Below are 1153433 nucleotides of genomic sequence, written 5' to 3'. Positions count from 1 at the left end.
CTTCCTCAAATGTCTAATATTATCACCTTGGTAAGTTTAAATTTTTGCCCATTTTCCTGACATAATAGTAATGCTATAATATTTTCAAATCTGTTTTTGATATATTTCCCTTGAGAGTGCCCATAAGCAAAGACAATCACTTATTAGAATCATTAATGAAAGGGAAAATTAGGTTCAGGTGTGTACATCAGGTAAGACACAAAAAGGAAGAAAAACTAAAATGCATGAAATAAAGGAATTTTATTTCTCACAGATTCCATAGAGGTGAGGGGTGCTGACAGGAGGTCTACTGAAATTCTGGAGGTATTAAAAAGCTCAACCAGCAGTAGAGACAGATGAAAGGACCTATGGGACTCTTCTTTTATTAGGCGTGTTGTCCCTTACACTTTCTCATGGGGATTGTGGATTGGCTAATTTAATAAAGATACATGCAAAGTGGGGAACATCTTTACATGAATCTTGTGGTAATTGTTAAATTTTATTGTAGTCAATAGTTATAGAATATGTTGGTTTGGGGATCAGTATGATGAAGAAGAAGTTGGTTATGTTGCAAACAAATACATAAAGAGGGGAAGTTGTAAAGTACAAGATACAAGGTTTTAAACAACTGAGATCCAAAAAAAGGGATGCTAATGTACTTAGTATATTGAGCAAGTTTATTACAAGTATTGTTATGTTATTGCCCTTTTTATTTCATAAGATGCCAAGTTTAAACAATAAATTCATTGCTTTCTGTAGTATGACTCAGGAAATGTTAGAAGTAGCAGAAAGGGCCTTAGACCAGAATTTTCTTGTTGGCCCATGAAAAATATTATGACATCTTGGTGTAAAGTTGATAGGTATAACATACTTACTCAAAAATTCTTAAAATGTGTAACAAGGGGAGAAAGTCGGTCCAAATGAAGGAAGTTAAACATCATAACTGATAGCAAGGATGGTGGAATGTGATAGACATCATTATCCAAAGCACATGTATGAAGACATGAATTGGTGTCAATACTTTATATACAACCAGAGATATGAAAAATTTTGCTGTATATGTGTAATAAGAATTTTAATGCATTCCGCTGCATTTATTTTATAAAAATTTTTTAAAAATCACTGTTGAGAGCCACAGCCGAAGGGGCCCCAGCAAACTTTCAGACTGCCAGCTGATGAGCTGAAGGGGCCCCAGCAAACTTTCAGACTGCCAGCTGATGATTGGCTCACAGCGGCCCCAGCAACATCTAGCTGATTGGCTCCTCTGCGGTGATGCTCATTGGGCTGTTTCCCTGCCCTTTCAGACCACGGAGCTGCTCATTGGGGGACTTTTTTGGCTCCGCCCATGCGACCCAGCCAATCGGCCTCAAGAACAGGAGGATTGTGGGAGGAAGAGGTTGTTGGGGTGTGTGGCTTGTGGGAAGCTGGTGGTGGCAGTTGGGCTCTGAGGGTTTTTTCCTGAGGAGCTGTTTTGTTTATCTTGTGTGGTTCTAAAAATAAAGTTAGTTTCTTTTGACAAGTGGCTCCTGAATTGTGCCCAGCCAGACTGCGGCAAATCACAATTGAATTTAAAGTTGCTTATAAACCAGATACTTGAATTTTGGGCTTGAACCCAGGGCCTCATATGCATCCGATAAACTACCACTAAGCTACATCCCAAAACTTAAACAAGATAGTTAGAACAGTTTCAATTTTGGAAAAAAATAAACAATTTTGGAAAAAAATAAACAAAATTAATAAAAACAAATTTGACTCCTTTAACAGATTTTAAGACTTACTACCAAATGATAGTAATTAAGAGCATGCTATTATAAATAGGACAGACATTCCAATTGTGGGACTAATAAAGAATTAAGATTTTGACCCACTCATGCAGGCCTAATTGATATTTTTTTAAAAAATGCAATTTTTAGAAAGATAATTTTCTTTGCTTGTCTATAGACACATCCAATTAGGTTACAGAATTAATGAAAAATATAAAAATATTAACAATTTATAAAAGCAAAAGAAACACAAGAAAATATTGACATCCTAAGGTTATGAAATAATTTAATAGATGTCATTCTAAAAGCACAAATTATCAGTAGAAAATACTAAATTGTCATTAAAATCAAACAATATCCTGCTCCTTAAAACAAATTTTTATGAATATGAAAAACATGAAGATAAAATATTAATAAAATATGCATTTGATAAATATCTTAGTTCTTAATGTACAAATAATTCGTATCAATAAAAGAGCAATCTAATAAAAAAGGATAAAAAATTTGAAGAAACATTTTACCAAACACAAAAGAAAAACAAGATACACAACATATGAAAATATAAAATATGCTCAATATCCATAGTCTTTTTGGAAATTCAAATATAAACTTTGTTGACATATATCTTCTGGCTTCCTAAAATAAATAAAATTCAAGATTGATAAAATCAATTACATATTGGATGCACCAACTGGAAATGTCATTATGTAGGAATGCCAGGCAGTACAATACATTGGAAACAATTTGCAGTTTTATATAAAATTTATTCTCTGTTTCAATAAAATCCAGCAATCTCCATACTAAAGTGTTTTAGTTAGTTTTAGTTTTCATCTCTGTGACTAAAATATTGGATAGCATAAATTAGAGGAGGTAAATTTTATTTATTAGAGGAGGTAAATTTTTATTTTATTAGACTCATGGTTCAGAGGTCTCAGTCCACAGATGGCTGACTCCAGTGCTCTAGGCCCAAGGAGAGGCAGCACATTATGGCAGAAGGGCTCAGAAAAGGAAATCAGCTTAGTTTATGGCAGGGTCAAGAAGCAGGAAGCAAAGCAAGAAAGAAGAAGAATCTCAGGAAGAACAACTCATATATGGCATACCCCAAGTGACCCACCTCCTTTAGCTACTCCCTACCTAAATATAGTTACTACATCATCAGTTCTTCCTGATATGAATGTACTGTCTAGGTTACATCTCTCATAATCTAATCATTTACCTCTGAATTTTCCTGCATTAGCATAAATATTTAGAGGGGCACTTTATATACAAACCATAATTTTCTGACACATGTTCCCCAAAAGCTATATTCATCTCACAAGGCAAAATCATTTTACTCTTCTCCAGAATTTCCATAATTTTAACAGTTTTAACATTGCCCCAGTCCGAAGTATCCACTGAGACCCAAAGTAAATTCTTGGTTGTGAACCCCTGTAAAAATTCATTACCATTCCAAAAGGGAAAAACAGATATATAAAAGAAGGAATTGAAACAAAGCAAGACATCTAGGCAAACAGGTCTGGTAACTCTGCATACACTATCTAGATCACATTGCTGTGAGATATGCCCCCCAAAAGGCTTGGACAGCCCTACTCCTTTCGCCTAGCTGGTTATAACATACAAGGGCTGTATTTCAGCTGGCCTCTCTCTATAGCCAGCAGTTTCTCTCAGCAGACAGTCCACATTAGTGAATGTCTCAACTCCTGTGGTTTCCCTTCCAGCTTCAGTTTCAGAGCCTCATGCACCAGCCTCTCCACACAGGAACTCCAACCCTGCTATACCTTACCTGGCTTCCCAGGCCTTTTTTGAAATCTCTGTGGAAGCGTCATGCCACCTTAACTCAATCATCTTGCATTCTGCAGAACCAGCACCATGTGGGTGATACTGAGGTCAGTAATCAGCTCATACAATATCTGGGCCCTCTGTAAACATGAATGGAGCAGTCTCTGAAGAGAGTATGTTAGTGGCTGGCTTGTTCAACATTTTTATTGACTTAAAACTTGTACATATCTATGGGATACCATGTGATATTTCAATACACGTATATGTTGTAAAACATACAAATGAGGGTAAGCATTTATTTGTGGTGAAAACACTCAAAATTATTTCTTCCAGATTTTAAAAACTATATAGTAGTACACTATCACCATCTATAATGACCTTAATATGCAATAGCGGACAGAACTTATTTCTCCAATTTAACTGTAACTTAGTATCCTTGTTAGCTTTTTGTTATCTCTTTATGGGCCTTTAAAATCCTAATAACTTTTTTATAGTAGTATGGCATTTCAGAAACACACTACTCATCACAGACTATTTTTAAAACATGTTTTAATTTAATGCAAAATGTAGTTCTTTATAACCCAGAAAGAACAAATGACTCGTGTATCTTTTGGAATTGTACTTCCATGTTTTCTGTTTACAATGAAAATAGGTTTCAAATTTTAATAAAAAAAATACTTGCAATGAAATCAAAAAAGAAAATAAGTTGGGAATACCAACCAATCACAAAGTTGTTGATAACAATACATTAAGAGCCTCTAATGGTTAAAGATAAATCTATATCCATTTGAAAGACTGACTATGGTCATTACATCCCCTGCTACCAGCAAATTTTCTATTTAGTATCTCAGTTCTGAAACTACAGTGCATATGAATAGGTAGTTCTATTTTGTGAAATTCATTTTTTAAAGAAAATAAAATTATGACTTAATAATTTAAATTCTGCCAGGTTTTTTTTTTGAGTGAATATTTCAGAAAAATTTGAGGTATTTGCTCTCACCACCCCAAATGTAAAATTGTGGAGTGAGCCAGAACAAACAATTGATGAGAGGAAGCATTAAGTCCTCCCAGCAGTTCCTGATTCATATCTAAAACAATCAAACAAATAAAAAACAAATTTAAAAAATCCAGGTGGGTAGGATTTCCAAGTGTTTTTTTTTTTTTTTTTAACCTGGCAGGTGAGTCCTTAGTGTACTAGTGTACTATTTCTGTTGTAATTTGTTTCACAATCTTAGTAATTTTAAAACAAGATACACATATTCTCTTGTAGTTTTTGATATCAGAAGTCCTTTCAACCTAAAATAAAAGTAATTGCAGGGCTGCTTTCTTCAGCTGAGATTCTGTTTCCTTTACTTCTCCATCTTCTAGAAACTGTCTTCATTCTTTGGCTCCTGGCTGGCTCCACATACTCTTTTTCATTTTAACCTCTCTCATGATATATCTGACTAATATCTTTGATCTGTCTGCCTGCTTCTTGTAAGAACACTTTTATAAGGACATTGAACACACCCACATAAAGATCCTTAATCACAATTATAAAGTCGTGTTTACCATGTAGATAACACACTCACATGTTCTGGAGTTTTTAGGGTGTGAATATCTTTAGGGAGTCCATATTTAGCCTACTAACCTTAAAAAATCCCTACTCCTGTTTTCTGAGGAAAATCCCTTGACTCATTGACATTAATGGCCTCTTAAAAGTTATTCCTTAGCATTTTCTTCCATGGTCCCTGGTGGAGGTTTAAAAGCTCTCCTTTAGTACATGCTCTTCATAGTCTGCTTCTTCTGATTCATACTTGGAAGATTGGAAACTTATTTTCTGCCCAAGCTTTTAGTCAACTTTCTCTCAAAAGTTGATAGGTTTATGTCAGCAAAATCTGGTTACACAGCATGTTATTCTTTTTTGGACAGAGTTCTTTAATTCTTCCTTATTAACTTAAGCCTGCCATTTCTCTCATATTTTGGTAGTGGTTACAAGACAACTGTTTACAAAATAACCCTAGCTAGGTTATACCCTTATTTAATATGATCTTTGCTGCAGGCCCAGGACTTTAATTTTAAATGAAATCCACCATAGTGAGGCCTTTGAGAACAATATGAAGAACAGTTCCCCTCACTAATAATAATTTAATAGTGTTTGATATATATTTCCTCAAAACTATGATAGAATAAAATTTATTGTGCTAATCCTCTAAGTCTGTGGGAACTTGTTACAGCAGTAATAGAAAATTAGTCCAGTAAGGGGTCTCACTCCATTTCCCAGTCAAGAAAACTGTCAAATTGTGTAAGATTGATTTTATCTTTGTTATAAACCTAAACAGCAGGAGTAATTTTAATGATTTCTTCTGCCAATTCTTTGTTTGCTTATATTTATTTCCTATTCTTGTTACATGATTTTATATTTGATGCAGTAGAATCATGTATTTTGTCTTTTAGTTTATAGTCTTCATGTCTTCATTACCAGCTTGCAAACTGACCAAATCTTTTTTTGAGATCATTCTTTTAAAAAAATTCCTGTTAGAAAAAAAATAAATAATTGATACATATTCATAATTCAGTATCATTCTAAATGAATCCCAGAAAGCTATAGCTACAGTCTCCTAAATATGTGGATGTTCTATCAAGTCATCATAGATGACAATCTACTAAATATTTTGCTACAGCATAACAAAGAGTATGAAAATTCCTGGCTTCAAGTTCTTTGTTTTATTGCTCATTGTCTGGCCACTTTACCTCCATCACATATTTTAGATTTTTATTATAAAAATACTACACATGTAACTGATTTCTGATTTCAGTTTTAGCGTAAATGCTAAAGCAAAAACCAAATCAAAGCAAAACAAATAAACACAAAAAAACACCAAGTGTTTAGAGATTAAAAATATACTTGCTTAAATTAAAATAATAACAATAATGGAAACATTAGCGAAATAAGTGTATTATATTGTTTAGAAATTTTTATGAGAAATAGAAAGTCTAATGTTCGTTTTCAGAATATAACTGTAACTGAATTCAATTGTAGCCATTTTTTACTATAGCCCTTCCGCTTGCACCCCCCACCACATATTTTAAAATTAGCCAATCATATAAATTGTACCTGAAAGCTCCTCCAATCAGGGTGAAGGGCAGCACTACATTGGGGATATAAGCCGGCCAACTGCCCACCCAGGTGTGCTTTGTGGGAAGCCATTCTCTCACGTGATTGGGCACTTCCCTGACTGGGTGTGAGGCGCCAGCTAAACTGTGTCAGAACTAATCTCCACCCTCTCTAGATGCGAGAGCCCATCCGTGTAGGGGTGTGACTGACCATTGACCCTGAGACCAACCACTGACCCTGACCTTGGAATGCTGTCCCCCTCGACCTTCATTGGATTGAATTTTCCCCTGAATTTCTTGTTCCCCAATAAAAGGCCACTCCCTGGCGTGCTCTCTCTCTCTCCTGCTAGTCCTGAGTAAGCCTCGCTGCCCCACTGGGTGGCTCCAGGCAGGAGCCAGAGGGAGGTTCCTCTCAGATCTGGTCAAAGAAAAAGGTAAATTGAGTTTGTGTGTTTATTTTGATCTCACTAGTTAACTTCTATGCTTCAAACCTCTAGTATGAAGCCAACGTGCTGGTCGCGCAGTGGAGAGCTTGCTAGCCAGTTTTTGAGAGTACCTCCTTCTGTGTGTAAAAGTTTGCCTTGATCACCTATTTTTGAGCACTGTGTTTGATTTCTTGCAGCACCTTAGTATTTCTAACAGGTTTACAGAGCATAACGTCAACAGAAAAATGGAAATAAAAGTATCAAAAAAGGGATAATAGGCATAGAAGACAGACTGACAAGGTAAAATGTCTATTTAAAAGCTCTAGACTTCTAGACCATAGGAAAGAGATGTCAGAAATTATCCAAAATTATGAAATGATGATGAGAATAATAATGATAGAAAAGACTACCAGTCTTAGATTTAAAACCACCAGATTGCTGGACTATTTAAAGAGAGAGAAACACAATACCTTCAGAATTTCTACAGTGAAAATATCCAACAAATTTTTCAAAATTAAATATAGCAGTAATAATAATAACAAAGGCAATACAAACAAATGGTTTTATACCTTCTCCTTTTGCTCAGGAAAGCCTTCAGTTGTCCATATCCTTTTTAACTGGAAAGGTAGGCTCAATTTAAGAAAAATAAAAGGAATAAATAGACTATGTACAATAACAGTTTTGACAAAATAGATATTTTGGGGGTTTTTTTTGGCTATCTTCTACATTTACTTATCAACTTAGGAAGTAGAAGGAAAATTAATTGGTATTTTTCTACCCTGAGAGTAAATGCTGGCCCCCTCATTTGCAAAAGATAAATAATAATGGTACTGTTATGGCCTGGATAGGAAGTGTCCTCCTAAAGCACTTGTGTTAATTTCGTAATGTTTAAAGGAACAGGGAACAGAGCTGTCAAAATGCAGAAGCATATCCTAGGCCAAGGTCTGAAGACATAGCAGATTGTCATGCTTGGAGTGGGCTGTGGGTGGCCTTTACAGGCTGGAGAAACTACACTCTAATAAAGCCCAAAGACAAAGTTTCAGAGATACATATTTGTGGTGATTTTCCTGGACAAAACTCATGAGGAATGACCAAGTGACAGCGTTATGTGCTGCCATGTCCAATCTCAGGGTTCTCTTCCTTTTGTTGGGCTCAAGTGAAGGTGTTGATTTGAAATATTCAATAAGCTGATGAACCTGCTCTATCTGATATTGGTTTGATACATTCACACATCCCTGTGTTTTATAGTCAGTTTCTTCGCTGCTGTGACTAAAAGACTAGCCAGCTCCATTCCTCTAGGCTCAAGGTGAGGCTGAACATCATGGAGAAGGCAGCTCAAGACATAACACCAAAAAGCAAAGATAGAAAATTCACATCAAGAACAAAATATACCTCCTCCAGCCACATCTACCTGCCTACAGTCTCTACTCATCTAATCTCTATTAGGGGATCAATGTATTGATTATGTTAATATTATGAGTATTATTATGAGTATTATTATGTCAATACTCATAACCCAATCATTTTACCTCTAAACTTCCTTTCATTGTCTCACACAAGAGCTTTTGGGGGATTCTTAATCTAAACCATAACACTATGCTTCTGATTAATTTGATAAGTTCATAGGTGGTCATTTTTATTGTACTCTTCATTTATTTACCAGTTTGCATCTTATGGTTGTGCTAGCAGATGGTGGCTGTTTACTTGTGCAAACAAGTTGTAGATCATTCCACCCCAATGTTTTTTACTCAAAATGGAATAGCTCATGGCAAACTACTTCTTAACAAAATGGAGTAACATAGATTTAGGTACAACCTGAAAACTCTTGTACTATAAATTATAGAATAACTCAGATCAGCCACTATCTGCATTTTATTTGTTCTATTTTATTAAAAAGAGAAGTAATTTCTTTCCTAATGTTGAGTAAACAAACCAAACCGAGGGATGAGTTGAAATGTAAGAAACATTAAAAATTCTTTCTAAATGGAACTGGGAAAATGGGGGAAAGAACAATTGTCTTACATAGTGGTAAGAAATTACTTTCCATCTATTAAAGACTATTTTTACTGCTTTTCCAGATTATTATTCACAGCAGTTGTCATGGGTATTTTCTTTTTGTCGTTGTTGCTGTTGGAATAAAACCAAATATAGGCATCATATCTGGTATCACTCTTATTGCTTCTACATTGAATGACATACTGCCAGCATTATCATTCATCATCACTTATTAAGAATGAAGTAATTATCTTTTCTCATCCACTTCATGCTAAAAATTCAGATGCCCAAAGGTATTCTGTGTTCTTGAATGATTTCATGGTCAAAAATTGTAGCCTATTTTGATAGTTCTTTGCTCAACTACTTCTCTACTGTCTCTGTTCTTTTTAACAAAATGAGAAATAAGTATTGTATCTTTTTACAGGTCAGAGGCAATTTTTTTTCTACTTGCAGCATCAGCTTAAAAATTACTAAAGGAATATTGCCTCAATAGTTACTAGAATGTTTAAATTAATTTTCATCATCAAAATCTTGAGTAGGAAATTGGATTGTTCAAATTACCATATGTGCATGTACAAATGTGACAGAATGAATCCCAATATTATATATAATCATAATGCACCAATAATTCACAAAAATTAGTATAGTCCCAAAGTTCATTTGGATTGTCATGAATACTCTAGATTTTATAACTGGCAAAGTCTAGGAAATCAGCCAACATAGAAAAATGTGTAAGTATTAGTTTCTTCTTTTAACAGCAGTTTTCAGTTATCAGAATCAGAGGATAGCATAATGTTCCAAATCCAGCTTGTGAAATTTAGTAGAGAAAGAAGAATGGGGAAGAAGATAGAGGACAGGAGGGAACAGCGGGGATCCTGAATCAAAATTAAATTCCATACATGTATGAGTTTGTCAGGATGAACCCAACTATTATGTATAACTATAAAACTCTAATTAAAAGGAAAAGATTTTTTAAATGGGTAAAAAATATGGAGAGAAAGAAGAGATGACAAGAATTGAGTTTTTGTTTTGTATAAAAGCTGCTTGATATCAAATTTTTGAGCTCTATAAATTCCAACAAATTAGACAGTTATTTTTTGTTTGGTTTGGTTTTAACTAATATATGTGGCACACGTGAAGGGATTTTCTTCATGATAGTGAAATAGACTCAGAGCAGCCCTGTCTTGGTCTAATAGTATGTGGAAGACACTGGCAGAGGACACTAGCTCTGCACTGGCACTCGCTAAAATAACAACTGAATCATCACCTGTACAACCTGCTGCCTTAACGGGCCTGGAAAGATGACATCTAAAAATATAGAGTCAAAGCAGAAGTAAGGGTCAAAGGTGAGGCCTCTGCTTGCTGAGAGCTCTCTCATGATCGCAAAACAACAATCCCTGAAGATCTAAAGGATTAAATAAGATGCATTGAAATTGAAAGGGTTCTCTGGATAGAGACATATAATTTCTCTCAGCAACAAAAATTATGACAGTATATTTACACTCAGGCTGCTGTGTCATAAAGACCTGAGTTTCTTGTACAATGTGTATTGATTATGTTAAAATTTGTGAAGAGATATAAAAGTCTGATCCTGCATTGATTCAAAAAGTAAAACTTTTTATCAACACAAAAGATTTATTTATACTTGTCCATATAGGTGTTATGTAAGAGTTAAAGAACTGCACCTTGGTTAATTCATTTATCAGTGCTGAAGTTAGTTGATAGGGCACATTTTTAAAAATGCCCATCTGTGGTGCCTAGTTCCTATCATGAGGTAGAAACATGTGAGGAGAAATTATACAATTCCAGATTTTATGAGTCTCTAAGTTGCAAAAGTGTTTTAAAAAACCAAGCTGTCCTTATGTTTGATGTATTTTCCTTTGGGGCTTGAGTAATAAACATAGATATATGGAGGGAAGAATTTTATATCAAGTTTTAATGAAAGGTTAATCACTTCAGCATCAATAAGTCACTTACTAGGAAAGACATTCTAATTCATAAGTGTAAGGTTTGATATGTGTTTCCATTTATTAAAATGTAAGGAGAGAAACACTGAAAATAACCACAGAAAATATAGCTATTAACTGCTTGATGGTTCCTGATGTTAATAGATTCTTGTCAAAGTAGAAGCAGACTTCAGATGACCTTGGCTGAAGTTGACTAGTACTGAAATTCAATTAACTGCTGCATTAGGGTAGTAATGAATACACTTTACTGCAGGTTAGTAACATCCAGAGGAAATAAAAGCCCAAGGGTGCAAGGAGTTAAGTATGCCACAGAGAGAGTAGAAGGAGAATAAAATGATATGTGAGCAGCTTGAAATTTCATGTAATAAATTGCTTCTAACATTGTAATGATATACACAAAAAGCCCTTCATTCCTTAAGGAAAAATAAAAGCAATTAGTTGCTAGGTAAGTTGCGAATAGTTTCTCTATCAACATGTAAGAAAGTAAGACCATTTATGACAGATTGGAAGAGTGGCCCAAATTATGCTTTTTCATTTCTGTTTTGTCAGTTGATTTTGTAAGTCTTCTCTTTTTATATGTTTTTAAAGAGGTGGACACCCTTTTTCTTTCTTATTGAGTCTAAACTGGTTTGTTGACTCACATTGGCCAAAGTGAATCCTCTGAGTGATGTATTACTTACTACCTTTAGACTATAAGAGGCTTTGTCTATGGTGGATATCCCTTTGAACTGTTGTAATCTCCATAAGAATTACAAAAATCCAGGCTGGAGACAAGAAATCAAATGGAGCAGTCAGTCCACTGATTTAACTGAGCCACTGCCCATACATATAAAAGAATTACACAAGCTCAGCAAAAGCAACCCATGTCAGACAGACCCTCCTTTTGCTGACTGCAGTGGGCACATACACAAGGCCTGCCAATCCCATACTGACTCAGTGACTCCTGAGCTAATTAAATGCCTATTGTTTTAAACTACTAAGTTTTGGAGTGATATGTTACATAGCAATAGATAATTAATGTTGTTTTTGATTATATTATCTTGCAAAAATATAACTAAGACTTCTTTGTTAATACATTGTGATTTTTTGACTTGATAACACTTGGAAATACACTTTCCAGCACTAATTGTGTATTTATTTTCATTGGATTTAAAGAAAGAATGTATTTCTTTTTACTTGATTTCTAAATTTGTACATTAACTTTCGGTAGAGAGCATGATTAATCCAGGTAAGTTAACTGGGGTAAATACTGTCAGGAAACCAAACCTCCAAATTAAATTTTAGCACATGATAGGAAAGAAAAATCAATTAATCCTCCTGTTACCTAAGATGGGAACATGGAATCTCCTTTTGTACCTCACTTTTCTTCACGGACTAGATTTAAATGCAGCTGAAATCTGAGATTGTAGCAATCTCTGAGCTTTCAAAACATGTCTTTTCTATTTCCAGTGGGCCTTTGTATGGCAGACTCTTATGATCTCTATTGTGAAGTATAGCAAAAACATGTCACAATGAGTTTTCTGAACTAAACCTCTCTTTTTTAAAGCCAAGTTACACCAAGCAATGACTTTTAGCCTGAAATAGATTTAAAAGTTTTGTTCTTCATGTATGAGCTTTCAGAGGGTGTTTCACAGTATCTTGTGGATACTCTTCCATGACCCCACATTTCAGAAATGCTTCCCTGAGTCTGTCACTTCCCATTTACCACCCATGGCTGCACCTTAGATAAAATGCACTGCCCAAATGGGCTTTGCAACTTTTTATTTATTTTTTAAAAAAAAAATTTTAAGAACCATAAACTGTGTAAATGCTTATACTTTCTCTTATTTCAAGATGCTAAAGGCTTCATATTCAAATATTTATATGTGAATGTTTCCAATATTTATACATAAAAGTTCACTTTTTCCTGAAATATGTGGAAGCTAAAAAAAAAGCAAATAAATGAATTGTCAAAATAAAACACATAAAGTGATTTTTAAAATGCTGCACATGGTTAGAAATAAATATTTCAGTTGAGAAAGGTAATGCTAGTTTTGTGGAAGAGTGACCAGGCCCTTGGAGGTACTGAGAAAGGTGCAAAGAAATTGTATCAGCTGAGATGATTGTGGAGTATATTTCAAGTGCAGTATATGAAAGTAACAAACTTAGTCCTGGGGGCACCGAGAAAACAAGGGTCTGACAAGAGCAGTTAGTAAGTGGTAAAAGGAAAAACTGAACATGGTTGAAGCATTTCATCACAGTGTAACTAATATCAGTGAGTCCAGAGTCAGACTGCCTGGCTTTGAATCCAAAAGGAATTTACAAAACATGTGTCACTGGGTGAGTTACTAAGGTGCTTCTCTTTTCTCATTGTAAATAGGTATTTTGTGGTTGATTAGAGTTCACATTTTATTTTATACAATAATTATTTTCTAAAATACTTCATTTTCTAAAATTCTTGCCTTCCTCACTTATTACAGCCATATTCACTTTCTTGTATCAGGGTATTCAGATCCTAAGTCCTGGGACATTATTTCCACAGATATCCTACTCTATTTCTTCATTTCATTTATGTTTGTTCAAACATCAAATCTGCACAGCATCTCAGCAACACCTCTACATCTAAAATACAATCTTTGCTCATCATCACTGTTTTCTTATCTCCATTAATGTTTCTTTATAGTATTTATCAAACCCTGATATTATATTCAATACTTTTTCCTTCTTCTACTTGAACGTAATAAGATAGTATAAGTAGATATTTTGCTTTATTATTTTTGTTCACTACTTGAAATCCCTCTAGATAGCAAGTATGTGACTTGTAGTTGTTTTTCAATGTTTTTTCAATACACATTGAATAAATAAAATGATTTTTCAATACATATTTCTTCATTTTCATGAGATAGCAGTTTTAAAAGACCAATGACAAGATTTCTTTTGGATGTACAACCTGTACTTCTACATGTGAGTCTAGTATTTTGCAGAAAAAAACCCAAATATCTTATTTAACAACTCTTTCAGTAAAGGAGACAACTATAGCTTGGTTATCACGGTTTTAATTTTTATCATGTAATTAAATTATTAAAACAGATATGTTAGGTAGCAATTCATAGTCATTAATTCCTCATACAATTTTACTCCATAGAATATTCTGGTTATATAGATTTTTTTTCAGTTAAGTAATGTTAGATATTAAGTAATATTGTGGTGATATCAGCCTACTCTTTATTTGATTATTATCTTTTATGAATGGCTAATCAGTATCTTCATTGAAATTTTAATAGAGAATCTAATTTGGAACACAAAGCTTTGAAAAGTGTTCCTTGTGATTTTAGACCTGAGAGAAAGAAATAGAAGATTCTAAGGGAGAGGCAAACGCAGAGCCTTCTTCCCTATCTATCCTATGTGACTATGCCTTCATTTTCTCAGGGGAGAGTAAACAAACACTAGTCTCCAGGGTGCTAGGGAGAATGTGCAGCTGGAATAAGGGAACTAAAATATGGAACACGCTGCTCCTGGGAAAGAGACAGGAACACACTGTATCCAGAACATAGACTGGGATAGCCAGGGATATTTAGAGAACTGGTGTCCCCAAGACCAGTGCCTACCTAAAACTGTGATTGCATTAGGAAAACAAAGAATGGCTTTTCCATTGCCTCCCTCTTCAGATTGAAAAGCATCAGGTAGCAAGCAAGAGTAGGATAGTGGTAAGAGAAGAACAGCAAGGGACAAAATTCTCAGAAAGAGACTTTTCTGAGTTACCACAAGAATGGAAGACCTAAAGCCAAGAGTGCCACAACCAAAAATATAAGGAGAAATGTGCAAGGGAGTAGGGGAAGATTATAAAAGAGAAATAACTTCAAAGGAACTCATACAAAGCATGGAAGGAACTGAAGATCTCCATGTTATGTGAAGTTAACCAGACACAGAAAGACAAGTACTACATGCTGCCACTCATGTGTGGAATCTGAAAATATTGATTTAAGAAATTGAGAGTAGTAGCATGATGATTACTGAAGGCAGAGTAGAGGGAAGGATGGGAAAACGTTGATCAACAGGAACTAAGTTTTAGAGCAACAGGAGTAAAAATCCTGGTGTGATATTGTACATAGGGTGTCTACAGAACACAAAAATGTATTGTACATCTCAAAAACCTAGAAAATAGTGTTTTAAAACACTTCTATCATAAAGAAAGGATAAGCCTTTGAGTAGACAGATACATTTTTACCTAATTTAATTAAACATTATAGAATATATTCAGGTATTGAGGTATTTCATTTGATCCTATTATTAGGTACAATTTTCATGTTTTATTTATGAATTTAAAATAAATTGAATGAAAAAAGCAATAGTGTCTCTAACAAAATAAATGCCGAATGTAAACACACACATTAGTGATAGATACAAGTTGAAAAATAAACAAAGCCTTTTTAAAAAAAAAAAGTTTATTTATATGCGGTGCTGAGAAACGAACCCAGAGCCTCACACATGGTAGGCAAGCGCTCTACCACCAGCCTTTTGATTTTTACATGAAGAAAATATGTTTTGGGAATTGGAATTTGTCACGACTCAGGGTAAATCTTTATACCCCTGCCTCATCCATCAAAGCAGCTTTGGTGATTTTTGATTAGTATGTGTCTGCGGCATGTAAAAAAAATTCTTTCTTCTACTTCCAAGGATTGACTTTTGAGCTCTGGTAAGGAAGAGGAAGCATGGATATACACAGCATGTAATGTTGACTTAAGGTGAAGCAATTCTCATTGACTTCAGTGTGATTTTAATTCAAGGGAAGATTTGGCCAATTAAGTTCATCTTTCATTTGGCCATTGCACAAACTTTCTGTCACTTGGTACACAGTCACTTCATAGTTCCATGCCTTCAAGTCTCCCAAGTTTCTCAGATTTGAGTAGTGGATGTATGTACTTAAAAAAAAAAGAAAAAGAAAAAGAAAAAAAAACCTTACAATGGACACAGAAAAATATAACACAACAAAAGACCTACAGATATTAAACCAGTATCTTCTAAGCATCTAAATTACATGTTACATTTTATTTTACTGAATGTCAAGGATGCAGTTTTCACTTATATTCTGATGTAGCATAATTGTAACATTCTTAAGAGTTAACATTACATATTTTATTAAATATCTATAAGAGCCAACCAATTCTTGGAATTATAGTTTATAGTTTATATTATGTTTTTTGTTTAAATATTTTATACAAATAAAATTAATTATTGTATTAGCTTTCCCTCTCTGTGACTTAAAAGAGGAAAATTTTTATTTTGGTTCATTATGTCATATGTTTTAGTTCATGGTTTCTTGGTCTCAACCCTTTGGGTCTGTGTTGAGGTAGAATATCATGACAAAGCACAAGGTAAAGCAAAGCTGTTCATTTCATGGTTCAAGGAAGCAATATAATAAGAGGGATCAGAGACCCCTTCAAGAGCACACCCCAGGAATCAAACATCCTTCTACTATGCCCCACTTCTTAAAAGTCCCACCAACTCCCAGTGGTGCCACAGGCTGGCAACCAAGCCCTAAACATATGGGCTTTTGGGAGACATTTCAGCTGCAAATCATAATACTTATTGATTTTTATTTGTCACTACAATATATCTAATTTTGTAAGTGATGATATTATATAAATTTGAAATACAATAAAAATAAATATTTGTACATTCAATAAGAATCTTCAGTAATTTTAGAAACTAATGGTCTCTTTCCATCAAAATACAAATATTTCAAAACTAACATTTATGCATATTTTACAAAAATGTAAACGAATTCATTTTCTTTTTCAGAACCCCTGATAATAGAAAAGTGCAAAATAACTAAATAGAAATTAAGAATATATCCTTTTACAGTTCACAGGGCTTTTTCTGCCTTTAAAGGAAACATATAAAGCACAAGAAAAAAGCTTTCTTCCTGTCTCATTTTTCTTTCAACTGAAACAGGAAATTGTTGAAGGTTAAAGAGATTTAATTGAAATCCATTATTCACAGTTTATATGAGAATGATTGTCCATATTATGATTTAATAAGCTAATTAACTTATATTACACTCAGAAATTCCCATGGACCATGTGCCACCTAATCCCTATGTAAAAGTAGAAATGGCAGGTTATGGGTGGGGAGGCTGTACAGTCCAGTGCCCAAGCCGCAGCACTTCTTGGCCTACAAGGTTGTGACAGAAGGAATTACCAGATGGGAAGCTAGAACAACATGCATAAAGTGGTGTTTTCTCCAGCAACTTTGGACTTATGGTCCCTGTAGTTATTCATCTTCTCTCTTATCTCAGGTTTATGACTATGAAGTCTGTTTGCTCTGCCTTAGTCACAGACTTTCGGTACCTCACTTGGTAGTTTAGAATCAAGATAATGAATTCAGTTCTAGAGGCTGAAGGAAAATGGTAGTGGGTTTTGAATAAAAGTTGTAAAGAACTAACAATAGGAGTAAGAGACTCTGAATAAGGCTCTCTTTATAGACTTGAATACCCTGGCATCTGAGATGAAAAATCTGAGCGAGGGTATGAGGCACTAGCAATTTACCTTACTGTACTGTAGATTTTGAAGATTGATGGCATTTTGTCCCTCTTGTATAGCACGTTGGATACATGAAAAGAGTATATGGTCTGCCTTAGTGCTTGAAGTTTGAATCTGATTTATAAGCTGCATAGGGCTTTCCATCAAAATAACAGAAAAGGTTTTAGTGTTGCTTCGAATGGCATTCTGACTTTTGTCTAAGAATGAAATGTGATTTAAAGTGTATCACCTTCTTGATGGGGAACTCAAACCCCTCCCTGCTGCCTATTTTACAACTTATTTCAAGTAAATCCCTCAATTTGGTTTGTGGCAAGTATGATTTCTTCAATTTTGACAGATTTATTTTGATCCTGACAATAGCATCAGGAAATAATGGCTCTGTTCTAAAAGGGAAGGTACTTATTTTTGCTTTTGCCAGTGTAACGGCTTATCAAGGGGGTAATGTTGAAAATACTAAAATGCCCACTGTTGTATACCAGAGGTAGCTTGCACCTAAGACTTCAGGTAGCTCTTAAATAACTGAGTGAATTAAAAAAAATATGTAAGAAGAGTATCCTGATCAATTGTAAGTTAAATTAAAAAGGCAACCTATAATTAAATAGAAATGTCTAAGAGTTTTAATGAATTTTCTATAAAGCAGCATCTCATATAATTTTGAATAAGTTCTTCTTCTGATTATTTCTCCTGAATAAAGAAAGAGAAACACAACAAACTTAAAGTCAACTTAAAAATTTTATAGTAAGTTTATTCTCTTAGCTCTTATAAAAACAATTTTAATTGAAATATATTTTAAGGGAGATTCTAAATATATTTTGAGCAAACTATATGTAGGTTAGGAAGTCAAAATATTGGGGATGATTGAATCTAACTTGGATATATAACCCTAATATTCACTCAGATTTTATAGGCCAAAAAGAAAATTTGCAGAATATATAAAGTTTTGGATTTGCTTTACATTGGTATTAAATTGTCCATTTATTTACTATATAACTCAGTATCTGGTAGAAAAAAATGTTTATTTAAAAGTGCAAAAAGGTGAATAGATTAAAGACAGAATTTCATGAACTTATATATTATTCTAAATATCTGAAAAGTAAATTAAAATTTTAGAAAATTGATCTAAATATATAGCATCCAAAAAATAAAATACTTAAGCCCATATGTATTCAAATATGCACATTATCACTAACCTGAAAATGAAAAAAATACTGATGATTTAAGCAAAATAATCCATTAATAAATATAGAGATATATCTTAGTGTTTTGGATGACTAAGTATTTTAAAGATGTTAATTTCCTAAACTGATGTATATATTCAATGGAATCCTAGTAAAAATTTCAGATTGTTTTGCACACACAAAGTTTAAAACTATATGGAAAAAAAAGAATCTGGGGTGTTCACCACAAACTTGAAGTTGAAAACACTGTTGTTTCTTGTATAATAGTAGTTCAGTATTTACCAGGAATCACAATAATGAACTAGCCATACAAAAACAAATTAATAGAGTGCTGTAATAGAATATTGGGTACAGTGATAAACCCAACATATATTTCAAAAGGAAAATAATAGCTTGTTCAATACTTGTATTGAGTTATACTACAAAGAAGACAGTTATATCTTGTCCTAAAATTCACATTAATACAATTATAAAATAAATGTGAATTAAAACGCACAATTGTTTTCAGGAGAAGAAAATATCATAACATTGAAGTAATCTTGTGTTTTTAAATAAGACATAAAGTACTAACATTAAAGGACAAAGTTTACAAGTAAAACTATTAATATTAAAATATTTTTCTCTAGTAAAGGTAATGGAGAAAATGTAAGAAAAATAATACACGGAAGAGTTTTTTGCTTTACATATATTAAAGAAATGACTTACATACAAATATTCTATAGAACTATGCATTAATAGGAAAAAAAGATTATCTTAAAAATTAGATAAAGAATTGAACTTGCACTTTTCAAAGGAGGATATACACAAAGATAATAAGCATTTAATTTTTTAACAAAGGAAAAGACATATTAAAAATAGGAGTGTTAATATTAATTATACACAAAAATATCTACAATTCTAGGCAATGATAGCTTTAAACTGATAATAAAACTTCATTGCAGAGTGAAATGTAAATTGGTAAAACAGCTCTGGAAACCTGTTTCTGTTATATTCACTTATTGTAACTGTATATTCAATCCAGAACAGAGAAAGTCCCATTCTTATATAACTAAACAAGAAAAACCAGTGCCTTGTATCCACTAAAAATTTTTCATGCAAAAACATTTATAGCTTTACATTTATTAATCAAATATTTATTAAGGAGGAAATAGGATAATAGATTACCACATGATCCTATAATAAAGTGTTAAAAGCAACAAACTGTAATATAAATACTATGTGTGAATATCACAGATATTATACTGTAATAAAGTAAAAAAAATATTTATTTGAAGTTCCACTGTACACACACACACACACACACACACACACACACAAAAGATTAGAAACAGATGATTGATGTAAAGGAAATAAAAAGACACATAGAGACAAGATTCAAAGGCAGGAAAGAAAGATGACAGAATGGCTGAGAGGCCAAACTGCCAAGCTTTATTTATATTGGTAGGTTACTTTAGGTCATTAGTGCCATAACTACATTATTGTTTGGTGTTCCTTCATTCCCAGGAGCTGTGTCTCAAATCAAGGTACAGGCTGATAAGACTCACGCGCACAGAGCCTCTTCATGGAAGAATTTTACCATAACAACTAGATACTGCACCTGTATTATTTTACTAGCTTCTAGAAATAATTGCTGAGCATTCCAAGCATGAGAAACAGAGAGCCAGTTATGTCCCGGGAATTGTTCACCAGAGGAATGCTTTCTTGTATATTTCCATGGTCAGAATCCCTACAGATATACTACCTCAAAAGGGTCCCATTGCTTAGAAAGTAGTACAAAGGAAGTTTTGGAAGTTCTGGTAACCGCCACATATCTTGACTGGAGTTATGATTGTATACTTTAAAAAAATAATTATTTTTTTTAAATATTAGTGAACTTTAAACCCTTTATAGCATAAAAATTGTATTTCAACATTTAACTGAAAATTGTGAAATTCAGAAAAAGAAATAACTAAAAGAAATTTCAAGTCCTCAATTGCATGTGTTAGAAAGAAATACTAAAAGTCATTGACCTAACTGTAATTTTTTAAAATTATTTATTTTGTTTATTTATTTTTATGTGGTGCTGAGGATCAAACCCAGGGTTTCTCATGTTCGAGGCAAGCACTCTACCACTAAGCCACAACTCCAGCCCCTATAATTTTAATAAGATAAAAAACGATACTTATCAAGAGAAAGAAGAAAAACCCTATTAGAAAGTGTCAAGTAATTTAATAACTTATATGCTGTTGAAATATACAAAAGTAATATATAAAGAAACCTAAAGTAATCTTATTTAAAACAAAATAAAATTTTGTGAAGAATTGAGTATATTGATCAGGAATAAAAAGATAAATAATAAATATTTAATGATAGATAATATTTCCTAAAAGCATTTAAATATAGGTGAATATATTATGAAGAAAATTACAGGAATAAATTGAAATATATGAATAAATCAATTATTACTAGTAAATACAACTACTGAAAACAATCTATGAAAAATAGAAATTTATGGATAGTTCTACAACTTTTTTTTAAATTTTTTTATTAATTGCTCATGAAAATACAATGATCTTGACATAGCATACATTTGAATCAAATGGGGTATAATTTCTCATTTTTCCAAGTATACAGGTTGCAGGATCACATTGGTTATACTGCCACGTATATACATACAGCAATACTAGTGTTTATTTTATTCTGCTGCCCTTCCCATTCCCCCTTTCCCTCCCTTTCCCTCCCATCATCTCTCTCTACCCAGTCTAATGTGACACATTTCTCTCTCTTTTTTCCCCCTCACATCATCATACATGTATTTTGTATAAAAATGAAGGTCTCCTTCCAATTTCCAAGCAATTCCCCTTCTCCCTCCCATTCCCTCCCACCTCTCTTCCCTATTTAGTGGTAATCTTCTTCTCACGCTCTTCCTCCCTACCTCATTTTGAGTCACCCCCCATACAACTTTTAAATGAAAGAAAACTTTATTAGAAATCTTTCCATAGAGAAAGTTTCAGACTCAATTGTTTCACTGCTTAATTCAACAAAATACTCAAGGAAAAACTCAAGCCAATTTCCTGTATAATAAATCAGTTCATAATAATCTTGCTGCCAAACTCTGATAATTACCACAAATTAGAGGCCAATTTCTTCATTAATGTGACAAATTATCTCTAAAGAGAATATAAAGAAAGTAATTCCTTTAAACAGTAAGTACTATTTCTGGGTTCATCCATGGACCACTAAGTTCTTTTAATAAAATGCATTTAGACATTATACCATATTTAAGAAACAAAAAAAAATCATAAATATTTCAACACATAGTAAAGCAATTTAACAAATAAATAAAAATTTTCTTAATCTGATAATTGAATAAATCTTAAAGCAAATATTTATGGTTAATTGTTGAAAGTTTTTCAAGAATTGTATGTGAGAAAAAATTGATCAATAATATCACAGACATAAAATATTTTATTAAGCATATTACATATTACAACAGAAAAATAAATCACATAAAGTTGAAAAAGAAAAATTGAATTATTCAATATTAGAACAGTAAAAGTATTTACCAGTGAATTAAGGAAACCAGTAATTAAACTTGTTAGGTTTCTGCATCTTTTTATATACAACCACTTACAAAACATTATTTTAATAGAAAAACTTAAAAATAAATTTAACCAAATATGTTTAAGATCTATTTCTATATTAAAAATTACAAACATCATAGGGATTTTTAAAAATTTTTCTTAAGGAAACATACCATGAATACATATATATATTAGGAACACAATTTTATAACATGAAATATTTCTGTAACTGACCTATGGACAGAATGCAATTTGGTTGTGTTTGACAAGCTGATTCTAAAACATAAATGGACAAAGGGCAAAATGTATACAATGTAGTTTTACAGAGATAACTTATGTGTGAGGCTTGCTATCCTTTTTATCAAGACCTAACATAAAGCTATATTTATTAAACAGTGACTTCACTGTAAAACAAGACAAACCAACAGAAGAGAATGTAGACCACAGACACTGTTCTATACCAAATGGAAAAGTGATTTGTGATAAAAATGACACTGGATAGCACTGAGAAAAAAACTGATTAAAAATCGGCAATAAATCTAAACAGACAATTCTCAAAAGAAGTAATTGGCTTTTTAAATAAATCTTATTTCATTAATTGATCTCTCCCTATATATTTACACACACACACACACACACACACACACACATATATATATATATATATATATATATATATACACACATATATATATATCACACACACAGAGAGTTGTTATTATTACAGGAATCTCACCCAGGGTGCTTAATCACTAAGTCACATCATCAGCCCTTTTTATTTTTGAGACAAGGTCTCACTAGGTTTATTTTGAAACAAGATCTCACTAAGTTTCTTAGGGCCTCTCTAAGTTACTGAGGACTGCTTTGAATTTGTGATTCTCCTTTCTCAGTCTTCTAAATCACTGGAATTATAGGCATGTACCATTGTGCCCCATGATGTCAATATTTTTTAAAATGAAATTTGACCCCCCCATCTCACTACTCTGGAGTAATATACCTATATGTGAAAGGCAAAATTATAAATTTTTGGAATTTATTTTGTTTTGTATGTCTGAAATATAATAAACCTAGTAGTATACCTCTAACACCCAAAAGTAACAGTGACAGACTTCTCAATATCAGCTAATTTTAGACATTGATTAATTAAGGTAGCAGGACAGATTTAAGATTTCTAGTGATTAATAACCTCAATAAAGTTCAAAAGTATTATCAAACTAAGGTATAAAGTTGTACAACTTGTTACAGTTTAATAATCTTTTATTCATAGTTACCCCATATATCTCTATATTAATTTAGTAATAAGTCAAATTTTCTTATCACTTTAAAAAATTTATTATGTATATGCTAAATATGATATATACCATATATTATAAAATTTCATAAAGATTTCAAAAGATGAGATTAAGAATAATCACAAAAAATTAAAGAAAATATGCAAATAACTTATCATTTAATCAAGAAAGTTGGCAAAAAGGAAAATTTTTATTTACTCTTAAATGATAAATTATCTTAAGTTTTATTAGTGATAAAAACAAAAGCTAGTGTGAAAGTCATTGAGCTTATGTATGGGTACACATGTGCGAATTAGACTGTAATTTTATTTTATGAGAATATTTCAATCTGTTTCTATGCAAAAGAAATAATCCAAAATATACTAATTCATTTCTTACTCCCTAAATTTGCAAACATCAAAGTAAACACAACTCTGCCCTTTATTTTCCAACACATATAATTTCACCTTTTCAAAATTTATGATTCATACTCTGGAGATTAATTGCATGGGGTCATGTAAGTCTTTAGGCTACATATTGTTCATGTTTGAAGATTCAATTTACTATTTTATATTGGGATAATTATATATTGGATACTTATTTTCTACTGTGAATTCCCTGTCAGCTTCAATGTTAATATAAATTAAAATTTAATGTCTGTTTAACATATCATGCTTAATATGTCAGTGAAAATATAATAATGTGAAGATGTATTTTAAACTGACAAAACATATAAGAATAAAATTTAGACAGACTCAATTTTTGACCTGTCCACTCAAATAATTTTTCTTGTTTCTTTTAAAGTTTAATATTTATTTGGCTGAATTCAAGAAATGTATCTGTTGTAGTTTTAACTCAAAGACATTCCTCTGAGGATGAATCTAGTAGTACACAGCAACAATTTAAAGACTTGAATTCTGGCTGGTAAAGTTAACATATGTTTTTCATCTCAAAATAAATATTTTTTTACCCTAACCGATTTTGTGAGACTTCAGTTATCAAATGAAATCTTTCATAGAAAATGTTTTAATATTTTATATGTCAGATATTAGAAGAACCCTATTTTTAAAGAGTCAATTATTGGATAATATAATGCTAAGTGAAGTTAGCCAATACCAAAAAACAAACAAACAAACAAAAAATGCTGAATTTTTTTTTTTTTTCTGATATAAGGAGGCTGATTCAGAATGGGGTTGTTGGGGCAGCATGGGAGGATTAGACGAACTCTAGTTAGGGCAGAGGGGTGGGAGGGGAAAAGATGGTGAGATGAGATGGATATCATTACCCTAAGTACATGTATGAAGACACAAATGGTGTGACTATACTTTGTATACAACCAGAGATATGAAATACTGTGTTCTGTATGTGTAATATGAATTATAATGCATTCTGCTGTCATATATCACAAATTAGAATTAGAAAAAAGATTTAAGCACCAAGACCACAAAGGGTCATTTTGGAACATATAAAATCCATTATCCACTTATTGTTAGTTGTCATTCATTATAATGATTGAATGTCTTCAAGACCATACTAAAATGAGTTACTTAAATAATCTTTGCTTACATATTGATACAGGCAGCGGTTTCCAACAAGACTTCTGAGGTGAACTACAATGCTATGGAGAAAATAGCTGCTTTATCATATGATTTGAAGTATTTCTTGGTTGGATGAACAGTGTCTTAACTAATAAAGTATGTACTACTTTTCAGGACAATATAGAATTTTGCAGATACTTGTCAAAGTGTCATTAATGAATAAGTTCTAGTGGGGGCCTTAGCTCAATGATCAGTGAAAAAGTATTATTTGAGGCACAGCTTGAAACTATCATAAAATCTACACTTGTACAGACACAGGCTAGAAATTTATCTTTGATTTTTGTTAGCTATATTAATAGTAAATAGCTAATCTCTGCCTCATTTTTTTCATTAAGATGAGAAATATCCTACTCTAATGTGATAGTTGTGATTATTAAAACTGAATTAATAAAAACGAGCATATAAATGAGAAAGTATGAAGGAAGTTCTAGACAAGATTGAAAAATAATAGAAAAAAAGGTAAAATATTTTTTTATTTATACATTTGTTTATATATTCAATTTTCATAAAGTAAATTTAAATAAATAGAACACAGAAAACTTATTCATTCAACTGTAAATATCATGAAATTTATCTGATTTGCACCATGAATACTATTTGGAATTTTATTTCATCTTCAGTGTAAACTATTTTGTTTTATTCAGCCAGCCTGAACTCATACTACTGTTTGTTTCTATAAAAAGTATTTCTCTTCCCTGTTCTCTATTCAAAACTTGTCTTTCCTTTGTGTTTAATCAAAATCAGTAATGTTACACATCTAGTAACCTCTCTGCAAGAACTGCCTTGTTGATAATATAATACTTTTCTCTTTCCTCTCAGTTCCATCATTATTATGGATAAACTCTCTAAAAATTTATACTGCACAGTATCTAGATGTATTTAAGATTCTTTCCCTGTTTCCTTTGCTAGGCATAATTCTAACATTTAAGATTCTTTACTAAAAAATAAAAAATATATATATTCCTTCTCTCTAATAAAACTGACCAGCTATAAAATATACTAAAATTTTCATATTAAATTCATTTATCTGTATATATATATATATATACACACACACACAAATAAACATACAAATATATTTATATCAATCTAAAAATAGATACCTTGATATCTATCAATAGAGAAAAAACATCTGAAGATGCTATACAGTCCCTTACAAAAAATGAGGTACTATTTGCATATAACCTCCACACAATCTCCTATATATATATTAATTGACCTTTAATTTATAACACAAACTACAACATAAATGGAAGAATAGTTATTATATTTGTTTAGGGAATCAGGATAAAGTCTGCCCATGTTCATTACTGATGCAAATTGTTTTCCTGATTTTTTTTTTTATAAAGAGAGAGAGAGACAGAGAGATAGAGAATCCCTCTTTTTTTAATATTTATTTTTTAGTTCTCGGCGGACACAACATCTCCGTTTGTACGTGGTGCTGAGGGTCGAACCCCGGCCGCACGCATGTCAGGCGAGAGCGCTACTGCTTGAGCCACATCCCCAGCCCCTTTTCCTGATTATTTTTCATTCACGATTATGTGAACCCATGGATGAGGAACCTGCAGATAAAAAGGGCTGATTCTACCTCTACATACATATGTGTGTATACATACACATACACTTCTAAATGTAAATCTATTCTTGTATCATCTCTCTGCCATTTATTTATGTTATCATCCCTGTGAAAGTTAGCATAGGCTAGGCTATGAAGTGAAAAAAAATGCTAAACCTCAATCTGTGGTTTAACACAATAGAGACATATTTTTGTACACAAGGCTTATAGTTAGAAGTAAATGTTCATTGAATTCATTTAAAGTGTTGAAGAAACACCTGATGTTTTCTAATTGGTGTGCCAGGGCAACAGAGACTTCTAAAGGATATCAAACTAGCAATTATGTGTTGTGTCCCAGAAATGATGCTCATATCATAGTACACATAACATTTCTTGAGTACCATTCAAAGTTAAGGCAGCTAGCAAATTTACCCATGTATACATAAAGCCAGGTGAAACATATTTGATGAAAACATAAATTTCAATAACAATTCAATATTTTATCATCAAAGACAGAATATACCCACCTTGCCCCCAAATGAAATAACCCAAAGATGCAGTCCAATAACAGCATCATGTCATAAAATTTAAAATTCAGGAGCTTTGAAGTGTGTGCAGTTATCTTTTTATTAAGTCCCTGGACTTGAAACCTATGGGAAAAAAAGCATTATTTTGCTTTGTCTTCCTATATTCAGTCATGATTCAATTTGTATTTCGTGGAATACTGATAACATAATTACAATAAATACTTTCATTTGGATAAGTAAAAAAAAAAGAAGAAAGAAATTCTGACTTATAGCAATTCTAGAATTCGGAAATGTCTCTGAGCCCTGAGTGAGGACACAAGCAGGGCACTTTCCTTTCTAAGACCTTCTCCTTGGGAGTAGCACCTTGTTTCTGTCTTCCTGAGGTTCTTCATTTCTCATTATCCTTTTTTGCTTTAAACAAAAGGGACTTTACAAAACTTCTACTTTGTTAGTTTTGAGCAACAATTTTTAGCTTCTTTGGTGCATATAGACATCTGAGGACACAAGTTTTATTTTAAGTCTTTAATCATTATATGTTCTTTCAGATACTTTGGAAAACATAGTCCTCTCAAAAATATAATGAGATTTTTGTCTATTAAATTTAGGTTGCCTTCAAGAATTAAAAGATGAACCTGCAGGCTCAGGGTGTAGCTCAGTGGTAGAACACTTGCCTAGCATGTGTGAGTCTCTAGGTTTGATTGCAGCACTGCCAGGAAAAAAAAAAAAGCATAAAAAACCTAACTTACCCCTGGTAAAGTGGTTATCAATAAGAAGAGCCAGATGATTCAAACCTGAACTTTAGTGCCAGTCGGTCTAGTGAGGCTAATCACAACACTGAGTCTTGGGATTTTACCTTTTAACTTTACCAAATATAATTTTAGAGTGATTATCCCTGCATGATTGTATTTATATATCTTAAAATATTTAGTATACAGTAAATCACTATTACTTTAGCAATGAAAATATGTAGTTTATTTTAAAAAGTTTCTTCAACTCAAGTTTATCTCAAACATACAGCATTATAAACTCATTTTATCAATTGTCACAATGACAAAGTGCCTGTCATTAATATATTTTACAATTGCAATGATCACTTTTATATAAGTCAGCATCCGTGACACAAGTTTTATTACTAACTTAAAATATCTAGCCAGTAACATAACATTGGCTTTGTGTTTTAGCAGCACTTCATATTGTGGTTATCTTTAAATCTTATTATGGTCAAGTTCTTTTTAGTTGTTCAAACTTAGATCTTATGACTTTGTCAATCCCACTCTCATTCCTTCAAAATAGAACCTATTATTTTGTAAGATAATTATATTGTAATATTGTTCATATTGTTCTATGACAATTTATAGTCAAAACTTCTGGTTTAATTAGTACACCCCTCAGAGGTGGGAATCATCTGTGGACTTGACAAAGATTTGCCATGTCCTCACTGAGGAAACTGCTGAAAACAAATTGGAATGAAATTATGCCATAGCATGATCGAAAATGAAGAATTATCCACTTTCTGATTCTCATTATTTAAGCAACAACAGAATTATCTACAATAAGCTATAATCATGTGGATGTAAAATGCACAGCTTATCTTAAATACTTGCTTTTAAGCATATGAAATGAAACTATGGTAAAGGAAAGCAGCCCTGATTAAAACAATAAAAAGCAATATTTTCTTCTTCCTTTCAGTACTCATATTACATTATTTGTATATTGTAAGAATACTTGTGTATGATTATATTGTATAACTTAAAATTATACAATTTATCATTACATATATTATAGGCTTATATAATTTTGTCAACTATAATAACTGAAAAAAGAATTCTTGTGAATTAGCATTAGAATGTTATCATCATCAATAGCAGTACCACAAAAGCATTTACTGAGCGCTTTCTATGTGAGAGAAAGGCATGTGTTTTGTTTTACTTTGTTTTAAAATTTGGTCTTGATCCTATGGGTTATGCCCCCCCACACACTTTTTTTTCTGAATGAGAAAACTGAGGCCTACCAAAATTACACAACTTGTTCTAGGAAAGTACAGTTACTAACAAATTTATTTTGAAAAGGAGATCTATTTGTAATGATTCTGCTTATTATGGTATTCTTTAAATATGATGGATTTTAAATCCTTTGTAAGATGTAAAATTGGCAAAATATAGATCATTATGAGTCTGAATAGTATGTTATTAAATAAACTGCAATTTGACGCCAATTTATATTAGATTACTTTGTCTTATTTTCTTGGTGAGAATTATTTTTAATCCTGTTAATGTGAAAATCTTAACTAAATGAAAGCTGAGAAAATTAAAGCTACACTAATAAAATGAAAACTTTGGAACTATAAGAGTTACAGTGATTTTCATTAGTGCAACAATAGTAGCCCAGGACATTGCTAAAGATTTAAAAGGTGAAATGACTTAGTATTAATATAAATAAAAATGTCTGCCAAACGTAGTCATTACCAAATTTAAAACAAGTAAATATTTTAAAATACACAAGTAGACTTTAGAAATTCTATCATCATAGTCAAATAGAATATTGCATTTATATCTAATATCCATTCCTTATGACCTATAATAATGCTGGAATATGTTTACATTAAGCCTAAAAGAAGGAAGAAAAATATAATTCTGGTGTAATCAAGAGAAGCAACAACCAAATATGTAAACAACAGACAAATTCCACTTTTGGAACATTCTGCAAAATACCTAACCAGTACTCTCGAAATTGCTGGAGTCATTAGAAGAAAGGAAAGTCTGAGAATATGACTCAGCAAAGAGGAGCATAAGGAGATATAACAACTAAATGTAACATAGAAGACTGAATTGGTCCTGGAAGGGAAAAAGAGCATTAAACAAAACTAACAATAGTTCAATACTCTGTGGGTTTTAGTAAGTAATAACATACAAATACTGTCTCACTAATTGTAACAAATGTACCATAGTAATGCAAAAAGATCATTGTGTGAATAGTTATCTATATAAACATCTAAAGAACAAAAAAAGTCCATAATAGGAGAAACTGGGTGTGATGTATATGAGAACTCTTTGTATTCTATGAGGGAGATTTAGCACTGTGTAAACGTCAGAGGAAGATGGCAAAGGGGCCAGTTAAAGACAGGTCCAGACAGTAAGATTACTGTGTCCCCTGTTAAGGTAAAGTTCCTAGGTGACATAAGTGCTAGTCCATGGGGGACCCAATCAGGTACACTTCCGTACTGGTGGACATAAGCGGGGTTCCAATAGAAGGACTAAAATAGACACGTGGACAGGGCTGTGGGGCTGGAGGGCCATGAGCGATAATGTGGAGAGAGGAGCAGATAGAAAAAGAAGGAAGGCCCAAACTCAAGTAAAGAACAAGCCAGTACTTTCCTATCACATTCTGGCCAGGGGCCCTTCTCTTAGGAGAAGTCTGTTATTTTTGCTGTTGTGAAAAACCTGCTGTTTGCTTTCTCTCTTCGTGTCCTATTCTTCAGTTCTCTGCTGAGCAAACATAATAAACGTGAGACCCCTAGATGGTAACAAAATCTTCATAGTTTTTCCAAAAACTTGTTTTAGTTAGGTTTTTCACTGCTGTAAAAGACATGACAGAAACAATGTTCCAGGAAGAACACTGTATTTGGTACTCATGGTGTCAGAAGCCTCAGTCTATAGATGGCTGACTCCTTTACTCTCTGGCAGAGGTTAGGAAGAACACCATAGGGAAGGAGTGGAGGGGGAAAGCAGCTCAGGACATAGCAATCAGGAAGCAGAGAGAAGTTTCACTCACCAGGGACATTACAGAAACCTCAATGCACCTGCTCACTGACTTACCTTCTCCAGCCACATCCTACCTTCCTATAGTTACTGCTCAGTTAATTCATTTAAGTGGATTAATACATTGATTAAGTTAAGGTTCTCATAACAAAATGATTTTCTTGCACTGTCCCACCTGAGTTTTAGGGGGACACCTTATATCTAAACCATCAAAAAATCTAAAACTGTTCTAAAATTCAAAGTTTATTTTTTAAAATTTCTTGCACTTCACCTGTTCTGTAAATTGTACATTTCTTTTAATACTTATGTTTTTTGTGTGTGTTCTTTTTATTTTTAATATTTTTATTTATATATCACAGTAGAATGTATTGTGATTTTTATTACACATATAGAGCACAATTCTTCATATCTCTGGTTGTATATCTTTATGGTTTTGTCTTTTCCAAATGTCATTTAAATGGAATCATACAGAATGTAGTTTTTGTTAGAGTAGTGATATGTATTTAAAATTCATGCATAACTTTTCCTGACTAGATAGAACATTGCTTTTGATCACTGAACAGTGTTCCATTGCAAATATTTATTTATACATTCACTTATTTCCTTCTAGTTTTTGGTGATATGTGCAAAGCTGCTATAAACACTGCAAGCAGATTTTTATGAGGACAAATAATATCAAAGCAGTTTGGTAAATACCTAGAATAGCATTGCTTCAGCATGATAAAACTAGGTACAGTCACATCATTGTTTATAGCAGCACAATTCACAATAGCTAAACTGTGGAGCCAACCACAATGTAGAGTTCCTGTGACTCTACATTCCGTTAATACAAATATATTGCCATTTGTTTTGGTTTCAGCCATTCTAAGAGGTTTTATTGCATAGTTGTATCAGATTACATTTTCCAAGAGAAAGACAATTGTTGATGATATCCTTCAGTGTCCTGAAAATTGTGGCAGTTATACAAAATGGAATATTACTCAGCATTAAAAAAGAACAAAATCATGGTATTTGCAGGTAAATGGATGGCACTGGAGAAGATAATGCTAAGTGAAGTCAGTCAATCCAAAAAAAGCAAATGCTGAATGTTTTCTCTGATATAATGGGGGTAACTCATAGTCGGGTAGGGAGGGAGAGCATGGAAGGATTAGATTAATTCTAGATATGGAAGAGGGGTGGGAGGGAAAGTGAGGGGAAGGGATTAGCAAGGATGGTGGAATGTGATGGTCATCATTATACAAAGTACTTGTATGAAAAATGGAATTGGGTATCAACATACCTTATATACAAATAGAGATATGAAAAATTGTGGTATACATGTGTATTAAGAATTATAATGCAAAAAAAAAGTACATGTATAATGGCATAAATTGACATGAACATACTTTTATATAGAGATATGAAAAATTGTGCTCTATATGTGTAATAAGAATTATAATATATTCCACTGTTGTCATATATTTAAAAATAATAAAATCAATAATAAAATAAAATAAAATTATGATTAAAAAAAGACGTTTTTTAAAAAATCACTGTCTTCCAAAGTGTACTATTTTGCACTCCCACCAGCAAAGAATCAAGTTCCTGTGACTCTAAATTCCCTTAATACAAATACATTGTCATTTAATACAAATACATTGCCATTTGTTTTGGTTTCAGCCATTCTAAGATGTTGTATCAGATTGCATTTTCCAACAGGAAGATAATTGTTGAACATTATTTTTCATAACTTTTTGTCATCTTTACATTTTATTTGGTAAGTGTTTAGACCATTTGCACATTCTGTAGTGGATTGATTATTTTTTTATAATTGCATGTTAAGAATTTTTGCATATTTGACTTCAAGCATTACTTGATATATATATATATTTTTTTTTTTTTTTTCCGGTGGTGCTAGGGATTGAATCCAGGGCCTTGTATATGCATGGCAAGCACTCCACAAACTGAGCTATATCCCCAGCCCCCTATCTGGTTTTGAAAATACATCTTGTCTTTTTGTTTTGTTAGGGAACCTTTTACAGAATAGAATTGTAATTTTAATGAAGTCCAACTTTTTTCTTTCATAGATTGTGCTGTTTGTGTTTTATCTGAAAGTTCATCATCAAAATCAAGGTTATGTAGATTTTTACCCTATGCTTTATTATGAATGTTTTAATTTTGAATTTGCATTTTAGGCTTTGATCTATTTTTAAGTAATTTTTGTATAAGTTGTATGGTTTGTCTATTTCAATTTTTTGAATATGTACTTTCAATTTGTCAAGTGCCAATTTTTGAAAGACTTGTTTTTTGTTGAATTATATTATATATTTTTACATTTTAAAAATAAGTTAATTATAGCTAAACTGTCTATTTTTGATGCTGTATTCTGTTCCTTAGATTTATGTATTTTGTTAATGTCAGGCTGTTGTGATCATTACAGTTTCATATTCATTCTTAAAATTGGATATTGTCAGTACACCAAGGGTTTTTTTGTTTTGTTTTGTTTTGTTTTGTTTGTTTAATCCTTTCAGTATTGGGGATTGAACTAGGGGGCACTCTACCACTGAGTTTTTTAGACAGGGTTTCTCTAAGTTTCCAAGGCTGGCGTTGAATTTGTGATCTTCCTGACTCAGCCTTCCAAGTGGCTAATATTACAGGCATGCACCACTGCATGCAACATCAACTTTGTTCTTCTGCCTTGAGTATTGTATTAGCCATTCTAGGTCCTTTTTCTTTTAATATAATCTTTTAAATTATTTTCTTACTATCTGAAAAGCAGTTTACTGGAATAGTGATTGGAATTATGTTTAATCTGTAAATCTAGCTAGAGAGAATCATTGTCTTAACAATATTGGGTATTCTGATCACAACTATGGATTATTTCTCTATTTCTTCAGTTTTTATTATCATACTGCTGTGGCTTTCAATATAACAATTACACACAAGTTTGTTATATTTACTTCTAAATACATCATTTTTTTGGTGTTGGAGTAAATGTTGTCATCTTTGTAATTTAAAATTCCCATTGTCCACTGAGGTTGTATAGGAAGGCAATTGACTTATGAATATTGACCTTATATATTGAAAACTTATTACTCCTACTTATTTGTTACAGGACTTTTCTTGTAGAGTCTTTGGATTTTTCTACATAGCATAGCATGCTAAAAAAGGACTCTACATTTTTCCCTCTACAAACTGTACACATTTTATTTTACTTTTATATTATTACAATAACATTTTACACAGTGACGAGAAAGAATATTCTTTTTCTTTCCAACATTAGTGGAAGTAATCATTTTCCATTACTCATGATATTAATCATACTTTTTTATGTAGATATTCTTTTGTAAGTCAAGGAAGATCCTAGTGTGCTGGGATTATTTTTAAAAATTGGTATTGTATATTTTTTACAAACACATTTTGTCAATTAATATGATTATATGATTTTTATTGATTAACTTCTTAATGGTGAATTTATTGCTGCATGTTTTACTAGCCTTACATTCCTAGCTAGGAATTAGAAATAAATCATATTTTTATGGGACAAATTTAATTTTGTGCATTGTTTAATTTAGATGTTAGTAGTTCATTGGGAGTTTTCTTGCTTATGTTTGGGAGGCCTTAATCTGTCTGTAGTTTTACTATCTGCAAGGACTTTATATGGCTTTCATTCTATAGTAAATAGGATTCATAAAATTAATTAGGAAGTATTTCCTCTGAATCTGGAAAAGTTGTTGGAGAAATGGTACTATTTCTTGCATAAATATTTGGCAGAATTTACCAGTAATTCTATCTGGGCTTCCCATTTTATATTTTAAAGGTTATTAATTATTAATTTAATTTATATTAGAGATCTAAAGCTTTTAACTCAGCTAAGTGGGAGAGGAATGGAGCAACCAAAGGTTTGTCAGTTAAAGCAAAATATTGCAAAATGAATGTAACAGTGAAGGGTTCAATTGCTACAGTAGTATAAGTAGAGGCTAGACCCAGAGAAAATGCCTACTCTTTTATATTCCATTTCCTCTGACTGGCCAGTGCTTTTGTGGAGGGCCATGTATATTGGTACAGAGAAGGGAGGGAGCTCTTGATCATGGGAGACAAGGACAAAATTATTCTGTCACTTTCTGAGTTTGGGAATAAGGAGATCAGACAGAGGGTTAGGAATAGAAAAGTGATGAGTACTGAGCCAGAGGGTAGAAAAATGTCATCAAGTCCATCCACTTCAGGAGTTCTCAGCAAAAGTATCTAAACCAAAAGCCTAGATAAAGAGGCTTACAAATGAAAACATCTGATCTACAAATACAAATATGCCTAAGAGCACATCCAGCCAGGGAAACCAGTGTCCTTGCCTGTGACTCCCTTCAGAGCTAATGGGTATCAATTGAGCCCTGAGTCTGTTTGGGAAGACCAGTTTTCCTACTGTTAGCCTTGCCAGGTACCTTTGTAATTGCCTATAATCAGAAGCGTACTTCTCAGGAGTTAGTTGTTTGGGATATCTACTTCTCTTTGTGCAAATTTTAGTTCATTGCATCTTTCAGGACATTAGTTCCAAGTAAACATTTGTGGGGATGCCATTGTTCAGAGTGTTCCTTTATTATCACTTTAATTACAAGACCAATTGCGTGGACCTCCCCTTATCATTTTTATTATTGTTAATGTTTACCTTCTCTTTTTTCTTCATTGTTATACTGGCTAAAAGGTTATTAATTGTTTTGATTTTTTAAATAAAAGGACACTGTATAATGGTTGATTGTGCTTTTCTACATTCTATGTATTTTTCTGCTTATTTTATTAACCATTTATGATAGGGAAGTCTGAAGTTCTTTAACTATCACTGATTTTATCTTCTCCTATTATTTTTGCCTCATTATTTCCGAGTTGTACTATACAGATGTTTAACATAGTAGTGTCTTTTTGAAGAAAAAGACAATTTATTTTGTTTTGTGTTAACATGATTTATTTTTCCTCATCATTTTGTCTTTAAGCTAATTTGTTATATATAAAGTGTGCTTCTTCTAGAAAATATATAAATAGATTTTATTTTTTATTAGCTAAACACCTCTGTATTTATTGTATTTAAACCATTGAATTTAAAGCAATCACTCATCTAATTAAGTTAATATCTGATATATTTGTGTTTTTATGAGTTCATTTCTTCTGTCTCTTCATCCTTCAAATTTCTCTGATTTGAATTGCATATTTTATATAATTTCATTTACATTCTCACATCATATCTACTTTACTTCCTTTGAATTTTTTATGGTGACTTCATAAATTTTGCAATCAACATTTATAACTAATTTAAATTTACCTTCAAATTATACTCTATTGCAGGTACTGCAGGTGCTTATTGCGAGAGTGTGAGAACACCCCAATCTCTTTCTTCCATCACTGCAACATTTCTGCATTTCTTACATGGTCTATGTGCTATAACCATGTAATTCTCTGGTCCTTTGATTGCTTTAAACACAGTTTTATTTTTAAGAAAAATAAACAAAAGCAAAATACTTTGTCTTTCATTTTGCTTTCTCTAATGTTCCTTTTTAAATATAGTTTTTGACCTATGCCTTTTCCATTCTCCTTGAAGAATTTCCATTAATATTTCTTATGAAGCACATTTCCTAGAAATGAATTCCCTCATTTTTTGTTTATTTGAGAAAGATTTATTTCTCAATTTTATTTTACCTGATGGAAAATTCTAAGTTGATGGTTTTTTCAATACTGTAAATGCTTCAGTTTGTTTTTTTTTTTTTTTAAAGATAGTTTTGATGAGGATGTTGTAATTCTCATTCCTTTCCTCTCTATGAGAGGTGCTATATTTAAAAAGTCTGGCTTCTTTCCACATTTGTTTTTCTGATGTTTGAAGATAACATCTCTCTCTCTCTCTCTCTCTCTCTCTCTCTCTCTCTCTCTCTCTCTCTCTCTCTCTCTCGTTTGTTTTGGTATTTATTCTGCTCAGTATTTTTTGGGCTTCCTAAATCTGCAGTTTGATGTCTGTTGTTACTTCAAATATGTCTCCTCTTTTTTCTACCTTTACCATTCCAGTTGTAGATATGCTACATATTTCAGTTTGCCTCATGTTTTTTAGATGTTCTATTTTGATTTATTAGTTTTTTCCTCTGAATTTTTGTTTTGGAAGTTTCTTGGGCCTATTGTCAATCTACTAATACTTTGTTCAGCCAAGTGAAATATGTTGCTTGGCCCTTGATGGCTGTTCTTCATTTCACAGTGTTTTTGATTTTTGTCATTTCCTCTTCTTTATTAGAGTTTCCATCTTTCTGCTTAACATTGCTTGTTTGTTCTTGCATATTTTCTATTTTTATTAGAAATTTGGTATGATAATCTTAGTTATTTTAAATTATTTCTAGTGTTTTTGATACTTCCTTTGTCTTTTCAAACTGTACATTTATTTACTTTAGAATATCCTCTGTGTGTGTGTGTGTGTGTGTGTGTGTGTGTGTGTGTTTGTTTTATATTCAGCTGGGCAGGATGAGTCTGGATTGACAACTGAATTGAAAAAGCCTCCAGTGTGATGGTCTAAGCTAACCTCAGGAGGAATTGTGTTGTGCCCTGTTAATATTTGCTACAGTTGCTGGTGTCTGAATCATCAGCTTCCCCTAGCATCCTAGTTCTTGTCTCCCTTTTTTTTTTTTTTTTTTTTTTGTTCTTCCACAAATACCCTTCTTCTGAAAGAATCTATGTTTCATAGCTCTTTAAGCTTCATCAGCTGTAGTTGTACTGGCATGTACAACAACATGGTTAGTGTGTCAAAAGGTGTATGGCCAAAATTCACTGAGCAATCTTCCAACTAAATCACAGTGTGTAAGTAAGTGCTCCTGTGTCCCAGGACTGAGAGCTTCCTGAATCTTTCTCCAGTCATACAGTTTTACTTGGTTTCATTTTAACTTACTTTTTCTCACTTCACTGTTTCTGAATAATTTCCTTGAAGCTTGACCACTATTGATGACTTTTCTATTTAGTTACAGAAAGGCTAGAAAGGGCTGGGACCAATGCCTCATCCCATTGCAATAAGGCCTTAGCAAAATGTATTTCCCTGGAGTTTTCTCCTTTGTTAACAAGAAAGCACTTGGGCTCACCCACAGGATTACTTTTCTCTTCTACCTGTGGTACCCAAGATAGGGACCGAGATAAGAATCTGGTAGGATTTGTAGATAGATAACAGATGAAAGCATGTATATATCACACACAAAAAATGATTGCCAACTGCCTTGTGCTAGAAAATCACTGCCTTAGTACTGTACAGATAGATATTCAGTGACTATTTCTTACTCCTTCAAGACTAAGGTTCCCAGGAGTTTCTCATTCTCATATGTATCCACACCCAACCACTAAAATAGCTATAATTTCTATTTTAATGTTCCTACCTGTTTAGGACTCCAGCTGCTTCGCTTCTAGGCAAGCAGATCTAGAGTATGTCGCACAGGATGTGCTGGTGTCTCCATATATCCAGCTGTCACTTTTTCCTGCAAAATCAGTTCTTTTATAGTTCTAAGAAAAATCACTGACATTCACTTTATCTGGCTTGCTTGTATAATGATGAAATGTTGACCTCCGATTTACTTATTTCTCACTTACCTCTAATTTCTGTCTACACTGTTTCTGAATAATTTCCTTGAAGCTTGAACACTCTTGGTGACTTTTTCTATTTATTTACAGTAAGGATAGAAAGTGCTGGGAGAAATACCTCATCCCATGGCAATAAGGCTTTAACAAAATCCATTTCCCTGGGCTTTTCTCCTTTGTTAACAAGAAAACATTTGGTCTCTTCCACATGGTTACCTTCTCTTCTATCTGTGGTATCCAAGATGAGGTCTGAGATGAAAATCTTTATTTATTTATTTATTTATTTATTTATTTATTTTGGCACCAGGGATTGAACCCAGGGGTGCTTAACCACTAAACCAAATCCCCAGCTCTTTTTATTTATTTATTTATTTATTTTTGGTTTGAGACGGGTTCTTGCTATGTTGTTTAGAGCCTTACTAAGTTGCCTCCAACTGGCAATCCTCCTTCCTCAGCCTCCTACAAGCGTGTGCCACCACGCCCAGCAAAGCTCTTTAAATATCAGCGCATAGTTTTCTTTCTTCCTACAGGTTTTCCCTTGCTGATTTTACTCTCTAATTATTAATTTATTTTAAACATATTTGTTATTCTATCTTCCAAAGTATTGTTTTTGATACCATCTAACCCTTTCCTAGGTTTTCTAAATACCCAGTGAATTATAGTCTCAAATTAACTTAATATTCATGAAACTATAAAATCTTATAATGGCATATTGCTTTAATACAATTCCTGATTTTTACTTTCCCAATGAAAGAGTTATACTTCATGTAACTAAAGTTAAAATCCTTATCTACATAAAATGATTTCATTGGCCTCTGGGAAGTTACTTTAATTCATAAATAACTTTTCTCAAACTGATATTTGAAATCCCTTTCAAAAGAGATCAATCTTCTAAACCACAATGAGAAATAAGACTTCAAATATCTCTTTGGAGAAGTAATATGTTGAGTTCAATTTTTCTAGGGCAAAATTAAATAACAAGTCCTTTGAAGGCAATAAGGGCTTGAAAAACAAAAGTAATGGATCAGATAAACTGTTAAAAAAATGAACAAAAATATAAAACTGCTGTGAAGAAACACTAAATGTGTCCCAGCTCTCATTTAAAGCAACAGATCTATATCTTTATAAAGGAATGTATCTTATAGTTGGAGATTAGAAAGTCAAGTGTATCTCACTGTAAAATGATTGCCATTCAGTGTTTGCCAGGAAACCATTGACTTCATACTGCATAGATTTTTAGTGACTATTTCATTCCCATGAGTGGAAACATAGATCTAATGTACTTAAATGAACCACCCATTATTACAAAGATAATTAGTAGCAGATATGGAATCAAAGTGAAAAATATTCTGACATATTATTTGCTAACATCTGATTTTACAACATGTAGATAAAGTAATCTGCAGTGTGTTTTTTTAATCAAGTAACAACACTAAGTCATAATTAAACACAAAAGTGGAATGTTGTAAAACATATTTCTTTTGTTTTCTCCCCTTGAGTTCTAAAATCTAAAAAGGCTATGTATGAATTCTCACCATGAAATACTCATTCAGCATAAAAAATCTATTATTTCATGGTGATGAGCTGAGAACAAAACTCAGCTCCTTTTTCACATTGAAGTTATTGATAGAAAATATTTTAAATATTTATATCTTCTCTGAGAGGCTAGAAAATGAATGCTTAGTAGATAAGAGATATTAAAGAATCCTAGCTGTGTGGAAAACAAATGGCATATTACTGAAGAATAAAAGTTATAAAATGCTTAAGAGAAAGTATATAGGATGAATCAACATAAAGAGTTAGAGACCGAGTTCATCCCCCAATTAAAACAAGAACAAGACTGGTAGACTATCTGAAGCAAATATTTACAAGACAATGTACTTCAGATTACAAAGGGTAGTATTCAATGAGAGAGGAACAGCAAATTGTGTACTAGGATTGTCCCATCTTATTTTCTTAGAGCAATTTTCATATTCATGGAGCAGCTAAAGGAAATCTAGCCTTTTGCCCTCTGTGAATTGAGGAGATTAGAGAGTTCAAAGTCAAAATCCACTAAGAAAACCAGAATTTATAGTGAACAGACGTATAGGATTCATACGATCCTATTAAAATCTTAGCAGATGGGAGAGTATGGAGTAGAAAAACAGACTCACCCATACACAGTGAAGTGCTGTATGAAAATGAATCAAAGAAATCTCAATGGAGAAGGAATAGTTTTTTTTTTCAATAAATAGTTCAAGGAAAAATAGATTTGCATATATTGAAAAATTAGCATTAATCTCTACTTCATGTAAAACAGAAAAGTTAAGTTGAAATGAGTTTCAGACCCAAATATAAAGACCAAATTAGAAAACTTCTAGAAACAAATGGGAGAAAATGTTTGTTCTATTGATTTAGATAAATGATTTTTAATATGGCTCTAAATGCATGACTTTATTTAAATAAAAATTAGTTGTTTTTGAAAAGATACTGCCAATGAAATGAGAAAAGTTACAGGAAATATTAGTAAATTTCACATCTAATAAATCATATTTATCCAGAATATGTAAAGAACTATCACTCAGGAAAAAAAAGCCAGTTTTAAACACAGACAAAACCCTTTAACTGACACTTCACCAAAAATGTAAAAGATTTTAAGGGCAAGAAAGATGCTCTATATCATTATTTATTGAAGTTAGAGCCACAGTGATATACAGATATGCTTCTATTATAATGTCTAAAGTTGAAAATATTCGTTAAAAATATTCAGCATTTTATATATACTGTTTGTGACAATGTAATAATGTACAATTAATTTGGAAAGCATTTTACACCAAAATAGAGTAAAATATAGCGACATAAAGAAGATCAATGGTTACAGGAAAAGGATTATGGAGAGGAAGAAAGGGAGGAAAAAGGAGGTAAGGTACTACGGAACTAAATTGACTATATTGTTCTTTTTTGTGCATGTACAAATATGTAGTAAAACTCCTGCTACTATGGATAACTATAATACACCAATAAATTTTTTAAATATAAATTAAAGAAAAATCAGTGGTCATCTTGGTGTGCTAATCAAAAAGAGGAAGGTAGGAATAAAACAGTAAGGTAATATTTGGGAATGTTGAATGCATTCATTATCTCAAAAGTAGGAATGGTCCCATATATAGCCAACATCAAATTGTACATTATAAGCATGTGCAACTTAACTTGTACCAAAATTTAATGAAGACTTTTAAAAATAAAACAAATATGATATGTAAAGACATAGTATTCTCATTAGCTGTGGTTCATAGAAAAACATGAAGGAATAATAACTTTATGAATATTTTATATTTCTTCCAAGAAAAGACTTTCAGAGATAAGGTTGCTACAGTAGCCCCAGGATTTTGTGGTATCACTAATGTGATATGCTTCTCAAATATTTCTGTTTCACTGTCATTTGTGTTGAGTCTTTGCCTTATGGGCTTATAACTCTACCTCGAGGAATCAAAAGCATGTCATAAGGAGCAGTTTGTAAAAGAAAGTGAAAATGAAAAAAGGGAGAAGCCTGTGCCAGCTGACCCATTTTAAGTGGCATTCCATTTTCATACAGCTCTTGAGCCAAAATTTTGTCCTGTGGCAATATCTCTCAGAAGAAAGTCTTTTGAAATATAGCTTTCATTTTCTTTGTTTAGCTTTACACATTGCCTCTCCAAACTAAATTGAAGTTTTTATGGTTTCTGTTACTAATGAAGAACGCTGTAATGGATATTGGATTGATAACCAGCAGTTTATGCCAGAGGCATCAATAGTTATTTTCATAAGTAGGTGTGGATACAAGAAGGAGAAAAGGTCTCCAGAACAGGAGTGCTAAAGCATATGCAGATCACAAACTACATGTTCTTCATCCTCACTCTCCTCCTCCCTAACTGCAGCAGAGAAAAGAATTTGGGAGGTAGAATGGAAGATGAGAGCACAGTGTCAATTATTTAGTCATACATGGAGAATAAATGGAGCATCTGCACCCAGGGGCAGATAGCCAAGTGTCTCACACCAAAATGAGACCCTCGATCTTATTTTCTTTGGAAAAAAAAAATTACACCAAAGTAGCACATATAATACCCTTCTACCCATCACTTGTAAAAGACATGTCCAAGATCTGAAGGAAAACCATTGTTTTCCCACATTCTAAATGGTGCTAAATATTTCAAGTCCTAAAAAACACCTTAAGATACATAAGGTGTTTGATGTTAGAAGTTATTATATTGAAATTTATGAAAAAACAGATGAAATTTCAATGCAAGAAAAAAGACACTATAAATAACTGATCAATGAAAAATAACATAAAATTATAGCCATCTTGAAATTATAAAATTAATAATACAGTTGGCTCTCAGTATCAGTGGGGAATTTATTCCAGAACCCCCATGGACACCAAAATCCATGAGTGCCCAAGTCTTTTATATAAAAATGTTATATCTGCATACAATCTAGCCACATATGCTCATATACTTTAGATCATCTCTAAATTATTAATAATAGCTAGTATAGTGTAAACGCTAAGCAAATAGGTGTTCTACTGTATTGCTTAGAGAATAATGATATTTAAAATACTTTACATATTCCATAGAGGTTTAATTTCTTTAGTTTCAATCCACAGTTAGTTAACTCCTAAGTCAGAAGTCTTACTTACATAATTTATTTCATTTATGCCAAAGCATTATAAATGAAGTGAGAAATTATCTAAGAAATTATGAATAATGAGAATTGAACCAAGAAGTGGAAAACTCAATTGAAGTAATGATCACAGAAACAGAAGGTAATTATGCATCTTATATCTGAGATCTAGATAATTTTATAGATGATTCCATGTTATATAAAATGATTCCCAATACTAGAGAATAAGAGAAAAAAAGATTCTTCATTCTAGTGGAAAGATTAGCATAAATATGAACAGATAGGGTGAGAATATGATAGTATAAGAAATTAAAGAATTATCAAACACAGTTACATTTCTCACTTACAGAAACAGTCTCAATAAATTTTTGGCACAGTTGAAATCTTACCTTTGTTTAAATAAGAATGAATATTATTATTTATTTTTATATCAGAATAAAAATAGAGACAAGTTTCAGGCTAGTTTTACAGAATAATATGAACTACAAACTTATTTTCTCAAAAAATGAGCTAAAAATAAGTGTAAAAGGAAAATATATTAGTTTCCAAAGTAAGTTAGGTAGGAAATTATTTGTTCTACTATTCACAGGTTGTTAAAGATTGAAATCTCTCTAACTGACGTCTCTTTGTAGCAAGGGACAATAATAACTGTGAATAACTTATTTATATCAAGCAGAGCCTTGCAACACTGACTTTGAATAAATGAACCATTTCAGGATTTCTCAGTAAAGCTGTGCTAATGCATTTTGAAATCTGTAGTTGTCTTTGTAAAACCCAGTGGGGAGGAGGTAGTACGTGTCATCTATGATTATAATTTCAGAAAAAATGCAATACAGATCCAGATTGAATTTTGAATGTAGAGACTGTTGGTATTTAGTGATATATATAAATATTTGTTTTATTTTGCTATATTATATTACATATAAATGTAGTTTTACAAGATTAATATAGTATTTCAAGATAAAATAGTCTTCTCACCAGTGACTTATCAATGTTGGAAATGAAATAATGATTTTATAGTCATGGTACACAAGAAACCATGAAAAAAACTGAGCAGTTGGAGTTGCCAACAGCAAATATGGCCAAATCTCAAAAAAGAAATCAATAAAAGTAATAATTAGCAGACAGAAGATATAATGCCAGAATTTCTATATATTTTAAACTCCTGGTGCTAATGTACATTGCCTTTCCTATGAAAAGAAATAATGGCTGGTAAAATAAATTTGTGTTTCAATTTGATAAACATTTAAAAAGTATTTTCCAAGTTGGTTTAATTAACTAAGTCTACCACCATCTATGCACGGATAATTCCATTCTCCTATACTCCCAAACATTTTGTGATATAGTTATACCTTTTTTTTGCTTTCATAATGATGTGAAATTTGAATTAGCATTGCTTTTACTTTTATATCCTAGATTACCAAGATGGATGAATAATTTTATGCAATATTTAATATCCAAACATGGGATTGTTTTGGTATATTCTTTTTCATTTTTCTATTGATTTGTGGACCTTGCCACCATTCAAAAACTATTTCTTCTTGTTTATTCTGAAAACTATTCTTTGTTTCTGTCTCTGTTGATAGAACAGAGTTTTTAATATGTAAAGGTGTTTTGCAAATCAATAATAAAAGAATGATGACTCACAGGAGAAAACATAAAAAGACTCAAAAGAGAAAATTTACAAAATACAGAAATGATCTTCTGAGAAAAGTGTAGGGGTATGTTTTTGTGTGTGTGTGTGTGTGTGTGTGTGTGTGTGTAAGAATGTGTAATATTACGGTTGTTGGCAAAATACAGTTTAATAACCTTGAACATTTTTTCCAAGTGCCTAAATATTCCACTTCACTGGCATCTCCAAATGGCTTACTCATTAACATCTTTGCTCTGTCGCCCAGAAACAAGTCAACTATATACTATAGTTAACTACAGACTTTGGACAGCAACTCTCCAAGCCACCACTCCATAGGCTTTTGAAATAGCAATTTTATTCTGTTTTTCTGGGTTTCATCATTTTAGATAACTCCTAGAATTTTGGACTAATGTAGTAATTAATTGTCCTTCTGTGACTAGCTTATTCATGATGTTTGCCAAGTCTTTTTGTTGCAAATAACGAAATTTAGTTCTTTTTAAAAGGTTGAATAATATTCCATGCATATACCATATTTTTTTTGTTGAGACATTCTATGTAATATAGTTTTAAGGTATAGTATGGTAATTTGCTATATTTCTGTGTTTTGCAATGATAAAATAGGGATAATAGACACTTCCATCTCCTCAAATATTAATCATTTTTATGTATTAGGAAAATGTAAACTCTTTTTTTAGTTATTTTAAAATTTTTCATAGATTATTGCAATCTATGGTTAGCCAACTATACTATAGAAAAATAGAACTAATTCCTCTCATTTAATTGTGCTTTGGTGTCTCTTACCTAATATCTTTTAATTCCTTCCCCATCCATCCCCTTCCCAGGCTCTAGTTTCCTATATTCTACTCTTGTCTTTTGTAAGATCAATATTTTAGCTTCTATAAATTAAATCTGTGCCTGGTTTATTTCACTTAATGATTTTGACTTTCATTTGCTTAGGTGCAAATAACAAATTTTTGTGTGTGTGATTTTAATGGCTTCTGTATTATGCATATAACATTTAGTTTACCCACTCATCTTTTGATAGACATTTTTGGCTGACCCAATATATGGACTATCCTAAATAGTGCTACCACAAACATGAGAGTACAAGTATCTCTTTGGTATAATAATTTTATATACTTGAATAAATACCCAGTAGAGATTGCTGGATCTTAAGGTAGTTCTAGTTTTTGGTTTGTACAGAGATTTCCATATTGCTTTCTATAGTGATTTTATTGATTTACTTTATCATTGACATTGTATAGCAGTTTCACTTTCTCTGAACCCTCACCAATCTTTGTTATTTTGGGTCATTTTCACAGTAGTAATTCAAATCAGTGAGGTTATATATCAATGTGATTTACATTCCCAGAATATTAGTAATGCTGATCATTTTTTCATACACTTGGTAGCCATTTATATGTCTTCTTTTGAGAAATGTCTCTTTAGGTCATTTGTCTATTTTTTAATAGTTTTATTTCTGTTGAGTTTCATATACATTCTGGATATTAATCCCTTGCCAAATGGATAATTTGGAAACATTTTCACTCCTTCTACCAGTTGTCTTTTTACTCTGTTTCTCTGTTTATTATTTCCTTTGCTGTCTAGAAGCTCTTTAGTTTGATATAACCCCATTTGTTTATTTTGCATTTTGTTGCCTGTGCTTTCCGGAGACATGTGAAAAACTTTACTTGCACAAATATAAAGTTTTTTCTCTGTGCTGTCTTCTAGTAATTTCATGCACTCAGTTCTTAAATTAAGCAGTTTGATCCAATTGTATTAATTATTATGTATGATGAAAGTTAGAGATCTAGTTTCATTTTTCTGTACACATATATCTAATTTTGCCAGAACAATTTGTTGAAGATATGGTTCTTTCTCTAACATATGTTCTTGGTGTATTTATTTAAATATCGATTGGCTATATGTATATGATTCATTTCTGTGTTCTCTGAACTGTTACACTGATTTATGCATCTGATTTAAGCCACTATCATGTTGTTTTGGTAAACATGGATTTGCAGTATATTTTGTAGTCAGATATTATAATGTTGCTAGCTTTATTATTTTATTTCTTAGTATTGTTTTGGCTATTCTGAATCATTTATGTTTTAATATGTATTTTAGGATTACTTTTTCTATTTCTGCAACTAATGTCATCAATAGTTTGATCATGAATGCACTGAATTTGTAGATTGCTTTGGATAGTAAGTTAATATTCTAACAATATTAACTCTTCTAATCCAGGAAAATAGGATATCTTTTCATTTTTTTGAGTGTATCCCTGTATAATTTCTTTCATTAGTGTTTATAATTTTCACTGTAGAGGAGTTTTAAAAATATTTGTGTAGGTATTGTGAAAGGAATTGTTTTTATAGTCTCTTTTTCAGCAAGTTAATTATTGATGCACAAGAAAATTTTACCATTTTTTGTATATCGAGTTTGTATACTGAATTTTTACTTCATTGTGGGATCTTTAGATTTTTCTGTGTAAATTCATGTCATCAGTAAATGTTGACAATTTGACTTCTTGTTTTTCAATCTCACAGTTTGTTATTCCATTCATCCATTGAAAGGCATTTAGGTTGATTCTTTATCTTAAATATTGTGAACAGTGCCAAAATCAACATGGGACTGTAGACACTTCACCAAGACTCTGAATTCAACTCTCCTCAACACTGAGAAGTAGAATTGTTGAATTTAATGGTAGTTCTAGCAGTAATTTTCTTTAAGAACCTCTATGCAGTTTATCATAGTAGATAAATTATTTTATATTCCCATCAAATGGACCAGGTTTCTGCCACAGTCTGGCTGGGCACAAATCATGAGCCACTCACAGCTTTGTAGATTCAAACAGCAATTCTTTATTCCCGATCTCACATCGGCCTTCTGCAAACACGTTCTGGGGAAATCCACGTTCTCGTTCTCTGCCCAAATCCACATCTCCACTGGGCTTCTGTCTCCCAAAAATTACTGTCTGAATCCCTAAGAACTCAAGAGGAACTCAGGCAGCAGGATACGCCCTATTCCCCCCCCCCCCCCCCCCCGCCCCCGCCAGCAGAAATAATCTTCCTAAAACGGGAATGCCCTAAACTCGGATTATCCTAAACCGGGAACACCCTAAACACGGATCTGCCCTGGTCCTTGAGCAAGGTCACCTTCCAGGAGTCCTTCCATCCACTAAGCAACATGGGGGTACGCTGGCAAGGAAATTGCCATACCTACTTGGCTAATGGCTCCCAGCAGATTTCCAATTTCTCCACTTACTTGACAACACTTTTTACTACTCTTTATTCTAACAAGTATGAGATGATATCTCCTGAGGTTTTGATTTACATTTCTCTGACAAGTAACAATGTTGTACATATTTTCATATGCTTCTTGGCCACTTGTATATCTTCTATCACTTATTTATTTATTTATTTGCATTTCTCAATGTTCTTTAAAGAAATTTTCAAGTTTTCAAGATGGTGGAATAGAGGAGGTCACGTTCCTGGCTGCTCCATGGAGTGAAACCTAGAAAACTGACAGGCAGCTTCTCAGCAAGGAGAGGGGAAAAAAAAAAAAAGCAGGGAGACTTCACTGGAATTTAAAACTGGACATTCAAAGCAGACTGGGGACTCAGGATATAACAAAATAAGGAAGAAATCTCTAGCTGCACAGCTGCTGCCACAGCTGAGCTGGAAGTTCCAGGCAGAGAGGTCCCTCCATGAGACAGTAGAGGGATAAGAAAATTAAAGGAACCCCTGTTTTGGGGAGGCCCGAGGCATGTCTAGATACAGATCATTTAGAGATCAAGGATGTTGCCTAGAAAGCCTGAAGGACTTGCTACACAATACCTATGTGTGGGGAAAGAAGCCACCATCTCTCCAGGTGGAGAGTGGAGGACAAAGGAAGGAACAATTTTTCAGCCACTGCCCATGGGGGCAGCAGCTGAGGGCGCCAATTCCTGGAAAACCCAAGTTTGGCCCAAAATACACCTCTGATAAACACACAATGCAAAACATAGAGTGTGCCCACATGACCAGGAGATAATCAAATGTGGGGAGAGTTCACATGGGGGATAACTGGCCACAGAAACCCACCTGGCCAATTGAAACCTCCCCCTCCCCCTTCAATTCAACTGCTTGCTGAATTGACTGGGAGAGATGCATCTTGCTGGGAACTTGGAAGAACAGGGGCAGGAGATATTTTTTGGAGAAAACCAAGACCAGGAAATATGGGGTTGGGAGGTGATGTAGGGAACTAAGAACTGGCTCCCTGACTACACAGATGGAGCCCCCGGAGATCCCTGGGGTAATCTTCTAGCATGGACTGACAAGTACTGGGTGCTGGAGATTCACTGATTTAAAATCTCCCGACCAATTAGCATTAACTGAAGAGCCTAGAGCACACAGAAGCCTAAACCCTGCCTCCAAGAACTTCACCCATGGGATTACCTCTCTCACACTCCAGAAGACCCCACCTAAAACTGCTCAGAAGAGAAGCTGAGAATATTTTGAAATCAATCAGAAAGAGTCTTAAACTTTTTATCAAGATTTTTTTTTCTTTTTTTATTGATTTTTTTAATAAATGACAGCAGAATGTATTACAATTCATATTACACATATAGAACACAATTTTTCATATCTCTGGTTGCATATAAAGTATATTCAAAGTAATTTGTGCCTTCATACATGTACTTTGGATGATGGTGTCCATCACATTCCACCATCATTGCTAACTCCTGCCCCCTCCCTTTCTCCTCCCACCCCTCTGCCCTATCTAAGGTTCATCTATTCCTCCTATGCTCCCCCTCCCTGCCCCACTATGAATCAGCCTCCTTATATCAAAGTAAATATTCAACATTTTGGGGGAGTGAAGGGGATTGACTAACTTCACTTAGCATTATCTTCTCCAACTCCATTCATTTACCTATACATGCCATGATTTTATTCTCTTTTATTGCTGAGTAATATTCCATTGTGTATATATACCACAGCTTTCTTACCCATTCATCTTCTGAAGGGCATCTAGGTTGATTCCACTTTAGCTATTTTGAATTGTGCTGCTATACACATTGATATAGCTGTGTCCTTGTAGTATGCTGATTTTAAGTTCTTTGGGTATAGACCAAGGAGAGGAATAGCTGGGTCAAAAGGTGGTTCCATTCCTAGTTTCCCAAGAAATCTCAATACTGCTTTCCATATTGGCTGCACCAACTTGCAGTCCCACCAGCAATGTATGAGTTGCCCTCTTTCACCACTTCTTTTTAACATAGTTCTTGAAACACTAGCCAGAGCAATTAGACAGAAGAAAGAAGTTAAGGCGATACATATAGGAAAAGAAGAACTTTAATTAGCACTATTTACTGATGATATGATTCTATACCTAGAAGACCCAAAAAGTTTCACTAGAAAACTTCTAGAACTAGTAAAAGAATTCAGCTAAGTAGCAGGATATAAAATCAACACCCATTAAATCAAAGGCATTTCTTTTTCTTTTAAAATTCTTTTTCACTGTTTAATTGTGACCTTGATTGTATTAATTACATGTATGTCAAAACTCATCTTTTCATGTCTAGAATTTTTGAGAGAAGTTATTTTACATAGATTCATTTTTCTATTTGTTTTTTTTTCTTTTTGTTTTTTTGTTTGTGAAGTAGGATGTTTGGTTAGTACATTTTAGTGTTCTGTTGTATTTCTTTATTTTTATTTTCCATTTATTTTTTTATTTTTATATATTTTCCCCTATCTGTTTTCCTCATTCTCTTTTATTCCATTAAAAGCCCATCTGTATTATTCCTCCTTTCACTCTGCCTTTAATCTTTTTCTTCTGTCTTTTCTCCTCCCCTCACATAATTTTCACATCCTCTATCAACTCTGTTTTTTCCCTGTCCACCATTTGAAAATGTAAAAGCTTTTGCAAACTTGCTGTTATTATTATAGGCAATAACTTAGCACAATATTTCTGTTTATTGTTCTAATTAACATTGTAGACATCCAATAAGAACTATTTGGTTTAATGCTGTAAATTTTATTGGTTGTTGTTATTATTTGTCTCCCCCTAAAGATCGAGGTACTAGAAACCTTCAAGGACACTATGAATCCACAAGGTAGAAACTCTACTGCCTCAGATCCATATTGTTAGTTGGGTAGCCACATAACCAACGTGAAAAATCAAAGAAACAAATCATCCCAAGCAAGCCAATATACCACAATAACAGAATCCATCAAAACTACAGTGGAAGAAATGTCAGAGAAAGAGCATAGAATGTACATACTTAAACTGATCTGTGAAGTAAAAGATGATTTAAGAGAGCAAAAACATGTAGTAAAAGATCACTTCAAAAACAAGAGATTCTGAAAAACAAAACAAAACAAAACAAACAAACAAGATTTATTGGGATAGATGAAGGCATGGAGATATATACCAATGGAATGCACAATCTTTTCAATGAAATAATATCAAAAAATTTCCCAAATCTAAAAAATAAAGTGGAAAATCAAATACAAGAGGATTATAGAACCCCAAGTGTGCAATATGACAACAGACAAACATCAAAACAAATTATACTGAAAAGGCCTAGCATACAGAATAAGGATAGGTTTAAAGGCTGAAAGAGAAAAACATCAGATTACATATAGGGGGAAACCAATATAAATCTCAGCTTATTTCTCAATCCTGACCCTCAAAACTTGGAAGTTTTGGAATAACATATACCAAGATCTGATACAAAATGAATATCAGCCAAGAATCCTATGTTCAGCAAATTTAAGCTTCAGATTTGAAAATGAAATAAAAACCTTCAATGAAGAACAAAAATTAACAGAATTTTCAACCAGAAAACCTGCAGTTCAAAATATTCCCAACAATATATTCCATGAAGATGAAATTTTAAAAAAAGAAACAGTAGATCAAAGGAGAAACTAATTCAGGGCTGTGGATACAGTTCAGTTGGTAGGGTGTTTGCCTTAAATGCACAAGGCCCTGGGTTCAATTCCCAGCACTGAGAGACAGAGAGAGAGAGAGAGAGAGAGAGAGAGAGAGAGAGAGAGAAACTACTTCAAATGGAAAACTAGAAAGAAACCAAAATGACTGGGAACACAAATCATATATCAATAATAATCTTGAGCATTAATGGCCTAAATTCATCAATCAAAAGACAAAAATTAGAAGATTGGAATAAAAACCAAGATCCAACAATATGCTGTCTCCAGGAGTCTCACCTTATAGACAAAGACATCCATGGACTGAAAATGAAAGGATGGGGAAAAACATCACTCACATGGATCTCATAAATAAGTAGGGATTTATATCCTCAGATGAGATGAAGTGTTCTTCAAGCCAAAATTAATCTGAAGAGACAAAGAAGGCCATTTAATACTGGTTAAAGGAATTATATGTTAACAATACATAACAATCATAAATTCTTATGCCCCAAATAATGAAGCATCAAACAAACTCTTCTCAACTTCAAAAATCAAATAGATCACAACACAATAATATTGGTTGACATTAGCACATCTCTCTCACTAATGGATATATCTTCCAAACAAAAATGAACAAAGAAACTATGGAACTAAATAATACAATCAATAATTTAGAATTAACAGACATATATAAAATATTAATTCATCAATAACTGAATATATTTTCTTCTCAGCAGCACATTGATCCTTCTCTTATATCCACCATGTTAAGTAAGTTATCACATATGTTGGCATATGATTGTAATATTAACTTAATATATTTAACATTTGTAGGGTTATTTTGACAGCTCTCTTCCATTGATATTAATTTTTGTGTTCCTGTTTTTGCTCTATTAGACTTGTTTAATTTACATAAATTTTAGCTGTATTTTTTCTTCTCTATTTTATATATTTCTTCTCCTACTCTTATTTTTTCCTTCCTATTAGTTAATTTGGAAATAATCTGTTATTTTAACTTCTTTTGACACATGTGCTTTAAATTACAAATGTTCATCTGAATACTGTTTTATCCCAGAGACTTTGATATTTAAAGCTTTTATTATCACTTAGTTCAAAGTAAGTTTTATTTACTATTCTTGTTCTTTCTTCCTTGACCTCAGATATTAATAAGTGCACCATTTGATTTTTAAATAGTGGATGTGGTGGTGAGGTTCTATATATCTTAAGGTGATTGATCTTTAATGTAATAAATCATGCAGGTAACACAGTCTGCATGATTTCAAATAAAAAAACTAAGGGAATTTTTTTATATTGATTGTATTAATTACATATATGTCAAACTCATCAAATTGCATACTTCAAATCTGTGCATTTTATTACACTTCAATTTTACCTCAATAAACTATGGAACAAAAAAGAAATTTTTGTAGTCAGTATGGAGATTCTTCAACGACCATGAATGGAACACAGCTATACCATTCCTCATAATGTACTTCAAAGAATTAAAGTCAACACTGTATAGTGACACATTCATATTCATGTTTATAGCAGTGCAATTCACAAAAGTCAAATTATGCAAAGATACCAGAGTCCATTAATAGATGAACTGATAAAGAAAATGTGATATATCTGTTTGTGTATACACACACACACACACACACACACACACACATGTGTTTTGCTCAGTCATAAATAAGAACAAAGTTATGCAATTTTAAGAAAATTAATGGAACTTGAGAACTTTATGGTAAGTGAAATAAACCAGACTCGGATAGTCAATTATTTTTCTCTGATACATAGAAGCTAGAAAAAAGGCAATAAGAAAAAAAGGCAGTTAAGTCTCATGAAATTTGAGGAGACACTGGTCCAGTAGGTGAAGGGGTAAAGCGGATAGTGAAGGTGAAGGAGAGAGGGGAGGTTCTAGGGAATGAAATCCAACAAGATATGTGCATGTGTGAATAATCAACAAAATAGCCCAGTATTATTTATAATGCACCAACAAAAAAGATAAATAAAAAGAAATTTTTCTTACATGAGTTAATACAGCCCATATAATTTTTCTTTAAGTATTGTTCTTAATATTTAAACCATTAATACACATAAAACCTGTGTTGTATTTAATAAAGTGTTCACACAGAAAAACCATAACAATATGTTGTTAATATCATATTATGAAATTAATCCCATATAACTAAGCATAAGAAAAAATGTGAGGCAATGAAAAACAAAGATGAGGAGAAAGATTAAGTACTTCTTTACATATAACTGATGACATAGAATGGGGATAATAGTGCAAATATCATTTTATTGATTCTAGAACATAATTTTTCTTTTGTACTTATTTTTATTTATTTATATATTCATTTTTACATATTCATACACTTCTGAAATTGGGATTTTACAATCACTGACATGTGGTAATTTATTTCCCAATGTTTTCATTTCATAATAGTACACAAAATATGGCATGACTTAGAGTCAACAATAACTTAGATTTGATGAAGCACTTTAATAAGATATTTTCTGCAAGCTGGTGAGGGTATAGCTATTTAGATTTATGGAATTCACTTTCTGCTAAAGAGAACCAATGATTAAAGACTCATAGTAAAATAGATCATGGTAAAATATCAGAGACCTGTAAACGAAGATAGAATCTTATTAGATACGCAGACAAAATCAACTCACCCAAATAATGAAGATAAGTTGACCAGTATCATCATTCTTATGAATAATGGGTCAGAGAAAAAATAAATCAATACCTTCCATGTTATAATAAAACAATAATATTGAACTCATAATTTCATAAATTTGAAAATTATCATAACATGATTAATTTCAGTAGTCCAAGAATAAAACAGTGACAATGCAAATCTATGTGAAGAAAAATAATTAGTCAAAAAGTAAATTATAGGCTAGGTGCAGTGGCATGTGCCTCCTGTGGCCCAGGAAGATAAGACAGTAGAATCACAAATTCAAAACCAGCCTCAGCAACTTAGAGAGGCCTTAAGATACTCAGAGAGACCCTGTCTTTATATAAAATAAGAAAAAGGACTGGGGATGTTGCTCAGTTTTTAAGCATCCCTAGGTTCAATTCCTGGTAGCCCCCAAGAAAGAAACTTTTGTAGTATTGTTACTCCAATATAAATAGTTCTCTTAGAAGATAAATTTGGAAATAATCAATTGAAAATGAAAAAGATCTTTAAAAAAGAAAACAATAACAAATTAAAAGCAAATTCATTGGGTATGATGAATAGAAAAATCTCAGTTGAGCAACAGATATTTGAGGCATAAATAATTTGCATTTTTTTTATTATCCACAATACTTGTACAACATTGACTACAATATTACTTAAGTGGTTTAATTGGCTGTTGAGAGTTACCTTTTCTGTGCTATATTGAACAAAAAGTACAGAAGACTTACTTATGAGAAAGAAGGTGAATTTTAAAACTTGAATGGAAAAATTATAATAAAATTAGCACAAATAAGAAGTACAAAGTAAAAAAAAAAATTACAGAATTTTTCATGTTTTTAGTTATGACAATATTATTTCTAAAGAATTTACAATTAAAAACTAAAAATAAAAATGTATATGAATGAAAATTATGCCATTTATAGTTAAATATCTAAAACTGAAAACTTTAAAAGTGGTTTTCTTTGAAAGTGTGAAGAAAATGGGAGGAAATGGTATAATTTATTTTCATTTAAATATCCTATTTTAAAATACTTCTTATAATGCATGGAAAAAATAAGAATAAAATTTAGAAATAAGGAAGTAAAAAATTATTTCTCATGTCTTAGAGAGTTAATTTAATTTCATGTTATTTTTTCATGTGTATACAGATATTATTTCAATTTTCCAACCATTTTCTAAAATTACTTAAGGAAAATACAAATTTTTGTCTCTGTAGCAAATCAACAAATATTTAAATCATGAACTATAACCTAAACAATATTCTCTCAAATGAATTTATTTATTTACCTTAAAATTAGATGTGGTATTAAATAAGTATCCTCAATCTCTTGAATTCTGAAATTGTTAAATTATTTAAACATTGTATTTATTTTCCACAAAAATGTGTTATATGTTTGAATATATCTCTCAAATTTTGTATGTTGAAAAATTACTTTAAAATCATATTAATTGGGGTCTTTGATTTTTCTACTTTTGCTTTTTAAAAATAGCTTCACTTATAATTGTTAGTTGGATTGGCAAACACAAAGATAACATGACTATATATCAGAAAAATAAAGATAATTTTTTTGTCCAAAATGTGTATTTGTATATATATTTACATGGTATATATTCCAAGGCATATCAGTATTTATCAGTGGTATATGTAAATGATTGAAATAAAATGGAAAATCTTAGTTAACATTCAAGGAACTAATTTATAGAATTCCCAGTAAAAATAATGATGAAAATAATGTAATATATATTGCATAGATAAGCTAACCCATAGTACAAAGGACAATAATAATGGACTATTATTTTGATATTTTGTTATAAATATTTTGTAATCTTTTATTTACTCATTTTTTGGAACTCCCACTGGAAAAACATGCAGTTATGTACCAATGTAAATAGCATAACTATGATGTGGAATAATAATCATTGAATATATAAATCACTTGTATATAATAGAATATTAGTTAGTGAAAATTCTTCAGGGTGAAGGTAAAATAGAAAAAAATAAGAATATGCTTTAGCAATGACATAAAATCTCCCAGATGTTTTTGTAATACTTGCTGTAGGGAAAATTATGAAAGTAGAATTTTATGTCATTGAAAAATGTACCACTATGTTTACATGGGTGAAAAAATACTGTTTTAAATTTTATTGTTAGTACAAATTACTTTTTTTTTTTTTACTCACATAATAACACAAGCATGAAAAATAATACATCTTTCATTAGGTTTCAAGAAATTTCATTTCCATCTTCAAGAGATGGTTCTAGTGTATTAAATTTAAGATTGGGGTTTCTAGCCTGGCACTGCAGTCCTGGCCTATAATCCCAATAGCTCAAGAGGCTGAGGTAGGAGGAGGATTGTGCTTTTAAAGCATTTAAAGTCAGTGTCAGCAAACATGAGGTGCTAAGCAACTCAGTGAGAACCTGTTTTAAAATAAAATACAAAATAGGGCTAGGGATGTGGCTCAGTGTTCAAGTGCCCCTGAGTTCAATCCCTGGTATCTCCTAAAAAAAAAGATTGGGGTTTCCTTAAAAACACGAATAACTGCCCGTTAGTAGATGGAACACAAAATAGGAAATTATTATAAATACAAAAGGAAATTAAGACTTTTTTATTTTTTGAGATAATTTTTCAATTCTTTAATCTGTTAATATATTACTATTAATTGATAACTTTTCTAGTGCATATTTGACTTCAGGATGTTTCACACCTATGATCATAGTAGGATTGCCTTTAAGGCAATGTTTTGTTGTTTCACTTGTCTCTCACTTGGCTTATTTTCTGAGGTTTTACAATTTGCATATGAACTGTTGATTGGCTGAGTTGGTGGTTCCTGTGAGGCTGAATTGAGGGTTTTTCACTTCATGGATATTGATTTTTGCTTCTGCTAAGCACCCTAAATAGTTCCCACTGGAACTATTTAAATTAATGTTCCTGTTTTGATTTTGATGGGTTTTACCAAGAGATAATCACAAAATCTGCATCACTATGAGTATGGGCCTGTATTCATTCAGACCTAAGACAAAGCATATACATTTGAGCTTCCATTCTTATATATACAGATTATTTTCACCCTGACTATCCATTCACTGAGAAAAATTTTTAAAAAGTCTTCAACTAAGTGAGAGTATAGGGTAGGAGTGCTATTGGTATTGGCAAAATTGTCTTTCCCAACTCATCTTCAAATCCTCACCTTACATGATCCTAATAATTGCATTGTGCAACCTATGTGATTTTTAAATTTCAAGGCTCCAGATAGGCAGACATTTTAAGTGTGGATTCATTTTTTGATTATTCGTATGTTCTATGTATTTTTCACATTTGGGAATTTTAATTATTTCTTACAGTTTATATGGTTTATCTGTATTTTTTTTCCTAAGAGCATAGTTATTTGAGAAAATTGCCACAGATTCTATTTTGGAAAGATTCAAAGATTATTTTCTTTGAGTATTTATGGTGGTATTACAGAATATTTTTTCTCAATGTATTTTTTAAAACAATGGTCTCTGGTTTTGTGACCCAGATTATTTATGGAACCTGGATTAAAAACCTTTTCCTTGTGATGATGACATCTTGGCCTCAGTAACACAGATCAAACAATCTTCCTGTTGTCTATGTACACATTATACATCTTTGAATATAATCAACAATTAAAAGTCAAACATATTTTTTTGAGAGTCAAAAAACACTGCTAACACTCCATCCTTCCTGGATGAAAGGAAGTGAAGCCATCTTATTTCTGGCATTTTAGGAATCTTGTTAAGAAAATTAATTACTGAGCCAACATGTTGGAGTGTTAGGCTACATTTTCTTGTAGCAGGTGCAGGAGTTCTAGTCTAGTTTCTAGGTCTTTAATCTACTTTGAGTTGAGTTTTGTGCAAGGTGAGAGGAATTAAATTTCTTTCTTCTACATATGGATTTTCAGTTTTCCCAGCACCATTTTAGAAGAAGCTATTGTTTCTCCAATGTATGTTTATGGAAGCTTTGTCTAGTATGAGATATCTATATGTAGGTGGTTTTGTCTCTGTCTTCTATTCCATTCCATTGGTCTTCATGTCAGTTTTTGTGCAAGTACCATGCAGTTTTTCTCACTATAAGTCTGCAATATAATTTGACATTCAGTATTGTGATGCCTCCTGTTTTGTTTTTCTCACTAAGGATTACTTTGGTATTCTGGTTCTCTTATTTTTCCAAATGAATTTCATTACTGCTTTTACTATTTCTGTGAAAAACATCATTGGAATTTTGATGGGCATTGCATTAAATCTATAGAGTGATTTTCATAGTATAGCCATTTTGACAATATTAATTCTGCCTACCTAAGAACATGGGAGGTCTTTCCATTTTCTAAGTTCTTCTTCATTTTTTTTTTTTACTTAAGTGTCCTATAGCTTTCATTGTAGAAATACAATTAAAAATTAATAAACGGGATAGGATCTAAAAATCTTCCTCACAAAAAAGAAAACAAAAGTGTGAAGGTAGAACCTGCAGAATGGGAGAAAATCTTTGCCCCTGTGCCAAAGATAGGGAATTAGTATCCAGGATATATAAAGAGCTCAAAAAAAAAAAAAAATTAAGAGCAAAACAACAAATAACCCAATCCATACATGGGCAAACCACTATACAAACACTTCAAAAAAAAAAAAAAGAAAGAAATACAAACAGTTAACAAATATATGAAAAAAATGTTTAATAGCTCTAGCAATTAGAGAAATGCAAATTAAAATTATACTGTGAGTTCATCTCCCTCCAATGTCAATTTTCAAGAATGAAAGTAACAATAAATGTTGGCAAAGATGTGGGACAAAAAGGTACACTCATACATTGTTGGTGGGAGTACAAATTAGTACACCACTCTGGAAAGCAGTATGAAGAGTCCTCAAAAAATAGGAATAGAACCACCATATGACTCATTTATCCCACTTCTTGGTATATATCAAAGGATTTAAAATCAGCATACTATAGCAACGTAACCATATCAATGTTTATGGTGGCACAATTCACAATAGCTAAGCTATGGAACCAACCTAGGTACCCCTGAACAGAAGAATGAATAAAGAAAATGTGGTATGTACACACAATAGAATATTGCACAGCTATAAAGAAGAATGACCTTATGGCATCTGATAGTAAATGAAACTGGAGGTTATCATGCTGAGCGAAATAAGCCAGTCCCAAAAAGCCAAAGGTAGAATTTTTTCTCTGATATATGGAAGATAGATAATTCAAAATAAGGAGAGAGATAAATATAAAAGAGTAGAAGTAAGATTAGAGGAATAAACATAAGGGAATGAAAAGAAAGGAGGAGGGATGGGGTAGGGAAAGTCAATGGAATGAATCTGACCTAACTCTCTTATGTATATACATGAATATACCACAGTTTATCTTATCATCATGTACATCCACAAGAGCCTAATTAAAAAAACTGTAAGTAAAGAGTAGATAGCTCAAAATAGTAGAGGGAATACAATGGATTGGGAAGAAGGGAAAGGAAGGGGAAATCCTGGGAAGTGAATTAAAACTAATTACATTCCATGATTTTATAATTATGCCGTAGTATATTTTATGATCATGTATAATTACAAATAGCCAATTAAAAATATTTACAAAAATATTTTAAATATGAAGGTAAAAATGTGTTATCAACAAATTCCTTCCAATTCTACAAGTATGTTGAAATTAGGGATCTCTGCAAGATCTGTGGTGTTCTCCTGTTTCATTTTGCTGTATGAAAGAGAGATCTCTCACTTTCTAAAGGAATATAATACAGTAGAAATTTTTCAGTTTCCATTTTTTTATGTGTATTACTTTATTGAGATATAATTAACAAAGAAAATTTATATGTATTTAAGGTGTACAATGTAATATTTTCACATCATGTAATTGTGGAATGCCACTAGCACATTCATCACCTCACCTAGTCATGTTTCCTTTTTTCGTAGTGAGATTGTTCAAAATATATTTGCTCAGCACATTTAAAGTATATAATGTTTTTTTATTAACTATAGTCATCATGCTGTATGTGAGGCCTTCAAAATTTATCTTTCATATAGCTACAAATGTTTACCCTGTTGATCAATGCTTCTATTTCTCACTCCCCAGCACCAAATAACCACCTTTCTTCTCTATGTTTCTATGAGTTCAACTATTTTAAATTTAACATATAAGTGACCATGCACTATTTGTATTTTGTGTCTGGCTTATTTTACTTAATATAAAGTCCCTTGGGTTCATCCATGTTTTCACAAAAGTTATCAAAGGAAACAGAAAAAGCTCTACAACAGTCGTCTAAGCAATGACCATTTTGATCTAAAACAAGAAGTGTAGGCAACAAAAGGAAAAATTTAAAAAGTAGGGCTACATTAAACTAAAATAGTCATGCACAAGAACATACCTCTCAAAGAGGTAGTAGCCATGATCTCACGTCCATTATGATAATACATACATGAAACAAACTGAGTGTCTATTAGTGAATAAATTGATGTATACAAGTACAATGTTATTCAGCATTAAAAAAGAAGGAAATTTCTCAGCTTCTTCCAGAGTAAATTCACTCGCATGTTCCCTATTCTCTGTTACTTCAGAGGCCTTATAGTAAAATATGATGCCATCCCAAGTCATCCTTATGTTCTACAAGGCATCTTTTGCTCAGGGTTTAATGTGTCATTGATATATCTCCCTAAAACTACATTTCCATACAACACACACACACACACATTTATATTATTTTTGCCTTTAATGGTCGGAGGTCAGAGATCCTGTCTTCTAGAACAGGGCCTATATTTCCCATCTTGAGTGTTGCTGACTTCTGACCTTATTATTTGCACAAAAACAGTAAGTGCTAGTTTGATAGATCTTGAGAAGAACAAGCTTTATTTACAAGGTGCCCACTTCAGGAGAGGTCATTGTGAAATCTACAGACATGGGTATCTAGAAAAAAAAGAGAATGATAGTTTTAGCTATGAAGATTCACTGGGGATTTAAATATTCATTTTTCAGTACTTTGAATCTGTTATAATAGGATTAAAGGGTTTTTTATTCTTCCTAGATCAGGAAACCAACTTTGACATATCATAATTTTCCTAACTTTAGATTTTATCTCATCCTCTATAATTAGATCTGAAAGCAAGGGTGCAGCAGGGTCTGTCCATTCTCTGTAAAAGATAAGAATTTTCATTTAATCATCATCATATAGACACTCTTACACTCAGTGTCATAGCATGGCTTAAAGTGCTAATTAACACTTTCTAACCTCACAGTTTCTATTGCAAGGCCCCAATGTCATCAAATGCAGCTTTTCTACAGAACAATTCTTATCAAAGCAATTCTATCATCTAAGTACAACAGCTACATTCCACCTGCCCAAAGTAGCAATAACATTCAGCGGGTCTAATTTGAAATTGACCACATGAGAATGTTGTGTGGTTTCACTAAAAACCAAGTTATATCCCACACATATTATAACCAAAGTGAGAATTCCCATTTCTTAGTGAGAGGGGGGTAAACTAGATCTAGAATGAGATTTTGGCCCCCTATTTAATTTTATTTTACTTCATTTTTAGCAATTCTGGGAGTCTAATCCAGGCCTAGAAGGAAGCAAAAATAACTAGAAATTAAAAGAGAGAAAGAGAGAGAGAGAGAGAGAGAGAGATTACTATTATCCAGATCAATTATTACTTAGCATAATAATAGCACACTTTCTTTTATGTATTTTGCATATTCTTAGAAGGATTTTGTATTGACCAAGATTTTAATGCAGAGAATAGATTATATTCTAGACTATTTGAATAGAAATGTGTTTGTTACAGCAGGCCCAGTCACTTACAGAATTGTTGAGATGGCTGAAGTAAAGAGTCTAGGATATGTTTTAGAATCCACTCTCAAGTCTATACTGCAAAATCAGCCTGCTAGAGGAGTGTTTAGTTCTACTATAATAGGAAGCTGCTGGCTAAATCAAGAGACATCCATTATTAAATACATAAGTATTAGAACAATCTCATTTCTGAGCTACTAATTTAGCTACAGTTGCTGTTTCCAAACAGCATCACTGTTCTGGAATCAGGAAATAATCATGTGCAAAATTAGAAAGCTGACATTAAGCTGCAGGGTCCCACAATATGACACTCTTTCTACTATGAAGAAGACATTTCTGCTAAATTAACTAGCCTTAGACACAGATTTTGGTTCCAGACCATGCCATTTTGCTGCAATCTACATTGATAAAATATATGGTCCATATCCTATTTATCTGAGTTCAAATTTCAAGTTCCATGTAAATTCATCCGATGCGGAACTTAAATCACATTTGAATTCACCAGCTGAAAATGAATTGAGAAAATTTCTGCTATAGCTCTCTACCTTCTTCAGGAAAAGGAATTCACACTAGAATAAAATTTGAAAGGATGCTTCAAATTTCACTCATACTTTACTCCTTACCATCATTTTTTAAATATCTCATTTTTATTATATATATAATTTTATATTTGTCCCATCTTTGATTTGAGTCAAGAATATAGAACATTCCAACTATAAACTAAGTACTTAAATATATGATTACTAAGTTAATGTGAGGTAATTTTTGAGAATTAAAAATTATTATTCATAAGAAAAAAACGTAAAAATGGACATTCTATTTACTTTATTTTTAGAATAATTCTTTTGCATACAGAGGTAGCAGCTTTCTCTGAAATTCCTACCCATCTAGGATAATTCATTAAAGATTTGGTTAGATTGAACATATTTTACAAAATTAAACAACTCTGTTTACAAAAGAAATTGAAAAATATGAAAGAGGAAATTTTTCCTACAGTATAAGATAGCCTAAAAATTGCAGCTAATCAAAAAATATTTTACAGTTTTCAAAATGTGGTAGAGATTGTGAACATAGCCTGGACTATAGTTCTCACCATGTTTATACAACCCTCATAAGCACAAAAACTCATTCTCAAGAGGAAAGTAATCTGAGATTAATTGTTTTAAACAACTGTTTCGCTATAACAACAACCAATAATCAAGTAAGATCGATTATATTTTGTAACCCAAGCAGAAATTATTTGGGTGCCAGTAACATGATGTTACATAAATATGAAGAAGTACCCTCTCCCATACTTAATCACAGACCTCTAAGAAATGGGGATCTTTATAGAAGGGAAAGGTTGTACATGAGCTTGTTAATACAGTTTTGCATTGGCAACATTATGAAAACACAAATAATTGGGAGGGAAGCAGAACTCCAAAAGATCAGCAAGTTTTCCTTTATTTTTTTATTTTTTTTAATTAATTTTTATTGTAGGTTGTTCAAAACATGACATAGTTCTTGATATATCATATTTCACACTTTGATTCAAGTGGGATATGAGCTCCCATTTTTACCCCATATACAGATTGCAGAATCACTTCAGTTGTACAACCATTGATTTACATATTGCCATTCTGGAGTCTGTTGTATTCTGTGCCTTTCCTATCCTCTACTATCCCCCCTCCCCCCTCCCCTCCCCTCTTCTCTTTCTACCCCCTCTACTGTAATTCATTTCTCCCCCTTATATTTTCCCTCCTTTCCCCTCACTTCCTCTTGTATGTAATTTTGTATACCCCTGAGGGTCTCCTTCCATTTACATGCAATTTCCCTTCTCTCTCCCTTTCCCTCCCACCCCTCATCCCTGTTTAATGTTAATCTTCTTCTCATGCTCTTCGTCCCTACTCTGTTCTTAGTTACTCTCCTTATATCAAAGAAGACATTTGGCATTTGTTTTTAAGGGATTGGCTAGCTTCACTTAGCATAATCTGCTCTAATGCCATCCATTTCCCTCCAAATTCTATGATTTTGTCATTTCTTAATGCAGAGTAATACTCCATTGTGGACAGATCTTCCAAACAAAAGTTGAATAAGGAAACTATAGAGCTCAATAACACAATTAATAACCTAGACTTAATTGACATATATAGAATATACCACCCAACATCAAGCAGTTACACTTTTTTCTCAGCAGCACATGGATCCTTCTCAAAAATAGATCATATATTATGTCACAGGGCAACTCTTAGACAATATAAAGGAGTAGAGATAATACCATGCATCTTATCTGATCATAATGGAATGAAATTGAAAATTAACGATAAAAGAAGTAAGGAAAAATCATGCATCACTTGGAGAATGAACAATAGGTTACTGAATGATCAATGGGTTATAGAAGACATCAAGGAGGAAATTAAAAAATTCTTAGAGATAAATGAAAACACAGACACAACATATCGGAATCTATGGGACACATTGAAAGCAGTTCTAAGAGGAAAATTTATTGCTTGGAGTTCATTCCTTAGAAAAAGAAAAAAACCAACAAATAAATGATCTAATACTTCAACTCAAAATCCTAGAAAAAGAAGAGCAAAACAACAGCAAAAGAAGTAGAAGACAAGAAATAATTAAAATCAGAGCTGAAATTAATGAAATCGAAACGAAAGAAACAATTGAAAAAATTGACAAAACTAAAAGTTGGTTCTTTGAAAAAATAATAAAATCGACAGACCCTTAGCCACGCTAACAAAGAGAAGAAGAGAGAGAACTCAAATTACCAGCATATGGGATGAAATAGGCAATATCACAACAGACACTTCAGAAATACAGAAGATTATCAGAAATTATTTTGAATCCTTATACTCCAATAAAATAGAAGATAGTGAAGGCATCGATAAATTTCTTAAGTCATATGATTGGCCCAGATTGAGTCAGGAAGATATTGACAACCTAAACAGACCAATATCAATTGAGGAAATAGAAGATACCATCAAAAGACTACCAACTAAGAAAAGCCCAGGACCGGATGGGTATACAGCAGAGTTTTTCAAAACCTTTAAAGAGGAACTAATACCAATACTTTTCAAGCTATTTCAGGAAATAGAAAAAGAGGGAGAACTTCCAAATTCATTCTATGAGGCCAACATCACCCTGATTCCTAAACCAGACAAAGACACTTCAAAGAAAGCAAGTTTTCCTTTATTCCGCAGTGGGGTAAACCAGTCAGGCACTGGAAGAGTTCATTTTCTGTGTCAAAAATGGCCCCTGAGTTACAAAAGGACTCTGAGTTTATAGTTTACAATAAGGGTGAATTAATCATTGGAAACTGGGGACATGCTGGTTTGGACAGTCAGGGAACAAGTTATGCAGGTTAAAATTTTAACTCAGGAAGATAGTTGTAAAAAGTTTAAAGCTCATTATTACTAGGAAAGATACGAGCTCAGATCCTGAGGATTGAATATTCAAATCCCACCCATTGCCTTTCTTCTTCCTCTGGGATTTATTGTTTCCCAGAGCTTCCTCTGGGATTTATTGTTTCCTATTTGCTTTTCTCCTTCCAGGACTTATCATCGGCCTTGAGAAATGGTAAGACCAGGGCCCAGTGTTTCAGTATCTGCCTCTTTTCTACAAAGCCAATTGTTCCTGGGAAAGGATTTCCTGGGTGAGTTTTAATGTTTGGTTATTTCTTTCCCCTCCTCCCAATCCACACCTTCTTTCTGTTTTTCCTGGGGTCTGTCTTGTAGGAATATTATTTTCCATAACCCTTCAATATTGAAATATCAGAGATACCCAAATTACAAAAAGAAAAGACTTATTTTGAATCACAGTTTTGGAGTTTGCAATCCATAATCAATTTTTTTCCCAGGCTTTGGACTTGTGGTGACACGGCACATTATGCTGGAAGCACATGGCAAAGTAAAACTGCTTAACTAAGGAGCGTGGAAGCGAAGACTGAAAGGATGGCCTGGGGTCCCACAATCTTTTTCTTGTATACACTCACAAGGATCTGAGGACCGCCCACAAGGACCCATTCTCAAAAGTTTCCCACCTTGAAGTAATGCCACCCTGGGTAACAAGCCTTTGAGGGACACATATTAAACCTTAGCAATGAGCGCAAAAGAAAAATTTCAAATTATTATCAATTCTTGTTGACCAGAAATACAGTTACTTCTCTGGCCCAGTTTACTCCTGTTTTCTAAATGGTGGTGACTAAAAGCTAATAGTTGCTATTTGAAAGCCAGGTATTTTGCAGGGTTATTAATGAAAGTAGCACTGTTAAGCAGAAGAATCTATTTTAAAATCAGGTTTAAATGCATAAACAGCAATATTGCCACCTTATCCACTTCAAGAGTCCATTGGAAAAGCTCTTGATGTCAGGTAGATATATGTGAGTGTTTTGCTGTGTTGATTTTATCTGGTGGTAAAGGGTCTCCTCCATATTGGACATCATTAATAAGGCTTTACATAGACAAATATACTTTTAATATTTCAGCACAAACATTTACTCCTTGCTACAAATTGACATAGATCTAGTTTTCTAGTTATTCTGTCTTTCAGACAGAGGAGAAAAAGTAATCTAAAGGCTCAGTTTTGCTTTCTTTGAAATTTTTCTTCTCCATAGTCATCCAGGAACACATAAAGACAGAATAAACGGCATGATAACACATATAAGCCATGCTTTGGATTCTTTTTGTCTATAAGGGTCTTTCTCTCTCTCTCTCTCTCTCTCTCTCTCTCTCACACACACACACACACACACACACATGCACAATCACACAAGGTCATATATATGACCTTGTGAGAGAGAGTGTGTGTGTCACACACACATATATATATGGAGATAGCAAAATAACAGGATTGGAAAGATATGTTTGTAGGTGAGAAAATTGTTCTTGAAATTCAGTTGAACTTTCCAAGTCTGTTAGGCCTTTTGTATAACTCTTCTACTTGATAATAGAATGCTACTAAGCACACATTTTGATATTGGCAGTCCTATCACATAATGCTAAATGTATGATAGGAAGGTCAAGTCTCCTAATTTCCTGACAACTTTTTTTAATCTTCCTCAGACAGTAACCATAAAACTTTTTAAAGAAGGAAATGCTTTTGCTACAAAAACTCAAATGCTCTAACTTTGGTTATCCTATTGTGTATTTCTACAGTCTATAAAAACTTCAACAGGTAGTTTAATACATTAGATAAAAACAAAGACTTACCAGTAGAACTACCTTCTCTATGGTCCTGTTGGATGGCACCTTCTTTTGATCTGAGTCTGTGTAAATCTGACAGGTTTGGGAAAATGTAGAAAACAAGTAAAACAGAACAGGCAAATATAATAGTTTGCCTTCATAATTCCAAGAGATCCATTAAATTATGTCATCTTCATAGTATCAGTGATCATAAGTTTCACCAGTGTGTTCTTTGTTTTTCTTTTAAAAAGTTTATTTGGTGTTTTCTTTTTTTAAAGTTTTTATTTGTTTAAATTAGTTATACATGACAATAGAATGCATTTATACACTTTGATATATCATACATTGATGGGATATAATTCCATTTTTTTGTGTGTACATGTTGTAGAATCATATTGGTCATGTAGTCACATATATACATACAGTATAATGTCTATTTCATTCTACTATCTTTCCTATCCCCACATCCCCTGCCCTCCCCTCTCATCACTTTCCTCTACCTAATCTAAGTAATGCTATTCTTCCCTAGTGCCCATCTTCTTATTGTGAACTAGCATCCACATATTAGAGAAAACATTCAGCCTTTAGTTTTGTGGGAATGGCTTATTTTGCTTAACATGATATTTTCCAATTCCAACCATTTACTGGAAACTGCCATAATTTTACTCTTCTTTAAAGCTGAGTAATATTTCATTAAGTATATATACCACATTTTCTTTATCTATTCATCTATTGAGGGACACCTAGGTTGGTTCCATAGTCTAGCTATTGTGAATTAAGCTGCTATAAATATTGCTGTGGCTGTGTCACAATAGTATGCTGATTTTAAGTCTTTTGGATATGAACCAAGGAGTGCGATAGCTGGGTCAAATAGTGGTTTTATTCCCAGTTTTCTGAGGAAACTCCATACTGCTTTCCATAATAGTTTCACCAATTTGCAGTTCCACAATATATGAATATATATTTTTCACCACATCCTCACCAAATATATTTCATCATATTAATAAACTTAAAAAGAAGAAACATATGATCATCTCAATAGATGCAGAAATAGCATTTGACAAAATATAGCAAACCTTCATGTTCAAAACACTAGAAAAACTAGGAATAGTAGGAACATACCTCAACATTGTAAAAGCTATTTATGCTAAACCCAAAGCCAGCATCATTGTAAATGAAGAAAAATTGAAAGCATTCCCTGCTAAAAACTGGAACAAGACAACGATGTCCTCTTTCACCACCACTCAATTCACAATAGCATCAAAAAAAAAAAAAAAAAGTCGGAATCAATCTAACAAAAAAGGTAAAAGACCTCTACAATGAAATCTACAGAAGACTAAAGAAAGAAATTGAAGGAAACCTCAGAAGATGCAAAGATCTCCCATGCTCTTGGATAGGCAGAATTAATATTGTCAAAATGGCCATACTACCAAAAGTGTTATACAGATTTAATGCAATTCCTATTAAAATCCTAATGACATTCTTCATAAAACTAGAAAAAGCAATCATAAAATTTATTTGGAAAAATAAGAGAACCAGAATAGCCAAAGCAATCCTTAGCAAGAAAAGTAAAGCAGGAGGCATCACAATACCAGAACTTAAACTATACAAAAGAACTATAGTAACAAAAACGGCATGGTATTGACACACAAAATAAAAAACCCACACAAATATAGTTATCTCATTCTAGACAAGGGTGCCAAAAACATTTACTGGAGAAAAGATCAAATGGTGCTGACAATACTGGAAATCCATATGTAGCAAAATTAAATTAAACCTCAATCTCTCACCCTGCACAAAAGTCAACTCGAAGTAGATCAAAGATTTAGGCATGAGAATACAGACCCTGCACCTAAAAGAAGAGAAAATAGGCCATATCTTCACCACATCAGCATAAGATATGACTTTCTTAACAAGACTCCTAAAGTGCAAGAAGTAAAATCAAGAATCAATAAATGGGATGGATTCAAATTAAAAAGCTTCTTCTCAGCTAAGACAACAATAATGTGAAGAGAGAGCCTACAGATTGGGAGAAAATCTTTACCACATGAACCTCTGATAAAGCATTAATCTCTAGGATATATAAAGAACTCAAAAAACTTAACACCAAAAAAACAAATAACCCAATCAATAAATGGGCTAAGAAACTGAACAGACACTTCACAGAGGAAGAAATATCATCGATCAACAAATATATGAAAAAGTGTTCAACATCTCTAGCAATTAGAGAAATGCAAATCAAAAGTACTATGAGATTTCATCTCACTCTTGTCAGAATGACAATCATCAAGAATACAGGCAGTGTGTTCTTTACTAAAACAGTAACTCCAAATTATTTGCCACAAAGTCTCAAGATCTTACACAATTTGGCAGTATCTTGCATTACATTCCCAAGGCCCTACACAGTAGGCCTAAGTCAATAAAAACAGCTAAGTTCTTCCAAAGTGAAAAAAATATATGTACTTTACTGAGAGGCAGTGAGCTGAACTTTTCTGTGGGACTTCTTCTCTTTTAAAGTTTAATTACAAATTGAAAGACTCAGATATCAAGTATGGTACTGTGAGCAAGTGTGGTTTTCAAGCAAATCATATTCATGTTCTCTGAACAGGATTTAGCAAAGAGTAATTGATGATTCATTTAAAGATGTTTATAGGAAGAAAACATGAAGAAAGACAAGGACAACTTGAAGGAGGGGTAGATGACCCATGAACTCTGACCACGAGTATACCCAGCTGGAATTCCTGTGAAGAACTGACCTCTTTTGGTGTCACAGTTCTTGTATGCTATAATCCTCTTAATTAAGTAAAAGTTGGCAAGTGTCCACATATTATGTACATATTACACACACTGTGCTAATGATATGTGGGAGTAATGATACGAGAGAGTAGTGTTATTCCCTTGACCATGTCTCTTCCATTATGATACCTACTGAGAATAATCTGTACTCTAGGTTAATATATCAAGAAGATTCAGATAGTGACCATAACAATCCAAGTAAGACATATGGTAAAGCTAGGAAAAAAATAGTCTTTTTGGAGGTAGAGCTGTTGAAATCAAGTGAATTTTCTGTATTGAATTTCTATTTTCCTTATCTTAAGAAAAAGAGGAAGAAGCAAAATTAATGACACTCTTTCCATGTTTTGATTTGTTTTGCATTATAATTTTGACTATATGTTTATTGTAATTATTTTAAATTTAGTTCCTAATTATTGTCATACAATTACTTGAGAACAAGTTGGGTGAAAGGGGCTTCTATTGTTTGCTGCTATACAAGAAAAACAACAAAGAGAAAATACAGAAACCCTAGACACACAAAGTGTTGTAAGTATTGTATACTTGTGCTAGGAGAGCAAAACTATAAAAGTGATTCATAAAATCTAAAGCCCAGCTGAAACTTTGGACTCCTTCATATTATTGAACACAGATTCCTTGTTATTTTTAACATTACATTATTTTTTAAAAAGTAGTTCCAAGAATCTATGAATATTAAAAAAGAAAAAAAAATGATCTCAACCATTATTCTACTAAATCAAAAGGAAAGTAAGAAGAAATTACGTAGAACCTACTCTTTTGAATGATTTATATTATTGCCCATCATCCAATAGAATAATGACTGAGGACACTTTGAGTGATTTTTAATCTTGGGCCAGAGTAAGAGAGAAAATAAATGTCAATAAATACTTTTATAGTTATTTTAAGTAATTTTCAAAGATTTTTTAGAATTGAGACAGAAATCTACATTCATAAGAAATTCAAAATTGATCACTGTTATACAAATTAGTGGTCACTATATGAGTTGCTATATTTAAAAATCTCAGTGCTTAACAATATCATTGATTAAGCTAGGAATTGCACAAATTTCTAATGAGAAGTTTACTTGGATTAAATTTACAATTTGCGAGGAACAAGATGATAAACAAAGTATTCTTTTTATCTTCAGTAAAGTAATCTGTTATAGAAAAAAAGCATTATATAAAATGCTTTTTTTCCCAAAACTATGAAACTAAAATGCAATTTTACACTCTATATGTAAGCCAAAAACTGAGACTTAAATAAAAACCATTGTGTCCACAGAAATATTTTACATGATTTTTCAATTTCTTTCCATAATCCACATTTTTTTGAGTTTGTACAGGATGTTCAACATTTCTATTTACCAACTATTTTAATATCTACATTCTTTCTACTTACTCATGACCTAAGATTGGTGAACAATGATGAGAACTGTGGGATCACAGATACTAAGTCACCTCATGTTACAAAAGTGTTTGTAATTAGATGACATCCAAACTCTATATTCCCACTTTTTCTATCTTCTTTTTTGAGATGTGAAGCTTATCTTTTCAAGTGTAAATATGTGAAAATATTATCATAGATAACAGGGAAATCATACTGTGGAGTATATATCTACCAAAAAATAATAATATAAAAATATGTTCTACCCTATAGGTTAAAAAATAGAGCTCATATTCTTTACTTATTTTCTTCCTTCAATTTGTTTATTTATAAATATAGATATAACAAATATTAATTGAGCTGATATTACATGCCAGGCATTGTTCAATTTGTGTGTGTTCAAATCCTGGACTGCTTTAGTCAGGTTTTTGCCACTGTTTCCAAAATAATTGAAAAGAACAATTTTAAAGGAGAAAAAGCTTATTGGGGGATCACAGTTTCAGAGATCTGTTGATAGATGGCAAACTCCATGTTTTGGGTCTGAAGTGAGGTGGAAAATCATGCAGAAGGATGTGGAGAAGAATGCAGCTCAGTACCTGGTAATTAGGAAGCAACAAAAGTGCTCTACTCACCAGGGACAAAATATATATCCCAAAGGCATTCCCTCTTCCAGCCACATACTACCTGCGTACAGTTACCACCCACTTAATCCATTACAGTTGATTAATTAACAAGTAGATTAATGTTCTTATAACCCAATCATTTCAACTCCAACGTTTCTTGCATTGTTTTACACATGACTTTTTGGATAACATAATACATCCAAACCATAACATGGTCTTTATTATCCCATTTTGTAAGGGAATCTTGGATCCTAGTGATTGGCATTCATGAGAACTGCACAGAACTGAAATCATAACTCAGGGATTTGTGGATATGTTTAGGGAAATACAAATTTTGATACATTTTGAGTGATAAAATGCTTTGCCATCAGTTAATTTGAGTGAATGAATCAAAGTAAACTTGAATGTACAAAGATGGTTTTGTCTATATGTGAAAAAATTTTTCATCATACATACAATTTTTGAGACTTCATCTGTCTTTGGAAATGTGTGTTACTGAAAAAATACATATTTGCAATTATTATATTCAAGTGTCCATTTATGTGGGTTTAGTTGCAAAGATAGCATTGACCTATACCAGCTTTAATAAATCTCAAAATTTCTCCTCCTCATCATCTCCTTCTTCTATTTATTCTTTTGCTAATTCTGTTCTCATTTGTTTCATCAGTTTATGCTTCTCTCCCTTTTTGTCAATTTCTTCTTCTCTTCCTTTCTTCTTTTACATATTTCTTTTTCTTTCTCTCTCCCTCTATTATATTTTTCTCCTTTTTTGTTTTTTGATTATCCATTTATTTTAAAAATATTCATAATTGAATTTTAAAAAGTATTTACTTCATTAGTGAATTTACTATGGTCTTATGACAAATATTGAGGACAGATATTCAGTCAAAACTCTAAAGGCTATTAGTTGATACCCAAAGTTCAGAGCTTCATTTTATCAACTCTGTTCTAAGGCAACAATAAATTATTTTGCAAATGGTAAGCTGAATAAACAATAAGTACAAATATCCCTGGGATCAATATCCAGGGTTTTTACAAATTGTGCTATAATTACTATTATAATTTAACTTTAATTTCATTTGAAATTAAGTTTACTTAACCTGAAAAGAACAAAAGAATGAAATATAGCATGTAAGCTAAAATTTCTAAAAGTTATTGACAAATATAGACTTTCAGCACAAATTATTAACTAGGTGACACTTTTAGATCACTGAAGCTTAAAATTGTAAACAAGAGCTCATCAACTAGTAAATATCATTGAAATGATGTTCCATTTAATTCAAAATCCCCTATTATTGTCTGGCTGCTACATGATTATTTTTACTTCTAAAATTTTATCTTGCCTTTATTTAGTATAATGTAATATTTATTGGGTTTTTTGTACTAAAGAAAATCTCTTATTATACCACCAAAATTTAACCTCTGATACATTTGTTTTTGGCCTAATATGAGCATAACTAAAACTGATTATTTTCATTGCCTGAAATTTCCCAAAATCAGTTAATATGCTTTATTTATTTCTAACATTTTAAAATATATGTCAAGTGTTACCAAAGAAGCATATTTCTAAGCAATTGTATTGTACCATTTCTAAAAAAATAGGTTATATAGTGCTGTGTGAATTTTGGTCACTAAGAATATCTATATGATTATGGCTACACACACATAAACACACCTAGTCATTTTACTGTAAAACAGTCACGTACAAAAGATCATGACACTTGATGTTTCCAGGGTGGCAATTACAAATTTAGTACCCATAAAACTTGACAGTAAAAGTAAGAGTATTAATTGCATGGTAGAATTGTCACAAGTATCCCTCCCTATTATTATGGACCACTTATTATCCTCAGATGAAACTACTCACTTCCCATTTATTACTTTACAATAAAAATCAGGGCTTAATTTCTTCATTGAGAATACATAAGTCTTTTGGTTGAGGGTGTAACAAAATGGAAGAATTCCTTGCCTAGCATGTGAGAAGCTCTGGGTTCAGTGAACAAACTGAAAATAAAATATCAATTTCTAGTTATAGATTACTCCTTTTGAAGATCTCCACTATAACGAATTGGCTACCATTTATTAAGCTTATAGCATATGTAAACCTAGTCTCAGTCATTTACATACATAATTGTATTTCATTTTTATATTATCTCTAAGGTAGATCCTAATTAATGTCCCTATTCACGAGTGACAAAATTGAGACTAAGTGAAATGATTCCTTAAGTTCACCCAGAAAGGAACTGCTATATTTATTGTCATAGCCAATACTAGAGTGAATATGACTTGAACAACCATGAAGAAATCTTCATTTTAATCAAAGAATCATTTTTGATGGCTGAAGACTAGAGTCACAGGAGGCTTTTAAGTTAAATATCAAACGAAATACTAAACTAAAAGGATGCAGTGTTTCATCAGTTACATTCATAAATTAGTTCAAATTAATGAACTGAATATGATTTTTTATCTACTTAAAGTGGTGCAAAATACTATTAATAATTAAATAAATGAAGCATATAAAATATGGAGCAAAGAAAAGAAGTAAAGATGAATCCACATAATGAAAGGGATACTGTAATATGCCAGGAAAACTTCCTGGTTTTAAAGGACATGAATGATGGCTACTCTCCTCTTGACCTGGACCACCATTTAGAGATGGAACAAGGTCTATCATAAGCCATGTATTTTATTTATGAAAAAAATTTCAGTTTGAGTGAATTTCTGTCCTTTACATCTACATAGCCAAAGATGGAAGACACAGTGATGAGAGTTTACTTACATAGGTTTTCCGTATAAATCCTTGCTAAATGCATATTTCGCTTTTCCCAACAGGTGTTAAACATGAGTCTGAAGTGTGTATGAGTGTGTAGAATTGTTTGTGACATTCTACTTTTGATATCAGAGTCCAATTCATCTGAATTAAGAATGAAGTATTATATTCAAAGTATTTAGAGTCTGTTGAAGACATGTGAAAATCTTTAGCAGAGTACAGATGTTTTAAACCAAACAGAGGGAAAAAACATAAAAATTAAATATATATTAGGATCTCTGAGGGTATACTTTTCTCATAAAGCATTTAATGATTTCATATATTGTTATGACTTGGTTTGTGGAAAAAAATTATAAAGCAAGGCATATTCTAAGTGTGCATGAGAATCAATCATGAGAATAAACTAAAGACTGCTAATGACAAAGTAAGTTTAGTCAACTTCACAAAGTCTGCAGATATCAGAGTTTTCTCACCTTCAACATACACCAATACCTAGAGATAATAAGTTTTATAGTAAATAAATAATGCTATAACACCATATAACAAAATCATGAGTTGACTCTGGTTACCACTGAATGGTGAGATATTTTTATCATTTCCAAGACCAAGTTCAGTGATGTCACATCCGTCCCTTAGCATTGGCCATACTGGAGTGTTTATAGCATAAAAAATTGTGAGACTGGAAAGTTATTTTCCCCTAGACAATCTGTTTGCTAGAACTTCTTTTTGATATAACATACCTTAGATATTGGCTCATTATAAATGTAAGAAATGTTTTCTCTAATGAAAAACCTAAAGTGTAGATTCATTTACATAGTTGTAATGAAGTGTTGCATATCATATAACATGTAATGTAGTCTAACATCAGAAAACTTTTGGAAGGGAGGTTACATAATTAGTGTTTAAAATGAAATAAGGTGTAAAATGTAGGTTAAAAAAAAGTTGAAAAGGAGGAGAAGATGGAGTAAGACTAGCCATAGAGATACTGAACCAATGAATACATGACTGATTTGGAAGATCAGATGCTCTCAATTTAAGTAGGACTTCCCCAAGTGAAAAATGTTGGAAAGGGCATTTTGACCAAAAGGGAGACAAAATGCCTGAGATGTGATTCATTGGTATGGCACTTTCCTGGCATAAGCAAGGCCCTAGGTTTAAGCTTCAGAACCAAAAGAAAAATGTTAAAAAAATTTAAAGAGAAACAAGGTGGAGATGATAATTATCATCTAAATTAATTATAATCTAAATAAATTAATTACATTTCTCATGAAAACTCTATCCATACATATATGCATATATACACATATGTGTATATATATATGCACATAGATGTGCACACATACTCATACATCTAAAATATATTTCACATAAGCTCATATATATAGAAATAACACTATATAAATGCATATATCTATATGTGTGTGAGAGTTTGCACATATACACACATATGTATATAATTACCATCTCAACCAAATTGTAGGTTGGTATATCATTGATTTATATTCTGAGGCAAGCTCCCTATAATACCTTAGATGGAGAGGTAGTAAACTGATTCAGACCACTTCTGAGTATTACCATTCTATGCAAAAGGCTGAAAATATCTCAGAATTGAAAGAGAAAGGGAAGCATCTTTGAGTAATTTGAAAGGATTTAGTGAAACTGCAACACTGGACACAGAACAAAGGGAAATAAAAGGGATGAGGCTAAAAACATAGATAATGGTTGAGATTTTAAAGACTTGAAATGACTTTTTTGAAGGTTTTTAGGAGCTGCTGAAAAAATGGTTAATCCAGTAGGCAATATTAGCCCATTTATTCCTTTGAATTTTTAAAGGATCACTCTGTCATGGTGCAAAGATAGACTGAAAGGGAAGAAGACTGGAGCTTGGAGAGAACAATATAGATCCAAATAAGAGAAAACAAGGACAAAAATTCAGGAATCACCATGAGAATCAAATAGGTGGGATATCAAAATGATTGGACATTGCAGTGAGAAGTTGAGAGAGATTTAACATTCATGGATAATCCTCAAGGTTCTGGTTTGAGATGTTTTATATATGGGGATCTTTATTAAGATAAAGAAAGGAAAATAAAATGCTGCATAGATGATAAGAAAACTTGTTCAACTTTGCAGTATTTAAAGTGTCTAAGTTTTACAAGCAGGAAATTATTATGTTTCATTCAGATATTTTATTATTATGAAAATTAACATCAATATGATAGTTTTTGATTTAAATAATGGCAAGTGTATTTTCCTCTACTCCCATGATATTGAATTACAATGTTAGATTAAATTAGAAGGAATAAAACTCTGTTTTTTTGGAATTCATATAATGAAGATGAAATATTTTAAATGTGCAGACGTAGTTACCACAACCAAAATTCCCTAGCTTCTACTCTTATTTTAAAAGACAGTAAAGTTAAATTTGGAAAACAATTAAATTTATCCTTGGCAGTTAAGAAGGAGATCTTTGTTTGATAACACATTTTTTGAAATATATTTTATTTATATTTATTTATTTTTGAGAGAGAGAGAGAGAGAGAGAGAGAGAGAGAGAGAGAGAGAGAATTTTTCTTAATATTTATTTTTTAGTTCTTGGCGGACACAACATCTTTGTTTGTATGTGGTGCTGAGGATGGAACCCGGGCCCCATGCTTGCCAGGCAAGCGCGCTACCGCTTGAGCCACATCCCCAGCCCCCCTGAAATATATTTTAATAAAATATTTTGTTGTGTTCACATGAAAATCCCTGTCACAAAAGTGGTTTCTTGGCCCAGCATGATGGTGCACACACCTTCTGGCGTAATCCAGAAGCACAGGAGGTCAAGGCAGGAGAATTGTGAGTTTAAAGCCAGGCTAGGCAATTTACTGAGGCTCTAAGCAACTCAGCGAGACCCTGTCTGTAAATAAAATACAAAAAAGAGCTAGGGATGTTTCTCAGTGATTAAGTGACCCTGGGTTCATTCCCTGGGACGGAAGGAAGGAAGAAAGGAAGGAAGGAAGGAAGGGAGGGAGGGAGGGAGGGAGGGAGGGAGGAAGGAAGAAAGGAAGGAGCAAGGGAGGGAGGGAGGAAGGGAAGGGAAGGGAAGGGAAAAGAAGGAAAGGAAGGAAGGAAGGAAAGAATGTGGTCTCTTACTAACAAAGTTGTATTAGTATTAGTATTTTCTTTGTGTCATTTGCCTGTTGTGTACATTTATTTATGTATATTTGCTGAAACTTCTAAATGAAGAGCATGTTGGATAATATTTTATTTAGTTTTTTATTCCGTAACATTGTAATTTAAGTTTATTTACAATTGGTGTTTGTAGCATAGTTTTTCTGGTTATTATAAGAAGTTTCATAAAAGTTTATTTTATAGAGCTATTGGAAATATTGTTTGACACATACATGAGTCAGTAGCAGCAAATTTAGCATCTAAATGAGTTATCCCACAGGATGTCACATCATGGTCATTGAGAAGAGTAAGGTGGCCCTCAAAGAAAAATTGGATCCCATTCTTGTGGTTGTACATGATGTATAGTTACACTGTTCATGTATTCATCTAATTAGAATAAGTTATACTCTATGTATGTATAATATGTCAAAATACACTCTGTCATGTATATCTAAAAAGAACAAATTTTAAAAATTTAAAAAGAGATATTTGCAGACCAAAGCAGTAAAAAGTTTGTTCCATATGTATAATTTAAAATTTTAAAGAATTCTTAAAGGAAATAAGTGAGAAAGTCCATGACATACTGATTTTTCCACTGATGACTACTTTGATTTAAAAAATAATAATATATATATTTTCAAAAAATAAAACAAAAAGCTTGGAGAAATACACACAATCTAAGGAACAGAAATGCATACATCATTTCCCCTAAATCCTTACTGTTTAAAATCTTACCTGTCTTAAGTCTGATTTAAACATTTGACTCAGTGTTAAATTAGAATTTAGTTGATTTAATCACCTTATTTTTTTTTTTACTGTTTGTTTAACTGTAAGTATAAACTGCAGCCAATACAATAAGTATGTGTTGTTTTCTGAGTGTCCACATTTCAGATACTTAGGATCTTCAGTCTGCTTAAAGTAATAATTGTTAGAGGTACTTGAATCTTGAGTTATTGTCACCACATCATTGGAATAAAGATATTAGATATTCTTTCTCCAGTCACTTACAATGTAGCTGGTTTGGCAGATAGGAGCAGTGTCCTTAGGAAAAGACAGCACTAGTCCATGTTTCTATTGATGTTTAACTTCTTTCTGAAACAAGATTCCTTTGGTTAAGTAACAAATTTCCTCTTCTTTAGGAGGTGTTTGATTAAGATTTGTACTTTTATCATTAAATCCAAGGGGGAACAAGAGCAAATCTATATAGTAAGAAGAAAAAAAAATGTTATAGTTCTAAGGTTTGGACCTAAATCCTTAGTCAATGTTAAGAAAAGAAACACTTAAAACATCCCTTCTATTATAAGAGAAATGAAGCAAGGTTTCTGGATTGTTAGCTTTTCTTTTTATGTTGATAATTTGACAACTAGAGTCAAGAGTCTCTGCCTGTAGTTTTAAGATGATGACAGCAATACATAAATACATATTCCAAAACAAAAGAATGAAATACAAGAATGAAACTGCATTGAAATAAGACTATATATATATATATATATATATATATATATATGTGTGTATATATATATATATATATATATATATAGAGAGAGAGAGAGAGAGAGAGAGAGAGAATTTTTTGATATTTTATTTTTCGCTGGACACAACATCTTTATTTTATTTTTATGTGGTGCCGAGGATCGAACCCAATGCCCCGCGCATGCCAGGTGAGCACGCTACCACTTGAGCCACATCCCCAGCCCCAAAACTATAATTTAAAGGAAGAGTGATATGATGGTGTTGGTTCCCCGTATCAATAGCTTCAACAGCAGAAATAGCAGCAAATGTCAGAAACTGGCACTAAGAATTTAGAAAATATTTACAAGAAGTGTTCATGGTCTTTTGTATGTGATCTTGAGCACACACACAAAAATACATAAAATGATAAAGTAGCTTAACAAAATTTAATCTCACTGGATTCTGTAGCATCGGATAGCATAAGGAAAAGTGAGTTTAAAAGAGAACCCAGATAGAGTCATAGGACAAATACAAACTTAACTCAAACATATGCATGTACACCTGAATTCTTATAAGTATTTGGGAAGTCACTTTCCAATATGAATGAAACTTTAACCAATTTCAACAAAAAACATAATGTATATATTTATTGTTAAAGTGAGATTTGCATTCGTATTATTTTCATCATGTATTCTGAATACCAGTCTTTTGCCAGTGTATTTTCTCCCAATGTACAGCTTTCTTTCTAGTCTTTCTATTTTCCAATAATCTCTTACTATTGATTTAGGATTACTCTAAGAGGACTTCATTATTAATTAGTGGGAGTATTTATTCATTGTTCATTATTGGGCATATAGTTGAGATTCATTATTGCATTATTATATATTTTATTTTATATAAAACTAACATTACACTATATATATTGAATGTATTAATATATTATGTATATATTGCTATGTAATCTATTGATATATCATAACATAAGATGTATAATTTTATATATAATTATATATAAATGGGATTCATTATTAATAGGATAATTATATTTTTATCTTTAAAATGGATTATTTGAAGAATCTCAATCATATATGTCATCGGATAATCTTAACAGGTCAAATAATACCATGCATTAACACATAGATTGCTGTAATTGTGAAAATTTAGAACTGTGAAAAAGTCCATAAGCCTGAGATGCAGAAAATAAGTGATCCATTGAATGTCAAAATGGATAAAAATGTTTTCAAATATATGTAATACACAAGGTTACTATGCAGGGTTGAATAAAAATCTCATTTCAACTTAATAAATATATACTTTTGTTTGCCTTAATAAATCTGCTTTAGTTTTAACTTCATCCTTAATCAAGTCTATAATGACATGAGATATATATATATATATATATATATATATATATATATATATATATATATATGAAATACCACAGAAGCCAAATGACAGGAAAGAATTAAAAACCTAAAGAAAATATTAAAGATATTCTGGCATTTTAATTACATGGCCTCACAGATTCTGTGCTTATCTATGAAGAAAAATCTTGAGGTGAGAATGGATGTAGAAGCAATTTAGACAACATGTGAAAAGGAAATGATTCACCATGTTTACTTTGTCCGAGATACGCATTTTCCAAGTAAACACAGAGGACCTGATATTTTTCAGGTGAATTTAAAGTCCCAAAGAAGACATTTCAACCAATGAAATATGCCATATGACATTTTGAAGTATCTAATCATTCATACAATAATGATGATCATGTTTATCATTAATGACTATCATTACAAATAAAATAATAATGTTAAATTGTATATTCAAGGAACAATAAGTTCAGACAAGTTAAATTTTAATGTAATGTATAGATCATACATTTGGATGTCATGCATTCTAATATGCCACTTCTGCTTGAACAAGTAAACAATATTTATAAGTGTCAATCTTAATATATCACTGAATCTCACCATATATCTATCTATCTCTCTCTCTCTTTCTCTCTCTCTCTCTCTCTCTCTCTCTCATATATATATATATGAGAGAGAGATAGATATAGAGAAATTTATTTCTATAAAGAATTTTTTTAACATTTTCCATCTGGTTCATGCATATACCAAAAAGCTCATTCTGAGTCTACTTTGATGACTTTTGAGAAAACTACAGTACATCCATGTAACTATTATATAATCAAGGTGTAGAACATGCTCATCACCTGAGAAACTTTTTTGTGTGCTTCTCAAATCACTTTGTTTTTCAAATTAAACAAACATTTCATTTTCAATTATCATAGATTTATTCTCAAATCCCATCATTTCTTCTAACAGTACAATACATTTATGTATGTATTTTTGTGTATTTACCAGCTTTAACCATTTCATTGATCTTTTCAAAACCACCTTGTAATCTTATTTTTTTCTATTTTGCCCATTTATTATTGCATTAACTTATCATAAGTATTAACTGTTTTTCAAAATATAATGAGTCAGATTTTTACTTCATTTACTAGCTTCTTAAACTCTAAGTGTAGATTATGGTCTTAAGACTTTTATTCTTTTCTCATATTAGAATTTCACTTTTTATATTTTATAAATGTGTTTGCCAATACTTAATATTTATTATAAAAAATGTGCTACTTTTCAATATTGATGGATTCTCTAAACACCCATTTTTATAAACTTCTGACAATAATTTTGTAATCAGAGAATAAAATCTATTTATTTTCAACAATTAAATTCAATTAGACTTATTTTATGACCAACTACTCAGTTTATAATTATGATTGTTTCATGAGCACTGTAAAAATACATACTTTGGTTATGCATAAAATTCTAGTTCTATATGTGTTATGCAAGTTATGAAACATTTAAACTTTGGTCAATTTTTGCATTCCAAAAGTTAAAATAAAAACAAGAGTGGATTTTATACATACTTACCATTATGCCACTCTTGATTAATATTTGCAAATTTCCATCTAGCAATATTTCCTTTTAATGTGACATTTTTTTTGTATATCCTAGAAATGGGTTCCCTTTAATTTTTTAAGTGTTTTACTTTTATATTTGAAAGGCATTTTTTCCTAATTTTATAGCTCTAGTATGATATACTTCTGTCTCTCAGATATTTAATGTACTATTCTATTTACAGTCTGGCTTTTTTTATTTCTCTGAAGTCCAATATCAGTTTTCACTTTGTTGTACTGTTTTATTTGTCTGTTTTCTGAATGATAGAAAATTTTCTTACTTTCATTTGATTCAGTTTGATTGATATAATTTTCACTGCATTAATCTTAAACTTTGAAGATCAATAAGTTTAATAATTTTTGTAAAATTTGGACATTTTTTCCTTCAGATATTTTTCTTTCCTTTTTTCCTATTTTTTCTTCTCAGATTCCATGTCTACAGGTTGGAACACATAGTATTTTTACTGGTGTTCCAATAATTCCAACAAATTTGTTTTCTATCTTCCCATTTCCTGTGTTTTGGGTTGGATCAATTCTATAGCTGCTTAAAGTTCAATAATATTTTCTTGTTTAGTGTCATTTTCTAGTAAGTTCCTCCATTATTACACACACACACAGACACACACACACATACATATAAACTCACACACATATTTTTATAATTTTTCAGTATTGTATTTTTATTTCTGGAATTTTCATTTGGGTTTTTGAAATTTTTTTATACATTTTTCTTAGTGTATTAATGTTTTGATTTGAAGTCTTAAGCATGTTTATTATGATAGGTGCTTAGATCTTTGATAAACTGCCTCAATTTATATCACTTATGAATCTATTTACAGTCTTTTTTACTCCAGATAATAAGACATATTTTCCTACTTTTTGAATTGACTACTGACTTCTCCTGGATATCAGTCTTAAGGGATATTAAGTTTCTGAAATCTTGGATTAAACTCTGTTTTTGATTACCATATTAATTATGCATACTAATGGAGCTCTGTGCTATTTTAATACATGCATATGTTATTTGAATCAAATTCAAGCTTCCTTTATTCTCTCTCTCCAACCTCTTCCTTGCATTCAAGTTGACATTTTTGTTTTTAGCTTCCATATAGAAGAGAGTTCATGAAATATTTCTCTTAATTTAAGGAACATCTGTGTTAGTCAACTTTTTGTTGTGGTAACCAAAAATACCTGACATTTACAAATAACTTCAAGGAGGAAAAGCTCAGTTTCAGAGGTTTCAATCCATGGTCAGCCAGGTCCATTGATTTGGGTCTGAGGAGAGGCAGAACATCATAACAGAAGGGTATGCTGGTGGAAAATGCTCAGGTCATAGCTTTCAGGATAAAGGGTTGAATCTGGGAAGACACAAGATGTAGTTACAAAAGGCCCACCTCAGTTGCTTACTTCCTTCACATGTCCCAACTGCTTACAGTTTCCACTACCTTCCAATGTTCATTGAGCTATCAGTAGATTAATTTACTGAAAGCTCAGAGCCTTCATGTTCCAACATTTCGTAAGAGCCCCACTTCTGAATATTGTTGAAATGGGGACCAAACTTTCAATACAGGAGATTTTGGGGGACATTCCAGATGTTGAAGTACATTTTGGCAGTCATTTAAATCATTTAAATAACAGATTAGCTTGATGTTGTTCTTGCTGTTTTTGAGTGCAGATTTAGATTATCCTTTATTCTTGTGCTAATTCAGTTCTATTTAAAAATGCCCTAGCAACAATGTCTCTCCACTTTTGTTGGTACAAATTTGAACATCTTCCCACCTTGGCTGAATTCTGAATTATTACCACATACCTTATCGGTTCTTTTTCACCAGTCTCACAGTTTCACACCTTTTGAAGTAAGAAAAAAAAATAGACAAGTAGAAAGCCAGAGAGGTCAGGTAGAAAGTCCTATTCAACTTTGTCCTCTAATATCTCATACCTATTTCATGATTTGTTTAAGATTTTCCATTTATTTAGCATGGGCAAGCCTCATTCTAATTGCTGCTTTACAGGCAGAGTAACCTTCCTCAGGCCTGTTGTTTTATTTGACTCTCTCATAAAAGTTATAATTTGTTATAAGGCATGTTAAATCTAATCACATGGCTTAATGAAGCGTACCCTTCCTATAATAGCCTTTCTTCATTGATATTGAGGGACACTTATGTCTAAAATTAAAAAATATATACATACAGAAAAGGATCTTTCTTTTTTAATACTGCTTTGTTTTAGGGATACTTTACTCTAAAACTTTACCTATTCCGCCTCAGATAAACATGTTTAGCAGTATTCGCCATATTTTAACTTGCTTTTTAATATAATTGGTAATTATTTAAAGTAATTTAATGATGAAGAGAAATGCTTGATAATGACAATGTGACCATAAAACAAGCAAATATGTAATTTTATGGATTAAGTGTAGCCTAAAAATTTATTCCTTATACAGAAAGTTTGCATCTATTCTCTATCTTCCAATTACTAGGACACATGATTCTTTAATTTGACAAGCTATTTTCTCTTTTCTCTTTGTTTTTATGGTTTGGATCTCCATATTCCTCCAAAGAGCATATGTTGAAGAATTGGTCGCCAGTGTGGCATGTGATTGGATCATGAGAGTTCAGACCTCATGAATCCTCTTATGAATCCATGGCTTAATGAGTTTTGGGGAAGGGAGTTTGTTATAAAAGGGAGCTCTCACTCTCTATCTCCCCCTCTCTTCTTTATGACCACCATGAAGTGAGCATCTTTGCTCCACCAATGATTCCTGCCATAATGTCCGGTCTTGCCAAAGAACCAAAGTGATTGATAAGGACATGTTATCATAGGCTGAATACTCTAAAACTATGAACCAAATATAAACTGCTCCTTATTTTAAGTTGTTCTTTCAGATATTTTGTTACAATGATGAAAGAAGGCTAGCACATTTGTCTTGTTCTTACTTTATTGAACTTTTCTCTCTGTGTCATCTTTTATATTGTAAAGAATTTTTTAAGATAGTGGAACTTAAGGCTGAGGTTGTGGTTCAGCAGTAGAGCACTTGCTTCCTACATGTGAGACCCTGGGTTTGATCTGCAGCACCACATAAAAATAAATAATTGAAATAAAGTTATAAAAAAAGATAGTGGGCCTTAGTGATAATAACATCTTTTATAATTAGACAGTCTATTTCTTTTCTACATACCATACTAGAATATGCAGATCTGGCTCAGTCTCTGTTGGAGATTGGGTATGTGGCTGAAACACTATCTTTTCACCATCACCCTGGATTCAATTTGCCTAGACTTGATTTTTTTTTTAAATCTGTTTTTAACATTTGATAATTATCAGTATTCCTATGTATGTAAAGTATTATTAGTTTGGTAAACCCAGCTTGGTCAATTTTCTGGTTTATAAAATCATTTAGAAGAGCAATTTTATAAAGATAGCAATAGAAATAAATGCATCAGTCAGTGAAAAGACAGCACACATAAAAATATGAAATATGGACATTATGGCAATGAAAGCAGGTAGTACTGTATTGGGGCTTTGTATGGTCTGGTTATTTTAAGTAGATTTGACTATTTGAGGATGAGTAGTTCACTTTAAAATGTCTTCCCAGTAAAAAGAAAAGGGAAAATGAAAACCCTGCAAAAAGATACATTAATTTTCCTGTCAATTTAATTAAGACAGAGGTGAAACACTAATTTGAAAGCAAAACAAAAACAACAGCCTGATATAAGCCCACAATTTTTCTATTAGATCCTGGTTTCATTTATCCTTTTTTTTTTTTTTTTTTGTAGTTGTTGTTGTAGGATATTGATCATGTGTTATTTTCATTCAGAGTCTATCATTATGTCACAATGAAAATTATAATAATTTTTTTTTCACTTATGGATGTCCTTTCCTTACTAAGCTCATTGGTTTTATGCTCCTCACTACATTTTTTTGTGCATGTTTCCCTCTGTCTTATGAGTCGTTCAAGTCATCTTGCTATTTCTTATACTATGAGGTGACTGCTCCAAGCTGACAACTATCACTCAAACTCAAACACACTATGTTAGCTAACTCTTCAGAGAAGTTACTGTAAATCACTTTCTTAATCTAGGGACACTGTTTTCCTACCTGATTATTTCTATTTCTGGGATCAACATGAAAAACTGTATACTATCTTGCTGGGTAGCTTCAGGACTCTATTCATAATAAATAGCTTCATATCTGAAATGTCTGGACAAACCACTAAGAGAAGGTACTTCTAGTTTCATCCCTCCTACACTGACAAGCAGAGAAGTTGAGAGACATTTCAACCAGCTACACTTCTGAGCCACTCCAGCAGTCAGAAAAGTAAATATCACAAGAGGAGAATGTATTTAATAACACCTAGATTTTGCTTTCTTGAGGTGCATTACTGAAGAAATGAGGATGGAACAGTCTGGAATAGGATATAAATATTCACAATTTCACCTTCCTCAGTGGGAAAATTCTAGCATTTTTATTTAATAAAATTTCTTTTTACGCACACATATACACACACGTTTTTGGTTATTTTTCACTATTTTGTAATTACTTCCCTTTAATTATCTTATCCTTTAATTTTCCTGTTTTTCTTTTTCTCAGGAGAAATGATTGTTTATTTTGTTGTTGTTGTTTTTAAATTTTCTGTTTGGGTTGGAGTAGGTTGGTTTTGTTTTGTTGTACTTGTTTGCTTGGCTTATTGATTTTACTCTCCTCATTTCTTCCTCTAATAGCAAAATATGGTGTTCTCTCTGTTCTACTTCCTAACTTTCTCACTCTTTCAGGACTTCATGTACTACCTGTCTTCTAATTTCTCTACTCTCAACTTTTGTATATTCCAACCTTCCTTTTGCCTTTATATCCCAACTTCTTTATACTTAATGAATTGTATCTTTTAACATCCTCATAATCTATAGATTATCCCTTTTGTGGATGGAATATTTATGCCCTAAATGTTGTTGTACATACACACATATGTGTATATGCATATATGAGTCAGTAATTAATGAGGGGAGTGCCATCAAATTAAAAAGCTTCACAGGGGCTGGGGTTGTGGCTCAGAGTTAAAGCACTGGCCTAGCATGCGTGAGGTACTGGGTTTGATCCTCAGCACCACATAAAAATAAAATAAAGATATTGTGTCCATCTACAACTAAAAAAAATAAATATGAAAAAAAAAACCTTTCAGCACTGCAACAAAAATGACAAAGAGCATGAATAGAGAGCCTACAATTAGAAGAAAATCTTTGCCTGCTGCTCCTCTGACAGGAATTAATAACCAGAATTTGTCAGGCATGGTGCCACATGCCTGTGATCCCAGCAGCTCGGGAGGCTGAGGCAGGAGGATGGCGAGTTCAAAGATAGATATTTTGAAATATTGGTTATAGTGGAAGTGGTTTAAATTGTTTACTGGTATACTTTCATATTTTGGGCTTTCTGTCTTTGTGCAGTGTGCTTTTTTAATAAGCATGCAATTTTGTCTGTGTTTGACTAAACTGAATTGAAAATAGCTGAAGCCATGTGGAAGGTTGATATCTATTGAATTAGTTAAAATAAGTTCAATGTTGTAACAGATAAACCCTGACATTTTAGTGTATTAAATGAGTTAGTTTATTGACCCTGAGAAGTGTGGCTTACCACTGTCACATAAAGTTTATTGTGGCTGGAGTTCTACTCAAGAGAGTTATTTAGGCACCCCTACTGATGGAGACTCTACTTTCTTTGACATTTGACTTCTCATATCACTTTAGATTAAAAAAAAGAAGAAGAAAAACAAATATCTGTCAATTGTAAAGAAAGTGAAACTTCTTTTTGGCTTGTCCTGAAGTAGATTTCAAAATTCAGAAACCACAACTACAACTAATGTCAAGAACTCTCTGAAATGTGTACTCAAAACAATATGTCAAGTGTGGGAGAACAGCTAGTCTGTTGCTAGAATCAATGACAATAGTTCTTTCAAATGCAACTGTAATATTTTCTGGAACCAACAGTCTTTTTTAAGATACACTGAATATAATGCAAAATGCAATTTGTACATAGCCAATTCCATGTACCAATTTTATTTATAAGAATTTAATTTTTACAGATTTGGTGCATATTATGAAATGATATTTAAAGTCACTGTTAGCATATTATATTATAAAATATATGTTGAAAATACAGTTAATCTACATCTTAATTTTGTTATTTCAATTTTTTAAATATTCTCTGTATTAGTGAAAACCCATGTCTAAACTTAAAAATTTGTATGGGTATACTTATTATTAGATAGGCTATGCTGCAATAATTTAAGTTTAACTTTAAGTTCTATATTGTTTATCACAACAAAAATCGCTTCTAAGTCATGCTACGTATCTGTTGAGGGTCATTGAAAGAGGTCTGTTCCACATAAAAGTCACATACAGAGTTTAGATTAAATAGATGTATTTGCTCAAAGTGGGGAAAAGTAAGTCATACATATATAGATTATATATCACTTCCACTTATAAATCATTTTCCAGAGCAAGAAACTTGTCTTTTTCGAACCTCAAGTTGGCTTGGAAATATGTTTTAAAGAGCAATTGGTTACATATTTTTAAAATCCTATTGGGATCAAATATTAGCAAGAGTTTGAGGACAATATTTTTCAGAAAAGTTAAAGGAAAATCTGGGAGTTCAATTTGCATCTATAAGTAAAAAAATGAATCATACTTAGGTCTCACCCTCATTGCCTAATAAATATAAACCTAATTTTCTCCTAAAGGTCCCATCTCCAAGTACCATTGCACTAGATGTTACAATATCAACGTCAGAATTTTGGGTCACTTCTGTCTCTATAAAATTCATGTCCTCTCAATAGCAAAATACATTTATTCTATCCCAATACCTTCAAAGTCTCATTCCAGTATTTAAATATAAAGTCCAAAGTCTCATGTTAATATCATTTGAATCAGATTTGGTTGAGATTCCAGGCAGGTTATCATCCTGAGGCAAAATTTCTCTCAAGCTGTTAACTTGTGAATAAAGATGCTTAAAAAATACAATGGTGGAGTATGCATGAGAGAGACATCCCATTTTCAAGTAGAGCAATCAGAAGGAATAAAAGCTTAGAGGGTTATAAGCAAGTCCAAAACATAACAAGGCAAATTCTATGAGGTCCTAACTCTCAAGAGAAATGCCTTCTGGACCCAGTAGGGCAGGGGTCATACTTTCCTGTGTTCTGAGAGAACACTTCCCTCCTCTCCCTCTACAAGTTCTCCAAAGGTAGAGTTTGTGCTTCTCAAAGGTCTCATAGGTGGCTCTGTGTCCCCAGACTCCATACAACTAATGCCTGTCCTATTGATTCTGAACTGATTCCCCCAAGTCTTTGAAATTAAGGAAGAATCCCTGATAATTTCTAAATTGCAGTTGATCAGGGTCATTCTTTCTATTTTCAAGAACAGTGCACATTTACAGATGAATAGATCTATGCTCTGGTCCTCTAAGATCTAAGAATTCTACCTGCCTTCCTTCATTTGGTCTTCCATTCTGTCTCCTGTAATTCAAACCTGCAGCAACCTCTCTGATTTAATTCTGTCTATTTTTGGACTTCTTTGGGATGACAAACTAGGTACACAGTTCTCAGAGTGACTTACTTATGGAATGATCAGTCAGCCACACCCTTGTTATGGTAAATATACTTTCTCAAGTTCTGCAGTATGAACAGGCTGATAATTTTTCATCTTTAATAGTTCCTTTTTAAATAACAATTCCTTCTTCAATCAATTTCTCTCTTATTATGGTTTACTGTAAGAAGTTAAAAGGAGCCAAGCCACTCTTCTTTTCTTAGAAATCTCCTTAGTTAAATATTTGATTTTACCACTCTCAAACTCTACCTTCCACAAAGTACTAGAACATGGGTACAATTCAGCCCCATTATGATTAAAAAAAAAAAAAAAAAAAAAAAAAAAAAAAACTTCCCACTGGTTTCTGATGACATGCTCATTTCTCTGTGAAATCTCATCAAATTGCAATATTTGTGCCAATATTCCATTTATGATTATTTGTTTCCTGATATTTTTTTGAACCCTCACCACAATCACCTTTAGAAGATTTTTTTGTATAATACATTTAAAATTCTAGAAGCCTCTATATCCAACATAGTTCTGAGTCACCTCCACATTTTTAGATACTTATTATAGTAACACCCCACTTCTCTGTATTAATTACTACCTTAATTGGCTCAGGCTGCCATGAAAAATACCATAGATTGGGTAGCTCAAAGCAGAGACACATGTTTCTCAGTTATGAATGTTGGAAGGTCCAAAATCAAGGTGTTGACGAATTTGGTGTCTAATCAAGGCCCAATTCCCAACTTGCACAGTTGCCTTATCTCTGTGCTTAAATGGTACAAAAGAGGCAAACAGAAAAGGAGATAGAGAAAGAGTGTGAGCTACTCATGTCTCATTTCCTCTTCTTAGAAGTGCACAGATCCCATCATCAGAGCACTACATTATTACATTATCTAAAACTAAAAATTAATTCCCAAAGGTCTCACTTCAAGATAATTTGAGGAGTTACAGTTTCAACATATGAATTGTCTGGAGACACAAATATTTAGCCCACAGTGTCCAGGAAGTAAGGCAGATAAAACAACATGACTTTTTTTTTTTTTTAAAGAGAGAGTGAGAGAGAGAGAGAGAGAATTTTTAATATTTATTTTTTAGTTATTGGCGGACACAAAAACATCTTTGTACGTGGTGCTGAAGATCGAACCCGGGCCGCACGCATGCCAGGCGAGCGCGCTACTGCTTGAGCCACATCCCCAGCCCCAACTACATGACATTTTTAAAGGTTGTAATAAACTTTTGCAATTTAGAAGTCTTTATCCACGGAAAATATTCCAAAGGAATATGGGCTATTTTAGGGGAAAAATAGCTGGGAGAACTCATTTCTAATAAGCTTGTACTAAAATGAAAGATAAAAAAGTATTTTCACATGGAAAGAAAATGTTAGTTTAGAAACATTGTTATTCACACCAAAAAAGGAGATTTATGAAGAAGGAAAATGTGTGGCAAGTATAAATAAATACTTCTTTAAAACTTATAATTAACTGTCTAAAGCAAAAATAATAATTTATTCTGAAGTTTGGAACTAATATAAAAGGAAAATATATGATAAAAATCATGAGATTTTTAAAGAGTCCAATTTACTCAATAGATTTTCCTAATGTCATCCCAAATTTATTGCTAGCAAATCATAAAAATTGCAACAAAAAGACTAGTTTTTAAGTTATTTGGTTATTAAACATTTTCTTTCTTTTTCTCTTTCTTTTTTTTCCTTGTTTGTTTTCAGAAAGAGTCTTACTATGCTTACCCTGAACTCCTGGTCTCAAGTGATCTTCCTGCCTCAGTCTCCCAAATAGATACAACTATAGGCTCAAACCACTGCACTCAGATTTTCTACAATTTCTGACATAAATATTTCAAACATAAGTTTTGCTTATGTGAAAATTAAATTATCCATTACTACAGTTAAAATGGCAAAATATATCTTCCTGTAGTAGTTTTGTATGTGCATGAAACATATAAGAATAAATTTAAGGTGTGAATCTTCACTGGAACCACTTTTCTCCAAAACTTGTTTGAGAAATTATTGAATAAAAAACATGTTTAAAAGAGATTGTAGATCTGTGGAATCCTTCTCTTTTGCAAGAAATAGATGGGGAAAGAAGTGGTTTATAGACAGAGAACCATGGGTTATTCATAGAGGCATACTGTGTCCTCATATTGTATGACAATGAAATTTGCAATCTATATAACTTTTTTATGTGATGTCGAGTTCACTTTGTATATAAGTTGTGAGTAGCAATGCTGTGTTCTCACTATGTGGATTCACTTGTATTATGGATAGGAGAAGATGCATAGCAACAGAGTTGAAAACAACAGTAATTCAGCATATCTAATTTTCTTTTAATTGCTTATTTTGTCTCATTGAAACAGAATTTATTGCTTAAACTCATTTATAGGCTATGAATTTTATATTTGAGAAAATGTAACCCTACGTACCATTTTTGATGCTTCCAAGTTGAGAGGAAGAAACAAATAGTCTTATATGGGTCATGTCCTTAGCACTTACACAGGTCTTTCATGATGTCACCAATAGTCTAGACCTGGTTTCCAGTGATATGAGACAGTCTTAAAAGACATATTTAGTTGTATTTATTTATAGAAGCCAAGTGTGTAATTACCATGTCCAGAGGAGGCAAAGTGTCAGTTTGAGCCCATTAAGTGTCATCTAATCAAATTTCAGGAATTAATATTCTCAGTGAATAGTGTTTTCTAGATATGTATTGGCTAAGGTGAGACATGGAGATACTGATTAATTGAAAATTAAGTTTTAGAGTAGATAATGGGTTTTTAGGTAGTATCCTATTGGCAAATAAGCTGAAATGCTTTGGAAAATAAAAGGAAAAGAATGATTAATGCATAGCATTCTTGACCCTAATTCATTATGCAGCAGTCCATAATTTCACAATTATTACTAGCCCTGTAATTATATGTGTATATGTTGGCAATTACATATTTGGTTTGGAAAACTGTGTTACTAACTAGTAGGTTTCTGAAGATTTATTTTGTAGTATTTCTCTGATTGCTACTATTTATCATTTGTAGTTGTTACCCTGTAAATTCAGGACTTCTATAAGCTTCTAGGAGTATTCTTCTTCCTTTAATGAGACAATTATAGTGAAGGGATATTAAGATGAAACATTTCATTGAAAAGGTCATTAAATATCTAAATTCATAAGGAAGCCTTTCTAAGTGTTGCTATAATGCCATGCTCTTAAGTACTAGAAAAATCCTTAAAGATATATTATGGTTGAAAATAAAATCAAATATACATTAGTTTAAACAATTATTCAGTGAGTAAGAATATTTCAACCTTAAGAAAGGATGAAGTACATTTAGATTTGTAGCTTTGATTTTTGTTTGCACATTCAAATACTTTGGTCTCCAGAAGATTGATTATTTATTTATTTATTTATTTATTTATTTATTTATTTCTAGATAGACACAATACCTTTATTTATATTTATGTGGTGCTGAGGATTGACCTAGGGCTTCATACATGCTAAGCAAGCACTCTACTACTGAGCTACAACTATAGCCCCAGAAGTTGTTATTGAGTAAGACCTGTATGAAGACCAGAAATCTGGATTACAAAGTGATAAACAGACACATTCTTCAGATGACTCTAACATAGCAAATCTGTGTATTTGCACTTGAGAATAACTTTTCAAGAATAATTATTTCATTGTATATGCAAGAAAAGAAAAACAATTTTAATCCAAAAAGAAAAACTTTAGGTTTAAATAAAACTATTTTAACTGATTTCAAATTTTATCCAGTGCTTAGTTTTTAGGCAAATGGGAAAAGTTGAGTACCAATTACTCCAACATGGATGACAGTTGCTACTCAATACTGTTTCATCTATGATTTCTTTTTGTGTGTATTTGCTAAGCATATATTTTTTAATATTTTCAGTGACTTAATTAATAATGCATATATTATTAGTTAATGAATCAAAGTTAGTATTCTACTACCTAAATTTTGTTTTTTGTATCTTACATCTTGTACGTCATTCTTCATACTTACCATTTGTAGTTCCAACATTCAGATTTTGCCTCCTAAAAATAACTGATATTCCAGGAGTAGAATAATGCCTTATATCTACTTTCATATCTACATGGAAGTATAATTCTCTGTGTTATTGTGACATTTTACATTGCTATGTGCATTATAAATTCCATATTATATTTTCATGATTTTATTTTTATCAGTTATATCCAAAGGATGTCATAAGATATATAATCCTTTATATACATTTATGAATTTACTTTACTGGCATGCTTCTTCTTGTATATTCATGCCTCTGTTTGGTTTTTAATCCTTCAACTTGATAATATTCATTAACATTTCAGTGCAGGTCTTCAATCAATCAAATCTGTGTTTTTATTTTCCTGAAACACTTTTACCTTTTTTTATTTGTCCTTTTTTTAAAAAAATATTTTTAGCTATATATGGACAGAATATGTTTATCACAATATCTTTATTTTGTTTATTTTTATGTAGTGCTGAGAATCGAATTAAGTGCCTCACGTTGGCAAGGCCAGCGCTCTGCCACAGAGCCACAACTCCAGCCCTGTCCTTTTTAAATATACATGACAGTAGAGTGTATTATACATATATGGATTGTAACTTATTCTAAAGAGGATCCGATTCTTGTGATTATACATGATGTGAAGTTTCACTGGTGGTGTGTTCATACATGAATATAGAAAAATTTTGTCTGATTCATTCTACTGTTTTTCTTATCCATATTCCTCCTCTCTTATTTTACCTTTCTGCAAGAGTATTTTACCTTTCTGCAAGAGTATTTTACATGGATATAGAACCCTGGGTAGACAAAACCTATTTTGTTTATTTTCCTGTCTTTCTTACAGCATTTTAAAATATCATTCTATTTTCTTTGTGTTGCATGGTTTCTGATGAGTATATGAAATTTTCCTGGTATGCTTTATTGTCTCCTAGTATGTTTGCTTTAATTTTTCTCTGAATGTTTTCAGTTTATCTTTGATTTCCTGCTAAATTTATTCTAATATGTGATTTTATTCACTTCTGACCTACTTGTGAAATTATTTCAATTTTTTCCTCAAAACTTTTCTACCACCTTCACATTTTCTTTCTTTCTTTCTTTCTTTCTTTCTTTCTTTCTTTCTTTCTTTCTTTCTTTCTTTCTTTTTCTTTCTTTCTTCCTTCCTTCCTTCCTTCCTTCCTTCCTTCCTCCCTCCCTCCCTCCCTCCCGCCATCCATCCCTCCCTCTCTTTCTCTCTTTCTTTCTTTCTTTCTGGTGCTGGGGATTGAATCCAGGGCCTTGTACATGCAAGGTTAGCACTGTACCAACTAAGCTATGTCCCCAGCTCAACCTTCACACATTCTTACCTTTTTGGAGCTCTTGTTACAGGTATTTTAAACTCTTCTATTTTGTCCCTCAATTGCTGTCTTTTTCTTTTAATCATATTTCTCTCTGTCCTTTAGATAGTGTAATTTCTAGTGAAAACTCATCACATTCACTGCCTCTTCCTTCATATATTTTCGGAGGGGGGAGGAGGGTACCGGGCATTGAACTCAGGGACACTCAGTCATTGAGCCACTGCCAGCCCTATTTTTTATTTTATTTAGAGACAGGGTCTCACAGAGTTGCTTAGTGAGTCACTTTTGCTGAGGCTGGCTTTGAACTTACCATCCTCCTGTTTCAGCCTCCCAAACCCCTGGGATTGCAGGCATAGCCCACCACACCCGGCTCTTCCTTTATTCATGATGTACTGAGAATCACAGGAATTTTTTTCACCTCAATTATCATAATTGTCAATTCTAGAATTTTTATTTTTTTGTGGATTCCATTTCTCTCATACGATTTCATGTATATGTGCACTTACTATTAACTAGATATTGAGTGTTCTGTAAAGGTCCACATATTAAAGTTTTAGCCTTTATCCTGTGGTGTTATTTGGGAGGTGGGTGAATCTTTAGGAGAAACTTCCTAGTGTGAGGAAGTTAGACCATGAAGGACATGACCTCAAAGGGGATATTGGGACCCTAGGACCTTCTTTTCTCTCTCTGCCATATGTTCCTTCTGTGATATACTGTGCTGCCTTATGCCCAAAACATGTTGGGCCAAGTCATCATGGACTGAAATCTAGCACTGCTTTATTTTATTTTATTTTAAATAATTTCAAAAACCTGTTTTAGCCAGGTATGGTGGTGCACACTTATAATCCCAGCAGCTGGGAGCTGAGGCAAGAGGATCCAGAGTTCAAAAGTCCTACTGGGCAACTCAGGGAGAAACTGTCTCTAAATAAGTATGAAGAGGGGTTGGGGCTACTGGTCAGTGGTTAAGCCCCACTGGATACAATCTCCAGTACCAAAAAAATGAAAACAAAACAAACACATGTTTTATTTCTTTGAACTGAAAAATATCAACTTTTAATTAGTTTCTGCTATATCTAAGATGCATGATATTTTTTTATTTGGTTTCTATTCCTTTTTTTAAACTTGTTTATTGACATTGGCTTATTTTGTCACATTGTCAGGTTTCTCCACATACTCTTTTACAATTATTTTGTGCTGAATATTTTGATAAGATATAAGAAACTCTAGATTCCATTAACTTATTTATTTATTTCTTTTTCTGGTGAGGTTTTTCAGTCACCTACTGATTACCTTGTCCCTCTGTAGGCTTTTGTGAACACTTCATGGGAACTCCAAGGTATTTTTGAAACTTCTCTGACTTGGTAGGGTTTAACCTTCAATCTCAGTCCTACTTTATATTTGCTATCCTGAATCTGTACTCATCTAGTAACTGGGAATTCTAGTGTCTTGCCGGGGCATCCAAGTAATCAGAAGTTGGTATGGTTTTAATTCCTATCTTCTCCATTGTCATGACTGATTTGACACATGAAATATGATGTGGCATTTCAGTATTCTCCAAAAAGTACTAAATATATGATAAACCATTCTGCTTTAGTCAGATTCTCTGCATTTGAAAAAGGAATCAAAAAGAGCACTGTCTGAGAGGATGATCTGGAAGATGGCATGCTGAATCCTGTTTCACTGTGAATTGGCAGTGACTGATTATGTGACTATACTTGTTCTACAATGGGGAAATGTTATCTTTACATAATCCATCACTGACTTCTACCATAGGTTGTAAACATACTACAAAATAAAATGAAAAAGTATATTTAACATTCTGCTCTTTTCTGTGTATTGTGCCTTCTACATATTTTCTGTATATTATTTCTTTGCAAACTTGCTGACATTGCACATCATTCATAAGATTGTAGCTCCAAATTTTTACTAGAAAGTTTCATTTTCATAATATGACTACCCTGCTTAGTTTTATTTCACACCACTCCAAATTTTATGACCCAAAATAAAATATGTTAAGATAGCAGAGTTATGAATCATTTAGTGTCCTAGAATATATGAACATAATTGTCATCTAAGACAATAGAAAATACATAAAAGAATCTCTCAGAACTCAACAGGCGTATTTCAAAGCCTACAAATAATTCTGTATTATAGAATACTATATCATAGTATAATGAGCAAGGGAATATACACTGTGTAATTCAGTAATCATCTGTATTAAAAAAAAAAAGGACTATGCTCAGACCAGTATGGTTATTTGTAGCAGAGTAACTCAGATTATTAATATGTAGAAGGCTTAATACAGTATTCAAGTCATCCAATGTATTCTTCTGTGATAGGATACATTTTACTTTGATATTTTTCTGAGTTCATCTACAAGAGAAAGGTAATTAAAAATGAGGATGCAAAGCTTATTTTCATCACAAGTCATGCTTTATTGTAATGCAATCTTTTAGATACACATTTAGAGGGTACCCATCATAAATTTTTATGTTGTACATGGAGAAAAGTGGATAATATTCCAAATAGGTAATAACTTTACAAATTGTATGGAAATGAATGGCACAAGTGTGCTGGTACCATTTTATTTTAGAAATACAGAGCAGTTAAATCACCATTTAGTAGCATTTTTCTTCAAATGCTTATGAGCTCAAAAATCTTTCTTCATTCGGAACCTTTTTTCACCTGGTCCCTGTGTTCACTCTTTAAAAATTAATATGGGAGGGGTTTATAACTAAACCCACATTCAAAGAGTATTCCTATTTCCCAGTATAGTTCTTAAAATCTGGGGATAATTATTTGGAGTATCTGTGCTCTGTGACAAGCACAGATCTTCTCACTTCTTTTCTTTTCTTGGCTCTCACTGCATGAATGACATGATTTTGCGAGCAGAGAATTCACCAAGTTATAAATGAGTAGCTTGGAAATTTAGTCTGGAGTAGGAAGCATTGTGTAGGGAGTAAAGTGTCCTAGTAAAATTGTGTACTCAATTTAAACTATCCATCTTTTTCTTCAAATGAATTTTCACTTGAAAGTTCCAAATATTTATCAACTTTTCTGGGTGAAGGAATTTTTTTTCTTTTTTCTTTTTTTACCATTTTCACTTCCCCTTTTGTACTTTTGTACTTTTTCACTCTTTATAGAAAATGTTGTTTCAGAATTGATGACGAGAAAACATGGGATGCTTTTTATTTTTATGCTCAGTCTCAGTTCTATCATTTGTAATAAGGGGATAACAGTGGCTCTTTCTTAAGGTTATAGTGAAAATTAAAATGAATAATAGATCTTTTAAAAAATAACAAGCTGAAAATAAATTTTAGTTCTCTTTGCCTTTCACTGATATATGATTCACTATATAGTCACATTGTATTCTAAAGTAAAATATTCTTATTCCCACAAAAGTAAGATAGATTTTAACAATTGTGAATTTAAATAATCATAGCTCCATCAGTGCACTGTAGTGAATTTTGTCTTACTTGAGCAGGCTAGAAACATGGAAGAAGTAAAAGGCACTCATTTGTTTAATTGTTTATCCAGCACGTATTGGAAATATGATATTTGGTAGGTACTGTGTAATGTTCTGGGAAATAAATTAGTGAACAAAATGGACATGATCCCTGATTTTGTGAAGTTTAAAGCTTAGTTGAGAATAAAATAATGAATACATAGAAAAATGATAATTGTTTAAGAAGAAGGAGGAAGGAGGTTGAATAGAAAAGGATTGTTATAGAAGGGAGTTCATGAGACAATATTGCATGCACGCACACATGCACGCACACACACACAAACTCACATGCATGCACAAATACCCAAATGATGGGTAGTTAGAGATATATATTGTAGAAACATATCTTGCCATGCTAAAATGCATAAAACTGAGTAACAAGTTAAAAAGTGGATTGTTTACTCATAGCATGATAGGGAGTTAATGTCTAAGAAGAGTGATACCAAATGGTTTTGGAGAGGTAAGGAAAAGTGATATAAACAATGACCATCATGTTACGTTAAATTTGTAAGGCGGAGGATATCTAATTGTGGATGTCAAAAATAAAAAATTGAATGAATTAAAGATTTCTTTGGGGAGCTCTGCAAAGAAAGATGTAAATAGAAAAGAATATCTGAGAATTTGGATCTTAAGGGCACCCAGAGAAATTGAAACAAACACAGACAAACAAACACAACAAAGTTCTTAGAAACTTAGACATTGGGGAAGAAATTATATTAGAGGAAATTTCTGATGTTCACCCAAAACAAACTTAGTAGAAATTTAGTGAGAGATGCAAGAAATATTTTGACATATTCATTGGCCTCACATACCCAGTCATGCAGACCTGTTATTTCTCATAGAATGTACTTTTCTATTCTCCCTGATGTTATGGACATATATTGGTCTTTAATATCTAAGAAACATTGGCAAGTAAACTATGTAAAATATTTAATAAATGTTCTAGATTAATCTTAACAGGTTTAACAAAATGGTACCTAAGTAATTGAATTCCATCACAATGAATAATAATGGCACTGAATGTATTGCTTCTGAATGAAGGACAATTTTATTCAGGAAAAAAATGCAAGTAACCAGTTTATAGCTCAGACTGAATCCTTATCTCTGTGGATGAGGTAAAATAACAATGAAATATCTACAAGACTAAATGCCCACTTGAGTAGCCTTAATCCTCAATTTTGGTTCAGGTGCTAAGTATCTCTTCATAGAATAATTGCATATCACTTGGAATAACATCCCCCTTATGTGACAGTAAATTCTGGATAGCAAACACCACCCCAATATTATGTGTGGCATGCTTGATTCACAAAATGAATATTTCTTAATAACCCCCCTTTATTTATATGGAAAATGATTTTAAATAATAACATGAAATAAATACATTTTATATATGGTCTAGCATTTCCTCTTATTAACCCAAATCATTGCAATTTATAATCCACAATTTAATTCATGATTTTGAATTCAAAACAATATCCTAAGTGCCTTATAGAATAAAAGAATTGAAGTATTCTCTTTCATTGTGCTGTCATTGTTCATTTCAAATTCACTGTTTAATTGAGAGAAAATGTAGCACAATACAGGTTAGAGGTAAAAATGAACTTAGGGTGGACCTAAGTAGATTCGCATTTTGATGAGTTTACTTTTAAAAATGTGGACACATTTAAAAACTAACTGTAAAACTGGGAGTTTTCCAGTTTTTATATATATATATATATATATATATATATATATATATATATATATATATATAGAGAGAGAGAGAGAGAGAGAGAGAGAGAGAGAGAGAGCAATGTTCTAAATTAAGAAAATTGTTTGGAACTCAGACTAATGTTTTTTCCTTTGGAGTATTTTATAACTGACTTTATTTAAAATTGCCAGAATCATTTATATTATAAAGCCAACCAATTTTCAGTTGGTTTCATTTTAATTTAGGCTATGCCAAACTAGAACCAATGAATCATACACAACACTAGGATTACCACCCCCCACCAGCTCTGAGCTATTTCCATTAAATTGCAGCTCAGCAAAATGATTTCCTTCTTTAAGCTTATCTGTTACTAAGTTTATAATCTGATGACCTCCCATTGTGTCAGTGGTAGGGAAGCAACACCCAGCTATTTTCCTTGCCTTCTGCTTACATTCAATACAAGAGAAGAAAGTGCAATCCTTTCAACAGAGTCATTTCTAGTCTTTTAAAAATTGCATGTGGCACCACAAGGACAAGTATTTTTTTTTCCCCACGCTATGAGTGAGATGTAGGCTAAATGAGTCAAACCAGTCCAAATATCAAAAGAACTCACTTTAACAGTGGATTTACTTCTTAAAATCCTGGTGCTTTAGTTTCATTGTATTTAATCTGTAGAGTATAATACTGTGTACCTCATAGTGAGGAAAATAAGTTAACATAAAAAACATTTGAAATCATATCTAGTACTACATAAATGATTAATATAAAATCTAAACTCCATAATATTATGGTTAATTAGAATTGGTGATATTTGTATCCTCATCTTTGTATACTAGACATATTTTGAAATCCATAAATGCCTCAGAAGGTCATCCAATTTAAGTCGTGTTTCTGAAAATCAGTCATACTAAATAAACTTTAAGGCAGAATCTGTTATTTCTTTGAAGTTTATTTTTTAAAATATAAAAGTAAGTTGCGATGCCTCCTAAATTTGCATGTTTGGGAAGATTTAAGTTTGGTAGAGACAATGCTACAGTGCAGTATAAATCTCTGAAACTATAGATATAAAATTGATAATTGCTTGGGGTTGTCATAGAAGAAAGTTGATTTCAGTTAAAAATACAGTGTCCAAATGCGAAGTCTTATAAATTTTAAAAGTTATATTTTAGCTAAAATTTGACAAATGTGACTCATTATCAGCATTTTAAAATACCATGATCTCAGTGGAGTCTTTATCATTGCACTGTGGAATATCATTATATATCGAGAATATTTTGGAAATCTAGAGACCTTAGAAAAATCTATTCTTTTGGTCTCTTTATAGAGTTGCATATAAATAGTTGGTCACTGTGATATTTTGTTTTATGTTTTAAAAGCAATGGTGAAAACATGTGTATCCTCACTGACTTCTTGGATTACATCTTGATAAAAAGAATGCTTTACTACCACACTTCATGCCACAGGTAATTTCCTTTGGATCCTTAGAGAGTCCAGCAATTTTACACTCTTCACTTGAGGGAATCACTTGTGATGTTTAAAGCCAAACAAAAATAAAAAAATAAAAAGTTAACACTTCTTTTTTCAAAGTAACATCCATCCAAAGATTTGTTCTGGTCAAACACAGAGCAGCTATAAAATCCAAATGAAGGTCTGGAGTCAAATAGCTCCTAATTGCCTATTTTTCAATGCCGTCTGTTCATTTACTACACTTGGTAATGTGCCTCTAAATATGTAAAAACTAGTTAGTTTTGCTATATTAATATAGTCTAAACAATGCTGTCTGTGTGTTAGTAAAAAGCATGGAAATTTTTTTTATGTTGGCTTCTAGAAATATATTAAAGAAATAAAAATGAATTTCTTTGTGAATGAGTTTTTAATGCATCTCATTCTTATTCATATTCTGCTTTACTTTTGGTTTTCTAATATGTGAGGTATTGAGAATAAGGAGGTTGACTGTGAAGCACTGCCTATTATATGACATTTTATTTGTGACAGAAAAATTATTATTGCCACATTGTTGAGCTATTATACTTTCTTGCCCCACCCCCCAGAGACTCTTATAAATGTCTACTCCTGACTATTACTGTGGAAAAGTCCCTTTATATTCACACAGTGACTGTGTAAAGACCGTTTAAGGTGGAAAATAAAATTAAACAAGTATTTGTCTTCATGCAAAAAAGTAGATGTTTAAAGTCACTCATTTAATTTATATATTTTCATTTGTATACAAAGCTAGTGATGAAGAGAATGTTTATCCAGCCACAGAAAAATAGTCTGTTGTGTTGTTCTTTTCTCAAAATAATGAGAGATCAATTCTGCTCCAATGAGTGCAAGAGTCATTTCCTTTCCTGGACATGAACTTAATTAGAAAAAGTGGAAAGCTAATAAAAATTATTGAGTGCTTACCAAATGCAGTTGCTTATCAAGTATCAAGTACTGTGCCTGAAATGTTAGTGGAGGGTGTACATAGACACACTGTGGAGTCTGACAGAATTCAAATTTGAGCTAAAATCCATGATGACCTCAGGCAAGTTCCTTACTTCTTTACAAGCACCATCCTTTTATTCACTTAAGTGTAATAACATTGTCATTGACTTTTAGTGATTTTGGAAAAAAAAACTAACATGGAAACCTAAAATGTACTCAACAACACAACACATCTGCTGTCATTATATTAGTATCTTGACTAAATTTCACAATAAACTTGAGCCATAGGTGCCACAGGATATTTCTATTGGGAATAGACTGCATACATTCTGGTGGTCCCATAAAATTGCCTCACTTGGTGACATTGTATCCTTCTTTCTTTATATAAGAACACTGTGATATTCACACCATAGCACATTTTTTACAATATATTCCTGTTTTTAAGTGAAGCATGATTATATACTGCTCTCTTCATTATGCAAATGGGAAGAATAAAATCCTGAGAAATAAAATGGCTTGGCCAGAGTTATGCATTGAATTAATTTCAACCCAAATCTTTAAAGCCTGTAAGTTTTCATTGGTCAATACTCTAGGCCACTTCACATACTCGGGTGTTTGTTTGGCAACAATTGTTCTGTCCATATTATTGTACAGTTAATATCTACAAAATGAGTAAATTTTCCATATAGAGAACATAAAATTTACAATTTTTAATACATATAACAAAATTCTCATTTAATGGTCGCTTCCACTACCTGCTGAGCACAGAATAGGAATAAAAAAAGTTCATTTCATTTAATTTTCATGGAATCCTGAAAAAAACGTACTATTATATTTTTCATTATGCAGTAAGGAAACTGAAAGTCACAGAGGTTAAATGATTTGTTCAGATCAGACTGCCAAAGAGAAGATTCGTCCTTGTAACCATGAAACCATGTCTTTCATGTTCTAAAATTTGTGATGTAATCACATAGCAATACTGGGGCCACCAAAAAGGTCAGATTTATAATTTCAAGACTTGCTTCTACCAGCAAGGTATCTCTACTCTGAGAAACATTTTGTTGGATTTTACAAAAACAATCTCGTAACTTCTATCTTTTTACAGTTCCTGTAGAAACACTAAATAGTTGGTTAAATTAAAAACCAATTTCTTTCTGTTTGATTTTTTTTTGGAAGAATTCAGAGTACTGTTGCAGTTTTTGATAGCTTTGAAGTAAACTAGTCCTGAGCTTTTAAAGGGAAACAGCATGACATGCTGAGTCTTATACATCTTCAAATAAGTATTATTCATATAAAGCAAGAACCAGGGTACTTACAGAGAACACTATAACATATAAAGAATAGAACCTACATTCCTATCCAAAACTCTGATTCTCTAAATTCAGGACTTACACAGTCATATCCCACAATTATATATCCCAATTCTCTGCAATGAATCTATTGAAAATTGAATAACTCATCATGAAAATAATACATATTCAAATAATTTTGCTTCTAAAATGATGAGGTTGAATCCATCTCAGTACACCAATCTTATTTTAGCCAATTGAGATCCACTGGTTAGAGTAAGAAAATTATAAAGAAGTTTGATGCTGCTATAGTGGGGGGAGACTGGGTGGAACTTCCTTTTGATGATTTAGGATATACTCCCATGAGACTAATTGCAGATGATATCTTCTTTTCCATTAGTTAATCAGATCATTCTTTTTAATGACAATAGTATCAATTTGACCCTTTTGTTCTAAATGACCACAAAAATAGCATGATGAAGAATGGGTTGGCACATTCAATGGCAAAAAGTAACAAAGAGGTAAGAAGTTTATTGCAATATAATTATCTGGTATCAGTGTTATTTTATTTATGCCTGTTATATAAAACATTATTTGGCGTTGTTTACAAAAAATAACACAAAATGAAATTTAAATGAAAGATATAAAGAGTGTTTTAACGTTTCAAGTATTCTAAAGCATTAATAGAATAACAAAGATTTTTATATTTATAAAATATATTTTATATGCATAAAAATGTTTTGTGCCCATATTTCTCTAAGTTTAACATTAATTAAACTACAAAAGACAAAAATGCAAACAGTCATACATATCCACTGAAATGAATGAGGATTCTGTTACCCACAATTTTATTTTTGATTTTAAGATAAGCATAATCTCTTCAATGTTTAGATTATGCAGAGAATGAACTGCACTTCAATTTAATTTTATGTGTGATTAATTATGTGTGGCTAAAACAAAAATGCTTCCATTATTTTAAGTCAAACTCTCCAGAAAATCTAACAACTGGATTATTCTTTCTTATGATATTTTTCAAAAATGACAAAAAGTTTCTTAGGTTATTTGAATTCTATCAAATCTCTAGTATTTTCTAAGGCATGGGACAATATCTGGCTGATTGCATTCTTGCTTAAAATTATTTTTTTAAATATTCATATCTTAGTTTTTCATAAGAAAAACATTTTCAGTATTCAGCATAAGAATTAGTTATGCATATTACTACTTCATTTTCATGGATTATTTTTCTCTCTGGATGTGCTAACACTTGTATCCTTACATTAGTCTACTTTAAATAAAAATTTTGAAATAGTTAATATTTTTATTCGTTAATAGCTAATGGTTAGTGCAGAAGGAGACATGTGGAATCAGCATTAGCACTGTGATATTCACATTATAACAATTGTTAAATATTTGAATGTCATCTTGATTTTTATATCAGTACAGTTTGCCAGTCTGCAAACAGAGATATTCCATATTTAAATGCATCCTCCAAAGACTATTTCATTAACACTCCAAATTCTTCCTTTTCTTCTCTACTTGGGGTTTGTATGATTTCTCTGGAACCACTTTAATAACACAGCTAGGAGGAATCTAACTGGTCTCTTAAAACCACTCAGTAAAAAAATTTAATTATGGTGAATAGAAAAAGATTTCAGATCAAAAGCATGGAAAATGTTTTCTGAAAACATTGGACATATGAACATAGGGCATATCTGATATATATTACCAATTAATAGAACATCACAATAAAATTGTTCAAGGTTCTAATCACAATTTGCCTATACTAGAAAATTCATCTTAATTTCCTAGTATCAGTACAAAATGCTGGAAATCCTAATCTTGAGTGTCAGGCAGAAATACTATAGTTACCTTAAATTGATATTTGTCCTTATCCAAAATGAAGCATGGGTCTAATTTTTTAAATTTTTATTATTAATTGCAATATTTCAATTAATTTATTGAGTACAACATTATAACTCAACACATGTATATAATGTGTAATGGACAAATGAGAGTAGTTACAATTTACATCCCCTCAGTGTATCAACATTTTTGTCTTAGGACCCTTCAAACTCTTCTCCTGCAGAATTTTTAAGTGTATAATTAATTATTTAAGACTATGGCTTCCTTATTGTGCTGTACAACACTAGAATTACTTCCACTTACAACTGTGGTTTCGTACCTATTAGCTATACTATCACTGTCCCATCTCCTCACTCTATTTCTTATACTCTAGTAGTCTCCACTAATTACATTCTTAACTTACATGTAATTGACTTTTTTAACTTTCACAAATGGAAGAATATATGCAGAATTTGTCCTTAAGTATATGTGCTTGTCCTATTTTACTTAATGTAATATCTTTTGGTTGTGTGTGTGTGTATATACATACACACACACATTTTATATATATATAGATAATAGATATATATATCCATTTATAATGTATGGGTGTGTGTGTGTGTGTGTGTGTGTATATATATATATATATATATATATAAATAAATACATATATATTTCCTTTCTATATATGTATATATATGTGTAATGTACATGATATATGTAATACATATATATATATAATATAACATATATTACATTTTGTCTTGGTTAATTACATATCTTTGTAATTGTGATTAATGCAGCAATAAAATGGATGCATATTTTTAAGTTGAATTTTTTATTTATTCTAGGTATTAATCACGTGACAGAGAAGTAATTACTAAATATTTCCTCCCATTCTGTAGGCTGTCATTTCACACAATTAATTGTTTCTTTGGATGTAAAGAATATTTTTAATTTGATTGCCATGACATTTATCAATTTTTGGTATTATTTCCTGACCTATAGGAGTTCTATTCAGAAGCTTGTTGACTCTGCATAGATGTTGAAGAGTTTCTCTTCTTCAACATTTGCAAAGTTTCTGGTCTTATGCCTAGATGTTTGATCTATTCTGAACTGACTTATGTTCTGGATGAGTAATAGGAATCTAGTTTCTTTATTGTACATGTTGGGATCAAAATTTTCCCAACACTATTTGTTAAAAAGCCTATCTATTGTTCAACATATCATTCTGGCATCTGGGTCAAGAGTCAGACTCTTTAGCTATATGGGTTTGTCTCTGTGCTCTATTCTTTTTCAGTAGTCTTTATATCTGTTTTTATGCTAGTACTATGCTATGTTTTTACTAAGGCTCTGTAATGTAATATGTAATGTAATGTAATAACCAATATCTACAGTCTATATGAGAAAATGTTGAACATCTTTGTATTATGCTCTATACTAGATGACAAGAAATTATTCCTTTTATCTAGCTGAAAGTTTTTACCCCTTTTAATGGTTAGTTTGAGTTGTGAACTTGATTGAATTAAGGGATGATGATGAGGGGCTGGGGTTGTGGCTCAGTGGTAAACTGCTTGCCTAGCATGCGTGAGGTCCTGGCTTCCATCCTCAGCACCACATAAAAATAAATTAATTAAAAAAATAGGTATTGTGTCCAACTACAACAAAACAATAAAATGTTAAAAAAATGATGATGGTTAAGAGGCTTATTTATGGGCATTTCTATGAGGGTGTGTCTAGGAATGATTGGCATGTGGGATAACCAATTGAAATGGAGACCCTCTCAAATCATAGGCAGCACTGACCAATAGGATGATGGCTTGGATGGAATAAAATTTGGAAGGAGAGTGAACAGCAGCAGAGGCAAATTCAATCCTTCTTGAACAGGTTCTTGATTACTGTTGAAATCCTCTGTGGATAGCAGACTCTCACTTCACAAGCCTTCTGTCTCAGACTAGGGTAGCACCTTGGTACCTCTTGTTCTGGGGCTTCAGGCTCTTGGACTGCTCAGCTTCAGGTTCCTCCAGCTCTCAGGCTGCAAATGGCCATTGTGGACTATCCAGCTTCTGGTAGTGTAAGTCAACCTTTATAATTATAATTATACTTCTAATTATAAATATACTTCCTATTAATCCTCGTCTAGAGAACCCTAATACACCCTTTGACTAACATCTTCTAACTCCCCAATCCCTTCACTTTACCCACTCTCTGGTAATCACCATGCTAATCTCTACTATGATTTCAACTTCTTTAGATTCTACATGTAAATGAGATCATGAGTATTTTTCTTTCTTTCCCTGACTTATTTCTCTTATATTAATTTTCTCCAGATTTCTTCATGTTGTCACAATTGAAAGAATGGCCTTCTTTTTTACATATCATATTTATTTATACATTTATCTATTAATGGAAATTTAGGTTGTTTCCATATCTCAACCATTGTTAACACTTCTTTACAATGAACATATAAGTGCAGATATCTCTTCAGGATACTGACTTAATTTTCTTTGGATACATATCCAGAAATGAGATAGCTGGACACTGGTTCATAGTCTGAATTAGGGCAATTAGAGGACATTTTTTTGACTAATGGCTTAGAATCACCTGCTTGAGGCACCATTTGCCCCTCTTAGGAAAGGAATTGGAGACACTGAATATTCCATGCCATTCTCTCTCCTGTCCAATTCAATGAGTTGATGTTAAACTAAATATTCTCTCAATAAAAGCATTTGAGAATAAAACAGAATTGTGCTTACCAGAAAATACAAGTTTTTGGACCTCCAGAAATTATATCCTAGCTCTACAAAAGTACTCCCCACACACACTTTTTCTAAAGGCTGGTTCTGGTAAATCAGATATTTGTCCATCAGCTTCTTTGTGACTACAGACTACTCATGCCCATGTCTGAAACATCTATAATTTTAAATGTCCTTAGGTACAATGATATCATGATGAGTTAAATATTTATAAATCAAAAAAACATAATTTTAATGAAATAAGACAATTTTGAACTTGTGAAATTGAAGTTAAATTTATAGCAAGTTACTTTTAGTTAGAACATGAGAAATTTTTCTTTAAATTGGCTGTCATTTATCTGATGCCCTATGCATCCCACCCTTTCTTGAACAGTCTTATTTTCAAAATCTTAGTTATTTGTTTCACTGTGAAATTTCTGCCACAACATTCATGTAACAGTGAACAACTCATGTTCAGTCATTTCAGTATTTTCTGGTCTTCTTATAACTTCTTTAAATAACATCAAACCATTGTAACTAGTTTTACATAACACATAGATTTGTGTTTGTCTATAATGTGTTTCCTCATTACCATCCTCAATGTATGCTCAAATTATATGAGGACATCCTATTTTCCTACACTTTGAGAATAGGACTTATTTGCACAGCAACATTTAAAAATTTTCTTCTTAGCTGTTTATAGTAATGAGCATTTGTTATATGATATGTCTAAGGAAGTTATCATTTTCCACTTCTGTGAGTTGTAGTGCCATTAAGTGTGTCTACATGTTTTAAGAAAACTGAAAATTAAGCAAAACTTTATTAAGAAAGTTTCATCTCCCAAGTCAGAAAATAATAATACAATGTAGTATTATGTATAAAAAGTGTAGGGCATTTAGCATGTAGTATGCTTTCATTTTATTTAGTAAGGTAGGTTAAATAAATTTTGATAAAATTTACATTAGTATTCTCATGAATCATTCAGATAAATGAGCAAAAAAGAGTGTAGTTTGAACTTGAATAGCATGTCAAGGATCTTTTGTTTCATGTTTTCTGCAGTTTTACTATAATATTCATAGAAGTCAAGAAAATGATTGGCATTCTACTTTTTAAACCAAAGTACCTGAATGCTAGCAGGGGAATTTAGTTTTTGCTGTTTAATTTTTTTACCACGATCTAACACACTTGAACTGTAAAGACCTTGGTTATAAACAAGATCTTCACAATTAGCACTATGCTGTAGTTAATTAAAGCATCTGTTATTAAAATGTCCCCTTATGTTTGCCCACAGGACATTTCATGGTAAATTCTGAGTCAGGAAATATAACCTAAATCAGTTTCTTAAAACAATCAAGGAAAAAAAATAGAAATAAATGTGTATTTGCACCTGTGCTATACTCAAGCTAATCCAGCTGCCAGTTTTTTCAATGTAACATCATTATTTTGGGGGGAAATGAAAAATATTTTGATTGATTTAGAAGTTCTCATGTGCCTGATCCTGGATTTGTGAGTTCCCATCTCCATATGTGGTTTCACAGACTCTGTTCCACCAAGTCCTGTCATAAATTCTTTTCTGCTGATTGTCCAGTATGCGCGGTTGTATCTGTTTACCTTCCTAATCCAGTTGTAAGAGTCCTTCCATCTGCCCTGAAAATAACACAGATGTTCAGTCCTCTTTTTCAATGATGTTGGCTCATCATGGTCTTAGTGTTACAAAGGCTGATTCTTATTCTCAGTAGGCTAACTTTTATAAAATTTAATCAAAATTTATAATGTTAAAGATAAAGCCATTTTAATCATAATATAAAGCATTACAATTAATCCATGAGTAAAACAAACTGGTATATTAATGTTCATCAATAAAACACACTTAAATTTTATATTACGTCCAAAGAATTGAAGGCATGTAACAATGTCTGATCCACTATTAGGAAACACATGTCAGTGTTAATGACATTAGAGGCCAGAGACAAGAGCAGGGACAGAGACTAGAGTAAGTTGGTAATTGATGCCACATTCACATAACATAAAAGACAGTATCACTTTTATCCCTTATTTTAGGTGCTATCATATGGGTTCTATACTTCCCAACTTACAAACTCATCATCAAAAATGGAACTTTTGAAATCCTGAAGGACTTTTCCTCAAAGATATAGCATTGTTAATGCTAACACAGGGCCAATAACAGCAAAAGTGTTCTAGATAAATTTTTACTCTATCATCTTAACCTGTAGCAATTATTTTTTGTTATGTGACAGTACTTGGACAAAGTACATTGAATAAAAAGCAAAGTGGAGATAACAGAAAGAAGAGATAAAAGTAGTATAATTATTTTGAAGTACCATTAGCATCAGACACCTTTGTTGAGAAAAGAACAAATATATATGATCATTAAAAAGGATTATATCCTGATAGGCATGGTGGCACATGCCTGTCATCCCAGTGGCTCAGGAGGGTAAATCAGAAGGATTGTGAGTTCAAAGCCAGCCACAACAATGGCAAGGCACTAAGCAATTCAGTGAGACCCTGTCTCTAAATAAAATACAAAATAGAGCTGGGGATGTGGCTGAGTGATTGAGTGTCCCTGAGTTCAATGCCCAGTATTAAAAAAAAAAAAAGGATTATATTATGACATTATTATAACACATATTATTATATCATTTTCATTAAAGCACATATGTATTTATACAATATATGTGTACAAAACATGTATATTATATGTATGATATATAAATGATACATAAGACAATCTATGAGGGTCTATGAGTAAAATAAAGAGACGCACCAGAATATAAACTCTGTGTGTGGGGTGTGTTTGTGTGTGTGTGTGTGTGTGTGTGTGTAAAAGTGATTTCCTCACTACTACAGTGTACCTGCTATTTAAACCACAGAATTTCACATTGACAAAAACAAATAAACAAACATTGAATTCCATTTTTATCATTTGTACTTCTAGAAGGCATTGAGATCAAAATAAAGAGTAAAGCAAAGAGGAAAAAAAAAGACAAGAGAACAGGAGACAACTATTCTGAATATCAATTGTGATGAAGGGAAAATGAAAATAGAAAACAATGAAAATATGTGAATTTGAATTGAGCAAGTTAAAATAATAGAAACCATTAATCTCTGCTAAAGTAGGTTAGGATTACTCTGATAACTTAGTGGATTTTCTTATTTATTTTTTTGGGTTTTGATAGGCTTGTATTTTTATTAAATGTGACTTCTTATGGCAGTTATCTTAGATATTCTTAATAATGACTAAAGTTTTGCAAATTAAGAAATACATAAAGTTGTATTTATGTATTTATATTCAAATATTTCACACATAGTTATAAGACAAAAATATGCCTCGACTCTTAGAAGCGTAGTAACACTGTTTGCCTTACCATTAGTAACATTTTTATTTGAAGAAAAGAGTGTGAGACTTTACTATTTAGCACCCCACTCATATAGTTTTGTCTTTTCATTAAAAAAATACTACATTTTCTCAGTTGTATTCATTAAATGAGAATTGCAAATATCATTTACACAATTTTTTTCAAAAATATAATAGCAACCATTTCTTTTGGTATTTATAATAGACAAATGGAATGGATGGAGGTGAATTTCAGTTGCTTTCTAAAATATTACTACCACACAAGTATTCACAACTACAGGTTAGATATTTGTATTGTTTTAAATGATTTTTACTTGGTAACTAAGTCCATAGTTGAAAGTTAAAGCATATATTTTATAATGAATTATTTTATTTTGCAGGTGTATTTTAAGAATTTTATGTAAAGAGAAGAAACCTAGTAGAGAATTATAAAGGTGCTAAATTTATTTTTAATGATATTTATGGAAGAGTGTATAATGTGTTTTGCAAACATATCATCTTACATTTTTCATAATGTAAATTACATGCTTTAAGACAAACCTTGAATGTTTCATCAGTAAGTCATATAAACAAAACTCATTTTTTTGAGACTTATATCTGAATGTCATTGATTTGTTGTTGAAAATCAGAAGAAATAGCATGTTTCATAAATTAGGAGTAAAGTACCAAATGAAAGTGAAACCTGTGCTCTTTTGTTATTTGTGAAAAAGATATACAGCATAACAGGTTAGGAACTAGAGCAAATAATGGATTTTTTGAGCTATAATTATAGATGGAAAATCTCAAGCATTCATGAGTCATGCATTCTAATCATACTCATCTGCATATTGAACACACTGACATAATTTGTTCTAAATCATCACCCATTTTGTTTCCTTAAATAGATCACAGGATTTTTTTTTCTGCTCAGTGTTTAAAGCAAAGTCCATATCACTTCTTTTATCTTTATGTACTATCATATTGTCTACATTTTTAATAATCTCTAATATTATATGTGAGAAAAATATTCACTGTTAAAGACATTATTCTGGTTGTAATTTAAAATCATAAATTTAATCATATATAGTTTTCAGTTTTAAATGTTTTATATATATATATAGTTTTATATATGTGTGGGCTCACTCATTCCAGCCGAAGCCATCAAGCAGCTGAGGAGGGTGTGGTAATAAAGTCCAAGAAAGACCTTCAGAGACAAATTTCAGAGAACTCAATCCACTTTATTATTGTATAGGCAAGCCTTTTATGCATAGTCTGTAACTGGGCGAATTTAGCAGAGGGTTGTAATAATCCAATGAGCTACCAACACTCTTGAGCAGCAACCAATGGGCCAAAAAAACAGAAGGAACAGAACATGCTGTGCACCTGAGGGTGGCCAGGTAAGTTACCAAGGTGATTGGGCTTGGTTGTGGTGAGTTTTCCAAACCACAAATATCCAGACCCGGTGTGCTGGGCCCTAAGACTTCCTCTCATAGTCAACACAGGCTGCCTTCCAACTCGTGGGCCCAACATATACGGTGTCAGATTTAATCTGACATGAAATTACAGGGAAAATGTACACTAATTATTAATGACATACCACACAACAACATTTTACTATATAAAATATTTAATTCTGTTCATTACAAATATATGTAGTCATTGTGCCTTTGAAAAATTGATGCTATTAACAGAGAAGAATTCAAGGACATAGCAAAAATATTAACCCAAGAGTTAATTACTATTATTCAATTCTCCAGAATCCATGATATGTGAACACAAAACTAAGAAAACTCAAGAGAAAACAAACTAATATGATATGCATGCATTCACCACCTTAGACATAAATGTTAGTAATGCATTCCCTCTTAAGTTAGGGGGCTTGATGTAGCATTATATTTGTATACTGTCACATTCTACTGTCAGTAAAGTGAGTACTAATATTTAATAAGAATGAATACAATTTTTATGTGAAGTTTAATTTCTTGGATTCAACACAGAGGTAAAACACTTAAGAAAAACACTTAAAAAAAAAGAACGTAATTCATTGAAGAAGTGGGTCATTGGGGGTGTGGCCTTCAAGGAAATATTTGCCAAGGAATACAGTTGTGCATTATATCTTCTTTTTTTTTCCTTTTTTTTAATTGGTTGTTCAAAACATTACAAAGCTCTTGACGTATCATATTTCATACATTTGATTCAAGTGGGTTAAAAATGCAATTATATATTCCAATGAATTAGTAAATACAAGCATGGTGTTTGTAGATGGCTTTACTAGATTCAATCATTTCAACTATATCAATTATCCCTATGATACTGAAATACTAAGTTTTTCAATACAGAAACATTGAGAAATTAAATTGATCAGAACAGTTGCTATTATGGTTTAGAACTTTAGTGTCGCCATGCAGTTCCTATGTTGTAAGCTTGATCCACCATGCAGCAATATTCAGAGGTGAAGCCTTTGGGAGGTAATTGATTTTGGCAGCTTTTATCTTATGAATAAATTCATGCATTTTTTAATTTGTGGTTTAATTGGTGATGGTAGAAACTTCAGGAAGACAGGCCTAGTTAGAAGAAGTGGGTCATTGGGGGTGTGGCCTTAAAGGAAATATTTTTCAAGGAATATAGTTGTGCATTATATATTCTGATGAATTAGTAAATATAAGTATGGTGTTTGTAGATGGCTTTACTAGATTCAATTATTTCCTTGGTTTATTTAGGTAACTTTAAGTTGCTGCCATTTGCAAAAGAAGTTTTTTGTTTGTTTGTTTGTTTGTAGGGAGAAGTACCAAGAATTAAACTCAGGGGCACTTAACCACTGAGCCACATCCCCTTTTGTAATTTTTTTAAAACTTTATTGTAGATGGACATAATATCTTTATTTTATTTATTTTTATGTAATACTGAGGATCAAACCTAGTGCCTCACACATGCTAGTCAAGCATTCTACCACTGAGCTACCACTAGAGTCCCTGTGTTTTTTACTTAGAGAGAGGATCTCACTGAGTTGCTTAGCACCTGAGTTGCTGAGGCTGACTTTGAACTCTTGATCCTCCTGCCTCAGCTTCTTGAGCCACTGGGATTACAAGTGTGTGCCACTGCACCTGGCACAAAAGAGGCTTTAAAATTTTTCTAGGAAATTACCTAAATATATATGTATATATATATATTCATTCCTTTTCTTATATTTCTTATATTTCCCTAATTGTGCTGCAAGTAGATGTCATGAACAGAAATCTTAGTTTTGATGGAAAGGGAAATGAACCTCTTGGGTATGATCCAAAGCTTAAGAAAGTAAAAATTTCAGGGTTAACATTAGTTATTAGCAAATAGAATTTCCCCACCTCCTGATAATTAAGTGACAGGCAACTGAAATTTCAGTGGAGTATCTCGACCTGTCCACTAGGAGTTTGTGTTTAATGCATTTTAGGGGTCAGAAAAAGAGAACCAGTTCAATGGTGGCCACTAGTAAATAGAAGGAAACAAATATAGGTTTAATGTTGTCCTTCCTAGTAAGAGATTGAGCAAGTTTTGGGTGTGACTAATTGAATAAATTTAGAATCAAATACAGAAAAATAAATCTTATAAACTGTTTTATGAAATTTCACTGCTAAAGAAATCACAAGCTGTGATTCAAAAGCCAGTTGTAGCAGAGTGCCAAAGCCCACCCAACTTCTAAATCGTGCAAGCCTGCAGGTACATAAACCAATTACCATTAAAATTTCTCTCTCTATCCATTCACGTATCTCTGCATAGTGGGGGATTACTCTAGAGTGCAAGAAAACTCCAGGGAAGGGGTGTTTGAGTGGGATTAAATATCTAAAAATCCTGGATATGTGAAACTCAAGATACAAGTGACTAAGATGAGTGACCAATGTTGCAGATGGAACAAGTCCTTTGGTGAAGCATCTATACCAGGTGGTTTCTCAAGGATTCACTGTGGAATGAGTCCCAATTGCTCACAGTGACACGTGCTTAATGATTCAGCTTTTTTACTTTCTTCACTCATTCCCTGCAGTTTATTAATTTGAGCTCGGTACCGGTACCTCTTTTTAAATACCCTCATCCCAAGTGTTTATCTTGAGGTCTTCTTTTAGGGACTCCAAACCAACCCTAGCAGGAAATAGGTCATGAAACAGTGTACCATGAAAGGATGATGAAAAAGGATTATTCCCTGATGAAATAAGATTATTAGCCAGTGTCAGCCAGATGACTTGTGAAGGTATTTACTCTATTCCCAGACCTGGGATTTACATTTTTTTTTTTTTTCTGATCAGCAGTGTTTTCAGACTGCTATAGAGAATGGACTGACACGTTTTTCTACTTAGACAGATGCAATAAAATACTATAGGCCATATTTTAATTTATCTAGGGTAGTTAAGTATATAGGTATCCAGTTCAGCCATGTTTGCCAGTCTTTTTCCGTTGGAGTTGCCCTGGTTTAAGCCCTCTCTTATAAAAATATGAGCAGAAGTGATGGTAAAACATCTAAGCCAGACTCCTGAAAACTCCCACAGACTCCTTTAGGCTCTTTGTCCCTTTTGTCTTGCTGATGTGGCTTCTCTCAGGTCACATTTAGATGGCAGAGCACCTGAGTTTGTAATAACCCAGACTTTTTGCCATGCTGCAACATGTGGAAATGGTAAGTATAAATCTGGGCAGTGTTTACCCTTTGTATTTTAGGCCCTTTTATTAGGTTAACTATTATAAAATTCTTTCTTTTTCCAAGTGGAAAATTTATTAGGTTTATTCTGTGTTTGCTCTGTCACTGTATACTGGTTGTGGAATGATAGATTGCTTGTTTGATTTTTGAAGTTATCAGTGCATAAGTAACCACACTATGAACTGATAGACAGTTGTCATAATGTCCAAGAGATCCTTTACAATGAACTAGATACAGCAAAAAGAGGATGTGGGTTTTTCTTCCTTATAGTAGTTAGTGAGATTGCTCTACTTGGGAAAAAGTGGCATGCATAAATACTTTGATAATCATTTAGCTGATTTGTATCTATTTCCTACAATCTGTTTTTTTTTTATAAATTTTCTTTGTTTCTTTTATAAAATTCATAAGTATTTGGTGATGTGGATTCCATCTAGCAAGCTATAATCCCTACTATCAGATATGACACAATGACTAACATGAGGCTGGATTTGTGAAACTCTGAAGTCATTCCTGTGCTTCCTTTTCCTCACTTCCACCATCAGAGAACCAAAGCAAAGAGCTAGGTTGTATATTCAGGATGGCAAAATGTTAAGGTACGTAAACAAGTCAGGATGGCACCTGGTATTTTGCCAGAGAAATGTTAGAGTCTGTAAACAAGTCTGGATGGCGCCTGGCCAAATGCCAGAGGGAGTGGTTTGTGAAGTAACAAAAGCGACCATTAAGTGTGGAGATTCCTTATTGGTTGACTGCTGTATCTATTTTATGCTAATTAGATAAGCTGTGTAAAATGTATAAATATCGCTCAGATCCTCCAATAAACGGCTCCTATTCCTGCTGCATCAATGTACACAAGTTATTAGTCACCCCCCGGCAGCAAAATGAAGTCACCCACTTGGAATTTTGGGATAAATACATCTACTCACCTTAGGCTGTCCATCAAAATTCAGAAGTTTGGTGATAGATAATGGGATTTCTACCTTATTTAAATGCAGAAATTGGAATGTCTCTCTCCATGAATTCATGTATCTCTGTAGAGTGAGAGCTGACTCTAGACTGTAGGCAGTGGGATAAATGTCTAAAAATCCTGGGTGTGAAACTCAAGATATAAGTGACCAACATGAGTGACCAATGCTGCAGATTGTATAAGTCCTCTAGTGAAGCATTTATATCAGTTGGTTTCTGAAGGATTCACTGTGGAATGAGTCCCAATTACTCAATAGTGATACTCTGCTCAATTATGCAAGCACACAAAATTCTATTCAAGTTCTGCTGGATAAAATTAATTAATATGGCTTTCTCTAACTGTAAGAAAAAAATGGAAGAGTCAAGAATGTTCTGGTGCCATTTTTATTTGCTTAGATTGCCTCCTACCCACAATTCTCTCACTCAGTATTCTACATGAAATGAAGTTCAGTTCTAATATTTTTAACACATTTCCCTTCCTCTTTTCCAGATATAATCTCTTGAGAAAGCTTATTTTGTACACTCACCAAGCAGTCAAGATTTTAATCACTCAGAGTTGATAAACATAATACTAAGCTAGTACTTTTCTAAAATATGTTCAAACAGATTCAGACTTAGCTTTGAAATTGGTATACAGAAAAATTTTGTTGGCTAAACCCCTTTAAATTATGTTTTATAGTTACTATTTTATATATGATTAATATTTCTCTATAAAATTATTTCCTGTTTCTAAATCCATCCAATGATAAAAATATATCTACTTTATTCCATAAAATATTCTAAAATACCTCAGAAAATGGTTTATCTGTTTTCTTATCTGTTGATCAAAACAATACTGATGGTATATTTTAAAAATTAATGAAATTAGAGAATATTTACTACTCACACATAACAGTGTTAAATCTTTACTGAAAGAAAAATTGCACTAAATGAATATATTTAAGCCAGCATCAACACATAGTAAATCAGACAGAGTATGGTTTTAAAACATTTCTAAATGAGTAAAGATGCAATATTCATAGGACTGACAGGAATAAAAATATTATTTAAAATAAAAACTGTATCATCTCACATGATTGCTAAAAGTGTGTATTAAAAGAGGGTTTGTAAGGCCAGTATTTTTGACAGAAAAAAGACAACTAAAAATTATGACAATAGGACTTTGTTTTCTGATTTTAATTGCAGAAATCAATAAATAAAAGACAAATATATTTTTGTTTTACAGAACATTTGTGTTTATAAAGGAGACAAACCATTCCAGCAAAGAGCTTATAGAACTGTTTTTAATATAATGACTGAAAAGAAAGGTTTAATAATCATTATTATTTATTACATTTTACAAAAGTAACTGACTTCTCCCAACATCATATTTCTATACAAGCAGCATATACCGAGAATATCAATGTCAGCGATATCATCATGTATCCAAGAAAACATGCATAAAGAGTCCTAATTTTTCTTGCAACACTAAGTCCAATAAGATAAACAAGTCAAAAGCAAAATAATTTAAAGGATATCTGAATTTTACTATTTTTGTATTAAATGACTATCAATGAATGAACCCTGAATCATGCCACATACAGATGAATGTCAATTTTCTCAGTATAAAAATAACAATAGCTAAATATTATGACTTTTAATAGTTAAATCTATATGTGCATGGAGAATTGTTCATTTAATTGGACATATCATTTAATATTTCATAAAAATATATAGGTAAGAATTTTATGGAATAATCACAGATAAAATTTGGTTGAAAGCAGGCTCTTTGATTCATTTTCAGTATGTCTTTGGTCAACTTATTACCTTCTCTGAGATTCAGTTTTTTTTGTTGTTGTTGTTTGTTTATTTATTTATTTATTTTTGTTGTTCATTTGTTTTTCTCTCTTTCGTTTTAACTGTAAGAGTAGAACAAACAATCTATAATCTGTAGCCAATATTTTAAAATCCTTATTGTCTGTAAGGCACTATGTTACCCTAGATAGATACAGAGAGTTAAAGAAAGATTCTGATGTGAAGAATATTATATCCCAATGAGAAAGATAGATAAATGTGTCAATGACTGTAGGGCAGTATGATGTGAACAGAATGATGAAAGTTAAGACTGTTTTGTGTGTTAAGAAAAGAAAAAAGAAGATCTACCATCAGACTGGGTCAAGGTGAGTCGTTATAAATGGGTATTGTTTACATTGTGCTTAGAAAGATGGCACAAGTCAGTTCAATGAAGGAAAAAAAGTGTCCTGTAGGTAAAGGAAAGACCATTTGTAATGTTAGGCAGGCATAAGATAGAATAGCACATTCTGCTATAATGAATAGAAAGAAAAAAGGTAGAGGTAAAGATAAATGATAAGAAGTGAGGCATATGAAGTAGACACTGGTCACATGATAAAAGGATTTACATTTTAAGTAAGCATTTTAAAAGCACAATGATGAACTTCTATTGGAATATTATAGAACATTTACTTTTGAGAATATTATACTGGAGGATGATTGAACATTCATTTTAAAAAAGCAAGAAATACAAATTGGAAGCTAAATCTGGATATTTAGGCAGACATAGTGATGAGAATTAAAAAGCCAGGGGAAAGGGAAAAGGCTAGAAGGTGAAAAATGCTAAATTTAATAATGGGGAAAATTAACAACAATGGGTAGATAATTGGGTGGGTGACTGACAAGGAGGAAACAGGATTCCTAAGTTTATAAGGTGCTGAATGGGCATAGGCAGGGTAATTAATGCACATGCAAGCACAAGGGGAGTGGGCATTGGAGAAGCAGATGATATTCAGATTAAATATGTTTAATCTTAGCTTAGAGTGAGACATTTTAGTGGTGATGCCACACGCACTTTGGCAGGAAGGACAATTAGACTTTAAAGTTATTGGTACTTTTGATTTGTATATCCATATTATTCAGCTTTTAGTCACTATTACAAATACCTGAGATAATTATCTTCTAGAGAGAAACAGTTGGCTCAGGTTTTAAAAGTTTCAGTCCATACTCAGATGGCATCATTGATTTAGGCCTTTAGGGACATGTTATAGAAGGAGTACGCAGTGGAGAAGCCACTTACCTCATGCCCAAGAAGTGAAAAAGAAGCAGCCAAATGGTCTTGGACTCCACCATCCCTCAGTGACTTAAAGACCTCACACTAGGTCCTACATCCTAAAGGTTCCACCACCTGCCAGTAGTGCCCACCTGAGGAATAAGACTTTAACAAAGGGGCTTTAGGAGGACATTCCGAATCCAAACTATCATCATCAAATCTCTGAAAAAATACAGAGATAGCAGAGTTTTAGGAGAAATGATGGAGGTGAGAAAAATAATATTCTACAGAATTTTTGTCATGATTAATAAGATAAGTACATGGTTTACATGATATTAAATGCTACAAATGTTAGAATTTGTTATATGTACAGTTTAACATATAATTATATATAATACAAATTTTAAATATACAATATGGATGAGTGAATATACAGGTGTATATATATGTGTGTGTATATATATTTGTATGTTTATAAGAATAGATACAACTAATAATTATATAAATATAATTATAGGTTGTGAGTGATTTTATAGATGTAATCATTGGATTGCTACAAATATACAGAATACCTCTAGAAGAGCTATCTGGAATGGTTATCAATTAATATACATGTATTATACATATATATCTTTATATATAATATATATTATATCTATATAAAACTTTTCAAATATTTTGCTTTTCACAATGACATGTATGAAAATAATTTAAAAGTGAGATTAAAATATATTTGAATAAATTATTTAGATCTTCCTTTTCGTTTTTTCAACTAGCTTTAACATTTTTCTATCTTTATTAACCCAGTCTCCAAATTTTTTTGACCAATTCTCTTCATTAAATGTAATGCTCATTTTCTCCACTCCATTCTGTCTTCTCCAGGGATCTTTGAAACATATTGCATAAAAGTCCAATTGATCAACACAAGTATCAATTCTGATCTGATTTAATTTTATGGAAGATAAAAGAAAGATTTGGCATAAATAAAAGTTGGTATTATATTCTTAGTCTGCATTTGAGTTATTTTTTTAAAAAAAATTGAAATGTGTTTCCCAGATATTATAAGATAGTGATGAATTTCATTACATTTGTTGAATGAATAGAATAGGAAAAATCCATATTATTGTAAAAGTGCCTTTTATATGTACTGAATGAAGATTTATTGCATGATAAACAACAGATGATTGTTTTATGATCTAATAGCCACAGACATCTGAGCACAGAGCTTCAATAACTGTAGATGAAACCAGGCTTCTTGAAGTCTTCAATTAAGAAAAAAAAGAGAGCCTTCAGGTCATTTTTGGAGAAAAGGAAACTGCATTGCAATTAAGGTTTCCACTGGGAAAAACAGCTCAATCTAATTCCATTTATAAATAACAAAAGGAACAATGATAGCAATTTATCATCAGTCAGTGCCAAGGAAATACACTGAAGGAGGTGATCAGAAAGATTAAAGACAGACTAGTCTTGTATGCTGGGATGCCTAAATCAAAACTAACCGTGGCAAACTTTGGAGATTCAAATCTGCTTATTCTTAATTTCTTTCCCATTGAAAGAGTCAAAACTTTAAAACAAAAATTGCCAGTTTAGATATGATTGGTGAATTAAAATTATATGTATTTTAGGTGCGTAAGTTGATGTTTTTTAAATATATAATTTTTAGTTGTTGAAGGACCTTTATTTTATTTGCTTATTTATATGTGGTGCTGGGAATTGAACTCAGTTCCTCACACATACTAGGCAGTGCTGTACTGCTGAGCAACAACTCCAGCCCCATAAGTTGATATTTTGATATATGTATGTATTGTGAAATGATTAAATCACCAAACTAATATATCTACTACTTTACCAGCTACACTGTAAGTACACAATATATTGTTAATAATTATATTTAACATTCTGTAATTAAGTCTCTAGAACTTATTAATCTTACAATGGAAAGTTTTTATCCTTTGACCAAAAACTTCTCTCCCCATCCTCTAGCAACTTGTAAATACCATTGTCTTCCTTGCTTTAATATGTTCAACTTCTTTTCAATTTCTCATATAAGTAAGAACATGAATAATTTGGTTTTCAATCTCTGGCATATTTTGCTTATCATAATGTCTTTTAGGTTTATCCATGTTGTCTCAAATAGTCGACTATCCCTCTTAGTTAAGTATATAATATGTATATACAAATTGTGTTTATATACACAGATGGATGATAGAGTATTTATACACATATAAAAATATATACAAATATAAATTCACTAAAATTTCTTTATCCGCTCAGCCATTGCCAGATATATTTTTTACACATCTTGACTATGGTGAAGAATGTTGCATTGAACAATGGAGGGCAGAAGGTTCTTTGGGATACTGATTTAGTTTTCTTTGGATGAACACACCAAAGTGGATTAATGTATCAAATGGTATTTATTTTTACTCTTATGATGGACTTCCATACTTTGCCAGCTGTTATCAATTTATGTTTCCACTAGCAGTGTGCCAGGTTCCCTTTCATCCACATCTGTGCCAACATTTATTATCCTTTAACTTTTTGATAATAGCAATACTAACAAGTATGAATTGATATCTTTTTTTAGGGAGGTACCAGGGATTGAACACAGGGCATTCAACCACTGAGGCACATCTCCAGCCCTATGTTGTATTTTATTTAGAGACAGAGTCTCACTGAGTTGCTTAGTGTCTTGCTCTTGCTGAGGCTGACTTTGAACTTGAGATCCTCCTGCCTCAGCCTCCTAAACTGCTGGGATTATAGGAATGAGCCGCTGCACATGGCTAAATTGATATCTTAATGTGGTTTTGATTTATATTTCCATGATGATTAATAATATTGACTATCTTCTGTTCTGTTTTTCATTTGTATGTCTTCCTCAGAAAAGGTTTGTTCAGGTCCTTTGTTTATTTTTTAATCAGTTTATTTGGGGGTTTTTGGTTTGTTTATTTGTTTTTTGTAATTAATTCTTATGTGTAATTTAAATATTTTGATATTAATCTCTTATATATATATTATGATTTGCAAACATTTTCTTTTGTTCCATAAGTTACCTTCTCATTTTGTTGATTTTTTCTGGTGCCCTGTTAATGCTTTTTAGTTTAGTGTAATTCTACTTGTTTATTTTTGCTTTTGCTGGTGATTTTGGTGTCACATAAAATTTTTAAAAAATCATTGTCAAAATCAACATTAAAAAACTTTTCCTGTACCTTTTCTTTTAAGAGTTCTATCTCTGTTTTTACCAGTTTTAAAAGTTTTTTGATGGAGTCTTTAGGGTTTTTTTTTCCTACATTTAAAACCCTGTGCTCATCAAAGAGAAATTTTACTTCCACCTTTCCTATTAGTATGACTTTTATTTTTTACTTGCCTAAGTGCTCTGACTAGGACTTCCTGTACTAAGCTGAATAGAAATGGCAAGAATAGGTATCTTTGTCTTGGTTTTGATCTTAGAGAAAGAAACATTTTACCACTGAGAATATGAGTGCTTGTTCTGTCTGATCTTTATTGTGTTGAGATACATTCTCTTTATACATAATCTGTTCAGACTTTTATCACAAAATGATGTCAAATATTGTCAAATGCCCTTTTACGTACCTGCTAAGATGGTCATATTTTTTACCCTTAATTTTGTAAATGTAGTGTCTCACAGTTATTGATTTATATATGCTGAACCATTTTTGCATCTGAGAATAAATATCATTTGATCATAATGAACAATTTTTTGTGTGTGTTGTTGAATTCAATTTGCTGGTATTTTTTTGAGGATTGTTTAACTTGTATTCATCAGGGATATTGGCCTAAAATTTTCTTTTCTTGTAGCATTCTTATCTGGCTTTGGTATCAAGATAATGCTGGCCTTGTAAAATAAGTTTGGATGTATTACCTTAACTTCCATCTTTTCAGAGTTTGAAAATTAATATTGATTCTTTAAATAATTTCAAAATATATTTAAAAAAATAGTAAAAAAAAGAGCAATGAAACTAGCATTAAATAAATACACTGACTAAAAGAACAGGATAGAAAGCCTTGAAAAAAACCTGCATTTCATAATAAATTTTGACAAATGTGCCAATGTAGTGGGCAATGAGGGTCAGGACACCAAAATCTAGAAGGAATCTTTTTTTTTTTTTTTAGCGATAGCACAACTCAGAGGTATAATTCCCAAAGTCTGATCCCCAAGCACAGCAAAGCTTTTAGTTGTATACATAAACAAATTTTGGATATTTCAAGGCAAGGGATTTGGTGCAATCTATTAGAGGGTGCAGTCTACCTTCTTTATATGGATACAAGCTTGTCAACAACCTAGGGACTCTCAGCTTATACAACTTAGGCACTTTTACTGCACTAAGCCTAAAGAGGGCTTGTTCTGTTCCTGTGGCTTTGTTTCCTGCTTCTGCTACTGTAATTATCTGTTATAGGTACCTGTAGGCACTGTAGGCCTCTCTTAAATGTCAGTAAGCAGAGCTGTTGTGTGTCAGTGTGCAAAACCACAGCCTTTCGGCTCTTAAACTGCTATAGTTCCCATTTTGCCCTATCACACCTAAAACACGATATGGAAAATATCTTCAGTAAGTTATGCTGAGAAGACTTAATATCCAAATGGAGAAAAATAAAATTGGGCCCTTGAATCATTCCACAGAAAAGGGAAATAGATGAACACTTTAAAAACTAATAATTGAGAGTAAACAGTAAAGAAAGAAAATAATTGGATAAGTTATGTCTTTTTAGGGGTTGTTATTCCAAATATATAAAGAACCCAAACAAGTCCACAGCAAGTGAAAAAATAATGCAACTTCAAAAATAGTCAAATGGCCTGAATCAAGATGACCCAAAAAAGAGTTGCAGAAATGAATGACAGGTATATGATAAAATGTTCAATTTCTCTATTTATTAGGGAAATACAAACTAAAACCACAAGATGAAAGATAAGTGTTGTTGAGAATTCAAAGAAAAGGGAACCCTTACACAACATTGTTGATCATGAAATTAGTACAGTCATTATGGAAAACTCTATATAGATTCCTTGAAAAATTCAAACTAGATCTCCCATACAATTCATCAATTCTACTTCACAGTACATATACAAAGAAATTCAATAATAAGTCAAAGGGATATCTGCATTTCTATGTGTATTTTATCATTATTTATTTATAACTGAAAAGATATAGACTCAAACTAAATGTCTAACAATGGATGAATGGCTAAGAAAATGTTATATATATATATATAAATACTGGAATAATATTTATCTATAAATATCCCACTGTGAAAACATAGTTGAACCTAGAAGACAATACTATGTGAAAATAAGCCAAACACATAGACAAATATATCATGATCTCACTTATATGTGGAACATAAAAAAAAGAACTCAGAAGTAGAGGGTTGAATGATGGTTACAGGGGTTAAGTTGTGAAGGCTGAGAAATTAGTCAAGAAGTACAAATTTTCATATACATAGAATATGTTTTGCATCTACTGCCTATTGAGATGACTAAAGTTAATAATAATGCATTCTATATTTCAGGAAATTTCAAATGTCACATCATAAAAATGATATATAAGTATAGTGATCAACATGTTAATATATCAAAACCTCACACTATACTCCATAAATTCATACAATTATGATTTGTCAATCAAAAGTAAAGTTAATAATAAAGTTTAAAAGTTAATAGAAATCTTCTTACAAACAAATGGTTATCCTATCTTCTCCTTCATCTGATCATATAAGCCATAGCTCTGATTTTATTCTACCTCTCCCTTTTAGATTAGTTGGTTACCTTGTTAATTTAGCTCTCTGACAGGCTCAAGAGAAACTATAATTTTGTAGCATATACAATATTTTCTTGGTAGTGATGGTGATGTGAGAAACATATGAACATTCTTTATAGCTTTCTATTCACTAAATAGAGGTCAAAAGATATTTCTTTAAATCTAGTATTTTTGTTCTAGTAACTACTAAAATAATAAATATTACAAATTTAATTTAAAATTATTGAATTTAATTTAGAGTACTGATGAAACCTCATTGAAAAGATAGGGTCTTGAAGCTGATGTAAAATTTCAAAACCATCTGTAATTACATAGCCTTATACAGATATTTTTATGACTAAAAAGTAATTGACAAGCACAGACACTATCCAGTACAAAGATTTTTATTACTTTATTTCTGGAATTAATATTTTCTTTTTTGTATAGCAGAAGGTACTTTAGTTTAAAACTGAAACACTATCAATAAGCTGTAAGGGTAAAATTTCTAAGCTGCTTCTAAATGCAAAGCCTGAGTTAAAGTGTAAAAGACCGGGCATTGTAAAGTTTCTAAGCTGCAGGGCTTGAGTTAAAAAGTAAAAGACCAGGTATTGTTAAATTCCTCTGCTACCCCCAAAACCTGTAATTCCTGTAGCTGTTAAGACAATACCCGAACTGCCCAGTAAATATTTCCACTGACTCCCTGGTTGTCTAATAACCTGGGACTCTGTGAAGCCTGGCATATAGGCATTGCAGGACCTAAACCAATCAGTTTGAATGTGTACCCAACTTAGGAGTGACCAATCACCCCCGCCCAATCTGTTCCCGCCAATGAATGTACTAATCATGTCTCAAAGTTGTTGTTCAATTTTCCCGCGCCTCATGATGATTTGTTCTAATGTATGCAAAGCCGCTGCCCTCACCAAAAAGTGTACTTAAGTACCGCTTGACCTCTGCTCTGGGCTCTGGGCTGTGCTCCTTTCTCGAGTGGGCATGGAGCCCCAGCATGCTGGAATCTCAATAAACCCCCTCCTGCTTATTGCATAAAGTCAGTCTCTTGGTGGTCTCTTCCTCCGACGCTTCACCGGACCCTTACAAAGCTACCTCATTGATTGTGAGTAAACTTCAGGAGTATTTGTGAATTATAATTTATACTAAAGAAGGATAATATATTTTCTTCCATAACATAATAAACTTTCTAGGAATTTCAGCATTGATATCTTTGTATACACAAGGACTATGTCCCACTTCTCCTGTGGTGTCACTTGATAATAGCAATATGGCATCAACTGGGCATCCGTTAGAAATGTCAAATTTCAGGTCTCACACTCACATGTGTGTCTCTACTAGTACATATCTCAGATTCAGCCTGTTTAAAAAAAAATGGATGCATTTCTTTTCCTTTCAATGTTGCTTCTCATATGTGGCATGTTTTATTTTTAAAACTACCATTCATTTAATAAATCAAGCTAGAAGTTTGTATAGCTTATTTTTTTCTACTAGTGCCCTTGCTATATATTATCAATAGTTGCTTTAGCTACTTATATTATGGATATCAAACTTTTTTTCTATCACATTCCCATTTAAATTTCTTTAGCTACAGTTTTTGTCTATTTCAACAATCTATAAATATTTTTCATAATTTAATTTTCTTTTCAAGCACCTTTGTTATGCTTTCAGGGTGAGTTTTCTGATTGAATATTTTGATTATTTACCTCACAATTATAAGATATCCCATGACTTTCTATGGTCTACAAAATAAAATCAAAATCTAATCTATTTGGTAATTGATTGCTTTTTTTGATGTTATACAAAGGTTTGGTTTCTCTCATTTTGGAATTTGTTCAGTATTCTTCAGTGTATTGTTTCTTCTTGCAGTTTTTATTGGGGAACACTCAATTTTTGATTGTTAAATTTATGATGAATTTTAAAACATTATAAATGAAGTTAAGAAAGTAGAAAGACACATGTCTTAAATTAATGACAATAAATATTTTACTTTCCCAAATTATGCAGAAATAACTGAATATGTGAACACATTTGTACAGCCACCATTGAAGAGGGGCCTAACTATTCAAGATAGCTAAGATATTAAATCAGCCTGGGTGCTCATCAACAGATGAATGTGGCATATACTCACAATAGAATATTATTTAGCCATAATGAAGAATCAAATCTTGCCATTAGTTGAAAAATATATGAAAAAAATTATTTTAAGTAAAATAAGGCAGACACAGAAAGAACCATGTTTTTTCTTTCAAAAAAACTGTTCAGCTAGAGATAGAACACTGATTACTCTGTAGTAATTAGGAACAGTGGCTGTATGTAGGGTTAGAAAATGGGAGGTGCACACATCAGTGCACACCAAACAAATGTGTAGAAATATCACACTGAACCCTATTAAAATGTACAATTAATATGTGTGGAAAAAAATAAAAATAAGAAAAGAAGGGCCTGTTGAAATAAAGTGCTCTTTTTCTTTTATCTATATTGGTCTGGGGAGGGTGAGCAGAAGATGGATACTACGACACCTAAAAGTAGAGAGAATAGAGCATGGTGTTTAGGAGATGTGTTTCTACAATCACAATGCCAGTATCTACAACATTAATTTTCCGCATGACCTTCATTCACTTACTGAAACTTTCTGTTTGTAAGAAAGATTATGATTGTGATAATAACTGTATAAGATTGAATAGGGAGAATATCAGGGAGAAATGGATGAGGAATGGCCTGCAGTTTTCAATTAAGTCATCACAATTTTACAGGATGAGGCAGCCATGAAAATGTTAGGCTCTTCAAATTTACTGAAATCTGGTTAAATAAAAGACACTTCCACTATTCATGAAATCATGGAGAGAAAAATTGCATGAGCAATTTGCATGTTTCTAATAACTGGCATGTAAGTTTCCATATTTAGTTTAAAATTGATAGAAATTTTCTCAATCTTCAGCATAATAGAAATAAATCAATACCTTTATTTTATTTTCTATGTCATTTAAATTCTAAACATGTCAAATGTGTGTGTTTGATATATTCTATTAAGATATTATCATTTATATGAAAGTGTATTTATATGAAAGTTTTGAGATAAGAAAATTAGAGAGGTAGATTCAGGAAAGCAAAACAAGAATATACCGAAGAACTTATTTAAAAAGTTTTACATAGAAAGACTATAATTGTGAGCTGTGATTTAAAATCAAGGCGATTAATATGCCTTGTGCTAATTAGTTCTAGTTGTAGTGATATATTTCATTTTACTAAAATGTTCATATAAAATTATAGAATCAGAATGCTAAAATAAATATCACAGAGGTACTTTATATATGTATAATATTGAATTTCATCACAGTGCACATATATTTAAAAAATTATAATGTCAGAACTTTACATTTATCATAAGACTTGTTTTATTATCTGTGAATTCTTTTTATTTATTTATTTTTATTTTAGTTATTCTTTTTCCAAAATAGTTAATAAAAAGCAAGAAAAAAGTCAGGGCCAGATATATTTTAGTAGCTTAGGAAAAGCTACTAAAATGTACAGTTGGTACATTAAAATGATTATAGATTCATTAGATCATGAAATATATATGTCTCTGTGTGTGTGTATGTACTCATATATTTTCATGTTTTCCTTCATTTTAATATGAGAACACTTTTATTTATTTGTCAAGGTCATCATGTTACAATAGCTTAATTGATGTGAAGGTTCTTGAAATATTATAAACAAGACATTTAGGCATCCTTAAGAAGAAAAGGGAAAAAACTGTTGTTGAAGCCAAGGAGAAATTAAAGCTACCCATATGGCTACATGAAACCACTGCCAATAAAATATGTTCTCAGAAAATATAATTGTCTTTATTATAAGGTTTGGCTGTTATTCCAAGCACTCTGAAAATGACTCCTTTTTCTAGAAATAGTTTAAGAAAACACTAGTCTCTATCTAAACGCTATTAAGTCCAAATCCACAAACCTTGTGTATTTTATGCAGTGCTAAGATCTGAAAAGGAGAAAGAAGAATGTTTAACTGAAATGACCACAAAAATGAATAAATATTTATTTAAAAGGAAAAAATGAAGCAGTAATTATAATTTAACATTTTGGGCATATGTTTACATGTATGCTAAATGGAAAGCATTCTGTTAAATCAGTAACTAAATCAAGGTCACAAATTATCCCAGTATTACTAAAGGATATTGTTTTTAATAAAACCTGAATTAGTGGCATTTGCAAAAAAATACCTTAGAATCTTTTTTGACTAACTTGTAAAATAGATTACCTGGGAAATTATTTATTTCTGGTTTTCCACTAAATAAGAATTAAAATCATAAAAATAAGTATGTAACTTAAAAAAATGTTGTTAGTTATAACTAGACTATGTATGTTTGCCTGATTCAAATCACCTAAATCAGAAATATTATATATTTTCTTAATTATTTGTTTCAATACCCTGTTGTTTTCATTTTCTTCTTTAGAGCATAAAAAACAGACCTGCTACAGTCCTTATGAACTTATATATTTTAATATTGACTTCTAGAGGTCTCATAGTCCTTAAAAAATGAAATTGTTTTCTTCTTATTCAAATATATTTAGATTAGTTATTGAAATTCTAGAAACAAAAAAATCATGTGATAACAATGGTACTTAAAGATTCTAAGTATAAAAATTTTTCCAAGTGAGGAAATAATATCAGATAATTCAGACTTTAACAGATTTTGTGTTGAAATATAGATAGCTCCTTATATAGGATATTTGAAAAATTGATGCTTCATTTTTAGTGGAAATACTAATTTTTTTTTAAAATTAAGTCATATAAAAAAGTATTTCACCAAAATGATACAAATGATTTTAAATGTTAGGGGTAATTATTTTCAAAGATGTTTTTAATTATCATTTTCAAGAATATTTTTAAATGTTTAAATGTTTTCAAAAGTATTTTTAAATATTAGGGGTAATTTCTTTTTCCAAAATGAAAATAAAACACATTTATGGAAGTGTGACAAAGGGCACAAGAGCCAAGCAAAAAGATTCTGATGGCCAAAGCTATTGTAATTTGATTAAAGAACAAGTAGTGTAGAATTGTAACCCAAATTATAAAAGAAATGTACATGAGTCCATGGTGATATAAATAAATAGTTTAAAAACAAATAAATGAGAGAGAAAAGACAAATGTCTCATATCCAAAGAATTTATAAAATATCCTCAAGATGAAGCATTTACCTAACTATCTACTCTTCATGTACAAGTTGTTCATAATGACTCTCTTCCAATGAGTACAGTATGGCAAAGGTGAGGAGGCAGGAAAATTAACTTTACATTAGAAAAAAAGTTAATAAATTCTATTATAATTATGGATTAAGCTCAACTCCAATAATTACAAATGATAGTGCTAAAATGAACCCCTGATAAAAACTTTCCCTCTATGGTCTTCTTCACAAAACCCCATAACCACAGTATAGTATGAGAAAAACATCAAATGTCAAATAGGGGACTCCTAAATAAAATAGATAATTAGTGCTCTTCAAACATGTCAAATCAGAAAAGATGAGGAAAGTCTGAGAAACTGTCACAGCCAAAAGGATCCCAAGTAGACAGGACAAATAAACATGATGTGTCCTGGATGTAGTTCATTCAGCAAGAACTGAAGATATATAAATTAAACTATGGATTCTAGATAGTGGTAATATGCCAATATTGGTTAAATAATTATAGCAAATATACCATAACAATAAAAATATGTCAATTATAGTGGAAAAACCCTATATGGGGTATTTGAGAACTTCTTGTTTCCCTTCTCAATATTTTTTTTCTGCAATCTAAAACTGTTCTAAAAATTCCAGTATTATAATAGCTTTCCATTATTAAATATTGTTCCAAGGAAATGAAATTAGCATATTCAAGAGATACTTGAATGCCCACTGCAATGCTATTCAAAAGCGCTAAGATATTATTTAGCTACAAAAAATGAACAAATCCCTGTCACTTTCTGCACAATGGATTGAATTGAAAGCAATTATGTAGGTGAAATAAGCCAGACACAAAAATACAAGTACTCCATCTTCTCTTTTGTAGAAGTTAAAAAAGTCAACTGAATATAGAATAAAGGAAATTTCATTTGATTAATGAAAAATGTATGCATATAATGAAATATCATACTGAATCCCATAGAATTAATGCATGTTAATCAAAAATAAAATAAAAATTTTGTTCTTTATTCTATACATTATGTAACTACTGCTTCAGATTTAAGCACTCAAGATACAACTAGTCTCATGGTCTAAAGCTCCATTCCCTGAGTAAGATTAGCATAAGTCATCTTTCTGGCTAAATTGTGCAATAATACATTGAACAGTGAAACACTCAGGTGTTCCAAATGTCTATTCTCATTTTGTCAAGAGTACTTACACAGTACTTGCCTATGAGCCATTTGATTTTCAGAGAGCAAATACTGAAAGTCTTCCACTGGGTAACTTATTCAAACAGTATTTTAAAAGTCCACTTATTTGAGACATCCACTTATGAGTAGGATACAGTAGGCTGTGACAGGCCAATACTCCTGCTGAAAATAGAGAACATATCTTTTTTTTTTTTTTTGCATTTACCATTTTTTTAATTGAAACACTTTTTTTCTTAGAGTCATTTTAAATTTATGGGAAAACTGGATAACAATAATTTCCATGCACTCTTCATCCATCAGCCAAATGTTCACTATTATTAACATCTTACATTAGTACTATGCATTTGTTAGAATTTCTAAACAAACATTGATATATTATTTAATATCTGCAATTTGCATTAGGATTCATTCTTGGTTTTATACAAGTCTATGGATTTTACTAAATACATAGTGTCTGAATCTGTAATGATTACAACATTACAGAAACATGTGGAATAATTGCAGTGCTCAAACTTCCCCTGTGCTGTATTAATTTATGCCTTACCTGTCTTTCCTGCAAGTACTGAAATTTGTATTATTGGCATAATTTTCTCTTTGTTTTTGCCCTTTACATTGTATTATATAGTTGGAATCATATAGTATGTACACTTTGAAGACTGCCTTCTTTCACTTAGCAATATATGCTTTTTAAAAGTTATTCCAAGCTTTCATTGGCTTGGTAGCTCATGTCTTTATATTGCTGAAAATATTCCCTTGAATGGAAGTACCACAGCTTATCATTTACATATTGACAGACATTTTGATGACTTCTAAGTTTTAGGAATAAAGTCTCTATAAATATCCACATGCAGATCTTTGTGAGATATGAATTTTTCTTCTCTTATGGATAAATACAAATGAGACCAATTGCTACATTGCATGGTAAATATCTGTTTGGTTTTCCAAGAAACTCCCAAACTGTCTTCCAAAGTGGCTATACTATATCACACTCCAAGCAACAGGAATTGAATAAAGATATTTTTAGTTGTGTTACTTGTAGGGAAGTGTGGGTATGTGTGTGTGTACACATACATACTTTAGTTGAGGAAGTCCTTTCCTAGTTTTCTGAGAGATATTTTTGTAACTGATATTGTCAGAAATCAGTTTTTAAATAACAAGAGGACTGTAGAAATCATGGGTACTCAGCAATAAAAAAGAATAACTATGACATTCACATGTGCATGGATGGATCTGGAGATTCTCATGCTGAGTGAAATAAGCCAATTCCCCAAAACCAAAGGTTGAATGCTCTTAATATGTGGAGGGTAACCCGGTGTGGGTGGTGAATAGAAGTTCTGTGAATTAGACAAAAGGGAATGAAGGGTATGTAGGGGGGATAATAATAGAAAAGTCAGTGGAATGAATCTGACATAACTTTCCTATGTACATATGTGAATATTCCACGTGAATCTCAACATAGTGTACAGTATCCCACAAGACTGGGACCCTAATTAGAATAAGATACAGTCCATGCTTGTATAAATGTATCAAAGTGGATTCTACTGTCATGTGTAACTTAAAAAAAAAAACATACAATTTTTTTAAAAAGAAATAATAAGTATTAAAATAAGATTATATGAACTATATATTTTCATAGAAGGGAAACTTTTCATAAATAGCTATATAATCAGCAGTAATTTTCTTCTATGTAGAAATTTAGCAATGTTGTGTTTGTGAGCGATAATCAGGAATGGTGCAGTATGACCAGTGCATAAAGTCTGATAAACTGATAAACTGATCAGTGCAAAGTCTTCAAGATTATTGGAGGCTAGTCATAAATGTAGACATCGGTCAATGCATAGAACACGGGCTTTATACATACTTGGAATATTTTAGGGAATTCTGAATTCATTCATGGTACAAGAAGCTAGATGCCTGGAAGAGAAGAATAAGGAGACACCACTTACATTGTGTCATAATGCTTAAAATACAAGATCCAGGTGGTCCAGGAAGTGGGTGATGCCAGAAGTGTGGGCCACCAAAGCACAATAATTCTCTCCCTCAAGGTTATCAGTCAGACTATGAAAATATGTAGGATGAACTAAACTAAAATCCTCTAGAGAATAGAATGGAATCTTCTAAAATCTGTAGGAACTCTTTTGCAGATAAAAAAGAAACTCTAAATACTAAAACAATCACCTGTAGACACTGGAGGATGAATAAAATGGGCAGACTCTGGTTATCAGCTAGAGGAGGAGAATATTCCCTGGTGGGTTTTATAGTTCTTTGTGACTTTGGCCTGAGGCAGGCTGCTGGCAATGACACCTAGATGGTAATGTTTTTAAAAGAAAATAGGAAGTCTTTCTGGCATGAAGAAGACTAAAAAGTTCAAGATAACTATAAGGTTTTAGAGTGAAAGAAGAATCCAGAAAGGAGAGAGCCCCAAATCTGTTGCCAAACACTGCCTAAATATTTAGATTTTCTTCGAAACACACATATGCAGGAAGGACACTAAGCAGCTAAAGCTACAAATTAAAGAACGGAATTTAGATTTGGACTTCTACACAAGAGAGTTTGCTGTTTGAGTCCAAGCAAGTTAATTGCCTGCTAAACATAAATAAATCAAACAAATGTTTGATATTTTGATGCTCTTGGCACTCTTACTTTTAACATTTTTGGCTTCAGTTAGGAAACTTCCTCTCAGTTATTTTAATTTTCATAGAATGAATGACTGTGAAAAAATATTTAAAATTATTCTGAAATCAAGACATACACAGGAGTAGTTCAAACACATAATTTGCCACCATGTATTAGGCAACAAAAAATATGCATTTAAATGATTAAAATGCTACCTCTATTTACTTATTTATCTATGTGTGAAGGAAGTTTGTCTCTACAATATTTGTTTCTTCAAGCCACTTTGCTATGCTGGAGGCAATTTTGCATACCATTTCTTTGGGGACTGCCAAATTTTTTAGAAAAATACATGAAGCACACTAAAATAGAATCTGATGCATGGAGATACATTTAATATGCAACTTCTCACATAGACACATTCGCTCTTTGAAGTATGGAAACCAGTTTGTGTCACATAAACCCATGAACAAAGATGATCATATTTTGCATAATTCCTAAAAATTCTCCTGTGTTATCTATACAGTTTTCTGTGTCTCAGATGTATTCATTTGATAATAACAAAATTGAATTATGGAAATATTCACACTGTTCATTATGTCTGGTCAGTAAAATGAATACTATTTATAATAAATATATCTTTCTTTTAGATAAATTTTTCCTAAAATAATTTCTGGATCCATATATTTAGCATTCCCCTTCTATACCACACACACATAATCCCAGCATATGGTACGATAGGTTATATTTGTATGGTGTTTTTTGTTTGTTTGTTTGTTTGTTTTCTATCTCTTTATCACCCTGTTCAGTCAATCAGAACAAAGAAAAATAGGATTCCTAAAATTTGAGTGGCCAGCCATATTGTGTAATCCTGAGGTCATATCACGTTAACCCAAAAGAAAAAAAATCCCCAATTCAACATGTTCTTTGTTGGAAACAAAAGTAGCCATGATTTATCCAGCATGAGACAAAAAGTGTTAAATGCTAAGATGAACCAGAAAGAGTTACTACTTTTTCCCAATTCCATTTAAAATCTTAGGTTGATGAATCTTACAAAAATGTGGACTGTTTGAAAAAGTATGTAGAAGCCCTTTCTGAGATTTGGAAAAGGTCCATGAAAGTGAAAACCCCAAAGTTTGAGTTTTGTTAGTTTCATTGAAAATTCAGTATCACATACCTTTTGTGTAGCATGGTCAGCATTTTGATAAGTATAGGCTGAAATTCCCAGTGAGAACAAAAATTTAAAGCGTTCTCATACATTCAGTAATTGACAACAATTTAGCAAGAAGGTCAAACTTTATAATATTTTTCTCTTTAATTGATGGAAAGCTGACCAAGTTAGATTTCCTGAAAAAAACTCGTGTAGAAATTATTATTCTGTGAGTGATAAAACTGTACATTTAAGATATTTTTCATGTGTGTTTTGTTTCAAAAAATTTTGAAAGATACCTGAGTGACTGGGAAATTTAAAATCATTCAAACAAAACACCCCCTCAATTTGCCTCATTAATAAAAACTATTTTGTATTTTATAGCATTTTTTAACACTGCCTAAGGAAAAATAATAAAATCACGTTAACTGGTACCTAAGAGTTTCTATGAGAATTCTAAAGCTTTTATTCAGCTAATAACCTTTTACATTTTCTATGTTTGGCCAAATTTGTTTACTTTCTTATTGTGCAGGCACAGTATATTTTCTCATCTCCATACTCTTTCTTCTTCTGAAATATTTTACTCTTTCTCTTTCTAAATAGGATATATCCTCAAGGAACAGTTCTTTAATAAAACATTCTCTCCATCTTCAAGATTCATAATAATTTTACCTGTTCTCTTTTTTATGACAAGGAAATGATGCCTCAAAAAATAGCTTACATTCCCTATTAACTACAATGTCATAAAGATAGAAGACCTTATATTTCCACTTTTATATCCTCTATTTTATTTTGCCTGTGCCATGCAAATCTAAACAATAATTATTTGTTCAACAAACAAATTGTTCAAAAACAAAATTGTACTCTATACCTTAATAAAAATAATAGATTAAAACTCAACATGGAGTTATGGTGAATTGAGTGTGAGCAACAGGGCAAATCTTCTCCCTCCTTTCCTATTTCTCTAATTAGATTTCCCTAGTTTATATATAGGAAGATAATTTGCTGTAACAAAAAAAAAATGCATAGTGACTAATATTTTTCGACTCTATGCATGCATATTTCTTTCTCCATTATTTTCAGGTTTGGTCTTAATTTATTAATCTGTTTATTTTGACTCAGTACAAAATGACAACATAAAAAATCTTTATTTATTGTACTTACATTCTAGAGTATAAGTGGCAAGGCCCACTTCTCTCATAAACTGACAAAAAGCAAAAGGAATGTGAGAAACTGATACATAATACCCTTCTTTAACAAAACAAGATGAAATAGAACTCTAAGCAGGCTAAAGACAACCCTGACAGCTTCAGATTGCAGAGGCATCTGATAAAATATTGTTATCTCAAAGATATAGCACACTCAGGGAAGAAAAATAATCACTAGTTATGGTTTGAATGTAAGGTGTCTCCCAAAAGCTTATGTGAGAGACAAGGTAAGAAGTTTAGAGGAGAAATGATTGCGTTATGAGACCCTTACCCCAGTCAGCGAATTCATCCCCTGATGGAATCACCAGAGTGGTAACTGAAGGTGGGTAGGGTATGGCTGGAGGAGGTGGGTCCCTGGAGGCATCACTTTATGACATATATTTTGTATCAGGTGAATGGAATCTCCGTCTTCTGATCATCATGAGAACTGCTTCCCTCCACCATATTCCTCCATCATAATGTTCTGCCTCATTTCACAGCATAAGGAATGGAACCAGCTGTCTATGGACTGAGACTTCTGAAATTATGAGTCCCCAAATAAACTTTTCCTATTCTAAAATTGTTCTTGTCACGTCTTTTAGTCACAGCAGTGAAAGATCTTACTAAAATACCATTCTTTTTGAAGATCTGGGAATAAGGTCCAAGGGTTGACATTAGTTTTGTGGAACGAGAAAACCAGAATGAGTAAGAAATCCCTGCCATATTTGTAGTAAGCTGTCTTTTTGTGACTAAGTTGGTTAAAGAGCAAATCTTTAAGTATAGACACAAATACAATACAATAGTGGCTGTGGACCCCCAACAACAGGGGATAAGAAATGCTAACAAAATCACAAATACACTCTCTTTCAAAAATTAACTTCATCAAGATTAAGAAACTATTTCATTATTCTTGTAAAGTTTACATTTAATAAGCATTTCTGTCATTTGAATTTTTATTCTATGTATGTGATGTAAAAGGTGAAATTATTTATTTAAAAAAATCACAAATGCTCTGTAAAGGGTAGTTTACATTTTTCAGCAGTGAGTGACTTGTTTTTTTTCATAGTTGCAATATAATATACATAATAGTGGAATGCTTTATGCCATATTCATACATGCATGTAATTTGATCAGTCTCATTCCTCAGCACCTTCCCTTTTCATCATTGTTAGACTACCATTGAGTATTGAGTTGAAAATTAAAGGAATTATTGAGAACACAGTACTGTTCTTTCTAATGTTTATTATTAGCATATTAATTTAAATCTAGTTAATTCTATAAGCACTAAATAGCTAAAATCTATAGATATAGTCACCTAAACAAGAAAGCCATGTGCATTTAAAATAGGCTCAGAAAGACAAGGACCATATGATCTCATTCATATGTGAATCTAAAAATTTTGATGTCATAGAAGACAAGAATAGGATGGTGGTTACGAAAAGGTGGGAAAATTGTCGAGGGGCAGGCAAGGGAGGGGAAAGTTTGATCAATGAGCTCTCTGTGACAGAAGCTCTGGTGTGCTGTTGAACAGTAAGGCAACTGTATATAACAATAATGTGCCATACATTTCACAAAAGCTGGAAGAAAGTATTCAGGAAAAATATATGTGTGAATAAAAGAATCTAACTGAATTATAAGAAAATAATCATCAGGTGAAGTGAAAATTTCTATAAGCTCTTTATTTGTGTAACCAAAATAAAAATGCTTAACTAATATGCTTGTTCTCAAAGGCAGTTTAGATTGCTATTATGATTCTATGAACCACATTTCAAAACAAAAACAACATAATTTATTGATTATTCATTCTTATATACAGTTTTTCTTTTGTATTTCCAATATTAGAGGCCATTAAAAGTTGACTAGAATTAAAAAAATAAGTAGGCACTCCTTAGATATTGTTGTCTCAATCATTTCATTCTAACAGTGTTCAGACATTGCAAAGATATATTTTTATCTGGAAACTGTCCATGTTGAAATGCTAAATAGCAGCAGATGAATGTAAAACCTACTATATCAGTAATGACAGCATTTGTGAGTTGGTAACTAGCACCTTCAGGACACAAAGCCCAAGAAAATGCTTCATTCAGATCCTACTAAAAGCAAATTTTATTTTGATCCTTTGTTTGTAATAGTGGAATTGAAAACATTATCTTTATATTCACAATAGCATCTTGTTTGCCCAAGAAACAATACAGCTGCAGAGCCTATTGTAAATGTAAAGTGGAAAGCATTATTAAGAAAAGCAAAATTCAGCTATTTTTGAAATGTTTGAAATGAAGTCACTACAACAAGAATAGATATTACCAGATGTGCGACTGATGACTGACAGATTGAATTAACAGATTCTCACACAAATCTACAGGAAAACCAGTAAAGCACAGTAAGGAGACATTTGTCCAGTCAAAACATAAGGATAAAATCTGTGATGTGTCAGCTTTGTAATTTTCTGTAGCGTGTGTGTGTGTGTGTGTGTGTGTGTGTGTGTGTGTTTATGCATGCTTGCAAGCTCCTGTGTGTGCAGGTGTATGCATTCTCATGGTTTCTCACTCAAAAGCTGTGGGGTTTTTTAATCAGTATGCAAGAGATGATATAAAGGAATCTGCAAACTGGAATAAAAGTTGCCTTCTAATAATACATTTTAGAAAAACAGAGGAAATGAGATTAACTACATAACAACAGTAACTAGAAATAAATAATAATCTGTAATCATTGATTAAAATGGGCTTTGAATAGCCTTATTCTAATCAAGATGCCTAATGTTTTACATGAACATTTTACTTGGATAAAACTTAGACAAATATATTTCATCTACATGGGTCATTATTTCCTCTCTGTCTCATCAATTGCACACTCTACTTCTTCCTTCCATGCTCTGGGCCTAGAGAGACTGATTATTACCAAAAGTATCAAAGGAGCTCCTTGTCTTTGGCACATAATTGAACAAGGAGTACTAACAAAAACCAGCAGGTGGGAATAGTTATGGAATATTGCCTCTGAATCTATTTCTGCAAAGGAATTGTACATTGTCTGAATTCTTTTAATGAAAACTGCAACTAATTTGTCCAAGTTCTGGTAACTTCAGGCATGAGGTAGATTCTCTTAGTGTAAACTTAGTTTCCTTTGCCATTTGCTGTTATTTGCTATTATACCTACCCATATCATTTTTCAAAAGACGTCTTTACTAATGCATTCTCAAATTTGAGGCTAATATCATTTATTTCCTGATTTTCTTTTTAAAAGAAAAGTTTTGTTGGTAACAATGAGAGGGTATTTACAAGGTCTAAACAATTGAATTTCTATAAAAAAAAAGAAAGAAAGAACTTTGTCAATCAATATCTAGCACCTTTTGGGTGATAGAGGTCCATGGTGAATTGCTCAGTACCCCAGGTACAGTCTTCTTTAGGAATAGCCTTATTATGTTACCACTTCTTGCATTGCACAGCTACTATTGTATTGTATTTGTGTCTATGCTCATCAAGTGTAATTCATAAAAATATAAATTTCAATGAGGGTTTATTCTTACAAGGAGATAATCTGCAAAGCAATAAAGGTTTCCAGATTCTTTACAACCATATTTTATGTATTATTCTTGAATTATTTGCCTAAAATGACTCAAATATAATCACTTATTTATCCACAATCTCAGTTTAGGAAGTTAATCATCAAACTTTAAAATATAACTCAAAGTTTATCACCTTGCAAAAGACCAGGTAAAGAGATGAATTTTTCTTTAGAGATTAAAATTTAATCTTTTGAACTTCAATCTCTCACTTAAAATAATTTTCTAGACCATTCATTATTTTCTATAAACTTAATAATCTGCATAACAATAGGTACTTTATTGGCTTGTTCAAACAATTCTGTTCAAATAATTTTGCTAATTTAAAATAAATAAATTATTTTTCCAATAAAATTATAATATCTAATCCTTAACAAATATAAATTTTATTAAATACAATTAAGCATTACATAGGTAAAAATACACTAGTATAAAGATGGGTCAGGTTTATTTCATGATTAATATCTTTTTCCTGAATAACAATAAATCAGAACTTATGGATGGAAATATGGCTCACCCTACCCTGAACTATGGGTATTTATTTCCATGGACTAGATAAGAAAAATGGCTGACATAAGTATTTTTATTCCCTGATTTTTAAAATACTGATTGACTACTTCCTGTGTTCAATGCATATATATATTTAAAATATCCTGAAAGCACATGATTTCTTTTCACTAACATCTCTATAAAAGAAGATAGGTTTTTGGCATTATCACTTTCTTAAATTCTTATGAATTTCTCGATGTCTTTTAAAATATGATAAACCATGATGATATAACAACTATTCCCTCTTGATATGAACTTTCTTTTGGGAATTCCCTCTCTATATATGAATATGATTGACACTTCAAAGAAAGAAGTGTAAATAAAGGTCAATAACATCGTGCAAATTATATTCCTTAGGGAGAAACAGACTTTGAACAGACAATTAAGCATTTAATTATTTAATGTTAATAAGCCCCCATAAGTAAATAAGAGGTGCTAAAAAGCATATAAATGGAAATTAGAGTTAGTGTGAGGGTTTTGGAAAAGAGCATAAGGAAGAGATTGGAAAGATGAATAGAGAAAAAAATTGTAAAGATAGAGATAATAATGAAACATATTACCTACCATAAAAATAAGATGTTTGGCATTAGGAGAGATGAAGTATAAATTGTCAAGAAGCTTAGAATTCTATTAAGCACTCAAAATTATGACCTCATAGAATAAATCTCTATGTAGTTTTTAATTTCTTCTTTCATCTTCATTTTATCTGACCTACAGCTTTTATTGAGATATAAGATTTTTTAAGGTATTAATTATCTTCACAGCATTGTGACTTCCCAAAAACATACAGAGGAAAAATTTTTTCTATAGTAATACAAAAGTACAAATATCAAACATTTTCCTGCACTTTAAAAGTTCTCTGAGGCACTTGAGCTTATTTGCAAATGAATCTTTTATAGTGGTCTCAGAGGACTCTCACTTACTGCAGCATTTTGTCTTTCACAGGTGAGAAACTTCAAGTGCCTACCATAATTTTACTCGAGCCTTTACTATCTTTTCAAAGCAGGTGCAGAAACCTAAAGAACCATAATAGTCATCACTCAGCAAGATTTTTATGTATGTAATATTGAAAGAAAGCTGCAGATTTGACTTGAGATTACCTTAAAAATATCCTAGGAGATTTGAGTTACAACTCAGCAAATTGCCTAACATAGTCTATTTTATACAGAATTACATTGATTATCTTTTGTCAGACTTCAAGAAATTTTACTTAAATTTACACTTACATGCATACTCTTACTCTTACTGATAAATAAGGGAAGTGATGCTTAAAACAAAATACAATATTTTTATATAGGGCAGAAAATATAGATCTTAATCCATTTTGACTGCTGCAACAAAACATCATGGACTGGGTGGCTTATAAATAATAGAAATTCATTTCCCAGAGTTCTGGAAACTGGTGAGTACTAGAGGAAGGTGCAGGCAGATTCAGTATGTGGGGAGTGTCTTCCTCCTGGCATATAGCTTAGAGTGCTTTAGCTGAGTACTCACATAGAGGAAAAGAGGTAAGATCTCACTGAAGCCTCCTTAATAAGAGTTCTAGTTTCAATTGAAATGGTTCCACCCTTGCGACCTTATCAGATCCCAAAGATTCCATCTCCTAATAGTTTTGACAGTCACAGCTGAGTCAGAATGATGCCTGGCATATTGCCAGTGGGAATGGTTGAAAGGTGACGCCAGCGAACCATTGAGATGATGATTTGAGTTAAGCTGTATATAATTGCTGTGATGCTGGATTGATTGAGTTGTATATGGACCTTGCTCTGAGAATAGGGCGGCTCCAGGATTCTGCCTGGGCCACCCCCCCTTTGGAGTTCCAGTGCAGTTCTCTGGGGGTTCCAGGAGGAGTGTGTTCCCGAGTAGTGTGTGTGCAGTGCAGGTGAGAGTTGGGGAATAAAGAGTTGTTGTTTGAACCTCCAAGGCTTTGTGGCGGCTCGGTGATTTGTGCCCAGCCAGACTGTGGCATAATAGCACTGACCTGGGAATTAAAATTTCAACATGAATTTGGGGAGAACAAAAACATAGTAGTGTGGCATCTTAAATATGACTCCAAAATATGTTTTCTGCTAATGTCATAAACTGTATTTACCAATTGTTAATGCAAATGTACCAGAAGAGTTTTTGTCATAAAAGTGACTGTAAGACGCCGCACCGCACTACGAATGGAGGACGCCACATGACACAAATCACCGGAGAGGTTCCGCTTTATTACAAAAGGCTGTGGGTTTATATAGATCTAAGGAGCGGTGGCAGGGCTGAGGTAGATAACAGGTCACCCGTTTATTGGCAAGCTCTTGCATATGTCAGTTCCGGAGCCCAAGAAGTTAGTTCTTATTGGGGCTAATGTTACCCACCCTCAAGATTTGAGCATTGGCACCAGTGGGAATGTTTTGCGCCAGTGAAAGAAAAAAGAGGGGAAAGAGGGTCATTAGGCGCCATGTTGGGGTTTTTCTCTGGGGTGCTGCTGCCATTTTATATCTTTCCCAGTAGTGACGACACTCATGCATTACCATAGTGGTTGTATATTTCTGACATATATTACACTCAAAAAGACAGATTATTTCACCATGAAATTCTGGAAAGGTGATTGAGATCTCAAAAATATTAGCAAATGGATATGTACGGCTTTACCATTAAGCTATACTCCTAGCCCTTTTTATTTTTTGATTTTGAGACAGAGCCTTGCTAAATTGCTTAGGGTCTTGCCAAGTTATAGAGGCTGACCTCACACTTGTTATTCACCTTCCTCAATCTCTCAAATTGCTCAGATTACAGGCTTGCATCACTGCCCCTGGCTGGTAGTATTTTTTGAGAAGGCTTCATACTGGTTTCTAATGACTTTACATTAGTACATTCCCACAAGCAGTGTATAAGGATTCCAACTATGACATCCACAAAATTAGGGGCCACAATAGTAGGAATAGTGTGAGCAGTTTAAATAGCTTTAAAAGATGGTAAAACACAAGCCAGGTGTGATGGCTTATGCTTGTAATGCCAGCAACTCAGGAGCCTGAGGCAGGAAGATCACAAGTTCAAGGCCAGCCTCAGCAAGTTATCAAGGACTTAAGCAACATATCAAGAACCTAGCTCAAAAATTAAATAAAAAGTCTAGAGATGTATCTCAGTGGTTAGGTATTCCTGGGTTCAATCCCCAGTACCAAAAAAATAAAATAAAAAGATGGTAAAATACAATTAATGAGGAGAAAAGCAAATGGGAAGAGTAAGGCAAAAGAAAAGTTAGAATAATAATAATAAAAAAAGAGGGAAATAGTAATCAAAAAGAAACAAAACAAAAAGGATAACAAAATGAAAATAAATAGAAAGAAAGTGAATACCTAAAGACACACACACACATACAGGAACCAAAAGTAAATACAAAAAAGCATCTTAATGAAAAATGAAAGATTAGTCTCCACTGAGGTGGTTGAAACTCAACAGGAGTGGATATTCACTACCTGAGTGAATCTGCACTTATTTCCATGCCTTCTTTGGCTATGTGCCATTTAGAGAGAGCAATAGCTGGATACAAACTTCTTCCTCCTTTTGTGTTGCTTGCTGGGCTGCCAGCTATAGTGACCTGGGGATCAGAGTTAGCTGAAATCACTGTTTCCCTGATCACCAGAACAATGTAGCATGGAATGGAAAGTACCTTCTACTGGAGTTCACTCCAGACAGATTAGTGTGATATACTCCCAGGGTAAGCTTGATGCAGAGTTCAACACAAGAAGCTCTGGTAACTGATGTCAAGCTCTAATTGGAACATTGTATCAGCTAAAATCTACTCTGGACATATTAGATTGACACACTCTCACAGACAGGAGAATGTTGATTTTGGATGCATGTCAGGATCTCAGGTAATACCTGAGAATTCTTGTGATGCAGAGCAACCAACCACCCTGGGTGGACAGGGCATGGCAAGTTCCATGCACTCAACTTCATACAATCACAGCCTTCTGAGGCCCCGTCCCTACATGTAATCATGCATACCTGTTCAGTTTCCCTGCCCTTCTCAACTGTTTACTTGAGCCATCAGAGTCAAAGGGAAAGTTGGCTGTACTCCCTATCTCCAACCTAAATCCCATTGCATTCAATCTTCTCTGTGCCTGTTTCAATCGTGTTTCACCAGGGCCACTCTAAGCCATATGATAGGCTCCAAGTGAGTCGACATGGCAATATTTGCTGAGATCTACAGGGTTCCCACAGCATCTAGCTCAGGCACAGTCTCCACAAGTTATCTCTCTGCCACAGCTCTCTACTCACAGGTAGAGAAACACAGAGTATTTATACAAGCTCACTATGGAACTTCTGAATCAGCTAAGTTCAGACTACCTTCTTGGTTTTGACCAACTCTTCATGCCAAATTCTCCCACTTTTTCACTCTCTTCTCCCTTGGGTTACCACTCCCCTTTACCAGGCCGAGCATCACTGCTGCTGCCAGTTTGGATCTAATATGAGGCCTTGATCTGCTGCTCACCTTCTGTTCAAAAGAGCTGACTTTCTGGGGCTCTGCATATCTTAGACTATCCAATATTGAACATAAATTCTTTCCCTCAGCCACTCACCTCACTGAATACCTGCTCACAGCTGCTTCATTTCCAAGCCATGGAGAAGCTGGCAGTATATTTACACTTAGATTTTGGCTCCTGCTCTGTAGACACTCTCTTGCCGGTATTTATCTACAATAGTTTATGATGCCAAACTGTATATTCCACTAAATCTATACAAGGACAATGATTAATTAGGTAAATAGATCATGCGTGTGGGGAAAAATCAATTTTTATTGACTTAACAACATTCTTGACATATTTTTCTTTCAATCTGAGATAAAAAACTTAAGTCTCCCTCCCTGTTTTTCAAGCCTTCTTTCCTGTAATCTTGCTTACACGTCATATTCAGTTCTTAAAAGATAATTTTCCATGAATATTTTGGTGTTTCTGAATGGTCCAAGATTTCTGATTAAAGAAAACCAACACGTAGTGTTGAAATCTGATTCAATAGCAAAAAGAAAAAAAAATACCTTTGTGAGCTAGTGATAATGTTTCCCCTTAAAGAATTGATAGTTTCTAACCTCCCTCCCATTTGTTTACAATCTAGGGTAAGGAATCCAGAAAGCCACTTTTCCCATCCACAGAGATTTGTTTTCATACCAGGGTTTTTAGCTATATAAGAGAAGATGGATTTATGTGCCATCCACCCTAGCTAAATCTCAAAGTCTCATCATTCCCTCATGCTGCCTTTGTGGTCCAAATCCACTGCACTCAAGGATTATTTGCTGTTGATACCAGTCTTGGAAATCTGGGTCAGATCCTAGTTCCCCTGGTGTAGAAGATTAAACACCCTAGAAATGCGAACACAGAAAGCAAGTTTTATTTAAGAAGACAGAGAATAGAAATAGACTTCTCCTGAGAGAATTGGGGCCCAGAGCTGGATGCTCAGGAGGCAATGTGTCTTGCCTTTTTATAGATCTCAGATTTCCTCTCCCTCTTCACTTCGCTGAATATGTGCTTAAGGGTAGGAAGGAGCAGCTCAGGGGGTAATCCTTAGCAATTCCTTGTTCTGGGAAGATTCCTGGGAGGTGTTAGCAACCTATCAAGTTGGAGAAGTGAGTAACCCATTTACTTTACTTTGATAATCAGTCCTCATCTTTCAGAATGTCTTCTGATCTTAAGATTTCATGTTTCATATTAGAATCTCTAACTTAACACATAAAAGCAAGATTCAAAGACAAAAGGATGAGAAAAAGAAAATTCTCTTGCTAAAGGTTTCCTTTCAAAGGGAGTCACGTTTTAGATGTGATCAAATAAAATAGAATACATCGACACAGTATTTAAGGACAAATAAGTTGAAAAATTATCAGGGGTATTGAGTAAACTGTTAAATTAATAGAAAGACATTAGTTTGATTCTCTCTTCCAACTTTCCCTTATAAGTTTCTATACAAGGAACTGCAACCAATCTGAAAAGGAACTTGGAAGTATAACAAAAAGTTGAATTCCAGATGACTATAAGCCATCAGTTTTAGCCAATCACAAGTAGCCAATTCATCATGCCATGTACAAATAAGGCTGATCTCTCACTATAGCCAATCAGGTGATTTCTTCACTTTGTCTTTGTGTCAGTTTATAAAGCCTGTGTTCAAACTGCTGAGGAGGATTAAAACTACTTAACTACACAGAACAAAATTATTTACCTGTGGTTTTTGCCTTTTTTTTTTTTTTTTAATCTCAGGGTATAAAGTGGCCCATTCTTCCCCAACATTGGTAAACGATTTTTATGTTTATTCCAGACAAGAAAAATGTCCTTTTTGTTTCCTAGCCCTGCCCATGCCAAATTTCTGCTTTAAAGACACAATTTGAACATAATAGATAATATTGCAATGTTTTGAATTCAATACCATTTTTTATATTGTCGAGGTTACTTTGACATAACAAAAGACATTAAATATACACCAAAACTTGTCAAGAAGAGTTGTTTAGTAGACTCTAGTTAAACAAACTGGAACTTAAAAGTCTTATAAAATCTCTATGATTGTAATTTAAGGAGTTTTAAGTTATTTTATTACTCATGTCAACTTCTCTGTAGAGATCAGAATCCTAGACCCATTTAATCCAACTTGTCCATATTTCGCCAGTATCTATAGTATCTATAGCTATAAAGGTATTTTTGTACTATGCTGAAATTCTAAGGTTGTTAATATTCCTGTCCTGCTAGAAACAATATTATCTACTACCTTATATTTGAGGTTTATAAATTATAGAGCAAATAATAGGCCTGCTCCCTAGGATGATTTCCTAGGTATCATTTTCAAATGAGAAGTATAGCCTTGCACTGAATTTACCATACATAATTAATGACATATCTTTCATAGTTTAGTTATACATTAAATCATCTAATTATGTCCTTTCAGGAAAGGGATACATTCTTGAACCCAAGTAAATAATTATATGGTCATGAAAAGTAATGGAATATAGTAAGATACTTGGTAAATATTTAAATACTGTTGCCATTGGTTTGAGCTCATTTGAAAATAGGGTCAATGGATATTTATCATTATTTTCTGAAGTGTTTAGTATAGATGTATTTATTTTCTTGAAAAGTATTAGCTTATAGACTCTGAAAATCATTTTACTAAGATAATTTTATTTAATTACAAGTGTGAGTTACAAAGCAATCTCATAAAAATAAATGCTTCCCTCCTTTTTTCTTTAATGCAAATTGCTTATCACATCTTACAAAGTCTTATATGGACAGATTCCTCCCTAAATTCTGACATCTTTCTTCTTTCTGCAATATTTACTACACTTGAGTTGTATACACATTTCTTTTTTTTTTAATTAGAGTGTTATAATCATACATAGTATTTGAGTTTCTTTTCACAAATTTTTACAAAGAATTTGATTTCAATACCCATTCCTCCACCCTTCCTCCACCCTTTTCTTACTCCTATACTGATCTTCTCTTCACTCCTTCATTTATGTATTTTTGTATTTTTGATTTGTACTTTCTACATAACAAAGGAGATATTCCCTTTGAGATATATATATACACACACATGCATACATATACATACATACACTTTGATAATCAGTATATATATGAGGTTTGTATACATGATTCTGTTAGATTCATTTCATATTTCTTTCCCTTTCCCTTCCCTCCTCCCTCCCTCATATTCTACTTCTATTCACTGGTCTTCTCTATATTTTTATGATATCGACCCCTCCCTACTGCCTTCTTTCCTTTATTTTGTTTACCAGCAAATTCTATTACTTTTTCTTTATGAATGAGTAAAATTCCATTGTGTATATATCAATATCTCTTGATTCATTCACCTATTGACAAGTATCTGGGTTGAATCCACAATTTGGTTATTGTGTTTTGTGCTGCTATAAACATGGTAGTGGCTGTATCTTACAGTATGGTGATAGTTTTGCAAAAAGGTATTTATCAACACGAAATTTTGAAAATTAGCCTCTTTATTCCTGGGTAATTGATTCTTCTTTTGTTAAATTTTAGTTATGCAATCACTTTCATGATGTTTTCTTCTAGAGTAAAAAGAAAAAAAGTTAAGTGTACTTTTGGAACTATCTGATATAGTTCAAGTCATGGTGATGACACAATCTGGTACTCTGTGGGTGCATAAAAGGTAGAAAAGGGAATGCTGTATACTTAATTAGAAGAAATACATGTTGAAGGAATTGTGTTGAAACATCAGGATGTTCAAACTTAGTTTTAAGTATTGTAAAAGCAATATATATCCATTATATTTAATATGCACTGTTCTTAAATATAGGTGGAGATATGGACATGACATAGTAAGTAGTGTTAATATAATATCCTTTCAATATATTACAAGTCAGAAAATTTTGTAAGGGGAGGGGGGATAGTAGAGGATAGGAAAGGTAGAAGAATACAACAGTTACTAATATGGCATTATGTAAAAATGTGGATGTGTAACTGATGTGATTCTGCAATCTGTAGTTGGGGTAAAAATGGAAGTTCATAACCCACTTGAATCTAATATATGAAATATTGTATGTCAAGAGCTTTGTAATGTTTTCAACAACCAATAAAAAAAATCTTAAAAAAAATAAGACATTGATAAACAATATAAAAACATGAAATGCTGGGTATTGTGTTTAACTTATAACTAGATATACCTTAAATTATATACAAAGATTTGCTCTGTATATTTTAAACGTAACCTCATGGACTGTTATTTCATAATGTACAAGCTGGAGAATTCTGTGCTAAGTTAACAGAGAACACACAAAGATCACATAAAGGTAAGGTTTGAGTATGTAAACCATCCATTTTTTTTTAAAAAAGAAGTAGCCATTGAAATTCTACTGAGAATTAAAAAAAAAAACTTTAATGTGCTACATCTTTCTTTCAGGATTCTACACCATTGTCTTTGATATTATGATAATATGCCATTAAAATAAGCTTTTGTGTGATTATGAGGACTATAGGAAATAATGGTATCTCTTTTAAAGGTTACAGATATGCAGAGGATTAGGTTTAAATATCAACTTTCAAGTATAAAAAGGTAATTTTTCTGCACATACATGTATATATTTAAAATATATTACTGTAAAAATATTATAATTATTTCAAAATAAAAAAGAGTGATTTTCCAAGAAAAAACAATATCCAGGAATTAATGCTTCAGAGAATACAAACATGAGGAGCATGTCTATAAATTGTATTTTAGTAAACAAGCCATGCTTAGAAGAACATTGTGAAAAAAACAGGTCTTGAAGAGTTGTCAACTTCAGTCATAACCACTGTCTATAACAAAGAGATCCATAGTTGGTTACAGAATGAACCATAAGTTTGAGGAAAAAAAAAAATTGTAAATAGAGTCACTAGTTTATCTGATAGCTATTAAACTGTTTATTATCATTAAAGACATAAAATGGTTATCTTGATGTTAGAGTATAAGTAAATTTTTTTGTATGGAATAATTTTTACCATGCCTAGAATTGATTAAATGCTTAGATTTTTTGGACCACATACTGGGAGTGTCTCCACAGCACCAGACTAAAAATTTAAAATTAATTTCAATTGTTTCTATCATCAGCTTCAACTTTAAGACATGGACAATAGTTATGTATTCACTTTAGATATTTGGTACTTTTCCACTTCAGGTTGCTTTGATACAAAATCTCATTACTGCTGTCAACTACCTAACCATTGACTTGAGAGTTAATTTTACTAATCAACTTACATTTACAAAAATTCTATTGAATACATATCTTAAGTTCCTAATTCCATAAAATTAAAATGTTATCTTTATGACATAGCTTTTTATTGCTAGAAGTAATAACTTTATTATATTAAAGTACATAAATACTAAATAGATTAAAATTTTAGCTTCCCCTTCCTCTCATTCCTTAGTCATAAAAAGTTAACACTTTGGGTTTTATTCTTATTTGTACTACAAACATATGAGTATTTTAAACTACAAACATACAAATATTTATAACTGTAAATATATTAATAATCATAAACATTATTTACATAGGATATTTAGTATAGTATACTTCTGCTTATCATGAAATATATTAAGTAAAAATATTATTTAATATTTAATTTCACTTCACTATGAAATTAAATATTAATTTAATAATATTAATTCACTGCTTCATTTCCATGTTTGTGAATGAAAATATAGCTCATTCTTTTTAAAAACCTTTACACTAGTATTTAGCATGAAAAGAGGTACAGTTTCCCTCTGAGCTTCCTTGTAATATTTTCAGTGATCTAATTATAATCTTTACAACTAAGCATTGCAACAAAATTCAGAGTTAGTGTTTGGTGCACTGTTTTTAAATATGACAGGTTGTCCTACTTTAATCTAAGAAGGTGAATGAGAAATGATCAGAGGAAATATGACATTTAAATAATGTCATCTTGTCAAGTGAAGGCTGATGTGATGTTATCATGCTATACAAACAAACGAAGGTTCCACAATAATTTTAAAAATTCAGGAGAATTTAAGCCTGACATGTCACTCATAAATTTAGACATGACAAATTCAAAAGAGATACTTGTCCTCCAAATATCAGCATCATAGTTAGTTCTATCAGGGAGTTGGGTACACACATGATTCATCCCATTAAATTAACTAGCTATTTGGTATTTTATTATTGGAATAATTCTGCCCATATTTAATTTGTAAAGTTATTTTTATTTTATAGCTGCTTAGAAACCATAAAATCATAAGAGTTTATAATCATAAGAGTTTGGTTTCCAAACCACATTTATATTGAATATTTTAATATGCCATTTGAAAGACAGAATTAATAATGATTTGATTATTTTAAAGAGGCCAGTCCTTGCCCAATTATAAAATAAAGTAGTTTAAAAATCAGCTCAACAAAGATTATATGTTATCTAGTTATTGGATATCATACATTTAATTGATAAGAGTATATATGGCTTTTACATTTTGAACTCCTACAGTGTTGCAAGTAAAAATGAAGACATATCTACTTCTTTGTATAAAATGAAAAAAATACTTAAAGGAAGAATTTCTCAATATCATTGATAACCCAAATGAAAACATATAATGTACAATCCATTAGAATACTGATGATATAATTTATCAATCATGATTTTCCCCCATGGCTATAATATTTTTTTGCTAAATAATATTGCTTTAATATAAGCATGAGGATGAACATATTTAAAGGACAATGGCAAATTATCTTACATTGTATATAAACACATTGTTTTTCCTGAATAAGATGTAATCTTGATGAAGAATAATTTGGAAGAAGGCCTGAGAAATTAGTCTTTGAATTAAAGCATTAAATTACTTAGGAAAAAATAAATCTGTCTAAATTTTAATGTAGAAATAATTCTTTAAGGGATTTATTTGGCTTTTTTTTTAACAAATAGAAATTATTCAGTCAACATGCAGTTATAAGATATCCGTGATAAAGGCAAACAAAGGCCTTTCAAACAGCGTCAAAATATGTTTTCTTCAGAACTCTAGAATTAACAAAAATGTTGCAACAATATAAAGCATACTTATTCAAGAATAACAGACAAACACTCTGGTGCATTCCTCTAATCCCAGCAACCTAGGAGGCAGAGGCAGGAGAATAGCAAGTTGCAGGGCAGCCTCAAAAACTTAGTGAGACTCTGTTTCAAAAATAATAAAATGTGCTGGGGATGTTGCTCAGTGGTTAAGCATTCCCAGGGTCCTAGTCTCAATTTTTTTTGTAAAAACTATATGAGTTTTTGACAATTTAGCTTGCCCTTTTTCCATCTTCCTGTCTTCTAGACCTTTAAGATGGTAGTATGACCAAGAAAAAAAAAAAAAAAAAACTAGCAAACCTAGTAGCCATTGGAAAGGAAAGGTCTAGGATTTAGGTTACTTAATGGCTTATCCATAGAGAATTGCCACTTTTTTTTAACATGTGTGACAGCAATTTTTCAAAGTACTATTCTCAGATTGGATTGTTAATAGATATTATTCTGAGCTTGCCCAACAAAGACCTACTCCTCAAGCAATTGTCAAAAAATTATTGGCATTTATTTAATATTGTAGTTAAATAAGACAATTTTACCATGGTAGGGACTTTCTCAGAACAAAGGAAAGATAACATGACACCATTAGTATCAATGTGTATATTCCACAACACTGTTGCAACTCTATAGTAAAGAAATAGAATGCCCAATTAGAATGTGTATTACCTTATATGGGAGACAAATAACTAGCATGAAAAGAGGAACTAATAAAAGGCATATAAAGCAACATCCTGCTTTGAGTGCTCAGACTTTGGATAAGAATCTGCTAAGGCAGTGCTGGCATTAGTAAACACCACTTCCTGCTGAAGGCCCTGGTGTCCTGTCTATGTGACAATCCTGCAATATTACTTGTTGGGAAAAACAAGAAGATGTAAAATATTTAGAAGGAATATGTGAGATAGTGGCTTTGAATTTTCTTCATTTTCCTAAGGACCTAAAAGATCATGTGTACGTACAAGATTATAAGCATGCGCAGAAAAGCCCAAAGGATAAATGAATCCCTCACTTTTGCCTGACTTTGGGAATCTGTGTAAGTCATATTTGAAGACTTGAAGACTAAAGCAGAATTGTAAATTGCTTATGAAGGCAGATTGAACACCAGATCAAACCCAGAAACAGGGCCTTGATAAAGACCAGAAGATTTCTTAATTCATGGCATTTAAGGAGATCCTTGTTCAGTCATTATCTATTTACTAAATTAAATGAGTAGAGAATTCAGTCTCCATCAATGTCAGGAAATGAAGACCTATGGAATCATTTTAGGAAAATAACTACACAAACAATCAAAACAACTAAGTCACCTATAATGAAGGCTATATTTCTATTATCCAAAAGATGGTGTTTTAATGAAAAGTATTTTAAAAAATACAAACAACACAAAATTAAAAGCTATAAAATGAAAACAAAGTGATTATTACAAATGGTTATAGAGTAATAGATATTGGACTTACTGGTCAAGGATTTTCAATTAGATATGTTAAATGTGAAAAGAAATAAAGGAAAAAATTATATTGACATATCACCAAATACAGAATATAAGTGAAGAGAGAGAAGTTCTGAGAGAAATGAGAAATTGTGAATTTGAAAAGTACATTAATTGAAATTCAAAATAATCATTGAAAAAAATTAATAGTAAATTTGAGTTCACTGAAAAAAGAATTGGAAATCTTGAAATCAATAAATTTTCTAAAGTCTGAGGGGCAAAGATAAAAAGGAATGAGGGTCACCATAACATATACCCAACGTATTCATAACAAAATAAAGATAGAAGAATCCTGAGAAAAAAGAGGCAGAATGAATATATGAAAAAAAAAATGGTCAGAAAACTACATACATGTTTAAAAATCTGATTTTACATATTCCGAAAGACTCTAGTCTTCAAATAATATGAATTAAAAAATATTCACACTTTGACATGTTATAGTCAATTTTTCAGAAGCCGAAAACAAAGGGAAACTCTTGAAAACAATATAGGACAAGTGCTCATGACATACAATGGATTCTGAATGATAGTGGACTTCTAATAATAACTGTGGAGACCAGAAAATAGCAGGAAGATATTTTAAAATTGTTGATAGAAAAAGATCACCACTCAAATATTTGATATCCAGAAAAAATAATCCGTTAAATCTGAAGACGAAATTAAAACAGACTTTCCCCAAAATGAAAATTTTAAAAAAATGTGAAGAATTTATTTTAAGAGAGCTGTGGTATAAGAAATGCTAGAGTATATTTAAGGCTAAAATGAAAGTATTCTGGAAATTAACTATAAACTATTCAAAGACATGAAGTGTGTAGGTAAAGATATCCGTATGGGTAAATAGAAAATATGATAGACATATGTTACTATTTTTACACCATTCTCTTTGACTAAAAAGTCATCTGCATAAAGTATTTAATATGAAGTTATGTTGATGAGTTACACTGTTAAAAAGAAGTAATCTGTATGACAGAGAGTACAACAGGTGGATAGAAAATGGACGTGCATTGGATAAACATCTTTGTATATTATTGAAATAAACTGAACTATATAGTTTTGTTTAAAAATGTTAATAATAATAATACCAGATCAATGACCAAGAAAACATTTCAGTATAAAAAATAAAGGAAAAAAAAGAAATTAAAATGTAGGACTAAATATCCTTATCCAATACAAAAGTAGCCATTTACATAGAAATCAAGAAACATACAAAATATGTGTATATATGCACAAACACATACATACACACACACACAAACACACACACACACACACACACACACATATATATACACATATATTCATATGTTTATATATATGTATAACAGAAATCCTAATTTATCAGTATTTTTATTAAGATGAAACTGGCTGAACATGCCAATAAATATTCAAAGTTATTTTTATTAAATTAAAAATCAACAAATCCTTTGCTAATTAAGAAAAAAAAGAGAGAGAAGGTCTTGAATGAATAAAATTAGAAAATAAAGCCATCACAACTTATACCACAGAAATCAAATTATTTATATGAGACTATTGTAAATAATTATATGCCAGTAAGATGGACAAGGTATAAGACTGCATAATATTCCTGGACATCTCCAACTTATCGATGTTTAATTATGGAGAAACAGAAAATCTAAACAGACCAATAATGTGTAAGACAAGTAAGTAATTATTTGAAAAGTCATCAAACAAAAGCCTGGACCTTTGTGGGCTTCTTTGCTATGTTATAAGCTTTTTGTCACTGTGACCAAATTACTTGACAAGACCAAATTAGAGGATGAAAAGTTTCCTTTACCTCATAGTTTTAGAGGTAAGTCCATGTTTGGCCAATTCCATTTTTCTGGACCAATGGTGAGGCAGAACACCATAGTGGAACAGTGTGGTTAAAGAAAGCTGATTAGTTCATGGTGCCCAGCAGCAAAGTCGGGTAGGGAGGGACTACAGTGAAGATGAAGCAATCCAGGGCACGTCCTAAGTGACTTACCTTTTCCAGTTATTTTCTACCTTCCTAACTCTCCAATAGTCTGTTAAAATTATTAATCCATCTAATAGAATAAGCCACTTATTTGGTGACAGCTCTTATAGTGTCACTTATAAATATTTCACCTATAAATATCCCTGCTTTCACAGGAGATTTTGGAGGATACCTCATATCCAAACCATAATATCTACTACATTCTATCAAACCCCTTAAGAAGACATACTGATTCTTATCAAATAATTTTTAAAAAGTTAAAGAAGAGAATAATTACAAATTCATTTTATGAGAGAAGCATTACCATGATATGAAAACTAGACAAGGACACAAGGAAAAATCTACTTGCTGATATACCTGCTGAACGTAATGTAAAAATCCTCAACAGCAGCAAACCAAACTCAACAACACATTAAAAGCTAATATATCATGACCAGCAGTGACTCATGCAGGAATGCAAGAATTGTTCATCTACAGGATAAAAACCAAATGACCCTTTCAATGAATGCAGAAAAAGCATTTGACAAAACACAACATCAATTTATGACATAAATTCTTAAAAATGTGTTTATAAAAGGAATGTACCACAACACAAAAAAGACCATGTAAAACAAACCCAAAGATAATATCACCCTAAACAAGTAAAATTTAATTTTTTTTCTTCTAAAATCTGAAGTAAGACAAGGATGTTTACTTTTGTCACTCCTATTTAACATATACTAGAAATCCTAGCCATAGCAATTGGGAAAGAGGAATGAATGAATGGATAAATGAATAAATAAATAAATAAATAAGTAATCCAATTAGAGAACTACCCCTGTTTGCAAATGACCTGGTCTTATATATGTAAAATTCTAAAGACTCCACTATCTTTCCATGAATTTGAAGAGAACTCAAAATCATGGAAAGATAGTGTACTTTTCTGGATTAAAAAAAATCAATATTGTATAAATATCCATAATGTCCAATAATCTAGATTTCATTGTAATCCCTATTAATTTACCTATGACAGTCTTCAGAGAAATAGAAAAAAGACCTATATAGATTTATTAGACATGAATAGCAAAAGCAAACTGATGCAGAATTAACAAAACTGGAGGCATTTTAATACTTGACTTCTAAAGACACCAAAATTCTTTATTAATCAAAACAAAATGGTTCTGTCATGAAAATCAACACGTTGACCAATGGGACAGTATAGCTCAGAAAGAAATTCATGCACTTATGGCTACCTGTTTTTTGATGAAAATACCAAGAAGACACAATGGAGAAAGAACAGATTCATCAACAACTGGTGTTGGAAAAAAATATATTCACATGAAGAATTGTAAAATTATATTTTATTTTTCACCATAGGATAACAGCTACTTAAAATGAACTAAAATTTTAAATGTAAGACTAAATATATAAAATTAATGGCACCAAACATCAGGAAAAAGCTCCATGGCATTAATCTGTGAAATGTTTTTAGAAATGTACTAAAATGCAAAAGCAACAAAAACAAAACAAACAATAAGATTATATCATGTAAAAATCTTCTGCAAAGCAAGGAAATAATCAATGGACTGAAAATATTCGCAAATTATACATCTAATAAGGTATTAATAATCAAAATACATAAAGAAATCAAACTGTGTGGTATCAAGAAAATATAATTTAAGAAGTGGCCAAAATATCCGATTAGATATTTCTCAAAAGAAGATTTATAAATGCCCATTAACTATTGCTATGGTTTAGATGTGCGGTGTCCCCCCCAAATCCCTGTGTTAATGCAGGAATGTTCAGATATAAAGTGATTAGATTTTTGAGAATGATAACCTATCACTATAGTTTGACAAATGGGTGGTAACTGCAGACAGGTGGGGCATGAATGGAGGAGATGGATAATGGGAGGCATGATCACTTTCATATACAATACATTTGCCTATTAAAGTTTTCAAGTGTTATTGTTTAACTATTTTGTTCTTCATTTTTCAGTTTTTGTTTTATATGTGATAGAAACTTTAATACTCCATTTTCAATGAAGTGTACAAAAAATTAGGCAGAACATTAGAAAAATAAATAAAAGACATAAGAAATATAAATTAATTATACATAGTAAAATTCTATTGAATAATTCACTAACCATCCGAATGTATACTCTTTTCAAATCCACATGCAATATTGTCCAGGATAGATCATATAAAAAAGCAAACATCAATAAATTTAAAGTATGATATTATGCAAAGCAAGTTACAATCAATAACAAAAATGAAACCCAGAAATTCCCAAATACTTGGACATTTTTTTAAAAAGCTTGAAAATAACTAATGGGTGAATGAATACTTCATAAGACACAGGTATTTTACATGAAAGTGAAAACACAGCATATTGAACTTATGAAGTACAGTTAAGTTGTATTTTACTGTGAAATGTATAGCTTAAAGACACCTATGTAAAAAAAAAACAAAAATTTAAAAACAACATTATGTTATACCTGAACAAAATTCAAAATGCAGAGCAAATTAAACTTAAAGCAGAGAAAATAAAAACTTATAAGGGCAAAAGTAAGTGAACTAGATAAACAACAGGGAAAACCAATAAAGTCAAAAGTTAGATCTTTGGAAGGATTTAAATTATGAACACACTATTAGCTCTGTTGATTAAGAAAAAAAAAAGATTCAACTTACTCACACTGGAAATTAAAGAGGGTACTTGCTAATTGCTTTATAAAAATAAAAAAAAATTTGCAGAGAAATACTATGAACAACTATAAACCCCACAAAATTGCATAAACAAGATGTGTTCACAAAAACATTAACAATACTCAAATCAGAAAGTAATAGAAATTGTGAATGCACTAAAACAATAGATTAAATGAATAAAATTTAAAAATTGCTTGAAAGAAAAATTCTTGCATAAATGGCTTCAATGCTCAATTCTAACAAACATTTAAAAATAAATAATTTTAATCCTTTGCAAACTTTTGCAAAAATATAAAGTAGATAGCATTTTTTCATTTATTCTGAGACCAATATTACCTTGATGCCAAAATAAGAGAAATATTTCCAATTTCCTCACCCTGATTTTACAAATGTAGACTTGATTATATAACAGAGGAAGATAAGGTATTCAGAATCATCAGCAAACCATTCAATGCCAAGCAGTATATTTAGTTTGCCTTTGTGATGAAAACAATTTAAAATCACTGCTTGAAAAGAATCTCTTTATCTGTTTTAAAATGTTGCTCAAAAAGTAATGATCCATGATAAAAGCTACAAATTATTTCAAAGCATTTGATGTCAAAGACAGATTTCTGTAGAGATGATGAATTTATGAGCCACAGTACTAATTTTTTGAATTTTAAGAAATATAAAAATGGGAGGATATTCTATTTCTCTTTAACAAATAGGCTCATGTTACCTTCTTTCAAATGGTAAAATTTAGTTGCGAACATATCATAAACTAAAATCTAAAGATGCTGTTTATGAGACTAGTCTTTTTTTTTTCTATTTCTAATTTAGTAACAGGAAGAGACATTCAGTAGTAGTAACACCTGGAGTTTCCACTGATTCTATGGTTGAAGGGAAAATTAAGTCTTTTTCTTTAATTAGCCCTAATAGCCTTCTAATAGAAATAGGGCATATAAACAGAGCTGCTAGGAGGGAAGCCTAGAAGTAATTTAGATCAGTGTCAAACACAAATTATGTCTAAAGGCTTTGCATTCTAAAGACTCCAGCTAAGTTAGGAAGAGCTATTATAATTAAACTCATCTATAAAGCCAGACTTTGATTATAAAAACCATCTTTTAGCATCAAAAAACATTTGAAGTATTACACCTAAGAGTGATTGTTTTAAAAAATGTTTAATTGAACTTTTTAAATAATAATAGTAGCAAATAATTTTAAATTATACATGAAAGAATAAGCACACTAATAATAATGATGTATTATTGAGTTAGATATGGAAAATAATTGGTATAGCCTAGAGATGTCCCTGGATGAACAGATGGATTTTTAAAAGCATTGAAATAATTTCTTTCTGTTTATTCCACATTTACTTGACACTACAACATATATCAAAATTTTACATTTTATTATTTGGTTCAACAAAGTTCAATAAATATTAATTCACTATCTCTTAATAGGTACAATGTTAGAAATTAAGTAAAAATTTTCACCATATAGTATCAGAAAAATGACCAGTTGAAATATAAGCAATTAACTATGTGGTAAATATATTAAAATTCCAAATTAATTTATTTTTTATCTGATTGTTGTTTATTACCAATTTTCCTCTTTTATTTGTGTTTCCAGGATAGCTTTATGGCCACAAAATTTTTTAAAAAAGGCTGCTTTTTGGGTCAATCTTATGAATGTGCAAAAGAAAGGGAACTGAATGAGAAGAGGGAGGTGAGAGAGAGGAAACTATTCTTTACCTGGAATAATGGTCCATCTCTGTCAAGGAGATGAAATGTATCCATTAGAAAGTGAAAAAAATCCTGAAGAAGTGTATACAATTAAATTTCTCATTTCTTTGGTGAAATAAGAATGCAGGGGTAGATTCAGTTCAATTTTTAAAAAATCAATTAATGTATATTTTATACATGACATTGTGGTGTAAGATTCATAAGTGTTCTTAGTTGTGTTATATCTGGTAAATGTTCAGCAGATGGAATATGACTATTGCCATGATTTTTTAAATGGTACAAACATAAATAAAAAGGGAGAATAAGGAAAATTAAGAATAGCAAGAAAGTTAATAAGGAAAATTAAGAATAGCAAGAAAGTTAATCAGAGAAAAAATATAGTTTTATAATGAACAAAATACAAAGGAAGAGAAAACAGAGAAATGGATAAGAAATATAAACAAGAAAAGATGTACAACAAACAGCTGTGTAGGTTCTGACAGAATAGGTCAGATAAAAGTAAGGATAATAGAATTATGGACAAATAAATTCAGAGAAAAATAGGGAGGCAAGGAGACTATAGATACAATGTTGAATTATATTTATAAATATTTGTACTTCAAAATTTTTTTTCTAATGATTATAAAGTTTATTGAATGTAGATTGCCTTTAAAATTAAAAATTATATAAGCATCATATATTATTATATATTATTTTGAGTATCCACTTTACCAGAAATATTAACATTTGTTTGTTTAAATGGTCAGATTTTATCTAAATGTGTAATTTTGCTCAATTTTTAAAATTCAGTATAATTAATTTGTGCTTCCTGTATTATATTTCTCCAAAGTTATGGCAAATGTCATATTTATAATTCTATTCTCACAGTGGGAAAAATAAAGAACACTCAGACTAACCACACAGTTTAATCCACTGGAGAGCACATCATAAGAATCAAAGCAGAATATAAGTTCCAGGAAAATAGAAACTGTGTTTTATTTGTGTTGGTATCCATAAAACCTATTGAAATGTCTTGCGTATGTGAATAAACAAAATACATGAATGAATCACAGAACATGTGGGACAATGAAGGAAGTAGGAAGCAAACTGCCTTTTACGGATGCATGCCAGGATATGGTAAGTATTCTATCTTTGTGATTCATTTGATCCTCATAACTGCTTCTATGATAGGAATTATCCTTTTCATTTGAATATTAAACTGAAGTTCAGAGACTCATAGTAATTCACCCAATGTCACACTGTTGTTCCATAGCATGATCAAGCTTCCTGTTAAACAGTTTAATGGTTTTCAAGCCTGTTTGTTTCCAGGACATTGTGCTACATTCCAAGTAGGAAAGTAACATTTTCAGAATTAAATGATTAGATACCTTGAGCTTCACAAAATCTACCCTTATTAACATAGATTCTTCTATTTATTTGTTATGCAGGATTATTCACTAGACTGCATCTTACAAATTTATAATCAAATTAAATTGAATACATTGCATACAGAATTGCATAAGCAGTCCTAAGAATGTTTCTAGTCCTATATGTGTAATCAGCTAGCAACATGACTTTGGGAAAATCATATATCTTTATTATAGTTAAATCTTTTAAAACATGACATTTGAATTAAATATTCCTTGTAATCTGTTTAGATGATGTTATGGCTTGGATAAAGCTCCTATGTTAATTCAGGAATGTTCCAAGGTGAAATGATTAAGCTTTGAGAGTATAATCTAAGCCTTTGGATGGATGAATAATTTGAAAGATTACTGTACTGAGTGGTGAATGTAGCAGGAAGAACATGGCTGGAGAAGGAGAATCATAGGGGGCATAGAAAAGGTGGGTCACTGGAGGAGTAGTCAGTGGGGGCAGGCCCTTGGGGATTATATCTCATCCTTTTGACTCTCCTCCACCTAATTTTCTGGCTACTATGAGGCAAGCAGTTTTCCTCCACCATGCCCTTTGGCTAAATCCATTTTCATCAGGCCCAGAGTGATGGAGCCCTTGAACCATGGACTGAACTTCTGAAACTAAGCTCAAAAAAACTTTTCCTCTTCTATGTTGTCCTGGTTAAATATTTTTCTCACAAATGATGGAAAGTTGACTAACACAGATAAATTAAAGTTTTCTTCAACATTTACATCATGTATATTCAACTATAAATCACAGCATATTATAATATGAACACTTGAGTGGCATAGTCCTTCATGTCTGTTTTCAATATATTTCACTTGCTGTGAGAAATCCAACCCATTTCATAAGGTCTAACTGGCTTCATCATGGGCCCAATTCTTGTTTGACTTGGTATTTGTGTCTAGGGTCATTGGCTGACATTTGTTTCATTTGCACTCTAAACTCCTTTCAGTTATGCGTTCATCTGCTTATTTTCATTTACGTTTCTACCACAGTGTTGATGAAGTATTAATACACAATTCGAAATGGTAACCAAAGTTTAATGGGTGATAGTAAACCACATTAATTTATAAATGCAAGATATATTCCATACATATATTTTACGTGTATATATGCATGAATATACAAAAAGTTGATAAAATCATACATATCAATGCCCATTTTACTTTGAATAGATACATACATGAGATTTTTATAATTTATTCTGTAAAGAGATTATTATGTTAAACTGGATTTATCTTGTCACTATACACAATCTTGGCAGGCTCATTTTCTATGAAGAAGAAATATCAACTTATTAATTAAAACATTTCAATGGTGAAAAATTTCCAAGACAAAATATTCTAACTAAAATCATATAAAGTATATTTGATAATTAGTTAAGATTTTAGAATATATTAGGGTTAGTCCATCAAAAGAAAAATAAAGAATTTGAAATTTCAAAAATTAGATTTATTCATTCTATACCTTTAATTTTGAAGGAAAATGTCCATCAAAATTCATAAATAAGAGGTTTTTTAAAAATTAAGATTCCCATCAATATTCATGAGGTTCAACATAATGTAATGAAAAATTCTGTACCTATATTGAAAATAAAATGGCAAACAGAAAATGTAAGTTCTGAGATGTCTTTCATATTTTAGGAAATAACAATCCATATAATAAATCTCCAGATATTGCTCATTACTTTAAAAATGTAAATTAAATGTTATGCTGAGGAAATATTAGGAAGTATTCTGAATAATTTAAAACAAAAACTCTATTTTCAACCATTTTGATATGTAGAATGTTGTCCCAAAGAAGTAAGTTAATATTTTTTTCCTATTTAGACCTTACTTTCTCAAAAATCAAAACACTACATGTTAATGATCAAGGTAGTGACTACAATGAGGAAAACATAGAAATGGTAAAAATATTTAAAAACGGATTTTTCTGTTTTAATACACTTTAAGTAAGAATATTTTAAAAACTGAGTTATCCTTTGTAAAATATTCTTAAGTTATCCTTCTTTATAAATTCAAGTGTCTCTATTGTGTAAAATTAATAAAATAATTGCATACAAAGAAAAATTCAATTTGTTTAATTTTAATACATTTTATCATTTTTGTTCCATTCTTTCAATACTTCAAGTATGTGAGTCTTTTATTCAATGCAAATAATTTAGTTATATTACATATTGATGTTTTAACATAATATTAAAAGCATATGTGTCCTATGTTATTTAATATATTTTATTGTAGTGATCATGAATATGTATGATTCCAACATTTAGCTATATAAGTGCTCCAAGAATTAAGAATACTTTATTTATTTGATTTTAGAGATAGGGTCTCACTATGTTGCCCAGACTGGTTTGGAACTACTGGACTCAAGTCACCCTCATGCCTCAGCCTCCTGAGTAGCTGGGACTACAGATGTGCACCAATATGCTCAAATTAGAATCAAGAATATTTAAGTTTTCTCAATTTAAATATACTCATCAATAGTGTTTGAAATATAAAACAGAGATGCTCCAGACTATCACAGTCATTTACACATTATTAATCTCATCTAAGAGCTATTCTTATTCTTTCTTTAATTCCAAAGAAAAGACAATAAATTATTAAATGAGAGAATGTAAGTGAGGTGCAATTTCTTTGGTATGGAGAGAAAAGTGTGAAGTGCAAAAGGATAGTGCAAAAAAAAATAGTCTGAAAATTCAGGAGACCATACACTTTAGATCTGATGGTGATAAGAAACAAGTGTATTCAGAAAGTGATAATGGAGTTTGAGAACTGAGAGAGGACATTCTGAAGTGACTTTAGTAGTCTTCATCACTTTTTTCTTTCTTTTTTTCTTCTTCTTCATATTTTACTAAGTGATCCAAGAGGTGGCTTTGTTCTAAGTTAAAATAAATAATTTAAACAAAAAATGTGATTATCAGTACATTTATTTAAAGACCATAAATATATATATATATTTTAATTTAGCTTTCTTTGACATAGGTGATTCAAAGGTAATTTGGGATGTTGCAATGCATAGGACATGTTTATTATTTCACATTTTAAGTTTATGTATCCTACAGCTGAAATATAATAATGTTTTTTGGTATCTGACAGGGATAATTATGACCTTCTGAAAACCTAGTGTAGGCTTTGACAAAACTAGCCTCACCCACAACACCATTGACAATCATACATCTATGATCAATCTACTGTTCTCTTGCTACTGAAGGAAAGGCATGCACTACAGTGACCTCTGAGGGAGATAAGCACCACTGCAGTTCATATTCCTGACTCCTCTTCATGCCTGCAGATAAATCTCTGCTAAGGTGAAGTGGAAAGAAAATAGCAAAGGAAGAAAAATCCAGGAGAGGCCCTTTCTTCTTATCAATTCCATAAACAAAATACAAAGATTCTGAATCTGAAGTCAGGAGATAGTAAATTGTTTCCTAGCTACCATCAAGTTCACAGAAGTACCATGAAAAATTAGCATACAAGAATTCCTTTAGCTATACATATACAGACTAGAAATAAGGGCAAAATTTCCCTTAAATTCTTGCTAAGAAAATCAATGAGCTTTCAGATATTAAGCTTATTTTCTCCTCAAGCCAGATCAGAAAGTTTTTTTCTTCCATACGAGAAGTACAAAGTCAACCAGGGATCAAATACTTGAATTTCAGTGTGATGATTTTGATTCTTTAAGTATTCCAATAAATATCTTCTTTCTTATAAATTTCGAGAAAAACAAATTAAAAAAAACTAAAAATATTTCTTTTAAATAATGCCTTAGAAAAACTACTGAAAAACAGACTTCAACTCCACCCAAAGTATAAACATTTTCAACCTTTTTGTTGAAATATGATAGTTATTACATGAAGAGAAGTGATGCTTAGCAATCAAGGGTTAAAAGATCCACATTTCTTAGGAAACAATAAAATAAATAAAATCAAGTTTCAGCTATGTAACTTGGGGAAATTTGAAATAATTTTATAAGATTGTCTCCATAACCTTAAAAGAGCATACTATAGGGATACTGCCACATCAATGATCATAGCAGCACAATTCACAATAGCTAGACTGTGGAACCAACCTAGATGCCCTTCAATAGATGAATGGATAAAAAAATGTGGCATCTATACACAATGGAGTATTATGCAGCACTAAAAAATGACAAAATCATGGAATTTGCAGGGAAATGGATGGCATTAGAGCAGATTATGCTAAGTGAAGCTAGCCAATCCTTAAAAAACAAATGCCAAATGTCTTCTTTGATTTAAGGAAAGCAACAAAGAACTGAACAGGGGGAAAGAGCATGAGAAAAAGAGTAACATTAAACTGAAACGAATGAAGGGAGGGAAAGGGAGAGGGAAGGGAAATTGCATGGAAACGGAAGGAAAACCACATCGTTATATGAATCACATATATGAGGTTGTGACGGGAAAGGGGGGGGAGGGAGAGAATGGAACAACAACAGATGGGGTAGAGAGGGAAGATGGGAGGGGAGAGGAGGGGGGATTGTAGGGGATAGGAAAGACAGCAGAATACAACAGTCACTAATATGGCATTATGTAAACATGGTGAATGTATAACTGATGTGATTCTGCAATTTGTATTTGGGGTAAAAATGGAAAAGCATAACTCACATGAATCAAATGTATGAAAGAGGGAAAAAAAATAATAATAAAAAAAAAAAGCCACAGTCAAATGGTTGACATCTGACCTTTAATCATTTCTTGGACTTGCTTTAGTAACACACCACCTCTTCTGCACACAAACTACACGTGTTCATGCATGCACGCACACACACACACACACACACACAAATATGCACATGTGCACATGGTGCACATCAACCCACTTTCTCATGTACCAAACATCATGGTGCTGCTTAAGAAAAGAAATTGCTGACTTCCTTGACCATTGTGGACATTTGTTTTTCCCGATCCCTTCCTGTTTTTTAACCATTTTATTATTTTCTGATGTTTGGTTCTACAATTTCTCACTTCCTTCATAATGACAATTAAGATTGAAGCCTCAAGAAAAGGGTTAAATGTGATTTATTAAACTATCACAAGATGAATAATAAAGTAAAAGTTTGTTTTGAATATTAAAATAATTATCACAAATAATATAGTTTTTAAATTTTATTTATTCTTTTGGTACTGGGGATTGAACCCAGAAGTGCTTAACCACTGAGCAACATCCCCAGACCTTTTATATTTTATTTAGAGATAGGGTCTCACTGAGTTGCTTGGTCCTTGCTAAGCTGCTGAGGCTGGCTTTGAACTCGTGATCCTCTTGCGTAGCCTCCTGGGCTGCTTGGATTACAGGAATGCACCACCACTCCAAGCACAATATAGTTGTTAATTTTTACTAATACACAAAAAATCATCTTACTTGAACACACATGCATACACATGGTATGAAAGTAGAAGGACCTGAGGGGTGGCATGTTTACCAATCATTTGACAGAAATGAGGATTGGAGGACCTGGCATGTCACCTGGCTACTGAGGACAGAACCAAAATATGAATTAAACATTCTAGGGGCCCAGCACTGCTCACTTGCATATGTCCCCAAATATGACATTACTGTCAAACATGAATGCTGTCTTACATGAAGTTTGACCTAGAATGTCACAGAGTTCATGGCAAACTTGGGTATAGACCCATCCTGAAAGCAACTTTCTTGATTGCTGACCCTATTTAAATCTCTGGCAATGATGTGTGCCCATAACTCCTCCTCTGCTTTGTTTTGTCTTCATGGAATGGGAGAGGGTAGGGAAAGTCTGGAAACCTGACCCTGCTCAGTCAATAAAAAGGCTTTTGTCTGTGAAACTGAAAAAAAAAAAAAAAAAAGATTGTCTCCATAATAATTTGCAAGGACTAGAGAAACTTATTGTTTTTAAATTATTCAAAATAGAAAATTAAAATATTTGAAAACCCCATACCTAGATCTATATATTTCTTACAAATCATTTGATATTCTAATTACAAATTGAACTTTTACTATAGTTTGAGTTTAATAACTCTGTCTATAATTTCTCATTTTTATTGTATATCTTCAGCATTTCTCCTTCAGGCACATTGAATTGCTTATGATTATAGAAATACTCACATGTAAGCTTTATGAAACATAAAATGTTTTCAAAAAAATTATGTTCTAATGTATCTGATATCTTGAAGTAGAGACTTTATAGAAAATGATATTCAAGTGAGCTATTGTGTTTTTGTTGTTGTTGTTGTTGTTGTTTGTTTGTTTTTACTTGCTGTGGAGATGGGCACTTGATCCAGAACAGTTCTTCAAGTATTCTGTACCCATGACTATGGCTGTTATTGCTGTCTCTGGGGTAGAAGTAAGAGTTAAAGCACAAAATAATTATTTGCTTTTTGGCTACTTTTGAAATGTATTCCTTTCTTTTTGATCAGACATTGTTAAACCTAGACCTAATGCCAATATTTGGACTAAAATTCATCTGTGCTGGAAGCTTGAAGACTTCCAGACTCCTCAGTTTATGCAAATAAGCATACACCTGATTTGTATAAGCAACACTGATTCAGGATTTTGGTTTTTATAGATGATAATTTTGTCTAGTATAAGAACTAAACTTAAATATGAAAATCCATGCCAGGAACTTTGAGAAGTTAGAAAATATTAATATTTTTGTTTGTTCTGATTTAAAAGACAAATGTGCATAAACTGTTTTAAGTCATTCCTATGTCAGATAAGGATCTTAAATGTTTTGTTACTAAATTATCACTTCTGTTTTGCATCACATTTATTTTCAAATGGAGAATACCATTGCACCTCATATATTTTGATAACAATAGCTTGAGACAGAGAGAAAAGCAATTTAGCCCACACAGATAATCCACTGTCCTTGTACTTCTTAGCTGTTGTGTAAATACACTCTTCTAAAATGTTGCAAGTGAAAGATAAGTTGTATATCTATTTGATTCCTCTGATCTGAAATTTTCCAATGCACTCCTTTCAGATGATGATAAAGATAGATGGTAAACACATATCTTTTTTAACCTTCTGTCAGTGGCTTTGCCAAGGCACATGAGATATAGCAGATTTACAGTGTATCAGTAAATGAGTGTAAACAACCATCAGACATTTCATTTTTATGGTATTGGAGAAGTTTGTTATAAAAAATATAACATAGGGCTTTGATTGATTGTTTCATATTCACTGAATATGAGCTTGGCTGTATACTTTATTGCTTAACTTAGAGATCTCTGCATTACACTCAAACAAAACAAATATTACTTGTATTGCTGCTTCTGCAGCTGCTACTCTCTTAGAAAAGAGATAATGCCTGGACTAAAGATAGTCTAGTGTCAATAGTAATATCAAGTCCAGTAAATAAAAACTTTAAAAGAGGGGTTATTATATGCAAATTTATGTCCTCTCTAGGTGCTTTTGCAAATAACTTATTATTTTATCTCCAATTCTTGGCATGAAGGATGAATTTAACATAGGATATTAAGGAATAAAGGTAAAAGAAAAAATGAAATCACAAAGAATGTGATCTATTATAATTTCTAGTATTTTTTCCTTTCGTTCTCTAACTATGACATCAGGATTAACTGACTTTCTAAAACTGTTGAAAGACAAAATACAACAGTGGGACTAGGCATCTGATTTTATGAGAGAACTTACAGCATAACCACAGTGGAATGTAAAATTGCTAAAAGAGGCTTTTATAGTCATGAATCGAAACCAGTTTGGGTGTATGATTCAGGGATATGATGTGGAAAAAACTAGGATATGTTAAGAATCAATACTGTGTTTATACAGCCAAATATGTCAGTCCAGATTCAATCAAGGAAGCAGAGTCATTGTGGTGTTTTGAAATGAAAGATTTATTATACACATTATGGTACCAGCTGAGAATGAAAAGTCCAGAAGGGGAATGAGAGTAATAGAGAAGTCACTTAGTTATCAGTCTGAAAAGACAATCATGTTCAGACCCAAATATAGGTCTGAGAAGGGGAAATTCATGGTGTGAACCATGAAAAGTTGCTTATGCTGGATAGCTTCATTTCTGTAGGTTGATGACCAACCATACAGATGCAAGACAGGGGCTCCTGTTGGTCCATGGATTTTGCAGTTTAAAGAAAAGCTGAGAAGATCAAGGAGAAGTTGAAATTCAAGGGTTTATGACAAACTTAAGAGAATAATGACCCTTGCTTCACTTCTGCTTTTCAAATGTCGTGCACATTCCTCTTTGGGCCAATTCTAATCTGGAACTAGAAAGAGAATGTGATTTTGAATCACATGTTTCCAGCTAAATCATCAATACAGTGAAAAAACATGACCAAACTTCTGGACCCTTAGAATATCAAGTTGTCTTAAAACCTCCCTTCAGTCAGAGATATCAATCAGAGAGTATACAACTCTGAGAAAATCATGCAGAATGGCAAACATTCTGTAGAGTATATATGCAGCACTTTAGCTTGACTAAAGAACACCAATCTTTATCTAAATCTTGGTGTTTATATACCTACAGCTTTTGATTGTGACTATGAAAGGGTGGCCTATAAAAACTGACTTCAATAAAAGTCAATGTCACAAAAAACAAATTACAAATGATTAAAGAAGAACAATTTTTTCTAACTAGACAGAAAGAAGTGACTTGAACTTAGCATTGAAATATGAAGAATGACATAAAAAATAAAAAGAGACTGAAGTAGATGAAAAATTCAAGAAGGAGTATTAGCACTGGGAATTAAATAAATGTAGCAGCCTCAGTAGTTGAAATAAATGAGTATATGGAAAATCAGAGAGGACTTGGACTGACATAATTTTAAATATCATTGCACCAGGAAAAAGTTACTAGTTGGGAAGCCAATGCAAAACAGAAAACTGGGAGAGCATAGAATGTTACCTCTAGCTAATTGCCTTTTGCTAAAACAAACTATTCTTGATCAAGAGAAAAGAGCAAGTAAATAAAAAGAGATCTATTAATAGGAAAATAATGTATGTATGTATATATATATGTGTGTGTACATGTAATATTTTAATATTCATCAATGTTTTAGCTAATTTATGATTATTTATCTATCATGTAATTAAGGCTATTTCAGAATTTTCATATAATTTGTATATTCAATTTGAAGCAATTAGTTTTGTTAAAACAGAAATTCTTTCTTGAAGACTAATTGTTTTATTTCAAAGTACTTTTAATATATGTATTGGCAACTGCGGAACAACTGGTACATTGTCATTCATCTTTTTTAAGCATGAATGGGTAATAAAATCTCTCCTAAAAAATAATTTTATATATGGTACCTGATACTGTCAGCTTGAAACTGTTATGGTCCAAACCATAACAGATTTGGAATGTCTCCCAAAGGCTATGTGTGGAAGCCTTGAATCCCAAAGCAGAAATGTCAGAAGTGTGAATTTGGGGAAATAATTGGATCATGAGGGATCTAACTTCATCAATGGATTACTTTGCTGATGGGCTTGAAACTCGATTACATTAATAGGAGGTTGTGTAAACTTTAAGAGATTTAGTCTAGCTGGAGGAAATAGATCATTGGAGTGTGCCCTGAAAAAAAGTCTTTATTTTCTCAGCCCCTTTTCTCTCTGTCCCTTTCTGCTTCATGTCTGCTATGAGCTTTCCTCTACCATGCCTTTCTGCCATCATGTCTCTGCCTTGGAGCAGCCCTTCTGAAACTAAGATAAAATAAATTTTTCTTCCTCTACATTGATTTTCTTAGGAATTTTTCATGATGATGAAATACTGACTTAACATAGATAATGTTATACATGTCCAGCTTTTCTTTTCTCACTACTTTATCACAATGATTGAAAGGCTAACTGCTGTATTTGTTGATAGAATTTCTTATAGATAGAGTTCTACATATATTTACATTTTATGCATACAGAGGATCCTCATGAGACCTGAACATGAAGCTTAAAACATTTTCTTCCATTTTTTAATGCCTGAAAAGACGTCAACATATATGTTTGTATCTGAGTCCAAATTTTTATATTTAACCACATATTTTATAGTTGTGAATCAAACTTAGAAGATGCAGTGGTGATAGGTATAGATGAAGATTTCTTACCAACAATGTATATAGTCTGTCAACCAACATTGTAACCAAAAATCCATCTGTTAAAATCTTCTTGGTTGAAATAACTGACATCAGCTCTTATACTGGTTTCTTATATTAAACTCTGACAGTTACATACAAATCTCAAAATCAATACTTGATCATATATACAATAACTGGAGTTCTAATACATCATCACAGGAGAAACTAAATTACAAAAGTTCTAACATAACGTTTGTTTGATTTAGGATAATTCCTGTTGGATTGTAAGATAGTGACTGCATACTAATACATTTCATGCACGAAAATATGGATAGATGAACTTATCTTAAATCTTCTTTTTATTTTATTTACTTTGCCACCACATTCCCAAATCATTTTTGCCTGTATTTATAAAATAAGTTGAGACATGTGTATATATATTAGAATACTCTAAAACCAATTTCATGTTATGTTTAATAATTGCATTTGCAGTTATATAAAGGTAATGGGATAGTATTTCTCACCAACAAAATATGCAGATATTTTTGAATCTGCAATATTAAACAAGAAAATTGTTACTCCTCAACTTTTCTCAGTTGAATTTAATAATGTTTCTTAAGTAAGACTCCATCTGCCCATCTCCTGAGCAATGTAGTCAACACTGGCAATCTTAAACATGGTAGCTGGTGTGGTTGGCAATTAGTCTTGCTGCAATTCTGATTTTAGTGTGCAGGAAAGCCCTGGTTACATGTCAACCCACTGTCTATCATCATGGCCCTCTGCTACTGCCATTTTGCCACATCTGTGTAGCTAAGTATAATTCAGCCTTGATTTCCCTGTTCAGCATTTATATGCTCAACTTCTGGCACTGTGTCAACTGAGGGCAATCTAGTTGGAGACCTGACACTCATTCTTCCTTTTGCCAGCTTTTCCCTAAAATTCTGTCCTTCAGCAGTGGCACTACTTGCAGGACACTGGTCCACTATTACCTGTCAGATTCTAAGAATTTCTTGTCATTGTGTTCTCACTGTATCATATCTCACTCAAATTAATACGCCTTTTTGGCACTTCAGCCCTGCTGGAATCAAGCCAGAGTTAAACATGACCTCTTGGATTCAGTGGAACTCTGAAGTGCCATATTTTTCTGCCAAACATGGCCTCCTTCATCAGGTTACCTTCATCAGTCTTTGTGTTATTCAATTCCATCTGCTTCAGTGCCTCTCTCTCCCCTTCTGTTAACACTGCAGTCTGAAAGCCAAGCTTTTCTCTTCTGGACATGATGACAGCATTTCAGTTTTCCCTTTCTGTCACACTCTACGGATCTCATCAATCTCACACTCAAAGCAAGATAAGCGTCTTTCAAGCATTTAAAAACTTATTTGGGCATGTTTTTCTGAAATGTAGCTTCTTATTTTGAACAATTGGAGGTTTATGTGAAGCTAAATAATTATCAACAGATAGTATCAGACTATTTCACATTCTAGGAGTGAAAGAAATATTGATTAAACGGACTCTCAAGCTGTTTTACAACACATAACGCTCTTTATAGTTGCTGATTTCTCAGTGAATCTTCCTGACCTTCTATTTCAATGAAAACAGCTTTTCTTGAAGTTTTACACAGATCAAAAACATGAGATAAAAAAGTGTTAGATGTTCTCTTGTGTACAATACCTGCTTGCTTCACACATTTTTTCTTTTGAAAGGAAAATCCTGTATGATATAGTAAACGACAATTCATTATAATGAACGCAACTTGTGTTTAAGTTATATTTTCCATACAGGGAGTTGATTTTGCTGACACATCAATAAGAATATACATGAATGAATATTCATCAATATTCCATCACCACACAAATATTTATATAGTCTAAAACTAATTCTGTGTAAATTCTTTTTTCTTGGAATTTTGTTTTATTTTCTAAAATTCAAAGATAGAAAAAAATATAGTTGTATTCAGTCCTGAATTCTATAGTTCTGTAACTCCAAGACAAATCCAGAGCTCATGTAACTAATTCAGTAAGTATGTCTCAAATATGAAATGATAAATGGCTCTATTTTGTTTAGACTTGGAGCTGTTTTGTTTTGAAAATCACTGTAATAGAAATTTCTTCTGAGATTCTCAACACAATAAATAAAACACTAAAAATTAAAATTGTCATTGGCCCATAGCACCCAGTCTTCTCATGAAAAAAAAAATTCTTTAAAGGTTCATCTAACTTGTAAAATGTTAATACTTTGACTATATTTTAGAAAAACAAAAAACAATAAAAATTGATATATGGTGCTATATAATGAAAAACAGATACTTTTGAATGTGATTCACTAAATTCAAATTCAGCTTAAACTTTGAGGTAAAATATAGAAATCATGTTTATTCTTTAATCTAATCTTTAGAATTATGACTTGATCACGATACAGATACATTTTATTTCTTTTTCACTCATTCCTAAATATCAAATAAGGAAATACAATCTTAATGTAATGTAATTTTTTTGTAATTTGGGCTTGGGTTAATCTAAAAATAAATTTTAGTTGAGGAAGGGTCACATGAGTTGAGGAGATGTGAAAGGTGGAGTAAGGAGATAAAAATCTAATTTGGATTCCGTTCCTAATTATCTATATGAATTTGATGTTTTAAACAAGTCTGATCTCAATTCCTCTATACTATGGTTGAGATAAACTACAGTCCATTGCAACTCTAAAACCCAATGTTCATATGAATTTAAGTCTTACAGAGATGCATTGGAATTGCTTTGTAAACCCCAAATCAGGGCATTTGATCTCATGATGAAATTGTGTATTTCTTCCATTTAGAAGAAGGAATTTAGATGCGGTTGAGATGCCAACATGATGTATGGGAGAAAAGAGTACCACAGTGCCTCAAGCATAATAAGCACTCAGCAAAATTTAACTTCCCTGCTCTCTACTCTCTATCTACACACTGTGACTGGAATGATTCCCTAACAATAAATTTGGATGGAGAAAAAAGTGGCAGGGTGATTCTGAAGAGAAGATATTTTTAAAATATGCAGGCTTGTCTGTATGTTGTCATTGGCCCATGGTACCCAGTCTTCTCAACTGACATCTGTGTGTCCTGGTATAATTGTCATCTATGCTTGGTGTTCATTTTTAAACTTATACATATATTTACTTCTTAATTACAGCCCTGTACTGAGGACAGTAGAGGATTGCTTCACTGTCAGGAATCCCCCGAAGTAATACTGATTTGATCTGGCTGATACGAAAGACTTCCTAACAAGCATGTCATATGAGCAAAATATAAACTCATGAAACTTCATGTTGGTCACTTTTGAAAAGTAATTCTCAACAAAAATACTCTATATTTAGGTGCATATTAGAAAAACTGTGGAGTTTTTTTTTTTAACTACAATTTTCCCTCTTGTACAATCTGGTTAGTGTCTATAACACACTGTAGGTTCTTGTACTTTATTTCTTCTAACTACTGTGGTGGTTGTAGTTTTAACTGATGAGGAAGGTGATTAAACCTTCAAGTAGGAATAAATGAAAGCAAAAATGGTTGAAGATGTAGCATACTGCTACATTCCTTAATTATTCCAAGACTAATTGGTTTGATGTACCCCAAGATTTTTACATTTTTAAATGTTTTATGTAAACATATGATATATATATATATATCATATGTTATATGTGTGTATATATATATATATATACACATATATATATATATATATTCTCACTCTGATAAGTAATGAGATGACACTGAAAAGAAATGAACATCTTTTAAATTGTATATTTTTTCACTGGTGAACTTAAGGATGAAGAATTCAAGGTACCTGAAATCTATATGTGTAGAAAACAACTGTTAATCTGTATGAATATTAGACCCTATGTCAGGGATATTGATAAGATCAAACAATTACAGACATGTGTCACTTAATGTTAGGGATACATACTGAAAAATGCATTATTAGATTTTTTTTTTTTGTATGAGCATCACAGAGTGAGTACACAAACTCCAAAGGCTACTATATCACTAGGTGATATAATCTATGGGAACATAGTCCTGTAAGTTATCTGTCATTAACCAAGTGACACTATATGGTGCACAACTGTATTTAAAGTTATTTGCTTTTTAATTTTTTTCAGAGTAAACTTTATTTTCATAAAGAGCTTTGGCTAATAAAAGAAGAAATATTAGTTTAAAAACAAAGGTGCATTTTAATGACAAAGAAAGATCTTTTAGGAAACAGTGAGAAAGGATATGTCAAGATTATAGAAGAAAGATAGAGGGAGATTTTATAGCATATGCAGAATGTTTGATGCAGAATTCAAGGGTCACACAACTAGTTAGCATTAATGAGTCTCATTTGTTGTCAAAATTAACCAGATAAATCATTTACCAAACACCATGAATTTTTAACCACTGCATGTTTGCAGAATGGATGAATAAAACATACACATAATAAAAACATTATGATTAATATTTCTGACCTCTAAAGCACATGGATCATACATATAAAAAGGAAAATAAATGTTCTAAAGGAAAGACAATATAGACAACAAATTACCCAAAACATACTTTGACAGGAAAAATATATATATTTGTTATAATCCTGCACCTCACAAGTTATGATTAGTTAATAATTTACTAAGAGAAAAAATATAAATTATGGTCCTCAAAACTAACCTCAGGAATTTTCTTTTTCTGCATTTTTTTCATCTGCTAGGTAACCAGATGTTATTAGGAAATACTAATGTAAAGAATATTATAATTTTTACTCTTTCTAATATTTGGACAAATTTGATTATTAAGACAAGATATTTTAATGACATAATTACTAAAAAGAATAGACTCTGCTACATGACACAATCAAATAAATTCCTATGTAAAATCCAAGCTGTGGGCTTTTACATATCTTAGAATCCATTATAATTTGCTTGCTTGTTTTTCTTTCTAACTTTTGAAGACATAAGCAATGTGTAAAAAAATCTTTGTTAAAAATTTTGTCAGATTCTTAACCCACCATTCTCGGTTCTATTGTTACTCCTATGTGTGAATAATTTGAAATAACAGGCTTTGAAGTTTACATTCTATACAGAAAACCCCAGATGCTTAAGTCTCCCATCTTGTTCATATTCTCTTCTTGGTTCAGCAGGGTGCAATACAATGTTAGATGCAAAAGTAACTTTATATTCTAAGAGTCATGTTTTATATTCTAGGATTCACATTAAGAGTGAAAAAAATGAGCTTTTTTTTTTAACCTTTTTTTTTTAGTTATTTATTTACGTAGTGCTGAGGATCGAACACAGGGCCTCAACGTGCTAGGTGAGCATTCTACTGCTGAGCTACAAGTCTAGCCTGAGCTTTGTTTTTTTAAAGAAATTGGAGATAGTTATGTTTAACCTGATTTAATCATTACACTAAATATACATGTCACAACAACACAATACCTCAATATTTTGTACAAGTTTATATATTTATATACCAGTAAGAAAATATTTTTGAAATTCAAAATAATTGTTTTCAGAATAGACTTAGGCTCATAGAAAAATTGAGATGAAAATTCAGAAATGATAAAATCAGCTGATATAATGAGATACTTAATTGACTCTGAAGGACAATTTGGGAGTGTTGACATCTTAACAATAGTAAGTCTTCTAACCTGTGGATATCGAATGTCATTTCAATTATTTACAACTTCTTTTTTTTCCTTCAACATTTTTTTAATTGTCAGAAAATAACTTTTGCACTTTTTTGTTAAACCTAAATAGCCAATTATTTTTTATTCTATTATAAATTGAAGTTTTTTTTCTTAATTTCCTTCTTGTTCATTGTTCTTGTTCATTGTTCTTCTTCATTGCTAGATTAAACATGTATGATGCATTTTTGTATATTGATTTTGTATTCATTAATCTTGTTGTATGTTTATTAGTTTCATTTTCTTTACACAAATTATTTTATTTTACTTAATTAACACTTTACACTAAAAGTATACACTAATACTTTTTATAGTATTCATAAAATATTTAGTATTCATGATCATGTTTCTGCAAACAGTTTTATCTTTATTTAAAATGTGGATTCCATTTTTTAAATTTATTTCACTTAATTGCTCTGGATAAATACTACTAATATCAGTCAGATTTAACTGAAACACAGAACCAATAGGAAAACAAAGTGTGTTTTCATGTGTGTATATGAAAAATAGATTTATCACAAGGATTTAGCCCAAGGACTATGAAATCTGGGAAGTTCAAAATCTGTACCCAGACTAGAAGACTAGAAGCACTCAAGCAGGAGTCAATATTGCTGTCTTCAAGCAGAATCTTTACTTCCTTGTGAATCCCTAGTTTTGCTATTAATCTGTGTTGAAAGATAGGATAAGGTCCACTCACATTATAGGATAATTTTTACTGAAAGTCAGCTGATTGTAGCCGTGTGTTAACTTTCTATCACTATGACATACATCTGAGATAATGAATTTATGAAGATAATAAACTTATAGGTACAACTCCAATGACTTAAAGACACCCCACTAGGCACCTCCTGTGAAACATTCCACTATCACCTGTCAGCATCACTCTGAGGACTAATTCTTTACCATACGGACCTTTAAGGACCACTTAAGATACAAACTAAAGCAAAATATGAGTCATGTATACATAATACTTTCACAGCAATGCATAGGTTAGTGTTTGACCAAATCACTGGACACTACAGCCTAGAAAAATTGACTCATTAATCTAATTATCACAACCTACCTTGTGTCAATTTGGTATCACACACATATCCTATCTCAATTTCTAAATTGCTCAAAGAGATATTGGTATGGTTTGAATATGAGGTCCTGTTATTGTAGGAATATTCAAAGGTAAAATAACTGTTTTTGTAAGAGATGTAACTTAATCAGTACATCCCAGTTTGAGTGAACTTTTAGCAGGTGGGATATGACTGGAGAAGGTGGGTCACTGAGGGCATGCCCAGGAAGAGTTGTTCTTGCTGCCCTTTCCTCTTCCCCTCTCTCTTTGCTTCCTGACTCTGCCAATGAAGTGAGAAGTTTTTCTTCATTGGGCACTTGTGCCATGATGTTATACTTCTCCTTGAGCCCGGAACAATGGAGTCAGTCATCTATAGACTAAGACCTCTGGAACCATAAGTCCAAATAAACTTGTCCTCTTCTAAGTTTTTTTGTTTTGTTTTGTTTTGTTTTGTTTTGTTTTGTTTTGTTTTGTTTTTTAGTATTTTGGTCACAGCAACATGAAGCTGTTAACTAACACAGATAATCAAATATACAAAGATAAATTTTTACAAAAGTCTGATATGATAAAACAATAAGTATAGTTGCACCATAGCTATCATTTAAGCTTTCTCATCTGTTTATGTTTTTTTTCTTTATGCACACATTTAAATTATCCCAACTTTTGCATCCCAAATAACTTTGGTCCAGGTCATTTCTTTTTATGCTTCTAGACTTTTTAAATATATCTTTCTCGGTTCATATAACTACACTCATATACATTTGGCTAGACAAATCATCACAAAATCTATGTCTACTTATAAAGAAATTAAATATCTACAATCCCCAATCAAAACAATATTATTATTGACTCAAGAGTAAAATAATCATGATATTTCACAATATAAATCTTTCTCAAATTCTTCTAATTCCACAACACATACTATAGTCCTAGATTTTGTGTGTGTGTATACATATATGTATGCACATACACACATATAGTTTTTTCACCATTTGTAATTACTCAAAACTCATCTTGGATGCTGATTTCTCCCATCTGGATTACTTTCTCCTTCTATTTTGATCAAAAAATTACACTATTTCAGAAGATGTCTCCTTACATTCAAAGTACGTGCATCTTGTAATTCCTATGCATTACACAACAAGTGAAAGAGGCAATCTGACAAAATCCTTTTTTTTTCTAGATAAGGCTTTCCTATCAGAATGATAATTTCTCTCGAAAGAAACATAACCATTTTCTTTCTGTCAGATCATGTTTGATTTTTCTTCTTGTGAAAAAACTCAATTCCAACTCCATACACCTTATTTATTTACTTTGTTTGACTGATTGTGTTCATTTGAACTGAGATTTCATGGATCAGCTAAATGTATGACTGTGTGAAACTCACAGATTTGCAAATTACAAAATTTAAATTATAGGACAATAGTAGTATTAAAAAATAACACATTAGTGCAGCGACAAGGTCAACTGGCGTTAATAGAACAAACACTGAAGCTCCAGTTTGTATTGAGTTTTAGAAACCTGAATTGAAGGTTTCTAAAGCATGCATCTTTACTACATTCTGACTACAAATGAAGTTGAAGTGGCTGAATAGAGAAGAAAAGGTTGAAGCCCAAACATCATGTATACCACATTTTAGTTCAGTGTACAGATGATGATATTTTTAGTTCCACAGTTTCACAGTTTCAAAAGCTAAAATATTAGTGTCCATTTCCACGGAGAGAATATGAAAGCACTCCATTTGAGGAAAATTCAAATAGCTCTCAAATCTAGATTCTAATATAGTAAAAATATCTATCAGTGTTTAATTTTTAGAAATTTTAAAAAGCAGATATCTAAGTAAAAATAAATGTTTTTTTTCAATTGTTCTTGAACTAAAAAATGTAAGGATAATCTCTTCATGTTCATAGATTATGTCATTGTTTTCTTTCATATGGAAAACAATTTCCTGAGTTAATCTATAACTCAACTCTATTGTTATAGAGATATATATGATAAATATAGGTACACATATATGCAATAATTTTATTATAACGATTTTACATTTATTTATTTCACTTATTACTGTAACTTATATGTCTCTATGAAAATTTCTTAGACTAACTCAGCATTGACATACATTTAAAGAAGTATTAATCAAGAAATTAAAATGTCTCAAGCAACTAAACTATGGAACCAACCTAGGCACTTTTCAACAGATGAATGGATAAAAAAAAGTTGTGGTACATATGCAGGTATAATACTATTCAGCTTTAAAGAAGAATGAAATATTGCATTTTCTGGTAAATGGATGGAGCTGGAGAATATGCTAAGCAAAATAAACCTTTCATGAAAAACCAAAAGTTGAATATTTTCTCTGATATATGGGTGCTAATTCACAATAGTGGGGGCTAGGGAAGAATAGAATTACTTTAGATTTGGTAGAGGGGAGTGAAGGGAGAGGAGGTGCATGGGAGTACAAAGGATAATAGAACTAATCAGACATTATTAACCTATGTACATATATAACTGTATGATCAGTGTTACTCTACATCATGTACAACTGGAAGAATGAGAATTATACTCCATTATATATAATATATCAAACTGCATTCTACTATCATGTATAACTAATTAAAATTTAAAATTTTTTAAAATGTGTCAAGCAAAAGTTGTTACAGATTCCACAAAAAGGCATTTGGAAGCTTCAATCAAGGAAACAGACATTTTGTTCTCTTCAGTCAAGGTCACACTATTCATGAATGTCAACATTTTATTTCATGGGAATAATTTCAGATTGGACATATAATTACACAAAATTGAAGACCTGGACCCTTTATCACCTGCTTATCAAGATCTCAAAACTGCCCATATCTATCCTCTGAATGTAGGCTTCACCAAACTATAATCAGATTTCCTTTCTCCCCACAAACTCTAAATTTTGGATAGGTCTATGATTATGCAAGCATGTAAGAAATACAGTACAGAATATCCCCCTCAACAGCTCTTTCTCATAATCAACCAGCTGTATAGAGAAAAATTTCCTGTTGAGCACTCCTGATATGCAACTACTCACCCCAACCCTTGCCCCCCAACAGAGTTCTGAACCTATTTATCAATTTATACAGAAAAAATGCCTTATTTTGGTTTGTTTAATTTTAAAAATGTTTCCCAATTTCTAAAATCAGAACTGCTTGTCCATTGTACTAATGTGTTTATAAAATAGGACTCAATTTATCAACATTCAGGTTTATCTGTGACATTGCCTTCACGCTCTCTCACAGAGATAGCTAATCCCCACCAGTTATGTCCATTATACTATATACTCTACTCAGATGTGATTAGAACAATTATTTCTTCATTCTTACTCCCAAATATTAACCAAACCATGTTCCTAGAAATTAGTATTATCCAATTTATGATTAATCTTTCAATAGCAATTGATTTGCATATGTGTGTATGCACTACATAAATGTCATTTTTTTCATTATTTCTGGAGGAATGAAAATCTCACCTACATATTTTTATCATTTATGTAGAAAAATAATAATAATAATTGGCTATGATAAGAGCACTAAAGGCAATAAATATTTATTAAATTTAAATAAAATATCTATTGTAAAAATAAATATTTCAAAAAAAACTGCTTTGCATGCACACACACACAAATTGTTTACATAGAAAGTTTGCTTGAGATAAACAATACGAAAATTTCTCTTAAAGGTCATACTGATGATATTTAGGAAAAGAAAAGTAGCAAGAATAATCTTTTACAGAAATATTGAATGCAAAATTTATAATTCTAAACAACTTATATATGATAACCTGACTTTGACAACATCAGTGGCTTAGGAAAGGATCAATTTAATTAAAATGAAGTTTTAAATAATTGTTCTTATTATAAGAAATTTTTGAGTTAAAGATGTCAGTGGGGGTGGAGGTATAGATCAGTTTTAAGGTGCTTGCCTGGTATGGACAAGGCCCTGGGTTCATCCATAGCAAACAGAAAAAAAAAAAAAAAATGTCAGATTTTTCTTGGTGTATAACATAAGAAGAGAAAGAGAAAAGTATTTTTAAGTTGATGCAAACTGCACTTTACTTACCAGTTCTGTTCTCTAGGTGTTACCTTGTGTTCCTTCCCCTGATTCTGAGACAAGCTACAACTGCTTTTTCTACCATTAGATGGGCCCTTAAGAAATCTGTATGGCAAGAACTTTACACATCTTCAATTACTTGTAAATGTCTTTCTCAAAATGAAAACAATTTAATAAGATGACTAGATGTATATAAGTGACTTAAGCATAATGAAAACTAACTTTAAAATACTACACCAAAATGTAAGTAAATAAGTAAAACAACCACTTTGAAATTAATGTCCAATAAAAATATAAAGCATCTCATCAATCCCATTTGTTGTATGTTTAATATTTTTTAAAGACAAGATTCATAAATTCTAAATAAAATCTATTACAAGCAAGCATTTTAAGAATAAAAATGATGTGATGAATCAAATTCCTTCCTGTTTTAACATCAGTATAAGAAACATTCTATGTGCAGCAATTCGGCAGTTTAGTCAGCTGTTTTGAATGTTCATCTTCAAGAGACTTTGCCAGCAGGGCACTCGGTTGGGATCCACATCAATTGCTGGCAAATCATCCCAGCTCATCTAGTAGTGAGAGCTAGTAAGTGAATCCTAGAGTTTAAACCCTTTAAGGTTAGTAAGACAAACTTTGAATACTAACTGCTGCATATCAATTAGAAATATTTCAAACTGCCTAAAAATAATTTGATGATATTGAATTTTCATAGTTTATTATTATTTTTTTACACATCAGAACTTTTAACTAAGTCTCGGCTTATGAATAGCAGCAATGTGGGATTTTTTAAATGTTTTTGTGTTCATGTAACATTTTTATTTTTACTTTTTTGTGTTTATTGGGTACAAAGTGATGCTTTGATAAATTCATATATTGTGAAATGACTAGATCAAGATAATTAGCATCACCTGACATTATTTTTTGTGGTGAGAATATTTAAAATCGATTCCCTCAACAGATACCAAGTATATAGCACATTTTTACTGTTAATAGTCATCGTACTACACAGTAAATTTCCAAAAATTACTCGTCCTATTTAGCCCAAACTTTATACCTTTCAACCAACATTCATATCTCTTATGTATCCCAGCTTGGTAATCATCATTTTACTTCTATGAGTTTAGATGTTTTGTTTGTTCTGTTTCTTTTTGGTCTATCTATTTGTCTATTTGTTTGGCTAATGTTTGTATAACATAACATCTTCGAGGTTAATTTATATTGTCACAAATAGTAGGATTTTTTTCTTTTTAAGGCTATATGATATTCCATGATGTACATATACCACATATTCTTATCAATTCATCCATTGGTGGACACTGGTTGACTTTATATCTTGGCTGTTGTGAATAATGCTGTAGCAAATATGTGTGTGTGTAATATACCTTGATATATAGATTTATTTTGGATATATACCCAGTAGTGAATTCGCTGGATCATATGGTAGTTTCTATTTTAAATTTTTAGTGAAACACCCCTGTATTATTTTTCACCATGTCTGTACTAATTTACATTCCCACTGTTGGAGTTTGGAAGTTAGCTGTTCCCTGAATGTTTATGTGATAAATGTGTTACCCACAGGCAGCACTAATGGCAGGTGCCTTGCAGCCTTGGGAGATGGGGTCTTATGGAAAATGCTCAGGTCCTTGGGTGCAGGTCTTCAAAGAGGATTGTGGGTTTCAGACTCATCTTTTCTCTTTGCTTCCTGGATGATGAGGTGAAATGATGTACTTTGTCCCACCACACAATTTTGCTACATTGCTATATTGTGAATTTAAACTTCCTAATCCATGAAAAAAAATATTTTCTCTGTATAAGTTAATTGCTTCAGATATTTCACTGTAGTGACAGAACACTGATCCAGGTACCTACAGACATTGTACATGGTTACCATCTTCTCTTCAACCTCACCTGTACTTGTTATCATTTTGCCTTTTATCTAAAAGTTTTCTAACAGATGTGAGGTGAAAGCTCACTGTAACTTAATTTGCATTTGTCTGGTAGTTTGTGATATGGAACTTTCTCCCCCTCTCCCAGAAACCTGGTGGCCAGTTGTCATGTTTTGTTCTGCCCTTTTAAAATCAAGTTCTTTGTTTCCTTACTATTGAGTTGTTTCAGTTCATTGCGTATTTTTCACATTAGCACCTTATCAAATGTAGAATTTACAAATATTTTCTCCCATTCCATAGGTTGTTTCTTTCCTCTGTTGACTTTTGTTTTTTTTTCTTTTCTGTGCTGTACTTTTTAGTTGATGCAGTTTAAATACTTCTGCTTTTGTTGCCTATACTTTCCATTTCATATTAAAAAAAAAGAAAAAGAAATCTTCGCTGATACCCATCTCAGAGAGCTTTTTCTTTATGTATTATGCTATTACTTTTATGGTTTTGGTCTTATCTTTTGACTTGCATCACATTATTTCTGAGAAATAGCATATGAATTTTACATTTTCAATTAGGAAGTTGGAATGCCATAGCAATATTCTTTCATTTAGGATTATATTGTGCTGTTAAAAAAGTTACATGTGTCAAAGCCCATGAAATTTCTTTATGATCTTAGGGATTTAAAGCAAACCTTGACAAGAAAGTGTAGATGTCCTGAAAGTTTTTTTTATTACTATTATTTATAGAAAATTAAAGCTCATTAACTTAATAAATCAAATGACCTTAACTAAATCAAGTAACAAAACAAATGCTTGACTGATAAATCAATCTTACTTATAGACCTGCAACCTTGGGAATAAAAAAGTAAGAAGTTTCAATTTCTTTCTTTAACACTGGTTCTAGAATAGGGAACTCTCATAAATAGTTCGGAAACTTATTGATACCTAAAATGATGTGTTCTATGTTGACATAAAACATTATAAATAATACTAACAAAACACTGAACATGAAAGAAAATGATTTGAAATTTTAGTTTTTAGTTTTTTGGGGTTTTTTCCTTAAGAAAAGGTAAAAGAGGACATGGGCAACAAAGAGTATAAATAAACAAATAAATAAATAAACCCACATTTAAAACCAGAAAAGTTTGGCCAAGGATAATCTTACTGAATTTTCTCTTTGCCATCATTTTCTCTAGGAAACAAAACAAAAAGGACTCAAAACAAAAAGTTCTGTTAAAATTCAAGATTTACCTCAAAGTGTGTGGTTTGTATAGGTCTATACAAGACGCTTAGACTTAAGACAAATACCACTATTGAGTGTGTGTGTTTGTATGCCTAAATGGATTTTCAGATTAATTTTAATTTTATAATTTTTATCTTATTTAGGATAAATTTATTACTAAACTAAATATCATATACTAATATTGTCATATTCACCTGTTTCAGTTTTTCTATGATTTCCCCATTTAAGAATATTATTTGTCACTTCTCCACTCTGGTACTATTATAATCAGAATCATGATATTTATAAATCTTGATTATTATAAACACTAATGCCATTGTGAAATGAAAATTAGAATTCAGTTCAGCATGTTTATGTTAGATGAAATCAGTTTGATGATAAACCAACACTCTTTTTCTTCTACAATTTCTAAAAGGTAGTATTTTGTTGTTATAACACACAGAAGAAGCCAAAATGAGGTATTTCTAAGAGGTTTCATATGAAAAAAAGATCTCTGCCTATCATAATTCTAGCATCTAAAAATGCATTACTGGAAAGAAATAAAGTCTAACATCTTGCTCCATTGAGTATTTAAGAATGTCTATCATTACACTGATAAGCATTAAGGGTGATTTGGGAAAGTCAATCTCTCAGGTGGTTTTTAGAATAAAGGAGAAGTAGTGCTCTCAAACTGTCATGCTGAGTATTTTCCTAAAGGACCTTTATTTTAGCTCAGGGCCTAACTGCCTGAAACACCTTTCTTTGTGCACAAATGAGAAGTCAAATTTAATATCACTCTTCCTATGAGAAATTTACACAGCAAATTAAAGAAAATATAGAGGATATTAGCTTAATTTGTAATATAAAACCAGAATAAGAACATCCAAATGCTTTCCCAGGTCTTCTAAATCTGCAGGATGGCATAAGTAATATAAACATTTAAATCAAATTATTGATTATGAACCTTTGCTTAGCAGATACCTGCTGTCAAACCTGTCTATAAAGAACACATGGGAAAGTAAGTATTTTTGATGATTGAATAAAATTCTTAAAATGCTTTCTTGTGAAAGCATATGCTATTCTTCTACCCATATATTAAAAGTATCTTCAGGAGGTGTAAGCTAGGAAATGTTTTAGTTTGAATTTCTACTTCTCCCTGAGAATTATATCTTTTCACTTCTATTTCTAAATTATCAATAGTTTGAAAGATATTTGCTTATCTCTAGCTTAGGTCATAGTTGAACATTCTATGATATAATAGAAATTTTAAAATATTTCAGAGTGGGAAAATATTTTCCATTGAGGGTTACTATTTAAAAAAACAAAATTATTTTTAATAAATATTAATCAAGACTTGACAATTAAATAGAAAATTATACATGAAATAGCAGTCACATGACTTAATTAAAGATTTTAAAAACGTTTCAAAAGAAAAAAAATTGCATATACAAATTAATGTAAAAATTGGGAAAATCTACAGCAAATTATAAATAAAAACACTTCTAAATCCATTAATGTTCAATCTACAGAAATTCTTAAACAATTTCCATAGACATTTTTATTCTTTCTATTTTCTATAGATGGTATAGAAGAACGTAAGTTTCAAATGCACAAAAAAACTTAGGTTGTTGGTGTAATTGAAATTTTCTGCAAGAAATAGTTTATCATGATATGATATGTTTGTTTTTTAAAATAGAGCTTAAGATAACCTACAGTGTTTAAAAGAACGACATATAAAATAAAGAATATAGATATGAATCTTCTAAAATAAGAAAACAATGTAAATAAACACATTTATTATGGTTCTTAAATTTCATTTGGAATATGAAGAAGAAACAAAGCATAAAGGATCTTCCCATTGGAACCATGTAGTGAGATCATTCACTCTTATCTGATTTCTGTAAAAGTCTAATGATCTAACACATTTGAATTTTTATAGTCCTTTAAGACTTGAATAATGTTAACCTCAAAACAGGTATTCTTAAAGTGTTTTACTTAAAAGTGTTTCTTTATGAGTAAAATTTTTTTTTATAAAGAACAAAGAACCCATCATTATTCTCTCCTTTTTGGAGAGAAAGAGGGAGGAAACACAGTCTGAATAGTTTCTGTTTTTACAAAGAAGGAGGAGGAGGAGGAGGAGGAGGAGGAGGAGGAGGAGGAGGAGGAGGAGGAGGAAGAGGAGCAACAATAAAGAACCACCAAAAATAATAGCAAGTTAAATGCCAGAAGTGGAAGTAGAGTTGATATGAGAAAGTTTATGTTGAATTTCATAATTGTTCTCAATCTTTTACTATTTCTCTAGAATATATTATACACCTACCTGGTTTTGTCATTTGGCTGTACACTGACTCTCAGTAGAGTAGGCAACTTATATATCACTATTCCCTTGATCATGTAATGTACTTGGGCAATAAAATGTTAGCAGATGTAAAGTGAACAAGGTTTAAAAATGGGTTTGTATTGTTTGCCTTAGCTACTTGAACTTCCATCATCCACATAAACAACATGCCTTTAATCACTGTTGGTACCCAGAATGAAGAAGACTATAGAGGATATTGAAACTTGACTGAAGTCTTGAACCTAGCTAAGCTCAAAGAAAGCCAAGGCAGATTCATAAGCAATAAAAATAAATATATGGAGATGGTGGGCTACAGGGAGGCTACATTGTGTTTCTCTTTGTGACCTGGGATTCAAGTAGTGGGACTCTGTTTGTCTGCAAGTTATTAGAAGACCTCTGACTGCTGCTCCCTGCAGGAATTCTGGTTGCAGTGCCAGAACAGTACCACTGGCATCAGCACTTGCTCAGTACTCCTGGTCACCCACCCACTCAGGAATCCTGGCTGCTGCTCCCATTCATGCAGGCCACCCAGCCACTGCCCATGTGCACAACCTCCAGCCACCATTCCTATGTGGACCCCCATTTACCAACATGGGGATCCCTGGGTTGTCTTCATCTTGAGATACTGAAACCCCTATACACAGTAGCCTGCACTTGGGGACACCACTCTGGAGAGAGCCAAGAGCCACAACACTGCATGCCACAGAGCTGCATCTCTAAACACACTGTCCAAAGCCATCACCCAGCCCCACCCCATACCTGAAAGCAGACACCTCCATCTTGGAACACGTTTGTTGTCGTCTTTATTTGGGGCAACCCCCAGCTTGGGACACCAGATGGGGCTTAGAAGCAATATCAAGATACCTATAGTCCCCAATTCCTCCACTCCCCCCAGCACAGTGCTTGTGGCTATACAGCTCCTCCATAACTCATAAAACCTGGTCCTGAAATGCCCAATACAAAACAGCTCCCCAGAACAGGTGCACAGTTCCCAGAACACAGTCCCCAAGACCTCCAAGGAGAGAGAGGTTCCTGATTGGAAAGTAGAAAGGAAGGCAATAGTAAGATACAATTTAGAGACTAAATTAGAGAGCAGGAATTATGAGGTCTACAGACCATATAAGGAGATAAAATCAGGTGCCCACATCACATGAGAGGGCTCCAAAGGAGATCCTTGGTATATAATCTCCCATAAGGGACAGAAAATTCTATACCCCACCTCTCAGAGCTCTGCCCACAAGACCAACCCTTCCCCCCTAATAATCTTTGTCATCCTGAGGGTGGAGATAACAGCAAATGAAAACCCCACCTGTTGGATGAGAAGAGAAGTTGGAAAGATACTGAAGTGCAACAAAAACAATCCTTGCATCTTCCTTCAAGATTTTTTTTTTCTCTCTCTCCTTCCACCCTCACAACCCCAACATTTGTGAAAATCAAGTACTTTTCATGAATTAGTCTACTGAGGATGGCTAAATAGTATATTACAGTTGTGTTTTATATTCTTTTATCTCCTAATTTTACCTTTAATAGTCTTAATAGTAGTTATTTGGTTTAAGTCTGTATGTTGCTTGTTTTGGGTTGTGTTAACATTATTCTCTTCATTAAAAAAAAAGGTATTGGAACCCTGAAGGAACATTAGAAGCCTATAGGCTTCTAATTTCTAAAAATGATGATGCCTCAGATCCTCAGGGCTAGAAGACACACAAACAACATGAAAAACAAGGGGAAGAAAGTGCCCCCAACAAACGAAGATAATACATTATTGGAATACATGACCAGCACATCAGAAGAAATTACAGAGTTCAGGATGTACATAATTAAAATGTTTTGTGAATTAAATGGTGATATAAGAGAGCAAATACAGGCAGCAAAAGATCATTTCAATAAAGAGTTACAGAGGCAAATACAGGAAGCAAAAGATTACTTTAACAAGATCATAGAGGTTCTGAAAACAAAACAAAACAAAACAGAAATCCTTGAAATGAAACAAACAATAAACCAAATTAAAAATTCAATATAAGTAACCACCAACAGATTAGATCACTTGGAAGACAGAACCTCTGACAACGAACACAAAATATATAACCTTGAAAAAAATGTTGACCACACAGTGAAGATGGTAAGAAACCATGAGCAAAACATTCAAGAATTATAATATAAAAAGACCAAATTTAAAAATTATTTGGATAGAGGAAGACATAGAGTTCCAAACAAAAGGAATAAACAATCTATTGAATTAAATAATATTAAAAAAAAATTCTAACCATGAAGAATAAAATGGATAATCAAATACAAGAGGTTTACAGGACACAAAATGTAAAAAATCACCAACAGAAAGGAACATTTTCATGAAAATGCTTAGCACACAGAATAGGAGAGAATTTTAAAAGCCACAGGAGAACTTAATAAGATTATATATAGTAGGAAACCAATTAGGATGTCTGTAGATTTCTCAAACCAGACCCTAAAAGCTAGAAGTTCCTGGAATAACATATACCAAGATCTGAAAAAAAATGGATGCCAAGCAAGAATCCTATATCCACCAAAATAAAAATAAAAATAAAAACCTTCCATGATACAAAAGTTAAAAGAATTTGCAACTAGAAATGCTGCTCTACAGAACACCCTTGACAAAATATTCCATGAGAAGGAAATTAAAAACAACTATGAAAATCAGCAGGGGGAGGTATTACTCTAAAGGAAAAACTAGTCAAAGGAGAAAGAAAGTCAAGTTAAATACCAAAATAGCCAGGAATACAAATCATGTCTCAATAATCATTCTGAGTGGCAGATTGGATTAAACACACACACACACACACACACACACACACACACACGAAAAAAAAATTGCTGCCTTCAAGAGACTCACCTCATAGGAAAAGACATCCACAGACTGAAGGGGAAAGAAAAGGGAAAAAACATGTCACTCACATGGAATACAAAAACAAGCAGGTGTTTCCATCCTCATATCAAATCCTCATATCAAATAAAGTAGACTTCAAGACAAACTTAATCTAAAGGGATAAAGAAAGACATTTCATAATGTTTAAGGGAACCATACATCAACAAGACACAACAATTATAAATACATATACCCCAAATAATGGACCATGTACATTTATCAAACTCTTCTCAAGTCCAAGAGTCAAATAGACCACAACACAATAATCCTGGGTGACTTTAACACACCTCTTTCACCACTTGGTAGATCTTCCAAACAAAAGCTAAACAAGGAAACTACAGAACTCAATAATACAATTAATAACTTAGACTTAACAGACATATATAGAATATTTCATCCATCAGTGAGTAAATACACTTTCTTCTCAGCAGCACATGGATACTTCTCTAAAATAGATGATATATTATGCCACAGAACAACTCTTAGCAAATACAAAAAAGTAGAGATATTACCCTACAGCCTATCAGATCATAATGGAATGAAATTGAAAATCAATGGTAAAATAAGAAATAGAAGCTACTTCAATACCTAGAGACTAAATAATATGCTATTGAACGAACAATAGCATATCTTTTTAATTTCTTAATTAAAAAGATATTAAAAAAGGAAATTAAAAAATTCTTAGAGGTAAATGAGAACACTGATACAACATATCAAAATCTCTGGAACACTAAGAAGGCAGTACTAAGAGAAAAGTTCATTGCATGTAGTGCATTCCTTAAAAGAAGAAAATGTCAAAAATGGATGACCTAATATTACATCTCAAAGCCTAGAAAAAGAAGAACAAATCAACACCCAAAGGAGAAGAAGATAGAAAATATTTAAAATCAGAGCTGAAATCAATGAAATTGAAACAAAAGAAACAGTTGAAAAAAAAATCAATAAAACCAAAAGTTAGTTCTTTGAAAAAATAAATAAAGTTGATAAACCCGCAGTCTGGCTGGGCAAAATAACCAGGGAGGGGTGATAAGCAACTTGTAAAGATTGATACAGTGGGAGCCACTTTATTGTAGGACAGCAGAGGTATTTATACCTAACTCATTATATACAACTTATTTCAATTAACATCAACTAGATACATCAATTAGTCATTCAGGAATCTCCATGATCTTAAAAATTACACACAGCTTAACTTAATTAACATCATCCAGATACAGCAGTCAGTCATTAAGGAATCCTCATCATCTTAATGGCTCGATGGCATTGGCTCAGAAACCATTCCTCCTAGCATACTGCCAGGCACCATCTTAACTTGGTTGTGGACCTCATCACTTAGCAATGCTAACAAAGAGAAGGAGAGAGAAAAACTAGTAACATCTCTGATAAAAAAGGAAACATCTGATGGACACTACAGAAATACAGAAGATAATTAGAAATTATTTTGAAAATTTGTACTCCAATAAAATAGAAAATACTGAAGGCATTGACAAATTTATAGAGTCATATGATTTGTGCAAACTAAACTAAGGATGATATACACAAGTTAAACAGATCAGTTTTAAGCAATAAAAAAGAAGATGCCATCAGAAGCCTACCAACCAAGGAAACCCAAGAACCTAATGATACACAGCTGAGTTCTACAAGAACTTCAAAGAAGGACTAATACCAATATTACTCAAATTTTTTCATGAAATAGAAAAAGAGGGAACACTTCCAAACTCATTGTGTGAGGCCAATATTACCCTGATTCAGTACCAGAAAAAGACACATCAAAGAAAGAAAAGTTCAGACTAATATCGCTAATGAACATAGATGCAAAAATTCTCAATAAAATTCTGATAAATTGAATATAAAAACATATTAAATAAAAAGATTGTGAACCACCATCAAGTGGGATTCATCCCAGGGATACAAAGTTGGTTTAACATATGGAAATCAATAAATGTAATCCATCACATCAATAGACATAAAGACAGCAATTATATAATCATCTCAATAGATGCAGAAAAAAATTCTACAAAATACAGCATCCCTTCACATTCAAAACATGAAAAATTATGGATAATAAGAACATATCTCAGCATTGTAAAAGGTATCTATGCTAAGCCCAAGGCCAACATCATTCTAAATGGAAAAAAATTGAAATCATTCCCTCTAAAAATGAAAACAAGACAGGGATGTCCTCCTTCACCACTTCTATTTAACATAGTCCTTGAAACTCTAGCCAGAGCAAGACAGACAAAAGACATTAAAGGGATACAAATATGAAAAGAAGAACTCAAACCATCATTATTATCAAATGTGATTCTATATTTAGAGGATCCAAAAATTCTATCAGAAAACTTCTAGAACTAGTAAATTAATTCAGCAAAGTAGCAGGATCCAAAATAAACACCCATGGGGATCCAACATGGCGGCGGGCAGAGAGGCAGCGCTTTCAATACACCCTCAGTGATGGGGTCATAAAGTCGCATGGATAACGCTTGGATTCTACCAACGGAGAATCTCCTAGCAAAATTCCTCTGAAGAGAGACCGGCAGGGAGCTACTAGGATTTTTTGAAGCGTCGGTGTGACCCGGACGAGCAAAACCCTGCCACAGACGCGGAGACCCAGATCCACCAGCGACAGTCCGTGCGCTGTGGGCCCAGCTGCAGATCCGTCTGCCCGCCCACAGTCAAAGTGACTGGGTCCTGCTACCCTCCGAGACGCAGCTTGGCAGGAAGAAGTCTTTAGCCAAGCCTTCACGAGCCAGGAGCTGAGGCCAACCGGGACGGACCAGTCCCACCCCTCCCTTCGGACACTCCAGACATGCCGGACACTCCAGCAAGGAGCCTGGGGCCCCCCATAGCAGAGAGGTGACATCATCGGAGTTCTGCCGACAGAATTCCTTCCCAGCAGAATCCAATTTAGCAGGTGTGTGACTCCCCATTCTGATACAAGCAGCCAGGAAACTTCATTGACCTCTCAGGGGTCGTGTCCGTAGGGAAGCAGAGGGGATCCCCGACCCCCAGCCCCCCATATCACCAGCGGTGACTCCCAAGGTCTTAGCCACCAGTTTACCACAGCACTGGGGCTTAAAAGGGACACGCGGTGGGGCTCCAAGTGTAACTAGATCTCTGGGGAATCACTTCTGGGGAACAGGACCTGGCTGGCTGGCTGACAGGAGGAAGGGGGTTAAGGGCTGGAGAAGTGAAACGGCTCTGGACTGACAAGTCTGAGAGACTCCCAGGAGACGCCTTACAGAGATAGCTATCGGCAGGTAGAGAGCAGAAGCTCCACTCAGAGGGCACAGCTCCGCCTACTGGAAGAGAAGAAGGTGGATCTCTAAGACTTTAATTTTTGTTGTTGTTGTTGTTGTTGTTGTTATTTTTTTTCTCTCCTTCTTCTCTCTCCGTTCCTTTCTCCCCTTTTCCTTCTCTCTTTCTATCCCATTTCAAGTTTTATTGTTCTTTACATTCTCCTCTAATCTATCTATCTCTCTATCCTTTTTTCTTTGTAAGAGCACCTTCATTCCCCTACCCCCCAACTTTCATCCCAAGCGTTACATCTTCCATTTTGTGTAATTGTCTAAATGCAAATAGGTGAATCTCTCGAGGCTGTCTATAAGACTCCTGAATACCTAGCTACTACCAACACCCTGATCCAATTGCCGGGTAGTATCTAACTTCAGTGGAGCAATCTTCTAAAGTAGCCAAGACATACTAACCATCGCACCACCATAGCACCTAACCTAAACATATAGTCCTAAGAACAAACAACAAATCACTATATGCATACAGAACCTAGAAGCCTTATATGAATTGATTGAATCAGCTTTAAAGTACAACAAAGCCCAACATTTCTAGGCATAATCTCCCACCACAAAAGAGAGACAACAGAGATATACAAAGCCAAAACAAATGTATATGAGAAAGCAGTTACAAAGCAGTCAAACAGAGCTGGAAAGCAACGTGAACAACATGAAAAAACAAGGGAAAAAAGGGTTACAAACAATGCAGGACAACCTAAATATACAGGAGGACCTAGAAGAATCAGAAACATGGACAGGGAAAGAAATCAAGGCATACCTAACTCAGATGGAACGGAATATTAGAGAAGACATGAGACAGCAAGTCCAAGCATTGAAAGTATATTTTGAAAAGGAACTAAATACACAAATTCAATCCGCAAAGAATGAGCTTTACCAGGAGATAGAGGTTTTAAAAAAAATCAAACTGTAATCCTAGAAATGCAAGAAACCATAAATCAGATTAAAAGCACTAATGAGAATATTACAAACAGACTAGATCAAGTAGAAGTCAGAACATCAGATAATGAAGACAAAGTTTATCAACTTGAAAAGAATAGAGTCAACACAGAAAAGATGCTTAAATCCCACGAGCAATCTATCCAAGAGATATGGGATCTCATCAAAAAGCCAAATTTGAGAGTCATTGGGATAGAAGAAGGCACAGAGGTTCAGTCCAAAGGAATGGATAACTTATTAAATAAAATAATACTAGAAAACTTCCCAGAGATGAAAGATGGAATGGATTGCCAAATCCTGGAAGCCTACAGGACCCCAAACATCCAAAACCATAATAGACCAACTCCAAGACACATAATTATGAAGATAGCAAACATACAGGACAAGGAGAGAATAGTAAAAGCTACGAGAGAAAGGAGGCAGATTATATTCAGGGGTAAACCAATTAGGTTAAAGACTGATTTTTCATCACAGAATTTGAAAGTGAGAAGATCCTGGAACAACGTATTTCAAACTCTGAAAAATAATGGATTCCAACCAAGAATACTGTATCCAGCAAAACTAAGCTTCAGATTTGACAATGAAATTAAAATATTTCACGATAAACAAAAGCTAAAAGAATTCGCAGCCAGAAAACCAGCACTGCAAAGCATTTTGAGCAAAATACTACAAGAAGAGGAATTGAAAAATAGCACCCAAAACTAACCGTGGGAGGTATCTCAGTAAAGGGGGAGAAAAATAACCAAAGAGGGAAAACTAGACAATCTAAAATAAATAAATAAATAAACATGACTGGAAGTACAAACCATATTTCAATTGTAACCTTAAATGTTAATGGCTTAAATTCACCAATCAAGAGACATAGGCTAGTAACCTGGATTAAAAAAACAAATCCAACATTATGCTGCCTTCAGGAGACTCATATGATAGGAAAAGACATACACAGACTGAAGGTGAAAGGTTGAGAAAAATCATACCACTCACATGGCCCTCGGAAGCAAGCAGGAGTGGATATACTCATATCGAATAAAGTCAACTTCAAACCTAAGGTAATCAAAAGGGATAAAGAAGGACACTATATACTGTTAAAAGGAACCATCCACCATCAAGACATAACAATTATCAATTTGTATGCACCAAACAATGGTGCTGCAATGTTCATAAAACAAACTCTCCTCAAGTTCAAGAGTCAAATAGACCACAACACAATAATTATGGGGGACTTCAACACACCGCTCTCACCATTGGACAGATCCTCTAGACAAAAGCTGAACAAAGAAACTATAAAACTCAATAACGCAATCAATAACCTAGACTTAACCGACATATATAGAATATATCAACCATCATCAAGTGGATACACATTCTTCTCAGCAGCACATGGATCCTACTCAAAGATAGACCATATATTATGCCATAGGGCGACTCTCAGTAAATATAAAGGTGTGGAGATAATACCATGCACCATATCTGACCATAATGGAATGAAACTGGAAATCAATGATAAAAGAAGGAAGGAAAAATCCTGCATCACCTGGAAAATGAACAATATGTTACTGAATGATCAATGGGTTACAGAAGATATAAAGGAGGAAATCAATAAATTCCTAGAGATAAATGACAATACAGACACAACATACTGGAATCTATGGGACACAATGAAAGCAGTTTTAAGAGGGAAATTCATTTCCTGGAGTTCATTCCTCAAAAAAAGAAAAAAACCAACAAATAAATGAACTCACACTACATCTTAAAACCCTAGAAAAGGAAGAGCAAAACAACAGCAAATGTAGCAGAAGACAAGAAATAATTAAAATCAGAGCGGAAATCAACGAAATTGAAACAAAAAAAACCATTGAAAAAATTGATAAAACTAAAAGTTGGTTCTTTGAAAAAATAAATAGGATCGACAGACCCTTAGCCATGCTAACGAAGAGAAGAAGAGAGAGAACTCAAATTACTAACATATGGGATGAAAAAGGCAATAACACAACAGACACTACAGAAATACAGAAGATAATTAAAAAGTATTTTGAAACTCTACATTCCAATAAAATAGAAGATAGTGAAGATATCGATAAATTTCTTAAGTCATATGATCTGCCCAGATTGAGTCAGGAAGACACACACAATTTAAACAGACCAATAACAAAGGTAGAAATAGAAGAGGCCATCAAAAGACTACCAACCAAGAAAAGCCCTGGACCAGATGGGTATACAGCAGAGTTTTACAAAACCTTCAAAGAAGAATTAATACCAATACTTTTCAAGCTATTTCAAGAAATAGAAAAAGAAGGAGCTCTTCCAAATTCATTCTATGAGGCCAACATAACCCTGATCCCAAAACCAGACAAAGACACTTCAAAGAAAGAAAACTACAGACCAATATCTCTAATGAACTTAGATGCAAAAATTCTCAATAAAATCCTGGCGAATCGAATACAAAAGCATATCAAAAAAATTGTGCACCATGATCAAGTAGGATTCATCCCTGGGATGTAAGGCTGGTTCAATATATGAAAATCAATAAATGTTATTCACCACATCAATAGACTTAAAGATAAGAACCATATGATCATCTCGATAGATGCAGAAAAAGCTTTTGACAAAGTACAGCATCCCTTTATGTTCAAAACACTAGAAAAACTAGGGATAACAGGAACTTAGCTCAACATTGTAAAAGCTATATATGCTAAGCCTCAGGCTAGCATCATTCTAAATGGAGAAAAACTGAAGGCATTTCCTCTAAAATCTGGAACTAGACAGGGATGCCCTCTCTCACCACGTCTATTCAATTTAGTTCTTGAAATACTAGCCAGAGCAGTTAGAAAGACAAAAGTAATTAAAGGCATAAAAATAGGAAAAGAAGAACTTAAATTATCGCTATTTGCAGATGACATGATAATATACTTAACAGACCCAAAAGGGTCTGCAAAGAAACTGCTAGAGTTAATAAATGAATTCAGCAAAGTGGCAGGATATAAAATCAACACACATAAATTAAAGGCATTTCTGTATATCAGCAACAAAACTTCTGAAATGGAAATGAGGAAAACCACTCCATTCACAATATCCTCAAAAAAAAATAAAATACTTGGGAATCAACCTAACAAAAGAGGTGAAAGATTTATACAATGAAAACTACAGAACCCTAAAGAGAGAGATAGAAGAAGATCTTAGAAGATGGAAAAATGCACACTGTTCATGAATAGGCAGAACTAACATCATCAAAATATTACCCAAAGTTCTCTACAGGTTTAATGCGATGCCAATCAAAATCCCAACGGCATTTCTTGTAGAAATAGATAAAGCAATCATGAAATTCATATGGAATAACAAAAGACTCAGAATAGCAAAAGCAATTCTAAGCAGGAAGTGTGAATCTGGAGGTATAGCGATACCAGAGTTCAAACTGTACTACAAAGCAATAGTAACAAAAACAGCATGGTACTGGTACCAAAACAGGCAGGTGGATCAATGGTACAGAATAGAGGACACAGAAACTAATCCACAAAATTACAACTTTCTTATATTTGATAAAGGGGCTAAAAACATACAATGGAGGAAGGATAACATCTTCAACAAATGGTGCTGGGAAAATTGGAAATCCATATGCAACAAAATGAAACTGAATCCCTTTCTCTTGCCATGCATAAAAGTTAACTCAAAATGGATCAAAGAGCTTGATATCAAATCAGAGACCCTGCACCTGATAGAAGAAAAAGTTGGCTCCGATCTACATATTGTGGGGTCGGGCTCCAAATTCCTTAATAGGACGCCCATAGCCCAAGAGTTAATAACAAGAATAAACAAATGGGACTTACTTAAACTAAAAAGTTTTTTCTCAGCAAGAGAAACAATAAGAGAAGTAAATAGGGAGCCTACATCTTGGGAACAAATCTTTACTCCTCACACTTCAGATAGAGCCCTAATTTCCAGAATATGCAAAGAACTCAAAAAATTAAATAATAAGATAACAAATAACCCAATCAACAAATGGGCCAAGGACCTGAACAGACACTTCTCAGAAGAGGACATACAATCAATCAATAAGTACATGAAAAAATGCTCACCATCTCTAGCAGTCAGAGAAATGCAAATCAAAACCACCCTAAGATACCATCTCACTCCAGTAAGATTGGCAGCCATTAGGAAGTCAAACAACAATAAGTGCTGGTGAGGATGTGGGGAAAAGGGTACACTTGTACATTGCTGGTGGGACTGCAAATTGGTGCGGCCAATATGGAAAGCAGTATGGAGATTCCTGGGAAAGCTGGGAATGGAACCACCATTTGACCCAGCTATCGCCCTCCTCGGACTATTCCCTGAGGACCTTAAAAGAGCATACTATAGGGATACTGCCACATCAATGATCATAGCAGCAAAATTCACAATAGCTAGACTGTGGAACCAACCTAGATGCCCTTCAATAGATGAATGGATAAAAAAAAATGTGGCATCTATACACAATGGAATATTATGCAGCACTAAAAAATGACAGAATCATGGAATTTGCAGGAAAATGGATGGCATTAGAGCAGATTATGCTAAGTGAAGCTAGCCAATCCTTAAAAAACAAATTCCAAATGTCTTCTTTGATTTAAGGAGAGCAACTAAGAACTGAGCAGGGGGAAAGAGCATGAGGAAAAGATTAACATTAAACTGAGATGAGTGATGGAAGGGAAAGGGAGAGAGAAGGGAAATTGCATGGAAACGGAAGGAAACCCTCATCGTTATACGAAATCACATATATGAGGTTGTGAGGGGAAAGGGGGGGGAGGGAGAGAACTGAACAACAACAGATGAGGTAGAGAGGGAAGATGGGAGGGGAGGGGAGGGGGGATAGTAGGGGATAGGAAAGGCAGCAGAATACAATAGTCACTAATATGGCATTATGTAATCATTGTGAATGTGTAACTGATGTGATTCTGCAATTTGTATTTGGGGTAAAAATGGAAGTGCATAACTCACTTCAATCAAATGTATGAAAGATGAAAAAAATAAAATAAAATAAAAAAATAAATAAATAAACACCCATAAGTCAAAGCCATTTCTGTTTATTAGTGACAAATTCTCTGAAAGGGAAATGAGGAGGAAAATTACCCCATTTATAATAGCTTCAAAAAAAAAAAAAAAAAGCCTTGGAAATCAACTTAACAAAAGAGGTGAAAGTCCTCTACAATGAAAACTACAGAATACTAAAGAAAGAAATTAAACAAGACCTTAGAAGATGAAAAGATCTACTTGTTCTTGGATAGGCAGATGGAAAGATTTCCCTTGTTCTTGGATAGGCAGAATTAATATTGTTCAAAATGACCACATATAAACCCAAACTATATCATCAAGTGAGAGACTGATGTAAAAACAGATGATGTTAGGTGCGACTGAGCAACAGAATTTGAGTGGAAGCACTGGGAGTTATATGTTGGTTTGATGCATAAAACTTCCTATATAAAATTCTCCATGCTTTTTCATCTTCTTTGGATATGACCCAATATACAAACATTGAAGGATTGAAAACACAAAACATCAAGATAAAGAAATCTAGATTTGCAAATCACCACTAAAAAGAAAGACATAAGTTAGGAAGTGTAGATTCGAAATTTATCTTAGTGATAAGTGAACTTCTCTCATATTTGAGTCTTTGTACATTTATTTATTTTAGTAACAAACATTACACAGCTTACTAAAATCTTGGTAACTGGAAATGGCATGCTGCCTTTACATGCCTCTGAACTGTGTGCCCTTACATCTCACATAGTAGGTGGTTAAAAAACATACATATTACTAATTGTAAAGCTGAAGAAGTATGTTTTGTTACACAGAATATTCAGTAAAACTATTGAAACTTGAAAATGTACTCTGTGTCTACTGAACTTAACTTTGGGGAAAATAGGTTAAAATAAGTATATTGTGTATTAATTATTGTTATCAAATTTTAGCAAAGTATTGAAGAAGAAATGAAGCAAAAATAGATGAGTTTTCAAACATAGATAAAAATAGAAAAAGTATGTAAATAAAGGGGTTGAAAAAGCCATCTGTCACTTTTTCAAATTTTTAGAGAATTCCAGAGCATTAAAAAAGGAGGCAAAATTAATGAAGAACAGTGTATGAGGAGAAAAATTAGAGTGGATCTTCTGAAGGTTACTCTTGAGCTGTCAGAACAGTAGTTCCTATTTTTCCTGGACTACAGGGTTGCAACATTGCTCTGGAAAAGTGATTTCAGTATGTTTCTCATTCTCCACTTTTCCAAATGGGAATTTGGTCTTGTACTTCCAATCTCCATAATTTTGAGAAAGAACTTTCTATTGTTTATAATCTACTTCATTCAGCCTGAATGAAGTATGGTAAGGAATTAAGTCTGAATTAAGATTATGGAAAAGTTAAAAATTTCAAGCAAGAGAATGTATATTTGAACAAAGGTAAGTACACTGGAAAAAAAAAAGAGAAGTAGCAGTATTCATCAAGATTTGTAAGGAGCGGCTGGGGTTGTGGTTCAGTGGTAGAGTGCTTGCCTAGCATGCATGAGGCACTGGGTTCAATCCTCAGCACCACATACATATAAAATAAAGATATTGTGTCCACCTAAAACTAAAAAAATAAGTATTTTTTTAAAAAAGATTTGTAAGGAAAAATATCAATAAGATAAGGCTGTTTCTTTTCATGACTGATGGATAATATGCTTGGAGTTGGATGTACATAATTAAGATATTTTGGTTTAGAATTGATATTGTTTATTGAATTAGAGAAAACACAGTGGAGTCTGGGAGGTATTAAGTGGAGTTATGCATTAGCAATGTGAATGTGCTAAATGGAATTACTCATCATTTATCTGGAACTCAGAAATTGATATTGATGGAAAATAACTATGTACTAGAAACAGGTATATTGAGGTCAGAGAAAACACTATAGAAAAACTTACCATAGTATGCCATAATGTGATATTCATGACATCCTCATAACCAAAACTACAACTGACTGCAACTGAGGTTGTTTGCTTTTAAATTTAACATTTTATTCCTTATTATTCTGACCTTATACCCTTGAAAACACCAAAGATTTAAGAGAGAGAGAGAAAGAGAGAGAGAGAGAACTTTTTCAAAGATAATTACAAAATTATGTATTTTTGTTTTCATTGGTATAAATTGATTCATTAAATACTCTCAATGGGCATTATTTATTACTACTTTAAGTCCTAAAGTGCGCTGGTCTTGGGGTTCATGCTGTTCTTCCTCATCCTGCATCCACGTCTTCTATTTCTTGAACTATGGTTCAGAATAATCTTCTAAGACTATGATGCAATATATCTTATAACAGCTTCCAGAGAAAAATCAATGGAGGAACAATTTTCTATCCCATGAGAATGCTAAAATTTACAATGCCACTGATTGGATATACCTGGTTCTATAGTTTGAATGTATGTGCCCCTCCAAAATTTATGCACGACACTATTAAGACTTAGGGTATCTTGAGAAGCATCTGTCATGGGGCCTCATGAATGAGATTAGCACTGTTATATGAGAAGCTTCAAAGAGCTACCTGGACTTTCCTTCTCTTCTACCATGTGAGAATGCAACAAGGCACATCTTGGAATTAGAGAGGAGCATTGGCCAGACCCCAAATCTGTTGGTGCCTTCATCTTACTTAGCCTCCAGAATTGTCAGAAACATATTTATTTCCTTTTTCTATATTATGAAATCTATGTTAAAACAACATGAACAGTCTTGGTAATTGGTCATGCCACAATTTGCATGTTTCAAAAAATTTTCAAATTAAATGATATTCAAAAAATAGTGACATTTCCATTGTAACAAATGGTAACTGTGTACTTTGATTTGAAAAGAAAAAAAGCAGAAATACTTCAATATGTATCTAAATTACATGATAATATAAATTATCCATGCACATCATAGATATTAATTAAAAGAAGCTTCATTCATTAAGTAGTTTTATCATATTATATAAAAATCTATTTAATGTTACTGGAACACTGTGTAAAAATTCAAATGCAGTGTGTCTTAGGTAATACAAAAGTTTTGGCAACATTATTATTTTCAGATAGTTTAAGCAGGACCATATTGACTTATTGTTTGGTAACCTTCTTTGCAAATGCAGAAGCAAAAAAAAAAAAAAAAGCTTTTACTGTTAAGTATTTTTTTTAAGTGACTCTATGGTATTTCATCACTTATTTATTTTTGTACACCATTATACATTTATTATTACTTAAATGTGCTTTTGCACATACTGTATTTCTCTGGGATCTTTCACATATAGTATTTACCAAAATAATAGATTTCTTCTGTTATATAATTAGTGAAATTTTTTATTTCTATCCCTCAGGAATAGCAAGACATCTCTGCATTAATGGAATGGATAACAAACTATTTATTTATAACTCATCATCAAGGGTGCCTATGAATTATAACATTTTACTGACAATCCCCATTAATCAAAATAACAGCAAGTCAACACATTGTGTATAATTGCAGGACAAACAAATTCAAGGACTATTATACTCTTTAAAAATGGCAGGAAATGTGAAAATTATAAATGTTTGTCATATTTTAAAATGAAGAATAAAAGTCAGAAATCTTTATGTCACACTTTGTACTTAGTTCATATTTAATTTCTGTGCAAGACAAGTACAGTAATTGAAACATTACTTTGAGAGCTACAATCATCAATATAGATTTATTATTTTTTGCTGTATAGTCTGTAATTCTTTCTGCCTTTCAATTATCTGTCCTGAACTATATTTCAAATTTAAAGATGACTGAATTAAACTTGGAACAATAATCAATCAATTTGGGGGTTGTAACTATATATTTTATATTTAGGAGATGATGCTAAACTCAGAAGTTATAACAATGTTCAAATGTCCCTATTATAAATTAATAAACTGCCATTTTATATCCATTCAACATTTTTTTCAAACCAATAGTGTAAATATTCATAATTCTTTTGAGTATCAATTATTATTTGTTATTTAAACTATAGACAGAGTTCTTATGTCTCCTATCAATCTTGATTAAGTATATTAGAATGAAAATTCAATGTGAAATCAAAAGTCATAGGTCCAAGTACTAACCATTATCAGTATCTTAGTTGAGCACTTTCTTCTTTGCTGAGACTCTTTTGTAAAGTGACAGGAAGAATTAGTAGAATTGAGAAAAGATTCTTCATTATATCATCATGAAGTTTCCTTCCAATTTCATGGTTCTTTTTTACTCCTGTTGATAGGCACTCTCCACACATTTGTTTTTAATCTGCAACTTTATAAACAATATTCATCATTTTAAAATTATGGTTTTTATTTTTATTTTTATATTTACTTTCATATTAACATCTTAAATGATAATTAATATTTTTAGGTAAGGATATCTATTATTCTGTACTAATACTTTTATGCAATTATTTCACTTCCAAACAAAATTATGTGTATGAGGAAGTATAAGATGAGGAGAATGTAACCAAATTTAGACTATATGCAAGAAATTGCCACTGTAGCAGAAAATAGATATGGGAACACAACACAATTACTAAAATGCATTTATATTGGTTATTTTATGTTCATCCCCTACAATTTGTACAGAAAACAAACAAAACTGAGATCAAATATGATTTAAATCTCTAAAATATTTTAGGGAAAAGATAATTTTTGAGCTTCAAATAGATGTTTTCCATACAAGAATCTCTGGGAAAGTGTTTTGGTGAAAGGAGAAGAAGTGTCTTAGTCCATTCTGTGCTACTAAAACATAATACCTGAAACTGGGTGTTTTATAAAAAACAGAAATGTATTGGTTCCTGATTATGGTGGATGAGAAGTCTCAGATTCACTGCCTAGCATTTTTGAGGGCCTTCTTGCTGCCCTATTCCATGGTGTAAGTTCATAAGAAAGAGATAGCAAGAGACAACATCTCAGTCTGTATTAAAAAAGCAGTAATTAGCCACTGGGGATGTGGCGCTCGCCTGGCATGCGTACAGCCCAGGTTCGAGCCTCAGCACCACATACAAACAAAGATGTTATATCCACTGAAAACTAAAAAATAAATATTAAAAAATCTGTCTCTCTCTCTCAAAAAAAAAAAAAAAAGAGCAGTGATTATAAGGGTTATCAACAACTTAAGCTTTTAAGGTTGAAGAGAGATAATGGGTCTAAACCCTAATAGTGATCAGAAAACCAAAATAGTATTCAAACAAAATTGGAATAAAATTTTCCTCTCAAAAACTTCTAAGTCTGTTTTTATCTCCATTCTCAAAGTGTTTAAAAACACCATTTTCTTAAGTTATCATACAATGTGTAGAATGGCTCTTTTACAATGGGATTTCTCTCCTTAAATTTTTAGAACAGTATAATAGAAATATTACAAGATAACTTTGTTAAGGTCAGAAAAGTTTTTCAGAGGGAACCCGAGGTACAATATCAAACCACTACAGACATAGAAAATCTAGGTTATTTATTCTTGCCTAAGAAGTAAGTAAAAGGAGGAAGTATAGAGAACTTGACAGGAAGGGGACTATTGATAAGAGAAATCTTGATTGTCTTCCAGAAATTACATGGTATACTGTTTAGCCAGAAGGGTAAAATGTCCCAAGAATGTTAATAGGAGATAATGTAAAATACCTACCATTAAGTCTCTGGAGATCCAAATACAATTTCAGTTAAGAGAGCATTTATGGTAATTTTATTTTTGAAGTGGTACTAAAATTAATATAGAGAGACTGAGATCCTCTAAAACATAAGTTAAAAATGTAGTTTTCTCGACTGTTGATTATTATAGGCACAATAATAATAAAAGCTAAATATGAGCTGTTGAATTTTTTTTTTACTAAGATTGTTTTCTATGTAAGATTTTAATTTTATTGAGGTCACAGTCTCAGTCTGTCTATAGCTGTTTGCCCTTGACATGACACATATACAGTATTTGCTGTATACACATACATTAATATATATTTGTTTAGTGAATTAGTGGTTATTTCTAGATCATTCTCCAGGTGGTCTTTGACCAATCCAGTTCACTCTCCTTTCTCTTTTGTAATTCTCAATCTTAGACCTATCTTGTTGGAAAGGCAAAACCTTGAGCTAGAGAGAGACAGACCAGAACAGCCCAGGCTCTGTTGCAGTTACTCCCAGAAGAGAATGCTTAAAGACAGATAGCTTTGGACCACTAGTTCCTATTGCCCTCTGATATACAAGCCAGCTGCAGTGCAAATGGGAATGAGATGATCTGCCTTGGGTAGCTTTTCTGAACTCTGTATCATAGTTATCCCTTGTTGCCAATCTATGAGTAATAAATGATATAACTTGTGTGTGTGTGAGTTTCTGTCTCTCTTGACTTGGGCAAAGTACTAAAACACAGTGAATCTCCTTCATGGTTATTCAGTGGTAAACTAAAGAGCATACAACAAAGTTCAATAGTGTACAAATTTTCTATACTTCAGAACTGATTTCTACTCACTTAGGTTCTTAGCCCTAAACACTTGAGTTTAACCCTAGCTCTGCACTTTTAATTCTTTGTTAATTGTGTGTTTATTCATATAATATCTATGTTAGATTATAAACTGCCCTGGGTAGGCAACTCTATTTTGTTCACTGTTGCAATATTTTAAAAAAGAAAGCTGATGTTTAATTGTAAACTAATGCATTATAGGAAAGCAATAATACTTTAAATCATAATTCAGTGATATCATGAAGACACTGAATATAAAATAATTTTCAAGGCTCATGCTTAACAAATGATTTGATTTTTGTAAAATAAATTGAAAGAGATTTGAAGGATTCAGAGAGCAAGATATTAAGTTGTTTCATATTTGGGGCTGTGATCAGATCTTTCTGTGGCCAATGAGGATCCAGAAATATTAGAGGAAATAATTTTTTTATCCCCTAAATTAAAACTTAAACAAGCAAAAAAATCATAGCAGGAAGAATGTTAGTTCCAAGTAAGATATTAGTTATTAATGTCTAAATTGTAGAATAGATATTTACAATGTCAGTGTGCCAAGTGAGGGAAAATTAGGACTTAACTATATATGATTGGAATCTATCACTCAGGGGTTATAATTTGTTATATGGTGAGTGATAGGATTCTTGAAGCAAAAATTATATATAATCAGGGCTTATTAGATAACATGATTTTGATTGACTAGAACAAGTCTATTGCTTATGGGTGAATAACATGCAGTATAAATAGTAAAATCTCTGAACATAATGTTGCCACCATACTCTATACAAAATGTTCCTGGACACAAAGAATCTGTATCCAATAACATAGCAATTAGTGAGGATTCATCATGGTGGCAGAAACTCTACAGAAAGGGGAGAAATACTTATACCTGAGATATTTTTCCAACTCTGTGGTAGAACAGTAGTAATCCTCTAGGATAAGAAGGTTCAATCTAATAAACTTGATACCATCTGAAGATGCTGTGTTTTGGAAAAGAGAACTTCGTGAATATTTCTTGTTTCTACATATCTCAAGGGGGCAAAATCGCAACGTATGCAGTCTAGGGGAGAAATAAAGAATGTCCCTGCACTTCTGCCCCTTTCAATGCTTTATTCACTCAAATTACTCAATACAATTTCACTCTATAGGTTATTAATTAAGAAAATGACAATTCTTAATGCTAGGCACTGAGATAAACATAGTCAATTCACAGCACACAATTCTAGATTAATTCATTCACAGCAAACAATTCTAGATTAATTCTAAGCACTGCAAAACACACTTAATCATGATAGGCTAATGACAGACATTTCCTCTGCATGCTAAGTTCAAAAGTCTCAAGCCTTAGGCTTTATGTCCAGCAGGTGCACACTCACTCAGATCGCAGTGACCAGGTCCAGAACCAAGTCAGGCTTTTCCAGGCATGGAGTGGATGACCAGTTACGTAGGGAGAAGTTGCAGTTCTCACCAAGTCCAGACGAGGCAGCAGTGTTTGAGAGCTGTAAAGATCATGCAGAGGCTCAGGAAATGATGACAAATGATAGGATGCCAGGTCCTCATCAGGCTCTCCAGCTTGAGTGCATCCTTGTTTCGGCTGGCTGAATCCCTGTTCATTTGCTCTATCATTTATACTAAATTTTGGGGCTTTTGACCCCCCTTTCAATCCTTATCAACTACCACCAGATTTCTCAGTGACATCATTTACCCTGGGGTCAGAGCATCTGGTCTGGTAGTCTCCATATTTGGAGGGATCTGTGGGTATTGCCTGGTGATACTGCTGGTTTCAAACTGGAGTTTTTAAAATGGAGTCGCTTAGGCTGAGGCCTAAGGCCATCCTAACACTACATAGTCTAGATCTTCTGAGCAAAAGATGCTGAAAATATTCCCTAAAATCTAGAGAAATTGTCTCCCCCCCCAGAAAAGAAGGTATTATTTTTTTTCTGATCAGTATAAAAAAGAGATGTCTTCTAGCAACAATTTCAGAACAGTAAAATCCCTTCTTCCCCAAAGAGGATTTGCTTATCTTGCATACTAAAGATGAGACCTCTCTAATACATTAAGGAGAGGGATGGTTAGTTTAATAGCATTTCATAATTTTTGGCTTCCTTTCCCTTGATTGAACCCCACTGCATATGTAGGTGCCATCTGTCCCTTACTATCTCACTGTGAACTGGGACTCAGGAAACCAATGCAAGATATTGCTCTTGCTGCTGACTTTATCATGAGTTACAACTGGTCTTTTTCTCTGGCCCTAGATTCTCATGTTTTCTCAGCAAACTGATAAGAGAAGAATTCAGAAATGTCCTAAGTTTTGTTGCAGCCCAGAGGATGAAAGAAAGGAAGCCATATAAGTAGTTTATTTAGCTGACAGCTTCAGCTTCAGGCTAAACCAACAAAGAGAAAAGAATAAACAGTTCTACATGTGTTGAAGATTAGCCATCAAGACCACTCTGCTTTCTGCTTGCAAAGTCAACCAACCAAGAAGCAAGTACTTTTTCTTGTCGATTATCTTCCTATTACAAGACTTTGCTTGCTTTGCATTCTTTGGTCTCTCTTGTCATAGTCAATGAGATTCAATGTAAACAATTGATGCCTTCTTCTTCCAAAAGTTTCATTATTAAATACTCAGTCTTCTTAGATCACATGAACATTTTTCCTATCTGCTATCTATCCATGATGCTGGTGGCTTTGGAAATTTGTTCCAGTTTTTTTTTTTTTCTTTTCTTTTTTTTTGCCAGCATTTGTAACAGCTCAATAAAACACTTTTGTTTCAGAAATATCTTGGTCTGTAAATTTTGATTAAAAATACATACATAAAACTGTGGAAGCCTTACTTGCTAATTTGCAAATAAGTAAAATCACAGACCTTTAAAAGTATTTTATTTAATACCTGCCTGCTACAGACTTTCCTTACCCTTCTGGATATGACCTTTAGCTTTGGAAACCCTCTTGAATTTTGTCTCTCATAAATCACTTTCGTTATTCTCCTTAGGGCACTCACTTTAAAAGGCTTTCCTCATAGAAAGTTTCTTGAAGGCAGATTTATGTTGATGAAAAAACTTAAAAAAAAATAATTTCACTTGCCCCACACCCATTTTCTCAGTACTTGATAAATACTGAGTTTTATTAAATTAAAATAAACTATATTTAAAAGTTTTTTAAAAATGTAAAATTTTTCCTCTGATACTTAAATCTTTTTACTTTTTTTGAGTTTTCAATGTTCCAGTGTCTCATTTCTTTATAACCCAATAGTTTTCCTCTCATATATTAAAAATTACCAAAACAAGGAATTTTATATTTTGCAATAATTGTTCCAGAAATATCAAGTCTACCACATCTGTTCCTGTTTTAGACCAGAGTTAATGTTTTTCATCTTAATCAATATTTCCTAATGTAGCTACAATATGTGGCTGACTACTGTGTTTCTGTTTATTATCTAAACAGGTCATTTTTTTTTTGCTTTTGTATTTTATGTACTGTTTTTACAACTTTTAAAATTGTGCTATGAATAAAGATCCTTGTATAAACAAATGTACTTCTATGAAAGGAGTTGGAATAAGGTGCCTAGAAGGGATATTACAATATTTATTGCCTTTAAATATTTCAGTAGTAAAATTTCACCATTGAAATTTGCTTTATTTAAAAGATTGCATCATCAAGTTTATCATTATTCTTGCTTAAATGCAAAATAGGCTGAAATACTGAAAAGGTAAATATCTGTACTTAAATGCATTATAATTCAGCTTTCAAGATGTTTTATTCTTCTGCTTCATTTTAAAAGGAATAATTATTTTTGTGTTTGACCTCCTGCTGTTTAGGAATCATCTGCTTAAATAAAAAATTAAAACCACCATAAATTTCCTGAAAAAAAAAATTCTTTATGAAATCTTGGAACATCATTCCACTCACATCCAGAGGTAAGTAGGCATCATTGGTCTACGAACAGGAACCTCCACTCAGAGGCCTCTTCAGAAGAGACCTCAAGAGAGGGACATCCCAGACACCATCACCTTACTTCAGGCCTCGGCTGAAGTGCTTTTTTCACTGTAACTTAGTGATATTTTCCTAGCTCTCAATCTCTCCTTTGCACTGACTAATATGGCCAGTATCCAGTTCTATTTCATGGTGAACAGTTAAACATTTTTTCATTTTTCTTACAATATGGCATATTTCCTTTGAACATCTCATTCCTTATTTCTTCCTTTTAAACACTGGAATAGAATATTGTTCTCCACTTGTGTTATCTACCACCTCAGGCAGCTACAATATTATAAACTTGCTTCTGATTGTGTTCATGAAGGAACCCTGGGATAAAGCTTGTTAACCATGAACAAGCCTCAATCTGGATTAGTAAAGAGAGGCTTGTGAATTGAGCCTTCCAGAGAACAGTCACCATGTAAAATAATGAAAATCTTCTGTAAATAGAACTTTTAAGGGACTCTAACGTTATCTCAATGACTACCAGGGCATGCCAGACTATTAGTTTTACTGTGATTGTGGGTTATTCCTTTTCAAGGCAGCTGCAGGTTTGGGGATAAGGATGAGAAAAGGGGAAGTGTTTTAGTCAGCTCTTCATCACTGTGCTAAAATATCTGAGAAAACCAAAATATCTGAGGAAAAAATATTTATTTTAGTTCATTGTTTCAGAGGTTTCAGTCCGTGGTCAACTAACTCCATTGTTTCTGGGCATATGAAAAGACAGAAAAGGGCATGGCAAAGAAATGCTTCTTACTTAATGTTAATTGGAAAACACAGAGAAAGAAATGGCATACTCCATTGACCTACTTCTTCCAACTAAACTCAACCTTCTAAAGTGTCCACATCCCAATAGCACCCTAAGCTAGGAAACAAGCTTTTAATAGCTTTTGAGGACATTCCATATTCAAATTGTAATATTCTGCCTCTTGTCTCTAAAAATTTATGCCTATCTCAAAATATAAATGCATTCAGGGTCAAGAATCCTTAGATTTCCCAGTTCCCAATTCCTCATAGTCTTAGCAGTTCAGCATTGCTCAAAAGTCCAAGTCCAAAATCCTCTGAGACTCAAGACAAACTCTTAGCCAGGAGCCCTAAAAAACAAAACAGAAAAATACATCATTCTAATATATAATGGTAGAACAGGCACAGTGTAAACTGTTCCAATCCAAAAGGGAGAAATGAGGCCATAGAGAAAGGCATAAACCAAAGTAGGACCCAATACAGCATGATTACCATTAAACCCTATAGCTCCCTGTCTGGATTTGGTGAATGTGGCGATGACATGGCCTCCAAAAGGACTTAGGCAGTCCTCCTCCTATGGTCTTGCTCTTTGCAGCCTGCATGACCTCTCTCTTGAGATGGTTCTGTTCACTGAGTGCAGATTTCTTCAGCAAATATTCCAGATTTCGGCATCTCTAATTTCTTGGGGTCTCCAATTTAATTTCAACCTCATTCTTGCAGCTTCATACATTGTCCTTTTAGGGGTTGTCCACAGGGATTTTGACATGTTACTTGACCTCCCAGGCTTTCCTTTTGAAATCTTAGTGAAAGCCTCCAATACCCTATTAACTCTTGAATTCTGCACACCTGAAATCTAGCATCACTTTTATGATCTTGATTCTGTGATGGTTTAGTTCTGGCTGTTTCTTTAAGACACCTTTTCTATTTTCCAATCCAAAATACTTGATATCTCTATAATGGCACCCATTTCTTCAGCAATCATACTTTCCTGAGCCTCAACTTAACATATACTTCTTTTTTGGCCAGACTTCAAATTTGTCAAATCTTTCTGTTCCTCTCCTCTTTGCTGTCAATTTTTCACAATAAATTTTGTCAAAAAACAGTCAGAAATACCCATGACACCATCTGCATACTGCCATAAAAGTTTCTCCATCAGATTAATTAGTCCATCACATTTAAACTCAGCCTTCTACAAAGTTTCAGGTCATGGACACAATGTAGACAAATTCTTTACCTAAATGTAGTATGAATGGCCTCATCTCAAGTTGACAGGAGTCTTCATATCCATTTGAAAACTAATGAGGACAACGTTTGCATTCCTATCAGCAATTTCTGGTCTTCCAAAATCACCAATATAGTCCTTTAAGCTTTGCTTGCAACATTTCAAGGCTTCCCTAGCCTGTACTAGAAAATTTTTTCCAAACTACAGTTCAAAAAGTTTCAAAACCACATGATCAGGTATAGTCACAGAAAAAACCTATTTTTGGTAACAATTTTCTATGTTACTAAACTTTCCATCACTGACAAAATGCCTAAGAAAATCAACTTAGAAGAGGAAAGATTTATTTTGGCTCAAGATTGCAAAGGTTTTAGTCCAGTTTCTTGGCTCCATTGCTTTAGGAGGCAGGGGGTTGGGAGTGGGTAGAATGGAGGAAAGAGAAAAGAATCAAGGACAAAAGAAGCTCTTCAACGGTATGCCATCCACAGTGAGCTACTTCTTCTGAGCTCCACTTTCTAATGTTTCTACAACCTCCCAATAGTGAAACTAGTTAGAGACCAAGTTTTCAACTCTGGGAGACATTCAAGATCTAAACTATAACAGCAAATTAAACATCACAAACTTAAAATTTTGACTAATTTCCAAAGATCTGAAAGTTGGTTTTGAATATTTATTTGTTTGTTTGTTTGTTTGTTTTTGCCAGTGCTTTTAACTTTCATGGATAAGAAAATCTTACAAGTCCTTGCTCTGCTATTTTTGCTAGCATTACTTTTGTGCTTTAAATTTTTCAATGGCAGTCATCCCTTTTGATAGTCAGAAATTCTATAATCAAGAGAATAAATATATCTACTTTGGTGTTTAGCATTATTTAGTCCATTTTCTTCATAGTCTTTCAATATCTATAGAGGATTAGTTTTAGGCATCTCTTCAAATACCAAGATCTATAGATGTTAATGAACCTTATAAAATGGTGTAGTATTTGCATGTAACCTATTTATTTACTTTTATATCATTTAAGTCATGTTCATATTACTTATGATAGCTAATAAAATGCAAATGTTGTGCCAATAGTTGTTACATAGTATTAATTAGACTATGCAAAACATATTAAAATATAATCTAACTAAAACAAAATGTTAAACTACAAAGATAACTGACTTCAGTCAGAAGTGTTTTTTGTGACTTAAAAATAATTATACTGGGAAAAATTGTCAAATTATTTTTTAATCTATTGTTATGGTTTAGATATAAGGTGTTCACCAAAAGCTCATATGTGAAATAATGCAAAAACTTTTGGAGGTGAAATGATTGAGTTTGGTGTCTTAACCTAATGAGTGCATTAATCCACGGGAACAGATTAACTAAGTGGTAATTATAGGCAGATAGAACGTGACTGGAGGAGGTGGGTTACTCAGGGTATGCCTTTCAGGTATATGTTTTGTACCTGGTATGCAAAGCACTGTCTGCTTCCTGATGGCCATGTCCTGAGTTGCTTTCCTCCACACACTCTTATGCCATGATGTTTTGTCTCACTTTGGTCTGAGCATCAAATAAACTTTTCCTCCTCTAAAGTTGTTCTTGCCAGGTCTTTTAGTCACAGCAGTGAAAAAGCTGATGAAAACATCTATAAAATATAACAACACTTATTTTGTAAAGTTATTGTGATAATTAAATACATTAACTTATATAAAGTATAAAGTTTAGTGAATATAAGTTGTCTCCCTGTTTATTCTAGGGACACTAAATAAGTACTTTAAAATAAATATGACTGAAAACAATATTGAGATTGAATGTATAATTTTTTAAAATTTTGTTTTAGAGAGAGAGAGAGAGAGAGAGAGAGAGAGAGAGAATTTTAATATTTAATTTTTAGTTTTCAGTGGACACAACATCTTTGTTTGTATGTGGTGCTGAGGATCCAACCTGGGCCACATGCATGCCAGGTGAGCGCGCTACCACTTGAGCCACATCCCCAGCCCAAAAATGAATGTATAATTTTTAACCATGTTATTATCTTTTAAAATATTAGTTTACCATATAAATTTTAATAAATAGAAATAATCAAAATCATAAGTAGGTAAGTTGTTACTTGAACAGGAAAGTTATATAAGCATTCTTCCAGGAATTTAACAGAATCTTCCGGAATAAGTAATAACTCAGAAACAGATTCCATGCTTGTGATATTTTTGCCAGTCTGGTTTTAATACTCATTACTGAAGAAGATGGCTGATTTCCACAATATAGGAATTTTAAGTTCAAAGTTACTTTATGAGTTGGCTGAGAATTTTAATACTGATCTACTCCTCAAAAATTTTAAAAAAGATTTTCTTCTTAATTTTTCATGTACATCTCAAATAATTTGATAAATAAATTTATTAACTCAATAAATTTATTTTTTCCTGGTTATTAAACTTTTACTGCATCTACTCTGCTAATCTCTACTTTGTGACGCTCAGTTGCAAACATGGTAAACAGCATTTCTCATGGCAACATTTTTCTTGTTGCATTCTGATAATAGGTGCAACACAAGAAGAAAATTATAAGGCAAACAAAGGGAAGGGGTATCTTTCCTCTTGAGTGCATGCTTTTCTTCTAATCATCACCTCATCACAGCACTTTACCCCAGCAGTAGAAGTTGGTTCCAGCCTCCAAATCCATTTTCCCTTCCCAGTTCCAGAATCATTAAAACTACTTCTATAACTAGAAGCAACAGTTTCTCACCCTCTCTGGGGAGGTCTGAGCTCCTGTTTTGCAGGACCACTGTTCTAACACTCTGAATTGGTAATCTCAGGCTTTGTCCTTGATTCCCCCAGACTGAGGAGTATTCGATTCTTTTGCAGTTATTATTTATGTCTAATTTCAGTGATGTCTTTGTTTTACTAATTTAGTTCATTCAGTACATGTATAAGCAACTATCTCTTAAATTCCTTCATTTCAAATACACAGTATGATTTCTGTTATCCCTGTCAGGCCTGTGGTTAATAAACTACCTTGATTCATTTCTTTGCAAAATTTGAATTCTTAATCTCCATCTCTTGGTTGCTAAAAATGAAACTGCATATTTTGTAGTATTTATGAATATTTTTGGTATAAATAAACAAATACAATTTCTTCTCAGAATATTGATGAAAATAATGCCCAAATAAATAAAGATGTCACTTCTAGTGACTTCTCTGAGATCTCACAGTGCCAAATCCATTCAAGCTAGAAATTGTAACCGGACCCAGTGTTCCTGTCTATGTGGTTCCTATCTTTCTGGATTTTGAAGCAATTCTACTTGTAGATAGAACCTACTGCCGCAGTCTGGCTGGGCACAATTCAGGAGCCACTTGCCAAAAGAAACTAACTTTATTTTTAGAACCACACACAATAAACAAAACAGCTCCTCAGGAAAAAACCCTCAGAGCCCAACTGCCACCACCGGCTTCCCACAAGCCACACACCCCAACAACCTCTTCCTCCCACAATCCTCCTGCTCTTGAGGCCGATTGGCTGGGTCACATGGGCGGAGCCAAAAAAGTCCCCCAATGAGCAGCTCCGTGGTCTGAAAGGGCAGGGAAACAGCCCAATGAGCATCACCGCAGAGGAGCCAATCAGCTAGATGTTGCTGGGGCTGCTGTGAGCCAATCATCAGCTGGCAGTCTGAAAGTTTGCTGGGGCCCCTTCAGCTCATCAGCTGGCAGTCTGGGCCCTTCGGCTGTGGCTCTCAACAACCTACCACTATTTTTCAAAAGTGCAAATTTTCATCAATCAGAATCATGCCAATATCAACATTCTCTTCACCAATCTCTTATCATTCTTCCCAACTAGGTTTTTTTTTAAATCTAAATCCATTTCTAAGATTTTTAAAAAAATAGTCATTATCAAGTTTACTAACTCATACAGATATTGTAGAAAGTGTGTGTGTATGTGTGTGTGTGTGTGTGTGTCTACGTGTGTGTGCATGTTATACACATGCATGTAGTGATGATAATTCCACATGAATGGAAATATTCTAATGTCAACTCCATCCTGGTGAACCACCTGACTTTAACATACTAAACAGGATTAACTTTGCCATTTACTCTTTTTTCAGATTTTGTATAAATCATTCTAACTCCCAATGCTTCAGTTTTCTCATCTCTAAAATGCAGATTTAAAATAACTCTATTCAAGATTATTTTGAAGATAAGCAAGTTAATAAATATAAACTGCTTAGAAGACATTATTGTATATAAATTACTAAATGAATATCTTTTACTTTTTTGTTCTTATTATTTCTACTGTACCCTTACATAGTCTGAGGAAATACGTATTATAAAAAAAAAAATCAAGTATTCTTAAACATATATGTGGAAAATTCTACAAACTAGAAATAGCTTGCTCAAAAATGTAGAAAGTATGAATTTGTCAGACTATTTCTCCCTTATGCTTGGGTTACTAATTGAGTGAAGCTGGCCTACGAATTTCTATTTCACACCTCTGGAAATGAGAACTCCTCAGGTAAAAGGACGTGTGAAAATGTTGTTTTTTTTTTTTTTTTTTTTTGCATCTTCCTACATTTCATTTTTTCCCTCCCAATATATTCTTAAAAGAAATGTGAAGACAGATGACAATGCATATGTAATTCTGATACCATTTGTAGAAAATTAAGTGAAGCCATTTTATTGTCTCATTTAGATCAATTTTCTCGATCCTGTAAAGTTGATCCAAACAATGCATGTTAAAGATGACTTTTTATTTTTTCATTTCTCCACATCTGTGCTGATGTTCTCTTGCTGGTACTTCTCTGAGGATGAAAGAACTGAATATCTAGTTGAAGATTGGTATTATAATCTTAGAGTGCTATGGTAAAAAAAGAGATTAGTGAAAAGATATCAAAACCTCTCAACTTTGCTAATCTGATTCTAATCACAGGGTACTGCAACTTTTTAATTTTAATTAAAATATAGTTTTTATTTAAAAGTACAGAAAGCAGTTATATGAAAGTGCTAGTTTCTATGGAGGAAAGCATACTGCAAAGAAATATATGACATGCTACACTACGTCTTTGTGGTTCCAGAAATCTCTTGACTCTTTTCTTCTGTCTCTAACCTTCATTTCTTTTCATTATCATTTATTCCCCCTTTCTCCTCTTTCTATATATCAAAGCTTTCTATATATTTTAAAACCATCTTTGTTTCATGAAATTTAGCAATATTTTAATTGACAAAACAGCATGCTCTCTCAAGACATAAAATTTTTATATGCTGATATATTTCTTAAGAACATCAACTAACACCCTCAGAAGAAAAACAAATAAACAAAAAATCCAATGGGAAGAGGAAGTTACAGGGAAGCTACATATCCTAAATGATATTTAAATTCTTGTCTACTACTAATTCCTAAATTTGCCTCAGTCCATCCCTTTTGAATCCTCATTTCTAACAACTTTGCCATGAAAACTCTGCTCTTGTAAAAGCTTGTATATATATTAAAACAAGGAGACTCCAAGAGTTGAGTTGATAAAAACAGAAGAAATTGTCCTGCTTCATTCGCTTTCTTTTTTTTTTTTTATTTTTTAAACAAAACTCAATTTATCAATTCGAGAGAGGGTAGAACATAAAAGTAAAGGATGTTGCCATAAAAGTTGGAAATATATCCTCAATAACAGCTTCTGGGGCCGATCTGCATAGCAAGCTCTTGGTTGTTTATTCAGTGTGAAAGCTAATAAATCTATTCGCAAGAACTCCTAAAAGGCAATCATTTTCAGAAAGAGCAAATTCTGGCAAAAGCTATTGTTTCAGCAAATCCAAATGACAAGCGCTTTAATATGACAACATTTGCAGTTTGGGGGGCACAGTACATTTTAGAATCATAAAAGTAGCAATGCATTCTGTGTGGCAAAACATACTGTGTTTAAATCTGTCCCACTGCAGTGTGCTGCTAATGGGTATGTACAATGTATGAAGAAAAAGAAGAACGATAAATTACAAACCTGCACAAATTCAGTTATTTTGCAAGAAAATCTTTCTTTTATTTTGTAGTTTTTTCACTTGCACATACACTACACAAATTCAGTAAGAAAATTTATCTCTGGCCAGTTTTCTCACCTTACTTCTACTTACTTTTATAAGATATAAATTAGATGTTTCAATAACTATTATTGATAATGGCAAATAAAATATGAATAATGAATATTTTTAAATTAATAAATTAATTTTTGTTATGTATAAAGAGTAATGATCTGTAATGCCTTGGAAGGTGAAATTCAATTCTCATTGAGTTTACTTTGTCAGTTTCTATTTTCTATGTGTCACTGGGGATACAGTGTACCAAACATTGTAGAAAATGAAAAGTTGATGGTCTTTGCCCTGAAGCCTACAATCTGAAAATAAAAACTTGAGACAGTAAGAGTCAAAATAGGAAAGCTATAGCAAAATGAAGTAAACATTGTTAGATGTAAAGCAATAAGAAGAGAAAACAATATAGGGTAAACTTGGAAATAGAGACAAAAAAAAAGTGTTTATTTAAGAATTGCCACTCTCTCAGGTTATATCCTGCTAGGTGATCTCTAAAAATCATAATAGTCTCAGATTTTTTTTTCTTTTCTTTGGTTTTTTTTTTTTTTTGGTTATAGAGATACCTTCTTACTGGCTGTTTTACAGATCTCAATCATGAAATTACATGAAAACTTGCTTTGTCCATTGTCAGCTTTTACTTCTGTTGCTGCTCAATTAGAGAATTTGCTGCTTGAAGAAGTCCATAGTGTATGCATGCCCTCATTTCCCAATATGCCCTGACTAGAGTACATCTATACTCGGTATTCAAAACCATTCCTGTGTGATTAAATAAAAAATAAACCTTAATGTTGCTAAGACCAGTTCCTCATTAATAAATATATTATTAATATAGTTATTACATTAAGTATATTGGCTGTAAAGGATGGGATAATAAAAGTATAACTTGTATATATTGAACCTCCCATTTTTTATTGATTTTATTATTTTTTAAATACATGACAACAGTGGAATGCATTACAATCCTTATTACACATATAGAGCACAATTTTTCGTATCGCTCTATATAAAGTATGTTCACTTCAATTTATGCTATTTAAATGTACTTTTTTTGTATTACAATTCTTAATACACATATATACCACAATTTTTCATCTCTCTGTTTGTATATAAGGTATGTTGACACCCAATTCAAGTCTTCATACATGTACTTTATATAATGATGACCATCACATTCCACCATCCTTGATAATCCCCTTCCGCCTTCTTTTCCCTCCCACCCCTCTTCTCTATCTAGAATTAATCTAATCCTCTCATGCTCTCCCTCCCTACCCCACTATGATCCACCCCATCCTTTAATTCAGAGAAAACATTCAGCATTTGTTTTTTGGGGATTGGCTGAATTCACTTAGCATTATCTTCTGCAATGCCATCCATGTACCTGCAAATGCTATGATTTTGTTCCTTTTGAATGCTGAGTGATATTCCATTCGGTATAAATGCCACATTTTTTATCCATTCATCCACTCAAGGACATCTAGGTTGGTTCCACAGTTTAGCTATTGTGAATTGTGCTGCTATAAACATTGATGTGACTGTGTCCCTGTAGTGTGCTGTTTTTAAGTCCTTTGGGTATAGTCTAAAAAGAAAAATATCTGGGTCAAATGGTGGTTCTATTCCCAGATTTAGTTCCATTCCCAGAGTACTTTTGATTTGCATTTCTCTGATTGCTAGAGATGATGAGCATTTTTTCATATATTTATTGATTGATTTTATATCCTCTTCTGAGAAGTGTCTGTTCAGGTCCTTGGCCCATGTATTGATTGGGTTATTTGTTTTTTTGATGCTTAGCTTCTTGAGTTCTTTATATACTCTAGAGATTAGTGCTCTATCTGAAGTATGAAGGGTAAAAATTTGCTCCCAGGATGTAGGCTCTCTTGAACCTTCCATTTTTGATTCTTTTAAAAAATTACTTTTCCCCTTATTTACTCCCAATCAGTTTCTTTTTAACTAATTGGAAGGGGAAAAGGTTCCTCTCCTTAGTTTCAGTTGATATAACACAAGTGAGAATAGTATGTATTCTTTTAAATACACACAAATGCATATATTTTGAATTAACTAAAATATTTGAATATTAACAGCACTTTAGCATTATAATTACCACACCAATATTTCACTCTGATCAAAATTTTTCTTTTCATAAATAAATTTCCTACCGAAAAAAATAGTCATATTTATTTTCTGTGAGGTTAAACCTCTTCACAAAAGAGATTAGTGAAAGATTCACTGAATTAATTATAACATCATACCTATGTCTTTGCAGGTATTAATATTATTTTTGTATATAAAAGGAAATAGTCACAATTCTAGTAGGTATGTCTTAAGCAGAAAATGCTGCGAAATGAGATGATGTTCAAACTCTGATCTCTCTGCCTCTGATGCTCTTTTTTTTTTCCCATTTTCTAATTTAACTTGCTGTGTTTATGTGCTCAATATGTTAAAGTGATAATAAGGAATATCTCAGAGAATAGAAGAAGGTCTTATGTAGAAAATTACTTATAGGCATCTGTTAGTATTTTTTCTTAGAGTGAATTAATGTTAATGAATAATATTAATATGTCCCTGGATCATACAAAGTATATGCCATATGTACCATATAAGTAGGTTAGATTCATTTCTATTTTTTTAAACTTTTTTTAAAAATTTTTAATATTTATTTTTCAGTTTTTGGCAGACACAACATCTTTGTTTGTATGTGTGCTGAGAATCGAACCAGGGCCGCACGCATGCCAGGCGAGCACGCTACTGCTTGAGCCACATCCCCAGCCCCAGATTCATTTCTAATTGGAATATATTTCTACAATAGTAATCACGTTTTACAGATTACAATTCAAACCATTAGCTGGCTTTATCCAACTTCTTTGTTGCCATACACATAGTCACACTGCACAAAACCCAGCTCAAATTTCTTGCAGTTTTCAAAATATGACCTGATGGTCTTGTCAATCTCTTCACCTGTAACTCTCCTCTCTGCTGGGGGAAATCTTGCCATGTTCCTCCTAATTGCTCACTTCAAAGCTCTTCTCAAGAGTTTCCTTCTACTTGAAGCTGTCATGATATACTTAATCTAGTGTCCATCTCCTTTTCCTGGTCTTCTATGTTACCTGAGTTTTCTCTATCACTGTCCTTCACAGCTGTAATACGGGTTATAGGATAGTGGTTTTAGTTATTTCTGTGAGTCTATTAACAAAGATAGTAGCTGATAGGCAATAGGTGCTCGAAGAAATATTGCTGCTATTTTTATTATTATTAGGGATGTGTTGAATTTGAGAAAGAATGGAGATGCAAAGCTTCAGAAGCTTTAATTTTGAGAAGGAAGAGGTTTGGAAAGCAGCTCTTGAAAGAGTTGTAATAGATAACTGTGGAAGTTTGGGTATTTGTGAATTTTCTGGGGTGATGCTCTCAAAAAATGCTGTCTGGATGATGGAAAAAAGAGAGACTTTATATTGTGCTATCTTTACATATGTACATAGTTCTGAAAATACACTGAGTCCTGAATGTGTAAACAGTCAATTTCAATGCCTACAGAATACATATGTGATTTTTATTTGGGTATCATATTACTAATGATAATATGCAAAAGATAAGTTAATATCATTTTATAATAAGCTTAAAGTTTGAGAGGCCACACCTTGGAAATATATTTCTCCTATTTAATGGCTGAAAAGAGAAGCAAATTAATCCAATGCAACAGACATTATCGATGAGCAAAAATAACAGGAATAAGATCTATCAACATTCCCTCTTTTCCACCTAGTATCTTGCTTCTTAACTCATTCAACAGTGTGTTGAATTAATAACCACAGAGAACCTGTCTATACCCAGATTCAATGCTACATTTAAAATAACTTACAATAAATACTTTTTGCTGGTAATTAATGACATTCTAGTTGAAAATAGACCTTTATTGAGTCTACAATATTTACATCAATGAGTCCATACAATTTTTCTTATATTATTTCATATTTTAATTGTCAGATTTACTGTCTAGATTTTATTTTTTCTTCAAGTGTATAAATGCCTTTTGTATGGAATATTTATACTGGATAATTAACATTTATACTTATTTAAATAAGTATGAATTATTCAATTACTTTTTCTACAAATATGGCTTATTTCCATAGATAAATCCAGTAAGACTGTGTTATTGATTCTATAATTGTGTTACTTTTTATGGTTTTAATGATAATGTCACCAAGAAATGAAACACTTTGAAGTGAAATTTCAAAAGTCCAGCTCATTTTCAACATCTGCATGCATACATTCTTCATCTTTCTTCTAATATTTAATTTCTTTCACTGTGTTCTGGATCCTTTCCATTCTCAAGTTCTCAAGGATATGTCCCTAGCAATTTTTGTCTCTTGTAACTACAATTTAAAAGAAATTAGATTATTCTAGTCATCAAGCTCATTACATAGAGTACCCGATTAATCACCCTGCTTTTAAAACAATAAAATTTTCCAGTCCTTGATATTACCCCATTTCACACCATTGACTCTCCATAACAGACCTGCTAACTCTGATTGTTCTCTTTCTAGTCTCTTGTGAGCCCAAATTAGGTTTTCAAAATCCATTTCTGCAAGAAAACTGTTTCTAAAGATCACTAACACTATTATTATTGATAAATCATACAGTCAATTATCAATAAATTTCTTACATGACAGATTAGCCATGTTTGATATATTTGATACCATTGACAGACATTCTTGAAATGGTTCTCATGATACTATTTTGCATTAGTTTTCAATTAGCTCACATATCTTCTTCTGGTTCCTAATATCTCTCAAAACACCACAATATGTTAGTCCATGGTCCCCTTCTCTTTAAACAATTTCCTGATTATGTCAGGAAAAAATATGAATTTAATGGTTTTAAATATTATAAAAATTGATGATTTATAATTTACCTATATATTTATTTACTTATTTTCAGTTCCAAGGATAGAATTCATGGCCTTGCTCATCCTAGGCAAGGACTCTACCCATGAATCACACTTCTAACCCTATAATTAATATTTATATCTCTAGCTTTATGTCAAACAAACATCTTAAATGCAATACATCCAAAATTCAACTCCTATTTTTTCCCACCCTGCACTACTACAGTCTTCCTAATCTCTGTTGATGATGACTTCAACTTTCCTGTTGCTCAGTGTGAAAAATTCTAGTAATTCTAGATACTATTCTTTCTCTCACCTACCATATTCTTGGATTTCTGCAACTTATCTTCATCTTTTAAACTCTTAATCTCTTACCTCTCCCCTAAACCATTGTTCTGCCACTTTTAGATTGCTGCAATAACTGCTAGGCTTTCTACTCCTGCTGCCTATCCACTCTTAAATAACAGGCAAGTCCTGTCTCTTCTCCAATCAAAAACAACAACTCCATTTCTTTTAAATTTCAAAGTTTCATGTCATGAGTACCTTGCAAGCTGTGAAATAAAATGTGTTATCTCCCCCAAATTTTTATATTGAAGCTCTAACTCCCACCAAAGTGATGACATTTGGAGATGAGACCCCTATTACTTAATTAGGTTTAGAAAAATTCAAATCAGTGAGGACTGCATGACAGGATTAGTATCTCAAAAAAAAAAAAATACCATGAAATTTGTCCCTTCCTTTCTCTGTCATGTGAGAATGCAATGCAATCAGAAGTATCAGCAAAACAGGAAGAGAACACTCACCAGAACTCCAAGCAGGCAGGTGCTCCAATCTTGGACTTTTTTCTAGCCTCCAGAATTGCGAAAACATACAATTTTCTTATTGCCATGCATTCTACCTTTTTTTTTTTATAGCAGCTATAGCTGATCTATATCTCTTTTAACTTTTTGAATTATTTTTTTTATCTCCTTTACTCTAGACAGAACCTTCTTTCTCTTTTTACCACCACCAGGCAAAAGCTTGCCTTAGCATCTAATTCTACTTTCTCTGCTGGAAGAATCTTTCAGAAGACATACACTTGCCCAAAGATTTTGCTTTATTCAAATTGTTGTTCCAATTACATTTTCTCCATAAAAAAAATCCTTCTTGCCCTGTTTGCATTAGCTACCACATCTATAACCAGAAGTCTACAGACTTCTCAATCACCTCTGTTTTGTTTAAATTTTTCATAGATATTGATCACGAGATATAATTTATTGACTAGATTTAATATTAAATGCTATTCTCTGCCTGTGAAGCTGTAAACCTCTCAAGGACAGAATATTTCTACCTTTATCTTCTCTATTAATTCACGTCTAAGGGAATTTTTTTCTTGACAATTAGTTTGAAACTTGTAAATAGTTTTATACTATCTACACATTTTTCTTGAGGACTGATAATGTTCATTTTTATTATGATAATTATTATTGAACAAATTATTATTAAACAAATTTCACAATTTTTCCATTTAAATATTTGAAATAAGTTTTTTTTTGTCCTATTAATTAAAAACTTTTGTAAGGTACTGGTTTATTATTTTCTTTTTGCATAAAACATACGTTTTTAGTTGTATTTGTTTTGAATATTGAATTTGTTTTTTTCTTATATGCCTAACTACAAAAGTCATGCATTAATTTTAAAGATCTATAATTATCATTATAAAATTCTTTAAAATATATCACAATTTAAAGCATTTAGTATATACGTGTCATGCTAACATAAATATCCCAATTCTCAATCTTATATTCTAGTGATAATATTTCACATATCCAGTGACTTCAAATCCACAGTGTTTTCCACTCCAAATAGTATTATTTATTTTTGACTCTCTTCCAAGTCTGCATTAAATAACTCAATGCTATCCAATGAGGTAGCTAATGTACATAGTATTACTAATATTCAGCAGGGTCACTGTTTAAATGATATCCATGCCACCCATAGTGGTATCTTAGAATATATAAATTTTGACCTCTGCATTTTATCCTTTATATCAAGATGTTTCACTAAAACCTCCATATATGGTCTGTGTAAAATTTGTCCTTTTTTTAATGTGTTGCAAAAGTTTTTATCTCAAGTTAGTACATGCAAAATAACTTCAAAAGCAAATGCAAGTTTTTAATATTCATCCCCCTTTATCCACTTCAAACATAATATACCGTTTTTTATGATTCATCATTACTTTTTAAAATTCTAGGCCACTACAAAAACTGTAAACTTTTTGTTAGTACAGTTCATTTCTTTCATTTCCATTTCTTTGAACAGATTCTCCCCTCTTCCGTTTTTTTTCTTTTGCATATTTTCTTTGCATTATGAGAACAAGTCGAAATGGTTTCAACCACAAGTCTGCCCTTCTGTGGTCTCTAGTCCCTGCCTAAGAAGGGAATTAGGCACTTAGAGAAGAACATTAACACCAGCAGTGCATGCATAATGTTCAAAATAGGACCCAAGTGACTGACAAAAGTGTATACCTGATGCAAAAGATACTTACCAGGTTTTACTTTGGTACCAGGGGATAAGAAAAAAAAAAAAAAAAAAAGGATAAGACAGAATCCTGGGACATCATCTGTTTCACCCCCCTGCCTTCAGGCTGGTAAACACTGATGTTATCTAGGATAGATCATCTTGTAATTATCATTCTGAGAATCACTATTCATTTTTTCTTCTCTTTAAATTTATACAAATCCGCTGTTAAGACGCTGCTCATTTCCTGAGGTTTCCTGGGTAGATTGTTTGTGTTTGATGATTTTTCTGCTGCTTGAAAGTGTTCACATGGCAAGGATAAATATATAGCACTACTCACTATTTTTAATTTAAATAAGATTATTAGTCTAGTGACCAAAGATAAACTAAGGGAGGCAACCGAAAATTATAACAAAGCCTTTAGTAGGAATCAAGAGATTCAATACAGTTTTGCCTTTGGAGTCTTACATTACATTTTCTTCCTTTGTAAGCAAGGTCTTAGAATAATGTCTACATTAACTACCTCATTGGGTTGTTCTAGGATTAAACAAACTGATGCATGTGACAGTGCCAAGAAATCTACAGGGTGCTGTTTAATTTCAAGGCCTTTAATCACTACCTTTTCTTGCCACTCACAGAATTGTGTTTACATAGCTATTTTGGCACTCAGAAAATTGTTTCTTTGTATGAAATATCTCTGTTCTGTTTCTCATCAAGATTGTCAACTAGCAAAGAGCAGATGCTCTGGTTTATTGTCATATCCCCTGAACGTTAAAAAGTACAGTGCCATAGTTGTAATAACTGATAAATAAATGTGGAATAAGTAAGTAAATTAAATATGTGTATTTCATTTCCAATGATTTACATAATTAATGAGTAACCATGTTAAGTTAGAAACAGAAAACAAAGTCACAATGAAAATAGTTCAATTGTATATTGCCAGATTTCAAACTTGGTGGCTGATGACAGAAATTGATTCTCTCATAGTTCCACAGCCTACAAGTCTGAAATAGAATAAAACTGCATTGTCTCTGAAAGCTCTAGTGGAAAACCTGATTTTTGTATCTTCTACCTTCTAGTATATCTGGGCAGGGAGCCATTTCATTCTAATCTCTGTCTGCATTGTCACATCACTTTCTCTTTATTATGTCTCTTTTTCTTTACCTCTACCATATTAAGACACTTTTCATGGCATTTAGGGCACACTCTTATTAGACAGGATATGACAGAAAATAAATATTCCTTTCTTTGAGGAAAATGTGCACCATTTCCTAAAGTGGGGGAAGGGTTTAAAAATAGCTGGAAGGGATGGGGTGCTGTAGCTCACTCTCAGCGTTCCTAGGCTAACAACATCAGGAAATATCACTAACGCCTAGCCTCAAGGAATAGGCAGGGAGAATTTCTTAGAATCTGAGAGGGAGCTCAATGGAGAAGGCTTTTTGAATACATTTTGACAGAGCAATGTAATAATGCCACGGTGATGTAGTAAATGGGGATCCAGGGAAGTAAAAGTGTTAGTCAACTTCCCATTGCTGTGACAAAATACCTGAGAAAAAACACCTTAGAGATGAAAATATTTATTTTGACTCACAATTCCAGAGGTTTCAGTTCTTCTTCAGCTGGCTCCATTGCTTTGGACCTGGGGTGAGGCTGAACATCATGGCAAAAGGGCATGACAGAGCAAGCATCCCACCTCAGGGTGACTTGCAAGCGAAGAATGGGGCTAGGAATAGTCTCTAAGTGTATGCTCCCAAAGACCCATATATTTAAACTGGCTCACACCTCCTACAGCTTCTAGTTCCTCCCAATAATCCATTTAACTATGAATCCATAGTTGATTCACTGATGGGTCAGAGTCCTCAAAATCCAATCACTTTTCAAAATCTCCACCTCTGAATATTGCTGCATTGTACCAAGACTTCAGGGGAGACATTCCAGATCCAACCACAACAGTGCATATCCTGATTTCACACTCTTTCTAAAGAACTTCTGTTCTATTGCCTCACAACGATTGCCAATTCGGATCATACTGGCCATCCTCCCATAACACAAGCATCAAAGAGGAGAAGAACTGATGGGAGCCAAGTTCAGGTATTCATCCTCACAATATTTTGGAATGAACATTGTATTTTTTTCTCTACTTTATTTATCATATTATTGCATATGACCTTTCCATGTAAACACAGCTCTCTTGAGCAGAGAACTTCTTGTTTAAATACATTTATGAAATCATCTAATACAGTATTGGGAATTATTTTCATAAAGTTGTTTATTACTCTCTAGTATTGTAATTAGTTTCAACCAGGGCCAAGCAGCAGGTAAATAATTATCTTTTAAAAGGGGGATAAACATCATTTGCAAAGAATAACTGTTTCCCAAAACTATGAACACTACAGAGTAACTTCTGACATTATTCTGGAGGCTCCTGGTTCTGTGTGCGTCTTTGTAGCTGACATTATACATACCACAGAGTACATAGGAATTTATGCTAACCACTTCAGAAATTTCATTTTATTGTGTGATTTGACATCTGTGTCCCAAAATTATATCCAGTTTAAGGATATGACTTTATCAAATAATTTCCCTTCTTGATATATCACCTCAGGTTAGATTTAATCATTTCTTCCACTTTGTCTTGAATAGCCCATCATAGTAGACCATGTGTCTCCTCAAATTGGGAAATCATTTCTCTCCTGACAAGTACATTAAATCATCAATACAATTTATCACTGTACAAGTGGCGACTGTCATGATCTTTCTGGACATATTACACCTCTTCATGCAATAGTAATATCATTAAAGTAGAATTCATCTATGACTAAGACAATACAACAAAGTTACACTGAATTTTTTCCCCCAGTAACTACAAACTCTTCTTTAACTGTTTTGAAGTAGAGTGGGAGAAGCCAGCAATAAGAACATTAAAACAATGTATTTTTCTCCTCCAACTACTTAACATCTAGTTCTTTCATTATTAAATCATAGATTCTAGAAGCCAATCTCTCTGGATAATATTCCAGCTCTATCTCTTTTATGCTGTGTGACTTTGGACAAATTGTTTAACCTGTCTGTGCTATATTTTCTTTTATCAGTAAAGTGAGTTTTATGAGCTCTTAACTTATACTGCTGTTGTGAGCATTCAAAGATAAATAAAGCACAAAATGAAGTATTTGGAAATATAAAGGACTATCTATGTTTAGCATTATTTTATACTTTCAATTTTTCTATTTATTCTTTCAGTCATTAAAAGTCATTTCATGATGTCTCCCTGAGAACTAACATTATTTCAAACTTCTTACTGCTTTTGGTGTTAGTAAAAAGAAACAGAGTTTCCTGTTAAGTCTGCCCTCTTAATCCTTAGAGAAGGGCAGATACCCCATATATCAGCAAGATTTAGCATTTAGTCATAATTTACATACCACCATATCATAGTAATCACCATGTCACTAAGAACAAATCTCACGCTTCACATTTTAAATTTTTCCTTTATCTTTGACCTTTTACAAGCTCCTTGACTCATGATTTAAAACTAAGGGCATAAGCCACATAACCAAGAAGTCTATTCCTCAGTATTTGTGCAAATTCTGTTGTCTCAATATTCTCCAGAGCAATCATATGAAATTCTAATATAATCAATAAATGAGACCCCTATGAGATAAAAGTATAGTCTTTATGCTCCACTGAGAATTCAGCTTGACATGATATATCTTAATAGCTGAGTCACAGGAGATAATCAATCCAATCAACCATAACATTTTTTTGCTGTACTACAATCCTTTTATTTACTCCAGAATTTTTTTCACTGAAATTTGCCTTAAATGGATTTTATTTTCCTTAGAAATTTGTCTAGACTCTACGTATAGAAATCAATACAGTCAAAATATGTGATAGAAGCAACATTCTTCATAAGAAATAAAGGTACCAGGTTCTGAAACTTAAAAATCCTCATCTGCTCCAAAAATCAATAATCTGAGAGTCATATCTGATCTCCTGGATGCTCAAATAAGCCATCTGAACTAAGTCTTATATAAATGTCCCTCAACTTATGATGAGATTGCATTCCAATAACTGTTACATCCCAATAATTTATGATGAAATTATATCCCCACAACTGTAACTGCTGTGAATTTAATATGCATTTCATATGATGCCAAAAAATAAACTAGAAAAGATTCCAAGTAAAAGGGGAAGCTTTATTAAAAAAAAAATTGCAAACAAGAACAGGCCAGCCTTGGTACAAAATGAAAGTGCCCAGAAGGAACAAAGGGAGGTATTTAGAGAGAAAGTTCCCACACTGTTCCCACTCTGACTGGCTTTTGCAAATGATGAATGGAAACATGCTCAATCCTGATTGGTCAGCATTATGTAAATCAGGGATGAAGCTATGTCCATTCCTAATAGGTCAATATTTATGTAGGACTATAGGTTGTAGTTTCTTGGTCAAATCCAGTCACCAAATGAGACTTTCAGGGTCTGTTCATCTTGTAGTTGGAGCAGGAGTAGATCTCTACAAGGGTTCAAATTCAGTTTGTGTTTCTCAAAGGAACAGACAGTATATGTGTGAATCAACAAGCATAAAAAGACCGTCAGGTTTCATTCTGCCAGATAGCCACTTGGGACCAACCATTCTAGGAGATTCAGCTTTTCTTAAAGTCCACAATGCCTAACCTCTCCAGAAGACTATGGATTAGCAATTTAGTACCCTGTGGACTATCTGTGGTCTTGGCTAATGAAAATATGGTTGAATGAGAACTTGAATTTGCTGCCACTGCCCTACCTTATAAGAGGGGATTATATCACTTATCTTAGGAAAAGATAAAAATTCAGAACTTGGAGTATAGGTTCCCACAGAATGCATGTATTTCACACCATGGGTAAAGTTGAAAATTTCAAGTCAAATCATGGGGAGTTGGATTATATATAAGGCTAGAGTTGTTGTAGCACACAACTAGATTGGCAGTAGGCTATGTAGCTCAAATATATAAGGGTGGTAATTTATCAGTATGGCCACAGAGTCAGGATGGGCACTGACCACTCAAGTCTGAACACATTCTTCATTTGTTATCTACAGCCTCCTCAGGCTAATGAAGCTCAGCACAGCCTGTTCTTGAACTCAGAGCTTAGAATTAGAACAAGGATCACATATCTAAATGTCTTCAAGCTAACAGTCCCCTAGGCAACCTACATGTCCCTTGTTTATTGCTCACATTTTAAAATTAACTGCAAAATTTTGAGCCTATGAGAGATGAAAAATGATCAAATTTTTGTAATAAAGCATTTACACTATCATTTCTTAAAATTTGCTATAAAGTGGAAAGTCATTATTGTTCAATAATTTTGGATATGACTTTTGCACTTGGGATGTTCAGTGACTAAAAATTGAATTGAATGGCATGACAATCTTGATGAAGAGATCATTGGTGGTAAATATGGAAACCAGTTACAGACTACCTATGTGAAATAAATGTCTTGCTTCCTCTAACCATGTTTAAACTCCACATCAGGATTTTGATGGGGTAAGGGGTGGGGGTATTGGGGATTGAACCCTGGACTATTTAACCACTTAGACACATCCCCAGACATTCTTTTTGTTTTTTGTTTTTATTTTTGAGACAGGGTTTCACTAATTTACCAAGGGCCTCACTGAGTTGTTGATGCTGGCTTGGAACGTGCAATCCTCCTGTTTTAGCCTCCCAAGCTGCTGGGATTACAGACATGTGACACCATGCCTGGCAACATTAGTATTTTTGTATTCATAGATGTCTCTCTTTTTTCTCTTTCCTCAGAGAAAGGTGGGTTGAGAGCTGCAGAGATTAAAATGGTAGAATCATCTGAAAAGGGATAAATAATAAAGCACAAAAAATGGAAATTGGCTGAAGCACAGATTTTGAAATCACCAAAAACAGCACTGGGGCAGGGCAGGGAGTACTAAGTGAAAGAGTTAGGAGAGAAGAAGAAATGATAACCTCCTGGCTTCTTGTCCCTTTCCCCACTTAAGCTAGAAAGTAAGCAGAGTTAAAGTAAGGTCTCAGTCAGTTTTCCTTGTTTTGCTGAATTTTCCTATGTGTGTTTTTCTATGTGTACAAAAACACCTATGATAGTTACTTCATAATCATCTCTTAAATGAATGGACAAGACAACAAAATAGCAGAGAAAAAGAAGATTTTGAAGATTCGTGGATCAATGTAGCTAAGGAAACAGAACTCTTCTGCAAAGGGTGGAGTTGCTAATACAAGAAATTCTCATTTGTTCCTAAAACAAATATTATTAAATTTGGTGAAGCTATGTTAGTAAATTAAGAACTATATTATTACACACATATAACACTTCACATGCAAGAGTTCAAAGTAGCAGTGCTGTAAAACACAAACGAAAATTATCACCTTGATGAAGTTTAAAAAGTTTTCTGTTTCAAATGCATTAATAACTTCTTAAGGACAGCAATAATACCTCATTTATCTCCGCTCCTTAGCATAAGATTACCTGATTCTCATGCACAGTAAGCATGCATTCATTAATTTAATTGAGCTAAATTCTAAGAAACTTTCTCAGCAAAACTGACATCCTTCCAGATCCAATAAGGCCTGTCCTAAACCCTGAAAGAAAAGAATACTATCGGTATTACTTTGTTAAATCTTCTGTAAAACAGGTAACAGTAGGAAAATCCTTCTCTGGTTTTAAAGAACCACGGCATCGACACTAATTTGATTTGTTAAATGTTTTCTTTTATATAATCCCATCATTTGAAGCATGCACTGCAAATCTGTCTTGTCAGACAGCTTTTTGCCACCCACTGCCTGTCAGCTTCTCAGAAGATAGGGTGGCTTTGCCAGAGAAAGAGCATTTACACCTCTGATGATTCAATCAACTACTTCAGAAAAGCATGACTTCTAACGGGGCACAGCTTCCACAAAATGAGAGCCCTGTACTCTATTCCCTTGGGCTATAATTTGATTTCTGTTGATAAAATATTATCTATAGAGAAAGGGAGGAATAGAACACCAGGCAATGGAAGCAGACACAAGTATTTTAAGCAAAGAAATAATACCTGAAGGTTAGGGAATATATAGAAACATTCGACGTTAAAGTATTATGATTCTTCCATCCAAATATAATTAAGCAATTCATAAGAGATGGTAGCCTAATTACAATTACATAGAGAAGTGGTAAGAATAAAACTGAATTTGAAATCACATATCATACTTGCTAAATAAAAAAATTTTCCAACTTTATTAAGGATTTTATTAACAAGAAACTAAAATGTTCATTACTCCTTAGCATAGTAGACATGAGCCCCTATGTATTTGAAACTGAAATTTAACTAAATTTTTAAAAAGTTAAATTTAAATTAAATTCCATTTAAAATTCAAGAACTCAGTCACATTAACTTCATTTCAAGTGTTCAATAACCATATGTGACTGTGGCTATATATTGGACAGTAAAGATTTAAAACTTCATCAGTGCAGAAAGTGCTATTGGATATTGAGCTCTAAGCATTTTGCTTCCCAATGGGCGCTGCTCCAGATTTATCCAAATACCAAACTATTGAGCACTTCTACATGTAACATGTGTGACATTCATTCAGAATTTCATTTAAAAACTATAATTACAACCATTTTCAGAATGTTTTTTTTTTTTTTTTTTTTTTACAAAATTACATACAAGAGGTAGCGAGGGGAAAGGGAAAAATAATACAAGGGGGAGATATGAACTGCAGTAGAGGGGGTAGAGAGAGAAGAGGGGAGGGGAGTGGAGGGGAGGGGAAAGAAAACAGAATGATTTTTTTAAAAAAAAGTTTTATTTAAGTTTATTTAAATATCCCAGCAACTTCTTAACTTTGTTTCAGTTACTCTCAGAATATTCTCACAATTCTGCTTGCACATTACCTAGTCAGCATTAGTTAATTCTTTAAGATGTTGAAAGATTGGTTTTCTAGAGCTACATTAACAAAGCAACAAAAACTAAGTGGCTTAAAATAAAAGAAATGTATAGTTTCACTGTTCTGGAAGCTGCAGTTCCAAAATCAAAGTGCAATCTTGACCGTGCTTCCTCTGAATCTACAGAGAAGATCTATGGCCCACCTTTTCCTACTTCTACTGGTTGTCAGCAAACCTTGGCATTCATTAGCTTGCAGCACCAACACTTCAGTGCCTCCCTGTTTTCACATGACCTTTCTCCCTCTCTTATTAGTGTCTCTTCAACTCTTGCAAAAATACTGAGTTATAGTGAATTAAGGGCTCTTCCTACTTGAGAGTGGCATCATCTTAAATCATTCTATAAACAACGATCCTATTTCCAAATGAATTTATGTTCTGAGATATCTGAGATTGCCATATTTGGGGGGTGAAATTAAACCACAGGAGTTCCCTTCAAAATTTCATATAGACTTTTATACTTACATGTAAATTTCTTTTACACAGATTACATCACAAAATAAGAATATGAAAGTCTGCATCATAAATAAGGCTTCCATTACTGAAAAATATATGGTTTATTCACTACATGTATAAATATTTGCAGTAATATAAATATAGTATTCTCAATTAAAATAGAAATTTTATAAATTCCTTACTTTGAAATAATCATAGGTTCACTGGAGATTCACTTTATATAGTAAGGCCCTGTGTACTATTTACTAAGCCTCCATTAATGTTGACATATAGCCCAATATCAAATCCTGGGAATTATTATATTCAAAATACAGAATTTATTCAGGTTTTAACAGTTACACATGAACTCATGGGTGTGTGTGCATGTGTGTGTTCATGTATGCATGTTCATGTGTATAGTTGTATGTAATTTTATAACATGTTCACATGTTCAGCAGTTTGACTGCACTGTCATAAAACGTTCCCTGTGTTACCATTTTATGGCTCCAGCTACTCTACCCTCTATCCCAGAAACCACTGTTCCATCACTATTTCTATAATTTTATAATTTGGGGAATGTTATATAAGTGCGATCAGGCAGTATATAATGTTTTGTGGTTAGTATCCTTTACTCAGCATAATTTTCATGATGTTCATATAAATTGTATATGTCAATATACAAATGTTCCTTTTTATTGCTGAAGAATATTCCATGGTATGGAAGTTCCAATATGTGTTTTAACCATTCTCTAATTAAACCACATTTTAAAATTTCTCACTTTTGTCAATTATGAATAAAATTGCAGTGAACATTCATGTATATGTTTCTACATGTAAAAAGCTTTCACTTCTCTGGAATGCATGCCAAATGTTCAATTCCTGGGTCATAAGTTAAGATTATTGTTAGTTCTGAAAGGAAGTATTATGCTCTTTTCCAGTTTACCGTAACATTTTTTATTCAAACTGGTAATGTGACTTCCTGAGATTTAACAAATCTTTGCTAGCAATTGTCATTATCACTACTCATAACTGAGACATTCTAACAATTGTATACTGATTACTTATTTCGCTTTTAATTTGTTTTTCTGAAGGCTACTGAGGCTGAAAAGTTTTTTTTTTTTTTTCATGTGTTTAATTTTCATTCTCATATCATTTTCAGTGAAATGCCTGTTCAGGTCTTTGCTGGTTTCCTAATTGTACTAATTGTTTAATTTAATAACATTGAATTTAAGTATTTTACAAATTCTATATGGTTCTCTGCCAAATGTGGGACTTAAACATATTTTCTCTTGGTCTAAGGATAATTCTGTCCTCTAATTAAATAGGGTCAGATGAACAGGTTCCTCCTCCTCTACTTTCTGGAAGATATTATGCAATTATGGTACTAATTCTTCCAATGTTTGTGAGGTATTTATAGTCTGGAATCTTCTTTCTTGCAACTTTTAAATCATAAATTCATTTTGTTCAGCGGTCATAGAATTATTCAGAATGTCTATTTTATCTGAGTTGAGCTTCTTTTGTGTGAATTTTGAGGAATTTGTATATTTCTTCTAAGTTGTTAAGTTATGATTCTGAAGTTGTTTATAGTGCTTTTTGAAAATATTTTAATAACTACAGGATCCATTATATGTTTTGTTTCTGATATTGCAGATTTATGTCTTCTCTTTTTTACCTTTCTCAAATTTGTTAGAGATTTATCAATTCTATATTTATTGAGGAATCAATTTTTGGCATTGATTTTACTGGCTTGCCTATTTTCAATTTCATTTATTTATGCTCTATTTATTTTATTATTTCTACATAGTGTTTATTTTGCTCTTTTAAGAAATTATGGAGATGGGTGTTTAGACTCTTAATTTGATAATTTTTCCTCTATTCATGTATAATTTCTATTTGTGAACTGTATTACCTGCTCTTGAAATTTTGTGTATTTTATTTTTATATGCATCATATTTTTTAAATTTTCCTGAGACTTAGTTCTTTCACGGGTTGCTCACTAGTATATTATTTAATTTAAAGTAATTAGTGATTTCTCTGGTGTTTCTCTGCTATGAGTTTCTAGTTAGATTCACAATGATGAAATATTGAAAATATTCAATATATGAAAAATTTTATCAGGTAATATTTGTAAATAGCATCTCTGTGGATCATGTTTTCATTTTCTTCATGTTATCCTTTGCAGCAATAAATATTTTTATTTAAATGAAAGAAATTTTATTAAATTACTTTTTTCTTTTGATGTTTTTGCACTTGGTATCATGAAAATAGTACTTAATTCAAGTTCAAAAAGATTTACTGATGTATTCTTTTCTAACATTTCAACTCCTTTAATATGTTAATATCTGTTTTATGACCCAGAATACTTAATCTCAGTACATATTTCATGCATCTTAGTACATATTTTTTGCTGTTGTTAGGTGGATTGCTCTATGTCAATGAGAATAGGTTGGTTTGTGGTATTGGCTAGTGTTCCTGTACTCTTTCTGATTTTCTCTTTAGAAGTTTAAATATTGCTTAGAATAAACTATTGAATTTTCCATATTTTATTTGTATACTTGAAAATTTCTTTCTTTTTATTCATGTTTTAATTTTTTATAAAGTTATATTGAAATATAATTCACATGGCATAAAATTCAGCCATGTGAGGAAATAATTAATTTGTTTTAGCACATAGTAGAGATGTGTAACCCTTTTCAGAATCGATGAAAAAACATTTCATCACTCGTAAAATAAGTTCACATTCATTAGCAGTCACTTTTTTCCAAATCTTCCCTCAAATCCCATCTATTCTCTTCATAGATCTGCCTACTTTAAAAAAATTATATAAATATATATATAAGATATAGTTATTTATAACAGTCTCCATTCAAATAGCATAACATTTTCAAGGTTTATATATGTTAAACATACTGAAATACTACATTATTTTATTACAGAATAATATTTTATTGCTATACCATATTATATTTAGACATTATATTTATCCATTTACCTGACTTATGTATTTCCAAATTTTTCTATTATAAATAAAGTTGCCATAAGTATTTGTGTGCATATTTTGTGTAAACCTGTACCTTAAGCGTCTTGAGTACATATCAAGGGGTGAAAGAAATTGTATTAGTTGGTAACTCCATGATCAATATTTTAAGGAAGTCCCAGACTGTGTTACTCAAGCTTTTTATCATGTTACCCAATTATCTGACATGAAGAACTCCCCCAAATTAAGGATTTATTTGAGTTTATGCTTTCAGAGGTTTCAATCCATGGTCCCTCAAGCAGAAACATCATGGTATACAGGCATAGCATAGAAAATGTGTTCAGCTCATGACAGTCACAAAGTAGAGACAAAGAGAGGAAGAGGCTACCGAGAAAAATAAAAACTTTCAGGGCATGTATACAGGGACTTAGTTACTCAAAACTTGGTCTCTCCTCCTAATAGTTCATTCAGCCATCATTGAATCAATCCAATGATATGAGAGCCCTCATGACTTAATCACATCCCAAAGCCTCATCTCTGAGCACTCAAAACTTAGGAAGAACATTCCAGAACCAAACTAAGTCATCAAATGTTTTTCAAACTAGATGTTATATTTTAAATTCACATGAGGAGTATAGTATACTTCCAAATTGTCCATATCCAGCCTAATACTTGTTATTTTCTGTAATTTTGATTGTTTTAGTATGTGTAAGGTAGGATTTCATTTCATTTTTATTTTCATTCCACTGGTCGTTCATGATGTACAGCAACTTTTCCTGGGCTCACTGGCCAAAATTTTTTTAGAGAATTATTTATTGGGATTCTTTGAGTTTTTGTAAACTTGGTTGCCATTTTGTAACACAAATATAATTTTTATCAGGTAATATTTGTAAATAGTATCTCTGTGGATCATGTTTTCATTTTCTTCATGTTATCCTTTGCAGCAATAAATATTTTTATTTAAATGAAAGAAATTTTATTTAATTACTTTTTTCTTTTGATGTTTTTGCACTTGGTATCATGAAAATAGTACTTAATTTAAGTTCAAAAAGATTGACTGATGTATTTTCTTCTAAGAGTTTTATAACTACAACTTCTACACTTGGGTCATATACTTCAATTTGAGTTAATTTTTAGTATGGATATGTAATGAGGCTAGCATCACTCTGGTGCATAAAAACATCAGTCGTTCCAGCACTGTTCGTTGAAAGGATTAGCCTTCACCATGAAGTTATATATAAATGCTTGTCAAAAAAATTCACCATAAATTTGAAAGTTTACTTAAAGATTATCTTTATGTTTCATTGATCTATAGGTGAATATTTACACAATGTGGATTAGTAAGTACTAAGTTATTTAATGTGTGTATACACACACATACACACACATATACACATATATAGTTATAATTGGACACAATATCTTTATTTAACTTTATTTTTATAGGGTGTTGAGGACCAAACTCAGTACCTCACAAGTGCTAGGCAAGTACTTTAGCCCTAAGCTACAACCCCAACCCCTGCACTAAGTTTAAAACCATAATTGTAATTTTATTTGCTTTTCCTGATAATTTTGAGTATTCCTAGTCACTTGAATTTGTTTATAAAACTTAAAACAGCTTGTAAATTTCTGAAAAATACCAGTTGTGATTTCAATAAGGACTACATTGAAACTGTAGATCAAATTGCTGATTATTTCTGTTTTTACAATGTGAAGCCTTCTGATCCATGAAGATGGGATGACTTTCAATTTAAGAAAATCTTTTACTTTATTTAACAATGCTTCGTAGCTTTCAAAATATAAGTTTTGTTTTGTTTAATTTACTCATGTTTTACTATTATTGATATTAAGATAGGAATTTTTCATTAATGTTTAATATCTCATTATTGAGAAAATAAATACAATTTATATTTATATTGATTATGTGATGTGCAAAGTTGCTGAATTCATTAATAAGGTTTTATGACTTTTAGAGTTTTCTTAACATATTCTACATATGACAGAATGACATGATGATATCTGCAAGTAGAGATAGTTATACATGTTAATTATAAATAATAATAAGTTTTATATCTTTCTTTCTTTTCCTAATTACCTAATTACCTTGGTTGAAACATTCATTAAAATAGAGATTAGAAGTACTAAAGGGATACATTCTTATTTCATTACTGATCTTGGGAAAGAAGTGTTCAACCATTCACCACTAACTATAATATTGGCTATGAATTTTCCATGCTTGCCCTTTATTTTACTGCATATCTTCAGCATATTTTTACCACTAAAGGATGATTTAATTTGCCAGTTATTACCTTTTCTTTATTCCAGTACAGTTTATATAATTTCTTTTTTTACTCTTGTTGTAAAAGATAATGCATTTCTATGTGATAAACAAAAATATTATTACATGAACATTATTTATAAAATTAAGTTTAAATCAATTAACAGAAAGAAGTCATATGCATTTTACCATATTTTATAATTACTATGCTGTGCATTTAATTTTTTCATATATATTAAAGTTACATACTTTCAGACTAAAAGTTTCCCTTAGAATTTCTTATAAGTGGGCTGCAATGGGAGCTTAGTGGCAGAGTGCTTGCCTAGCATATAAGGCACTAGATTCAATCATCAGCAATGGATAAAAAATAAATAAAGGTATGTGTTCATCTACAACTACATATATAAAAGAATTTCTTTTAAGTCACATCTTCAAGTAGTACATTCCGTTTGGGTTGGCTGGAAAATTATATTATTTTTCTTTATTTAAAAAATAGTTTTCCTGGATGTAAAGTTCTTTTAACTGTTTTTTTTTAATCAATTTGATATGCAATCCCACTGCCTTCTCACCTTCATTGCTTATGATAATGCATCTACTCTTAATCTTGCTGTTCTTATAATTGAAAAATCTTGTTTCTGTTGCTGTTATTGTGATTTTTCTCTTTGTTGTTGACTTTTAGTAGTTTTCCTGTGTCATATCTGGGTGTGGATATATTCGTTCTCCTACTATTTGAAGTTCATTAATCTCATTGGATATACTGGTTAATGTTTTCCATAGAATTGGGAAGATTTTAGTCATTATCTCTTCCTTCTTCTTGTGTTACTACCATTATGCATATCTTAGTGTACTTAATGATGTTTTTTACATTTACCTTTAGTTTTGTTCCTTTCTTTTCATTCTTTCATTCTCTTTTGTCTTGGTCTTTACAGTGCATAATCATTATTTGTGGTGATCATTGTGTATCGATTTTCACACTTGTTAATTCTGTCTTCTGCCAGCTCAAATGTACTCTCGAGTTTCTCTAATGAGTTTCTCTTTTAAATTACTCTACTTTTCAATTCCATAATTTCAATTGATTTCCTTTTTTATTTCTCTTTAATGTGACATGATTTCAATGTCCTTTTTTTTTAGAGAGAGAATTTTTAATATTTATTTTTTAGTTTTCAGTGGACACAACATCTTTATTTTATGTGGTACTGAGGATTGAACCCAGCGCCCCACGCATGCCAGGCGAGTGTGCTACCGCTTGAGCCACATCCCCAGCCCTCAATTCCTTTTGATAGGACATTGTCAGTATATCTCCCTTTATTTATTTAAGCATTATTTATTTGTTTAGTTCCTTGAGTATATTTATAATGCCTGCTTTGAAGTTCTTCTTGTCCAATGAAACAGCTCAACCCTGTCACAAGTAGTTTTGTTGCTTGATTTTTTTCCCCCTTTTACAACTCATATTTTTCTTTACCTTTTATTCCCATTTTTTTCCCTTTTGTTAAAAGCAGGATTGGCTGGATAGCATGTTGTAACAAATCCAAATACCCTTCAAAAGAGCTCCTTGTTGATCATTTGTTTGTTTAGAAATTTAGTTGGACTAATGGAGTGAAATGTAGTCCCCCACTATTAAGCCTTTAATACCACTGCTCAGTGGTACAGCCTTTGGTATTTTCACAATCACTGTACAATGAGATGGGTTTTAATGAGGTTCTCTCTGGTTATTTCTTTGCATGAATTCTCTGTTAAGCTGTCTATCTCTGCAGGTATGACACCCAGCTGTTTGACCCCACCAACTGCTGGCTGCTTTTGATATTGTAGCAATGCCCAGAGGACAAATTGCTCTACAGTTTGTTCAAACTAAATTCAGGTCCCCATGCAAAAGTAATTTTTGATGCTTATGTTTGTTGTTTATTCTGACATGAGGTAGCCTCTTCTTAGATGTTTCTTTACCTAATTCTCTCTGGTAAAATTGTTGTTCTACAATTAACCTTATTGGCTTCATTGATCTACAAGTCTCCACTTAGAATCAAAATCTCCACAGTATTAAAAAGTGCCCATATCTTAATTTTCTTCACACTCTTTTTCAAATAGTCTCTTTTAAAGCTAATATTGAAATTCTCTATTCTTATGGCTGCTTCTCTTCCTACAAAAGGCATATTTCTCCTAGATTCAGACTAATAGATATATCTAGATTTGGTTTTGACAAATGAAAATATATATGAAAATCATTGATTTTAGAAACAAAAATTTTGGGAGGCTCTAAGTATATAAATATTTTGAAGAATAAACTTTGACAGTAATTTTCTGAGAGAATTAAAAAACACAATTTTTAAATATACCTCAGCACTATAAGAATCAATGTATTTATTTGTCATTGTATTATATCTTCTTTTAAAGTAGTATGACCTTGCGAAAATTCTTTCTCTGTCCCATGAATCAAAATTAACAATATTAAAAAAAAACAGAATGTGTGCTAATAGTGGAAGAAGAGATTGGATATAGATGGATAACACAATGTATAATTTTGTGCATATAACGTAAGAGTAAAAGAATTCAAAGGTAATAAGCTATGTCTGTTGGATGTGGTGGGAAACATGATTCTAAACAATGAAAATAAGTTGAAATAATATAGTAGTTCTTTCAACACTCAATAGTAAACCCTTGAATTGATAAATTAATATCAAGACAGAAATAATAATTATTATGCCCAAATGGTACTTTGGCATAATAATTATTTGGATATTTCTATAGGATACCATATGTGTAATGTTCTTTGTCTATCTCATATAAGCATTCTTCTTATAGGAAAGTTGTTAGCTGCATGTATTAATAACTACAATATGTTGTATATTAATCTTGATTCAATTATATATAAAAGAGAATAAACTTTAACAAAGTAACCTTTATCTTTACATAAGCAATTTCTTTTAAATTGATAACAAAAGTTTAAAAATTACACCATCTATCAAATTGTTCTTTTTATGTCTATTACTGTTGATACATTAGAGAATGAGAAGAAAACCGACATCTGTATATTTCTTTTTCTTATCACAGTTAAATAACATCCATTTTTCCCTAATGATTTGAAATTTCAAAAAGTTAAATATACAGTCTACAGAGACTAAAAATAAATAAATAAAGGACAAGAGTCTATAAACATAACCATTTAATAACACCACATATTTTTACTAATATATGCCTCCTGTATACTAGGCTCTGTTCTGGATGTGGTATAAAGAGATAAAAAAAAATAAGTGTTAAATTGTATGATACAGGAAATAAAAACAGACCTGGTTATATAGCATACTAGATGTCCATAAAATGGAAATGAAGAATTAGTAGATGGATAAACATATTTTGGATAATGTGAAGAGGAATTTCTAATTTTTCATAGGAAAAGTGTGATATATTCTGGAAAGCAGGTATTTGAAGTATGTAAAGAAATAATTTATGAGGGGAGCTTCCTATGTAGGATAAATGGAAAGTATTAAGTTCCAACTCAGGTCTTATAAGAAGAGGAGAGCTATGCAACTAGAGGGTAAGTGTGAGGGAGAAGGTACAAGGTGAATAGGTGATAGGAGAACAAATGGAATGCTATGTCCTGTGGGGGATTCCATATCTTACTGAAGTAGTTCAGTTAAGTCAATAAGCAAATAAATAAGGAAGCAGTAAAACTAAGACTACCAAGGAGAGAGACTATCCAGAGTTGTTACAATATCTTGGCTAGAATGTACTGGTTTTAACAAAAATTGTGGTAGATGCAAAAAAAAAAAAAAAGGAGTAAAAACAGGAAACATCAAAGGAAAAAAATAACTGGACAACAGAACCTGCTTGTTGAAGGATTTAGTAGTTGGACTTAATAGATGAAAACTTCAAAGCAGCCATTATAAATATGTAAAAAAACTAATGGATGTTTAAAGATTAAAGGAATGTATGATGACAATGTCTTCCCACAAATAAAAACAGAGTATTCTATTGAAAATGTAGAATTGTTAAAGAGAAGCAAATCAAAATTCTGAAATTGGACATTATCATGAGGGAAAATAATTTGGTAGAGTGGTTGACCAGTAGGTATGAATTGGCAAAAACTAGAATCAATGAACTTGAAGATACATGAATTACAAAAACATGTGCATCCCAAGGAAAGAGAAAAAAAAATTTAAAGGCAGTAAACTTCACAGAAATGTGTAATTGCCACAGAAGAAGAAGGGATACAGAAATAAACAGATTAATGATAATGGCTACTTCCTAAACTTGTTGAAAAAGAATAATCTAAATGTTATAGTTTAGATATTAGGTGTCCCCTAAAGCTCATGTGTGAGATAAGGCAAAGAAGTTTAGTGGTAAAATTATTAGATTATGAAGTTTTTTTAAACTTGAGCAGTGCATTAATCCCCTGATAGAAATTAAGTAGGTGGTAACTGTCGGTAGTTAAGCTGTGGCTGAAGAATATGGGTTTCTGATGGGGTGCCTTTGGGGTCTATCTATCTATCTATCTATCTATGTGTGTGTGTCCATAGACACACACACATACATTTGTCCATGTTGTGATGATATGCTTCCTGGTCCCATGTCCTGAGCTGCTTTCCTCTGCCATACTCTTCTGCCATGAGGTTCTGCCCACATTTTAGGCCTAGAACAACAGTCAGGTGTCTATGGACTGAGACCTCTGAAACTCTGAGCTCCAATAAATTTTCCTCCTCTAAATTTTTTCTGGTCCATTTGTATTTCTTCTTTGGAGAAGTGTCTATTTAGTTACTCTGCCCATTTTTTGATTGAATTATTTTATAATTTTTTTTTTTTTTTTGGTGTTAAGGTTTTTGAGCTCTTTGTATATCCTAGACATCAATGCCCTTTGTGAACAGCAGGTGGCAAAGATTTTTTTCCCCATTCTGTTAGCTTTTTCTTCATCCTCTTAATTGTTTCCTTTGCTGTAAAGAAGCTTTGTAGTTTGAGGCCATCTCACTTATTGATTTTTTATTTTACTTCTTGCACTTTAGGAATCTTGTTAAGGAAGTCAATTCCTGAACCAATATGTTGGAGTGTTGGGCCTACATTTAGCAGTTGCAGAGTTTCTGTTCTAATACCTAGGTTGTTAATCCACTTTGAGTAGACAAAGGGGAATGAAGGGAAGGGAGGAGGAATGGGATAAGGAAAGACAATGGAATGAATCTGACCTGACTTTCCTATGTACATATATAAATATACCAGAGTGAATCTCACCACCATGTACACCCACAGGACACAAATTTAAAAAAAAAAAAAGTAAATAGCAGAAAGATTAATAGAGTAGATTTAAGAGAACTAGAGGAGGAAAGGAGAGAAAGGGAAAGTTGTTCTGGGGACTGAATTAGGACAAATTATATTCCATGTTTTCATAAGTATGTCAAAATGAATCCTATTATGTATGACTGAAAAAAGTCAAGAAAAAAATAAAATGGAAAAAAACCACAAAACTTGTTCTTGTCAGGTCTTTTGGTCATGGCAGCAAAAAAGCTGACAAAGTATAAAAAATTAAAAAGTTCAATAGTTCCATGATCCTTCCATTTGTATTTTTAAAATATGATCTAAACCTCAACATAATATGGTAAAATATTGGAAGACAAAGACAAATTTTGAAAGATGATCTTAAATCATCAAGAGACTAAACACCATGTGAGACTAAACACATTCATGACAACCTTAGTAAAAATTACAGCAGATATCTCATCAAAAACAGTGAAGCATAGAAGGTAATTGGATGACATATTCAAATTGCTAAAAGAGACAAACAAATTTTAGTCTAGAGGTTCATATCTGATTAAAAACCTTTCAACAATGAAAATAAAATAAAACATTCCCTGATAAACAAAAAATGAGAGAATTTTTCTTGTACCAAATTCACTTTACAAGAATGCTAAAAAATTTGTTAAGGTTGAATTCAAGTGACCATAGTAGTTAGTTTGCATCTATACACACATACCCAAAGACATAAAGCACCAATAATGGTAAATATGCAATTGAAATAGACACTATACACTTTTACATTTTCTCTTTTCTTCTTTTAACTAATATAAAAATCATTTGTCTGAGTAATTTGCATATTTTTTGTTAAGTGTATCACATATTTGGCAATAAAAGCAAAAAGCAAAGTAAGAGCAAAATTGTATCGAAATGAGGAAATTTATGTTAACAGAAAACTATAAAAAAAGATCCAGAAATAGTAAATAAGAATTTTGTAAGAACAAAAATGTGTACTTATTCTCATTGTTTTTGTTTCTTTAGAAAACATAATTGATATAAAGTAACAATTACTATCATGTGCTCTGGAACAGAGCACAAAATGAAAAGAGAATAGCTACGAGTTTTTTCTATACCTCACTAAAATTAAGTTAATATAGATCTGAATTTTGATTCTAATAAGTTAAGGTATATATATATATATATATATATATATATATATATATATATATATATATATAAAAGCATTGGAGCAACAATACAAAAACAATTTTTAAGATATGAAAAGAAAATAGTCACTTAATTCAAAAGAAGTGTTACTAGTACCTTTCTAAATGTGAGAGCCAGATTTCTCTGCACAAATTCCAGGGACAAGACACTTCCTTCTGTTCCAGAGTCTTGTCTTCTGTCCTGTTTTGGTAATCTATAGTGACCTGTGTATAGACAATGGGGATGAGAATTTGCTAGTCCTTCCTCAGAGGCAACAAAGTTTGTTTTTACTCCTCCTAGAGGCAATAGATCCTTACAGTTCCCCCAGGGTCATGCAGATGATTGCCCCTAATTAATTACTTAATATTTTTGCTTTGTTGGAGAGAAGAATTGAAGCAAGGGAGTTAGGTCACTCTCCCCAAAGGAGCTGATCATGTTCTCACAGCCTGTTAAAAGGACATTAGATATCCTTGATCTCTTGTCATGCCTCTGATCTCTTTTGTTTGCATTTATTGCCAGTCTATAAAAAACATTCTGAGAATGAGCATAAACTCTTCATTTGTCTTAAGACACAGCCTCTTCAAAAAAGTAAGTTAGCCTCTGCACAGCCCTCAGGAATTTGTTAAAATATTGTCTGAATTCCTCCAACAGGGTTTTGTGTAGCCCACTGTAGGACACTTCTTTCTCCTATATTATACCAAGAAGTGAATATTTCCTGTATTTCACTGGAGATTAGTTTACCTGATGAACGTACAAGCCCAGTATCAGAGAAAATTATGACTTTGTGGAATTAAAAGCATTTGATTTTTATTAGAGTGTTACTAGTACCGTTCTAAATGTAAGAGCCTGATTCTTTGCATTCTGGAGGAATTCTTTTTTTTTTTTTTCCTACTTTCTAAGCAATGTAATAATCTCTTCTTTCTTTCTTTCTTTCTTTCTTTCTTTCTTTCTTTTTTTTTTTTAACCAGGGATTGAAGCCAAGGGCACTTAAACACTGAGCCACATTTCCAGCCTCTTTTTATATTTTATTAGAGACAGGGTCTCCCTGAATTGCTTAGGACGCCACTAAATTGCTGAGGCTGGGTTTGAGCTTGTGATCCTCCTGCCTCAACCCCCCATCACTGGGATTACAGGCATGTGCCACTACATCTGGCTCCACATATATTTTGCAGCATATTTTTAAATTTTCTTTATAATACAGAGAATCAATAATTCATACAGATCTTTATTTTATTTCTTCTTTAAAATTCTGTTTACAAATTTTTGTTTAAATTTATGTACATTTTAATTTACATATTTATTGAGGTGAATTTTTAATGTCTCAGTTCAATGCAATAAATTGAGAACTTTTTGGTGTTTTTTTCTCTATTGAATTTGTAATTGATTTAAAATATGTACTAGTAATCTTGAAACATCAAGGAAATAGTTTTTATACATATATATGGATATGCATTTATTCATTAGAGCTTAGTATTACATTATTCAGATGTATATATAATTTCACATATTTAAAAGAGTTGATAAATAGGGTCTCTAGAGTCAAGACTCATTATTATTATTTTTTATTTATACTTACCTGCCTGTAGTTTACCATTGTATATATTTATCTCTCTAGTAGATGTGAGATTCTGTGATTTAGAAATAGTCTGCAAACTTACATAAAGATCTTATATTTTGGGGCTGGGGATGTGGCTCAAGTGGTAGCTCGCTCGCCTGGCATGCGTGCGGCCCCAGGTTCGATTCTCAGCACCACGTACAAAGACGTGTCCGCCGATAACTAAAAAATAAATATTAAAAAATTTCTCTCTCTCTCTCTCCTCTCTCACTCTCTCTTTAAAAATAAAAAGATCATATTTTAATACTATTATTTAAATTGATATTGAGGTTCTAGATGTAATAAACATTCCAGAACAGTAATGTGGTAGGTTTGAATATTAAAAATAAATTATCCAGTATTATCAGGTATATCTTCATTTCTGCATATGCACAAATGAAGACAAACAAAAATTCAATAGGTATTGTCACTGTATGACATAAAACTCTATGATATATGACAGACTTGCATAAATATAGAACAAAAACAATATGGTATTTCCATTAGAAATCAACTTTCATAAACAATATAAAATTAACATGTTATATTTTAGTATCCGTAATCTCATACATTAACTTTTTCTCAAAATAAATATCACCTCACAGGACAAGTAATATTTCAAAATGTTTACCTATCTAAAGTGATGAATTATGTTTTATTTCACAAGATAAAAGATTGGACTGTTTTACTTTCCTTTGCTGATAGTTCTGATCAGAGGTCAAAGACCAAATTAAGAACAACAGTGGTTTAAAAGCAGGGAGGTAAACAGAAGTGTAGTAAAATAAATCAGTATTTAACTATTTTTAAGAACTAAATATTTTCATACATCCACCCTAATTATTATGAGATTTTTCACTTGGACTTTGTAACTTTGAACAAATTTGTAAATTCAGGTGTGGGATGATACTGCACTTTTTCATGGAAATATAAACAAAGAATTATATGCATTAATAATCCACATTTTTTCCAGATGATAGCAATACATTCCTTTGATTCTGAAATTATGTTATTTTTTCTTCTTAAAAAGGCAAAATGTGAAGTTAGATATAGTCGTTCAAAACATTTTCCAAACATTAAAACAGAATATGTTTGGTATTTCAATGTACTCTTTCTAGATTTCTGCAAAACTGTACTATAAACAAAATTTAATTATGTACTTGAATACAAATCCCAAAGCATTGAGAAATTTATTGTTACTAAACCCTTGTATAGAAGATCAAATGTTAAAACTTTTTCACTTCACCAGTGGTAGCTGTAAATTGCTATAAAATAGTGACAATACCATTAAACATCATAGAGATACATTCATTTTGCTGCTTAATATTACAAAATCTGAGTGCTTTTTCATTTAATAATAGGACTATGTAATTTAATAAATGAAAATTTAAAAATAACATACATATGACTAAGACTTAGTCTTCAGGAGAGATGAGAACTTTTACCATGACTTAAAACAATAGGTGAGAATTCCTACAGTATAACTTTCAGATTATATTTTGGCCATGAAAGGTAAATGATATCATTCAGAATATGGTTGGAAGAAAACTAAAAGTAGCTTTTTAACAGCTGTTTACTTTGTTATCCTTACCCTTTACATACAGGAACATTCATATGGTAAACATATGGACAAATAGTATTAGATATGGTCCCTTAGAAATGCAAATCAAACTACACTAAGATTCCATCTCACTACAGTTAGAATGCCAATCATCAAGAACACTAATAACAATAAACGGTGGCCAGGATGAAGGAAAAAGGTAACTCTCATACATTTTTGGTTGAAATGTAAATTAGTACAACTGCTATAGAAATCAGCCTAGAGGTTCCTCAAAAAGCTAAAAATGGAATACAATATGACCCAGCTATACCACTTCTCTCTATCTACCCCAAAGAGTTAAGACAACATATTTTAGAGATACATGGATTCCCAGATTTTTCAGCAGCATAATTCACAATAGCCAAGTTATGGAAGCATCCTAGGTATCTGTCAACAGATGAATGGATAAAGAAAATATGGTCTTATATCCACATTGGAGTTTTCAGCCATAAAGAAGAATAAATTTATGTCATTTGAAGGACAATAGATGGGATGGAAGAGCACCATGTTAAACAAAATAAGCCAGACTCAGAAAGAGAGTGTCTTAAATTTTCACACATATGTGGAAGCAATAGAGAATAAAGAGGAAAAAAGGGGGAATTTTATTAAAGTAGAAAACATCAGAATACAGAAAAGAGACCAGGGAGAGGGAGGAGAAAAGGAAAAGAGGGGGGCAAATGGAGAATTAATGGATTAAATTATGTTATGTGCATGTATAGATAAGCCATGGTGAAAGCCACTATTCTGTGTAATTAATATGCACCAAGAAAAAAATGTTAAAATACAAAAAAAAAAAGAATGACCCCTTAAGATCTCAATCTTAAGATTGTAACTGGTTTTGTCACTTTTTAGAGTTACACTGATTTCCATGAATAGCAAAATTGTTCTTAAAATTTATATAATATGATAAGTTGTCAGGTAGGATTAAACATATTGTTTCGCCCTGTAAAATCTTAAAAAGTGAATAAGAAATTCAATTGAATTAATTTATTTCTTAAAAGAAAACTCTGTGAAGAACTTTTGAGTGGGAGGCTAAAAGGTGGTAAGGTTCTAAATTGCAATTTTTAAAAAGTGTTTCAACTTCATATATATATAATTAAACAGATGGAGGACTGACTCCTGAAAATTACACTGATATGCTATGCATATTACAACTTCTCTGAGAATCTATTTTTCTATAGTTTAACTTAATTTACCTTTTACCTTGTCCCTCTTTCTCCTTTGAATCCGGTTCTCCTTCATGGTTTTCTTACTTTTGTCAAAGATGGCATATTAGAGACCTGTCATTTTCATTTCTTTGTATGATACATATTTGCTATCATTTCAGGGATAATTCTTCAACAAGTCTGATATTTGATATATACTTTCAATTTAAATATCATGTAATAAACACCATAAACTTACATTTTTTGCCAAAGCTGCCTAACTGATATCTTTTCCTCTGATTTCCTTCTGTCTCAGTTAAATTTTCATCCCATTAAGAAACTGATAAACTTTTAAAATGTTTTCATTACTTTTTTTTTGTTTTACTTTATACTTAGGCCTCTTATTAATCCAAATTCTTTAAGCTGGTTTCAATCTTTACCTATCTTCCTCCAGAACCTGGTCATAACCTACTTTCTACTCTTATTTATATCACCTTCTTTCCAATAATCTATATTTCCTCCAGTCAGTTTTCCTCAGGGACCTTCCCGCGTCCTATTCCCACTTTGCTGTTTACACCTTTACTTACTTCTTACCTTTCATTGCTATCACTTCACACTGTTTATTCATCCTGTTAAAAAATCTGTTCCTCCATATTATAGTCGCCTTTTAAAGTACACTACTTATCACTTTACAAGTTTTTCTTCACTTTCACTTTTCACACATATTTATGCTATTATTAACAAGATGTTTATTTGCTGTACACTTTTAGTCAAGATATATGTAAAAAGAGCTGATATCTTATGTGATTGTTTTCTCTAGTCTTCAATTTAAAAAAAAATAAATATATGTTTCAGAAATAATTGTAGCATAATTATTGCATCTGCTTCCTTTTAGGTTCACAGTTCAGTATTTTAACATTTTGTTGTTGTTGTTTGTTTTGTTTTATAGTTTTTTTTTAAGTGGCTCAGATTGGGGATTTCTCTAGCACTGCCAGAGAAAAATTTCAATATTTGTGTGGTTATTATAGAAGGAAGTGGATAGACGATCATGTGACTTTACTATTCTTTTGACATTCTATTCTGATATTACTCCTTTAATATACCAGAGGTGCTAAATATAGCATCATAGCATATATGCTTTTCTGTAAACACTGAATAAGGAAGGGGTATAACAATTTAGACTTTTTAAACATTAGGGAAAATTAAATCATTCACTGAACACACAAGGGTTAAAATGTAAGGTTTATTCTTCTTTTATCAAGCAAAGACTACAGACAGAGCATCCACGTGGTGTAAGCTACCAAAGAAAGATGTATGGGACAGACTTACATTAAATCATTAAGTTACAGACATTTTATATGATTCATGTGCACAGGGGAGAAAAACTGCTAAAAATTAAAGCAGATTGAATAAGTAGAAACATAAGCTGATTTTTGTTGCTTATTAATCTACCTCCCATAATGTTTCCTTAAGCTAAGAAGAAATCTACTGTATTACACAGATCAGGATGCTATATACACATAAGATATTACACACTATAAAATTTCAGGTTTCTATGCAGTTTTACACAATGTAAAATTGAGTAAAATTTGTATTTAAAAAAGACCTTATTGAATTACCTTTAGTAAATGGAGGTCATTTCCACAGCCCAGGAGCATTTTTAGCAATAATAATAAATAAAAAACAAGTAAAAAAAGATCTCAAAACATGTAAGCTATTACTTCAAGCCTGGATAATTATCTGCTTATTTCAAAAAACCAACTCTTAAATTTGTTTATACACTTCTACTGACCTTTCCTTTTTCCCCTTAAAAAAAAAAAAAAAAAAAAAAAAACTTTAAATTTTACTTTTCTTCAGTGTTTCAAATAAGAGGATTAGTTAGGTTTTCAACTCCACCACACAGTTAGCGAGAAGGTCTTTTGGGGATTTTGTAGGAGTTGAACAGAAGTCATTTAGGGAAATGATTATGAATGAAGTTCTTTGATGGGTTATATTTAGATAGCAAAAGCAATAGAGAAGTACATCTTTACTCACCACTGTGGGGCTGTGCCCTTATTCCTAACTCCTATTACTAATTCTCCTAAGCCACTAATGTCTCATTAGTTCTTCTCAGGTGTTTTTTTTTTTTTTTTTCTTGTTGTTTTTTGTTTGCTAAGTTAGTTTTTTTTTTCTCCTGTTAATTTCCATATATGCGGTTCACGCAAAAGCAGACACAAAATAATGCTTCTTTTAGAAGTGAAAGTTCCTGATTATGCAACACCAACACCAGGCTACATGAAAATAATCAATCCTTCTAATAATGAAGAAAACATTTCTAAGCAGTTAAAATCCCAGAAAAACTTGCATTAAAAATATAATGCACTCTAGTGACTGAAAGCAAAATGATCAGATAAAGCATTACAAACATTTCTACCATAATTATTTTTCCTCCCTTCCTCCCCATTTTCTATAGCATGCTGCAGATTATACAGTAAATGTCAAAAAGAATTTGCCACCTGTATACAACCTAAGGCCAACTTATGCCTTCAAATGACATTTCACTGAGGGTTAAACAAATAACTGAAGGCAGAATTTGGCATAAGAGCTATTAGATATTTTTAATGACAACAGATTTATAGCTATGAGGGTGTTCAGTATGCAGCGTTTAGTCTTCCTTTTCCTCCTGTGACATTCCCTTCAAGGCACAAAAGATTATAAACAGTGGACAGGACAGAATATTTTGAATTAAGAATTTTAAGTTTCGAAAAAGCCTTTATTTCTGGTTTAAGAGTACCAAATGAACAAAGAGAAAATTAGATAAATTACCCTCAAAATGAAATGATACTTAAGTCATCTGAAATTCCCTGCAGATTATTTTTTTTTAAGTTTTAAAATCTGTTTTATTGTTTAAAATGTAATTATACTTTTGATTCCTCTGATTGATGTAATTTCTTATTAAATATTGTGTTAAATATTTCTCATCAACCAATATTATCGTGTATGTATTGGTTAAAAACAATCTATTTGGGACAATTAAGTAAATTATGTTTTACTAGGATAGAAAATTGAAAAGTTAAGGTGTAATTTAAACAATGGATTAAGTGCAATGTACTGTAAAACTCTTCCTTCAATAATTATACAATAGGGCTCCTTAGGCATCTCCAACCCAAATGACTGTATTTCCTTTGTCAACTTCAGTGATCTCACAGTTTAACTTGTTGAGTCGTCCATCTAGTATGAAGAGAGAGTCCTTGGAAGGTGTCATCAGGTATTGACCAAACAAGCCACTGTCCTGGATTTGCCTATTCTTCCGGTTCCAAGGCCATTCTTCTGCCTTGAGTGGTTCCTTAAGGCTCTTAATCATCTTGACCTTTCCAGAAGAGAGTTCCACAAACAGCACATCAGTTTGTTGGCTTGAACTACCATAAATGTTGTACTGGTGGGCTTCGGTGAAAGACGGCTGAAATGCCAGATCAGATATGTGCAGATTTGTGTGAATATCAAAAGCCTCCTGAATTTCTCCTCTGATGGTGATGTACTGGACCCTCACGACACCTTTCACATCATTAATGCTGACAAGGTAGTGGCCATCTGGAGAGACATATGGAGTGCCTGTCACATCACTATTGAACCCAATGACTGAGTCGGTTACACCATCCACCATGAGCTGCGGTGGGATTGCTCCAGTGCTGTCAGGTTTGCAGCCAATGAAGTAGTATCCTCCCAAGTGTGTGTATGCCAAAGACTGAGGAATACACCCGTAGTCCTTCAAGTTAACTGTCTTGATGTATGACATGGTTTCAAGGTCAATTTTTTGTAGTGCAGCTTCATCTTTGTGAAGAATAAATCCAAACCTAAAAAGATTGAAAACCAAAGTTAGACAGGAAGCTATAATATGGTTACCAGGAGAAAATGGATTATGGGGAGGTCCATCACAAGACCAGGTTTTGACTGTTGACTATGGTAGAAATTTATGTCAAAATCATGTTAGAATTGATCTTTAGTATCTTTGCCATCTTTTCTCGGGTCATTCTTACATTACAAACAAATAATTATCACTCATGCTGTAGAAAGCAAAACAGTTACAAGCAATATATGTACAGTTCATTGAAACTACAACAAGTTTTGCTTTAAACCTAGAGAGGGAAATCAAACATTATTTTATATATCTCTAAATCTGATATTGAATAAACCAGGTCAAATAACTATAAACTCAAGAAGAATAAAAGATTTGAAAATGTGTTTGTATGGATGTGTATATGTTTGTGTTGTGTGTGTGTACACAGAACACACACACACATAAAAAATTACTTCATTTATCTTTTTTTTTTTTCTTTGTACTGCTGGGAATCAAACCCACGTGCATGATAGGCAAGACGTATTTCACCACTTAACTACAACTCCAGGTCATTTACTTTATGTTGTCTCTTGACTATTAAATAAATATTTATCACATTTCAAGAATCATTCACATATTTATACTTTTAATTTATATCAAAGAATTATTATATCAATTATATCAAGAATTATTCACATTTATACTTTTAATTTATATCAAAGAACTATCTTAATAGATGCAATTTGAGGTATTGAAATGTTTGACTTCTACTTACTACTTTTTAAGATTGCTTTGGTTTCAGTTTTATTATAAATTTTAAATACTAGTTTTCTTTTTCACCCTTGCCATGTTTATATTGTTATCATTTTTAATGATATACTTGCATTGCACTGGTTATCTTATATTGAATAATGAACTTTGGTATTTTCGACCAAAGCCAATTAATTTTTTTTCTCTTTAATTAGTTCTGTTTTACAGTTCTGAATATTGGCTACAAATTATCAAAGTCCTGTGGCAAATGGCCATATATTTTGAAATTCATAGCAATAACACCAGCAGATTATCAGGAAAAAATAAGTTAAACAGGAAATGAAATGATGAGAGAATATTAAGAACATTACATTGAAAACAGATATTGACCATCAGGATTGTGAAGGTTTATTTCTTTATTTATGGTGTTAACAATATTGATTGGATTACTCCCTAATGGTTCAAAAAACTCCTAACAATAAGAGTCAGGGAAATAGTGTTCTACTGATTCTGCTCATAAGAAAAAACTAAGATGACTTTATTGTGTGTACCGGGATGAAATAAAACAAAACAATAAAATCTCGAAGGATAGTCAATCATTTTATTGTACCTTGTGTCATTTCTGTAGGCTAATTATCACACAAAGGTCATATGAGAAAACTCATTTCAACATATTAAACAAAATACGTTGCATTTGATTTCAAATATAAATATTCACATTTAAAAATAAATTCACATTTAATAGTATAGAAACAACAAATATCATTGTGGATGGGAGCAAGAACATAAGCACAGAAATTTACTAAAGTAATGTAATTTTGTGTGACAAATTATAACTGTTTTCTAGAGTTAGGAAACCATATTCCTGTTTCAGCTGTATTTGGACATGTGTGACAAGACTATGTGTTGTCAAGATAACAGTAAACATTCTTCTATAAGAAAGGAAAACTGCAATGTATTGCTATCCCTTTAAAAAGCATTCATAAATATTTACTGAACAGCTACTAAATGCAAGGCATTTGGAGTATATTGAGAATCAATACCCCTCTCCCTTTAATGAGTATAGAAATTTTGAGTGATTAAACAAATCAAAAAACTATCAGTAATTAATAATAATAGCATTCTGCTTCAAATTATTTAATCTAGTAGTGATTATTTTTTTCTGCATATTTGTAATGGTAGACTTGGAAATAGTAATTCTAGTGTATTTCTTAATAATATCCACCATTTCTGAAATTTTTTTTTCTGTCCTTAACACAATGTGTTTACTTCAGTAAACACAGCTCATACCATACCTATGCAGAATGCAATTTTTTTCCAAATTATGAGAGTATTAAGAAGCATTCATATTGTTTCTATATTAATTTATCTTCTAAATATTCTCATTAAGGTATTAATGTCTAGTGTAGAAGTATATTGCAAATTTTAAATATTTTCTAAATATTATTGAGTAAAAGAACCCTCAACCTAGAAACTGAATCCCATGTTTTTGTTTCACAGCACCAAAAATAAAAAATCATAAGTGTCAGTGTCCATTCTCAGACTTAACAAGTAATTATTTCCAGCTTTTGTAAAAGAAAAAATGATACTTTTCCATTAATGGATAATCATCAAGGATATGTAGGTGTGTAGATGTATTGACATTAGTTGTGAAATTATTAGTTATAATGGAAGACATAATTCTTTTTTCTGATATAAATTGTACATGAGCTCAAAGGAAAAGCAGTAATAGGCTCATTTAATAAAAGCCATAAGCCAATCAAGTTTTGGCATTTCAGCTCTCCTTTTAACCTTGAGTATTCTTGTCCCTTTGGGCAATGAATTTTGAATGCTAATGAGAAAGAATGAGACAAGCTCACTGTACTCCTGAACTATTTTAATGTTGATAATAAAGAATGTGTATAAGTTTTCTGTGATACAATCCAGCCTCTTTTGGAGGTAATTAAAAAAAAAAAAGAAAGAAAGAAAGAAAAAACCAGTCCAGTTAAAAATACAGAAGCTCTATGTGGGGTGATAAAACTGCATCTATTTTGGCATCCACACTTTCTGTTCCTTTAGGATTAGAGAGGAGCTACATAAGCAGATGCATGAGAATGTCTTCAATTTTTTACCACTGATTTATTGGTTAGGAAGTGTGTCTCTAATTCAAAATTTCCCCCTAGTACAGATTGATATTCAGAAGTCTCCCACTGTTCATTAGACTGTGATTAATATTTACGAGGCTCTCAACTTTCATGCCTGCTTAGTATAATAAAATTCTGCACAGTACTAGTCCTAACATAGTTTGTCTAATATTTATCAGAATGTATATGAGAAGTTGCATGCTGAGAAATGAGAGAGTTAGAACTTACCCTCAAAAACCACTTCTTTTACTAAAAAATTATTGCCACTAGAAAAGTGTATTCTATCAGCATGACTTTGTGTGGATTTGTCAGACTCAGTGTAATTTTTTCTTTTCCAATTTTATATGTATGTCTATACCATATAGATTATTATATAATGTATAAGAAGATTCAATTTTAATTCCTGTTTGTATGCTTCAAATTATGGTCTTGAAACAAGTCATATGCAGAATACTCTTACTTTGGACTCAGTAAAGACTTTTCATTCCAGGCTGACTACATTTCATGATCTAGTTTTTCAGTGCAATAGACCATATATGTAAATATGAACTTATGTGAAGACCTTGACTTCGAAAGCCTTCAATTTACTCATCAGCAGGAAGAGGATAAAAGTAATACCTTCCTTTGAGGATAACAGGAAATGCCTATATATCACCAAACAGAAAATTGCCAGTTCTTTATATCTTAAAAAGCATTATTGTCCCGTTATAAATATCATAAAATATTTTCTTTGGGACAACATAATATTGTAAACCATGGATGGGAAAAACAAAAGCAAAATTATTGTCAACTTTTCTGCAAAGCTAGTATTTCCAGATGTTAAAAATAAACATACAGCATAACCAAAGAGTGATGCTATGCTTTGGATGTCATTTGTTTCCCAAGGGATCATGTGTATGAATCTTAGTCTTTAGTTTGGTACTATACTACTGGTGATGTAGAATTTTAAGAGCCAGAGCCTAGTGGAGGTCACTGGAGGTATGCTCTCATAAGAGAATGTGGGATCCCAATATCTCTGGCCTCCTTGTTTTGTCAGGTGATTTCTTCCTCCCAAAGACATTCTTGTTATTGTGGTGTCATATACTATTAGGCCCTTATCAGAGGTCAAACCAATATGACTCACCACCATATCTTGGACTTCCAGCCTGCAAATCTGTGGGCTAAATAAAACCTTCTCATTAAAATAAAGTTATCTGACTCTGGCATTTTTTTATAGCAATGGAAAAATCGACAAATGCTCATGAATGTATTTTCCATTGACAAATATTAGAGAGATCCTATTAACAATAAAAATTCATTTTTTTCTTCTTCTCATTTTTATCCACACTATCTATGTCTAGTTCATACCTTATCCAACCACAAAATCTCTAACACTGTTAAGATTAGAGCCTAGCTCACTCCACTGCTTTTTCTCATTTGAAATTGGATCTTGCTATAATGCTCTATAACTGCTAGGTTCTGGCCATCCTCTGCCTCAGCCTCCCAAATACCTGGAATTACAGATGCTCATTACCATTCCTCGCTCTCAGACTACCTCTGTTAAAGGTTCTGCTTCAGTACTTGCTGAGGATATGGTGCACTGGGCCATGATGTGCTGAGTAAACCTAAGCTTAGCACAGATGATTGGATTTGGAATAGATATTTGACTTACTCAATATATATTTTTTCCTTCAAAATCACAGAAAATCCTGTGGTTGACTTTAGGACCTAGAAATCTAAGGTTCTGGAGAGTTGCTGTTAGTGTTTATGTCATGGCAATGGAGAAGTCATACAAAGGAAGCCATTTGGCATAGAATAAAAAAATATGTATTTAGAGAAAAGCATGGTCGGTTGAAACACTATGAAACTTGATATAAGTAAGTGCTCCAAGATCTGCAGATGACATAAGGAAAGACTTACTCATTTCTTGAAATTTTTGTAATGAATGGATTTTCCATTGTCCCTCCCCCAGACAGCTCTTGAATAGGTCTGTTCACCCCAAATCCCACAAGACTGTTTTCAGTCACAGTCACCCCACAACATCTGCCATGTTATTTCACTGCTATTTCATTTACAAATTCCTTATCTGACTTGCTACTGAAGGACTCTTATGATTGCAATTAATGTTCCATATAAATTTTCTAAGGTCAATGCCAAGAGCAATATTTTCATATGATCCCAGATACCCTTAATATTGGACTAAAAAAAATATGTCAATTTGCAGATTAATAATTATTTTTTTCTCCTGTGTCTTAACTACAGCACTGCTTATTCCCGCTGTTATTTCCAGAGTCCTTGGAGCTTCTTATAGAAACAGTTCTCATGGTGCCAAGTTTTAATGTTAAACCATCAGATCCTGTTCATATCAAAAGCTGGGAAGAACCAGATATATACTGTTAGTTCCCCCATGATATCCTTCTTCAAACACCATCATCTGCATCACTTCAGACATCAATTCCAAACCTTGCATACATATCAACAAATGAAAATGGAAAGTAGTGAGAGGAAGTTGGGGTGTATTTGAGCATTGGTTTATCCAAACACTGTATCCTGTCATAAAAATCAACGGTGCTACAATCCACATATAAAACAAAAGCATTTCTCAAAGATTTTCTAATGCCCATTATTGAAATGTTATTCTTTCAAATAAAATTCCAGAACTCATTAATTTGGTCGCAAGAATTAGTTGTATGTATACTTTACATATAAAACCTACCTCTAAAACATGATCAAGTGGTAATTACTTAATAAGTTAATAGTAAACAGGATTATTTTCTTTGGTTTTCTAATCAGATTATATATTTTTTCCATTTGGAAGCTACTAAAATGACAACCCCTTTCCCTATATAATTAATATGTAAACCTAATACATATTAATACAAACTACTAATACATACTAATACAAACCTACACACAATATGCCACTAAAATGACAGCTCCATTCTATAACAACTGACAGTGTTTTCATAGACACAAACCATAAACCTGACATGAACCATCATTCACCAGTTTATAAATTCCTTTATATTTAGTTGTTTTCGATTATCCCACACTGACCCATGTAAGAAAAGATTGAATTCTGTTTCTACTCAAGTACTAGGTGATTTAGTTTTTATCTGAACTTCACATAAATATCTCAGTAAAACACACCTCTTCATAATGAGCTGTTGTGTTTGTATTTGGAGAGGCCAAGCACAGAGAACTAGAATTGCCACATTTAGTGAAGATTTATAACTAGAACAAGGATGGTTTCTGAGTAATCTCCATGCTTAGCTGTGTTTGCAAAATTATGACACTTTCAACTTTGCTGCTTTCAAAACATAGTATAAAAAAAGCTAAAGCTAAAATAAATAACATGACACCTTTCTACTTGAATTTTGTAGACATATTATTAGGATTTTACACTGAAGATTATAGGTACATTAATTTATTTTTCAGCTTTCATTTCCAGAATTTTTTCTTAAAAAATTAGTAGAATATGTTTCTGAATACTAAATTTCTTATTTTTTTTCTCTTGTATTCTATCATTCTAATATGTAGCAAGACTGATTCTTCCAGTAAAAATTGAGATAACTTAATTATAGTATTTCAGAGTAAATAATCTGATTTCTAGCAACTATAATATATGGAAAAATCAGATTTACTAAAAATTCTGTGCACACAGTATATACTGTAGGTTGAATTTCACATGCTGAAGTCCTCTACCTGTTTCCGAATAGCTTAAGAATTCAGGATATTAAACTGACAACTAAACCATAAGATGGCATTTTAAAAGACTGGTTGTTCTTCCTAACTGGGTTTGTAAAAATCACATGATCATCTGAAAAGAGCAGCCTCCTCAGTTTTACACATTTTTCTCATAGATTGTGTTTTATGCAGAAATTGATAAATGTATCAAAGTGATATAGAAGAAATGGAGTAAGTAGAAAGAGATACAGTTTATTGAGTACAGAATAAGAATTAGAGTAAAAAGTAGGCAAAAAAATTACAACACACTACTTAATCAGAAATTATTATCAAATTGTCCATTTTATGCCTGCAAGACTTAAATAATGAATGAAAAAGCAACTCTAGGAGGAGTCAGGCTTTACACAAATTGGGTTCTAGACCCTATATGACCAAATACACTAGTTTCTGAAGGAAATGGAGAGAAAATAAATGTTCTCCATCCCCAATGTCAATTATAATGAAGCAGCAGAGTGCTTTCAATTGTCCATTATGGCTTTCGAAGAGGGTCTTTAGGAACTTCTGCAAAGATGGGAGAAGGAATAAATGTTGCTACAACCGTATTTAACTAATAATTTACATATTTATTACACCAGACTTTCACTTGAAGACAATTTATATTAGTCTATATCCTATAAGAAAAACAGCAAATTACAGCTAGAATAAAAAAAGGAGAACACAATAAAGGGAGGGTTTACAGAGAAGGGACAGTTGTAGTAATATGGGGAGTTTAACAATAAAGCTTCAACCATTGCTAAGACCCTGGAAGTATGGAATTTTATGGAGGTATGTTTTGTGTTGATCTGTGAATTCTTATCTATAGAAATAGCTGCTTTCTCACAAATCAGCAGATAAGGAGCTCATGGTGGAAGCTACATGCTCAGCTCTCATTCCTTCCTTTAATCTTCCAACAGACTTCTCATTGGCCAAACCAACCAGAAGTCGGCCAGGCAGCCTTCTGGAGCATAAGTATTAGAAAGATTACCATCCATCGCTGGCATCCTATCTGAGTTCAACCAGCAACCAATCCACAAAGTTAAAAAAGCCACATGAATGTGCACATTAATGTGATTAAGTCAAATATAGAGGACTATAGTATAGATTCCTATGGATAATTGTAATTAGAAAGCAGTGTACTAGATATACATAGGAAAACATGAACATGTCTTTAAAATTCATGTAGAAACACAAACAAAAAAAAAGATAAAATTTGAGTTGTATGTTATTTTGATATTTATATAAATGAAAATATAAAATAAAATGTCTAATTCACAAATCCTACAGTGAAATAAGGGCCACATTAAATATGTGAGATGTTTTCACTGTAGGATTTGGAAAAGGAAATTAAAGTACAAACATGAATAAAAGGAATCAGTGAAATAATAAAAGAAAAAAGGGATGTTGTTCATATTAATAATTACTGTGGAACTAGGGAGTATGAACAATTAATTCAATTCTCTTTACCTTCTCCCATTCCCAAACCAAAATTCAAAACAAGAGCAGAACAGCAGTTACTTTTCTTTTTCATATCTCTCTCTCTCTCTCTCTCTCTCTCTCTCTCTCTCTCTCTCTCTCTCTCTCTGTCTTTGGTATAGGGGATTGAACCTAGAGTGCTTTACCAAGGAAATATATCCTCAACCCTTTTTATTTTGTTATTTTTGAGACAGGGTCCAACCAAGTTGCTTAGAGCCTTTCTAAATTGTTGAATCTGGTCTCAAACTTGCAATCCTCATGCCTCAACCTTCCTAGTCACGGGGTTACAGTCATGTGCCACCATGCTTAGCTAAGAACAGTAGTTTTATGAGGAAGGTAGGGTACTGTAAGAGTGTAGAAATTGCAAATAAGAAATATAGGCAAGAGATAGATATTCTAACATATCTTTTGTATGTAGACATCTAAACACATAAATTTCTTATTGTTTTCTAGGAACCAAGGATAAAGGATTACTATTAGATGGTTTTTTTCCCTGAATAAAATACACATTTTCTTATTTTATATTGTAAATATGTATGTATGCAAATTAACATCCACTTAACTGATATGCACACATATATCCTATACTCCACTATTATAAATTTAAACAATGTGGGATTGTTCCCACAATATAGAGTGGTATAAGTGAAATAGAATAAAGGTTTCTGAAGCAGACTCATGCCATCTGTGGAAAATTAATAACATAGTAAATGTTCTGCTTCACATCAGTAGACAGGATATATGTATATATTTCATTTTTACACAAAACAACATCTGGATAGATGGAAAAACTGAAGTTAAAAATAAGATTCTAATAATATTAAATGAACAGTATTAAGCACTATTATCAGAGGATTAAAACAACTAAAAAACTTTGAAGAAGAAGAGATCTCCTTAAGTAACAATCTTTCATGAATCAACAGTTTGATGAAGGTGACTATATTAAATAATGTTTAATGCAATCTATAAAAGGATAGAAAATATGACAGGAAAATATTAATATTCTGATTATATCATGAATTATTGAAACTAAAAAAAAGAAAAAGAAAAAAAACTTAAAAGTAAAGTTAGTAAATAAACAAATCCTCATGTGAGGGGTGAAATTAATGGCTTCCTAAGTTTCTTAATTTGGCGTTATGTCTTAAAAGTTAAAATATGACTCTGCTTTAAAGTAGAGAGGATGTCTTAGTATCTTCCCTTTAATAAATGTTTAAAAAGGACAAGAGAGTTGCATAAATAAGGATATTCATTGTGTTTGGTAGGTTAGTTAGACATGAACATGTAGGTAGAGGGAAATGAGGCTTAGTTCAACCAGGGACAAACCTCAAAGCGCTCACTGAGAACCAAGTGAGTTGCAAGCTGAAGCTACCTGCACAAACTGCTTCACTTCTGCACTTCCAAACTGTTCTCAGCCAGCACATTCAGAGCATAGTTCAGGCCCAATGTACAAAGTCTACTAGGAAGGCAGCCTAATAGCTAGGATCACCAACATTGAGGAAGAAAGTGAGACTGCTGAGAGGATCAATTCCCTATAGTTTCATAAAACAGAAACATCAGGAAATGTTACATAAACAGGCAAGCATTAAGGAATGAGATATGGAATAGCCAACCTTCTCCAAACTGTGGAGAATTATAACCCCTTGAGGGGATTATTACTTAAAATCCTGGGAGCCCTAACTCAAACAGATAAGCATCAGATGAATAGAGTCTGGTACATCCAGACCCCTCCCTCAGCTACAGCTAATTATAGTCCCTTCAGGGGCACTATGGTTTCCAGAAAAATGCTATCATTTTCTCTTGCAGTCAACTCTATTCTATTACCAAAACAATGTCACAATCACCCTATAAACCAGAACATTGAGCCCCTCACAAAGAAAGCAGAACAAGGACACAGTTTTCTTAAAAACTCCAGCTCTGTGGCACACGATCTTCCTCACTTGAAGGTAGTCTGTGCAGTGCCTCTGCTATACATTACCCTCCCTTCTCCCTAGGCTAAACTTTTACTTATTCTCTGTGCTTCACTTCTATTCTTTCCAGCAGAATCACATTAATTTCACAAATTAGGACTGCATCATGCTAAAAAGTGTTCAGTGGAATTGGCACTTTTATATATTGCTAATGGCAATGTAATTTACAAGTAGAAAATAATTACTACGTGGCATAAAGGATCTTTCCTATATTTCTGCTCCTTGTGATAATAATTTTCTTTCTGGTTAACTATTCTGAGAAAATAATAATACATATGTGTTGTTTCATGCACAAATGCATTCATAAAATTATAATATTCAGTAGCAAAAATGTGTAAGCAATTTAAATGGCCAAATGTAAGTCAATATTTACGTAAATGTTAATATAGTCACTTGATTCAGTAAATACAAATGTCAAAGTGATGTATATGAAACACTAACTTTGGGTTAATTCTTACTCAATAAAATCATATGAAAATAGTGCAAAATAATACAATATCATGTGATTTGTGTGTTAAAGCCCATTAAAAATAATTCAAAGCCCATAAGTGGGCTGAAAGGATAAATGCTCAAAATTTAACTGTGGTCATGTAGAATACTACATTAAGCTTGTTTTATTATGTTATGTTTTGCATTGTTTATTATAATCTTTATTTAATGAGCATAGTCTACTTCTGTCAAAAGAAAACATATAATCTATATAAACACATAAATACAATATACAAAGCATAAATTGATAAACCATATATTGAAAGAAATACAAAAATATGTCAGGTCTAAACAAACTTTAGATAATTCATGAATAATATCTGATTATCATTTTATTCTTGAATATGCTTTTCTAAGAATTATAATCATATATACAGAATGTACTTTTTGCTACAGTAAAAAGATTCATCTAGTAAAAATTCATCATCAGACATATCGAATTATTTTAAAATCAAGACACATATGGAATTAAATGAAAAGGATCTATAAATACAGTGATTACAATCCACGATGACAAAAAAAAAAAAAACCACAACAAATGATATAGATAAGAAAGTATGCAGTAAGAATACATGAGGAAAAGAACCCCCCAAAAAATGTTCTAAGTTCTGATGTCAATTTAATTTCTCTCTTTTTATTTTTTATTTTTGGGCTTTGTTTTTTGATTTTTGTTGTGGAGTACCTTGGATGGAACTCAGAGCTTCAGGCATGCTAGCAAGCTAAGCTATATCCACAGTTCAACAAACAATTTTCATAGTAGAATGAAAGTAAAAGTTTGCCAGGAGAAAATACTTGCAGCTGTGATTCTGATGGATAGAAATGTACATCAGAAGACAACAACATGGCAAAATTGGAAACAGAATGCATTCTCTCAAGACACTAACCACAATGTTCATCAGAGATTATTTTCTGTAGTTCTCTAAACTATTCTCTCTTTGGAAATTCAACCTGGCATTAACTAGCTTTTTCACAACTCTGTACTCAAAATGGCACTCTTGATCGCTGTCTAAACTATCATTTTAAATAATTAGAAAAGTTCATTTTTAAGTTTACCATGTGCAATCTGATGATTGAACATCAAAATTTAAAACTGAATGGAATAATATGAATCTCAAAATATATAATTATATTCAAGACTGAATCAAGAAAACCACAGAAGTGAAGGCAAACAAGGCTGAAGCAGTGAACATTACATAATTCTTCTTGAAATCTTAGTCTTATTTAATTTAGTAACATTTCTTAGTGACTTTTAAATCAGTGCAATGATACTATAGAGAAACATTTTGTGAAACTTTTATGTGGAAGAAAATAGAATAGAAAAACTAAAGTATGTCTGATATTTCTGTTGTATTTGTGACTATTGTATTTTCATTAATTTCTTTTGTTTAATGGTGATTATACTAACGATTTTCAGAATATCCTGAAAAGAAATCTTGTTTCAGAATCTCATTGCTTTAAATCATGAAATTCCTATGAATGATAAAGTACAGGATAACTGGTATATTTATAATAATCCACTAAAAAGTGGTTATAGTTCACTTGGATAAAAATTATACTGCTGCTACTCATTTACAACACATAACTATTGTTAATTAATTTAAAATTCAATGACAGTGTTTTTTTCTGATTTTGCTACATTGATTTTAAATCTTCTTATTATTTTATTTGATCTTAATTTTTGCTTAAAGCACTTTTAGAGTGATTTTCATGTCTCTGTATGACCATGAGTTAATTAAGAGAAGATGAAAAGCACAAAAGAATTATTACTAGAGGCATTTAGCTAGAAGGATGTAGTCAACATTTCTGATGCTATCCTGGCTGAAAAAGAGATGAAACACACATACAAATACAGATATACTCTTCAAAAAATATATTAACAAGAAAAAGAGAACATTTTAACAAATTGTATACAAAATTATGTGCATTATTTTTAAAATTATTTCAAATCAAAATTTTATCTGAACAATAATATGAATTATCATTATTGAAAGGCCAAGGTTCATCGTTGGAGATTAAAATGCACATACACAGATAGCAGTGACAAAGATGAAGCACTTTACTGCAAACTGGTTCTAGCTTATATAGAAAGTGAGAGTCAGTTATCTTAAACCAGGAAGCTCCCGGGGCCAATCATAGTAAAGGTCAGGTCATCACCTAAGGTGCATGCATGTCCACCCTGCATAAGATTCATGGAGATCACGAACTGTCCACGAGTGTGGAAGATGGGAGGACCAATTAGAAGGTTTTCAAAACAACTTGTTATCCACCTACTGGCAACTTGACCGCCGCCATATTGCATTAGGGGCTCCTTATCTGAAAGGCCCAGGGAGTTCTAGCGGCCCACTAGCAATTTGCCCACCACCATGTTTGAAAGGCCCAGGGAATTCTCAGGGAGACTCCCAACGATTATAATCTAAATTATTAATAATATTAACTATATGACTATATGGATTGACTCCTTGAAGGATCTAGAACACTTGATACTTACCTGATTCTACTTAAAACATTGGGAATTGAATAGCAAGTTTTTGAAATACTGCTACTCTGTGTTGTGTTTTCAGAGTGTGATATTAGCATCTATGGATTATATAACTTCTTGTGTTTTGAATAATGGTGGGATTCAGTAAGGTTTGTTTCTGTGAGGAAATGACTTGGACTATTTGGTTATATCTCAGTCTAGAGTGTTTCCTTTTGTTGGCTTTTCATATATTATATATGCATTGTTGTGTTGGACTGACTGATCCTTGTCTGATCCCTTCATAGTAACTACCTCCTTTTAAAGAGCTTTGAAAGCAGATTCATATACTGCTTCTTCTTTTTATAATCCAATCATGATTTAGTAAGTTAGCTCTCCTTTGAACCCCATTTATTACACTGAAATAGTAAGATAGTATTAGTATCTCCAGAGAGTAATAATAATTAATGAATGCAAATAGCAGTCAAAATATTGAATCAATGTGACTGTAGCTTCAAACACTCCATACCATAAAAAATACTGCCATTTGTCCTAATTATTTTAAGAGTTTCCAGGTTTTCAACATTGAGGGCATTATATTTTCTTGCTGTCATCCCAAAACTAACACACCTTATTTTTAGATGAAAACCTAGATAAAATTGTTAAAATTTAAAAAAACATCATGAATCTTTTAAAACTTAAAAGAACTGTTAATGCTAGTAGGTGTGACCTAATTTATTTATGTCAAAATGATTTATTAAAAGTAGGCTAGTTCCTTATACTTCCTTGCTTAGAGATTCTCCAGAATCTTTTCTGCATTTATTTCATTTCTGATCTATGTTTGAGAATAAAATGTTTTCACTTACTTCTTTCTTTGTGAGAAAAATAATTCAGAATTTGTAATATCAAATTATATACATGTCCTCTTAAGCAACAGGGATATGTAAAACTTGTATTTGAACTAAAATAGTTTTCATGGTCTTGTTATTGGACAATCATTTGCCAGGGAAACTTGGTTAAAGACAAACACATCACTACATATTCTAGTTTTTAAAATAAATTTGCAGGTTTTATTTAGTGTCATCAGCAGAATGATGTAGTAGCTATGTCCAAGGACCTACACTTCCATATAGATGTAATATAGATTGAAAGAAATAACCTTGTTAGAACCTAGAAAAATGGTTAGAGACAGAAGAAGAAAAAGATTAATACTTTAGGAAAGCTCTATGGCATTTTACTTTATTCTGCCTTGCCCTAGTCCTAACAATATTAAAAATGACAGCCTATATTCCCAGGGTGAGAACCTGATTCTGGAGGGAGCAAAGTGGATCATGTTCCAAGTGATTACTTTTATGTACTTTGACCAGTCTTAGGTTTCTCTGCAGGAGTAACATAAGGTGCTACACTTACCTCTCTTTTGTCTACAAAAACAGAACTCCCAGTCAGAAAAAAGTAGCTAAGCAGGGTTATTACTGGACTATTGAAAAAGGCAAATGACAAAGTTTTTGAAATATGCTCAAAAGATTACAATTAGGTTCTACTACAATTCTGGTACTATGATGACTTTGAAAAAATAAAATTGTGGAAAAGTCTAATGTATATTAGGGATTTAAGAAAGTTTTGTACCTAAAAGTTATATATATGCATCTGAGAACTATTATCTGTCTAAGCCTTGTGTGTTATGTAAAAGTTTATAAAATGAAAGTTTATGTAAGTTTACTGGCAAGATAACCAATAAGTGCTCTCTTTTTTATACATTGTATCTGACATAGAAGGGCCACACTGTCATTTGAAGACCTGCTTTATCTGTTTGCTTTGACTAAGTAACTTTCTGATCATTAATACTGTCTCCTAGATGCATAAAAGAGTTAAGACTATGCTTTGATTTTGTTAATCCACCCAGAACTGTGATTAGATTATTATTACCATACACTCTGTATTCTAAGCTGTACTTTAAGAGTTAAACTTAGTTAAATGTAAAGTTTAGGAGAACATTTTGACAAGTTGGTGTTCTCCAAATTAAAATAATCTGTAGCAACAGTCTCAGATTTGTATAGAAATAACAAACATGGTTGGTATTTATTCATGTCATTTGATTTTTTATAGCTGGATAAAGTAACTTTTTATCAATAAGTTATATTACAATTTAGTGTTATTCTTCACATTGAAATTAGAATTTAAATGCATTTTTTTAAAAATAATAAGGAGAGCTTGATTTGTTTAAAGGCGACATTGTAAAACATGGAAGCATTCTGACACTTTTACACGAAAAGAAAGTTAAAAGCTCTCTTACCCTTTCTTTGATTCATATTTCAGATGTAATGTGGTATTGTGTCATTTGTCAAAAGCCCCACCTTACTTGAGATAAGGCTCTATCTCCCGCCTCCCTCAATGTTAGAATGGCTCCAAAATAGGCTACACTTTAGCTTGTTTAAAGTGGTGTTCAAAAGATTGATTTTTGTTGTAAAGATTACAGTAGTCTCAAACAGGGGATATAATATATAAACAAGTAAGGGTTCAAGATTATATTAGAAAAAAAAGAATGAGTAATATGAGAGCAGAGTTTTTGCGTATTATTGAAGATTAAAAATATTGAATTCTAAATGGTTATGAGGTTATTGTAAAATCCCAAGGGCTTCTACTAATTAAATGCTTTTACATGTATTTAGGAAAGGAAATGAGTTGTGTATCAAACCTGTTTACTAATTAAAAATTAAAAATCAATAGAAGAGTCAACTGTAGAAAAAACAAGAAGCCAAACTGATACAAAACAGATTTTTAAAAATATAAATTGGTGGAACATTCTTATTAAAAGAACCATATGCACAAGATAATAAAAACAAACTTTGTGCACTCTACATTTTGTATGAAAGACTCACTGTAGCTACAAATACACAAATATGTCTAAAGGGAAAGAATTGAAAATGATATTACATGAAAATAGTAAACAAAAATAATTGACAAATTAGCTATGTTAATACCACTATAAAGATTTAAATTATTACAAGACACTAAAAAACGTATTATGAACAGGTAAATAATTCAATTCTTCAAAAAGATTTAAACAGATAAGCTTTTACACACAAAACAGCAAAGCATTAAAATATGTAAAGCAATATTTTGCATAATCACTAGCATAACCACCATTAAACAAAAGAAATTAAATTAATGAAAATACAATAGTCACAAATACAACAGAAATATCAGACAAGCTTTAGTTTCTCTATTTCTATTTTCTTCCTCATAAAAGTTTCACAAAATGTTTCTCTATAGTATTGATATTCAATAGACTGAAAATAGAAATAGACAATTCTGTTATGGTCTATTATGATTTTGAGGGACTTCAAAACTTTATTTTCAAGCATAAGTTGAGAAACCATGCTGATTATCAATTAATAAATAGAAAGTTTTAACCCTATGATTCAAGTAGACTGACAAACATGTTTAGAAAACTTTACTTACAAAAACAACAACAAAAATATATATATTACACATTCTTCTGAAAAACATTCTCAAGGCGAACCATATGTTCAGGCAAAGAGAAACTCTGGTTAATTTTAAAATATATAAATTATACAAAGTATCTCCTCCAATAACAATGGGTTGAAAGTGAAAATGAATTGCAAGGAAGGTTGGAAATTCACAAATAAACAGAAATTAAACAACCTATACCAAACAATTATGATTCAAGGAAAAATCAATATGAAGTTAAGAATATTTTCAGACAAACAAAAGCAAAAACATATTGCATAGAGTACAATAACCAAAAATTGTTACATGCCATAAAAGTAGTGAACAGAGGTGATTTAAGTCTGTAAATACCTAAAATAGAAGAAATCTATAAAAATAATCTAATATTTCATCTCAAAGAATTACAAACGGAAGAGTGAACTAAATCCAAGACCAACAGAAGGAAATAATGAGAACCACAGTGGAAATAGACAACAGGAAAACAATAGAAAATCAACAACAACAAAAAAGTTGATCCTGTGGAAACAGCCATAAAAATAATAATAAAACTTTAGTTGAAATGATGAGGACAAAAATTGGAAGACTTTAATTACTATAATCAGTAATAAAAGTGAGTATATCACTACTGTTCATAGAGATTTACTTAAAAAAATAATAAAGAGAAAGTTATAAAAAACTGTATGACAAAAATTAGGTGATAGATGAAATGTCTAAATTCCCAGGTAAACACAGCTGTAAAACTCACCCAAGAAAAAATAAAATCTGAACACACAAACTTTAGATAGGGCAGAGGGTTGAAGGAGAAGGGATGGGGCATGGGATTAGAAATGATGGTGGAATGTGGTGATCATTATTATTCAAAGTACATGTATGAAGACATGAATTGGTGTAAATATACTTTGTATACAAACAGAGATATAAAAAATTATGCCCTATATGTGTAATAAGAATTGTAATGTATTCCACTGTCATATATTTAAAAAAATGAAGAAAAAAAATGTTGATCTACGGATTTGTTTAAAAAAGCAAATTTTCTGATTTAAAAATTCATTTCATACTCAAGGAAATTTTTGGAGGTCATATATTTAATTAGTGAGATTTCTCTTAGGAGCATAATTACAGTGAGTCTATGGACTTTTAATTTTTATTAAGGATAATTAAGACATTGAATCTCTTTATTCATTATATGATATTTCATGTGGTTTAGATTTTAACAAACAAAAATTATGTGATCTTTTCCTCATCAGTAAAATTTCCACATCCAGGTGCTCATGACATTAGACATGGGAAAGTAGTTATTCTAAGTAGTTTGGCCATACTCTATGGAGGCTATTTAATGTACAAGGGGAGGTTTGGGGGTTACCATGAACCAGGCCATTATGACATTTAAAGCTTATTGGGTCATTTGTTTAATCTTCCTAAAGTACTTAGTACTGTCCCTCATGATTTGCTAATTGCTACTATAATATAATACTTGTGCAGCTAAATCACTTAGAATAATATGTGCCCGGTCCTTTCTTTTGTTTCCATTTAAAAACAAAACATTGGTTCAATTTGTATGAACACAAATTTCAGAAATAAAGTTACCATATACAATGAAAAAAAATCTGAACATACATAACAAGAGGTTGAATCAGTTTTCAAAAGCATCTATTCAATATCATTCTTGAAACTCTAGTGAGAGCAATTAGACAAAAGAAATTAAAGGGATATAAATACAACATAGGTGTTCCTCAATAGATAAATGGATAAAGAAAACATAATATATATACTCAATGGAATATTATTCAGCTTTAGAGAAAAACAAAATTATGGCATTTGCCAGTAAGTGGTTGAAGTTGGGGAATATCATAGTAAGCGAAATAAGCCAAATCCACAAAACAAAAGGGTGAATATTTTCTCAAATATGCAGGTACTAATTCAAAATAAGGTGGGGGGGCACTAGGGAAAAAATAGTGTTAGATTAGTAGAGAGAAATGATGGGAGGGGAGGGGAGGGAATGTGGGGATAGGAAAGATAGTAGAATGAAACAGACAATATTACTATATGACAGCATGACCAATGTGATTCTGCAACATGTACACTCAGAAAAATGAGAAATTATATCTTATTTATTTATGATATATCAAAGTACACAAATGCATTCTACTGTCATGTATAACTTATTAAAACAAATTAAAAAAAAAAAAACTCCTGGGAAGAAAAAGTCCAAAACCAGATGGATTCACTGGTAAATTTTACTAAATATTTGAGGAAACATCAATACTAATACATTAGCTAACTCATCTAAAACTATTCCACAAATATAATAGAGCCTCTATAAAGAGGTTATATTATCCTGACACCAGGACCAGATATTTAAAGAAAACCATAGGCCAATGTCTCTGCACATAATATTAAAAAATCCTCAACAAAACACTAGAAAAGTAAATCTAGAATAAAGTAAATCTAGTAAAAGGATTATACACCATGATGAAGGATAGTTAATCTTGAAATGGAAGGGTAGTTCAACATAGGAAAACTAATCAGTGTAATCTTCTACATTAATAGGATAATCAGAGAAATAATACACATGGTTATCACATCATCACATTTGATTCAGAAAAAAATTTTCACAAAATTCAATACACTTTCATGATAACAACATTCAGAAAACTAGGAAGAGAAAGAATCCTTCTCAACATAACAAAAGGAACATTTTTAATAAAATCCACAAATAGCATCACAGTCAATATCATTGACAACCTTTTCCCAAAGATAAGAGAAGAATGCCCACATTTACTATTTTTATTCAGCATGTACTACTGGGAGTTCTAGCAACACAAATTTTAGACATTCTTTATAAAGAAATGACAGACATCCAGATTGGATGGAGGAAAGCTTAAAAAATAAAATTCAAAAACCACATAATATTATGTATAAAAAGTTTTTAAAAATAAAAATATATATTTGTAATATTTTTTAAATTCAGCAAAATTATAGGATATAGCATTAACCCACTAAACTTTGTTGTGTTTTTATATACTAGTGATTAAAACCCTGAAATTAAATTTAATAAAAATTTTGGATTTACAATAACACAAAAAAGAATACTTAAGAATAAATTGGAGTTTTTCAAGATAGCAGAATACAGGAGTTTGCATTCCTGTCTGTGAAGTGCAATGAAGAAAATTGACAGGCAGCTTTTCAGCAAGGTGGGTGAAAAAAAAAAAAAAAAGCAGGGGGACTTTACTGGTATTTAAAACTAGGCATTCAAAGCAGATTGGCCCCCAGAAGTTTGGATACAATTAAAAAAGAAAGGAAGGAAGGAAGGAAGGAAGGAAGGAAGGAAGGAAGGAAGGAAGGAAGGAAGGAAGGAAGGAAAGATGGAAGGAAGGATATCCTCAGCCACCCAGCCACTGTCAAAACTGGGCTGGAATCTCCAGCCAGAGAGGTCCCTCCATGAAAATAGTGAGGAAAAAAGGAATTAAAAGAATTCACATTTGGGGTAGGCCCCAGGCATGTCTGGGTTAAAAACATTTAGAGATCAAGGACATTGATGGTAAACCTGAAGATATCAGACGCACTGCATGTTATCTGTGTGTGGGGAAAGAAATCACCTTCTCTACAGGCAACATATGGAGGACTAAGAAAGGAAGGATTGCATAGCTGCTGTGTGGGGGGCCAGCAACTGAGGGGGACAAGTCCTGGAAAATCCGAGTTTGGCCCAAAATACAAGTTAACACATGCTACACTATGTAGAGTGTGCTTAAATGACCGGGAGAAAATCAAAGAGATTTACATTGAGCACAACTGGTCACAGAAACCCACCTGGCTCTATTCCTTCCCCCTGATTTCAGGACCAGCTGGGAGATGCATCTGGCTGGGAATGTGGAAGGATTGGGCAGAATAGATTATTTAGAGAATGAATCCAAGACCAGGAAACACTGGGGCTGCAGGTGACACAAGGGACTAAGGATTGGGTCCCTCATCACAAGAGTGGAACCCAGGGGAGATCTGTGGGGCAAAATCTTTTAGCATGAACTGGCAAGTGCTGGGTACTCTAGGTGTACTGATTTAAAATCTCCAGACCAATGAGCATTTAGCACAGAACCTCAAGCCCACCTAAGCCTAAACCCTGCCTCCAGGAACTCCGCCCATGGGATTACTTCTCTTGCTCCAGCAATCCAGAGGGTGGAGCATCACATTCCAGAAGACCCCACCTAAAATTGCTTGCAAGAGAAGATGAGAATATTTTGAACTTCAACGATGATAAAAATTCTTTAAATTTTCATCAAGGTTTTTTTCCTTTCCTTTTCTTTTTAAATCCTTTTCACTGTTTAATTGTGACCTTAATGGTACATGAACATTGATACAGTCTCTTATTAATTTTTCTTGTCATCTCTAGCATTTTTGAAGCCAGTTATTTTCCATGGATTAGTTTTTGGTGAACTAGGATATTTAATTAGCATATTTTACTTTTGTATTCTTTCTTTTTAATTTTTGCTTTGTATATATTTTTTCTCCTACTTGTTTCCCCTTGATTTACTCTTTTCTTATAACTTCCAATTTCTATTGTTTTTTCACTCTTCCTTTAATCTATTTCCTCTGACTTCTCTCCTCCTCTCTCATAATCATTATATCCTATGTCACTTCTGTTCTTTCACTGTCCACCATTTGAAAATGTAAACCCTTTTGCAAACTTGCTGATTTTATTATAGGCAATAACTGATTGTGTATTTTCTGTTAATTGTGATAATTAACACTGTAGACATCATAGTAAGAACTATTTGGTTTAATGCTATAAATTCTTGGCACTGCTTGTTATTATTTGTCTCCCCCTGAATAGTGAGGTACTAGAAATCTTTAGGGACACTAAAAGTCCACAGGGTAGAAACTCTACTGCCTCAAATCCACATTGTTAGATGGGTAGACACACAAACAACATGAAAAAGCAAGGGAAAAAGTCACCCCGAGAAAACCAAGATGCTCCAATAACAGAATTCATCAACACCAAAGTGGAAGAAATGTCAGAGAAGGAGTTTAGAATGTACATAGTTAAACTGATATTTGGATGATGTTCGAGAACAAATACAGGTAGCAAAAGATCACTTCAAAAAAGAGATAGATTCTCAGAAAAAAAAAAGACAAATTCTTGAAATGAAGGAAGCAATAAACCAATTAAAAATTCAGTAGAAAGCATGACTAAAAGACTAGACTACTTGGAGGACAGAACCTCAGGCAATGAAGACAAAATATATAATCTTGAAAATAAAGTGGACCATAGAGAGAAGATGTTAAGAAACCATGAACAGAACTTCCAAGAATTATAGGATATAGGATATATCCTATAATTATAGGATAACATAAAAAAGACCAAATTTAAGATTGATCAGGATAGATGAAGGCACAGAGATATAAACCAAAGTAATGAACAATGTTTTCAATGATATTATTATATCAGAAAATTTTCTAAGTCTAAAGAATAAACTGGAAAAAAATCATATACAAGAGGGTTACAGGACATGAAATGTTCAAAATTAAAATAGACCCACATCAAAACACATTATAATGAAAAAGTCTAGCATACAGAATGAGGATAGAATTTTAAAGGCTGCTAGAGAAAAATATCAGATTACATATAGGGGGAACCAAAATGAATCTTAGCTGATTTCTCAACCTGGACACTTAAAGTTAGAAGATCCTGGAAAAACACATACCAACCTCTGATAGAAAATGGATGCCAATGAAGAATGCTATATCCAGAAAAATTAAGCTTCACATTTGAAGATGAAATTAAAAATTTTAAAAACTGCCATGATAAACAAAAATTAAAAGAATTCGAAACCAGAAAGCTTGCACTTCAGAATATTCTCAACAAAATATTCCATAAAGATGAAAAAAAAAATAGTGAAAACCAGTGAAGGGAGAAACTATACTAATGGAACTGTCAATCAAAGGAGAAACTAATTCTCAAATTAAAAACTAGAGAAACCCAAAATGACAAAGAACACAAATCATATTTCAATAATAATCTTGAACATTAATGGTCTAAACTGATCAATCAAAAGACATAGATTTGCAGATTGGATTAAAAAACAGGGCTCAACAATTTGCTGTCTTTAACAGACATACCTCATAGGCAAAAAAAATTTACAGACTGAAGGAGAAGGAATGGGAAAAACATCTCATCATTCAAGTGGATCTTGTAAACAAGCAGGAATTTTTATCCTCATATCAGATAAAGTGAACTTCCAGCCAAAGTTAATCAGAAGGGACAAAGAAGGACATTTCATACTTCTTAAGGGAAGAATATGATATAGCAAAAAAAAAAAAAATCAAACTTAAGATATGACAAGACTGTCACACACACACACACACACACACACACACACAGTATGCTATAACAACCACAAGATATAACAATCATGAATACAATGAAGCATCTATTTACATCAAACAAGCCCTCTCAATGTCACTAATCAAAGAAAGCACAACACAATAATACTGGGTGACTTTAACACACATCTCTCACTACTGGGGATCTTCCAAACAAAAACTAAACAAAGAAAATACAGAACTAAATAATACAACCAATATTTTAGACTTAACAGACAGACGATTTCATCCATCAATGACTGAATACACTTTCTTCTCACCAGCACTAGATCTTTCTCTAAAATAGATCATGTAATGTAAGCTATGACACAGGTTGGCCTACAATCATAGTATTACCTTAATATATTTTTAACTTCTGTGTGTGTGTGCTGTTATTTTGATAGCTCGCTTTCCAATAGTATTAATTTTTATGTTCCTGCTTTCTACTTGATTAGACTTGTTTTATTTTTATCAAATTTTAGCTGTATTATTTCTTCTCTATTTCATATATTTCTGCTGCTACTCTTATTTTTCCTTCCTACTACTACATATAAAAATGATTTGATTATTATTCTAGCTGCTTTCTGATATAAGTACTTTATGTTATAAATGTTCTGGAGTACTGTTTCATCCCAGAGATCCTGACATTTTAAGCTTTTATTATCACTTAGTTTAAAGCCTATTTAATTTATTTTTCTTGTGCTTTCTTTTTTGACCTCAGAGATATTCGTAAGTGTGTCATTTAATTTTGTAATAATTCATGTGGGGGTGGGGTTCTATATGTCTTAAAGTGATTGATTGATTTCTAATATAATCATGAAGGAAACAGTGTGCATAATTTAAATTTTTTTAAAAAAGAAATGTTTTTTATATTGATTGTATTGGTTACATGCTAAACTAAAAAAAAAAAAAAAAATCCAATTAAGAGATGGCAAGACTTTCACACATGCACAAAGAAAAACCCAAATCAAAATTCATTAAAAGACAGTAAAGACTTAAAAATGGTTAATGTACATTGAACTATTTTTATTATATGAAACTCACAAATATTTTTAATTTCATGCATCAAATTAAATTTTAAAATCCATTGCCTGTTAATGAAATGAAATACTTAACATTTTCTGTGATCGCAATATTCCTCAAAGGGTTCCACAGATTCAATTTAATCCCTATAAAAAGATTCCAGTAGCCTTTTTGTGCAATAATGGAAAAGCCAATTTTAATGTTAAATGGATTTGTTCCAACTGTTAGAATGGCCCTTATCAAAAAAAAAAAAAAAATGGTAAGCATTATTGAGAATGTGGAGTAAAGGGAATCTTTACAGACTATTGTTAGAAATGTAAATTAATAGAGCTATTATAGAAAACTTTGTTGAGTTATCTCAAAATTGTAAAAATTAAACTACCAGATGATCCAACAATCTCAATACTGAGGGTGTATCCAAAGTAAATAAAATTAGCATGTTGAGGAGATACTTACATTTCCATATTTATTACAGCACTATTCAGGAAGATATAGAACCCGAGTTTCTATCAATGGATGTATACTAAAGAAAATGTGGGCACATATACATAATAGCATATTATTTAGTTTATTCATTGATAAACAAAATTTTGTCATTTGTGACAACATGAATGAACTTGGAGAACATTATGCTAAATGGAATAAGGCAGCTATCTACAGACAAATAGTGAATTATCTCAATCATGTAGAGTTTAAAAAAGATGACCTCACAGAAGAACAGAGTAGAAAGATGTTTATCAGAGTCTAGGGTGGGTAGAGGTAAGAAGAAGAGATGGGAGATGTCAAAAATATACAATGAAGGGTAAAGTCTACAATAAGCAAGAAAGTAGAAATAGAAAGTAGATAAGTGATTTGGGGGCATGAGACCTGGGGAGGAGAAAGGAGAGGAGAAATTGAAAACAATGGACACTGTTTTTGGTGTTTCTTTTTTGAGTGAAGAAAATGCCTTGAGATCTGCTCACAGTAGTCTGCACAGGACCCAGGCTCAGAGTAGGCCCGGGTCCACACCTTTATCGAAGCGGGGGTAGACACCTGCCAGAGCCCAGCCTCCAGCACAGGACTGCCTCTTCTGACAAGCAGACTACCACAGGAGCCCAGGCCCAGCCTGCACAAGACTCAGGTTCACAGTACGCCCGGGGCCAACCCTTTACCAGAGGGGCAGACACCTGCTGGAGCCCAGCCTCCAGCATAGGACCGCTGCTTTTAAACAGCAGACTACCACAGGAATCTAGATGTGGCCAAGATATGCCCACAAAGACTTGTGCAGAACCCAAGTCCAGGGTTTGTCCTACTTTGCCTCCCCCTACCTGGGGTCTAAGTTTAACCCACTTCCATCTTGTGACACTGTAGTCATCACCAGAACCTTCCCAATGCAGCAGCCACAAAGTTTTTGACAGTAGACAGGGCCTAGAAGCAGCTGCCATCTCAGAACAGGCATCTCAAAGGGAATATGTGGGCCATTCTTTCAGCCCCATCTCTGTGAAACATTGCTTCCATCTTGGGACACCATAACTATTATCTCGAGTTACTTCAGCTATTGCTGCCACAACCTTTAGATGCAGTAGAATACATTGAGGGGCACCTGCAGAGTCTGGAAGCTCAACATCAAGGTGAGGTACAGACAATCTGCATGGGTACTACAAGAATATAGAGAAGAAACTGTAATATCTCAGATCCATGCTCCAAGAAAGGAAGACATATAGACAACATGAAAAAACAAGGGAGGAAAGTGCCCCTAACAAACCAGGATACTATAATAACAGAACCCAGGGACAGCAAAGTTGATGAAATGACAGAGAAGGAGTTCAGAAGGTTCATAATTAAAATGATCTGTGAATTAAAGAATGACCGAAATGAGAAAATACATGCAAAAATCGATCATGCCAACAAAAAGATAAGAGAGCAAATACAGGTAGCAAAAGATTACTTCAAGATAGACATAGAAGCTCTGAAGAAAAAAAAGTCAGAAATCCTTGAAATGAAGGATACAATAAACCAAATAAAAAACTCAATAGAAAGCATAACAAACAGACTTGATTTCTTGGAAGAAAGAACATCAGATAATGAAGACAAAGTATACAATCTGGACAATAAAGTTGATCACACAGTGAAGAAAGTTAGAAACCCTGAACAGAACATCAAAGAATTATGGACAGATTCAAAAGATCATATCTAAGAGTGATTGGGATAGAGGAAGGAACAGAGTTTTAAACCAAAGGAATGCACAATCTCTTCAATGAGATAATATCAAAAAAATTCCCAAGCATGAAGAACAAATTGGAAAACTAAATACAAGAGGATTACAGAACACCAAATGTACAAAATTACAACAGATATACCCTGAGGTACATTATAATAAAAATGCCTAGCATACAGAAAAAGATAGAATCGTAAAATCTGCAAGAGAGAGGAATCAGATCACATATAGGAGGAGCCAATTAATATCTCAGCAGATTTTTCAACCCAGACCCTCAAAGCCAGGAGATCATGGAACAACATATACCAACCTCTGAAAGAAAATGGATGCCAACCAAGAATCTTATATCCAGCAAAATTAAGCTTTAGATTTGATGATGAAATAAAAACCTTCTATGATAAACAAAAGTTAAAAAGAATTTACACCTAGAAAGCCTGCACAACAGAACATCCTCAGCAAAATATTCCGTGAAGAGGAAATAAAAAACAATAATGAAAATCAGCAGAGGAAGGGATTACACTAAAGGAAAATCTGATCAGAGTCAGAAACCCAGTCATGTTAATACCAACAATAAACAAAAATGCCTGGGAATACAAATCATGTCTCAAAAATAACCCTGAATGTTAGTGGCCTAAACTCACCAATCAAAAGACATAGACTAGCAGATTGGATCCAAAAGAAAAAAGACCCAACAATATGCCGTCTCCAAGAGACTCATAGAAAATGATATCCACAGACTGAAGGTGAAGTGTTAGGAAAAATCATGTCACTCACATAGACTGTGGAAGCAAGCAGGGGTTTCCATCCTCATATCAAATAAAGCGGACTTCAAACTAAAGTCAACCAAAAAGGATAAAGAAAGATACTACATACTGCTCAATGGAACTATACACCAACAAGACTTAATAATTATAAATATATATGTCCCAACAATGGAGTATATAAGTTCATCAAACAAACTCTTCTCAAGTTCAAGAGTCAAGTAGACCACAACACAATAATTTTGGATGACTTTAACAAACCTCTTTCTTAACTAGATATATCTTCCAAACAAAAGCTGAACAAAGAAACTATAGAACTCAATAATACAATCAATAACTTAGACTTAACTGACATATATAGATATTTCATCCTTGAACAAGAGAATACACTTTCTTCTCAGCAGCACATGGATCCTTCTTTAAAATAGACCATATACTATGCCATAAAGCAACTCTTAGCAAATATTAAAAAAGGAGAACTACTACCCTGCATTCAATCAGATCATAATGGAATCAAATTAGAAATCAATAATAAAATAAGAAATAAAATTACTCCAACACCTGGAGACTAAATAATATGCTATTGAATGAACAATGGGTTACACAAGACATCAAGAAGGAGATTAAAAACTTTTTAGAGGTGAACGAGAACACTGATACAACATACCGAATTTCTAGGACACTATGAAAGTAGTTCTAAGAGGAAAGTTCATTGAATAAAGTTCATTCCTTAAAAGAAAAAAAAGTCAACAAATGACTTAACACTACATCTCAAAGCTCTAGAAAAAGAAGAACAAATCAACACCAAAAGCAGCAGAAGATAGGAAATAATTAAAATCAGAGCTCAAATCAATAAAATTGAAACAAAAGAAAAAATTGAAAAAAAATGACAGAACAAAAAGTTGGCTCTTTGAAAAAATGAATAAAATTGACAGACCCTTAGCCATGCTAAAAAGAGATGGAGAGAGAAAACTCAAATCACTAACATACATGATGAGAAAGGAAATATCACAACAGATACTACAGAAATTCAGAAGATAATTAGAAATTATTTGAAAACTTGTACTCCAATAAAATAGAAAATAACAAACGCATCAACAAATTTCTAGAATTATATAATTTTCCCAAATTGAATCAGCAATCCTTAGCTGGAAGAGTGAAGCAGGTGGCATCACTATACCAGACCTTAAACTATACCACAGAGCAATAGAAACAAAAATAGCATGGCATTGGCACCAAAATAGATTGGTAGACCAATGGTACAGAATAGAGGACACAAAGACTGACCCACAAAATTACAATTATCTTATATTAGACAAAGGTGCCAAAAATGCATTGGAGAAAATATAATCTCTTTAACAAATGGTACTGGAAAAACTAGAAATCCATATGCAACAAAATAAAATTAAACCCATGTTTCTCACCATACAAGAAACTTAACTCAATATGGATCAAGGATTTAGGAATAAAACCAGATACCCTGCATCTAATAGAAGGAAAAAATAGACCCTAATCTTTATTATGTGGGATTAGGCCCCAACTTCCTTAATAACACTCCTTTGGCACAATAATTAAAATCAAGAATCAATAAATGGAATGGACTCAAACTAAAAAGTTTCTTCTCAGCAAAAGAAACAATCTGTGAGGTGAGTAGAGAGCCTACACCTAGGGAGTTAATCTTTGCCTCTCACACATCAGATAGAGCAGTAATCTCTAGGGTATATATAGAACTGAAAAAAATGGAAGGAAGGAAGGAAGGAAGGAAGGAAGGAAGGAAGGAAGGAAGGAAGGAAGGAAGGAAGGAAGGAAGGAAGGAAGGACCCAATCAACAAATGGACCACAGACCTGAACAGACACTTCTCAGAAGAGTAAATACAATCATTCAACAAATATATGAAAAAATGTTCATCATCGCTAGCAATTAGAGAACTGAAAATCAAAATTACTCTAAGATTTCATCTCATCCCAGTCAGAATGGCAGCTATTATGAAGACAAACAACAATAAGTGTTAGTGAGGATGTGGAGGAAAAGGTAGACTCATACACTGCTGGTGGGACTGCACATTACTGCAGCCAATATGGAAAGCAGTATGGAGATTTCTTGGAAAATTGGGAATGGAACCACTTATTTGGTCTATACCCAAAGGACTTAAAAACAGCATACTACAGGGACACAGCCACATCAATGTTTATAGCAGCACAATTCACAATAGCTAAACTATGGAACAAACCTAGATGTCCTCCAATAGATGAATGGATAAAAAATGTGGCATATATACACAATAGAATATTAATCAGCAATAAAAGAGAATAAAATCATGGCATTTGCAGGTAAATGGATGGAGTTAGAGAACATAATGCTAAGTGAAATTACCCAATCCCAATAAACCAAATGACAAATGTTTCCTCTGATATAAGGAGCCTGATTCATACTGGGATAGGGAGGGGAAGCATTGGAGGAATAGAGGAACTCTAGATAGGGCTGAGGGGTGGGAAGGAAAGGGAGGGGGCATGGGGTTAGAAATGATGGTGAAATGTGATGGACATTATTATCCAAAGTACATTTATGAAGACATGAATTGGTGTGAATATGCTTTGTACCCAACCAATGATATGAAAAATTGTCCTCCAAATGTGTAATAAGAATTTTAATGCATTAAGCTATCATATAAATAAAAATAATAATAATAAAAGAAAATTATCTAAAATTATGATGATAGTTTCACAGTATTGAATGTACTAAAAACTATTGGGCTGCACACTTTAAATGGGTTCATTATATCTCAATAGAATTGTTTAAATAAATTATTCTAAATATTAATTGATGACTTAGCCAAAATTGTAATAGTGAATAGTTAAAGTTGATGACCAAGTAAACTCAAGGTAATACACATTAAAACAAAGATGCTTGCTTCTGCCTTATAGCACATATAGGGAGTAGTTTTACCTGTCCTTGGTCCATCCTTTATTTTAGTTAGTAGATTAACAAAAAAATGCAAAGCATAATCATACTATAGAGTACTATAATAGTCATTAGATGTCAAAAAAGACCAAGATAAAATATAATTTGTAATTTAGGCCATTGTCCTGAAAGAAATAAGAAGTAAACACATTTTAATATGTTCTCTGAATCTATAATGCATATGACATACTTCTAGAGTGGTATAATTGTAGAATTTAGTTCAAATGGGCCATTTTATTCATGGTGAGATTATTTGCTAGATGCCTTGAATTATTTTATCCTCCATAATTTATATTAAGCATCAATAGAAATTTATTCTAGATGGTTTTCTAATATTAATTATAATCATCAAAGAAGCTAAGAAAAACAATAGAAAAAGAAACAATAAGAATATGAGGGAATTAAGAAAAACTAAAAATGAAAATAAGAAAAAACAATAGTAATCCAAAAAGCCTTTTGACCGGCAATTCATTTCTTTCTTTAATATTGATATGAATTCTAATGTTAATTCAATATTCTGATTCAAGGTCCTAATGATTGCTCAGATATTGTAAAGGTGTGTTTCGGTTCCAAGCCCAGCTTTGAGTCTTGGTCTCTTATGTCTTATTTCATGACACTTAGAATACATTACTTTTGTTTATAACAGGTTTGGATATATTTGTAATGTGTTTGAATATGTTACTTTTTTTATTTCTTAGTAATGTTTCTTTGGTTCTTTCCTAATAACCCATAGTGAGTGAAGATTAGGGAAAGATATGTACAATGTCTGATATATTGTAGGTGCTTAGTAAATAACAGCTATTATCATTAAGGATAATTGTAAGATGTCAAGAAAATATATTAAAATTACAAAGAATGCAAATACCAGTCACAGTTTATTCTTTTCAAGAATTTAGATCAATTCCCTGAGAAAGGCATATAGATAAATATGTTTAAGTGCTACAATGTTTTCCTTTGGGCCAGTTTTCAGTGTCTGTTCACTTTTGAGACTCATTATTTTGGAATAATTTCTCATCTTTTATTCACTCAAAAGAGACATGTCACATTAAAAAGACGACACATATAGCCTTTCAGAGCACAAGCTGCTAATTTGTTTTGATGTTGTTTTTTAATTTATGTCTACAATGGGTGGGTGATGATGGATGCCCTGCACTGAACATTAATATTCACAGAATTCGGATATTTTCAAATGCCATATGGAGAAATATTTCTGCTTGGCATATTGAAGTATATGAGATCATGTTTACTTTAGGTCTGAATCTATGTTCTTTTATGAGCTTTTCAAAGCCAATTCATCATCATGAACATACAGAATGTGACCATGATCTAAACCCATACATAATAGTGTTTTAAAAGCTTTATCTGATAGTGGGGTCAACCCATGATGCTCTTTCATTCTGATATCCACGAAAAGTTAAGTATATTGTCTGATTGACATGATTCTTTGGAGAAAACAATTTAGTTTAGAAAACTGACAGATACAGTGATGCTTCATTCAGCTCCTTTAATTTCCTTGTGCCCTAAGCAACTTTGAAATTGTCATATTTCTCAAGATGTTTTTCCCTTTGCTTGTTTGTTTCTTAAGTTTTTGTTCTTGTCTTAGTTTGTGCTGGTATGACAGAATACCTAAGACTAGGGATTTATCAAGGACCGAAATTTATTTTGTATAATTCTGAATGATGGGAAGTCCAAAATTAATAAGGCACTAGTAATATGGTGAGGACTTCTTGCTGCACCCTTCCATAAAGGGGGATAAAAGGGCAAAAGGGGCAAACTCTATCCCTCAAGCCCTTTAACAAGGGCACCTAATCCCATTCATAAGGTCAGAGCCTTTATTACTCAATCACCTCCCAAAGTCAATACCTCCCAATACTGTTGCAGTGTTGATTAAATTTCAACAGGAATTTTGGAGGAGATGAATCATTCAAACCATAACACTTCTTCATTATTTGTCGATTTTATTTTAAAGATCATTGAAATCTTTACCTGTGCTCACATCATGTGGTCACTTCAGTTACACAGAGTGTCAATTTGACAGTCCTTTTTAAAAATTAGTTTCTGTAAATTTTAACAATACTCTGGATGAAGCCATTGCCCAGTTTTTGTGCTCTTTCTCGTCTGTGTAAGGAACTTCATCCCTGCTTTCAATATTCAATATATTAAAATAAAATGTGTGCATGCAACACCTCTTTTATGTTGTTTAACAAACCGCAAACAAGCAGTGACTGTTTTAAATTTTAAAAACATTCTAATTCTGAGATGGCGTATCTAACAGATAATTAATGGCGTGTATTCGCTTAACTATTGCTTATTTTGCTCATCTACCAACAACTTTTTTTTTTTTTGGGTATTTGTGAGTGAACCCAGGGGCGCTCAGTCACTGAGCCATATCCCCAGTCCCCATTTTATATTTTATTTAGAGAAAGGGTCTCACTGAGTTGCTTAAGGCCTGGCTAAATTGCTGAGGCTGGCTTTGAATTTGTGATTCTCCTACCTCAGGCTTCTGAGCACTGGGATTACAAGGCATGTGCCACAATGTCCAGCCAACTACTAACAGATCTTAATGGTTATACATTTTAAGTCAATTTCTCACCCTTAATCATGCTACCTATAAAATGATTTGTGCATGCTATTTCATACAAATTTTCAATAACGCCAAACTTACATTTCAGGTAAATTTTACATAATTATTATTTTATTTAACTTATTCTATCTTTTCCTGACTTTTTTTTTTTTTTATTGTAGCCTGTTCAAGAACTGCCCTAGAGACTAGGAATACTTTGTTGAATGGGTCACTGTTCTTCAGGTGTCTGTAGTTGAAGATTAAGACTATGTAGTTAAGTGACGGAAAGTATTCATCAGATGAAAAAGACAGAAAACCCATTCCAAATATAGGGAACAAAATTAGCACATGTCTGACAGCAAATATAAGCTTCCTTGCGTTATACAGGTGAAGTGTGTAAAGCAGTAAAATTTATTTCATTCCTGTCTCTAAGCTCCTTGAGAGGTGAGCCTTGGGCTGGCATATCTGCAATGCTTGTTGTCTCTAGCACAGCTAACATAAGAGGCATTCATCACCCCATGCGTGATTCTTGTAACAGCTTCTAAACCACTCTCAGACACTCTTACCAATCACATTTCAATCTATTTCATGTAGAGCTTTCAGGAAAATCTGTGATACACATATAATCCTTCAAAAGAAGAGGGTGAAGAACTCCTGTTGCTGCTTGTTATCAACTGAACTGAAGATATATTCCTCTTATAGTACTTAGTATACTTTTTCATACCTTATGCCCTCACTACTATATACTGAACCTTCCCTCCTCTTCTATACAAATCACACACATTTGCCTATCCATGTGGAACAAACATATATGAGTGTGTGAAAGTGTGTGTGTATAATAAGAGCACATGTATTTTTATGTAGCATTCTTTATATATGGAAATTTTAAAAAATACGTTTTGAAAAGCAGGCTAAGTACCAGTAAACAAACAAAAAACTACTCCTGCAGGAAATAATTAATTCATGAATATTGATTAGTTATTACTACCTTATCCTCGAGGACTCGGTGTCCTGCAGGTCCTGCCCTTTGAATGGAAATTCTGTGTTGGCTTACTAACTGTTCACCACCCACTCTCTTAAAATCTAATATCCACAACCATTAGTGACATTTTTCCAATGAAAATCAAGTCCAATCACATTTCCCATCAAGCCCTCCAAAGGTATTCACCTCACTCAGAATTGATGCAACTGGCTCTACCTCTCCAAATGTAATCTCCTAACTATAAAGCCAGGATTTTCAGCTTCAGGAATCAGAGGTAGAAACGGGGGGTGAAAACACACACTATTATGCCCAGTGACACCCTGGAAAAATGTTTGTTTCCTACTGCTGACACTTTATGCTCTGCTGGACTACAGGTCTTAGAAAGGAATGCTCCTACCAGGAGGCACAGAAATGATTCTATTGAAATAAAAGCTAAAACGGCCACCAGACCACTTCAGGACTCCTCATGCCTCTGAATCAACAGACAAAGGAGTTCTGGTGCTGGCTGATGGAGGTGACTGATACTGACTACCAAAAGGAAATAGCTGCCACTATACAGGAGAGGTAAGGAAGAATATAGCTGGAATACATTGGGGCATCTCTTAGCATCACCAGGCCCTAGGATTAAGGCCAAAGGCAAACTTCCAAAACACAATCCAGGCAGGATTACTAAAGATCCTGATCCTTCTGAAATAAAATTTGTGAGTCATTGCACTAGGTAAAGAATCATGGCCAGCCAAGATCCTTGCTGAAGGAAAAGGAAATACAGAATGAACAATGAAAGGAAGTAGTTAAAAATAGCAGCTGTGACCATGTGACCATCCTCACAAATGAGGATTGTGATTGTCATGAGTAATTTCTCCTTAATTTGTCATGAATGTATGTGTGTATTGAGCAAGTATCTTTGAATATTTGTTTTCTTCTCTTTTTTATTTTCTTATATAACATAACATCTATTGATTTTATCATAGTAACAAGTATTTAAGTATTATTGACAGAATATCAATGAGAACAGTAAACATCATTCAAGGACATTACCAGTTCTTCTGGGGAAGGAATTAGTGAGTTTTCAGTTTTGTGTGAGAGAGCTGTGTTAGGTTTAACTACACAGAACCTTGCTGTCATCTTAACTGAACTTTAAGTACTCTTTAGGATGCCGAGTAGACAAGGAGTTGACTTAATGATAGTTAATTTTATATTTAATTTTACTATGCCACAGGATATCCAAATATTTAACAAAACACTTTTTTCTGGGTGTCTGGGAGAATAAAGAAGAGATTAGAACTGCAGGAACTGAGTAAAACAGATGGCCCTCTTCATTGTAGATGGGCATCATCTATCAGTTGAGGGCATGCATAGAACAAAAAGAAGAAAGTCGAATTTAGTTTCAGCTTGAGTTGTCTATTGTCTTCAATGCTCTTGACTTTGAAGACTTCCTGATTGGACTGGGATCTACACTGTCAGCATTCTAGTACTCAGATTTTTGAATTATACCATGAGCTTTTCTCGGTCTCTAGTTGCTGATGGCAGATTATGGATCTTCTCAGCCCCTATAATCACAAGAGCCAATACCTTATAATAATTCACATCTCTACTTATATCTCTATCAATTTCTATACCTTTACCTATATCTGTCTATTTGCTATTGGTTCTGTTTCTCTGGAGACCTTACAGTACCATAGTTGGTATTGCATGATTTATGTATTTAATTCTCTATTAATATCTATAAAGTTCTATTCTGAAAAGCAACTAGAACTGGGTTAAATAAAGGTAACCAGTAAACTGTTTATCACAAAATAATGAAGAGTACTTACTATGACTACTATTGATACTATAATGAAGTCTATGAGATTTCTGAACAGGAACACTTACTTGTTAGTTATTTTTTGTTTGTTTTTCATAAACTAATGAGAATCCTGAGTCTAGAACCAATTTTCTTATTTGGATTGCCTTAGAATATGATAGAAACCAGGTAGGCTTAAATCATTTCAGAGAAAGTGAAGACAAGGGGTCTAAAGTAGTAGGCACACTAGCACATCTCAGAGAACCTGAGCATCTACAGTGGGTCTCTGGGCTGCCTTTATTGCTTGCCCTTGCCTTCCTCTAGCATACTGTGTAACAGCAACAACAAAAATAGCAAGCGATTTGAACATCCCGGCAGGATGCCTAAATGCTGCTCTTCAAAGTGCCCTAGGGAGTTTGTTTTATTTTTCTGAAATAAGTCATAATATAATGCAACACTTTTCTTTCACAGAAAAAGAGAGTCTGAAAGAAGCCAGAGTGTTGCCTTGGAATGAACCGGTGGACTGAAAACACATTATAGTGTATTACAATCCGATCACAGCTTCACTTATCTATTTGGAAAGGCATTTATATTACACTTATTACCTAGTACCTGCTAAAGCTGTTTATGGAGACCACAAGGAAGAAATAATTTTTATGCTCCTTTTAGTTTGCTATAAATTCGGAAACAATTTTGCTTGAACAGCTGATCTGTGAATTAATAATGAGAGCCTATAACTTTTTTTCACTACAGTATGTCAAGTACTTCCTTTGTGTTTAAAAATTGATGAGGCTCAAAACTCCATTTTTTTTTACATGAAACAGATTTTAAAAGCATATGGGGCAATCACTACTTCCCTCAAATAGAAAGTTCTTCCCAAGCTCGTGTCATGGCTACTAAAAATAAATAAATAAAAACAGCACTGAGTTCAATATAAAATATTACAATCTTACTTTAACAATTGTCTGAAAATATTCTTATGAAAAATTATGTGAAGAATAGTTTCTAATAAAATATATCATGTTTTCCAGAAATGCTGTATATCTAAAGAAACAACTGAGTATTTAAATAATGTTAATTACCCTGTCAATTACCTCTATTGACTGTTTGAATTTTTATATATTTTGTTTTTGCTTATGATTTTGAAGTGGAATAATTCATACATATATATGTGTTCCATTTTTCTCTGTCTTTTTCATGATTGCTTAATTCTGCTTTTTTGTTGCTTTGTTTTTCATATTAAAGACTACTACATAAGGTCTATATTTTTCTTTTGTATTAGTTTGAATTTCTTAAAAATAAGTACTTAATTCCATCACTGAGAGAACTGGACCTGGCATAGGCAGTGATGAAAATATCCTCTTCTCCTAGGATACCGATGTGGGTCCTGCACATGAACGTACCAGAAGACTATTTCAGTCAATTTGAGGTGGTTTGAGGCAGTAGACAGTCCTTGATCCTTTCTAGTATTTTATATTGCTTTCCGTCAGATAGAAGGGAGGGCAGAAATAAGGCTTATACTGAATTCAAAAGATTGTACAGACTACCCAAAGTAGTTTAAAAAAATCATTTTGTCTTTGGAAGTAAATTACTAATTATTTCAAAATACTTTAGTTTACTGAGGACATTGGTCATGGTGTTAAATGATATAACTGTAAGAAGACAATTATTTTCTTTTCTTAAGGTTTTAATTTTTGAGGAGCACAAAGATAATTTGCTAAATAGTTTTTGTGGAAGACTTGCATATCCTTTTTTCTTGGCAGGGGTGGGGGTGGGGTACCAGGGACTGAACTCTGGGGCACTCAACCATTGAGCCACATCCCCAGCCCTATTTTCTATTTTTTTTTTTTTTTTTAAGAGACAGGATCTCACTGAGTTGCTTAGTGCCTTGCTTTTTGCTGAGGCTGGCTTTGAACTAATGATCCTCCTGCTTCAGCCTCTTGGGAGTAGAGGCATTTGTCACAGCATCTGGCTTTTCATATCCTTTTATTTAAAGAAAGAAAGTCTTATATCCACTTTTCTTCCTCTTCTAATCTTTGAATTATTTGTTTTCTTCTGAATTATTTTGCTATTCTATTTTTTCTTCACTTTTCCCTATATAAAGAAAACGCTGTTGTTTGTCTTGATCAACTAATTAAAAAAAAAAAAAAAAAGAAAGAAAATACTGCTGCTTTCCTACTTTTCTGAAAGGCTCAGCATGCTGTTAAGACTTTGCAAACAATCAACTCATTATTATAGAAACTGGATGTCACATAAGAAAGTGGCAGAATTCTGCTTTGGATCTTTATCATAAAATAGTCTGCAAGTGAAATTCCATTAAAAAATAAAAATGATACAAAGATTTTGTGATTGAATTTTTTAGAAGAAAACACTAGAGCTAGAGGGATGTTGAGAATTAGAAAAATGAATAATACCAGAAAATACGACTATCTTGATTTAATGTCCATGTTTTCCACATTTAGGTTTTAATCATATCAAAATATGAAAGACACCAGATACAAAGAATCTGGGTGTACTCCTGAGAGGATATCAGTGGAACAAGTTTCACCTGGGTTTATCTATAGTTAAGGGAATGAATATGTGGCACTGTAGTAAACTGAATCGTATCATAGACATCATAGATTTCTGGCTGACATACATTGCATTTTTAAAGCTACTTATTGCCCAGGTCATTTCTATTCCAAGGAATGTGTTCCTCCTCTAAGAGAATGCTTAACACATGGCAGTTCTTGGACGATACCACATGACATTAGAGAAAGGAGCAGCACAGAGAGCCAGACCGTTGGTCTGAGGCCATCTTAAGACCTTAGAGTTTGCTTTGGAGCTGGAGGGACTTTGGAGATGATCTGTTTCAATCCCTTCATTTTACAGATGAAAATATCGAAACCCACTGAGATTAAAGGTTATCCCTGAAGTCACACAGCTCTCTTATTGAAGATCTTGTGTTCCTAAATTCTATTCTTTCTCTCTCTCTCAGGAGTGAGGTGGCCAAGGATAGGGCTTAAAGTTAGTGTGAGGAATATTTTTAAAGTTTTAATTGGTACACAGAGAAAAGGAAAGACTATTTAGGAGTTTTGAAAGCTATAAATAAATAAAAAATGCACCATCTTCTAGCTGATATCTCAGTCTATGCTACTTGCTTAGTATTATTTGGGTTGCATGCTTATAATCATTTTTGTTTGTATTTATTTTTTATCATATATAATGACTAAGTATAAAATTTACTATAATTAACTAACTGTGCATAGTAAATCTACTCAAGTAGCATTTATTTAACAATAATTGTTAGTTGTTGCACTGAATGATTGGTTCAGCAAATTCTAGTGTCTTACCTTCAAAACCTTAATATTTAGAAAACTGCAAAAAAAATTAAAAAACCTTCTGATATAAATACAATATGATAAATGCTGCAGTAGTATCATCATAAACTTTGAGAATATAGAAAACAGTAATATAGATGCAGTGGATATACATTTTTTCCTACTCTGTAGAAAAATTCTTCAAAAATGCTTTATAACTAAGAGACACAACTTTTGTTGAGTTTTAAACTAATAGTAAAAACTTCTACAGATAAAAAGGTGTGTGTTTCAGCACAAGAACTATACTGAGTCCATTTCTACCATTTGACCCTAGTCTCCAAGCCTGAGGGTACAAATCATGTAATAGAAGGTAAATTATATTTTACTTGAGAAAAAAATCAAAACCTCACTACTTTGTCTAATGTTTAGCTATGAGTGGCTTAAAAATAATTTTATATATTTAATTAGTTACCTAATGATTTCTAGCCACATTTAAAATATTTTCCTACTGTCTCAGAAATCTCAACAAAAAAAATGGTTTCTAAAAAGACATATTTATTACTGAAGATCATGTTAAGTTAAAATTGTCAATTTTCTGACAACAGATTTTAAAAATCATATATATTAATTGTTGTTATTAAAGTGTAAATGATATATTGTTACAGAGAGCCAAATGCTACTAATAATAGGTATTCCAAATATGTAAAATAGAGGTTAGCTCCAATTAGGCAGCCCTTAAATTAGTAGACTCTAAATGTTTAATAAGATGTTAACTTTAAAATTTTTCCCATACATCACCTTTTTGGAAGAGTTCCACTTATTCTGATGGTTAGCTTCAATTTAAACTTATATAATTAATTTTATTAAACTGTGACTGAATATCAGTTTCCCCATGACATGGTGTATCAACCAAGGTAATAGCATATCAGATCTTCTCCTGTGGGAGTTTAATTGACCAACTGTCCCAGCTTCCATGCTCTGAAATCTGTAGCTGCATTTGAGACATGACCATGTCTTCCACAGGCTGCACTGAGCCAGTGACCAAATACAGGACTCATACTAAAGAAGGCACATTTCTGCAACTTCTGAATGAGGATTTTTGACTCTACAACTTCTAACAATATTGCTAAATCTCCTCCCCTGGCAATTTGATGCTTCTCCCCAACTCAACTTCTTTCTTACCATTATTCTTCATTCAAGGTCAATCATTCACCATGGTCAGACACCTGACCCAGCCTTGCTTTGCTCCCTCCCCACTTGTTCTCATAGATGCTTCCTCTATTAAATTTCTTGCACTCTTCTTGATGTCTGTTTGTCAAAGCTCCCAGAATATGACACATGTATATAAATTATGCATAAAGACAATGTCTGATTTTAATAAACTATATCATGAATGTGACAAATGTTCAACAGAAGCAATAAATTATTTTTAATCAAGAAATTCAGTCTTTATAGTAAGCAATCAAAACCAGCCTGTCTCTTGACAACTCTCAAAAGCACTATTCAAATTGGTCAATGAATGTAGCTCTTCATATTTCTATCATAGAGAAACAGCTGGACATCCCCAAAAGAACCAAAAATAGTTTTTTAGAGTGTATTTTATTTATTGATTATACGAGTAGGCATGTCTTACTTTTTTCATTGCATTGCTTCTGTAAGAGCTATTTCCTATACCTATAAATTTCTTCATGTCTTGCTTTCATTGGCTGACAAGCTCTTACTATGATACTTTTTGTAGTTGTCACAAGGTAACAGTGATTACTAGAAATTTTCAGCAGACACCAAAAAAAGACACTGATTCTTTCAAAGGAGGTGAAATATTTAAGAACAGATCTATATATAGTCAGAGCATCACACAGAGGAACAGCAGTGTTCCCAGTTAGAGGGGTGTTTTGAATAGCCCCCAAGTTCCCACGAGAGCATCCTACTGCTAATGATAACCTTTAAACAGAATACAGATATTTAAACAATCATGTTCTTTGAGGTGTTTCTCCCATTCTCAGGTGATCTGCATGTCCACCTAGGTTATCCCAGGGAAATTTTGGTTATTGCCTGCTTGCTTGCCAAATGTAAAAACAAAAACGAACAAAAAAACCTGTAATAATTCCTGAGTGCTTACTAAAACAGGTTGAACTAGTGTTCACTTTATCCAATAACATTTTCACATACACAAATTTAATTTCTTCCACTTCTTCAAAATCTACTGTATATATATCACTCCACCACTTCTGCCACAGCCCCTCTGACTCCCAATGGATGTAACATGCAACTTCACCTCTACATGAAGTGTATCAAAGCTACCTCTATTATAACACTTGTCATGATGCATTGTGGTATGCTGTTATATGAAACTACTTTACTAGGTTTTAAAGATTCTGAGAGAATTAAATTAATTGTGTCAATATTGTGTTAATTATTTCTTTATTAAATATTCCATTTATATCTATGTTTATTTCAGATGATCAGATACAGCCTGACAGAAAATTGGAAGGATTAGATTTTCAGACTAATTTGAAATATGAGTTCTTTCTTTTCTTTCCTTTCCTTTTTTTTTTTTTTCTTTTTTTGTATGTGTGTGCAGTACTGGAGATAGAACCAAGAGGCATTCTAACCCTTAGCTATATCCCCAGCCCTTTTTATTTTTATTTTTTCTTATTTTGAGACAGGATTTCACTAAGTTGCCAAGGCTGACCTTGGCATCTTCCTACCTCAGCCTCTCAAAACACCGGGATTACATGAATAGATTACTATGCCCAGAAATTCTTTCTTGATATAGGGAAAACAAAATAATTTCCTGAGTAGTTAAAAATTGCATAAGAAATTTTTGAAGGAATTTACAAGTAAATTCTACTGAATATATTCTATCATCCCCTTATTTAACAGTTTGAATTTGTACGATGTGCCAGGCAGTAAGCTGCATAGAGGGAATAACAATGCCATGATTATGAATGTGTAATTAAGGGACCTATTCTCATGAAATAGACAAATATTTGCCAGGCATGGAGGCATATGCTTGTAATCCCATTTACTCTGGAGGCTGAGGCAGGAGGATTGCAAACTTGAGGCCAATCTCAGCAACTTAGTGAGATCATGTCTCAAAATTAAAATTAAAGGGATGGGATTGTTTCTTCCTCCAAAAATATCCCACTTTCTTTGTGAAGGCCTTGCTTTACCCCCAAAGCTTCTCACTCTTCTGATAGCACACATTTCTCCCATAAATTTGACTCTGCTTTCCTAAATAATCCTCTGTTTATGTCTCTGGAAAATAAACAAACAAAGGTTAGGGATATGGATGTGGCTCAGTAGTAGAGTGTCCATGGGACTAATCCCAAGTACTACAGAAATTTTTTAAAAAAGAGATAAATATGTGAACAAATAATATTTGAGAAAATGATTCATTCTATCAGAGGAGCTTGCATAGAATTCTAGGAGAATGCAGAAGTGAGAAGCAAGCATTTGGGACAGGTTCAACAGAGGTATCCAATCTAGTGACACTTTGTAGCATGATAGAAACTGGCATGGTAGTCCCTTGACAGTGTTTTAAAAACAAGAGATGAGTACTAGGAAATAATAGCTGATGAGGGTGGAAAAAAAGAAAGTATCTAGTATGTAAAAATTTTGTTACTTAGTTTAAAGATAATGGTACCATTGTCATATATGAAGCAATAACTTGATTTTAAATGGAAAATATAAGTAATAGAAGTAAGCAAATAATTCAAAATATATTCTGATGACAGAATCCTTAGCATCTGGTGACTTGTGAATGTGGAAAGTAGATAGCTGGTGGACCTACACATGGGAGAAGTCACCTGGGAGGATGGAGCATGGAAAGAAAAGTGGCAGCTGAGGTTGTTGAAAACTATAAGTGGACAAAACATAGTTTAGTTGCTTTTAAATAACAATAAGTGAAAAGAGTTGAGAATGATACCACTGAGACAGAGGACTGTGTATTTCTGAAGAGAAGGCTTTGGGTTTTGTTCATGTTGGTGGAGGACCCTTGGTCTATTAAGAACAGTGTAGGCAAAAATATAAAAAGCAAACAGTGCCCTCTCACATCCTCACACATGTCAAGGCTTTCTAGAATGCGAATACCAGGCATCTGTTCAAAAGAAGTCTTCAATAAGGAGAATGGATTTCTAATGATAAGGAGGGTGAAGAAAAATGCTGCTAAAAATCTGTGGATGCGAGGAAATTTAAGTGAAATAGCTATCTATAAAAGAGAGATAATGTTGAGCCATCTGAAGTGATTCTCTGCCGATGAGCCCATCTGGCCATTTGAGGCTTTTCCCATTTATATAAATGGGCCAAAACTTAGACTTACTATATATATATATATTTATTTTGCTTTTTATGTACGTAATGTACCAGAAAGAAAATAACAACTGCAACTTAGAAATAAGTGAGCAGCTCATTGTACTAGATTCATTGATGGAGAAAATGAATATCCACTCAACAAAAGCATTTTATCTAAAATTTTTCATAACTTTTAATTTGTCTTTTTCTCTTTGGCTGATGATAAAAAATAGGAAACCTACCTAGTTTTTTATATAGTTATAGAATGGTATTTTTTTACAGTGCCCCATGATAAAAATATTTATAAAGTTCTAAAGAACACCTGGGATTATTTTTCCGTTTTATAATTCACAAATATAAATGAGCAAAATATAATTGAATTTGATTAAAGTATGTCATTACTATACAAGGATTCAAAAGTAAAATTAAATCAATAAAACTAAAGTAATGAATTAATAACTAAACTACGCTTGAGTTTTTTACAGACTATTTAATTATCCCATACATAGGAAACAACATTTTGAAAGACACAAGTGATCCACTTTGATATAATAGATTAAACCCCAAATATATTTCATAGTTGTTCTTTTCCTTAAGAGATGAAATTGAGATATAACTTGTATTCTTTCTAAAGCCAATGCTGATATTGTTTCACAATGGATACAAGTAGGGGTGGTTGCATTCTTTATGAACATATTGACAGCTTTGAAGGATGCTCTTAGATGATGGTGAAAATAATGAATTAACATGTTTATGTTCTATGGAAGTTTCCAAAGCATTGAAAATAGCAAAAACATTGCAACTGCCCAAGTATTACCTAAAAATATTATCAATATAATTTAATAAACTTAGTCATATGACACATGATAATTTGTTGCATATTAACAATGGACATATCTTATAAGACTTCCCATAAGACAAGCTTCAGAAATATTTTTGATCAAATAATAGTTTCAGCATGCATCCACAAAACAAAGGAACAAACAAATTATCAAACAAAAAATTCCCCAAATGGCAAATTTTAAAAAGGCAATTTGTTTTTGTTACAGGTGGCCAAGTTAGAGGCACAAATTGGCCACAGCAGAACAAAGTGCTTTAGAAGACAAAAAGACACACACAAAAGTTTGTTTCCCAGATCCACAACTTCATGACCATATGTGTAATCCCTTTAAGTTCTCTGGATGTCTTTCTTAGTTCATGAAATGCAAGTAGTATGGCTTTTATAATAAATAATGAGTTAAATCATGTGATACATAAAAAGACTGACCATTTAATAAAAATAAGTTATTTGTGAAGTGATATTAAAAATATGAGACAATCAGTAAGTTATAATCACCAATCAACTGGAATGTATGACAACTTGGTGGTCAATGTAAGTCCTGATTACTTAATACACTTACATATGTAAGGATATACAAATATATAGAGAAGGAAGGTAATTTGAAATGAAATAAAAGTTTCTAATTTTTACTACTCAAAAATTGAATCATTTATAAACCAAGTTGCAGAGATACACTTTTGTGAATATAAGGAGAATTGCAGGGAACTTCTGCATAGTGGCCAAAGTGAGCTTTCTCTGAATTCAGCATTGTCTCATTTCCTGGTTAGATGCATTTCCTATAAATGACTGAAGATGAATAATAATAATAACAATAATAATAATAATAATAATAATAATATTATTATTATTATTGTTAATTATTTATTGGTACCGGGGATTGAACTCAGGGGCTCTTGATCACTGAGTCACATCCCCAGCCCTATTTTCTATTTTATTTGGAGACAGTGTCTCACTGAGTTACTCACTGAGTTATTGCTGGAAAATGAGGTTGTCAGAGACTTTCTGTAGGTGTCTGTTGCTGAGGCTGGTTTTGAATTTGTGATTCCCCTGCCTCAGCCTCCTGAGCTGCTGGGTTTATAGGCATGGGCCACCGCCCCTGGCTATTATTATAATTTTTTGAAGGTACAGGTCCTGACAAAAATAAATAATATAAAACAATTCAATATATGCTAATATTATTAGAATCATGGAGTACTATGAGTTGATTTTGTAGTTTAAGACTATTATTTAATTTTCCTTTTTGAGCAGGAAAGAGAATGGCTATAATGTTCCACAGAAAGCTCGTGAAATGAAACATTTCACTATTGAGCATGTAAGGGATTCACTAAGGTAACAGGTCTTTGTTACATCTACTTTTGCTGAAAAAAACGATGAGAATAATATCACATACCTGGACTTGTTGACTAAGATTTTTTCCTCCTAACACCTACAGAAAGTCTCTGACAACCTCATTTTCCAGCATAATAGGGTTCTGTCTTACTTCTCTCATGCTGTTCTGAGTTTCCTAATGATCTTCCACCATGCTGCTGACCTGGTCATTCTCTTTTAAACATTCACCTGCCTTTGGACCTGTCAGCACTCACATCTCAATGGCTTCTTATTTTAGAGATTATTATTTTTTCCACATTTCCCTTTCAGCCTTGAGGAAATAAAGATCTCCATCATAGCTGTGATTTCAGCTACTAATGGCTTTTAACTTCAAAGGAATTGAGGTGAATTACACTACAGAATTGATGTTTACATTTGTAGAAAAGTGGCACACATTGAGCACAATAGATGCAACTAGGAGAGACCCCTTTCTTCTGTTTTTTGAGTATATAACATACTCCTAATACACTGATTAATAAATGTTGAGACTGTTCAAGACTTTATCTTAATGATATTTATTACATAACAAGTATACAAGATTATTATCTGATTACTTTGATACTGATATTTTAAGAAATCATCTAGTATTCCATTAACAGAAATTTATTTAGAAGTTTTTCATGCCATCTTTGTTATAGAATGCTTTATCTCTGAATATTTTTGAACAATATAAGATCTTTAATGAAAGTAATCACAGAATTTGAATGTGTTTGTGATTGATAAGAACAAAAAAAAAATCCTAGGTTTTGAACCTCTTCTCGTATCTTGTTTGCTAAAGAATATTATCTCTTCTTCTATAACATCAATATTAAAACACCAAATTAAAATTAACAAGACTTCTTAAATGTTATAGATTGTTTGATAAATGTATTCAATGTCAATTGCAGATGATTTTGTTCTTTTCCCTTATTATCCATGAGGTGGCTAATATGAAGTGAGTTTCCAACTAACCTATAACCTTAATCTATTCAAAATTCTGTAAGTTAGATTGATGACAAAAAACAAACCGAGAAGCCAATGAAATATTCACTCAAATACATGTTGCTTTGAGTTAGGAAAAAAATGAAATAAAATTTCACTGAGTAAATGTTTCCTGGAGCATTTTCAGAATTGCATGAAGGACAAAAATCACATGCAAGCAATATGGAACATTTATAACGTAGTCTACCTGAGTGGAAAAAAATAGTTTCTCTAAAGCTTAATATTTCCAGTGTCAAAGGTTTTGATTGATTACTGGTTTAAGTCAAATCATAAATTAAAATAAAAAAATTTTCCCTTTGAGGAAAATCCTAATAAGTTTTCTCTTATTAGCAGTGTTAAAATAAAATAGAGACCAGGCTTAAGACCCCCCAAGCAGACAAAGCTAGTCATGCCATGGATACCTCTTGTCTTTGCTTGATTTGCAAACAATCAAAACTTAACTTAGGCTACTAACTAACATAAATAAAACTTAACTTTGGTTATTATCTATATTATCTGCTGTGTTAGACAAAAATAAAACTCAAGATCAACCAATAAGAAGCTGCCGACCAACTTAAAGAGGAACTTTCCAAAGGAATAGACCAAAGAAGGCATGCATATAATTATTTTCTTTGTTTCCTGTTCACCCAGTAAAAGCCTTTTCCTTGTATTTCCTCAACAACATAGAAAACCACCTTCCCTTTGAAACTTCCCAATTCACAAATCACTGTTTTAAGCTATACAAAAATAAGTGTGCTGCAGTTTACCTGAAAAACTCATTTTCTCATTTTCAAACAGAACTTAGAAAAAAAGCTGGATTTTTACAAGCCACAGGGTTAGATACTCAGATTGAGTAAACCAGCAGCCCCAATCTATATCTGTTATACTTTAGACACTGAGAAGACTTTTTTTCCTAGATGGCAACTCTATAGGTCTGGTGTTACTCTTGAGCTGACTCAAGTGACCCAAGTATGTTTTACATGAGCTGCCACCATATGGTGTTACATAAGTGATTGATAAGTGTCAATTCCCTGTCTCCATAGCACCTCAAGCCAAGAGAAATTTTATATTAGCTATAAATTGTGATTTAGCTTACTGTACCTTTTTTCTTTTGTGGAAAGTCACCATGCTAGCCAGATATCAGAAAGTATCCTAGATATACTATTTTTTTTTTTTTAGAGAGAGAGAGAGAGCAAGAGAGCATTTTAATATTTATTTTTTAGTTTTCGGTGGACACAACAACTTTGTATGTGGTGTGGAGGATCGAACCCAGGCCGCACGCGTGCCAGGCAAGTGCACTACCGCTTGAGCCACATCCCCAGCCCCAAGATATACTATTTTTTAATAAAAATTTACTGAGTTATAATTACTAAGATCACTATAGAAGACACTACAACAAACAATTCAAGGGAAAAGAGCAATAGCATTTGTTTGTAGTCTATTTTGTGCAAAGAACTAATCTATTGTGTGCCAGACATTGCAAAAAGTGTAAAGTGGATAATATGGATGTTTCACACATAAGGAATCCCAATATTAGACTCTTTATTCTATAAATAATAAAAAATCAAATTCAAACATTTTAAACCAAAAGGAATCTGGAGACTCACGAGTAGAAACTCTAAAGTGGGACCAACTCAATCGTTCTTGAATTTTGTTCTACAGTTTGGCTGTGTACCATTTTTTGGCATCAAAATCAGGTTTAATATAAGGTGAAAATAGCTGCTCAGCTAGGGATTGCCATCTTCTGAAGGTCTAAAACAAGAACCTCTTTCCAAAAGTCTTATTGCAACCTGAGGGCCCTTGGTGGATTATATGCCTGTGCCTGAACCAAAAACTTCTTGTGGCAGAGGCAATTTAGGGACTTATTAACCAATGCCTTTACCAGGAGCTCTACTTAGTCCATTAGTAAGTGAAAATGTGTGCAAAAGTCACAGACCTACAAAGAGGAAGGCTGAATCCTTAGCACACATTTGTAAAAATGAGTTCATTCCACAGTTTTATTTGCTTGAAATCACACTGTCAACTAAATTGAGATCTGTATCCTTAGAGTTCCAAAGAAACTTTTTATTTTAAAATTTTTATGAAACTACAATGATGTTGATATAGCACTATAGCAAAATAACACAAAATCTCTACTCAGTTTTTATTATTGTAAACTGGAACAGCATCTGGCTTGTCAATAATAAATGTTTAATGCAAACTTACTGAATAAATTAATTAAGTATGATCACAGTTGATATGAGATTTGGATGCCCTCAACAAGAGTAAGTTCCAAGAAGAATGCTATCATGATCGACTAGATGAACAGGAAAAGTCTTATGAATTAGAATGCATTTGAGTTTGGCCAGGAAGTTGATATAAATTAAGAGGAGCTAAATGAGAATCAGAAAGAGTATGTTAGATAAAATGAGTAGTTAAGTGAAAAGAGGAAAATAGAGGGGCTTTTCTAGTCCTCTTGGTTGTACCATATGTGCAGATGAACATTTGAATATAAGACTGCCAAAATAGGTGACCAATGTAGTTCTCACTTAAACGTGTATACAATAGGAAGTATTCCTTTTCTTTCTGTTGTGGTGTTGTAGTATCATAGATACAGCAAATGAAGAGAAACTTAGTGAGTGTTTCCATGTTTGGCAAATTGAAGTATAAAAAATGAGAAGTATGAGAGCGTCCCCCTGCACCTGCAAGGTAGGCGGACCTGTCACCCACTGGCAGGTCAGGCCCAGCAACCCGTGGAGGGACACAGCTGCCCCACGCGCCTGCAAGGTAGACAGAACCGTGACCACGGACAGAACAGGCCCAGCGGCCCGCCAGACACATCGCCCCGGTTGGGGGAGGGGCAGAGCCGCTGGGCGCCTGCAAGGTAGGTGGACCTGCGACCCACCGGCAGGTCAGACCCAGCAATCCACAGAGCGGCAGAGCCACCCCACCCCCCGCGCCTGCAAGGTAGGCGGAACCATGACCACCAACAGAACAGGACCAGCAACCCGCCAGACATATCGCCCTGGTTGGGGGAGGGGCAGAGCCGCCACACGCCTGCAAGGTAGGCGGACCTGTGACCCACCAGCAGAACAGGCCCAGTGGCCCACCATCGCCCCGATTGGGGGAGGGGCAGAGCTGCCACCAGCGCCTGCTAGGTAGACAGATCTGCAACCGACAGACAGAACAGGCCTAGCGGCCCGCGGAGGGGCAGAGCCGCTGCTCGCGCCTGCAAGGTAGGCGGACCTGCGACCCACCGGAAGAACAGGCCCAGCGGCCTGCAGAGGGTCAGAGCCGCCACCCGCGCCTGCAAGGTAGACGGACCTGCGACCACTGAAAGAACAGGCTCACCGAAAGAACAGGCCCAGCGGCCTGCCGGCGTGGTAGGCACATTGCCCCAATTGGAGGAGGTGCAGAACCACCACCAAAGCCTGTGAGGGAGACTTTGCAACTATACAAGAGCAATATAAATATATAGGGGGAAAAATCAATAACACAACGGTTTCACCAAGCAGAAAGAAACGCGATCAGTATGAAAAGACAAGGAAAGAAAGGACCACAAGCAATGCAGGTCAACTCAACTTTAGAAGAGGTAATATCTGCAGCAGATGGAATGTCAGATAAAGAATTCAGGATATACATGCTTCAGATGATCTGGAGTCTCAAGGAAGACATTAAACAGCAAGATCAGACAATGAAAGATCACTTCGACCACTTCGATAATGAATCATATAAACAAATCCAAGAAGCAAAAGATCAATTATACAGGGAGATAGAGGTTATAAAAAACAAACAAACAGAAATCGTAGAAATGCAGGAAGCAATAAACCAACTTAAAAACTCAATTGAGAACACTACCAGCAGCGTAGAACACTTAGAAGATAGAACATCAGACAATGAAGACAAAGTATTTCAACTGGAGAAGAACATAGACAGCTCAGCAAGACTGTTAAGAAACCATGAGCAGAACATTCAAGAAATATGGGATAACATAAAGAGACCAAACTTAAGAGTCATTGGGATACAGGAAGGTATAGAGGTCCAAATCAAAGGAATGAGCAATCAATTCAATGAAATAATACGAGAAAACTTCCCAGACTTGAAGAATGAGACAGAATCCCAAATCCTAGAAGCCTACAGGACGCCGAATGTGCAAAATCATAAGAGATCCACACCTAGACACATTATAATGAAGATGCCCAACATACAGAATAAGGAGAGAATTTTAAAAGCTACAAGAGAAAGGAAGCAGATTACATTTAGGGGTAAACCAATCAGGATAACAGCTGATCTTTCAACACAGACTCTGAAAGCTAGAAGATCCTGGAATAACATATTTCAAACACTGAAAGAAAATGGGCTCCAACAAAGAATTGTGTATCCAGCGAAATTAAGCTTCAGGATGGAAGATGAAATTAAAACCTTCCATGATAAACAAAAATTAAAAGAATTTGCAGCTAGAAAACCATCTCTTCAAAACATCCTCGGTAAAATATTACAGGAAGAGGAAATGGAAAATATCAATGAAAACCTACAGTGGGAGGTGGTACAGTAAAGGGGGGGGGGAATAATCAAAGAGGAAAACAAACCATGTTTAGTAACATAAATAAACAAATATGGCTGGAAGAACAACCCATATCTCAATAATAACCCTAAATGTTAATGGCTTAAACTCACCAATTAAGAGACACAGGCTAGTAGAATGGATCACAAAACAAGACCCAACAATATGCTGCCTTAAGGAGACACATTTGATAGGAAAAGTCATACATAGACTGAAGGTGAAAGGTTGGGAAAAATCATATCACTCATATGGACTTGGGAAACAAGCAGGAGTGTCCATACTCATATCAAACAAAATAGATTTTAAGCCAAAGTTAATCAAAAGGGATAAAGAGGGACACTACATACTGCTCAAGGGAACCATACACCAACAAGACATAACAATCATAAATATATATGCCCCAAACAATGGTGCAGCTATGTTCATCAAACAAACTCTTCTCAAGTTCAAGAGTCTAATAGACCACCATACAATAATCATGGGAGACTTCAACACACCTCTCTCACCACTGGACAGATCTTCCAAAAAAAGTTGAATAAGGAAACTATAGAACTCAATAACATAATTCATAACCTAGACTTAATTGACATATATAGAATATACCACCCAACATCAAGCATTTACACTTTTTTCTCAGCAGCACATGGATCCTTCTCAAAAATAGATCATATATTATGTCACAGGGCAATTCTTAGACAATATAAAGGAGTAGAGATAATACCATGCATCTTATCTGATCATAATGGAATGAAATTGAAAAGCAACGATAAAAGAAATAAGGAAAAATCATGCATCACTTGGAGAATGAACAATAGGTTACTGAATGATCAATGGGTTATAGAAGACATCAAGGAGGAAATTAAAAAATTCTTAGAGATAAATGAAAACACAGACACAACATATCGGAATCTATGGGATACACTGAAAGCAGTTCTAAGAGGAAAATTCATTGCTTGGAGTTCATTCCTTAAAAAAAGAAAAAACCAACAAATAAATGATCTAATACTTCATCTCAAAATCCTAGTAAAAGAAGAGAAAAACAACAGCAAAAGAAGTAGAAGGCAAGAAATAATTAAAATCAGAGCTGAAATTAATGAAATTGAAACAAAAGAAACAATTGAAAAAATTGACAAAACTAAAAGTTGGTTCTTTGAAAAAATAAATAAAATCGAGAGACCCTTAGCTACGCTAACGAAGAGAAGAAGAGAGAGAACTCAAATTACTAGCATACAGGATGAAAAAGGCAATATCACAACAGACACTTCAGAAATACAGAAGATTATCAGAAATTATTTTGAATCCTTATACTCCAATAAAATAGAAGATAGTGAAGGCATCGATAAATTTCTTAAGTCATATGATCTGCCCAGATTGAGTCAGGAAGATATTGACAACCTAAACAGACCAATATCAATTGAGGAAATAGAAGAAACCATCAAAAGACTACCAACTAAGAAAAGCCCAGGACCGGATGGGTATACAGTAGAGTTTTACAAAACCTTTAAAGAGGAACTAATACCAATACTTTTCAAGCTATTTCAGGAAATAGAAAAAGAGGGAGAACTTCCAAATTCATTCTACGAGGCCAACATCACCCTGATTCCTAAACCAGACAAAGACTCTTCAAAGAAAGAAAACTACAGACCAATATCTCTAATGAACCTAGATGCAAAAATCCTCAATAAAATTCTGGCGAATTGGATACAAAAACATATCAAAAAATTGTGCACCATGATCAGGTAGGATTTATCCCTGGGATGCAAGGATGGTTCAATACACGGAAATCAATTAATGTTATTCACCACATCAATAGGCTTAAAAATAAGAACCATATGATCATCTCGATAGATGCGGAAAAAGCATTCGACAAAGTACAGCATCCCTTTATGTTCAAAACTCTAGAAAAACTAGGGATAACAGGAACTTACCTCAATATTGTAAAAGCAATCTATGCTAAGCCTCAGGCTAGCATCATTCTGAATGGAGAAAAAATGAAGGCATTCCCTCTAAAATCTGGAACAAGACAGGGATGCCCTCTCTCACCACTTCTGTTCAACATAGTTCTCGAATCACTAGCCAGAGCCATTAGACAGACGAAAGAAATTAAAGGCATAAAAATAGGAAAAGAAGAACTCAAATTATCACTATTTGCAGATGACATGATTCTATACCTAGCAGACCCAAAAGGGTCTACAAAGAAACTATTAGAGCTAATAAATGAATTCAGCAAAGTGGCAGGATATAAAATCAACACGCATAAATCAAAGGCATTCCTGTATATCAGCGACAAATCCTCTGAAATGGAAATGAGGACAACCACTCCATTCACAATATCCTCAAAAAAAAAATAAAATACTTGGGAATCAACCTAACAATAGAGGTGAAAGACTTATACAATGAAAACTACAGAACCCTAAAGAGAGAAATAGAAGAAAATCTTAGAAGATGGAAAAATATACCCTGTTCATGGATAGGTAGAACTAACATCATTAAAATGGCGATATTACCAAAAGTTCTCTATAGGTTTAATGCAATGCCAATCAAAATCCCAACGGCATTTCTTGTAGAAATAGAGAAAGCAATCATGAAATTCATATGGAAAAATAAAAGACCCAGAATAGCAAAAACAATGCTAAGCAGGAAGTGTGAATCAGGCGGTATAGCTATACCAGACTTCAAACTATACTACAGAGCAATAGTAACAAAAACAGCATGATACTGGTACCAAAACAGGCGGGTGGACCAATGGTACAGAATAGAGGACACAGAAACCAATCCATAAAACTACAACTATCTTATATTTGATAAAGGGGCTAAAAGCATGCAATGGAGGAAGGATAGCATCTTCAACAAATGGTGCTGGGAAAACTGGAAATCCATATGCAACAAAATGAAACTGAATCCCTTTTTCTCACCATGCACAAAAGTTAACTCAAAGTGAATCAAGGAACTTGATATCAAATCAGAGACACAGCATCTGATAGAAGAAAAAGTTGGCTATGATCTACATATTGTGGGGTCGGGCTCCAAATGCCTCAATAGAACACCCATAGCACAAGAGTTAATAACTAGAATCAACAAATGGGACTTACTCAAACTAAAAAGTTTTTTCTCAGCAAAAGAAACAATAAGAGAGGTAAATAGGGAGCCTACATCCTGGGAACAAATATTTACTCCTCACACTTCAGACAGAGCCCTAATATCCAGAATATACAAAGAACTAAAAAAATTAGACAATAAGATAACAAATAACCCAATCAACAAATGGGCCAAGGACCTGAACAGACATTTCTCAGAGGAGGACATACAATCAATCAACAAGTACATGAAAAAGTGCTCACCATCTCTAGCAGTCAGAGAAATGCAAATCAAAACCACCCCAAGATACCATCTCACTCCAGTAAGATTGGCAGCCATTAGGAAGTCAAACAACAACAAGTGCTGGCGAGGATGTGGGGAAAAGGGTTCACTTGTACATTGCTGGTGGGACTGCAAATTGGTGCGGCCAATTTGGAAAGCAGTATGGAGATTTCTTGGAAAGCTCAGAATGGAACCACCATTTGACCCAGCTATTCCCCTACTCGGTCTATTCCCTAAAGACCTAATAAGAGCACACTATAGGGACACTGCTACATCCATGTTCATAGCAGCACAATTCACAATAGCAAGACTGTGGAACCAACCTAGATGCCCTTCAATAGACGAATGGATAAAAAAATGTGGCATTTATACACAATGGAGTATTACTCTGCATTAAAAAATGACAAAATCATAGAATTTGGAGGGAAATGGATGGCATTAGAGCAGATTATGCTAAGTGAAGCTAGCCAATCCCTTAAAAACAAATGCCAAATGTCTTCTTTGATATAAGGAGAGTAACTAAGAACAGAGTAGGGACTAAGAGCATGAGAAGAAGATTAACATTAAACAGGGATGAGAGGTGGGAGGGAAAGGGAGAGAGAAGGGAAATTGCATGGAAATGGAAGGAGACCCTCAGGGGTATACAAAATTACATACAAGAGGAAGTGAGGGGAAAGGGGAAAAAATATAAGGGGGAGAAATGAATCACAGTAGAGGGGGTAGAGAGAGAAGAGGGGAGGGGAGGGGGGAGGGGGGATAGTAGAGGATAGGAAAGGCAGCAGAATACAACAGACACTAGTATGGCAATGTGTAAATCAATGGATGTGCAACTGATGTGATTCTGCAATCTGTATACAGGGTAAAAATGGAAGTTCATATCCCACTTGAATCAAGTGTGAAATATGATATTGTAATGTATATCATTACAAGAACTATGTAATGTTTTGAACAACCAACAATAAAAATTAATTTAAAAAAAAGAGAAGTATGGAAAAGAAGAAAAGAGTTAATTAAATTAACAAAGTGAGAGGTAAAGAAGTTCACCTAAGTGCTTTGTCTGTGAGACATTAATAAACAAACTTTATGAAGTTAGACATGAGCAGACTACAAAAATTACTGCAGGGTCTTTAGGGACTACAGATATCATAGCATATTTTTTCACTGTCCCTTCTAAAGCCATTTACTTTTGGAAGAGGAAAATCAAACTGATCTAAGAGATATTAAATACCTTGTTAAAGGACCCAAAGGAGCTAAAGAATCAGTAGCCAACCTATATCAATATGGTTTTATATCCTCACTACCAATTGCAACTCATATAGTTTAGAAATAATGCAAATACCAAGGGGATTTTAAATAGGAAAATGGTAAATTTTATCAATAGTGGCTTCAAAATTGGCCTTAAAGAATTCAGTAATAGAGAATAAAGAAACAATGCCCTCTGCACATAAAAACAGGCAAGAAAATAGGGTGTAGTACAGTTTTGAGAAACTGAGTTTGTTGCAGCAGTCTTACATGAAAGGGAAAGGAGGGAATGTTGCAAAGATTGCCTTTAGATAATTTGTAGAGTGCATCAGTCACTGGGTTTTGCTCTGGAAATGAAGAAAGAACTTGAATACTATAATGTAGTAAGTGTTGAGAAAACATTGAGACAGAACTGACTTTATAGCTGGTCCAGCACTCATAAGTGATTCATCATATGCAGAAAAGGGATAAAAATCTATGTAGTTGCTAGTTTTAAAGGAGGTAGAGCTTTAAAATTGCTTAGCTCAGTGCCTAGAATAAAGTGTTCAAAGTACGTTAATTAATATTATCACATATAATAATTATAGTGATAAGAAAAAATCTACAATTGAACAATACAACTTATAAAGATGTGAGATACTTAAGCTCAGATAAGTAAACTCAGACTTTAATTATATATAAAAATTAGAAAATTATAGAGAAAAACTTTGATAACCAATGGTAAATAGGAAGAAAATTAGAAATTACTTCTGAAACTCAACATTAGATAATAACAATAAAGAGTTGTACACTACCTATATATCCATTAAATTCCTTATATATCTGGTTCACTTTAATATTTTAATTCATTTATTTCCTGCTAAAATTCCTGATTTATTTTGATACATGACTTCTGAAATCACTGAATTTCACAATAAAAAGTGTATTTCTTTAAATTATTTATGTTATAGATTTAGAATAAGATTTGAACTTCATTATTTTTGTTTTGCTTGCAAAATACAGGAAAAATAAATGTTTTCAAATGAATTTGATATTTTAAAAAATGATCCTTTTAATTGGAAGAATACATGTGTATAATTTATTTTACTTCTGTAAAGCCAAATGTTGTTCTGGCCCCAAATAGTTTTTCAGTATTTTAAAATATTAAGAGATGATAACATAAATCAATTTAATATTAGATTAGTGGTAGAAGTAAGTATCAAAAGAATTATCAACATATTTTCATTTCATTTTGGTAGGATAAACTAGCCAAAATCAGGAGACAAAAAAGATAATAAATAGGTAAATGTACCTCCATTTCACAAGGCTCCTTCTGATAATGATGATGCTTATTATAGGATATCTCTTAAAATTTCACAAAACATAAAATACTAAGTTAGTAAAATAATGTACTTTTCAAAAGGACTATATATTGCTAAATGGTTTCTATTTCTGTCTACTTATATCTTTACAAAGTCATTACTGTCCAACAATATGTCTTCAAATTAGATAAAACTATTTTCTAATGTGAATAAAGATTTAAATGGAGGCATAGATTTTTTGATGGAAAACATTGCCAGACAAAGCCTATATTCAAGAAATGAGAAGCCAATGTAAATATATGAAAATCTATGATCTACTGAAAGTATTTCTTCCATTGTTTTCCCACATGACCTATCCTAAAATTATTTTCAAATATCAATTACATTGTTTAATCAAGTTTTTCAATAAAAAATTATTCAGAATTTCAAATCATTCTATATACTTGATGTTAACACATATAACAGTTTTTAAATGGAAATTAAGCAACAGAGGTATTGACTAATTTAAAATATAAACAATGTTTACCATCTCTCAAAATTGGTGAATTCTCTTGATTTATACTATCAAAATGTGTATATATATGTGTGTGTGTGTGTGTGTGTGTGTGTGTGCACGCACATGTGTGTGCATGTGTTATTTTAGGATTTTCTAGGCTTCAGTTAAATTAGTAACTACTTCATTGCATATGCCATAAAATATTACTGTAATTTTATACCATTTTATTTTAAAAGACCTTTCAATATAGAGAAAACAATCTATAAATATTTTGTCACACTCCCCAAAACACTACAACTGGGGTTAAATAAGAAAGGAAAAGTTTCCATTCTACAGAAAAAAAAATGGAATCAACTTCAGTCAACTTCTGTCCAAATAAATACAAAGGAATCTTTAAGCAAAACTCACCCACTTAAACAGTTTTTTTTTTTTTTTTTTTTGGTGATACTGAGGATTGAATCCAATGCCTTGTGCATGTGAGGCAAGCACTCTACTGACAGAGCTTTATCCCCAGCCCCACTTAAACAGTTTTAAGAGGTGCTTTACAACTTTCATTTTTATTTCTTCTGAAGCTGTCTGCTTGTATTCATTCTGTCTGGATATCCACCAAAGGATAATCCTGTGACCGGTTAATGTTGTTTAATGTTCTTAATAGATTCATGTGGTTACGTTGAGTATGTTTATTCATGATATATGTCATGTTAGATTTAATAGACAATTTTTCCATACGAATTACTTACCCTAATAAGTTGATTTTAAAGGCTCATGGACATATTTTCGTGTATTTAATTATTTTAACCAAATCTTAAGAACTCCAAACCTGACATTTTATTGCCTAATTGTTTTTTCAAAAAGGGAAGCAAGAAATAAAAATACTGTAACATTACAAGTAAATGTTAACAAGTGAATATACTTGAATGAAATGACATTTAGGATAAAAAGGAATGCGTTTGTCTAAATATTCTTGATTGACTCAAAATAACTTACATTTTTTTTTCTCCATGATAAATATAGTGAGGCTACATCCACAGATTTATAATTGCATTAAAATACAGCAACTAAATTCACAATGAATTCACAATGAATAGTTAACAGTTTCAAATCATTGGATCTAAATTCCTCCAATTTTGCCTATCCAAAGACACCCCATACACAACCACCATCACACTAATTTTTTATTTAATTAAATATTACATTTATAGTCAAATATAATTAAATTTATATGTATAAATATACATATGTATATGAACATATAGCCTTATCCATAGAAATTTTCCAAAATGTTTTATTGATTTTTATCATTAATTTACACATGTGTTCTGAAAGAAAAAAATTATTTAATTCTATTGCTATTCTGAGCCACAGTAGAAATCTTGAATTCAAGAAAAAATCTGTATTATATGTATATATATGTATATATACATATATGTATATATATATTTTAAATATATATGTGTGTGTTTATATGTATTTATATGTTTTATATGTATTTTAAATTATTATTTTTTCATTCCTGGGGATATAATCTGGAGTCCCATACATGATAGGAAAGTGCTCCATCAATGAGCTATACATCCAAACCTTTAAGATTTAACACTTAAATAAAAATTGCTTCAAGAAAAAAATTCATGAACATAAATAATCAGATGCTATAGTGAAGTACATCATGTACTCTTTTTCATAAAAAGAAAAAAATATATCCACTTAATGATATAAAGAATTAGAACTTCAGTGTGTTCTTTTTCTTTACACAAATTTTATGAGAACTTATTAAAACTCTCATGTTTGATTAATAATATTATAACTACTCTAATAAACACAAGTATGAAATAGGCCTTACACCATGCGAATTAAATTCATATGAGAAATTGTTCAAGTTTTCACAGTGAGTTCTGTTTTTTCCTTTTCGACATACAAATTACAAAACATCTAAACTTCTGATATACAGGCGCTCCCTAACTCCTCATGGTTAGACTTAAAATTTTCCAACTTTAGTATGGTGCAAAAGCAACATGTATTCAGTAGAAATACCATCCTTTAAATTTTATAATTTTGATCTTTTTCTAGGCTAGTTGCAGGTGCTATGATAAATTCTCATGATGTCAGACACATCAGTGAGCCCCAGCTACCAATCAGCCATGCTTACAAGGGTAAGACAACCAACATGCTACAGTGCCCTGTGTTGCTAAGCTATGATATTCCATAGTTTTGAGTGTATTAAACACAATTTTTATTTATGATATTTTCAACTTACCAAAGTTTTATTGAGAAATAAACTAAGCATAAATTGAAGAGCATCTATATTCCTTCCCTTATCTCAAATGAGTTGAGGGTATTTGCACTGCTTAGCAAACAGAAACAAGTGATGTCTGCAACCAAATAATTTACCTGTAAAATAAGTTTGATTTACCATTTTTGGCAACACCAAAATCATGTGAGAAAGAGAAAAAATAATCAGAAATTTATTATTTACTTACACTACAGATGTCTCTTAAGTAGAATACTAGTTCCTGTCAAACACAAGGTTCTATGTTTTACTGAACACTTTGATGAGTTAACTTAAGGACCTCTGAGAGAAGAAATAAGAGTGATTTTACTTTGCATAATAAAACTCAAGAGTCAGATCTTCAATGTGAAGTGTTTCTAAATTACATGTTATTAGTGCTCCATTGATTCCTTCAGTAAAAAGTGCTGTTGAGTGAGTCTACTTAAAGGCTATATTAAATCCTAGATCTTAGAGTCTACTAATAATACCTGTATAAAATGCTTCCTTTAAAAATACTGAAATCTCTGTATTTCAATAATAGTGTGCTCTTTAAATCCAACTTTTTTTCATGTACAACAAAAATATTCCACAACAAATAGAGCTACTAATCTGACTAACAAAATCTATAGAAAGTTTTGCTGGTCTATTTGGTTTATCCTCTTTGGGCACTGTACTCTTTTTTACAAGGCTCAGATAAAGAAGATCCATGTTAATACAGAGAAGAGACTAACAAGTAAAGTTGATGGTGCTTTTTAATTCAAGAAGTAATGAAGATAACAAACAACTTGCATACACAATTTCTCTGCAAGCACTCAGTGTTTTTCTGTTTCTAATCATTTTACACTCAATGTGTGGGCTGCATTAATATGCTAAAGAAGGTTGAAAACACTGCTTAAAATAACAGCAAATCCAGTAACTATAATGGAAAAGAATAAGAATGGTATCATAGATCAAAGCTTGAAGGGTATAGTGTGTTTACTTCTTTAGAAATAAGATGGAAAAAGTCAACAAATGTTTAGGTAGTCTGAGCTTTGAGCCCATATAAGAATATTGACATGTTTGCCAGTAGTGATTTGCAGTTGTATGTGCACCCAGACATAAAAATGTATGCGTATTTTTTGTTTAATAAACTATTTATGAACGTCTTTTCTTTTCCAGCCAGTGCACCCGGTTCTGAGATGTAAGAATCCCCTGAGATAATAGATCTTGTCAATCCAAAGTTTACTTTGGTCTGGAATGGACAAGAGACTGAAGAAGAAATTAAAATTGTTATAGCATAAAGAAAGATTTTGGTTCCTGGAATATTTAGAACTCTTTTTGTTTATTAATTTTTCTTTGTGAGTTGAATTATCATACAAAGATGAAAGTAGGTTAAGGGGCGGGGGAAGCACTTCAATGAATTGTAGTTTTTATAAATTTTTATCTTAAAATTTTTTTTAAACTAATTTTGATGCTTAGTATCCTGGAATTATACTTTAAAAAAAAACACCTTCGAACAACTGATATTTTCACTTGCTGATGTGCTAAAATTTCAATGTAAACAGACACTTTGAGTGCTAAAATTGTATTTCCATCCACCTGGCCTATCCATGAATCAAGTCGCAACAGTAGAGTTGTCTTGATTTATGGCTAGTGATATATATATATAATTTTTGCTTTAACAGATTTGATAAAATATGAAGGGGAATGATATACTTTGCTTCAACTTCCACTTTTCACAGAGTGTTTATTTTTCCCTTGAAGGAGCTTTAAGGAAACATATATCAAACCCAGTCCCTTCTTAATCATTTCCTTGCTATAATTTATAAGAGAAAAAATGTGCTATAGTCTCTGGACTGTGTGAGAAGTGTCCGATACTGCTTCCTATCTGGGTTTACTGCATCACTTGCAGTGCAGCGATAGCCATTGGATGTACTAGGACTATGATGGATCTGGGACCAGATAAGTATGCAGTATCTTTCTGCCCTGTTTGGCAGCAAGGACTTTTACACTTTGGGGATCCTAAAGGAGTGCCCTCCAGCTACCCTTGTCCTTTATAGCCCATCTACTGGAAGCGTAACCCAATCTCAGGTGTTTGGTCCAGACCAACATTGTTTTGGGGTATGTAGAAGGGACAGGAGTAATGTTATAAGAAAATACTTTGAACAGTAGTTGTCTATTTGTTCACTTGTTTTGCTTAACAGGTCAAGTCCAGAGAAGAAGAAAAGTGTAGGAACTGGCATTTTCAGGATTTGATATTAATGTGTTGGCTTACGAGATCTCCTTCTCACTGGGGGGTTTACTGATCTACTTGATTCTCTCTCTCAAGAAATAGGAACACTTTAAAAATCTATTTCCATATAAATATAACCCAAAGACATGGATATGTGATTTGAAATTAAAGGGAAACATGATCAAATTGCAGTGGAGCAATGGTTTTAAGGCGAACTCTTCAAAGCATCTCAAATAGCAACACCCTAGTTGTGACTATTCCTGACTACTTATAGCACTAGTCCTGGGATTAGACACCCAACTCAAAAATCCTCCCTTCCTTGTATTTACTGTAAGCGTCTTCTGTGCCAATTGACATTGGCATATCTCAGCCCAGTGGAATTAAATTTGTTTCTACTTGAATTCTAATCTGGAGGTATAAGAGAGGAAAAGGAAAAAAAGCATGAGTTACAAGTGATTCCAAAGACAAGCTATAAATAATATCTTTTTCTTCCATCCAATGGTACCTGTTTTAAATTGTAACAACAGTATTATTTTAGTCAACATAAATCACAAAGAATTTCCACTGATAACACCATCCAGCGCAAATGTTAGTGAGGTGAAATATCTTGCTGTTATTTTCTTTTAAACATGCTTTGCATTTATAAAAATCACCTAAGAAAGCCTTCTGCTAATTCTTGCACTTGTAGATTACTCTTTCTGGCCTTTTCTATTATTGTGAAGTAAGCTTTATCACATTTCCCTGCTCTGCTCCACATTGGCCTCCATGTGTATCTCACTTTTATCCCCTGACAACCAAAAATATATCATTTTCAGGAAGAATTATTGAAGATTTTTTTAAAGGAAAGCATTATGAAACAATTTCATCCCTCACCCACTGCTATCTGTTGTCTCCTCAGCTTCCTTTATTTTGTCAGTTTTCCTCACCCCTCTAATTCTTTGGTAGACCTTAAAAGAAACTATGGTAACACGACATATTTTTTGTAGACCTATTGTTTTTTCATTTCTTTTATGCAAGCTCTACGAGCACCTGCACAGCAAGCTCTAATGTTTACTCTTGCTACAACAAGAAATTGACATTTAAAATTTTCTCTCTTTAGAGTGGTTCCAAAAATAAAACAATCAATTATGTAAATGTCTATGCTTTATGAGATTTAGTTGCTTTCAAGTTTAACACAAGCATTATAACAACTGTTTCTGAAAACTAATGAACTTATTTTTTAATTATTTTGAATTTTTTTTGACTGATTTCAAAAGATTGCTAATAAGAATTACTAAAGCTCCCATTCATTAGCCATACCATTTGAGGAGTGAAATTACCATACTATTCAAATATATCTATTTACACAAAATGATAATTTCCATTTAATTTGACAACAGGGTTGTATGATAATTTACTTCTTGGAATACAAATTACGAATAGAATAATGAAACATTTTTCTTATTTGTAGAATACCTTTGATTAAAAAAGATAATGAATTTTTATTTCAATGTTTGCTACATTAAGTAAACACAACTGATTCTTAGGAGGATTACATACCTCTTCAGTTTTAAGTTTCTCTTTTAATTTTGCCTTCTGTTTTTCACATTACAATTAATTTTTCTCATTGCAGTGCAAAATATATTCCATTTGTACTATATAACCTCTTCAATTATAGAACTATAGTACATAATTTGTTAATTTCTTGTCAAAGTTGGAGGTTTATAAAGGAAATTTTCTACTAACTGCAATTCTAAAAATGACTAGCTAATACTGAAATGTGGAATGAATTACTAATGTTACATAATAATTACTAATTACATTATTTGTTAAATACTCAATGAAACTATTTTGATATGAATTAATAGATCATAAGCTATAAAATTTTACTTTTACTTAAAAACAAAAAGGGATAAAATTAGAGAATGATTTAAATAAATATAATTTGGGATAAATATCTCTGTGTTATTAACCTATTTTTAACTTATTTAAATTTCCCTTGAATAATTAGGAAGTAAATTAACAACTCACACTCTTTTGTAGTAAAATTATGTTCTACATTGTTTTATTGATCTTATAAAAATAAACTTTTAGTCAATATTAAGTCAGTCCATTTCAAAAGCTCAACAAATAATGGAAGCTTTTGAAGAGACAGAAGTATGATACATTTTCTCATCTTCAAGGAAGTTTCATTGAATTTAACTTCTTCAGGAAATAAAAGTTCAGGGACTAAAGCTTGATCCAGTGTCTAGAACATAATACCTTGAGGAATATTTTGATTAAGCTCAAATATTGTATGGAATTTCTATATCTGATTATCCCATGCCTAGGAGTCACATAATCTTATTTCATTGGCAAAGATAGAAAAAAAAAAGTTTTTTCTTTCAGTTTACATAGATCAAAACAGAGTATTTTCACTGATAAATTATTACTCTGTAGTATAAAACAGGAATACCATACGCTTTAGGCTGAATCACTCAGGAAATGGGACCCAGTTCAGTGGAGAAGCTGAATGAATAACACCAGGCCCTCATTCTCAGTATTATGAGCATGAATATTAATTTCCTGAAACTCCAATCCCTAAAGGAATTCAAAAAGAACCCGAGTTAGGACTTTAAGAAAGTTTGTGGGGTTTTTTTTTTTGTTGTTGTTTGTTTGTTTTTTTAGAAGTTTTGAAGTGTTGAGAGTTTCAAATGTTTTCAAAAGGTGAACTTCCTGAATTTTGTGAACTGATTAGTTTTTATAAAATATTTAACAAAGTTTAATGTAAGCCTATAAAATTATTTTGGCATTTTATTGCATATATTTAAGGTGTATGAGATTATGTTTTATATATGTATATAAATATCAAGAAAGTTTGTATATGCATATATAGACATGTATATATGTGTTCACAGTTTGTAAGACACACACACACACACACACACACACACATAAACACACGAAAGTCATTACTATAGTCAAGCATAGTCACCACTCACACACAATGTAGTCTTTACTATAGTAAAGGAAATTATCATACCCGTTTTTGAATTTTCTTAATTCCTCAGTTCTGATCTACCTTAGAATCTAGGCTAAAGAAACCTAAGGATTATAGCCCCCCCCCCTCAAAAAAAATAATAAAAATAAAAGAACTGAATGAAAAATGAGAATAAAAACATAAACATACAGACTTTCAGCAAAATTATAACTGATTACAAAGAGACCACTGTGCTTGTAAACATTATGGATAGGCTACACAACAATTATGATGGAGAAAGTTAATACTCCAACATTATTTTCTTCCAGTCCTCAGAAGTAAAGAAATTAAAATAGCTGAGGTCACCACAGCCAATAACAAATGGTGCTGCTTCGGCATTCAGGGTTAGATTTGTCTGGCAGGAGATATAAATTCTTATTACTGCTGTTTAGCAGTTCCACACAAATCATGTGCTCTAGAAATAGAACCTGCTACAGAGCCAGTAATATGTTGAACACTGGAAATCCAGTACATTAGAAGTAGCTACAGTTCTTTCCTAAACCAGATTAGAGAAAACAATGTGGCAATTTCTTCCTTCTTTATTTCCATTACTATGAGAAGTTTCAATTAATTATCTATTACTTTTTTAGGTATTAAGGATATAAAATCCTAACACTTGTACAGGGTCTTTTCAGACATTGAAGATACATATTATTTGAAATAAGGATGCTACAAACTATCAGAAAAGCACATTCAAGTTCAGAGGAAGGAATCTAACATTAATTAAACACATATTGTGTTCCAGACTTGCTAAGGAAATATCTACCAAAAACAGCAGTCAGAAAGTAGTGCCAAATTCTGAAAAACACAGTTCATAAAATTCAATCTCAGCGACACGAATTTACATGCATGCTAAATTTGGTTAGAAATATATTACATGAAATTGGCAGGAGAAAAACATGTATCTATCGCTTAGGTTCCTGATATACAATGAATCTTCATGATGTTAAAAATACTTTACATGTAAAAGTTTATTTTTGGAAAAGCATGTTAATTTTTACTCTTACCATTCACTATAGTAATAGGGATAATTATTTTGAAAAGCAATAGGAAATTTGATGATTCCCCTGTTCATTAAAATTAGATTCCTGTGCAGGTAAGATTGATATAATTTCATTTTTTATTCTCACTAAATTAAATACATATAAAAAATGTAACACATACTATGCCACTGCTCATCCCTAAAAGGAATAAAGATGTTTAAAAATCCTCAAGCATAATTTTAAATCTTTTCACAGTATGTATAACTAATTAGAATTGTGCCTTCTATTTATTCACATTATTTGGATGTTTTTAATTATTATTAGTTCCAACTCCAGCCCAGCTATTTGTGTCATTTAGAGTCTAAAGAGATGCAAAGATCTGACAATATGTCAACTAAGAATGCAGAATCACACATTGAACCTATTGCATGCATGTAAAGAATATACTTTCATCTCTCCAACCATTTAAACACTACTATGAAGACTTGAGGTGTTATCACTAGAGGTTAATATTATTTTTTCTCTTCGTGTAAATATGTGGAGAGACAGAAAACGCTGACATGTCTTATCAAAGAGCAGACTGTAAACATTTCATATCAACTTACTATACTTTTATACAATATTATATTCATTGAAGATAGTTCTAAAAAATTTGAATAGATTTCTATTACTATAACTCTAATACAAAGTTGAAATCAATATTCTCTCCATTTGAGAAGTGATTCTATCACTTAAATTATTTATTTATTTTTAAGGAAATGCCAATATTTTTCAAAAGCCTAAGAAAAATGCTAATGAAAACATAGAAAATATTAGCTTTTAAATTGTTAAAAATAACGAAATATAATTGCATTTGTAAATTCATTTCTTAGGCATGAAATTCATTACTAATGTTGATAAATAGAATTTCATCAAGCTGATATAACAAAGCCAGTTGTGTATTTACTTTATAATTAATTTTAAAAATAATTTTATGTGACTTACTACAATTGGAAATCTAAAAACTCAACATAACACTTACCTCATATGGGTGATAATGAGTGTTGTGGTGGGAATGAAAAAGTCATCCACTCTGTCAAACTGTTTTCCCACTGGCTGAGTATGAATGGTGTGGTGAGGGACATTCCCACTGGCCAGGGTTATTACCTAAACAGATTACACAATGTTTAGATCTAGGCAATACATTTTCTTAATACTATGAACTTTGCTATGTTTTTAGAGATGAAATACTTTTTTCTGACACGTGTTTGCATAGAATCTTTATTGCCTGCCTCATAATTAGCATATTGTTAGGCAAATTGAAATTTGTGATTGTTTTTCTAATTTTCAATATGGAAACCTTTGTTTCTATAAATAAGTGGGGGGGGGGAGAAAGATATTTGTTTTGAGCAATTTCTGCTTAAAATACAAAATACAGTTATGCCATACATAACAGTTTCAATCAACAACAAACTGCAAATACAAAGACAGTCCCTTAAGATTAAATTGCCTAATAACATTGTAGCCATTTTAGTTTTTGTCAGTACACTCTATACTGTGTGAATGAGAAAGAAATAGACATAACTCTGCAGCTTTCAAAACATGCCCATCATTAAGAGCTACGTGTTTGTAAATATACATATAAGCAATCTCTACTTTATAAAAATTTTAACTTTGCTATTATGAGAAAAATAAAAGTGAGTCTACAACTGCTACAAATCAGATATTAGGACAAAATACTTCCCATAAGAACAAAACTGTCAAAACAAGCATGAAAACTCCAAAATCATATAAAACACTTTAACTTTCAAAAAATCATAGCATCATTTTTTCTAACTTTGCTTTCTATAAATTCAAAATAATCAACTAAACTAAGCTTTAATTAAAAAGTTTTTCTTTTCATTGCTGTCTCTTAAAATTTTATAGTCCATTAAATGAAGGATCACCATGTTTAAATTGTTGACTTTGTGACTTAGAAATTTAAAATTTTGCTTCACACAGTGTTTTCCCAAGGACTTTGGCAGGAGGATATCTGCTATTTTCACTGAGTATTCCAAGCTGAAGGAGAGGTGCCTTCAGTGTTTTCATTCACAGTACCCCTATCACACAGAACTCATCACACAGCATTACCTAACCCAAATCCATCATTGAGATAATACTTTTGTGCCTTCATGATTCAGTAGTTACCATTATAAGATATGCTGTATTATGGCAAAACAAGGTCCCTCCTAGTTCTAGCATCAATTTCCCTTCCCTGTCTATTAACAATATCACAGGGAACACTGGAGTCAAAATGAAGAGTTGCCCATGTTTCTTCTGATTTTGTGAATTCAGTTTCTCCACAGGACTATTTGTTTCTCCTTTCAAATGCATCTTAAATCCCATTTCCTCTGTGGATATTTTCTGATAATACTGTTGGGAGACAATTATCCATGTATATTTTGACATTTCTGCAGAGTCAGGTTTTTCTGAGCAAAGGAACTGGCAAATCTGGCTAAAGGATTATGGCATAACACAAATGCTTGGGAGGCTATTCATGGCAAATTGCTCCTGAGAGATTAGAGATTTATCTCATTTGAGCCAAATGCTGACATTCTAGGGCACTGAATTACCTACCCATCCTAGGAGAAGATTTTCATATATTCCAGAGTAATAATATTTATCCTATGCCAGCAGCCCCAGCAAAACTCAGAGATATAATTCCAGGTTCTTCTCCTGGTACAACTATACAGTATGTGCAGGGTAACATCCTTCTCTTAACACATGGCTAATGTTGACATAGCTGAGAAATAAACACTAACATACTACTTGAGGAAAAAAAAAAATATCCTCTGTTCTAGAGAATATGTCCTATTTGTTTATATATGTTTCTATATGTACTATTTGAATGGTACTTCTCAATTTCTACATTTTATTTTACATTTCTAGGTGGGACTTAACCTTTGACTGTCACTTAGTTAATATTTTAAAAATCATATATATATATATATATATATATATATATATATATATATATATATATATGAGACAATGGTTTTAAGCATTCAGAGAAAAATTTTAAAAAACACTTTCAGATGGCTGAATAAATGTGTGGGAAGTTACACAGGACTTCTATAAAGCTCTTTTTTTCCCCTTTGAGTGTGTACAATATTAAAGAAGTTTGCTTAAGCAATTGTGTGTAACTACTATAACAGTTGGAAAGTTGTTAACCTATCCAAGTAGCTTTCACCAAGGTTTGATTCTGAAGAATATAGTATATTGAAAATATGTGTATAAATATATGTATATAAAATGTATATGTATATATATATATATATATATATGTATATCCTACTTATCTTTTTGATAGGACATTCTGACAGTCATTCAGTAAGAATATTATGCCTTTTTCCTTCATGAAATTGTGTCAATCTCCTTGAATTTTGGCAGGTAGTGTGATTTGCTTTGATTAATAAGGATGGTGCAGAAGTTCTTTTATGTGAACTCTGATGAACTAAACCTTAACTAGATCTGTAGCTTCCACTCTTATCACTTGAAACAATTGTCCTGTAAAAATCCTTGTCTAAAGAATAAGAAATTGCATGCAGGAGGCACCCAAATGAACACTAGAACCTTGTGATAGGCATGAGGTGATCCCATTTTGGACCCTGAGGTAACTGGAGCCACACTAGTGCTCCTAGATCATACCACCAGAACTCTGCAGTTGGTCATGTCACAGAATCATGAGGGGTGTCACTCTTTAAGACAACAAATTTTGATGTGGTTTGATTTGTACAATAGATAACTGAAATACTGTATTTCAGATGTTTCATATGTCATATATTTCCAGTGAATATCAAATGAGCCATCATTATGATTGCTCAGTAAAATATTTCATTTCAAGAGATCTGTCATTTGTGAGTTAAATACTGTAACACTAACAATAACTCAGAAACATAAAAAAATAGTGTCAGCGAAAACAGACTAGAAGTAAAACTATTGCACTCAATATACATCATTGAAAAATGACTGAAGGTTAATGATTTAGGGCCTTGTAAGGAGAGGCACATTCAAGGCAGAAGTATAATCACGAGGTAATTTAAGAAATAGTATAAAGCATGTTGCCAGGGCTAAATATTTCTTCCAATTCCTCTCTGCTTCCTCTTAAACTTGTAAGTCCAGAAATCTAAAGATTGTACTAAAGGGTCAAGATCAATGCATATTTTTTTCTATATCTGTGATGTGCTCACATAAACAACTTCAAAGCAGAAGCAAATCTCACCACTATAGCACAGCATATCCCCCAATTAAAAATTATGCAGTCTAATATAATAAAATACCATACTTTTGGAGAAAATGGTGATCTGCTCTGAGGCTCTTGCACTGTAATCCTCTTGGTCTCTACCTTACATGCACCACTGAAATACTTAAACGGTAATGCTACAGGTTAAATGTGTCCTCCAAAAATTCATGTTCATATGTTGGAAACTGGGTGGACCCTAATGCAGCAGTGTTGAGAGGTGGGAACTTTGGGAGGTGATTGGTTGAGCCATTAAAAATGGATGAATTCCATTCATAGATTAATTGGTTATTAAGGAGTGACTTTGTTTATAAATCATCCCTCTCTGATATGCATGCTCTAGCTCTTCATGTGATGCTTTTTACCATGAATCTGACACCATCCTTGGACTTCCCAGCTTTGAGAACCATGCACCAAAATAAACCTCTATGCTTTATAAATTACCTAGTCTTTGGAATTCTGTTACAGCAGCAAAAAGGAGACTGAATTTTTACTTTTACTTTCCTAATAACATCAACTTTGTCACTATAGATTATTCTTTTTCTATATAAATATAGACTCTAATGAAATGACCCATGATTTCCTCAAAACTCTCAACTTTTTTTTTTCCTTTTTACTATGAAGATCTAGTTGTGATTAAAACTACATTTTTAAGATGGAAGCGTAGCATCGGCAAATGGTCATTATCCAGTGAGCTACCTAAAAGTTTGAAATCACTGTTTTCTCAAATATACTGGTATGTACTTACCTGTAGTGTTGGGGAGGTCTTCTCCATGGTACCCCAGCTTAGGACCCAAACCTGATCATGTGATTTGTCATAGTGTAATTTAACTGGGACAGGATCTGTGCTCACTGCCTGTAATAAAGAAGAGTAAATCAAAGAATAACTTTCAGACTAAATTATTAGTTTAAAACTATGCCAAAAATGATGAATGATTCTAAGAATTTAGATGTCAGATTAAAAATTTAGTTTGACAGTTGTCTAATATTCTGACCCCTTTTGATTAATTTGGAGATATTATACTTAACTCAAATACATTTTTGTTCATTATTTGCACAATTTTATATACTCTTATACTCATTCATTACTTACATAAATTGTGAGTCAAACAAAGACATTTAGAAATGCAAGATAAAAAAAGATTAATATGCTCATTTTAATCAAGTGTTGAATATAGGTTAGAACTATGTTTATATTATCAGAGTTTTTTCATATTTATCCTGAATATGGGACTTGACCCTATATAAAATGTCAAAAATCTGATATATGGTTGTAACTTTAATAACTGACTACCTAATTTAATTTCCTTAATGAGAAATCCAAAACCACAGAAAGAAAAAGAAGCATTTTTTTAACCACACGTGGTATGGCAAATATGTTTTTTTTGCTAATGTTTATATTAAACATTTCCTTAAAACACAATTCCCAGGAAACAAATTACTGCCAGGAAGGTATTTTACTCACCATAATTTCAAGCCATTTCTTTTATAAGCTAATACTTTTTAAAAGTAGTTTCCTGTAGTTGTTTAATTATATATTTTCTAACTTAATTATATATTTTTCTAATAACATAAAATGAATTTAATAAAACAGACTTTATCTAATAATGAAAGCATTTATTCTCAAAGCTCTGCTGAGTATCCTTAGCAAATTTTCCAAGTTCAAATTTACAATGAAATGCTCTTCTCAGTAGATTAAGAAAAGGTAAATTACATTTGTAGTTGGACATATGGAAACTTATAACTTAAGTAAAATATTGGAAGTCAACACTAATTGATACATCTCTTCAAAATCTTATCATTAATTTTGCTTACTTAAAATGCTCAATATTTTTGGATTATTTAAAATAATAATTTTTGGAATAAAAATATTTAAACATTTCTATTTTGATATTCTTACTTTTTCTCCTGGCTAACAAAGCACATATTTTTTGGAGATTTATCAGCAGGGCAGAAATATTACAGTGTTAGTAAGCACCAATTTACACCAAGAACTAATTCCATCATTCCCCTTTGACAGATAATAAGCTTTCCAGTCTCTTCAGAGGCTAGTAGAGTTACATGGCATATTAAAGTTTCTGCATTGTAAAAATATGATACAAGATTTATGAGAGTGACATTACAATTCATCAACCCGCATGGTCTTGGAAAGAGCCTCCTTGAACCATGCTTTCCCTTTGTCTGCTTTGAATGTTACCATCAAAGCCTATTAAGTCTTAAGTTTCATTGTCATTTTGAGGTTTTGAAAAAATAAGTTTAAGGAGGAGAAGCCAAAAGAAAAGTAAAGCAGAAGAAAAATAAAAGGAGATTGAATTCATGATAATAACCTTGAGACAAATCTTGGACAATTATCCCTAGACTTGATGATATTAACATAATTAAATGTTTTATTGCTTAAGGAATAGTTTGCCTGATATTTTGTTAATTGTATTTGAATGAATGCCAGATGTTTCATTTGAATTTTTTCATGCACTAATCAATAATTTCAATACATATATAGCAAAAGAGCTATCATCAATCACTACACTAATGACAAAGCAATAAAATTCCTTTGAATTTTCATATTATCTCCTTTACGTGTTAGACTTGATCTAGGTGTGATTATAAAAGCCTATTTTGTATGCATTTTGAAATGGAATAATCAGTAGGTCTTGAAAATATTAAGGATTGAATAGCTTAATATAAACAAAGCAAAAATAACAAAAAGCTTATTGTTATTCACTGGTAAGAACAGAGTGATAAAATGAGCAAAGGTCTAGAAGTTACTTTAAGTATCAAGGAATTTTCTAATGAAAATTTCTAGTTTGCCAGCTGTACAGGTATTTTTCTTTTCATCAAGCCTCTCATAGTGTTATTTTGTACGGGTATATCACAATCCACAGATTGTTAATTCTTATTTAATGGTGTAAAGAAGCTGAAGCTCAGTCTTGTCAGTGGTCATCTAGCCAATGGTCAGAATTGCTAGAATTTGATAGTCTGTGCTCCTTACCTATGTGAACCTCTCCATGCATGAAGGTCCCTCCCTCCAGGTAGAATGATTAATTCCTGAAAAGTTAAGATCTATTGCCCTCCAATTTATACCTCCTGTATAAGAAAACATTCTTTGGAGATTTTCTCTTTTGGGAGATTAAAAGAAACTCCTGGAGGTTCAAATAAATGCAGTTTCCTCTCTAGAAGCATATAATCCTAACAGTGAATCAGTGAAAGGCAGTATGCATATGCTTATGAGCTTGTGTTCAGAAGCTGATGATTATCATAACTCCACATCTTAAAATTACAATACAATATCTTAAGAAGTTACTGAAATTTTTTTTTGGCTTGGTTTTTTTATACAAAAAAAAGAAAAAGAATAATACCAACTTCAAAAGGTTTTTTTGAATTTTACATGAGTTAGTAAATAGTAGTTAATATTCAACAGGTGCATCAAGCCTTAGGATGTGCCTGTTGAATTCTATGCAATACTGATATACTACTTATATTACTGCTGCTACTGCTAGAAAAACTAGGGCTGAGCAGACAGGCTCAAGTTCCTAGGTTCCATCCCAGCACTTCTGAAGCCCATGCACCCTGGAAAAAAAAAAAAAAAACTAAGGGAACTAGTTATTTTCTTGACTGTTAGCATTTTAATGCTTTAAGATTTAGAAATTAAATACCATTATTTAGCTAATGAAGAAACTGAAACCTAGGAAAGTAAGTAAATAAACACAGTCTCTGCTTGAAGAGTTTACAGATAAAAGGCACTTAAAATAACTCCATGTGGCTTATAACATAAAAAAAATACAAAGAACAATTACTATAAAAACTCAGAGGAAGTATAATGCAGGATGAAGGACAAGGACAGAGGTGATGCTTTGAGCCTTAAAGTATGATTTTTTTTTTTATGAATGGGAAAACAGAGACTGTTTTTTTAAAGTTAATTTATGAGGGTATTTTACAGGAGGTGTCAGAAGGCAGTCCATGATTAATTGCCTTCAGGTAAATTAAAAGATATGTACTTAGAGTAGGGAAATATCAATCAAAATTTCAAAACAACTTCAGAAATTGAAAAATGTCTTATCAAAGATCTATAAAAGTTTTAAATATTTTGTGTGTCAGCATTTCAAGAGTTTGCCATTAAATTTAGTAATTTTAATGTTTGGTTATAAAAATTTATCAGTACCGAGAGGCGGGGAGCAGATCAGAATAATAAAAAGAAATATGACATTGTATTTTGAAAAATGTTAATTCTTAGGAAAAAGCATGCTTATCAGTTTTTAAATATAAAATAGTACATTTTTTACAGAGGGATCATTTACATGGCTTTCAGAAACAGAATATATCACAATGATAGAAACAGTGATAGAAATATTTCCACAGGATTGCCTTCATGTTAATCTTTTCTTAACCCAATTTTCAGTCAATACAGCAAATAGTTTCCTGCTTATAACATCAGCTTTTGAAAGTAATAAATCATGAAATTCAATTTTACAAGATATCTCCTATTATATTCTTGATAGGGGATGGACAGATGTGAGTAGTGGGAACATGAGGTTGGGGAAATTGTACCATTGTGCTGACCCCCACATACTGTCACTGTTGAGAAACAATTTACCTGCAGTCTTGACTGGCATAAGTGAACAAAATGCATTACATTTCTCAGCAAACTACCTGTTATCTGCAGGAGAAATGCAGGCTCAAAATGAAACACCAATAAAAAGAATCCAAGGTACCCTGAAGTGGTGGTTCTTGTGACAAGATCCTGGAACTCAGGGAGATAAGAATAATTCCCCATAACCATAACATCTGTAAGAACAATGTTCCAATTAGAACCTGTGAGCATGGGTCAAAGTGATATAGAGTTGTCATGGTGTTGGGGACTCAAAATTCTGATATCGTCTTGCTGTTAGTCAGAAGTCAGCAGGTGGACTTGTTTCCTCTCTGGAAACATCCCTGGGATTCCTATAAAACTGAAGGGCAGGAGTGGTGCACTCTCCCTCTCCTTTCTGAAAGGATCCACTATTTCCCTTGAGATTGTTTCCCACTTGAGATTGATCCCCACTTTCATATCCCTTCTAATAAATCCGTGCGTATTACTCTGAGTGGCTTATTTGAAATATTTCTCACTTGGTTTCCAAAGTTGGGGTTAAATGGGTATCTCTACACTGTCTCAGTTTCCTGAAAAGCCTCAGATTTGTAACACTTTCAAAATTTAAAGGATCAGTACATTTAGAACATTCGCTTCTCTGCAGTAGACAAGTAGTATTTTTGACACTTTAAGTAGTAGTAGTATATTTGCTACAAGAAAACTTGCAAGCCTCTGTGTCAAAATATAATCTGAATATTTTTCACATTTTGTGAAAAGGATTTCAAAACTTCTCATTATTATTACTTATCTTTTTCAACCACACCTCACATTCTTTCATATATATATATATACACATACATAATATGTATATATAAATATATACATATTTATAAATATATAGGGTTATATCTGTCATCCAAAGGCTGTTTTGTGACACCACCCCTGCTTTTTTCATAATTAGAGTACCTATCATCTTTAATCTCATTACCTGGTTTTTGCTTCGAAGTATACACTCCCTTGTCTTTCACAACAGATTTGTCAGAGTGATTTCTATTAGTCATTACACAAATTATGGCATTCATCAACTCAAAACACTACAGAATCCCATCATTTCCTTTAGAGTATAGGCCATAGGTCCTTAAAATGAAGATCTGACCTTGATACAACAGTCCCTGGTCTGTCTTCTTCGACCTCCTTGCTTATTAGATTCCCCACTCTGTCTGTGATGTAGATGTTCTTGGACTCCTGTACATTTACCCAATGTGAACAGAAGCCACACTTTTGTCTTTTGGAAGCATTTCCCTGGGCAGCTCTTCTCCTGATATCCTGATGCCTGTTTCCTCCAGATCTTTGCTCAGAACTCAAGGTCACTGTGACCACTCCTGTAGCCACACTTACCTCTGTGTACTTCCCCCTCCATCTCAGTCTCAATCCCACTTGGCCTTGCTCTCCCAGTTTACTTTCGCCAGTTGCCTGACATATTGTATATTTTATTTTATTATATGTACTTTTTGTCTATCTCCATCCAATAGATTCTAGATTTTTAAAAGGCAGACTTTTAATATTTGTTTAGGTCAGTGATACCTAATAAGTGGTAATCATTTATATCTAACCCCTAAATTTACTTAACTTGGAAAAGTAAAGTACGAAATTGTCTTAGACACTAAAACTTATTCCAACTATTAAGACTATTATAATTATTTTGTATAACAAAACAATTTTACTATATACCAGAATTTTCTAGTGTTTACAAGTATGTATTTTAAAAATTTAATCCCCATAACAGTCTTTTATGAGGGTACATACTATAATTACCTCCTTTGTATAGATAAAAGTGAACAAAAGACTAAAGACACCAATATTAACCCCTCTGTATTACAAAATTCACGTTTTCCCATTGAGGTGCTTGTGTCCACACTATATTATATAACTATTGGGGTTAACACAGTCAATGACGAGAAGTCTTTATGTTTCTGAATTGAACACAAAACTTTGGGAAAGGATTCCCAAAATGTGTTGAAGGAGAAAGGAGGAGGGAAACTGGCCACTTCTCTTATCTCCAATCTTTAGGTGGGATCAAAGCCTGACAACGTTGGTTGTGGTCATATACTCAGAAAATATTTGAAGAAACCCATGTGCACAATTGGCATGCAATCCATCCTGTGCATATTTCCCCCTGCTTTATAAGCACAGGCTGAAATGCCATTTTGTCCCACCTTCCATCACTGAGCAGCACATGAGTAACAAAACATCTAAACTCTCTCCTTTGAGTCCCCTAAGTTCTTTCTTTGGGATGAGAGGCTTTGCAGCCCTGGAGTTTAACAATGACCATTCAACATAAAGATGAATTCAGCCTCAAATATTGATTGATCTGTATATTAAAGTTTTCTAAAATGAAATTATTCTTAATTTCTAAGATAATAAGAAATATAAACAAATGCTATACCTCATTTATGTGGCACTTGCTCTGCTTTAGAGAACATTGGCTTACATAAAATTTTATTTTGTCATTCAACATTCATTTAATTCAGGAAAAATGATATTAGTTAAGAAACAGTATTCAGGAATATGATTTTAGAAAATATAAATCAACTATATGCTTATCTTTACCTTAAAATAAACTAGATTGAATATCATTTGTGGTGTACTATACTTTACATTTGTCTATGAATATCATTCTGGTACAAAAAATGTTTGTACACTATCTTAAGAAGACTATAAAAAAAAACTTACTCATAGCTGGTGATTTGTATCCCCATTACAATAGAAATGAAGGGATTAGTTTTAAACCATTGAATGATCCCATCATATTTAAATAAAGTGTTCAGGACTATATGTTGTAAATTTCTCTCCCTGACATAAAAACAGTACTAGGTTTTGTGTGCAAACTATCCCTTTTCTTGAACTGATGATATTTAGATTGTCAGGCCCCGTCTATCATCTCAAGTTCTATGGAGTTTTTGAATATTTTCTGAAATATCTTTTAAATAGCAATATTTTATTATTGTACTTGAGAGTATTGATCTATATATTCAATTCTAGAATCCAAATTTCTTAATTTCCCATGCAAACCTATTTTGAGAATGTTATATTACCATAATGAAACAATCTCTTCTTCCATTTTGGTAAAAATGGGTTAAAGTAAACTACAAAGTGTAATGATTAAAAGTAAGGTTTTTACTTGTTATTGTTTGTAAAGATAAAATAATAGCATTTTCTCTAATATTTTCAAGGCATTGTTTACAGACACAATATACATGTACTAGGAGGTCTTACTTATTGGCTGATATTTATTTATACCTTTCCTGATCTGTAAACATTAATTTCCCTTATAATCCCTATGTTCACACAGTTGTACAAATCCATCAATGTATCCTGAGGAAGATACATTCGTTGCACTTCAACAAATACAAAAATTATAAAATACATGGTACACAGTTTGTGGACCAGCTTTATTAAAATTTTTAAAGATGAAATACTGAAAATAGCAACAGTGATATGCAGAATTGAGGTTGAGACTTGACATGAAGGAACAGTGAAGCACAGCTTGTTTATCAGTCTGACAAGGAAAGTACCAGCTGGCTAATTAAGTGAACCTAATTTAAACTAATGATGTAGATTCTCAAGATAATGTGCTAATGGCTAGAGGAGACTGCCAATGATACTTAAAAATACTCCTGAGGTGTTTGAGAAAGCCACTTCTGCATCCAAGTGGAAACTGATGTTGCTCCATAGAAGACAAAATGAGGTCAGTTGTTTACTAGTTAATCTTTTCTGTAGCAAAACATCATTTGTATGTCATTGTTAAAAGAAATTCAATAGTAGGAAAACAATAATTTGAATCATGTGATATTTAAAGCAATAGGTTTGTAAATTATATTAAAAAATTGTGACCCTTAATTTTCAGCTTCAGATAAAAATGATATTGGTGTTATCTACTAAAAACAAATATACAAATGTTTCCCTAATGCCAAAAATCCAAGAACAATCTGGAATATTGTACACTGACAAGAAAATACTTGACATTTAAAAAATAATATACAGCAATGCAGTTTTAAGCTTAAAATGTGCAATCCAAAAATGTGCATTTGACACCAGGCTATGTAGTCAAATAATGCAAAAGAAAATATCAGAAATATGACTTAATAGCTGAAGTATTAAGCTATACTTAATATAGTATAGCTTTTAAGTATAAGACTTACCTTGAATTTGAAAAACAAATTTTTCTATAGTTTTCGTTAAATAATTAAATTTTAATTATAATTAGGATCATTAGTTGCCCCAATATAGTATATGCAGCTTAGAAACCACAACGTAACAGAAGTACACAATAAGGAAGTAAAACATTTGCCTATTAAGAAAAGACTAATTTCAAATTTGGCCTCATCTGAAAAAAGTGCTCAAATTCAGAAAGGTGCTTATATTTTTACAAAATTAGCTTCCCACCTTACAATTCACAATGACTTTATGTTGCATCCTTGATTATTAAAAAATCTTTGAGTCAAAAATATTTTTTATCTAGTTTTTACTAGGTATAAATATTCTTTCTTCAAATAGATTTATAATTTGAGTTTCTAAGATGATTACTTAATAAACCAAGATACATGTTTGTGAAAGATATCATTTTATATTTTTTAAAACCATGAAAAACCATAAAATAATTTATAATTATAAAAGTTGAAGTACTTCATTAAATTATAGACATACAGTCATTAGGGAATTTATAGTTCATCTTTAAGCACATACTTTTGAGAACTAAAATTCACATACTGTTAAGGCAATGTTAAAGCAAATATAAGGATGTATTATTTCATCCAGTCAATAGTAGAGTTATGAAACTCTTTAAAGAGTTGAACAGGCTGAAATCATGCATGCTTATCAAAAGGAAAATGTAGATAAATTCAAAAATACCAAAACTTTAATTTTTAAAACCAAGAAATGTTTTAGTGTATTTAGGCAGGTATCTAAAATTTGAGGTTGGTATTTATAGTAAAAAATAGGTTTCAAAAATATCAGAAAGTATATATATTAGACATTTCACTTCAAACACCAAGGTGATCTCTAAATAAAAATTTAGGTAAGCCTTTATCATTATGGCTGTTATTTCACTCTTCTTCTTCCTAATAAAGTACGCAGTAGTCCACATAATTCTAAGTCCTTTCTTCCCTTTTTATTACAAGGAAGGGTAATGATAAACAACATCTCACACTTCTCCAGAGTGGTATGAACAATCCCTACTATATTTTACTGTTCTCTGCATTTTTTGCTTCAAGAATGTGTTTCTCACATTATTTGTACAATAGGAAAATATTTGACTTATTGGTTTTGGTTCCTGCTGTTCTCCAAAGAGAAGGCAGCTTCCCAAAATGAGGTTATAAAGCTTACAAACTAGGGAGAGATCTAGGATGTATCAAAACAAGGTTAAGATTTATCACTTGTAATAGAATGTTTGATTTTATATGACTATAGAAAATAAATGAATTATTGTTGCACATATAAACCTACCCTTCAGGACATTTGGGAATACAGTCCTATTCCCTGAGTAGGGGGAAAGAGCAAAACAGAAAGTCAACCACCAAGTTAATGAAGATGCACATTTTTAAATTACCATATCTTATCAAATTGCCTGTAGCATGGTTGATTTAAAGTTTGGTAGAGCTTTTGACTCTAAGTTATCAAGAATATACTTGTTTGATTCAACACTTTTTAGTCTGTACAGTTGTAAAAGTATTGTTTTTCTACTTCTTGGGTTACATGTTCTAGCTTAAATATTTTCTTTTAAATTTATTCTTTCCCTCCATGCTTTTGAAATTTACTAGCAAGATTTTTACTTGAACATTTTTTATTAGCTTTTGTTCTCTGTAAGACAGTGCTTATAAGTTCTTTTCTTCACATTGAATACTTTTCAAATGTTTTTGTTCCTTGAATTTGTTTGAGACATAATATTTGTACATCTTTGTTGTACTTCATATATGTATACAATGGGTATAATCAAATAGGACAATAACATTTCTAGCTCTTCAACTTTAATATTTTAAGAATTTCATGATCTTATTTTCTAGTCATTTTGAAATACATAACAGATTGTTTAAACCAATAGTTACCCTACTGTGCTAAAGAACCAGAAGAAATACCTTACTCTTAAGTTTTGGTGCCTTTTATTATAGTGATACTATATCAATATAGTATGTTGATGATAGTTATTTTGGGTCATATGGTGGTTTCATTCTTAGTTTTTTTGACAAATCTTCATACTGTTTTTTAGAGTGGTTGCACCAATTTGCAGTCCCTCCAGCAATGTATGAGTGTAACTTTTTTTCTCACATCCTTGTCAACGCTTATTATTATTTGTATTTATGACAATTGTTATTTTGAGCAGAGTGAAATGAAATCTCAGTATAGTTTTGATTTGCTTTCCCCAGATTGCAAGGGATATTGAACATTTTTCCTATATTTATTTTCCATTCATTTTACTTATTTTGAGAAATATCTTTTTAGTTTGCCCATTTCTTGAATGGGTTATTTGTTTCTTTGTTTTTGTTGTTAAGCTTTTTGAGTTTTTTAAGTATTCTGGATATTAATCTACTGTCAGAAGAGTAGCTAGCAGATATTTTCTTCCATTCTGTAGGCTCTTTCTTCATAATATTTACAATTTTCTTTGATGTAGAGAAGCTTTTTAATTTGATGGTATACTACTTATTGATTCTTTGTTTTCTTTCTTGCACTTTTGGGGTCATGTTGAGGATGTTGGTGCCTGTGCCAAAATGTTGGAGTCTTGACCCTATGTTTTCTTCTACAATTTGAAAAATTTCTAGTATAATTCCTAAGCCTTTGATACAGTTTGATTTAAATTTTGTGCAGGTGAAAGGGCTATAGATTCATTCTTCTACTATGGATATCCAATTTGCACAGCACCATTTTTAAAAAAGGCTACCTTTTCTCCAACATATATTTTGGGTACCTTTTTCAAGTATGAAATAATAGTTACTGTGTGGGTTTGACTATGGCTCTTCTATTTTATTCCACTGGTCTTCATGTCTGTTTTTATGCCAGTACCATGCTGGTTTTGTTACTATTATAAAAATCAGTGATGCCTCCAGTATTGCTCTTATTGCTCAGTAGTACTATTCTCAGTCTTTTATTCTTCCTAATAAGTTATAGGACTTTTGTTTTTCTTTTCTGGTTCTGTGAAGAATATTATTGGTGGTATTTTGATGGGGATTGCATTGAATAAATATAACACTTTTGGTAATATGATGATTTAGACAACATTAATTCTGCTTATCTAAGAATATGGAATGTCTTTCCATCTTCTATGGTCTTCTTCAGTTTCTTTCTTCAGTGTTCTATAGTTTTCCTTGTCGAGGTCTTTCACCTGCTTAGTTAGATTAATTCCCAAGTACTTTATTTTATTTTACTTTTTAGGTTATTGTGAAATGGATAGTTTTCTTTCTCAGTAGAATCACTATTGGAATAATGAAAGCTATTGATTTATGTATGTTAATCTTGTATACTGCCATCTTGCTGAATTTATTTATCAGCTTTAGAAATCTTCTGATGAGTTTTTGGGTCTTCTAGATAGGATCATGTCATCAGCAAATAGAAATAATTTTACTTATTTTTCTATTTATATCCCCTTCAATTTCCTTCTTTTGCTTGATTCCTCTGTCTAGAGTTTCAGGGACTATATTGAATAGCAATGGTTAGAGTGAATATTCTTGCCTCATTCCTGATTTTAGAAGAAATGCTTTCAGTTTGTCTCCATTCACTATGTTGGCTTTGGGTTTGTCATATACTATAATCTTTATTATGTTGAGACAAGTTCCATCTAACCCTAATTTCTTGAGCACTTTTAATTAAGATGGGAAACTACTCTCTTTATAGCTCCATCCCTATCCCTTTCAACTGAGGATATCACAACTATATATTTTATATGTTGTATGTCCTAATATATAAACCAATAATTCTTTTAAATGCTTTGTTCTCTTAAATTATGTAAAAGTTATAACATAGAAATGAAAGTTATGCTATTAGTTTATGAGCTAATATTTTAATATTATTGTTCTCAAATCATGTAGAAAAACCCAAAATAATCTTAATTATCATCATTGCAGAAACATAAAAAAATTATAAAATAACACAACTTCTTAATTTTATCATTAGATTAAATTTAGTTGAAATTAAAACTTTATCACACTAACCTATACAATATTCCATTTCAACTTTTAACTCCTGTATATGTACATAGACTAGCTGCACATCAATGCCCAACAAAATAAGTATACAAAAATTTGGTGAGAGATATTATTCATAATATTCCAAATTTTTATATACTCTAAGTGTCCATTAACAGCAGAATGATATATAAAAATTCAGTTGATTCTCATTATTTCTGAAAGTCATTCTATAAAATCACCATAAACACTGAATTGCTGAATATTACAGTACTGTTCCTAAGGAAAATAGATATTCCTTGAAGCTTCTGGCCACAATATTTGAATCAACAAATCAAATCATAATATATAGAGATATAGCTAAGATATATGTTTAACTATACCTTCTTTAATATATATTATTGACCAATTAAAACAGAACTCATCTCCAACAATACTATAATTCATGCCTGAACAACACTTACAATTAGGTATATCACAGCTTTACATTTAGGAATACTAGGCAGTATTTCAACCCTATAGTTAACGCTCATTTTGAACACTAAAATTATCCCAATAGCATAAAATTGCAAAACAAAACAAGTTATCAAATTAATTCTGATGGGAAAGTGCATGTCCAATAATCAAGTTTTTGTGACTATGAATATATTTTTGAGGTTATAAGAAATTTTAAGTATATGATTTATAAATTCAGAATTCTCAAATAACAATATTCAGTGCTAGCCAGTTTACCTACAACAACAAAAGAAAGAATTATACACAAGACACATAAAAGCAAAACTTTGCATTAGGTACAAATAGCTTAATTCAATTAAAAAAAAATTTATGTTTCCATGTATGTAATGTTCAAAATCTGGAAATACTTAAATATAGTGACAAACATTTACATAATTTTTTACTTCTGGATGAGCAATATTTAGAAAGAATAATACAATATTATTATTTTAATAACAACATCATAAGGAGAACATGTTTGGCCTAAGGCCTAATTCTCTAACCAAGAAAAATGTAAGTGCTAGATTCTAGGCCAAATCTCTACAGTCATATTGTATCAGAATATAATTTTTACCCATTTTATCAATGTATAAGGTCTTCTATGTTCTCCTGAGTATTTCATAGTTATAATAGGTACTTAGAAAAATGATATAATTTATGTGATCATTACCATAGCATTTGAACATTTTTATTATCAATACTTTCTATTAATTTTAAATTTGACATCATTGTCTGAAGGTGGAATTCAATTAATAATAAGTGATGTTAACTTTTCCCACTTTTAACTATCTAGTAGGTAATATATATTCATTGGGTGTACGTCTCCAGATAAAATTAAACTTAAAGACCAGTCTTGATAATTCCTGAAACGTACATAAAATTCTAAATTTCTGGCAGAGTCTTGATCATCCTAAACTAAATGCTTCTGATTTATTCTGGTATATACTACAATGGAAATTAAAAAAAAAAAAAGTGGTCAAAAGCCAGAAGTCTTAGAATCATATGCAAAACAGGTGAAATATATAGCAATATTTACCTTTATAGTAGATAGGGAAACATTAGTTCAGATATTCATGATAAATGTGTAAGCTTTGAAGCCTTATAGTTTTCTAGCAGAATACTTTTTCATAAATTTACTTATAATTGTACAGTTTATTTTAAAATTATAAATTGAACCATTAGACTGATTATCCACTGCGAATTCGTAACTGTGGAATTATTAGAGCCTTCTAGTAGAAATGCCTTCATCCTTTTATTTCTTTTATTTATGATATGCAACACACCTCATAATAGACAATCAATAAGTGAATGTAAGATGGAAAGATGAATATTTGGATGGACTGGTGGATAGATGTATGGATGAATCCCCTTAAAGATGTTTATGAATATTAGAATCTTCGTAGTCTTACTTTTTCAAAAATAGAGGATTAATTTCAACCAATATTTATTAAAAATTCTGTATAAGTGAAGGAATGCATGGTTCCGCTGTCTTTAAGAAATTTTGATGTTCAATGGGTATATATAGCACTTCACATCTCTACATCTGCTATTAATGTTTTCCGTTCATATAACACTTAAAAATTCATCTAATTCTTAAAATAACTATAAGATATATAGTCATTATTCTTATGTAGCAGATTATATGCACCTAAAGCTGTTTTATGTTTCTTTTCTCTGAGCTGAGAAGTAAAAAATCAAGACATTCCAGGGCCCACTTTTGGAGGCAGATCATTTGGATACCTATACTGCCCAATGATGATTATGATTTTGAATTCAAGTAAATTGCCCAAGTAGTTCAGCCTTAGAAAGAGCAAATGCTGAAGCAGTTGGTGGCTGAAAATGGAAGTGTGAATTGAACAGATTGTGAAAAGATCACCATGGCAATGTTTATTAGAGATTATTTTTCCTATCACTGGCCTATGAAGATACTTCTTATTTTGTAACTATCTAGTAAATTCTTCTACATTCCTATTTTTTATTAAGAGACTATTATCTAAGCTTTTGCTAAGAATACAAAAATAAAGATTTTCTTCTAGTTCTATAATAATAATTAGGAATGTTTTTATTAGACCCTGAAACTGGGCCTTTCCTTACTTGGGACAGAATAAGAAACTTGCAAAGATGATTTGTGTGGAAACAGTCATGTTAATGCTATAATGTATTCATGAACCTAAGTTTTTAAAAAGTATATTTAAATAGCTTCCTTAAGAACAGAATGCTTCTCAAAGACTTGAAGGAGAAGACAGATTCCAGAAAATGCAAGTATTTTCCAATTATCTAGGTAAAAAACACATTATTAATGACAATCAAAATGATAATGTACAAGTTACAAGGTAGCTGACAATTGGATTAATTAAATTGATTTCCAAAACTCACTTTCAAACATAGCAATCATTCATACCTGAACAACTTTTTGGGACTGCACATCAACGATAAGGACTCTGTCCAAAGTTGGCTGTGCAACATAAATAAACTTGTCTTTGACATTAACAGCAGAGGCCCACACACATTTCTGAACTTCATCTTCCTCAGCTTTGGGACAGACTTCATCCTGTAATTTAGGGAAATGGTAGTAAAATTCACATCTTAAATTATAGAACAGGCATGAGAATTTCATGGATAAAATTAATGTTTTGTGCTTTATTGCTTTCAGCATCAAATGTTAAACATGTCTATAGAAAGTATTAAATAAAACAGCATGTAGAGTGTATTTCGCTTCATTAAATATGTATGGAAATCAATGTGAAATTGGTTCCTTTAAGATAAATCTTATGTCCTGAATTACTGATTTTTATAGTTCAATGCAGTGCTTTCATTTTTTACTACTTGTTTATAACTCAGCAACTTCAGAAAAACAGAGTAAGCCCAGTATTTTCTCTCCAATTTTCCAAGTCTTTACTTGCTTTAACAGAAAAATATCACACTAATGCATATTCAAATCTTCTCAGAATATTGATGACTACACCCACCCCCAAGGCATTTGAATAGTCTTGTCAAAAATACTAACTGGTTTTAATTTTCTAATTTGTTGTGAATCAGAAGCTTAGAGAAATTATTGTAAAGGAGTTATTCACAATGGCTACTTTATTATTCAATTTGGTATAGCAGTAAAATTTTACAAAAATCCTTTAATCTACCCACATCTTTTTGTTTTGTTTTGTCTTGTTTTTTTGTGGGATACCAGATATTTAACTCAGGGGCACTCAATCACTGAGCCACATCACCAGCCCTATTTTGTATTTTATTTGGAGACATGGTGTCACTGAGTTACTTAATGCCTCACTTTTGCTGAGGCTGGCTTTGAACTCATGATCCTCCTGTCTCAGCCTCCAGAGCCACTGGGATTATGGGCATGTGCCACTGCTCCCGGCTAAACTACCCATGTCTTCTGACTTTGCTCTTTTGCGCTAGAATTGCTTTCTGGTTGTAGATTGTATGCTTTCTGTGAGATGATCATAAATGAGGCAAAAAAAAAAAAAAGAAAATCCTCCATTTCCTTCTGTCCTTAATTTTGTTCACAAATGATTTTTGAGGGAATTCATAAGCCTGTGATTCAGGGAGGAAAATCATAAGTATATGAAAAGTGTCATTTAGGTCATGATTTATATTTCCATGTGTTTCTTTAATTTACTCATGATCCTTTCAATTTACTTAAAAATTAGAAAAGTCACTAAGAAGAGAGATTGGTTGAACTATTCATAAAATAGATGTGTGATAATAAACATTTATTTATATAATGATAATTATTCCAGGGTTTCATTTGACTTATTATTTAATTCTTATCATTAATAACTAATGTCTAATTTATTTGATTTGTATGTTCCAGTTATTACTTGCTTAGCTGTTACAATAATACCCTTTTTTTCCCCTAATTTTTGCAAAAACAGTTTTTCTTTAGAGATCCCATTTACCATTTGTGTTTAATATGCATAAAACAATCAACAACACTTTGAAAGCCAGGGACATGATGGTATATGCATGTAATTACAGCTAGTTGGGAAGTAAAACAGGAGGATTACTTGAGCCCAGAAGTTTCATACCAGCCTAGACAACATAGTGAGAGCCCCCTTTCAAGTAAGAGAAAACACATTTTGTCAATATCATTAAACATGTATTTTTTATTTAAAGATGATACTGACGGAAGGTATATACCTCATTTGACATTTGGAAATTAAATTAAGTATCTAATAATATAATCTTTCTAGGACAACATGATCATTATCAGTGGTTTTCCTATTTACGTAGAAAATAATGTGAATAACATAGTGCTTTGAAATGAGATAGTTGTGATCTGTTGCTTATGTTTTCTCAATATCCTATCTAATTCAGGAAGCACATAGTGTACCCACTTATTTTTCAGGTCTAGTCCAGCTCTGCATGGTTCAAGAACATGTAACAATAGTGCTGTCCTCAAAACAGCAAAAGTTGTTCCAGGCCGCCTGGACACAAGTAAAAACTCTGCAAACTAAAGCACTTAATGTATGACTGATTCAGGTACCTCCGGATTTGTAAAATGAAGTTCATTTTAGAGAGTGCACCATAACTATTGCAGTGTGACTATAAGTGGGGTCAACACAAATGACATCCATGGCATCCTTTAAGCAATAGCATAAACCTGGGAGCAAAAATCTGTCTCAGAACCTGCTCAGAAGAGAATACAGTATTGAAATTTAATTTATTAATTCCTACACGACATTTTTTTCCTGTAGAAAACTTTGCTTCAAAAATATGCTGGATGTTGTTGACAAGGGCTCATTTTGTTAGGAACAAACACTACGTAAAATATGTACTTGAGAGATATGAAGAGGTGGGGAAAATGTGAAACCTAAGGTTGATGAAAGGCTTTGAATATAGTGAAATTGTTTGTAAGTTCTTTGCTGTTGTATAAAAACTACCAAACAAACCTGCCAAAATAATGAGAAAAGTGTGACTGACCTGACACATAGCTGTCAGACAAACAACTGCTGAAACTAGAAGCAATTTGTACTCCTTTGTTTTTCTGCAAAACTATTCAACAGTAAAATAAACTGCTCTTCTGGGAATTATTTTCTGTTAGAATCTTGTCCCCATAAGACATTCCTGACCAGACATACAATCATTTTTACAAAGCCATTAAATTTTTCCTGATAGTCACACTGAATTTTCTTTGCTTTTCTTGATGTCATTATTTCTGATTACAGCCAATTATGACCTACTTCATAATAGCACTCTTAGTTTTTCAGATTACATATATTAATACTTATTTATATGGATGGGAATTGTAGAGAAATGTTTTTCACAGGCATTAGGCATGTAAAGAGAAAAAAAGAAGATAAAAATAACAGATAAAAATAAGATTGAATAATACATAATGAAGAAGAAAATTACCAGGAATTATATCAAAATATTATTGAGAAGAATTTTGTATGAAATGTATACTACCACTTAGAGTGAAAGAGTTAATAAGATATTAGAACTAATGAGGATGAAAGTTGGTAAGAAAAAAAATACAATTCTAGTTCAATATGAGGACTTATTCCTGTTGGACCTTTTTCATATTAAGTCACATATTTTCTGCAGATTTATTATCCTTTCCCCAAATTTTAAAGGTCTATAAGATATATTTCAACTGGTGGTGTAAATTTTAATTTTACAATTACAGTGGTGTTAATGTACCTGCTTTGCTAAACCTAACTGTGTCAAAGAGACAAATGTATCCACTTGTCTTCCATTAGAATCTTGTAATTTTTCCTGGTTATCCTTATTACCCATTAAAATGCTTTGTCCTCAAATTTCCACTTTCCCTTTCTTTTCCTCATCCATCCCCTCCTGGTATATCCTGTATCACTCTTGGAGAAGACAAATGTTATTTGTATAATCACCTCTATTTTCTTGAATCCAACTCCACAAGTTCCTGGTATAACCCCTTCTGATTCTCTCCAATCTTAGAAAATTTGTGCATCATTCCCTATTTTTAGAAAGACTTACACTACATTTTATTTACAACTTTATTTTCATTCCAAGAATTCAAGCATGCACCTTTCCTCCAAACTTAAAAAAAAAAAAAAAAAAAAAAAAAAAACTATAAAACAACTTTAATTGGATTCATCTGCTTTCCCTTCCAACGATCCATCTCATTCTCTTCACATTGTTGAAAAGCTTTCTAGAATGTTATTTCCATTTCCTGAATTTTCACTCTAAACACATTTTACCTTGAATTGCTTTCATTATACTATTTATTCCAAAGAAGATGTTTTCAAAGACATTAGTGGGCTCAGAATTTCCAATCATTAGCCTTTAGTTCTCTAGGGAACTAGCAGATGATTACTAATTATGTGAAGGATACTGTGCAACGTCATGTCTATGAATGAAATATGAATGTGCCTCATAGCTGCAATATGATTCCAAGTTGCTGCTTTTGGCTGTTTCAACTACTGGATTCTTTGTGAAATGTTCTTTCATTTTTGTTAGGCAGAAATCAGCAAATAAGGACCTCCAAAACAAATTTGGTCCATTATCTATTTTGTATGATCCAACAGCTAAGAACATTGTTTTAACAATTGGGGGAAAAAAAAATGTCACAATTCCATGACATATAAACAGTGTGTGATATTCAGATTTATATAACTAAAAGTTTATACAGACACAGATATACACTGGTTTATTTAAATAATGTCCTTGTATGCTTTCATGCACCAAAGATAATCACCATAAGAACTATAAATCCTAAGAAATTTACTCTGGCCAATAGCAGAAGTAATGTTGCTGACCTCTGTTTTAGTATACATTCCTACTCTAGGTATTATTTTAGTCTTTTTACTTAAATTCTTTTTGAATGTGGTGACTTCTTTATTTTCTGTTCCCTAATTGTAGCTTCAGGAATTTGATAGCTCAGACTTCAGTTCTCTGCTCTATTTCTCTTACATTAAATACCTCTGAAGCTCATTCATTCTGATTATCTGATTACTATTATAATCAGATGACATCCAGAGAGTAATCTCTTGCTTTCCCGTTCACCAGGGCTTCTCCTTTCCATTTCTTTCCAGAAAAATTGTTGTATGGGTTCATTAAAATATAAATATAGTATAAAGTAAAAATTAAGTAAATTTTGAGTAAAAATTAAAAAGGAAGTATTAAAGGTGATCCAAATTTTAAACAAAGAAATAACTCAAAGAAAAAGTGAAATATTTGTATGCATCAACACAGACAGATGATCAGAGCTGGTTTACATCAGGGAAGTTAAAAATATCAAAGTTGTTAGACTATTAGATATAAAGTAACAGAGTAGACTGGACAATAAAAATAATGTCTAAATTTGCATATAGGACAATAACATAGTTTGTCCTATCTTTTAGGGAAAAAAAGGAAAAATATAAACAAATTTAAGGAACAGTGAAACTAGGAAGATGGGGAAACTACAGTGCTGAAGGAAAAGAGATGGGTCAGGATTCTGTTGGATAGAAAAAAAAGCAAATCTCTGATTCTATGATAATTTTTATTGTCAACATGTTATGCAAGGACTCAGTTATAAATGAAAACCAGTGGAATCAGTACAACAAAGAACACAACCTACATATGCAAGAAATAAGATGGCTTAAGATACATGCACTCAGCTTGGGCAATGGATTAGGCAATTTTGTGGAGCCACCCAAGATCATAGAGACTCCTGGACAGACATGTACTGAATGGAAAGATATGTTGATAAAGGAAGTGAAAGAAAGTTTGATGTTTAATAAATACGTGTGTAGAGGCATTTATGTTGGAAAAAAACTTGAAAAAATATTGCAGATCTGGTTCTTTCACTGATTTAGTCATTACACATTGAAAATAGACATATTTTAGTTTTTGTTTTTTTTTTTCATTGTTACCTTTTTATGCTACTCTGCCTCTGAAATTGGCAGGGAGTTCCCTCTCTCGGTAGCAATTAAAAATTTGATTGGGATGGTTGTTCTTATGACTGCCAATTTATGTGAGTCAATTGCTCTCCTGGTTTCTTAATGCCACAATAATAAATAAGGTTGCTGCATAGGATAAAGAAGAATTAATCACCAAGTTCCTTCTGTTTCTAGAGTCTCCCTTAATGATTCTTGAGTAGTGTGTCTCTTTTGGGAAAAACAATTTTTTTTTAATTAAGAATTAATTTTAACAACTTAAAATTTATACATTAATCTCCATTCTTCTCCAACATATGTCATGTGCTTTAACCAGACTATCTCCTTACTATTTCATAAAAATGATTTTCCACAGCAAATGAAAACACACAACCCATTTTTAAATTAAATTTTCAAATCTACTGTTGGCAGACATATTTCCAATTTCTATATAATGCATCCCTAACTACTATGGGTCTTAGTGATTTTTCTTTTCTCTGGACTCTAATAGAATTTATATTTGTGACACACAATTCAGCATTTAATCAAATTGCCATTTAATCAATTGATTAAGTTTAATCAAATTGCCATTCAATTTGGCTTATTTCATATTTGATTGTTAGCCTTTCATTCACAATTAAAAAGTTATACTCTTTGCTATTCCTGTATTTCTACATTTTCTAAATGGAGTAGTGAAGTATAATATTTGTTCAGTAAATATGTGCTTAAATCTCATTTATTATAGCCAAAGATATGACACAAGAAGTGCTGCACAATCCTCAATCATGCCATTAAACACTATGCCTTGTTATCCAGAATCACTGAGGAAATAAAGTCAAGAACAATGCCAATTCAAATGTGACCTTGGGACTGCAGGTTATTTGGTGTACCATTTGTTGTCAAGCAGAAAATAACATGGAAATGGCAAATAGTCATCTCCAACATTAATAGCCATTTGATATTATACAACATCCATGTATGTGCTCAGAGGACCTGTTTTCTTGAACAGGATTTAGGCCAGTTGGGGTATAGTTGAAGCCAGAATTAGACAGGCAGCCAATATAGATAGGTAAATCGAGACAGGTCCGATCCAGTCAGGCCAATTTTGAGTGAGTCCCAGAAAGTTGGAGACTATCCCTAGAGGGATTGAAATGTTAATTCCTTTAGAGCCCTACTCCAGAACCTCCTCCTGCTCCAACCCCTTGCTAAAATAATCTGTCCCAGGAATTGCTCCTCCCTACAGGAAGCTATAAGGTTGTTAATTAATGTGTCCTTGGCTGCTGCATGCTGCCCTTCCTCCTTCAGCCCACAAGTTTCCCACCTTTTGGCCATCCCACAGAGCATTTCCTAAGCCTAGTCAAATGCCTAGTTACAAATGCAGGAAGGAGAAAGATAAGGCGGAGAAGGCAAGAGAACAAAGGAATCCTAGGACATATAAAAAGGGCAGAATACCTCCCTTCTTGGGATACCATGATACCAGCTATTCTTCTCCCTTACCAAAGAAATTTGTTACACCTTTTTAAATAAACCCGGCTTTATATGCTTGCCTCAGTGTGCTTATCTAATGTTCAAACTTAAACATGTGAGAAAGTACAACTCTAACCAGCGGTATCATTGTGAAGTTTAACTGAAGGATTTCATATGGTAAAAACTACTAGTTTAAAAAAAAAAAAAGTAGATTGAGCCCAAAACAATGTAATTCTTTCCCACAAAGAATTTGAGAAACACTGAATCAACTTTCTTTTCTAGCTATCTTTTTTCTCTCAATTTTTCTTACATATTTATATATATGAAAATATATATCTATATCTATATCTATATCTATCTATCTATCTATCTATCTATCTATCTATCTATCTATATCCCAAAAGGTGTTACAGCCTAAGTCCATGGTATAAATAAAAAGGTGAATAATTGAATACTTAGAAAAAAGTAGTGAATACTTTATCAAAAACAATATAGTTTAAATAATAGTTCTGGATGAACATTTATTCAGTTTGTCACAAATCAAGGCAAATAAAATAGGAGTTCTTTTGTATTGGATCAGAATTTTTAGATCTAGATTTCCATATTTCTCATAGCTTTGTAGTAATGTGTGCATGGTGTTGATTTGTGTGTATGTCATCTAGGCTGAGCAATTCATAAACACACTGGATATAATGTTTTATTTTATAAAAAAATTGACTTTACAATACTACATTAAATAATTTAACAGTAATAGATTTCTTCACTTTTAACCATTTTTAAAGACACTAAGTTTAAAGTACTTTTATCACTTTTAGTTTATAAATGAAGCCACTGATAGTTTATAAACAAAGTAACATTCTTTGATAAAGTTTTAACATAATTTATATTATTTAATGGTTAGTTGCTATTACAAATAAACATTTGATTTCTTTTAGTTATATTGTGAAAGGACACTAGTTAATCTATATACAAGTGTATTTTCTACATTTTTGTCAGAGAGAAATCATGAGAAAAGATAAAGCATTTTTTTAAATCTTTAGAAATAAGTATTATTTTAATAGAAAAATGTTGATCTGCTCCTACCTTCATTTTAGGAGGAACCTCTGAGATAAAAGTTACATTTTCTTTGTCCACCCTCTGTAAAATTATATACCTATTATACATTTTCTAAAGAATTTATTTTTCTTTCTCACTTTTTACCTGACAAATTAAATAATGTCCAGCTACATCATCCATTTCACAAAAATCCCTTAGAATAAGGGCATGAAAACAAGATTAAAAGAAAATTAACTAAAACTGATCTTGTGACTTAGTTGAACTCAAATCCTTAAAATATGTACACAGATTATAAAATCAGAATGATGCTATGTACTACTATCTTTTAATTTTTCAAATAATTTCACATATGAGCTATCCAATGTAGTATAAATTTTTGTGAAATTATGCTAGTAAATACCTGTAGTTTGAAAGTTACAAATTAAAGATTAACTGTTTTCTAGTGAAAATGATACTAGATATAGGATCTTTAACATGGTATGCCATTCTCCTCTGTTCCTACATAAAGAGCAAATTTTTCATATTAAAAATAGAAGTGAAATAGGACCAATTGCTGCTGTCTTTTTTCATGATGGAAGGAATTACACTTTGGAGAGAGCCAGCACAGAGATCCAGTTTCCACAGAAACACTGTGGTGGTGTTTTCAGGCAACTCAGTGACACTGCCAGTAGTTGTGCTTCTCCATATGCATCTCACATTACATTTTCTTTAAAGCTGTACAGATGAGATTTTAGATAGAATGCTGCACAGGCAGTCATGTGTAAATCTACACTTATGTCTTTAAGGCAACTCAGCTGATCTTGGGAAAGGTATTTAAGTTAGAGGAAATGCAGTAGTAGTATTCTCTCCTTTGTGCCCCATTGTACCTTTGTCTACAAAAGGAGCTTTCACATGAGTGAGTTTATGATTTATAGATTTGCTTCATTCTTGTCTTTTTTCCCTCCTTAGGACCTACCTATCACAAAGCCTGACAGGAACAACTGCCAACAAAGATCTGTGGATTAACAAGTAAACAAACCTCATCTAAGAAATGCATAAGTGATAATATGGATAATCACTGTTATGTAGTTCAAAAATTAGATCGTGGTGAATGAAAAAAGAAATGTACACATACACAATGGAATATTATTCAGCCACAAATTAGGAGGAAATCCCATCATTTACAACAGAGGTAGAATTGGAGATCATTATGTTAAGTGAAATAAGCTAAGTACAAAGAGACACATAGCACACGATATCACTCAAGCCGGAAATATAAAAATATTGATCTCTGAGAAGTTGAGTAGAATGATAGTTATCAGAGTGGGGGGAGGGAAAAGTGGGGAAAGGCAGATTAAGTACTAAATTATAATCAGGAGTGAGACTCTCTAGTGTGCAAAATAGGGGGATTCTAAATGATGATAATGTATAGCACATTTCAAAAAGCTTGAGGATTTGTAATGATTTTACCATAAATAACCGATAATATTTGAGTAGATTTGTTTACATTGATTACAACATTATACAATGCATATATACATCAAAACATGACACCTCATAAATATGTACAAGTTTTTATATAAAATAATTTAAAAATAAATTTAAATAAAATAATTAAACTACTGCAGAAGGAAACTACCAGAGATCCCATTAAAAATGACTCCATATTACCTTTATGAGTTATTCAGTATGAAATATTTATTTTAAAATATAGCCAGAAACATAAATTTTATGTGTGTTAAATTATGATATATATGCTGACTTGTACATATGCAATTGTATAAACATTAGTAGCTGCTAGAATTCTGTTGTTTTCTAAAATTTAGAAATAATTATTTAGTGTAGTTCATTATATTGGTGGGTAAGACCTAAACAACTATCGACTTTTCCATTAATTTGCTAAATAATGTATAATATCTCCTCTAAAAGTTGATAATTTACTGAACCATGATTTCCTTTCCTTTCTACCTCCCAAATAATTAAAATTAATATTGGAGACCTATATGAAATACAGAAAAGAATTAAATAAACAAATGCCTTCACCATTAAATTTTCAGAACTATTTTCATGATCTAAAAAGTAAACGAGGAATCAAACAAGTGTTCAAAAATTATAGAGAAATAAAAATTCTGAAAAAATATAAGGACTATAGGGTTAAGTAATCATTAAAATAATAAACATATCCCACAAAAACATTGAAATTAAACTTAAACATAGTATAAAAAAATAAAAATTGGGATTATGTAAACAAACATCAGCTTTCCCAGAGTAACACCAATAAAAAATATTCAGTATTGATAATTCAAGATATATCACTGCAAAGCAAATTATTTAAAGTGATAAACTTGATTGCATAGAGTGAGCATGACAGAAGAAACAACTATTTATTATCTTTAAAGTTCTTTAAAATTTAAGTTCTTTAATTTTCTTTTTGCTATAAATATATTAATATAAAAATATTAGATTTTTTTTGTGAATACAAAATATACTTGGGAATACTACAGTTTAAGTCACATATAATAAGATAAATTTGTGTCACTTTGTAAAACTCAAGTACAATTTTTTTATGATTAACGATATCTGTAATTGATGGTGCTTCTATCAGTTAAAACTCTTCAGTTTACCCTTAAAAAGTAATTCTTGAAAAATTCTAGTAACCTTAACTACATTTCTTTCTAAAGTATGTGGAAGTTACCTTTTTATGTGTGTAAGTGGGTGCTTATTATTCATATAAAAATGTTTGTAAATATTGGCCATGGATTATCTGAGACACACATGATTCTTGTCACATTGTCTGGTATTTGGCACAAATCTCTGAAAAGGATTTAATATACTGTTTTAGATAATGTTTCTGGACTTCCTTAATAATGCTGTATTACTCCATTGGACGCTGTTGCATACTTTATAAGCTTTGCCACTGTTGCGCCTCCTAATGCTTAGCTTATATACTGAAGTCTGATAGAAACGCAAAGTGAGAATTGTAAAACAGTGTGATTTTAAATAAAACACTAAAAGACCTTTTTAAATCTAGGACTTCAATGACTAATTTCATAAACTTATTTCTTTTGAAATCTACAGAATAATCTTCTAAGGAATATTTATAAGCAGTTTACATTACTCTGCTTAGGAAAGTCTTCATAGGATATCATTGTAACCATAAAGGGACAAAAGCTTAAATTTTTATCACTCTATAATTCTTTCTAAGTTAAGCCATGTTTGAATAGAGACCCACAGAGAAAAGACTAAGTGGGGAAACATTTTGATTAACTTTCTGGCATGTTGAATGAAAAAGTTGCTCACTGATTCATGGGGAAATGAATTGTCCACATTGTGAGAAAGGGTTAGTGTTTGAACAAGAATTTTGTGGACCAAGTTTTGAAAAATAATAATTGGATTAGAAACAGAATGGAGGAAAAGGGGTAATTGGAAGTATTACTAAGGGAATTCACACCTGCCCCAAGGCTGTGTTCCTCCAGATAAGGAGGGAACACCCTCAGAGAAAATGATGTGGACTACCACATTCCCCATTTCTAATTTCAGTGTCCGTTTTTTAATATCTAAGTATTTTGGACACTGTGGACAGTATATTCCTATATACAAATCTTATTCTAATAAAGTACTAATTTTCTAATACAGAAATTCTAAAACTAGAATAGAAACATTTTAGATATTCTTATCAGACTTCTTATAATAAGAATAGTGAATTCAGTTGATACTCTTTGATATCATTCTAATTAGCATTAAAACTAGGAATAGGCCAGGTGTGGTAGCACACTCCTGTAATCCCAGTGGCTTGGGAGGTTGAGGCAGGAGGATTGTGAGTTCAAAGCCACCCTCAGCAATTTAGGTAGGCCTCAAGCAGCTCAGTGAGACCCTATCTCTAAGTAAAATATAAAAAGGGTTGGAGATGTGGCTTACTGGTTTAGCACCCCTGAGTTCAATCCTCAGTACCAAAACAAACAAACAAAAAAACAAATTAGGAATAATAGAAACTTTAAGTTCTGTAATATAGAATCTATGTACAATAAGACAGAGGTGGTTTTCTTTAAAGCTCTTCTAGGACATTAAGAGTAAATAACACCAGGGTGTTTGTGAAGAAGAGCATTTAGATCTATAATAAGCCAGATCTATAAGCATAGAAGGTGACTGAATTTAAAGACCATTAAACAATAAGAGAGTGACAGATAAGGATGACACCATAGTTGAAAACCAAAGGAGTGAAAAAATAGGCAATATTGGAAAAGATTGTCATTGTTGACTTTGTAATTTTAAACATCTTTTTCCAAACTCATTTCAGTTTGAGTTCTGAATCCATACATCTGACATAGAATTCTATTTTCTTGAAGTTCATACTCTAGGCGACAAGATGATATCCTGTATAAGGCTAAGATAAATACAGCAAGAATCCTATCTAGTAAAACCACAGAACAAAAAAGGGGGGGGAAAGTGAAAGAATATCTGAAAGCTTGTTTATGAATCCTCACCAACTCACTCTCAAAAGCTGAAACCTAATGTTATCTGACATTGAACCAAAATTGAATTTTTATTTAGAGCAAACCATGGGCATCTTCTGAGAGGTTTGCTGGAAGATTCTATATTCTAAATATATCAGCTTTTATCTAAAATTTACTTATCAACAAGTTATAATGGGAATAGTGCTACAATTCCCTTAATGTTGAAGTAAATATCAAAAATATTATATCCATGTTTAATCCTTTTTTTGTGAGGAAAATGATTCCAAAAAAGACCTCATTTTCCCTACTTGTACTCAAGAGATTTATTTTCTACAATCAGATAAACTAGCTTTATTCCTATACTAGAAATTGTCTTCTACAGTATATCCACACAGGACCATTTGACCATGTGATTCTGAATTAATAAACCCATGAGGTTAATTTATCCTGAAACAATTCAGTGATGAAGTATTCTATGAAACATTTATCACTAACACAGAAGACAATGGTTTTGTGAGAATTGTAAAGTAAGATAAAATATTATCATGGGTAAGAAATTAAATGTATACATGTACATCTTTAAACTTAGAGAATGCTTAAGAAAATGAGTAGGAAAGATCATAAGCAAGAGAATACTTATTAAAGTCATTTTAACCAATGATTCTTGACCATTTGTCATGTCTAAGGCCTTGTACTGAACTTGTTAGGAACACAAACATGAATTAAACCTAGTCCTTGAATGCAAAAGAGGAGAGGTAAAGGCGGGTTATGTATATCCACTTGCCTAGGTCATAATACCCAGTTGTTTGGTAATATACTTCTAGCTCTTGTTGTAAAGGTGATTGTGGAGGTGGTTAATATTTAACACCAGTTAACTTCAAGTGAAACAGGTTACCCTCCATAGTGAACATGGGTCTCCAAAGAGCAAAAATGGGGAACCTCCTTCAAGGCTTCAACATAGAATTTCTGCTTGAGTTTTTAGACTGATTTACAAACTTTAACCTGAAGGCTACATTCATTCATGTTTTTATCATCCTACTCTGACCTGTGCAGTTTGGACTCTATATTTCCAGGATCTGTGACTTGGCTGATGTAGTAACTTAGTTTGTAGTAATGAGAAATTTGTCACTGCTTTGTCACTATTAATTTGTACACTGAATAAGTTAATCTCTTCTTCAGTTTTTTTTTTTTTTTTTTTTTGGGGGGGGAGTGTTTTCTTCAGTTTTTGTGTTTTTTTTTTTGGGGGGGGGGTGTTGTTATCTGGGATTGAATCCAAAGGAATTTAACCATGGAGCCACAGCTGTAGCATACTCCACCTTTTTTTTTGAAACAGAACCTCACTAAATAGTTGAGACTGTTTTTGAAATTGGGATCCTCCTGCCTCAGCCTCCTGAGCTCCTGGGATTACAGGCATGTGCTACCATGCCCAGCTTCTCTTTAATTTTTAATTTTATAGAAAATCATATAAAACTTTTTGTATATAGGTCTTCATATGTACACTGTATATATTTGTTTTTCCTGCTTACATATTTTGCTTTGATTTAAATAATTAATTGATACCATATTTAGAATTGTCTATATACATTGAAATGAATAAATATGGATGATTTTTCTGTTTTACTGTTTCAGAATGATATCTCATTAAGTCTTCAAGGGAACAGAAATTCAAGTAAATAAAGTTCACATTCCTTTGCATCAGACATGTGACAAAACTAACACATCAAATTTTAGCTTGTTTTTCAAGTTTAGATTCCTAATGTTTAAATTATCTTATCCAGAGTCATCAAAAATGTTATGGAAAAAAATTTTTTTAAGAATTGCATTACATAATGTTATAGTTTAGATATGAGGTGTCACCCCAAAGCTAATTTCTGAGATAAATAAAAACCTTCAGAAGGGATATAATTACATTATGAAAGGCATAACTTAATTGATGGATTAATCCACTGATGAGTTAACTGGCCAGTAAATATAGTCATGTAGGATTTGGCTGGAGGAAGTAGAGGAGGTTGTTGCCTTTGGGGATTATATTCTGTTTTTGGGTTTAGCCATGGTGTTCTGCCTCACCTTGAACCCCTAGTGATAGAGTCAGCCATATATGGACTGAGACCTCTGAAATAGTGAGCTAAAATAGACTTTTCCTCTGCTAAGTTGTTCTTGTTAATATTTTGGTCACAGCAATGCAAAAGCTGCCAAAATACATGATATGAAGTCATAATACACTGGAATAGCACACACGTAGGAAGGAAAAACATTCTCTCCAAATTTGCAAATCAGATTCATGAGGTCACAGTTACATGATAAGGAGTAACACATTATCTTATTAGTATTCACAAATGAAATTTAAATGCCATAAGAAATCTGTCAGTGAGCTATGAAACTACTGATTCTAATCAGAATCAGCGAGGAACACTGCTATAAAAAAATTAGTCTGATTTTAAATAATCATTTTGATATGATTCTTCCTGTAACTGCATGTTCACCTAGAACTCTCATCCAGGCATTTTTTTTTAAGAAGTATGAATTTAACATTAAATAAATTATTTACTTTTTGAGAAGCAAAAATGTATATTCATATTTGTGTGTTTATTATTCATATATATGCACATAAACATAACTTATTAAAAATGAATTTAGAATTATAAGGAATATAAAAGAAAGTTACATCAGTATTTTAAAATGCTTCTGTACTTGAGAAGATATAATAACAAAAAAACAGGTAAATCTATTTATTCATTTAATCTATGAACAAACATATTTTTTTTACTCATATACCATGGCCATGTGAATTTTAAATATGACTCTCAGGAGAGGATTCCTTGATAAGGTTCCTTATAGCTAATCTTATTTTGGGTATTTATAGTACTTGTGTAGGAACACATACATAGCATGAACAATTTTAGTATTCCATATTGTAGTATACACAAAAATTTATCTGGATATATATATATATATATATATAGCCACAACAATGAAAAAAAATTAAGTACTTATAAAAATAACAGAATGTCCTTAATATAAATAATCAATACATATATTTCCAGAGCTTTTATTTTTTTCATTTTCTGAATTTGATACCCAAATTTGTATATTAAAATTTCTATGGTAAAAAAATGAGATATAAATGAATCAATATAGGATTTGATATCCTCTAACTTAATCTAAATTTTCCCATTCAGTGAGACCCTATGAATATAATGAAAAAAATCAACATTCATAAAGCATATAATATTATCTCACTTCCCACAAATTATTCACATGCCACTTTCCTTCATTTTATTAAAATAATAATAATCTTAAAAACAGACGTTAGGGGAAGTTATTTCATGTTGTTTATTCTTGAAATTTTGCTTTTATCACCTTCCTTGTAATTACAAACAAGTATTTATGAGTATACAATATGTTGTTTTATTTTTCTTTTCAGATACAAAGATTCACAGAGCAATAGTCAATATCACAGATTTAATATTTTCCTTCTAACACGTTTCACATGTGTATAAGTTTCATTGTATTTTCAAAACATAATTCTACTTTAAAAAATTGCTACATAAAACTGCAAAGGAATGTTTTAGATACTTGCCTGAAATCCAAGGAGCTTTTCACTAGGCTTAATGTGCCTTTGAAATTCACATTCTATGGGTTGTATCACTTTGATTCCATCTTCATAAAAAACATAGAACATGTTCCCAATTCCCAGACCTTAAGAACAAAAACATATTCAAAAGTTCAAAATAAATTTATCAGAAACCTTTACAACAAAAATTCAGTGTCCCTCATATTTCTAACAGGAGATCAATTCGTCAAGTTGTGTAACATTAATAAAGCAAACCACATAGGACTTTCACTGTATGCTAGAACCACTTTGTGATATTATGCAGACATTCTGTTTTATTCTTCCTGTTCTGCAATTCAGTGACTTTTAAAATATAATTCAATAAATGATTCATGCATTTTAAAGGAACTATAAATGGAATTATAAACTCTTTGACACATACATTCTGTTGGATACTGACCTCGCTTAATGTAGGTGTTGATTAGGGGGTAAAAATAATCACTGAAGAATCAGTGTTATTCTCTTATTTTTATTAGAGTTCACTGGTGTAAATTAAACCTCATTCTTTGTGTGAGTTTAATTCACATAAAGATTTTTAGGGACAAAATATCAAGTGTATTTGATTTCAGAGAATATATATTTTCCAAAACTATTTTTTGTCAAAATAATCCTATATAGGTATTCACATATTAGTTTTATACTGGCAATTTTGAGGTTCTATTTCTGTAATTAGAATGAATTAATATTAAGTCATAGAAGAATCTCAGTGTAATGGTTTAAATCATATTTTTAATTTTTTCCCCACTATATAACTGGCTGTGTGGCATCTCAGAATTTTTCCACACCTAGTGGGGGAAGGGGGCTACAAGATTGACACCTGCAGTGTAGTTGGGATTAACCAAGGACTGCGCCTAGAGAGCTTCCGCATATTCATGCACACCTGTTCTATTGTTTTCTCTGCTTTGGCTCTGTTTCAATGTGCTCAGCTCTGAGCCCATGTAGTCTTCCTTTTCTGATCCTAGACTGCATAGCTTCTTTCTCCAGTTGTACTGATTAGTTCAATCAAATTTATTCAGCCTAATTATATCTTACATAATTTCATGATAGTGCATGCTCTTTGAAAGATTGAGGATAATATTGAAATCTTGATAACTTGGAAAGACAAACAATTGTTGCTTAAAATGCTTAAATGGTAAAAAGATCGGTAGGGAGAAAGATAATTTATTTAAATACAAATAAATTTCCCCTGCATAATTATTATTTTTTTTCAGTTGAGACCACCTATAAGACCACCACTAAGTTTACCTCAGACATAAATCCATGGAGGATCACAATAAAAGCTTATTGATTTGTGCAAATATTTGTTTATTGAACTTAAGTCATATTTAATCTTCTAACTAGGCTCATAGTAAATACAAAAGTCACAGATTTCTTCCATCTAGCCATGTAAATCTATTCTCATGATTCAGAGAAAAATGTACTCAAACTTAATTATAGCATATTCAGATTCATAAAGTGTGTATACATTTTTGTATAGAATATGATGTTATTTCAATCTAGTAATATATATGCATTTTAAATAGCTTCAGATTGTTTGACACATTTTATTGTTTTATAAATAATTCACAGTACTCGTATTTCAATAATGCAGTCTTTATCAGTTAATTATGCTTTATGTTTCCAGAGAGCACTGCATTAAGATAGAATATTCCTGAACAGTAGCAGAAGTGGCAAGAACTAAATTCAAGTCATATTATTTATAAAATAAAACTTAGTACTTATCAGCTGTAATTTATAAGTATAGCTGTGCATAAAGAAATGTAAATTCCATTCCTAAAGGATAAAACTTAACAAATACTATCAGTGTTTATGTCAAAATTTTTGATTTGTATCAGCAAAACCTGCATTTAAACATTAACATTAGATTGATATATCCTATAAATCAATAACTATCAATTTAACATTACTGGACCCTGAATTTTCTGGTTGAAACTTATGAAGATAAGAAAGTTGTTACATGGTGTCTGATTTTCAATTGTGCCAGTTACCCACTTGGGTTGATATTTATCACAAAGCTGTTCCTAGTTTTGAATGAACATAACTGCCCTCCCTTAGATCTTATAAAATTCTTCCCTACAATCATGTATTTGAGTATGTTTGAAATTAAGAACTATGGAGTCCAGATTGGTGGCAAAGTTTCTGGATATATTTCCCTCCAGCCCTCTGGATACTTTTAGCATACTATTTACTTTTATTACAATTTGTGCGCAACAGAATCATTGGGATTCCACTATGATTCGTTGCACCAATGAAATTTCTGAGTTATATTTCCCTTTAAAAACCACTTAATCCACCCAAATCATTCTTTTATATCTCAAAGTCCACTTCCTTGCTTTTAAATGTATGAAATCCATATAAGCATTTTTATAAAGTATAAAATACCAGATTACAAATTGAAGATGAAATATAAATACATTATGCAAGGCTGAGTTCTTGGTTTTTTATTTGATAGTTTTAGTGGAAATGTAACTCGTTAGTATTTATTAAAAAATAATGACAACAAATACTATATATATTGGTTATAATAATACAATAAATACCAATGTATTTAATCATACCACTTGTGACATCATGTTTTATCTATGCTTTTAGAGCTTTCTGTGGATTTCTCCCCTCCTCACCCAAGAGAGAAACTATTTGGCCATTTGTTTTTCCTAAGGCTTACTTTGTTCCTCAAAAGTTATTATTTAGATTTTAGCAACAGATTTTATTATCTGAATATAGGAATCAGATGTGCTTCTTTTTAAATTTGCTGCTACAACATTATCGTTTTGTAAATTCATTAAAAAAAATATTCAGGAGAGAGTAATGTAAAATACCTGACAGAGATGTTAGAAATTAAAGGTTCATGTGAATTTTCATTTGTGCATTCATTAGTTTCAGGTGTAAACAGTACAATAATGTATTTGTGTATATTCATATTAACTACTCGGTTTCCATATCTTTTATGAAGGGAAAGGATAAGAGAATGTGGCAAAGAAGATAAATTTCCTTCTTCTCATTCAGACAGATCAGAGGCAAATCACAGAATAAGCACTTAACTTTTTTTTTTTTTTAATGTCGGAGTGTTAATTAGTCTGTATGATCATTTGCTTGGTAAATTTCAGTTTTCCATGCTAAATTTCCATTTTCTGTGATATCTTATATTAAGCCCTGTTTTCCCAGTACCCATGATCTGTTAAAAAATTTTAAAAAATATTTTTATTTGATTTGTCTATGTGGTGTTGAGGATCAAACTCAGTGCCCCCTGCATTCGAGGCAAGCACTCAACCACTGAGCCACACCCCAGCCTGATCTGTTAAAATTTATGTTGTTTTCCTGGTAAAACATTTTCTAGATTTGATTCCTTCAGGAGGTCTGGCAAGTCAAAACTATATTCATAATAATACCAAAAATCATTTGCATTTTTTCTCTAATTCTCTAACAAATGCAGAAAGAAACACAGAATCTAGCATCTTCCATTAAAATTTTTTGAAAATTTGAAAAATGTAAAATAATGTGAATTTGCTATTTTTTTTGAAAATGTGTATTTTAAAATATAAAGCATGATCTATGTTGACATGTAATTGTTTTATTATGGTTTTATTTTATATATATATATATATATATATATATATATATATATATATATATTTTTTTTTTTTTTTTTTTTTTTTTTTTTGGTTCTGAGGATCAATCCCTGGCTCTTGGCACATGCTAAGCATATGTTTGGTCATAGAGTTACACCTCTCAGATACTATGCACGTTCTTAAAATTTTACCAATTTTTAAAAATTCTTACTTTAATTTCTAATATCTGAATACTGATATAGATAGCCCAACAAACAAAACCTCTTCAGTTCTCAGTAATATTTAAAGTTTTTAAGGAGTCCTGGATCTCAAGTATTGATAATGATGTCAATTTTAACTAAAACTCTCTCTTCATTAATTAGTTTTGTTGCAGTAAATTACAAACATTAACAAATTTAGTGAAATCTTCTGTCATTCTAGTTCCACAAGATTGGGAATACATGACCATGATGGCTGTTTTTTGTTTTTCACCCTAGCAAAGACAGACACATATACTTTGTCTTTTCCAGGTCGATTGTTAATGTAATGGAATATAGAGACTCTAGAAAGTAATCCATAATTTATTTGTTCCTCGTGAGCTTTCTTTTTGCTTTTATTTTTCTATACAGAGAAGAGACATAAGCAAGAATTATTTGAAGTCTTATAAGAAAGAAATATTTCCCAGAGGATTTTCTAATCAATACTGCACCTTTAAATGTATGAATTGGACTGAGGGGAAAAAAAAAAATGGATGTAATGTGTTAGGTGCAGGACAGGCTGAGTAAGCTGTCTGCAGATCATGCCAAACAAAGTTAGCTGCAGGATGACCTGGCTTCTCTAACCCTCCGTCTGGTTCTTTGTCACCTGTTTGCTTCAAGCCCAAATGCCCAAGCCCCCGCTCAAGGCTGAACACTCAACTCGCCACTCCAGGCCTAACACTTAACCCCCTTGTGTGCCAACAAGGCAGCTTGCAGACCCAGAGACCCCATTAGATTTGGGCTATAAAAACTCCCTCCTGCTGGGCCTCTCTCTCTTGCTCTCTCTTTTGCTTTCTCTGTCTCTCTCTTGCACGTGCTTTTTTTTCTCTCTCTCTCTTCTCTTTCTCTCTTTTCTCCTCTGTTGCACTGCTGCAATAAAGATCTCTTGGTTGCTCTGAGTGTTGTGGTCACTTTTCTTTCATAATGCACATTCCTATCTCAATCCTTTGGAAATGGAAATCTGTTCAAAAACAATGGTATACTGTGGTAAGATAATTGTACCTTTTATTATACATAGCATACAGACCATATAATGATACTGATTATACAATGATAAAATTTGGTTTCTTTCTGACTGGTAGATGCATATATTATTTACCCACAGAAGAGAGTTTATGGTGACATTTTTCTTCCTCTAAATTAAATTGTCATTGCTTTAGCATTTATATAACTGTCAATAGCAAGTGACAATTCTATGATGTTGTGATTTGGGAATCAAAGGTATTTTACTAGTTTTCATATTGCACAAAATCTTTCCTTGATGCTATTATCATTTGACTTTCCTGTCATCCTTAACATATATGCTTTATTGAAATAGAGAAGAAGGGGCTGGGGTTGTGGCTCAGTGGTCCTAGCATGTATGAGGCACTGGATTCGATCCTCAGCACCACTTAAAAGTAAATAAATAAAATAAAGGTTTAAAAAAAGAGAATGCTTTACTTTTTTAAAAAAAAAGATATACTGAAGAAATTCCATTTTTAAACTTAAAGAATAGATGGACAACATTGCATTATCACCTTAAATAACTCAGCAGAGATAGATTTTTAAGTGCATAAATGTTCCTATTGTTTGTATCTTATCTTTGAAGCTATAACATCTTCATATACACAATAAAATTATATCAATGAACTTCAAAAAGGTCTTTATTGCATGTTCAACTGAAATAAAACTTGCTTATGGATTGAGCCCTGAGTTTGATCCCCAATAAACACATATACTCATGACTTGCTTACATCCTTACTACAAAGTTTCTTGGAAAGAATTGTGCCATCTTTTTTTAGAGGCATTAGTAATCCAGGAAAGTAGTTTTTCTGAGTATTAGGTAAATTGGGTTAAACAATATTACCTAAAACCAATCTTTAAGTAAGTATATAAGATAAGGTTTTCAGTGAATAAAATGTTTTAAATTTCTTTAATCCAGTACCTATGCTATACAAAGCATTTATTATTCTTAGACTTAATAATACACATCCAAACTACTTGCTTATTAAATAAATATTAGTAAATATTTTGTTAAATTATATTTATTCTATTTGATTATGATAAATATATTATTTAATAAAATCAATAATTTGCATTTTAAAAATCTACTGAAATGACTGGCAGTAAGGATGATTTGAGCTTTAATCCAGTAGATTTAACATTTCTTGGGAGCCAATATTGGATCTTATATATGCTTGAATTTCCAAGGTTTTTAGAGAACATTTAATCGATAGTTTAAAATATTTATATCTTCTATTACAATGATGAAATGGAATGAATTTTTTAAATGCCCAGAGAAATATTTATTTGATCTCAAGAAGGCAGACAATTTATAGAAATATTTGTTTGATCTTAAGAGGGAAAATAGTATATCAAAAGATATGTTGATACAGGTTTCAATAACAAATGAATTGTGAGCACTGAAATGTGAGATATCCAAGTGAAATAGAAGGATACCATGGAGTTACACTAGAACCTCTTTATTAAGTCAGTTTTAAAGGAATTTCAACAAAAGACCTAAGGAGCAACAGATATTAAGCAGGGAAAATAGGTGGAATAGCTCATCATTGAGAACAGAAGTGGATGGCAACATTCCAGAATTATTTTAGTCTGATACTGGTTCTCACAGGAGCAGCAAATTTCATTTCTTTTAGAAGCTATAACTGTGGAAGAGAAAGTGTCTGTAGAGTGGATTGTGAAGACAGTTCATGCTGTTATTTAACAGGAGTGAAATTATGGCTCACAGACATTTTTCTCCTAAAAATTTAATTGAAGTACATGGAACACATTCTTTCAGGATTTTTTACTAACTGGTTAAAAAAAAAAAAAAAAGCAATGGTCACTGTAAATGATTTCAAACACTATTTATTAAGTGCTGACTATGTTTAAGGAACCAACAACAACTATTCTTATTTTTGAGGTAAGAAGATTGTGACTTAAAAAGGCTGCCCACTTTTTTCTATGTTCCGCAGTGGCAAAGACATTTGAATTGAGGTCCTGCAAGCTTGCAACCCATTTTCTTATATAATTTATTATATTCCCTTGCTAAGGCAATGAATTTTATAATTATTCTTATTCTCACTTAATCAAGGTTTATTATGCAAGTTATGTTAATTGCAATTGTTTGTGGTTCTTTGACTGAAATTTATACTCTTAAAATCATTTCAATATATTATAGTGTAATTTTCTGGTTACATACCAATATTAATCAAGGAGATACAAAGTGAAAAAATATAATGTTAGCAATTTTACACAAGATATTGAAATGTAATCAAATCAATTAATTAAATCAAAGCAAAAATAATATGCTAATTATCAAAATGAATGATAATCACCAAACATAATGAAAATCAAGCAAAATAGTTACAACCATATTATAAATAGTGGAATTTAATACCTTCTTCTCTCCATAATATGTTAGCTACTGCAGCATGTTAAAAAGAAAGAGAAAGAAAAATGAATAAAGATATTTTTGGTCATATGTTATATAAATAAACATTAAAGAGGACAAAGTTTCTGGGATAGAATATATAGGTAATAATAGTGACAGTAAATTTTACAAACTACTTTAAACTAACAAAACAACAATAACAAAAATCTCCTAGTCCACTATTAATGTTCTCTGTGCATTCCTTTAAATAATCAATTTTTCTTTAGAATAAAGGTTTTGCTAATATACAAAGACAATGTCATGCATTATTAAAAAAAATAATATTTTATTGAAATGTATTTTAGAACAAGCTTTGATCATTAAAACTATTTAGTTGACAATTCAGTTGCCGATAGAAAAGTTTGTAATTTTTAAAATGCTAAATAATCATCATATGGAATATTCCTACCTAAATATTCCTGAAGAATAATAATTCTTATAAATACAGAATTTGGAACATAGAATGTAGCTATAAGTATTCACAAATTTATACCACATAGAATGAAAATATGTCTAAAATATTTTTCTTATTCAATGCAGAGATAATGAATTAACTCTAGACAAATAGATTTATTAAATATTATAGCAGGATTATATCAGTAGAGAATTAAACTATTCAAACAGAAATAAAAAATACCAATTGAATATATTCTCAAGGAAATGTCAATTTTTTTAAAAAATCAAAATAAAACAAAACCTATACTAAAGTAAAACAATATAAATGAAAAAAGGGTCACGAGTGGAAAAATTATCCACATCTAATTATTCCCTTAATATTCCATATTATTTATTTTTAACTAAACACATGATTGTGTTCAGCAAAGCCAAGAAGGTTTCTAGTCTAGCACTCCTTAGTTGAGGCTTGAGGTCTAAGTCATGAAGTTTTCAGCATCTGCTGTATTTCCCTAAAAAATAAATCATTAAATGTGAACATTTTTTTTGTTCTTTTTTTCAGTGTTTCCAATTCCTTCATAATATTAATTAAAGCATGCATAAATGATGTGCATATTCCTTCAGCATTCTTTGCAGTGCTGGTATTGTTGCATACCATGTGATTGAAAAAAAATATGAAAACACTTCAAGCTTACAGTTTTAAGATGAACAAGTTCTGGTGATCACATGGGTGGTGATGGATATATTGATTTCATTTGATCATGTTATTACATGTATATACATGCATCAATCATGTTGTATACTTTGAACATAGGCTAGCTCTGATTGCCAGTTAAATATATTGAAATAATAAAATAAAATAGAGATCTTATTCTGAAGGAGAGACTATAGACCTGGGAGGGAACAGAATCATGGAAATAATTACAGACATATATTCTAGTAAATATAAATAAAACAGTCATCCCCAAGGCACAGAAGTTGGGTAGTGCAAGAATGGTTGCACCTTGGCCAGGATGCTCAAGCCAGGAAATGTTATCCAAGCTTGCAGGAGGTTGTGGGGCATAAAGACATACAGATGGTATTCTACACACAAGAAACATCATGTGCAAGGCATACCATGAAAGACATCATGACATATTCAGAGAATATCAAGTAATCTTGTATATTAGAGAGTAAAATCGATAGAAGATGAGGCTACAGAATTTGAGCACAATGAAAAAGTAATTAAAATTTATTCTATAGTCTCAACAAAAATTGAACCAAATTAGTCTTGTGTTTTCACTTATAGATAAAGGTAAGTAGGCAGGTTTCCTGATATTTCTACCCATTTACTTAGTAAGCATTGATTATCTAGCATGTGTTAGGCATTAATAATCAGTGCTAACAATCCATAGGTTAGGATGGACCTCCCTCTCTGTGCTGACAGAGCTTATTTCCTAGTTGTGGAGATAAAAGGTATTCAAATCATGACAGAAAAATTGAAAAATTTCCATATTAATGTATTATAGAAAAGCAGAATACAAAAGCATGAATCATTTTATAGTATAGATTAGACATAGATGAAACTGTGGGAAACTTCCTTAATGATAAACTTTGAGATAAAGATTGAAAGATGAGTGAGAATGTATTAAATGAAGATTGTAAGGATTAGATTTACAGATATAGGAAAAGACATGCACAAAATCCTAGTGATATGACAAAACACAGTCATTTTAAAATATTAAGGACAGCTGGGAGCCTTGGCACAGGCCTGTATTCCCAGCGGCTCAGGAGGCTGAGGCAAGAGAATTTTGAGTTCAATGCTGGACTCAGCAAAAGTGAGGTGTTAAGCAATTCAGTGAGACCCTGTCTCTAAATAAAATACAAAATAGGGCTTAGTGGTTGAGTGTTCCTGAGTTCAATTCCTGGTACCCCCCCCACCATTGCCAACAACAAAAAAAATAATAATAATTAAGAACATTAGGGCTCAGAGATATTTTTAGTATAGACAATCATTTATAAGAAAATACCAAATATAGAGAGCTTGTGATACTAATATCAGATAAGGTAAAATTCAAGGCACTGCACATTAAATTCAAAATTACATAATCTAAAAGCATGTTATTAAAATATATGATAAAACTCAAAGGACTAAATATGAAATTGACAAATCACAGCATGACTCCTTATCACATCACTGTTAGTATTTGAACAAAAAAGAGAATGAAAGACAAACATTTTATAATTATTAAGATGATTATCAGATTTATAATAAATGTTTATGACACAAAAAGTGTATTCAATTTTTCCTGAAAATTTTTAAGTGTGGCCACAAAGCAAACTACAAAATCAGAGTACCTCTTTATTCTATAGGTATATTCCAATAATCAGTAATTGTTTAGGTAATTTCAGACAACAAGAAAGAAAATACACGTTAAATTCATTAATAAGTAGAATATTTTAAATAATAAATACAACCACACTTTATATAAAACATAACAAAAAGGAGAACTCAAGATGCTGACCCAAAGGGTGTCAGATAAAGGATAAGCATAGACTTAGTTTGTTTATGAAGCAAAATAGATGGTGGGGGGTGGGTGGAGAATGATAAGGAACAGAAGGAGGATTAGGAGAGAGGGAAGGAGAGAGAAAGAAAGAACTATAGTTATGATTATTTAAAAATAATTCAGAATTTTTTACTAGTAAGTTTGTTAAATTGGGATATCATAAAAAACTTCAAGGAAATGGAAGTTCCCAAGCACAATATAAAGAAGAAAAGTGAATAAAATTAACCATAGTAAGGATTGAAATATTTTAAAAAATAATTTCCTTATGAAATTCTCTGAAAGTCTCAATTTTTGTCATAAATATTTATTGATTTTCAAAAATCTTATAACTCCAATTACATTTAATATTATTAGAATATAATTCAAGATAAAAACATTGATATTAATTTTTTAAAGTTCACAAAATAGATGCTAATACCTGATAATAGTAGAAGAGGAAAAGGAACTATAAGACAATGTTACAATGACCAAAGTTGTAAATAAAATTAAGGCAGAATTTTTCAAGATATTAACAAGTTTCAGAAATGTTTCTGAAATAAAAGAAAATAATTTGGTAGAAACATATTTAAGAAATCAATTCAACCTGTCATATTAGGATGGAAAATGAGAATCATCAATATAATTTGAATAAACAAAAATGTCATCTGATAAAGTGTGTTGAATGTTACTAAGTACAATATAGACACTCTTAAGTAAACTAATAAGTTGGGACTAGAAGCCTAATTAATTCAATAAAACAATAATAAATTACCAAAATGATAAATGGAGAATCAAAATAATAGATTTGAATAACTACTTAAATTAATTTTAATGAAGTCAACAAATAATTAAAGCAAGAAACAAATATATAATAAATGTCAATTAGAGGATAACATGACCGAATTTTGACGAGAAAATAAGTCTCAGAAATTTAAAGTCCTGAAAAGTTAGTAAGATAGGTCAGACAGGTAGCAAGATACAAGATAAATATCCAGTTTTATGATCTTATTTTGTAATAAGAAGATGTATTTTATATTTTTTTTACAATGGCTTAAAAAATAATACAAAGTATGATGTTCTTTGATGGTCTAGTAAAATTTAAAAAGTATAACAAACCAAGTAAAATATTTACTAAAAATATACTAGATAGATAAATTATTCATAAAGAAAAATATTATATAGATAAAATTTATTCAGATCTGACATAATTTAAAAATTGTATGTGTGGAACATGAGCCATAGATCAGGGACAGAGTGCCTACCCACTATGCACAAGTTCTTGGAATTAGTCCCCAGCACCACACAAAAAAATCACACATATTGTTATTGTCTTTTTACAACATATTCTATTTTACTGCACAAAATTTAAAAACAAAGTTGAATTGATTTGCCCTGGCATAATAATGAAGTCTTTTTCTTATATGTCTTCATTATTTTTCTGATTTTCATACAAAGTATACATATACAAGGATATTTCTGATACAATATATACGTATAATATTGCATTCTGTTCATTCATTTTAAGTTGTCTAATCTAGTGTTCAAATACACAATTTTAATAACTGTTCCACAGTATGGATTTCTGCTTTTAAAAATGCCTTATTTCTTAATTATCAATCCAAACCTAGTACCTAGATCAGAGACTACTACAAGTAATAGGGCACAATAAATAGTGTTGACTTCTAACTTATACATGTATGTGTTGTATGTATGAATTTATATGGCTGTGTATTTACTATGATGTTCACTCTTATATTTAGGAATTTCCATTATTATACATTTCCCCAAGAGGTATGAGAAGATTTGAAGTTTTAAACATATGTTCCTAAATTAATTTCCAAAATTTCCCCAAAGCACTACTAAGAGCCTGTGAAATCATTTATCTTGCCACATTTGAGATGAACTATTATTGTGTAAGTGTGTGTGTGCATGAAAGTTTGTACAAGCTTAGTAAATAGGAATATAAATTATAATATTTCAAAATTAAATTGATTATAAGGAATATTAAATATGATTGCAAATATTTTAAAAATCCACTCATGTCTTAACTCATTATTTCTATAATAGTATTGCTATTTATTTCAAAATTTTAACACTTGCTTAAATATAAAAAGAATGGCTCTTTTATCATATTAACATACACTTCATACAATATAAATAACTACTAATAATAAATGCGGTTTTGGTCATGCTATTCATTAGTTTAAAAACACATATATGTATACATCCTCAAAATCCTTAGTATATCCATATGGAATTTGGTGAAATGCCTTTCATCATATACACTCACATATCAAATATCAAGTCTTTATGAATCTCTTACCAGAACTTTTCACCTAGTTTTTCTCCCAAGTCATAGTATTTTATTTATAGTTCGCCTGTCCAGAACCAAGAGTTTGAAATTACTTTCTCTTCACATTTAGAAGCCTGAGAAACACCTAACTTACTCCTTAATATACAATAAGAATTATCTGTTCTAATCTCTTTTATTCATAATTGGACTATAAAAACTTCAAAGTTATAGACTTCATAATTCAATAATCATTTAGCACATAACTGCAATGTAAAAATTCTTTTTGAAAATAGCATACACCTTCTAATGAAAATATGGTTCAGTGGAACAGATGCCTGATTGCAGTTACTGATCTTTATTATTAATGCTTTTCAATAAAATTCTTTATTTTATATATTAGGGCCTTATGATCATATTAAAAGTGATAGATCTACTATTAAATATGCTATCTATATGGAGATACATTTGGAGACTGTATGATATTATATATGTAATAGCAATAAAATAGTCAACCACATAACAGCATGCTACAGTACTGAACAGCTATTTTCCTTGGCTACTCATTTGTAAGGTGCCTGACTTTTCAATTACATGGGCTTTTTGCTTGTCCTTCTCCTTGCCTGAAAGCTTAAGCTTTTTACCACTGCGAGATATTTTTTGATAAAGTGCATTTATGTAAGCATAACATTTAAGCTAGATGTCTTATTGACTGCTTCCCTGTTGGATTTAAGAAAATGACTTTCAGCAGGCAAATGAAAGAGGGCAATGTTAAAAGAAAATGCAGATACAAATTTAATGTATCTGAAAAAATGTATGGTTAGTGTTAGGGTAGTTGAAATTTTTTTGACTGTACATATGGAGAATGAAATGAGACATTTAAGCATGCTATTTTTAGGCTGGAAACTGTATTAGATATGTCAAGAGCATTGCCTGCCATATGCCTAATTCAAAGCCACTTCTAAATGAACCTGTCACTCTTTCAGCACTGATTGAAGATAATTCTCCCTGTGACTACACAGAGTCTAAATCTAGTGTCTAACAATAGCTACTTAGGCCAAAATGCCTAGCATACATTAGGGGATATGATCAGAAACTGGTCAGTAAAGTATGGTCTTAATTCCCACAAAGATAATCAGATTCCTTTGGCAGGTAGTTGGAATCAATTATGCTGGAAAACGTAGAGTAGAAAGAGCAGGAATTGTAAGAATGCACAGCAAAAAGGCACCATGAGGCACAATCAGGGTCATGATAACTTGTGATAATTCAGAGTAAGGCTCACAAAGACATGAAAGAGAACAGTCTATGCAAACCATGAGAAAAGCAAGTGAGTCAGTGAAATAATTCAGGTTTCTGGGTTCTGAATGCGGATACATACCTTATTGTTTCACATTGTCAAAGTTCACATAAGTTTCAAAGTCACCATTGGTTTAAACATAGAATGAGTCTACTTCTGATAATCGAATGAGTCTAACTATATCCATAATAAGGTAAAAACCGTGGCTATGTCAGAAGATTAAAGCAACCACACAAAACAGACAACATCCATCTTTCCTTCCAATGGCAGCAAATGAGCACACCATATATAGTGATTAAATCATGTCTAGCAAATTACCTCAAACTTGATGGCATAAAACAGTGGAAGTAGCTTGACTGAGAGGATTGTGGCTTCAGGTGGGGTATTTCATTAAGCTACACTCATCTAAATTCTTGAGTTGGGGTGGAAGATCCACTTCTAAGGTGGTTCATTTATATGGTTGGCAATCATTTGGTGATGGCTACTAGCGGGAGACCTTGATCTTCAGAGTCCTCAGATCCTGGCATTGGGCTTCCCTCAAATGAGTGATTGACAAAACAAGGGAAAGGCCTTTATGACTTGGCTTCTGAAATCATTTGCCTTCATTTCCTTCCTGCATTCCAGATGATAGATACTTTTTCTATTTCATTTTGGAAAACTGGGGAAAGGGGTGTATGTGACAGGAAATGAGGATGGATTCCACAAGGTCCGAGGTAAGAGACAACTGCACCTGAGAAAACATAATTTCAAGAAAACTTTTCTAGCTAACAACCTCTTAGCCAGATGCCAACACCTAAACTTCTCTTTACATGGACATTCTACACTTGAAATTTTTAGGAAGTTGTTTGTCTTTTAAAAATCTTCATACAAATGATTGTTTAAGGGTTTTATAGGATGAACAATAAACAGTGACATTAGTAAAATATGGCAGAATAAATAGCTGCAGATAAATAGGGCAAAAATGTTGCCTTCTACCTTGTTTGTGTAAGCTATAATTGAACATAGATGGCAAACTTAGTTCCTCTTTTGTTTTGACTTCCACAGGCATACTGAAGAATTAAAAAAGGAAATGATTATAAAATAACTTCAGTTCTTGGGATATAAACAGTCTCTCAATAGATATTGGTGTGCGCTCTCTCTCTCTCTCTCTCTCTCTCTCTCTATATATATATATATATATATATATATATATATATCTCCTAACTAGAACTCAACATGAGCAAATGCATAAAATTTAATTAATAAAGTGCATGCCAAAGAAAACACTGTATAAAATTATAACTTGACACATCATTAAGGCTATAAAATAATTCTCCTTAATATTATTCAAGAGGACAAAATTATTATAAATATTTAGATAATAATTAGCATATGGTGACTTAGGAAGAAATTTGGGAAGATATATTTTCAACCTTTTTTTAATTCTGTTTCAACACACCATATAATTTTTTTATAAAAGGACATTATTTATACTTTTATTACTCCTCACTTATATCAATCTTCTATTTAATATGTATGTAAATGTATATTTAATATATTCATCTTACATATGAAATTTTTACTTATAAACAATTATATGTAGTGTAAATTAAATAGCTATACTATCTTTGAAGGAAATGTAATACTTTAAAACATGTGTCCTTAATAAAAATAAGGATTGTTAGATATTTTGTATGAGAAATTGCTATTTACAAATTATAATTTAAAAGCTCAAATTAACTCTCCTGATATTTAGGCATTTTAGTGAACACATAGCTTATAATTCTGTCAAATTGGGTTTTGTTTAAAGATAGAAAACAGATTAGAGTAACAGCATCATAAGGGTATCAGACACATGAATAGAATAATCAATGAAATTCAGTTTCTGAAATATATAGCACTATAAAAATATGTATGTATAAAATATATATATACACATACATATGATTTATACCAGCCACAAGATTATATACATTTACATATGTACATATGTGTATATATATGACATCATATTGCTTGAAAAGGTGTCCATATAGAACATGACATAATTTTTCATAAAACAAGCTGGATATAAGGTAACAAGAATAAAATTCACCCTAGAGAAATTTCTAAAGAAAATTTGATACATAGACCATAACAGAAAAATGAACTCATAAGAAGACTTCATGAGCACTGAATGAGTTAAAAATGACAAAATACTTATAATGGTGCCTGGCATATACACTATATACTGTATGCACTTATAAATACATGTGCACACACATATAAATACATTGCACACACACAATGTATTTGTGTATATACATGTGAATATATATGTTTTAAAACAAAAACATTTTGCTAAATATACAGAGAAACATCTTTGAAGAGTAGAATTTTATGCTGTGATTGAAATATGAAGCAACTTGCATCCTTATATCCTATTATTTGAAAATGAAAATTAATGTAATTTTAATATGCACATTGTTGATGAAGAGATCCTTAAGATGTTGCTCAGACATTATTTCTTAATTATAATAGATCAATGGCAATTCTACAGCAAACTCTAATTTGTGTTTCCTTATGATTGTTTCAAGTGCTCCCTTGAGTTGATTAAAGTAAAGTCCATATTCTTTTGATTTGCTTTTAGACAAAATAAACACCACACTTGGCACTCCGTTACAAGCAAAATGTAAAACTTGACATCTCAGCCTGCTAAAGGCTTATCATATACTAAGAAGGCCATATGTAGTTGGATCAAAGGGATGACTAACTATAGAACTGAAGCTTTCTTCCCCAAAGAACCTTAGTTCATATAGAATTTTATGACAGATAATCCAGATATTTGTGTTATGCAGTAAGAATTTTGATGTAAAAATATTAATTGGATAATTAAAAGTAATAATCTTTTTCATAAAGGATTTTAATTTCATCATGGCAGAACTAGTGGCATTTTGAAGGTCCCAGTTGGACAAGTTCATTTTAAGAATGTCTGTCCAATTTGTTCTTGGAGTCATTTGTTTATTGTTGAAGTGTTGTTTCACATCAGCCAATTCAACATTAGCCTGAATCTCTTTCTTAAACTTTTCTCCTTGGAATTTTTTTATTTCTTAATTTTAAAGTCGTACTTACTCAAGAAATATAAGTTTTCTTGCTTTGCTTGCATTAGTGAAAAGGAAGGGATAGGTTCTGCTTAATGTGATATAACATGATCTAGATGGCTAATCCTAAATTTGCATTGTGAAATTGTTTCTAATATTTGTTTCTATAAATTTCTGGATGGGTATGTTTCTAGCTAGTAGAATTTGCTTTCCTTTATAAAAGAGATCACATGAGTTACATGAAACTCGTGGTTTTTAATATTATAAATTAAGAATGAGTTATATAACATTTTTAAAAAGGTGAATATAATATCTTTATTTATTTTATTTTGTTTATTTTTTATGTGATATTGAGGATTGAACCCAGTACTGCACAAGTGCGAGGCAAGCACTCTAATGCTGAGCTATAACCCAGACCCTACATAAGATATTTAAAGACAGAGGAATATATATGAAACTGGAAAAATGTTTCAATCCCCCCAAGTTTTTGATTTGTTTTTCCTGTCATAATTAACAGTGCTTCTTACATTGCTACATTAAATTCCCTAGTCATTATGCTATAATATTATAAAACTCTTTTGGGAACCTAAAGCCTTCTCTGTTGCAGTATTGTCATTAATGGTGATGAATATCTGTAAATAAGTTTGAGAACCACTATTTTTTCTCATGAGGTTAGGTGGGATTTTAGAGCATGGCGGAATAACATTGTATTAGTCTGATTTTTGCTGCTCGAACAGAAAACAGCACACTAGGCAATAAATATTTCTCACATTTGGGCAATTAAGGAGTCCAATGTTCCAGAATCTGGTGCAGTCCCTCTTGTTATATCAGAACAGGGAGAAGGGCATCACATGGTCAGGGGGCAAGAGAAGTCCAATGAAGCCTAACTCACCTTTCTAACAACTCCCTCCCAGGATAACTAACCCACTTCCTTGCTAGCATCTTAATTCATTGCCAACTTTAAAAGGCTCCAGTTCTTAATACCATTATTCTGTGTTCTGGAAAGACTGGTCCCAATATAGAATAACTGGTTCCAAGGTATTGTGAGACCAAAAAAAAAAAAAAACAGATAGAACCAAGATTTATTGGGGCACTTACTGACAGCAGTGTGCTCCTGAGTGGAAGCAAGATGGAGTAGATGCATGCTATTGGGGGCTGAATTATATTGCTGAGGACAAAAAAAAAAAAAAAAAATGACTTCATCCAAGACAGATTTTAGTTGGTTTATCACAAGCAAATGCAAATAAGCACATTCCTGGAACTAGCATTCTGTCATAAAACTCCACACACAATTCTAATGGGTTTGTCCATTTAAAATATGCTAAGAAACTATGCAGGAAAACCCGAGCAGGGTTACTGAGAAGTAATTATGGCCGTTTCAACTCAAGATGACTGCAGTCAAGTCAAGTTGAATCCACAAATATTGGTAATTAAATTTCAAAAGAGTTTTAAAGGAGATGTTCAAACCATAGCAGGTATCTATATTAAGACTGGGTAAAGAAAAAAAGTGCACCACTCCCACAAACATTATTTATTTGAAGCTCTATCGATACTGTTTTATTGCTTCTTGTCTTTTTTCTTTGAAGCATATATATGTGTATTACTAGGAGTTGAGTTACGACTTCAAATTGTATCAACAGAGAACATAAATGCTGGAAAATAACAAAGAAAGGAAAATACTGTTCTGTTTCCCTCTGGTTCTATCTGCCTTCTCTGCCTTTCTTTCCCATCTCCACTCCCCCTCCATAGTTTCTATATTAAGGAGAGATAACAATGCCAGCTGCTCTTCTTCCTTCCATTGTCAACATTGAAAAAAGGGCAAACAACAGACAGTAGTGACACTCTAGCAGCTGCAGTTACTGGCACAGAGAAAAGAGAATGGGGTCAGAGATGCTCAGCAGAGAAGTGACAGAGAGAGCAAAGAAACTAGGCCAAGTAGCAGCAGACTAGCCAACCATGGCTGTGGTAAGAATGAATGCTGGCAGTAAAATGTGAGGATTTTCAGCAAAAGCCTCCTGAAAACACAGACACTTCACACAGTTGGAATCTTTAATTACTGCTCACTCTTGAACATAAAACATGGTAAGGTAAGATTTTGAGATATGATATAAACACACTTTCCCTCATATATACACATACACGTGTTGGTTAACCAAATACACCATGTACTTCATGACTCTTCCTTAGGTCTGATATTCTCCTGTGTCTCTAGCTGTGGAAGTTTACAAACATTTTTCTAAAAACATATCTTTCCCATACTCACTCTACTGGCACGAACAACAAGGGGAAATTGTCAGATTTTAATACAACTAAAAATGTTATGTTGTTAACATTTTTTTTGTTCAAACTTGAGGAAGGACTGACTTGTGTGAATACAGGATGGTATATGAAATTTGGCTTCTCTGAAGAATAAGAGAACACTAACACTAATATGAAAAAATTAGTTATTTATCATATTTTCTAATGAAGGGATAAGCAACTACTAAATATATTTATTGAAACTTAAAATATTCTAATATTTAATCAAACAAAATATAAAAGTTCTAACTTGCTACCTTTTAAAATTCTGTATCTAGAATATAGTGCTATCATTTTTACTCATTTAAATAAATTTTACTCATTATTTAATACATTTTAAAAAGTGTAAAGCCAATAATCATTGACCCAGAAAATATCAATGATAGTAATTAGAAGAAACATTTGTTGAGACCTCATTATGTGCTAGAACCTGCCAAAGATTTTAGAGCATTGAATCCACTAACATTTCATTTGGACAAATGTCTATAATTGACTTAATCTCTATATTAGTGTAATCTAAAAAGGAAAAATAAAGGAAGTATGTGCTCAAAATATAAGAGGATAACTATATAATCTGAAACAAGTTAATGTTCTAAAACAAGTTGATTAGTAGAACATCCATTTATCCTAAATATTACTCCAAATGTTTACACATTAGGCTCTGAAGCTGAAATTGCCTTTCTGGACAACATTCTACCGACCATATGTAGATATGGAAATGAAAGAATACTCATGGAGCCACAAAAGCATGAAAAGTTGACAGTAGCTTATCTTCTGTTATCATAATAGGTTCCTTCTATTGTCAATTTACCTCCAATTTAATGTTTGCAAATTAATAAACAGTTTAGTTAATTTTAGTCATTGACTATTTTAATATAATTATTTATCATGAAAAAATAATTTGTGAATGTGAAGAGATTTTTTTTCCTTAGAAATTCAAGCAAGCTGATAAACTGATAATGGGAAATTCCATTATGCCAATTAATTTTCAAAAAATGAATAAAGAATCCAATCTAATCTCATATTGAATGTTCACATTAATTATATTCCAGCAGCATGGTGTAATGAATTTCTATGATATGTATTTCAACTTGAAATTTAATAGTAGAGAAGAAAAGATAGTCTGTTTTATGAACTATTGAGAATTCAAATTTGATGCAGTACTCAAATGCCTACTATATCTTAAAATTAGAATCTGATTAAATTAAATCAAAACAATTATTGCAGATTCCAAGTGAATATGTTTATAATCTTATTAGAATATGGCCACAAAGTTAACCAAATACACCACATACTTCATGACTCCTCCTTAGGTCTGATATTCTCCTGTGTCTCTAGCTGTGGAAGTATCACCACAACCACCAATGAACAGTTTATATTTCACCACCTCAAAAGATACTACACTATTCAACTTGAAAGTCTTTTCTGTGTCTGCAATCCTGTCATTCTTGCTTTCTATGTCTATTATTAGAATTATTTTATTTAATTATGTACTGTAGTTCTACTTGCACTAAAATAGAACCTTTTTGAATGTGGGAAATTGATTTATTCATGTTATTACCACATGCTAGTAACATGTTTGCGTGTTTCTAACAGGTGACAGTATGAATGAGCAAACATTTGGCTCACTCTAGATATTTTTTTTTTCCCATTGTAATGAAAGCTCTTATTCATTTTCCAAAGTTTGGTAAATGTCCCTTTTCTAATGGTCATTTAAGAAACAAATAATTAAGTCTGGAGTAATACTATCATAATATTCATATACTTTGCAAACTAACTAGCTTCACACACATTTAAATTACCCAAATAAAAATATAGCCATTTTAAAGATTATATAGCTAAGTGATTTGGTTTTAATGGAGGAGTAGAAGAAATTAAAAGGTAAACTTAAAACAAGCTTTAAAATAAGAGCAAAATATTCATAATATGGTAAATTCTTTCTGTATAATTTCCGAATGCCTGACAATTCAGTGTTTCTCTAATGTGTGTGTTTTCGGGCTCAAAAGGAATATGCAAAACAAAGTCTAATAGATAATGACAAAATGATTTTCAAAAGATGGTAAAATTGACAATAATATTAGCAATGTATGATTATTATTTTTCCAAACCTCACTGTTTTGGTATTATACAACTTTCAAATTTTTGTTATTCTAGTTGTTGTGAAATAGGATTTCTCTGTGGTTTTAAGGTGTGTCTCCTTGATAACTTATGTGGATTCATATTTTTGAGTAATCTAGATTGGCACTTCAGTTTTCTGATATCTTTTTAAAACCACAGGTGAGTTTGTTTTTGGCTTGTTTGACTATTCTTATTTATTTATTTGAGAAAATAAGTTTCTATCATTAACTTGTGCTGACAATATCCTTAGGACAACTTTTTGTGATCAGAACATCTTGCCAGGAACAATAGTATATAGGATCACTTAAGCCCAGGAGTTTGAGATCAGGCTGGGCAACATAGCAAGACACCATCTCAAAAATCAACCAACCAAACATAAAGAACTCCTTACTTTTAACTTCATCAAATTGTTTTCTCTGATGTTTATTTTACTCTATGAATGATACACTGAAATTAAATTCTGATGTTAATATTAATATGATCATAAACAATAAAATAATGATTGTACTATACATGTTATGTACACCCATACACAGAGACTCTTCACTAGAATATCATGTAATAATGAAATTAGAAAATATATTTTCAATTAGAAAATGTTTTTTATTTGTAGTAACCTAAGTCTTCTGAGTCCCAATTATAATTAGAAACACATTTTGACTCTCTAATAGATTGTTTGAGATGAAAACATATTTTGTTTATTAAAAATTTAGTTTCCATTAAAATTTAATCATTGCATGAATGTTTTTTCCAAAAGATTTTTATTCTTCACAGCAGAGACTAATGTAAACATATGTATTAGTCAGACAGTAGATTAATTTGGGAGGGAAGATTTTTCCAGTTGGCACACTATTTTACTTCATGAGAGTGGAAAAATATCTTTTAAGACATTCTGTGTTTAACACTTCATATGTAACATAAATATGAAAAAGTACACAGAGCTGGAAAATACAGATGCAGAAATATAATCAAATTGTCTGACTCACCTTCTCTGGAATATTTATTTCCTAATCAGCCATTATCCAAATTCAGATAACTGAAAAAACAGAGGTCCAGAGGACACAGAGATGTGTAATCTGAGCTCTTTGCACAGTTGATATAAATGTGTGGCACAGATTAGACTTCACAAAATTTTGAGATAACTCCTCATTTCAGTTCCTCACCCAAAAGTTTGGCATTTCAGAAGCATGTTTGTTTTATTAATTTTTATAAATGTGTGTTATTATCTGACAGAATTTCTTTATTCAGAGGACAAAATTTATTCATGAGGCATATAACTTCAGCATATTAAGAAAATTTTGGAGTGATGTTCACTCAATTTCTCCTCAACACCATCAACAAAATATTAGTATATATTTTTAAAGTCTCATAGATATTTGTATACCCATTTATTAAAAGTTTAATATGTTTGTTAATATTGACTAGGAAAAGAAGTGAATAGCATTAATTCTTAAAATAAAAATGGAAATATAATTGCTTCTAGACATGACTACTATGAACACTTTGGTATGTAATATCTTTCAGAATGCTTTTTAATCAAATGATGAGAATATATATACTTTTTCTGTGCTATAAAATATTATATGTATTTTTAAATATAGATAAACATATCTACAATTTTAACAATTTTAATATATTCCTTTTTAAGCCATATATATTTATTTAATCAATTCTTTATTGATGAACATAAATATTTATATACATATTTATATTACTATAAACAAAGCTGGGCTTATTCTTAGTACCATTAAAAATCAATTTTTGTTTACTATGACAAAATATCTGAGAAAGTCAACTTAAAAAGATGAAACATATTTTGGCTCATGGTTTCAGAAGTTTTGTTTCATCACTTGGTCCCCTTACTTTCGTAGGAGAACATCTTGGGGGAAGGACCTGTTGAAGGAAAGCTGTTCGTCTAGTGGCAGCTAGGAGCAAAATAAAAAATAAAAATAAAAATAAAAGAGCGAAAAAAGGGGCAGGAACAAAAATCTACCATTCAAAGGCACAATCTCAAGGGTCTACTTCTTCCAATTAGGGACATTTCCTAGAACTTCCACTACCTCCCAACAGTACCTATTAGCAACTGGGTGGGGACCAGGTTTTCAACACCTGAACCTTTGAAGTACAAAATATAACATCTATTTTTTCTTTATTTCCACATTCTCACAAAGATATTATAGTCAATATTGTCACTACATAGCAGTTTATTTAGTCTGCATGCCTATAGTAACATAGATAAAATTTCATTATCAACTTGTCATCAATCAATTTAGGCAAATTGACATGGCCCACTAAGGATATGATGGAAATTCACACAATAAATTAATATAGAAAGCTTTAAGTCTTATTTTGCTATGTAGGGAACACAAATGCCTGTAAACCTGTCAATTTAGTGACATTCAGATCATATAGTGTCTTGCAACATAAGAAAGCTCTACTAGTGGGTGCAGAACTGGCAACATGTTAGAAACAGATATAATTAAGGATATTGGAAAGGTTATTGTTTTTAAAAATATAGTATTCAGATATGGAAATCATGAGGCAGATAATTTCAGTATATTCTGGTTCAACAGATGAAGATGAAATGATTTATATAACAACTTAGTTCAAGGATGAGAAAATGTCATTGGTCAAATTAAGAAATATGAAAAGTAGAATTTATAATAAATAAAATCTCAGAAAGTAATAAATGCTTATCAAGTATGATTAACTGCACATGAATTATTATTGTAAGTGTATTTTTATTAGAATAAGCTTATTAATATGTAAATGCCTATGACAATTTTTAAACAAAGAGTTTAGGGAATTTTGCAAAAGAAATATGAATTTGAAAGAAATATGAAATTTAATTTCCTGGCCTCTGGAGACATTAATACGAACTGTATATGTGATCTTATTAAATGTATACAATCTCTTTTGAAGCATTTTTTTGTTTCTTTAAAAGTAAGAAGGAAATGAGAATTAGTGAAGTTAATTAATCTGCCATTACTACCAGAATCTGTTCTCTTTTCAAAGTTCTCAATGTCATTTAAACTTTTTGTTTATGTAAAAACTATGCTTTAATCTATTTTAAAACTCTTCTATTTCTATAATAACCAAGTACGCCATAAATATTTGTATATTACTTGAAATTGTGGGTACAAGTACATGAATTCTATCATGTCTAAATCTCTGTTGTATGAATTACATACATTACAGTTACATAATATATACACATTTATAAAATGTATTCAAGTATCTTGTTATATAATTTAATCCATTTAAAACATAGTTTTCATGTGACGTGTGATAGATTTCCTATGGAAAGACCAAAGCCAAGGATTGTCAAGACACTTTAAGGAGAGAGTAACAGGGAGAAAGAGAAGTGGTGGAGGAAAGTATTACTTTATGTAGTATTAAGTTTTTTTTTCCATCTTGATACCTTATAAAGTCAGTGATTGGAAAATTAGTAATGGAATGAGGGAAGGATCTCAGAATAGACCTACAAACATATTGCAAATACTGTGACAGAGTTGGTACTGCGGATAAATAGGGAAAGAATAAACAATTCAGTGAAGGGTACTGAAATAACTGGATGTCCACTTTAAAATTAATGAAATTTTATCTCTAAGAAAAAGTATAAAATTAAATATTATTTTAAAGAATCTTACAATTAGATTTTAGTTCACATTGACCAATTATGAACGAAATATATCATTTTTGTTAACAATATACTGAATTACAATTAATTTATTAAAATCAATTCCAAGGTAAAGATTGTTGAAATAGCACAATATTGCCAAGGACAACTCTGCTTGTAACACTGATAAAAAGAAAGGCATATGTATAGTTATAATACATTGATCATAATATATGACTATAATGTATTATTATATTTATATATTATATTATAATATTCAAGAAGGTAGATTAACCATATTCCTTACTAATATCCTGGCATAATAGGATACAATCTGTGCTCAGTGCTTAATGCAGTCAGTAGCTTAAAAGCTTTCAATGGCAATCTAGGTTTTTATCACTTTTCATTTACCTTAACCTTGAAGATGAATCATTTCATTCTGAAAATTGACTCCTCTTGGGAATGGAAATGTATCATTTATTTATGCTATATACAAGATGCTTTCAAATAAATAACATTATACTTCTGCCTAAACCTGACTCACATATTTCATATCATCTTTTCTATTCCCTGCTCTAAGTACCACAGAATCCCTTATGACTCATTTCTACTCTTCTTTGCATTTAAGTCCTCCCTGTGCATCACTCCATTAAGTCTTAATTATCCAACTCTGTCCCTAAAATAACTTTAGAATAAATTATTTTGAAGCACATTTTTCTGATTCAATTTGTCTCATGAGAAAACCTCCACTGAGCTCTGTTGACAAAATTGGGCAGTGTAACTCAAAAGTTTTCCAATTCAAAGATCACAGTAGAAGCAAAACACAGACTCTTCAGCCATATGATGCTCTGAATGAGCCATTCTCTCAACAGTATCATATTGCTTGGAAACATAGTGTAAAAAAATTCTACCTACAACTGATCTATAATGTAGAAAACAGCTGAATGATTATATTGAAGCCATCACTAAAGAAAGTATGTCATTTACTGTGAAACTTGTAAATCCTTCTTGTTATACTCTAAACATGAATATAACGTGTCTCTTCTCTGCATCTTTCAAAAAGAAAACAGAGGAAATGTCTGCTATAGTATTTTAAAAATATAATAAGAATATAAATTGTAAAAGTATAAAGGGGAAAAGAAGTGTAGATTTTGCTTTCACTCTGGCAAAAATGAACTTGGGCAAGATATTTTGATGTTTATTTAAAATATATTAGTATTTCCATTAAGTAAAGAATGTATATTCCAATCAGTTGAATCAATCATTTTTAAAGTATAAAGAGAAATAATATTTTGTATTTTTATACATATCATGAATGTCCATACACACATATCGGTCTAGATCAGTGTCTACAACTATTTATCTATTTCTATAACCATAAGCATCATTCAATTTGAAAACCTCTGATTTCCAGCAATTACTGGGTTTTCCAGGCTTTTGTATATAAAAAGAAAACTGCCAATATTTCTAGCAAGGAATAGGAAGCTATTTTCAGAAAATAAGCCTGAGTCAGAGAAGAGCTACTGTATGTATAGCAACTCTAATAAGGGCTTTATATGTAATAGCTGAACAGAAATCCCTTAATGTGTTAGTATTTATTCCACATTACAGATGGGGAAATCAAAGCTCGGAGAGGTTATACAATGGTCTCAAGACTCAGAGCTTTATATGATTTGATTCACATCTTACTGTAAAAATCATACTTTTCTATTATACCAGTCTGCTTTTTGTTGACAAATATTGTATCCTATCACCATTGAAAGGAAAACACTTTTGAAAAAGTTATTTTTGTTGTATTTGGATAAACCATTAAGTTTTTTTTAAAAAATATGTGCAAATAACATCATAAAGTTATTACTGATGGGTCTGTGATTGGTTCTTATGAATTCCTTGAAAATATCTATCAAAATACAAACGTGCCATATATAATTAATATGTTTTGTGGCCACAAAATTACTAGAGAAGAATGTAGAGAAATTCTTAATTGGCAGTTACAAAAGACAATAGTTTTCCCTAATGTGATCTCCAATTAATTTCAGTTTTGTTTTGTTATATGGAATTTGAACAATTTATTTCACACTAAGAAACAATCCAATGAAAACAGTCTTCTACAACAAAAATATTATAACATTTTTAGGGGTTTTTGTGGTGGTGGTGGTGGGGTACCGGGATTGAACTCGGGGGCACTCAACCACTAAACTACATCCTCAGCCCAGTTTTTTATTTTATTTAGAGACAGGATCTCACTGAGTTGCTTAGCACCAAGTTTTTGCTGAAGGCTGTTTTTGAACTTGCAATCCTTCTGCCTCAACCTCCCCAGCCACTAGGATTACAGGCATGCACCATGGATCTCCACTGAGGCTTCTTTTTTTGGTGCTGGGAATTGAACCTAAGACCTGGCATATGCTTTGCCACTGAGCCAACCCCAAAATTTCAGTTTTTAATCTTCCATAGCTACTCATTTTGTACTCAGTTTTCTTATATAGTATTATCTTGATTTTAATTATTTACATTCTTTCTAAAATTTGGCAGTTTTACATCAATAACATATATGATATATTCTTAATTACTAGTGTAGTAAATAAAGCGAAAGTTTAACAAAACTTAAGAGCATTTTTTAAATCAGAAAAAAACTAGTTATTCCAAATAAACCAAATTTGTACCTCTGTAATAGATTATAGTAGAACTAAATTAAGAATTCTTGGGTTTTAGTACTGCTGAAACCCATTAGTTTCTATTTTTGTTCCTTGGATAGCTCACATAATTGAAAAGCACAAGCAATACCTATAAATAGGTTATTTCCAGACTTAGAAAAACGTCTCTGAATCTTTCAATTGCATTGTTTCTACCTTATAAGTGATTTTGAAAGTTCCACAACAATATATGTATCATGTTTATATCTATAATGTTCCTGAAGAAATCATGTGTTGAAGATTTGGTCCCCAATGCAGCCATAGAATTAGAGTGGGGTCCTTCTTAAGTAATTAGATCATGAGGGCTCTGACATCATCCAGGGATTAATCTACTAAAGAATGGGTAATTTGATGGCATTGTTGGGAGATGGTGGGAACTGTAGAGAGGGTGCAAATTTGGAGGAAGTAGGTCACCAGGGGTTGTTCTTGATCTCCCTGAAATTCTACTTTGTGTTTCTCCTCCCCGCCCCTCACTTCCTGGCCCCCATGGAGTAAGTAGTTTTTCTTTTGCTTTTCCATGCCTTTTCCCCTATTCCGCCTTACTTCAGTCCTAAAGCAATGGAGGCAGTCGAACATGGACTGAAACCTCTGAAATTATGAGCCAAAAAAAATCTTTCCTTCTTAAAATTTTGTATGTCAGGTACTTTGATCATAGTGACAAAAAGCTGATGAACACAACATGCCAGGACAAGGTCTACACTGGTACCTCTCAGATATATTATTTCTGATTTTAACAGTATACTGCTAACATATAGTCTCCACAACTTATTTAAAGTATTATTTTGATCTTTAAAATTTAAAAGAATAAGTCAAACCAATTAAAATAAAAGTATAATTTTAGAAGCTATTTATAATTACTCATATTCATATGTACATTTATGACTAAAATTTCATTAATGCTTATTCTAAAACTGTTCTAGAATTACATGCTGAAAGGTTGTTGTGTCACTGGTTAAAGAAATTATGTTAAAGAAATTATGAATAGATGTTTTACTACTGCAACAAGAAAAATATATTGAAAAATATATGATAAGCATTAAAAGAAAATCAGAATAAAGAGTTGAAATAAAAATATTTCATAAACATATTATAAATGGCAAAGAAAATGAGAGTTTTCAATTACTAGTTACCTAAAATTATTTTTAACAGAAAACAAATTTCAAATTGATATTCAATAGAAATGCAGAAAAAGAGTAAAGTAATTATTATGGACCATATTTAGATCATGAAGTCATTTTTTGCATGTTTTTTTTCCTTTTCTATCTTACAAGTTTTTTAAAAAAATACTTGCTTATAATGATGTTTGTCATAATCAGACAAAATTTAGATAAATGTATAATAGCTGGGACCTGGGTATTTTTCTCTTTATGATTAGATCCACTCTATATGCACTTATTGCTTTAAGAAGGAATAAGAAGACTCCTGGGACAGTGGTTTAGCCAGGTTCAAAATCTTGTTTCTGAGAAATGGGCCTAACAATTTAGAGGCTCTCACAATATCAGTCTTTTAGAAAAATTATATTAGTAAGTAAGAAGCATAAAAAGTCAAACCGAGAGCATAGAGAAAACAAAACCGTTCTTTCAAGAACACCCAGTTCTTATACCAAAACACCACACTAGGGAATGTGTACACCAGAGAAAGAAAAGGCTGTGTTTTCTGACAGTTTACTTGATTAAACACTATAACAGGCAATTCAGCCACAATAAAAAGTAATCTGTCTTCGGTATCCCTGGCCCATCCATATCCATTAAGTTCTGGTGTTTTATGGAACAGCAGGATGAATATAATTAACAATAATGCATTACATACCTCAGACTAGTTAGGAGAGAGAAATTTGAATGTACTCATCATAAAAAATTAAAATGCTTTAGTGATGGATATGCTAATTATTCTAAGTCAATCATTGTCCAATGTATATGAGGAACAAAACATCAGATTGTAATTCATAAATATGCATATATATGTGTAAATCACAATAAAAAGAAAAAAATTAAACTTAAAAGAACAGCCACAAAGTAGGGTCAGTGCCAGGGACAGTAATTATCTCCAGGAGGCAGTAACCACAGTATCTGCTGCACAGAAGAGCTACTCTACAGCCAAGGGGCCTGTGACTGTAATGCAACTGATGAATAAAGAAATATGTGAATTTATTCAACCTATAAGATATAACTTTTAAATATTTGAGGACCTCAAATTCCCCAAATATTGTTCAGGAGAGGAATTTTTCAAGGAATTTAAATTCTTACATGAGAAAATGGGAAGTTAAGACCTCCAAAAGTCTTACATATGCTTGCAAAAAGAAAAAAAGAAAATAATTCCAGCACTGCAGTGAAAATTTCACAAGCTTTATAAAGTCTTTAAATTTGCTTTTAGTATTTCAAGATCCCATCCCTCCTAAATATGAAAATTGCTTTAATGCACTATTTCATAGTTTTCTGGTGCCTTGGTTTTCTGGGGGGGAAAGTGATAAAAGAATATATTTCTCAAAAGCTATAAAGTTAAGTATGGTGTCTATATTTGTGTGTGTGTGTGTGTTTGTCTGTGTGTGTGTGTGTGTGTGTGCATGCACAATACATACAGGTCTTTCTAGCAGAATCTTCCACAAAAAGAGAAGAGATGTCTTCATCCACTCCTGCTTCATTCTTCGCTATACAAGTATATGCTCCAGTATCTTCATAGCGCACATTGCTTATGTGAACCTCACTGCCATTTGCTGAGAACAGAAGGCAAATGCAACTTGTAAACTACAATTTCAGTTTTGGTACAGTGCTTTCCGATTACACAGTCAAACAGTTCACTTAGCTTGTCCTAATTAAACTGTTTTCCTTCCTACTTCCATTCTTTGGAAGCAAGCCAAATTCTTCCAGAAGCATTTGTGAGTTTTGTAAACTGTGCTGTCATTCTATTACTAAGAGCCTAATAACTCTGTATCAAATGCACATGATTTATATTTTATGTTTATATTTATATTTTATACCATTTATTTGCCTGTATTGCATATCAAGTGATTCATACTGGTAACTATAATTTATTAATCTACTTAGAAATCACTTTTTTTTCCCAAGCTTTTACAGAAACTTAACTAGCTGTGCTATTCATTTTCAAGAAAACACATATGAAAATACACTCAAAGGATATTGAGAATGTGTGTGTGTACCATTGTCATTAAACAAACTTATTACTGAGTTCTTATTACATATCTGGAATTTTTAGGGCTGGAGGACACAAAGATAATAACACATGATTGTCTTTAAGAATTTCAGTCTCTTTCCAGAAATTTAGTTAAAATACAGTATTAGATGGAAGTTGATAGAATCAATGTAAGACCAAAGAGTTAAGGAAATGACTAACACAAATTTCAAATATTGGGGAGATAATATTTTAAGTTAAACCTTGAATAATAAGCTATATTCCCCAATGTGGAAACAAGGGGGTAATTAATAATTTACAATATACTGGCAGTAGGCAAATAAAGTCTCTGAGCTTCATAGAATGAATCATCAACTCTGAGGATGAGGACTGGACACTTGTTCCATCTGCCGCTAAAACTCTTTGTTTATTGTCCTCATTTGTTGAGGCTTCCTTCCTTCCTGTCCCCCCTCTCCCTACTTCTCTCTTCCCTCCCTCCTTTCCTTTATCTTTTGATATACATGTCTGTGTGCATAGCTCTGTGTGTTTTGTGCATGTGTGTTCCATGTTATCCAATCACAAGAATATGATGGGTGGTAGAATGGAACATGGCTTCTTATGATGCTTTGTTTGTTTGGGGTACCAGGGTATTGGACCCAGGGCATAAAACCAAAGAGCTACATCCCTGGTCCTTTTTAATTTTTTTTATTTTGAGACAGGATATCATTAAATTGCTGGGAGTCTCCCTGTGTTGCTGAGGCTGACATCAAACTTGCAACCCTCCTGCCTCATCCTCCCAAGTAGCTAACAGGACTATAGCTATGTGCCACTGCATCTGTCTGGAACAGGACTGTTTTTGACAGAAAAAGGACAATACCATTAGTGCATCTAAAGAAGAATAGAAAACCAGTGGCAAAAACTTGAATGCCATTCCTAGGAGTTAGTGGTTCTGAAAGGATGTGAATAAATATGGAGAGGGACTGAATGTTTGGGGAATAGTAATCATTTGAATAAATTTAAACTTTTTCTTTACTTAGAAATGCTTACTGCATACCCTCTTTTCCCCAATCTTTTTTGAGAAACTCTACTTCAAAACATAGATTGGCAGGTTTTTGTTTTGTTTTGCTGAAAAAAGCCAGATAGTAAATTTTTTAGGCTCTGTGGGCTGTACAGTTTCTGTGGCAATGAGTCACCTCTGACATAACAGTATTAAAACAGCCATACACAATATTTTTTAAAGAAATAAATGCAGCTATATGCTAAAAATAAATAAAATAAACTCAACCTTTTATCTACAAAAATTGACAGCTATCTTACTTTATGTGGACCTTGAATTACAAACCCTGCTTCTAAATTTTAGAGAATTAATAGTACATTGAAACCCATGTCAACCTCTTGTTTTACATGAAATATAGCTCCCTCTAAAAATCATACCTTTATTTTGAAAACTTACATCTAAAATCTCTAGATTTTCATCACAAGTTCAACTGAATTTGTTCATTATTTAAATTATCTTTCCCAATATTCTTATATATCTTCCAAACATGCATTCCTGGAGGTTTTTCCACTCTATTACCACAACTATCAATTTCTTTGTCTATTTATCATCCTAACACATCTGCCCTACTAACTTCTAGAACTAGAATATGCAAACCTATCCTGGCACTACCCTGAAGTCCCTGTACTTGGTTCTGGGAGTAAATTACAATTCTATTCTTTAAGTAAGTTTATAAATTTTCAAATTCAGTTTTCAGTTTGCTGGATATTCAGTACTACTTGAAATCCATTTTACTTAACATTTATAGCTAGATATTAACTTAGATATTTATCTTTTCATATCCTACTATGCTGTTACTTTAAATGGTTACTCTCTTATGTTTCTTATTGTAATACAATTATTTTGTTTGTTTGTTTGTTTTCACGGAAAATTTTCCAGCCTTTCTCATTGATTCCAGGGCTCTTTCTGTAACCTTTGTCTCACTCATTTCTCTCTACTGATACTTGCTCAGATATTATCCATTAGTCCTAACTTTTCCCACAAGCAGCTACTTGTTAATTTTTTCTTACTTTCAAAATCTGGAAGGATTTTTTGTTGTTGTTGTTTGTTTCAGCCTTTACATTGAAGACTGATTGCTACTGAGACATAAGGACAAGCTTAACAGATAAACACATGTTAATGACCTTATGTAATCTTCCTATGTGTCCTGACATTGTTGAGCTCTTTCCCACTTTTAACTTTCTCTTCTTTTCTTCTTTAGTATCTATCGCTTGGTCTCCCGAATCTGCTAATTTTTTACTCTCTTTGTTCTATTTATTTTAATCTGTTCAGGATTAATATTTGTGTTGTTTTGAAATTTTACTTCCTCTTATTCACATATTATCCCATACATTACCACAATTATTCAATTACTGCCTAGACTTAAACTTCACACACAAAGACTAAAGAAACACATGATGAACAATTGGAAAATTATATAATCACAGTATCTAACATAGTGGGACACTATAGTATCCATAGTATGTGCACGGATTTTTCTCTTGGGTTGTCCTTCCTACTTTTTAATTTTTTTCTTATTATCCTTTCAAAATTTTATCCATTTTCTTATGTATCTAAAATTAATAAACTATTTTGTAAGAACCTCCAACTATGTCTTCCCACTACCTGTGGAAACAAAATATATGTTTGTAAGTACAGTTTACTGTTATTAAGTGGGTCAGAGATGACAAAATCAGAAACTACTTAGACTTTGTTAGTTTATATTAATCAAATTAATCTGATCTCTATGTTATAAACACTGAGATATAAGCAGTAGTTTATGTGTATAAATTTGTTAGATCTAAGTTTATCAGTATATTGATTTCTAGGATTCATGTTTAGAAAGTTGAATAATATTTTAATAGACTCATTAATATTGACTTGCAAAAATAAGTAAGAGTTTGAGAAAGCTTCATTTTAAACGGTTTACTAATTGAAGTTCTTCACTAACAAAGTAGAATAATAATAGAAACATCTGCTTATATAAATAATAAAAAATACAATTTGTACTAACGTCAATTGAAGAAGTTTAAAGACATGGAATAAGGAATATAATGCCTATGAAATCTGTTTTAAATGAAGTGACTATTGTGCTACATCTAACAATGAAAATTGGATTTAAACTTTCCTTTATGCTACTATAATTAACAAATAATATGAAATTACTTTGACACATATGACCTTTAATAACAATTTATTTTCCATTTTCCATTTATGAAATGTGGATTTGTGATTGTTTGTAATCTATATAATAATGTTTAATCATATGTATATTTCAAAATAATAAAATTGGCATAATATTTTGTTTAGAATGGAATAAATTAATAATTAATACAATGTAAATGTGAAATACATTTATTAACATGAATTATTTTATTTTACAAAATATGCTAGATAAAAAATATGCTAGAAAATCTTCACTAAAGATATCAAGATTTTTAAAACCATCTATCAATATCTATTTTAATCTATTACTCAAGCATAGAAAAAGTAACTTCCAAATATTTCTATGAAGAGTTCCATTTATTTTGTTCAGCATATATGCTATAATTCAAAAGTATTTAAAAGATATGTAATTTAATACATTACATATCAACAAAAGGATAGCATATTTAATCATTATGACAAGACTATTATTTAAACCATAAAAAATATTAAAGGGCTCTTTCAAATATGTCTAATTATAACCGTGATTTCAGATCCATTACATTCTATTGTCACAAAGACTCATATTTTCTTTTCTTCTCAAATAATATAAAATGTGTTAACGTTTTAGTATAAAACTTCTGCATGATAATTTAAGAGAGTGAAGGAAAGCAAGGAAAAGGTACCTTGAAGAGTGAGTTGTTTGGACAGCTTTGGTGTAATATCTATTCCATTCTTCAGCCATCCAAGCTGAGGATTTGGGATGCCCTCTGCATGGCACCTAAGACTTGCAGTTACACCAGGTTCCCTTGCCTGACTTTCTGGATACACTCGAATGACTGGAGGAACTAAAAAAAGTAAAAAAAGTGAATTAGACAGATATATATCAGTTGATATTCCAAAACAAATAAATAAAACTTGCAATATGAGAAATTATAAACTGTATATTTTAATGATTTGCACATCTATATAACATCTTAATTTACAAATACCATTATCCACTAATTATCTACTAAAATATTTACAAGAAAAAAGTAATTCTGGAACTGTGTTTGGAATATTGCAATATGAATCTAGTAACTTGTTTAAAAAATGAAAAAAGTCCACAAAGAACAAACTACACATATCAAAAGTTCACAGGAAAAAAATCAAAGAGCTTTCCATTTTCCATATATGGAACAATTTTAACATTAAAATAATAAATTGTCATAAAGGAGTATAAGGAATTAAATCTCAATGAATTGAAGTACCTAAATAAATAAATACATAATGAGAGAGAAAGGAAAGCATTTTCTCACTAAATCATATTTAGATTGAGATAATAGTTCCATTTGCATTTGAATACAAAGCATAAACATTTAGAATTTTTTTTCTTTCAGTTTTAGAGGGAATGCTTTCAATTTTTCTCCATTTAGAATGATGTTGGCCTTTGGTAAGGTCTACCGCTTTTTACAATGTTATGGTATGTTCTACTATGCCTGTTTTTCTAGTGTCTTGAACATAAATGGGTGCTGCATTTTGTCAAGCACTGTATTTTGTTATGGAATTCTTACCAGTATAATTCTTAATTATATTGATGTGGTGAATTACACTTATTAATTTCCATATGTTGAACCAAACTTGCACCCTTGGGTGAACACCACTTGATCATGGTGCACTATCTTCTTAACACATTTTTGTACGTGATTTTCCTGCATATTACTGAGAAGTTTTGTATCTACAACACTCATTGGGGATATTGGTCTGAAGTTTTCTTTCCTTGATATATCTATGTCTGATTTCAGTATCAGGTTGATCCTAGCTTCATGGAATGAGTTTGGAAGGGTTCCCTCTCTTTCTTTTTCATGGCATACTTTGAAGAGAATCTGACTGGTCCTGGGCTTTTCTTTGCTGGTAGGGCTTTTATGGAATCTTCAATTTCTTTTCTGAAAACTTATCAATATCCTCCTGATTCAATTTAGATAGGTCAGATATCTCTAGAAATTTATTTATGTCCTCCAAACTTTCTATTTTAGGAGCATGAATTTTCAAAATAGATTCTGATTATCATCTGTATTTCAGTAGGGTCCATGGTAATATTTTCTTTTCATTACATGTGATTAGCTTACAAAAGGGTTTATCAACTTTATTTTTTCAAAGAACCAACTTTTTGTTTTGCTGCTTTTTTTGCATTCGTTTGCTTTTGTTTCAATTTCATTGATTTTGGCTCTGATTTTAATTATTTCCTACCTTCTACTATTTTGTTGTTGATTTGCTATTCTTTTTCTAGGGCTTTAAGCTATAATGTTAGGTTGTTTATTTTATAGCTTTCTATTCTTCTAATGAATGAGCTCAATGCAATGAACTTTTCTCTAAGGACTGCCTTCAAAGTGTCCCAGAGATTTTGATATGTTGTGTTGCTATTCTCATTTACCTCTAATTTTTTTTTTAATTTAATTGATTTTTTTCTGATACTCATTGGTCATTCAATGGCATATTATTTAGTCTCCAGGTATTAAAGTAGTTTCTATTCTTATTTTATTGTTTTCTAATTTCATTCCATTATGATCTGATAGAATTCAAGGTATTATCTCTATTTTTGTATTTGTAAGAGTTGCTTTATGACATAAGTTATGATCTATTTTAGGGAAGAATTCATGTGGTGCTGAGAAGAAAGTATACTCAGTCATTGATGGATGAAATATTCTAAATAAGTCCAACATAGTCCTTGAACTTCTAGCAAGAACAATTACGAAAAGAAAGAAATTAAAGGGATCTGAATAGGAAAAAAAGAGTTTAAACTATCCCTATGCAGACAACATGATTTTATATTTAGAAGACAAAACAAACAAACAAACAAACAAACACTCCACCAGAAAACATCTAAAAGTAGCAGGATATAAAATTAACACTCATAAATCAAATGTGTTTCTATATATCAATGATGAATCCACTGAAAGAGCAATTAAGGAAACTTTTCCATTCACAATAGTCTAAAAAAATAAATAATAAAGCCTAACAGAAAATCTAACAAAAATCTAACAAAAGAGATGAAAGCCTTCTACAATGAAAACTATGAACTCTAAAGAAAGAAATTCAAAAAGACCTTAGAAGATGGAAAGATCTCTCATGCTCTTGAATAGGCAGAATTAATATTGTCAAGATAACCATACTATGACATTCTTCATAGAAATAGAAAAGGCAGTCATGAAATTCATTTGGAAAAAATAAGAGGCCCAAAATAGCCAAAGCAATCTTTAGTGAGAAAAGTGAAACAGAAGGCCTCACAAAACCAGATCTTAAACTAAACTATAGAGCTAGAGAAACAAAAACAGCATAGTATTGCCACCAAATCAAACATGGAGACCAGTGGAACAGAATAGTGGACACAGAGACAAACACACATAAATATAGTTATTTCACACTAGACACAGGGCCATAAACATTTATTGGAGAAAAGATAACATCTTCAACAAGTGGTTTGGGGAAAACGGTAAATCTATATGTAGTAAAATGAAATTTAATCTCTTTCACCTTGCATAAAACTCAACTCAAAGTACCTAGGTATTGGAACAGACATACTGTGCCTACTAGAAGAAAATGTAGGCAAAACTTTCCATCATGCTGACTTAGGTACTGACTTCCTCAACAAAAATACATTCCACTGTCATATATATGTAAAAAGAAAAAAAAAAGGAAAGAAAAGGAATAATATTCTGCCAAAAAAGTAATAAGAGTTTTATAATAAACACTACAAAACAATATTGGAAGGATTTAAAGAAAAATTAAATATATTTACACACATCTTGTGTTGGTGAATAGAAATAATCAGTTAGTATGATAGTAGTACACCCAAATTAATCCACAGATACAATGTACCTCATTAAATTTTTTGTTTCTTTTATTTCTTTAGGTACTAGAGAGTAAAGTTAGGGCACTCAACCACTGAGCCACATCCCCAGCCCTAATTTGTATTTTATTTAGAGACAGGGTCTCACTGAGTTGCTTAATGCCTTGCTTTTGCTGAGGCTGATTTTGAACTCACAATCCTCCTGCCACAGCCTCCTGAGCTGCTGGGATTACAGGCATACATCACCACAGCCAGCATAAAATTTTAACTGATTTCGTTTTTAAGAAAAGAAAGAAATAGGTATACTGTAGAAACAATCTAGAAGCCCTTCAATAGATTAATGGATTTTTAAAAATGGTGGCATATATACACAATAGAATATTACTCAACAAAATAAAAGAGAATAAAATTATGGCATTTGCAGGTAAATGGATGGTGTTAGAGAAAATAATGCTAAGTGAAGTTAGCCAATCCCCCAAAACCAAAAATCCCCAAATGCTGAATGTTTTCTCTGATATAAGGAGGCTGATTCGTGGTGGCATAGAGAAGGGGAGCAGGGGAGGAACACTAGATAAGGCCAGGTGGGAGGGGAATGAAGGTGGTATGGGGTTAGAAATGATGGTGGAATGTGATGGACATTATTATCCAAAGTACATGTATAAAGACATGAATTGGTGTGAATATACTTTGTATACAAACAGAGATATGAAAAATTGGGCTCTATATGTGAAATAAGAATTGTAATGCATTCCGCTGTCATAAATAATTTTAAAATATATTTAAAATAAAGAAAAGGAAGAGCTAATTCTCAAATTCAAATGGAATACAAACAAATACAAAGATACTCAAATGATTTAAAAAAAAAACTTCCTAAGGAAAAGAAAAAAGATGGAGGACTTGATTTCAAAACTTAACAAAAAGCTACAATAATCAAAAAAGTGTGACACTGCCATGAGGCTAAATATACAGAACAATTGTATAGAGTTGAGAGTACATAAATAAGCACATGCATTTATGGCCAATTGATTACAATGACAAGGAACAGATATTTCAAGAAAATATGGATAATCTCTAGTAGGAAAATGAATTTAAACACCTACTTAAAATATAGAATTTAGCTCAAAACCAAAGTTCTGAATGTAGGAGATAAAACTTCAAAACTCTTCCAAAAACATAGGAATAAATTTTGTTAACATTAGATTTGACAGCAATTTGTTAGATATGACCCCTATAAGCATAATCAAGAACAAAAAAATAAATTGAACTTTATCCAAATTAATTTTTCGTGTGTGTGTGCATCAAAGGACACTATTGAAGAGTAAATATAACTCACAGAATAGAAAAATTAATTTGAAAATTATATTTTATAATAGACTAGTTTCCTGTACATAAAAGGAACTGTGACAATTCAGAAAAACAATAACAACAAAAAAAACACAAGTAGACAACTCTATTAAAATATTGATCAAAATTAATAGTTTAATAGATGTTTCTTCAAAGAAGAAATGAAAATGACTGATGGGCACCTGAAAAATATTTAAAAAGCAATGTAAATTAATTTTATTTAGAGATGGGGTCTCACTGAGTTGCTTATAATATAAAGTGTGATACCACTTTATATTTGCTAAATGGTTATTAAAATGAAGAAATGAAAGCAGACAATTATATACATCAAGAAGGAGATCTGAAGAAATGGGAACTCTTAAGCACATTGCTGAGGGGAGTGTTAAATAATGCAAGCACTCAGCTACTGTGAAAAGACAATTGATGGGTCCTCAAAACGTTAAACACAGAATTGTCATATTAATAAGCAATTCCAGATCTACCTCTATACAACATGAGAATTGAAAAAGGTTTTCCAAACAATGTTCACATGAATACTTACAAAGCTAAAACGTACAAACAACATAAATGATCATCAAATGATAATGGAAAAATAAAACATGGCTTTGTCAGACAACATGCTATTTTTGGAAATAATAAAAGAAATATTTACACATGGCACAATGTGAATATTTAAGACATAATGCTGTCTGAAAGAAGTCACACAAAAGACCATATATTGAAGGAGTCCATTTATATGAAATGTCTCAAATGGGTAAACCCATCAAGACAGAAAGATTTGTGGATTGAGAGGGGATAGAAATGGGGGGAAATGGCTTAATGGGTATAAATTTTATTTTAGGTGAAGACATTTTGTGAGGATTAGATGGTAGTAATGGCTAGTCAACACTGTAAATGTATTATAAGCCACTGAATTGTACACTTGAAAAAGGTTAAAAAGTTTGTGAACATTGCCTTAATAAAAAGAGGAAAGAAGGACCGAAGAAAGATTCTAGATTTTAAAAACCTAGAGACTCATAATAATTAACTATAGCAAGGAAGCCCGTATTGTATCCTGAAACAGGAAAAATGAGGTATAGAATATAATACTGGGAAAAATGACAAAACCTGGATATGGGCTGTGTATTTAATAATGAGATTCTATTAATGTTATACTTCCTGGTAAATGAAATATATTTTGATTGGGTGAATCAATTTTCTTTAAAAAACACTCTATTAACTAATTGTTAAAAGAAAAAGTCTTAAGCTATATCCATTATACATGTAAAATCATTGACATTAACAATGAGATGAGTTAAACATAATGTTAATCATTAAGTAAAGGCAGAATCAATAGCTACAAGTAGAATCTAGATCACTTGAGAACTTCCTGTTTCCAGTAATGGAAAAGTAGACTCTGACTCCAATCATATATCTTCCTGAGTAGAACTTAATATCCTTGAAAAGTTTTCAGAAAGCATTTTTGGAAATATAAGTAACTTAGAAAATAATGAAGAATTGAAGAAATAGGAGGTTCTTCAAAGCTTGTGGGAGGGACCTAGAGCTTTTTCTGCCTCAAGAATATCTTCTAACACAGGCAAAGATTCTGAAAGTAAGAGTTAATTAACAATCAAATATCCTCCCTTCTACACACATACACTCACAGGCATACACCACTTAACAAGGGGACTTGCTCTGAGAAATGCATCATTACGTAAGTTTTTGTGGTCTTAACATCATAGAGTTTACTTACACAAATTGAGTACAAAGTCATGAGGTGATAAAATTTTATGAAACCACTCTCATACATGAAGTTCATTCTTGACTAAAACATTGCTATGCAGTTCATGAATACACATATACATGTGTATATTATATAATAAACATAATTTTATATAAAGAAATAATTGAAAATATTAAGAGGATTTAGTTTGGGGTTTTTAACCATGTATTAATTCATGCATTTTTTTTTTAAATTTGGCCCTGTTCCTGCATTGACTCACATATGCTGGTTTACCTCTTCTACTCCTATGAAGTCCCCAAACTTCTTGATGGCCAGAAATACTTATTCATCTAGCTAGCCATGCATCCATTCATCCAACCCTTGCCAATATCTGTGAATCAAATGAGAAACAAAGTATTTTGGTAGGCTGAAGGAAATGAAGTAAACAATATGTTCCTATGCTAATTTTGTTGCACTAGATCACTGGATGCATCACTTTGAAGTGACCACAAAATATTCAGAGACTTAAGATAGGACTTTTGGAACCCACAAGTGTCTAGCAGAAGTAAATGAATATCCTCACTTGGAAGAAATTATTGTCTCTATATTTCAAATAATTTCTAAAATGATTTATCACAAAGGTTTTCTCCATATAACAAAGTATTTCAAGGCTGTAACTCAAAAAATACTTAAAAATACTCAAATAACATTTAACTGAAATAAACCACAACATTTCAGTAATTGAAATTATCATATACACTTCTTTGCTTCATATATTTAATGAGTAAATAGCTGAAAACAAACACACCAGAAAAATTAGAAAAGTATAAAACATGTTATTGCAACTAAAAAGTCAAAAAGAAAAGCTAGATATGTAAAAAAAGTTGGAAAAGAAATTATGGTGCCAATTTTTTATTTACCTCTTGATTAGATACAACTGAAGAAAAAAGAACTAGTAGTAATTTTGTTGAGACAAAAATCTTCCACAAAGTAAAGAAGTACACAAATATGGAAAATAGATATGAGAAGATAAGTGAATACAGAATGTATCTTTTTTTGTTCTTTTTTAGTTAAACATGACAGAGGAATGCATTTTCACACATCATATATACATGGAGGATAACTTCCCATTCTGGTTGTTTTACACAATATGGAGCTACACTGGTCATGTATTCATATCTGAACATACGAAAGTTATGTCCAGTTCATCCTACTGTCTTTCTCATTCCCATCCTCCTTCCCTTACCCCATTCACCTTTGTCACAATCTGATGAATACAGGATATATCTATGTGGTATATGGCATACTGTTCTAAGTAGTTTGATGAAATCTCATGCTATCCCATTTCTTTCCATTTAGAAGGTGAACTATCCCTTTGTCCAGTGTATCAATGCATTATATAGTATCCATCTATTAGTCACTCAATAACCATACTGGTTATTAATTGACTGAGGTGGTATCTCAGTACTGTCTGAAATTTCTGGTATCCCCTAGGGATATTATGATGTACCCACTGTAGATAATATGAGTAGTATATTATATTATCCTTCTTGCTCTTGGAGAAATTAACTGCTTTGTCATAAAGACACTCAATTAATATTGTGAAGATATTCATATGTCAAAGAATAGTGAGACCCCATGAAAACAGCCAGAATGGAACTAAGGCCTCCTGACAATAGCAATGTGAGGGAGCCATCTTGGTGGCAGATACACTAGCTCCACCCAAGCTTTCAGATGACTGCAGTTTTGATCAATTTGAATGCAAACTTGGAAAAGCCAAGTTTTCAACCACCCACCTAAGCTAGTCTCAATTTTATTGTCTCATTTCTCTGTTTCTTATCTTATTTATATCTATCTTCCTTTTTATTATTTGATAACAAATATCTATTTTTAATCTATTAAGTTTGGGGGTAATAATTTATTGTGCAATATAAATAACTAATAAAATTTTCGATTGTATTATGAGGCCAACATAATCTTAACATCAAAATTTGATAAGGGCATTATAAGAAAGAATAATTATGGGTCAATCTTGTTCATAAAAATGGACAAAAAATCCCAAATAAAACATTATCAAAACAAATTCACTGGGATATTAAAATTGAAACACAACATAACATACTAGATCTATTACACATATTCAAACATCACCTACTATAATTTGCCACATAAAGAGTTTAAAAGCCAGTAAGTGTATGATCTCATAAATTGCAGGGAAGTCATGTACTTGAAGACAACAAACAAAAAGAATGGACCATCTTTTTATTATAATAAAGAACATCTCACATGTTTTAAGGTGGCATGATTGGGTAAATTAAAATGTAGAAGATTCCATAGATAAATTTTAGAATCAATAAATTTAATACGTTTGCATGTAGCATACTGTATATTTATCAATATCAGTAACAAACATTTAAAATAGTTTAAGAAAAGGCAGTTGATGAAGCAACAAACATTAAATATCTGCAAAAATATCTAAAGAACAAATAGTGTTCAAGTCCTTTGTGAAAATATCTTAAAATATTATTGAGAAAATATTACTGAGAAAAATTGATGCAAGTCATATATGGGTTACCTGATATCTGTCAAAAACTATAAAACCGTAAGCTGATACAGATGAACAATACACAGCTCATAGTCTCAAAGTATGTGCTGTTCAAAATGGAAACCAAGAAACAAATAATTATAACCTAGGACTCCATGTGCTGCAGTAGAGTTAACAAAGAAAGGCATGATGGGTACGGAAAGAAAAAAGTTATCAACATAGAATGCTTTAAGAGAGAGAGTTGGCATTGGGTTCTAAAGTATTTTCAGTACACAAGTGAATGTGGGTGTGATAGCCTAGGGAAAATGCTGAGTATCTTGTATTACATTTGTGTGTATACACTTTTTAAACTTGAATTGTGTTGTAGACAGTAAGGTACATGCCACATGTGATTGTACTGAGAGACAATTACTCAATTTTCAATCAACAGTAATGTGAAAGAAACCCTGTATTCATTCAGTGAATGTGTGTTTTGAATAACTACCAGTGCCAGCCATTCCAGAAATATTAAAAATGGAAACTTCAATGCATTAAACTTTGTGGAAAACTGTCTGAGAATTATGCAATGATACACTATTTGGACTTCTGCCTCTAAACACATGAGCTGTACAAGTGGCTTTTTTTTTTTTCCTTTTAACACTATCCAGCTATATGTATTTTGAGATACTAACAGAAAATGGACTAAGACTGTGCAACTTAGATTTTTGATGCAAGGTGAGAATTTGAGTACAATAGAAAAACTGGTTTAGTTATTTTAATTTAATATACAAAAGTCTACTCTTCTTACTATCTCTAAAATAAATTTTAAATATATTCACATTCAAAACAAACCTTCCAGATTAGCTGAATTTTCTTAATTGTACTTAGTGATCCTTTTGTATGTATACTTAACATTTAAGAGGCTTGTTTATTTTTATTTTTATTTTTGAAAGTCTTTCTCAATTAAATTCTGGATCTCAGACTTTGAAACTTCTAATATAATAAATACAATCTTACTTGTCATTCAGTGACATTTCGGCTGACAGATATGAGTTTGAATTTTCATTTTGCTATTCAATGATTATATATGTGGTAACTATTTAAACTTTTCTATTTTCTTTCTATTTTCTGTCTTATGCATAAAATAGTGTTGTGTCACATGTTAACATTTTAAAAAATTGAATGAAATTACTAAAAGTGAGAAAACTATATATTATAAAGATATAAGCGGTGTGTGGGAGGGCATGTGGATTTTGTCTTATTTAATCCTTGCATCCCCATACACAACTGAGAGACTGAAGCCCCAACAGCCTGGACAAAAGGTCCATAAGATGTGAGTTGCAGGCTTATCCTACCTATTTCCTTCTTCACATTGACACTTTTAACATTTGCTCTTTAAAATGCCACAAAAGCATTTATATATATGCTCTCCAGTACACAAGAATGAATATATATATAATCATATATATGATCATATATATAATTCTACTTTTGCCCCAGCAAGAATTTAATTTGGTAATCAGGGAAAATGACTCTAGTTCTCAGTTAAAATTACTATAGGCAATATCTCAGCAAAAGGCAACAGACAAAATCTTTGTTTACCCAGAAGCTTTCTCTTTGGTTAATGTATATATTTTGAATTGTTTTTACACATCATACCCAAAATTCACAGATACAAAGTTAATTTCATCACTCTTCTTTCTAGTGACTGGACAATACACTGAATATACAAATGTGATGCCTAAGGAATGTATCAGTCTCACAAATCTACTGAAACTGTAATAGCAATGCCAATCAAGAGAACAGCTGAAGCCACCAGGCGAGCATATATATAAATGCTTTTGTGGCACACACACACACACACACACACACACACACACTGATAGAAAGTATCTCACTTTTTTTCCCTTGATGACTTCTTTTTTTAAAATATTTTGTATAGTAGATGGACACAATAGCTTTTATTTTATTTTATTTTTATGTGGTGCTGAGGATCCAACCCAGTGCTTCAATACATGCTACGCAAGCACTCTACCAAATGATCTACAGGAGAAAAGGCACTGACAAAGACCACCATTACACTGGATTTAAAATTCTATTTGAAAGTACTATCATACATATCTTTAAAAAGACTTCTGTCATGTAAATGGTGAGATTTGAAGGTGAGTTTTTATAGACTGACTAATTCCTAAGGATATTTGATGTATAGGAGTTGCCTTCAAATGAAATTTGGTTTAATCTGAATGGCTATTTGGTATATTAACAGGACCTGTTGTGAAAAAGAATCAAGTACTCAAATCCAATTTCTAATATCTGAGGGAGGAAATCAGTTTTCAAAAAGGATTTATATAAAGAACCAAAATAGATAACAACTCTCTCAATAAATATTTTTTTTAAATTTATTTATTTTTTCATCTTCCATACATTTGATTCAAATGAGTTATGCATTTCCATTTTTACCCCAAATACAGATTGCAGAATCACATCAGTTACACATTCACAATGTTTACATAATACCATATTAGTGACTGTTGTATTCTGCTGACTTTCCTATCCCCTACTATCCCCCCTCCCCTCCCCTCTCATCTTCCCTCTCTATCTCATCTGTTTTTAATACAAAAAGTTTTTCTTATCACAGGATTTATGGCCAAAGAAAGGATCGATTGCAATAGTCTTTGGAATAGCAAAAAATTGAAAACAATTTAAATATATTTGAGAATTTATTTGAAAGAAGCACATTAATCAACTCAATGCAACCAATCCATTCTATATTATTTATATTTGAAAATATAGATTACATATGGGCCACATATTCTCTGATATTCCTCAATGGAAAACATTTCAAATAAGAGTTAAATTTTCTTCTGCATTCCTGGTTGCTTCTTTTTAATTGGTATAGTTATGAATGGACAGGGAAAAAAATCCCTAAACAATAAATTTGTTAAACTGAATCCTAATTCACAGTATCAAAAAAATTAACTCTAATATTCAAATACATAATAATTTGAAAATATTAATTCACTCATCAAATACATGTCTCATTTAGTCTATTGGTATTAAATGATGGTCTGATATATAAAACTGAAGGATAAGTTATTGGCATAACAACTACTTAATATCAGAGACAAGCTACGCTTTTAAACATAGGGTATTTTTCCTTGGTTACATATTATGAAATATAAATGAGGACTGATGGCAGTTTGAATTAAAAAGTCAATAATCCTTCAGAGAACATTTCAAATAATTTTGTTATCGTCATTTTTAGTAAGGAAGTGCACTTTATGAAGTTGTCTTTTCCTTTTTATTGGCAATGTAGGAGAAAATACATTGACAAAGACTACACTGGATTTAAAATTCTATTTGAAAGCACTATCATAAATATCTTTAAAAAGCTTTCTAATATGTTATACAAATGGTGAGATATAAAGGTGAATTTCTATAGATTGACTATTTCGTAAGGATATTTGATGTATAGGAGTTGTCTTCAAATGAAATTTGTTTTAATCTGGTTGGCTATTTGGTATATTATCAAGTAAAGGAAAACAATGTCTTTATCAAATAATGCAATATTACATATATGTAAAAATATGTTACATATTAAGATTACATATTATTAAATTTATTCTACATAATGTAATCAAATATTTCTATTATTTAAATTGGAAGAGGATGCAAAAGAATGTCTAATGTATGAATTTTACTTGTGAATAAAATTTAATCAAAGTATAAAAATTGGATATATATATATTATTTAATTTTAAGAGAACATACAAATAAATATTAATTGAATAAATTTTGCTATAGTATGTTTTATTTATTTTCCATATTAACATGCTGGGTGAGTGCTGATTTTGAAATTAGCGAAATATAGCACTGAAAATAAAACATATTCCTAAATTAACTTGTATCATCAGAGTGGTTCTACTCATAAAATAAATGTAATCATATAAGTTTCTACTGGACTTTGAGTAGTTTTTATACAAATTTAAAGTCCTTATGACATTATTATCTGTATTATGTAAGACAGATTGAAATACTTGAAGAATTGTATTTTAAAGTGTATAGCTCAAATAAACTAATACATTTATATAACTTTGGTGAGTTATTAATAATTCATCTCAAATAGATGTAACTTTCAAAAAACTTGAATTACTGTCTATTGTTTGGTTAAAATAAATACTTCCATTTATATGTATTGAACACATAATAAAATTGAATTTAACAGTTTTTATAGCATAAACTATAAATAATCAGATGCTATACATGAAAGACCAACTGCTCCAAGAATATATAAAATTGACCCATTTTAAAGAGTTACAGATATTTAAAAATAGACTACATTCAGATACTTAAAAATTAAAATGAGTAGATAAGCAAAGAAAATAAAATATAATTAGTATAATTACATTTACTTAGGTCTTTCTGGAAACTTCACTGTCTACATGGAACAACTGCAAACATTTATTAACTCAAAATCTTAATGAATTTAATACTAACAGGCATAAAACCGCAAATGCTGTTGTATTCATTTCTCAGAGGCCCAAAACAACTTCATTGCATTACAATAAACCATTTTCCCCTATATTTGGGAAGAGCTAATCAAATTATTTTAATCTCATTATTCTTCTAATCTAATATCAGAAGTATCCAATGAAAAATAACAGCTCTATAACACAAAACTCTATTTCTTCTCAACCCTGTACTATCATACTTTGACTTTTCTTTAGAAATTGCACTATTGCCAGAAAATATGAAAACAGCCTAGCCTGGATATTTGGAAGCCTGATTTTAATCAGAGTCAGAGATCACTGACCCAAAAGAGTGACTTCATTCTAACTGAAAACAAAAATGAATTTAAGGTGACTAGTCAGGTCACTGGTAAGTAAACAATGAAGCACTGGCAATTTCTTCATTTTCTTGATGCCATTATTTTGTATTCTTTTGAAGAATTCTATCATGGCTCTTCCACAAATTATTCACACAGCTGCAACTGTTAGGAAAGATTCTAAGAAAGCTTGAGGGTAGGAATATAAATGTCTCTGAAGTAGTGCTGACTCACAGCAGCATCTGGATTGTTCTGTTTCTGTTATGACTTCCTTTGTCATTAAAGCAACTTTCCTGTGAAAAATTACACACTGGGTTTAATAAATATTTTAAATGCTACTGAGCTTGTCCAATGCCTTTTGTCTCTGACATTATTAAAGCCATCAATTTCTCTTTAACTTTGTCCCAAAGCAGTCTTTTTATATTCATGACTTTCATGCTGCCTCTTGTCAATATTACAAAACTCTCTGATCACATTATTGCAGTCTTTATGAAAGTGTAGAGGCTTTAACAAATGTTGGAGGCAAAATATAAATTAAGACCAACATACCTGTGGTCATAAACTTTTTTATGAATTTTTTATTAGGTCCTTCTATTTATCTTAAGCTATTGTGAGAAATCACAACTTCTTAAACTTTTTTGAATGGCAAAGGTCATCAAATTTAATTACCTTAGTTCTACTTTACTATTTCTTAAAGTTTACAGCCCTTTTTAATTCCCAATTTTAAAGTCTCAAAAGCCATTACCTTCAGAAATGTTACCTGAAATAACACACAGGCACGCACGGTCACACACACACACACACACACACACACACACACACATGCACACACACAACAGAAGTGTTCAGAATAATATCTAAGATTTTGTTTCTGAAAAGCTATGAAAAAAAACAAGAATAAGTAAGAAAAAGATATGTATAGCCTGGCACATGGTAAATGCTATTTTATATGTTTGGTTTTTGCTTTTTTTTGTAGTCTTAGATTGGATTCAATATGTACATATTTTAAATAACTTGTAAGGAGGTCTCAAATTAGTTATTTAGAACAGTGATTGGGCAGTAGATGTTGTTATAATAACTCGTCCACAAATTAGAAAATGTGAATGTATCTCTTAAACTTCTTTATGTTCTAAAATATAAAATACAATTTCTGAGTCTATATTCTTGTCATTTGTAAATTTGAAACCTTTCTGTTATAGTTTGGATCTTAAAAGTCACCCGTAGACCCATATGCCCAAGTGTTTTTGGTCACCAGCCTCTGCTGTTATTTGACCATGGTGGAACCCTTAAGGGGCATGGCCTAGTGGAAAGACATTAGGCCATTGTGGCTCTGGCCCTGAAGGGAATATTGGGACTGTGGCCCTTCTCTTCTGTTTCCCAGCTTCACGAGATGAAGCAGCTCCTCTGCCACGTGCTCCCATTATGATATACAATGCCACTAATGAACCAAAGACCAAAGAAATGTGGCCTGGTGACCATGGACTGAAGCCTCTGAATCTGTGAACCAAGATAATTTTTTTCCCTCCTTTTAAGTTGTTTTTCTCAGGTTTTTATCACAGTGACAGAAAGCTGACTAGCATACTTTCTTAGGAACTCCCGATTTACTGCTAAGCCTATTAGTTGGAATCAAAAGGAAAATGGTGGGCATCTCACCCACACCCTTTGCTTTGTAGAAAGCATGGGATGCATACACACACACACACACACACACACACACACACACGTATATGTCTGTATGTAAACACCACATATGTTTATCTATACACATATATGTGTATTTGTATGTGTATGGGGTTAAAACTGATTTGTAGAAATGGACTTAAGAAAAATGAATGGAAACTCTCTAATCCCATGAATGAGGTCAATAGGAAAGAAAAGTGTAATAGATTAACAATAGCTGCCAGAACGAGAGAGAGAAGCAGAAGCATGTCACACATTTTCAGAACTAACAATGTTCAAATGTAAAGATTATTTAACTAAATACAATATATGACTAGATTTTATTTGAAGTTGTCTCTAAAAGAAGTTCTGAACAGAAGAAATGTAACTTATACTCTTTCTCACATTTGCACCTCACTAATGAGTGTATATATGCCCTGTAGACAGGTATATTTTGTGACTAGGAGGTACAATTGCATTAACTAGGGCTTAAAAAGATAAAGTCTATCTTTCAGTACTACATTAAAATGCATGCCAAAATTTATATGATTTTGGAAGGTGTTGCTAATTATCTTTTCTTACAGCTAGTTTTCTAGCAAGTGGTATCTTCTTCCTCCATTTGAAAAAAGAATTGAAGAACTTTACAACCATGTAAAGTATAAAATATTAAACAGCTTCTGTCAGACAGGATTACTCTATAAGCTGATTTTTTATAACAACAGAAAACTGACTACTAATACGATTTGGAAAGACTCATCCCAACTCTTTTGGTGCCTACTTTTTCATTAGTAAATGAATAATGTACTGAAATAATGTAAACGAAAATATGTGAAGATAGAGAGTAACGAAATCATGATGATATTGTTAATGCTGATGTTGATGAAGATCTTTTCAGAAAAGCAAGCGATAAAAATTACTAATATTAAATAATTTTGTTCCATGATGTTTATTGTAAAATAATTTAAATAATGAAGCAAAAAATAACTACAGGTTTAGAAGGTCAAATTTATTTGTATTTGTATATACTTAGCTAGTCTATAATTCCAAGAAATAAGACCTATTTTTTCTTAAGAGTTGAACTCATCAACATAAAATAATTTTTTTAAAAAAACTACCTAATTCATCTAGAACAATTTTTACATAAGTTAATATAGTTAGATTTACAAATATGATTCCTAATTTCAAAATGAGCTTCTTAATAGCAATTATAAATGCAATGTACTTGTAGTTAGAAATAGCTACAATATTAGAGAAAACATGTGTATATCTAATTTGATAATGTTCTCTTGAATAAAGCTACAGAAAACATTGTTTGACTGAACACTATTGTATTTATAGTTTAACCAACCATAATTTCAAAAGATCCTCAAATCTGAATGGCTTAAAATTAAACTACAAATAAGAGTGGTTTAAAATAAATACAAATATACTAAACCTAAAACAAAGAGAAAGTATGTCTACATATATTTATGTAAATTTTTCTCATTTTTCATTGTTAAGCAAACTAGAATTTTTATTTTCTGTTTTTATTTCTATAAAAGCACTCAAAGCAAAAATACTTAATTAGCTAACCATAAATAGGAGAAGTAATGTTAATTTATACTTAATGAATTTAATAATTTTGAGAATATCCTAAATGTAATAGACATTATCACATTTCGTCCTAATAACAAATTATTATTTTTATCTTATAGAGGCATGAAACAAAGATTAATTTGTTTTCCTGTTTCTTCTAAAACCTATGCTACATGAAATCAGATCAATCAGGGCTTGATTTTCATGTTCAAAACAGACAACCATGTACACTTGGAATTTTTCCAGGTTTTCTGGGTCCCCAATTTCTTCAATCATAAAATAAGTATAATACTAGGAATCAGCCTAAAGGATTTTGGAAAAAATATCATATATAGAGAGAGATGTTATTGAAACAATTTTGAAAAATAGAAATCATTCATATTGGGTATCACTTTTTCTTCTCAACTTTTTTCTAATTTATTAATTTCATAATGTACTGCATATTTTATTCAAACAGATACTATAAAGAGGTACATAAAATAGTATCTCTGTCAGTCACTCATTTTTGAAATAACAGACATTTACCTTTGAATATAATTAAAGTCTACATGTATATAATGCAAAATATGTACATATTTCTGCTTCTCAAAATCCGGATTTACTTTCTATAAATTACCCACAGTAATTTTACTGATAGTCATCAGTAGAATTCAATATTAGTAAATGAGAAAATATTTTACCAAAGTAAAAAGATTAGTAAGAACCATTGCCAATGAATTTGTGGAGAAATGGATTCTTTCACACATTAAGATATCTGAGACTTATATGTAACTTAACTAATTATTTGAGTTGGTCATTATATTTGTTATATTTTATAATATGAATGTATAATAATTTATTCATTGATTTCAATACTAATAATTCAGATTTCATATTCCACACAATTATGTTAATTTTCATCTTTTGTGCTTTTATGCTGGTGCTTTCCTTTCCTTAAATTAATCAAACAGAAACTTCTTCATTAGAAAGGACATGCAGTTAATATTGGGTAGATAATAGCATATCACTACCCTAAAGTCATCCCTTCTCTCAATACTATTTTGTGATAAAATCCATTTTCTACAATTCACCTGAAATGGCTCTTATTTATATTTTAACTTTGGAAAATGATTACTAATTTTAAAAATTTGAAATTCATTGATTGCTACTTCTGGATGATTATGTTTTCAGGTACTTAGCCATTATGATTCTTTTCTTAAATTGACTTGTTTGTAGGCTTTGCCCAAACAGTCAAACTTATTCAAATATAGAAATGTATAATGGTTCTTTAACCCTTATGTGTTAAACATATTTTATGTAATCTTGTTTTTTTAATCATTAAAGAAAATATAGTGTCAGTTATCAAACAATACTTTTATCACTACTGATGAAACATTCTTAGTGATAGCAGAATAGAACAGTTACTAATAGGGCATTATGTAAAAATGTGGATGTGTAACCGATGTGATTCTGCAATCTGTATTTGGGGTAAAAATGGGAGTTCATAATCCACTTGAATCTAATGTATGAAATATGATATGTCAAGAGATTTGTAATATTTTGAACAACCAATAAAAAAATTCCTTTTATTGTTATTTGTCTTGCTAAAGAAATACTTTCCTCACCCACAGTAATATTAATGACTTCCTAAACAGTAAACTATTATGTAATTTATGAATTTATTTTTAATATTCATATTTAAAATTAGATTACAATCTAAAATTGAATGTCCATTAAATTTTTAAAAATATTTGCATACTCCATGAAGAATTATAATTTTCTTTCATTAGTGTGAACCAGCTAGTTCTATAACACACAAGAATAAAATATTATCGCCAATTTAATATTCTCTATTCAACATCAATTTTATAATGAGAATATACATTTTCATCATGTTTATAGTATATTTTATATATTAAGTATACATATTTATGTTCACATGTAAAATGGTTTATAAAAATTAAAAGTACATTCATTTTGGGTAAAGTTTCTACCCACACCATGGATTTATACCACATTTTTTCATGAACATAGTTTTAAATAAGTTTCAATATTACATTCAAGAAACTCATTCAAACTAGTGTTATTTTATCAGTTTTCCTTTCTCACAATTATTGTTTCATCTAAGGAAGTTAAAAGAGGATAAGGGCAGAAAATAAGAAATAGGGAGGAAATAAAAAAATAGAAGGGAAAAACAGACTCCTTGGAATTGATTTGGATTTATTAAGTGTATCATTTAAGAGGTTCTGCTATTATTTCAACACAAATCTACAAAGGTAGTAGCATATGCTGTTTCCTTCATTAATTTCCAAAGTCATTCAACAAAATGTTATGTTTTCCTTAAATTAGAGCCTGAATCTTTCATACAAATGTTTTCTAAACAATTTTCTATTTTTTAATAGAAAAAAATGCATGTGTTTTGGTATCTATTGTGAATTGGTTATAGAATTCTAGCAATTCCAAAACCCATGGATACTCAAGCCCCTTATATAAGATGGTGCAGCGTTTGCATTGTCTGTGTACATCCTTCCATTTATGATAATAATGTGTAGATTAGTTGTAATAGCTAATATTATGAAAATACTAAATAAATAGTTGTTGTATTGTCTTGTTTAGGGGATAATAAAAAAAGAAAATGTCTATATATTTGCAGGATTAACACAAATATTTCTGAATATTTTCACTCAGTTGTTGGTTGAACCTGCTGATGTAGAATCCATGGATACAGAGGATCCAGTGTATACTGAAAAATTAATTAACAATATATGGGACATTCTCCATCCAAAATATAGCTTTCATATTTATTCCCTTGCTTCTTTCTACCCGCCATATCCATCACTAAATATAGGAAATGTAAAAATACAACCTCCAAAACTGAATTGATCATACAGTATAGAGCTGGGAATTCTCAAAATTTCTTGACCTACTTAGGAATGGAGACTTAGAAGTCTACAGGGTATATAGTACAGAGGTAAATATATGAAAAGTGACTCAATTTATAATTTATAAATTACAGACTTTTACCATGCATCCAATCACCTACTGCTTATAAAATCATACTCATGGGTGAAGTTTTTTTATTTATCTTTAGACAGTGTTAATATGCTAGCTTTCTCCCTATTTTAGACTTAGGACTTACATATTATAAAGATTCACCTCAAAATGAACTGCAAATGGAAATGTAAAAACTATAAAACTTTCAAGGTAAAACATAGAATAACTCCTTCAGTATCTAAGAAACAGCAAATAATCCTTAGACTGATAACAAATGTACTATATCCATCAAAAGAAATAAAATGATAAATTGGACTTCATCAAATGACAAACTACAGATTAGGAGATAATATTTATAAAGCATATATGCAACAAAACACTAATATCTAGATGGTTAGTCAGCTTTTTTTCACTGGGAGAAAGATGCCTGGCAAGAACAACTTAGATGAAGACAAGTTTATTCTGGGCCGACAGTTCAGAAGTCTCAGTCCCTGTATGGCTGCATCCATTGTATTGGGCCTGAGGTAAGGCAGAATATCATGACCCAAGAGCAGGGTGGGGGAAAGCTGTTCAAATCACTGAGAGGGGAAGGAGCCAGGGACAAATATAATCCAAAGCCATGTCCTCAGTTATGTGCTTCCTCCAGTCATGCTTACAGTTAGCACCTAGTAGTTCATTCAAATTATTAATCCAACACCGGGATTAATCCACTGATGAGTTTACAGATCTCATAATCCAATTTTTTCATCTGTGAATATTGCTCCATTGTCTAACACATGAGCTTTTGATGGTCATTTATATATTCAAACCATAACACTATAATACCTTAAGTATTCTCCAAAACTCTACTATAAAAGTAAAGCAAATAATCCAATTAGAACTTGGGCAAAATATATGATGGGATGTTTTATTGAAGAAGATACATGAAGGTAAATAATCATGTGAAAAGATGTTTAGTATCATAATTCTTGTGTAAATGAAAAAAAATGTGAATAAAATATCACAACCTACAAATCAGTAGAACTAAAATAAAATAGCAGAAATGCCAAATTCTGGTGAAAATGCAGAGAAATTATATCACATATACATTGCTAGTGGGAATGTAAAAGGGCACAGATATTCTGTCATATTCTTAAAAAGAAAGCAAAGCATGAAACTACCATAACATCTAACACACTCCTGAACATTTATCTCACGAAAATAGAAATTCATGTTCATATGTTAACCTATACATGCAAGTTATTTTTTTCAGCTTTAGGATAGATAGCAACCAGAATTAACATAGTTGTGCTTCAACAGGTGAAGGGTTAGACAAACTTTGGTACATATACACTGGGGAAGCTATTCAAATGAAAAAGGTATGAAGTATCAATACATAAAATAATGCAGATGAATCTCTAGATAGTTTTCCTGAATGAGAAGCTTTTTAAAGAAGACAATTCAAAATGCATGTACCCTCTATGATTCCATTTGTAAAATATTCTTAAAGCAGAAAATTGTACGAAGGGAGAATACATTGGTGGTTGCCAGAGATTAGTGAGGACATGGGAGCAGGGGAAGTCACTCTGGTCACATAATGCTCTATGTTATTATTGAACCGATATCGGTACTCTGGTGGTGTACTACAATTTTACAAGATGTTACCAATGACAGAAAACAGGAAACTGGTTAAAAACCCTGCAGTTATCTCAAAATTTAAAAATTCAATTAAAATATTCCTTATCCATTTTCAATAAAACATGATTTATTTCAGTAGTGGAAAAAGAGTGTACCTGGGACAATTGGAAAGAAATTAATCACCCATGGGAGCCATCACAGTGACATTCTGACTTTCTCAGGCAATCCTTTACTCCTGGTGTCTCTGGTACTTGAATCCCTACCTTTCTCATTTATTCAGACTTCATTACAAGCTGTGTCACTGCTAGTGGGTGTCCTGACTAGGCAGGAGAGTATATTTTCCTTTTTTCCCCTGTTAGTAGAAGCAGCCAGCACCAACAACCAATAAGGTTGGCCCTCAAGATAATGCCATGTTCTAGTCAAAAATGACATGCTTTCTATAAGTTCCCTGAAAGTAATGTTGTCATCATTGATGTAGCGATGTAGATAATTAGGAGTCTTCTGTGACTTAGCAACTTCCCCAGACAAACCACAATATAATTATTAATCATAAAATATTTGTTCTTAATTTTTTTTTCAATTTCCCCCATTTTCTACCTTGAATTTAAGCCCACTGTTTCTAGCCTTTGTTAATGCACAGTTTATCTTCCTTCTCTACAGTCTTGCAAAAATCCATTGTTCACACTGTTACAAAAATTATCTTTAATTGAAAGTTTTATGTTCAATAATCTCCATAAAATCCTATTATTTTATTTTGTTTTTATTTTTTCAGAATAATATCCAGACTATATGACATGTGATGGCCTTATTATGTGGTCTGCACTGACCTACCCAAACATATTTTTAATCCTATCTTAAACATCAATATAAGTGTTTCTGAATTATTACATCTTCCTTTATTTATCTTTCTAAGCACTCTCCTCTCCCCCATTTTACTCTTCCTTCTCATTTTCTACCTTCCCACCCTTTTCCTTTATTCTTTATTTTAAAATTTTCTGCCCCTTTCTTATTGTCTTCTCTTTTATTTTTCTCCTCTTTTTTATTGTCTTTTTTCTTTTTCATCCTCCCCTCCTCCTCTTTCTATTCATCTTAATTTTTAAAAAATGGTATTATTATTTTGAACAGATAATGCATTTACATGGTTGAAGATTCAAATCATATAAAAATATACCATGGAAAGTCTCTCTCCCCTCATGATATTCCAGTTTTCTAATTCCTTTTTCCTGAAAGCACCTAACAAATATTAACACTTTCTCATAATATTTCCAACAGAGATATAATATGTTCACATACTCACACATATACATACGTACCCCAACTCATCTTAATTTCACTTATAATTTTTTAACGTACAATGATGGAAATGCAATATACATTTTGTAGAAAGTGTGCTTTGAATTTTGATCTTTTCTTTTCCTGGGCTAGACATAGGCAGGGTGATACTTTCTTGCAATGCTGATCAGTTCCAGAATGTTGCATCTCCCACTCACCACTAAACAACCTATGCTATAGAGTGTACTGGGTTGCTAAACAATGATGCTTGGTAGATTAGATGTACTAAATGCATTTTTGCTTTATAGTATTTATATTGATAATAATTTTATCAGAATGTAACCCCACCATAAGTTGAGGAGCATATGTGTAAAATTGTATGGAATGCATATACTTGAAGAATGTGTACACACACACACACACACACACACACACACATAAACATAGATATGATTTGTTCTATTAATTTTTGCAAGAATTTGAGCAAAATTCAATTGCAGAAGCAGGATAAACAGCCTTAACAATGATGCCCTCATGTCTGAAGTTTCTAGATCTTCAAGACTACAGGACACCCAGAAAAGAAAGGATGATAGATGAAAAGGGAGAGAATGGGTAAATCCATAGAAACAGAAAATAGACAGGGTTTGTCAGGAACTGGATAGTGAGAAGTCACCACCCAGTGACTACTAATTTTGTTGTTACTTTTTGAGGTGGTGAAATGTTGTAGACTTAAATATTGATGAGGGTTGCACAAATATGGGAATATTAAAATGAAACATTAAATTATTCACTTTCCAAGATTAACTTTACAGAATACCAACTAAAATTCAAGTGGGAGAAAAAAAAATAGAAGAAAGCAAGAAAAAAAAAAGAAAGAACATAGTATATTTTTGTTTGTGAGAATAAAGAGCCAAAAATAATAATTGTGATTTTATAAGGTCTCATATAATGGTATGAGGCAGCAGCCCAGTTTGCAACAGCTCTACTTTTCTTTAGCTTTGCCAATTCCTGGGCTTTGTGGATATTACTTCTGTACTAAATGGACCAGCTCAGGATATTCACTCAAGGTTGGAGTCAATGAGAATTGACATTTGTATTAAGCTAATCTCTTGGGTTACAGTTCAGACTCACAGCTTTGCAATTTTCCCTACTCTCCCCCTTTATGTCCATTTCTCCTTCTAATTCTTTTAATTCTGTTCCATTGATTTATATGTCTATTCTATGTCGGTATTATACTGCTTGATTGTCCTACTTTGTAGTCAGTTTTGAAGCTATTGAGTGTGAAACCTCCAAGTTTGTTCCTCATATTCAAGATGGTTTAACTATTCTGCATCACTTCAATTTTCACATGAATTGTAGGATTAGCTTGTCGATTTCTGAAAAATGACAGTAAGCAGTTTGGATGGGAATTGCATTGAATCTGTCCATCATTTGGGCTAGTGTTGTCATGAACACAGTATGTCTCTCCATTTAAGTCTTATTTAATTTCTTTCAATGATGTTTTGTAGTTTTCAGTGTAAAAGTCTTCCACTTATTTGGATAATTTACTCCTAAGTACTGTTTTTGATACTAATATAAATTGATTTTTCTTAATTTTATCTTGGATTCATTACCAGTCTTTAAAAATCCGATTAATTTTTAAAATATTTTATTGTGGTAAATGGGTATAACATAAAATGTATCGTCTTAACCATTTTAAGCTAAAATTTCAGTAGTATTAAGTACATCCATAATGTTGTGCAATTATCATGATCATCAATCTCCCTATCTCATCTTGTAAAAATGAAACAATATACTAATATACTTGTTACACAATGACTTCCAATTCCCCACCCCCTGACCCCTGCAAACACCTTTCTGCTATGTCCCTGATTTTGACTGCTCTCATCTAAAATAAATGGAATCCTACATTTGTCTGTGACTGGCTTATTTCCCTTACCATAAAGTCCTGAAGAGTCATTTATGTTGTATCATATCATAAGCCAAAATATCCTTCCTTTTTTGAGGGGGTTGTATACCAGGGATTGAACTTGGGTACTCAACCATTGAACCACATCTCCAGCCCTATTTTGGATTTTATTTAGAGACAGGGTGTCTCACTGAGTTGCTCAGTGCCTTGCCATTGCTAGGCTGGCTTTGAACTCACAATCCTCCTGCCTCTGCCTCCCAAACCACTGGGATTATAAGTGTGTGCCACCTCACCCAGCACATCCTTCCTTTTGAAGGCTAATATTCATTATAAGGGGAAATATATATATATATGTGTGTGTGTGTGTGTGTGTGTGTGTGTGTGTGTGTGTGTGTGTACACACATATATTTGGTCATCCGCTCATTTGTTCATTTGTTGTAGATACTTGGGTTGTTTCACCTTTGTACTGTTATAATGATACTGCTATTGAAGCCAGAATTAAACAGTCAGTCAGTATATTAGGTAAATCAAGTCAGGCTAGATCAAAGAGGCCAATTTGAGTCCAGTAAGACTGCCCCTAAAGAATTGAAATGCTAATGCCTTCAGAGTCTTTCCTCTACTCTTATCAAGATAACATGCCCCTGCTCTAACCTGTTGCTAAGGAAACCTGTCCCAGGGATTATCCCTCCCTAAGGGGAGTTATAAAAGTTGTTAATTAATGTGTCCTGGGCTGCTCCATCTGGCCCTTCCCCTAGTCCATCTGCTTCTCACCTTTTGGCCATCCCACTAAGCATCTCGGAGCCTAGTCCTGTATGCAGGAAGGAGAGAGAAAAGGGGAAGAGAACAGGAAAACAAATAAAGCCTAGGACATATAAAAAAGGCAGAATTGCTCTCACTTCTTGGGATACCAGGAGACCAGCAATGGTCTCTTTCTCCCTCCTGGGAGAAGTCTATGTATGTTATGCCTTTTTAAATAAACCCTATTTTATATGCTTTCCTTGACATGTTTTTCTAATTATATATAGTTATACTTCAACTTGTGAGGAAGAAGACTCCTCATCAGTAACTGGCAGTATCACTATAAACAAGGGTGTTAAAATATTTCTTTAAGATTCTGTTTTGAATTATTATGTTGTATACTCAGAAGTGAAATCACTGGATCATGCAATACTTCTGTTTCCATTTTTTTAGGAAGCAGCCACACAGGTTTCCATAGCATATCTTCAATTTTACATTGCCTCTAACACTCTATAATTTCTTTACATCCTTCGCAACACTTTCTACATTCTGCTTCTTTAAAAAGATAGTAGTCACCCTAATGAATGTGAGGTAATATCTCACTGTAGTTTTGATTTTCATTTACCTGATAATTAGCAAAGTTGATTGTCTTTTGTGTGTTTGGTTGAATCTTAGGAGTTTTCTATATATTCTGTATTTTAATCCCTTATCAGTTTGTCACCCCCTCTGTAAATACTATACAGTCCAATATAAAAACTGTATAGTATTTATATATAATGTACTTACATACTTTCCTATACTCTAAATTATCTCCAAATTACTTATAGTACCTAATGCAATGTAAATGTTAAATAAATAGTTACTATATTGCATTGTTTAGAGAGTAATGACAGAAAAAAAAGATTAGGAAATATCTGGCACAGATTAAATTTTTAATGTTTTTTCAAATAATTTCAATCCACAGTTGTTTGAGTTCATGGACATGGAACATTTGGATAATGACAACAAACACTATATGTTCTATAAAGATTTTTCTCTGTTGTGTCAGTTGTCATTTCCCCCCCAAAGGTTTCTTTTGATTCACACAGTTTTTGAATCTCCTATTTTTTTCCTTTCTTTTTTTTCCCCTGAAACTTTTCTTCTCCTCCTCCTTTCCTTCTCCTTCTCCTCCTCATTCTTCTTTACTGTTCTTGTTATTGTTGTACTGAGGATTGAACCCAGGGACTCTGTACCAATAAACTACATCCCCAATCCTTTTAAATTTTAATTTTAAGACAGTGTAATACAGAGTGTAGGATTTATTGGATGTGGGTGGATTCACTATCTTAAATTCGACACAGACACAAGGGTGAGAGCAAAGTAACAAAATTTATTTGATAAAGAAAACAGAGCTCCCAGAGTGTGTGTGTGTGTGTGTGTGTGTGTGTGTGTGTGTAGGGTGTCCCAAGACAGGTTTGCCAATGAGTGTCTGTTGTCTAGGGATTTTTATGAGCTTAATCTCTCCCTGTAGGTGATTGGTGAGATATATGATTAAGAAAGGGAGACAGGCAATCAACACTCTTTGTCTTGCCTTCTTTAGCAAATCTGGAGAAAAGTGATTTCTAAGCCTTTATTAGCACAAGGATGGGGGTGAGGGTCATTTGGCAAAAGAGGAAGTACCTTTATTGTTTTGTTCTATCTAGGGACTTCTAAGGAACTATTCTTATGGCTAAGAATAGCTGAAGTCATAAACTTGATTTCTCAATACTCTCTTCCTCCCTTTCTTCTCTGAAATCATTTTCCTGGCTGCCTATGAGTGATCTATTTTTCTGTCTCAAGAAGGTCTTGCTAATTTGCCCAGGCTGTTCTCAAATTTATGATCATCCAGCCTCAGTCTCCTGATTATGGGATTACAGGTGTATGCCACTGCATCTGGCCCCAATACTGGCAGTCCTTTTGGTGACATATTAAAGAAGTCATTGCAAATACAATTCCACTATTTCCCCCTATATTTTCTTCTGAGTTGTATTATTTTAGGTCTTAAATTCAGGTCTTTGATCCATTTTGTGCTAATTTCTACGAAGAATGTGTTAGATAATGGCCAATCTTTATTATTTTTACAAGTAGATATCCAATTCCTTAGAACCATTTGTTGAAAAGATGTTTTTCCCCATTGGGTCTGGGTACCATTGTAAAAATAGAAGGGTTCTATTCTATTTTGATTATATGTCTGTCTTTATGCCAGTACCATACTGTTTTGATTATTTTAGCTTTGTAGTAAGCTTTAAAGTCAAGAAGTATAAGTTCTCCAGCTTTGCTCTTCTTTTAAGGATTATTTCGACTATTAAAAATGCATTTGATTTGCATATTTTGAGCATGTTTCCTAGCACGTTATGGGTTTTAACAGTTTCTTCTTGTATAATTTCTTTAATACTTATTAGGCAGAATGTCATGCCATTTTCAAATGGATAAAATTTTACTGTATCCTTTTTATCTCTATGTCATTTATTTTGTTCTCTAATTGTCCCAATAAGAATTCCAGTAAAATGTTGAACAGAAGTGAAAGAGCAGATATCTTTGGCTTGTTATCTATCTTAAGAGGAAATCTTTTAGTCTTTTACTACTAAGTCTTTAACCATACTGTCATGGGGATTTTACTTATGCTTCTTATCAGGTAGAGGAACTTCTATTTAAAGTTTGTTTACTGATTTTATTTTAATCATGAAAGGTTATGAGTTTTGTCAAGTGTTTTTCTGTGTCTACTTATTTGATTCTATTCCAATCTGTTTTACATACTAGATCTGACCCCATGTCTCTGCTCTCTTGCTGTCCCCTGTTGCAAGACACTGTATATGGTGCATCCATCCTCTGATTGAAAACACCTGAGTACACTCTTTTATTGACTAAACTATGATTTCCCCCTGTTCTCCCTTCCATGGCTCCCCTGAGACCCAAAGTCTAATCAGCTGTTTTTGTCTTTCACTCACTTCCAAGCAGTATTGTCATTTATGACTGTGTGGGCTGTATACCCCACAAAACTATGACTTCCATTATTTTTGCTCATCATAAATTTCTATATTTATTATAATATCTGCCAGATAGCAGCTAAGTCTTTTGCAGAAAGAGGAGCTTCATCCAATATATTAAAAAATGGGCTGGCAGTAAGAAGGCAGTAATCTCCTCAAAGAATACAATATCCTGTGATGACTATTGTATCCTTGGCACCCAGCATAATAAAAAATAGTTCTCTCCTACATTTAGGAAATAAATTAATTACAGATATGTTAGTAAATGAATGAACGCAAGCCTGAGAACAGCCTAATATTCTGTCACCCTCATAGCATCTCAAACTTGGTCCTCATTTCACCTCAGACTCCAGTTTTGTTTCTTCCTATTAAAGCTGTTTTTAAGAATTATTAGTTCTGTTCTTTTCAATCACATGGGTTCCTCTACCGTATCTTTCCAACAAGTGATCTCAACATTCTAAGATTCAATAGATGTTACCATTGCTATCTGCATCTTTCTTCCTTGTGTCCCTTTATTAGCATGTATTTTTTTAAAATAACTCTTCTAAATTATTAACTTGGTCCCCAACATTTTGACCAGACAACACACATGTTATTTTTTTTTGCCAGCTGTACTATAGTACATTTAGAAAAGTTAAAGGTATAATTTTAAAATATTGAGATTAACTTTACTATAAATTAATTGGAAATACCATTCTAATTTGAGAGTTTTCTAAATAGTAGTTTATTATATATAATAAAGCTAAAATTAAAAATAAAAGTCATCGTAGTGTACTAAAGAGAAAACATGAAAATTTTTACATCTAAAAATATTATCTGCATGCCAAAATAGAAGGAATAAAAATAAAACTATGATTCATTACCACCACGTAGATGGATTTATTTCTTAAAATTTGTAGCACAAAATAAGTATTTAGTATTAAATTTAATTGTCTTCAATGTGATTAAGTTTTTTTATTATTCTAGATTATGTCATTAAAATTAATCAGAGCAAACTTAATTAAAACTAAAACAAAAACTAATATTACTATCAGATTATTATATATTACTAATCATATGTGTGTGCAATACATATACACATATAGTTATGTACACACATATGCATATACATATGTTATTTTTAAAACACTATTCCAGTATTTGATTTGATACAATTATAATTTAGTCATTACAATAAGGAATCTCTAGCTTTGGAAACATTCCTATAAATATGTGTTAGTATTCCTTAAGATGAAACTGCAGTTTTTAATTTTATCAATAGATGGCACTACTATTTACCATATTTCTTTTTTTTTTTTTAAATAAAACAAAGTATTTACTGAAATATATCAATACATTTCATTTGTGTTTTAAGAAACATAAAAATAACACAATTCATCCCATTAAATACTATAATAAAATTAACATGTAATTTGTCTTCCTAAAAATTTACTATCGATAAACAGTTTATTCTTCCCTTGACATATTTATGTATTAGTCTAGAACATTCATTTTCAAAAAGGATAATTATAATCTTTTACTATTACAACATGATATTTAGTTTAAAAGGCATTTTAAATATTCCCAAAATTAAAAGATACTTTTTTAGACATCTATTATTATTACTATTATCATCATCATCATCATCATCATCATCATTTTGATGCTGAGTAACTTTTATAGAAAGATAAATGTTGCTGTTTAGAGAAATGGTATTATCATTGGATATTTTTCTTGCTTTGCCTATTTTTATTTTAAAGTAATCAGTGGTCTTAAAAGTGTTTTGGAGGAAACTCTCAAAATTTAATAGTAAAAATTATCTTTTAATAGAGTACTACTGAGTACTGCTGATAGTCACAAATGATACACAGATTGAGCATCCCTTATTCAAAAATTTGGTATCTTAGTATTTCTTGTTTCTAGATTTTTAAAAAGTTTTTGGATAAATTTCATATATATAATGAGATATTTAAAGAATGGAATCCAATTCTAAATAGAAAACTCCATTTATGTTTAATATATACCTAATTCCTATAGCTTGAACCTAATTTTACATAATAATTTTACTGTGCCTGCTTTTTGACTGACCAATCACATGAAGCCAATTGTGGAATTTTCCACTTGTGGCAATATACTGGTGCCCTAAAATATTTCAGATTCAGGCACTTTGGATTTCAGGTTTTGGTAATAGCTAGTCTGCACCTATATTTTCTATTGTTAATTCCTTTTGCAACTAAATAATCATCAAAGTTATATGTATTTTGTTATAACAAGCTCTCAAATCAGTATTCTAGATTCACAATATAGGAAACCTTCTACTTTCCCTGTGGCAAAGCTTATTTAAATGAATTTGAGTTAGTGGAAATTTGGAAGCAAAAGAAAGGAATTTATAGTTTTCTTGGGCCTTCTTAATAACAAAATAATCAGAGCCCTCTAATCTATATTAATGTCTCATATTCTTGTGGCATATCCTGACTGTCATCATCTGCATCATCATATTCACCATAATTAGCTATAGGAACATCTTTTTGCACTATCTCTATGGAGTATTTGCCAATTAACACTTAGAAATAAGTTAATATAAAGAACTCCACTAAACCCAAATCCCTTACCTTTAACATAATCTCAGTAAGTATATTGAAATAAATTCACATATAGATTTTTGAGGGAAACATTCTGCTTACATAACCAATATTACATTGTCATGTGTAGTATTTACCTGCATGAGTTATAATCTTATTCAATTAAAGAAAATTGAAGCAAACCAGATGTATTTTTCATACATTTTGAGACAGTTTTGTTCTTCTGTGTTGCACTCAACTTTCTAGATTTATCTGACACCACAAATCTCAAAAATCCTATATAGATAAAAGCTATATTTCTGCTTAGGTCACCACAACATTTACCTGCATGAGTTATAATCTTATTCAATTAAAGAAAATTGAAGCAAACCAGATGTATTCTTCACACATTTGAGACAGTTTTGCTCTTCTGTGTTGCACTCAACTTTCTAAATTTATCTGACACCACAAATGTCAAAAATCCTATATAGATAAAAGCTATATTGTTGCTTAGGTCACCACAACATTTAATTGAAAACCTAACCTGTTATAGGATTAGTCTGAGTGCTGATTTCATCCTTGTTAAAAGTGTACATCTTAAAGCAAAAATACCACAATTGTGTGTAGAGAGTCCAATTTTCACATTCCACAAGCCACTTAGTTGATTATTTACTTTGTGATATTAAAAATAAAAAGGCTTCCATTCAATAAACAGATTAAATTTTGTTTACTGTTTACTATTTGCAAGATACAATATTAAGCCTACAAAAGAAAACAAAGAATGTATGAGACCAGGCCATTTATTGCCCATTTTATCTAATTATAAGTCTACATATACATTTAAAAACCTAAAGGAAAGGTGATATATATAACAAATTAATTACTTAATTAAAAATCTAGGAAGGCAGAGTGTGTGAGGTAGAAGAAATTACCCTGAGCTACAGTGATCATTGGCATCTTCAATGTAGTACATAAAATATTAGTTGGTCCTTAGAAAAATGGCCTGACTTAAATCAGAGAGAGTCAGAAAATCATGCATGCCAGTTCTTATACACTAATGACTTAATTTTAATTTTTGAAATTAATTTACTCATTTATTTATATTTATTTACTGGCACTGGAGACTGAACCCAGGAATGCTTTACCACAGAGATAAACCCAGAGCCATTTTTATTTATTTAAAGAAATTGTTTCTCTAAATTGTTTAGTGTCTCACTAAACTGCCTAGGCTAGCATCAAATTTGCAATCTCCCTGCCTTATCCTCCCAAGTCACTGGGATTGCCAGTAGTGAGTCACTGCACACAACATGCATCAGTGATTTAAGAACTACATGCTACAAGAGTAAACTGAGGCTAAGTGTGGTGACACACCCCTATAATCCAGCTAATTGGGAAGCTGAGGTAGGAAGGTCATAAATCCTAGGATGATATCAGCAATTTTAGGAGACTAAGTCAAAGTAACAAGACCTGAGCATGAAGCTCAGCACTATGTCCTCTGAGTTTTATCAGAGACCCAGGGTATAACCTCCAGTATTGCAGGGGAGAACAAAAGAAAAAAATAAACTAGAGCAAACTATATTGAAAAATTTCTAGGCCTAGTGATATGTCATGTAGGGAGTGAAGAGTAAATCAAGGAAACAAATTTTATAATTATAAGAAAAGCATAAAAAGTATTAATCCAAAAAAAAATCATAAAAGCCAATATATATAATATGAAAATGTATTCTACCAGAAGGCAACACATTCTTGGCTGAATTACTACTACAAATGATGTTCTGTTTTTATTATTAAAAAGTTCTAAAGCATTCTTCCTATTTGGTCAAGTTAAAAAATGAAACACATATCAAAGAATGAAATAAAATTTACTAATATATGGTACAAAAAATGTGCTAACATAAAGATTAATGAGATTAGTCTAGTCATAAATTGTAGTAACTGCCTGCATTACATTAATTTATTGTTTTGAACTTTAAAGATGTCATGATACTATTTTGATGTGAAGTATGATTCAAATATAATACAGGAGAAGTAAGCATGAATTATATACTTTGAATAAAAAAGATTGAAAAAATGCCCCAACCAAAAATAGTAAAACAACACAGGGAAAGATATTAGGTAAATTTGTTAATTTAAATGAAGTTAAATTTATTTTGAGAACATATGGATTAACAAGTACACATGCAAATTGCAAAAGGTGCTTAAAATCTAATTAAGCTATCATGAGAGTGCCCTCATGCTAAATCTTTAAGATCAAATAAGCCTCATTATCACATTAACCTTCTTTCCACTCTCTTGTTATACAAGTATCATTATATTAATTAGTCATTATACTGTTCTTTAAGTGCGGGCCACCTCATAAGTGTTTTGTAACATTTCTCAGTACTTATATGCAAAAGTTGTAATCTATGAAATATGACTCCTATCAACTAGTTCAGTAAACCAGGACATGCTAATCTAAATATATAGATATAATCAGATTATAATGTTATGAAAAAAAATAATTTTAAAGTTTCAAAATACCCAAACAAGTTCATTAATTTGACTTACCCATATAAAAAAGTTCTGTCTGAATGGATTTAAGTTTAAATCAATCATAGGTGAAAACAAAGTAATAGTATCTGATAATGGATCATTGTTAAGGTTTGAATCTGGAATGTCCCCCAAAACTCATGTGTTGAAGGATTGGTTCCCAGCCCAGCACTGTTCTGAGTTGAAGCTTTTGAGGCGTGGTTGTATTATGAGGGCTGTGACCTCATAAATGGATTACTGGGAGGCAGCTGAATAGATTACTGGGAGCCAGGGGAAACTTTAGGAGGTAGGACCTGGTTGAAAGAAGTAGGTCACTGATGGCTTTTCCAGGAAGGGTATTTCTTGTCCCTGACCCTCCAGCTCTGCTTCCAGATCCTATGAAATGAACAGCTTTCCAATAAAATAGATTTCACAGTTATATTCTGCCTCATCGTGGGCCCAAAGAAATGGAGCAATGGATGACCACGGACTAAAAACTCTGAAATCTTGAACTAAAATAAAGCCTTCCGTCTTTAAATTATTTTTCTCAAGTGTATGTCACAGTGACAACAAACAAAAAAACAACAACTATTTGCTCATAGTGACAAAAGACTCTGCACACCTCTTTGATTCATGCAGAAGACCATTTTCTTAGCCTTTATTAAGTCCTCAAAGTAGGAGAAGGAAAGAATACCTCTGCTTGGTGTGTTTTGAGAAAGGCTGAGCACATCCCACCCTTTCTCCCACTTCGGATCTGCCTGCAAAGAGGATGCATAATGCCCTCCTCTCTTGAAAACACCAGATCCTAGTGTTGGATCTATCCCTAGGTGCTGAAGTCTGTGGTTGTGCCGTGATGCCTGCCAATGACTTGGTACATTTTTGGAGCCTTTAAGCAGTTCAATCAATAATTTAGGTAATATTTTATCCAACTCAGTACTACATGTTTCTCTGTATTGGTTCTAAATACAAAAGGATTGGTCCTTCCTGATTCCAAAGTCCAAATCAGGAGGGGGAAGAGAGTTGTGTTATTAACTGATCTCCTACAAGCCCAACATGTGGGACTTTGGGAGGTGTTGAGAAACTGAGAGAGTAAAATGTGATTGACAGTAATACAAATACATATCAAAACTGTTGGAATAGCTTAGCCCTGATGGTATATGCCTTGGAGCAGATCCTTTTTATAGTAGGGAAGTTAGCTTCTATATACTGCAGCCTCAGCAGGTGGTTTTAAGCCTTAATAAATATAGGCTAATTAGGTTTGATCCCAGTGGGCTACTTTTTTGTCATTAGGGAATAGCTGTGTTTATGCAGGCAAAGCTGTATCTAACCAATACAGACCTTAGAAAGCAGGTCATCCTGTGTACAGGCTGTCATCGTTCAGCTTCAAATTACACAGATGCAGTGTTGTCTGGTATTTTAATCAAGGATGATGCAGAAAAAAGACATTTTTAGGTGTCAGTAAGTGGTTTCTGCTGTTTCTCATCCAGGTTTACCTGATAGCCATGATAGATTTTTTTTTCTACTTTGTTATACTATTGAAGAGACAGCTAAATTCTATTAAAGCTACAAAACACAAAGTATAGGTTAATGCTTTAAATTATTAATAGTAGGCCGAGGTAGTCACTACCAAAGTTATTACCCAAATTTCATTATGTCGACAGGCTCTTGTTGGGCATTCAAAGGCTGTTAAGCACCAGCTTACTGCTATGTAATAACAAGTATTCTAGTATTAACTTTTTACAAGTCTGATCATGGCTTTAGATTGCATAGATCTACAGTGTGTCTTCAACCAAGGAGAGGTTATGTATTTTATTTTATTTATTTATTTTTGATAAAATACTTGTATTTATTTTTATGTGGTGCTGAGGCTCGAACCCAGGGCCTTGCACGTGCTAGGTTAGTGCTCTACTGCTGAGCCACAACCCCAACCCAAGATTATGTATTTTATTTAAAAGCAACTACAAAGCAAAATGCCATGACTGCCATAAAAATTCCTCCATATCCAATATCTAGGTACTGGGCCTTTAAAAATGTGTACCTTCAGTCAAGGATTGTCTCCACTTATTATACTGTTAAAAACAACGCTTATTTTAAAGAAATTTGAAGGGTTGGATAGATATAGAAAGGAAAGCATTGCAAATGTAATGCCTGAGACAGCAATGAAAGTTCTTTTCTTTCACTGCTTCTGAAGAATTAGATTTGCTCAGGATATCAAGTGGAAAAAGAAGTGGTTTAAAAATGTGTACTTTATTTTTCCATCAGAACTTGAGTACACGAAAATGAATACAAATAAAGGAAGAAAGGCTGATAATGGAATCCAAGTTACTTAAGAACACATCTTTACGGACAAAGCAACCAGATACGAAAGGAAAATTAAATCTTGAAATCCAACACAAATACACACCCTGTGTGGCTCTGAGGACTACTTTTCTTAAGGCAAATGTCATCAGAAATGAAGGACATGTTTTAATTATTAGATAATAAAGCCATAGGTAGGGCCAACTAATCTGACAGCACAGGAGAGCTTAAATTTTCAGGAGCAGACAAAATAGAATCTGCAAAGATATCCATAATTAGTAGTGAATGAATGAGGAACATCCAATTATTTTTTTTTCTTTTTCTTTTTCTTTTTCTTTTTCTTTTTGGTACTGGGGATTAAACTCAGAGGCACTCAATCACTGAGCCACATCCCCAACTGTATTTTTTATTTTTGTAGTTCTTTTTTAGACCCAGGGTCTCACTGAGTTGCTTAGTAACACACAATTGTTGAGGCTGGCTTTGAACTCAAAATCCTCTTGCCTCAGCGTCCTGAGCCACTGGGAATACAGGAATGTAACACCCGACTCAGCTCCAATTATCTATTCATGGATATTTCAAGACATATTTTTGAGTCATAACTAGGTGCAAGGCACTGTTGTCTGTACTTAAAAGAAATGAGAGAGGGAGAAAGAGAGAGGGAGGGAGGAAGAAAGAGAGAAAGAAAGAGAAGGCTCCAAAGTATGTCTACAAATAATATAAATCAAATATGCTATTATTTATACAAGACTGGAAATACAGCTGCCAGTTTAATAGATAATTTGATTTTTTAAACAACACAGGAGAATATATACCTATTTCAAAAATGGTAAAATATGATTAAAAATGTTTGTAAATAACATGTTAGGAGGCATGCATTTTGTAAGAAGGTAATGATATTTTGGATAAATAGAGAAAGAATTACAAGTACATGAAGGTGTGGGTGAGAATAGTTGCAATTTTAAATTGTGTATCTGTATAGGCTTCATCAAGAGAGTGACATTTAAGCAAAATATAGAATTTAGTACCAAGCACACTAGAGATCTGGCAAGTATCTTTATGCAGAGAGAACAGCCAAGTGCAAGCACTTGTTTGTTATGCTAAAGGTCAAAGAGAAGGGGAGTGCTGATGGCAGCTGGATTCAACTTTTCTTACTGCAAAGGAAGAGGGTAGAAGGATAAGAAGATACAGGGAAATCTGGGATATCAGAACATGTGTTTTTGTGTAGTGCTTTCAGAAAGATAGCTTTTAATCTGAGAGATATAGAGAGCTCTACATGATTTTAAACAGAGGAGGCACATAATTTGACCATGTAAAGGTAAAGATGGGGATACACAAAATCAGCATAAGTGGAGAAAAGCCCTGCTTTTTCAAAAATCTCTATCAAGCATTTACACAAACTATGGGGGAAAATGTGGAAGAAAAACAAAGAAGAGCAGTATAACAATTTCATAGCATTTTGGAATGCATTTCAGTGATAGTAATTTCAGGTTTGCATGAAGCTATCCTATGGACCCAAGGGAACATGATCAAGAAATCTATAGAATCAAGACTCTGAGGGAAGACACAGTCAAGATGAAACTAAACTATAAAAGAAATCTAGGGAGGAAAATAATGGATTATAACTGGACATAGGTTAGGTCTTGTTCTAATGGAAGAATAGCCCTTGGGTGGGATCAGCCAAATCACTAAGGAGAAGGTAGAAAATATTTGCTTGAACTGAGAATGATTTTAGCAAATAGATGTAATATTTTCATATCTTTCACTGTGACAGATCCCAGGGAGTACAACACAGAGAGAAATACATGAGTACAAAAATGTTTGGGTCTGAAAGCAGAGAAGTAATAAAAATAAAAAATAAAGGAGTAAGATAAATCTATTTTACCAAAGCAATTGTTAAAGTGGTAGAAAGTGACGGATCTCTTCTGAAAGGAGGAATACAATAACTAAGAAAATTCAAGCATAATAAAGAGGGGGAAATGTAAGCATCAATCAATCAATCAATCAGGCAGAAGATCAAGAAACTTTATAAACTGAAGTAATAACACATTATTTTGCTCTCAGTAAGATGCAGATTTCTGAAAGTCCCATGATAATACAGTTTTCAGAAACATTAAACTCAATTTTAGATTCTGAATCAGTTAAAGATACATACCAGGTGAAACAGGGTGAGGCTTGCTAAGATACCAATAAACAATACTATCACAAATAAAGGTAATTCTGTTGCAACACTGGATCCAAAAATTGTCTGTCCCAGGAGACATCAGAAATGTCTTAAACTTTTTCGTGGAGAAGTGGTTCTCTCCATCCTTCTCCCAGAAAACTTACAAGCAATGCATTCTTGTGGCAAAATCAGGCTAGATTCACACTAAACATACTTCCTCTTCTTTTCTGAACACATAGCAAGCTTACCCTTCTGAGAGCTCTTTGCAATAGAATGTGTTGATTAGCATCCTGGCAAGTCAGCAAAAGTGCTATTGGCCAACATAAGGTCTGCCCTACAAAAATGTCCCACACAAACTTTGTCTTTTTTATTGTCTTGCAAATGAACACAAAGGATTCAGTGGAGGGCCCCAAGGCCTCAGGAAAGTGATTCTAAAAGGATCTGTGGCAGAAATCCCCCCATCCCTCTATCCCAATTTCTGCAGTTTCTAGAAAATCAGATTCCTTATATATATGACATAAAAATATGAACTTATCATGAAATTGCTTTAAAGCTCACATATAATTTCTGTATTTTATCTCGTGAACAGTAACAAATAGTTCATAGACTGGAATAAGAACATGGAGTACTTTTTCCTATGTAATACCACAGTCTCTAGCTAGAAGGAGCTATGTCACTAATTATTTAAAGTAAAATTAAACTACATTTGCTTTAGAACAAAGATTGAAGTAAAATATTTGACAATAATATTACAAAGGGTGGAAAAGGGAGAGATCAAGCATACTGTTTTATTTTTACATGAAATGGTAGAATATTAGTTTAGATACTTGACAATATATTGAGTTTCACTTTGTAAATGTAACTTGGAGCTACACCTAACAAAATTAAACAGAGGTAAAACTAATATGTCAATAGTGGAGATGAAATGGAATTCTAAAACTTACACAATCCAACAGAAGGCAATAGAAAGAATAGTGAACAGAAATGTAATGATTTGAAAACAAATAGAAAGTTGGTATGCTAAAAATCAGTGAGAATGAACTCAGAATACAAATGTTTAAGTCATCACAAAGTTAGAAGTTTTCAACTTACTGAAAGGAAACAAGGAATTTAAAACTGAATTCTTTGTACTGTACTTGTACTTTAATTTTTTGGACGTTCTTTAGACTTCAACTTACAAGGGCAGAAACATTTAATTTTTTATTTTTAATTACCTTGAAATAACTTCTAAAGGACATTATTCTTTTGGGGTTTTATTTCTCTCTGGAAACTTAGTAATTAAAAATTTTAGATATTGTATTTTAAAACGCATCTCTATATTCTTGTTATTACATAACTGGGGTATCTTGACGTCATGATTTAATCTAATTGCAGAACCTCTAGAAAGTTCTATTGAATGGTATAAATGAACACAATTTAGCATGGAAAACAATATGTAGAAATAATTTTCAAGCTTCAAAATTAATGACTGTTCTATCATGTTTCAAAACCTTTCAGAAAGAAACAAATAGTGCATACCAGTAGCTCTCAGGAGGAGCTACACAAAAACAATAATAAATATTAAGGAAATGATTTTTCTAACTATGAGTGCCTCCAAAAGCAGTTCTGAGAAAATAATTTAGGACAAACGAGTTGATTTGGGAAGGAACAAGTGAGAGAGTGGGAAAATTGAGACAAAAGGAAAATAACAAAAATAACAACAAATAAAAGAAAAAAAGGAAAATATTTATGCATTCCTGAGATTTATTCTTGAGATGTTATCACTATGGGAAAAAAAAAAGAAAAGAAAAGAAAAAAATGCTTCCCACCAGTTTAGTTGAGTCCCTGGGAGTTGAGGATTATTCCCAGGGGGCATTAATCCCTGGTACATCTAGGCTGTCTTGAACAAAACTGACAGATCTTTAGGAAGTGTGGCAGAGAAGACAGATTCTTGCACTAGGACGCTATTAGGGAACTTCCATCCTAGCTGAAGTAGTCCTGGGTGGGATATGGAGCAAGTCATGAATATTGGCTTCCTCAGAGCCACAGAGGGAGAAGACTAAAACTATCCATGACAGATATCATCCCCCAGACTACCATGAACTTAAAGATTCAGTGAAAGTTAAAATAATAAAAAGCTGGAGAATATGAGGAAGTGATATATTCCTATTTGTCATCTTTCTATTTGTCAAATTTCATAAACTTAATCATTGGAATCTCCAGGAAGGTTTGCTAAAACACAGGTTGTCCTATCTACCCCATGCTCAGAGACTCTGAGAATTTTCATTTAAAACAAGTTGCTGGTCCTGCTTGTTCAGGAACCACAGAGAAATCACTAAGCTGGAGTAAGGAAAAGCTTCTCACTCTCCCATCCAGTATGGGGAGAGTCCACAGCAAGAGGTGGAGAGTGAAGGAGAGAGATGGTCTTCCTGCTCTCTGCATCTTACTACTTACTGAAAGGTTTTATTGTCCCCTGCACTTTGATCATGCAGAAAGCTTAAGCATAGAAGGCTCAGAGTCTGGGCAGAGGATACTGGGCTGTCTGTGATAGATGAGGAAGTTCAATTTCATGATGCAAGAGAGAAACTCACTGTTGCCCTATACTTCAGACACTTTACCTAAATTACTTTGTTAGTAATGAAGGTGATGTTTTGATGTCTCTATGTTTTGGCTTTTTGTTCAGATATTGCTAAAATCTGAGGGAGAAAAATACAACTGTTTTATGTTTGGCTTTTTTGTTTAGGTATTTCCAAATTTGAGGGAGAAAAATAAAACTGTTCTATATAGACATCCTATAAAACAAACATTATTATTCAATTTTTAACATGAGTAGGAAAAAAAACAATTTATTCTATATTATATGTGAGGGTTTAAATAATTTGAATGGGAGAGCAGTAAGAAGATACATATGGGTCTTTTGTGAAATACTGACAAGCTTTCTGCCCACAGGGTAGTATAAACAGTCAATGACTTAAAAATTTCAAACATTCTATATCATAAGTTTGAGATCTAAAGACAATTTGCTTTATATAAAAAGAAAAAAAGCGTGAAATGAATCCCACTGGTACAAACTCCTTTGATTTATACACAATGTTTCCTCAAATAAGGATACAGAAGCACTTCCATATTTCAATAATCTAATTTTATATTGTTAGAAGGAAACAGGGTTATTGATAGACCTTTATTTAGCTTCTACCCTGTGATATTAAATAAACTTTGCATTTCAAAACACTTAGGAATCCCAATATCTTCTGGTATTTTCAGTGATTGTCATGGTAATCAAATATATATTTTATTTCTATTACTAATTGACAAATTGTTAAGACAAACATTTTAAATCCCATATTAAAACCTGATTTTCTAAGGTCCTTTCAACCTTTTCTAAAAGGAAATGGAAAATAAGTTAAACTAGTTTTAGAGATTTATTGGGTCCATAAGTGTGCTACCTAATTTGCATCTTGTTGTATTTTTCGGTATCACTCCTCATTCCCAGCTATTCTTTTGTTATTGTGCTATAACAACTGATTAATCCCAAGTTTGCTATACTTATTTATATACAACATATGTTTCAAGTTATTATGCCAAAAGCAAAACACTATAAAACCAAAGGAAACTGATTTAAAAATAAAAACAAAAATAAAAACAAAAAGGCTTGGTATAGAAAATTAAATTTAGGGCTGATGTTTTATAACTAATCTTAGCATTTCTAGATATTTTATTACAAAAAAATCATTATTCTATTACTGTTTTGCAAAATGCATTGGCATACCAGCGATTTTAATTGTAATAATGGCTAACTAGCCATCCATGATTTATTTCTCCCTTCCTTCTCATTAGTTGGACTTTTCTATTGTTGTTTGTTGCAATATACAAAGATCAAAGAAATATACTTTGTAATCATTTTGTATTTGGGGAGGGTCAATAAAAGTTTTGTGGGCTGGGGTTGTGGCTCAGTGCTTGCCTTATATGCACAAGGCCCTCGGTTTGATCCCCAGCACCAAAAAAAAAAAAAAAAAAAAAAGGTTTTTGCTGGTGTGTTTATTAAAACTTTTTTAAAGAACTTTTTCATGTCAGGTTCTATTTTTTCCCTTCCTCCTTCTTCCTTTTCCTTTGTTGAGATGCAGGCAGAATTTATACAGCCATTTTGAAAACACAGTATGCCACAGAGAGTAGAAACAAAGAGCTAATCATAGTACGGAACATTTTTGCTACTATGATATCATAGCTACCATGCCCAAATCAACCTATTTATACTTCATTTTATGTGTAAGAAAAACACACCTGTATCTTCTTTGAATTCCCATTATTTTGGATCTTTGTGACAAGAATCCTACATTTCAGCCTACAGATTCTCTTACAATACATTTTCTATTTTGCTTTTTGGCTTCTTCAAATAGTTTAAACATTAAAAATTGTCCTTGAGAGGTACTTATTGTTTTCCCATCTTGATACAAATACAGTAGAAGTTTTTGACCAATAATGATTGAATTTTATAAATCAGTATTTTTCTCCTATTGGCTAAATGTAAAACTGATACAATAAATTTAAAAGAAAAGTTAGGCTGGCCAAATATTTAGGAAACTTTAATCGGGCATAAATTTCTCTATATAGACTAAACCCTCTATGTAGACTAGAGCATTTGTTATAAACAGAAATTGCCAGATGCCTTGAGAAAATTATTTGAATGAAGGTATTGCATATTTTTCTAATACCTAATTCTAGTAATATTTGACAAATTTGTAAATTCTAGTTAATTGTTCACTTCAAATCACATTCCTCATGACCTCATATGTCCTTACCTGCCACTAATTCTATGGTCTGCCATAATCATTGCCTTGTTATCTGCTTACCTTACTCCTGTCTCTCTCCTAATTATTAACCTAACAGACAAAAATGTTCATTAACCCTTTTTCCTCTGACTGAACTTCACAGTAAAGTGTAATAGAAGGAAAACAAACTAATGTGTACCACCTCATATTACATCCAAGTTATGTCCAATGTACCAGTGACACATTGCTATTTCCATTACCCTCCTCCTCTGCAAGATAATGGTTTTGCATTACTTCCTCTCCTCAAACCATTCCATTCTTATAACTACTTCTTTTTGATCTATTGTTATTCCTCATGTTACTAGGAAAAAAAAAAAAAAATCCAAGCAATGAAAAGAGGATTTCCTCATGCTTCCACACCACACATCTCTTTGAAAATAGTCTTTCTCCCTGTTTTATAGATGATTCATCTTCCAAAGACCAGTCCCTCCATTTGTGTATTAGATCATGTCCACTTTTTAATGTAAGTGATTTATTGCTGTAATTATCCCTTTTCATCTGTACTGGAGTATTCACAGCAACATTAAAAGATTCTAATTTTTATAAAATTCCCACCCTTTATTCTACACACTCTCCAGCTTTTGCAGTTATCTGTTCTATTTTAGCCAAAATTCATTCTCCTTTGCAGTTGTCAATATAATATTCTTTATTTTTTTACCTTCCATTCTCAAAATGGAAGTAAATTCTCTTGAATTTATTCTAAAATATTATTCACAATATGTGACAAAAAGTTGTTTTACAAAAGCTAGTAATTACAATTTCTCAAATTTAATACTTAAATTATATTTTATCATATTATATTATATTAAATTATATTCCTCATCGTGCTTACCCTCTTAGAAATGTCATTGTTAGTAACTCCAAACCTCATCTATTCATGTAATACCTGATACTAAGGAATTCAGAGTAGTTTAAATGCAGTAGAATGTAACACAAAGAGACTGTTGTTTTTCCTTGTAGGATACTGGTTTAGAGATTCGTTCCTAGGAAAGGGGTATCATTAGAGTTTGCACAGACCATCACTGCTAATACTAAATTCCTCTTAATTAATTCATATTGCTGAGGCTGATGGAGGGGGGCATCATATCTGAGATCTCATTCCTGAATTCTATCTTCAGAAAAACATGATATCAGAGAGTAAACAGTTCATTCACAGGAGGGGATGGAATAAGAAGCTCCATTTCCCCAATGCTTCTCAGCATACATTTTGAAACATGAAAGCCTGAAATTTGGCAGAAAGTCTCCTTCCTGAGTTCCCAGGTAGAGCTGGCATATAAGTGAGTTATGGAAGTAATCTGCATCAGACATGAATGAGGAGCAAAAACTCCCGAAGAGCAACCACTTAGAATGATTTTCATACTCTCCATGCATGACAATTGCCTGGGAAAGTTGTTAAAATGCAGATTTCAAATGAAACTTCAGATAGCACTGGTGAAACATAGGTCTTGAATTTTTGATAATTTTCTTAGATGAATCTTATGCAGGTGCAACATGAACTACATACTTCTAAAAAAAACTACCAAGTACTTAGACTGGAAGAACTACCACTGGTAATGAAATTAAGAGATAAATGAATACCTGTTAGCAAAAATTTTAAGAATTTCTCCTTGAATTAAAAAATAAAAATAAAAAGGGGCTGGCAGGGGCTGAAGCTCAGGGGTAGAATGCTTCCCTTGTATGTGTGAGGCACTGAGTTCTATCCTCAGCACCACATTAATAAATTAATAAATATATAAATTAAATACAGGTATAAAAATTCAGGCCACTGAATTTGTCAAATAGGCAAGAAGTCAATAAACAATAGCACAAAAAGGAAATAGAGGCCAGTCATGCATTAATAATTTCCGCATGGATGTAGTATGTACACAGGAAGCATCCCCAATAAACTGAGCAGGTACGATTGCTATGTCTGAATGTCTAATGTCAAATATCTGCCGTCAATTGTATGCAGTAAGTCCTTTTCATCTTTGCTGCTTTCTTCACTGGTTTCACTGGAAATTAGATTAACAGCTTTGAACCATATCTAGTTACCAACTGTGTTTGCACCTAAAAACAAACCCTAGACCTGCATCTGGTCTGTTGAATGTCAACAATTGTCAGACCAGACTCCCAATATTTTCAAGTTTTTCACAATTGTCTTAATTAATTTTGGGGACATAAATTTTCCATTACAGGATACTCATTCTAAGACTTCTTTTCTCTACTTTGACTCTCATATCCACAGCTCCTTCCTCTGACCTCACATCCATTTACAGTCATTCTTAAGGTGATCTAATCAAGCTCAGATACTTAGCTTCACATACAATTTATACACAGTGATCAGTGATATTATCTAAATATACAACTTTGGGTTGTCACTCTCCTCAATTGAATACTTGACTTTTCCATCAATAATTTCATTTAAATTAACATGTTGAAAATTAATCTCACCAGGCCCTAAATATGTTTCTTCTTCATTTCAGTAAATATGACAGCCAGTCATTTAACTAGATGCTTCTTTCAAATTTCCTTGGGCTAATTCTTTAACTCTCTTTTTCTCCCTCTCAAATGCTATCACTCAGTGATAGTGTCAGGTCTACTTGCAAAATACATTCTAAACTTCATCATTTCCATATAACTCCATCATTCACAGTATATTACAAACCACCTGCATTTCTTGTCAGATGACTAAAATAGCTCTTTTTAATTTATTCATTTATTTTAAAACAAGACAGAACGTTCCACTTCATACATTTTTATATCTTCCCATTGCTCTTAGGATGGAAATTCAAATATGTAGCTAGGTCTATAGGGTTACATGTAATCTGACTCCAGGTCACCTTCTTAATTCATTTCAATCACACTAGCCATCTTCCTGTTCCTACAAAAAAGATGACTAAAATTCTGTATCCATTTTATACATCACAGAACATATTGACATGTATGTAATGATAAATTATAAAATGAAAAAGTGTTTATTAATAAAATACATGCAACCCTATACTCAAGTTTGAATTAAAACAGGCTTTTTCAATATCTCAAATGTATATTCATCTACTGATACATTAACCTGAAAAAGTAATTTAAAATTTCAATGCTTTTGTTTTCCAGTTAAATTGAGTTACTTTATAACATTTTATGGTGACCAAATAATAATTCATAGTATTTATTGATTTGTGAATTTTTTTAATTTAAAAAGATTTTACATTAATGCTAAGTCTGAAAACAAAAATTGGCAAAATTTTAAAAATTGAAGCCTTACATGCCTAGTCAACTGTAGTTTTAACAGTGGTAATTTCACCTCCTGAATGCATCATTTCTCTAAGGCTTATTTTTTTAAATGTTTTTTTTTTTCTTTCTTCTCCCCCTCCCACTCCCTAATAAGATTGGGGAGACAGTGTTGTCTTCTGTTCTCCCAATTAATTGCCCTTGAACACACCCACTGTAGGGAGGAGATGGCTGCTGAGGATCAAGGAAATGAATATCTCCCAAATTAACAAGTGAATCCTAACATGCCATGAGGGTGCCCTGGGACTCCCTACCAGAACACACCTGGAATATAACCCTTTAAGTTCCTTTAAAAGACCCCTGTCCCTCCTGATCAGAAGAGTCACAGACTTTGAGACAGGAGTCCCTAGTGTTTCTCCTTTGCTAGTAAAGCAATAAACCTTCCTTTTTCTTTTTCTCAAAACCATGTCCTCATTATTAAATTGGCACTGATTGACATTGGGGACAGGGACCGAGCTTTCAGTTACATGATGATCTTTGAATATTAAATGAAGCTAAAAAATGGTTACAGCAGCACACACTTCTCTTACCATTCACTTGGAAAATGTGAGTCTGATAGACATGTTCATAGCCATCAGCGTAGCAGGTATAATTGCCCATGTGAGTTGTGGTAACCTTAGTAATATACAAGGACCCATCATCTCCAAAGTCCTATAGAAAAAAAATATAATATAAAATAAGATGTTTTTATTTTAACAACTTCATGTTTTTGAAAGGTGTAGTATTAAGCAAAGTAGATAGACTAAAATATTATTTTAAAATTATCAAAATTGTTATTATGAATGTAAAGGACCTTGGTTTAACAGTTGCATAAGGTATATTTTGTTTAAAAAGTGTTATCTTACTTGTAAATATGGCTTTTCCATATTTATTTTAGGTATAAGAGTTCATAAAATAACTTAGCTCCCACATATTTTTTCTAATTTACTTTTTTACATTAATAAAGTTATAACATGTTTCTATCTTATTTATAGCCAAAAGAGTTAATTACATTCTTCACACTTTTAATGACCCACTGATTTTCATATTATCCAAAGTATGTTTACCAATAAAAATAGTTATTAAAACAGTGTGATCTCTGAAAAAAAAAAAAAAAAAGAAGAAGAAGAACAAGAAGAGGGAAAAGAAAGAAACATATAGCCATTTCATAGAATGGGGATTTCTTTTCTTTTCTTTTTCTTTTTTTTAATACTAGGGATTGAATTCAAGGCCTCACACAGTCTTGCATTGTATCACTGAGGTATACCCTCAGCCATGATTTATATTTTGAAGCTTAGAAATGAGCAAGGCATTTGAATAAAATAGCCACACTTTTCAAACTCAGTTGAAACAAATCCACAAAAACTTTGGAAAAGATAAAGGAAAGAAAATTTACACTGTTTATTAATATAAAATTCAGGAAGTACCTCAGAACAACAGAATAAAATTTGGAAACTCTCTTTTTCTCTTTTTCCATAAAGGCAATGGATACACTAGGGGGAGGGGGGAATGTCTAATTCTTTTTTTTTTTTTTTTTTTCCAGAATTCTGAAAAGAAAAATGCTCTCAATACTTTGCAGATTATTTATAAAAACAAGTGATTGACTATTAATAAGAGTGGCAATATTTGTGTATTTTAACTTGACTTCCCCTCTCTCTTCACAGCTCTACAGTAGTCTTTAACTAACAGCTATTGGGTTCAACTGGAAACTCCTTGAATACATACAATTACACGACTTATTTTTATTTGAGCAAGATTTACAACTCACTTTGTGTAAGCAGTTCTATTGAAAGGAAACAACAGAGGTTGTTTAGCTGTACAATTTCCTGGGATTGAGATTTAGTTAAGAATTAAAGTAGGCTAGCCAAAAAACTTGAAAGAAAAACTGGGGAATGGGATATACATAGAGTGATTTGTAAAACTCCACACATATTCCTGGGAATGTAGAAGGTCATATGTGTAGGAATGTACTCATGCCCAGAAAACATACAACCTACTAAATCTCTCCTCTCTGGTTAATTTTGAATCTCTAAACAAGCAGAGTGAAGGCTAAGGCAGAGTTGTAAACTGCCTGTAGGAATATTTCATGTGGGAAATAGAACATAAACCAACAAAAGCAACAAAATACCTCAAAGCCTAAGGGGATATACCAATTCAAGACATTTAATTAAAATATTTGTTCTAACCTTAGCTCAAAACTAAGACAGATAAGCAAAGATTTTAGCATTTTAGTAGACACACACAACAAACTAAATAAATAAACAAGTATATCAGATTTTATGAAAATGAAAAACATTTTCCCAAAGGATAGTATCAAGAAAATGAAAATAAAACAACTGACAGAATGAGAGAAAATATTTGCAAATCATTTATCTGGTAAGGGTCCTCTAGCCAGAATATATAAAAAAAAACTATTGCAATTCAGAAAGAAAAACAAAAAGTTAGTTAAAACAGTGGGTAAATGATTCAAATAAACATTTTTCACAAATGGACAATAGGCATATAAAAAGATGTTTAACATCATTGGTCAGGAAGGAAATATAAATAAATACAATGAAACCTTACTTCATACTCACTAGGACAGCTAAAATAAAAAGATTAATAATACCTTCTGAGAGAGTAGATAGAAAATTTAGAAACTTCAAAACATTGCTGATGAAACATTAAGTGATCTAACTACTTCAGGTAAAATTTGGCAGTTTTTTCCTAAAGTTACATAATTATTAATAACTAGAAATTTCACTCCAAAGTATATGCCAAAAAAGAATAATAATCATTCCACACATAACGTATATCCAAATTTTTACCAATGTTTTAACAAACATTTACCAATAGATAATGAATAAACAAAATGTGTTATAACTACACAGTGAAATATTATTTGATAACAAAAAAATAGTAAAGTATTGATTTATATTACTACACAGATAAATCTTGAAAATATTATGAAACATGGAAAACTGTCAGACACAATTGTATCAGCCCATTTATGCATAATATAAAAAATAGATTATCCATAATTAAGGACTGAGGAGATAGACACATGAAAATAACTGCTAATAAATTATATGTAAGGGGAACAAGAGGTTAAGGGGACAATCCTATAGACTGGGCCTACTCTGCTGATCCCCACAGGCTTTCTTTTAAAAAGAAATTACCTGTCCTGGCTTAAGCAAAGAGGATATGCTCCATTCTCAGGAAACAACCTATTATTTACAGGAAAAATGCAGGCCCAAAGACCACTCCCTGTGGATAACAAGACCACAAGTTACCCTGAAGGGGAACTTTTATGACCTTTATACTGACCAAAGATTCCAGGACTTAAAAAAAGGGCAGAATTTCACAGGTTTGGGCTCCTTTCTAGTCCCTGGAGCCTTCCTTATCACATCAAAAAGAAGCAAGACTCTCTGGGGCCTACATCTGTAATTTCTGGATATCAGAAGGGGTGGGGATTTGCCAACTTCACCTAGTTTCAATTCCCTAAAAACACCATGCTCTTTGAAAAATATGCTGTCCACTCCTGAGATGGTCCCAGCTGCTCAGCAGTACCATACTGTACACATACCTTTCTTATCTCATTTTCTCAAATAAACTCATTCTTATTCAGATCCTTCCTGGAAGATTGCAAAGAACTGGCAGTCTTTAGAACCTGCACATCAGTGGGGAGGTCAGACCTTGCCCTTCATAGCCAGTTTTGGCTCCTGCAATGAGTCTCGTATTTCTGAGCTGCAGCTTCTTATTGAGCTTCAGCTTCTTGGCGGGTGGTTGCTGTGCTAGGTGTGAAGAAGGCTAATATAGTCTAAACTTTGATAGTGGAGATGGTGACATGATTTTTCTAATATACTATAAACCACTGATCTGCATATGTTAATGAACTTAATTTTATGTGTGTGGATTAAATCACAATAAAGCTGTTATTAAAAGTAAAATTCAGAGGATCCAAGATGGCCCGCCAGAGGGAGGCAGCATTCTGTGTTGTTCTGGGATGTGGGTTTCAACTAGTGGGAATACTGCTTGTCTGAGTGTGATAGAGAACCCCTATACAGATGCTCTCCAGGAAATCACTGGTGCTGTGTCTCCTCAGGGCTCCAGGCCTCAGCACTTAAGCAGGACTCCAGACTCCTAACACCCAACTCCTGAGGTTCTAGCCCACACAGGGCTCCTAAGTGCCTTAGCAGGATCACCTGTCAGCACTGTGGCGGAACTCCCAGAGCCTCTCCACTCCCACACAGGACACTCAGCTGCTACCTACCCACAGGAACTCCAGCCTCCACTCCCCTGTTGACCCCATCTACCAATGAGGAGATCCCCCCGGTTGCCTCCATCTTGCTACTCAACTCAGCAGCTGTGGCCATAGTTCCCTACACAGTAACCTACCTGTACCTGGGGGCATTTCACAGACTCTGGAGGTAGCCAAAGTACTATGGTACTGAATGTCACAGAGCTCATCTCTGAACACACCACACAATGCTACTGCCAAGCTCCTCCCCACCTCACTTGGTCACTTGAAACCCTGGCACTGGAAGAAGATTGACTCCATCTTAGCTCACCTTCCTCACCTGGCAGCAGGTCCCAGATTGGAACTCCAGATGGTCAGGTACCTGGTTTTCAACTCCCCTCTCTCCCCAGTAGCAGTAACCCAGCACAGTAACTTCCCAACACAAAACAGCACTCAGTGGGACAGGAATGCAGTGTGATCAGGGTACGACCCGTGGGAGCCCCAGTGAAAGAAGTCTCTAATTGGGAACTGCTAAGGAAGAGGGAAACAAGGCAAAAGTTGGAAGACTAACAGTGAGACCCGGAACTGGGATATCTTTAGGCAAGATAGGGAGAGAAGATCCAAAAGAGATCACTGAGGTGCAGTGTCCCATACCTGGTGCATTGTCCCATACCAGGCTGGTGCCATACCTTGCCTCCAGGCACCCTGAACTAGGACAAGCCTTCCCACCCTGGTTACCTTCACCATCTTGAGGGCAGAGATATCAGCTAACAACAGACAACCCCAACTATTGGATGAGAAAGGGAGCAGGAAAGATACTGAACGCTAAAGCTAATAACAATTCTGGTTTCTTCCTTTGAGGATTTTTGTTTGTTTGTTTGCTGTTTTTTATTTTCTCTTTTTCTAATCCTTTTCCATCTTCCTGCCCTCACATCCCTAATATATGTGAAACCAAGAACTTTGTATGAATTAGGATTTTGAGGACTGGGACATGTGAATAATATATATTATAGGTGTGTTGTATATGCCCCTTTTAATTTTTTTCTTTAATTCATCTTTTCTCCTCTAATTTTTACTATTTCAGCATCTTTATTTTTCTTACTACATATGTGTCTGTCTTATGTACTCTACTGTCTTCCCATGTATTTGTCTATCCCAAATTACTTCCTGTCTATTCTCTTGCTACTAACCCTCTTCATTACATTTCTCTTTCACACTTCCTAAGATATATTAACTCTACATCCTCACATCCTGCCTCCTCAGCATATCCTCCTACGCCTCACAACCAGTTCATTGTTCACTGTCAGAAACTGTAAACCCTTTTACAAACCTACTGATTATATTATAGATAATAATCAAAATCAACATTTTTAAACATTGTGACCAAACTGTAAACCTCTTAATAGTGACAAATTGTTCATAGGTGATACATTGTTGATATTGGGATCTGTTAGCATTGTCCTTCCCCACAAAGGAGAGGTATTGGAACCCTACAGGAGCACTACAAACCTATAGGGTAAAAACAATAACACCCCAGACTCACAGAGCTAGAAAGGAAAACACACAAGCAACATCAAAAGACAAGGGAATCAACTGCCCCAAACAAATCAAGATACCACATTATTAGAATCCATGGCAACCACAGCAGAAGAAATTACAGAGAAGGTATTCAGAATGTACATGATTGAAATTTTCTGTGAATTGAAGGATGATATAAAAGAGCAAATATAGGCAGCAGAAGATCATTTCAACAGGGAGCTACATAAACAAATACAGGAAGCAAAAGATCACCTCAACTGGGAGATAGAGGTTCTAAAATAAAACCAAATAGAAATCCTTGAAATGAAAGAAACAATAAACCAAATTAAAAGTTCAGTTGAAAGCATCACCATCAGAGTAGACCACTTGGAAGATAGGACATCAGAGAGTGAAGACAAAATATATAATCTTGAAAAGATTGACAGTGAAAATGTCAAGAAATCATGAGCAGAACATTCAAGAAATATGGGATAGAATGAAAAGACCAAATTTAAGAGTTATTGATAGAGGAAGGCATAGAGTTCCGAACCAAAGTAATGAACAATCTATTCAATGAAATAATATAAGAAAACTTTCCAAACATGAAGAATAAATTAGAAAACCAAATTCAAGAAGCCTACAGGATGCCAAATGTACAAAATCACAACAAATCCACATGAAGGCATATTATAATGAAAATGCCCAACATACAGAATAAGGAGAGTATATTAAAAGCCACGAGAGAAAGGAATCAGATTACATAAAGGGGAAAACAATTAGAATAATGGCAGATTTTTCAACACAGACCCTGAAAGCTAGAAGATCCAGGAACAACATATATCAAGCTCTGAAAGAAAATGGATGCCAACCAAGAATCTTGTATCCAGTAAAATTAAGCTTTAGATTTGATGATGAAATAAAAACCTTCCATGATAAGCAAAAAATAAGAGAATATACGCAGCTAGAAAACCAGCAGTACAAACCATCCTTGGCAAAATATTCCATGAAGTTGTAACAAAAAACAATAATGAAAACAGCAGAGGGAGGCAGTATCCTAAAGGGAAAACTGATCAAAGAAGAAAACAAGTCAAGTTAAATAACAAAAAATAAACAAATATGTCTGGGAACACAAATCATGTCTCAATAAAAACCTTGAATGTTAGTGGCCTAAAATTCACCAAACAACAACAACAACAACAACAAAAACATGCTGCCTCCAGAAGACTCATCTAATAGGAAAAGACATATATAGACTGAAGCTGAAATGTTGGAAAAAATCATATCATTCACAAGGACTGTGGAAGCAAGCAGGAGTTTCCATCCTTGTATCAAATAAAGTAGACTTAAAGCCAAAGTTAATCAAACGGGATAAATAAGGACATTTCATACTGCTCAAGAAAAACATACACTAACAAAACATAATAATTATAAATATATATGTCCCAAACAATGGAGTATCTATGTTCATCAAACAAATTTTTCTTAAGCTCAAGAGTCAAATTGACCACAACACAATAATCTTGGGTGACTTTAACACATCTCTCTCCCACTGGAGAGAGCTTCCAAACAAAAATTGAATAAAGAAACTATAAGTCTCAATAATATAATCGATAACTTTGACTTAACTGACATATTTAGAATATTTCATCCTTCATCAAGCAACTATACTTTCTTCTCAGAAGCCCATGGATCCTTCTGTAAAATAGACCATATAATATGCCACAAATCAAGTCTTAGAAAATACAAAACAGTAGAGATACTACCCTGTATTTTATCAAATCATAATGTGAAATGAAATTATAAATCAATGACAAAATAAAAAATAAAAATTACTCCAACACCCGGAGACTAAACAATATGCTACTGAATGAACAATGGGTTACAATAGACATCCAGAAGGAGATTTAAAAAATTCTTTGAGGTAAATGAGAACATAGACACAACATATTGAAATCCCTGGGACTCTATGAAAGCAGTTCTAAGAGGAAAGTTCATTGCATGGAGTTCATTCCTTAAAAGAAGAAAAAGTCAACAAATAAGTGAGCTAACAATACATCTCAAAGCTCTAGAAAAAGAACAAATCAACACCAAAAGCAGTAGAAGGCAGGAAACAATTAAAATTAGAGCAGAAATCAATGAAATTGAAACAAAAGAAACAATTTAAAAAATTGACAAAACAAAAAGTTAGTTCTTTGAAAAAATAAATAAAATCGACAGACACTTAGCTATGCTAACAAAGAGAAGAAGAGAAAAAACTCACATTATTAACATACATGATAAAGAAAGGCAATATCACACAGACACTAGGGAAATACAGAGGAGAATTAGAAATTATTCTGAAAACTTGCACTCCAATAAAATAGAAGATATTGCAGACATCAACAAATTTCTTAAGTCATATGAATTGCCCAGATTGAATTAGAATGATATACACAATTTAAACAGACCGTTTTCAAGTGATGAAATAGAAGATGCCATCAGAAGCCTACCAACCAAGAAAAGCCCAGGACCAGTTGGATACACAGCCGAGTTCTACAAGAACTTTAAAGAAGAATTAATACCAATATTTAATTTATTTTAGGAAATAGAAAAAGAGGCAGCACTTCCAAACTCATTCTATGAGGCCAATATCACCCTGATTTAAAAACCAGGCAAAGACATATCAAAGAAAGAAAACTTCAGATCAATATCTCTAATGAACATAGATGCAAAAATTCTCTATAAAATTCTGGCAAATCTAATACAAAGACATATTGAAAAGATCTTGATAAAGTGGGATTCATCCCAGAGATGCAAGGTTGTTTCAACATGTAGAAATCAATAAATGTAATTCATCACATCAATAGATTTGAAGATATGGATCATGATCCTCTCAATAGACACAGAAAAAGCATTTGACAAAATACAGCACCCCTTCATATTCAAAACACTAGAAAAATTAGAGATAACAGGAACATATCGCAACATTCTAAAGGCTATCTATGCTAAGCCCCAGGCCAACATCATTCTAAATGGAGAAAAATTGAAAGCATTTCCTCTAAAAACTGGAACAAGAGAGGATACTCTCTTTCACCACTTCTATTTAACATAGCTCTTGAATCACTGACCAGAGCAATTAGACAGAAGAAATAAATTAAATAGATACACATAGGAAAATGAGAACTTAAATTAGCACTATTTGCTGATTATATGATTCTACAACTAGAAGACCCTAAAAGTTCCACCAGAAAACTTCTAGAATGAATTCAGCAAAGCAGCAGGTTATAAAATCAACACCCATAAATCAAAGGCATTTCTGTATATCAGTGACAAATCCTCTGAGGGGGAAATGAGAAAAACTACTCCATTTACAATAGCCTCAAAATAAAATAAAATAAAATAAAATAAAATACTTGGGAATCAACTTAACATAAGAGGTGAAAGATCTCTAAATGAAAACTGCAGAACCCTAAAGAAAGAAATCAAAGAAGTCCTCAGAAGATGGAAAGATCTACATTATTCTTAGATAGGCAGAATTAATATTATTAAAATGACCATACCACCAAAAGCCCTATTCATATTTAATGAAATTCCAATAAAAATCCCAATGACATTCCTCATAGATATAGAAAAAAGAGTCATGAAATTCATCTGGAAAACTCACAGACCCCAAATAGCTAAAGCAATTCTTAGCAGGAAAAGTGAAGCAGGTGATATCACTATACCAGAAATTAAACTACACTTCACAGCAACAGTAACAAAAACAGCATGGTATTGGCACCAAAACAGACTGGTAGACTAATGGTACAGAAAAGAGGACACAGAGACTAACGCACAAAATTACAATTATCTTATATTCGACAAAAGTGCCAAAAACATACATTGGAGAAAGGATATCCTTTTCAACAAATGGTGCTGGGAAAACTGGAAATCCACATACAACAAAATGAAATTAAATCCCTATCTTTCACTATGCATAAAACTCAACTCAAAGTGGATCAAGGACCTAGGAATAAAAACCAGAGACCCTGCATCTAATAGAAAAAAAACTAGGCCCTAATCTTCATCATGTTGAATTAGGCCCCAACTTCCCTAATTAGACTCCTATAGCTCAAAAATTAAAATTAAGAATCAATAAATGGAATGGATTCGAACTAAAAAGTTTCTTCTCAGCAAAAGAAACAATCTGTGAGATGAATATAGAGGCCACATCTTGGGAGCAAATTTTTACCCCTCATACATCAGATAGAGCACTAATCTCTAGGGTATTTAAAGAACTATAAAAGCTAAACACCAAAAAATACAAATAACCCAATCAATAAATGGGCCAAGGACTTGAACAGACACTTCTCAGAAGAGGATATACAATTAATCAACAAATATATGAAATAATGTTCATCATCTCTAACAATTAGAGAAATGCAAATCAAAACTACTCTAAGATTCCCCATCTCACCCCAGTCAAAATGGCAGCTATTATGAATACAAACAACAGTAAGGGTTGGCGAGGATGTGGGGAAAAAGACACACTCATACATTGCTGATGGGACTACATATTGGTGCAGCCAATATGGAAAGCAGTATGGAGATTCCTTGGAAAACTGGGAATGTAACCACCTTTGACCCAGCTATCCATACTCTCCTCGGTCTACACACAAAAGACTTAAAAAGAGCATACTACAGGGACACAGCCACATCAATGTATATAGCAGCACAATTCACAATAGCTAAACTGTGGAACCAACCTAGATGCTCTGCAGTGGATGAATGGATAAAAAAAAAAAAATGTGGCATATATACACAATGGAATATTACTCAGCAATAAAAGAGAATAAAATCATGCATTTGCAGATAAATGGTTGCAGTTAGAGAAGATAATACTAAGTGAAGTTAGCCAATCCCCAAAAACAAATGCCAAATGTTTTCTCTGATATAAGGAGCCTGATTCATAGTGGGATAGGGAGGGGGAGCATGGGAGGAGTAGAGGAACTCTAGATAGGTCTGAGAGATGGGAAGGAAAAGGAGGGGGCATGGGGTTAGAAATGATGATGAAATGTGATGGACATGATTATCCAAAGTACATGTATGAAGACACAAATTGGTGTGAATATAGTTTGTATACAACCAGAGATATGAAAAATTGTTCTCTATGTATGTAATATGAAGAGTAATGCATTCCGCTGTCATATATAAAAAATTAATTAAAATAAAATTTAAAAAAGTAAAATCCATATGAGGCACTTATATAAAAACTTAAATATTCTATAATAAAACTATATTATTTGGGGTAATAAAATTTTTACTATTTGAAAAAATTTAGAAATCAACAAGAAACAATGATTGATATGTTTACATAAGAAATACTTCCATATTTCAAAACACAATAAGAATTCAAACACAATAAACTGCAGATTTTCTAGGTAAAATACATAAACCAAAACATCAACACATTTTAATCCTTTTATGCTTGTTATTATGTACCAGATGCTGTTCTGAGCGCTGCACAAATATTAAAACTTTTGAGCCTCATAGGAAAACTTATACACCAGCATCTTTTAAATTCCTTCTACTGGAGTTGTGGAAAGAGGGAGGTGGGTGGAGAGCATGACTCCCTGTGGCTTCCTGCTCCATATCCTGCTGCTTCTACTGCTGTGCAGCCCTGTCAGAGGGGAGGCACAAGGAGGAACTGAAGACAGAGAATGACCACATCAGCCTGAAAATGTTGGGGCAGGATGGCTCAGTGGTGTAATGCAAGAAGAAGAGGCGCAGCTACTGAAGAAGCTGATGAAGACAGTGCTTGTCAGTGAGATAGGTTAGATTCAGGGTTGATGGGCAACCAATTAGTGAAACATTTCAGCCCAGCTGGAGATGGAGGATGAGTGCATCAGTGACAATTTCCAGAAGCAGATGGGAGGTGTTACCTCCTGTGGTACATTCCCCACACCCTGCATTGTCCTTGCCTTTGCTACTAATTGGTAAATGTAGGATCATGCTGATCACAGAGGAATCTGCTGAAGTTCAGAACAGTCACCAAAAGAATTCTCCTTTTCCCAAAGCACTTAAAGTTCAGCTCAAAACTATTTGCCGGGATGAGTAGTCAGTTTAAATTGAGTTAATAAGATTTTTTTTTTTTTTTTTTTTTTTTAGTTAGGAAAAATGAGTTCTGATGTTAAGGATATATTTTTCTTTTCATTTTTGTTTGTTTCCTCCTCCCAAAACATTTTTTCTTTCAAACTTGTGGAAGATATGAAAATTCTTTCTCTCTATATGTAGTATGTATAGTAACACATTCCACTGTCATATACTCACTACTGTCATGTCATATGTAGCGAGTAGTGCATTCCGCTGTCATATACTCTGCTGTCATGTCTCACTACTGAAGCTGATATCACCCCTTGAGCCACTTGTCCTAATCACGTGGAGTGCTCATGTTGATGCAATGGGTGCTTCAGTGTGGCATAGTGTGTGGAAGGGCAGAATTCTGCTTAGTATTTGTTTTGCTTATTGAAATCCTAAATATTGTAAATTATAATCTTTGCAAAGGTATAAGTGAAGGAAAAATACTGAAAAATCTTCTTTAAAAGGTAAAAAAGAAAATAAGTCTTTCAGTAATTGGGCCCAAGTGATCTCTGTGCTCCTGAGCGTGTCCTATCAGGCCTTAGACTCAGGACTCCATCCCTCCACTGTGTGCCTGGTACAGCAAAAACTGGCTGTTAACTTTGTTATGCTTGGATACGAGGTGTGCTCCAAAAGCTCCTATATTAAAGCAGGAATAAAATTGGAAGGTGAAACAACTGCACAGAGAACTACAGCCTAATCAGTCCATCCTAGTTTAAAAGGACTACTGGGTGGTAACTGAAATCTGTGGGACATGGATAGAGGAGGTGGGTCACTGGGACCAGGTACTAGAAGGGTTCACCTTCCCAACTGCCCTTCCCCTCTCCCACTCTGTTTCTGACCTTCTGAGACCATAAGCCAAAATATACTTTCCCTCTTCTAAGTTCTTGTTGGGTTTTCTGGTCACAGTGACACAAGGCTGAGTAACGCAACCCTTTCTGAAACAGAAGAAAATAATTATCATGTTTTCCATTTGTATTGTGGCCTTGGATTTCTTCCAGTATTTATATCTAATGAATAATTATGGTCTGTATATAAAAAGTAAGATTGAATGTCAATGAATTTTCAGTTACATTGTTGTGTAAAAGAGCTGCTTCCATGTATGGCTGTAAAAGAAACCCATGGAAAGACCACTTAGCATTCCTCTTGTAGATTTGCTTTCCAAATATATATATATTTGCTTTCCAAATATATTTATTAAAATTGTTTTAGACAGTCTTTTTGCTGCTGCCACTAAAAGACCCCCAAAAAACACTATAAAGGAGGAAAGGTTTATTTAGGGACTCATGATTTCAGAGGTCTCAGTCCATAGAAGGCCATCTCCATTCCTTGGGACATGAGGTGAGGCTGAACATCATAATAGAAGAGTGTGGAGGAGGAAAGCAAGCTCACATAATTATCAGGGAGCAGAGTGGGAGAGAGACCCCACTCTCCAGATACAAAATATATACCCCATAGCCACGCCTCCAATAAAATACTTCCCCCAGCCACCCCCACCTGACTCCAGTTACCACTCAGTTAATCCCATCAGGGAATAATCCACTGATTAGGTTAAGGCCATAACCCAATCATTTCTCCTCAAAAACTGACATTGTCTCACCTGTGAACTTTTGGCGGACACCACATCTAAACCATAACAAAAATTATGTGTTAGTACAGTGACTCTAGTCATGTGGGATATTTGGGGATCTATACCAACTAAAATGTTTATAGGTCAGCCTATTGTCTTTTTGTAAAGATTCATTATGTTTTTAATAGCCATTCTCTGTCCCTTTGAGTCACCTGACAATGATGCATCATCTTGCTTGCTTGATGTATTGCAAAAAATATTCAAGTTTTCTTTGCTTTGCTCTATGGTCTCAGGAAGGGGGTTTATTGGCTCTGTTATGTATATTCACCAATTTGAACATTGTTTGTTGTGCTTTGCTATTGTAAGCAGTAAATATAGTTTAAAATTCTGCCCCCTTTATAAGCTCCTTAGTTTCATGTAGCTCCTAATTCACAGAGCTAGAATTGAATCCCAGATAGGCTTATTGCAGTCTGTGCTTTACAATCCTACACCATGCCATCTTCCTTGTAAATCGTAAACTGAGTGAAGGATGTCAGAACAAAGAAGACAGCAGAAACAAATGCACAAATAAAAAGAGTCAACTATAATAGGTCTGAGGAAAAGAGGCTGATAATGTAGTTAAAAGTATATGTGGGGAAAAAAAGAGACAAATGGATAGATCCATTGAGGTTTTTTTGTTTTGTTTTGTTTTGTTTTGTTTTTTTAAAGAGAGAGTGAGAGAGACAGAGAGGGAGACAGAGAGAATTTTAATATTTATTTATTTTTTTAGTTCTCGCGGACACAACATCTTTGTTTGTATGTGGTGCTGAGGATCGAACCCGGTCCGCACGCATGCCAGGCAAGAACGCTACCGCTTGAGCCACATCCCCAGCCCTCCATTGAGGTTTTGAGTGAAAATGCAACAACATTTTGAAAGGTGGTTCAAAACTTTTGTCTCTTCTGTTTCTTAAGAGCAGAGAAGAGGCTGAATAAGAAGGTGCTGCTGCCCTTTGCTATGGTTTAGGAAAGGTTTGAGTTTTCACAAAGGTTCATGTGTTGAATGAAACTTGGTCCCCAAATACGGGAGTAGAAAATGATGTGTTAACTTTAGGAGGTCGGATGTGGGAGGTTCTTAAGTCATTGGAGGTGAGCTCCCAGGAGAGTGAGTTTTCCTTAGAGTGTGAGGCTGACACTTGAATTCCTTGCTTTCTGCTTAGCAATGAGATCTCTGTCTTTCACAGGTGCTCTTACCATTGTGATCACCATGAAATCCCACCAGAGCCAAACTAATGCTGGAGACATGACCTGGAATCTCCAGAACTGTGAGATTACTAAACCTTTTTTTTTTCTTCAAAATACTCTGCCACTGGTATTTTGTTATAGTAACAACATATGGACTGATACACCCTCTAAGAATTGTTTGCTCATTGCCCCCTTCCACTTTTAATTTTTTTTGAGCATCATGTTGATGCTCAAACTTTTGATGTATTACTCGTATTTCAATGCTGTTTATTACTTCCTTTTATAACTGTAACGAGTTGCATCAGCATTATTTTGTCAAGGAAACTTTTTGCTTCCCAACTGGTATTTTTAAAAATCCTTGCATATTAAAAATCTGATAGTACCCAATGATTTATCAATACTCACATAATAGTGCCTCAGAAATATACCTTATATTTTTGTGGCTACCTATATTTATGCAGTGTGCATTTCTGTTAAAAATAACTTCTTTTTAACTGATACTCAGTACAAATTGATTGCAATCAGGAAAATTGCTATGGGGCTACCAAACCTAGCTTTGAAAATGATTAAAAAATGTGTGTGACAGAAAAAATAAATAACTCAATCAAGGAAGAATGATAGAGAGAGGGGGAGGGCAAGAGAGTGATTGGGTAAGGAAGAAAGAGAAGGAGAGGAGGAGGGAGAGAAGAGGGGATGGGATAGGTGAAGAGGAGGAGCAAGAAAAATTGGAAGGAGGAATAGAAACAGAATACTCTAGCCATTAGACTATTTAACTGGATTTTTTCATATTTATTTGGTTGTAAATGGACACAACATCTGTATTTTTTAATTTATTTTTATGTGGTGCTGAGGCTTGAACCCAGTGCCTCATGCATACAAGGCAAGTGTTCTACCAATGAGCTACAGCCCAAGCCCATGGATAATATTTTCTTAATAGCCATCATGTAAGATATAAATTCCTTAACATCATACTATGCAATATTGATTACACTCGGTTCTTCAACTCTCAGGAGGAACTCTAGTAGCATTTAGGCAGAGCCTCATGATCTGCACAATGCAAGAGATTCTGGAGTCTGAACTCCCAGGAATAGCTGTGATTCAAAGGCCATGATAGAACTCCCTGTATCATCTGAAGCTCCCATTAAAAGAACAGCCACAGGGACCGCAAAGCACTGATAACAGAACTGAGATGTGGAAGCAAAAGACAGACTGTGCTTTAACTCAGTATTTGGCAGATAATTGACATGTTGCAGAATTTAATTGGAAGGCCACACTCACATAGAATATCAATTGAGAACAAATAGAACAAAAAAATATTTTGAAAATGAATATGAGCAAAAAGTAAGTAGTGATGACCTGAAATCTAACTATGTCCAGTGGTATTAACATAAAGTTAACACACTCAAACAGAACAAACACACATAAGACTCACCATGATTAGAACATATTATGGAGACCAGATCAGAACAAAGACACAAACTTCCATGGACCAAGAGTAATTAAAATTATACTAAAGCCCAGAATATAGCTGATATTTATAATTATGTTTATATTGACATGTACTAAAATGTATATAACTTTTTAAAGTATAGTCCCATGTAATCTATTTTGAATTTCCATAAATCCTGAAATAGCCTTTCTACATGTCTATATAGCTACCTAAAGAGCACGATCCTTCCTTTCCTACAATTTTAGAATGACTGTTGAGTTTTATGGGATTTTTACAAAGTGGTTTAAAGTACTATGGAATTCATGAAAAGTGATTAAGATTTTCTCACTCAATGAGGCAAAAATGATCCATGAATACACCTTGAAAATGTTTATTTAAGGTGTCTAATGGCAATCTTTGTTATTATATATCATGAAGCTCCTTTTAGTTAAAATACTATCCTTTCTAAATTGGCTTAAGTCTGACCCACCTAAGTTGTATGTCTCTGTTCATGTTTTTTTTTTTTTTTTCTCTCTCTCTTTCTTGTAAGTGGAAGCAAAATCTTCCCATTTCAATTTTCTTCTATATGTGACTTTATAAGTATCTTTTCAGGCATTTTTTTAAAGACTTTAGTATTTCCTCACCACTTTGAATAAAGTGTGGATCTTTTCAGTGCACATAAAATAATACCTAACATACATTTATTGTGTACTTAAATATCTGAAGTTCTAGGTTATATATTTAAAACCATAAATTTAATATTTAAATAACCACTTTAAAAGGAATTTTCTTAGTCCCATTTTGCAGATAAAAATGCTGAAATAAGGTATTGATAATTTTGTGAAAATCTCAAAACAAGGTGAGTATTCTCAGCTTAGCATCCAAACAGCAGAATTTGGTCACTCATTTTTTTGTACTTCTGAACATACATTTCCTTTTCTAGATTTCCATTAATTTTAATCAGGACTCAACATTACCTGTTGATTTTATTATATATCTCAAATCTACTCTTTACCTCATTCCTGTTTTAAGATTTCTAATCTTCAAATCTTTAATTTTCTCAACATTTTTCTAATCTAATAGGTCAAAATAAATGTGTGATTTTGATGCTCAACCATAGAGGAGATTCAATGCCTGAGAACAGATAATCCAGAAACAAAATCTTATGCTTAATCCTCACTGTACCTGGTTCATAAGCCTGCAGCCTATAGACACTCCATAAATATCTCTCCAGTAATTAAATCTTTATGAGCCTCTATATCATTACAGAGTTGCCTTAAGGCACTAATATCTGGAAAGAGTTGATAGACAATACACAAAATAATTTACTCTGTTGAATTGATTGCTTATATTAAGGCATGGCAAATGGGAGCTCTAGAAAAAATAGAACATCTACAACACATGTCTTAAATTTTGAAAATTTTAAATGCAACTCACAAGTGTTATAGTAATGATCAAAAGATTTAATAACTTACAGACTGAATTCTGATCAATTAGATTGTAAAGACAATTTATCACAGACAATTCAACTATGATAACTTTAAAATATAAAAACAGAATTTCTAAATTTCTGGCCTATATATAATCAGAAGCATTGTTTAACAATAATAGTAACAAAATAAATGAAATTATTTTTATCACTGTTTAGAATTAGTATCCTGTCTTTTACTTATATGAAAAGTGATGAAAGGGAAGATGGCCGCGAAGGGAGTGCAGTAACTCCGAGTACTGCGTCACTGTGAGGGAAAATGATGAGTTAGAACGGCTAAAAGCTATCTGGTTAGGAATTTCCAGCAAAATTGGGGTGCTCCAAAACCTAGTGGAAGGATTTTCATCGCACGAGGATCAGCTTCAGGGGCTCAAAAGCGAGCGATTTGTCCGTACGGAGCGCTTATTGTTCGGCAGATCGCCCTGCGGCTGGAGTCTGCGGAGCGCACTGGGAAACGACGGGCTGGTGGCGCAGAGATACAGCGATGCTGATTCTGCGGGCTCCTGCCAGCTAGGCATTTGCTGAGCTCGGAGCTGAATTCTGGGTTGGAGACGGGGAAGGAAACGGTCCAGTTCGGTTCTCCACACCGGTCAGACCACGGAGGAAGCCAGCGGCCACCATCTTGGAGAGCTGACGTCACCATCCTTGTTTTTGACTGATTGCAGCTCTTTCAGCTCTAGAACAGGTAATTTCAGGCTGACAATTGTCTGCGTCTCGCAGACAAATTGCTCAGACTTAGTGCTAAATAACACGCGGAAACTGCTTCTTGGAGCCTGCTCCTATCAGAACACGCACCGAGCCCGGAGCGGCGGAGCTCCGGCTACCGGAGCTGCTCTGGCCCAGGGCTATAGAACCCGCGGAAACTGCTTCTTGGAGCCTGCTCCTGTCGGAGCATGCACCAAGTCCGGAGAGGCCGAATTCTGGCTCCCGGAACTGCTCTGGCCCAGGGATAAAGAACCCGCGGAAACTGTCTCTCGGTCCGGGTCCTGCTGAATACTGTGAAGGCCAGAGGGGCGGAGCAGAGCCGCCGCCAGAGCCCGGAACAGGCCTAGCGACCTGCCGGCGTGGTGTCGCGTCGCTCCGGCTAGAGCAGGGGCCGAACAGAGCCGCCGCCAGAGCCCGGAACAGGCACAGCGACCCGCCGGCGTGGTGTCGCGTCGCTCCGGCTAGAGCAGGGGCCGAACAGAGCCGCCGCCAGAGCCCGGAACAGGCACAGCGACCCGCCGGCGTGGTGTCGCGTCGCTCCGGCTAGAGCAGGGGCCGAACAGAGCCGCCGCCAGAGCCCGGAACAGGCACAGCGACCCGCCGGCGTGGTTGTCAAGAATCCCCAATTGGAGTAGGGGGAAAGCAGATCCTCCACCCGCGTCCGCAAGGTAGGCAGGCCTGTGACAGTCTGGCAGAACAGCCCCAGCGGCCTGCCGGCGTGGTAGACACGTCACACCACTTGGGGGAGGGGCAGAGCAGAGCCGCTCCCCGAGCCTGGATCAGGCCCAGCGGCCCGCCAGCGTGGCAGTCACATCACTCCATTTGGAGTAGGGGCAGAGCAGAGCCGCAGCCCGCGCCCAGAACAGGCACAGCGACCTGCCGGGGTGGTAGTCACGACAACCCAATTGGAGAAGGGGCAGAGCAGAGCCGCCGCCCACGCCTGCAAGGTAGTCAGATCCGCGACTAACTGGTGGAACAGGCCCAGGGGTTCACGGACGTGGTGACGTGGTAGACACGTCACACCAATAGGAGGAAGGGCAGAGCAGAGCCGCTGCCCGCGCCTCCAAGGTAGGCAGACCTGCGACCGACCGGCAGAACAGTCCCAGCGGCCCACCAGCGTGGTAGACAGATCACCCCAATTGGAGGAGGAGCAGAGCTGCCGCCCGCCCCTGCAAGGGAGACTTTTCAACTATACAAGAGCAATATAAATATATAGGGGGAAAAATTTCAAAAACACAATAGTTTCACTAAGCAGAAAGAAACACGAGCAATATGAAAAGACAAGGAAAGAAAGGACCACAAGCAATGCAGGTCAACTCAACTTTAGAAGAGGTTATAGCTGCAGCAGATGGAATGTCAGATAAAGAATTCAGGATATACATGCTGCAAATGATCTGGAGTCTCAAGGAAGACATTAGACAGCAAAATCAGACAATGAAAGATCATTTCGACCACTTCGACAATGTATTACATAAACAAATCCAAGAAGCAAAAGATCAACTATACAGGGAGATAGAGGTAATAAAAAACAAACAAACAGAAATCCTAGAAATTCAGGAAGCAATAAACCAACTTAAAAACTCAATTGAGAATACTACCAGCAAAGTAGAACACTTAGAAGATAGAACATCAGACAATGAAGACAAAGTATTTCAACTTGAAAAGAACATAGATAGCTCAGCAAAACTGTTAAGAAACCATGAGCAGAACATCCAAGAAATATGGGATAATATAAAGAGACCAAACTTAAGAGTCATTGGGATACAGGAAGGTATAGAGGTCCAAACCAAAGGAATAAACCACCTATTCAATGAAATAATACGAGAAAACTTCCCAGACTTGAAGAATGAGACAGAATCCCAAATCCTAGAAGCATACAGGACGCCGAATGTGCAAAATCATAAGAGATCCACACCTAGACACATTATAATGAAGATGCCCAACATACAGAATAAGGAGAGAATTTTAAAAGCTACAAGAGAAAGGAAGCAGATTACATTTAGGGGTAAACCAATCAGGATAACAGCTGATCTTTCAACACAGACTCTGAAGGCTAGAAGATCCTGGAATCACATATTTCAAAAACTGAAAGAAAATGGGTTCCAACCAAGAATCATGTATCCAGCGAAATTAAGCTTCAGGATGGAAGATGAAATTAAAACCTTCCACGATAAACAAAAGTTAAAAGAATTTGCAGCTAGAAAACCATGTCTTCAAAACATCCTCGGCAAAACATTACAGGAAGAGGAAATGGAAAATAACAATGAATACCAACAGTGGGAGGTAGGACAGTAAAGGGGGGGAAAATAATCAAAAAAGGAAAACAAACCATGTTTAGTAACATAAATAAACAATTATGGCTGGAAGAACAACCCATATCTCAATAATAACCCTAAATGTTAATGGCTTAAACTCACCAATCAAGAGACACAGGCTAGTAGAATGGATCACAAAACAAGACCCAACAATATGCTGCCTACAGGAGACGCATTTGATAGGAAAAGACATACATAGACTGAAGGTGAAAGGTTGGGAAAAATCATATCACTCATATGGACTTAGGAAACAAGCAGGAGTGTCCATACTCATATCAAATAAAATAGATTTCAAGCCAAAGTTAATCAAAAGGGATAAAGAGGGACACTACATACTGCTCAAGGGAACCATACACCAACAAGACATAACTATCATAAATATATATGCCCCAAACAATGGTGCAGCTATGTTCATCAAACAAACTCTTCTTAAGTTTAAGAGTCTAATAGACCAACATACAATAATCATGGGAGACTTCAACACACCTCTCTCACCACTAGACAGATCTTCCAAACAAAAGTTGAATAAGGAAACTATAGAACTCAATAACACAATTAATAACCTAGACTTAATTGATATATATAGAATATACCACCCAACATCAAGCAGTTACACTTTTTTCTCAGCAGCACATGGATCCTTCTCAAAAATAGATCATATATTATGTCACAGGGCAACTCTTAGACAATATAAAGGAGTGGAGATAATACCATGCATCTTATCTGATCATAATGGAATGAAACTGAAAATCAACGATAAAAGAAGGAAGGAAAAAACATGCATCACTTGGAGAATGAACAATTGGTTACTAAATGATCAATGGGTTATAGAAGACATCAAGGAGGAAATTAAAAAATTCTTAGAGATAAATGAAAGCACAGACACAACATATCGGAATCTATGGGACACATTAAAAGCAGTTCTAAGAGGAAAATTCATTGCTTGGAGTTCATTCCTTAAAAAAAGAAAAAACCAACAAATAAATGATCTCATACTCCATCTCAAAATCCTAGAAAAAGAAGAGCAAAACAACAGCAAAAGAAGTAGAAGGCAAGAAATTATTAAAATCAGAGCTGAAATTAATGAAATCGAAACAAAAGAAACAATTGAAAAGATTGACAAAACTAAAAGTTGGTTCTTTGAAAAAATAAATAAAATCGACAGACCCTTAGCCATGCTAACGAAGAGAAGAAGAGAGAGAAATCAAATTACTAGCATACGGGATGAAAAAGGCAATATCACAACAGACACTTCAGAAATACAGAAGATAATCAGAAACTATTTTGAATCCTTATACTCCAATAAAATAGAAGATAGTGAAGGCATCGATAAATTTCTTAAGTCATATGATCTGCCCAGATTAAGGCAGGAGGATATAGACAACCTAAACAGACCAATATCAATTGAGGAAATAGAAGAAACCATCAAAAGACTACCAACTAAGAAAAGCCCAGGACCGGATGGGTATACAGCAGAGTTTTACAAAACCTTTAAAGAGGAACTAACACCAATACTTTTCAAGCTATTTCAGGAAATAGAAAAAGAGGGAGAACTTCCAAATTCTTTCTACGAGGCCAACATCACCCTGATTCCTAAACCAGACAAAGACACTTCAAAGAAAGAAAACTACAGACCAATATCTCTAATGAACCTAGATGCAAAAATCCTCAATAAAATTTTGGCAAATCGGATTCAAAAACATATCAAAAAAATTGTGCACCATGATCAAGTAGGATTCATCCCTGGGATGCAAGGCTGGTTCAATATACGGAAATCAATTAATGTTATTCACCACATCAATAGACTTAAAAATAAGAACCATATGATCATCTCGATAGATGCAGAAAAAGCATTCGACAAAGTACAGCATCCCTTTATGTTCAAAACGCTAGAAAAACTAGGGATAACAGGAACTTACCTCAACATTGTAAAAGCAATCTATGCTAAACCTCAGGCTAGCATCATTCTGAATGGAGAAAAATTGAAGGCATTCCCTCTAAAATCTGGAACAAGACAGGGATGCCCTCTCTCACCACTTCTGTTCAACATAGTTCTCGAATCACTGGCCAGAGCAATTAGACAGACGAAAGAAATTAAAGGCATAAAAATAGGAAAAGAAGAACTTAAATTATCACTATTTGCAGATGACATGATTCTATACCTAGCAGACCCAAAAGGGTCTACAAAGAAACTATTAGAGCTAATAAATGAATTCAGTAAAGTGGCAGGATATAAAATCAACACACATAAATCAAAGGCATTCCTGTATATCAGCGACAAATCCTCTGAAATGGAAATGAGGACAACCACTCCATTCACAATATCCCCCCAAAAAATAAAATACTTAGGAATCAACCTAACAAAAGAGGTGAAAGACTTATACAATGAAAACTACGGAACCCTAAAGAGAGAAATAGAAGAGGATCTTAGAAGATGGAAAAATATACCCTGTTCATGGATAGGCAGAACTAACATCATCAAAATGACAATATTACCAAAAGTTCTCTATAGGTTTAATGCAATACCAATCAAAATCCCAATGGCATTTCTTATAGAAATAGAGAAAGCAATCATGAAATTCATATGGAAAAATAAAAGACCCAGAATAGCAAAAACAATGCTAAGCAGGAAGGGTGAATCAGGTGGTATAGCGATACCAGACTTCAAACTATACTACAGAGCAATAGTAACAAAAACAGCATGGTACTGGTACCAAAACAGGCGGGTGGACCAATGGTACAGAATAGAGGACACAGAAACCAACCCACAAAACTACAACTATCTTATATTTGATAAAGGGGCTAAAAGCATGCAATGGAGGAAGGATAGCATCTTCAACAAATGGTGCTGGGAAAACTGGAAATCCATATGCAACAAAATGAAACTGAATCCCTTTCTCTCGCCATGCACTAAAGTTAACTCAAAATGGATCAAGGAGCTTGATATCAAATCAGAGACACGGCGTCTGATAGAAGAAAAAGTCGGCTACGATCTACATACTGTGGGGTCGGGCTCCAAATTCCTCAATAGGACACCCATAGCACAACAGTTAATAACTAGAATCAACAAATGGGACTTACTCAAACTAAAAAGTTTTTTCTCAGTAAAAGAAACAACAAGAGAGGTAAATAGGGAGCCTACATCCTGGGAACAAATCTTTACTCCTCACACTTCAGATAGAGCCCTAATATCCAGAGTATACAAAGAACTCAAAAAATTAGACAACAAGATAACAAATAACCCAATCAACAAATGGGCCAAAGACATGAACAGACACTTCTCAGAGGAGGACATACAATCAATCAACAAGTACATGAAAAAATGCTCACCATCCCTAGCAGTCAGAGAAATGCAAATCAAAACCACCCTAAGATACCATCTCACTCCAGTAAGATTGGCAGCCATTAGGAAGTCAAACAACAACAAGTGCTGGCGAGGATGTGGGGAAAAGGGTACACTTGTTCATTGTTGGTGGGACTGCAAATTGGTGCAGCCAATCTGGAAAGCAGTATGGAGATTTCTTGGAAAGTTGGGAATGGAACCACCATTTGACCCAACTATTCCCCTTCTCGGTCTATTCCCTAAAGACCTAAATAGAGCATGCTACAGGGACACTGCTACATCGATGTTCATAGCAGCACAGTTCACAATAGCAAGACTGTGGAACCAACCTAGATGCCCTTCAATAGACGAATGGATAAAAAAAATGTGGCATTTATACACAATGGAATATTACTCTGCATTAAGAAATGACAAAATCATAGAATTTGGAGGGAAATGGATGGCATTAGAGCAGATTATGCTGAGTGAAGCCAGCCAATCCCTAAAAAACAAATGCCAAATGTCTTCTTTGATATAAGGAGAGTAACTAAGAACAGAGTAGGGACGAAGAGCATGAGAAGAAGATTAACATTAAACAGGGACGAGAGGTGGGAGGGAAAGGGAGGGAGAAGGGAAATTGCATGGAAATGGAAGGAGACCCTCAGGGTTATACAAAATTACATACAAGAGGTAACGAGGGGAAAGGGAAAAATAATACAAGGGGGAGATATGAACTGCAGTAGAGTGGGTAGAGAGAGAAGAGGGGAGGGGAGGGGAGGGGAGGGGGGTAGTAACGGATAGGAAAGGCAGCAGAATACAACAGACCCTAGTATGGCAATATATAAATCAATGGAAGTGTAACTGATGTGATTCTGCAATTTGTAAACGGAGTAAAAATGGGAGTTCATAACCCACTTGAATCAAAGTGTGAAATATGATATATCAAGAACTATGTAATGTTTTGAACAACCAACAATAAAAAAAAAAAAAAAGAAAAGTGAGATTTGCAGTTTGAGTTTATAAATAAGAAAGTGTTGAATGTCAAGATAGAAATAATACACACACACTGGGCTATACTGCCTTTGGAAAGCTTACAAATAGACCTGAAACATACAAGGAAACACTCAAAGGATTTGTGTATAGTCAAGAGACATTTTTCACATTAAAACATGATGAAAACATTTATGAAAAAAAAAAACTATCAAAGAAGTATCAGCTATTATTCGTCTAAATTATGTGCCATTCAAAACAACAAAGGAAAAGAGATGGGAAATGAGGAAAAAATATTTAAAAATGAGTGATCAATAATTTTGTAAAAATAATTCTTATTTTAAAAAGATAGAAACATAATACTGAAGACCAAAGATAAAGAGAAATGTTAAAGACTGACAGAGAAAAGTCACACTATTATATTGAGAGGGCCAAAGACAAAAATTAAAATAGAACTTTTATCAGAAAATATGAAAGTTAACAAAGTGACAGCTTTTAACCAGTGTGTGTGTGTGTGTGTGTGTGTGTGTGTGTGTGTGTTTGGCAGGGCATTAATGAACTATCAACCCAGAATGTAATATATAGCAAAAATATGTTTCAGATATGTTAGACAATAAGCCATTGTTTAGACCAACAAAAACCAAGATTTGTTAACAGTAGATCTGCACTATCATACTAATTTTGTTGCTAATTTTGTTTTGTTCTCTTAAGAAATAATGCTTGTAGCATTTCACTGGAGTTATTGCATAGACAAACTGAAATGAGAACCCAAATACCAAACTGAGATTCTTATATGAGATGGTCTCTCAGATTTGAAAGGTAGAGTCCAGTTTTCCTCATACCAGGAATAAGAGATTACGAATCTACTCTGCATTAGAAACAAAATGCAGAACATTATGCACTATAAATGTTTAGGGTGAGAAGAGTTAAAATTTAAAATTTATAAAAGTTGAATCAACCAAATAATATAATTGTTGGCAAGAAAAAAATAAAAAACATAGCAGAGCTACCTCTGGGGTAAAGTATTGTTATGGACCAGGCTATATGGGCAATGACTAACAGACTTCATTTTACCCTGATACTTCATATCATGTAAGAAATGCTTCTCCCATGGGAAAGCCCTGCCTCTGTATCCATTAATAGTTACCTAGCATAACATACCTGGCAACACAAAATAGCAATTCTTATACAATGTAAAATTGTTCTCTTTGGTTTTCATCTTTCTTGGGCAATGTACGTTGTCAGAGATTGATTGTCTAGATGTCAGTAACCATTCTCAAGTTTGTACTGAACTAGGGTCATTTTGACCCTCTTACCTTCTGTTTGCTTGCTGCTATGCCAACCTGCAAAGTCCCATGGGAAATACCAATGTACCCATTGCATTGTCTCACTAACTGCCCAATTCAGCTTCTGTACCTTCTTAACTTGCAGCTATGTCAATCCAGATATGGTTTTTGCCTTTAAATATTCTAAAATGCTCAGGCTCTGAGCTGTTCCTTGAAGAGACAGTTATTGGTGCTGCTGGGAGCTGTCACCAGCTGGTCAGCTAAATAAAGACTCTACAATTTGGACAAAACTGGGACTTGGTGTTGTTTTCTGAGTGACCTGCCCACAACAGTACGTGCCTAACATGTGTAACACCCTATGCTTTTTGAAGGTTCACAAGTAGACCTGTCAACAAATTAATCATCATACAATACTGGTGATCCAACTTCCTTATTATAAGAGGGTACAAGGCTTAATCAGAAATCATTTGAAAATCATTTGGAATTATGCTGAGTACGCTAACCTGTAAGTTGTTCTTAAATAGTATAATGTGTTTGATGGCTCTCAATTAGGCAATTTAATGAACAGCTGCACAAAACTGAATAGAACTTCATTCTGTATCATTCTAAAAACTTAGGAAAAGAACCTTGTGACTTAATAAGAATATGTCATAAATGTCAAAAAATGTCACATATGAAAAATTTATTATTTAATTTTATGACTTTTTTTTTTTTTCTGAGTGCAGTTAGATGATACCACTATTGTTGGCTCAGCTGTCTTCTGAAAGTCAAGGGAAAATTGACTTTCAAATTTCATTTCACAGAATTGAAAGTTTTGTGTTCATTGCAATACACCAGAGCTGAAATATATGTCATCTCCTAAAACAGTGATTTTTTTATGCTGTTTTTGTAATAAGAAGAGATAACAATAAAAAAATGTAGAGTATTATGAACCTTCTCTGAAAATTTGTGTTTTCAGATAAGTTTACTGGGCAGCTCTTCTATACTAGCCACTATGAATCTTCGGCAAAGACTAAATGGCTATTTTTTTTCCAGATATGCTAATAGAAAGAAATAATTTCCTTTTTTTTTTTTCCAGTACTGGGGATTAAACCCCTAGCTTTGTGCATTCTAGGCAAGCACTGTACCACTGACTAATACTCTAGCCTGGGGTAATTTCCTTTTTAACTTATTGCAAAGAAAAGGATTGGGGTTGGGGTTATAACTCAGTGGTAGAGTGCTCATCTGGCAAGTGTGGGGGACTGGGTTTGATCCTCAGCACCACACACAAAAAAATAATTAGAAAAAAGGTATTGTATCCATCTACAACATAAAAAAATCTTTAAAAAAAAGATAATTGGTGTTGAAGAATAGATTAAAATAAGATTGTTCTTATACTGCTCTTAATCTGAAATTTTCATCAAATCTCCAATTCAATGTTACACATATCCACAAAAAAATAGATATTTGCCAGAACCATAGGACAGTGAAAATTGATCATCTTTAAATATATATTTATTTATTATTCTTTTTTTAGTTATGTTGGATGATATTGTGTCTCTACCTGTGCATAATATTTTCCCCATCAAAACTGTGCTTCTTAAAGGAAATTTGTTGTTTTTGAGAATTTAGAACAATTCAAATAAAATTACTTATGTAGGGCATCTAGATTTGAAAATAAAGACCTAAATTTCAAATCCAGCTATTTCACTGATTAGTTAAAAAAAAAAAAAAAAGAAATGAAAAGAAAGTTGTTTATTTATTTCCTCTAAGTTCATTTCAAATATGTGAAATTTGCTTACTTTATCTCATGAAAGCAAAGGAAATGGTGTTTTGAAAAGCATTTTGTAAATTATAATAAAATGTTAGGCATAATTCTCTTAATGAAAATGAATTGATAATTTGTATATTGGTGCATCTGATTTTGCATGCATTGGAGACTACTTTTTTAACTTTTTAAAAAAAATTTATATATGACAACGGAATGTATTACAATTCTTATTATACATATAGGGCACAATTTTTCATATCTCTGGTTGTATACAAAATATATTCACACCAATTCATATTTTCATACATGTACTTTGGATAATAATGTCCATCCCATTCCTTCATCATTTCTAACTCCATGCCTCCTCCCTTCCTCTCCCATCTCTCTGCCCTATCTAGAGTTCATCTATTCCTCCCATGCTCCCCCCCTACCTCACTATGAATCAGCCTCCTTATATCAGAGAAAACATTCAGCATTTGTTTTTTCAGGGATTGGTTAATTTCACTTAGCATTATCTTCTCTAACTCCATCCATTTACCTGCAAATGCCATGATTTTATTCTGTTTTTGCTGCTGTCTGGCTGGGCACAAAATCACGAGCCACTCAAGCAGGAACAAACTTTATTTCTGAAACTCCTGCCAATGCCACGCACGCTCCCGGGAAATATGCCGAACCCCACACGCAGCGTTCTCCCGGGCCACACTACACTAACAGGAAAATCCCTCCTCCAGAAATCCCTCCTACCGCATTTCCCCAACCAATGGAAACTCTCCGGGAGTCCTGCTAGAGCTCCAAAGTAGCAGGCCGAGGCAGACAGCAGGGGTCTAATATCCAATTGAATGCAGTTCTTAACATAATCATATCATCTCAATGGCTTGCTGGTGGCACCTTTCAACCAAAAATGCCATGCATCATTCCTACTTGGCTATGGCTCTCAGCATCTCCCCCCTTCTGTTTAATTAAGCAATAAGCAATGTGGCTTAGGGACCGTGCCTGTTAGGTTGTCCAATACAACATATGGTCCTTACCTGACCTCTAGGCGTCAGCCTCCTGTCTTAGGTTGGTACCACTGCAATTGGATCATACCCGTCACTGACTACCGGTCCAGCATACAGCCATACTTGTGGATAGGCCTATGCACCAGTGGGGGGGTGAGGTTCTTTGCCTCACCTCTGTTGGCCCCCAAATTTGGCCTTGGTGCCAGTGGGGGGGGGTGAGGTTCTTTGCCTCACCTCTGTTGGCCCCCAAATTTAGACCATCACTAGTAGAAGGGAGGAGGATACAGAAATGCCATGACACCAAGCCAATTGACGGCTCCTTTGGAAAAATTGTATCACTGGTGACACCATCAGCAAAGATACACCAGCACTACCACAATTTGCTGCACCAACAGATAGTTCACAATGCATACAAGTGATACATAGTCCAGGCAAGTTCTGCACAGTGACCTCTCTCAGATCTCTAGCAGGCCAAAGTTCTTTCCTCTTGCAGTCTCAGACCTGTTGTCTGGTATATACTTTCTAGAATATCTCCAATATACCCCTGAGATAGTACATTTAACCTACTGTTGGATAATACAATTTAAATCCCCTTTGTATACTCTATGATATTACTGTACGTATTTTATTCTTACTTATTCATATGATTATACTTCGCTTTTTCTATGTGTGTGTGTGATAACAAGTTAACTGTCTGTCCCCATGGCCTTATCTATGAAACTGATACTTTCTTTCATGTTGTACAATGCCTGGCATATGAACAGTGTTCAGTGTCCTTCTGAATGGATTAATAAATACACTAATTATCATTACATTTTTTAAGCTCTTGGGCAATTATTTGAAAAAATATTCCTTATAAGTAGCATTTTCAAAATATATAGTTCTGAAAATGTTTATTTTTATTTTTATTTAGTTACTAAGTGATTATATCATTAATTTTGCCATTTAGATTTATCAGAATTCCTTACAAAACACCTATTTTGATAGCTGTGTAATTATTTGTATCATTATTTTAATGCTATACTATAGCATTGCAGTTTTAAGACTACCAAGTATATGCAAACCCTCAATTTATTTATTTCATTGCATTATGTATCAAAATTGTCATTTAGAGACGATTATCCTAATTAAATTCAATGTTGATACCTCATGTGGTTAGTTTGCTAGATTAAGTCAGTTTAAGCTATTAAGACCTATAAATGGTCTGATATTTTTCCACAGTTTTCAGCTAATAAGTCATACTTCCACTGTTTCATGAATAGTGTCAGAAGCCATGATTTTCAGGGATCAGAGACTAGGATTTTATTACTCATGGTACAGCAAGCAGCATGAGCCTCATAATTATATCATTCTCCACTAAATCCCATTGGGGCAATGCAGAGCAGCCCTAGTGAATATAGTAGACTGTAAAAAAACCCATCCTCTGTCACAGGCTGTACTATTTGTATTTTCTAAGATGATTTGCTACACAGATGGTCCCATACTATATTACAGAAAAAAAAAAAAAACTATCAGTACCTCTGCTCAGGAGACATGTAAGGGGATGAGAGAACAATGACAATTGTCTCATAAAGTACTCTTCTCATTGTAATGTAAATTTTAAGGTTTATACTTGAAAAGATCAATTTATCAAAGCCGTGCACGCATGTGTTAGTTAGAAAATTTTAAATACAATATGCCAAATTTGCCCCTGCTACATTCTGTGCCAGTGAAAAAGGATACTGTATTACTGAATCTTTTCTTGCTAGTAAAAAATGGACTACAAGATGAGGTTTTAAAAATATAATTTTTCCCTTTTTTTTTCAGACTTCATTCCTTAGAGTCATTAATGTTGCACACCTATAGAGTACTCTGTTGGATGTATTAGATATGCTCTAATCACAAAACCTAGAATCTTTAAACTGGCAGCAGAATAAAGATGCATTGTTCAAAGGTGGCATATAATGTATAACATTAAAAATCTATTGTATCCCTTTTCCATTCCTAGCATGTTGTTGATGGCCTAAGAGGAAAACTGCTTCTCCTGTTATAGCCCACCTGTGCTCTAAATTTGAGAAACCAGAAGTGGTTGCACAATTGAGGTCAATAAATATAATCCAGGTTTCTGCAACATAATGCAGGATTTCTCTTAACAAGACAGTGGGGAGGACTATTACAGTGGGGCAATGCTTTCCTTCTCCCATGGAAGCATAAATGAGAAATCAAATGAAGAGAAGTTGAAATTGAAAATTAGGACTCTGCTGAAAATTTCCTTCTAGGAATGATAAGGCAACTTGGTGACACACTGATGGAAATTGTTAACATACTTAAATTGATTTTCATTGTAATTTATTTCACTTATATTTTGGTTTTAGATGAAATTTTTTTCTGCGAAGATTTTATGTACTATAGTTTGTATGTGATAATTTCAGGTGCAGATGTAAGGAAAAACAGACTGTGCTAGATCTATAGTCCTAAAGCTATTATATCTATTTTCAGAGCACCCTTTTCAGTCATAAGATAAAATGGAAACCATGATTAAAATTTAAGCTGGTAAAAGATATATAATTCATTGTAACATAATTCAGCTTTCCACCCCATCAAGGAATAAACTGAGACATGAAAGATATAATATTCCTAAAGATTTAGAGCACATGAAGACAAGAAATGAAAAGATATAAATATAACTTTCTAAATCTGTAGTAAATTGTCATTCATTATAGAAAGGCTTTTTTTGTGTGTGATTTAATGATCTACCCATAGAATTGAAACATTTGTAATTTCTTTGTTTCTCCAATTAATCTACTCTGAATTTACCTTACAAATATTTATTTTAAAAAAGTATTTATTTTTTTAGTTGTAGTTGGACACAAAACCTTTATTTATTTTTATGTGGTGCTGAGGATAGAACCCACATCCTCGCACTTGCTAGTCAAGCTCTCTACCATTGAGTTACAACCCCAGCCCACAGATATTTATTTGTAACACATTATGAACACTATTTTAGTAAACCCATGATAACTAGTTAAAAATTAGCAAAAGGCTTCATACTTTCTTTATGAAGTGTTTGCATCTGTGCATAAATATAAACGCATGAAAAAGCTAACTTCAGAATGTTAAAAGCATTGGATGAAAAATAAATTTAAGAAAAGTTGGTATAGATTGCAGTGGTCATGAAAGTTCTCTCCATCAGAAGTAATTTTCTAATAGAAATATGAATGTTGAAAAGGAACCAGCCATAAAAGGAGTCAAAAAGAAATGACAAGGAAAGGGACCTATAAGCTCAGAACACCAATGAGAGCAAATGGAAAGGTCAGAGCAGTGGGAATTAAAATTGGGTAGGTTGATCTCCAGCACCAATAAATAAGTAAGTAAATAAATAAATAATAAATAAGTGAAAGTTATTAATTTAAAAACTTGGATGTCATCAGCACTTAATTCAGGACTAGATGGTTCATCTGGGAACTTCTGCAAAATCTAGAGGATGGTAATTCTGGAGGAATTAGCGAAAGAGATGCATAAGTAGTAGTCAGGGCAGAAATAAAACCAGCGATGTATTGAAGATGAAGAGAAAAAAAATTTTCATGTTATGTTCTTTATAATAATTAGCAACAGAACTTAACCTGATTGTAAAACATGATAAAACAATAAATAGGAATTCAAAGAACAAGGTTCATCTTTAATGTTACTTTAGGATGAAAACAATAAAAAAATGTTTATAAAAGGAAATCTGAGTTAAATTAGAGTTTTGTATTCACATTTACAAAAGGAAATGCATTCCTATTAATTTTTAAGATAAAAGAATGCACTTCAATAACAAAATAGTACAAAAGTAAGGATTTATATCCATTAATATGTTGTTCACTCAAGGAAAATTAAATCAATGGTATTTTAGAGGGCTGGAAAAGTCAGATTTCTCTATTTTGCCCTTTAACAGAACTATTGTATGATCTGGATAAATTAATTTGGTGCTTGAATTCCACACTAGTGCATTTGACCTGTGATCTTTATTAGCTCCATTAGAACATTAATATTGACTTCCAATATGATTTTCTAACCTTACTTTTAATGAGCATAAAAAGTTATGTAGTTCACTTGGAGTCAAAATATAGAGGGCCAAGAACTTTATTTAGAACATTATTTCAATGAGGTCATGTGAAGCTGTAAAACCTTGCAGCATGTTCATGCTTATAGACTTTGAAGTTGATTAACGTGGTGCTTAGGACAAGGTATTAAAATATAATATGTGGGAGAAACAAGAATTACATAACATAGGGAAATCACTTGATCACTTTAATTTTATTTTTTCTGAAATACTTTCCCCCTATTTTTCATTGGTGCCTTATAATGGTACATAATGGTGGGATTTGTTGTTGCACATCTGCACAGGGACACAGCATAACACGTGACCACTTTTTATCTCATAATTATCTATAAAATGGGCATGTTAGTGGTATCTATCATGTCATAAGGCTGAATGATTTAATCTACATAGTGATTTAATCCTACAGTGTGTCTGAAACATTATAAGTAAAATATAAAGTTGTATTTTTAAAGTTTTAATTTAGTTTAATAGTTATTACTTAAACTAGATACATTCTGAAAATTCCAACAAGCTAGGTAGTTACCAAACCTAAGAGGTACTATATCTACCAAAGCCAGAAGATAACCAGAGAATTTCTTGAAAACTAGAATCAATGCAGTGCAATTCACTAATGAAAGACAATATAATGCTTATAACACTTGATTAATCACATGATAAATACTCACTAGATGATGATGTTGATGAGACAAAAAGGAGGTAGGTGGTAGGTACTTAGAGGAGAGGGAGGAAGTGTGAAGAAGAGAAGGCAGGGAAATAAGAAGACAAAAACTCCTGATAACTTCTTCAACTATTATCTACTTCTCAAAAAAATGTAGGTAAATCTAAACATAAACGTATATTTCTATTTCAGGACTATATACCTGATCTTCTCTTATTTAAAGTACACATTCGTTTAGCATCTTTTAAATTATCAATAATGAATTCTATTTTACATGCAGCTTTCTGAAAAATATCTAGTCTAAATCTGACCTATGTAAAGTAAGAAAATTCCATTATTTCAGAAAGTCAAGTTTGAAAATTTATTTTCAGCTAAATACTATTTCATTGAAATAAAGAATGCAAAACATGAATTCCTAATGTAGCTTAATTATGCATCACAGTCATTGACTAAGCAAATTATTTTTGTTTTAATCATTCTAGCACTATGTATATTTTGAAATTATTTTTATGTTTAGAAGAATAAAATATGTGAGGGCTCATATTTTAAAAGCAAGCCTAACCAAAATATCCTACCTACATTTATAAATAGACAACAATAAATTTCACCTTTAGGTATATCTATAATGTGCTAATTAAAAAAGAAACCATAAGTAAATAGAAGAAAGACTGTTAGAATAGAAGGAACAGGGGAAAGAGGATGGGAGGGTAATGGAACATATTGAGGACTGAATTGGAGCAAATTAAACTACATATTTGAACTTATGTCAACATTAACCCCAACATTATGTAAAACTATAACGTATTAGTTGAAAAAAAATTTAAGAAGTAAGTTTCATCTCTAGGTCCACGAAAAAAAAAAAGCCAATGTGGACTATTAATGGATTATTGTCATTTAAAACACTTCTGCTTGCAATTTATTTGTATTCCTTTAATCAGGATTTCAAAGTATAGTCATTATATTTGACAATTCTAAATTCTTCTATCATATTTTGACACACTTGAATAGTAATTCCTGTATCTAAGAATTTAAAAATTAGCATAAGCTTATGTGTGTTTGTATAGATTATGATAAAATTCTCTCTTGCTCTAGTATAAACCAAATGACCTGATATCTAACCATTGTATGATTCTAAGAACATCAGTGAACTTCTTGAGTCACAGTTTCCTCATCTTTTATAAGACGCATGACATATACTTATTTTGATTAAATAAATTTCAACCAGTGAATTGTCTAGAATACTGGCTATTGCAAAATACACATTTATTAAATAAGAAGTAATTTTAGCAGAGTGGTATAAAGCAAGGACTTTCACAGCAGAAAAAAATTTAAAAAAATTGGATTCTATTGCACACATACTGTATATATGCCCAAAGTTAATTCACTTAATTGAGTACTAAAAATAAATGGGTATGTTGAATGACACATGCATAAAGTCTCTGGTAAATTACAAATAGTCACTATCATTGTCACTTATAATGAATTGCTAGTATCTGTTCTCATTAATGCATATCTTCTACTTATACTTTATACTTATACTCTGATAGCAAAGCATTTATATATTCCATTCATTATATAAAATATTTTATTTGAAATAATTTTATTATCAATTGCTAAGTACTCAAAATCACTAAAAATTCATCAGTAATTCCTTTGATAATCTAGAAAGCACTGAAGTAAGGGACAAAGTCAATTTAACTTGTAATCACAAGCAGTTGTCCATTGTTACCTCTATGGAACCTCAAATGGACTCATTCAGAAGGTAGAAATTGCAGCCAATCATCAGAGATTAAATGATCCCTCAAAACAAATAAAGAAATGAAAGTCTATTAAACAATTAAGAATTTATGTTCTCCCTTCCTCCATATTTATATACAGGAATACGCAGGCGCACACACACACACACACACACACACACACAAGTTGTATTTATCAACGATGTAACTATCTAGAACAAAATATTCTGATTTTTTCTACTTAAATATTGAAATCTTTCAGTGTGAAAGTGTCTAAAGAGGTATATTTCTTTTAAAAACATTAATGGTTCATAAACATATCACTTCCTATAGAACAGTGAAAAGTTAGTTAAAAGTGAAAATGGGGTTGAATTATTCTTATTACATTAAATCAAATGGCATGTGTGTTCTTTATTTCTTACATTACATATATATGTATATGTATTTATGTATGTATGAATATGTATGTATGTATATATACCCTTACTATAATTTTGATATCATGTACCAAAAAATCTAACCAGAACTCATATTCTACTTGAGAATTTTCTGGCATGGTGGTCAAAAAAACTGAAAAAACAAACATTTCTTTTTCTTAATTAGTAGCTTGTTCATAAAATGAATATGAAATGATGGGCAAAGAAATGTTTAAAAATGTATGTTATTGAGAAAATGTATAATCTCTTTTCTTTCTCTTATTTAAAATATGTTCCTGCTGGCATTTTTGTTGTTATTTTATTTTTTATGTATAATCTTCATAGCACTTGTATAGGAATCACAATGGGTGCTTATTTAAAAATAAAGATTATTTCTCCAACTCAAGTATTTATTAGGTATGAAGAGGGGACAAAGCACTGCAATATGAAATTTTTGAAGGTGATTTTTAATATATTTTAATAGTTGAAATCCATTCAATGAACTTTTTTCCTTTTTGCCTTTGTCAGTAAAAAAAATGAAAGCTTTCCCTCACTTTTAAGAATAAAATAATCATATCACACTCTTTCATAATTCTTTTCAAAAAGTCCTCCTTTATCTCCATCATTCATAGCATACTAATACTTCCTCCTGCACAAATTAATTAATGCAAAAATCTACAGGGTCCAGCTACCATCTCTTAACTACACTCCCCTGCATCTCACTCCCAGAACAGCTAAACAACCTTCTTGAAATATTACTTTATATCTATAAGATGGCCTTGAGTATAAGTCTGAGAATTCACAATTTTATAGGGGATTTGTACAATGTTGCAGTGACTATTGAAAAACTTGCTATACATAGATATTTTGACCAAAGAAACCCCACCCCTTTGGCTTGGAGACCAACCCACCATAGTGGGAAATAAGTGAATGTTGCTGATTGTAGAGGAGATGTTTTGGCTCCTGCACTGCTTGGGTCAAGCTTCCTTCTTGCAGCAAAAGTTAATAATCATCCAAAAGATTCAGTTAAATGTGTGGACATGAGGAAGTTTGATGACACTGGCTTCTCTATTTTATGTGTATACAGTGGAATTCTTACATGATGTCTGGAGTACAATAGTCTTTGCTAAGGAAGGGAAAGCATGAGGAAAGAAAGAGCCTGGATTTTGATGCCAGAACTGACCATTCATTCTAGCCTACCCAGTCCTGACTCCTGTTTCAAGAGGCAAAACTCTTCCTTTCTTAGTTAAGATACTGATTTTCATGCTGGGAAGGGGTGTTGTTTCTGCTCCTTTTAGTCATATTTGATCCTTAGTTAAGACAAAGTTAATATGTCAATTTAACCAGGAACAACTTCCAATTTATTTTTTTACTTATTTTTGTTTTGATCACATTCCCAATTCTTAGGCATTTTTATTGTATTACCATTGCTTCATTTTCTTAGACATTTATTAATATTGAAGTAAGAACCTGAAAATTCTAGGTTTGGGTACATAGGATCTTGAATATCCCAAGGATAGCATCGAGATCTTATCTTTTATCTATCTCTTATTGTTATTTCTCTGTTCTGACATTTTGTTTGCTATTTTTATCTTTAGGTGGAAAATAAAATGATGGCTTCCATTACAGAAGTCTTCAGCATTATGACCCCAGAAATATAACTGTGTAAATCTAGGCAATGCAGTCACAACTCAGCAATCTTCTTATTTCACAGTTTAAATTTGTTAAGAGAGAATATCTTAAATGTTCTTAACATACACACACACACACACACACACACACACACACAAACACAGAAAAGTAACTATCTGAAGTTATGTATATGTTAATCAGCTTATTATGATAATGATTTCACATGGCACATGTATAGTATATAAAAATCATGTTGTATACTTTAAGTGTATTAATTTTTATTTATCAACCATACTTCAATAAAGCTGAGAAAAAATCTTGCGATTAAGGAATGTTTGTTTTGATGGAATTAACTTGGTTACATGTGTCCCTCTGAATCTATGGGATGAGATCAACCTCTTTCAAAGCAATGTATGTAGAGCAATGGAGAGATGTTAATCTAAGAAAGATGAAATGATGGGCAGGCAAAATTGTAAAGGAGGAAAAAAAATCACATGGCTTTGGCTTATTTTGGACTTTTATGTTTTTGTGATACTAGGCATTGAATTCAGGGGAGCTCTATCATTGAGCCAGATTCCTATTTCTTTTCTATTTTCAATTTTTAATTTAAGGTAGTCTTGTTAAGTTGAGGCTGACCTCAAACTTGTGATTCTCTTCCCTCAGACTCCTGAGTAGCTGGGATTATAGACCCATGCCACTGCACCAGGTCAGCCTTATTTTTCACACTCTACTTGCCTGGTATATTTTAATATTTCTTAAATTCCCTGTTTCTAATACTCCTAATCATTCCCTTACATCATCTAAGTTGCATTCTGTGACTGAAAATTATTTTTCCTGTGTCTAAGTTTCTTTTATAGTTTATAATTTGGATGATATAATATACATCAGACAGTAGGATTTTTCCACAGCAGCAGTAGTTTAAACAGTAGGAAAGCTTGGAATTTGAATTGAAACTATCTGCCTCCTTGAATGAAACTGAACACTCTTTAGAAGAAGATCATAAAATCCAGAGTATCTGTGACATATTATTCTTATTGCCCAGCACCCATGTAAAATCCTCAAACAAGGGAATGTGATTAAACTTAAAAAAAAAAAAAAGGAAAAATTTGCCAGTAAAAACTGAAACCTGGGTGACTTAGCTATTGCAGTAAGTAAACAAAGACAGCACACAGGGTCTAATAAGTAGGTCTTAGGACTTGAGAAATAATGACAATGAAGAGTGAGCAGGAGATTTCAGCTGAAAAAATATAAATGTAAACTGAGGATCTGAAAAGTCAATAAATAAAATCAATCATCACTAAATAGATAGCATCAGATTGGGAATGGTTTAAGGAAGTGTCAGTAAACTTGAAGATACATAAATAGAAACTATGCCTCAAAAAATTAATTTCACAAAGAGCAAAATATTAGAGAAAAGTTACCAGGGTGCTGTTGATATGTGGAATAGCATCACTTCCAAATCCAAACAATTATATTGCCAAAGGAGAAAATAGAGAAAATATTGATTAAAAAAATATAACCCTTGGATTCAAATTTGAAAGAAGATTTCAGTTTGTGGATCAAGAGGCTAGACAAATTGAAAAAGATAAATACAAATAAAATCAGTCTAATGTATACCACAGTATATTGCTAAAATTTAAAAAAGAAAGAAAGAAAGAAAAGAAAATATTTAGAGTAACCAGAGAAAACAAAAGGCACATTGAATACAGTGAACAGCGTGAGAAAGACTGACTGTATTGACATCATGAAAAATATATAAGTAAATAAAAAGTTAGGGGAAAATGGAATAAAGTTTACATCTTTATATCATGGAAAGAAATGAAGACACAACTGCAATGTATAAGTATATATCCAATGAAAATATTCTTTATAGACGAAGGTGAAATAGAGACATGTTCAGATAAACACACAATCATTGCCAGTTGGCCTGAACTGTAAGAAATGCTAAAGAATTTTTTCAGGATGAATGTAGAGGACACCAAATGACAATCAGGTAACAATTTAGATCTATAGAAATGAATTAAATTTTCCCAAAGTGGCAAATATGTGGATAATTAGAAATGTTTAAATGATCACTATATCAAAAGGCATGACAATCATAAATATGTAAGAGCCTATTCATAGACTATTGATGAATTCAAAATCACAATCAGAGATCTGTGTCTCTGTATCTCCCCCTCTATAACTGCACAAGTGAGAAAAGCCAATAAACAAAATGTATCATAAAATATTAAAAATATGAATTATAATCTCAACAAGTTTAACTTTATTTTTATTTATAGAACACTGTACTAAAATACTAGAGGATACATAGTAGTGGGATATTCACAGGTAGAAGATATGAAATAATATAAGCCTAATCTCCATAGATTTTTTAAAATTAAATATCACTATGTTTTCTAATCATTGAGAAATTGGATGAGAAATAATTTCCAGAAAAAAATCCCCAAATATTAGGAAAATATATACATGTAATGAACTGATTGACCAAAAGAGAAATTGATTACAAGTTAGATTTTTTTTATGTATATATAAGGATTAAACCTAGGGGTGATTTACCACTAAGCCACATCCTCAGCCCTTTTTTTGTATATTACTTAGACACAAGATCTTCCTGAGTTGCCTAGAACATTGCTAAGTTGCTGAGGCTGGCTTTGAACTTGCGAGATCCTCCTGCCTCCACCTCCTGAGCTGCTAGTATTATAGGCATGTTCCACTGCACCAAACTATAAGTTAAAATTTTAAAACTATGTAATAAAAACATAAGCCATACTTAGAAAGGAAATAAAGTATGTTTTCTCTCATATGTGAAAGCTAGGAAAAAAAAAAAGGGAAAAACAGGAGGTTGGGGGCTATCCATGAAAAGAGGTTGGAAAACAGTAGAAGAGTAAAGGATGGAGATCAGGAGAAAAATCAAAGGAGGGAATAAGGGAGTACAAGGAAATAAAACTGGCCAAATATATGTATTAACAAATTTTCACAATTATACATAATATTGAAAAATTTTAACATACCAATGAAAATTAATAAAAAAAATGAAATTTTGAAATGTGAGAGTAGGCTGGGTGCAATGGCACACTCCTGTAATCATAGCAGATTGAGAGGCTGAGGCAGGAGGATCATGAGGTCAAAGCTAGTCTCAGCAATAGGGAGTTAGTAAGTAACTCAGTGAGACCCTGTCTCTAAATAAAATATGAAACAAGGCTGGAGATATGACTCAGTGGTTGAGTGACCCTGAGTTCAATCCCTGGTACAAAAAAAAAAAAAAAAAAAAAAACAGAAAAGAAAAGAAATTATAGATTCTGTGAATAAACTCATGAATATAGGGCCCAACATCCTTAACAAAATATTAACAATTGAAAGCAATAATACACTCTGGTAAAAGAAGATAGTTAAACTACCTGTACCTAATAAGGGGTGTGTTGGCCATGATAATACTGTTAAATAAAAATACATAAATGGCAATATAATATATTGTGACCAAGTGGGATGATACCCAGAATGAAGAGTTAGTTTAATGCTTGAAAATCAAACAGTATAAGCTACTATGTTAACAGAATAGTATGATTACCTTAATAGATGAAGACAAAGCATTTGGCAATTTTTAGGTATCATGATACCATTCTTTGTACTCTGATAAAAAAAGATAGTCAAACTGCCTGTATCTAATAAGGGGTGTTTTGGCCATGGTAATACATTATGGACAATGTTTACTCCAGAAAACCAATATTCATATACATTATAAAATGCAGCCACCTACTGTGAAAATCCGATAAGATTATCTCCATAACTGCTGGAAAAGTATGTTCTGTAGAAAAGAATCTCTGACAATATTTTTAGCACATTCAGAATAAAAGAAACACCCATTATCTGCCAACAGATATATTCAAAACATTCAGAGTAAATATCAGCGTAAAGGGTCAAACCCCAAAAGCTTCCTCTAAGATCTGTAAGAAAGAAACTTCATTAGCATCACTTCTTTCAGCATTTCATTATACTTTTTAGGAGGTGCAGTATGTAACAGGAAAGAAACAAAAGCATGGAATTAGGGAAGAAACAGCCAAGTCAATATTCACAGATATTAGGATGAAATAACGAACTTTCAGGAAAGTATCATGTAAGACACTTAGCAAATGCAATTAAGCCCTTGGTGAAAGAAATACCATGCAAATTAAACACTTACGAATTTATTTTAATTTATGTATACATTGAGAACAAAAACCATTTCCATTCCTAATTTTACTTTTAGTCTTTTTACATCCCCCAACAATATAAAGGAAGAGGTACAAAAATATATTTAAATTCATATAGACACATGCACATACATATGCTCACAATTGCATGCACTATTTTTCACTGATTGAATAACAGAATAAGATATCCACCTATGCAAGCAATACCTTTCAAAACATTCCTTTCGATTACATACAGACTTAATAAAGTGATCCTTTTTCCAAATGTACCCGTTTTTAACACCAGCGTTAGTATAACTTTAGCAATTGTGTTTTTGTCAGGGACCCTTGTCAAAATGCACAAACTCAAAATGAAGTTAATTTTTGATAACTCATCATATGTTTATACCCATTACTATAGTCCTTAGCATGAGTAGTGAATAACCATATAATTTCCCATATGATAATTTTGGATATTGCTAAATAATTTCCTTGAAAATTTAAATTGAAATTGCCTATAATTATAGCATTTCTGTCCTACACATGAAATATTATAAAATTTTACATTTGAAATACAAATTATTATTAAGAATTTATATATTTTTATTGGTATTGTAATACAACTTCAGATTTAAGATCTGCTTTATGATGGCTATATATTCCAAAATAACTCATTTTTAATTCAAATCTAATGTTAAAAATAGACAAGAATGGAAACATTCCCACTCAGACAAAATAATATCACTTTGGAACTAATAAATTTAGCTTTTAATTCTGGCTTCATTTCTACCTTCCTTTTGCATGGTTTTGGCTAAATTGTTCTTCTGGTCTTTGTTTTCTCATACCTAAATGTGAAAAGAAAAGCCTTTCTTTCAATTTCTAGCATAATAGAATGAGCCATTTGCCACTAAATATTAGCATTTTTCATGGCATCTGATAAGCCTCCAAAAATCTTAATTTCCCTTCTACGTTTCTTATTTTTTACATTCAAATTGAAAATGCATATCTTTTTTTTTGTTGACTTTAAAAAATTTCATTTTAGGAAATGATAATGAACAAAAATATTAAACTTAAATTATTAGCAGAACCCTAAAGAATCTAAAAGTTGTTTTTGGTGGAAATATTCTACTCCAGCCAGAAATAGGATAGGGATGGTAAAAACTGCTTAAAGGAAATACAAAAATGGCAGCTCCATTTTAAAAATTATATCTATCAAAAATTAATATATAAAATGCAATATTTGAGTAAAATTATTTTATCTCTCAGATTAACCAAAGATAAATGACACTCATATTACTTTTAATGTACACAGAGATGCCAAAAAGGACATTTGAAATCACTTTAGCCCATTAAATGTAACATTAAACCCCAATGAAATTGAAGTTTAAATTGTATAATGCATCTCAATATGAAATCTCCATTCCTAATTAGTAATTTATTCCTTTTAACTTCCTGTCAGGTTGGACTTGCCAATCTTATTCCCTTGGTTACAATTTTTCACTTAACTGGTTTCTAGCATCAAGATTCAAACTACTAATGCAGAGCCATGGGATTCTGCTAAGTGTGTGTACCATAAGTCATTGATCTTCAGAAACAATAAAGCTTTATATTTTATTAATTGCTTAGCATATATCAATTCAATAATATTTATCAGGAATGTCCTGTTAAGATACAATTTTTCTATTTACTATAGGGTTACAAAAATCAGAGCTTGAAATTTAGTAGAGCAGCTAAATCAACTCTTACATAGATATGTATTGGAAAAAGTAGGAGGAATTGCTTAACAATGAATTATTAGTTAAATCTAACTTTGTTTTGTTCCAGAGAATCAATGACCTTTATAGTATATTCCAATAGTAGAAATTATGCCTTTCCGACAGAAGACTCAGAACAAGTGTTTTCTGTTTATTTTTTGTGGGGTCTATGAGAATATCATATACAACTGTATCTCTAGCTGAGTGTCCTATTGGACATTACACTGAATATTTCTAAACATATATGTCATTAATAAGGAAGAGAAAAATTATGACATTATATGAAAACTAATAAAATTATAATAAACTAGTAAACATTTTAAAATGAGGAAAGCGTCTCAAATAAAAGTGATTTTGTTTTAATCTAATCCAGTATGGGTTTTGATTTGCAATAATTTGTGCCAAAATTGTTGAAGGGTCTTGTTCCTGGAAAAAATCCCATGAATGATGCTTCAGGTCTAACCCTAGTCAATTTGAAAGACTTTACCTAACAGGCCTTAGGGAGGAAAGCTATCATCTCCAAAGGCAGATTTGGTACACAGGCAATGAATGCATTACAATCCCTGGGGGGAATTGCAACCAAGGACTCAGGTTCCCACATATCTGCTTTCCTAGCCTGAGTGCTCATTGACAGAGTCTTTCCTTGGAAACACTGTTGAGATCTCTTAATAGGGGAAAGAAGGGTACTTGAAGATATGGCTCTACCAGGCCTCTACTTTTCGATTACTACTCTCTATCATCCCCCAACCGCCACATACCCATACACATCTAAACTGCAAGATCCAATTGCTCAGCCTCTGTGGACAAGAAAGTCATTCACAAGTCTTGGTGATCTACCTGACCCTTGACTCAATCATTTCTAGGGGAAAAATTAGAACAGTGGTGGAATTAGCACTGAAGTGAGTGAAGTCAAGACTTCAGTTGAAGTATTATAGAACCTGCCAGCTCAGCTACCTCAGTATCAGCTCAACCCTGGAATGCACTTTTTGAGCCATTCTTGTCTACAAAAGAGAGAGAACAGCAACATTCTCATATTAAGCATAGTAGCTGAAAATTTTGGGTTTCCTAAGGCCAAAGTGGGCAATCAATTAGTAATCCCAAAACTAATTATAATTGAAAATGACGAATCTGCACAACAATTAATGAGTGTTTAGACATATGAATCATTTTAAACATAACTAGTTAAGTATGTTCTATATAAAGACAGATAATGAATTTTATGGCTTCAAAGTACACATATTTTCTATAGGATGCCAATCAATCACCTGAAGGCCAGAATATTTATATAAAACTGTATTGCGCAGCTGGCGTGTTGGTGCACGCCTGTAATCTCAGGGGCTCAGGAGGCTGACATAGGAGGATGTCTCTAAACAAAACACAAAATAGGGCTGGAGATTTGCCTCGTGGTCGAATGCCCCTGAGCTCAATGCCTGGTACCCCAAAACAAAAACAAAACAAAACAAAACAAAAAAACTGTATTGCAATTCCAACAAAAAAAAAAAAATTAGAAGATTTTTCGATTTTTATCAAACAGTGTGGTTATTTAGAACCAAATATCTATAAATTATGTTTTAGCTGATTCACAAAAACATAAAAAATTGTACATATTAATGAGGTGCCACATAATGTTTCAGTGCTTGTAATGGACTCATACTTATGAGTTGTAATTTTTTTTCCTTCATCTATTGACAGAAGATTGCTTCATATGAACTTGGAGAAGAAATAGACCATCATCTACCCGCCAGAAATATTCTCTTAACCAAGATCTGACACAAAAAAACTTTGCATCTTCCCAATATTTCAACAACACATGTGCTTAACAACAAACAAACAAACAAAATATTATCAAATTAGCTCCTTACAAGCCAAGTTAATAATTGGTCACATAAAATATGAATTTTGAAGTATAACTTTAAGTTCAGGAAACTTCATTGCCCACTGGTGCCAAGAATCACTATAACAATATTCTGTGTCTCCTGATTAAGTTTTGCCCATTTCTGCCTTCATAATAATTTCTATATGATTGAAAATTTCTTATATCCTTTAAAATTATTTCATATCTCAAGCATAAAGGCCAACATTTGAACTTTCTCCTTTTCTTTAAATCCACAAATTCATAATTTGTCTTCCAGCAGCTATTTATGTAACACATTATAATAATTTAGCATTTATGCTATGATATTATTTTATTAAATAGTGTTTCCTTTGGCATACAATATACCAAAATATTATGGGTAGACAGTAAATTAATGCTTCAAGTACACTTTTATTATTTATTTGAGAAAACTAGTTTTATATTTACTCTGATACCATAATAAATTTTATCATTAAAGAAAATTATGTAATAAATTTCTTCATGTTAATTTAGGTGCAGACTCAGATAAAAGCACTGTCCTTCTGCTTCCTGTTTAAAGTTACCATTAATGTAGAAACAGAATGATGTTAAACTTGGTTCATTTAAGATTTATTTTAATGTGTATCAATATCAGCTTCAATTTCAGCAAAACAATAGTTCTCAATTGGATGAAGGCACTGTACAGGGGAATTATTATTTTTAAAGAGGGGATGGATCGGTTATGTTTAGATGTGTTGTACCCCTCAAGCTCACACGTGAGACAATGCAAAAAGGATTGAAAGACAAATATTGGCTCACAACCTTAACCCAATCAGTGAGCTGATACTTGATGGAATTAACTGAGTAGTAACTGGAGGCAAGTGTGTTGTGGTTGGAGGAAGAAGTCCTTTGGCGGTGTGGCTATTGGGTGTGTATTTTGTATCTGGCAAGTGGAGACATCTCTCTCTGCTCTCTGATCACCATGTGAGCTGCTTCCCTCTGCCACACTCTTCTGTTGTGATGTTCAGCCTCACCTGGAGCCCTGAGGAATGGACCCAGCCACTTATGAACTGAGAGCTTTGAAACCCTGAGCCCTGAAATAAACTGTTCCTCCTCTACAGTTGTGCTGTTTGGGTCCTTTAGTCATAGCAGCAAAAAAACTCACTACAACAGGATCCAAGTAACCACAGTGGCAATGATATATTTAGGTCTTGGTGTTTACTTATTTAATTTCCTGAAAAGTCATATAATTTAAAGGCAAATAACATTTTTGTTACTTAATAACCTGACCACATATATCCTATTAATGTAATTATTTAACTATTCTAAAATTGTATTTTGTACATTATACTCTATGAATTTAGGCCAAGAAAAACAAATTTTCTATAATATTAAGAGTCTGGTATATAAAGAACAATTTCTTGTCAATTACTTTTGTGTTTTTGTTTGAAGGTGAATGTTACATATTTTTGTGAAATATTCATTGTGTCTATGTAAATTTTTTCCTAATCTATTTTAAATTTATTTTTCTTTGTCTAATAAAACATTCAAATATAGTAAAACCTTATTAGCAAATTAACAAGGGAATTTAAGTGAGATCAGAAGGACTATGGAAAAAGTTCCTGTGAGGGAAGGAAAACTACAGCTTATTAAACTTTTACTATTTACCTAGTGTTAGCCTAAAACTATATGTTTCCATTTAATATAATTTTTCCATAAATTTTTAAGGCAAGTTGCTAGAATATCTTACATCACTTATAAATAAGAAGGTTGTGATTTAAAGCTATGCCACGTCTGGCCCATATCCTGTTGCCTAGGGAATGATACAGCAATATTTCTAACTTAGATGCTTCCTGAGTACATATCTCCTTTAGGCTAGGGATCCTATAGGTCTATTGATGTCTTAAAATAGAAACATTTAAACCTCACCCAAAACCGTTTTTAATATTTAATTTTATTACTAAATTATACAAACAATAGCTTACTCTTTTATTCATCTTAATTATAGGAAGCAAAAATAATCTTTCCAAAATATGCCAGAGTACCTAGAAAATGCAGATGTAAAGAGATTTAAATATTGATTAAGTTTAATTTTATAACAATTAAAACACATTGGCACTGCTGGTGGGACTGCAAATTGGTGCAGCCAATATGGAAAGTGATATGGAGATTCCTTGGAAAATTGGGAATGGAACTACCATTTGACTCTGCTATCCCTCTACTGGGCCTATACCAAAGGACTTAAAAACAGCATACTTCAGGGACACAGCCACATCAATGTTTATAGCAGCACAATTAACAATATTTAAACTGTGGAACCAACCTAGATGCCCTTCTGTAGATGAATGGATAAAAAAATGTGGCATACATATACAATGGAATATTACTCAGCAATAAAAGAGAATAAAATCATAGCATTTGCAGGTAAATAGATGGAGTTAGAGAAGATAATGCTAAGTGAAGTTAACCAATCCCCAAAAAACAAATGCCAAATGTTTTGATATAAGGAGGCTGATTTATAGTGGGAGAGGGAGCGGGAACATGGGAGAAATAGATGAACTCTAGATAGGGTAGAGGGGTTGGAGGGGAAGGGAGGAGAATAAGGTTATTAATGATGGTGGAATGTGATGATCATTATTATCCAAAGTACATGTATGAAGACATGAATTGTTGTGAATATACTCTGTATATAATCAGAGATATGAAAAATTGTGTTCTCTATGTGTAGTTAAGAATTGTAATGCATTCTGCTGTGATATATAAATAATAAATAAAATAAAAAAAAACACAATTGGCACAGTGTCTGGTAATACAGTAAAACAATTATTTTTGAGTTTTATTTTCTTTAAAACAGAAATTTGTATTTGTGTTGGACAACGTATACATGGGTTTGCATGAATGTTTACAGAATCTAAGCCTTAATCAGTAGTTAATGGACATAAAAAGGTATTTATCTTTGGAGACTATGATAATTTCCAGTATGACTTGGGAAGTTGTATCATCCTTTTGTTATTTCCCAGTGCTACTATGTTTTCTTTTAATAACAATCCTAATTGGACAGGACAGATAACAACAGAGAATATTCAAATGTTAGAACCTTCTTCCTAAAAAGGAGGAGAGAAATTTTCTCAATTCATTCACCATAAGACATTAGCCAGAATATGACCCTTTAATTACCCTAATACAGGCCATGAATTAATGATCCAGCAATCTCCCTATTTGGTATATAGCCAAAGGAAGTGAATTTAGTATCTTGAAGAGATATCTGTGCTTTTGAGTTTCTTGCAGCAGTATCACAATAGTCAAGAGATAGACACAACCTAAGAGTCCATCAACACACAAATAGATAAAGAAAATGTGATATATATATGTATTTACAATCACACGCAGTGAAATATTATTCAGTCTTAAAAAAAAAGAAATCTTGTCATTTATGACAATGTACATGAACCTGGAGGAGAGTATACTGAGTGAAATAAGCCAGACACAAAAGAACACACTATAATTTCACATGTGGAATCCAGAAAAGCTGTCCTTACAAATACAAAGGGCAGAACAGTGATGATCAGGGGCTGGTGAGTAAGGGAAAAGGAGAGACTTGGTCAAATGGTACAAAGCCTCTGTTATACAGAATAAATTCTGGAGATGTAATGTATAGAATGGCGACTATACTTAATAACCTTCTGTTGTGTACTAGAAATTTGCTAAGATAATAAACTTTAAGTAATATCTCTCTCTGTCTCTTTCTCTCTCTCTCTCTCACACACACACACACACACACACACACACACACATACACAATCATATCTATGTGAGGTGATGGACATGTTAATTACCTTGATTATAATAATCATTTTACAATATATATGTTTACCAAAACATCATGTCGTATACCATAAATACATACAACATTTATTTGTCAATTATAATTCAACAAAGCTGGAGCCAAAGGTTCTAATATGTGATTGGAACTGTATTTATCACAGATTATTTCTCAGTACAAAATTTCATTTACCTCCTATACATAATATCAATCCATTGAAGAGTGTATCATTTTTTTATGTTGAGTTTGTTCTGACCACAAGCTAATATAAATATTACCTCTATAAAATCTAAAATCACACAATACAAATAATTTCCCACACTCATACATATGTTGACCCTTTGTAAACATTCACACATAGTGTTATTAAAGAAGTACAGTTAAGTTAACTTATTAGACTTAACTATCCCATGGTAGAATAAAAGTGAATAAATTAAGAAATGGGTGGATGTTTTCCTTATGCACAAGAGCTAACAATATTTTTTAGAACAAAATTGAAATACAATCATATTATGTTCTTCTCTGTTGAAAGAAGCTCATGAATTGTGATAGTTTCAGTAAAAATATAAATTTGAGATGTTGACTAGATATGTGTGCCCAAAATACAATTCATTCTTAGGAGTAAAAACATTAATTTAAAGGCTAATTCCAACTTCACTTATATAATTTTGGTTTCACATCTCTGCATTAAAAAGTTTTTTTGAGTAAGCAAAAGAAAACAAAAAGTTCCCTCCACAAATTGTGCTTTTATTACCTTGTCTAAATTTAAAAGCAAATTTAGTTAGGAAAAAACAATGTTACAAGTTTCTATCCTCTGCCAAATCACTGTTAATTAAACAGACAAATAAAAATCTTTGAAGGAACAGTAAAATTGGATGACAGTGTATTTTGTCATTTGATTAGTCACCTCTCACAATTTTAAATTTTTCTCTCTAAAATATTAAAAACTGAGAAGTATAATGTTTAAAGTGCATGTGGATATGATGGGAGGATAGAAATAACCATGATATGATTTCTTCATTTTGAGTCAAACTTTTTCCTTTTGCACAAAGGAGCAAGATAAGAAAAATAAGAATTCAGTTACCAACAAAGTCATTGATTGTCTTCTGTATTATTCATCATTATTGTGTCTTAAGTCATATAATACTATTTTAATCATAAAACAGGATTTGGTAGCTGTAAAGCAATTGGAAAATAAAGTTGGAGCAGATTCATTCTCACAAACTGTACATTATTTAAAAGGTGAGGAAAAAGGTTAATTGCAATTAGAGAACACTGGAAAGTCTTCTGTAAAATGAATGTTATGGGCCTTTTAGGGAGTTGCCAAGTCACATTGCTTAGGTTACATATCTTTGGAATACTGCTTTGTATTCTCCTGGGTCATGGAGAGTAGAAAGCAACTAAAAAGTTGCTTAAAACTTTATAGATGCATAACTTGTTTAAATTATAATGTGAGACACATAAATGATTTTTTCAATTAGACAAAGATAAGCTATAAAAACAAATTGTTATTGAAAATACTTAGTTAAAAATCAATTTAGAATTCTGAGAATATGGTATCAGAGTCATTGAAGGCCAAAATGCAAAATATGTCCAATATTCCTACAGTGCTAAAAAATAAAAATGCAAAAAACCTATTGATCCGGAAACCTATATGTGATAAAACATTTTATAAAAAGTGAAGGAAAAATTAGAATCTCCCAATAAGCAAAATATGAGGAAATTTAATCTGCACAACTGCCTTGCAAAAAAATGCTCAAGGGAGACCCATATGATGAAATAAGAGGATATTAGTAATTCAAAATCATGTGAAGAAATAAAGATCTCAGTAAAGGTAATTGCAAGGGTAATTATAAAAACTAGTGTTATTGTAACAATGGTTTGCTAATCTACTCTGATTTCTACATGACCTGAGAACACATTAAAAAGCAATTATTACTCTAGAAGTTAGCATCATTATAATTTTTTTGTAACTCTACATTTCATTTTCTATATAATTTGAAAGACTGCTGCACATAATTATTAATTTATATTTGGGAATGCACAATGTATAAAGATGTAATTTTATGACATTAACAAAAGGAATAAACAAGGCTGTCAAAGGAGCAGAGTTTTCTTTTCTGTTATTGAAATTTAGCTGGTAATCATTCAAATTAGACTATTACAACTTTAGGATAATAATGCCTAAAGAATATATACAAAGGGAAAAAAGAAACTTAGACATTTCACCACCAAAAAAAAAAAAAAAAAATCAATAAAACACATAATAGAAAATACAATAATTGATGGACCAAAAAAAAAGATTCAAAGCATGTAAAAAACAAATATTAAAATGGCAGAAGTAAATCCTTCTTATCAGTAATTACATTTAATTTTCCAACTTTATTGAGGCATAATAGACCAAGAACTAAAAATTGTATGTATTAAAATGTTATAACTCATGATTTTGATATATGTATATATTGTAAAATATTTACCACAGTTAAGCAATTAATATATCTATCACCTCAGGTAGTTTTGGGGAGGGATGGTAAGAGCTCTTTATTTGCTGAGATATAATATTTGTATATCTTTATGGTCTACATTATGTATAAATCATAATAAATATACTCTTTTTACAAGAGACTCACTTTAGAAACAAACAGAGAATGGAATTTGGGGAAAAGTCATTCTATGCAAATTATAACCAAAAGAGAACAACAGTGGCTAAGCTAATATCTGATGAAACAGATTAATTTTAAAAAGCAATAAGAGAGATATTACATATCAATAAAAGATAGTATTGCAAGAAGATACAGTAGTTAAATGCATATATATTCTAAAACAGAGATGAATCTTGAAGACAGTAAGATAAGCAAAATAGAGTTAGATACAAAAGATAAGTACTAAATGATTACTTATGTGAGGTGCTTAGAGTAGTCAAAGTCATACATATAGAAATTTGAATGGTGGCTGCAAGTGAATGGGTGGAAGGAGGAATGGGCAGTTACTATGTAATGGATATAGAGTTTTAGTTATAAAATTGTTTTGTTATAGAGGTGTATTTTGTGGATGGGTGCACAATATTATGTACATATTTAATATAATTAAAATGTTTAATATGGTGAATTTTACATTGTGTTCATTTATTACAATAAAAATAAGTAGAAAAATATAAACATCAACTTATGTAAGAGTATCAGTATATTAGCTTACACATATCTTGTTCTGATAAACTAACGAGTTAATACATTTTTAAAATGGAATGTTGCAATATTTGAAAAAATATTGTGTAGGCATTTCATGCTATTGTTTTGATACATGTTATAATTGTAAATGTATAGCTTAATAATCAAATACAAGTTTTGCTTTTATTTCTCATATTCTAGCCCCCCTTTTTTATTCAGTTTCTTTGCTTATTCTTAGACATAACAAGGGCCTTGAAGTTCATTCAGTATACTATGCTCTCTCAAAACCTGCAGCCTGCTTTCCCAGGGCCACCTGTCTACCATACCATTACCTGCCTATCATGGAAGCTGCTGGATTTGTGTACTTTTAGAAGTGGTCTATGACCCTCAAAATTCAAACTTGACTTTCTTTTTCTATTAATGGTTCAGTATTTATGTAACCATTTCTATTTTACTTCAAATATAATGCATTTTATTTTTCCTTTCTTTTCTTGACTTTTTCTATTAATGACAGTTTAAAAATGAAAATGATGTCTCTTACAGACATAACTTCAGCTTGTTTAGTCAAGAGCCTAGAAAAGTGTAGTGGTTAAATTACTATTTGTTGTATATATATGAAGATTAAACAATGTTCAAATATGTTTCTCTTCTTTTTCTTGCCCAATAGTATTAAAAAGTCAATATCCTTAATGAAAACTGTTATTAAATAAATTAAATCTAGATATTGTTGAGTTGTCCTAGGCTTAAATGACGTATTGCCAGTAAATAGGTTGATTGATAATACTACATGTAGTTACAGTAAAACAGTAATAATAATAATAAAGCTTTAAGAAAGATTTTAAATATAAAAATTCCAACAAAAATTGAACAATGCATAATTGAAAATATGAGAAATATCACTGTTATTTATAATTTACACATTTAAAATTTATTACATGCCCACATCATGCCATTATACTATGAACATCATAACATAAAGTTTGAATTAGGAAATATTTTGATGTTCAGTTTCTAGTCCAGCAAAAAAAGACAAGAATAATAAGAGTTTTATTAAGATTTTAGCAAGTACTATTGTTAATGGACAGAGAATTTAAAAAACTTTCAGGCATAGTGTTCATTTATTTATCTTTGAAAAACACACTAGATTTAGATAGATCAGGGAAACCAGAGAAGCTTTTCTAGTGAAGAGGAGAAGGTATTCAAGAATCGTAGCAATAAAACAACACAATCAGAAAATTGCTAGTGTTTTAGAGAGTTATATTAGGAAGAATCAATAGAAAAATATGTTTTCTGAAATAAGCTAAAGAATATCATTTTCCTTTCTGAAACCTAAAAAAAGCTTTTAAAGGATTTTAAAGAGGGAAGTGGAATGGCCACATGTAAATTTGATGAAGATCAGTCTGGCTATCATATGAAGTGCAGATTCAAAGTGAAGGCACATTTGTAATAGGCAAGGATGAAGTTTGAAGGTGAGAAATGATAGGCCTTAAAATAAGGCAGCTACAATAGAAATGAGAGAATAGAATGAATTTAAGATAAGAAAAAAGTTCAATTTACATGGCTTTGTGACAGATTAGAGCAAAGAGAAAAAATGATGGAAAAATCTAGCAGGACTCAGTTTTCTGTAATGTCTACATTGACTAGAAATTAGTGCAAATATTGTAGATTTGGGGATAGATTTATCCTTTAAGTTTTGTACATTCATAGAAAATATTAGAACTTAGAAGAGATAGTCCTTTATCATTTTAGGAATCGTTACACGTAGTCAAATTTCTTATTTAAAAAAAGAAATTACAAATTGAACAAATGTTTACATATTAATATATTTCATTCAGATTTAAATAACATGACTTTTCATAATTTTAGGAACTAAACTTAAAATTACCAAGTATTCAACAAACTGAATACTTTTGCCACCTAATCAGAGTTGGATATTGCAGTTGTATATGTTGTTATCTGTAAGAATAAGTTCCAAAAGAATATGAATAAAGGCATTTAAAAATACATTCTGAATTACTCATTTTAAGATTTTTCTTATAAGCAAGCTTTAATAGTCAATGTTCTGATATATCAAAAAATATGTAATTTAGAAAGGATATTCATTTAAAAAATTGAATGTTCCTACTGTACAATTAGTATTGAACCTGCCTAACAAATATTTAGGTATAATTTAATTCATGTATGTATTTCTAACTTGTGTTAGAAATTCAACTTCTTTTATCTATCTCATGGCTCCTTTTTTTATTTGGCTTAGATGATTTAGAATCATAAACATGCTCCAATTGTCCTTGAATTTTTAAAAAATATTTTTAGTTGCAGATGAGCTCAACATACCTTTATTTATTTGTAGATGAACTCAAAATACCTTTACTTATTTATTTTTATGTTGTACTGAGGATCAAACCTAGTGCCTCACACATGCTAGACAAGCCTTCTACCACTGAGTTAGAGCCAGACCCTCCCCTTGAATTTTGAGAGCCAATAATGCGGTAGTCATATATATATATATATATATATATATATATATATATATATATATATATATATATATTTTAAGAGAGAGAAAGGTAGAGAGAGGTAGAGAGAAGTAGAGAGAGAATTTTAATATTTATTTTTTAGTTCTCAGCGGACACAACATCTTTGTTTGTATGTGGTGCTGAGGATCGAACCAGGGCTGCATGCATGCCAGGTGAGCGCACAACCGCTTGAGCCACATCCCCAGCCCTAATGTGTATACTTTTTAAGAAAACAAAATAGATTATTAATAGTATAGAGAAGAAACAAGTAAATAGCTTTCTTTTTCAAATATCTAGCTTCAATGGTATAATCGAATTGTCCCATGTTTTAAAAATCGTGTTTTAAAGAACACTATAGACTTCTGAAATGATAAAGTCAAATATTGCAAATTAAATTGATTTGATTAATGATATAAATTTGGGCTCTGTTATCAATAAATAGCCCAAAGGACAAAAATACTCCTTTCATAAACATATAATATCTTTAAAACCCAAACTCTTAAAAGGGAAATTTACTCTTTTTTTAATATTGTAAGTATTAAAATTAAGTAGCATACTTAGAGTGCTCTATAACCTAAATTATTTTATTTACTCCCTCTAAACTACATATGACTTGGAAATTTGGGGGTTTGCAGAAGACTGAAGAAGCCCAGATTCAAAGACCCCCTCAGCCCTCTCTGAGCCCAGGGTAATGCTCCAGGCAGTGGGTAAGTCCATAACCTTCCTTGTGGACACGGGGGCTACCTATTCTGTATTCTGTCTTGCCTGCCCATTCTAGGCCTCTGTTTCCTTCCCAGGTCTCAGTTATGGGGATTGATAACAAACCCTTCTCCCCAAACAAAACTGTAAAGCTGGCCTGTGCCCTGGAGGGACACCCATTCACTCACTATTCTGGTCATTCCATCCTGTCAGTTCCTCTCCTAGGCAGAGATGTTCTCCAATTATTAGGAGCCACCCTCCAATTGCACCCCAAGAATACTACCACCCATCTCCTTTGGCCTTTAACTCTTACCCTCTCTAATGACCTGACAGTACCTACTGTGCCATTGCCCCCTGATCCCTAGGTCTGAGACATCTCCATGCAGGTTATTGCCTCCCACCACAAGCCAGTCCATACCCAGCTGAAACACCAAACTAAACTTTCTTGTGTTCCCAATTTCCTATCTCCAAAACCCATAGGGAGGGATTTAAGCCCATTATACACCAGTTGCTGGCCCAGGGACTCCCAATCCTTACTGACTCCCCCTGTAACACTCCTATATTTCTGGTGGAGCTCTAGGACACTCCTTATGGTCTGTACAGGACTTAAGTTCTAAACTTGAACAAGCGCTCACTTCTACATCAGAATCTCTAGCATCTTTACAAAGGCAGGTCACATCCTTGGCTCAAGTTACTCTTCAAAATCGACGAGCTATAGACTTAGATGCCGCAGTCTCTCGGCTGGGCACAAATCACGAGTCTCCACACAGCTTGTAGATTCAAACAGCAATTCTTTATTTCCGAACTCACACCGGCCGTCTACAAACACGTTCTGGGGGAATCCACGGTCTCTTCCCAAATCTCCACTCTGCCCTAATCCACTCCTGCCAAATCCCTCTCTCTAATCCACTCCTGCCTAAATCCACCGCATGGGCTTCTGTCTCTCAAAATATACTGTCTGACCTAAGCACTCAAGAGGAACTCAGCAGCAGGATACGCCCTATTCTAAAGGGGGAACACCCTACTCTCCTATTATGCTAAACTTCCCTATTCTAAAGGGGGAACACCCTACTCTCCTATTATGCTAAACTTCCCTATTCTAAAGGGGGAACACCCTAAACACGGATCCTGCCCTGGTCCTTGAGCAAGGTCACCTTTCAGAAGTCCTTCCACTAGACAGCATGGGAGTAAGCTGGCAAGGAATTTGTCATACCTACTTGGCTGATGGCTCCCAGCACTTACTCACAGTCGAAAAAGGTGGAACCTGTCTTTTCTTGAGGGAAGAATGCTGTTACTACATCAACGAATCAGGCCTTGTGGAAACTAATGTAGTCAAGCTCACTGACTTGACTACCTCCTTGAAAAATCCACCAAACCAAAACCCATTTGCCACCTTCTTTTTAGCCCACTTCCAATCGTGGCTGTTGCCTCTTTTAGGGACCATACGTCTTCTTTTCCTGATGTGTCTGTTCCTGCCCTGTCTGCTTTGCTTCCTACAGGGCCAATTATGGAAGATCTCTAACCAAATTTTCAACCAGCCTCTGCTTAGGTGCTACCAGCCTCTGATGACCGATGAGCCCCCAACATCTTCAAGACAACAGCTCACTCATTGCTGAAGCTCACTACCAGGCGCGATGGAATGCAACGGACATCGGACAGTGGGAGACAATGAGCCCAGAGAACCTCTTAATCTGCCATCCTGGATTTCTGAGCCTTTATTATGTCCTTTTAAGCCTCCTCATGGCCCTTGGCCTCTTCTCTGTCAGTCCCCCGACATGGAACTTCTGCCAAAAACTGACCTTTGCTTTAATTTTTATCTTCATCCTGCTTTTGTTTGCTCTGATTTTCTTCAGGTGCTGGTGACGCCATGTCAAGGCAACCCTTCCAATATTTCCTAGAGTCTCTGTTACAGGACCAGTGGCTGATACCAACTATTTCCTCCATCCAGGACTGGTTTGATGCCATCGACGACTTGTGGTCTCAGGAAACTTTCGTAGACTTCACCCCTACGGAAGTAGCTGTCTATAGCCACTGGGTTTTATTTCTGGTTGCCATGATATCCCCAGACCTGCCCCCCCACCCCCCAAACATTCCTCCACTTCCCCTTCTAGGCCCTACGCCGCCCCCGCACAGCCGTAGCAGCCAGATCTGACCAAAGATGCCCCAATTCCTAAGAAAACAAAAAGGGAGGAATGTTGGGAAAACATATAATGGCAGCAGCACCCCAGAGAAAAACCCCAGCATGGCGTCTAACGACCCTCTACCTCTTTGTTTCTTTCACTGGCACGAAACATTCCCACCCACCAGTGCCAATGTTCAAACCCTGCTGGTGGGAAGCCTTAGCCCCAATGAGAATTAACTTCTTGGGCTCCAGAACTGACATATGGAAGAGCTTGCCAATAAATGGGCAACCTGTTATCTACCTCAGCCCTGCGACCTCTCCTTAGACCTATAGTTTGGTTTGTTCTTTGGAGGTTTAGTGTTAGACGGCCACAATTACAATTTGATTCTGATTTTGTTTAAACTGTACATTTCAATTTTTAATTATTTCCCTGTGATTTTTCTTCAACAGAATACTTTAACTGGAAAGCAAGTGTATATGGTGGGAGCACATCAAATAAGTTGTAATAATGGAAACACTTTATGGTGGATAATTTTTAATCAAAGTATCATGATTTTGTTTATTCTGGTCATTGAATTTTAAGAGTTCCTTTTACATTTTGGATATTATCCCTTTATCAGATATTTGTTGTGCCAAATATTTTCTTTCATTCCATAAATTCCCTCCTACTTTATTGTACCCTTTGCTGTACAGAAGTTTGATTTAGTTTGATGTAGTCCCACTGACCTTTTTTTTTTTCTTTCATTGCTTGTGCTTTTGGTGTCAGGTCCAAAAATTCACTACCAAGAATAAGCCACAGAATATTTCCCCCATTGTCTTATACAAGTTTTCACTGTCCATCTTTAAGTTGTTAATCCAGTTTGAGTTAGTTTTAGGGTATGCTACAAGAAGGGCAGAACTTTAGCACATTTATACAAGCATCAACTTCTTTAATAAAACTCCTAAAACTCAAGAAATAAAACCCCCAAATTAATAGGTGGGATCGGATTCAACACGGAGAGGGCCTACAGAATGAGTGAAAACTTTTGCCAGTGACTCCTCTTACAGGAAATTAATAGCTAGATGTTATATTAGAGATTTTGTGGTGTCCCTCACGAGTTCATGTGTTAGATGATGTAAGGATTTTCACAAGTGAAAAACTGGTAATAAGAGCCTTAACCTAATCAGTAGATCAGTTCGCTGATACAGATTAACTGGGTGCTAACTCTTGCCAGGTAGGGTTGACTGGAGGAGATAGTTCACTGGGGACATGCCTTTGGGGTTTATATTTTGTCCCTGGTGAGCAGAGCTCTCCCTCTCCCTGCTTCATGTTACTATGTCCTGAGCTGTTTTTACTCTTTTATACTTTTCTGCCATGATGTTCTGCTTCACCTTGGACCCAGAGGTATGGAGTCAGTCATCTACATTCTGAGATCCCTGAAACCATGTACCCCAAATAAACTTTTACCTCTCTATGTTTTTCTTGCCAGGTATTTTCTTGACAGTGAAGCAAAAATCTGACTAAAACAGCAGAATATATAAAGAACTAAAAACTTAACAGCCAGAAATGTAATAACCTACTCAACTAAAAGACAAGAGATCTAACAAGACATTTCCCCCAAATAGAAATTCAAACAGCCAACAAATACATGGAAAATGTTCAACCTCTTTAGCAATCAGGAAGATGTAAAACAAAACTACACTGAGGTTTCATCTTATTTCAGTCACAATGGTAATTATCAAGTATACAAATAATGATAATTGCTATTAGGATATATGGAAAAAGGTAAAGTTATACATTGTTATTGGGACGGCATATTAGTATGAACATTTTGGAAATAAGTATGGAGATTCCTCAGAAGACTAGAAATGGAGTCATCATGTAACACAGCTACCCAACTCCTTTGTATTTATACAAAAGTACCAAAATCAGCATAATATAGTGATATATACATACCAATAATTAAAGAAGCACCATTCACAAAACCAAGTTATGGAACTAGTTTATGTGTCCATCAATAGACGAATGGATAAAGAAAATGTGAGATATGTCCATAATGGAGTTCTACTCAGCCATAAAAAAGAATGAAATTATGTCATTCACTGGTAAATGAATATAACCATAGAGCATCATACATGTGATATAAGAAGACTCAGCATGTCAAGGAGCAAATGTTTCCCTCATATGCAGAAGGAAGATAGGAAAAGGGAATACAAAAAGGGGATCCTGAAACAAACAGAAGAGAGACTGGTAGAATCAAGCAGGAATGAAGGAGGATGAAGGTGGAGAGAAAAAAGGTAAGAACTGGGGAACGAAGTAGACCAAATTATATTAGCTATATGTATAAATATAGTACAATATATTTCAATTTTATATATAAGTACAATGCACCAATTGAAAAAATAGAGGGCTAAAGAGTAGAGGAAGAGGGTCAGAAGGATGGAGAAGAGGAAAAGCTACTGGAGATTGAAATTGAGAAAACTGTTACATGAATTTACACATATGTAAAAATGAGCCCCACTCTTATGAATAACTATAATGCATTAAGAATTAAAAAATAAATAACTCTTTTTTTTTTTTTAAGCAGAGGGAAACCTTTCAAGTGTTTAAAGATGGCTACCATGTCCCTGCCAATATTTCTCTTAAGACAACTGTTTCTGAGCCTTGGTTGGCCATCCTGGGCCATGACCATGATAATCATTGGGACTTATTATAGTTTGAACATTCCCTCTTGACACAAATGGCCCATATCAGACCTCAAATTCTAGCTAGTATAGTTCGGACATGGGTAGGACTGTTATATCCCTTATTCTACACACCACATCTCTATTCAGGAAGTCAGTTCAGATGAAGCCCAACTTCCATTAAAACTCCTACAACCCTAAGTCTTCCCTATCAATTGGCTTCCCTCATTCCACCCCATTAAATTCACACTTTGAGTCAAAAAAATTGCTAGGGTTATTCCTGAGGTGTATACCGTAACTATTGATACAACTGAAGGGTCGTATGATATATTTGGTTACACTATAATCCATCTGCCATAGTTTATTAAGTTATTCTTTCTTGGAGATTAAGGACCACAATTCTCTCATATTACATATTTTTTCATATAGTAATTGACTCCTCTCTGTGAACATGACAACATATTACATGGAAAAAAAGAGTTAAAAGATGATATTCTGGCAATGCTGCAGATTTGCCATGATTTGTGAAAAACCATGAGGGGAACAGAGAAATCAGGCCAATGAGAGTCAATCAAAATATCAGCTACAGCTGGGTGCTATGGTATACACCTGTAATTCCAGTACTTTATGAGGTTTAGGTAGGAGGATCACGAGTTTAAAGGCAGCCTCTGCAATTTAGGAAGACACTGAGCTTATATATAAGCTACTGAGCCATATATACATAAACAAAATTTCTATTGCAAATTGTAGAGACCCTGTTAGCTATTCATAATGGCAACTGTAAAACCCAATATAGACAACCAGAGGAAAAAAATTGATATAATTCAAACTCTTAAAAGTTATACAATGGAAGATAGAAACTAAGATCTTGAAATCTGTATGTGAATCCACTATTTCAACTCTAGATTAGCAAGCTGCAAATTTTTCTTTTCCTCAAATTGTTCATAAAACATGTTTATACTTAATTTGGAAATAGTATAAATTCTCATTAAACCTGTCATTATTATTATTATTTTGGTACCAGGGATTGAAGTCAGGTGTACTCTACCACTGAGCCACATTCTCAGCCGTATTTTGTATTTTATTTAGAGATAGGGTCTCATTGAGTTGCTTAGCTTCTTGCCCTTGCTGAGGCTAGTTTTGAACTTGTGATCCTCCTGTCTCAGCCTCCTGTAATGCTGGGATTACAGGCATGCACCACTACACCTGGATAAACCTGTCATTATTTTTTCCTGGTTAGCATAAAAGAGCTCAATTCATACTATAAAAAAATAAAAAGAAAAAAAAGAAAAGAAAAAAGAATGATCAGAAGAAAAATCCTCCAGACAGAATGCAAAAGAAAAATAACATGTAAGGAAAGGCAAACAAACTCAAAAAAAAAAAAAAAAACCCAATAATTGAAGACTGTTTCAATTTAACAAAGGAAAAAAATTATATTCAGAATTGGTGAGATTTGAAGATAGATGCATAATCATATTTTATCAACATAAACAAATACAAAAAATGTATGAAATTGAATATTTAATATTTTTCTTAGGTGGCCTGTATAAAAGTAGAGATTTCTTGATGCTACCAAATGTCTATTATCCTGTTCCTCCTCTGTAACAGAATGCTGGGCAGTGTGACCTGGTAGAGTATTATATTTACCAGGTTGCCTAGTATAATTATTATAGTTATTACTGTAACCTATAAGCACTTTGGAGACTTCCAGGAAAAGTCTACAAAAGCAAGGATAAATGACTTCTCCTTTCATCTGTTTTATATGCTGCTTTGGACCTGGAATATAGATTGAGGGCTGGAAACCTTGCAGCAAATCTGAACCCTGAGATGACTGTGAGGATAAAAGCCATGGATTTAGAAGACTTGAGTGCCAGATGCTTATAGCTCATGCCAGCTGTTTACAATATGTTTTACAAAACCAAAAACTCCCATATATTTAAGTCACTGTTTTTTAGTTTCTTGTGTTCATTGATGGACAAAACTACTATCATTACTTAGATACGTTTAGAGAACAAAATATTAAAAGAAAGGAGGGGAAAACAATAGAAATATGCAAAGATTATAGATATAATTCAAGAGATATGTTGGCTGTTCATTTCATCCACTTGATATAAGATAAAGCGTTATTTGTTGAAAACTGGCTTAATACAACAATCAAAACAATTTGAGTTTCATGTTAATACCATTTAGGCTATCCAACCACTAACAATTTTCTTATCAAATAAGCTATAAGATACCCAAATATAAATTGAAGTTCAGATAAACAGGGATTATTTTTTCTGTCATATTTAAAATAAAAAATTTATAGTGTACATAAAATATGGAACTCTCCAGTAAAATTGTATTTTACCTAGCAATTTTACCTGGAAAGTCATTAAAAGTCATAATAATATATATTGCACAAGACTTTTCCAAATATATTGTATTTTTTTTTTTTTTTTTTTTTTGTACCAGAGATTGAACTCAGGGGCACTCGCTTTTGCTGAGGCTGACTTCAAACTTGTGATCCTCCTGCCTCAGCCTTCCAAACACCACTGGGATTATAGGCATGGGCCACTAATCCTGGCAAATACATTGTATTTTTATGGGAGCTTGACAGTTGGAATTACATATAATCAACAATGTCATAATGAATTTAGCTGCTTATAATAATGGGTGAAATAACATTATTTTATATTATTGAATATTATAGAAAAATTTTCTTATTACAGGTGAAGAAACTGAAATTTAAGTTTATTTGATATATTTGTTTTAGTTACATAGCTAAGAATTGGTACCAAATTACATTGGTATGATGTAATTTCATTTCAATGTTGAATTTACACCAGATTGTAATATAACTTAAAGAATGATGAATAAATATAGATATTATAAACATGACATAAAAAATAAGTGTTAGATTTTTGAACTAATTTACCTGAAGTGAAAATACAGCAAAATAAAAAATTAGACTATCCAACCACTTATTGACAATTTTCTTAGTAAGGGACCCTATTGAAAACAATGCCATTTTTCAACTCCTCCCTTTTCTTCACACCTGACTGCTAATAATGTCAATCAATTCTACTTTCTTTTCCCACATTTGTCTTAAAAATATATCTTTGTCTCTATGCTTGCCCCATCTCCCTTGACTAATTTTCCCTAACTAAAATAACTTGCAAACAAGGAACCAAAAAAAAAAAAATCCAATTAGTTTTTTTCAGGAATTTGGGCAGAAAGAGGATTGAGGTCATGCATAGAGATGAATTCATTCAGCTGAATGAATACAATGGAATATTTTTAGAGCTGGGATTAATTAAATATTGCTAACCAAAAAATAAGATAACACAATTCCTAAAATTACATTAAATCAAAATTTTTTTTCTCCTATTTGAATGGCTATTATGATTGGGAAAAATTTAAATCCAGCATTTCCTAGGAATTTCTAATCTCTCCTAGTATTATATGGACCCTACGAATAAATTTCTCCTCTTTTACTCAGGGTCAGAACACCTGTGTTCTTGAAATATGTAGAAAAAAAGAAGAAAGAAAAAGAGAAGAGGAAGAAGGAAGAGAAGACAAAAATGAGACACAGTTTAATTGAAAGTTTACAATGTGTGTTATATAGTGTTAAAAGCTTTAGAATGTTTTATCTCATTAATTCTCACCAAAAAAATAAGTTAGTTCTACTGTTATCTTTGTTTCACAGATACATGAGCTTAGGTACAGAAAGTTTACACAACTTGCTTGAGGTCACATCACTCCTAAGTGACTGAAGATTAATTGCAAACTAGAAAATCTGAGTCGAAAGCCTATCTTGCAGACCAGTGTTATACATGCTCCTGTAGTTCAGAGGTATGCTTTTGATCATTTGATGCAAAAATGAAGGCAGGCAAAATGAAAGACTCCAAACGTCAATTGAATTTCAATTAGTTTCACACATAATAGAATATGACAAATCTATTTGTAATCTATAGGATCCAGAATTATATAGATATGCTTTCCAAAGGGCAGCAGAAAACTACAGAATAGATCAGTTTCATGAGGTGGTTAAACAACTCTTGATCTAGAATTAATCAGGCAATGTAAAAACCACAGTCCTTACTACTACTTATTACCTCGATGACCTTGAGTAAACAACTAAGTATATCTCTTACTATAAATCTTCACCTGTGTAAATGGGCATATGATTCTCTGCTTCATGGAGCTGTTTTAGAGCTAATGAGGTAATTGGACAATGTGACGTGATATGAATAATCCTATTAAAGGAATAAAATTACTTATGCAATTCAAGGAAGGGGGATTAAAAGTGCACTCATTCACAGAGTTTTTTCTGCATTTGGAAATGGGAGTAAGCTGATTTAAAGATAAGAAGTACTTATGCTTTTAAAATGCATCTAAGTTATTTTAATTGTTTGGAATTAGAATGTAAACATAAGTAAAAACATACTGAATTCTACTTAATATACATATTAAAAAATAAATAAGGATATTGTATATGTCACTGCTTCCATTGGCATGAGAGGAACACTGTTTCTAATATCTTAAGAGAATAAGACATCATTCTCTATTACCTCCTTGAGGAAAATTCTGTAAATTAGAGATTTCTATCAAAAAAAAATTGGAGAAGACTCCTGATTTTTGAAATATTCTAAAACATTAAACAAGAACATTAAGAGAAATAAAATAAGTAGGAATTTGAGATTGTATCTTCAGGCTATTTTCTGAGTTCTTTACAAAGCAATCAAAATTAAATGGAAATGATAGCTTTTTGAATACTGCTCAAAAAATATGCAGATACCATAAGATTTCAAGATCAATAAGTCAAATGATTGCACCATACCTCAATTACACAGATACCCTATAAGTGCACAATTTTTTAACTTTATCTCCTAGGGTGTTGTTCAGTTTTTGAACAGATAAGTGGTTAGAGTTGGTTTCTGTTTTTTTTTTTTTCTTCTTCCCTTACCCTGGAGGGCATACCCAGTTGAAAGGAGTTTAGAATCTATATCCCTAGATGTACACTTCAATAAAGAAACATGTACCTCCATTCTGTTAAAAAAACATTTGTTTGTTTTGGTCAATATTTCTTGTTTCTAATACATTGTGAAATATTTGAAGTAAAATATGTCCTTACCCTCTTCTAACTTCAAGACCTTTAAACTGTTACTCACCATAACAACATTGGACAGAGATTAATTGTTAATAATTATAGTGATTCAGACAGATATTTGGCATAGAAACATGATTTTGAGATGATTAAACAAGAATAGTAGAGTACAAAGTTTTTTGAACCATCTTCTTTTTTAAAAAATTTTTCCTTGTTCTAACCACTGGTTGAGAAACTGTCTTGCCCTTGCTTAAAAATATTCCAGATCACTTTATATGAATTGTTTTGCTGCTTCTCAGCCTAGTGAAACCAGAACTAATCCCAGATTGTTGAATCAGAGTATTATAGATTTGTACCAAGTAATTCTTTCATTGAAAGCTATTTATGCCAGACAAAAATTTGGGTGCTTTCTAGAATGTGTACCATAGGCATCAGGAAACTATTCATAAGTAATCACACTATGGTATTTTTTTATATTTTCTTAATATAAAAGTCAATGGACTTTATTAATATGAAGTGCTGAGAATTGAACCCAGTGCCTCACACATGCTAGGTAAGTGCTCTAACTCTGAACCACAACCCCAGCCCATGGTATTATTTCTAACACACTGTTTTCTTAAAAAATTGATATAGGCCTATGTTAGAAATACAAGTAGAAAAAAAAGAAATCTCTTGGAAGTAAGTATGAATACCATTCTTGACCTTATCCTCTTCCCTAGAATCATTTCATCCTGTGAGTCATTTTATAATATGGCTCTAGAAATTTTCTATAAATTAATCTATATATATTTAAATTATGTATTACTTAAATTATATATATTTAAATAGAGATACATTTACATATATAAAAAAGAATTAGAAGCATTCTAAAATAAAACAGGATATATTTTTACATAAACACACATGAATATATTTTCATATTAGCATATGTAAAAGCTATAAAATAACTGATATATACACATTCATACATGCCCTCATGTTTTCTATGGATGCTATTCTAATTTTTTATTCTCACAACACCGTAAAGATGAACAATTTTATACATACATACTTGAGTTCACATGAGTATATTTATAGAAAGAATTTCTAGATGTAGATTTCTTAGTGTATTTTCTCACTAACACATTGCCATATAATCTATGTATCACACTAATGATTTGGATAATTAAAAATGATCTGTGGTATACCTCCCAGCCAGTAGGATGGATACACTAATGTTCCAATGATTCTCTTCTATTCTACATCCATTACTAATTAAAGTTCACTAGACATCACAAAGTCTAGAATGCATCATGCTGCATATACACTTAATAAAGCACTTGTACTTATATACTCACATTGATGTCTTCCAAATCTAAATTATTTAGAATAATATTGTTTCTTTTCCAGATGATGGGGGGTCTCAGAGCTCCCTGAATGGCACAGCTCAGGACAGCACTTTGTCCTACAGTTGCTGCAGTAATGCTTAGTTTCTGATCTTCAGGAAGACTCAACTGGATCACCTCTGTAAAGATAAAGCATCAGTATATTGATGAGCATGTAATTTTGTAACATTAATTGGCATAAAGTTTCTGAATACCAGTGATTTGGGCTTTTAATTTGAATAAAAGATAAAAAAGCTTGTAATAAAATGAAAAAAAAGAGTAAACTGCTTCCAACAAAAGGTCAGAATGACATTTCAATTTAATTGATTGACAAGCATTCTCATGAGGCAAAAACTATTAAACATGAAATGAATATCAGAAGTAGAGTTATAATAAGCCTGGCAGATTGCACCCAAAAGAGAGATAAATTATTTAACTGCCAAATCAACATGTAGTGTGTCATTGGCATTGAAATAAAAATGATGTTGTTTATTCACTGATGGATTTATATTGTAGGTGAAGTGAGATCATTTCTGGCTGGCTTCAGAGAACAGTAGCAGAGCTGAATGGGTACAATGCTTCAGTATGCTGGGAAACATAAATCAACTGTGAAGAAATAAGATTTATTTGGGAAGTTGAAAGAGGGGAAAAGAAAAAACCAAAACGGTAGTTCACCAATAAAACAGCAATTGAGTGTAATTCTGTCAGCTGTCCTCATTAGTATCGATAGAGTCACTTCCTGATCCTTAAATTTTAAAGTTAATATCATATTTTTAACTACCAAAATATATCCTTCTGTCAATAATTATGAAATATAAATATATTATTTGAAATTTGGATCTGAGCTGGGGATGTGGCTCAGAGTTAGTGTGCATATCCAGATGTGGGAAATACTGTATTCAATACACTGTGTACTGAAAAAAAAAAAAGCCTGAAATTCTGAAAATTATGGATTTGGCTTTTCTTTTCTGTTTTCATACAGTTTTTACCATGTGGGAAAATTAACAGCTATGTCATTGCCAATTAATCATCAGAGATGACTGAAATAATATTAATTATGATCCATGTGAAGCTTGCCCTTTGGTTTCTTGTTGACATTCATAGACTCTAACTTGTCTACACAATAACTTAGTCTTGCATTTTGACTTTGCTCAGCTTTAGCCAGCTTAGAAATATTGCAAATGATTATTCTTATTTAAATTTCAATATGAAGGGGTGGAATAATTGTCCTTTGTCCTTTCATTATAGTTGATAATATTTTTCATGGGAACTGAGTGGAGAAACAGGTGTCTTTTATTTGGGAATAAAATGATCACATGAAACCATTTCCATATTCTCCACAAAAGACTCTCTTTCCTTTCTACCATTCTACCTTCTTTTTGTCTTATTCTTAATCCTATTTTTAATTTTTTGAGGGAAAAGACCTGTGCTAATCAAGTGAGTTTTATAGAATGTAACTATTCTATGTTCTTTGTTTTTTGGTAACATCACAAATCACAATGCTAAAAGTGGCACATGTTTTTGCATCAGAAAGCCATGCTTGAACATTAAGTCAACAGTCACCCCATGATCATGATAAGTATTAATGTTAAATGACCCATGAGTTTTCCCAACTGGCTGACACATTGTCATGTGTTATGAAAATAAGCAAAACTAGAATGAGCACTCATATTCTTTTAGTCACAGTTTACTCTACACATCTGTCATCACTGTTTTCTGTTGTCAAAGAAGGGGGCAGAAACATTCATTAAACTAAAAAATTCTATTGGAGAGAGGGTCGGCTCAAATTGTTTTTTAGTTCATAGAAAAGTAAAAATAGCAAATGGGTAAGAAGAAAAGGTCAATAAGAACTTTGAATAATTACGATATTATAGACAGTTTATCACTAATTTATCACGTTATCACTAATTTCCATTAGTGATAACATGTCCAAATTCCCATTTTGTCTTAATGCTTCATGGGCAGTACAGAGAATATTTGCTAATATATGCATTCTGTTATATGTATATATTTATATTCACATATATACACACAGTCACATACTTGCACACACATGCATATATACATATACATGAATAAGTACATATAATGACTAAAAAGGAAATACATTTGACTAGTTAGGATTAGGAACCATTTGAAATTTTCAGATTAAGTGTTTACATATTTTTTTTTAATTAAAAACTTACAGCGAGAACACAAAGTAATAGCATCATGGAAAACTTTATATACAAATTATCAATAATTTTGCTTCTATATTACTGAATTACAGCTTCTTGCTCCTCACTAAATTATGTGGAGATAATGGGAACTTTGATCTTAAAACAGCATGATAACCTTGGCTATTCTGGCATTTAGAGATACAGTTGGTACTAAGTCACCCTGGAATCTCTTCACTAAACTCCTGTATCTAGAACTAAGTCTCTGGCTAGTTGAATTATTTTTATTTTTATAGTTATATGACAGAATGATAATTAGATAATATGACATCTTAAAATAAAAGCTGAAGTTTGGTATAACACTATGTGGTAGATCTTTCTAAATTATATTTTTTAGAGGATTCATAATCATAATAAAGAATTGCTAAAACAGGGAATAATATCATGCATACAAAATTTTCTTTAAGTAGAAGACTATATTTAAAAATTATTTAAAAATAATCTAGGTAATATGCACTATTGACTAATTATATCCACTTTGAAAATTCTTCTTCTTTTTTTTTTTTTTTTTTTTTGCCTATTTCATGCTGTAGGTTTCACCTCCATGCTACATTATATAGAACTTCATACACAAAACCAATAATTTTCACTGGCTACTACTCTAAACCAAATGCTTATTGCTTTAAATAAATTTAGCAGATAGATTTAGGTTGGGGACTGCAAATCAAGTCAAGATGGTGCCTGGCAGTTTGCCAGGAGGAGTGGTTTGTGAAGCAACACCACGGAGCCATTAAGATGGTGGGGATTCCTTATTGGCTGACTGCTGTATCTAGATGATGCTAATTGAGTCAAGCTGTGTGTAATCAGTTAGGTATATATACCTCTGCTGTCCCGCAATAAAGCGGCTCCTGCTACCTTGGGTGCCTGCTACCTTGAGTTCCCACTCAGTTCCCGCTGAGTTCCCTTGCAATAAAGCAGTTCCCACTTCACCTTCAAGTTGCTTGTCGCCTCCCGGTTATTTTGCCCAACCAGACTGCAGCAGATTTCTTTAAAAGAAATTTGAGACTGATATGCTTACCACTCCCAGTTTTTTTTTTTTTGTTTTGTTGTTGTTGTTCTTCTTCTTGGGGGCGGGGGTATACTAGGGATTTAACCCAGGGTACTTCTCCATGGGTTGACATCCCCAGTCTTTTTAATTTTTTGTTTTGAGACAGGGTGTGCTAAGTTGCTCAGGCTGCTCTAGAACTTGCCATTTTTCTGCCTCAGCCTCCCAAATTGCTGGGATTACAAGGCATGTGCTAGGGCACCTGCCAACCAGTCTTTTTGATCCTTTGTAACCAATACACATTTATCTCACAAATGTTAAAAATGTTAAACATTTTTAATTTTAAATTTAATTAAAAATGCTTTAATAATATATGATATGCTTATAAACATGTAAAGTTCATCAGTTATACACAAGTCAATATGTCTAGATATCTATTAACAACATGAAGCAATAATATGGATTGATCAATAACTATGGATTGAGCTGTAATCCCATTAAAATTGATTTTAAGTAGAATCATGTATCACATGATATTAAGTATTATTTGTTACACTGATAAAGTTAAAAATGTTCAGAGTCAATTAAGATGTGGTACTCAATGTTTTGAAATAATTTAGTATTTTAATGACTCACAAACTTTGTATCTTATTAAAAGCCATCTCAAGAACTCAAGAAAAGAAACTGGTCATGGTGGCACACTCCTGTAATCCCAGCAAGTCAGAATGCTGAAGCAAGAAGATTGCAAGTTCAAGGCTAGCCTCAACGATATAGCAATACCCTACCTTGAAAAAAAAAAAAAAAGTTAAAATGACTTGCTATATAGCCCAGTAGTATAGAACCTTGGATTCAATGCTCAGTACCAAAAACCACAGAAGGAAAGAAGTCACAGTTATGCTGTTGCCTCTGATCTCCTGATATAAAGATTATTAATGCCATTTTTAGTCCATCTCTATGCTTTTGATTAGGTAGGAAAACGGAAAGTAAAGCAGAATAGTTTCCTGACTATTCTAAATTTATTTTCTTTTCTACATATTCTCATCTTCACAACTTGGCTTAGGGGACTATTAATAATTCGTTTTCAAAGTTACAAAAATTTGGAACTTTCTTTCAGAAGAAACTAAAGCCCCAAATACAACTATTATGAGTACAACTTAATCCATGAAGAGGAACCACTTGTGGAAATTAATTTTAATAGCACCTGGGTGATGAATGTGGTGATAGCAAGTTGGAGGGAAGATATAAAGTGATTTTAACATAGTATAGAAAATAATAAAATATTAGGAGTGAATCACATTGGAGTTAAAAAGAATGACTTGTAACTTTGATTTAAATCTTTAAAGTAAAGCTTTATTTATTTATTGTAATAACAATAACAGAGCTTATCATAATCAGAATAATGCTATTTTAAATATTGATATACTTTCAAATTTCTACCTATGGACTTATTTTATTGAATAATTTGTCCAATAGCCCTATATCTAATTGACATGATTATGCTTATAAATCCTATTATAGAAATTAATTTAAAAAATTTAACAGTAATATTTCCATATGACATGTACTTTTTCTTCCTCTATTCCAGTAAGAAAATACATTGTTAATTAAAAGTATACAATAATATAGTATTAATCCAGAAATAGATTATAAAAAGGATAACATTTAGAAATCTTTGATGGAATAAATTATTCTCATAATAAGACAAATTTTATCACAGAATTACATGCTCCTTTAGCTAGGAAATTCTGGTGACATTCAAGAATGTTAAGAAATTCAAGAAACAGGTGCTACAAAAATAATTGTTAATGCTTACCTAATTTGGACTGGCTGAGATATAGACTAGCTTATTATAATTAAATGACTGAAAATTTAGACTAATTATGTATCCTTAAAATATTATGTGATTTTCTAATAATATATATTATAAAATTAAAATAAAACAATTAAAATATAATCTAAAATTTATTTTCTTTGGTAACAGTGATCTAGATAATTCAGACAAACTCATCCACAAAAAGAATTTTAAAAGTACAGGAAATAGGCAACACTGGATATAAATATATATAATATATTCTTAAATACTTGAAAGAAATAACAAGATGGTAAGGAACTAACTGCCCAGCCTGTGTTGTAGTGAGCTTATACCTGAAATCATACATTCCTTGGAGGATTTTCCATATTGAGTAGGTGGCTATGTGACATCTAAGTGCTTTTATGGGACTTGATGTTCTTCTAGGCATGTGAGATATGTAAAATAATAGATTACCCCTCTCTTGCTAGGATTTTATCATGGTATGGTTTGTAGACCACCTTTATCTTGATGTCTCATAAAAAAGGCAACTTTCCACTGTGGAGTAAGTTAATATCATTGCATACATCTAAACATTGTTATGAAAAATATATTTCTAATACCTGTCAAATTATCAATTATAACAGCACACAAAAAGAGAAGACAGCATGATTAGAGAAGCAAAAACAAAATCAAACAGAAGTCACAAATACAAGACTGTAAAACTTACTATGTTTATTTAAAAAAAAAGAATAGAAGTTTTTGACAATGAATTCAGATCTTAAAAAAAAAAAAAAAAACATTACAGGTTTGTAAAAGCACCAAGCAGACACTGTAATTAGTGAAATTAATTATTAAACCATTGTACTTAAAATGAGATTAGAACAAATGAAAAGGGAAAATAATAAAAGAAAAAGAGACTAAAAGAAATTTTAAATGAAGAAAAGCAGAAAGACAAAGATTAAAAAAACAAAACAAAACAAAACAATAAAGCTACTGAAAATGGGTTTCAGTAGAAACCCAAAATGATAAAATGGTACTAAAATAGCATTTAAAGTAAATGGTAGCTGTGAGTTTTTCATAAATGTAAAAGACACCAATCAGTATATTAAAGAAGCTTTTCAAATCTCAAGCAAAGCAAATAGAAAACTCCACTAATGCACACTTAGAGTAAAATCAGAGAAAATCAAAGAGAAATAATGAAGTAATAGGAATTAAAAATACATATTACCTATATAGTAAGAAAAGTTAGAAAGAAAATATTTCATTAACAAAAGCAGAAACAAGACAGTGAGATAATAAACTATACATGATGGCACAAGAAAAAAAAACAATGTTGGAATTGTATACACACAAAATTAAAATAAATATCTTTTTTAAAAGATGAAAGAAAAAGGAAGGAAGAAAGCAAAGAGAATGGGAAAATGCATTTCCAAATTTGTCTTAGTAAGCTCTGAGGGATGTTCTTCAGACAGAAGGGAAATGGTCCTTGATTGAAATTCAAGGAAGCAAGAGGGAAACAAAACAAAACAAAACAAAAAAAGTGCTTTAATATGAATGTAGAAGTTGAACATTAAATTTGATATTTCAAGAATGACTGATAATGAATACTTCCTCTAACATAGAATAGGAAAAGATTCTTAAACACCACATAAAGTACTCATATAAAGAAAATAATTTATAAGTTTGATTGCATTATAATTCACAGTATTGTTTCATCTAAATATACTAGAAGAGACAAAAACACAAGTCAGCCAGGAGGAAATCATTACTGTGACCCATAAATCATAAATGCAAAATAAAGATCTTCTACAAATCAATAAGAAAAAGTCAAAAAAAATTAAAGAAAATAATCAAGAAGAGACTTGAACAAATGCTCCATGAATTAGTCAATACACGTGGCTAACAATAATCAGAAAAAAAATAGTTCTTAACCACCTAAGTAATTGTGGAGATGAAACTTTAAGCCAAAACCTTTCATAATGGCATAAATATAAAAGTTTAATGATAACAAACAATGGAAAGAATATGGGAAAACATTCTCACGTATCTTGAACAAGAGTTAACTGGAATGTAAATTTTCCTTCCCCATTAGTAAATGAAGCCTTGTCTATGCACAAACACCTGGGAAACTCATGTTTCCAGGGACCAAATTATCCATATGATTTTTTCAGAGTTCAGACATTGAATAGGCAGTGTTATTAAAGCAGAAATGGTAATGATAATGCATAACTTTTCATATACTCTATTGAGAAAAAAAGAGGAAAGGTCTAATGGGGAAAAGAGTCTAGTAAGATATGAGATAAATGAATATTAAAAGTGTCCTAAGGAGACCACAGCCAGTAAAATTCCAAAGATGCAATTATGAATGGAGTTAATTCTGCAAAATTTCTTAAAGTGTTAAGGAGTTGTTATCACAAGTAGAAATAATATTATTTAACAACTAAAATAAAAAGTAATTTCTTCCAATAACATTGATGAGATTGAGATGTTATGAAAAGCTATGAATAAAAACTGTCTTTTCTATAAAACAGTAAAACAAAGATTCTTTTGTGATATTGGAATTTCAGTTTTAATCCTGTTTACAACTCTGTAATTAGGACAATATTATATTACAGACGAGATTATGTTTTGATATTACTTCAAATACTTAAACATGTTAACAATATTAAGCCTCACTTTCTTTTTAATTTGTGATTTTTATATTACTTTAATAGTCTTATAAATATAGTACAATTGTGATTCAACTTTTCTGTTCAATTTCATTTAATTTGTCCCTTTTGACTGAATTTTGTATGGGTAAATTTTAGTCTAATCATGCAGTGGTATGCATGACATTAACAACTTGGTAAAGAATTCCTTTTTTATGTAGAATAATTTCCTTTTGAAACCTGAACCAAGAAAAATTATATCCCACAGAGGGATACAATTAGGACATGAGTAAAAACAAATGTGAGAATATATTGAGAACAAATTATTTGTCAGGCATGTTTTAAATATTTGACTTATTAAATTTTCATAACTCTATATAAGGTAGATTCTGATGCTGATTTTAAGTTTTATTTTTTTCTAATTTATCATGTGAGAAAGGTATAAATGAAACTTCGATATACATCTTATAAGAATAAGGGGGAATCTTCTCCAACACCTTATGAATATCAAATGAAAATCCAGGAACTTAAAGTTCTTGATCACAATGCATGAGAAGACAAAGATCCTGCCTCTGAACATTTTGTAAAGTATTCATTCTAAAAAGATTTTTTATTGAATGTACATATTAAAAAAGACAAAGCATCGAAATCAATAATATAACACTTCACCTTAGGAAATTAGAAAAAAAAAAGAGCAAATTTAAACCCAAAGTAAGCAAGCAGAAAAAAATATTAAATCAATAACAATAGAGTGGAAATCATTGAATTTGAAAATGAAAATTAGTAGGGAAAAATATAAAAGTTGGTTATTTGAAAAGATAAAATTAATAAGGCTCAAATCAGCCTAAGTAAGAAAATAGTGGAAGCATAAAAATTATTCACTTTGAAGGTAATATGAGGAACATCACCACAGATCTTAAAATAAAGAATAGAGCAACTCTATGCTCATAAATTTGATAACCTGGATGGTGTAGACAAACTTCTTGAAACACATAATCTGCTAAAATTCATACAATTAGAAATAGAAAATCTAAATAAGCCTATGTCTATTAAAGAAATTGAATCATACATTTGTTTTATTAAACAACACTAGGTCCAAATGAGTTCAAGGGTGAGTTCTACCAAACATATAAGGAACAAATTACGCCAATTCTCTGTATTTTTCTTTCAAGATCAAAAAGCAAAGGGACATATTTCTTAACTCATTTGATGATTCTAGCTTTACGCTAATACCAAAACCAGAGAACAATACTAAGAAAAAAAAATTCAGAACAATATCTCTCATGAATATAGATGAAAAATCTTCAACAAATTATAAATAAATCAAATCTAAAAACCTATAAAAATTATACACCGTGATCAAATGTAATGTATTCCAGGCATTTAGGATTTGTTCAGCATTCAGAAAAATTAGTGTAATAGATCCTATTAATGAGCTACAGAAAAAAAAAATCACAAAATTTTATCAATACGCACTCAGAAGGCATTGAACAAAATCTAACATTCATTCATGATAAGAAACACTAAGGGAACTAGTAATAAAGAGTAACTTATTCAAATTGTCCATGCAGAACATCCAAAAGAGTCCACAAAATTATTCCTGCATTTCAGTGTATAAGGATAATATATGAAGTTAATTTGGTTATTATATATCAGAAACAAGTAAAACCTGAAATTAAAAACATGATACCATTTGCATTAGCACCCCAAAAATCAAATAATCAGGTACTAATTTAGCAAAATATATAAAATCTATATGATAAAATTATAATTCTGATTAAGAAAATCAGACTGACTAAATAAATAGAAAGATATTATATGTTTATAGGGAGAAAGACATTAGATCTTATGCAGATTTCAGTTTTTCCTACCTTCATATATTCAATATGATCACAATAAAAATCCTGAAAAAATATTTTCTAGATATAAAAAATGATTATGAAGTTATACAGAAGAAAAAGATCCGGGAGAGCAACCAACAACATTGAAGAGGAAGAGCAAAATTGGAAAATGGACATTACCTAACTTCAAGACTCACTATAAAAGTAGCCATCAACATGGTATGGTATTGGTGAAAGAATAGGCAAGTATATCAATGGAATAGAATAGAGATCCTAAAATAGACCCACATCAATATAGTGAACTGATTTTTGAAAAAGAACAAAGTGTATGCAGGGTAGGAAAGATAATCTTTTCAACAAATGATGCTGGACCACAGGGCACAAGTTAGAAAAAAAAAATAATCTGGTTCTAAACTTATATTATTCACAGAAATTAACTAAAATTTGATTGCAGGTCTAAATACAAAATAAACAAAACTATAAACTTCTAGATGATAAGGAAAGAAAAAAATCTATGTGACCTTGGGTTTGATGATATAGTTTTAAATAGAACACCAAAGATATGATATTAAAAATATAATGTATAAGCTTAATCTCATTAAAATTATTTTTCCTTTGTCAAAGACATGATAAAGTGAATTAAAAGAAAACCCACAGACTAGAAGAAATATTTGCAAAGACATATCTGTTAAGGAGTGTTTTCCAAATATACAAAAAAAAAAAAAAACTTTAAAAGACAACAATATGAAAACCAATGATTAGTTAAAATGGCCAAGGAACTTAACAGACACTTCATTGAAGATGATGGTGTGTGTGTGTGTGTGTGTGTATGTGTGTGTGTGTGTGTGTGTGTGTGTGTGTTAGTGATTTACATGGGACAATCAGATTGCTTTCCTTCTGACTGAATATTAACCCTAGGAATTTGTATTTTGATTGGTTGTTAAGAAGAGAAAAAAAAATGATAATTGTTCTGTATGACAGGCTCAAAAGAAATAGACCTGGTAGAATACTACTATCAGGGACTAGAAAATACATTTAGACATGACAAACTTGACTTACTTTTTCGTTTGTGTTAGACTTTGGGAATAGCAATTGTCATAGTTATTGTAAAAATTCATCCTGTTTCCATGATTATAGAAGGCTCAAAGATGGTTTAGAAAATACATATGTAACTTATGGATTTTCCACATCAAAATGAGAGCAATTTTTATGTATGCTCTGTATGTCTTATGTTTAGTGTCTTAAACCTGAAGAATGAGCAGAATTCAACAGATCATATTTAAATAACTTATAAATAAATATCCAAGTAGGCAACTTCTGAAAAGTTGTACAGAAATATTTTAGGCTTTAAATATTTGGAGTGTCAGTAGCACTAATCCACATTACCTATATAGCTAAAAAGCAGCCCTAGACAGTAGCATAGAAAATACAGGAATGTATGTGTTTGGCTGTGTGCCAATACAAGTTCTTTTACAAAAAAAAAAAAAAGTGACAGGCCAAACTTGGTTCATGGGCCTAATTTGCCAAGTCCAACATCCTGGGAATATTTACTGATCTGAAGAAGGTTTTAATAAACTCATTTTTTATAGTTTACCTGAGTTAATACTTTAATTGAATGCACACCGTGATATGCTTAGTGTAAAACAAAGGCTAAGGACTAAGAATTTGTCAATAAACTTGAAGGTGACAAGAAAAAGAATGGCTCATTAGACAGAAATGTCTTTAGAGTTGAAAAGGGCAATTCATTAGTTGATTAGACTTTGAGTGCCTTGAGAATAGCCAACTCCCTTTTTTGTAATTTTCTGTTCATCAATCTTGTGAAGCTTTTGACCTGTGCATTAGAAGGGAGATTCCCAGGCTCATAGCTGACAGTAGTGTCTAAACCTGATGCTTTTCCCATTATATCTGGATAAATAGGTATTTCGGCACAAACAAAGGTATTCTGTGATTTTGATTAGCTCGGTCAATCCTCAATAGCCTAATTAATTCTGGATGAATTGTTAAATTTATTTCTAGATTTGCATAGCTGAATGCTAGTCTCTGGACCCTGTGAAGAGCTGCCAAAATGAAAAGCCAGCTCTAATTCCCCATCTTTCACATCCATTTGCTATAACATACTTGAGAGTTTGCAACTCTGTAAAATTTCATAGTGAGGACAAAGTCTCTGGATTCTAGTTTCAGCTTTATCTGTTAAAGCAGTGTGCTATTAGAAAAACATATATCTTTTTGAGCTGAATTATTTTAATTCAGAAAATAATATTAAAGTATTTTTTAATCTGATAGAAGCAAATTCTATTTCACCACATATAGGAAACAGTTTGTTAATTTAACTATGTCTGATGTTTCTGTCACCTAAATAGAGTGAAAAAATTTAAACTTATTAAAGACATAGCAAGTGTGATTTGACTGACTGCAACTCTAGTGCCCTAGGGTTTCCTTAGATAAGTTGCAGGAATGAACACAGGATGAAAACCTTTCATTTTATCTGTAATAGCTTTTTAACATAGTACCAAAGCACTTTTCTAATATACAGGAGATGGGTATTGATTGACTGGTTGTTTACTCACACTGCCAATGAGTATTCATAGCAAGCTCATACTAATGTCTTTCTGTCAAATATATATGCAATATATTAAATACCATTTGTAAGTGAACATAGTAAAATTTAAAAAATACATTAAAGGTAGCAAAGCATTTCAGTACTTTATATACTCAATAGTTTATTAGACAATATTGTCCAACTCTCTCAAATTGTATAGGGTTATTTATGCCAGCAAATTATTTCAATATTTCACTGATATTTTTCATAATTTTAAAGTAGAAGAGAGATTATCATAATATTTAATGTACATATCTTTATGTGTAACCTCAAGGCACTTAGTTCCTATATAAGATTAGAACTGAAGCAGATCATAAGCAGCCTTAGGGTTATGAGCCTGAATTTTCTTCTTGTGATTTATTAATATCTTTGAGAATGAGGCCATATAAGATACAACATATGATAAATCATCAAATTAATAATATTATCTTCCTAAATATGGTATAATAGCACCTATCTTAACCTATAAACATATCAGTAGCTCTTCATTAATACTAACACCCTCAGTATATTAATAATTTACTAAGGACAAGACCTAGAATAATTATTTTCATAAGCATTTTGAAAACACCATATATAATCTTCATATTAATCTTCACAGTTAGGCACTAACTCTATTTTAAAGATGAGAGAATTGAGACTAACAGACTTCTGGAGCAGGAAGCCGCGACAGCCGCCCAGCCAGACCGGAGCAGGAAGCCGCGACAGCCGCCCAGCCAGACCGGAGCAGGAAGCCGCGACAGCCGCCCAGCCAGACCGGAGCAGGAAGCCGCGCCAGCCGCCAGCCAGACCGGAGCAGGAAGGCGCCAGCCGCTCAGCCAGACCAGAGGAGGAAGTCCGGTCCCGCCCCCGAGTGCTAGTCTCCAGGAAGCCCATCAACCCTTAAAACCCATCAAAGTGGGTGTGGCTACCAGCACAGTTGCGGCTGATCCAGGTACCCGGTTTCCAACTCCCCCACCCTTAGCTGCGATAACTCAAAATATTTCCCACAAAATATTTTGTAGCTATCAACACAAAACAACAACTGTAGAGGCACCTGGTTTCTACCTCAGAGACTAGAGTAGGGAAGATACAGGTGGAAGCTCATTTCCCTTCACACTGGCTATACCCACCACCCTGAATACAGAGGCTCAAACTAGGAATAGACAACGCCACCTACTGGAAGCAAGGAAAACAGTGTTCTGAGAGACTTTTTTTTTTTCCTCTCTTTCTCTTTTCTTCTCTCTCTTCCACAACTTCAGCATATGTGAAACCAAGAACTGAACATGAACAACTGAATTACCAAAGTAATATAATATAGAGGAATTGCATATACCCCACCTCCCCCCCATTTTTTTTCTGTATTTCTATCTTATTTCCCTTTCCCTTCTCTTATTTCTCTTTTCTTCCTTGTTATTTCTTTTCTTTTCTTTTTTTTTAATTCATATTCTCTCTATACCACTTTCAATCTCCTAACTTTTGCTATCTATACATAGGGTAACTATCTAAATAGGAGGTTGAGTCTATACATTCTTCCATAAATTACCAGTCGAGTGGCTAGAGTTCTCCAAAGGTGCTAAGTTAGTTTAACCTCATTCCCTCACTCCTTTCTCTTTAAGTATAACATCCTTCGTCTGAAATTAAGTTTTCTATATGCCACCAGATATGGTACGCCTTTTATGAAACTAAGGAATATATTCTTAAGTAATAATTAAATCCAATATCTATAGTCTTAGAATCTAACTATAAATGTATTAATAATGAAAACTTGTCCTTAGATAATGTACTGTTGATATTGGGATCTGTTAACATTGTCTTTCTCCGAAAAAGAGGGATATTGGAGCTATTCAAGAACAATACAAATATATAAGGGGAAAAACATTAGCTCAACAGTTTCACAAAGCTAGAAAGAATCATGAGCAGTATGAAAAGACAAGGAAAGAAAGGACCACAAACAATACAGGTCAATTCAACATTAGATGAGGTAATATCTGCAGCTGATGGAATGTCAGACAAAGAGTTCAGGATATACATGCTTCAGATGATCTGGAGTCTCAAGGAAGACATTATTCATCAAATTCAGACAATGAAAAATCACTTTGACAATGAATTACATAAACAAATCCAAGAAGCAAAAGATCAACTCTATAGGGAGATAGAGGATATAAAAAACAAACAAACAGAAATCCTGGAAATGCAGGAAACAATAAACCAAATTAAAAACTCAAATGAGAGTATTACCAGCAGAGTAGAACACTTGGAAGATAGAACTTCAGACAACGAAGACAAAGTTTTTCAACTTGAAAAGAACATAGACAGCTCAGCGAGAATGTTAAGAAATCATGAGCAGAACATCCAAGAATTATGGGATAACATCAAGAAACCAAACCTAAGAGTTATTGGGATACAAGAGGGTACAGAGGTCCAAACCAAGGGAATGAGTAATCTATTTAATGAAATAATACTAGAAAACTTCCCAGACTTAAAGAATGAAAAAGAAATCCAAATACTAGAAGCCTACAGGACACCGAATATACAAAATCATAAGAGATCCACACCAAGACATATAATAATGAAGATGCCCAACATACAGAAAAAGGAGAGAATCTTAAAAGCCACAAGAGAGAGGAAGCAGATTACATTTAAGGGTAAACCAATCAGGATAACTGCTGATCTTTCAACACAGACTCTGAAAGCTAGAAGATCCTGGAACAACATATTTCAAACGCTGAAAGAAAAAGGGTTCCAACCAAGAATCATGTATCCAGCGAAATTAAGCTTCAGGATTGAAGATGAAATAAAAATCTTCCATGATAAGCAAAAGTTAAAAGAATTTGCAGCTAGAAAACCAGCTCTTCAAAACATCCTTGGCAAAACATTACAGGAAGAGGAAATGAAAAATAACAATGAAAACCAACAACGGGAGGTAGTACAATAAAGGAAAAACTAAGCATAGAGGAAAAACTAATCATGTTAAGTATCATACATAACCAAATATGGCTGGAAATACAAACCATATCTCAATAGTAACCCTAAATGTTAATGGCTTAAATGCACCAATCAAAAGACATAGGCTAGTAGAATGGATTAAAAAAAAAGATCCAACAATATGCTGCCTACAGGAGACTCATCTGATAGGAAAAGACATACACAGACTGAAGGTGAAAGGTTGGGAAAAATCATATCACTCATACGGACCCCGGAAGCAAGCAGGGGTGTCCATACTTATATCAAATAAAATAGACTTCAAGCCAAAGTTAATCAAAAGGGATAAACAAGGACAATACATACTGCTCAAGGGAACCATACACCAACAAGACTTGATGATCATTAATATATATGCCCCAAACAATGGTGCAGCTACGTTCATCAAACAAACTCTTCTCAAGTTCAAGAGTCTAATAGACCACAACACAATAATCATGGGAGATTTTAATACACCTCTCTCACCAATGGACAGATCTTCCAAACAAAAATTGAATAAAGAAACCATAGAGCTCAATAATACAATAAATAACTTAGACTTAATTGATATATACAGAATATACCACCCAACATCAAGCGGATACACTTTCTTCTCAGGAGCACATGGATCCTTCTCAAAAATAGACCATATATTATGTCACAGGGCAAAGCTTAGCAATTACAAAGGAGTTGAGATACTACCATGCATTTTATCTGATCATAATGGAATGAAATTGGAAATCAATAATAAAATGAGAAAGGAAAAACCCTACATCACATGGAGATTAAACAATATGCTACTGAATGAACAAAGGGTTACAGAAGACATCAAAGAGGAAATTAAAAAATTCTTAGAGGTAAACGAAAACTCAGAAACAACATATCGAAATCTTTGGGACACTATGAAAGCAGTACTAAGAGGAAAATTCATTTCATGGAGTTCATTCCTTAAAAGAAGGAAAAGCCAACAAATAAATGACCTCATACTACACCTCAAAGCCTTAGAAAAAGAAGAACAAATCAGCAGCAAATACAGTAGAAGGCAAGAAATAATTAAAATTAGAGCAGAAATCAATGAAATCGAAACAAAAGAAACAATCGAAAAAATTGACAAAACTAAAAGTTGGTTCTTTGAAAAAATAAATAAGATTGATAGACCACTAGCCACACTAACAAAGAGAAGAAGAGAGAGAACCCAAATTACTAGCTTACGGGATGAAAAAGGCAACATCACAACAGACACTTCAGAAATACAGACGATAATTAGAAATTATTTTGAAACCCTATACTCTAATAAAATAGAAGATAGTGAAGGCATAGATAAATTCCTTGAGACATATGAACTACCCAGATTGAATCAGGAAGATATAAACAACCTAAACAGATCAATATCAAGGGAGGAAATAGAAGAAGCCATCAAAAGACTACCAACCAAGAAAAGCCCAGGACCGGATGGATATACAGCAGAGTTTTACAAAACATTTAAAGAGGAACTAATACCAATACTCCATAATCTATTTCAGGAGATAGAAAAAGAGGGAGAACTCCCAAATTCATTCTATGAGGCCAATATCACCCTGATTCCCAAACCAGAGAAGGACACCTCAAAGAAAGAAAACTACAGACCAATATCCCTAATAAATTTAGATGCAAAAATCCTCAATAAAATTCTGGCAAATCGTATACAAAAACATATCAAAAAGATTGTGCACCATGATCAAGTAGGATTCATCCCTGGGATGCAAGGCTGGTTCAATATACGGAAATCAATAAACGTTATTCACCACATCAATAGACTTAAAGATAAGAACCATATGATCATCTCGGTGGAAGCAGAAAAAGCATTCAACAAAGTACAGCATCCCTTTATATTCAAAACATTAGAAAAACTAGGGATAACAGGAACTTACCTCAAAATTATAAAAGCTATATATGCTAAGCCTCAGGCTAGCATCATTCTAAATGGAAAAAAACTGAAGGCATTCCCTCTAAAATATGGAACAAGACAGGGATGCCCTCTCTCACCACTTCTATTCAATATAGTTCTCGAAACACTGGCCAGAGCAATTAGACAGACGAAAGAAATTAAAGGCATAAAAATAGGAAAAGAAGAACTTAAATTATCACTATTTGCGGATGATATGATCCTATACCTAGAAGACACAAAAGGGTCTACAAAGAAACTACTAGAGCTAATAAATGAATTCAGCAAAGTGGCTGGATATAAAATCAACACGCATAAATCAAAGGCATTCCTGTATATCAGCGACAAATCTTCTGAACTGGAAATGAGGACATCTACCCCATTCACAATATCCTCAAAAAAAATAAAATACTTGGGAATCAACCTAACAAAAGAGGTGAAAGATTTATACAATGAAAACTACAGAACCCTAAAGAGAGAAATAGAAGAAGATCTCAGAAGATGGAAAAATATACCCTGTTCATGGATAGGCAGAACTAACATCATCAAAATGGCAATATTACCAAAAGTTCTCTATAGGTTCAATGCAATGCCAATCAAAATCCCAACGGCATTTCTTGTAGAAATAGATAAAGCAATCATGAAATTCATATGGAAAAATAAAAGACCCAGAATAGCAAAAGCAATTCTAAGCGGGAAGTGTGAATCAGGAGGTGTAGCAATACCAGATTTCAAACTGTACTACAAAGCAATAGTAACAAAAACAGCATGGTACTGGTACCAAAACAGGCGGGTGGACCAATGGTATAGAATAGAGGACACAGAAACCAATCCACAAAATTACAACTATCTTATATTCGATAAAGGGGCTAAAAGCATGCAATGGAGGAAGGATAGCATCTTCAACAAATGGTGATGGGAAAACTGGAAATCCATATGCAATAAAATGAAACTGAATCCCCTCCTCTCGCCATGCACAAAAGTTAACTCAAAATGGATCAAGGACCTTGATATCAAATCAGAGACTATGCGTCTGATAGATGAAAAGGTTGGCTCCGATCTACATATTGTGGGGTCGGGCTCCAAATTCCTTAATAGGACACCCATAGCACAAGAGTTAAAAACAAGAATCAACAAATGGGACTTACTTAAACTAAAAAGTTTTTTCTCAGCAAGAGAAACAATAAGAGAGGTAAATAGGGAGCCTACATCATGGGAACAAATTTTTACTCCTCACACTTCAGATAGAGCCCTAATATCCAGAGTATACAAAGAACTCAAAAAATTAAACAATAAGAAAACAAATAACCCAATCAACAAATGGGCCAAAGACCTGAACAGACACTTCTCAGAGGAGGACATACAATCAATCAACAAGTACATGAAAAAATGCTCACCTTCTCTAGCAGTCAGAGAAATGCAAATCAAAACCACCCTAAGATACCATCTCACTCCAGTAAGATTGGCAGCCATTATGAAGTCAAACAATAACAAGTGCTGGCGAGGATGTGGGGAAAAGGGTACTCTTATACATTGCTGGTGGGACTGCAAAATGGTGAGGCCAATATGGAAAGCAGTATGGAAATTCCTGGGAAAGCTGGGAATGGAACCACCATTTGACCCAGCTATTGCCCTTCTCGGACTATTCCCTGAAGACCTCAAAAGAGCGTACTACAGGGATACTGCCACATCGATGTTCATAGCAGCACAATTCACAATAGCTAGACTGTGGAACCAACCCCGATGCCCCTCAATAGATGAATGGATAAAAAAAATGTGGCATTTATACACAATGGAGTACTACGCAGCACTAAGAAATGACAAAATCATGGAATTTGCAGGGAAATGGATGGCACTAGAGCAGATTATGCTAAGTGAAGCTAGCCAATCCCTAAAAAACAAATGCCAAATGTCTTCTTTGATATAATGAGAGCAACCAAGAACAGAGCAGGGAGGAAGAGCAGGAGGAAAAGATTAACATTAAGCAGAGTCATGAAGTGGGAGGGAAAGGGAGAGAAAAGGGAAATTGCTTGGAAATGGAAGGAGACCCTCATTGTTATACAAAATTACATATAAGAGTTTGTGAGGGGAATGGGAAAAAAATAAGGAGAGAAATGAATTACAGTAGATGGGGTAGAGAGAGAAGATGGGAGGGGAGGGGAGGGGGGATAGTAGAGGATAGGAAAGGTAGCAGAATACAACAGTTACTATTATGGTATTATGTAAAAATGTGGATGTGTAACCGATGTGATTCTGCAATCTTTGTAATGTTTTGAATAACCAATAAAAAAATAAAATTAAAAAAAAATAAAGTTATAAGTTTAAAAGTGAAACTAATTCTAAAGTCATATAAAAATAAATTTTCAGCAGCAAAAAAAAAAAAAAAAAAGAGACTAACAGACTTTTAATATCTTAAGGCAAGTCCTCCAGTGGTGTGCATTAGAAATAAAATTGAAGAAGACATTGGTGTCATATTCAAATCTAGGTTTTGTTGATAATTCAGTTTCATGTTTTCATTGTACACATTATCCAATCTTCATTGTTGGTAGGATATATAATTTTTATAATAGATTATTTTTAGAGCACTTTTAAGTTTATCTTAAAATTACAGGTGTAAAAAGATTTCGCACATGCTCAACTTTTACATATGCAGTTTCTCCATTATCAACATCCCCATCAGAGTGTTTTATTTGTAATAAATACATCCCACAAAGTCCAAAGATTGCATGAGCATTTTCTCTTGGATTTATAGAAATGTATAATGACTTATGTCCATCATTATAACCTTATAAAGGGTAGTTTCACTGCCCTAAAGTTTCCCTGTGATTCCTCTGTTATCCCTGCCTCACCTGTAACCCCTGGCAACCTCTGATCTCTTTACTGTCTCCGCAGTTTTGCCTTTCCAGCTGCCATGTAGCATATTACATATTATATACTGTGTATATAATATTCTCATATGTTTTATATGAGAAATAAATATACATAATATTTTATTTATATATAATAAAGTATATAATATTCTCATATAAGTTTTCTTATTTAGAAATATATGCTTATTCTATTCCATGCTTTTTTATTGTTTTATAGCTAATTTATTTTAGCATTAATATATTGTGTGGTCTGTATGTACCATAGTTTATCTATTCATCTACTAAAGAACATATTGGTTGCTTCTAAGTTCTGGCAATTGTGAATATATTTGTTATAAACATCCTTCTTCAGGTTTTTGTCTGAATGTACATTTTCTGTATGTACATTTCTGAACGTACATTTCTGAATGTATATTTCTGAGCAGTTTTGATTCCTCAACAGTATATGCATTTTAATAGGGAACGTTTCAGTTCAAATATGTCTTTATCCCCAAAAAAGTTTAACAGAAGTGATTTCAGGAATGAAAACCTTCCATGTGATCCTTATTAGGATATATATCTCTTAGTATGTCTAGCACCCCATTTTAGGAATCATAGAGACTTTCATCTGATCGACTGCCTTCATTTTTCCCTGTTTCTCTAAACTGTGGGCAGATTTACTAAAATTAGTAAACTTTTGGCCTGTAACCTCAGAGCATTTACTCTAGAAGATTTGTGATTGTAAAGACTTTCCATATTTTCTTGAGATGTGAATCTTTGTTCAGCCTCTTGCCTTATTTTATTTTTTACTTTTAGGTGGATCTAGGGCTAGAATCCAAAGACTCAAATATACTAGGGAAGTCCTCTTCCATTGAGCTTACCCCAAACCCCAAATCCAGTACTTTATTTATCAAGAAGCTAAGAGCTATCCTGTTGAAATTTAACCATCAAGGAAGACAGAGCCTATATCTCAGTATTTGTGATAAGGAAGGAGAACACCTGTAATAATAGTAATTATTAATTACAAATGGCCTAATCCTGTCAACCAATCTCACCTAAATCCACAATATCTTCTAGCACTTTGCACTTGTTAATCCCAGTGATTAATAATTTGTCTTTTGTTTCAGTAGTGCTGACTCCTATTGTAATTATCTAGAATAGAGTCTCCTAGGCCTCTTTTCTAGTGGAATTTTTCTTTGATACAAACTGTCTCTGAAGAAGTTTCCAAGGAAGGGGAATTTGACTCAGGACAAAATAATTCTTGGCATGCATGAAGGAAAATTTTTATCATGAATCAGAGACATAAATTTATTCAGGCAACCAGACTTCAATCAAGGAAGAATGCACACTATCTCAATTGAGAGATGTCTTTTGGGAAAAACAAGAAATACATAGTAGGTAGAGAAGGTGAGCCACATAGAGAGTGAGAAACATTTGGGGTAAATCAAGGAATACACACTCAAGGGAGAATATGAGCCATTTACAATAGGAGAGACACGAACCCTTTATTCTAAGGTGTTAATATTTATAGATAAAAGCTAGGGACTGAACTAGAGGGGGAGTTATGTGATTATACACCAGTTTTACTAGTATTTGCTAATTGCCCTCCTGTCATATTACCTTTTGCAGGAAAGGGAATGGGCCAATGAGGAGGTCTGGGGTCTCTCATGAATTGCTTGTTTTGCATTTTAAGGTTTATGGATTAAAAGGTTTTCTGCATTGTTTATGGTCATGGGCATTTCTCTTTTAAGATTCAATATATCTTCTTTTTTCTGCCAAATTCCTATGTCAAAACCAGGTTTCTGGTTTTCCCATATTCTATTTCAAAACAGGTTTCTATTTCTTACAAAATATGAGTTGTCCTCATTTATTTTCATCTCTATAATGTACTTGCTGCCACACCATGATAGCTTTATTAAAACAGGCAGGTACAATAGGTAGACATGAGCAGATGGAGGAAGAAGAAATAGTGTTCACCTCATCTTGAGTGATGCAAAATCCCTGAATCTTGGGTGACAGAAAACCCATCCATAAACTGGCCCCCTTTATGATCAGAAACAACTTTCTTAAACTACATAAACTGGGTGGAGCCAGTTTAAGGGACCATTCCACTTTCAAAACAGGCACAGAAAACTAAAGCATCATCATTTGGGGGACCTCAGTTCATTGTAATTTACATCATGACTTTAAAGCTACATAGATTTCACTTAGATTTCAATGTAAAGTCTCCAGCATGGTAAAACATGTGTAAACACACTACTGATGCAGATTTTTCCAACGTGGCCAAACCAGTGAAGACTCACACATCATGGCCCCCAAACCAGAGTAACCACCCCAATACATAATCCATGAGGACAGAGACTCCCAGACCAAATATAAAATCTTGCCATTTGGAAGGACACAGGTCCAGTCCTCTCTGAATGAGTTCTACTTCACATGGAACCTATCTTTCTGTGCTTATTCTGTAAGTTTCTTAACCAAAATTTTCTTTGAATAAGAGTAATATTGCCCTACAACAGCTTTATATCAATTATAATGTTGAGAACATTATCTGCATATGATTATATTTTGAATTATTAAATGTATGTCTGTTAGTACCTTTTATCACACTTTTAAATAATATGACTACCTTGAAAGTACAGATATTTAAATATCTTATGTAAATACAATATAATTTGAATACCTCCTGAAAATTAAATGTTATGCTAAATAAATCAGATTTATCAAAAAATTTATCTTCATCATCAGAACAAAGACATAAAACATTATACATTTAACTTAATGTCAATAGATGTTAAAAATTATATACTGAATTTAAATTATTTGAAATTAAATTTTAACAAGCACTTAGACTTCACCTTTGCCTGCAAATTTCCAGTGGGTGGCTAAAAGTGGGATTAAAGATTTGGCATTTCTGCCTCCAGTAAGCATCCATCTCCTTTGTTGGGAATCACCTTGGATTCTAGGAACAATGTTTAGTCCCACAAACATCTTGTGATAAGTGAAAATTACCCCCAGGCAATAGCAACTTTCTTATGCTGGAAAATATCCCAGTTTTCCAATCCTGAGATGATGATGGACAGACACATTTGATCAAGATCACTTGCTTTGGCAATTGTGAAAAGTCTCTGAGAGGCAAAGCCATATCTAAAACCATAACTGTATATTTGGGTAAGAAGGCAACATATAAATTTTAAAATACCACCTTTCTTCTTTGGGAAGAAAATATAAGTGGAACAGAAAAAAAAAAAAGAAAAGATTTTATACAGTTGTTTTAACTCAAAGTACATATAGAATAACAACAAAAGGAAAAAAAAATATCGTGTAGAAAATCTTATCACACCTATGTCCTATGTTTCTTTTTCACCATTTTTGTCCTAATCTTTGATGGAATAATAATAATAATAATAATAATAATAATAATAATAATAAAGATTTTTTTTTGTACTTACATCATTTCTTAGAAGGAAGGAAAAAAACATGCTCTGAAAGTAAACAGAGTTGTATAATCTGGATTTAAAAATTTGGATTTACTCAAGTACTGCTGAGTCATAGCACAATTGTTACAGGGAGTGTCACACTATAAAGTGTTTCTGGGTCAGTTTGTTTAATTGTTGGAAGAGGGAGATGGTGATCAGATTAGGAGATGAGGAAGGTTTGTAACAAGTAACAAGTGTGGGCAATATGCAGGAGACATAATGAGGAACTAGTAACTCTTGACTAAGACACTTTTCAGTTAAGATGTATCCTATTCTCCTTTAAGGTGGGATGCATAAGAATCCTTTCTTTGGGAAAGTTCAACTTTTACCCCAAGTGGAATTATACATCTGGGGTCCCAAATAGAAGCCTATGAATCAGTATTTGAGATCAACTTTTTAATCTGGTTTAACTCAGTTAAGTCTGTTAGAAGATTAACATCATACATATAGATTTAATGGGTAAAATTTAGACTGTACAGCAGTATACTTTATAAACATTTTCATTTATGAAATTAAATAGGCTGGGTGTGGTGGCATACCTGGAATCCCCAGCAATTTAGGAAGCTGAGGCAGGAGGATTGCAAATTCAAGGCCAGCCTCAGCAATTTAGTGAGTCCCTCAGCAATTCAACAACACCCTGTCTCAAAATAAAAAAAAATAAAAAGGGCTGGGGATGCAGCCCAGTGGTAAAGCATCCCTGGGCTAAATATCTATTACCTAAACCAAACAAAATAAGCAAATGAAAAACAATATCTATTATGATTTATTTATTATCTAGGTACCAGGGTTCAGGTGTACTCAGACACTGAGCCACAATCCCAGCCCTATTTTGTATTTTATTTAGAGACAGGGTCTCCCTGGGTTAGTTGGGGCCTAGCTTTGCTGAGGCTTGCTTTAAACTCTGGATCCTCCTGCCTCAGCCTCAGAGCCATTGGGATTACAGGCATGTGCCACCACACCTGGCTCTGATTATTTCACAGCACATTTAAAAGACATATTAAATTTTAAGTCAGACCACCTCTCACCTAGTTGTTACTATATTTTTATTTTTGAATTTGTGTTATTAAAAATGTCACAGGATATTATCTGAATGCACATTAACTGCTATTTTATTTATTTTGAACAAGTAAAACAAATGAACACAACACAATATTTCCCCAGTGTTCCTTAAATATCAATTTAACATTGCATAATTCAGACACATTCTGTTCTCCATTTTGTTAAATACTAACTCAGGAATATACTAAGAGCCTTGACTAACCTTACTTATCCTAATAATGGCAAAGCCCTGTAATTAGAACAGTTAAGTAGAAAATATTTTTATGTACTCCACTTTTTTATTTATTAAAATTTCATTTGGTAGTTTTAAGAGATACTGTTTTAGTGTATTATCATAAAAGAATTAATTTGGATATATTAATGTCCCTAGGAGTACAAACATTTAAATTTTAGACAAGAAACTGTAATTTTCCCCAGAAGTCATTTTGTATAATCAGATTTTTATACATTACTGATAAATGTAGATGTGTTTTAAAAGAAAACATTTAAAAATCTGGAAACATATATTTTATTCCAATGAGATGTCATCTGATGAAAGATCTTTAAAAGTTGTTAATATATATTTTATATGAATGATAACATTTCTATTTTCTGAAAGAAAGAAAATTTCAAAGATGCATTAGAGTTCAACTGAATTAATGTATTATTACATATGTGTATTATAATATAATATAAATAATAAGTGTGATATTATCATAGGGATTGAGCCACATCAGATAAGGACAAAGTGGCTGCTGCTTGTGAATCTGATTTTGAGTTCCCACCCACACTGGCAAGCTGTACTACATTCTTCATCTGGAAAATAGGAGTAATGGTAGTACACACAAGGTCAGGATTCACAAAGTATTTATAGTAAGCACTCCGTATTTGGAAATGATTAATGTATGATATTGCCAAATATCAGAAAGGAAAGTAATTCTAGCTTTATGGTAGAACACAATGTTTATGAAAACAAACAGAATTACTTGCACAGTGATTGGGAAAAACACATATGTATAAAAGCACACACATACATTAAGAAGTATATAAGGAAAACATTTGCTTTCTTTGGGATCAGTGCAGTTTTAAAGGTTGTTTTCAGTTTATCAAAGAATAATAAAACTATGCATTAATTTATTTACATATTATAACACACCTTAGCTCATTTAACATTAACAATATTTTTTTATTTAAAAAACATATTAAGACAACAGTATATTTAAAATATGCTTAAATAAATATGTTGATAGCAATATTTTCCTTTTCAGAATTAATCTATAAGCACAATTCCCCTCTCAAAAAACAGAATTTTATAAGTGTTGCAAATGATTCTCGAACTGAAGGTCAGCTTCAATGTAATACATTTATATGAAATTAACAACTTAATTTGATTAAAAGTACAAAATGTTCTTTTGAAACTATGGAATATATTCCTTTGAGGAATGCTTCCTAAATTATATTATTTCAAATGCATACATAGCCACATTAACAAAGAATGAAAGTTGAAAGGGGAAGAGAGAGAGCTGAAGACAGAAAAAGGGAGGAAAAGTCAAACAAATCATGACAAAAATCTACAAAATATTTATCCCAGGAAAATATTTTAAGATTGCATTTAATAACTACTAATTTATGACATGTTGCTATTCTTTATTTTAATGCAATGTTCCACTAACATATGGAATCATATATTTTGAAAATTAATTGTCATCTTCACAATCCCATTAATATTACTGAGGATCAAAGCAGAGAAACACTTAGCTACAATGTCCCAAGTATTTGAGTGCTGAACTGTAGTCTAAGTGACTCCCACTTGAGAACGAAAAGGTATTCAAGATTGTAGAAGACTTCAATTGAAATCTATTCTCAGTAAATTTCAAACATACAATAGATTGTATTGCAATTTACACATCACTAATTTGTTGAATTTATTTTTCCTAAACAAAATGTTGTAGCCTTTGATCAACACTTCCCCAAAATCACCATATTGATAATTAGTTTGTGAGGTAATATGTATGTTAATTATCTGGATTTTGCTACTCTACAATGTATGTATATTTCAAAATATTTTGCTGCACAATGTAAAAATTTATATAATTTGTCCTTGTCAATTTGAAATGTGATTAATTTAAAAATTACTAAAAAAGACAGCAATTAAATGAATAAAGTCATAAAACAAATTTCAACTTCAGAAACAGGTTGATAAATATAAATACCAGTGATACATGCAAAGGCATAACATTATCTATAAATATGGTAATATTTTATTCGACATAATATATATCCCAATGACCAAATCCACCTGCATAAAAATCAATTAAATTAATTAAAGGTGTGTATATGATGAAAGGTATAAAAGGAATTAAATCTGTTCTCTATGATTTCTCTCAAGAAAAATTTAAATAAGAAAAACAATATTGCTCCCATTCTTTTTTCACTTACCAGACTTTTGGGCTCTAAGTAATTAAAAAAAAAGGTAAGCTAAACTGTGTAGTTTGTAAGGCACACATTCATCAGCACTTTGTTTTCATCATTACCATTAGTACTACTGATTATATAAACTACACAAATAAATCATTGAAAATATAGAAAGAGAATGTTACAATTAAGTGAGTCAGGCTGGATTTACAAGAGAGCTCTATCATCACATTTTATCAACAGGAAGAAGAGTAGACATTCATCAGAGCTACAAATATATATTTTAAAAGCAAACCCATTAGAAGGTGTAAAGTTTCAGAGTGAAGAAAAGTGAGAAATGAGGAAATAGCAAAGCAGGATGAGATTTAATTTAGATAAATGTAGGGTAATACACAAAGGGAATGCCAAGAGAAGAAAACAAATTGAAGAATATTAGTTAAAGAATACTACTTGGAGTTTAACCATGGCTTATTATAAGAGAGAATGTTGTTAGATAATAGGGAAGTAAAAAAGAAAATAAAATTGTTTTGAATATTTGAAGTGAACTATTAACCTTTTATTCATACATCTAAGCTCCGCTTTTAGCAAGCATTAACTTTAGAAACAACAACAATAATCATGATAGGTAAAATTTACTGAACACTGTGTATTAGTCATATTAAATTCTTCATCTTAGTATTGAATACTTAAGCAAATATTAAAGTAAATAGTATTATGATCCCCATTTTATTGATGGTGAGTTTAGGTTTTAAAGAGATTAGTATTGTAAATTTGAGCCATTATAAAACATGGATCAAGGATGATGAAAATTTAAAAAAACTTACAGTATAAAAGATAAAGAAGAAAAAATAAAAGAAAGTATACAGAAGGACTGTAGATTAATATATCCAAATAAAGATATATATCCAAATTATGTTTTTACAAAAACATAATTTTCAACAGTAACAATATTTCCTAATACCATTGAGTATTTACTAAGTGATATGCACAGTTTTCATGTTTTACTAGTTTTGATCCCTTTAAGTCTTGAAAATAATGTGAGTTAGAATTATTGTTTCATTCAATACAGGAACATGAAAGCAGAAACAGTTATATAACTTGCTTAGCATCATAAAACTATTAAGCAGTGGAGATCAAATTTGAATTCAATTCTCCCATGCCTAGCTATATGAAGATGCAGTTACTATTATGTTATGCTGGAAAGAAAGGGCATAAATATATTAGAATAAACTACAGAAATAATAAAATGCAAAAGAGGTAAATTATTGAAAATACATGGTTTGTGTGGCACATAGTAACATTAAAATAAATATTGAACACACAGAAAAATAACCAAAGGGAACTTAGGAAAGTTTGAGATCAATAATATCTCATTTAAAAAAGTAAACCAGTATGATCTCTTCTCTCATTAATTTCATAATATTTCCTGTTCACTATTTGCTAGATATTCATCTGGTGTGAGAAATGTTTTAAAACAAACAAAAAAAGCCTTGCCCTCACAAAGCTTGTATTCCAGAAAACAATATTATACCAGTATTCAAACATTTACAATTTTATTCCAAATACAACTCTTCCTGTTAACTTTGTACCAAAGCATAATTTCATGATATAAAGGAAAATTCATGCAATGTCAAGAATATATGAAAGATGCAATTTAAATAATAAAGTATTAAATAAAACTCAGTTTTCAGCATAGTACTTTGAAATCTAAAATAGACTCAACCATGATGCTGGGTGTAGTGCCCTGTATCTTGCTTTTCACATTACATTCTGAGTCCTGAGTGTACTTCCTGTGATCAGTGTTGGGAGCACCTAGTCATCTTGTGGGCATATGGTCTCAAGCCAAGCTCTTCTTGTTCTTTCAAAAACATTTGCTCACTCTTTCAAACTCATCATTCCCTAGTCACCTTTATGTCTGCTGAAGTTTAGATTAAAATGCATTACTTAATCTGCTTAATAAATGAAACTCCAAGGCAGTTGAGGAGAAGTGGCAGCAGCTTTAATTTTTCTGTTTTATTTTTCTCTTTCTTCCTCTACCATCTTCATTTGAATAGAGTGTATCATTATTTTAATTGTTTTATTTTTCTTGCTATCACACAAGGATAACTTAAGGGGAAGAATTATATTAAAATATATGTTTTAATACGTATTTCCAAATTTATCGTGGGAAAAATGGAAATGCACTTTGACAAATAAGAAATTTACAAGGGAGTAAGTGAAATTTTTGACATGCTGGTAGTATCTCTATGAAAAACTGAGAAGTATGACATTGAAAGGCTGAAAATGGCAAAATTCAAAAGAATTCTGTTTTGTACTCTCCAGTGTTTATTTCTCTTCCTGACATTAAAAAAAATACATGAAATCATTCAGTTCAGTGAAGTGTAACACTGCAAATGGTAATGATGTGACAATGCAGTGGAGAAATGAAAATAAATTATAGAGTCGAAGCAAAAGTTCTATTATGTGAGAAAGCAACTATGAAAATCAATTAATGAAGCAGTTAAATCTAGTCTTGGGCCATATGAATCAAGTAAAAATAGGCAGTGTGTACGCATGTTTTAGTGGTGTGTGTGTGTGTCTATGTGTGTGTGTGTATCTATGTGCAAGCCAGAGAAATTTGAAAATGATATTAATATAACAGAAATTAGTGCACTAAAAATGTTTAAAATCTGAGATTGAAAGAAACACCTTAAGGCATCATAGATTTTTGTTGTTGTTTTCTCCATTATAAAAGAAAAATAAAAAACTACATCACAGAAAATTTGAGAAATATAAAATTTAATTAGGGAACAAAGTAGCAATCATCAATAGCTACTGGCAAAATTCTTTCTGGCTGTTTTTCTATGACAGGATGGATGTTTACGGCTTTCCAATATGTTTATAATTATTTTTGCATCATTGTAAACAGGGGTGTACTAAACAAATTTCACAACCAGTATGGTATTGGCCCTGAACAATGAGAACAAGCAGTAAACACCATACTGGTAGACTCCACAAATGCCATATGCATCTTAGTCCTGGCAACTATCAGAATTTGCACAGACATCGTATTCATAATTATCACCTAAAAGTGATTGGATAATACTCTATGAAACACATATAATATATTTAAATATATACTTTTAAGCATAATAAATATAATGTTACATGATAATATATATATATTTCTATAATATATGTGTGTGTGTGTGTGTGTGTGTGTCTAAATAATTTTGGATCTGGCATTACTTGTTTTTCCCTAAAAGGAACACTATTTGTAACTTCTTACCGCATTTTGATAATTTCACAATTTAAGTGTATTCTATATATGATTTTCATCATACTTGAGAAAAAAACACATATAAGAAAGGTTCTTGACAATCCTCTGAAATATTTTGATATACATATCATATAATTATATAGAGTGTTTTAAATTTTGCTAAATGTGTGTATATCTATCTATCTATGTAAAACATCATTATATAAGTATCACATTCTTATAGTAACATAAAACTTATGGACAGTATACCTGTAGAATTGTAAAACCTTTCAACCATATGTTAGATACATCTTATATCACTACCTTCAATTTTTCTGTTTTTGATAATTGCAGTATATTACATTTTACAGGTGCAAAATATACATTACTATTCAATTTTATTTTTTTGCATATCTTTGTCATTTCTATCTCTGCTATAATTTTTTATAAACAAAACACAACTTGTGTTAAATAAATGCATTGTTTTGATGTAATAGATTATTTATTGGGCTAAATTCCTAGAAGTAGACTACTTGAAGTAAATTTTGTGACAAATTTAAGTTTAATTCATATTTAAAATTTGATCATTCAAAATGAAAGGACCAGGTTGTTATATAATAAACTGGACAAAATCCATGTTGACATGGGACTGCCAACATTGCATCTTATATGAAACAAAACCCATACATCATACATAAACATATACATGAGTAATAATAGGACGATACACTTTGATAATTTAAGAAATGAAAAATTAGACCTATTGTTTTAATTTTTCATTATAAGTTATAATGAAAAATCTGAAGCACACTAAATATACAATGTCATGCTATTGATTATATAATTTATATTATATCTATGATGATTCAGTACAATATTTACTGATATTATTCTGCCACATGTCACAATTTTTATGTTTTATTCCATAAATAATATTTAATAATTAATATTCCACTTAATATATGTGCTTCAATACTTAATGCACGGTGCTTTTCTTAGACAAAATCTTTTCAAAGTGTGATTAAATGCATTCATTGTTTTCTGATAGTTACTTTTCTTTACTTTTCATGTTTGAAACATTTCTATTATGTATCCTCTGAAATATCAGAAATATAAGAATATAATATATTTTATAATAGTTAACCTTTCTTAGCCCTTCAAATTAATTTCTACAATAATAGTATAAATAAAAGATATTTTATTCTCTCCCAGCCATCAGGAAGAAGTATTTCAGAATTGGTGGCTTGAGTGTATCACTTAGGACCTAGAATCCTTACTTCTTTTTAACCTCCTCTGTCTTCTTTCTTCAAAGCCATCTATTGATCTAGCATAATCACTGAGTCAATGTTAGCATTTCACACAAACATAAGGGAAAAAATGGAATGGGAGAAATAAATATACCTGAAAATTCCATATGCAATTTTAAGGTCACATATAACTATATAAAAGTAATCATGTTTGGGTTAATATTGGAATACATTAAGTTTATTAAGCCCTTCCTTATATCTATTTTATTTAATGCTATTTTTTTGACATTTTTTATATTTATTGCATATATTTATAATAAATTTATTAATTGACATAATTATGTATTTTTAATATTTTAATTTTAATTTTATCTGATTGTGTAACAGACCACCTTAAGACTTAGTGGATTAATGAGAGAAATATTGTATTCACTCATGATTCTATAGATCATTATTTCACCCCAACTCAACTAGGCTATTATTCAGATTCGTGACTTTCATTTTGTTGCATTCCTCTGGTAAATGCATAAGGCCAGAAGTTGAAATAAGTTGGATTCATGTGCCTGCCGATGCAGATGTGCATCACCTCCATTCTTTTTCACTGGACCATTTTCTTTTTTCTTTGGCTTTTTTCACAACACACTGATTATGCGGTCTTTGAATTTCTTTCACCTTGCTTAGTTTCCCAGTAAGGGAATTCGAAGAGAAAAATAATTGTACAGTGTTCAAAAGGTCTCAGAAATTCTGCTGAATTGTTTCCAACACATTTTAATGGTCAGGAGGTTTTCAAGATGCTGGAATAGAGACGGTTGCTTTCTTGGCTGTTCCATGATGTGAAACCAAGAAAGCAAATAGACAGCTTCTCAGCAAGGTGGGTGAATTAAAAAAAAAAAAAAAAAAAGAGGGAATTTACCAAAATTTCAAACTACATTTAAACCAGATGGGGACTCAGAAAATTGGATATAATAAATTAAGAAAGAAATTCCTAGCACCACAGCTGCTACTGCACCAGCCAGAGTGGCCTGTGAGCCAAGTGGAGGAATAAAGGAATTAAAAGAACCTGCATTTTTAGGAGGTCTGAGGTGTGTCTGGATACCAATAGTTCACCAAGACTTTAGAGATCCAAGTAACTGCCCAACTAAAATGAAAGGTGTGCTGCACAATATCCTGGTTCAGGAAGGAAGCAGTGATCTCTTCCAGCAGCATGTGGAAGACAGAAGGAACTCCATTTTGCAGCTAAGGTGACAGGGCCAACATCTGAGGGAGCTGAATCCTGGCAAACCCAAGTTTGGTTTGAAATATAAGCCTGGCAAACCTACACTGCATGACATACTGTGCCTAAATGACCAGGAGAAAAATCAAATGTGGAGAGAGATTTATACAGAGGACAACTAGTGGTGGAAATCACCTGGCTCTCCCTCTCCCCCTTCAATCCAGTTTCTTGAAGGACCAGCTGGGAGAGATAGCACCTGGCTGGGAATTCAACAGGGCAGAAGCCAGAGAGATTGCTTTTGGAGACTGCAAGTCCTAGTAGACTATGAATTGGCTCCTCCACCACACAGGTGGAACCCAGGAAAGATCCCTGGGGTGCAGTCTTCCAGAGTGGACTGGCAATTGCTGGGCTCTGGAGGCGCACTAACTTAAAATCTTAAGCCCAACTGGCATTCAATGAAGAGCCTAGAGCCCACCTAAACCTAAACCCCTCCTCCACGAAGTCCACCTACAGGATTATCTCTCACTCCAGCAATCCCAGCAACCCAGAGGGTGGAGCATCACACTCCTGAAGACCCCACCTAACACTGCTGAGGAGGGGCAGGGAATCTTTTGAACTGCAAAGGAAAAAAAAAAAAAAAACTTCCAAATTTCATGAAGATCTGTACCTCCTCACCCCCACCTTTTTCTTTTTTTTTTTTCTCTGCTTAATTGTGATCTTCATGGTTCATGGACAATAATATACATACTCATTTTTTTCTCCTTTTTAGTATTTTTGAAGTTGGTTATTTTTCATAGAAGAGGTTTTTTTTTTTTTTTTGAGGACTAGGATGTTTGATTAGTATATTTCAGGGTTTTTTTTTTGGTATTCTTTTATTTTTCATTTTTATTTTTAACATTTTTTAAATTTTACTATATATATATATATATATATATATATATATATATATATATATTCTCTTATCTGTTTCCCTCTATTCTCTTTTTCTTTTTTCTTCTGCAAAAAACTAATATCAATTGTTCTCTGTTTTACTTTTCCTCTATACTTTTTTTTTTACTTCCATCTTCTCTCCTCCTCCCTCATAATCATCACATCCTGTATCATCCACAATTTGAAAATGTAAAACCTTCGGCAAACTTTTTATTGAAGGCAATAACTGATCTCATCATTTCTGTTTATTGTTACAATTAACATTATAGACATCATAGCAGGAATTATTTGGTTTAATGCTGTACATTGTTTCCTTTGGTTGCTATTATTTATTTCCTCCTAACTGTGAGGTACTGGAAACCTTCAGGAACACTAGAAGTCCACAGGGTAGCAACTCTACTGCCTCAGCTCCATACTGTTTGATGGGTAAGACACAAAAACAACATGCTCTAAACAAACCAAGATAGCCCAATAATTCCATCAACACCACAGTGGATGAAATGTCAGAGAAGAATTTTAGAATGCATATAGTTAAACTGATCTACAAGTTAAAGGACAATAATATAAGGAGTGATATCAAAGAGAAAATAAAGTAAGTGAACAATCACTTCAACAAAGAGATAGAGATTCTGAAACAAACAAACAGAAATTCTTGAAATGAAGGAATTAATAAACCAAATTAAAACTTCAATTGAAAGCATCACTTAGAGATTTAGGCAATTGAAACAAAATATATAATCCTGAAAACAAAATTGGTCATAGAGAAAAGATGTTAAAGGATTTTTTAATGGTCAGATCTAGTCACAGAGCTAGCCCTACTCAATTAGGGAAAAAAAAAAATAGGCTATTTCTCTTTTAAAAAAGACTGGTAAATAGCGATAATTTAAGTTCTTCTTTTCCTATTTTTATGTCTTTAATTTCTTTTGTCTGTCTAATTGCTCTGGCTAGTATTTCAAGAACTAAGTTGAATAGAAGTGGTGAGAGAGGGCATCCCTGTCTAGTTCCAGATTTTAGAGGGAATGCCTTCAGTTTTTCTCCATTTAGAATGATATTAGCCTGAGGCTTAGCATAGATTGCTTTTACAATGTTGAGGTAAGTTCCTGTTATCCCTAGTTTTTCTAGTGTTTTGAACATAAAGGGATGCTGTACTTTGTCAAATACTTTTTCTGCATCTATGGAGATGATCATATGGTTCTTATCTTTAAGTCTATTGATGTGGTGAATAACATTTATTGATTTCCGTATATTGAACCAGCCTTGCATCCCAGGGATGAATCCTACTTGATCATGGTGCACAATTTTTTTGATATGCTTTTGCATTCGATTCGCCAGGATTTTATTGAGAATTTTTGCATCTAAGTTCATTAGAGATATTGGTCTATAGTTTTCTTTCTTTGAAGTGTCTTTGTCTGGTTTTGGGATCAGGGTTATGTTGGCCTCATAGAATGAATTTGGAAGAGCTCCTTCTTTTTCTATTTCTTGAAATAGCTTGAAAAGTATTGGTATTAATTCTTCTTTGAAGGTTTTGTAAAATTCTGCTGTATACCCATCCGGTCCTGGGCTTTTCTTAGTTGGTAGTCTTTTGATGGCCTCTTCAATTTCTTCTTTTGTTATTGGTCTGTTTAAATCGTGTGTGTCTTCCTGACTCAATCTGGGCAGATCATATGACTTAAGAAATTTATCGATATCTTCACTATCTTCTATTTTATTGGAATATACATGATAATATACTTAACAGACCCAAAAGGGTCTACAAAGAAACTGCTAGAGTTAATAAATGAATTCAGCAAAGTGGCAGGATATAAAATCAATACGCATAAATCCAAGGCATTCCTGTATATCAGCAACAAAACTTCTGAAATGGAAATGAGGAAAACCACCCCATTCACAATATCCTCAAAGAAAATAAGATACTTGGGAATCAACCTAACAAAAGAGGTGAAAGATTTATACAATGAAAACTACAGAACCCTAAAGAGAGAGATAGAAGAAGATCTTAGAAGATGGAAAAATGTACCCTGTTCATGGATAGGCAGAACTAACATTATCAAAATGGCGATATTACCCAAACTTCTCTACAGGTTTAATGCGATGCCAATCAAAATCACAATGGCATTTCTTGTAGAAATAGATAAAGCAATCATGAAATTCATATGGAATAACAAAAGACCCAGAATAGCAAAAACAATACTAAGCAGGAAGTGTGAATCTGGAGGTATAGCGATACCAGAGTTCAAACTGTACTACAAAGCAATAGTAACAAAAACAGCGTGGTACTGGTACCAAAACAGGCAGGTGGATCAATGGTACAGAATAGAGGACACAGAAACCAATCCACAAAATTACAACTTTCTTATATTTGATAAAGGGGCTAAAAACATGCAATGGAGGAAGGATAGCATCTTCAACAAATGGTGCTGGGAAAATTGGAAATCCATATGCAACAAAATGAAACTGAATCCCTTTCTCTCGCCATGCACAAAAGTTAACTCAAAATGGATCAAGGAGCTTGATATCAAAGCAGAGACCCTGCACCTGATAGAAGAAAAAGTTGGCTCCGATCTACATATTGTGGGGTCAGGCTCCAAATTCCTTAATAGGACGCCCATAGCCCAAGAGTTAATAACAAGAATCAACAAATGGGACTTACTTAAACTAAAAAGTTTTTTCTCAGCAAGAGAAACAATAAGAGAAGTAAATAGGGAGCCTACATCCTGGGAACAAATCTTTACTCCTCACACTTCAGATAGAGCCCTAATTTCCAGAATATACAAAGAACTCAAAAAATTAAACAATAAGATAACAAATAACCCAATCAACAAATGGGCCAAGGACCTGAACAGACACTTCTCAGAAGAAGACATACAGTCAATTAATAAGTACATGAAAAAATGCTCACCTTCTCTAGCAGTCAGAGAAATGCAAATCAAAACCACCCTAAGATACCATCTCACTCCAGTAAGATTGGCAGCCATTAGGAAGTCAAACAACAATAAGTGCTGGCGAGGATGTGGGGAAAAGGGTACACTTGTACATTGCTGGTGGGACTGCAAAATGGTGCAGCCAATATGGAAAGCAGTATGGAGATTCCTGGGAAAGCTGGGAATGGAACCACCATTTGACCCAGCTATCGCCCTCCTCGGACTATTCCCTGAGGACCTTAAAAGAGCATGCTATAGGGATACTGCCACATCCATGTTCATAGCAGCACAATTCACAATAGCCAGACTGTGGAACCAACCTAGATGCCCTTCAATAGATGAATGGATAAAAAAAAATGTGGCATCTATACACAATGGAGTATTATGCAGCACTAAAAAATGACAAAATCATTGAATTTTCAGGGAAATGGATGGCATTAGAGCAGATTATGCTAAGTGAAGCTAGCCAATCCTTAAAAAACAAATGCCAAATGTCTTCTTTGATTTAAGGAGAGCAACTAAGAACTGAACAGAGGGAAAGAGCATGAGGAAAATATTAACATTAAACTGAGAAGAGTGATAGGAGGGAAAGGGAGAGAGAAGGGAAAGTGCATGGAAACGGAAGGACACCCTCATTTTTATACGAAATCACATATACAAGGTTGTGAGGGGAAAGGGGGGGAAGGGAGAGAATGGAACAACAACAGATGAGGTAGAGAGGGAAGATGAGAGGGGAGGGGAGGGGGGATAGTAGGGGATAGGAAAGTCAGCAGAATACAACAGTCACTAATATGGTATTATGTAAACATTGTGAATGTGTAACTGATGTGATTCTGCAATCTGTATTTGGGGTAAAAATGTAAATGCATAACTCATTTGAATCAAATGTATGGAAGATGAATACATAAATAAATAAATAAATAAATAAAAATAAAAAATAAATAAATTCACTTAAAAAAAAAAAGAAAGACTGGTAAAGATATTATGGCCAGTTGAATTTGAATGTATCTTTCAAAAGTATGTTATGGTTTCTAATTTATATAAATATTTTTATATTCCTACAAAATATGAAATTTTTCTCCTATAGTTGACACGTTGTTATGGTTAATACAAAATATTTAATTATACTCTAAATTCAATGAATGTCATCCTTTCATAGTGTTTTCTAATGTTGATTGTTAGAATTAAAAATAATATTGCTTGTATTTTCCTCTTTAAACCAATCGTCTGTCTTTTTATTGTGATGCTTTCAAGTTGAGGTATTTGGGTTCTCTAGAAATGCAATTACATCATTTGCAAATAGTAATTGACTTTTTCCTAGATCTGTTTCTTACCCAGTTTATTGGCCTTATTATGGTTAGTTAATTTCAGAATAAACAAATTACTTGAAATCATGAACTACCTTATTTCATGCAGCACAAGGTTTTGTTGGTGAGCATTTATGTCAGTACATAAAGCCAAATATACTTTGTTCATACAACAAAGCACTTTAGCATTTTAAAAGGTAAGATTATGGAAAGGGAAACAACAATTTTTAGTAGAAAAAAAATATTTGCTTAAGAAACTGCTCTTTACTTTCCAACACATGAAGAACTGATTTTTTCATTTTCCATGTGTAAAAAACTTTGACATAATAAACCCTGTGAGAATAAACTATTTTCTTTTCTTCATAAGAAGGTGACTTTTGCCCAATTCCATAGAGAGTGCTTTCAGTTTCTAATGCAACACATTCCAGGACAGCAGGCAAAAGTCACATGTGAACATGGAGCACATGGAATTTGGCTGGTTTGAATTGAATGTGCTGTGAGTAAAAAAACACATGCTTGAATTTATAGATAAAACAAATACTATATAGCAGTAACAATCATAATAGTAATTATATATTTAAATATTTTTGGATTGAAGTAAAATATATTGTATATTTAATCTTATCTCTTACATTTTTTTAACTGGCTTCTAGAAAATCTGAAAAAAAAACACTGTAGCTTGCTTTACGGCACTATTCTAGAGTGATTTTTCATTTTAACTGAGATATAATTCACATAACATACAATTTACCATTTAGAAGTGTACAATTCAGTGCATTTAGTGCACTTAACAATCTGCGCAACCACCACTCTCTATGATTTCAAACTTTTTATGAGCCCAGAAGAACATCGTATCCATAAGCAGTCATTCTTCATTCCCTCTTCTATTCATCTCCTAGCAACCACTAATCTTTCTACATGTATAAAATTTCTTCTTAGTATTGCATATAAAAGGAATCATTCCATAGATGATTATTTCATCTTTATTATTTCACTTACCATAATGTTTTATCAAGACTCATTTCAGTTATAGCATACATCAGTATCTCATTTGCTTGTATAGCTGAATAATATGCCAATTATGATTAAATACTGCAATTCCTTTATCTTAGTTTTGGTGAATATTTGAATTGTGTATACTTTTGGCTATTGTGAATGGTGCTGTGATGAACAGTTATGAAAAAAAGTGTTTATTAGAGTACGTCTTTTCAATTCTTGGGATTATAGGCATGAGAGTGAATTTGCTGGGGCAGATTGCAGTTCCATGATGAACTTTTTGAGGAACAAGCAAACATTTCTACAATGCCTGTGCCATTTTACTTTACTATCAGCAATGTGGTAGGGCTCCTGTTTCTCTACATACTTGCCAATAATTATTTTCTAGTTTTTGATTATGGCAATTACAACAGGTGTGAAATGGCATGCCATTGTAATTTTAAATTGAATTTCTTTAAAAATAAATGATGTTGAAGATATTTTTATATGCTTGCTACCCATTTGCTATTTTTGGAATGATAAATGTCTAATCAAATCCTTTGTCATTTTATTTTTTGTTAAGTTGTTTGGCCTTTATTATTGAGTTGTAAAATTCTCTATGTATCAAATATATGATTTTCAAATATTTTTTTTTCCTTTTCTGTAGGCTTTAAAAACCTTTTTTTGCCTGTCTACTATGAATTTTATTTTTATTGGTTCTTTTGATTCATATACAACATTAGAATTTACTTTGACATAATTATGAACTATAATGATGAAACATAATTTGCTCTTATTTAGTCCTCAGTATTTCCTTTTCCTTCTCATCCTCTCTCCCCATGTTACCTTGCCTCTACTCTGGCCATCTTTTTCCTATTTACTTATAGTTTACTTTTTTTTTTTTTTTTTTTTAGTGCCTTATGAATACACATGATGGTGAGATTCACTATAATATATTCATATAAACACATAGGAAAATTAGGTCAGATTAATTCCACCATTCTTCCCTCATCCTTATAATTGGGGTAGGGGCCCCAATTATTCACATGTCTACTCCATTGATTTTGCTTCTATTTTGATGGAAGCTCCCCGCTTTTCTCTTTATATAGTCTTTGGATGTGGTTTTGTTTTTCTTTCACTTACAAAGTCTAATTTTACTCTCTTTTTATTTTATTGTTCATGCTTTTTTGTGTGTCAAATTGAAAAGTGTTGAGAGCCACAGCCAAAGGGGCCCCAGCAAACTTCCAGCTGCCAGCAAACTTCTAGCTGCCAACTAATTGGCTCCTTTGTGGTCATGCTCATTGGGCTGTTTGCCCGCCCTTTCAGGCCACGGAGCTACTCATTGGGGGACTTTTTTTGGCTCCGCCCATGCGACCCAGCCAATTGGCCTCAAGAGCAGGAGGAGTGGGGGAGGTGGAGAGGCTTGTGGGAAGCTGGTGGTGGCAGTTGGGCTCTGAGGGTTTTCCTGAAGAGCTGTGTGGCGCGGGTGTGAGTTCTAAAAATAAAGTTTGTTTTCTTTTGACAAGTGGCTCCTGAATTGTGCCCAGCCAGAATGTGGCAAAAAGTACACTGTGAAATTCAAGGTCATAAATATAGGCCCCTATATTTTCTTCTAATAACTTTAAAGATATAGCTCATTGACTCATTTTGAGTCAATTTTGAGTCATTTGACTCATTTTGAGTCAATATACAGTGAAATAGGTTCCAACAATATTCTTCCATGCTTGCATTCCAGTTGTCCCAGAACCATTAAGATAATTATTTGTCCCGTTGAATGGCCTTAGCATACTTGCTTGAAATCAATTAGCCATAGATATATAGGTATAAATTCTAGACTTTAATTCTGTATGCCTGTCTTTAGGCCAGTATCACATTTCTGATTGTTGTAGTTTTTTACAGCAAACTGATTACAACATTGTTTTGACTATTAATGGAAAGTGGATAGTCTACATAAATTTGAATAATTTTCTGAAAAAAAGACCATTTGAATTCAGATAGAATTGCATTAAATCTGCAGAGTAGTTTGAGCACTTTTGCCATCCCAACAATATGAAAACTTTCCAGTCATAATTTATGTATTTTCATTTGCTTAGATAGTTTTTAATTTCTCTGACAATGTTTTATATATTTTCATGTACAAGTTTTTCAGCTCTTTGGAAAAAAATTTTCAGGTATTTTATTAATACTGTTGCAAATGGAAGAGTTCTATTTACTTTGTGGAGTTTTCATTTCTGGTGCATAGAAATACAACTAATTTCACTGTGTTAATCTTTTAATCTGTTAATCTTTGTTGACTTATTTCAACAAATGTTTGTCCATATTCTTTGGAAATTTAGATATATAGAATAAAATCATTTGCAAATTGAGAAAAGTTTAGTTATTTTCTATTTACAAGACTTTTATTTATCTTTCTTGCCCAAGTGTTCTATGTAGATCCTTTAGTGCAATATTGAATAGCAGTAGTGAAAGTGGGCAATCTTGTTTTATTTCTGATATTAGCAGAAAATCTTTTTACCTTTCACCATAGAGTATGATATTAAATGGAAGTTTCATAAACGTTCTTTATTATCTTAAGAAAGCTCGGTCTCATCTTAGTTTGCCAAATATTTTTTCATGGATGTATGCTGAATCCTGTCAAGCGCTTTCTCCCTATTTACTGATATGTAGGACTGTGTATATAGTTATTTTTCCTTAATTATATTAACATGGTATATTACATTAATTTATTTTCCTATGGTTTTTCTATTTATTGAATTATTGAATTAAGTCCTCTCCAAATTTATACGATGTGGAAGGCTGTTCTCAGCAATTTTGCAAGGCTCTAAGCAACTTAGCAAAAGACCTGGTCTCAAATATAAAAAAGACTGAGGATGCAGCTCAGTGGTAAAGCACTACTGGGTTTGATCCACAGTACTAAAAAAAAAAAAAAAAAAAAAAAAGCAATTAAATGTTTAAGTCCTAACCCTCCTCAGTACATCAGAATATAACCTCATTTTGGAGATAATATCTTAAAGAGGTTTTTAAAGTTTTTAAGAGTGACTCTAAAAATTAAAATTGGACTGATTAGACTGTTAAAGTGGGTTCCACTTTAATTCAAATGACATTCTTATGAGAAAAGACCATCAAGATACACAGAAAGAACCAAGGATGGGTGTGTGTGGAAAGATGACCATATGTGAATGAAATAAGGGGATATAGACAAGTTTCAGAAAAAAAATCCTCCATTCGTATTACTTTTATCTTAGGCTTTTATCCTCCAAAATGGTGAAAAAATAAAATTTTGCTATTGAAACCATAAATTCCATCTGTTGTAGTATTATGGCAACCCTAGCAAATTCATACCTCCCCAGCATTCCCGTGATAAATCCTATTTTGGTCAATGATGTGCAATCATTTTTACATACTTTTAGATTTGGTTTGCTAGTTTCTATAGATTTCCACATCTATATTTATAAGGGATATTTATTTGGAGATTTATTTATTTATTCATTCATTCATTCATTTATTTATTTTTGTATCTTTGTCTGGTTTTTGGCATTAGAATAAATCTGACCTGCAAGAATGTGTTGTAAATGCTGCCTGGGAAGCCATTTGTGCTGGTCTCAGCTCCTTGGAAAAAAAATTGTATTAACAAATAAATAAGCGTTTTTAAAACACAGCCCTGATCTCTCAAGTTCTATAAGCTTGAGAGAGTCCTGTTGTCCACACTGGCACAGGCAAGACAAGTCAGGAATGTGTACTGCTTCAGGTTGCCTGAACTGGGACTGGAACATGTGGTTGGCGGTAGCTATTTAAATGCCAAAACGTTTCAAAATTTAAGGAGTTCCCTAATTGTCAAACATTGCCTGGTCTTTACAGTTGTTGAACTTGTCTTTGAATTCCAAAATAATTGACTCTGAAATTTCAGTTCAGTTCAGTAGTTGTTTCAGTGGAAGGAAAAATTTCCTAAAGAGCTCTATCTTACCATTCTCTGTAACATTCTAGAGGGATATTTTGACACTCAAGTTGAAAAATAGCCAATGAGAATGTCTCCATGAAATTCACAGTAGCAGTGAGAGTATCAGGGGATGATGGGGAGCATGAAACAATGAGTTCAAAGAAGAGGAGCTAATTTGATAAAGTTTGAAGTACCAAACAGCAATGAAAGAAAAGCCAAAAGCTAAAAGCTTAGGAAGAACAAAATAAACAAGAGACTCAACTTCAAGATCTGAGCAGTTCTTATAGGGGAATGATTTTGACTTCTTAGTATTTGAATTTCTTGTTTATTTTTAGACTAATATGACTTTTGTGATTCTTCCTACCTCTAAAATTTTTGAAATATAACTACATAGAAGTTAAAAATTACATTTTAAGCTTTCATTTTAAATCATTCCTTACTATAAATCTGTGATTGATATATAAAAACCGATGATATTTTATGTACATGGTTTACAGAAATATTTTCACTGTCAATCACACAAAATTCAATATTTGCTAAAAATTTAATTTGCACTCATCAGTGCTAGGCACATGGATTATAAACTATTTTCACCTTGAAGAAAAAAGTGTCCATGTTCTTTCTTCCCCAACCTAAACTACTATGTTTTCTATAAAGAGACCTGTGTATCCCAAGTAATAGCTAGGCATGTTGGCACACAGCTGTAATCACAGCCTTCTTGGCTGAAGCAGGAGGATTGCAAGTTCAAATCCACCCTCAGCAACTAATCAAAGCCCTAAGTAACTTAGAGAGACCCTGAGGGCTGATGGAAATGTGTGTCAGTGGTTGAGTGTCCTGGGTTCAATTCCCAGTGTCTTAAAAACAAAAACAAACAAACAAACAAAAGGCCAGTGGAGTGATAATTGTTGTGTGAGTTTGCAGGGTATTTTCACACATATTACTTTTAATAATTTATCACAAATTCATAATAAATATATTAATAAGCTTTCATTTAAAATTTACAATAAGAATGTAGGTTTGACCATTAATGAAGCATAAAATATTGTGTTTTAACTTCAGGTATAAAAGTAGTTTTCCCATTTTTCCATCAAAAACTATGTAGCCTTAGAGCATTGCAATTTTACTTTTATTTATTGTCTCTGGGAGACTCATAGCTTGATGTCAAATTTTATGTGGACAAAGAATGATTCTGAACTGGGAACAATAAATGAAATAGTGGTAAAGTATCTTTACCATACTTTGTGTGTTTGTGTTCTGTGTTAGTTTGTTTGCTTTTAAAATATTAAAATCTACCACATTCAGAATACCTAACTTATTCATTGTCCCTAGATTCCTGTTCAGCATTCCAGTTCTCAAACCCTTTTTATAGTTCCCATAACAGAGTCATTGTCATTTAAAAAAATGTTTAAAGTTGTTGATGGACACAATACCATTATTTTATTTATTCATTTTTATGTGGTACTGAGAATCAAACCCAGTGCCTCACACATGCTAGACAAACACTCTAATACTGAGCCACAACCCCAGTCCCAGAATCATTATCTTTATGGCACTTTATGAAATTTTACACTAACATAGACAACATAGTTCCTGCTGCATGGAATCATAATATTAATTATAATAGTTAAAAACATATACTGTTGTTTGTAAGTTAGCATTCTAATATTTACAAATATCAATATATCTAATCTTCAAAATAGTACCAAGGAGGTAGCCCATTCCTATGGCCATTCTACTAATCCTATGGGAGAAGAGGTAAAGTATCCTGCCCTAAATCCCTAAATCACACATGTCTAGTGCATGTTGCCACCACAATTCAAATCCAGGTAGTTCAGCTCCTCAGACTGTGTGCATACCCCATGATATGATTCCTCTCTAAATGATAAAGTGATAAACTTTCCTATAAGTGATAAAAGTGATGTAAATGGGGTATAAAAATAAAAGTCATCTACTTAGACATCAAATGTATTAATTTTAGGTGAAGAAGGAGAATACAATTTTATCTGCAACAAAATTTAAGACAACCTGCCAAGAATTTAGAAAGGAGACTTAAAAAATCATATTGAATTTCTGAGGAACACAGTTATATGAATTTATGTTAATTTGTACATTTATATGCTTGCATTTTTATGATGAATATAACATGTTACAAATTATTCAATCATTAAGACAGAAAAGACTGCTACTTAATATGTATATTGCAATTATATATTCTATTAACAATAGAATATTGTATAGTTTGGAGCTTCTCATTTCTTCTTTCAGTTCAGTTCACAGTTTTCTCAAAAAATTACACTGGAATTCTAAACTAATAAAGCCTATGAAGGCATATTCTTCATATCTGAAATTAAGACTGAATTAAGCTTGCATTCATTTGCTTTATCTCTTTAGAAAGTAATTTTAAAGCAATCACCTTTTAAACCCATACAAAACATCCTTTAGTCTACAGCCTATGTTTCACATTTAATGAGTATTTCACTCTATGCATATGCATAATTTTATTCACTTTGATGCATAAAAGCATCAAAAAAGAAATAAGTATTATGTACTTTAATGGGATAATATTTGTGCTCAAGGATTTCAATTTCCATTCACATGTATAACAATGTTACTTTTGCATCTTTTGCATTTTCTTAAATGTGGTCTCAAATGTTATTCTCACTTAGAAAATAAATAAATATGTTAAAATATCTTCCCTAACTTTCACAAGTTAAACTAAAGATTTCTTTTTTCTCAAAAGAAAATTGGACTATTTTAATATCTGGTTATAAGAATTGAGAAGAAACTAGTAAATTATAGTTTCATCATCTCACATAAAATCAAAAGTTTGAAATAAAACAAAATGTGACTTTTATAAGAAATTTCACTGTCTATATCTACATAATAACCATTCATTCTTCCAAATGATAATCTTCTAAAAGTGCTACTTACTGTCATTTTTATTCAAAATATATTAAGAATTTCATCATAAAAATAATGGGGCTAGAAGACTACCAATTTGATTTAAGAAGTTTTTTCAAAAGTTTTAAATATACACACACACACACACACATACACACACACACATATTATTGATGGACACAATATCTTTATTTTATTTGTTTATTTTTATGAGGTGCCGGGAATCAACCCCAATGCCTCACACGTGCTAGAAAAGTTCCTTACCACTGAGCCACAATCCCGGCCCCTTTGTTAAAATAGTTTTTAAGTGATTTATTCTGGCATGACATTCAAATTATGTTTGAGTGCACTGTGAACAGAATAATAAGTAATTATGAAGCAATTCAAGTTGTTTTATTTATATTTTCATTTTTCACGCTTCATAAGTAATAGTTATAATGGTTTGTCATTAGATTTATATTATGTAGTACAATTCTTACATTCAAATATGTTGACATGCTTAATTTAAATGGTATATGTTTAATTAAGTATTATGTGGTTATGGATGCTATATCATATCCTTCTTTAGTACACATTTAAACACATTTCAAAGGAGGCACATAAATAGTCGAACATTCGTGGTACTAGTAAGATCTTGAAAAATTGATCATAGAGTTCTGCTGCTGTTAATAGTCACTCTTATTTTTTTTGTTCTAATTAGTCATACTTGACAGTGGAATGCATTCTAACACATCATAGATAAATGGAGTAAAAATCCTCATTTTTCTAGTTTTACTTGATGTAGAATCACACCAGTCATATAGTCTTATATGCACATAGGGCAAAAATGCTACTATCTTTCCAACCCTCCATCCTTCAACCCAATCCTTCCTTTCACTCCTCTCTGAAATTCAAAGTACCTCTATACTTCCCACCCCTTATTAGTTTCTGCATATCAGAGAAAACACTTGGTCTTTGGTGTTTTGGGATTGCTTATTTTATTTAGCATGATATTATCCAGTTTCATCCATTTACCAGCAAATGTGATATTTTCATTCTTCTTTAAGTCTGAGTAATATTCAAATATATATATATATATATATATATATATATATATATATATATATATATATATAAAACACATTTTTTTATCCATTCATCTATTGAAGGACATCTAGGTGGTTCCATAGTTTAGCTAGTGTGAATTGAGCTGCTATAAATATTGATGTGGCTGTGTCACTGTAGTAACCTGATTTTTAGTCCTTTGGATATGAACTGTGGAATGGGATAGCTGGGTAAAATGGTGCTTCTGTTCCAAGTTTTCTGAGAAATCTCCATCCTGCTTTCCATAATGGTTGCGCCAATTTGCCGTCCCACCAGCAACATATTAGCATACCTTTTCCACCCACATCCTTGCCAAAATTTATTGTTGTTTGTATTTTTGGTAATTGCCATTCTTGTTGGAGTGAGTTGAAATCCTAGAATAGTTTTGATTTGCATTTTTCTAATTGTTAGAGTTGTTAGTATTTTTTCATATATTTTTTGACCATTTGTATTTCTTCTTCTATGAAGTGTCTTTTCAGTTCCTTAGCCCATTTATTGATTGCTTTTTAAAATTTTTTTTGATGTTAACTTTTTTTAAGTTCTTTATATATTCTGAAGATTAATGAATTAATGCTCTATCTGAGGGGCATATGGTAAAAATTTTCTCCCATTCTGTAGGTTGTCTTGATTTATAAGGTGTAATACAAGTTAAGCAAATTCCATAATTGGAATTAACTAATTCATGACACTTTAAGATATGGGCAAAGAAAGTGAACAGACACTTCTCAGAAGAAGAAACATGAATTGTCAACAAATATATGAAAATGATGTTCAACATCTCTAGCAATTACAGAAATGCAAAATAAAGCTATATTGAGATTTCATCTCATTCCATTCAGAATGGCAATTATCAAGAATACAAGTAAAAATATTTATTATATCAATATTTGTTGGTAAGAATGTGGGGAAGAAGAGAATGCTCAGACATTACTGGTGAGACTACACATTGGTTCTCTAGAAAGGTACTCTAGGAAGCAGTGTGGAGATTCCCAAAAACTCTAGAAATGGAACCACCATTTCACCCAGCTATCTCACTCCTGAATATATTTTTCAAAAGTTTAAAATCAGTATAGTACAGTGACACAGCCACATCAATGTTTACAGTAGCCCAATTAACAATAGCTAAGTGATGAAACCAAACTAGGTGCTCTTCAATAGATAAGTGAACAAAGAAAACATGGCGTATATATACACAAGGGAGTATTACTTGGACATAAAGAAGAGTGACTTTATGACATTTGCCAGAAAATATCATGCTAAGTGAAATAAGCCAGTCCAAAAAAAGCAAAGGTCAAATGTTCTCACTGTTATGTGGAAGCTAACACATCAGTAGAAAAATATGTGTTTAGTAGATTAGACAAAGGAGAATGACAGGAAGTGAGGGAGAGAGGAAAAGCAGTGATAGTGGAATAAATCCAAAATAATTTTTATATACTTATATGAATATATCATAATGAATCCTACCATCAAGTACATCCATATGAATGAGATCCTAATTAGAATAAGATATATATCATGCTTGTATAGTTATATAAAAATGAATTCTAGGGGCTGGGTTGTGGCTCAGCAGTAGAGTGCTCAATTAGCATGTGCAAGGCCCTGGGTTGTTCTTCAGCACCACATAAAAATAAACAAATAAAATAAAGTCGTTGTGTCCAACTACAAATGAAAAATAAATATAAAAAAAAAATGAATTCTAGGCCAGGTGTGGTGGCGTAAAGCACAACTGTGATCCCAGTGACTCAGGATGAGGCAGAGACAGGAGGATTGCGAGTTCAAGGTCAGCCCCAGCAATTTAGCAAAGTGCTAAGCAACTCAGTGAGACCCTCTCTTTAATAAAATACAAAGTAGGGCCAGGGATGTGGCTCATTGATCTAGTGCTCCTGAGTTCAATCCCAAGGACACAAAAACAAAAAATAAAAGAAAAAAAAATGAATTCTATTGTCATGTATAAATAAAAAAAACAATAAAAATATTTAAAAAGGAAAAAAAATACAATGAAAACCATGTTAAAGTTTAAAATTATTTTTGAGTGAAACTAAAGTTTAAGTCTGCATGATGTTTATGAGAAGGGTAATGAGAACATTGCAGAATGAGAAACACTTAATTCTTATTACCAGGTCAATACAGCTCATTTGAAGTTGTTTTAAAGATTTCTCTCCCAAGTCTACCTCCTCTGACTCAAGTCAGGTCATGGAGTCTTTTAGGAGGCTCCCATGGACACAGTGATGCATGTGTTAATGCCATCTATCTATGGATAACCATACAAACTTCCCCCCAAAAGAACTGTCATGCCAGGATGTCACTTTAGAGTTAACTTGGGATTCTTTACTTTCTACACCCAATAAGGAAAGAAGAAAACCAATCCTTCTGATAATCAGACTCGCTCCAAAGTTAACAAACATTCTTTCCCTTCAACCTAAATCCCTGTGATCCCACATGCCACCACAGTAGAATGCTGTTAACAATCATCCACTGTTAACTGAGTTCTCTTGCCATAGCATCATGTCCCCAGATCCACTTTGACATTCTGGCTTCTGTTGAGATTATTGATTTAACTAGCTGCTGAGCCTCCTTGTTTTATGTCAGCAAACAAGAGGAAGCTGAACTTACCCAACCAAACCATTCCTCAATAAAACCTAAGTGTTAGTCAATTTTCAGTCATTATAATGTATACCTAAAAAAACAAGAAAAGCTCAAAGTTTTCGAGATTTCACTCCAAGGTTGTTTGACTGTTTTACTCTGTGCCTGTGGCTCAGCCACAACTCATGGAATAAGTGGGTGTTGGATCAAAATCTGCTCACTTAAGACCAGGAAGCAAAAAAGAAAGGAGGGTATAGGGGTTCCACAATCTCCTCCAAGGGCATTCCCCAATGATCTAAAGACCTCCTGAGAGCCTTTTAATGGTCTTACCATCACCCAACAGCACTTCTCTAGAGACCAAGCCTTTAAAACATGGTCATTTGGGGGACACTTATCTAAACTCTATCAATTGATATGGACTGAATTATGTCTTTCAAAATTTTACTTTTAATTTTTGTTGAAATCTTAATCCCTACATACAACACAATATGATTGTATTTGGAAATAGGTCTTTTAAAGAAATTACTAGATTGAAGTGATTTCATTAAGGCATGCCCGAATCAAATCTTATGGGAATCATCATAAGAGTAGAGGTTAAAAAATCAAAAAGACACCAGCTATATGTACAACTAGAGAAAAGACAATTTGAGGACACAGAAAGAGACAGCCATCTGCAAGCAAAGTAGACAGGCTTCAAGAGAAACCAAACCTCTGACACTTTGACCTTGGACTGCAAGATTCAAAATAGGGAGAAAATAAATTTATGTTGTTTAAGTGACCCAGTCTGTGGCACTTTGTTTTGACACCCCTAGCTATCTATGACAATAGTTGATCTTTGATTCTCCCAGCCTGTTTTCAATATCTTTCAGCCTAAGCACAAATTTTGCAAACCATGCCCAACTCCTTTCTTGATGCTATGCAGCTTTTTTTTTTTTTTTGGATGTGTTCTCCATTGTTGCATTGTTGCAGCAAGTTAATAAACCTAGATTTGTTTCAACCACGGTTTGTTCTTGATAATCTTTATATGATGGGCTTTATAATCCAATTCCTGAGATTCAAAATCTCAGGAGATCAGAAACTCACCTTGATACAAAAAGCCTATATCATCTCTCCCTTTCCAATGACAGAGTTTTATTCCCTCCATATGTATAGACCTTGATAATAATAGCTTTTTTATTGGTTGCCTTATGGGACACTGACCATCATTTGGCAATTACTTTATTTTCCATGCATGAAATTGGGTTCTGAAAATCTCAGATCTGATGGTATTGAGAACTTATAGGAGCGGTGTTATAAACCTTTTAATACCCCATGATGAAATTACAAAACAGTCATAAAACATCAGTTAATTTTTCAATTACTTGCTTGGTGTTAAGATGTGGAATGGATACTATGAATTAGTTCTGCTTTCATTCCAGTCATATCTGATCCCCTTCTTAGAACATGAATATGTATTATTATCTTTCTATATTAAAATCATCAACTTGTTTTCAGGGGAAATAAGCCCCTTTATTTTTTTCCAACTTCTAATTTTCTAAACATTAGCTCACCCTCTCCACCTATTATATATTAACAACCTCTAAAAACATACATTGAGAATCTTAAAATCCTAGAACCATTGATTGCTAGCTCTTGATAAAGTTTTATTGCAAACTTCATGAAAAGATTATCTTCTGAGAAACATGGATGCCAGATTTTTTACTATAGTTTGGATCTGAAATGTCCCCCACAGGACCATGTGCTAAAGGTTTGATCCCTACCTTGGCAGTATTGGGAGGTATGGGAAGTTTAAGAGGGGAGGCCTAATCGACATCTTCTGGTCATTGGGAGTACACTCTTGAAGTGGATTGTGGCATCTCAGTTTCTTTCTATGTATCTCTCTCTCTTTTGCTCTCTCTCTCCTCCATCCCTCTTTCTTCACCTCCCTTTTTCTCCCCCTCCCTCCCTCTCTCTGATTTACTTTATGTTTTCTTTTCCTTTTTTTTTTTAAGCATCCCAATCATGAAATGAGAGATTTAGCTCCACCATGTGTTCTCTGCTATGATTTGTTTCCTTACCATAAGCCCAGAAACAATAGGGCAACTGACACTGGATTGAAACACTGGCAAATTAGGTATTAAAAAAAGTCTACATGAATATTACCCTTGTTACAGATTTACAAGAATCTGAAGATCAATTCAATCGGCCAGTTTTAACTCTTGTTTTCAGACATGCTACCAGGCTTCTGGAAGGTTTTGTTAATCAAATGAGAGAACAGAATTCTACTCCTCATTACTTTTCCATTGTGTAACCATTTCCTTTCTCATAGTGAACAACTAAAGACATAGGAATTATAACATAAATTTCAATTACTATAAAAAAACCTAGGGGCAACATTCCAACTTACCCAACCAAACCATTCCTCAATAAAACCTAAGTGTTAGTCAATTTTCAGTCAGGAAACAACTACCTCAGTATAACTCTAAAGCTCAGAAAATAATTCATTCCTCTGTGCTTTGCTTTCTTATATGACTTAGTGATTTTTATCCCTAAAATTCAGGAATCACTGTGTCCCTGTAGTATACTGTTTTTAAGTCATTTGAGTATAAACCTAGGAGTGGGATAGTTGAGTCACATGGTGATTCCATTCCAAGTTTTCCAAGGAATCTCCATACTGCTTTCCATATTGGCTGCATGAATTTGTAATCCCACCAGCAATGTATGAGTGTGCCTTTCCCCCCACATCCTTGCCAACCCTTACTGTTGTTTCTATTCTTGATAGCTACCATTCTGACTGGAGTGAGATGAAATCTTAGAATAGTTTGATTTGCATTTCTCTAATTGCTAGAGATGTTGAATAGTTTTCCATGTTTGTTGATTGACTGTATATCCTCCTCTGAGAATTGTCTGTTCAGTTTCTTGACCCATTTATTGACTGAGTTATTTGTTTTTTGATGTTAAAGTTTTTGAGTGTTTTATATACCCTTAGAGATTAGTGCTCTATCTGATGTGCATGTGGTAAAGTTTTGCTCCCATTTTGTAGGCTCTCTATTCACCTCACTGATTGTTTCTTTTGTAGCAGCACAATTCACAACAGCTAAATTGTGAAACCAGCCCAGATGCCCTTCATTAGATGAATGGATAGGGAAACTTTGGTATATATACACAATGGAACATTAATCAGCATTTAAAGAGAATAAAATCATGGCATTTGCAGATAAATGGATGGAGTTGGAAAATATAATGCTAAATAAAGTAAGCCAATCCCCCCAAATCAAAGGCCCAATATTTTCTTTGATATGAGGATGCTGACTCATAATGGCAATGGGTGGGGGTAATGGGAGGAATGGAGGAACTTTAGATAGGGCAAAGGAGAGGGAGGAAAAGGGAGGGGGCAAGGTGGTAAGAATGATGGTGGAATGAGTTAGACATCATTACCCTAAGTACATGTATACAGACACAAATGGTGTGAAAATACATTGTGTACAACAAGTGGCTTGAAAAAGTGTGTTCTATATATGTAATATGAAATGAATTGCATTCTGCCATCATGTATAACAAATTAGAATAAATAAATAGTTTAATAGAAAGAAACAAAATGAATTACGTAAAAAAAAATCGGGAATCACTTACATTTCAAACTCAGTCATCCACTACTTGAGAAATACTTTCTTAAATTTTAGATGGTTTGCATGATCAATAGAATCTTATTTACATCACTATATAATACTTAAATCATTGTGTGGTATTTTTATATTGTATTATACGGGTTTGAAATGACTTTTCTCAATAAGTTTCATACTCCTCAGATAAAGACATAACACCGTATTTATACTTACAAATTAGTATTTTTAGGTATGAAAAAAATAGATATGTAGCTTGGATTCTTCAAAAATCAAGTGAAAATGAATTAAGGACCTAGAAAATAGACCATAAATTTCAACAACTATAAGAAAACATAGGGGGAACACTCCAACATTGAGACACAGGAAACAACTTTCTCAGTAGGACTCCTAAAGCTAGCAAATAATACCAAGAATTAATAAATAAGATGATGTCAAATTAAAAAAAATACTTTGCAGAACAATAGCAAAAAAAAAAAAATAAGACAGAGACTACAAAATGGGAGAAATCAGCTACTGTCTAACAGAGAATTAATAAACATAACACCTAAAGAATTAAAAAAAGAAAAGAAAAGAAAAATTCCCCAAATCCCAAATAACACAAACAATAAGTGGGAAAATGAAATAAACAGACATTTATCAAAATAAGAAGTATTAATAATTAACTAATATATGAAAGAATGCTTAATAGCAAACCTGGGAATTTGAATCAAGACAACACTGTGATTTCATCTTACTGTGTTAAAATAATGATCATAAAGAGTACAAATAATAAAAATTGCTGGTAATGATAAATTTACTATTTTGATAACAGAACTCTTATATACTGTTTGTGAAATTGTAAATTAATGCAACCAACATAGGAAACATTATGGAGGCTCCTCCAAATACTAGTAATGGAACCACCATATGACCCAGCTATATCACTCCTAAGTGTTAAACCAAAAAAAATTAAAGATAGCGTGCTATAATGATGCATACATTGCATCCCATGTTTATAGTATCACAAGTCATAACAGTTGAGTTATGCAATCATCTAGGTGTCCATCAAAAGATGAATGTCTAAAGGGAAATGTGTATAAATATGATGGAGTTTTACTCAGGTATAAAGAATAAAACTACATCATTTGCAGAAATGGAGCTTTTATTCATCTATAAGGAAAAATAAAATTATGTCATCTTCAGGAAAATGTATAAAAGTGAAGAGCATTATGTTAAGTGAATAAACCAGACTCAGGAAGTCAAGTGTTTTATGTTTTCACTCAGACATGGAAGCTAGAGATTTAAAAAAAAAATGGGGAAAAATGACTGGGTGTGGTGACGCATACCTATAATCCCAGCAGCTGGGAAGGTTGGGGAAGATCTCGAGTTCAAAACCAGCCTCAGCAAAAGGCAAGGTGCTAAGCAACTCAGTGAGACCCTGTCGCTAAATAAAATACAAAATAAGACTGGGGATGTGGCTCAGTGGTCTAGTGCCCCTGAGTTCAATTCCTGATCCGACCCCACCCCCCAAAAAAAATGGTGAAAAATGTGTTTTATTAAAAATGGATGAAAAAACAGTAAGATAGAGGGAAAATATGGAGGAAAGAAGAGGGAAGAACAGGGGATGAAGAGGAAATGAAACTGACAAAATTATGCTATATGCATATACAAATATGTCACAATGAATCCCATTATACTTAATTATAGAACACTAATTAAAGATCTTATTTATGTTTAAAACTACACTTATAGATATATGTATAAATTTATAATTATATACTTCTATTTGTATCCATACATCAATGAAAGGTAGACATTAAAATAAATTTGGAAATAATATAAATCCATTAAAGCCAACTGACTAAATGTTTATTTTTATGAGGATATGTAATAAATCTTTGTTTTTTACAAAACATATTACTTTGGATAATTAGTGAGTACCATCACAAAAAGCAAAATTGAAGTTAATAAGAATATGGATATTTATTTTAAAAGAAAAGAGAGGTCTCACGGGGAAAAATGGGTAAAGTATTTTAACAGAAATATCTGTTTTAAACTTGCCTAAGTTCAAATTAAAATGGAGAATAAGCACAAATTTAGAAATACCTAAAGAGTTATTTTAAATTTAAAGTCAAAAGGCCTTATTCTTAACTTCATGGTTACTGATTGTTCTGGAATGGACTAGACTGGACTGGATTAGGTTTTTCTTTGTGGCTAAGTCCCTCTCTTTGAAATTCAGTTTGATCATCTAAAAACTATTTAAGATAATACCTTTCTCCAGTTAGGATTGCTTTGGGTATTTGGAGCCTCTTATTTTTTCCAAATAAATTTCATGACTGTTTTATCTATTTCTGCAGAGAACATCAATTGGGATTTTAATTGGAATTGGATTAAATCTGTATAGCACTTGACAATTTTGACAATATTAATTTTGCCTATACAAGAACATGGTAGATCTTCCCATCGTCTGGGGTCTTCTTCAATTTCTTTCTTTAGTGTTCTGTAGTTAGATTGATTCCCCAGGCTTTTTTTTTTTTTTTTTTTTTGAGGATATTTTTGCGAATGGGATAGTTTTTCTGATTGCTCTTTCAGCTGACTTGTCATAGGTGTACAGAAATACAATTGATTTGTGGGTGCTAATTTTATATACTGGTACCTTGCTGAATTTGTTTATGAGTTCCAAAAGCTTTTTGGTATAGTTTTTGGGTCTTCTAAATTTATGTCCTTGGCAAACAGGGATAGTTTGCTCTGGATAGGGTTTTAAAGAATATGTTGAATAGGAGTGGTTAAAGAGAGCATCCCTATGTTCTAGTTTTTAGAAGAAATGCTTTCATTTTTTTTTTTCCATTTAGAATGATGCTGACCTTGGCATTGTAAAAGCATATATAACTTTTACAATGTTGAGGTGTGTTCCTACTATTCCTAGATTTTCTAGTGTTTTGAACCTGAATGTTTTGTCAAATGCTTTTTCTGCATCAATTGAGATAAGCATGTGGTTCTTGTCTTTAAATCTATTGATGTAATGAATTACATTTTTTATTTCTGTATGTTGAACTAACTGTGCAGTCTTTGAATGAAACCCACTTGTTCGTGGTACACTATCTTTTTAATATTGTTTGTATGTGTTTGCCAGTATTTTAAGAATTTTTGCATGCATGTTAATCAGAGATATTGGTCTGAAATTTTCTTTCCTTGATGTGTCTTTGTCTGGTTTTGGTTTCAGTGTGATAGTAACCTCATAGAATGAATTTGAAAGGGTTCCCTCCATTTATAATTCATGGAATAATTTGAAGATCATTGGTATAAGTCTTTTAAAAATCTTGTAGAACTTGATTGAGAAGTCATGTGGTCCTGGGGTTCTCTTGGTTGGTAGGCTTTTGATGGTATATTCAATCTTATTACTTAAAGTCGAGTTGTTTAAATTTTCTACATCCTCCTATTTCAAATTTGCATAGGTCATTTGTCTCAGAAATTTGTTGATGTTTTCATGATTTTCTATTTTATTGGAATGTAGATTTTTAAAGTAGTTTCTGATTAACATCTATTCTTCAATAGTGTCCATGGTGATATTTCCTTTTCATCATGAATTTTTAGTGACTTCAGCTTTCTTTTTCTTTTTTCTTAGCTTGGCTAAAGTTTATCAATTTTATTTATTTGTTCAAGAAACCAACTCTTTGTTTTGTCTATTTTTTTAATTTTTGTTTGTTTCAATTTCATTGATTTTGGCTCTGATTTCAATTATATCCTGTCTTCCATTGCTTTTAATAGAAGGGCTTTGAGATGTAATGTTAGATTATTTATTTGGTGACTTTCTATTTATATTTTAGTTATAGATAAACATAATACTTCTATTTTATTCATTTATTTTTGTCGTGCTGAGGATCAAACCCAGTGTCTCACATTTAGGTGAGTGCTCTACCACTGAGCCACAATCCCAGCTCCACTTTTTATTATTTTAAAGAATACACTCAGTGCAATGAACTTTCCCCTTAAAACTGCCTTCATAGTGTCCCAGAGATCTTGATAAGTTGTGTCACAATTCTCATTTATCTCTAAGTATTTTTATTTCATCCTTGATTTCTTCTCTATCTATGGTCATTTAATATTTATTCAATAATTATTTAGTCTCCAGGTGTTAGAGTATCTTCTATTTTCTACTTTAGCATTTATTTTTAATTTATTCCATTATGATCTGATAGAATGAAAGACATCATCTCTACTTTTTTTTGTATTTGCTAAGAGTTGCTTTGTGAAGTAAGATAAGATCTATTTTAGAGAAGGATCTGTGTGCTGCTGAAAAAAAAAGTGTATTCAGTCCTTGATGGATGAAATATTATATATACATCTGTTAAGTCTGAATTACAAATTGTATTTATTAGTTCTATATACATTTGAAAAAATAAGAGGCCTATAATAGCCAAAACAATCCTAAGCAAAAAAAGTAATGCAGGAGCCATCATGATACCAGATCTTAAATTATACCGCAGAGGTATACTAACAAAAACAGTATTGGCATTAAAATAGACTTGAAGACTAATGGAACAGAATAGAAGACACAGAGACATACCCGCATAAATACAGTTATCATACATTACACATAAACATACATTGGAGAAAAGATAGCCTCTTTAACAAATGGTGCTGGGAAAACTGGAAATCCTTATGTAGTAGATCTCATCCTGCACTAAACTCAACTCAATGTGGATCAAGTTCCTAGGCATTATACCAGAGACCCTGCACCTACTGAAAAAAATTAAAAAAGTAGGCCCAATACTCCATCATGTTCAATCAGGAACATTTTCCTTGGTAAGATTCCCAAAGTACAAGAAGTAAAGTGAAGAATCAATAAATGGGATGGCATCAAAATAAAAATCTTTACAGCAAGGAAACAATAAAAACATGAACAGAGAGCCTAAAGAATGAGAGAAAATCTTTACTACCAGCACCTCAGATACAGAATTAATCTTCAAGATATACAAAGAACTCCAACAACTTAACACCAAAAACAAAACATAAACAAAAGAACTTTAAATAACGCAATCAATAAATGGGCAAAGGAAATGAACAGGCACTTCACAGAAGAAGAAATATGAAAAGTCAACAAATATAAGAAAAAATGTTCAGCTTTCTACCAATTAAAGGACTGCAAATTAAAACTACACTGAGATTCATCTAATTCCAGTGAGAATGGCAATTATCAAGTATATAAGTAACAATAAATGTTGGTGAGAATGTGGGGAGGAAAGTTTCATGCATACATTGTTGGTGGGACTGAAAATTGGTGAAACCCCTCTTGAGAGCTGTATGGAGATTCCTTAAAAAATTTGGAATGGAACTACCATTTGATCAAGGTTTCCCATTCCTCAGCTTATACACTGAAAACTTAAAATCAGCATACCACAGTGACTCAGCCACATCAATGTTTATAGCAGCTCAATTCACAATAGCCAAGCTATGGAACCTCATCCCATCAACAGAAGAATGAATAGAGAAAATGTGGTACATATACACAATGGAAATTTAGTCAGCTATAAGGAAGAATGAAATCATGGCATTTGCCAGTAAGTGGATGAAACTGTATAATATTATGCTAAATGAAATAAGCCAGTCTCAAAAATCCAAAGGCTACTATTCTCTCTGATATGTGGATTCTAACTCATAACAAGGGAGGGTAGGAAGGAGAAGTATAGAAGCTCATTGGATTAAACAAATAGGATTAAGGGAAGAGAGGGGAAATAGGAATAGGAAAGACTGTAGAATAAATTGGACATAACATTCCTAAGCTCATATATGAATACAGGACCAGTATAACCCCATATCAGGTACAACCACAAGAATGGGATCCTAATTAGAATGGGTTGCACTTAAATGTATATATAATAAGTCAAAATACACCTTACTGTCATGTATATCTAAAAAAAAAAAAATAAAAAAATCTTTTAAGTTTGCCAATGGAAAAATTACTAAATAGCTACTATTAATAAAAGAAAAAGATAATCCTTGCTTGTCAAAATTTCTGTATTTGTTGAGAATCCAAAAAGGTAAATGTTAATGGAAAAGACTCAATATTATAAATGTTTTCAGATATTTAAATGATAATTATGGTTGTAATTATTTTGTAATACATGAGAACAGGCTATATTTTTTGCTTTTATAAATGGTAAGTTTGTGAGATTGTCTGGCATTTTAGTTAATGACCATTTTCACTTCTTAAGAAAAATTTTTTTCTATGTGTCAGAAGAACATTATATTAAAATGAATTTTGGATTCAATTTCTTGGCCAAATTCTTATTGTAGAAACAATATCTGCTCTATTGAAAAATAATGTTCAATAAATTAATGACTATAATATTTTGTTATTAGAAACTGAAAAAATTATTATGATACATATATTGGAAGACTTAAGAATTGAAAAGGAATAACTACAAGACTAAATTATATATTATTTATTATGCTACAAATGTCTTAATAGCATGAAACTTTTAAAGCATAAAGATAAAAATGTACAAGTATGCATATAATCCTTCTATACATACTAATAATGCTTACTAATGAAATGAAGCCATTTAGTATGTCTAGACAAAACCCTGTCTTTTCATTATACTAACTATACTGTATATGCAAATGCTTAATTTGCAAACACATTTTCTTTTCCTGATATTGTGCATTTAATTTTTATTACATAATGGTAAAAAGCATAACTAATTATTCTTTAATGGTGATATAAAATAAGAGAACATATTACAAATAAGGAAGATTAAAAAATCTTTAACAGGATTTGATCTGGAGACAGTGCATTTGTTTCTTTGACATTTTGAATTTAAGCTTGATAACACAGAAATGGAGCAATATACCAAATAAGAATATTAACATAAAAAATAAACTGTTAATATTTTATCCCATGAAAACACTTTCTAGCTTTCATAAACATGTAGTCTATCAATCAAAAAAAATGAAAGACTGCTCACAAAATTCCAGTTTGTAGAAAGTTCACATGAATACACATTATTTAAGTGTGGAATTTTTTATATATTGTGGAAAATTTAAAGTTCTCTCTTTCATTTAAACTCAGGAACTAACAGTATCAAAGACAATGCCCCATTTCACAGACACACACACAAAAAAATTGAAGATCTTGTCTCACTTGTAGTTACCAAAAATAATTTATATTTATAGTCAATATTTTCTGAAACAATGATAATTAATAGAGTACTTCAAATAGGTAGTGTCCAACTGCAATTTAGCATTAAATATATTAACAAATAACAAAATTATCAAAAATTAATAACCCATAAAATCTTGAACAACTCTGAGTGCTAATCTGTGTGTCAGAAAAAAACAGTTTTATTTTTTAATATCCCCCTTAAATTTGTTCCATGCTATAAAAATCCTTCAATGACTAGGTTTTCAGTCTTTATAGCAAATAGGATCAATTATATAAGTTGTTTCTAAATTTTTTCAAATATAAACTTTATCATATTATCTTTGCCTCTTTTTTTTTAAAATTAATTTTTAAAATATATGACTGCAGAATGCATTACAATTCATATTACATACACAGAACACAGTTTTTCATATCGTTGGTTGTATACAAAGTATATTCACACCATTAGTGTCTTCATACATGTACTTTGGATAATGATGTTCCTCACATTCCACCATCATTTCTAACCTCCTGCCCCATTCCTTCCCCTCCCAACCTTCTGCCCTATCTAGAGTTCGTCGTCTATTCCTCCCATGCTCCCTGTCCCTACCCTACTATGAATTAGTCTCCTTATTTCAGAGAAAAAAATTGGCATTTGTAAGTTAGCCAGTCTTTTCCTCTTTTCTGTGACCAAAATTTTGCTGAATACCTTTTTTTACTAACATGTATTCATTATACATATTTATGGTGTTTAGAATGATATTCCCATTCATGCATACAGCATGCACTGATGAAAACAACCACTATTTTCCACTTTCCTCCACTTCACATTCTTTCTAATCTCTATTCTACTTTCATGTAGACTTTTAAAAAATATCTTTATTTATTTATTTATTTATTTATTTTGTGGGGCTGAAGATCGAACCCAGTGCCTGGCATGTGTGAGGCAAGTGCTCTACCATTAGCTATAGCCCCAGCCCCTCATGTAGACATTTTTTAGATTTGCTTATATGAGCAAGTCCACGTAGCACTTGTCTTTCTGTGCCTATGTTATTTCACTTAACTTAATGTCCTCCAGTTCTTTGCATTTTGATGTAAGTTTAGGATTTTGGTCTTCTTTTTGGCTGCATGATAATTCATTGTATAGATATATGCCATATACACTTTATCCATTTATCTGTTGCTATGACCCTGGGCTGATTCCTATCTAAGCTACTATGAATAATGCTGCAATAAATATTAGCATGCAGGTATGTATTTCTTGATATGATGATTTCATTTCCTGTCAGTATAAACCAAAATGGGATAGCTGGATCATTGTTTTAAAAATCAGGAAGATAGAAATTGTGTTGTAGAAAGAAAATAAAATAGTTTTCCTACAAGGGCCAGTGATGAGGAAATTTATAGTTCTATGGGAACATATATTAAAGGTGTTTCTTTTGAATATATTTTTGTATATTCTGCATTCACACAAATTAGCATACATTATTATTCAAAATATTTATGAAATGCCATATACAATGGCAACATTTGCTAATTTTACTTATAGTGCAATATGTCATTTGTATCATCTAAATATGAGAAGTATATATTGATTATTTAAAATCTAAAGTAACAAATGAATTATGTAAAGTTTATTTTTAATATAATCTTATTGCATCATCAAATTGTATCATGTAAACTCTGGGACATTTAAATTGTGTAAAAGATCTCTTAAAGGTTATATGTTCAGAAAACAAAAAAAATCAACTACACATGCAATAATTTCCCAAATACATTATGAATGAATGATTAATTACAAAAGTAAAACTATTGGTATTTTATTGATGGATTTTTGAACTAGAGTGGAATAGGCAATACAAAATAATATTAACATTGTTCAGGAAAATTAGTGGTAGCTACAATGAAGAACATTTTATTAATATCTACTTAAGAAGATAGGACTCTTGATAGTCTAAATCATATTTTCTACAGTACTATGAGTAAGCAATAGTTAGTGAGCTTAAGAAATTGTCATATCAGTTTTGATTCAACAACAAAGTAAACTCAGAATAGCTAAGACCAAATGGTAATAATTACTCTATATAAAGAAGCTCATGGCTGGATGTTGCATAGTCAAAAGTCATAAATCATGCTATGAAACCTAGTTTGTTCTATTTTATAGCTCTCCATTTTTAAGTATTATCTGATTTATCAATCACACTATGCAGTGTCAGCAGCTCCAGATTGACAACATTCCTAGTTTGAGAAGACACAGCAGAAGGAGAACATTTGCCTCATTTTCAATAGTGAAAAAAAAAATAATAGTTCCATCATGTCAATGGCTCTGACTTATGTTTCCATCACTATGGAGAAAGAATTTCACAACTTTAACTCACTGAAATAAAATTATATAAATTTGGAACATATTTGATAAATGTATATGTGTATGAGAAAACTACAAACAACCACTAAAAGATTTCTGTAAAATATAGTAAAAAATTTTCAAATATAATACTGAAAACTATTTGCATAATTCAAAACAAAACAGTAATGGTGAGAGGGATGTGACACATAAAGAAAAAATAAAATTAAACGACACATGAAAATTCAACTTTGTGTGTAAATGATCAAACATACAATTAAAAGGCAGAGACATACTGAATTAAAATGCAAGATTCAAATATTTGAGTATAAATGAGGCACATTTAAATTTAAAGACTGAAACAGATGGAATGTGAAGAGATTGGAGACAAAAATATCACTCAGAGAGCAACCATAAGAGCTGAAGCAGTTATAATAATACCAAAACGAACAATAAAATTTTAGAAAAAGTTACTGGAGATAAGGAAGAGCATTTATAATCACAAAGGGTTAATCCACCAAGAAAATAAAGCAGTTATGAACACAGATACACCTACAATCAGAGCAGAAGACAAGCAAGAAACAGAAGAAATGAATATCATCATAAACAAAGCAGACTTAACACATCTAATAGAACTAGCTACTCATAATAGCAGACTACATATTTTATTAAGCACATATGAAATTTTCCATGGTAGACCACATGCTAGTCATAAATTAAGACTTAATAAATTCAAAATCCTTGAAACAATACAGGTATGGTGTCTGAACACAAAGAAGTAAGTTAGACAACTACAACATAAAGAATTTTAGAAAACTGGCAAATATGTGGATATTAACACAGTCCTAAATTGGTAATGTCTCAAAACAAATTTAAAAAAAAATAATTTCAGAAGAATAAAAACACCCAGCATATCAAAATTTATAGAATGCAGCTCAAACAGTGTTTACAATGAAATTTATAGTTGTAAATGTTTGTTTCATACACACACACACACACACACACACCTTCTATGTAGCTCTTGATGTGTGTGTGTGTGTGTATTTTTAATCAATCATGTAATCATTTGCCTAGAGCTACTAGAAAATGAAAATTAGACATGAGGAATTTAGAATAGGGTTAAAATAAATGATACAGATTATAGAAAAATCCAACAAAATCAAAAGTTGTCATTTCTTTTTTATTTATTGCTTCTTTTTAGTTATTCATGACAGTATAATCTATTTTGTTATAATTATGAAGCATGGAATATATCTTATTCTAATTAGGACCCCAGCCTTGTGGATGTATGTGATGGTAAGATTCACTCTGGTTTAAAAAGTTGGCATTTCTGAAAGATTAATAAAATATGTAAACCTTTTGTGAAATAACCAAGAAAAAATGGAAGGCTCAGATTACTAAAGGAAAGAAGTGGCATCACTAATACTCCTAAAGATTAATAATAAGTGTTAGAGAGTATTATTTCTATGAAAAACTTTATGTTAATAAATTATATAAATGAGTGAAATGGGCAAATGCCTAGAAACAAACAATAGATAGAGACCAAATTAGAAATAGAAAATTTTAGTGGATCTATCAAAGGAAAGGGACTAAATTTTTAGAACAAAACCTTCATACTACCAAAACTAGTCAAACACAATGCAAACAAAGAAATTTATACAATAATATCCCTTATAAATGTCAACACAAAAATGCTTAACAAAATACAAATAAGCCTAAACCAGAAAAATATAGAAAATTACATGCATTCTTATAAAATGTCATTTATCCCATAAGCCCCATGTTGATCCAAAATTCTAAAACTAAATTAATAAAATAGACCATATAAATAAAGTGGAAAGCAAACATATATAAACAAGTAAAAAAATGCATTAAAAATTTTGACATAATTCAAACACATTTGTGATTCAAAAAACTAAAAACTGAGGAATAGAGAGCTATTTTATAAAGGCATCAAAGGACATTTATTAAAAACCCAAAGCTAATGTCATTCTAACTTTGACAGACTGAATGTATTCTAAGATCAGGAAAATGAAAGGATATTTCTTTATTTTCTATTATTATTATTATTATTTAGTATTACACAAAAGTTTAGGGTGGGTATGGAATGGCTACTAATGGGGTAGGATTTCTTTCTTTCTTTCTTTTGAGTAATGGGGCTCTTTTAAAATTTATTGAGAGTATGGTTCCATAACTATGTTAATATGCTAAAAAGAAAAAAATAAACATCAAATTATACATTTTAAATGTATGAATTAAGCCAGGCACTATAATGTCTGACTGTAATCTCAGTGACTCAAGAGGCTTAGTTAGGAGGATTGCAAGTTTGAAGCCTCAGTAACTTTGTAAGACCCTCAGGAACTTAGTGAGACCCCATCTCAAAGCAAAAAATAAAGAAAGAACTGTTTGGTGGTAAAGCTTCTCTGAGTTCAATCCCCAGTGAATACATAAATAAATAAGCAAATAAATCAACAGATGCATTAAATCATATGGCTTCAAATTATATCCTAATAAAGATGTTTAAAAATGATAAATGTAGGACCAAAATTTGCTGATATGCAGAAAAAATAAATAAATGACTGTAAATATTCTGAAATTCATCTAGTTCAAGTAATTTGATGACTATGTTATGCTTTTCTTGTGACTATGTAGAATCATTATTAATGTCAAAAAGCAATCAATATCATACCACAGAAGTGAGTCAAAAACGACTAGTTTTGAAAACAAAAAACAGAATTAATGCCAAGTGGTTGCTTATTTTACTTTTTAAATAGTAGGAAAATGTGTTTCACATCAAACACAGTTGCCATGTCCAAGTGAATAAGTGTTTAGTAATAGAATACATAGAGAATGAATCTAGGTCATAAGTCTGAACTTCACCTGAACAACATTGTTATTTACAGTTTTGCCTCTTTTCTGGTCAATTTGCTGTTAAGTAAGAAATAATAGTAGAGTAAGTTATAAATAATAATAGTTTACCAATGTGTGAAAAAACAATATACCAAAACATATTTTACACATATAAATGCCTATTATAATTTGAATATGAGTATCTTCTGAATGCTCTGGTGTTAATGCAGGGATATTCGGAGGTGAAATGACCAGATTATGAGAGCTGGAATATTATCAGTCCATCCTAGTTTGAATGAACTAACTGGGTGGTAACTGTAGGCAGATGGGGCTTGGCTGGAAGAGGTGGTCACTGGGTGAGCCTTGGAAGGGTCTATCTTCCCTGCTGCCCAATTCCTCCCCACCCTGCTTTCTCAACTGCCACTTGCTGTGGAGCTTTCCTCCACCACACCCTCAGGCCATGGTGCTCCACCTCATCTGGGCCAAAAGCAATGGAGTCAGATGACAGTAGACTGAGCCTCTTAAACCACAAGCCCACAATAACCTTTTCCTCCTCTAAGGTATTGTTGCCAGGTATTTTGGTCAAAGAGACTAAAACCTAATTAGCGTAATGCTGTTGATAGTTTTGCCAAGAAATGTGATTTGCACTGTACATTTGAGGTGTGGAAGATTCAAAGAGAGCATTTTCTACTCCACATTCAGCTGGAGCAGTTGTAAGTCAGACTTGGTGAAGTAAAACAGGGAAAATTTAGGTAACAGAAGGGCAGATGTTTCTTTTACTATAAGACTTTACTTTGAAAAACTAATATCACCATAATATTCTAGGAAAGTAATATTTTAAAATATAAAAGTTTCTTTCAAATAATACAAATTATTTTTAAACTGTAAAAACAATGCATTTCTTATAGAAGAAATGAAAAAGTTAAATCTCATATCAATAGTGACAAAAACATATTGATTATTCATTCCAACATACACATGTTCCTATAGTAAAACCACTAATTACATCGTTCTCTTCATGATCTTTCTTAATTTTCATCTTAAGATTATAAAATAGGCCCATTTTCATGTAAATACTTTTCCCTTATAGCAACCACATAGGTTTCAAAACTAAACTTTATGTTAACTACCCCATTATTAATGGGGTTGGGTTTTCATTTTTTTTAAATTTATTTTTTAGCTGTTTATGGACCTTTATTTTATTTATTGATATGCAGTGCTGAGAATCAAACCCAGTGCCTCACACATGCTAGGCAAACACTCTACCACTGAGCCGACCCCAGCCCTGGGTTTTCATTTTTACTCTACTTAGACCTGGAATTGTTTGGCAAAGGTTTTGTATTTTAATTTTTGACAATCAATCACTGATTGTTCCCTAGAAATATATTCTGTATGCACCTAGTGAATATACTTCTCCTATAAACTTGTAAAACTTGTATTATATTCCCATCTTAAAAACCTATCCTACTTGGCAATATTTAATATAACCTTAATACTTTAAATTTTCTTTCTCTGCTTACTTACTAGTAAGCTCAACACGTTTTCCTATTTGTTGGTCATTTACATGCTTTGAGAAAAGCTATTTCAAGGTCTTTCCATCCACAGGGACAACTTGGAGGGCATGCAGATTCTCATTAAAGTGTGTGAAATGGTCTGAGGTCACTTTACAACACACTTTCTCACACAAAGAAAATGTAAATCAAAACAGGAAATTCATATTCAATTTACTCAGAACCAGAATGCACAAAGGAATATTGTAGTCTAGGTCCTCTTTGATTCTTTCATTTAAAAATGAACCCTATTTTATGTAATTGACAACCATTACTTATTAATATCCAGACATAAACTATTTTAGAAATAACATACACAATGTGCAGTATTGTGAGGAATAAAAAAAGAGAAGAAAAACAAAATGGTATTAAAATCTCCTAATCCTTTAACAAATCTTCTAATCCACCAGCCAGTCTCCTGTAATGAATGCTCACTCTGTAAGCAGAATCCATTGTACCACTGATTGGATACTTGCTCCCTAGTTTCAGTCAGACATTGACAACCACTTAGTTTTTTCTTATCTCAATGTCTCCCTTACATGTTAACCAGTCTCCTTTAGAAATAAGAAAATACAGAAAAATATCAGTTTTCATTAAAATATCTGTTTTAGATATCATAGTTCCTACACAGAAAAAAAAGAAGCTTTACTTCATACTGTGTTGATTATAGAGGCAAATATATGCAGCTTATTTTTACTTAATGCCAAAAAAATCTAATATGTAATAGGCACAAAGACAAGTGACTTCATTGTCACTCTTAACATATATTTTGCTTTCCAAGTTTGAAGCCAATTTAATATAATGCAGTTTAAAAGTTTTACAAATTTTAAAGCTACATGATGTCAGAGTAAAACTATATAGGTAAATTATTTCAACAACTGATAATATAATAAATAGAAATTTAAAATAACTAAAGTGGCCAACAAATATTTAAGATATTTAAAATAATATTTAACAAATATTTAAAATAACTAAAGTGGCCATGAGAAGAAAATGCTTACAAAAGAGAACAGTGAGAGAAAGGGAAAAATAAACATACACTGAGAACCTGTTACTTGTGAGACATTTTACATATATAGTGGTTTTCCTCTCCGTTTGAAAATGGAAGCCAATGGGCATAAAGATATTCAGATGAGCCAGGTAAGACAAAGTATATAGACCCATATTTCATTTACAAAATTCAGAAATTAAAATATTGTTAATCCCCAAGTATCCAAAAACATTTCATCATTATCTATAAGGAAAGATAGCCCGTGAGTCACTTATTGATGAAGATACATCCTGAGACATGTGCTGTCAGGCAGTTTTGTTGTGTGAATGTCCTAGAATATATACACATCAAACCTAGATGGTATGCCTTACTACATTCCTAGGCTTTGAATGTTACTGTACTAAATACTGTAGGCAATTATATCACAATAAGAATTCACGTGTTTAAACATCTATGAACATAGAGAAAGTACAGTGAAAATATCAAATGATAAAATTTTTAGCTCCATTATACCTTATGTGGCACTGTCATGTATGCTGTGTTCATTGTTTGACCAAAATGTTATTATACAGCGCATGGCCATACTATGCTTTTGGGTTCTTAAATGACACACCACTAGTTTTGCTTATGTTCCAAATTTCACTGTTCTCAATCATTTTCATGGATGCTTTTCATCTTCTTGATTTTCTTAATCTATTTTAAAATTTATTTTGCTATACTGTGGATTGTGCCCCGTAGCACTCTACCACTAAGCTACATCTCCAGCCCCTTTTATTTTTATTTTGAGAAAGGGTCTTGTTAAATCAACCAAACTGTCCTTGAACTTATGATCCTCTTTCCTTAGCTTCCTAAGCAGTTGGGGTTAGAAGTGTGTACAGTCAGGCCAGGCTTTATTATCCTGATTTTTATACAATGCAGTGCTCAGGACTAGCTGAGGGAACTTTTCATTTTCTACTAACTCATGTTTTATGGTTTTTTAAAAAAAGTACTTGTAAATTCATTGGTTTCCAGTTTATAATTCCAGTGCCAATCTCTTTTCTAAAAACTCTCATCTCCTAAATCTATATGCTATCTCAACATCTTCACTTGGATGTCTATAAGCACCTAAATGTTATATGCAAAATAATATGTATGAAAACTATTCCTTTAGTCTTCCCCCAACTAAGGAGATAGCAACTCCATTTATCCAAGTGTTCAAAGAAAAATTCTAAGAGTCATTTATGATTTTCCTTTTACCCATTATACATCCACTCAAAAGATAATCTTTAGTCTGGATTAGTGCACAAAACACATTTTGATCTCTCACTTCTAGTTTTGCTGTCTGCCTACTACATAGCTATCTTGATATAACAGCCAGAAAAATTCCATTAAAAATCAAATAATTGGTTAAGCATTCAACAGTCATATCCAAAACCCTATAGTTCTACATAACTCAGTGTTGATTACATCTGTGACCTGATTACTTACAACTCTTCTTGGTATAATTGTCTCCATACTGATCCTTGGTACAGAGTACTTACTCCTACCTTGGGAATTTTATGCTTACTCTTCCTTGTATCTAATTCAGTTGTCTGATTCCTACAATTCCTTCCTTTTTCACTTTATTCTGACATCTCTTGTTTATCTCCGCATTCAACAGACCTTCTTCAATTCTACCTTAGATAATGTCCATACTACATCCATATGATGTTTTAAATACCAATTTATCTCTTTCCACTTGATTGTAGAATGGAAGCTCTGTGAGACTTTAGAGATCTACTCTTGAATTTTCAGTGCCAAAACAATCCTCGAAGCAACAAATTTGCCATGTTTGCCAAATGAATGAATGAATGAATGAGATAGTTGCAGAAGTTTAGAGATTATTCTGATATTCAGGTCAGTGCAAATGGATAAACAGAAATTATTAGAAATTTGTGTGCCATAGATTTCACTTCAAAGTGGTTTGAAAAACTACATGGTGAGAATACAGAAAAGCTACCAGTTTAAATCAGTAAATTTTTGTTTTTATCTCAAATTTTAATTTGTGATCTGAGACAGAATTGCCTTTGTTTTAAAAAATTCATTTTAATAGTCCTTTTGATGCTTGATTAAGACATAAATATAGTGAAATGACCCAAATGTCCATAATTCAAAAGTAGAAGTTAAATGGTCTTTATAATGGAAATCGGAAGATCTATGTGCATGCAGATTATGTTTTCTTTCAAAATTTAATTTCCTAAACAAACATTTAGACTGTGTTGACTACTTAGACTGTTGAGATCCCACAGCTGAGTTTATCAGTAGAAAAGGCAATGTCTTCCCTTTCATTATGTGAGACTATTACTAATTTCAGTGGCAATAGTGTGCTTAAGTTAATGCAGTTTCCAGTGGCAGCAGCCCCAAGGTAATGTGGGTATACACAGTAGACAGGATCTGAGAATCATCAACCATATAGTAAAAAGTCATGCTTTTGTAAATGAAAATATTTTTTGTTGTTTCTATATCCAAATTTTAGTAGGGTCAAGTAAATAGGATTAACCTCCTGAGAGAAGCGAATTGTGGGATTGAGCAAAGGGCATCACTGAGGGAGAAAAAAACATCTCTTACTAGCATCTAGGTATGGATTGTTAAGCATAATTTTGAAGTAAAAGAGTGGTCTTTCGTGATAATGAAATTTTAAAAATGTGTTTTTATTATAAATCAGCACATATCATAAAATCATTTCCAATTTTGATAAAGAAGATAAAATTGAAAGAAAAATCCACTTATATCTCTGTATTGCTAAATGATTTTTTAAAAATCAAGGATGTCCAAAAAAATCAAGGATGTCATACCAATCTGAATAACAACATATTTATTTTTCATATTTTGTAAGTTATAGTTACTTAAATTATTTTCAATATAGAGTTGAATAATGAAATACAACTTAGTTGGCAGATCAATTTAGTCTGGAAAATTGATTTTATTAATTTTCATTTTGATAGATCATTATCAATGTATAGAAATGGAACTGATATTCACATGTTGATTTTGTATAATGAAACTTTATAGAATTCATTTATTAGTTGTAAGAATGATTTTATTGGTTCATTTTGGTTATTCAGAATATTAGAATTCATTCTGACATGATTATAAAAGCATGGAAATAATTTGTTCTAACTCAGTCTTGTTATGATTTAGATGTGAGGTGTTCCCCAAAAGTTCATATGTGAGACAATGCAAGAGGGTTTACAGGTGAAGTGATTGAGTTATGAGAATCTCAACCCAATCAGTGAATTAATCTTGTGGTAGGGATTAACTAAGTGGTAAATGAAGGCAGATAGGATGTGCTCAAGGAGGTGTGTCATTGGGGGCATGTATTTGAGGAAAATATTTTGTATCTGGTGACTAGTGTCTCTCTCTGCTTCCTGGTGACATGTCTGAGTTACTTTCCTCCTTTACATCCTTCTGCCATGATCTGCCTCACCTGGAGCCCCAATAAAAGGAGTCATCCATGTATGGACTGATACCTCTGAAACTCTGTGCCCGCAAATAAACTTTTCCTCTCCTAACTTTTCTTGTCAAGTCTTTTTGTCACAGCACTGAAACAACTGACTAAAAAAAAGACAAGTATTATCCCTTTTCTTATTTCCTCTCTCCAGCCCCCCACCCCTCTGCTGTTCCCTTTCCTCAACTAATCTTTTTGCTTCTTATAGTTTTGTTTTTCTTAATTAGTATCTCATGGATATACATGATGGTGAAGAGTGACTGTGGAATATTCATATATGTTAGGGAAAGTTAGGTCAGATTCCTCCCACTATTATTTTCTTGTCCCATTTTCCTTCTCTCCCCATGAATCCCCTTCATCTACTTCACTGATCTTTCTCTATTTTGACGGAATTTGTCCCCACACTTCCCCCCCTCTCTCTGTTTTTTTGGACAAGCTTTAACTTATCAGAAAAAATATTTGACTTTTTGAGTTTGTTTATTTCACTTAGCATGATAGTCTCCAGTTCCATTTACGAGCAAATGCCATAATTTTACTCTTCTTTATGGTTGAATAATATCCATTGTGTGTAAATACATTTTTTTCTCCATTCATCTGTTGAAGGGCACCTAGTTTTGGTCCATAGCTTAGCTATTATGAGTCTTAGGGACGTATCTCCAACCTTAGACTATACACAAAAATCAACTAAAATGTTTTGAGGATTTAAATGTAAGACCTGAAACATAAAACTTCCCATAAGAAAACATAGGGTAAACTGTGAAATTGACTTTGGTGATGATTTATTGAATATGATTTAAAAAGTTTAGAAAACAACAACAAAAATATGTATATGGGATTGACTGAAAAGCTCTGTACAGCAAGAGAATGAATCAATGAAAGAATATGACAACCTACAGAATGGAAGAAAATATTCACAAACTGTATAGGTTTAACCTTGAAATAGAGTTAATATCCAAAATGTGTAAGAAATACCAACAAGTCAACAGCAAAAAATAATCTGATAAAAAAATAAGCATAGAGTCTCAAAGATATTTCCAAAAGAAGACAAATGTCCTTGAGGTATATGAAGAGATGCTCAAGATCACTAAACATCAAGGGAATGCAAATTAGAACCATAATGAGATATAACCCATTTGAGAATGGAATTTATCAAACAACAAAAGATAGTGAGTGTAGGCAAGGACACAAAGAACATAGTACCCTAGGAAACTCTTGGTAGAGATGAAAACTGATGCAAGTACTATAAAAAATAGCATGGAGTTTCCACAAAAATATTATAAGTCAAACTACCATATGATTTAGTAATCCCATTTCTGTGTGTGTGTGTGTGTGTGTGTGTGTGTGTGTGTGTGTATACACACATATACACACATATGGATTTATTTTAATAAATAAAAAATAATTGATTTCGATAAATAACAATATATATAAAAGGACTGATTTTAATGAGTGCAGTGGCACACACCTGTAATTCCAGTGACTCTGGAGACTGAGGCAGGAGGATTGAAAGTTCAAAGCCAGCCTCAGCAACTCAGCAAGGTCCTAAGCAACTTAGCAAGACCCCATCTCTAAATAAAATATTAAAAAAGGGCTGGAGATGTGGCTCAGTGGTTACGTGCATTGGATTCAATCTCTGATACAAAAAATAAAATAAAAAATAAAAGGATTGATTTCCATGTTTGTTACAGAATTATAAATAAAAGTCAAGACATGGAAGTGACTTAAATTTTCAACAATGGATAAAGGGATTAAAAAAAAATGCAGCTCAGCACCCCCAGACACATTTCAGAATAGTATTCAAAGTTAAAAGAAAAAGACATTCTGTCATTTTCAACAACATCATGACCATTGAGGACATTAAGTTAAGTGAAATAAACCAGACACAGAAGGACAAATATTACATGATCTCACTTATGAAAGAATCTAAAGTAAACATGTAGAAGCAGAGAGTAGAATGGTGGTTACCACAGATTGAGAGGAAGAATAGATAAGGAGGTATTTGTCAAGTGACATAAATTTGAATAGTGCAAGATAAATAACTCTTAAGAGACCAACTGTATTTACAGTAGTCAATAATACCATAGTGTATATTTTAAAATATGCTAAGATGGTAGATTTTATGATGAATGTTTATTAGAAAAAAATTAATGAATAAAATTAAAAGTAATAAATAAAGAGCCTGAGAAGAAACTTCTGCATGTGGTGAAAATTGGTTGGCATGATGATTTCACAAATATTACTTCAAAACCCACTGAGTCATATACATTAAATCTGTACAGATTCTTGAATGTCAATATTTCCTCATTAAAATGTATAAACAAAAATAAAATACAATCTGAACTACTCACATTGAATCAGGAAATGGGGGCCAAAGCCCCATAAACCAGGTTTTTCCTACTTACCCAAACAAACTGAGTTATTTACTTGCAATGTCAAGGTCTCCAGGACTCATATTTTGAAAACTTTGACCTCCTATTCTAGAACACAGATCTATTGTGTCAAAAAAGAAAGTGAAACAAACAAACAAACAAATAAAAGTATCATTATATTTAGGCAAGTTTTTATTTGGAATAAAGCTGCTAAGTAGAAATTCTCCATATTCTTCCTCTGGTAGAAATTTTGGAAAAAAAATAGTAATTTTCAAACAATTTGTGAAGATTTAGTTTAACTAGGTATCACTGTGTTGATGATCCAGAGGTCAAAGTAATTCAATTTGTAAAAAGGCACAACAGATATCTGGTGAATTACATTATAATTAGAGAGAGATAATATCTTCTTATGGTGTAATATAGATGCAAATGTAAATGAAAGACTTTTAAAATGTATTTTTCTTTCATTTTTTTTCCTAATGACATGCCTAGCTTCTATTTCCTTGCCTTAAGGATTATGTGGGTGTCTGGGATTAGTTCCCAGATATGTTAATATTACTTTATTTTCATCCTCTCAATGATGTGAAAACACAGCTGGGGAATTAAATGCAAATGCAAACATTTTACTTAGCAAAATTCCTTTTACTTTTTAGAAAGCTCTTACATTTATTTGTTTTAATGATGAATTCTATTCAACATTTGTCATTAAGTTTTAATTAATTCACAACATGGATTGGATTCAAAATGAATAGTGAGGTCATCTAAGTCTTTTCAGAATGTTGATTCCTAGGATCTCTTGGTTATAAAATAACTGAATTTCAAATAACTTTTTCTCATACTCTGTAGATGAATCTCATTTGGTGTTCGGCTCACATTTTCTATATCTCTTTTTAGTTCACTTATTTTAGGTGATTTTCCCTGCCAGTGTGTCTCCAGCACCTTGAATATTCTGATGTATGTAAATTGCAAAGATGTATTTCCTTATAATGGCACTGCTGATCTATCTATATGCAGAACTAACCCTGTGGCACTTAACTAGCTACTTCCTCCATCTAGACAATTTCCATTTTAATCATTCTCACAGCTTTTATTCCCTTAAATATATTGAATTATATTCTTAGCCAAACTATTTTTTAAATGGCATATCTCATAAGGCATGATTGATTAGCTTTTAAAACTAAATATGCTAAATGTCACTGGAAGGGAATCATGAGGGTATGTCAATCCTTTTGGGCCACTACAATGCAAAAGAAGCTTCTGGGCCTTGAATAGCTATTGTAAAAACATGCCTTCATTAAAAATACCCAGTAAGAGCTGTATGTGGATTTTTTATAATGTCACATTCAGATTTACACGGGACCAGTGACATTGCTTTCTAGAGAATATACAGTTTTACAAGAAGAGAAACCTACAAGGCCAAGTCATCCAGAGGGCAGATAGGAATATATTTGTGAAATAAGAATGCATATTTATAGTTAATGTGAAAGTTTCAAAGTATATTTTTGCTTGCTGAAATCTATAAAGAGAGGAAGTAATGTGTATGTGTGTGTGTGTGTACACACACACACACACACACAAACACACATGTATATAAAAATATTTAGCTATATGTCAGGTTTTATAAAAACATTTGACCAGAAGCTCCCTTTATTCACTGAAATATTTGTGAAGTTAAACATTTAATCCAAAGTTTAGACAGATAAGCAAAGTATTTGCAGAGAACAGATTTTTTTTTATTAACTGAAAAATTTGTTGAGCTCGATGGAAAAAATTAATTAGTGAACAACTTATGCTTTTATAAAATAGGCAGTCAGCTCCTCTATCAATTTCTCTTCTTTGTTACATCAGGGTTTATATCAAACAGAATATTAGGCAGGATTCAATGTCTTTAGTACATCACAGGCATTCCTACTTTATTTATTTTTGGTCACTTATCTTTTGATATTTCTCCATTAAATGTATGATAAAGGCAACTGGGGTGGGTATACGGCTCAGTGGTAGAACATTTGCCTATCAACATGTCTGGGCTTGACTCCCAGCACCCTTTCACCTCTACCCACCAATATACACACAAAAAAAAAAAAAAAAAAGAAAGGAAGGAAGGAAGGAAGGAAGGAAGGAAGGAAGGAAGGAAGGAACCCTTAAATTTTGAGAAAAGAAAAATTCAATGTGCATTGAATGTTGAAATAGGAAATAGTTTTAAAAAGGACAGAAGAATGCCCAGTAAACTGAGAAATGGGCTTAGGGGTATGAACTTCAACGTATACACTGACTGACTTGACAATGGAAGTTAACATTCCCATTGCTCAATATATAATACCAATTTTAATATAGAAATCTTTATTAAAAAGAGGAAATGTAAGAACAAAATAAACAAAATAAACTATCATTAAATTTTAAAATGTGCTTAATAAGTATGAAAAAGATATCCAAGAATGATAAACATACATTTGGAAATAATTCTATAGAAAAAAGTAATTTATTGCTTGAAATACATAATAAAATTTAAAATAATACTAAATGTATGAAAAAGATACTAAACACTTCAAGAAGTATAGTCTATTTGAAAGAGTGAGACGTTTGCAATGACAGCAAAACTACATGAAGTCAAATGAATAGTGTTTAGAAAGAAAGTTCATAAGGAGTAAAAAATTATTATCAGAATTAAAAACTATATTCAAGGAAATAGTAGAAAACTTGATAAAGTAAAAATCAAATGAGTGATGCTGGGAAAAATCATAATATAATTTCCTTAAATTTTAGAATTGAAGAAAAATTCAAATGATAGCTACGAAGGACATCTCCAACACCGTTTATGTTCTTGAGTGAAAAAAATCAAAGCTGTATTGTCAGCAATTAATATAAGTATTAATGTAAAACAATATTTTTGGAACTGAAAAAAGAAGACCTATGTATACTATATAGATTAGAAAATTCATCAGGTTCCAATTAAAATATAAAAGTTATTAAAAAGACGTACATATTAAACACACACATACACATATGTGTATGTATATACTATATACACATTCATATATTTATATGTGAAGACATGCACAATGTGAAGAAATAGAATTGCAATTATTTTAAAGACTTCATTAAGAATATGCAAGTTCAAAAATCATTGCACTATGTCCAGTTTTATATCTTTATGTGTTGGCTTGCTTGCTTTAGTTTTTATGTCTAAATAGACAGTCACTCTAATGACTCAGACAAGATATCAAACACATTTCCTATTTGTAACACTTTCCTAAAGTTATATTCAGGAAAAAATGAAACAAATCAAAATTAAATGCTTAGTTATTGAGACAAAGGAATATGTTTATATGTTTTAGTTTAAAAGTTCCAGAAAAAAAAGAGATTTTAAAGAGATATTGTGGTGCTCAGAGGTATTGCTTGAGCAAATTTGAACTGGGAAATGAATATAAAACATATGTATAGCATAAAATGTAAAAATTTTATTGGCTATGTTTTACCCAAGTGAGGAATCCTGTTGTTACTTGATCTTATTAACAGTTTTTGACATAATTTGATTTGTTGCTAGTTTTTCATAAGTTGAGAACCAAAATGAAAGAGAGAGAGAGAGAGAGAGAGAGAGAGAGAGAGAGAGAAGTAAGTGTTAACATATCTATTTCTAATTTACATTCAACCAGAGCCAGTTATATTTCTGTATCCCCGGGGCAGACAAATGTGATTCTGCTTCAGTAATTTTGGAAGGATGGTAAATTATTGAGCAGAGTGAAGCTGACCAATTTGCCAAATGCCATTTCACTTTAGACATATAAGTGAATGACCAACCTGCCAAACTGCTGAAGAGGTTTCTTAAAGTTTTCATTTTTCCCTGGGCAGCTTTGGTCAGAGGCTCTGCCCTGTACCTTTACATGGAATTGGGAGCAATTTTTCCTAACATGAAAAATATTGTCTTCTGTGTGTTGAAATGTACAGCCTTTCTTAGCTTATGTCCCTACCTTTGAACTCCTGAGCATTAGCCTCTTCTTGCTCTTAAAATAGCTAGAGAAAAGTAGGCACAAATAAAATTTACAAATATAGGAGAAGGCTTTTTGGAAAAGTGATGTCTCAGTTTCACAAAACTTGAATGAGAGAGAGAAAAAAGAGTTTTCAAGGAAAAAAAGTAGATTTTTCTTAAAATTGTGTGGATACTAACATGGGATTTCAGTATTTGTTTTTATTATCAATTTTACATGATGTGACTACCTTCTCCCATCAATATTTGTATTAGGGTGCTATATATTTGGTAATGATCCTTTGATATTGGGAAGTGATTTTAAAAATATGATGATTAAACTGGGTTTCTTCCTTTTATGTTCATATTTTAAATAAAGCCACAGCTTTATTTATACAAATTTATTTATACAAAAGAAAAGCATTTGTTCCTGGGCAAATATTTTGAGGAAAGAGATCAAAGTAAACTGCAGAAGGTTTTTGCATCATTTCTGTATTATTTGATATATAGATCAATATCTGTGCACATTTAATCTTTTATTTTCTAGTAACTTGTGATCATTGAGAAAGGGTTGAAACTATCTCATGAAGAATATACAATGGTGTGAAAAATTCCTTTGGAGAAATTTATGTTCCTTACATTTTTACCAAGTTGCAAATTTTCAGCATGGATGTGAAAAGCATTGTGTACAAGATGAAAATAATTCACAAATTTGCCCCTTATTATACAAAATAAAGTTAAAGTTAAAGAATAATGGCAAGTTCCAAATATCCTGAGAGTCAGTCTAAGAGGATGAAAAGTGCAATAGAAAAGAAGAAAATGAATGAAATAATGCTCAAAAGGCAAACAGAGCCTGGATTATAAGAAGTCTCAGCATAATTCCCAAAGTCATAGGCCTTCATTGGGAGATTCAGAGCCTGATAGTAACATAGGTTTGAAATATAGAAATATCATTGGATTGCCAGATTAGAGAACAGAAAAAAATGTTAAGAGTTCTTGCTACAGAAACAGTAGTTGGGAGACTTTGCAATTAATCTAGGTAAAAATATTCAAAACCTACTCAATTAGTAAAAATGTGAATGTGAAAGGAATGTTTTTGAGAGTTAGTGAACTAGAATTTTGCTTCTAAAATGTTAAAAACTGATTATTAAGCAAAGGGAAGAGAAGGGAAGGGAAGGGAAGGGGAGGAGAGGGGAGGAGACAAGAGAGGAGGAGAAAGAAGAAGGAGGAGGAGGAGGAAGAGGAGGAAGAGGAGGAGGAGGAGAAGGAGAAGAAGATAAAGACATTAAGGGCAGGGCAAAGATTTGGGCCTGGAAAATTTGTGTTTATTTCACAGAAGAAATAAAGGAGAAATTACCATACAGAGAGATTGTGCTAATGTTTTCTAATCTGATTTAAAGATTTGAAATCTTATAGGACCATTAAAGGAAACATGTGATTTAGTCATAAGTGTATGTGCATATGTGCGTTTTATCTCAGTTTCAGATGACAACCACTTAATATACATGATTTAGTAGTAAATGTAATAAAATAAAAAATTTTCCCTAAAAATTATTTTAGGTATCTCCTGTATTAGATACATGAGAATGGTGGGAACACAAGGTTAAGAGAATAATTCTATAAAATGGGCTCTCTGTGCTGACCCCCACATACTTTCTTTGCTAAAAAGCAATTCACCCGCTCCCCTGCCTGGCCTAAGTAGACAGGATATATCATATTCCTTAGCAAACTGAGGTGGGGTTAAGGTCAGGTAGTCAATGTAGGTAATGAATGCAATGTTGGGGGTCTAGAGAGGATGACTACTGGTTATCAGAGAGAGAACAATTTGTTGTTAACCTCTGTGATCATTCTCCTAGACACTCTGGGTTGCTGAAAATTGACCTCCATGTTCCTCCCCTTGGTCACATACATGGAGAAGAAAGAGAAGACAATATTTACAAAGAGGGGTTCTGAGGTCTATAAAAGAGCAAGATGCACCCCCTCCCATGGACAGCAGCTCTGGGGTCCCTTTTCTGCAGAAAAGTCTGTTTCTGTTCCTTTCTTAAATAAAATTTGCTTTCTAAGCTTTCTTGCCTTGGCTTCTTGGGTGTTTAATTTTCAGCGCTAGGGAACATGAACATGTTCCAAGACTGGTATCCTTACTTGATGTCCTTTCAGATCTCTTAGTAACATTTTAAAGTTAACAGATTTCAGAAATCTTCTTTAACAATGTGAGATTTAATGTGTTGCCACCTTCAGTTAACATTGCTAGGCTACAATTCATTCATTGCAGATTTATGCACCTTCTCAATCTGAAAATGCCCTCAAAAGTCCAGGAAATCAGTCACAAGAATGTGGGGAACTTTCATTCACAATTGAAAGCCTGGCAACAGAGCCAACACGTTAGGAGGGTCTTCAACTCTTATCCTTCCAGCTCTCAATTCAGGGAGCAGAATATGCATTCCACTTAGGCTTTCCTTTGTTTTAGTTTAAATAAGACAGAGTCCTGATATTGCCTCTTAGTGGAGAGTGTGGACAGAATACCAAAATCTTTTTATACAATTTAGGTCACAGAAAGCTTTAGTGCCTAGTCTACCTATCACCATCATTTTTTAATAACAGCCTCCCCCAACAACTTTCATAAAGAAAATGTTTTACTGTCCTCTTCCCATCAGTTTTTCTGTAAGTGAAAGTTTGGAAGTGTGTGGGGCCAGGAGGCATAAGCAGTTGAGAATATTTTATGATGCTGAGCATGTCAGATTTTAAGCTTCATGGGTTTTAAACACACACTTCTGAATAGCTTTGCCCTCATACCTGATCTTTCTAGCCCAGCAGTCTTAAAAAAGATGGCAATTACCACTTCATCATGTTCACTGATATATTATTTCTGTCTCTTTTTTATTCTTTTCAGTGATTTAAAGATTTGGAAGGAAGAACAAAAGTAGCTATTCTAGGCAAAGGCAATTTTGAAGTATGAAAATATATTTAAAAATATGGAAGACACTACTTTCCCTCAGCTTTTGAAATAAGTGCAAACAAAATTTCACTCTTCAGTGTGCAATTATTCATTTATTTCCATAGGTATTTATGATGAAGTTGGGCAGTAGCAGTTGATCATGATTAAAACTGAACTCCAAGGAATTTCAGGTATAGGCGGATGGCAAAGATGGTGGGGCCTATATTTCTAGACTTCAGAGAAATAAACTGGTGATAGACTCTGTTACAAGACAGGCAATGCTGATCATTTCTTCCACCTCTGTGTAGATGTAAAGGTGTAGTTTAATTTCTTTCTGTCTATGTTTATTTTTAATGAGGTCATAAGAATAATTTCAGCATATAATGTTCTAACTAGCATTCACTATAATTGTATATGTGTTTTATTCACGTATAGGTGTTGTATTTCAAGACAAATGCTTTTATTATTATTATGTCAATCTTATTGATATTTGTTACTGTGTTTTAGGGGTTCATTTTTTGAGAGTGTGTGTGTGTGTGTGTGTGTGTGTGTGCACATATTGAACAGTATCACAGAAGTTTTCCAGGGAAACTAATATTCCTTTCAGAATTATAAAGTGTCTATGATATTGGAAACTTTAATATAGGATACAGTATTAAATGAATTATAAATGTAAGTAATTTTGAGACATTTTTCAAGTATATAGTAATCTTCAGAACCATTTATAACAAATGTAAAACAGGCAATATTGTTAAATTGATCCAAAGCAATTTCTTACAGAGGGGATATTTTATTTGAATTCCAGTTTTATTTCTTTCCAACATGATTTGCTCACTTAAATTAATTTTATTTTATTTAAATACAAAATAATTCTTCATAAAAGCATATTATACATACCAAAATTTTCCTATAATGGTGTCCTTAAAAAATGGCCTCTACTTTTCATATAAAAATATAGTGTAGAAAGTTTGCTGCTGTCAGAATATATCTTCAGTTGTTGACCTTTCACTTTCCCTTTCTTACAAATTCTCTCAAATTTTTTCCTTTCTCTGAAATGATGCATTGCCTCATTAGCCAGAATCCTGGGTCTACTTGTCCATAAATTTTGATTCAACACTCATTTACATTTTCTTGGTTGCACATAAATGTAGAAGTCACAGAGATTTGAAAGGATTTCAGATTTACAGATGAACATCAAATTACTTGGATCTTATGTTAAATAAAATTATTAAAGAAAACACTAATATTCTTACATCAAAATTAAAAATAGTAAGGGGGATGGGTTAACTACACCAAATTAAACAAAAGCTTGTTGTTTTTTGCCCACATGATTTGAATAAATACAAATTTATAAGAAGATTTTAAGATTACTTATTATAGTTTTTAAAATGTATATAGTTGGTAGTCACTATCAAATGAAATTTTCTGCTTACTGTTATTATTTTTAACAGTATAGTTATTTGATATGATTGATCTTTAACTTGCAGTGGGGCAAATTTCACACCTTGAACCAGCTTGTCCCAGCCACAAGAAATAGTGATCAGGTAGCTGCTGTTGGGTACCAAGTGAACAGAAACCATGCCTTAGATGGGTTTCTCATTCTAGGCAATGCATTTCCATATATCCAAAGTATTCTACAACTTAATGGTTTTGTCTTGGGATCCAGAGACACTCTTCTAATTGTTAGAAATCTACACTCAACACAACTTTGGTATGGTGCACAATTCTTCTCCTGGTGATGCCCATTGTGAGATCTCAGAGGTGCAGAGTTCCACCTCAGGTACCTGAGAAAACAAATTGGCCCTCCATGGAGATCAACACATCACTAACAAAGTGGGAATGACTTTGCAGAACATGCTGTGGCATGTTACATTTGATCTCATCCCTGGTCAGTGGACAGTGTCATGTTGAGGAAGCATGTTCTTAGTTACCCAATCATTATTGCCCTTGAGAGTATCACAAAGTGTCATCTATTCAGTGATGACAGGGGTGGTATCACCATAGCAACAAGTATGACACCACATAACTCAGACAGATGAGCACCGCACTTCAACATATCTATTTTTATACCTTCATTAAGGTAAATTTAATGCACAGTAATTTGCATATGTTTAAACACAGGAATTTTGAAGTATGTATACCCCCATGAAATATTACCACACTCAAGACAAAGAACACATCTGTCACTCTGTTAAGGTTTGGATATGAAGTGTCCCCCAAATCCCCTGTGTTAATGCAGAAATATTCTGAGATGAAATTATTGGACTGTGAAAGCTATAACCTAATTAGTTTGAATAAACTGAGTAGGTGATCTGTAGGCAGGTGGGACATAGCTGGCAGGGACTGGTCACAGAGTTGTGCCCTGGAAGTGCTCATCTTCCCTGCAGCACCTTCCTGGTCTCTGCTCCATGGCTGCATTAGGAAAGCAGCTTCCCTCTGCCATATTTTTTCCCAATGATGTTCTGCCTTTCATGCCACGAACCAAAGTAAACTTTTCCTCCTCTAAGTTGTTCCTGTCCAGTATTTTAGTCAGCAATGAAAACATGACTAAAACATACCCCAAATGTTTCTTATGCCTCTATATAATCCTTTCGTTTCACTCATCATTCCCAACTTCACACATTTCCCTGATAAACATTAATGCTCTTACTTGAGGTTCCATAGAATTTTTATAAATAGAATCTAGTAAATTCTATTTTTTTTCCTCTGGCCTCATCAATATAATAATTTTTATTAATCCATTTTGTTGTGTTCCATCAGTAGTTGATTATTCTTTTTGGCTGACTTAGTATTCTGTTATATGGATCTACAACAAATTATTCATTCATATATCTGTTGTTAGATGTTCAGATTATTTGCAGTTTTTGATGACAACAAATAAGCTATTACAAACATTACATGATTTTGTGTTTTTCTTTTATAATACTTAAGAATACATTGACTGTGTCTTGGTCAGTTATATGTTTAACTTTTCAGAAATTACCTGTTTTCCATTTGATATTCTCTTCAGGAGTATATTAGAATTTCAGTTTTTCCACATCTTTGCTAACCCTTGGTATAGCCTCTTAGTGGGAATGTGGTGGTAACTAATTGTGATTTAAACTCCTATTTTATGAATATTTAAGAGCCTTGCACACTTTTCTTCTCTGTATACTTGCCATTCATAACTTCTTTTTATAACTGTCATTTTTTTCTCATTTTAAAAATTGAATCATTTTTCTTCTTATCAGGTGGAAGAATAATTTATAATTTCCAGATAAGTTCTATGTTTGATACATAGTTTGAAAAATGTGTATTCTTTTGCATCTTTGTAATCATATTTTTTAATAAAGAGAAGTTTGATTTTTAATGAAAACCAATTTAATGATCTTTTTCTTTCAGAGTTGGTGATTTTTCCTTATAATTAAGAGAGTTTGTCAATGCAAGACAAGTAAAATTATATTCTATGTTTTCTTTTTGATTTGATATTTTTGAATTTGATATTCAGACTTATGATCCACTTTGAGTTGCTTTTAATTTACAATATGAAGTTGTTTATTCTGTTTGCACATATCCGTTTCTTTCATTGGTTGAAAGAAGTATAATTATTTTCCCTTTGTATTGCCTTATCATTTTTGTCAAAAGAAATTGATATCACATGTTGTATTTCTTGACTCCATTCTACTTCATTGTTTTATATGTTTATCTTCATGCATGTGCCATGTTGTTTTTAGCTGTGGCTTTATAAGAGGTTTTAAAATGAGATGTACATCCTCTAGTTTTGTTTTTAATTTTTATAAAAGCCTTGGCTATTCTATATACTCCTTATTTCCATGTTATTTTATAAACTGTTAATTTTTCCTAAAAATTCATCTTGAAATTTCATTTGGGATTGTATACATAGACCAATTTTGGTAGAATTAAACTCTTAGCAATATCGAGTGTTTTGATTCTTGAACATGATAAACTTCCCATTCATTTTAGTCTTCTTGACTTTCTTAAATAATTTCTAATTCTTCTATGCTAGTTTATAAAAATCAGTTGACTTTTGTATTGACACTGTATGCTATGACTTTGCAGAAATTATCAGTTTTAGTAGCTTTTATTTTTATTTTTGGTCAATTCATTAGAATAATAATTTTTTAATGTGGAGAGTTTCACTTTACATATAATTTATGTTTTCATATGCATTCTTTGCCTTGTTGTACTTTGTATAACCTTTATTATAGTGTTGAAAAGAAGTGGTGAGAACGAACTTACTTTTTTTTTTTTGTAAATAGGAAAGTTACATCAGATTTATTCCATTGTTTTTCCTTTTCCTATACCCTCTCCCTTCCCTCCATTCCCTTTTGTCTAATCCACTAAACATCTATTTGATTATAGAAAGAAACTATTTAATGTGTCAAATTTAAGTAAAAGAATTGCTGGAGGGCTGTCATAGATGTTTTTTTGTCAAGGGATGAAATACCCTCTGATTCCAAGATTGATGAAATTTTATCAATAATGTATATTGGCATATTAAAGATATTTTTATATCCAGTATTAAAATAAAATATCAAATTTCCTTACCATGTTTATTAATATTATAGTCAAAATGTTTTAAAACATTTGATTACATTTATATATATATATATATATATATATATATATATATATATGACACCTATTTTAGAGAAAGGAGGTAAAGAGTTATCTAAAGTCTGCATTTAGAGATTAGATTGTATTTTCCAATTTGACTTCCTGAAGTTCACTCAGAATTGCAAGGTAGATTCAAATAATTTCCTTCTCTCTTTATTTTCTCTTTTCTTTATAATACATGAATAATATGTTGAAATCTAGTTTCAATGTTTTTACTATGCTACATTTTATACACAATTGGAAAAATATGAACAAATCTTGAAAAATTAAATGACATTAATATGAATGCATTTTAACAGGTGGAAAGTCTTTTTCTTTTAAGGAACATATTGAATATGAACACTTTCATAGATTTTTTTATTATTATTACTGAGATTTTTAGTTAACAAAAGAAATGAAATTTAGATGTCAATAATATGGTACAAAATAATTAAACCTCTTTCTAATTAAAGCATTTCAAATTGTTTACAATAGAGATAAGTAAAAGATACACTACCTGCAAGCCATCTCTTAGAATCAATGTAAATCAATGCTCAGTGTCCAGACAGCTGTACCTAAGTTTCAGTAGTGATACTAATTGTCTCTGAAGCTTTAGAAAACTATTTTTCCTCTCTGGGCCTTAACTGTTTTACTATTTAAACATAGGTGTCCAAGTAAACAATATTGAATCGAGATAAATGAAATTGTTTTAGCTTTCCATTATTGTAACAAAATATCTGAGATACTCAGCTTAAAAAGAGGAAAGGTTTATTCTGCCTTGTGGTTTCAGTTCATGATTGATTGGCCTTGCTGTTGAAGGCAAGGCAATGCATCATGGTGGAAGTGCATAACAGAACAAACTGCTCACATCCTGGCACAGATTAAGTGAAGAGGGAGAGGAAGGAACTGGCATTCTACAATTCCCTTTAAGGGCATACTACAATGACCTAATCCTCCCATGAGTCCCTAACTCTTAACATTGCCACCACCTCCTAATTAGCACCACCCTTGGTTCCAAACTTCTAACACAAGGGCCTTTTGGAGGGTACTTATTCAAACAATGACAGAAATTAAATATAAAATTTTAAAAAGCAAGTAATTCTGTTTTCTAAAAACATCAGCTTCTTCTAGAAGATCAATTAGCAAAAGTCTAATTGGACTAGTTAAAGCAATACATTTTTTTTAATTAAGATACTTTTCTATTTTATTTTATTTAGTTCAGTTTATTATTCTTTTTCATTTTTATATTTTATACAGAATGAGTTCTAACTTAGGGATGATTTCAGCAAAAAGTATCAGGAAGATATTTTTATATTACCTGTTCATGAGCACTTATTAAAAAAATATAGTTTGCTTGGGTCCAACTAAGTATACAGATTTTCCAGTACACTTGTTATAAAGTTAGAATTTATATATTCATTCTTATATAGTTATTTTTCCTTAAAATAATTTCATTTTCTAATAGAATAGATTATACCAGACTTAACATTATGAAAGAAAGAAATAGAGGAAAATAAACCTGAGAAAGAAAGAGAGAAGAAAAGGCAAATAAGGAAAAGAAAATAACTTGACACAAGACATTGTTATATAGGTCTTTCTACTTCCATTTTTAGAAATTATAAATATCAAACTTCTACAATTATGAAACTAAAGTTCTCTTGGTAAATTTAAGAGTTAAGTGTGTGTGGTATGTTCTTTAGGAAAATTAAGATATTCAAAAGTTTAAAAAACATAACCTTTATAATAGTACATTTGATTACAGAAATTTATTTGTTTGTAATTACCAAAATAAATGAGACTCTTCAGAAAATAGTTTACTTGTGTTATCTCCCTCATTGTTTTACTACCATTTGGCATTAATGAAAATACACACACATTAGAATCATTGTTTCTTAAGAAAAGGGCAGTTAGGATTACATGAGATCATTTGGGTGAAACCCACACTGTCAAATCCTGCTGAGGGAGAGGGACCAGAAGAGATACACACAGGCTTCCCACATCTTTCTTTCCAAGTGCTGTCCTACACCTGCCAGACCTCAACCAGAAAGAAGGCCATCACCAAATGCAGCTTCTTCACATTGGACCTCCAGAATTGAGAGTCAAAATGAATTCCTTTTCTTTACAAATGTACATAACCTGTGCCATTTAGTTATTAGCATCAGAAAATATATTAATCCATCTCATAATTTTTTTTATTAGTTGCTCAAGACAATACAACGATCTTGACATATCATATATTTGATTCAATTGAGGTATGAATTCTTATTTTTCCACATGTACAGATTGCAGGATCACATTGGTTATACAGCCACATTTATACATACAGCCATACTAGTGTCTGTTGTATTCTGCTGCCCTTCCTATCCCCCCTCCCCTCCAGTCCCTTCCCCTCCCATCATCTCTCTCTACCCCAATCTACTGTGACACATTTCTCTCTCTTTTTTTTTATTCCCCTTCACACCATGTTATATGTAATTTTGTATAACAATGAGAGTCTCCTTCCATCTTCCATGCAATTCCCCTTCTCCCTCCCATTCCCTCCCAGCTCTCGTCCCTGTTTAGTGTTAATCTTCTTCTCATGCTCTTCCTCCCTACCCCATTTTGAGTCACCCCCCTTATATCAAAGAAGACATTCGGCATTTGTTTTTTAAGGATTGGCTAACTTCACTTATCATAATCTGCTCTAATGCCATCCATTTCCCTGAAAATGCCATGATTTTGTTATTTTTTAGTGCTGAGTAATATTCCATTGTGTATAAATGCCACATTTTTTTTTTTATCCATCATCTGGTGAAGAGCATCTAGGTTGGTTCAACAGTCTAGCTATTGTGAATTTTGCTGCTATGAACATTGATGTAGCTGTGTCCCTGTAGTATGCTCTTTTTAGGTCTTTTGGGTATAGTCCAAGAAGGGGAATAGTTGGGTCAAATGGTGGCTCCATTCCCAGCTTTCCAAGGAATCTCCGTACTGCTTTCCAAATTGGCTGCACCAATTTGCAATCTAACCAGCAATGTACAAGTGTACTCTTTTCCATAAATTTACTATGTAGATAAAACAAAGCTCCCAAACAACTGTCAATTTTAATGGAGCGAGACTTCAACTTAACAATCTTGGCTTCATCAATACAGTATATTTTTTGTCATACATAAAATATGTAAATTTATTCCCCATCTACGAGGTTTAGAAAGGGAATTTCTAAATTGGTATTGGATAATCAAATGTAATGAACAAGTGACCTCACATTGTACTCCAGGAGACAAGTAAAGGAGATAAGAATGATCATCCAAACTAGTTTTCTTGTTTTCCCTGGAGTGTAGTCAGGGAATAGGTATTATAAGAATCTTTCACTATTTCTACAGGGTAAGAGATGGGGGATGCATAATTCAGAGGGGATTATGGGGAAATCTGTCCTGCAAATTAGGGGCAGTTAGGTACAGATTTCTCTCTATGGTTTTATATTACACTTGACAGAATGGATATAAGGGCCTGCTGTGTGTGTGTGTGTGTGTGTGTGTGTGTGTGTGTGTAGGTCCCTGGCCAGCTTAGAGGGAATTCTTTGGCAGAAAAAGCTAAAAACTGCTAACCTGCAAGAGAGTATTCTGCCAAGGAACCTGAGGAGAGAGGGAACTGGGGAGAGACCAGGAAGTAAAAGGCTGTGTCCCTCAACTATTTACAAAAATGTGTTTGTTCCCTTTTAGTCTTATAGAGAGTTCCTGCTTGCTTGCATGAAGAACTGCTTGTTAATATAATAAAATCAAGCATCTCAGCACTCATGGTTAATTTTTACTTTATTTATTTTATTTCTGGTTCCATGTTCCTAAGAACAATGCAACTTTGTTCATTCCTCCTAATAAAAGAAGGGGCCAGTCAGCCTAGGACTTCATCTTGGGCGAAGTCCCCTGACACCTAAATCATACGACTTTCCCTTTGCATCATTATTCATTCACTGTGTACAGGGTTCAGCTGGTCTGGTCCAGTGTGTGTGTGTGTGTGTGTGTGTGTGTGTGTGTGTGTGTGTGGTGTGTTGGAATAAACTTACAATTTACTCCTGAAAAATCTAAATAATAAGCAGACAAATCTAACCTAAGGTTCAACAGCACTCTTTTAGAAACTTGGACTTGCAGTGTCTATAGTCATCCTGTATGAAACTGTGACATTGTCTAATGTGGCCATTGTCTAATAATAATTATGCTACAAATTATCTCTTGTTGAAGTGAATAAGGATTTATAGATTGCCCAAAGATGAGCAAAGATGAATAAAACAGATTTAAGAAGGAACAAATGTCCTAGAGAGATATCTCTTAGCAAAAGGAAAAACAAAGATGATTTATGAGCATGGAAATTCAGAGGAATTTACTGTTAACTTTGTGGGTATTTTGATTTATGGAAAATGTCAGTCATAAAGTTCAGGTCTTTGTTATTTCTATTTTAAATTACCATTCCTTTTAGTAAATCAAATCTTTATTAATATCTTACATATTCTATAAAGCATGGTGTTTGGTTTTCTAAAAAGAAAAAAAATGAAGACAGAAAGGTCAAGAAATAAAGGCAGTCCTACAGTCGGTCAGTCCTTATGGTCTCATAGAAGTTAATCCATTAAATCATAGTGTGAGATGAGAATTAGATACAATAGTGGGGTAGGAATAGAAGGAAGATTCATATAAAGTCGTGGAGAATCTTCTCGTACAACGAGTATAATACTTCATAACCTCATTCCACAACAATGGCATAAATTTAAAAAACAAATAATTTTAATTGAGTTCCTATTACCAGTTAGGCACAAGTATAATGTAGCTCTCAAATATTATTATTGATGTATTTTATGTTAAATTAAAAGAAAACATGGAAGAGCAAGAGTAAAAGAAAGCCTGACTTGCAAATAAGCAAAATTTGTATATTTAAAAGATTTCTAAACTAAGAAATATCATTAACCTCTTACTTTTTGTTTGCAACATCTTCTGATGACTTTTATTCATTGAGTGTTGTGATAAAGATACAAAAAAATTAACAGAGTAATCTTCAATCTTTTCTAAGTCAATTACTTTGTTTTATAACTGACAATAAAAAGTGATCAACTATGAGGAATTTGAATATAATTATTATGGCTTGGTTATAAGATGTTCCCCAAAAGTTTGCTCATTAATGTAGGAATCTCTGCAAGTGAAATGATTAGATTGTGAGAGCTGTAACCTAATAAGTCCATCACAGCATGACTGGGTCACTGGGGGCATGCTCTAGAAGAGTCCATCTTCCCTGTAGCTACATACCCTTTTCTTTCTCTCTGCTTCCAGGCTACTATGACATGAGCTGCTTTCCCAACTGTGGCTTTTTGCCATGATGTTTTCCTCATCTTGGACCCAGAGCAATTAACTTGGCAGTCTACGGACTGAGACCTCTGAAACCATGAGACCCAATAAACTTTTCCTCCTCTACATTATTCTGGTGACTAATGTTGCTTTAGGCTGACAAAAACAATAATGATTTTGACTACTTTTAGAAAGAAAATCTTTAAGACCAACACTTTGCAGAATTTTAGTATTTTTAAGACAAAGATAAGTATCTGATCTTACAAATTAAGATTCTGAATAAAGAAAAAATCATATTTTTGTGTTTTTCTAAGTGATTGTGGATATATTTGAGAAATGGCCATTGTCTAATAATTATTATGCTACAAATTATTTCTTGTTGAAAAGAATAAGGATTTATAGTCTTAGATCACATTTAATTTTCTTCTGAATGTCTCTTTTATCGAAAAACATAAAAAGGGACTATTCATTGAACAAAGTTCTTCTGTTCAGAAGTATCCAATAGCCTATAAATATTCCTAACAATGCATAATTTTATGATTCTAGCTTTAGAAGGCCTAGGGATTCTTCATAATACATGTGGTTTGGCTCAAAAATTGTAAAATAACAGCTCATTATAGACTTAGTAGTAATTTTTCTCAATGACAAAATAAGAATAGTCAGGAATGTTTGGGCAGAAAGCATACCCATTCACTCTTCTGATATCACATGTTAAAAAAATTGAAAAAATGCAATGTATAAAAAAAAATAAAATAAAATTAGAAAAACTAGCATTGAAAGTAATTCAGGAGGGCTAATTAATATAAAAATCTGTAATCAGACTGCAGTTCAAATTATGCAAAATTTTATTAAAAAGCAATAAAAAATATAATAGGGACACCTAGATGAAAGATAACCAAATTAATGATGTTGACTAAACTCACATAATAATACTTTACCTGCTTGAAAATTATGTGTGACATCAAAACTGCTTGGCTTAACAAAATATTAAACTACAAATAAACATTCGATTATTTGCCTATATTTTGATATTACTTTAAACACTTCACTGTTTCTTCTGACTATTTTCATTTATTTACATATTTTGGTTGCACAGTTTCCATAATGATATAAGCTGCAATCAAGCTCTTTCATAAGTGTTCTATTGTTTTTGAAAATTACAGAGAAAATATTGTCCAAATTTCATGACATTATTTATACAGGAAAATTCTATCAACTGTGTTTCATCTTATTTATGTAGGCATAATTTACACTCTGGTTATTTAAAATGTGTTGAATATGACTATTTGTGTTATGGGTTTAATTTTTATCCCCCCCAAAAAAAATCATATGCTTAAATTTCAACATCAGTAATAATCTCAACTATGACATTATTTGGAATAGTGTTGTGTTGTTGCAAGATGTAATTAGTTAATACAGGATCATTAGTCTGTATTCCAATGCAATATGAATGATGTCTCTATAAAAAGGAAATTTTGAGCATAAAGCAATGCATATAAGGAGAATGCCATGTGAACATAAAGCTGCACACTTATGAGCTGAGGAGAGAGGACTCCATAGATCTTAGTTCAAACTTCGGAAGAAACCACCCCACTGAACCATTAATTTCGACTTCTTGCCTACAAAACTGTGAGATAATAAATTTGAATCTATGCTACTCAGTTTGTGCATTTGATATCCTGAGGAAGCTAAGGAGCCGATAAATTATTTTAAAATTATTGAACTTTGCTTTGGGGAAAGAATCTTCTTGGTTTCCAGGCAAGGGAATGGATTTAGATGGGGCAATAATGGATACAGATAGATCATGTAGAAGGTTGCTATGTTGTCTACTTAGAAGTGATGGTGACTAACTTAGAATGCTCATATAGAGAAGATAGATAAAAGGTACCAGACTTCGTACTTTAGGGGAGAGATTCAACACATATTTTTATTTTTTCCAGGAACAAAGAAATTGGGAAAAAAATACATATATTTGTAATCTCTTTTGCAACTAGGTACGTAGTGAGGTGATTCTCTGTGTTAGAAACAGAATTGGGAGTAGTTTTTCACACAAAATAAACAGTGAAATCAGGTTCAAGAAATTATATTGATGAACTAGAATGCAATCCAAATGAGAGAAGATCAAGGATGGGTTATAGTTTAGTGAGAGGGTTAGTCAAAAAAGGAATCAGATTACTGCAGAATACGGATTGTAATCACCAAGGAGATGAGGTTAAGTGAGAAAAAAGGGGTCATATGTCATAATTCTGAAGAACTTCAACCTTAAGGTAATAACTAAAGGAACTCAGCAAAGGAAACTGAGGAGTTACTCAATAAATGTTAGTTTTCCAGGAAATATGGTGACTGAATAATCAAAGGAAATAAGCATTTAAGTTGGAGGGGATGGAGAGAAATTTCACACAGTGAAGGGAAATCAAGTAACGTAAGGACTGAAAGTAGTCCATTGGGTCTAGCTGCAAGAAGGCTAATACTGACATTGGCAAGAGTAGCTTCCCAGAAGTGGTAAATCAAAGTGTAAAGTAAGCAATTACTTACACTGAGCATGAAAGTTTGCATACAGTTAAGAGTCCAACTTTATTTGGAGGTTGGATGTTGATGTCCAGTTTTCCCCACACTAATTGATGCAGAGGATTGAATTATGTTGACACTCATGATGAAATCATTAGAATATGTATATGAGTCTTCATTTCTTAAATCTCTATTCTATGTCTTCATGCCTGTACCATACTATTTTGATTACTGTGGTCTTATCATAAGTTTTAAAATAAGGAAAAATGAGGCCTTCATCTTTGTCCTTCTTTTTCAGGGTTTTTTGAAGTATTCAGCATTCCTTGATATGCCATATCAATTTATGGTATTTTTTTTCTATGATATAAAAATGCCACTGAGATATTGTTAAGAGACTGTGTTGAGTCAGTAGATTAAGTATTATTGACATCTTAGTATTAAGACTTGCAAATATATTTAAAATCTATTATATTTGCAACTTCTTTTTCTATAACTTCAGAAATGCTTACAAATAAAAAATTATGAATGTCTTTTGTTATAAAATGGCTATTCACTGATTATATCTTAAACTGATAGATAAATGTAATAAGCTTCACAAGTTTTCAACAAGAAAAATTAGGCAGTTGCACCAAGAAAATATTTTAGGTGAAATATAAATAAAATGTAACAAATATAACATACATTTTACAGTCAAACATGCTTCTACTCTTACTTCTAATAGAATCTGATTTATGAATTTACTTGCTTATATTACTGACAGGTCCAGAATCAGTTAATAAATTAACAGCTTGATTTGTTAAAAATTCTACCATATCACAAGCTCATGACAAATACAAGTTTTTGAGGCTGTTAAAGTATAATCCTGTTCTTTAATTGATGGATGTTTATGCATATTACAAACAAGAGCATTAAAACCGTATGGTCAGGAACAATCACTCTACAGTAAAACACTCTGCAGAATTCTCTGGGTAATAACATTTTCTTAGAACCATATCCAACTAACTCTAATGTATTTTTTCACAAATTTCTGGCAATGAATTAAGTATCTATTCAATTTCCATGGATAGATAAGTTTCACCAAATGTACTGAAATTTTTCTTCCTTAAATACACATCTTATTATTTTCCCAATTATCATTGTTCTGGTCCTCAAGACTTACCATCTGGTATGCTCACAGTCAATAGCATTCTTGTGAATGTTTATAAAACAGTTCTTCAAGTTTTGGAGATAGTGCATTTTTAAGAGTAATCTCTAGAATTTAACAGTATTTGTAGTATAAAGGTCCTCACCATAGACCAATTCAAGTTATCAACAATTCCTAAAGATAATTATGAGCATTCAATGATATGGTAGATCAAATCCGAGTCTTATTCATTCATTATAATGTAGAGTTTTATTCTCTAATTTATTATAAAATGGTAACAACAGTGATATGCCACTGTCCATAATTTTATGTCTATATATTTATGAAAATGTGCTGAATGATGAAGGCAAGATTACATTAAATTCCACTATGTATACAAATATTCATATGTCACAACCTGGAACCAAAAGTAATTTTATGTTTGGGAGGTCACAAAGGAATTCAACCAACTTTATCTGTAGTCTCATAAGCATTGAAATTAATAATTACCAACTTAGTGTAGGTCATTCTCAGCACTGTGAAATCATGCTTTGGTTAAAATAAAAATAAAAATCTAATATTATTTGTTCATTAAGGTCTTTCAGTTCAAACCCACTAACAATTTTAGAACTATATTATTCTCCAAAACTGAGAATATTTTATTAACTGATACTTTGTTTTTGTTGTGACAGTTACAAATAGTAGAAAATTTTAATACTCTAGGGTGTTAGTATTGAGTAGCTGACTATGCATGGCAAACACCTGTAATCCTAGCAGCTCTGGAGGCTGAGGCAGGATGATTGCAAGTTCAAAGCCAGCCTCAGCACAAGTGAGGTGCTTAGCAACTCATTGAGATCCTGTCTCTAAATAAAATACAATAGGGCTGGGGATGTGGCTCAGTTGTGGAGTGCCCCTGAATTCAATCCTCAGTACCTGCCCCCTCAAAAAAGATAAAAGGCCATGTAATACAAAGTGTAAAATAAATATTAGAAGTAGGAAATCCCAGACTCATTTTATTGGATTTAGCATCAGGAATGAATAATTGCTGGAGAGAATAAAAGAAAACACTGAGTTATAAAGTTAAAAAATATGAACCTGGCCTCTGGGGATAAATTCAATTAAAACTGATAAATCCCACCACTTCCATATACTACCTAAACACATAAAAAATCCTAACATTTGAGAACTATAGTAACTTGATCAGTTAAATTTACAATTAAAAATTTTAAAAAATTGTTTACACATACCAAAACATTTTTAAAAACAGATTAATGTGACAGAATAATCTCATATAAAAAGGTATTATTGGAACTATTAATTTTGTACATCCATGGCTACATATAAAAATGTTCTGCAACTTAGATATAAATACCAGGAGCATGATGCTAATATAAAGTATTTTTCAAACACAATATTAAGATAAAACTGTTTAATTGCAGTGTGGGGTGGTGACAACAGTGGATATTTATAGGCTGTGTAATATATGTATATATATCTCACTTTCTCCTGTTGCTTAAACATAGTTAAAAGGTGTAAAAATATTTAATTATGCATTTTATTATAGTGTCAACTTGTCTAAAAAGGGCAGGAAATGCTTCTGAACTTTCAGTGAAACTTCACAAAAAGAATACCCTTTATGTAAGAAATGTGTCAAAAAATCTCTGTCAGTATAGCGATAAAATAAACACCTAATCACATAACAAAATATCTTCATGTATTCCAGGGAAAATGCAACAATTATATAAAAAAAACTATTTGTCATCTATGTGGTTTTCAGAATGTTAATATGAATAGTTTTTTTCATAAGAGATGTTTCTATCAACATTAATGATGTCAATACTAGTATGAATTGTTTATATACTACCCAGCAAAATCACTGGTTCAGACATTTGTTTGCTCATCTAATATAGTTGGATGTTTTTTAAATCTTCACCTTCAGTAGTAAATAAATAAATAAATGTCATTTTAAATTTTAAGAATTTTTTTTACAACCATAGCACATAAACTTCACAAAAGATTAGTCAGGAAATGTTTTCATTATCATACCAAGCGATCATAGAACATATAAAAATTATTTCTATTCTAATTGTTACAGAACATTTTTGGAAATGATGAGAAGGCCATTATTTTTTTTAATATAAAATCTGATATTCAAAATTGTTACCATCTAATTTATTTAGATATCTGTTTCATAAGTCTAGCAAACTTATTAGTAGATTACTGATACTAACTTTGATTTTTTTTTAAGATTGTAAAATGTTTATGCTCTAAAGAATCTCATGGGGAAGTTGTCTGCTTTATCATTCAACAAATCTTTTTACACTTTTCTCCTAAATGTTCCTTAAATCCACACCCTATTATGTTACCCAATTACCATTGTTCCATTTCTCAAAACTTACCATTTCATGAGCTCAGGGTTAGTAGTGTTCTGTTGAATGTATAACCAGTTTATTAAAAAAAAAAAAAAAAAAAAAAACTAGTTTTTTGAATTTGGGAAATGGTGTGTTTGGGAGGAAGTGATCAATATTTAAAAATTTTTTTTTTTAGTTGTATTTGGTCACAATACCTTTATTTTACTTATGTATTTTTATGTGTTGCTGAGGATTGAACCCAGGATCTTGCCAGTGTAAGGCGAGTGCTCAACCGCTGAGCCACAACCCCAGCCCCTGTATTCTTTTACATTATCTGTACTGTAAAGTTTCCCACCATAGACCAATTGGAGTTACTAAAGTGACGTCAATTTGATAGAAAAACACCAGAAAATTTAATCATGAACCCCCAAATGCCACTGATTCATTCCACTGATCTGCTGCTTCTCTGCTTCCCATCTTGTTTCTTAACTCAGCTCTGAAACCATATTTCTGAGTTTAAATCTGAGAACTCCATATTGCTGGTAGTGTCTTGCCTGTTCCAGGGGTCCTCTCAGTTTCTCAGGATTAGATTCCTGAAGTTTCAAGATCAGACTATTTCCTTCCTTCTAAGTCTCTTTTGCTACATTCTATTTTGCATGTCCATCTCTTTCAATCCCTCAAAAGTTTGCCATTTCCCATCTTCCTTCTTTGATGATATCTTCTCCTTATCAGAAAAAAAAAACTCCTGGTGCCTGTGACTTTGTTCTCAAGGACTCCCATTCAAACATCATCCCTATTCCATTCCATTTTTGAGGATGGTTCTTTTTTCATTGTTTCATGGTATTTTGGTACATCCCTTTTATCTTATGCTGTATTATTTTTAAATTGCCTTTTACTGTTTAATTTCCTGCAGTTAATATGAGAAACTGCCCTTAATCCATCTTTATATTTGTGGTAGCTTTGATATTGTCATAAGAACATAAATGTTGAGTATGAAATTAATAATTGTGAGTAGAACCATTAATTCAAATGTGAAAAAATGAGCAACTGGATCATTGCATAGCTGATAAAAATTATACTATAAGATACATAAATGTATTGCATTTATTTTTCTTTATCTTTTCAATCTCTCTTCTTTCTATTCCTCTTCCTTTTCCTTTCTTCCCCATTCCTTCCACTCTGCCTTATCTTTCAATTTTCTAATTTTTTATTTGAAAATATTATTTCTTTTGGACTATACAAGTGCAATATAGCATATATTAAATGCCAACTATTCTTGTTTATTCAATAAAGCATTATATGAGTGATTACTTAAACAACATTCAGAAAAAAAGAGAATAATCTTTTGATGTTCTCTAGGCAGGACTTATAAAATGCATATTCTCTCAATGTGATTTATAATCTGTAACTTCTGTAATGCTTTAAGCATCATAGATATTTTTCCTTAGACTGATTTGGCCATCAATAACAAGCATTTGTGTACATTGCTTAAATAATCAGTATTGAGTTTACTTCAAGTTTCTTTCTTTTTGTAGAAATAATTTTCATATAAAAAAACATTTTACAATGAGCACATTGTAGGTGACATATAGTACTTGATGCCTTGGTGAATCAGTCAACAGCACTTCATGTGGTGGATGCCTTGTTTTCATTTTTGTTAAGATTTTTATTTAATTTCTAACCATTTGAAAAAGTCATTACCTACATATGTAACAAATATTCATTAAAATTTTAAGATAAATATTTTTATTGTGTTATGGGAAATTATCATTTCAAAATTTATTAAGAATGATAGCAATGGAAGATTATGATAAAAATTCACTTACATTGTCAACAGACTTTAAAAGAGAAAGTGTAAAATGGAATTTCCTTTATTGTTTATTGAGTAAAATAGAGTAAATATCAAAACATTAAGTATTATCAGAGTGTTCAACCCATATACTTTAAATATTTAATAATCAAATTCATCACTTGTATAAAAATATAAGGTTTATTTGGGTGTGGTAGGGCACACCTATAATCCCAGCAGCTTGGGGGCATATGAATTAGTGGTTGAGTATTCCATACCCTCCCTGCCAAAAAAGATGGACATACACTCTCAATTTAATCTGCTACTTCATAAGATGTTACAAAAATTTTTGTTACTTTTTTAAAATTTATGTATGTCAGCAGAATGCATTAAAATTCTTATTACCCATACACAGCACAATTTTTCATATCTCTGGTTGTATACAAAGTATATTCACACCAATTCATGTCTTCATACATGTACTTTGGATAATGATCATCACATTCCACCATCATTAATAACCCCATGCCCCTTCCCTTCCCCTCCAAGCCCTCTGCCCTATCTAGAGTTTGTCTATTTCTCACATGCTCCCACTTCCTATCCTACCATGAATCAGCCTCCTTATATCAGAGAAAACATTTGGCATTTGGTTTTATTGGGATTGGATAACCTCACTTAGCATTATCTTCTCTAACTCCATCCATTTACCTGCAAATGCTATGATTTAATTCTATTTTATTGCTGAGTAATATTCCACTGTGTATATATGCCACATTTTTTTTATCCATTCATCTACTGAAGGGCATCATTAGCTATTGTAAATTGTGCTGCTATAAACATTGATGTGGCAGTATCCCTGTAGTATGTTGATTTTAAGTCCTTTGGGTATAGACCAAGGAGAGGGATCGCTAGGTCAAATGGTGGTTCTATTCCCAGATTACCAAGGAATCTCCATACTGCTTTCTATAATGGCTTCACCAATTTTCAGTCCCACCAGCAATGTATGAGCGTACATTTTTTTCCTCCACATCCTCATCAACACTTATTGTTATTTATCTTCATAATAGCTGTCATTCTGACTGGAGTGACATGATATCTTTGAGTAGTTTTGATTTGCATTTCTCGAATTGTTACAGATGATGAACATTTTTTCATATATTTGTTGATTGATTGTATATTCTCTTCTGAGAAGTGTCTGTTCAGGTCCCTGGCCCATTTATTGATTGAGTTATTTGGTTTTTTTTGGTGCTTAGGTTTTTAGTTCTGTATATACCCTAAAGATTATATATCTGATGTATGAGGGATAAAAATTTGCTCCCAGGATGTAGGCTCTCTGCTCACCTCACAGATAGTTTCTTTTGCTGAGAAGAAACTTTTTAGTTTGAATTCATCCCATTTATTGATTCTTAGTTTTAATTATTGCACTATAGGAATCATATTAAGGAATTTGGGGCCTAATCCCCCATGATAAAAATTAGAGCCTACTTTTTCTTCTTAGATGGAGAGTCTCTGGTTTAATTCGTAGGTCCTTGACCCACTTTGTGTTAATTTTGTGCATGGTGAGAGATAGAGGTTTAATTTCATTTTGTTGCATATGGATTTCCAGTTTTCCCAGCACAATTTGTTGAAGCTGCTATCTTTTCTCCAATGCATGTTTTTAGCACCTTTGTCTAATATAAGATAATTGTAATTTTGTGGGTTAGTCTCTGTGTCCTCTATTCTGTACCATTGATCTACCAGTCTGTTTTGCTGTCAATGCCATGCTGTTTTTATTACTAATACTCTGTAGTATAGCTTAAGATCTGGTGTTGTGATGCCACATGTTTCACCACGTTTCTTGCTAAATATTGCTTTAGCTACTCTGGGTCTCTTAATTTTCCAGGTGAAGTTCATGATTGCTTTTTCTATTTCTATGAGAAATGTCATTTCAATTTTGATTGGAATTGCATTAAATCTGTATAGTGCTTTTGGAAGTATGGTCATTTTGATAATATTAATTCTGCCTATCCAAGAGGAAGGTATATTTTTCCATCTTCTAAGGTCTTCTTTGAATTCCTTTTTTAGGGTTCTGTGATTTTCATTATATAGATCTTTTGTTAACTTGATTCCCAATGATTTTATTTTATTTTTTGAGGCCATTATAAATGAGGTAGTTTTCTTCATTTCACTTTCTGTGGATTTGTCACTGATATACAGAAATGCCTTTGATTTATGGATGTTGATTTTATATCCTGCTACTTTGCTGAATTCTTTTACTAGTTCTAGAAGTTTTCTGGTGGAACTTTTAGGGTCTTCTAGGTATAGAATCTATCATCAGCAATTAGTGCCAATTTGAGTTCTTCTTTTCTTATGTGTATCTCCTTAATTTCTTTCATCTGTCTAATTGCTAGGGCCAGTGTTTCAAGAACTATGTTAAATAGAAGCGGTAAAAGAGGGCATCCTTGTCTTGTTCCAAGTTTTAGAGGGAATGCCTTCAATTTTTTCTCCATTTAGAATGATGTTGACCTGGGGCTTAGCATAGATAGTGTTTATGATGTCGAGATATGCTACTGTTATCCTTAATTTTTCTAGTATTTTGAACATGAGGGGTGCTGTATTTTGTCAAATGCTTTTTCTACATCTATTGAGATGATCATATGATTCTTATATTTAAGTCTGTTGATGTGATTAATTACCTTTATTGATTTCTGTATGTTGAACCAACTGTGCATCCCTGGGATGAATCCCACTTGATCGTGCTGTATGCTCTTTTAGATATGTTTTTGTATTCGATTTGCCAGAATTTTATTGAGAATTTTTGCATCTATGTTCATTAGAGGTATTGATCTGTAGTTTTCTTTTTGATTTTTTTTTTTTTTTTGCCAGGGTTTTGAATCAGGGTAATATTGGCCTCATAGAATGAGTTTAGAAGTGCTCCCACTTTTTCTATTTCCTGAAATAAATTAAAGAGTATGGTAATAGCTCATCTTTAAAGTTCTTGTAGAACTCTGTGTTATCTGATCCTGGGCTTTTCTTGGTTGATAGACTTATGATGGTGTTCTATTTCATCACTTGAAATTGATCTGTTTAAATTGTGTATATCATCCTGATTTAATTTGGGAAAAATATACGACTCTAGAAATTTGTCGATGCCTTCTATATTTTCTATTTTTTTTGGAGTACAAGTTTTCAAAATAATTTCTAATTATCGTCTGTATTTCTAAAGTGTCTATTGTGATATTTCCTTTTTCATCATGTATGTTAGTAATTTTAGTTTTCTTTCTCCTTCTCTTCATTAGCATGGCTAAGGGTCTGACAAATTTATTTATTTTTTCAAAGAACCAACCGTTTGTTTTGTCAATTCTTTCAATTGTTTCTTTTGTTTCAATTTCTTTGATTTCAGCTCTGATTTTAATTATTTCCTGTCTTCTACTTCTTTTGGTGTTGATTTGTTCTTCTTTTATTAGGGCTTTGAGATGTAATGTTAAGTCATTTATTTGTTGACTTTTTCTTCTTCTAAGTAATGATCTCTATGCAATGAACTTTCCTCTTAGAACTGCTTTCACAGTGTCCTAAAGATTTTGATATGTTGTGTGTGTGATCTCATTCACCTCTAAAAATACTTTAATCTCCTCCTTGATGTCTTCTGCAACCCATTGTTCATTCAGTAGCATATTATTTAGTCTCTAGGCATTAGAGTGGATTTTATTTCTTATTTTATTATTGATTTCTAATTTCATTCCATTATGATCTGATAGAATTCAAAGTAGTATCTCTAGTTTTTTGTATTTGCTAAGAGTTGCTTTGTGACATAGTATATGGTCTATTTTAGAGAAGGATCCATGTGCTGCTGAGAAGAAAGTATATTCTCTAATTGAAGGATTAAATATTCTATATATGTCAATTAAGTCTAAGTTATTAATTATATTATTCATTTCTATATTTTCTTTGTCTAGCTTTTGTTTGGAAGATCTATCTATTGATAAAAGAGGTGTGTTAAAGTCACCCAAATTATTGTTTTGTGGTCTATTTGACTCTTGAACTTGAGAAGAGTTTGTTTGATGAACATATATGCTCTATTGTTTGGGGCATATATATTTATAACTGTTAAGTCTTATTGATGTATGGTTCCCTTGAGCAGTATGTAGTGTCCTTATTTATCCTTTTTGATTGACTTTAGTTTGAAGTCTACTTTATTTGATATGAGGATGGAAATGCCTGCTTGCTTCCACAGTCCATGTGACTGGTATAATTTTTCCCAACCCTTCACCTTCTGTCCGTGGATGTATTTTCCTATGAGTCCTTTGGAGGCAGTATATTGTTGGGTCTTTTTTTTAGGGGGGGGGGACCCAATCAGGTAGTCTATGTCTTTTAATTGGTGATTTTAGGCCATTAACATTCAGAATTATTATTGAGACATGATTTGTATTCTCAGTCAAATATTTTTGGTATTTAACAAGACTTGGTTTCTCCTCTGATTAGATTTTCCTTTAGTATAATACCTCCCTCAGTTGGTTTTCATCATTGTTTTTTATCTCCTCTTCTTGGAATATTTTGCTGTGGATGTTCTCTAGTGCAGGCTTTCTATTTGTAAATTCTTTTAACTTTTGTTTTTCATGGAAGGTTTTTATTTCATCATCAAATATAAAGCTTAGTTTTACTGGATATAAGATTCTTGGTTGGCCTCCATTATCTTCCAGAGCTTGGTATATGTTGTTCCACGATCCTCTGAATTTGAGGGTCCAGGTTGAAAAATCTACTGGGATACGAAAATGTCTCACCCTATATGTGATCTCATTCCTCTCTCTTGTGGTTTTTAAGATTCTATCCTTATTCTGTATGCTAGGCATTTTCATTATAATGTGCCTTTGTATAGATCTGTTGTAGTTTTGTACATTTGGTGTCTTGTAATCCTCTTGTATTTGGTTTTTCGATTCGTTCTTCATGTTGGGAAATTTTCTGATATTATCTCATTGAGGAGATTGTTCATTTCTTTGGTTTGAAACTCTGTTTCTTCCCCTATCTCTTTTGATGCTGGCCCATAATTCTTGGTTGTTCTGTTCTTGCTTCTTACTATCATCTCTGTGTGATCAACTTTATTTTCCAGATTGTATACTTTGTCTTCAATATTCTTTCTTCCAAGTTATGCTTTCTGTTGAGTTTTTATTTGGTTTATTGTATCTTTCATTTCAAGGATTTCTGACTTTTTTTTTTCAGAGTCTCTGTCTCTCTCTTGAAATAATCTTTTGCTACCTGTATTTGCTCTCTTATCTTTTTGTTGGCATGATCAATTTTTGCATGTATTTGCTCATTTAGGTCATTCTTTAATTCACAGATCATTTTAATTATGAACCTTCTGAACTCCTTCTCTGTCATTTCATCAACTTTGCTGTCCCTGGGTTCTGTTATTGTAGTATCCTGGTTTGCTAGGGGCACTTTCCTCCCTTGTTTTTTCATGTTGTCTATGTGTCTTCCTTTCTTGGAGCATGGATCTGAGATATTACACATTCCTCTCTGTATTCTTGTAGTAACCATGCAGACTGTCTGCACCTCACTTTGATGTTGGGCTTCCAGACTCTGCAGGTGCCCCTCAATGTATTTTACTGCATCTAAAGGTTGTGGCAGCAATAGCCGAGGTAACTCGAGATAATAGTTAAGGTGCCCCAAGATGGAAGCAATGTGTTACGGAGATGGGCTGAAAGGGTGGGCCTCACACTCCCTTTGGGATGCCTGCTCTGAGATGGCATCTGCTTCTAGGCCCTGTCTACTGTCAAAAAATTAGGGGCTGCTGTGTGGGGAAGGCTATGGCAATGATTGCAGTGTATCAAGATGGAAGTTAGACTTAGACTCCTAAATGTGTGGGGGGTGAACTCAGACCTACCCTGGACCTGGGTAGATGGATCTGGTATTGGCCTTGGCTCCTGCAACAGTCTGCTGGTCAGAAGGGGCGGTCCTGCACCAGAGGCTAGGTTCTGGAAGGTGTCTGCCCCACTAATGGAGGGGTGGACTTGGGCCTCCTATGAGCCTGGGTTCCACGCAGGCTGGTGAGTGGTCTCTTTACTGTCTTTAAAATATCTATAAAAGGAATTCAGGCCATGTTACTTCCATCAAAGTAACATGGCCTGAATTCTGTAAGTGTGTTTATGTACATGGCACACACCTTGTTGAACACTAATATAAGTGTACATATATTTATCTTCATTGTAGCCATTCTGATGTATTGCAAAACATGTCAGTATTTTTATAAGTATTAAATAATTATTAGGTTATGTTGAGTGTTTATATTAATTTCTCTAGGGTTCTCAGAGGTAGCAAAAGTCAAAAGCTACATTTATTATTTCAGAGAAAATGAATATAAAAATATTAGTCCCTGTGGCATTTAAGGTTGAACAAGTTCCCTAAATATTGTTTCACTGCTAACCTTTGGACTAAAATAACTGAAGAGTGAGAGTGACTTTACTCCCTGATTGAATATAGTTTTGCACTAGAACACTTATATGATTGGTGCATTTTCCTTTTTTATGTAAACAACAACAACAACAAATAAATCATTGGTTAATACAGAAAAATTATTTAAAACCTCAGAAAAATATTTTAAAACATGGTGTGTACAGGATATATGCTATTTAAAGGATTATAGATAACGCAATATTTGAGAAATATTAGAATATGTTGGTATTATATATTGTATTATTGAACTATTTTTTTCTGTTTTTTTTTTCAATTTTTTGTTTTGTTTGGTTTTGATTTTTTAGGTGCTGGGAATACAACCCAGGGTCTCATGAATGCTAGGTAAGCAGTCTATCACTTACTTAAAACTCTAGACCTTTGATTTATTTTAAAAAGAAGTATCCTTTTATGTAGAATAAATATGTGTGTTGCATAGAGAAAGCAGATACAGATAATATATTATTACACAATATATTACATTATACTATAATACTTATATTATCACATGGTTATGTGCATGTAACTTTTTGAAAGTGGTGGAGATAAAAGATTGCTTTAATGAGGGAGCAGATCAGTAGCAGCTTAAAAAGCAATGAAACAATATCTATATTTTAAATTATATGCAACTATGTTTTTAAATATTATCTTCGATTTCAATTTTTTTAAAAGTATTAAAATTTCTTAAACATGTATGATCTCATATATTGAAAAAGTTTTGAATTTATATTTTATAATAATATTAATCTTAAAGGCCTCCCTGAAAGATCACTGGGCAGAACAAATTCTCATTAAAAAAAAAACTTATAACTGAAAAATGTAAACATAATGCATTCTCCCAGAAAAACCAGGGGAAGACAACTCAGAAAACTAGTATAAAGATGACACAGTATATTCAAATGGTTTTTAAATTGTTAAAAAATAATTGTTCATTAAAAATTAAACTCCTGTAGTAGAAATGCCTTTTGGAAATTTGAGATACTTTAAAATAAATCTAAGAAAGAAGATGCAAGTATTTGTCTTTTTATATCTGACATATTCCACTTAGCATAGTGATCTTAAATTCCAAAGTCAATTAGAATATATAACATAATTTTGAAAGCCTGAGAAAAGTGGTGGGGAGGGGGAATGGAGTGAAATGGATAAAGGATATCAAACACAGTTATATAGAAATAATAAGTTCCAGTGTTCTACAGCACAATAGGGTGACTATAGTTAACAAAAATCTACTATATAGGTTTTAAATACCAAAAGAGAGGAGCTTAAAGTCTCCAAACACAAAGTAATGATAATAAGGTGGAAACATTAATTACCCTGATTTGATCAGGACATATATTTACATGTATTGAAATATTGTACTGTGCCATAAAAAGTACAATTATTTAATGTGTGTTTTTTTAAATGTTTAAAGGAAAAGAAATGTTAGTTACCCTGATTTCATCATTGCACACTGTATACAATGTATCAATTAATAACTTTGAACACATACATTTGTAAAATTAAATTTTTTTAATTAAACAAAATAAAGCTAAATCTTTGTGCCACACTATAGCAATTGTAATTCCCAAAGAGATCAGTTGGAGGCAACAGTGTAGCTGGTGTCCTGTACAGTACAGCCAAGAAACAGAAGTTGCTGGGGAAATAGAAATAAGATCACATGGCAATTAAGTGGCTTACACATTTTGGCAGGACATGCCATCCAAATAGAATCAGGACCACACAACAGGGCTATGCAAGATTCAGTTCAAGGAGTCTTTGAGTAATTGATATAAAGAACATGGGATTATTAAAGCCAAAGTAACAGTGATTTACAAAAATGACGTAAGAGTCTGAAAACAAAAGCCTAAGGCAGATCGTACTGCAGAATATTATGCTGTGATCGGTAGGAAGTAGATTAAGTCAGATGCACTGTTATGACTGACAAGACATGTTACAGTGCAGAAAATGAGAGTGATTGGTTGTTTCCCAGTTTATTGTTTTTATTTCAATTTTACTTTGAGTCAGAAAAAATACCTACTCTATATTTGTTTGACAAAACAGCAAGTACATTAAGAACTAAATATAAATGTTTCACTGGAAATGAAAGAGAAGCTGAAATGTCTAATCATATTTCCTTTTAGAATTATATATAATTAGATCAGTAGGCAGAATTTGCCATTGAAAGATCAGTGTGTGGAGAATGCCAGTGGCTATAGGTTTAATGAGAATGTAGGGGCAGAACTGTGACAGCAGATAAAGGTCATTTTAACAATGGAAAGTCAGAGACTAGGCAGAGGACGAGGCCATCTCAAATGGAAAGAATCTAACACTTTTCTTCTTAAATTTTGGTACTGCCTCTCTTGCTCCCTTTCTATTAACAGTTAGTGTATAAAATTATTTTGTTTCAAAGCAAGAAATTATTCTTTTGTAATGCATGTTTGTAGGCTGGACCTCAGCAATTATTTTGAACAGTCTTTTCTCACAGAGCAGCAGTAACAAAGTGGAAACTACCCACAGGCCAATGGTGCAAATGGTACTGTGGTGTTTATCAAAATGGTCAGGCAATTTCTATAGACTCTTAACATAGTAAGTTATAATCAAAAGACAAAATGTGCATTATTAGTTATATAATCCAATTCTGTAGTATAAGAACTATTCCTTAAATTTTTCAGTTAATTAAAGTTACTGCAGGTTTTCACATTGCAAAGATCTGTGTCTGGGGTATTTGGTAAGTACTGTATTAACATCCAACATAATCTAACATGTTTCCCAAGTCAGAGAAAACTTAGAATTTTTCATGGTTCTTACAGTTGTATGTATGTATTTTGTCTTTCAGAGATAATATATGAGCACTGTCCCCAGAGACTAGTTTACTTGTCCTGATAAACTCTGTTGTTAAATATAGTAAAGATATGTAAAAGTGAAAAATCATAATGTATAAATCCATAAATTATGACAAATTGAAGATGTATGAAATCACTTGCAGTTAAATGAATAAAAAAAAAAAAGAAAAAGAAGTTATCAGCACCATAGATGACCTTCTTCCCCTGTGTTGTTTCTAATCTGTCCCCTTTTCTTCTCCCTCAAAGGCTACGATCATATAAAATTATAAGACTATACATGAGGTTTAGTTGTTTTAAATTTTATCTAAATAACTCATAACTTTATGGGCACCTATATATACTGCTTCATCCAAAATTATTGTTCATTTGATTGTGTCACATCCAGACTCCCAACCAACATCACTTTTGCTTCTACACTTATATTTCTACTAAAAGTGCTAATGGCCAAAGTTATCAATGACTTCCTCAATGGAAAATTCAAATTTCTTTTGTATCCTCCAACTAGTCTATAATATTTTGTCGTAGCAGCCCATTAAAACAGTACTCAGCTACGCTTTTGCTCATTTCTTCTCTCTTTACATTCTCCCTTTGAGGAACACAATTCAATTTGTAGCTTTGTACTCCATATCACTATTGCTAGCCCAGGTCTCCTACTTGAGTTTTGGGCCACAATATTCTCCATTCAGATCTTTCTCTTTAATATGGCAGTATGTGCACATTTACTTCAATGCCTTTCCCAAACCTTTTTTTGTGTGTGTGTCTTTATAATGAATAGCATCACTGTTCAGTTTAATATGCAAACTAGGAAATCAGGCAATACTCTTGATTTCTTACATCTCTTAATACTCTTTCTAACATCTACATCTAACCACTCACCAATTCAAAATGATTGAGCTTATTAAATGTTTTACAGATATGGCCACCTCCTGCTATTTTTGCTATCTCTGCATTAGATTTGGCCCCAACATCTTTAACCTTTAATGGAAGTATTCTTAATTTTGCTCACTAAAACCTGCTATTTTTCTCAAGAAGATTTATTCATCCACTAATGATCTAATATCAATGAAGGTTAATGTAATATTCATTTCTTATTGTTCTGCTTATTACATGGTTCCAATAAGTAATATTTTAGTATATAAATTATGATTTCCTAGAAAAAATGAATTTCTTTTTTTATAATGTGATTTTCAAATCTATATTTTACTAAGAAGTGTTTTATGTAAAGAGCAATGACATTTTGGATATAATTATGAATAATTATGTGATTTTAAATAACTGTACCATGTTTTTTCAGCATTTTAGAATTTTAAAATCTCAGTTATCTCTTTAAGAAAGGAAAGCAATAGAGATATTATACAATTAGTGTAAATACAATGTTCACAGCTGATGTATTATTCCTCCAATAACCTATTTTTGTGCTCAGTAGAAATATATCTTCTTTTGAATTTTTCTAAGATAAAAAGATCATTTTGAAATAATAGGGATTTACTTAGGTGTGACATTAAAAGCTGAACACTCTAAAATACTTACATGTCCTAAAGTTTATGCATCTGGTCTAGGGAATTTATAACAATTTATAACAGTTTAATAGGAACTTGGGAATTTAAACAAATTACCCAAACTTCTCATTCCATTTAATGTTTTGATTTAGTACCACAAAGACATTTATTATTGAACTCAGGAAATAAGGTACATAAATAGCATTTCCAAAACAAATATTCCTTATCCATATAGGTAATTATACAGTTCCTATTTATCTAGAAAATCCAAGTGAAAACAATTCATTTCTAAAATCAATAATTATGTAACATCACTTCATTACCTTAATTGAGTCTCATTGCCAGAAATAAGTAAATATAGACATTTATTTGAGCATCACTTCTGAAAGGAAATTTGTCAATTTAGGGTAGTCATCTTGTCTGATCAAAAATCACCTATATTTCTCTATTGATTTATATCAGAAATTTGGTATTTTATTCAGATAACAATCTTACACAGTCCCTAATTTCATGTGGGAAAAAATAAAACACTATTTTGCTAAAATAATTCATTTTTAATTCTGTAAAAAAAACCTTTTTAATGTAAGTTGTGCACACTTTACAAAAAAATTTCATGACAATAAAATGCCAGGGTGAGGGGCATGTATCACCTAACCAGAAGAATTAGTATTTCCTCTAAATATTAAAAACTGTGTCATTGACCTCACTTACTATTTATTGGATCCCATTAAATTGGTATTCAACTTTGATAATCAAACAAGGTGCTTGAAGTGCTTGATGTTCACCCTCAGTATTTATTTAAAATATCTTAGTAAAATTCATAAGATTTTTAGTAAATGCCAAAAATCCTGGCAAAAGTTAAGAATAATTGACCTTTCAATGTCTATAAGAGATTACTAAATTAATGTGTCTTCTACACAAAGAAAAATTATATTTTATAAAAAAACCTTATTATTTTAATAACATGGTGATTGTGTAATAATAGTACTTGATTGTGTCTTTTTTTAACGATTAACTGTTTTCTGTTTGCAACCTATGCTTTACTTCTTTTTTATATTATATTGGAAAAAATAATGAACTAATTCAAGAAATCTGAATCTACTATAAACAACTAGTGGTTATAAAAAGTATTCTTAATCTGCCTGTGTTTATTTTGTTCTTCAGGATATTCACTTAGTGCTTTTTAAATTCTCTATGCTTCATGTTATGAATTATGTGGGAGAATGCATCATAGATATGAAAAAAATGCTTACATATTTTATTCTAAACATACATGTCATTTTTATCATCTGTTTGAAATTACATATTCCTAGGGGAAAAGGCACCTATCTTTTAAGCTAGGTTGACTATCACAATGCTCTATATACAAAGGTACTTACTTAATACATGATTTTTAATGTATTGCTTTTCATTATTTCTATATATTTTTGACTCATGATGTGTTAGTATATTGGAACTGGGTAGCTTTCTAAAATAATGTTCTTAAATAAAACCTGTCGCTAAACTTTACAAAATCCAAGTGTTCAATTACAAGGGATCTTTACAGATGGAGAGAAAGAAATAGAGATGTATTTAAAATTCATATTTCAGTAAAAATACTTATTCACTAATTAAGACACAATCCACACAAGTCAAAATCCTTATATCTAAGGGGATATTACATAGTTTACTACCTGATTTAAATAACATTGTAACACTGAAATTGGAATATAGCTTGTACTTGTTGAAACCACCAGGAATTTTGAAGTATCCCTTTTAACTGTAACATTGCTTAGAAAAATATGTCCTCTACATAACTATATGAACATTTTATGGGATTTGCTCTCAATTATCCAGAAACAAAACAAAACCCAGCAACTCATGATTGCTAATTGCCAAGTACATTTGTTACCTAACATCTCTTTATTTCTCTGAATATTGCAAATTTAACCTTTAATGTCATACATATCTTTAAAACAATTACAAAATCATTAAAATATTCATTAAATTCATTGCATTCAGTATAATAATTTTCATAAAATTATAGTTACATTACTTTCTAATAGTTAATGAATTTACATAAATTTTCTTCTATTTAAATCACAGATTCCTATAATATCAGTGGGTTGTTTTCTTTTCTTCCTTCCTTCCTTTTTTTTTTTTTTTTTTCTTGTGGTACTGGTGATTAAAGTCAGGGGTACTCGACCACTAGGCTACATCCTCAGCACATTTGATTTTGAGGAGAAAGGTCTCAATAAGTTGCCCATGGTGGCCTCAACCTTGTGATTCTCCTGCCTCAGGCTTTAGGATCTATGGGATTGCAGTGGTGTGCCACCAGGACCAGATTTTTGTTTCTTGTAATATTCTGCTTTACTATTTCTTTATTCAACTAATTTATTTATTATTTTGAAATTGTAAATTTTAATTTATCAGATTATGTAAATTAAAGTGTACTCCCTTGTCAACATCAAATCATTTCCCAAAACATAGTATCATTTCTCCCCATGAAAGATACAAAGCAGCAGCATTCTAGGCAAGATTCTTGTTTACTGATGTGGTCAGGAGTCATTGTTCAAACTTTGCTGGCTATCATGAAATTAACATGTTATCCACATTTGTTATGTTTTTTTTTCTTTTTTTTTTTTTTTACCATTTCACTACTAATAACTCTGTTTTGAATAAAAATCTTTCAGATGAGGTAGAGAGGGAAGATGGGAGGGGAGGGAAGGGGGGATAGTAGGGGATAGGAAAGGTAGCAGAATACAACAGTCACTAATATGCCATTATGTAAAAATGTGAATGTGTAACCGATGTGATTCTGCAATTTGTATTTGGGGTAAAAATGGGAGTTCATAACCCACTTGAGTCAAATGTATGAAAGATGATATGTCATGAGCTTTGTAATGTTTTGAACAACCAATAAAAAAAAATCTTTCACCAAATTTTCATTTAATACTCTTGTTGATGCTGAATAAACTGTATATCATAGAAGTTATTTCCACTTTTTGTTATAGATTTTAACTGGTTTTGTTGTTGTTGTTGTTATTTTCAGTTATACATGACAGCAGAGTATATATTGAGATATTTAAACAAACATGAAGTACATCTTATTAGTATCCCAGTCTTGTGGTTGTACATGATATAGAGATTCACTACAGGGTATTTATTATAATTCATGTATTGCCTTGGTGTGAAGTTGGAATAATAGTTGAAAGATTAGATTGCTATTTTAACAAAATATATCATAAAATAACAAAAATAATTTATCTATTTTAATAGAACTTCAAACTGGGACTGTATTGCACTTGGAGTAGTAGTTGTTGTTGTTGTTGTTTTGTTTTGTTTTTAATGCCCCAGAAATGTCAGGAACCTGACTTTTCATATCTGCTGTTCTTGCTGCCCAATACCATTTACTAATCTTCCAAATTTCACAGCCACTTATCCTGAGAACTAAATTAATTGCTGCCCCCTCCATAATGACATCTTAATTCCTAAAACAAAAGATTATTTTCTCAACTCAATATTTTATGTAGGTCTTTCTATAACATTTAAATCCTTCTATCTTGAGTTATATTATTATATGATATATACTACAGCATTTGTATTGTATGTGTACATAATTTTCTCCTTGATAAACAATAATATTTTCTTTCTGCTCCTTTCCCTTCCTGAGCATACAAAATAATTCCATCTATTGTGTAATGATTGTGAAAAACACAGACTTCATTATTAGCTTGACAAAGGTTTGCTTATAAATTTATCAATTTATTTCTTAATCTGTATTTTAGTTTCCTTATATAAACATAGGAGGCTCATACTGTTTTATTATTGTTATTTAAAAATATTCTAGTCTTATAAAATCCTATGAAAGGCCCAAGAATTTCCTGAGTCACCCTGTCTTATATTCTGTCTTCTAATTTAATGCACACATGCAATTGTATTAAATTCCAAGAGCATGTTGATACCTAGTCTTAAACTTTATAACCACCAACGATTTCTCATATATTATTTTGATTATTATATTGGTATCAATATTCATAAAATATGTTTTAACAGAAACTCAAATAGAAATTCATCATGTGATAAGAAATCAATTTATATGAATTTTTAAGTGTAGTAGATTAAATTTTACAATATTGGTCAACTTGATAGGCCAGATGGCAAAGGCAAAATATATATACTACTTCTTCCTGCTTCATGTCTTCTTGGAAAGATATATATGCACCCATTGTTGATGTATAAATGTGTGTGTATGTGTGTGTATGTATCTCTCTCTCTATCTATCTCTCTCTATATATATATAGAGAGGGGGGGACGGTGGGGAAAGGGGAAATGGAGAGAGAGATCTCATACTGATATCAGATGCTGGATTGAATTGCTTCCTGTTTAACTGTGCTTCTTCGGTGACTTTCAAATACCAACTAGCTAATTTACTTTTGTTTTTACTTTCTCTAGTATGAAGCTCCTAATTATTTGTTTTATGTTTGTTTGTTTCTTAATCCTTTCTCTTTGAATTATTTTTAAAGACTAACTTGATAAGAAATCCATGTTATCCAACCTATCTTCATAACTCCTTTTCATAAAGAACACTTTAAGATACATTTAAGCAACACAAACATGTAAATCATTCCAAATTTTTAATGTAAATATAATATTTTATTCTTATAAAAGAATGAGCAATTCTAAAGAGCAATAGATCTTCAAATGCATACAAACCAAATCTGATAATACATTTTGTTTCTAAATGAAGCTTAAAACCAACACTGTATAAATAAATTGTTTTGACATATGGTGAAAATTGGTCAAGTGCTGCTCCTATTCCTAGATAATCTTGAAATCAACATTGTTTACCCAGTGTCTTAAACTGAAATCACTAAGAACTGGTGGTATCCAAGGTTATCAACTATTTCCAACTGTTCATTTTTCAGCTACTACGTCCCTTAGCTTTTATGTCAGTACAGCCAGAAACTTAAATTCTCTCAATTATATCACTTCTCTTAAGAAACAGCTTGTACTCTAAGATCAGGCTAACATACCATATTGTGTAAAACAACAGGAAAAATAACAAAATAAATTAAAGACTGAATCTGGTACTCACGGAATGCTCTATAAAATTCTTCAAGAGCCAGGTGCTTGTCATCGTTAGAATCATCATACTTCAGTAGATCATACAAAGTACAATCAAAAAGATCCTTGCCAAGTTCTTCCTGTTTTATCACCTGACAAACAAAGTACAACCATATTTTCATATCTGTCTTGCATTTCTATATAATTAATTATATTAATAATCACATCATAGACCACTCTAAATATGTAGTAGGGCAAATTAATCAACCTATGAAAAATCCATTATCAATTACTGAAATTTTATTTTAAACCATTTCAAAGTTTTAAAGTTAAGATGCATACTTAGAATTCTCTGTAAACTTTCTAGTATAAAAGTTTCACAGTAGGACCCAATGAATCAGAACATTTTGTATTTCACTCATTTACTTTGCTGCATTTTTACTGACTCAAGGAAATACCAACACACACACAAAAAATCACACCCTGTGTCTTGGTGACCTATGTCAAAATAAAACAGTGCTCTTTCTCAACAAAATAGCAAGGAAGTTTGTGCCAACTTTCTTCCTCATATTTTTTGTGAAAACGAAATTAGATTTTTTTTTTTCTCTCTATTAAACTCCTCCCCAGCTGGACGTTAAGTCATTTGGGACTGTGCATGACTCCCTTGGTCACAAAAGAGCTATTAAGCAAATGACTGTTTCCAGGAGCAAGATAGAATTAATGCACCAATTGATGATGAAAATCTATCCAAGCGTGGGTGAAGAAAATCATCAAACTGCCTTTCTATTCTGTGCTCAGTCCCATGAACTGAGGCTGTAGCTTTTTTATACTCTGCTGATTTTGACTATTGCCTGTCATATAACAGAACTTCTCCAGACTTTTCAGACATTTCTATTCATTGTGGGTAGCTGCATAGCTGTGTTCATGGTCTTTCCGTCTTTCATATTCTCCCACATAGAGGCAGTAATTCATATTACTTGAAGATGTGCATCACAATATTTTTGTTGTTTTGTTTTGTTTTGTTTTGTTTTAAAGGTGGTTCTGTGTATTCAAAAAAAGTCTCTGAAGTCAGACACCTCTGTAATCAGATCATGCCAATGTCACTTAATAACTCTCTAACTTCTGGCAAATTATTTGACCTTTCCTTAATTAGAAAATGAATGTGAAGATGACCCCCCCACCAACACACACACATACACACACATACAAAAAATAATAATCAAGTTTAAGACAACATACAGTAGACACTCAAAAGTGATTATTTGAAATTAAAATGAGTGATTCTTTGTAGAATGAGCATCTTGAAATAACTCACTGCAGACTTCCAGACACCACTTTGTGTGTGTTGTGGCTGTGCATCACAATGGGTTATGATTTCCTTGGGTAAAGCATAGCATTTCAGACATTATAATATCAATGGAAAATTACTGATGCCATTTTTTCAGAAGAAGCTATAACAGTTGTGAGACAATTTTTAACCCTTTTTGGAATACTTCCATGTTGAAAATTTGTTTACACAAGTCACATTGAGTGTGCACAAACTGTCAAGGAATCTCAGCATATGAGTCACTAGAGTCCCTTAAGCAGTGATTAGTACTGATAGCAGATAAACTGCTAAATAGAACCCATACAAATTGAATTCTCTATTCTTGCATATGATATTAAAATTTTATTGACTAGGCTGATACTTTCTACCTTAGAGGGGAAAAATGCAAAAGGTTTTTCAGGTTTAATGCTCGTTGTAAAGAGATACTGTGGATGGTGAGTATTAAACCACATATTTTTACATAGTCCAACTGGAAGAATTAGCAAAGCTACTAATGACTGAAGCCATCTCTCCAATAAGCCTATTGGGAAAACAAAATCCTGCTTTTCTATTTAGAAAGCAGCAGAGCTTTCAGTCATTCTCCATCTGTTATTGGTTAGATGACAGAAAATGACTTTTCCTGGGGACTGGGAGTGGGGCCATTATATTTGATCTTACCTCACTCTGCTCTTTCTAAAGATCTGCAGTGCTGAAACTGTGGTAATAATTAGATGTAGTGATACCAGAATTTGGTCAGGTATTTTAATATTTTAGTGACCTTTATTTTCATAGTTATTTATAAATGGGGATAAAATAGAGAGTTGGGGAAAAGCTTTTCTCATTTGCTGCTTCATAGTTTTCTCTAATAGCTTATTACTCAAATTAAATTCATGTATTAAACCAAGAGAACAAACCTCTAAATTTTTCCTTGATTGGTGGATCTTGCATTGTCTAACTAGGTCTTATTCTGATCTTGATCTTGATTTGATCATGATTGTACTGCTGTAGCTGGGCATACTATTTTGATGAATGTATGCTACAGTTTGGTTCCTGAATGTACCCCCAAGGCCCATTATTGAAGTTTGGTCTTTAGCTTATGGTGCTATTACAAGGTAGTAGAACATTAGGAGATGGGGCTTTGTAGAAAGAAATCGGGTTATTTGGGGTTTTCCCTTGAAGTGGATAACAGTACCTTAGGCCCTAAATGATTCCCTTGTTTGCTTCCTCACCACCATGAGGTGAGCAGCATTATCCTATCATGTGTTCTCTGCCTTGTAGTACTCTTCCAACAGCAATGGACCAATGGAACATGGGCTGAAACTTCTGAAACTGTGAGCCAAAATAAACCTTTCATCCTTAGGAGTTGGTTATATCAGGTATTTGCTAGCATGATCAGAAGATAACTTAACTAACACAATGTACCCCAGAGATCATGATCCTGGTCATTAAGCTTTGGGAAAACTATAGTGAAGCATGTCCATTAACAGACAGGAGTAATACATTCTCTCATTCATTAATATTCCAAGTGATTACTTTTGTTCATTTATCCCAAATTTGGTGAATGACACAACTCACTTAAAACATAATTTCTGAAACTATTTTCCTCCTTTGGCTTCTTGATGGGAAGCTTTGGCACAGTCTGCCGTAATACTAATGAAGGAGATAATTTCCTATGAATTTTCCTTCTTTTTAAATGACTTTATTGAGATATAATTGATACACACAAAATGCTGCACATACTTAATGTATCCAGTTCAATGAGTTTGTATGACCTTTTAATCAGTATGGAAAAAATTGCTTTAATTTTCTTGAGTTTTGATAGCTGTAAAGTGTTTGCCTGACTGTTGAGAACAAAGTACGATGGAATATATTAGTATATTTCCTTCTCCAGTATGTAATATAACTCTTTGGCATAGTGATCCAAATATGTAGGGCCTTGGTAACTTCCTGCAGTTCTTTCATTTATTGTCTGGGCACTGGTTCCAAAAACTTCTCATTTTGAGGATCCTCAAAATGCATGTATTCTTTCTAAAGTAACAATTGATGACAGAGCCAGACACACTGAATTTATTGAAATGTAAATAATTTTTAATCATGCCTCAGTCAAGGAGGCCAATCATAATTGCATTTAGTGCACATTGTAAAATAGTGAAGATAATCCCAAACTCCTTCAAGGTAGACAAAAATTTTAAAAATCCATTATTTTCCTGACCTGATGTCAGGTTGCATGATTCTTTGACTCCATACAGGTTAGGACAAGGTTGAAGCAATAGCAGAATGTTTTGCATCAGGACAGCTCAAACACTCAGCATTCCAGAGAGGGTGCATACTTAATTTCAATATTGCAGAGCTGTCAAAGTTGCATAAGTACTGTCATAACTCAGAGATGACTCAATGCTTAGAGACTATATTCTTTCCATCCCAAAATAAACAACAAGAGCAAAACCCAACTATCTCTCCCCAAGATAAAGTATTCTCCTTTCCATTCTCCTTCAATCATTTGGTCAACCATCTATATAAGATATCATTTTTTACTCCTTACTACATGCCAGCCACTGTCCCAGGTTCTGAAAACACAGAAGGCAAGAAGATAGACAAAAAAACAGTGTCCAATGGGGAGGGGCAAAGCAGATTGTGGAATAAGACCACCAAGGAAAGTTGCCCCAATTTAAGCACCTGTTCATACCAACAAAAAAATAAATAAATAAAAGAAAGAAAAGAAATCATTCACAAAAGTTAACACAACCAGATAAGACAAAATGGTAACTGATTTTGGCATAATCATAAGCAAAGAAACACTCAGAAAGGAAAGACTTAACCTTGCCCAACTCCAAGTAATATGAAATGAAGAAAAATGCCTTTGACATGGGAAAGAGAAAGGGAATAAAGAGCAGGCATTAGACTCAGAACTCAGTACCAAGCTGGTACTGGGAAATCCAGTACTGTGCTGAGCACCATAGACTCTGACTCCAGTTAGCATTGGCAGTCAAGGGACTGACTCTACTATTTCTCTCCTGACTTCAGATGTTACAGCACAGAGAATGATCCCATGCACTGAAGCATAAGGTAGGTAAGTAAACAGAATTTTTTGCCTCAAAACTCCTTTCCAGGCCCACATAGTGAACTATAACACCAGGAAGAATGAAAAATTGGTCTACAGGCCAGTTCCTATAGATGAAGACTTTGGACCAGCCCTGGGTCCAGATGGAGATTTGCACCACAGTGGAGAGGGTTCCTATTTCAGCCAAATCAGCTGAAATTTCTACCAGCTGTGGTATAGGCTTTAGGTACACTTTTAAGGCTGTAAAGGACCTGCAACTATAAGCTTCACATATAACTATGCTGATCATGAATTTTGGTGGTCAGAAAATTGACTCCACCATAAGACTGATTCCTTTTCTGAACTTGGGAGAACATTTTGGAGAAATGCACTATCTGTTGTGTGTAATAGAGAGGAAAATAAATCTAGAACTTTATCTTGGAACTCAGTGTTCAACATGTTAGGAGGAAACCCAACACAGGGCAGAGCTTAATGAATCCAAGCCAGTGCTTGAGAAAAGAGCTTCTAGATTCACCTTGGTAACAGACAGAGACCTGAAGCCCTGGTGGTATAGATGTGTATTCTAGCCTGTGTCATGTCTGATTGACTAAAGGAGTCTCAGACCACAACTATTTATCAACACCTGGAATGTCATGGCAGTGTAGACTTTGGTCCTTCCCTTGTGCTGTGCTGCTCTTAAAGATGGTGGGATCTGGGCACAACTTAGCATGACAATGACTTCAGTGACCAGGGGATTGCACACTCCATTCCCCTTCCAACTCCAGGATGCACACCATGGAAAGAGTCAGTGTGTGCTTGGAGGAAAAACCAGGAAGTAGGCACATCTAATTGCTTTTGAGTCTAGAACCAACCTTCTATTGTAAGGCTCAGTGCTGAGTAGAACCTTGCAGTATCTGACCACAACCTAGTGACTTTGGATGTGGAATCTGCATCAACAATGGTCACATTTGGATACTTACTGGAACCAACTTCCCTTTTTACTCACTCTTTCAATCTGTCCTAAACAACATAACAGTTGCAAATTTGAAACAAACTTGGGTTTTAGGTACTCTCTAATTCTGAAACAGTGACAACAAATCAATCATAGTCTTGCAGCAAAACTGAACTTAGGGGACCATGTACTGCTGTTTTGTACAGAGGTTAGCACAGGTTCAGAGAAATTGGCATTGGCAGTCAAGGGACTGACTCTACTATAGATGTCTACTATAGACATCTGATGTCTACTATAGACATCCTGTTTAGAATTTCTAGAAAGATAGGTTAAAAACTAAAATACATTATGGAGACTAAAATACATACCTAATTGTTCAATGCACACACATCAATATACATTAACAAACATCAAAACTTTCTAGAAATCAGGATATCACCTAAGAAATAGGACACCTAAAACCAACCATAAAGCAATTGATATATAAAAACTCTCAATTTAAAATAGCTATTTTAAGAAAATTCAACAAACTTTAAGAAAAGGAAAAGAGACAATCTAGTAATGTATCAGAAGAACAACAGAAATAATTCTAAAACATGAATCAGAAATTCTGAAGCTGAAAAGTACACTAAGTGAAATGAAAAACATGAAAGAAGGTGTCCATATCAGAATCAGTCAAACTGAAGAAAGACTAAGTAAGCTTGGAAGACAGGTTACTTGAAAACACAATTGGAGGAGAAAAATTTTTTAAAAAAAGGGAAAGAAGAATGAAAAGGAATGAAGAAAGCTCACAGAAACTGTGGGGCAGCATGAAAAGAACAAATATTTGAATTATTGGAGTAAACTTCCCTACAGAAGGATCAAATATTCAGGTAAAGTAAGGCAAAGGACACCAGATTTTAACTCAACCTTTATGTCTACTCTAAGACATAATTATATTTGTGCTCTTAAAGGTCAAAGACAAAGAGAATTCTGAAAGCAGCAATAGAAAATATACAAGTAACACAAAAGATTATTTCAAATTGCCTGACTGTAGTCTTCATACCATTACCTTAGAGGCAAAGAGAGAGTGCTATGAGATAGTCACACTGAGATAAACTGGCAGCTATGGGTGATGTCCCCATATGCTAATGGAAATTCTAAAAACTGAAAAACAAGATGATAATGACTAAGAAGAAAACACAAGAAGGCATAAAACTCATACTGGTACTAGTAACTATACAAATTCACAATGCTCTAATATTATAAATGTGGTACAAAATATTTTATATGTTTTCTATGAAGACTAAAATCCCAAATAATTAGAAATATAATTGCTATATTAACATGTTATTTATTGCCTAGTTGTATGTAATAGGCAATACAAAAAAGATGTAAATTGCAATATCAAAATTCAAACAGTGGGCAAAAAATAGAAGGCAAGTGTAAAGGTTTTTGTTCATATTCTTTCCTTTTTGTTTATTTTCTTGTCTTTCACATCAATGTTAATTTTAAAATAGCTTATTATAATCAAAAGATAGCTATTTCAGGCCTCATGGTAATCACAAAGCAAAAATATATAATAGATACATCCAAATTATCACACAAGTAATTAAAATATACTTCTTAAGAAAAACCATTTAATAACGAAGACTGTTAATGGGGAAGAAAAAATAACTGCAAAAAAATATATAAAATAAAAAAAACAGCGGTAGTAAAAGTTTACTAGACCTAAAGGGAGAGAGAGAGAGAGCACCAATATAATCACAGTTGAGAACTTCAAGATTGGGCAGATCATCCAGACGAAAAGTCAAGTAGAAAACCACATAGTAAAAAGAGATCCTAGACCAAACAGACATCTATTCTATCCAACAGCAGCAGAATAAATACACATTCACAACAGAACATGGGGCATTCTCCAGGATAGATCATATGGTAGGTCAGAAAAGAAGGACCAATAGATTTTTAAAAAATGGAAATTATATGAAGTGTACCACAATGCAATAAAACCAGATATCAGTCAAGCATGGTGGCACAGGCTTGAAATCCCAGCTATCTGGGAGGCTGAGGCAGGAGAACTGCAATTTGAACACCAGCTTGGAAAGCTTAGGAAGACCCTGCCTCTTAAATAAATTTTTTAAAAGTTCTGAGATGAATTTCAAAGACAGAGCATTTGTTTAACATGTGGAAGTGCCTGGGTTCAATGCCCGATGACACAAACAAACAACAACAAAAACCTAAAAATAATAAAAGAAAAAGAAAACTCAGAAAATAAACAATTACATGGAAATGCACAATATACTCATGAACAATCAATAGATTATTTTAAAAATTCTTGAGACAAATGAGAGTGGAAACACACCATATCCAAATCTCTGTGATGAAGCAAAAGGGATACCTGTTTGTACCTTTTATAGGGATCAGTACCCACATCCAAAAAGCAGAAAGACCTCATGTAAATAACCCATTATTAAACCTCATGAAAATAGAAAACCAAGAACAAACCCAATCCTAAATTAGTAGAAGGAATGAAATAATATAATCAGATCAGAAATAAAACACAACGCAGAAGATCAATGAAATGAAGAGCTGAATTTTCAAAAAGTTAAATAAAACGGAGAAACCATTAAATTAACTAAGAAGAATAAAGGGAGAAAACACTAATAAATAAGATCCCAGATGAATAATGACACATTGAACCTAACTCCTCCAAAATTCAAAGGATAATCAAAGCCTTTTAAGAACAACTATAACCCAACAAGGTTTATAACCTGGAAGAAATGGACAAACTCCTGGACACATACACCTTATCACAACAGAATCATGAGGAAATAAAAAAGCTGAGCAGATGTATAACAATAAGATTTATCAGGGGCTGGGGATGTGGCTCAAGCGGTGGCACACTCGCCTGGCAAGCGTGTGGCCCAGGTTCGATCCTCAGCACCACATGCAAAGCGGGGATGTTGTGTCCGCTGAGAACTAAAATAAATAAATGTTAAAAAAATTCTCTCTCTTTCTCTCATCTGTCTCTCTTTCTCTCATCTCTCTTTAAAAAAAAAAAGATTTATCAGTAATAAAAAGTCTTTCATCAAAAAAATCTATTGCTGAATTCTACTAAACATTTAAGGAACTAATATTAACAGTTCTCAAATTATTCCAATAAACTAAAGAAAAGGGAATTCTACAAACTCATTCTATGAGGTAAGTGTTATTGTGATACCACAAAGAGATTTTTTTTAAAAAGCAAGAAATCTATAGGACAATATTTCTTATAAGTACCTTTGGCAAAAACCTTCAACAAAATACTAAAAAAAAGTTAATCTAATTAAACATGGAGAAAATTATTTACCTTGATCAAGTGGGAATCATCCCAGGAATTTAAAGATGGTCCAACATAGACATATCCTTAAAGGTGATATACCACAACAATAAAGGACAGCCACCATAAGGTCATCTCAAAGATGCAGGAAAAAATGGATACAATTCAACATCACTTTATTTAAAAAACTCTAAAAAATATGAGGTATACTAGGAAATTACCTCAATGTAAAAAAGGCCATTTAAAACAAGCCCATTGCTAATATCCCACTGAACAGGAAACATTTGAAAATATATTCTCTAAGTAAAGAATGTGACAAAAGTGCCCACTTTCACTACTTTTATTCAACAGAGTAATACAAGTTCTAGCCAGAACAATTCAGCAGGAGAAAGAAATCAAGGTTATTCAAATTGGAAAGAAAGGAGCCAACTTTCTCTCTTTGCATCCATGAACTTACATAAAGAAAATCCTTAAGTTTCAACCAAAAAAAATTAGAAATAATGAATAAATTCTTCAAGGTTTCAGGATATAAGACTAGCATACAAAAATCAATTGCATTTTGGTACACCAAGAGCAAATTTTTGGAAACAGAACTCAACAAAGCAATCGCCATTTGCAGTATCTAGAAATAAAAAATACTGAAGAAAAATATTAAAACCAAAGACGTATAAAATCTCTACAATTAAAAGTATAAAATATTGATAAAACAAATTGAATATGATGCTAAAATTGGAAAACATCCATATTTATAGATTGGAATACTCAATATTTTAAAATTAATAATTAAAGTAATCTTCAGGTTCAAGGCAATTCCTATTCAGATACCAATGACATCTTTACAAAACTGAAAAAGAAAAAAAAAATTTACAATTCACATGAAACCACAAAAACAATAGCAAACAAAGCAATAAAAAGTAATAAATCTAACCTGAACGTGCAAGTAATCAAAACAACATGATATTGGCATAAAAGCTGACACATACACCAAAGGAACAGGGTAGAGAGTCTATAAGTAAACCCACATATACTCAAGTAAGTGATCTCTGACAAGTTCCTATGAACATGCATAGAAGAAAAGACAGTCTCTTCAATAAATGGTGCAGGGAAAATTAGAAGTCTATATGTGGATAATAATAGTTCCTTATCTCTCACATATCCAAAAATGAACTCCAGACAGATGAAAGACCTGAAAACAGTGGGGAAATACTTCATGATATTGAAATGGTAAAGAATTTTTTGTTAAAATCCCAAAAGCACAGGAACAAACAATCAAAAAAGAAAAATTGGATTTTATTAAAGTAAAAAATTTCTACACTGCAAAGAAAATAACACAAAAAGATACAATGAATAGAATAAGAGAAAATATTTTCAAACCATATATTTGATAAGGAATTAATATTCTATTATGTAATGCACCCAAACAATTCAGTGGCAAAAAAATCCAAACAACCCAATTAATAAATGGGCAAAATTGATAAAAGAGATTAATCAAAAGAAGACATCCAATGGTCAACAGGTATATGAAAAAAGCTCAACAGCATTAATCATGAAAGAATACAATCAAAACCATAATGAAAAATCTCCACAATCCATTTAGAATGGCTACTATCAAAAAGTCAAAAAGTACTGGTAAAGATATGGAGAAAGGAAATATTTATACACCAGGGGTGGGAATGTAAATAAGTGCATTATAGAAAATGTAAATGAGCCATTATAGAAAACAGTATGAAATTTCCTCAAAAAATAAAAATACTTCTGTACACGATGTAGCAGTCCCACTACTGGATACATATTCAAAGGAAATGACATTAATATGTCAAAGAGATTCCTTCACACTTGTGTTCATTGCAGAACTATTTAACAGTCAAGAAATGTAATCAATCTATGTGCCCAGCTAATTAATGAAGAAAATGAAGTGCATGCCCACAATGAAATCCTATTCACCCATAAAAAAACATAAAACCCTGCCAATTGTCCTGTCATGGTTGGAACTAGAAGATAACTTACTAAGTAAAATAAGACAGGCCCAGAAAGTGCAAGATCTCAATAGGTAGAATATACAAAAGTAGATTTCATTGAAATTGAACTTAGAATATCAGTTACCAGAGGCAGAGAAGAGTAGGGAAGAAGGACGGGTGGGGAAAGGTTAGTCAATAAGTCCTAAGTCACAGTAAGAAGGGAGAGATGAGATCTGATGTGCCATTGCACACAGAGAATGACAATGTAATCTATATTTCCAAAGACCTGGAAGAAAAGATACTTAATGCTTTCATGATAAATAAATGATAAATGCTTGAGTATGACTGATATGCACGCATATATATATATATATATATATATATATATATATATACACACACACACACACACACACATATATGTATATATATATGCACATATATATTAATGTGTTTTTTAAATATTTTTTTTTAGTTTATAGGTGGGCACAATATCTTTAGTTCACTTCATGTGGTGCTGAGGATCAAAACCAGTGCCTCATGCATACCAGGCAAACCCTGAATCTCTGAGCCACAACCCCAGACCAATGTAATGTGTTTTTATATATCATATCCATATATTATAGATATATGTTTATGATGTATAATATGGTTATATATGTATTATATTTATATATGTAAATAATTCATTCTTTGATGCTATTTTATGTATATGTGTGTGTGTGTGTGTGTCTGTGTGTGTGTGTGATCTATCTATTGACACGGACAATGCCAGTCTAAGTCAAGCACCTGGTTTTCAGCTGCCTAATAAGATTACGGGCTTTTAAATGCACACAAACAATAAACAAACAAACAAACAAACAAATAAAAGAAAAAAATTTGTCTATTTTTTCTCTAAGGAATTATTTAGACAAATTCTTTTGTGCCCTCCCTCTTTGTGTTAGATAGAATTAATTACCATGGCATTCCCTGGAAATCTTCATTTACTCACTTCTGTGTCCATAGACAGTGCTTATTCATTTTTTTGTTTGTTTTTTTTTAATTTTTTGTTTTAATTAGTTATACATGACAGTAGAATGCATTTATATACTTTGATATATAATACATAGATGGGATATAATTTCTCATTTTTCTGAGTATACATATTGTAGAATCACATTGGTCATACAGTCACATACATACATAAAGTAATAATGCCTGTTTCATTCTACTATCTTTCTTATCCCCACACACCCTGCCTTCCCCTCCTTTCACATCCCTCTACCTAATCTAAGTAATGCTATTCTTTTTTTTGCATTACAATTGTTAATACATATACCACAATTTTTCTATCTCTGTTCATTTTTATTTAGTTTGAACCCACTGAAACAGATTTTTATCTGTGAGACAAAGCAATTCTTACTAATTTTATAGCAAATAAATGTGGGGACTAGATATAACATTTTCAAAAAATTTTTAAAACCATAATAGTCTTTATCAATTGAAAATAAAGATTAACTGTGTCCTTTTTCTAAGTAACAATTATAATAAATTGCAAATACTTGATACATTCAAATGTTGAAAAAACATGATTGCTATTCCCATCCTGTTAGCTTGAAAAATTCAACTCTTATTTAGTCTTGCTTTTTATTTAATTTTGTAAATGTATTTACATATAGTAGTCATTGAGCGAATGGCATTTTAAGTCAAATATGTATAACATAATCTAAATCCTGTGAACAAGCAGTTCTTTTTTATTATTTTAATAAAGAGGTGGCATGTATGAACATTAGGAAAACATTTCATTCTAATATGCATTTCTAATGTGAATCAGCTTATTAAAATGACAGAATCTTGAGAAAAACTTAAATGAATATACTTGATGCAGCTGCTTATTTAAACTTAGAATCACAAGGGAATGACTTTGCTTACTGCCATTATTTCATATTTTCAAACTTGGAAAAGCCAGAGAAACAGATTTTCCAAGTTGTTGACACCATTTTACTTTAAATTCTGTATGTACACTGTTAACAAAGTCAAGATTGCCATTCTACCCAGTAAAGTCTACAGAATATCTGATTTTCTTACTTGTAGAACTAAATGTACTGTAATCCTCCCTTCTCTGTGGTTTTGTTTTCCATAACTTCATTACTCACTGTGGTCTAGAAATATTAAATTGAAAACTCTAAAATTAAACAGTTTGTTATCTGAGTAGAATAATGAAACTTTGCACCATAAGGGTCACTGAACCAGGGGCATGCATCATCCCTTTACCCTGCTTATTCAAGTTGTAGAGTCACCTTCGCAATAGTTACTTGGTTATCCTATGGGATGTTGTGATATTGCAGTGTTTGTGTTCAAGTAACAATACCGACCTAAACTACAAAAATAATGATGCTGGAAATTTTAGTTACTTCACACTGTAAAAATGGTTTTATTGTATTATTAGTTATTACTGACCTGGCTCCTCAGCCACCAAATGGTTCAGCCAGCCAACTGCAGAGAAGCTCCCAGGAGAGAGGCAGCAGAGTGGTAGCTGACTTGGCTGAAGCACAGGCAGCAAGCATCACACCTTGCTGTGGTGCAAAGCCTGACAGGGCAACCTGGGCCAGAAGCTCAGCAGGATAGCATCAAGGTGAGCTTGGTAAGACAACCTATCACCTTATGGCAACTGGGCCTATGCACAGTATGGATGTTCACTGCAGAAGTGCACTCCAAGCAGCACAGCAGCACCAAACACCCCACTGAGCATGCACATTTCAATGACTTCAACTTCCAGAAGCAGGGGGAAAATGGAAGTAAGGCAAACCTGAGTGGGATTCAGGTCTAACCAATAGCATTATTAAACACCCTGTTTTAGCATAAATTTGGACCAATAGCAGTGGCCTAAGTGCTACATATACATACTCGGAATGAGAAAACCTAATCTGGGGTCCCCTCTTGCATTACAAGAATTCCTGGTTTTATTCTTCCGTAAGCCTTCTATGGATTTCATTCTTTAAATTCACAAGACAAGAACCCGTTAAAAAAAAGAAATTGATGGTGAGCTTCTGGGGTTTGCTTTAAAACTGAAGGGCATAACCTTCCAATAAGAATTGCAATACTTTTCCCCTGCAGAGGTTTGCAAACTTATGCAAACCCTATCCACCAGCCAAAGCAGAGAAACTCCAGTCTTACCTGCCAGCAGAAGCTGGGAATTGAGTTTCATCTCAAAACTTCAATTTCATTCCCATTAAATTCTTACTATAACTAACAGATACTGAAATTTATCATAGATGTGCATATGTAGAAAAATGTAATATTTGCAGTGTTCAGCATTATCTGTTGCTTCAGGCATCCTTTGGGAGTCTTAGGACATATTACCTGCAGATAAGGGAGAACTACTGTATGAATTGAGAAATAATTGTCCATTCTCTTTTAGGAGACAATTTGTGTGAGGAGCAGTGAATAAATCATTGCTTTGAACTAACCAGAGACACCTCCTTTGTTAGTTTTTAGGTGCAAAGGCACCCTAGAAGTCTGCCTGGTTGTCTGGTGACACCCTGTTTAAAGGTAAATTCCAAGATTTCCATGGAGTTTATCAGTTCAGCACCTAAGGTTCAGGCACCACCTGCCCAGGCCAGGAAGAATTGTGGGAGCAGCCTAATGACTGTAATTGGGCTACTCAAACTTTTGACCTCAGTTCTGGTTTTTTTTTTTTGTTGTTGTTGTTGTTGTTTGTTTTTTTTTTTTTTTTTTTTTTTTTTGTGGCTGGTTGAGGAGCAGGTACTGGGGATTTAACTCAGAGGTACTAGACCACTGAGCTACACCACCAGCCCTATTTTGTATTTTATTCAGAGACAGAGTCTCATTGAGTTGTTTGTGTTTAGCCCCTCACTTTTGCTGAGACTGGCTTTCTCACAACAAACTTTCTCACAATGAATTTCTTTGATGTAAAAACCCTATAAAGTAACCCATAGAGCCTGCTTATTCTCAGTTCTCAGCTATAGGAGGTCGGCTGAACCAAGTCCCTCTTTCTGTGTGTGTCTCTTTTTCAATCCCCTCATCAGCACGGTTTGGAAAAACTGAGTAAAGGTTATGCTGGAAGCAATAAATTTATACAAATCTCCTTTTTCTTCTTTCCTTGGTTTACCTTTGTGGCTTTATGAAGTCCAAGTCTCCCTGAATTGCTTTGCATTATTTCCAAATTCAACCTAATCCCCCTTTGACCCAGTCATGACTACTCCCAAATGAAACCCATAATTTTCACTCTGGAAATCCCACTCTCTGATTAAAAACATATTTTGCTTTTAGTTTCTTACAAAAATATGTTCATCCCCTATTGACTTTAACAAAATCTGGCAATTATTTAATAAAGCCTTTTTCCCAGTAATTTCGATTATTTAATTGGAGTCTGATTTTTCTTCCACATCCATTTGACCTTAATAAAGAAGATGGTAGATAATTGAACAGTTCTCTCTGAACATTTTGGGATTATTTCCTCTTACAAACTAATCTTCTACAGACAGATAAATGGAAATATAGATAAATGATTTATAGATAGATAAGATAGAGCAAGCAAGCTCATCCTTTTGAATCTCAGCCATTCAGCTACATAATTCTTTCCTATTCCTTCTCCACAATTCACTAGTGGCTTCAGCTCTTGGTTCAGAATGTTTCTATGCAACCCTACTCTTTCAATGTCCTTAGTGACTTCACTATCCATTTGAAAAAGCCACTCTGAAGAACTCTGGCTCATTCATGAATCTTTCTTGTCATGAATCTTTCTTCCTTCCAATGACCATTTTCTGCATGCTAGTCTGCCAGGAGGAAGCGTCTATACATCTTAGGTCATTTCATCCTGAAATCTCCATTTCAAGCATCACACATCCAGGTCTGTTTTAGGAATAATACATGTTCTTATAATCTAAAATGTTTGTGGTATGTGGCAAAGATCCTGACCATAAAAGACATATATCCATTACTTAAGGGGGAATAAAAGGATACCTCAGTTAAGTTTGTGACCAGGAATTAAAAAACAAAACAAAACAAAAAAACCTTTACATGTTTGTTTTGATCTCTGTACTGGGCTATTATTCCCTGAGACATACTTTCAAAAGTTAAGTCAATTTGGAGCATAGTGTGGCAAGGATAATTATCCCAGAAGCAAGCATTAATGAGGTTAAAATTTTATTTTTTTTTTATAAAATATTTAAAGAGAGTTCTACAATTTTAGTGTTGAAGGAAACAATTTAGAAAAAGGAAGAGAGAGATCCAGTTTACAGAGATGAGATAGGCAGGGTTTCTACTGGTGGTAAGACTGCCTATACATGTGGTCCCTGAGGGGAGAGTGTGATGGATTCTAGTTTTAGATGTTGATAGTGATATACTTGGTAATTTGTTTTTAGTTTTCATGCAAATTAGATATTGGAAAGAGTAAAATATGATGTATTTGGCTGTACAAATTTAGGAGGAAGAAGAAAAATAGAAACAATTTTTGCAAGGTAAAGAATTTTTAGTACCAGGAAAAGTCCTGTACTGGAGTGAGAGAGAAACTTGAAAACTACATCTAGGGGATAGAAAATGTGAGGTTCATCCTAGACAGAGAAAAAGGAAAGAAAAAATGCAGAAAACATTTAATCTAAAATGGATTTCAAATTGCAATTTGTGGTGAAAACACACCCTCTATCTCCCTCATATGTCTCGTCCATGTTACATTTTGCAAGTAGATAAGCATTTTAGAGCTAAAAATCAAGTACAAATGGAACAATGGAAATTTATTGAGCCATACATTTTTAAAATATTTAAATTGTAAAATATATTTGATTAAAATATTTAGCTTCTTCATGATAAATTTGTGTTGCATTGTTTAAAACAATGCTTTTACTGTTTCCTAAAACTTAGTCTAATTGATAAGAAAAAATGCTAGCTATATGAGATAGAGCACTTACAATGAGATGAATAGAGTAAATAGCATGTTATTTCTCATTTTTCTAATTTCTTGTAAAAACCAAAACTATTTATCTTCCTTTGCAAGATTTTTTTTTTCATTTGTAAAATTGGTAATGAAACTTTTTTACATGTTCAAAACTGTGCATTTAGATTTATGAGTTTTAATGGCTTTTAACAGTTTTTGAATATTTGTTTTTACCCATCATTCAACTGTAAGCATTCAAAATATATATGAAGGTTGAGCATGATGGAAATATGTTGGTAAATGATTCATCCACTAGCCTAAGTATATGTCCTCTTTAATCTCCATTATTATTCCATTGCATCCTTTTGAATCTTAGATTTGTAAGTATTGTTATAGCTAACAGGTACATAATGTCATGTTTTCAAGAAACTTTCTAACTGCATTCCATTGTGATCTGATAGACTGAAGTGTAGTATCTTTACTTTCTTACATTTGTTAAGAGTTGCATAATATATTTTCTATTTTAGAGAAGGATCCATGTGATGCTGAGAAGAAACTATGATTGCTTATTGAAGGATGAAATATTTTCTATATGTCAGTTAAGTCTAAGTTATTGATTGTATTATTGAGTTCTATAATTTCTTTGTTAATCTTTTGTTTGGAACATCTATCCAGTGGTGAAAGAGGTGTGTAAAAGTCACCCAGAATTATTGTGTTGTGGTCTATTTGACTCTTGAACTTGAGAAGAATTTGTTTTATGAACATAGATACCCATTGTTTGGGACATATATTTTTATAACTGTTTTGTCTAATTGTTGTATTCTTGTCTTGATCAGTATAAAATGTCCTCCTTTGTCCCTTTTGATTAACTTTAGCTTAAAGTTAACTTTATTTGGTAGGAGAATAAACACTCCTGCTTGCTTCCACAGTCCATGTGAGTGGTATGATTTTTCCCAACCTTTCACCTTCAGTCTTGAATGTTTTTTTCCTATGAGTCTCCTGGAGGCAACATATTGTTGAATCTTTTTTTTTTTTTTTTTGGAGCCACTCTTCTAGACTATGTCTTTTGATTGGTGAGTTTAGGCCATTAACATTCAGCGTTATTATTGAGACATGATTTGTATCGCCAGCCAATTTTGTTTATCTTTGGTATTTAATGTGACAAGGTTTCGCCTCTGATTCGATTTTCCTTTAGTGTAATACCTCCTTCTGCTGATTTTCATTGTTGTTTTTCATTTCCTCTTCATAGAATATTTTGCCAAGGATGTTTTGTAGTGCAGTTTTTCTAGCTACAAATTCTTTTAACTTTTGTTTTTATTTCATCATCAAATCTAAAGTGTAATTTTGCTGGATATAAGATTCTTGGTTGGCATCCATTTTCTTTCAGAGCTTGATATATGTTGTCCCAGGATCTAATAGCTTTCAGGGTCTGGGTTGAAACATCTGCACATAACCTAATTGTTTCTCCCTATATGCAATCTGATTTCTTTCTCTCATGGCTTTTAATATTCTCTCCTTATTCTGTATGTTAGGAATTTTCATTATAATGTGCCTTGGTATGGATCTGTTGTGATTTTGTACATTTGGTGTCCTGTTAGCCTCTTGGTTTTGGTTTTCCAATTTATTGTTCATATTTAGAAAATTCTCTAGTATTATTTTATTGAATACATTGTTCCTTCCTTTGGTTTGTAACTCTATACCTTCCTCTATCCCAATTATTCTTAAATTTGGTCTTTTTAATGCTATCCCATATTTCTTGAATTTCTGCTCCTGGTTTCTTATCATTTTCACTGTGTGATCTACATTCTTTTCAAGATTATATATTTTGTCTTCATTGTCTGAGGTCCTGTCTTTCAAGTAGTCTAATCTGTTGGTGATGCTTTCTATTGGCTTTTAATTTGCTTTCTTGTTTCTTTCATTTCAAGGATTTCTGTTTGTTTTTTATTTAGAATCTCTATATCCCTATTGAAATAATCTATTGCTTCCTGTATTTGCTTATGTAGCTCTTTTTCAAAATGATCTTAGGCTACCTTTTTTTGCTCTCTTATATCATCCTTTAATTCACAGAACATTTTAATTATGTACATCCTGAACTCTTTTTCTGTCATGTCATCTGCTGTGCTGGCCATGGATTCTAATAATGTGGTATCTTGATTCATTTGGGGCACTTTCTTCACTTGTCTTTTTATGTTGCTCAGGTGTCTTCCTTTCTAGCTCTGTGGACCCAAGACATTACCGTTTTTACCCTACAGGTTTATAGTCCCCTGTAGAGTTCTAATACTTCACCTGGCTATCTGGGTTCCAAACTGGTAGTTGCCCCGACTAAAGGTGGTAATGGAGGTAATCCAGATGGAGGCAGGTGCTTTCAGCAATGGAGTCTCGGGTTAGGTTGGGGAGCCAGGTGATGGCTTTGTGTGATACATTCAGGTATGAGCTCTGTGGCATTCAGTATTGTGGCTGTCAGTTTTCTTCAGAGCCTGTGATGTCCCCACGTGCATCCAGGCTACCTCAAGTAGGAGACTATGGCAGTAGCTGCTGAGGCCCAAGATGGAGGCAACTGAGGGAGCCCACGTTAGTAGATGGGGGTCCACAGGGAGTGGAAGCTTGAGTTACTGTGTGTGGGTAGCAACGGAGTGTCCTTCACTGGGGGGGCATCTGAGGATTCTGTGCCATTTCTTATGCTGGTGGTCCTGCTGAGGTACTGGGGAGATCTGTGGGGATGAGTAGTGAGTTGGGAGTCCTTTTCTAACACTGAGGCCCAAAGCCCTGTGCAACATGGTGGCTGTGATTCCTATGCCACTAGTTTAACCCAGGTTACAGAGTGACACAGAATGCTGCCTCCCTCTGGCCTGCCATCTTGGATCCCCTTCCTACTTTATTTTATGGGTCCTCCATTATTTCCCTAGCACCAAACCAAAGTCCAAAAAGAAAGCTACAGATAAATATTTTTATGTGAAAATACATGGAAGAATCTTCAACAAGTTATTAGAAAATCAATCAAAAAATATATAAAAATAATTACACACTTTAAGAAATTGGTATTTTGTCCAGATTATAAAGCTGGATGAGCATTCAAGAGTCAAACAATGTAATTCATCATATCAACAGTCTTAGGAAGAAAAATTTCATATAAGTGGATATATCAAAAGCATTTGAAAAAATTCAGCATTGATTTGTGATAGAAATTCTAAATAAGCTACAAATACAAGAGAACTGTCTACCTTGATGGAGAATAGCTATGACTATAAAATAATCTACAGGTAACATCATAAATAATATAGTAAATAAACTCAACACTTTTGCTATGAAATCAGGTGTATGGCAAAGATGTTCCTTCTCACCAGTTCTTGTCAACATTGTACTAAATTTCTAGTTAATGCATTAAGATAAAATAAGAAAATTAAAGGTACACAGATTGGGAAGAAAAAAGCAAAATTTTCTTTGTTCAAATATCAGGATGTTATATGTAGAAAATCTTAAAGAATTAACAAAAATTCCATAACTAATAAGTAATTATAGTAAATTTATAATAAACAAAAGTTTATTGCTTTCATAGATACCAGATATTTTAAAAAGTAAAATTGAGATTGAAAAAAAATCTAATTTAAATTATCACTTCTTTTTAAAATGAAATACCTAGCTACAAATCTATTAAAATGTGCATAAAATATATGTATGAAGAAAGCCAAAGAAAGCTAATGTATGAAACCAAAGAAGAATCAATGAAAGAGAACTATTTAATTTTTGTAGGAAGGAATTCAATGTTGTCGAGATGTCAGTTCTTCTAAACTTGATCTATAGAGTAAATGTAATCCCAATTAAAATTCTAGCCAGTAATTTTGTGGATATCAAAAAACTAAGTCTACAGTTCAAATGAAGAGGCAAAAAACCCAGAAGGGACAATAAGATATTGAAGGAGAAGAACAAAGTTCGATTAAACCCAACTTCAAGACATATTATATAGCTGTAATAATGAAGACAATGTAGTACTTGTGAAAAAATAGGTTAATAGATCAATAAACAGAATAGAAAGCCTAGAAATAAACTCTCCTAAATATATTTGACTGATCTTTGAAAAGACACATAGACAATAGCCATACCATGGGACAAATTAATCTGTTCAACAAATGATGCTGGAAAACTGGATATCTACATTATTTTAAAAAAGAACAAAAGAATGAAAAAATGAAAGAAAGAAGGAAAAGAAAATAGACACAGACTTTGGATTCTTCAGAAAAGTGACTCAGAATGGATCATTGTTATGGTTTCCATGTGACGTGTCGCCCAAAACTCACTTGTGGACAACACAAGAAGGTTCAGAGGAGAAATGATTGGATTCTGAGATTCTTAACCCAATCAGTGAATTAATCCCATGATAGGCTTTAACTGAGTGGTAACTGAAGTGGTAGGGAATGGAAGGAGAAGGTGGGAATTAGGGCATGGTTTTGGTGTAAATATTTGTATTTGGAAAGTGGAGACTCACTCTTTTTTCTGATTACCGTGTGAGTTACTTCCCTCTGCCACATTTTCTGCCATGATGTTCTGCCTCATCTCGAAGCCCAAGGAATGAAGCCAGCATTCTATAGACTAAGACCTCTGAAACCTTGAGCATTCAAATAAACTCTTCCTCCTCTCCAATTGTTATGGTCAGTTTCATTATTCACAACAGTTAAAAAAAACTGTCTAAAACATTCATATATCTAAATGTGAAAAGCAAAATTATGAAAACTCTAGAATACAACATATGAGAAATTCTACATGACATTAGGTATGGTGAAGACTTTTTAATATACAATATCAAAATCACAATTTATGAACTTTGTTAACATTAAAAAGTTCTGATCTGCAAAACTTAATATCAAGAGAATGAGAAGACAAGTCATAGATTGTGAGACAATATGAAAAAAAAATCTGATAGAACACTGCATTTAAAGAACTCTTAAAAAGGTCAACAATTGGGGGAAAAACACTTAGTTAATATGTATGACCCAAAACCTACATACCTCCCCAAAGACATATATGTTGCAAATAACCATATAAATATATACTACATACCATATGTCATCAGAGAAATTCAAGTTAAAACTACTATGAGATACCATTAAACATCTATTACAATTGTCAAAATTCACAACTCTGACCAAACCAGGCAGTAATATGGAGCAAGAGAAACTCTCATCCACTACTGATACAAAAACAAAATGATATGGCTATTTCAGAAGACAGTGTGGTGTTTTTTTTTATCAAACTGAACACACTCTTACCATACTCTGTATCAATCATGCTACTTGATATTTTCCCAAATTAGTTGAAAGCACATATCCATACAAAAGTCATGCCTACTGATATCAGCCATATTAGTAATTATCAATACTTTAAAATAACCAAGATATCCTTTTGCAGTAAAATATGATGTATGCAAAAGGAATTCAATAAACATAATCTTCCTAGCATATGGCTTTCATGGATTTCTTGTCTATGTATCACCTAAATGTGATTTGGAAAGCATTTTGCTTCCACATCATACCTTTCACATGAACTGAACTCTTTTCAAACACAAAATGAGTCCAAATTAAAGGTAGCTAAGAAAATATACCCAAGCTAATTTTAATTTAATTAAATAATAACTTCTTATTGCTATAAAACATGTTTTAGAATAGATTCATTCTTGAGAAATAAATCATGAAGTATGTGAACACGATATATAAATTAAAATATCTTCTAATTTTACCTTACAGTACTCAATTCCTTGAAACTTGATACCTGGGACTTAATAAGTATTCAGTAAATGCAGAATACATTAAGAAAATGAGAAAAGTGATATAGTTTTGACTGGTGGATGACAAGAAAATCAATTTGATAAAATCACAAGGTAACTTTGATATGAAGTTTTTAAATTGTTATAGTATACCAAAGCTTAGAAATACTTGTTTAATAAGTTTTATATTCTACAATATCAGGTTTTAAAAATGTACCATATAATTAATCATAAAAGATGGCATAATGTTATGTAAATTGCCTCTCTAACTTTATCCCTGAAACCCATGTCCACAGTTAATACCATGTTCAAAATACACTTCAAAATATGATGTAGGAATCAGCAAGTAGTTAGCAAAATTCATTGGTTCTTTTGTCATTTTTCTATCTCCAAACTGGTCTCTCCTCTCTATTACTCCCTAGGACCTGTCTACATTTTTGGAGAAATCTTGTTTACTATATATCACACTTCCACTGCTCAACAAAGCTAATCTGGATTATAAAATTGTGGTTTGTTTCCTTCAAACAAGTCTTCAGATATCACTGATATGTATAAACTGTGTTTTGCTGAGATGGTTCAAAAGCATGACCTTTTGAACATGGTCCACTGGCACCTGCTTCTAATCCCAGTGACTCAGGAGGTTAAGGCAGGAGGCTTGTGAGTTCAAAGCCAGCCTCAGCAAATTAGTGAGACCCTGTCTATAAATTAAAAAAAAAAAAAAAGGTTCAGTGGCTAAGTACCCCTGGGTTCAATCCCTGGTAGAAAAAATAAATAAAACGAACTTCTGTTTTTAAATTCTTCTCTTTAATAATTGTTAATATGTATCATCTGTATGACACATTTTTCAAGAAGTGAAATTTCATAAAATGGACAGTATTATTTTAGGTTTTTTTTTCTGTGTGTGTGTGTGTGTGTGCATGTGTGTGGTCTGAGGATTGAACCCATGGCCTTAGTACATGCAAGTCAAGCACTCCCCTACTGAGCTATACCCCCAGTCCAAATTGGTTTTAATATGAAAACTAGATTGGATGTTATAACTGATCCTTGATTAGTAAAACACACTGGGTTGTCTTAGTATTCAATACTACCTTATAGCATCTATTTATGCTGTGCTAGACATATGTTTACTTGTTGTTTAACTAATGCGTAAATCAGCTTTTATTGATTGATAGAAATTAAACATTACATAGGTTCCAGAATATATCAGTAGTGATCTTATGAAATCTATTAGAAAAATTGTAATTGTTTTCAATATTTAAGGTATAACAATTCATCAAAAGTAGCTACCTTTTTTAACTATAAAATATCACATCAATGTTAATTAAAAATAATATTTATGAGAAAGTAATATTGCTTTTAAATTTATATTCCCACACTTTGATAAATTAATTAAATATATATTTATAATAAATTCCACCAACTGTAAATATATTGTGTATGTCACATTCAAGTAAGGTTTTTTTATTTAATCATGAGTCATACCTGAGTTAGTTCATTAATATCTACAAGTCCGTTACTGTCTGCATCAAAATATTTAAACATTTGATCCACCAACAGCTTCTTCCGAGATATGTCATTGCCGTTAGGATTTTCATTTTCTTGGGTAATATATTTTTGATTTTGTAAATCTAAAAGCATGCTTTTCATAGTGCTGTATTCGGTGCTCTTGCAGTTATCTCCTGTAACAAAAAAACTAAGTTACTTAGAAAGCAATATTATTGAAATAAAATCATTTACTTTGTTAATATTTAGAAACTGATTAATACAGATAATGTATGAAGTACCTAATATTTGCTTTTCAGTTTTGCATAATTTACAACATGGACAAATAAAAAGGAATGGGCTGTTTCCAAGGTAGGACAGAGAACTTTGATTTCTGTTAAACCTAATAATAACTTATTTACTGATGTTTCTCATTAATTCTTTGAAGGACATAGAAAAAACATGATAGTTCCAACTGGCTCCACATTTTAAATCCATTTTCTCAGTTTTAATCCTCATCATACATCTCTATATCGATCATTTTACAGATGCAGAAATGAAGGTTAGGCTATGCTTGATATTGCAGTTAAACTCATTTATATATGACTTCAGATTATTATTATGCTAACATATTATTTTTCTTCCAAAATTTTATGTATTGCTTTTCATTTCTGTCCTTTTAGAGTATATGGTGCATAACATATATATTTGCATGTCACATGAAGTTTTATGACCTTGAAAATCTTATTTCTCAACTGAAATATAAGCTATTGAATTAACAGCACATTACACATTTTCAGTATCTCCTGTGTAAAACCATCACAACACTGGTAGCATCATGGTTAATGAAAATAATTGTTTGGCTTAAAGTCTTTCAAAAGATAAAACAAAACAATGGAAAAACACAAATAAAACTGCTACAAACATTCTAGCATCATCAGATAATTATTTTTTAAAGGATTTTACCTATAATGGCCTCTAACAATGGTCTTTATAAATAGTGTATGGAAATCATAGTGCTGTTCCCAAGTATGATGTAAATTATATTATATAAAATATGGCATGTAATATAATTTGCAAATGAAACAGGTATTATATTAGCTTAGAATTTTGAGCAACATATTCTTAGGAGAAAAAAAACTAGCTTTATAATTGTGGTTGATTTTGACAATTAGGGTTTGACAGCATCTACAATTTTAAAGGAAGATTTCTAAAGATGCTTAAATATATGTCAGAGAAGCCTGGGGTTGAAAAACAGTATTCAAAGTTTCATTCTCTTTCAAGACAAGATGGAAAACAATCTATTCTAGAGAAATGAGAGCCTATCTTCTTTTTTCAGACAGTGAAATGACTACTGTTGTTCAGCAATTTTAGTGTTTAGCAATCCTGTCAAGAAGTTCCTTTTTACAACAAAGTGTAAACTTGGTGCTAAAGATTAAGTCAATTTTACATTATTTTGTTCTCACTGCAGAATAATAATAAGAATATGTTTTCATAATAGCAAAGAACTCACTGACAAAAGAGAGAAGTAATCAAATCCGGAGTCATAGCTAGCAATTTTGGTGTCTGGGGAAGGATCACAAATAGAGTCTTAAAATAAATGTATTTGTGCTTATAAATGTGCACACAAATGCATCAGGAAGGAGGGGGATATATGATGAAAGAAAGGGGGAAGGAATAGTAGACCTTCCAAAAGTCCTGTCTTGGATTTCTGTATGTAACTCTGGATCTATATCTCCTTGATTTCTCTTGCTTTCCAGAGGGCAGAGGATGGTGGGATGAGGGGACTGGCTTGGGGCTACAGGAATTGGGGACACCAGAATATCTGTGAGAAGCAGATGTGAAACGGGATTTAAGCATTGAAGACATTTTAACTAATATTTAGGGTTGAAAGAGGGAATAGAATTTGGGTTGTCATATTATAATTTTGATGTAATCAAATGAATGGGATCATCATATTCACACTAAGGTTTCTATTCTCCAAATTGTTGTGAATTTCCTTTAAATTCCAGGCATTGGGGTGGTACCTGGAAATCCAAAGGAAATAATAATACAAACTAGTGTTTACAACATTTATAGTCCATGGAAATATACAATAAACATTTATAAAATCATGCAAACCTTTGTAAAATACATAAATTTAATATAAATTACCACAAATTCCTTTTAATAATAAATAGGTGTATCTGTTATTAATAATAGGTCACATGTAATGAGGACTTTCTATGCACCAGAACTTATATATATATATATTAATTAAGTTTATATATAATAAGTGCACATACCTTTTATAGATGAAGAACAAAGACACAGAGTAATATATTCAAGGTTACAGAGTTGGAATGGGTCAGAATGATTAATTTTTAACATCAGAAGGATTTATTCACAGGATTATGTATAAGCAGATGAAATGAAGATGAAATGAAATGAACAGATGAAATGAAGAGGATCAAAGCAACTTTTACTCCAGGGCATCTGTCTAGGGGTATGAATCTCAGGGCAGAATGATTTTTAAGCACAAATCATATTTTATACCCTCTAATTTTATTTACTCTGATCCCAAGAACTGAGTTTGACATGGCCATTCAAGAGTGAAACATCAATTTTTACATGGATTTAATGAATTTATTGAAGGATTATTTATATAATGATAGAATGAACATAAAAATAAACTCCAGCAATATACCTGTTTATACTACAGGTAGATAAAGTAGAATCCACAAAGAGTTAAAAAAAAAAAAGTACATGAGAGGTACTAAGTAAATTATGAGGACGTACTGAGGGGGAGTGAATTCAAGAAAACCTTTCAAGAAAGAGATTATAACTAATGTCTAGTGTTTTAGAGTGAAAATAGGGTAAAAAGTAAAGCATGTCCTTTGTATTCTTCATATTGGAGACTTTAATTGGAGTCTTTAATAGGTGACTTTAAAGATTTTAAGTGAGTAAATTAAGCATATTTCACATTACAATGGGTTAAAATCTAAACACAAAGTGAGGAATTAAAATATTAAGCAAAACACTTTAAATAATTTAGTAAGTGTTTAATCACATAAACACTTTAACAATGATTGATGGGAAAGCAAAAGAACTAGTGCAGTTAACCATGAAGAATAGATATTTCAACATTAAGGCTTCTATCCGGGATAACTCCAATCAGTTAGGTAAGCAGATTTTGTTTATTTGGTTGCGTTGGCAGCATGCTTTTTCCAAAACCTAATCAACTACCCTTGTTGGATTGGCAAGGTTGGGGAAAAAATGTTTTCCTGGATTCATTTCCTTACTGGAGACCAGTAAGAAATTCTCTCTGCTATTCCTGTCCTCGACGTGGAGAATATTCTGGTAAACAAGACAAAGTTCCTATTTTTTTTTTTTTTTTAGATCTGTACATCTTCTTATTTCCTGTGGATGCAGTGACACTGGGAATGTGCTGATTCCTGACTCAGAGTCATTCGAAGGGCAGTTAGAATTCATTTGGCTTTTCGGAGTCTGGAAAGATGTAGAATCACTAACACACAAATGGCTGCACCTGTGTTGCTGGCAGTGCCTCTCCAAGTCTCTATAGAACTGTGGATAATTACATTTTACATATCTGATAGTGCAAGCATCAGTTCTGAGTACATGATAAGTGCTAAAAATTATAGATTATATCAATTATGCTTAGTATAATGGGTTTTTGCAAAGGCTGTGATTTGTTCTTATCTCTTTGAAATTAAATTTTATCCTTCCCTGCCATCCTCCCTCCAGCAAAAAGTATCAATTCCTTTTAAAACAAAATATTTAATCAAAAGCATTAATATAATTTTTCCCTTTTAAACATTTATTGTCATACTTTGATTACTTTGATTGCAATATAAGCTGAAACCTAAGAAAACCAAAAAAAAATAAAAGTGAAATGCTTTTAATTGGGGTGTCAATTTTATTCATATATCAATATTGGAGCATTCTGCTGTCATATATAACGAGTTAGAATAAATTTTTAAAAAGTATATTGGAACTATTTTTCTTCAAACTAATTAACAATTGCTAACAGAACACATTAAAATATTTTAGATAAATATTTTATGTTTGTAGCAAATTTATATTTGTGGTATATGTAGAATATATCACAATTCTAGTTGATTGATTTAATATTCACATATGAATAAGATTCAATATGGAAAATTATGTTTATTTAAATGTAATTAATAAATTATGCACATAAAGGAAATAAAATTATCTTGACTGAAAATAAGCTGAACAAAATTAAAAACAGAACTTTACCAGCCACTCATATTTTTACTCTGTCCATAATTTTGCCTTATCCAGAAGGTCATATAGTTAGAATCAGGCAGTATGTAGCTATTTTAGATTGACTTTTTTTTTTACTTAACAATATGCATTTAAGTCTCCATTATGGTTTCAGAGCTTGATAAGTGATTTATTTTTTGTGCTAAATAATATTCCATTCTATGGATGTATTTCAGGTAATCCATTCACATACTGAAGGACACTTTGGTTGTTTCCATGGTTTGGTGAATATGAATAAAGTTTCTATAAATATCTGTTTGCAAGTTTTTGTGTATGGACATAAGTTTTTAACTCACTTGGTAAATTCTAAGAAGCATGGTTGCTGGAACAAAGGTAACACAATGTTTACTTGTGTAAAAAACTGCCAAACTGTCTTCCAAATGGGCTATGTCACTTCACATTTCCACCACCAATGAATGACAGTTCCTATTGTTCAACATCCTTGCAAGGATAATATTGTCAATGTTTTATATTTTTATCATTTTTATAGATGTGTAGTAGTCTGGCATTGTTTTAGAGTTAAATTTAAATTTCATAAATAATCACATATTTTACAAAAGTCTTTTTTCACTCTTCTCTCATTTTCTATTTAGAAAAAAATTCATTGTTTTGGAAAACTAAATTTAATACCACATCAAGCATTGTGAAATTGTTAAAGAAAAGTGACTAAAAATGCAATTAATTACACTGGCATGTATACTGATAAATTTTGAAATTTAATCTTCTTGGAAGTAAGAGGGGAGTGTTATGAGTTGAAAATCCATTCTGCAAACATTTTGGTACTTAGGATATAAATTGAAAATTACAAACCACACTGCCACTGACAACTGTCTTCAAATCTATCCAAGCAATAACAAAAAAAAAAAGGTTTGATTTTGTATTTTGGTAGTTGTAATTATGTAGTAGAATTTCAGTACAGGTGTTCTGTTATCCAGGTCATTTTGCTCTCTTCACCCTAAGAGAACATTAATTAAAGTGTTTTTTAGTGTTCTTATTACATTCATCAAGTGTGAAATGCTCTGGAGCATGTGGGCTGCTCAGCTGTCACTTCCTTTCCTCCTCCCCACCCACCATCCTTACAAACACAAAAACATAAATTAAAGTTGCAAGGATTTCTGACAGAAAACAGCAAAATAGAGCACAACACAAAGTTGTTTTTTTTTTTTTGAGAGAGAGAGAGAGAATTTTTTAATATTTATTTTATTTTTTTTAGTTTTCAGTGGACACAACATCTTTATTTTATTTTTATGTGGCGCTGAGGATCGAACCCAGCACCCCATGCATGCCAGGCGAGCAAACTACTGCTTGAGCCACATCCCCAGCCCAACACAAAGTTTAAATTAATAATCTGGAATGCTTGAGAAACTAAATGAAAAATATACACATATTTTATTCTAACCAACTACAGCATTTTAATATTAACTAAAATAACTGGTGAGATGTATTGCTTTAATGGTCTGCAAAATTAATAGTTTTAAAATCATTATCCTTACAATAAAAACCATACAGATATGCCTTCAATAGAATATATGAAAGAGCTGTTAAAGAGGTCGTAAAGTAAGTTTTCTTCTAATTAATGATTTTTCCTTGTAATAACTTCCTATTTATAAATACCTTGTGCAGAAAATGCAAGGATTTCCATATATATAAGAGCAATCCTACAATTGCTCTTAGAAGTATGAGTTCATTCAGTCTTGTATATTATACCATATAGATCTTATTATTTTCATTATAGCATCCTATGCTTTATAGAGTTTGTTCATTTTTATTTATATTTCCTTGGATTTTTGTTTCTGCTGGAAGTAAAGACATATAAAAGAACTTTATTTTTTAGGAATTTTTCAAAAGTCATTTTAAAAATTATCCAGACTACAAATAAGTAAATCTATCACTGTATTAAATATGGCCAAACTAAAACTCATGTGATTCTACTAAGAACAGTTCCCTTAGTACTTCCAAATAGTACATAATCTTTTCATTTACTGTGTCACATCATATAATGTACCTTTCAAATAAAATATTGGTTTATATCTATGCTACACAATATATGCTCTGCACACCTATGAAAAAAATTCAGCTTTTAACCTACTTTTCAGGCAACATTTATACTGTGATTACTGTGTGCTAAAACCGTCCTAAGTATTTTATATATGGTGACTCATTTGTTTTCTATAAAGAATCTAAGAAGTAAATGTAACTACCACACATATCTCAGAAATTAACTCGGAAGTTTCTCACAAGGTTTCTCTAACTTATAAGAGAAATCTATTTGTCTCATGAGAAGACAGTATCATAATTTTTCTTTCTTCTGGATTATTCCACAAACATCTGTAGAATGTTTCCCAGAACTTAAAGTGCCCTGAAAACTTGCTGCATTCGTGCAACCTGCTATGTGTTCTGAACAATAAATAATATTTTTTCTCTTCTTTATTTGGACAGAAAGGTATTTTGGTTGACATGATTTTTAATGTCTCCAATAGTTTTTGAGACAACTTCATAACAGCAAAAATAATGACTCACCAATATTGTCTAAATAGAATGATTTTCGTATGTAACTAACAACATAATTTTAAAATTTAAATCAAGTGGTGACTCAGTTACAAAGCAGACTTGGTAAACCACCATTATAAGGAAAAATTGTAATGCAGATACATGAGAACTGTATATCAAGCAGCCATTAGACATAGACATGTGGTCTGGAACAAACCCCAACATGTGCTTTTTACATGAATGAACTACTCTTACTTAAGTGTGAAGTTTAATGCTAATTTTACATACAGTGGATGACTGAGATTAAGGTAAATTTTCTTACTGACATTCTTCCATGCTCTCTAGGTTATTTGACTAGTTTGGGGTTAAAAATCCCCAGTTACATGCATAATTATGTCTTTTTCTGATCACTGAATATCTTAGTCAAGAGTTCATATATTTCTTATCACAAGAAATATGCAAAAGTGGCACCGTAAAAATAGAAAAAAACTATTCTATGTATTCTACCTCTATATTCTGTGCATAGCCATCCTATTTGCCAAACAAACAAAAGAGATGATAGAGTTAAAAAAAAAAATATGCACTGACCCCTGCTCATGATTACCCTACAGGATTTATCATCAAGAGAACTTCTTTTCAAAATAAATGTAATTTTGTCTAGATAACTGTAAAGATTTAAATATCATCATATCATAAGAAATGTAACAACAGCAATCTTTATAGCATTATTGTATTTTAACTAGATGCTTTAAAAGAGGTTCATTCTTGAAGTGGATTAATATATGTAAGAATTTATAGCTTGTTGGACTTGGGAAGATTTTGTATGTAGGTAGGCAAAGTTGTCTTATCAGATCTTTTTATCTCAATACAATGATAACATGTAAACAAGTTATCTGAATAGATGTAGTCTGCCAAAAACCATGTCATTGTGGTAATTATAAGTACATGTAACCTGTGATTATTTCTTTTAAGTACCACTGACCTTACTGATACAATGTCCTATAATGCTATCAGATTTCATATTTTAATTAGTCAAGGCTTGTATGATAGCATTAATACTTCCTCACTGTCCTTCAGCCAACCAAATAAATACTGGTGATTCCACCCCATTGGCCTACCTCAGAAAAAGGATTACCTAGTTAAATGAGTCTTGGCTTTATTAGTTAAATAATTTAAATGTTCTAGGGAATATTTGTTCAGCTACACATGTACCTGCCAGTCTCGTCTCTAAAATAATTCCTTGGAATATTTTCAAATAGTTTGGTCCCTAGTTTTCTCTGAATTTCAAATATCATTCATACATAAAATACTGTATATTAAGAATGTTTGGCTTGTTGGGTTGCATATAAATCATAGGCCAGCATTTTTTTAACCTATAATGCACTTTTTTTGGAAGATTGTAAATGCTAACTTCAATTCCTCACCATTATACATTGCCATAGAAATAGGACACTACTTGATATTTTCTTTTAACTCATACAGGGTAAATAAGACATATCTATTTAATATATACTCTCTTATGAGTGTGCATCATATTTTAACAATACCTCATCATGACTTTGATCAAAGATATTTAAGAAGTAGAAAAGGCAGAAGATATCAACATGTGAGAGGTGAATAGTAGAAGACAGATTCATTTATTTTTGAATGTTTTTATTTCAAGTGACTAAGTGACTGTGAGGCCATTAATACAATAATAGATAAATATGAAGAAATTGATAAATTATATCTTAACTTAGATGAATTTTCGGTCATTGTGGTATATCTTGGTAGAGATCTTGCTAAGGGGACAAGAAAAAGACCTACTGTTTGAATCTGTATAGTTCAGAAGAAAGAAATGGCTTTATTAAATGGGACATATGAGTCATTGGTGAGTACATGATTATAAATGAGACTAATGAAGCATTTGTAGGGTGTGAAGTTCATTATGCTCATATTGTGAACACAGACATTTATAAGGGATAATATTCCAGGCACTTTCTAAAAATGTGGTTGCTAAAATAGTAATTAGTTTGGTGGAAGAAGAAATGATTTTAGTTTAATTACACAAATTTATGTGCTAAAGTCAATTTCTTGATTCAGGAAAAATAATATCTAACTGCTGAAAAGTAATTGCAAGAATATGAGTAAGAATATGTTGCTTTTCTTTGAAATGCAAATGTTTTCTATGAAATCCAGATGACATTTTGATTGTCACCATGTATGGGATGTGTGTGTGTGCATGCACATATTTGCATAGATAAAAACTGGTAGTTATATTAATCTGGATAATAACAGTGCATGTAGAGATCCACTTATTTGATATAGTATTGACTTATGTTCAAAAGAAGACATTGGGGGTTACATTTTCAAAATTATATTCAAGATAACTTATATGAAGAAACATTTCTGTGTTATTAATGTGACTTTTGTCATGTAAATTTTGCTATAATCTAAAACTGTATGGATTATGAATATATTTACTTAAGAAAAAAACATTAAAATGTGTGAAATTTCTAAAGTTAATAGACATAAAATTCCTCATTTTCATATTACAAAAATAAAGAGCAGAAGAGACTTACGTTAGTAGTCCTTTTCATGTATGTTTTCAGATGAAAAGTCAGTCATTTTCATGAGTGAGTTGCAGAATTATTTACTAAGTACATTTTAAAACAATGTTGGATTCAAGTTACTATGGTAATTGAAAAACCAATATTTTTCCTTTATAAATAAACTAAAATTCTTATTTTTTCACTTCTTGTTTTAGTTGTTGTTCAAAGACAGTGGGAACAAAATCACTCTTACTTTGAAGATGATACAAATTAATTTTAATATGTCTAATTTTATGTATGTGCATATATATACTAATGAAAAAATATGATAGTTATGTAAGATTTTATTTTTTAAAATTATGTGTATTCCTTCTTTGTCTTCATAATTAAAATAATAAATAGTACATTATGTATGTGTACTGATTGCCATTTTATGTGGCACAAATGTGTTCAGGTCATATAGTTATCTCTAGTATAGTTTGGTAAATAAGTCTGAAATAAGGAAAGAGATTACTAAGTGTTGCTAATGAAAATTTATTCATTATTTATAGCATGACTTAGTTTCTAGGTTATCTGATTCTAGCCTTTCACTGCCTTTGAGGTATTTTACTGCCCTATAAATTTTAGATAACTGATAGCAATGAACAATAATTCTTGTCTGTGTTTGTGCAAATGAATTCTGACTGGAAGAGATTCAATTAACTTCTCCGTTTTATGGAAAAAAAAGTTAGGTTTATCCTTATTTGTAAGTTTATTTCCACAATCCTTAGCTCCATGTATATTTGTGACTATTTACTGTTTTTTGAACTAATTATAACATCTGCCCATTTCCCTCATAAATAGTTAATAAAGTTTTAATGTGATCACTTTATATATCAATGGTAGTCATGACTTAACCTTTAAAAATTATCCTTTTTCTTTCCAACTATATCATTTTTTCTTCTTAGAAAAGGGCAGAGTCCTAATATAAGTTCAACCTGTTTATGATTGTTTCAAGCATAAGTGATACATATCATTTATGATATATAAGCACATGTTCATAAGCAAATTCATATGGATTAATTTTAATACATCTTAAGTCAGATTAACAAAAAATTTAACAAGAAAAGATATTCCAAAGAAAACAAATAGAATATATTTTAGTTTTAATTTTTCTGTTCTTTAATAATATACAAAATAAGCTTTAAAAGATAGAACTCACTAACTTAATTAAAACTCTTCTGTATAAACAAATGTATTATTCACATACAGAGTACTCTACATAGGTAGTTATTTTAGTATTTTTAGTTATTGCAACATGCTTTCAAGGGGAAAATACTATCACTTTTGTATTATGGTGGAAGAATTAAAAAGTAGAATTCTTACAAGACCATACAATAAACAAAAATATCAGTATGATTTTTTTTGAGAGCAATGCTTCCTTTATTGCATCCAATAATTCACATTCTTCACTTTTATCTTTTTTCCTAAAATATCACATTAGTTGAAACACTCAACAATACTTCAAAAAAATCATTAAAGACATTAGTATTTATTTCCTTGTTTCCATACATATAAAGACATAGATCTATTTTTCACTTTTTTTTTTTGATACCAGGAATTGAACCCAGGGGTGCTTAACCCAGGGGTGCTTTTCCACTCAGTCACCTCACAGCCCTTTTATTTTTATTTTTTTTATTTTGAGACAAGTTATCAATAAGTTGCTTAGGACCTCACTCCATTGCTGAGGCTGATTTTGAACTTGCGATCCTCCTGCCTGAGCCTCAGTATGAGTTTTTAATTATTTCCTGCACATAAAAATTTTTGGTTGAACCCCAAAGACTTCATATTAGTATGCACTTTTAGTGGGGTAACTTAGACTTTAGGGCACCTGCTTGTGAATTAAAAGGTACTCATCTGAAGTAATACAACAAAGCTTTTCAAGTAAGTTTGTGGAAAGAAGAAAGCATCCCTATCTTCTCGTGAATACAGTCCTACCCTAGCCTGCCTGACTGAACACATGAGGTACAGGCAGGATTTGGGATCCACTTACTGCCTTGGCTGGGTGCGTTTGTGTAGTATACAATGTGAGGGTAACCCTAAACTCATTATTTTTATACTAAGCCAAAGGAATTTTATTTTTAATTTTAACAAGAACCTTTTGCACACAGATGCATATATTTTTATGCTACCATGTATATTTTGCTTTTCCAGAATATTTCATATCTAATGTAAATAAATCACCTAATAGTATTTAAAATAGTGATTAAAAAGTATTGTGTACATGCTGCTATAAAATAGCTATTAAAGAAAAATATCTAATAGACAAGCAAACCAGAAATACTGGTTTAAATGAAATAGTGCCATATTTAGTTAATATCTTGCTCACATAAGGTAGCATTTTTGTATTTTACATTTTTCTCATTCATAGCATATATTTTGTACTAACATTATGGAAATAGAAGTTCCTGATCCCACTGATGGCTTCCTGCTATTATCTGATCATTGCACCCCCCCCAAAAAAAATACAGGCAGGATTTGGCTGGTACCCAATATTTGATTCAGGACCAGGTCCTCTGCACAAGTCATCTCTTTGAAAGTTTGCCAACCTAGAAAGTAAATTGCAAGATATGTAAGATATGATTTGCATTTCTACCTTATTTTAAGGACCCTTCAAATAATCTTCAAATGATCTTTTCCAGACCTAGTTCCAAAGAAGCAAAGAATAATTTAGCACCTTATTTGTAAAAACATAAAGAGGGTCTGAAACATTCAAGGAAATAGGGGGATAAGAAAACTTTATCATAGAATAAAACAAAACAGAACAAAACAAACAAACAAAACAAACAAACAAAACTGAATGGGGGAATAAGGAGAGTGGTAAAAAGCAAAGAGATAATTTTTACATTGAGAAATAGACTCATTCATAAATACTTATTATTTTTTTTCTTTTTTAGATGTGTTACAAAAAATAGAATTAGCAAATTCAAGTTATCTTGAATTGTTGATTTTCAAAAATTAATCTATAGCATATTTTGGCAAACTTTTTTGTAAAGGTCTAGAGAGTAAATATTTTAGGATATCTGGCTTAATCAATCTGTTACCTTTTCTCCATTCTGCTGTTATAGGACACAAATAGCTATAGGCAATATATGAATAAATGAACATGGTAGTATACCCATAAAATTTTACTTAAAAAAGCAGGCTGTGGGCCATATTTTGCTGACCCATAATCTATAGAGCATTGATATAGTATAGATACATATCAGTGTAAAACTCACTTACATTATTCCTGGGATATTAATTTACATCAATTTTTTTTCTAGTTTGCTGAAATTTAAGTACAGAATTTTGAGAATGTGAGAAAAAAATGTAGAAAAGGATAGATCCAACACTGAATTCAAAACTAGCATTGTTCTGGTATTATCTTATCTTTAGACATAATTTAATATCGGTTATAATATATATATATATATATATATATATATATATATATATATATATATATATATAAATGTTAAATGAAGGTGTGAGAAGTTTACAAATTTTTGTAAATTTAGGAGACACTTGTTTCAGAACAAAGGAGGGATGAAGCAACACAGATACCAAGGAAAGTGAGTGAATTTTCTCTTATGTCATAAAAAGTGAACTAGATATAAATGATTTTTAAAATTGAGCTAGCCTCTTAGTCAAATGAAGTCTTCTGAGGTGAATGCATTTTAGAAATGCAATCAGGATAAAATGGGTATTAAATCACTCGGTGTACATAATAAAGCTCTATCAGATCCTTAGTGAGAATGGACAAAAAACCTAGATGAACAGGTTAATTCATACCTCAATGAGTATTACTAGCACAGCTTGAAGTTGCTTTCAAGACATGCCTGATGAGAAAATAGGACTGTCAAAAACAGAGGTTCTTAAGGAGTGTGTCATGTGTTAGTCCCCTGCGGAGCTTTAAAACAAGAGATACTTCCCTGTGATTGATCCTGATTTAATTGATCTGTGGTAGGGCCTTGGCATCAGTATGTTTTCGAAGCACTGCTGGTGATTTATAGATGTAGGTGACCCAGAGTTTCAGTTTTTAAATAAGTTGATTAAGACCATATCCTTCTAAGAGAAAGAGCTTAGACTGGACATTAGTTGAGGTGCTAAATCTAGGCCCTGATCTCTAAATTGTTTCTTAACTCACATGGTATATAATGTATCAGAAAACTCCTTGGGCAGACAGGGATTCCTATGATTTATAGGTAATGTAGTAATTGAAAATCTAAATTGAATTAGAAGAGCTAAAGAAAAATGTAGTTTTATCAATGGATTGAATCCCAAGTTCTGTCCATTTTTAATGCCCTGCACAGGTACAAAGGCAGTGGTTTCTTACAAGGAATCAGGCACATGTTCAAAAATTACTTGGCAAGGCAAATTTTACTTCTGCAGAAGGGTATGCTACCAAACAACGTCTGGCAAGCAAGCTTGCACAGAATGAGTACAACCAGCATTTTTTTTCCCTAAAGCACAAGGTCTCTTCCTCAGCTCCTCATTGGCTGAGTACTATGTGGTGTGCTGTCTACCCTAACATTGCTTCAATTTTACCTTTTTCTATTAGGTTATTTAAAGAAATATTCCTGTAGTTGTTCCCACCTCTCTTTGTTCTCCTTTAGCAGAAAAGCCTTTTGGGGGTGCATGCATTCTGACATGTATGCAGCTTTTACTTCTTTGCCTAAATTACTATTTCTTTCTTTTTTTCTTTTCTTTTTTTTATTGTAGTTGGACACAATACCTTTATTTTATTTATTTATTTTTATATGGTGCTGAGGATTAAACCCAGGGCCTTGCACATGCTAGGAAAGCGTTCTATCACTGAGGCACAACTCTAGCCCCTAAGTTACCATTTCTTAACACAAAGATTTCTATCACTGGTAGCTTGATCCTATTCCTGAGCTGTTTATCAAGAGGCTGTTCAGGTACACGGGCTTTGTATCTGCCATATCCATAGGCTAACATACTTTCCTTTCTGCTCAATTTCCCCTTCGGCTGTCGTTCCTACATCCCAATTTTACTTTTAATGATAAAATACTATATTCTGAAAAATGGATTACTGGACTTTTTATTTCTCACAGTTTCAACACATTTCAGCTCAGAAACAGAGGCCTTAATAGATTACAGATTTTTTTTCTCTTTTAACTTCTAATAGGGCTTTGCCTGAATCACCTTCTCTCCCTCCCTCCTTGCCTCCCTCCCTCTCACTCTTTCTCTCCCTCCCTCCCTTTCTCTTTCTCTCATTGTCTGGTTTTCTATATCACTGTATCTTTCTCATTTAACTTTGTTTTTGAATGTGTCCTTGTTGTCCCTTATGTTGGACAATGATATGTTAATGGCAAGGATCATTTATGATTCATTTTTATATTATACACAGGTTCTTTAACTATGTTTTGCACATGATAAGGTTTAATAAATAGTTATAAATGAAATACCAAGCTAAAGTATACTTTATTTTATTCTGACAACATACACATCATCAATTTCTAATTATCATGATAAATATGTTGACCAGCTTACTGAAGAAACTGAATCTAAACATCTGACATCTATTCAAATGCACATGCCTATAAATATTTTTTATGTATACAATATATTTGATTTTTAAATGCTTATTTCAGTGCCTGGCACCTATGTGCTTACTAGATATTTATTTAATGTATTAGTAAATATTTTTATAAGAGAAAAAATAGAAATGACTGAAGATTTCAGTAAGTGAGCATTTCAATTACCAGGGTTGCCAGATTCACAAAAAGAAAATGCAGTTATTATAGTTAAACAATGAACAATCGTATACTTCAAATATTTCCAAATACTGCATTGTATTTTACCTGGCAACCTTAGTTATTATGTTTTCCAAAATGTTATTTAAGGTTTTGCTACGTTTTCTATATGTGAAACGACTAAGAGATTTGGAGTCCAGAAAGGAATAGAAAGAGAGGCATAAGCAAGCTGAGCAATTCCTTCTGAGGAAAATTCTTCTGAGAATAAAGTAGATGAGATACAAGGAGATTTCCTTATATCCACTAGATCAGTATCCTTTTTAAAAATATTGCATATATTTAGTGTGCAGAACATGGTGTTTTGATATAGATGGACAGATTGATAAATAGTTGCTATAGTCAAGCAAATTAACATACCCATCACCTCACATATTAACCCTTTGTGGCAATAGCACCTAAAATCTATTCTTTTAGTTAAATTTCCCAACAGAATACAATCTTATCAACCTTAGTTTTCATATTACCCTTTAGAGCTTCAGACTTTCTCAACCTATTTAACTGCCACTTTGTATGCTTTGACCTGTATCTTACCATTCTTCTTTTTTCCCTCTGTCTGCTCTGCCCCACTTTACCTCCATCCCTGTTAACTACTGATTCATTCTCTTTCAGTTTTTCTTGTTTGATTTTAGATTACACTTATAAGTGACATGTTGCAGGTTGTTTTCTGAGTGTGGCTTATTTCACTCAGTATAATGTCCTCTAGGTTCATCCATGTGGTGTTAAATCTCACTTTTAAGAATGTTGAATACTAATCCCTTGTCCATCTCTATGACAGTTTACCCATTCATCCACTGACAGAAGTTTTGGTTGTTTCCATGTTTTGGAAATGGTGAATAATGCTGCTATACTCATGGGACTACAGAAATTTTTATGAGGCAGTGATTTCATCTCTTTTGGGTGTAAAGCCACAAGGACTTCTGGGTCAAATGGTAATTTTATTTTTCATTTCTTTAGGAACCTCCATACTATTTCCAACAATGGCATCACCAATCTAAATTCCTATCAATAATACACAAGGTTTCCTTTTGTATTTTTACTCACACTTACATCTTACCTTTTTAATTATAATAATCCTAAAAGATATAAGGTGATGATTTATCCTGGCTTTGATTTGCATTTTCCTAATGATTAGTGATGCTAATCAACTTTTAATATACCTTTGAACATTTTTGTGTCTTCTTTGAAGAAATGTCCATTTGTACTTTGTCAATTTTCATTCAAGTCAGTTGTTTTTCTGCTATTCAATAGTGTGAGTTCTTTACATATTCTGAGTATTAGCTTTTGTATGACATTATTTGTAAATATTTTTTCTCATTCCATAAATTGCCTTCTAATTTTGTTGATTTTTGACTACCATGCAGAAGAATTTCAATCCAATATAATCTCATTTATGTTTGCTTTTGTAGCCTGGGCTTTTTGTGTGATAGTAACATATTAGTGAGTGTTGACAATGTTGAAGAGTTTTTCCTCTATGTTTTGTTCTACAAGTTTTTGAATTCAGGTTTTACTTTTAGATCTTTGATTGTTTTTAGTTGAGTTTTGTGTACAGCGAAAGATACATGTACACTTTCAGTCTTTTGTGAGTGAAAATTCAAATTTCCCAGCAACATTTATTGAAGATAAAGTTTCTCCCACTGTATACTATTGATGATATTGTCAAAGATTAGTTGACTCTAACATTTGCATTTATTTCTGAGTGCTTTCTATTGTTTCATTAGTGTCTGTCTCTTTTTTATTCAATACCAAACTGATTTGATTAAGATTAGCTTTATAATGTAATTTGAAATCTGAAAGTATAATAACTCCAACTACATATTTATTCTTAGGATTACTTTGACTATTCAGGGTCTTTTTTAATTCCATGGGAATTTTAGAATTCTTCATATTGTAACTTCTTTTGGAAAACCCACATATGTGCAGAAAAAAAAAATACAAAATCAATTTTTTTTAACCACGAATCAATTTAGTCTCACCTCATTTCTTGAGGATTTAGTTTAAAATATATACTCCTTTGTCTTATTTCAGCACAAAAGTAAACAATGTTTTATTTAAATTTGCTTATTCAGTTTTCCTTTTATTTGTATTTTTTACAAAACCATACTTTATAATGATTGTAAATGGAAGACTGAATAAAATTATAACATTTACTACCATTACAAGACATAGGCAATAGTTTTTTTTAGGTAAACCCCAAAATGCAACCAACAACAATAAATCCCTCAAATGGGATTGTTTCAAACAAAAAATTTTGCATAATAAAGGAAACAATTAACAATGTAGAAGAGATGATCTATGAAATGGGAGGATATATTTATAATTGCAAACTATCCATTCTGACACATCATTAATTTCCAGAATATATAGGAAATTAATAAAACTCAGTTGCATGAATAATTAAGTCAATTATAAAAAGGTCAAATGATCTACACAGACAATAACAATAACACATACAAATGGACAAGTATATTCAAAACTCTTAAAATCACTGATCATCAGAAAAATGTAAATAAAAGTCACAATGAGATGTCATCTCACCCTATTTAGAAAAGTTATTATCTGAAGAACAAAATATAACAAATGCTGGTAAGAATGCAGAAAAAAGTATACTCTTATTTACTGTTGGTAGGAATGCAAATTAATTACAGTTATTATAGTTATAATATAATTATAATAATTTTGTAAGATAGATGGAGAATCCTTAAAAAACTAAAATTAGAACTACCTTATAATCCAGCAATTCTACCACTGGGAATATATTTAGAGGAAATACCATCATCATATCCAAGAGATATCTGAATTCCCATATTCACTGCAGCCCTAGTCAAAATAACCAAAATATGGAATCAATAAAGTCTTCTCTATGAATAGCTAGAAAACAATTTGTGGCACATTGGAGTATTATTTAGCTATAAAAAGGATGAAATTCTGTAATTTGTAACAACATGGATAGAACTGAGACATCATATTAAGTTAATATCAGTCAAGAACATAAAGATAAATAACAATTTTTTTCAAACATTTGTGCAACCTAAAGAATGTTAATATCATATAATAGGTAGAATGGTGGTTACTAGAGATAACAAAGGGCAGATGATAGGGCATCTAGAGTGAGACTAGAGAGTGAATTCCCAAATGTTACCAAATAAGAGGAATTAGTTTTGAGATTCTATAGTACTGCAGGGTAAATATAGTTTACAACAATTTATCAAATATCTCAAAATAACTAGAAAAGAAGATTCCATAATTTCTTAACACTTAGCAATCATAAATGTGGGAAATATAAATACTTATTATCCTTATTTGATCATTACATATTGGATAAATATATTAAATTCCAGTACTCTACCCATATGTGTGTATAGATATCATTTCAATTTAACTTACAACTATTTTAATATAAAAATTCAGAAAATGTATCACTTATTGGTATTTATTTCATATTTGGAATGTCATAGAAATAGCAACATATTATTATCATATTAAACTAGTTCTAAAAATACCACTATAAAAATATTGAGACATTTTGAGTTCTTCTAACATTTTTAATGCTTTTAGAATTAGAATTATTTTATGAGGTAGTCCATTGTAACTAATCTGATGATTCTGGAAGGGGAATATCCTTCCATTTTAATGTTAACTTAATTCAAACTTTGATAAGGTTTAACTTAATCAAAATTCTTTTTCCTAGAGACAATAAATAATTTATAAGAATATTACATTTATATTGTTTATATCTCTGAGATGATAGAAGAGAGAAGAAATAAAACAAAATATTTTTACTTATAAAATACAAGAATTTCAGGTATTGGTAGATGCAGTTAATAGGACATCTTTCCCATGATTTTATGTAAGAAGCTTAAGATTTCCAAAATGAGCTATCTAGTAAGTATATTGAGATTTCCATTTCAGGTTCCAACATATGTTTGGGGAGACTGAGTTAGAGTTTATTCCTCAGGGATAGTGGTTGTTCCATATGGGAGTCTGCAGAGTTCTCCCTGTGTATTTCAACAGACAGCTCTACCATCTGAGTCTGCCTTCCTAAGAAAACATAAGATATTCTCAGCAAGAGCTACTTCTGAAATTTAGGAAACAGAAAAGGTAAAATCCTTTGCATTTAATTATAAATCAGTAAAATACATAATAGAACTCCATGTGTTTCCACTAAAATGATAAAGTATATATTTTCTAAATCACTTCTTAGTTGAAAGTTCCTTTAATTTATACTCCTTTGAAATCACAAGACATAATTCCTAAACAGAAATATGGAATTATTTTATTGCAGAATAAAGTTAATCTCAAGGCTCACTATGAATTCTTCTTGGTATTTGACTATGGTTTGAGTTTTGAATGTTATGTAAGGCATGAACAATTTGGGGAATATTTTGTGGGCTGAAAAGACAGAATAAAGATATTGCTATGCTATAAATTATGTTATCTTAAACTTACACAAGTTGATTTTTCAAAATCTGACTTATGTCTTTAAATTAAGACAACCACTTATACTCATTATAATGATCAATATTATTCGAATAATTTCTATAACCTTATTTTGTGGTACCTGTTGTCTTCTGTACATGTTTTCTTCCTATATAGAGTTTGTTTATTTGTTAGATTTTATTGTTTTTTAACTAATTATTTTAAAAAGTGTGTACTCTTGTTTGCTTATTATAGTGTTCCCCTGAGCATTTTATCTTATCTATTGTAGAAATTTCTTTAATTTTCCTATGTCTTTGAGAAATTTATTTGAAATTCCATTTAAAAATAGCCCCCAACTTTTATGAAATTGCTATTTTATTCTCATTTTATGGGAGTCCAAAGAACATAAGGAAATGAGTCCTAAGCATCAGTTGGCTGTTTTCTAGCCTACCTTCTAAGTGTATTCCATATTTTTTCTCTATCCTAATTGCTAATAGGATAAGTTAACTCAGGACTCCTTTATTACTTACCCAATTCTAGAATTAACCTGCAAAATGGCTAAAGTTTAACTCTCTTTATTTTCAGAACCACTAATTCAATCTTATTCCCAGAATATTGTGAAAGTAATCTACCTATAAATTAATATTTTCAAATATCTGATGTCTTCAGACTTTCAGTCTGAACAAATCATAAGTCCAAACTTGAATGTGTGATGCAATATTTCCTTTCATCAATCCACATACTCTTCATTTCTAATGCACATGATATATTTTGGTATTTTGACATTTTTTAAAGTTGTCTTTGCTCATTGGCTACTGTATTATTTTAATAAAGATTTTATACTATGTCTTCATATGGGTCATGGTATGAAAAGCTTATTGAGGCTGCATAATAAGCATTATGTTTCACTCCAATTGGTCAAATACCCACATATATATTAAAATATTACAAATTGAGTATTGTTTTGTACTGGGAACCACTTAGTGACATTCAGTATAGCACCATAATTTTCCTAAAATAGTTTGTTTATGTTAATTTATTTTAATTACTTAAAACACTACTCTTTATCACACTTGCACTTTTAGCTATTCTTGCATGAAAATGACAATATCTCTTCAAATTTAGGAATTAAATATATAAGCAGCAAACATTTGTTTTGTTCTGATAATTATATTTCAATTATAAAGTATATGGAACACAATTAGAAAACTATAAACTATAAAACCAAAAGGTGGATTCTGTATGCTGTTTTATAAGTACTTCATTTATTAAAAGATTCAAATAGATTTTTTAATGAATGGAAAGCACTGAAGAAGATGACATTTTCTCATAAACAGCAAAGTCTATTTGATGCTTCATTAATATGTTGGTTTTGAAGGTTTTTTATTGGAAATATTTCAATTATAAAGCTGTCAGCTATATTTCAGTAAATTTTAAAAATACAAAAGCAATGAAAATATGTTTAGCTGAGATTTGAATTCCCTTTTGACCCTTAATTATTATGTCCATCAGACCTTATCAGTTAATAACCCTCAAAGCAAAATATTTCACATTATCTAAAGGTTAATATTCATCATCAAAGTAAATCTAAAATTCATATATCACTCACTGCATTTGAGTTATATTTATAAATGTCTTACATATATATAAGTCTATATAATACTAAAACTACCTATGTGTTTCTTAAAATGAAGGGATTATAACATGAAGAGGGTAAGTAATTTAATTAGGGTAATAAATTTAAGAAAGTGTAGAGCTGGAGTTTGAATTCAAGTTGTTTGGCTACACATCTATGCTACTTTATACCTGCCAGTACAAAGTGAACAATATTAGTCAATGTAACTAAAAATCTACTACAGTCTCTAGTTCTACAGAATATAGAAATATATTCATAAACAGACAAAAGAAAATGTTAAGTGTGGAAATTTTATCAACTTCTATTTAAATTATAGATATTTTTCTGGTTTAGGATTTTGTTATGGTTAATAAAAACCACTTTAAAAATAGTTACTAACAATTCAAGAATAACTTTAACCTTCATGAAAACATATTGGTCGATAGTGATTTTAGAATCTATTGTTAGTTTTCATAATGGTTCTCACATTGTAGACCAATTATGAATTTTCAGCTCAGTCAAGACTTAATGAATCAGAAACTCTAGGTGAGTGACCCAACAATCTGTGTTTTAATAAGGTTTTAAGAGAAACAATACAGATTGAGAATTGCTGGTTTTTACTCATAATGGTATAATCCAACAATGAGGCCCATTGGAAATATAAAAAAATATACAAAGTTTGAAATTCATAGAAATGAGGCAAGCCTAAATTTCAGCATTGCATATCAAATTCAAAAGTGTGTGTGCATGTATATATGTGTGTTTTCCCATTTGATCTTAGCCAAAAGACCAAGAAGTAAATGCATTTTGTTTTTAATAATCTGCTGTAATAAATGGAAGAAAGAACTAAAATGTTCAAATTACTAAAGTAGGTGACATGGAATGTAAAGTTGAAAGTGTGGCAGAATATACCCAAATCTTGGTTAGAAATTTAACATCATTATAATAAAATTTTAATGGAAGCTCAAGAGGTAATCCATAGATTAGGTTTAACATTGGGATTATTAATTACTAAATGACTGTTTTCAAGGTGCCCACATTTAGAAGGTAACCATATATGTTCTAACTTCAAAGTGCTAATTTAAAAATCATTGGGGGATCCAACATGGCGGCGGGCAGAGAGGCTGCGTTTTTAATGCACTCCCAGTGATGGGGTCATAAAGTCGCAAGGATAACTCTTGGATTCTACCAACGGAGATTCTCCTAGCAAAATTCCACTGAAGAGAGACCACCCGGGAGCTACTAGGATTTTTTTGAAGCGTCTGTGTGACCCGGACGAGCGGGACCCTGCCACAAGACGCGGAGTTTCAGATTCACCAGCCACAGTCCGCACACCTCGGGCGCAGCTGCAGATCCGTCCACCCGCCCGCAGCCAAAGTGACTGGGTCCTGCTAGACGCCGAGACGCAGCTTGGCAGGAAGAAGTCTTTAGCCAAGCCTCCACGAGCCAGGAGCTGAGGCCAACCGGGCAGGACCAGTCCCACCCCTCCCCTCGGACACTCCGGCAAGGAGCCTGGGGCCCGCCATAGCAGAGAGGTGACGTCATCGGAGTTCGGCGGAATTCCTTCCCAGCAGAATCCACTTTAGCAGGTGCGTGACTCCCCATACTGATACAAGCAGCCAGGAAACTTCATTGACTTCTCAGGGGTCGTGTCCGTAGGGAAGCAGAGGGGATCCCAGACCCCCAGCTCCTCATATCACCAGCGGTGACCCCCAAGGTCTTAGCCGCCAGTTTACCACAGCACTGGGGCTTAAAAGGGACATGCAGTGGGTCTGCAAGTGTAACTAGATCTCTGGGGAATCACTTCTGGGGATCAGGACCTGGCTGGCAGGCTGACAGGAGGAAGGGGGTTAAGGGCTGGAGAAGTGAAATGGCTCTGGACTGACAAGTCTGAGAGACTCCCAGGAGACGCCTTACAGAAATAGCTCTCGGCAGGTAGAGAGCAGATGCTCCGCTTGGAGGGCACAGCTCCGCCTACTGGAAGAGAAGAACGTGGATCTCTAAGACTTTAATTTTTTTTTCTTTTTTTTTTTTTTGTTGTTGCTGTTGTTGATATTTTTTTTTCTCTCCTTCTTCTCTCCCTGTTCCTTTCTCCCCTTTTCCTTCTCTCTTTCTATCCCATTTCAAGTTTTATTGTTCTTTTCATTCCCCTCTAATCTAACTCTCCCTCTATCCTTTTTTCTTTTTAACAGCACCTTCATTCCCCTACCCCCCAACTCTCATCCCAAGCATTACATCTTCCATTGCGTGTAATTGTCTAAATGCAAATAGGTGAATGTCTCGAGGCTGTCTATAAGACTCCTAAATACCTAGCTACTACCAACACCCTGATCCAATTGCCTGATAGTATCCACCTTCAGTGGAGCAATCTTCTAAAGTAGCCAAGACATACTAACCATCGTACCACCAGAGCACCTAACCTAAACATATAGTCCTAAGAACAAACAGCAAATCATTATATGCATACAGAACCTAGAAGCCTTATATGAATTGAATGAATCAGCTTTAAAGTACAACAAAGCCCAACATTTCTAGGCATAATCTCCCACCACAAAAGAGAGACAACAGAGATATACAAAGCCAAAACAAATGTATAGGAGAAAGCAGTTACAAAGCAGTCAAACAGAGCTGGAGAGTAATGTGAACAACATGAAAAAACAAGGGAAAAAAGGGTTACAAACAATGCAGGACAACCTAAATATACAGGAGGACCTAGAAGAATCAGAAACATGGACAGGGAAAGAAATCAAGGCATACCTAATTCAGATGGAACTGAATATTAGAGAAGACATGAGACAGCAAATCGAAGCATTGAAAGTATATTTTGAAGAGGAACTAATCACACAAATTCAATCCGCAAAGAATGAGCTTTACCAGGAGATAGAGGTGTTAAAAAAATCAAGCTGTAATCATAGAAATGCAAGAAACCGTAAATCAGATTAAAAGCGCTAATGAGAATATTACAAACAGACTAGATCAAGTAGAAGTCAGAACATCAGATAATGAAGACAAAGTTTATCAACTTGAAAAGAATATAGTCAACACAGAAAAGATGCTGAAATCTCACAAGCAATCTATCCAAGAGATATGGGATCTCATCAAAAGACCAAATTTGAGAGTCATTGGGATAGAAGAAGGCACAGAGATTCAGTCCAAAGGAATGGATAGCTTACTAAATGAGATAATACTAGAAAACTTCCCAGAGATGAAAGATGGAATGGATTGCCAAATCCTGGAAGCTTACAGGACCCCAAACATCCAAAACCATAATAGACCAACTCCAAGACACATAATTATGAAGATAGCTAACATACAGGACAAGGAGAGAATACTAAAAGCTACGAGAGAAAGGAGGCAGATTACATTTAGGGGTAAACCAATTAGGTTAACGACTGATTTTTTATCACAGACTTTGAAAGCGAGAAGATCCTGGAACAACGTATTTCAAACACTGAAAAATAATGGATTCCAACCAAGAATACTGTATCCAGCAAAACTAAGCTTCAGATTTGACAATGAAACTAAAATATTTCACGATAAACAAAAGCTAAAAGAATTCGCAGCCAGAAAACCAGCACTGCAAAGCATGTTGAGCAAAATATTACAAGAAGAGGAATTGAAAAATAGTGCCCAAAACAAACAGTGGGAGGTATCTCAGTAAAGTGGGAGAAAAATAACCAAAGAGGGAAAACTAGCCAATCTAAAATAAATAAATAAATAAACATGACTGGAAGTACAAACTATATTTCAATTGTAACCTTAAATGTTAATGACTTAAATTCACCAATCAAGAGACATAGGCTAGTAACCTGGATTAAAAAAAACAAATCCAACAATATGCTGCCTTCAGGAGACTCATATGATAGGAAAAGACATACACAGACTGAAGGTGAAAGGTTGGGAAAAATCATACAACTCACATGGCCCTCGGAAGCAAGCAGGAGTGGCCATTCTCATATGGAATAAAGTCAACTTCAAACATAAGGTAATCAAAAGGGATAAAGAAGGACACTATATACTGTTGAAAGGAACCATCCACCATCAAGATATAACAATTATCAATTTGTATGCACCAAACAATGGTGCTGCAAAGTTCATAAAACAAACTCTCCTCAAGTTCAAGAGTCAAATAGACCACAACACAATAATTATGGGGGACTTCAACACACCACTCTCTCCATTGGACAGATCCTCTAAACAAAAGCTGAACAAAGAAACTATAGAACTCAATAACGCAATCAATAACCTAGACTTAACCGACATATATAGAATATATCAACCATCATCAAGTGGATACACATTCTTCTCAGCAGCACATGGATCCTACTCAAAGATAGACCATATATTATGCCATAGGGCGACTCTCAGTAAATATAAAGGTGTGGAGATAATACCATGCACCATATCTGACCATAATGTAATGAAACTGGAAATCAATGATAAAAGAAGGAAGGAAAAATCCTGCATCACCTGGAAAATGAACAATATGTTACTGAATGATCAATGGGTTACAGAAGATATAAAGGAGGAAATCAAAAAATTCCTAGAGATAAACGACAATACAGACACAACATACCGGAATCTATGAGACACAATGAAAGCAGTTTTAAGAGGGAAATTCATTTCCTGGAGTTCATTCCTCAAAAAAAGAAAAAAACCAACAAATAAATGAACTCACACTACATCTTAAAACCTTAGAAAAGGAAGAGCAAAACAACAGCAAATATAGCAGAAGACAAGAAATAATTAAAATCAGAGCGGAAATCAACGAAATTGAAACAAAAAAAGCCATTGAAAAAATTGATAGAACTAAAAGTTGGTTCTTTGAAAAAATTAATAAGATCGACAGACCCTTGACCATGCTAACGAAGAGAAGAAGAGAGAGAAAGCAAATTACTAACATACGGGATGAAAAAGGCAATATCACAACAGACACTACAGAAATACAGAAGATAATTAAAAAGTATTTTGAAACCCTATATTCCAATAAAATAGAAGATAGTGAAGATATCGATAAATTTCTTAAGTCATATGATCTGCCCAGATTGAGTCAGGAAGACACACACAATTTAAACAGACCAATAACAAAAGAAGAAATTGAAGAGGCCATCAAAAGACTACCAACTAAGAAAAGCCCAGGACCGGATGGGTATACAGCAGAGTTTTACAAAACCTTCAAAGAAGAATTAATACCAATACTTTTCAAGCTATTTCAAGAAATAGAAAAAGAAGGAGCTCTTCCAAATTCATTCTATGAGGCCAACATAACCCTGATCCCAAAACCAGACAAAGACACTTCAAAGAAAGAAAACTATAGACCAATATCTCTAATGAACTTAGATGCAAAAATTCTCAACAAAATCCTGGCGAATCGAATGCAAAAGCATATCAAAAAAATTGTGCACCATGATCAAGTAGGATTCATCCCTAGGATGCAAGGCTGGTTCAATATACAGAAATCAATAAATGTTATTCACCACATCAATAGACTTATAGATAAGAACCATATGATCATCTCCATAGATGCAGAAAAAGCATTTGACAAAGTACAGCATCCCTTTATGTTCAAAACACTAGAAAAACTAGGGATAACAGGAACTTACCTCAACATTGTAAAAGCTATATATGCTAAGCCTCAGGCTAACATCATTCTAAATAGAGAAAAACTGAAGGCATTCCCTCTAAAATCTGGAACTAGACAGGGATGCCCTCTCTCACCACCTCTATTCAATTTAGTTCTGGAAATACTAGCCAGAGCAATTAGACAGACAAAAGAAATTAAAGGCATAAAAATAGGAAAAGAAGAACTTAAATTATCACTATTTGCTGATGACATGATAATATACTTAACAGACCCAAAAGGGTCTACAAAGAAACTGCTAGAGTTAATAAATGAATTCAGCAAAGTGGCAGGATATAAAATCAACACGCATAAATCAAAGGCATTCCTGTATATCAGCAACAAACCTTCTGAAATGGAAATGAGGAAAACCACTCCATTCACAATATCCTTAAAAAAAATAAAATACTTGGGAATCAACCTAACAAAAGAGGTGAAAGATTTATACAATGAAAACTACAGAACCCTAAAGAGAGAGATAGAAGAAGATCTTAGAAGATGGAAAAATGTACCCTGTTCATGGATAGGCAGAACTAACATTATCAAAATGGCGATATTACCCAAACTTCTCTACAGGTTTAATGCAATGCCAATCAAAATCCCAACGGCATTTCTTGGAGAAATAGATAAAGCAATCATGAAATTCATATGGAATAACAAAAGACCCAGAATAGCAAAAACAATTCTAAGCAGGAAATGTGAATCTGGAGGTATAGCGATACCAGAGTTCAAACTGTACTACAAAGCAATAGTAACAAAAAAAGCGTGGTACTGGTACCAAAACAGGCAGGTGGATCAATGGTACAGAATAGAGGACACAGAAACCAATCCACAAAATTACAACTTTCTTATATTTGATAAAGGGGCTAAAAACATGCAATGGAGGAAGGATAGCATCTTCAACAAATGGTGCTGGGAAAATTGGAAATCCATATGCAACAAAATGAAACTGAATCCCTTTCTCTCGCCATGCACAAAAGTTAACTCAAAATGGATCAAGGAGCTTGATATCAAAGCAGAGACCCTGCACCTGATAGAAGAAAAAGTTGGCTCCGATCTACATATTGTGGGGTCAGGCTCCAAATTCCTTAATAGGACGCCCATAGCCCAAGAGTTAATAACAAGAATCAACAAATGGGACTTACTTAAACTAAAAAGTTTTTTCTCAGCAAGAGAAACAATAAGAGAAGTAAATAGGGAGCCTACATCCTGGGAACAAATCTTTACTCCTCACACTTCAGATAGAGCCCTAATTTCCAGAATATACAAAGAACTCAAAAAATTAAACAATAAAATAACAAATAACCCAATCAACAAATGGGCCAAGTACCTGAACAGACACTTCTCAGAAGAGGACATACAATCAATCAATAAGTACATGAAAAAATGCTCACCATCTCTAGCAGTCAGAGAAATGCAAATCAAAACCACCCTAAGATACCATCTCACTCCAGTAAGATTGGCAGCCATTATGAAGTCAAACAACAATAATTGCTGGCGAGGATGTGGGGAAAAGGGTACACTTGTGCACTGCTGGTGGGACTGCAAAATGGTGCGGCCAATATGGAAAGCAGTATGGAGATTCCTGGGAAAGCTGGGAATGGAACCACCATTTGACCCAGCTATCGCCCTCCTCAGACTATTCCCTGAGGACCTTAAAAGAGCATACTATAGGGATACTGCCACATCAATGATCATAGCAGCACAATTCACAATAGCTAGACTGTGGAACCAACCTAGATGCCCTTCAATAGATGAATGGATAAAAAAAATGTGGCATCTATACACAATGGAGTATTATGCAGCACTAAAAAATGACAAAATCATGGAATTTGCAGGGAAATGGATGGCATTAGAGCAGATTATGCTAAGTGAAGCTAGCCAATCCTTAAAAAACAAATGCCAAATGTCTTCTTTGATTTAAGGAGAGCAACTAAGAACTGAACAGGGGGAAAGAGCATGAGGAAAAGATTAACATTAAACTGAGACGAGTGATGGGAGGGAAAGGGAGAGAGAAGGGAAATTGCATGGAAATGGAAGGAAACCCTCATCGTTATACGAAATCACATATACGAGGTTGTGAGGGGAAAGGGGGGGAAGGGAGAGAAGGGAACAACAACAGATGAGGTAGAGAGGGAAGATGGGAGGGGAGGGGAGGGGGGATAGTAGGGGTTAGGAAAGACAGCAGAATACAACAGTCACTAATATGGCATTATGTAAACATTGTGAATGTGTAACTAATGTGATTCTGCAATTTGTATTTGGGGTAAAAATGGAAATGCATAACTCACTTGAATCAAATTTATGAAAGATGAAAAAAATAAAAATAAAATAAAATTAAAAAAATAAAAATCATTAATTTTAAATCATTTTACCTTTTCCAGCTTTTTTTGTTCTCAGTTATATAGTAATGTAAGAGAAAATTTGTGCATTTTTTAAAGGATTAAATTATTTGTGAAGATGTTACCATAGGGTGTAGCATATAATCAATCTGCTCTCTCCTCATATGAAAATATTAAATTATTGTTTTAATGCAAACAGAAGAAATCATTATGTGATAAGGGAGTTCTGAGACCAAATAAAAAAATTAATGCTCTATTTACTGGTGCTTTCAATTATTAGTGATACATCAATCCTCTTTAAAGATATCCTTTATGATGGTTGGATGCATTTGCAAAGGAAAATATAGGGGAAAACGTCAAGTATTTTAGTCTGAACAATTTTGGTAGTAGAAGCACAGATACTTTAAAATAAAATGACTTTGCTTTCTATTCCTGTTCTCCAGTGGACATCTTGCTCACAGTCTATGTTTTAGTATAATGCATGACTTGTCTTATTCCAACAAAGACATGATGAATAAAGTGTATAAATGGATAACACCAGCTAATTCTAATTGATTGTTCACTGTTACGTGTTCTAAAGCTGAGTATTAGTATCTTTAATCCTTGCTCCTATTGTATGAGTGGACCATAATCTCTTTTTAATAAATGATCATGATGGAAAAAAAATGTTGTGTCACTTTCTAAAAGAGATGGTTAAGTGAATGCTAGAGCTGAGTTATAAAATCAGGCAGTTAAATTCCAAAGTCTGTGTATTTAACCACTGGGCCATGTGATTCAACCCACTTGAAATAGGATGTTTACAAAGTAATATTGACTTATAGTCATAATAGCATTTAAAATATTGACATAACATTCAGACATCTGTTCAAATTTAGATTACCATATCATACAGATGTACAGAAGGCCAAAGATGGCCTAAGATTAGATTTGACTAACTGATTATTCAAACAGTGATGTCCTGCCTTAATTATACACTTTATTTAATCAGCAAGATATAATCTTTTTCTCATCTTCATCCTGATTCTTTTGTTATAAGTTTAATTTCCAGACGTCATCCCTGGGTATCTGAAAAGATTTAATTTCTTACAGTTAAGCAAATGGTTAGAAGAAACAAGCATTATAAATATTTCCTTTAATGAGTAATTTCATGTGATAAGGTAAATAACTAACACACAAAACCAGTCAAAACCTGAGAGAACGCAATTCTTAAAGAAGAACAGGACTGTCATTTCCTTCTTCGAAATACAAAAACTAGAAAATCTGCCACTGTTAGCAGTTTTCTCTACATGACCTGGCCACATTTTAACTGTCAATATTTAAATCAAAGGCTCTCTAGGAGCCTTCCACAAACAAAATTTAAACTAAGACTTTTTAAAATGAGAAAATATTCCTCTAGCTGACAGATACACAGAGCAAATACACAGAGCATTCTTTGTTTCTCAGTTAAGGTCCTGATTTCTTTACCTCTTAATTAATGTTAACTTTCAATGTAGATTCTGTTGGAATGTAACTTTTATAAATTAGCCCTTCTAAGTGATTGAAACATAATTGGAATTTTAGGAAGTTAATTCCTTTTAAGGTACTGATGCTTTAATTCAAAAAGAGTCATGAAAAATTGTTAGTTTAAAAACTATTACCAATAAATAGTAAGCATTGGCTATAGTAGGTTTTTATTCAGGTAGTAGAAATAGCTTGAAATATACATGGATATTTTATTTAATACTTATGAGTCCACTTAATCCCTGATAAAATAATAGAGTCTGTGAGTATTGGAAATATATTTTGGTCATACTTTTAAGTAGTTGACAAGCTTATCATAGTCTACATGAATACAATAATTTCAGTTTCTTTTGATAGGAGTTTGGAAATATTGAGACCCATAGGAAATCATGATGAATGACAGTGGATATGTTTCATTAAGCAGCTACAAAAAATGGTATTAGGTGATTAAAAGTGCTACATTTCTCAAGTCATAAAGATGAAAAATAAATAAGGCAGCAATATGTAGTCCCAGGCTTAAAATAAAAATTGTTGTAAATATCAGATGTTTCCACTGTTTTTGTTGGTCTTCATGTACTTTTTCTTAAAGGAAAGATAATGCTGGAAAGACAAGAAAAATAAAAAAAAAAACTCCATATTTTCTATATAAACAATTTCATTCCTCTGGAGCCTGACAAAGCCTTCTCAGTGTTATGCTTTCCTGGGGCCTGGAATGTTCTCTAAAGGAAAATCTCCTAAAAAAAATATGAAAAAAATTATCTCAAGAGATTCCTTTATTTTATCATGTCCTATTGGGAAACAAAATCTTCTCTCTTATCTAGCACAGTGCTCAGTTTTAAACATAGTGTAATCAGAATTTTCAATATGACTGATACATACTTGTGAAACTGTAGTGGAATATATCAATTTATTACTGTCATATATAAATATTTATAAGTATCTTACCTAGCTAATACAGTATGTATAATTTTAAAAAAAATAAAAGCTTTTTGAGAAAAAATCTTTCTACATAGCAGGCATTCCATCAAGTTTCCTGATCACCTGATGAGCTGTGATTGAAATGTGTGAAAGACAGATTAAAAAGAGATTCCTGTTGTGTCTCTCTTACTAATACACTTCCTTTTCCTCCACAAATAAAATATAGGAAGTGGCATTCTTTGAATATGTCTTTCTCCTTGTTTGAACAGTACTCAGGAAAAAAAATCCTACTTTATGATAATACTTAAGCCACAGCAGTAGGTAAAATCATGCCATCATGGACAAGATTCATACCTGTATACTTCTAAAAAAAATTGATGATGTGGTATTCTATACATGAATATAAGATGATTTTAGTTTAGAAGAATATTTAGTTTAGTATTTTTTATTAGGAAGTTATAGTTTCCTTGGACTCCTTCTTCATGTATACTTGAAGATACAGCCTGTAATTTCGTCTGTCATTGGTTATGAACTCAATGAAGGTTAACTGTTCCCCATGAGTTCATTCTGAGATTCAGTAACAGTCATTCGAGTCCAAGTATATCTCTAATCATCAGTACAAAGTAGTGCATGCATCTAGACAGTATTTGTGTGACTCTAACACAATAAGTACACTTTCAATTTTCCAATCAAGAAGATGGTGGCAAATAGCGATATCAGGAGTATGCTCTGGTAAATGACATGAAACTCTCACTTTGCTCTATTCTGGTATCCATTCATCTTGTTAGGGAAAAATAAAATCTTATCATGAGCAGCCTACTAAGGCTGTATGTTCTATGTTTTAAATCCTGTGGTATTAAATTTCTTTATTATTAGGTCAATACCCAAGATGCTTTTCTGTACTCTAAGATTTAATGTTTGATAGATGACAGGTAACTGTGTCTCAAAGATTGTCTTTAGTTCATGCATTGATGCTCTTAAAGAATATAAATATTGCTAAATACTACCTCTTAAAGAATATAAATACAGAGTAATTCATATGTGCATGAGCAGATTGAACACAATTATTCTGTACCATCAATAATGGTGTTCATCATGTTATCAAATAGAGTATTCCTCCAGAAATTTTGTATTTTAAGAAACCTGAGCATAATATATATTTTGGTACTAGGGATTGAACCCAGGGATGCTTAACCACTGACCCACATCCCCTAGCCCTTTTATATATTTTATTTAGAGACAGGGTCTTTCTGAGTTGCTAAGTGCCTCACTAATCTGCTGAGGCTATCATTGAACTCACAATTCTCCTGACTCATCCACCCAAGTTGCTGGGAGTACAGACATGCACCACCACACCCGGCCAGAGTAGAATCTGTTTTGTGGCATTAGGTTGAAAATATTTTTTGGAATTCAGTAATTTACACTCTTTGAATGGTTCTTTTATTATTATTATGATTTGAGGTTTAAAACACATATATTCAGTTCTGAGTTTTATTGGTATACTAGTATCTAATATATTTATAATTCTTTGTCTGCAAATTTAAAAGTGAATTAATTTGTTTCTTTGTTCAAAGGAATACAACATATCTTTTGCATGAAGTTGAAAAGTATTTAATTATTCTATTTTTATGCATAGTAGTACTCAGTGTTTATCACCAGCTTCGTGATTTATTAATTGGCTAAAATAAATCTTCCAGCATAAGTATCAAATTGATGCTAGGAATCAATATAAAATGTTCCATATAAATAAAACATTAGCATTTCATCAGTTGCAACTTCTTGTCGGTAAATAATATACAATCTACATGGTCTTTAAAATCTATGAGTCTTCGAAACACTGAACATCAAATATTCTGTTACTGACTCATCATAATATTCAAATTTTAAAATATTTAAAAATATTATATCAAGTTAAGTTTGTATGAGCAGGAATTTTTCTGTTTACAAAGATACTAACAAAAACTTTATGTAAAACTTGTTGTAATAAGAAGCTGGCTGTCAGCTCACCCTAGAGGCTTCTCTGTGGATCTTGTGTATCTATCCCTGTATCTCAGAAAATGCAATGGAACAACAAAACCTTCTCATCCTTCAAATCCCATCCGACTACAGCAGGACTAATTTTTCTTTTTCTATGAGCCTCCGTGATTACATTAATCCCATCCCGATAAGACAGTGTGATCTCTCTGTCTTAAGATCCCTAACTATAATTATATCTGCAATATTTGTTTTGCCATGTAATATAACTTATTAAAATATTTCAGGGCTTGAGATGTGGACATCATTGGGAGAAGGGTACAGTTTTTGCACATCACAGATTTTTAAAAGTTATTTTACATATCCTATTATTTTTACTATTGAGTTATTTCAATTTCCTTTTATTTGCAAACTCTAATTAGCCATTGATGTTCCTTGAAAAAATTATTTGCAAAATTTGTTTTGAGCAGTTCCCCATATAATCAAACATGTTCTGAACCAGCATTATTTTCCTTCAAAGTAAAAACCAGCTATTATATTTCCCTATTCATAAGATAAATCTTAAGAATATAAATAGATTTTTAATCATATTTTAAATGTAAATTAATAGATATTTAATAAGTTTTATTTTACTTATGTAGATGGCTGGAAGGTTTTGAGGAGATGTGCCTAAAATAAATTTCAGAAAACAAATATGATTTCTTTAAAGAAAGAAATGTTAATTGTTCATTCAAATAAGTACAATATGAGACCAGAAAGAAAGTATATGTGATTATGAAGGACTTGTAAAGCACTTAAAATATTTTGGATATTATCTAAATTATAATTGTAGTAGCTGATATTGGGGGCCAACAGATTTCCACAACTGGAAATATCATTATTTCTCAACTTCTACAATTTCTGAATCCTGATTTTTCAGTGGACTACTTCATTAAGAAGTATCTTCAGCAAGAAACAGTCACCTCACCCAAGAGTATAATCCTTACAGCAATGTTTTAACACTTTATACACATTAGATAACAATTTTAAAAATACCCATGAGATAGGTGTGATTACTTAACAATATTTTATACAAGAGAAAAATTAGCTAAAGAAAAGTTTAGAGAGATCACCAAGTTACACAGTATGTAATAGCAAAACTTATGCAGTACTATGAATAAGTTATGTAAAATGTTTCTGTGTTTATGTTTAGGTTATGTGTCCATTTCTCATACCATCATATCAATATGGAGCATACAATTACTCAAGAACTCGAAGAAGGATCAGAAGGGGTTGAAATGGAATGTATGATATGTGTCAGTTGAAGGGAGATATGCTTGAATGAAAAAGTGTCTAACAGTGAGGGACAGAGTCTAGATAGAGAAAGGCTAAAAATGGCTGTTGGATATAGTAGCAGGCATGCCACTGATGATCTTAATATCTTGAGAATGATGGAAATATGACCAAATTATAGTTAGTTCCTGAGTCGGATAAAGACAGCAGAACCCATAGACAGTTGCTTCAAAAAAGGATAAAGAAGTTTTGGTAATCAAGAGAAAGGGGTATAGAAAGGAAGGCACACATACATGCATACCCACACATCCCACATTGTGATACACATATTAATTCAATCATTAATGGGACAAGAAATAGAATAAGTTAATGGAGTAATAGAGTGATGAATAAAGTTAATGACAAACCAGGAAGAGGTGTGAGTCTGTGTACAGGTAGAAAAACTATGGTTGGATAAGAGGTATATCTCCTAGTATAATAAGAGGTAATCAGAAACAATGAATCTGGATACAAGCCAAATCAGTTGCTTTAAAGGCATATAGTTGATGATGATTTTAATTTGAAAAATGAATTAAGGCCATTTACTAGAAATGTTTGAAGACAGAGAAATAATTTAAATAAGGAAGTTAGATATGACTTGGAAAAATGTTGAAGCTTAGCTAGGCAGAATTGAGATTCAAGTTTTATTTGAATTTATGATAGTCCTGTTTTGCAATATTTGTGATGCTACAGACGCAGGGGTCAGCAGATATTTTTCTACACTGTTTTGATTATAAATATTTTAGACTTTTTAGGTCATAGGTCTCTGTAGCAATTGTTGTTTTAATGTGAAAACAACTGTTTTTGTTTATATGTTTTGGCTTACAAAACATCAATGAATAAATAGGGATATGTTCCAAAATTTTCTATTATGCATATAGGTGGTGGGTTGGATTAGGCCCATAAATTATAATTTAGAGATACTTGATTGCAAAATGAGCATTCATTTGTTTGTAAACAACAAAACAGAAATTCATACTGACTGTAAGTAGAGTTTTGTAGTCAGTAAACAGTATGACCAATAAGATATAAAGACTGAAAATTCAACAGACTACATTAAGTCCTGAGCTATACTGAATAAATTTTGCTATAAGTGAAAGGTGTTAAAATCTATCTATTAGACAGGGAGAAATTAGATAATTCAAAAAGTAAAGAGGATAAACAGCATGGAGTGGAAATTGCTGGGAAGAATAAAAGGAAAAAAATAACTGGTTAAAATAGAATTAGGAAGAGCAAGCTATAGAAATTTTATGTATGTAAATAAAGAAATGAGTTATGTTTATTGACAATGTAGAAAACAATCCAAGTGACATATCTTTCAGAGAAAGAATTGCTAAGAAATTAAAATGTTGGCAGAAAACAATAGTAAAAGGTAGAAAGATAGAAAGAGTTGCAAGTTAAAAGACTTAGATATTCCTCAAAAAAAAAAAAAAATACAAAAAAAATTGTCACAAGATCCAGAGACTCAACCCCACTTTGGGGTATTTAGCAAAAAGAAAAATTATAAAAAGTAAGGACATGTACATTATACCTGTATACATATTTGTTCACAGCATTATTATTATAGACAAAACATGGAAAAAATCAAATATCCTCAGTAGATAAATGGAAAAAATGCTGGACCCTAAACTATGTCATTAAAAAATTTAACTCAAAGTGCATCAAAGACTTCAATATAAGAACTAAAACTTAAAATTCTTAGAAAAAAATTGAGGGAAAAACACAATATTGGATTTGGCAATGATTTCTTGAATATGATAGAAAGTACAAGCAGCACAAATAAAAAATAGATAAATTTGATTATTTCTATAACACATCATCTGATTGAAAAGGTATCCATTGAGTATGAGAAAATAGTTGTGAACCATCTATAACTGATTAATATTAAGAACATACAACTTAACAAATCAATACGAAGACCAAGAATTTAATTGGAAAAGGACATGAATAAACACCTAACAAAATTTGCTAGGCCAACAAGCGTTTTTAAAGATCCTGCACAAACTAATCATTAGAGAAATGCAAATTGAACCCACAATGAGATCTCACCTAACACACATTGGGATGGTTGAAAAATTTTTTAAAAGGTGTAGAGAAATTATAACCCTTGAAAACGTTGTGTGGTGTTGGTGGGAACGTAAATGTTGGATATGCTATGGAAGAGTATTTTAATTCCTAAAAAACAACAAAAATACTGAATGATCCAACAATGCCAAAGCTGGGTCTCAAAGACATAAGTTCTTACTACCACATTTATAGTAGCATTATTCACAACAGTCAAGAGGTCAATAAAATCAATGGAAACAGATTAATGCATAAAGAAAATGTGATATATCCATAGGATGGGATAGTATTTAACCTTAGAAGAAAGACATTCTGACACATGCTATGCTATGGTTGATTCTTGAAAACATATGAAGTGAAAATTCCTGTAATAAGAGTACAGATATTGTGTGATTCCATTTATATGAACTGCCTATAGTAATTGCCTTGCATTACTGTAGCATAATGGTGGTTTCTATGCTATCGAGGTTAGAATAAAAAAGAATTAGTGTTCATAGGTATAGAGTTTCATCAGGGTAAGATGACAAAATTCTGCACATGTATGGTGATGATGGTTATAAATAATGTGAATGTTTTTATGCCACCGTATTTTACACTTCAAATAGCTAAAATTGTAAATTTTATTGTTATTGTTTAGATATGAAGGGTCCCCCAATACCTCATGTGTAATAACATTTAAGAAAGTGTAGAGGTTGATTGGATTATGGGATCCTTAACCTATCCAGTGATGGTAACTGTAGGCAAGAAGAGTGTGTCTTGAGAAGGTGGGTCATTGGGGTGTTCCTTTGGGGATATATATTTTGTCTGTGGTGAAGGGAGTCTCTCTCTGCTTCCTGGTATTATGTCCCTAGCTGCTTTCCTCCTAAAAACTTCTACCATAATGTTCTGCCTCACCTCAGGCCTCAATGAATGAAGGTGACCCTCTGTGGACCGAGACCTCTGAAACTGAGTCTTAAAATGAACTTTTCCTGCACTGATTGTTATTCTCAGGTCTTTTGGTCACAGCAACAACAACAACAAAAAAACTGACTAAAACATTTATGTTATGTGTGTTTTATATCAACAACAACAAAAAACCCCAAGAATTATAGAGTTAAATATTAATAAGTTCCAGAATCAGGGTACTTAGGTTAGCATCAAAATTGTATTGCTTAGAAATTGGTGAAACTGGATAAGTCTATTAGTCTTCTTAAGACACAGTTATTACAATTGAAAATGGAAATAATATTAAAACCTAAATCATGATAGTGTTGGGAAATAGAATGTGATAACATTTATGAAATACTTTGTATAACAATATGGCATATAGAAATCTATCAATAAAAATTAATTGTTATTATAATTATTGTTTCATGGTTTTGAGCCTAAGATAACAGATGCATAAGAAAACTATTATAGAAAATACAAGATGAGAAAAATAAATAATATTCAAGAAGATAGTTCTAATTATAGGTGCATTTACTTTAAATAGCTGAGAAGATATTTAATAGGAAATTGGGGACTAGGTTGTCAGAAAATGTCTTGGCTAGAGACATTGATTTGGTTTTGTATTTAATAAAATGTTTCCATTTCCTAAAAAGCTAGACTGTATAGCTATACAGATAGAGATTATGGCTTCTAACTTTATTAACAACATGGACTTGGGTATGCTACTTAACATTTCAGTGAGAGATAATACTTCATAGCTTTGTTTTTAAATTAATTTTGATAATTTAATTATGAAAATATTATTCAGTAAAAAATTTATATATATATATATAATAACAATAATAATGTATATAAAATCAACATACAGAAGGCACACATTGAAGCTATAACAAAAATAATTACGATTATTGAGAGCAGATGACATTGATATTATATTCAAGCACTCAAAGTACCAACAAAATCCATCACAACAACAATTTTAAAAAATGCCATTTACAGTGAGTACTATTTAGAAGGTATGGAGCACATACTATATTACTATTGTCCATCATGTTCTAAACATTTTGCATGAAGTTTTTCCTCCAATCTATAAAAACATCTGGAAACTAATTTTATAAATAGGTAGCACAAAGTGATCAAATGGAGAGATGATGAGAAATATGGTCCAAGTCTTGCAGAACACCATATTTGTTGATGAAAAGAAAAATGAGAGGAGTAAAAGAATTCATGGAAGGGACAACCACAGTGCTCAAAGGAAGTAAAAGCAAGTATAAGTTCACTGAAGTGAAAGCAAGAAGGAAGATAAAATATGCAAACCACATAAAATGAGCTTGCAAGATAATAAAATTATAGCATTAATTTATAATGAAATTTTAAAAAATATTTCCTTTAACATAGACACCAAGCAGTTGAATTATCGAATGACTTACACATTGTGATAGCATTTTAATACAAGTTTTGCATACATTACAATTTTCCTCATTCAGCTTTTGCTGAAGCAAGCTACAGAGTTAATCTTAAAGTAACTCCTCTGAAAAAGGAGTGACTGTTGCATAGTGTACAATATGTCTGAAAGCAAAGATGAAATGACAAGCAAATAGTTTACATGAAAGCCTACTTGCTGTTCAAATCAAAATAAGCATTGAAAAAAAAATCATCAATCATGCTAAATGCATGGAAAACACAATTCTACACATTATTCTGTGTTAAATCAAATTTCATATTCTATAATGATCTAAATATTTAATCATAACATTCAACGTATTTTTGCTATCACAATGCACAAGCCACTCAATAATTCAAATGCTTTAATATTGGGTATTGGAAACAAATGTTTTCCCTGAAACAAGAGATTATATTGAACAGACAGTTAATCACACAGACCATCATAAATATGGCATTAGTCCTATGGTTTCAATTACTGTAAATTATTTTCTTATTTTTGAATTCATTGGGATGTAGTACTAAATAAGATAGATGAACTTTCAGTGTAGGCACTGAGTGTGGACTGTGGCAAATAAACTGTGGGTATGACATATCATGAAGTTGTCATTCACCTCCACACAAGGGAGTATTTGTTCATATGCAGGTTGAGATGGGTACATATTGAAAATTTTTAATATTTAAGCCTAATAGAGCACTTAGTCTCAATAAACAGCATACATTTAATTTTAGATTTATTTCTTCTTGGGTGAAAAGCAAGTATAAATAAGTTATTAACATTAATGTTTAAAATTAAATTTCCATAATTTTATATCTTAGTGATATAAAACTTCAGGTAGCTTGTGAAGAATTATTCATCTGTTTTTCACAACCATTCACTGAACCATCTACTCACAATCATATCAAGCTTTCTTTGAAATTTATTTTTTAATTTATGTATTTTAAATACAATCTAAACATGATATGATCCACCTCACTTGGTTCCATTTTACAGAGGGGGAAAGAACTCTTTAAGAGTGTTCATTGTATATCAATGGGAATGATATACAAAAACTTTAGCTTAGACAAGAAGACAATCTTAGAAATTATATAGATAATGCAAGTGAAAATTAATCCTCCAGTCCAATAGCATATTAAGGAATTGAAGCACAGGGCAATATCAGAGTGAAATCATTGAGTTTCGAATGTTGGTGGAATCTATACAGCTCTTTGCAATATTGTCATACAGAGTGTGATAAGGAAAAAGAATAACAATCATTCTACCATTATTTGTGATTTCTTATGTTATACATCATTTATTTGTGTCTGTTCCATTCCTCAGTTTCATCTCAAAGTGCCTTTTGCAGTGCACTGTAAATAACAACTTGAATGATGGAAATTTCATAGAGATGAATCATGTTATAATAAATAATCTTATATATCAAGCAGAATACAATATCTGATAATTAGTTTACCATATCACACATACCATTAATGGATCTGAACTATCCAGGATGATGCTATAATTATGTTGATATCAAATCTGAGTAGTTATATAAGAAGACAGGTGAAAATTACAATATTAAAATAAATTAATGGAGCCATCAGAGCTAAAAGGGTGTGTATTTATAACCAAGAGTTCATGAGTCATACATACGGGACAAATTAAAGAATTAGATCAAAGGACCATATCATAAAAAGAAGACAAAATATATTCAGAATCAACACAGAAATTGAAAAAAATGGAAATATTAAGTTCAAAGCCAATAACAGATTTAGAATCCAAGAGCTAATTAGAGAAGGCACTTCTTGAGCTGTTCTTTCAAAGGCTTTCAATAACATCTATGGGGAGGGCAAGCATGCGAAAGTTAAAACATGTTGTAACAGAAAAAGAAATTAATAGCTCATCAGGGTCAATGAAAGGGGTTGATTAAAAATTAGACTTCAGATAAAAAATCTGCAGAAAACTTTAATCCAGAAGTCTGAAAATTCTTTCAAAAAAGGGAGTACTAGGGGGAAATGTTTCATAATGTCCCACTTAACAAAAGGTTCTATCCAGCTAGACCCACAGATATGCCAAAACCTTTTAACAACAGCCTGAGGTTGAGTCTGATGGTTTTACAGCAATAAAGTGAGGTCACTGGTTGAGATTTTTATGCAGGATGATTAAGCAAATTTGATTCTCATTTTTACCAAATTACCCTCAGTTGTACCATCTCCTTGATACTATTTGGTACTATTGATATTGTTTTTACAAATGACTTTCAAGGTATAATGAAATTAACATGTAGGTGGTTACCCCAGTATACCTAAAATTGAATGTGAAGCCATGTGTGTGTGTGTGTGTGTGTGCGCGCGTGTGCGTGCGCGCTTGCCTGCGCCTGTGCACACAGTTTATTTTCAGATGGAAGTTCTAAGATCATAAGGATTCTTAAGTTTCTTCAATTCTCTCAAAACAGATTCATTCGCACTGTGAAATTTTCAGTAATGCTTGATAATTACTCAAGGATCAACCATCTTCTTTTTCTTTGAGATTGTTCGAAGGTTTCAATGTATTTTGAAATACTAAAGAACACATGGGGAATAGTCCAATACTAAAGAACATCTGCTCAATAATTAAAACCACCCTCACTGTTTAATTTTGGAAGCTACAGACAGGTGCCTTTAAAAAATATGTTTATGCCATTTTTGTTGGACATTGTTGATTTCCTAGAAGTATTAAAACTTTTTCTCTCAAAACCACTTTGCATAATTACTTTCTTCCTCTCACTCTTGATACTTAATGAATGGTTGATTTTAAAATAAGTAAAAAGAAATACATAAGTTGACACAATGAAAATAATTAAAAGTATGATCATTATACATTCTAGATATCAGTGCTTGTAGCACATATTTGTTGATTTGTATAATGTAATAAAATACACCATTAACCTTGATTTCTATCTTACTGTATAAAGTTATATATTTATGTAACAATAATTACTAAATTGATAATGCTATATTCAAATACATTTTTAATTTTTCATTATTAGAACTTAAAGACTAGAAATTCTCAGTATTTTTTGAAAGGTAAAAATGTCATTTCCATCAGTACTCAAGGTGGAAATGAACACTAATTTTCCCTGTCAAGTTACTTACTCAGCAAACAAGAGGCAATTTGTTCACTGAGTATTTTTTTCTGCTTTATGCAGTAGTAGACAAAATACTTGCCTGAAATTTTAATTTGTAAAACATACATACATAAAGAGAGCTTAGAGTTTCACAAAATTAGTCTTCAGTATCCAGTTTCCATCTAGTACTTGTCTATGTAGATTTAAAACATTCCAAAATGCAGTATTTGCATTTTGATACAGCTATAGAACATGATCATCTCAATAAAAGTCTATCAATCAGATACACTGTAGTTTATCTCCAGGGCAAGGCATCAGAAGTTTCTTTTAGCTTAGTGAGGAAAATTTTGGACTAGGAAATACAATCCAATTCTAAATTCATGAATAAGAGCTAAAATCAGTTCTGATAATTTTAAATTTATCTCCTTTGTAATATACTTTGAAATTTAAGTACAAACAACATATTCTAATAAAATTGGCATAGAAGAATGCAGTTAACTTAAACTCTTCCATAATAGTAATTCCAAGAAAATGTTAGTTCACATCTTTTTCTTTTTGAGTTTTAGGTGGACACAATATCTTTATTTTACATTTATGTGGTGCTGAGGATTGAACCCAGTGCCTTATGCAGGCTAGGCTAGCACTCCACCACTGAGCCACAAGCCCAGCCCATTAGTTCACATCTTCAGAGTCAATTATATCTTTTCAAAATATTATGCCTATACAAAAAAACTGGGGTCATTTAAACATGTAAATAAAATGTTATTTAAGTACTTTTAAATTTATTCAATAATTTTCTCTAAAAGACATATTAAAGACTATTTTAGTTACACTAAATTGATATAATCTTCAAGTTTATTATTGGCTGTTTTTAGGTGGAAAAAAAATACCTTGTGACACTGTCCAAAATTTGTTCTCAATAATAAAGAGGAGCAAAAATGTTTTGTAAATTTACTAGAATTATTCTCTTATATTACTAAGTATTTCAGTTGACATTTATTGATAGAAATGCTTTCTCATCTCAAAATAAAACTGGATAGCTTTGTTGTAAGATGAAAGATATAGGGAGTATTTTAGTACATATTTCCCCTATAATCAAGGTGAAACATTGATAAAAAACAATGAAGGGAGAAAAAATGATCATTCAAAATCATCATGAAGATCTTTTGTTATTCTCTGGATTCTAAGAGATGTATTTTAACAATTAACTTAATATATAGGTTATCTCATGCTACCAATACAAGCATACACACCCATACCCACACATACAAATTTTAATTGAAAAACTCATTCATTGAAATATATGGTGAATTGCTGTTCACCAAATCCATTTCTTTTCATTCTTGGAATCACAAGGATGTGCTTTTCATTTTTATATTTTATTTTATTATTTTAATTTTTGAGACAGAGTCATGCTGTTATGCAGGCTGTCCCTAAACTCCTGGGAACATGAGATCCTCCTTTCATAGACTCCTGAGTAACCAAGACTACAGATATGGGCCACTACTCCTCTCTAGGGGTGGACATTTTTCAGTGTTTCTTATAGTAGGATGTGGTTGAGTGCCAGAGATAAGCCCTGGACAGGGAAAACCTTCTGCAAGTGATTGTCCAGGTTCATTCCTTTGAGGATCTGATGCACAGAGTACAGGAGTCTTTACAAGACTGAGTTGAAGATGATAAAGTTATAAAATGGAAGAATGTGAATGCCTGAATTTCTACTTGGAGGAAAATGACTGGCCCTTCATAAATGTGTTTTGATTTTTATAGGAGCATGAAAAAAAATTTATCATCTTTGAGCTATCTCAAATTTTTGTTAACAACACCAGCTTTTTATTGATTAAACTAAATATTTCAAAAATTTTTAATTAAAATACAAAGAGTGATTTCGAAAGAAAAAATCTTTACAAATGGAAATGTACATATTTGCAAATATTTTTAAGAAATGGTATTTACTAAAAACTAAACTTTATTGAAGAACAAGGAAAAGTTATATGGGGAAGATTTGAAAAATTCTTTATGGTAAAAGTCATACTTTTTTAAATGTTTTATTTGGGAGGAACTTATTTTCTACATTGAAAAAATTCAATGACATTTTTTAAAAGTTATCTGAAAACTTTAGAATCAGATTTCTTCTACTTATTCTTCCTCTGGGACTAGAGTCATAGATGAATAATTTTCCTAGAATAGTATTTAGTTATATTTAATAAATAATGTGTGTTCACTTAAATAGAATTATTGAAATAAAGCTATGTAATGGTCTAATGTTATTTTAACCATTGTGATATTTATTACATATTATTAATAAAACATGTACCTTATTCTATGGAGTTTTATAAAAGTGATATGTACACAAAAAGAGATTAACAGAGAGTGAAGACTACTTTGAGGTAGGTGGTATAATAAACACAGGGATAATGCTAGAGTAATCTCAAGTTTTTGACTAAGGTTGTGATAGGATAAAATGTGAAGCCCTGTTTTTAACCAAGTCTCAGGTTAAGAACCAAGTTATGAAAGAAATTAACGTTTTTCACTTGGTGGGGGAAGGAGCTAAAATAAAAAAAAAATAATGCAATTCTTATACTCATTTTTCTTCAAATTAACCTTGTTTTAAGAGTTTCTTATGAATGAAAACAATTTCCAGCTTTGTTTTGAGCCATCAAATAACAAACACCTTGTAAATATGAAGGAAACAAGAATCCATTTGGCTACCGTGCCAACAGGGACCCTAACAGCAGGTGATTACAATAAAAACCACCTTGTTGTTATATAGTTAACATCTGTGCTTTCTAAATGTAAAGTAGATGAACATAATGGATATAGTTTTGGACTCACATTTTGCCACCTGCCTTTGAACAAGCAGATACAGTGTGTCTTCAAAACATTAGAGCCAAAATCTCAGTTATATCCTGACAATTTCCCTTAAATGATTGCATGCATCAATGACAAGAAACAGAGGAATTTATGCAATTTTGTTCTCAAGGAAAGAACAACATTTAAGCTTATAACTGAAAGGATAAAATTTAGAATATTTTCAGATCTGAAAAGACCAGAACATAAACATCCAGAAGAATTTCAGAATAATTTTCTATACCAAGTATCAGATGAAAATAACTGATTAAATAAAGAACTCATATTTTTGTATTTTTCTGGCTACTGTAATAACATTAATAGGGTAAAAAATATTGGCTATTGTGCAAGTAAAATTCTATTTTATGGTTATTTAAGGTCTTTACAGAGAACAATCACTTTCAGAAACTTTTTTTTTTAATCTGTAGTATACCTAGTATATTTCAAAGAGGGTTTACATTGAAAGTAAATGAACATACTGTCAAATAATTCCAGAGATATAATTTCCAGGTTCTTAACTGGACAGTAAGGATTAACAGTACGGATTTCTATAATTGGTTTTTAAAGAATGTGAGTGTTTATTGCTTTAACATTTAACTTGACCAAACTCAAGTTGCCCTACTTAAAGATTTTGATTAAAAATGCAATTGTGATTCCAAGTACACACTTATAGGAGGCTTTTCATAGTGAGTGAGGAAAATCCTAACAGCCCCATTCATTTGTTTTGTGGCCTAAGAAAGGTACTTAAAATCTCTGAGCTTGAAATTCCCTAGCTGCTAAATGAAGGCTTTAGTATTAGCAACACTTCAAATGGAAAATGTTCCTGCCCATTTCACAAATCATATAATTAAATGAAAATGTTCCTTGATGATATATTTGGGAAATAGCCTCTTACCAGAAATACCATAAACTCTAGAATATTAAGGACTTCAAGAATGTTGCAATAAATCCAAATTACAAAAGTAAATATATAAACCAGAATTTCCTCAATTTTTTTGACCAAATTATTATTGAAACAATTGTGGCAAAAGGTTAAATTTAGAATGCACTCATATTTCTCTGACTGCACGATAGTATTGGAGAATGTGTGAGTCCCCAGAAGCAATTCTAAGCTATAATGCTTAGAATATGTGATTCATAATCTTACATGTTCTCCTAGAAGTTTTGTTCTACAACTGAGAAAAATATTTTACTTTTTCCAAAAATCCTAATCAATGGATATACTGCAAATTTTTGCTTAAATATTTAAATTTGATTATTTTCTCTATGAAACATGCCTGATATATTGATAGAACAAACAATCACCACTTTTTTGGGCTTTTAACATTTTCAACACCTGAATACATTTTAGTAGCATTTTTGAGGAAGTAATAATGCAAATTCAATGCAAAATTAGAATATGTAAGTTTCCAAGTTTACTTTGTTTTGTTTTAGAAAAAATATTATAGAAATATAATATTATACTTGAAATTAAAACAAAGTTTAATTTATTCCTTTTTCAATATTAATAAAACATTCTATCTGAATGTTTTTCCACAAGGTTTTATTTTTGAAAACTAACAGCTGTTTAAGTATATCACACAAAGTATTATCACTAAATATTTTCTATTTTATTTAGATTATAATACTGAATAACAACATGCTATATAATAGTATGCATGTATATATGTATGTACATACATATGTGTATATACATATACTATGCCATTCTAAAAATATTATTGCTGGAATTTTAGAGACAATTTGATAGCAACTATATTTTAAATAGCTTGTGAAAGTAATGACTATGCAGATTCTTTTTTATTATTATTTGTTCTAAGTAGTTATACATGACAGTAAAATGCATTTTGGCACATCATACATAAATTGAGTATAGTTTCTCATTCTTTTGGTTGTCCCTGATATAGAATCACAATGATTGTGTAATCATATATGTACATAGGGTAATAATGTCTGAATCATTCCACTATCTTTCTTACAGATATGTCCCCTCCTCTCCCTCACTCCCGTCTGCCTAATTCAAAGTACCTCAATTTTTCCCTAGCAGAACTGGTAGAAAAGGTAAAATATGTCTGATAGAGGATATGCAAAATTCCAACATATAAGCAAACCATTATAATACAACATGATAAGTGTTTTATTTGTGTGTATATTTGCAAGGCTTAAGGTTGTTTCATATGGGCAATGATTAATCAAACTCTCAGGGCTGAGACAAGGGAAGTATTCATAGATTGCATGGAAACTGAAGTAAAAGGAGTCATACAATAGGATAGTGCTATGTTGTCATTTGTAGGGAGAGAAAGTAATTTTAGCCAGTGAATATTCAATTAAATGTATGGAATTCATTATAAGTAAAACATAGTCCTTTACCTACATAAAGTGCATCATCCCTCAGGCAAAAACTGATAGAGGATTCTAGCAGATGATGAGCAAGTCATGCAGGCTCTTATATACTGTTCTAAGTAGTTTGGACTATATTATAGAGGCTATTTTATGCAAGGCTATTTTATAAACAAATCAGGGAAGCTATTTGTGTTGGTCAGCTCTTCAGTTACTACAATGAAACACCTGAGAAAATTAACAAGATTATTATGGTTCATGGTTTTGAAGGCCCCAATCCAAGATCAGCAAACACATTGCTTTGGACCTCTGGTGAGGTGTCAGATGACAGTGGCAGGGAGCATGTGGTGTGATAAACTGCTTACCTTTACCAATCAGAAATCAAAAGTCAGGAAAATAAAAGTAGAGTCCCATAATCCTATTGGAGAGCAAACTTCCAATGACCTAAAAACATCCCATGAGGATCTGCCTCCTAAAGATAATACCACCTCTCACCTTGGTTCACCTTGGGGAACATGTCATTAACATATATCTTTGGGAGACAGTTAACCAAATGATGGCAATATTTTAACAATGCTATTTTAGAACTAAATTTGGATATTAGTAATAGGACTCTGAAAATAAGTCATTGAGGAGTAATATTTGAGATATTGTGAAGTTTTGGATTTTCAAAAGCATTTTTTCAAGTCTCAAAATAAAAAAAAAATGATAGATATACAAAGAAAAGTATACAATGAAATATCTAAGAGGACAAAAAGACAGTTCTTAAAAAAATCTTGAATAATTATTTTCTGATTTGAATAATTAATTGGATATTGATTCTGGTTTTTTAAGATAGAAAAAAAAATGAAAAGAACTTTTTGTGAAAAGGTAATGCAGTAGGTCTTTATCTACTGAGCTTGAGACATATGTGTGACATCTGTTAGTAAAAAACTAAATATTGAAGTGGTACCAATGAATCTGAAAACCCAAGACAAATTTCCAACTTCAGTTGTAAGTAAAATGTAGTGGTAAGTTGAAGCCATGGAGAAGAGTAATTTTTATTGAAAACAGTGTGAGGAATGAATAGAATATTCTTTGATAAGACCCCAGAGATAGTTTTGTGGGAAGAAGAGCATTAAGAATGCGATCTGAGAAAAACAATTTCTTGAAATCAAGGGAAGAGAATAGGAGCCCAAGAAAGACACCCAGATGTTGCCAAAGATGTGTTGAAGGAAGTTTAGAAAATACTACCAGTGAAGACTTTAAGAAACATGAAGAGTTTGCAAATACCAAATATTATGAATGCTATGATTAAATCAGCCCTGAAATTTGCCTATAGGATATAGTAAATTAACTAAGAAGCCATTAAAATCAGGGAAAGAACTTTCAGTAAATTTGGTAGATGATGTCATTACATTAGTTTTAGGTGAAGAGAAAGCAGAGAATCTGAAATAATGAAATTGGACAAGGTATTTAAATGACATAAGGCACTTTATACCAGTAATAAAATTAAAGAATTATACTAGTCTATGAGGTTCCTTCTATATTTGCGCATTTATGATTTATGAAGAAATGAGTCTAATTATACAATAACCCTAAAATTAGAAACACCATAAAGAAAAACAGACACGTTATAGAGGTGTTAAATGACACTACTTAACTTCTCCCGAGGTTTTGAATGTTTAAAAATATATTTTAATGACCTATGGAAGAAAGGAGCTGTCTTTATTACATGATTTTAATGTTAAGGCATTATATATTTATCTTGACAAGGGGGTATTCAAAAATATATCAAGAATTAATGCACACATACAAATGCATAACAATAGTAGTTAAACATTCAGGGAACAATTTAAACTAAAATTATATAAGCAAGCAAAAAAAAAAAAACTACCAATATAATACTGCCTTCTGCTTAAATTAAATTAAATAATAGTAAAATTGGGAAAGACACATATTGTATTTGTCTCCCTGTGATTTCACATATTAAAAATAATCACATGTATATTATTGCCCAATAAATTCAATAACTACAGCATTCCCAAGAAAAACACAAGAAATAATTTACATTTGAATTACACATTGTAAATGCCTAATTTTGGAGAATTAATTTGTCCCCTGCATATTATATATATATATTTTTACTTGCTTAATCTGGCAAAATGAATTCTGATAACAGTGCAAATTTAGAGTACCATATTATTATTGTACAATTATTATATTGTACATAGTAATATCTTATCTCTAAGTGAGAAACATATATGTTTAGTGAAACAGCTAGTAGGGGAAGCAGTGAAATACAAAAAAAGGCAGAATAATATGGCAAAAGAAAAAAATAGATGGGTGAATTAATTAAGAAGTCAAAAGTAGAACATTATACTTAAATGCAAAGTTATAAATCATTGTATTAAATAGGCATTTTTAAAATTCTATATGTAAAAATATTATTTACAAGAGCACATGGAATGTTTATTAAGACAAACAATGCTGAGCTGTAAAAGAAATGTCAATTTTAGAAGCTAGAAATCATAGTGAGATTATTCTAATTACAAAGGAATTAAATGAAATAAACAAAATGACATGGAAAGACTAACAAATTAAAAATTAACACATATTAATGTAAAACACAAGTCAAATTTAGAAGAAAGGAAAAGCAGTAAATAACTCAAACTATATAATAATAAAAACAAATATTTTGGACAAAGCTAAAGTGGGGAATACAGGAAAAATGGATGTTTAATGTTTACATGAGAAAAAAAATGAAAGATTAAATGATATCATGACATCTGAAAAGAGCTAGAAAAAATTTTAAAATGAACTTAAAATATATAGAAAGGAGGAAATGATGATCTTAAAAATCAAGAAAATGGGAGTCATACAATAGAATTGAAAAACCAAATTCTATTTGAAGCACTAATAAAGTAATTAATTCTTAATAAAGTTAATGACAGAAAAAGAGAGAAAAATTACCAATATTTAGCAAACAAACTGGACTTTACTCAGATTATTTAGATGTTTTAAAGAGATAACATTTGTAACTGTGTAAAATGGGATTGAATACAGTAGCTATCAATAGGTGAATGAAGAAACAAGTTGTGATATAATACACAGTAAAACAAGGTGGGGGCTGATACACTCAACAACATAGATGAATCTCATAGATAATATTTTAAATAAAATAATTCTGCCACATATCACAAATGTCTAGGATGCATTCATGAAGAATTCAAGTAATAAAAAAATAACCCAGGCTGGGGTTGTTGTAGAATGCTTCCCGAGTACGTGTGAGGCACTGGGTTCAATCTTCAGTACCACATAAAAATACATAAAATAAAGTCATTGTGCCCATCTAAACTGGGAAAAAAAATGATCAAAATTAGGACTGTGGTGGCATATCTGGCTGAGAAAAGAGGCTTCACTAGAAAAGGAAAAATGATCATTTCCTATATGTGGACAGGCAAAAGTGGTGATTACATGGCATATACACTTGTCAAAACTCAAGGAAATAAACACTTGAAGCTAACGTTGTCATTATATTTAAATTTTATGTTATAAACAATAAAAAAAATGAAAACATGAGATTAACTAAGCTTACTTCAGGGAAGTTGTGAAATCAAAAGCATTGGTCATGGGCTCAGCATTTAAGGGAAGAGTAGATGGCTAAAAATTTTCAGTTCAAAAATATGCTTACAAGAAAATTATGGCATTGAAAAAGATAAGGGAATCTACAATTCTAATATTGTTAATAATGTTGTCATTTTGATTGTTCAATAGTGGTATTTATAGAAATTTTAGGTAAATGAGTGACAAGGGTCTATTATATTGGTAGGTATTGGATGAAATAAAGGAAAGTGATTTCTATCTATCAAAAGAATCAAATTACAGCACATTGAGGTGTTTCTGGGAAGTCAGTGGACATTCATATTTTCAAAGTGTTGAAATGGGAAAGAGAGGGAAATTTTTTAAAAAACCTAAGATTTTAGAAAAATATAGAAGAAATTGGATTGACTTCTATTATCTATATAACCAAGTATCTGTTATATTTTGTTTAGAGGAGTGAGTATAGTGATTATTTCTTAATATTAAATGATTTTTAAAAATTTTTAAATAATGAAACAGTGTAAATAGCAAGAGTTCCATTCTCAAGACTACGCACCAGGTAGCGTCCACAGCTCTGCTTGTGTCAGCCAAAGAGGTAAGTAGAAAAAGTAAGAACTTGTCACATAACTCTTTATTTTAGTGTTCTGCCTCCTCTTCAATATTTTTACTGAACTAAACTTATTCCAACCTAATAATCGTTATTTGGCAAATCGAACTTAAAAAATTACCCCCCCCCCAAATTGCTAAAATTACTATGTCGGATAAACTGGGCAACTGCTAGATCTGTCACTTGATTTAAACCCCCTTTCAGATATTTGCATTTATGTGAATGCTTTCAGGAAGCTGGCTTGCTTTTTGATTTCTGGTAGAGTTCAGCATATAGAGAACACAAGTCAGAAATCAAAGGAGGAAGAAGAGTGAGAATGGGAATAATAGATGAATGTGTAGACAGGTAAGCAGACTCCCCCAATCACTTGTTGGGTTATTGGGATCTGACTGCAGTCCATGAATGACAATTGTATCTCCTGTGAAGGGTGTTCTTTACATGTTTTTGTCTCTATTTGCCTTTTTTTCTCTCTTTCAGTTCTGATATAGGCTGTCTTCTTTGACCTCTTTTTTATAAATAACTTTATATTTAATTTATTTATGTTTTATGTGGTGTTGAGGACCAAACTCAGTGCCTCACACATGCTAAGCAAGGGCTCTATCACTGAGCCATAAGCCTAATGGCAGGTAAGCCCCATCTACACTTTCACAAACAGTACACTGATTAAACTTTCATCAAATTGCACAAAATGCATGTGCAATATTTTTAACTGCCAGATTCTGAAGGAGTCACCTCTTTTACTGATAAAAATCTTCTAAATGAATAGAAAAGGAAAATAATGTACTATTGTAGCTTCTTAAACATATCATATTAAAATAGTTTCAAACAAAATGCAATCCACTTAACAAATATTTATGGAGCAGCTTTCTAGAATATGGAGATGTATGGTTAAAGAGATCAGATTCGGCCAACTGGTCTCACTGGTTGATATATAAGTGAAAACAGGTAAAAATAAATTTAAAAGGATATATATATATATGTGTGTGTGTGTATAAATTTATTAATGTCAAGTACTTAATTATGTAATATTAATCCCTGATACTAATCATTTAAGGAACTTTGGTAGTATAGCAGATAAATAGTGAGTAAGAACATATTCAATATCTTGTTCATTCAATTATTTGGCTCTTTAATAACTCTTCTTGATGCTGATGAGGCTTTGCCACCCACTTAATTGGCCTTAAGTCTGATCCAAGCTGTGTTGCATATCTGTTCAGATTTGAGTGTGTTGGCATTACGTGTCTTTACAGTGAGATTCAGGGGAAACACTCAAGAACTTCCGCACTGTGTCAATTGAAGGACTCCAGCAGAGCTAGGACACCTTGTGACATCAATATAAATAGCTGCAAATTGACAGCTGGTACCAAGTAATCAGAAACAGGTGGCTAAGTTTGAACTGAATGTGATGATGATTATTGTATTTTGAAAGTACAGACTGTGTATTTCCCTGTGTGCAATCAGAAAGGCGGTTTGCATTATAAACACAATAGGTTTGTTCAGATTCTTATCTATGGCTTTATAAAGTCAGTTTCCATGTTTGCTTATATAATTTACAACATCTGTTTTATACAGTTCATTTTTGTACTTATAAAGAAATAATGAGAGCCTAAAAATGATCTTCCAAAAATGAACAACAGTAATAATCATTCTCTGAGGTTATTTCTCAATTTACAATGACCCCAAATGAAACAGAAGTCTTCACATAATATAATATTTCTACCCTTTTATATTTGATAAATGATATACTCCATATGCTACTGAACAATTACCATCTATTTTATTTCATGTCTATCATATATTTTGATTTGAACTTCAAACTTATTCCTAATGTTACTAAGTTGAATGATTATGTATTCCTTTAATAATTTCTTATGTCCAACAAGTCTAAAAAGTCTGTTTTGCTTCTCTAAAAAGTAGTTATGCATAAAAAAATAATTTGCTATTATTTTTTCATGTCCAAATGGATTCTCAATATAATTTAACCCTCCACTAAAATCAGTAGTAGTCATTTTATTAATCATTTTTTTAAGTTGCCCCTGCTTTAAAGTTCTACTGTCATTATTAAAAACATAGACACATAAGATATGACAACACTTTGAGATCTATCTTAAGATACGTTCTCCAGCAGAATGTACCTTTTAATGTTTTTAATAATTCTTTATTTATCACCTTAAGAAAATAATAATTTGAATTCATATTTGGTAGCTTTATTGTATTTGCTATACTATATATGTATATTATATATATACATATATAACATTTGTTAATTATCTCCTGTGATTTAAAGTTTCTTTCTTAAATTATTAAGCTATTATACTGTCAACCTGATTCTTTTGTGTGCATTTTTTCCCTCTTTAAGCTTTGTTCTTTATTGTTTGTTGAACAGTACCATTTTTTTCCAGAGACCTCTTTTGAACATTCTGTGGAGTTTTTCTTACTGAACAGAATAATTATGTTTTCAGATAAAGTTATTCTTCTTTCCATAGATTTTTTAAAAATGTGTGATAAATAATGTGCCTGAAAAGTTGCTTTTTTTAAATTAAAGAATATAATTAAAAGAAAGAGTAGAACAGAAAATAAAGGCTGTTCTTAGGTGTTCAATCATGTTATATTGTTTGTTTCCCATCTGCCCACTGATATTAAATATGGAGTATCTAATCTTCAAATTTCATGCCTGGAAAGCATGTAATATATTTTATTTTATTGGCTATTAAATAAACATAATATTCTCAATTATAATTGTTTGATAAATATCTCTAAAGTCAGGTAAAACATTATTTTTTCTTTTGAATTTTCCTTTATCCTGGACTGCTGCCTCTCTGTACTGTCTTTCCTGATATGGGGATGAAACACACCACTAAAACAAGCATGGACAGTCTCTTTTCAGGAATCAGAGAATTTAGGAGCTGCCTTATGAAGCATTTTACAAGTCACATTTCAGAATCTATCTCACTCTATAATAGATAATTGATTTTTGACAGTAATTGATGTTGTCAAGTTTCATTATTCATTGCATGAAGCAGGTATGAATGTGTTCTACTTGTAAAGCTGGCATCTTTACCACTACTGAAGAGAGTGGAAGCTTTGGTCTTGGGATCCAAATTCAATTGCAATAGAGAAATTCAAGACCTATTTTCAGAAATGCCAGTTTATTTAGAGTTTCAGTAGATAGTTCAGAAATATTTAGTTTCCAGTATGGCTCATTACTTAATTACTTTACAAATGTGTTACTATTTGCAGGTATTTTAAGTGTTTTGCCTAATGTCAACAACAGTAAGTAGTGTGTGTACATGTATGCAAGTGTGTACACTGAGCCAAAGGACGAGTAATTTCTGGCTTAAAATCTAACTAGAGGTGGGCTGTGACTCAATGGTAGAGCACTTGCCTAGCATCTGTGAAGCACTAGGTTCTATCCCAGGGCACTATATAAAAATAAAAACAAGTAAAATAAAGGTATTTTTAAAAAATCTAATTGGAGAAATAATCTTTAAAATATTTTTCAGTGAACAAGAAAAATGCAAAAATTGTTAAGTATATTTTAAATGTTTGTACATTAGCATATTTTATAATAAAATATATATATATATATTAAATATTTATATTTAATTTTGACATAATATTGAAATCATGTTTTACTTAAAAAATCTTAAAAACTATCAGTACATAAAATTTAATTTTTCCTGATATTTTGTTTTAATAAAAAGAAATATTTTGCATTATTGCAAAATAACAGTAATTTTAGCACACCCAAATGACTTACTATTTATCAAAATATATCATGTCTTAAGAATAATCTATAGAATTATCTCAGTTATAATTAGACTTTTTATAAATATGATAGCTAAAATGAAAGGATCATCATCCTTGTAATTTGCAGCATCCTTGTCTCTTGATTACTTTAGCTTTGATTTAGGAGACAGAGGGTTCTTATTTTTAAATTATAGTTTCACCAAGCCTTTTATCACTCTTCTGAACTAATATTATCCCAAATTTATCTGTAATGGCAGCTACAAAAAAGCATAGAATCTTATTATTATATAAACAAAAATAATAAAAACCCCACTGGTATTAACAGTGTTTAACAAACCTTCAAGTTTGATGTAAGCATGCATTATAAAATCTTGAAAATTTAATACCATATATTATATATTAAATATTGTATGTAACATTCTGTCTTCATGAACTAGCAATGAATCTATTTGCTGTAGTGTAAACATTCACAGGCACAGTGTGTTGTTCAAAGCAATGCTCCATGGCATCTTCATTTTGGGACATACTCTGTTGGGTGCTACCTCTACATGAAAATTTTCTAATCCTCATGAAAAAATGAAAAGAGAATTTTAGAAACCTATGATCCAGTTTTTAATCTGCTGAAATGTAACACAGATGCTACTTTTGCTTATATTCAGTTTGTAAAATTAAGTCAACGTAGCCACTCTGAGACCACTAGCATGGGAAACTATGACTATTTATAATTGAAGAATCTTTCAAGTCACATGGAAAAAAATAATACTGGCATGAGGAGTTATTATTTCTCCCTGGGAGAAGGAATGAGAAAAACAGAAATGTACCACTATCTACCATGATTTCAACAAAAGGGTTTTGCCAAGCCAGTACTAGACTGAATGTAAGTATTGCTAGATAGATATTTTTAATAAATGTTGAATAATGTAAAATTACTTGTATTAAATTGTTTTTTCTTGACAGGCACTTTAGAAAAAGTGCATATTCACCTTTAAATCTTAGGAAAGCAGAAAGAAACCAGAACATTTCCTCTGAAAGAAGCCCCAGTGACCACCAGTAGCATGATTTGCTTTGGTTCTCTGCTTCCTATGATATCAGTGGTAATAGGATTATGGTCAGCACATGGCTTGATCTATGTGATTCCTGAGAGATACAAAGAACATTCCCTCTAATCTACCCACAATAATAGCATTGAAGCTATCATGCTAGTTAAAACTGTGGAAATAAAAATAATCTTTTAAAACTTTGATATGCCTTCTAGGTTAGTAGCATTTGTGGTTTATTGACACTACAGCAATGCCAACAATGTTTATCCTTTAGATTTCTTACTTTAGAAATTTAATCACTGCTCTGAAACCTGTAAAACCACACACATACACACACACACAGACTCGCACAGAATTTTCAAACTTTATTAATATTTTCTCTTTTGATCTTCTATCTTGATTTTCTTATTTGATAAATAAAAAGGAACTCCTTAATGATACAAAATAAAATTTGCATAATTTCTATACAAATCATAATAAGGGATATTAAACAAATAAAACTTTAATACTGTGAAATATTGTCTCAATGGTTTTAATGTTTGTCAGCATACTAACATTTAACCTATATAATCTATAATCTTCTAGAATTTTTCTCATTTATTGATCATGATGTTATCTCTATTTTCTTTGATATCAGCACTTCTGTCATAGATTATCAATGACAAAGAAAGATCCTTGAGGTCTTAATCTAACAAAAACCAAGGAAATCAATTTCTGTGTTTTAAAAAAGTACTTTTTGTTTCATTAAAATTGAATTGTTTGATATAATTGAGATCATAAAGAAAAGGTCAATTTTACATAATAGATGGTACAATAGTTAGACCCTGGAATGTCTGCCAACAATATGGATTATAGAGATTAGGGCTGTAATTATCTTTCAGCATGCAGAGTCTTAGTTCGAAAAATACTACATATGTCTTTCATCACTGGCTTCAAACACAGAATAAGTAGTCTGTATCTTAGGGAAAAGGGATGATATGGTTTCTGGAGATTTTAGACAGAAAATGATAGAAGTTACTATTTGGAGAGATTGATAATAGTGTGTTTTTGAGTCAATACAGTTGAATGAAAATTGCAGTATCTGAAGGGAAGGAAAACCCCATGTGCTATTATGAATTCTGAACGCATCAGCCATACTAATTAGTACAGTATACATTCAATGTGATAAAGAAAGACAAAATAACTTTTAACACAGTTGAATTTTCTTTTGCAAAGAGTACATATGCATGTTTATGTGTATTTATCACATTTATGGCCAGAGAAAGTAACCCAGCTATGCTCATCCTAGTGGAGGAGAATCACATGTCTGGCCCAAGGACTTCTGGAAGGCTGTGGAATTGTGAGGCAATCCTCACAAATGACAGAAGGAAATGTTATCTAAGTCTGAAAGGGGATTGGTTGCACACTACATAACTCACGGCTCTCCATTAACTGATTAACCTACCAAAAGAAAGCTATGACCTCTTCATTAATTCAGACAAAACTAAGATAATGGTAAACAAATAAAGGCAGAAATTTGCATAAATTTGCAGGGGAGAAAGTGAATTTGGATAAGTTAATTCACACCACCAAGAGCACAAATAAATTAAGCAAAATCTGGCCTACTGTACATATCATTCCCATTATCTACACATGGGAAAAGTTAAAGCTTAAAAACCTTAATAAACCTCAGGATTATTAACTAATACCTGAGAGAATGGGGAATTGGTAGGTGATCATCATAACATCATAGGTGTTCTGAGGGAATTTCGGGGCCCCACCTCACCATTCCAGTCCTCTGTTGTAGCGGTAGGGAGCTAAACCCTCATACCTAGGATCACTTCCCTAATCTCCTGCTCATTCCTCAGGATCATGCTTTCTCACCAATTTTTGGTGATGGCCCAATGCCCAGTTCCCCTGGTAGGGCGAGACATCCTCACCAATTTTGAGACATCCATCACCTTCAATCTCGACAAGTCAGTCTCTTACATTCTCTCACTGTTCATGTTCCCTTCAATAGAGGAGGAACACCTCTTTCCCCTTCAAAAAATAGTCAACCCCAAGGTATGGAACACCACAACCGTATCAATTGCACACTGTTCCCCCATTGTCATTACTTTAAAACATCCAGATGTCTATCCATGTCAATCCCAATATCCACTTCCCTTGGCCAGCTTGATAGACTTACACCCAGAATTTAGTATCTCTTAACCAAGGGCTTCCTCAGACCCACCCACTCACCTTTCAACACTCCCATTCTGGCAGTTAAGAAACCTAATGGCACCTTTCATTTAGTCCAAGATCTCTGACTAATCACCATCCTGTCCTCTACACCTCCTTCCTCAAATCATTTCTCAGTGACAGATCTCAAGGATGCATTTTTTTTTCTATTCCCTTGGCCCCAGAATCCCAGGACCTCTTTGCTTTCACCTGGACAGATCCTGAAACATACGGGTTGCTAACTGACTGGGACAGTCTTACCCCAGGGCTTCTGGATAGCCCCCATTTTGGACAAACCTTAGCCATTGATCTAGTTGACCTGTCCCTCTCACTCCCTCCCAATTACTGCAATATGTAGATGACCTACTCCTCTGCAGTCTCTCCCTGGAACAATCACAGAATGACACCTCACTTCTTATCAGTTTCCTAGTTGAAAGGGGCTACTGGGTCTCTCCTGCTAAAGTCCTACTTTCAAAGGCCCAGGTTACCTATTTGGGTGTACTCCTGTCTCACCACTCCAAGGCTATCACCACCGACTACAAGGCTTATATTGAGCAACTGCCAACTTCCAGAACCAAAGAGGAAATTCTTTCATTTCTGGGACTGGCAGGATATTTTAGGACATGGATTCCTGACTTTTCTCTCCTAGCAAAACCCCTCTATGACCTTGTAAAGTCTTTTCCCTCCAAAGTTCCTACAGGGGACCTCATTCAGCCTTTCCAAAAACTCCAGCAAGCCCTGTTGCAAGCCCCAGCACTGCAATTTCCTGACCTTCAAAGACTATACCTTCTATACTACCATAAGAACCAGGATCTAGCCCTGGGAGTATTAGGTCAAATGTTAGGCCCCTCGATTGCCCCTGTGGCTTATTGATCTAAACAATTAGACCTTACTGTGCGGGGGTGGGCGCCATGTCTCCGATCTCCTGGCAGCGGCCTATATCTCTTGCTCCTGGAAGCTAAGAAGTTAACCTTTGGAGCACCCATAATGATTGCCAGCTCTCAACATCTCAAAGAACTTTTAATATACAAGGGACTCCAGACCCTCACACCTTGCCTCATCCTTTTTCTGTTGGTGACCTTCATATATGACCCCTCTGTCTCCTTCCAGACTTGTATGCCCTTAAACCTTGCCTCCCTGCTCTCCATTTCATCCACCCCTCCCTTATATGACTGCAGAGAGGTCTTGGAACAGATCCTCCCATGCACGGCTCATCTCTCTGAGGGCTCCTCAAAAACCCTGCCCACACCTATTTTTCATATGGCAGTTCCTTCCTTGTGAATGGACACCAACTGGCTGGATACGCAATAGTATCCTTAAACCACACCATAAAGGCCAAGCCTCTCCCCCAAAATACTACCAATCAACAGGCAGACTTAATTGTGGTTATCCTGTCTTTCAGCTGGCTGCTGATGCATCCCTGACCCTATATATTGATTCCAAGTATGTTTTTCGTATCCTCCTATCACATGCATCAATATGGAAGGAAAAGGGACTCCTCAGCACCAAAGGGTCTTCAACAGTCAATCCACAATTAATATCTCAGTTACTAGAGGCATCCTTATTCCCTACCAAGATCAGAATTGTCCACTGTCGTTCACACCAGTCTGATACCAGCTTCATAACCACGGGAAACAATCGAGCAGATACAGCATTCAGGCAAGCTGCACTCTCCTTGGATACCTCAGCCACCTGCCTCCTTGTATCCCAACTACACAGTGTTCCTTTTCCTCTGCTAGAAACAGAAACTATCCACTACCTAAACTCTATCTTCCACCCCAACCCCTGAAACCTACAGACTTTTCTCTCCATCTTTTTTACCCTGTCTCCAACAGACAAACAGGCATCAAAGACATGAACTGCAGCTTGCCAAGTCCGCCTGCGAGTCAACCCTCAAACCCCCCTAAAACCAGGGACCTTTCCTACTCCTCAGGTACCAGGCCACATCCCTGGAGCCAATTGACAGGTTGACTTTACAAACATGGCTGCAGTGACATATTTATAAGTACCTTCTGGTTTTTGTTGACACCTTCTAACACTGGGTTGAGGCATTCCCCCACATATAACAAGAGGGTCTCCACTGTGGCCCACCTCCTACTGACTGAAATCATACCAAGATTCGCGGTACTCACGTCCTTCCAGTTGGACAATGGACCCAAATTTATCTTTCAGGTCATGTAATAAATCACAGCATCTATAGGTGTACTCTGGCACTTCCACATCCCTTACCATCCATAATCATCCTGTAAGGTTGAATGTTCCAATTAGACTCTTAAAGAGATTCTAACCAAACATTTCCTCAAAATTCACCATGATTGGGTCAAGCTTCTTCCTGTGGCCTTATTCCACATTAGAGTATTTCCAAAAAAACCCTCACAGCCACAGCTCTTGCCTTTCAAGATCCCCTTCGGATGCCCAGTTCTGCCTCCTGGCCTCACCCCCTCCCACTGGCATCTAACTGAAAATCTTTCCTTTCCCCTTCTCTCCTTCCTCCGCTCCAAATTTTGGAAACACCAAGATCTCCTACTGCCGGATGCACCTGATCCATCCCTGTCCTTCCCTTTAACCTTGGTCTATTATGCCCCCCTTTCCAAGAGTACAGACCTTTCCCTCAAAATGGGAAGAACCCTTACAAGGTATCCTGTCTACCCCGACAGTGGCCAGACTCTTGGAGGGACCAACTGCACTCTCCCCTTGGATTCATATCTCCCAACTGAAGCCTCCCGGCCCCTGCTAAGGAAGAACAATACTCCAGCACCTTGCTGGCATTACCTCCCAAACCCACTTATACCTTTCACCCCAACACTGATTGGCCTCTTAATCTCTGTATCTCCCAGACATCATGCTAGCCTTGCTCACAATCCTCTTACACATTTTCTTCCTCCCTCTTCCAAGGCTTGCCCCAGACTCTTGTAATACCCCGCCAAATGGATACACTTTTCAAGTTTGGCAGCTTAATAACCATAGGCAGGAAACCTGTCTACTCAACCAGTCCTCCTGCTCCATCAGCTGCCCCTGCATCACCCTCTCCTTCGATGTAGGATGCAGTCTCCACTTGCACCCATCAATGTGGCCATGATTTGGCCAACCAACCTAAGTTTTTATGCTTTGAGGAGGACCAGAACAGGAACAATTGCAAGGGTTGCTTGGGCTGGGTGGGCTGCCCTTCCTGGAACTGTGAATATCTTTGGTCTCATCCCACCATGGGAAAATCCCAGTGGGGAATTAGGCTGGGCCGCCTACATCAACCAGTGGTTCTCATAATGTTACATTTCAGATTTCCAATCCCTCCTCTTGGCAAAACAGGATAGCAGCCATGGGCTTCTACAACCCCAAGGAATACAGTGGCAGAGGGAAAATCATCATAAAAAAATGATTACTGACTCTTCCTCAAAAAGAGCCCTACAACATCTCAACACCATCCAAATTCACACCAAGGCACAACACAGATCCTTAAACCACTCTCTAACTTTCTCATGGGATAGGATGCTAATACTCTCTCTCCAGCTCCTTCATACCTATTCTACTTCTAACCTGTCTTCTTGCTTTCTCTGTGCACCTCTCCGGCGACCCCTACCACTCTCAATGCCACCCTCTCCACTCGGCCCTGCCCAGCCACCAGCAACCCTATATCTCCTTTCCCACTTCCCCCTCTTCCTCTGTTCATTAACATCACTGCCTGCTGGGCAGCTAGTTCCTCATCCTGCCCCCTGGGGACCCACAACAACTTCAAGGCCAATGTCACTCATCCTTATTCTGTACTTTTCCTCTGCTGATGCTACCTGTTCTCCTGCATCTCCCCTATCACTCCGGGGCCCTGTTACCCAGTTATCCTTATCCTCAGCCTCATCCTATACACATGGGCAGAAGCTGAAGACATCCTTGCCTCAATTCAGACATCTCCTATGAGTAATGCCACAGGAGAGCAGCCTCAGTAGCCACCCTGGTGGGAGTCAGCCTTGTTAACTCAATAGAGGCTTCAGGGGTAGCAATCAGGGGGCCTAACCCAATCGTTGGTCTTTACTAAATCCTTCTCTCAAGAGCTGGCAGACCTAGAGGACAAACACAAACACAGAGGCCTCCCTCAGCACCAAGAACTCCCTACAAGCCCAACTCTCCTCCCTGGCAGAGTTCATTCTCCAAAATAGACGGGTCTTAGATCTTATAACAGCTGAAAAGGGAGGCACATGTGTGTTCCTGGGAGAGGATTACTGTTATTATGTCAATCAAAGTGGGATGATAGACCACAACATGGACAAGCTAAAGCAATTCATTAAAAACCTCAGGGAAAAGTGAGAACAGTCCCCCACTCAGAGAACATGGAGCCCATGGGAGAGCCTGCTTCCTTGGCTATTACACTTGCTGGGACCCCTTGTTGCCACTTTTGCTATCTTATTTGTCATTCCTTGCATCCTCAGGTGCCTCAACTCTCAGATCTCTACAATCTCTAACCAAACTTTCAACCAGCTCCTTCTTAGGCAGTACCAACCACTCTTGAGAGACGCTGACCCATCCCGAGGGAACCTTCCAACGCTGTAATTCCTCATGCACCCCACCGACTTCTCACCCACCTGGAGGGCTCTTCACTTCAATCAATGACACCACCAGTCTGCAGCGTCTATTATGCCACCTGGGATTCATCAGCAGTCATGGCCTCTTAATCTTATTGCTTATAGCAGGACTGGTAGATGTCTCTTATGGCTCTCAGTCCATCCTTCACAAATCCTACAAAGTGATTATCTGTACCCTTCTTTATGTAGCCCCCATAATTGTGGCCTGTGTCATCTATAGAACAGAGGTATGATGCCGGGACACCTGACCAGGGACGCTTCCGGTCCTTCATTGAGGTGACCCACGAAGATGCATGGCTGCTCCCTAACCCTCTCAAGGAACTATGGTTACAGGGCATTTTCATAGACTTCTCTGCCCCTACCCCCCCAATCGCTGGCTTTGGCAGGCACCTGCTGGTTTTGCTAATCATCATCCACTGCCTTATTACCTTCCCTGTTTAGCCCTCTGTCCCCAACACCCCTCCTCCTACCCCAGGATGCCCCTGACTCAGCAGGAAGTAGCCAGAGGACTTGATGTCCTCTTTCCTTTTAATAAACCAAAAAGGGAGGAACGTTGGGCATGGAGCCAGAACAGGGTCAGGCCACGCCCAACAATGGTGATGGCCCCTAGAGCTTTAGGTTCTAGGATTCAGGGTTCTTCTTCCTGTTTAAGAGAAGGAGCCCACCAAAGGGCCATCACTGGCTCAGGAGCCCAGTAGGGAAGTAACTACCGGCACCTACAATCCCCTGGCCAGTCATAACCACACACACTTCCCATAGGGGTGATAAGTCCCTAAAACCACAGTGCTGCTGCTGCAGATGCTCCCGCCTCTACTGTAGCCTGTGCTGAATAAACTGATCTCTGGATGACCTGGTGTGTTCCCTCACTGTCACGCCTCAAGTGGTTGGGGTATTCAGGTATCTTTCATTTAATTACTTTTTTGTTCTTTTTGTTTGGGTAAACAACGCTGTTTACTAGAATTTTTATACTTTAAATGATCTGGTATTAAATATATAGTCAAGGGAACAGAGTTAATTATGGGGAGATATGTAAGTTATCTTCTCTTTATTCTGATTATTGATTTCAAGTGTCTTTATGCATTTTAAGTTACATCCAGGTTCTGATAGAAATTAGAACACTGGATTTTGGCTAAGAAACATTAGGAAGTACAGAGTGAGACTCATTTTGCTCAAACAATAAAAGAACCAATCTTTATTTTACAGGTGCAATTTGAGGGTGAATAAAGTAGTCCATCTATCAAGATTGCACAATAATAAAATTAACTATCATAAAGAGTATATGTGTTTATAATAACCTGTAGTAATACTATCAAAGTTAAATGCAAGCTTACTCTGAAACAATGAGTTACAAAAGAGTGGGGCTGGCTAGCAAGAGAGAGGAGAGCCTTCTATGGGAATCCTAGATAGAACTGGTGGGATAAGAGTAAATTAGGATCAATTGGTCAGTTGCACTTCGCTCTGTGGAAAGAAAAAAAAATGACTAACATCCACTATCTAGTTGAGAAGAACCATTGATCTGTAGAAGATATTTTGTTCTTAGAAGAGATTTTTGAGTCTTTATTGAAACAGTCTTATCCCTTGGCATAGATATTGTTTGCACAGGAGAGTAGTGGAAATATTGGGGATCATGGGCACCCCAGGAGCCAAAATAACACTCAGAGACAAATCATCTCTGTCTGTAAGGCAATAATTTTACTTCCACTTACAGATGGCTCACAATCAAAACTCAAAGCAAGTGTGCTGAACAGGCTGTCTGATCCATTTTTATTCCTGATGCAAGAGTACTGGTATTTGTCCATTGGTTGGGACTGACCTCACAATCTTTGGAAGAACAGCTATTAAAAAAAAGTGGATACCTGACCATTACTTATTGGTTGGGGCCGACTTAGGTATTTCCTATTGGGTTATTAAAGAAATGTATATATTTAGTTGTCTCTACCTCCCTTTGTTTTCTTCCAGAGAGAAAGTAGCCCTGGGTTGAGTGCCTTCTGTCACAAGCACAGTGTCATTTCTGTTGGTCTCATGGGCCCCTTCCTTCTCATCCCGATTGTCAAGGGACTGTGAATCTTTATACTCCATGTTAGCGCTTATAACTTTCCATTCTGTTCTCCCTTCTATCTGCCTTTCTTACATCCCAAGTAATTTTTCACTTAAAGCTCAATAATGTATTTTTAAAATGAACTGAGTTTTTGGGGTAAACTCAGTTCTCCAGATGAGCGCTGTGGACTGACGTCTTGGAGAGTCACTACATGACAATTCCTTTGCCATGGATTTGGGTGGTAACTGTTCACATTCATTGGGAATGACTGATTGCATGTCTCTGTTATGGTCTAAGACAACAAAGGATGGGATTACATTAGTGGATGATGGGACTTTTGATTATCCATGGAGATTACTGTTATCAGAAAAAAAAACACCAATTTTATGATAAGGATGCATTTCTTTAGTAAGAGAGTATGATTCAAATGAGAAATATTTAGAAAAAATGAAGGTTAAGTTACTGCACAAAATATGGCTTCCTTTCATTAGAATGAAGGAGTGATGAGAAATGTTTGAATAAATATATACTATTTAATGTACTTCATAAACCATAACATAAAAAATTGAATGTGTATTACACATATCATATAGGTATATATAGAAAAATTGCTGAAACTTCAAATGTTATTTCAATAATATTTTAAAAACTATTTTCTAAACCTAACCATGATACTACTAATATGTAAATAACAGTATTGGCTTGGCCAATCTTCACATTTCTTCTGAGGAGTAGAATTGGGTTCTGTTTTTGTGTTTTCCCCTAGCTCGGTTCCTGCAAAATTCTAGAGTTTGAAAACAAAGATTGAGAATGTTCTCAGAAATGTGACTCAAGATGGTAATATTAAAGAGAAGAGACTCTGATTAAACTCTAATGGTGCTATTTAGGGTAAATTAATTATATTGCAATAAATATAAAGATGAAGATTAGCAAAGTTTTATGTTCTGGGCTATGTAAACATAGGACAACATTGCCAAAAGCTATCTTTGGAGAGCTTTCTAACTGATACATTCAGAGCTAGTCTGTATTCCCTTGAAATTTCACAATAGAAGCAAATTGTATATTCAAGTCCATAAGGAGTACATAGAAACAAACCTCTCCTTTGAGCATAAACAGACTCATTTATTTCAATATAATGTCAGTATGCATGTTTGCAATCAGAGTGCTGAATCACATTTGCTATACAGTTAAATTGAAAAATCACAGAAATTCACAGAAATCTGTTCCTAATTATTCATATATCAATGTCAAAAAACATAGGATATATAGAAATGTATAGTCCTATGAACCTATGAATATATTTGAAATTTATGGAAAATGTAAAAGCATTCAGTTTCTCTGAAAATTGTTCAATTATTTGCTGTTTTTTCCCTGTGAATTTAGTAACGTGGTAATTTTATGAGAAATTTAATATAGTGCTATTAGAGGCACCAATCATATTGCAGTAAAGTTAATTTAATTACATATTTAACTTTCTCAGATTGGTAAAATGTACACCTCAAAATTAAATGCAATTCCAGTTAATGGATATTTTTACCAAATTATAAAAGTGTGTATAACTTTTGCTGAAATTAAATGGGTAGTTCAACAGAGGGAAGGAGAAGCCATTAAAGAAACAGCATTTATATTTGAAAAATCAATAAGGCTTAACAGAGTAAAACTAAAATATTTTTTAAATTGTTGTTTGTTTTTAAATGTCTATATGCATCATTCCATTAAAGAGGTTATAGTTCTATAGAGATAAAATACACATCTAATAAACTACATGCCTTTGATACACAATACTAATTTTACTTTTAGTGCTGGGTATCAAGTCTGCTCCTCAGACATGCTACTGAATACTAATTACTGAGGACAGTACAGGCAAACTATGTTGAAGCTGAGGGAAAAATGAACTTAGTTCCATGTGCAGAATGGGATGACTCTTACATATAACTAGGAAAATTGTGTTGCCTTTAGAGATGACTCAGGCCTAATTTGTTTATCTTGAACCCGCAAGAATGAATGAAACACACAGAGTTTGGCAAATATGTGTACGTAAAGAGGGTAAAGAATATCACAGTGAAGAAGCTTGCAGTTTTCAAAGATACCGAGGGAAATATTGATGACATTTTTAATTGTACATGAAATAATGATTTTTTCTCAGGGAGGTCTACATACCATCAAACTGTCATTTTTAAAGAGCCATTTTGAAGCTCTGTGATTTATTTATGCAGTCATCAAACACTGATAATCATATACTGGGTTAGAAATTGCTTATCAATAAAGAGAGAGGATTGAACAAAAAATTGCCTGTCTCTCTTTTTAAATTTATATTCTAATGAACAATATTAATACCCCCATCTCCATTTTTTTTGCATTCATGTACATATACATGTGCATGTTTATTCACATATCAGCAAATAAGTGAATAATGTAAATACAAAGAATATCAAGAATTATAATAAAAAGTCAAGTAGTAGTAAGTACAGAAGGCTTGGATAGGAGATAGAGAGGGAAGTCATGAAATAGTCCCCAAACCTGAATGATTTAAAGAGATGAGCATTGGAACAAATTGGAGTAAGATAGTGAGGCAGAGTACTCCAGGATCTGAGGCAGATTGAACTTTGTACGCAGAAGGAAAGAGAAAACAAGCTGGTTTAACTAAAGCAAAGTAAATTTGCAACAGTGAAGGCTGAGATGCCTGTAGAAGCCAGATAGACAGTCTGTAGTGCATTGCACAGAGTTTTCAGATTACTCTAAGTCGTAAACTGGTATGTTCAAAAGTGTGATTGAAATGCTCTAATAAGTTTTTTATGAGGTTAGTCTGATTGCAAAGTTGGAAGCAGAGGAATAGTGTTAGAAGACACTGCAATAGTAGAATTGAAAAATAAAGTGCTCTGGAAAAGAAGGTTGTGGTTCAGGTGATGAGAATTGATCAGATTCTCAAAGCAGAGATGTATTTTGAAAGTGTTGACTACAGAAACCTATGATGGATTGAATGGGAAAGGAAAAGGGAATAGATAATATTTTCTGTGTTTTGGTCTGAGCAGCTCAGTGGAATTATTTTGATCTATTCAGAATTACTTTTTCTAATATCTTCAAATGATTTGGGGGGAGCAGTTACTTATATAATTCTTAAGGAATTCATTATACATATCTGCCTGAAATGCTGCCTCCTCCCAGTCCAAATGGATCCCTTTCATCAAGCCACTTATCACTCTTTGTTACTCACTCTAAATATGTTTCTATAAAATATTTCTTTTCAGGGAAACATGAATATATTTTAATACATTTATCTCAACTTTAATCGCTTATTTTTTAACTCATTAATTTAACATTAGCATCTCCATTATGCAAGCTCAAGAAAAACCTTTATTGTGACTGTTATAGTCACAGAGAATTCACAATATTACAACAATGCAAAAAGTAGAAATTCTCTGGGAATGGTAGCACATGCCTATAATAAAGTGGCTAGGGAGCCTGAGGCTGGAGGATTGCTAGTACAAAGCCAGCCTCAGCAAAAGTGAGGTGCTAAGCAACTTGATGACACCCTGTCTCTAAATAAAATATGAAATAGGGTTGGGAATGTGGTTCTGTGGCCTACTGCCTCTGAATTCAATCCCTGGTACCCTGCCCCCCACAAAAATAGAATTCTATGAATATTTATTGAGTGAATAAGTATTTTTATTTCTTATCTATAATTTTTCCCTATTCTTTATATAGGAGGTTAAGTAATCTATTCCTGTGACCTCATGGTTTTACTTATTTCTGTCAACTACCAATTAGTTAAGAAGAGGATGTGCATTTTAGCTTACCTTTGGACAAACTATCAAATTCAAAGTCCATCTGGACAAGTATTCAAATATAACACTGGTGTGGTGTAAATATCTGAATACTATCAAATTTATATGTTGACAACCAAAAGAATGAGAAGTTATACCCCATATTTGTATAATGTGTGAAAATACATTCTACTGTCATATATAACTAATAAGAACAAATAAAAAAATCTATATGTTGAAATACTAACCCAAGATGATGGTGTTAAGGAGGTGGGGAAGTTGGGAGGTATTGCAATTAGTGTCATTATTAAAGAGGCTTAAGATTCTCCATAAGTCCTTGCCACTATGGAAGAATACAATAAAAAGTAAGTTATCTTCAACCTGGAAGAGAATCCTCATTTTGGCATGCTAACATTGGTAGTAACAGCCTATAGAATTATGATAATTAAATTTCTGCTGTTTATAAGTCACCTAGTCTATTATATTTTGTTATAGCATCCCAAATGAACTAAGATTCCAACCATGAAAGTCCTTGATTTACTTAGTATGAGTAATGTTCATATATATTTAGGGAGCCCTTTCTATTTCTAGATGATATGACAGAACTGAAGATCCCTGCTTTCATGTAGATCAAATTCTAACGTAGGTGACAAACATTAACAAGGCCTACCAAATACCCTTAACTTCAGTTCAGTTAGCTATCTTCTCCTATGGACTTCTTGATGAATTTCTTCACATCTGAAATGGTAATTCTAATTCTTATTCTCAGAGCATAAAACTATCTCCTGTACCAATCTCATTTTACTAGTTCTATAAAGAGTGTTCACTGAGACATCTAGAACATGACATTCCTTTTACTCCATGATCAATGTCTTGTTTCCAGCTTTCCTCCCTAATGTCTCTTCCCTTCATATCCCATGGAGCCCTTCTCTTGCTTGGAATTTTATCTCTTTCAACTCTCTTTAGCCACAAATTATTTTAAAATTTCATTCTGTGATGCATTTATGTATATTGTATTCTCTATGCTAATGGAAATAGTTGAACATTGGTAGAAAAAAATCTCAAGAAAGTTTTAAAGAATGACTTTTGCAAATTTGTGGTTTCCTCTCTCCATTAGGACGGTTATTCAGTGGATTTCTTCTGTGTTACTGCCAGGTTCCTTTTCTATTTCTGTTCTCTGGGGGAAGATCTCTCAATGCTGCTTTCTAGTTCTTAAGTGGCTAATATTGCTTCTAATTTCCATAGCAATCTATCAAAAATTAAGCCATTAGTTTGGTCCTCTTGTTCCTGTGGCCACAAATTTACCTGAATATGTTTTCATTATTCTTGTGGTTTAAATAAATGCTAATTTACACAACACATAAATGTCATCTCAACTTTTGATCTTTTCTGTTTGATCCATATTATTTTTCCACCAGATTACCCTTAGTACATCATATTTTACTGAGTTAATATATAATTCCAAATCTTATGAACATTTTTAAGCCTTTAATATATTTTCCAATTTCTTAATTTAGTTACTTAAAACTCCCTATAACATAACTCAATGGTAACTATTTTAACTCTAAAATATGAACTCCTACTTCATTGACACTTTATTTTTCCAACATTCTTTATCTTTTATTATTTAAAAATATACTGTTCATTTTTAAAAAAAAAATGACCAAGAGGTCAGCTATGTAAAAGGTATAGTAATAACTATTTGGAATAAATTCCTAAATAGCCAGGCTTTCCTTACCATTATTAGACTTATATATCATGCAAAGAAGCAGATATTTATATACCATGAATTAAGTGCTATTACATGAAAGTGCAGAGGCCTATTAAAACATGTTTAGAGAAAACAGCATTCAGAGTGAGTTGTGTCAAGGAAGGCCTTCATGATTACATAATACATTAAGGGATATACAATGAGAAGAATGGTTTAAATAGAAGAGAAGAAAATCATGTATACAATGCTTCTCTGAGAAATGAAAGAAACAATGAAATCAAAAGCAAGTGTGGCTGAAATGCAGAGCTAAAGGTAAATATGGGTGAGAATTGAAGTTGAGCAGGTAATAACGCTACTGTATGCCATCTCAACTTTTGATCTTTTAAATATCAAATCATTTTAGAAAGCTTAGGTGTTATAACAAAAGCACAGGAAAACTTTGAAGAACTCAGAGGTAATGGAGTCTGTGTGAGCTGGCTTCAGGACGCAGAAAGTTTCTAGGAAGTTAAAATGTGTATTTAGAAGTTCAGTTAGAGGGAATTCACGTAAAGGATAGAAGCACAAATGTAGGTATGAACACTGGTGCTCTACAATATCTTCTCCTGTGGAGATATAAATTAACTTAATAGTTTCCCTAGATATGTGCATTTATTTTCATCTGCTGAATCTTTAATAAAGGAGTGTTTAACATCTTTTATATGTGTGTGTCTTCATTTTATTTACAAAATAATTTTCTTTACAAAATATCTCATAGCACTATATTTTTATGTCCCTTACTACAAGAAATGATGAACAAAGTATTGCACTAAAAAATGCCTTCATGTACATTCACAATAAAAGTACTCATTTCATAGACCATGAGATCTTGGAAAAAATATTCTATATGCATCACTAAACACAAATACATAGCGTATGGTAATCCTCAAATACTTAAGTCAATATACAAACAAACATGATTAAATATCAAATCTTTACACACAATTTTTTGTGTTATAGTTTGTAAATTACTATGTTGATATTATCCCCTTAAATAGCCCCACTTGAGTGTATTTAATCCTCTTTTCTTATCGGAAATCCTAAATGTTTGTTAGGTGACACCACTAAAATGGAAAAATTATTGAGATATTTATCTTTATTCAAACATGATGCAAAAATTTCAACAGGCCAATTTTGGATAAAAGGAAATTCAGATATTTTTGATGGTTAAAATTGGATACCTTTTTGTACTTTGATAGAGTAGCAGCTAAAGATTTAGCAGACAAACTTCAACACATTTTAAGTAGTCCTTAGAAGTTGCATTCTCAATTCGATTCTATAATGATAAATGTGGTATAATAATAGTTGACAGCAAATGGAAATAAAAAATATAAATACATACAATCTACTACTTACAGACAATCTGATCAATGTATATGTCTGTGGCTAAGAAATCATTTCTCCCTTGATGCAAATTTAGTTCATTCCATCCTGCTGAAAGTAATCTAGCATCATTAGTCTTTCCCCACCTGGTGAAACTGACATAGCATACTTGGGAGAATTTGATTTCCATCTTTGGAAGGAACTTTAATGTTGAAATTAAATTATCTCTCGCTGTGAATGACTTTTTATGCAAATATTCCAACATGATAAATAAACTGTAGGAAAACATTTAAACTAATCCATTTAATTACGTATAAAGTATCTTTGATAATCTTACAAAATTTATTATTTTTTAAAGTAATGGCATTTTACCTTTGCTTTTTGTAGTTAAATGGGATACAATAAATAGGAAGACAATTAATTAATTTATCAATAATTATAAAAGAATTCCACCCCTATTTATTGTGTGATTACTAGTTTTTGTATATAAAATAAGTTCAGTATTTTCTATTATAATTTCAACTTTAAAGCAGTAGCAACACCATTACAAAAATCAGGAAAACAATGTCTTGATTTTAGAAAAGATTACTTTCTAAATTATCTACAAGAGAAAAAAAGTAATTATAAAGAACCTAAAGATACTGCATGCTTGTCCCTTTTTTTCCTGAAATAAGGTACAGAATCTAGATATTTAATTTTGTTATAGTTCAAACTATGAATAAATAAAGAAGGTGTGTATCATCAATTCTCCACAGATGACAAAATATTCTTTTTATTAAATGTCAATGCTAATTTCACAATTTGATTTGATTAAACTGGCTGTCATATTTATTAATGCTGAAATATATGGTAAGTCCACTTTTATATCTTATCTATAACAAAATGGTATTTTTTATGTTACAAGATTTAACAATTCTATTTCCACAAAATGTAAATTCTGATTATAACTATCTTTGTCATAGTTATAAAAGAAACAAAATAAAAAGGTACTGTATTAGGGAATGGGTGATCAATGCTTAGGGATAAACAAATGATTCTGTTAGACACAAACAGTAGATAATGATGGAAAAGTTCAAATTATGTCAGAGGTTTAGAAGACCTTCTGCTATCGACTTCTTTCTTAACATATGTACTAACAGGTCAGTTTCAAGCAAAGAAGTTTTATCATTAAAGCTGTGCAGGAGGACAATAAGATGAATTTTTGTATTCAATTCATGGGCAAGTCAACACACACAAATTTTTTTAAAAAGCAGGAGAATCAATGAGAGGATGTTGCATTAGTTATAGCAGAAACAGAGACACTGAAAGGATGAATGAGATGTGAAAGGCACCACGGTAGTGGATCAGACAGACTGAAAAAGATGTGGCAAAGAGAAGAGAGTTTCTGCACTTGAGAAATTCAGCCTTAGTTAAGTGGAGTAAAGACATTGCATTTTCCAGTTCTTGGTTTCCACTAAAAGCAATTTGCCTCATTTTCTCTCTCTTACTTGAGAACCTAAAATATAATTCTGCAACCTCATCTCAGAATTCTATCCAATATTTCCTTGAAGATTGCTCATCTGCCAGCAGTTTGTTTTTATTGGAGGACTTCAGCATTGCTGAGATGGATATGGCCAGTTTTGTATTCAGAATTTTTTTATGTAGGTTAACAAATCTAAAGATATGTCTTCCACCCTTGATTTTATCAATGAAAAAAAAAAAGTGAGTATAGGATCTTTTTATTTACTGTTGAAATTTGCTATTATTCCAGGACTTCTATTAAGTTAATACCCTGAGGATTACAAGAACACTATCAAATTTTATTTTTATTGTAGGTTAGATTTCTATTGGACAAATTATTTTAGACCCTTTCCTTTAAAACAGACCACTTTAAGCTAGATACTGAAGTAACATTTTGAGGGGAACGGGTGTTGGGAATCTAACTCAGGGCCCCAGACATGGTAGGCACGTATTGTACCACTGAGCCACATCTTAAATCCATCAGATTCTGTAATATTTTTAATCTAATCAGTTACAATAGTACCCTGAGGAGAATTGTGGAAAACTGTTATAAAGGAGATTAACAGTACATTTCAGGCTCTTTCTTAGAGCAATATGTAGAGATGGTCAAGTTCTATTTATGAGTTATTTACTGACTCTGGAGTCAGATGAACCAGACATCAAATTTTATATTTGGCTCTTACTAATTGTGTTGTTATAAGCAAGTTATCTGAGCCATGTAAAGCTAAGTTTCTCCTTTTATATGATAAAGATATAACTAACCACATAGGTTGTTTTAAGGATTAGATAGCATAAAGAAAATGTAGCATTTAGTCTAGAGTTGGACTCTATATTAAATTAAAAACAGTTCTTTTCAATGCATGGCAAGTGCCAAGCTGAATGTGGGAAGAAAGTTAGTAAGCCCCTGCCACAGATCAGAGTGAAAATATTTTAAAAGTATGAATGAGAGGGGATTAGAGCTAGATGGCTTAATGGAGGTACTCTGTGCATAACAGACATATGCCTAGATGTTCAATAATAAATTAAATTAAAAAGAAAGCAAAAAATCCTAGAAACAAATGAAAATGACAACCTGATCTACCAACATCTTCACAAACAGAATTGAGAGGGAAAGGGAGAATTTATAGCAATAAAAGCATACATTAAAATAAAAGAAAGAAAATGAAAGAAGGAAAGTAAAAAGAAAGATGTTGAATAAACTACCTAACAACACAATTCAAAGGCTTATTAAAAGCACACTAATTAAAAATTAGTACAGAGAAAGAAATAATAAGTATCAGAGAAAAAAACAAATAAAATTGAAACTAAAAGAGAAAAAAAATACCCCCCAAACCAAAGGTCAATGAAATGAGTTGGTTTTTCTTGAAAGATTTTTAAAAAAGAAAAAAAAATTTATCTAGATCAACTAAGGATGGAAGATCCAAATAAATATAATCAGACATGAGAAAGTAGACATTGCAAGAGACACTACAGAAATAAAAAAGATCAAAACAAACTATTATTAATAATTATATGCTTAAAAGATGGAAAAGTGTAAGAAATGAGGAAATTCCTAAACCAAAATTGAATCAAGAAAAAATAGAAAATCTATACAGAACAATAATGGATAATAATACGGAAGCTCTAATTAGGATCTCCCACCTAAAAAAATTCCAGAACATAGTGAATTTACAACTGAATTCCACTAAATATTTAAAGAAGAACCAATTCCAATTCTTCTTAAACTGAAAAAAACTGAAATGGAAGAAACTCTGCCAATCTCATTTTGCTAGGCCAGAATTTCCCTGAAAACAAAACCAGGCAAAGCCATAACCACTAAAGAGAGAGCAAGTGAGCCTGCAAAAATGAAAAATGAAAGTGAACAACAGACCTATACCTCAAGACTCAAAATAGCCAAAGTGATCCTGAGCAAGATAAAAACAACAACAAAAAATAAGAATAACAAAAATCAATGCATCATAATACCACGCTTCAAACCATATTACAAAGTAATAGTAACTGAACTAGCAAGGGTACCTGTATTAGAACTGACCTACAGAGCAATGGAACAGAATAGAGCACCCAGAAATTAATCTCTACAGTTAACTGATTTTTGACAAAGTTGTCAAAAATATACAGTGGAGAAAATACAGTATCTTAAAAAAATGATGTTGGCAAAATTGACTATGTATATGCAGCTGAATAAAACTAGATCCTTTCTTCTCACACAAAAATTAAAATAAAATCAAATAAAAGTGCATAAAAAGCTTAAAAGTTAAATCTTAGTTCAAAGAGTTGTTGTATGGAAACAGGAGAAACACTTTAAGAAATTGGTGTAGGCAATGACATTTTACACAGGACTCCAAGGCACAATCAACAACATAAAGAGACAGTATTATATCAGGTTAAGAAGTTTCTGCACAACAAAGGAAATAATCAACAGAATTAAGAGATACTTAGAGGACGGGAGATAATATTTGCAAAATATTTATCCAAAAAGGGATTGATATTCAGAATAAAAAAAAGTCATGAAAAGTACATGGAAAAAATGCTCCATTTCATTAATTATGGAAATGTAAATTAAAATTACTAGGGTATATATAATCACACTATGACATTATGGTTAAAAGGCTATGGTTAAAATGTTTAAATACATTAAACATGCAAAAAGTAAGCAATGCTGGCAAGAATGTGGAGAAAAGGGACTCTTTATGCATTGTTAGTGGGAATGTACACTAAAACAGAAATTAGAAAAAATACTTGAGATTCCTAAAAAAGAGCTACTAAAAATAAATTCATTATCTGATACACCATTCCACTTATGGGTATTTATGCAAAGGAGATGAAATTATTATACCAAGAAGATACTTGCACTCTCATGTTTACTGAAGCACTGTTCACAATATTTAAAATGTGGAACCAACCTAAATGCTCACCAGTAGATGAATGGATAAAGAAAATTAGGTATATTTATACAATGAAAACCTATTTAGCCATAAAACATACTTAAGTCCTACGAAACAAGGTAAAGACACTTTACAGATAAACTACAGACAAATATTCTTGATGAGGGTAGATGCAAAAATCTTTAATAAAATATTATCAAATAAAATTCTATACCATAATAATCATTATAGTAATTATTATGGTTATCATATACAATAAGCAATTTGATTTCACTGCAAAGGTGCAAGAAAGGTCAACATTCATAACTCAGGAAACACAATATACCACATTAAGAGAAATAAAGACAAAAATAAGATGATTATTTCAATACATGAAAAAGAAGACTTTGATAATATTTGACACCTGTTTATGATAAAAACCTTGAAGGAATATGGGATAGAGAGGATTTACTGTAAAGGCTATATGTGACAAACCCAAACAAAAATCATTGAATGGGAAAAAAAATTGAAAGTAATTCTGTAAAGTCAGGAAAAAGATAAGGATATCCATTTTCATAACTCCTATTCCATAAGTAATTGTATATGTAGCCAGAACATTTTTAACAAGGGAAATAAAGGCATAAAAATAGGAATGAAAAAAATCAAATTATCCCAACTAGCAAGTGATTTGATCCTATACTTAGAACATGCTAAATTTTCCACCAGAAAATTTCTAGAATGGTTAAACACATTCAATAAAGTAGCATGATTCAAAGTAAACATACAAAATTAATATCTTTTGTTCACCTTAATGATGACTGTTGAGAAATAAGTAAAACACTTTTATTTACAATAGCTTCAAAAGAAATAAACTACCTTGAAATAAATCTAATTAAGAAAGTGAAAGACTTCTATACAAAAATTACAGAATACTGAAAAAAGAAATTGAAGAAAACTCTAAAAGATGGACAGAGCTCCTATGCTCAATGATAGAATTAATATTGTTAAAATTGCCATACTATCTGGAGTTATTTATAAATTGAATGCAATACTCATCAAAATATCAATGAATTATTATCTCAAACCTAGAATAAAAAATTACAAAATTAATATGGAAAAACAAAGACCCAGAATAGCCAAAGCAATTTTGAACAAAAGACTAAAGCTGGAGCATTTAAGATACCTCATTTACATTACACTAGAAACATAATAACTAAAACAGCATCATACTGAAATAAAAAGACACACAGGCCAATGAAATAGGGTTGAAAAAAAATAAAAGACAAACTCACATAGGTACAATCATCTGAATCATGACAAAGATACCAAAAATATACATGAAATTTAAAAACTCCTATAGCTCGGACAAAGTAAGAAAAAAAAGGAAAGATTCTAATGAAAATAGAAGGGACCCTAGTGTAGAGGAAGGGGACAAGCAGGAGGGAGGGGGGGAGGAAAAAAAGAATGTACTAGGGAATGAATTGAATAAATTATGCTATGTGCATATATGAATATGTAATCTCATCATTATGTATAATTACAATGTACCATTTTTTTTTTTTACAAAAGCCTCTGCCCAACAAAAGAAACAAAAGTATGAAGAGAAATACAACAGTATGGTAGAAAACCTTTGCCAGCTATTCTTCAGAGGATTAATACTCAGAATATTATCCAAAATATTATCCAAGTTATCATGCAAAATCTCAACATTAAAACAGGAAATGTACCAACTAATAAATGGATAAGTGAACTAAACAGATACTTTTCAAGAAAAGACATACAAATTGTTGGGAGTCGCCCAGGCTCCAAAGATGGCGCGGACCGCGACCGCAATTCTCTTCCAGTACTAACTCCCCTCCCCCAGACAGTGGCAGGAAGAGCTGCCCAATGGTGAGCCCTGCTGACTCTCATAATCCTTACCCACCAATCAGAAAGTGCCCCATGCCAACTGTTAAACCGCGGCTCTATAAATGTGCAAAGCTGTTCCTCAATAAAGGGGTACTTCTCCAACAAGGAACCTTGTCTGGTGGTTCTTTCACAAATGGCCTAAAACTCTATAAAAATGTTCAAAATGTTTAGCCACCAGGGAAGTAAAAGTCAAAACCACATTGAGATTCCATCCCACTATTATCAGAATGGCAGTCATCAAGAATACAAATAAAAATGCTAGTGAGGTGGTGGGGTGTGTGTGCGGGGGACAAACTCTTATACTCTTTTGGTAGGAATGTAAATTAGTGCTACCAGTATAGAAATTGGTATGGAGTTTTTACTTGAGAAACTAAAAATAGAACTACTACATGACCCAGCTATCACTTCTTTATCCAAAAGAATTAAAGTCAGCATACTTTATAGATATGTTAAGGACAGCACAAGTCACAATGTCCAATATAGGGAATCAGTCTGGGTGTCCATCAAAAAATTAGTTGTATAGAAAGTGTGATATAAATGCACAATGAAGTTTCATTCATCCATAAAGTAGAATGAGATTATGCCATCTTCAGGAAAATAAATGAAAATGGAGAGCATCATATTAATCAAAATAAGCCCGCTTCAGACAGGCAAGCACCATACGTTTTCTCTCCTATATGGAACCTAATGGGAAAAGAAGGGAGGAAAAAAAGAAAATTATGAAAGTAGGAGAAATACTAATTGTGTAGATGAAGGGGCTCAGAGAAGTTGGAAGAGAAGGGGAGGTTAAGTGGAAGTATTAGTTTTGAAATTGATCAAATTATATGCATACACCTATATGCCATGATGAAATTCAAAATTTGGATAATCAGTATGCACCAAATAAAAATAATTAAATGAGCCACACTAAGAACACATAAGTAGTTGTTCACAGCAGTTTAATTAATAATATCCAAAACCTAGATGCATCTAAGATATCTTCCATAGGTAAATGGATAAATTGTTGTATTCAAATAACAGAGTATTTTTTAGCTCTAAAATGAAATATTATTTAGCTGTAGTGATCCATGAAAATCTATAGAGGAAATTTCAGACAAACTCAAAGGGAACTTCAAAAGGGAAGCTCAAGAGGGTGCATACAGAATGAATCCAACTATATGACATCCTGATAAAGGAAAAAATTTGGAGACAATAAAATTATCACAGTGGTCAGAAATTAGAAGACGGGAGGAATGAATGGGGGAAGCAAAGAGGATTTCTAGTGAAACTATTCTGAATGATACTATACTGGTGAATATATGTCATTACATCCTTGTTCAAACTCAAAGAAAATGGAGCACCAAGATGGAACCCAAATGTAAAATACAGGCTTTGGGTGATTCTGTGTCAATGTAGGTTCATCAGTTGTAACAAACATGTGACTCTGTAGGAGATGTTGGTAATAGGGGAAGCTATACATGTATTGTGAGGGAATATATAAGATATCTGCACCTTCCTCTCAATTTTGCTGTGAATCAATATTTGCTCAAAAAGAAAATGAAGTCGTAAATGAAATCCTATCATCTGTAGCAACATGGATGAAGCTGAAGACCAGTAAGTGAAAAAAGTCAGACACAGCAAGACAAATACATCATGTTCTTACTCATTTGTGGAACGTATTAAGTCAGTCTTGAAGGAAAAATGGAATGAACAATGGTCACTAGAGATTATAATTCAGGGAGAAGAAAGAGTGAAAAAATCCAATAAGGAGCAACCAAACAGAGAGGAGGAATCATTTCTGGTTCTTTAGAAAAGTAGAACAACTGTTGGTAAAACAATCTATATTTCAAAATGATCATAAAAGAAGAGTATGAAAGTACCAAAACACAAAATAATAATTGTGAAGAAATGGAAATGCTTATTACACATGTATACATGTATTGTACTATCATAATGTACTCTATAAAAATATAGAAATATTAAGTTTCAAAAGAAATGCCTCATGAGAATGAAAAACGAGTTCAATTTTGGCTACACTATGTTTTAATATTAAACAATTATCTCAAAATATATATTCAAGAATGTGACAAAAGGTACAGGGTAGGATGTTACAGTAACCACAGGTATACAGTGAAACACAGAGAAGCATAATGATAATAATAATTTTTAAAAAACCTTGGATTTACATATAGAAATTAATAAAGAAAAAGATCATAACCAAGGGAGTGTCAAAATTTTTCCCTCGTGAACTCTACATGTAATAATTAGAAAACAAAATTACATTAATGAAATACCAAGACCTGAAGTGCAGTTGTGCACACCTGTAATCTCATGAGTTCAAACCAGCCTCAGCAAAAAGCTAGGCGCTAAGTAACTCAGTGAGACCCCCGTCTCTAAATAAAATACAAAATAGGGCTGGGGATGTGGCTCAGTGGTCGAATGTCTAATCATCCCTCCACACAAAAAATAGAAATACCTAGACCTCAGAAGAGAAAAATCAGTGAATATCCAGACATGAAAAGATGAGCCGGGCATGGAGTTTCAAGCATGTGATTCCAGCAGCTCAGGAGACTAAATCAGGATGATTACAACTTCAAAGCTAGCCTTAGCAATGTAGTAAGGCCCTAAGCAACTTAGTGAGACACTGTCTCAAAATTTTTTAAAGATTAAAAGGACTGGGGATGTAACTCAGTTGTTAAATGCTCCTGGGTTCAATCCCTAGTAACAACAACAACAAAAAGAGAGAGATGAAAAGATGATTAAGTATTTATAATGCTTCCACAAGGGCAATTATGAAAAGAAGTAAATATCAACTCTTTCCTATATTGTTGAGAGCTTTTATCAAGTGGTCTCAGTTTCATACATATATATTTTATATTCTCTATATATAAGTGGCATGTTACATAATATTTTTGAAAGTATATGTTGCTATTTTAAAACAATTTTAATTAAAATATGCTTCCTAAATAAATTATATGTACTTTTAAAATTAATGTCTTAAGGAAATTAAGGTATTAATATGCTTAATTTATAAATGTTTCAAATCATTAATTTAAAAAATACTATCCATGTGATAGATATTTGCACAAAAAGCATAGATAAGCAATGGAAAATTTTAAAAAAATACAAATATTTTAAGAATGTATGTGAGTTATATTCAACTCTAGAACAAATGAGGTACATTAAAAATTATATGTAGTATGAATTTATTGGTACAGTATATTGACAATGAAAAGTAATTCTGTTAATGTTTGACAGAATGAAAAGTCAGTAGACAAACATAAATATCTTTTGTATGAAAAAAAAAAAAAACTTTAGTAAAGTCTTTTAGGAAAGAAAAAAAACAAGCAACATCTAATAGAAATATTAAATATCCACATATTTGGATTCTGTAAACTACCAAATTGACCTTACCTTACAAAAGAGTTTACTATGTAAAGACAATAAAAATTTCACACTCAAAGACTGGCACTTCAGTTTTTAAATGCAAAGAGTAAAGAAAATAATCTGTCAAACAAATGGGACTTAATTCAGTTAGGTCACTCTAATGCAAGCTTCCATAAACATAATCAATTCAAAATTTAGTAAAATATATTAAAATTTGTTAAACAGTGTAATTTTAACTTTTTTTTAAATTAGGGAAACAGTTAAATAAATAGTTTTTTAAATTAAATGGGCAAGGTATCTTGAGGTCTGTTGACAATTTATTGATGTCTGTTATATTTATCTTCAATCCCTGTGCCTTCTAGAATCTTCCAGCTCTTGAAAAGAATCTTTTTCCCTGCTTTCTGTTTTTCAGGCTATTATATCAATTAGGTGTCAGTGCCAAAACTATAGCTATACCCTTCTCTTTCTTTTATATTTCAAATAGGTTAAAATTTCTTATAATCTTAATTTCTAATAGATCTTATTTTCTAAATCTCTCTGAACTTAACTTTCTCTTCAAAACTATCAATATGAGGCCACTCTCTTGGGGAAAGGTATCCTGAGGCTGGGCTCACTCAGTGCATTACCCAAACCAGCAAACAACAGAATCTAGATAGCTAAAGTACACCCCAAGAAACCAAAGGGCATGTCTGCTTATTCTTTCTTTGTGTTGATGTGCAAAAAAGAACATTAAGAGAAAAGCCCAAAGATCTCTGCCAATTTTGCTGAACTTTTCAAGAAATAGTCTTAGACTTGGAAGGCACAGTCTGGGAAATCTAAATTTGACAAAATTAATACTATGATCAGGACATGAAAAATGATGGACTCACTAAAGGAGGCAAGAATAAAAAAGACTCTAAAGCTCCCAAAACAAAATTTTCTGGGTTCTTCCTGTTCTATTTAGAAATTTGCCCTCAGATTACATCTACTTGTGGGATGTTGAATAAATTTAGGGAAAAGGAAAAGAAGCCCTGAATCAGCAAACGTAAGGAGAAGTACAAGAAGGATGTTTACAATTACATCTGAAGGAAAGTTTGATGGTACAAAGGGTCCCACTAAAGTCCTTGGGAAAAGCTAGAAGATGAAAATGAAGAAGACAGGTAGAGGGGCTGGGATTGTGGCTCAGCGATAGAGCGCTTGTCTAGCACATGTGAGGCCCTGGGTTCAATCCTCAGCACCACATAAAAATAAATAAATAACATAAAGGTATTATTTCCAACCACTTCCAAAAAATAAAAAAAAATTAAAAATGTTAAAAAAAAGAAATAAAAGGATGAGTTGGAGGAAGAGGAGAGAAGTACATAAAGAGGGGAAGAGGAGGAATGAAAAACTATCTTTTTGTGAATGTGTTATAATATCAGAGCCCTGTTAGTAACACCTCTCTTATTTGGGACACACCTATTGCCTTCATTAGGTTTAATTACAAAATTGGATCTGGTCATACTATAATCACAACTCTATATATTTCTCTATCCTAGGTAAATATCCTTCTTTGCCAGTCAAATCTCTCCACAATATTGTCAGAGCAATTTTTTTATTCACAATTTTGTACTTATGCATTTTGTGGTCACAGTCTTTCAAAAAATTCTTAACATTGCCTGGATGGTATCAATTATCATGATATAAATGAATCCTGCTGCTACTAGCCACTATATCCAGGACAACCCTGAAATCATTTTTTTTTCTTATTGCAACACTCTCAAAGTTTGTTCATTTGTGAATAAAGATAGTCCTTCTACATGGTGCACTTTCTTTGGATATATTCCAAGACACCCTAATTTCTGAAGTCTCAAAAACTATCACACTCTTTAGCCACCTTCTTTGAGTCTCTTGGGCACATTTTTACATCCTACTCGTATTCTAAGTCACCTCATGCATCAGTAAAGCTCAGTTGGGAAAGAAAATGAACACTGATTATTTCACTGAACACCTAAGAATAAGAATATGGTGATGTACATGAATATTTTGAAATTTTACTAACTTAGTTAATTTGGGGGCTCACAGGTTCAGAGGTCTCAATCCATTCCAGAGGGCTCAAGGAGAGGCTAAACATCATGAAAGAAGAATGTGGCAGAGGAAAGCAAGTCAGAAGCAGAAAGAGAAAGAGAGATGACTCTACTCATAGAGATAAAATATATACCCTAAAGGCATTCCCCCAGTGACCATCTTCTCTGGTCACACCCTACCTACCTTCTGTTACTGTCCCTCAGGGAATGAATCCCTATTGGGGAATTAATGTACTGAATAGGTTAAGTCTTTCCTAATCCATCATTTCACCTCTAAATCTTCTTGTATTTCCTTACACATTAGTTTCTGCAGGACACATAATATTTAAACCATAACATTAGCTATGTGGACACAAATAAGTTTCTTAATCTATTTGAGTCTCAGTTTCTTTATCAGCAATGTAGAAATATTCACCAGTCTATAGACTTGTCACAACTTGGAAGTGTTACTAGCACCTAATGGTTAGAGGTAACAAATCCTGATAAATAATGCTTAAAACATAATATGTGGCTTTCTTCTACACAGTGATTTATCTAGGTTGCATGTGACCTAAAATGATAAAATAGGACTTGATTGCAAACATAAAATCCAATAGTAAAGTCTCTTTCTCACTCTTTTTACCTTTATCCACAACTGTAATCTCTTTCCCTCTCTCTTCCTCCTTATCTCATCTCTCTTTCCCCATTTTCAACCCTGTGACTGAAGATGAAGAAGAAAGTCTATACTTGTGATTAATATCAATATTTCGCTTCATCTTTTTCTGTTTTGTTTTGTTTTGTTTGTTTTATTTTGGTAATAGGGATTGAACTCAAGGACACTTGACCACTAAGCCACATCCCTAGTCCTATTTTGTATTTTATTTAGAGACATGGTCTCACTGAGTGGCTTAGCACTTTGCTTTTGCTGAGGCTGTCTTTGAACTTGTGATCCTCCTACCTCACTCTCCTGAGCCACTGGGATTACAAACATGCCCCACTATCCCTGGCTAATATCAACATTCTTTTTAAGATTTCAAGAGAAATAGTTTAAGGTTGAGTAAAATGATGGGCTCTTTCCAGGATTTAATGACTGAATTGAACTTTTTACAGAATATGGATGCCATAAGACTGACCATGTAAAATTTGTTCACTACATGGCACATAGCAAAGTATTTGGCACATATAAATATTAATTATTGTCTTGCTTTGTTTTCATACCTGTCACAAAAAAAAATTTAAGTTGCTTAAGAAGTTTTCTTTGTCCATCATAAAGAAAATATATTGTTTAATATATATGTATATATGCATGCATGCATATATAGATTCACTATTTACACACACATACACACAAACACATGGGGAAGAAAGAGAAAGCATGTCATGGAATAGTGAGAGTTTAAATACTGTAATTTTATCTTTGCTTCTAGTGTTTACCGTGCTTCTTATATCACTTCATGACGTATTTAAAGCATGTAGTATTTATTAACTTTTTGTTTAGCAATGTATTCAAAGTATCTAGAGTAAGAGATATGTAATATATGATACATATATATGATATATGTATCATATATATGATATCTCTCTCTCTCTCTCTCTCTCACACACACACACACACACACACACACACACACCACATGGTATTCAATAAATTCTTAATGGATCCATAAGTATCACTTAACCTTTCCAATTCACATTGCTGCTTTCAAATAAGGGTTAATAAGATTTACCTATGGTTTCATTAGGATTCAGTTTAATAAAGTAACACTAAGTAAAGTGTTGGATGCATTACAGATGCTTAATACATATTAATTCCTTTTCTGCTTTTATTTTCCAAGCATTTTTCTAATGAAATAATGTCTGAGACAGCTGGATACTAATCAAATGTGCTAAATGGGTCAAATTCTCTTCATAATAAAAATAAGCTCAAACAGCATGATAGGCATGGGAAAGAATGGTGCTTATTGATGACTTCAAAAGACCTTAATAATATGTAGATTGTTTTAAATCAGTAACTTTATTTTAAAATAATTAGAATTCATTTTTTTTTAAATAGCCATTGCTCTAGGCTTAGTAAACAAGCATCATGTGTACTTTATTTTTCCAAGTCAAGGACAATTGAATGTCCTTGTGCAACAATGTCCAACATGTGCAACAATGTCCAACACATGAAGCAACAATGTGCAACAATGTCCAACACATGAAGCAATAGAATTTATAAATATAACATAGTTTATGATTTTATAATTTTCATAATGAATTGAGAATGTAGTACAGGATTTATTTAATACAGTTCTACCTTAAATAATTAGGATATAAAGTACATAAATGGTAGCTAATGAGTTCACACATTTTTGCAGTCTTGATAATGAAAAATTTTCATAGACTTATTTAATGATGTAATATTTTCAAAATATAGAATAATTCCTGTGTTTATTTATAGAAAAAAATTCTTAATTTATTGATATATTAAAAAAAGAAAGTCCATGAGATATGATTGGACTTATGAATTTTCAACTTTACAATGCTGGAAAAGTTATAAGCATTCAGTAGAAATAGTACTTCAAGTTTTTCTCTTATCCCAGGCTATCAATATGTGGTAGATTACTGAGTCATGATTCTGGGCCATGACATTGAATCCAGCTTCCAGGCAGTCACATCATTATGTGGGTCAACAAGCAATACTTTATAGTATTCTGTGATGCCACTCTATGATGTTCGGGTGTTTAGATGTATCAAATATATTTTCAGCTTAATCATATTATCAGTTTATGATGAGTCTATCATGATGTAAACCCATCATGAATTGAGAAGCATCTGTATTTTACATTTTTATTATTGACATTTTTAACTATTAGAAAACTGTGATGAATTTGCTAGTTATCACAATTTTCAAAAAGCAACACAGTAAAACCAACTGTTACCTAATATCATAATCCTACATATTTCCATTTATAATAATCATAATGTCTCATAATATATTATGAGGTACACAATATTTAATTTTCTCTATTTTCAAGGAAAGAAACACACTATGAAGTTTTGACCAATGCTTCTTAAAGCCTTGATGTGCTGCAAGCAGATTTTTCATTTTCCAAACTAATTTGTTATTGGACATATGTATGCTGAAGTTATGATGAGACAACAGGTTTGAGTCATAACTGCTGCCTCTATTAACTGTGTGACTTTGGATAGAGAACAAACATAACTATAACTTTGTTATCTCATTTGTGAAATGTGGAGAATTATAGTGTCTGTCTCACAAGGTGTTTGTATGAAACCAATCACTTGCTTCTTGAAAAGCACACAGAAATATGTTTGGCATGAAATAAATGCACAATCATAAAAGCTATAATTATTATGATTAATATATCAAGAAAATAATAAAACTAACCTTTTAGTCACTTAGCTAGTATTGCTTGTACATTTTAGAATTGTAGTTTTTGTAATGCTAAAGTAACATGCTTAGTAGAAAATGTTTGTTTAAATCTCTAAGGTTCTTACAGCATAATGCAGTGACCTTAATAATACTGAAGGAACCTCTGGAGACCATCACAAAACTTCACATTTCCTCTTTTTGATTTGGAAAGTGCTGGACAAACTTATATCTATGCTATTTAACTTTCAGGTTCATTTATAACTCAGTAAATGTAAAGCGACACTTAGTATATGCACAGCCCTGGTGATGGTACTAGTGAATAAGACAAACAAAATGTATCATGGAATATCAAGAGTGACAGGAGAAAACCTAACTTCATCAGAAGATTAAGGTTAGATAAGAGATGAAGGAAGATGGAAAGAAACAGAATCCTGCTACATTTGCACATAGAGTTGAGTATGAGTCTTAGAGTTTGAGAGAAACTGAACAACATAAAGATTTTTCTTGTTTGTTGTTTGAAAGACACTAATTGTTTACACAATATATGCACATTTGTATATATAATATGTATGTAAATGATACAGAAAAGATGAGAGTGAAATAGGTTTGAATACAAAAGAAAAACTAGAGCTCTGTTTTAGACAATGTTTATTTGGAAAATGTGTAATAAATACATATAGAAGTATTAAAACAATAATTAAGAGGAATTTGGGAATCTAGGTAAATATTGAGAATGAAAACAAATACATGGGTTCACCAGAATATTCTTACCTGTTTATAAGAGTCTACTGATATGATATGAAAGATAACCATACTCATCCTTAGAATCAAGGAACATAATCTACTTGGCTTTATGTCAGGCACTTTCCACTGCCCTGGTCAGCTGGAGCCTGGGACAGCTAAAATGGCCTCTTTGGAAAAATGATAGAATAGTCCTCATAAATATCGGTGTGCAGATGTTACCACAATGAACGATAGCGGTAGACACATCACACAGAAAGTCCAAGAAACTCATTCTCAGTTTGTACATTAGAGTAAGAGTAAAAATGAAAAAAAAATAGACATAAACAAGAAAGACATATTGTTATCAACTAATTATGACAAATTTTAAATAAGTCTGGCCTTCTCTACCTTCCATTCCTCCTTCTTTCATATTTTCCTACCTCATTCTTTTCCTTTCTTTACTCTTTGCTTTCCTTATACTATCCTACCTCCTTATTTTGACAACACTATTATAAATATTTACTTGAGACACAGATAAGTTGATGTAAAATATACAGAAAATAAGAGCTTCTATTTTGAAGTGGTTTATTATTCCACTTACTATACGATCCAATAGATCAGGAATCATTATACACACAGATATCCTTTTTAAATGGTTCTTATTGTGTAATAGGTACAAACAATTGATTTCCTTTAAATATTACAAGAAGATAGAATAATATATTACATCAAAATAAAAAATAATAAAAGATTTCCTAAATTATCAGTAATTTCTTATGCAAAATATAAAATTAATTAACATATTTAAGCTTACGGATAAATTAATTCTTAGATTTACCCACAAACATGAAAGCAAACTGATGAATATATTTAACTATTTTCTTTTTACATACTTTAAGCACTATTTGACTCAATTAAAAAAATAAATAAATTCAAAATAATTGCTAAAAGATATTAAGATACTAGATACTTATCTATGCAATGTAAATATAATATCCATATATCCTCTACTCTTTTTTAAAAAAATAGAACATTAAAATATTCTCCATATTTTGAAAACTTTTCAATATCTCAATTATTATTATATGTATTTTAATTCACTGTCTTACTTATTTGTAACTTATTACAAATATGCTAGACAGTAATATTCTAATTTTGAATTTTTAATTATATAAAAAGAAATCATGCCACACCACACGCATTATTCCGCAATATTTTTGCTATTGTTCATCACTTTCACTCATTTACTTTTTGAATGTGTCTATAGTTCATTTTTACTTTAGTATAATTTTTCAATTGTAATGTTGTATTATAATTTATTAGTCCATTGTGTTGCAAAATTACAGTAGGATTGTTTTTAGGTACATGTTGTTTGAATTAATAATTTTATTAGAAGCATTTCTGTATGTTCTTCTTATATGGTGTTACTTCTGTAATGTATATCTAGAGGTGGGACTGTTGTGTTATTATATATGAGTATATTTAAATTTATGAGATGGCAGAAATGTTCTAAAGCTATTGTTCAATTTAGCCTCCATCATCAATAAATATGATATATCTGTTATCTAATTCTCTCAAGCACTTGCTGTTATCAGACTATTTAACATGTCATACTAAACTTAATGCTGTCTCTAAAGAGCAATACTATTAATATTCCAAAGAGTTAAAAAATTTATTGACATCAAATAATATATTCTCAGTTATTCAGGTAAACTGATTTATCTACACGAGATTTATGTTTTTAAAGATAATTTTCCTATTTTTTTCTTAGCATTGTTAAGGTATTTTTTCTACTAGCTTTGTCTTTATTGTTGAGATAATAGTCTATTCAATAATTTCTGTTAATGTGTCTTGAATCTTTATATACATATATAGACAGAGAGATACATATAGATATGTGTATGTGTGTGTGTGTGTGTGTATGTGTGTGTGTATATATATATATATATATATATATATATATATAGTTTTTTTCACTGTCTGTATTAAGGTAGATTTTTATTTTCCCTTTTTGGGAAATTTTTGGTACTGAAATATGATGATCCCTGCTTTTCCAAAATTCTGAAAAACTTTGAGTCATTGTGTTTCTGAATATTATCTCTTCAGGTTCTTTATAATTTCCTTCTGCATTAATTCATTAGATCATTGTTGAATTCTTTTACACTGTTTTTTTTATCTCTCATAATCTTTCTATCAAAATTTCCATCTCTTTTTCTTTACTACATTCTGGATAAAAATTTAGGGTATATGGTGTTGGGGATGCAACCCAAGATGTTGTGCATTATAGGTGAATGGTTTACACTAAGTTACATTCTCAGCCTTCTGTTGATGAATCTTGTTTTCAAGTGAGTTTAATCTGCCATTTAATCTTTCATTAATTTTTGTATGTAATTATGGTGTTATTCCAAAATATATTTCATACAAATTAATTTTTTTCAGGCATGAGTTCAAGGAAATGAATTCACAATAGGGGAAGCTAGCTGATGAACGAACGTAATTCATTATTCAAAGCAGATATAGTTGAATAATGATAAAACAGTTTCCTGTTCATAATATAAATGCTAGTTTTTTAGTTAATTTTTAAATCTGCTTGGTTATTTTTAGGCTTTCATTCTTTCATCACATTTAATATTTTTTTTCCTTTATATACATGATATTTCTCAAATTATTTTATATTTTACATGATAATTTTCATATTATTTTATATTTCTTATTTGATTTTATATATCTGCAGATATGATTACTTTGTCTTTTCTTCTGCTTGTTCTCAGGTTCTCTTGTAAAAGTATGCAAAATATGATTCTTTTTTTCTTTCTGGTACTGGGTATTTAACCCACAGGTGCTCAATCACTAAGCCACATTTATTTCTCAGTTAGGGCCTCTCTGTGTTACTGAAGCTGACTTCAAACTTGCAATACTCCAGCTTCAGCCTCCTGAGCTGCTCAGATTGGAACCATGCACCACCTGGCTTCTTTTTTATTATTATTTATTTATTTTTAATTTGGGTAATATTTTATGAAACTTTTGTTTATTCTCCTTTTCTGTAGAACTACAATAGAACACAAAGAAAACACTTATGCTGTTTCATATTTCCTGGTGTCTAGAAGGTGCCATCATCCCAAATCTCATTTTAAATAAAAGCAACTGTGAAGGTTTTCGGAGTGTGTATACATTGCACATTAGAGCTGAAATCTTAGTGATGTGAAAGTTAATAATTATTATGTTTAAGAATATCTTCTTCTTTTGCTAACTACTGTCAAGATTAAGATAAACCACTTACTTGTGGCATCCTCTGATATATATTTCTATTTCATCAAGGATATTACTCAGATCTATCAAACTCTCTCTTTTACATTAATTTTATCTTAGCATAGTTGCAAATATAAAATCCTTATCACCAGGTTTGGTCAAAGATAGCATACAAATGGGTGCTTTCAGAGTTTGTTTGTTTTTTCTATTTTTGATTCCCACTATGAATCTTTTTTTGACCTATGAAGAGTTACCTTTTTTACCACTAAAATCATTGATTTACATAAATGTTTGGGTTTTATGTGTCATTATGTTTTTTATGCACTTTTTATGGTATTTACTGCATCATTCAGCAACCACTTGAGGTGGTTTTTTTCCTGTTTTAGAAAATATCTAACTATGCATCTTCTAATACTACTTCCCTGTTTATAAAACCAGAAATAAATTTGTTGCAAATTAAATACTTTAATAAAACAACAAATATATTAGGCATAAATGAAAGTAAAAATGACTGTCTTATATCCTTGAGTGCCATATAGATTGTAAAAAGTGGACTTATATGAAAAAATGTTAAACATCTCTAGCAATTAGAGCAATGCAATTCAAAACTACTCGGAAATTTCATCTCACCCCAGTCAGAATGTCAGCTATTAAGAATAGAAACAACAATAAGAGTTGGCGAGGATATGGAGAAAAGGGCACACCCAAACATTGCTGGTGAGACTGCAAACTGGTGCAGCCAATACGGAAAGCAGTATGGAGATTCCTTGGAAAGCTGGGAATGGAACCTCCATTTGCCTCAGCTATTCCACTCCTTGGTCTATACTCAAAGGACTTAAAAACATCATACTTCAAGGACACAGCCCCATAAATGTTTATAGCAGCACAATTCACAATAGCTAAACTGTGGAACCAACCTGGATATCCTTCAGTAAATGAGTGGATAAAGAAAATGTGGTATATACACACAATGGAATATTACTCAACAATAAAAGAGAATAAAATCGTGACATTTGCAGGTAAGTGGATGGAGTTAAAGAATATAATGCTAACTGATGTTAGCCAATACCAAAAAACAAATGCTGAATGTTTTATCAGATATAAGGAGGGTGATTCATAGTGGCATTGGGAGGAGGAGCATGGGAGAATTAGAGGAACTCTAGGTGGGGGGGAGGGGAAAAGTGGGGGAATGGAGGTAAAAAAGATGGTAGAATGAGATAGATCTCATTACCCTAAGTACACATATGAAGACATGAATAGTGTGAAAATACTTTGTATACAACCAGAGATATGAAAAATTGTGCTCTCTCTATATAATATGAATTGTATTGCATTCTGCTGTCATATATAACAAATTAGAATAAAAACATTTAAAAAATAACGAAAATTATTCTTCAGACTCCTATAATTCCCACTTACCCCCCCCCAAAAAAAAGTGGGCTCTGAATTACTAAATAAACTGTCAACATATTTATAGTGATATTTCTGTAGGCAAATTTTATGGCTGTATTTTGAATATGATACAGAGTATATATATATATCATTTAAATAAAAATTTGCTTCCATTTTCTACATTATCATCTAGAGGAAATATTAAATTGGGCTTTATCAATGAAGAAGCATTAAGTAAGGAAGAAATCTTCAAGAGACATTTAGAGTAGCCGTATGTGTCTTTGTACCATATTTATGTGAGGGCAATGATTATCAGTATTTGAGTAGCACTGTTGGGCAGCTAAATAATACATATCTTAAAATAATTTCTTATTAAATAAAGTTTATGTTATATAGCAGTGCTTTAATTTGTTGTTTTTTAAGGGTGCTAATATTCAAAACATCCATTTTACACTAATATTAATTTTTCTTAAAAAGGTATTTATTTCTTTATATTTTTAATGATAGTATTTTGGCTTCCTTCTATATATTACCATAAAATGTGCATAATATTATTTTGCACCAGGAATCACATTTAGTATTTTTTTATATTTACGTTAAGAATTACAATGATAGTATGTAAAATAGTGTATTTTTACCAAGGAAATTGAAAAACATTAACTTTCCTTAAAATAAATACTTAACTTTTGTATAGTTCACAATTTTTAAATACCTTTATTTTGGTTATATGTTTGAAAATAGTGAATATGTACATGGAGTGTGGTTTGAGGAGCTAAGAAGTTCAAACCAAAAACTGATTATATTTCAAATATTACTAAGGTTAGTTTTACTTTGAAAGCCTATATAATTTCTCCATTTCTCTTTATTTGGTGGATTAAATAAATTACACTGTGGAGCAGGTGAGTATATGATCTACTGAGACAGATCAACAAGTATAATCTCATTGTATAATTTTATAGTGAAACAATCTTTTTTATTTATTTACATTTTGCATCCTTCTAAAACAAACTAGGATATCTAATAAGTACAAATATATGTTTGTAAAACTAAGTAATAAAAATGACAAAATGAGGGTTAGAAATTTAAGAAAAAGAAAAGAATATGAATTGTGAATAGTGTATCTTATCAGTCAATACCAAAGTAGAAACAGTTTTAGTGACAATGCAGTGTTCTGAAATGATTACATTTTAACCAATTTACATGACTATTCCAATGATTTAATTCTAAATAAAACAAAATGTTAAAAATAACAAATTCTAGGAACTTTTTCCCCATATAAAATTGCAGTTTGTCTTCCATTCTCTCACATGGATGTTTGCATTCCAAGCTTATAATGAAGTTACAGAGCTCAGAAATTTCGTTTTGATTTCTCCCGTATCACATTTGTATTTTAAATTTCCCATTTAGAATCTTCACTTAAATATTCAAAAACCCCAGAATCAACTATGATTTTCTTTCTTTCCTGAACTTTCTCATATTCAGTCTTCCTAGATTAATGAATGACAATTTCTGAGATATAGAACTGCAGTATTATCATTGATGTTACTCTTGCCTACTCTTGTTACTTTTTCCTTCTTCAGACCAGTAGCATATAATCTTTCAAATTATTTTCACAATACAAGAAATCCTCCATACTTCTACCACAACAGTGTTTGAAGTCATCCTCATCTGTCACCTAATGTTAGAGACTACTGTCCTAGCTTTATTCCTGGCCTCTTTGTTTTATTATCCTCAATTTGCAAAATATTCATCATGCAGGACCCAAGCAACATTTTATAATACAAACCTATTCACAGAACTTTCTTGTGCAAAACATTCCAGTGACTTTCTTTCACATAAAAGAATAAAATCCAGACTGTTTACCAACATTTTTACACTAACTTTCTGCAAGACCTCACCTCTGCTGGCTCTCTGCTATCTCTATCCAACTACTCCTTCCTTATGATTTCAGCCAAACAAGTTATTCCGAGAAAAACCTTTGCCTTTGCTTTTAAGTTTGTTTTTCTGTATTGTCACATGATAGGCCTTTCATTTCATTCAATTTTCTGCTCTAATATCACTTGTACATGAAAAACAATCCAAGAACTAAAAACAAAACAAAAAATCTGCCTGCAACCCTGGAACACTTCTGTTGTAGTTTTTCTTACTTATATTGTGCCCTCACCAGTGTATAGTTATCTATTTCCTTGTTATCTACTCTCTCTTACTAGAATGTTAGCTCTTTAGTGAAAAGACAAATGTCTCTTCCACCTGACTCCCAATTTTGAATATAGTAATTTCTTGAATGTTAATTTCCATTAATACTTAAAGTCAATATATAAACCATGTCACCTGGCTCTCTCTCAAGATCCTAATCAAATAAGCATAGTCCCTTTTTTCATATAGAGTCACATTCACACTTTCCATGGAGTATATCCTTGATATCATTTTTGGATGAAGAAGTCATTATGAAGTTTATCACACTAATTAATCACAAGCCATGAATACTAAAGGTAACAGAACATTGACTCTTACCTATCTATTTGTCTTCAAAAAAATTAAATTCTTATATATTGTCTAACTTTAAAATAGTAAAGCCACTCTGGAAAACAACTTGGCACTTTTAAAATAAATTAAATATATACTTTCCATGAGCAAAGACACACTTATTTGACCTAATATAAACATCCCTAGGTATTTACTTGGAGAAATAGAAATATATATCCATCCAAAACCATGTATACTAATGTTTATAACTGTTTTATTCTTAATGTTTAACTTTTTAATTCTTACTAACCAAGTAAAAATGACCTAATTGATCTTCTTAAGGTGAACGAACAAACTGTGCAACGCCCATCCAAGAGGACACCACCCAGCAATGAAAAGAAACACACTGTTGATATGTACACAAAGCAGATTAATCTCAGAGGAACCATGCTTAGTGAAAGAAGCCACTTTTATACACCCCTATACTGTATGGTTCTACTCAAATGACATTCTAGAAAACACAAAATTGTAAGGACATAAATTAGATCATCAGCCGTTGCAATTGGTTGAAAAGGTAAGGATATGACCTAAATCACTACAGGGAATCTTTGGAGAGTTAAGGTACTCCTCTGTTTCTAGATAAAGATGATGTTATGGTTTAATTTGAGGCATCCCAAAAAAGTTCATGTGTGAGACAATGCAAGAAAGTTTAGAGATAAAATGTTTGGGTTATGAAAACCTTAACCTAATCAATCCATTAATCCACTTGAATGGATTAACATGGTGGTGACCATAAACGTGCAGCTGGAGGAGGTAGATCATCCCAGGCATGCCATTGGGTTTATATTTTGTCCCTGGTGAATAGAGCTCTCTGTTTCCTTGTTGCCATGTTGTCACCTGCATTCCTTTGCCACACCCTTCTGTCTTGATGTTCTACCACATCTTGGGCCCAGAACAATGGAGTTGACCATCAATGGACTGAGACCTCTGAAATGATGATCCACAAATGAACTTTTTCTCCTCTACATTATTCTTGTTAGTGTTTTTGGTCACAGTAGCAAAAACACTATCTAAAACAGAGGGTGTGTACACAAATTTATATATATATACACACACACACACACACACACACACATGTATATATATACACACATGTGTGTGTATATATATATACATACACACACATGTATGTGTGTATTTTTTTGGAGTGGAGTTATATTAGGTAACATCATTGTCAGCAAAATTGGGGACATAGGATTCAATAGTATTTGGAAAACTTCATGTATTTTTTAAAACATGCTATACTAATGACCTAGAGCACCATTTAATACAATAAATAACAAATGGAAACCAAATAGCCATATAAACAACTATCATTCTTATTTTTATTTAAATTGTAGAAATCACTATTTACTTAAGGTTGATTTTTCTTATTTTTAACAATTAAACTATAATACATTTATTGATATTTTTTCTTCTTAAGAGAGTCAGCATTGTCCTGTTATTGTAATACTATGGTAAAATCAGTGCACATGCTGGGGTTTTCCACAAAAAGCAAGAAAGGACCTGGGTCATTGCACTTTTGCTGTGTTTTGTTTTTATGAAAGAAAACTGCTTTCTCTTGCATAGGTGTGTGTTGGCTCTTTGGCTACTCTGCAGCGAAAAGAGGGGTTGCATACACAGCAGAGTTAGGCAGAAAAGGTGTTTTTCCTCTATATATGAATTGTTCCTTGTTCCTGTTTCTCTGATTCTGAAGGTACAATTTCTAAAAGATTATTTAGAATTAACCCTCAAAGAGTATTTATTAACCTTGTTAACAGACATCCAGTGGATCTTATAATATGGCCTCAAACTAACATTTGATATAAGTTCCTAAATAGGTCAGATACTTTTCTTTTAATCAATTAAAATTCCTAAACATACACTGAACTTTACAGATGATCAAAATATTGGTTCAATATTTATTTTATTTTATTAAATGGTATTCAGTCCTTCAGATTAAATAATATTCAATTATATAATTCTTCTTTTCTAGCTCTACTTTTCTCTGATCTTCTGGTCAAACCTTTTCCAGACTCTGTGAGTACCAGTAATATATTTTTTTCCTGTTATAAAACCTAAGCCAGCACTAATGGGCTTTAAGCTGATCACCCGTCTTATCTTAAATTGTTCCTCTTTAATTCAGGATTTTCTCAAATCACTACTGACCTAGTACTTGAAAACCACAAATCTCCAACTAATTCCTGACACAAAGGATTATTTGAAAACTTCATATGTTGTACCAAGAAAAATTGTAATACTTAGAAAATTGAAAAGATTCATAGAGCTTTGGCACCTCTTTCAGCTAAGAGATTTTCTTTCCTTATCTACTTTTTATACATTTTACTTTTGATTATTCTAGTAATATTACTTTAAAAATACAAAATAAATATTTAAATCCAATTATATTATTCACAAATCTGAAATAACTATAATAAACTCTTTGTTAAGGAAAAATAAAATTTAAGTGATGAATACAAATATTTGAATTGGAAAATCCTACATAGATTAAAATCTAAGTCAAATACAAATTATATTTAGAACATATTTCATCTCATTTTCTTCTTCTACACTACATTTACTTTTTATTTACATTGAAACAAACACTTAAACCACTTAAATTATCTTTCCAGTTGAGGATAGAGCCATAGAGTTCACACATAGTAGAGCAGGCAGTATTATCAAAAGAATTTTTTGTCATACATATAGGAGGATTATTGCTAAAAATTTGGATTTATTTTAATCCCAAAAGATATTCCCTCCGCCTTGCCCATATATTACTATTATTTCATATATAAGCTTTATATATATATCTGCATATATATATATATATATATATATATATATATATATATCATATGTTATATATACATATCTAATTTTAAAATCAATTACAGCTATGTTTTTGTTTGTTTGTTTGTTTGCTTGGGAAGCACATAATATCCTGGGGACTATTTTTTTGCTTTGTAAACCACAAGATTACAGTTTTGAAATCCACAGGTAAAAGCTTAAAATAATTAATAATAATACTTAATCTCTAATCCATAAACTCTTCAAATCCCGTTGAGACCGTCAGTTAGGGTGTATTTTGTGTCAGATAAAATCAAGGACATTAAGTTGACCAAGTCTTATTCATTTAAGTGCAGTCAGTAAGGAAACATTCTTTGGTGCCTAACATCAATAAAAAAATGTTATAATAAGAATGTATAAATTATATCTTTTATCCATTGTTTTTCTTAATTATTCCCCATGTAATTTAAAATTCAAGTAAAATAAAGATGTGCCACTGTATTTACTGTAAGGAACAGAGCAAGGAAAATTGGCCCTGTGGCATAATGACAGTAATTCACAATGACTAATCACTTGTTTAACAATCATAAGCTATAATTTAAGTTAATTTTATTTTAACATACTTAAAAACATAAAAGTTTCATGAAACTAGTGGGGTATCATGTGATGCTTTCAGAGACATGTACTTTGTATAATATTTAAATCTGGTAATCAGGAACTCAGTCTAATAACTGAAATAAACTGATAGAAAAGTTAAGATACATTGAAAATAGATGCTGGAAAATAAAGGGAGATATTAAGCTAAAGTCAGAGAGAGGAGCTTTAATGTCTGAGATTCTACATAAAGTTATGTGATCACATTGCCAGTTCAGCAGGTGACCCAAAGATTGACAGAGTTTTCTCACAGTCATGAATGCATTATTCTATAATCTGCATCATAAATCTTATCCTTGCCTCTTGGAACATTTTATGAACAGGAAATTTTGCATATTTCAAAATGTATTCAATGTTTTTCTATGAAATTATGCTTAGGGTTCTGAATATTATAAATTATTTTCAATGCATAGTTATTTAAATATTTTAATAACTCTTGTCATAAATAATTATCTCTTCTAAAAAGAAATTATAGTAAGAGATGGAGGCACAGCTAAATTCTAGAACACTTGCCTAGTGTGTATCAGGCCCTGAGTTCCATCCCTAGCCCTCAGGAAAAAGAAAAAGAAAAATAGGTTGGAATAATATGAAAGGAAAGACTAAAGGGAAGAATGACAAATTAGAAGCTACAGGCAAGGATTTTAGTTCAAACATTGTATTTACTAGATAAAGAATAAAGGACAAAGTTTGAGCTCTGTGACATTGCTGCTTCTATCTGTCTTATGTACAATGGTAGAGATATTTTGAGGATTAAATGAGTTATTAGTCAGCTTTGCAGTATTATAACGACATACCAGAAGCAATTAGTTTATGAAAACTTTTTTTTTATTATGGTTCTGAAGGACCCAGTCTATGACTAAGCAGCCTCATTTCGTTGGCTCATTTACAGGAGCAACTGGTCAAGTAAATTGCTTAAATCATGAACCAAGAAACAAAGAGTGATTATCAATGGGGGGGGGTCCTACAATTCCCCTCTGGGGACACACCCCATTGATCTAAGAAACTCCCACTAGGATCTATCTCCTAAATGTTCTACCAATTCTTTGTATCAGTATCCTAGGACCAAGTTTCTAATACAGGGATAAAAATATTTGGGAGACATTCATACAAATCATAGCCAATGAGGTAACATGTGAAAGGCAAGAGATCAGTAATGTGTGTAAACTAATCTATTTAATAACAAATTATTCCTTTCTTCTTTTCCTCTTCTATTTTTGATACTCAATAGAATGAATGCAAAATACAGTGGAATTCAGACTTTATTGAAATCTAAAGAACATAGAAACAATGTAAATAATATAATTCACACAGTTGTTTGCTTAAAATCATAAACTGTAATTTAATTAAATTGAGGTTTAATTTCTGTAAAATACTTCTTATATAAAACTTTGTGATTTAGAAATGAGGCAAATCTATAAGTAAAATCAATAAAAGATATTTTCAATAAATAAATTATTTAAAAAGTTATTTAGATAATATTGTGTTCTTATCTAAATAAAAAAATCCCTAAAGTACTCATTATGTCTCCACTTTTTGTTTTAAAATTACTTTGTGCTTGAGAGATGCTGTGATGAACAGAAATATAGTATCAAGTTAATCAGCTTTTCATTGCTGAAATCAAACTATCTGACAAGAATAACTTAAAGAAAGAAAAGTTTATTTGGGGCTCAGGGTTTCAGAGGTTCAGTTCATTATTGGCAGGCTCCATTGTTCTAGGTCCAAGATTAGGTAGAACATCATTGTGGAAGGGCATGAAACAGAAAACTTTATCAGCTCATGATAGCCAAGAAGCACAGTGGAGAGCCAGGGACAAGTTATAGTCCAATGTCACACCTCCAGTGAACTACTTCCTGAGTACTCCAATTTCCAATAGTTACTACCCAGTACTCCGTTGAAATTATTCATCTATCAAATGAATTAATACACTGATGAGATTTTAGCTTATAACCTAAATATTTCACCTCTGAACATTCCAGAATTGCCTAACACATGGGCTTTTGGAGAGACTCCTCATATAAAAAACCATAACAACTAGATGACAAATTAAAAAAAAATATTTTACAATAGGTGAATTTGCAATTAAGTTAATGTTTCTTAAAGGTAAAAGTAAAGATAGAAATATCTTCAGAAAAATGAATAAATAACTCGTTTTTCCTTTCATTTTCTCTTTTTTTTTTTGTTTTTTGTTTTGAGCCAAGAGTCTTGCTATGATGCTTAGGCTGGTCTCAAATTTTAGGCTCAAGAGAACGTCCTTGCCTCAGCTTCCCAAGTAACTGAGACTACAAAAATGTTCCAGAAAGCCTAGCACTTTGTTCATTTTAAAATGTAAAATTGATATTTGTCTTGACTTGACCTGATAAACATAGTCCAATTAAGGTTCTCCAATTGAAAATTGAGAAAATTTGAAAGAAAGCTTTAGACAAATTATTCTGGTGAAAATCTTTTCCACTGATCGCAACTTTAAATATTTCAATGATTTCTATGATTGAAAGAGTGATTAGAGTGGATGATTTAATGACTATTAACCAGACATTTCTCAATTGCCAGCTAATCCTCTAAATAAAAAATACTATCCTGCTTTTTTTTTTCCTTTCTTGCTGTGAGTTTTATGTATGTAATGGAGATATGTTAAGTGTACTGGGGATGTACATGTTATGTCTGTATGTCTTCCTTTGGCAAGAAAACTGCAGTTTGGATTAATTGAATAGTCATAACTACTGTTACTTGACTCAACTGTCATAATAGTACAAATGATGTTATTGGAAGGATGATATTTTTATTGAAAAGTAACCATGTAACTGATAAGCTAGTACACTTAACCAATTCCTGTTATTTTCCTTTAATCAACAATTTTTTTTAATAAAATCATAATATGTTCTAGCTTTCAGGCTGGACATTGTTGAAGCAACTGAAAATATAAAAGCCCTTTCCTTAAGGAAATTACTATCTAGTTTATGGATAGTGACAAGTAAATACATTTTGAAAACATTCTAGAGAACAACTTCCTCTTTCATTATGCTGCACAAAAGGATCTTGCTAACTCAAACCTGAAAGAACACTGAAGTCTTCCTGGAAGACTTAATATCTCAAGTAAGATGAATGATAGTTACAGAGGGAAGGTTGTTAATAGACAAAGAAATTAAGAGGTCAATTTGCAAAATGTGTGGCGTTTAGAAAAAAAAGTTATTGTGTTCATCAGCTTCCCATCACTAAAAAAAATATCTAAGATGATTCACTCAAAAAGAGAAAAGGAGTCTTTTGGTTCATAGTTTCAGAGTGTCCAGTATGTAATTAAGCAGAAGCATTACTTTTTTTTTTTTTTTTGAGAAAGAGAATTTTTTAATGTTTATTTTTCAGTGGACACAACATCTTTATTTTATTTTATGTGGTTCTGAGGATTGCATGCCAGGCGAGCATGTTATCGCTTGAACCACATCCCCAGCCCAGATCCATTACTTTTAGGTGTTTGATGGAGAGCCAGACAGCAATGGCAGAGAATGTGTGTCACAGAAAGCCACTCGCTTTGTGATTAGAAAGCAAAAGAGGAAGGGGCCAGAGTCTCACAATCTCCTTAAAAGTCATGCCCTAAATGACCTAAGGATCTCCATTAGGCTCCACTTCACCAAGGTCCAAATACCTCCAAAAAAATACCATCAGGAGATGATCTCTTTAACACATGGGACTTTGGGTAACATTCAATATCCAAACCACAGCAGTTTTATATAACATAATCCTCTTAAAGGTGATTTAAACTAAGTCTGAGTAAACACCAAAATCTTCAGAGACTGGAAGTCTAGTACTTTCTACATAAATTCATATTCATGAGTCTCTGAGGAAATTGGTTTACATTAGAAGAAATTTATTGTATTTTAATAAATAAGAAGCATTAAGATAAATATCTTCTATATTATTCAATTATATTTAGATACCCAAGGAGCCAATATTTTTAATGTTATGAATAGACTGCAAAGCAGACAATAACAAAAGACATTTCCATATCCTCATTACCTTTATCTGTATCAGAAAGTCAACATTAATAATTCATTTATCAGAAAGCTCAGTACCCTCTGAAAGGTCCACCACCTTTGTAATATATTCAAGTGTTGTGTTTCTAGTACAAAGTGCACATGCTAAATTTGATATTGAAACACATCACATATATTTCTAAGCAGTTCAGGAATCTCTAGGCTCACAACACAAGTATCATCTCTATATTATTAGGTCTTTTTATTTTCCATTTAATTGCTGCTCAGACTTTTTTGTAGTTTGCTATAAAATCTTTAAGCATCTTTAATTTTTTTAGATAAATCTTTTACATAATTTCTATTATTTAGTCCTGTATTTTTCTAATATATTCATATGTAAAAGTAAAATCCAAAGATGAGAAATCTCATTTATTGATTGAATATTTACTCATTCTTGTCATTCTTCTTAGTTTGAATTTTCATGAATATAGACATCATAAGTTTGAGTACTATAGATGCTATTCCACAGAAAAGTGTCCAGTAAGGACTACACCTATCATAAATCATTCTTTTTATAGGTGAAGACACTGAAGACCAGAAATAATAATACCATGTTGACAAATGAAAATTAAGTCTCATTTAGTTCCTGTGTGCTAATACCCACTCAAGTCTATTTTTTTTTAATTCATCTTTACTTTTACTTATTAGAACACTGATTTCAGCGAATCCCAAGAGGAAGTGGTCAGTGTACTTCTCTAAACAGATGAAAGCATATGGCAGTTCCAGAATAAACTGGTATTCAACAAGCACATTTTTTTCCCCTCCCAGCCTCTTGAAATTAGAGCCATGTGACTGAGTTCTGACCAATGCACTGAGGTAGAGTAATGTGGTAAACTTTAAGGTGGGTCTATTAAATTTTTCCATTCACTGTTGAATGGAGAAGACCCATAGGACCTAAGATGCAGCAGAGGCCCAAGATGAAAGAAGTCTAGGTCTCTGAAAACAACAGGGACCTGTCTCTGCCTCTTTTTATGATTCCAGCTCAGAATAGCAAGATAGTGCTATTGAAGTCTTTTGGCTTGAGATGTACAGTCATTTGGCAATTATTTCTTTGTTTTGTGTATACTCATAAAAAGAATGACTCAAAAAGAGGAACAGAACTCTAATTTCTTTTATAGATCTTATATTTCACTCTTATATTTCAACTATTATATCTTTAATTGAAGGGAAAAAATAAGACAAAAAGAGGTGTGTAAGCCACAAACAATGGAAAATAACCATTAATTTTAAATATATTTATTGATAATACATATTTTCTTTACAAAACAAAGAACAGAATTTCTTTAGGCGTTACATATATTTGCAACATACTATCCTTTCTCTTTTTCTTTATTTAAACCTTTTCTCAAACCATTTCAGAAAGAGAATTGTGCCCATGTTACCAGAGAAATTATTATTTAAGTTTCTGATATTAAGTATATTAGCAATTAGTTAATCCACTTCATTTTTAATGCTTATTACCAGGAACAGTGACAAAATAATTTACACACATTTCCTTTTCTATCCACAATTAGAATAGAAATTTAAGTATATCAGGTTTAACAAGGCTTTGAATAATAATTTTTTATTATTCAAAATAATCATAATTATGAGCTGGAATCATAAAAAGAGGCAGAGAGAGGTCAAATCATCACTGATTCTTAACTTTGTCTACCTAAAACATAAAAAAATGAGAACAAAAATCCAAGCTTACATTAAATACAATAGTTCAGTGCTCTCACATTTGTCCATCAAAATTTCATTGCATTTTAATAGTTTACATTGGTAATAATGAACGTTATCAGCAGAATTTTTGACCAAAACCTCTCCTGAAATTCACAAAGGGTAAAAATCTGAAGTACCACATGAATTCAAGTTTGTTAGTCAAGTATTCTACTTTCTGTAACATAATTTCTAAGTCCATTTGTCATGTAGAGAAGGTTTGACTGTTTGCCTCAATATTTGGTTTTGTTGAAGATTATTTTAAAATAATGAAGTAAATACAGCTAGTTTTTGTATGCACTTGGACACACAATTCATGGATCTATAATATTCAGAAAAAGAAAAATTTTCTTGTCACTGTTCCCTGATAATGTGGTACAACAGTTATTTATGTAGTATTTATATGGTACTAGATATTGTATGTGTGATTAAATTATATGTGAGGTAGGTTACATACAAGCACTGTGCCATTTTACATAAGGAACCTGAGTATTCATGGATTTTGCTATTCATTCTGGCATCATTAGCTCACAGGTTGAGAAACAGACTATATGTTTTCAAAATATTGTGATAACCTTATCAAAAATGTAAAGAAACTCACTTTTGTATATATTTATTCCTATTTATGCTGCATATGGTTATAATATAACCAGTTGAAAAATTTGATAGAGTCTTGTAAGTTAAATGACCTAATGACACAGTGCACCTTTACACAGTGATTTTCTGTATTAGCCTTTCTGTGATTTATACTGCTCGTCTTCTATAATCATAAGATTCTTATAAAAAGAAATTAAAAATGTTATTTCCATTTTAATGAATGCTATTATATTTTGTAATCTGATCTGATAATTTTTAAAAGCCTTAACATATTAGAAAATCATTGTCAAAATAACACAGACTTTGCTGAGAAAATTCCAGCTATCTGATATGGTGTTCAATTATGCAAGATTTACAAAATTAGTACATATTCATTTTTTTCTTTTTCCTCTGTATATATAGCATATTTTAAATCAGTTTAAATTAACTATATAAGAAAAAAACAAGGAAATTCACATTACAATGCCTCTTGGGCATCCAGTGAGTACGTAGCAGGTGTACCCCTGGATCGATTATGTATTAAATGTTAGATACAAAAGATAAATTACCCATGTGGAATTATTAAAAATTAAAATTTGAATGGGTAATAATACTAAGTCTTTATGTCTCCTTTAACTGATAATGTGGAAAAAATTTTTAAAATAACATATCTATTCTTCAGTGTTGTTTTGAATAAAATGAAATTTAGTCCTTTGAGAATATGACCACCAATAATTTTTTCGTTTTCTATTTAACTTTCAACTTACACCTGCTTATGTTTGGTTATGTTTCTAGTGTCAATCCTCATCAAAATTGACTTTTCATTTTGTTATGCAGGGTAAAATTCACTAGAAATATTAGTTTAATTTTTAGATAACTCAAGGCAAATTCAATTTTGTCCAGTATACTATACTTCTAATTGTTCCTGTTTCAAAAACAAAGGTAAAATTTTGTAATTTGGTTTTATATTTTGTTGTTCTCCTCGGTGTATATTAACATAGAAACACCACAAAGCTTTTCTGTGCTAAAGAAAATTTAATTTTACTTTTCTCTATGTAAAAATATTGTAGCAGTCTATAGGTTCAAGTCCATATATACTGAATATATTTATCAATGTATTTTGAACAGGTTGTCAGAATTGAGGCATTAACCCCAAAATTAACTCACAGTGTTTTATATGAGCACAATAATTCTCAAATCACATTATAATCTGATTTATTAACTTTTACGTAGGTAAAATACATTAATTATATTTATGCACACTGAATCAAAATAGCTCTGAATATCATCATGACTTTTAGACCCTTTATTCTAAGAATTTAAGCTAACATTTGAAGGAGAATATTCTGACAGAGACTTTTTCAGTATTTCTTTTGGGAAAAGTTAATAGGAATCATATACCATTTAATATCATTATTTTATGCTTCATTTACCTTTTAATTAAAAGTATTATTAAAATATTTAAGTACACAGTTTTTAAATGCCTGCCATAATATTGCATTTGCTTGGTGCATATGTTCATATCTGTTTTTGCAATAAATAAATTAAAAAATATGTATTTTTAGGATGATGCAAGTCTGTGTTTTCCCATCATAGCTAAATTTTCTGTTTTAACACTTAGTCATACGGTAAAAAAGATGGATGTATTCCTTGTACAGCCATTTACCATCTGGTTAAGCAAATACACTTAAGGATACTTTTACAATTGTGATCAAGTGACTAAAGATCTAAAAACAGAATTTGAGCTCTAAAATGATGATTGTACAGCTGTAGCTGGCATCATTAGGGACCAATAAAATCTTTATGTTCTATTTGAATGGCGAGGACCTTTATCAAAGAGAAGCTCAAATGGCTAAATAACAAAGAAATGATCCATTTAGCAGTTGTTGTAAATTTAAGACAGATAATGGAACTTCTAAGTCATAATTAGCTTTTAACACCAGTAAGATTATTTTCAAGTTCTATATCCCATACTAATATTTTAAACTTGTCATCTTACCATAACTCTTTGATTGTTGTTTTGCTTCATTTTTCTAATGCTTTCATCAATTCAAACTAAAGCCATCACATCATCCTTATGAACTAAACAACTGGAATTATCAGAATGCTTCATACCATTTCCAATTAACAGAACAATAGAAAGAAAATCACTAAATGTAGCTTGTCTAAAAAAGAAAAAAAAAAAAGAGCAACCAATTGCTTTTTCCTTCTTATCAGGTAATTCAAAACTGTTTCTGAACATTGGATATTTATTTCTGTCTCTTGTTAACAGGGTAATTCCTAAGTAGCTATATAAGTTCTATTAAAACAGAACAAATGAGCTCAGCACACTGCTGACTGATTTGCAGTATCAGCAGTAATCCCTCAGAAATCATCCTTAAGAATTTGCAGGGCTTTAAAATGATGTGAGCAGTTTTTATTAACAGGCATTTTCCCCCTTTCTCTAAAGATTCAATAATACCCCACAAAATACCTATTTTTTTTTTTCATAACAGGGATTGAACCCAGGTGTGCTAAGCCACAGCACCAATCCCTTTAATTTTTTTTTTTTTATTTTGAGACAAGGTTTTATTAAATTGCTTAGGGCCTGGCTAAGTTGTTGAGGTTAGCTTTGAACTTGTGATCCTCCTGCCTCAGTCTCCAGAGCTGCTGGGATTATAGGTGCACCTGGCCCAATAACCAGATATTTTAATTGTGTTCCAGACTGTCAGGTTAGTGCACAATTTTTCTTCTGCAAGCCTGAAGATCTGGGATTCTAGTCATTGTAAAAACACATGGGTGTGGTATCTATCATATTTCTCCAGGCTATATTATAAAATGATTGGACTTAGGGGATAGTATAGACTTCTATGTTTGTAATTTTAAGTGTGGAGGGTATTACCATTCATGTAATTCAGTGTCCTGTCCAAGCATGAGGAAATGTAAATCTAAGGTGAATGGATAGTCACACAGTAAGAGGTAGCATGTAAGTTAAGAAAAGACCTCTGATGCCAGAGTTTCATTTCCTGTCCACCACAATATATTATTGTTAGTACTAATATAGGAAAAACAAGCACAGATGTTTCCAAATTTTATATTCTGCAATTTCTTTAAGTTCATGCTCATATAATTACAGAAACAACAATGTTCATTTTTGTGTGGTACTTGAAAAACTAAAAACCAATTAAGAAGAGTTTATTTTGGTTACTTCTATGTATGGGTAATTGTTTTTCTTCCAAGATGTATTTGTGTAGACACCCCTGTATCCCCTGTATCGACACACATGAATTTGTGTGCACATTTGTGCCATATCTCATATTATACATGAAAATTCCATAAGACAAGGAATTATTTTTTTTCAAGAATGTATGTTAGGGCTGGGGCTTTAGCTCAGTGGCAGAGCGTTTGCCTAGCATGCGTGAGGCACTGGGTTCCATCCTCAGCACCACATAAAAATAAACAAACAAAATAAAGGCATTCTGTCCACTTACAACTACAAAAAAAATTATTAAAAAAAAGAATGTAGATTATTGGTAGTAAAGTTCTCTCGACTTTATCAGAATTTATAGAAAGCAAATCAAGCTTACAGAAAAAATTATAATAATAGCTAACATATACTTACTATTTACAAGAATTATAAATTGTTAGAAAAAAATTTAGGGTATTCAATCAACACAACTCTCTGTGGGGTAGGCATTTTAGACTTTCATTTTTCCAATAAGAAAATTCAGAATTAAACTGATTAGATGTAGCTGAGAGTAGCAGGGACACACTGGATAACTGGATCTAATCTGCTTCCAGGGCCAAATCTTTTCACCACTTTATTGTGTTGTTTTCCATTATTATATTTCAAATTATACAATAAGCTATTCTTCCTGTTCTTTCTATCTTGCAAAAAACATCAGTTAATTAAACACTAGCATGTGATGCGTCCTTTTTTTATTGGAGTCATATTTTTATGATTTACATTTAACTGATGAGCTCAATTAAATTACAAGACTTTCTACACTGTTAGTAAGTATTAGGAACAAAAATTATGCCCAATCTTGTAGCTTCTTGTGCGGAGGGAGGGAAAGGGTACGGGGATTGAACTCAGGAGCATACACTTAACCACTGAGTCACATGCCCAGCCCTATTTTTTTTTTTTTTAATTTACAGATAGGGTCTCACTGAGTTGCTTAGTTCCTTGCCTTTGCTGAGGCTAGCTTTGAATATGCAATCTCTCTTTTTTTTTCAGTTTTTCTTTTTTAAATTTTTTTATTATTAGTTGTTCAAAACATTGCAAAGCTCTTGACATATCATTTTTCATACATTTGATTCAAGTGGATTATGAACTCCCATTTTTACCTCTGTCTCAGCCCTCAGCTTCTGGAGCCGCTAGGATTACTTGGTACACAATGCCCTGCTCCAATCTTAAAATGTTAAGTCCAGAACTATTTCATCTAGGAAAAAAAAAAAAGGAACTGAATGTATAATCAGATGTCAGGAGCCATTCATGGTTTTGTTTGTGAACTATTGCTCCTAGTAGCCAAATGAGGAGATAGGTCTGCCACTGCAAACTCCCTGTCAGGGATTGATCATAAAATGCAGGTGCACCTCCCCCTCTAGCTCTGCCTTAAGATCCCACCTAGCACCTGAGATGGGTGTGACTCGCCCAGATGTCAATCAATCTGCTGACTACAAGATATCCTGAAGCAAGACTCCACTCTTGAAACCTTATCTCTTTCTGATGTCTCCAGCTGTAAAATAAAGGAAGCCTCTCAAGCTCTCTTTCCAGAACTCTCTTTTTCAAACTGACCCTTTTCAAACTGACCCTTAAGGTCAAAGAGCCAACCCAACCACAATTTGAAAAATATGTCTGTGTTGCGTGATTTTTCGTTGCCTTCTTAGTTTAATGTTGCAGCCACCCTGTTTAAACCCAGTCTGTCTCATCTGTGCAGGTGGTGGCAGAAAATCAGATTTTTAAGGTGGACTTTGAGGTTTTGGGGATCATCCACTATGGTTCTATGAATAGCAGTGAATGTGATGTCATGCAAGATATATAATAGCAAGTAGTGAAAAATAAAATAATAATTTCAAGGTTTAAAATTTACTTTAAAGTATACCTGACTGTGTTCTAGTCACTGTGATAAATGTGTTTATTATATATCTAGTTAATGTGTTAGTCAGTTTTACATTACTCTAACAAAATACCTGAGATAATCAACTTAAAGGAGAAAAGTTATATTTTGGCTTACAGTTTGGAGGATTGAGTCCATTGACAGTTGACCAATTGCTTTTGAGCCAGGGGTAAGTAGCTTGTGATGGGAGAGTTAGCTTACTCATGGCACTCGGGAGTTAGAGGCAGAAAAATGGATTCTATTATCTCCTTAAGGATCACAACCCTAATGACCTAAGGCCTCCCAATAGGCCCCACCTTTTGAAGTTTCTACTCTCTCCCAATAGTGCTATGCTGGAAAGAAGCCCATAACTTGGGCCTTTGGGGAACATTCCAGATCCAAACTATAGCAGTGTTTAATCTTCACAAAAGATTATTAGGATATTTTTTATATTTCAAAATACTTTTGCATGTTCTAGTCATTAACAAGAAAACTTGCTTCAAAGTGGCAGTTCAGAAATAGCATCTGGAACTCCAGAGATTTCGTTTTCTTCTTCATTGCAAACTAAAGTATCAAGTAGCATATCTACTGCTTTCCTCCTGTATCATTTTCTATTAATACCTGAGGAAACTGAGCTTTATCAGTAACATAAAACAAGAGATTAATAGTTTTTTTTCTTTCTACCTATGGTGGACATAGGCATACAGAGTTGGCACATAGGATCAGTATATGTCTACAATAAAATATCAGGTGAATATTAATATTTTGATATGAAGTCAATACTTCTGAATTCTATGTTTCTACACTCTGGAAACTGCTGCCAACAATCATCTTTTTTACCCTCATTGTTTTACTGCCTGAATGAACTATTTCATTTCTTAATTAATGATAAAAATGATAGATTACACGTCAGAGTGAAACATAAATTTATTGTTTTATAGGTTAGAATGATTAATATTAGCACATTCTCATGCTTTGAACTAACAATGCTCTATTTCCCAAAGTGATCATACTAACCTTGGTTGTCAGGTCATTTTTTCTTAATTGACCTCTACCAATGTATTAATTTTTTAGATGTGAATTTTAATTTAAATGTTGGAGAAATGCCCCCTCGCCATAAATTAGACAATGCTAAAAAAGATTAATGCAACTGCTCATAGTTTCAATTGTGTTTTATGGAATATTAGATATTAGTTTTAATTCCTCAATAAATAACCATGATTATAATCTAAAAATGGAGTTTACATCTAATAATGCTACCCCTGAAGAAGTGGATAACAAAAGAAATCTTTAATATCTTAAACCTGAACTATTAAATTGCTACAATTTAATAATCGGACATTTACATCTTTCTGCAGAAAGAATTATAAAAATCCAAAATCTTGCATTTCTATTTCCTTAAGCTCTTTGGAAAACAGGGAGTTCACTTTTATGTTGAGATTCTACATTTTTACTTCAGCTATGAAAGTAAAAGTATTTTAAAAAAATTTAAAAAATCTAACATATACACTATATGCAATGCACTGTTTTATTTTTTCTTTTTGGTGATTCAGAATCCCATTAATATATTTTAATAAGCAAGTCTTTTCCAAAATACTGAATATAAATTAACATATTAATATTACATATCTTTAAAACAAGGAAGATCCCTGAGCAAATATCTGCCTGAAGGTAGAACTGATGCAGAGAAGACAACAGGAGATGGGGAGCACACACACATAAGACATCATATAAGGCCCTGTACGCTAATCATAAGAGTTTTAGGTATATTCACCATCAAATCTACCACTTATGTTTGATTAAGTTCTTTGGATTTTTTGTCACTTACAATCTCAAATCTTCTGACAGGTATAGTCAAACACTGTATTAAAAGGCAAAAAAGTCTTCTGTTGGTCTTAAAAAAAATACTCCCTTCCTATCCATTTAGTAGTCTGTGATACCAGTTCTGATTTTCTGTATATCTAGTATATGTCAGATATTGTTCTAGATTTGAAGATGCAGTGATGAAAGCAAAATCAAAGAACATCCCTGATTTCATGCAATATTATTTGGTGTTAGTAATGGAAGGGGGGGCAGAGAAAAACAGAAATATATGTCAACAAGTAAATAAACCAAAGACAAATAAATTCCTTCCAGTGCAGTCAAATATTTGTGATGAAACCAACAAAGTAGCCTACACAAAACAGACTGTGTTTAGTGAACACATGGCCAGCAGTGGCCCTGAAGTTCTGAACTCATGACTAGAAAAAGAAGGATGTAGACTGTAGAACAGCTTAGAAAACCTTACCTTTAAACACTAGGTGAATGGTCATTCTGTTGAAGACAGAAGACACAGTTTGGTTGTAGGAGAAAATAGTTTAGCAAATAAAGTACAAAGAGCAGAAGGAACAACAAAGAAAGGAACAAATAACTGGGATTCTCAGTAAGAGTAGAAAAGCTGTAATAAGGACAGCAATATGTGGACATAATGTCATGGCAGAGGTGAGTGTGCACAGCTTGAAACAAGAGATGATTAAAACAGATCAAAACAGAAAAATTCTGCAATTGTTTGGTCACACTTGATTAGAAAACACCAAATCTATTTTTAAGAGAGTATTATACTGGTTAAGAATATGTTTATGGCCACCTGCTTAGATTCTTTGGCAATGTCAGTTGTTTACAGTCTGTGACTATTTTGCTAGGCTGTTTTTTATGTCTTTCTTTAAGACATTTAAAGAGATTTTTCTAAAATTCAGATATTTATTCATCACATATTTACTGAGTCATTGCTTCAACTCTAGAGATTGAGCATGAACGGTCTATAAGAAAGACAATGACTCTGAGTTCAAGTTTACATTTTTAATGTAAATTCATCAAAAATCAGAAGACATAAATTTTTACATGATATTTCTGGTAGTGGTAGGTATTTTTAAGGAAAATAGAGCAGGTGTTTTACTTAGGGAAGTCTGAAAGAAGAATATATCAGTGCTGAATGAAGTAAAGAGTAAGCCATGTGCTGACCTGGGAAACAGCCTTATTAGCAGGGAGAATAAGAATGATATTCTTAGATAAGAATGAGCCTGTTTTAATATCTATGAAAAGTTGAAATTAAAAGATGTAAAAGCAACAGAAGTAAAAAAAGTTTAGGCAAACTAGTGAGGGCAGAAAGGACTGAGAACATGGAGTAATGATGAGAGAGTTATTGTCCAGATCAAATTAAGCTTTCTAAGTTGTGACTAAAATACTGAATTTAATTTTGGGTTATGAAAATCAAATTGATTATTTTGAGACAGTCAATAATCCTATTTGTCTTTTATAAATGTCACTTAAATCCCCTAAATGAATGGGTAATTTTGAATAAAAACAGAGGCCAGACTGAGTTTACATAAATTAAAACCTAAATCATAGTGAGTATATATGTGGAATATTTGTACCTCATCTTTTTTTTTCTTGTTTGTATTTTTTATCTACATACTATCCATATCCTGATAAATTTAATTCAGTTCCACAAAATACTTACAAACTTAATGCTGTCACCAATTATGAATTATCTATTATAATGCTTTTTTAAAAACTTTTGAATTAGTTTTGTGAAGATTTATCTACCCAAAAGACTGTATGTAATCTGGCAAAATAGTGCATATTCAATTAAGTTCATTAAGCAAAAATGGATACTCCACAGACATGATTCTAAGTATCACCTAAACCTTAGTCATACCATTTTTCTCTGCTATAGAAATGAAGAGAATTTTTTTTTATTTTTTTAAGTTCAAAATGTTTTAAATTACTAGTCTAGAGAACATGCATTAAATTAAGAGATGAGAGCAAAATGGCTAAACTTGAATATAGAAGATCCTTCCCTTTTTCTTAATCTTCATTAAATTTATGTTTGGTTTAAGTGAGGAGGAAAGGATTAAAGGATTACACTTTTAACACTTTTCTTTTTATCAATAATTTTGAAAAGAATATCTTTTGTGGGTAGACTTAATCAATGCCTACTCTCACACATACTCTCTTACATTTTGCTAATTTTCCCAGTACTAAGGTTTTGATAACTACTCTTGAATATTTGAGTGGTGAGATCTGTTTAATCAGCACAATCAGGTTACTCAGCCTAGAGAGACAGTTGAAGGCAGATTGTATCAAACACCTTTTCAAGACTTTTTGGTGATATTTCTTTAACAGGTATTATAACTAAAGGGTGTCAAATTCCAAGTATTAGCATTTTTTTCATATTTTTCATTCACTATTTTCTTCCTTTAGCCAGGTTATTAAGTCTTCTATGAATCACTTTCTTCATTTTATGTGCCATCACTTTTAACAAATTTAAAAGGCACTATTGATGTTACTGGCCCCAAGTGTTCTATTCAAATATAATTTTCGTTTCCTTCTGGGCTAAAGAGATAATTTAAAAATCTTTTCCTAATCCACATCAAAAACCATTACACCTTTCTCCTGTAAAGATCAGAAAAGTGAGAAATGCTTTTTTATTCATTTCTACAAGTATTATTACATGAAGACACTCAATTTTTGTTCACCTTTACACCATTTTAAATATGGTTTATTAAAATGTCCTTATTACAGTTTTATTGGAACTTAAACTGTGTATTGTCCAGAACTAAAGTCATGCAACATGAATCTTATGCATAATCCCCCAAGATTATATTTTAATTACTATTGAAAGTCAACCCAAGTACAGAAATCCCACTGAATTGTTCCCCAAGTTTGACAAACTATTTTGTTTTTTTTTTTTAACTAAAACTCAGGGAGCATTTTAGGCACTTTAATTATAGATAATAAGTTTCTTTACGGGAAATCATGTATATATTTTGGAAGTGTTTATAACCTGCCTTTCTCCAAAAATATAGAATTCATAAACCAATTAATAATTGATTGAAAGCCAGACATTGCTTGTCCTCTGTCATCTAAGCCCATACTCTGTTATTCTGTGCCCTCATTAATCTTCAAAGTCTTCAGTTCTGGCTTAATCATGTGCAACAAAAATTGAAATTAAAATATGTAAAAGCAACAGAACTAAAAAAGTTTAGGCGAACTAGTGAGGAAAAGTATTAGGATCAAGAAAAAAATTTTGAATATCCTAAAACATATTAAGAAGGCCCTATAGAGGAAATAATCTCATATTTCTGTATGAGATTCTGTATGCTATATTCTGTATGCTGAAGCTTTTAACAAAATATTTTCTTTAATTTTCATTAGGAATTAAAGTATTATTCTTTTCTTTTTTTAGTTATGCATAACAAAAGAATTCATTTTTATATAATGATAAAAGCAAGGTACTTTGTTCTAATTCAGTCCATAGTACTTTCATTTCTCTACCATCCTCCTGGCCTCTGCTCCCTTACTTATCTCTGCTCTGTTTACCTTTCTGCTACTTACTTCCTTTAAAAAAAAAATTAGTGCCTTGTGGATGTACAGGATGGTAAAAGTCACTGTATATCCAAATATGTACAAAGGAAAGATTGGCCAGAATCATTCCAGTCTCCCTATATCATTCCTCCTCCCTTCTTTTTTTTTCTCTTTTGTGTACTCCAGTGATCTTTCTTCTATTCTTTCTTAATCTCCACAATTCCCTTATTTTGTATTAACCTTCACATATCAGAGAAAACATCTGATCTTTGGAAGTGGTTTATTTCACTTACCATGACAGTCGCCAGTTTCATTCATTTTACAGCAAATGTTATAAAGTCATTCTTCTTTATGAATGAGTAATCTTCCTTTGTGTGTGTGTGTGTGTATGTGTGTGTGTCTGTGTGTGTGTGTGTGTGTGTGTGTGTGTGTGTGTGTGTGTATGTTATTCCCTTTATCCACTAATCTGTTGAAGGGCTCTTAGGTTGGTTCCAAAGCTTGGCTACCATGAATTCTGCTGCTATAAACGTTGATGTGGGTTTGTCCCTGTAGTATGCTGATTTTAAATACTTAGGACATTTATGAGGGAGTGGGATAGCTGGTTCAAATGCTGGCTTCATTCCTAGTTTTTCTGAGGAATCTCCATACTACTTTTCAGAGTGGTTACTCCAGCTTGCAGTCCCACCAGTAATGTACAAGTAAACTCTTTTTGCCACATCATCACCAATGTTTATTGTTACTTGTATTCTTGGTAATTGCCATTGTGACTGGAGTGAGATGAAATCTCAATGTAGTTTAAATTTGGATTTCTCTAATTGCTAGAGGCGTTGAACATTTTTTCATATATTTGTTATCCACTAATATTTATTTGTTTGAGAAATGCCTGTTTAATTCCTTTGCCAAATTATTGATTGGGTATTTGGTGTCTTTTATTTGTATTTTTGTCTTTAATGTTATGTTTTTGAGTTCTTTGCATATTCTGGATATTAACACCCATCTGTGCTGCAGGTGGTAAATACTTTCTCCCATTCTGTAGGCTGTCTCTCACACTCTTGATTCTTTCTTTCTTTTTTCTTTCTCTCTCTCTTTCTTTCTTTCTTTCTCTCTTTCTTTCGTTGATGCTACCCATCTAATTTTTATTTTACTTCTTGCATTTTAAGAGTTTTGTTAAGGAAGTCATTTCCTGAGCTGATTTCTTGAACTGTTAGGCTAATATGTTTATCTAGCAGGTTCAGCTTTTCTGTCTAATGCCTAGATAGGTGATCCAATTTGAGTTGAGTTTTTGCAGGGTAAAGCACAGGGGTTAAATTGCATTGTACTACATGTGGATTTCCAGTTTTCACAGCATTCTTTATTAAAAGGTTGCCTTTATCTAATTCACATTTTTGGCATCTTTGTCTAGTATGAGATAACTGTATATATGTGGGTTTGTCTCTGTGTCTTCTTTTCTACTCTGTTGGTCTTCATGCCTGTTTTGGTGTCACTATTGTACTGTTTTTGTTGTTGTTGTTGTTTTGTTTTTTTACTACAGCTCAGTAGTATAATTTGAAGTCCATTATTATGATGATACTTCTTGCTCCACTTTTCTTGCTAAGGATTGCTTTGGTTATTCTGGGTCTCTTACTTTTCCAAATGTGTTTATAGATTCTTTTTCTACTTTTATGAAGAACATCATTGAAATTTTGATTAGAATTGCATTAAATTTGTATAGCATTTTGGTAGCATGGTAATTTTGACAATATTAATTCTTCTCATCTGAGAACATGGGAGGTCTTTCCATCTTCTAAGTCTTTTTCAATTCCTTTCTTTCTTGTTCTATAATTTTTATTGTAAAGGTTGTTAGATTGACTTCCAAGATTTTATATATGAATGTATATATGTATTTATTTTTGAGTCTGTTGTGAATGGATAGTTTTTCAAATTTCTTTTTCAGCAGACTCATTATTGGAGTAAAGTAAAGGAATTGATTTGTGGATGTAGATTTTGTTATCCTGTTAGTGTGCTGAATTCACTCTAGAAATCTGGTGGAATTTGAGGGCGGGGCTTCTAAATATAAGATCATGCCATTGACAAACAATTAATTTTTCTTTTCCTTTTGGTATCCCTTTAATTTCCTTGTCTTCCCCAATTGCTCTGCCTAGTATTTAAAAGACTACATTGAATAGGAGTAGTGAAATGAGAATTCTCATTCTTGTTTTTAGAGGAAATGCTTTCAATTTTTTTCCATTCAGAATAATGTTTGCCTTTGGTCTGTTATCTATAGGCTTTACAGTGTTGAGATAAGTTCTTTCTATCTGTAGTTTTTCTAGTGTTTTAAACATGAATGCGTACTGTATTTTTGTCAAAAGCTTTTTTTTTTCATCTATTGAGATAATCATGTGATATAATTTAAAGATTCACAAATAAACAAAATTTTAAGGAATCCTGACACTTCCTAACTCATACATAGTATTTGGCAGATAAATATTAATCTTAGTATGAAGTTGCATGTGCAAACCATTATTGTGATGATTTGGGGTGTTAAAACACAGCTAAAGAGTCAAGAGAATAGTTTTTTAAAATGAATCACAATTTTGCTCATTCAAATGTATTAGGATTTGATAATTAGAATTGGATGCTGTATTCTCAATAATTCAACCCATTATTAATAAGTGCTGAGAATATGTTAAATATCCCTTTCTCTTTTTCTCATGAAAATATTACTGAAGCTTGATTATATTTTAAATAATTTTATGCAAAGTAACACTAGTAGTGTTAATTTACTTAAAAATTCTGGTTTGTCTTTTTTATTTCTTTATTTATATTTAGGAGTAAGGATATTTTTGATATTCAACAAGTACTTATATCATAAGATGTACTTATCTACTTACAAAAACAAAAATAAAAAACTAACCACAATAATGCCCCATAAAATACACATACATTTTTACAAAAAATAAAAAATATTAATAATTTGAGTATTAATACTAAAATAAAAGTATCTGTTCAAATAAATTGTTTTTTAACATTATAATCATAAGGATTTCAAATAGCCAAATATGAATGCATATTCATTTAACTAAATACTATTCTTTAAAAAAAGTCTTGTTTATTTGTGGGAAAATAATGATTAGCAATATTATTATAAATGCTAAATTTTCCTTAAAATGTGTATTATATATAAATATGCATACCTTATTAAGTTTGTATTTCTGAATTACTTAAATCTCACCTACTTTCATAAGTTTGTTATTACTACTGGGTAGTTGAGTAGATATTGCTTGAATAAACCTAATGTATAAAAATAAACTTCAAATTAAAGTAAAAAATGTTATAATTGTCCTAATTTTCATTTTATAGAAAATGTTCTTTAATATCATAGCTTTAAAATATTTTAAATAATACTTTATGAATAATTATCAAAAAGACAATGTTGGTACATGATATTGTCTTTGAAGGGTGATAGGAAATATCTCTAATGCAATTTCATAGATAATAATAGGTGATACTTGGTTAGAAATAATGAAATGTTTTGTGCTTACCTAGATATTACCTAGTAATGTCACATCACTGATGTTCTGAGTTCAAGGAAAGGTCCCTTAAATCACCTCTTTCTCATGTGAATATAAAATGAATAAACCACATATATATTGGAAGAAGATTGTAACCAAAATTTATCAATGCATGTGCCTTGATTGAAACAAAATCTACAATTTCTTCTGTTGATGTGAACACCTCTGGGGATCCACATTCAGGTAAGAATGAGAGCATAACATCTGCTGCTCTATGACATAAAGCTAAGGAAACCATACATATTATGCCTAAAGGACCCTGAGCATTCAAAATGCAATCCAGCACAAGAGAAGGAGGAGAGGCCAGGATGGTGACAAGGATTTTTTTTGACCCATGATGTGGCTGAGTTTGATGTTTCTTAGAGATCCAGCTTTGGAGAGCAATGCTTTAGCCTAGGACTTTTGTATCTGAATTCTGAAGTTAGAACCCCACTTGTTCAAACCTCTGACAAATTATCAAAATAAAATATCCCAACACCCGAGTCAGTATAAAAGATGTGCATGTTGTGATAGAAGAATGGAAAAGAGATACTTGAATGTCCTGGAGAAAAAACATATAAACATATCCAAGTTTCTCTACCACATAACAGGAAACCAGCTAGAGTTTAGTTCTACCTATCCTCATGGACATCTCCAACAAAAACCATGCTTTCCTTTATCAAAAGTTAGTAGACGTTAGATGAAGAAAATAAACTGTACCAATCTCTAGGCAAATGGCAGCAGTATGTTGACAAGGACTGAGGTATTCAGAAGAAGTAGTTTGGCAAAAGGATGATAGAGGTCAAAATAGCTAGATTGATCTAATCACTCTAATTTGATTGGAAATGAGGTTAGAACAAAGGCTGCTTTTTGTGCACTTAAGGTTGTTCCACCTAAACTTTTCTTGAAAAACCGGTCCAAAGATTTTGTTGTCAATGGGTTCATCTCTGGGCTTCCTTCCCAAGTCACAGTGTAATGAATTATTCTGCCAGGATTTGCTACAGTTTGGATCCTGAATGTCCTGCAGAGGGCCATTTGTTAAAGATTTGGTCCCCAGCCTGTGGCACTACTGAGAGACTGTGGAACCTTTTGAAGGTAGGGCCTAGTGAAAGGAAGTTATGCCCTTAAAGGGGATAAAGAGACTTTGGCCCTTTCCCCTGCTTGTCTTCACTTCACTGTTTTCATGAACTAAGAAGCTCCCTCTTTCATACACTCCTGCCATGCTGTACTGCAGTGCCACAGGCTCAAAATAACAGGGTCCAACCAACCATAGACTGAAACAAAGTAAACATTTTCTTTTATTATGTTTATTAGCTCAGGTATTTTGCAGTGATAGAAAGCTAACACAGGTATATTGCTTTCAAATTTTAGAGAGCAATGAACTGGTCCTTGTTGGTGGGAAGAGACTAGGTGAGGGCAGCAAGTGCCATAATAACGGAGGCTCTGCCTCTAAACAGCAAAGAAAAATATAGTAAGTTTTATAATTATTTTCAATGACTTAGAGTCAAACACAGCAACCATTGCTTGTAAAATCATATGTAGATGTCTAGAAAGTTTTGTATTTACTTATTTATTCAGTGACTATTCTGATGTTGAAATAATTAGAATTACATGGAATGGGCAAGACATGATATTTCTTTCATATATTTATAGACATGTTTAAATGAAACTCACTTCCATGCCTATTTGCTTCTTGTAGTTGTAGACACAGCAGTGACAAATTTATAGAGGAGTTGGTGTGCATGTTTACTATGGCGTTAATGAACAAAGCTGTTGCTATGTCATAGACTAGCTATTTTTGAGCCATGAAGATTGTGCTGATGTGTCATGTAAATGTTCCCACTTGTTAAAATCTTTAAAGGCCAAAACATGTGCAATATTATGCAAGCATATTTTTCTCTAGGTTTGAAAGGAATTTTGACATAAATTTAATTAAACCCCCAAATCCAACTCTTATGTTTTTTAGACTGTCATCACAGCTAAATGCCATAGTTATTATCTTGAATCATGGAAAACACACCTAGTCAAACTTAGGCAATCTTTAATATTTCACTAATAGTTTGGTTCATATGAGCCTATAGACATTTTTGCAGCAAAAATTAATAATTATTTTATTTCCCTATATATGCAATTTTCACACATGATTCCATTTTGAAAATAAGTAAGTGGGAAGATATATAAAGGCCGTGGGTTCGATCCTCAGCACCACATAAAAATAAATAAGTAAAATGAAGGTATTGTGTCCAACTACAACTAAAAATAAATATTAAAAAAATTTACTTTAGTTAGTCTCCCATACTAGACTAGGTTTTCTAAGTTTGTAAATATACATATGAACTTCAGCCTGTTGCATCATTACTGGTACCATCCTTACCTGAAAATTAGGGTGAATGAATGATTAGTCTCTGTCTATGGTCCTAGAGTATACTTAGTAAATTTGAAGACATACATTCGTATTAAAAAGCACTGCTTACTTGTTTGAACAATGTTTAGTATCTGTCAAAGCTATAGGAATTCTATGTATTATGAAAGGTATAATTAATTCCCTACACATTCCACATTGCTGCTTTCTTATGAAATTATGATAATTTCTTATGTTAATTATCCGACTTCTTGCTATATATGGTTCTCATAAATCAATTTTCTCTTCTTTTAATTTGACAACATACATAGTAATAATATGCTGCCAATAGAAAAACTGAATGTCCACAAGTAATCTATGAATACAATGTGGCAATACATATATGAAAAAAAAATTTAATTTATACAAAAGTGACATAGGTGTGTTTTGACATAGACTGATTTCAATGTCCCTGAATATCACAGGCAGATGCTACTCTAATCTAAGAGAATCAGATTCTTCTAAATGGGGAAAAAACATTGGCTATTAATTTATTCATCAAGCCACTTATCCTTACCCAGTGGGAAAAAAGTAAGACTTGTATCATATTTTCATCTTTGAATAAAATGTTAGGAATGTGTCTGTCACACTATTAAGGAATCAATAAATTGTCATCAGTGAATAATTAAAAATCATATTTGTTCATACATGGTATGCATATACATATATTTTATTTCTATATATATATTACATGAGCCTGAAACTCTTTGACAAGCATGCAGCATTTTGAGCAGTATAAAATGAGTCAAAATATGTATTATTCTTCCTTTCAATTAATCACATTAATGCTCACTTAGAGTCATCAAATTCTCATGCATCTTAAGTTTTTAGAAAGAAGTTTTTCAATTTTTTGTGTACTTTTCTCATTTTTTAGAAAAAAAAAATTGAAGTCATTGTGGTGTAATCCTAGCAGCTTGGGAAGCCAAGGGAGGAGGATCTCACATTCAAAGCCAGCCACAGCAACTTAGTGAGATCATGTCTCAAAATAAAAAGTAAAAATGGCTATCAGTGTTGCTCAGTGGTTAAACACCTGTGGCTCAATTTCCAGTACTAAAAAGAAAAAAGAAAAAACTCTGAACACTCATATTGATTAAATCATTGTATCACAACATGATTGGGAGTCAGATTAATTAAAAAACACAAAAATAAAACATGTTCAACTACAGAAATCTTTAGTAGAAAATAGGTTAGCTGCCTCAAAATTCCAATATTTACTTAACTAATTAGAGCTTTTTCCTGTTTTAATGTGTAACCTCAGCACAATGGCTTTTATCAAAAATATTGACTTTCATCCTGTCCATGAAGTTAATGATAAAGTGATGTTTATTAGATATATTTAAAGATAAGTGCACATCCATACCCTAATTTGGAATATTAGGTGTCAAAAGCCCTAAATGGACAGAATTTGTATAATTTGTCACTATGCTCGCCTTTGTGAGTAACAATTAACCAGAGATGGAAATCCATAGGATGAAACACCTATTATAGACCTCTATGCTTCCCAAATACCTAGGAAAGGTATGACCTGGCTTACTTATCTAAATGGATTCCTTTATTAATGATCTTAACTAAGAGGTACAGATGTAAACTGAATGCCAATCTTAGAAATTTATGCCAAGATATGTAACAATATTCAGGATGTAGAGATGGTTAGGGAAGTCATTTTTTTCTACAGTGGTCCATCCATGGGTCACAAACTCCAAGAAATCCAATGGGTTCCTGGAACCACAGATACTTTCAAACCCTGTATACTGTGCTTTTTCTTATAATGCACAGCTGCAGTAAATTTTCATTAGGCACAGTGAAAAATTAACAACTAACAATAAAATAATTAAAAGAATACATTGTACTAAAAGTTGTACTAAAGTGATCTTTGTCTTCTCTCTCAAAATATCTTAAATATTTTTGTATTATTTTCATTCTTCTTGTGCTGATGTGAGATGATAGACTGCCTATGTGATGAGATAAGGTGAGGTGAATGGGATAGGTACTGTGACATCAGTATAACTTTTTTTTTCTTTTTAATCCAATAACTGTTATCTTTCATTTAAAGAAATCTGTATGGGTTCTTTTTTGCATCTTGGAATTGCTAGCATCATTTTTCTTATGCTTGGGGGGCATTTACTAAGTTAAATAAGCATTACTTGAACACAAGCTGCAATGCCTCTACCTTAATTTGATAGCCTGATGACAAATATGGCTACTAAGTGACTAATGGGTGAGTATAGTGGATAGGGAGGGCAAAGGAATGATTCACCTAATGTCCAAAATAGAGCAGAATGGGGGAGATTTCATCATGCTACTCAAACGGGTGCTTGGTTTAAAACTTATGAATCATTATTTCTGGAATTTCCATTTAATATTTTCAGACTATGACTAAATGTATGTAAAAGTGAAATGGAAAACCACCAATAAGAGGGATACTACAAACTGCACTTGAAGATGCCCCCAGGGAGCTCTCTGTATACTGGAGTTGGTTTCCACAATAAAGCAAATACAATATAATCCTACTCCCAGAGAGAGGTGGAAAATATGGCTTTGGACCCTTTCTTTATGTATATTTCTTTTTTCAAAGCATTAAAATCCCAGTTAAACCTAATTATCCACCTGCTCAATGCCTTGATGTAAGCAGCTAACTGTATTTGGAGAAAAAATATTCATATAAATAAAAGAATATCCTCACTTTACATTCACAAGCAGTGATATCATGTAATCCCTTAGCATTGTTGGAAATCCTACTATAAGCTCCCTTGTCTTTTCTCCTTCCTTATTTGTTGTTTCACAATATTTTCTCTCTCCTTAAAACTGTTTCTTTATTGCAGCCAATGTTTCCTCCCTTACAAGTAAATGCATATACCTTCTCCCTTTTAGAATAAAATTCTTCTAATGAGCTTTCTATACAATGCCATTTTCCCAGCTCCTATTTTCTATTTTGTCCACTTTAACAAAAGTCAATTTTGACCTTAATATTTTCAAATCAACATTCATTTCCTAATCCTCAGTATACTTGACTCCAGCAACATGTAATCCAGCTGATTATTGTCTTCTCCTTACTTTCATGTTCAACTTCTGTGCATTTATACTCTCTTGGTTTTCATGCCTTATCATTAGCAAGCAAGCAATTATTTCCTGTGCTTGTTTTTCATCCTTTTTATGACCTTTGATGAACAAAGTACACCAGGGTTTTGCCCTCAGCTCTGCATTCTTCCAAGTCTACATGCATTTACTATTTCATTTCAGCTGTAGAATTCCTCAACTTTCTGTTCCTTACTAATATACACAATTCTTAACGCTATAATTCCTAACTCTATATGTCCCCTGATCCTAGTTCTCCCTTGATGTCCAGATTCATATCCACTTGTACAAGTGGCATTTTCTTTCACTTGCCTAAAAGACATTCGGTTTTAACTAACCTTATGTGTGCTTGTATACTCATATATAGTCTTTTAAAATATGTTTAAAAATGTGTGAGGCCCAGTGTTTCACATTTCAGTAAATGTACCCTCAAATTATCTTTCCTTAACTAATTTCTTTAGTTACCAAGAATTCTATATTCAACCCATAGTAAATTTTATCAGGGTAGCCTAACAACTTTTACCATTAACACTCTCATCATTTTGATTGAAATTACCAAGTTTTCTCCCTGTTCTTTAATTCTTAAATACTAGGATATTTCCAAAATTTTGCCCATTGGCTCCTATATCACACAATAACAATTAAAATGAATAAAACTCACCAAGGAAGACTTATCTGGGACCTAACTAAAGCTAAATCATTAGGAAGGAATCTTTGGCAAAAATTATTCTTGTTTGAATTGAACATGAAATGACAAATTATATTTGGATATGATTATTATTAATGCATTATTGACTGTGGATTATTGAAATTATTATGAATTTTGGAAGGCATTATTGAATTATGGTACAAATAAGTGGAAAATTTCCACTTAAAATCTCTATCATTAGCAGGGAGCAGTGGTACACACCCATAATCCCAGTGGTTAGGGAGGCTGAGGTAGGAAGATCACCAGTTCAAAGCCAGTCTCAGCCAAAGTGAGGTGCTAAGCAACTCGGTGAGACCCTGTCTCTAAATAAAATACAAAAAATAGGGCTAGGGATGTGGCTCAGTGGTTGAGTGCTCCTGAGTTCAATTCCTAGTATCCCCCTGCCAACAAAAAAAAGAAAATATCTATCTATAACATAAACTTTTATGCCTAGGCTGATCCATATATGTTTTTTTCTTCAGTTTTTCAAACTATAATCTAATAATAGTTCAATACCATTTTAGATGTTGTGGAGGTTGGCTCACAATGGTCTGGTACACAAACATGTGCTATTTCCAAGAGGAAAATATGTTGAAAAAATGTAATCATAGCTCATATACAAATTTCCGGGGGCCATTCATTAGAAATTCATATATTGATTAGAGGAACACATAGAAAAATTCCTTAAAATTGTTATCACAAAAAGGAGATGTGCAATATGTAATATCTGAATATCTTCCTGAATGCACAGTTCTCAATAAATTGTGTAACAATGGAGTAGTAAATATTTACATGTAGATGATATGGAGACTTAAACTAAAACAAATTATATATTACTGATTTAAATTAATTTAAATTCTTATTAATTGGCTTGAAGATATCATGTTTGTTATGCTTAGGCAGTAGTAAAAAAAGCAACACTGCTAATTATCCATCCTGTTTTAATCATGCTAGAAAGTGCCCAGTTCCTTTTATTCACCATGATTCTATGCAAGTATTTTTTTCACATAACTATCTGGAGGATAATATGCAAATATTTTCATTTTTCCCACTTGGGTGTTAAATTTTTCACTAGTAAATTTTCAAATACTCTCCGAAATATCTATGAGTGGTCTTCAAAAATATTTTTAAAAGAAATATAATTAATACTAACCAATTTATAAATTCATTTTCTAGAACAGTTTTCTGCAATTACATATGCTAAGTATGATAAATACAAAGTTTTCATCATTTGTTTTTCTACAAAAATATGGAAGAAGAAAAATCAATAACAAGGAAAAGTAATAAGTGTTAGAAAAGCTTCTTTACTCTTCAATGTTTTATGAAGTTATAGAAATATCATATTTAGCATTTGAAAATATGATACTGAGAAAATGAACATGATAAGTGAAGGTGTCAGTGAGAGGTAATGAATGATACAATATTTAAATAGCCTTAAGGTAGAAGAAAAGTTATTTGAACTAATAAAATGATACTTATTGTCATTTTTTAAAATATTGTGTTCATAAATATTAATGGAAAATTTATACATCCATAGAAAACATGAAATAAAATGATAACCTCAAATATAAACTCTACAACTCAAAATTGGGAAAAATGATTTAGTATGCCAATGTAGAAAGACAAAATTATCCATTCAAACATTTGAAAGTTAAATCTAATTTCTCTGTGAAAAATAGAATAGCTTGACAGTAACTGAACACAGTAAGTTCCTAACTTCTGCCATTATTCTGAGGCGAGAAAGAATGATATGGTGGCAAAAAGACATTATATAGATCTAATAGATATTATATTTATAAGAAAAGCTATAATCCATGAGAAATATAATAAAAAATAAAACTTTAATAAGTTAATATCAAATATATTTTCAAATTATTATTTACTTTAAATATATTTATCCAAACTCAGAAAATCAACTACCATCAATTATTATAATCTGGCCAATTCAGTTCCATAATATTATGGTCAGAGGCAAGGCTATTACTTAATTTATACCTAGAAAAAAAATAGGTATGACTTCAGATTTAAGCCTGAAATTTTATTACAATCAAATATACAGTTATAGAAGTTCCAGTCTTAAATCCAATAATTGTCTGTTATTGCATTATTTAATTGGCCAAGAACTGTGCTAAATGCATAATTTAATTGCCACAGATACCACAGAGGGCATGGTGATAGACTTAAGCAGAGATATTTGGGGCATGTACATACTAAATGAGAAGCTTGAAACAACTTTAAGTTCCTATCCCAGTTGGGAATTAACTTTTTGTGACAATGCTGAAAAAACATTTTAAAAAGCTGGGACTTGTTGCCTTCTTTACAGTATAGTGGCTTTATTTTTATAACTAGTGATGGGATTATAATGCCTAGTTTGTTATTAGTATTATTATTACTAGTCCTCTTCCTCTCCCATTCTCCTTCTCCTTGATTCCTCTGCTCCCTTCTCACTCTGGTCAAACTTTTTTTGTGTTAGTGGTGCTAGGGATTCAATCCAGGGCCTCATGCTTGGAAGACAAGGGTTCCACCACTGATCCATATCCCAAGCTCTGTTTATATTATTTATACACATACTGAGTAACCCTAAATAAGTAATAATTCAGCCAAAGTATAATAACCTCCTATCATTTTCATAATCTGTATATCTATTATCTGCTACCTATTTGCAAATGGCATATAAACATACAAAACATGTAAATTTTAGCAAATTCTTTACAACGTTCTTAAAAATCAGATGAGGAAAATATTTGGTATGATGTTAATAATAACTGATGAATAATCAAATGTATGTATTACAAGGATCCCTAAAGCATATCAGATAATGGGTTCTTCGTAGCATTCTGAAGTTCACATTTTGATTAGTGAGGAGAAAAGCAGCAAAACTCTTTGATTAATTCCTTATTTTTGGATGGATCTCTGTTATCTTTTTCTGAATTTTTTGACATAAAATTAATTGAGTTGTGTTTCATTTTTAAAATTACTGTGAAAATGTTTAATGAAATTGATGAGTGGTGAATGAATTCAGAGAAATTGTAGCCTTCTGAGTGCTTATATTCTGACCTGGAAAACTACATTTATCATTGACTCACATTGGCTGAGGGTTAACTGCACTATCATCCTGCAGTTTCAGCTTACTAATACAGGTAAAAAAAAAAAAAAAAAAGAAAAGAAAAAAAACAGAGAAAATGAGCAAATTAAAATCTGGGGATCATTTATCAAAGCTTATATATTTATTCAGACTTATTTTTCTTGAAATTGTATGGAAGTCTATTTAAACATTAAAAAATCCCATCTTTACAAAGATGTCCTTTCAAAACAAAAAAGCAACCTAAACGTACACATGGATTAGTACATATTTACTGATATATTTTGAAATATAAGATTCTAGCCTAAGTTTTCTAGCCTAAGTTCTACAATTCTCTTTTAAAAATATCAGGTTAAAGAAGCAATTAAAAAGTGAAATACAAATGATTCTTAAGATCATACCAAGGAAAAAGGATGTCGAAACTCATTCAAAGAATGTGCAAATAGCTTTAACAACCATATTCCTAAAGTTGTTATTGTTCATGATGCACGTTAAGTGCACAGAACATTTGCCTTGATGGCAGTTTTATTCTCAGCATAGTAAATGACAAAAGGGTTTCTGTTCAATTGACTTTCTCATAAAAAGTTTAATTCCCTCTTCATTTTATCATAGGTTAGAGCTTAAGTTTTTTTTTTTTTTTTTAATCCAGCTTACATGTACACACTGCCTAAGTAAATTTTGTTTTGTTTGACAGACTGATCTGGTGTCAGAGTGAGAGGAAATGGTGCTTGCTGTAAGTGCTGATGTGAATTGCAGGGGTTAGGAATCCCTTCAGAAACGACTTTGAGGTGAAATTCTCTTCTCACAAAAAATACATAGCTAGGCAGCATATAAGAATGGAATGTTTTATGTTATGTTGAATATTGTCACAAAGTGTTTGATGCCACAATATTCTATATCATATTGTACCCAGGTATTTCATGATCACACAAAAATGAATGGAAATTAATTCGAAAAATATTATGTCCCAGCCTCATTATATGTTTTATGTAAATCTACAAATCATAAATCACTAAAGAAAATGCTTATTAAATTCATGTATACATTTAAAAGTCAATAATGGCCAATGCTGCAATTGATAGGCATTTTAGCATGTTACATAAATAGCAGTAAAAAGATTTATAAATATAGGTTACATATATAATATTTCATTATACAGATAAATGCTTTAAATCTGGAGTTAAAATCTTAAAACAATGAATCACTACTTATGGGTATATAATCTATTTAAATAATTTTACATATAAATACAAAACATATATCTGATAAATTCAATATAGGAAACAAATAGGACTTACCTTAAATTGCAAATAAGTAATGGATGATACAAATTTTACCTTCTTTAAACATTTTTAAGTGTTTTCTAATATTTTTTCCAGTATCTTTCACTAGTTGTTTTTAAATTTGGGGATAATTATAGATGCATATGCATTTTTAAGAAATAATACACATTCCATGAACCCTTGGACAAGTTTCTTCCAATACTAATATTTGCAACATTAGTACTATATTACAAGCAGAATATTGACTTTGGTTCTATCCATTTTATTTACATTCATTTGTATGTTTGTGTTTGTGTGTTTAATTCTATTCAATTTACCACACAGATCCATCCCAGTAGTCAAAACAATAGGCAAGAGAATATAGATGAATAAATATCTGATAATATTATTAAAGTAGATTTTATTGAATTTTAAGGTACCAGCAATTTTTTTAATGTGGGTATCAACAAACTTTTTGAAGATCAATTAAAAATTACTTAGGTTTTATGTGCCAAAATAAATTGATTACAACTACAGTATTGAACTATCCTTTTGCAAAACTACTAAACAAATGAATGTGGCTTTGTTCCAGTACAGTTTTATTAAAAACATAATAGCTCATAACATGATTTAGCTCTTTTCCTTGACCTTCCATTTAAGGTTTTTACAGTCTTTTTTAGTCATGAAGTAGCAAATTTTTTTCTATTTGGCTTGTTTTCATTTGTTTTGTTTTTCTATTGAAAAACTATGTAATTAAATACCAGGTTTTGTAGTTCTTGAATTTAAAGATTTTTCTTTTTTAATTGGACCATTATGGGAGGCAACAAGTGAAGTTCCATAATCACAAAATTAATTTTAGTCATCACAACAATCCTAGGATTTCAGTTGTACAGAATGTGTTACATCATAAACTTGGTAAAATACATACTAATAAGACAGTTAATTCACTTTGTTCTATAGTTTTTACTTCTCTTCTGCTGAAGAAAAGTTATTTTATGAGTTAACTATTTTTTAGGCAAATAATCAAAACAAACAAAGAGAAAATCCATGGGTTCTGAGTACTGCTAAACTTTGGTAAATTACTCAGATAATATAAATGTAATTTCAATGCTATCTATGATGAGAATGCATATTAAAGAAATACAGATCTAATAAATATGCTTAATATATGTCTGAAGTAAAAAATGTTTCAAATACTTTTTTTATGAAGGAGACTTATGAGAAAGATAATCTATCTTACATCATCTCTTTCAAGCTGATTTAGATATGTGACCTCATGTTTACTGTATCCTTCTGTAAAACTCTTAGTATACTGCATTGTTTTCCTAGATGACATTTAATATCATATGTGTCTATATAATTAGGTCATCAGGTAAACAAAACACTAACTTGAAATATGATTCTAAGTTAACATATTACATTATTATATATCATTTACTGATTTTATATCACATTTCAAAACAGTAATATAATTTCCACTGTACCATCTGAGATCAAAATCACAGAAAAATATTTTTCTATGAACACCAAAGTACAAAGTTAATAGAACCAATTTAAAATTTTTAAGTTTTTGTAAAATAGACTTTATACAAAAGGGTAATGAACAAAGACTAAAGTTGCTGCTATTGATTTGGCAAAAGAACTGAATGTAGTATGATCAAATTTTCTATATGCACCTTTAAGTTACACAAAGAATACTATGTGTTTTCTTATGTTTGACTCCTAGTTACCATACTAAGGTGTACTATATCATGTATTATTTGAAAAGTCTTATCATTTTTTAACCTTTATTTTGTTTACTTATTTTTATGTGGTGCTGAGGATCAAACCCAGGGCCTCACCCGTGCTAGGCAAGCTATCCACCGCTGAGCTATAACCCCAGTCCTAATCATGTCATTTTTTATTACCTTAAAATTAATAGTCTATTCTACCATGATCAAAAAAAAAGAAAAAAAATAAAGTAGTGTTTATTTTATCTTAACAAATGTGTAGTGAAGTGTAATAGCATATTTCAGCCATAAATTTTAGTTAAGAATGAAAGTGTCACATAATCTTTCAATACAGGCACATTCTGAAAAACTGAAACTTATAACCAACCAAAGATTAGGAATCAAGTTGACCATTAAAATTTTTAGAAGGAGGAAGTTCTATACATTTAATTCTAAAATTTCATTCTGGATCATAATTATTAGCATAAAATATTTTCTCCAGAATAAAATAAAACAAACAATTTCTTTATAAGTAAATACATGCTAAATATATTTTATGATTTATTATATAGCATGTTAAAATAACATATCAAATTATGAATTTAGAAATATCTTTCAATAAAACAATAATTTCAAGTACATGAAAATAAATACTAATCCCTAAAATTTTTTAACTATTGTCATCTCAGTTTCACTAATTGAGTTTAGTATGATTTCTTCATACTTATTTTAGTGGGAAATTGCAGATTCCATAAAATTTGAATTATTTGGTATAAACTGAAAGTATCACTTTTAATGAGGGGAAAAAATGAGATGTTATCACAGCATGGCTTGGCATTCATTATTCCCTCAATTCCACTCCAGGTGCTTTTCATTGGGTGGATTTAACTGTAGACTGAATTGGCCACTTTGGGTCCCTAACATAACTCCATGATTGGGAAGCCATATGGTGCAATGCTGAAAGCTATATTAAATTGTGAGTCATATTTTGGCCAGCAATATTCTCATAATTTATTATCAGAACTGTTTCCATGTAAATTTCTACACACTGCTGCTTATCAGCATAATTAAGCTAACTTTTCTTTTCCCTATTTATATCTTGCTGATATAAAAACATACTAGAGTTTAAGCAAAAGTGACTAATAGAGACTAGGAAAGAAATAGAAATGACACTTCAGGTTCACCGGTATTTACCTTTAAAGAAGCAGTCTTCATTGTGAACAATGGTAATCTTTTGCTTTTTCAGGCAAGCAGCTCTGTGTACCTCACAGTGGTTTTCATAGAATTCTCCATCAGATCCACACACAGGTTTGTAGTGCCGTTTGCAAAGGTCCATGCAGGCACATTCTGCTTGCCCTGTCTGTCTGCTGATCACACAGTGCCTTCCCAAGCCACAGTACTTATTTTCACAAGATCCAAAAGGGCCATCCTGAATCAGAAATCCTGAAGATAAAGAATAGAAAACCATTAGTTTCCTATGTTCAAATAATCTGTGCATTTCAATGTATCAAAAAGAAAATGTGTTCCAATATAATTTCAATATTATCTGTTGCACTGTAGTTTCAAAGAGGCTTATATCAAAACCCAGAGATGAACTTTTAGAAAATGTTCTCAGCCTTCCTTCCCACCTCCTTTGCTTGAACCCTGTTCCCCCTTATCAGAGTACCATCATGTGTAAAGCTTTAAACTCTCTCCCTACTTGATGGCACCATAATGATTAATAGATTCTGATCAAGTTTAAAATACAATCTCACAACCTGTCAATCTCAGGATATTGGTGGGCACCTAACACATCTGTCACTCACTTTCCTGTAAAATAGGGATAATAAGAATGTATTGTACTGTTATGAGGATTAAAGGCCTTGGGGTGTGTGTGTGTGTGTGTGTGTGTGTGTGTGTGTTTATGTATATATATAATTCTATTTAGTGTTAATGTAATTTCCTCTTTCAGAAAATAATTTTTATAATACCAACATGAAAGGAAACTTTTTTTTTCCCCTTTATTTATTTATTTACTTTTATGTGGTGCTGAGGATTGAATCCAGTCTCACACATGCATGGAAAGTGCTCTACCACTGAGCTACAACCCCAGGACCAAAAAACAAATTTTGAAGATCAGCTTTATTTTCATTTTTACAAATGAAGTCCACACACTAAATTTGTTTTCATATTGATACATGCATGCAATCCCAAATAAGTTTTTTATTGCACATCTAATTTCACAGAACAGTGGCTTTTATTGTAGAATACCTGCATAGTCATAAAAGCACAATTTGATCAAATTACTCACCAATACCTGCCATTCCTACCTTCCTCTCCCCCTATAATCTTTTCCCTTTCTTCTAATGGCCACTCATTTACTTTCATGGTGATCCCGTTTCCCTCTGTTCTTTTTCCCTGTGGCTTCCACATATGAGGGAAAACATGATAATTTTCTGAGTCTAACTTATTTCACTCAAAATTATAATCTCCAGTCCCATGCATTTTCTTGCAAATGGCATAATTTTGTTTTTCTATGTTGCTGAATAAAACTCTATTGTGTATGTACACCACATATTCTTTACCTACTCATTTGTAGGCTGATTTTATAACTTGGATATTGTGAATTTTGCTCAATAATCACAGGTATGTATGTATCTGTAAAGTGTGTTGACTATAATTCTTCCGGATAAATATCAGGAAGAGGTGTATCATATCATAGGTCTACTTTTAACTTTTTAAGGAACCCCCATACCAATTTTTTTATATGTTGTATTAATTTATATCCCCACCAAAAGTGTAAAAGGGTTTGTTTTGTCTAGCACTCTCCCAAATACTTATTCTTAATTTTTTCTTTTATATTTTTTATGGTACTATGGAGCCCTTTTATTTTATTTTTGAGACAGGATCTTGATAAATTCTGAGTTTCTTGCTAAATTACTGAGGCTGGCCTTCAACTTTCAATCCTTCTGCTTCAGCTTCCAGAGTGGTTCAGAGCATAGGGGTATGCCACTGAACCTGGTGGGAATTTGTAGTATTGATGCTTGCTATTCACACTGGAGTAAAACATCATGAGATTTGTATCTTTGATTCTACCTATGTGGTGTATTACTTTTATTTATTTGTGAATGTTAAATGATTCTTGTATTCCAGGGATAAAACCAACATGATCATGGTATATGGCCTTAGTGTATAGTTGAATTCAATTTGCTATTATTATTGCGCATGCTTGCAGCTATGTTCACCAATGATTTTTGATCTGTAATTTTCTTTCATTGAAGTATAATTATCCAGTTTTGGTATCACAGTGATAAACACTTCATTGAATCTCTTCAGAAGTTTTCTCTCCCTATCAATTTTCCAGAATAAATTGATGAGTACTTGTATGAGTTCTTCTTTATATATCTGATAAATTTAGCTATGAAACCATCTGATCCTTCATTACAGGCCTGTTAAGGTTTTCTGTATCATCTTAGATCAGTTTTGGTGGCTTGTATGTGCCTAGAAATTTGCCCATTTTTTTCTATATTTAATAATTTATTAAAATATCCCATTAGTGACTATTTTATTATTTTGAGTTGTGTTACTCTGTCTTTTGTTAGTATGGATAAAAGGTTTCAATTATTCTTTATTGTTTCAAAGAATCAACTATTTGTTTCATTTATCCATTGTATTATTCATCTTGTTTCTATTTTTTTAATTTAAAGTTATAATTTTTAATACTTCTTTCTTTTACTAGGTTTTGAATTGGTTTATTTTTGCTTTTGCAAGATCTTATGATCTACCACTAGGCTGTTTGTTTGAGATTCATTCATTCTTTCTTTTTCTCTTTCTCTCTTTCTTTCTCTCTTTCTTTCTTATAGGCACTCATAGATCTAAAGTTCTCTCTTAGAATTGCCTTCCCTGTACCCAGATATTCTGGTATGATGTGTTTCCATTTCCATTTGATTCTAAGAGTTTTTTAATTGCTCTTAATTTCTTCAATGTTCTACTTATTGATCAAAGGTGTGTTGTTTAGTCTCTATGTATTTATACAATTTCTGTAGTTTTGTTGTTGTTGTTCATTTCTAATTTATTTACATTATGGTTGAAAATAATGCAAGATATTTTGTATCTTCTAATAGTTGTTTTATGAACTAATCTTATGATCGATTTGTAGTAATGTCCACGAGAAGATGAAAAGAATGTTTATTTAGTTGTTATTGGATAAAATATTCTGTAGATGTCTGTTAAGTCTAATTGATCTATTGTGTAGATTAAATTTTATGTTTTTGTTGACTTTTTACCTGGATGATCTGTTAATGATACTGGTGTACAGAAGTGTTGTATTGGGTTTTATCAATCTATCTATATCTAGTAATATTTGCTTTATGTAATTTAGTGCACCAACATTTGGAGTATAAACATTTACAATCATTACATCTTTTGTTGGATTGTTCTCTACCAATATTGAACAATTTTCTTTGTCCCTTATTACAATCTTTTCAACTATTTTTTTACCTTAATTTTACTTGCTTATTCATTTATTTATTTATTTTATGTAGTGCTGAGGATCAAACACAGTGTCTCATACATGCAAGGCAAGGACAATACCACAGAGTCACAACCTCAGCCCTTATCCTTACTAATTTGAGTTCAAATTCTGCTTTACTGATATGAAAGTGACTCATCCTATTTGTTTTTGAATTTTATTTGCAGGGCATGTCATTTTCTTTTCTCTTACATTGTGTTTGTGAATGTCTTTGGTTTGAGGTATATTTCTTGGAAACAACTAACAATTGATTTTGGATTTTGAAAAGCCAATCTGCTAGTTTAGGTTTTTTAATTGGAATATTAAGACCATTTACATTCAGTGTTATTATAGACAGGTATATGTTACTTACTTCCATTTTGTTGTATTTACAATTTTTGAAGAAGTCCTAGTTCTTATTTGATTAATTATTCTTTCTCATTTGATTTATTCTTTACCATGGTCTCTTAAGTATTTTTATCTTTCTCTTCAGTGTACATGATTTCTTTCAGTATACTTTGCAGCGCTGGCTTTGTTTTCATGAATTCCTTTGGATTATGTTTATTTTGAAAGATTTTTACTCCTTTTTTGATTCTTAAGGATAACTTTTTGGGGTACAGTAAATGAGACTGGCAACTATTTCTTTTAGGACTTGAAATAGATTATTTTGTGCCTTCCGGAACTTTAGAGCCCTGCTAAGAAATCTATTGTCATTCACATTGATGTGCTTTGATAAGTGAGTTGGCAATTCTCTCTTGCAACTTTTAAAAGTTCTTTATTCTTCATTTTTGTCATTTTAACTGTAATATATCATGGAGTGGTTCTTTTCTGGGTGTGTCTATTTGAAGTTCTAAATGCCTCTAGTACCTGCATGTCAATCTCATTACCAGCATTCAAAATTTTTTCTGCTATTCTTTCACTGAATAAATTTCAATGACATTAATCTGTGTCTTTTCTCACTCCTTTCTTCTCCATAATTTAGTTTTTCGTTGGAGCCTCCACTGAGTTTTTATTTGATTGAGTTTTTATATCAAAATTTCTGCTCATATTTTTTAAAAGTCTCTTTATTGAAATTCTCTTTCATATTCTCCATTTTCTTCCTTAGTCTATTTCTTACTTCTTATTTTAGTTCATTTGTAATTTTAAAAGTTTACTTTTTAAATTCATTTTACATTATTTCCTCTATTTTGATATTTGTGGGTTTAGTTACTGGAGTGTTAAGGATGTTTAGATGTGTCTTATGACATGGTTTTTTCATGTTTCTTGTATTTCTATGTTGATATTTGCATACCTGTTAGGATGGCTATATTCTTTATTATTTTGTGATGTTCTTTTATGAACTGCTATTTTCTTTACTATGTGCACCAGATTGAAGATCTATCTCCATGTCAAAACACTCAACATGATTCTGATGCTATGATTAATCCCCAAAATTATCACTTTTAGAGTAGATAATAATAATCATTAACTGCAACCACTTCAGAATAAATATCATAAAAACAAACCATAAAAACTTATTGTTAATCTTTACCACCCTCAAGCCTGAAATTGAAAAAGGAAGTAATGCTTTAGATGGCTGGAAAATTAGGTATTAAAGGAAGTACAATAACTGTTAAAATATATAGGACATAAAAAGAAATAAATAAGAAATATCAAGGAAAACGTTGTAGGGGGCAAGAGAAAAAAGTAGATAATGCAGGAAGAAAGGAGAGAGCCTAAAAGTAAGCCTAAAAAAAAAAAAGAGAAAAATCCAATTAATTTATTAAGTCATTAAAAATGCATAAAATTGGAATAGTATATGCAATATCAAATGATGGGAAAAACTGCCAAATCAACACAGAAGAAAATACAAGTTTAAAAAAAAAAAAAAAAAAAATATATATATATATATATATATATAGTTTCTTGCTGAACTTTTAAACCATTCCTTGCTGTACTCTTTGGGATGTAGAGATGTATTTTTTATTGAGTATTCCAGATTTGCAATACACCAGATTTTGCAATACATAGTAAATACTCATATCTCCTCAGTTTGTCTTTTGTGTTTCTCTGGGTATGCAGATAGCAACCACACCAGCCATTTCCAAGCTGGATTGGAGAGCTATATATTTACGTTCTGTCCCCTAGTTTAGCTTGCTACTTCAGAAACTGTGCTGAACTTGGGTCTTAACATCTACCCAGGTTAAGTTCTCTGGTGAGAACCTAGGTTGCTCTTGTCATTTCTTGGTGTGTCCAGAATCCTAAGAGGTATTTTGAGGGTCAAAGGAAATGCCCTAATTGTCTGAGGTCTATCAATCAAATCTCTCCCTAGTTGGTAAGAAGTCTTTAAAAGAAGTCTATAAAATTTCTAAATATGCCCAGGACTATGAAGATGTATGTGAGCCTGTCTGGGTAGATTTTGGGTTGCAGAGTGTGTGACAATCCATAATAGAGACATGCCAGTCAGGCTGAACAGGCACAAGGCATTTTATAATTGGAGTATATGGAGATGGCCTACAGCAGGGGCACTTCATATGATCCTGTGTCTGGGACATTCAGCTAGTGCACATGTTGGAGCATTAGCTGGGTCATGAAATAATGGCTCACAGCGGAGGCATGAAACATTATTATGAAACAGTGTTCCACATCAGAATTGTGCTCTACTACCAAGGTGCCACACTCTTCCTCTCAGTATTCTACTCTCTGGTCTGCTCCATCCCAGTCCTGTTGTCAGTGGTTAGGGACATGGCGAAAGCTTGGCAGCCTTTAGATCACAGCAGTCTCATTACACAGACTACTCAGAGGGTACACTTCAAAGAAATTCCCCAAACTCTTTTATGTTTTCTATTCCAGCAACACAAATTTCCAAGTACCTCCAAGTCTCTGATAGTATAATATCTTGTTGGCCTCCATTCCCTCTGTCACCGTCCTCTCTAATATGCTATTATTTCACTGCTTCAATTCCAAAGTGTTGAGAAATTGAGATTTGTTACCTACGTCTGCTCCAACATCTTGATCTCTCTCCAAATAAAATTTAAATAGCAAAATTAAAATTACATGGGAAAGGCCAACATCATTTGTAGCACAGTTTTTAAAAAAGCAAATTTAAAGTGAAAATCAGAATAATTCTAGAAAACATTTTTTTAAATATTTGCATTTTAATATAACATTCTAATTTTTGTGAAATATTCCATAAAATTTGAAATAAAAATATAATTTATTGAATACCTTTTTATTATTTTAATTAACTAATAATACCTCATTTAAATGTGTAATAAATTTGGAAAAATATAATTAAATCAGTAGTCCCTGAACCTTAGCATGAATTAGAATAGTGAAAAGGTGTTAACAAAACACCAATCAACACACCCCACCCTAGAGTTTCTTATCAGTCAGATCTGTGGTGCAGTCCAAAGTGTATATTTCCAACATGGTCTCAGGTGATAGAGATACTTCTACTTCTGGTACCACATTTTAGGGCCACTGATTATAAATTATAATCTTAATTTTTAACCAAAATAAACAGAAGACTAAGAAAAAGACTAGCTAAATAATGATGAAATGCTTTTAAGTGGCAAAGATAAAAAAATAATGCTGTGATCAAAACCAAACAAAATAATGCAAATATTTGGAAGTATTAGGAAAAAAGGTATAGAAAAATTATCACAGTGATTAATTTTATTGATATGGCATAGAACAAGTTTTTATTTGATTTCTTTAACTTTTTAAAGTTCAATATGTTAAATTAAATTAGCAGGGGGCCAATAACCTGAGATTGTCTCCATACTTCATGAGCCTAAGTAACAAAATGCAACCTAAGTTGGTACATGAATTAGCCAAAACCAAATTATGAGTACATTTTTTTGAAACAAATGTTAGATTTCAGCCAATTATAAACAGGCAAGCTTCAGCAAATCAGAAACACCCAACAGATCAAACTATGTCTAATAAAGACAAATGCATCCTAATATCATGCCTAAATAAAATACATTTCTCACTGTAGCCAATCAAAGAATCTCTCTACCTTGTTTTTGCAGTTGGCCTATGAAAACTCATTGCTGCTGCTGTGGTGGCACACCCCTGTAATTCCAGCAGCTCCAGACACTGACACAGGAGAATGGCAAGTTCAAACCAGTTTTAGCAACTTAGCCAGGCCCTAAGCAACTTAGGGAGACCTGTTTCAAAATTTTAAGAAAATGAAAAAAAAAAGGGGGGGCGGCTGGGGGTGTGGGTAAGTGGTTAATCAACCCTGGGTTCAATTCCTGGTTTAAAAAAATAATCATCATTAATATTGATAGACCAAACTCTCTGAACATCATTTTGAGTGCAGCCCAATTCATGGATTGTTCTTTGCCCAAATAATAAAGAATGCATTTAATTGGTCTTAAATTTTTCTTTTATCAATTATACTATATAAAAAAGGAAGGTCCAAAATTTCTAGGCAACTCTGACTAGAAAATAAGAATTGATTTGAATGTACAAAATATTTTTTTTTGTTCTTAAAGCAGTACTTGAGCAAATTGTCAATGTAATGTTTACAGAATAAAAAATGCTACTGCCATTTAAACACAGGAATTTGACTCACAATATTTTCTGTAATTGTATTTCTTACATTTCTTATTATTTTCAAGAAACAGGTTAATATTTGCCAAGAGAGTGTTTTATTTATTCTCTTATTATGAAGGAATAAACTCAGATTTATTGAGGGAATCTGGTCATTTTACATTTTAGTCAGAAATTAAGGTAGCTTTCTGAATCATTACAGTTTCCCTGACTTTGTAGAAATGCTCTACTATAAATTCTATATCATCCACTATTTCTATGTTGGTGTGAATTTTTCATATATTTTTTAAATTTTTCTTCTCTTAAATTCTTCCTTAAAAATCCTATACTCTAGTTGAGAGGTCTGTATTAAGATATTGGTCATAATGTAGAAGTTAATTAAGAATTTTACATAAGCTAGAAGCTGTGTGTTGCATATAGCTGCTACAATTAAAGGAAATTTAATTAATTCATATTCCACCAAAAGAAATCTCATATTATGTAAATGAATAGCTAGAACATATCCTTTCTGACACTAATTAACCATGACTAATGCTGAACTTAAGTTTCAGCTGAGATTAAATCAATTTAATCTGATCAACATGTCAAAGATTTTTTTAAAAGTACATTCAGTCAGATAGCATACTAAATGAATTTTAATCAAGAACTTATAGTCTGCCATCTTACAGCTTGATAAAATAGCATTTTTTTTTCAAAAAATGGGCTATGCATTTAATAAGTACATCAGCTTAAAATTTCTGTGCCTTCCAAGCATTACAAAAATTGCTCAAACCAATTTCAAACAAAGCTGAAACATTAAGTGATTAAAAGCATAAAATCAAAAAGTAAAATAATTCTACATTATTCTAAAGATGGTCTTTACAAATTCTCAGTCACAAAGCAATTGTCTTTAAAGCATACCTATATTTATATCTGTCATCTAAATCTATGTATATAGAAGATAAATTTTATCAGGTACTTAACATTCAGTGGATCTAAATGGAAGTAAACTGTTAAAAATAAAACTGTTTTAATGGGTAAGGTGCTATATTAGTTGCTATGGGATACATAAAAAGAGAGGTCTTTGACAACTTCTTCAAGAGGCTTGCAAAGGAAATGAGAAAGAACATCAGCATGCCCAAATAGAGAGAGAAGGATGTAGAAGTGTATTTGAGGGCATGAAGTAGATTGATATGAATAACAGCAGGTAAAACCTCAAAGACATTGTATCACATCACAGTTGAGTTTGTTCTCAAAAAATGCCAGTTCAGAAGGCTGATTTGTTGATAAAACAACCCGTGGAATAAAGACTGATACTACATTTAGAAGGATAATAGCTGGAAGAAGGAGGAATCAGGTTCTGATTAGCTAACTACCTTTAATTGTTATTGTGGAATAAAAACATAATTTGATTTATAGTGTCAAGTTATTCGAGGTGTTGTTTCCTGAAAATATATTATGTTCAAATATAAAATCTAAGTCACCCACCCTGCAGTTCTCCTATGCACTGGAGATGATGACCTCCATTGCTGGACATGTGAGCGCCATTTCTTGGGACATTTCTTTCTCTGCTGTCCTTAGGCCTCATAAACAGTGTTTGCCACAGACATGTTAGGACATGCTGGGACTAAGTAAGTTGCTGGCCATAAGGAATAGAAGCCATCTGCATGCTTGCTTAGACACATCTGGTTGCAATTGATAAGGAGCTGTAAGGAACACTAGCCATAGGCATACTTAATAATGACTGGTTACAATCGGTAGGGAGCACAGCTGCATGGACGTGTGCAAAGTATATGTCCTGTTATGATTACATCATCTCACTGGACAGAACCAATGGTCATTGACTTACTGAATGTAACCACCAATCACCAAGGTACACCCACCAACTTAGAACTATATTTGAATCACTTGTCCTGCCACAACAATGAGCCTGCTCCAAAGACATCAGTGAGACTGGCTGCTTTGCTGTCCATCCCCAAATGGATACCACCATTTCCTGATGTCCAGTACTCTGCTGGAGAGAACCACCAGACAACAACAATGTCTGCTCTTTGGCTAAGAAAAGTTGCCTAGCATCAGAGGTATTTGGGGGCTTGGGTAGCCCTAGGGTTGAGGGATTTGTGTGTAGTGTTTAATTGCCCTGGATTGTGTGATTTGCTTGTAGTGTTAATTAGTATGCATTAAATACTAGTTGGGCTGCTCCAGCACACCCAACACTTTTTGCATTAATTGTTTATATGTGATGATTGGTATGATCGAATATACAATTGCATTTAAAGACAATCCACCGCCAAGTAATTATTAATAGTGCTGTTGGCAATAGGCCTGTTGCTTCTAGAAGAACACACTTGACAAACGTACAGTATTATGGCTCTTCTCATTCAAAATTGACTTTTAGTACCAGTTCCTCCTACCATGCTCCTGCTGCCACTCAGCACACACCCTTTTTTAAAGGTACAGCTGTTGCCAAAGGAGAGTTCCAAGAGCTAAGCCTTGATGACTTTCATTCACAGAGCATTTTAATTATGTACATACTGAACTCCTTCTCTGTCATTTCATCTGCTGTGCTGGCCATGGATTCTAATAATGTGGTATCTTGATTTGTTTGAGGCACTTTCTTTCCTTGTCTTTTCATATTGCTCATGTGTCTTCCTATCTAGCTCTGTGGATCAGAGGCATTACTGCTTTTACCCATAGGCTTATCGTGCCCCTGGAAGGTTCCAGTACCTCTCCATTGAGCGGAAGAATAATATTAACAGATCCCAATATAAACAAAATGCCACCTAAAAACAAATAGTTGTTATTAAGACATTTACAGTTTGGTCATAATGTATAGAAATGGTGAGTTTAATTATTATCTACAATATAATCAGTAGGTTTGTAAAAGGGCTTACAGTTTCTGATGGTAGACGAAGAACTAGGAGTGAGGTATAGGAAGATATGCTGAGGAGGTATGAGATGAGTTATATTTTAGGAAGTGTGAAAGGAAAATCTAAAGAAAAAAGTTAGTATCAGGAGAAAAAAGAGGTAGTAATTTTGGGTAGACAATAAGAGGAATGATAGTAGAGTACTAAAACAAGCACACATATATATTAAGAAAATTAAAAAAAAATGTTAAAATAGTAAAAATTGGAGAGGAAAAACAAACAAACAAAAAATATATAACACTGTAATATGCTATTTAATCGTCTCAGTCCTCAATAGCCTAATTCATGCAAAGTGCTTGGTTTCACATATGTTGGGCATTTGAGGGCGAAAGAATAAAGAGGGAAAAGAATGAAAAAAAAATCTCAAAAGAAGAAACAAGGATTGTTTTGATTGGAGATCAGTATCTTTCCTGCTTCCCTTCTCATCCAATAGGTGGGGTTGTCTGTTCGTAGTTGGTATCTCCGGCCTCAGGACATTCAGGGTTACCAGGGTGTGAGGATTGGTCTTGAATGCAGGGTCCCTGGAAGTGGGTATGGCACCTGCCTATCTCCTAATGGGAGATTGCACCTCAAGGATCTCCTGTGGGGTCTGCTCCTGTGATGTGGATGCCGGGTCTTATCTCCTCATCTCATCTGTAGACCTCATAGTTCCTGACCTCTAAATTAGTCTCTAAAGTGTATCCCTCTCACCCTGTCCCTTTCTACTTCCTAATCAGAAATCTTTCTCTCCAGGGGTCATGTGTGTTGCACTCTGGTGGCTGTGCACCTGTTGTGGAGGGCCATTTTGAATTGGGCAGTCACTCTGCTGAGTTAGCATCTGCTGGGACTTGGGGGGGGGGGATTAGAAAACTATGGGTACCTGGCTATCTGGTGTTCCAAACTGGTAGTTGCCCCAACTAAAGATGGTGATGGAGGTCACACAAAATTGAGGCAGCTGCTTTCAGTGATAGGGTGTCGGTTCGGATGGGGGGAACCACGTGATGGCATTGTGCAATGTGTTCAGAGATGAGCTCTGTGACATGCAGTGTTGTGGCTCTCGGCTTTCTTCAGAGCCTGTGATGTCCCTACCGCAGGTAAGGGACTTTGACAGTATTTGCAATCTCAAGATGGAGGCGACCTGGGGAGCCCCAAGTTGGTAGATGGGGGTCCACACAAGAGTAATGGCTGGAGTTTCTTGCAAGGGTAGAGGCTTAGTGTCCTTGGTGGGAGCAGCATCTGGGAATTCTGCACCCATGCTGATGCCAATGGACCCACTAAGGAACCCAGGAGATCTGCATGAGTGAGTAGTCAGTAATTGGGAGTCCTTTTCTAATGCTGAGGCCTGGGGTCTCACGCAGCACGGAGGCCGTGATTTCTGCACAGGATCAGCTGTGGAGGGTCCTCTATCACTGTTGGCAAAGCATTATCCCCCCCTAGTGGAGACCTGGGCAACAGAGCTACACAGAATGCTGCTTCCTTCTGACTCACCACCTTGCTTGGATCCAGCCCAGCCTTGATGACTTTAACAGGAAATACTTGGTGCTTTTCTTCTACCCTCTGGAATTCACCTTCCTGTGCCCTACAGAAATCTTTGCTTTCATTGTCAAAGCCAATGAGTTTCACAATGTGAACTGTGAAGTGGTTGCAGTCTCTGTGTACTCCCACCTCAGCCACCTTGCCTTGATGGATATGCAGCGGAAGCTCTACTGTTTGTGCCACATGAATATTGCACTCTTTTCAGATTTAAGCAAACAAATTTCTTGAGACTACAGTGTGCTTTTTGAAGGTGCTGGTCTTGCACTCAGTGGTCTGTTCATAATTGACTCCCATGGAGTCATCAAGCATCTGAGTAACAAAGATCTGCCTGTGGGCCGGAGCATGGAAGAGACCCTCTGTCTAGTGAAGGCATTCCAGTTTGTGGAAACTCATGGAGAAGTCTGCCCAGCAAACTGGACACAAGACTCCCCTATAATCAATACAACTCCAACAGCTTCCAAAGAGTACTTCGAGAAGATAAGTCCGTAGATAATCCCCTGTGTCCCTGCAGCTTCTCATGTCAGAAAAGAACTACAGCTGGAAACTTTTAAGCATTTAAAAATAATTATATATAAAAGGCAAGTCTAATTAAGCTTGTATCTATACATATTACTCTAAATGTTTTGTTTCTGTAACACTGGCTAAGATATTCTAACAGTAATTGCTAACATCAGGATTCATTAAGAACATCTTGATGGGTAGGAAGTTTGCATAAAAGGCCTGGTTCTCTGTTTCTTAGATCAAATCTCAGTGTATAAAGGAAATACAGCTTCTTAGCCTTACTTGAATCTTTTTCTATACATAAGTAGTATAACAAGCACTGAGAGTCTCTGATTAAAGATCCTGAAAATTTCTTCTTGAATTTCTGCGTATTAAACTGCTTTTTGATAAGTTTTACACTATTAATCTCAGCAGTCCAAGTTAACTCTCAAAATGCATGTGTAAGTAATAGAAAGAAATATGAATCATATTATTTTAAAAAATAACAGCAAAGTGAATTAACTGATCATGTACAATCCCTATATTTACCAAGTACATAGTTATTTTACTCTTTAGCAGAATTGATATCTAGATTTATTTTGTTGTTGTTGTTGTTGTTGTTTTTGGTAGTGCTGGGGATCAAATCCAGCACCTCACGTATGACCAGCAGGTCCTCTACCACTAAGCCACATGCCCAGTGCTATTCCTATATCTATATCCATGAAGTGTAATTGTAAAGGATATATATTGAATTGTTAAATCCAGGAATTGTTTTGAAATTATTGTAATTATTTGCTTTCTTGTAGTACCCAGTGTAAAATATATCATAATAAATAACATTTGAAAATATTAAAAAAAGCAAACATAAAATGTGAGTATGTGAACTTCAATATGTTAAAAAGAACAACAGATTTATAGAACAGATTTAAATCTTTGCCTTATCATTTTATATATATCTGATATCAGCCAGGCTATGATCTCTTTGAGCCTGATATTCTAGTGGTAAATAAGAGATAACATATTATGTTTAGATTTTATTTTATCAAAATATTCCATTTATTTAAAGATGCTTAATAAAATATCTGATGAAAGGTAATGTCTGGAAGTACACTGAATAAATTTTCTTTAGAAGGCTTACCATGAATGCTTTACCTGCATTATATATGTATAATTATCTAATTTATATATTCTAGAAATGGCCTCAGCTATATATAATGAGAAGTTATTTTGACTTAGATTTTCTAAATTTTTTTTTCTCCATAAGATGATCTTGTTTCATTTTAGGAGTGTCAGTATGGCAATCACAAATGAAATTTTAGGCAAATTAATTAAAATGATCAGGCCTCAGTTTCCTCAACTAACTAGAATATTACAAGTTCAATATTCCAGAAAAATTTTAGAAAATGGCACTATCACACTTATTTTAATAATTATTATTTAAACTTTATTATTTATTATTATTTAACTTATTTAAATTATCATTATTATGGACTTAGTACAATATTATATAGAAATCAATGAATAAATAAATAACTGCATTCACAGGTCTATTTTTTAAAATCTGTTGGAAATATACCTAGGGAGGTTTTGGAAGAATGTGTATTTCCAAATAGCATCCCTAAAATTTTGAAGAGCATCCATTGTATAAGAATTTTTCTTCTCTCAGCTAAATAAAAGGAGAAAAATTAATTTTGGAAAAGAAAAACATGATCACATTTGTTTAATTATACATTTTGATTTAGAATTATGCATAATATTTGGTGACAGTTTGTTACCCACATATGGAAAATTATAAATCCAAAATACAATTTTTTGTTGCACACTGTAAACTTTAACAAAATGCTTTCAGGCCCCACAGATTTCATGGCAAGTGGCAACTCAAGTAAACACTGGAATGCTCACAGAAGATTGAGCACAATATGATCTTTTCATGACCTTTAATGATTGGGATCTGTGTTTCCTGCTGCTACTTTGTGAAATTGGTCAAAACAAGTCATCCAGGCTGTATGTGCATCACTACTGAAAGGCAATCCATTTGAGCAGTCATATCATCTGTAGTTCAGCTGATCTGGACTCCTCTTTCATATCTTATTATACACAGTTCATTGGACCCTCATATAATTTTACAATATGATTTTTTTAAAAAAAGTAAAAATGAAAAGATAAATACATAAAAAGCTAAAGATTCAGGTAAATAGCATTCATCCAAATTATAGTTTCTGTACAATGTCAAAGAATGTTTTCCAGGTGAATTTTTTAAAATATTTTTTTTTAGTTGTAGTTGAACACAATATTTTATTTATTTTTATGTGATGCTGAGGATCGAACCCAGTGCCTCACATGTGCGAGGTAAGCACTCTACTACTTAGCCCCAGCCCTAGCCCCAGGTGGATGATTTTTGATGTCACATTTCAAGAAGTTAGATGACTTTGAGATCAGTTATTAACATGGTAACAGATTTTTTTAAAAAAATTATGTTCTCAACTGAAGAAGAAATGATGTGAAAATTTCCTGTAATGCTAGCACAACAGTAATAGATGATGATCAAATCTCAACTCAGTTTTTTGATCCTGATTACAAAGCCTACAAAAGTTACACTTAACTATTAATTTTTCCTTCTGAATCCTATCTATAAGCCATAATTTTTCTTATTGCCTATCTATGTTCCATTGAGAACACAGGACCACCCTCACCATCAGCATCCTGCTACAAGGTTGTATGTTGATAATCCATGAAGCAACAATCCACATCATTATTCACCATCATTGATAAGCTTAACTCTGTCCTATTAATCCCTATGTAAAGAATCTCAATAATAAGGATACAGGGTGCAGAGGCAAGGAAGGTGAGAGAGTGGCTCCTTTGTCCAAGTGGTCACATTTATTTATATCAATAGGTTACATTAGGTTATTAGTACCATAACCACATTTTTGATTAAGGTATCAGTAAAGTTGCTTATTCTGCAGTTAAATTTCACAGTTACAATATGCAATGTTAGGAGCTCTATGCAGTTTTCAAGAAAGTCCATTGCCAGGCAGGCAGCTCCAGGAGCACCTGACCTTGATGAAACTTTGTAGTTATATATAAAACAAGTTCTTCTAATTCCTAGGAGCTATGTGCCTGCAATCAAGGTCACAGCTTGATGAGGATCTAACACAGAGGCATCTCAGGGCATTGCCATACCAGCTAGACATAGCACATATATTAGCTATATTATTAGATCTTAAGAGAGATTGCAGGGCATTCTAAGGGTGGGTAACAGGGTGTTTTCTCACCAGGGGAACACTTCTGTACATTTCCATGGTCAGAACCCCTACATTTCTACTTTTGTTCCCTACAGCCCTGTGGAAACCCCTGTCTTTTTTTTTTAATGTCTCTATTGTTTTGTCTTTCCAAAATATGATATAGTTGAAATTATATAGTCAGTAGTCTTTTGACATTCACTTTTCATTTAATGATATTTAAACTTTCTTCATGTTTAGTGATGGTTTCATAGCTCTTCTTTCACTGATGATTATTATCCCATTGCATGTATTACTACAGTTTATTTCTCCATTCATTCATTGAAGGACATCTGTGTTTCTTCCAAGTGTTTGTATTATAAATAAAACTGATATGAATGCTGATATGCAGATTTTTGTGTAGATTTACAGTTTTAACTTATTTGGGAGAATAACAAGGAATACTACTATTAGATAAGATGGTAAAAGTACATTCAGTTTTCAAGGAAACTGTTTAACTTTCTTCCAAAGTGGCTATGTCAGATTGAAATTCCACCAGCAAAAAATGAGAAGACTTTTTGCTTCACATAATAACCAGTATTTGGTGTCATCAATATATGGTATTTACACTGCTCAAATATGTATTAGTGGATCTGGGTGTTTTAATTTGCGAATGTTTGATGGCACAAAATGGTAAGCAACCTTTTTGTATAATTATTTAACATCCTTATATCTTCTTTGGTGAGGTTTGTGTTCAGGATTTTTGAACATTTTTGAATTCATGTTTTTTGTTGATATAGCATCTTTTCCTATTTTTGATATTTTGATATCTGTTTATATTGGGTAATGATTAACTCAGGGTAATTAGCATATCCATCACCTTGACCTTTTATCATTTCTTTATGGGGAGTACATTTAAAATCTCCTATTCTAATTTGAGCTGCATAATGCATCATTGCTAATTATATTCACAGAATATATTATATTCAACAGAATACCACAACTCATTTCTTCTGTCTACTATCAGAGAGAACATTCAGCCTTTGGTGTTTTGGGATTGGCTTACTTCATTTAGCATAATATTCTCCCATTCCATCCATTTATCTGGAAATGCCATAATTTTATTCTCTTTAATGCTGAGTAATATTACATTGTGTATACATATCATAGTTTCTTTATCCATTCATCTATTGAGGGCATCTAGGTTGGTTTCACAGTTTAGATATTGTGAATTGAGCTGCTATAAACATTGATTTGGCTGTGTCACTATAGTATGCTATTTTAAGTGGGTATAGACTGAGAAGTGGAATAGCTGGCTCAAATGATCAAATGATGGTTCCATTCCAAGTTTTCTAAGGAATCTTCATACTGCTTTCCAGAGTGGTTACACCAATTTGTAGTGCCACCAGCCGATTAACCAAACTTTCCATCTCCTTTTTTTTTTTTTTTTAATTGTAGAGTTTTTAAGATATTGGGTATTTGGGGTCTTTTATAATATAGTTCTTTTCCTTATATGTCCTGCTAATATACCACTTGTCTTCTCGATCTTCTGAAAGTGTCTTTTGCAGAGAACTTTTTTAATTTTAATGACGTCCAAGTTATTAATTTTTTCGATCATGTGTTTTACTATTTTTGTAACCAACATGTCATCATTATACCCAAGGTCATGCAAATATTCCCCTATATTATCTTCTAGGAGTTTTATAGTTTTATATTTAAACTTAGATCTATTTAGAATTTTTAAATTAAATATATATTGATTTTAAATTTAGTCCATTTGAGTTAATTTTTGTGAAAGATATGAGATCTGTGTCTAGATCCTTTTGTTTTCTCTCTTTTCCCTCCTACATGTGGTTGTCCAGTGTTCCAACACCAGTTTTAGAACACAATATTCTCTCTCACAAGACAATTGTTCAACTTGATGGATCTGTTTTAGGATTCTATATATATTTTTTAAATTAGTCTTTTTGTCTATTCTTTCTCAGGTACACAGTGCCTTGATTACTGTAGCTTCATAGTCAGAGTCAAGATCATTTCACTCTTCTACTTTGAATTTTTCTTTCATATTGAGTTGATTATTTTGAGTATTTTTCCTCTGTATGTAAGCTTTTTAAAAGGTACCTATATTATTTTATTGGTGATGGGGATAAAACCCAGGTCCCTGGACATGCTAGGCACACACTCTACCACTGAGCTACAGCCCAGCCTATATAACCATTAGAATCAGGTTTTCAGTATTTATAAATGACTTTTTACTGGGAAATGTTTGCTTTGATCAGATCTTATGTCAAATGTTGATACTCTGAAATGACTGAAAATTGCCAGCATACTTAATGGAAACATATTCGATTATAATTTTAAATATTACTATTGGAGATGTAAGAAGAATTGTGTGTCTGTGGTGTGTGTGTGTGTGTGTGTGTGTGTGTGTGTGTAGTTTAAACTTGGAAATCATTGCTTACAGAAAATCTTACGAAAATCCAATACGTAAATTGAAATCAAAGAGCCACCATGTGGGTTACAGCAACAGTGAAAGTCTCAGATACAATTTTCTTCATCCTGGTGGCTCAGCAAGAGAAAAGTGGAAGAATTTCCACAGAACAGAAATTAACTGATATCTCATTTTTCCCCTCTAAAAATGTATGAATTTTGATATGTGGCTGGAAATACTTACTCAAGCTTTTGCTTTATTCTTAATGTTTTAGAAACAACTTCAGGGTTAGGAGCCATATCTAGAATAGCTGTCATAGTGTCATTTATTGGGAAGGTCCTTTAATGTCTCAGTTGTTCTGACCTTGAGTCTGAACCAGTTATTTAATGATTAATGTGCAACAAAAGACACTGTTTGTAGCATTTGCCAGTTTCTGTGGTGTAAAATATTCCCACAGTATCCAATTTCAAGCTATAACCAAGACATCACCAAATCTGTATTTTAAAAAGAGATGCCCAATTGGCTCTTATAAACCAGTACAACTCAGCTTCATAAGCCTCAACGATTGCCAAATCTCTGTCCCCCAACTTTCTATAATTGAATTAAAGCACTGATTATTTTACTAATTTCTGCAACTAACCTCAAGTATATACTGTTGGTCAAAGAAAGATAATTAATTTCCTAAGAATAACTCATTGTTATAGCTGAAGCTTGAGCCTTCCATATTCTTGTATAGGTGAATTTTAAGATTTTAATTTTACTTCTTTTTGAAGCTTTCTCTTTTTTTTTTTTTTTTTGAGGGTTTCAACTAATGTTAAGTAGGGCTGTTTGATACAGCAAGGCATAGGTAAAAAGATTGTCCTCAGGTTTGGAACACATAACTTATTTTGATACAACTCTGATTCCCAGTCACATGGTCATATAAGTTCTTTGTGTGTGAAAAAAAAATAGGATGCAAACCATTCTCTCTATTCTCATAATTTTTTTCCTACCCTTTGCCTCACCTCTCCAACAGCTGTGGTTTAAATCTATCTCAAATCTAATTTCTCCAGAAACTTGTTTATCCCCTGAATCCTTTCAATCCCCCTAGCTTAGGTGCTGAGGATAATTGCAGGCTTTCTTTATTTTGGTTTCCATGCTCTTATACTTCTTCCCTGGAGAAAAAGCCATAGAGTCATACACTGCTTGAATTGGACAAAGGCTAATGGGGAAATAATAAAATATCACCTCAAAAGCATTCTGTCACTATTATAAAAAAAAAAAAAAGGACCTAGAATCTAACAAGAGTCCCAGAAGGCACTCTAAAGAATAAAGGCTGGCACTGGAGAGGAGTTAGCTATGTGGCTGAGAGAAGCATAAAAGGATATTTTAAAGCGAAGATGCTAATATATGAGCAGGTTGATTAGATGTTGCCTAGTGCGCAGATTGGGGCTGAGATTGTTAAAAGATGTTGTTTGAGAATTTGAAAGAGGATGATAGTAGAAAGCTTTGCACTGTATGTTAAGGCTCTGTCCTTGAGACAGTGGGAGCTGATATTTAGTAGTTTGAAGAAGGAGTCTCTGGATAGAAAAGAAGCTATGAATTAGGAATTTAGCTGCTCTGATTTACTTGAAAATAGTGTGTGTCAGAGCAAGGGCAGCTATAGGAAACCAATTTACAGAGCAATGTAGTATTAGTTAAAGAAAAGAAGTAAAGAGGGTAACTTTGCATTGAAGGAAGGTAGTTAGGAATGGTTATAAGAAAAGATAATTTTGAGAATGACTTTGTAAGCAGTTAAGAGAATTCTCTGTTTTTCAGCACATATTAAGTGTACAAATTAATGGATTTCTTTTTGACATTTATGTACCCACATAATATGAATTGATCATGTCCACCCTCCCTTCCATCCTCTCACCTTCCCATTAACACTTCTCCTTCTTCCCAGTCTCTGATAGACAAGGGAATATAAAAGTCATTATGAAAATCTTATTTTCACATATTAATATGAATAAAAAGATGATCAACAATTCTAAGTTCTTGAAATACAGAGAAAGAGAGTGACACATATGAGCCTTAAAACTTAGGTATGCTTTTAAACACCATGTTATATGCTTTTCTTTCAGTAGGAGATTAGCTTTTCGGTACCTACTGTGACAGATAAGTCATTTCTTAAAAGCGATGACATTTTGAAATAGCCATTTTTAGTGCAAGGATGATAAATAATTGACTCTAGATTAAAATGACATAGACAAAGGGATAGTACAAATATCTTTAATTGTGTCAACCTACAAAGTAGTGTTATTTTTCAGTAAAACTAAGCATCTTAAAGAAAAGAGTGGAGATTATGTGACTATCCAAAATAATGGTTTTATTATCATTGGTGTGGTAGAAAAATTAGATGAAAAGCAGAACTCAAAAAAAAAAAAAGTACTGAAAAGAATTTAGTACAAGCTGGATAAGCAGAAAATGCCAAATTCTCTTCTGGTAAGTCGATTTAGTGACTTTAAGGTCATTTGCACAAGAATTAAGTCCAGTGTATAATTTTTAGCTGAAATGTCAATCTATTGTGATGGTTTCTCAAAAAATAATAATGTAATTTATAATAATCCTAATAATAATTTATAATAATGCATATATATATTTGCCAAGATATTTACACCTAAAAATTATTTTAATCATCTTTTTATTGATAGCTTTGAAACTTACCTGACTTTCTCATATGTCTAAAAATTAGGCTCTACATAACAGACATATAGTCTATATTTCTTAAAGGTAATTATCCTAATAAGAAATATAATTATAAAATTAGAAATTTCATATATGTTTATGTTTGAATACTACAGTAAGACCATAGCCTACTAGGTCTAATTTCTAGGTCTTTTTGGTCTTAACAATGTATCTCTATTCTATAGTCCTATGTCTTTTATTTCTCCCCATATTACTGTGATTATGATTTTGAACTTTCCAATAAACCAAGTTGATATCTATACTGTTCCATAACTATGATGTCTGTGTATTTGGAATCTTCATTCATCTACAAAGCTAAATAAATATTTTCAAATTCACCACATAATCAATAATAAAACATTTTGGGGAGGGGAAGGAGGGAATGGAAAGACAGCAGAATAAAAAAGACATTATTATTGCTGTGGGAATATATGTGACCGCATGACCAATGTAATTCTGCAACCTGTACACTCAGAAAAATGAGAAATTATATCCCATCTGATTCAAATGTATGATATGTCAAGATCATTGTACTGTCATGTGTAACTAATTAAAACAAATAAAAATTTAAAAAAAACAGAAAAAAATAAATAAAACATTTTCAGTTATTTTTAAAGATTACTATGTCAACCTAATATTTAATTAAATAATTTTCTTATTTTGATTGTGGTTCTTCTTCTCGTCACTGGCTTTCAGTCATATTCAAATTAGTGATAAATTCTCTACAAGTCATAAAATGAAACAAAATATATCAAGAAATCAACATTTATACATGTTTGAATTTGCTACTCTCTGTATAATTTTATATCCTGCCTAATTATCTTAAATAAGGATATATCTATTTTATTATCTAGTTCACATTGCTGGCAGACATGCCTGGCAGTTTAGGTTTACAATTAGAAGAAAGTATTACATGGTCTGGTACCCCCATATATCTGCATAACTTTTCATTCCAGGCATGTCTCAGAATATGCCTTTCAAAGAGAAGAAACACAGGATCTGGCTGGACTGCCATTGTACAATGGGTCTAACTTGATAACTATCCTTGTTTTTTTCTTCTGCCCATATTCTTCTTGGAGCATGTAGAAATTTGCTATTGAAGTTTCTAGAGAAAAGTTATCACCTGGAGCTCTGAAAAGAATACTAAGATGCACATCATGTGCTTAAGAACATTATATTGACTAATAACATGAGATAATTAAAACAAACATTTCATGAGTTAAACAATTGTCACAGGAAAGATACAAAATTGTATGAAATTTTGGAGGAGGGAGATATTTATTTTGAGGGAAAATAATAAAACTTTCTAATAGAAGTCAGATTTGATCAGGGATATTAAAGAATATGGTTAGGATTTTGAAAGTTAAAAATTGAGTAGAAAAAAAGAACATGGAAAGACAGAAGGGCAATACTCTTTGTCCCTAAAACTCAACTCTTGTATCATGTTTATATTACCTAGTTTCAGGGTGAAAATTCCCTAAGTTGATAAGCTGATCCTTATAATTGTCCCAATAAAGGAAAGGTAGATCTCTTCTTGGTTTATTTTTGTTACCAATGACCATGTATAGTTTAATTGCATTTGCAGCAAATATATATATATATATATATTTCTATGTAGTTAGCTCTTTGAGTAAAAGCTCTGAAGTAGAAAAGAGTAAGAAAACAGGTCTTCAAACTAAGTCTCCCTTCTAATAATAATTACCATTTATGTATACTGACTAAAGCACTTCTCTAAACATTTTACATCATTCAATCTGTATAGCAGTCCTACAAGTGCTATTCATTTTCAGTAATTCCATTTGACCTGTAGGGCTGTGTAGCCAGAGGCATCTCCCAATCACCAGACTGAGGTATCTAAAAGTTAGGTATCTTGGTAAGACTGTTCACAGAACTGTTCCAGATAAGGTAAATAATTTTTCCAAGCTGTTGGGTATCATTTTTCCCACACCTTTGAATCAGTGTTCCTTGCTTCTAATTCATCAGTTTATGCCCTATATTGGTTAACCCATTTTCAACATTAATCAAATCAGGCTCAAATAAAGAATTTTCTTCTCTTAATGGTAATCAATACGATAAATCTACGCATTCTTCAAAGTTTTATGAATAAAAAGGCTCTAGGTGCCTTCCCTTATTTTTTATTAAGATAAAAAATAAAACAATGGGAATTAACTTTATTCAATATAAAATTTCTTCCCCCAAAAGTTTGTTGTCTTAGAGAAATTTAGAAAGTGATGAAGGTTCTTATACATATATTTACATATACACATAATATAAATATGTGTTTGAAGCTATACACTACCATACCAATATTTTTCTCTTCATTGAACTCTAGTTTACAATGATATATAGAAGACATGAATACCATTTTGTTTGTTTGTTAAGCACTTCAAAACTGCTATAGGGCTGGGGTTGTGGCTCAGTGGAAGCGCACTCCTCTGGCATGTATGAAGTACTAGGTTCAATATTCAGCATCATATAAAAATAAATAAAATAAAATTATTGTGTCCATCTAAAACTAAAAAAAATAAAAATCCTTTAATAAAAAATCACTACAATAGCAAGTTTCTTTTAAAATGATGTAATAAAAGAATAAAGAGAACTGAAGAAGTGATCACAAAAACTATTCAAAGCATATGGAGAGTGGGAATGGACTTAGCCGTTCTGAGACAGCTAAATTCCAAGGTTGTGATAGGTCAAGATGGAAACTTTATTTACTGAGCAGATTCTCCAAAAACGTACATTAATTATCCATTATCTTAGGACATGAGTGTGATAGTTATTAATAACATACAGAAGCCTTGTTTGGTAAGTCACTAAATTTTTAGGTTCCCACTCCTGTATAACATAGGTGAAAGACTGGAGGTATATGGACTCAGGACACAGACCACACCAAATCTGAACACTTAGTGCTAAAGGCAGTAAAGATCAGCTTTCTATCCAGTGAGAGGTCCACCCAGTACATTGTACCCAGCACCCCATCAGAATGTCAGCAGCCTTTGGGCACTTGCTTGAAAGACTTTTCTCTGAAGAATTCTTGACATAATGTTGTGAATTATCTAAAAAGAATAATATCATGTCATCCATCTTCAGGGAAGCTCACAAGATAAAAATTATTCATTGCTCAGAAGTTATAAGTCATAGTTTTGTTCTCCCTCTCTTACTCAGGAGCAGAAAGCCAACATGAATTAGTCATCTGAGAAAATTCTGTAGCAGGAAGATAAGACAAATGAAAACAAAGAAATATTAACAATGAAAATGTTACCAAGAAAAGAGAAAAAAATTACTGTTAAAAAACCCCCAAACCTGTAATTTATATCCTGCCAGAAATGAGAGAATAGCTAATCTCTGAAATTAAAAAAAAGAAAATCATGAAAGAACTTTATTAAAACTTGAATGCGCTACTGGAATTTAAAAGTATAATAGTTAAACAAAAACAAAAAAGAAGCCTAGATAATAAAGAAAACTCATAGCAAATGAATAGAAAAATGAGAGCAAATAAAGAGAAAATTTAGAACAACATAGATATCACTTACAGAATTCCTAAGTCCAAATAATAGAAGGTCCAGATGGAGAAGGAAGAAAAACAGATGGTAGGAAATAATTAATAAAATTATTAAAATATTTCCCAGAACTGAAGGATGTGAATTGCCAAATTTAGAGAGATCAACCAGCACTCCATAAAATGAATTATAATAGACTCATACCATGACATATTGTGAAATTTAAAAATATTGAAGGCAAAGAAAATTTTCTCCAACCTTCTAGAAAGAAAAATACAATGTTCAGTCACACAAAAATGGATTAGGAATTAGAATTGCTTCTGACTTCTCAGCAGCAACAGAAAAGCAAGAAGGCCATAAATCAGAACAGCATTCTAAAGGAAAAATATCTTGATGTGAACTTCCCATCCCAAGCCCTGCTGCTGTGTAAGGTAGGGCACTTATTTCTCACCCTACAGATATTTATGCTTTCCCTTGCTCTTGAGAATTGGAGGCACGCAATAATAAACTTATAAACAAGGAATTTAAACATTTTTCTTTACATATGCCTTCAGTACTTTTTAGTGCCTGGTTCATAGTACACCCTTAAGGTTCCCTACCTATTGTGAAATTCCTGGACTTGAAAATATTCAAATATGGAGATTTCTCTGATATCATCTCATCTCCCTTAAAACATGCTCAGTCTTTTTCTACTTTCTAATCTTTATAAAGTTCTTGCCTTACACATCTTCCCATGTAATAGAATTCCCTTTTTATCTTTCCTTTATACACTGTGTTTCATTTCTTTAATACAAAAGTAGATCCTCTTTCACCACCACTACTACCCATTAAAGTCAAAGTTCTGCACTTTGGCAGAACTGTGTCTTTCCTGCATAACATGTGAGGAAAATTGTGATTATACAGCTATTTGTTTTAATATTTGTTTAATACTAATGTTTCAAAGATCTGTGTTCCATAAGAAAAGAGATGTTGTCTTTTTGTAAGGGTAATTGTCCTCATGATTTAGTACCATCACTGTTCAGTCTTGATAATTGAATAAGTAAATGTTTAATGTGCTAGTTGATAATTTATACAAGAATTTTTAAAATGTACCAAATTGTACAACAAAATATTTTAAAGGTTTTATGCATTTATAGATATATGTAATATACCTATAGTTTTAATATATATAATATATATACAGTTTTGATATTTATATATGTAAACATATATGGATAAATATTATATAAATGGAGAAATATTCATAAAAATATTCTTTTTAAAGTCCATAAATTGGATTGGGGTGCCTCAGATATTTGGGCATAAAGATAGTCTGCATGACACAGTTTCTTTAGAGTTGAAATAGCTAGAGAATAGCTACTCAGTGAGATTGCTGATTGAGGGAATGTACAGAGGCTCAATATTGAACAATCAAGAGACTTAGACCCAGAGAGTCTCATTACCAATATGGAGAAGAAGAAAAAAAACTTGTATAGGTCTAAACCTATAACCTTGGCTTGTACCAGGGCAAGTCAGTGGGGAATTATCACACCAAGGGATAAAAAGAGATATAACTTACAAAATTATTACAGAAACAGTGGCAAAGGGAAAAGATAGTCTAAATTTAGCTGAATCCGGAAATGCATAGTGTACATCTGTGTGAGAAGGAATCAGATTTTCTCAAACTATAAGCAGAGCAGCAGGGAGCCATCCCTGGTAGGTTCCTAAGCCTTATTCCCTAAGTCCAAACAATAGGGAAACATAATTCCTTGCAACTCATCTTTATTTTCCCTGGATATTGCAGCAAAGTGTACTACAGAGGAATGCCCTGATAGTAAACCATCTGAATAATTTATATAGTAATATTGCTGCCTGTCTAAAGTAAGCAAAACCCACTGGCCTGCAAAAAGAATGGAAGAGGACCTCCTCACCGAAAAGGGGTATGGTGCTTTTCCCTTTGCCCTGAAGACTCCTGGGTGCACATGAAGACCCCTGCCCACATCTAACAGGGTTTGTTCATCTGGGAAGGAAATGTCCCAACACAAATTTCTCTGCAATATGAGGGGACTTGCAAGGTCTAGGCCAGACATTGAATTTTTATATATAAATCAAGGGAGGTTGAACAAAATACTTTTGAATGATGGGTCAAACATTGCAGAAATTAAGGAGGAAATAAAACAATCAATTAGAATTAAATGAATATCAAAATACTGAGACGCTACAAATGCAGTGATAAGAAGAAATAAAAAAATAGAAATCTTAAATAAAAACCTAGAGATGCATCTTAAAGAACAAAGTATCCTAACTAGTAGAAAGCAACAAAATGATAAACATTAGAATGGAAAATAAAACAGAAATTAAAAGAATAGGAAAGATCAACGAAACATAGTTTCAATCATCAATCTGGATAAAACCCTAGGCAAGCTAACCAAAAGAAAGAGAGGCAAGATCCAAATTAATAAATTAGAGATTAAAATGAGAACAAAAGACACAACTGAAACTCAGATGATTTTTAAGGACTATTTTGAAAATTCATATTCCAGGAAAATAGAAAATCTGAAGAAATTCCCAAATTTATAGACATATATAACATTTAACCTACCAAAACTGAATTAAGAGGTGATATAAAATATAGAAATAGTAATTAAATGAAATATAGAAGTAGTAATTAAAAGCCTTCTGCGTGGACTCTCTCATCCAGCTTGGAGGTCCACAAAACAGGGTAGAGGAGAGTGTGGCTGCAGAGTCGATATTCAAGACCTCCAGAGATGAAGCTGGAAGCAGGTCTGATTTTATTGCACAGTTATCGTGAATATATACTCAAGCAGTAGCTAAGCAGATTATAGGCAGCCACCAATGCAGTTTTTGGCCAAGTGTCCTTGCACCAACCAATCAAGGAGTGGATCATAGATCAAGTGCTGGAACCACAACACGTGGCCTCATGTCCAGAGCTGTGCCTACAGGGTAAGCGGTTTGCCAGTCACACGCCTAGCATTAGGGGAGTGATTTACCCCTGACGCCGTAATGTATGCCATGTATGTAGTACTCCATGCACTCCTCCCCACAGCCTCCCAATAAAGAAAAGTCAGACCCTAGTGATTCACAGCTGAATTGTACCAGAGTTTTCAATAGAAATAAAGATTAATACTCCTCGAATTATTCTTTAACATTGAAAGGGAGGGAATGCTTCCAAACACATGCAGTGGAGCCTGGCCATGTGATACCAAAACTAGATAATGATACTTAAAGTAAAGAAAATTACAAGGCATTATTCTCAATGATCATATATACAAAAATCCTTAACAAAATATTAGAAAATAAAATTTAAGTACACATTTAAAAAATTATACTCATGTAAAATTGATTTCATTCCTGGAATGCAAGGATGATTCTAATATCCAAATCAATAAATGTAATATTCCCCATAAATAGAACCAAAGATAAAAAGTCACACAATATTCTCAATAGATGCAGAAAAAGCCTTTCAGAAAATGTTATGGTTTATACATGAGCTCTCTGCCTCAAAATGTCATGTATTAGGCAATGCAGGAACATTCAAAGGTGAAACGATTAGATTATGAGATCTGTAACCTCATAATTGCTTTAATTCATTTAATGGATTAATTGTTTGAATGGATAACTGTGTGGTTACAGTAAGCAAGTGAGACATGGTTGGAGGAAGGAGATCATTGGGAATGTGCCCTTGGGATTATATGTTGTGGGATTATATGTTATCTCTCATTCTTTGCATGCATGCCCTCTTTCTCCTGTCTTCCATCCCTTCGTTCCCTTCCTAGCTGTCATGAGCTGAGGAACTTTTCCTTGCTAGGACCTTCCACTTGATGTTCTGCCTCACTTCATGTCCAGAGCAATGAAACCTACTAATAATGGATTTAACTTCTGATATTGTGAGCACCAATAAGCTTTTTATCCTCTAAATATTTTCAAATATTTTGGTCACAGCAATGAAATGCTGGCTAACAAATTTCTACCTCTTTATTATGAAAACTCTGAAGCACTATGAACAGAAAGAACTTACCTCAACATCATAAAGGATACATATGACCCAAATCACATCCAATATCATACTGCAGGAGACATAACTGAAAGCATTTCCACTAAAATAAAGACAAAGATGTCCACTTTCACCATTCCCATTTAATATAGTACCTGAAATTTTAGCTATAGTTATTAGGCAAGAGAAAAATGAAATGATACAAATAGGAAAAGAAGAAGTCAAATTGTCACTATCTGCAGATGATGTTATCCTAACTTATGGAAAAAAAATGTTCTAAAAGTTCCAACAGAAAGATCTGATAAATTAAGCAAAATAAAATGATGCAAAATCCATATACAAAAATCAATAGCTTTCCTATCTATCAATAATTAATTGCTGACATTAGATAGAGCACTAATTTCCAGGATATATAAAGAATTCAAAAACCTTAACATGAATAAAATAAATAACCCAATCAATAAATGGGCTAAGGAACTAAACTGACACTTCTCAGAAGAAGACATACAATCAATCAACAAATATACAAAAAAAATTTAACTTCTCTAGTAATAAGAGGAATGCATATCAAAACTACTCTAGAATATAATCTCACTCCAGTCAGACTGGCAATTATCAAACATATAAGCAATAATAAGTCTGGCGAGGATGTACCAAAAAAGGTAACTCATACATTGCTGGTGGCACTGCAAATTTGTGCAACCACTCTGGAAAGCAGTATAAAGATTCCTTAGAAAACTTGGAATGGAACCACCATTTGACCCAACTATCCCACTCCTTAGTCTATACCCAAAGGACTTAAAATCAGCTATAATAACTATGATAATACAGCCACATCAATGTTTATAGAAGCTCAATTCACAATATCTAAACTGTGAAACCAACCTAGATGCCCTTCAATAGATAAATGGAAAAAAATTAACTGTGATATGTATACATAATGGAATATTACTCAGTGTTAAAAGAGAATAAAAATTATGGCATTTGCAGGTAAATAGATGGATTTGGAGAATATTATGCTACGTTAAGTTAGCCAATCCCCCCAAAACAAAAGCTAAATGTTCTCTCTGACAAGTGGATGCTGATCCATAATGCGGGAGGGGACATGGGAAGAATGGAGAAACTTTGGGCACAGGGGAGGAAGTAAAAGGAAGGGGGCAGGAGGGAAGTAAGGAGGGTGGAATAAGATAGATATCATTATACTAGGAACATATATGACTGCACGTATGGTGCAACAGTATGTCGTGTATAACCAGAGAAATGAAATATTGTACTCCATTTGTGTGCAGTGATCCAAAATGCAATCTGCTGTCATATATACCTAATTAGAACAAGTAAATTATTTTTTTAAAAAAATCGGGAAAATAATCACATTCAAAATAGCTTAAAAACGAGATACATAGGAATAAATCTAAATAAGAGAATTCTGAAGAAAGAAAATGGAAACACTTGCCATGTTGATTAACACTATTATCAATTACCAAATTATTGGCCATATTACCAAAATTAGTCTATAGATTCAACACACTCCTCATCAAAATACCAATGTTATTATTCATAGAACTGGAAAAAATAACCTAAAAAATCATATTGTGAAAGCAATGACCCCAAACCAAAGAAATCCTGAACAAATGTAGCAATGCTAGAGCATCACAATACCAGATTTAATATTATGCTACAAAACCATAATAGTTAAAAGAGCATGGTACTTGCCTAAAATCAGACACATGGACCAACAGAACAGAATAGAAGACAAATACAAAAACTCACACAACTACAGTAATCTGATTCTTGAAATAGGTGCTAAAAACAAACATTGGAGAAAAGGCAGCTTTTTATAACCATATGAATATCAAGACATGGAGAGAAAATCTTGGCCAACTACTCCTCTAACAGAAGACTAGTATATAGCATATATAAAGAAGTCAAAAACCTAAATATAAGAAAAAAGTAGCTCTATCAATGAATGAAAAAATTAAATGAACAAACACTTTTACAAAGAATTACAAATGCCCAAGAGCTATATGAAAAAAAAATGTTTTAGATCTTTAGCCATCCATAAAATGCAAATAAAAACTACATGGAGATTCCACCTCCCTACATTAAAAATGTCAAGCATCAAGAATGCACACTTCAATAAATGCTAATGAATATATAGGGAGAAAGGAACTTTTATAAACTACTAGTGGAAATGTAAATTAGTGCAGTCACTATGTAAATAAGTATGGAGGTTCTTCAAAGACTTAAAAATAGTTTTACCATATAATCAAGGTATACCAACTCATTGGTATAATCAAAATAATTAAAGTCAGTTTACTTTAGAGATACATATGTACCCATATACCCATATTAACTGAAGTACAATTCATGTATTCATTTATGGTATCATCTGAGGTGTGCATTATCAGATGATTGGAGAAATGAAATGTTAATATACATACATATATATTATATATGTATGTATATTAACATTTTATATATATACACACACATACACACATGTATTTATATATATGTGTGTATATTTATGTATATATAAATATATGGTGGTGTTTTATTTAGCTTCTTCAGAGGAATAAAATCATGCTATTTGCAGGAATAAAATCATGCTATTTGCAGGAAAACACATGTTTTCCATATGTTGAACAAAAAGTCATTTTGAAAGAGGAAAGCATTGTATGTTTACTTCTCATATAAAAAATCTAGAAGGAAAAAAAAACTAGCAAATAAAAACCAGACTCCATGAAATTAGAAGGGAGACCAATAGGGCAAAGGAAGTGCATCAGCTGAAGTGAGGAATGCAGGTACAGAAGGTACTGTGGTGTGAAGTATATAAAATTATGCTTTTATGTTGACACAAATAGGCCACAAATAAGACTCATCTTTATGTCTAACCTGCACAAATAAAAAATTACCACTTTAAAAAAATAAAATCCCACAAGTTGAACATAATTTTTTTTCTGTGAGAATTTTACATAGGAAAATGTATGATAAGAAATGCTATTTTGTGTATAGTGATCAATCAAAATATAATAGCACTGGGATGTTGGAAAAGTAACATGTCCCATACTGAAAATTTATAAATTGCTTAAATGAAATATGGTTTATAGAAATATTACATAACAAAAGAAATGCTGTAATGTATATAAAATATCAAATTTATTCCCTGATTTTCATTTTGTGTCAGAATTTTGGTTATAAGATCTCTTAGTAATTTAATATATCATCCTTATGAGTAAGATTTATCTTTGTTTTAAACTCTTCTCTACAGGAAATAGTTTATCCTTACATCTTAGTATTTTTTTAATTGGTGATATAAGTTATAGAATAGGTTTTCTAGTGGTTAATTTTAATTAACTAAATAATTAAATATTTATATTTACTTCTTCATTTCTCAACTAAGGGATAAATTGGCAACATAAAACATGTTTAGATGATATTTACAGAGAAAGAGAATGGCAAATAGCACGATATTTAAATTCCAGGTTTTAATTGATATCATTAGTTATATCATCTAAGAATTTTAAAGAGAATTAAGGGTATAATTTAAGTATTATATTTTATTAAGTAGTGTGCTTTTTTATATTGCAATAGAAAAACTGTAGACTAGGTCAATAACAAGGAGGATGCATTTAAATTAAACTTATGACAATCAAAAAAAATACAAAAATATATATTTTATGTATTACAGTGAAACAGGAAGCAAGAATAGTAATGAATTATTCAAGTGAATATAAACATTAATTACTTTTTCTTTTTTTATCTGGGGGACAGAACCCTGAGCATTGTGCGTGCTAAACATGTGCTGTACCTCTGAGTTATACCTCCAGCCCCTATTAAACTGAATATTTTCATTGTTATTATAGCACTATAACTTTAAACTATATTGGAAATATTTGTAGCTATGAAACTCTTTCTTTGTACTATAGGTGCAGTACTTTTTAAAGGATCTTTATTTCTTATTTCAATTTCAAGATTCAATCTGTTTTAGGGTTAGACAAGCAATGATTTCAGTACGCTTTCTTCTTAATAACCATTAGTTGATTCTTACTTAGTTTTCATCTGGACTTATTAAGATGAGTGATAAACATCTTTCCTTGGGCATAAAGATAAACTTGTAAGAAATACTGTATAAGTAGTGTTCAATGACTCTTTATTTCCTATCAAATGGAGCCACTCTCTCCAAAATGCAGAAAGAATTGCTACTTTTCCATTTCATGAGGAAGCAAATTCAACCCTTCCTGTACAGTATTTCTTACTGCCATTTTGGAGAGTTTGACTCCATTTGACAGGAAATAAATTGTTGTTCTGGATCATTGATCAAGCACTAATTTGTGAAGAGCAGTGAATCATATTCATGATATAGCTATGTACAAAGTACTGTCAGCAATAGGAGTGGACTAGGTAGATCAACAGACAAGTTTCACTTCAGGAAAAAAAATTTATGTTCAGAAATAATCATAAGTTGTCAAAATCTACTTTATATAAACTAAGAGAATGTTTAATTTTTAAAAAGTAACTAAAAATGGTAGCAATACTTTGGTGCATTTATAGTTGCCCCGTTCTGTTTTCTTTTCCCATTTCACTGATAGTGGTGAAGATGTCAGCCAATGTTTCCAGAAGTGATAACTCTGAACATTACAAAACTTAAGTGAAAAATTTACTAGAGGATCTCAAAAGTAGGTGTTAGTAAAATAAAGAAAGAATGAAATAACTTGAAATTAGACCAAGTTAAATCATCTAGTCTAATAAGAATATTTGAATATAAGTGAGTAAACAAATAAAAATGAAGCTTATAATACTTTTGGGACATAATCAAGTATACCACATATAGGTAATAGTACTTCTCAAAATATAAGACAAGGAAAGAGGGGGAGAAAAAGTTTGAAGAAATAGTAACCAAAATCTTCCCATATTTGATATCTTTCATGAATTTGTTTATATAAGGAACTCCAAGAGAGACAAAAGGATTTCATATGGAAACAAATTATAATTTGAAAGACAAAAAAAATCTTAAGAGAGAATTTCATCAAAATAGAGGGGAAATCATTAGAGTAGAGAAAGAAAAATTGAGTAGGAGGAAGAAGGGACAGGAAAGAGAAGAAAAGTGAAATGAATCTGACTGAACTTTTGTATGTCCATGCATGGATGTGGCATGTTGGGTCCCAGTATCACTTTACCCACAGTATACTAATTAAAAAAAAAAGAAAGAAACAAAAAGAAAAAGAAAATAAACTGTAAATGTATTGAAGAGAGATCAGTGGAATAAGGCAGGGGTTGAGGGGAGTACTGGGCACTGAATTGGAGTGTGTTGTGTTCCATGCTTGTGTTCCATGCTTTTGAATTATGTCAGGGTGCAGCCTGGTATTTTATGTAAATAAAAAGAATAAATAAAAATATTTTTAAAAATGAAAAATAAAGAAAATTAAAATCAACAGGAAAGAAAGGACTTTCCTTATAGAAGATATTCTCAATTAGAATTTCATTTGGTTTCTAAGTAGATGCCATGAACATCAGAAGGCAATGGAACCATAAGATTAAAGTGTTGAAACAAAAATTATGTCAATAAAAAGTCTAAATTAGATGATAATATCTTTACAGAAGGTGCTAAGGGGAGTTTTCCTTATGATATCAACAAAATTACGTTTGAAAATAATCCAAAATTACATGAAGAAAAATAAATAAATAAAACAGGGATAAAGGTAACTACGCTTGTAAATATAAAGCCAGTAACTACTGTTGTCTTTAGGGCTCATATATCATCGATTTTTCTATATGGATTAAGCTGTACCCAATAATCATATTCATATATACACACACACACATACATACACACACACACACTTAGGATGTAATCTGTGAAAGCAATAACAAAAGAGGAAAGATGGAACTCTAATGATAATGTTTTGTACACTTTTAAATGGATAGTGATATCAATTCAAATCAATTATTCTAAATTTAAGAGGTTGAGATACAGGGGTTTAATTTTAAAAAAACTTAACACCAAAAAAAAACCCAAATAAGCCAATTAATAAGTGTGCTAAGGAACTGAACAAACTTTTCACAGAAGAAATACAATCTATCAACAAATATATGAAAAAAATGTTTAACATTTCTAGCAATTAGAGAAATGCAAATCAAAACTACTATAAAATTTTATCTCACTTCAGCCAGAATAACAATTATCAAGAATACAAGCAACAGTAAATACTGGTGGAAATAAATGTGGGGGGGGAAGTACACTCACACAGCTGGTGGGACTGCAACTTGGTGCAACCACTTTGGAAATCAATATGGAAATTCCTCAGAAAACTTAGAATGAAACCACCATTTGACCCAATCACCCCACTCCTTGGTTTTACCAAAGGGACTTAAAAAAACAGCATACTATAGTGACACAGTCATATCATTGTTTATATCAGCTTAATTCACAATTGATAAACTATGGAATCAACCTAGGTGCATTAAAATGCTTGAATGGATAAAGAAAATGTGGTATATATACACAATGGAATATTACTCAGCCTTTAAAAAAGAATGGAATAATGGCATTTGCAGATAAATAGATGGAGCTGGAGAATATCATGCTAAGTGAAATAAGTCAATCCCAAAACCCAAGGCCAAATGTTTTCTCTGATATGTGGATGCTAATTCACAATAAGGGAGTTAGGGAAGAAAAATGGTACTTTGGATTAGACAGAGGGGAGTGAATGGAGAAGATGGGGTATGGGGAGAGGAAGGGTAATAGAATGAATCAGACATTATGACCCTATGTGCATATATGATTACACGACTGGTAAAATTCTATATCATGTACAATCAAAAATTATACTCCATTTATGTAAGATATATCAAAATGTGTTGTATTGTACTTTCATGTATAACTATTTAGAACAAATTTTAAAAATATAAGATGTTTATTTTAATAATGATGGGAACCATTATGAAAATAATTAAAAATAAAACGAAAGAAATTAGAAAAAATCAAAATGGTAGAAAATAAAAATGAATTCAACAAACTATATAAAGAAATTTATACATGTGGAAAACATCAGAAAAAATGAAAAAATGCATCTCCCTTTATCTTTTACTACATTAAATTTAAATAGATCATCTTTCAATAAAAAGATACTTAAAAATGGATAAGTGAAAGATTGTGCTCCATTTGAATTGAAGAGCATTCCAATGTCGTATATAACTGATTATGACAAATTAAAAATGGTTAAGATGGGTAATGCAAATATAAATGCAGTCTATGAGAAGCTTAATTTAAGTTAAAAACACAAAGAGGCTGAAAGTGAAAAGGTACAAAAAATTCTATGTTAAAAAATAGTAATCAAAAAAGAGATGGTATGGATGATATTATTGAGAAAAATAGACAAAATCTAAAATTATTATGAGAGATAAAGGAAGACATTTCATAGTAATAAAAAGCTAAAGCCAAGAACATTTAAGAATTACAAACATATGTGAATCAAACTTTAAAGTCCTAAGATACATAAAGTAAATTTTAGAGAATTAAAAAAATGTCAATTTCTTTAATAATAGTTGTAATACTTCATGTTGAATAATGAAAAAAATGACGTAATAATGAAATAAAGGACTTAGAAAACTCTGTAAACCTAATAGGTCTAATATATATACATATGTAAGAAATTATTTACCCCAAATAGAACGTGCCTTTTATGAATGTGTACGTAGTCTTTTTCAGAATACATTGTCTTTTAGGCTACTGGGCAAGTTTCAATACATTAAAAAATTGAAATTTCCAAAGGATCTTTTCTAACCACAGTGGAATAAAACTAGATACATGTAACAGAAAGAAAACTGGACTGTTCACAAACATGTATAATCTTAACAAAACATTCTTAAAAAATATGTAGGTAAAAGAAGAAATAAAAAATGAAGTTAGGAAATATTATGAGGCAAGTTAAAATAAAAATATACTGAAATTGATAAACTGTTGAGAATAAGAACAGCCAGAGTAGAAATTTATAGTTGTATATACCTAAAAAAAAGGAAGATTTCAAAACAATAACTTTCCTATATAACTTCAGTAACTAGAAGAGGAAGAACAAAATAAACTAGAGGCAGCACAATTGGCAAATAATAACTTAATTTTACTAAAAGAAAATGAAAAAATGAATTTATTAAATTCAAATATTATAGTGGGGTCATTATTACAGTTTTACTGAGATTGAATCAGCATTGAAAACCTTCCTAACAAAAAGGAGACCAGGACTTTATGAATTTAGTATAAGAATTATTCAATTTGCTAATTTTCCAAAAATAGTAAATAAGGAAACATACTCTTTTTAAAAAAGTATTTTTAGTTGTAGATGGACATAATACCTTTTTTTTTTTTTAAAGAGAGAGAGAATTTTTTAACATTTATTTTTTTAATTTTCGGTGCACACAACATCTTTATTTTTATGTGGTGTTGAGGATCGAACCCAGCACCCCGCGCATGCCAGGCGAGCGCGTTACCACTTGAGCCACATCCCAGCCCTTATTTTGTTTATTTAGATTTTTTATGTAGTGCTAGACAAGCATTCTACCACTGAGCCATAACCCCAGCCCAAGGAAACATTTTTTTTTTTAAAGAGAGAGAGAGAAAAGGGAGAGAGAGAGAGAAAGGGGCGGGGGGAGAGAATTTTTTAATATTTTTCAGTTTTCGGTGGACACATCTTTATTTTATTTTATGTGGTGCTAAGATGAACCCAGCACCCCGTGCATGCCAGGTGAGCATGCAGGTTGAGCCACATTCCCAACCCCATATTTTTAACTTATTCTTTGAACATACTCCTATCTCATTCTTTGAAGACAACATTACTCTAATACAAAGTACATAAAACATCACAAAACTGAAAATTACAGATATATCTATGAATATTAGTCAAAAAATTCTAATTCTTTTTTCTGATTTTACGGGGAAGCATTTCCTAAGATATGAAAATTCATTTTTACTATTTATATTCAACATAACATTGGAAGTTCTGGACAGAATACTTGTGTGAGGGGACAAATAAGAAGCACACAAATTGGAAAGAAAGAAGAATCCTCATTCACATAATTCTTATTTGTATATGACATGATATTATATAATAAAATGCTAAAAATCCCATGGAAAAATAAACTTGAACTAATTGAGCTGAATTGCAGGATATTATATCACCATAGAAAAATCTATTACATATTTTCAAACTGGAAAGCAGAAAGCAAAATAGAAAATGATATTTTAAAAATTACATTTGCAATAACATGAAAAGAATAAAATACCTGTGAATAAATTTAATATAAAATTATAAATCTTGTACAATGGAAACTACAACACGTTGTAAAAATAATTTGAATTACCTTTAGAAGTAAAAAGAACATATCATGTTCATGAATTTGAAGTCCAAATACTGTTAAGACTGCAATACTATCCAATTTCATTATGGCTATCTTTATTTTCTTATATTTATATTTTGGAAGCACCTTTATGGATAGTGTAGTTGCAATTATTTTAAAGGTTTTCTGGTTATTTTTGTAGTTGTACCATTCTATGGTTAATTTTGGATTTGTTTTTATTTATTTTGTTCAAGTTACTTTAAAGGGATAGATTTATTTAAAGGGATAGATATTTTTTGAACCTGGAAAATTATCAATTAGTCAAGTTGTGTTGATGATTAATTAAAAAATAGATTTTTTTAAATCTGGAAATTATCAATTAGTTCTCTAGGGATTACTGTTTCCTTTGCATTTACAAAAGTTCTATAATTTTTTGTTGTTTTTTTCTTCAAAACCTCTATATTAAATTTTATGTAAATGACATTTTTTTCCCCTTTCCATAAATCCTCAGACAGATGTCTGACTTTCTTTTTCAACTGCCTTAGGTTAATTGATGAAATTTTTCTAGCTCTCTTTTAAAAGGCAGATAAACAACTAAAATCTGTGTCCCTGGAGGGTTCTGACTTTTACTTTCCAATCTCCTGAACACTAAATTACTCCTTTCTTGGAAATGCCATTGCTCAGCCTTCAAATTCTACCAGATATTAAACTGTTAGGTTCACCACTTTTAGTTTGTGTTTAATTCTCAAAATGTACATATTTATATCTAGAATTTTCTTGTTGACAAAATGCAGTCTACCATTATGCAAAATTATAGAATTTTAATTTTGATTATCATTATACCAGTATATCCAAACAAAAAATGCCAGTAGTCTCTGTTGGCTTCAGATTAATGTTGAAATATTTTGCTAGTACAAACAAAACAAAACAAAACAAAAACTCCAGTTAATAATTATAATTAAAAATTGGAAGGCAATTTAAAAGGTTAACCGTTAATTGTCTCAGGTTATTTCATGATAATAAAATAGTGAAGAGTAATCAATTAACTGATAATTGGCCAATTAGACCTAAAGTGATTAATTTAACTATATTAATTTATTTAATATAAACAAGACAAAATGATGTTACAGCATGCAATAATGGTAACAAGCATATACTTGTAGATTTGCCTAAGCAATGAAGTCTCCACAAACACCTTAGGTTAGGGTTCAAAGATATTCAGAATAACTATACATGTGCAGTTGCCTGGAGGATGGTGCAGGGAAAGAAACCTCTGGTCCCCTTCCCACATACCTTGTCCTGTGCATCTCTTCTCCTGTGGCCTTTGTAAAATTAATAACAACTAATAAATGTATTTCCCTGAGTTTTGTGAGCTACTCTAGCAAATTAATCAACCCTAATTATGGGGATGTTTGAATTCCAATTTTCAATCAGTTGGTTACAAACACAAATAAAACAACCTGTGGCTTTCATGAGGCACCTGATAGGGGTAGTGGTTTTAAGGACTGAGTCCTCCACATGTGGCATCTGAAAAGGGAAATAGTGTTAGAAGTAATTTGATTAGAGGATACACAGATGGTTTCCATTGCAGAATTAAGTGCTTGCTTCTGGTAGTGAAAAAAATACACACACTAGGGTGTCAGAGAAGGGATCAGTGTTGAGTCTATAGCAGGATAAATAATCTGAGTTTGTTTCTTCTATGTAAGTGTAGAGTTGATTATTGTGGTGTGAGATCAGAAGGAAAAATTATTTTTCCTGTATGGAACAAACTGAGATTTTCCAGAATCTGACACACTTGAATATCTTTTGGAGGAAGATATATATATATATATTTATTTCACATTATACATAATATAACATAACCTATATAATATTCCTCACATTCAAAAAATTAAGTGGACAGAAATTACAGTAGAGAAAATTACTTAAATCTAAGTGAAAAAATGTTTACTTTTGAGATTTTAATTGAGAAAAAATAAATACAGCAAAAAGGAACGCCATAGCAAAATGAACCAATGGGGAACTAACTAGATAACAAAGCAAAGAGGCCATGCAATTTTAACTATTGACTTCCACACATAGACTGTGTCTCCAGAGGCAACAAACTCTTTTATTTCTTTTAATAGTTTACATTTAATATTATAATATGGAAATGTATCTTCCATGAATTTATAAAATATTTTGATATATAATCTGTTTTTCAACTCCTAAATCATCAGATTTTAATTTTAAATTACTTTTTATCACCAATGCTACTGGAGTATGGAAAGTAAAAGTTTTTTTTGTTTGTTTGTTTGTTTTTTGCTTCTCTATTTGTTTCTTAGTTTAACATGGGGGACTAAGCAAAGAAGGAAACAAGAGTGTCTGTAGAAGACAGTTATGACTCCAGCAGTCCTATTTCCTCTAGAAATGATAGAGGAAATTCCCAAAAGCTTAGGGACATTTTTCTGAGGTGTTAATTTTATCTTCGAGGATTTTGTTTTCTATTTAATGATTTTATTGTTGTTTAAAAATTCTGCAAACACTGAGGAAATCTGACTAGTAATGAATGGCTATGTTCTACTTTTTTTTAAGACAATAATATCTACATGTAGATCTAAATATGTCCTAATGGAATCCACACAAGTTCAAACAATAGAATTCTAAATCTTTGGTTGCTTCTAATGAGAGAGAAGTCTACACATATCTCTTTCTTTTTTCTCAATTCATAAAGTACAAGTGAGAAATTAATTGTGCCATTCTTAAGGAGAATGGCACAAAATTCTTAAAGTTTGGGGTCAGAAAAATATAATAAAATTAAGGATTCTAAAGAAAAGAGTACTCTGAATATTTTCTAAAATAATTTATAATAAATATACATAATCGTATTTTAAATTTAAATTTCTCTAATCAACTTTTTCCTGTTTTTAACAATGCTACCAATATTTTGTATGTATTTGAATTGAATAATTAGAGCATACATTCTCACAAAAAAAATGTAACCTGCTTGTTTTTAGTTTCTTTATTAACTCACAGTATAATTCTTCCTGTGTGTTACACAGTAAACCATATGCCAAATTCCTTTGTCTGAATAATTATGTGAGTCTAATTTGTTCATTATTTAACTTTTTAACAGGGCTATTTCTAAATTGCATGGTCTCCAATTTCATTAGCTGGCGTGTGAACTTTGAGTTATAAGTGATTAATTTTTTAAATATGAATTGACATCCTTCTCTTACCTACTTCTATTCATATGGCTTCAGAAGAGAGAAACCTTTAGCAAAATTATTAAATATTATATGACTTAGTTAATCAATCCTATCATATGTTTTTCATTTCCTTTAGTCACAAATATATTTTCTTAAAAATTGCTATGCTTTTTAAAATTGAGTTATCTAACACAGGATATTGCCTAAATTAGATATATTTTGACAAAAGCAGACCATTAGTTTATATGAATCACTTATATATTTTACAGTTTATTTTCAACTCAATAATTCCTTGTAACAATTTAATAATTTTAAGGTCAAGCAATTTAAATGAGTAGGATCCATTCTTCAATTTTTGATTTTATTTTCATTCAATACTGAAAACAATAGTAATTATAAATCCAAAAGAATGAGTGAAAAAAACCCTCAGAGCTAACAATAATTGTATTAGCATACTTTTTGCAAACAGGAAGTAGGCAGTGTCATTTTCTTGACTAAAATGTTAGTGGTTTTGTATGCACATCAGTAAAAACGAGAAAAGTGTTTAGTCTATACTTTTCACATACTATTAGAAATACATTTGAATTTTGAACTCTATATTTTATGAAATTTTAACAGTATCAAACTAGCATTATTGGTAACTCTGTCTCTCTGAGAATATTCACACATACTACCACTTTTAAGTGTGTACACTCTGTATAATAAATATTTTGCTCTGCTACTCATGCTGACATATTCTTTAAGTCTTTATAGTGACATGGTCGAGAACCTGGAGGATCCTAGTCAAGATATCCTCTGTTTCTGGAGACCTCCTCAGACCCCTGAACTATGACATCTTCTTTATTGGAGCCATGCATGAGGTAAATTTCAGACAACAGACTCCAGGTTGCAAAATTTCATGTTAAGATGATGGCAATGCAAGGATTCCAATCCATCCCAACTACTGACATTTGTCTCTCTTTGAACCCATTACATCATATAGGCTAAAACATTAAATCACAAGAGCTAGAAGTAACACCCCATTCCAGCTTGAAGCACCTATCCCTTACAAGTGATAGATAAACTATATATAGATGGACTTTATATAGATGGACTATCCATCTTCTAGGAACCCATGGGTATCAGGGATCTGAAGACCTGTGTATGAGGCGATAAAATAGGCATTTAGTGATACAGAGAGAACACTGAGTCTCAAAAGACAAATGCTTACAAACTATTGGAATGCAAAACAAACAACTTATGCACAACCCAGCCCATATCCTTGCATCCCTGTCCTTACCTGCAGCTTGCCTAGTGTGTGATGAAAAAGCAACAAACCATAAGATAACGGTGAGGTATCTAGAGGAATTCGTTCTTTAGGGAGCATGCATATTAGAGACTTTAGTGCATGAGAAAGGGTCTTTCCCATATTATAATAGTAAAATGCACAATCCTATATGGAAATTTACAATGCTAATTAGTCATGCAATCTAGGAAACGGCATGATAAAAACATGGGAAGATAATGGGAAAGTACAGGTTGCATAGTCCTGCCTGCTTCCATCTTCTGTCCAATAGCTATTGCTCCATATAAAAGTTAAAATCATAGACCAAGTTGAGGCAATTGCCTCTCTCTGAGATCACCTGCATCCCCATTCTCAAGTGGGTACTTTCCTTTTTATGATATATATTTTTTGTTTTGCTACTCATATAAAACAAACAAAATATAGTATTATTGCTTAAAAAACAAACAGTAGGTTTATCCTACTTTGCTGTTTTTGCCTTTTTTTTAATATAAGGTGATCTAATCTGTAGACCATAATTTAAAAACAGTAGATGGCTTTTCACAAAGGCCTTCAAGTAAAAGCATGCACAATGTGATTATAGCTGATAGACTACAGGGAGGGACACCATATCTATTAGGTTTTTATCTATAATTTGGAGGTGAAAGGAAGAGACTATTTAATTGTTCCTGTGTGTGTTCAGGAATTCTGATATGTAGAATGAAGAATGTAGGATAGTTAGTGCTTCCACATGGAGAAAAAGTTTTTGCTAAGAGAATAGTGAGAAAGAAATTCCTATCTGCATTTCCAAAGACTCCAGGGCTCCTGGTTCCAGTCCCTGCCTACAGAGTAGACACAGTTCTACACTATATCCTTTACTGGCTTTATAAGACAAGTTGGATGCTAAATTCTGTTGCCATTGTTACTTAGAAAAGTTTGAGTTGATTTATGTTCTTGGAAATATAATTATAAATAAAAGATATTAACACAACTATGGAAAATTCTTCTTATCGTAGACATGTGTACCATGAATTTGAGTTCAGCAGAGCAACAGGAACATAGGATAAAGTAAAAAGAAATTATTTAAACCCCACTCAATACATATAATGAATGTGGAATTATGTAACATATACAAACAAACACACACACACACACACACACACACACACATACAGTAATTAAGGAATAATGGTTAACGTTTCAGTTCTCTTTGTCAAAACAATATTGCTTCAATATATCACTTTGCCATATCTGTTAAGTTCTGGTAAGTATATAACTATGTAATTGTTTATCACAGATTTATACTGTTTTAATAATTAACATGCAATATTTCATAGATGACATCATATAGTATTTTAGACTGTCCAGAAAAGTAAAAATGTAATTTTTCTTATGCAGAGAAAACTTGATTTTACAAACAATATGTAAATGAAAAATATCAATATACCTTAGAAATAGATTATACATACTTTAAGTGCATAAATATATAGAAAAATGAATATACATATGATTCTCCTCATTAGTATTCTTGTACTTATTATAAAACTAGGGTTTATTATCAAAACTAGAATTCAATATGCAATGTCAGATTTTTATTAAAATGTTTAGTTCATCATAAACAACTATGCAAATAAAATTATATGTCTAATAATTCTTATAAAAAAGAAAAAATATAATGTGGAAATGTTCATGGCCTTTCTGAACCTTTCTTTACTCCTTAAAAATGAGATTTTGTGCTTACTGGCATTTGTGAGGAGGAAAAGTGTAATTTATCTAGAATTTAATAAATTCTACTGCAAGTAAGAAGGAGAGAAAATCCACATGGTATAGTTATGTGTAAGACATCAGGCCTCGGTATGTGTAAGACATTTGCACAAAAGCATTTTAAGGATGCAGTTCATTAGTAGAAATTGAGAACTGAATAGAGAGGTTTTCAGTGTTGTCAGTGTAGTTTATTAACCAACGTAATATTTGTTTTCCTTGCTGATGATCAAGTTCTGAGCCTCATGCATGCTAGGCAAGTGCTAAACCACTGAGCTACATCATCAACCCATAAAAAGTGTGTTAATAAGACTGATTTTACTTGTAACAGATGGGAACCACACATAAACTAGTCATATACAAAACAAAGTATCTCATAATTGTAACTCAAATTCTAGCGTTGATTCTGTTCTTAGGCATGTCTTTTTTCTCTGGGGCTCATCACTGTCATCATGAATGTATTTTGGATATATTTTTACTCTCAAAACTGTTTCCTTACTGTTGGTGCCCTCCTTCCCTCTTTTTCTCAATAGTCTTTCCACCCACTATGATGATTCCAGCTTACTCCAGACTTACATGGAACTTTATCTGAAAAGAGGATATACTGGTATAAGGTAGTAGTTAGTTATGAGCAATGGAATACAAACCAATGATGTAGTAATGTCACAGTGTTTCTTTAAAATTGCCTTTAAGACAAAGAGTTGAGTTACTTGATTAGGAAAACAACAAGTGTGCCAACCCTGAGAATAAACACCTAGAAACAAAGGGAACCAATTAAGAGACATGTCAAGAAGGAAAGATGTATAGAGCTAACTCCTGAAAGGTTCTACTGAAATTGTAAAGTTAGAATTTATGATCATAGGTTTCTCAATGTTTATCAGAATGGAAATTGATGTAGTATTATAGGCACACTATGATACAGTTTGCCAGGTCATTGACCCCAGGATTGACTTATAGATAAAACCCTTCTGAATGGGATGATTTCCATGACATTTCCAGAAATAGGGTCAAAATCTTCCCAACCTGATAAGAAGGAAGAGTTAAACATCAAATTGGTGAAAAATTGGTGAAGATTGCAAAAGGTAGACCCCAGTACTTCTGGCAAACATAACACCATAATAAATTTGGAAGTAGCATTAATTTTCCTTTGTTGTTCTCTGCCTGGAGATGATCCTCTCTCTTTCTTTCTCTCTTGAGAGCTCTTTGCTTAAGACTTATTTTCACTTATAATAAAATTCTCTTGCCTGGCTTTTTGTTTCTGACACTAAATTTTATGTCTTTAGGGTATAAGAACCAAAGCTAGAGCTTTCACATCAAATTTGCACATGACACTGGGATATGGCTCTTCAAGATTTCTAATTAGCACATAAAATAAAGACAATCGTAAGCTGGGCCAGAGTTTGGGGACATTATGAGGCTTTACTGTTTCTTGGGCAATATGGGATAGGAAATAAAGAGAAGTGAAAATGAAGGGATACAGTGATATTTCAGGAAGGCAGATTGATTTCTCATGTCATCTAGGGTTTTAGCTTTTCTCTAAACATATGTTTGGGGATGTAATAGATTTGGATTTGTATATTTTGACTTATATTGTTAGGTTGGTTTGAGTTAGAATTTATATAATAGTGAATCCATAGATTGCTATTATTCAGTTCTGACATTCATATATTCCCCAAAGAAGTAGCATTCAAAACAAGATGAAAATATTTTCATTACCACATTAAATTCAATTTAGGCTTTTTTGTTAATATACAATCTCAACTCCCCACCTCAGAGTTCAGTGCCATACTAAATCCTATCAGGGCACAGTACTTCCTGACTATAGCGCTCTTTGGGACCTGTAGAAATATATTATTGTAGTTTCCCTTATCAACTCCACAAGATAAATTTCAAGACCTGTAGTGGATGCTTGAACCTTTGGATAGTACCAAATATTACATATACTATTTTTCCTGTACTTACTTACATATGATAAAGCTTAACTTATAAATTAGGCATCAAGATTAGAAAAGAAACAAACTTCATGTCAAAGGATATGTTATAATATATAATATTATTATTTTCCTCATACCATGAGTGTCATGAAGTTTTATTTTTCAAATGTGGAGGTAAAATACCAACAAATCAAATAAGCATAAGACTCTCAAAGTCATAATCAAGCCCTGGTTTCTACCCCCATAAAAAATTTGTACTTGGGGCTGGGATTGTGGCTCAGTGGTAGAGCACTCTTCTAGCATGTGAGAGGCCCTGGGTTTGATCCTCAGCACCACATAAAAATTTAAAAAATAAAGATATTGGAAAAAAACTTGTACCTGTTCTATACTTCTGAGTAAATGAAATCAATCATATAGAATGTTCTCTTTGTTTCTGAACTATTTATTCACCATGTTTCTGACAATTATTCATGCTATGCATGACAACATTTTTCAATATTTGCTTACCTATTCTGCTTTTAATGGTACTTAAATCATTTCCTGCTTGGGACTAATATGTGAATAAGGCTGCTCTGAACATTCATGGACAAATATTTTTATGGGAATTTGTTTTATTTCTATTGGGTAAGTACTTCAGAAGAGAATTTCTGGGTCATAGATTTTGTAGTGTGGATCTGGAATGTCGCCCAAAGACCCTATGTCAAAGACTTAGTCCTCAGTTTGGGGCTTTTGAAGGGTAGAGGGAATCATTAATGGGACCTTGTGAAATGTCTTCCAGTCACAATCTTAAAAGAGATTGTAAGAAACTAATTTCTCTCCCTTGCTGGCTCTTTCTTTCTTTCACTTCCAAGGCTATGATATGAGCAGCTCCTTCCCTGTCATGATATCCACCTCACGACGGGGCCAAAAACAACAAATTGAAATGATCATGGACTGAAATACCCAACACTGTGAATTAAAAAGTCATCTTTTTTTAGTTGAGCATGTCAATATTTTGTTGTAGTAATGAACAGTTAACACAATAAAATAGATCCATGCTTGATTTTATAAAATCTGCCAAACTGTTATTTAAAGCCACTCCTTTTGTTAACACTCCAACATGTGAGTTCTACATACATCACAGCTAAATTTTGTTTTTATCGTCTCTTGATTTGAGGCACTCTGCTGGGTATACTTCCTCTGGTATTTCATTGTGTTCATTTTATTTTATCAAATAATAATTATAAACATCACTTAATGTTCTTAGATATTCATATTCTCATTTTCAATGTTTCAGTTCTGTTTAAGTGGTTTATCCATATTTATATGATAATCAATCTATACTGATTTTTATAAGTTCTTCACATGCTTCTTTGTATGTGTGTGTGTGTTGTCTTATTCTATGGCTTGCCTATTCCTATTAATTTACTTAGTGGAGACTTTGGATAAGCAGAAATGTTATTTTTATGAAGTTATATTGTTTCTTTATAGACAGTGTATTTTTATGCACTATGTGTCTTTTTGTGTGTTCTGCAGATGCTGATATGGTGAACCTATTTTCATACAGTTTTCCTCTAGAGGCTTTAATGTTCTAACATTTATATTTAGGACTATGAATTGAAACATAGATGTTCTCCCCCCACCACCATGATGATATTCTTCTCCAGAGACCTTTTTAAAATATATTTTCTTTCACTATCTTACTGAGCTGGAGCGTTCACCTAAATTGCATATGTGTAAGATTAGTTTTATATCCATTATCATATTTCCTACATAAGTGCCTATTTATTAATTACCATGATTTTATTTTGTTTTGGAATTAGATACTTTGAGGGTTATATCATTTTCTCCATTTTGTTTTCTTTCAAAATAGATTTGACCATTATAGATTTGTTGAATTTTCACATTTTTAGAATCATATTAAAATTTCCACATGGAAAAAATGACTTCTGTAATTCTGATTGGAATTCATTTAAACTTATACATTAATTGCAACAAATCAGCATCATCACAACATTGAGCTTTCTAATTCACTAAAAGTTATGCCCCTGCATCAATTTAGATTTTATAGAGATAGGTTTTTAACAACTTTTGTTAGATTATATTTCACTTAGTTATTTTATGTTACAACTATTTTCGATGCTATTTTATCTTATTTTTTTAAATTGAGAAAAATAGAGTTTGATTAAGATTTTATTTCTTCATTTTTCTTTTTTGTAATTTTTTTGAACTATAGATTGAACCCAGCAGCACTTAATCACTCAGCTACATATTCAGCCCATTTCATTTTTATTTTGAGATAGAGTCTCCCTATGTTGCCTAGGGTCATTTTAAATTGCTGAGACTGGCTTTGAACTTCCCATCCTCCTGCACCAGCTTCCTGAGTTGCTGGGATTACAGGTGTGCCACACTGTGCCAAATTTTTAGAATTTTATCTAAAATAATCATGCTTCATTCTGTCCAACTTTTTATTGTTATGCATTTTAGTAATTTTTATAATGAGTCTCTTCTAGAAATTATTTTTCAGCTTTTATCCATCGAAAAGTGTTGTTTAATTGTAATTTACAATTTTTGAGGGACATTTTTGCTGTATATTATATTCTCAGTTGACAGTTTAATAATTGTATTTTCATTTATTTATATTGGTTTAGCATTGTAAAGATCTCATTCCTTCTTTTTCTGACTTACATTCTTTTGATAAGAAAGAGCTGTTTTTGTATTTGCTTTTATTATACCTTTTGGCTACTTTCTCTGAGAGCTTATACTGTTTTCTTGTTGATGCTGTGACTAATTGCAATAAAATTTGGTCAACTAAAATAACAAATTCGATATTTACAATTCTGAAAATTGGAAGTCCAAAATGGTTTTATTGGGATAAAATCCAGACCATGGAAAGGCTGGTTCCTTCTGAATTCACTAGGGGAGATTGTTTCCCCACCTTTTGTACCTTCTAGAAAATTCCTGAATTCCTTGGCTTATGGCTTCTCTGTATACAAAATCAGTAACATGACATCTTCAAATATCCCTCTTCTCTGCTCTCTGCTTTCGTTGTTTACCTCTCTGATAGTCATTCTTTTATTTTCCTCTTTCCTTTATAGAAACTTTTGTGATTATATTGGGCCCATCCAAATGATCCAGAATGATCTCTTCATTTCCACATCCCTTATTTACTCACATCTGGAAAGTTTATTTTGCCAGGTAAGGAAACATATTCATAGATTCTGGGGATTCACATAGAAATATCATTAAAAAGCTATTTATTCAGTCTACCAAAGTTTATTAAAGTTCTCTCCTTTGATTTTCTTCAGATTTATTTTAAGTATCTATATGTGGCTTTAGTTATTTCTTTTTCTTTCTACATAGGGTTTGTTGAACAACTTGTGTATAAAGGGTAACAGTTTACAACATTGTGGAAATCTTTTCAATTATGTCTTTAGTTATTTTTCCTACTTCAATCTTTTTTTTTTCTCCTTCGTGGATTTCAATTTCTATGTGTTGGAATTTATTCTGCAGAGAGCAAATGTATTTTTTCCAGTTATTATTATTTGTTATTTTCTCCATGTGTTTTCTTCAGTCATTTTTATTTATCAGTATTCAGTCTCACTGATTTTTCCTTTCCTGTATCCATTTTTATTAAAATTCCAAGTTGAAACTTTGTTATAACATTTACATTTGGATTTTTAAAAATATTGAGTCTTAATTCCTCTTCTGATCACTCAAGTTGTTTCCTCTGTATCACTTAATATATTTTTTACAGATATTTTAAATTATTTGTTAAACAAACATCCAAAACATTTCTACATTTGCTTCTATTAATGGTTTTGATTTATATTTTAAGATTTCCTATGTCTCATAATTTCATGAAATTCATGAATGAATGAATGAGAAAAATACTATTACCTTCACAAAAATCACATATCCATTCTTGAATTGATATAATAATGTGAGTTTCTGACTCCAGAGAGTTGCTGTTGAGCTAGTTTTAAGACTGTTGCTTTGGTTGGGGTAATTTTAGTACTGATGAGGTACATTCCTTTTAGTTGGGTTTAGGATATTACTATTAAGGATACTTGAACTATATATATATATATATATATTATATATATATATATGTGTGTGTGTGTGTGTGTGTGTGTGTGTGTGTGTGTGTGTGCGCTTTACAGCACAGCAGCTAAAATCTGTACCATGGATTAAATAACTCTGCTAATTGAGTTTCTGAGGAATTTTTAATTCACTATCCTCTACCATTTCTGGCTTCATGCAACGTAGGGTCCCCTTTTGCCATGCTGCCCTGAACCCACCATTGAAGGTCTACAATCTAGCATTTAGCGAATGCCTGGAAAATCTTGTGAACATATTCCTCACAACTTTCCCATCCTGCCACCCTCTTTTGGCTGCAGTTCTTCAAACCCTGGGAAGGTATGATTTGATTCATAGATATCTTTCTCAGTCATCTGTTCTTGGCCTTATTATAACAGCCATACCTGATATTTACTAAGGATCCAAATGTTTACTTGTAACAGGTTTATACTAATTGGTCTGCTAACCTTCAGCATTTAGAAGCTTTGGATTCAAGTTAATAGAGCTCTAGAATGTCTCAATTTTATTCCTCTCTAATATCCTGCCCTGTGATTAGTTCTTAGTGTACTCCAATTTTCTCCTTGGATTTCTCTCTCCCCACTGCTCCATCCTTTGGTTCTACAATAGAAACTTAGGAAAGGGATGGCAGAATGATGCACTTACTTAGACATCAGGGCCCTTCAAGACTCTAAAAAATACAGGATTCAGTGGCACTCACTATAATCCGAGATATTAAGGTGGCTGATGCATAAGGGTCAGGAACTTGAGGCCAGCCTCAGTTCAGATAATTTCAAAAGGGGGGAGAAAAGGAAGAGAGTGGGAAGGACTGGGGACTTATTTCAGTGATAAAATGCCCTGGTTTTTATCCTTAGTATGGAGAGAAAGAAAGAAAGAAAGGAAGGAAGGAAGGAAGGAAGGAAGGAAGGAAGGAAGGAAGGAAGGAAGGAAGGAAGGAAGGAAGAATAAGCTAGATAACACTTTGTCATTATTATAACTATGGATTATTATTAATAGTACAACCAGATTCACTGATTCCTATATTCTTAAAATATAAACCTACAAGTATCATCATGTAATTGAAATATTATAGATAAAAATACAAAGCCCTTGATAAAACAGTGATTAAAATTAACTTTTGAACTTCTATATCTTTCCTGTGCTCATATATGAATACACAACAATATAACTTCACATCATGTACAACCACAAGAAGGCGATCTTAATTACAATAAGTTATATTCCATGAATGCATAATATGTCAAAATATACTCTACTGTCATGTGCACCTAAAAAGAAATAAAAAATAAGTTTTGAGTATAAGAAAAATTGTAGAAATATAACTTGACAAGGGCTGGAGTTGTGGCTCAGTGGTAGAGCACTTGCCTAGCATGTTCGCGGCCCTGGGTTCAATCCTCAGCACCACATAAAAAGAAATAAATAAAGGTATTGTGTCCAACTACAACTAATAAGTAAATATTTAAAAAGAAATATAACTTGACAAACAACAAAGGGAGTTAAGTGGTAAAATTATGGATCTTCCCTATTAACGTGACACCACGAGTCTTACTAGCTTCAATCAGACTCTTAGGTGTTCTGTTTTTGACAGAAAAGATTTTTGACATTTGTCAGACAGGATCAATAATTCTATTTTTTACTTTATTGAAAAACTTGCCTCAGGGGAACTATAGAATGAAAGTAAAAGAGAATATAAAACTCTGGACAGGGAAAAGAAAGAGCATAGAATATAATGCAGTGGTTTTCAAGTGATCACTATAAACCAATTTGAATTCAGTGGAAAACAGTTTAATTCATTATAAACCAAGAAAGAAAAAAAAATACCACATAGTACTTTTAGCCAAATCCTCAAAATGTAACAGAGCCCCTTATAAACTGAAAGTCCTGAATGGGCTTTTATTCCTTCCATTTTCTAGTAAAAGTTATTTTTAAATTTTGGTTTTTCTCATACTGAGAATGCAAACTAAGGAAATGACCCAAAGCTGAGGCCTGTGTCAGCAAGTACCAGAAAACTGGAATTGTACCATATTCTCTAGGTAGCACAACCTAAGCAAATCTACATTCTATGTTTCTGGCTTTTGTTTCTATAAATTATAACTGTTCTGTAAGTTTAGGGAAATAAGTTTGCTACCTTCACAGTTTTGTCCAAATTGTCATTGAATTTGCTTTTCCTTTTTACATCATTTGTTTATTTCTTGCGTGGACAGGCAACTGAATCTAGTCAACCTAGATTCCCCAGATTTGCTTCAGGTAACAAAAATATATCTGAAACTTCTAGTTAAACTTTGATTTAGGCACTACTTAGTGACTTAGAAATCATAAGAAATAATCTCTTCTTTAGGTTTACAACATTTTTATGCAGCAAAGTAATGCCACCTGGCTTTGAAAGTACCATAGGTTAATATCTTACTTTAAATTTTTAAACACTAGTTTAATTAGATTTGTTCATGTATTTAGCAAATACACAAGGAGTGTCCAGACATGGTACTAGAACAGGAATAAAATTATGATGAACATGTTTATCGATGCTTCTTAATGCCTATCAGACTAGGTGAGAGAAATCTCACGATTAACTACTTCTAAAAAAATCTGAATACATAACTCAAATTTAGCTATTATGGTCACAATAATTTTAAGAGAATCATTTTATTTTTAAAAACATAAAGTTTATCATTAAAACATTCTGAAGATACAAAAATAATGATGGGTTTATAGAGAACTAAGCATACATTAAATTATATGACCATTTACAATTGGCCCAAGGCAAAGTTTCTTATCATCATGAATACAAGACACAATTCTTAGAAATGTTTTAGACATTTATGTTGCCTGAAGGCCCTGAAGATAGATAGTTGGATCAAAGGATTATTTTAGTTCCATTTCTCCAGTTAACAGTAAATTATTATCACAGGCAATCTAAGGGCCTTTAATTTTAAAATATGGCTATTTCTCTCTATTCCAGCATTGGTATGCCAATCTGCAAAATAATATGTGAATCTGTGGATTTAATTGAAGCATAGTACTTGAAGAATTTCAAGAAAGTAATATAAGTCTGCTGGTTAACTCATGTGAATCTTAGTAGATAAGATAAAAATAAAATATATATATATATATATATATATATATATATATATATATATATATATATATATATATTGAAACTTTTAAAGTTATATATTTAAAATTTAACTCTACATTCCATTGAGTTGTAAGAAAACTATGCTTAAGTAATTTGAAATAAATATGAAATACTAGAAAACATTTTTTATGAGCATTTATTTTATATATGTAGAAGATTTATAATAGTGTATATAAGTTTTATATGATTGAATGTAAATTCACTTCATAGATTATTCACATATCTCATATGGTTTACATAATTTTCAAAAGTAGATAGTCTCTTTTGTTAAAATAAAAAAACACAATAATATTTTCATTATTTTAACAAAACTGTACAGTTGTAATACTGAGCATTGATGGGTGGGTTATTGTCTCATGAATTTAAAGAATGAACTCACAGACACAAAAGTGAGAGCAAAGCAATAGGACTTATTAGAGTAATAGAAGGAAAGCAGAGCTCCTCAAAAGGAAGGGGTTCCAAGAGAAGGGTGCCAATGTTTATCTATTGACTAGGGTTTTTTTTAATTAGGTATATATGACAGCAGAATGTATTTTGATTCATTGTACACAATTGCAGCACAACTTTACATTTCTATGGTTGTATACTGGTTGTAGCATTACACCATATGTGCAGTCATACATGTACGTAGGGTAATAACGTCCATCTCATTCCACCATCTTTCCTACCCCCAGTTCCACTCTGCCCCTCTCGCCCCTTGCCATATCAAAGTTTCAAAGTTTCTTCATTGTGCCCACACCCCCCACACCCGATTATGGATCAGTGTGCACCTATCATGGAGAACATTCAGCCTTTGTTTTTTGAGAATTGGCTTACTTTGCTTAGCATGATATTCTCCAGCTACATCCCCTGCAAATGCCATAATTTTATCCTCTTTTAATGCTGAGTAATATTCCATTGTGTGTGGATGTATGTATGCATGTGTATGTATATATGTGTATATATATCACAATTTCTTTATCTGTTAATCTCTTGGAGGGCATCTAGGTTGGTTTCACAGTTTAGCTATTATGAATTGAGCTGCTATAAACATTGATGTGGCTGTATCATATAGTATGCTGATTTTAAGTCCTTTGGGTAAATACCAAGGAGTGGGATAGCTGGGTCAAATGGTGATTCCATTCCAAGTTTTCTAAGTAATCTCCATAGTGCTTTCCAGATTGGTCTAACAATGAAGACTATAGAACACTAAAGAAAGATATTGAGGAAGACTTCCCATGCTCTTGGATAAACAAAATTGGTATTGTCAAAATGGCCATCCAACCCAAAGTGTCATTTCTTACAGAAATAGAAAAAAAACAATCATGATTCATTTGAAAAAATAGGAGACCCAGAATAGACAAAGCAATCCTTAGCAAGAAGAGTGAAACAATACCAGACCTTAACCTACACTACAAAGCTACAGTAACAAAAACAATGTGGTATTGGCACCAAAATAGACTTATAGACCAATGGTACAGAATAGAAGACACAGAGACAAACCCACATAAATACAGTTATCTCATACTAGACAAAGGCACCACAAACATACATTGGAGAAAAGATAGCCTCTTTGAAAAATGGTGCTGGGAAAATGAAAATAAATCTCTATCTCTCACCATGAAGAAAACTCAATTCAAGGTAGATCAAGGACCTAGGAATTAGACCAGAGATCCTGTGCCTAATAGAGAAAAAAAAGTAGGCTTAAATCTTCATCACATCATATTAGGCCATGACTTCCTTAACAAAACTCCTAAAGCACAAGAAATAAAATCAAGAATTAATAAATGGGATGGACTCAAACTAAAAAGCTTCTTCTCAGCAGAAGAAACAATCAGTGAGGCGAATAAAGAACCTACAGAATGAGAGCAAATTTTTATCACATGCATATCAGATAGAGCACTAATCTCCAGGATATATAAAGAAATGAAAAAAACACCAAAAAAAGAAACAACCCAATCAATAAATGGGCAGACACTTCTCAGAAGATATACATTTGATCAACAAATGTATGAAAAAATGTTCAACATCTCTGGTATAGAGAAATGTAAATCAAAACGACTCTAAGATTTCATCTCATGCCAGTAGAATGGCAGTTATCAAGAATACAGACAACAATAAATGTTGGTGAGAATGTGGGTGAAAAGGCACACGCATTCATTGCTGGTGGAACTGCGAACTGCCTAGGGGTTTTTAAAGGGATATCTATCTAATGGTCCAGAGCAAGTGACTGATGGGGTGAGGGAACTTAGCATGAACCAATCAAGCTCTTTAAGCTCCTAGATTAATAAGACAATCAGAAGTCCATAAGTTTAATGTGTATTAAAAGATGATAGTGTCAAAAAATACATTGCATAATTTTTCTAGGAGTATAGGTAGATATTAAAATAACATTTAAAATGAAAAAAATGTTTCTGTCCATTCATCTGTTCAAAACATATATCACATGTTGAAGTATATGTGTAAAGTATGTATGTATTTGTGAATAGTATATGTGTTTGAATGTTTGTGTATAAAATATATCTGTACATCCCATCTATCATCTATATATGTATCTCTAATATATCATATGCTATATACTTAATTTCTAGTTAGCCTGATTTGTTGTTACTCACATCCATTCTCATTGTATTTATCTACACCAAGCATGTTTTACATGTATCTCCTAGAGCCAAAAGTCAAAAAAAGTAGATTATTCTATCCTTTAAAATATGACTCAAATGTCATAAAAACAACAACAAAAAAGCATAAATTGAAGATGTCAATACTAAAGTGAAATTAAAGGCCATATGTTAAATGGAAAAATTCAATGATAAATTTTTAATATACAATAAAAAATAATGATAATACATGGTTCTCTACTGATAAACAATAATGATAAAATTCATAAATCAAATTTAATGGAAAATGCAACTATATAAAAATTAGATGACAGTCAAAAATTTTAACATTATTTACAAGAATTTTATGCCATGTTGATATAAAATTATTTGAATAATATAACTAAATGAGTGAAATTATTAAATATATAAATTTCCATAGCCAATAAATTTACTTGAAAAATAAGCAAGTTATATGGATATAACTTCACAGAAGAATCACAGGTAATATGAAAAATGCTGAAATTCTCATCAAGGCACATAAAACATGAATTCTCCTTTTGGATTGGTTAAAATTTCAGAATGTGTAAAAATTAAACATTGAAGAAAATGTATTTAAAATGGGAAGTCTCAAATATTGATTGATAATGTACATTTAATTTAAAGGTTTTATTAGGTGACATAGAACTTTTAGATGCATAAAGTAAAAAACTAAGCATATTTTTAAAAATCTACTGGCAAAAATATAGCTCAGCTAATCAGCATAGCAATAATTATAACTGTGAATTTTAGTAGTGAAAAATATTTATGAAAAATGAATTATTTATTTATGTAAAGTATTTAGATGATAATAAAAATAATATTTATATACTGATTTGAAAAATGTAAAGATATATTTTGGTTGTAAAACAACATTATTTTTTAACTCTGAAATATATGTTTGGACTTTATTGGATGAAGTTTTTTTTTTTTTCAATTTTAACTGAAAAATATAATTTATATTTTCTTATGTATATGTTATACCTACTGTATATGTTACACCTACTGTATACCTTAGAGTTTAATGTAAACTAAATATGAAACTCTTGAATAAATATATTATTTTTACATTTTGTATTATGGTTGTAATACTTCTCCAATATCAGTAAGCGTGTAGTATGTTTCATCAATCTTTTTCTTTGTTTCTCCCATTGGAAGTGAGTTGTCCTCTCCAATTTTTAATTTTTTTAGCTAATAGAATGTTAAAAGTCAGGATGCAATTAGAAACTTGAAAAGTTCTAGCTCTTTTATTATTCTTTCTTCTTAATGAATGTTAATGTACCCATTTATTACTTCTCTCATGCAATATGAGAGAAGCATGCAATATGCTCAGAATAGCCAGGGGAAGGGATGAAAGAGACATGTGGAAAGAGCAAGGCCATTCTAGACCAGCCAAGTAGATTAAGCCCTTCATATTAAATAACATATATGAGATAAGCATTATGTGAATTTTCATTCTCAATATTCTTTGAAATTTTAACAGCTTTATTGTATAAATGATACACAATTTTTACATATATTTAAAGGTACAACTAAATATTTCACAACATTCAATTTTGTACATTGTGAAGTTAATAATTTAAAATTTTATTGTTGATATATATGTATATACATATATATCTTTATTTTTCTGGTCTTTATGGATTATTAAATTTTATGGATATGTTGGTTTATAGTTTTATCAAATTTGAAAACTTTGTTTCTTTCTATGTCTCCTTACATTTTCAGGGTCCCAATTGCAAATACCATCTGCTCACATCTCAATAATATTTCTCTTTGTGTTTCATTTTAGATAGTTTTTATTATGTGTATTCAATGTTAGAAATTATTTTTACTTATGTAGTGTCTAATCTGCTGTTAATCTATTTTTTTTTTAATATCAGACTTTGTTGCTTTCAGTTTTAGTGGTTCAGCTTGCATTTTAGGTGAGTTTTCTATATTTCTAACTAAAATATTAAATCTTTCCTTAAGTACTTTGAACATATGAAATAAGTTTTTTGTCTACTACTTCTATCATGTTTGTCATGTCTAGGTTCATTTTAATTAATCGGTCTTTCTTTTAATTTTGTGTTTTATTCCTGATTCTTTGCATGTCTCGTGAAATTTGACTGGATAGAAAGCATTGTGAATTTTACCTTCTGGGCACTTAATATATTTGCATCTCTATTAAATACTATTTACTTTTTTCCTGGGATGTGATTAAGTTACTGAGAAACCGTTTTTTAAATTTTGTTAATAGGGATCAGAATAGTGTTTAATCAACTGATAAAATTTGTCCTTCTACTGAGGCAAGACTCTCATGAACTCTAACAATTTCCTCCTTGAATTGTGAAATTTTACACTCTTGATGGAACTATTTCTAGTCCTCTGCGCTGCAATGATTTTTCCTACCCGTATTTCAGATTGTTCCATCTCTGCCCAGATGAATTTCTCACTTGCTTCTAATCACCCTAACTCATGTAAGTCAGTTATTGCAGAGGAATAGATTGCTATAACTTATAGTAAGACTTGAGGAAGAACTTCTGCAGATGTCCTTAATTTTTCTGTTATGGAATTCTCTCCTTTCCAATACTTTGTTCTTTGAACATTGTCTATCTAAGCCTCCCTAGAATCTCAGTCCTAACTCCTCAATTGAGAGAGACTGCTGGACTCTTCCTAATATCCCATACCCTATGTGATAGTCTGAACAATTCCCAGTCAATGTCCTATAGCAAGCAAAGGTGTCACAATTATGGTTTCCATCTCTCAGGTATCACTGTCCTTCCTTTCCTGATACCTAATGTCTTAAAAAATATATATGTTTTCATAATATTGTCTTTATTTTTAACTTTTTCAGTAAGAGCAGAAATTCTTTCCCTGTAAATATATGTGAGATGGAAATGCAAGTCTTGCAAGAGCTTGAATTTTTATTATTATAAAACACTTATTTTTTACTATGAGACAAAAACTTTTATTATATGAAGATCAGCAAAACCTTATAACTTTCAAAGTAATATAAACATTTCATCTATTCTAAGACGAAAGTTTTTCTATTTAAACTTTTAATAATTAATGTAATATTTTAATATTTGGAATTTTATTTTTAATGAAAATAAAGCCCTCTAACTAATGTAATTTCAAATTTTGTATAATTTATTACCTCCAATAATTGCATATATTGCTGGAAAATAGTTCCTAATGACTTAATGTGTAATGGCTGCATTTTCATGTTAAAATATACAGACCTCTTACATAAAAGGAGTTCTAATAACAGTAAATTGAGATGGTAATAATGTTAATTATGGCTAAGGATCATTTAAGTTTTCAAATTGATGTATTTTAAGAGTATCAGTAATTTTAACCATATTAACAAAAAGTAACATATGTGTGGGAAATGCCATATAATTAGACTAGAGATATTTCTTGGTATCCAAATGCTTTTGTAGATTGTTATTATTAAAGTTTCTGCCCTCCAGAGTTTCAAGCTTTACAATTTATTGGATTAGAATTGGTTAGAATTGGTTATCTGAGGAAGCTCAGAGGTGTGCTATTGAATTACCCTTTAACACAAACAGTAATTCACTAAGTGGTGTCTTGATTGCCAAGAAGAATGAAGTATGCCTTAAATATACATCCAGGGAGTAGTTTAAATAGAAGCTCAATTCTGACTTGTTGATGGCTCATAGGAGCAGAGCAAATATTTGAACATTTTCCCAACACCAAACTAAAATCACATTGAAATACCCACTCAAAAAATTTAAGTAGAAATACACTTATTGAGCATTTACAATATTATTTTTAAAAGTATGGAAATTAAATTTTCACTGAGCCTATTGTTTGTTTGTTTGTTTTCATATTTATTTCTATGCTAAGAAACATGGAATTTTAATATAATTGTAACCAATGAAATTTTAAATACATCCCCAAATTAATGAAAACATATGTCCATCAATAATAATGTATTTCAAAGTTCTTAATTGCTGTTATGTACACCAATTCTTGCTATTTATTTTAAAATAATAATGAATTCCCTACTAAATATTCTGCTTAGCACACACAAGCTTGATGGCATTAAATCAGTAAGGAGATTCAGAGATAAATAAAATAATTTCAAAAGTATCTGATAAAAATGGAAAAACTCAGTTAAAATTTAAGAGTGACAACAGTCATAATCTATGATGAAGATAAATCAAGGAATATCATAAGTTCATTTGTAATCAACTTGAAAATTTTAAATTTAGTCTTCTTTAAATGTCCATCTCATTAAGTATAATAGCATAGTGAATGATTTTTAATTCATGGTCTTTTGACTATTTATGAATTTTAATTATTCTGTTTTCATATTTAAGAAAGCAGCAAACAAATGGATAACTGTAGTGGTGTGGATATAATCTGAATATGTCCCCCAAAGTTTTATATATTGGAAGCTAAGTGCTCAGGTTGGCAATGTTAAAATAGGTACTGAGACCCTTAACAGGTAAGGCCTCCTGGGAGTTGTGCCTTTAGAAGGTATTAACATAGTTCTTGTAGGATCTAATCATATTCTGGCTTCCTGTCCCACCATGTAATCTCTCCCTTTTGTACTTCTACCATAATGTTATGCAGCTAGGCTGGCCCTGTCCAGAGTAAGAATTTTGATGTTTGGAGTTTCAGCCTCCAAAACTGTAAACTAATAAAATTATTTTCCTTATTAAACAATCCACGCTCAGCTATTGTGTTATAGTAATGAAAAAAAATAACAAATACAATAACTTTGGTATAATCCAGCTTGCAAATATAAATGACACTATTGCATAGTAATGAACTTTTGTATTTGATCTAAAAGAGGTAGTTAGGAATGAAATAATGTGCTAAACATTTCACTTTATTCTGAAAAGGATGATGTGAAATGATTGCATTTTTATGTTAACATATACAGACCACTTACATAAAAGAAGTTCTAATAAAAGTATATTTGAGATGTTAATAATTTTAATAATAATTAATGGTAATTTAATTCATTAAAATTAATTAATTAATGATAATTTAAGGCATACTTCATTGTTTTTGGCAATCAAGACACCACTTAGTGAATTACTGTTTGTGTTAAAGGGTAATTCAATAGCACACCTCTGAATGAGCTTCCTCAGATAACCAATTCATTCTCTCTCTCTCTCTCTCTCTCTCTCTCTCTCTCTCTCTCTCTCTCTCTATATATATATATATATATATATATATATATATATACTAGACAGCTAATATATATATTAGACATCACTTCATATTAAATTGAAATTATCTTAAATTTAGGCAGTGTTCCTTTTTGAAAAAATGATTCTGCAAGACTAGCACAATATTAACTGCTCCAAAGTTGGAATTTTGTTTTCAATTAGCTTCTGTGGTTGATGTTGTAAAACATAGTTAATTCCTAAATATTTAGAAGAAAGTTTGCTCTTCTACTAACTTAAAGTAACAACTATATCATTGTCTTTATCACATGACCTAATCTATGATAATAAAATTATCCTAAAGCAGACATTGAAATTAGAAAATGTGTTTGTCACAACCTGAACAATCTGTTATTTTAAACAAATTACTTAGTTCTACATCTCTAATTTAACATGCATTTTACTTGTAACAAATATATAATATGGTGTCTATATTATAAATGTATTTACATATAAAATGTTTATTGCAGTAGTATATCAAACTCTGAGAAAAAAATAAATATGAGTAAATTCAGATAAAACATGTAAATATTTTTGTACCCTATTCTCAAATACAATAGTTTTATGACATTATACAAAAGATTCATTTTAGAAAAGGTAGGGTGTAATATTTGATTTTGTACAAAAAAAAAATTCCTAAAGAGATCTTAAGCTCCTTAAGAGTAGAGACTTAGTTGTCTTTTTTAATATTTTGACTTGGAGCCTAGCATAGTTCTCAGTGTTTAATTATTTAGATATAAATTGGAAAGTCTTCTATGCGTATTACGCTCACCAGGACTGTTTTCTTTCTGTCATCTAATAAATCACTTTTATTTTAACCCTTTAGGACAGTCTAATTTATGTTTTCTTATGAATTCATGAGTATAATTGCCTATATTGCTCATTTAAGAATGGAGTTGTCTGTGTTGTATAACATCTCCTATTACTACCATTAGTGTTTATGAGTCATTTAATAACCTAACTTGACGCCCTTTTCTTTTTTAAGTTCCTCTAAGGCAGGAATAATGAATTAAATTTACTCTTGTTGCTGAGACAGCTTGTGAACCTAGGTTTTAATGCTCTTTAAGATACTATTTAAATAATCACTAATTGAAGTTCCAGGCATGGACCTGAAAACCCAAGAACTCTCATTTCTGAAGGCAGTTTAAGGACTCCTTTAAAAACATTCATTTTCCATATCAGAAATATTAACGTAAAAATTTTATGTTCTAAAGTTATGACTCAGAGTTTAGAATCCATGTTTTCCTTTTTCTCAACCAGCTATTATTACAGTTCACTCTAGATTTGAAATTATGTCTTTTTAAGAATTTACTAAAATGCCATGAAAAGACAACCTACTTAATTTTAGCTAAATTTGTGTTTTTGTTTTTTTTAATCAATCAATATGGAAAGTCTACTCACTCCTCTGAAAGCTGAATCATAGTGACCAAATACATACTTTTATATAAAGATAAATGTAATTAATAAGCACTGATTGATTATACACATTACGGCAATGATGTATTTTTTATAGCTGTTTTAGATAGCTATCAAAAAGCTACTTAAATTTTTTTAGAAGTCAGGAAAGGAAGATTTTATTTAAAAATAATATTTCTACCTTCTTTTCTCAATTAGAATAATATATAAAATAGTATATAATATAATGTGCCTTATGTAATATCAATGACAGTATATATTATTACATACTATAAATAGCATCTTTTATATACACATATATCCAAATGCTGGGAAAGGTTTGGAGTAAAAGAAATCTTAAATATTATTAGAATAGCTATTACTAAGAATAATTTGGAAGTTTCTTTAAAAATTGAAAATGAGTGAACCATATAATACAGCAATCCACTTCTGGTTATTTATCTAAAGCAAATAAAATCAGAATACAAAAACTGATAACTGCACAGTCATGTTTATTGCAGCACTATTCAAAATAGCTAAGAAATGGAACCAACTGAGGATCCTGTCAACAGATGAATAAAGATAATAGTGTATATATGTATAGGCTTTGGGGCTAGAATCAAATATGAATTCCAGCCATGTCACTTGTTAGTTTTATTTTGTTTAGCACTAATTTTCTACTAATGTAGGGAATATAATATTATCTCACATATTTGCTATGATTTAAATGAAATTATTTAAGTAAAACTTTGTGAATAATACCAGACAAAACAAAAATATAATACAGGATACTTATTTTTCTTCCATTTTTTTGTATTTGGATTTAAAATATATCTGAAATAGTGATTCCCTTTGTTCCAGAGAGTTCATATGTACTTACCCTCAAGACACAATAGTGCTGTTTATTAAAATAATACATTTTTGAAATTTCTCATATATTGTATGTCCTTGCAAGAAGATTACTTTTAAGAAGTTGATTTTGAATTTTTAAAAATATAAATCAAAGCAATTAAAGTATTCTCAGCTATTTTCCTCAATTTCAAGGTTATTTATTGTGAATAATGTTTTCCTGAAATACTGTGTAACCTTGGTTCCTCCTCTGGTAATTTAATTCTCCTCTAAAGCATTTCCAATTTAAAGAGACCCAAGAACCTTTTGAAAGAGAGCTAAATCAGCACATGTGACTGAACACTCAGATAAATAAAGAAAATCATAACATAAAACATAGGAATTTTTATGCTGTTTGATTCTATGAACTCTCCATTTTTAACATGTCTGGTATTTTGTGAGAATTTCGATTCTATTTAGTAAAGAGTTTCTAAAATTTACTTTTTTCACAAAGTTTGTCCAATTATTGTTGCTTTCAACATAATGCACATACTTATTATTACCAATAAGCTACTACACTATGTTGAACAAATTCAAAAGGAATTTTTCCTACTGATGCTTGATGTATGTGTGTGTATATATATACATACAGATATATGTATATATATATACTTACACACTATAGGTGTATACTTACATAATACACTGAGCAATCACTTAATTCCTGAACCTATTAAAACACTTTGGAAAATGTTGTAGTAGTGATATTATTAGAGTACTTGAATTTAGTAATAGATCTCCATGAATTCTGAATTATGTATGGATTTGTATTACTGGGACAAAGGATTTCAGGAAAGATTGCAAAGAATAGTTTTCAGTAATACATTTTTTCTTCGTCTCTTTTTATTTAAATTCTAAGGATGATAAATCCTAGGTATTCACATTTACAACAACTTGTGACTCTCCTGAATTTGAATGTGACCCTGAAATATCAAGGCTATTAAATAAAAGACACTAAATTGAAGATGGTTTTTATTGTAATTTGAAGACTTTCTCTGAGAGTATGTTCTGGATTAGCAGTCATCTGACTGACTTGGAAAATCTAAAGTCAGATTTTACTTCGAGCAGAAAATGACATCTTCACACTTCAGCTCACTGATACTGTTTTTTGATTTTTTAATTAGCAAGCAGTTTGTCAAATTCTGCATTAGATTCTACATAGCTTGGCAGAAGCTCCTTAAACATGGTTTACAAGTTGCATGTAACTACATTATATAGAAGGATACAAAGTTTAAATAAAATACTAGAGAGTAGTTGTTTATTATTTACCTCAGAAAATCTTGGAATTTTGCAAGGAGTAAAATGTGAGATTTAATAACATTAAAGCCTATTTGAAAATCTACCTTTCTCTTTCTTTTTCTGTTAACAAAAGAAAATCATTTGTCAGATTTTTTGGTTAGTTTGCTGTACTCTTGTATGAAAACAAGTAATATTTAATTTATAATGTTTGCTTCATTCTTAGTCCATAAATATTAATTACTTCCTATGTTTGCCTTCTAGGACACAGCATGATAGTAATAGAAATTTGTGAACAATGATTCTTGGCTTCTATTTGTAACAGTTACATTTTAGAATAAAAATGCTTCCTAATTTTATAGCACACATGGACATGACTCCAAAGACTTTTTTTCCCCTGAACACTGAGAAGTGTAGAATAATTTCTTTGTCATAAATAAGACCTTCATTAATTGTTGAATCATTGTTTCATGACTTTGCTTTATTCTAGAATAAGGTAATGCTCACTTATGTAAAAGTAAAACTTTCAGGGTTGATCTAAAACATTAAGATTTCCTCAAAGCCTATCACAACTAAAACATTATTAATTGCTTTGAATATTTTTCTTAAAAATAATTTACAAATGAAAATATTAATGTTCTTTTATAGCTTTGTATATCTGAATATCATCTATCTGTCTTGTGGGCCCACTCTCCTTATACTTGATTTTAACTTTTGTTCAGAATGCATGGTTCCATTTAAAATGTATCTTTAATCTCAGGCACATGACCACCTTCCATACACACTTCTATGTGCCTAAAATTCTTAGGATTAGATAATTTTGGGAAGCCTAATATGTCTTTGATATTTAGATCACATGGAAACCCCATTTTATAATAAGCTCACAAGAAATTTAAAGAGTTTTAACATCTTACAATGTGAGATTTCAATACATGTATATACTTGATGAAGTTTTAATGCAGGCTAAACATATCTGTCTTTCATAAAAATTCATTATTTCTCTATGACAAAAATTTAAATCCATCAGAAAGTGACCACTTGCTTAAAGTTGCTTCACAACTTGCTTATAGTTGACCATAATGCTCATCGGGTCCTTGTTCTTTCTGTATTCAGTTAAGGTATTTAGGAAGGAGAATGACAAGCTTATCATTTTCTATTGGTGAACCCATTATGAGTATATTTAGGAATTCAACTTTAATACTTTAGAAATCATGTTTTTCTTTTTACCATTTATCAGTAGACTGTGGATAATCTGTCACATGTAATAACTTTTCCATATACTTGGTTTATTAAATTAAATATTTTTGAATACCCAGGAAAAATAGATGATATGTTCAACAACTGGGATGTAAGATATTATATTATGCATGTGCATATGTGTAAATTTTGGTGTGAAAATGTTTGTGTGTGTTAATGAAGCTTTAGAGAAATTTTGTAGTAGGAAATAGAGCTATAGTAAGAAACTAACATTTATTTTGATCCACACTCAATTTTCATACATCAGTATAAAAAGGCGGGTGAGATTGTGGAAACTTAAATTCAGGTGCTGAAACATTGGCCACACTGACGTGTAGTCGTTTGAACCATGCCTATGTTTGTAGCTGGGTCTTTGCACAGGTAATTAAATTTAAAGGAAATCACTGAGGTGAACCCTAACACAATATGACTATTATTTTTGTACAAAGAAATTTGAATGAAATAAAGACCAGAAAAAAAGTGTGAAGACACAGAAAGAAGATGGTTGTTTATGAACTGTGAGAAAATAAATTTCTATTGATAAGGCCATCCAGTACCAGTTATGACCTCTTCATTAATCTTATACCCAGGATGCTACTAGTTTAGTTATAGCCAACTTGATATATTTCTCAACGTAATAAGATTCACTCAGTTGTTTTCTATTTTTCTTTAGCCTTTACATACAGAATCAGTTACCAGCTAAGTATCATGAGTTCAAAAAGTCATTTTTGAACAAATAGAAACTGCTCTCTAAAAATCAATAATATCAATCCACAATAGAGCAGAGTATGTTCTAGTATTCTTCTTTACAATTCTTTCTGAATAATCTGATTGGACTAAAATCTTTAAATGTATAAGAATATTAATATATAGTATTTTATAGACAAATGTTCTTGACTTTTAATGCAGTTTGTAAGTTTCTAAATAGAATATTGATTCTTCTATAAGTGACATAGATAAACTATTTTAAAATCAAAACTATTGATTTGAGTAATCATTCCACAATTTTTAATTTTTATGAAAAAGATTTCAAACAATGTTAACTAATTTAATGATTTGGGGTTTATATTTCACATAGATTAAACTTTTCTCTCATAGAACTACAACATTGTAGCATTGCTTACATGTGAAAATTGTTGAAAAGTTGTGTTTAAATTTATTCTGTCTAAGATAGTCACTAGTTACATTCATCTGAAAATTCTCCGGGATGGGGTGACAACCACTGAAGCAAATTTGATATATTCTTATGGTTTACTGTTGGAAATCTCCACATTCTATAAGGAATTACTTTCAATACAACTTGAATATTTATTGAACTAGAAACAAAGCAATAGATTGTCTCTACATACCTTAAAGAAAACCAACAGTTTCCTCAACAAAAACAAACAACAAAAATTAAACTAAAGCCCAAAACAAAAGAGATAAATGAAAGAAGATAAAAATGATAGTAAGAAAGGAGACAAAAAAAAAGAGTAAATACAAGGAAATGAAAAAAATGGAGGGAGGGAATAAGTGAAAGGAGTAGGGGAAAAAACCTAAATCCTTACAAAGTAACTTTGCAAGTTTTTTACTTGTTAAACGATATAAAATTTTGAATGTTCTTAATGTTACTTTTTTGTACTATACAGAAAAAGTGTACACTAAAAAAGTGTTTTAAAATTAAGAGAAACAGGGAGAAGAGATGGGAGGGTAGAGGAAGGGTCTGATTTCCTATTCCTATTGCTCCATGTTTTGGGATTCCAGCAACGAGAATATTCCTTCCCAGTAAGGTGGATGACAGAGGGATACACCAAAATTCAATATAATAATTAAGATTCAAAGAAATTTGAGCACTTTGAACATAGGTTAGAATCTATCCAGTATGTCTAACAGCACCAGTTTACCACAGAGGGAAGGTATGACACAGTCAGAAAGAGAGACAAAATCTATAAAACAATGCTTGACACAGGGAAATCCAAGAAGAGTCAGTCTGAACATAAATGATACAGAGGCAGCATGGCAAAGTAATCTGTACAAAATTGTTCCATTCTCAGCTAGAGAGTGGAGAGCTGATTCAGGGGACCACCAGAAGCTTTCTTTGGCAGAAGGCTGGGAATCCATAACAAGCATTAGCTAACTGTCCTTGCACACAGCTGCCTTGAGTTCTAAAGTCCAACTAGTGGGGCAGGATTGAGGCAAGCCACAAGCAGGTGTTTGAAATGTGTGCCATGTCTTTCTGCTGGTGAGCAGAGAGCTGAGGCAAGAAGTCCTCTTGAAATGGCTAGGCAGAAGCTTTCTAGAGCAGGAGCTTGGGAGTTCATAATAATAATTGGTTGACTGTCCTTGCATATACACACCATAAGACCTAGAGTCCACCTGATGGGATACAACTGAGGTGGACACAGAAGGGATTACAATCTAAGGATACAGAGGGGAGTGATTCTCACCTTCCCTTTAGGTTTAGTGGTTTGAAGGATTAGGCTGGAAAGAACACAGAAACTGAACAGACAGATACATTTACTTTCAGCATCTGCTCCTCAGTAGAAGCCAACTGTGGGTAGTGAAGTGTGTGAGATCAGGGGAAATTTGGTTGCTTTGCCCAAAGAATGAAGTTCTGAAGATGCCCCTGAGATCCAGACACCCAGTAGAGTTTAGCATCTTCCTGAAAATTGGGTGTGTTGAATTACTCTCTCTAGAGCAGATATCTTACAACAAACTTCCAAAGATCCAATCACAACAAAATAGTTTATATCTAGTCTAGCCTGTGACCCACACTGGCTTCATGAAAGAAGGTTTGAACCATGAGAAAATGCTAGGGAGTTTTAAATTAAAGAGACAAGACTGTAATTACCTTTAAAACCAGCTCCAGGATGGCTCCTCCCAGCTCCAGCCTCAAGCCACCTAATGCAGTAGCTAGGTTTACTGAAAAGGCTAGCGAACGAGAGAGAGAGAGAGAGAGAGAGAGAGAGAGAGAGAGAGAGAGAGAGAGAGAGAGAGAGGGAATTCCGGGGAAATTCTCATCCAATAAAGATTAAGGGGGGCAGCATCCCAAGGTCAGGGGCAACCATTGGGTCTTCCGGGTAGTGGCCAGACATGCCTCTGCACGGACAAGCCCCCGGACCTGGAGAAGGGTGGGGAAAGCTCTGACACAGCTGTGTCTAAGCGCCTCTCACCCAGCCAGGGAGGTAACTCAAATCACATGTGAGGATGGCCTCCCACAATCTAGAACTGTATTTCAACCACAAAAAGGAGTACATCTATCTAGTTTTCAGGGAAATAACTCCAGTTATCACTTCTTCTTTTTTATACCTACCTGAAACTGGTGAGAAAGGAACTTGAGAGCTATTACAACCACCTTTGGTTCCAAGCCACTCCAGCTGGAAGCTTAATGAAAACTTAAATGAAAGAACATGAATCTTAACAACCTTCAGATCTTGAGCTCTCTAAGGGGTAATCATAAGAAATAAAAAGTAGGATGGTATGGTATAGGCAGTGAACATCCATTTTTGTCCTCTATTTTTACCACCTCAATGGAAAAAATTCTGTAAAAGATCCCTTGTTACCAAATGCAGGATCTCTTGATGTATAGGCACATTCAGTATGTAAAAACTGAATTAGATATTCCATAATGGTTACTTGTTGGTCTCTCTATGTCAGTTTTCTTCAAATTTTCTTGCTCATGTGTCCCCTAGAATAAATATAAAAATCTAAGTACCCCTCATATACTAAAAAATTATGTCAATATTAGTTTAAATAGTTGCAAAAACACAATTTCTAGCATATTATAATATTCACATTTATAAATAGGAACTATTTCACTGTATTATTAAATATAATGGAATCTAAATACCAAAATAATTTGATACCCACCAAGGTTGGATAGAAGAAATAAAAAATGATAGGTGGAAATGAAACTAAAGGAAAGACAAGGAAAATATAACTTTAATCTGAAAACCCTGTGCTAAAGTTCTCCATACCATCACTCTCAAAGCCAGTATTCCTCCCACACCTGTCATTTCCCAAGCCACTTCTCTCTCCTAGGACTGTCACTCTCAAATTTTGGGGAAAATTTAAAATATTTACTCACAATATTAAAGCTATTGGAAGTTCATACATTTCTGAAAATTGTCCTGTGCACTGTTAATGAGTCTACTAATACACACATTTTTAGAATAGATTGAGCAAGAAGAGATAGGAAACTTACACTTATACTTCCCCAAGAAACCTACAATATAGGGTATTTTTTCCAATGTTTCTATTTATCAGATCATGGAGAGACATCAACCAAAAGATCCTGAGAACTGCCAGTCCACTATTAACCAATGTCAGTCCAAATACACTCTGGTGCTCACCCTTCACCAATTTTCCTTTGAAAAAAGAGCCTGAGTACTCAAAAAGTGTCTGCATTCTTCCTTGAATGTGTATTCTTTGAATTCCTAAATAAATCTTAGTGCCTCAAGATCTGACACATCAAGAATGTCTTCTCTACAGCACATGCCAAGGACCCTATTGTCTTGAGTTGAGGAAGGCCCCCTCAGTACTTCCTCAGTACTTCCTGGTGACACCCACAGTTTTAGTTAGTTTTTTTTTCACTGCTATGACTGAAAAACCAGCACATCTGTAGAGAGAAAAATTTGAGGGCTCACAGTATTAAGTTCTTAGTAGATAGAAGGCTGGCTCCATTCCTCAGGGCTCCCAGTGAGGTGAAACATCATGGTGGAAGAGTGTGGCAAAGGGAAGGAGCTCAGATGGTGATCAGGAAGGAGAGAGTGAGATCTCTGCTTGCCAAATATAAAGGTATGCCTCAAAGTCACCATGCCCTACCTCCTCCAGTTGCACCCATTTGCCTTCAATTACCATACAATTAATTCCTTCAGGTGATTAATTCACTGATTGGGTTAAGACTCTCACAAACCAATCATTTATCCTCCTAACCTTCTTGCATTTTCTCACACATGAGCATGAGCTTTTGGGGGAGACCACACATCTAAAAAAAAAAAAAAAAATCCACAACTGCCTGTTTCAAAAATACATGGACACGCTTCGCTTTCCCATGACTAGACATTTTAAACAATATATTGCCTTTTTGAAGCTTTTCCATTCCTTTCCCTCACAACTTTTACCCTAAGGTAATACAAAGTTATATTTAAAAACATTTTATTGATGAACTTATATTGGTCTGTCACAAATATATTTTGAAACCATAAATTTTAGAGGACACAATTTATTTATTTTGTATATATGAAACTATAAGTATTAAATTATTTCTATTTATTGTATATTTTTAACAAATATTAGTTGTATATGGTTGATTAGTGCTGGGAGCCATCAGCCAAGTAGGTATGACAATTTCCTTGCCAGCTACTCCCATGCTGTCTAGTGGAAGGACTCTTGAAAGGTGACCTTGCTCAAGGACCAGGGCGGATCCGTGTTTAGGGTGTTCCCAGTTTAGCATAATAGGAGATTAGGGTGTTCCCCCTTTAGAATAGGGCAGTTTAGCATAATAGGAGATTAGGGTGTTCCCCCTTTAGAATAGGGCGTATCCTGCTGCTGAGTTCCTCTTGAGTTCTTAGGGTCAGACAGTATATTTTGGGAGACAGAAGCCCAGGAGTTGGGATTTGGGCAGAGTGTGGATTTGGGCAGAGAACGTGGATTTCCCCAGAACGTGTTTGTAGACGGCCGGTGTGAGTTCCGGAATAAAGAATTGCTGTTTGAATCTACAAGCTGTGTGGAGACTCGTGATTTGTGCCCAGCCTGAGACTGCGGCAGATTAGAAATATAACTGTTTCAAGTTTTTAAAAAAGAAAATAAATGCTTATTTTTTTTTATTTTATATATATTGTAGTTATTAAAGATAAAGACTTTGGTGTGTTTCTGATTCTGTTAGATATCCTGATCCTTCACCTGCTAAGTATGTAATGAGAGTAATTAATTTATTATGCTACATATTAGTTTTGTCTTTGAAAATATATTGTTCTGAAAGTTAAATAATATACAAGCAAAGCTCAATGTCTGACAAAAGTGTTAAAAAATATTGTTTTCGGAAGAAATGTGCCTTCTGTATCAGTTAAGTAAAATTAAATGCATTTATACAATTAAACATAATCTCTGAAAGCAATGCCATTCTTATTATTCACATGTTAAAAAAAGAAATAAAAATATATGGAATTGAAAGCAGTATATTTGAAATCTAATAAGTACACTGCTCAATGCACAGGGAAAAATAGGAAATGCCATTTTTCTAACAGAAGAGAAGTAGAACAATCATCTTCCACTTCAGATTTAAACTGTCCATTTGGGAAGAAGATATTTTAAAATTACTGGTAATGTGGGGCTTAGAAGGGACTCAGAGACATTCTAAACAACAGCATTCTAACCCAGCAATCATTCCATGGACACTTGAACACCTGTGTGACACACAACCCCTACACTATCTGACAAGACTGACTCAATAACCTCTGCTATGCAAAGCTTACTTGGTTTAAATAGAGGTAAATATATTTACTTTAGCTTCTAAATATCCAGGCTATGAACTTTAAAATAGAAATTCCTGTTTTCACAAAAGAAAAAGTCTTTAAGTAAGCAATTATGATTATCTTGACTCCCACCAACCCTAACACACCTGTGCATGCATGCACACAAGTATACACACACACACACACACACACACACTTACATACATGCAGATTTCTAAGAGGCTTTCCACATTTTAAGAGAAATTTCCAAATGTAATGGACTCATTATCTTGCTATTAGTTTTTTTTAACACATTGACTGGACTATTCTGAATATTTTGGTGTTCTATTATTTTGAGGGGATTGCAGGCCCTACCTATATATGAAAAATTACTCCATCCATGTTTGGTTTGGCAGAGTTCAGCTACCAGTTCATGTCTTCTGCCATACAACCTACTAAATATGGGTAAGTAAGCTGAACTTTAATACTTTACTCTTTCCTTTACCTATATCTCTTATATATTTTGCCCATTCAAATGTTAGAAATAACACATTTTATCTGGTTATACTAAACTAGCTCGCAGGAAATTGACATACTTAAGGTTACAAAATATTTATGTAGTTTAATACCTATTGGTACCTGAATGTTTATGCCACCTCCAACTTCATTATAAAATCTATCAGCCAATCAAATGGTATTAGGAGGTTGAGCTTTTGATATGTAGTTGGGTCATGAGGAGAGAGATCTCGTGAGTGGGATCAATGCACTTAAAAAAGAGAACTGTAATGTATTTCGCTGTCATATATAAATTTTTAAAAATTAATAAAAATAATAAAATAAAAAATAAATAAAAGATATTCAAAACAGAGAGAGAGAGAGAGAGAGAGAGAGAGAGGAGAGACAGAGAGAGAGAACTCAGAACTCAGAGCTTCTTTGACCCTTCTACCACATATGGACAGTTAGAAGGGCCTACCTACGAACGAGAAAGTGTATCCATGCCAGACCATAAATCTGTAAGTGACTTTATCTTGGACTTTTCAGCCTCCACAGCTGTGACAAATACATTTTTATTTGTAAGCTTCCCAGTTAATATTTTGTTATAAGACTCAAGTCAAATTTCCTAGAAATGCATAATATAATCAAATTTAATTTTCATTTTTCAATTTATAAAGAAACAACACAGAGTGACAAATGTCCAGATATCATTATTTTGGCTTTTACTTTGAAAAACGTAAATTTTATAAGAAATAACTTAATGCATTGAAATACTATTTATCATTGGGAGACATGGGTTAGAATCTTAACTAAGAAAATAATAACTCAGTTTATAAAAAGTAAAAGAATAATATATACACAGGGAACATATTTCGAGACAACGGGCAATTCTATGATAAGAAATGATAAAGACGTGAAAGAGGATACACAGTTGACCGAGATACACAGTTGATAGATGTTTGTGAAGTAAAAGAAGCCATGAAAGTTTGAAAAAAAAAACACTCTTTTAAAAGGGAACCCAAGACTCTGTGAATAAACCTTGACTGAGCTGGACCTGCCTCTTACCTCAGACCTGCCAGTGTACCATTTTTAAACCACTTACCCTTTCAAGGTTAAATTACTCAATTTGCTCAATTGAAAAGCAGGTATTCAGGAGCTAGGTTGCCTGGGTTGGAGTTGTGGCCTCTCTGCTGCTTCAGCGGTGTGACACTGGGCATGTTACTTAACCTCTCTCTGACTTAATCTCATTTCTAATCTGATGATAAGAATATTTCTTATCCTATTGAGTTATGATTAAATATGCTAATATTTATAAAGTTTTTGGAACAACCTGGCAGAATAAGGGTTGTATAATTGTTAGAAAATCATTAATGACATGTATGTATTAACTTTTTTTCAGATTATTTGTGTACTAATCCTCACTACCTGTGATTCATGCCAACGCCAATTAATCTATCACATTTCCCCTGACCCATGTGATTGCTTTGTGGATGGCACATGGTTCCAATTAGAGTCAAAGGGATGATGTGAGTCTACTTCTGGGATTCCTGGGAAAGAGATAATAACTGTTCCCTACTTGAGTTAACTCCTAGAGGCTATAGTGTCTGAGCTGCTGCCATCATCTTTCAAATATGAGAGAAGAACCTGTCTGAGAATAGCAGAGAGTGGAATAGGTCCATGTCAGAGAAATCATATTCTGTTGACATTATTCGAGCTCCTGGATCATGGGATGCCTGAAGCCAAACCTCCTTCTAGATTTTTCAAATGAACAATTAAATGATTTGTCATTTGATTGTTTAATCACTTGCAACTAAGAGACCAAACTAGTAAAATTTACAATATGTCTCAGGGTTCAAAGTTAGTATCTTGGCCATGGCAGAGGTGATCAAGAGGTGGTCACTGCACCAGGAAGCACAGAGCTTCCACTGTGGCAACATTAGAATCTGATCCGCATTGAAAACGCCAAGCTCTGGGGCCTGGAGATGTAGCTGACTGGTAGAGCGCATGCCTAGCATGTGGAAGGCCTAGGTTTGATCCCCAATCCCACCAAAAAAAAAAAAAAAAAAAAAAAATGGTTGTTTTAAAACAAAAACAAAACAAAAAAAATGATCCATATAGCACTCAAAGTACTTCTCTGTTCTAACAAAAGCTTTCATTAGAGTAGTGCTGAGTCAACCAAGCAGAATGTAGACTAAATGATAATACTTAAGATTATGTTTATGGTTTGAAGGGAAATGTACTGAGAAGGGCAAAGGAGAGAACAAAAATAATAGGTTCCCGTACCCATAGCAATAAACAGACAATGAAAGAGGAACCTCTCATATCTGGCTAAGATTTTCATCATTGTAGACAAATTTAAAAGGAAAAAATAAGACTAAATATATGTAAGCAGGAATCTGATCATAGAATTATGTAAAATGATTAAAAGTAGATGAATAAAAAGAATTTGTTAGCACATAGGGATCAAAATATCAATTTAGGTATTTTGTTTTAGGAGAAATCAAGTTATTACTTTTCTCACTGAGTAGCAAATTAAACTAGAGGGAAGGAAAATACAGTGTTATAAAATATTTCTCAAGAATAATTTAAAAAACAAAATATTCTAGTATTTTATGAATCTAAAATACAAGGGAGTAGATGACACATTTTTGTTTCCTGTGCACCTAAGGAAAGTAGAAACGGCTAATGTTGATGAATCCTAAGATTCTGAAGAGAAATAGAAGAAAGAACATAGTCTCAAGATGAGTCAGGACATATTTTTTGCAGGAATTGATTAAAGACATCAATCTTTAAAAAGTAAGAAAAATGTATAAAATTTGGAAATGACAATTATGCAAGAAAAATAGGAGGAGAATTAGAAAAGACATGTTGTGTATTTGAAAAAAATGCAATTAGTTTATTTTTATTGTAGTGTAGAATTTCATGCAGAGACTGAGGTGAGGTTGGTGGAACCAATTCTTATTTTTGAGGTTAAAACATGAAAATGTGGTTTGATGCAGATTCACCTGACTTTTTCCTTGAGGGAAATGATGTAATTTTTCAGGTCTTTTATTTAAGAATACATACAATAATAGATGTTTTCCAGAGGGAAAATGTAAACTTAAAGGTGACTTTCCACTATTAAAATAGTCCAGAAGGAGATAATAAAGACAAAACAACCTCGTGTTAGCAACAATAAGAAATTTATTTTAGAAAACCAAAGATTCAAAGTCACAAACTGTATTATATATTTAGCATATTTATCTTAACTATATCAGTAATAATATTGTCCAGGATTTGAAGGTACCTACTGCAGCATAGGAACATCTCGAGTCTGAATATCAATGAGAGTTTAAATCTAGAAAGAAAAGAGCAATGGAGACCAAGATATATTTGTGAACTGTACTTAATTTTTTAAATAAAAGACTGATATTAGAACATGTAATGTATTATTAGAGCACATTACATCATATTGAGGAAATATACTTTAAGAAGACTTAATTCACTTAAAATTATAAGTTTTCGGGAAAGTGGTGTCCAGATTGAACTAAGCGGGGGAAAAAATAAAAAGGAAAATATTGCCTTATGGAGAAGGCAGCCATATAATGAAAAATGGAGATTTTCTATCCTGCATAAAATTCTCTGAGGCTAGAATATTGATCAGGAAATTTTCTAAAATGTGTAAAATTTAATCCTTCTTTAAGGAAAAGGCCATTAAAAACAGAAGATTAGAAATAAAATCCCCATGGCAAAGTGTACGATTATGCAGAATATAGTCTCTGAAATGCAGCAAGAATAATATGATTTCAATAGACAGTTAGAAATTAATTTGTATTCTAAGCAACTGTGACTGTATCAGTTATATTTGAACAATGAAATTCAAGTGAATCATGCAGAAATTAGAGTTAATACCTACTATGAATTCTATTTCATTTGTGTACTTTCTGGCAGTGATGTAATTACATAAAAGCAGAGCAGGCTCATCATTAAGAAATGTTTTTCATCTAAGTCTATAGATCATTTTACTAGGAAACAATAATTATTTCTTCATAATGTATATGTCCTTTACTGCCATATCAAAATAGTCTTGATAAATATTAATGATTATGTATGTTAATAGTTCATTCGTATAAAATGACTCAGATTAAAAGATTCCAAAAGATAGGTGGACACTAGTTCTCATATCAGATTTCTGATAGCAGATCATCAGTCACCTCCAATAGTGTAATATTACATTGAATCATGTGTAATTGCCCTTTTTAATAGGTTAAAAACTGAAATACAAGAGCTTTTATATAGTTCAACTTAAATAACAGAAAATTAATTTTGCAAATTCCATATTAGGACTTCATTTTTCTCAATTCAGATACATTTCATGAACTCTTAGGGTGAAATAATATACACATATAAACTATACTCACAATTCTTCCCTGTAACAAACCTATAGACTCCCTGATGGTACATAAAGTTCTCTTTCTTTAAGAAGTAGATCTATTTCTAGGCACTACAATTATGATGGAATACAGTATTCCATACTATGTATGGAATAAAAATTGTAATTTCCTCAAGATTCCTAGAAAAAAATATTTAAAAATAATATGGGTTTCCTCTTTAAAATTATAAATTTCTTTAGCTTAAATGTCAAAACACAAAGGGATGAATTGGGCGTATCAATTGATCCCCCTAGTTTTGGCTATATTGACACTTTAATTCAAACATGCCATCACCCCAATAAACAATAACAAATAAATATCTATTTCATGTTGGTAAATACTAAAATTTTTCTCTAGTCAATTGCTGAATATTCTGAAAATCATTTTTCTACTCCTACTTTATTCCATCCACTGACAAGTCAAACATACTTTCTAATTATCTAAAAAAGTGTTAATTTATTTGGATCATAAATAACTATACCAAGTCAAAACTACTGTGTGCATGTGTTCTATGATGGGTCTTATTGACCACTGCATTCTGGTATTCACTCACTTACATTATTCTTCTAGCCCATTACTCTACTTGATTCTGGAAAGAAACTGTGACTTGCTTCTTAACAACAAAATGTAGAAAATGCAATGGGAAATGATTACATTTTTACATGTCCTTCCAACTCTTCCTGTTGTTGGCTTTACTGAGAAAAGCACCCATGTCATGAGCTGTTGTATGGAGAGTCCAAATGGAAGAAAAGTAAGGATAACATTTGGCCAAGGCCTTCATTAGAACAGAAGTAAGAAACTCAGGAAATTCTGCACAAATCAGTAAGCATGTGAGCACATGGGTAGATCTTTCCCAAGGTGAGGTTTTGGGGAATCTCCAGCCATAGTTGACATCTTGCACATGAGAGATCTAAAGGAGAGCCCAGTTAAACTTGGACTGTCTTTGACTTGTGGAATCAGTTACATATAATGTACTTCATTTTAAGTGTCCATGTTTATGGTAAATCATCACTGAAAATAATAATACAGTCATTATCATTCTTTCATGGAACACTACTCTTAGTATTACCTCCTCTGGCACTATCTAAAACCTTCTCCATAGTTCAATCATGGTTCATTCAAAATACAAACTTAACCATATCCATTTTATCTGTTTCCACCTTTAGGTGACTAAAAATCCTTCCCTGAATGGCTTTTTATTGATTCTAAGGAACTGGTATTTGCCTGATCTGACTTGAGAACCGTGATGGAACAGTTACAACTACAACTAAGAAGTGTGATTAGGGCATATTTTAATAGTGTCAAATGAAGTTATGATGTCTGTAAAAATATTACTATGCTCTATGATAGCCCCATTTTGTTAAATATTTTTATCACAAGTGTAAGAGAAATTAATAGTTGTATTCATTTAATTTACAGATAGTACAAATTAAGGGGGATAGTTAACACATGGAAAGTGTTTCAAAATATTGAAAAATTGAAACCAATAAAACCATACTTTAGTTTCTTTATTAGTAGTATGCATTTCTTCTCTACCATTATAAACATTATAGTTATATATAACCCTATAAGTTATAAACCAAATAATACAGTTAATTTGTGGAAAGAATTTTGTCACATACCTATTACAGTGTGTGTTAAAAAGTACAATTCAATCCAATGAGAGTACCCCCACTTTACTGAGGAGAGACCTCATAATTTTGATTAGTGTGGAGAAATCATAGAGTTTTGTTTACACTGAAACCCACTATCTAGCATGGAACAATGAAAGGTGAGAGGCAAATGAGCATCATTTAACAATTGCTTGCGAGCATCTAATCTCTGTCCACATTCATTTCAATTGGAAAACCCCATAATATAATGCTTTTATTTGTCTGAGATAAAGATAGCAGATTTTGAAAAAGGGAAATTTTGTATTAATATTTCTTTCTTTGTTCATTATCTCAAATCATGAAGATGTTTTCTTGATGATCTTTGTGTACGAGTGATGAATTCAAAATATGCATAGTAGCTAGTATGAGAAGAATGGGATAAACTCTTCCTTCCAACTGATAAATATCAACATTCTTCGTGTAGAACCTAAGCATGAGTAATTATATTTTAAATGTTCATCAGGTGATGTTAAGGTACAATCAGGTTTGAGAAATGTAGGAGTCTAGTCAACTCCAGGAAGGTACGGAACCCAACAGGAAAGTCTTCCACATACATGAGAATTACAAATTTATACAACACAAGTTTTGCTAAATTAAAACCTTATTACTATGAAGATAACCAATTTTCTCTGAAATAAACACCACCATTGTTATTTTCCATAGGAATTATTGCATGAGCTCTCTCTTGTCCAGCAAGGAGGTCCACGGAACATGGTAGAGGAGCATGTGGCTGTGGAGTCACTAATCAAGACCTCTGGAGACCAAGCAGGAAGCAGGTCTGATTTTATTGCACAGCTACCATGTATATATACTCAGGCAGTAGCTAAGCAGATTATAGGCAGCCACTTACTAACTCTCCTTGCAGTGACCAATCAAGGAGCAGGCAGTGGAGTAAGCTCCAGGACTACAACACATGACCTCATGCCCAGGGCTGTGCCTACAGGGTAAGTAGTCTGCTGCTCATGCACCTAGCACAAGGAGAGTGGCCTGCCACTCTGACACCCTTAATGTATGCCATGTATGCAGTACTCCATGCACTTGTCCCCACAGATTATTATGAATTTCCTCATTTTATTTATTCATTCAAAAAAAAAACAGGTATAAAGTAATGAGAAGAAAATTAACTGGTATGATGCAGGCATTTCATGGCATATTATTAAAAACTATAAAAAATATATTAAAAATAGGATATGCTAGAACAAAATTTTCTTATTTATACATGAAAAAAAGCATGTATTATGCTTGCTGTTATAGTTTGGATATGAGATATCACCCCAAATTCTTATTAATGCAGGAATATTCCTTTCCAACCACTTGTGTGGCTAAAAATTCTTCCCTGAATGGCTTTTCATTGATTATAAGGAACTGATGTTTTCCTCATCTGACCTGAGAAACATTTAGAGAATAAACAGTATTAGTTTAATTGAGGAACAGATTATAGGAGAAATGAAAAATTTCAAAAATTTTTCTAGAATTCAATGGGAATAGTGATACAACATACCAAAAATCTCCAGTACAGACTGAAGTTAGTAACAAGAGGAAAGATTTTAGTATTAAATGTTCACATTAAGAGAAAGAGAGTGAGATCCCAAATAAACAATCTAATTGATCTATCTCAAGGCCCCTTTAAATCAACAACAAACTAATTTGAAACCCAATAGAGGACAGTAAATAATTAAGATTAGAGCTGAAAATTTTGAAATAGAGAATAAAAACCAATACATTACCAATAATACCTTTTGTGAAGAAGTAAAAGGATTAGATTATAAGAGCTCTGACCTAATTAGCTCTAAACTTATTCCCATCTAGTTTGAATAGACTAGTGGTAATTGTAGACAAGTGGGGTATGTGGCTGGAAGAGATGGATCACTGGGTATATTTTCAGTAAATATTATTCTTTCTGCAGCCACTTCCTCTTCTCTTCTCTCATTCTCTGATTCTAGACCCCACCTCAAGCAGCTTTTCTGTACTGTTTTACCCATGATGTGCTACCTTACCTTGGGCATAGATCAAAGGATTCAGTCATTTGTAGACTGAAACGTCTGAAACCATGACTCCCAAATAATCTTTCCCTCCTCTAAGTTGATATTTTTTAATATTTGTTTTTTGGTTGTACACAATACCTTTATTTTGTTTATTTATTTTTATGCGGTGTCAGGATTGAACCCAGGGCCTCGCACATGCCAGGCAAGCACTCTACTGCTGAGTCACAACCCCAGCCCCTAAGTTGATCTTGACAAGTGTATTGATCACAGTAACTCAAAAGCTAAAATACTTGTGAGATCCAGAAAGACAAAAGTGATAGGTATACTTGAAACAATGGAACTCCAAATTTAAAATACTTAAATAGTTAATTTTATATTTATATTACTGCAAATTTAAAAGTAAATTGCTTTAAGAAAATTTTAACTGAAAATGATTGGTTTCATTAAGTTGTTTTAAGTGCATAAATGGATTGAAAAGAGGAAATGTGAATGTTAATTCACTTATAAGTAAACCAATTATCTCTTTATAATTAGCCACAGTTCACCAACGTAGAATTGGACTTACCAAAGGATTCATTGCTACAATATTCTATATTAATCTCTGTGTCAATACAGTAATCAACAATTTATGATTTTTATACACTTGTTCACATTATCACAAGAGATTACCAAACAAAATTTGCAAGTTTCATTTAGCCTGTCATAAAAGTACAGAATCCATTTATTACTTATATCACTAATGTGACAGTATTAAAATGATATTAATAGTATTGGCCTTTCCACCCTCATTTAAATTGTAAAAAACCAAGGACAACTAGTATGCTTGGTTGATGTATTTTATGCGTAACAGTCATTGAAAATAATGGCTAAGTGTTCTTGTTAATTATACAAAAATCATGATAATTTTCTATAACTAAAATATCTCATTTAAGTAAATGTCAATATTTAATACTCTAATAAATTTATATTCATATACTCTATCACTATCTTGAGAACTTATTGATTATAAAATATTAATACTTTCTAAAATGTTAAACTTTTTCAGCACTTATGTCTATTTAGAGATACTTCTTTATTATCTAAATATTCACATTAAGCTGATTGATATGATTTATTTTCATCCCCAAAATGATGCTATTCAATATGTTAGTTAGCTTTCTATTACCATTGTATATACTTGAAATAATTCAACTTAAAAAAGGTTTATCTTGGCTTGAAATTTTAGAGGGTTTTCTACATGATACATTGGCCCTATTGCTTTGGGCCTGTGATGTCATATCATGGGAGAGGTGTGTAGTGGCAGAGGCCCATTCACCTCATGAATGGATCCTAAAGAGACGAAAGGGTTAGAGTCCCTTTATTCCCTTTAAATGACCTAAAGATGTCCCTCTAGGCCCCATATTTTTTAAAGTTTCCAACACCTTTCAATAAAACCAAGCTGAAATCAAGTCCTACAATCATGGGCCTTTCAGAAATATTCCAGATGCAAATTAATTATTCACGGTGTCTTATTATTCACAATTCAAGAATAGTTTTATATTTTATTATATTTTCCCTATCTACCATCTATATATAAAAACATTTAAAAGTAAGATGCAGATGTCATGAGGTGTCAACCTAAAAATATTCAGCATGGATCTTCTAAGAACAAGGATAGTCTATATAATACAACATTTTAACACTATATAAAATTAATATTAATTTAGCAATTTTATCTAATAGTTTGAATGTAAGTTTTTCAGTTTATCAACAGTGTTTTTTTTAATTATAGAATCCAATTGAACTTCACACATGGAATTTATCTATTACAACATACCTTATAGAATAGTACCTCTGTCTGTAAGGGAATGTTTTGTGGGGTAAATAGATCACTTGTCTTCTAGAATAGTCTAGAAAACTAGACTAGACCTTGTGGCTTGATTTGGCCAATGGGATATCTGGGGATGAGATGAAAACAGTGGCTTGAAATTTCCTTGACCAGTTTGACTTATTCTTTTGCACAAGTGCCTTTCACTATGAAAATACAGTAACATGGAAAATGGCTGGCCTTAGAATGAGAAAATCCAATTTACAACCTGGAGTAAATGACAATCTCAGTTGAGCCACAGATAATGTAAAGAAAAAAATGAATGTTAATTGTGTATGCCATAATATAAGATAGCATGAGACTGGATGAAATGTACACCAATGACTTTTAGTTGATTTACTAATTACTTTGGGGCTAACAAAAATAATGATTTTTAAATTTATCTTTTCCTTTATATTAATTTGCCTTTTAAAAATCTCTCTCTCTCTCTCTCTCTCTCTCTCTCTCCACCCCCCTCTCCCCTCTCCCCTTTCTCTTTATGTTTATGAGTCACTATTTAATAATGTATATTTGTATTCAATATGTTTAAAGCTATTTCTAGCATTATTCTTTCAGGGATGGACCCATAACATTGGTCATTATGATCTTTTAACATAAAGCTATTATCTTAGAGCATTTTCATTGATTTCTGTAAAAAGATCATATATTCTGTAATAGCAGCATAATATTTAATGCTCTTTGGACATAGGCCTTTTTGGAGGATAAAGCTAATATCTAAGTTGTATGCATGCATGTATATACAGAGAGTTTTAGGAAATGATAAACCACATGTGCCACAGTGGTCCCACAAGATTATAAGGGAACTAAAATATCTCTATCACTTAGTGACCCTGTAGTGATCTAAATGCCATGACACAACGCACATTGACCACATATCTTTGTTTATGGTGGTGTAAACAAACCTACTGATCTGCAGTTCATATAAAAGTAGAGCACATATAATTACAATATATAATACTTGATGATGATAATAATAATAATAATAAATGATGGTGTGATGGTTTATGTATTTACTATACTACATCTTTTGTCCTTATTTCAGTGTACATCCTTCTACTTACAAAGTTTTTACTATAGAACAGTATGTCATGTTATACTACCAGCAGCCTCCTACATGCGTTTACTATGTCACCTGATTTGCCTTTATGAATTTATCAAATTATTGATCTACAACGTCTAGGTTTGTGCATCACTGCATTATGTTTGCACAACAATGAAATACTCTGCAGATGCATTTTTCAGAATGTATCTCTACCAATAAGCAACACATGACTACAGATAGATAGATTAATTGACAAATAATTATAAAAATACATACAAATTGATATATTAAATTTGTGATCTTATAGAGATGTCTCCAATGCAAATTCAACACTATGCATTTTTTGTCCAAAGACCAAAACATTTTCTATAAAAATATACCAAGAAAGAAGAAAGAAAAAGGAAAAAGCAGATAGTTTAACAAACTATCTGAAAAAAAAATCTGAATAAATTGCCAAGACACAGATGGATTTAAAAAGAAACATTGGGAAAGAAGAAGCAGCTGCTTAAGACAGAAGAACAAATGACAAGTTATATTCAGAGCACCTGTTCTTTTGTTTTCAGTATGCCTGATCATAGGAGTTTGCTTTTATTTGTTCTCCCAATTGTCGTTTTCTTTGCTTCTTGTAATTCCCTCTATGAATTTTCATTTTTCTTTTCTTCTTTTTCTTCATATAATTGTTAGTATTTTGCCTATTATTTTTTATCTGTATCATTTGGAAGTTATAGGAAAGTGGGTGGTTTGGGGTATATTTATCCTTGAATTGATCAATAAATTTATCTATTAAAAAGTACAAATTTCTTCTCTTAAAATCCAGAAACACAAATGGAATTAAATAATAAGACGGAAATACTTGCATTGTTTCCAGTAATTTTTGGAAAACTTAGCACACATAAATCCTTTGCTTTTTTATGTGAAAAGCAAAATAATAAGATAATAGTAATACTAATAAAAATAATCACTATAAACCATTATGGATGTTACAAGTCTTATGTTTCTGAAAACTTTGAGCAGGAAAAGATTTGATAACAAAACCAACTAAACCCCATGTGCTACCTCCTTACTAAAACACAGATACAAAATCCTGGCTTCCTCAATTGAAATTCAATATCATGCACAGCACACATTCTATACCAGAAGTTAGATCCATTAAAAGATAATGAAAATGTTTTGCTATTATAATGATGATCATGCATTTTATACTAAGTTTACAATAAGAAAGCAGAGTAGTGAAAATACCTCCAGGGATTCTCTAACAAACTCTTTGACTTTTGATGTGCTGTAATCAAAAATATAAAACTATTGCAATATAATAACATTGTTTAATTCAGGATTACTTATTTAATTATGGAGGTGTGGATAACTGGTATATAATAATATTTGCCATATATTTTTTTTAAATAAGTCCTATAAGTATATTTTAACCTTACAGCACATGATTAACTTATCTTGAATTTTTTTATAGCAAATATATCTGAATTTTATGTGTCTGGTTCTTGAATTTAGTCCTCAACTTGAGATTTTAGTCATTAAGCACATGTTTTCCTTCTTAAATTTTACTTCAGGGCATTTATTGTAAATATTAAATCAAAATAATGGATGTTACAAACTTCTAAAATTAATAATTCCTTCATATGTGTAAATTGTACCTGTATATAATAATTGTGGACTTAATTGATTTACATAGAAATCTACAGACACCATAAATTTCATCCCAGTTTTCTTCAGTTGGCAATTGATAAATTTGGAATAAGTTATGATTAAGAATTATAAAATCTTCAGTAAATCTAGTTTATTAGTTCTGAATTATTTCTCCTTGATTTGTGAACTTTTAGAGTCAAATTTTTATTTATTTATTTATTATGATACAAAAATGTATACTGGCTATATTCAGTAATTAGTTTAAGCTTGGTTCTACACAAAGAATGAGAAAACAGTGTGGTAAGGATATACAGCCAGGAAGAATTGAACTACATTATTATAGTTATTATGATGCTTATGGCTTTAGTGTGTATTGAAGATCAAATCTGAGCCACAGTGGATTAACTGAAGTGTAGGCTATGATTTTTCAAGTATTAGTCATACCTTCACAAATGACTATAGACACAACAACAATAAATTGAGATTAGACCTGGTCAATCAGTTTTAGGATGTCATTTTATGATAATGAGCTGCACAGAAGGAACTTGCCCAAGTGATTGTTCACTGGAAAATGCTGTGATCCACCCTCTTTCCAACAGTATTTATGGGATGTTGAAACCCAAATTCTAAAAATGTCTTTTCAAGGATAAAGAGGCACTTAGCAATAGGAAATGGGAAGCTTCCATATATATAATTGCCTTTTATTTTGCAACACACAGTTCTTGACAAGAGCAAAGTTGGGCTTCAAAAACTTTCTCCTTCTCTACTTCTATGTCTTGCTAAATTGACTGGCCACTTTACACATTCCTGGTCATATTACCCTAGGTAGGGGAAAATCATCCATATATTTGCAAAGCCTGCCTCTCTTGAGCAGTTTTTGAATATATGAATAATATTTTAACAATATGTGAATTAACATGTTATATGGAAGTATAGTGTTCATTTAAAAGCACAGCAATTATGTTCTTTGGTAATATCCTTCTTTGGTTCATTTTGATGATAAATTAAGAAATGTTTGCAAAAGAAACTGTCATTTACTTTATTCATTGATTCATTAAAACATTTATGTAATATTGTTTTAAATTTAAGAAATTTAAGATTTTAGTAATGCTTATAATATATTAACTATTTTTTAACATTAGATAATATTATAGGTTAAACTTAATTAATATGAAAATATATAATTTTTTTCTAAGTTTTAGAAGCTTTTATAGTGTTTTATAGTATCATTGAAACCTAACTCAACACTTTGTTAATCTTCAAAGAGAGAGATATAAAAAAGGTATTACTATAGGAAGTGATAAGTTTTTCAAAGGAATTGAAAAACATTCCCATTTTTGTACACATTACACAGAAAAATTTGGACAGAATAGGAAAAATACTTCAAGTAGTAGAATGGAGAAAGACAAATCTTAAGGAAACCATCTATCATTCACATCAATCATAAGTGATATATTAGAAAGTGACAGAATAATTTTCTAAGTCATAGGCAAGTATGTATAAAATCTGCTTTTTTCTTTCTTTTATGACTTTCATTCAAGCAAGTAGCAAAGCCTACTTGTCCCAATCTACTTTTGAGGCAGATGAGATAGAAAAGTTTTCTGCAAAATTTTTTCTTCCTGCCTTCTTGTTCCAAGCGTATAAAGTACTGAAAGTAGTTAAGTATAAGAACGAGAATTAGAACTCTTGAAGCCAAGGACTTGTGATATTTCTTGCTAACCAAACATAATAGTGATTTTGAACTATAAATTATGAGAACAAATTTTTAAAGTAAGTCTGTGATGTGAGATTCATATTTGCTATTTCAGCATTAATGTGAAATATGTATTTTCTGTTACAGTTTTAAAGATCTATGCACTGCATGAAAATGACAAAGGATTGATTAAAAAAGAGCCCAAGATACTCATTTATATTTGATAAAACATGAGACATATCTTATCAATGTATGTTTTCCACTATCACAGATTTCACCAAGATAGCCTTGAGGTATGCAAATCAAACTTCTTAAAAATCACATAGCACAAAACTATGTGATTAGAATTAAATTATATTATCATTGTTTTGTGTCCTGTAGATATGATCATTGTATTTCTTTGTTTCTAACTGGGCCTCTGTTGAGTTTTTAATAATACCACAAAGAAATTCCGTGTCTGTCCATACTACATTACACTATTGACCTATAGAAAACTTTCTACAAAATTATATGAAATCATTGTTGTGTTACCTTCTATGTTTATTCAAGATAGTATCCCAGCCATATTTCTTTAAGTGCTTTCTTGTGTAATATATTCCTCCTCATCTTTTCATAATATAGTTTATAATGGCAATATTAAGTACAATATTTTAAAAATTATGAATGCATTTAAATTTTATTTTATATTCTATATCATACTACTTTAAATTTGATTTCTTTCTACATTAAAAAAATATCTATAGCCAAAATTACCAGGAAACTTTTTTTCTATTCCAGAAACATGTAACAGGAGAGCAATTGTAATTAATTTGAATTACATTCTTTCACATTGATCTGCTATAGAACTTTACTTTTTTTTGCTGTAAGTTTTTCTTCATTGGGTTTCACTTAATTTTTTGCAAAGTTTATATATAGCTTACTTATATTACAAAGACTTTATTAGCATCTACTAAATGAATGCTAAACATTTATTTACTTTTTCTCCTGTTTTCAGAAAAAAACTTGACAAGAAGAAATAATCAAGCTATATTCTACAGTTATGTATAAGAACCAAGAAAGTAAAAAATAAGGAATAAAAATATAGTAGAAATAATCTTACTTATAAGTCTTATTTCTATAATGCTTTTAATGCATTAGTTTAATGCATTAACTTTTTAATTAACTTTAGTTCCCCAATCCTCAGTCTTTTCCAAAGAATTATAGTCACACTAATAACAGTCAATGTATACTTCTTTTAACATCTAAGAATGAGATAAAAATATTTGTAATTGTGTTTTAAATGATAACAGGAGTTCTGAAAATGTGGCTGTATGTTAGAATAATCAAGTCAATTGTTAGTAATCTAGATTCCTTGGATAGCCATGAACTTCTATGATGGACATTAATGACTCCAGTATTTGTTTTCTGACATTCCTGCTCAAATATCAGCTGAAATTAAAAGATCAGACTTAATGAACATTTGATGCCACAGATTGATCATGGCTTTGAAAAATAAATTATAAAAATATTATATTTGAAAATTAATAGTTGTGAAATTGACTTTGATAAACTATGGAAGGACTAGAATACAGAATTGTTATGCTGTGCTTTGAAACAAAGCGATTCTCTTCCCTAGACCTGCAGTAATTCTAAGATAGACACATTCCCTAAAATTCCCATTCCTACCATAATCTGACATCTTTCTACCTCTAGTTTTACCCTTATCCAATTCATTAGTGCTCATGTAGAAAAAGTTTTTAAAATAATCCCAGTTTTTTTTCAAATATAGTGATATCTTACTCTGTCATAGTTCGTGAGGTTCTGCTATGTTGATTATTGTTTTGTTTTTGGTATATTTTTAGCAAAAGCACTCCAATAACTCAAAATATGTATCACTTTTAGTGAATTTTCAGAGACAGTTAATATGGGAGTGAGGGAGGGTATATAGAACAGAGAGGAAACTTTTCAACTAGGGAAAGCTCATAACTTAAAACAAAACAGAACAAAACAAAAAAGTACTATATAAAAAGAAATATAGTGAGATTACCAAGCACAATACAGGAGGTTAGACTCAGGAAAAATATTCCAAAGTCTGTGACTCTAGCAAATTTTAAGCACCAGGCTAAAAGTTCTCAATGAACGATAAGATCCATACCTGAGCATACCTTCAATTAAAATGATGCCTGGGCTGGAGAGCTGTTACTGTTAACTTGGCTGACCAATCACAAAGAGACAGACTACCAAATATTTTTTGTTTGTATTTATGTTTTATTTATGCACTAAAATTATATATAATAGTGGGATTCATTATGATACATTCATACATGCTCATAACACAATTTGCTTCATTTCATTCCCCAATACTTCCCCTTGTCCTCTCCTCCTTCTTGACCCAATCTCCTTCCTTTAACCTACTGCTCTCCCTTCTATCTATTTATATTTTAAATTGTGCACTCTAATTATACCTAAAAGTGGGATTCATTATGTTATATTCATACACGCACATAGCATAATTTGGTCTATTTCATTCCCCAGTGCCTTCTCTTTTGCCTTCTTTCTACCTGCTCTTTGGTTCCTTTTGCTACACTACTATTCTCCCCTCTATTTTTGTGAGATTCCCTTTTGTATTCCCTTTGAGGCTCTAACTTCCTTATATGAGAGAAAAATTTCCACCAGATTACTGAATCTTAACAGAATTTAGGTTTTTACCTAGTTAAACTTCTTTATTTTTCATACTTGGGGACAAGTTAAATATGATCTTCAAGAGGTGGAAAAGTTTGACCTCAAAGTAATTAGCAAGATTTATTTGCTTATTTAACCTGCAAACCACAAAACATGAAGGTTCAAATGCAAAAGACAGATAACCAAACAAGCAAGGGCATTTCTATTGTTCTTAAGTGTGGGGACCCAGGCTGGATGAACACACCTTTAAGTCCTGATGCCCTGGGGTCCTTATTACTTTCTTCAGAAACTTGGGTGTTACCCCAGATGGTATAACAAGGTGTGGCTCCAGATGTAGGCCTCACCCACTGGGGTTGAGTTACATTCACCTGTTCATTTGTAATACTACCCTTTCTGCCTTTTTTGGATAGAATGTTCTAAGAAACAGCATCCCCCCAAATAAAAGCCCACTTCTGAACATGCTTGCTCTCTCTCTTATCAGCCTCTCGTGACCTTCTCTTGCCCCCTTTCAGGAAGCCTGAGGCTGGGAGACAGGAGCCATCCTGAAGGTCATATTAAAGGTATTTTGTGTCTGTGTGGTATTTTGCGTCACCCCAAATTCACACAAGTGACCATGGCAGAAGGGGCGGCATTTAAGCTAATAGAAAAACTGAAAATAGAAGATGGGTAATTAAAAAAAAAAAGAAAGAAAGAAAGAAAGAAAGAAAAGCTTTTACAGGACAAAGTAACAACAAAAGAATAAAATATATAAAGGAATTATAGTAATTAGTAGTCAATACTTCTCAAAGCTATTCTAAAGCTTTAAACATAAAAAACAAACACAAAACTTCTGAAGAAAGCAAAGCTTGGAAATTATTTAACAGTTAAAAACTACCACATTACAATTTTCATTTGAAGCTGGTTGAATCCTATTAAAACATCAAAAACCCTCAGGAAACATGAACTCCTTCATTGCATATATACTAGAGATTAAGTGAATTCAGGAATATGATGAAAATTTGAAAATATATTTATACACACAATCCAACATTTTATAAGGAAAGAAGTTATTTCTTAGATGTTTTAATTTTTTTCTTTCCTGGTAATTTATTTTAAATTAACAAATTTAAAATGCTAAGTCAGTTTAATTTAAAGTTGCAATAGAACTAATTCTAATAATGAAACAACCCTTTTACAGAAAGTCTTTGAATCATTAGAGGATTTTCAGATAATTTCTTGTGAATGCAAACAAGATAATCATAGAAGCGAATATATCAAGTAGCCCTTTCTTCAAACACTAGTGGTCATGCATATTCAACAGAATGCAAATATTGACTTTTCTGATAGCAAGAGGAGCAGATTGAAAAAGTGTCTGATGGGAAACTATAATCATTTTGTGGAATGTGGCAATGACCTCCAGGTCCCCTATGCCAAGTGCGTATTCTACTTGAATCTCTGATTCTGCTAAGCTTTAAACTGTTTCCACAATTTAAGATATAAAATTGACATATGGGAAAGGGCAATCTCTTCCAGTACAATAAAGGCTGGGAAGAAATACACAGGCACCTGTATCTCATAATGCTTCTCAGGAGATTCAACCCGACAAAGCCTAAGGTTGCAAATGACTTCTCAAAAAGACAAACTAGCACACGGAAAACTTCCTTCCTTGGCTGACCTTTCGCAGTGTTGGAGGGAGACTAGGAAAGTTAAGCCAATTGCCTACCAAATACTGTAATCAATATGTCCCAGAAATTCAACACTCAATTTATGTTTAATTATTTTTTATTTTAAGAAAAAAATATTTTAATTCCTTTCAATCAAGGTATCATTAAAAATATTATGACTTACAGAAGATGTTTTCATTCCATAACCATAAAATTTACATGATTCCAATGTTTGCTGAAGCATAGTTGTTGAATGAAAGCTACTTATTAAATTATGGAAGTTATGTGATCAAAGTTACTTATTATATTATCAAATATATTAGCTAGAGTGAAAGATGTGAATTCAGTCTCAAAAGAGCATACACTGCATGATTCTATTTATATGATACCCTGCAAAAGTATAGGAACAGAGACTAAAAGAGTGTTTAGTAGAGGTTGGATGTGAGCACTTGCTTGTAAACAATAAGCATCAAGGACAATATTTAGGTGATGGATCTGCCCAGTACCTTGATTGTGGTGAATAAAGGATGTTTTACCGGTCTAAAACTGACAGAACATGTCAGATATATAATTATGTATCAGTTTATTATGTTGGTAGTGAGTACGTGTGTGAATACACTGCCAAAACTCACAAAATATTTTCAATGCTGTTATACCTTAGTGAATTTTTAAAAATCATATTAAATAAACTTAGATAAACAGGTAACAACTTTAGGGAAACATTTTCCAATATTTCAATTAGGTTCAAAACAAAAAATCCAGTACTCAGATGACAAGATGAAATCCAGCTTCTACATAGTCTGGTGGCTTTGTTGAAACTGGCAATGCTAGGTTCTTATTTAGTTAACTCCACTTTTGAAATTGAGACTGAAACCAATCTTAAATCTATTTCTATGTGATCTTCCTCATATCATAAGATCAAAATGATATAAAACTCCATATTAAATGTCTTCTTCCTGTAACATCCTTGAAAAGAAACGGAATCAATTTTGGCTTTCTATAGGTATTTCCTCTGCATGTTCAAATAATATTGTAAATGTTATGATCTCATGAATAAAAAATGCTAATATGAATTTTAAGCACTTTCAAATATAAATGAACTATTTAGTAATACTACTTTTAAAGAATAACATGATAAAATGATAAATTATGATAACATAGCTGAAATGTAATAAGTTACAGCAATTTTCTTAAAAAATTAACATAGGATAGTATAATGAGACATACAACTAGATATGAAAATCTTTAGGTTAATAAGAAAAGAGATGTTACACTGAAAGACTATTTGGAATTTATCTCATTGCTCAGTCTTATTCTCTTTTGGTGTAAATATATTCAGTTTAAGTTCTTATGAAGTATCTTAACTTTAGTTTAAAATTTCCTGAAACAACCCACTTCTGAAGTCTTTCCAGTAAATAAGTGAGATTCAGTGCATAAAGTTTCAAAGTAAACCATAGCTACCTAATGATTACTCTCTTTACTTAGGTGTTAGGTGTGCATGTCCAAACTTGCTGTCTTCACTCACCTGAGGATTAAAATACAGCAGCCACTAAAAGGATGTTAACAGTGGAATCCCAGAAGTAAGTGAATAGAAATAGACTTCATTTAAAAGAAATATTCTCTAGACACAAACCAAATCCCAGCACTAATTTCCTAACAAAATTTATTACATTGTTACTGATTCAGAAACATCATCAAGATGTAAAAAAAATGAAAGGACTGTTAACATATTCATACTGGAAATACCATGTTCTAATTTTACATAATTTTGTATTTAATTTTAGAGTAAATTAATTTAGATAATTTAATGTTTTCTCTAACACCTTCTAAATAATTAGTGTCATTTTATATTCTGCATCTGATTTTACACTTGGGATAATTGAACTTTGAAAAGCAATAAATGAGCTCCCACAGAACTGGGGAATACCAAAGTCATGAAACCATTTTGGTTCCTACAGCATCAACCATCCCCAACTGAGTATTTCCTTTCTCTCACGTCATCAGTTCAATATTTCTTCTGAAAAATAATGAATTGGAGGAACACCCTAGTGAATTCTATCTAATGTTTTAGTATCAAAATACAAGTCTTCATATTATTACATTATTCAAAATTATTCTTCAAAGACAAATCACATACCAAAAAATACTCCAGAGACAGGGTGTGCAGCAATGATCAAGAAGGAAAAAATCCCTGTCCTCAGATCACATTTTAGTCAGAGAGGAACCAAACGATGGGATAAATGAAAAAAAAAATTGTTAGAAGATAAAAGTGATGTGGTAAGAAAGCACCCGAAGAGGATGAGAAGTCTTATAAGAATGGAAGTTTTTAAATATAGATAGGAGGGTCAGAGTATATCTAGTTAGGTCATACATATACATGAATATGTACATAAATAAATGATTATACAAACTTATATATAGTTTTAAGTTACAAATAGTTTTTATTCTGATAAAAATATACACTAATATTAAACAATTATGATTTTTTCAAAGAGAATATTTAAAAATTTATTGTCAAAAATGTGACAAAATCTCAACAAGTGTCAGAGAGCAACAATATTTCATTAATTTCAAATTTTAACACTTTTTAAATTAGCATATTCATCTTAAATCATGAAATTAAATGCTAACAAATAAGCCTGCTTCATAAAGAATGGCAAACAAGAAAATAATTTTGTGAATTCAAATTTACCAAGATAGTGTAAATAAGTACCTTTAAGGTATTATTAAATAAAATAAAATTTGAACATCTAATTGTTAAGGAAAATATTTAAAATAAAATATTATGCTCTACATTTTATTTTGTTGTTGCTATGTAAGTATACTTTTAAACAACTTTACTTTGTTTTATTTGTAAAAAGTTTTACCTTTCAGGGTATATATTTAAATTTTCTCCAATCTCAATATTCAAATATATTATCTAAAATGATTACCTAGATTTGGTGTTAGATCTTCTATTTTTTTAAATATTAATTCTGACTCCATTAATACATTTTTATTTTTGTTGGTAAATTATTTCAATTTATAGTTCTGTGGGAATTACACTATTTTTAAATATTCTATTTAAGGGATAGAATTTTGTGAACTTCACTATATGTTTATTACCATAATGTGATATAACTAGATAAAATTTCCAGTAAGCTACATAAACCACAGAAGGCATTAAAAAAATTGCTGACACAGAAATGATAATATTTGAAGAGAGGGCAAAGCTAATCACACTTATTGATCATTATATATTGTATATATGGATCAAATTATAGCATGTATATATACATTTAATCATTGTCAATTAAAATAGTAAAAATAAAGATTTAAAATAATCTAATCTTAAAAAACACGTATTCTATTTATTGTAGCCATATTCATTTTATGGAAACTTTTTTACTATTATAAATATTAACATAATTGCATAAATTACTGGGTTTCACAGTGGCATTTCTGTAACTGCATATATTGAGCTTTGATCTTGTCTACCTTTCCTCCTTTGTCTTACTGTTCCTCCTCTGCCCTCCCTAATCCTCCTCAAAATCCCTAATATTCATCTTCTAAATTTAGGTCATCACCTCTCTTCCTTTTTACTTTCCACATAATGAAAGAAAACATATGATACTTGTCTTTCTGTGTCTGAATTATTTTGCTTAACATGATATCTACTAGTTACATCTATTTTCCTGCAAATGACATGGTTTTGTTCTTCATTATGGCTGAATCATACTTCATTTTGCATATGTGCCATATTTTATTTATCCATTTATCAACTGGCACCTAGACTGATTCCATGTCTTGATTATTGTGAATACTGCCCCAATATATGTGCATGTAGATATCTCTTTTGCATGGTGACTTCATTTCCTTCAGAAGTGGTAGAGCTAGCTTGTATGATAATTCTACTTTTAGCTTTTTGAGAAATCTCCATGAGTTTAGTTATTCACAGTAGATGTGTTAATTTACATTAAAAACATAGGAAGGAGAATAAGATATCACCTGACAGATCAAATGTAAAGCTAATGAGAAGTATTTGAGAAAAACTCTCAGAAAGAAACAACCTATAGTTAAATTGACACAATTGGCAACCACAATAACTGAAAACTTTCTGCTTAGTCTCTGAAATAATTCAAGTTACCTGTTATATTACCCTGTCAATAATCAGTAACAATAATCTGCTATGACTATGATGCTGTATGCTGCCATTAGTAAAGGAACTGAGCCTCAGGCCTGAATAAACAATACCAATCATACAGGAAGAATAAATATGGGCTGAAAATATTGGTTAAATGGTAATCAAAGATGATTTTAGAAATGTTTTGGATAATGTCATGACAAAAAGCCTAGATATTTTAATTTTTATAGCACTACAAAATTAATATAAAGTGTATTAAAAGAGACTTCAGAGTATATGTTTTCTGTAGTTTACAAAAAGAACAGATGGCATTTATTGATCAAGTGAGTTAGAAAGTCCAATTAAAATTATATCCAAGACCAAGTTATCGATAACAAGTTGTTATTACATCTCAAATCCTTAGATATATTCAAGTTTTAATACAGATTATTTACAAAGACATAAATTTATTACTCCCATATTAAAAGAAATGTAAAGCTAGCTATCTAAGAGAAAGATAGAGCTTTGATCATGTCTATCTTTCCTCCCTTGTCATACTGTTCCTGTAAAGAAAGAATATATGACTATGGGGAAAAATACCATGCCAAGTGAACCAAAAGTCACAAAATACTTGTTATATTTAAGATACTTAGAGAAAATAAACAATCTCTTTAAAGTGAAGTTAAGCATTGAAAATGGAATATTAATCTAATCTGGTAATATACATTTATACCATTAACAAAAAAATTATTTTAATATTATCTCATTTTGTATATAGCAATTCCAATTTTGAATGAACTATGTACAATTAACACTTCATGGTACCACTAATATATTTGTATTCACCAGCAAATAGGTAGTCTAAAACTGTTCAATAAGAGAATCACCCTGGGCTTAGGTTGTAACTTATTGGTAGAGCAATTGCCTAACATGTGTGAGGCACTGGATTCCATCTTCAGCACCACATAAAAATGAATAAATAAAATAAAGGATTGTATCCATCTAAAACTAAAAAAAAAAAGTTTTAATAAAGAGAATCATTCTCTTCTGGAAAAATTATAATTCGTTATGTATGCCCAAATAATGATTTGAATAAGACTCTTTAGCTGAATTAGTACCATGATAGCCAATAAATTTCATTCATTCCTCACTCTTATCTTAATTTTATAAATGAAATAACTTAAATATAATCCATGTTTCATAAAGAAATATTCTACATAAAATTCTGTGAAAAGCATTCTTTCTGCCATGCTTCCTTTGACAATTCACAAGAAAACCATCAAAGTGAGCTCTACTCTACTCAAAAGTTGGAGAATACTTGAGAGGTCAAATGACCCTCTAATTTCCCAAGTAAAACACAAGTAGATTTTAAAACACTAGTAGCTATTTTTGCTGAATTCTACAGGCATCATAAGGTCAGCCTGTACTAAATGATTGAAGATTGAAATTGATTTTGATGAGTTGATCTGATATATTGGATTTGAAGTTCTTTTGCTTAAGGGCTATCAGGAGAACAGATGTCAAGGGGTTTGACTTTTAGAAACATCAGCCAAAATCTGTGCTTACGCTCATGCCTGCCAGGCACAAAGACACAGGTATCCAAAAGGTTGAAATGTTCATACTTTAAAGCTGAAGAGTTAATTTTTTTTAACCACTTATAGTCGTAAAAGAATTTAAAATGCTAGACTTCCTGCATATGTGATTATTTCTTTAAACTCATTCGAAATAAAATAACTAGGCCAAGATAGTATTCTTGAATAATTATGCAAAATCAAATCTGAATATTGAATAACCTCTCTAATCTCATGGGAAGATTGAGAAATTGTGTCACTAAAAGAAATGCTATTGTCCTCCCCAAGAAGGTCATAATTATGAACTATTCTATTAGGATTTTGACATTTAAAATAAGAACCACAGGTCTTAGCACAAAATAAGGAAACAACAAAGGCAGGGTTTAAGGGGCAGGCAAAGGAGAACAATGTGTGTATTCTTTAATGACTTTGTTGCAAAGTAAGAGAATCTATGGTTTCTTTTTTGTTTCTATTTTTCTTTAAAATCCTATGCTTGAGTATGAAATATGATATGTCAAGAGCTTTGTAAGGTTTTGAACAACCAAAAAAAAAATCCTATGCTTGATTAGAGGTATCATTTCAAATGGAGTGTTGGTTTAAGGAAATATAAGAAGGGCCTGCTTATTCCTTAGGGAAAGTTTTTAAAGTTATGAAGATATTCCTAACGTTTACAAAATTGCAATATATAGTTAAATCTACCTTTCATTTTCTCAAAAATATAGAACTATTTTAAGTTAGAAATTCAACAATTTTATGATCACATACACACAACTCTAGAAATACACCCAAAGAGATTTTTATTTCATGCATACCCTCTAAAACTTCTGAGAATATCTTTCCCATTGCATAGCTATAACTAGTACCCTAACATAAAAGTACTAAGTATCAAAATAATTTGGGCAAAAGAGACTTACTTTAAAATCAGTAAAATTCTTCCTCCAAAGCAGGACTGGCTATGGTTAATTCCTGCTGTTATTTCAGGCTACTGATTGACCATTACTTCCTCCAGTAAGTCTTCCCTGAATTCATTCACGGAACTGAAACTCCTCCTTGTTGTGTTCATATGTCATCTTATCACATCCTATTTACTGTTTAATTATAGTTGTTAATTTTAGTTCAACTATGGGATTATATGTACTTTTTTCACAACAAAATTGGCTGAATAAATGCAAAATTAAATGTATAGCTAGTTTGCCTCGGGCTATGTTTCATAGTAGTCAAATAGGGGGATAACAGTTTTTAGTTCCCGTACTTAATTTCATCTGATAGAATCAGATGAAATAACTTCAATTTACTAATATAGACCCAAATATAGTGAATTTATGTGAAACTTTTTCTTTATAATATCATGTAACTTCTATTAAACTTCTAATAATACTGTATTCGCTGTGCTGGCAATCAGCTATCACATTTATTTTTATTATTCTGTATTTCCATGGCTCTCAATTCTGACTTTATCCCCATGGATCTTGTTATCAGAAGTTATTAGCAGGGGTCATTCCTTATTTTGCTCTTTTCAAATTGTTTATATCTTATAGAGTTTCTGGCAAGGAATAATAATATATTCCATTTATACTGACATTTACTGTGTGTCAGGTGTTCTATGAGCTTTATTCATCCCCAAACCCAGCAACACTACGAGGCAGTTTTTTGGTTTTACCATTGAAGAGATGGGAAGCTAAGAGGTAATACAACAACCTTTCCAGATTCATCCTGCATGCCTGGCTTTGAAGTTTGAATTCTCAATCACTATGTTATATTACCTTAGCAGAGTTGATACTAAATAAAAAATGCTAAAATGAATAATGGAAGAAAATACAGGCAGGAAGAAATACAATAAGAAATAAAAGAAAGGAAAAAGAGAGTGAGGCTGACAGGCAGAAAAAAAGGTAAAAAGGAGAGATTAATATTTTACTTACAATGTATAACATGATAAGAATAGAATAAATAGCATTACTATTCATAGAATTACTCATTTAATATTATTGTGTGTAAATATATGTGTATAACAGGTGGCATAACTGCATTAGCTTTAGGATAAATATTAAAATGTTGAATTAATTATGTACATGCAAATTGTGTATTTTGTTCTTTTAAAATTGTATGTGAATAAAAGGTTTTTTATGTTTTAGTTTGTTTCTATTGTATTCCCTCTCCTCATAAAATTTATGGCTATAGGTAGTTCAAGTGTTATTGTTATTTTCTAGCAAATGAGGATGCTCTTGAATGCATGAAGTGAGTCTTCCAAAAACAGTTAAGTAGCAGAATCAAGGAAGGTAGTTTTGGACTATATCAAAAGTAAAAAAAAAAAAAAATTATTGTTGTTACCCTTTCTCTACCACTTAATATCTGTAGTCCTGGACAAGTTAAATGAGCTCTCCACACCTTGTATTTTTTTGTGTAAAAGGATGGATTCTACTATATTTTTTTAAAAAAAACCAGCAAGCCAATATATTAAATTTCCTTATTTACCATATTTATTAATGTGGATAATAAGCAGCACAACCCCAAACATAAAACATTGCACTTGTATTCTTCCATTTAAATCTTTACCATTTTGTGTTGCCCACCATAAAAATTGTCACCAAGATTCTCTGTTTAGAAACTCAGGAGTAGGTTTGGGAGTGAGGCTCAGTCTAGCATGCACCATGCCTTGAGTTTAAGCCCCATCACCACAAAAACAAATTGAAAAAGCAAACAAACAAAAAAATGCAGCATGGTTAATAAACAGTTATTTTTTACTCCGTTGCTCTCATTCTTCCTAACTAAACTATTATAAACTGTAAACATTATGATTGTTGCTGCTGTCATACTTACTGCTATAACTCAAGCATAATCATCTCATCGTGGCTTCCTTGGACCTCATTCTTTTCTTTTTTCTTTTCTTTTTTTTTTTTTTTTTTTGAGAAGGGTACTTTCCATTTATTGAGTGCTCATTATGTACTTACAGTATTGTAATGGCGCTTTACCATCATCCTCACATTTAATTCTCAAAACAACTTGATGTGATGGACACTATTGTATTTACCATTCTAGAGATGAGCAAACAGACACACTAAACCCATGCTCACATAGATAAAAAAGTTACAGAGGCAGTAGCAACCCCTTTTTTTCTAATTCCAAAGTCATCTAACCCTTTATGTACAAGAAAAAGTGTGTGAGCCCATTTGTCACATTTTTCCTCTGTTCTTCATTTCTTGTTAGAGATGTACATTCTGGTCCCACATTTGGTCATGTGAGGCCACATAATGAGCTCTGGTCTAAGAGCTGAGAGAGAAAATGCCATATAATACCCCTGTGATCTTGTCCCAACCCCTGTGACAATGTGTTTGGCTACTTATAATTTTATTATAGGCCTCTACCTCATTCTTGAACTTCCATTTCACTCACAATGATCCAGCCACACTTGTCTTCTTTCCAATTTTTGAATACATATTGACCTATGAGTTTTCACTCTTGCCATTCAATCTGACAGCACCTTCTTTCAAGTTATTAGCATTAGGTCTACTTACACATTATTATATCAGGTGAGTATCATCAGAGTATATTCTTTAAGTATCACATATTTTATTTTCTCAACAACTTTTATTAAATACATTTTTGTCTGTATAGGACATATATCACAACTTGAAGTAAACTTGTTTATTTGTGTGATTTTAAAGTTATTTCATTACACTATAAAATAGCACTTAGAAAAGTAGTAATAGTAATCATTATTTCTCCAGTGACTAAAACTGTGCCTGACACACCATAAAAATCCAGTAAACACTATTGGTTTTCATATTAGCTTCCATGCTGTGTTCTAAACTGTTCCCCATGATTATGTTCCAGTCCTATTTCTACACACACACTAAAGGTGTTCTTTCAAACCACATTCCACTCTCCATCTTAATATCATTGAACTGTACTCTATTATCCTTATATTTAAAAAATTACTTAAAATAGCCCATACTTATTTTAAAATAATTAAATATTAATTAAATAATTAAAATAATTATTTAATTATTAATTAAATAATTAAATAAAATAATTTTTGGTAAGAAACACTGATATTTAATAATGGATGGTTATTTGATTAAGGACAATTTGATAGAAAAGATATCTTTTTAAAACTGCTCAATCTAGATGAAGTATATAACTCACACCATTCTTTTGAGGTAGTGACAAAAAAGTCTGATTTGATATTTATTTTCTGTATAAACAAATATAATTGCTGTGATGTTTGCTCATATTATTCAGGAATAAACAATGAATTATTAAATACAATTTTTATTTGTGTTCCAGGAAATAGATACTGTTACCCAAAGCACATTATAGAAAATTGTTGGGCTCTGATCTCCCTTCACATAAATGTCTTTTGGTCATCCTTGATTTGAATATTTAGTATGGAAGACGAATTGCTGACTCCTTCAGCTTGATTTACATAGTCCTCCTCTAGGACAATAATTTGCTTTATGGTATTTTAAATTAAACAGGGTTGTTTCTCAAGAAGTTATTGAAATGCAAGAATGTGTCTCTTCCATTTAGTTTGCATAAAGATGTTTCATTTTGTAGAGAAATTCAATTGAAATTAAAATAAATATATAAATAAATAGGGGGAGTTTTGAAAGATAGAAGATCCAATTTTCTATAAAAAGTTTCAATAATTATATACATATAAGCCACTAGTTAGTTATTGATGTGTTTTTACTTAGCAAAGGCTTCTTAGAAATGCCATTCCTTTAAAAGTAATAAGAATCGACAGCCTGGTCCACCTTTTATGATAATGTGGCATGCAGCCTTGTTAATCTGACCCATTGAAATAAATGAAAAATGTACTAGTGCCCCAGTATAATTGTTGGCAGCAGCATTTTAGCAGGCTTTAATTTGCACTTCACTGTAATATCTCTGCTCGACTCTGATATAAACGTTAACCAGGGCTGGCACTATTAATAGCATGCTTGGATATGGGGCAGGGGCAAAGGAGTGTACTTGGAGTGAACCAGAACATGACCTTAATTGTTAATGAAATGCAGTAGTTCTATGAAAAGGCAAAAGCACAAAATGAATACAATACAGTAATTGTTTCAGAAGAAACCTGCATAATGCAAAAAGCTTCAATTATAAAATATGCCACCCAAAAAAGCATTCCTTGAGTTCATATTTCAAGGTTATATGAGCTCTGATTGCCCTTTGTATTACTAATAGACAATATAAGAGACAATAATACATTTTAATATATAATTAATAACATTTAAAAACAGTAACTCATGGACTTGAAGCAAATAGGTGGCATAAAATAAAAATAATAAAACTGCTGTACACAGAAAATAAGGATTACTTTTTATTCCCACTTATTCTGTGCATGCATAAAGAATTCAACATCATTTAATGTTTTCTGTTTCTATCTATGTATATTATATAAATAATCTTTCAACTCAGTAAACTTCTGACCAGTTTTCTACAAATTAACTGTAGCTGTGGCAGCCAATAAAGATGAAAAGTAGCCTGTAATTGTTGGTGCTTAGTTTTGATATGCAAATTTAACCTGTTTCTTAGTTTATTTTTTGTTTTAGTTTTAAGAAGTGGAACATATTACAGCTTTCCACAATTTTTCTATTCCTTTGCTAGTACAGAATATAAACATAAGTGGAATTTCTAAATGATTTCTCAATGCTTTGTTCCTACTTTCAGGTTAATTTGCTTTTTATAGAGTTCAAGATACTGAGTTTAAGAGTTCAAGAGACGACACTATTTCAAAATAAAAGGGTTGTGTCATGCAGAATATCTCAAACTGTTTTTCCATTTCTAGTGCATGGGTATATCTATAAAGTTACAAATTTACCACAGAACGTTGAGGGAGTAAGATAGAAAAAGTTTATAAAAAAAGAAAAATAGCATGTAAGTTCACTTATATTTTTTTTTACAAATGATCCATAATTATGTACTATTTTTAAGATCAGAAAAGTTGAATACAATGTATAGTCCTGCATAATAATATGATTAGCATGCTAGGGCGAAAAACAGTTCACATATTCTACAGTTCACCCATTTACAGTGGACAATTCAATGCTTTTTGCTATAATCACAGGTTGTAGAATCATCAACATAACCTAATTTAAGAACATTTTCATTTACCACAAAATGGAAACCATAAACCCACTAGCAGCCACTCTCCATGTATTTGCCTATTCTTGACATTTCATATAAATCCAATTTTATAACATCCATCCAGCCTGTTGTGTCTGTCTGGTTTCTTTCATTTAGTGTAATGTTTCTAAGGTTTGTCTATATTGCCACATACATCAGTATTTTGTTTCCTTTTTATTGAAGAATAATATTGTATTGTATTAATGTACCAAATGTGTTAATCTATTTGCCTGTTAATGAACAATTAGATTTCCATTTTTTCTTATTAATAATGTTGATCATTTGTTCAACAGTTGTGTGTGTGTGTTAGTGGGAAATAAACCCAGGGCACTGTACCACTGAGCTAAATCTCCAGTCCTTTTTGGTTATTTTTGAGACAAGTTCTCACAAAGTTGTGAGACTTGTAATTGAAATCCTCTTCCTGAATCTCAATCACTGGGACTATGGTGTAAACCAGTTATGTAAAAGGTTTTATGTGGACATATGTTTATTCTTTTGGGTATATACCTAAGAGTTGAATAATTGATTCATGTGGAAATTCTGTGTCTAACCTTATTATATTTTGAGAGATGTTCTCTAGCAAAAATAAATAAATAAGTAAACAAATAAATAAATAAACAAACAACAATCCCAGCTACACTAGAGTAGTTTATAGATAACCTCAGAAAGGCAGAACAAGTCTGTTTTGCTGGAAGAGAGTTATAGTGGTAAAAATTAGGGTTCAATGATGCCTAGAGATTGGTTTTTAGAGTTGGAGAGCTCTCGCACCAAATATTTAGTGCTACTCTATTGCTTAAGCATTACTATCTATTCATCATCAAGCTATGACTTGAATTCCAGAATAAGAGCTTCCTTAAATTGGCTCATAGCCCGAGACCAGATTTTCCAAAGCAAAGAATAGAACATATGGTTTAACATAAGCCCTAACAGTGGGACAGAATATTTTGCACAAATATATTTAAAATTTTGAAGACATACTCCTTTTGTGTTTCCAGAAAGGAAACACAGGTTCAGGTTTCTCGAAGAACTTATTCTTATCATTTTACTATTTTAACTCTTAGACTTGGCTTATGTTATACCATTTACTTAGAATTTGTGTCTCTTCTAAAAGGACTTTCTAAACTTTGCCCATTTATCAAGTTCTATGTCAAATCTTATTATTTCAAAAGACACTTTCTATTTATTATTCCTCTCAAGTTTTGTTTGTTATCATATTTTTCACACCATGTATTTTTGACTTATCCAATAGATCATTTGTTTCTAGAAGACAGTTAATATATTTATGATTTTATCTCCTTGGTATGGTTAGGTGAGTACTTTCTATCTACTTCGATGTTCGCTAAGTGCTTAGCATTCTAAATCCCTATATGATGGGCTGTTTTTAAGGTCAAAACCAAGAGATATTCTTATTCTCTTTAGTTCATAACTGAAATTGATATACAACTCTTAGAAACCCTCCATTGCTGTAATCCTTAGAGGACAGCAGATTGAGGTAAAACATAAAGTCTCATAATTACCTTTCAGGTGCTGGAAATGAAAAATATGATTTATCCTTTGGAATGCATCACTTACAGAAATCTTGATGAGTTTTGAGAAAAAATGCTGGATTTCATAATTATTGTTCTTACTCTTCAGGTTATTAGAATTTGATTCTCTTATCTTGATTTAATCTTAGATATCTAAACTGAATATATAAATTCCAGAAAATTGGATTATTAGTGAAAAGAGAAATATGAAATCATGTAAAAATAAAATGGTGAAACACAAATTTTAATTCAATCATATCTCAAAACATTCCAATTTCTAAAATTAAAAAAAAATAAGCAAATAGTACTAAGCTTGTGAATTGTAATTCTAATCTGTTAATGAATTTTGGTAGAGAAAAATCACCTTCTTTCAATAATTACAAAAGTCATAGAAAAATTTATTTTACAGCTTTTAGTTAAATTATACCAGAAGAAATTTATACATTCAAATTCTTGACAAGTAAATATCAAAGATCTGAGGGCTTTATAATATTAAATTGCAGGAGGTATGTAGACTTTTTTCCCCAATCATGATTTTTACTCGTTTTTTTCTATATATTTTATTAGTCTTTTTAAAATCTGATAACATTATAGATTTTAGTCATTTAAATACACCTTCTCAGAATAACTTCAGAAATGTTTATTAATGTTTAAACATGCCCCAAGATCACATTAATAGTCCATTCACCCAAACTTCTGGGAATGACTGTTGAAAATCGCGGCCTGGAGATAGGTAGAGGAAAAGTCTTCCTCTCTAATGTTTCCATCCATGTGAAGGAACTCTATTTCTTTCCATTTGTCTGCTCTCTTCATTCTTCCTTATGGAAAGACAAGAGTTAGCTGAGCAATATAACTGGAATTAAAAAAAAAAAACTTGTAAACTTGTATCACTCTTCTTAGTTTCTTTGTTTTCTTGATGTTTATTCTCTGCTCTTGATGACTTTGGTTTTGTAGGTTGGAATTCTTGCACATGGTTTGATTTCACACACCAGAAACCAAGATTCTAGCCAGGCTGGTGACACACATTTGTAATCCCAGAGTTCGGGTGGCTGAGGCAGGAGGATCCTGAGTTCAATGCCAGCCTCAGCAATGCCTAAATGCTAAGTAACTCCGTGAGACCCTGTCTCTAAATAAAACAGAGCTGGGGATGTGGCTCAATGATTGAGTGCCCCTGCATTCAATAAGATTCTGTGTTTGTTTGATTTTATAAAGATTTAAAATACTTTATTTAAATAAAACTTAAATGAATTTTAGGTTATCAACAGCTTTAAATCAAGTATGGATGATTTTTTTTTCTTCTTCTTCTTCCTTACTTTGGCTGTCATTGAAGATTTTGAAGGACCTATAGACAATTTCTTTTAAAGATATTAAAGACATGCTTGCAAATCCTAGACCATAACAGTGATGCACTGACTTTGACAAAGGTACTGGAAATCCTAAATTTAAGCAAAGTAGAAGCTACAAGGACCTGAGAAACCAAACTTCTCTGTATGTGGGCAACAACAGCCATGGCACACACTCAAAGCCCTCATGGACCTCAGCAAAGGGGTGGGTCTTGAAGGCCTGAGGAAAACAGGATCTTAGAATTTAGTCTGTTGGCAACTTGATGTGTACTATGCTCAGTGCACATGGGAGGGCAGTCAGAACCTCAGTAGATGTTGCCAATGGGCTGTAGAGAGCATAGTCATCCAGTTTTCCTGAAACAAGTGTTCCTTTGCAGGGAAAAGAGAATCTCCTTATATGTCTACCATTTAGACTTTAAAGAGCAGAACAGTTATTTGCTAGTTTCACTGTACCTTACAACCTTGACTGCAAGGAATTAATTTTATACTTCAAGGCATGCTGCATAATATTACTAAGATTCTGGGTATTTTTTTAATTAATTTGGTCAAGCTTAGATTTGATGCTTCAAATTTCACTTTACCTTATGACATAAAGAAGAAATGGTAAAAGAAATATTTTGATGTCATAGAGCTAATACAAATACTTAAGATATAAAAATAATATATTAATTTTAGTTGATAATATTACATTCTGTGAGCTACTCAGGAATTCTCTGTTCCTTGAGAGAATGCATTAGATATATTTGTGGAGTGGAAACCATGAAAGCAAGTGTAGCAAAAAAGAGGCATAAAACAAGAAGGCAGATGGGATGATGATAGATTAAGTTCATATTGCAGTTAGAAAAGCTATCTTCTGAGTGGAATTATTCAAGTCAAGAATCTGAAGGTGCACAAGATTTGTTAAGTCAATGGAAGTAATTCACAGAATCAGGATACATTCACTCAAAAATCTTCAAAAATATATATCTGGACAAAAACATAAAGATGGTGAAAGGGACAAGGTAGTTAGATCCAGGAGAGAGCTAACGTCTTACATGAGAGAGAAGGAAAGAGAACATAAGCAGATCATCAACAGATTTTCAAAACAGGAAAGAGGAAGATTAGGAAAGCAAAACACTACAAATAATATTGTATTATTGCATTAAAAAATAAGAAACCAGTTAGAAATACCATCTAAGGCATTCAAAATCTGAGGAAGGACAGTAATTTGAAAAACTCATGGCGGACTTTTTGACCTTATTAGATTCCTAGTGCAAAGTGTAAAGCATTATTAGCTCACTTAATTTAGGAAATAGATTTGTATTAAAATCAAAATAGTGATATTAAAATCAAAATCAAAACCCCTTCTCCAGGAGATAGAATTCATAGATTTCAACAAGTCTATAACAACAAGGCAATATTAATGAGCTATTGTGGTAAGGATACTAAATCTTAGCCCACAAGAAAGCACAGAGGGCTGGTTCACTAAAACAGAGACACATTTGGTGCAGCATTGCTGTGGCAAAATCACAGCACTAAAGATAAAAGGGAAGGGTGCTGGATTGAGTTTCAGTCATCATCCTAGGTCTGCCTGATTGCTTTTCTTCCTGATTGAATAACTAAAATAATAGCTTCACTGTTTGCTCAATCATGCAGCTGAATCAGAGTTGTCACTGCACCAAAGCAATCCTTGGTAAATTCTTGTTCCCCGATTTGTATAAGCATGCCACAGTAACATGACACACTACACCACACACAACACATTGAGGCACAAACACAACACAGCATGTATCCAGGAAGTATTTCATAAGCATTTAGTGCTTTTGGAGGGTGATGGGTGAATTCAGATAAATTCCTACAAGAGCAAATAGCTTGCTAATCATCAAGGGTGAGGATCAGGTTAGTAGAACACTGCTCCTGTGGTTCTCCACATCCTCTTCCTCTCTATTTTATTCTTTCCATTTCATTTCCTGGGTTTGGACTCACCATAATAATACATAAGTTTTACTAAAAGCTTTACTTTTAAAGGAAATTCAGTTTAGATGGGAAATTAAAAGATGTTTAATATTTAAACTAAGATTGGGCTAAGTTGTTATTGTAAATTTCTCAGCTTCAAAAAGAAGGAGGTTTTGTCTCACTGTCTGAGACAAAAGGCAACATTTACCAAGATTCCTTTTCTCCCAATACAATAACATTGGTGCCATTAATTAACCTCTTTGTTGGGAATGTTCTGGTTGAGATTACTTTCAAAAAGCTCCTGGATATGGGCAAGTGGCATAGGCTAACTGGCATCCCAAAGTGGCTGGGGATTTTTACTTTATAATCTCATTGTCTTCAAGAGCTTGAGTTTCTGTTAGTCTTTGTCAAAACTGCATCCTAGTTTGTGAAACTATAATTCTAAATAGGATAACTTGCTTTTGGTTCTGGAAATGAGCTTCTTTTCCAAATTTATCTGATAAAAGACAGATGGTGATAATCTTTGGACTTTTGAAAGAGAGACACATTAAACTTGGTATTGTTCTAATTCAAATTCTGAGTTCGTATGAGAGCCATGTCAAGTCCATGGAAAACAGCTGCCTGGGCTACAGCTGCTAAAGAAAGCAATGTTACAACCAGGCTCTAACACTCTCTAGGGCTCATGCTGAGCAGAGAGGAAATGAGGAAAATTTTATTTTCTTTGGACTTAACAGGGTTAGAAAATTGATTTTTTTATTTTATTTTTTTTATTTTTAATTCCTTTGGACTTTAGTGTCTCTGGATTTCAATGTACATGGGGATTTACAGAGATTAAATTTCTTTAATGGCTTCCCAAGGCTTCAAATAAAAATCGGCTTTATAATTCTATTTGGGATATCTCTGTGTTCTTGGCATTTTTTAGTATCTTCATAATGTTATATAATCTTAATATGGAACTTTGGATAAAATGTACTTCACAACATAGCTCAGCATAATTTGGGAAGTGATAGAATTTGGAGTGGTTTCCAGATTTAGAGGGGTAATCTTAAAGTTATGTTTGACATATTTTGGCACCTTTTAGAGACAAAAAGAAATACTAACCATGAGTAATACACTAGTAAAACCTGCTTGATATTTGTGAATTTACAAAGTTCTATAGCCATTCTGATAATTTCTGAGGAGGATGAATACTCTGATGACTGAACATTGGCTTAACTATTTAAAGGTATAAAAGTAAGGTCTAGAAAACTTGAATGGAGAAAGTGGAAGTTCCATCTGCTTTTATTCTACAAAATGTCCCTTAGAGTCAATCTTTGCAAATGTGGTTGCATGTGTGTTCCACTGTGCAAGTCCAATCTGTTGCAATTGAGATCATAGGAACCGTGGTGTGCACACCGCAGAACAGATGGGCTGAATGCTGTCATCACATAGTGTTATCAGCCAGTTTGTACCCTCCAGAATAACCGAACAGCCAAATTCTACAAATCTACCTGACCTTGATTTTGTTTTTCAGATTAATTATCTGAAAAAACTGAGCTTTAAAATGAAAACATTTTCCTTTAAATGTGATCCTCTAATACTTTCAAGTTCTATTGGATTTCAATGGAAATATTGTAATACTTATCTGTTACTTAAGAGATGACCCTGTAAATGGGTACTGTGTTAGATTTGCAAAAGTGGCTCTATAACTCAAAGGAGGGTTGCGCAAGGCATTTTTTATACCTTTATTTTATTTATTTTTATGTGGTGCTGAGCATTAAACCCACTGCCTCACTTGTGGGAGGCAATTGCTATGCCACTGAGCCACAACCCCAGCCCCACAAGGTATTTTTAAAAAGTAATTTAAATCATTCAACTGGAAAGCATATGATTTTCCGAACCTTTTATGATTTGTTTGCTTTCTTATTTCTAGCATACTGGTTACTAAATCAGTGCAATAGGATTAGTGGAGGATGGACACAGTGAGAGCTATAAAATATGTTAGTGTAATAACAATACGTGTCACTTTTTCTTAGTATGTAATGTTTGATAACAAATTTGTTAAAGTCAAAATTTTCAAAATGTGTTCTAATCTCAAGCAAGACATTGTTTGTTTGTTTGTTTATTTTCTGAATTGCAATCCTTTTTATTAAGCTTCCATGAAGGCTGCTTATTGTATTTTCTTAAATATTATTTTCCAACTCATTATACCTTCTACAACCATATTGACTGGGGCTAAGTTATGAAGGCCCCTTGAGTTAGTGAATTCCTTCCAGCCGTCCTTTGGTTGACTCCTCCTGTCAAGGAAAGCAATTTCTGGGGCAAAAAAAGAAAAGGCTGTTCCTTACTCTTTTCTCAATTTTACTCAGGGTGATTAGACCCCAGAATTCCCTAATCACCTTGAGCCTACTTGTAGGACCAGGACACGTTGCATCCCAGGACAGATACTGTTGCTCATTTCTTTTTAATTTTCACAAAAAGTAAAAGTCTAGAAAGGAGTAGTGGTTATATATAGAAAAGAGCAAGTCAAGGTATGTGGGCTTTGGAGTATTTTATTTGCATTATTGGTTCAGGCACCAAAAAACTTTGGAGTTTGGGCTGCTTAAAACATGAATTAAACAAGACCATACAAATTAGTATAGATAGGTTGAGCCAAACTTTATAGAGTTCACTTTGCTAAAATATGTCTTTCCATTTAATTTTCAAAAGTCATATTGATTGATAACATTGTAGTTTAATTGGTGATAATATAAATTTCTAAATAATTTCTTATTTTGCTACATATGTTGTTAAGAGCAATTAACAATTCTCTAACCGCTGGTAATATTTAAGTGCATCATAAAAATTAAAAGTACAGTTAGGTTAGTTTCCTCTTTACCACTGTTGATACTAAAACCTACTTAATGTGTATATTCTTCTGTGTATGTGTGTATATATGTGGACTTATTTCCATGTATAGTGTCCAGGAGTTTCACATTTTTTAGTTAAAAAAATTAAACTATAACTCAATGCTATCTGCCATTCAGTGTTCCCTCTTAAGTTCCACAAAACTAAAAAAAAAAAAATAAAATAAAATAAATAAGACCGAAATCAGTTCCCATTATTCTGGACTCCACAGGTAATACTTTTGAACCAAAGAGATACCAGTTTTCCTTTCTTTCATTTCATTTTAGACAGATCTGTGTTACTAATAGTCCTTGTCAGTGTTATATAGAATAAAATTTTAATGATAAAACACCAAAAAGGTAAACAATTTGCTGGAAATCTAAGTTGTCCACACATTATTTATTGTATGACTACAATAATGAATCCATTGATTATCCACATACCTCTATCCTAATCAAAGATTTAACCTCCCATTATGGGTTAAATCATAGCACTGTCATAATATTACAAAAATCATTTGGGCTTCCAAATTTGACATAGCTTTTTAGCCATTAAAAAAAATCTTTGTCCCTGTATCTGAAATTTGGTAGCTTTGTGTCATTTGAAACACAATTTTCCTAAATTGGGGAAAATGAAATTTGGTAATACATGTATAATCTGAAAATCTTCTTATGAAATTAAAAGTTTGCACTGATCACAAAGTATATATGCTACTCAGTAAGATTTAGCTAAACATAACACATGATCCAGATGCCAATTTACTTTTTAATTTTTTTTTTCACAATACCTTTTTTTATTTATTTTTATGTGGTGCTAAGGATCGAACCCAGGGCCTTGCATGTGTTAGGGAAGTGCTCTACCACTGAGCCACAACCATAGCCCCACTTTTTAAATTCTTAATGAAAAATATGTTTCCTGATTTTCAAACTGCAGCTCTTGAAAATAAATATAAATGGTAAAAATGACTTAAATGCAGATACTTGATCACAGACAATGCCATGATATTTCTCCTAGATTATACATTCTAAAAAATGACTGGAAGTATTTTTACTAGTGTTTAAACATAGATTACCGTGAAAAACGATTAATTCTGATAAAAAAAAATATAGCACACCTCTACTTTGAACAATCTAAGTAATTTATAGTGGGTTATGTTAAATATTTTTGTATTACAGAATACTAACATTTTGTACTTGAGTATATCTTCTTGCATCATTCACCAACTGCTCAAAATATTCTCTGAATAACTTATGAAAAAGGCACTTGCCAGGAGATGGGGTGTTTAGAGAAATTTTAAAACAATATTTATCTTGATTTTAGACATAAACTGGGTGTATCTTTATGTGAGTGGGTATACACACACACACACACACATACACACACACTTAAGTATATTAACTAGTAGCTTTCAAACAGTGGAAAATGATTTAATTTCATGCCTTTGCATATTTGTGTATAAATGTAAGATATATACAAATATATTTAATGAATTTCATTTCTATATAATCTTATATAAATTATCAAGCTCATCCTCTAATTTGACCATAACAAAAAATTATAAATGAAAACTTATCGGAAATAAAAATACATGATTTACCCATTCTTCTCAATTTGAATAAATAGAACTACACCATCATTTTTTTTTATTAAGAAAGTTATGGAATAGAGGTCCTATGGATAAATTGTACATAAAATTAAGCAACTTGGTATTATTGAGTAAAACTAATTTAAGGTAAATCTGTTTAGTCAAATTAGATCCAATGTTTAGAAAATTAGGAGATTAAGTTCAGTGCTACAAATAATATTCATGCTGAAAGGCAACCCTTTCCTTACTAAGATATCTGCCTACTGCCATCCACAGAAATGCTTAACATAGTAATTGAATGATTCCCTAAATCTTAGTTCATATGTCAAGTCACTCAGTAAATGGCAATATCATTTAAGATAATAACTATTAATTGTGAACTGAAATTGATTGAAATATTTCTCTATTATATAGTTATAAACAATCTTCACAATAGTTAAAATGAGAGCTATTGGTTGTGCCTAATTAAAAAAGAAGAAAGTTAAGAGTTAAACTAATGAGACAATTTGCCTATGACCAGACAATGCCTAATCCAGGTGCATAGTGAATAAAAGATATAAAATTTCCATTAGATAGAGGAATAAAATCAAAGAGATTTATTGTAAATCAAAGGAGCTGTCATTAATAATGATGTACTGTATTATTGAAAAATTTCAGAGAGTGAATGTTAAATGTTCTCACCACAAAAATGGTAACTATGAGCTGGGCCCAGTGGTGCACACTTATAATACCAGCAGCTTGGGAGGCTGAGGCAGGAGGATGATAAGTTCAAAGCTGGCCTTAACAAAAGTGAGGTGCTAAGCAACTTACTGAGATCTTGTCTCTAAATAAAATACAAAATAGAGCTGGGAATGTGGCTCAGTGGTTAAGTCCCCCTGAATTAAATCCCCAGTATCCCAAATCATCATCATCATCATCATCACCCCCGGTATCAATAATCAATAGTAATAATAATAATAATAGTAATAGTAATAACTATGTGAAATAATGCATATATTAGCTTGACTTAGTCATTGTACAATGTAAATATATTTCAAAGCATTTTATTGCACATGAAGAATTCAATTTTATCTATTTTTAAAGGAAAAACCAGTTTTTAACCCAAGATGATTGGGTCTTCATCACATGGCATTATTATTTGACTCTGCTTAACTGGTTATAGTAGAATAAAGTTAGTTCTCATTTATTAAAATTTTAAAAACTCAGAAAACAACAAAATCAAGCAAACATAGAAGAGCTTTAAACATTATATTTTTTCAATAAATATTTATCACAGACACTTTACTAATTAAACAAAATAACTACTGCCTTACTCAGTTAGCACATGACACTTCTTTTCATATTTTAAATTAATTTTTGCTACATAAATTTATATTAAAGCACTAAAATTACCCTTTATTTAAATTACAGAGAAGTTGTATTTTTTGTTTTATAGGAAAATGTTAATTTGGTTTCCCATATGATAATGTTTAGCCTGTCTACATTCTTAATTTTATATGAAGCATAAATTCTTTTATTTTGATTCTGACATTTAAATAACTAACTTAAAGTCTCAAAAGAATTTTAAAACATTTTAAGCAGCATATCTAATATCTTTTTTGGCCATAATGCAATAACACTAGAAATCAATAATAAGGAAAAAGTTAAAAACTATACCAGTAGATGGAAATCAACATTCTTCTGAACAACCAGTGGATCAATTAATTAAAACAAATTAAAAAAAGAAAAACCTTGAAGAAAATGATATAGGAAAGACAATACAACAAAAGCTACAGGATACAGCAAAAACAGTACCAACAAGGAAATTTGTAACAATGATGTCTATTGCAGAAAAGTATAAAGATGTAAAATAAACAATCTACCATTGCACCTCAAGGAAATATAAGTAAATAAACCGAATACAAAAATTAGTAAAAGGAAAGAAATAATAAACATAAGAGCAGAAATAAATGGAACCAGACTAATAAAATAATACAAAAGATCAATTAAATAATGAATTGTGTTTTGTGGCAAAGATAAATTAAAATGACAAAATCAGACTAAGTAAAAGGGGGAGAAGACCCATTTACATAAGATCAGAGATGAAAAAAAAAACACCAGACATTACAACTAGCACCACACAAAGACATAAAATCATAAAAGACTATTGTGAGAAAATATAATTCAACAACAAGAAGTGAACATATTCCTAGACACATACACCTTACTAAGGTTAAATTACAAATACACAGAAAACCTAAACAGACTAATAAAATAAACCAAATACAATCAATAATATCAAAGCAAAGTCCAGGACCAGATGGCTTCACAGCTGAATTATACCAAACATTTGAAGAAATACTAATTCTTCTCATTATTAAAAAAAAAAAAAAAAAGGAAAGGGAAATTCTTTCACAGACAAGCTATCAGCATTACCATGATATAAAAACCAGACAGGGACACAAAAAACAAAACAAAACAAAAAAAGAAACACATAAGACAATATCCCTGGTGAGCATACATGCAGAAATCCTTAATATGATATAATCCAACAGCATGCATATTAAAAAGATGATTCATCCTGATCAAGTGGAATTCATCCAGCAATACAGTGATGTTCTGATGTACACAAAACATTAAACGTGACAAACAACTTCAAAAGAATGAAGTGCAAAATCCATACATATAACCATCTTAATAGATGAAAATCATCATTTGATACAAATCAAAGTTTTTCATGACTAAAACTGTAAATAAATTATATATTGCTGTAGTTTGGATCTACAATGTCCCCCAATATGTTAATGACTTGGTCCCCCATGCAGCAATGTTTAGAGGTGAGGTTTGGGGGAAGTTTTTGTAGAATTAGGGCTCTGACTGAATGGGAGGTGATGGAAACTTGGAATGGGAGCTGGCTGAACAGAATAGATCTCTGATGTGCCCATGGGGACAATGTCTTCTCCCCAGCCTCATCCTCCCTCTTTCTTTCTCTTTGTCTCTCTTCTTTTCCCATTCTTTATCTCTCCTTCTCTTTTTCTCTCCCTCTTTCTCTCTCTTTCTATCTCTCCTACTCTCTGCTTCCTGTTTTCCATGAAGTGAAAAGATTTGTTTTACCAAACCCTTTGGCTATGATGTTTCTGCCTTGACACAGTCTCGATGGCAGTGGAGCCTGTTGACCATAGTTTGAAACATTCAAAACTGTTAACCAAAATAAATCCTCCTCTCTGCTCATTTCTCAGGTATTTTGTCACAGTGATACATAGCTAACTAATACAGGTTCAGAATAAGAATACCTGACATAAAAATGGCCAAATATAACAGCCCACAGCTAACATCTTAATAAATGGGGAAAAGCTGAAAGCTTTCTCTCTAAGATCTTGAGCAAGCCTAGGCTGCCCACTTTGGTCATTTTTATTCAATATAGAACTGGAAGTTTAAGTCAGAATAATTAGCCAAGAGAAATAAATAAAAGAGAAATCTAAACTGAAACAGGAAGTCAAATTGTCACTCTCTGCAGAAAACATGACCTTATATATGGGAAACCTCAAAGGCTTTACCAAAGAAATATTAGAAGTAATAAATTCAATAAAGTTCCAGAGCACAAAATAGCATACACAAATAAGTTGCATTTCTGTATGCCAATGGGAAGTTATCTGAAAAAGAAATCAAGAACATAACCCCTTTCCCACAGTTACAAAGAAAAAACAAATTAGGCATAAATGTAACCAAAGAAGTGAAAGATCTTAGAATGAAAACCATAAAACATTGATGAAAGAAAGTGAAGTAGACATAAAACAAAGGAAAATACATCCCATGTTCTTGGATTGGAAGAATCAATATTGTTAAAATGTTCTTATTACCCAAAGAAATTACAGATTCATAGCAATCCTTAGCAGAATACTAAACACATTTGTCACAGGTCTAGAAAAATCAATCCTGAAATTTGCATTTAACCACCAAATAAAAGAAACAAAACCCAATGAATAAACCTTCTTGAGAAGAAAGAACAAAAAAGGATGCATTATACTATTTACCTAACTTCAAAATATGTAAAACAAAATAAATCAAAACATCATGATGGTAGCATAAAAATATACACAGAGACAATGGAACAGAATAGAAAATCAACAAGAAAATCTATCTACAGCCAACTGATCTTTGACAAAAGTGCTAAGAGAACAAACTTCAGATAGACAACTCTTCCAATAAAGGGTGCTGAAAAAACTGGCCCTTCACATGTGCACAAAGGAAACCGTGGACTTATATCTCTTGCCACAAAATAGATTAATGACTTAAATCTAAGATCTGGATTTATGAAACTGGTAGGAGAAATTATATGGAAAATATTCTGGGAAATTAAGATAGGTAAGGATTTTTTGGACAAGACCCCATAAATGTGAAACCAAACCACAAGTAAACTGATGGGTTTAACTCAAACTAAAAAGAAATCAAGGGATATAAGAGTGTAAAGATAAACTATAATGATAAAAAATATTTGCAAACTATTCATCAGATAAACTATACATCTGATGCCTACATATATGTGTGTGTGTATATGTACATATATATATATGTCCACATTCATATTCTTGAGCATCATATAGGTATAATATGATATATATGATTTTATATATCTTATGCATGTATTTGTGTGTGTATATATATATATATATATATATATATATATATATATATATATATATATAATCTTATGCCTTACTATTAAGAATAGAACAGTAGTTATCACAGGTTGGGCAGAATAGGCCAGGGAGAGGAATGAAGAAATGTTGGTTGACAGGTACAAAGCTGCAATTAGAATAGCAAATTAGTTCTGATGTGCTACTTCACAATGTATACTATAGAAAAATGATATAGACTTTATATTTCACAAAAACTTGAAGATATCAGAAGAATCTACTACAAAGAAAAGTTAAATATTTAAGGATAAATATATCCAAGGTTTGAACACTATATAATGTGTATACATTTATTAAAACATCATATAGGATCCTATAAATATGTACAATTTTGTGGCAAACTAAAACATTTCAAAAATAAACTTTAGTATTACATAACCAAAAATAATCACTAGCTTATTTATATAAATCTTTAGAAGATAGGACATCTCTATATTACAATGTAGTTTATCTTGGTTGCTATAACTTTAAATGATTAAAATGCTTTCATATAGGTTTATTCTGATTTAGAAAGATTTAAATGCATTACATATGCAAAAGGATGCATATGGATTATTTTAAGAATTAAAATTCCAAGTAAAGTAAGTAATTAAATTTAGCTTAAGTATTTATAGCTGCATGATCTTAGGCAAGTTACTTAATTGCCAAGATTCATTATCCTTATATATAGAATTATTCCTACTTCTCCCAGCTTTTTGTCAAGATTTTATAAGCTGAAAAAATTAAGTTGAAGATACATTCTAAGGTAGTGATAAATACTGTATTTTCTCTTTACAACATACATGACAATAAAAAAACACTAATAAAAAATAGTAAATAAATCACACCTACCATTACTTTAAAAAATATTTTTGGTTGTAGATGAACACATTGCTTTTATTTTGCTTAATTTTTTTATGTGATGCTGAAAATGAAACCCAGTGCCTCACATGTGCTAGGCAAGCACTCTACTACTGAGCAACAACTGCATCCCCTGCCATTACTTTATATAGTGACTACGTTTGTTTAGGGGAGTAGTTCAGTGACAGCATGTTTTCCTAACATATGTGAGGCCCTGGGTTCAACCCTAACACTGCAAACAAAAATGGTGACTCCATTATATTTTGACCTTTTTATTAAAAATTATATATATGTTGTGTGTGAGTATATATATATATATATATATATATATATATATATATATATATATAAATTTACAAATATTTAAAAATTATATATATGTTGTGTGTGAATATACATATTGGTATGAAGAATATTTGTAAATTTATATATAAATTTACAAATATTCTTCATACCAAATTTTTGTGTGTGTGTGTGTGCTACTTGATTTTCAACCTATAGGTGCTGTTCCATGAGCAGCATCCTCAGCCCATTTAATTTTTATTTTGAGACAGGGTCTCGTTGCTGAGGCTGATCTTGAACTTGTGATTCTCTTACCTCAGCCTTCTGAGTTCCTGAGATGACAGGCATGCATAACTATGCCTGACTAAATCAGATTTCTTTTTAAAGTATGCTTTTTTAGTTGTCAATGGACCCTTATTTTATTCATTTATTTATATGTGGTGCTGAGAATAGAACCCAATGCCTCACACATGCTAGGCAAGCACTCTGCCACTGAGCTACAATCCCAGCCCCTAAATCAGATTTTTAAAGAAAAAAAATTAAATATTTATTGCATATTATAGTAGATAATGTCCTTCTGTATTCCTGAGAGAATAACAATTTGTATATTAACATAGGATTACTGAATAGGAAACCATGAAAGGTAATGGCATTTTGGGGGGTAAATCATAATATAGACTGCTATGTGTTCTAAATAATCCCACTAAAGCCAAGGCAGTTCATATCTATGACAGAATAAAGTACTAATGAAGACTAAATAGGGACAATAGATAACATCACTTCTTTTCTTTCTAGGAAAATTACTCTGTTTAATTTTTATGATTTTGAAACATTGAGAAGAGATTTGAGGGTAAACTTAAGGTACTTCTTGTGACTTCAGTGTTTATGAGAAAAATTGCCTGTTATTTTTATGAAATTTTAGTTAATTTTGAAAAAAGCAACTCTTCTTTGATATGAGCACATTGCCTAGAACCTGAAATCTAAGACCAAGGAAGGCAGACACATTTTCCTATAATGTTCACTACTATATCCTCAGAGCCTGGTACTGAATTTGGCTCATAGTTGACAATCAACATATGTTTAAATTATATATTTTATTAGACATCATATGTTCCCTAAGAACTTCTTATGTTATTCTTTCACATTAGATTGGACAATCTAGTTTAATATGAGTCTGAACAATGTGTATGTTTGCTCTACTCTTTAGAATAAACATATTATACTTCCTGACTGTACATTGCAAGCATCAGCCCTGCAGATGTTTTCTTCCCAGAGTCTTTCCCAAAGATCAAGTAAAAAATTTCTGATATTACCTTTGCTACTTACTTTTTCCTACCTGATCCCTGTTTGCTATAATCCAATAATTAAGTAGGCAATGAATTGATTAAAGTTTTTTGTCACAGGCAATAGATTGTACACTTCTTAATTTTGGTAAGAGATCTATTAAGAGTTATAGAAAATAGCTCACAGGATTAAAGAAAAGGCTGTTTACTAAGCTGTTAGCCCTATCAGAACTGGGACATCAAAGGATTTGCTGCCTCTGCATTATTAGAACTAAACTACATAAGAAAGCTGTCATCCTATCTTCTAACTTCAGAACCACACTGCCTTTGCCATTACCTGTGAAAGAAAAACTGGATGTCTAACCCCTCCAAAATGTACTCCATTTCCCAAAGGCCATACCATAAAAGGCCCTTCTTACATACATCTGATGGAAAAAAACCAAAGAACATATGGATGACTAATTGCAAAGGCATCTGGGAAATGTAGTTTTTACTTCATCAGATTACGTAGAAAATCTATAAAGAAATAAACACAGCAATTTTTCTTCGGAAGGATTATTGAATAAACCATAAATTTACAAAATCCACCATAAAGTGTGCACACATTCTTGAAAACTAAGAATATTCATTAACAGTTGCAAAAGAATAATACTGAATGTCTATTGTAAATATTTAAGTACATGTGTATAAGTTAGCTTCTTAAAAAAAACCATATTTTTAGTTGTAGATGGATATAATACCTTTATTTTAATTATTTATTTTTATGTAGTGTTGAGGATTGAACCCAGTGCTTCACATGTGCCAGGCGAGCACTGTACCACTGAGCCACAACCCCAGCCCGTAGTCAGCTTCCTTTTACTATAATAAATAGATAATTAATTTATAAAGAAAAATGTGCTTAGTACATGTGAGTCTCTGGGTTTGATCCCTAGTATCACTGAAAGAAAGAGGGTGAGAAGAAGAAAGGAAACGAAATAAGGAAACTTTAAAAAAGGGTTTGTTTTGGCTTATGGTTTTGGAAATTCAAGTCCATTGTATTAAACTGTGATAAGGCCAGGAGGCCTAGTAGATCACTACTATTGTCATCACAAGCCATTAAGCAAAACAGAAAGAGCAAGAGTCTGAGGTCTCAATCTCATTCAAGGGTAGGCCCCAGGACCTCATATCTCCCACAAGGCCCCACCCCCTACAGGCTCCATCACCTCATAATAATATCACCCTGGAAAAGAATGCTTTAACATATTAGCCTCTGGAGAGTCATTCAAGATTCAAACTATAGCAATATGTTTAAAAAATTGTGGAATTTTCATATACAGAAGGCTAATAATGGTTATTTTAGTTAAACACATAATTTGCCACTTATATCTACTGTTTTGTTAGCATAGACATTTATTATTTCTCCCCACAAGGTAAATATCATGTATACTTCTTGTCCATTTAAACATATCTTGGTCTCTTAAGCTGGATTGGAGAGAGTGGATGTTTTCTTCTCTAAAGCAAACTACCACATATGCAGGCATCATCTGGCTCTCTCCTCATCACACTGTGGAATTGGCACAAATGCTGATACTTTGGCTACTGTTACAGTTATGAGTGAAAAATAGTTCTTTGTCTCTGACACAGGAACTTCATTTCTTCTGCCAGCATCCCTGAAACTGTGAGGCTAACTTGTTAATTTGTGAAGAAGATAAAATCTCAGAATCTTCAGTTATTAATAAGTGCTTTGTATTTGATCATCAAAATAAGCTTACCGAGGAGGAATTATTCTTAACCATTTTTCACAGATGAAGACATGATGTACTTTGAGACCAAATAATTTCTTTGGTTCACATGGATATTGAGTGTTTGACTCAGGATTGAAATGTACTCTGGATGTAGAGCCTGAGCACTAAAGCACCAAGCAAATTCAAGTTGATCCTTGTGTAGTTCTTTGTCATTGCTCTGTTTGTGTTCAGAAAACAATGAGATAATATTTACAGAGGATGGAAGAAAATGTTTGCAGTTTATTAAATTGGAAAACCACTTGGCTTTTCCTAGTTCTTCTCAATGTTATTCCTATACATCAGTCTCAATCTTCTATGTAGTGTGGCACTGTTACAACTGAATACTAAAAAAATGATCAGAAACATTTCTAAACATATGGAAATAAGAACTCACATAAACCAAGAGCTTTTCCTTATACTCAAAAGATGTTTTAATTCATTTAATACTAAAATCAGCACTCTGCCAATATATCTTTTTTATATTGTAGGGGGAAAAAGATAATTAAGAGATCTTAACTGAAGGATAAATCATTGAGTCTAAGTATGTGAAGTCTAAACACCATGATATATCCTGAAAAGTGTTGTAAAAATCAGTGCTGCTCAGAAGATGTGGTTCTTGTTATTCTAATGCTTTGAAACGTAATATTTTCTGAAAGGTGGTTGATAGGGGAAGGGATTCTTGGTTAAATACACTGGAAATGTTTGATGAAGCAAAGTCAAGCAACACTATAAGCTTATGTACAAATATTGCAGTAGCACAGTACAAATTTGAACGATAATTCTACGCTGTCTTATGGATAAGTACTGCATGTACCAACAATTTAATATCAATTTTAGTAGAATGGCATGCATATTATCAGTACTTACATATAATCTAAGAAACTGAAAAATATATATGTTTAACTAATGAACTAAAGCTGTGAACTATATCTTACAATTATTTTAAAGGAAAATTACTTGGTAATTGACATAATAGGTAAAACTACCTAATGCACCATGTTTGGCAAAAAGTATATGTATACTTACAATCAGAGAAACCACTAAATATAGTAAATATAATATTACATAAAGAATTCCAAAACAACTTATATAAAATTTATTCTACATATTTCTAAAGCAAAATTTCAAATAACATGAAAAATACTTAGAGTTAATGATATTAAATGCAAAGTTCTTTGGAGAAAAAGCTAGACATTTGTATTCCAAAGATTCAAGTGAATATATTTTCTTTAATAGAGTAAAAAGTTATGTTAAAGTGCCTGAATACTCAAAACAAAAAGGGAAAAGTGATAGACCATATTTTTTTTTCATTAGTAAATGAAAAAAAAAATTAAAAGGGGCCTTTTGTGGTGTGGCCTTTTGGAAAAGGAGTATTTTTTTGATGAAATATCTATTTTCCTTTTCTCAGGTGCTTTTGCTAAAAAAAAAAGTAAAGGTCATATGAGCATTTAAAGAAGAGCACTTTCATAAAAGTTAGCCATCATAAGTGAAGTTATTATTTCAAGCTAAATAAATGAAGTAATCAAACAAATTTCAGCTAATAATATTTGATTTTCCCCCACATCAATCGATTTAATCATACTTAATATTTATATTTTCCCCACATTTTTATTGATGCATTACAGTTATATATTATGATAGAATTTGTTGTAACATATTTATACATGCTCAGAATATAACAATATAATTTTCACCAATGTTACTCCCTAGTACTTACCAGCTTCCTCCCTGTCTTCTACTCTCCGGTCCCTTTACTCTTCTCCTTTTGTTTTTCATGAGATCCCTGATTTCTCAAATTTTTTTTTCTTTTTTACTCTCTAACTTCCACATATGAGAGAAAACATACAAGTTTTGACCTTCTGAGTTTGGCTTATTTCACTTAACATAGTGGTCTTTAGTTCTCCATATTTCCCTGCAAATGACATAATTTCATTTTTCTTTATGTCTGAACAAAACTCCAATTTTCTTTATCCATTTATCCATTTGATGGAACACCTAGGCTGATTCCATAGTTTGGCTATTGTGAATTGTGCTGCTATAAACATAGGTATGCATGTGTCATCATAGTACAATGACTAATTCTTAAGGATAAATACCGGAGAGAGGTATAGCTGGGTCATACAGTGGTGCCATGCCTAATATTTTGAGGAATTCTCCATACTGATTACCATAGTGGTTATACTAATTTACAATCCCACCAAGAATGGTATTTCTTGAAATGAAATAGTCAAATATTTTAAGAGACATTTTATAATTTAAAAAAAAAATCTTTGCTGCATATTCATTTATCTGTTAAAAGACTATTCTAAAAAAGTTTTGTTTTGGTGATTAAAAGAAAAATTAATAATGTAGGCTTGTAATTGAAAAAAGTTCTGTATTATATGAAGAAAAACCTTCTTAAGCACCTTTAAACTACTCAAAAATTTGATATCATGGCATTGAATCATTATTTACTAGAAAAAAATTAAATCCAGTTATTTCTCCCCAACATCACCAAATCTCAATTATATCCTATCATCTTTTAAATAGCACTGTGCAACTGACCTGCACAATAAATCATTTGGAAACTAAAGTAAATTACCCACTGGATGAAATGATTTATTGGAAGCTTGTGGAAAACTAAAGAATATAAGAAAAATGGAGAAAAAAAATGATGTGTTTGGCATAATGTAAATTGATCCCTTCCTGGCATAAAGGAGAAACATGATGTGTTAATTTAGGAAAACTTTGTGCTGGATGATAACAGAATCATTTACATAGAGAAGGATGTTTGTCTTCCTGTTTGTTGTGGCACAAGGCCATTCTTCAAGATCATTTAAAATTGCAACAATTTATCTTGCTGTATTATTAAAAGAAGAATAAGAATATTACCTTAATTCCTAAAGAAAATGAAAAAAATCATCATTGAAATCTATACCTCTTGGATTTAATTTAGCAAGACATTTGGCAGCATTGTTTAGATTATTGATAGTGACTATATCTCAACTAATTTATTTTTCTTTTATGAAATTATATATTACTGAGAACTTTAAGAAAAACTGAATCTCCTGAATAGTTCCTAGGTGTTTTACTGGGTCTAAAATTCAAAATGAAACCTGATAGCCATTTTCTAATTGTGGGGTCACAAAAACACTCTATGTTCCTCTGAATATCACAAACTGAGTTTAATGGCTCTTGCTGAGGAATGTTCCTCTTTCAATGAATAGGGAAAACAGTTCTTAGAAAGTTTCATTTTGCTGCTAAGACTGGACCAATGAAGTCCACCAAAAGTCATGTACAAGTATCAACCATTTAAAACAGGAATGGTTGTAGCCCTCATTGATATAAAACTGACCAATCAGGATTGATCATCTTTTCATCCTTCATTTGCATAGGCAGACTGGAGTGGAAATCTGGAAAAATAGAATTGATCCTACATAATATAATTGTTATGGCCCAAAAAGCGTATAACCAATTATGTAAATTGTTGTCTTCCATAATTACACTCTCTGGAATTTACCAGGAATTATTGTTGACTAAAAATGAACAAATAAAGAAACTATCAATTCCTTGGTTGACATTTTCTAGTAGTATATTTTGTTGTCTTTTCATTACTTGAGCTTCCTAAGGATTATAAATATTGATTACAACATGAAAGCCATAATTTCTGTAAGTCCTGCAAATAATTTTATTGTCAGCAAACAACTTTCTATTCTGAAAAACAAAAAGCCTGATAATGCAATGTATGATATCGAAAGCCATTAAAACTAAATTGACTGCATTTCAGGTAATTTTAATAATCTCCATTTTAGGTGTGACAGATGTCATTAGCTATATTGTATTTTTAAAACATAAAAACATTAATTAAAGTAATGTAACCAATTACTTTATGCAATAAGAATCCAAAGGTTCATTCTTATCTAGTCACTATTCCTGACAAGCTACCAGACCATGAAGAATCAGACAAACTCATATACTCTGTGAAAATATTTTAGTGAAAAGAACTCTGAGTATTTAGTAAATGTGAATTAGGAATTTAGCATTCCAACCTTGTATTTCTTATACAGGAAATAAAGAAGAATCTGACCATGTTTGTATAAAAGTAAATGAAAAATCATGTGTATGTGTATATGCATGTCTGAGATAGTCTGAGATAGTTCTTTAATGTTATTTATTGTCCAAAATACACACTTAACTTTTTTAGATATGACTTCCTCTAATGTTCACTATATAAGATACATTTACTCCATAGTTAGAGAAATTGCAAGCTATCCCTTTTCATATATATCAATGTATATAATATAAATTGTCATCTGGAATCTATAGAGAATTATAGACTTTTGAAGAATAAGTTTGCAATAATAGCATTGTCCAGTGTCCCTATACAATTAAAAGCCTCAGAATTGCAGATACGTGAAAGACTTTTGATATCATGGTGTATGTTATGCTAACATTTACTATAAAATGAAGTATACCTGGAATTGTTACTTGTCAAAGATCACAAGCACTTAGTAAATAAACCTGGCACAAAACATAAATATTTCCCCTAGAACATAAGCATGCCACATTTATTCTTGTTTTTTTTCCTTAAAATTACAAATCACTGAGCAGTATCTATATAAATTGGCAAAAGGGACAATATTGTAGCCAAGTCATTAAAGAAGAGTAACATTAAAATACTAAAATTCATGTCTGCACAATATATTAATATAGAAGAAAGCATTCCTAATAAAAGTACACCAAATTTTCCTAATGTATAATAAGTAATTGGTTAAATAAATGGTGACCAATTTCAAAATAGAATAAATATCAATATTTTGTTCTGAAATACTTTGGATGTGATTTCTCAGTGTGTATTAATACTGAATTTATAACTGAGAGTTAAAATGAGGCATATAAAATGTTCAACACAGTGTATAACATCTATTAGGCATTTAACAAAATGCAAGTATTAAAGTTTCAACATAGATGTGGCCATTAGGGAAATAAATTTGCTGTTCAATGTCCTTTAATTGAAGAGTTTTAGAATAACCCAACATAAATGGAAACATATTTTATTTGTATTGCATTTAAATGGGAAGAATTTAGAGTGCTCATTGAAGAGGGAAGAAGGAGAGGTTGATCTCAACAGGTATTTTAAACTGACAAACTTTTAAACTTCTGATTCCAAAAGATATTTTAAACTATTTAGAAATTTTAAACTTCATAAAGTTGATGGAAATTTGGTCCTATTTGTAAAACAACACATTTAAATTTTCAACAAATCTTTTTGTTTTATCACTGATAACTTGGGACAGATACTCTTAGATATAAATGAATAAACGAATCACAAATTTATGTATTTTTCTCAAAAATATTGGCAGGTGCTAATTTATTAGCCTTCCTATTTTATTAATATTACTCAAATGGAAATATTTCCTAGTAATAATTTTTAAATTATTAATGTATTTTCAACACAATGAATAATGTTGTAATATATTGTATCCATAATATCACTGAAGAATAGTGTTAACTACAGCTGCCTGGAATAGTGACCCTTTCTTTCAAGCCTGTAGCAATACAGCCCACACTGCATATTAAATAGAGATGTAGATTTTACTCATTTAATAAAATTCAGTCTAGACACTAAAATCTATTCAGAAACCAATGTCAGTATTTTTTTTCAGTTAAATTTCATGTAATTAAAATTTTAAAATATGTAAAAAATATGGATTTGGACAGTGTTTCAAAATAAGAGCATGTGCAAGTCTCAGAGGTAAACCAGATAGAGGCAGAATTGAATGTTTCCACACATTTCAATATTTATGTACATGAAGAAAAGAGATCAGTTTTCATAGGCATGCTTTTTACCTTAATATAATTTTAGGTCACTGGATGATTACGGTGGGATTGTTGTCATAAGCAAAAATAGAAATAGACACACAATGCAGGAAATTGTAAGATTAAAAATACCCTCTGGATAAATTTTTGACTATGTAATACCTGGATTCTGATATATGAGATTATCAATTACTCAGGAAGTCCAGAGAATTAGTAGTTGAAAATGGGTAATAACATCACACAAAGACACAATTCACATTTCATTAGTTTCTAAGAAATATAACATTTAATTTTTAGAAATTTATCATCAATACATTAACTATTGTTTTCATGGCTCAAACAGCTTTTTAAAGTTTTTTTCAATGTTGATATTTTAAAATGCATTTTCTAGTAAGATATCATTTCAAGATGATTCCCAAACTGAAGAAAAATGTAGAGCTTTTCTCAGTAGATCTAAGCAAGAAGTCCAGATGCAACCATTGTATTACATTGTAAAATACAACATGTTTCTAGATAGTTATTGGAAAAAATAATTTACAGTACTTTAGAGGATACAATTTACATATCCAAAAGCAATAAAGTATAAAAATAGAGCTACACTAAACTTATTTATATGATACTAAGTTACAAATATAATTTAAAATTAACCTGACACACTGGGATCTTTCATGAGAAGGAAGATGTGTACAGTATGTTCAAATATATATATATATATATAATTTAAATGTAGATTATACAACATACCTTGTAGTAGAAATTCCCTTCTAAAATATAAAAGTAGTGTTTTGAGAATAAATATGTATGTTAATTTAACATGTAAAATAACAAGCTGTACTTCAGTTTGCTGAAAATGAACATATATAGTTTGGTAATTCCTACAAGGGAAGTTTAACATAATTCATTTGAATAAAATAGAATCTCACAAAATTTTTTTTCTTAAATGCATTACTTTTTTATTCTTCAGTAATGTAGATACACATAGATGTTGAAACTCAGAAAACTAATAGATTAGGAGTTAATGAGGTATAGATAAATTTCTAGGCGGCAGCTATTTAGACTGGTTAAAATAAGTGAGGCATTTTCACCTATCTAGAAATGGTCACAGTATAACTGCCCTTTCACCAATCCAGGTGCACACCTAAGCTCAGTAACTACTGCATAATTATTATATTTTAATATTTTTAGAACTCTGAGAAAAAATAAATACTCCTTTCTTTTCCAAAAACTTGGAAGGAAAACGTAGCAATTGAATTCCATTCAAGAGGGAGTTTAATTGGGAATCTGATTCCTTTGAGAAGGGAAGGAAACAAGGAAGCCCACAATGCAGATTAAAGATGAGCATGTGCATGGAGAGGCCTGAAGGATAAACCTCCAAAGTCTGTGAAGTCCCATCATTAGGATAAGCTAGAGCACAAATTGATGGAATCATTTTGTAAAAAAAATATGAGTAATTAATAATATAAATGAGTGAACTTTAAAATTAACAAAGTAAAAATGTCTTTTTATGACTTTACTAGAGTATACTATTTCATAGTAAGAGTTATTACTAACTTTTGATATATAATTAAATATTTTCAAGCATTAAAATAAAAATGAAATGACAGTGACTAAATAATGAGTTCTCCATGAGTTGTATTTTTTAAAATTCCGTAAATGTAACAGAATACAACCTCATAGGGACAATGCTTGATGGGGTAATTTCATTAGAACAACACAGGGAATAAACAGAAAATAATGTAAAAGTGGTCTAGGGTAACATGTAAAGGAAAAAATAAATCTTAATAAAGAATTGCCTTTGGACCTGGAAAATTCCTAATAGCTCAAATGACTTTAAAATCACATTGAAGACTTAGAATTATCATTTATTTTCATGTTTATATTCTAAATAGCATGTCATCTTTTTTCTTTGTTTTATGAATTTATATAATTATTATTTAAAAGTAGTCATTCCTTACCTTTGATTCTTGAACTTTCTTGACTTTTTTCCTGCTGGAATTAAAACAGAAGTAGTTAAAACTCTTTAAGTAAGTATGTAGTCAAAAGTTTGATATAAAATATCATTGTTAAAATTAATTAAATGTTTATTTACACATACCCAGGAAATACTATAATACAATTCTCACTTTAAAATTTACTTACTTAAAATCTTTTATTGCATTAATGATAATTCTTGATGGATATAAATTTTCTAAGAAACCTATATGTTACATAAATATGAATTTATCAATAAATTACATATATATATATGCTTTAAATCATACCATTTAATTTCAACAGATAATGAATAATGTCTTCAGAATTTGCTTTCAACTGCTCTATATTGATCATTAATTGTTGGTAAAAGTAACAGTTTAATGGCAAACATATTGGCAAATTCCACTAAAATGACAAAAAGTACAATTTTACTGTCTTTTCTTCAATTTAACTTAGAATTGGACCCTGTCTCAGTTATTTAAGGTTAAATTGACAACAATTCTATTATTTATTCAAAGGCTGCTCCAGTCAGACCTGTCTCTCAATTTGACATATTCCTTATTAGTTACCAGGCAACCCCAAAAGAATTAGCTTGCTTTCAAGTTTAAAGTAGATATTATGCACTTTGTAACTTCTCAATTAAGATTCAAGAACAGTTTACTCTGTTTAAAAGTTTCAGGACCTCACACTGAAAATAATTTCAAATATACTTCAAAAAAGAAATTGAAATTACATATATACTGAACTACAGAGTTGCATAAATGCCAATGAATTTTGGTAACAGGAGAGAGAGAGAGAGAGAGAGAGAGAGAGAGAGAGAGAGAGGAAGCATTTTATCACAAACAATTCCAGATTCAGAGCTTGAGAGTAAAAATGCATATTGGAAAATATATATTTATTGAACCAGTTAACCCAGTGCTATGATTCTCTTAGACTTTGAGACTTTGTCTTCTAATTCTCTCATACTAACATATTTAATATCTGTGTTTATATTCTGTCTATTCTTTAGCAATTAATTGATTTTTCTAGTTCTGATTTATTTTTAATTCAGTGTCTGTTGGTCACTTAAACTAAAATTTAAATACAAAGTATTTTTAAATACATTATTAATTAATCAGTATAGGATTAGCAGTCTTAAATTCTCCACAGGGACATTTGTTAATGAATTTTTCTTCCTTTCTCTCTCCCTCTTTCTCTCTCTCTTTCTCGCTCTCACTCTGACATTCATTTATTCATTTGGTCTTTCATTCATCCACTCTCAATAAATATATAAAGATTGCTTTCTAAATATACTAAGCCATATTCTGGGTAATTAAGATTTTAAGAGATGAACAAAACACAAAAAAAATCAATTAGAATGTCGTGGAACATACTGCATAGATGGTGTAACTTCTATTCAGAAAGAGATATGCCACAGAAGGTGACAGTGTTGGCATGGAGTGACTGCAATTAAATAAATAGCTGCAAAGATAAATTGATTTTTGAATAAAATTCAAAGAGATATGAGCCTAAGATATATGCATATATATGGTGAAAACATTCTAAGAGAGAAAATTACAACAGATCAACACCAAGACACATTATAGTAAAAATGCTTAGCATACAGAATAAGGGTAGAATTATAAAAGCTGCAAGAAAGAGGAATCAGATCACATATTGGGGGAGACCAATTCGTATCTCAGCAACCCAGATCCTCAAAGCCTGGAGATCATGGAACAACATATACCAACCTCTGGAAAAAAATGGATGCCAACCAAGAATCTTATATCCAGCAAAAATAAGCTTTATATTTGATGATGAAATAAAAACCTTCCATGATAAACAAAAGTTAAAAGAATTTACAATTTAGAAAGTCTGCACTACAGAACATGCTCAGCAAAATATTCCAAGAGGAAATGCAGAACAATAATAAAATTCAGCAGAGGGAGGGATTACACAAAAGGGAAATCTAATCAGAGGAGAAACCAAGTCACATTAAATAGTTAAATACCAAAGATAAACAAAATGGTTGGGAACACAAATCATGTCCCAGTAATAATCCTGAATATTAATGGCCTAAACTCACCAATCAACAGACATAAACTAGCAGATTGGATAAAAAAAAAAATGTGCTGACTCCAAGATATTCATCTCATAGAAAAAGACATCCACAAACTGAAGTGAAGGGTTGGAAAAAATAATACCGCTCACACAGACTGTGAAAGCAAGCAGGGGTTTCCATCCTCATATCAAATAAAGCAGACTCCAAACTAAAGTCAATCAAAAAGGACAAAGAAGAACACTACATACTGCTCAAGGGACACATACACCAACAACACTTTACACTTTTAAATATATATATGCCCTAAACAACAAAGCAACTACATTCATCACACAAATTCTTCTCAAATTCAAGAGTCAGATAGACCACAACACAATAATTTTGGTTGATTTTAACACACCTCTTTCATCAGTAGATAGATCTTCCAAACAAAAGTTGAACAAAGAAACTATAGAACTCAATAATACAATCAATAACTTAGACTTGACTGACATATATAGAATATTTCATCCATCAATGAGAGAATACATCTTAGCAGCACATGGATATGGATCCTTCTCTAAAATAGACCACATATTATGCCACAAAGCAACTCTTAGCAAATATAAAAAAGTATAACCACTACTCTCATACTATCAGATCATAATGGAATTAAATTAGAAATCAATCATAAAATATGAAATAAAATCCACTTCAACACCTGTAGACTGAATAATATGCTACTGAATGAACAATGGGTTACAGAAGACATCAGATTGAAAAGTTTTTAGAAGTGAATGAGGACACAGATACAACATATTGAAATCTCTGGGACACTATGATAGGAAAGTTCATTGCATGGAGTTCTTTCCTTAAAAGAAGAAAAAGTAAACAAATAAATGTTTTAACACTACATCTCAAAGCCCTAGAAAAAGAAGAACAAATCAACACCAAAAGCAGGAGAAGACAGGAAATAATTAAAATCAGAGCTGAAATCAATGAAATTGAAACCACAGAAACAATTGAAAAAAATTGACAGAACAAAAGTTGGTTCTTTGAAAAATAAATAAAATTGACAGACCCTTAGCAATGCTAACAAAGAGAAGGAGAGAGAAAAAATGAATCACTAACATACTGATTAAAAAGAAATATTACAACAGACACTACAGAAATACAGAAGATAATTAGATATTATTTTGAAAACTTGTACTCCAATAAAATAGAAAATACCAAAGGAGACAAATTTCTATAGTCATATAATTTGCCCAAATGAATCAAGATGATATACACAATTGAAACAAATCAATTTGAAGTGATGAAATAGCAGAGGCCATCAAAACCCTACCAACTGAGAAAAGCCCAGGACCAGGTAAATACACAGTTGAGTTCTACAAGATTTTTAAAGAAGAACTAATACCAATACTCTCCAATTTATTTCAGGAAATAGAAAAAGAGGCAGCACTGCCAAACTCATTCTATGAGGCCAATATCACTCTGATTCCAAAACCAGGCAAAGACACATTAAAAGAAACAAACATACATACAAACAACAACAAAAACTTCAGACCAATATCTCTAATGAATATAGATGCAAACATTCTCACATTCTCAATAAAATTCTGGCAAATCAAATACAAAAATATATCAAAAATATGGTGCACCACTAAGTGGGATTCATCCCAGGGATGAAAGTTTGGTTCAACATATGGAAATCAATGATTGTAACTCATCATATCAACAGACTTAAAGGTAAGAATCATATGATCATCTAAATAGATTCAGAAAAAAAAACATTTGACAAAATACAACACCACTTTATGTTAAAAACACTAGAAAAACTAGGGATAACAAAAGCATATCTCAATATCATAAAAGCTATCTATGCTAAACCCAAGGCCAACATCATTCTAAACAGAGAAAAATTGAAGGCATTTCCTCTAAAAACTGGAAGAAGACAGGGACGCCCTCTTTCACCGCTTCTGTTTAACATAGTTCTTGAAACACTGGCTAGAGCAATTAGATAGATGAAAGAGTTTAAAGGCATACACATAGGAAAAGAAGAACTCAAATCGGCACTATTTGCTGATGATATAATTCTATACATAGAAGACCCTAAAAGTTCCACCACAAAACTTCTAGAACTAGTAAATGAATTCAGCAAAATAGCAGGATATAAAATCAACACCCATTAATCAAAGGCATTTCTGTATATCAGTGACAAATCCTCTGAGAGGGAAATGAGAAAAACTACCCTATTTTCAATAGCCTCAAAAACAAAACAAAACAAAACAAACAAACAAACAAAAATACTCAAAAACTTGAGAATCAACTTAATGAAAGAGGTGAAAGATCTATATAATGAAAATTACACAACCCTAAAAAAAGAAATCAAAGAAGACCTTAGAAGATGGAAAGATCTACCTCGCTCTTGGACAGGCAGAATTAATATTATTAAAATGAACATACTTCCAAAAGCACTATAGAGATTTAATGCAATTCCATCAAAATTCCAATTACATTCCTCATAGAAATAAAATAACCAATCATGAAATTCGTCTGGAAAAATAGGAGACCCACAATAGCTAAAGCAATCCTTAGCAGGAAGAGTGAAGCAGGTAGAATCACTATACTAGACCTCAAACTATACTACAGAGCAACATTAACAAAAACAACATGGTATTGGCACCAAAACAGACTGGTAAACCAATGGTACAGAAGAGAGGACACAGAGATTAACCCACAAAACTACAATTATCTTATATTAGACAAAGGCACCAACAACATGCATTGGAGAAAAGATAGCCTCTTCAACAGATGGTGCTGGGAAAACTGGAAATCCATATGCAACAAAATGAAATTAAACCCCTGTCTCTCACTATGCACAAAACTTGACTCAAAATGTATCAAGAACTTATGAATACAACCAGAAACCCTGTGTCTAATAGAAGAAAAATTATGCCCTAATCTCCATCATGTGGGATTAGGCCTGAACTTTCTTAATAAGACTCCTGTGGCACAAGAATTAAAATCAAGAATCAGTAAAATGAATGGACTCAAACTAAAAAGTTTCTTCTCAGCAAAAGAAACAATCTGTGAAGTGAATAGAGAGCCTACATCTTGGGAGCAAATCTTTACCCCTCACACATCAGATAGAGCACTAATCTCTAGGGTATGTAAAGAACTCAAAAAGCTAAGCATCAAAAAACAAACAAACAAACAAACAAACAACAACAACAACAACAAAAAAAACCCAAATAACCCATTGATTATACATGGGCCAAGGACCTTAACAGACACATCTCAGAAGAGGATATACAGTCAATCAACAAATATATGAAAAAATGTTCAACATCACTAGCGATTAGAGAAATGCAAATCAAAACCTCTCTAAGATTTCATCTTATGCAAGACAAAATGGCAGCAATTATGAAGACAAACAACAATAACTGTTGGCAAGGATGTGGGGAAAAAAGGTACACTGATATACTGCTGATGGCACTGCAAATTGGTGCAGCTAGTATGGAAAGCAATGTGGAGATTTCTTGGAAATTTGGGAATGGAACCACCATTTGATTCAGTTATCCCACTCCTCGGTCTATACCCAAAGAACTTAAAAACAGCATACTACAGGGACACAGCCACATCAATGTTTATAGCAACACAATTCACAATAGCTAAACTGTGGAACCAACCTAGATGCCCTTCAATAGATGAATGGATAAAAAAAAATGTGGCATATATACACAATGGAAAATTACTCAGCAATAAAAGAGAATAAAATCATAGCATTTCCAGGTAAATTGATGAAGTTAGAGAAAATAAAACTAAGTGAAGTTAGCCAATCCAAAAATACCAAATGCCAAATGTTTTCTTTGATATAAGGAGGCTGATTCATAGTGGGATAAGGAAAGGGAGCATGGGAGGAATAGATGAACTCTAGATAGGGCAGAGAGTTGGAAGGGGAAGGGAGGTGGCATGGGGTTATTAATGATGATGGAATGTTATGGTCATTATTTTCCAAAGTACAGGTATGAAGACACGAATTGGTGTGACCATACTTTGTATATAACCAGAGATATGAAAAATTGTGTTCTATATGTATAATAAGAATTGTAATGCGTTCTTCTGTCATATATAAATAAAAAAAGAAGGGAGATTATTATTGTGTCTAGAACTCATGAGCAATATTTCAATCAGACAAGTAAATTTTGAAATAACCAACACATGTGTCAAATCCTCAAAGAACATCTAGTAGAAGTGTATGATATACAACAACCAAAAAAAAAAAAAAAGGAAAAGGAAAAGGACACAGAAACTGCATGACAAAAATAATTATAGGAAATAAAAACTAGAGCTGCGGGGACTCCAAAGTATTATATTATTTCACCTAAATTTTTCAATAGTACAGAATTCTTGTCAGAGGTCAACAATCTTGTGTCTAACAATATGATCATAGGTTTATTGTGTTGGATGGAGTCATTGCATTAAGAAATTTTGGTGTTCTTTTGTGTTTACAAATAAATTTCAAGCTATTTAGGGAAAGAGAGGAAGATTAAGAAAAGTATGAAGCAGTAAAAAAATGAATATAAAAAACACAGCTAGAAAAAGATAGCCTTGAGATAGTATGTAAAGTCAAGTTCATAAAGATATTGTGTTTGTTTAGCTCATTTGGGCTTTTTGTTGTTGTTGTTTCACCAAATATGTATGGGTCATTTTCTAAATATGCTAGAAATTTATATCAGTGGACTTTCCATCATTTGATGGGATTTCAGAACATTTAAATGTTGATGAATACATATTAGAAATAGAGAGGATTAAGATAAAGAGAAGAGATAATGTAATGGATTTTATAAGGTTATTGAAAAGGTGGACATGATATACAAAAAGAGAAATTTCATAGGATAACCAGTTCTTTTAACAGTACAGTTGGGCATAGAAAGGTAACAACACAAAGTGTATATAAATCTGATACAATTAAGCATGTTCAATCTGTTATGATTTATAAGTAGGTGGAATCTCACATAATAAATCTTGATATTGTGAAGTCTTTTGCAGCAAGTTGTGCCATAATAAGTTTATAAAAATGATACTAACATTAGTTTAGCTATAGATAAGTAATCTGAAATTCACTGATATTATAATTTATTGTAAATGTTAAAACCCATTTCTGTACAATTGTATGTAATTATAAATTACTAATATAAACATGCTTAAATACTCCATAAATAAGAAATGTTTACAAAGCATGAATTCAGGGAAGAGAACTTAGCCATTGATTTAGTGTACTGGGAAGAATGGTAACAGACTTGACAAGTGAGGAGGGACTTAAACATAAACTACTCCATTCACTGCAGCCTTGCATAGATCCCTTTAGTGGACACTTATTTAAGATTTTCAAGTATTAACTATTTCTACTTGCTTTGCTTTGATCACTAAAATAATGCATTATTCAACTAACAATGTATATTTTCCATTGTTTTATTTTACTAACTAATACTTCATTTTTAAAATGTTCATTTTGAAAATGAGGACAGGTTATGTAGAAAGTTGTGACTATTTAATTATGTGAGAGTCATAAAAAATCAGAAAGATTTGTATCTTGTCCACATGATACATTTGAAAAACATTTTACAATAGGAAAACTTACGTCTTCTCTAATAGAAGAACATCAATATTTCATGATATAACTCAATTTTAATATTATTTCCAAAGATTTTATGATATCATAATCATGTCTTAAAATAAGAAATATATTTTGGCCATGTATCAAAACTAAATAATAGCAACCATTCTTGTTTTACTTTGTACTACAATATTTCTTGGAAAACTTCCAAAATACTACATATTAATTATATTAATAGACTTCATGAAATACAGCCCCATGGTTAAAGAGGACTAATAGACTTTGCAGACAGTATGATAAAGACTAGCAAAGGTAATTTGGGCAGAAGTTGGATTCAGAAAAGATAAAGGAGTATATAAAATGGTCTCTTTATTTTAAAAAATTATATAGTAATTTAACGTAACTAAGTGTAAAACCAAGTACAGTTGGGATGCACAGTAATTTTATTTTTTAATTTTTTTTTTTTTGAGAGAGAGAGAGAGAGAGAGAGAGAGAGAGAATTTTAATATTTCTTTTTTTTTCTTTTTTTAGTTTTCGGCGGACACAACATCTTTGTTTGTATGTGGTGCTGAGGATCAAACCCGGGCCGAACACATGCTAGGCGAGCTCCCTACCGCTTGAGCCACATCCCCTGCACAGTAATTTTATAAATAAGGGGAAGCACTCCTAAAACATCTCAGTAAACTAGAGTGTAGACAAATAAGGACAATACAGAAGTTGCTAGTACTGAGCATTTTGGAGTAGGTAGCATCATTAAAACTTTTATCCCAAATTCGAATTTATGGCATGACAATTATTAACAGAGCAGGCTGTCTACCTTACTTAAATTTCTTCTCATAACTCTTTCCTTTGATGTAATTATTATTTCCCAGACATATGCCATCAACTCAAAGTGGTAAAAATCAGTGCTAATTAGCAGTAGAATACTCAATTTCATCTATATTTGTTCTCCTGTGCTAAATGGAGAAAATATAAAATATTGAAGAGTTTTTAAAGTATTTATTAGAGGTATTAAGTAATATGGATTTTACATTCATGAAAGTTGGGAATAGGAGACTGACTGAGTAGAATCACCTTATTATAATCTCATAACAAATGTCTTCCATGCCATTCTGACCCATAAATACCAGTGAATATGTGAGTACCCCCCAGCCCCCACCCACACATTTTCTCAGAAAATCTATTTTCCTGGTGGCAATTTCATTATAGAAATGCCTGCAAAATGAAAGTTATAGGCAAACACTTGCAGTGTATCCAGCCTACTCAATCTTGGTGACATAGATATATTGTCAATAAATGGTATTGCTGAATTTTCAGTTTTATTTAGTTTAATCACAGGTTTCTCATATTTTATTTAAAATACTTGTATTGGAATTTGAGTCATGTTCCCGATCCAGTGTTACCTTCTCAATAAGGACCCTCCTGGATATTATATTTCAAATATACCTTTATTACTATTTGATTTTCTTTAAGATTTGTCCATTCTTCACAGAAGTTACTACTTCCTGTAATAATATATATTTAGGTATGCATTGTCTGTTTTGTTAATTGAAGTGGATACTCCATGAGCAATAGAAATTTACAGTCTTTATCCAAATAGCCTCAGTGTCCAGAAAGAACATCTGCCAGAGTGGGCACTTTTCCTGACAGTCTCTGAACTCTAGAATATAGTCTAGTGGAAGGAGATTCAAAATATTTACAATAATATGTGACTTTTAATAGTAAAATAATGGATTGAATCTAGAATATACAGTCAGGAGAGAAAACCAGTCTTTTTTAACTGGGGCAGATGAAGGGAATTGGTGAGGTAAGGGAGAAACTGAGAAATCTACAAGAGAAGATGTGATTGGTAAGAGAAAAATATTTTATCTCCACAGAAAAGGGAAGAAACACATTCTATACAGAGGAAAAAACATTATAAAGTTATAGATCCAGGTTACTAGTGCAGAATAGGAAATAGTAGTTATTAAATAGGGTTTCAAAACTAGTGTGTTTCAATGATTCATAAAGAAATAATTTTTATACTTACAAGGAAGATTACTAGATTTATTAATTATCTAATACTCAGCAGACATAAAAGTAATAAGAATATTTGCTACAATTTGTATGTTTGTGCATATGTATGTGTGTGTGTGCATTCATTCAAATTAAAACTTGAAAAAGAAAGTCAGATTTTGAAGATCAAAAGCACATTGTCAAAAATCTTGGGCTGTTGTTCAAAAAACAAAGTATAACTAAATTTATCCACCGAATATCTTTAATACTCAATAATAATTGTATTGTGGTTGTATTACATATATTCTTAGTTTAAATATTAATTTTAGAAGTCCTCTGAGATAGAAATTTATGTTCATGTAAATTTAGAATAAAATAAATATTCATTATAAGAAATAAATAATCATTCTTATTTAAATTAAATGTAAACATCAGAAATTTGTATTTTATTATAAATATCATGAATGTTCAATAAATAAATGAGACATATGCATAAACAATCAGTACATGTGTCAAATGCAATAAAAAAGGATTTGTTCAAAGTATCACTAAGGACATTTTTCCTTGATGGACTCATGAAAGTAATGAATACTCTGGGTCTTCAAGGGGTAAGCAGCATTTAACTTTGAGTTGAAATATGAGTAAATATAATATTAATATATACTGATAAAATAATTTTCTTCTATTTCCTAAAGAAAATGTATGCCCAGTTAAGTAGTATAGCTGAAACTACTTACTAAAAATCCACAGAAATAAACCTGTCAAATATTACAATAGTTTAACAATGAAGTGTGAAAAATAATGATGATTTTTCAACACAAATCACTAATAAAGGGATTTTTAATAAATGAAAATATAAGTCACTAATATTTAATGATTTTATTATGGAAATTAGTGAGGTTGCATGATTTGAGTGAAGACGTTTATATTATATTTCCTTCTAAACCTTATTTATCCATTACTAGATTTACATTTGTAACTTATTGTCTCCTAAAGGGTCTATGGATAATAGTTTTATGGCCATATAATGATTTATATTTGATTTTATAGTGATTTGAAGTAGAATGTGTCTTATCTAGTAATATAATTTACAGAGGCTATCAATAAATCACCATCAAAAAGACATGCACTCTGTAATGTAGAAAAGAGATTTATTGCCAGATATCTCAATTAATCCCCAACTAATATAAAATACTCTGTTCTCAGGCAACCAAGGGTCTTAATGGGAAAGATCAACCCAATGGAAATCAATATAATAGGGTCTAAGTACAAATATCCCCATTGCCCATTTCAGAAGGCAGAGGAATAGATTTTATATCTCTAATAAAATAAAGACTTGTAGAATAATGAAGGCAATAATAAGACACATCATCTTACAAAGCAGAAGGCAATTTTTAAATTTTTATTAAAGAGAGAGAGAGAATATTTTAATATTTATTTTTAGTTTTCGGTGGACACAACATCTTTATTTTATTTTTATGTGGTGCTGAGGATCGAACCCAGCACCCTGAGCATGCCAGGCGAGCACACTACCACTTGAGCCACATCCCCAGCCCAATTTTTAAATTCTTTACATACATTAGCTCATTTTAGGTGCCCAAATATCATGCTGTAGTTTTCCCAACTTAAATCCTTACAACTCAATGTACAGGGAAATTTAAGGGAACCATGACTGCAGCATATACAGTAGCACTTTCCAGAAAATATGATTTCATGATATCAGAACAAAATGTGAGTTTAACTACCATTTAAAAATCATGAACTCTGTATCTGGGATCTTCTTAAAATAAGGAGAGAAATGTTTGACAGGATTTCCAATTCTATTTTGGCAGGTAGGTAGAAATGGCTATCATAAAATCAGTCTAATTTTAACAGAAAGGCGAATGAGACCTAGATCATTATACTTATAATTGTTCATGTTAAAGCTTCTGTCTCAAAAATATATAATCAACTTGAAGGACTAAAATATGTGAAAGATTTATTGAAAAGGAAAATCGCAGAATAAATTATATGCATGACACTCAATAACATCTTAGAGACAAAGATACAATTATGGTTGTCAAGTATTCATCTGAATTCTCCTCCCCTGTCATTATTAATTTCTTCCTCTTTAGGAAAATGCAGACAGATTTACTTTACAAGTACATTTAATATCCATGAGATATTTCCCCAAAGTTTTAACTGGTTTTAAGTATTTAAAATCACCAAGAAAATAAATAAACATAAATAATAGTAATGAATAATGGAAAGATATTTCAGCTATTAATTTATGGTAACATTATAAACTAGATATTCTTAAATGCCATCTTCTAAGATTTGTGGTTTCCATAATTAAAAGAGATAGCTGAAAGTAAAAGTCTTTTACTGATGCTGAAACTGTAGAAATGTGTTTCACTTAGTATATCCTATGGAAAGGGAGGAAAAGGTATTGAAACTGTGCAAAATGAAGATTTGGGAAAAAAATGTCTTATAACACTAAACCATTGAATTGGTCTGAGAAAAAAGACTGAACTTAATTCACTTAACTATTTTTTTAAACCTACAAAAAGCAAGGTAGAAACATGCAACTGTAGTACTACCATAAAAATTGTCATAAATCCATGGGAAGATCAAAGGCTTTTGTAATTGGTATGGGTAACCAATGATAAATCATTGGACATTAGAATGAGAGAACACTTTTAATATTTATTCTTAACTCTATATCTATTCAACTCCAAATAACTTATTAATTCCCCTTCCATTTGTGGTATGGTTTGTGTATGAATAATAATCATAAAAATCTCATGTACTAATGTAGGAATGGTCACAGCTGAAATGATTAGATTTTAAGAGCTATCACATAAAAATAAATTAATCCACTTGTTGGTTTAATAATTTGAAAGGTCTACTGTACAGGATGGTAACAGTAGAAAGATATGATTTGGAAATAATATATGTATCTGTGACTTCTTTTTCTGCTTACTATCTGTTATGAGTTGATTAACTTTCCTCCACCACCACTTCTGATATGATTTTCTGTCTTACCACAAGCTCAATGCAGGGAGCTGGCTCAACATGGATCAAATTGAAACTGAAAAGGCCCAATAAACTTTATTTCCTCTAAATTGTCATTGTCAGATATTTTGGTCATAGTAATGGAAAACTGACTGTCATCATTGGCAATGTAACACATCATGTTTTGTACAGAAACTACGAAGCCTAATGTCAGTAGGATAATTTCAATGAAAACCAAACCCCCAGGTAGGATAAATTGGCAAATTTTATTTACTTGTTGTATTCCTACACTTACCTACTAATTATTTAAAGCAATTACGATTTTTAAATAAGCATAATGAGTATACTCAAGACATTCTGACAACATGAAATTAGAATAGTAAAAATAAAGTCTAAGTAAATATCAGGTATTAAAAGTGTACTATTTAAAATATTAAATAAGGAAAATTAGTTTAATAATAAGAAATTTTCAAATTAGCCATGATTAATGAATAACATACTAAAGAAAGGCATAACATAATTAAAATGCTATGTTTTTAAAAGAAATCAAATATAAACTTTACAGAACAAAGAAGCTCATGAAAGAGTTTCATCAAGTGGAGTTCTAGCTAAGTGAATTTTTGATGAACCCGAATCTCAAATCAGTTGACTCTTCCTTTCCCTTAAATGAAATCAAGTTTTAATAGCAACAGTGGCTGATTATTCATCCTTCCCAATTTAAATAGCTCATCTTCCACTTGGAAGAAGATGATGCAGATGAAAATAACTATAAAGAACTCAGAAGTAAAATTTCTATAGAAATGAAAGGCAAAATGACTACCATAAACTATATGGAAAAATTATAATTTGAAAATAAGCATGATGACTCTAAAATATTTTAGTAATAAGAAATTAGAACAAGAAAAACTAAGTGAAAATATCAGGCATTAAATATCATAGTTTAATGAATATGATAAATGAATTAAATAACAAACTAAATGAAGCTACATTGTTGGTAAATTTGATAACTGACTTATGGCAAAGAATTCTAGAAAGAAAGCAAGAGTTTATATAAGAACAGCTAAAGGACATTAGGGTAGTTTTATGTAGCAAAAACAAACAAACAAAAATCAACTGTTAAGAAAAATTCCATGGAGCTGGGGATGTGGCTCAAGAGGTAGCGCATGCGTGCAGCCAGGGTTAGATCCTCAGCATCACATACAAAGATGTTGTGTCTGCCGATAACTAAAAAATAAATATTAAAAAATTCCCCCTCTCTCTCTCTCTCTCTCTCTCTCTCTCTCTCTCTCTCTCTCTCTTTTCCTCTCTTTAAAAAGAAAAATTCCAGACAAAAAAGAAACCTAACTATGGAAATTTGGAAAGAGTTAAAGAACTTGTGAAACCAAATTTTCCACAAGTAAATATAAATCTAAAATTGAAACAGGTTTTTATTTTTAAATTTTTTAAATTAAATATTTTTGTGTGGTGGATATGGGAATTGAACCCAGGAATTTTTACCCTGAGACATATCCTTGAGCCCTTTTTATTTGTTTATTTTATTTTATTTTCTATTTTGAGACAGAGTCGCTCTAAGTTGCTGAGTTTGTCTTGAACCTGCAATTCTCCTACCTCAACTTCTGAAATCACCGGGATTATAGGCATGCACCCAAAATGCCAAGCTGAAAGAGATTTTTAAATGTCAACTAAGAAATCATTAAAAAATCACAATTATATTCACAGAATTGAATGCGGAAAGCTCAATTATAAATATAGAAATATATATAATATACACAATTAATATTTAAATATATTAATATATATGTATTTACACAGATATATGTGTGTGTTTGTGTGTGTGTGTGTGTGTGTGTGTGTGTATTAAGCTCCAAAATAGATCAGTACTTATAAGGGAACAACAATTATTTTGACATTAGTCTTCTCACAGCAACATGACTACAATAACAAAATGGAATATTATTTTATAATTAGTACATAAAATACATTGAAATGTATATTGTAGTTAATAATATAGATGTCCTTAGAGGAACGGACATAGTTTAAATATTTTGGGTTTTCATAACTAAGCAGAGCTCTTCACTATTATCAGTATGATTTGTTGTTGTTGGTGGTGGTGCACTTTGAAAATCATTCTTGTATAAAGTATTTTAAAAAGACAAACAAAGTTCCAGGAGAGTTTGATAAGAAAACAACTATGTGATTTCAATTGTTTTACTACTTAAATAATCAGAACAAAATAGAATAAGAACAGGGAAACTAGTTCCATGTTAAGGTAATGAGAAAGATGTACATAATATCAACTTGGTGAGTTTGAGGTTGAAGAAAGTAGAAAACAAAGAGATTTTTAGTTTATTCTAAAATAATTGTCATTGGATAGAATGTCATAAATGTTAATTAATTTAATCAATAAAAATATAAATATGAATTTTTAATAGTTATGTTACAATAAAAAATGAAAATAATGTTACAAAAACTTGATTTTCAGACCAAAAAAAAAAAAAAAGGAAATCAATTCTTAAAATGAAAGCAGAGAAGAAGAAAAATGGAACATTGGAGTAGTTTAGAAACATACATGGCAGATGGCAGAAATAAAAATTAGTGTGACAGAAGTAATAATAACTACAAATGGCTTAAATTGACCTTTTAAAACACATTAATGGCTCAAAAAACAGGAACTAGCAATACATGGTGTTTAAGAAACACTTAAAACAAAGTACCAAGTTGTACATAAGTGTAGGTGGTTGGCCTACATAGGAATCACAATAAATTTTTTATTTGGCACTACTTTAATCTGAAATAAAATGCAGCTTAAAAATGTTGTAAAGAAAATATAGAAAAAAAATATAGCCCTAATAAGAATAAAAGAAAAAGAAGATATGTCGTCAACATCCATTCACCTAATAATAGTTTGAACACTTAATATATAAAAAAGAGTTATTAAAAAAAAACTAAAAACAGGAATGGTGGCACGTGCCGTGCCTATAATCCCAGCTGCTCAGGAGGCTGAGACAGAAGTATTGCAAGCTCAAAGACAGCCTCAGCAAAAGCAAGGCAATGCTAGGCAACTCAGAGAGACCCTGTCTTTAAATAAAATACAAAATAGGCTCGGGGATATGGCTCAGTGGTCAAGTGCCCCTAAGTTCAATTTTCGTTACCCCCACCCCCAGAAAATTAATTATTAAAAAAAGAGCTAGATATGCAAATATACTACAGCTGGAGGTATACTCAGTGTAGCTCATCAGAAAGTATGCTCAGCATGTGTCAGGCCCCGGATTTAACTTCCAGCACCAAATACTACTAATAATGATAGTATCAACAAATTATTTTTTAGATTTTGACATCCTTTATAGAAATTAAAAAGTTCAAGAGAAGAATAACCAGAAATATTATAAAATAAACAAAAAAAGAATCAGATCACACTATTAGACATACAAAGAGAGAAAGAACCATCTTAAAATCATTTTTGGTAAATAAAGAATAGAGAAAACATAGCATTCTTTTTTAAAGCACAAATTTACAAAAAATTGTGTATTATTAGACAATGGAAAAATCCTGGTGTGGTTGTGCATGCCTGTAATTCCAGTGGCTCAGGAGCCTCAGGCAGGAGAACCTTGAGTTCAAGGCCAGCTTTAGCAAATTAGTGAGGTTCTCGGCAATTTACCAAGACCCTGTCTCAAAATAAAAAAGGCTGTGATATAGCTCAATATTTAAGCACCCTTGGATTCAATCCCTGTTACTATACCTTTTATGAAATATCATTAATATTAGAATAAATACCAAAAGGATGTTGAAGGGTGTACCAGCTCTCCCAGACACCTAGGCAGGAGGGATCTCCTGCTTGGAGGGGTGAGTCCCCTCTATTCTGGCTGCTGTGGTATAGGAGCTCCCACCCCATACCCAGATTGGAAGGGTCTCCCGCCTGAAGGGGCGAGTCCTCTCTACCTTGGCTGCAGTGGTTTACTAGCTTTTCCTGACCCCCAGGTTGGATGGGTCTCTTGCCTGGAAGGGTAAATCCCCTCTACCCTAGCTGCGGAAGTAAAGGATCTCCCCCTGACACCCAGGTGGGAGGGTCCCCGGCCTGGAGAGGCAAGTGCCCTCTACACTGGCTGCAGTGGTATAGGAGGTTCCCCCTACACCCAGGTGGGAGGGGTCTCTACCCTGCTTCTTGCAGTATGTAAACTCCCCTGACAACCAGGAGGAAGGGATCTTCAGCCTGTGGGGGTGGAGACCCCTTTCCCTGGCTCTGGCAGTATAGGAACTCCCCACTACACACAGGTTCTGAGGTCTACAGACTTCAGGGATGAGTCTCCTCTACAATGGCTGCTGGGGTATAAGAGATCCACACCCCCCCACACACACCCAGGTGGGAGGGGTCTCCTGCCTGTAGTGGCCAGTCCCCTCTAGGCTGGCTCTGGAGGTATAGGAACTCTCCCTGATACCCAGATGGGAGGGGTCTCCTGCCTAGTGGTGCGAGTCCCATCTACACTGGCTTTAGCGCTATAGGAGCTCCCCAGGACACCCAGGTTGAAGGGGTCTCCCTCTTGGAGGGGAGAGTCCCCTCTACCATGGCTGCAGCGGTATAAGAGCTCTCCCTGAAACCCAGGGGGAGCTGGCTTAATAACATTACTAAATAAACCTTTGATTAAAAAGGGCATCATAAACTATTAATAAAATATTTAGTTTGATCCAAAGAAAGCACCATATGACAAAATTCACAGAACACAGACAAAGCAACATCTGTGAGGGAATTTACAGCTTTAATTACCTGGAAAATAGAAAGGTCATAAAATAGGAACTACGGATTCAAATTAAGAGGTTGAAAGATAGTAAAAATATAAACAAAAAGAAGCAAGAGAGACATCATGGAAATAGAGAACAAAAGTGAATATGAACAAAATTTGAACTGGGGTTCATGTTAATATCAATAAACTTTTTTGAGATTGACTGGAAAAATAAAATATATTTTATATATTTTAATAAATATATAAAATAAATTTAAACCAAATATGAATTGAAAATGCAGACAATAGAAATTTAATGTAAAATATAATTAAACATCACCTTCTAATAAAACTATTTAAGAAAACTAGAAGCCAATGATGCATTTCTGGAAAATAATAAAATACCAAAATTGCATGAAAAGAAAAAGAAAGCTTACAGAGGTGAATAAAATTTGAAACACACACACAAAAAAAAATGCCTTAAGTCACTATAAAACATCTTTGTTTTCAAAATACCTATACCCAATTGCTTTCATAGATCAATTATCTTAGACAGGAAATAAATGATTTCTAGATTACAATTTTTTCAAGAAAATATAGAAAAGCAAAAGGTAGGCTACTGCTTGTGTGAGACTGGTGCAATTGGACTAGAGCAATTGAATAGGAACAACCTCCAGCAAGCCTTGTATTATAAAAGCTGAGAAATTCTCTTAAGTCCATCAGTGCTTAGGTGAGAGGATAAACAAACTACCATTGTGTGTGATAACAGATTTAGGTGGCAACAGAAGTGCTAATCATATGAGCAGTGGTTTCATATAGAAAGATACAGTAATTAGAAACAATCATCAAACATGAAAAGACTTCAAACTAAAATGCTGAGGGAAATATTAAGCAATGACATAAAGACAAAAAAATGTTATTTATGTAAATTAACACACACATGATATATGTAATTTTTTTAAGAGAGAGAGAGAAAAAAAAACTTTTTAGTATTTATTTTTTTAGTTTTCGGTGGACACAACATCTTATTTTTATGTGGTGCTGAGGATGAACCCAGCACCCCCAGCGCATGCCAGGAGAGCGCGTTACCACTTGAGCCACATCCCCAGCGCGATATATGTGATTTTTGTGGTAAATACGCCTAAAATCTACTTTCTATTTTTTCAAGTATATAATCTAACGTTACTAAGTATAATGAACATGAAGAAGGTATCCACAAACTCTTGAACTTCCTCATTCTGACTGGTATCAAACACATACATAAACAAACATATGACTTGTAATAATATAAATAAAACTTGGTGATCAAACATTAAAATGCTTGGCAATGGAGAAGAGTTACATAGAGAATGTCGATAAAATTAATAAATGGAGCAAGAACAGTGAGATAATAAGGTAGATAGATGGTAGAATGATAGGTAAGATAGATTGATTAGTTAAATAGATAAAAAGAAAGTGCATAATTCATTTTGCAGGCTGATGATATTAGGTACTAAAAATATGTTTCAGTTAACTGAGTCTGGACCAGTTTGTATGTCAAACCAAAGACATACAATTGGAGGTAACAAGAGAAGGTGTCATTTTTTTTTATTGATTGTTCAAAACATTACAGAGCTCATGATATATCATCTTTCATACATTTGACTCAATTGGGTTTTGAACTCCCATTTTTACCCCAAATACAAATTGCAGAATCACATCGGTTACACACTCACATTTTTTACATAATGGCATATTAGTGACTGTTATATTCTGCTACCATTCCTATCCCCTACTATCCCCACTCCCCTCCCCTCCCCTTCCATCTTCCCTCTCTACCTCCTCTGCTGTTGTTCAATTCTCTCCCTTTTTTTCTCTCCCCCTTGCCCCTCACAACCTCTTATAATTTTGTGTAACATTGAAGATCTCCTACCATTTCCATATGCTTTCCCTTCTCTCTCCCTTTCTCTTCCCCCATTCGTCTTTGTTTAATGTTAGTCTTTTCCTCATGCTCTTCCTTCCTGTTCTGTTCTTAGTTGCTCTCTTTATATCAAAGAAGACATTTGGCATTTGTTTTTTAGGGTTTGGCTAGCTTCACTTAGCATAATCTGCTCTAATGCCATCCATTTCCCTGCAAATTCTATGATTTTGTCATTTTTTAGTGCTGCATAATACTCCATTGTGTATAGATGCCACATTTTTTTTATCCATTCATCTATTGAAGGGCATCTAGGTTGGTTCCACAGTCTAGCTATTGTGAATTGTGCCGCTATAATCATTGATGTGGCAGTATCCCTATAGTACGCTCTTTTAAGGTCCTCAGAGAATAGTCCGAGAAGGGCGATCGATAGCTGGGTCAACCAACACTTATTGTTGTTTGACTTCATAATGGCTGCCAATCTTACTGGAGTGAGATGGTATCTTAGGGTGGTTTTGATTTGCATTTCTCTGATTGCTAGAGATGGTGAGCATTTTTTCATGTACTTGTTGATTGATTTTATGTCCTCCTCTGAGAAGTGTCTGTTCAGGTCCTTGGCCCATTTGTTGATTGGGTTATTTGTTATCTTATTGTTTAATTTTTTGAGTTCTTTGTATATTCTGGATATTAGGGCTCTATCTGAGGTGTGAGGGGTAAAAATTTGTTCCCAGGATGTAGGCTCTCTGTTTACCTCTTTTATTGTTTCTCTTGCTGAGAAAAAAACTTTTTAGTTTAAGTAAGTCCCATTTGTTTATTCTTGTTATTAACTCTTGGGCTATGGGCTTCCTATTAAGGAATTTGGAGCCCGACCCCACAATATATAGATCGTACCCAACTTTTTCTTCTATCAGACGCAGTGTCTCTGATTTGATATCTAGCTCCTTGATCCACTTTGAGTTAACTTTTGTGCATGACGAGAGAAAGGGATTCAGTTTCATTTTGTTGCATATGGATTTCCAATTTTCCCAGCACCATTTGTTGAAGATGCTATTCTTCCTCCATTGCATGTTTTTAGCCCCTTTATCAAATATAAAACTTTGTGGATTAGTCTCTGTGTCCTCTATTCTGTACCATTGGTCCACCTGCTTGTTTTGGTACCAGTACCACGCTGTTTTTGTTACTATTGCTTTGTAGTACAGTTTGAACTCTGGTATCGCTATACCTCCAAATTCACACTTTCTGCTTAGAATTGCTTTTGCTATTCTGGGTCTTTTGTTTTTCCATATGAATTTCATGATTGCTTTATCTATTTCTACAAGAAATGCTGTTGGGATTTTGATTGGCATCGCATTAAACCTGTAGAGAACTTTTGGTAATATCGCCATTTTGATGATGTTAGTTCTGCCTATCCATGAACAGGGTACATTTTTCCATCTTCTGAAATCTTCTTCTATCTCTCTCTTTAGGGTTCTGTAGTTTTCATTGTATAAATCTTTCACCTCTTTTGTTAGGTTGATTCCCAAGTATCTTATTTTCTTTGAGGATATTGTGAATGGAGTGGTTTTCCTTATTTCCATTTCAGAGGATTTGTTGCTGATATACAGGAATGCCTTTGATTTATGCGTGTTGATTTTATATCCTGCCACTTTGCTGAATTCATTTATTAACTCTAGCAATTTCTTTGTAGACCCTTTTGAGTCTGTTAAATATATTATCATGACATCCACAAATAGCAATAATTTAAGTTCTTCTTTTCCTATTTTTATGCCTTTAATTTCTTTTGTCTGTCTAATTGCTCTGGCTAGTACTTCAAGAACTAAATTGAATAGAAGTGGTGATAGAGGGCATCCCTGTCTTGTTCCAGATTTTAGAGGGAACGCCTTCAGTTTTTCTCCGTTTAGGATGATGCTAGCCTGAGGTTTAGCATATATAGCTTTTACAATGTTGAGGTAAGTTCCTGTTATCCCTAGTTTTTCTAGTGTTTTGAACATAAAGGGATGCTGTACTTTGAAAATGCTTTTTCTGCATCTATCGAGATGATCATATGGTTCTTGTCTTTAAGTCTATTGATGTGGTGAATAGCATTTATTGATTTCCGTATATTGAACCAGCCTTGCATCCCAGTGATGAATCCTACTTGATCATGGTGCACAAGTTTTTTGATATGCTTTTGTATTTGATTCTCCAGAATTTTATTGAGGATTTTTGCATCCAAGTTCATTAGAGATATTGGTCTGTAGTTTTCTTTCTTTGAAGTGTCTTTGTCCGGTTTCGGGATCAGGGTGATGTTGGCCTCATAGAATGAATTTGGAAGAGCTCCTTCTTTTTCTATTTCTTGAAATAGCTTGAAAAGTATTGGTATTAATTCTTCTTTGAAGGTTTTATAGAACTCCGCTGTACACCCATCCGGTCCAGGGCTTTTCTTGGTTGGTATTCTTTTGATGGCTTCTTCTATTTCTTCCTTTGTTATTGGTCTGTTTAAATTGTGTGTGTCTTCCTGTCTCAATCTGGGCAGATCATATGACTTAAGAAATTTATCGATGTCTTCACTATCTTCTATTTTATTGGAATGTAGGGTTTCAAAATACTTTCTAATTATCTTCTGTATTTCTGTCATGTCTGTTGTGATATTGCCTTTTTCATCCCGTATGTTAGTAATTTGAGTTCTCTCTCTTCTTCTCTTCGTTATCATGGCTAAGAGCCTGTCTAACTTATTTATTTTTTCAAAGAACCAACTTTTAGTTTTATCAATTTTTTAGATTGTGTCATTTTTAATCTATTCTCTAGGTGTAGGAAAAATATTTTCATATTTGTATTCACCGGCACGTCTTCATAATAATTGGAATACAAATTGATATCACTGACATTCATAAAAACCCAAAAAGTCAGTTAATTTTTTTTTTTTAATTTTAAAAATACTGTAAGATCCTTTGCAGTAGAGAAGCACTTCATCTGTGGGAATTTGCGACCTGGACTCATGCCTCACAGGATTTCCAAAGATAGACATGAATGAAACACCCCTTAAGAATTCAAACAGACAAAAAATACTTGTGCTCAAAAAAATACTGGAATATTAGTGGAAGCAACACAAAAAAATGTTTCCCAAATTTCAAACATAAGGATTACTGGATATAAAATAAAAATTAAAGAGGTTAAAATGTTGAAGGAGACAGAGAATTACAAAATCATGCATGAAACATGAAACCCTGTCATACATATAACTAGGGTAGGTTGAAAATTTTCTGAAAAACTACAGATTAAACTAAGGAAAATAGAGAACTGTAACACAATTCTGAATGACCTATAAAAAATGTAAAAAGTATAGAAGATTAAAGGTATTTTAAACCACATAGACACAAGATTAAAAATTATTTAATAAAATCATGTTTTGAAATTATGTAGTTGAGTGTGTGTCATAAATATTTAAAAATGTAACAGCTGAAAATTTTGAATTACTGACAAAAAAATACCATTTTAATTTAGAAAGCAAAAAGAATGCCAAAAACATGAAAACAGATACACACTACTAAACACATTGTGCAGAAACTTCCAAAATTAAATATAAATAGAAGATTTTAAAAATAACCAGAGGATGCACAAAACAACTTATATGCATGAGAAATTTGGGGACTTTCAAATGATAATGTTGTGAGCTGGGATATTGTACCAAAAGCGTATTCTATGAGAAATGAACTTTAAGTACTAAAATATTTCCCCATTTGACCTATTATTTTAAGTGGTAAAGAAAAAATATAAATAAATGAAAATATTTTCAGAAAAACTAAAGAGAAAATGGGCAAAAGTTAAAGAGAGGAACTTCTGAGAACTTCAGAAAAAGAAAAATAGTCTAAGAAGAAAATCTTGGGTAGGAAAGGAAATATAAATGCATACACTCACACCCAGACACACACACACACACACTTACACACACACACACACACAAATTAATGCAGATAATCTGAAAAGCAAACAAAACAAATAAAAGTAATATAAAGGAATAAAGCAAAAGTAATATTTTGGAATGACCCAAACTCACAACAACAATTCAAAAACAGAATATTTGGAGGGGATAAAATATTTTAAGTTCCTTTTTATGCTACAGAAGAGAATGGAGAATGTAATAAAATTGAAATAAAAGTACACATTTAAATATCTGAGCTAAATTATTTCAGTAATAGAAATAGAGTATAATTTCACATTTTGGAAACAGAAAAATAATGTCTAGAGCCTTTAAACAAAAGTTAGAATTACTACTGCATTAATACAGAAAAAAAATACCGAAAAAGAAAGAAAAGTCATTCTCTATATAACTAAGCTTTTTTTTCTACTGTATTAAATTTTGTAGATTAATAGAAATTTTCATAATGAATTTTGAAAAGTTAACCTTAAACTGATCAAAACATTAAATATGTAATTAAACTAAGAGACCAGAGCATACACAAATAGTAAACACAGAAGTTTGACTAATCAAACCCCAATTCACAGCAGCAAAAAATAGACTTCAGGGGGGAAAATATGCTAGGCAGAAGAATCTAAAAACAATTACATTTTTTTGAAATATTTTAAAATGCATTCAATAAACTTATTTCAAGCTGTGCAAATAAAAATATTGACTAGACGTGCACATCTAAGTAAACAAAATTCCAAGCCACAATGTTTTTGAGAAATTTCAACACAAGTGCTTCTGAAACTGATATACAATAAAAAAGCTTTGGAAATCAAAGGCAAACACATTTTTTTGTGTTTTGAATCATAAGACATTCTGCATCCAATTAACAGATTACTGGTATATAAATCAATGTTCATATATAAAAACAGAGATATCTAGAAAACTATAATTTAAAACATGTTTAATAAACATGAAAAAATGTTGCACAAATTAGCATTGTTCTGGAGTTTAGATGAAAATTTGTAAACATACTCTGTCACAGACCAAAGATAATTTTCATTTGATAACAAAGAATAAGTGACATATAGAATTTAGTCTGTAGGTACAGTATAATTAATTTGAAATAACTGGTAATTTTTATCAAAGTAAACATTTTTTACACTCATTTCTAACTCATAGGGAAAGGGAAACATTTTTCAATGAAAATTAATGGGAAATATAGCACTAACTTATAATATTAATAATGCTATACATAAACCAGTGAGGTACAGCTTTATCTAGTCTTGATGTATTAACAGACCTCAACATAAAAATACGGATCAACTTTAATTAGAAAATAGATACCAAATTGACAAAATATTTAGCAAAATCAAGTCATTGATGAGTACATTTGATTACACACATACACATGTGTCTACATCAAGCTGTTATTGGGTTAATTAAAAGTATTCAGGGTGAATATACATTAGAAAATTTAATAATACTGTTAAATAGGCCATAGAAAATTCGATCATATCAATATATTTGAAATAATATAGATAGAATATATCTACTTTATTACAAAATATGAGTAACTAGTGTCATTCTATAGAGAATATCTGCCATCTAGTAATTAGAAGCTTGGAAGAATCGTCACTTTATCATGAAATATTAGGTGAATTCTACTTAAAATCTAGAACCTAGCCATGATATTCACAATCTGCTTTTCTATTAATTTATTGGCAGGAGTGAATATTACAATAATAAAAGAAAAATAAATAAATAGTGGCAAAGTTTATTTACACTACCATTATTTGAATAACTATGTAGTTTTCAATATACAAAATAGAACTAAAATGGAAATATAATAGGAAGTAAAAATGTAAAATACAAGTCTTACTTCTTCCTGCTGAGAATAAGGGAACTGACTACCCAACACACCCTTTTCTTAGAGCATTTACTTTAGAAAACTTTTAATTATAAGTTCCTTTCTCTGTATCTTTGAAATATGCATAAATCTTTAAAAACCTAAATAATCCAAATTTAAGACCCAGTAATCTCTCTTAAGGACCTGAGCACCATCTCTTTGAAATAAGATCATCAAAGCTGAGAAAATCCCTGTATTGGAGGTTCTGTTGGGAGTATAGGAGCCTAATTTCAGCCACAAGTTAAACTACCTACAAGTTGGCAAAACTACTTCTTAGCATTTATATAGAAGTCATCATTTATTTGTTGGTAAAACCAATTAGCTAACACAGATAGTCACCCAATTACCTTTTGAATTGTGGATAAACTATGTGAAAAACAGTGCTGTCAAATCTTCTTGGAAACCAGTTATTGTATATTTTCAGGAAAACAGAGGTTTTATATGGTTATATCCTCTTGGCTATATAAAAGGATGAAATTTCTTTCTGTTTTTGAAATCTCTTAATGGATTATAAAATGTATCAATTGTAGTCTAGTTCATATTCAATAATAAGACTAATAGTTTTCTTCTACTTTTTTGCATAGAAGTTTTTTGTGTTATAAGAGTTTTGAGAATTTTATTTCCTAACAATTATCGCAATTAATAAGACACTCAAAGGGCAGTGTAATTAATATAAAAATATAAATTGCATTATTTCATATAAGGAATAGATAGCTATAAAAATAATAACATTTAAATTGTTATAATGTATATGGAAATAAAATTAGCAAGTTATCTGTAACATTATTATATAAATATACCTTATGGAAAGCATAATAATCTCAATAGAAAAACATTTGAATATATACATATATGTCAAGTGATAGAAAGTCAACATTGTAAACTTCTTAATTTTCATTAAATCTATTTCAATTAAGTGCTGGATTTTTATTGAAACATTTAGAAATGTTATGATCAAGAATTACTAAGAATTTTTTTGAAAAAAAATGATGGACAGAGCTACTTTAATGTGTGTCAAACTTTGTAAAATTTTCATGACCAGGAATAGGGATAGAAAATTACACTAATGAAACTAAACAGAGATACAAGAAATACAGCAAGGTGTATGCATGTGAAAAATGTGACCCTGCATATCTGTAGGAAATGATAGATTACACAACAAATAGTGGCTGGGCTTCTGGATAATCATGTAGCTAAAGATAAGGACCGAACTGTGCTTCAAATAATACAATTACATTTAGTTTAAATATCAAAATATAGGAAGCAAGATTGAAACTTTTAAAAGATGTGTAAGCTTCCCCAGGAAGTAAGGAGAAGAAATAATGAAAAACAAATATGAAAAACAAAATCATGTAAAAATATTGGTTATAATTAAATCAAATTTTGAAATATGTCCATCAAAATACCCATTAATAATGTGAAAACAGGGACTGGGGTTATGGCTCAGCTGTAAAGTGCTTGCCTTACACATGCAAGGTCCTGGCTTCCATCCTCAGCACCACATATAAATAAATAAAATAAAGTTATTGTGTCCAACTACAACTACAAAAAATAAATATTCAAAAAAATAAAATAATGTGAAAAACATGGTCTACAGTGGAAAAAAAGACATTTGCAAAGAATGTCACTTACAAAATTCAGAGTACAGAAAGCACTAAAAAATCAACATGGATAGAGAGATAAAGAATCCAATGGTAACAAAAACCAGCTAAATATATAAACAGGATCAACAAAGAAACTAAAATCAATGATTTTCACCAGATGGTCAGCTATATTGTTGTTGGAAAAAAATTGTTAACATATTTTTTGAATCACTTGTGAATATCAACTACATTTGAATATGCTCATATCCTATGAGATATCAAATCCCATTTGAGTAATTATCCTATAGATCTCTAAATATGTACTTTGGGAAAAAAATGTATAGGAGTTTTTATCAGCACTGTGTGTAGTAATCAAAAATTGAAACTACCTGTTTTTCACATGACCATTGTAGCATATTTGCATCTGTGATATTAATTATAGAGGAAATAAATGGGTAAAAGCTATGGAAATCAGTATGGATAAAGAAAATATTATATAACATTTTATAACATGCAAAATCATATTCATTGTTTACTGATATATAACATACATCAAAGAATGTAAGTGGAAAAGTTTAACCTAAAATAAAATATTTTTGTTTTGCAGAGGTGCACCAGTAAAGAATGTAATTGGAGAGAAGTACAAAGCAAATTAAACATAATTATTAATATGTTATTTCTTATTTTTGTGTTGGACTCACAGGGCTTAGTTAATTCATTTTTGTATTTTATTCGGTACTGAAATATTTTCCAATAAATTGAAGAAAAAAAGACATGTGTCTAAAAACAAAATTCCATCTCTTAAATCAATAAAAGGAATTATTTAACTTCAAACGTCTGTTGTTAATTTCGTTATCACAGAAGCAAATATGTTGATACATGGAGACATTTGATTTTGTGCATCTTCACAAGGTATGATTTAAACTGCTGCTTCACATAAATAGACCTGTGTGCAGCAGGTTGCAAATAGGTCCTGAGGGGATAGAACATCCCAGCTGGAGTGTGTAGCCCATCTGCCCGATTAGCACCATGGCTGAAAGGAGCTGACAAGCAGCTTCTATTTTTATCTAATCTTTAAATTCCAAGAACCTCATTTCACTAAATCAGAGCTTCTATTATGATTGCAAAAGCTTTCCCTCTGTTTATTCCTTTTTAATCTGGGTTTCTCTCCAGAGCTTTAGTTATAGAAGGCTACTCTTATGATAAACTCTCCATATTCCCTGCCATTACATTATTGAAAATAAAATCCCCTGAGCTAAAATTAAAACAAAAAAAATCAAGAATAATTTAGTAATCATTCATATGGGTAAAAGCTATTTCAACAGATTTATGCATTCATATTTTTCATTAATTAGAATGTTCTTGCATTCCACATAATGTATAACAGTATAAAAATTAAATATATTTACAACTACTTCAACTACTTTGCTTAAAGAGACAATAGAAATACATCTGTGAATTTATTATACAATTGCTCTTTAAAATCAGCTTTAATTTTACCATATATCAATACATTTTTTTTCTGCTTGAAAGATGTAATACTGGAGGATATTGGACAATAGCAAGGTAATATGCCATAAATACATCTGGAATAGTGTGATATATTTAAAAATTTAGTATCTATCTGTTATACATGTGTGTGGATACTTAATTGATTCCATTTGTAATTATAGTCTACATAAGGTATAAAATAAGGGTTTTGAGGCTGAGTGCAGGTAATGAGGTAGGTGAAGATGGAGATGATAGTAGATGAGGAACTTATGTTTTCTGATATTTGTATTGCTGAAGCAAAAGTTCATTTTCCAAAAGATAGAAACAAATCTAAGTATGGAATATAGATGTTTCATCTGAACCATTTCCCATAAGAAAGCAGAATATCAAATAATGGAAAAGTAGATCAGAACCTGATATCAATTTTCAAAAAGTGAGCATAAACATGATCAGCTTTACATTTTCAATTTGTTATCTGCTCAATTAGAACATTTATCATGTTGACATAGAGATTACATAGAATATGATTTGTAACCTAATGCAAAGAGGAGACAGTACTTGTTTTGAGTCAAAAAAAACATAGGCAAAAGAAAGTAAGGACCATTTACAGTATTCATATAATTAGGAAAGAAAGTCAGTACACCTAAAGGTTTTTAATAATATAATGCATTATTACATCCAAACTAAAGGCATTATCATATCAGAAATGAAAATTCAATAATTTTTGAACAGGTATGATTCAATTTCAAATATAAGAAAAGAAATACTACTTTAAAATAATGGAAAACTTGTAAAAATAAGTTAGAAATCTCACAATATTTAAAATGATTAAATAAAGAATATTTAAAATGATTAATAGCTAGAAAACCCTATATATATATAATCAGTACAAATTTCTAAAAACCTGAAAAAATGTCAAAAGAACTCAGGAAATCTAAAATTATTTGGTATTTCAATCTCAAAGGATGTCAAATGACTTATGTAATAAAACAGAATTAAGAGAAGAAAAGAATCACGAGACATGTACAGAGTTTTTATATTCACTAACATTCAAAAAATTCTCTTAAAACATCAAGCATCATGGTGTACATACACATTCTTACATATTAGTACTATAGTTATGTAAAACATTCAAATTTTAAAATTAGTTCAGAGTCAAATAAAAATTAAATTGCAATATAATAATGAGTTTCAGAGCTCTAAATTACATCATCGTATTGAAAACCAAAAAGAAAACTGATAGAAAAGTAAGTTATTATTTATTTATTAGCTCTATATATTTCATCAGTATTTTTCAAGTACAATGTGAAATTCACATTCCATTTAAAAACACTGTAATATTAGTTTGCCAGGCCAGTGCACAAACAATAACAAAGGTCAGAAAAAGTCAAGAATCACAGTGAAATAGAAAGGCTAATAATAGTTTATAAGTAGCATAATCTAGAACTCCTACAAAAGAGAAACATTTAATATAAACGTGGGGAACACAGGACAAGATCACACTCAAATTTTAAGTGGAGTCCATGGAGAAAGATAGGTTGCAAAGAAGACCAAGGTTAAAAGATCAGAAACTTATTCACAGATGTCTGACTTCTGAATAAAGGTCAAATTTTGAAAACATCTTACAGAAATTCTTAAATTTTACTGTGCTTAAGTATCACAGGGGAACTCATTAAAATGAAGACTTTCTTGGAATCTACAGAAATAGAATTAATTGAGTCAATATATTTCATCTAAAATATCTCTCAAATAAATTCCTCAAGGGAGCCATTCTTTATAATTTCTCTCAAAAGCATATTAGCAAATATAAATCAATCTATATTAGTAAATATAAATAATAAAATCGATTGAAAGTTGCAATCAGTTGAATTGTGTTTATTGGGATTAAGTTAATTTTGTATTTTTAATTTTGTTAATTTTAATCCTTAAATTTTTACTTTCTATAACCTGATATATTACTTTCTTAAAAACTGCAGCTGAGATATTTCATTATAAAGTTTAAAATTAATTACGGCCTTACATTGTAACTATAGTCAAATCAGCAGATTAATGGTCAGACTATAAGCATCGTAGCATAGTAGAAACTTTATAATTCACAGAATCTTCAAATTATAGAATTGTGATTTTATGTCTCTAATTCAAATTTAGAGCATTCTGCTATTTTCTTATAAGAATAAAATTAGATACATATTACTATTGTTGTTTGGATCTTAAGTGTTCCCTAAAGGCTATGGTTTGAAGATTTACTTCCAAGCATGTGGCACTATTGGGAACTGACAGAAACTTTAAGAGATGGGGTCCAATGGAAGAAAGTTAGGTCATGGGAGGCATGACTGTGAAAGGAAAATTGGGACCCTGGCTCCTGCTCTTTTCTTTTTTCCTTTTTCTTTCTTTTCTTTTTTTTTTTTTTTTTTGCTATGTGCTTCACCATGATGTACTGTGCTGCCATAGGCCAAAGTAGGTCCAGAAACCATAAAACCTCTGAAACTGTAAGCCAAAATAAAATTTTCCTCCTTATAATTTGTGTAAGTCAGTAATTTTGTTACAAAGAGGGAAACCTAACACAAACGCTTGTGTATCTCTGGATATTTATGCTAGTAAATAGTCTATTTTTACTTTTGTTTTACAAAATCTCTTATCAACTTCAGATTTCATATTCTGATGTTGATTTCATATAATATATTGTATATGTTATATTTTAGTATTGCCCACTTTTATTCTGTTTCATTCTAGCCTGCCACCCTTTGCATGGTTGACTTTCTCTGGATTGCACCTTTTTTTTTTTTGAGACCTAAGGCCTTGCACATGCTAGAGAAGCACACTCACACTGAGCTATATATCCCTAGCCCTTTCTAATTTTATTTTTAGACAAGATCCTGCTAAGTTCCACAGGCTGGCCTCAAACTTGTAGTTCTCCTACTTCAGCCTGTCAAGTAGCTGGGATTACAGGTGTGTATTACAATGCTGGATTGATCTTTATCATTTTTTTTTTTACCTTTTTACTCTTTGCCTGTTTTTGCAACCCAAGAGAAACTATGTATTCAAGAATTATATCACATATCCTGATAATAATCTTTTACATATATTCTGGAACAGATTTATTTGAGAACATTTTTAATGTATCACATGCTTTTATGCCATGAAAAATTTAAAAATGTATTCTTTTATTAATAACTGTTATAATAAAATGAAATTTCTAAAAAAGGTTCTCATGCCTCAAAATAGCCATATTCAATTCCTCAGAATGAAAATTATGAATCAGATACCAAGAATATGAAATAATTCACTTCATATTTGAAAACCTCTACTTCTTTCTATTAGTTATTCTTTTAAAATGAGTGACAATCCACACAATAATAAGGTATGAAATGTCTTTTCTATAATTTTTCTATAATTTTTTTCTTCTGGGTTCCTTTCCTTGTTTGTTTAGACATGTGTTGCAGGTTGAATTGTGTCACTTCAAAAATAGGTAAGAGTGCAACTCTAGTACCTCAGAATCTAACCATAATTGGAGACAGTCTTTAAAGAGGTAATAAATTTAAAATGACATCATTAGGATGAGCCCTAATCCAAGTAGACTGGTGTCCTTCTAACAGTGGAAAATTAGACAAAGATACATACAGACAGAATATAGTATGAAGACAAAGAGCAAAAAACATCTACAAGTAACTCCAAAGATTGTAAACAAGTTACTAGGGACCAGAAGATAGTCCTAAAATAAATCTTTAATCATAGCCTTCAGAAGGAACCAAACCTGCTGATACCTTGATCTCAGATGTCTAGACTCTACAAGCCAGTAAATACCTGATGCTCTAGCTGCTAGTTTATTGTACTTTTTAAGAGCAGTCCTAGCAAAAATTAGATAACAGGTGACTATTTTTTAGGACTTGAGTTTGTTTGAATGGTATCTGTTACTTGATACCAATAAATTCTCAAGTAAAAAAATCAACATTGTGCCTGATATAAAATATATTAGTGAGAATTGATCAATTCTCCCCTTTAAACACCTATAAGCCAACTATTGATTTATTTGTATGTAGGGAATCATGTAAAATTCCACCTATGCCTCTGTAACAAAGTAACATTTATTTTCCTAAACTGAGTTATGAGTGTATTTGAAAATTATATCAGCAACATTCCTCCCTTCTAAATATGTATTTCACCATTTATTATTCCATGTTTTGGTGGTTTAAAAATGATCTTTGTTTGCTTACTATTTATGTGCTTAAAATAAAATCAAGGACTTTGAAGAAAAAAAGCAAGAAGATTCTAGAATACAAAGAATAGAAAGAAAAAATAAAACACAGTGAGGGGGGGTAAAGAAGTAAAGTATGATAAATAGCAAGAGTCAAATAAGTAGTCACTGAGTGATGGAGGAGAATTGAAGGAGGCCACTTCCCTGTCCAGCCTTCCTGGTAGTCACAAAGAGAATCATGAATCTCAAAAACTGCTTTGCTGAAGGATTTTTTTGAGATTCTACTGCTTTTTGGAATACGGGTGACATGTGCAATGAGTCATTCTCTCCATTCTAGGTCAGTGCATAAAAATGCCTCAGGCATCCAGAGTGTTGGGAGATGAACAGCAAGCAATCAGAACTTAGTGCTGCCATTTATGCTTGCATGGAAAGGCAAAAGCACACAGGAAGAACTACCACCCTAAGAACTCCAGAAATAACTAAAGGAAATATTTATTGATTAGAGATAGAACCAGCTACATAATTTGTAGGTCTTAGTGCAACATGAAAATACAAGGCACCTTGTTCAAAAACTGAGAAGTTCAAAATGGTAACAGCAGAGTTTTAAATCCAAGTTTGAAGCTTTCTAAACACTAGACTGTATGCAAAAGATTATGCTAGTTGACCATGAAGGCAGCCCTACCTGGAGGTTATTAGTGCATAAACACATAGAAGGTAAAGACTTATATGCAATAGTATAATCAACACAATGAGATTATGGTTAAATATGCAATGGGTTTCCTATAATTCCTCAATTTAGTATGATTGATATTGAAATTTTGTAATTTATTTTTCTTTTTTTTGACTGTCTTCTATTTAAAAATTTCAAATGGTGAATGTATTAAAAGCATCTTTTTAAATATATATGATTAAATATTCTAATATTCATACATATTAGAATATTAAGCATTCTAATATTCTAGTAATCTAATAAATGGCTAACAATTGTGAGAGCTTATTTTTTAGTTTCAATTTAAAAATGAATCAAGGAATATTTTCCAAAGTACCTCAATTATATCAATGACATCAAAATTTTAATTTACACATAGGAAATATTATTTTTGATTAGAAACATTTATACAAATGGTGTATTTTTATTATAGATAAACAAATAAAAACAAGATTTCACCTATCATGAATTTTCTGTTCAATGGCATGGATTTCTAAGTAGCAATAAAGAAATTTCATTTCAAGTGTGAACATATACTCATAAGACAGTGTATATAGAAATAGGAATTTCTAACTTTAATTTTAATTTTTAATATGTTGCCTTTGGTTAACAATTGTGGTTAGAATTTCCTAAAAAGTAGTAAAATCTTCTAGTCTTTTCTATGAAGCACAGTAATGTCCTTACTTACGTAAATGTAGATAACACACACTTTCTTTATTTTCCCTTATACTCTTCCTTTTAGAACAGCTTGCATTCACAAAGCTGATATTTTCCAAACTTATTTTTTAGTCATTATAGTCTAAATAAAAAGCCAATGTTGGATTTATTAATAATTTAATCAATTATGTAAAAATATTTTTTATCTTTCTCCTATTGCTCTTTGAAATTAAAGGGTAGAATGAACTTAGTTTAAAATATTTAAAATAACAAATATATATATGTATATGTATATATATATGACATACATATAAATACTCACATTAATTTAACTGAGTTTTTTGCTCACTTTAAGCAAAACTTTCAAAATTCTCCTTTATGTTATATATATTAGAAATTAAAAAAAATTGTGGGGGGAGCTGGTAATTGAACTTAGGGATGGTTAACCACTGAGCCACATCCTAAAAATTTTTGAATTTTTTTTTTTTGAGATAGGGTCTCATTAAGTTGCTTAGGGCCTTGTGATGTTGCTGAGACTGATATCCAATTTGCGATCTTCCTACCTCAGTCTCCCCAGTTGCTGGAACTACAGGTCTGTACCACATAACTGGCTCTTCTGACTTCTTAAAATCACTTAATGATTCATATGTCCTAAATTCTTCTGAAGAGAGTCTTTTAATTATCATGTGTTTATTATTATTGTTTGTTGTTATTTTACTTCATTAGTGCTGCCCCCTACCCAACCATCCATCATTTTTTAATATTTCTCATCGAGGAAATTTTGAACTATTTTTAAGAACTTGTTTTCCTTCAGTTTTCATCCTCAAATATACACACTTTTTGAAAGTCCCCTTCCATTGCAGTTTTTATAAACTTTCCTTATACAAGAGAACATTTATATTCCTGTTTTCCACCTATAAAAAACATTTACATTCCTGTTTTCCGGTGATTGCATTTTAATTTCAAAACACCTATTTTAATGACATCCTGCTTTTTGCTGACAGCCTATATTGATTAATGTGCACTTCAACTAGAATACTTTGTCCTGGAATGAAAATCATGGTAAAAACTACACTCCTCTTAAATCTTAATGAAAATTCCAAATCCATATGATAATATTTAAAAGAAAAACAATATATATCATTATATGTGAGAATGAGCTAGGTTAAATTTAACCTGAATAGTTACATAATAGAAAAATCTCTTATCTAAAATCTGAGTTTTATTTGACCAAAACTAACTGTGGGCACTTTAAAAAATTTAATTTCTGTGCTCTTTATAACAAAACAAATGGTTTGTTTTGAGAGATTTGAGTTAGAAGAGTTATGCTCCTTTAATGAATTTTTCTCATGTTAATAAAGGTATCCATGTCATGATTCTTTTCTAGTCATCTATTCTTACTATTTATGAAGCTAATTCTCAAATTTAAGTGATTTTTTTTCATTCCTGTGTTCCCCCTATCAGAGACTTGTATAAACTTCCTAAATCTATCTTCATATAAATTTAATGAAAGACAGACAAACAAAAGACTTTTCAGTCAGGCATGGTGGTGCATGCCTGTAATTCCAGTGACAGGAGAGGCCAAGGCAGTAGGATCATGACTTCAATTGTTCTTGCTGAGCAATTCAGCAAGACCCTAAGCAACTTAGTGAGACCTTGTCTCAAAATAAAATATATATATATATATATATATATATATATATATATATATATATATATATATATATAGGCTAGGGATGTGTTTCAGTTAAGTGATCCCAGCATTCCCCTTCTACCCCCTGCCAAAGAAAAAAAAAAAAGAAAAATAAATACAGTTTCCTTAGTATTTTATTCCACTCTATTTTCATTTTGTAACCCTGCTTGAATTTGTTCAACAGCTTTTACTATAATCATATATATTCCTACTCATATTTACTCCTCTTGTTTTCTCCTTGGGATAATGATCTTACACAGATTGATTGATTGATTGATTGATTGATTGATTGATTTACCAAAGATACCTTTGAATATCTCTATGAAGTTTGCTGAATGCACCTGGAGCTCATTACTATAAGAGTGTGAAGCTTTATCAAAGAGGACATATGCAGTGTTTAAAATTATATGTCACCTTGATTGGGTTTTTTAATATTTGTTCAAATATTTTTCTTTGTGTCTCTGATGTTTTCTGGATTCTAATTCAAATAACATTTGAATTGGTAGACTAAATAAGCCAGATTTATCTCTCTTGTGTGAATGAATCCAATGAAATAAAGACCTGAGAATAATAAAAAGAAAGGAATAAAGAAGTCTTCCAGATTGATTTCAAATACAGGTCTTTTGCTGCCTGTAATTTTGCACTGAAACATTTGCTATCTTTGATCTGGAGTCCACCAACTCTCAGACTGCAGATGTGCATCAACTCTGTGTCTTCAATTTGCCAACTGTAATTTTGGGACTTCTTAGACTCCAGAATTGTGTAAGCCAATTTCATGTATACATACATGATGTTTAGCTTATCCATAGCATTCACATATATGGTCCTGATTTTCTGGAGAATCTTGACCAATGTAGCATACAAGAAATACCATGAGCTACACACCCTTTAGAAAAAAATGTGAAAAAGATCACTTTCTACCTCAAACCTCTCCACTTTGTGAGAATAACAATTTTATAAAACTCTTTGTTAAAAACACTATTCTTTCTCCACTGAGTCTCCTTTGCACATTTTTATAATAGAATGACATTTTTATAAGAATGTTTTATGATTCAAAATATTATATCATTAGATGTTCCATGCATACTTTTTTTTACTCTCTGATTTTATAAAAATCAAAATGGTATGGTCCTGTCATAAATACAGATACATAGACTAAAAGAAAGTCTCAAATAGAGAGCTTCAAAATAAGCCCCTACATATATATTCAATTAATCTTAAGGGAATTAAGAATATAAAAAAGGGGAAAGGAAGACTTCTCACCAAATGGTCCAGGGAAAGCTAAATATCTACATGGAATAGAATCAAATTAGACTTTTACATTAACCACAAAATTTTAGTGTAAGCTCTAAAAAATAAAATTCCTCAAGAAAAAATGTAGGAAACATGCTCTTCAGTGTTGGTCCTGACAGTTTTTCTCTTCTCTTCTTCCTTCCTTCCTTCCTTCCTTCCTTCCTTCCTTCCTTCCTTCCTTCCTTCCTTCCTTCCTTCCTTCCTTTCTTTCCCTACCTATTTATTTATTTATATTATTTTGAATGTGACACCAAATTCACCGGAAACAAAACAAAAAATAAACAAGTAAAACCACATCAATCTGAAAAGATTCTGCACAGCAAACAAAACAATCCATAAAATTATAACTAAGAATGTGAGACAATGTTTGCAAACAGCATGTCTGACAAGGGTTTAGTATCCAAAATATATTGAAAGCCCCAAAACTCAGTAGCAAAAATCACAAAAGCAGAAAAACAAGTAACAATTTAAGGGTTTTTTTCCTAAGGTGAAAAAAAGTGGACAATAGACATGGACATTTCTGCAAAAGAAATTATAAAAATCACTAATAGTGTATGAAAAATTACTCAACACCTGATAATCATCATAGAAATGCAAATTAAACACTATGACAGATTACCTCACACTCATAATCATGGATGTTATCAAAATGTCAAGAGAAAACAAACATGGATGAGGATATGGAGAAAAAGGAACCCCAGACATCATTGGTGGGAATGTAGATTGACTATCCATTATAGAAAATAGTATGGAGGCTCTTAAAGGAATTAAAAATAAAACTATCATGGGACCCAGTGGCTTATTTGGGGCATATGCACAAGGGATAAGAAATCACTACTTCATAAAGGTATCTGTAGCCCCATGTTCAGGGCATCATTATTGATAACAGCCAAGAAATAGAAACAACCTAAATGCCCATAGATTTATGAATAGATAAAGAAAATGTGATGTGGTTATGTGTATACCTACAATTATTATTCAGCCTAAAAAAAAAAAAAAAAAAAAAAAAAAACGGACAGTGGACCCTGCTATTTGCAGCAACATGGGGGGGAGGGGTTCCAGGAGGACATTTTTCTAAGTGAAATAACTCAGAAAAAGAAAGAAAAAAATCTCACTTATATGTGTAATTTTTTGAAAAGGCCTCAAATATACAGAGGTAAGGAAACAGTGGTTGATTAAAACTAGCAGAAAGGTTAGGATGAATAAATGTAGAGATCTAAAGAAGTACACGAAAATTAAAGTTAATAAAATTGCATTGTTTTAGAATTTTTTGTTGAATAAGTATATTTTTTATCTGCTTTTCTTACAAATAAAGTAAAAGAGAAGGTAGATATGGTAATCTAATTCACTCTAATAAATACTGTGTTATCTATATTTTTCCCACAGTATTGTATCATATTCTTTGAATACACATAATATAATTTACTTCTAAAATATGGGCAAAGGACCTGAACAGACATTTTATTTTTCCAAAGAGGAAATAGAAATGACAACAGTAAATAGTGTTCAATATTACTAATTTTTAGAGAAACTTCAGTCAATTACAATGAGAGAACACTCCATTCTTGATAGCATGCTTATTATGTAAAAGAGATAATAAATGTTGTAAAGGTGTGGGAAAAAGTGAATCTTTATACACTGTTGGTGATATATAAAACTGTAAATTGGTCTGGCTACTATGGAAAAATTCATGGAGGATACTCAAAAAAATAAAAAATACAACTACAATATGATTCAACCACCCAAAGTCATCCAGATTTTCTCTTATGTTATCTCCTAGGAATTTCATAGTTTTGAAAGTTTGTTACAGTTACATTTATTTAAATCTGTGGTCCATTTTCAGATAATTATTTTTACTACTAGCTACAACACTTTTACCTCATAAAAATTATTATTTGTTTCTTTGAGGGTTACAATAACCCAATTTTAACTTCTCTGTGTCCACCACCAAATAATATTGTATCGCATCTTATATGAGAGAATTGTTGTTCTTAGTATATCTCTATCAAATTTCATGTTGAAATTCAATCTCCATTGTAAAGTATTAAGAGGTATAACCAAGGGAGACTGTTAAGGAGTGACTAGATCTTAAGAACTCTTTCTTCATAAGTTGATTATCCTTCCATGAAACAATGGTTTAACAGGTCAATGAGCTATCTTGAGGGAGAATCTTAATAAAATTCATTTGGTCTCATTTTCTCACAAGCACACTTCTCATCATGTGATGTCCTGTTCCTCTTTGTGATACTGTGGATGATTCCAAACAGCAAGAAGGCCTTCACCAGATGTACCACTTTAACTTGGACTTTGCAGCTTCTAGACTGTGGACTTTAATTTTTATAAAGTGCCCATCATGAGAAATTCAGTTATAGGAACAGAAAACAAAGACAAGATTTGTACAATGTCATTGTATTTTTCTCACTCCTAATCTTTATACTAAAATCCATTATCAGAAATATTAATCTAAGTTTTCTCTCAGCAGAAAGAAAATTATTCCTCTTGGAAATAAAGGAATGGTTACTGCATGTGTAAATATTTATCAGTTTTTAACAGTGTTTTCTGTTTTCAAAAAGAAGGCATTTTTCCCAGAGTTGCATAAGAAGAGAGGAATATTGGGGAAATAAACACTGAGTTAGAATCTTTGGAAACGGTCACACTTTTACTGTCCCTCCTACAGAATCACATGAATAATACACTGAGAAAGAACATAATCCTCTGTTTGACCTTGGTGAAAAATCAGTGTGATATTAGAAAGGCTATTTCAAGAATGAAAATAAGGCTTGCATGCCACATGATTAGTCCGATATAACAATGGTATATAAGAAATAATCACCTAAGAAGGGTGTCAGTACTGAAACTCCTTTTCCCGTGCATTAATTTCATTACACCTTTTATATATAATATTCTTATAATATACCAAAATGGAAAGAGACCAATAAAATATTCATGACACAAATATTGAATGTGGATTGGTCTCATTTATCATAGATTGGCATGGTTGCCCTAATTTATGTGATATCAAAATGATATGAATATCTATAGAAATTGATATAAAGAACTTTGAAACAAAAGTGTCCTATTGGAAATAAATGACACAGCAGGTATTCTTGTTGTTTTTCAATCATGAATGTCAGTTTAATTGACATTAGTTCAACAGACAAAACAGTATATAACAGTACAAAAAATTCAATCATAGCTTATAATATTTCTTCATATGTGCAAAGTCCAAGTCCAAGTGCTTTTTTAATTTAAGTATATCTTCCCTTTGCTACCACCACAGACATAGAACAATAATAAAATGTTATCAACAGAAATTCAATTATGAATATTACTAAAAATATAGTGTTAAAATAAATAATAGGAAGCAATCATAAAGATAGCATTGCTCTAAAATCTGTTAGAAATAGTATAAGGAAAAATTATCAACAAATGAATTCAAAAGTAATTATCTACTAACACTTTAATAAATGAAAATATTACTTGAATTTGTTTCAAAATGTGGAAGTAGTTCTTTGGAGTAAATCAAGTTTTAAGTCATGATAAATACAGGTACCTCCCAGTAGAAACATTTTAAATAATGTATAGTCTAATTATTGACACAATAGCAAACAATTAAAATGTAATATATATTCAATTATAACCTAGTTAATATATGGTAACCTGATTTAGTTCTGAGGGTTGGGGAGCTCTCTGAAAGCACATACCCATAATCTTGTGCTCACAAAGATGGCTTCAAATATACAATATCTGTGCCTTAGGAAAACCAGAATGAAAACATACAACTTGACTCTGGGTAAATATATTGTGAGGGCTCAAGTAGAATCAAAAGCAAAAGCTTTCCAAAGGGAAACGCCCTAGGAAACATCACAACAACTTGTATCTTTCACTTTCTGATCTCTTCACCTCCTGTCCATACTGTTGGTTCAATAGACTGAAAAAGTAAAATTTACAGTTCTTGAGTTTCTTGTCCACCAGAGATTAAATATGCATTGGATTTTCCCTATTAGATGAACTTACATGAGATTTCGAGTAGTTTAAGATGGACCATTTTCTTGAGGTTATTGATGCATAAAATTCATGTGAGAACACTGTTAAATACAGCCAAGGGGCCAGGATGATCATTCCAATGTTCAGATATCAACTCTCTGAGATTCTGAGTCAAGGAATCCAAACAGCCATGTCCCAGGGGTAGGAGAGCAACTGCTGTGGTAGCAAGCTCTAATAGTTTCCTGATGTCTATGAAAATCTACTAGCATACTAATGAGTTAGTCTTCCACAGTTTCACGGATGTTGGTAGAAAACAATAGTCTACTGGATCATAACTTTATTATTAATACCAGAACAAAAACTTAAGACTCAGGCTTTTCTTTTTGTGATCATATCATACCACCTCACTAAAGCAGTGATAAGACGTCCATGCATATGCTATTACATATCTTTTATGTATATGTAGCAAAAAGTGACTAGTGGTTAATAAGAGAATTACAGTGGCTATCACCTTTTTTCTAAACATTGGGCCATCTTTGAAGACAGTCACAACTCCATAACTGTCTATAGGAATGATTATGGTCTCTGTTGCAATTTCACTTAACTAAAATTCATTCTCTAAACAGATTTGTTTTTCTCATTATTTAAATGGCTTCCTCAAAATGACCAACTGCATGCAAATCTCTACCCAACATCTATTTCTGGGAAATCAACTTAAAACATACACTGTAGCAGGAAGGAAAAAATGATTCTTGGTAGTATAATCACAAACACATTGCTCCTTGACTTAAAGATGTTTTTTTATCACAAGAAAACCACTTTAACTTAAAAATTTGTTGTGAAAATGCATTTTACACATTTACTCACCAAACATCATAGCCTTGCAACACATTATTCTGAAACTTAATCAGTTGTTTAGAATTCTGATCACCTATCTGAAAACTGTGATACCCCATTGCTGCCCAGCACCACAAGACAGTATTCATGTTACATATCACTAGCCCATGAAAAGTTAAAAAAAATTAAAGAATTTCCACTGAACATGCATCACTTTTGCACTATGGTAAAGAAAAAAAATCCTGTGTCAGGGATCCAGGGACCTTCTTTACTTGAAGACAGATTTTACATATATACTTACAAAATCATTGGGTGGACTGACGAAAAAAAAAAATTGAAGTTTCAACTAGACTAATAAATTCAGAAACAGGATGCTGTAACTAAAATCTCAAAATCTGTTGTTGGGGATATAGTTCTCTATGAATATCTGATGTTTGTGACATTTTTTTCTTTTTGAGCAAAGAACTCATTGCCTTTTTCCAGATAGTATGGACAGATTTTTATATAGTACACAGTTTTGGAAGATGAAGATAATTTTTACATTTGGAATAGAAAGCAGGTTTGTTTTATTTTCAGTATTAATAAAGATGGCATTAATTTCCTTTAAGAAAAGCTTCAACAGGTTTGGTGTAGAATATTTCAAAAACATATGAAATCTTAAGCTCTGCTTCTTCAGCTGTGAGAAGCACAAATATTCCGTAGCAAATGGTTATATACATTATCACCTGAGATCACACAATGAAATATGCCAGTGAAGGCAAACCTTCAGCAGGTAAAGTGACCATTGGAATATAATATGTGGTGGAAAGGAAGAATGTATATATTTGGGACACTGGTTGCTTCTGGCAACAGAAAAAAATTTAAAAATATTAAACACAAGGCCTTCATTTGTTCATATGAGAGAAACTATAGGGCTATAAACTGCTCTAAAATAATATATTTTGTAGACATAGGGTTGATGTGGTCAAAAATCAATTATTGAATCTAATTTACAGGTGACTAAATTGCAAAATGAATTTATTACTTATACTTGCTCCTTACCTGAATTAATGTGCTTGTTGGGGAGAAGTCTTTGAAAATTATGAAGGACCCATTTAATATACCTTCAGATATAGCCTACAGAATCTTCCTTTAAATCAGCTCTCTATTTGTCTTAGTCTTCTCATGCTACTGTAATAGAATGTATGAATCTGAGTATTTTATGATGAATAGAAATTTATTGTCTCATGGATCTGGAGGTTAGTAAGTTCAATATTAAAAGACTAGAATCCAATGAAGGCATTCTTGCTGTATCATCTCCTAGCTGAAGAAAAAGAATGAGTGAGAGACCATTAGAGTGCCCAACTGGTTCTCTCTATTTCTTGATAATATCATTAATCCATTCATGATAGTAGTGCCATCATTACCCAAATACCTCCCAACACTACTGCATTAGGGATCAAATTTCCAACACATGAACATAGTAACATGTCTAACCAAACTACTTCTGACCTTGCTTAAACATATTATAATAACCTCACTCAAGGAAACTGCATTAAAATCTCATAACAGTATTTTTTTTTTTTGACCCTTTAGTATCGGATCCAGCATGGCCTAGTAAGAAAAATACAAAATCTGACAGAAAAAGAAATCACTAATACTGTAAACTATTGGTGATTTATATCAGTGAAAATCCAGAAGACTTATGTGGGCATGATAGTAAAAAATAATGGGTTAGAAAGGAAGAAAAATAATTTAGATTAGACCATATTTATCAATATGGACATAATTATGAGTATTCTGGATTTATTAGGCTAGTTTCTGAATATGACTGTTGATTCTTTTACTTGATTTACTGAACAACAGTATTACAATCAACAGTGCCTTAAATTGAATAATGAGTGTCCTAAACTTCTGTGATATAGTGTGAAAGATTAAATACAAGACTCAAGGTGATAGTAAAGAGAATTCCTTTTAGCTACACTCCAAGGTGTTTAATCATGTCCCTTGCACTTCTGGGCCACAAAATCTTTATAAAGGCATTGGTGAGTTGATCACTAGCATTCTTGAAACACATGGCAATTATGTTAATAGCATAAATTAACTCTATATTCTCTGGGGGGGCATTGTGGAGATTGAACTCAGAGTCACTCGACCACGGAGCCACAACCCAGCCTTATTTTATATTTTACTTAGAGACAGGGTTTCACTGAATTGCTTAGTGCCAATCTATATTCATTTTTTTTAAGAGAGAGAGAGAGAGAATTTTAATATTTATTTTTTAGTTTTTCGGCGGACACAACATCTTTTTTTGTATGTGGTGATGAGGATCCAACCCCGGCCGCACGCATGCCAGGAGAGCGCGATACCCCTTGAGCCACATCCCCAGCCCAACTCTATATTCTTGATATAGCACCTGTACATACCGGGATTAGCTAACTACCTATTGTAGGTTAATTATATTGATTATATTTTATAATGGAATTGGTAAGATTTTTCCACTCTGGATTAGAGAATAATCTGAATGTGGATTTATATTTTCAGTAAGCAATGTTTTTGCTTACAGAAGTGATCAATGTGATAATAAAATTCACTGGTTTTATCATGAACCCTGATATCTAAATGCAGCTGGCTTTACAGACATATGTAATGGTTTATTTTACTAAGTACTCAGTTATATCACCAGCCATCAGGAAATAATTCTTGTGATTTCATGGTATGCAGTGAGATAGATATTGCAAGTAGGTAACCAATAAATTGTTTTTCTATATCCCATAAGACCAGGGAACAAAAGGAATAATTGGGAGAAGTATTCTCACTATTACATTTAATAATCTATTCTCAAGTTTTGCTAACCTTTTTTTCTGACTTTGAATTATGTTACTTTAGTTTTCAGGAGAGGAATGCTCCCACTAGGCCACGAAGAAAGCTTCTGCTGTACCGATGTTTAAATTGCCACTTGATAATTTTATACCTTTGTGCAATTGCAGAAAGAAGCAGGGGATACTGATTGTGATTAGCAAAGAAAGCGAATTAAGGTACATGTGGCTATCTGGAACTCAGAAGATTCTCAGAAGTAATTCATAATCTTTCAGCATGCATTGGTAAATATTGATGAAAGGTTATAGCAGTCTAATTCAACAAAATCACTTAGGAACTTAGGAGCTTCAGGAAAAAAATTTGTGTATGTACTACTGAAGAAAACTCAACAACAATGACGACAATAGTAACAACAAAATTCAAATGACTTAGATATTACCTAAGGATTCCAAAAACTTTAAGTGATTAGTAGAGAAAGGATATTTTAAACATTAACTATAATGTGATCAGTTGAGAATTTTAAATCATAGAAACTGTGTTTTCTGTATTCCTTTCTATATTCTATTCTTATAAAAAACAATAAATTTTCTCATATTAATTTACTTTTCTTCTGTAGTTTTACATAAGGCATAAAGGTGGTGGTTAATTTCCTAATTTAACTTTCAGGTAAGGGCATATCTAGTTGAGACTGTATAACTCAATTGGTGCAATTAACATCTTTCCAAGAAACATCCCATGACTAACATTGTTCAGTGTGTATAATTCTGGGTATATCAACTAAAAAGAAAATGACTTCTGGGGCTGGGGCTGTGGCTCAGTGGTAGAGCGCTTGCCTCGCACATGTGAGGCACTGGGTGCTATCCTCAGTACCACATAAAAACAAATTAAACAAATTAAAAGTATTGTGTCCATCTACAACTAAAAAAAATTAAAAATAAAGAAATTGATTTCTGGAGACAAGGTAGAAAGAAGGAAGAAGTAGAGATAAGATCTTTGCTATTTCTTTTTGTCTTTTCATTTTTATAAATAGAACTATTAAGAGAACTCTGTAATAGAAAATTATTAATGTTTCTGTAAATGGCTATGAGCACATGGGTTTTTATTTTATATATATATATATATATATATATATATATATATATATATATGTATATATATATATATATATATATTACTATTATAGATACTAAGGGTTTTTAAAACTCAATAAAATAAGTATATTAAGTAAAGATTCATGTTTGATTTTATTTTACCTACATGTGCAAATTTTTAGATATTGTAAAAAATAATCTTTAATTTATTGAACTATAGTTCAATCACCTCTTCTTCAGAGTAGGACAAGGGCATCCTCAAGACACTTTAATTCCCAAAAGGAAAACTCATGTAAATGAGGAAATGAATAAATTTAGAATGTCCAATTCATTTGTAATAATAATAAAACAGAAGGAAAACTATATAAGATTATTTAAACTACCAAATTGTTAAGATCTTGTAGAATGTTTAACTGTCCTTTGGATTTGATGTAATACTAGAGTGTGGTTTGAGGGGCAAGATACTATTATTGGTTTTAGGAACACATCATTATTGGTCAAGGAGATCATTGCATGATATGCACTTCAGAGAAACAATTAAAAGATTAAAGTGGCAAAAAAAAAGTGATGTGTGCATAACTGAAAGTATTACAACTCTTCAAAAACTAATATAATCTAAATTACATTCAGGAAAACTATGCTACTCTCCAATGCACAGTATTTCTTTGTTGCTCCACATGAACCTTTAAATATTCTACATTGTCCATCATGCTCCAAGAAACATCTCTTCAAACAACATAGTGCTGAGAGAATATTTTATTTGATGAATTCCCTGTGGATCTTCAGATACGGTTTATTTCAATCACCTTTAGGGATAATTTTCCTTACATTTTTATAATATTTATTTTTCTATGGTAAATTGTGCTAGGATTTATTCTGATTTAATATATTTAATGTGGGTCCTAACACTGACATGAATAATTAAATCTCATGCTGCAGGGCATAAGCTGATTGCTAGAGGGTTTTAAGGAAGTATGTTCTTTCTGTGTACAAAACTTCAATGAAAAATTAAAGTACCCGGAGAGAGAAAGTGAGAGAGAAAGAGACAGAGGGAGAGAGAGATACAGGGAGGGAGTCTCTGTACTCTGCAGGTATCATATGAAGACTGCCCTGGAAAATAGTACATACAATGTTATCTATACACATAAGGTTGGTAATTTTTCTAAAATTATCTATAAGACAATCAGTTTTCAACTGTTTTCTTCTATAATATAGTTTTTTGTTTCATTATTTTAGAAAATGGCATTCTTATTTTAACTTGAGAGTCAAGAACTTGAAAGTGACTCTGGCCAAAACTCCCATGCTATCATGTTTGCTCACGTGTTATGTTTCTTGTTAAGGATTTTGATACGAAGTTGACAAAAAAAAAAAAAAAAAAAAAAAAAAAAAAACTTTGTACAGTAGATTAAATATCATGGCTTCTAAGGCACAATTTTGTTAATCAACAAGTCCTACATAAATTAAATATGGACTCTGGTATATTTAAATTTCCCAAATTTAAACATTTTAACTAAATATTAATAAGACTTGTTGCTCTTAAACATTATTATTTTGTGCAAATCATATCCATGGGATTTTATTTTATTTTTTCCAAAATGAGAATTGAAAATTCTGAGATGGAAATACGCCATTAGGTTGATTGAGCTGTAAAGTTCATTTTAGGGCATAGTTTTATCCCTGCCCTCAAAATAAATTTCACTTTAGGAAGCATTATAATTATTTAATAATGAATGTTTAATCACACTTCATCTATTGCCAGCTGATGAAGGACTAGTGATGCTGGGCTTTACACAAAATTGAAGTTTTTCTGGGTCAGCAGTACCGAATGCTCTTAACTAGCAACGTCTCGAGTAGATCAAAACTGACATGATATAATGGATCACAGTGAAAACAGAAGTTCAAGGGGCCACTTGGGGAGGACCCTCTGCTAATGAAGTGGATCAGAGGCAAAAATTCAGTCAGAAAGATTTAATTCCCATTTATTTTTGGCCTGGTATTTGCCTAGTCAAAGGGCAATTTGCAAAGTGATTCTCTCCATCATTGAACAAAACACAGATAAATCAAACAATGTATGGAAAATGAGACACAGATAATCATTTGTCTTTGCCTTTCCAAAGGCAAATACACATAAGTGGGAAACAAGAGCAGATGCTTTTTGCTTTGTAGTCAGACATTAGAAAAGTGATTAAACCCTTCCTTTGTTTTTGTGGAGGGCACTGAAAAAAAAGCATACTACTTGTTATTTAACAACACCATGTAGTTGATATAATAAGATCTCATCTATAGAATGGCACCTTGTTCACAGATAGTGTAAACTGAAGAAAATATATAATATGAAAATGGAATTAGAAAATTACTCGATCTCCCTTTCCCTCCCTTCCCACTTAAATACACACATAATACACACACACACACACACACACACACACACACACACCAACTTTTTGGATGTATAAGAATGGATATTTCAGAAAATTCTAGAGTTTAGTAAACAATAAGCACCACCACTCCCCACGCTACCTTTAGTCCTAATGACACTTCATACAAGTGGACAATATATTCTGCAAAAAATATTTTGTTTTCCGAGTATTTTATAAAACTTGAACTAATATCAATGTTATAGATTGAAGTATTTTATACCAGTGCAAAAATGTGGCCTTCTTTTTTGAATTGTAATACCTTTGGACTTATCTAGTTTTTTAAATGTCAGATAGATAACACTCAGCTCTAGAGCCATCTGGTTTAGGTGCTTTTATCAATGTTGATCTTTAATCTCCTCTCCAATCTTCTCTACACTGTTTGTAGAATGAGATTTCCACTTTCATTTGGATTGATTTTCAGACTTTGCATTTTTCTAGGAAATCATCTATTTTGTCTAAATTTTTAAATTGATGCTATTGATTTGCTGCAAAAATTGCTTATGATTCTTATCATCTCTCCTGTCAGAGAGATGTTGTTTTTCCTGTTGTTCAGATATGTTTTTGGTCAGGTTAAAAAGAGGATTGTTTATTATTATTATTATTATTATTATTATTATTATTATTATTAACTTAAAGTAATAACTTTAGGATATATTTACTTGTTCTGCTAATTTTATGGCTTACTTATATTTTACTCTTTTCTTATTCTTGCTTTTATCTGATTTGGTTTTTGTTAAATTTTATGATAAACGAGTTGGTTTAGCTTATCACTTCTTCAAATTCCTTAATAATGAAAGCATTTAAGCATTTATCTTTTTCTCTAAATATCACAGTTTTTTGCAGTACTCACTAAGCCAAATTCATTCATTTATGTTACTTTTTTGGTTTCCAGAATCATTTGAATCTCTAAACTTCAACACAGCAATGGTAGGAACTTGGGGCACAGCAGGATCATATTAAATGTAAACCTTAGCTACTTAAGTCAGGGAATAAAACTTTTGCCTCTCTCTCTCTCTCTCTCTCTCTCTCTCTCTCTCTCTCTCTCTCTCTCTCTCTTTCTCTCTCTCCCTCCCTCCCTTTCTTCCTTCCATCCTTCTTTTCTTTCTTCTTTCTGTATATGTATTCTTGTTAAATCATGTCTAGCATCCAAACACACATTCAGAAACTAACCACCAAAAAAAAAAAAACCTCAAAAAATGCCTCAGTGCATAACACAAAGTAAATCACTATGAAATACAAAGTAAATGGTAATTTTAAAGCCAGCTCATAGTGAAATTTAATCAGTTTGCTAAACAAGCATTATCAGTTAAAGCAGCTGACAGTGTTTAGTGTTTACGCAATGCCAAATGCTTAGAGAGACATTTGTTTCAAAAAGAGGATATTCATTATAGAGATAAAACACTACTTTACCACTTTTTATATTTCAAACAATATAGCCGGACATAATCTTTTACAATATTGATTTAATATAGACTAATTGGAAAAATATAGAGAACACATGTAGGGTAACACATGATGACTGCCTGGTGTTTTCATGGGCTAGCAAATCTTCAAATGATAAAATTATCAAAGCCAGTAAACAATCATCATTGACACCTTCTAATTCCCACAAAGATAAATGATATGTACATCACTTTATTCAAGACATGACAAAAACTGAGATAGTTCAACTTCTGGGACAAAATATTGCCTCTTTCTAAGAATACAACAAAACACATGTTCTCATTCAAATAGCTTGTGCCAGACTGTAGAGTTTTGTTTAAAAGAGATAATTAAATTATGAAGAAAAAAATCTTAGAAGTTTTCTCACTGGAAAACACAGGATCATAAATTGGAAATATATGAGGGCCTAGAAGAGAATCCATTAACTGGGCTAGTTGAAAAATAAATTTTAAAAATCTGGCATATTTTTATATACCTACAAGGAAGAATTTTCAATATTGTAAAAACTACAATTTATAATAACATAACATGCAAAAGTCTTAGGAATCAACCTAAGAAAACATGGAAATCAATATCAGGAGAACTATGAATAGTTGAGAGATACAAGGGTAAAATTAATTGACAGATATTTTATAAGTTTATATCAAAGCAAAATTGACTGGTATGTATGACAAAAAACTTGTGATATGATCAATAATTTTAATGCAATAAATCATTCTATAATTTAGATACACTTTTCAATGTACTTGTAGAAAAGTAATAACAAATTAATTCTGAGTAATTAGAATGTGAAATCTATATATTAAGTATTAAAGACTATCATAAAACAATATTCAATAAAATTGTATTATATATACTGAAATAAATAGATACATCAGTGATATAAGTTACACACACATAATTTTACTTGATTAATTGTTAGCTGATATGGACACAGCAACAGTCCTTCAATTTGGTCAATGCCCATGGAATAGTTATTCTTAAATATTTAGAGTATTACCTCCTAGATTCATTTATATTTTTACATTGCATTTAACTTATTCAAAAGCATTTAAAGAAGTTGAAAATTTTTCAAATAACATTTGAAAAACTGGCTTATCACTGGGAAAAGAGAGAGAGAGAGAGATTTCTTATATCAATCAATTAATATAAGAAAAACAACAAAATGTATTCCAAACATTTTGCAATGCATATTTATTCACTATAAAAAGAAATTATTCAATTGTGTAAATTATAGAATAAATATTTTAGGAGAGATTTTGTCTTTAGCACACCATCAATATGAGGTAAAGAGAGTTTTCTTAAAAAATAATAGTGATTGTAAAGACCAATAAAATGGAGAAATTTATTTTGACTCAGTAACTTCGATTTTCTTTTGTTCTTTATTTTTATTTTTATTTTTTTAGGTAGACACAAGATCTTTTTTTAATGTGGTTCTGAGGATCAAACCCAGTGCTTCATGCATGCTAGGTGAGCACTCTACCACTGAGCCTCAACCCCAGCCAAATAACTTAGGTTTTTATCCCTGAAAACACTAATACTATTCACTAATAATTTTTGAGGCTATCTAACAGACTGGGAAGATTTCTTTAAAAGTAGGACCAAAGTGTTAATGTCTTTAGCATATTAATTATTCCTTATATACTTGTAAAAATGTGAATATCTGATAAGTATTAAAAAATTCTTAAATTCACTAAAATTAAATAATATTAAATAACAAGGGTATTTTAGCTTCAGGATAAGATTTCAGCAAGATAATATTTTTGTATAATAATTTTTGAAAAAATACAATATTAAACATTTCTCAATTGCTTACAAGTATGCTTTCAAGTCTTTGATAATTCACGTATAAAATTTATAACTTAAATATATGTAAGTTTATGTAAAATATATATTTGTCTTCAGTATCCATTGCATATCCAGTACATCCATGGATAATAATTATCCACACATTAAAGCACCAGGCTCTTTAAAAGGAAATGTTATCAAGAGTAGTGTGGAAAAGAAAGATAATGATTCTTGTGATAGTGTGGACTGGTGCACTCCTAACTCCTACTGTGATGTGGTGGCCTGCCACTGAGTACTTCTGTCACTTGGGTGATGATTCACAATATCTCCAAGGATGCACTCTCTAGGATACTGAAATACAGGGATTTGGGTGTGGTACCATTGAGATATCAGACTCATGCTATGTGATTTTTGTTCTATAAATGTCACTATGTAATTTACATCACAAAGTTGCACATGTAGCTATAGTAAGCAGGAAGTCCTAAAGCAATGCAAAACAAACTGCAAAAATAAGCAGTGTTTTTAAAAATGGGTAGTGTGTTAAATAGGTGGTCTCTAAAGTTGACTCTGTTATTAGCAATATAGTTTTATCAAGGTAGGAGCTAAATGTAATATTTAATATTTGTTTCCCTCTCTTCCTTCATACTTAATAAACTTAAAGTTGTTTTTACACAATCATCAGAGTGCATTTAAAGTATACATTTAAATACTAATTTTTTAAGTCCAAGCTAAATCCAAAATTGTTGTAACTCAGGCTACATATAATATATACTTCAGTTTTTTCCTTTACATAATTTCCATCCCCTATATCACTGCTGTTATTTTTATAATCTTTTTTTCTCTTTCTTTCTTTCTTATCCCATCCTTCTCTTATCTCTCACCAACCCTTATTTTGCTGTTATTTTCTCAAACTTCAGTTTTCATAATGGGCGTTATTTACTCAGTTTTTTTCTGACTCTGTAATCTATGACAATATTAACAATATGTGTTACATTTGTAAAACTCTCAGTTCTGGTGTAATGAGAATGTGGTATGCTATTTTTATTATTTTAATATTAAGGCTCATATCTCTGTGGTATGATTGAGAAAATCAACACCATCTGAAATGTGCTTCCTGTTTATTACCTTTTTAATGTTGAATTGTGGCAGTTTTTATGGTTTACTCCAAATGCAGTTGGCCTGAGGGTTTATTTTTCCCCTTTTGATTTCCCAACTGTTTAACATTATGAGAGCTATAAATTTTTATATTTTTTTCAAAGAGCTGACATGTCATTCCTATGTACTCAACAAAATTCCATTTAGGAAAATAATAACATAATTTTAGATTTATAAGTATGAAGTTAATACCTTAGCAGTGTTCAATATTTAAGGCACATAGAATGCAATATATCTGGTGGTTCAGTTAAATACAAGCTTGTAAATAATATAAAGATACACATTATTCTCTGAATATCAATTGGAATATTTGAGTATTTGAAAGTGATAACTTTTTCTGATGGAAAAATTGTTTTATTTTTATCCATAAAAATTTAATTTACCAATGCATCAAATTTGAGAAAATATGTGAAGAAATGTTGTAATGCTAATGTGTAAAATGCAGCCACTCAGATTCCAGAACTTGATTCCAGATTTATTATGTTCTTCACCATCATGACTACTTTATTTCTACCCAAAGGAAACAAACCAAATTTTTTTTTGTCTTTGAGTAAAGCAATAAAAATGAAATTCAAAATCTGCCCACATGAAACACCACAGAGGCATTTTCTATGAATGTGTCTTATATAAATTATCCAGTAAATGAAAATCATACCTAAACATGTTCAGTCATTTTTATTGGTTTATAATGTTCTGTATTGACCTATAGAACATTGAGACATTAATTATGATTAGTATGTCTGATCAAATAATTCAACATTTTTATAATGACAAAGGGAATGAGGGGAATGAGGAGGAAATGTGAAAGGATGGGTATACCTTTCATTTAGAAAATGAAAATATAAGATAGAAAAAGTATATATGTTTGAAACAAAGACAGAGGCTCTATATCACTCTGATTAAAGTTATTTAATGATCCAAACTTCTATTCTCAAATATTGCAGAAAACATTAGACCAGTAGAATTTTGGAACAGTTATATGTAGACATAAGTTAAGTATTCCATTGTCATTTTGCTTTGTAGACACGTCAACACATTCCTTAATAAAAACCTTTCAGAGTTGCTATGAATCTTCCTATTAGTGTGCTGCATTGTAGGTGTCAAAATAGTATTGGATAATTTAAATCCACAATCCCATATCTCTCATTAAATCAAACTATGTGTACTTAGCATCACTATTAAAATTTCTATGGCATTGAAATATATTCAGCTAAGTTTACAACCATTAAAAGGCTAAGAGTCCGGGGGATGATGCTCAGTGGTTCAGCCCTTGCCTAGTATGCACAAGGCCCTGGATTCAATCCTCGGAAGCATAAATCAATCAATAATTAGCCAAGAAATCGTTGTTTGTAGTGACCAGCGGGACAGTTTATTCAGGGCTACATGAACCGGGCTATGAGGGGGATTGAGACAAACAGACACAGAAGTAGAGAAGAAGGCTGGGGCTTGGTGGTTCTGCCTGCCTCTGTTGGAGGGAGACCGACAACGAGCAAGCTCAGCACGTTTATTATAGAAGTTTTATCATTAAAAGAGTTGTTGTGGAAAAGTTTCTTCAAAGCAAGCAGAGCCAGGGTCATGAGTATGAGCAGCCCAATTATGAGTGTCCACTTGTGCCCACAACTTTGTATTCCCAGCAGCTGGCATCTGGAACACCAGGTAAAGAATTGAATAGCTCTGTAGCACAGAATCACCTATTGAACAGGGCATCACCATAGCAACTGGACCACCCCCTTCTGGCATCTTAGCCTCAAGAGTTCTCCACAGGACCTTCACCTTTGCCACAGGACAGTTCAGAACTGTTCAGTTGCAGCTCCCTACACTTGTTATTGTTGAAGTTGTTATTGGACTACGACATAATACCAAAGTTTCTTCCCTGTCAATGGAATAGGGAAATACTCCCAAGATAATATTTGATTTTTACAAATGTCTCCAAAACATGAATAGTAGTATTAGTTAACCTCTAGCTTATTTTTCTCCTCCTCCTCCATCTTTCATAAATTATGCAAGTTAAGATATTCAAATATCATGACAAGTATAAACTCAAAACAGATGTGACAAGTTGTGGATTAATATATATTTTGTTAAAATCTAAGGTTTCTGGAGTATCTAATAAATATTAGCTTAACGGTATGCCTCAATTCATTTCCTTTATAGGTAATTTTTTTTAAAGATAGAGAGGGAGAGGAGAGAGAGAATTTTTTAATATTTATTTTTTAGTTTTTGGCGGACACAACATCTTTGTTTGTATGTGGTGCTGAGGATCGAACCTGGGCCGCACGCATGCCAGGCGAGCGCACTACCACTTGAGCCACATCCCAAGCCCCCTTTATAGGTAATTTTATAGAATTTTAATCGAACTTTTCACTTTTAATGATTTTTAAAAATTAGTTGACAAATTATATTCTTTTGTGTGTATATATATATATATATATATATATATTAATATATATATATTAGTTGTAGTTGGACACAATACCTTTATTTTATCTATCAATTTCTATATGGTGCTGAGGATCGAACCTAGGGCCTCACAAGTACTAGGCGAGCACTCAACCACTATGCCACAACCCCAGTCCCTTGAATGTCATTTTCTATCAATATATCTTGTACTATTGATTAATATATGGCCCATTATCTATCTGCCTCCTTTGTCTTTAAACTGAGTCTCTGCTTCTGCCTTTTCCCTCTGCATTTTGAAATAAGGTATTTACATTTTTAATTACGCAGCATACATAAAATTATATATTTTTTAATTAAAAAGTATAAATACTTGTTCTTTTCCCCATTTCAATATGAAAGTACATATAGTTTTATTCTTTGAAGATATTGACCTGATTCTCAGGGTCTGTCTTCTCTTCTATTTAAAACACTTTTATTTTTTTCATCTTATTCAGTGACTCCAGTATCTCACTTTCATGTTTCAACTAAGTTGTTCCTTCATTTACCCTGCCCTCAAAACCAGGTTAATTGACCATCTTATGTAATGCATTGCATTCTGCAATTACCTCAGGTTTTCTGCTTAATGATTCTTCATTTCCATCACTGTATTATTACTACCTACTGTTGAAATATCTACACCAATACATACTTTAGAAAGTTATATTAATAATGAAAGATTTTATATAAGTCTCAAATAGGCATCTTGCAAAATCTCCAACTGCTATGAGCTATGACATAAACCTGTATATTTTCACTCAGTTATGAATAGACCCACGGGTGTTAGGCTCCTTTGGGATCTCTTTCACCATAGATTGTCATTAAATGTTTCCTGGACTTTGTCCCCAGCCAAACTGGAAAATAGTTGCACTAATTGGAGAGATTATACAGCCAGTCCCTCTGGAAATTCTGTTCTTATTATTGCATGGGGTTCATTATCTCAGGCTTACTTCTAGCCTGATAGATTAGAGATTTTATTCCCATTTACTTATATCATGTACATATTATAGCCATCCTGCTCTATGTACCATATATTCACATTCCATCTGCTCAGTATTGTTGTGCCATTATTTTATTTGGTCTGTCAACAACTGTAGCAGTAAAAACAAAACAGAACAAGGAAGGAAGGAAAAATGGTAGGAAGAAAAGCAGGAAAGGGGAGGGGAGGGTAATGGACAGGAAGAAAGTGGAGGGAATGAAGGAAGGAAGGTGTTTATAACTAGCACAATGTTTTCATCAGAGTGGATTTACTTTCACATGACACCATTTTTGTTATTAATTCTATTCTCATAATCTTCTATAAGTTTATATATATAATATGTACATATATAAAAAACAGAATTATCAATATTTCTAAATTTAATACTTATAATTGCTTTTTAAACACAAATCAGTATTCTTAAAGTTTTTTTTTTTTTGCATTCCACCCTTTGATACTGATTTTGGGCCATTATTACAATGGCTTTTCTACTCTGGCTGTACTATAGAATGACTCATGAAGCTTTATATAAATATAAATGTCTAGGTCCAGACTTAGAAACTGTGATTTAAATTTCTAAAAGACCCATGCATCTGTATGTTTCTATGTTCCCATGCGATATTAACATGCAGTCAAAATTGAAAACAACCTATTTGGTGGTCCGTACAATTGTTCTACTCTTGTAATTTTTTCCTAAATACCCTTAAATCATTAAAAAGAAACAAATTGAACATAAATACAAAATATCTTTCTACATGTTTACATAATATGTAATCTTGAGGATACTAAACAAAAATTTTCTGTCCATAGTCAGGAGTATTTATTATCATTTATAATGTAAGTAGAAAAATTCCCAGTAGATGTTCATTTTCTTGCCCGAAATAATTTCTCTTGACTTATATTCCTCATAACTGCAATAGTACAAAAATGGAAGTGATTTAGAAGTAGTTTTCCTATGTCTGGTAAATAAGAAAGAAATAAAATGTTAGCTTTATTTAAAAGCTCTGGAATCTGGCTCATAATTCAAAAGAAAGCTGATGTTAAGTCTTTTAGTGGTGTAGGGGGTTATGCTTTATAAACTAAGATAGTTTCCATGACTGCTACATTCAGATGTCTTCATTAGTAACATTATCAATACTATGAGAAAAATAATTGGCAAATTGAGTATCAAGTTTCATTCAATATGTGAATGACTAGAAATATAGGTATAAATTATGACAGTAGCCATAAGATTTTGGTGTTCTGATTAAAAAAGAAATGAAAATCACCAAGATATGACAGTGCTCATTTTTATATGTGTTTATTTTAGCTTTGTTGATTTAGTAATTGCTTCACTGTTAACAGATTCTTAACATTTGAAATAGTTTAAGAACTAATATGTTGACAAGTTAAAGATCTGCTGAAAAATCACAACACTTTTACAAAATTAAATTATAGAATCTAATTAAATTATAGAATTATCAGCAAATATTTCAAAAATATAATACTGAAGGTAATATAGGTAGGAATTGAGGAAAGGTGACAGCAACTTCATATTCCTTCTTTTAAAAAGTTATTTATATTTTATATTTATGAAGCTTCATACCCAAAAGATAATTTTATGTGAAATAATTAAATAAATAATGTTAAGAACTTCAGTGTTTGTATTATGTACAAAAATTTGTAAGATTTAAATAAATAACCACTAAGTTTCTTCCATGTCAAAAGACAGGAATACTATTTTTTATTTGTTCTAATTAGTTATACATGACAGCAGAAAGCATTTTGGTTCATTGTACAGAAATGGAGCGCAGCTTTTCATTTCTCTGGTAGTATAATATATAGAGTTGCACCATATGTATAGTCATGCATGTACCTAGGATAATGATGTCCATCTCATTCCACCATCTTTCCTACCTCCATATCCCCTCCCCTTTCTACACTCCCCTTTTCCCAACTTTCTACATTTTTCTCATGCTCAACCCCACTATGGATCTGAATCCACTTTTCAGGGAGAACATTCAGTCTTCAGTTTTTGGGGATTGGCTTACTTGGCTTAGCATGATATTCTCCACCTCGATGCATTTACCTGCAAATGCCAGAGTAAGACTGAGTAATATTCCATTGTGTATATATACCACAGTTTTCCTTTTTAATTCATCTATTGAAGGACATTTAGGTTGGTTCCATAGTTTAGCTATTGTGAATTGTGCTGCTATAAACAATGATGTGGCTGTGTTCTTGTAGTATGTCGTTTTTAAGTCTTTGGGGTATAGACCAAGGAGTGGAATAGTTTGGTCAAAAGGTGATTTCATTCCAGTTTTCCAAAGAATCTCCATACTGCTTTCCATAGTGGTTGCACCAATTTGCATTCCCAACAGCAATGAAGGAATGTACCTTTTTCCTCACAACCTTGCCAACACTCGCTGTTGCTTGTATTCTTGATAATTGCCATTCTGACTGGAGAGAGATGAAATCTTAGTAGTTTTGATTTGCATTTCTCTAATTCCTAGGGATGTGAACTTTTTAAATGTATTTGTTGATTAATTGTATATCTTCTTCTGTGAAGTGTCTATTCATTTCCTTAGCCCATTTATTAATTGGGTTATTTGTTCTCTTGGTGTTGAGGTTTTATGAGTTTTTTATATATTCTGGAAATTAGTGCTCTATTTGATGTGCATGTAGTAAAGATGTTCTTCTACTCTGTGGGCACTTTCTTCACATTGTTGATTGTTTCCTTTGCTGAGAAGAAGCTTTTTAGTTTGAATCCATCCCATTTATTGATTCTTTAATTTATTTCTTGCACTTTAGGAGTCTTGTTAAGGAAGTCAGAACTTAATCCAAGAAGATGAAGATTTGGGCCTGCTATTAGGCACAGGGTCTCTGGTCTAATTCCTAGTTCCTAGGTCCCTGATCCACTTTGAGTTGAGTTTTGTGTAACAAGAGTGATAGTGGTTTAATTTCAATTTGCTGAAAATGGATTTTCAGTTTTACCAGCACCATTGTTAAAGAGGCCATGTTTTTGCCAATACAAGACAGAAATATTTTTAAGAAAAATTTAAACTGCGAAGCACTTTGATTTGCTTATAATTTCAGGTAAATTTACAACTGAAGAATAACTTTTTTATGAGTCAAATATCACATAGAAAATATGCATTAAGTTTTTATTTCACTGTACTTTCAAAAACAGACACAATAAAAAAGAATTCCAGAGCCTCAATTTCAGCATATTTTCACTTGACTAATAGGTATTAAGTCATTTAATCATGCTCTAATTTGGCTTGCTCAACATTTGGCAGGAGTAACAATTCTCCTCCCTATGTATCTCATTTTTCTCTTTTTAAGTAAACAAAAGAAAGTGCTAAAATTAAAAAAAAAACTTTTAAAATCCATTTTTAAATATTTTATAAAAACAAATATGCTGATACAAATATTTTGAAAAATTATTTAAAATTATCCACCAAATATAAACATAATGCTGGTTCGATGACTTAACAATTTCACTCCATGTGAAATGAGGACATATGTCCAACAAATGCATATCCAAGGATATCATAATAGCTCCAAACTGGAAGCAACTCAAATTTATGTTCAAGTGAAAAGGGATAAGAAATTGTAAATTTAGTATAATGAAGCACTGAGGAGTAATGAAAATAATACACTTCTGCTACTTTTGACACCATGAAAAAATACCTCAGCATTTAGGAAAACAAATAAATAAAGGCTAAACATGTTGGAATTCATTCTGTAGGACTTTAGTTATAAAAAGTACAAAGGCAAAACAAATTTTTGGTGAAAAAATCCAGATCAGTGGAGATATTCAGAAAATGATATTGATCAAAAGTGGCAAAAAATGAATTGTAGGAAATGTTTTGTGCTATAATTTGAGTGGTGGCAATGTTAGGCCATACATACATAAAAAATTATTAAAATGTACTATGATAAGCTATGTACTTAACAATACCTAAGATAATTTAATTACCATTTAAAAATTCACGTATTTCAATTTTTTTTCTATAACTGGGTACTAATAACAATATTTTTAGGAATGGCATTCTCTACATGGCCAGCACATGGTTCAAATCTGTACTATAATTCTTGATATATAATGTGAATATTTTCTTTTTAGGAAAACAAAAACCCTTAAATATGAACTTCTATAAATGAACAATGTACTTATTGTATTTTATTATTTAAAAGTATAAAATAATATTAAGACATATTTAATATTAAAATAATATTAAGATTGTGTTAATAATATTAACACAGTCAGTTTCAAGAGAAGGCATCACGCTAATATATGTAACAGTGATTAATTCTCAAGCCACTGGAGAGCTTCTTCTCTGCAAAAGAAACAATCAGTGAGGTGAATAGAAAGCCTACAGAATGAGAGCAAATTTTTGCCACACACACATCAGAGAGAGCACTAATCTCTAGGATAAAGAACTCAAAAATCTTAACACCATAAAAACAAGTAACCAAATCAATTAATGGGCCAAGGACATGAACAGACACTTCTCAGAAGATGTACAATCAATAAACAAATATGAAAAAATGTTCGTCATTTCTAGCAACTAGAGAAATGCAAATCAAAACTACTCTAAGATTTCATCTCATGTCAGTCAGAATGGCAATTATCAAGAATAGAAGTAATAATGAGTGTTGGCAAGGATGTGGGGGAAAAAGTACACTCATACATTGCTGGTGGGACTGCAAATTGAAGTAGCCAATATGGAAAGTAGTATGGAGATTCCTTGGAAAACTGGAATAGAACCACCATTTGACCCAGCTATCTCACTTATCAGTTTACACCCAAAGGGCTTAAAAACAGCATACTACAAGAATGCAGCCATATCAATGTTTATTGCTGCACAATTCACAATAGCTAAATTGTGGAATCAACCTAGATGTCCTTTAGTAGATGAATGGATGAAGAAGATGTGGTATATATATACAATGGATATTATTCAGCATTGAAAGAGAATAACATCAAGGCATTTCCAGGTAAATTGATGGAGTTGGAGAATATGATGCTAAATGAAGTAATCCAATCCCCCCAAAAAACAAATGCTGAATATTTTCTCTGATATAAGGATGTTAGTTCATTATGGGGATGGGGTGGAGCATGGGAGGATTAGATAAACTTCACATAGGGCAAAGTGGAGGGAGGGGACATGAATATAGGAAAGATGATGGAATGAGATGGTCATCATTACTCTAAGTACATGTATGAAGACACAAATGGTGTGACTCTATTCAATGTGCCTTATTTTTTGAGAACACACTTCTATGTAACTAAGAATTTTGAAGAAATCATTTCTATATAATACCTGAAAATTTAGTACAATTAATGTAAATAGGCTTGTGGTGAATATATTTATATATAAAATGCAAACATAAAGCATATGTGTGCAAATTATATGAAAGTGCTTTAAACAAATGTATTAGAAAAGTTATCCCTAATATGTGAAATGATTGCCTTTTCTTTGTGAGAAGACCAGAGGGGTTTTTTTATTATTATTTGTTCTAATTATCCATACATGACAACAGAATGCTTTTTAACACATTGTACACACAAATGGAGCACAACTTCTCATTCCTCTTCATTGTACATGATGCAGAGTCACACTGGTCCCACAATCATAAATATATATATATAGGGTAATAATGTCTATCTTTTTCCACCAACCTTCCCACCCCCCACCTCCTCACCTTCTCTCACTGCCGTCTGCCCAATCCAAAATTCTTCCATTCTTCCCTAGTCCCCCAAAACCATTATGGATCAGTATCCCTTTATCAGAGAAAACATTCAGCCTTTGTTTTTTGGAGATTGTCTTATTTTGCTTAAAGATCAGAGTTTTGTTTCCAAGTTTATACTACTTGATCTTAGCAAGTTGGCCACATGAAAATTAGGATATAAGTGTCTCATTAGTAAAATGTTAGTAACCTCATACAGATAAGTCATATTTCAATTTTAATTCTCATTGATGTTTTTGTAATATTAGTGAATGTAATTGTGCTTCCAAATATTTAATTTTCTGTCCAGGAATAGAGTTTCACAATCATTCTTATTTTTTTTTAATTTTATTTCATTGCTGAGGATTGGGCCTCTCACATGTTAGGCAAGTTTTCTACCACTGAGTTATAACCCCAGTCACTTATTTTCAAATTTTAAAATATTGGTAGGGGATTTAAGAGCATCCCTCCAATGATTTTACTTAAACGCAGAAATATTTAATCAGAAAAAATTTTAATGAATCACTTATAGTCAGAAATGTACTTAAGAGCAATAAGAGCAGGGAATCAAGAAGGTTTTCTGTTCAACTTCTGGTTGTTTTCTATGTTCAACATTGTTTCTTGGTCATAGCCAAATGAACTTAAAGGTATGCACAGAATGGTATGGAAAATATTAATCTATAGCTCTGACTGAGATGTCTACTTTCCCTTTCCTTTTAAGTCGAAAAACATGCTTATTAAAAGTCATGGAATAGCATTTAAGGACAAGTAAAAGAATGCCTTAAATATTTTTTTAATTTATCATTGCTTAAATAAGAAGAAATAATCTGACTTATAAAATTTATTCACATATAACTCATATATTCATAAATACAAAATAAAATTTAGATAAATATAGAAATCATAAAAAGTTAATAATATTCAAATGATAAAATAGAATCAACAAATGAATGCTTTATTGTTGAAACTCTATTAGTATCTGTTTGTACTTAACAGTACTAATAGGAAGCTAGAACTTAGTATCAAACATATTCTACTGTCATATTCTTCAAAATGAAATAGTTACACATTTTAAAAAGTTGATAAAACTCTAAAATATTAGATAAAAAATAAGAGATATTTTGTCATTAAAATAGTTATATTTGTTTACTACTTCTTTGTCTATTTGGAGACTTAATCCTCTTGCAATGCTGTTTCTGTATTTCTGGTTTGTATATAATTAATTTTCTTGAGGAAATGAGTTACAGAGATGACATACTAGGGAAATACCATTTTAGATCTTAAATTAAGTGTAACTGATTATCTTTTATAGCTCAGCAATTGACTATACTGGAAGATAGAAATTCCTAAATTTTTTAACAGCGGAGCACTAGTGAAATTAATTTGATATATATAGAGAGATGTGCAAATATATGTGCTTACATATGTGTATGTTTACATGTTTATATTCATATATGAAACAATCTTCAATTGTATTTTAGTAAAATATATTACTGTGTCATACATACTTAAGGTTGTTATAGTTTTAAATTGTGAGTATTAATATTGGCACACATTTATACTTATGTCCAGGTATAAACAAAATATCCAGGTGTAACACAGAAAAAAAAACAACACTGACAATATCAAATATCAATAAGGATGTAGAATAACAGGAATTGTCATTTGTTGCAGGTGGGAATGCAAAATTCAGAAGACTGTTTAACAATTTCTTTCAAAACTCCTTGATATTTATCCAATATCCAATTGATATTTATCCAAGTGAGCTGAAAACATATACACAGAAAGAGCTATACATGGATGTTTATAACATGTTTGTTTGTAATTGCCCAAACATGGAAGCAATTAAATGTCCTTCAGTACATGAATGTATAAATAAACTGCGATACATTCAGAAAATAGTCTATAAGGCCATGAAAACACACAGAGGAATCTTAAATACATATTATTATGTGAAACAGGCTTATCTGCAAAGGCTAAATACTATAGGATTCCAGCTATCTTGACATTCTTTTAAAAGCAAAACAACTAATAAGATAAGTGGTTGCCTGAGTTTTTAAGTGATAGAAATGAACAGAGCACAGATTTTCAGGACAGTGAAATTAACTCTCTGATATTATAATGGCAGATTAATGTCATCATATATTTATCTAACATGATATAGTGTAAAACATAAAAGTAAACCCTATTCCAAACTCTGGACTTTGGGCAATAATAATGTGTCAATTTAGGTTCACTGGTTATAGAAAAAAAGTACCATTCTGGTACAGGATATTAATTATAAAGTGTCTTTGTATATGGGAACTCTTTTTACACTCTTTGAACAGTTGTAAACTTTGAAATCTGTTTTTTAATAACTAAAAAAAGAGAAAAGAGGGCCCCAACTCAGAAGAAAACATCACTTCCAGGATTTCTGGTAGCAGCAAAGTTCATACTGTGTGTAGAAAATAGACATTTATTGTTGAATGTTTCCACCAACTGGTTGTATAATGATTGACAGATGTATCTTTGAACATATTTTTATTTCTTTGGGTTTTTAAAATTAATTCATTTATTTTATAATAGAACACATTTTGACATATAATACACAAATGAAGCACAACTTCTCATTCCTTTGACTGTACATGGTTCAGAGTCACTCCAGTAGTGTAATCATACATGTATATGGGGTAATAATGTCTATCTGTTTCTTCATTTCTTTGAAGGGGACCCTGTGTATATCCCATTCAAAGAGCCTGGTGGCTAGTTAAACTTCTTAAACTAAGTTTTTCTTGTACTTAGTATAGCAAATATAATTAGTTACTCTCTACATATTTTCCTATGGACTATGTCCTCTAATACAAATTTTGCACTGGCTCTCCCTGGACAGTCTTCTTGTTAGATATGTAAGTAAGTATTTGAATTGTGTTTTTAATCAATGTATTTGAGATGTTTGCTTCGCCAGTAGTCATAGTGCAAATTAAGTTGTGTATTTAAGTAGAATTACAATTTGATGTTTTGTTCAACATTCTGTGTATAGTAGGTATATAATTAATAGTTGCTGAGTGTATATTTTTGTTGATAAAAACTGTACCTTTGTCAATTTGAGTACAGATTGTAGAAAACAAATAACTCTCCTGGAAGAAAGAAAACCTGCTTCTAATTTCAGCTGAACAGCACCTGGCTGTGTAACATTTAACAAAAATCTTTACTTTTAGGTCCTCAGTCTTCTCATTTGTAACTTTGTGTGTGTGTGTGTGTGTGTGTGTGTGTGTGTGTGTGTATTAAATGGACTGAATATTTTATATTATCTTGTATATTAACTCAGCCTACCTGCAAGAAATATGTCAGTGAATAATAGTATCTAAAAATAATACCATCCTTTTCTATTGTGGTTTATATACCACCGGGATTTAATCACTAAACATGTTGAATGTCAAGCTCATGAATCAGGATATTTCCTTTCATTTGTAACACAGAGCATTGCTAATTGAATTCATGATAGAATTTTTAATAATTTAAGATGTGCAAAACAACTTATAATTAATTTACATATTGAAGTAGTAACTGAATATAGCAGCTTGCCAATATGTTAATTTTAAAGATTAGATAAATGTATCTTTCTCACTTGTTCTTAACTCATAACCTTTTTATTTTTACAAGTACATGTTTAGAGTATTGATGCTGAAACTATTACAAACAACAACACCTCTATTTTATTTTTTAAATAGGAGTTACGAAAATGTACTTAATCTATGTAGATCTAGGTGAATTAATAGTTTTTTTTCTTAAAAAACCAATATGCACATGTTCTTTTCTACAAAAAGTGTGGGAACTGACAAATAGATTTAATGATAAGAAGGCTTAAAAGTCAACCAGAGAGAAATGAATGGTAATTACAACCTAGTATTTGGGTGCTGATTTATCAGAAAAGGCATCAATGATTGTTTATGGAAATAGAGGAAAAGCCATATATTTTGTAACTACAAAGATCGTGTGTGTTTGTGTGTGTGTATGTGTGTGTGTGTGTGTGTGTGTGTGTGTGTGTGTGAGAGAGAGAGAGAGAGAGAGAGAGAGAAATGGGGTAAGAGAAAGCACTATACCTCATCTCACCAGAAAATCCATATTTTAGTGTATTGCAATGTTCTGGAATCTGAGAAGCTTGGCTCTAATGTACTATATAAATTTGACTTTATTTAAATACTTTGGTATATTTGTGTTGAAATATTATAAATAGAGTGATAAATTATCACATTTTTAGCATTTTAAAACTAAAATTGCTCAAAGGAAAGCAACTCTAATTTTTTAAAATTAGGACTACTTTTAAAGCTTTAAGCAAAAATTTTTAATGTAGGGTCACAGAGATTAAAAAGGAGCATCCTTTTTTTAATCCATGTACAGAACTGTAATAAGACTACTGCAGTGAATTTTAATTATCAAAGGGACTAAAAGAGAATTTTCTCTAGTAGGTTCTTACCCTGAATATGTTAGCACCCAGGTATATCCCTTATTTACTTGTTTTATTTAAGTAAAATGCCAGTTGTCTCCTGAATGAGTAAATACAGCTTGGTTTGAAAGAATAAAAATATAAACAAGAAACCTAAAAGTCAGTAAAACTTTTTATTTTTAAAAAAGAACAAAGTTACCATGTCAAAAAGGTAGTATCAAGAATGAAACTATAACCTTGTACTTAGTGTTAAAATCAACTTTCCCCACATAGAGTTTAGTTTGGAACTCAGATTTACCTAGTGGCAGTTCTGACTTCTTTTGCTACAGATGATACTCTCAGTATGTACTGGAAGATAATTCAACCATGGGTCTCTGGTGTTTATGCATATCTGATAAGCAGAGACACTGATGTTTGCTCTAAACTACCAGTTCAAGAATTTTTATATAACAAATAGTATTGGAACATTGAGAAAATGCTTCCCTCTGAAGCAAAATGCAAGTGGGTGTATGTCTTTTTATTTTTTAACCACTATCTCATTTTTTAAAAAATTTAATTTGTTATGTATGACAACGTAATGCATTATAATTCATATTACACATATAGAGCAAATGTTTTCATATCTCTGTTTGTATACTGTGTATATATTCTTACATTACCAAGATTGTATACTTACTTAGGGCAAAGGACAAAAATGAATACTGTCCAGTATAATAGAGATAATGTCTCTCTTTTTGAGAGGACAGATATGGGCTTATGGCCCAAACATAGATGTAGTGTTCTTCAACTTATGCATCTTCTTATTTAATATATGAGGGTGCATGCTGGAAAAATGATTCACTTTACATTATCCCCTGAAAATTGGGCACAGATGACTGATTCAAATATTGAACTCTGCCATTGTTGTGAACAATATAATATCCTTTGTCTCTGAACCAGCAGTATTGTATCTTCTGTCACTGTCCAGTTGACATGTATCAGGGGAATTTATTAGCTACAAAGAGGATAAAATCTCAGACCTACAAATTCTTGCCAAAGTTATTCACTAGTATATCTTTTCCTATCCTACCAGTGTTTGGAAGACAGAAAAAGCAGAGGAGCTCAGAAAAAAGGGTCCTTTGTCAACAGAGTTCTCATTACAATAGTTCTTTTCAGGCTTTTAGCATAAGAATTACAGCATTAAGAAAACCTCTTGCCTATCAAGTAAAGTTCAAGTAAAGGCCATTTTTAGTCAAAAGAGTTTCTTTTTAATGTTGTTGTTGTTTTCAGTTTTACTTAAGTATAATTGACAACAATTGTATGCATTTAAGTTGTAGGACTTAATGTTTTGATATCCATATACATAGTGAAAATATCATCACCATCAATCTAGTTAAAATATACATCACTTATTTATCATTTCTTTTTTGGTGTGTCTAACCCCTTAAAAATTTAAACACACACTATTGTATTGTTAATTGTAGTCACCATGCTGTGCATTAGACATGCAGAGTGATTTGTCTTGTGTATTTGAGACTTTTGCACTCATCTGCCTTTTGTTTATTATGTAGACCTCTTGAGTGACTAAGAGAACATTTTTGCAAAAATTCATGAGATTTCTTAGATTTCTTCTCATTTATAAAGAATATAGAATTATTATCTGTACTTTGATTTTATTTGTCACAGACTCAGATTTTTAAATTGTTTTTTAATACTTGTTATACAATCAAAAGTATGAGTACTGGGATTTTTATTATTAAAAAATTTAAAAACATTCTTATTTTCAAAAGCAATTTAGTTGTTTAGAATAAAGAATGAAACTATCAATATAGATTATTTGGAATATTCCTTAACATTTAATTTATTAAATTTTTTAACTATTACTTTTATTTTTAAAAAATATTTATTTTTTTTAAATTTTAAGTGGACACAATATCTTTATTTTACATTTATGTGATGCTGAGGATCAAACTCAGTGCCTCAAGCATGCTTAAGGAGCACTCCACCACTGAGCCAGAACCTCAGCCCCTAACTATTACTTTTAACTCCTATCAATCTCTATAGTTTCACTCTCAGATGGTGGTCCAAATTGCTTCCTGACCTGGGCAAAATGCATTAACATTTTAATGGCCCTTCCCTGGAACACACTACAGAGCAGTCAGCTATTTCAAAAAGGATATGACAACTTTTTCTCAGGAAATAATGTTCCTTTGTTTCCCTGAAAGTGCACAGCCTCTGAGCAGTGAGAGTTTGATGTTTCCTTTAATGTCTGTCTCTTTCCCTAGAGTTCTCTCCTACTATTCTTCACTAAGCCATATCTACCACTCTTTGACTACCAAAAGTAAAAGAAAAAAAATCATATCCCACAAATCATTTTTTTGTGGTAGACTGTACCACTGTGAAAAGCAATGTTTTCTGGAGTTACTAAACTATGCATAATCTTTGCCCCATTTACACAGTAACTACCCTCACTGGCAGACATTTTGATTTATGAAGTAAAAGAATCATAAATCAATTTACATGTGCAGGAGAGCTCTACACTATAAAGTTGGACACAATGTTCTCTGGGCAAATAGACATAGAAGGATTTAAAAGACTTTAAGTGGTTCCATTGGGTATATTCAAAGAACATTCCTTCTGCCCTCATAGGATCTTCCCCCAAGCCTGACTTTGATAAGTCTTCATCAGCAAACAATGTAGTAGTGTGGTTGGTGCTGTAGGTAAGAAAAGAGTTGTAAGATAAGGTACTGATCCTGAGAGGATTTACCATCAACCAATTAGGGTGCATGTTGGCAAGCTGAAATATTAGTGCCTACATGATGCAGTACTATAAATACAACAGGGAGTTAAAAATGTGTTGGGAAATCACAACCAGGTAAGAAATGAAAAGAAAAAAAGAAAGAATAGAGAAGTAAAGGTAAGAAAAGCCTAACAATGTAAATGAAATGGGGAACAAAAAATGTACATAAAAAAAAAAACTCAGGAATTGTGGTGATATTGGCTTAAATATTAGTGCTATATTTACTTATGAAGATAAACTGGGGATATTTTAAGATAACTATAAGGTCCTTGTGAAAGGTTAAAGAAACGAAATGTAAAGGATAAGATTTGTTTCAAGTTCTGTAAAGCTTTTAAGTTCTGTTTAGTTGCATTTGGAACCTGAAATCCATGTGGAAGTTAAAAACAACTCCCGGAAAAGCCAGTGAAATGTATGTTGAAATCTCCCCTGACAACCCCCCCTCCCAGAAACCGTGCAGTCCAGTAGGTACACACCTCAGGGCTTGAGCCAATCAGTTCGAATGTATACCCTTCTTTGTACTGACCAATCACCCCTACCCGACTTGTTCCCGCCAGTAAATGTACTAATCACGGTTAAGAGTTGTTGTTTGATTTTCCCGTGGCGTGTGATGATTTGTTATGCTGTATGTGAAGTCCCTGCCCTTTCCAAAAAAATGTATATAAGCTCTGCTCAAGCTGTTCTCAGGGCTCTCTGCTCTTCCGAAGTGAGCTCTGAGCCCCAGCATGCTGGACCTCCAATAAACCCTTTGCTGTTGCATGAGACAGTCTCTTGGTGGTCTTTTCCTCCGACGTTCGCCCGACCTTTACACTTGCTTAGCATCTACATGGCCATCTTAAGTGACAACTACCATTTAAAGGAAAAAGTTTCACTTTCCCGCACAAGGGTGTTTCTGAGAAAGGCTCACCACTCTCTCATACCAACCCAACCCCTAACCACCTACATTAGGACCTGCCAGGCTCTGATTTCTGAGCCTGCCCCATAAAAGTCCCAGAACCCAAGCCTTGTTTTGCCTCTCTTTGCTATAGGGAGATGGCCTTTATTTGTCAGTTCTGACATATAAACTCTTGTGTATATCTGTGTCTGGTCTCTGTCTTTCATTTCTCACTTACCTGTCTCTCATTCTTCACTTTACCTTCAATAACAATTCCCAAATCTCAATAATTTAAAATAACAAAGATTTTTTCCTTCGTTTCTTGTTCTAGATCAACCTCTAGTTGACAGTATGTTTTTTGTTCATTATAGTCATTTAGAAATTTTGAATGTTTTAGCAACTACCACCTTGAACAGATGTTGTTTGTCAGATTAAGGAAAAAAGAGTTGTAAAAGATTTAAAAGTTATTATCAAATATTCATCCCAATGCATTTCATGGCTCCTGTGCTTTCAACTGCTTGGCCATGACTATATGCATAGTCCTATCCAAGTACTAAGTGACTAAGACATGTAATCCTACTTTATCACCATTTAGCCAGAATGTGTGTGTGTGGTGGGGGGGTGGATAAAAAATAAAGAAATATTTGGCACACAGATCCTATAGACAATACTCATTTTGTAATCTACATTAAATTATTTAGACTCTCCATGTTTTGAAATAATAATGCCTTGCTTTCCAGTTGCATGATTTTTAACACCCATGAACTCTTGTTCTCCAATCTATAAAATTCAAATAAAACCTTTTTCCCTATGAGAATATCAATATAATTAAAGGACCTAATGTGTATAATAAAGCTAGCAGTGCCTAGTGACGCAGTTAAGTCTAGTTAAATAGCAACTACTCTGTCTACATCAATTCTAGAGATAGATCAAATTTGGGAAGATTTTGGGAATCTTTTTCCCAAATGCACAGGGAAGTAAGAGTTACTGCACCTTACTCAACAGCCAGGTCCCTGGTCACAAGTCAGTAAATAAGGTGGTCACTAGAGTTTCCTAATGAGATCTCACAGGAAGATTGGCCTGATAAAGGGCTATAGCAACTAATAAGAGAAGATATTCATTTCAGAAATGAATATGAGAACAGTTTAGCTTGCTCATGAAGGGGTAAGAGAAACACAATCTGTAAGAACATTAGATAATTCTCCTTGAGACAATTGTTTAAACTGCTTTACTATCATCATCATCTTTACGTTTTCTGATCTTTCGCCCCCCACCTCTAACCTATGTTTGTTGTTACCTGCCTCTTCCTTATCTCAGTGGTTCCAGCTATTGACCTCTCTTGTCCTTGGAAAGTTACTTTACCTTCCTGAGTTTTAATGATGTCATTTGAATAAACAGGAATAGTATTTCCTGCATCCCAGAAATATTATTCAAGATTAAATTAAAATAATTAATGTATGTGAAAACACCTTGCACTCTATAAGTATGCAATGTTTAAATTAACATAATAATAAGAAAAGGAATCACGTTGGGGATTTGGATTTCATGATTGCATCTTATAATTTTAGAGTGCTAATGAATTACCTCATATCATGTTCTATAAATGATGTTGGATAAACATATTGGGTAAAACACATGTGTTTTAATTCCCAAAGACATATATCTGTGGATGATAATTAAGATCTCTATAATTAATATGACAGATTTATGTGTTAATCATTTGTCTGGCAAGATACAGACAAATAAATTTTAATCACATTTTTGTGTACATATCATTGTAAATGATGTAAATATATATGCATGTTTACATTTAAATCTGCAGTATTTCAATGTAATCTGACAAATAAGTCCCACATTTCATTCTACTCTCAAAATAGAATTTATTATATAAGTGGCACATAAATATCTTGTGGAAATTAGTTCTATATATATACTTTTTCAGATTCAGGTACGGACACTTTTAGCAAAAAATGTGGAAAATGGCTAATCAGACTTACAGTTTTAGCTGTGTCTATTATTTATTTTATGCTTTTCTAGTTAATAACTAAATTTAAAATTAAAGAAATTTAAGCTAAATGGAAAATCTCTTTATGTATTCTCTCAGTCTTGCAAAATTATAAATATTTGTATCTGTTGCAATTAAAATAAAACTGTACAAAATTTAAAGGTTGAAGGAAATTAATTTATACAAAACTGTTAAAATCATTGATTTTTAGAATTTCAAGTATCACTCTATTAATTTTATTCTGATATATATTAGAAAAGGAGAATTTATTAATTCCATCAATACAAATATGAATATATAATAAATATATAATCTTATTCCCAGCATTATGTTAATTATCAGAGTTAGTAATTTCACATTTATTCGCTGTGACAAAATACCTGAGAAAATAACTTAAAGGAAGAAAGATTTATTTTGGCTCACAGTTTCAAAGGTTTTATTCCATAGACCACTGCTTTAGGTCCATGATAACACAGAAAATTATAACAGGCAGCATATGGCATGAAAGTCAGAAAACAGAAAGAGAAAGCAAAGATCAAGGACAAGATATGCACTTAAAGAACATGCCTCCAGTACTAGGGCTGCAGCTCAGTGGTAGAGCGCTTGCCTAGCACATGTGAGGCACTGGGTTTGAGCCTAAGTACCATATAAAAATAAATGAATAAATAAAGGTATTGTGCAAAAAATATCTTTAAAAAATAAGTAAAAGAACATGGCTCCAATGATCTTATTCTTCTAACTAGATCCCACTGCCTGAAGTTTCCATCACTTTGCAATAGCTGCACCACCGAGACCAATCATTCAATACATAATCTTTGGGGGGGACATTTCAGATCCAAACCATCCATAACAGCATCCCACAAACTAAACATAAATAAAATGTATGTGTTGACAAATGGTGATAAACTTTCTGAAAGTAAATGAATCATAAATGTGAGATAGGGAATATTTATGACTGCTCTATTTTCAATCATGGTTGGGGAAAGCCTCACTGATGAAGTGACTTAGGACTAATGGGAATGGGAATACAGTGGTAAAACAATCACTGGGAAGTCCCAGACTCCTAATAGTGATTGACACAAACAAAAATAAAGGTTATAGTGTAATCTTCAAAGTCTCTGAAAAGAAAAGGTAGTTCTAGCAGAGCAAGAAGGTATGTTGATGATGAATGGAAGGAATCTGGTAGGGATTACAGGGACTTGTACATCTCAGGGATCCTCTTTACTCCGGTTGAATATCCACTTTCTGTTTGACTTTCTAGTTCTTTCTCTCTCTCTCTTTCCTGCACACATAAACACACACATTCACACCACACACACACACACACACACACACACACACACACACAGAGACATGTTGCCTTTTATAGCTTAATCTCACTTCTATCCAAAATTCTTTGAAAGTAAGATATTACCATGACAATTTCTGCCTCTGTGCTTTTAACTTTCAACAACTATATATTTTAAATACTGTTTAGAAATAAAGACACACAGATTGAAAAACACTGAAAGGTAACTTAGATCATTTTTGGTGGGTATCAGTGCTTCTCAAATAAGTTTAATTCAGTGTGCTGTTTATTTTTTAAAATATTTGTGGGTTTATATAGCACAGAATGTTGATATTTTCACATGTCAATTTAAATTAAAATAATTTGTTTATAAATGTGTAAATTTTACAGATGCATAAAAGCCTGTGGTATTCTGTTGTAGAGAAACAATGAGAAAAGTGTAGTTATTCATACTACCTCTCCATTTTTGGTCAATAATTTAATTCAATAGTATCTAATATGCTCAAGATACCAGAAACTAAAGGATGAAAGAGGTATAATTCCTAACCTCAAGAGACAAAACTCAGGATGGACAAACAGCACAGAATAAATACTTATTCAGTGTTTATGTAATAGTGTCAGCCAAACTGTTGTTATCAGTAACGTGTTCTGGAAGCTTTCAGAAAGGGGTAATTTTGTTTTAAAGTTTGGATGAACATAAATCTAATAACAAGTTCATGAGGTAGGGGATAGCATGGATAATTAAAAACAGTAGAATGTAGCCAATTATCTATCCACACTAGAGACTAAGACATATTTACTTCCACATAAATGGTCACAATAATTTGTGATACTGAATTATATTTTTACATTTTACTTACTTCTATGGTCATCAAATCTATCCTTCATGGTATAGATAGTCAATTTGTATATCTAATAGAGTGTGCATTCCGAAAATCCCTTAGTCTAAGATTTTTAATGTCTTGCCTACAAAATAAAAATAGGTATGTTTTATCTTTTACAGATTGTTTTGAAGATTAATTAAAATAATATATTTAGGAGCCTAACTTGGTGTTTGGAACATAATAATCATTGTAGAAGCCATTTTAATACAACATTTTGATAATTATGAAAAAACTACGACAAATTGTATACAGCATAAAATGCTAATATCATGTATTGAGTATAAGGAAGAAAATCTATATTTGTTTCTTTCAAAAGTCTCATATAAAGACAATAGCATAACAAATTTTTCAAAAATAGAAAAATTTCTCCCATAATCAGCATGATATTTCTTGATCTTTTCTACTTTCTATGAAAACTAAACAAGTATATTATAAGCTTTTCTTTGAGTTAATAAAGAAATTGCTTTAGTTTGTTATTTGCAGTATCATGGGCAATTATTAAAACAAAATTAGTATATTGGCTGGGCATGGTGGAACATGCCTGTAATCCTAGAGGCTCTAGAGACTGAGGCAGGAGGATCATGAGTTTAAAGCTAGCCTCAGCAACTTAATGAGATACTAAGCAACTCAGTGAGACCCTGTCTCTAAATAAAATACAACAATGGCTGGGAATGTGGCCCAGTGGTTAAGTGCCCCTGAGTTCAATCTTCAGTACCAGGAAAAAAAAAAAAAAAAGCTGTATTTTATTTTATTGTATTTATAGAATTTATAGTACACCTAAATATAGTTTTTTTTTTCAGTGTTGAAAATGTATCACATAGAGCAGTATTTGCCCATAGAATACTTTTAACTTTAATTTTAAATTAAACAACTTAATATTGTGATTTTTGATTAAATTAAAATATCTAATATTTTCTATGAATGCTAAAATTTTGCCAACCTATATTTCTGAAGGTGGTTTACACATCATATTTTATCTTTTTGGTAAATTCTAGACCATAACACTATATTTTTATTCTAAAAATATTTTAAACTTAAAATTATTATTAAAAGAATAAAAATATTATCTGGTTGTTTAGGCGTTAAGACATTTACTTATTTTTATTAATTCATTACTATTACTTCATAAAAATTTCAATAATATATTTTTAAAGGGTCTATTTCTAGTCTTCATTAAGAAGTATTTAGGGCTGGGGATGTGGCTCAAGCAGTAGTGCGCTCGCTTGGCATGCGTGCAGCCGAGATTCGATCCTCAGCACCACATACAAACAAAAGATGTTGTGTCTGCCGAGAACTAAAAAAGAAATATTTAAAAAATTCTCTCTTTCTCTCTCTCTCTCTCTTAAAACAAAGAGAGAATTATTTAATTCCCCAATGGTAAATTTCTAACTTTACTTCAATTTTCTGTTTTTAAATGATTTTTTTTTATTAAAATGGAAATTACTGAAAGCATATCCTGAATAAATGGTCCTAAATGAAAATTAAACCTAACAACTAACAGCTTAGCTCATAATTGGTAAGTACTACAAGTAGATTCAGAATGTTGACAGTACCTTATGTCGCAATCTTATTAAAGGTTGATAGGATTTAAGGCCATATCCTGCTTCTTTTGTTGGTCTTCCTTCTGACTCCAGAAAAATGCATCCAAGAACAAAAACAGCTGACCAGTGCTTAAACATCCTTATTGACTTTCACCTGTCAAAATTAGAATTGCAATAATCAGAGAAATTTTATTATATAATGAAGAAGTATATTAAGAAATATTCAGTATAATGTAGAAATCTCCATAGATCTAATCAAAACTTTCTGGAAGTTACCAGCTGGATTCATAATAGATAAGCATCTCTATAAGGTTATATCTTTGATAACAACAAGTGCTGTTTATTTTTTCACTCAGACAGCCTTACAAAACATGAAATACGAAGAAATACAGTATCTAATAAAAATCCACTGAAAAAGTTAATAAAGGCTGAAAAAAAAGGGAAAAGATATTAAACTATGATTAATTTTCCAAGTATCTCTACATAATACTAATATGATCATCAATGTTACTTATAAATCTTAATCTCCTCTTTGAATGTATTTGATGAATAGATATCAAAAAGTTTTAGTTATTAGAATTTACAGATAAATATTGAAAGTTAATAAGATAGATTGCTATGATAGGTACTTAATAAATAAACTCAGTACAACAGAATTTTTATACTGGTTATATTTAGTTATTAATGAATTTATATTATATTTAGTTAATAATGAATTTCTCCTAGTAGCATTTAAAAGGAAATTTCTTAGATTATCCCTCTACAAATGCTTTAAACTAAAAATCATATGTTTGAGAATAGACCAGAAGAGTTTTTAAATGATATAATCTTATCATCCAAATACTAAGCCCTTTTTAAAACCCACAAGTTTATGCTGTGAGTTCAACTGTCTTCTACTTTACCACTTTTCATCAAGATACCTACTTTCCTGTGAGGACAGTAGAAAAGTTCTTCTTCTTCTTTTTTTCTCTTTTTCTACCTAAGTCATGGAATAAGACTAACCTCTTGAGAAACTAAACCAATTGATTAATACTGCTCTTAACTGTTTCCTAAACTCTGTCTTAATTATTTTCTTCTACCTTTAAACATACTGAAATTATTCAAGATTATTTCTCTCCTCTTTCCAAGATTTCTGAAAGCCATGTAAGTATTGTTCTTATTTTCTTCACTTAGTCCAATTCAGTTTTGCTTCTGCTCCCACAACTTCATAAAGTTATCTTTTAGTTCTCACATAGATAACCAATACTATTAATATTACAGAAACTCGTGGGCATTCTTAATCCCTTTCTTATTAGACACCTGTTAGCCTTTGATCCCCTGTTTTTCTGTAGATTTCATGAAACTCCTTCTGTCCTCTGCTGTTCTATCCTTCTTCTTTCTTGTTTCATTAAGTATTGTGGTTTACCAAATCTCACTGCTAACCGCTCATGGCTACTCCATTCTCTCAGCATAGTTTATCTCAACATAGTCTATGGTTTTAATTGTATATATAGCTTCTTGTTCAATCTCTAGATGGGCATAAGTAGTCTGTTCAAAAGTTAAGTATTATGTTTGAAAACAACTCCTTATTGTATGCACACCCTCACATGAAGTCATGCATCCCCAAATTGTCATTCATCTACTTACCCAAGCCAGAAAAAAAGGAGGGGTCATCTTGGACCTTTTCCTCTCCCTTATTCTTCATATTAAAATTATCACTGAGTTCTGTTAGATGTCCTTTCTAAATATATCTCCCATCTTTAGTCCCTCCCAAATGCATTGTAGGTCAAGATATCTGGGCATGTCTCACCTAAACTTTCCACCGTATACTTATTAGCACTCCATATGCACTCTGGTATCTTAAATACATCCTCTACAACAGTCCAAGTGACCATGTTAAGGTGCCCATGAATAAAAAGCACATTCCCATTTTTTTAAAATTTTTAATTTGTTCTAATTAGTTATACATGAAAATAGAATGCATGTATGCACTTTGATATATTATACATACATGGGATATAATTTCTCATTTTTCTGAGTGTACATGTTGCAGAATCATGTTGATCATGTAGTCAAATATATACGTTTCATTCTACTATCTTTACTATCCCCATATCCCCTCCCCTTCACTCTCATCAATTCCCTCTACCTAATCTAAGACTATTCTTCTCTAGTGCCCCCTCTCTTATTGTGAATTAGCCTTCACACATTGGAGAAAACATTAGCCTTTGATTTTTTTGGATTGGCTTATTTTGCTTAGCACAATATTTTCCAATTCCATCCATTTACTGTCAAATGCCATATTTTCATTCTTCTTTAAAGCTGAGTAATATCCACGGAGTATATATACCATATTTTCTTTATCCATTCATCTATTGAGGGACATCTGGGTTGGTTTCATAGTTTAGCTATTGTGAATTGAGCCACTATAAACATTGCTATGGATGCATTACTGTAATATGCTGATTTTAAGTCCTTTGGGTATAAACCAAGGAGTGCGATAGCTGGGTCAAATGGTGGTTCCACTCCCAGTTTTCCAAGGAATCTCCATACTGCTTTCCATAGTGGTTTCACCAATTTTCAGTCCCACCAACAATGTATGATTGTGCCTTTTCCCCCACATCTTCACCAAAATTTATTGTTTCCTGTATTCTTGATCTTTGCCATTAGGACAAATCTTAGTTTTGATTTGCATTTCTTTAATTGCTAGAGATGTTGAATGCTTTTTCATATACTTGTTGATTGATTATATTTCTCCTTCTGTGAAGTGTCTGCTCATTTCCTTAGCCCATTTATTGATTAGGTTATTTGGATTTTTTGGTGTTAGGTTTTTTGAGTTCTTTATATGTATATGTCCTAGAGATTGATGCTTTATCGGAGGTGTATGTGATAAAGATTTTCTCCCAATTTTTAGGCTCTCTCCTCACGTTATTGATTGTTTCCTTTGCTGAGAAGTAGCTTTTTAATTTTAATTCATCCCATTTGTTGATTCTTGATTTGATTTCTTGAGCTTTAGGGGTCTTGTTATGGAAGTCAGGTCCTAGGCCAACACGGTGAAGATTTGGGCCTATTTTTTCTTCTGTTAGGTGCAGGGTGTCTGTTCTAGTGCCTAAGTATTTGATCCACTTTGAGTTGATTTTTGTGCAGGGTGAGAGATAGAGGTTTAATTTCATTTTGCTACATATGGATTTCCAGTTCTGCTAGCATCATCTGTTGAACGGGCTATCTTTTCTGCAATGAAAGTTTTTGGCACCTTTGTCTAATATGACATAACCGTATTTATATGAGTTTCTCTCTGTGTCCTCTATTTTGAACCATTGGTCTACAAGTCTATTTTGGTGCCAATACCATGCCATTTTTGTTACTATAGCTCTGTAGTATAGTTTAAGGTCTGGTATTCTCATACCTCCTGCTTTACTTTTCTTGCTAAGGATTGCTTTGGCTCTTCTGGGCCTCTTATTTTTCCAAATAAATTTAATGATATTTTTTTCTATTTCTGTGAAAAATTTCACTGGGATCCCATATATTCTTAAGATGAAATAAATAAATAAATAATGGACCTGATCTTTTCCCCAGAGTTTGGGCTCTCTTCATGTGTATCTTTCTCACTCTCTCAAAATATTTCCTGCTCACAAAATTCTTTACTCAGTTTCTTGAAGTCATTCTGGCTATTTCTGTTATAAGGCTTTTATAAGCTATTTACCTCACTTGGAATATATCTTTCTTTTCCTGTTTATTATTTGAAAGTCTCACAAAACAAACAACTCCCTCTGGAATTATTTTCATAACACCAGGACTGAGTTACTATTCATTCTTTAGAGCAATTTTCATTCATTTGAGAGCATTTACTACACCTCATTAATATAATTATTTTAACTATGTTTATCTTCACTATATTATGTATATGTCTTCTTCAAATTTTATGAATAGAGAAATTCTATTATTTTTCAACATTATATCTTCTGGACCTAGCAGATAGCCTGGCACTCACTAGACACTCAAGAAATGAATGCATAAGAGAATGTCATCTGGTATTTGAGGGCAAGAGTTAAGATCATGTATCTTTGCAGTGGGACAATGTTGAATGCATTTCCTATTTGCATTACTGCCACAAAGCATCTGAAAACTAACCTGAGAAAACGAAATATTTTCATTTGCAATCCATCTCTTTTCTGTCATTTTGATGTATAGTCTAATCTTTCTCTCAGAGGTAAATATTTATTTAGAAGACAATTGAATAGAATATATTAAATTGAAGATAGAGCCCAAGAATAAAACAAAAAGGACCTGCTCAAGAAAAGAAATAGTTTCTACAGGACTCTGAATACATTTACGATTTCTGTCATCCACCAGGAGAGTAAGCAAGAGGCAGAAACCAATCCTATCACAGAATGATTCTGGGTTACAGATGTGATCATAAACTTACAAAAAGTGTTCATTTAAAGATTTCTTTTTTTCTGTCCTCTCTTTTTCTATCTCCCTCCTGACCTCTTTTTCTTTCATCCATACATATATTACAAATATTTCACCCACAATAAAACACAAAGCAAATAAATAATTAATTAATAGGTCACCAAAGACATCATTAATCTTCGGTGAGTAAACTTTCATACATTAATAATTAGAAAAACATTCTCTTGTAATATTTTCCTCTATAATATTTTTTCTACAAAAAGCAGTAATATGGAAATATATGCCTTAAATCTCATTAAAAGTTGACTAAATGTCGGTGTGTAGAGTCAGGCACTGCCTAACACTGTTTCAGTCGAGGATGGACTTTACACACCATGGTGTTCCTTCAAGATCATAATGGAACCAGAAGACTTTCATTGCTTAGTGATATCATAGAGATCTTATGAAATGCATTCCTCACATACCCATGGAGATTCTTGTGTAAGCATATATACTGTGCTGCCATTCTTATCAAAATAGAGCACATACAATGACGTTCCAATGGAATAGGATGTGGAGATGAAAGACGGTGATATTGATAATCCTGACACTGAGGAGGCCTAGGCTAACATGTGTTTCTGAGTTTTTTAACAAAAACTTTTGCAAACAAACAATTAAATAAATGTCATAGACTAAGAATACCAAGAAAGAAAATATGCTTGTACATCTGTGCAATGAGCATGTTTTAAGGGAAGTATTATAAAAGTGTCAATTTAAAAAAAAAATCTAAGCTTATAAAGTTAAAAAAGTTATGTTATGCTAAGGTTAACTTATTATTGAAAAAAGAAAACAAATTTAAACATTTAGTGTAACCTGAGTGCACAGTACTTAGAAAGTCTTTACTAGGGCTGGGCTTTGGCTCAGTGGTAGAGTGTGTTTGTCTAGCACATTGAAGCACTGGGTTCAATTTTCAGCTTCACATAAAACATAAATGAATAAAATAAAGCTATATAAAAAGTTACCACCTTAAAAAACAAAGTCTGCACTAGTGCACAGTAATGTCCTCAGTCTTTACATTCATTCACCATTCACTTACTGACTTACCCAGAATAACATCCTGTACTGCAGGATCCATTCATGGTAAGGACTCTATATTAGTGTACCACTTTTAAATCTTTCATACCTTATTTTTCTGTATTTTTCTATGCTCAGTTATATTTAGATACAAAAATGGTTACCACTGTGTTATAATTGCTTACAGTATTCAATACAGTTACATGCATATAGGTTTGTAACATGGAAACAATAGGCCCCATATAACCAGTATTGTAGTAAGCTGCATTGTCTAGTTTTGTGTAAGTACACTCTATGATGTTTACATGATGAAAATATAACATGTATTATTATAACATAAAATATAACATGTATGAAAATATAACATGATGCATTTCTCAGAATATATCTCAATGTTAAATTTTGGATGAATGTACATACAACATATTTGTATTATTTTAATCTATCTATTGTTTATTATATTATTTATCATGATTATCTTCATTGATATTCCTATGATTTTCAAGTCTAAAAATAACAAATAGTTATATAAAAACAAAATGAAGTAATAAAAAGTTATGTAAAAATAATATATATGCTTGATCTCAGCAAGTTATATAATTGAAGTTATTTTACTCACTATCACAAATAAAGCTAACTTGAACTAGTATGAAAAATCAGCAGCTGAAATTGTAGCTCAATGGTAGAGTACTTGTCTCACAAGTGTGAGGCACTGAGTTTGATATTAGCACCACATAAAAACAAGTAAAGGTATTGAGTTCATATACAACTAAAAATTTTTTAAAAATAATATAACTTGTCCTTCCTTAGAAGAGCTCTGATTTGTATTACAGATAGTCATTTGAGCTCAGCAGTGTAGAGTGAACAGTTAAAAGATGAAGCAGAGAACCAGACTAGTTTCTGTGTTTATCTTTTGTGAAAAGGTACTTTGAATGCATTCTTTATTGAAATATCACTAAAAAAAAGCTAAATCCAATTAAATATTTATCAAATAGCATACTGAACAAAAAGTTCCTCTTAATGGATACTCACAAAATAAATTTCTTCATCTTATTTCTCTCCACCTATACGATCTAAGAATGTCATTATCATACCTTGAAAAGTTAGGTCATCCACAGAATTGTTTTGGAAATTTCTTGTAGCTTAGCAGTAATAGATTTCATGATGAACAGATTCATGATCTCACTTTCTTGGTATAGTAACCTCTGACTACCTGTTAGGTTTTCACAATTAATTGGCAGTTTGCTGACCACTCACTGAGAACATCGAAAAGCATATGAATAAAACTAACTAGCCAGAACAGCTGGCAAAATGATGATCCTGTGCCTTCTCCTTATAACCTTCACAATTATATGAACCATCAGAAAGCATTCTCATTATTAACTTAGAGGAAACAAAAGTGCATGTATCTAAAAAGTATTTGCCTAATTTTGGGTAAACAAAGTTACACTTTAAAATGACGCAGAACATCAAAAATGTTTTCTCTTTTTCAAAAACTAGCATTACTCTTTCAGAATAAAACTGTTTTCTTTTACCACATGCTATAGCATGCCACACTGCTGGTGGTGGTAGGATTTAGAGAAGTTGCATTATTTATTAGGTTCAAATTTGGAAGATTTGGATTTGAATGTGTAAAAGAAGTGTTAAAGTATTGTCTTAAGGACAAAATGCAGCATCTGATATGGTAAAAGAAATGGTTGGGTCATGACTATTAAAGAAAAGAGTAGCAAGATGAAGCAGTATCTCTAACATAAACAAATGAGAAGTCAAGTGTTAGAAGGATTATTTCCTGGAATACCTTTATTAGCATCTCATTATATCCAATCCTTTCTTTGTCAGGCCTTCTGAACAGATTCATAAAATTGCCAAAGGTATGTGGAAGGACCAATTTAAGGAGCAAGTTATAATTTGTTTTTTGTTATGTCTTGTAGCAGTCCTAATGAAGATATTAATAAGGCATTGGGACATAGGAACCTAAAGTTCAGAAAAGAGTCATCTAGTGTTCTTAGCATTTATAAATCATCTAATCCAGATATGAGATAGAGGATGTGGTTAGAGAGGCAAGGGATCCAAAGATGAAGCTCTCAGGAAGGTTAAGTTAAAATGTAAAGTTGAATATTTCTAAGAGATAGAGAAAATGATGTTGGTAAAATGGTAATTTTAGAAAACTGATACACAGAAATTTTCATTGGGATGTCATGACTATAAACCACAAAGCTTATTGTTATTTGACATGCTACATGTTAATTGGTTAATTTTTTAAAAAATTATGTATCCAACTATAATGTTAATTCCATAATGGCAGGATTTTGTTCACAATTTTTGTAAATTAGAGCAGCATTTGGCACATAGGATGAGCTCAATAAATGTTTTTGGATTAATAAATTAATGTATACACAAATGGTGATAAGTGATCAACTTGAAATAGTAGGTATACATTAGAAAATTATCATTATTCTCTTTCACTGGAAACTCTTGTTCAAATCAACTCTGAAATAAGCCTAGAAATTAAGTTGCAGTTGTCACAAAACACTTTTCTTTTATGCCTGGATCAAAACTGAGGTTTCAGTGAGAAATTTCTTTGAAAAAGCCTCACTTGTCAATCCAGACAAACCATTCATTCCTTGGCTTACCTAAAATTGGAAGGACCAGAGAGACTTATCTCATATTCACTAGGCAAGTCTACTATAGCAGTTCCTCTTATCTTTTGACCCACTTTAACTTCACATCTACTACTCTGAATTCTGTAGTTGAGTTCTGATTAACTGTCTAAAGATGTTAAAATGACTTCCAAAGAATCCAGCTTTACAAAAGACAATGGTTTCTTCTCATTAGTCAAGTAGATTCTCCTTGTCAGAACAATGGAGATACTCTATTATTTACGAACTTCCGTTCCTCATTCTAACATGCATTATTTAAAAATAACAAGAACAAAACTAATATATATTTTTTCCATTTTGTATAGCCATAGGACAAAGCAGGAAAGGAAAACCAGACTACAAATAAACTACTAAACATACTTGGAAAATGCCACATGGTATTTTATTCTCCAAATATGTTTTTATAGGTATTAGTGCTCATATGTAATATAACATGTATGTGAGAGTGTGTGTGTGTGTGTGTGTGTGTGTGTTGCTTAAAGAAAGGAAGTATTCATCTGACTCAGCTGACATCAATCAAATTTGACTCACAGTTCCGTTCTATATTTCTCCTTTCTTAAGAGACACCTATGATAACACAGGTATAAGATCTCCTATTTAAGAGGTAGCTGTAGAGAAAAACAAATAAGTCCTCTTATGGAATAGTACTGCATAGTACTGCAGTAGATAATAATTACCTTGCAAGTGTAAATAAAGGTAAAAAAATAGTGGTAAATGATATACATGATAAACATGCTAGGATAAAAAGAGTGCAATAGCTTTGGGACTCCAGTGTTCAGATCACACAGGGAAGACTTTAAAATCTATATGTATGCAAGCAAACATTGAAGTGTATTTAATTCTTAATTCTATGGCCTATTTCACATGGTGAAGTTGTCCAAAACTTTTTCTTTCTAATGATGTATGTTGAAAAATTACTATATCTACAGTACACATTTTTCTTAGAATATGGGATCAGAATAGAACTTTAAGTGTTAGGTAAAAAGAATTATGACCATTGATTTAATTCCACTTTTTCAAAGAAGAAGGAACTTTTATTTCAATGACATCCACTCATTAATATGGTTGAACAAAACTGTTATAGATTATAATCAATTATATCTTTCAATAATCACTTTAATTTGAATCTGAAAAATGAAGCTAAATATAGATACAATATATTCATTGCCATTTTAGAGGGACTGAAATGTAAAATGTGTAATAATTTCAGTTTTCACTAAAAGAAACTTCATGCTGAATTCTGCTTGTTTTTAAAAGCTATGTGTACTTTGTTTTATACAAATGGTATTAATGAAAATGTCACATTATTAAAACCAGGTTAGGTTTTAACCTGGTTTTGTTTAGTACTGTTTTTCAATACTATCTTTGCTTACAAAACTATGTTGCAGTTTAGTAAATTCTCTGGGGCACTCAAAAGGTGTGTAAAGGCAAATATCTAAATGAAACATAGAACCATAGTACAACACAGTACACAAAATAACAACAGAAGAAAAAAGAGACCACTGCTTTTGCTATGTGAGGGAAATAACAATCAGTGAAATTATCATGGTGTCCCCATGATAACAAGCAGGTATACAATAGAGCAATCCTGATTCCCAGTACTGTATCATTTAAACACTACAACACTAGATCCCCTTCACTTAGCTAGAACCTACTCACTGTGATAAGGAAGCACATGTACAGTTACCTTTGTTTCTAAGGCATTATTTAGATGCTAAATCTCTTTGAGCCACAAGAGGTTTGGATATTCAATATTTTTGTATGAAATTTATTTTAAATGTTAAATTTTTGAATTTTTTTCATTTACTATTCATTTGAGTTTTCGAATCCAACTGAAAGGATAGGTAAATATCTTCAGAGAATCACACAGTCTTTAAGTACATATTTTGGAAAGATACTTTTGGTACATTATTTCATTATAATGATCTTCAGTGAGAATGTAATCATATACGTTTATTGTTAAAGTTATAGATAGATGTTTATAGTTATAATTACCTAACTACCTCTTATAAATATATAAAATTGTTTATGAATATATCTATAACTACTGATATTTAGGTAGATAAATATAGTTCTACAATCATGTAGATGCTTATAGTTAGAGTACATATAGATAATACATAGTGCAGGTTGGATTTTTCTAAAATACCTTTAACAACTGTGAAACAAAGTGAAACTGTGTTTAGCTGACTCAACCAATGAATTTCTTAAAGTTGTCCAATTTTGCAGTAATTTTGGACTTCAAACTATATACACTCGTGTTTCAAGATTAGGCAGAAAAAAATAACACAACACACAGTGACTCCTTTTCCATCTCTAAGAATAGGTCTGTGGGCTTCAAGGGTCAAAATATGCATCATGTGTAGCCTCAAGTGAAATTAATTCTGTACGACTATTTTGAGATGAGATCAAATTTTATTCAATTCTTTAGATGGCTCAATTCATCTGCTGTTGGCTTTCTCTTCACAAGGAGCACTCTGAGTTATTTTAAAATAAATATTCTAGATTAGGTAAGTTGGTACATGTACTTTATGGATCACCAATCTCCCATGTGTTAAATGCTGAGGTCTGCAACATGTTGTACAATGACTGGTTAAAATCATGCCCTAATGTGACCAAAATTGTGTTATAACTCATTATGGTGTAGTTAGCTTTTCTCTGCTATATACTAACCTGTCTTATGTGTGACATTATGAAAAAAAGTGACTTCAATATTGTTCCTGTATCTTTATTTGAAGTTTATTTTATGTATTAAATTTTCAAGTTTTAATTTATTTTCACAGAAGTCTGACACCAGACACTTTCTTCTTAGGCTCAGTAAACTGAAAATATTTATTTCTAAATGTTATACCAATTCAGGACAAATATTTTTAATGTTGAACAGCAACATGATATAGTAAGAAGAACAATAGGTTAAAAGTTTAAAGATATGATTTTGTTTCTGGCTCTGCTTAAAAATAGATTATCTTGACACTTGCATTGCATTGTTATTCTCATCCAAGGGTAATACAGGTTCTACCACCAAAAAAAATTCATTGAAACAATTTGCTTGCTTAGGAGTTTTCACATTACTTGACCTTTCCTCACTTTAGCTTCAAACACACAATATTCTCATTATTTTCCATAAGTGTTTAAGGAATATATGTGTATACTGAAAATTGTGAGAAAAAAAATTGTATTTCTTTTCAGACTAACTACAAAGTGAATGTTATCATACAAACTAAAATTAATCAATCATGTTGATTCTTGATTAATTGTTTTCTACTAGACATTATGGATGTAGCTCACTATAATGTCATATTTGTTGTACATAAAAGACTATTGCCATAGTCGGTATCTAAACTGTGTGTTTGATATAATGAGAAAAATATTGTCTTAATACTTTTAAAATTATAATATATTACATGACCTTGAAGATCCTTCCCTGATCCAAGAGATAAGAAATTATTATAGGATCTGTCTCCTGAATTCATTGCCTTCTATCTTGACGAGCACTTAAAATGTAAATTAAGGAAGAATGGAGCTCTTAGAACTGACTTTGCCTAAAATCCCAAAGGTACTATGTTACAAATTTTATTTGCTATTAAAAAAAAATCATTACGATTTTGTCAATGTCAGGAAGATTTTAAATTCAACCTATTCCATACTAAGGTCTCTAGCAGCTTGTGCTCCTTATATCTGGGACTACGTTTATTGTACAAGGAAAAAAAAAAAATCTGTCACTGTTTAACAATGAAGTGCTACACAGGGAACAACTTAATTTCCTCTGTATTTAAAACTGAAATGTCATGGGAAAAATTTGTCCATTCATTAGGGTTAGCTGGGTCCCAGAGGTATTCTAGTTCATTCTCAGAAAACCGGGCAGAGAATCTAATGGAGTCCACACTTGGTAGAAGTCATTGTGACCCAAGAAATTGCCCAGAAGTATCTCAAAAGAAGAGAGCTGTCCATGATGGTGTGCAGGCCAAATAGGGAAGAAAATTTAATATTACCTAGTTCCACAATGAGGATTTTCACAGTTTCTCAGATGAAAACCTCCATGTTATCACAAAAAATACAGAAAATGTATTTTCTGTAAACCAGCCCTCCAGATAAACTTCAGTTAGGTCAGTCAACTGAGGACTTGAGCACATTTTTAGTAAGTTTGAACCAAAGCAGACAAGAGTTGTTGAAACTTAACAAGAAAAGCTAAAGCTGTTGGAATTGCTCTATGCTGTTATGTGGTCAGTGGTGGCCAATTGTCATATACAATTCAGGAACAACTAACACAACCAAAGTACAGTTAATTCTCAGCAAGCAACATAAGAGAATTTAAATTTTATTTTGTACCAATGTTTCAAATTTAAAAACATGAACCACAGATAAAAGGTCACACTTTAACCAAATTCTATCATATTTTTATATGATATGATATTTTATATCATATGAAAGAAAAAACAAAAGATAAAAAACTGATATATGTTTTTTATAACAAAAGTATTTACTGGATATTTACAGCTTTCACACGCAGTTATAGATGTGCTTTCACATTCTTGATAACAATCAACTCCGAATACTTTCATTTAGGTACATTACACATGCCAGTTCAGTCTAAATTGTGGATTGCTATGGTTGAGTTGAGTGTCCCATCAAAGTCCATATTTGTACATCCTTAGTCCCCAGTGTGGCAGTACAACAAGGTGCTGTGGACTTCTAAGATGTAAAGCCTAGTGGTAAATCCTTAGGTCATTTTGCCCTCCAAAGGGATTGTAGGATCTCTCTTGTCACGCCCTGCACAACACTTTTATTCAGGGGTAACCAAACCAGTCAATAAGGAGATTAGGAAAAAGACAGGCTCAGAAATAGAGAAAAGGCCGAGACTTGGTGGTTCAGCCTGCCTCTGGTGGAAGAAGCATCAGACATTTCAACTCAAAGTTATGAACTCCCCAACTATGAACGTGAGCCTCCAAAAACATGGGCTAAATAAACCATTCATCTTTAATAAATGAGTTACCTTAAGTATTTCATATATGACTAATATAAATTTTTTAAATAGATGCTTCTAAAGCCTAATAAAGGCAAGACATGGGTAACAAAATGATTTCTAAGAATGTTGCAGAAGATATTTTGGGGATTATTTTCTCTAATCAAGTTTAGAGATAGACTTGACACAGAAATTAACTACATAGAATTAGTTTACAGGTAACTGCATCAAGATGCTGTTTTCTAAACTAAAGCCAAATAATGGCAATCCAGCAACAACATGCAACCCAAGCAAGACCTGACTCACTACCCTTGTAATTCTGCAATTCTCAATGTCTTAAAATTTTAAAACAATTCTGAGATAACTCATTGGAGACTTGAGATTTTCAAATAAATTTCTGCTTGACTTATGTTTACATAAGTAATAAATAGGGGCAAAAACCTTTTTAAACAGTATACTTGGTATTACATTGTATATTTTAAAGCACAGCAATAAGTAAATACATATTAATCAAAATTATCAATATAATACTATTTACCTTCTATCTCAGAGAAGAGATTAAAAAATTGCTATGTACTAATTCATTTTCTATTGTTAATAACATTTTCTATTGTTAATAATGAGTTATAGAAAAAAGAGATTTATTTTGGCTCTTATTTGTGGTTTGGCCCAAAATTGAGAGACTGAATCTGGGGATGGCTGCCTTGGTGGCAGAGCTTTGAGGAAGCATAGTACATTGCATGATAAGAGAAGGAAGCACACGTTTGAATCTTTTTGTTTCTCTCTGTCTTCTTATAAACATCTCAGGTTCAATCATAGGGGCTACAATCTCATTACCTCTCTAATCTTAATCACCTCCAAAGCTCTCAACTCTAAATATTACAATTAAGTGTCTACACTCAGGTAATAAACTAGAACAAGAGCTCAAACTATGACATCAGTAAATGTGAAATAGTTTGAAATTATCATAAAAATGTTTTGGTAAGACAAGATATCTCATAACTCCATGTTGAAAACAGAATAAAATGGGGAACAGAAGAAGAAAATACTTTCTTATATTGAAAAATCTTCCTTTTGTTCTTTAATTTGATATAAATCAAGTAATAATCCATTGTATTGGATGCTCAAATCTAAATAAATAATGAAACAAAGTTTTTCCAAAATTCATAGTTTTAGAGATAGTATTCAGATATTTATATGCTCTGAAGAGAGGAGAGGAAGAGCTTAATCAGACAAAGCCATCAAATCCTTTGATAGTTAACTCCTCACAAGATTGAAAATGTGTGTTTTTCAAAAGAGGAAACATGCTAGTACTATAAATATATTTTAGGAAGACATCATGGTGAGATTACAAATAAAAAGCAAGAAAATTCTAAGGAAGCTAAAGGGATAGTCTGCAGATACTGAGCATTTTTCATTTCCTGAAATCACTGCCATTTTAAGCAACAAACTGAAGGTCTTGTAAAATGATTGTATTCCGCTGTCCCTGAGCACTTGACAAAGAGTTTAGGAAAAACTCATCTGTATCTGACAGTTGAAAAATCTTCCTTTTGTTCTTTGTTCTCACTACTTATTTAAGTCCATATTTTGAAATGGCATACCCAAATTCATAGGTTTAGCATTATCTATATAAAATGTTTCATTATAACTATAAATTAACCCCTCATCAAATGCATAACTAGATTCATGGATTTGCAAAGTATAAATCTTTAAAAGCTTCTTTGAGTCCAAATATTGTAATCACTTTCTATATAACTGATTAGAAAAAATGCATGAAACAAATATTTATGACTTATACAAACAAAAGATTTTTATTCTTACAATAAAAATAAGTTTTTTCCAAATGACTAATAGTCTACTTTAAATAAGAAAAAATCTATATTCGTATGGTTTTCTTATAATTCATGCTTTTGGTATTGAAAATTACACATATACCACGTCTTGTAAGGGTTTAAATAATATACTAACAGAAATAGCAAACTACTAGTAAATGACTGCTTTATTTCAGGCTTCATATTAAATACTTTATATGAATAATTAAATTTATTATTATCCCCGCAAAAATCTCAAACTGAGACCTAGAATGTCACTGATTTGCCCAAGATGATCAAGTTCACAAGGAATTTGGATCCTTGTTATACATGATGACCAAAAATAAAGGTTTTCTAATTAATTATCAGTTCACTAAGAAAAATATTAATAGCTGTATGTCTTTAAAAATATCTACCTGATTTGTATTTCCATAATAAAGATCTGGTATTAAATATTGAATATTACTAATGATTCTGAATTGAACATGTATTACATTATGATTATGATGTAAGATACTCTTCATTAATATGTTCATTCCAGTCCTAATAACAGTAAATTCAGACCTCATTGTTCATTAGATACATTAAATTTAAAAGGAAACTTTCTTTTAAGCACATATTATTTTAAAGGCACATTTTCTACCCCAAAATCTTATAGACTACGTAAATAGCATGTGAATTAATAACGCATTTGCATTATGCTCATTGCAAATATGGTGGTCCAGTGGGTTTATGTACCATTGTCTGCTGTGTTAACCAAGATGTTTAAGTACATTTTAGAAAACTTGAGATGTACTTAAAGAGGAACACATTACAAAACAGTCACCACTCAAATGGAATAGAATTTGAATCTCAGGTATCATCTCATTCACTTCAGTGGTTCTAAGATATAGTTTCTCATTGGAGAGAGTAGAGTGCCCTGTTACTTGTGAGGTGCTATTAAAGATCTCTGTATATTTTGTATTAAGTGCAGTAGTCAATTGCTAAGAGCCATCGCCAAGTAGTATGATGCATGGCATTTTTGGTTGAAAGATGATGCCAGCAAGCCATTGAGATGATATGATTATGTTAAGATCTGCATTCTTATGGATATTAGACCCCTGATGTCCACCTCAGCCTGCTAAGGGACTCCTGGAGAGTTCCCATTGGTTGGGGAAGTGTGGTAGGAGGGAATTCCAGAGGAGGGACTTCCTGTTGGGGTCTGGGAGAACGCAGCATGTGTTGGTCAGCAGTTTTTTCCCCGGAGCATACGGGGCATTGGTGGCAGTTTCAAAAATAAAGTTTGTTCCTGCTTGAGTGGCTCGTGATTTTGTGCCCTGCTAGACTGCAGCAGTCAATTAAAAATTTTGTTTACACTTACCCAGTAAAAATACATGGATTGTAGTTATAACAACATAAAAAATAATCTTAATATAGAAAAACCAATGAGTTTCAAAATGTTGGAAACCTTTGACCACTTAGAAACAAGTTCATTGATCTTTTCTAAAATTGGCCATCTGGTGGCATCATTTCAAAGTGCATACACGTTTTCAAAGATAAACTTTGGTTCTCTGGAGATTGTAGATAAATGTTTCAACTCTGTGTTCAGAGATTATAGTAATCAAATGTCACAATGATATAAAATTATTCCATGGAATTGGATAGTACCTACAATAGCAGGGATGTCTCGCTGAGAGAAGATTCCCTGGGTTGGAAGGATACAAGCAGAATTAAATTCAGAAGCTTTCTGAAGGCACAAATCGGGGGGCCAGTGGTGACAGCACCAACACTGCCACTATTCTATGCCAGCTCTCACCTTCTTGTCTTTCTCAGTCTTCTCTGTTCCTTTTTCTGTGCTCTTGGACTAGTGGATTTTAGAACATTACTTACATTTTCAGATTTTGGTGGGTAAGAGAATTAAAGGAACAGACTACTTATTAAGAGTCCTTATGCTCAAAAAAAAGAGATCCTGATTTCAGGGGTCTTAGATGAATTTAATAATCTGCATTTTACACAGGGACTACAGGTGATTACAACACAGAGGAAGCAAGCCCCACTGGAAACACTGATCTATAGTATCTAAATTCCTAAGGGGTGGAATAGGGGTGATTAAACTCAGCTTACATGAACTAAAACCTGAATACCAAGTTCTGGAAAAATATTTGTGAGTAATTACATTGTAGACTGAGTATAATCTAAGAAGCAATGGAATTTCAGTGTCTATATTCTGTTTTACCCTCTCTACTTAAACAGGGGGTGGCAGAATTTTTTACTATGGAAGTACCCTCATTTACAATGTTAAGGGTCAGAAACAAATTGTAGAGAGTACATTGCTCCATCAGATGCAAAGTTCTGAACACTTCAGAATTTAAAAATTCTAGTCTTTCCAATGGAGATGAAATTGTAACTGGCATTCAAATAGTTACTCTGTAAATGGTTCCTTATAGTTTGGCAATAGAGTATATTTGCTATTGGTGAGATTTGAAATAATCTTCAGAAACATAAATGAGAAGATGAACTCAAGAAAATTCCAGGAATTTAAATTTCTTTGAGTGGTTTGCTGTCTACTTTCTCAGAGGAGCTTTTTCCATCTTCTAGAAGAGGAAGGTGAGTCTCAAGATTATCAACCAGTAAACTCTTGCATGTGTTAATTGGTTACAATTATGTTTTGTAAAATCTAAATTTTGTTTATTATTAGAAATAATTCAAATCCATTTCAAAGTGTAAGAGAGAAAAAGTGGTAGTCATGGGATTCTAGTTATTCAGAAGGTGATGGTGTTGAATTTAATCTTAGTATTTTCATAGGCATTTGAGCTTTTCATGATTATGTGATTTTAAATGACATAGAAAATAAGAGAGGAGTTAAAGTCTGGTTAACATTACACATCAAGGAAGTGAGACTGAAGCAGGTCTGTCTCAAGGTCACAGAGTGTGTTACAAGGACACTCTGGAAACTCAGCTCTATGGTTCTTACTCATAGTTTTCTACAGCACATCCATAAGATGAGATAGACTTATACCAGTCTTTACTGGCAGCTTTTAATTAACTCTTCCTCAAATTCTTTCTCTTCTTCTCACCCTGTTTTCTGCTCTTTTTTTTTTTTTTTTTTTGGTTGGGGGGGACATTATACACAACATTTTATTTTAAATACATATTGGTAATATTTAGAGACTTTAAAATTTAGCCCTTTTTCAGACTGGGTCAGTGTTTCAACTGGGACTAGTCATATGGTAGACTCTATATAACTATTGCTGCAAACAATAGTTTGGGTCAGTGTTTCAACTGGGACTAGTCGTATGGTAGACTCTTTATAACTATTGCTGCAAACAGGTGGTGCAAACCTGTAATTCCCGAGGCTTAAGAGGCTGAGTCAGGAGGATGAAAGTTCAAAGCTAGCCTCAGCAAATTAGAGAGGTTCTAGGTAGCTTAGCAAGACCCTGTCTCAAAAAAAAAAAAAAAAAAAAAAAAACCAACAAACAAACACGGGGGACCCTTGGGGTTTGCCTCAGTGATTAAGCCCTCCTGGGTTCAACCCCCTAGTACAAAAATTATTTAAAAACGTTGAGAAATAAGAATAATCCTGAAAATTTCAAGCATGATGGTATGTTAAGTTATATATACTTGGTGGAAATAGAGTGAGGAGGAAGAATAATTTTGGTTAGAGGGGCCTAGAGATATGCTCAGTAACTCAAAGTCATCAGTTTTAAAATATGTGATTTCACTGCTCCTGAAGGTTCACATGTTAGAAGATGGAGATTAATCTGAAATTGGTTGATGGACTTCAGGCTAGCAGTTACACACTATTTTCTCTTAAATGACATAGGGGAACACCTGAGAATATTTTAAAATGATGTAATGTGTGTATGAAATGTATCTAGGAGAAAAGAAAAAAAAAAACAACTTAGTAGTTCACGGTTTCCAAAGTGTATTTTTTAACAATAAATAACATTGGGGAAAAAAAAATGAGCAACTTAATTTTTCCCATTTAGCTCTTGGAGATTGTAATTCCATAGTCTCATTCACATGCTAGAAGAAGGGAGAACAAAAGTATTATGCTACAGAGTTCTCAGAAGAGCTGTTTTAATAAAATGGAATCATGGCTGCTGATCTCATTTTCCTAAAAAAATGTTCAGAGCTCAATCTCATGGAATGGCTGTGTTTACCACCACTGATGTTTATAATCAGTGTTAACACGAGAAACTTACACAGCCAGCCAGGCAGTCTTTTTCTTCTCTTGTTAACTAGGCTTGTTATTACTGTTTCCTCAATTTCCTAGAGGATTCATGAACATAATCATGTCAGCTGCTAAACTGGTGGGAATTGAAGCCATTCTACATTTTGAAAGCATTAGCATGTGCCAACTTAGAAGCTACATAAATTAATGCTTTGCTTTCTACTTTTTAAAACTTCTATGAGCTCTTAGCTTGGTGGTTGTGTATTGTCAGCAGAGTACAAGTGGAGTTTTTACAATTATGTACTTAATTAGAACATTATGGTGCCAATCAGAATAATGAAGCCCTCAAAGTGGGTTTACTCAGGTTTTGTTATTATTTGTTTGAACAATTTTGTTCAACATTTTATGCTTATTAAACCAATAACCTAAAAATAGAATACCTCAATTTTATTTATATTTAAAACAATTATTTATTGTTACATAATACATTTCATTTTTTCTCATTATAAAAAGGATTCATATGCATGATTCACTAGTATCAGAGTGGTGTTTAAAGTTTCTCTCCCTCTCTTTTATTGCTATTCTATTTCTCTATTGCTAATGATTTTCTATTCCATTCTACCTGAATATCCATGCACTATTGACTTTGATTGATATACATATGCTAATCTTTCCACAATCAGAATTCTTCATAGATCTTCTCTTCCCAGATTTGTAAATGTGACCACTTACTATTGTTTTCCACTTTGATACAAACACAGTGTATCAGAAACAGCATGTTATAAGCTGAAACAAAAAGAAAGGCGGGGAGGGAGTGAGGGAGGAAGGAATAGAAAAGAAAGAAATGATACCACATCTCTGAGATGGTTGAGCTTGACTGTGAAGACTGATGATATCCCACTAATTAGTGGAAAAGGAAAGGAACTGAAGTCTATTCTGGAGAACTAACAAGGCTATAATGTTTAATTTTAAGGAAAAATGCACCCCCAAAATTATATATTAATATATATATTTTACAATTGGAGAATGAGGACATAAGGTTCCTGCAAAGTGGGTTGAGATAAGGAAGGGGTTTATAGCATTACTTAGAGTATAACCAATAAGCCTAAATAGAACTCATAGCAGTAGGCTAGATCAATGTTCAAATAAGTTAGAAAAAATGTAACTCTCTACAAGAAAACCCTATTTTCTTGTAAATATAGACATGTATATACCAAAGGGAAGTCATTCAATTTCCAGTATTATTGCAAAAATTACACATTTCTTTCCTAAAACTATATCTTCCAAACTGCATTCTTCAGAGCAGTAAACAATAGCTTGATTCATATAGGAAGAAACAGACTTAGTCAAATAAAATTTAGGAAAACTGAGAGAACAAAAGTTCTCTGAGAAGAGTTCTTAGAGACCTCACTATGATAAGGTATTGGAAAACCAAGAGAAAGTCATAGAATGCAGGGTTTCATAAATATATTTAACAACAATTTCTGTTTTATAAAAGAACACATTAATGATAAATAGACCTGTGATTAAAGTTTGAAATAGGCTGCTGTAAATAAATGCAAGGAGCCCAGTTACAGACAATAAGCACTAAGTAAAATAAAAATTAAAAAGAAATATGCAGTATAGTAAACAAAGAAGAAAGTTTATTTAATATGCACTTAACTTTTCTCAGCTATTTTCTTCAAAAATACTTTTTTATGGTCCAATTAATAATAAAATTCATATTTAATGTATAGTTAATTCTCCAAGAATGTGGTCCATAAACATTGTAGAATACTGTCTATCCATAAAAAGGAAAGAACACATGTCATTTGCAACAGCATGAATGGATCTGGAGATCCTTACATTAAGTAAAATAAAACAGGCACAGAAGAGCAATTACTGAATGATTTTACTCATATGTGTAATTTTAAAAAGCTGATAGAAGGTGAGCACAGAATGATGACTACCAGAGGCTGGGGATGGTTGGAGGAGGGAGGAAGAAGAAAAGATTCATCAATGAGTAGTAAGTTGCAGTTAGATTAAGAAGTTCTGGTGTGCTATTGTACAGGAGAAGCTAGAAAAAGTAATTTTGAATGTTCTCACAATAAGACAATGATAAATATTTCAGGAGACTGATATGTTTAACCTGACTTAGACATTGCACATTGCATATATATATCAAAACATTCCATTATACCCGATTGACATGTATAATTTTTATGTTTGTTTCAGTTAAAATTAAATTCAATTTAAATAAATTAAAAAGAAAAATTGCAAAATATCCATGGATTAAATATGCCAAGATCATAAAAATCATTGTTAGAACATAATTCTGGTTTGGGAGCAAGAAATTTCAGCAAAACATGAACAACTAAAATGGCTAGTGATCATATACCAGAGATGCATTGTACCTTAACTTTTCATGATATCTGGAATCATATCTTAAATTTTTGTACTTTCTACATTAGGATATCTTTGTAAGGTAATTTGGTTTTTTTTCCTCAATGACTAGTTCAGAATTTGTAACAATAATTGTTTTATAATTAATGTAGAAAGTGAGTTACCCTTTGGCAGTAGTTATTGATTTTTATTTACAAATTTACAATAAAAACTCTTGAACAGATAGCATTTTATTAGATAATTAGCATGCTTACTAATGAGGTAAAAACAAGAAAAACAGCTTTTGTTTTCCAATGATATCCCTAGATTTAGTAAATAATACTAGTATATTTTTGTAGATAATAGATAATTTATCATAAACTAATATATTTGTAAATCAAGTAGAATCAATCAATATAAACTTTCTAGTGGGATAAAGATTAGATTTAGGGATAATGGAAGTTTGAGCATTTGTCCATGACCACAGTATCCTGGCTTCTTAATCCTAACTGCAACTTATTCTAGGGCCATGGGAAGTGGGGTCTGAGAAAGGGAAGCAAAAGAAAAGGCCACAGAAAATTCCAAAGTTTTGTTTAACTCCTTGATTGCCAAGAAGCAGAATTATGAAAACAGAAATAATAAGAAAATGGAATATAAATATATATGCATACTATATACACCGATATACCATAGATATAAAATGACAAAGGAATTTCTTTTCTTCGATATATTAAGTAATGTTCGAATTTCAAAAATCTAACTCTGTTATGATTTTGGAGCAGTTTTCTAAAATATTTTTTTTTGAAAAAAGTTTTATTGAGAAAGCATAGAACAGTGGAAAGAATGTTTCAGTGTTTTAGAACTTTAAGTAGTTATTGAAATTCACTGATTTGATTATAACGGACATTTATTGATTAAAATGGCACTGATATTGGAGTTCATCTCAGCATACACATGTACAATTCATTTAATAAAATTAAGGATGATGCATAATAAAAACTTTTAGCACACTAATAATAGAAAGGAAATGTTTAACCTAATAAAAGCATGTCTATTTAAAATTTTTTTTAAAACTTATCAAATGTCATATTTCCTAAAATGATTTCTAATAAGACCATCAACATGAGAAAATGTTCATTATTTTTCTTTATATTTGGAATTGTATTGCAATCTTAGTTGGTACAATTTACAAAAGAAAAACAAAATACAATCTATAATAATTAGAAAATTGAGGAAAACTACTTGATTTTGCTGAAGTGATTGTTTACGTATGAAACTCCTAGTGTATTTTTGTTATTAATACAAATAAAACTCAACTAAAAGAAAAAGAGAATTAATTTCAACATACAACAAAGTATTATAAATCTTTTAGCTACACTATTCATTCCCATCATTTTTTAAATGACAAATTATCAATAAAAATACACAGAAGTGCTTCATGGGAAAAAATAACATTATTTTATTAAAAACATTAAGCAGTATTAAAATAAATAGAGACACTGACTCTGTTTTTTAAGAGAACTCTAGCATAAATGTGTCAATATTCTTCAAACTACCTTATAGAATCAATGCAATTCTAATTGAAATCCCAATCTAATTGAATTTCAATGTATTAATTTATTTATAGAACTTTATAAAGTTGATTTTAAATTGCACATGGAAGCAAAAGGGTCACCAAATGTCTGAAATATTCATGGAAAGACTCAGTGAGGAGATATTCTCAATCAGATTTTAAGATATATCAATGAAGAAATTGTTGTGTGTGTGTTTATACCACACAAACATACACACCATTGACAAAGACAAATGCACTGTACACAGAACTTTCTTTTTCAGACCAGACTTTGTACATAGTTGTATTACTTCCTTGACAAACTGCAGTAGAAAAATCCAATAGCAGTATAAAAAACTATGTTCATTCCTGCTCCACACAATGTACAACAACTAATCTACACCCATCAATTGTGAAAAAACAGTGAAAAAAATCTTAAAAGGTAAAATAGGAAATTTTCTTTATGATTTTTTGTAAGGAGGAAATTTTTAAACCAAATAGAAAGAAGTTTGCATTATAAAGTAAAAGATCACAAATTTCAGTTATAAATCAAATAAGACTTTCACTAAATGAAAGAATGGCACTAACAGAAGATGAACAAATTATAACCGAAAGATTGTTTGTTTTGTGTGTCAATAGCAAAAGATGTCTATAAAGAGCATGACATAAAAAAATTTATTAAAAAAATTAACAGACATGAATAAGAATTTTATAGAAAATAATATATAAAAGTCCACCTGAGCTAAGGCACCATCACATGTCTGTAATCCCAGAGGTTCAGGAGACTGAGGCAGGAGGATCATAAGTTCAAAACCAGCCACAGCAACTGTGAAACACTAAGCAACTCAGTGAGACCCTGTCTCTAAATAAACTAGAAAATAGGGCTGGGGGTGTAGCTCAGTAATCGAGTCCCCTGAGTTCAATCCCTGGTACCAAAATAAATAAATAAAATAAATAAAATGAAAAAGCTCAGTTGATATTTTAAAATGCATTCATTTTACTATTGTATATAAATGTAAAGTAACATTAGTTATATATCATTATACTACAAGCTGTTGGTGATTTCATTAAAAAGTCTGATACTATATCATATATTGTCAGAATATGAAGCTACCAGAAAATCGAACACTGTTGATGTAAACATAAATCAATGCATTTGCTTTAGAAAACTATTTAGTACATATAATAAGGTAAGCCACTGCAGGTCATTTTAATGACATTGACTTTTACTCTGAGTGATAGGAAGTCTCTTGAGGATCTGACCCAGGAGGGACATCGCCTTACAATTTTATAAGATTACCCAGACTACCATATTGATGAGACCTTGAGAGAAGAGATAAAAGCAAAGCAATTAGTATTAAGAGTAACAATCCGGGGAGAGGAAGAGGAAAACAGCAGTGGAGATGATAAAATAATGTTCTGTTCATGTGTATATATATATATATATATATATATATATATATACACACACACATATATATATATCTAAAGCGTAAAGCATATATATATATATATATATATATATATATATATATATATTCATATATTTATACACACACAGAGAGCAATTAACCTAAAAGAATTATTAATTTGATAGAAAGACTAGCAGAAAAAGAGGTGATTGGCATTATCTCAAGATGCTGTGTTGGCATAATTATTTAGAAAAATGAAAAATCTGTAAGAATGAACAGAAAGCAAGAGCTGAACAAAAGCAAATTTTTATGATAGTAGGGGGAGGGAATATAGATTAACAGCTCCGTTATTGAAACATGAAGATGAAGGGGACTCATAGGTATTTTAATGTAGATCTGGGGAGGTAATTAGATATGTAAGTCTGGTGAAGAGAAAAGTCCAGCCCCAATTATGCAGCAGGCTATCAAAATCATGAATTCTAATGTGAGTATCAAGGAAGAATACTCATGCAGAAAGAAAAGAATTTCCAGTAGTACTTTGGCAATATTCTACTATTTAGTGGTTTCCTACCCAGAGCAATTTTGTCCTCTATGAAACATTTACCAATATCTGAAGACATTTTTCTTTGTCACAATGGGAAATATACTATACAGATAGTATATATACTATATACAAATAGATACTATTGTATCTAGTGAGTAGAGGACAAAGATTTTACTGAACATTCTACAATGTAGGACAATTTCAGAATGAAGAATTACTGAATCCATAAAGGCTGAATGTTTTCTCTGATATGTGAATGCTAATTCACATGAAGTGAGTAGATAGTGAAGAACAGAGATACTTTGGATTAGACAAAGGGGAGTGAAAGGAGGGGAGGGGGTATAGGAGTAGGAAGGATAATAGGATGAGTGGGACATTATTACCCTATGTGCATATGTGATTACATGACCCATGTAACTCTACATCATATACACAAAAAGAATGAGAAGTTATACTTCATTTATATGTGATGTGTCAAATGCAGTCTACTGTCATGTAATCTACTAATTAGAATAAATTAAAAAATATCAAATTTAGGAAACTCTATTTAGAAATCCTGCTTTGGATTATGGGCCAAACAATATGCTACAACAGAAATGGAAAATGTGATTTTCAAGTCAGGAACAAAATGAAATTGCAATGTCCTAAAAGGTGAGGAAGTAAGTATTTGAAGAGTGAGAAAATAATCAACCACAGTAAATCACTTAGTAGTTGAGGCAAATTGAGAACTAAAAATTAACCAAGATATTCACTAATGTGTAGGTCATTTCTGACCTTGAAAGGAAAATATTTCAGAGAATGGTAGGGTAGTTTCAAGAGATAATGCATAAAGAGAAATTTGAAAGAGTGTACAGAGACAGCTTTTCAAGAAAGTTTGCTATGAAATAAGGAAGAGAAATGAAATGATAGCTGAAGAATTATCATTATAAAGAGAGTTTTCTTGTTTGTTGCATGTAAGGATAGAAAAAAATCACCCTATTCTTTTATGCTTATGAAAATGATCCAGCAGAGCTGAACAAATTGATGAGGCAGAAAACAGAGCAGAGAATTCTGGGAGCAATTCCCTTGAGTACTACGAGAAGATGTGTGACAGTAATTGATATATTCTAAAACTTTTTAAAAAGTAAAAGATCAGGGGCTGGAGATGTGGCTCAAGCGGTAACGCGCTCGCCTGGCATGCGTGGGGCGCTGGGTTCGATCCTCAGCACCATATAAAATGAAATAAATATGTGTGTCCACTGAAAAATAAATATTAAATCTCTCTCTCTCTCTCTTAAAAAAGTAAAAGATCAAAGAATAAGCACAGATAAGTTAATGTATTGTGTTAGTCTACTTTTTATTACTGTGATTAAAGTACCTGACCAGAACAAATTAGAGGAGGAAAAATTTTTTTGAGGTCTGTGGTTTCACAAGTTCAGTCCATGGTCATCAGATTCAATTGTTCTCTCAGCCTCAGTGACTCAGAGAGCAGGACATTATGTTAAAGGGCATGGCAGAGGAGCTCTGCTCCACCCACAGTAGCAAGAAGCAAAAAGACACACACACACACACACACACACACACAGAGAGAGAGAGAGAGAGAGAGAGAGAGAGAATGAGGAAAGGGCTGCAATGAAGAAAACCCTTCCAGAGTATGCCCTCAGTGGCCTACCTTTTCCAGTCATCAACTATCTTCCTAAAGTTACCACCTACTTAACCCATGCAAACAAGGGTGGATTGATTCGGTTACAGCTTTCATAACCTAATAATTCCACCTCTGAGTATTCCTGCATCAACACAAGATCTTTTGGGAACATTTTATATCCAAACCATTACATGTAGGAATAACACCTAAGACACTGTACTGACACACACTGGTCTCTCAAATGATAGCTACAGTATTACTATTGTGATTGTTGAATGAGAAAATGAAACACTTGTATCTTTGAAATATTTTTTCTGATATAATCACTTAAAGCCTCATAGGTAATGTCTATCATTGTTTAGAAATTTCTTAAAATAACACATTGCTAAAAAATGCTGATATCTCATTAAAAATAACGTTAGAAAAATCACTTCAGCATTAACCATCTGCAATTTATATTTACTTAAAAATTTTAACTGATACATGAAAGCTGTACATATTATGAGATACTATCTGATGTTTCAATACATGTATATTTTGTGTTGTGTTCAAATCAGGGTAAAATTATCTCCTTAAACATTTGTCATTTCCTTATGGTGGGTTATTTAGTTTTTCATGTCACTGATAAAAAATGACTTCGAAAAATTATTCACTTTCTTATTTTTAACTTTTTATATTTCAATTTCATTTTTTTAATATTGTATGAATTTATTTTGTCCCCAGTGTCCTTTATATAAGTTAAGTCAGGGATCACATGATTGTTTTTCAAGATCAATAAGTGTACTAAAGATCTTTCAGGTTTAGTGGTCAACACAATTATTAATGCTCCATGAAAACTGCTTCTATAATTGTTATCATTGCCAATTTAAATGTTCAAAGCACAGTATTTCCTATTTTTTCAGTGACAGTAGCTTAGCATTGAAATTGCATAGGTTTTACATTTAAAAATATGTGTCCAAGGAGCTGGGGTTGTGGCTCAGTTGTAGAGTGCTTGCCTATGTGTGAGGCACTGGGTTCAATCCATAGCACCACATAAAAATAAAAGCATTGTGTCCACCTACAACAAAAATAAAAAATAAAAAATATAAATAAAAATATGTGTCTGGATTTTTATATCGTTATATGCAGCTTAAAATACTAAGGCTTTTAATCTCAAATCTGAACAACAAAGATGACATCATACCTGACAACACGAGCGCGCAAGCGCGCGCAGGCACACACACACACACACACATACACACACACACCAGGAGAAGCATGCTTTTGCAGAGTTTCTAAACAGAAATTTCTGTAAAATTTTTGTTTCCTTTCAGTATTAAAGTATGGATGTTACTATTCTCATGATATTGCATACTTTACAGTTAAAATTATTTACTGGAAAAAGTTAAGATATTAATCATTCCAGGGTGATGTCCAATTTCAAAGCTTCCATAAGTATGTCTAAAACAAAACCAGCTGGAAGAGTTTAAAGCTTTAGTAGTATGTGAATGCAAGTCTAGGGTCTTCACTGACCTCATTTGGGAAAAGGACTTGCCTGGAGAATGGTCTGTGAGAGATAAACAAAACATATTCGAATGTGATCCAAAGTTAATGAACTCTCAAGCATGCACAAAAGGAATAAAATTCAAATGCACACATCAGTGATTTATATAGCTATAACTTAATTATTTGGGAGGAATTTCCATTTGTGTTATATGTTCTATTATCGATGTAACTCAATTGGATTGCCTTCTTATATTTGCATTTTAATGCACTAAGAGGATTTAATTTGAACTTTTCTCCCACGAGGCTATTCTAAATGGAATTTATTTCTAAGTTACTATTTGAGCTATATTCCATTCATTACAATCAAATATGTCAGAATAGGCTATGTTGTATACAATCACTCAAAACCAGAGTGCATGATTAGTATGAAATCAACCTCAACTTAATTTTTTAAACAATGCGGTTGGATGAAACCAAATGCAAAAGCTGTGCTTCTTAACAATGGGATTGTAAACATCAAGGACATCATGTTTGTTTTGAAAAATTGATTAGTACAAAGCCTCAGTTACAAGGGATAAACTTGATATTTCTAATATCAATTGTCCAGCATGGTAAATATAGCTAATAATTGAGTTCTATACATTTCAATATTGCTAGTAGGGTAAATTTCTAATGTTTTCATCATAAAATTTTAAATATTTAAGACAATAGATATGTTAACTAATTTAATTTAATCTTTCCACAGTGTGTTCAAAAGTCATAACACCACATTGTACCTCATAAATACAGACTAAGTTAATTTCTCACTATGTAGTAAAAATAAAATGAAGAGAACAAGTATAACTAGCAACAAGAAAAAAAAGTGAATGCATTATTCCAGAAAAGAATCAATATAGAAAAGCAAAAACAAATTAAGTAAAGTGTAGTATATATATATTAATTGAACCTACTTCAATTTTTATTTAGTTAATTTATTTTTTCTTGTATTGGAGACTGAATCTAGGGCCTCTTAATTAGTAGGCTTGTTATTTTCGAAATCTATTTTTTATTTTGGAATTTCCTTATAAAACTCTTATAAAAATGTATCCTTTAGAATTAAAAGCTATTTCTAAATGGTAAACATTCACACAAATTTTTCCTCATGGCATTAGATTAAAAAGTGAGAATTCTCAATAATCTTTTAAAGTTTCCATGATATATAATATATTCCTGAGTAAACACACATTCCCTACCAGTACATGCATACACATATACACAATGTAAATCTATATAGACATACATATTTATTTGAAAGGTGAGCATAAATAATGTGAGAGCTTATTTTAACAAATAGTAAAAGGGAAATATTTTAATTATCAACTACAAAAAAAATAAGAATCAGATGCATATTTAAAAACAGGACAGATACTCTTAGGATATTACTAGTAAGAAACAATTTAAACTTTATTTTAAAAATTCTTTATTTTTAAAATATTTATAAAATGAAAGTTTATAGAGTTTCCTATTCAGTATGTATGGACTGTCTGTGTTACAGAGCAATTTCAAAATCTCAGGAACATTAAAATTTTTTAAATTGTGTTTTTGCTGGTATTAAACATCTACTGAGCTTTACTTGGGAAAAATTCTTTAAATGCAGCTATTTTTAAAACAAAAATCTAATAGACAGTATCCAAATTCAACAGTCTTACTTCATTGGGTAGCAGAATACACCACAGTAAGGGAAGAAACAGAATAATGAATCAGCTCTTTATTTCCAGATCAAGGTAACCCTGTCCTTCTGTTATTTTTCCTCTGGTCAAAGTCGCAGGACCACACCTAATTTCAAGAGAACCTGACAGTAAAATCTTTCTGTGTGTTCTTATAATGAGAAGAGTCAAAACTATCTTCAAAATTTATAATTTTTGCAGCTTAGAATATACTAATGGATACTCTCCAAGGCCAGTGCTGAGATTAGGTTGAATTTTCTGAAATTTTACCACCAAGCAATTTATTTAAGTAGAATATTTATTAAAAAAAATAAAATTTCTGGACCATACCTTAAAATGGAGGTATATTCAATAAGTAAACTAAACTATTTCACAATATCACTATAGTAATTAAGATTTTGATGTTCATCTTAAACATGTAAAAGTATTTTATACTGTAGCTCAAAATAAGACATGGAATTTCTTGAAGTCTATATGATTTATGACTATACTTTTGCTTTCTGAGTCAGGTTATTAACCTGCATTTCAAAACAGGAATGGTCTGTCAAACCACTTTACAAATGAATGTAGCTTATATAATGTAAAATGCATTTTAACTGCTATAATGATAACAATGAAGTAAATTCTTGAAAGAAGAACCACGTTTTGTAGGTATTCTCAAAAGCATACAGCAAGCAAGTAAACAAGGATAGTGGTTACTCTACTCGAGATTACTTGAGAAAAAATGCTAGAAATTCAGAACTAGAAACTTTTGATTCTTATCATTCACTTTGTGGTCATTGCACTGTGGCTTGGAAATAGAGTTCAAATATTCAAAAGTTAATATAAAAATACACCCCCAAAATGAAATGACTGAACATATCTGTTTAAGATTGTCTATAAATACGAAAATGTGTAGTAATTAAAATGACATCCACATATAATTGACTATAATTTCAAGTAAAAGTAAATAGCTTCATCTTAGTTATCTTATTACTGAATTACATAGTAACAGATTTCTTCCTGATTATGAGTCAATGTACATTCAATTAGCTTGTATATTTGTATTTATTTATATTGTCCATTTAGTCAGCTTTCATGTAAATATATGTGTGTGTGTGTGTGTGTGTGTGTGTGTGTATACATGTGCCTATATATATATATATATATATATATATATATATATATATATATAATAAAGATGGTTTTAATAATATTTTGGTTCTTTGTAAAAATGCTACTGTATTGTATTATTAAGTTTATAGTATTAGGTATAAGTAAATATTTACTAAAAGTATTAAATTAGTTTAAATATTATGCTCAGTTTAGCATCTGTTATTAAGATAAAACATTTCAATATGTCAGAAAGAGTAGTTCTGATATTTCACCATTTGGTGATAAACTCAAATGGTACAGCACAGTAGGGTGATTACAGTTCATGGCAATCTATTATATATTTTATAAAGAACCAGAAGAGAGGTATTTAAAGGTTACCAACACAAAAAAAATAGTAAATGTTTAAGGAGAGAAAATTTGAATTATACTTGTTGGATCTTTATGTATTGCATGCATGTATCAAATTATCACACTATAGTCAATGAATGTGTACAATTATTATGTATCAATTAAAAAAAACTATATGGAAATTAGCTTATATATTTGTATTTATTTATATGGAAAGGAAAATACCTGAGTGAAAAAAGCAAAGATATTTAATTAAATTAATAAAATTAATTTTATTTTCCCTCTAGGGAAAGTTTTACATCATGGTATTTTTGGTTTTTGCTAACAACTTACAACCTTATACTTAAAGAATATTGGATTATCAGTATCATATCTGAAAAATATATTGCTTAGAATCAGACATGTAAGAGGTAAAATTACTCCACAATAAAATTACTTATAATTTTGAAAAGCCCAAGTATTTTCTAGAAAAATTTACTGGACCTAATATATTTTTAATGAAGACTTTAGATATTTAAAAAAAAAAAAAAAAAACCTTCATGGACTACATGCCACTACAGTTGCAAGGTTCTTAATATGTACATACAAAGCAAATTTGGGGCCTTCAGATTCCAAGAGACCCATGTGTATCTTATCTGTAATACTGTCTCCTGTAATCTCCCGGAAGCCTTGGGCTGAACTGTGCTTCTATCCTAAAAGTTCTTCTAAAGTTTTAATGAAACAACATGTGATGTCTAGATATGTACTTAAGGCACAATAATTCTAAATAAAATTGTTATTACTTCATATAATCCATTTCCATAGATTCTGTACAATCAGATTAAGTTTCCCTTGGATTAATGGACAAAGTCATAAAATGAAATGTTACAACAGAAAAATGACTTCTATGAAAAATGTTAAAACATTATATCTACTAACCAGAAAATATAAATAAAATCTAGAAAGGGCATTTGCATTGTTGAACTAATAAAATCATAGCATACAACAATATGGTCAAATATCTCAACAATAACTAGTCTAAATGTATTGATGTAATCATTATAGAAAATAATGCAACAATTGTTATTTCTATTTTTTAAAAAGTTGTTGTGTGATTTTTACCAAGTAATTCAACTTCTGGGTAAATGTTATAACAAGAATAGAAGTATAAATGAATTTCAGAGATACATTTTATAAAATTATAGATCTCAAACCGGGTGAAGTGGCACACACCTGTAATCCCAATGGCTCAGGAGGCTGAGGCAGGAGGATCACGAGTCAGCCTCTGCAAAAGTGAGGCAGGCCCTAAGCAACTTAATGAGACCCTGTCTCTAAATAAAATACAAAATATGGTTGGGGATGTGGCTCAGTGGTTGAGTGCCCCTAAGTTCAATCCCTGGTAACCCCTCAACCCCCAAAAGTTATAGATCTCTAGACATTCAAATAAAAACCTCATGTCAAATAATAGTAATTAATATAAAATTTTTGTTACATTTGTTATCTAATCTCAGTAAACATGGTTTACTAAATTTAAATATCATATTGAAAAAGTCAATTAATTTAAAAAACATTATTATGCAAAAATGGATCTATTAATTGGTTACTGAATCAGGAGTAAATTATACTATCACAATGAAGCTATGTTAAAACATTAGAAATAATTTTTTTACCTTTTTTTAATAAAAGGCTATTAAATAGCTCATTCTACAACATTGTTCATTTTCAACTTACAGTATAATTTCATACTTTCTGATAAATAGAAATAAATAATAATTTTAGTTGAAAAGGTAGTCTAAATTAAGAAGTTTTACATTTTGAGCAAGATTGTAAAAATTATGTAGCATAGTCCCAATCGTAAATAATCTGATAGCTACTATATTCAAATTTCCAAGCTATCTAAATTGAGATATAGCTGTTGATATGTTGTTGCTAACTGAAAACATTAGATCTGTTTATCAGTTTCTGAGGATTTATGTATTTAGTCTTGTGCCACTTTAAAAAGTTTAGAAGGTACTAGTGTAAAACAAAACCAATGTTTAAGTCTAGTACAGTTAAGCTAAACAACAAAGTTTTAGAATATGACCTGTCATGAATATCACAGATTTAAATCTCTTGAAGTTTTAAAAATGTCTCCTGTATTTTAGGACAGGAGACTTCTTCTCCTTTTTTTCACATTCTATTTTCTGTATCAAGAACCCACTTCTAAGAAAAACTGGGAGAATAAAAGTCTCAATCACAGAGTATGGTTTTAACAGAGTTTAAAAAATATATAAATCAAACCCATTTGCAGTCAATAACAAGTAGGACACAGACGTTTAAAGAAAGATGGTGTAGCTCCTGCACATTTATACATAATTGTGAATTTCACAACTCCATAAGGGTTATTTTACATGTAAAAACCATAATTTTTTCCTATACCTGAAGACTATTTTTGAGGAAAAACACAGTGGCATTCAAAAACCAGTTTCAAAATATTCTTTATGCCTTCTTGAGCTCCCTCTACTGATATTTAGCCAGTTGTTACTGAGATGTTCAGCAAAACACATATAACTAATGAGATGTCTGGTAGAGTGCTAGCATCTAGAGCAGTTTTCACAGCTGGGCACACAGTCCTCCTCTCGATATTCTCAGTTAAGTCATACTATTTGTGCATAGACAGGCAAACACACTCAGTAAAATTCTTTCAACTTCTCTGGGCCTCAGGAACCATGAAGAAATACAGCACTTGCCAAAAGGCAAATAAATAACTGAAAAAGATTATTTATTTGCTATTGTTGTTATCACGAATTGAAAAGATACAGACTTAAAATGCAAAGTCTTTTGTAGAAATTATTCCCTTTGTTTTTTTTTCTCTTTTATTTTTTAGCTCAATTAATTATAGCAGTATAAAAAATCTTACCAAAAGAAACAATTTATGCAAGGCTTTGGCACAATTTGTGCAAATTCTATAAAGCCTTACTTTTCTGTAAATTCTCTAACTTTTGATACTCTGCCAAAAGATTGAGATATTATGGATTTAATTGTTACTTTTTTTTGTAAAGTTGTAGATGCATTTTGTTGCCATTATTTTCTTTTGCTATTGCCTTACATGGTCCTATGATGTAATATGTTTTGGAAAAAGAACACAATTGCATAAAAATGATAAACACTGGGGTTTCTCAAGCATCTACAGACTCAAAAAGCATTCTATGCATTTCTCTTTCCCTAATAATGACATACTGTCTGGATAGTGAATTATTTGAAAAAAAATACCAGCTCACTCAATCACTGCCTTGAAGAAACATAGATTTTAGAGCACTTAAACTTTCTATGAAAAAATATAAAGGTCTGAACAAGTAAACTGTACTACTCACAAAGAGTACAAACTTATTCTCAGAAATTGGCTTTAACTAACAGATTTAGTTGCAAAATGCCCTGAATAGTGTGTTTAAAAGTGAAAAGAATATGATCTCATAAACCTATTTTAAATATACTATATTGCCAAAGATGGAAGCTAATTTCATTGAGAAAATTACAAATTTCAGAAAATAATTATTTTTTTTCAGGATATAAATCTTGTGGGTTTTGCCAACAATTTGACACTTAAGAATGAGTGCTATTTTATAAATTAAAGCTCATTCTGGAGGACTTTAAGGTATCAGATCAAATCCAGATATGATAATCATAATATTTTTTCCATGAGTGAATATTTAGTATTTAATATTCTTCCAACCTAAAATTACTGATTGCTTAATGAATGATAAGTTCTTTTCTGAAATCCCTGGGGTGTACTAATATCCTTTTTTCTCAGTGTTATAATTATGAACAAAAGAATTGATACTTTTTAGAATAACATTAAGGGAAGAATGCAATTCAGTGGTAGAGTGCATATTTAGCATGCTGGAGGCCCTGAGTTTGACTCCCAGCAACACAAAATCCAAGCAAACCAAACCAAACCAAAACCCCATAAGTAATGTTAATTTAGAATGGCACAAAATCATACCTAAGATAATCACTATCTTAGGTAGCTCTCTTATCCCTCAGCAATCTTTACCTGTTTTAGATTTCACATTAAGAATTACAGTGTCATCCAGGTGCAGTGGTGCATGCATGTAATCCCAGTGGCCCAGGAGACTGAGGCAGGAGATCATGAGTTCAAAGTCAGCCTAAGCAAAAGTGAGGCACTAAACAAATTCAATGAGACCCTGTCTCTAAATAAAATACAAAATAGGGCTGGGGGTGTAGCTCAGTGGTTGAGTGCCCCTGAGTTCAATCTCTGTTACCCGCCTCCAAAAAAAGAAAAAAAAAGAATTAACAGTGTTAGCTGGGTGAGGTGGCACAGACCTTTACTCCCAGCAGCTCAGGAGGCTGAGGCAGTAAGAATGCAAGTTCAAAACCAGCCTCAGCAATATAGTGTGGCCCTAAGCACTTTAGGGAAGACCCCGTCTCAAAATAAAAAATTAAAAAGGGCTGGAGATGTGGCTCAGTGGCTAAGCGCACCTGGATTCAATACCCAGTAAGGGAGAGAAAAAAAAAAAGATTGAGAATATCAGGCATTACACGTGATCTTTTTTGTTTGCTTAATGTGTCTTTCGGCAGAAAGAATACACAAGTTCTCTACCTCTCTCATTACTGTTCAATACCAGCACCTGAAAGAGCATGTGTACATAATGTTTATTAAATTTATTTTTATTACAATCTTACAATTGATATGATGTTAATTATTTAAAGTAAGTTATTATTTATATGAAAATTAAAAACTGAATTTGAACTAATCTTCTTTAGCTTATGTCATTATTAAATTATCTAATTATGTATAAATTATAAAAGATGCCAGTATAGTGACATTTTCCTTTCTACTCAATGTTCATAAATATAATAGTCTAATTACTTACCAATTTTTAGACTAAACAAACAAGGAAAATTATTATTATCATACATGTGATATTCTTTTGAAGATGATGTTCTTTTGAAATGTGAAGTTTTTCTTTCAAAGTAAATATAAAATAAATTTCTTGTACTTTCTCAAAATACCAAACGTAAGATATCATTTAATCTTTTATTTAATGTTTTGTATTATCTCTAAAGCATGTTATTGATGACAAATTCCTGATATACATGAGAGGATTCTATGTTTCATGAAATAAGATAATAATAAAACACTTTTTGTGTGGTTTTCAGTTAGGTACCAAAGTCAAGAACAGGGAAATGGTACACTACCAAAATCTAAAATCTAAAAACATTAACAAAATCCCACAGCATAAATCTATTATAGTCATCCATGCACAGAGCACCATACAAATGCAGTATGATCTTACATTTTCAATATACTGCATTGTAAAAAACAAAACAAAAAAAGAATGAACTCAAATGAACATTAAATTATGTATAAATATATATGCATATATGTGTATATGCAATAATTTTAAATTGCACAATTTTTAAACATGAAAAGAACACTCAAACTTTTTCTTATAAAGGGATTAACTAGGAAGAATAGTGTTAGATGTTTTAAAATACAAAAGCAAGTCCAGACTCTACTTTGCATAGTGCAGGTCACAAATCTTGGGACCAGAAAGAAGAGTTCACAATATTATAGCAATGAAAAAAAGACTCTGCAGTTCAAGTAGAACTCTCACCAGATACTGTAGGTAGAATTGTAACAGGAATTCTGACAATCCATATTCTTATAGTTACCTCACCTTATGAGTAGGGAGGACCAATAACTTGATTTTTAACTATAGTATTCTGTAAAGGTGATGCAATGTATCTCTGAATCCAAGAGAAAGAAATTTTAAAAGATGTGAAGTCTCAAATGAGCGGACTCTGTGTATTAGAGGGAATATTATGCTAGTTGATCCAGCCCTTTAAAAGTGGTTATAGAGATCAGAAACTGAATATAGGGAAATCTTCTGCTACCCCTGAAGAAACAAGCTTTCATGAGTTTCTTGGATCTAAGAAATAAATCTTGATAACAACAGATGATCTTGGAGGAGAAACTTGAGATCCACACAAGAACCCTGCCCTGGTTGAAACTTAGATTGTTAAGACGCTGAACTGAGAACCCACCTTACAGATACCCTAAATCATGACAAATTCCTGATATACATGAGAGGAATCATCAGATACTGCACATTTAAGCCATTAAGCTTGCAGTAATTTTTATTTTAACAATGGAAAACAAATATGTTTGTTCAAAAATGAATGTCTTGGTGATACCATGACACGGACATGACATTTACTTCCATAACAACTTCAGAGATTCTGAAAAGCACATGTGAACACAATCTGCTCTTATAACTGTAAAAAATGTTGACTGGATACAAGGAGTGTGTTCTAAGTGAGAATTACTAAAAATACAATCAGTTCAGACAGGAAATTGAATGTATATATGGTGGTAGGAAATTCTGTTATAGTTTTGATTTATCTTTGTTTTACAGAGGTTTCTAGAACATATGAGTCAATTAAAAATCAAACTGACTATTCCCAACATATAAAACCAATCAGAAATAAATTAAAAGCCAGCGGAGATCTCGACTCAAAGTAATAAAAGTTATAGATATACTGATGATCTTGGAACACAGAGGCATATGAAAGCTTACTTTAATCAGGAGAAATATAGAAGAGGTATGACATCTCTTTCAACAAAGAATAATGATTATGATCTGATCATGCAGCTGGTTTCAGACAAAATTTGATCTGAATCCCAGCTGTGTAGACACCATAACTCTTCGAGCCTTGGTTTCTCAATATCCACATCTAGGATATTGTACACATAAAATAAATTCATGTTTGTAGATAATCGACAGTATACATGGTATATTTAGAATAATCAAAAATTTTAACTGTTATTATTACTATTAATTAATTTTCCAGCAGGAAGAAACAAGAATAAGAGAGGTCAATGTAGAATGTCAAAATGATTCCATTTGAGTTTGTACTGTCTTAGCCAAGGTAAAAGTGGTAATATGAAAGAATACAGAATGTAAAGCTGTATAAAACTATATTACAAAGGGATGGATGTCAAAAGTTAGGGAGACTTGCTTCATGTAGTATAGAAAAAAAAGGTTTTAAGTTTAAGATATCTATGAATTTTCAGAAATAGGTAAATGGAAAAAGAATGTGTCTTTGACAAAAAAAATTAGGATGGAGGATCATGTTAGAAATGAAATGATGAATTCATGGAATTTATCATGATGAAATCAGAGTTAAATATTCAGAATATCTTTGTAAATACATTAATGGAGTTCCAGTCTCATCCACAGCTATAGATTAGGAAAGTATCTGTGAATAGAACATAATTGTGGCTGATGCCTGAAAGGACTTCCTGGAGGACTCTAAAGAGAATAAGAAAAATGAATACAGAAGACAGAATGGTGCAAAAAATTCAGAAGTATCAACTTTTTATATCAAACTACATTTTAAAAGTGATAACTGTGGGTATTGTTAACCAGGTAATATATTAAACAAAAGTCCCTATCAACACTCCACTTTAAAGTTTCTCCAGAAAATCAAACTTTTCTATCTCCTTTGGGATCCATTTTGTAAGACAACAAAAAACTTGTATAATGGGGATTCACTCGGGAATCTGATGCAACTCTGCAGTTCCCTTGGGAGCTATATTATAATTACCACCATCTGTGGTCACCTCTTCTCAGTCAGCCTAAATGTTAGATGAAAATGAAGACCAGCAACCAGTGGTCAATATTTCTTTTTACCTCAAATAGAACTAGAAACAGTAAAGTGAAGCACTTTATGTTTCCTAAAGAGTCAAGTACCCACCTTAAACCACCTCTTTTGGTATTGGGCTTCAAGGCTTGTGATTTTATTTTGCTTCTTTTATTTAATTTCACAGTCTATTCAATACTTTAGCAGCTATCTGATCTGAAGTTTTCAATTTGAGTAGCAGTTGGTAACACAAGTACTGATTGCTTGAAGTGGGCTTAAGTTAACCATGTATTTATTGTTCTTGAAAGTGGTGTTCAGTTAGGGGAAAAATAAAACTTGAACTCTTAGGAACTAACCTCTCTATTCTACTGTTGCTTGTTCTGTTTGAGGTACAAAGAAAAACATTGGCTGCTACTAATATTTTGAATGGCCTATGAGATCAAACAATGCAGATCTCTTATAACAATACATAAATATGAAAATCCTTAGACCTCTGACATCATATATTTGAAAGCATACATACTAAACAATATATGCAATAAATAACTTTAATATAAGTTAATGGTTGAGGAAAAGTCTTGCAGAAGTAATAGGAGACATTCACAAAGAGAGAAGCATAAGGGGAAAAATAGTTTTAAACAAGGCAGACCCAGTTGAATATCTGACTTAAATGGAGACAGAAGGTCTGTACAGACTGGTGAGCTTGTTTTGATTTTTTGGTCCACCTAATCCTAGTTGTGTGAATGTAAATGGAGAGGTACAAATGTTTGATATGAGCTCTGGTTTCTTAAATCTACAATGAATACTAACTTTACACAGTTCTGTAAATGTTAAATGTCTTAATATGAATAAAATGACCTAACATGAGTAAAATATATTCCGTATACTGTTAATACTTAGAATGTTTTCTATTTCTGTCTGCTTTCTATTCACAGATTAACAAGCAAATCCAGACTAAAAGATCAAATATTCAAATATGAGTAGGTTTTCTGGTATTATGTAGTATATATTTCACTGGTAGAAACTCGATGACCCTTGTTTTTAGAAATATGAAAGGCTCTATCCTCCTTATTCCTGAACAAGGCAGCTCAGGCTGACTACATCAGGAATCCGTAAATTTCTGAGGATTTGTGAAAAATAGACATACAATCACAGAGGACACATAAGAACTTGTTTCTTCAAGTATGTAAGGACCTTTACTTTTAGGGCTTAAGGAACTTATAAAAAAATAAAATCTTTATTGTCATTAAAACACTATCTAGCCAGGTGTAATAAAGCAAGCCTGTAATCCAAGCAGCTCCTGAGGCTGAGGCAGGAGAATTGTGAGTTCAAAGCCAGTCTCAACAATTTAGCAAGGTCTAAGCAAATTAGAGAGACCATATTTCTAAAGCAAGAGAGAGAGAGAGAGTGGGGGAGGAGGGCTGGGGTTGTGACTCAGTGGTCAAGTTTTGAATAAGTGGCCCAATGATGAAAGATAAATATTTCCATTTCATCATTATCTTTGGGGACCATCATTTAGATGTATATATTTTAATTGGTAACTTGCTGCTACTTTACAAAGAAAACATAATGCTAAAGATAGTTTCTTTTAATGGTCAATTATGATGAATAGATTTAAATAAAACTGAATAAAAAAAGTATTTCTAAATCTTTTGCATTGGATTTAGAATTGCAAACAGTGCTGTGAACCAGTTAGGAATGAGAATAATATTCTGTGTATTGACATGCAAATGAACTCACTAAGCAACCACTTTGCTTTAGAGATTTACATAATTTGATACCAAAAGCCACATTAAAGTAATATTAATTACTTGGTTTTAAAGGAAGAAAGTTCAATGTTAAGTTGCTTTTCTTTCCATGTTTTACATCTATATATCAAAACATTGATATAGAAGGAATAAAAACATTTTATGTGTAGGACATATCCAGGCTCTGTTCCTGAGAAATGTATGGATTACTACCAGAAGATATGTAGGAACCACCCCATCTCTTTTACAGGTCTTTCTTTTATAGGCAAAAATCTTCAAATCCTTTACTGAAACTCATATTTTCCTCAGTATTTACATGGTACTCTACACTTTTCATTGTGCACACATACACTTTATTTTCTTTTTCCTGCAAATTTTCATTTCCACAATCTCTTCCCTTGCCACTGAGTTTGATAGCTTCTCAATGGCACTTTTATGCAAAACCAAACAAACTGATATCTCATTAAGCATACTAATCTAAATTAAAAAAAAATAATTAGAAGACATGTTTGCCATTAAAAATTATTTTGTATTATGGCTTATATAATATTTCTTGAACTTGCATGATCTAGATCATTCCCAAAGCTGTAAAAATCTACCCAAAATGCATATACACATAGACACACACACAGTTTCTCATTGACTATTTATAATATCTAATTCTTTCTCTTTTAGAAAATATACATTAAACCTCATTGGAACACTGAGTTTACCAAAACACTGTGTATCCATTGTAATAATATTAATTCCTCAATACTAATGGGATTTAAAGCACAAAGGGACCAATTGCTTGGTTGTGTGTTAGCAATTTAATTGGAACACTAAGGTATTTCCACAAGGAATTTTATAGTTCACCTTAAGTAGACTACACCCAAAGGGTATTGGAAGCATTGAAGCAGAAGGTGATTAAGTCTGTTTGGTAAAGGGTAATTGGTCACCTGGCTGTTAAAATGATGCTAACAACAGGAAATGTTTTCCAATCCTATTAGTTCAATAGTCTTTTGAGCTTTACAATATATTGAATAACAAAAAGTACTAGAGTTAGTACAGCAATTGGGCAAAGAAATTAAAGATTGATAGGATATATCATTTAAGGCCTTTGGATCTCCTTGGTAAACATAACTTAAACATAATAAATATCCATTATTCAAAGAAAATTCTCAATAAACTATAGTCACTATCTCATATATATCACTTTAAAATTTCTTCAAAATATCTTACAAACTTTTTAGAGTATTTTTATTTATTATTACTTGTTGCATTTTTCCATTGGCCATGTTAGTAAGCAGAAAAAGATAAAGCAAAACATAGCCTTGAAAACAGAAAACCTAAATTTATTTATCATTATCTTAAATTTACAAAACATATGTAAGAATTTGTCTTATTTGTAAGGAAAAAATATAAATCTACTCAGCAATTTCATTTTTGAGTTTAAAATTTTTGGTTTGATTGATGTACTTATTTAAGAAACTGAGAAACAACTACAAAAAACAACTTGAGTATGTCATGTGACATATAATTAAACTATATCAATAATTTTCTAACCACACTTTGTCAAAGTTCATCATTTTGAAGCAAACAGTGCTACATTTATAGAGTCACTGGAATAAACTAATGTTTCAACAAGCTACCCAGTATTGTGGTAGTAAATATTCATTCTTATTTTACATTAAGAAGTTATGTATTCAAAATTTGGTCATTTTCTGAAATAATTAAGGAATTACTACATTTGATTATCTTCAATAAATGTTTCAAAGTTGGTAATTTAATAGTATAGAGTTGACACTTTATTCTCTATCTAAATAATGTTCTTACATAGCAATTTGGCTTATTATGGGAACCAAATTTTATCTACTTCAAAAAGATGCAAAGCTAAATGTATAGGAAAATCAGAAAAAAAAATGTATGTAATGTTATAGTTCTTCAATGTCATTGAGTCAATGTATAGCATTATTGTTGTCAATAACATATTTTGTTTTTAGTGTTAATGGTTTAATTAAAACATTCAGATGTTTTAATGTTTCATTGTAGCATTAAATTTCATGTGAACAAATTTCAGATACTGATAGTTCAAGGTAAGAGTTTATGCATATATCTTGAAAAACTTTGTACAAACAGAAGACAATGTACATTTAAAACAACATAATGTGGACATATGTTACTGCTTTACAAGTAAGTTATAAAATTAAGATGACATTAATATTCAAGATAAATAAAATTAAATTAAAAAACCAATAGTTCTGTTCAAAATCCTACACTCTGAATATTTATTTGAATATTTATTTCACTATATTGTTTCATAAGAAAAGTTAAAAATGAAGAGTAGTACGGAATGATTCTATATATACTTACAGGAGATTGCTTGATATGAACTCTGTAGCTGAATGCTTTATAAGCCTCCTCTCTTTATTATTTATTTATTTATTCTCTCTTGATGGATGTTAATAATTTGTATTAATATTTAAACACAAATCACATGACCAACATGAATCCCACAAAGAGTATTAGTTTAGGGTAAAACATGGGAACAACTTAGAAAATTACCCTTGACCACTAGTGTTTACAACACTATCCTCTTCTTAGAAATTACCCTTGACCACAAGTGTTTACAACACTCTCCATTTCTTATAGCAATCTCTGTCATGTAGGACTGTGTTATAAATAAAATTTTAAAAATCTACCCAAAGAGATAATTATTGAAAATAAAAAACACTAAAAACTAGAGTCCATTCTAGTAACTCTATGTAAGTAGAATAAAATTTTTATGCTATTTAAAATACAAAAATATTTAAACTTACTCTTTCTAGTTGCTGAAAAACATAGTTTAGAGACACTTAAACATGGAACAGAGTGATATTTAACCCGTTCCTATTAATATAGGACATCTAATTGCAACCTGAACTCTATCCATGGACTGTATAGTCACACAATCCTCATGTTTTTCCAGCCATCAATTAATCTAATGCCATGGAATGACCTAAATGAAAGATCAGAATTCTGTTTATTATGCCTGTTAAATCAAGTCATGAATTATAATAACAAACACAAGGAATAAGATAACTTCTATCATTTAATAATTGCTCACTATGAGAAATACGGTTAAGTGGTTATTCACACTGAATTCTTTCTCCATACACATTCAGAACATACTGCCCATTGACAAAAGCAACATAGCTTCAAAAGAAAAATCTCTTAAGTAGAGAAAAGCTCTCTGTTAAGCATCCAAGAGGTTAAACATTGCTGAAATAGCGAGACATTTTCTCAACCCACGCTTCCCAGTTCCATTCAATTACCAACAGCAGTAGAGACTATAATACAAGCTAATACTGTATTATTAAATCAGAGCTTCCCATTTACATCCACCTCTAACCTGAGGGGGTGGTGAGGGGATGACATTTACTAGTCAATAGCAGAAAAAAACAGCCCCCAACTTGAAAATACACATGACCTTGGGTGTTGAATTCTCACAGACTGTTTCGCAAGTTTTATTTGGATCTACTGCATAACAACACATCTAAATGAACCCAGCAGTAGTATAAATGTTCTTATCTCTACCTCCTCCCCTCCAAGAAAAATCTGAAGAGAGCTCTGTACTTTGCAGTACCAGCTTCAAATACGGGAAGTAATATTTATTAAACAGATATCAGTGCACTCAAATTGAACAAATTGTTAGTGGATTTAATGTCATTTGCTTACATTTTGGGGAACTTGCATTAAATGTTTTCTGTCCTTTGAGCCACACTGGGAGTGTTGCTCTAAAATATTTGTATTCATAAAGAAAGATATAACATGATGATAAGAACTTCACAGAAAGCAAAGCTCTCAACTTCCCCTCTAGAATTTGGTACATAACCATCAAGGATGCTCTCCTAATAATAATGAAAATAGCATTATTGAAATATATTTTGCAATCATTTCCAAAGTCCTAATGTAAACTATAAAAATAAGCATAACTTATTTTTAATATTATAGCAATCTGCATTTCTAACCCACTTGTAAACATTTATAGCAATATTCTTTTCTTACCTTATTTTAAGTAATAAAAAAGTCCCCAGAAAGATTCCTAAAGGATATGGATGTGTGAATCACAGTTTAAAAAAAAAAAAATTAAAAAGATCGTCTTAGCTTGGAAAAAATCAAAATAGTTTGTTCTAAAACTATAGAAATCTCTAAAGTCACGCCTGAATGGGCGCCCAGGTTGCAAAACGGAGGACTCTCTCCCACGTCCGATACACTCCTTTGTCAAGTTGATATGGGTCCTGCTGGTAAAGCAGGTCCCACAGGACACAGAGGGTGCAAGAGGGCGTTGCCTCCAGGTGCTGGAGCAACCGGTCCGCTCGCGTCGCGTCCCAGGTTCAGCACCGACAGCACAGTGGACAGCACCAGCTCCGCTCACCTCCAGTTTGTCTCAGTCACTGAACCAGGCTGATTCTCGCGCCTCCTCCCAGGCAAAAGCTGCTGCCACTCAAGCGCGGGGAGCCCCGCCCCCACCTTCTGACGTAACTATTTTGCATATCAACTCGCTGAGAGGTGAGGGGCCGCCCCTTTGACTGGGCTTCTGCCGGGGTCAGCTGCGGCAATCAAGGCCACAAAATCCAGGCTTAAAATCAGCATGGGCATCATTGGACTTCAAGATTCATTCGCAATCTGTCCAGCAGAAACTAAATGCTTTCCGCGTCGCTTGAGTCTTTGCCTTCCCTGGGACCGCCGTTTCTGTGCACTCCGAGGATCGCTGCTGGCACAGCTCTAGCAGGAAGACAAGGCGGAGAGAGAGGGCACTGGAGGAGAGGGTGGAAGAGGAGGGGGTAAGGCGGGTGGGAGGAGACTGAAAATTGGTATGAATTCTTTAATCTGTTCCTCTCAAAATCCCTGATCCTTTTTGATCTTCCTGGTCAAACTTTGCTTTTTCTTCCTACCATGGATTAGTGGAAAGGATCTTTATTGGGGTTCCTGCTCTCTTCTTGGCTCACGGAGCTGCTGTGGGGAGCTGCTGCAGAAACTTGTGTGGAGAAAAAAACATTTCCGAACCCAAGGAGAAGACGTGAACACTTGCAATGTTTATCACCGTGTGAAAAGAGAATTTTAAAAAGAAATTAACATGAATGTTACCTTGTACATATCAGACTTCATATACGTTTCTATAAAACCCGTAGAGCCGTCCTTATTTATTTTTATGATTTATATATATTATCAAACAGTACACAGTTGGCGATTCCGGGGTTATAAAAAAAATCATTTTAATAACGAGGGAAAAAAAGTTCTCAGCTTCAACTTCCACTGCCAAAATTCTGAAGGTTATGCAATATTTATTATGTCTAATATATCAATTGTTCTATGAAAAATGGGATATGCTGGAAGCATTTCATAGCCTTTAGCAATTCTCTCAGTATATGCGATGTTTCTTGTCCCAGTGAAGCTCTAAGAGCTTTGACAGCAAGAGAAAGGGTGCCTGCCATGCCAGATTCCACAGACTGCTTAAACTTGTAAACAAACACTTTTAGTGAACTGAAACAATCAATCATCCAGAAGGGTCATTATTCACATACCGTCCACACAATTCAACCACAGCTAACATGACTTACTTGTACAAAGCAATGGGCATATAAATGTAAGTCTAATTTGTCTTAAATTAGATAATGCATTTTTCAAAATAAAGTTGTTTATTCAAAAAAGAAAAAACAGCATTTAACACATTGTTTTCCATCAGAAGGCGCACATACTGATATGAGTCATGATATTTCAGAAGGCTAATATAATGTCACACTGTACCTGCTCATTAGTGTATTCAGGGACTTTAATCAACTTACTTTAGGGCGGTATAGCCCCAAATTCTTATTTTATCATTATTAAATGAGAAAAAAATGGAATAATTTTACTTCTAAGGAAACTTTCATTTTTTTCTGCTTTGCACCTACATAACCCATTCTTTGCAGTTTTATTTGAGAACTTGCCCATTTGTTTCTCAAATACAGAAATTCCTAGGAATGTCACTTTAATAATGTTAGATCATAATTCTTACATTCTGGATAATCTGCAATTTTTTATTTTTCTCTGACAGCTACTGATTTCATATTAATACATAATTGACAAGTGCCATGCATTTTTATCTTTCTCATTACACACACACACACACATCACACATACTGAGTGAATCAGTAGGCAGTCTATGGCACACATGGTATGTTTCTTTAGGAAAGAACACGTGTACTTTTATCTGGTTCATTTTCATTATGCCAAAACGTCAGAGAAGACTTGAAAATATACTATAGAGATACATAGAGTATATTACACATTCATTAAAAAATTCTGCCAAAATCTCTATCATTTGTTTAGTGGACACTATCTTTCCATTTACTCCAGTGATCAGGCTGTTTGGGGCAATGAATTCAATTAAAGCAGTCATACTATTATTCAAAAGCCTTGTGGATGAAACTGGAACATAAAACTACCTTCCAAACATGAAAGGGAAATGAGATCACTTTCAGACCATCTTTAAAAAGAACAAAAGAGAGGAAAAGAAATAAAAATTTAAAGAAATAAACTATTTGTGGAAGCATGCACAAACATGCATAAATGCAAATAAAGCATTGAGAGCTCTCATTGTACCCTGCCCTAGGGGAATCTGGGTTTTGTTCTGTCCTAAATGGCAATGTGACTAAGGGCAATTTTTTTTTTTTTTTTACTGTTTCATCACGTTCATCATTTTGTAGAATATGAGGATTATATCAAATTAACTCTACAATTCTCTACATATCTGTCATTCTGTGAACCCATATTAGAATTTTTAAAACTTCTCAAATTTCTATATTACAATTGAAAATTCTATTAAAATTCAAAATCTTAAGAACTTTCCTCTTGAGAAAAATAAATTGATGTTTAGTTACTGGTTACTCTGACTGTGGAAAAAATTCTCTTAAGGTAATTAGTTTGGAAGAGAGGAGAGATGATTAGAGCAAATAGGAGGCTAAGAGAGGTACCAAGAATATTTCACTTGCAAAGTTTGAAATTAAAAGAAGTCAGAATGGGCCTCTTTAAGTAGTCATTTACTATATAAGCAATACTACAATATTTCATAGGCAGTCATGCATTTAATTACTTTTCAGATATTTAAAATAATTGTAAAGTAACAATAAAATCTAAGGAATGCAAAAAAGACAGTGGCTTTTTAGTTGCAAATGATCATTCCAAAGATAACTAAAATATTGTGTAAATATACTAAGGGAAAATATTTTAAAAGCTACAAAACCAACATATACATAAGGATATTAACTTGGATAATTTACATAAACATATTAGACTGTAACACTTAGAAATTATGAAACTCATTGTATTGTGGCTTTCTGAGTGTGCATATTTTTTGGACTTCTATAGTGCTACCAGACTCTATAAACTTCTTTTTAAATTACAATTATTTTATGTATTTGTAGTATATTAGAATTATAATAAGTCTATATTTAATTTTTTGAGTCAATTATGAGGTTTGTTGCAAACAAAGAACATGTTTATTTTTAAAAGCAAAAATGAAGTGTGTATTGTGTGTATGTGTATATATATATATATATATATATATATATATATATATATATATATAATTGTTATTATTGTTGTTGTTGTTGTTATTATTATTTTAGTACCTGGAATTGAACTCAGGGGCATTCGACCTGTATTTTATTTATAGACAGGGTCTGCTGAGTTTTTTAGTGCCTCCACATTGTTGAGGCTGGCTTTGAATTCACAATCCTCCTGTATGAGCCTCCCCAGCCATTGGGATTAAAGGCATGTGCACTGAGCCTGGCTTTTAAGATGCAGTACTTTTGCTAGATAATTTTGGGAGCTCAAAATAAAGCAAATCCAGAAAAAAATTCATAGCATTGAATCCCCCAAATCTTCTCTAATTAACTAGAGCAACATGATTGTAATATAAGCATAAATATGATTCTTAGAAATCCCAAGTAGCTTGCAATCTAACTTCTAGTGCTCTCTCCTGATAATATATATGCATATAATGTTTTTAAAGAATAGATAGAGCATTTAAAGATTAATTTTATTGAGAAAAAATGGATGAAATTTTATTTATGCTTTCACCTTTTAGCCTTTTTGTAGAGATTCCTAATGTTGAATATACAGGTTAAATATAAATTCTATATTTGACATTTGAAAATATACATTTTCCAATTCTTACTTCCTCTTATTTTTTCCTTCTATTTCTTCTTTCCCTTCTTTCTTTTATCTCTTGATACTTCATTTTCATTCATGCATTTTATCTATTTTATTTTATCTTAATGTTCTATTTTAACAGTTTACTAGCTATCTGTTGTTTCATAGAATATTTAAATATGTTATAATATTTTTGGTAGCATATGGATACATATCATGTCTGAGTTTTTTAGCTAACCCAGAATTGTGACCTTAAATATATCTTTGTACAAATGTGTGTGTAAGGGTAGCATGTTCTAATGAGAATTTTCAAATGCATTTTCTTCAATATATGGACATAAAATGTAGGATTTCAGAATTAAAACTTCAATACTAATGATATAGAGAATACTTTCATTACAATTAGACATATGTGATCTAAACAATATTTGCAATAATTAACGTCTTTTTGAGATTATATTAGTTTGATTTTTAAAACTCTCAACACGTGTTGCAATTTGAGTCTTTTTTTTTAAATTGTATCTATTTTTTTATCATAGTCCAGACATTTGCATTGATTTTATATAAGAGATTGCTAAATTTAATCATGGAGAATACAGTTCTTTTTTCACTAATATTTACCTTAGAACATAGGATCATACACTTAAAAAAAAAGCTTTTGATTTGTAAATGTGAATTCATCATTAAATGGTTCATTTCATAAAAGTGTTGAGGTACTCCACAAAAATATCATGCTAAATGTTAGATATAACTCTATTTTATCATTCAAATTCTCAGATCAATGCACATATGAACTTTAATTTCCATTGTATAAATAGACTTTTCAAACTCTACAAGCACATGGACAAATGCATAGTATGAATATAGATGTTCAAGGAATTCATTGATGTTAATCTTCATTGAGGTGATATTAAATAGAAAAAATTAAACATTCTTTAAGAAATACTGTTTAATCAGAAAGATAAAACCTACCACATTGGATAAAAATATGTAGATTAAGCTTTAAGGAATAACTTTGCTCATTATCAGCAATGATAAGGGACTAAAGCAAATTCATAATTAAACATAGTGATGGACCATGCAAAAGACCACTACAGATTGTAATCAAAAGTTTGTACTATGGGTGGTGTGTGTGCCTAATATTTTCTTTATGATAAGCCTAACATTTTCTTTATGATAAAGTGTGTCTATCTTCTAAATTGGAGGGAAAAATAAACCTGCTTATTAGATAACCATATCATGAGAAAAGAAAATGTACAGACAGATTTAGCAGATTCAGGCTTAAATTACCTTTTCTAGATTTCATGTAAAACTTTTCTTCTTCCTTATTTAATCATCTCTTTAACAGGTACACTCTCCTACCTTCCAAGTGATATTGCTCTGAGTTTCCCCCTAAAGTTATATTCTGTGTTTCTGTTTTGTCTTGGTAAATAATATTTTCTTTTTTATACTAGTTTGTAAACAATGGGAATAAGTTTCAATAACAGCTGGCATCTATTAATTTGTTCATGAACAGAATTCTTAGGCTTGTGTAGTTTCAAAATATGCTGCTTTATAAAATGAAATGTAAATTGAAATGATGAATTAAGGAAATATTTTTATAGTAAATATAATTAAGTAATGGTTCAAATTATTATTATATGGTATGTATCTTCGTAATTTTAGATACCTCATTAGGAGGATGTTAGACATGGAGATAAGCACAGAAAAAAAATTTAGTCATTGGCTTAACAGAGAAAACCACTTGAGAGTAAATTTTCATGAACTAAAGGTAGAAAGAGAAAAACATAGTTCTATTTTGCTAGAATTGTATAATAAATATGCTTGAGTAACCTTTATTCTTTGAACAAATTTTAATTTTAAAATAATCCAGAAGTTGAGATCTGTAAATAAAATGACATCTATTATTAAGCTCCATGTGTACTCTGCTACTAGCTGTTATATAAAATGTTTAAAATTATACTGAAATCAGAAAAAAAAAGTATGAGATAATTCAAGAAATATTTCACAACTCCACCTGATCAGCTTCTGTGCTTAAATTAACCTTAAGAGTTATACTGCAGGACAGTAACAATAGTGTTGGCTGCATTCATGAAATCAGAAGTAATAATTTAAATGGATCAGATGCATGGTGCCTTCATTTAGTTGTTAAAATCAGTTCTGTAAAAGTTTCCTTTTCTTTCTTCTATTACGTTAATAAAATTTGGGGAAGTAATTTGGGGTTTGGTAATCTTAAGAGTCTTTAAAATCAAAAATATGATGCCATTTCACAAGTGTAACTGAACTATGAAAACAGAGCATATGAAATTGCTGATGTTCAAATACGCAATTTTAATTCTGAGAGTTCTTGTGTTTAGAACTCTTAGGGCATCTATTGGCCAATGTTAGTATTACACATGGAAATTTAACTTCACACAACTCTACAGTTATGTATTTCCAGGAAATGATGATTAATATGCGTGCTGCTGAAGAGATTTATAATGGAAATCTCTCATGTTTATTATTGGATTTAAAGTATTAAGCAAGTACATTAAAACAAATATAGTATAGAAATAGATCTTACAAAATGTTTGTAATGTAATATTGACCATTTTAACATTTTAAAAATCTATGTTAATTGTTTTAGAATCTGATACGTTCAAACTAGTTGCCATCGATATCTTATTTGAACTTTTCAATTTTTATGAGAAACAAAATAATTGATGTTTCAGATCTCAAAAACAGCACATAGTAATATTTTACATTATAATTTTTGAGAGCAGAATGTACAAGGATATGAAGAATATAGCTCTATGTCTTGAGTTCAGAAAGATAACATACAAGGAAAAATAATGTTAAAAACAGAAGTAATCTGTATATTTGGCTAGATAGATAATTTTGCACAAAGTGTGATATCTAATTGCTAGAAAAAAAAGACACAAGAACGTTAAAGATGAGAAAGGACCTGGAGTTTGTTAGCATTTTTTTCTAATATATATTATACATAGATGCATGTAATATATTATATTCTAATATATTATATATTCTAATATATTATACATAGATGCATGTGTATAGTGCATCAAATATTATATATCAGCAGTTATATCTGTAAAATTCTAATATAATGTTAAAATAAAAATTTATAATAAAAATATCAGGTGTAAACTAGTAAAATTTCATGTACAAAACAAATAATCATGAAAGCAATTAGTGAAAACTGTTTAGCGAAGTGAGCAAATAGTACTGATTTTTCTTTATTCTTTTTAGCTTTTCCTGTATAGAAGATCCTTCCAAAGCATATGGCTTAAAGCAGCTGTCCCACTTTTGGAACAAGAATGGCAAGAGAACTATCTAAGAGGAAATGTGCTAAGGGATAAAACGAATATGTTTCTGCTGCTTTTCCCGAAGTTTCTCTCTTCAGTGTCTATTTTTGTTTGTTGATATTACACAGAAATTACTTGAACTGGAAAGAGCAAAAACTGCCAAGGAAGAAACTTGAAAACAGTTCCAATATATTGGAGTCTCACATAAGATACACCTCTTTGGTATTTATTACTGCTGATCAACAAATAATACCAGCTCCCCTTCTGTGAATGTGTTTGTATCATACTCTGTGGTCTCTGATGAGTAGAGTCATGTGCCCAATTCTGTGGAAAGAATTATGGGTAAACATAAAAGTCAACTTTAATTGTTGGTGGGAGATTGTAGATTCCTCCCTCTCTGCCAAAAAAAAAAAAAAATGTAATATTTGGGAATATGGCTACTCAATCAGGCTGGGCACTTAAAGAACAACCAGAAACCAAGAGACCTTTGCAGACCCATTATGGTCAAGGAGCGCAAGCAAGAAATACATTTTAGTTGTTTTAGGGCACTGTGATTTGAAATTAATTTTAGGAAACTGAGATTTGATCTTAGGTATTTGTTCTGTTACCATAGCATAAATAGTTTAACTGCTATATCACAAGCTATGTAATTGATTTTGAAATAGTTGTATAGGCATTAGTCCTCCACAAGCAACTTAGTTACATGTTTCTGATTTCTCAAAGTATACCGATTTCCTAACATAGGCTTATTTATTTTATAGAGCTCTCATTAGGTCCAACCTCCTAGAGGTTCCACCACGTGCCAACAGTGCCACAGCATGGGGACTAAGCCTTCAACATACAGGTCTTTGCAATACACTTATCCAAATCACAGTAAGGAGTATAGGGATAATCAATTCTATCCAAACAAACAAAGGATAACTTGCAGAAAAGAAAAAGGCATTCCAGGCAACAGAAAATAAATCATAATGGGGCATAAATGTTCTTGTTTTATTGTTCATAAAGTAATCTAGTCTAGAAAAGCATAATATTCATAATGTTTATAGAAAAGAGTCATGTTTCCAATTACTTTCTTCATTTCCCTCTTTCCCCTTCACTTTATAAATTGTTTCTGCTTAATATTTCCACTCCAAATATTGTTCAAAAACTGCTCTAGTCGGGGTCGAAATGATTGTCTCTCAATAAATCTTAGTTCACTTCTCCTATCCTAGGCTCTCCAATGTTTCCAATATGAAGCCAGCTGTCAGTGTCTAGAGTTTTCTTTGTTCTGTCCTGACTTTTTACATAGCCTTTGAACATATTTGGTCCTCTCACACAGGTCTCTCCCTCTCCTTTGCAGTTGCAGCTACTCCACATCAAGCTTGATATGATTGCAGGGCAGAGGTGCCCCCACATACCCTGAGGTCTGGTCCCCAGGTGTGGTGAAGGTGCATCTAGCAGTATACTTGGTTTGTCCATGACTTTCAGAAACCTGGCACCCCAGAGCTGCCAGAAGAAATCCCAGGGCTGCTGGTGAGGTAGTTGATGTAGTTACCTGCGAAGCTGCTCCAGTAACAATCCTCCACACCCATCCACCAAGACTGGTCTGAATCTTATTAAAGAATAGTTCATCCCAGTTAGTATTGTTCCTGATGATTCCACTCTGAACTTCAGCCAGCTTGCATTTTGCTGCAAACTCCAACACCCATGCTTTACTGAAGTGTCTGCCTGGCTGAATATCTTGTTGTACATCCAGTTCAGCAGCTGTGGGACAACTGGGAAGATAGTAAGGTGTAGAGCCTTCATGTCATCAGAGGTAGATGTCTCCCTGGAAGAAGTCAACACACCTTCCCTGGCAGTAAAGAATGGACTGGATTACTCTCTAAATATGTGAGCTGGAGGCAGGAAGGACATGAGCACATCATCCTACCTCAGAAAAATCACTTTGTCATTTTCAGAAAGCCTGAGAAATCAGCTACCATGTCCAATGGATGCAAATCATACCTTCAGGGTTCCCTGTTGCACCATTTGTGAAACACACTAAGGGGAGGTCATCAGGCTATGGGATCACAAGAGCATGGTGATTCACTCCATCACAGTCCTCCACAGCTTGAATAGACTTGATGACCACCTCCAGCTTCTGCACTCTTTTCTTTCAGGGCATCCACAAATGACTCCATGAGGGCAATCATCTTGAGCCCTAGAGTCTCCGTGTTCTCCACATGCTCTAGTAGAAGCATATTTTTCTGAGGCTTATCTATAAAATCATTGTATTATCCATAAAATCATGGTATTATGTCCAGGGTATTGGTGATGCAGGAATAGCTCCAAGGTCCAAGATGTCATAAAGTTACAGCATCACCATGGAATACACATAATGAGACAATTCTGCAATGATCCATTCTGGTTTATTTTGTGCAAAAAATCTCAATAAACTGATCTGTACTTGCTTTACAGTTGTGCTGGAGAAGTCAGGACTTCAGAATCTCAGTTCTATTGGCCACCTCCTGTAGTATAGCCACTGATACAGATGCTTGGGTTTCCTGAAGCCAAGTCAGGGCTCATTCCCTGAGATACTAAGCCTACAGCAGAACACCTGGTACATGATCCTGGCATCATCATAGTAGTAGCTAAGTGGGTAAGACAGTTCCCTCCTATCACAGATCACTGGGCCCTGCCACTGTCCTCCAGTTCTTCTGACTGCATCAGGAGGTTGATGGTGGTTGCAGGGCCTTTGGCCTGTGAGTGAACCAGTGGCAAGGATGGCAGCCAGTGTACCTATGCTGGGGGTGGTGGCTGAGAGGCTGCAGAAAAACCAGCCCAAGTCAGCCAGCTTAGGAAGCTGCAGTGTATGCAGGATCCCCTGTGCTTCTTCTCCAAAAGTGGGAAATCTTCTCCAGAGGTGAGAAGACAAATGCTTCTGGTGGTTGGGAAGAGAGAGAAACAAAGAGAGAGGAAGAGGGAGAGAAGGAGACACACACACACAAGAGAGTCACTTAATGCTGTTGAACACTTCTGACTTGAAAGACGTTCTTCTTTCGGTGCCTCTGGCACACATCCTACTGTCATAATCAAATTGCCTGGTCATTTTCAGTCTGTCCCTTTATCTATTCTTTTATGTTACTTTTCCTTTTCTTTTTCCTCCCTCCCTCCCCCTTTTCTTCCTTCCATCCTTCTACGACTCCTCTGCCTCTGCATTTCTGACATGGTACTTCTCAGGGATTTAATCTCAACAAATATTAATCCTAATTTGTTATATAGCAACAGAATTAGCAGTTAATGGAAGTTAATTTGAGTATTATGAATTACAAAAAAAAAAAATAGAAATTTGGGTTTCCGAATGATGACATTTTATAGGTAAGTGACATGTAGGTTGAGGACAGGCCAGAGGGGAATAGGATGAAACAAAAAGTATGGAACTTAAATAAAAACAAATGATAGTTAACACAAAGATAATAAGGGAAATGGCAAAGAAATTGATTATCACAAGTATGTCTAAACTAAGAAAAATTCAGAGAAAATAACATCAAGATTCAAAATAATTGCATAAACTTCATGAAACTTAATTTCAATAAGATATTAACAAAAATGTTCATGAAAATTTCCTTTGGAAGATCAAGAGTTATTCTATTGACTCCCTTATGTAATAGGTTTTGTATTGAAATGTGAAGTTACTATGGCAAGAGAAAATACTGGAAGGATTCTTGAGGAAAAATTAAAATGCAAACCTTTTTACTGGTTCTACAATTCTGTATATGACTTCCTATTAGCGTAGAAGAAATATTACTAATGCCACCTATGACCCAAGCAAAAAAGATATAAATCTGAGAGACTATCAATATGCAAAAATTATTTGAAAACCAATTAAAAAATAATAATAATTATAAGTATATCCTTAAATTGAATGAAAATATCTCTCTCTCACTTAACATGGTTTTATGAAAATATTTTGTGTTTAACTTTATAATAAAGTTGATATGAAGAAGTAAGATGAAATACATTCCCAAGACTTATACCATTTTATAAGTTACATTTTTAAGAGAATGTTCCAATTGTAGAATAAATGTATACAAAATCAATTATTATTTATCTTTTGAATTTCATGCTCAAGAATGAAAAATATATTTTAAATAAGAAATTAACAAACTGGAGAAACATATCAGAATCAAGGTAAATATGGATGGAAACTAAAATTGAGAAAAAATAAATTGTTCTTTTTTATTGATTCTTTTTAGTTATACATAACATCAACATTCATTCTTACATAATTTTAAAAGCATGGAATATAATTTGTTTTAATTCAGTCCCCAGTACTTCCTCTTTCCCTTTCATTTTCCCTCCACATTACTCTCCTCTACTCTACGGATCTTTTGGCTGTTAAATTGTTCTGAAAATACAATTATATGAGAGATGTGAATACAACTTGGGACTAGTGACATATATAATAGCAAATAGAATTCCAAAGAATAGTCCTGAACTAATGTCAGAAATAGTGGAACCAGAACTAATGACTGATTACTAGGTATTAAAGTACAGAAGTTATTAATCTCAATATTAGAAAAGTTATTCAAATTCTACAATTGTCATAGTATAGAGCAAATAGAAAAATCATATTGATAAATATATTCAAAATAACGTAAGAACATCATCAGTATTTTTATAACATTTGTTTTTAACTAATACAAGCAAAAATTATACATATTAATGAGATAACATAATGTTTTATACATTTTGTAGTGTTTAAATGAGATTAATCAATTATGTCTCTTGAAACACTTATCATTTGTTATGGTGAAAATTTCTTCCAGCTTTTTGAAATGCACATTACCTCATTGTTATCTATTGTCAGAAGCTCACCAGGGCTTCTTGTTCCTAGTTAAAGGTAACTCAGTACCCGTTGATCAGCCTTCTGTCCACTAGGGTATTGTGTAGTGAAGAACAGAAGAAGTAAAAATAACAGGAAAAGGGCAGGGAGAGAGGTAGGCAGGTATAAGGGAAGGACAAGGGGGATGGCAAACATTCTGATGATGAGGTGGAGGAGAAAAAAGGAGGTAGAGGAAGAAAAAAGAAGCAGAAACAAAAGCAATAGCAGCAAGAGGAGAAGGACCATTAGAAGGAAGAGAAAGAGAAAATGGAGGAGAGGGAAGAAAAGGAATAGGAGAAAAAGGAAGAAAAATGAGAAAGAAGAGGAGGAACAAAAATGAAAGAAAAGAAAGTAGAAGGAGAAGTAAAACTACTACTACAGACCTCACCAAACAAACAAATAAACAACAACAACAAAATACCCTTAAGAAGATCTTATTATCTACTAAGTGAAAAAGACTTGTTTTGCCCTGGTTATTCAATAACTTCACACGTGATTAAAAATACACAGTACAAATTTTGCTGAACTTTTCTCCCAGGTATCTTAGTTCAACCTTATTAAAATTTTATTTCTAATCTATCACGTATGGCCTTCTCTACTATATTACTTAACTATTGTTACCTCCTTTCTCACCATTAAGGGACATTTCACTCACATCAGCCAAATTATTTTAAATATATCAGATTATATCCTTTCTTAACCTAAAATTTTACATTCCATTTTTAAAAAATATCTATTTACTGTTGTTCACATGTCCATTATGAGGGAATCATATCTTTAATTCTTTCTTTTCTTTTCACTAATTTAGTAATTGGGACCTTGTTGTTTTTTGAACATGTGAAGCTGATATCTATTTTAACATTTTGATACTTAATCCTCCTTATCACGAATACTCTTCCCCTAGATTTTCTATGGGATGATGCTTTGACATTGCTTTCTCTGAAGTGACTTTTCTTGACTACTAATACAACATGTCTTCAATTCTTAATCATTCTATTTTCTCTTTTACTTTAGGCACTCTGTATCATTATCTTAAAATATTATTTATTCATCCATCCATTCACTCATAAATATCATGGCTTCTCCCACCAAAATGTAAGTTCACTGAGTTCTTAAGACCTAACTTGTAATATTAAGCAAGCACTAGAGCCATCAGAACACACACATACACAAACAATTATAAAAATGGGTCTATTAGACTGGCTTACATAATCAGCAGCTGGATAGTTCCACAGCAGGCTGGAGAGTTGGAGGAACCAGTTGTTGCTCAGTCCAAGAAGCTGGAGCCTCAGAACAAGTAGGACCAATGATGCAGCCCTAGTCCAGGACCAAAGGCCAAGAAACTCTCTGGAGAGTCAAGTCCACTTTGAAAACTGAAGGGCTGGAGTCAGATGTTCCCAGGTAGTAGCAGCATCAACCTAAGCACCTGTTTAAGAATAATAGAGTTTGGATCTGCTTCTGCTTCCTTGTTTTTTTTTTTTTTTTTTTTTTTTTTATCTTTTTGTTCTATCCAGGCTTCCAACATATTGCCCATATTTGGGGTGGGTTTTCCCCTCAGTTGGCTATCCTATATATGGATCATTCCCAGAGACATCCTCATTTAAATATATTATATATATATATATATATTTATATATTTATAATAACTAATTAGAATATATTAGTTATCCATGATAGCAGAATGCATTTTGACTTATTGTACACAAATGGAGCACAGCTTGTAATTTCTCCTACTATCCATGATGCTGAGTAATACCATTTGTGCAATCATACATGTATATAGGGAAATAATGTCCATCTCATTCCACCATTTTCCCAGCCCCAAACCTTTACTCCCCTATGCCCAATCCAAACTTTCTTAGCCCCCTATCCCCCCATTATGGATCAGCATCCACACATCAGAGAATACATGTGGCCTTTGGTTTTTGGGGATTGATTTATTTCACTTAGCATGATATTCTTTAATTCTTTAACCATACATCCGTTGAAAGGTACTTATATTGGTTTCATGTTTAGCTATTGTGAAATGTGCTGTTATAAACATTGACGAGGTTGTGTCACTGCAGTATGCTAATTTTAAGTCCTTTGTGTATAATCCAAGGAGTGGGATAGCGAGGTCAAATGGTGTTTCCATTCCAAGTTTTCTAAGGAATCTCCATACTGCTTTCCGTAGTGGTTGCACCAATTTGCATTCCCACCAGCAATATATGAGTGAATCTTTTTCCTCACATTCTTGCCAACACATACTTTTGCTTATATTCTGGATACTTGCCATTCCGACTGGAGTGAAAAGAAATCTTAGAGTAGTTTTGATTTGCATTTCTCTAATTTCTAGAGATGATGAACATTTTTTCATATATTTGATGATTGTATAACTTCCATGAAGTGTCTGCTCAGTTCCTTAGCCCATTTATTTATTGGGTTATTTGTTATTTGCATTAAGTTTTTTGAGTTCTTTTTATATGCTGAAGATTAATGCTCTATCTGATGTGCATGTGGTAAACATTTTCTCCCCATCTGTAGGCTCTATCTTCACATTATCTACTGTTTCCTTTGCTGAGAAGAAACTTTTTAGTTTGAATCCATCCCATTTATTGTTTATTTTATTTTATTTCTTGTACTTTAGGAGTCTTGTTAAGGAAGTCAGACCCCAAGCCGACACGATGAAGATTTGAGAATTAAGCAACAATGACAGTTTAAAATGTAAGGCTCTCTAGGATGAAACAATACTCAGATGAACATTTATAACTTAAAGTACTTGAATCAGAAAGAAGCTAGAATAACAATCAAATAATCAAGTGTCATTTCTTTCATGGAACTTAATCTAATTTGACAACTGATTGTGAAACTTTCTTCCTTTGAACCACTTCTGAATTCTTTCAAGATGCCTATTATTACATTATTGGGATTTTTAGAAACTCCCTTTGTCTAATCATTACACAGTGATCACTTCAGAGAAAATAACTACATTCATAAGTTTTTTTATGAGTTTTTTTTTTGTTGTTTTATAACTGTATTTTATTTATTCATTTATTTTATGTGGTGCTTAGGATCAAGCCCAGGGCCTTGCACGTGCGAGGTGAGCACTCTACCGCTGAGCCATAACCCCAGCCCCTCATAAAGTTTGACGTATGTAATGTATAAAGTTCTGGCTCATAGTAAACATAAACCTAGAAATATATACATTTATTTGTTTTTAATTACTGAACGAGAATTTGACTTTTTTTTTTCCTCAGTGCTATATTTTCATTTCCTACACTGGAATTGGCAAATACAAGTCCAATCAATAACTTCAGAAAGCATGAATATCTCAATATTTGTTCCTCTGAATTCTTGTTGTCAGTGAGAGTAGTAGTATCATCATCATTTGCTAAATATATTTGAAGCTTGATATATTTTAGTTAATCATTTGATTTTTTATTAATCAGTGCATTAATATTACTGCAACTTTATAATCAATTATATCTAAATTATTAAATTAATATTTTATGAATGTTTGGGAGAAAAAGATACACCAGGTTTCAGAAGTAGTGTTGATGGAAACTTTACTTCCTAAGAGAAAGAATATTCCCTCTGATTAATAAGTTTCAACTTTCTGGCAAGAACTTAGTTATCTCAGCTTACTCTATAAAGATTTCTGTTGCGTCTTAGTGTATGTTTATCCTTGGTAAATGATAGGGGGGAGAGAGAGCAAGAAATGAGGATAAATTAGATATTTATATGTGAAACTTAGAGGTATAGAACTTTTAAATTAAATGGAAAGTTACATAGTGTAAGTTGAAAACACTGAAGAAACAATACTTGTTAGCCTTATATAGACCCAAATTCAGTTCCCTTTTAGCAATATGTTGTTACTGGGACAAATGTTTATCAATTTATAAAATAAAAAATGTGGGATAGTGCCTGCGTGAGTTTTCAAACTGATGTAGAATACATGTCTATTACAAAATGACAACATATAGACCCAGGTCAAATAACTAAATAGTAATGTTTGGGTGGAATGGTTTGACAAACATATAAAAATTAACAATTTTGAATTTTATTTAAGGTATTTGTTAAAAGGCCCAAACTGTAAAGAAATTGACTAGCTACTATCAATGTGATAGCCCTTCTGTGGCACCTCAGTGGTAAAGTGTGTGCTTATCATGTGCAGAGGCCTTGATTTGATCCTCAACACCACAAAAAAAAGTAAATTAATAAAGAAGGAAGGAAGATGGCGGCGAATAGAGTGCATCACCCCCATGTACCCTGTGTACTGAGCAGGTGAATAGCGAGTTTAGAAAGGCCAGAAGGTATCTTGTTAGGAATTTCCAGCAAAATTGGGGTGCACTGAAACCTAGAGGAAGGATTTCCAACACCTGAGGATTAGTTTCTGCGGTTCAATTGGGAGTGAACCATGCACCTGGAGATTCAGGCTGATTGATCAGCAGCCAGCCCCACAGCCGGAGCCTGTGTGCCTACGTGCCAGCAACACAGAGAAACGGTGCTACGGATTCTGTGGGGTCCTGCCAACTGTGCCCTCACAGTGCTCCAGGCTGAGTTCTGGGTTTGAGACGGGGGAGAGAAATAGTCCAGATCTGCCTCCACACCGGACACCTCACTGAGGAAGCCAGCAGCCACCATCTTGGAGAGCTGACGTCACCATCGCCAGTTTCCGGCAGATCCGACCTCATCGCAGCAAGTTCAGCAATAGAACAGGTGTGTGACATTTAGCTCTTCTCCCATACAGCGGGGAAATCGCATAAAATCTCTCCCTGGCTTTCCGGGGGTGTGATTATCAGAGTGAGCGTGAATAGAGGCATGGGGAAGGGTAAAGGCACCTGACCTCCAACTCCCCCCTCCCACCAGTGGTGAAAACAAAACCTGTCTCACCAGCTCTAGGAGGAGTGGCTATCAGAGGGAATCAAAACAATAGGGGACCGGTTCCCAATAGCCGTGCTTCACATCCAGGAAACTGCAGGCCCAGAGTGTAGCTTGAACTGTGGAGAGGCATCACACTGGGGAAGGCCTGTCTGGCGGGAGAAGCGAGGAGACTAGAGTGCAGGAATAAACCTAAGTGAACAGGATTGGAGAGACACCAGGTGGGGGAGGAGGGAGCGGCCTCATACAGATTGTTTCCTACAGCCGGAGGGCAAAATCTTGGTCTGGAAGGCACAGCACCACCTACTGGAAGTGAAGAAAATAGAAGCCTAACAGTGCTTTTTTTTTGTTTTTAAATTGTAATTTTTATTTTACTTAATTTTATTATTTTTTATCATTTCTTCTTTTTCTTTTCTATTTTTTTTTTCTCTTTCTTTCTTCTCTCCCTCTCTCTTTCTTGGTTTGCTTCCTTACCTTTTCCCTATCTTTTCTCCCAAGCATGACCACTCCGATTATGAGTAATTTACTAAATGCAAATAGATGAATATTACGAGATGGTCTATAGTCCTCCTAAGCCCTTAAATACCCGCAAGTACTCCTGTCTATTCTCTTGTTAATATCCGTCTGTATTTGAGCAACCCCCCAAAGAAGCTAAGATATACTAACCTCCACACCATCAAATCGCCCGACCTTCACATAAAATCCTAAGTTCAAACCTCAATTCTCTATATGCCATCAAAATCTGTAGGCCTTTAATGAAACTAATGAATTTACCTTAAATCATAATTAAATCAAACATCTCTAAACATTGTCTCCCAACAAAAAGGAGAGATCTTAGAGCTATACAAAACCAAAACAAATTTATAGGAGAAAACAGAAGCACAACAGTCAAACAGAGTTGGAAAGTAATGTGAGCACCATGAAAAAACAAGGGGAAAAAGGATTACAAACAATGCAGGATAACTTAAATTTACAGAAGAACCTAGAGGCATCAGAAAAATGGACAGAGAAAGAACTCAAGGCATACCTGACTCAGATGGGATGGAATCTTAAAGAAATCATTAGACAGCAAGGCCAAACAAGATCAAATAGAAGTCAGAACATCAGATAATGAAGACAAAGTTTATCAACTCTAAAAGACTATAGCCAATGCAGAAAGGCTGGTAAGAAACCATGAGCAAAACATCCAAGAGACGAGAAGATGGCGGCGAAGGGAGTGCATCACCCCCGTGTACCGCGTCACTGAGCGGGAGAATGACGAGTTAGAATGGCTAAAAGCTAGCTTGTTAGAAATTTCCAGCAAAATTGGGGTGCTCCAAAACCTAGAGGAAGGATTTCCATCGCATGAGGATAAGCTACGGGGGCTCAAACGTGAGAGATTTGTCCGCACGGAGGGTCACACTGCTTATTCAGCAAATCGCCCTGCGGCTAGAGTCTGCCGCGCGCGCTGGGAAACGACGAGATAGCAATGCAAAGATGCAGCGCTGCGGATTCTGCGGGCTCCTGCCAGCTGTGCAATTACTGTGCTCAGTGCTGAATTCTGGGTTTGAGACAGGGGAAGGAAGAGGTCCAATTCGGGTCTCCACATTGGTCAGACCACAGAGGAAGCCAGCGGCCACCAGCTTGGAGACCTGTTGTCCCCATCCCTGTTTTCGACTGATCGCAGCTCATTCAGCTATAGAACAGGTAATTTCAGGCTGCCATTCGCCTGCGTCTCGCAGACAAATTATTCAGGCTCAGTGCTAATGAACCTGCAGAAACTGCTTCTTGGAGCCTGCTCCTATCAGAACATACACCGAGCCCGGAGCGGCCAATTCCAGCTCCCAGAACTGCTCTGGCCCAGGGCTAAAGAACCCGCGGAAACTGCTTCTCAGTCCGGGTCCTGCTGAATACCGTGGAGGAAAATACCAACCGAGCCTTCATAGGCAGTGGCAACAGGTTTGAGATGGGGCTTGTGAGGGCCAGTCCGGACTCACACGTTGCTTTGGTCACCCAGCAAAGGGAACGAAATGCTGCCATTTGCATGGGATACCAACATGGCAGAGATCTGATGTCAGCAGAAAGCGGTGGAGGAGATAACTTCATCGATACCAGCGGCGACAGAAACAGTTGGTCACCTGGTAAAGAAAGTGAGTCACAAACACCCGAGTCTCTCTCACTTTCTCATCAAGCCAGAGGGGCAGAGCAGAGACGCCGCCCATGCCCGGAACAGGCCCAGGGACCCACCGGCGTGGCAGTCACGTCACCCCAATGGGAGTAGGGGCAGAGCAGAGCTGCTGCCCGAGCCCGCAATTTAGGCAGACCTGCGACCGACCAGCGGAACAGGCCCAGCAGCCTGCCGGCATGGTAGACACGTCACCCCAATTAGAGTAGGGACAGAGCAGAGCCTTCGCCCACACCCGGAACAGGCCCAGTGGCCCGCCGGCGTGGTAGTCACATCACCCCAATTGGAGTAGGGGCAGAGCAGAGCCGCTGCCCGCTCCCAGGACAGGCCCAGTGGCCTGCTGGCGTGGTAGTCACATCACCCCAATTGGAGCAGGGGCAGAGCAGAGCCGCCATCCACGCCTGCAAGGTAGGCAGACCTGCGACCGACCAGCAGAACAGGCCCAGCGGTCCGCGGGCATGGTAGACACGTCACCCCAATTGGAGTAGGGGCAGAGCAGAGCCGCTGCCCAAGCCTGGAACAGGCCCAGCGGCCTGCCACCATGGTAGACACATCACCCCAATTGGAGTAAGGGCAGAGCAGAGCCACCTCCCGCACCTGCAAGGTAGGCAGACCTGCGACCGACCGGCAGAATGGGCCCAGCGGCCCGTCAGCGTGGTAGAGGGATCACCCCAGTTGGAGGAGGAGCACAGCCACCGCCCGCCCCTGCAAGGGAGACTTTTCAACTATACAAGAGCAATATAAATATATAGGGGGAAATTTTCAAAAACAACAGTTTCACCAAGCAGAAAGAAACGCGAGCAGTATGAAAAGACAAGGAAGGAAAGGACCACAAGCAATGCAGGTCAACTCAACTTTAGAAGAGGTAATAGCTGCATCAGATGGAATGTCAGATAAAGAATTCAGGATATACATGCTTCAGATGATCTGGAGTCTCAAGGAAGACATTAGACAGCAAAATCAGACAATGAAAGACCACTTCGACCACTTCGACAATGAATTGCATAAACAAATCCAAGAAGCAAAAGATCAATTATACAGGGAGATAGAGGTTATAAAAAACAAACAAACAGAAATCCTAGAAATGCAGGAAGCAATAAACCAACTTAAAAACTCAATTAAGAATACTACCAGCAGAGTAGAACACTTAGAAGATAGAACATCAGACAATGAAGACAAAGTATTTCAACTGGAGAACATAGACAGCTCAGCAAAACTGTTAAGAAACTATGAGCAGAATATTCAAGAAATATGGGATAACATAAAGAGACCAAACTTAAGAGACATAGGGATACAGGAAAGTATAGAGGTCCAAACCAAAGGAATGAGCATTCTATTCAATGAAATAATACGAGAAAACTTCCCAGACTTGAAGAATGAGACAGAATCCCAAATCCTAGAAGCCTACAGGACACCGAATGTGCAAAATCATAAGAGATCCACACCTAGACACATTATAATGAAGATGCCCAACATACAGAGTAAGGAGAGAATTTTAAAAGCTACAAGAGAAAGGAAGCAGATTACATTTAGGGGTAAACCAATCAGGATAACAGCTGATCTTTCAACACAGACTCTGAAAGCTAGAAGATCCTGGAATAACATATTTCAAACACTGAATGAAAATGGGTTCCAACCAAGAATTGTATATACAGCGAAATTAAGCTTCAGGATGGAAGATGAAATTAAAACCTTCCATGATAAACAAAAGTTAAAAGAATTTGCAGCTAGAAAACCATCTCTTCAAAACATCCTCGGCAAAATATTACAGGAAGAGGAAATGGAAAATATCAATGAAAACCAACATCAGGAGATAGTACAGTAAAGGGGGGGGATAATCAAAGAGGAAAACAAACCATGTTTAGTAACATTTACCAACAAGACATAACAATTATAAATATGTATGCACCAAATAATGGTAATTCAACGTTCATAAAACAAACTCTCCTCAAGTTCAAGAATCAAATAGACCACAATACAATAATTATGGGTGATTTCAATACACTGCTCTCACCATTGGACAGATCCTCCAAATAAAAGCTGAATAAAGAAACTATAGAACTCAATAACACAATCAATTACTTAGACTTAACTGACATATATAGAATATATCAACCATCATCAAGTGGGTATACATTCTTCTCAGCAGCACATGGTTTCTTCTCAAAGATAGACCATATATTATGCCATAGGGCAACTCTTAGTAAATATAAAGGTGTGGAGATAATACCATGCATCTTATCTGATCATAATGGAATGAAACTGGAAATCAATGACAAAAGAAGGAAGGAAAAATTCAGCATCACCTGGAAAATGAACAATATGTTACTGAATGATCAATGGGTCACAGAAGACATAAAGGAGAAAATAAAAAAAATTATAGAGATAAATGAAAACACAGACACAACATATCAGAATCTATGGAACAGAATGAAAGCAGTTTCAAGAGGGAAATTCATTGCCTGGAGTTCATTCCTCAAAAAAAGAAAAAAAAACAACAAATAAATGAGCTCACACTTCATCTCAAAAACCTAGAAAAGGAAGAGCAAAACAACAGCAAAGGTAGCAGAAGGCAAGAAATAATTAAAATTAGAGTGAAAATCAAGGAAATTGAAACAAAAGAAACCATGGAAAAAATTGACAAAACTAAAAGTTGGTTCTTCGAAAAAATAAATAAGATCAACAGACCCTTAGCCATGTTAATGAAGAGAAGAAGAGAGAGAACTCAAGTCACTAACATATGGGATAAAAAAGGCAATATCACAACAGACACTACAGAAATACAGAAGATAATTAGAAATTATTTTAAAACCCTATATTCCAATAAAATAGAAGATAGTGAAAATATCGATAAATTTCTTAAGTCATATGATTTGCCCAGATTGAGTCAGGAAGATACATGCAATTTAAACAGACCAACAGCCATCAAAAGACTACCAACCAAGAAAAGCCCGGGACCAGATGGGTAAACAGCGGAGTTTTACAAAACCTTCAAAGAAGACTTAATACCAATACTTTTCAAGTTATTTCAGGAAATAGAAAAAGAAGGAGCTCTTCCAAATTCACTCTATGAGGCCAATATCACACTGATCCTGAAACCAGACAAAGACACTTCAAAGAAGGAAAACTACAGACCAAAATCTCTAATGAACCTAGATGAAAAAATCCTCAGTAAAATTCTGGGGAATCAGATTAAAAAGCATATCAAAAAAATTGTACACCATGATCAAGTAGAATTCATCCCTAGGATGCAAAACTGGTTCAATATATGGAAATCAATAAACGTTATTCACCACATCAATAGACTTAAAGATAAGAACCATATGATCATCTCTATAGATGTAGAAAAAGCATTCGACAAAGTACAGCATCCCTTTGTGTTCAAAATACTAGAAAAATTAGGGATAACAGGAACTTACCTCAACATTGTAAAAGCTATCTATGCTAAGCCTCAGGCTAGCATCATTCTAAATGCAGAAAAACTGAAGGCATTCCCTCTAAAATCTGGAACAAGACAGGAATGCCCTCTCTCACCACTTCTATTCAACATAGTTCTCAAAATACTGGCCAGAGCAATTAGACAGACAAAAGAAATTAAAGGCATTAAGATAGGAAAAGAAGAACTTAAATTATCACTATTTGCAGATGATATGATCTTTTACCTAGGAGACCCCAAAGGGTCTACAAAGAAACTACTAGAGCTAATAAATGGATTCAGCAAAGTGGCAGGTTATAAAATCAACACACATAAATCAAAGGCATTCCTGTATATTAGTGACAAATCTTCTGAAATGGAAATGAAGAAAACCACCCCATTCACAATATCCTCAAAAAAAAAAAAATAAAATACTTGGGAATCAACCTAACAAAAAGGTGAAAGATTTATACAAGGAAAACTACAGAACGCTAAAGAGAGAAATAGAAGAAGATCTTAGAAGTTGGAAAAATATACCCTGTTCATGGATAGGCAGAACTAACATCATCAAAATGGCGATATTACCAAAAGTTCTCTGAAGGTTCAATGCAATGCCAATCAAGATCCCAATGGCATTTCTTGTAGAAATAGATAAAGCAATCATGAAACTCATATGGAAAAATATAAGACCCAGAATAGCAAAAGCAATTCTAAGCAGGAAGTGTGAATCAGGAGGTATAGCGATACCAGATTTCAAACTGTACTACAGAGCAATAGTAACAAAAACAGCATGGTACTGGTACCAAAACAGTCAGGTGGACCAATGGTACAGAACAGAGGACACAGAGACCATTCCACAAAATTACAAGTATCTTATATTTGATAAAGGGGCTAAAAGCATGCAATGGAGGAAAGATAGCATCTTCAACAGATGGTGCTGGTAAAACTGGAAATCCATATGCAACAAAATGAAACTGAATCCCTTTCTCTCACCATGCACAAAAGTTAACTCAAAATGGATCAAGGAGCTTGATATCAAATCAGAGACTCTGCGTCTGATAGAAGAAAAAGTTGGCTCCGATCTACATATTGTGGGGCTGGGCTCCAAATCCCTAAATAGGACACCCATAGCACAAGAGTTAAAAACAAGAATCAACAAATGGGACTTACTCAAACTAAAAAGATTTTTTCTCAGCAAGAGAAACAATAAGAGAGGTATATAGGGAGCCTACATCCTGGGAACAAATTTTTACTCCTCACACTTCAGATAGAGTCCTAATATCCAGAATATACAAAGAACTCAAAAAATTAAACAATAAGAAAACAACCCAATCAACAAATGGGCCAAGGACCTGAACAGACACTTCTCAGAGGAGGACATACAATCAATCAACAAGTACATGAAAAAATGCTCACCATCTCTAGCAGTCAGAGAAATGCAAATCAAAACCACCCTAAGATACCATCTCACTCCAGTAAGATTGGCAGCCATTATGAAGTCAAACAACAAGAAGTGCTGGCAAGGATGTGGGGAAAAGGGTACACTTGTACATTGCTGGTGGGACTGCAAATTGGTGCGGCCAATTTGGAAAGCAGTATGGAGATTCCTGGGAAAGCTGGGAATGGAACCACCATTTGACCCAGCTATTGCCCTTCTTGGACTATTCCCTGAAGACCTTAAAAGAGCATACTATAGGGATACTGCTACATTGACATTCATAGCAGCACATTTCACAATAGCTAGACTGTGGAACCAACCTAGATGCCCTTCAATAGATGAGTGGATAAAAAAAAAAGTGGCATCTATACACAATGGAGTATTACTCAGCACTAAAAAATGACAAAATCATGACATTTGCAGGGAAATGGAAGGCATTAGAGCAGATTATACTAAGTGAAGCTAGCAAATCCCTAAAAAACAAATGCCAAATGTCTTATTTGATATGAAGAGAGCAACTAAGAACGGAGCAGGGAGGAAGAGCATGAGAAAAAGATTAACATTAAACTGGGACGAGAGGTGGGAGGGAAAGGGAGAGAGAAGGGAAATTGCATGGAAATGGAAGGAAACCCTTATTGTTATACAAAATTACATATAAGAGGATGTGAGGGGAAAGGGAAAAACAAGGGAGAGAAATGAATTACAGTAGATGGGGTAGAGAGAGAAGATGGGAGGGGAGGGGAGGGGGGACAGTAGAGGATAGGAAAGGTAGCAGAATACAACAGTCACTAGTATGGCAATATGTAAAAATGTGGATGTGTAACCGATGTGATTCTGCAATCTGTATACGGGGTAAAAATGTGAGTTCATAACCCACTTGAATCAAGTGTATAAAATATGATATGTCAAGAGCTTGGAAATGTTTTGAACAACCAATAATAAAAAAAAGAATAGGCAAAATAATTAATTAATTAATTAATACACAAGATATTAAACTAGTATATCTTTTTAAATAACAATAATCTCATACAATGACATATATATGACATTTGTAACTTATAAACAGGAGAAAATCTGTGGCAATAGGATAAATATTTCTGTACTATAAGATTTAAATATTATGTACAGGGTCCAGTTATTTTACATAAAAACAGAGATTAAGGTAATGTAATCACTGTAGAAGAAGAAATGTAGAACAAATATAATATAGGTGTCATACATAAAATCAATTAGATTTTAAATTATCCTCAATGGTGCATAGCAATTATGAATAAAAATGCAATGTTACTAAGTTATTTTATAAAATGTTAGCCCAAAGAGTTTTATAGTATCACTTATTTTACAGAATGCTGCTTAAATTACTGAAAATAGTTCTATGAGGACATTTTATACTGAATAAATAAAAATGTTCTGTTAGCCAGAAAAATATAAGAAAGAAATTAAAAGTTATAAACAAAGAGAAATAACACATTTTAAAATAGGTCTTGAAGATTAATCTGTTGTTCTTGCTATGTTTACTATTTCAGCATAAAATATCAAGTCAAACCAGTATAGAAAATTTATGAAAAACATTTAAGTGATCAGATGCCTTAGACTTAGTGTAACAATTCAGTGCACACATAATGCAATGTTTTGTTTGGATATTTATAAATATTTACATCAAATCAGGCCCTATCTGGTACACTGTTTTATATATTGACTACATGCAAATGACAAGGTTCACTCAGCTGCATATATACCCCATGACAGTCTCAGATGACTTCAGAAAGGATGTTCAATTCATGGTCCCAATTCTTTTGTTTCATTATCATTTTAACATTTAATCAATCCTAATTAAAGAAGAGTTGAAGATTCTCAATGTTTTCCACCTCATCTATTATAGAAGTTCAATTTAAAAAAAAAAAAAGTCCCATTGCATTTGCTTTAATTCCACAATTTCATAAAATACTTTGACAAAGATGGATTACTGCAGAGTGAATCAACTTTAACCATGTTTCATGTCCATTCTCCAAATATGAAAAAATAATATTTCACAAAAACAGGACTTGCTTTCAAATTACATTTGCATATGTACATAAATTATGTGTCTGAATTAGATTATCATTGTCATGTAAATGTACCTGAAATAAACCACTTGCAGATTCTTGCAGATTTTAGAGGAAAATATTACTATGGAAAACAAAGGAAAAATTTTATTTTTTATTTAGTGTAATCAGTTTAGAAATACTCACTGATCATTTTCTTTTGGCAGGGTGCTATAATAGACACTGAGGATAATATATATATATATATATATATATATATATATATATATATATATATATATATATATTTATACACACACACACACAGCATTTCAAATGCTGGTTTGGATGGGAACACAAAATGGGGTAACAACTGTGGAAAGCAGTATGTGGCTCCTCAAAAAATTAAAAATAAAATAATTCAATGATCCATCAATTATATTTTAAGATATATTCTCAAAAGTATTATAAGCAAGATCTAAAGAAAATATTTGCACATTCTTCATGTTTATTGCACCATGATTAACTATAGCTAAGTGGTGGAAACAAACTAAATGTTGATCTAGAGATGAGCAAATAACTATGGATTGTTCAAAAATGAAATATTATTCAGCCTTAAGAAAAAAATATGTAAAATATTATGATATGGATGAACCTAAGGACATTACACTCAGTGATGTAAGCCAATCACAGAAAGATTGAAACATAAGAATCTATTTATTCGAAGTATCTTCAGTATCCAAATTCAGAAGCAGAAAACAAAAAGGTGGTTGCCAGCAGATGTCTCTCTAAGGCAAAAGGTTAGGTTTATATCCTAGATCAATGCCTTTTTGTTTGTTTGTTTAGTTTGTTTCTTTCTAGAGAAAAGCATGGGAACATTGGCTTGAGTAATGTGGTTCCTAAGGTTTATAGGTAGCTATGCTGTAGAAGAGATTTTCCAGAAACTATTTCTAGATAATACAGATGGATTTTCCATGTCATCAGTGGAAGAGGTCAATATTATTGCTATATTCTGTGCTCTGGGGAGAACTGGTTCCCAAAGAGAGGTGGGTAGATGTGAAATACGTTTGAGTTCATGTGGGAGGACTTAAGGGAAGCAAAGTTCACAGGTGACCAGTGAGACCAAATTTATTGCTTGAGTTTTTGGTATTCTCTATGATTATTAATAATCACTTCAATTAATAAATCCTTCTTTTACCTATTATGCTTTCCTTCTAAGACTTGGAATCCAGTCAACCTCAAGTATAAAATGAGGGCAATTCCTTATTTGAATGACTGGGAAATAAAAAGTCATGCTTCCCTAATTTTGCTTCCTTTTTTTCACTTGGTCCCAATTTATTCCCTCCAATGAAATTTAATATACAATGTTTTTGCTTTTCAACTTTTTTATCTTCATTCATTCTTGATTCCTTTTTCTTTGTACCTTTAATGTTTCCCTTAGTCTGTAGTACTGTATATTCCTGTTTCTCTTCTTTTTTAAAAAAATAAAATAAGCATTTTAATTAAAACATTAATTTTCTTGATGTTCTATTCATGTCACAGCCATGTGTTTTCAATGTAATAACTCATAATTTTTGAAAAAAAATTAAATTGCTTTTATTTTTTAAATACATGACAGTGGAATGCATCACAATTCTTATCATACATATAGAACACAATTTGTCATATCTCTGTATATAAAGTATTTCACACCAATTTATGTCTTCATACATGTACTTTGAATAATGATGTCCATCACATTCCACCATCATTGCTAATCCCCTGTCCCCTCCCTTCCCTTTCCACCCCTCTGCCCTATCTAGAGTTTGTCCATTCCTCCTGTGCTCCTTCTCCCTACCCCACTATTAGTCAGTCACCGTATATCAGGGAAAGCATTTGCCATTTGTTTTTTGGGATTGGCTAACTTCACTTAGCATTATCTTCTCCAACTGCATCCATTTACTTGCAAATGCGATGATTTTATTCTCTTTTATTGCTGAGTAAAATTCCATTGTGTATGTATGTATGCCACATTTTTTAAATCCATTCATCTACTTGAAGGGCATTTAGGTTGATACCACACTTTAGCTATTGTGAATTGTGCTGGTGTAACACTGATGTGACTGTGTCCCTGTAATATACAGTTTTTAAGTCCTTTGATTATAAACTTAAGAGAAGGATAGCTTGGTCAAATGGTGGTTCCATTCCAAGTTTTCCAAGGAATCTCCATACTGCTTTCCATATTGACTGCACCAATTTTCAGTCCCACCAGCAATATATTAGTGTGCCTTTTTCCCCACATCCTCACCAACACCTATTGTTGTTTGTCTTCATAATAGCTATCATTCTGATTGGAGTGAGGTGGTATCTTAGAGTAGTTTTAATTTGAATTTCTCTAATTGCTAGAGATGATGAACATTTTTTCATATATTTGTTGATTGATTGAATATCCTCTTTTGATAAGTGTCTTTTCACGTCCTTGGCCCATTTATAGATTGGGTTATTTGTGGGTTTTTTTTTGTTTTGTTTTGTTTTTTTTTTTTTGGTGTTTAGCTTTTTGAGTTCTTTATATACCCTAGAGATTAGTACTCTATCATGTGTGAGGGGTAAAGATTTGCTCCCAAGGTGTAGGCTCTCTATACATCTCAGATTGTTTCTTTTGCTGAGTAGAAATTTTTGGTTTGAATCCATCCCATTTATTGATTCTTGGTTTTAATTCTTGTGCTATCGGAGTTTTATTAAGGAAGTTGGGGCCTAATCCCACATGATGAAGATTAGCACCTACTTTTTCTTCTATTAGAAGCAGAATCTCTGGTTTAATTCCTAGGCCCTTGATCCACTTTGAGTTGAATTTTGTGCATGGTTTGAGATAGGGATTTGATTTCATTTTGTTGCATAAGACCCAGAATAGCTAAAGAATCCTTAGCAGGAAGAGTGAAGCAGGTAGCATCACTATTCCAAACCTTAAACTATACTACAGAGCAATAGTAACAAAAACAGCATGATGTTGACACCAAAACAGTGTGGTAGACCAATGGTGCAGAATAGAGGACGCAGAGACTAACCCACAAAATTACAATTATCTTGCATTAAACAAAGGTGCCAAAACTATGCATTGGAGAAAAATAGCCTCTTTAACAAATGGTGCTGGGGAAACTGGAAATCCATATGCAATAAAATGAAATTAAATCCCTGTGTCTCTTCTGATTCAACCATAACCTTCATAAATTCTGGTTGCTCTTTCATCATCCCTTCCTTGATAATGCAAGCTTGCCTTCTCCCCACCCTTGCTTTCACACATGCTGACTTCCTGTTTCCTAGAAGCATGACACTGAAACAAACATAGAGGAGATGGTAAGGTCCTCTAAGAATTAAAATATTCTTCTTATTGCAAACATTAGTCTGCATACTCATTCTATTTCTATGATTCCATGCAATATAGGACCTAAAGGTAATTCTTCTTTTCCTTTTTATTCTTTTTTTTACTCCCAAATATGCAATTATAAGGTAACTTATCTTTATTTTTTATGATGTGGGATACCTTAGAAGAATAACATTACCTAATACATAATGTTTTTACCATACATACATCCTCCAAGACATCTGATTGTTAAAAAGTTGAAAAGTTTATCAAAGCATTCAGTGAGCCAGTTGGCTTGCTTTCACTTATTTACATTGTAATAATCCTCATTTTCACTTCTACTTTACAAGCATTTCCATCATAAAATTTCCTTCCTGTTCTGTGATCAAGTTTTTCTGTTTTTAACTAGAATACTTTCTCACTATTTGATAATTATTATATTCCAGCTAAACTCTTTGTGTTGCCACCTTTCTCACATTTGTTTGACTACTGTAGCGTGGAGTATTGTACCATGAAACAGCCAGCCAGTTTTATATTTGCTAATTGATTAATTTTCTATTTACCATATTTTCAATAAATGTCTTGATAATGATAAAGGTGATAAAAATTATAAAATGATGTATCATAAATGTCTTGATAATGAGAAAGATGATAAAAATTATAAATTGATGTAGCATAAATAAATCACATTACTTCATTAGTCTTTGATTATGCAAAAATAACTAATAGTTTATTTAATACTAATATTTTTAAAATATAAGAATTTTTCATAGTATGATTTGAACTATACTTGTTTGTCTACTTCAAAATTCCAGAAGCTTTGCTATGAAAATTCATATAATTTCCTAAAGGAGTTTATACTTTAAGACAAGGGAAATCAATGTTGATTTCTTATGCTTGGATTTCTGTAATCAAAATATTATGATCTATGTTCTACACACATATTTGCCCATAGGAAATAAATATGTAGTCTTAAACTTCCTAGATCTTAGAATAGGAATTTTTTATACTTAAAGAATATTCAAGGTATTATAGCATTAATTTTACTTCAGTAAGGACTCTGTTTTAAGGAATCAGTAGTATACTAAAGTTTCATAAATGAGGAGGGATTAATAAAACGATTGTTTATAAAGTTGAGGAAAAAGTATTAGGAGTTAAATTGTAATCTCTAAAAGCTATATGTTGGAGTCCTTACACCCAGTATCTCAGAATATAATCTTATTTGGTGAATGGATCTTTACAGAGATAATGGAGTAAAAATGATGTTATCAGGTGGAACCCAGTCCAGTATGACTTTGAAAAGAAGTTGGGACATTGAGACATGCACATACATAGGGAGAAAGCCATGTAAACAAGAAGGCAGAGAGAGGAATAACATGTCTACAAGTCAAGGAATGTTAGTGATTGATAGAAACAGAGCAGTTTCTTCTTCATAGCATCAGAAGGAAGCAACTCCACTGATACCTTTATCCTAGACCTCTAACCTTCAGAACCATGAGACAAAACATCTTTGTGGTTTAAGCCACCTCACACATAGCACTTTGTTAGTGCAACCTTAGTACAAATGGTATTGAAATGAACCAGGAATAGCAAGTCCTGTGTCTTTTCTCATCCATTGACTCTCATGGTGCAGAAGAGGTAGATGAGATGGAGAAGAGTTACTTCCCACATATGAGAGAGTTAGGGAGATGAGACCTTAGGTGTATGCAGCCAGCCAAGGAAATCTCTCAGACTAAATTGGCATTGCCAGTTCCCATTTCTAGATTGTCCTTTCAGGGTACTACATTTGCTGAACTCAACTGAAAAGCCCATTAATACAATTCATGTCTCAGCCCCAGGAGACAAAGAACAAGTTGAAAATGGGCAGAGACACATGTGGAGTGTCAAAGGAAAAGATACACTACATCCTTAGCATCTTTTATAGTATGCTTTACTATTAAATTTCTATGATAGAGCTTTATTTAAAGTGATTTTTATTAAAAGGTATTTTTTTAAAACTTTGATTAGTCAAATTCCATTTCCCTACCAAAGTTTTCCACAGAAAATTTTAATCTGAAAACATAACGAGATAGAAGATAGAATGTTTTTAAGGAATATACTATTAAGAAACTGCAAAGAAAGGTGTTTGTCATTTAAGTAGTTTTTATACAAATACTTAGAGAATATTTGTTTTATTTGAAAGATAAAATTAAATTAAGAGAGAACACTGCACTGATCATTATCCATTGTACCTATCAATTAAAATCATCACATTGAACCTCGTAAATATGTACAAATATTATATATAAATCAAGAATAATTCAAATATCAATTAAAAGATGAAAAGTTTTAAAAGTTAAAAATTAAATAAACAAATAGGACTTGCAGTTTAAAAATATATAAGCAAAAGTGCATCAGTTTGTTACCATCTTAAGATACTTTCCTTAAAATATGTGCTTATTTTTTTTTGGTTTTGTGTTTTACCTTATAAAATTCCAATTTTATGATCAAAAGGTAAAATTCATAAACATTTCATTCAGAGGAATACAATGATTTATTCTCAAAATTACATTAAAATTATTTTATGAAAATTTTAGTCTTTCACTGATATTTACTTGTTACTATAATTTTTCTGATTTTCCCATGAAATGCAAAGTACATCAGCACTGTATATGTTAAATAGATTTGATCGTAGCTGGGGGAACAAAGGCCTTTAATTATCCAAAGATAAAGATGAAAGTGGATATTGGCTTACCAATACAGGCCTTTTGAAGTATAAGCAAGACATGCCTGATAAAATAGTTATTTATTAAATACTCAATTATTAAAGTGTAGAGATTCTCTGGAGTTCAAGATCCAGAATTTTTAACTGATTTTAGAGAATATGTGTGTTCAGAATGTGATGTATCTTAAAGATATAATATTAATTGTCTGAAACCATAGAATTGCCTATCCAACTTTCCTTGAGCAGAGTTGACTTTAGCAAGTTGTGTCATCCTGCAAGCCTCACTTCACTTATCTGTAAAATGGAAAATTTATTACTATTATTCAGTGTCATTGTGATGCAGTAAATTGCTTAGCAGGTAAGCTGGTACATTAAAATGCTAGTAACAACAGCTATAATAATGGTGGTAGTGCAATTATTTTTACCTATGACTTGGGCTGCTCCTAAACATTGGATTTATAAATCTCTTTGTGTACTATCTCTCACTCATATCATAAACCCATGAGCAATTGTAGCTAAGCTGTTTTAAAATGACGATATCACTTGTTATTTTGATTGAGTTTCCCCATAGTTTTTTTTTTTCTTTTTCTTGTACATAGGGTTTTATGATAACTATTGATAGGATTTTTCTTGTTCACACCTTACTGGGACCCACTATAGATTGTTTCTTTCCTGGAAATAAAGGTATTCTTTTTAATCACTCCCTCTGCCTTTGCCCTCTGTACAGATAACTCAAGAAAATACCCAATGGCTTTATCCTTGGTATCACATTTTATTCCATTTGTAAGTTAAAATTCAAATCCCTAATCATAATTGGAAAATATAAGCAGAGCTAGTGATAGACTTATAAAATCCCAAATGTTACATATCCATTCAGAATCTCCAAATAAAAGAATAATGTCAATCCCTTGAATGCACTAATAAGGCCCCTTTATTTTACATTCCACCTATTTTTTTCATTGACCCCACTATTACTGTCTAATTATGTGTAATTTTCTTCAAGTATTAACTTTCTAGGTAAAATTTTTAAACATTTTATTCAGAAAAATACAATACAATGATTTATTCTCAAAGTTACATTAAAATTCTTTTATGAAAATTTTAGTCTTTCACTGATATTTACTTGTTAGTATTATTTTTCTGATTTTCCCATGAAATGCAATGCACATCAGCACTGTTTATGTTGAATAAGTTTGATCATAGTAATCTAGAATTTCTAACTTTCATTATGAATAATGCTGATGCTATGGGAAGGTGTGACAGATACCACGGTAATCCACCACTTTAACACTGTAAAATACTGCTTATTCTGGAAGGAGTGTTGTACAGAGGAACATAAGCAAAGAGGAAACAATTATCAATTTTTAAAATATTAGAGAATCTGGATTTCTATGTTAACCCAGTCTTTAAAATTAACCATACACAATGGGCTGGGGATGTGGCTCAAGCGGTAGCGCACTCGCCTGGCATGCGTGTGGCCCGGGTTCGATCCTCAGCACCACATACAAACAGAGATGTTGTATCTGCCAAAAACTCAAAATATTAAAATTCTCATTCTCCTGTCTCTCTCTCTCTCTTTAAAAAAAAATTAGCCATACACAAAAGTGACATACATGCTAGAAATTCAGGAAATTGGCATCCTAATACTTGAAGGGAGAAAATTTATAGAGAAGTACTGTTATAGAACTCATAATAATTAAAATGGTTTACTTTAAAAATGTTCCAAAACATAATGAAAAAGCCTTCTCATAAAGTGGCAATGTGATATCATCAGTGACTCAGAATCCAAACCTTAAAATCGCCATTAACTTCTCAACCTTTCTCTTAAGAACTGTTTAGTGTCCGTTTTCTATTATCCATATCTATAACATTGCTTTGGAAAGTTTGACACATATATCCTCCTTTCTCTTCCATTGTCCTAGTCCTAGTTCAAATTTTCGAGTATTTCTTTTGAAGACTGAAGTAAAAAATTGATCTCTCTGCTTTAGTTCTTTCTTATCTTCACTCCTTTCTACAATTTCCTTCAGGTGAATTTTTCTAAAGTTTTACACATATCATGTCATTATCCACTAAAAATCTTGTCCCATTACTCCAGTGACCATAAATTTGCCAACTAAAAAGAGTTGAAAATGAAAGAATTATGACTAACTACTCTTAGGCAACAAGTGTCAGCCAGCATTGCCTTGGCTAGATGGGAAAAGTATGGTCATTCCATACGTTGACAAGAACCTTCTATTATTTCTTTTAAAATTTCCAATGATCCTTTTCATAAAAACTGAATTATTTTATGTACTGACTATTCACCACAGTTTTCACATCAATAAATTGTGGATTGTTGCTTTCAAGTTTTGTGAGAAAAAAATGAGAGGAAATACAGATACATGGTATATATTAAGCTATCAAATAATGCTGCTGACCTTCTTGTACCATCAATGGCATTGAACAAAATATATGCTATCAACCTGGAAAACTGGCAATCAATACAATGTAGTAGTTTTATTCTCTTTGACACACAATAGTTAATCAACATGTCACTTAAAATTGTTTGCATAAATCTCCGTAGAAATTTTCAATTTTTACTTCTCCTATTTAACAATTTTGAATATAATATTGAATCAATAAGATAGTAACTTTCAGATGGATGTGCATATAAAACGATTATAATTCAGTGGGGAATTTTTGTTACAACTTTGGAAAACACACAAACAACATTATTTTTAAGTGCTATGCACATAAAGTAAAATTGATTTTTCATTTAAATTTCCATATCATCATGTTTTCCTTAAGAATTAAGAATCTGGGGTTTTTGAAGACTTGCTTTATAATTAGAGATGGCACTTGATGTGATCTTCATCAAAAGATTACAGACACATTAAATTACATCTTGATTAGGAAGTAAAAAGTGAATTGTTGCCTACAGGAATATCTCTGGCATATATTAAAAGGATATTCTACTACTTAAGCTAAAACAAATTCATTATTTTATAAATGAATTTATTGAAATAGTCTACATTGAAAAAATATCTAATTTGAATAATATTATAAATGTGAAATGAATCTAGCTTATATTTAGATACCATTTTCCACAGTTTAAAATCAAAATAGCAAGAGTCTGTTTCCTGTATTTAAAATTATCAAATTACATTTGATGGTAGTAATGTTAATTTTGTTCATGTTTGTTTCCTTAGACATTTGATCCAGCAGAATAAAATTTATTTCTAGCATCTTGTTTTCCTTTTTAAAATTTTTATCTTACAATATACATGTGAATAGATTATTAATTTCCTATCACATTGCATTTCTTTATTTTATTATGTTTATCTAAACAATCTTTGTTTTGTGGTTTAATAATCCAATAAAGTGTTTAATTTAGTGGAATTTATCACAGTTTTTCTCATAATGCTTATTCTCTCAAGATATCCATTCAAAATTGCAAATAATATATTTTATATGTAGCAATTAAACTTTTGCTCAAAAATTATTTTTGCTTCCTAAAAAGAAGTACAATCTATTATATTTCCCTGTCAAATTGCCATAGTCAATATGGAGAAATTTATATTTATATACATGACTTTTACATATACACATGTAAAACAAATACCAGACATATTCTTGATATATATCTTTACCTATATTAGTAAGCAAGGGTATCATTTTTTATTTCCTAATAAAGATTAAACATGTATATAATAAGTGATGGAAGGGTACACCAAATGCCACCACTAATATATATATTTATATATACACATATACATACATGTATGTGTGTGTATATTTACATACACACACACATATGTGTCTCCCTCCTGACCTGCTGGAGATTGGAAGAGCATGCCCCAACCTGGAGGTACTGACCACCTGCACCCAGCCCTCCTCCACCAGAGGACAATCAGACACGTCAGGGAGACCAGTCAAAGCAGGATCTCAGTTTATTGAGAAAACACACACAGCTAATATAATGTACAGGAGCCAATCAGGATAAAGGTCAGAAGGGTGGGGAGAGTTCATGTACACCTATCCTACAGGCAGTAATAGGAGATTAGAGCTGTCAATGAGGGCGGAAGGGTTCTGAGCCTATCCTAGAAGTGGTCTAATTTTTTGTCACAACCCAGGGAACACCTTCTGGCTAATCTCCGGGTGCCCTCTTAGCTACATATGGCCCCAGGACCTGGAAGCCCGTAGCAAGTTAGGTTTCCTCTTTTCTGATGCAACATGCCCCACATGTTGCATGCCCTACATCAAGTTAGGTTTCCTCCTTTCTGATGCAACATGCCCCACATGTTACATCATGCCCTACACATATGCATGCAAAGCTGTTTTTGTAACTAATATTTTAAAATATTGGAAGGATTTTAACACTGTGCAATAAAGTCAGTTGATCACTGTATCCTGCCATTTTGAAATACATTTTGTTTATTCTGAACTATCTTTTACTGGCAAAGAAGCTTTAACCTATTCATCTCTGCATGATAACCAAGTTCCAAATTACTAATGCTTAATTATTAATCTTACCCTTCTAGTCATATTTTAAAACCCTAAAATCCCTCAGCTCAAACTGTAATCTTGAAATTCTACCTTCTTTAAGTAATGGTTTAACTTAGCATAAAAACCTGAATAAGTATAAAAATAATTTCTACAACTTGAAAATTTATTAATCAGTATGCTCTATGCGAATTCTACTGTTATGTCTTTTCACGTTAAGAATTATTGACACAAAATCAGAATCAATGTTAATAATTATTATGATAAACATGTACATAATAATAATTATGAAAGTAAGGTTTCATCCTAATACTTTCAATTTTATGTAGTTGTAGAATTCCTGATTTGTTATTAGAAGTAGTGATGACAGTATTTGAGATCTTGGTAGAATAGCATTTCCTACCCCACATGCTTGAGGTATGGCCTCCCAGAATTCTACAGACATAACTAAAGAATCATTACCCAAGATGGTTTGATTTTTGGATTAAACCATCTAAATGTTATTACTGGAGTAACTCTAAAAAGTAATTCAAATGACTTGGAGCCTGAAGATAAGTTTTGGATGCTTAGAATGTTAAGAACATGGACATACTTTCTTAGAGATAAACTTTGTGTCATGTGTATTGGTCTATTTCATTCTGATCACTCAAATAGATCAAATCCCCATAACAATCAGAAATTTTACAAAAGTGTATGATAATAGAAGATAGAAAAATATTATTATTGGGCCTGGGGTTGTAGCTCAGCGGGAGAGCGCTCATCCAGCATGTGCAAGGCCCTGGGTTCGATACTCAGCACCACATAAAAAATAAATAAAGATATTGTGTCCAGTTATAACTAAAAAATAAATATTAAAAAAATTTTAAAAAAGAAAAATATTATTATTGACCTTGTGAAAACCACATCATTTAGACTGCTTCTATTTTGTCTTATTTAGAAAAATAATCCTTTTATTTTCAAAGGGCAGTTGGATGTCTCTTGTCTGTCTCCACAACACTTCCAATGGAATTTTGTATACATCATCATGCTCCACCTCAAACATTTTTTTGTAAGTAATTTTGGCATTTAATTCCATTCTTCAAAGAGCCCAGAATCTGATAAGAAACAACACAGTATTCACAAATGGACTAACCTGAACCACTTCATCAGGCATTTCCTGGTAAAGGGCATCAAAAATTCCCTCTTGAAAATTGGTAATATGTTTGATTTGTTACTAACTTTTACATAATGATGAATAAAAATACACTTTCATATTTTTAAAAACTGATTTAGAGAGGTAATATTATTAGTTTTCCATAGTTTATATTCAGAAAATAACTGTAATGATACTTTTCAAAGAAGATGAAATTTAGGAGACTCAGCATTGGATAGACAATAATCTGTGTGGATAGAGGTCGATAATTTGGAGTGTTATGCATAAATTTATATACTAAATTGCAGTAAACCTTTGTAATTGTCATACTGAGACATTTTCCATTAGTAAGTAAAGAGAAAGGTATTTACTAAGAATTATATGTTGCCGATGACTTTTTCCTATATTAATTTATCAGTCATAACCAATTTGAGAAAGAATCAGCATGTCAAAATCTATTGTTGAGGTTATCATCAAAATTAGTAGCTACTGATATTTTTAATGAATATAAAAAGTCACATTTAGCATATCAGTTTTTCATTCTCAATTTTATACATAAAACAGCACTAATTGCACAAAATATGTATAGTCTACTGAATCATAATTCAGGATATCAGGATCTTATAAAATATATACTGAATATCTGAAAAGTAATTAATACCTTAAATGAGGCAGTAAAATTTGAGGAGTAATTAGTGATACTTTTTCTATAAATATGTTTATTCTATTACTGATAATTGTTATATATGTTATTATAGGCTTCCTTTTTTCACTTAAATGTCAAAAAATAGTATTTCAACTTATTTTGATGTCTGTTATGTGATTATTTTATTCACTTTAGAGATCTCTTGGTGATGATGTATCTAGCAAAATGATTACTTCTGAACTTTGAAGAACAGAAACCTATGACAGTGCTTCTCTTCTTGGCTTATGTTAAAATACTCTTTTTAAATTTTTTTTTATACAAGTGGAACACAACTTTTCATTTCTCTTGTTGTACACAATATAGCATCCCATCATTTGTGCAATCATACCCATACATAGGGTAATAATACCCATCTCATTCCATGGTCTTCCACCACCCCATAACCCCTCCCCTACTCTTTTAACTTAAGGTTTACTTAGAAAATGTGTCAGGGTGAGTATACTTTGTGATGTAAGTGGACCCATACCTGCCAGCTTGACACTAAGGAGCTATACTGAGTAAGGAGATCAGACTTTGCATTTAGACATTAGCTCAATATTAACTTAAAATCTTCTGAGGTGATTGTCCCTGTTATGATGTGTGATTGTCCCTGGTGTGATTGTCCCTGTTATCTAATATCCAGAACCCAAATCTTGTCATCTTCTGTGTAGTGAGAACAAATGCACCCGGAAGAATTGATAAACCTTTTATTTGACATTTAACAAAGGCATTCTCTTTTCTAAGCAAGAAGACACATTTTTTTCTCCTCAGTCAGAAAAGAAAAAAATAACAAGAACTTATTTATTAAACAATAGAGGCATATGTTGAAACCTAAAAATACTTAAGTTTATTTAGGACTTCAATGTGTATGTGTGGGTACTCACATATATAAATTATACCAATGCAGAAGCTGAGTCATGGGAATGATTTAACTTTGCCAAAGCCATGCAACAATGTGGAGCAGAGTTGTAAGCCCATTTTCCATGAATTAAATTGCAAATGTTTTTTTTTTTAACCAAACTGAAAAGGAACCTCATAACTGTAAATATGTGTGGTTGTCTATTTAACCTAGATGAATGTAAACACAATAAAATACAAATTTCAGAACAACATATTTTGACTTATAAAGCCAGTGGGAAATGTAATTTTTAATTCTCTAAATGTGTGGGTGTGTGGTTGCGTGTGTGTATGTATGTGTGTATACACACAAAGAAGCAGAAGAGAACAGTTTGTAATGGAAGGAATGTGCACAATGGAAGGAGACATGAATGGGATTGATACCATAGGTTACTGGTGCCACGTGACAAGTTCTCTGCTCCATCATATGTTGAAGTATGACATCAGAGAAGCACAACAAGGCAAGCATATAAATCAGGGTTTATTTAAAAAGGGGTAATATAGACTTCTCCCAAGAGGGAGAAGGGGGCCATAGCTAGTATCCTGGTATTCCAAGAAGTGACATGTTATGTCTTTTTATGTGTCTTAGGTTTCCTTTGTTCTCCTGCTCTCTTTCCCTTATCTTTCTCCTTTCTGCACAGGTGAGTAGGCCCAGGAATGCTCCATGAGATGACCAAAAAGTGGGAAACAGGTGGATGAAGCAGCCCAGGACACATTAATTAACAATTTTTACAGCTCAATGTAGGGAAGGGCATTTCCTGAGACCGATTACCTTAGCAACAGTTTGGAGCAAGTGTAGGTTGCTTGATAGAGTAAAAAAAAGGGCTCTGAAGGCATTTCTTTCTTTTTTTTTTTTTCAAAGAGAGAGGGAGAGAGGGAGAGAGAGAGAGAGAGAGAATTTTTTTTAATATTTATTTTTTAGTTATTGGCGGAACAACATCTTTGTTTGTATGTGGTGCTGAGAATTGAACCCGGGCATTTCAATCTCAGCGGCAGTCTCCAACTTCCAGGACTCGCTCAAATTGGCCTCCTTGATCTGACCTGACTTAATTTACCTATCTATACTGACTGCCTGTCTAATTTTGGCTTTAGGGTTATTATTTAATTTTAACAGGGCATACATGCACGCCCGTGTAAAGCTCTGGGTTCAATCCCCAGCAACACAACACACACACACTCACACAAAAAATAGAAACAAAAACTTAATCACTAAAAGAGAAAATATTCCCCTTAGATGGTTATAAATTTAAAAATTAGTTACTATTCACTGTGTTCTTAATGGTCATAGTTGTTGCTTTTAAAAAAAATTAATTTTTATTATTTTTTTAATTGTAACCAAATTCCTACAGTTGGTTACAATGCACTATTAACACTACTAATATGAGTGTTTTAAATAAGAAATCATTTTTTTTCTGTATCTTTGTGTTGTAGTATAAATACTAAATCATATTTTTTTATTGGTTGTTCAAAACATTCCAAAGCTCTTGACATATCATCTTTCATACACTTGATTCAAGTGGGTTATGAACTCCCATTTTTACCCCGTATACAGATTGCAGAATCACATCGTTTACACATATTGCCATACTAGTGACTGTTGTATTCTGCTACCTTTCCTATCCTCTACTATCCCCCATTTCCTCCCCTCCCCTCCATCTTCTCTCTCTACCCCATCTACTGTAATTCATTTCTCTCCCTTGTTTTGTTTTTTTTCCCTTTCCCCTCATATCCTCTTATATGTAATTTTGTATAACAATGAAGGTCTTCTTCCATTTCTGTGCAATTTCCCTTCTCTCTCCCTTTCCCTCCCACCTCTCGTCCCTGTTTAATGTTAATCTTTTTCTCATGCTCTTCCTCCCTGCTCTGTTCTTAGTTGCTCTCCTTATATCAAAGAAGACATTTGCATTTGTTTTTTAGGGATTGGCTAGCTTCACTTAGCATAATCTGCTTTAATGTCATCCATTTCCCTGCAAATGCCATGATTTTGTCATTTTTTAGTGCTGAGTAATACTCCATTGTGTATAGATGCCACATTTTTTTTTATCCATTCATCTATTGAAGGGCATCTAGGTTGGTTCCACAGTCTAGCGATTGTGAATTGTGCTGCTATGAACATCGATGTATCAGTATCTCTATAGTATACTCTTTTAAGGTCTTCAGGGAATAGTCCGAAAAGGGCAATAGCTGGGTCAAATGGTGGTTCCATTCCCAGCTTTCCCAGGAATCTCCATACTGCTTTCCAAATTGGCCGCACCAATTTGCAGTCCCACCAGCAATGTACAAGTGAACACTTTTCCCCACATCCTCGCCAGCGCTTGTTGTTGTTTGACTTCCTAATGGCTGCCAATCTTACTGGAGTGAGATGGTATCTTAGGGTGGTTTTGATTTGCATTTTTCTGACTGCTAGAGATGGTGAGCATTTTTTCATGTACTTATTGATTGATGAAATCATATTTTATTCAACTTTTCTACTAGCAGTATTATAATACTAAGAATATGAAATAAACAGTAGTAGCTTCCTTTTGTAAACAATAATTTGTTAAAATTATATGTTAGGCAAGTTCAAGGCAGTAATTTTGAAAAATATGCAATCGTATAGTAGCCAGCACTATCAAAGACTTGTTAACCTTTTTATTTTTTTTTTCAACCCATGACTATTTTTCTTTATAAAGCTACCAATAAATGTCTTAAATTTTTCTAAAAGAAACCACCAAACTAAATTGTTTATAAATTAATATGTCTGGTTTTGCAGGGTGGTGCATGCCTGTAATCCCAGCAGTTTGGGGGGCCTAGGCTGGAGAATTGTGAGTTCAAGGCCAGCCTCAACAATTTAATGCATCTCTAATTAAATAAAATAAAATAAAATACAGGGCTCCAGAAAGAGTAGTGAAAGCAGAGGTTGTGATGTCGAATCAGCCCAATAAATTCTAGAAGCAGAAGAGGTCAGTATGAAGAAAATGCAGGGAGTGAGCAAAATGAAGGTGACAAAAACTGTGATGTGAATACTAGGAAGTGGGGTGGGTGTACATAGACAATTAAGACACAGAACATTTTTCCCAACCAAGAAAGTTCCCATGCATCTGACATTAAAGTTCATATCAACGGGATCATAAAACATTTCATTTCTTCATCTGGATTTTTTTCTTTACCATAATGTTTTTGAGGTTATCTTATCTTGACTGGTATGTTCTATTGTAGCATTGCATCATGATTTGTTTTCTATTTTTCTGTTCATGATTTTTCCTTATTGTTTCCTCTAGGTTGGCCACCAAAAAAAAAAAAAAAAAAAGAAAGAAAGAAAGTGAACAACATTCTTGTTCAAGTCTGATTTGGACATATATTTCTATTTTTATTTCTCAAGCACTGTATTAGTTTCCTATGGCTGTTGTAACAAAGCACAATAACCAGTTGGCTTAAAACACTAAATTATTGTGCCACAGTTCTAGAGGCTACACATTTGAAATCAGGGTTCTGTCACCTAGGCCAGGCTACTTTTAATCTCTGTTTGCTTCTTCCTAGTTTTTGATACTTCACTGTCAATTTTTGGTATTACTTGGTTTTCAGAACTACAACTTTTCATAATACATAGAAATGCAACTGATATTTTTATATCTCAGAATTCTAAGAAATTGAGCAATTCCCTTTGATGTTGCAACAAAGTGTACACAAATTTAGAATTTTCTGTATAAACTACCATCTCTTCTACAATTTCTCTATGCTTTTTAGGCACTCAATTTATTTTTCTTTTTTTGAGTTAATTCTGGTAAATTGGGAAATAGAAGATGGGCAGATAAGCATCACAGAATTATTTCTTTTCCTGATCACATATGGAAAGTGTGCGACATTGTACCAGTAGACATGTTCCATTATTGGATATTTGTAGGTGTCCTTTTGAAAATTAAGGTAACTACCTTCTATTTCAACTTTGTTGAAACTTTTTTAAAATAAAAAACTAATATGGGATTTTTCACAAGATTTCTGTGCATTTGCTGAGAGAATTACATGGATTTTTTCTTAATTCTGTTAACATGATAAAATATTTAATAAGATTTAAGTGTTGATATAACACTCAATTTCATTTGCCCTGCTTTCTCACATGTTTGAGTATTGCTGAATTAGATTTACTATTATGTGGTGAATTTTTTTTTTGGTGATGTTTTTTCCAGCTTTGAGAGGGTGATACTGTTTACCCAATAGGAATTTTTAATATTGTTTTACTCTCTACTTGATGAGTCTGTCTAAGGATAACTTTTTTATCATTAACTTTTGAACAAAAATCAGCATTGGAAACATTTTCATCCAAGAAGAACTTTGGGTACAAATTCAACTATGAGTTAAGTATGGTTCTAGTAACATTATGTAGGCCTGCTCTTAGTTATATTTATCTACCTACCCTAATGTTTCTTTTCAGTTATTATACTAACATTTTCTCTTCATGGTGTGATCATCCTTCTTATGCTGCAATTTAAAATTAAACAAGGTAATAGAGTCACAATGAAGCAATGGCTTTTGCAACTAAAGCTGATCAAATTGACTCCTTTTTTTTTTTTTAAGCAAGCTCTCCAGTTCTATCTATTCATGAGCAAATGCCAAAATGTCATTCTTCTGTATGGCTGAGTAATACTAGCTACATTGTGTATGTGATGTGATGTGATGTGATGTGATGTGATGTGAGTTTGTGTGTGTGTATCACAATTTCTTTATTCTTTATCTATCCATCTGTTGACGTGCACCTAGGCTGGTTTCATAGTATGGCTATTGTGAATTGTGCTACTATAAACATTTATGTGGCTTCATCACTACAGTATGCTGATCTTAAATCTTTTGGATATATTCCAAGAAATGGGGTAGCTGGGTCATCTGAAGTTTCCATTCCTAGTCTTTTGAGGAATCTCCATACTGCTTTCCAGAGTTTTTGCACTAATTTTAAGTTCCACCAATAACATTTGAGTGTATGCTTTCCTTCACATCCTTGCCAATATTTATTATTATTTGCGTTTTTGATAATTGCCATTCTGACAGGAGTGAAATAAAATTCCAGTGTAGATTTGATTTGTATTTCCCTAATTACCAGAAATGTTCACCATTTTCCCATATATTTGTTGACCATCCATATTGCTTATTTTGAGAAATGTTTAATTCTTTTTCCTATATTTTGATTTGGTTGTTATTATTATTATTTTGGTATCAAGTTTTTTTACTTCATATATTATGGATATTAATTTCCTATCTGAGGAGCAGGTGGCAAAGGTTTTCTCTCATTCTGTAGGCTCTGTCTTCACATTATTGTTTCCTTTGCTGTGCAGAATATTTTTTAATATCATGCCATCCCCCTTATTGATATTTTATTTCTTGCAATTAGGAATATTCTTAAGCAAGTTAATTATTGTGGCAACATGTTGGAGTGTTAATATTACATTTTCATCTTCCACTTATAGGATTTCTCTCTGTAAATCCTAGGTTCCCAAGTCTTCGATCTACTTTGTGTTGAGTTTTGTGCAGGGTGAGAGATAGGGGTTAAATTTCCTTCTTCTTACATATGGATTTCCAGTTTTCCCAGCACCATTGTTGAAAGTGCTATGTTTTCTCCAATGTATGGTTTGCTCCTTTGTCTAGTATGAGATAACTGTATTTATGTGGGTTTGTCTCTGTATCTTTTACTCTATTCCATTGATCATCATATCTTTATTGGTGCCATGCCTACTATCTTTGTTAATATACCTCTGAGTATAACATTAGATCCAGTATTGTTATGCCTCCTGCTTCACTTTTCTAATAATTGTTTGGGGTAATATGGATCTCTTATTTTTCAAAATAAGTTTCATTATTGCTTTTTCTAGTTCTGTGAAAGATTCATTTGAGTCTGTATAGTGCTTTTGAAAGTTTGGCAGTTTTGACAATATTAATTCTTCCTATCCAACTTGGGAGATTTTTACATTTTCTAAAGTCTTTTCCAATTTATTTAGTAGTCAATGGTTTTCATTGTACCTTCTTCACCTCTTTTGCTAGACTGATTCCCAAGTATTTGTATTTTTTTTTTTTGAGGCTACTGTGAATGGGATAGTTTTCCTAATTTCCTTTTCAATAGAATTATCACTGAAGTTTAGGAACATGATTGATTTATGAGTGTTGATCTTGTATCCTGCTACTTTGCTGAATTCATTTATGAGTTCTAGAAGTCTTATGGTGGAGGTGTTTGCATCTTCTAAATAAAGGATCTAACAGACATCCATAGAATATTTCATGCATCTGTGAATGGATTCAATTATTTCTCAAAAGCACATGGAAAATTTTCTAAAATAGACCATATTTTAGGTCACAAAGCAAAATATAGCAAATAAAAAACATTAGAGATAATACCTTGTATTCTCTCAGATGATAATGGAATAAAATTAGAAATCAATGTTAAGATAAAAAATAGAAACCACTCTAACAACTAGAGATTAAATAATGAACTGTTGAATGATTTAATGGATAACAGAATAAATCAGGGGAAAATTTTTTTTAATTCATATAAATGAGAATATTGATACAACATAACACAATCTCTGGAAAGTATGAGGCAATTCTAAGAGGAAAATTTATAGCATTGAGCTCATATCTTAAAAAAAATATAAAGATACCAAGTAAATAATCTAATATCACATCTCAAGATCCTAGAAAAAGAATAGTGAACCAACACCAAACTCAATAGATGACATAAATAATTAAAAGCAGGAAATAATTAAATAATTAAAATCAGAGCCAAAGTTAAAGAAATTGAGAGTATAAAAAAATACAAAATATTAAAAAATAAAGAGTTGATTTTTTGAAAGGTTTAACAAATGGATAAACCCTTAGCCAAATTAACCAAAAGAACTCAAATTAACAAAATTTGAAATGAAAAAGGAAATATCACCACAGACATTACTGAAATCCAGAGGTTCATCATAAACTATATTGAAAATTTGTACTACAATAAGCTAGAAAATCTTGAAGACATTGATAAATTCCCAGAGACATGACCTACCCAAATTGAATCATGAAGATATAGAAAACTTAAACTGATCAATCATCTATCAAAAGTTTTCCAACAAAGGAAAGCTCAGGACTGGGTAGACTGGATTCTCAGCCAAGTTCTACCACATCTTTATAAAAGAACAAATATCAATCTTCCTAAAATTATTTGACGAAATAGAAAAGGGGGAAACTTTGCCAAACTTGTTTTATGAAACCAGTATCACACTGACACCAAAACCAGACAGAAAAACATCAAGGATAGAAAACTTCAGCCCAATATCCTTGATAAACATAGATACAAAAATTCTTAATAAAATATTGGGCAAAATCATATAAAAACACATTAAAATGAAAGTGTACTATGATCAAGTGAGTTTCATCCCAAGGTTTGCAAGATTGGTTCAACACATGGAAATCAATAAATGTATTTCACAACATAAATAGACTAAAAGACAAGAAACACATGATTATCTCAAAACATGCAGAAAAAAAAAAAAAACATTTAAAAAAGTACAGTACTCCTTTATGTTAAAACACCAGAAACACTAGGCAAAGAAAAAACTCACCCAACATTGTAAAATATATACATAACCAAACCCAAGGTCAATATTATACTGTATGGAGAAAAACTGAAACTATTTCCTCTAAAAACAGGAACAAGACAAGAATGCCCCCTTCACCACTCCGATTCATCATAGTCCTTGCAACTCTAGCCAGAGCAACCAAGCAAGAGAAGGAAGTTAAAAGGATACAAACAACAACAACAACAACAACAACAACAAAAAAAAAAAAAAAACCCAACTCAAATTGTCTTTATTGACTTTCTTAGCAGCCTAATTTTTAGGCATGTTGACGTGCACTGATGTTTTACTAGTTTTGCTAATTTTTCATCACTGTGAACAAACTATCTCACAAAAAACAATTTAGAGGAGAAAAGGTTTATTTTGGACTCCTGGTTTCAGAAATCTCAGGACTCCCCTTATCTCTGGGTCAGAGATGAGTTATAAAATCATAGTGGGAGGGCATGTTGGAGGAAAAGTGCCCAGCTCATGATAGACATGAAGCAGAGAGGAAAAAAAAATGAGCCAGGAACAACATAAATAATCCCCCAAGCCATTGCCCCAGTAACCTACTTCTTCTAGCCAAGTGCCACTACCTACAGCTACCTTCCACTAGTCTATTATTTAGCTATCAATCCATTAGCACAGCTTAGGTGATTGCCAACAATTCCCATCACTGGACCTTCCTGCACTTGTTTAAAATTTTAAGTTGTATATATTTTTATGTGATACTGAGGATTGAAAACAGTGCCTCACACAAGCTAAGGAAGCTCTCTATTACTGAGCTACAACCCCAGCCCCCTCTGTGCACTTTGGATCATGCTTCCAACATGAGCTTTATATAGTTCATTGCAGATCCAAAACACAACCACAGCATTTCATTTTTGACTAAATCAAAGTTCTATTTTTCTCACATTGACCATGTATTGCTGAAAGTTAAGTATTGTCTTTTAAAAATTAGCAGAATTTAAAAAATATATATATTTCTTTCTATGATGAGAGTAATACACAAATCATAAATTGGTCAAATCCGTGTCTCATTATTTTGAGATTTTATTATCTAAAGAGTTGGCAATTTCTCTCAGTTGAACAACATGGATTGTAATAAGAAACAATTTTACTCATTTGATCACAAATGACCAAATATTACATAGTTTTAAATACTTCTGTGTTTTATTTTCTCAAGTCTTATAGACAATTTTGCAATTTTCTTAAAAGAAAACATGAAATTTTAGACATTTCTCAAACAACACATATTTGTTTTGTTTATCTACATCAAATGCACTTCTTCAACTATTTTTTCCAGGACCTCTGTGCACAAAATAGGTTTTCATGTCAATGTCAAACCATGGCATGGTAATTTTCTTTAAGGACAATAAGTGAAAATTCAACTCAGTATGTAATTACAAGAATACATGTCACTCAATTAAAGTAAACTTTACTAGAATTAATAGCTCTGACCAGGATATGAATTTGAAATTGCATAATGAATGCTGTTTAATTGACAATGATTCTGAGCCCATTATTGTAATGCACAACCTATACACATTTTAAACTTTCTTATAATATTAGCTAAAATACCCCAAATAGCATTGAAAATATTAATAAAATTTCCTATAAATGTTTATGTCTTGATTATTGTGGAAATAAATTTAAAGTTCCAATTTAATATCAAGTTTTCTCTTTTTTAGGGTAAGTATACTTTATGTTATAGACTTAGAGTCCTGACTTGATATTTTAGTTTTTATTTTTATCAAAGTATAGAGTACATTTTACTTTAAACTATTAAATAACTAGGTAAGGTTTGTTAAAATATGCCCACTTTTCCCCTTTCCCTTTATAAATGCTCTAAGAATTTTATTTCTGCTCTTTTATCAGATGCTTTAGTATTTACTTATGTAACTCTACATATACCAATACTGCTATTGTTGAATTTCTCTCCATTTTAGATTTTGTCTTTATTTTTTACTTTTTATTTTGTCTATGTTTTTATCATATAATATTTTGCCATTACTCAACATCAAAAATACAGTTTTCATTCTCTCAATATATTTTAAGTATAGTATTAATTAGATTGAAGTTCAGTGATTTGGTCATCTTCAGGTAATTCAGAATTTCAGAGAATACTCTTGAATCAGGAATTTAGACACCTGAAAAGGGAGCATGAAATACCTGAATTGTCTACTAAAAATGTTTTGGAAACCCTAGAATTTGGTACTCTAAATGATGATGGAAGTGGGGTAAAGTGGTGATGCTGGGTTGATGCTAAAGAAAGCAGAACATAAGAAAAAGCAAGAGGTGCTTCTTTTCTTTCCTCTACCTTCAGTTTTCTTTGTGTCTCTATTTATAAAAATTGTTAGACCACCCTGCCTCATCCACCTGCCAGAATGACCTGCAGTCATCCTACTGCAGCAACGCTGGCTCACTCCCACCCGCCATAAAGGCTGTAATTTCTCCCATAAACAAAAGAAATAGGGAAGCTATGAATCCTTCTAAAGGGAATTTAGAAAGAGGTAGCACCTCTGAAGAGATAGCACCTGAAGCATGACTATGTAACACAAGTATTCTAGTTATAGCCACCTGAAAATTTCATAAATTAAAATGTAGACCAAATGAGTTAAATTAATGCAAATCAGTGAGTGTCCATCTAACAGGAGTCTCTGATTATGTCACATCTTTTGTGATATAATGGTAAAATTTTTAAAAAATAATAAAATAAAACAAAACACTTTACATTTTCTTCTTGATCTTGGTTTCCTTTTATTTTTTTCTTTTACAAATAAATAGTATGCAATCATATGTCATCTTGAGATTAAGCCAAGTCCCATTCCATAATTTTCTGATTCTACTGCATTTAAACTGAAATAAATATTTTATTGAACATTTCTCTGTATTATTTTGTAAGAGACAGATAAAAAGATTTTTTAATATTAAAGATAAATATGTGAAGATTTATCAATGTTATGACAATGTTCTTAGAGCAGAGTATTTTTGAGAGGAAAACAAAAAAAATTTAATTAGGAATATCTAACAGCTCTTTTAAGTTTTGAAATAACAGCAACAAAAACCTATATGGCCAATGAATTAAACTGAATTTTCTAGTATAAGCCATGTGATTTATTTAATAAAGTATATCAAATTGAAAGACATTAATATCCTAGTGTCAATGTTCTCTGACTTAAAGAACTAGATGCTGTCACCAATATTTTCTGGTTAATTAATAATTGGCAAGCAGGTACAATTGTAGTCTTAATTCATGTAAGTTTTATGTTATTTTGATTGAAAATAGCATAAATAAATAATTTTGTATATTTATTGTATGATACGAAGTGATTAAATCAGACTGATTAACATACCTATCATTTTACATACTGCTATGGTTTTGTTATGGTTTGTTCCTCAAGAGTTCATTTGCTGAAAGATAGATCCTCACTATGCTGATGTTAAAGGTGGTGGAATCTTTAAGACATGGGGGCCTAACAGAAGATGCTTAAGTTTTTTGGGGTACCACATTTGGAAGAGATTGATATAAGTTTCTTGGGACCTGGATTAGTTTCTCCACGAGTCAACTGTTGGGGCTGCGTTGTAGTTTAGCAGTAAAATACTTGCCTTCCCTGTGAAAGGTGATAGGTTATATCAACAACAACAACAACAACACACACACACACACACACACACACACACAGAGTGTATTGTTATAAAAAGAGCAAGCCTGGCTTCCTGTCTCACCATGCAGTTTCTTCCAAAGATGTTACCATTATTTTGATGCCATTGACCATGAGGTCTTTAACAGAGGCTGAACTGTTGGGGTCACCCCATCTTATACTTTCCAACCTTCAGACTAAGAGCTGAATAAATATCTCTTCTATATATTACACTATCTTAGGTTTTAAGGCAACCGAAAATGAACTAAGGCAAATACTTATCATTTCTCTGTTGTGATAGTATTTAAGATCCACTGTTTAAGCCATTTTCAAATATACATTTTTACTATAGTTACCATGCTGTGTGATGGGTGTTCAGAACATATTCCTCCTTCCTAACTGAAACTTTGTACACTTTGACCAAGTTTTCTTCATTCCACATTCATCTCCTCATCCCCTAACCATGTAGAGCATGATGTAACATGTGGGGCATGATGCATCAGAAGAGAGGAAACCTAACTTGCTACCTGCTTCCCGGTCCTGGGCCACATGTGGTTAAGATAGCACCTGGTGATCAGCCAGGAGTCAGTACTGTGGATGGTGAGGAAAAAATCAGATGAGCTCTAGGATAGGCTCAGAACCCTTCCGCCCTCATGGACAGCTCGTGTCTCCCATTACGGCCTGTAGGATGGATGTACACGTGCACTCTTCCCACCCTGCTTTCTTGGTTCGTCCTGGTCAGCCATGCTTTCCCCATTTCTCCCATTTCTCCCACAGATCAGGAGAAAATGGGGGGTGGGGGGGGGTGGAGGGGGGGCTAAAAACCCCGACACAACCTCTAGTAATTACCATTTTATTTTCTACTTCTAATGAGTTTGACTTTCTTTGGAATTCACATATAAGTGAAGTTATGTGGTATTTATCTCTCTATGCCTAGTGTCTTTCATTCAGCATCATGTCTCTAGGTTCATATATGTTATGGCAAATAACAGAATTTCCTCTTTTAAAAGGCTAACTAGTATTACATTGTGTGTGTGTGTGTGTGTGTGTGTGTGTACATGCCACATTTAAAAAATCTATTTATCCATTGATAATAGCTGAGCTGTTTCTAATTCTAAGATATAGGTGAATGAGGATTAAATGAACACAAGAGTGCCAACATTTCTGCTATATGCAGGTTTCAATTACCTTGGATGTATGTTCAAAGTAGAAATTATAGATTGTTTGTTAATTCTATTGCTATTATTTTGAGGAATGGCTATGCTGTTCTCCAAAAGGTCTATATCAATCTGCAATACACTTTCCCCCATATCCTCACCAATATTTATTATTATTTGTATTCTTGATAATTGCCATTTTCACTTCAGTGAGATGAAATCTCAATGTAATTTTAATTTGCATTTCTGTAATTGCTGCAGATGTTGAATATTTTTTTCACATATTTTTAACCCTTTATGTATCTTATTTTGAGAACTGTCTTTTTAGTTCTTTTGCCCATTTATATGTGTTTCTTTTCCAGTTACTGTAGTATGTCTCTATAATTGAGCTTCTGGAGAGGTTGAGGCAGGAGTATTGCAAATGGTTTGAGGCCAACTTGGGCAAAGTAGTGAGACCCAATTTCATAGAAAAAGAAAAAAAATAGTGTATTCATTCTTCTCTTTTTCTCTACATTGTCAGAGGGATATGGTTAGAAGTGGAACATAATTTATTTATTCAAATTGTTATTACCACTTGAAATAGGACCTGGCTCTGTTTTATGTGAGATATAAAGAGATCCCTGAGCAGATATTTGAGCATGCTCTTTGTCATTTGCTAAGCAGGTATTAAAGACTTGCCCTCAAGTAGTTTACTTAGCATCTAGTAGAGATGATGTCAGATAAAATTTCATGAAGTCAAAAGAATGAATTGATGGCGAGAAGGCATAAATTACTATAGGGGCTCAGGGAATTGAGAGGCTACTACTAGATGATAAAATCAAAGAACCCTGTGAGCAAGGGCATCCAGGTGAAATAAATAATAAAATCTTTAAGATACACAAAGTACTCCAGTGTCACCAAAAGATTAGATTAATGTGAAGACTTCAGAGAACCTAGAACAGAAAAAATAGAGTCAGGAATAAGATCTTAATAAGATTTCTTTTATTTTTTATTTTTTGAATACTGGGGATCAATTTAAGAGCCTCAACCATGTTCTTTACTGCTGTGGTATACTCCCAGTGTTTCTCTTATAAGTGACAGGTATGTTTCCCATGTTGGCTTCCAACTTGCCTGCCTCCCACATAGCTGGGATTACAGGCATATGCTACCATACCTGGGCCTTCCCTTTTTTATAAAGGACACTACTCCAACCTGATAGGGCCCCATGTTTGATCTCATTTAACCATAATTAACTCCTTCAAGGCTAAATACAGTCATTTTGGAGGTTAAGGCTCAATGAATGTTTTGAAGCACATAATTCAGCCTATAAGAATATCAATTAAATGAAGATTTGTGCAGCAACAGAATGACTGACTTTGATTTAATTGACTTGAAAAACTATCTATGAACTGCTAAAAGACAAGTACTATGTCCATTATTTTATAATCCCAATTTTGTTTTTTAAACACGATTATGTGTTTATGTGTGTTATATAAGCATAGAACACCTGAAAGAGGCAGGTGTGGTGGTGCAAGTCAGAAATCACAGCTACTCAAGAGGCTGAGACAGGAGAATAGTAAGTTTGAGGCCAACTCAAGCAATTTAAAGAGCACCTGTCTCAAAATTTTAAAAATGGCTTTGAATATAGCTCCATGGGAACGGAACAACAACAGTTGAGGTAGAGAGGGAAGATGGGAGGGAAGGGGAGGGGGGATAGTAGGGGATAGGAAAGTCAGCAGAATACAACAGTCACTAATATGGCATTATGTAAACATTGTGAATGTGTAACTGATGTGATTCTGCAATTTGTATTTGGGGTAAAAATGGAAATGCATAACTCACTTGAATTAAATGTATGAAAGATGAAAAAATAAATAAAAAATAAATAAAAAAAATGCAATCATATGCACATTTTCTGTTACATTGAGGGAAATAAGTATAATTTAAAAAAAAAAGAATATAGCTCCATGGTAGAGCATTCATCTATCAGGCAAAGGCCCCGGGTCTAATCCCAGGAACTTAAGAATAATTAAAAATAAATAAATAGATAAATAAATAATAGGAAAAAAGCAAGAGAGGAAAATGGGAACAAAGAAAAAAATCTATAAAATAACCAGAAAACAATTGATAAAATGGTACAAGTAAGTCCCTATCCATAATTAGGGTTAAATGTATATGTAGAATATTCTGTAATGAAAAGGTATTAACATGACTAAATGGATAAAATAACATGATCCAACTGTGTGCCATCTAAAATAGATTCACTTTACCTTCAAGGATATTTGTATGCTGAAAGTGAGGGATGAAAAGTATATGCCATGTAAATGGGAACCCAAAGAGAACAGGAACAGCTATACTTATTTCAGACAATCAGATTATAGATCAAAAACTGCCAAAACAAACAATATGATTATGTACTTTAAAAAAGAAAGGACAATTAGTCAAAAGGATATAAACATATTTGTAGACATATATGCACCCAACATATGAGCATGTAAGTACATAAAGCAAATGTAAGTGACTGGAGGGAAACAGACTACGATGTAATAATAGTAGAGGATTTCAATTCCTTACTTTCAGCAACAGATAGATCATCCAGGCTGAAATTCAATAAGAAATCATTGAATTTGATTTCTTATTGGAGCTAACAGACATATTGAAAACATTCCAGCCAACAATAGAATACTCATTCTTCTCAAGTCAATTCACTTCTTTGTTAAAATTTAGGTGCTTGCTATTTTTAGTAATATTGGATACTAACTGAAATAATATTATTACATTAAAAAGGTGATCAAAGAACATAATATTAACTTTATTCAGGCTTTGAAATGAATGTTTTAAACTTTATAGACACACAAAACCACATTTTTTATAGCTGTCTCAACAAGATTCTATGAATATCTTGTTTATTAGTCCTTTTTGGAAAGTGTTCATAAAAAATAACATTTTATCTCATCTCATATACTTTGTTTTGTAAAAATGACAGCTTTTTTTTTTCATTTTCCAATTTGCATGAATTTTAGTTACCAGCGTTTAAGTATATAAGTCTCAACAGCATGACTTGATTTTCAATTACTATGGACTATTAGCTCTCAATAATTGTGTGAAGTTCATATTTCACTGTCAAATCCTCAGTAAGCAAAACATTAAGGAAATAATAGATATATATCATGTCACTTGTTTTCAAACTTTTATAGTGATTTGTCTCTGTTCTTCTGTGAAATTTAGGTCACACACTAGAAAGCACTTAGTTGTGTTGCCTTCTATTTACTCAATGATAAACCCATGTGACATTTTCCTGAAGTGGATAAAGAAAAAGGGAATGGCCATCTATGATGAAAGTTTATCATAACAATGAAAAGTGACAATGCTGGTAAGGAAATTCAAATTTGAAATTCAAATTGAACAAAAGTGAAACTTTGGCAGAAATAGCTGGGTTAGGGGTGTCAGTAGTGCCAGCATTCAGGTGACTGCAGATGCGAAGCCAGAAAAACTCCTACTCATTATGTTGACATAATTAGGAAATGCACAGTGAAGAAAAGGATGGGGACATCCCAGAGGATGAGACCCTCCATGATAAGGGAACTCTAGGAGATATTTCATAACAATAAAAACACAAGGGAAAAGGTGTTAGAAGCTGATTCAAATAGAAAGGCAAATGGAACAGACTTGTTTTACACTGTGTGATACAATGAAAAGAGGAAACCAACGCGGCTGATGTTACTCTTGACATTTTTTTTACAAAGAAATATGCAATGTTAGTTCTCAATGTTATATAACTTTATTTCCTTTATTTTTTCAAATACAATTTAGAAAGGCCATTCCAATTACAATGTTATTTATATCTATTTATGTATGTATTCCTTCCTTCCTTCCTTCCTTCCTTCCTTCCTTCCTTCCTTCCTTCCTTCCTTCCTTCCTTCCTTCCTTCCTTCCTATTTCTTTATTTCGTACCAGGAATTCAACCCAGAGAAACTTAACCACTGAGCCATATCCCCAGCCCTTTTTATATTATTAACTGGAGACAGGGTCTGGCTAAGTTGCTTAAGGCCTCACTAAGTCACTGAGGCTGGCTTTGAATTTTTTTTTTAACATTTTTGCATTTCTTTTTTTTGATTACTTATTTATTCTAATTTATTATAACCATTTCAATTCATAGACACATATAGAGCACAATTTTTCATGTTTCTGGTAATATTTTAAAGTATGAATAAATAATTATGTTTCTTTTTTCATTTTCCAGTACATTTATCATAAGTGACTAAAGAAGAATTTTTAAGATTTTGATTAAAAATTTCAAGGTCATAACCGAGTCATAATTTCTCACATTGATTATTAAGATTCCTGTATGTGGCTTTGCTCCAATGGACATTTTTAGGATCCCTAGATACTATACAAAATAGGGTCTGACTATATTAAATATTTCTCAAATATTATTTTATTTTATTGTATTTTTTGAATTCAGAATTGAATGCAGGGATACTTTACCAGTGAATTAAATACCCACCCCTTTTTTTATTTTGAGAAAGGGTCTCACTAAGTTGCAGGGGGCCTCTGTAAGTTGCTGAGGCTGTGCTTAAACTTGAGATTCTCCTATTTTAGCCTCACAAGTTGCTGAAATTACAGTCTGAACCACTATGTCCAGTTTAAAAGTTTGATTTTTCTAAATAAATATTTTAAGATGGATTAATCTTTACACATTTGGTCCTGAAACAATATGGTACTCATATAATATAAAATCTCTGGTTCTTTTCTTTAGTGAATGATGTTAGCAATGAGTTGTTTCAAGAGTGTATGAAATAAAAATGCCTATTTCCAATATTATTTAGTAATGTAAAAGGAAAGTACAGATTTGAATAGCATATAACCAGAACATATCAAAATGATACTGTATATGAATGGTTGTCAAGGAAGTGCATAAGATTGTTTTTTTCCACATCCAAAATATTTTTAGTGAATTTTAGAAATGAATTTTCTCAGTGAAGATATATTAAAAGTTGCTTATTTCCAGAGTGAATATGTCTACAACACTTATGTCAAAACACTGACCTCTCTGTATCGGTGACTTGATCACAGCTGAATGCTAGAAAGATGAGAGGTGACAAAATGGGTCATGCTAGATTAGCGTTTTGTTAAGAGTGACACAGTATTCATGTGTTTTGTTATGTGTTCATTCTATGTGTGAACTTTCCCATTTAAGTTCCTTAGTTTAATGAGAACCCATTCTAAAGTCCCCTTTATCCTTAGTACCTTAGTCAGTGGCTAACATCTAGTCATGTGGCTATATAAGACATGACATGAGAACTAATAATTAGTTTCTCTTTTTTGACATTTTATGGTCTTTTTCACCAATTGATGTACTGGGATTGTTATGCCCTTGTTGTTTATTCTATCCAAATATTCTTAATTGCTAAAAATTATTGTAAAGTTTCTGACACTTAATACTAACTTAGTAGTTTCCAAAAAGAAGATAATCTAGAATAATTTTAAATACTTTTTAATTTTAAAAGTGCCCACCAATTTTTATAGTTTCATTAAAACCGAAAAAAATCAGGAAAAAAAATGCTACAAAAACCTCACTAATGTACCATCAAGCTCTCATGTGCCTTTTTCAAAATAACTTTTATACTCTGTCCATCCATCCCACTTCTGTAGTTACTACTGTGATGTTTTCTTCACTTTTGAGTTATGTGGTAGTCCACACAAATAGGATTCCTTTCAGTTTCATAGTCCCCCATTCCAACTACATGCCACAGCTGTACTTCACTTTTTAATCGTTATTTTTCATAAACTATGCAATATTTTGGTGGCTTTGCTTAAACTCATTTTTGGTTATGCATAAATCACATCATCTTTATTTTTGTGCAATTTCTTCCAGTTTATTAGTTATCAATTCCTCTAATCTTCTGGATTCATGTCTCAAGTATTTATTTTCATTTTTATTATAGTTTCATACAGTTCTATTTGGTTAGTTTTTTCAAAATACTCTTGTCACTTCTTATATCTATTTCTATTTAATGTCTTTAAAACAAATCAAATACATTTTTAAGATATATTCTGCGAGTTTATCTGCTGACTTTTATTCAATTCTGTTTATTTGTAAGGATTTTTTTTGGGGGGGGGCTTTGTTTTTTGGTGTGGTCTATGTATATTGATCATTGGTAGTTCTTTCAGGCCCATTTTTTAAAAAGTATCTGTTGTTGCCATAAGCTTTGAATACCATCAACCCAGGATCACATTTCTATTAGTTATGAGGTCTATTGTGAAAAATCTTTTTTTTCCTTTTTTTATGTGTGTTATTTATATTTTCATTTTGTGATTTTTCTACTTTTCAACCACCCCAAAACAAAGTTAGAACATTCCAGTGTCCCAGATACATTCTGAGAAATTATCTAGCATTCCCACTATTCCCACTAGATGTGTAACCTTTGATTAAAGATATAATGTCTGATCTTTTCCCTGTTTTGGAGGTTTACTCAGGCTATTCTGTGCCGTTTAAGTAAGACTTCATTAAAGACATGGCTTTAGGCTACCTGGAGACAGCAATAACATCATGGTAAATGCAATTTCCTCCCTAGATTTGTGTTTTCTTTGTTCTAAACTCTACAGATATCCACTAAATCTGTCATTTGTCTAGCTATGTAATTTAGACTAATGATTTTCTTTTTTTCTTTTTTTTTAAAGAAAGAGAGGAGAGAGAGAGAGAGAGAGAGAGAAAGAAAGAGAGAGAGAATTTTTTAATATTTATTTTTCAGTTTTCGGTGGACACAACATCTTTATTTTATGTGGTGCTGAGGTTCGAACCCAGCACTCGGTGCATGCCAGGCAATTGCGTTACCGCTTGAGCCACATTCCCAGCCCCAAGTGATTTTATTTTTTAACTTGACATTTTGAATTAATTTTATACTTATGAAAGAATAATAAAATAGTGAAAAGTTTTCATATATACTTTACCAACTATCTACTAATACTAACATTGAAATAACTACAGTACAATTATTAGAACTAAGTAATTAACATTAGAGTTAATTAACATTAGATATTAGGGTTAATAACAAAACAAAAACATTGTTTGGATTTCATCAGTTTACTTACCATCCTTTTTTCCATTCTAGAATTCTATCAGAACTACACATTCCTGTGCTTCCTGTAGTCTATAATATTTCCCAGTCTCCTGTTGTCTTTTCTTTTTTAAACTTTTGTAAAGTGTATTATTTTAATCAATGTTCTTTGATTTGGGTTTGTTTGATATTTTTCCACGATGCAGTGAGGTTATGCATTTTGGATATGAACACCAGGAATATACGTCATCATCTCTATGCATGAGGTTTAAGATGTCACTGGAGATGTTACTTTATTTGTGATAGGATTACATTCTAATAATCCCATAGAGAGTTAAAATTACTGTAAGTCAAAAATACATTTATTACACTTAACCTACCATAACTTAGCAGCATTCTATACTGTAGTGTATCCATTGATTACTTCCTGATTTCTTGGTAGTTTGCTGCTCTGTGCAGTTTCATGAGAATCATACTGCATAATGTTACTATGAGAAAAACTCAAAATTCAGAATTAAGAGTTCAGTTTCTATCGTTAAGTGGAATGATTATAAGTCAAGAATCCTCTGTTCATACTATTACTGGTAAATTGACTTCAATCACTGTGCTAAGGTGGTTTTGTTTTATTTGTTCTGAAGTGACTCCCTGTCTATTTAATAAACTTCTTGAGGGAGATATTTTGCCATTATGAATTTGAATTTGTCTTTAAAGTATTAATTATTAATAGTACTATCCATAATTGGATCTTGTCTTTAGTTGTAACTGAAATTTTGGTCTCATCATGATTTTTTAATCCTTTTTTGTTCTACATTTGTTAACTATAATTCTAGTATAAGTGAGAGCTTTCTCCCTGTGCATTTATTTACTGTCAGTATGGACATATGCATATGTATTTTATTGTATCCATTATAATCTAAAACTATTAGTATTTAATTATGTTACAGTGACAAACTCTTCCACCATTAGCCAATAAAGACTCTTTCAAATTTGCTCCTGTGTTCTTTTAATAATTTCTATTTCTTCCCCTTAATTCCTTCCATACTTCTTCCTTTCTTCCATCTTTCATAATTTCCTTCTTCTCTCTCTCTCCCTCCCTCTCTAGCACTTCCTTTCCTGTGACACCAAAATAAGTTTCATGTTCATGTGATAGTTGTTCTACCCAGCTTTATAATCAATGTGTTCTGAAAGATTTGTAAGATTTTCTTTTCTTTTCTTCTTTTTTTTTAAGAACACAATTTATAAACCAAGAATAGGCTTTAAACATGACTTTTGCTATGAGAAATTTCACTTCAATTTCCTCTCACTGTTCAGACAAGGAAATTTATCATATATATTAACCCACACATATCCACACATCTATAATTCTACATTTGTTTGTTTATATACATATTTATTCTTTTCTTTATCTAGCTATTATCTATCTATCCAGATCTATGCACACATAGTGACATCTTAGATACCAATTCAACTCCACAGGGTTAATTTTACCCCACTCCCTGCCTTTTTTTTTTTTTTGGTCTGTAATTTCCCTAATATTGTGAGCCTAATTGTTATATTCAGTATTTTTACTTATTTGCTCAATTCTAGTGTGTACATAATTGTTTTAGAACTATGAATATCTTTACCAATGAAATTGCAGTATTTATAATTAGGTTGTGTTTAAGCTTTACCATAGAGTCTTCAAAATACTGTCTTTAGTTTTAGTTCCTTCCTTTTCCCAACTCCTTCATTGCGGTCATGTTACTTATTTATTTTAAGGTTAGATTCATTTGTGAGGGATTGTATCCCATTTTAAATTTTTCCATATTGTGGTGGGTTTGAATGACTTTTATTTGGAGAATGTGAAGCATGTATAAAACCTTACTAAGATTCTGAGGTAAAACTCTACAAAAAAGATATAATGAGAAAAATGTTGCTTTCTCCTCGTCTTTGCTACCGTGTTGCCATTTGTCCCTCTTTCTTTCCATTTTCTAATAATCCTTTACGGATAAAAATTCTTAGTTTCTCATTTATATTTTCCTTTATTAATTTTTTCACAATTGAGTAAAAATGTTTTTTAATTGTGATGAAACATTTAAATTAGATCACTTATTTTTCAAATTTTTAAGTGCACACTATGGTGTTTGTCATCTATAGAAACAATATTGTACAGCAGATCTCTAGAACTTTTAGCAGCACCAAAATCTTATATCCACTGAACAGTAAATCTCCATTTATTCCTCTTCCTCAGGTCCCAGCAATCCATATTCTGCTGTTCCTATGAGTATGACTACTTTAGGTCCTTTATGCAAGTGCAAACATTAAGTATCTGTGTATGTGTGACTAGCTTATTATGCAATCAACATAACATCCTCAGGTTTATCCACATTTCCAAACTTGGAAAAAATGTCTTCTTTCTTTAAGGTGGCATAATATTCCACTATATGTCCATATTACAATTGATTAATCTATTCATTTGTTGGTATACTTTTAGATTGTTTCTATATCTTGTCTTTTGTAAACTGAATTCTTGGACATGATATCAAAATTTGAGCAATAAGAGCAAACTTAGAAAAGTGAAACCACATAAAACTTAAATGCTTCTTCACAACAAAAGAAACAATCAACAGAGTGTAAAGTATTCTATGAGATGGCAGAAAGTATTTGCAAATGAAAGGAAATAGTATACCAAATATATAAGGCACTTCATAAATTAATAGAAAAATGAATATATTGGAATGAGTAAAAGACATGAACAGACATTTTCCAAATAAAATATAGAAATTATGACATATACATAAAAATTACTTGATCTTCTGAATCACCATGGAAATGAAAATTAAAGTTATAATGAATACTTTATCACTTCACACCAATTAGATTAGCTGTTATATTTTTAAGAGATAGCAAATATTAGCAAGGATATGGAAAGATTTGGAACCCTTTTATTTTACTGGTGAGAATGTAAAGTAGTACAGCCAGGATAAATAAGTATGATAGTTTCTCAAAAAAATTAAAAATTGAATTAGCATAAGATTTACTAATCATATACCTGAACATAATTTGAAGCAAAGTAATTTGAAGCAGGATCTTGAAGAGATATCTCCACACCCAAGTTTATTGCAGCATTATTCACAATAGCCAAATCCTCAAAACAACCTAAATGTTCACCAACATTTGTTTTTACATTTAATTTATTCTAATATGAAAGGGTAGACTGTATATTCTGATTTTATTTTTTAACTTAACAACATGTCCTGGAAATCACTGGATGTCACATCACAGAAATCTTCCTCACTCCATTTCAAACTGCACAGTGCTTAGTGTGAGCATGTAGAAAAGCTTACTCAACCATTTCCTATGAATGGGCATTTAGATTGCTTTCCATATTTTGCAATTCCATACAATGTTGCAAAGTAATAATCATGCCTGTCACCATTTTGTAATTTTAGAGGGATATATTTATACTACTGATAGAAATAGAATGAGTGTGTCAAAAAGTAATGCACCGGGCTGGGGATGTGGCTCAAGAGGTAGCGTGTTCGCCTGGCATGCATGTGGCCTGGGTTCAATCCTCAGCACCACATACAAACAAAGATGTGTCTGCCGAAAACTAAAAATAAATAATAAAACTCTCTCTCTCTCTTTCTCTAAAAAAAAAAAAAAAAAAGCAATGCACCATTTTAAAAGCACTGTGTACAGGTTTTTTCTTTTTTCTTTTTTTCTGGATATGAAAGGTATCATACTGAGATGAATTAAAGTTTTACTGTAATTTTTTTGAATACTGATATATATATATTTGGAAAATTCTACTAAACAGCTTTCCGGAAAATTTCTCAAATATATTATCATTCTAATTTCTAAACACAAAACATTAATTATCTGCCAAATAATGAAAAGGTATTTTTAGAGATGTATCAAAACCATAAAACAGTTTTTTTTTCTTTTGATTATTTACAGAGAAAATTGTAATTTAACAAAAATGGTGTACAAACATTATCAGTTCTTTAGAAGTAATTGTGACTCTCACATGCCTATGTGTTGTTAAAACTATAAAATGCTAAAAAGGTAAACTTTTTTCAGGTCATTTTTATGAGCTATCCTATTTGTTGGCAGAACAATGAAACTATTTTTCTTCCTTTTGTATTTGTCACTGAAAATATTTCCACCAATGTAACCAGAAGGGAAAATTTAAAGAACAGTATTTTAAATTTTCATACTACACACCTATTTCAGTATTTCCACAGTTCCCAAACTCTTAGGCTATATTTTCAACATAAAAGAATGATACACAGGTCCAGATGTGTAGAATTAACATTAGTGAATAGAAATTAAAGACTATAATTATAAGTTGGTGAGAAGAGAAAAATAATTATCCTATGCTATGTAAGATCAAATTTCTGGTGTCACAAAATCATTGTACTATAATATAAAAAAGAAGCTGCAAGTTATTTTTATGACTTAACATACACTTGTTATTTTTGAGGCAATGAGGAGAGGTAGAAGAAAAATTATGGCATATAACTAAGATACATTCTCAAACAGGACTTAAGAAGAATTTGTATTGTCATAAATCTAAGTATTTAAAAATCAAGTGACAATTTAGGAGTACTTCTATGGGAACTGAGAAACATTGCTTCATTGGGAAAATGAAAGCATCATTGTATGATTAATACATTCCAGCAAATATCAGGAATACAAGTTTTAATATAGTTAATCAACATGGTTACACTTATTAATTGTTAGATTGTCTGTTTGCTTTTATATTCACCTGGTTGTGAAAAAAAATAGGTATGTTATTTATATAAACTTGAGGTTTATAGCACAAAAGATATAGATTTTGATTTTCAATATATCAGGTAACCAATCTACATAAGGTTAAAACAGGAGACCACAATAGATGCTATACAGATGACTTCCTTTTTTGATGAATAAAGAAAATCTTTTGAAGAGTTACTTGGTCCTTCAAAAGAAATGTAGTAATATCTTCATGTCAATGATTGCTTATTATTCTGATCCATCATAAAGCATTACCTTCAGTTAATTTATACATTATTTAAGTAAGAAAAACACAATTTAGTAATAATACTTATTTGCATTAATACTTAACTTTCAATAATGCATAGTATAACTGGGCAAATTCACCAGTGAAATAGAAAACTCAAACAACAAATGAATTAGACCTAACAGAAATCTCTGGAACATTATACCTAGAAGGAACAGAAAAAAATTTTTCCCAAGTGTACATGTATCATTCTTAAAACTACATCAGATTACTAGAAATTTTAAATGTCTATCTTCACCAACATTTATTGTTGCTTATATTCTTGATTGTTGCCATTCTGACTGGAGTGAGATAAATTTCAATATAGTTTCGATTTGTATTTCTTTAATTGCTAGAGATATTGGACATTTTTTCATGTCTTTGTTGACCATTTGTATTTCTTCTTCTTTGAAGTGTCTGTTCAGTTCCTTTGCCCATTGATTGATGAGGTTATTTGTTTTTTGGTATTAAGTTTTTTTAATTCTTTATATATCCTGGAGATTAATGCTCTATCTGAGGTACAAGTGAAAGATTTTCTCCTATGCTGTAGGTTCTATCTTTATTCTCTTGATTGTTCCTTCAACTGAAGAAGCTTTTAGTTTGATAAAATCCTGTTTATTTGCCATGGTCCGGCTGGGTTAAATAACGGAGAGGTGACAAGCAACTTGAAGGTTGAATCGGGAACTACTTTATTGCAAGTGAACTCAGCAGGAACTGAGTGAGAACTCAAAGTAGCGGGCACCCAAGATAGCAGGAGCCGCTTCTCTGCTGGACTGCAGAGGTACATATGCCCAACTAATTACACACAGCTTAACTTAATTGATATCATCTAGACACAGCTGTCAGTCATTAAAGAGTCCTCATCATCTTAATGGCTCATTGGCGTTGACTCAGAAACCACTCCTCCTAGCATACTGCCAGGTGCCATCGTAACTTGGTTGTAGCCCTCATCATTTATTGATTCTTAATTTTACTTCTTGTGCTTTAGAAGTCTTGTTGTGGAATTTGGTTCCTAAGCTGTCAAGATGGAGTGTTGGCTCTATATTTTCTTCTTTTTAGAAACACAACTATTTTGTGTTTCTTGATGACAAAGTTCAGTATAAAGTCATAGTAGTCAAGACAATGTAACTGTGGATTAAGAACTGAAATATAAATCAGAGAAACACTATTGAAAATCAATAATTAAATTTTTACAATTAACATCTATTGATTTTCAGCTGGGGTAGTTGGGTAATTCATAATGGGAATATTATTCCTTTTAAGAAATAATGCTCAGCAACTGCATATTTATATGTGAAAAATGGAGCTGGACCCATATTTTCTATCATATGTAAAAATTAAATTAAAATTTAGAAGCTAAAGCAATTTGATCTCAGTTAAGAAACCAAAGTATAAGTTACAAATACATAGGTCAATTTAACTTCATCAAATTTAAAAGAAATTGCTTTTAAAAGCTGAAAGTAAATAAATACACAACCCACATAGTGGGAAAATATTTGTACATCATATATCTATTATGAATTTCAAACCTTAAATATTTGAAAAAAAATTTACAGCTCAAAATTTAAAGACAATCCAGCTAAAACAAATGGGCAAAACATATGAGTAGATATTTCTCCCAAACAGAAGATAACATTTAGGCACATAAAAAGGCACTCAATAAAATTAGTCACTAGGTACCACTAAGTTACCTAACGTACCACTTTCTACATAATAGGATGAGTTATTTGTTTCTAAAAAACTATACCACAAGTGTTGCAACTTCTGAAGAAAGTAGAAGCCTCATATATTGCTGATGAGAAAATAATATGCTTAATCACTTGGAACAATAGTTTAACAATTACTCAAAAAGTTCAATATAATGTCACCAAATGATCCATCAATTTTACTCCTAAGTATGTAAACAAGCTAATTAAAATATGCACAGGTAAACATTCATACACAACTGTTTAAATAAGCATTATTTATTTTTATAATAATCTGAAAATGGTATCAAAACAATTGTCCATAACTTATTAATAGATAAAGAAAATACAGTACATCCTTCTAATAGAATATTATTTCCAATAAAAAAAGAATTAAGATTTGAGAGTTTGCTACAATGTTGAAAGAATGCTAAGTGAAAGCAACTAATAGCCAAAGAGCATATACAATTATATGCTACATATACTAAAAGCGCAAATATATACCATAGAATAGGAAAGTCCACAGAGATAGAAAATATATTAGTGGTTGCCAAGTATTAGGATAGGGGAAAATAAGGACAGACTGCTCTTACATACAAAATTTCTTTTTAGACTGAAGACAATATCTAAAATTGGAGTGTGATGATGGTTGCACAGCTCTGAATATACATACTCAAAAACACTTTTAACTGTATACTTTAAAATGAAGCATTTTATCATATGTAAATTGTATCTTAATAAAGCCGTAAGGAAAAAACAAAAATAAAATCTAAGAACTGTTGACTCTGGAAAATGAAGTGGCTCTGAGAAATGAAGTAAGTTTTAACTGCTTATATAAATAAATTCTTCAGAGTGGAAAAAATAAAGTTGAGAACAATATATTCATTTTGATCAGGAGGAAAACTGAATCGTGGTGATGTATGTAGGAAAGTGATTGAACTTTTCTTTCCTTGTTTTTTAATGCCGTTCTCTTTTATTTAAAGTTGTTTACACAAGGATTTTATTTCAGCTAATGAGTGTTTTGCTCATATTGATCTTTCTGAGATGGTGTTTTATTTGACATGTTAAAGGCCTTATTTCAGCTCCTCATGCTCCCAGGTTTATTGTAATGCAAGCATCTTTTATGAATCTGTTATTTTCCCCTTTTCTTTGTCTGATAATTCTGTGAGTTACACTTATTAATGGATTGCAAATGTATATATCATTAGTCTACCAATTTTAGTGCATTAGAATTAAGTAAAGATTAAAAATGAGGTTATTCATTTATTAAAACACACACATTTAATTAGTAATTATGAAGAACTAAAATCAGTGGTTCAAATGTGCATGAATAATCACTTAAGCTCTTATGATTATGATTTAAAGTTGTTTTTTTTTTTTTTTTTTTTACTTTCGGGTACTTAAAAAGTTAACACATGATAATGGATTATGTAGTACATGAAAAAATACATATGTATTTTTTAATACAAAGCAATAACAATGTTTGGAACATATCCTGTGGCTAAATTACATAATGTAATAAATATTCATAGAATGAGGATGTATCTATCTTGGCACATCAAAGTGTCACCAACCAGAAAAGTTAACTGAACTTAAGTTTCCAATGCTTTTAGTGAAGTTTCATTATGTAACCTTGATGGATTGAAATATTGCATGTTATTTTGAGATAGGATAGGAGAAATAAGAAACAAGTAAAAAAGAGACATAAAAGATGGACAAGAAAATAAGGTTTTAATTCAAAATTTTCTTGCATTTTTTCTAGATCTGTTATTCCATAAACCAGTTTCTTTTTCCAGGCCATTTACTCCCAAATTCCTGGAAAATCTGTAAATCTGTAAATCTGTAAATCTTCCTTTTCCTCTTAATTAACAACCCAAATAAATAAATTATTCAAGGAGAGATACAATATCTTGAGAAATATATAAATTAAGAGTTTTCATCACTATTGATCATGTTGATGACCTAAGGATCCTGAGATTTACCAGACCATCAGACACTCTCTTGAGATGAATGGACTGATATTTATTCCTGTTTACCTACCCATGCCCAACCTCACCAAGTTTCCTTTTAAAAAAAGAGCTGGGACCCCCAGAACATGTTCCTCACTCTCAGTATGACTCTTATTCCCCTTGAATGTCTGTCTACTTTCCTGAAGAAACCTCTATCTGTGTCTCTGACTGGTGCTTGCTGAAATTCTTGTTCATGTTAGCCAAGAACCCTGTTGGTCTTGAGTTGATTTCTGAAACTTCTCAGACCCTTCTTCAGAGATACTTCTACTCCCATGACAGTTGAATCAATATTCATCATTTCTTCCCCAGATGTCAAGCTCATATCATCTGGCTTGAAACCCAAACACCATAGCCACATTTCTTGCCAACACAGTTAGAGAACACCTCCAAACTATGAGGTACTCACAATAAGTCCCCTCATTAGCATAAATAGAAGCATTCAAAGAGGTTGAAAACTCTATCCTAGGAACCCTGAAAAAGACCACCCAAGTTATTCATTTTACAATATAAAAATATGGATATTTAAAATACCAGATTTTTGCTATTTTCATAGCAAACAATAATTACATTGAATGAATGGATACTATATTATGATAATATTTTCAAAATTAAAACTTAGATATCTAGATTCATTTGTTCTCTTAAATAAGAAAATTTCACTAAACATACTTACATAGACACTGTACAATTTCCATTCTCCACTTGCATGCCTGTACCCCAAATAATTTTATATGACTTGTGGCATAATTTTGTACAACTTTTAAATATTCTGCATTTGCCTTGTTTGATTTTTTTTTTGACATTCTAAATTTAGGATTAATGTAATCCTGAAAAAGTCCATCACTGTTTAAATGATCACAAATGTTGTCACTAAAGTAAAAAAAAAAATAAAAATAATCAGTTATTTTAGTTTCTTATTTGTGATTGCTGCTTCCTTATCACCCTCACACCATTCTTGTCTTCTGAACAAATACAATGAGATGCCCAGTTGGTGAACTGCCCTCTTTTTTGACAATACTTAATCAAGAACAGACTTTGCTTTCCCCAATCTTTATAATTTTCTAATGAGTACCTCCCTATAAGTTCTGTTTTATTGAGACTCCCCAGGTTTCTTTTTATGTACACCTTCTCTTGCTTGCAGTAAGCTAAACAAACCTACCTTTGACTGCAAGTGTCTTACTGGTGGGATTAGATAGTTTGGAGCAAAAAGTAATAACATTATAATTTACACTATACAATATCAGCCAGACCGTTATGATTGTAGACTAAAAATATATAGGAAGAAGAATGACAAACCATAAACCAAAGTTCAGAGGAAGATCATATGGCTGCAAACATGGTGTTCATAAAAATAAGTAGAGACAGTGTTAGATAGTGGCTGACAACAGAGCCGACTTAATTTTCTTATGGGTTTTATAAGAGAGAAAGAAAAAGACGACTGAAGATTTGGCTATGCTTCTAGAGGGACAATATTGATGTTCATGTAAGTCAATATGATTTTAATATAAAGAGGGCTGAGTAGAGTTCTGTTTTGTATTTATTAAATTTAAGGTAGTATCTTGTTAAAGATATTAAATAAGCAATTGCATATATGAATATAGAGTTCAGGGGAGAATTTGAGTTTATATTGGTCTTCCCAGAATAGATATTATTTAAATCCATAAGAATGGTAGAGATCAATGATACAGTAACACTATTTTTCTTGTGTCAGTATTTTCCAAGTAGATTTGCTGTTATACCTTTCAACACCCATAAATCAAAGGCATTCCTGTAAATCAGTGACAAATCCTCTGAAATGGAAATGAGGACAACTACCCTATTCACAATATCCTCAATAAATAAATAAATAAATAAATAAAATACTTGGGAATCTACCTAACAAAAGAGATGAAAGTTCTATACAACAAAAACTACAGAACCCTAAAGAGAGAAATAGAAGACCTTAGAAGATGGAAAGATATACCTTGCTCATAGACAGGCAGAATTAATATTATTAAAATGGCCATATTACCCAAAGCACTTTACAGATTCAATGCAATTCCAATCAAAATCCTAATGGCATTCCTTGTAGCAATAGAAAAATCAATCATGAAATTCATCTGGAAAAATAAGAGACCCAGAATAGCTAAAGCAATTCTAAGCTGGAAGAGTGAAACAGGCAGTATCGTGATACCAGATTTTAAATTATACTACAGAGCAATGGTACCAAAAACAGCATGGTACTGGCACCAAAACAGGCTGTTAGACCAATGGTACAGAATAGAGGACACAGAGACCAATCCACAAAATTACAACTACCTTATATTAGACAAAGGTGCTAAAAGCATGCAATGGAGAAACGATAGCATCTTCAACAAATGGTGCTGGGAGAACTGGAAATCCATATGCAACAAAATGAAATTGAATCCCTGTCTCTCACCATGCACAAAAGTTAACTCAAATGGATCAAGGAGCTAGGAATCAAACCAGATACTCTGCATCTAATAGAAGAAAAAGTTGCCCCATCAAATGGGGTTGCACCCCAAATTCCTTAATAAGACACCTATAGCACAAGAGTTAAAACCAAGAATCAACAAATGGGACAAATTCAAACTAAAAAGTTTTTTCTCAGCAAGAGAAATAATATGTGAGGTAAATGGAGAGCCTACATACTGGGAACAAATTTTTACCCCTCACACTTCAGATAGAGCTCTAATCTCTAGAGTATACAAAGAACTCAAAAAGTTAAATAACAACAACAACAAAAATAACCCAATCAACAAATGGGCCAAGGACATGAACAGACACTTCTCAGAAGAGGACATACAATCAATCAACAAATACATGAAAAAATGCTCACCATCTCTAGCAGTCAGAGAAATGCAAATTAAAACTACTCTAAGATACCATTTCACTCCAGTAAGAATGGCAGCCATTATGAAGTCAAACAACAACAAGTGCTGGCGAGGATGCAGGGAAAAAGGTACACTCATACATTGCTGGTGGGACTGCAAATTGGTGCAACCAATTTGGAAAGCAGTATGGAGATTCCTTAGAAAGCTGGGAATGGAACCACCATTTGACCCAGCTATCCCCCTTCTTGAACTATATCCAAAAGACCTAAAAAGAGCATACTACAGGGACCGAGCCACATCAATATTTATAGCAGCACAATTCACAATAGCTAGACTGTGGAACCAACCTAGATGCCCTTCAATAGATGAATGGATAAAAAAAATGTGGCATTTATACACAATGGAATATTACTCAGCACTAAAAAATAACAAGATCATGGCATTTGCAGGGAAATGGATGGCATTAGAGCAGATTATGCTAAGTGAAGCTAGCCAATCCCTAAAAAAACAAGTACTGAATGTCTTCTCTGATATAAGGGGGGTGACTCATAATGGGGTAGGGAGAAAGAGCATGAGAAGAAGATTACCACTAAATAGGGCAGAGAGGTAGGAGGGAATGGGAGGGAGAAGGGGAATTGCACGGAAGATGAAAGGAGACCCCTCATCGTTATACAGAATACATGTATGATGATGTGAGGGGAAAAAAAAGAAATGTGTCACATTAGATTGGGTAGAGAGAAGTGATGGGAGGGGAGGGTAGGGGAAAGGGAAATAGAAAGGGCAGTAGAATAAAATAGACACTAGTATTGCTGTATGTATATATGTGTCTGTATAACCAATGTGATTCTGCAACCTGTACACTCAGAAAAATGAGAAATTATACCCCATTTGATTCAAATGTATGATATGTTAAGATCATTGTATTGTCATGTGCAACTAATAAAAACAAATAAAATAAACACAAGAGGGGAATGGAGGTTGGATCCTTCTTACAATTAGCTTCTAGTGTAATGGGGAATGACTTACACATAAAAATACAGAACAAAACACAAAAATTTTTGATTCTTAGAACATTGAAGACCCTTATAAAACATTTTGATAGTTTAATATCCCTGTACTATAGCAGTCCAGAAGTTCCTTGAAACTTGTCTGACTACCCATATCAACAGGGAAGTGATAATCTAGGTATTCAGATAGCTGACTAAATAAAACAGTTGCTTAGGTAGCATCCAAATCTGCTTTCCTGGAGTAACCACCAAATTCTCCTTGAGATCACTAATCACTGCCTTCATCCTCATGATACTGAAAATAGCAGTGATATATCATCAAATCTTTTTTTCTTTGTACAAAAATAAAGTGCTGTATCCCTTCAACAATTCTCCTTTTTAAAAAATGTATAAGTAAGCATAAAATTTTTTGAGACAAATCATCAATATAGAAATACAGAAGAAAAAAAATAATTGAGATTCATTGTCAAGAAAAATAAAGAGATGGTACTTGAGTTGTTTTCCTGTATATTTTCTGTCTCTATCACTAGAATATAAATTCCATGAGAACAAGATTTTGTCTTACTTGTAGTGTTTCCAAAATTTAATATTGTGCCTGATAAACAATAGGAGCTCAATAAAAATAAGATAATTTAGAGAGAAAAGAAGAAGTAGGTTACTGAGGGGTGTGGCCTTGGGGACTATAACTGTCCCTGCCCCACAACACATTTCATGGTATGCCCCAAATCCTCAGTTGTTATTATAGTTAATTTCAAATTATTCTTTTTTAAAAATATTTGAGCCACGCATGGAAGCTGTCACCACCTGTAATTAGGAGCTGAGGTAGGAGGGTTGCAGGTTCCAGTCCAACCTCAGCAACTTAATGACACTCTGTCTTAAAATAAAGAGTAAAAAAGACCAGAAGTGTAGTTGAGTGGTAAAGTGAGCCTGAGTTTAATCCCTGGTTAAAAAAAAAAAAAAAAAAAAAAAAAAAACACAAACATACAGAAAAGATATATGAAATGTATTAAAAATAATAAAATGACAGAGCATGTTTCCATTTTAGGACTACATAAACTGTTCATTAGGACAGATTTTTCTAAACATTGGTTTGTTGTGTGATGCGTTTTGGTACTGCAAACTCAAGAGATTCAGTCTGTGGGGTTTTCTGAAATATTGACTGGTAATATAAACAGAAGGATAAATCAAATTTGCCGGAAGACATTACAAATTGGTCTGCTTTACTCCAAATTGTTAGTTTGTTATTTTTATCTATTATAACATTAGAAATGTAGTTGCACAGAAATTTTAAAATAAATATGTCACTATTGTCTTCCTAAAATTTCTGAGACATGATGTGGATAATCCTACTAAGTAAAGCAATTACAAAACTATGTTCTCACCACAACAAAGACAATTTTAAAACAATACTAAATGAACATCTCATAAGGCCATTAGAAACTGTGTTTTGCTGTTGCAAAGAGGTTCGTTTTAGAGCCGCTATTATTCAAAACTATAGATGAATGATGTTTTCTTTTTTCCTTTTCTTTATAAAATATAAATTGTGGGTGGATTTAATAATTATTTTAAGTTTTCTTGCTAAAATATTAAACTCTATATGAATATATAAAGTGACCTTACTGAAAATGTGAAAGGTATTAACCTAAAAAATATTTGACATGATTGAAGAATTTTAGAGTAAAAGCAAAAAGAACTTACATAAATTCTGCCCTCTAGTGGATAAAAATGGTTTTTCACAGGGATATAGGTTAACAATTCTAATACTATTGTACATTTATTAATCCTGGAATTTAACAAACAAATAAATGGATGAGGGATAATGGGAGCTGAGCGTTTTGCTGTTGGATTAGGAGGTTATCGGAAAAGAGAAGCTAGAATTATATATGTGGTAATGGTTTAAAGATAAAGAAATCAACAAATATGCATGCTTAGTTTTATATAAAGTTTATGTAGAAAATATTATAAGCATATGCATAAACACAGAAAAATGTACACAAATATATATATTTTTGCTCTATCATCTGAAGAAAATTCAGAAACAATGGTACTCCATTGCAATAATCTTACTTACCTACTAGAATCTGTTTATATTGCTAGTTTTAAATAGAAGGAATCAGGGATCCTTGGCAAATAGTTGATTTTTTAGAACAACAATAAAAATGAATCATGCAAGATGAGCAACCAGTTCCCTGAGCTTTTCAAAAGAACTTGCTAAAAAATCCCTATAATTGATTCCATACTGATATCAATGATGATTAGATAAATAAGTAAGCATGGGAAAAGAGATAAATGTCCCACACAGAAGAACTCCAAATAATTCTTTATGGATACTCTGTTATCAAGAGGGGAGCAAAACTCTCCACTCCTTCACTGTGGGGTGTGCATTGTGACTTTCTTTCAGAATGTTCATGGTGATAGTGCAAGTTTAGCTTTACAGGGGAGAAATTTTGACAATACTATCTAGTCAGGCAAAGTCAACAATAAAGGTGAAAATCATGTTTATAATATGTATCTTTGGTGTGATGCAATGAAGATGGCAAGTTGTTTCTGTGGTCTTCTTCCTCATAGTCCATAAGAAATACAAGAGACAAATCCCAGCTGAACATTGGCCTATAAAATGTCTGACAAGAATTTTTCCTAATGGCCAAGGAGATCATCAAGAACAAGGGAAGTCTGAAACTGTCGCAGTTAAGAGGAACCCAGGGGTACAGCTATTAAATATAACTTGGTATTCTGGATGGGATGCTGGAATTATAAAATATATTAGGTAAAAACCTAAGAAATTATAAAATAAAAAATATGGGCTATAATTAGCAACAATGTGACAATATTGTTTCACAAATTGTAACAGATGTACCATATGAATGCTAGACTTTTTAAAGACTGAATAGAAAATATATAGAAACTTTTTATACTATCTTCACATTTTTCTGTAAATCTAAAATATCTTTTCAATACAAGCTTCATTAAAATTATGATGGTCTAGCAACCCAATTTCCTGACAGACTTATAGAAAGTTAAGTATATTTTATCTGAGCAATAATGATGATGATGATGATAATGATAACATTTATTGAGATATTTTTAATTCCTGCCTAGTTTTAAGTGATTTAATTTTTTATAGTTTAACTAGTTTAAACTGTAAAATAGTTTAAATACAGCTTTCTTCATGAAAATTATACTAGTGCCTTATTTGACACAGTGTTTTCTCCTTTTCTTGTTTGAATAAATCTAAGCAATGTCCTCTAACCCAAAGGACATATCCATCATTTATATCTGATGCCATCACGTTAGCCTCTCTCCGTTTCTCAAATTCAGGCTAATATTGCCAGCTGCCCGTGGAACATATTTTTATTAATATATTCCCCAAGTTTCAAGGTTTATTTGTAGAAAATTGGAACATAATGAGCTTTCTTCTTCCTAATTCACTGTCCCAAGACTCCTCTTATTTTCTCTTACTGTGTGTGAAATTACTTTTCACTGAATCACCTGCCCACCAACATTTGCATCAAGTTCACTTTCTCCCCTCTTCTCCCTCCACACAATCTTTTTTTGTCACTAAAAGCACATCTTTTTATTTATTTTTTTCTCTTTCCCCCCTCTCTCTCCTCTTGCCAGTCTTTGGTAGTTCTTCTCTACTGACATCAGAGCATTCTCACCTTCCAATTCATCTTCCACAGCTGTCTAACATTCAACTTTGTAAAGCAAAAATTAGCACTTCAGTAGATAACCTGGATTAAAACCTTTGCTGATTTCATAATTTTCCTCCTTATTTGTATGTCTTGGCAATTGCTTTAAATTTTCTTCCAAAGACCCCTTGGTGGAACTTTGTTGTGAGTTGCATTATATCATCTGGAAATATGTTCAAATCCTAATCCCAGAATCTAAGAACACAATTTTATTTGGAAATTAAAACTTTGAAGATGTAATCAAGTTCTAATGAACTGGATTAGAGTACATTTTAGATCCAATTTTCAGTACTCTCAAAAGATTAGGAAGATTGGAATAAACCAAGTATATGAGGGAAGAAGCCCCATGAAGGACACTGATCTAGTACAACCTGAAGCCAAAGCACATCAAGGACTCCCAGAAATATTTAATGCTAGATGAGACAAGCATTAAATGGGTTATGTCTAGATGCTTCAAATGGGTTATGTCCTTGCCTTGATTTCAAAAATGGAAAAATAAATTTTTGTTTGTTTGTTTTTGAGGGGGTTGTTTTTTCAAGTTTATTTTGTTTTAGATATAGCTCAGTTGCCAGAAGCTGGGGAGACCACAGTGGAAGAAGAGAGAAGGAAAAGTTGATTAGTGGCTACTATGTTACATAGTAAGCAATGTCAGCTAACCCAAAGAACACATCCATCATTTATATCTGATGCCATCACTTCAGCCTCTTTCTGTCTCTTAAAGTTCAGGCTGATATTTTCCAGCAAAATGTTCTGTGTGCAGTTTCTGTTGTTTTAAACCACCTGGTTTGTTATGTTTTGTTATGGTGGCTCAAGGAAGCTAATACCTATGTTATGTTGGATGACTTACATGTCTTTGTTTCTGGTCCCCCTACTAAAAATGTCATCCTTTATATTCTCTACAGCATACCTCAGATTTTAACCCTGGTCAAATTTCCATGACTCTAGTTAAGCAGAATTATTTGCTCATATATGTGTTTCTTTGGAAATATATGAAACCATTTATTATAATAGTTGAAAAATATTTACTTGTTCATATTTGTCATTGTTACCTCATCTTCTCATTCCAAATACTTCATCAAGTATCAGACACAAAGTAACTGCCCAATAGATTTTATTAAATGACTGACTAAGTTGTATTTTCCAATTTTTCATGTATTTTCATTATATGAACTGACCACATATAGGGATAATTAGCATTTTGAAATAAACACTCATGTATCATTTTTAGAGTATTAATTTAGTATATATTCTAAGAGTATATGCTAAATCAGTGAAATAACATTAATCATATTCACTTCATAAATACTAATTGGTATTATATAGTAAAGTTAATATTTTTTTAGTTTAAATATTGACATATGTTTGTAAGAAAAATATTAAAATTTTTTGGAATTCTTAAGGGAAGTAAACATCTTTCCTGCTAAATAAATTTATTAACATGTAACTAGAAACAGAAGTCCAAAAAGCCACAAAAATATATTTATACTTTGTTATCAATTTAATAATCTTTATTGATTTAAAGGAGGAGATAATTATCCCATGAGAATATTACCCAAAATATTAATAATGCATATGACTAACTTTATTTACATATATGATTTCATCAATGGCACAACAAGTTACAAGTTTAGACAGAATCTAAATATATTTAGGAATGTCACACACAAAAGGGAAAATCAAGAGAAAATGATGAGTAAAATTTAAGTCATCTTCTGTTTCTAATATAAACAATAATGAGAAAAACAAACACATAGAACAGAAGCACAATTCATCAAATTGTGTATATTCTTCATCAAGAAGAAAAGAAAGAGATACAAGGACATTTTTGAAATAATCAAATGAATGTCAGATATGGGTGGAGTATTGCTAGTCTTAGTGCTGTGATATACAACTGATTGTTCAGGACTCTGCAGGGAATTGCTCAGCACAAGAGGAATACAAATTAGATCTCACAATCGTTCAGACATGTACAAGTCTCTCTCTCATGTGAGGGGAAATAACTGTGAACTGGAAAATATCTTTAAGTTTGTTATTTCATTCTATGTCCAATAAAGCAAAAAGGGGAACAATCCCTAGCACCTGAAGTAAGTAAACTGAATGAGAACAATTGATGTTGGTTAGAGAATAAATTAGAATGATGAGAGAAAGGCTGGTAAACAATGCGTAAATTGAGTTATGGATCACCAGAGTTTTAGGCAAATAAACAGTAATTGGAAGAAAATGCAGAACTCTAATGTGAGTTTGATGTTTGCAGATCCAGTTGTTTTCCCCGTAGTCTAAAAGTAGGATGCATAAGAAAAAGACCATAAAAAATAATTGGCACTCTCCTGTATAGCTGTTCTTTTTATTTGTGTAAACTACGGGAAAAAAAAAATATTAGATAACAGGAAGATAAAGGAATAGAGGGGTCACTTCCCAGGTGGGTCTGTGGCATGAATCAAGAAAAGCAGACAGGCAGCTTTTCAACAAGGTCACCTGAATGATCAAGAATAGGGAGAACTTTAATGGAATTTAATACTGGACATTAAAACAAATCAGGGGCTCAGGAGAGTTTGTATAAAAAAATAAGGGGAAAGATCCCCAGCCCCCCAGAAGCAGCAGCAGCAGCAGCAGCAGCTAAACTCACAAAACAGAACATTCCCTATGTGAGCACAGTAAAGAAAAAAAAAAAGGAATTAAAAGAACTTCCATTCTCAGAAAGACTGAGACATGTCAGGGTACAGAGAGCTTAGAGATCAAAGACAATTCTTGAAATTACAGTGTGTTGTGCTACACCATATCTATATACAGGAGGAAAGCCACCATTCCTCTTAGTGGCATGCAAGAAGGACAGCAGAAAGAACTATTTTGCAGCCATGGCATGGGGGCTGGCAGTTCAAGTAGACAATTTCTGGCAGACCTGAGTGTGGACTGAAAAATGAGCTGGTCAAAACCCACTCTGTGTGACAGAGAGTGTGTCTAAGTGACCATAAGAAAATCAAGCATGGAGACAGGTTTACAAAGGGGAATACTGGTTTTAGAAACCCACCTGGCTTAACCCTCCCCCTCCAGTCTGGCTCTTTGCAGGACCAGCTGGAAGAGTAGTGTCTGACTGGAAATTTAAAAGGACAGGGGTGAGAGAGATTGGATACTGAATCAGAGACCAGGAATCATAGGGCCTGCAGGTGGAGCAGTGGGCTAAGAACAGGCTCCTATACCACATGAGTGAAAACCAAAGGAAATTCCTGGGTGCAGTCTTCCAAAATAGACAAGCAAGTTTTGGGCTTTGGAGGTGGGCTGACTTAAAATCTCTAGAACAATGGGCTCCCAGTGAAGAGACTGGAGCACCCTATTTACCTTGCTTAGAAAAAACTTTTTAGTTTGAATATGCCCCATTTGTTGATTCTTGATTTTAACTCTTGTGCTATAGGTGTCCTATTAAGGAATTTGGACCCCATCCCACGAGATGGAGATTAGGGCCAACTTTTTCTTCTATTAGATGCAGAGTCTCTAGTTTGATTCCTAGTTCTTTGATCCATTTTGAGTTAACTTTTGTGCATGGTGAGAGAAAGGGATTCAATTTCATTTTGTTGCATATGGATTTCCAATTTTCCCAGCACCATTTGTTGAAGATGTTATCCTTTCTCCATTGCATGCTTTTAGCACAAATGTATGATATGTCAAGATCATTGCATTGTCTTGAACAACTAATAAAAAAAAGAGACTGGAGCACAACTAAGCCTACACCCCACCTCTACAAGTTCTGCTTCCAGAACTAACACTCTCAACCTAAGAACACCAACCATCTTGAGGGTGGAACTAACATCAAACTTCAGACAACACCACCTAAATGTTAAGAAGGGAAGCTGAAAAACTTTTGAACTCTAGTGGAAAAAATTGTTCAAGTGTGCATTGATATCTCCCCCTTTCTTTTTTCTTTTCTTTTCCTTTTCTTCTTTTATATTTTTTATTATTTTTGAAATCAAGTATTTTTCATGCATCAGTTTAATGAGGGATGGGGTGTCTGAATAATGTATTATAGTTTTATTGTGTATTCTTTTATATTTATTTTTAAATATTTCATATATATATATAATTTTTTTCTTCTTATCTGTTTCCCTGGATTCTCCTTCTCTCTTTTCTCCTATTAACAGTCAATCTCTATTAACTGCTCTTTCCTTCTTCCTATAATTTTTTATTTCTATTTCTCTCCTCCTTCCTTATAAACATTTGCAGACAATAATTGAACACATAATTTCTATTTAATTTGACAAACTATAAACATCTAAATAGGAGCTATTAGGATTAAGGCTGTATATTGTTTGCATTAGGTATTCTTATTATTTTTCTCCCCCTTAAACATGAGATACTGGAAACCTTCAGGGACACTGTGAATCTACAAGGCAGAAGCTATACTGATTCAGATCCACAAGGCTAAATGGACAGACATAAAAACAAGATGAACAAACAAGGGAATAAAGTGCCACAAACAAACTAAGATGTTCCAATAATAGGATCCATTGACAACACAGTAGAAGACATGTAAGAGAAGAAGTTTAAAATGTACATAGTTAAACTTATCTGTGACATAGAGGATGATGCAAGGAGTAAAATCAGAGATAAACTTCAGGAGGTAAAATATCACTTCAATAATGAGATAGATTCTGAAAAAGAAAAAAAAACATAAATGCTCAAAATGAAGGAATCAATAAACCAAACAAATGGAAAGCATCACCAACAGACTAGAACCTTTGAAATACAGACCCCCAAGCAACAAAGATAAAATATATAATCTTTAAAATAAAGTCAACCATGCAGAGAATATGGTAGAAGATGATGAACAGAATTTCTAAGAATTAGGGTACAACATGAAAGAAAAAGAAAAACAAACAAAGTTAAGATTTTTCAGGATAGATAAAGGCAGAGAGGTACAAACCAAGGAAATGAACAATCTTTTCAATGAAATATCAGAAAATTTTCCAAACCTAAAGAATAAATGGAAAATCAAATATAAGAAGCTTATAGTACCTCAAGTATACAAAATTACCAGACCCACACCAAGGCACATTATAATGAAAATGCCTAGCATATAGGATAAGAATATAATTTTAAAAGCTGAGAGAGAAAAATATTATATTATGTTTAGTAGGAAATCAATTTAGATCTCTGATGATATCTCAACTCAGACCCTCAAAGCTAAGAATTTCGAGCTCAGAAAGAAAATAGGTGCCAATCAAGAATTTCAAATCCAGGTTCAGTTGGATCCCAGCAGCAGCTGCGGCAGCTCTCATCTTCACAGGCTCTTCTTGCAGTCTTACTTTCGCTTCTAGAAACATGGCTTCTGGTGTGACAGTCTCTGATGGTGTCATCAAGGTATTCAATGATATGAAGGTACGCAAGTCTTCAACACCAGAGATAGTGAAGAAACGTAAGAAGACAGTGCTCTTCTGCCTGAGTGAGGACAAGAAGAACATCATCTTGGAGGAGGGCAAGGAGATCCTTGTAGGTGATGTGGACCAGACTGTGGATGATCCCTAGGCCACCTTTGTCAAGCTGCTGCCAGGCAAGGACTGCTGCTATGCCCTCTATGACGCGAACTACAAGACCAAGGAGAGCAAGAAGGAGGACCTGGTGTTTATTTTCTGGGCCCCTGAATCCGCACCCCTTAAGAGCAAAATGATCTATGCCAGTTCCAAGGGCACCATCAAAAAGAATCAAGCACGAATGACAAGCAAATTGCTATGAGAAGGTCAAGGACCTCTGCACCCTGGCTGAAAAAATGGGGGGCACTGCTGTCATCTCTCTGGAGGGCAAGCCTTTGTGAGCCCCCTCCAGCCCCCTAACTGGAGCATCTGGCAGCCCCTAGGGGGTTGCAGGCTTCCCCCTTCCTGCCAGACCAGAGGGGCTGGAGGGATCCCCACAGGGGGAGGGCATTCCCTTCACCCCAGTTGCCAAACAGCTCCCCCTACACCCTGGACCACTCACCTCCCTCCATCCCTGACAGTTCTGGCCTTCCCAAACTGCTTTTGATCTTCTGTTTCCTCTTGGGTTGAAACAGACCAAGTCTTCCCCCAGGCACCCAGTTGCAGGGGGGCTGTAATTTTTTTTAACGATACCCCTATTTCCCACCTGTTCCTCCCCCATCCCAGGCTGCCAACTTCTAACCGCAGTAGTGACTCTGTGCTTGTCTGTTTAGTTCTGTGTATAAATGGAATATTGTGGAGATGATCCCTCCCTGTGCCGGCTGGTTCACTTCCCTTTTCTCTTGGTCTTGACCATTCATGGAAGCAGGACCAGGAAGCAAACTTCAATTAAAAAACAAAACCAAAAGACAAACAAACAAAAGACAACAATAAAAAGTCTTGTTTTAAAAAAAAGAATTTTAAGTCCAGCAAAATTAAGCTATAGATTTGAAGATAAAATTAAAACCTTCTATGATGAACAAAAGTTAAAAGAATTCACAACTAGAGAGCCTGCACTATAGAATATTCTCAGCAAAATATTCCTAGAAGATGAAATAAGAGAGAGAGAGAGAGAGAGAGAGAGAGAGAACCAGCAAATGAAGGAGCTACAGCAAAGGAATATTCAAAGGAGAAACTAATTCAAAGTATAAATCAGAAGAAAAATGACTGGGAATACAAATCATATTTCAATATACATTTGAACATTAATGGCTTAAACTGATCAAAAGATATAGACTGGAAGATTGGATTGAAAAAAAGAAAGACCCAACAATATGTTGTCTCAAAGAGATCCACCTTAGACAAAGACATCCAAAGATAAAAGATGGATGGATGAAAAAAAATCACATGAATCATATAAACAAGCAGGGATGTCTATCCTAGTAACATATAAAGTGGCCTTTAAGCCACAATTAACCAGAAGTGACAAAGAAAGACATTTCATGCTGTTTAAGGGAACTTACATTAACAAGACATAACAATTATAAATATTTATGTCCCAAACAATGGAACATCTACATATATTGAACAAACCCTTCTCATTTCAAGAAACAATTGGACCACAACACAATAATACTGACTTTAACACACTGCTCTCACTACTAGATAGATCTTCTATACAAAGAAACTATAGAACTAAATAATACAATCTATAATTTAGACTTAACAGACATATATAGAATATTCCATCCATCAACAAGTGAATACCCTTTCTTCTCAGTAACACATAGATCCTTCTGTAAATTAGACCATATCTTAGGCCACAAAACAACTCTTAGCAAATACAAAATTATAGAGATAATACTATACATTCTATCAGAACATAATGATCTGAAATTTGAAATTGGTGATAAAATTAAAAAAAAAATAGAAGCTATTTCAACACCTGGAGACTAAATATTATGCTATTTAATGATATGTGGATAGCAGAAGACATTAGAGGGGAGATAAAAAATAATTTCTTAGAGGTAAATGAGAATTTGAATACAATATGTCAAAATTTCTGGAACACTATGAAGGCAGTGCTAAGATGGATGTTTACTGCGTTGAACTCATTTATTAAAATAATAGAAATGCAATGAATAAATGACCTAATACTACATCCCAAAGCCCTAGTAAAAGATTAACAAATTAACACCAAGAGCAGTAGAAGACAGAAAGTAATTAAAATCAGAGCTGAAATCAATAACATTGAAACAAAAGAAACATTTCAAAAAGTTGAAAAAAAAATATTGGTTCTTTAAAAAAATAAATAAAATTGAATAACCCTTACCCATCCTAATGAAGAGAGAAAAAACTCAAATTACTAAAATTTGTGATGAAAAAGGAAATATCATGACAGACACTATTGAATTACAGAAGATGATCAGAAACTATTATGAAAATTTATACTCTAATAAAATAGAAAATCTCACTGGATGTGGTGACACATACCTATAATTACAGCAGCTCAGGAGGCTGTGACAGGAAGATCATGAGTTCAAAGCCAGCCTAAGTAACAGCAAGGTGTTAAGCAATTCAGTGAAACCCAGTCTCCAAATCAAATACAAAATAGGGCTGGGGATGTAGCTCAGTGTTCTTGTGCCCCTGAATTCAATCCCTGCTACCCCCTCCACATACAAAAATAGAAAATCTCAAAGACATCAAATAATTGCTAAAGACATATGACTTAACCAAACTGACTGAAGTGAACATACACAATTTAAAGAGATAAAATTTAAGCAATTAAAATAAAGACTATCAAAAGCTTATGAATTAGTAAAAGCCCAGGCCCATATGGATTCTCAGCCAAGTTCTACAAGATCTTCAAGGAATAATTATCCCCACTACTCCTCAAATTATTTCATGAAAGAGAAGAGAGCCCTTCCAAAATCATTGTATGAAGCTAGTATCACTATGATACCAAATCAAAAAAAGATACAACAAGGAAAAAAAAAACTTCAGATCAATACCCCTGATAAATATATATGCAAAAATTCTCAACAATTCAGACAAAGTGCATACAAAAGCATATTAAAAAGATAAATTCCTCAATAAAGTGAAGTTCATCCCAGGATGTAAGGTTGGTTCAACATAGAAAATAAAAATAATTCATCACATGAATAGCCTTAAAAACAAGACATCATTTTAATAGATGAAGAAAAAGCATTTTACAAAATACAACACCCCTTCATGTTCAAAACACTAGAAAAATTAACAATAGTAAGGAATATACCTAAACATTGTAAAAGCTATCTATCTAATCCCAAGCCCATCATCATTCTGAATGGAAAAAAAATTGAAAGCATTTCCAATAATAACTGGAAAAAGAAAGAGAAAATGCCCTCTTTCACCACTTTTATTGAATCTCTACCCACATCAATTACACAGGAGAAATAAACAGATACCAATAGAAAAAGAACAATTCAACTATCATTACTTGCTAATAATATGATACTATATTTAGAAAATCCCAAAAACTCTACCAGGAAAATTCTGAATCTCACAAAAGAATTCAGCAAAGTAGCAACACCCATAAATCAAATTGGTTCCTATATATCAGTGATGCCTCCAATGAAAGAGAAATTAGGAAAAGTACCCCTGCACAATAGTATCAAAATATAAAATATTTGAGAATCAATCTAATCAAAGAGGTGAAAGACCTCTACAATGAAAACTACAGAACACTAAAGAAGAAAATTTTTTTAAAGAGAGAGAGAGAGAGAAAATTTTTTAATATTTATTTTTTTAGTTTTCGGTGGACACAAGATCTTTGTTTGTATGTGGTGCTGAGGATCGAACCTATGCCGCACGAATGCCAGGCGAGTGCACTACCACTTGAGCCACATCCCCAGCCCAAGAAGGAAATTTAAGAAGAACTTAGAAGATGAAAAGATCTACCTTGTTTTTGGATAGGCAGAATTAATATTATCAAAATGACCATACTACCAAAAGGACTATACAGATTTAATGCAATTTGAATCAAAATTCCAATTGCATTCCTCATAAAAGTAGAAAAAGCATTTATAAAATTAATCTGGAAAAATAAGAGACCCAGAATAGCTAAAGCAATCTTTAGCAGGAAGAGTGAAGCAGGTGGCATCACCATACCAAACCTTAAACTATTCTACAGAGAAATAGTAGCAAAAACAGCATAGAATTGGCACCAAAACAGATTGGTAGATCAATCATACAGAATAGAGCACACAGAGACTAACCCACAAAACTAAAATTATCTTATATTAAACAAAGGTGCCAAAAATGTGCATTGGAGAAAAGATAGCCTCTTCAACAAATGGTGCTGGGAAAACTCGAAATCTATATGCAAAAAAAAAAAAAAAAAAAAAAAAAAAGAAAGAAAGAAAATAAAATAAAAGAAATTAAACCACTATATCTCACCATGCATAAAACTCAACTCAAATTGGATTAAGGTCTATGAATTAAACCATTTTCTCTGTGTCTAATAGAAGAAAAAGTAGACCCTAATCTTCATCATGAGGGATTAGGTCCCAACTTTCTTAATAACATTCCTATAGAATAAGAATTAAAACCAAGAATCAATAAATGAGTTGGAAACAAGCTAAAAAGTTTCTTCTCGGAAAAAGAAACAATCTGTGAGGTGAACAGAGAGCCTACATCCTGGGAGCAAATTTTTACCCCTCACACATCAGATAGAGCACTAATCTCTAGAGTATATAAAGAACTCAAAAAGCTAAGCAACAAAAAAACAAATAACCCAATCAACAAATGGGCCAAAGACCAGAACAGACACTTCTCAGAAGAGGTTATACAATCAATTAACAAATATATGAAAAAATGTTCATCATCTCTAGCAATTAGAGAAATGCAAATCATAACTACTCTAAGATATCATCTCACTCTAATCAGAATGGCAGCTATTTATGAAGACAAACAACAATAATTGTTGTCAAGGATGTGTGGAAAAAGGTACACTCATACATTGTTTGTGGGACTGCAAATTGGTGGAGCCAATATGGAAAGCAGTATTGAGATTCCTTGGAAAGCTGGGAATGGAACCACCATTTGACCCAGCTATCCCTTTCCTAAGTCTATACTCAAAAGTCTTAAAAACAGCATACTACAGGCACAGCCACACCAAGGTTTAGAGCAGCACAATTCACAATAGCTAAAATAATGCTATGTGAAGTTAGCCAATCCTGCAAAAACAAATGCTGAATGTTTTCTCTCATATAAGGAAGCTGACTCATCATGGGGTAGGGAGGGAGACCATAGGAGAAATAGATGAAATCTAGATAGGCCAGAGAAGTAGAAGGGAAAGAGAGGGGGAGGGGAATTAGCAAGGATGGTGGAATGTGATAGACATCATTATCCAAAGTACATGTATGAAGACATGAATTGGTGTTAACATACTTTACATAAAACCAGAGATATAAAAAATTGTGCTGTATAAGTGTAATAAGAATTGTAATGCATTCCGCTGTCATTTATTTTTTAAAAGATCAATAAAAATGAATTAAAAAATTGCTCATGCTTATTTACTACATCTTTTTTATTTTATATTTTTAGGTAGTGGGAATTGAACCCAGTGGATCTTTACAGTGAAGCTACATCCCCAGCCCTTTCTACTTTTATTTTGAGACAGGGTCTCACTAAGTTTCAGAGTGTCTCCATAAATTGCTGAGTTTGCCCTTGTACTTGTGATCCTCCTGACTTAGCTCCCTGAGCCACTGAAATTACAGATATATGTTACTCTGTTGCACTTAGAATATAGATAATATTTTAAATAATAATATTGTTTATTAATTTGTACATATTTCCCCATATTTTACTGGAGATATATATATATATTTTTTCAGTTTCTAAAATTTTATTATTTCATTTTTTTACAATTTTACTTAAATTAGAAGCTTAGTTGATTGATTTTTAGCCTAGTTTTTTTTTTACTATATACATTTAAAGAAATTTCTTTTCCACTAAGCATTATTTAGCTGAAACAGTCAAATTTTACCATGAAATCCTTTTATTAACATTCACTTCAAAGTATTATTTGATACTCATTGTGATTTATTCTTTGACTTAGAGAAGTGTATTACTCAATTTTGAAATGTCAAATATTTTGTAGCTATTTTTTGTCTGCTTTCTAGCTCACTTCTACTCAAAGACAAATAATAATGTTTATGTCCTATGAAATTTGTTGAGAAAAATAAATTTGAAAGAATAAAGTTCAATAGAAGTAATAAGCTTAAAATTTACTTCTCAACAGAAGAAATAGTACATATTTTCAAAAGCTGAAAGAAAATAAGATAAAAATCCCTGAACACTAGGTCCAGTGAAAATCATCAGCAGAGCTGGAGTTGTGGTTCAGTGGTAGAGTGCTTGCCTTGCATGTGAAGGTCACTGGGTTTGATACGCAGCACCACATAAAAATAAAATAAAGGTATTATTGTGTCCATCTACAACTAAAATAATATTTTTAAAAAATATCAGCAATAGAGCTCTACTAAAATTAATTCTAAACTATTTTACATATAAAAGAATGTTTACAGTGCCTAGTAGAGTGCCAGAGTGCCAGATGCTAAATTGAATTTTTCTGCATATTCCTTATTGTGCCTCTGTCAATTTTATGGAAGAACAGTACTTAGGGCCTCCCTGTCATTTAGGAAACACTCTCTTCCAGCTCTTGTAGAGGATAGTGTACAAAGAGTATGAATATTACTACTGAACAGAGCATTTATTTGACATCAATAAGACTTATATGGCTTTTTTGAACTCTCTCTCTCTCTATCTTTTACAAATTATTCAAATAAATTGAAATAGTGGATGAATAATTAGCCTGTATCTGAAAAATTTTTAGCAGAGTTTTTCATGATGTTTTTCTTTTCATGATATTTTTCATGATGTTTTTATTTTCATTTTTTTCTGAAAAAAAAATGTTCATCTGTTACTATGTACCAAAAATTCATATAAGGAATACAATCAGTGATTTCAAGATTTCTGTCTTTAAAAAAAAATTATGTTTTATTGAAACATATATAATATTCTTCTCTACAATTTTTAATGGTTCCTTCATTTTGCCAACATTTAGAGAATGGATCTTATGAGGGGTTATGTTGAAGACATATTTCAATTGTTCACTTAATAATTGAGTAAAAAAAAAATTCAGATCCAAGAATTTTATCACAGATTTATCAATATTAAGCCAGGACTTTGGATAATGAGCTTTGTTCCAAAAATCAAAATTACTTTATTTTTATAAACAGAAAGACTTTTAAAACATCAATGTGTTAAAATTATTAGAAAGACTAAATGAGAATCATTGTCATTGCAGAAGCTCTTGAGCTTAGGATAATAAAACCAGGAAAATAAACCTGCAACTTAATCTGCAATGTCCATGAAGTTGCTGAATACATAGGGAGATACCTAGTCACTCACAAACTGCTATTATATGTAAAACAGAAAACTCAAGTAAAATAGCATTGGTTTCCCTCCTAACCTATAAATCTTTTAAGTTTATATAACTGATAGAATTTAATTTGCAACTATATATCTACTAAAAGATACCATGAAGTATAATTACAGCTAGATACAAGATCTAAGCAAACATATCTAACATGATCAAAACATTAATTTTATTTTTAAAATTTTTAAACTATATTTTTATTAGCACACTAAAATTATACAACGTGGTAGGATTTATTATGCCATATTTGTGTATGAAAATAACATAATTTGATTGCTCTCACTCCCCTATTGTTAATGGGAAATATTAACTTTTCACAGATCATGTTAGGATAATGCTGACAAAAAAAAAAAAAAAAAGGTATTCTTTTTTTTTTTTTTTTTTTTTTTTTTTTTAATCTTGGAAGAAAAAAGCACACTGTGGATGATTTTTTTTTCATTATATATTTCAGTAATAAACATATTGGGGAAAACCTTGATTTGAGTTTACTTTGATCTTTAGTATAATTGTCAGGTTTCTTATCATATTCCAATTGCAATATCATTGACTCTTTTCCATCAATTTAGGGGTTTGTGATTAGTTTTATATTTTGATTTATGCACAACACTTTCACAATTTTAATTCAAACTACCAATGACTACCAATGAAAGCTTCAATACAGTTCATATTATTCAATCTTATTTTTACTTTTATGATATGCCCCTCTTATTCATCATATGATTATTTTCTAATAACCAATGGGTATTTTTACATACACTAAGGAGAGAATCTATACGATTTATTGTCTTACATTGCATTTTTCCTTAACATCCATTTTTGGTGGTTTTATAGAAATCATTGACATAGCTCCATAAGTTGATAGCTACTGATCTGGAAAGACTGAGTACTTCACTTGGAGGACAGAATGGCCCAACAGACTTGATAATGATATTGACCACTCTTAAGTGCATAAACTGCTAAGTGGGTTCTTCGATAGTTGCATGTACTCAGAAAATACATCTGCACTCCAGACACTCAAGAATTAGTTTGACTCTATATGAGAAGCTTTATCAACTAAAAGAATTAACACATAAGACAATGGGTCTCACCAATAGACAATGTCAAATATTAGGTTAAAATTCCCCCTGGCATAACTTCACCAAAGTCAAATATCAGTGACTTCTGTTATTTCCATGAATTATGAAAAGGGGTATAAAATTAGGGGCTGATTTTTAATTTACTTTATTAATTAATAAATTTCTGCATGATCATACATTGTTTAATCATAGATCATGATAATATTTTCATATGGTTTAAGTTAAAATAATAACAGAAGGAGAATAAATACAAAAATGATATTCTTCTTCTAAGTTCTAATGTTATAGGAATATGCAAAGGACACCAGTTGGAGCATTTTGCTTTATTGGCTATATTGCTTTTATGTATTCCTTATCATGGTAAGTACTTTTTTCTGGTTTTCTATCCTACTCTGATGAAAAATGACAGGGAACAGTAGTAATGAAAGTCTGGCAATAACTATGAATGTACACATCAACCTGAGAAAAAAATAATGTGAATTGGCAATTGTAATAAGAGTGGTGTAATTCAGTAAAATTCCCCAGTCTTGTTAGAAGACATGAATTTAGCACCATACTAAATTTATTATAATTTTCTCATACATTTTTGAATAGGAGTGCCTAAAACACTATTATTGTTTTTAAACTTTACATTTTTACATAATGTTCAATATTCAAGTTTAAAATAAGTTGCCTAGTTGATCTTAAAATAACTGTATAGCATTCTAATATTTATAATAAATTTGTGAGATACATAATCTCAACTTAAATATATGCTATAAGAAATATTTGTGCTTTATAAGAAGTAAATTTGATTGTGATGACCTGAATTGTGTTTTTAATGTAATTTTCCTAATCTATTTTAAAATAGATACCATTAGATAACTATAATTTCTTTGTGTTTATATATATATGTTGTATTGTATTATTCATATTTCACCATTTTATGTTTAACAGAGGGTGTCTTTCATATTTGATATTTGGAAAAATTATATGTTTTATTCCTGAACACACTCAAGATATAACAGTGAAGAGCAAACCTTCATAGAATGTGCTAGTGTGGTTATAGGAACAATTTTGACATGTGGTCTCTTCTAAAGGAGCTTACATTTCTAGAAAGGACTTATAGGCAAATAGAATTGTATAAAAAAGCTTAATATATATGGATTGTTACTTGAATATAATATATTACACCTATTTCTAGATGTCCATCCTCTCAAGAAAACCTTTCCATAGCTTATGTTATTTATACTTGTCTGCATTTCTTAGGTGTGTTTCAAAATTATTGTAAACTCATTTCATATGTGTCATGAATATAAAGTTGGAAATATAAAAATTATAAATTAACAGGAGTCATAGTCTCTTTTACTATGTCATATTTCTTTCTTAAATGAATCCATTTTCTTTTTGTTCACTTTCACACAATCTAAGACTCAATTATCATTTCCTTTTTCTCTTTCAAAGAAATGAATAGAAATTTAATATAAAAAAAATTCATTTTAGCTCTGAAAAAAAAAAAAACAACATAATCCAGCAAGAATAAGAAACTATGAACCTAGAGGACCCAAGTTGGCGGAGTAGAGGAGATACCATTTCTGGCTGCTCTGTGCATAAATCCGAGAAAGCTATCAGGCAGCTTCTCCACGGGGTCTCTCACTAACTGAATACAACATCCCAGAGCATGTGACAGGACCCCATACAGCGGATTTTTGCAGAATTCACCAGAGCTGCAAGCACTGAGCAGAACTCTGAGCCTCTGTATTTAGGTAAGACTCCAGACTCTGATCTCAAAGCCTGCAGTTTGAGCACATTCATGTCTTTCAAGCTACAGAGCAGAAACACCAAATCAGCACCTATGCAGAACAGCAGAATTCTAGACTATGCTCTGCTCCCACACAGTTCATCAGACTGCATTCTAGTCACAGCACAAGGACATCCCGGCTCTCCCCACCTCACTAGACACCGCATGGGGGAAATAGATGGACTCCATCTTGGAAAACCTTTCTCAACATCTTTTGTTGGGTGTGGCTACCAATGTGGATCTGCCACTGAACAGGTACCTGGTTTCCAACTCCCCGTACCCCCAGCTGTGATAACTTGGTACAGTAACTATCAGCACAAAATCAGCTCTCAGTTGAACAGGAGCACAGTGCGACCAGGGCTCTGCCCACCTGATGTGATCCGAGGGCAGAGGGCAAGAGGCCCCACAGCTGAGACCTGATAAGCAAGAGAGGAAAGGGGTCTAAAAACTGGGAGCAACTCAGAGAGACCAAGATTAGGGAAGCTCCAGGCAAGAGAGGAAGAGTTCTAGTCTTCTCACACTCTTTACTTACACCACCCTGAGGGCAGAGACTCAAGCTTTGAATGGACAACTCCACCTACTGGAAGAGAAGAGAAGAAAATGGAACTCTAAGAGTATTTTGTTGTTGTTGTTGTTTGTTTGTTTGTTTTTGTTAGTTTGTTTTTGTTTTCTTCTCATCCATTTTATCCTCTTTCTTTCTTCTCTACCCTTCCTTCTCTGGTCCTCACAACCCCAAGATATGTGAAACCAAGAACTTTGCATGAAATAGAACTTTAAGAACTGAGTCACTAGAATAATATAATAGAGGAATTGCATAAGCCACCCCTTTTTAAAATCTTTTTTTCTCTCTTTTCTTTCTTTCTTTCCTTTTTATTTTTCTTCTTCCCTCTCTTCCCCTTTCAACCTACTAATTTTTACTATTTTTACTTTTTGTAATTTTTTAAATACATGTGTGTTTGTTTTTATGCATTCTATTGTCCTCCCATGTACTTTTCTACCCTAAATTACCTCCTATCTATTTCCCTGCTAATAACCCTCTTTATTAGAGTTCTCCTCCAAATTTCCTAAGTTATATTAACCCCATACCCACACATCTTTCCTCCTTAACATAATGTCATACACCCGACCCCCAGTTCAATGTCTGCCACCAGAAACTGTACCTCATTTATAAAACTACTGATTATATTTTATATAATTGAATCCAACATTTCTAGACATTGAGATTAACTAAAAATGTCTTAATAACAATAATTTACTCAAAGGTGATGTCAACATTGTCCTTCCCCACAAAGGAGGGATCTTGGAACTAAACAAGAGCACTACAAATCTATAGGGTAATAACAATAACACACCAGTCTCACATAGCAGGAAAGAAATGCAAGCAACATGAAAAGACAAGGGAAAAAATAACCATAAACAATTCAAGACAACATATCATTAGAAAAATTAACAGAAACAGCAGAAAAAATGACAGAGAAAGATTTTAGGATTTACATAATTCAGATGTTTTGAATCTCAAACAAGACATTAGACAACAAATACAGACAGTGAAAGATCACTTTGACAATGAACTACATAAACAAATCCAAGAAGGAAAAGATTACCTTTATGGGGAGATAGAGGTTATAAACAAACAAACAGAAGTCCTTGAAATGAAAGAAATAATAAACCAAATTAAAAACACAAATGAGAGCATCACCAGCAGAATAGACAATTTAGAAGACAGGACACCAGACAACAAAGACAAAGTATATAATCTTGAAAAGAAAGTAGACAGCACAGTGAAAATGATAAGAAACCATGAGTAGAATATCTAAGAAATATAGGATAGCATAAAAAGACCAAATTTAAGAGTAATTGGGATAGAGGAAAGCATAGAGGTCCAAATCAAAGGAATGAGCAATCTGTTCAATGACATAATATCAGAAAACTTTCCAGACATGAAGAATGGAAATCCAAAGCCAAGAAGCCTAGAGGACACCAAATGTGCAAAATCAGAACAGATCCACACCAAGACACAATATAATGAAAATGCCGAACCTACAGAATAAGGGGAGAATTTTAAAAGCCACAAGAGAAATTAATCAGATTACATATAGGGGTAAATCAATTAGGATAATGGCAGATTTTTCAAAACAGACCCTGAAAGCTAGAAGATCCTGGAACAACATTTCAACTCTGAAAGATAATGGGTTCCAACCAAGTATTTTGTATCCAGCAAAATTAAGCTTCAGATTTGAAGATGAAATAAAAACCTTCCATGATAAACAAAAGTTAAAAGAAATTACTGCTAGATAACCAGCACTACAAAACATCTTTGGCAAAATATTTCATGAAAAGGAAATAAAAAAATACAATGAAAATCAGCAGAGGGAGGTAGTGCGCTAACAGAAAAACTAATCAAAGAGGAAAACCAAGACAAGTTAAATAACAGAAATAAACAAATATGGCTAGAAATACAAAACATGTCTCAATAGTAACCCTAAATGTTAATGGCTTAAAGTTACCAATCAAAAGACATAGGCTAGCAGATTGGATTAAAAAGAAAGATCCAACAATATGCTGCCTACAGGAGACTCATTTAATAGGAAGACATACACAGACTGAAGTTGAAAGGTTGGGAAAAATCATACAACTCACATGGACTGCAGAAGCAAGCAGGGGTGTCCATACTCTTATCAAATAAAGTACACTTCAAGCCAAAGTTAATCAAAAGGGATAAAGATGGACATTACAGATTGCTCAAGGGAACCATACACCAACAAGACATAACAATCATAAATGTATATGCCCCAAACAATGATGCAGCTATGTTCATCAAACAAACTCTTATCAAGTTCAAGAAACAAATTGACCACAACACAATAATCTTGGGAGACTTTAACACATCTCTCTCACTACTGGACAGATCTTCCAAACAAAAGTTTAATAAAGAAACTATAGAGCTCAATAACATAATTAATAACAGGCTTAACTGACATATATAGAATATTTCAACCTTTGTCAAGCGGGTACACTTTCTTCTCAGCAGCACACGGATCCTTTTCAAAAATAGACCATATACTATGCCACAGGGCAATTCTTAGCAAATACAAAGGAGTAAAGCTACTACCATACATTTTATCAGATCATAATGGAATGAAATTGAAAATCAATCACAAAATAAAGAATAAAAAATTCTGCATCACAGGGAGATTGAACAATATGCTACCGAATGAACAATGGGTTACAGAAGACATCATTTACATTCTTAGAAGTACATGAGAACACAGACACAACATATCATATCGAAATCTCTAGGACACTATGAAAGCAGTACTAAGAGGAAAATTCATTGCATGAAGTTAATTCCTTAAGAGAAAAAAAAAAAAAACCTTAAACTATACTACCAAGCAATAGTAACCCAAACAGCATGATGTTGGCACCAAACAGACTGATAGACCAATGGTACAGCATAGAGGACACAAAAACTAACACCCAAAATTAAATATTTTTTTAGACAAAGGCACCAATAACATGCATTGGAGAAAGATAGCATCTTCAACAAATGGTGCTGGGAAAACTTGAAATCCATATGCAACAAAATGAAATTGAATCCCTATCTCTCATCATGCACAAAACTTAACTCAAATGGATCAAGGACCTAGGAGTTAAACCAGAGACTTTGTGTCTAATAGAAGGAAAAGTAGGCCCTAATATTCATCATGTGAGATTAGGCTCCAACTTCCTTAATAAGACTTCTATAGCATAATAATTAAAATCAAGAATCAATAAATGGGATGGATTCAAACTAAAAAGCTTCTTCTCAGCAAAAGAAACAATCTGTGGGGTGAAAAGAGAGCCTACATCCTGGGAGCAAATTTTTATCCCTCATACATCAGATAGAGCACTAATCTCTAGGGTATATAAAGAACTCAAGAAGCTAAGCACAAAACAAACAAACAAACAAACAAACAAAAAACAGATAACCCAACCAATAAATGGACCAAGGACCTGAACAGACACTTCTCAGAAGAAGATATAAAATCAATCAACAAATATATAAAAAAATGCTCATCATCTCTAGGAATCAGAGAAATGCAAATCAAAACTACTCTAAGTTATTATCTCACTCCAATCAGAATGACAACTATTATGAAGACAACAATAAGAAGTGTTGGTGAGGATCTGGGGAAAAAGGTACACTCTTACATTGCTGGTGGGACTGAAAATTGGTGCAGCCAATTTGGAAAGCAATATAAATGTTCCTTGGAAAGCTGGGAATGGAACCACCATTTGACCCAGCTATTCCTCTTCTCGTACTATACCCAAAGGACTTAAAAACAGCATACTTCAGGGACACAGCCACATCAATGTTTATAGCAGCACAATTCACCGTAGCTATACTGTGGAGTCAACCTATATGTCTTTGAGTGGATGAATGGATAAAAAAAAATGTGGTATTTATACACAATGGAATATTACTTAGCATTAAAAAAGAACAAAATCATGGCATTTGCTGGTAAATCAATGGTGTTGGAGAAGATAATGCTAAGTGAAGTCAGCCAATCCCAAAAAACAAATGCCGAATGTTTTCTCTGATATAAGGGTGGTGACTAATGGGGGAGTAGGGAGGGAGAGCATGGGAGGATTAGATTGTTCTAGATAGAGAAGAGGGGTGGGAAGGAAAGGGAGGGGGAAGGTGATTAGCAAGAATGGTGGAATGTGATGATCATCATTATAGAAAGTACATGTATGAAGACTTGAATTGGGTGTCATTATACCTTATATACAAACAGAGATATGAAAAATTGTGGTATATATGTGTATTAAGAATTTTAATACAAAAAAGTACCTGTATACTGGCATAAATTGATGTGAACATACTTTATATACAGAGATACGAAAAATTGTGCTCTGTATATGTAATAAGGATTGTATTTTTTAAAAATAATAAAATCAATTAAGAAAAAGAAAAGGATAAGTCGTCTGTCTTACCCTTTGTAAAAGCTGCCCTAATAGAATGTGTACACAAGAAGTATTTTTAAAAATTCCAGTAAAGGTCATATGGTAATTATAAAAAAAAAAAAGAAACTATGAAAAGTTATATTTTTTTGAAATATGCTACATTTCCTTATATTAACTCTTCCAAAATCCCAAAATATGGAGGTGGTGCTACACCACCTTATATCATTTAGTACCATAGTCTTCCTTTTTCCAGCTGTTCACAGTTTGCTCTTAATGACTCACACTCTACTTCACCTCTGGGAACTAATGTTTGTGAAAGGGAGCTGCCTTATTAAAGATTGTTTCTAGGGAAGCCAAAATGAATGACTAATACAAAGGCTAAAGGTTTTCCCTAACAGACAAAATCTTTAGAAAGCCATCTCTGAACTAGCACTCCCCATGGAACCAAGTGTTTTGTTGTGAGTTTCTTCTAGATAAACCGTTTAGTTGCACCAGACATTTTTTTCCTCATTCTTCTCTCAGTGTCATCTCTAACAGAACTCTCCTTCACACAAAATATTGCTTCATAATGTGTGATCTGTTAAGGACACAGTCTTACTTAAAACAGTTCTAAAAAACATTCCATAATAGGATTACAGGTTCTGTTTTATCATGCATTGGTAATATAGCAATGAAGTTCTTGTAATTACTGGGTATGATGGAGTCATGATGGCATGCTGTATTCCTGACACAATATGCCATATGCTTGTTACATTTTTCACTGGTGGTAAGCTGAATGTCATAGAGTTTGGTAGGAGAGAACTAAGTGGTACACTATCTTAATTGTTTTAGAGGATTGGGAGAAAATAGCAATTATAATGGATGTGAAATAAAATAGATCTTTCTTGGTCTTGGTGATACAGAAAGACAATGAAATTTTATAGTACTTAATCATTAATTTAATATGATGTGAAAACAGAAGGTGTCTTAAGCAGAATAAAAATAGGCTCTTAAATATTGCTTTGGTGGGAAAAGTAAACAAAAGAAAATGTGACTCAAGTCCAAGACTTAATTAATTTATTAAACCAAATTTATATTTGGATATAACAAACTTTCTGAGAATAAGTAAAGAAAGACAGAAAATGGAAGTTTTTCATATAAAAATACTCTGTTATATACAGAACAATTTCATTTTTAAATGTGAGGCTAAATTTTAATGGACACTTAGTTATTTAAATTTCTTGAATCCATAGATGTTACAGTTTGGATATTTGTTATTCTCCAAAAGTTCATGTGAGGTAATGCAAGAAAGTTTAGAGATGAGTGATTAAATTATGACAGTCTTAACCAAATCATTGAATTAATCTGATATGGATTAACTGTCTGCTAACTGTAGACAGGTATTGTGAGCTTAGAAGAGGTATGTCATGGGGAGCATACTTTGGGGATTTATATTTTGTACCTGAGGAGCAGCCTCTATCTCCTTCCAATTGCCATTCCCAGAGCTGATTTCCTCCTCCAAACTCTTTCACCATAATGTTATTCTTCACTTCAGGCCTCAGTTATGGAGTTAGACATGTATGGACAGAACCCTCTGAAACCACACATGCCTTCTGATCCACATTAAAACTTCTGATCCACATTAAAAAAACTAGTATATGTCTTTATATGGGAAGATGGGTTGTAAGAAAATGTGTGACCTCACTTTTTGTCAGACTACCAAATCAGCAACTAGGAACAAGTCATAATATAACCTAGTCAAAAAGTGTTGAATACTCTAAATAAGGTAAGAGTTTATACAAGAAAGGAGATATGAGACATATCTAACACATGAGTATGTGAAATGTTTGAAACTGGATCCTAAAAATTCTGAATCATAAATTTATGATATAAATTTAATTAACCAAGAGGATATTGCTATGGAAGCATTCTTCAAACATATATAATAATTTAGAAAAGTCAGTCCACATACTTCTAAAGTATTTATTGAAACCTTGAAGATGTGATTCCTATTAAAATCCCAATGTCATTCTTCATAGAACTTGAAAAAGCAATCATGAAATTTAACTGGAAAAATAAGAGACCCAGAGTAGCCAAGTAATAATTAGCAAGAAAAGTGAAACAGGAGGCATCACAATACCAGATTTTAAACTATACTACAGAGCAATAGTAACAAAACCAGCATGGTATTGGCACCAAAATAGACATGTAGAACAATGGTACAGATAAAAAGACAGAGACCAACCCACATAAATACAATTATCTCATACTTGACAAAGGAGCCAAAAACATACATTGGAGAAAGAATAGCCTCTTCAACATATGGTGCTAGGAAAACTGGAAATACATATATAGCAAAATGAAATTAAACATCTCTCATCATGCACAAAACTCAACTCAAAATGGATTAAGGACCTAGGAATTAGACCAGACACCCTGAACCTAATAGAAGAAAAACTAGGCCCAAATCTTTATCATATCAGATTAAGCCCTGACTTCCTTAACAAGAGTCCTAAAGTGTAAGAAATAAAATCAAGAATCAATAAGTAGGATGGATTTATGGATTCAAACTAAAAAGCTTCTTCTCAGCAAAAGAGACAATCATTGAGATAAAGAGAGAGCCTACAGTATGGGAGCAAATTTTTACCACACATACATCAGATAGAGCACTAATCTCCAGGATATATAAAGAACTTCAAAAACTTAATACCCCCCCACCACCAACAACAACAAACTCAACTCAATTAATAAATGAACATTTCTCAGAAGAAAATATACAAGTGATTAACAAATATATGAAAAAGTGTTCAACATCTCTAGTAATTAGAGAAGTGCAAATCAAAACTAAGATTCCATCTCACTTTAGTCATAATGGCAGTTATCAAGAATACAAGCAATAATAAGTGTTAAAGAGGATGTGGGAAAAATGTACACTCATACATTGCTAGTGGGACTGCAAATTGGAGCAACCACATTGGAAAACAGTGTGAAGATTTCTCAGAAAACTTGGAACAGAACCACCATTTGATCCACCTATCCCACTCCTCCATCTATATGCAAAGTACTTAAAATCAGCATAATATAGTGACATAGCCACATCAATGTTTATAGCAGCTGAATTCACAATAGTTATACTGTGGGACCAAGCTCTATGCCCATCAATAGATTAATGGATAAAGAAACTGTGGAATAAAAAAGAGAATGAAAGTATGGCATTTGCAGGTAAATGGATGGAGTTGGAGAATATTATGCTAAACAAAGTAAGCCTACCCCCCAAACTAAAGGTGAAATGTTTTCTCAATTAGTGGATGCTGATATATGATGGGGGAGTGGGGATTGGAGGAACTCTGGATTGGGGAAAGGGGAGGGTGGGAAAGGGTTATGAGAATAGAAAAGATGGTGGAATGATATGGATATCATTACCCTAAGTAGATGTATGATTGCACAAATGGTGAGTCTCTACACCAAATACAACCAGAGAACTGAAATTTTGCACTCATTTTGTGTATGATGAATTTGTGTATGAAATGCATTCTGCTGTCAAGTACAACTAAGTAGAACAAAAACAACAGAAAACCTTAAAGAAGTAATGCCCATACCAACAGATGTAAAAATTGTAGACCTCTTGGGACAAATGGTAGAAGAGATCAGAAGACACACATATGTCAGCAGAAAATATACAAAATATTTATGTACTAATATCTAAATATATAAGGGTCAAAAAATCTACTAACTGAATAGATTTCACAATATATCCATGAAGGCATCCCAATTACAAAGCAATAGAAATTGTATTAATGACAGTGATAAAATAATTATTAAGAAATTCATGGTGACTCTCTAGGTAGGTGACACCAAACATAGAACTGAGCTCTGTGATTACAGTGAGTATGTATGATACCACAGTAAAATAACAGAAGGCAGAGGATAAAGGGAAAAGCAAAGTGAGACTGTATATAACCCCAATAACATGTATTCCTATTAACTTATACCTGAAGATACAGAAAGATCTTTTTAAACTTTAAGGTATGACTGGTACCTGATCACTTCAGGATTCATGTACCAAAGATCAGCAGGCAAGGAGAGGAGAGTTTGGAGAGGTCCCAGCTAAATTTGGGTTCCAATATCAGAGCAGCTAGCAATATTGCCCTAAGGAGAAATAAAAGGGAGCTGGATGTAGGTACTGACACAGTGTCTTTCACAGGATACTTTCTGTATCTGGACCAAGACTTGATGCCTAATTGTCCAAACAAAGACAAGGAAGTATCTAACATGGAAAACTTATTTACACTGGCAGACATACTTATGGCCCTGGTCTGGTCTAGGTTCATTTTATATCCACATAACTTAGCCATTGTTCTTAGCCATTGTTCTAGGATGCCTTCCTGCATACATCATGGAATATATTCAGTTAGTAGATTTTCCTAGCCTTATACAGTTAAATTTGTATTTTAAATGGATGCTGGAAGCTGACCTTCTGTATTCCCTAGAATCCCAGAGAAAACTGTCTTGAAATCGATTCTAGTCCCTTAGACTGAAGACAGAGATTTTATACAGCACCATGGCAGGCAACAAGTTCAAAGATTTTTACTTATGAACCTCAGTAAAAAAGTTTTTACAAGTCAAGAAGGCAAACTTCTACCTCTGGCCATGTGAAGCAGAATGAAGAGCCAAGCAGAGGAGAGCACATGACAAGAGATGCAAGCCACTATAAGTTTATATACAAATAACTTAATGCCTATTTCCAAGAGATGGCAATACCAGGTAGTACAATCCACTAGGCAGGAGAAACTAGGTTTTATCACTAGTCATCATCTTTAGCCATTGGTTGTGGAGTAAAACAGTTACTGGAACCTCAGTATTTCTTCCCTGATGTCAATTGAATAAAAAGGACACAGTTTTGTGAAAAAGGAAAAGGAAGATATATGCTTTGTTAGCAAAGGAGAAGCACAGGAGACTCCTATCCCAGAGGCTATAATTCTGTCCATCAAGGTGATCAAGGGGCTTTTAAAGAGGTGGTTCAAAGGCTACATTCCACATGTTTTCAAAGTTGTAATTCACTTGTAAATTTAGGAGATAGTAATTTCTGAAAATTTCTGGTAGCATCCCCAAAGACTGAATTGATTCATTCCTGTGGTGGGTGTGTGCTCAGGGGACATAAAACTCTGCCTACAATGGGGTAGAGGTGATCCTGTTCCCTTGAGATTAGAGAGGGGGTAGATTAGGGAGAAGCAGGGAGAGAGCAAAAGAAACATGTCCATTTTAAAAATAAGTTTCAGTGGCAGAGCAACAAGGGTTATGCTCAAATCATAAAGTGGACCACAGATAGAGAACAGGAAACTGTTTCAAGGATGATTGAGATCAGTCTGACATGAGACAGTTAAATTTGTATTTTAAATGGATGCCAAGGAAACAGAAAATTGTAGAATTTATTACAGGAGTCATCAAGGAATTGGGGGTAATTGGCCCTGATAATCATGAGGAGAGCAGCAAAAGCTCAGGGTGGTGGGAGATAATGCACTTGGCTTTCAGTTGCTCTCATGGATGGTTTCTTACTGACTTCTTGTCCAGTGATCTTTAAATGGGTAAGAATAACATTTACTGTCACACAAAGCTCAGTTATTGTCTCTGATGCCAATCCAATAATGAGGACATAGTTTTGAGAAAAAGAAAAAAAAAATTTATAGCTTTGCTGGCAAAGGAGAAATACAGAGGACTCCTATCTAAAAGGCTGTGATTCTGCCCATCAGCAGGAGCAGGGGGCTTTTAAAGAGGCTATCTTTCACATGTTCTCTGTTGGAGTTGTAATTCACTTGTTAATTTTGGAGATAGTCAATTCTGAGATCTGGTACCATCCCCAAAGTATGGATTACTTTGTTCCTATTGTGGGTGATAAATCCACCATAGATAAATTTGCTTAAAATAGAAAAGAAAAGTAATTCTGTTTTTTTTCCTGAGATTAAGGAAAAGTAGGGAAAGTGGAAGAGAATGAAACATGTCAATTTTAAAAATAAAATACAATGGAAGAGCAGCAAGGGCTAAATTCAAAGCATAGAGTACACCATTGTTACATTACCACCAGAGAAGTCAAAATTTTCAGGAATTTGGTGGCTTTCAAAGATGAGAGTCTAGGTCATTCTGCAAGTTAAACATACTACACCATAAAAAGTGCTAATCAAGTTTTACGGGATTTTGCTTAGAACAGAGAGGAGGCACTGTTTATTAGTTGTGGTCTTAAAGCCATTTCTTTAATGCCATTAACTGTAGTTTTGTAACAGGAACCTATAATTAGTGAGTTTCTCCAGGGAAAGAAATAAATGAAAATCCTGAGAGAGCTAGCTTTTCTCTGATAGTGTGAATTTGCTCCTTGAAGCAGTACAAGTACTGCTGAAACCTCAGTCCTTGTCCCTGATACCAATCCATAATGAGGACACAGATATGAGATAACGGAAATAGAAGTTTATTGCTTTGCTAGCAAAGGAGAAACACAGAGGACTCCTGTTCCAAAGGCTATTATTCTGCCCATCAGTACAAGTAGGGGGATTTTAAAGAGGTGATTCAAAGGCTACAGTCCAGGTGTAATTCACTTGTTAATTTGGGAAATAGTCATTTCAGAGGTATTCTGGTACCATCCCAATGTCTAGATTACTTTGGTGGGTGTGTGATCAGGGACAGATAATTCTGCCTAGGATGGGGAATAAAGGTAATTCTATTTCCCCTGAAGAAGAGAAAAAAACATGTCCACTTAAATAAATAAATAAATAAATAAATAAATAAACAAATAAGTTTCAATAGCACAGCAGCAATGGCTATATTCAAAGCATAAAGTGAACCACTGTTAAATTTTCTCACTATCAACTTCGACATTCCATTTCTATGGAAAAATGGGTGATGGCATTTCCCAACTTCTTCCTGCTGAAAGGGAGCAAAGTTTGGGGAAGTAAACTAAAGTCCTTGTTCTCTAGAGGGTAGGGTGTGGAAAGTTAAGGGCATTCAGAATCAGTGTAGTCCAAAGGTCCAGAGTGGCCAAATGGCAAATTACTTGGCAGGGTACACATAGGGCAGGGATTATGCTAAGACAAAAATAAAGATAGCAAAGCATTACCTTTTTGAAAATAATTTCAGCCAGTCTCTGAAAACCATGAGGACAGTGACTCATAATCTTACCAGAGAAAAACAGATCAAGTTCATCAATGTAGAAGGTTAGGAAGATTGGTAGGTCTATGAAATCAAACTCAAATTAACTCAGGACAAATTTGCAATTCTTGTGCTCATTAATACTAGGCACTCTCACACAAGAACCATTTCTTTATAGCCTCCAGCTTTACTTACTTTTGGTAGGGCTGACACAAGTGTACATCTTATGTAACATTTAAAAACCCATTGATTTTCATTTTAAATGTACATGTAGGACTGTGTTTTTAGGCTATATTCTCCTGTTTTTAGGCTATATTTTAGGTCTTAAACACCTGCCAGGTGTTTAAGACAAAGTTAGTCAAAACTGACCTTGTTCCTATCTACTCTTAAGAATCAGCTGAGATTCCTCAGAGTTCACTCTTGGGGACATGTGTGACACCTCCTGCCTTCTTTAGCTTTTCTCTACCAGTGGTGCCACTTGCCAGGACTGGTCAGGGTGTGACTGACCATATGTGGCTTCTCTTGGAATCATCAGGGACATTTCCATCTCCAATGAGTCTTTTTTGAAAACATGCACTGGTTGGCTCAGCAGATCAGGTGACTCATCAGGGTTGCAGTTCCCATCTTTCTGGTTGGCCATCTTGATACTCCCAGTTGGGTTTGGATAGGGGAATGGCTGCTGCACCCGTGGGGAGAGTCATATCTGTTTGATGAGTTTGATCAGCATGATCTCATGCAGCCTGCTGGATGTGGGCTCGTTCATCAGAGGGTAAGGGTGGAGGAGAGAATGACATAGATGTTATGCCAGGTAAAATTATGAGAGAGGTATCAGAATCCCTTCATATAAGGAGAAGGGTCAGCAGATACGGACTCAAGGCATTTTTCAATCTGGGATAGATCTTGAAGTGAGAATGGGATGTGTACTTGAAGGATCCCTTTGGCACCAGCCACTTCCCTGGGAGGACAAAGGAACTTTGGGTTAGTTGGTAAGAGGATCTGGTGGGACCAGGTGTGGGCACTGACAGGAGAAGAGCAAAATGAGTGGGGGGAGGGGAAAGGGTTTATCAGTAGAAGAAGTGGGCAGAAGAATCAAGGCTACAGAAAAGGAAGGAAAAGAGGAGGAGGGTCCTGGAGTGGGGGAGGAAGAGCTGTGGCAGCAGGAGGGGGTGCAAGTGGGGGAGGGGAGGAGAGAGAGGATTGGCCTAGGTGGGGAGAGGGAAGACTGGAAGGTGGGGCTGAGAGCAGCTAGGGTGGATCTGAGAATGAGGAAGGAGAAGTAGAAGAACAATGTGAAAGGTATTCCCTAGCAAGAAATTTAGCAGAACAGGTGGGGGGAGGGGGAGGGGAGTGGACCTCAAAAAGCCTGAACATGCCTCCAGATGTAAGAAATTCTCCAATTCAGTGAGGGTTTAAAATCAAATGTTCTTTCTGGGGATCATTGTGATGCATTGTCTAAGTCACACTGGGGCCAGGCCACAGTGGAGTAAAAGACCAGGTGATTACAGTGTAGGTCTTGAGTGAGTCCTAACTTGGCAAAATTTAAATATAGACACTCAAGAGAGTTTTAGGGTCTAAGGAGGACTCAGTGTTTCCCATGACCTTCCAGCACCCTCAGGGTAGGTGGGAGCAGAAAAAGACTTCCCAAATTCTGATTGTACTTACCTGAAAAATGGATAAGGGCCAGGTGGTGTTTGAGGCATCCCTTCAACCCATGGGGGGACCAAGCAGATCGAAATGGCTTGCACAATAGGGACATCTCCACAGTGCCCAGGAGCCTTGAACGGACCGGGTGGGGGTCTATGCCACATGCATGACTTTCGGATAGCTCCCCCATGAGTGAAGAAGAGCTGGAAGGTCATGGAAAATGAGGAAACTTACCCACTCCTGTCAGGATTGATGAAGGGAGAAGAAAAGAAAGATCAGCTTAGGAATTTCCTGGTTCATTTGAAGAGGAGGGTGGACCTCTACCCCAGATATAAAATATGGGGGAGGCCCAAAAAGTCCTCCCAGGTTTTGGCACCAGATATAAGGTCAGGCAGTGGTGACCAAAAGGAGGCAGATTTAAAAGGGCTGCTGAACAAGGTTTTATTGACATTTCACTCCTGGGTGGAACTCTCAGACCAGCAGAGTGGATCTAAGAGAAGCATGCGGGGGCTGGACTGAATTGGAATTTTTATTGGCTTAGGCCAGAAAGGGAGGGCTTGGAACAGGAAGAGGGGTTTTTAGAGTCCCTTGTCCTACTGGGATTGTTTGTGGGAGAGCTGGCTAAGATCTAGGATTGGCCAGGAGACTCCGTTGATTGACAGGCAGTTCCATTGGTGCCTGATTGGTTTTTTTTTTTTTTTTTTTATGCTTGATGTTTTGTTCTTCAGCCACCTCCACCTAACAGTGGCCTTTCTTAAACTCACTTTACCTCTGACAGACTGTAATCGCAAGATTGTACAAAAAAGTAACACTGAGAGAAAGAACTAGAGAAGAGCCCCAAAAACCATGGCCAACAGGACAGAATCTTTAAATTGACTAGCCAAAATCTTTCCCAAGAGACTAACTATAGAATCAAAAGAAGTAGAAAGCCAGAGGGAATTCTCAACCCAAGGCCAACAAAGAAATGAGAACCCAGGACAGATCAAAAGGAATTACATATCCTTAAGTTCTTGAGTCCCACTTAGCATGAATCTTACTTACACCAGTGGTGCCACAGATGGTCCCCCAAACATCTGGGGGACCAGATGTTTCCACAAAGAGAAACCAGGTGTGTAGAATTAAGGGTCTCAGTATGCACACCAGGGGACTTACTGAATGGCCCATGTTGTTGCTATTTTTCTGAGTTCATTTTTATTTTTTCTCAAAGTGGACCATGATGGAGCAAACTACACTATTCAGGGAGAAAACACAGGAGTTTCTCAAAGCAAAAGGAACTTTGGCAGCTGCTGGTGATACCTTCAGTTACAAGTGATGAGTCCTTCTCCCTCAAATATTGAAGTATAACATTAGAGAAGCACACCAAGGCAAGCATATGAAGCAGTGTTTATTTAAAAAGAGGTAACATAGACATCTCCCAGAAGGGAGAAGGGGGCCATAGCTGGAATCTTTGTATCCCATGAAATGAGGCAGGCTTGCATTTTTTTTTTTAATAGGTCTTAGGCTCACTTCCTCTTATCTCTCTTCTTCCTGCATAGTTGACTAGACCTGAAAAACCAGCCTCTATCTCAGAGCAAAGCCTGACCAAGGAAGGGACATGACCTTAGTCCTTGGAAAGACCCACAGAGCACTCCTAAGCACATTCCCACCCTGCTGAGTTGTTTATCTACAAATAACAGGAGAGATCTGCTGTGCCAGGTGTCCCTGACTCAGTCAGGCTAGGTGGGGATCCATAGCAGCCCCCTAGTAGCCACCAACCAGCATGAGACAGGGAAATACCTGGGATGCCAGTGGTTTATGGTGGTTGATAACGTGTTGGGAAACCATGTAGTTCAGCATGTACACCCCTCTTGGCTCAAACCAATCAGTTCAAATGAATACTCCTTTTGTACTGACCAATCACCCCTACCCAACTTGTTCCCGCCAGTGAATGTGCTAATCATGTTTTAGAGTTGTTATTTGATTTTCCCTCGGTGTGTGATGATTTGCTAAGGGATGCTATGATGTATGTGAAGTCCCTGCCCTCTCCAAAAAATGTATAAAACTGCTGCAAACCCTGGGCTCGGGGCCTCTCAGCGTCACCAGTTGCTGTGTGTGTGCGCAGAGGACCGAGCTAGCTCGCAATAAACACCTCTTTGCTGCTTACATCGATCTTGGATCTCTGGTGGTCTTTGGGGGTCCCGAATTCGAGCATAATAGACCCAGGAAATTTCCAGTGGGATGACAAAAAGGTGAGAAACTGGAGGGGCCAAGGAGGAAAGGAGAATAATTTACTACTCTCTGTAGGGAGGGACAATCCCTGAGACAAGTTACCTTAACAACAGGTTGGAGCAGGGGCAGATTATTGATGAGGGTGGAGGATGGGCTCTGAAGGAATTAACATTTCAATCCCTCAGGGGGCAGTCTCCAACTTTCTGACTCTTTCAAATTGGCCTCCTTGATCTGACCTGATTTACCTATCTCTATTGATTGTCTGTCTAATTCTGGCTTCACTGGGGTGGTCTTTATTCTCTCCTTTCACTCACAGGAACAGCTCCTTGGTTCAACTCAAGGCAAACTCATCTGTCTCCTAACTCTGGGGAGTTGGGCCTTAACAAGTTTACCAGCTCCATGAATCCTCAGCATGGAACTGGGATTCCTTGGAGATCCAGGCCTTCCCAAGAAAACTGGATTGGGGGCTGCTTTTGAATCCATGTGGGGTGCCAAAATTGTTGCCAAAATTTCAGTCTTCATTTTTGATGACAATCCAATAATGAAGACACAGTTTTGAGAGAAAGGAAAAATAAGTTTATTGCTTTGCTAGCAAAGAAGAAACACAGGGGACTTTTGTCCCAAAGACTGTGATTATGTTATGCTCGAATTCGGGACCAAAAGACCACCAGAGACCCAAGATCAATGTAAGCAGCAAAGAGGTGTTTATTGCGAGCTAGCTCGATCCTCTGTACACACACACAGCAACAGGTGTCGCTAAGAGGCCCCGAGCCCAGGTTTTGCAGCAGTTTTATACATTCTTTGGAGAAGGCAGGGACCCCCCCACATACATCATAGCATCTCTTAGCAAATTATCACACACTGCGGGAAAATCAAATAACAATTCTAAAACATGATTAGCACATTCACTGGCGGGAACAACTTGGGTAGGAGGGATTGGTCACTACAAGAGGGGGATTCATTTAAACTGGTTTAAACCATGAGGATGTCGCAAGGGGAGTACATGCCAAACTGCAGGGCTTCTAGTTTAGATATTGGTCACCACACCTAGGTGGAAGCCATCTGGAATTTCAGATATGTGGTTATCTTGGCCTATCTGCGGCTTTTCCAAGAACTGAACTGTTTCCACAGAGCTTTTCTGTAGGTTTTTTCTTGACTTTAGGATTACAATAAGTCAGAGGTTAAGTTTCAGAGCAAAATAAGATCCCAAGCAGAACGAAATTGCTTAGGTCTTTCATGATTCTGCCCATCAGCAGGAGCAGGAGGCTTTTATTTTTTTTATTTTTATTTTTTTTATTTTTTTTTAATTTTATTTTTTTATTGGTTATTCAAAACATTACAAAGATTGCAGAATCATATCGGTTACACAACCACATTTTTACATAATACCATAATAGTAACTGTTGTATTCGAGCAGGAGGCTTTTAAAGAGGTGACTCAAAGGCTACTTTCCAGGTGCTCTCTGTTGGAGTTGTAATTTACTTGTTAATTTGGAATATGGTCACTTCAGAGGTCTTCTGGTACCATCCCAAAGTCTGGATTACTTCCTTCCAATGGTGAGTGTGTATTCAGGGGCAGAGAAAGAAAGGTAATTCTGTTTTCCCTGAGATTAGGGAGTGGGAGAGATTAGGGAGAAAAGGGAGAGAGGAAGAGATAAAAATGTGTCCATTTTTTAAAAAGTAGGTTGCAGTGGCACAGCAGCAATGGCTATATTCAAAGCAGAAAGTGGTTCACTGTACCCAAGGATACAGTGTGCTCACTGAGGTAGTAAACTGTCAAATTTGCCATTCATGGATAAGAACCCTGCCTGTGTTTGTTTGTTTTTGTTTTTAAAGCTGCAACTTTGGTTGCTAATGACTCTCAGCTGAGTTCTTTTCAAATTTTCCTTAACAAAATTGACATTGTTACTGAAAGCTCTGTCCTTTTCCCATGATACCAATCCAACAAGGAGGTTTTGAGAAAAAGGAAAACGTTTTATCACTAGCAAGGGAGAAACACAGGGAACATTTTTCCTAGAGTTTGTGATTCTGCCCATCAGGGGGAAGAGTTTTGTTTTGTTTTCAAAGGCTACATTTCAGGTGTTCTCTGTATGTGTTGAATGAGATTGGGGAAAGTGATTCACTTGTTAATTTGGGAGATATTAATTTCTTAGATCTTCTGGTGCCATCCCTCAAGTCTGAATTACTTTCTATGGGGGATGGTGTGCTCAGGGACTGATAACTCTGCCTAGGATGGGAAAGAAAAGTCAATCTATTTCCTTCAGATTTTGGATGGGGAGAGGGAAAAGAGGAAAATATATATCAATTTTTAAAGAAGCCTCACTGGTACATTAGCAAAGACTATACTCAGAGCAAAGGTGAACTACTGTTACAGTATAACCAAACACTGGTTCATAGGAGGGTTTAAAGTCTGGCCACTTTGCTTACACTCAGGACTACTGTGAAAAACCATTCTCAGCTCCCAGCTTAGCTGAGTCCTTCCTCTGTTGCAAGTCCATACTGATCACCCACTCCCTTGGCCCTGTCCTACTTTCATCTCCTTTAAAACATGTTCCCCAGGCTGGGGTTGTGGCTCAGTGGTAGAACACTTACCTGGCATTTGTGAGGCACTGGGTTAGATTCTTAGCACCACATATAAATAAATAAATAAATAAATAAATAAATAATAACACCCATCAACAACTAATTTTTTTTTTCTAAAAAATTTGTTAAAAAAAGGGGAAAAAAAAATCTTGAAGCCACTACCCAAAATCACCTTTAAGCAAACTTCTGCCTCAGAGTCCCTTTCTTGGAGGACTTCATTGAAGAAATTTAATGACTGACATATTCTTTTGTTTATAATATTGCATCATTTTATAATTAGTAAATATTGACATTTAAGTATTCACTAAGATATACTGGGAATACCTAAGGAAAAATTCTCACAGTACATTGTACATTTTTGTTAAAACAGAAACTCCAGCAGTGTTTTTTTTTCTTTAAAAAACATTTAGCTATTTTGTGTTTTAAAACCACTCAACAAGTTCATTTTATATTGCATTTAAACATATTGATGAAGATTTGTCTTCTGCAAGTTATTTTCATACCTACTTTATATTTTTTTCTATGTTAAATAAAAGTCATATATAATGAACTGTGTCAGAAATATGGGTAAAAGCATAAAGATATTTTGATAATTAGGGTTTCTGTTCATTTCATTTAATTCAGGATAATTTATTATAGTTTGATACCAAAGACCTGAAAACTGTTCTTCTGAAATCCATCTCAAACCTTACTATAATTTATGGGGTCACTAGAGTAATACATACCCTGCTTGTATATCTTGTACAGGCCATTGTGTTTCATACAGTCTTTATTCTTACTTTTATTTGAATGACTTCTTCCTTACCTCTGTTAGTCAGCTTTCTGTCACTGCAAAAAAAATTCCTGAGATAATTGACTTATAAGACAAAAGGTTCATTTTTGGCTCCGAATTTTGGAGATCTCAGCCCATGATCAATTAGCCCCATTATTTCTGGGCCTGTAGCAAGGCAGCTCATAATGACAAGAATTATGTGCCAGATAAATCCAGTCATCTCAAGCCTAGGCAGAAAGAGAGAGAAAGACAAAGGTGCTGGAGTCCCCACTATTCACTCTCTGAAAAACCCTAACCACTCAAAGACCTTCCAGTAGACCCCACCTCTTAAAGCTTCCAGTAGCACCATTCTGGGGAATGAGGCTTTCGCCACACATGAGCCTTTAGATGACCTCTAAGAACAAAGCAATAGCACCCTCTATTCCTAAACTTTTCTTTGTCTTGTGTTGGCAAATTCTTCTAAGTTATTACAGACTCACTCAAGGTGAAGATGCTATGGGGAGTCTTCCTTGATGATTCATTTTCTTCATGCTGAGTCAATTACCCTTTCTCTGCCTATCTTATCGCAGCAGGTACCATGTAAAACAGAATTAATCAGTATAAATTTATATCTTAAAAATAACACAAAGGATTATGGATTACTAACCTATATCCACTCATCCACCCTCAAGTTGTATGTCCATCCTCATTGTATATACAGGATCATTCTGTGTATACAATGGATGTTAATGTAGCTTTATAGGACAGATATGACCCAATTCTGACTTAAATGACACACAATTACCATGAACTAGAGTTATAACATCTTGTGATAAATGCTTCATTCCCATCATTTACCTGAATTATGCAATATACTTTTCAGTCAATTGATTTTTTAAATTAATAAACAGACTAATTCAAGAAAACAACCCACAAACTTATTATAAGTCTTTGAATATTGTTTACTTTTTTTTTGGTATGTTAAAAACATTTGTATTTGTGAGAATTTATCTGAGATATTGATCTTGGACCCAAGAGAGGAAAGTAAGTGCTAAGATGTTAAGCTGAAATTATAACATGTTTTCAAAGAGATAAAATTGAATAAAAAGAAAGAAGACCTTCTAGAAAAAAAAACAAAACATGCCTTCATATATAAACCAAAATTTTGTAGATCGTTAACCTTCTCACTGACTAAGCCTCTGGTTGTTATTATGATAAGCATGTGCTAAATCCTTTGAGGTTTATACATTAGTATAATAGAGTAAAGTTATTTTCTAATCTATATAAAAATTATTAAGATATTCTTTAAAAGTTGAATCTAGGGAAATTAAAGAAATCTTATTAGCTACTGAGAAAGAGGCCCCAATATAAAAATAAATGTTATACTGATAAGAATTGGGTTATTATATGTGGTAATAAGAACATATTGCAAAGTATTACAGGCCAGAAAATGAGGAATACCTAATCTATATTGATCCTACACACAATGCTGTTTTCAAGTGAATAGAAATGAACAATGGGAAAGCAGGGAGAAAAGTTAATTTTTTAGCTTTTCTTCAGTAGCTAGCTCATGTAGCTCAGGTCTCCTTTTTGCACCTATAATTTATTACTACCAAAAACATATAAATTCATACAATAGAAATTAAGAGTATAGTGACAACTTCTTTACCAGTTGACAAAAATATGAAGCAACAAATACAGTAAAATTTGTCTCTGATACCTACCAAAGAGTAGGCTGAAGCTGCACAATCTAGACCTTGTCAGATCACAACAGAAATATTTCTTGATGCTGAGAGTGAGAATAAATAACATTTGTTAATTGAGAAGTTACTGTTTTCTGCTCAGTAACTACAAGTGGAATTAACCATTTTGATTATTTAAAAAAAAACTAAGAATAAAGAGGACAAATTGCCTGACTATGTAGTCTAATCATGTTAAAAGTTTTAATAGTCAAACATTTAGCCCAGTAGAATGTTCTTCAAACTAATCAATCCATGACACAGTATCCTTTTTGTGAATGGAAGAATACTATGATAAGAAACACATACTATCTATTTTCCCAATTATCATAATTAAGTAATCAATTATGTGAGCTAAATGGAAAAGAAAAATGAGATTCTCTAAGTCAATTGAGAAAAAAAACCAGACACATATGAAATTACATAAGAAAGTATGTTGTACTGAGTACTTAGTAGAAATAGTGGTATTTTTTCTACTTCAAAATTGTGCTCCTTGCAGTGTGGAAGCATAGTATTGTGTCTACTGAAAGTAGTAATAATGATCTTAAGATCAAGATTGGATTTTCTCTTGATCATACTCTTTGAGCAGTTTAATACCTTGAGAATTTTATCTGGACGATGAGTGGTCACTTGTCAAAAATCTGAAGTACTTTATTTAACTGCTGTAAAAATCTGATTGTCCATCCCATCTCCAAAGACCATTTATTTAGTGACCTTGACCAATTTTAAGCTTGTTGAGTATATCACACATTGGCGTTGAAGGTGGAAATCAAGAAGATAAATGGTAGGCAGGAACTCACTGAAGCTGATAGGAATAATTTATCTTAACAGCGTGATAGAATAATCACATCCTGATAGGGCATATAAGATTCTAGAAAATGACTTCGAGGACAAAGTTCAGGAAGATTTACAACTTCCAAACTTAGAGATGTTTTCAAACTTACATGTATTTGCTGTAAAGAGCTAAATTTGTTCTTTGGAAATAAGTAAGCACTCCTGTGTGCCGAGTATCAGGGCATGGAGTATTATAATGAACTTAACTACAATATGTGCTATTGGAGATTATATGCAATCATGTTCTTCCAAAATAAGACATGTGGGATATAGGGTCTTTTCATATATCTATGTTTTTAGTGGTATTTTATGTCCCAAATCTCTATTACTTATCTTTCTTTCTTTTGCTTCCTTTCTTCTTTCCTTTTAGTTTTGTTTACTTTTATCTTTGTGCAACCCTGGAGATAAAACCCAGGGCTTTTCACATGCGAGGCAAGCACTCTACCAATCAGCTACACCCTCACCCTCTCTTTTACTATTTTCTCTATGGAAAGTTGCATTATAGAATTAACATTCTAATAAGAAGCAGCATGTTGGTGAAATTTTACTGCAATTTACCTTGTTATTTACAATATAAAAAAAGTGTGTGTAAGTGCTTGAGATTGAGCTCAGATCCTTGTGCACATTAGGCAATTGCTTTACCACCAAACTATATATATATCCTCAGCCTAAAAATGAATTCTGCAGTATTCTTTCAATCAAATTATTTGATCCCATTGAAATAAAGGCACAAAACAAATGAACATTTCACATAAAATACCGAGTTTTGTATTTACAAAATAAAAGGAAAATATTTTGAGAAATAGGGTAGCACTTAAAATTAGCCTGAGCAATAGAAGTCATCATTTAGAATAATTAAGTATCATAATTGTTTTTTATATTCTTTCATGCATGAGTATGATTGGGGTTAAGGGATTTATAAATGCAGCTGTTTATCCCCCTCCTTTTTTTTTTTCTTAAATTAACTTTATTTCCCAAACCCTTTCTTGTTCTTGATTAATATTGGTTATTTCATACACTTGTAAAGTACATAATATGGCATTATAGACTCAGATTTTTAAAATATCCTGATTTAAGTTTGTCTTTCTTTAAACAAATGATAATCAGAAAGGTTTTTTTAATTTAATTTTTTTGGAATGTTTTTGTTTCCTACCTTACTTTTCAGATATAAAATAAAGAAAGTCCATTTCCTTCACTTAGGCAAAGGCTTTTTCCTTCCCTGGTGATACTTGCTTAAACACAAAGTGGTTTGTGATCACTTTAAGGCATAGATATGAATCTGATGACTATCTGAGCATCCAGCCACACTCTGTAGGAGGATTCCAAGGCTGTAGCTTAATCTCACCTAACCAGAGCTTGCTTTATGCACACACACACACACGCGCGCGCACACACACACACACACACACACACACACACACAAAATTCATTGTTCAAGAATACAGCTTTGGTCCCTCCATTTTTCTTACTGTCACATTTCTACCCTCCATTATTTAATTTCTCTCAGTCCCTGACCCTCTGGGAAGCAACAAAGCAGAGGGGAAATGTAACAGAAGCAGGGAAGTTTGTAACTGGTTCTTTCATAAACATACTACAGATTCTTTGGCTCTGACGAAAGACTAACACCTGAATTTTCTTTCAAGGAGCTTGTTCCTGGCTAACATCACTAATGTCTTTTCATCTGACATCCTGCTCCACTATGTTCTTGCCTCTTCGGAAATCCACTGTTCTCAGAAGCTACATTAAAATTCCACAGTACAGTCACTACAGGTGACACTCTTATTCTTTGTAGCTATTCATGGCAGTAGAGCATATTTTGACATATTTATACAAACATGGAGTATATCTTATTCTATTTAAGATCCTAGTTTTGTGGCTGTAGATGAAATGGAGATAAATAATTGCAGTCAGACTTTCTCTTGTGGAAAACTATCTCATATTCTTGGGAAATATCCCAAGAATATGAGATAGTTTTTGATTTTAAGATGAGATAGGTTTTGATTTTAAGATGTTCTCAGTTGGAGACTTCAATGTATAATTTTTATGTGTTGACTTAGCTAGATTATGATGTTATGGGGAGACTGCTCAGAAAACACTCTAAGTCCAAGTTGGAAACATATCAAATAATTTTTTATTTTACCTACTTTGCCAATTATTCCTAGCTAATGGCTGTGTCTAACAGAGTCCAAGTGACTCTCTGAAGGAACAACATCGAGTTGTTTGTGGCCAAAATACTTATGGTAGAAGACCACATCCTACGAAATTTTCAAAATTTTGTAAATAACAAGCAAGTGAAGTAAAGGGGCTGATTAAGGCCGTTGGCAGAGCAGAAACAGACAACCATACCCTCATTTCACATCCTCAATTGTGGGTGCACACCCCCAATTGTGGGTACACAAGTACAGAAAAACATTTTTTTTTTAACATTTACTGCAATTTGTGCAACAATTTCACACAGGAATCATAAATATGAACTCACCATGGCTATACTTATCCTTGTCTATACAAGTCTATAGCTATTTTTTATGCTTAACTACTGTTCTAATAACATATATCCATCTCTGTATTAATATGTAACTACCTGTAACTATAGTAGACCCATGAGCTTACACTTATCTTATAATCCTATTACTCTTACTAATTAATATTTCATTAATCTATAATTTCTTATCTATAATCTAAACCTATAACCTGTATTGATCAAATTTAGACTATAACAATGGTACCTGGGTGTTTGGTCAAACACCAGTTCAAATGTTGTCTTTTAGACACGATTAACACTAAATCAGTGTCCATTGAGTAAAGCAGTATCATCCAATTAGTAATCAAACTTAAAATTACACAATTAGGAAATTTTACATACTGGTTGTAAGATACAACTATTTTTAAAGTAAGTAATTTCATAAACTTAAAATTAAATATATCATGTAAAACACAAAGGTATTTCATATTCTACATATAGTACTTCCCATGTTTTAAAGTGAACTTACTATTATGGAAACTCTTGAGGTTATCCCATCTATTGAATGTATAAGGGAGAAAGAAATATATAATAGAATGCTGTTGTACATTCCTACATAACTTTGCTATTATAGTTAAAAACTGTTTATGTAGGAGTATTTTCACCATTAAAAAAAAAAAAGCAAAATAGGCTTTTTGTTGAGAGGACAGAATTTTTAAGTTGCTAAAATATCACTCTCTAGTTTGTCTTCTATAGTTTGTATATATTTTTTTAATTGAATTTGAGGTTGAACTCAGATCATAATATACCTAAGCCCAGTTGGTATAGGGACCATGTTTGTTCCTCTACTGGTTCCTTAGTTAACCACAGCACAGGATATATTCAGAGCAGACTGCTATAAACTTTCCTCTGATGTATATTTGGAAGATCACAAATAATATCCCATTGAAAAACATAGTCACTTTGACCAACACCTTTTAAATCACTACACAATTACCTTATGCCAGCAAAGTATAGAATTACTTCTACTCACTCTCAGATTATTAAAATATTAATACCTTTTACCCTCAATCTATAGAAATTAATATAATAATATAGTACAAAGTATAAGGTATGTTACAAAAGTATTATACTTCTGGATTCAGTAGTAGGAAAACTGGAGATCCTATTATTAACTGTACTGTGATTAAACATAACTTAGGTTGAAATGAGAGAATTATGCCAAAGATATATGATTACTCTCCCAAAAAACACAAAATATTCACTGTAATTCAAATAAACAAGTAACATTTTAAATATATATACAACCCAAATTTAGTTTTATTTTAAAATGATTCATCTTTAGTTCCTAATGATTTAGAAACCTTTATGTGGAAATTTATTTAATAACATATCTTTAAATTTAGTTTGAAGAAAAACCTAATGTCTATAAATAAGTAGATAAAGATTTACAGTTCTATTAAAATTAAATTGCTGCTCCAGTAATTTAACATATATTTTAAAACAAAATCAATTAAAAAATAGGACAAAGTATGCAGATATGCTGGAGATAGACAAATATGAGATTTACTTTATGCCTTTGTGAACTTGACAAGTTTCCAGGTTCCAAAACTTCTCTAATTCAGTTTCTCTATTAAGAAAATGGGGGATATTATACATCTGAGAGTTAGAATGATAATTACAATAAAGGTTGTAAGTGCATATCTTTGTTTCTTAGTGAATGACAGTTCAACTGTCATTCTAAAATACTAGATACAAGATAAGAGCTGTCTTTCTAATACACTAGATACAATATATAATTTACTTCATAGGAAAAGCAAAATATAATTTTGAAAGGCAGCAATTAAATAAACATAATTAAAATTCCTAGGACAAGTATTTCATAATTTCACTCATGTATGGAATATAAAAATGTTGATATGGGGATGCTAATTCACAGTAAGGTAGGAGGGCACTAGGGAAGAATAGCATTACCTTAGATTAGGTAGAGGGAAGTGATGGGAGGGAAGGAGAGGAGATGTGGGTATAGAAAAGAAATAAAATAAAGCAGACATTATTACTGTATGTATATTTGTGACTGAATAACCAACATGATTCTTTTAACATATACATTCAGAAAAATGAGAAATTATATCACATCTATGTATGATATATCAAAGTGCATAAATGCATTCTACTTTCAAGTACAACTAATTAAAACAAATAAAAATAAATAGATAAATAAACAAACAAACATCTCTAATAACAAAATATTGATATCATAAAAGTTGAGAGACGAATGGGAATTACAAGATGCTGAAGAGACTGAGTGGCGGGATGGAGAAAAGTTGATCAATAGGTACTAAATTATGGTTGGATAGAAGAAGAAGTCTTTCTGCATTATTGCACAGTAGAATGACATAGAAAAAATAATGTACTGTACATTTCAAAAACTAAAAATTAAAGAATTTTTAATGTTTTACCACAAAGATATGATAAATAATTGAGAAGATAGATACATTTAGCCTGATTAAACATCATAAAATGTGTAGTTGTATCAAAACATCCCACTACTCTATTAACATCTGCTTTTGTATTGCTATCCCAGTTAAAAATTAATTTTAAAAAGATGATAACAAAATACAAGTAAAAACATGATCTGTAATGAAAAACTGCTCTTAGTTGTATAAAGAATACATCAGATATGTTATAATTGGTTGACCTTAATTTTGGGCTTTCAAAACAATGGAGGTACCTAAGAAAATTCTGGTGTGTATACGGGCACATATAAATATTTTTGAGCTGCTGAGAATCAAAACCATGGCCTCATGTATGATGGCCTAGTGCTGTACCACTAAACTACAACACCAACCCAGCCACAAAAACTTGTAAGAAACTAATTCAGATTCAAAACTTTTAAATTTCCCCAAAGAAGCTTGGCAAAGAAGAACCTCATGTGTTCATCTGCTCCTCTCCCCTTTCACAGTAGGTACTCACCCACTTTTCAAAAGAATTGTATACTTCGCAGCCATCCAGGAACTTATGAAATGCACTATTTGAGTCAAAACTCTGAGTGACAAAAACAAAGGTGATCTTTCCTGCAAAATAGTACTTGAATTTTAATAAAGCATTTGTGCTAAGGTTGTGTGATTTACTTCATTTGAGCTACAAATACTAGATGAGGTTTACGTTAGTATCCAGAAGTTTCATCCTTGTCTAGGGGATGCTTATTAGGATTATTTCAGTTAAAAATGAATTTAGATTTTTTTTCACAATAAAAAGTAACCCCAATTTGACTGACTTGTTTGACAATGAGGACTGAGTTTACCAATAAAATAACATTGTGGCATTATTTATAATTTAAATAAGATAAATCTGCAGCTTCAAAAATTTCTAGGGAATTATGCTAGGAAAAAATATCTTTGCAGCAATTTAAACTTCAGATGAAAAATAGCAGATGTCAATGTCAATGTGACAGGGGCTTCAGAGTTTTACAAAACATTGTTAGGTATTGATAGAAAAAATATTTGGAGATAAAAAATATACATGAAGATTAGATAAAAATCATATTTTAATAGTTGATATAACAGATATTTATAAAATGTTATTAAAATCAGATAGAAATTAATATATTCAAGGATATTATTAAATGCCAGTAGTAATTATAATTTTCCAAGATATTTTCAGGGAGCTAAAAAATACCAATGCCACATCTGTAAAATTTGTATAATAATATTTATTTGCTAACACAGGATCCTCTGAGAGTTATTGGTTATTTTTTCTAGATTTTTTTATTAAATGTAGTATATTATTTTTCCAAAAAATAAATCATATTGAGTTTTTTCTATACAGCACAAATCATTGTGTCTACATAGAATTCAGAAATAATTTTGTTAAAATTCTGCTCTTATTTATTTGGGTGGACTCTAGATAAAAGCCTCATTGATGTGTTAGGGATCAGGTCGGTTGAAATAAAGAAACGTTTACTTTGTCTCCCCACACTGGGCAGATCAGTGAAGTTTCTGTTCACTACTCTTCTGGCTGACACAAGAATGAACGCCAGCATTATTTCTAAAATGATTATGATTGATTAACCTTTCCTTGTGGAGTATTGCCCAAAAAAACAGATGAAAATTTTGTGTCACAAGTTGAGTGAAAATATGGTCATTAACACATTATAAAAATAATTCAAACTCAAAAACAATAGATCCACTTATAATTAAATATGAGAGTTAAAGGCAGGAGAAGAAAAAAAGAGTTTAGCATCTGCTATCAGCCAAGATATGAAAAGGACCAAGTATAAAAGTATCTATTAAACATACATTGAAAATGAATCTAGAGAGACATTGGTTCTGTGTTGGTAGAATTCCTAAATAATGAAAATAATGTTTGGAGGAAAGAAACTGACTTTACATAACCTTAATATTATATTGCTTACTACTAATATAATAATAATTTATTTGGACAATCGTATTTTGATAAAATGCACAAATAATATTGCAAAATAATATCATTGCAATATTGCCACTCAAGAAACTTATTACCTATTGAGAATAAATAATGGGAAGTCTTATTTGTTATAAGAAGAAAGATATGTTAGTTTAAATGGACCTTTCTCTAGCAATCATTTTACAAAAAAATTGAAGCAGATTTTTCCTATGAAGCTATAGGGTATGTGTTATTTATATTAATAATAAACAAGAGCAAATTGTTTTGATATAAAAGCAAATCATTCTTATTTTAACTTAAACAATGAAAATAAACAGAAATTAAAATCAAGAACAGCATTTTTTTAATAGTGTTCAAAATAGAAACACCATTTTGAAAAAGTAGGACAAATAAATACAAATTGTTGAGAAATAAATAATTTATAGAATTAAAAGTTACATTTTTGTTATTACAGAATACCTTCAACAATACAATTTTCAGACTCATGATACAGGCCACATCCATCAATCTATGAAGTAAATTTGAAATTTAGAAATATTTGTTATTCTTCTAATAGTTTTGCTCTTAGTTTGGGGACTAAAAGTGAGAGGTTATTTCTATAAAGAGAGATACTGAAAAAGAACCAAACAGAAACTCTGAAAATTAAAAAAAAAAAGAACTTAATAAATTAAGAACTCAGTTGAAAGCACATATAATAGGTTCAATCACTTTGAAAACATCCTCAGACAAAGAAATAAAAGCATATAATATTGAAAATAAAGTCAACAATTAATTGAAAATGTTTAGAGACCATGATCAGACTGTTTAAAAACTGGAGCAGGGTGTGGTGGTGCATGTGTATAAATCCAGCAGCTTGGGAGGCTAAGGTAGGATCATCATGAGTTCAAAGCCAGTCTTAGTAACTTAATGAGGCCCCAAGCAACCCTGTCCCAAAATACAAAATATAAAAGGTTAGGAATGTTTCTCAGTGGTTAAGTTCCTCTGGATTCAATCTTTGGTAGAAAAAAAAATCTATACATATCTAAAAGACCAACAAAATATAATAATTATTAATCATTGGCATAGAAAATCTAAGCAGCTTGTTCACTTCTGGGACTAAAAGACCTGACCAGAACAATTTTAGAGGAGGAACAGTTCATTTAAGGGTGCATTTAAGGGTTCACAGTTTGAGAGATCTTAATCCATAGAAGGCCAGCTCCATTCCTTGGGGCTTGAGGTAAGGCAGAATAACATGGCAGAATAGTGAGGCAGTGGGAAGCAGCTCACATGATGATCAGACAGCAGAGAGAGAAAGAGAGAAAAACTCCATTCTTCAGATACAAAATACATAACCCAAAACTATGCCCCCAATTCTCACCTCCTCTAGCCACATCCTAATACTTCAGTTACCACTCAGTTAATCCCTATCAGGGGATTAATTCACTAATTGAGTTAAGACTCTCACAACCCAATCATTTCTCCTCTGATCCTTCTTGCATTGTCTCACATGTGAACATCTAGTAGACACCTCACGTATAAAACATAATAGTAATGCACAATCTTTTCAATAAAATAATATTAGAAAAATTCAAACCTCTGCAACAATAAGAAAGTACAAATATATAAGATGCTTTTAGAAACCCAAATAGTGAGATTAACAAAGATTCTGAGATACATTATAAAGATAGAATTTTGAAATTTACCAGAAAAAAAACAGCAGGTCATATTTAAAAGTAAGCCATTTAGGATTTCACATGATTTTTCAGTACATACACTAAAAGATATGAGTATTTGAAATAATATATACCAAAGCCTAGAGAAAATGACCACAAATCAAGATTACTCTTTCTTCAAAATAATCCATCAAAATTAAAGATAAAGTAAAAATTTTCAATGATAAGCAGAAACTAAAAGAATTCACAACCAATAAACCTGCACTATAAAACATACTCAGTGAAATATTTTATGCACAAGAAATAAGAAATAAGAATGAAAACCATAATAAGGATAAAGTTCACTTGAAGCATAATCAGTTAAATGAGAATCAAGCCTGAATTAAGCATTAAAAATACACCAAAATTACAAGAAATAAAAATCCTCTCTCTATTGTAAATCTGAAAGCAAATGGTCTAAACTTTCCAATCAAATGGCATAATGGATTCAAAAATAAGACCCAACTTTGTGTTGTTTGCAAGGGACTCACATCATAGGTAGAGACAGCCAGGATGGAAAAAAAATATACCATGAAAATGGAGACCAAAAGCAAGCTACTCTAAGATCAGACAAAATAGGTTTTGAGCCAAACTTAAGCAGAAGAGACAGAGAAGGTTTCTTAATACTGGTGAAGCGAATCATTCAAAAATAAAGCAGAGTGATTGTAAATATGTATGCCCAAAATGTTGGTGCACCTATGTACATAAAATGAAATCCTCTCAACATAAAAAATTAAGTAAACCACAATACCAAAATTATTTTAGAACATCTCTCTCATCATTAAAGTCATCTAGGCATAAACTAAAACACTTCAAAATTTTAAAATGCTATTAATCAAATGTACCTAATAGACATAAAATATTTCATCCATTGATAAATGAATTTACCTTCTTTTCAGAAGCACATGGAACCTTATATAGAATAGATTGTATTTCAGTGCACAAAGCAAGTCTTAGCAACTATAAAAAATAGAGATAATTTATTTTATTCTATCAAATCATAATGTAATAATTAGAAATCAAAAACATTATAATAAGCAAAACACATTTAAACAACTGGAAATTAAATAATAAACTTTTTGGTGGTGCTGGGGATTGAATCCAAGACCTTGTGTATGTGAAGTAATCACCCTACCAACTGAGCCATATCCCTGAAGCAATAATATGCTTTTGAATGACAAATAGATTATAAAAGAAATCTAACAAATTAAAAATATTTTAAAAACAAATGAGAATAGAGATACAATTTACTAACATCTCCAGGAAAATATGAAGACAATTCTAAGAGGAAAGTTTATAGTATTGGGTTTCTACATAAAAACAGAAAAATTCAAAATCATCTAATGTTACAACTCAAGGATCTTTAAAAAAGATGAACAAACTAATTCTCAAATCAATAAAAGCTAAAAAAAAATAATTAAAACCACAGCAAAAATTACTAAAATAGAAAACAAAAGGTAAATAAATAAATAAATACAGGCAGGTTCAGTGGCATATACCTATAATCCCAGTGACTGAGGAAATTGAGGGAGGAGGATTGCAAGTTTGAGATTAGCCTAAGCAACTTAGTGATGCCCCAAATAACTTAGCCAGATTCTGTTTGAGAATAAAAAAATAATGGCTAGGGATGCAGTTCAGTGGTAAAGCACCCATTTTAGTGCTAGATAATTCTGGAGAAACTAAACATAGAAGAATTTACCTCAACATGATAGAAGGTAAAAATGACAATCCCAAGGCCTATGTCATATTGAATGGAGAAAAATTAGAAAACATTTCTAAAATCATGAATAAAACTAGAATATTTATTCTTACTACTTCTATTAAACATAGTTTAATAACTTTAAAGGAATTAAAAGAATACAAATAGAAAATGAAGAAGTCAAATTATCATTGGTTTTTGGAGGCATAATCCTATATCTAGAAGACACAAAAACTTCACCAGAAGACTTGCCGAATTGATAAACAAATTTAGCAAACTGGCAGGATTCGAGGTCAAGATATATAATTTGATTGCTTTCCAAATGCCAATAATTAATCTGCCAACAAAGAAAGAAAGAAAAATTAAATTAAAAAGAACAAAAACAACAACAAAAACCCACAACAATTTAGGAATAAATCCACCCAAGTAGATAAAAGACTTCTATAACAAAACCTACAGAACACTATAAGAAAGGAATTTAAGAAGACCTTAAAAGATGAAAAGACCCTTCCATGTTCTTAGATAGGCAGAATTAATATTGTCAAATGGCCATAATACCAAAATCAATATTCAGATTCAATGCAATCCACATAAAAATGCCAATGACATTTTCACAGAACTATCATAAGAGTCCTAAAAATCATTTGGAAGAATAAAAGGATATAGAACAGTCAAAGCAACCCTGAGCAAGAAGATTGATTCTGGAAGCATGGAATATCAGACTTTATACTACAATGTTACAGTAATAATAACAGGATGGTAATGGCACCAAAACACACATGAAGACCAATGGAATAGAATAGAATAGAAGACACAGAGTCAAACCCACCTGATACTCAACAGAGGAGCATAAACATACATTGGATAAAAGATAGTCTTTTTAACAAATGGTTATGGGAAAATTGGATATCTCTATGTAAAAGATATCAGACTTTTAGATGCCTGTCCTTCACAGTAGTCAACTAAAAATGAAGCAAATGTGTAGGAATTAGACCAGAAACTCTACAAGTGCTAGAAGAAAACATAAGTTCAACATTTCGACATATTGATGTAGTTATCAACTTTTGTTTTTTTGGTACCAGGGATTGAACTCAGGGGCATTCAACCACTGAGCCACATCCCCAGTCCTATTTTGTATTTTATTTAGAGACAGGGTCTCACTAAATTGCTTTGCACCTGATCATTGCTGAGGCCGATTTTGAATAAGTGATTCTCCTGTCTGAGGCTCCTGAGCCACTGGAATTATGGGCATTCACTGCCGCAGCCCGGCTGGCTGGGCAAAATAACCGGGGGGTGACGAATAACTTGTGTACGTTGATACAGCAGGAGAGGGAGCCGTTTATTGTAGGATCTGAGCGATATTTATACATTTTACACAGCTTATCTAATTAGCATAAAATAGATACAGCAGTCAACCAATAAGGAATATCCACACTTAATGGCTCGCTTTTGTTACTTCACAAACCACTTCCTCTGGCATTTTGCCAGGCGCCATGCAGACTTGTTTACAGACTCTAACATTTCTCTGGCAAAATAACAGGTGCCAATCTGACTTGTTTACAGACCTTAACAATTCACCACCATGCCCAGCAAGTATCAACTTTTTAACAAGACTCCTAAAACTTAGAAATAAAACCAAGAATCAAAGTGAGACTGGATTAAATTAAAAGCTTCTACAAAAGAAACAATTAAATGCATGAAAAGAGAATCTACAGAATGTAAGAAAATTTTTATAAGCTACTCTTCCCACAGGGGAACATATAAGAAATTTAAAATTTTAATACCATCCCCAAACTACTAATACAATTCATAAATGTATAAGAGAACTAAACAGACACTTCTCAAAAGAAGAAATATAAATGGCCAACAAATATAAAAAAAAAAAAGTTCAACATCCCTAGAAATCAGGAAAATACAAATCAAAACTACTTTGAAATTTTATCTCATTCCAGCCAGAAGGGCAATCATTAAGAATACAAATAACAAGTACAGGGGAGGATGTGGGTAAAATTTACATTCATATTGTTGATGGAACTGCAAATAATTACAACCACTCTGGAAAGCCATATGGAGATTCCTCAAAAACTAGGAATGGAGCCACCACATGGCCTAACTATCCCCCTCTTTGATATTTATCCAAAAGAACTAAAATCAAAATGCTCTATAGGCACACAACCTTTATAGTAGTGCAATTCATATTACCCAACTCAAGGAGCCAGCCCAGGTTCCCATCAACAGATAAATTGATAGAAAATACCTGGTATATATACACACTAGAGTTTTTCTCAGTCATATAAAAAAGAATGAAATTATGGCATTTAATGATAAATGTCATAAAACTGGAGAACATTATGCTAAGTGAAATAAGACAGACTCAAGAGTCAAGCATTGAATATTTTATCTTGTATGTGAAAGTGAAACTAAATTAAGGGAGAGAGAGAAGGAAGAGGAAGCCCATGGAAACAAAAGTAAAATTAATGGAGCAGAGAAAGGGGATTGATGGGGGAGGGATGTGGGTCTGAAAAGAGAGGAAAGGTAGAATGAATTTGATCAAATTGTGCTAAGTACATATATGAATGTACCACAGTGAATTTCCTCCTTTTGTGTACCTACAAGTACTAAATTAAAGGAAAAACTATAAATAAACTTTCATTTTTAATTAGTACATTATACTTCTACATAATAATCGGGTTGATTGTACCATAATCATACAAGTGTAAAATGTAATTTGCTTCAATTTAGTCCCCAATTCATTCTTTTTTCCTCCCCTTCTCTCTCTACTTGTTCTCTTTCCTCTATGCTACCAGACCTTCTTCCATTTATATATAGTTCCTAATTAGTGCAGTATTGATATACATAAAGGAACTAAAATAATATTAATAATGATAATAATAGTTAATAATAATATCTTATTCCAAAATCCATGGAAAACTAAAAGTATTTCTTTTAGAAAGGAGAAACATGGGAAAGAAAAGTAGCTACCAGTGAAATGTTCTTTCATGACATTATTCAGGCTTTACAATAGAAAACTTCATGAAAATTTCAAAGTTGCTATTTCATCCTGGGTGACTTCACAGCATTAGATTTTACTCAACTATTATGCTTCCCAGGGAATGTCTTTACTCAGATTCAGAGCAATGGACTTCTTTTTCAGAAATGTATTTAATGTTCCATTTAAGACATAGAGAGAATGAAGTATGCCCTGAGATAGAGTACTTGGAATTTGTGAGTATTGTGTTTGATTTTATTTTTTTGAAGCATTATAACTTTATCTTATATTATGCTCAGATGTGACTTTATGAGAATTATTTTGTAAGAGATTTTGTTATAAAATAACTAAAAGTCTTCTTATTAAAGACTGGAGGAACAGGGAATACCTGCTTATATGACATTGTGTTTTAAGCCTCTTAATAGCCTAGTGTAAAATGTAATTTTTCTATTAGAATTATGAAAATGATCTCTGATAAATAATATGTTAAAGTATATTTTATGACTATCCCAGTAACTATGAAGTTACTCTGAGATCTTGTAGTGTATACTGGGTTTGATTGTGAAGTGGGAAGAAATAATTCAAATAGAAAACAGATGTAAAAAATTTTATTATATGCTATTTAAATGACTTGTTAATTTTTCTTTAAGTAATAATGCAGTTCTTTGTTGAGATATATTCTGAAATTTTACTATTTTTGCATAAAAATGTGCTCTTATTCACATCACTAAGTAGGAATTTAAATTGCAGCAATATTATTAGGAGTAATATTTTATTATACATTTTATTGTGTTTTATGATATGCATGTAGACACTGGAGTATATTAGTCATTGAGGTAATGAGTGGATATTTTACTATAGAATTTTAATGGATAAATGACATTTATGTTGGTTATTTATTATTTTACTTAAGGAAATTATGCCTTCAGTACTTATCAAGGGCTAACATTATATCACTTTAAAGAGACAATGAAGGCTTTGGCAGAAAGATAGAACAAATGTGAACTTTTATATCAAACTCTCTATTTCATTCCTGAAGACTTGTAAAGTTAGAGACAGGAGTGCTGTATTTGTGATAAACCAAAGAATTATCATACACATGCATGACCCATCCAGAACTAAATTGTTTTGGTTTGAAATCTGATTCTCACTCTCAATAGGTACTAATTTTTTTATAAGTTTCTTCCTATTTTATTTTCAAGAAAAGAAAATAATATTATCATGAGAGTTAATGGGTCAGCATGTATATGAATTACTTAGTGCCTGGTCCAAGGTATATGTTGTAGAGGGGAATATTGTCAAAAATAGTATTATCATCAGATAGAATAAAAAATAATACACTAGTTGTAGAAAGCTACATACTTTCCATTTTTTATATACATTCGATTCTATGAAAACTTTCTTTATCAAAATTCTTCCAAGTTGGCCTAAATAAAATTAGAAAGCAGAGTAAGATAACTTCTTTAATATTAAACTTACCTTGTCAGAGCTGTTTTGCTGCTATCATGCCTCTTTGATTCTGGACACCCATCATAATATTCTTCCCTATGGATAATACATTTCTTTCTGTAAACCAAAAGTAATATTTAGGAGCAGTAAATGTAAATGAAAACAAGAAGCAAATTTACCTAAGTTGTTATGAGGAAAAAGGGACATAAGTCAAATAAAAGTGTTTCCTAACATGGAATTAGCATTGACTTAATGGTAATCATAAAAAAAAAAAAAATAGGAAGCCTAACTTGCATTATAAAGGCAGCAAATGTCAAGTATAAATGAGAAATGGTAGCAGAAGTTATAAGAGCTTAGAGAAGGGAAGACCTGCCCTTTGTAGGATAGATCATTGGAAGAAGAAATAACCCTGAAAAATGGTTAAGAGCCAGAAAATAGTAAAATTGGGAGGATATATCATACAAGAATATTATGGTCTAGATGTGGTGTTCCCCAAAACCTCATGTATGAGACAATGCAAGAAGGATCAAAGGAGAAATGATTGGTTTTGAGAATCATAACCCAATCAGTGAATTAATCCCCTGATAGGGATTAAGTGAGTGGTAACTGAAGCTCTCTCTCTCTCTCCCCTCTAACTCATCATGTGAGCTGCTTCCCTCTGCTTCACTATTCTGTCATGCTGATCTGCCTTACCTCAAGCTCCAAGGAATGGAGCTTAAATATCTATGGACTGAGACCTCTGAAACCATGAGCCCCCAAATAAACTTTTCCTTCTCTAAAACAGTTATAATTATAAACTAATACACTCTTTAAAAATAAGCATGTTAAAGGTATGGAACCTGGTAGGATTATATTAAATATTAGAAAAAGCAGACTTCAAGATAAGAAAACACTGAAACAAAAAGTGGACCAACTTATAATGCTAAAATCTGAAACTCATTGACGAGACATAATCTCAATGTGAAAGTCTCTAAAACAGAAAATCTAAATAAATTAAGACTACAATAACTATTTTAAAATAAACAAATCCACCATTTCAATTTGTGATTCTTAACATCCTTTTCTAATTAATTGATAGAACAATTACAAAAAAAATTAGTAGGGCTGTCAACATTTGAATATTATTAGTAACTTCATTTAATTTATATTTATAGAATACAACATGCAATAATAATACAATGCCTATATTTTTAAGTGCACATTGATAGTACTATAAAAGAGACCATATGGTAGGTAATCCCTTAAATAAGCCTCCATAAATTTTTCAAGATTGAACTCTTACAAAGCATATTCTCTGAGCACATCAGAAATAAATTAGACACAAAGCAATAAAATATTTAGAAAATCTGTTTACTTATATACAAATCAAATGTCAAAGAAGAATGTCACAAAGTGTTAAAAATACTAGGGTGCCACAAGAAATCAAACATGTGGTTAGAAGTAGTTCTAAGGCAAACTTTATTTCTGTAAAATGTTGTGCTACCAAAGAAAACTGACAAGCTAGCACACTTGGACAGACAGAATGCCAATTTTTATTCCTAACATAGCACTATCCTTTGCTCTGATAGAGGGAGCTCAGAATTAAAATCTATGCAATTACCTCATTTTATAATTGGAGAGGGCAAAGGAAAGGGTTATAGTTAAAATGGCACAATCAGTCTTACATCTCAATTAATGCTAAATACTATATTCTGAAAATAGACCACCAAACTTGCTATTTATCACAAAAGACAAATAAAAATTACTTGAAAGTAAGTAGAAATTTAAACACACAATAAAATCAAGATCTATAGAATGCAATAATGCAATGTGTAAAAAATGTAGCCATTGATAAACATTATTTCATTCTGTACAATTTTTTATTTTCATTTTTTATTTTTAAAACTTATTTTACATTAAAACATTTATTATTTTTATTGTAAAAATATTCAAAATTATTTTTCTAATGTTGAAAAATATATAGCACCTGAGGAAATGATAGTAAACTGGAGGAATGGTGCACATCCCCAGAAGTTTTTTTTTTTTTTTTTTTAATACCTTTATTTATTTATTTATTTATTTATATGTGGTGCTGAGGATCAAACCCAGTGCTTCCCACATGCTAGGTGGGCACTCTACTGCTGAGCCACAACCCCAGCCCCCCAGCAGTTCTTTAACACTGGACTCAAATGTGAGGAATTGGCTTCTCAGTGAGGTGGGTAACGAGGGCAAATCACCCAAATTTAGTACTGAACTGTGAAACAAAAAACAAACAAACAAGCAGCAGCAACAACAATCCTATGGAGTCGTAGAAGTCAGAAACACAAAAAATAAGACATAATTTGTTAGAGCAGTGCCAGCTTGGGCATCAGTATGGCTGCCACTGGTAGTAGTAAGAAGGAGGAGGGCATCATAAAAAAAAAAAAAAAAAAAAAAAAGATGGTGTGGCTGGTGTATAAAGAAATTAAAAAAAAAAAAGAACTGACTTTGGGTAACTTGTGATTGAAGAGGAAGGTTGAATTTAACAGCAGAGTCAGTAGGAGAAGTAAATCAGTGAAAGTAAATCCCAAACTAACTCCCATTGAAGGAGAAGCATTCTGGGCATAAAAAAACTTCTGCTAGGGGATGTGGCTGTAGCTCAGTGGCAGAGAATTTGCCTAGCATGGTGTGAGGCACTAGGTTCAATCCTTAGCACCACATAAAAATGAAACACATAAAATAAAATCATGATGCTAAAAAAAAAAAAAAAAAAAAAAAAAAAAACAATCCTGCCAGGATCCCAGCAGAATTCCCCACTCCCAGAGAAAGTATGTGCTTGGTATACCAGAGAAGGCAGCACCCATTGTGATCTAGAGAAGCTGAGTTCCCATGGCCAGGTAGAGGCAGTCACACTGGTAGAGGCAGTCATCTGCTGCATCCCTACAGTTGGGGAAAGCTTTCACTCTTGCTACTGGAGAAAGCTACTGCCTGTTGCATTCTCATGACTGGGAAAATTTGCACTCAGGCTACTGCCTGGTGAGGTCCTCTGGCAGGGGAAAGTGCATGTTTGCAGAGTCCTGCCTGTACTTTGTCTGCAAAGCCTCACAACTCACACTCATGACTGGGAGACAGGGGACTTGGAATTTCTGCAGCTAATCCAAAATTCCCAGTAGGTTCCAGAACTAAAAAGACTGAAATAAACACAAAGAAATGTCTCTCTGGACCAATTAGACTCTGGATCACAAGGGAGAAAAGTCCCACTGTTGTTGGCACTACAGCAGACACATTGGAGCATGGGCACTCAAGGGCACCTGCCCAGTATTTTATATTCATGGTCGTGAGGGTGAAATATGGAGAGGTTTTTTTTTTTTTTTTCCTATGCCTCCATAAATGAGTTTTACAGAAATCTAGAGTTTCAGACATCCTGCCGAGACAAGCATTCCCCTTCCAATGGAGAGTGCAAAGTAATTCTGAAAAACCCACCCAGAGAGTTCCAAAGTTCAATCCAGACTAAACCCCCAATTACTGAAATCTCCAATTTAGAACTCTGCTGTACCCCCACCAGAGAAACACACAATTCATCAATATCCAAATTGTGCTATCCTATTGTATACCTGGAGACTGGAAGATGAGATCTTTTACAACCAGCTTTGCCTCCTAGTCAAAAAGGCTTGCAGCTAAGTGAGGAACACAAGGCACAGAGCTTAACAACCCAAGTGTTACAAAGTCAAAAACAAAAACCAGCAGTGAACATTCATTCCTGCCAAATGTTCAGCCATGTTAGTAGAAATAAGCCCTTTATTTCTCACCAAGATTTTTCATTTTTTAAAACTTTTTTAGTATTTAATTTTATTTTTATTTTTTCTTTCCTAATTTCTTTTTTCCATTTCTTTTTGTAATAGTCACATTTTAGTCTATTTTTTATTACTTTTTAATTTATTTTTATTTTTTCAAATATCATTCATCATATTGTATTACTTTTTTAAATTTATATATAAGAGCAGAATGTATTACAGTTCTTATTACATATATAGAGCTCAATTTTTCATATCTCTTGTTGTATACATAGTATACTCACACCAATTCATGTCCTCATACATGTACTTTGGATAATAATGATCATCACATTCAATCATCATTCATTACCCCATGTCCCCTCCCTTTCCCTTCCACCTCTCTGCCCTAACTAGAGTTCATATATTCCTTCCAAGCTCCCTCTCCCTATCCCACTATGAATTAGCTTCCTTATATCAAAGAAAACATTGACATTTGGTTTTTTGGGATTGGCTAACTTCACTGAGCATTGTCTTCTCTAACTCCATCCATTCACTTGCAAATGCCATGATTTTATTCCTGAG

The 1153433-nt window shown here is 32.4% G+C and overlaps 1 protein-coding gene and 3 pseudogenes across 3 annotated transcripts; 2 read left to right on the top strand and 2 right to left on the bottom strand.

The window, feature by feature from the left end:
* Positions 1-254734: 254734 nt before the first annotated feature.
* Fstl5 (follistatin like 5) lies at positions 254735-977374 on the bottom strand. 3 transcript variants are annotated; one of them, XM_076864750.2, is made up of 15 exons: positions 977249-977374; positions 902111-902144; positions 773093-773341; positions 640942-641138; positions 617304-617424; positions 503519-503685; positions 437459-437579; positions 391060-391221; positions 386642-386776; positions 363739-363765; positions 356522-356640; positions 340537-340686; positions 325651-325758; positions 321666-321790; positions 254735-255437 (listed from the first exon to the last, which is right to left on the bottom strand). In XM_076864750.2, exons 1-15 carry the CDS (start codon positions 977372-977374, stop codon positions 254735-254737), a joined length of 2544 nt encoding a protein of 847 aa, XP_076720865.1. The 3 variants fall into 3 exon arrangements, with proteins under 3 accessions (XP_076720865.1, XP_076720866.1, XP_076720864.1); XM_076864751.2 differs by having other exon boundaries at positions 902111-902141; XM_076864749.2 differs by lacking the exon at positions 363739-363765 and having other exon boundaries at positions 902111-902141.
* On the top strand, positions 779112-785839 carry LOC143406398 (thioredoxin-dependent peroxide reductase, mitochondrial-like; annotated as a pseudogene).
* A 53045-nt stretch (positions 977375-1030419) lies between the features above and the next one.
* On the bottom strand, positions 1030420-1038747 carry LOC143405771 (long-chain-fatty-acid--CoA ligase 6 pseudogene; annotated as a pseudogene).
* A 63428-nt stretch (positions 1038748-1102175) lies between these two features.
* On the top strand, positions 1102176-1102665 carry LOC143406347 (cofilin-1 pseudogene; annotated as a pseudogene).
* Positions 1102666-1153433: the final 50768 nt, after the last annotated feature.

Source organism: Callospermophilus lateralis, chromosome 8 (genome assembly GCF_048772815.1).
Source record: "Callospermophilus lateralis isolate mCalLat2 chromosome 8, mCalLat2.hap1, whole genome shotgun sequence".
NCBI lineage: Eukaryota > Metazoa > Chordata > Mammalia > Rodentia > Sciuridae > Callospermophilus > Callospermophilus lateralis.
Note: the sequence above shows the minus strand (reverse complement) of the source record. Positions and strands in the feature narration are given on the sequence as shown.

Bases quoted from the DNA above. Each gene is read 5' to 3' on its own strand.
- Fstl5 (XM_076864750.2), bottom strand. From the start codon at position 977,374: ATGTTTAAGCACTGGTCAGCTGTTTTTGTTCTTGGATGCATTTTTCTG. The intron at 773,342-902,110 runs GTAAGGAATGAC...CTTTATCTTCAG, and splicing joins AGAAAGTTCAAGAATCAAAG to GATTTCTGATTCAGGATGGC. The intron at 340,687-356,521 runs GCAAGTATCTAA...CCTAAATTACAG, and splicing joins AAAAGCTCCTTGGATTTCAG to GATGAAGTCTGTCCCAAAGC.